Source organism: Rhopilema esculentum, chromosome 11 (assembly GCF_057945365.1).
Source record: "Rhopilema esculentum isolate cy_ngs chromosome 11, ASM5794536v1, whole genome shotgun sequence".
In the NCBI taxonomy this organism is placed as follows: domain Eukaryota; kingdom Metazoa; phylum Cnidaria; class Scyphozoa; order Rhizostomeae; family Rhizostomatidae; genus Rhopilema; species Rhopilema esculentum.
In genome coordinates this window covers 3,387,688-4,527,454 of record NC_142825.1, presented here as the reverse complement: position 1 = coordinate 4,527,454, position 1,139,767 = coordinate 3,387,688, and the positions used below count along the sequence as shown (strand labels likewise).

At 36.2% G+C, this 1,139,767-nt stretch overlaps 80 protein-coding genes, 1 long non-coding RNA gene, 5 other non-coding genes and 1 pseudogene across 114 annotated transcripts in view; 43 read left to right on the top strand and 44 right to left on the bottom strand.

Annotated features, from left to right (window-relative positions):
* Positions 1 to 5,612: 5,612 nt before the first annotated feature.
* LOC135693515 (aminoacyl tRNA synthase complex-interacting multifunctional protein 1) lies at positions 5,613 to 17,269 on the bottom strand. Its single transcript, XM_065212031.2, has 10 exons — positions 17,111 to 17,269; positions 12,909 to 12,934; positions 12,205 to 12,301; positions 10,960 to 11,148; positions 9,363 to 9,473; positions 8,381 to 8,454; positions 7,892 to 7,932; positions 6,949 to 7,070; positions 6,209 to 6,243; positions 5,613 to 5,896 (listed from the first exon to the last, which is right to left on the bottom strand). Exons 1-10 carry the CDS (start codon positions 17,202 to 17,204, stop codon positions 5,765 to 5,767), a joined length of 921 nt encoding a protein of 306 aa, XP_065068103.2. The 5' UTR covers positions 17,205 to 17,269; the 3' UTR covers positions 5,613 to 5,764.
* A 223-nt stretch (positions 17,270 to 17,492) lies between these two features.
* LOC135693516 (grpE protein homolog 1, mitochondrial) lies at positions 17,493 to 18,518 on the top strand. Its single transcript, XM_065212032.2, has 2 exons — positions 17,493 to 17,747; positions 17,969 to 18,518. The coding sequence occupies exons 1-2, from the start codon at positions 17,493 to 17,495 to the stop codon at positions 18,386 to 18,388; spliced, it is 675 nt and encodes a 224-aa protein (XP_065068104.2). The 3' UTR covers positions 18,389 to 18,518.
* LOC135693514 (tudor domain-containing protein 5) lies at positions 17,543 to 42,119 on the bottom strand. The gene is made up of 21 exons (XM_089111162.1): positions 41,775 to 42,119; positions 39,094 to 39,588; positions 38,407 to 38,579; positions 37,657 to 37,713; positions 37,180 to 37,318; positions 36,641 to 36,830; positions 35,916 to 35,982; positions 35,426 to 35,509; positions 35,152 to 35,283; positions 33,741 to 33,824; positions 31,214 to 31,349; positions 30,362 to 30,544; positions 29,765 to 29,822; positions 29,303 to 29,650; positions 26,889 to 27,003; positions 26,299 to 26,378; positions 25,354 to 25,422; positions 23,237 to 23,342; positions 22,512 to 22,562; positions 21,284 to 21,342; positions 17,543 to 19,426 (listed from the first exon to the last, which is right to left on the bottom strand). The coding sequence occupies exons 1-21, from the start codon at positions 42,004 to 42,006 to the stop codon at positions 19,294 to 19,296; spliced, it is 2,991 nt and encodes a 996-aa protein (XP_088967288.1). The 5' UTR covers positions 42,007 to 42,119; the 3' UTR covers positions 17,543 to 19,293.
* Positions 42,120 to 42,452: 333 nt separating this feature from the next.
* Positions 42,453 to 55,732, bottom strand: LOC135693718 (dynein axonemal assembly factor 5). Its single transcript, XM_065212263.2, has 20 exons — positions 55,116 to 55,732; positions 53,529 to 53,740; positions 52,842 to 53,076; positions 52,306 to 52,440; positions 51,877 to 52,025; positions 51,531 to 51,627; positions 50,833 to 50,920; positions 50,474 to 50,586; positions 49,972 to 50,094; positions 49,199 to 49,378; positions 48,366 to 48,557; positions 48,026 to 48,124; positions 47,586 to 47,743; positions 46,773 to 46,904; positions 46,078 to 46,189; positions 45,671 to 45,767; positions 45,107 to 45,209; positions 44,633 to 44,732; positions 43,710 to 43,807; positions 42,453 to 43,582 (listed from the first exon to the last, which is right to left on the bottom strand). The coding sequence occupies exons 1-20, from the start codon at positions 55,194 to 55,196 to the stop codon at positions 43,528 to 43,530; spliced, it is 2,559 nt and encodes an 852-aa protein (XP_065068335.2). The 5' UTR covers positions 55,197 to 55,732; the 3' UTR covers positions 42,453 to 43,527.
* A 140-nt stretch (positions 55,733 to 55,872) lies between these two features.
* On the bottom strand, positions 55,873 to 71,449 carry LOC135693719 (protein GPR107). Its single transcript, XM_089111282.1, has 20 exons — positions 71,290 to 71,449; positions 67,593 to 67,721; positions 66,778 to 66,828; positions 66,313 to 66,407; positions 65,716 to 66,004; positions 64,654 to 64,746; positions 64,033 to 64,080; positions 63,350 to 63,435; positions 63,117 to 63,192; positions 62,616 to 62,689; positions 61,987 to 62,104; positions 61,449 to 61,517; positions 60,744 to 60,805; positions 60,227 to 60,270; positions 59,879 to 59,928; positions 58,989 to 59,036; positions 58,395 to 58,430; positions 57,691 to 57,734; positions 57,147 to 57,224; positions 55,873 to 56,793 (listed from the first exon to the last, which is right to left on the bottom strand). The coding sequence occupies exons 1-20, from the start codon at positions 71,410 to 71,412 to the stop codon at positions 56,712 to 56,714; spliced, it is 1,695 nt and encodes a 564-aa protein (XP_088967408.1). The 5' UTR covers positions 71,413 to 71,449; the 3' UTR covers positions 55,873 to 56,711.
* A 3,200-nt stretch (positions 71,450 to 74,649) lies between these two features.
* LOC135693836 (uncharacterized) lies at positions 74,650 to 84,784 on the top strand. Of its 3 annotated transcripts, none has more exons than XM_065212418.2 (2): positions 74,650 to 74,963; positions 80,744 to 84,784. In XM_065212418.2, the coding sequence occupies exons 1-2, from the start codon at positions 74,836 to 74,838 to the stop codon at positions 81,705 to 81,707; spliced, it is 1,092 nt and encodes a 363-aa protein (XP_065068490.2). In that variant the 5' UTR covers positions 74,650 to 74,835; the 3' UTR covers positions 81,708 to 84,784. The 3 variants fall into 3 exon arrangements, with proteins under 3 accessions (XP_065068490.2, XP_065068492.2, XP_065068491.2); XM_065212420.2 differs by lacking the exon at positions 74,650 to 74,963 and adding an exon at positions 74,982 to 77,106; XM_065212419.2 differs by lacking the exon at positions 74,650 to 74,963 and adding an exon at positions 74,982 to 77,114.
* LOC135694004 (uncharacterized) lies at positions 84,180 to 93,224 on the bottom strand. The gene has a single exon (XM_065212632.2). It carries the CDS (start codon positions 90,077 to 90,079, stop codon positions 87,863 to 87,865), a length of 2,217 nt encoding a protein of 738 aa, XP_065068704.2. The 5' UTR covers positions 90,080 to 93,224; the 3' UTR covers positions 84,180 to 87,862.
* A 131-nt stretch (positions 93,225 to 93,355) lies between these two features.
* On the bottom strand, positions 93,356 to 123,485 carry LOC135694000 (ATP-dependent RNA helicase A protein). Its single transcript, XM_065212625.2, has 29 exons — positions 123,304 to 123,485; positions 122,152 to 122,295; positions 121,526 to 121,682; positions 121,105 to 121,184; positions 118,627 to 118,766; positions 118,073 to 118,119; positions 117,129 to 117,274; positions 115,920 to 116,009; positions 113,890 to 114,057; positions 112,882 to 113,145; positions 111,813 to 111,954; positions 111,286 to 111,368; positions 110,726 to 110,882; positions 110,015 to 110,112; positions 109,258 to 109,356; positions 108,657 to 108,771; positions 108,064 to 108,158; positions 107,729 to 107,802; positions 107,139 to 107,291; positions 106,226 to 106,386; positions 105,648 to 105,759; positions 105,219 to 105,386; positions 104,853 to 104,937; positions 104,041 to 104,083; positions 103,655 to 103,710; positions 103,064 to 103,231; positions 102,736 to 102,851; positions 100,441 to 100,659; positions 93,356 to 93,683 (listed from the first exon to the last, which is right to left on the bottom strand). The coding sequence occupies exons 1-29, from the start codon at positions 123,409 to 123,411 to the stop codon at positions 93,464 to 93,466; spliced, it is 3,708 nt and encodes a 1,235-aa protein (XP_065068697.2). The 5' UTR covers positions 123,412 to 123,485; the 3' UTR covers positions 93,356 to 93,463.
* Positions 94,201 to 97,951, top strand: LOC135694007 (uncharacterized). The gene is made up of 2 exons (XM_065212635.2): positions 94,201 to 94,357; positions 96,806 to 97,951. The coding sequence occupies exons 1-2, from the start codon at positions 94,323 to 94,325 to the stop codon at positions 97,779 to 97,781; spliced, it is 1,011 nt and encodes a 336-aa protein (XP_065068707.2). The 5' UTR covers positions 94,201 to 94,322; the 3' UTR covers positions 97,782 to 97,951.
* A 1,108-nt stretch (positions 123,486 to 124,593) lies between the features above and the next one.
* On the bottom strand, positions 124,594 to 142,636 carry LOC135694001 (L-fucose kinase). The gene is made up of 30 exons (XM_065212627.2): positions 142,476 to 142,636; positions 142,062 to 142,213; positions 140,820 to 140,870; positions 139,734 to 139,874; positions 139,162 to 139,234; positions 138,735 to 138,835; positions 138,542 to 138,622; positions 137,974 to 138,096; positions 137,556 to 137,742; positions 136,995 to 137,134; positions 136,327 to 136,422; positions 136,127 to 136,186; positions 135,123 to 135,260; positions 134,656 to 134,757; positions 134,395 to 134,516; positions 133,315 to 133,392; positions 132,330 to 132,466; positions 131,650 to 131,804; positions 131,227 to 131,288; positions 130,732 to 130,816; positions 130,548 to 130,611; positions 130,358 to 130,455; positions 130,006 to 130,040; positions 128,607 to 128,707; positions 127,998 to 128,230; positions 127,249 to 127,467; positions 126,598 to 126,697; positions 126,068 to 126,190; positions 125,570 to 125,670; positions 124,594 to 125,077 (listed from the first exon to the last, which is right to left on the bottom strand). The coding sequence occupies exons 1-30, from the start codon at positions 142,555 to 142,557 to the stop codon at positions 125,000 to 125,002; spliced, it is 3,318 nt and encodes a 1,105-aa protein (XP_065068699.2). The 5' UTR covers positions 142,558 to 142,636; the 3' UTR covers positions 124,594 to 124,999.
* A 2,445-nt stretch (positions 142,637 to 145,081) lies between these two features.
* LOC135694008 (uncharacterized) lies at positions 145,082 to 157,719 on the bottom strand. Of its 2 annotated transcripts, none has more exons than XM_065212637.2 (11): positions 157,531 to 157,719; positions 157,005 to 157,127; positions 153,818 to 153,925; positions 152,749 to 152,812; positions 151,103 to 151,116; positions 150,002 to 150,060; positions 148,063 to 148,083; positions 147,455 to 147,538; positions 147,029 to 147,077; positions 146,531 to 146,590; positions 145,082 to 145,264 (listed from the first exon to the last, which is right to left on the bottom strand). In XM_065212637.2, the coding sequence occupies exons 1-11, from the start codon at positions 157,682 to 157,684 to the stop codon at positions 145,170 to 145,172; spliced, it is 831 nt and encodes a 276-aa protein (XP_065068709.1). In that variant the 5' UTR covers positions 157,685 to 157,719; the 3' UTR covers positions 145,082 to 145,169. The 2 variants fall into 2 exon arrangements, with proteins under 2 accessions (XP_065068709.1, XP_065068708.1); XM_065212636.2 differs by having other exon boundaries at positions 147,029 to 147,095; positions 157,531 to 157,715.
* Positions 157,720 to 159,077: 1,358 nt separating this feature from the next.
* On the bottom strand, positions 159,078 to 183,107 carry LOC135694002 (uncharacterized). 3 transcript variants are annotated; one of them, XM_065212630.2, is made up of 3 exons: positions 182,971 to 183,107; positions 162,500 to 163,821; positions 159,078 to 162,097 (listed from the first exon to the last, which is right to left on the bottom strand). In XM_065212630.2, the coding sequence occupies exons 2-3, from the start codon at positions 163,794 to 163,796 to the stop codon at positions 161,199 to 161,201; spliced, it is 2,196 nt and encodes a 731-aa protein (XP_065068702.2). In that variant the 5' UTR covers positions 163,797 to 163,821; positions 182,971 to 183,107; the 3' UTR covers positions 159,078 to 161,198. The 3 variants fall into 3 exon arrangements, with proteins under 3 accessions (XP_065068702.2, XP_065068701.2, XP_065068700.2); XM_065212629.2 differs by lacking the exon at positions 182,971 to 183,107 and adding an exon at positions 170,773 to 171,802; XM_065212628.2 differs by lacking the exon at positions 182,971 to 183,107 and adding an exon at positions 170,619 to 170,756.
* Positions 183,108 to 183,448: 341 nt separating this feature from the next.
* Positions 183,449 to 196,771, bottom strand: LOC135694006 (prostaglandin reductase-3). Its single transcript, XM_065212634.2, has 12 exons — positions 196,540 to 196,771; positions 194,562 to 194,649; positions 194,070 to 194,168; positions 192,996 to 193,094; positions 192,280 to 192,319; positions 191,368 to 191,396; positions 190,820 to 190,894; positions 189,603 to 189,674; positions 188,521 to 188,582; positions 187,255 to 187,357; positions 186,310 to 186,489; positions 183,449 to 184,580 (listed from the first exon to the last, which is right to left on the bottom strand). The coding sequence occupies exons 1-12, from the start codon at positions 196,659 to 196,661 to the stop codon at positions 184,509 to 184,511; spliced, it is 1,041 nt and encodes a 346-aa protein (XP_065068706.2). The 5' UTR covers positions 196,662 to 196,771; the 3' UTR covers positions 183,449 to 184,508.
* Positions 196,772 to 197,166: 395 nt separating this feature from the next.
* LOC135694003 (stimulated by retinoic acid gene 6 protein-like) lies at positions 197,167 to 218,950 on the bottom strand. Its single transcript, XM_065212631.2, has 19 exons — positions 218,590 to 218,950; positions 215,747 to 215,852; positions 214,596 to 214,678; positions 213,756 to 213,916; positions 212,813 to 212,933; positions 212,198 to 212,276; positions 210,583 to 210,693; positions 208,607 to 208,698; positions 207,964 to 208,034; positions 207,554 to 207,615; positions 206,713 to 206,869; positions 205,961 to 206,036; positions 204,725 to 204,812; positions 204,009 to 204,057; positions 203,298 to 203,415; positions 201,936 to 202,037; positions 201,360 to 201,523; positions 200,496 to 200,624; positions 197,167 to 198,991 (listed from the first exon to the last, which is right to left on the bottom strand). Exons 1-19 carry the CDS (start codon positions 218,838 to 218,840, stop codon positions 198,714 to 198,716), a joined length of 2,298 nt encoding a protein of 765 aa, XP_065068703.2. The 5' UTR covers positions 218,841 to 218,950; the 3' UTR covers positions 197,167 to 198,713.
* A 4,090-nt stretch (positions 218,951 to 223,040) lies between these two features.
* On the top strand, positions 223,041 to 239,555 carry LOC135693793 (uncharacterized). Of its 2 annotated transcripts, none has more exons than XM_089111390.1 (15): positions 223,041 to 223,350; positions 224,557 to 224,820; positions 226,864 to 226,984; positions 227,512 to 227,621; positions 228,297 to 228,368; positions 228,731 to 228,946; positions 230,019 to 230,204; positions 230,585 to 230,764; positions 231,719 to 231,859; positions 235,047 to 235,306; positions 236,057 to 236,153; positions 236,280 to 236,384; positions 237,010 to 237,129; positions 237,436 to 237,559; positions 239,098 to 239,555. In XM_089111390.1, the coding sequence occupies exons 1-14, from the start codon at positions 223,281 to 223,283 to the stop codon at positions 237,549 to 237,551; spliced, it is 2,058 nt and encodes a 685-aa protein (XP_088967516.1). In that variant the 5' UTR covers positions 223,041 to 223,280; the 3' UTR covers positions 237,552 to 237,559; positions 239,098 to 239,555. The 2 variants fall into 2 exon arrangements, with proteins under 2 accessions (XP_088967516.1, XP_065068435.2); XM_065212363.2 differs by having other exon boundaries at positions 223,043 to 223,350; positions 230,031 to 230,204.
* An 11,038-nt stretch (positions 239,556 to 250,593) lies between these two features.
* On the top strand, positions 250,594 to 287,853 carry LOC135693732 (DNA repair protein RAD50.L). Its single transcript, XM_065212290.2, has 35 exons — positions 250,594 to 250,731; positions 252,788 to 252,930; positions 253,700 to 253,783; positions 257,600 to 257,701; positions 259,772 to 259,831; positions 260,844 to 260,885; positions 261,056 to 261,129; positions 261,246 to 261,305; positions 262,595 to 262,640; positions 263,393 to 263,461; positions 264,249 to 264,338; positions 265,845 to 265,905; positions 266,629 to 266,706; positions 267,445 to 267,521; positions 267,922 to 268,023; positions 268,378 to 268,447; positions 269,368 to 269,468; positions 270,144 to 270,248; positions 271,106 to 271,419; positions 273,007 to 273,189; positions 273,729 to 273,854; positions 274,282 to 274,426; positions 275,056 to 275,169; positions 276,202 to 276,297; positions 276,939 to 277,086; positions 277,996 to 278,053; positions 278,675 to 278,780; positions 279,132 to 279,397; positions 279,641 to 279,820; positions 281,086 to 281,495; positions 282,235 to 282,314; positions 283,423 to 283,485; positions 285,913 to 286,046; positions 286,233 to 286,364; positions 286,850 to 287,853. The coding sequence occupies exons 2-35, from the start codon at positions 252,808 to 252,810 to the stop codon at positions 286,896 to 286,898; spliced, it is 3,948 nt and encodes a 1,315-aa protein (XP_065068362.2). The 5' UTR covers positions 250,594 to 250,731; positions 252,788 to 252,807; the 3' UTR covers positions 286,899 to 287,853.
* A 222-nt stretch (positions 287,854 to 288,075) lies between these two features.
* LOC135693733 (failed axon connections homolog) lies at positions 288,076 to 290,798 on the bottom strand. The gene is made up of 2 exons (XM_065212291.2): positions 290,218 to 290,798; positions 288,076 to 289,054 (listed from the first exon to the last, which is right to left on the bottom strand). Exons 1-2 carry the CDS (start codon positions 290,637 to 290,639, stop codon positions 288,670 to 288,672), a joined length of 807 nt encoding a protein of 268 aa, XP_065068363.2. The 5' UTR covers positions 290,640 to 290,798; the 3' UTR covers positions 288,076 to 288,669.
* A 4,541-nt stretch (positions 290,799 to 295,339) lies between these two features.
* LOC135693400 (uncharacterized) lies at positions 295,340 to 333,356 on the bottom strand. Its single transcript, XR_016144215.1, has 4 exons — positions 331,106 to 333,356; positions 330,658 to 330,718; positions 328,333 to 328,410; positions 295,340 to 297,377 (listed from the first exon to the last, which is right to left on the bottom strand). It is a non-coding gene; the product is annotated as an uncharacterized LOC135693400 (transcript).
* Positions 303,883 to 305,059, top strand: LOC148958944 (uncharacterized). The gene is made up of 3 exons (XM_089111114.1): positions 303,883 to 303,966; positions 304,736 to 304,791; positions 304,960 to 305,059. The coding sequence occupies exons 1-3, from the start codon at positions 303,883 to 303,885 to the stop codon at positions 305,057 to 305,059; spliced, it is 240 nt and encodes a 79-aa protein (XP_088967240.1).
* LOC148958943 (uncharacterized) lies at positions 316,512 to 320,835 on the top strand. Its single transcript, XM_089111113.1, has 3 exons — positions 316,512 to 316,904; positions 317,870 to 318,130; positions 319,369 to 320,835. Exons 1-3 carry the CDS (start codon positions 316,518 to 316,520, stop codon positions 319,570 to 319,572), a joined length of 852 nt encoding a protein of 283 aa, XP_088967239.1. The 5' UTR covers positions 316,512 to 316,517; the 3' UTR covers positions 319,573 to 320,835.
* Positions 333,357 to 337,612: 4,256 nt separating the features above from the next.
* LOC148958942 (dolichol kinase-like) lies at positions 337,613 to 344,486 on the bottom strand. The gene has a single exon (XM_089111103.1). It carries the CDS (start codon positions 344,420 to 344,422, stop codon positions 342,737 to 342,739), a length of 1,686 nt encoding a protein of 561 aa, XP_088967229.1. The 5' UTR covers positions 344,423 to 344,486; the 3' UTR covers positions 337,613 to 342,736.
* A 102-nt stretch (positions 344,487 to 344,588) lies between these two features.
* Positions 344,589 to 346,557, top strand: LOC135693402 (V-type proton ATPase subunit G). The gene is made up of 3 exons (XM_065211879.2): positions 344,589 to 344,670; positions 345,596 to 345,696; positions 346,228 to 346,557. Exons 1-3 carry the CDS (start codon positions 344,589 to 344,591, stop codon positions 346,390 to 346,392), a joined length of 348 nt encoding a protein of 115 aa, XP_065067951.1. The 3' UTR covers positions 346,393 to 346,557.
* Positions 346,558 to 346,937: 380 nt separating this feature from the next.
* On the bottom strand, positions 346,938 to 357,638 carry LOC135693399 (endoplasmic reticulum mannosyl-oligosaccharide 1,2-alpha-mannosidase). The gene is made up of 8 exons (XM_065211869.2): positions 357,489 to 357,638; positions 352,477 to 352,596; positions 351,242 to 351,997; positions 350,495 to 350,686; positions 349,664 to 349,851; positions 349,213 to 349,336; positions 348,503 to 348,697; positions 346,938 to 347,795 (listed from the first exon to the last, which is right to left on the bottom strand). The coding sequence occupies exons 2-8, from the start codon at positions 352,570 to 352,572 to the stop codon at positions 347,469 to 347,471; spliced, it is 1,878 nt and encodes a 625-aa protein (XP_065067941.1). The 5' UTR covers positions 352,573 to 352,596; positions 357,489 to 357,638; the 3' UTR covers positions 346,938 to 347,468.
* A 59-nt stretch (positions 357,639 to 357,697) lies between these two features.
* On the top strand, positions 357,698 to 370,130 carry LOC135693401 (ZZ-type zinc finger-containing protein 3). Of its 2 annotated transcripts, none has more exons than XM_065211878.2 (13): positions 357,698 to 357,929; positions 358,561 to 358,874; positions 359,208 to 359,268; positions 359,593 to 359,670; positions 360,254 to 360,392; positions 361,527 to 361,605; positions 362,150 to 362,240; positions 363,285 to 363,386; positions 365,822 to 365,914; positions 366,841 to 366,978; positions 367,694 to 367,783; positions 368,150 to 368,262; positions 369,686 to 370,130. In XM_065211878.2, the coding sequence occupies exons 1-13, from the start codon at positions 357,780 to 357,782 to the stop codon at positions 369,834 to 369,836; spliced, it is 1,599 nt and encodes a 532-aa protein (XP_065067950.2). In that variant the 5' UTR covers positions 357,698 to 357,779; the 3' UTR covers positions 369,837 to 370,130. The 2 variants fall into 2 exon arrangements, with proteins under 2 accessions (XP_065067950.2, XP_065067949.2); XM_065211877.2 differs by having other exon boundaries at positions 358,558 to 358,874.
* Positions 370,131 to 372,947: 2,817 nt separating this feature from the next.
* LOC135693171 (uncharacterized) lies at positions 372,948 to 390,082 on the top strand. Its single transcript, XM_089111176.1, has 15 exons — positions 372,948 to 373,354; positions 377,842 to 377,984; positions 378,781 to 378,904; positions 379,921 to 380,036; positions 380,998 to 381,049; positions 381,996 to 382,099; positions 382,631 to 382,739; positions 383,652 to 383,737; positions 384,241 to 384,290; positions 385,202 to 385,227; positions 385,484 to 385,567; positions 386,387 to 386,714; positions 387,295 to 387,380; positions 387,800 to 387,978; positions 388,705 to 390,082. The coding sequence occupies exons 1-14, from the start codon at positions 372,989 to 372,991 to the stop codon at positions 387,944 to 387,946; spliced, it is 1,821 nt and encodes a 606-aa protein (XP_088967302.1). The 5' UTR covers positions 372,948 to 372,988; the 3' UTR covers positions 387,947 to 387,978; positions 388,705 to 390,082.
* Positions 390,083 to 391,072: 990 nt separating this feature from the next.
* Positions 391,073 to 397,562, top strand: LOC135693163 (putative deoxyhypusine synthase). Of its 2 annotated transcripts, none has more exons than XM_065211552.2 (7): positions 391,073 to 391,422; positions 391,922 to 392,296; positions 393,533 to 393,619; positions 394,224 to 394,329; positions 395,026 to 395,129; positions 395,566 to 395,691; positions 397,165 to 397,562. In XM_065211552.2, the coding sequence occupies exons 1-7, from the start codon at positions 391,192 to 391,194 to the stop codon at positions 397,276 to 397,278; spliced, it is 1,143 nt and encodes a 380-aa protein (XP_065067624.2). In that variant the 5' UTR covers positions 391,073 to 391,191; the 3' UTR covers positions 397,279 to 397,562. The 2 variants fall into 2 exon arrangements, with proteins under 2 accessions (XP_065067624.2, XP_088967303.1); XM_089111177.1 differs by having other exon boundaries at positions 391,074 to 391,422; positions 391,911 to 392,296.
* Positions 397,563 to 401,773: 4,211 nt separating this feature from the next.
* On the top strand, positions 401,774 to 412,347 carry LOC135693162 (deoxyhypusine synthase). The gene is made up of 7 exons (XM_065211551.2): positions 401,774 to 402,340; positions 406,456 to 406,830; positions 408,151 to 408,237; positions 408,844 to 408,949; positions 409,467 to 409,570; positions 409,992 to 410,117; positions 411,997 to 412,347. Exons 1-7 carry the CDS (start codon positions 401,984 to 401,986, stop codon positions 412,108 to 412,110), a joined length of 1,269 nt encoding a protein of 422 aa, XP_065067623.2. The 5' UTR covers positions 401,774 to 401,983; the 3' UTR covers positions 412,111 to 412,347.
* Positions 412,348 to 414,472: 2,125 nt separating this feature from the next.
* Positions 414,473 to 418,717, top strand: LOC148958941 (uncharacterized). The gene is made up of 2 exons (XM_089111175.1): positions 414,473 to 415,843; positions 418,299 to 418,717. Exons 1-2 carry the CDS (start codon positions 415,604 to 415,606, stop codon positions 418,470 to 418,472), a joined length of 414 nt encoding a protein of 137 aa, XP_088967301.1. The 5' UTR covers positions 414,473 to 415,603; the 3' UTR covers positions 418,473 to 418,717.
* A 964-nt stretch (positions 418,718 to 419,681) lies between these two features.
* LOC135693158 (uncharacterized) lies at positions 419,682 to 427,949 on the bottom strand. Its single transcript, XM_065211546.2, has 8 exons — positions 427,717 to 427,949; positions 426,345 to 426,413; positions 425,000 to 425,151; positions 424,533 to 424,593; positions 424,010 to 424,260; positions 422,027 to 422,077; positions 421,004 to 421,669; positions 419,682 to 420,292 (listed from the first exon to the last, which is right to left on the bottom strand). Exons 1-8 carry the CDS (start codon positions 427,942 to 427,944, stop codon positions 419,998 to 420,000), a joined length of 1,773 nt encoding a protein of 590 aa, XP_065067618.2. The 5' UTR covers positions 427,945 to 427,949; the 3' UTR covers positions 419,682 to 419,997.
* A 7-nt stretch (positions 427,950 to 427,956) lies between these two features.
* LOC135693167 (small ribosomal subunit protein uS2m) lies at positions 427,957 to 431,231 on the top strand. The gene is made up of 4 exons (XM_065211556.2): positions 427,957 to 428,056; positions 428,899 to 428,967; positions 429,496 to 429,689; positions 430,710 to 431,231. Exons 1-4 carry the CDS (start codon positions 427,987 to 427,989, stop codon positions 431,130 to 431,132), a joined length of 756 nt encoding a protein of 251 aa, XP_065067628.2. The 5' UTR covers positions 427,957 to 427,986; the 3' UTR covers positions 431,133 to 431,231.
* Positions 431,232 to 431,865: 634 nt separating this feature from the next.
* On the bottom strand, positions 431,866 to 439,204 carry LOC135693168 (uncharacterized). The gene is made up of 6 exons (XM_065211557.2): positions 438,442 to 439,204; positions 437,421 to 437,587; positions 435,244 to 435,291; positions 434,455 to 434,682; positions 434,149 to 434,298; positions 431,866 to 433,295 (listed from the first exon to the last, which is right to left on the bottom strand). Exons 1-6 carry the CDS (start codon positions 438,446 to 438,448, stop codon positions 433,251 to 433,253), a joined length of 645 nt encoding a protein of 214 aa, XP_065067629.2. The 5' UTR covers positions 438,449 to 439,204; the 3' UTR covers positions 431,866 to 433,250.
* A 144-nt stretch (positions 439,205 to 439,348) lies between these two features.
* Positions 439,349 to 445,301, bottom strand: LOC135693166 (ethylmalonyl-CoA decarboxylase). Its single transcript, XM_065211555.2, has 6 exons — positions 444,615 to 445,301; positions 442,679 to 443,186; positions 442,271 to 442,313; positions 441,609 to 441,784; positions 441,273 to 441,409; positions 439,349 to 440,779 (listed from the first exon to the last, which is right to left on the bottom strand). Exons 2-6 carry the CDS (start codon positions 443,168 to 443,170, stop codon positions 440,707 to 440,709), a joined length of 921 nt encoding a protein of 306 aa, XP_065067627.2. The 5' UTR covers positions 443,171 to 443,186; positions 444,615 to 445,301; the 3' UTR covers positions 439,349 to 440,706.
* Positions 445,302 to 445,870: 569 nt separating this feature from the next.
* Positions 445,871 to 446,620, bottom strand: LOC148958940 (protein UXT homolog). Its single transcript, XM_089111172.1, has one exon. The coding sequence runs from the start codon at positions 446,618 to 446,620 to the stop codon at positions 446,117 to 446,119; it is 504 nt and encodes a 167-aa protein (XP_088967298.1). The 3' UTR covers positions 445,871 to 446,116.
* Positions 446,621 to 446,799: 179 nt separating this feature from the next.
* Positions 446,800 to 453,598, top strand: LOC135693160 (negative elongation factor B). Its single transcript, XM_089111166.1, has 7 exons — positions 446,800 to 447,397; positions 448,074 to 448,344; positions 448,796 to 448,898; positions 449,355 to 449,450; positions 450,208 to 450,410; positions 451,354 to 451,633; positions 452,661 to 453,598. Exons 1-7 carry the CDS (start codon positions 446,800 to 446,802, stop codon positions 452,814 to 452,816), a joined length of 1,707 nt encoding a protein of 568 aa, XP_088967292.1. The 3' UTR covers positions 452,817 to 453,598.
* A 499-nt stretch (positions 453,599 to 454,097) lies between these two features.
* LOC135693629 (uncharacterized) lies at positions 454,098 to 458,037 on the top strand. Its single transcript, XM_089111169.1, has one exon. It carries the CDS (start codon positions 455,323 to 455,325, stop codon positions 455,986 to 455,988), a length of 666 nt encoding a protein of 221 aa, XP_088967295.1. The 5' UTR covers positions 454,098 to 455,322; the 3' UTR covers positions 455,989 to 458,037.
* Positions 458,038 to 458,501: 464 nt separating this feature from the next.
* LOC135693172 (THO complex subunit 3) lies at positions 458,502 to 480,625 on the top strand. Its single transcript, XM_089111167.1, has 11 exons — positions 458,502 to 458,657; positions 460,592 to 460,687; positions 460,846 to 460,969; positions 461,588 to 461,682; positions 462,004 to 462,072; positions 464,715 to 464,791; positions 465,891 to 465,971; positions 468,179 to 468,265; positions 472,909 to 472,987; positions 474,098 to 474,208; positions 477,753 to 480,625. Exons 1-11 carry the CDS (start codon positions 458,550 to 458,552, stop codon positions 477,813 to 477,815), a joined length of 990 nt encoding a protein of 329 aa, XP_088967293.1. The 5' UTR covers positions 458,502 to 458,549; the 3' UTR covers positions 477,816 to 480,625.
* Positions 478,334 to 480,779, bottom strand: LOC148958939 (uncharacterized). The gene is made up of 3 exons (XM_089111168.1): positions 480,500 to 480,779; positions 479,538 to 479,780; positions 478,334 to 478,821 (listed from the first exon to the last, which is right to left on the bottom strand). The coding sequence occupies exons 1-3, from the start codon at positions 480,777 to 480,779 to the stop codon at positions 478,361 to 478,363; spliced, it is 984 nt and encodes a 327-aa protein (XP_088967294.1). The 3' UTR covers positions 478,334 to 478,360.
* Positions 480,780 to 481,846: 1,067 nt separating this feature from the next.
* Positions 481,847 to 483,866, top strand: LOC148958938 (uncharacterized). 2 transcript variants are annotated; one of them, XM_089111174.1, is made up of 3 exons: positions 481,847 to 482,232; positions 482,607 to 482,678; positions 483,434 to 483,866. In XM_089111174.1, exons 1-3 carry the CDS (start codon positions 482,028 to 482,030, stop codon positions 483,637 to 483,639), a joined length of 483 nt encoding a protein of 160 aa, XP_088967300.1. In that variant the 5' UTR covers positions 481,847 to 482,027; the 3' UTR covers positions 483,640 to 483,866. The 2 variants fall into 2 exon arrangements, with proteins under 2 accessions (XP_088967300.1, XP_088967299.1); XM_089111173.1 differs by having other exon boundaries at positions 481,853 to 482,232; positions 482,604 to 482,678.
* A 4,511-nt stretch (positions 483,867 to 488,377) lies between these two features.
* Positions 488,378 to 494,828, top strand: LOC148958937 (uncharacterized). 2 transcript variants are annotated; one of them, XM_089111171.1, is made up of 6 exons: positions 488,378 to 489,272; positions 489,627 to 489,784; positions 490,360 to 490,407; positions 492,382 to 492,594; positions 493,843 to 493,992; positions 494,255 to 494,828. In XM_089111171.1, exons 1-6 carry the CDS (start codon positions 489,266 to 489,268, stop codon positions 494,297 to 494,299), a joined length of 621 nt encoding a protein of 206 aa, XP_088967297.1. In that variant the 5' UTR covers positions 488,378 to 489,265; the 3' UTR covers positions 494,300 to 494,828. The 2 variants fall into 2 exon arrangements, with proteins under 2 accessions (XP_088967297.1, XP_088967296.1); XM_089111170.1 differs by having other exon boundaries at positions 488,381 to 489,272; positions 493,843 to 494,820.
* Positions 494,829 to 495,893: 1,065 nt separating this feature from the next.
* LOC135693154 (uncharacterized) lies at positions 495,894 to 507,665 on the top strand. The gene is made up of 10 exons (XM_065211543.2): positions 495,894 to 496,116; positions 496,748 to 496,952; positions 498,773 to 499,294; positions 499,546 to 499,818; positions 500,224 to 500,307; positions 500,930 to 501,116; positions 503,301 to 503,632; positions 503,809 to 504,031; positions 505,001 to 505,314; positions 506,429 to 507,665. Exons 1-10 carry the CDS (start codon positions 496,048 to 496,050, stop codon positions 507,460 to 507,462), a joined length of 3,243 nt encoding a protein of 1,080 aa, XP_065067615.2. The 5' UTR covers positions 495,894 to 496,047; the 3' UTR covers positions 507,463 to 507,665.
* A 1,911-nt stretch (positions 507,666 to 509,576) lies between these two features.
* Positions 509,577 to 535,966, top strand: LOC135693156 (Na(+)/H(+) exchanger beta). Its single transcript, XM_065211545.2, has 24 exons — positions 509,577 to 510,324; positions 510,856 to 510,901; positions 511,593 to 511,634; positions 511,747 to 511,809; positions 512,487 to 512,568; positions 513,049 to 513,076; positions 514,343 to 514,443; positions 515,208 to 515,283; positions 515,968 to 516,038; positions 516,712 to 516,823; positions 517,460 to 517,541; positions 520,836 to 520,931; positions 522,083 to 522,204; positions 522,875 to 522,951; positions 524,265 to 524,399; positions 528,495 to 528,584; positions 528,844 to 528,909; positions 529,315 to 529,424; positions 530,732 to 530,776; positions 531,083 to 531,142; positions 531,369 to 531,424; positions 532,695 to 532,780; positions 533,185 to 533,270; positions 534,361 to 535,966. The coding sequence occupies exons 1-24, from the start codon at positions 509,982 to 509,984 to the stop codon at positions 534,848 to 534,850; spliced, it is 2,565 nt and encodes an 854-aa protein (XP_065067617.2). The 5' UTR covers positions 509,577 to 509,981; the 3' UTR covers positions 534,851 to 535,966.
* Positions 525,589 to 525,660, top strand: Trnap-ugg (transfer RNA proline (anticodon UGG)). The gene has a single exon. It is a non-coding gene; the product is annotated as a tRNA-Pro (tRNA).
* On the top strand, positions 526,333 to 526,404 carry Trnap-ugg (transfer RNA proline (anticodon UGG)). Its single transcript has one exon. It is a non-coding gene; the product is annotated as a tRNA-Pro (tRNA).
* On the top strand, positions 527,378 to 527,449 carry Trnap-ugg (transfer RNA proline (anticodon UGG)). Its single transcript has one exon. It is a non-coding gene; the product is annotated as a tRNA-Pro (tRNA).
* Positions 535,967 to 536,094: 128 nt separating the features above from the next.
* Positions 536,095 to 545,738, top strand: LOC135693161 (mitochondrial-processing peptidase subunit alpha). The gene is made up of 11 exons (XM_065211550.2): positions 536,095 to 536,411; positions 538,546 to 538,625; positions 539,228 to 539,310; positions 539,987 to 540,089; positions 540,869 to 540,961; positions 541,541 to 541,810; positions 542,113 to 542,415; positions 543,262 to 543,327; positions 544,135 to 544,223; positions 544,612 to 544,667; positions 545,446 to 545,738. The coding sequence occupies exons 1-11, from the start codon at positions 536,138 to 536,140 to the stop codon at positions 545,619 to 545,621; spliced, it is 1,593 nt and encodes a 530-aa protein (XP_065067622.2). The 5' UTR covers positions 536,095 to 536,137; the 3' UTR covers positions 545,622 to 545,738.
* A 120-nt stretch (positions 545,739 to 545,858) lies between these two features.
* LOC135693155 (nonsense-mediated mRNA decay factor SMG7) lies at positions 545,859 to 565,025 on the bottom strand. The gene is made up of 23 exons (XM_065211544.2): positions 564,834 to 565,025; positions 563,898 to 563,929; positions 563,315 to 563,369; positions 562,169 to 562,243; positions 561,712 to 561,772; positions 560,654 to 560,725; positions 559,125 to 559,203; positions 558,440 to 558,541; positions 557,681 to 557,752; positions 557,044 to 557,122; positions 556,178 to 556,261; positions 555,208 to 555,293; positions 553,730 to 553,779; positions 553,189 to 553,508; positions 552,740 to 552,810; positions 552,058 to 552,118; positions 551,505 to 551,615; positions 551,359 to 551,410; positions 550,810 to 550,917; positions 550,139 to 550,182; positions 549,766 to 549,893; positions 548,737 to 549,431; positions 545,859 to 548,265 (listed from the first exon to the last, which is right to left on the bottom strand). The coding sequence occupies exons 1-23, from the start codon at positions 564,878 to 564,880 to the stop codon at positions 548,149 to 548,151; spliced, it is 2,601 nt and encodes an 866-aa protein (XP_065067616.2). The 5' UTR covers positions 564,881 to 565,025; the 3' UTR covers positions 545,859 to 548,148.
* Trnah-gug (transfer RNA histidin (anticodon GUG)) lies at positions 559,665 to 559,736 on the bottom strand. The gene has a single exon. It is a non-coding gene; the product is annotated as a tRNA-His (tRNA).
* Positions 565,026 to 565,449: 424 nt separating the features above from the next.
* Positions 565,450 to 582,621, top strand: LOC135693159 (uncharacterized). Of its 3 annotated transcripts, XM_089111165.1 has the most exons (3): positions 565,450 to 570,722; positions 579,958 to 580,074; positions 580,723 to 582,621. In XM_089111165.1, exon 1 carries the CDS (start codon positions 567,031 to 567,033, stop codon positions 568,792 to 568,794), a length of 1,764 nt encoding a protein of 587 aa, XP_088967291.1. In that variant the 5' UTR covers positions 565,450 to 567,030; the 3' UTR covers positions 568,795 to 570,722; positions 579,958 to 580,074; positions 580,723 to 582,621. The 3 variants fall into 3 exon arrangements, with proteins under 3 accessions (XP_088967291.1, XP_065067619.2, XP_088967290.1); XM_065211547.2 differs by lacking the exon at positions 579,958 to 580,074; XM_089111164.1 differs by lacking the exons at positions 579,958 to 580,074; positions 580,723 to 582,621 and adding an exon at positions 577,621 to 577,768.
* A 15,996-nt stretch (positions 582,622 to 598,617) lies between these two features.
* Positions 598,618 to 619,738, bottom strand: LOC135693280 (ATP-binding cassette sub-family F member 1-like). Its single transcript, XM_065211715.2, has 25 exons — positions 619,150 to 619,738; positions 617,962 to 618,011; positions 617,183 to 617,296; positions 616,635 to 616,735; positions 615,820 to 615,905; positions 615,099 to 615,175; positions 614,696 to 614,758; positions 613,332 to 613,397; positions 612,718 to 612,800; positions 612,267 to 612,350; positions 611,528 to 611,616; positions 611,066 to 611,101; positions 609,106 to 609,167; positions 608,203 to 608,253; positions 607,210 to 607,272; positions 606,241 to 606,346; positions 605,827 to 605,901; positions 603,968 to 604,038; positions 602,956 to 602,988; positions 602,520 to 602,555; positions 602,085 to 602,120; positions 601,454 to 601,550; positions 600,542 to 600,606; positions 599,854 to 599,926; positions 598,618 to 598,851 (listed from the first exon to the last, which is right to left on the bottom strand). Exons 1-25 carry the CDS (start codon positions 619,571 to 619,573, stop codon positions 598,691 to 598,693), a joined length of 2,202 nt encoding a protein of 733 aa, XP_065067787.2. The 5' UTR covers positions 619,574 to 619,738; the 3' UTR covers positions 598,618 to 598,690.
* On the top strand, positions 609,852 to 610,705 carry LOC148958936 (uncharacterized; annotated as a pseudogene).
* An 815-nt stretch (positions 619,739 to 620,553) lies between the features above and the next one.
* LOC135693295 (high affinity copper uptake protein 1) lies at positions 620,554 to 624,020 on the top strand. Its single transcript, XM_065211733.2, has 5 exons — positions 620,554 to 620,711; positions 620,912 to 620,993; positions 622,341 to 622,410; positions 622,596 to 622,773; positions 623,308 to 624,020. Exons 2-5 carry the CDS (start codon positions 620,937 to 620,939, stop codon positions 623,513 to 623,515), a joined length of 513 nt encoding a protein of 170 aa, XP_065067805.2. The 5' UTR covers positions 620,554 to 620,711; positions 620,912 to 620,936; the 3' UTR covers positions 623,516 to 624,020.
* A 1,459-nt stretch (positions 624,021 to 625,479) lies between these two features.
* LOC135693287 (putative N-acetylated-alpha-linked acidic dipeptidase) lies at positions 625,480 to 641,882 on the bottom strand. The gene is made up of 17 exons (XM_065211721.2): positions 637,985 to 641,882; positions 636,284 to 636,566; positions 635,782 to 635,904; positions 635,374 to 635,548; positions 634,621 to 634,714; positions 633,480 to 633,563; positions 633,061 to 633,146; positions 632,369 to 632,488; positions 631,905 to 631,987; positions 630,665 to 630,728; positions 630,303 to 630,370; positions 629,443 to 629,525; positions 629,192 to 629,282; positions 628,045 to 628,300; positions 627,160 to 627,241; positions 626,603 to 626,695; positions 625,480 to 626,036 (listed from the first exon to the last, which is right to left on the bottom strand). The coding sequence occupies exons 1-17, from the start codon at positions 638,212 to 638,214 to the stop codon at positions 625,847 to 625,849; spliced, it is 2,205 nt and encodes a 734-aa protein (XP_065067793.2). The 5' UTR covers positions 638,215 to 641,882; the 3' UTR covers positions 625,480 to 625,846.
* Positions 641,883 to 642,409: 527 nt separating this feature from the next.
* Positions 642,410 to 647,525, bottom strand: LOC135693294 (high affinity copper uptake protein 1). The gene is made up of 5 exons (XM_065211731.2): positions 647,338 to 647,525; positions 645,694 to 645,891; positions 645,219 to 645,285; positions 644,608 to 644,788; positions 642,410 to 643,882 (listed from the first exon to the last, which is right to left on the bottom strand). The coding sequence occupies exons 2-5, from the start codon at positions 645,859 to 645,861 to the stop codon at positions 643,681 to 643,683; spliced, it is 618 nt and encodes a 205-aa protein (XP_065067803.2). The 5' UTR covers positions 645,862 to 645,891; positions 647,338 to 647,525; the 3' UTR covers positions 642,410 to 643,680.
* Positions 647,526 to 649,055: 1,530 nt separating this feature from the next.
* LOC135693288 (E3 ubiquitin-protein ligase LRSAM1) lies at positions 649,056 to 682,949 on the bottom strand. 4 transcript variants are annotated; one of them, XM_065211722.2, is made up of 27 exons: positions 668,078 to 668,378; positions 666,056 to 666,109; positions 665,698 to 665,742; positions 664,476 to 664,547; positions 663,529 to 663,597; positions 663,070 to 663,154; positions 662,112 to 662,236; positions 661,682 to 661,724; positions 661,286 to 661,333; positions 661,043 to 661,087; positions 660,180 to 660,244; positions 659,682 to 659,711; positions 659,228 to 659,350; positions 658,595 to 658,682; positions 658,306 to 658,357; positions 657,966 to 658,010; positions 657,723 to 657,793; positions 657,178 to 657,277; positions 656,536 to 656,620; positions 656,287 to 656,361; positions 655,905 to 655,985; positions 655,204 to 655,299; positions 654,615 to 654,713; positions 653,206 to 653,337; positions 652,281 to 652,382; positions 651,848 to 651,961; positions 649,056 to 650,860 (listed from the first exon to the last, which is right to left on the bottom strand). In XM_065211722.2, exons 1-27 carry the CDS (start codon positions 668,141 to 668,143, stop codon positions 650,738 to 650,740), a joined length of 2,133 nt encoding a protein of 710 aa, XP_065067794.2. In that variant the 5' UTR covers positions 668,144 to 668,378; the 3' UTR covers positions 649,056 to 650,737. The 4 variants fall into 4 exon arrangements, 1 of the variants encoding a protein (XP_065067794.2); XR_016144269.1 differs by lacking the exons at positions 649,056 to 650,860; positions 651,848 to 651,961; positions 652,281 to 652,382; ... (19 more) ...; positions 663,529 to 663,597; positions 664,476 to 664,547 and adding exons at positions 671,185 to 671,348; positions 673,430 to 674,429; positions 674,716 to 674,921; ... (2 more) ...; positions 679,467 to 679,782; positions 680,046 to 682,949 and having other exon boundaries at positions 668,078 to 670,508; XR_016144271.1 differs by lacking the exons at positions 649,056 to 650,860; positions 651,848 to 651,961; positions 652,281 to 652,382; ... (19 more) ...; positions 663,529 to 663,597; positions 664,476 to 664,547 and adding exons at positions 671,185 to 671,348; positions 673,430 to 674,426; positions 674,716 to 674,921; ... (2 more) ...; positions 679,467 to 679,782; positions 680,046 to 682,949 and having other exon boundaries at positions 668,078 to 670,508.
* A 129-nt stretch (positions 682,950 to 683,078) lies between these two features.
* Positions 683,079 to 734,814, bottom strand: LOC135693283 (uncharacterized). The gene is made up of 75 exons (XM_065211717.2): positions 734,577 to 734,814; positions 732,241 to 732,566; positions 731,676 to 731,820; positions 731,002 to 731,257; positions 730,182 to 730,368; positions 729,628 to 729,741; positions 727,802 to 727,936; positions 727,444 to 727,480; positions 726,629 to 727,191; positions 726,240 to 726,311; positions 725,283 to 725,336; positions 724,426 to 724,479; positions 723,747 to 723,806; positions 723,065 to 723,118; positions 722,783 to 722,836; positions 722,183 to 722,227; positions 715,733 to 715,777; positions 715,419 to 715,472; positions 714,936 to 714,980; positions 714,316 to 714,369; positions 713,945 to 713,989; positions 713,335 to 713,388; positions 712,516 to 712,560; positions 711,890 to 711,943; positions 711,248 to 711,301; positions 710,672 to 710,725; positions 709,853 to 709,906; positions 708,913 to 708,966; positions 708,208 to 708,252; positions 707,837 to 707,890; positions 707,406 to 707,450; positions 707,127 to 707,180; positions 706,598 to 706,651; positions 706,218 to 706,271; positions 705,718 to 705,771; positions 704,845 to 704,898; positions 704,448 to 704,492; positions 703,936 to 703,980; positions 703,545 to 703,598; positions 702,893 to 702,946; positions 702,437 to 702,490; positions 701,932 to 701,985; positions 701,656 to 701,709; positions 701,494 to 701,547; positions 701,019 to 701,072; positions 699,806 to 699,859; positions 699,360 to 699,413; positions 698,969 to 699,022; positions 698,346 to 698,399; positions 697,583 to 697,636; positions 697,372 to 697,425; positions 697,064 to 697,117; positions 696,465 to 696,518; positions 696,155 to 696,208; positions 695,714 to 695,767; positions 695,334 to 695,387; positions 694,878 to 694,985; positions 694,424 to 694,477; positions 692,982 to 693,035; positions 692,679 to 692,732; positions 692,257 to 692,310; positions 692,022 to 692,075; positions 691,510 to 691,563; positions 691,028 to 691,045; positions 690,442 to 690,459; positions 689,746 to 689,763; positions 689,192 to 689,209; positions 688,829 to 688,846; positions 688,096 to 688,131; positions 687,376 to 687,432; positions 686,727 to 686,859; positions 686,108 to 686,214; positions 685,291 to 685,365; positions 684,784 to 685,002; positions 683,079 to 684,207 (listed from the first exon to the last, which is right to left on the bottom strand). The coding sequence occupies exons 1-75, from the start codon at positions 734,638 to 734,640 to the stop codon at positions 684,061 to 684,063; spliced, it is 5,604 nt and encodes a 1,867-aa protein (XP_065067789.2). The 5' UTR covers positions 734,641 to 734,814; the 3' UTR covers positions 683,079 to 684,060.
* LOC135694161 (uncharacterized) lies at positions 715,790 to 722,176 on the bottom strand. The gene is made up of 2 exons (XM_089111361.1): positions 717,805 to 722,176; positions 715,790 to 717,458 (listed from the first exon to the last, which is right to left on the bottom strand). Exons 1-2 carry the CDS (start codon positions 720,858 to 720,860, stop codon positions 716,768 to 716,770), a joined length of 3,747 nt encoding a protein of 1,248 aa, XP_088967487.1. The 5' UTR covers positions 720,861 to 722,176; the 3' UTR covers positions 715,790 to 716,767.
* A 2,499-nt stretch (positions 734,815 to 737,313) lies between the features above and the next one.
* On the bottom strand, positions 737,314 to 742,443 carry LOC135693292 (beta-1,3-galactosyltransferase 1). Its single transcript, XM_065211729.2, has 2 exons — positions 742,033 to 742,443; positions 737,314 to 740,278 (listed from the first exon to the last, which is right to left on the bottom strand). The coding sequence occupies exon 2, from the start codon at positions 740,266 to 740,268 to the stop codon at positions 739,063 to 739,065; it is 1,206 nt and encodes a 401-aa protein (XP_065067801.2). The 5' UTR covers positions 740,269 to 740,278; positions 742,033 to 742,443; the 3' UTR covers positions 737,314 to 739,062.
* A 2,031-nt stretch (positions 742,444 to 744,474) lies between these two features.
* LOC135694254 (uncharacterized) lies at positions 744,475 to 750,075 on the top strand. The gene has a single exon (XM_065212940.2). It carries the CDS (start codon positions 744,475 to 744,477, stop codon positions 750,073 to 750,075), a length of 5,601 nt encoding a protein of 1,866 aa, XP_065069012.2.
* Positions 750,076 to 751,681: 1,606 nt separating this feature from the next.
* On the bottom strand, positions 751,682 to 770,444 carry LOC135693284 (endoplasmic reticulum transmembrane helix translocase). Of its 2 annotated transcripts, XM_065211718.2 has the most exons (27): positions 770,165 to 770,444; positions 769,507 to 769,596; positions 768,069 to 768,256; positions 767,568 to 767,739; positions 766,348 to 766,404; positions 765,782 to 765,851; positions 765,467 to 765,573; positions 764,501 to 764,630; positions 764,245 to 764,300; positions 763,688 to 763,814; positions 763,193 to 763,330; positions 762,229 to 762,349; positions 761,586 to 761,740; positions 760,553 to 760,728; positions 759,925 to 760,035; positions 759,277 to 759,402; positions 758,101 to 758,322; positions 756,531 to 756,726; positions 755,752 to 755,852; positions 755,430 to 755,567; positions 754,798 to 754,915; positions 754,166 to 754,301; positions 753,851 to 753,911; positions 753,586 to 753,728; positions 752,893 to 752,998; positions 752,592 to 752,735; positions 751,682 to 751,882 (listed from the first exon to the last, which is right to left on the bottom strand). In XM_065211718.2, exons 1-27 carry the CDS (start codon positions 770,435 to 770,437, stop codon positions 751,775 to 751,777), a joined length of 3,570 nt encoding a protein of 1,189 aa, XP_065067790.2. In that variant the 5' UTR covers positions 770,438 to 770,444; the 3' UTR covers positions 751,682 to 751,774. The 2 variants fall into 2 exon arrangements, with proteins under 2 accessions (XP_065067790.2, XP_088967488.1); XM_089111362.1 differs by lacking the exons at positions 767,568 to 767,739; positions 768,069 to 768,256; positions 769,507 to 769,596; positions 770,165 to 770,444 and adding an exon at positions 767,216 to 767,467.
* Positions 770,445 to 773,892: 3,448 nt separating this feature from the next.
* LOC135693291 (tetratricopeptide repeat protein 23) lies at positions 773,893 to 778,553 on the top strand. The gene is made up of 2 exons (XM_065211728.2): positions 773,893 to 774,047; positions 776,094 to 778,553. Exons 1-2 carry the CDS (start codon positions 773,981 to 773,983, stop codon positions 777,554 to 777,556), a joined length of 1,530 nt encoding a protein of 509 aa, XP_065067800.2. The 5' UTR covers positions 773,893 to 773,980; the 3' UTR covers positions 777,557 to 778,553.
* Positions 777,651 to 817,732, bottom strand: LOC135693282 (centrosome-associated protein 350). Its single transcript, XM_065211716.2, has 39 exons — positions 817,235 to 817,732; positions 816,898 to 816,941; positions 816,112 to 816,309; positions 815,371 to 815,413; positions 814,612 to 814,827; positions 814,051 to 814,119; positions 813,743 to 813,859; positions 813,301 to 813,495; positions 812,557 to 812,871; positions 812,028 to 812,234; positions 811,380 to 811,496; positions 811,168 to 811,223; positions 810,851 to 810,949; positions 809,703 to 809,822; positions 809,349 to 809,412; positions 808,699 to 808,935; positions 808,379 to 808,492; positions 807,678 to 807,887; positions 807,310 to 807,353; positions 806,513 to 806,842; positions 805,677 to 806,006; positions 804,788 to 805,066; positions 804,128 to 804,367; positions 803,340 to 803,429; positions 802,810 to 802,863; positions 802,354 to 802,407; positions 801,354 to 801,407; positions 800,530 to 800,701; positions 800,014 to 800,173; positions 799,352 to 799,632; positions 798,564 to 798,757; positions 797,404 to 797,439; positions 796,428 to 796,700; positions 793,868 to 794,074; positions 792,798 to 793,201; positions 791,848 to 792,050; positions 790,916 to 791,314; positions 784,872 to 785,023; positions 777,651 to 782,091 (listed from the first exon to the last, which is right to left on the bottom strand). The coding sequence occupies exons 1-39, from the start codon at positions 817,305 to 817,307 to the stop codon at positions 778,519 to 778,521; spliced, it is 10,023 nt and encodes a 3,340-aa protein (XP_065067788.2). The 5' UTR covers positions 817,308 to 817,732; the 3' UTR covers positions 777,651 to 778,518.
* Positions 817,733 to 821,092: 3,360 nt separating this feature from the next.
* On the top strand, positions 821,093 to 833,802 carry LOC135693289 (uncharacterized). Of its 2 annotated transcripts, none has more exons than XM_065211724.2 (14): positions 821,093 to 821,216; positions 823,369 to 823,587; positions 824,060 to 824,169; positions 824,447 to 824,534; positions 825,092 to 825,153; positions 825,862 to 825,966; positions 826,666 to 826,816; positions 827,469 to 827,604; positions 827,731 to 827,830; positions 828,096 to 828,249; positions 828,805 to 829,050; positions 829,382 to 829,474; positions 831,093 to 831,185; positions 832,922 to 833,802. In XM_065211724.2, exons 1-14 carry the CDS (start codon positions 821,178 to 821,180, stop codon positions 833,054 to 833,056), a joined length of 1,731 nt encoding a protein of 576 aa, XP_065067796.2. In that variant the 5' UTR covers positions 821,093 to 821,177; the 3' UTR covers positions 833,057 to 833,802. The 2 variants fall into 2 exon arrangements, with proteins under 2 accessions (XP_065067796.2, XP_065067797.2); XM_065211725.2 differs by having other exon boundaries at positions 821,104 to 821,216; positions 823,372 to 823,587.
* A 1,301-nt stretch (positions 833,803 to 835,103) lies between these two features.
* LOC135693293 (uncharacterized) lies at positions 835,104 to 840,472 on the top strand. Its single transcript, XM_089111657.1, has 5 exons — positions 835,104 to 835,244; positions 836,200 to 836,994; positions 837,306 to 837,438; positions 838,237 to 838,489; positions 839,840 to 840,472. Exons 2-5 carry the CDS (start codon positions 836,665 to 836,667, stop codon positions 839,967 to 839,969), a joined length of 846 nt encoding a protein of 281 aa, XP_088967783.1. The 5' UTR covers positions 835,104 to 835,244; positions 836,200 to 836,664; the 3' UTR covers positions 839,970 to 840,472.
* Positions 840,473 to 843,123: 2,651 nt separating this feature from the next.
* On the bottom strand, positions 843,124 to 845,479 carry LOC135693296 (kelch domain-containing protein 10). The gene is made up of 2 exons (XM_065211734.2): positions 844,603 to 845,479; positions 843,124 to 843,933 (listed from the first exon to the last, which is right to left on the bottom strand). Exons 1-2 carry the CDS (start codon positions 845,443 to 845,445, stop codon positions 843,670 to 843,672), a joined length of 1,107 nt encoding a protein of 368 aa, XP_065067806.2. The 5' UTR covers positions 845,446 to 845,479; the 3' UTR covers positions 843,124 to 843,669.
* A 2,404-nt stretch (positions 845,480 to 847,883) lies between these two features.
* On the top strand, positions 847,884 to 867,171 carry LOC135693431 (laminin subunit beta-2). Of its 3 annotated transcripts, none has more exons than XM_065211916.2 (18): positions 847,885 to 850,599; positions 851,046 to 851,213; positions 851,813 to 851,986; positions 853,059 to 853,268; positions 853,771 to 853,935; positions 854,652 to 855,248; positions 855,471 to 855,617; positions 856,380 to 856,613; positions 857,113 to 857,294; positions 858,129 to 858,324; positions 859,080 to 859,265; positions 859,444 to 859,665; positions 860,231 to 860,395; positions 860,809 to 861,587; positions 862,446 to 862,784; positions 863,689 to 863,832; positions 864,157 to 864,390; positions 867,030 to 867,171. In XM_065211916.2, exons 1-18 carry the CDS (start codon positions 849,552 to 849,554, stop codon positions 867,048 to 867,050), a joined length of 5,211 nt encoding a protein of 1,736 aa, XP_065067988.2. In that variant the 5' UTR covers positions 847,885 to 849,551; the 3' UTR covers positions 867,051 to 867,171. The 3 variants fall into 3 exon arrangements, with proteins under 3 accessions (XP_065067987.2, XP_065067988.2, XP_065067989.2); XM_065211917.2 differs by lacking the exon at positions 867,030 to 867,171 and having other exon boundaries at positions 847,885 to 848,041; positions 850,417 to 850,599; positions 864,157 to 864,799; XM_065211915.2 differs by lacking the exon at positions 867,030 to 867,171 and having other exon boundaries at positions 847,884 to 850,599; positions 864,157 to 864,799.
* Positions 867,067 to 882,688, top strand: LOC135693429 (uncharacterized). The gene is made up of 15 exons (XM_065211914.2): positions 867,067 to 868,231; positions 869,091 to 869,457; positions 869,977 to 870,144; positions 871,013 to 871,186; positions 871,865 to 872,077; positions 872,591 to 872,822; positions 873,370 to 873,803; positions 874,605 to 874,751; positions 875,490 to 875,775; positions 876,280 to 877,064; positions 877,234 to 877,464; positions 877,832 to 877,990; positions 878,719 to 879,845; positions 880,176 to 880,310; positions 880,782 to 882,688. Exons 1-15 carry the CDS (start codon positions 867,548 to 867,550, stop codon positions 881,286 to 881,288), a joined length of 5,649 nt encoding a protein of 1,882 aa, XP_065067986.2. The 5' UTR covers positions 867,067 to 867,547; the 3' UTR covers positions 881,289 to 882,688.
* Positions 882,689 to 896,030: 13,342 nt separating this feature from the next.
* LOC135693110 (uncharacterized) lies at positions 896,031 to 921,610 on the bottom strand. 4 transcript variants are annotated; one of them, XM_089111655.1, is made up of 7 exons: positions 917,044 to 921,610; positions 907,605 to 907,682; positions 906,724 to 906,810; positions 903,213 to 903,428; positions 898,877 to 899,078; positions 898,690 to 898,756; positions 896,031 to 896,587 (listed from the first exon to the last, which is right to left on the bottom strand). In XM_089111655.1, exon 1 carries the CDS (start codon positions 921,140 to 921,142, stop codon positions 920,045 to 920,047), a length of 1,098 nt encoding a protein of 365 aa, XP_088967781.1. In that variant the 5' UTR covers positions 921,143 to 921,610; the 3' UTR covers positions 896,031 to 896,587; positions 898,690 to 898,756; positions 898,877 to 899,078; positions 903,213 to 903,428; positions 906,724 to 906,810; positions 907,605 to 907,682; positions 917,044 to 920,044. The 4 variants fall into 4 exon arrangements, with proteins under 4 accessions (XP_088967781.1, XP_088967779.1, XP_088967780.1 ...); XM_089111653.1 differs by having other exon boundaries at positions 898,690 to 899,078; XM_089111654.1 differs by lacking the exon at positions 898,690 to 898,756 and having other exon boundaries at positions 898,801 to 899,078.
* On the top strand, positions 899,474 to 906,601 carry LOC135693094 (uncharacterized). Its single transcript, XM_065211481.2, has 9 exons — positions 899,474 to 899,702; positions 899,997 to 901,353; positions 901,525 to 902,164; positions 902,561 to 902,614; positions 902,995 to 903,144; positions 903,255 to 903,692; positions 904,377 to 904,515; positions 905,126 to 905,481; positions 906,224 to 906,601. Exons 2-9 carry the CDS (start codon positions 900,008 to 900,010, stop codon positions 906,422 to 906,424), a joined length of 3,324 nt encoding a protein of 1,107 aa, XP_065067553.2. The 5' UTR covers positions 899,474 to 899,702; positions 899,997 to 900,007; the 3' UTR covers positions 906,425 to 906,601.
* Positions 921,611 to 923,669: 2,059 nt separating the features above from the next.
* LOC135693636 (intermembrane lipid transfer protein VPS13A) lies at positions 923,670 to 995,700 on the bottom strand. Of its 3 annotated transcripts, none has more exons than XM_089111647.1 (97): positions 994,703 to 995,700; positions 994,052 to 994,095; positions 990,411 to 990,453; positions 989,393 to 989,488; positions 988,738 to 988,848; positions 987,310 to 987,380; positions 986,387 to 986,425; positions 984,714 to 984,773; positions 984,395 to 984,454; positions 983,669 to 983,746; positions 983,279 to 983,333; positions 982,254 to 982,327; positions 981,714 to 981,874; positions 981,472 to 981,558; positions 980,894 to 980,978; positions 979,173 to 979,235; positions 978,797 to 978,899; positions 978,310 to 978,407; positions 977,880 to 977,947; positions 977,579 to 977,665; positions 977,161 to 977,252; positions 976,260 to 976,378; positions 976,070 to 976,128; positions 975,430 to 975,514; positions 974,735 to 974,802; positions 973,952 to 974,033; positions 973,318 to 973,405; positions 972,841 to 972,958; positions 972,373 to 972,445; positions 968,126 to 968,209; positions 967,415 to 967,557; positions 966,545 to 966,643; positions 965,592 to 965,892; positions 964,638 to 964,691; positions 964,106 to 964,254; positions 963,293 to 963,426; positions 962,867 to 962,986; positions 962,624 to 962,675; positions 961,752 to 961,803; positions 961,083 to 961,250; positions 960,436 to 960,516; positions 959,528 to 959,763; positions 959,061 to 959,208; positions 958,769 to 958,853; positions 957,998 to 958,087; positions 957,578 to 957,687; positions 956,978 to 957,150; positions 955,882 to 956,335; positions 955,282 to 955,404; positions 954,328 to 954,480; positions 953,799 to 953,892; positions 953,060 to 953,503; positions 952,496 to 952,727; positions 951,476 to 951,609; positions 950,465 to 950,845; positions 950,175 to 950,218; positions 949,727 to 949,846; positions 949,485 to 949,610; positions 949,108 to 949,290; positions 948,717 to 948,797; positions 948,568 to 948,609; positions 947,403 to 947,546; positions 947,086 to 947,163; positions 946,639 to 946,731; positions 946,080 to 946,234; positions 944,932 to 945,037; positions 944,397 to 944,531; positions 943,942 to 944,031; positions 943,365 to 943,481; positions 942,572 to 942,667; positions 941,930 to 942,013; positions 941,606 to 941,713; positions 941,204 to 941,290; positions 940,989 to 941,054; positions 940,521 to 940,643; positions 940,081 to 940,217; positions 939,724 to 939,859; positions 939,046 to 939,165; positions 938,569 to 938,678; positions 937,480 to 937,633; positions 936,893 to 937,027; positions 936,308 to 936,459; positions 935,880 to 935,982; positions 934,985 to 935,107; positions 934,420 to 934,553; positions 933,624 to 933,705; positions 932,887 to 933,000; positions 932,587 to 932,662; positions 931,997 to 932,160; positions 931,797 to 931,842; positions 930,994 to 931,117; positions 930,504 to 930,567; positions 929,263 to 929,313; positions 928,448 to 928,536; positions 928,080 to 928,209; positions 926,344 to 926,418; positions 923,670 to 924,134 (listed from the first exon to the last, which is right to left on the bottom strand). In XM_089111647.1, the coding sequence occupies exons 1-97, from the start codon at positions 994,800 to 994,802 to the stop codon at positions 924,096 to 924,098; spliced, it is 11,097 nt and encodes a 3,698-aa protein (XP_088967773.1). In that variant the 5' UTR covers positions 994,803 to 995,700; the 3' UTR covers positions 923,670 to 924,095. The 3 variants fall into 3 exon arrangements, with proteins under 3 accessions (XP_088967773.1, XP_088967774.1, XP_088967775.1); XM_089111648.1 differs by having other exon boundaries at positions 966,545 to 966,640; XM_089111649.1 differs by lacking the exon at positions 966,545 to 966,643.
* Positions 969,126 to 972,201, top strand: LOC135693098 (laminin subunit gamma-1). The gene is made up of 4 exons (XM_089111652.1): positions 969,126 to 969,849; positions 970,257 to 970,560; positions 970,693 to 970,999; positions 971,874 to 972,201. Exons 1-4 carry the CDS (start codon positions 969,157 to 969,159, stop codon positions 971,989 to 971,991), a joined length of 1,422 nt encoding a protein of 473 aa, XP_088967778.1. The 5' UTR covers positions 969,126 to 969,156; the 3' UTR covers positions 971,992 to 972,201.
* Positions 995,701 to 995,854: 154 nt separating the features above from the next.
* Positions 995,855 to 997,360, bottom strand: LOC135693099 (NAD(P)H oxidoreductase RTN4IP1, mitochondrial-like). Its single transcript, XM_065211487.2, has one exon. It carries the CDS (start codon positions 997,214 to 997,216, stop codon positions 996,014 to 996,016), a length of 1,203 nt encoding a protein of 400 aa, XP_065067559.2. The 5' UTR covers positions 997,217 to 997,360; the 3' UTR covers positions 995,855 to 996,013.
* Positions 997,361 to 997,379: 19 nt separating this feature from the next.
* Positions 997,380 to 1,000,791, top strand: LOC135693109 (uncharacterized). The gene is made up of 6 exons (XM_065211497.2): positions 997,380 to 997,668; positions 998,121 to 998,167; positions 998,446 to 998,615; positions 998,905 to 998,984; positions 999,593 to 999,644; positions 999,996 to 1,000,791. The coding sequence occupies exons 1-6, from the start codon at positions 997,624 to 997,626 to the stop codon at positions 1,000,022 to 1,000,024; spliced, it is 423 nt and encodes a 140-aa protein (XP_065067569.2). The 5' UTR covers positions 997,380 to 997,623; the 3' UTR covers positions 1,000,025 to 1,000,791.
* Positions 1,000,792 to 1,001,074: 283 nt separating this feature from the next.
* LOC135693107 (small ribosomal subunit protein uS13) lies at positions 1,001,075 to 1,004,942 on the bottom strand. The gene is made up of 6 exons (XM_065211494.2): positions 1,004,823 to 1,004,942; positions 1,004,308 to 1,004,406; positions 1,003,758 to 1,003,844; positions 1,002,350 to 1,002,451; positions 1,001,984 to 1,002,075; positions 1,001,075 to 1,001,200 (listed from the first exon to the last, which is right to left on the bottom strand). The coding sequence occupies exons 1-6, from the start codon at positions 1,004,823 to 1,004,825 to the stop codon at positions 1,001,122 to 1,001,124; spliced, it is 462 nt and encodes a 153-aa protein (XP_065067566.1). The 5' UTR covers positions 1,004,826 to 1,004,942; the 3' UTR covers positions 1,001,075 to 1,001,121.
* Positions 1,004,943 to 1,006,150: 1,208 nt separating this feature from the next.
* Positions 1,006,151 to 1,019,138, bottom strand: LOC135693095 (disintegrin and metalloproteinase domain-containing protein 10). The gene is made up of 9 exons (XM_065211482.2): positions 1,018,725 to 1,019,138; positions 1,017,905 to 1,018,112; positions 1,015,858 to 1,016,285; positions 1,014,092 to 1,014,288; positions 1,012,951 to 1,013,086; positions 1,010,128 to 1,010,328; positions 1,008,668 to 1,008,969; positions 1,007,791 to 1,007,935; positions 1,006,151 to 1,007,493 (listed from the first exon to the last, which is right to left on the bottom strand). Exons 1-9 carry the CDS (start codon positions 1,019,092 to 1,019,094, stop codon positions 1,007,279 to 1,007,281), a joined length of 2,202 nt encoding a protein of 733 aa, XP_065067554.1. The 5' UTR covers positions 1,019,095 to 1,019,138; the 3' UTR covers positions 1,006,151 to 1,007,278.
* Positions 1,019,139 to 1,020,960: 1,822 nt separating this feature from the next.
* On the bottom strand, positions 1,020,961 to 1,025,436 carry LOC135693092 (polyamine-transporting ATPase 13A3). The gene has a single exon (XM_065211480.2). The coding sequence runs from the start codon at positions 1,025,434 to 1,025,436 to the stop codon at positions 1,021,894 to 1,021,896; it is 3,543 nt and encodes a 1,180-aa protein (XP_065067552.2). The 3' UTR covers positions 1,020,961 to 1,021,893.
* A 210-nt stretch (positions 1,025,437 to 1,025,646) lies between these two features.
* LOC135693105 (ankyrin repeat domain-containing protein 45) lies at positions 1,025,647 to 1,028,827 on the top strand. The gene is made up of 5 exons (XM_065211492.2): positions 1,025,647 to 1,025,869; positions 1,026,110 to 1,026,277; positions 1,026,496 to 1,026,590; positions 1,027,589 to 1,027,730; positions 1,028,247 to 1,028,827. Exons 1-5 carry the CDS (start codon positions 1,025,647 to 1,025,649, stop codon positions 1,028,309 to 1,028,311), a joined length of 693 nt encoding a protein of 230 aa, XP_065067564.2. The 3' UTR covers positions 1,028,312 to 1,028,827.
* LOC135693096 (kelch-like protein 20) lies at positions 1,026,597 to 1,033,086 on the bottom strand. Its single transcript, XM_065211483.2, has 4 exons — positions 1,031,694 to 1,033,086; positions 1,031,015 to 1,031,242; positions 1,030,074 to 1,030,369; positions 1,026,597 to 1,029,227 (listed from the first exon to the last, which is right to left on the bottom strand). Exons 1-4 carry the CDS (start codon positions 1,032,701 to 1,032,703, stop codon positions 1,028,929 to 1,028,931), a joined length of 1,833 nt encoding a protein of 610 aa, XP_065067555.2. The 5' UTR covers positions 1,032,704 to 1,033,086; the 3' UTR covers positions 1,026,597 to 1,028,928.
* A 1,318-nt stretch (positions 1,033,087 to 1,034,404) lies between these two features.
* LOC135693091 (uncharacterized) lies at positions 1,034,405 to 1,040,117 on the top strand. Its single transcript, XM_065211479.2, has 2 exons — positions 1,034,405 to 1,038,323; positions 1,038,670 to 1,040,117. The coding sequence occupies exons 1-2, from the start codon at positions 1,035,244 to 1,035,246 to the stop codon at positions 1,039,367 to 1,039,369; spliced, it is 3,780 nt and encodes a 1,259-aa protein (XP_065067551.2). The 5' UTR covers positions 1,034,405 to 1,035,243; the 3' UTR covers positions 1,039,370 to 1,040,117.
* Positions 1,040,118 to 1,040,723: 606 nt separating this feature from the next.
* LOC135693090 (uncharacterized) lies at positions 1,040,724 to 1,058,118 on the top strand. 2 transcript variants are annotated; one of them, XM_065211478.2, is made up of 13 exons: positions 1,040,724 to 1,040,896; positions 1,042,510 to 1,042,889; positions 1,043,489 to 1,043,634; positions 1,044,293 to 1,044,386; positions 1,044,802 to 1,044,854; positions 1,045,470 to 1,045,997; positions 1,046,431 to 1,048,414; positions 1,048,652 to 1,048,833; positions 1,049,152 to 1,049,300; positions 1,050,103 to 1,050,251; positions 1,050,794 to 1,050,869; positions 1,051,383 to 1,053,233; positions 1,057,942 to 1,058,118. In XM_065211478.2, exons 1-12 carry the CDS (start codon positions 1,040,831 to 1,040,833, stop codon positions 1,051,530 to 1,051,532), a joined length of 3,957 nt encoding a protein of 1,318 aa, XP_065067550.2. In that variant the 5' UTR covers positions 1,040,724 to 1,040,830; the 3' UTR covers positions 1,051,533 to 1,053,233; positions 1,057,942 to 1,058,118. The 2 variants fall into 2 exon arrangements, with proteins under 2 accessions (XP_065067550.2, XP_065067549.2); XM_065211477.2 differs by having other exon boundaries at positions 1,043,477 to 1,043,634.
* On the bottom strand, positions 1,044,594 to 1,065,958 carry LOC148958935 (uncharacterized). The gene is made up of 2 exons (XR_016144339.1): positions 1,065,091 to 1,065,958; positions 1,044,594 to 1,055,484 (listed from the first exon to the last, which is right to left on the bottom strand). It is a non-coding gene; the product is annotated as an uncharacterized LOC148958935 (long non-coding RNA).
* Positions 1,065,959 to 1,067,076: 1,118 nt separating this feature from the next.
* Positions 1,067,077 to 1,072,342, bottom strand: LOC135693108 (mitochondrial import inner membrane translocase subunit TIM14). Its single transcript, XM_065211496.2, has 6 exons — positions 1,072,226 to 1,072,342; positions 1,071,852 to 1,071,900; positions 1,071,012 to 1,071,088; positions 1,070,011 to 1,070,087; positions 1,069,833 to 1,069,903; positions 1,067,077 to 1,069,304 (listed from the first exon to the last, which is right to left on the bottom strand). Exons 1-6 carry the CDS (start codon positions 1,072,325 to 1,072,327, stop codon positions 1,069,231 to 1,069,233), a joined length of 450 nt encoding a protein of 149 aa, XP_065067568.1. The 5' UTR covers positions 1,072,328 to 1,072,342; the 3' UTR covers positions 1,067,077 to 1,069,230.
* Positions 1,072,343 to 1,074,265: 1,923 nt separating this feature from the next.
* Positions 1,074,266 to 1,077,023, bottom strand: LOC135693106 (clathrin light chain B). The gene is made up of 5 exons (XM_065211493.2): positions 1,076,864 to 1,077,023; positions 1,075,777 to 1,075,860; positions 1,075,604 to 1,075,665; positions 1,074,864 to 1,075,016; positions 1,074,266 to 1,074,665 (listed from the first exon to the last, which is right to left on the bottom strand). Exons 1-5 carry the CDS (start codon positions 1,076,978 to 1,076,980, stop codon positions 1,074,494 to 1,074,496), a joined length of 588 nt encoding a protein of 195 aa, XP_065067565.2. The 5' UTR covers positions 1,076,981 to 1,077,023; the 3' UTR covers positions 1,074,266 to 1,074,493.
* A 148-nt stretch (positions 1,077,024 to 1,077,171) lies between these two features.
* On the bottom strand, positions 1,077,172 to 1,084,239 carry LOC135693103 (bcl-2-related ovarian killer protein homolog B). 2 transcript variants are annotated; one of them, XM_089111658.1, is made up of 3 exons: positions 1,083,168 to 1,084,239; positions 1,081,877 to 1,081,938; positions 1,079,848 to 1,079,960 (listed from the first exon to the last, which is right to left on the bottom strand). In XM_089111658.1, the coding sequence occupies exons 1-2, from the start codon at positions 1,083,723 to 1,083,725 to the stop codon at positions 1,081,882 to 1,081,884; spliced, it is 615 nt and encodes a 204-aa protein (XP_088967784.1). In that variant the 5' UTR covers positions 1,083,726 to 1,084,239; the 3' UTR covers positions 1,079,848 to 1,079,960; positions 1,081,877 to 1,081,881. The 2 variants fall into 2 exon arrangements, with proteins under 2 accessions (XP_065067563.2, XP_088967784.1); XM_065211491.2 differs by lacking the exon at positions 1,081,877 to 1,081,938 and having other exon boundaries at positions 1,077,172 to 1,079,960; positions 1,083,168 to 1,084,178.
* A 366-nt stretch (positions 1,084,240 to 1,084,605) lies between these two features.
* LOC135693097 (xaa-Pro aminopeptidase 3-like) lies at positions 1,084,606 to 1,104,020 on the bottom strand. 3 transcript variants are annotated; one of them, XM_089111650.1, is made up of 18 exons: positions 1,103,247 to 1,104,020; positions 1,102,776 to 1,102,919; positions 1,100,722 to 1,100,790; positions 1,100,475 to 1,100,588; positions 1,097,102 to 1,097,156; positions 1,095,647 to 1,095,739; positions 1,094,925 to 1,094,998; positions 1,094,256 to 1,094,325; positions 1,094,096 to 1,094,159; positions 1,093,019 to 1,093,172; positions 1,092,252 to 1,092,361; positions 1,090,976 to 1,091,139; positions 1,090,315 to 1,090,465; positions 1,087,970 to 1,088,042; positions 1,087,683 to 1,087,729; positions 1,086,687 to 1,086,847; positions 1,085,612 to 1,085,756; positions 1,084,609 to 1,085,353 (listed from the first exon to the last, which is right to left on the bottom strand). In XM_089111650.1, exons 1-17 carry the CDS (start codon positions 1,103,287 to 1,103,289, stop codon positions 1,085,630 to 1,085,632), a joined length of 1,713 nt encoding a protein of 570 aa, XP_088967776.1. In that variant the 5' UTR covers positions 1,103,290 to 1,104,020; the 3' UTR covers positions 1,084,609 to 1,085,353; positions 1,085,612 to 1,085,629. The 3 variants fall into 3 exon arrangements, with proteins under 3 accessions (XP_088967777.1, XP_088967776.1, XP_065067557.2); XM_065211485.2 differs by having other exon boundaries at positions 1,084,610 to 1,085,756; positions 1,103,247 to 1,104,018; XM_089111651.1 differs by lacking the exons at positions 1,100,475 to 1,100,588; positions 1,100,722 to 1,100,790; positions 1,102,776 to 1,102,919; positions 1,103,247 to 1,104,020 and adding an exon at positions 1,098,734 to 1,100,447 and having other exon boundaries at positions 1,084,606 to 1,085,756.
* Positions 1,104,021 to 1,104,188: 168 nt separating this feature from the next.
* Positions 1,104,189 to 1,121,890, top strand: LOC135693112 (laminin subunit gamma-1). The gene is made up of 15 exons (XM_065211499.2): positions 1,104,189 to 1,105,098; positions 1,107,908 to 1,108,211; positions 1,108,933 to 1,109,239; positions 1,109,659 to 1,109,927; positions 1,110,493 to 1,111,057; positions 1,113,442 to 1,113,747; positions 1,114,446 to 1,114,627; positions 1,114,843 to 1,115,160; positions 1,115,484 to 1,115,621; positions 1,115,952 to 1,116,436; positions 1,117,168 to 1,117,474; positions 1,118,026 to 1,118,288; positions 1,118,725 to 1,118,925; positions 1,119,863 to 1,120,070; positions 1,120,568 to 1,121,890. The coding sequence occupies exons 1-15, from the start codon at positions 1,104,385 to 1,104,387 to the stop codon at positions 1,120,873 to 1,120,875; spliced, it is 4,875 nt and encodes a 1,624-aa protein (XP_065067571.2). The 5' UTR covers positions 1,104,189 to 1,104,384; the 3' UTR covers positions 1,120,876 to 1,121,890.
* Positions 1,121,891 to 1,124,407: 2,517 nt separating this feature from the next.
* LOC135693116 (uncharacterized) lies at positions 1,124,408 to 1,136,539 on the top strand. The gene is made up of 8 exons (XM_065211502.2): positions 1,124,408 to 1,124,605; positions 1,126,604 to 1,126,977; positions 1,127,123 to 1,127,516; positions 1,131,374 to 1,131,440; positions 1,133,648 to 1,133,732; positions 1,133,982 to 1,134,061; positions 1,134,470 to 1,134,566; positions 1,134,927 to 1,136,539. Exons 1-8 carry the CDS (start codon positions 1,124,533 to 1,124,535, stop codon positions 1,135,074 to 1,135,076), a joined length of 1,320 nt encoding a protein of 439 aa, XP_065067574.2. The 5' UTR covers positions 1,124,408 to 1,124,532; the 3' UTR covers positions 1,135,077 to 1,136,539.
* Positions 1,136,540 to 1,138,682: 2,143 nt separating this feature from the next.
* Positions 1,138,683 to 1,139,767, top strand: part of LOC135693117 (GPN-loop GTPase 3) — an 8,063-nt gene continuing 6,978 nt past the window's right edge. Inside the window, exon 1 of the mRNA XM_065211503.2 lies at positions 1,138,683 to 1,138,834. Within this exon, the coding sequence (XP_065067575.2) occupies positions 1,138,787 to 1,138,834 (48 nt within the window). The 5' untranslated portion in view covers positions 1,138,683 to 1,138,786. The remainder of the gene's footprint in view (positions 1,138,835 to 1,139,767) is intronic.

Sequence of the window (1,139,767 nt, the reverse complement as noted above, 5' to 3'; positions counted from 1 at the left end):
GAAAAATCGTGAGGAGAACCTTTAGAGAGAATGACATTTTGACAGGACATTAAGAAAGATAGAAGTAATTCTTGAAGTCAAGAATGGAGGTTCATTGAAATAGTCAACGTGAAAAAGAGCAAAGTTATCGAAAGGAGAAATTTTTAAGATGACGTCGTTTGGATGTGGTATTAACAAAGTTAGAAATAGTTCTTGAATTCAAGAAAAGAGGTTCATTAGAAATCACAACCTGTAAAGGGGCGAAAAATCGAGAGAAGAACTTTTAGAGAGAATGACATTTTCACAGGACATAAAGAAAGATAAAAATAATTCTTGAAGTCAAGAATGGAGGTTCATTGAAATAGTCAACGTGAAAAAGAGCAAAGTTATCGAAAGGAGAAATTTTTAAGATGACGTCGTTTGGATGGGGTATTAACAAAGTTAGAAATAGTTCTTGAATTCAAGACAAGAGGTTCATTAGAAATCACAACCTGTAAAGGGGCGAAAAATCGAGAGAAGAATTTTTAGGGAGAATGACATTTTGACAGGACATTAAGAAAGATAGAAGTACTTCTTGAAGTCAAGAATGGAGGTTCATTGAAATAGTCAACGTGAAAAAGAGCAAAGTTATCGAAAGGAGAAATTTTTAAGATGACGTCGTTTGGATGGGGTATTAACAAAGTTAGAAATAGTTCTTGAATTCAAGACAAGAGGTTCATTAGAAATCACAACCTGTAAAGGGGCGAAAAATCGAGAGAAGAATTTTTAGGGAGAATGACATTTTGACAGGACATTAAGAAAGATAGAAGTACTTCTTGAAGTCAAGAATGGAGGTTCATTGAAATAGTCAACGTGAAAAAGAGCAAAGTTATCGAAAAGAGAAAGTTTTAAGATGACGTCGTTTAGATGGGGTATTAACAAAGTTAGAAATAGTTCTTGAATTCAAGACAAGAGGTTCATTAGAAATCACAACCTGTAAAGGGGCGAAAATCGAGAGAAGAACTTTTAGAGAGAATGACATTTTGACAGGACATTAAGAAAGATAGAAGTACTTCTTGAAGTCAAGAATGGAGGTTCATTGAAATAGTCAACGTGAAAAAGAGCAAAGTTATCGAAAAGAGAAAGTTTTAAGATGACGTCGTTTAGATGGGGTATTAACAAAGTTAGAAATAGTTCTTGAATTCAAGACAAGAGGTTCATTAGAAATCACAACCTGTAAAGGGGCGAAAATCGAGAGAAGAACTTTTAGAGAGAATGACATTTTCACAGGACATAAAGAAAGATAAAAATAATTCTTGAAGTCAAGAATGGAGGTTCATTGAAATAGTCAACGTGAAAAAGAGCAAAGTTATCGAAAGGAGAAATTTTTAAGATGACGTCGTTTGGATGGGGTATTAACAAAGTTAGAAATAGTTCTTGAATTCAAGACAAGAGGTTCATAAGAAATCACAAACTGTAAAGGGGTGTAAAATCTAGAGAAGAACTTTTGGAAAGAATGAAATTTTGAAACGACATTAAGAAAGATAGAAGTAATTTTTGAAGTCAAGAATGGAAGTTATTGAAATAGTCAACCTGAAAAAGAGCAAAGTTATCGAAAGGAGAAATTTCTAAGATGATGACGTTTGGATAGGGTATTGACAAAGTTAGAAATAATACTTGAATTCAAGACAAGAGGTTCATTAGAAATCACAACCTGTAAAAGGGCGAAAAATCGGGAGGAGAACTTTTAGAGAGAATGACATTTTAACAGGACATTAAGAAAGATAGAAATAATTCTTGAAGTCAAGAATGGAGGTTCATTGAAATAGTCAACGTGAAAAAGAGCAAAGTTATCGAAAAGAGAAATTTTTAAGATGACGTCGTTTGGATGGGGTATTAACAAAGTTAGAAATAGTTCTTGAATTCAAGACAAGAGGTTCATCAGAAATCACAACCTGTAAAGGGGCGAAAAGTCGAGAGGAAAATCTTTCGATAAGACGTCTTTTTGAAAGGTTATCAAACATATTAGAACTAGTTCTTGAATTCAAGAGAGGAGGTTCATTAAAAAAGTCAATCTGTAAAATGGCAAAATAATCGAGACGATAACTTTCCAAAAGAATGGCAAGGTTAAAAAATGGTTTTGAAAAAAGCAAACATTTAGTAAACTAAAGCTTTTCGTCTGACACTCTTTGGAGTTTAAAACGTCAGAACATAGATCGAAAACTCTACGCTAGGAAATATATATACCTAGTTGTGGATCGAAATAGGCCAATCAGAAACGCGAGCACATGACTGTTGAGGTTGACCAATCTGTGCTTAGAATCAAGAGATAAAATTATTGCAAAACTCAGCCTGTAAAGAGCAGAGAGAAATCTAGCGGATGATTTGTTTATAGGGTATTAAGAAATTAAGAGAAAAAGCTCAAATTTCAAAAGAGGAGGCCCATTTCAAAACTCGAACTGTAAAAGGACAGGAGATTCGAGAGGACTACTTTTTGATAGAGTATTTTTGACAAACACGTTTGCAGTAAAGCATGAAATCAAGATGGGAGGTTCATTGCAAAGCTTAATCTGTAAAGGAGAACGACATCAGAATAAAGACCTTCTTGAGTAAGATTATTGATAGGTTATTGAGTAAGGGTTATTGATTTAAAATTGCCAAAGGTCACCAAGGGACATCAAACCGCCAGGATGACGATCAGGGTATTAACTGAGATAATGAATTTTCTACTTTGAAGTGGAAAATTTGCTATTATCAAGCAATAAATTAAAATGATACACAGATAGATAACGCCGACTTGATTTAGTAATCTTCATAAACGTTTTGTCCAAGAAGGTAAATTTTCTATACCTATTCACTGAAATCGCCATTAAAGCAGCGATTGGTCATGTCAACAAATCCAGAGGTTGATACATTAGTTAGTAATAAATGCTTGCATTTCAGCGCTAAAACTACAATTTCTAAGAGACTAGGAATCTGCTGTGCTTTGCGCAAAAACTGGCAAATGGATCTTAGTTTTGAATGCAACTCACAGCTGAATCAACACGAAGAGAATCTCTACATGGCTTGATAAACTATTGACCATATTGAGGAACTTCTTTAAACAGGGTTATTCTCTTTCTGGTCCAGTTTTTGCTGGGTGCTTCTAAAAGCATATTAATTTTTATTATCTATAGTGAAACATTTTCCTCCTATATTTTATATCCTAAAAATGCTTCTAACCAGAAATTAATTTCTTATATTCAAAATAATTTAAAAATGTAAAGTTTGTAAAATGAACATATCATCAAATCATTTCAGCTAGGCACATGGCTTTAATATCGAGTTTTGTCATATGTTCATCAGCTAGTTTGGTATGAATTTCGTGACTACAAAAAATTGGCAGCTTTGTTTGAAAACTATAACTAGGCTTTTGTAACTGTGAGTGTCAACAACATCTTTTGATAATAATGCATCTGGTTCATTGCATAAAAAGATTTATTCTGTGGCACAGGAGCAGCATAGTGACCAACAAAGATAGTTTTCAGTGTGATTATGGTTGTTCTAAATAAGTTAGAAGTATTTCAGAAAGTGGTTTGAAGATTTAGGGATAGTTTTTAGAAAAAGCAGTTGAAGACTTTTTTTTAGACTTTTGAATTAAGTCAGAAGCACTAAATGATGGGCACCTATGTGCACTAACAAAAGGATACTTGTATAAGGGAGTTCTGCTGAATGGTCTTACAAAAAGAGTCTACTGCCTTCAACAAGGAAATGTCATTTGAACTTGGGGTGGGCAATAACCTTCTTGCTAGTATGTGGACAAAGTACAAAGAAATGCAGAGGCATTGGCATATTTTATTTCTGAATCTGTTAGAAGAGTTCAAACAGGCCTTGTACTGATTACTGGTTTCATAAATTTTGGACATACTGACAAAGCCATTGTAAGGATGGGAAACCAAGATAGATTCACTGATTTTGCTATAAATCACCCACACTCTCATTTTAAAACTTTGTTTAATCAATTAGATTAAATGTTTGTAAGATTCTCTCCAGCCAAAATATGCAATTCTCAATTAGTAACTAATCTAATAGAGTTCAACCAGCTGATCATGTCATTTTTTCAAATATTGTGTATAGTTTTTGAGTGACAAGAGCTGACATTTTGACAACTGATAAAGAGTTTGACAACTGATACTGTTATGCAATTTGATGTCACGGTGCAATTTGAACAACTTCTTGTTCTTACCGGAAGATAATCTTTGAAGAATCTTTGACTGGGTACCCTTTTTCGCTCATATTCTTGGTGTTTTATCTTGATTGATGATGTGTTGTTAGCTTGGTGTTTAATTATCCTAAAGCTAATTACAACTATTTTTAAAATAATTAAAACCTTCTCTGAATCGGACTGCTTATAAATAACAAGGTTGAAGAAGCAAGGATCTTAAAAAGGCCATATTCTAGCATTCTATAGAACATGGCTTAAAAAAATTTTGGTCACAACCTTTTCAGCCCCCTACTTTACATTGTTGTGGGGTGCCTGAATAGGATGCCAATCATTAATCTTAACAAAATATTCTAGAGTTCTGGACTTGATAAACAACAAAACTCAAATTATGCAAGAAAATATTGTTAAAATAGGCTGCCTGATTTCTTATCTGGCAAAGTGCCCCAAGGCCTCAAGATTTAAGGGGGCTTCACAAATTGAAGAATGGAATTAGTCAAATGTGACAAAAGTCCCCCTTGTTTTTAACAGTGGCAAGAAAATAATTGCAAGACATATCATGAAATAAACTTCAAGCTAATTTTAAGGGGCTGTGGTTGCAAATCTTTGTTTTTCAGCTTAGGTACAGGACATGCAAAAAGGGGAATTTTATATATACATTTATATCGGTCAAATATGTTATTTTGAAGGCAAGGTAATAGGATAAAATCAAAACTGAGCCTGTCTCCAATTTTGGCAAATATGAAGAAAAATATTGACAAAGCTAAATGCGAACCTCTCAGCACGTGGGCATCCTTATGAAATGATACATAGGAAAGATGTTTCGTTTAGATTCACCCTAAACCAATCTGGGTCTGAGAGATTTGTTGGTGCAAAAGGTGGGGAGGCCTAGGTAGAATCGGCACAGAAGCATAAACCATCCTTGAAAATGGAGAAACACTTGCATAGAATTATACGACAAATATTTCTTTCCCAACAAACATAAATGCTTACCATTTAATTAACCATGTCACCATTTTTTCTGCTTTGATTTACCGATAACAAAATTCTGCCCCATTTGTCGCCGCCATTTTCAAACTTCCACGAGGTCGCACAACGTAAACAACCCTCCTCCACAGTAGCAATAATATAGTTAGCAAATGAATTTAGTATCAGAATGAAAATATAATAGTTCAATTGTTAAAAACACGACGTTTCGAGCATGTGCTCGTTATCTCATTGTTTTTGTAACGAGCACATCCTCGAAACGTCGTGATGATAACTATATTATCATTATTCTGGATGAAGTACCATTCGCAACGTACATATTTAATTGGGTTACTCCTCCACAATATCCAATAGTCACAACAATAATAGCAAACTTAATTTTTAACTGTAGAAATTTCGTTGTCAAATTCCGTATGAAATTCAGGATTTCCGTACGGCCTTCTTGGAATGGAAAAAGAAGCATAAATCACACTACAAATAGAGACACAATTAAATAACCATGACACTAAGCTGCATTAATCAAATGCATTGATCTGCTTGAACATTAGACTTGCTGGTATTGCACTATTATTTATAAGTCATTTCATAAAAATATGGTGTCTTCTTTGAAGTTGATTTCTAGGATATTGGACAGTTCTTCAAGACACTTGAATAGCAAGACCCTTTTCCTTCAATATAGAATTCTTTTCCTTTGTAAGTTGCAATGCCTTGGCCATTTACAAGCATGTCAGGTTTGACCTGCTCCCAGATCTAAAAAAGTTGAAAGAAAGAAATGAAATGTTGAAAAAAGATTTAAAACAGTCCAACGAAAGATCTAAAACAGAAGAAAGAAAGTGAAAACCTCGAATACATCTATTATTATCAACAGCTAAGGAATTTAACTTTAAGAACAAAAGGAAACGATGATAATTGGGCTAGGCCAATAGAAGGTTGAGTGACGTAAAGAAAATTTTTTACTCTTATAGCCTAATTGCCTAGCAATCTTAACATCAAGCACGAGTATTCAATCAGCATGGAGTTTAAAATGAGACATATTGTCAATATTCCATAACTAACATATACCTTTCTTTTTGGATTGAGTTGTACATCTGGTTCAACTAAGGAAAAATTTTCGTCATTATAAATTGAATACCGAGATTGAGCCTTATGAAATATACAGAAAACAGTAGTTTTGTTGTCAATGATAAATTTTGGCCAGAAAACTGTTTTTACTGGACCTTTTGTGACCATGAATAAACATTGTTCGTTGATAGCTAAGATGTAATTCTGATGAGCATTTGCAATATTTAAAACACTTATCATTCATTTAAAAGGCCTTTAAACTATGTGCTGTTTATCCTTCAGACAGACGATGAATCATATAGCTAGGCCAAGTTTCTGATCTGAGTTTGGGGTTATAAAATCTTGATCTTGGAGACAGGAAAGGCGCTGACATAACATAGGCAATTTGTTCCATCTCCGCAAGGATTAACGTTATATGTGTACTTTTCTGTCTCTTATTGCTGAAACGTAAGAATTGAAATAAACCTATTCTAACAATTAAATAAACCTAAGGTAAAATTACGACATTGGTCAATAAATACGATTTGCATTGTGAAAAGTAAAAGCTGCTCCTTCAACGAATAAAATCTAAACAGGCAATTGGATATGAAATTGGATGCAAATTTATATTCTTAAAAATCTATTTTTTCTTTAAAAATTCTATATTGATATATTGGAGAGATTTTATGTTTCAAACATAACGTTAAAAACATTCCTCCACAGCAAAAATGGCTGAATCAGTGAGATATCATATCGAATACCCGTGTATCCCTGCATCCGCACTTTGTCCCCAATAGTTGCACCCTCTGGGAGCAACAGGGGCTGGACTTTCTCAGGAGTTGATGCGCACATTATCATGCCTTGAGACAAAATTCCACGCATCCTAGAAACGAATGACATCTTATTAGAACAGAGTGCTCAGTAGAATGCAATTCCGCAAAAAAAAGAAACGATAAAACTGGTTTTGCAGTAATGCAGAGTCTATGATGTCATATTTCTAACGTGCCCTTCCGTAAACAGATGTTTCTTCATTGTTGACAAAAAGAAATATTAAGAAACATTTATTTGAAAGTTTCAGGTGCAAATATAACAAATTATATGACCACTTCATCTATTTAATCTAATTGTTTCAAATTCTGGAGTTGATGCGAGAGGTAACAATGGAAGCAAATTACATTGCACTCCTTCATATGATGCCGAGAATTTTAATACAACTTTAAAACAATTAAATTATGTTAAACAAAATTTCTTTTGAAACAAAACAACTTGAAAAGTTCTTACCATCTTCACGTGTTTTACGCATAAATTTACACGTTTAAAATAAAAAAATAAAATTAAAAAAATGAAATAAAAAAAATTCAAAAAATTGAAGAAAATTAAGAAAAAAGTAAAAAAATTAAAAATTATTCAAAAAATTGAAGAAAATTAAAAAGGAAAATAAAAAAATTTGAAAATGAAAAATTTTAAAGAAAATTGAAAATAAAGTAAAAAATGAAAAAAGAATAAAAAATTTCAAAAAGTTAAAAAAATCAAAGAATTAAATAAAATCAGTCAACTAAGCAAATAAATGGTTAGGTGGCGTTCTATTAACTGTAAAGTAAAATAAAACTTTGAAAAACTGGGATACAAAGGTTTGCTGGGTTCACAATCCTAGCAAAAACCAGTAATTTAAAATTTAAGAAAATTCATAAAGAGTTAGGTTACTTGGCAGGTTTCAAGTTGCACATGAAAATAGCCAATCGATCCTAAAAATAAAAGAAGCAAAATTATCATTACAAATAAATCATACAGCCATGTAAATCAAAATTTCTAGCGAGATATGCACAGATCATTTAACAATTGTCGAATAGCAGCGCCAATTGCAAACATCCTGTACAGTCATATTCTCCTTTACATAAGGTAGATGTACCTTAATGTAGCATATGATATTAGGGAGTTTTTGTACCAGCAAAAGTTGTATTATTCATTGATATGAAAAAAATACAAAAATGCAATAATGGAACAAAACTGTACAGTTCTCTTGGACTTTCTGCAGGTTTTTAAACCATCGCTGATAATGGCATTTCATGGTAACAATATTTTGGTCAAGGATGCAGAACCTTTTTGAGTTTCTTATAGCGATCAATAAAATGCATTTTTCTTGCAGGGTAAATCTCCGTAGATACCTTTCTCTTTTATAACCTTAACACGTACCTGCATTTCTTCTATTGGCACATGCTTGACTAGGCCACTTACAATGGTTCGTGGATTTTCTTCGCCAAGATCGACTGAAAGTGTTAAATGCATATTGAGTAAACAGGCATGGTAACATAACAAACGTGTTCGTTAGAGACATGATGAAGATATCTTATATAGTTTTACACACGTGTTTATACGTATGATAAAACATTCTAATATAGATGATGTATGAGAAATAGAAATAGAAGACATAATAGAAGCTCCTTTGTTTTCTGATTCATGAAACAGTTTTCATACACAAAATATCAAAGGTGTCCTATTAGTAAAATGTCTTAGATATTGAGCTGTTCTAGTGTGTATTGAGCACTGTTTTGTTAAAATAGACAACATATACTTAGATAACGTCTTATATGTAAATATCTGATTTATTAGGCAAATGAGGGTTAAATGTAAGGACTTCTTTTAATTCGAGAACAAAACAACTGTTTATACCAGCCCTCAAAACGAAAATAATGTATCTCCCTTCGTAACTATATAATTATTGGCTTTGAAAAAAGCAAACATTTTGAGTCACACAAAAACTTTTCGTCTGACACTCTTCAGAATATAAAAAGTCAAGCGTTTTCTCTCTTTGACTCCAGTGGTAATTTTTCTTTAGGCTCGCGGCATTGATTGGTCAACTATACCGGTCTTGTGCTTGTGTTTTTCTGATTGGCCCATTTCGATCCACAACTGGGTATATATTTTGCACCGTGTTCTTTCGGAACCTTATTCTGACGTTTTATGCTCTGAGGAGTGTCAGACGAAAAAGCTTTTAGTATGTTGTATAATGTTTGCTTTTTTCAAAGCCATTTTCAAATTCTGTACCGCAAAAAAATTGTTCAAAAAGTCATAACATAGATCGAAAAATCTACGCTAGGAAAAATAAAAAAAATTGACAAAAAGATGTATCGAAGATAAAACTGGCGAACAGCTTAAACAGTGCGATATATATTACCTTTTTCGACATACAAAGTATCTGCATCTGGATGTCTTTCAACATGAATTATTTTGCCAACTCTCAGATCGAGTCTGCTAGCATCAACAGGGCGTGATTCGTCTGACTTGCCTATGGAAAAATCAATACTTGTTATGTTCTGATTTGCTTATAGAAGATGGTTTATAAAATTCGTGAGGTGCCATCAAAACTAACATCAACAAAAAGTGATCCTGGAGTGTAAGAATGAAACAAGTTTTAATTGGTAAGGAAAAATAACTTGGGAGCTTTGTTTCAGACAAATAAGCAGCCATCTTGTTTGTCTATTGTCCTTTTCCCTTGTTCTTCGTGAACAGGAAAACATCACACAACAATAGAGCAATTGGAATACAGTTTTCCTAACTAGTATGAGATAAACAGCCTGTATAGGAGTGAAACTACAACCTACATGACTGATCTAAAAAAATATCTAAGAAAATCTAAACAATTATTTTGTATCTCTATATATTTTGAAATTTTATTATTGATTTGGAGAAACAAGGTACATGTTTTTTGCAAGTATGAAGAGAAAACAATTAAATCAAAAGTTTTACCAATTATTTTGATATGATTATCAATATAAATCTAAGTGATCAGTGAAAACCAAGTTACCAAGGGGTGTTGTGAAATTTTGCTGTACTTGGCAGTAGAAAAAATCGAATATGCTGTTACAAATTCTATTCACAAGCTCGTAGAGCAAAACAAGTCTGGAAAAATTACAATATTTACAACGATATAAAAATCAACACTATTCAAATGCTGTATTCCATTGAAAACGATGTGTTGGTAAGCATTTTTTGCTTTTCTTCAGTGGCATTGATGCAGTAGTAATTTTCAATGACCACCTTTGAATTGAATTGGTAGTTATGATATAGTAACAAAATAGTATATTGTCATATAGTGGTAACCCATGACATCAGAAGGTTTTTTAGCACTTAAAAGTTGGACCAAATATTACCGGACATATTCAAACAAATGTAATGTCTTAAATAAAGCCGAGCCGGATATAATTTACTTTTACAGGAATCGTTTCCTTCGTGAGATAAAAAGGACCTGCAAATTTATGATCAATTAAGATCTGCTGGCAAGTTTAATTTTGAGATACCTGTGTTTTTTCTAGGGACAGAAGGGTGATCAAGCAGCTAAAATGGCCCTAGCCAATCCAGAAAACTTTGTTTTGAAACCACAGAGAGAGGGAGGAAGTATGGCTTTGTACCAAACCTCATGAATTTCTATATGTGCCTTTAGATGGAAACAAATTTGTGTCTGTGTTGATATAATAAAGCAAAAAATGTTATTCGCATACCGGACTATTTTAAATAGCACCAAATGACAACTCTATAAGTGCAAAATTAGACCTAAAAAACTTTTTAAAGTTAGACCTCTGAGGAAGTTAGGCTTGAACATTGCACAACATTCGAGAAACAATGCAAAATGATAGTTATTTGATAGATGGCTTGATCACAACCAACTTTTGATAGTTTAAACTGTAGATTAAAAATCAAGGAGTTTTTTAAGTCTTTCTTAACATTTAACCTAGCATTTAAGAAAAACATATATACAAGAACGTCAGTAATACCAGCGTTGTTCGGCTTTGATTTCTCCTCACTTGATTCCTTTGCCTTCTTTTTGTTGTTTACTTTCTTCTCATTTGCCTTACTTGGTTGAGTCTCGGTAGCAGCTCTGGTGTTGCTCTTGTCCTCTTCTTTTGGCAAATCAACAGGAGCGAGTGACACTGGCTTGCTTTTTGGCAATCGTATGCTTCTTGCTGTATGTACAAAATAAATTTTTAGCATATTTTTCATAAAAAAACTAGAGTGAGTATGAAGAAGATTTGAATAGATTAAGAACGTAGATTTCTGTACTGTCACTTCACCTTTTATTTCCTTCGAATAATTATAAGTACTGAATCTAAATAAGTACTGTGTAATTATCCAATCAAACAAAATAAAGCAAATAAATATCTAGGGAACTGAAATAATTCCACGCGACTTCAAACAGTAGGCTCTTGAAAATGAAGACCATTTCAATATATATATATATGAAGAACCTCTTCAGCCAGATGCTGATGATGAATTCGTTATTTGTTTTTGAATATTTTGAATCGGTTTTCAGTTACAAGTGCTTTCATTTCAGCAACTGAATGGAGTTAAAAGAAAGGAATTTTTCAGTTTAGTGCTACGTAAATATGACATCACAATGTACTTTGGATGACCTCGCCTTTGAAGGCGATGCCACAAATTCACACGTTGGCAATTCGCAAGATGCTAGTCACAAATGATAATAGATACAATTTTGTTGCATTTTGAGTGCAAATATCAAGCGCCCAGTTGCATTTAAATAAATGTTTAGTAGAAAGAATTTTCTATCAGTTCAAGCAAAAGTACTTGAGGGAAAAGCTGCAAAAACTAGGCCATAGACAATTGACAATATACGGCTGAACAGGTCACCATTTCAACCAAAATGATAAAATCAAACTTGAACAGACTTAAAATCGTGCTATTCCTTTGTAAAACTTTAAAGACGGCAAACGGGATGCGAACATTGTGGCCACTAGTGTCTCCATATCTACTTGTCTTTGTTCGGTTTTATTTTTGAAAAGGAGCAACATTCCAGTCTTACAACCTAATAAACAATTAGAATTCTGCAAAAAAAACACCTTTATAAAAAGATAATTCACGTTTTTTTTATTCACGTATTCAATACAATTTGTTGGCTGAAGAGGTCCTCTTCTTATCTTTCTAACATAGATCCTTAAAATTCTGTTTGCTGCAAAAAACACAAGTTGCTGTAATTATTGTATACAAGAGTAATACAACTGTACCTCCATTTTGAACACGCAAACAATCCACATCAAACTTCAAGCCCTCAATTTGCTGCTTTAAGCTTTCATTTTCCTTGACAATCTTACATTTTTCAAGCTAAACAAAGAATTTAAATAGCATAAAATCAGCACATATTTACAAGCATGTCATAAGTGCATCAGCTCATCAAAGAAAACAATTATATATTGGACAACTACCGTAAATTCTCTTTTAAGCCACCCTCTCAGTCAAGCCCCCTTTCTCTTATTAGCCCCCCTTTTCAGAAGGAACAATTAAATTAGCCCCCTCTCAATTTAGCCCCTCCAAAAAAATTTCACTGATGCCGAAATAATTTCAATACTTCGCATCAAATCAAAATTCACACCATGTCTCTTCCAGTCACGATAGATCTGAAGACAAAGATTTAATGTGCATTAAGCATGGGCAATGTAAGAGCCTTTTACCAAAATTACAGGCTGTTGGTACTCCGAGGGATGAAGTCGGACAATAAGCCCCCCAGGGGATTAAAAAGAGAATTTATGATATATGCATAAGATTAATTGCAATATCAAAGTACTGGAAATCATGATTTACTTGATAGAAATGCCAAAACAGTTGAAAAAACTTTTAGCTATTTTGATGATTCAAGATATTTTTATGACTGAACTTAGAAATTAACTAATGAGCAGAACTGTCAATTGGATGCAAATAGCATAAAAAGTACCTCTTCTCTTTGCCGTTTATGCTCCTCTAAAAAATAAAATTATTCCATCATCACTCTTAAATGATTGGAAATTACAGTGTATAGACCATTCTCCTTATTACATCAAACACTCGTTAGCATTCAATTACTTGTAGTTAAACCCGCCAACATCTGACTAACCATCACAAAAAATCGTGAGCAGATAAAAATTCAAAGTATATCATCTTTTCCAAAGAAAAATAAACAAGATCAAAACTTTTCGCCTCTTATTATAAAAAGGAAATATTTCTGTTTTTTTAATTTTTTTTACACGTAGTACTAAGAACCTTCTTAAATTTTGGTCATCCTAGTACTAGTTTCTCACAAACCAGTTTAAAAAATAAAAAGCCTGTAAAAGAGAACGAGCAATTCATTATTGATGGAGAAGATTATAGGACTCAAACGATTCTGCAATTGACAAAGAAGGCAAGACCAAGCCTTTCAGGTTTATACCAAACTTTGGAATTGAACAGCTCCATGAAAGGCTCTTTGTTTATTCAGCAATTGTTCAATCAAACAAAGAGCAGAAACACATCAAAGGCCTACAGAAACTAAAAAAACATGGATATGAACTATGAAAAGATGGATATGTATTTTAGATATTTGTGAAACAAGATGGGATGAAACTGCTATTTCTTTTAAAGTTATGTAATCAAAGTTTGAAAAGTGAAAAACATCACACATTTTTAAGCCATAAAGAGCCGTCTAAAGCTGATTAAGCATTTAGCACATTCAACTAAAATTTGTCTGTAAAAGTTCAAAGGTCTTGGGCCAGTGGAATTTGATGCTGATTTATCAAATGGGTTGGAAAACTTCTGACAAGATTAACAATTGATTAGAAACTCGTATAACAAATTGATTAACTAAAGGCATTTTACTTTTTCATATGAATAGTTGGAATACGTCCTCCAGCAAAATGCTTTGAGCATCTATGACTTATGAGCAGCAAAGTCTATAGCCTTCATCTGGATTGTTAAAAAGTTTGCGAGATATCATATCCAGCCATCAATTTTAAATTTCTTGTTTCTTCTAAGCTTGCCATTTGAGATAGAATAGAAAGAGAGTTCAGTGTCCCTTGACTTGTTACTGAAACACTTGGGAACACAACAGGTGTATCCACTTACAACTGCTTCAATTTTTCCCTCTTTAACATCAGTTATACAAGGCCTAGGCCATTTCATATCACATGTCACTGTCAAATTATCATCAAAACAACTTTTTGCAGCACTGGTTGCCAGCAAGAGCTTTGAAAAAACTGGAGAGGCACTTTTTCGGCACATCTGTCATATTTTCCCTGATTTCTTGGATAATTTGAACAAAGAGTGAATAATAATGACAGAACTTTGTACCATCGCCATAGAGAACATAAACAAATGTTCACACTTTTAAATATATGTAACAGAATGCATTTCATGCTCACTGGAGCCGGTCTGGATTTCATGGCAGTTTTCGACAAGATCTCGAGAGTGCACAAGCTTTTACTCGGGAGTGCAAGAGTGCATTTGTGACAAGTGCGCACATTTTATTGTGCATCAATTTTCTCAGTGATTCTTGAGTGTGTGCATATATTTTTCGGCACTTTTTCTGTTTACATCAATTTTGCATCTCACCTGCTTTTACACCTGCTTACCTCTTGAGGAAATAAATGATTGAGAGTTGAACTATGCTTACCTACCACTACCATCAGTTATCCAAATTCTTTAAGGTTTGTCAGGTAAAGAGGTTAATTAAAAAATGTTTGAAAAGGTCAAAAACAAGATCATCCTAAGACCTAAAGTATGATCTCAAGCAGGGCCCTCGAGAGGGGGACAAGGGAGCATATTTCCAAAGGGCCTTGATGTCTAGGGAACCTCGTAAAGAGGGGAATTTCATTTTAAGAATATAATGAATCTGTTTATTGTTAAATGATAGTAATCAGTTTATAGAATGGAAAACATGACAATGAAACATTGAAACAAAGAAATATTGAAACAATTGCAAGTAAATGACTGCAAAGAATATTCTGAAGTGTATTTTAAGCTAATCTAAAAAACAGGGTCACAAAAATTTTCTTTACCTTTGCCCCAGGCCCACTGAAACTTTTTGGCAGCCCTGATGTCAAGTGGCTCACTCAATTTAGAATGGCGCGCTTTTTTCCAATCTTGGTGACGCACAAATTAAGAAAGACACTTTGCCATGTTTGAAAAAAACTTTTTTATTTGAGCCTCGAAAAACACAATCAAACAATGCTTTTCTTTCGTTTGTGCAAGAGTGCACCAGTTTTTCTAGAAAAATTTCTCAGGAGTGCAGCTGCCATGGAATCCATACTGGCACTGGAGTATGGCATAATGATAGGGAAAGTTGACTGTGTAGCTTGGCCCGCGCTGAGTGTAACCAGAAATGATTACCACACATATCAAATATTTTTGGCTCTTTCATAGGCCTAAATTTCTTAAGTTTCCCTGATAGTCAGTGGCAGATCCAGGGGGGTGCAAAGGGTGCTTGAGCACTGGTCAGATTTTCAAAGTACAGTTTCTTGTACCTGTTCCTGTGCGTGTTTCCGAAAAAAGCTAAAGATTTCTACTGATTTGATGTTTTCATCTATTTTGCATGAAAAATATCCTTTTATCTAAAGAATTTTCTTTTGTCGCGTTGATGTCTACAATCATGGCATATTCACCGGAACGAAATTCTGGTAGAATGCAAGTGCTGACCAATTAGATTGCGGATGAAATCCCATTATTCCATGCTATTCCGAGCACCGGTGGGTTTGTAAATTAGAATTGTTACAAACGGAGCTAGCCAATCAACTCTTTTCTCACCGGTGCTCAGATCCAGCATTATCCAATCATTTGCTTTTTCACAGGTGCTCAACATCGTCTGAGCACCGGTCAAGACGAAATAGCCAATAAAAATTCAGGAAAATTGATGGATAGGGAACTGGCATAAGCTTTTGGGATTTGCGGCAACTCTCGTTGGTATAACGAAATGCATGAACAGAAACGTTGCTTTAATATTTATGGCAAAAGAAAAGCCTGGTCAAAGAAATGATAGAGAAGGGGCGTTGCAGAGGTTTTCGAGTTTTACTGGAACGACAATAGCGCTGACTAGTTCACTGATTCCCAGCTCTTTTCCGGAAGTGTAGCAAAGCTACAGCCTAAGATACCTATCTATCAGGTAAGTGGTAAGATACAAACTTTGTGAAAAATTGCAAGACATCAGAAAATATTATATGCATCTGGTCGAGGAATAGGGTGACATGCCAGGTTGCGTTTATTTAGCCATGTTATTAGTTGATTCGAGTTTCGCAAACGTGAATCTATGTTGTTTGCTTCGAGGTAATTGTGATACTACGACAAACATTAATTGAAGTGTTGAGATATTCGCTTTGTTTTTTAAGTGAGTAATGGCATCGCAGCCCCCCTTTGTGATTTTTCTAAAGGAAGAATAGTTCAAAGAGGTGTAAAATCCACCAACAAAAAATTGAGCTTTGGAATTTAAACAATGATTGTTTTTAGAAAAATCAATCACAGCTGTTATGGGCATAATAATTACAATATTTCAATTTCATCCGAGTTGAAATCAATAGTAGATTTGCATAAATACTGGTGTGGCATCTTGAATATTTAAATTGTCAATACCTTCAAATTATTTTTATGTAATTCTGTCAGTAGTTGCAGAAGATTTTCCAAATTAAAACAGCATAGGTTTCATTCAATATATTTAAACTGACTACTATTGTAAATATTTGCTGGTCTCTATATTTTTCAAAATATTTGGGGGGCGCTCATTGGAGAGTGGGTGCTGATTAGAGAAATTTTGCTCAAAAGGGGAGCATGCATTAGAGAGGGACGCTCATTGGAAAAAATAAGCTACTTAACATCGCCACCGAAAATGGGCGTGGTAAATTTGTTGGGTGTGGTCCCTTAAACTGTGCACCGGTCAAGAAATTTCCTGGATCCGCCCCTGGATAGGGTATGTTGTCTTGCTGTAGGGTATGTGAAAAATCTCCCAGACTTTTCACAATCATTTGAATAAGTATCATTACCTTAGAATCCAAGGGAGGGAGATAAGGACGTGTTTAATCTGAGTAGCATTATATACACGATCTCTACAATAATAGTAGCTACATACAGCAGAATCGGGCCTGTTGTCGAGCAAACAGGAATCAATAAGGCCTAAAATTGAAATAGTACACAAATTACCGTAGGCTTTTTGCAAACCAGCAAGTCTTTGAGATAAAATCTTTACAGTTTGTTCGGCAGCTGCAGCATTTGACACCAGCTTGTCTAGAACCATTTTGACCTCACACTTTGCATGTGGACGTCGCTTTAAGAGAACAAAGGTGATTCGCCAGTTATTAAGGTGGAGCACTTTTTCAAGATTTCATCAGCCTGCTGAATGAGAAAGAGGCCAGAAGAACATGCTACGCATTTTCTTCGAATTCGTCACATGGTGCAAGCTTCAATAATTGTGGGATCGCAGTTAGTAGAATCTAAATCTGATCGCCAAATAAAGCTGAAAATTTTGGAAACCATCATTGGTTTGAAATTTCTCATAGCTAAACAAATACTTCGAACTTGAACAATGGCAAACCTTGGGCGATCAAGACTGATTGCAAGTTTTTTCCAGAAACAATTATCGTTAAGAGAACCTTTAAGCAATTTATTATGCAATATGCAAGCTGCAAGGTTTTTTAGCATCAATGGACAAACAAGACGTAGTAAAGAAAGCAATGCAAATGAAGAGCAAGCACCGGGGGAAGAAACAGAGATGCAGAAACTACTAGCAGAAAAAGACAAAGTTATTGCCGAGAAAGAGCAAGCGGCTGCAGATTTCAAGGTATTTTGACCAGTTGATTTCAGTGTAGTGTAGTGTTGATTTCAGGGTCCAAGTATAGAATACGAATGCTTTATTTGGTTGGTGGAAAATATTGATCGATATTAATTTTGCTGGTTTTCTTACTGATTTGTACCTGCAATGTATTCATCTTACGTAAATACATTATTATAATAGAAGGTTATTTATTCTTATATTCACCTCTTTAATATATTCTACCCTAGGATAAGTACTTGAGAGCACTAGCAGAGAACGAGAATATCATAACAAGAAACAAAAAACTAATGGAAGATGCAAAACTGTACGGTATTCAAAGTTTTGCAAAAGATTTATTGGAAGTGGCAGATATTTTAGAAAAGGCAACTGAAAGTGTACCAAAGGAAGAATTAGCTAAGAACCCACACCTAAATAGCCTATTTGAAGGATTAACAATGACTGGTACACAGTTACAAAAGGTATTTAAAACACATGGTCTAGAGAAGTTGGATCCAGTTGGTGAAAAATTTGACCCTAATTTTCATGATGCTTTGTTTATGCAGCCTTTCCCTGGCAAGGAGTCTGGAACTGTAGCAGTTGTTACAAAGATAGGTTACAAATTACATGGTAGGCCATTAAGAGCAGCTCTAGTAGGGGTTGTGCAGTAAAAATTGTTTGAAATGATATGTTTCTGACCTGGTGGTGCATTATTAAAAATTGTGTAGTAACATATAAGCAGCAGCAATTTTGTATTTCAAGAAAAATAAAAATGGAAACAAATGAAATACCTTATTCAAATATGGAAGATATTTCTGTAACATTCTACAAAATACAGATTAAAGAACACTAAATTTATATCTAGAAAGAATTCAAAGGGTTACCTTCAAGAAGCATTTCTACATCAAACAACCTCTTTGTGAAGTTTTTTTTAACATATAATCTTGGAATAAAATAAAAAGTGGAAAACTGTTATAGATGCTTAATAAAGAAGCTCCAATGTGACTGGGAGTCGAATCTAAATCAACTTTGTAAGTGCCAATGATAATCAAAAATGTATATATTTTAGTGATATATAATATAGGTATGATTGTATCCTTTTGTTTCAAAAATACTTTTATTTTAAATTCTTGCTACAAAATATTATAAGTATCACAGATAGTAAACAGAAATAATCTCATCAAATAGTCTATACTTTCAATTTAACTTTCTGGAAAAACAAGAACAAAACAAACTTACTGACATCTAAATTTAAACTTTCTGAACATACGATCGAAAGCAATGTATAATATACAACTACAAGTTAATTTGATTTATATTTACACTCGTGAATGGCTACTCGACACTAACAAAACCAAAGCAACTCTTTACAAAGGATGGTACTAGGCATTTCCAGCTTAATAATTTTCATTTTTGTACCAAAAGCCAACCAAATGTTTATTGAAATTATTACTAAATATTTGTTTGTACAGCAAATGGAGTTTATAAAGGTAAAAAACTAATTTTTGTTTAAACAAGGTTGTTTCCATACATTACAAAACAGCAACAAAAATAATTTTCAGTGTTTTCTAGATAACTAACATTTTATACTGCTCTCTTTCATCTGTACAGTCTTTCTGATCTTTTCTACTTCTTCTTCCACTCTTCTCAATTCATTAACTGTATCCAATGGTGGTGCTTTTGACATAAGGGCATTCACCAATCTTTTCCTTTAAAAATAGTTATATAATCAAATTGTGAATACAAAGTAATATTGCTAAAGGATAATTTAAAGAACAGAAATGTCAACCCTAACAATCCTGATGCAGCTGTGATCTAGCTTACCTAATTTTTATAAGTATGCTCTAGGGTAGCATATAATAATAATAATAATAATATAATAATAATAATGGTACAATCGAGCATATCCACTACAAATGTGGCTCTTCAACTCTAAAATTAAAGGAAAATGAAATTACAGGTTCAAAAGTTAACAACAGTTACATAATTAGAAAAAAAGAAGAAATAATGTTTTTTAGTCCAATTTGTTGCTCGCTTTTTCAAATAAATGCTTCTTAAAGTTGGAACAAAATGTCGTAAAGCTAGACTGAGATATTATTGATCCAGGTAAGGCGTTAAAGCACTTTGCAGCGGCATCTTCAAAAGTTTCTGCTATTAGTGATGGCCTTATACGAGTTTCGTTACTACTTTGCAGTACTCTGTTACAAGTTCGCAGCTCAAGTTTATTAATTGTAGGCCAGTTAGTGTTGTGAATTGCCTTGAAAGTCAGTTTTAATAGGTTGAATTCCCGTCTTTCTGCAATTGGTAGCCAACCAAGTTTCAAGATATCTTTTTTATGGGCATAACGTTTAAGTACGAAGCTTGCCACAGCCTTCTGTAGTCGCTGCAGTAATATATATATATATATATATATATATATATATATATATATATATATATATATATATATATATATATATATATATATATATATATATATATATATATATATAATCATAAGGCAAATGCTGACAGGAGGAAAATTCTTTCCACAAGGGTGCTGCCCAATTGTATTGAACTACTCTTGGTCGGAATCGAACTCCAGTTTGCTGCGTCGAAAACCCCCGCTCATTCCACTGAGCCAAACGGCCCAATGAAATGAGCGATGAATCTCCGAAGCCAACACTGGAGATCTCACCGTAGCCAAGGCAGTTTTTAGTTTCTTCTGTTTCGGCTTTAAAGCCTTCATCAGAGCCATTTAAACCATAGATATATAATCATAAGGCAAATGCTGACAGGAGGAAAATTCTTTCCACAAGGGTGCTGCCCAATTGTATTGAACTACTCTTGGTCGGAATCGAACTCCAGTTTGCTGCGTCGAAAACCCCCGCTCATTCCACTGAGCCAAACGGCCCAATGAAATGAGCGATGAATCTCCGAAGCCAACACTGGAGATCTCACCGTAGCCAAGGCAGTTTTTAGTTTCTTCTGTTTCGGCTTTAAAGCCTTCATCAGAGCCATTTAAACCATAGATATATAATCATAAGGCAAATGCTGACAGGAGGAAAATTCTTTCCACAAGGGTGCTGCCCAATTGTATTGAACTACTCTTGGTCGGAATCGAACTCCAGTTTGCTGCGTCGAAAACCCCCGCTCATTCCACTGAGCCAAACGGCCCAATGAAATGAGCGATGAATCTCCGAAGCCAACACTGGAGATCTCACCGTAGCCAAGGCAGTTTTTAGTTTCTTCTGTTTCGGCTTTAAAGCCTTCATCAGAGCCATTTAAACCATAGATAATATATATATATATATAGATATATATATATATATATATATATATAGCACCTGAAATAGGCAAACCACTAAAATCAACAGTGAATCATTTAAAAGCTATTGAATGTTAAATTTTTCTTTAGAAAAAATAAAACTTTCAAAAAAAGAGACAATAATAGCCCAACATTACAACCAGTGTGTTCTTAAAAAAGAGGTCACAATACACCAATTCAACAATTAGCCATGGCAACTATTGATACTAAAGCTATACAAAAAACCGAAGACTTCTGTAATTGAATATGTAATACATACCTTCGAAACTGCATGGCTTGTAATAGCAGGCGGAGTTCCTCAAGTTCAAGTTCTAAAGTCTGTAAATAAGATGTAAAAATTTCACAAGTTGTGTGCTGAAGTAATTTCAAAGGAAATTACTGTTATTCAAAAGCCATAGGTTCTTGCCAAGCAATAAAAAAATTTCATTTGGTGGAAAATTTGATGTCATGACATTGGGGACATATCTGAAAATTAATAATAAGTATCATAACAAAGAAAAAAGATATAATGCTTGAAACATTTGACAATTTTTTTGTTACATCATGACGATTTGATAAATAAACAAATCAGATATTAGACAATTCCTTGTTTTACCATTAAATAGACAAGTCAATTATATTAAATTAATTTAAACATTTCAACTCTAGCTAGAGTCATCTTCAGTATATAATTACAGTCGAAAAAACAACTATAAATGCGGAAAGGTTAAACAAAGGGGATCATAAACCATGCAATAAAGCTGTACGCCAGAGAAGCAATCTGGATGTGAGAGAAGACACAAGGAATAATAAACAAGCTAAAGAGATAAACAAGGAATAAAGGCAACCAATGAAAACAATGCGAGTAAGAAAGTCAGAACAGAATCATAGGAATAGCGGATTGTTTGGAATTAAGCGAAGGTCTGTCCCCGGGTATAAGAAGGCTTTCATGAATAAGTAGATCAAAGGAATTAATTGTTTTGGAGAGAATAGAAAAATTTTCAACAGATGCTATGTGCCTAGTTCTACAGATATGCTCGTTATGAATGGAGGAAGGGCTAGAGGTTTCAACACATTGCCCATGTTTGTTGATTCCTAGGTGCCCTCTATAACAAATAATGAGATTGTGAGATGTTTTACCACAATAAGTGGCGCTTTAGCCACTACACATAAACTTGTAAAGATCAGAAAAAGTAATCTTGTAGTAATTAAACAACACTTGGTATAGTTTTGCCTTAACTTGCTTTTTGTTAAGGAATACCTTAACAAAATGCTGAAGACCCTGGTGTAGTTTTCAGTTGTGAATTTGTTGCCTGGGCTGTTTGTTTCTGCTATATGAGTTCATTTTGCTTCCTCAAACAAGAATTGTAAAGTCCAGCTTTTTTTCTAATTTGTCATCATCCCTTCAGCAGAATTTGAAAGTCAATATGATATGTATTATACAAGTACTTTGCAAAAGTAGAAAACATCCTCAAAATATGAAACTGCATTGAAAAAATAAAAATTACCAAGGAATCACTTTCTACATCTTCACTTTCTGAAGCTATTGACTCATCAGTCTAAAAAAGGGTGAATGAATTTCAATGACCAGTGACTGACATAATTATTTGATCTTGTGCAAATTATTGTTGGAGTGAGATATGGGGTCAGATATGGGGTCAGATATGGGGTCAGATATGGGGTGATATGGGGTCAGAACAATCAAACACAGAATCTATCTGCTATTGAATATAAAAGTTTAAAAAAATGCCAAGTTATAGCTGGAATACACATAATTCAAACTCAACTTTCACAAATATCTTGCTTAGAGAAAACACAAACAAAGTGATGTTATTTATGAAAAGAAGGCTTTTTGGTAACATGGTCATGCCCTAATTGAATACAAAAGGGAAGCTTTGAAATGTTAACAACATCATACTGGATAACAAATATTAATCAACAAAGCATTGGGTGTTCACTGCAAAAACGTTAATCTCATTTCAAAGCTGTCCTTTTATATTCAATAAAGACATGACCATTTTAGCAACAAGCCTTCTTTTCAGATTATCAACATCATACATTTATCAACATTTAAATTATATTATTCATATTATGCTTTAAATTTTTGTTAAATTAACTAAAGGACATGACACAATCAGGGTAATGAACTAAAGGATGGGATTTTGCTCCTGACATACTGGTTGTTACATATTAACTCTTGCTGAATATCACAGTTCACAGAAAAAAGATTTACCTCCCAATAGTCTGCAGGTGAATTCTTATAGCAACTAATTTCATCCTTTATAACTGTCTTGAGCATTTCTGATTTATGCTTGAAGGCATCTAGGATTTTTGGCAAGCTTGGAAAATAAAATAACAAGGATATTCAGATAAGAAAAAATATCAAAAAACTCAAATCAATAGTCTTAAACTCATTTTTTTCTCAGATGAAGAATTTGATTTATCCTTAAACAGTCTTCGTAAATAGGATATCACCATGCGTGTGGCAAACTACACGCATTATTTCTTTCATGCCTGCGATTCACACTCTTAAAAATCAGGCTATTTCGGTCCCAGTTTAAACAGTCCTGTTCAAAAACGGAACCGCGACGGTACAAAATTCGTTTTCTTTCGTAACAGGCTCAAAACCATTCCGGATGGCAGAGCAAAATTAGCTCGGCTCCAGAGTGCTAGCGTTAACGAAAGGGCGAGCCGCGCCCGTTTTGTCACGGTTCCAAACGTGCACGCAGGGCCGCCTAGAGAATTTGGAGGCCCTGGGGCAAAAGCAGAGAATTAGGGCCCTGCGAGCGTAGCGAACAGAAAAAATTTGCGACCACGACCTTTAAACAAGCTTAAATTCGTTCATTCGCTTAAAATATTTTACTGTTTATGGGCATAATTTTGGTACTTTTAATCAGTTTCATTTCAAAACAGAATTCATTACTTTCTAAGGCCCCCTACACCTCAAGGCCCTGGGGCAATTTGCACAGAGCTTGAGTGTTTCTGCTGTGTTCATTCCGAGAACATTCGATATTACAGGGCAACTATAGGGAAGTATTGATTGGTACAATGGCATGGATTAAGGGGGATCAAAGGGCGGGGCGAAACCCCACCCCCCCTGTACAGCTAAACTGCTGTTTTGTCGGAAAATTTCTGATCTGATCAGAAATTTACAGGGTTCTCTATTTAAATCCAAATCTTACATTTTGAGAGAAAATATTTCAAAGCTGAATATGGTGATCTCTTCTGTTGTTCTGAATAAGATTGGCAATCTCTTTCAATAAGGAATAGAACTTAAAAATGCTTTTTTTAGAGGAAAAGATAAGAGAAATCTACGAGTAGTATGATCGTATGTCATAAGACACGTGACTTACGTGAAGTTATGTACAAAATTTTGAAAAAATAAAATATCTTATAAATGTTCTGTCGGAAAATCGAAATTTCTCGTGAATTTTCCTATCTACACCACTAGATTAGTATTAACATTGATTGTCGGGAAATCTTCTTTCTGCGGGTCTATTCGTCGCCTGCCTCTCTGTTCTATGATGAAAAAGCCCATCTTCCTTTGAGCAATTTTATCGATATTTTCCCCGATAATGGCGAAAACGGGAAAGTAAAAGTCTTGGACACTGCCTAACGACCGCCATGTTTCTGGGAGAATTTGAACAAAGCAAAGCGATAAGCCACGATAGAGAGCAAAATAGGCACTATTTGAAGAATTAGCCGATGTTGCTGAGCTAATGAAAAACAAAACTTCCAATATTTCGTTGAAGAAAACAATTTTATTGAGGTCCAAAACGACGGTCAAATATACAACTTATGCGTGCGATCAATCGCTCGCATTATTGGTGCCATGTGTGTGCCAATGCGTGTGCCGATGCGTTTGCCGATGCGTGTGCCGATGCGTCCGCGTACGATCGCACGCATTAAACGACGAAGACTGCTTAAAAACAAAATTATCTTTAGTTTTAAGGCAAATGAGTCCTCCATTTCGCACAGATCTATTATTATCAGTGGGGAATTACCTTTCAGAAAATAAGATAAAACTAGTGATTCAAAAGGGACCCACAACACATGACCCACTTAGTGCAGCAATACTCTAAACAGGAATCGCAGAAAATGTGGGCAGTGCAAGAGGGCTTAGGTCCAAATAATTTCCTAAAGCATTTAGAACCCGAACACTGTCTCGTCTTTATGCATGACACATTCTGAAACTTTGTACTCTCCTACCCTCTAACCCATTATATGCTACCCAAACTTCAAATTTCCCTCTCTTGTTTTATTCTACTTGCTGATTCCCTTTAGGTTTTGCTGGTTCATTAAACAGTTATATCAATAACAACAGTGTGCAAAATCTTAAGTAATAATTACCTTTCAAGCTCGTATAATGTCAAAAATTCTTTGACTTCTCCATCACTCGCCATGTCTTTTACTTTTTCTCTAAAACAATACGTTAACAATAAAAGGCTCTGCAGAAAAAACCCTTCCAATTCTGGATTCTGTCACCAACTTTACACCTTAAAATAGCGCAGAAAGCAGAAGTACCATAAATCCTCGAATTGACCCACCTCGAAAAAGCCCCCCCCCTTGAATAAGCCCCCTCCCTAGAAATACAAATTTTCATTAGGCCCCACTCGAATAAGCCCCCACTGCTATTTTAAATCCTCAAATTGGCCCCTTTTGATTTGTTGATTTTTGCTAAATTTGGGATGAAACCAATCTGAGACATCTCTTTGCTTCTGTAATTAGTTGAACCCCTTACAAAATGAAAACGCTGTGCAGATTCGATAAAACAAAGGCAAACTACCTGCAGTATAGCATGCTGGTGCACTACAGCATTCCCATATGAACAGTGCCCCAAATACAAGATGAAATGAAAACGGCAACAACAACATGTAAGGTGTTATCGTTTAAACAGGGCCTAAGAATTTTTCCTGTTAAGATGGTAACTCGAAGCCTTGACAAGGCGTGTGATAATCTTCACACAATTTATATTTTGCATTTTTTAAACTATGTGCTTAAAATTACCTCTTCTACATATTAAAGTATACGATGTACGGTGTACGCAAATGCAGTGTACGCAGGTATTTTTAACCATTCAGATGACAGAAAGGACTGCAGACCTAATGCAAACATTAGGCTTAGATGAGCAGGGATTTTAGAGCACTGCAACAACATTTTCCAATTGAAAATATTTACTGTTAGCTTGAGAAGTTTTGACAATGATCATATTTATTAGTTTATGCACTTCTTAAGGTCGAACAGCATCTGAGTCATGTTATTTCATTGCATAAAAAGGTAGGTAGGTCAACTTACATTTCAAGGCTTTCAAACAGGGATTCATTATCTTCCCTGGTGATGACAATCGATGTCACTGCAACCTTTTGTTGTCTAAGCTGCAAAGGACGAGCAAAATTTAATTTCACATTATGCTTACGGGTCTTTCATGAAGTGCTTGGTTCTGTATAGGCAGAGCTGTACACTCTTTTTGGTGTATAGAATAGGACATATTAAGTTGTCACTGCAAGTTTCGCACTCAGTCTGATCATCGGGCAATGAGCGTAGTGTAATTTCAGCTTAATGTGTTTTGAAGTATAAATGTATGGTTTACAAAATTTTTCTTAATAAGTCTATATCACACTTAATCTATAATAGCTTATCCAGACTGTCAATCTACTTAAACTGTTCAGGAAAATCATTACTTTTAAGATTAAATACTAGTATATCGTATATGGTAAGCTATTCGTTGTTTGTCTTTATGGTGCCAACTTCCATGACTATTTCAAAATGAGCAACAAAGGCACTATGTACGTTTTGTAACTTGTAAGATTTCTGCCTTACAACTTGCAACTTTTGTTGTTTTAAGGGAATCTTCAGCCAGTAAGACCCATAACATAATAACTTACCATTTGCCTTAGGATATCTTTGTGCCAAAGGAGAGCTGCCACCTCACCTCGTGTTACATATGGCTTGCCTTCATAATTCAAAATATGCAGCTGGTATGGTTCTGGAACTTGGAGCCTTGAATGAAAACAGAAACCTACATTTTTGGGTCTTAGAAAGCTTGGTCAATCGTTCAAAGCCTAACTAAGTGAACCTCTTTGAAGAAGATGCGAGAGATAGGGAATCCAAAAAAAAACACAATTTGGACAAGATTTTTGTCATGGCAGGTATCAAAAAGGTTTCTGCTCGCATTTGCTGGGGATGTATGTTTGTTAATAGGCAACCCACAAGCAGGCCTGGCTGTTTGAGGCAAGTGATAGTTCACGCTCACCTCCACATTACCCTCAGAACCTGAGACGAGCTGTGAATTGCTCTCCTAAACTAAACAAGAAGGGAGAATCGCTCTCCTTGAATTTCCATTCATTTTCATTTTCTTGGAATCCTGAAAAACTTTTTTAACAATCTCATGTGTTAATTGTTTCATTTTTTTAACAACAATTTCTTCTGTGTTCACACTCTTACTATAGATTTTTTTCCTGTCAGGCGCTTTATCATAAAGCTTTTATGTTATGATAGTCACGAATCAATTTGGAAATGGATAGTAAATCGAAACATAAATTTTTAGAGCCCAGAAACATTCTAACTTACAAAAAGAGGAATAATCTTGGTTGGAAAGTCGTAAAAAGTGGCAAGAAATTGGTGGAAAAATCGAAGAAAATTGTAACTTTTGTAACAAAGATTTTGTACTTTTACATCCTTTGTGCAAAGAGGTTGTCAGAGGTGGGGTAACAGCATACAAGAATGGAACAAATGTAGTGAAAAAGTAAACCAGCGTAATTTCAGCATTTATCCAGCAGCATTTATCCACATCGACATGTACCGATATCTAAATGATAACTAACTTCAAACGGTTATCTTAGCAGATGGTTCAGGAGCAATAGAAACGAACACAAAAACCAAAGGCGTGCTTAAAACGTAGCAGCCTTGTGACATGTTTTTTTCAAAATTGACAGTAACAGTGATGCTCTAGATTTTGCAGGGCCTGCATCTCTTGCGTTTATGCCATACGAAATCGTTATAACACCATCGCCATGCTACTGAGCAACATTAGCAACTGAGCAACCAAGCGATTCACAGCTCACCTACAAGAATATTAAATGTCTAGGCCTGCCAGTAAGCCCTAGACTTTGGGCCACTCAATACTCTAACAAAGATGAATTAATCTATAAACAGACATAGCCATAAGAATTTTGGCAGGCAGGCGGTAAACTGCTTTCCATATTTGAGTCAGGTGGCGATTTTTACCAAATGTAAAATTAATCAATAAAGTACTTTCAAGGCATCTATAAAATAACAAGCAAGTTAGAAAGAAAATATTAAAGGCAAGAGGTCTTAAAACAAAAACTGAAATATAAAATTGTGCAGCTTAGGTTGTTGATATCGTGTTTTATTTAAATGCATGACTTGTTTAATGATGTGGTGTTCTTGGTGTTCAGTCTGCGAGATAGTCTCAGTAAAAAGATGTCAAGGCATGATAGTTCACAAAGTGACCGAATATCAACGCCAATGCTAAGGATCAGGCCAGATCAAACAAGTGCTTGGTAAGAAAACTGTGTTTGCTATTCTTACAAGTAGTTGAGGAGCGGCCAAAATGTTTTTAGAATAGACAAAAAAATCTGAATTTCAAAAAGTATTTGTATATGAGTAGACAGGGCATTGAAAAACACACAAGAGACAAAATTCAAACTTAGCAGTAATTCGTGGAAAATGACACTTGATATTTCTATGCGATCAACATTAACAAAATATGTTTTCCAAATTGATAGAATTTTAAGATGTAACAAGTATTCTGTAGCTTAAGATGCCAGGAAAATTCAAGGTGGGCAGTGAAAATAAAAATTGGTGGAGAGGCAGGTGATTGATCGCCTTCCCGAGCAATTTAGGAGGGTGCTGGGGGGCAAGTGGTTGATCGCTTGCCTGAAATGGTCAGACCTGTTGAAAGGCAAAAAGTTAGGCCCCTATATTATGTGATGGTATTTCCTCAAATGATTGATAGAGGCTCGTGACCTCAAACATACAACAAAATCCCTAAGTATAATTCCAACCTAGCAACCAAGCTTTCAACAGTCATGTGCTCGCGTTTCTGACTGGCCTATTTCGATCCACAACTGGGTATATATATTTCCTAGCGTAGAGTTTTCGGTCTGTGTTTTGACGCTATAAACTCTGAAGGGTATCAGACGAAAAGCTTTAGTTTTCTCAAATGTTTGTTTTTTTCAAAGCCACTTTCAAAGACCGATGAAGTTGGTTGAAAATGGCGGTGGTAAAGATTATAAAGATGATGTTGTCAAAAATGCAAAAAAATAAATCAGGCAACCTTTTGAATTTGAGCATATCACTAGGTCTCCTCTCCTCATCAGCTGATTCTTCAGCAGTCTCATTCTCCGACCTAACTGCAGCTTGCTCCTCTGCTTCTCTTGGTTCAGTGCCATTATTGCCCAAAACTTGTTCATTTGTCTCCTCATCCGAGCTAGTCTTTCCATCAAGCTCTGAATTGATACACTCTATTAACGAGTCTATACTTGATGTCTTTTTAAGCTCCCTTGGCTGTTCTTGCTCATGCATCTGAAATCCGGCAACTCCTGATGTAACTGGGTTGAAGACAAAGTGCTGTGGTTGATATGTTGCTGGCAGCGTAGCTGGGAGACTGCTCATTTGTATCAGTCTTAAAATGTAAAAATGTTTTGTCAATGATAGAATAATATAAAATGCAACGCATCTACTTAAAGAGAATAATTTCAAAACACTTGATTACCAAATCAAAATTTATAAACTTTACCTCTGTTGCTGATTTATTACAGCTTGCTGCATGACTTGGGCAGGAAAGACTTGTTGACCTTTAAAGAAAAAAATCAATCAGCAATATGGTATTTACAAAAAATTATCTTTGTAACTGCCAAGCTCAACTAATGCAACCACATTCAAATTGATCGCCTGATAATTTAAAGTTTTCCAGTTTCAAACACACATTTTCCTATTTCAATATCTAAATTTTATTTAAGTTTATTCTATGTTGTAGTAGCTATTTCAAACTTTTCATCATTCAAACAATTTTTGCTTTCCCAAGAAAAATAAGTTATTCTAATCCATGGCATTTTTGGTGTCCCTGACTTACCTCTAGACAAATATGTACAACTTTTAAAGGTACTATGTCCCGTCAGTCAAACATTTAGAGTTAACGATAGGCATTGCAGTTCGCTTATGATCGAGAAAACATTGAGAATTAGCTGGCTGAATACGTAACAATAGGTTTATTGTTTATTCCAACAACCAATGAGAAATTTAAATGGCCAGCGAAATGCATCAGGATATGTCCTTTTAAGCACAGCTGCGGCACATGCGTGGTACTGAAATGAAAACTTTATAAAAAACTCACTTTGCTGCATTGATGAATAAAGCATGTTCGTCAACTGCATGGAATTCATCAATGCAATTTGCTGCTGTAGTGCCTGCAAACTTGCAGCATTATTAGCAAATGATGTTGTTTGAAGCAGAGGTGAAATTGGATTTGGCATGAGAGGAGACACCGGTTTTGCAGCATGACTTGCTTGTCCCATTCCTAGAAAATATGCAGCAAATGAAACACAGATTCTATTTTGTACTCAATGTTAAAACAACACTCAAAATTCCAAAAAATATTGTACAACACATACCGTAAAAATATATCACACCCTCAAAATATTTGGTACTGAGATAGCATCTAATGACCATTTCTGTATGTTAACATTTTCAACACACTTGTATTAAAATTTGGTGCAAAAACAACATCAAGATATGAAAAAACATTTCGGACACAATAGAGAAAATGCTAACAATTTTTGTGCTAAGAACTTGCGAAGAAATATTCTTTCATCCTCATTATAAGTGTTATCAATTCATGCTTATTTTCCAAAAATACTAAAACACGTAAAATTTTGTTCCATAAGTCTTCTTAAGGCCTCGTTCAAGAGGTTTTATGACTAATGAGGATCAAAAATTGCATAAAGCCCGTTTTCTATTTCACAAAGAAAATAAAACGGATAAGAATACTACTTAAATTTTCAATTACAATTACAGATAAGTTTTTCAGTCTATTGAGAGAATCACACCCAATACGCCCTTAAAAAGATCCCTTAAAGTAAATATTCGTACTTGTGTAAACATTCTTCTGCATATTTGACTTCACAAACCTTGTAATAAATACTTCAAGAGTCAGAAACTTTATATGTGTATACAAATGTTTACTTGCCATTTAACTGCAGATGCATCAGAGGCTCTCTTTGCATCTTATCATAGCAGGCAAGATTCTCAACAACCAATACATCATTTATGTGGACAGTTCTATTGAAATTTGTATCAGCAAGGTTCAATGACAGAATTCCATCCTAAAAAATTAATGTAAATGCAGGGGCGGATTCAGAACAAATTTGAAGGAGGGGCAGTCGGCAGTGGGGGGCGCTGAAAAATTTCCAAAAATTGGTGACGAGAGTACGCTGTATACAACAACTTCAGATCCATTTTCAGAATAAACATCATAACTTTGAGGTAATCCTTGAAGCAAATTAACTCATCGGTCTCAGAAACTTTTTCACCTTATTCTCATTCTTCAAAAGGGGCGGAAATTTCCAAACTTACTTCAACTTGTGGAGGGAGGGGCAACTGCCCCTAGTTGCCCCCCTTAAATCCGCCACTGTGTGAATCTCAAAGTAACTCTGCCCAAAAAGATGGTCAGGATGCAATTTAGGTTGGTACCCTTCACATACAAAGCCCAAACGGAAACTAAAATCCCCTTATATTCATCAAGTTTATAAGTGCAAATCACCATTCAAGTATTTATTTTAATTTATGCAATGATCCTGTTCTTTATTAAGTATTATATTCTCTTTCTCAAGTCCATAACATGACAATCAGGGCATTAAATAATTTTGAAAATGATACGCAAGAGCAGTCAGTGCACACATAAATGGCTTTTGTAAACAGCCAGTCAGTCTTTGATTCAATTATTGTCAATGAATCTCAGATCTGATACCAGATTCCCTGTACTATGGGAGTAAAGGATGTTGGCAGTGACTATAATTCCCTGTCTCTCAAGTAGTCACTCAAGACTCTCAAGTAGTCCTTAGCACAAGAAGTCACTCAAGATGTCACACAGACCCATAGCTGTATCGCTGAGTATTGACTTTGTCAGTGGCCTTTCGTTTCAAGAAATTTTAAAGTGGGTGTTTAATACAACTTTTTCTTTTTTCCTGATTTTTGGAAATCAAACAGCTATAGATAGCAACTATTTGAAGGGTGCACCAAAATTTGAGGCTTACATTAAAGTTTCAACAATTTCAATCACAAAATAAGCAAAAACGAGATTGGCTATTTGTGAGAAAGTATCAAAGCTGCCTTAAAAGAATTTAACGGCTGCAAAGAATATGTTATACAATCATGCCTACTACAGGTGCACAACACACTCTTAACTTCAGATGCCTGTTTGAAGGATAAAATAACTGGGTAGGGAAAGGTTTTGAAAAACATCAATTACAGAAAGACCATTTGAGATGCAATTTGGATCAACAAACAGTTTTTTGCAATAGCTTTTCAACAGGAGCAGAGTATATTTTTAGGAATTTTTATCACTGCATATATTCAAAATTTTTGAAAATTTGGGTGTCACCTTTAGAAAATTTTCATGACCACACCCGTCGAACTAACTGGAAAATGAAAAAAACTCGATAGCTTTTAGATACTGAACAATTTTCAAGAGATTTCATAGATTATGATCACTGCTACTGTTATGTTCTCGTTTTAACATTGTAATTCTGTTTTGTAAGCTTTATGTGTCTACTGGCAGTTGCTGAAATTTTGCTTTTTCAATGCCAAAAATCTCTGTATTCTAGTTTCATCACTACACAAAATTTGAGTTTATCACTGCACAATAACGATTTATCACTACACAAATTGGTTATCACTGCACGTTAAAATAAACCCTGAACAGGAGCTTAATGTAGTTACGAACACTCATTAACTTTGCGTATGTGAAGGTTGATATATGAACAACTGGATGTGATAGAATATGTCTTAATTTGCAAAAAGGTACCACAATAAATTGCACCCATGCAGTTGCAAATTTACGAATTAGCCCCCACCCTAAAGAATTTTCCATGAATAGGCCCTCTTCCTCCAAGAAGCCCTGAACAACAATAGGCATAGTATCCTGGTATATCTTCATTTCTAAGCGCACTGACAAGCCTTAAATAGAACAAGAAAATTGGCCCTGCTCATACCTTTGGTTGCTGTAAGAAAGACCCTACCTTCGAAAAAGCCCCCCTCAAAAAAACCCCATTTCAAAATTTTGTTTGACTAAAAGGCCCCTAGAGCCTATTTCGAGGACTGTACATAATAATTACTTTACATAACGACCGTGAAAACATAAAGCCACCGGCATTTTATTCTAAAAACTCCGCCTTCCTGTCATTTTTATTCTTTAGAAATCTTATGTGTATACTTGCCTGCAGGAGCAATCCTTTGTCTAATTGATTCAAAATTGATATAAATCAAACAGTAAGAGGATGTCAGGAGACTATATTATCTATTCATCAAACTTTAAATAACCCTGAAAATGGAACTATTTCGTGAAAAATCTATTTGATGCAAAAACTCTGAATGATTCATACAAATTTTTTTGATTAGCTTTTAATCAATTGAACTGTTGGCTACATGATACATTTTTAGGTGGCACACACTAAAAATAAAGAAAGAATGGCTGTTTATAAGCTTAAACTGCTTACCTCATAATTGTGAATCTTGCCAAGTAAAACTTTATCTTTGCTTAATTCAAAGAACCGTGTAGATGCTTCTTGTGCCCATGTGTTCTGCCAAAAAACGACCTTGCATCAAAAATACATACTAGTTTCATAGAAATGGAGCGAAACTACTCAATGCTGGTTTAATATATAATAAAGATTGAGATATTTAATTCTATTGACATATTGTCAAACAAACTTTAGCGATTCACACTTGGTGCCTGATCGTAAAAAGTTAATTGAGCTGCAAACTATTCATTTGATAAACATAAGCTTAATTTTGCTTATTATGGTAGCTTTCTGAGGTAAAGGCATTGATGCTGTAGCTTTAAATCTTCAAATAAACCGTCAACTTTAGCTACTATGCAGAGTTTTTTGGAAACCAAGTAAACAAGTTGACTACTAAAAATTCCCAAAGAGCAAAATAAGAAACGCCATGCATTTTCAAGGTGAAAAAATGATCAAAGTACATTGAAGAGTAAGTATACATCGTTTAAAAAAGTTAGTAAGAATTACAACAAGAATGCAAGATATCAAGAAATTAACTTAATCAGTGTTAGGAAGGAAAATGAATGCTGATCAAATAAAATTTAATCAGATGGGTGTATTTAATTGCTTTGGGTCCGAATTATTGTGCTTATTTCGTATGCTTTCTCCACACTGTTTTCTTCTCCCGTTCCTCCCTCCCCTTTTGATATCAAGCGTAGTGTGTTTCTTCAAATCCTTGTTTATTCCATTGTATTAGGCTAGGGCCTATTTACATCACGGGGTTCATTTCAAAGTTCTTGTTATTTTTCGTTTAGGAAAGGCTAGGCTCTTAATTCAGTCATGTTTTCTATCTCCCTCTGATATCTAAGGTAACTAAGGTAGGACTGGTGCATCGGCTCTCTGGTGGGGAAAAGTGAATTTTTCTTGTCTATTTCCTGTCCAGAACTTTAAGCAGCTTGTAAATGGGTCTATTAAGCCATATCAAAGGTTAGGTTTCCGGATGGGTTAGGTGAAGCAACTTGTGCTGATGCACCAACAGCCTGAAGTTGCTTCCTGTGATGAGGAAATGAGCCTCAAGACCTGATTTGATGAGGGATGTGGCAATGTTTTCTGAGAAGGCTATACTATTTTAATTGGTGGAATGTATTTGCTAATGTTTTTCTCCGAGTAAGAAATTAATTAAAAATAAAAAACAAGATTTCACTAAATATACGTTGTGAAGCTAAAAAAAGCTCGATATATTCAGTGACATTTGGAAAATCCCCATTTGAATTCAAACCTTCCCAAGACTATTGGCATGCAAGTAATAGACAACAAGAGAGTTGACGAAGTTCAAGATATCATTGGGTCTTAGGGGAACCCTGAACCCCCTACCTTTGGCATGACTTCAAAAGAATTGTATTCTTACCGAGTTGAGGGGCTTGATATTCGCGAGAGATCCTTTGAGGCCCATGGCAGGCAGCTCAAGAAAGTCCTTTCGTAGCAGCCTCAGGTTGGTTGATCTAACAGTCGCTTTGTCTCCGTAATCTGTGAAGATGACCTGAAAGCAAAACACGACCAAATCATTGGTTGAGAATACTTTCATGAAGAAACTCTAAACATCACAATCACAAGAAATTAAACAGATATCATTTTGTTCAAGGAATTTAGCAATAACTTTCTCAAGGAAAGCAGCAAGTTACCTCAACTTCTTCACTATCTGAAAGAGAATGAACAATCATTGCCCTGTACCATTCACCATCTTCTTCGTACACTGCACAGCACACCTATGCATGGGAAAGTATTGCTTAACAACATAAAGCAGACACCAGACTTATTGTAAACTGTGTGTTATAACAACACAACATATTGCCAACTTTTGCTACAGTTTCAATAATATACAAGAATAAAGAGCGATATCGCTAGAGTACTAGCAGCTAGTGTTTCGATTCACTTGTAATTGCCGACCAGAACAAAATAAAGTCTTTCTTTTAAATTACTATTTCTTTCTGGGATTTTAGTAATTTCACAGTATAATGAAAGAATTAGCCATGCGTATCTCAAGTCAATAAAAAATGAAGCTTATGGCCATGTTCACCTCATGCATGAGCAAAATGTTGCTACCCTACAACTGAAGTCATTTTCTAAAGAAAGCTAAAACTTTGAAAGAGTAGCGAAGTAAAATAACAATACCTGGCCAGTTTTCCGATGACTTGCAGGCAACATGTAATTTTGAGAAGAAACAGTTTTGTAGAAATCGCTACAAAACAAACATATTGCAGTTAAAATTCAGTTTTAAGCCAATGACAGTTAAGAAAATAGAGGCGTGGACGCTATGGTCTTGTGATAAATTTTAGTCTGAATTTGTGCTTGTAAATATTAATGGCTTTTTAAATCATCAGTTCAAAACATCAAAAAATACATTCTAAACAAATTGCATTGTTATGGACCAATGAAATGGATATAGGTTGTGCTGCATAGACATATAGAAATAGGCGTTTAATTCTGGTTTTCTCCTGGGCTAATTCAGTGTAGGCACATCATCATTTCAATAACTGCACATCACAGTAGCTTCCTGATTAGAAACCTCAACTATCCAAAAACAAAACTGCCCACTCTAAATTCATTTTCCTGTCACTTTCTGCATTTTCAACAGGGTGTTTCTTTGAATAAAACCAATGTTAGGCCTTTTTATGCTTAAGTTACAGCCTGCCACAAATGCTAAAAATGTTTCGCTAGTTTTGGCAAAGACAGAAGTCGTCTTATCTCCCAAACAAGATATAGGGAAAACATTTTGGAATCAAAATCGTCGTCGGAAGTAGACAAAACTGTTTTTCATGAAAACACAGCAGGCTTGAACCTGACGTCCTTTACTCTACCATAGCAATTATATATTCAAATAGAAAAAGAATGCAGACCTCATTTCACTCATCAGTCTATCAAGAGATGCCTTCTGCTTACACCAATGAAAATAAAAGCAGTCAGGGCTGTTTATCTGGACAATAAATATTTCTATTTGTCCTTCTGTTGGATGCGAAAGCTTCTGATAAATTCCATCATATTTCACAGCATCAGGTGGCAGCGGATCTTCTTCTCCAATTTCTTTGACTAAAAGTATTAAAAAACTTAACTTCATGAGCACCAGTATATAATAAATATATCAATTCCACTATGACACTGTACATTACAATTCTAACTGCGGAGAAATGTCATGCTACAATGTTATTGCACAGCAATGAGATTTTAAAACTTAAATCACCAACACTACAAGAATGCCTGCATGACAAAAAGGTTTTTGTGAAGATCACATTAAGGGCAGAGTCAGGGCCACTTTTTTGAGAGGGCTAACTTTGTCTATTCCACACCTGCGTGGCTTTGGCAAGGAAAAATATGCAAGGGTTGGTGATTTACCCTTGTAGTGTTGCCACCCTTGCATATTTGAAAAATTCATGCTAACCTGCTGCTGCTGGAATAAGCAACCAGTCGCCATTGTTTACAGGCCTCTCAATTTTGACAATATCTGGTATTGAACCCATCATTGTTATCAGACTGTAATAGCCAGCTCCAGCCATGTCAAGCTCTTTTTTGAAGCATCGCTGCAAGGAAATACAATTAGTTGACGCAAATGCCAATGCAAAGGAAAATATCAAACAAGAAACAACAAATCTTCTTGCCTTTAAAAGAACAATAAACACATGCTAGCTTACAAATCTAACTCTGTAAATTTTCTTCAAACAATGTCAACAAAAGAGTTGAATATTTTTGAAAAAATATTGCAAAAAGCAGTTGCGCTTCCTAAGAAACATAGCAGCTGCAGCAAAGCTCGACTGGCATTTGGCAGACAAGCTATCATTTTTTGCCAATACTTTTATTCAAATGATTGATCCAGCAATTGATAATTTCTAGCAACTTTACAATAATCAAATCCTCTTACCTTGTATTCAAAAGGGAGTCTAGCCAGCCACATTCCATTTTTCTTTCCCTCCAGTAACTAGAACAACAAAAAGACTTTATCATCTCTGTTTGATGGAGCTTCCAGCTGGAATCATATAAGTGGGTTATTTGTGGGTTATTTGATTCTTTAGGTTCTAGAAGGTGGCTCTATAGGGGAGGGGATTTTATTGCAAAGTTGATGGGGGCAGTGGCGGCGCCAGCTACTGCCGAGTGGGAGGGTAATGGGCGTGACCAGTGAGACCACGCCCTAATCGCCTCGTTTCAGTGCATTGTACCAGGTCAAATTTCCTTAGGAAATATGATTCACCCCTACCTAGTGCTTTTTAACCCGTTTTTAAACAAAATATGTATACCATGTTTCGTAAAAAGTAGGGGGTAATTACCCCCCCCCCATACCACCCCCTGGCGCCGCCACTGGATGGGGGGATGCCTTTGAAGTCGGCAAATATCTGCAATGTATTTGAAAAAATCAAAACAAAGCACATTTCCAAGCAAATTTTCCAAGGGTTGCATTGCATATATATACCCATTTTCAAGTGCAGATACTGTGCACTGTATTTTCCTAAAAGCCAAAATTTTAATGCTTAAAGATAATTGATACAGTTTTGTACTGAACTGAGATTTATGTTAATTGAAAAGATCAAGTTTCAAGATATTTCTCAAAATTATCTAGGGGCAATGGCCATCTTGCCCTCTGTTAATATGACCATTTTTTATGTACAAAACTTACATCCTTTATCTCCATTTTTAGCTGGTCTGACACACCAGATTGTGATGTGATTCCACTCTGTTTCCTTGGCACAAACTGAGAATTTTTTATGTTTTGGGGGACTATTTCTGGTTCTAAATCCATCAATGATTTCATATCTTTTGTCAAAGCATTTCCAGGTTTCTTCTGCTTGCCTTTTAAAAAACAATTCAAAATCTATTTTTGAATATTATTTAAAGAATGTATCATAGCATTTACAAACAAATTTAAAACTGAAACATTTTCACACTTTTCTTTTATGCCTATACAAGACCTCATCCCAAGATCAACATGCCAAGATACAAGACCTTATCCCAAGATTAAATGTACATTAATTTGCAACTTATTGTATTCATTAATTACTGCCCCACCATTCAGTTTATTCTAAATAACCTCTTATTGCTGTTAATATATTCATAGCAGAATGTTTTACCCACTTCCTGCTGCCCAGATTCTTAAAACCTGTCTTTATTAAAACAAATTGACAGCTTGTTCTTTCCTCCCTCTCTTCCAATTTCTTCCTCCTTCCTCTTGTTAGGGCTTTGCTATAGGCACCTGGGACTTACCCTAATATTGCCAACAAAAAAATTAAACATATGAAGTAAAGAAACAATGAAAATTAAAACAAGCAAAGAATATTACTAAGCCAAACAATCAGATGAAACATACCACAATTTGTAGGTAGCTTAGAAATATCACTTTTGGCTGATGGCTTCTCCAAAGATTTTGATTTAGATTCCAGTGCTGATCTCTGTCTTCTTGGAGGAATATCTTTCATGTCTATTAAAGAGTTTGAGCTATCCTTTCTTTGTCCCAGAAACAAAACCTCACTATTAACTCCATTTATATTTTTCTTCACAATTCTAATACAGTCTGAGCACTCTTGAAGAAGTCGCTTCAAGGAAGGAAAACCAAGTTTTTGAAAATCAATCTCTACAGCAAATCGATTCTTGAATGCTGTGCCAAACAAACTTGCTTCTATACCTTCAGGAGATGATCTGAGAAGTTCTTTAATTTTCATTCTAACAAGTGCAGGAACAATTGGCTTTGGAGGAGGCCGTCTAACTGATTCATCAGGAGTTTTTCTAATGCTTCTAACTTTTCCAGATTTCTTTTGCTGCAAAACTAGTTTCTTTATATGTACAGTTGTGCTATCAGCAACAGCTAAAAAGGTACATACAAAAATCTGAATTCATAAACAAGAAAATATATCAACGTCTATCATAAAATGTAGTGCATTTTGCAGGTCTTTAAACTGATACAATTAATTACTCTCAAGACTGAAATACATGATCAGTTATCTACAGTATAAACTTCTCATGAAAATTGCAAAAAACCTTTTCAGCAATCAGTTTAGACTGGCCAGTCTTATGAAATGTTCAAGACATTAAACTTTACTCTTATCAATTATTGCATCATGTGCAAATTGCATGCCAAAATAAATATTTCATAATGACTATTTAAGCAAGCACGACACCTCATCAGCAGTGCCCCTTTACTTCAAAGTTCTTCCGCTTCCTTACAGCTGTTCATGCAGGACAGCTAGGTGTTTTTGACAAGTGATGTTTCATAAAAAACAAGGGGATCCTTGCAAAAGATATCTTAAATAGCAGCAAGAAGTAAACAATTGGTTAATTTTGCAGCAAAACAGGAGATCAGCCCCAAAAACTCTACCATCTTGTATATGACATTTAACTCAAGATGCAACTGAGTTTTGAGCCATTGCTTAAAAAAACATTGTTTCAGCTCATCAATTTTGTCTGATTGAATTAGCAGGTAGACCAGTCAGTCAAACCCGAATAAAAAAGATTGCTTGTTGAATCAGATTGCCAGTATATCCCTTTTAGCACAATTTTTCAATGATACCAAAATACAAGAATATTTGAACATTATCACATTTCAATATCCAGCAATAAGCTTCTCACTCTATTTAGTGATCTTATAACAATGGATTGTAATTTACTTGAATATAATGCCAATATATTTAGCTATGAAAATGGGCTAAAGGCAATTAGGGAATAGCAACAAACACTTTGTTGTTGTTTGAAATGCTCCTAGCTCTTTAATTTCAAAAACCTTTTTAGATTATTTCAAGGATTAGTCATGCAATATTGTATTGCATATCATATTCTTTTTCATAATTTTCCCATTCGTTATGATAATAGAGTTCACACAGATAATGTTGCCTGAAGGAAGTTATGCAGGCCTGTCAACTCTTCCAGTTTTGCTGGGCAAATCCAGTTTTTGCTAGCTTACAAATACAAAAAAAATCCTTTCTCAATTTTTTTAAATTTTCTTCCAGTTTCTCCTTTTTCCCCTTTAGCACAGGTATTATTATTCTGATAAAAGTTTCAAAAATTACTTTCTTCATGACAAAAAGTGTTTTGCTAGTGCTTACAAACCAGGGTGCATTCCATGTACTTAGGCCCGAAGATCTTCAGCGTACACCCAGGTTTTTTGGCGTTCAGAGTGCAAACAAATAAAAAACGAGTTTGCATACTTAAAATTTTCATTAGTTGGCATGCTAAACATGAAGCCATGTACATTGTTAACATAAAATAAAGACTAATAAACCACAGTTTTCTCTAATAATCAGTTTTCTTTGTCTGGCGCAACAATGTTTATTGTTTTACTAACTGCTTTTAAATTTTTGGCATACCTAAACAAATGTCCCGGTAGACCTTCGGCGTACAGTTGACTTACAGTTGACATGGAATGCACCCTGGCTGACAAACTAACAAAAAACACTAAAAATTGCTATGGAGAAGTTTCTTGTGATAATTTTTATGCGATAATATGTTGCTTATACAATTCAATAAATTCTGGTGATCTCTCTTTTTTTAGCCAAATCTCCTCTAATGAAATTATGAGCTATAGTTTCAATAATAACAGCTAAAATTCGACCCAAATTTTTTGTCATTTTACCATAGTTTTTTACCCCAATCAACAAAACCTTGTTTTCATCAAACTTATAGTTTGTACTTAGACTTAGACTTAGTAGTTGGACTATAAATACATCAAATGCAGTTTGAAATTTACTATAAGAAAGGACCAAACTGAGCAAAAATTTTCAAGTTGGAATAAATCCAAATTTATGTATTGCAGTAAGTAATGCAGTGCAAAAAAACAAGAAAGTGACTGCTTTTTCCTTAACGAGATAGAGAAGCGAAAAATTTATATCAATGGTAACTAAAACTCATTTAACAAACAATTTTGTACGGCGATTATGCTGCAAGTAATGATCCAGCGTAAGGCCAAGACGCCATATAATGTCTTCTCGTTTTTTTGGGCGGGATCCAAAAATTCACCTTAAAGTAAAATTATAAAAATGGGAACAATTAAAAACTAACCTTCCAGGTACATGACACCTCCAGCACGGAATACAGGGTACACAACATCGGGAATGTCTTTGATAAATTCTAACGCAGAAGAATATCCCAGTTGTTGGAATGGCAAGTGGGAGCCTATCATCGATCGATAATCTGACAACAGGTCTTGTAAACTAAGTCCTACTGGCGATGATAGCAGTAAAGACCTTACTTCTTTCTTTACATCCTCTTTTTTCTTCGGGGTCTTGTCCATTTTGAAAATTTTCACGCCTATATTCCTTTTGCCGCCATATTATTTATTGCTCTCGTACTTCTTCGATCAACCACGAGGATAAGTGTTGTTGTTGCTGTTACGAAGGTGTTTTCATAACATACCGTAAATACTCGAATTGCCGCTCCCCCTCGAATAAGCCCCCACCCTAGAACTACAAATTGTCAATAGCCCCCCCCCCTCGAAAAAGCCCCCACTGCTACGGTATATTCTCGAATTGGACCCCTTCAATTGACGGTTTTTGCCATCTGAGGTTCCCTATGGCGTTTTATTGAATTACCACGACAAATTCGTACCTTTGGTAGTAATTAATTAAATGCTCATAAAGAAATTCCTACTAAAATAAACAAGGTCTTTTAATAATGTATTCTTATTGTCTACAATAATTTTATGAGCCCCCCCCCCCTCCTCTCGTATAAGCCCTCCTCTCGAATAAGCCCCCGTCCAAAAATGTCAAAAATAATTAAGCCCTCAGGGGGCTAATTTGAGGATTTACGGTAATGCAGTATAGGCTGTCCGCCGTATTCTGTGAATCTTGCAATTAGTTTCGTTCTAATGAAAGGCATTTGCCCCCTACCCCGATTAGACGCTTATTTTTGAATAGGCAAAAGAAGGGAAAAGACCGCCTTTACAAGAAACGTAGAAAATTGACTGTGTTTACCTACCCTTTCAAGAAGCCCAATTTCTTCAACTGGTTCGATTAGGCTCGGGGATTAATGTAAAAAACATTTTTCTATATGCTAAGTGACACCAGTTCTTAGGTTTATTGCTTTGGTTATGCGCCAGAACGTCAGCAGTAACCTGCCGTTTATCCTTGAATCACCCCCTCTCTCGTATAAACTCTCTTACTAGCCTCCACCATGGAGAAGTTAAATTGTTAATAAGCCCCCACACTCGAACAGATCCCCAACCCCCACCAAAACATGCCTAGTTGTGCATCTCAATAACCCTGGAGGGATTAATCGAGTTACCATACAATGAAGAAAAAACCATGGTTTTAGCTCACAATCAGTCATATATTCAGCGGAAAATGATGGAGTAAAAAGATATGAAAACACTTGGATGATGTTTGTTCTGAAAAAAACTCCTTTAAAAAACATTTTACTAAAAAAGATTTAGGCACCAGTGTTCTAAAATTAAACCATTAAATATTAGCAATTTGCAACTATTGATGCACCATTCGAAAGGAAATGATAAATACAGAAACTCGTACCATGGTCGCTTGAAATAGCTAGAATGAAAAAACAAGTCTAACATATGAAAACAAATATTGATTGTTTCAATTTTCCATTCCTTACATAAACGGAGAAGTAGGCCAGAAAATATAAAATTGAACAAATGCAGTCAAAGAACCTATTTTTTCGGAATCGATACCCGCAAAAAATGATATGTACAATATCTAAACACGATCACCAACATACCATACAAACATTAAATATTTGATATAAAAATCTTTCCTCCAGAATGACGAGCATAAACAAGTCTTAATTTGTAACGACTTCCTCACGTTTTTTGCTCTAGATTTGTTTGGATGTATTTCTCAAGATCATCACAGTACCTAAAAACAAGTAAACAGCAGTAAGAAGGTGCCTCTGGATTCTTTGAATATTTCATTCGTAACACATCATGTTCAACTGCCAAGATATCAATTTAACCGCAAAGGTGACAAAAATCGACATACTCACATCGATAATCTGTGCTTATGTCGAACTTCGTTTAGCTTGGATCGCAGTAAACTTGGATGGATAAAACTAGCATCTTTTAAAGCGGCTAAAACGGAATCCTGCAGAGAAAACGCAAAATGAAAATTTGAAAATTAACTTTCAACAGTGTCTTTATTAGAAACAGCACATCCAATATCTGACAGAAAAATCTCACATGTAAGAACAACTTTCAAACACAGCTTGCTTAAGTTTTATGTGATGAGTTGAATCCAATACTCAAGGATCAGGCTCTTACAATAGGATCTAAACCAAGGCGAGAAAATGAAAGGAAAGTAAACCATTGAAACATGAAGGCGATCAATTCAGTAAAACAATTCTTTGTTCTGAAAATCAAAATTCAACTTTTGCGTCTCCTAACAGTCATTAGCAATACGTTTTTCAAAAAATATGATAAATAATATATTTTCTTGCTCAAACGACATCACATCCCACACCCACTTTACCTTACCAGTTGATTTCATTATCAATTTAACTTATCATAGCTCTGTTTACAACAACTTCAGATTACATGAAAAACGTTTATTGACACACCGGTTTAATTTACTTCTCAGTGACTGAATCAATGAAAGAATTTATGAATGGATGATTGGATGAAACCCTTTGTAAGGGACATACTTAGGATATCATGCTAAAATGGTGGTAATAAAGCCGAGCAAGATTATGATTTTTGATGGGTACGAAAAATGTAATTTTGGGTCGTAAGTTCTAAGCAATCAAAGTTGATTTATCCAGTATTTTAAAGTAATAGCGAGGAAGGAACAAAAATTACAAATGTTGAGCATTAGCAAGAAAATACTACTTGAAATTATACATATAGCAAACAGCTTTTAATTGAAATCAAAAGGCTTATATATGCTTGAAATAACAGCGGATGACAAACTGACCTGTATTGCTTTATCTGGGTCATCGAGGTGGATTAAAAGTCCTTTGAACATTGCTTCTAAGTGTGGCCTATAGAAATCTGCATCGTAGTTACTAAAACACCTGAATGGAAAGAAAGGCGAGGCATAGTCATAATGTTGATTTATTAAAATATGAAATACGTTTGCAATGATATCAGATCTTCAATTTACTCTATATATATAATTAATAATATTTAAGAATAAAACTGCCCTTGAAACTAACTAAGACTTTTAGATAAGATAACCTTTAGAGTACACCCTATTGAAATTTTTCCAGGTCTTCGACATCAAGAAGTGTAATTTTTTAGAGACCTGTGTTTTCCAATGATTCTAAAAATTGAAATTTTTCCAGGTTTTCGTCATCAAGAAGTGCAATTTTTTAGTGATCTGTGTTTTCCAATGGTTTTAAAAATAATTCTTCAAATAAGACCTCAAATAAGAACAAAAATTTCATACTTGAAGTAAGATGAAAAAGCTCTTGTGGTTAGCATCCTTATTTCTTCGTTGCTGTCATCCATTCTTTTCAGAAGCTCTGGATATATCTTGTTCAGCCGTTCAGCTAAAGGAAAAAGACTGATAAAGATAGCTGCATAAAAACTAACCCACTTTCCCCCTAGTTCAATACACATTTCTACATTATGCACATTTATGTTAAGTTGATGATAAGATACTTGTTGGGATAAACATTTGTCAATTTAAAGGGCAAACAAAGATTGATATGTGAAAAACCGATTCCATGCTGGAGGGGCCACTAGGACATTTGAATTGGAATGACAAAGCACTATGAAAATAAATCTGATTTTTAATGAGTCCAAGATTTAGCAACTTCATACAAGCTAGATGCTTAATTTTCACTATCAAGGTGAAAAGGAAGGTGCTTTTTTCTTCAATGAATAATGTTAAAGTCACCATATGAATACGAAACAATTAACAAAGAAGTCGCTTGCTAGTGATCACGTGACGCAGGTTTTTGATTAAAATCACGTGGTAGCATTTAGAAAAAGGAAGATGTAAACATACCATCAAATGAATCTTTGCATTCACAAAGCAGCTTGAGGAGAGTCTTGCAAGTTACCATTCGAGTCGTTTGGTTGTCATCATCAAGGCAAGATATAATCTGCAATGAGAAATATCAAATCGCTATAATTTCTATAGCGATTAAGAGTAATTCATGAAGTCAACTATTTTTTCTCCCAAGCTAAATTCATTCATATTTTTGCACATGTTAATCACAGACGTGCAAACAAGCAGATACTTACGAGGAGTTGTTATATTTCGAAAATTACTCTATAGATTGAAAATACTTTAACACCAAAGCACATGACAAAGATGTCAAGCAAAAAAGTGCCAAAAGCTATTTCAAAACGGGCTGTTCTGAATACACACAAAGCCTATTTTTGGTTCGCCATTATTCATTGGTGTTATACCTGAATAAGCATGTCCGAAAACACTTCGTTGATGTGTTCCGTCCTGATCACATGACCCTGCAGAAGGGACCAAAAGCAAGACATCGCAGCAGCCCGCACTGCAGCAGCAACTCTGTAAGCAAAAATAGAGTGCCCTTATATTCTTTCATGGGTCATTTTTTATGAAATGCAAGAGATACTTTGTGTCAGCATACACGAAAATTTGCTGCGATGTCGCAATTATTTGCAGTAAATGATGAATAACTGATAAAAGAATGATGCAGTCATGTGATTACTTCTGTACTACTGTCTAGCTTTCTGTAAAATATCGATGAAACAAGAAGTTTAATAGAAATTTTTAAAAAAACTTTAAAAATTGAACTGTGTCTTGATGAAGGTAAAAACTTTAAGTCTAATCTAAACCGAAAACAAACTGAACTGATGTAACAAAAACACGTGTTGTTCACTGTAGATGTTTTTCGTACAAAAAGGCATGCAAACATTAAATTCACTTTCAGTTTCAGAAATCCCCTTCGAATTATCATTACTAATAATGGTACATGAAAAAAGGTCCTCTGTAAGTTTTCTTTTCGTAATTCATCCATATATATTGCTACGATATGCATATTCCAAATGAAACGGATATCGATAGCAAGTATATGTTTATGTGTAGGCTAAATGCTTATTGTGAAAGAATACAAACACAAACTGCTTACCTCCCAGCGTGCCAAATACAGTTAGGCAGAACAGCTTCCTTCAGCAGCGTAACGCAGAAAGGCTGAAGCGATTCGATGACGTCATTATCATCTCTGACACCAGTAACAATTCTTGATAGCAATGAAAACATCCTAGAATAAAACAGAACGTGAGACTAACAAAAGGCTAGTAAGGAGAGCCTTTCAACAAGAAAGTGATATAGGCTGAAAATTGCTATCTGCAGGATGCTTATTTCATTTAAATGCAGATTTAATATCACAAAGCAAAACCACCAGTTATGGGGATCTGCCAACAAGGAACAGCTCCAAATTATTCTGGATAAAACAACGAATATTTTTCCAAAAATTCATTTTCTATGGCGGTTTTTCCTTGTTGACGTAGCCTGCGATTAAAAGAAACCTCCCTTCAACAGAGTCCTACATGTCAATCCGGTCCTACATGTGTGGAGGTTTACATAATTCAATGCATCAAACGAGGCTTTAGACAAGACCAAATTAAAATATCGACACCAACCAGCAAATTTACCATATAAGTACGAGCAGTTGAGTTTCTAGTATTTTAAAACATACTTGGGTTTAAATGATTATTCATGTCACTTAGTAGGCAATATTTTTGGTTAATTTGGCTCTGCGATTTGTTTCAATCTAATCAGCTTGTAATACTGTTTTGGAAAATGAAACTGAAATTATTCGCTGTCATTTTATTTGTTTCTCACCAGAACTCAACCAAATTGAATGCATCTTCTTCAAATTTTACATTTTTGCCAGGAAAAACCAGGAAAAAAAGAATTAAACAGCAAAAAAAATATTTACTTTAGTTTTAGTTCTGGGTCTTTGGTCGGTCGAAGATTCGTTAGAAAAATTTCCATCGACTGGTTGAGCATGGAAGGGAAAGCTTTGTGAGACAATGTCAGCAGCATGTCGAATTTAAGGCGTTCTGGAGAGCTGCCAGTCCACAATTCCGCATTTTCCTGGATGAAAAATTGCATCGTGTTTGAAAACTTACAATAAGCCTAGCATAAAAATGACCATAATTTTCTACAGTCGGTAGGAAACATGAAATAACATTGTAGAATACAAAATTTATTGAAAATATTAACTGAAGGAATCTTCCTATAAAAATTATTGCTCGAAATCATCACAGATAATATTGCATAGATAACTATAAAATAAATCTATTGGTCCATTCAATTCTTTATAAAGTGAAATGAAAAAGGAAATTAATGGCAAGAAATAAAAAACATCATTGCTACCTGTAAACTCGTTAAAATTCCATAGCCATGTTCTTCCACAATACGATCAACAGTTCCCAAACTCCTTAGTTGGGCGAGTTTTTCGAGATTTGCCCTGGCCTAAAAACAGTCGCAGAAATTCATGTTAATTCTAGAGTCTGTTTCATTCTGTTAAGCAAAACAAACAACCATGAATGAAAAATGACATTATCAATTTACTTCCCTCTTCAATGCAGTAAAAAAAGCTTATGGCCTTTAATTGATTAAAATATTTAATCAATTACAAGCTAGAACATAAAACACAGGAAAATGAGACATTAGATATTTTGATCGTAAAATAAAACTGACGAGTATCGTTTACCTCTTTCATAATATTTGGATCAGATGCCATTGACATGATGTTAAGTAAAATATCAAACAGCATAAAGCTAAGGTTTGAGAAATCCAGCCCAGGTTTTGACAAAACTGCAGCAACGAGTGCATTTAATTCCTGGTGCAGCTCTCTTGTTACCGTTATGCTGACGTCAGGTGATGAGATAACTGCGCAAATTTCCTAGGTAAAACAGAACGCAAAATATGAATCATGTCATAATACACGCGCCTATGCTTTTCAAGCTGATTTTGTGGTGGAAATCTTTTACAAGAAAGGAAAGTCTTGTTTAGTATCATTCATGCATACTTTTGACCTAGTCTTGTCCTTATTTGAATGTAATTTGAGCCATCACTCAGCATACACAAGTTTAAAAATGGATGACGAAGAATACTACAAGGTAAAATCTGAAAACCACAACTCACGTTGGATGCATAAATAATATAAAGAGAGTCATAGATTTTTATTTGATGACAGCAAAAGAAAAAAAATAATAAAAAAACCAAGAAATTTTATTTTATTATATAACTTAAGTATTTTTATATAGGATGATTCTGAATGACAAAAAACGATAGACTTATTGATTATTAATGAAGGATTAATCGATGGAAACAACACGGGGAAAGATAGAGAACTTAACATGATAAATGAGTGGGTTGCCTGGCGCGTGAAATGTTCAAAATATCTTAAATTGATCCAAAAGGGTAGCAAACGAACAAAGGGTTCCAGCTAATGGCCTTGTAGCCGTTTTGGCTCAGTAGAGAATAATCAAATTGCAGTGAATTATCTCACAAAGAAGCTTATATATATAATATCGAAAATACCTTGAGCTCTTTGTTCAAAAGCTCTGATACAGCACCACGAATGAGAGATGCCAAGACGGCAACGGCATTAGAGCACGATACTGCATTTGCGGTCGATACTGACTGTAAATGTGTGAGGACTAGTTTGAAGTAAATGCCTGGTTCGACGTACAGGCCAACCAACTCCGCACTGCATCTGGCCTAAAATCAAAAATGTTCTTAGATATCCATAAATCGGATTATGAATTCTAATAACATATTCCATATGTAGAGTTAGAATGAAACTTAGATGTGAACATACGGCTTAAGAATAAATGTTCAGAATATTTCGAAGTAAACATTTAAGAAGCAACATATAAAATAACTTTCAGGGGCTTTGAATTAACGAATAGCAGATTTATTAACAAAAACAGGATTGGAGGATAGTTGTTAATACCTAGGCAAAATTCATATTTGTTGAATACTCAGCTTAGCAAAATGCTATCAAATTTGCAAAATCTTGTGTATCAAAAGACTGCATGCTAAAGCGTTTGTTAGTTAGAATATATCTAATTTAAACAACTGCCAAAAACTGCCAAAAGTTATCTAATTTAAAACTTTGATTTCATTAAAAGACGAACAAGTCTCCTTTACTACTAATTTTAGGCTTTAATCGGGAAGAGAAAGCTCCTGATACACGCTGAATACGATATACTAACATAAGTAAGCTATGAATTTGCAATATACGACAAATAATTGATTGGCTAATCGCAGTGGTTGATGAAGTGATTTAATTGAAAAGGGAATTAGGGAACCTCTCTTCCAACAGCCTCTTCTTCATCACGGATGCATTTATAAAGACCTTGAAGTAGAGGCTCCAGATGCATGGTAATGTGGTCTTCTGCGTAGAAAATTAAATGATACAGTAGCTGCGAAGCCTAAAAGATGAAAAAAGCCCTTAGATAATCAGAAAAAAAGAAAGCTTGCAAAAATTATACAATGGGCAAAAGCTGTCAGTCATTTGATTACCAGACACAACTACGAAAGGAGCAAGGAAGAAAGGGGAACAGCTTTTAAATGCTTTGAATACATTTGTGTTAAGAAATGTATATTGGCTCTCTCCTCTTTCATGAAAGACTTCTGCTCCTTTTTTAATTGTAGCTAACTAAGTTTATATATGGATTATAAATTGCTACATGGTTTCTAAGCATTCCAACGTTTTCTGTGGTATCGTCTTGTGAACTGGTCTCTTGAGAATTAATAAAAAACAATTGAGGAATGCCTAAATTAGGATTGCAAGTGCTGAAAAATACCTACTTTAATTCGAGTTTCAACAACCCAATCGGTAAGGTCTCCGAGAACGGCTGGAAGAATTTTTGAGAAGTTTCGCTGCACGAGCTCTCTACAACCGAGAGAGGGTCTTTCCCCAGCTGAAAAATAGAAAGTGACAATTTTGCCAAGAAGAAACAATTGATGGATTCAAGCTTTGTGTAGATGATTGTCAATATAGCACGGGGAATATTGAGTAAATAAAGGGGAAAGGGTGACAGAAATGAAGGATCAAGAGGTGTTGCATCACAAAAGGCTGAATATGGTCATACGTAGCGACGCAGTATGAATAATATCTAAATCCAGACATCAATCAATATTGGAAAACATCAAGCCGCCCTACTTACGATGAACATTTTCAAAATGCTTCACAACGTGGAAATCGAGCTTCTCTTTTAAGTCATTTTCGTTTTCGGCCTCGTATTGCTGGCCTGCCTGTAATTAAATAAAGAGTGTTTACACGGCGAAAAGTACGAAGAACCTAAAAAACAAAATATGATTGAGAAACACATTATTGATTAAAACCATTTTAATATTTATTATCTAGCCATCTTCATATTTCTGGCATCTCCAAGTTGACAATTTAAGCAAATCTTGCAGCGTATACAAAGAGGGTTAAAATATCGAATAAAACGAGTGGTTTTACTTTGCAAATTAAGGTCAAATTCAGCTAAATGGTAAGATGAAAATCAAGAAATTAAAATAGATTAAATGGCTGAAAAACCTTGTTGCTATTAATGTTTCAAACAATCATTTTGTGGCAACTTAAAAATGGCTTTGAAAAAAAACGAAAATTTCGAATCATACTTCAGAACATAGACCGAAAACCCTACGCTAGGAAATATATATACCCAGTTGTGGATCGAAATAGGTCAATCAGCAACGCGAGCACATGACTGCTGGCTGCCCAATGAGGTTGCCCAATCAGTGCAGTCTTGCCCATTAATGTTTCCGAACACAACAGATTTGATTGGAGGCGAGCACGAAAAGTATGAGTCAACAGCCATATGTGCACTGTGCTTCTCTAGAGTCAGAAATATCATACCTGGTCGAAGAGATCTTTACTTTTTGCTTTGATGTCGGTCATCTCATCAGACAATCCAGTTAACAAGAGAGGTAGAAGCTTGTGAAAAAACGAGTATCTAAAGAAAATAACCATAATACTAGCAACAGTCCGAGTGAAATTGAGCAAATAAACACACTTAAAAATTGAGCAAATAAAACGAAACAATTCATTTTCTGACTTTTTTATCTATTAAAAAACAAAACGTCCTCGCATGTATCCAATTTAAAACCAATACTCTAGATCTTCAGTCATTTAAAAAATAAGCAGACTTCTTGAAAAAATTACCAGACAGCTTAAAGACCTTGAGAGCTTGTCAATGTCATACCTGTCACGTAGATTTAAAAGCCAATCACCGATTATATTTGTGACCATCATACGAACAGGAGGTGAATGATCGAATGTTCTTTGTGCGATGTGTGATATGACATTATCTACTTCTTTGCCACTGGTGCCTTTTATGACAACGCCAATGGTCTGTGAAAAGAAAACAATAGCTGAACTAAGATCCTGCTAATATCATCGGTTCATCAGTAACACAATTAAGGTTGACCAATTAATGCTCTGTGATTAGCATCCTTTAAGACTTGATAAAAAATTTCTTGAAAATATATTTTTCAGACATTGACCTGTAGCTTTTCAATTTTTATTCTCATTCAACGATACTTTATACTTAAGCATCGATACATTTAAAATTTAGGTAAAATTGCAGTTATTCGTCACCGTTCATTTCAATTCGCATGATTTTGTGGCTTACCTGCAGGCAAACAGATCTCACTTTGTGATGCTGATGGCTGACTGAAACAACCAACGGTCGAACGAGAACCTCGCCATGAAAATAAAACTTTTCCGGAACAACAGAAGACAATTTATTGACACAGCTACAACTTTCCTGGAAAAATTAACAAAATATCAATACCTACAGAGAGCATTCAATAGTAGCAATCAATAAATAAGTAATAATTAAGATGTAGCTGTCTTATAAATAACATTAGCATTAAATTGTGACTGGCAGCTTACGACTTCTGCACATGTTCTTTGCAGCCAAAACGTTTTGCTAGATCAAATAAATTTCAGTTTCAGTTCTTGCTGACAAAATATTTAAGTACAACTAATAATGCATAAAAAATCAGCTAAATATAAATTAAACAATTCATATACATAGACACTAAAAACTACAATGTACACTGAATAATCTAAAAAGGGATATAGAACAATAAAAAATGATGTACTTAGCAATGAAAACCAAGTATTCTTGATATAAAAGAAAGAAAAGATCCCTCTTGGACTAACCTTTTTCACTTCGGGAAACGGATCCAATATTGTAGCTGTTAAAATTTGAATGATATCTTTTACATATGGATCTAAATGGTCTTTGCAGGCAGTGATAATACAGTTAAGTGATTGCATTTGTAGCAGTCTTATCTCTTCAGTAGTTTCAATTATCTCTTGTCCCCCAAGTCGATCGGTCAACACTGCAATTATGTAAGGTAAATGGCTCCAAGGCTCAGGAATAGTCTTGATAAACCTTGAAGAAAGAAAATAAGCAGCTTAGATAAAGTCAATAAATCATTAAGAAAAAAAATTTGTATTGATTCAGATTTCTAATAACCCTTGCTTTGAGACAGGAAAATGATAAATAGTCTATCAAAAAAAGTCTATCTTTAATATATGTAAGAAAGCATTTGCCTGTTCTTCAATTGAATTATCTTAAAATCAAAATAAACAGCTAATCCAAACTTAATCAAAATAAAATAACACTTTGGCAGTGCAGAATTTAAAAAAAAAGATCAATATTCTAATGTTCTATACATCAGAGCAACAGCTTTAGTTTATTTCAAAATGCTTGCCACATGATAAGCTATTTTTATTTTACATTTTTTCAAGTACTTTTCATTGTTGTTTCATTACACCACATCAAAAAATATGTAACAATAACATATGAAAAACTACAAAAAGAATAACAAACTTAAAACTCACTCTGTAATCATGTTTATGGAAAGTTCTCTACATCTATCAACTGGAAATGAATAGAGACTTAGCAAGGGCTTGCAGACCTCAGCGAACACTTTATCTAATTCAACAGCTGAAAAGGCATTAATCTGGAAAATCTCTTTCTGCAGTTTCTCTAATGCCCTTCTTCTTGTCATTTTGTTTCCATCAGACAAACAATTTATATCCCTCTGGATACTCTGAAAAATTGGATATGTAATATGATGGACAAAAATACCAACTTCTTTTTATCTTCAAAAACTGTCAAATAACAACTGCCTTGAAATGAATATTCATTATAAACTTTAAATTAATATGAATATTTTCAATTCTTGAAAATAATTATTGTTTACCAGTTTTTCATAAAGTGCTTGAGCCAGTATATGTAAAACCATATGAAAGCATGAAACTTGAAGTAGTAACTAAGAACCATCCTGTTCTATATATTAAATAGAGTATTTTCATGTCTTGACATCTAGTTTACAAGGTACTCCAATACTTCGACTTCAGTTTTACTAAACTTAAAAAACATGTGAACAGCCAAGTTCAAACAAATCTTTCATATTATTTTGCTAAAACAGAAAAAATTTACCTAACAACCAGTTTTTCTTTGGGATGAATGTGGAAACAATTATTCCTTACACATGATTAATAGACACATTCAAAATTTAATAATGTTTAAAAAAGGAAAAGAAACTGATTTGAAACATAACTTAAACCAAAACTAAATGTCCTTTTCACAACACAAATGCAGGAATCTTGGTAATGCATATAAGAGTTCAAGATTTTTAAAACTCTCATCAAATAATGTATCTCCTTTCACTCACTATCCATCCTTAGAAAACCTAAAACTTTCCTTCCATGTCTATATAAAGTTAAGATATTTTTGTTCACATAACTTATTTTCTAACTAAGTGCTGAATGGTACGCGGTAAATTAATAGGGAAATTAACTGTGTCTGTTGCTTAATTGGTATGACCTTGGTAGAGTAATAGACCATGATTATGGAAAGTGATTATGATCAATAAAATCATACCATGTTTTACTTCAAGACTATCTGCATTCAACATCCCAGGCGTGCAATAGCTAACATCACAAATATCACATATCATAGAATGAAAAATCTCTGAACTAACCATTACAAGCTATTGAGAACCCTCATGCCTTTTTATTCAAAACACCAGCAGAAATAAGTTTTTTACATTTGGGGAAAGTAGCAAGATCTACCCTTACTATCAAGGAAGAACCACTATATTTCCATGTAATAGCTCTTAATGTATCAATGTTTTGGAAGAAGCAGGGCCACCTTCAAAAACAGCTGATACTAAAGAGACAGCCTTACTAAACATTCCACCTTCGACGTAGGGTTTACAACGAATGTTACTTGGGTGTCATAGTTTCCTGAGAGGCATACCCAAATAAAGCACTTTTTGTATTGTTAAGTTGCCACTGCTAGTTTTCAAGTCCATAGATTCCAATCCATATCATACTGCGGCTTAATTGAAAATAAAATTAAATGGAAGAATATAAAATATCATCATAGTTGAAAAAGTAAAACTTTTAATCGCATTTTACCTGCAGAAACGACTTAACTTTCTCGTTCTCTGTGTCACATAGGTCAGCCATTTTGATTTCTCTTCGAGCATTAAGCCTCATATCGGTGTTTCAGTCTCTTTTCCGGAAAATTCGATGGTCACCATAGAGACAGAAATATTCTTAGCAACCAAGGAACACTATCCCTCAGAAGGAGGGTGGCGCTTAGAGTTGTGCATCAAATAAGTTATTTTCGTCTAAAATGAGTAAGGACACAAAACGTAAGGTGATAAACAGAGTTTTGAAAGCTAGATCAGATCAAAACCTGGCTTTAGATAAAATTTCGGTATGTTCCAAAATTTGTTCTGCTAAGCTAATTTCTGTCTTTCTTCGACTTTTTGGCAAACCAATTAGGCTTCGAAAAATTATCTGTCACTTAAGTATCTGTCATTCTTACTTATGTGACAGATTCTAAAATTTGAATCGGGATATCTGCCTGCATTTAAACTACCAAGCCTGCTTAGCATTTCATCTCGCTTTTCTGGCTGTCTTAGATAAGCAGATATTTTAGGTTAAAAAAATTGGCACAGTCAAAGCAAGCTTTTAATTATTAGAAATCAGGACACATTTTCCAGGAACTGCTAAGATAGCACCTGCATAACAATAATCACCTCTCACTACACTCACAAGGAAAGTCTATTTGCTTCAGAAAAGCAAACTTGTGCTTTTTCCGCGAAAGCAAGATAACATCATGAACCCGTTTTGGTAACAGATTTTAACAAGTTGTGATTAGGGCGAGTTACCCAACACCAATTTATAACGACAAATAACTACTGTTTAAATCTGTAAATATTAAAGGTGTAGAATTCTAATACAGTTTAAACTCTATACTTTTAAATCTAAATTTGTCTGATAATAATACTTTACTATGAGACAGGGCTGCAAAAACAAAGATTAGAGGTAAAGAACTTTTGGAATGTTCATGTGTGTACAACTGGGAAGGACCTCCTTCACAATCAGGTTAAAAAGAGATAAAGTGCAACAAATTATCAGTGATGTGTAAAGCAACAAGAACAAGACAGATAGTAAAGTATAAACTACAATACTTTCTATGTTTCTTAATCTATGGGAAAATTTGCTTTTTAAAATTAAACGAATCGATAACTAAAATGACTTAGGCCACGATATTGAGTTGAGAAGTGTTCTGGAGAAAAACTGGTTGTGAAAATTCCCAAATTCAAACACTCTGTTTCTATTGTTTCGAATGATACAATTATGATGCTGTTTATCTGTGAGATTTCGCAACAACCTAACATTTATGGTTTAACGAATGTTTAACAAAAAGGCTTGTAATTATCCAAAGGAAAAGTTCATTAAAAATCTCTCTACATTAAGAAAGATTAGGCAGTATTGCTCGAGCAAATAGTTAAATCCACCACCACTTTACGATGCATGCTATGTTTATGTTTAACAATCTCAAGAAAATTAGCTGTTATTTTAAATTATCAACGACCAGATGATTCAAGACGACATTTATCGACAAGAATGTAGTTCAAAACATGATATTACGCCTAGACCACCAAAGGTCCCTCCGAAGACGACAAGTTAATTCCAATAAATCTTGCTGCGACAAACAACCTATGTTGCGAAGTTATCAGCATTCTTTCTGGGTTTCATGTTAACTCGTGTTATGCCATCAGCCAATCCAGATTGAATCGATCTACAACAAATTTCAGATGTTTTCATAATGATTATTGTGACATAGAAAAAACTTCGTGCAGTTATTTTGCCAAAGTTGGCTTCAAACGTTTCGATGAGCTTGACCCTTAACCTTGACCTCACTTGACCTGCTGACCCTTAACTCTTAAACCAAATACGCCTTAACGACTATTGTGTAAAAATGAGCAGACTATAAAAGTAATAAGTGTTTAAAAACATACAAAGAAAAAACTATCAACAAACAATTGAAACAAATCATGAATCTGGCAGATTCAAGAAGATTCACGTTGGTATATAGAAGCAATTTAACGCCCAAAAAAATGAGAGACCTTTGATAAATTGTTATTAACTTACATCTCATCCATCTCTACATCCTCGTCTTCTTCGGGTACGTGTAAATACGGGTTACTTGCGGCGGGTCGGAATTTGTATCTACAGAGAAAGAGAACACCATGGTAACATGAGAGATAGATTGTCTGGCCAATGCTAATGATGTTACATATTAACTAAAGATAAGATTATCTCCTCTTCCCTAAGCTTATTATGTGACGTATTGGCTAGAGAAGCTTCTAAGTAATGTGATGGAGGGCAGCCTGAGGAGGACACCGGGAAAGCTGAACTGGTACTGAAAAAGTTGATGTAAAATGGTCCTGATGCTGAAACAAGACAACAAGGAGTTATCAATACAAGTGATAGCAACATGTTAAATACAAGGAAGAAAAATGAGAATAACTTAATATAATAAACAGCTGACACACTGCTCATTATTGACCTTGACTGTCAATATAGCGCTAGAAGTAGCAGCAAACAAACGTGATCAAGTTTTTTGGAATATGATTGAAGAGTACTGATAAAAGATTCTTACGAAAGTGAAATTAGTATTAAAAAGAGAACTTACCCAGTGACAACGAAGAACAGCAGTGACGCCAACTCCGTACATAACTGTGAAGAGAAAAAGAAAGCCAGTCCTTTAATATGTTGATGATTTCATTAGTCTTTCATGGAACAGACATGAAAATGAGATTTAACCTAGTAAATTGTCTGATGACTATCTTCTTCAGTGAAAATGTAGCTGATAAGATCTAATGTAAGATAAAAACTAAGATGTGAAAATACTTGAAGTTGTGACCTCTTTTAGTTCTCACTTAAAAGCTATAGATCATAGAATTGTGTAAAACAAAACTCCTATTTGGTCGGATCTGCTAAAAGGACACGCTATTCAAATCACATAATATCAGGCTAATTTGCCTATTGCGTGTTACCTTAGTCCACCAGAAACTTTCCTACACTACAAAAATATAACTGCTCTGCTAAACAACAGAACCGGGCAGTAAACAAACTGTCCAGAATCAGGTTTATTATGCTTTAAAATAAAAGAAATCTTAAAAATGTTTCTTTAATCTGTCAATTAACATAAAGTGCTGGACAGACTAGCGTCCCATTAAGTTATTGGCTAAATAAAAAATTGGCAAGCAAGACTGGACAGAATTGTACCTCCGGACAGAACAGAAAGAAATGCACTAAAAAATGCACTAGAGTCACATACTCAACTGTTGGAAGATCAAATAAAAATAAATAACTAGAAAGAGCAAGAATACTTACAGGATCCAGCCATATATAGTTAAATGGAACAGTTATCTGTGAAAATAAAAACATCAAGCATATATATATTTATACAGAGATAGAAAGTGTAATTGATAACTACTATGAAGAAATAATTATAAAGTTTAAATATTTCAGAGCCAAATGGCATTATTCACAGGTACGAAACATGCCTGGTGGGTTTTAGCATAAAGAGCAACATAAATTCGAAGGGCTGGGTTAAATATAATTTTAAAATTTCATCATGGTTGTGAAATTTGTTACTCTTTCTTGAAAACTCCTGAAAAATATCATTTCTATAACTTTTTCTAACAAATATATAGCAACATATAAAAATAGCTTTTACTAAAGGTTTAAGAAATGTTTCTAGGACAACCGTCGCCTAAATTTAAAAGTTGATTTAAGAAAACAAATGAATGATAAAAGCGAAATTAAAACTGAAACAATATATAAGTAAAACAAGTATCAAGGAATGAAATTCAAATCTCTGATTATATGAGTTAGAGCTTTTCAAAGACAATGCAGTGTTGAAAATTTTGCTCACTATTCAAGCCAGTTCTAAATCAGTTGTACTTAAAAGTTGATAATACACACCTTTATCAAGTAAACAATAATTCTGGTGAAGTATATGTAGCAAACGATCTGTAATTAGAAAATTTCAAAATTAAACTAAATCTTTGTTGATGATGAGACTAGATTGCACATACAAGAGACCATAGCTTGACAAGGAAACCATATAACTAGGCTTGAGGAGTACTGAAAAAGTCGGGACAACTGGAATGTCAGGTAAAGACACCAGATTGCATGTTCATAACGACGATAGACATCTGTGAAATACATCTTTTTCTATTCAAAGAAAATTTCCTCTCAATCAAAGTAGAGCAAAAAAAAATTTTAAACTAAAAAAAGGTACTTCTTTTACTAGTAAAGATTTTTTATTTATTCTATTTAACAGCGAAAATATAGCTATTGTAATTATAGAAACTGCACAATAAAGGTACTACAAGCTTTAAGAAAAAAGTTTTTGGTACTGCAACATATGTTTCCGCAATTTCGTGCTACGTTCAAAGCTTTAAGAGTGTAGGCACAAAGAGACCATAGCTAGGCTTGAGGAACATGAAAAAATCGGGACATCTGCAATGTTAGGCACCAAAGGGCACCAGACTGCATAACGATGGTAGACAACACATCACATCTGTGTAAGTCTTATTCCATTCAACGCAAATTTCCCCTCAATCAAAGTAGAGCAAACAATAAACATATGAGCTAAAAAATGTACTTCTTTTCCTGATTTCTAATTTATTCTATCTAACAATTAAAATATATCATATTGATATCTTTCATCTTCTGTCGTGGTGTATGATACATGCATGACTGCAAAATACAAAATTTTCTCGGTTTATCATTATAAAAAACGTGGACTCATAACTGAAGAGATACAAATATTCGTCCCGAGAAATTTCTGCAAATGTCACCGGACTTACCAAAACGTAGAAATGTCGAAACAGCTTTAGCTTAGCCAAACTTATCGCAGCTGCAAAAATAATTTCATCATTTATATATGGGCAAAGAATATAATAGATTTAACATGACAACATGCACATGCATAATAGAAACAAAAAAGATTCTATGATAAAAAATTCAACAGACTATTCATGTGGTGTGATGGCAGTATCAGATTCAAATGTTTCCATGACTCTTCTGGTAAATCTCCAGTCCTTACGAAACTGCAAATTACTGTGTTTGAAATGTACATAATTATTTTTATTACAGCAGTATTTCTTTCTGAAATAAAAATAGCAATTTAAAGGATCAAATCACTTTAAACTAACCTTTTCCGTCAGTTTTTGAAGCTTCTTGAAGGTGTCTTATTGACCTGTGGAAACAATTAATAGTTTTGCGAAATATTTTTTCAAATTGTCTGATTGATTCGATTATCAACTTAGTGTTGTTAGATGAGCTCATATTGCAGAAACATTTATCTGAATCTGAAATGTAGATAATATGGGAAGTTTGTTGTCGAAATATGGAAACATGTAATCTGTTGTCTAGAACCAAGATTCGTAATCACAAAGCCTTGCAAAATGTCCAGTGATGCAAACTGAATAAGAAGCAGCGAAATATTTCTAAATAATATTACAAATCAATAGACCATATTTCAATCGATTTGGTTTCAACTTTTGCTCTGATGGGCCCCGTATGCCGGGGCGAAATATTAGCTTTCACTGATTTACGGGTTTTTATTGTTGTTTATTCTCGGCGTATTGTGGTGTTTCATATTTGCTACATTTTCAATGAAATACTGATCGGAAAAAACTACATAATGTGATTGCTGAAAGGGGTACTCACCATACAACAGGGAATAAAACTGTACCACAGCAGATCAAATCAACAAGAATGAATATTTGGTTGTAAGAACAGTCAAGGAGAGTACTAAAGGTTGTTTATATCAAAATCAAATGAATACCAAAGGTAGAAGTTCGAGGTTTGAACTTAAAAAAACATGCAGTCCAAGCCTTCTTGTAGTGTGCTGCACAATCATACCAATGAAATTAAATGTTATTAAAAGTTAGAACTAAGATCTTTGTGGAACAGTTACATGTTTTAGCAATTCCTCAATTTCTTCAAAGTAATTACGCATGATTGCAAATATACCATTCTAGAGAGTAGTTCACGTAGACTGCTGCTTGAATAGGTGTTTTTCTACTTGTAATACAACTTTGTAGTGGGTTACAATTCTTCGCAAAACATCTCACTAATAGCTTCAACTCTAATTTTACGAAAAAAGTTTGCAATCTGCAATATTGTTTTGTAATATTCATTGATAGAGGATTATTCCCTGCATAAAAATATAAAAGAAACTCTTTGATTGTTCACAAATAACAGGGTATTGTTTCTACCACACGCGTGCGCGAGGGTGCTCTTGAAGGATGTTAATGTTGTTTGAATTTTAAAGCTTAGTTTGTGAAAGCTTAGTATCAAAGCTCATAGTATAAAAGTTAGACAATGCTCCAAAGAAACTTCTATTCAATCATTTTGAAACGAAGAGGATATCCATGTCTTATATTGTGCCTTTCCTTCTTCTGTTGAATCAATCATGATGGAAGCCACGTTTGCAAGAATCTGAAAATAAATGCAAAATATTGAGCAATTGCTGCATTTCAAAATAAAGCTGTTCCTTAACCAAAAGTAAACATTTCGCAATAATCACAATCAATAAAAGATGCTACAAATACTCCAATGAAACTGTCATCAAACATGTCTCCGGGAGGCATTAAAAACGATATTCAAGTCTTCAAAAGCAAACCATTTATTTGACAGGCAAAATGACACAAGTTATAAATATGAATCAAGAACGATAAATCAAATGTTGAACAACCCAAAGTGATATAAATGTAATCACACAAAGCTTAGCTTAGATTTAACCCGCTATTATCGGGTTCTTATTCCAGATTACAGTGTACTGAATAAAATTCAAACTATTCAGAGTATAGTATTCAAAAACGACTCCAGGTTTTTATCACTTCGACTTATATTTTCTCTCTCTTTAACGAAGATGGTGGTTTATATACAGTGAGAGAACGGGCCTTACCTGGAGAGGTATGACAATCATGAATATGCGTTTTTCTTTCGTGGAAAGCACTTGTTTGACGAAGAAGAAGCCAGTGCCGATGAGCACAATACAGGTGAACATGAGCGCACCCTTCAGCCTATAACGCACAAGTAGCTTCACATAAAACACTAAAACGATTCTTGAACTGATATATTGCCTTAACATTCAACCAAACTAAGGCATCTAGCTAAACTCCTTGTCGTTCAGGTTAATGCATTACTTTTTGGTAATCATTAAAAATCAATAATATTTTAGCTACATTAGTTATTCTACGAATATGTGTTGCCAATTCAAAGCCTAGTCCAGATTATTGTCTAGTCCAGATATTAGAATATCGGCTTATTCCACTACTATAAGACCAGAGATAACATAAATATTATTATATTACGATTACATAACTCCAGGTATCTTAAAGCAAATGCTTAAAGTGACAATTTTAACGGAAATTGAGTAATTTGCATTGAGAAGACACGTCGTGTATTCTGACGATAGTAACATTAAATAATTATGTGTAAAAATCTTGATAAGTCGAGAATATATACCATGATAAGTAAGTTCAACATGGGCATGTTGTAGTTTCTTTCAGGCCATAGCTGATATTTACTTACAAATGTGTTATATAAAACAGCACAGCCCATGATTCCATTCGCCTGCCGTCTTTTCCAATATAGTAGTAATTTATCTATAAAGAAGACATAAAAATAGTCACATTGCTTAGTGCTATTGATAAACTAGTTTCACGAATCGCTCTTCGTCCACAGTCAAGGAGTCATAGCATAACCTAGCCACATGTTGAGGGGAGGACATTTTACGAATGCTGTGCTATTCGCATACCAAAAATACGTCACTTCCTATCCAAAAATACGTCACTTCCGATCCGATAATTCCTCACTTCCTATCCAATAATATGCCACTTCCTATCCAATGATACATCACGTACTGCCACATCTTTAATTTACTCAATAGATATAATCTGTTTTCTATTTATTTATGACAAGAACACCAACGAAGCTGTCATCACAATAATTGAACGATATGGCCTACACTGATTACCTCTCGTCACTCTTCCTTAATGATACCCCTTCCTGATCAAAGATAAAGATACTTACTGCATGAAATATCAGGGAGAACGACTTCAGGAAAACAACAACGGCCATCAAATAGTGAATTTTGAAAGTCCATTCTCTAAAATTAGGAAAAAGTGTCTTGAATTGAATTGAAGTGTATATTATGAGCATGAGAAAAATTATATAATTCTGCGTGTAAAAGATGGGAAATGTTATAATTAAGTATAGCAATCTTTAAATAAAATGAAACAAAATCTTATCCGAAGATTTCTCACCTCAGTTTTCGCAGTATACTTAAATAGACGCACCCAGCAATGAAAAAAATTACCGAAATGACTCCATATATTGTTGGCAATGGAATCTGGGATAAACAGAGCATTTAAAATGAATGTTATTGCAGAAATGACAATGTGAAATAAAAGCAAAATTATTTCCAGTGCAGTTTATAAAAATGTTTCTGTGCGCCATTAAAAAATAAAGACCACTATATTTGTGGATTAACCGCGGCTTAATTGTGGATACTGGCTTAGCAAGCTATGGATACCAACAACAAAAGCGTTTAAACATTGTAAAAAAAGTACAATATCCAGATCCGCCACTGTATACAAAAACCAAAAAGAGTCCATCATTTCAAAATAAAAATAAAAAATACGTTAAATTAAACGAAAAGTGAAAGTATTCCTCGAGAACATTTCTCGACAAATTTCTCGGTTATTCGTTACAGGATTAGAATTTTTCGGGAAAATTAAAGAAAACCATCAAGATCCTTGCTTCTCTGAATCAAAATATCTTGAAAATGCTCTGTCTTTTGTCACCCTCAAAACATTTCAACCGCACAGTATAACATTCGTACAGTGGTTGGTAAAACTGTAAATTGCGTTTAAAAAAACTGCAGTAGGGAGGGGGTGCGATAAATACATGGAACAAAAAGGCAGGAACTAAAATAATTTAAACTTACTTCCCCAGCAGCCAGGAATGTGTCTTTGTTATGTTCTATTATTCGAAGCTAAAAGAGCAAAAATATAATAAATATCAAATTAGAAAATGCTGCTTTGCCACTGAGCTCCTATCTGCTGACCATTCTCATTCAAACTGGCTACCCTAAAAGCCAGTAGCCTTTGTAAAGTAGGAGATTTTTGATGAGGCTACTTTCTCGTTTAGAATCAAGAGAAGGAAAAGACGAAAACTAAAGAAATTTTTCACATATTGCAATATCTTGCTGCTAAAAGTTTTCTACAAAGTTATGAATTTGGATTGATCATTTTTAGAACAAATAACACACTATTAAAAAAATTATAACAGTTTATTATCCTGTTCTTTTCTTTGATATTGCAGGTTGCTTAAAGGACCAAACACTTTATTCGCTATATTATTTTTACGTGTTTCATTAACATTGTCTTGGTCCGACAATATTGATTAAAGGAATTCTCATTGCTACTAATGTCCAAAATCTGGAAATAACTAAACGCAAATTAACTAATTATTCCATGGCGAAAAAATATTTAGCCAAAATTCTCCTTGCGAATAATGAACGCTATCTAAATAAGGAAAATAATCAAAAACAAAATTTGCAGCCCACCTTCATGTCAATTTTTACAGGAGTGTCGGTGTAGCAGTTGTGGAAATAGAGGTTATAAAGACCCTCATTTCCTTCATTGATTATAATCGTTATCTGAAAAACAAATGGATTTGGTTTGGAATACAATTTGCAATACACTTGATAAACTCGATAAAACTGCTCGTTTTTTCTTATTCTGTCCATGGAAATATGAAAACAGGTAACAGAATTGAGATAATAGTAAATTCAGGTTCAACATTAACAAAATTTGATACCACTAATACATGACAAAGCTTGATTAAATAAAATTTAGTCATGTTTAATTTGTGACAGGGTACGCCTTTTAGGTGCCCCTTGGGCTTTTGTTTTTTGGCACAGATTGCACGATTGTGGAGTTTGTGTTTATTGTAGCAGGGCTCGAGCAAACATTACATTGTGTCTTGTATACGGCCAAAGCAACAAGCGTGCAAGTGTACATTGGCCTTGGATATATAAACTTTAATTCTCACAATATAAGTTTCATTCTCACAAGACAACCTAAAGTTGGACTGTGGAGGGTCATTGCGACCCTGCCCACCCTACCCATGTCTAGGTATTTTCAGGTTTTTACATGCATATTAACTTGCTACTTCTTTTCTTCGTGCATCAGTTAATGCTTGCGACTTTTTACATGAACAAGGTGTTGCTAGTTGGCGGAAGAAGGCTACTGTTTCTTCTTTTCAAACCTCTCAAAAACGGTTGGGGTTTTATTTATGGCCGTCTTTGCGTTTGGCGCAACGACAGCTCAAAAATAAATGCTCCAAATGTTGAGAGAACGCTACTTTCAGTCTTATGATTGACAATGGTAAATGTTCTGAGGACCATCTTACCCATAATTGCGAAAGGTTTTTGTTTAGTAACCTGGAACAAATATTAAATGTATGGTGAACGCAGTCGTAAAGGATCCATTTCTCAGGTTGAGACTAAATCTCCTGTTGTTAGTTGTTTTGCTTGAGGTAACACTTAACTTAAACTACTGTGCTTTGTTGTAACTACTGTGCTTTGAAACGTAATAGCCAACAAAATAGAAAATACACCGCTTACCGTTCCAGCAAACATATTTCCAGTCAGGTTGAGAGGCAGTTCTTGGCGATGTGATCCTTCTTTCAAGGAAACAACATCAGGTTTTTTAACATCTCTCACTTTCCGAGTCTTGTTTTTATTATCTCCCGAAGGTGTAGCATCAATCGTCTTTACAATATCAACACCAAGTTTTGGCAGCAGCTTTCTCACATAATCCAAAAGACTGCTTTCATACCATGCTTGGTCTGGCAATCGGATGTTACTCACGTTCAGCGTTTTAAACGAGGGACCAAATCGCTCAACAATGATTCTGAGCAGAGAGGACGAAATTATTTAAGACTTAGGACAACATTTTTCAATTTTTAAGTGAGAAGGTAACATTACTACAAATAGGTATGATATGTATAAAGTTTGTAAACACTTGGATAACAGAAGCACGATTTTGAATTCTTGAATTCAATGAGAGACAAAATGTATTTTCAAGGAAATAAAACGAATGAGTCTTTACAAGAAAACAAAAAAATATATAAAAGCCCATCCTAAAGAATATATCTTTGGGTAATAAATGCATTAAAGATTGTTAAGTTAAAAACGAGAAGTGAATTGAGTTTCCAGTACTTTTTTCTTGAAAAGTCCAATGTAAAAAGCATCATTTCAACTTGCTTGGCAAGCCCATCCCTTTCTTGTAAAACACACTTATCAGTGTGCTGTTCCTGAAGATTATAAAAAGGTACAAATATATTTAGCAATTCAATAACAGAAAAACAAAAATAAATCTTATCAAATAGTTAATTCGAATTCATTTTACACATCTCTACACATCTTTGCAGATAAATCTACTCTTAGATCTTTTAAATCTAAGGCTGCCTTGGATTATAAATCTAAGATCTAATCTAAGATTGGATTATAAGATCTTATAAATCTAAGGCTGCCTTGGACTACTATCATTCAAAATGGTAAATCAAGAATGGTCTTAACATTATGTTAAACTCCTCATGATTATAACTAAAATTTTTAAAGCAGTGGATCTTTTTTCTTTCAAACGTGACAATTTTCAAGGAAGCAATAAATATAAAAACAAACCATATAAGATGAAACACCATCACTTCCAGTCTTTTCTAAACTAAAACCAACCTACCATCATCAAAGAAAAAATAAAAGCTAAGTTAAAGAAATATTTATCATAAGTGAAATATGTAAAAAACAGCCTTTCAGTTTAAATTGATGATAGACCTCACCCTTGTAAATGTCCTAGCAAAGTAAATTGGATGTCTAATGGCTGCCTATTTAAAAAAAGATTTTGCCCACAGCAGACATATAAAATCAAAAGGCAGCATGAGAGCTTCTCTAAAAATAAAAATTTAACCAGCTGAAGGATTTGTCCAGTTGTTAATGGAATTAATAAAAAACCAAACTGAAACAGAACAAAATGAAAGGCCAATCTCTAGTTACCACAATACAAAATCATTTTGAAAAAGACAGATTGTTGTATTGCATTGTTCTAAAATGACAATATGAACACTCATATATAACCTTAACAGCATAAACTTTTTCAATAATTCTAAAGTTTCTTCTACAAAACATGCTTGATAGTGTCTAAGAAATGGAGAAGTGTTAATAACAGCAAAAATGTCTACGACAAAAAAGTCACATTTTGATTGCAAACATGGAAATAAGTGTTTAGATATTATTAACCCTTGCTTAAAATACCCATTGAGAGGAATAGATTTAAATAGCAACGGGCAGCATTATTAAAAAAGGACAGAGACACCTGAGTTGCAAAAGATGATGAAAACATAAATAATAATAAAACTGATAGATTTGTTAAAATTAAACATATACTTTATAAAGTTGACTCAAGATGAGACAAGCTTGATTGAAATTAAGAAATAGCTCACCAAATTATTGAGTTTTACTTTGGGAGATGGTTTTTCAACTTTGGGTGAAACATAAATGATATCAATCATGAGGCCACCACCCTTTAGAAATCCAAAAGTGCTGACAGCAAAGTTTCTTCTAGCATCATTCTAAAAATGAACAGATATTCTGTTGGTAAAAAAACATGCAAAAACAGGAAAGAATGAGCTGTAAATAGATACAAACGTGCCATCACACAAGTCTGTCACCTTCCAGTAACATGGTAACTGCCATAATATAAACTTTGAGATGAAAAGAAGTAACCAGAATTTTTCAACCAGAATATATTTAACATTTGCAAATACATTAAATGTTTTGCTGGAAAAGTTCCCCTCTTATAATTCTGAACTATGAAATTATTACATATGTAAATGTGTTAATATTTCATCAATTTCTAATTAACCAGGTATAATGTTGATTAACACCCTTTGTTATCTAAATTGAACTCTAGAAAATTGGGTATTTTTGTCACTGTTAACAAGCAAATCAAAGCTTGATCAAGACTTTAAAAGCCAAATTACAGTAACAAACAGCTCACATGAGCTCAGACACAGGTTGGAAAGTGGGGAGCAAGAGAAATTTTAGCAATCATAGCAAAAGATTTTTAAAAAAGCTCTGTCTTTTGCAAAAAGGGGCCATTGGCCCCTTTGTCAGAGTCCCTTGTTCAAATCATGAAGATCTTTGTTGGGAAAACATTCACCACTCATTTAACTATATTCAAAAAATTTACTTTTGTCTGTGCCAGGAGACCCAGAACAAGCTCTTAACTTGTTCTGGTTTTTCTATTCCACCAGAATATTAGCTTTCAAATAGAAAATATTAACTAAAAGTTTTTCTAAGGAATCTTTTTTACATTTTGTGCAGCACATTGATACCTTCCAGCAGGCTTATGAAATCAAAGAATCATTTTTTACCCTACTAGGCAAGATACAATTTTCATCATTTTTTTTAAATATTAAAAGGCTTACTGGATTAAGTAAAGCATAATAAAGATTTGATTAAAAAAGTAAATTACCATTTTTTATTTTTGAGTAAATAAAAATTATCATGAATCTTATTCTTATGAGAATTTACACAAAGGAACTGATAAATAGGCCTGTGAAAAATTAGGGGATTGCAGACTTTTTGTAAGAAATAGCCCATATGAGTGACCAGCCATCACACTTACAAACTTACAAGGGTTAATTGGTTTATTTTTGTAACATCAACTTCTCCTGCCATTGCATTTTTTGCAATAAATGTTTTGCCAGATGGGTGATTTTTGCTATGATAGTCATAAAATTCAATCTCTTTGGAAAAGGATAGTGAAGTGAAAGGTACTTTTCAGAGCTTAGAACCTTTTACTCTTATAAAAACAGGCATATTTTTGGTAGGAAATTCGAAGAAATTGGTAAGAATTGTTGATTGGGGGATAGAATAAAACAGCAGGTTCCTTCCAACCTAACTTACGAAACTTCCCTCAAAGAGAACAGCTTACTCAGCTTAATATCAAGGGGCATTTACTGGTAACCCAGATTGCATGAAAAACTATAATGGCAATAAGTTTCAGATTATTGGCAAAGCCTGTAGCCATTCCATCCAGCAGTTTTGGAATCCATCTTTTTTATAGTTGGTACATATGCTGAAATAAAGCAATTGTCTATTCCATGTTTGGTACATACGCTCAGAAAATACAAATTAATCGAGGAACTGTCAATAACTAGAGCACCATCCGCCATTATCCCAATGTGCAAGTCTTGCTAAATACACACAATGTCCCATGCATTTAGTTTGTTTACAAAACTGTGACACAGCTCCTTTAAGCCAGGCTTAAGCATTGAAAGTGTGCATATTGCTAGCCCTTTTCATAGAGAAATTTTTGCAAGGGCAATAAACTGCCCGCATGGATCAGCCTACGAGGGTGATTGCCCGACTAACATTATTTGTTAAAAGAAGTCCTAAGGGTATTATCCAACCACATTACTGTCCACTGATGACTACGGAACTTTGAAGTTGAATTGACTTTGAAGAAAATTTGTTGTGGATTATGGAAAACTTTTGGACGGTATAACAGAGTTCTACACATTTGCCGGACGCAGTATTTTTCGAAAATGATGAAAGGGTTACAGAATTTTTATAAAGTTTTAAGGATTTGTGGAATTATTCAACTAATGTCTTGTAAAAACATCTTGGAACAAAGGTCCTATCAAAATTTTTAAGGCATGGAATTTTGGATGAAGATGACTGGAACTGTGGATTTCTACCCCCTTGATGTCCTCCTTTTCGATAGCACTTGCATTCTAAAAAACGTTCAGCTTAAAGGGCCTCAAGGAATCCTTGACGACGTCTTGAGAAGATGTGAATTGAATAAAAATGACAACAACAATAGTGACATTTGTTGCTAACTATTCCCTAAGTGTTCTATCTTTCTCTTGCAGGTGATACATGTTTTTGCAAGGGCGGTCAATAGCCCACATCAATAATTTGGCGAGGGCAATGGCGATCGCCTGCTTGAAATGAAAAGGCATGATATTGCGCAATAGCCATATATGTCGCCTTAATTTTGCGCTGCTATGATTTACTGCTAAATTACATGTTAATTAGATCTGGGATTTTCATAGTATGGAAAATTAGCTGAAACGAATAAATAGACAAAAGCTCAAAATAACAAATTTCTTTGGGTCCATAGGGCCGTCGCGAGGCAAGCCTTGTTGGGTGGGTGTTGCCTGCAATATTATCTAATTAAAAAATAATTACCTTAAATTCTTAAGTTGCTCTAACCAACTTCTGTAATAAATTTTGTCAATCTTATTGTGTGGCATATATAATTAGCAACTTTCCATTTTTATATGATAATACCAGCCTTTCCTAATAGTTTTGTCAAATCTGTATGTCGAATTGGCAAAGGATACAACTACCCAAGGCACTGTGGTTGCTGCCCAAGGACTAGAAAATTTTCGAATTTTGATGCTTCCAAGTCCCTGGAAAATGCACTCTTTTAAGGAAATTTTACTAAAACAATCCTCCCAATCCTATTTAAAATTCTTTTATTTTTGAAAACAAATTGAACAGAAGATAAAAACAACTGGTACAATTTCGCCGTGGTCTTGAAAAATTCCATATTGTCAGTTACTTCTAAAGCTAGGTAACAAGTAGCACTGTTTGTCAACTTAGATCCCTTTTTCCATCTTCGCATGCTTTTTGAATGTTAAAAACAATCCGGAGCTCGTTGTGAATTGCAGTTGACGCTTCTACCAAGAAACTTTAGGGAAAATTTTACCAAAAGAGGGCCTGGATTTTAAGATTTTGTGCCAACGAGAAATCTTCAAATCTTCAAATCATTGGTGTGACACCCCCACACCCCCTGGTCGCGACGCCCCTGGCTACGGAGAGTTAATCTGTCTTTTTCAAAACTATTATTGCTTTATTAAATCGATTGGCAACAGATTACGGTTTAACTCAAGCTGTCTTTAGTAAGAAAATTCCCTTAATCCGAATCATTCTGAAACTTCTGACAAAACGTGTGCAACAAAAAACTCATCAAGCTCTTTATGGAGTGATAGGCGACAAGTAGTTGACTAGCAAGTTCAGCTGTTGTTGGTTGGTGGTTTGGGAGGCGAACTCCTTCCTTCCTAAATTGTATAGCGAATGACTGTATCGTTTACACCTCGACAAAAAATGCAAGAAGTTAACTCATACCTCTATCATTAAGCTATGTCTCCTCGAAGAAACTTTTGACATCACTGATATCAAAAGTACGATCTTGAAAGCCGCGACGATTGAGCGGTCTTGACAACGCAATTTATAAGAACGTGACGCCATTTTCTCCGGTAAATTCTGTTCACCGTCTGCCTCTATTTCATGTCGCGGCTAATGATGAAAGATGACTTTTGCGACTTGACGTGTCATCCCATTCGACATCATCAGCACAATGAAAAAAGTGCAGGGAGTTTTTACTGGTCTGTTCTGTTTTCAGTGCTGAGTTTGGCAAAACACGTATAAGCCTTCAACAAGTAAAATGACAAGGGTGGATTTTTTACTGTTAGTTACTACGTCAGCTAAACGAGAATGTTGAAAACCCCTTTTAAAATGCCATAGGCACAGACGATGGCAGAAGATAAAAAAAGGGAGAATTCTAACAGAGATGGCAGTGAAAAATTGAGCCTGGGGGAGAAAGCTACGAATCAAGTTTAGTGGGATAGAAGGACCGATCCGACGCGGAAGAAAATTTCTGAAATTATACCTCCTAGAATCGCTAACAACAAAAGCGCCGACAACGGGATACAGCCACTGACCTCAAAAAAGACTGGATCTAGCTTCTCCAGCCCAGCATTGATTCCACATTGCAGCGTTCATCTTGAGACCTGCCGTGCAATCACTTTGGTTTCAGTTCAACTTGCTTTTTCATAGCAAAATTCAAAGTAACCGTTGAAATAAAAATTTGCAGCATTTAGTGACGTTAAACATTTTTGACATGGTATTAAACTTAGGTAACGGAGAATCCACTGTTTACTTATTTTCCTAGGCCTGTGGTGAATATTAAGGAATTTAATGATTAATGCACAGCTTAAATCGCAGCACTGTCTGTGCACCATTTTTACAAATAGCAGCCCAAAGCTTTAGGCAAGAGAGGTCTAAGGATGGAAAGATTCAATCGCTTTCTCGCACTGATGTAAATGTAAGAGAAAAATAGGTTGTTTGATCAAGTCTTCTTTTCAGATCAGTAGGTACAGCTAGGGCAGTACCCTTGGCCCAAGCCCTGGTGGGGACCTATATAAGAAATTGACCCTGGCTGACTCGGCAAAGTTCGGGCCGAGACAGCCCGGCAAAGTTCAGGCCGAGTCAGCCCGGACAAACTCAGCCCGGACAAACTCAGCCTGGACAAACTCAGCCCAGGCCAAGTCAGACCGGGCCGAGTCAGCCAGGCCCATTCAGGCCGGGCCCACTCAGGCCAGGCCCACTCAGGCCGGGCCAAGTCAGCCCGGGCTAAGTCAGCCCGGGCCCACTCAGCCCGGGCCGAGTCAGCCCGGGCCGAGTCAGCCCGGGCCGAGTCAGCCCGGGCCGAGTCAGCCCGGGCCCACTCAGCCCGGGCCCACTCAGCCCGGGCCGAGTCAGCCCGGGCCGAGTCAGCCCGGGCCGAGTCAGCCCGGGCCCACTCAGCCCGGGCCCACTCAGCCCGGGCCGAGTCAGCCCGGGCCCACTCAGCCCGGGCCCACTCAGCCCGGGCCCACTCAGCCCGGGCCCACTCAGCCCGGGCCCACTCAGCCCGGGCCCACTCAGCCCGGGCCCACTCAGCCCGGACCGAGTCAGCCTGGGCCGAGTCAGCCCGGGCCGAGCCAGCCCGGGCCGAGCCAGCCCGGGCCGAGTCAGCCCGGGCCGAGTCAGCCCGGGCCGAGTCAGCCCGGGCCTAGTCAGCCCGGGCCGAGTCAGCCCGGGCCGAGTCAGCCCGGGCCCACTCAGCCCGGGCCGAGTCAGCCCGGGCCCACTCAGCCCGGGCCGAGTCAGCCCGGGCCCACTCAGCCCGGGCCGAGTCAGCCCGGGCCCACTCAGCCCGGGCCGAGTCAGCCCGGGCCCACTCAGCCCGGGCCGAGTCAGCCCGGGCCCACTCAGCCCGGGCCGAGTCAGCCCGGGCCGAGTCAGCCCGGGCCGAGTCAGCCCGGGCCCACTCAGCCCGGGCCGAGTCAGCCCGGGCCGAGTCAGCCCGGGCCCACTCAGCCCGGGCCCACTCAGCCCGGGCCCACTCAGCCCGGGCCGAGTCAGCCCGGGCCCACTCAGCCCGGGCCAAGTCAGCCCGGGCCCACTCAGCCCGGGCCGAGTCAGCCCGGCGCTCACTCAGCCCGGGCCGAGTCAACCCGGGCCGAGTCAGCCTGGGCCCACTCAGCTTGGGCCCATTCAGCCTGGGCCCATTCAGCCCGGGCCCACTCAGCCCGAGCCCACTCATTGGTTTACGAATTGCATCAAAACTTTAGGACAGTGTACCAAAATTAAGGAAATTCACCATTCTTAAGCTATGTCCCTGTCGACAATCTCCAGCTATGCCTCAATTTTTTCACTGTAGCACCAAAATCCGGTTAAATCTAAAGAAACGTCCATATATAACTGTAACTGTAACTGTAACTGTAACTCGTAACTGTAACTGTAAACTGTAACTCGTGACCGAATGGTCCAAAAACAACATATTTTTTCAAAATAAACCAGAGTCACGTTGCCCCTTTTGGAACGATTTTAGTTAAAATTGTTTCCTCAGCTTTTTGGTACTTCCTAGTAAAATAAAAGTACTACAAGCACATTCTTTGCTTTATAATCTAGATGTTTGTGTAAAGACAGTCTTATCGGCTTTTCTCTCTTCCTGTACGAGCAACATTACTACAGGCTACTTTTCTTCGTGAATAACTTAGGCCATCGCCCCTTATGGAACGACTCAAATTTAGGCATGCATAAAGGGCACAATTTAGGAAAACCGGGAATTATTATCTGCCTTCTTTCCCTCTACCTTTATCATTCGTCAGTATCAAATCAGATTTCAATTGAGCCATTTGTTTTCAAATTCAGGTTAAAGAAAACAAAGCTATCCCCCAGTTTGGTTTTCTTACTTGAATGAGACTTAATCACGTGTCACACGTTCATCCACTCATGAATCACAACAGTAAGCCCGCCGTTCCATTGAAGAAGCCACTAGGCCAATGAAAGTGCTCCTGATAAAAAATTCCGGTGAATGAAAATTGTGCAAGCTATTGTTTGGGTTTCAACGAATATTCCTTTTTGGGAGATAAAGAAACACGTTGTGGGGGTTGGTTTTGTTTCAGCTGAAAAACCGACCGAGGGAATGACCAAGAAAGTTGAGGTGCAGGAAAAAAAAGTGTTGAAGATCTAATGACAACTTTTTCGTTTACATTCCACTTACTTTTAAAATATCCTCCTAGCTTTTAAGAACAAAATGAAACAACAATAATTAGCAAAGAGTTAAAGTAATTTCGTCAGCAAAATAATTTCGCGCGTTTTTTGAAGATAAACAAACCCAAACTCCTTCATATTTATTTTTATTATTGCACAGTCAGAATCCATGAAAAAATCTAATCGTTCCTTAAGGGGAGACGCGACTCTAATCTAAAAATGAAGATTTCAATTCTGAAGTCCATTGTTGAGAAAGATTCATAGATAGAGAGATACATAATAAATGACGTCAACCCGGGACGGGGAATTCGCACACAGAAAATTTCAGCTCAAGGTGTTGAAGTAAAAGCGATGAATTGTGGGACGTCTTCTATTGTGTTTTGGACAATCATGATCATAAAGCGTGACCTGACATCCACCAGTGTCAAAAACACAAACACATTGAAGAACATGGATGTTTTGACAGGCAAGCGAAAAAGGTAACCGTTCGTTTCATTAATGAATTTAGTATAAGGCCTGGTTCAAACGTCGCGCTTCTCATGTGCCGAACCTAACTCGAGAATTAAGTACATGAGGGGCGCGACGTTTGAATCAATTTGGTACGGCAGATTTAATTAGGAGCGGCAGATTAGTTTGGATCGGCAGAGCTTGCCGAGCTGCACGGCTCCAGCACGGCACGGTTTCAAGCGTCAAACTTGTCATGTACCGAACCTAATGCATAATTATATTTAATTCATTTTCTTTCACTTTAATATTTTTTTTCTTTGAGGGCGCATGCGTTTCAAATAAATATTTGAGATTGTGCGCCTTAACCAAGATACTTCATGTAACAATCCTAAAACCCATTTGGCGCGACATGATTAAGTTCGACGTTTGAAACGGGAGTCGCGCTAAAGGTGCTCAAGTGTCGCTCCAAACAGAGTTAGGTTCGGCACATGAGAAGTGCGACGTTTGAACCAGGCCTAAGTTATCCGTTGGTGTTATTATTTTCGTCAGGGCCGTCGAGAGACGGGCCGGGCCCCAGGGCTGGGACTGTCATGGGGCCCCACCGTCGAAGGCTGCAAAAACCTTTTTTGGGTTACGCCCTTAGCAATGCAGTTAGATGGACTGTAAAAGGCACGAATTTTGAAATAAACGCCCCTGAAACACTTGAATTTGTATTTTAAGGTCTTTAACAGAACATGTAATTAGTGACTTTATAAAACAAATCATTAAAACAAATCAGTTTAAAAATCAGAGTTAATTTAATGTTTAAAAAACTGCTTTTCTTGCTTTCCTTATGGCGAAATCCCTAATCTTTTCTTGCTTTCCTTATGGCGAAATCCTTAATTATTTCCCACAATCTTTTCCAGCTGTCGTTCGCTCCCCAACCATCAGGAAAAGTCAATTTCTATTTTGAACCATTATTAATAGTGTGCCCAAACAACCTGCATGGCAAACAATAGAGTGCAGCCTTTGTAGGACTGAAAACAAGCCAGCTTTTTACTACCTCCCCATTTTGCTGCTTCACATTTAGGACCATTGTTGGAAATTTGTGGCCGTCGCAATCTTTGGGAAACTCTGGAGGATGAGGCAAATGACCAATTTTAACAACCTTTTCTAACTCCTTTATCGTTGGAAATCCGGTCAATGTGCCGACATCAAAACTAGATGATCCACTATGAACAGTATCTTGATCTAATGACGAATCAGTAGTGCTTTCTCTACTTTCTGTGGTGTCTTTTTCTCGTATCTTTTTTCCTGCCTTTTCTGAGCACCAGACTTGTGCCTGTAAGATGACATCGCAGGGGTTGGTTGGATCGTGATCCCGCTTAGTGATTTTGATAAAGACTTTTATAGCGTTTGGATTTGTCTTGGTTCTTCGCATGTGCTTCTTCTCTGGTGTACGCCGTGAATGGAAGATTTACTTTTACGTTTATAGGAAGTCCACACAAGGAATAACTAAAACATTTGACCTAAAAGTAGATATATGTAAGTGCAATCGAATTTTTCGGCTTCCAGAGAAGTATATTATGATCGTATCGTCAATGTTCTAATTATAAACCTTAACAAGAACAGGCCCTCATCATAGACCAGCTTGTTGATCCCATGTTGAAAGATTAAATTTCGAATATCAATCGGGTCATGCTAATGCTGCTAATTGAAAACTCATAGCCAAAAGTACATGCAATATTTTCTACGGGCCCCTCAAGGCCCCGGGCCCCCTGGTAACTACCCTGGTTACCCCACCCCCTCTCGACGGTCCTGATTTTCGTACAGGATCTTGCCTCCCTCTAATGATTTCAACCCACATAATACACTGGGGTCGCAAAAGTATGGAAGCGGTAGGGCAAAATGGCGGCTCACAGTGACTGTGACCACGGGCCTCAGCCGACCAATTTCACAATCAGAATTATGAGAAACGATACGTTATGGCGGGAATATGCAGCGATGTTATGGCTGGAAAAATGCTTTCACCATTCCTTCAACTTCGGTTTAAAGAAATTTAATGATCGGTTTGCTGTTTTGAGGGGAGAAATTCAGCAAAACTTTGGAGCATCGCTTCAAAACAATTCTGTAAAAGATTCCCTGAGCATTCATAAAATTTGACCACGAAACGTTACTTTAGGGGTCATCCATAAAGTACGTAGGTAATGTTGCATTAATTGCTTCACTCTACTGATTCGCAAGAGGTTTCAGAAGTGAACCGAATTTCTCAAGAAAAAGAGCATATCGTTTTCGTACATCTTTAATTTTCTGCTGAATTCCACATACAATTGTTACGTGACTCTACGTTGCTCGTCCCTTACCTACACTTCGAGCGACTCTACTCTAACTCTACTTTAGTGTTTCTATTTAAATCTTTTATACGAAATTGCTCCATTTATCTAATAATACTGATTAATATACCAAACTTCTTATCTTACGGTTTTTATTGCAATTTAACCATGTGCCTGTGCATCATGCAGAATGCTCTGTGCATTTATGGTTCCTTATTGTCTGTTTCAACGAGTCTCTTAAATTTACTGTATCTCTAAGTATCTGATTTGGTTCCTTAAACAAACGAATAACTAAAATTTATACGTACTTATAATTTACTAATTTCCCACAAAACATTGAGCACGTTTTCAGCACAGGTAAGCACTCAGAGGGAGGGGGGGGTCGACCAAAAATCGTACACTTGCATAGGGGGGAGGGGTGTAATGGGTATGTAGTGCGTACGCTTAAGAAATTTCTAAACATGAAATTTGAGCCTTGCAAGCTTGCTCATTCATTGTTCTTATGGCAGAGATTTTAATGGTAAGTTTGTTGCATATTTTCATCCTTCCTAAAATCTGCTCTGTTAGATGAACTTGCTATTAAACTATGTAAAAAGCCTTGCCTTTTAATAAAAAGCATCTGCTACATCTGGTACAATAATCTCAATGTTAAAGAATCTGCTTTGATGTGCTTCATGTGATTACATAAATTAGACAACTGCATTAACATATATCATGACAAGGAATGGTCAATATGGACAAATCCCTGAAATCCCCTTGGAAACTCTCAATTATTTGCATTATACCTTGAAACGGGAGGGGTACACGAAAAGTGTACTTGTGCATACAAGGGGGAGGGGGTTCAGGTGTCAAAAAGTTGCTCTCAAACTGCGTAAGTACTTTATGGATGACCCCTTATTGAAGAAACATAAATAAGGCATGTCAAGATTTTCAGCAAACTGCTTAAAGCTTCTTTCTCATGAAAAAATTGTATGTAACTGAGAAAGTTATTTCAGCAGTGCCCTTTAATTTTAACCATTTGGACAAATTTGCGGATGGGAAGAATAGTTGTTTGGAGGACAATAGGTATTCAAATGACATGTGGTATTTTTGCTAATGGAATATCTCTGTTTAAACAATTCTAAATAGCATTCATTGTCACTGGATGTGAAAGATTTGCCAAACAAGAGGAAATTGCTTGAATGCACAAAGGGAGTCAAACTCGAATTTGCTCCACATGTATAAACCCCATGTTCACACTTCTGGTGCGCAAAACATTAGTTGGTTGTAACAACACCAACAGCATTAGACTTATCAGGCCCTTTCCCACCCCAAAATTTATTTTAATTGATTGACCAAATTATTTTTCGAATGATATGCCGATTTTGATATGTTTTAAAGGGTGTTCAGCCTGTTCTTGGAGTGTTCAGTCTTTAAGAAATGACAAGTAGAAAAAACTCAATAGAAGTCAACAGAAGAGCTTTTTCTATTAACAATGCTGTAACCAGTTGTGTGACATTAACAGGGTCACTAACCGGAGTCACTTAAACCGGAGTAAATAGGGGTATGGATGAAATTGAGAAACTTCATATTGCAGAGATTGATGAAATCAGCAAAGAAACATAAACTCAGGTCACAAGTCCATGTGTTTAATAGGATTTTAATATTGAATACCTATGCCTATAGATCATTTTTTTAGGCTAAGAAATTCATAATTTGGGGTTAAATTGTGGTATATCTCATGTCAATGTTTTAGGTACAAAGTTGTAAATTGGGAGCTTTTGCCAGCCCTGGAATCTGAGCCCTCTATGTTCAGTTATGTATGAAACTCTATTCCCTATTGTTATGGGTTAATTTCTTTTGTTCTAAGCATACCATTAAATAGTACACCAAAACAAACAAAAGAAGTAGTTTTTTATATTTTATCCCATAACTATAACCAGAAAAGAACAACGTTTGGGTCTATTGACTGAAGTAAAAAGCCCTTTCAAAATGCCAGATTTACTTTTGTCCCAGTTAAGTTTCTTTCATTTCTAAAAACTCACTTGTATATTGTGAGTAATTTATTGAAGGAAGAGCTCTTAATTGATAAGACTAATCAAGGAGAGAGCATCCTCTACATATTTTTACAATCAATTAGATTTCAAAGAATGCGTTTAGTGCAAGAGACTCATTGGTGTATATGATTTAAAACTGAGAAGCTGTCACTGCCATAGATTCTACATAGTTTGGATTGGTCTATGACATAATGGTATTGACTTTTTCTAACACCTAAGCCCAGAAGAGTCACTCAAACTTTTTATATATGGGGATTTCCATTCACAATTATAGAAATTCACCTATAAAGTATCAAAAAAATTTTACCGACCCAAAATTATAGGCTAAAAAGTGTCCATAAAACCCAAAAATACCAAAATACAGAATCATGTTGTTGAACAAAAAAGAGACCAGTCATAGTAATTTAGACTTTTTCCAATAATAATAAGTTTAAATATATGTTTTTGATATTGTTATGTGCTATTTTGACCCATAAGTATCAAAAGGGTAAATTGTTAAATCAGTCACCCAAAGGTATAACATCACAAGAAAAATTCTAGCCAACAATTATCAGATGGATTCTCCCCATATAGAAAAATTTCCAGTGCTTCCTCCCCCTGGGCACCAAAGCAGAGAAATTAGACCAAGGTTGGGTCCGACATGCCAAATTTTTTTTTAAATTAAGCCTTCTAGAATAGCTTGAAATGCATCCCTAGACTGAAATTTAACAAAATACTATACTGCTCAGAATAGACCATTCAACTTTTCTCAGAAAATCACTGATTATTGATTTTTAGGAAAAATTTGGAAACGAAGGAGTCATGTAAAAACACTAGTGACAGGCATTAGGGAATGAAAGAAAGGGGGACTTTTGGTTCAGAGTGCATATCAATGTGAATGACAGGAAGCTGTTGCATTAATTGAAAGAACTTTACTTCCTGAAATAAAATGTGCATCTTCTTTGTATCAAGAATTTTCAGTAGGCCATGTTTACACATCAAAATGCAGACATTGCAGTGATACAGAAAGTTATCTACTGAATTGATGCATAAATAGAACAAATTGAATCAAGCAGTATATAAACAGTTTGTTATCTTTTTATTTCATGCTCTGTTTCAAAAATAAGTTAAAAAATGGTCAAAAAATGTTTATCTGTAAAAAATTAGAAGAAATGGGGAGGGGGCTTATGCCCCCAGGCCCCCCAGTGGTGCCATGACGGTTTAGGTGGGTAGATTAAAAAAAAACTGCCAAATTTATAAGGAAATGTTTAAAAATAGATGCTTCAATGTTAACACATTAGAAATAACTAAGCATCTAAGGGCAACACTTTGCATTTAATTGCAGGAGTGTAGCACCAATAGTTGCTTGACAGATAGCTAAAACCATTGTATATTGATCAGTTGATTGACCTGGCACATTTCTCAAAGTAACTAACAGCAAATATTTTATTTGTGCAAAAAGATTGAAACTTGTTGTTTCCCCAGGTTGATGCTAAGAAGTAAAGGCAGCCATTCAGGTGACTCTAAGGAAAAAGTATCGTTAAACTCTGCTGGCAACTTCCAAAGTACACCACCCATTCCTTTGAAAGCTGAAAAGACAGAGGCAAAAATAAAAGCAACCAGGTGGCTATGGAATGATGAGATGACCAAATTTCTAATCGTTTGCCTTCATGACTATAAAAAGAGAAAGGAACTTGAGGGTATAGACATTCAATCAGATTTGGTAAACGTGTATGAAGATGTCAGACAAATGATGGCTGCATTGTACCCCCCTGAAAACTTTGGTCTAGTCAAAGTATCCAGCATAACTCAAGGATTAAATAAAAGAGAACATCACAAACAATTCAATATCATACAAGACGAAAAGAAAAGCATCAAACTTGGATATGGGCGAATCAGGGACAAAATAAGAAAGATGAGGCGCAATTTTAAAAAGGCAATCACGGAAGGTACCAAGGCTGAAAGTGGAAGGGTCATTCTCCAAAACTGGGAGCACCTAATGAAGATTTGGGGTGAGTGCCGTTCTGAGATCAAAATAGAGGGAGCAATCACTCCACAAGTATTTATCTTGAATGATAATAACGATGTTGATGAACAACAAAATCATATTCTACTTAATGAGACTGAGGCACAAGGAAGGGAAGTACTAGAGGATCAAATCTTTAATTCAAAAAAGTCTCAACCATCAGAACAATCAAAGGGTGGGTATCTTAGCAACAAAAAACGTGCCAAGATGGACCAACAACTTTCAGCTCAGCAACAAGATATGATTACGATAGAAATAGCAAAAGAAGAATTAGAGTTGACGAAAAATATTGCAGAAAAACTAGAACAATCTGCCAAAAGTTTGGAAAATGTTGTTGAGACAATGGCAAAATCCTTAACAGACTTAAGTAACATCCTGATGTTGCTGTCAAGATCAACAGCTTCAGGACAGAATGCCAAATAGCCAAGCATTGTCATTGCCACCTCAACATCAAATTATCACATATTTCCACTATGACGCACTCAGTAGCAAGTATATACCAATTTTAACTCTTTTTTTAAGGACAATACAGAAAACCGTCACAGTTAACCAACTGGAAATATGATAATGAAATTTAGACTTTTCCTCTCAAAAGCTCTGAAAATTTAAATATTTCATATATTTTTAAATGTTTTTAGAAAATACAAAATTTTTCCTAGGATCCATCTCTTTTATAAAATAAATTGAAAAAACTTATTAATATTATAAAACGTAACCCGAATTAAATTAGTGGTTGGAAATGACAGCAGAATAGAAACACCAGTTATGCTGGGTTACAAAATATTTGAATGGTGAGAGCTGAAAGGCAGATGCTAAGGTTAAGTGACAGTTCGTTTCCATTCAAGTGTACTCCCATCACAGTGGGGAAAACTGATCAAAGTGCAGCTTGCATGAAATCAAAACAAGCCAATTTTATTGGATAATTATCAAATCTATTTTCATCACAACAAAAGTCACTTGGAGATCTCCACTTTGACTCAGGTCATTCAATTTAACATTCAATTGTTAATATATTTCGTTAATGCTTCTTGGTAGACACAGTCTTTACATTTTTCAGTTTTTAAAAAACGACCAAACAAAAATGCTATAAACATGTACTCGTGTATTTTAACGTAATGGTTTTTTAACTTTAATTTAATTCGAAAATGGAAAAACATTTGTAAAAAATCTAAAGTTGTTTTTAATGAAATATTTTTAAAACCAATTAAGAGGACAGTTTCTCCAAAAGTTTTCTTGAAATTTTAATTTCAGTATTCATTCCTCTTAGATCATCGTCCAATTAATTTTATATTGCCAACCAGTTTGATATATTCCAGGATTACACTATTGCCATCTCTTTCTTCTCAACATAAGTCTTCTCTGACATCTGTATCTTGCCAAGACTCAATTCTTCTCCTCTAATACTTGATTTGCCAGGATTGGCAGTTATAAGTACAGGGCAAGGACTTGGACCATCAGCCAAAAAATAAATGCTCAGAAAGCAGGGGCGTCACGACCGAGGGGTGTGAGAAGGGGGTGTCACTCCCCCCCCCAATAGTATCTCAATAGGAAATCATCAATAGGATAAGGAGGATTGCTTTAGTGGATTTGCTTAAAAGCAGGCCTTTTTTTAAGGCTCATTGATAACCAATTTGTGCAGTGATCAATCCAAAATGTGCCATGATAAATGGAAAATTGTGCAGTGATAAATTAGTTGAAACAGCAACATGAAGAATTCATACGACAAAAAATAACGAAAAATAAACAAACAGAACATAACGGTAACAGTACGAAAAGCAAAGCAAACAAATCAACAGTTTCTGGTGTATAATAGGGCCAGGTCGAAAACGCGGAATACGCGGAACACGCGGAAAAGTGAAATTTTGCTTTGAGCTTCTGGAATGGAAATATTTTTTAAAGGAATGAGAATTCCGCGTTTTCGATTTCGAAAGGGGGTGAAAATCGAAAACGCGGAGACCTTTAATAACCAATTATATTTGCTAATTTGATGACAAGCCTTTGATAAAGTTTAACACAGATTTTGTGGCTGCAAGAGTAACTAACGCCAGTCAAACAGGGTTGAACCTGGGTTTTCTCCATTGTGAAAAGGAGCCAGTTTTCTCTGTATCTTTTCGTACAGTGTATGCTTTCTATCAGTAGCGGCGCCACGGGGTGGGGTGGGGGGGGGCTGAGGGAACATGTCAGGGGCAGATACAGGATGTCGAACAGGTCGCACGGGAGACCATCAAATTTTCAGAATTGAGTTTTCGTTTTCAGTAATTTAAATAAGGCAATAGATTTTACCATTACAGGCATCGCGGAGCAGGGGGCTGGAGGGCTTTAGCCCCCCCCTACGTTTTGCAAAAATTCCAAATATTAAGTAATAAACTACCAGTAACGCCTCTTTACATAGGGTTTTAGCCGCCCCCACTTTCTTAAGACCCCTCACTTTCCTCAACGCTCCGCAGTGCCTGCATTTATTTTCCTCCTCAGGGCTAATACTCCCTGGTCTATCACACACCTAACGCTACCAGTGTGTGTTGTTGAATTGGGTATGCGGCGTTGGGTGTGGTTAACAGGCAACGCCTCTGTAAGAGACAAGGGGTAAACCCCTGAATACTACAGCCTTTTAACGACACCTTATTGTTAAAATCGTGTTTGTTTATACACGAATTCCTAGCATTTCAAAACAGAACACCTAAAGCACAAAACTAAATGAACTTCATATTAATGAAAATATATGATTATATTTTCACAGTCATCGTGTTACGTATGTTATTAAATAGATAGAATCATGGAATATATGAATTCGTATAATAGCTACAGTCACAGCTGGGGCAAAAGAGGGGTCGCGGATCGGGCCTCGCTTTGTGTGGTTCAACCCAGGAGCGGACTGGCTAATTTTTTTGGCCCGGGCAAATTTTGATCAAACCGGCCCACAAAAACAGCAATTAAAAAACTCCTCGGAAAATGCAAGTAAATGTTAGTCTGTAAGGGAAACAAGTTTTTGAATTCAGTAGTTTTGTGCATGGGTAAATGCTGGTTAACAGAACATGTTAAATATGTCATTTGCTGACTAAATGGTAAATGAACAAAAATTATAACTCATTGGTTTGACTTTCTTTCTAAATACAGTAACTTATATGTTGATAATGTGATCGTTCTAGATGTCATCTGAAAGGTGTTTTTTTTAAGAACATTAACACGAAGGACTCCAAGTTTGGCTGCGAAAAATTACCACGTAATATATTCATTATATATTTAAAGTAGATAAGCTTCTATCACACTCAACTTGTGACAAATAATTTTCTAATCCTCCGGAAAACCACAATGATTTTCAGCAGCCCAAAAATATCGATTTGTCAATTTCTGACCCCAAAAGAAAACATGGGCACCCCTGTTGAAATGATATCGTGTAACACCATACCCCTGTTGGGCGGGGGTTCCATTTGACTTATGATAGTATATGCCTAATAAATTTACCATAACTTGTATGAGTTTATTGAAAAGAGCAAGAGCAAGACCCTGCTGTCTTTTGTGACGTTTGTGGCTTTTCCTTGATAAAAAAAGCTTTGTATCGTAGCTGAATCCTTTTTAAGTCTCGCAGCTTTTCCTCGCGAAATTTCTGTGCACCACCTTTGTTTGAAGTCTTCTTGCTCTTCCCTTGTTCTACGTATGTCCTCTTCATTGCTTCACATCACAGAGCAAATCGCTTAGTGAACTCTAATTTTTGGACTTTTAAATTTATTACATTTAGCAATAGCTTGTGCTTAGGGAAAAACATGACCAGCTTCAAGCAAAAGCTAGGTAAAAAGACATCGGGGCAGGTTAAAATCTTGCCAGCGTAAATGTTGCGTCGTTTTGCCACCTTGTCCAGTCTTGTTCAGCGATGTTGAATGTTGTTCAGTCGATTTTGAAGGCAGCCAAAAATGTTCAGTGAACAGGATTAAATTTTTTTTTGTTCATAGATGTTGTAGAGAAATGTTCAGTCATTTGCCACCCTAATGAACATTGTCCAGTTCGCGCACGCGCAATTATATCCCATTTTCAAATCTTCAACAAACTTTCCTAGTCAACACCGCGAACGAAATGGAAATAACGTGAAAATTCAATTCGACCAATAGCAGAAAAAGGCATTGCATTAGTAACGACGAGTCTTCAGATCAGATTAGCTTTAGTTCCGATTAGGAAAGCGATGTCAGAGAGCACGAGGACGGTGATTTTGATGAACCTAGCAGTCCTAGCCACTTTTCAATAATACACTCTAATACACCAATTCGACTTACGACCTCGTTTTGGAAATTTCTCCAAACTTAATTATACGACTTTCTTAAGCTCAGATTTGGTTTTATCGTCATAATTTTAGGCGGGATACCATTTTTCATATTGTTTGAGCTTGTATTTTAGATTTAACCGAGAAATGAAGTTTGGAAACTTATAAGGGATTTGACAGCAAAAATCGTTCCGGGGGAAACTTTACCCCCCTAGTCGCCAATCACGGTCAAATCCCTTATAAAGTTTTTATCTTTATGTCGTCATAAAATCAATATCGTGAGCAATATCATAATGAAAACTCACAAGTAGACTAAAATCATTGCTGTCAATCCGAATCTGAGGTAAAATTTTGTACAAAAGAATTTGAAGAATTTTTCAAAATGAGGCCGTAGGTCGAATTGATGTATTCATACGATAACACGGTTAGGGCTATGAAAAGTGTATTTTCAAAGGTAAAGAGATGCCCTGTTGCCAGTTTTCCCACCCGCATTCTTCAACAGGGAAAAAGTTCACTGGACAATGTTCAGTCGTTTTGCCACCACCAATATTTTCTTGATGTCCATACTCTGAACAAGTGAGCAATGTCCAGTGTGTGACCAGTGCAAATGTCCAGTCGTTTGGCCGGGGCTTTATTTATCGCATTGAAACAGGGATGTTACAGTATAATAAGTTGCCAAAAAGGAAATACCGTCAAGAGAAAATATAACAAAATGTCAATAACATGTTCCCTGAAGAAGTGGGCTGCGGTGACAATAATGAATTCATAATTTCCATGGTTTTTGAGTACCCGCGTGTATATTTATTCTTTCCAACAAAGTCTCTGAAAATTCAAGGCAAACAGATCAACGCGTGGGTATACTTTTTGCCTCGCATTTACTTTTTAAGCTAATTTATTTTTTTGCACTTTTATCAACCGGCCCTCAAACCGACCGGCCGATCGCCCGAATAGCCCGACCAGCCAGTCCGCCCCTGGTTCAACCTTGCTTTCAGATATGCTATTGCATGTTTTTATGTTAAGGGGGAAAAACAACTGGTTTAGATCAGAGAATACGGTTAGAATTCCGCATACCCGGAAGCGATATTTTGGGTGTGGCCATAAGATAATTAATTTTGTATGCTGCTTTTATGTGTTTCAACTGAGCGAAGCGAATGAGCTCGTTGCTTGTTACTTGAAGGCAAGACAGGCACAGCGGAGCGTTGAGAAAAGGTAGGGGTCTAAAAAAAGCGGGGGGGGGGGGCTTTGGGGGGGCTTTAACCTGCTCCGCAGTACCTGCAAGAGGCTTAAGTAGCGATATTGAAGAACCCTCAAAAATTTAATATCTCGCAATTGATACAGAGTTTGATGCAGATTTATCGTCTTGCACAGGATAAAAAATGTTTCCAATGTAATGAGCTGCTTGTATAGCCTTTGTAAATTTCCTTCACTGGCGATTCAAACGGTAATATTTGAAGGAAGTTTTGTTTTCCATTAAGTATTTATTAGAATAAATAAAAATTGACTGTATATGGGAACTAAGCTATAACGATAGGTGAAGCGGAGTCTTATAATTTCGTCTACTTGAAACAGAGTTTTCAAGGTTTTGGCTTCCAAATATTTAAAGCCTCATCAAACTGCAGTAACATCAAATATTTTCCTTTAAAATGAAGGAAGTTCGAGTCTAATTTTGGAGCTTGGCGTCTTCATTGGGAGCATCTACCTTGCTTAGTGCCGAAAACAAGCATTTAACGCAGGGTGAAGCAGAACAGCAGTTGGATCAAGGATCGTCTCGATCAAGTTGCGTGGACTGGTAAAATTTTTGGACGGGCCAAGGGGTGGCAAAAAATTCTAATTAAGCAGGCAATGCCCCTGTGCCTCGTTGGCTTAGTCCCTGGAGCAGCATCACATTGTTTCAAAACAGATTTCCCAATTTCAAAAATATTGGGTAAAAATACAAAAATAGAAAAGTATTCACTTTATTAATTATGTGTGAACAAATGCAAAATTCTTATTATTTTGGATTCTTACTATTCACTAATTTAGGTTAGAAAGGCTTAAAATAAAACATCATTTCAGGGTTGGAAATGAGATACTTCAAAAAAGTTGAAATTTTCAGCTTGTTCCACTGACACTTATATTTATACCTTGTGATACAATACATCCACAACTTGAAACAATCTATTGAATATCTTTGAAAATAAACTCTTATATGAATATATATTCAAGAATAAACAATACAGACACAATCACTGACTGTGGCCTTTTCAAGTGTTTTATTTACAGGAAAAGGCCAACTTGTACAAAAGTAAGACTACTCTATAAGAACATAGAAAACAGTACATCAAAACTAACAAATAGTTTTTGGCCAGTTTGACCTTCTTATGAACATATTGTCTGATCTTTTACTGTAACTAGTCTGTGGCCTTTGAATCAAACAGTTAACTGGCATTTGAGTACTTCTGGATTTAGAATCATACAGATGATAGACATTCCCTTGTAACACCCTGTATTGACCTGGGTATTCAGTGAAGTCACCCTCTGACAGTGTTGGCATCTTGCTACTGCTGTTGTCTCTCTGATTTTGGCTGCCAACTATATGCTCATCCTTCAAATTAGTTTCAATTCCATAGTTTCTTATTCTGATATCTTTGAAATTATGACTACTTCTCAAATCCAACAAAGTCTGACTGCTGATTGACAACTCTTGTTTAGTAAACCTATCTATGTCATTTGTAGAGCATGAAGACTTACTCCGCTGACTTGGAAAGTTTGTCACCCTCTGCAGCACCAGTCTTGGTCTTTGATCATGAGACTTTTTACTTTGGACTTTGTCAGCTAGCTTATTTAACTTATTCTCCATAACCCAAGACATAAACTTTTGATTCCACTGCAAATCTTCTCTATTGATGTAAAACAAAGACTGGGTTGTTTCACTAGACTCTTGGTAATCTGCCTGGAGATGTTTGGATGAGGGCAAAGAATGTACTTGTACAAGCAAAACCTTTGTATCTGGAACTGACACAATATGTGCCAGTCTTTGGGGCCCTAGCAGTACTTTTTCACCAACAGCTGGACTATGTTCAAGACTTGCATTTAGACTTCTGCTTCTTAGTAAAGGAGCAGTTGATGGTCTCTGAGACTTTCTTGCTTCATAATACGTAATGTTAAGACCTTTGAGCCCATCTCTAGGTTCTTTGAAATAATTACTGTAAACAAAGAGACTATGTTGCTTTGCCTGTTTGACTTGCACTGTTATTAACTCTAAAAGTCTTTCTTTTGATTTATAAACATCACATTTGCAAATGTGTTCATGGATGTCATGCTCGATATTAGGGTTAAGTGTGGCTGAAGACAGTATGCTAATGACACTCGGATCTTCCAGAAAAATTGTAAAATCTGGAACAAGACAAAATAAATGAGCAATCTCACTAGCAATAACATGGTGATACTTAGCCTCTACATCAATATCACTTTTTCCATAAGCAACTTCAACAAGCCGGTAGTTTAATGATCTTAAAGTATCATAAAGACGGACACTGACTCCTTTAGTTAAACCTTCCAGCTTGATAGCTGAGAAAAGAGTAGATGCTATGTTTGTTCTTGTTTGTAGTTGCAATTTGAGTGTTTCAATGCACATATCAATTTCTTCACCACTCATTCCTATCACCTCCAGACATGATGTCAGCAATACCTTTGGAATGGCAAAAATCAAGGATGAAACAAGCAGCAAGAGAAACATATTTCCCTTCTCGACACAGTTAGTCCTCATCTCAAAACAATGCTGTAGCAAATCATTGGTTTCCAAGCATGATTCCAGATTAGTGTCATCATTTAGATTCTTGCTAATATATTTCAGTCTTCTCTGATCAAGTGCATGGTTGTGCACCTCTTTCATTCCAAAATGCATTGAAAATGATACAGTTCTTCTGCCGTAAATATTGGATGTTGACCCATCTTTCATGAAAGTTGGAACAAACTGGCGACTTGGTAATTTCAGTCTTACTGGTTTTTGACTCTTTGCAGATTTACAAAAGAAGTAATCAACTTTTGCCCTCTCTTCTGCAGTAACCAGCTCTCCATCAAGTGACCAGGCCTTTGGCAAGCATTTTATGACATGCCTGCGATAATTCAAATCCTTCTTCAGCTTAGGATTTCCAAGCAAGTACAATGATATGATCTCAAGATGAGAAATCTTTGACAGCTCCAACCAATCAAGCTGATTTCCTGATGCAATCAATGTACCAAATGATTTGAACTTCTCAAACCCTGCCAGATCCTTCAACTCGTTACAGCTCACATTGAGTTTCCATAGATGTGGGCACATACTAACATCAATAAGAGTATCAATGAAATTACCCTGAAGAATAGCCACTTCAAGATTAACGCAAACACCAAGGCCCTGTATACGTTTGATGTCACAGAATGATAGATCAAGGAAGGTTATACAACCAAGTGGGTCTTCCGTTATGGAGCGCAGGAATGCTTGTGTTATTTTCTGGTAAGGTAGTTTATCTTCTGTTCGTACATGAATCGAACTAGACGACTTACTCCTAACAAGAGCCATTTCTCAAACGATGAAACGAGTTTGTTTACATAAGGATGTAGACTTCCTTGGCTCTCCCGCCAGATTCGAACGGACCCGCTTAATCGCAAATTTCAGGACCTTTCGTGTAAGAATTCAACTGTTATGTCCTCAGTTGTGTTAACTGTTTTAGACGCCTACTTGGTCATCGAATTGTCCGATAATTTTCTGATCCCCACGAGAACAAGAACACGAGCGTCTTTAACCTGGTTTCCTAACAACGACACTGCAACAACAAATTTTGTTAACGCATCTTCAAAGGGAGGTTAAGTTAGCATTGTCGGAACCTTATAATGATTGCAGTTTTAAGCTTTTGACAAAACATTATGCAATTGTTTGGATTATTCCAATACGTGAATTAAATGTAGCGCTATCGAATAAGTCTCCCGCGCTACTAAAATTTTTGAAGGTCTTTTAAAGGCGCGGCAAAAATTTAAAATAACCCTGAACAGCGGAAACTTGCACTGAAGGCTGAACCTTCCGAAACCCATTTTTATGAGCTCGTCCAAAAACAGAGGTCAGAGTTTCAGAAATTATTGTCAACATAAGTAGATAATAGGCGTATAGGTAAGATCCGATTTCCGGGGAATCAAAAACAAAGAGATTTAAAACTAGGGAAAACGGAGCATGTGCCCTCCAAAAAAGTGTCTTTTGGGTAAAATCAGGAAAACATCACGGCCCCACAGCCACCGGCCGGAGGAAGGTTGTAGAAACAAAAGGAAATTGAGAAAGGTGGCCAAAAATTTGGAGGCTTGTGAAAATTTGGAGGTTTGTTATTAATTGACATAGGGATGCTACTTTCTATCTGTTCCAAAATATCTGTAATTGAAAACAAACTACAATTTTTAAAAATGTTTTGGAAAAACAGAGTTGCAAGAAAAGGGGTTGAAACTAGATGAGCACCCCCAACTTTCAGACCACGCCCATTTAATCCACATTAAAAACGAGGAAGGTTTTATAGTAAGATACGCTTGGCAGGAGGAAGATCGACAACTTTTCTGGACTCTGGTAAAATCATACCTTCCTTTCACATTTTTGAAGGGCTTATTTTTGTTCTGAAAAGGCATCTTTGCAGCAATGCCCGATGAATATGCACTTCCATAATTTCTCATCATGTCTTACCAGATAAGAATGGCAACTGCCCTATCCAAAAGGATGAGCATTATCGTGTTACGTCTTCTTGAAACAGGTCTGGTAAGGGTACCTTCAAATTAATGTACCACAACATCTTTCAAATGCGCCCTTCGTCCTTGTATGCTTAGCAGTCTGATATTATTTTCTACGAAGCATAAAAACATTCCTCTGAAAGAATAATTATTAACTACAGTCGGTTAAGACCTATAAGTTTCTAATCGACTGAGAGTGTTCGAGAGTTTTTAATCTTCTAGTAATGGGTTTCTTATAGAAGCAAAGTTTACTTGATGAATAACATGGTATCACGGGAAGCTTTATTGCAATGAAACAATTTAATGATAAACCTTACAACTGAAAATCATTATCAACAACTTCAGGCACATCAGAAAAAATTCATGGGTGAATATGCCAAAACTTAAAATTCCAGAGAAATATAGCTCTTCATGTAAATTCAAAAAATGCCTAATATATAACAAATGGGTTTCTTGCAGGAACACCTAGTTTTGCTTATTCTATTGCGAACTAGTGCATTTTATCTGCTTCCCCGTTGCACAGTTTATTCCAAATGGCTCTACATCCCATTCTCCGGAGCAGAGCTAGGCAATATGGCTGCCAAAAGAGGGGAGGGATGCTTGACTATTTTGCATAGAAAAGGTAACAGTAGTTTGTCAACTTTTCTTGCATTATCATGCTAGTAGAGTTGTCAAGTGATGACGTCACAAAAAATCTATATTTGGAATTTTTGAAATTTGTTCCCATAACCCGAAAGAGCATCATGAAATAGCTCTAAATCTGCAAAATCAGTTGAAGGTGTACCGAATTGGCTGAGATATGTGCAGATGAGCACAGGCTCTGGCCCCAACTTAATGAACCGAGCCAAAATAACAGTATTCTATGGAGCGTCGTTTATGTCTTATATTACAATTGTACCTTTTGTAGAGTGTTTTATAATTTCACATGCTATTTACCCCCATACTACATGGTCTTTAACTAAATTCTAATGACATTATGTTATTCTATGGCATTTAAATAATTTGTTTACCCTTTCGTGTGGCTTTTCAAATTCTCTATAACATATCAAATTCCCACTGCTTATACATTTTGCGTGTCATTACTTATTATATGGCTTTATACTTCGAGTGGTGTTTCCTTTTGTATGGCGTTTCAAATTTCATACGGCGTTTCAAATTTCATATGGCGTTTTAAATTTCATATGACATGATGCATTGTGGAATGATGTGACCAAGATGCATTGCGCTTTGGCGGGAGAATCAAGAACCATGAGTCACGTTGTGCCTAGGTATTGACTTCGCGTATTCAGCTTTAAGATGTCTAGCGAAGATATACGGAAAGTTGTCAGTCACAGGGGCGTCGTGGCTGGAGGTTGCCAGAAAGAAACAATTTCCGACAAAATTTATGAAAGACACATAACCACAACACATAACCTTTGCCTTAGCTGGAAAGGTTTTTAAAATTCTTTTTTATCTTTGTCTCTGTTTCTTCATACTTACTGTGAATGCCCCTGACACCTAGCAACTCTATAGATTGGTAGATTAGGACAAAGGTAGAATAAAGTTACTACCGGAGGCAGCACCATGGTTGCCGCCGAAGGGAAGATTTTTTTATAATCTTAATCATGGGCTCCGACAAAGGTTGAAAAGTGGGGGGCCAAGGGAAAATTTAACATCCAGAACAAAAGATTTTGAAAAAAACTGTATTTTTACTGGCGGACACAAACGACGCTCCATAGTAATCCGATAGCAAATTTCAAATCTTCTATGGGCCATAGCTCACCCGATTTTCGACAAACTTAACTGATTTTGCATGCATGGGAGTATTTCGTGGTGTTCTTTTGCGTTATGTGGTCAAAATTTGAAAGTTCTAAAAATAGTTTTTGTGACGTCACAATTGCGAACTCTATTTTATGTCAAATTCTTTGTGTAAAATTTTAATCTCAAACTTCCAAAGATAAAAAATGGATAGACATAAAGCAAGATGAATATCAATTTATTAAAAGGATGATAAAAATAGCATTCCTTCTTATTTATGCAAATTCAAGGAGAGTCCTTGTTATTCTTGAAGAAATAATTTTGAACAGAAAGAATGACAAGAAAAAAAAGGATCCAAAGTTCTTAATATCAATTCTTTATGTAAACGGAGACAGTTAAAAAAAGTTTCTAATAATGTAACTCAACTGTATATATATTCTTAAGAGAGAGGTGTTGTAGACCGTTAATAGGAGCCACGTGGGTTCGGCATTCTTTGGTTCATGTATCCAAATTGCATATTACCTCTGCCTCCGCGAAAGCCACCACGGGAAAAATTATCTGGCCTGAAACCAGTTCCTCTGCCTCGGTAGTGCCGTGGTCCTTGATACCCCCTTGGTCTTGCATACTGCTGACTAAAGTGCCTGCCACGAAAGGAGCCAGTGGGTCTTCCAGAAGAAGCATGGCTGCCAAGGAGAAATGAATATCAGAGCCGTATAGAAGAAAATCTCAGCACGGGCTGGGGCGTATTGAAGTTAAAGGCAATATCCTTTTGAATAATAGACAATGCAGTGTAGACAATAGGATTTCTACGCAGCTGATATGCAAATCTGAACCCTGCCTGTGCACCAAGCAGCTCAATTTATATGCTACAGCACAAAGACATTTATCATTTTGGCAAAAGCAAAGTGTATCTAGGATTCATTTTGAAGGGCTATCCAAGAGAACTACTGTGACCCCCATCCCCTACCCATGCTCAAGCTACGCCCCTGTGCGGTAAAGGATAAAAAAGCAACAAGGGCCAAATTCAACAAATCATTTCAACCCTTTTTGAAACTTCAACACGGGTGGTCTCTCTCATGTACATGACAGAAAATTTCAGTGTGACCTTGTCACAAAATTTCAGCTCGAGCTGTGTTGAAGTAAATGCGGTGAATTGTGGGACGTCCTTATTGTGTTTTCGATAATCATGATCATAAAGCGTAACCTGATATCCGCCAGTGTCGAAAACACATTGAATCGCTTCTCAGGTCAGCCCGTGTTGAACGGCCACGGGATAGCTCGTTCTCGTCGTTTTGATTTGGCACTACTTCGAATGAAACAATATGGAAGGTCAGATATTGCTTGGCAAACGAAAAAAGTAAGCATTCGTTTCTTTAATTTATATTGTAGAAGCTATATGTTGGTGTATCTTATTCGCACAAGATCTTGCCATCCCCCCCTCTGGTTTTTTTCAACCCACATAATAAATTTAGGAAATAGGCCTAATTTCGGCCATTTACACGAGAAATCACAGTCGGTTTTGAATTCAATACAGGCTGAATTTCAAATAGGTTTGCGGTGTAAGCAATGATGGTGTTTACTTGTTAAAATCGCAATATGGGCTGAACCCAACACGGCATCTCACCTCGGGCTGAGATTTCAACACAGGGTGAGATTCTCAACTAAATGCCGAAAATACAATTGAAACTGCTCCAGTAGACTCCGGTTATAGTCACACCAAAAGTTGCTTGAAAACTTGTGACTGTAAACAGAGTGTGACTGTAAACGGAGCTAAATTGTAACCAGTCATGCGACTTTAACCGGAGTGACTATAAGCGGAGTTGACTGTAATCGAAAAACTCCATGTTGCTGAGACTGATGAAAACAGCAAATAAACACTCAGGTCACAAGTCCGTGTGTTTGAATAGGATTTTAATATTGCATAACTATGCCTTTAGATCATCTTTCTAGGGTAGGAAATTTATCATTTGTGATTAAAATGTGATATTTCTCTGTAACGTTATAAATTTGATCATGTCAAAAATACGTTATTATAGTCAAGGTTTTAGGTACAGACTTGTAAATTGGGAGTTTTGCCAATAAGGCCGAAGTTTGCCAATAAAGCCTTGTTCAATCATGTATTAAACTCTGATCCCTATTTTTGTGGGTTAATTCTCTCTAATCAAGCAGAGAGGACCCCCTAATTTTTAAACACAATTTTGCAATCAATAATATTTCAAAGGATGCGTTTAGTGCAAGAGACCCATTAATGTAGATTATTTAAAACGGAGAAGCAGTCACTGCTATACATTTTACATATTTTGGATTGGCCAGTCACAAAACTGTAGGGCTGTTTGACACCTAAGGTGGGTAGATTACAAAAAAACAGCCAAATTTATAAGGAAATTTTTACAACACTTTCAAAATAATTGCAGGGGTGTAGCCCCTATGGGATGAATGATTCTTGACAAGCAAATTGCTGTGACGACAGGCCTAGGCCTAAGGCAACCTTCGAAGAAGTTGCAAACAAAGAACAAATCCAGAAGGGGTGGATCATTTCGTTGGATAAGTTACCTGAGTTTACTGAACATAACTTGGAAGACGAACTTATCAATGATGCTGCAACAATGCCTGATAAATTAATTATTCCTGCTTGGAACACTCCACTTCTGGAGAACCTGGGTACATGTCAAATCTTCTGGAACATAGGCAAGACTTTTAAAGTCAAGGTTAGTGTAGAGCAAGGCAGCTACATGTTTGCAGCAGCCTCCTTAGCCTGCTTTACAACTGCATTTAGCAAACATTACTTTTCCAGAGGTCTAATTTAAATTACAAAACACAGAATATTTTGCACTTTTCATTGAAGCAGATGCAAATGCTTACACCAGGAAAAACAAGCAGTCATTGTAGCTAATATCTGGCTTTACTCTAACCTTGGAAACAAAGCCCTCTTTCCATAACTTGTAACCAGTGGTGGACACCTGGGGGGGGGGGGGGGCGAGGGGGAGGGGCAGTCACCCCCAATATTCTGGAATACCATAGACTTGTTCTACCTGTTTAATGGGAAAATGTGATGTCATCTGATCAAAACAATAGGCTTGCCCCCCCAATATCTTATCAAGTGTCTGCCCCTGCTTGTAACCCTGGATTTTGTTTCTGTATGCTTTTAGCGTTAATTTATCAGGCATTGTTTCAGCATCTTTGATAAGTTTATCTTCCAAGTTATGTTCAGTTAACTCAGGTAACTTTTCCAATGAAATGATCCACCCCTTCTGGGTTTGTTCTTCATTTGCAACTTCTTTGAAGGTTGCCCGTCATCAATGCAATTTGCTTATTGGGAAACATTCTTGGTATCTTCAGCTCCCGGCTCTCCTTCTTCCGAATGCTTTATCATCCCCTGGCCCTTGCAAGAGTGTTTATCAAAACTAGGCACAGGTTCTGACAGTTGAACGGTTTCATTTTTGCTGATTTCTTGTTGATCTTCTACTCGACTTTCCGTATTGGCAACACAAACACGTATAGTAGAAAACACAGTGACCCGCTTTGTCAAGGAGGGGCTTGATACACCTGTTCCCGGGATGCAATGTGCATGCTGTGAATAAGGGGAAAGGCAAATTCTTGATTGGCCAGTAGTTCATTGACAGATAGATCAAACCACAGTAGTACCTTCTTAAACCACAGTAGTACCTACTTAAACCATAGTAGTACCTTTCTTAGAAGAGCTTTTAATTTTTTGACCTGCCACATATAGCTATTTCTCAGAGTAACTAAGAGCAAATATTTTATTTGTGCTCTGTATAGAGATTGCAATTTGTTATTTCTCCAGGATGATGCTAGAAAGTGAAGATAGCCAGTCAGGTGACTCTAAGGAAAAAGTATCCTTAAGCTCTGCTGGCAACTTTCAAAGTACACCACCCATTCCTTTGAAAGCTGAAAAGACAGAGGCAAAAATAAAAGCAACCAGGTGGCTATGGAATGATGAGATGACCAAATTTCTAATCGTTTGCCTTCATGACTATAAAAAGAGAAAGGAACTTGAGGGTATAGACATTCAATCAGATTTGGTAAAAATGTATGAAGATGTCAGACAAATGATGGCTGCATTGTACCCCCCTGAAAACTTTGGTCCAGTCAAAGTATCCAGCATAACTCAAGGATTAAATAGTGAAGAACATCACAAACAATTCAATATCATACAAGAAGAAAGGAAAAGTATCAAACTTGGTTATGGACGAATCAGGGAAAAAGTAAAAAAGATCAGGCGCAATTTTAGAACGGCAATTAGGGAAGGTACCCGATCTGAAAGTGGAAGGGTCATTCTCCAAAACTGGGAGTACCTGATGAAGATTTGGGGTGAGTGCCCTTCTGAGATCAAAATAGAAGAAGCAATCACCCCACAAGTATTTATCTTGAATGATAATAATGATGTTGATGAACAACAAAATCATATTCTACTTAATGAGACTGAGGCACAAGGAAGGGAAGTACTAGAGGATCAAATCTTTAATTCAAAAAAGTCTCAACCATCAGAACAATCAAAGGGTGGGTATCTTAGCAACAAAAAACGTGCCAAGATGGACCAAAAACTTTCAGCTCAGCAACAAGATATGATTTTGATAAAAATAGCTAAGGAAGATTTAGAAATGAAGAAAAATGTTGCAGAAAAACTAGAACAATCTGCCAAAAGGTTGGAAAATGTTGTTGAGACAATGGCAAAATCCTTAACATCCTTTGGAGAGCAGCTAAATTACAGTCTGATGTTGCTGTCTCAATCAATAGCTTCAGGACAGAATGCCAAATAGCTTACCAAGGTCCAATGCCACTTCAACACCAAAATCTCATCTATTTTCACTGCTGTATAGCCAACAGCAAGTATACCAAACAAACTCTTATTTTAAGGACAATACATAAAACTGGAAATAAGACTTAAGACAATACTAAGAAAATATGATAATGAGATTTAGATTTTTCCTCTCAAAAAGTTTTAAAAATTTCAATATTTAATATATTTTTTGAAAAAAGGAAAACTTTTCCTTATACCAATTTAGGTTATATTATACATTTTAAACATTCAACGATAGATACATAAATATATAAAGTATATATGATGTATATATATATGTAATGTATTAAGAGAAGAAGTTTGTTTTTCAAAGAATTTGTTGTACCAAAAAAGACCTACTCTAGGGTCTCTAATAGAAGGGGGGACGTTTATTAATTTTTTCGATTTTTTTCTGACCCCCTAGCTTATTTGGAACCCCTGTTTATTAATTTATATATGAGCTTTGAAAAGTTTGTTTTGTTCTCATTTTGTTCTGATATTTTAAAGAAGTGTTGATATTTGTTGAAATTGTCCTCTTTCCTTTACATGCAGGGTTACCAAGGAAAAATTACCACAGGTGATTGAAAATTGCACTTTGACATCACACAATTTCCAATTACTCAGGGTAGTTCTTTCTTGGTCGATTTGTAGTCGTTATCACGTTGTTTTTTTTAATGAACGCCAGTATACATAGAAATTTAGTTGGAACCTTACTTTGACCCTAAAAAATAATCATCGTGTGATTTTTCAGATTTTTCACATTTCCGACCCCCCACTTACTAGGACCCCCCCCCGCTTATTTATTTTTTGAAAAATTTCTGACCCCCCCCTTCCATTAAGACCCTTAGAGTATGAACAAATTTGGATTTTGAAGGGGATGATTGGGGAAGACTTTGCAAACCAATTTAAATTACTGGTGGAAAATGACAGCAGAATATGAAACACCAGTTTTTTATGCTGGGTTGCAAAATATTTATTATTGTCACAACAGAAATCACTTGGAGATCTCCACTTTTCAGGTCATTCACTTTGATGCCATTCCTTACCAGTACAGCCCTAACTTAAATGTATTATCTTGTGTTTGCCCTTGTTGCAATTTTTGTTATCGATTACATATCTGGTTAATGCTTCTTGGTTGATGAAGTCTTCACATTTTTTGCATTGAAACACTGCCAAGCAAAAATGCTACAAATGACCCTCTGTAGCCAAATAATGACAGTCCTTCAATTTATCTATAATCATTTACAGGCTCGGCCATTTGAGGAGGGCCATAGCTCTTGCTCTGCTTCCAGGCTCTCCTCAAATGCTGTAGGGGAGCTACAGACTGCTCTCCTGAATTGCTTTGAAAATAAAATTGCTCTCCTTGAAATCGATTTTCCTCTGCTTCTATTCTTGTTAACCTTCAAATAGCTTTAAATCACCTGGAAATTGCTAGGAGAGCTGTTTACTGCTCCCTTGTTGAAAGTCTTATGGCCAGGCCTGCTCATTAAGTGTAACTAAAATAGTTTGAACATTCGATTCGAAAATGGCAAAACATTTGTAAAAAATAAAAAATTAATTTCAACAAAAACTCTTTTGGATCATTTAAGAGGACATTTTTCCAAAGGTTTTCTTGAAATCATATGTTCAATATTCATTCCACTTTGATTCAATTTCATTCTATATTGCCAGTCAGTTTCATCTGTTCCAGATTTATTCTTTTGCCATCACTTTCTTCTCAACACAAATCTTCTCTGGAATCCATCAAGACTCAATTCTTCTCCTCAAATGCTTGAATTGTGAGGATTTGCAGTTATAAGTACAGGGCAAGAGCTTGGAACATCAACCAAAGTATATATCCACAGAAAGACTTGAAATTAGAAACTTGAGAGCAAGGACAAGAACAGTTTTTCTCTGATTCTGATTCAGCTCCATTATAAAAAATTATGCCAAAGCAGCCATGATCATAAAGCTTTGCAAAAAAGGCCCCTGAATTGTGGGATATTTTTATTGTTTCTTGGATAATCAATTATAATTATAAATCACAACCTGACCATGAGCAAACCGATACAATTTTTGCCATACCCAAATCAACATTAAATTCTCAGCCTATGTTGAACTTATTTTATAACCCAATTTGAATGTTGTCCAGAACCATGCAAATACAGTCTTACACTTTAAAAATCATCACTTGCAATTTCGAGTAATCACTAGAAATATTATGTTTTCGGTTACTGGCTTTTTGGGCCAAGGATTTTAAAAATATTATTTAGAGAAAATAGAAGCTGCAGGTCTGGCCATTTGAGGAGAGCCATAGCTCTTGCTCCCCTCCAGGCTCTCTTCAAACGCTGGAGGGGAGCTAGAGATTGCTCTCCTAAATTGTTCTAAAAAGCAAATTTGCTCTCCTTGAAATCAATTTTTCCTTTGTTTCTATTCTTATAGCTCACCTGAATACTACTAGGAGAGCTGTTTACTGCTCCCCTGTCAAAAGTCTTATGGCCAGGCCTGAAGCTGTCCTTGTGCCATAAGTAAATAGATGACACGGCTCAATAAGAGAAATATAGTACAAGGAATACCAAGAAATATTGCATTACTACACAACAAACAGGCTTTTTAAATAGGAATTTTGCGCACAAAACATAGAAATATCAATGACTAACCCTCGGTTATCCGTGTTCCCAACATGCGCTGGCTGCCTGTATCTCCCGGCATTAGAGCAACACAGTGCCCTTATCAATGAGCACAAAGCAGCATATTTGGCTCCAGGATTCAAAACAAGGGCCTGTGGTTCATTTGCTATATCAATCATCATCTCCTCAACTGCATTTCGTAATGCAACTATACTTGCTGCCTGCTCATGTGGCATCTCCAATGAGATCCTATTGTAAAAAAAATTGAATGCAATTATTTTATGAAATATCACTCTTGTGATGTGAAATTTAAAAATAGAACAATGCATCAAGTTTCTGCCTTTTTGTTAGAATTAACTTTGGAAACCTCACAGAAAAATATTTTTGAATTAATTATAGAGAAGAATCTCTGTTGATCATATGGTAGCTTTTAGCTTGATCACACTTTCAGGGGCTCTTCTAAATCAATAGTTGAGAAAAGCAAACCCAACGTTTGCTTAAATGGTACAATTAATGCTTGAAAACCTAACTTTATACTTCTTTTAACCCTCAACAAGTACGAACAGAAATTTCCAATGAGTAATATGGAAATGAATCAAGTTTAAATTGTTTATGTCGATGAAAGCAAATACCAGAAGCAGGGTTGTCAAAGAAAATTTCTAAGAACGGACTTAGTGGCAGATCTATAGGTGCTAGATAAGTTAAAGTGCCTATGAAATGAAATTCGACAAGTTTAGATAAAGGCACACTTTTTATAAGGAAAATTTGCTGATTTCAATGATATATGTTGAGGGTGTTTTTTTAGTGTGGAACCGTCTAAAAATTGAGGTTGAATATCCCATTTTCACGTTTTCGACTGTGACAAAGCGCCGTTATCTGTGACGTCGCAAAATTTGCAAACAGCAAACACGGAAGCAGTTGACGTTTAGTCCACGGAGGTCGTTAACTGAACTACCGTTAAAATAGCCGTAGGGAGCAATTTTGAGTCAGGGTAAATATCCAATCTTTTTAGTGCATCAAACTGTCCTTTTTTGCAAAGTTTCATACTGTTGTACCAAAGCACGACTAAAATACGATCATACCGTCTATTAAGATCTTGGGTGGTGTACCCCAGTCTAAAAATAGAACAAGGGGGCAATTTTCAGATGGAGTCTTTATCCTATCATTTCCTGTGCATCAGATTGCCGTCTATTGCAATTTTTCCTTCTATTGTACCTACTTTCAGCAGAGATATCAAAATAACGTCGTTTGTGGAGTCATGCGGTAAAATACCCTAGTCATGCGGTAAAAATAGCTCAAGGGGGCAATTTTCTGTCGAGGTCTATATCCTATCTTTTTCAGCGTATCAAACTGTCCTATTTCGCAAAGTCTGGTGCTGTAGTACTAAATTACGATTGAGATGCAATCAAACCGTCTTTACAGGTCTGGAGCAAAGAACCCCAGTCGAAAAATAGAGAAGGGGGCATTTTTCAGTTATGTTCTATATCCTATCTTTTGTACCGCATCAAACTGCCCCATGTTGTAAAGTTTCGTTCTACTATACCTACTTTCAGGAGAGATGTTGTAATAATGCCGTTAGGGGCTTGGGGCAAAGAAATAGCTAAAGGGGGCAATTTTCAGTTGGGTTCCATATCCTATCTTTTTCAGGGTATCAAACTACTTCTTTCTGCAAATTTTCATGCTGGTATCACAATTTGCACAATTGTTCGACTAACAGCCCTGACTAAGTGGTATGATGTGTTTACTGCGAAGACGGAATCAACTGCAAATCTTGTGACGTCACTGATTCTTATGCTTTGTCACACGCACTCATTGTTTTTAAAACCCCAAAAACAAACTTTCCCGTGCAAATTTTCGAGTTAATTTTCGTTTTATATTGCAACAACATGTAGAAGTTTCAGTTTCTTACAAAAAAACTATATGTGAAATTTGATTTTATAGGCACTTTAAACAAAGCCATAATCATTAGCTAAGTGTAAGCAAATGTTTGTATTTGTAGGCATGGATCAAACTGGGCAACATCCTGTAGAAAGTTCGGTCTCACATCAACTCTTAAAGGTAATGAGATCCTTAATGGCGATAAAAACTAAGAAAACCATAGAAAACAAAAGGGATGGTTTTGAAGCTAACTTTGGCAACAAGATAAAACTGTTAGCCAGACTCTAGATATCTATACAGGCATAGAATATCATTGGAAACAATGGGGGCCAGGGGCTGACATTTAACAATCCTATTAATGGCCCTGTACAGAGTGGCAACATAGTGACTACTTCAGGTAATCTCCAAGATAGGTCAGGACATAAAACAGTCTTCTTCAACGCTCACCAGTCATCAATAGTTACGATTCCATTACTTGATTCAGTTTGGCAGCCGCTCATAAGCAACATTTGCACAGGATAAACCATTGACATTTGCTTGCAAGATATTGCTCTAGTGCGAATCTGCAAACAAGACAAATTCCCTTATTAGAGTATGCAAATAGAGGTGATATATGATAAAATATATGTATATATATAAATTCAGAAATACTTGTTCTACAGGTAATATCCCTCGGCAAAAAAGACATGGCATAAAAAGAACCTGCATCTGATTTTCCAGACTGAAGACTGATTTTGTTTAATTATTAACAAATTAATTAACAAAACTACATTACCTTTTCGCCAAAAACAAAAAAGGGTGAATGAAAAGTGACTTCTCGGTTAGTACAGTTGACTGAGGATTTGTGAATAAGTGCAGCTTTTCCTTCAGTTGTAAACACTTTCCTTTTGTCTTTGTGCATGCAGAAGTTTGGATAGAGACCCAAGCATAACAAGGCTGTCACCTAGAATCACGAGAAGTCATGTGGTACTATAAACGAAAGATGATGAAACACACAACATCAATACAATGCAATTTCATAGATCAACAATGTTAATTATAGCAAAAGTATTTCTTACATTTACAGTTGAATCAAATAATAGGTACAGATCTTCAACTGTCTCAAGATACTATCATTATAAAACCTGATTCCAGAACTGGAAAGCAAGATTATGAAGAAAACTAACTGAATAATAAAATGAAGACTGTGCTTCTTGCATCAACTTCAATCAATGAATAACATTAAATTAATTATCTTGAGGTGATCCTCACAGCAGTGACTCCCTTGACCAATGACTATGATCTTGATAATCCCACCCTTGTTCATTACATATCAACACAAAATATTAAAATCCAATCCAATGAAAATCGATGAACAACTACAAACCAGATCGAGTGCAGTATCAGGCCCACTGTAATTGAAAGGTTGAGGGTGCATGCAGTCTACAATGGAAACAACAGATATTAGACAGAGCAACATTATGTCTAAGGGAAATCCTTCACTGTCTTTTTTTAAATGTTTCAACTTTAATTTCTAATACTTCACATTAATTTCAAACTAAAACTTCTCTTAAATTTCTACAACGAAATAAAGAGCTGCAGAATATGATATGTAGACATTTTTTATCACAAAAAAACAAATTTATAACAACAAGGCATTGTCATATTAATATACATCATCAATTAAAATTCAACTAAAACGTCAAGAATGATGTAAAATTTTGATAACAAATGCAGAAAGCTTTCTAGATGATATGCTAAATTTAAACTTACCATCTGGAAAACCTAGATTGCAAAGAAGGTCTTTCAATTGCATCTGTTGATAAAATAAAGAGAAGTTTAAAGCAGCCTGAAAAAATGGAATTACTTGACAACAATGATGGTTAGTTACAGTGGAACCTCCATATAACGGACACCAGTGGGACCAATGTTAATGTCCGTTGTAGAGAGGTGTCCGCTGTATGGAGGTGTCATCTTTTTATAACTTTTGTTTTGGGACTCAAAAATCTGTCCGTTGTTTGGAAGTGTCCGTTGTATAGAGGTGTACGTTGATGGAGGTTCCACTGTTTTAGCAAAATTTCAAACTAGTATAGATTTAAGAAAGAGCAAAATTGACAAAGTGTTATCTTAGCATGTGTTAATTATTCTGACATAACTGAATGAGACTTTAACCAGTCAACTCTTTTTTAGAAAGTTTCACTGGTTCAAGCATTTTCCAATTTCAACAAGACATTGAAATTTAGGCGAACTTTGAAGCAATTGAGTCTTTTAATATTCATAGTTTATTCTGCCGATGTTTATCCCTGCTGAGTACACCTTTCTGATTTTGGTTATGACGTAATCAGTAATAGGAATCCACTATAAAGGTCATGACCAAACAGAGAGTAAAATTTTCAACATGACATTCTTAAAGAGCTTTAAATGTTGTGGTAGTCAGCATTTAAAATGGTAACAAGCATCACAGATCTTTTCCACAGATGTTATTAGCAACCAAGTTCATTATAGATAGAACATTGGAACAAACCGACGGCAACAAAAAAGACATGATCAGTGCTCTATGAAATAGAAATAAAAGAAGACTGAACCTTAGCGTCTGATGTCATTCGCAGGGTAGACATGTTTAGCTGATGGGATTGGCAGAAACCTATCTCCGCATCTTCACTAACAGCCCTGAAATACGAAAGTACACTAAAGGCTGGCAAGGATGATGTCGTTTTAACTTGGCAAGGATGGTGTCGAAGAAAAACCAATCAATATGGTCTCAGGTTAACACCTATTGCTCACAAAACTAACACATATTCAGCTCATTTATAATGACTTAATACAAAAAACATAACATAATATTGCTAAAAACATAACAGGTCTATAATATGACAACATTCAGGTCTTTTTGTTTTCCAAATTCAAAGAGAAGGAATTTATTGAATAAAGGAATAACAAAGCTGCCCTACCTTGCATCTTCCCATGATTGATAAGCGCTGAGAAGGGCCAAATGATCACTGCTTCTGTTGCCAGCAAACTTTTTGTGTATCCAGCCGAGTCTTTTGCGATCCGCGGGTGTTTCGAATGGTTCCGGCAGACATGTGCTGGCAGCAATGGTGCATGCAGCATCACCAACACTGAAATCAGAATCATATCAATCAAACAATCATTACCTTCATAAAAATTGTGATCATGTTAATCACGTAATCATTAAACATTATTCAACAGTTAGAGGTTTTAGACAAACCAATCATAAGACAAAGTCCAGTCATACAAATACAGAAGTCAAACAATTCTTCAGTCAAACATATTCGGAATATACTTAAACCAATATCTATGACTAAAATCAGAGAGTATCAAGCCATGGTACATAGAGAAGGAAACCATCTTATTCTAACCTGAATATGCAGCCCAGGACAATCATTTTTCCAAACCTCGGCTCTATAGGCAATTTGGCCAAAATGTATCCCAGAGGAGTTAGTGTCTCGTCTGTATCCAAGGCTTCCATTTCTGAAATAAAATTAAACTTATGATTCACCAGCAGAAGAGATAAGTGCTCCCATATAAATCCAAGAGCCAAATAGCTCCAAAATCATGTCTGAACTTTGGTTAATTCTCATTTGTAAAGTTTTTTAAGCTGGAGGATAGTAATAACACATTTCCACCAAAGCCCTGGATCCTGTGTTGCACTATTTTCACTGCAATATCAAAGACCAGTGTAACCTTTTTCACTTTCGTTGCCACCCTTAACAAAATGAAATCAAAAATTTTCCTGGAAACTTCAAAGTTGAATTTATTGAAATTTATTGGTGGAAATGTGTGATTCATAAAAAATAAGTGGCTCATATTGTTGAAGAACTAATACAGATTTTCGTTAAAGCTTTGTTCCTCCACAAACCCCCCTCCCCCCCCCAAAAAAATTTCCGCTGCCCCCCTACCCACAGATTTACAAAAGGCTGATAAGAAAACGACTTGCCCTTTAGCATTGCGATTGACTCCATCACAGCATCAAGAGGCGGTGGCTCAATAGCTTTGTTAAGAAACTCTTTTATACCCCCAAGCTTCAGGAGTTTGATGTTGAGTGCAATTTCGTGCAGCGGTGTTCGAAGGATCTCTGGGGTTGCGTGTTCAGCAAGTCTGAAGAGGCAGAATGAAATACGTTAGCTATCGTTGGGAAACAAAGATAAATGAATGCTTTGAAAGCATTCAAAAAGGCTAGCACAGAGAAAATTTTCACTCAACTTGAAATATTAGGTGAATTTGAAATGGATATAAAAATATCAATTGTTCCTATGCTTGATCACAAATGTACAGCACTATCATGATGAAATGGCCTGAACACATCAGCAAGTTGTATTGTCAGCAAGTTATATTGTCAAGACTCGCTTAAAGGCATTGAGTCATGATAAATAGACTGGGTATACCCAAATTGCCAAAATCCGCTGAGTCGTGATTTCCATGACTGCGATGCTATTGGTTGACCTTGAACTGGTCACATGAACTCACCTTGTACTGATTAACATAACAGTTTCCATCAATAGCAAGTTGTCAACAACGGATGCCAATATCACATGAAACAGCAGCGATCACGCCGAAACCAAATGACCCCCTATAGAGAAAGCCTATTTACCACGACTCAATGCCTTTAACTATGTTATGTATTCAACAAAACTTTCAATGAATCTAACGGATCTAGAAAGGTAAAGTCTATCTGAATCGAATCTGCTGGGAACTGTTATCACTAATTAACTGGTGACAACAAAAAGACCTTCGTTTAGGATAACATGATCCCACTACTGCTTTTAAAATCACTGCTGTTTATGAAAGAAGATGAAACATGTCAAATAAAGAAAACTTTAGATAATGGATCAACTAAAGACCAAACGTACTTCTGACACCGGCTTCTGCTGCATAAATGGAAACAAAAACCATCCCTAACACGACCAGCTCGTCCCTTCCTTTGCTCCATATTTGTTTTTGATGCCCAAACAGTTGCATAATTTGTCATGTTGTTATGCGAAGTAAACAGCTTGATCTTTGCTCTTAGAACCATAAATTCATAAAATTAACAGCAATTCAAAATGTGATAAAGTATCGAATAGTGAAAAATCCTAGGAAACAATTCTGCTTTCAAAATTCAGTACCTAATAGGGATTTATCTAACGATACCAATTAGCTTAGATATTTGATTGCTTCAAAGGGGAATTTCCTTTAAAGCAACTGTGAAAGCCTTCTATCTCAAGAGCAGAATTTCGCTTGAAAAGCAATGATCCTGGTGCAAACTCTTGTGGGAACCCACATGTCGTGTTGCGTGTATTCTATATAGCATAGCCTTATTTGCATAGACATGTTATCCATCTCTCCTTGAATAAATTTATACACATGTATACTGCTAATCTGCATTAATTGCAAAAAGGCTCCATTTAACAAAACAATTTGCTGACACAGAGGGAACACATACATAAGGATCCAAACTTACTTGACTGAATCAATAACAAAAACAACATCGTCAATTGTAATGCTGGTTTCAGCAATGTTCGTGGACAGTATAATCTAAAAATGGAAGAAACAACAAACTGTGATCTTCACTTGCTAAAAATTAATTTCTTAGTCCAAAGTTTCAAGAAAGAGAAAAACCCCTGCTTAACACATAAGATGCTTTTTTACCAGATGACTCAAACGCCCTCAAGACCAAAATGAGCCTGAAATTATTTAATAGTTTAACTCTCGATACATATTGGGTCACCGTGTAATCAAAACTTACATTTCTGGTTTTAATTTCAGTTTTAAAATGCAAATCTAACAGCATTATACCTTTCGCACTCCTTCAGGAACAGGTTGAAAGACTCTTCTTTGATCTTCTCTGGGTATTTGTGAGTGCAAAGGAAGAACAAGATATTTGCTGCTACCTGAAATGTAAAAAGTTCAAAAATATAAGTTTCGTTATAAATGACGTAATTTTGATGTCACCTTGAAGAATTGCTAGGGTATGATACTCTACGAGAAGTAAAGACAATGTTCCTATGAATCTAGAATTAAGTTAACATGTGCTTCACAAAATCACATCGACAGCTCGAACTCACAAGATTCTCAAGACAAATTCTGGTGAATCCTAGCCCTTTGGAGAGGGAAGGGGCTTGGGGAACTCGACTAGGTTACTGTACATGGTCGTGCTACACAATAAAATTTTAAAACGCATTATGGGCAAAAGAGGAAAATAAATGGAAACTTTTTATCACCTCTCTGTCAATTTTAAAAGATCTACATAAAGCGTTGATCCAAAAATTGACCCTATACTGCGGCACAAACCCCGTACACAAAAAAGGTTTTGAGAGTTTAACGCTAACCCCTTTAACGCTAATTCAAATGCAAGCAAAAGGAGAGGTAAAAGCAAATTTGTGCCTCACCAAACTCAGGATGTTGTGTCAAGTACTTATGGATTGCGAAGATCAGGTTCCAGCCAGGAAGGAAAACTAATACAGAGCCAGGAACGTTCAAGGTAGCAACGTACCCAAGTAAAGCCTGCAAAAGGGACATCCAAGTAAAACCATTGAGCAAAATGATGAAATTACAAATGCCAGGGGTCGTTATTTGATTAGTATGTGATATATCAATTGGAAATGATGTCTACATAAAAAGGAATAAAAAAACATCTAAAATGATAGCCAATATAAAACAGAGTGGTTTAAAATCATAATTGAAGGAATAAGCAAGGGGGGCAGAGAGTGATGCATATAGTTCCAATAGATAGCCAACTAAAGCTTGACGAGAGCTTAAAAAAGGGGGCATTCGTCCTATCTGTCCAACATTGACGCACATAGAATTAAAATGTATAGTGCAAAACAGAAATAGATAAGGTCTATTTAAAATGTTCTACCAAAATTGAATTAAATTCTACAATTTTTGATAATGATTAGACATATGATTTAAGGTAAAGATTCAATATCAGGTGGGCAAAACAAATAGCTACAACAAAAAGATCCATAAAAAAACAAATAAAAGACTGACCTCTAATAACTCGAATGATGTTTCTCGCTCACTCAGCTGGGCCATTGAATTCTTTGTTGTTATTGAATACTCTTTTCCGCATACGGCGTTCATGTTTTCCTACAGAAAAGAGCTGCATCACAACACACCTTTATGCACAACTAAGTCTGCCAAGATTATTTACAAATGATCAATATCCACAGAGTCTATTCATCGGTGCCCCCAATATTTTAGAAGACAATGGTCTTTTGTTCTAAAACAATGGGAAATGTGACGTCATATACAAAGATAAATCGCAACTTACGGACACTTCAAATAGCGGACAATTTTGTTGCAGCTTCTTTAAATTACCAGCACAGGACACCTCCATAGAACGTACAATCACTGCCAAAAGTATTGAACACTAACGTAGGTTTTTAAAGGCAAATTCAGCCATCCCCCTCTCCCCCTAGGAACAATGTTGATTTACTATAGAAAAAAGAAAGGGGTTATGGAGTACGCTTTTTCTTGTGGATTGTTCGATATTTTTCTTTACTTACAATATTGTTTTGGGGGGAAAGGGGGACGGAAGTAGTAGTATTCGGGAAAACAAATGAAAAATGGAAAAGCACAGCGCAAAGTGTTGGGTGTTCCAAGTAATTTTGGCAGTGATTGCACAAGGTCTCACATGTGCCCGCTACAAGAAGGGCTTTACTATACATGTATGCAGCTACACTCTAGTAGTTTAGAACAATAAAGCGAAGATAAAAAAGGAGCTGGTAACGAAACTCAGGCAAACCTCATCGTCAAGATCGACGTCAACATCTCTCTTTTTCTTTTTCTCTTTGATTGGGGGCACAAAACCAAGCATCTGAATGATGTCTTCCAGAAAATATTCTGTGTGCAAAAGGCATAGGAATATCAAGCAATGAAAAAGACAAGAAGTAAATCTTTGATAACATCTTACAAAGGAAGGGAATTCTGATGTTAGATTTTGTTTGATTAAATCATTGTATTTGTGAACATTAATTTCTTGCTGCTGATATTTTTGTAGTCATTAAAATTTCGACAACTGGACTTTAAATTCAAGCTAGGGGGAGATGTAATGTTGTGATTTATGCACATATTAATTTACCATTGCATAAATTAGAATAATTAGCTAATCAGAGAACCATGCTGTAAGAATGCTTGCTTCGATATATGTTCTGTTATGTTCTTACTAAACGTATGTTTTCTTGTGTATTACCTGCGATACAGGACATAATACTGTGGAGTGTATTAGTAGCAAAACAAAGAGCTAAATAATGGTTATATTGTTCAATAATCAAACATTGATTCTTCTATTCAGGAAGAGAGGGGCTAACCACGCCCTGTTACCCATGTGAACTTTACTGTATTGAAAACAAAACTAAATTGTGATGTATTGATGATAGCAATGGGAAGTTCCTAATACGGATATCAACAGAAGATAGGATTTGACTACAAAATATGAAATCTAGGTGAAAAGTACCTTGGACAGGATACGACCGACCCTCTATTTCCATGACAGGGCATTTGCCGAAATAATCAGCAAATAGAGATGTGTCAATTGTTGCTGACATAAGAATAACTCTCAGCTGTGGGTATGTAGTAACCATATCTTGGACAACAACCAGCAAGAAATCAGTCTAGAAGCAAAGAAAGAACTTCTGTTCAAAATGACTCGTTCAAGTAATAAAATCTTGCGATTAAGCATCGTTAATTTCTGTCTAAGTAAACCTGGCTAACACAAAGATAAGTCGTCCTAGAAATTGAATAACAAACGTATGGTTATATGTTTGATAATGATTGTTATATATGAAAAATACAAAGCTACGCGTTCATGGCTGGTTGACAATAAAACCTGATCAAGATGAGACTTCCCGTACACAAATAAACTCTTTGGGCTGAAAAAGAATACTGTCTGCTTGGCGCAATTTGGGCTTTCTAGCAAATGCTGCCCAATGCAAGTATGTGCCAAAACTATAATGGCAACATGATTCAGATTATTGTATGTTTGTTGCAATTAAAAAGAAAAAAGAGGAAGCTTACATTGATATCTCTTTCATGAATTTCATCGATGATTATGTGTGAGATTCCAGATATCCCAGACTCGAGCTTTCTCAAAAGTACACCTGTGTAACAAATACGAAAAGATAATGAACACCTTCGAATAAGAAAAAGATCACCATGGCAGAAGATAAGACCTTAAATTTGCTTTGGTTCCTTTCCAGATATAACTTTCCTTTGTCCTACAAATACAGCTGGGTGCTAGATAGGCCTCGCTAGTTCATGTGAGCAAAAAACACATAAAGAGGGACTTTCACGTTCATTGGGTAGCTTTCAAATAAAAATTCAACGAAATGTCCGATGCTTAAGAAAAAAGAGACACTGTTCGTTGTCATGACTCGTCCCTTGTCTGGGGGCTTCTTCTACAAAGCATTCACAATCAGAAACAAATACTGGAACACACAATTTTGTTCGTTGTTTTGGGATGGGGGGGATTTAGAACTAGGGTCTGTCCGGTAACTAGAGCTTTCACATTAAGGGTAATCAATGCAATTTAACGGACGCCTTACCAACTGTACAGAATAAAATAGACCCGTGGCTTCTGGGTAGGATTGTGTCGAAACGGACAGAATAACCAATGGACTGTCCCAAAGGCTCGATTCGTTCAGTTGCAACTCTTTCAGCAACACTGATGGCACTGATTCTCCTTGGCTGTAAGAAAAATGACTATGATTATTATGATGAATGGCAACCTTTTGAAATCCTCAAGTTGTTCGGATAACGTGAAGGGATCAGAAGTAGGAGACTGTACAAACGACGCCTTGTCATTGAAAACTGAACCGATAGATAATGAAACATAGAAATGGGCGTTGATGTATAAAAATGGAAAATCTAATCATACATCTTCGGTTGAAGATAAAAACAACTTCGATCGCATGATCTCAGAAACTAAAAGAAAATGTTCCAGTTCCTGTCAAATTACAAAAAACCTCCTAAATAAATATTTATTGGAATTATATCATAAGAAGATTAATAACTTAAAAAATTTAGGAGATTATTGTTGCTGCTTGATAAAAGGACAATATTTAAACACAATCCAGAAAGATCTGTTTTTCACTTGTCATTTTCAAAGAATTCAACTGTTGATAAAGAGAAAAGTATTCTAAAATTAAGCTTTAAGCATAATATTTTTAGATATTGCATAAACCTCATCATTTCTAACTTTCTTTTAATAGTTCTGATTAGTTGATCATACACATTCATTAAAATTAAAATATCTTATTTTCAGTCTTGAAACATACTGAATTAAAATACTTAGTTTTATTGCTATATGCTAATTAAGCGGGTGTTAATTTATCGTCATACAGTAGTGACTCGCATATAAGAAACAACATTGTAAGAAACACAGACCCTGATTTTCAAAAAAATCGTAAAAGAAACACTACCCTGATTTTAAGTGTAAATCTCATTTTTTAAGAAACGCTTCAAACCTGATATCAAAAAAGTTGCTTCTTACTTGCGAGACACTACTGTCTAATAATTGGCTATCTGGGTAAACAAACATGGATATTCATAAATACAATGATATATACAATGATATCTAAGAAATATAACTCATAACAGGTTTCAAAATATCACCTGAGTTACAACAATATTGCAGTTTGTTCCATCTCCCCCCATGATGAACTCATCCAAAACATACTGGGGTATCTGAGTCGTTTTGCCACAACCAGTTGCCCCCTTGATGATGACCACTTGATGTGCCCTGACTACATCAAGTATAGGTTCTTTGTAATTGTAAACAGGCAGGCTTTTCCGTTTCTCCAGAAGTTGATTGAAAGAATCTTCTTGGAACTTAACATCAAACTCTTGCTTAAGTTCCCTGCCCGTGGGGGGTGGCACCTTTGCGAAACACAGGGAATAATATAACGTAAACAGACTCGAATTAACCAGAAAATCACTTTACAATAAGCAACAAAAATTATAACCCTTTCTGAGTATGGAAACTAATGTTTACAAGTCTTTAATGAAATGTATGAGGCGGAGAACGATATATACAATGTATAATATATAGGAATGCAGATCACTAGGAAAGAGACGAATGGACAATATGTTTGTGTATTGTAAGGCCTCATTTCACAACTCCTAAAATGGCCGATAGCCGAACAATAGTAAAAAAGAACAACAACAAACGAAGGCAGGTCTTTGTGTGTTAACGTCTAACAGAATTAATTTTGTCTTCTTGTCATTAAACATTTACTTTTCAAAACCGTGAATTGAGTTTTTTCGACAACCAATCAGTGGCAGCTTTCATGGACAGAATTGCCGTCAGTTATTGGCTTTCATTAAAAGTAAAATGTGCAGCTTTTGCCTATCAAAGCCACACAAAATTCTGTTTTTACTAATGTTTTGACCGTAAGCAGATTATCACTGTAGATTGAGATACTGAGAGTTCTTGTGCTTGTCTCAAAATTTGAAGCAAATCTACCAAGCAACGTTACTGAACACACATTGAGAATTGAGTCAATATCATTTGTTTAGACATATGATTCAGAAACAGCTGTATTAGCAACGACATTATTAACAGTGGAAAAGCAGCAAAGATAACATCCATTACAAAACAGCACCTAAAACAAAAGAAATTACTTGATATTCTTCAGCGCCTTCGATCAACACTGGTTGATTTATCCACGGGTTCCAGTTTGAATCTGGGGGCCCCCAATTGATGACTCCATCTGTTGAACCACCTTCCAAGCATTTGTGTTTCGCAACGATACGGGGTAGAACCAATGACACCTTTTCTCCATCTGCTGGCTAATAAACAGTGATTTATTATGCTTAAAGACCAAACAAAAAAATAAAACACTAATTCAAATTATGATCACGTTTTGAAAATTACCAAACACTTCATTTTACGACTTCTCTAGGCTCAGATCAGGATCAACTACCAAACATTTAGTTCAGATATAATTTTCATATTGTTTGTGTTGGTAGTGCATATTTTACGACGATGTGAAGATTGACAGCTCATAGGGCATTGGACCGCAAAAATCATTTCCAGAAACTTTTATCCTTCTTCGTATTTCACGTTCAAATTCCTAAAAATGTTTTAAATTTATGTCCGTTTACAATTTACTACCACATCATAAAACTTCATATTTAGACTAAAATTCAATTTCTTTAATGCCAATCAGAAGTCAAGGATTTAGAAAATTGCAGTTTTTTAAAAAGGAGGCAGTGAATTGAATTGGTGTACCAACAGCCTACACAAAGAGATGTCAGCTTCAAGCGGTGAAAACATCTAATCTTTTCTTATATGGATTTAAAGGAAAAAATATTTTCTTATAGATCAGTGGTGGATACACCTCTCCGAATTTTTTTATTTGATAGAACACCCGAATAAAACTTGAGTCCCTCTAATATTTTGCTGCCAAATTTACCTGAAAACTGCATATTGAATTCTCTATTACAATGTCCCTGAATATTAAAATATATTCACCCATCACTAGCTTTCAAATTTCAGGATAGGAGAAAAAATAGAATCCAGTTATAAAGAGCCTATCAACCAACTTAGCATAGTGCACGTACCTACAGGAATGGGAGGTACTTGTTGTGAAATGATGTTGCCAGCGGATGGTCATTCCAGTCTTAGTTGAAAAAGCCAGAAATCGCTTCAACTAACTCTCTACAGGAATATCCTCGTGTGCCATCATTCTACGGGTGTGACACAAAGATGTCAAGAAGACTCTTTTTAATAAACAAGATGAGAAGATATAGCGGTATAAAAAGGTTTGCTGTAGAGGACGACACTTTTGAGCATCCCAAAAGCGATGAAATCATTATATATTCGCAGTTTTCTGGCTTTTTCACTGTTTTTTTTTCGACTGGGATCACCATTCGCCATGAAAGGCAACCACTTAATACATAATCATATCAATTTGAGATTTATCGTATGCATGGCAAAATCAGCACCAATACGGAGGTCATAGGAGCACGAAGTAGAGGAAATTCACAGATAAAACACCTACCTTGTAAAATTCTTTCACCCTTTACACCATTTTAAGTTATTAACCTCGTAAAGGGTAAATTGTTTGTACAAATTTATGCTAAAATCTATCCAGAAAGAAAATTTTTTTGCCAATTCTGGAAATTTTCTGCAACCTTGTTCCCCACATCCGACATTTATGGCAGCCCTGAATTCAACTATTTTGCGATATTTATCCAAGTATGCTGTTTTTTGTCGTACATTGTATCTTTAGTAACAATAAAGCATTACATAGAATAAAATAACAACAGGTGTAAAGCTGTCTATACGGCAGTAGCACCCCACAGGAGACCAGTGAACCTGATAACATACATATCTGAAATCCTCTTTTTCTAGTATGTAGTGTTGCATATTTTTGAGAACTATACACTTTTTCGATACTGCAAGATACCCTGAAACATACAGGCTACAACGGCGACTCGTAAACTGTAAAAAATTTCAATACCACTATTGATACTCAGACAAGATACAATAATAAAAAATAAGATAAGTAGGATTGCTGAGATGACAAGTGCCATGATATGTCTCACTTGTAAAAAGGCATTACGATTCTTCTATGGGTAGTCTAAGCGGGGTTTTACTCACCCAATGGTTCCATTTAGAATGAATACGGAAAGAGATGTAAACATACCTTGGGTATAGGTTGAATGCCAAGCTCTGCAACGACCTTGTCTAGTTGAAAAGCTATTTCCGGATTCAGCTGAACATTATAGGGTGGAATCTAAGGAACAGGAAAACAGGCAGATAGAGCGTATGTTAAGCATGAAAATGGCTTTGAAAAAAGCAAACATTTCACAACATAATGCAGTAGAATGTTGTGAAGCGTTTGCTTTTTTCAAAGCAATTTTCAAGTTCTGTACCACATAAAAACTGTTCGTATGTTGAACATCAAAGCTAAGCAATGCTAGCTGTTTTTAAATACTAACAAAGGGCGAGGGTCTCTGCTGTTTCAAAATAGATCGACTTCGTCCCTCAATTGACCTTTATTGCTAAGTGTGTTTATTTTTGGCGACCACTGACAATCCCCTTCTATGAAATGAACTTAAAATCCTCTCTTATATAGATTTAGTAGTTTTATCATATTTGAAATTGTCCATAATATAATTTTGAATGCGTCTGCGAAAGTTTGAGTGCTTAAAACCAAATTATCAAGCATTGCGGACTTTCTTGATCCTTTTAGACCACTACAGCTTTATTCGGACACGAGACACCTTGCGCTCTAAGTTTGGGAAGCAAAGACTGTAGCAAAAATCCGAAACATACTTTCAAGTAAAAAGTCTCCTTTCAGAAAAACGGCCCTAAAGATTTCTGCATGTGGCGACAAGATGAAATTTCCAACAAAAGTTAGATAGGTCGAGTTTAATGGACTAATGGGTTATTTTGGCAGCTTTATAGTCGACTTAATTATCCTTTGTCCACTTTCAGCGGATTTATGTCAACTCAGATTGCTCGCTATAAGTTTCAAGAGATTTCATATATTTTTGCCAACGTTGACGATAGTTTCCCCGTATAGGTGGCATGCTTCGAGGTGGTGTATTTAGCTCTAAACCAATCAGCGAACAAGCAGCTTGCTCTAAACCAATCGAATCACAGAGGACATCTCGATTTGTATCAGAATTTCATCAATAGTTTTAACCAACGTGCAGGCAACTGCGATATACATGGACACACTGCTTGTCATCTTCACAAAGGATTTTGATTTATTCGTGGAAGTATTAGACTAATCCTATGCATCCAAGATTAAAGAAGTGATTAAAAACAACTTTAATACCAAATCGATGAAAACCGCCACACTAAGAAAGAAAAACTACTGACTTATGAAATTTGGAAGCCCTCCTACCTCATCTGTCTTTTGCCTTTTCGGTTGGACTTGTCCTGGTGTAGCGGCTTCTATTGCACCCATGTGAAAAAGCTGACGAACGAGGCTCAAAGAACAGGACTGTGCAGCCATTTTCTTATTTGAACCAGATTCACGAGCAGTCAATGCTGTCATTATAAAACAATGTATAATTTATAAAAGCATGCAAACATCAATCCATAATCATACAAATTAGCGGACCATCCTGCATTTGAAATACTCGGCATAATTGAAAGCCAAAATGATACTAAATATGGCCTAAAGAAGCTGCTGGGGCTTGAAAATGGTGCTTATTATTACATTAGATTAATTTTACATCTCTTTAAGCAGTTGATTTTCTGGAAGATCACGGACCAACAAATAAAAAAAAGTAGAGGACAGGTCTTTGAATTAAAGTATATCTAACATCGTATAAATGTGAATTGATATAAAGTCGCTTAAATATTAATGAGGATTTGGAGGATGCATGTTAGTTCTCAATCAAGGGAAGTAAAGCTTGTCGAGCTGGAAATGCTTTATTCTTTAACGAACTTGCAAAATAATTATATTGCTGTTCTACCATAACAATTTCAACTTGATGAGCACCACATTCATAAAATTAATCAAATCCAGCATTAATAGCTTGCTTAGTTTCATCAAATTGTGTTCATTGTGAAGACAAAAGCATAAGGTCTTACAGGAACAGAATAATCACTTCAGAGCATATAATTTGCGTTAGTCCAAATGCTGATCTTGCTCAAAAAGCTTTGGTTGATTGTTCTAGACAGATGGCATCTTAGATGGAAAAAAAATAAATTCATTTGAAGCATTTTCTAAGAATTTCAATGATAATGTCTTCCAGTCATTATTTTAGAGATTTATTTTGCTGACATTATCTCGTGGAAACTATCATATTTATCTGGAAAATTCCTGAATTCTTCACTTACTTCTTCTAAATTCTTTAACAAAAACTTGCAATTCAGCAGTAAAAAATCTGCAATAAGAGGAAAAAAGATTATACTACCCTTGAAGTAAAACATTAACTGTTTAAGCATAAGGGATATAAGCAAAATTCAATGGGTTCAGAGCCCTAAAAAGCTTTTTTTTCAAAGCTAGTTTTAGATTGGTTAATTGTTGAGCTGGGTGACAGCATCTTGGGCATTAACCATACTGGATACATTCTTTACAGAATCACATTTTCAGTACACAGTGAGCTCACCCCCCCCCCCCCCCCTTATTATAGCAGTTCAATAACTATGCTATTTTAGGATATTAATAATGTGGCACAAAAAACTAGGCATAATATTGAGGTCATAATCTTGCTATCAATGTCAATTTGCATAGAAAATTAACCAGAAATTTGGACAGTGAATAATGATCAAAATGTTACCCGAAGTTCAAAAATATCAACAGTCAAAAGGAAATAACAAAATCTGAAAAAGTCAAAAGTCAAAAGGAAACATTAATCACATTGAAAGTCAGATAAAAATGAGAAAGTGACCTTGCATGATCAGGGCCTTCAGAAAAGTATTTGAAATCGGCAGACAATCGCCTTGATTGAAGGAACTGATGCAGCCGAGCCTTTGCATTTGATAATGTCCAGTTGCCATGGAGATGAGAATTGGTATCAACGCTTTCTGCCTATAAATGAGATTAATTCAAGTAATGGTTAGAGAGTTGCACGAAAGTAATGATGTCATAAATATCTATTTGATGGTTGTGTTTGTTTATAATCTTATTTTAAATCGAAGATATATAATTTTAAGCTACACAACCGTAACTTGTCTAATTCGATTATTTACAAAATATACAAATTAAATTAACAATTTTTAATAGTTTTTAAATACAAATTTACAATAAAATCGTTACGTTTTGCATACGTTGCATGTACAGGTTGCCCTGTCCCAGTTTTTAATTAATCTTTTGAATTGGATCAGATTTTCTGCAGATTTTATTTCCTTTGGTAAGCCATTCCAAATTTGTGGTCCGAGGGGCCTGAGGCTGTTTTTACCGAAAGTTGTTTGGTTGGGAATATAGTGCTGCAAGTCTTGTGGATGTTGTGAGGATCGATCAGAGGTTCTTTGTTCGAACATATTTGGCATGAATTCAGGATTTAACCTTTTTACAGTTTTGAAAATTTCAATACAGAGGTTCCTTTGCCGATTTACATGCGTTGTGCATTTTTGTGATTTGCAAGCAGATCTCTATAAGATGAATCGTGGTCATCGTAAAGGAATCGTAGGTTCCTGTATTTTTCAGATCTTCTCCATAGATCTTGCCGAGGAGAAGAACCACACTAAAGGGCAGTAGTTAAAGTTAGAGAAAACAAAGCTTTGGACCAATACCTTTTTCTCATCAAAGACAAATAAAAGATTTAAGTCTTTTGAGCACATTTAGCTGGGTTGCTGCCTTTTTACAAAGTACGGATATGTGAATGTCAAAATTAAGTCTGTGATCACTGCTTTTTAGCTATTTTTCTATTCAAATAAACCAGGCCAAAACAACTGTAATCAATTAACAATTAAATCCAACAGATTTGGCTATTTTTGGATTTACAGATACCTTTCTTGTTGTTAAATCTATTTTTGGCCAATTCACACCTTTGTACTGCATTAGAATAGAGATACAACTTTGTAGGAATTGTGCAGAATGAAAATATTTCCCATTGTTGAAAACCATAATAGCATATATAAATACCACAGGTTATATATGTAAGCTGCAAAAAACTAGTAGGAGACAAAAATTCCTTTCCAAAGCAAAGATTGTCTAAACATGCAATGGTATAGTCAAGCTGTCTCCTTGGCATGATTGACAGGCCTTTTCATAAGAAAAAGCCTATGTGAGTGGTCTAGCACTCAGGTGGTTTCTCTTGTAAGAGCAATCTCTCAAGGTAAAGGAAACCAATAAACGAATTTCAACCCAAAAACAAACAAATACGCAGTTTAAATGTGCTTTCTTAACAAATAACTTTATACAATCTACAACTTTGGAAAGTCTTCCAAATCATTTCCTGTCACAATCATTAGCAGGCCTTTTCCTAAGAAATTGTTCATGATTTCTTTTGCATCAGTGATCACCCCAGGTAAAGATAACCAATATTGATAATAATAATCAACAATGCTAAAAGCATCCTGATGTTTATAAAAACCGTATAATCCTGTTTCAAGGTTCTCTGGGATAAGGTAACATCAAATTTAAGAAAATTATTATGCTGATCTTTTATGCACTCCAAGAAAGATTAAATCATCATCACCAGGTACCATCTTCTATCAGAAGGATGGCCCTCCATCCATGACCCTCCAACTATCCCTATCCTCAGAATATCGTTTAAAGATTAAATATCCGATATAAATGTGCTTTGTTCATAAATTTTATGCAAATTGCAAAGGTCATATAGAATGATATTGCAGGATGATAGCAAAATGATGTACCAAACCATTTGTTTAAAAACATTAACTACCAAGAAGATGTTCCCTAGGCTTATGATGTTTAAACTCAAAGTGCCTATAATATGCCAAAAGATTTGCAGTGGATTTGATATTTAATTGTATTTTCTATTAAGATGTCATTAATTCAGCTTTCCTTCCTTTTGAAATGCACGCTTTGTACCGTAGTTGTCTCTTGCTTGGGTAGCACTAACAAAAGGTGACTGGGAATGTGTTCATTGATGAAACATTTATTCCTCGCAATTTACTGTTTTGCATCCCTATCAAACGAAAAGGCCTGGTATATAATGACAACATATCTGTTTGCTTAAAAATATCAAAATCAGATGCAAAATCATGTTCTAACAGATACCAATGTATATGTATTGCCAGCAGAGTAAAAATATTTTTAAATGGCAAAATGTGGTTGGGATTTTATGACATATAATCTAAAAACGTTTGTATTGAAGAAGTTTACTGGTTAATGCATAGAAAAAATTGATTATTAGACATGAGTCGATAACAAAAACACTTTGCCAAACCTAAAAACTCACATCAAGGTCCTCTAATCTTCTTTTCCTATCATACATATTATAATGGTAATCTCTTTGTTCATTTCCATATGATGCCATTGCTGAAAAAACATAAAATATTTATTCAAATATAAACATTTTCAGAAAGATTTCTAGAATGCAAGATGTGTCTGGCTACTTATGAGAAGGATATATATCTTTGTGACGAGGGTCTCAAGTTTGAAATTTTTTAAGATAATTGGGATATATCTCAGTTCTCCAATCCAAACCAAATCAGGATCTCAACAAGACCCATTGTTATCATCTAGCCAAATATATAGTTCATTGCTAACTGTTTCAAGCAAACATTGATCTTGTTTATATTGGCCTGAAAAATAAAAAATCACAGCTGCCTCTTGCTTTTCAAAGAATAGTTAATAAAGACATGGTCAGTCCTACTAACCTGGTTGCTGGAAGTTTGCAGGGGGAGCTGGTCTTTGGATCTGATTTTCAACAGCAGATGGGGCTGCAGCTGGACTTCGAGAGGTAGCTGACATAGGTGTAGGTACTGAATTTGGAAGTGGCTGTGGGTTCACTCCAACACTAAATCGCTGGCCTGACTGATTTATTGAAAACAAGAATATATAAATCTAAATGATTTAAGCAATGCTTTACTCTCAAATAACCTTTACATCAATCAATGGAGAAAATTGGGTAGGAGTATAGTTGAAATAGAGTTCAAAAAATTTGAAAATTTTGTTAACAAATTCTCTTATTGGCAGAAAACAACTGTAAATTTCTAGATATGTTTATTAATGTGTGAAAAAGAAGAATAAAGTTGGAAATTGAGATAAGAGCACATAAAAACCTTTGAGAGCAGCGAAAAAAGGAAATCATATGATGACTGAGAATTTTTAAAAAAATTACTTCTTTTATGGAAATTTGCAAAACTCTCCATAAAAATGATACAATTATCTATTTCACCTTTAAATTTAATATACAAAGAAAAAAGATTGATTTCATGTGTATAAAGTGAATTATTCTGGTCAACATTAAGAGACAAGAAAGATTGGTTAGAAAGACCCTTACCAGAAGATTTGGAGGAACTGAATTAGCTGCCAGATGTCCATTGTCAACAAGGTAGTTAAGAAATTCTCTTGCAGCTGCTGCCTCTGCTTCCTTTTTGTTGGTTGCACCGCCTTGTGCAACAAAATCAATCCCCTGGATGGTAAGCTGCAGATGCAAAGAAATCATGCATTAAAGAAGATTGCTATACACGAAGGGGAAAGAACATGTTACAGATTCAAGAGTGGGAGGTAAAAGACCCCTCTTTTCAGCTTAGTAAACAGGTTCCAGTCCCAAAGAGCAGTGCAGCGACTCCTTTCATGCACAACTGGCAAAAAATATTTCAGCGTAAGGTATGAGCACACCAATAATTGTACACTATTCCTACATGTCCACATACATGCTCACATTTTCACACACAAGATTACACACTATTTCTAAACATTTACATGCATGCATAAAGGATTATTTGCTGTTCCACTCAAAAGATTTTGTCGAGAACTGCCATTCTCTCAAACTGGGGCGAATTAGTTATGCTCAGGTTTGCAGATGATGGCACTTTTCGACGAGATCTCTGGTGTGCAAAAGCAAAAAGCTTGGCGTGCCGGTGTGCACCACCAAAAATTTCTGGTGTGCTGGTGTGCACCGACTATTTTCCCCTGTTGTGGTTGAAATTTGTAAATTTGGATTTCACCGTAAAAATGTGTGTGAAGTACACTGTTGAAGATAGTGCAAGTTTTTATTTGTATATTTGTCAAGTATTACTTGACTTGTTTTTCCAGCTGACATTTTCTATAAGACCAAACCCAGCCACGCCCGTCTTAGTTGCCAAACCCAAAAATACCTGGCGTGCAACAAGTTTTGCACAAAAATATCTCCGGTGTGCACATGCCATACTCTGCAGACTGGTTTATGCTGAGGATACACAATTGGGTTTTCCCCATAGGAAAGTTGTCCTGGCATTGATATAGCAGCATGATGACAAATTAAAGAGGCCTTTTTTTCTTTTCTTTTTTTTAAACTACCCTTTTATGATTGCTACTTTTTTGTTTGAAGTAATTCATAACTATAAGCTTCATTGCATTAGTGAACCTTTTGATATGGGCCTAAGTTGAATTGCAGAAAATAATAGTGATACATAAACAATTCAAAATTGACCATATTCACAAAGCATACCTTGTAATTAAACCTTTGAGGTCCATTCGGGATAGCTTCGTAAACTGGCTGCCCTTTTTTCTGTTTTCCACACCATGAATATAGGTAGTTTTTCACTTCCCCCGCCATTTCCCTACTTTTGGCCTAGGCCCACTTCAAAAATACAAACGTGCGCGCTCAATTCCTCCCTCGCAACAACCTTTATATCTCTGTCCATATTTGCTACCTCCTATCTTTCATGAATTAGATTTGGAAGCTGCATGATTTTATTCATTCAAAATTGCCAAATTTTGTATACTAACGTATTGATAACATTTCTCCTGCAAGTTTTCATAATTAATTTGTTTCATTGGCATCTGTTTATCAATTGGGGTACCCGGCAAACTAACAACTTAATTTTTTTTCTGATTGAAGCTTACGACAAAAACTAAATAATCCCTTTTGAAAAGAGTTGACTAAAATGTGATAATTGTCAACGAAATTTTGACCGTTTTTCCCGCAGTTGATTCAAAACATGGCGCGGCTGTGACAATCTAATTTTCGTTTAACATAGCAAATATGATATAGGTTTCTAAGTTTAGCAGAGGGTACCATTTTACCACTCCTCAAATAGTTTAAAAACTACTAAGAGGGTTCATCTTTTAAACGCCCTGTGCAAGTCATTTTGTCTCTTGTTCTGTATCTTTAAAGTTCATTGATTTTCTATATCGACATTTTATCAACTTTTCCCAAATATTCTGTATACTATTTTTTTAAGTAAATTACACGCAGAGGAATTCCAAAATGAGAACTTAACTGAACCAGAAGTCATAATGACTGGTTGACAAAAGTCTTAAAACACCAAAACCATTTTCTAATGTCGCATTCAAGCATCTCCTTTCTCTCCTTTAAAAAAATGTCGTTCACTACAAAGTAGATCTTTGAAAGCATTTATGTTTTATGTTTCTTGCAAGGTAATGGTTTAACTATCGACAATAACGTTTGGGGGAAATGAAGGGCAGCAAAAGGATTTTAAGCAACAAGATAACATTTTCAATTTGTCCGTTATTTGGAAATTGAAATCATTTCGAAGTTATCATTTAAAAGGGAACTTGCTGCTTAGAGTTTTCACAAGGGATGGAGATTTTGACTATAAACAGAAAAATTTTCAATTCTTTAAATGCACAACCTGAACGCGTTGTCTTGGACTTTACATAACTCTACATTTAAGACCGTTAGAAAAAATAAAGTAGCTATCTGAAAAAGCCAAGCAAATAGCTTGTTTGCTATGACTGAATTCCAGAAAGAAGTATTCTAATAAAAGATCAACAATACCAAGAGAAGACAAATAGCTGGACATATTTTATCTATTAACGATTCTAGGATAATACTTCAATAAAATAAACCCCTTTCAGAGATTCATATCAAATCAATACAATTTACAATATCAGTTATACCCGAGCGTCAGAAGAAAATATCATATCTCATTAGTGGATTGTCCATCAAAAGAAAAAAGAAAACCAAAATGCAAATCCTGGTTAAAGGCCTTTGCGCAACCGGCATGCTTAGCGACACCTGTCCTGAGAAATTGATTGTGTTTTTTATTTTCATGCAGTACTATATTAGGCCGGTTTTGAAAATATAGACGCAAAGCATGCCGGTTGCGCAAGAGCCTTTAAATGTCAGCAGAAGGATCTACTTATTGAAACATATTGGCAACTATTTGCAAAACTAAATTCTAATTATCTTCAACTTTAACTGTGAGTCCTTGTTGGTCTATTTCCACAGAATGAACACTAGTCTTTCTCCCAATATCCTAGAAGTAAAAGAAGACCTGATTATAAAACAATCCAGTTGAAGGTTTTTGAAACTTGAATGCATTTTGCTACGTGAACGAAAACGATCTCCTAAGCTGCAATAGCTACAGAATCTCCTCAGATTTCATATTGACTGTGATGGTATTCGGCTATCTGATTGGTTATATTTGAAAATAACAGCCAATGGAGAATCGGGAGAGAATCAACATTAGTCAATCATTCCGAGTTATACCTATAAAACCTCTGTCGATGCCTTTAATAGGCCTAATAAGTAATGGCTATCGCTGTCTAACTGTTTTGAACGCAATTATCTCCCTTTCAACATTGATGATTATAAACATTGCAGTGTGGTTTTAAGCGTAGGAGTCAACTTGAAAGAAAGGACGTCATCTATGCAAGTCGTTTGCGTAGACCTTCAAAATGTTGGCAACTATCTATATAATTGATACAATGAAATGTTTTACGGACAATATTGAAATTCGCCAGCTTACCCCTAATTCAGCTAATTTCGATGATAACTCCTTCGCAGCATTAGCGTTCTTGGTTATGACGTAAAGAAAGCCACCTCCTCCTGCACCAGCAAGACATTGACCTAAAAATTGGAAACATTATAGAGGGAAAATTCCAAATCTTCGCTTTAAATGAAGGCAGCAAGGAACAGTGAAAGGATTAATGCAATTTTTTGAATACATGTAAATGTTGATAGGATTTTGAAACTTGAAGAAAATAATCAGAATATTTACGCCAAGTCTGGCTCATTCGTGTTTAACAGTACAGAACCGCAAATTTTTAATATGGAGGGGAGGTTTGAGGAATATAAACATATAAACAATAAGTAGATCTTCTAGTTCTCCCATAAAAAAAATAAAAATAGAGTACAAGTGAGGCCTCTCTGTTATTTTCAGCTTTTTGGAAATAGGCAAGATCTGACTTTGTTCTTGGGCACAAAAAGGTAGTAAACTTCTTGTGCAAAACAAACAAGGGTTTACCGTATGCCAGCGGGCTGATTGCATCCATAATGATTTTGCAAATTTTCGGCTCACATCCATGGGCCATCAACTTTTTATGTCTCCAACAAACATTCATTGTTTCACCAATACCTTCTAAATCGCCTGAATCAGAGAAAAACAAAGATAATGAGTATCGTAAAGATCAAAATAAAGAGAATTCGTATGATGATGATAATTTTTTGATTTCAAGAATTGCTCTCAAAATGAAGCAGAACTTATAATAAATTTCAGAAATCAAGCGAATTGTTGAACAAAAAATTAGTATTTTGAGAATAATTTTTATGGAGCGGATAACAAGCACGAAATCTCAAAGCATTCGAAACAGGTCCAAAAACTGCCCCGTCAAACATTTTCTCAGTCAGTCATTAAATATAAATCACTCCTCGACGGCCTCTTTTATTAGGTCTTGTGTTTTATACTGACAAAATGTCGAGTTGCAATCTAATAGATTCCAAATTCAAATCTAACATTTGCTTCATATAAAAATTATCAATCCCTTTATACAATACCTTTTTCAAAGGCCTGAATACAATTTTTAGCATTTTCAACTAGCTGGTCAGCCGTATTCACTATTGCAGGGAAACGTGCATTCCAGTTTCGCAAGACATCCTGAAAGGGAGACATACACAAATCAGAACCTCTAAAGTTCTCATGAAACAATTACTTCTTAACCACGCCCACTGAAGAATCCAAATTCGTTTGTTTCAAGCGACCTCTTCTATAGGAATTAATCTGCAATCGTGTTTTGCAAATGTCGAATAGCCAGTGATGTGCAGCAAAAAGAGAAATGGGCCAAGAACACTTCCTTGAGGAGCATCGCGAATAACAAGTCCGGCGATGTTGGGCAGTTTATCGATTCACATTCACATTTATCGAATCCTACGTAGCATTCTAGTCTAGGCAGGGTTCGAGCCAAGAATTATATCATATGATTCTAATTTGTTCTATCAAAATATATTGTCTTGGTTCGTCAGCATTTGAATAACAACAATTATTATCAAGTAGAACATAAAGTTTTAGTCCTTGCAGTGCGAAGGAAAGTATAGTTACCAAATGTCTATCCTTATCCACGACAGTAAAGACTCTTGCACCTCTCACAAAACATAGCCATTTAACAATAGTTTATGAAAAGCAATCAATAAAAAAGTAATGAAACATACCTGAAGCATATTTCTAGCTAATCTGGTTTTCCCCGAAAATATCAATATAAGGTGCTTTTCAAAATGCTCTAGGAAGCCTTGCGGCATACTGAGAGGGGTGGCTGTCACTTTGAGAGGCAAGCCTCGTTTGGAACTTCCTTCTTTGATTCCAGGCGCAAGTCCACCAACGTTGTCCTGCCATCCTCCGCCGGTCGTCATTAATTGTTCCAGGTCCAACACCTAAAAACAGTGCAGTTTTCGACTCAATATTTCATCGGAAATAAACTTATAATTACATTTCATATATGGCTTTGAGTAAAGCAAAGATTTTGATGTATACACAGAAAGAGTTCGTTTTCACCCTTGGACTCCAATTGCGATCTACAACTTGGTATATATTTATCTCCTAACTTTGAGATTCCATCATTATTCTCAAGACTTATACTCTTAAAGAGTATCAGCTGCAAAGTTTTAGCATGTTTCAAAATCATTGCTTTCTTCAAAGCCAATTACTTATTCTGTACCAACAAAAAATTGTTTACACTCTATATCTTATTGGAAAAGAAAACTTCTCCGAGCCTTTCAGAATCTTATCACATGTGGGTTTTGCGTCAACTTGAGTCGTTATTTAAACGGCCTAGACAAATTGCTACATAAAATGTTACAGCTTGCCAAATCTGCTTCTTTGCAATGGAAATATAGTAGGCGGCATATACGTGTGCGAACATTGGAACACATGGCAAGCTAGGTGGTCATGAAAACTGGCTCACCGCATGAATGACTGAATCAACATCCGGTTCTTTCCCAATGCTTCGCCATAATGCAGCCATAATAGTACCAGCTAGAATACTGCTTGTTCCGAGACCAGACCCATGAGGCAAATCGGACCAAGTCTGTAGCTCAAACCCACCGCCATAATTTTCTTTAAGATGACTTTCTAAAGAACTATTTGAGTTGTGTGTAAGTATTCCAGCACAGAAAAATGCAGCCTTCAACAAAGTACCTAAAATATTTACAGAAACATTAATTGTCTATGCTACTCGAAGTAAAAAAAGGAGAGGTTGTTACGAGCTGTATGCTTGAAGACTTTAAATATATGGAGTTTTGTCTAACTTGTAGTAGCGTTAAAAAAGACAAGATTGGACCAACTGCTCCTCTCTCGGAGCAGAAAAGAACAAGATGTCGTAAACACTGAAATCGAAATCCTTTAAAACATCATCCTTTAAATTGTTCTCAAGAAGATCAAGCAGAACATTTCAACGTCGCCTGGTGGAAGAAGCAGTTGGTATACCTTACCGTATCCAAATATCAACAAGAAACCCCCGTTTCTTTTGCAGCTATCCAAATCATAGAGGTCATTGCTTGAAAAATAAACATACCCGGTGAGTTAACCTGTCTGTAATTAGCCATTTCCTCTAATTCCCGACATTCTAGACGAAGATTGCTATCCCCTTTGCCAAGCACAAGGACAATGTATGGCCTAAAATACACAGAAAATATACTATAATAGCCCTGTCAACTATGATTTAACAAGGAAAAACTAAAAGCATGGAATACTTAGCACAATATAATGTGGCAGAGATAATAAGGTAACAAATTGATTGTCTCAATGATTCTGAAGCACATCTCTGCACAAAGAAAATATAATTGAGCAGCAGTGTGTTTTGGAAGGCAAATTCAAAGTTGCTACTACGAGTTTCACGCTTCAGGAGATCATCAGAAAACAAATGCGTGTGCAGCTCTGTCTATACAGCATCGAGCACTGTACGTTGAACAACTGTTTCCTGCAACAGTTAAAATTTTCCAGGAAAAATAAAGTGGCACATTGATTGCCTCAGTGATTCTGGAGCACATTACTGCATAAAGTATAAAAGATTGAAAAGGAATTTGTTTTCAGATTGATGATTCTTCAGAGGATTTTAACAGGAGTTCTAAGATGCTTTTCGGAGCTTCATGAGACCATCGGAGAACCACGAGGTGCACAGTTCTGTTTATGCGAGATTAAGCACCGTACAGTTAAATCTTTATTAACTGGACAGTGGCTATAGACGTATCAGGGATACAACCAACCTGGCTCCAACAGCCAGGGGCGAACACTTGGTCAAATATTGGGGGGCAAGCCCATTGTTTTAATAAGATGACCTAACATTTCTCATTGTTTTCGAACAAAAGACCATTGTCCTCTAAAGTATTGGAGGGCCGTCGCCCCCCCCCCCCCTCGCCGTCCCCAAGTGTCCGCCCAAGTGTCCGTCAGCAACAGTTTTATAGATCATTGATATAATACAAGAAGCAGTAAATCACTACCTAGACTGCACTCGGTAAAAACAGAAGCTGCGAAAAAGTCTCTTTACTTTCAGAATCGTATTGTTTAAATGAGCTTTTTAGAGACATGTGCTCCCTAGAGTCTATTTTAGTCTTAAATCGAAGCTGAAAAACCACTTTTTATTGTAAGACACATGTAATGGTGGACGATAATTTCTTGAAAACCTAGATAATATTTATTGTAACTTAATATAATCTCGAGTTGTATTTAATTCAATTTTAGGTTTATTGTGATTTGTTTCTTCTTTAATATTAAAAGAGCCATGATTGAAAAAAGTACATTTAGAAATGTATAAAGAAATGTTTTATTATTATTATTATTAATTACAGTTCCAAATTATAATCAAGCTCAGAAAAGAGATACGATCTTAATTTCATGAATAATTCAAGAAATAAGTTGATTTGATAAATTACAAAAAAGGATGAATAAAAAAGATAAAAAATTGGCTGTCTTACTCGGCGAGTCGTTTTACTCTGCATCCGATAGGTTTCTGAATAAACAAAAGGAGAATTTTATTAAATAAATGACTAATATTATTCAACAATGAGCTGTAAATTCATTTGAATTGGTGGCTGACCGCCTACAATTTTGGGTCCAACAACTCCTTTGAAAGCTTGTGCATATGTTCTTTAAGAGCAGAGATATCAACATGAGAGAGGGGCTACGAAATCTTAAAAACTTATGATTGATATGTAAGGGTATTTGATTGATCCAGGGAAGATTTGAAATTGCTGAGAGAGCTAACAGGTCATAAGTGGCAACGTAAGAAGGGAAGAGGAGGAATAATATCTCGAAAGAAAGTTTCACCTTTGAGTCTATTTTCACACCGGCAGTAATGACTGAGCCTCCATGCTCATAGCAAATTGGTGGCGTGTCACTCCAAGTTCCAGCAATATCAACCCTCGCTAAGAAATTGAAAACAAACCGTTGGTCAAAGAAAGTGACTCAAAAGAAAAACGACTAGAACGAATTAACTTGTAGGCCCGTTTTAGATTACCTGGAGCCTCTGCGATGACGCTTTTTCCGATGGGAACGGGCTGACATGACTTTAACTGAATAAACTAGAAAACAAAGAAGAGAATACAGTACGGAGAATATAATCGGGGTACTACCTATTTTTACAGAACTTCCTTGAGTAAACCAAAATTTGCTCAGAGAAATAGCTGTCAATTAAAACGAACCTGTCTTGCCGTGCCAACAGCTTTCCTGACTTGCACCTGAAAAGCGCCTTCGTAATGCCTTGCAGCTCGCACAAGTAGATCAGGCCTACAAAGCAATACGTCATTTGAATAAATGACTTATCAACAGACATTCATAAGAAAACAAAAAAGTAAGCCGAGTTAACTACTGGCTATCAAACGATTTATGCTACATATATTATCAGCGTTTTAAGAGCCAATCATAATGCGCATAGCATTATACTTGCAAAACAGGAACAGCAAAACCGGAACAGCAGCGTAACAAAATCACGGTATACGTCAAATGTAACGATGCACAAAAGTCTGCGGAAATCATGTAAACTCCAGTACGATTATCTGAATTAAAAAAGTCCAAAAGAAACAAAATGCCAAATATAACAGCTTTCACTAGATTCCTGCACAATGCAATCATTTCACGGGTGTAAATTGTTTGATATGTAAAAATTTTCGGGCTGGATTGACTGAAACTAGACATACCTTGAAAGCCACGATTGCCTTTCCTTAGCAAAAAAAGAAACTGCATCTGCAATTTTGTCTTGCTGAAAATGAAATAAGAAGAACTCAACACAATCGCATCACACAACAGTTAAAAACACTATCAAACTAATTTTTGTCATTCTAGTACTCAATTTATTCGCTAACTATATTGGCATAATTTAAGCCTATGCATTTGAATTAAAATTACAAATATAATAAAACCTATTCTTAATATCGCGCAAAGCGTCCAACCACATAAGTATAGCACATGGTAGTCACAAAAACATGAATGAAAATTAATCAGTAGCTGAATGAAAACAACAATGACATAGCCATCTAGTTCTTTCTTTGACAATCTAAACATAATTTTGATAAGACCGGTTTTCAAGATGGGCCTAAATTGACGCATTCACAAAGCCATACCTCTAGAAGCTCAAATCCCTTCTGCCATGACAAGTTGGATGCTGGGCCACTTCTAAGGCCTCCTTTATTCTGCGCTTTGTCTCCGATTATATCTGCTATACAGGCAAACGTCCTTGACAGAACTGCTCGCTGATTCTCCTTGTTTTGACTTGCAACTAAAACGTTTACAAAGTAGCATTTCAAGATATTCTCAACATCACCTCAGTTGAGAAAGACACTTTTCTGTGGATGGTAAGTGCTTTAATTTTTTTCTGAAGAAACAAACTTGTGACATTGCCAAGTGCAAAATTATCATCAAAGATTTGTTTTTCTTAAATTTTAGTTATTACTTGATACTTCATAATTCAAACTTTCTTTTTTTTCCATGAAAATATCTCCCTTATTTCATGTATTTTCTCAATTTCCCTTTGACAACAAATTTTTATATATATACTTTATAGACACATATATACAAATTTTTATGAACTTCACTTTGGTAAAACATTCTATGAGAGGAAAGTTTTTCGTTCATAACAGACTGGCACAAAAAATAGACAACAAACTATCGATAACCAAAACAAACCACAAACAATGTAATCAGACATTTTTGCACATAAACAGCAAAGTAAAAACAATTATTTACATTTCAGCATGTATCTTACATCAACGTTTTAATATCAATTCCTATTTTCAAAACTTACCGTTGTCAAGAACTGAAAGTATTTCTTCAAAGTATCCTTCTAAGATACAATATCTAAAAAATGGCAGCAAACATCGATCGTGCCCTCCAGTCAGTGCCTCTTTTGTTAACTTCTTCCCAATGCTGTACAGGAGGTTTCTAAATGAATTTATAACAAAATTTAATATGACATAAATGTTTTCCTGGCGTACATCACGTTTAATGCTATCTATGCTGCGAAGCTATTTTGTTGTGAGAATCCTGTGTTCTGATTGGCTTAGAACATGGTAGCGAACAGAGCTCTCAGCCAATCAAAGATTTGACCGCTATGCTATCTATGCTAAAGGTTAAAACAGTCTTTATTGACTCAGATCAGAACTATGTTCTAAACAGCCAAGCCTGGCGAAACACGCTTTGATCTACAAACTGTTAACTTGCGACCCCAATTGGTCAGATCAATGCATATCAATGCTCCAAAATATACACGGTATCTGCCGAATAAAGGGCACCTATAGGGTCGGGTGATGTCCTAGCTGCACTGTGGTGCACTGTCTGTTATAGGGTGGTGTCAGTTGTCCGGAGAAAACTTGTACAAGGCCTAAAGAGCAGGTAAGAGCTGTTTCATTGAAATCAATTTCCCGTTATTGGCTGTGTCCGTTATTGGCCGTGTCCGTTATTGGCTGTGTCCGTTATTGGCCGTGTCCGTTATTGGCCGTGTCCATTATTAGCTGTGTCCGTTATTGGCTGTGTCCGTTATTGGCCGTGTCGGTTATTGGCCGTGTCCGTTATTGGCTATATCCGTTATTGGCTGTGTCAGTTATTGGCTATATCTGTTATTGGCTATGTCCGTTACTGGCCGTGTCCGTTATTTGAAAGTGTCCGCTAATAGAAGTTTCTCTTAGGAGATAATCTGAAGTTCTGAAACATCACGTTGAGAGTAAGTCAATGTGACATTAAATGCCATGTCATATAAATTTCAGATAGCCTTTCAAGTAAATATCCCTTACCGTCTTGCGGACAACTCTGACTCCACATCATATATATTCACAATGTCTGCCATCGATAATCGCCAAGAATTTCTCCACCTAAAAGATAATATAAAGGTCATAAAAAGAGTATTTTAAAATGCAAGCTGTTTTTTTATTTATTACAAGCGCTTAATCATGTTTTTGGAGGGTTAATGTCGGTAGGATGACCATATAACCTACTGATGAAATCATTATCAGACACGCTTTTCTTGGGTACCTCATATACAAAAAGTATTAAACTTTGCAAAATGATGCAATTTTATGCTGAGTTCTCTAGAGCAAGAGGCAAATTAGCAGAACTATTAAAATGATTGCACAGTTTTAATTACAAATATAAAACGTTGACTGCTCAATACAAGAGATCTAAGCTTTCCATCTGTAGATCACTAATGCAAAAATTGTGACCTAATTTAGTTCTTACTACTCTGGCTGAGCTAAAAACCAAATAACTGATTTCCGACACTTAATGGATTAGCCAAAAGTACAAATAAGCTATTATCCAGCCAAACCAAGGAAATCGAGAAGCATCTATGAAAATTTGGTAAACAACAGACAAATCATAAAAAATATCGCATTTGTAAGATAACCAAATATGAGTTATAATAACGATCAATGTAAGTAAATTGTACCAGGAAAAACAATTTTAAAATAAATAACGACGTTTCGAGCACAGCCCATTTGACTTGATAACGGGCTATGCTCGAAACGTCGTTATTTATTTTAAAAAAATTTTTCCTGGTACAATTTACTTACATTGATCGTTACTATAGCATCATATTGTACCGCAAGTATTTTAGTATATTTATGGACTTAAATATGAGTTATTTTACCTTGATATTGACTGGTTTTAATTAAATAAAAAACCTACGTCTATGAAAACAACCATGGTCTACATAAAAAATTTTTTATAATCAAAAAACGTAGAGCCAACCATTAATATACATTCTATTCGCTACGAAAACATATAATTTTTAACTATTCACTTAAAATTTCAATAAAATACGATTAGAAACGGCTACAACAGGAAGCCAGCTTCGTGACAGCTGATACACAACGTACTTCAAAAGTCGGGTCGGGTCACTATACGATCCTTGCAACCACAGCAAGTCAAGAAAATCCAATGAATCGCCTGGGCTGAAAATCGGAAATAATCTTGCGTTCATCAAGTTTTTACGTCCACCCTAAAAGAAAAAAGAGACTTTAAGCTTTTACCATGTTTCAGCGAGCTTCATTTAACGAGCAGATATTGTAAGAACAGGTCACCTGACAACAGTGACATTGCAGAAGTGCAAAGTACGATATGATAAGAAACAAACATACGGTATTTGTGCTCCACAATTCTTGCGCCATTATTCCGGTACGGTTGAAGAAGCTATCCCAAGAGGCATTGCAAAAAGTGCTTCGTTGATCATTTACGTCCATCTAGAAACATAATTTTTCGCTGTCATCCAGAAGTATGAATAATCATCACAGATCCTCATCATTTTTATACAAAAATTATAGATAGGAAACTTGGTTTATAATGACAAAAACATCTTATTTTTAGAATAAAATTAAAGCGATCTTTCTTCAAAGGTGCAAAGCACGCGCCAGCGAGCTGAACAACCCACTACCTGGTGACAGTCAAATATATTTAAAAAATACATTTAAATATATTTGGAAGCACAAGAGGCACAGATGCAAGTGTCTACAATAATTCTAATGTGGTATGAAGAAGGACCTTAGCTGCCCACATCAAGCGGCGTTAAGAAGCCTGTGGTCATTGCCAGACTGCTTAAACTACTAACCGTTAAATTGTCATGGAGCCCAAGTATGATTAGGACTCGCTGAGTGCCTGTGACTGAATGGCTTCGGCCGGAGGGAAGCCTTATGGTCAAACCTTGAATCACCAACTCTTTATCGATTTTCTTTCCTGCTGTTGATAACTAAAATTAAACAGTTCGATGCAACAATTACGTTATAGCAAAACAAAAGTGGATGTAAAACAAACTTATCACAAATCATAGCCAAGTTTATTTAAGACTGTTATAGATGAAATTCCGCCATTTTTGAACGTAAGAAATTTAGGTGTTTGAGTCATTGTGCTTTTTTCCCATAACCTGAAAGAGCGTCATGAAATACCTCTAAATCTGCAAAATCAGTTGAAGGTATTACGAATTGGCTGAGATATGACCAGATGAGCCCAAGCTCTAGCCCCATCAAACCTCTGTAATTTGGTCTCAGTTCATAACTTTATGAACTGAGCCAAAATAACAGTTATCCGTTAGCAAACTTCAAATCTTCTATTGGCCATAGCTCGCCCGATTTTGGCACATTTAACTGATTCTGCATCCATGGGAGTATTTTATGGTGTTCTTTAATTTTATGTGGTCAAAATTCGAAAATTCTAAAATAGTTTCTTTATGACGTCACACTTGAGAACTCTAGTTTTTAACAACGCGCGCCAAAAGAGATATGACTCGTTGTACCCAATCTCTCAAATTCACAGGGGGCAAACTGTACTAATCCTCTAGTAGGCAGAGACAAGTTGGGTTGAACAGAGCTAAGTATGAATCTTGGAATAGTTGGAAAAGCTGTAGTATGAATCTTGTTGTTTAAAAACGTAAATCCTAATTGACTCTACATTCAACTGCTTCTGAACCTCTAAAAATTATACATGCCATCCTTTATCAGATCTCTAAGTGCATAGATATATACAATTGTTTCGTTTATTTCTACCAACATAAAAGTCTGGGCTTCAATTTCTGGACACAATTAATAAACATTATTAATAAATGTCTAAAGTACAAACCTGAAGATCTCCCGGAACCAAGTTTAAAATCAAGCTTCGCTCCCCAATAGAAACACGCTCCTGAAAATGACAAATAAAGATTTACTTTATTCGGCAATTTAGGTGATGGCAATATGTCTATATATTGTAGCTATATCGCTCGATAGTAACCTTAATTAGTCTTAACTAACGAAAGTTACAGACAATAATAAAATACTTACGTGTATATGTGAATGGCAAACAACCGTTCCCTCTCCAAGTTGAGCCTGCTTGACAATGGAGTTGATGATGGTCGTGTTACCTTCAGCGATGCCATCCTGAACAGAAACAATAAGCTTTAACGGACTAAAAATTGCAGAGACTAAACAAGTGGGGACGTTGGAAACATTTCAAAGTTGGAGGGGTCACTTCCAAGAAAAGGGCGTTATTCCAAACCTTGGTGGGCACGTGCCCCTGGTGCACATCAGGTTCCTATGTCCTTGTAGTTAGAACAACACACAGTTGCGTTTGTCTCGGGTTCGCGTCCTTTCCATATTGTGCCATTCGCACACATTATTTGTCAGTATCTTATCGAATTTATTACTCACCATTATTTTGACAGTGTTTTTGAGCTGTTTTAGTAAAGGTAAGCAAGCTATGAAAGATGTGTTCAGAAATTTTAAGAAAACAGACAGAGAAACTTAAGATCTCTAGACGAAACTGACGAGCGGAGATCTTTCATTCATAAATTTTAGATATCAATCGCTGACAGGAAATACAATTCAGTCGACCTTTGGCGTTGTGATAGAAAGAAACCATTTCTGGTTGAAAAACTTTAATTTCAAAATAAAAATTTTTAACCATCAAAGTAATGATAAAATTAAAAGGAATGAAGACACAGTAAACTTACATGAACTACTGCATTTAAATGTCTTTTAGGCACCACCCTCTTGCCGATTGAAGCTTGACAGTAATTTGTGTTTACCATTATATTGTGTAAATCCCTCGCGCAAGAGTACATATAGCGGAAGTCTCCATCTTTTATATTCACTGAAAAATTATAGACATAATAAGGAGAAAGATAATAAACAATATCAAAACATAACCAAATGTTATGATCAACTAAAAAGGATCTATAGGTATTGTTAAAAAATATATCGTTTCTTTTTATTTAAACAATTTTTCCAATATTACTACTAACAACAAAGAGTGATGACACTCCCCTGTAACCCAAGTTGAAGAAAACCCAAAATTCAGCTATTGCAAAGAAATAACAACAGGTTGTGAATCACAAGCCTGTTTTCGAACACAAGGAAGCGACTAAAAACAAATTTTTGAACTATTCGTTATCAATATATAAATATGACTTTTCAGCAAGCTTTGATGATTTGGGGGGAAGGGGTTAGGGTAGGAGAGAAAAATACCCTTGAAGATAGAAGGTGTAAGGTTTAATTTAAAACAAATCACCTACCAGCTTTCATTGAATACCCTTGCAGGGTATCCCAAAGAAGCTGTCTCGCCATTTTCCTATTTTGTTTATCAAACCCATCCAGTTGTAAAGGACGAGTGCTGAATTCACCACTTCGCCGTCCAGCAACGAAGTCGCCCTCTTGAACGCCTGTAGCCATCGCAAGCAGCATGTCATAGAAGAGAGACAACTAGAAGGTGTGCAAAGAGAGAAGGTTTTCAAAACGAGGTTCACCATACAGAACATTATATAAAATTTATATAGGCTATTTATTACTTATACTAAAAGCAATCAAACAAGAAAATAATTCAATCGTAAGTAGAAGTTGAAACCAACTTATTTGGAGAAAGTTAAAATGACTACAGAACTTGCAACTAGTAGATCTGGTCTTTACAAATGGAAATGAGTAATGTGAGCCTACGTTTTTTACTGGTTTAACAGCACTGTCAACTCCCATGTATGTGCAGGCTTCTAATGGCGCTTGTACGTGGAGTGCTAGCAGAGCTTCAGCGACGGTCGTTGTCATAAAGACGACACCAAATAACTGAAAGGCAACAGTGAAGCAAAATAACAATACTTCTCGTTTAAGTGAATGTTACATATAGTAGGAACAGAGATGTTAAGGAAAATGAAATCAAGGAAGATGGTCAAACCAGGATACTGCGTGATAAATTAAGTCTCTTACCATCCTAAACCTACTTTTATGTGTTATCAGAATTTAGGGGTAAAACTCAAAAGCAAGGTACAGTGAAACCTACTTCAACTCACACATCCAAGTAACAGGCGTTTCAAAAATTGATAATTTCTTATTTTCTTAAGAGATAGTTTTTCAGAAAATTATATTGCAACAAAAGACATCTACTTACAACAAACAGTATGTCAGGTAATACACTAGTCCAATATAAGAACATGATCCATTTTTCAGCACAGAAAATATTACATTTACAGGATTCGATTTTAAACATCAGAAATAATTGTGAAATACTTACAGTTGGTACTTTCCCTTCAGAAAGAATGCAGGCTTCGACATCTTTTTGAGATCCATTATATATAATGTCTTGAACATCTCCCTAAATTATAAAGGTATGTTTATAAGGCTATAAAGGTTGATTATTATTATAAAGATTTTTGAAATGATGTATACAATTCATAAGAATAACTAGAATCTTGGCTGTTACTTACAGACTCGCTCACTTTGCATGCACCATTCGAAAGTGCAACATCCTCTGGGTTTTTCAGCACAGTGAAAACACGAACATCAGCAGTATCATTCCAACGAATATCTGGTATTAAAGATAATAATGTTATCGTTATAATCTTTATATGCGTAGCCTTTGATTTTGTATAAACTCGCATACGAACAAAATCAAATAAAGCAATTTGAAAAAGTGACACTATGCTAGGAAAACTTCTACAAGCCCAAAAAAGATTTCAAGTGAAGCATCCTGCTTTTCATTTATTTAATTTAGGTATCATATAACCAAGGTACGGGTCAGAAAAATTGAGAAATTACTTTGCAAAAATTTTTGAGTAAAATCAAAGTCTAAGAGAGCTCCATTACATTGAAAGATTAGCACTTTCTTGAATGATCCTTAAAAAACAGACTTACTAATTTGATCTGGCAAATACAGGACACGATCAGTACTGCATATCCATAGTCCATCTGGAGCATCATGTGCCAGCTTTAATAGAAAAAGAAATCAAAAATTTTTAGCTCAAGTTAAGCAATGAGTTTTTACATCACAGTACATCTTCAGGGTTTTGCAATATCATACAAAAAATGCAGGTCATATTAGACAGAAAAACAGAAAGGTAGGAAAAGGGAAGGATCAGAAAAACACAGCTTGCTATTTTTTGGGTTTTCAAAGACCCAGCCATTCTAAAAACCAGCACTTCCATTGAATTAAGTTCAATACAAAATTAAACAAAAGACACCCTTAACCCACACAATTATCCCCTTAACCCACACAATTATCCCCTTAACCCACACAATTATCCGCATTTGTTGATAATGCGTTGACTGCTCTAGCCAGTGCCTGCTAAAATCTAAATTCCTCTGAAATTACCTCTTTCAAACTGATTGATTGTTTTCTAATCATCATTAATCAATTCTAGAAGCAAGAAAAAATAAAATTGCCAAAGATACATCTGTCTGAAATGTAAAACCAAACAAGAGCTCACCTTTGGCATTATGATGCTCAAATACAGATCAAAAATGCAAGTGATTTCACATTGATTTGATGAGTCAGATCCACTTTGGCACACCTCAATTGGTAATGCTGTGAATCCTCGTTGACAGGCAGAAAATGGAAAATGTGTTCCCTGAATAATAAAAAAGAAATCTTTATGAAAAAAAAGTTCATAAAGTATTATTTTACACCAGGCTATATTCAAATTGCTTAAGGTTAGGATGTAATTATCCACAGAAGGCAGAAACAGTCAAACAATGTAGTACCCTTTGCTTTTAACTTTTTAACTTATCACAGATACTTATTTACGGTTGGGTTGGCTAGCAGGAAAATGAAAAGAATGGTTTTTTATCATCAATTTAAAGCAACAAATACATAAAAACTACTGTGCCTATCATGGTATAAACAGAGGCAGAGCTATTTACTACCATAAACAGCACTTACAATTCAAAAACCATAATACACAAGGAAGAAAAAACAACAAAATAATCAAAAGCTATAAAGTCAGCATTAATAGGTGTAATAAGTATACTTTAGAGAAATTATTGGTTAAAAATTTTTGAAAAGTTTGTCAATGTCATAGAAGTATGATCATTTTGAAATGGTATTAGGTAGTGTGGGTATGTTAAAAAAGATAGTAGATATCTGAAGAAAATTATTTTCAGCAAAGCACCCTGATGGCTCCAGAAAACAAGGACCGCTATTGTTGAGATATCATGCTCATTGCAAAAGTAGCACAAATTCCTTTCATATTAACGTAGATAGCTGGGAGGTGTGACCAACACCTTCCTCTTGGATGGAAACATGGACCATGGGAGCAAGAGAGATCAACAAATCCTGGTACGGAGAAAAGAGGAGAGCAGGAAAGGAAAAAGGCAAACAATGATGAATTTATTTGTGAAGACTTGCTTGTTTAGTCAATCCTGGATTTACCAGAATCAAGACATTATTTAGCATGTATACCATGATTCTTTGGATTGAAGGCTGCCTATTATTGCATTAATATATATTATATTTTGTGGTATAAGAAAAAATTAACCAATTTATAACAAATTTAAGATCAATTAAAAATACTCACAACATGACAAAGTAAAATTCTTGTGCCTTTCAAGACATCAGATGTGACAACCTATTTAGAACCAAATGCATGTAAGGTGAACAAACATTGAAAATAAATCAACAGAGTTTGGTTTATGAGGGATGCAGAGTGTTGTGTGTTGATCATGCTAGCCTTATGAAATTGGGTCCTTACTATCTCTACATATATATCAAACTGTACATAATACCCTTCAAATTTTCAGTGTGATGCAATATAATGTCAAATGGTCTAAAAAGCAAAGAAGAGTGATTTATGTTATTTAGGAACATTGCCCAACTTTTAACATTTTTTTTTAATAACTACATCTATTCTGTTTTATATTGCAAACTTCTACATCCAGCAGGAGCAAATATGGAACAGTTACTCTGATTGCAATGTTTCTGATTGCACACTGGCTGCTACAGATAAATTATTCAGACTTACACATGGGAATTATAAAATTTGTGTGGCATCCTTTAATGGCAAGATAATTTATGTGATATAGGGAAGCAACATCTGCCAATTCATTAGCATGAGAAAACTTATGAGAGAATTCAGTCTGGGAAAGTCCAGCTAACCCTCCATAACTTAAGTATGAAAAAAGCAACCTTGAAATTGAAATAGATGTTCATCTAGAATTTGGCAGGACTTATAAAGATAGTCAAGAATTATATCATTTCAATGAAATCTCTGGAGTCCTAAGCTAGAATTAACACCCACGGGGAAAAGCTCAACAAGAGAATGAATGCCTTGTTGTAGATTGCTCCAAATTGCCAGTCATTCTCCATTGGGTTAAAGAGAGCACACTATTTAAACTGTTTTGACATCTCACCCATTTTGATTTTGCATATTTGGCAGATGGTAAGGTAGTAAATGACTTGCGACTTAGGATGTGTCTGATTTGGTATACAAAACAGGATGGCTCCAAGTTGCAACTCTGTGTGTCATGCTTAATGTAATCAATAAGCTTAATGTGTGTCATGCTTGCTTAACGTTAAACTACACCCTTTGTGTGTAGAAGCTACATAGTTAAAAATATGGATATCTTTCAGTATTGCTAGAAACATAGCCTATACTTGCATCCAATAATGCTCAAGTTTACTTCACGTTGGGAAAACTTGATTTGGACTGGATTATCATCAAACCTTTCCATTGACTTAGCATCGAAGTTTGATCCACTCAATGTAAAGGGCGAGCATAAAAAGCAATTAGTAAAAAACGTGTTTATGACTCAATACTTACTGTGTGTCCTGACTGTGCACTCAGATGCTCAGCAACAACAAGCAATGCGTTAAGAGTTGCACCCCCGCTTCCAACTTTGCAATGGGGGTCTTCCACGCACAGAAGAAGAGTCGACTTCGATATGTATCCTTTATTTTGACGGCTCTCAAGCTCTGTTTATTACAATGAAAACATCAAATTAACAAAATTTTGAGGGCATCAGAGGTCCAAAAGCCATGGGAAACAATTATCAAATGCAAAGCTTCCAGGGAGTCAGTTTTTCGTCGATTTGATATGACTAGGTTATCAACGAGATGATTTGCCGGCTAAACACATCGCTCCTAATTGGGGTCATTACCCTACAGTGAGCTTTAGTTTTTATTAAATGTTAATGATTTTATGATAAATTATCTCATGTTTACTTGAAAGACATACCTTTTAAGAATGCCTGTGCAGTTGCTTGATCTTGTACTGTGAGTACGATGGCAGTCCATTCGCGTGCTTCCATTTTGGACATGCCCTTTTTCTATCCTACACACAACAACAACATGCAGAAAACAAAACAGCTCAGCACTTCTGCATTCGTGGCAGCCTGACATTCCAATCCACCCAGCGCGCAACCCTGGGAGCTCGAAACTGAGACACGCCCAGAAAAGTCTCTGATTACTAATTAGAACAATTTTTTTACGGTACAGAATTTGAAAATGGCTTTGAAAAAAGCAAACATTTTACTAATTTTACATAGCAGATTACTAATTAGGCAACGATTACCTATTGTTGCAACTTTCTGAGTGTTACTAGCAACACTTTGATACAAAAATAAATTACTTTTAACTGAAATTTCCTTTGCATGGAAAATTAAATATCGCGAATTATTTGTCAATATATCCTGCTTGGGAATTTCGGACTGCCGAAAAAATACCAAAGACAACTATATTGATAAAGAAAACAGAATGCCCTTTCACAATTTTTCGAAACTCCCTCATTACCGCTTTGAGGTACAATCAGGGATGCAAGGCTGGGTGATTATTGGACTTGCTAGAGAGACTTGTAGCAAGTCCAGGTGATTATAGCCTTTTATAATTGCCAAAATGTGGTCCTTTTCTATTTTAGCAGTTGTTTTTAGATAAATCTTTCGTGAGGGCCCCCTCGATATAATTTATAGCAATACATCCCTAGGTAAAAATTAAAAAAAAACGCGGGGGTATGAATTGCAAAATCAATCCCCAGGAAAAATACGACGGGGACATCAACCCCCGCCTAAACTCTACTAACTTCATCGTAAATGTACTCGGGCGAAACCCCACTATTTTCATTAGGGTGGTATGAAGCTTCGATGCCCGACGAAAGGGCGTGTCATGCTTGATGGAAGGGTGTGTCATGCCTGAACATTATTTTTAGGGCACATCGCCTCAAGGTTTGAAATCATCGGGGACCCCGAGAGAGGGTCACTAAGTATGTTAGGCCTTCAGACTCAGGCTGTTTTTCAAAGCAAACAAAATATGCCTCTTGTTTTTCTGGTGTTGGCTATAAACATTTGTTTCCGAAAAGCAAGCATTTGTAAGGCCTGGCTTTTTTATAAAAGAAAAATAGTCTTCACTTTCTAAATCTCTTAGCTTTAAAAAAAGCAATTTAAAAGAGAGATTGAAGGAGAGTCTCAATTTGATCACAGTGGAACAACAAAACACAGCTTGGAAATTTTGGAATTTAGAAACAGACTATAATGTTTTTTCAACAATAATAGTAATTCCATAAAAGAGCATCAGTTTTATTTTCTGAGTTTGATTTTCGACTTTCGGTTGCTCCGTAAGTAAATTAAACATTTTTAGACACCCAAGCACAAAGTAAGTTTCTCTGAATTCACGATAACAAAATCCCTCAAGCTTATGCAAAGAAAACCTTTTTTATTGTAAATATTTTCACAGGTATACCTATCATCAAAGCTCAATTTTCGTGTTTTCATAATTATGGATATTGTTTAGAAATAAAAGAAACTCAAATTTGTTTGGAATTCTTATCTTAACTACAATTCCCTGATGAATGTTCTATCATTTCCCGCTAAAACTTTCAGCTTAAAACTTTTTGCTACTTGTAACAGCTATTTAAATTTTCTTTAGTTAACAGAACGGCCTTTTTGGCGAAGGGTGCAATACTTTCGGACCGTAAGTGTAAAACCTTAAGAGAATTTCGGGGCATAACTCCTTGTGTATGTATGATGAAGGTTTCATACATTTGGAAAAGAAAATGTTGCTTGATTTTTCTTCACAACCTATTCCAAGATGGCATATCCTTCATTCTTCGATTTATTATGATTCAAAAATGGTCAATGTTCCATTGGCTCCGACGCAAGATGGAAGGGGGGCGGGTTAAGGGAAGATTTAGTAATCATCACAAAAAAATTTGAAAAAAGGTGTATGGTTTTGCAAAAAGGTGGGGAGGAAGGCATGCCCTGTGTTCGTTTCCTTCTTGCATCAAACTCACTTTACTTTCAGACTATACTTTCGCTGTCGATCAATACTTCAGACTCTATTTCCGCATCTCGAGGAGAAGATAAACAAAGATAAACATTTAAACAACAATGCAATACATTTGCCAAACAACAGAACATTTAATGATCTAGACAGGGGTGCAATGCTATGGGGCCTCGGGAGGGGTGAGAACCCTAGTTAATCGCTACGCCGGAAGACATATGGAATTCACGACGAACGTGAGGTAAGGATCGCCAAATTGATTCGGTTTTGGCAAGATGAAGTAAAGAATTTTATCTTGGTTTTGGTATTTTTTTCTCTGAAAAATTAAACTTTTCATCTTACGGCTTTATAACTAGTTGGAATTTAGCAAAAATAACTCCTTTGTCACAACACACGCATCAGGTACTTGTCTTCTCGTCAATAAACAAATCAAAAATTTTCGGTTGGAGGGCCCCCTTACGACTCTTACGACACAGTGCCACCTTTGCTTTTCATGGAGCTATATTCCTGTATCCAGGGCAGCTTTTCATGGTACAACGATATGCTATGGACAAAAAAGTAGACAAAGAGTTGGCAGCAGCACACTGGCTATCGTGTTTTACAATATTGCAGTTTCACAAATATCATTTAGGAGATAATATACAACGAAGTTTAGCGTTTATTGGCGAATCCTGACATGTTTGCTTGGTATGCCTACAGGCTTGTACTCAGGAACTATCTCTTCTGGTAGTGGGACGGTAAATGGAAGGAGGCCTGTTTGAAAAGAAGGAATCATTGTCATGATGTCGGTTAAAATACCAAACACAAATACATAGATTTACAAAATGAATTTAAAAACTTTTTGTCGAAATTCAAAAGACAATGACATGTCCAAACTCAATTAAACAACCACAAGTTTTCAAAGAATCCAAGATAATGATCTGTATCTGAGAATTATCAATAGTTTCTTTCTATTAAGTTACCGGGTCCAAGCATACTTTTGTATTAACAAAATTTTACAACAAACAGTATTACTTAAAAATATTCAAAAATGTTGAAAAATACAGGATCCATATCAAGATCTGTTTGCTGGTAGCCTGAGTTCCAGACCCCAAACTAAAAGTATTTGAAGTCTGGGGCTCAGCCTATTTGCTGGCAGTTGCCCAATGATTGCATTAAGCGTGAAAATCAGGAGTTTACACTTATTTAGCAAATTAGATTCGTCCTGTTCTACATACCAAAGGTGGAAGCCTATATACTTTACATTTAATAAAAGTAAAACAGACATTTTCTTAAGAAAACAAACAGACGCTTTCGACAGACGAACTCGTGCATTTTAGCACTTATATATATATATATTGTTTTACCTCGATCTTCACATCTAAGTTAGAATATCGTAGGACACTATTACTGATCTTTGTGATACTGTGACTGCCTAAATGTTCATACTTTGATAAAAAGCTTAACTTCCTGTTTACACGTTCATAAATTTCTGAGCAAAATTCATGCAAATCCTCCTTTTATGCAGGGGATATCTAAGTAAAAATCGCCTTGAGATCATGGCTAGCGGTTTAGTAAATTTTCCTTCACTAAACAAGAGTAGACAGTGTCAACGCGGTGTCAACAGCACAAAAACAGAATTACTTGTGCAAGGACATGCTAGGTTTGTTGCATTGTACAGTCACTCAGTTGCAAGAATGGTAAACAGAAATGCACCAATCTTCATCTCAGGCTAAGCTCAATCCATGCCTAGAAATATATTTCAGTTGACAAGGGTCGGTCAATCTTGCAAGATAAAAGTTGATAAATCAAAACAGATGCAACAGTCGCTTAAATTCTTGTGACTCTCGACTAATCTGTTTACGTTATGCAAGGCCTTTTAATTTGCGAGAAATCATTTCGAACCTTCAAGTCCTGATTTGTTCCAACACAAATGTCTTCTTAATTTGCTTTGGTGATACAAATCGAAATTGTTTGTACTTGATTTAAGATATCAATTAAAGTATCACCGACAAAAAAAACGTAAAATAAACGACCTACCATATTGGCGAGACTTTTCAATATTTGCTACAATTTTATCTTGCTGTTGCCTGCAGAGGCCTGAAAATCATTCAGAACAATTGGTCAGGAGAGGTTGTCTTTCTACATTATTAACCTTACATTAGCTGTCGAAAAATCAATATATCAGGTTTTAGACACCAAAGAAATTGGCTTAAGGTTGGAAACGACAATCAGAAAGTTTCCAGTGTCAATCGCAAAATTTGCTATGTCAATCACAAAACTTGTAATGTCAATCACAAAACCTGCAATGTCAATCAGAGACTTGAATGAAATGTCAAGCACAAAACTTGCAATGTCAATCAGAGACTTGCACTGTCAATCAAAGACTTCCAATGTCAATCAAAGACTTGCACTTTCAATCAAAGACTTACAATGTCAATAAAAAATTTGAAATGCCCATCACAATACTTCAATCGTGACCACTATAACGAGCCAATGTCACTCAAAAATCTTGAAATGTCAATCATGTGTACATACCTGTTAAAGTCGCAGGAAGTACCTGACCAGAATGTGGACAGACGAATTGCTTCAAAAGATCAATATCCTTCGTAAACAAAAAAGAATTGGATAATAAAACCAGCCGAGGAAAGAAAGCTAGAATGGAACCTTGAAGTTTGATAAGGAAAGCAAACCAACCGACAATTTTGGTAACAGAAAATCTTCAAAATATTGAAAAACCAAAATCAAAGAAATTTATATAGATGTTAACAAACTTTTTGACTATTTGAAGTGCATTTAATGAAATAGACTACATTGTATTGTTGTATTCAGTCTTTTACCAATTCGAGAAAATGCACTGAAAACATACAAAAAATATTTGGCTATAGCTAGCTTTTGCAACGAGCGACTATTTTCTAAATGCACCATATTATTGAAAAGCTAACCAGGAAGACAAAATTATACCTTGTAATCAACATCTTTGTTTTTTTCTAGCTTCAGACGACACAAAGGGCAAGGATTTCCAGACACTTTATTTCCACCACTACGCTGCAAGATCAAACAAAACCTTATGTATACGAATACATAAAATCTAGGCCATCCAGGCGTAATTTTTTGAAAAACATAGTCGTTAAGTCTGTGGCATGTGGATAGAATTATGTTTGTTATTTAAAATATTTGGAGCATAACTTTTTTTCAAATTTTTAACAATAAAATTGTCAGTTTCGAGATACTTCCTCGAGCTCATTGGGGATCTTCTATTCTTTCTACCTAAACGTTTTTCGCTGAAGAGGTTTATAAAACATTTGTTGGTAAGGTTCTACCACTCCGTTTGTAATAATAATATTCAGCAAATCGAGATGTGAATATATTTATAGCAAATAGGGATGAGAAAGTAAAAATTTGTTTTTTGAAAACTGTTTGCAAATATCATACAAAAGCAATGCTTAGCCGGAAATAAGCTAATACTAAGTAGCAATTATATTGTCAAATTGACATTATATAAATATAATGTAATAAGATATAATATAGATAATCCTGTCTAATCCTCTCTATAAATGAAATGAACTTACTATGCATTTATGTCTTGTTGTCTAGGAAAAAGAGCACGGATTACAGTCTGTTCCAACTAATTTACTACGAAAAAGCTTTTCAAAATACATCTTGCTTACACAAAGAATTAAAATCAAACAATTTTTATAGTGGAGGGCCACTATTTAGAGTTTGATGCACTTGAGGGACTTGCTAGGAATCTCTAAGTTGGGTATAACAGATAAATTGGAGTGGAACGAAGTGGACCGGAGCTGACTGGAGCGGACTGGAATGGACCTGGATAGACAGGGGGTGTACTGGAGCGAACTGGAGTGGACCGAAGTGGGCTGGAGCGGACTGGAATGGACTGAAGTGGACCCGGATAGACAGGGGGTGTACTGGAGCGGACTGGAGTGGACCGAAGTGGGCTGGAGCGGACTGGAATGGACTGGAGTGGACCTGGATAGACAGGGGGTGTACTGGAGTGGGCTGGAGCGGGCTGGAGCGATAGTGGGCTGGAGCGGACTGGAATGGACTGGAGTGGACCTGGATAGACAGGGGGTGTACTGGAGCGGACTGGAGTGGACCGAAGTGGGCTGGAGCGGACTGGAATGGACTGGAGTGGACCCGGATAGACTGGGGCTGTACTGGAGCGGACTGGAGTGAACCGAAGTGGGCTGGAGCGGACTGGAATGGACTGAAGTGGACACGGATAGACTGGGGGTGTACTGGAGCGGACTGGAGTGGACCGTAATGGGCTGGAATGACTGGGGGTAAACTGGGGTGGGCTGTTGTGGATCAGAGTGGATGATGGTTCATTGAAATTGATTGGTGTTATACCTGGGTTCATAGGGATGGATTGGGAAAGAGCTGGAGTCGATAGGGGCAGGGTGAAGAAGACCTGAGTGGACTGGAGGGGACTGAAATAAAGTGGGCTTCCAATTAGATGATTTAAAACGAACTCATGCTCAGAACTCATGTTCGTATATTGCTATTAATAAAACTTTCTAAAAGCCTGATTACAATCAGTTCTTGCTAATGCAGCCAAGAAATCAAATTTTGAATAAAAAAACTATAAAAAATACAGTAAAATGAACGAGCTGTTAAGGGAGCTGAGAAGATAGTTAAAATAGCAAGAGTTTATTAAACCGTGGGTTCATCAAACCGGGTAGACGAGTTTTAAGCAGAGTTCAGGCAAGATTCCTTGCTCATTACGCTTGTTACATGTAGAAGTCTGTTAATAAGGGACTTAGCTGTATATAATCCATAGCTAAAGAACAATACACAGCGCTGCTCAACAAAAACTACCCAAAGGAAAATCTTATGCGAGGTTTTCAGGAACATTTTACGGAATAAGCAATTTTTTGCTTTGATATTTCCAAATTCGAAACGTGTTTTTATTAAATGGCCCTTTTTCAGATGCTGTATCATTTGAAAGTTCTTGACAACCGAATCTTATGTTTAAATGTTTTATACTATGAATGTCAGACAAAAAGCACTCAGATTACTGGAGTTTGGGAGTTTGCAAAATTAAAGACTTATTTACACAGTAAGTTAATGCAAACTGTAAAGCTCGTTACAATTGGTATTGGAATGCCAAGAGCTATTAACAAAGTGGTATCCTGACGATTGCTAACAACAGTACTGTTAAATGGTATGAACATAAAGTCACTGGTATGAGCATACTGTAAACGGGACAACATAATGCTTCTACATACACCATGGGTAATTTCAACTGCGGCTCAATAGCACTCGACTAGATTTCGGCACGAATACATTTGCAATGGTGCAAGAAAAACATGCACTGCAAAATCTCATGAAAAATAAAAACGTTAATAGAAAACGAATGAAATCTATGCAAGTATAACGAAACATGTTTCAGACACTATCTGCATTCATACAAAAGTTTGATGACACCAAAAACATAAAATGTTAGAATGGAAACATGAGCGATGGAAACATGATAAGAAATGTTCATACCTGGGGTGCTCTTTGTCCTTTAAAATTTCGTCTATAGTTTGACCAGATGAGAAATCCGTCTGTAATTGATATAGATCGAAAAAAATATGAAGAAATATAGATTAAAAAGGAGATATCTTTAGACCGATAAAATGGATTTTCGATTCTTTAATATTTATGAGCCAGATAACAAAAACTCCAACGAAAATTTTGAGCCATACTACAGACCTAGTTTTTTGCCTTATAAAGACATTTTATGCAGCTGTGAATGAATGTTTATGCAGTTTCTTTAGCATATCAATTGATTTCAATAAGGAAAGATTAAACAAAAAAGATTAGAACTGCATAAAAGTATTAGAAAGTAGCAAGCAATAGAACCTGCCCTTAGGCTGCTGGACACAATTAGTATATCTGATTATGTAATTTCTTTAAAAGTAAAACAGCAAGAGCCTCTGCCTTCAAACAAAAAATCGTCGAACGAAAAAAAAATAACATAAAACAAGTAGAAGAAGGTTAGCATGTACAATTCCCTCTAAAGATGACACTTTATGATAAATAATTCATAATTCTTTTTTCTCGTTTTTATCATAAATATCAAATACAACATGAAAATGAAAAAGAGCCGGAACACCAAAAAGAATGAACATCCTGAAAAATATCACCGGAATATGTCACGTGAACAGTTGCCAGATGATCGCATTAAGCATCAAACCAGAAGAATCTACTTAGAACTGCCCTGTTCTATGCACAAAATAGTGTGTACAGACAAAGGCGGAGACTTAGGGGGCTCCAGGGCTTGAGCCCCTCCTGACGAAAATTTTTAGGGAATGAGCCTTCTCTCCCCCCTGAGAAATAAGGAAGTTGGCTATCGATTTGTTAGACTAATTTTGCATATCGTTGGTTTCACGGATAAAAGTCATCTCAAGAGATTTAATCAAGATCAAATAAGAGTGATAATGAAAAATGTAAAAGAAGATCGCCTTAGGACCCTCAGCTAGGCCTCTTTCTACCCTGTGCCATTGGCAGCAACAATTAGCAATTGCAATCAATTTTTTAGCTTAACATTGATCTTCCATTTTACTTTTGACAAGTTAAAACAGTTGTAGAATTCACTGCACCCACCTTTTGAATCAAATCTAAAAGGAAAAGAGTGGACAATTACAAAATGCTCTGAAAGACAGTTGGAATTTAAAACAGAGCAGAATCAGTAGCAGTGAAAATAACTTTTTACTTGAGAATTTTCAATTTGAATATCTAGTTGAAAAATTGAAGCTATCCAATAACAATGTGAGCTATCAAAGATTATATTGTAAAAGGTAATGTTGCATTTTTATGAAGACTTTGTACCAGATTTAAATCCAGTATGCTTAAATGACCTAATATTGGCCATAACTAAGGACTGAATTTTCCTTCTTTATTAGTTGTCACTCAAATTCAATGACCCTGTAGTTATGTGACAATGCAATGATCCTCAGCTTATCGAAAAATGATGTCAATGTTATTCTAAAGAAAACAACATTGCTAAACGATTAGTTAAAAAATACAGATATATCTTCTATGTAGCCCCTTTCACTGATCATACTTTTTTCATTATGCTATAACTTATCAGATTTTTTTTCTTCCTGTCATTTACCTAACATGCCATTCAGGTAACTACTGTCAAGGTATCACATGCCATTCAGGTAACTACTGTCAAAGTATCTCATAATTTTTCAAAGCCTGAAGTGGTAGCATTGGGCAGGGTAGGAAAAAAGGTGGGCTGGAATATGCCGGTAATGCTTTAAAGGAGTAGAATATGCTGGAAAGGGTTGTACATGTGACAATACTTTATTATTCTTCAGTCTGAGGGAAAATCATTTGCCAAGGTTGGAAAGGTGGTCTGGCATATGCTGATAATATTTTCAGAATCTGGAAAGGAGTAGAATACGCTGGATCTGATTGCAAAGCTGACAAGATTGCTTAAACAGCCACGTAGAGCCTAGCTAGCAACCTCATTATTTTCAGGATTTACTGCTTGCTCATAGCCTTGTTTCAGCTAAAAGTCAAAACAATTATGGCAGTCTCTACTCAGGGAATCAGAATACTCTTTCAAAATAAACTTTCTTAATGTTTCAAAAAATAAACAAGTGGGTCTTGCTGATAAGATAATGAAGAACAGAATATTTATAATATAATAGCAAATCTGCAAACTAGGACCTTAGAAAACATTCAGGACAGTGAGTGAGGACAGTTTAGAATGTAGAAGAGTGCAGAAGCATCATCTTTATAAGCGATTTACCTCAGACCAATTATAACAAAAATTGCAATTATTACATATACATATATTACATATATTAATCAGCAAGTTGTGATTCTTTGTGCTATTTTTTTATAACTTTTAGTTTATCATACCAAAAATTAAAACAACTTAAGGTCAGGTTTTACGGAAAAGGCAGAAAGACCACCTCAAGGTGAAAATATGCTTCTATTATTCTAACTAACAAGAAACGATAGGTCTTCCTTCTCTTTAAGAAATAAGGCTTTCAAGAATCTGAGCACAGGAACTTTAATAAAAGAGTATGAGGAATTCTGGATTTGGTAAAAACAAAGAACTAACAAAGTTATTTGGTTTCTGCTTACTTAACCCAAGAAAAAACAGGGTCACTGGTGTCTTATAGAAATGTAGAAATGAGGGTACATCAAGAAAAATGTGGTGCAAATATATTGGCTAGGCGCTGAATGTATTTGGCATGAAGTAATCATTACAATAAAAATATTTCTAAACTTACAAAGACTTTTTTGAAATCTTTTCTTCAATCAGTTCAATTGCTTTGCTTATTTGTTTTTTGTTTCCTGAATAGTAAACAAAATATTAGCTTTTTGTGCCATGACAGAGTACAACGACCAGGGGCACATTGTTCCTGTTACTGAATGAAAGGGAAACAACTAATCTGGGAGAACAGGTACCTTTTACTTTCACAATAATAAAAAAATTGAAAGTGTAGATTTGCAATGAATTTCTTCTGAGGGTGAGTCTTGATCCATGACTCACTGCTCATGATCATTGGTAAGCTGTCTTGCGATATAGAATGCTATAACCATTGTTAATACAACTGATAAATAGACATTAAAACTAAAACCTCAAAATAGGGAACTTCTATTCTATTTATAGGGTTTTTACATTATAGAGTAAATATTTTTCCTTAACATTCCCCCAGCCAGCATCCTTTAACTGGCCTCCTAGTAACAGGTTTGAAAGAAATGGTTTAGCTACAAGCAATCATTTCCTTGAAGGCAGCTATATTCTACTGGTTAGCAGCTCGTGTATGGCTGCTTTGGCAGTTTTAAGCCATGCAGCTGAATCATCGTTTCGTTTTAGCCAAATCAAAATGGGGAAAATTTGATATAAAATAAATTTAGTGAAAGAAAACACGGATACAGAGAAAAGGCACTGGTTAAACTTTCAAAGTAATATCAATATAAGACGGAGCATCAGTTACACAATGATGATGCAAAAGCCTCATGGCTCAAGTCTCATGGCTCGCAATAGCTATTTTAAATAGCCTGCCGACACATTACTATAGCTGATCATAGCGTTATGGAAAGAATTCTGTTAAAGCAGCTAGACCTTTTTTCCTTTAATTGCTTTGTGTAGAACTGATTATTAACTGGAGTCTGCCAACATATCATGAACACAGAAATACATAAAGAGGAATTTGACTGTCACCCTCAATGCAATCAAAGTGATAAATTGCTATCAATAACCAATTAACGTTTATCAATAACTTCATTAAGGGTCTTTTGCAAGCTATGTCTAGGATGAATAAGGATTACCAGGTATCCAGGCAGTTCACTTACCGCCAATTATAAAGTATGCTTTCTCATCAGTGATGTTTACTTCCTCGTCTTTCTTGATCCTGATTACACTGCCACTGAGTGCTTTGATTTGATTGACAACTTGCTTATCTATTGCAAAACGATAATGGGCAAAATGTTTATGTGAAGGTAATTCAATTAATCACCTTATATGTTCATTTACTGATCACAGACAGTACCAACTTCCTTATTGAAGGATGTTTTCATAAATTTTCTAGTTTATGCATATATGACAAAAGTAGAAAAATATTTGGAAGCATTTGCATAACTATCTGATAGAAGTATCAATTTGATCTATGAACACATTAAACCTATAAAGATTAATTTTATCAAAGGTTCTGGAAAGAATGTCTGCCTAAACAGAAGATGTCAGCCAGTTATGGATTCGGCTTTTTAAAAATTAAATACATTTGGCCTATCAGAGCATGACGTATAACATGCTCTGAAATCCTCAAGTCCTAAATCCTCTGTTTAGTAATTTGATGTGTAATTAGTTTTAAGGAAAAGCATGCCTAAGATTATGTACAGGCTTATTTGCACAGCATTAAGGGCACCACAACAAACCAGTTAACATGGCATTGAAAAATAAATCTTCATTGTTTTATTCTTTGTGCTCTTGTCATCGGCCAATGATAAACCTTAAGGTAGAAGTTCTCTTTTCTACATACTAAATAGACCATACAGTGTCATGACTTGGAAATAAATTCATGCTTAACTTGTGGTCAATATTTGTTACTTTATACTCTGAGTATTGTCAGAGAAATATTGTTTGTGCATAAAAGTGCTTTTATTCAGCTTTTAAAATTTGACAGTACAAGAGACTAATTTGTTATTTCCGGTGGCAATACTCATCTCTTAGATATGCCATTGTTCTTATCTAAATCCCCTAAAAAAACCTGTTGGTGCAATTTTTTCATTTTTGCTGCACTTCAAATTTACTCTTAATAAATTTGATACTGTTAAGCACCTATCTTTAATATATCTTATTTGACATAGAACCATCATAGTGAGTTATTATGTGGACTTTGTGTACACAATGAGCAGTTAATTAACAAAGGTAGACCAGTAGGAACAAAATTAAATGTAGTTTTGCCTTTAAAGTCATTAAAACTTATGATAGTAACAAAGTAAACAGGGTGAATCAGAAAGAAAGGGATCCTGATACTTGAATAGCACTTGGCAAGACTGAACACCAGCCTACAGAGTTTACCAGTTATTGACAATATCTTGTGTCTGCAGAGTCATTTCAGTCAGCTTTTTCAAGTGGAAACCTCCATTTACCAATTATATATGGCATGCAAGATAAAGTTTTTCCATAAAAGAGCATTTCTAAATTTGATTTGCAAGTTCAAATTTTATCGCTACAATGGTCTTGTGAATACAATCATCACTTGCCATACGATTCACAATGAGGAAAAGGGAGTAGAAAACTAAAATTATTTAGATATCTGTAGGCCAAGCTCCAAAATGTAATGGAAACATAAACAAATACAAGCAAGAGCAATGACAAATACCAAAAGGGTGAAAACTCTGATAGTGAAACATGCCCAAGGTAACTCTTGTCAATCTTAAGTTGCAGAGCTTAATATATTTTGTGGGAGGATCAGATAAAGGAAGATTCCTGAAAAAGAAGGAGGTGCTAACCTAGTATTTGCATGCTAGGTAGCTACTTTGAAACAAAAGGCACGATTATACTATGATCATTAGTTTAATTCATTCACAAGCTGCATTCTGGCATTGAAATGGGTAGGAATTGTAAATGACCTTCCTTCAATATTGGTGGAAACTTCAATTATTTGAAGCATCCTGCAGAAGTGTACCCTGGGTACCAGACCCACTTTATATAAAATAAGAGGGTCTGATTCAATGCCCCCTGGACATCACTCCAGTGAATTTATTTGAAAGAACTTTAGTCAATTCAACTTAAACAGACTGGAAACTAGGCCTATGGAACCAGCTTTTCAGATTACAAACATGGTCAGTGGACTGTGAAGTTTTGGACAAACTTAATACAGTGATAATAGACTTTTCTGCCTAAAGATTCCAATCAAATTAGGTGGAAATTGCCATTTGGCAACAAAAGCATGTGCAAAAAATGAAGTTAGCTGCAGTTACAAAATGTTAATCATTAATAAATTTTGCATAAAACTTAAAATAAGTTTTTTTGTAATTTTCCTCATGAACTGTGTGTACTTTCAAAGTTTACTTCCTCATTGTGAAGGCAGTGTGCTTAGACACCACAACGGTTAGCATTAGCACATTGAGAGTTCATCATAGCAAATATGGGCAATATGACAAGTGGAGCCCCTATGCTGGGGGAAAATTTTTAACAGCGTCTTGAAATGTAATCGTTTATTAAACAGTTGCCATCATTAATTTATTTTTTTACACCAGAGCTTATTTCAATAACCTTTATTGTTTCGCTGTGACCTCTGAACATACAGAAATATGTACTCTTGCTCCTGATTGGTTAATATCAGCACACCAGAATGAGGAGAGGGGTGCACTGAACCAGATTTACTCTCATTTTGTACAGAGTTAGCCTGGTACCCAGGGTAGCAGAAGTGATGAGGCTCTAGCTACCACAACAGCAACATCAAACCATTAGCAACAATGTCATTCTGAGAGGTGCACTAAATCAAGTGATGGGAGAAAAAGTGACTGTATTCTAGAAAAGTTATTAAAATGTTGTTTGAAGATAGAGCAGAGGTTGGTTTAAGGAAGTAAAGGGGGTACTGGTCCCCTGGACAACCATAAGCAGGTTTGGCAACCAACTTATGGCACAATTAAACCTTTTTTCAAGGGCAAACAATAAGTCCCATGTTTTTAAAAGCCCAGTGTTTGCACTTCCGGCTTTTAGTTTACCTCAGAGCATTGTACACTCTACTCCTGGCAGTGTGAAATAATTGTTTCTTTTAACTTTCTTTTTCAATCCCAGTAATTTACACAAATCCTGTTTTGAAGTCACTGATAACTACAACTATAACTATAACTAAAGGCTAAGAGCCTGTCTCAGATCTTTGGAGTGACTTCACCCTGGACAAACCATTTTACTGACAGAACACTCATATCAAGCCAAACTCTAAATAATAACAATATGCAATAGGAACCTAAAATTATTATGGGGTTGTGATAGTAGTAAACAGAAGACATCAAAGGCTGCAATTACCTTTTCCAAGAATTTTACCAACAACATCTTTTGGAACTGCATACTCTACTTTTTGAAAATCTGATGGATTTCGGATAGTTAAATCTGCGCTACTTTGATTGCATCGAACCAAGGAAGGTTTTGCTTAAAGGAAATATGATAAATGATTAGTACTAATGCATTTCAATTATGTAAAGTAACTACAGCCTAACTCATATGATTGTATGCTGTATTGATTGATAAACCTGAATAAACCTGAAACTGAAACTACAACAAAATTAAACGATATAACGATAAACTACCCCCATTTCAATTTTCAATAGATACATTTGAAAATCAAACGTTGGCCTAATCACGCGCTTTCTTACAAAATATAACTCAAAATTAAAAACTATCCTTGGGACAAATACTCATTAATAATATATCATTTTATTCTTCAGGTAGATACCTCCAGATTGATGCAATTTAATTGTTCAGCACATATGATCAGATCAAATGTAAACGTGATATCCAGTACATTTTGATAGTTTTCGTTCTAAACACTCACCCCTAAAGATATTTGAATGAAGATTAAAAACTGAGCAGCTAAACTTCTCTACTTCGTTTTGAAGAGGACGTTGACTGAAATTTCTTCTACTGAATGCTGAACAACTTCGAACTAGACTCCCCAAAATACTACTTCTGCACATGCTTGCTGCCATTTTGAAGACGAAAGTCCCTAAAAATGTAAATGCCGGACCACACAAATCCCGGACCACCTAGTGATGGAAAAGGAAACCTCCGCTGATATGTATGTTCAAGTCATTCCTGGTACAAAAGAGATGTTTAGCAAAATCTTCAGTTATGATTTTTGCTGCAACAAACCCACTATCCTCAGAGGCGTGCGGGGGTGTAGGGGGGGGGTGTGCAAACCGTCGGTAGAATTAAATTTATAACAAATTATTAATGTAACAAAAGAATTTCTGTCAGTAGAATATGGTTTTGCATCCCCCCTCCCCCAGCGAGAATGGTCACACGACGACACTATCCTAAATGTGTCGTAGCCCCCGTTCCGCTCAGCTGAGACTCAGATTTCAAAATATTAAAATAGAGGAACAAATTGTTTGCAATATCGAAACCAACGCTATTCTTACGTAGTTGCAAATGTACCAGCCAGAGGGTATTTCAAATTATTTGAGAACACTTTGTCGACCAACCTTTTCAAAGGGCAGTTAGGCCAAAAAAATAAAAAGATTATTCTTTAGTTTAGATCGAAGGTAGACCACAATTTCAAAAACACTGTTCCCGTTTACTTTCACTTTTATAAATTGATGTGGTTTCCAACCATTCATCAGATAATAAGGTCAAAACTATTTCACTACAGGTTTGACTCCGGAAAATGTTCATGTTTTTCCTGCTGAAAACAGAGTATCTATCTTACAAACATAAAGGGCTGCAAACGTACAGCAGTCTGTTTGAAACTCTTACTACAATGGCAAAATAATAAATATATTTAACTTGAACAAAGTTGTGAAGCTCCCATAAAAACTTCCATCCAAAACACGTGGAGTATTTTGCCATCTTGGGGGGTGCCTCGTCGGTGAATCTTCAAACATGTCGGAAAAAAGGATGGTTCAATCACTTTATTGGCGATTGGGCTTGAACACTTTCCTTGAGCTTACACCCTAATAACTTACAAACAAATAAAGAACGAGCTAGCCTCAACTTACGGGTTCTTTTACGGAAAAGAGAGTGTATTCCAAAGAACATGTCCCGTTGGAGAGGCAAAGTTGCCACTACAGTCACTGCCTGATAAATTGTATTTTCCCTCATTCGAATAATAAAACTTTGCTTCACAGCTAATCTGTTTCGGGCGACTTTTAGCTTTTGACTATAAGAACAAATTTATCAGACAGTGATTGCATTTTGAGAACCAGGGCCCGTGCCACCACTTTTCTGCGAAGCAAGTAGTTTTAAAGCTGTAGTATAAGGGGTAGGAAGCCATGACCCCCTACTTTTTAGCCTCCCCCCCCCACTTTTAAATTCGTGGCGCGGGCCCTGAGAACAAACTGGTTATCTCACCGCCACAAAGACTTTGAAAAAAAGAAACGTGTATCATGCTAACTAATGATCTATTACGTAATCTAGTACGAAAATTTATTCCTTCAAAGATCTAAACATTTCAAAAAGAATCTTCTATGTATAGGGGCTAGGCCGTCATCCACTCTAATTTTTTTAAAATCTCAGTTACTATCTCAATGATACGATAAAACGAAAGATTCTATGAATCTTTGCACATCAAAATTACAACCTTCAATAATTTCTGTATGATTAAATGAAACTGTGTTTCGTCGGTAAATATCATTGTAAAAACACGTTGGAAGGATAGAAGAACCGAACAAAATTTGCAGGGATGCCGGAACGACCAAGGGGCAAGGGGGCAGGCTTGAGTAAAAGGGCATTTGAAAAATAACTCTCAGCTTCTACAAATTCCTTCGTAACTGCCATTTTATTTTGATCTTCTGTAGGTCTCTTGAACATTGGCTAACTTTTGGCATAAGAATTAATTTAACAAGTTTTGAGAAACTTCGCCGTGAATTAAGCATTACAATCAGATATTCATATGAATCTCTCTGGTTATTACAATTTGCCAGTTTCAAGGGAACTTTGATGAAAATGGCCCTCTGGCCCTTCCGGCTCCTCCTATCAAAGGCAATAGGGGTGGATGACCCCCCGCGCCCCCTTCTCCGGCGTCCCTCAAAATTTGTCAACTTTACTTTTGGAAAGACATTTCAAGTAACAAAAAAGAAAAGTAAACCCCTCCGTGGGGTTGTAGAGTATCGTGGGGCCAAAGATAGAGGGGCAAAAAAGATTACCTAAATAGAGGATCAAGAAAGGTTACCTAAAAAAGGGTACACATTGAACAGGTTTATTGCAAATAAAGGGAAACCCTATAACTTACAGGGGTTCTAGCTCACAGGCAGATAGGCACGACTCTTAGCATTTTGGAAATAAGCAAATATCGTCAACAGAATTTGTACCAATGTTTACTTGAATTGCCTTTCAATTTACTCTTGATCAATACACCATCGGCTTCAACATCATCAAAGCAATTAACAGGCTGTCCTGCCAGAATCTGCTTAACCAAAAGCCTTAGTAAACGGGCAATATATGGAAATTTGGGGCTAGTTACTAGCAATTAAAGCTTACACAACACATTTGTTGCAGGGATAAGGTCTTTATTGACTAAACCACAGATTCATTTTAAAAACATAAAAACATAATCACAACATCGTTGAAGGGTACTGACACACAGCCTTGTCAGTTTTAAATTGAAACAAGAATACCTTGGACAGCGATAAAAAACTACAGTGCAGTCGTATTCAACTGCTATATCATCTAACTAATAATTAATAACAGCTAATATATGTTTTACCTCAGTACCTAATCAAAAGTCAAAATGGCTCCCGTATAAAAATCATTAAATTTATATACTTGTCGTAAATTTAGTTTATAAAACACAAATTGCAGAAATGCAGTTTAAGACCATCAAAATCCTTGCCTGGTGCATCCTATTTTCAATCAATCTTGTTCGTGATTACTATAAATTTTCAGAATTATAATCAAAATTTCGATTAAATACATGCAGGACAAATATCTTAGGCTCGTTCGATCATCGTTCGTTGTGACTCCGGCTGGGTATGGGCTGTTCAACGCAAAGTATTCACAGACTGTCGATATTATTTTATCTTCAAAATGAGGCAGACATCCAAAAGAGTTAAATTCTACCGGTTTGCAGTGGCATTTTCCTCTGAGCCCTCGATCTGGATAATCGCTCATCCAACTTCGCTCATTATGATTCTGAATGTCAACCAAAGTCTATCTTGGTATAAAAAAGGACAGTGACTTGAGAATTGTTAATTCTTGAATACACGCGAATTAATTTATGCTCCCATCGAATTATACACCTAATCTTAAATCCCACAGCAGAGCCAAACCAACGCGAGCTTCACCTCGAAAGGCGCTGGCTTCGTCCTTATAAAAATTAGATTGGTTTGACACCACGTGCTTTGTCGCCTTTGGCTTCATATATCATCTTTGCGCACATTATGAAACCCTCCTCGGGCAATTTTTTTTATTAAATCAATTACCAAAACGCATTTTTGATCAAAAAATGATTTCCTTGCTTCTTTAAGCAAAACAAGCGATTATGCTTCAATCATAGAATACGAAAATTTAATGAACTTTCCCTTTGGCTCTGTTATTAATGATGTATTCATCGTCAGCTGTCAACCGACTATAGTCCTGGTTGCGCTGAAACAAAACTTTTTCGTACCTAGCTGTCAGGTTGCTTGTGCCATCTAGCACAGTCTCATTGTGTCCATCCTGAGTTTCTCTTGATACTAAACTTGCCATTGTTCGTTTGGGAAATGAGTTGTTATTTCGCTCGGTTTCAACCTCCATTTTGCCTTGTGACTTTGATCTAAAGCTTGAATCGTCATACCCTGAATTACAACCTCCTGGCGTTTTATTAAGCATCGCACGAGGTAAATCAGAAACATTGGATTTGACAATCACCATTTCGGAGCTGTCTTTGTTTCCTACAAATATCCCAGGTGAGCCATGTATTTGAAATTCACTGTGTATGGCAGGCTTGCTCTCTGCGTCCGCTTGTCCGTTGGCTTCGCTATCAGAATTTTTCTCCATCTTAATTTCATGGGTTTCTAATAGTCCATTGTCGCGCTGAGGCAATAGTTCTTGATCTTCAGTAAATGAAGTCTGATTCCCGAATGACCCCGTGTGTTGCATCGAAGTTTCCGCATGTTCAGTTCCAGGAACTGTATGTGTTACTGGGACTCTCGAATCACTTTCTGTTAATACTATAACAGTACCCCCAGCGTTTATAACTTTACTTTTCAAAACAGGGCTTTCATAACATCTATTCTCTATAGACATGCTTTCATTTGACAGAATGCTGTCACTTGCTGTGATTTCACGACCCTGCTGAAAATTCGCCGCTTCTTGCTCTAGTCCAAGGGCAGTGAACAGCTCAGAAGCGGGCATTGGCGGGGGGACGATCAGTAAATCAAGATCCCATCGAGGGTTATACGGTTGCAACCTCCGCTTGGAGAAGTCTGCAAAAAAACAAAGGTATTAAGAATGCATAAATGAAAAGTTACTATAACATTACCTCGTACAACCACTAGCACCAGATTATAAATTCAGCATAAGCTGGAAAAGATTTGCCAAAAGAAGAGGCTGCAATCTGTTTCAATTAACGACAGCAAGGTCAAAGAATACTGTTGGCATATAATTGAGCTAATTGGCTACTGTTTGCAAGTGGGAATTGAAAATGTGGACAATGTAGACAATGTGAAAATTAGCTACTGTTGCAAGTAATTAAGAAAATTGGGTATTATGCTAAAAAGCATTCTATGCCATCTACATAAACCATTCGTTAATTGTCAAGACTACAGAAATTGTATGCGTGGGATTCAGCACCTGAGATGCTGCCATGGGAAACAAGAGCAGATTACCTTGAATAGTCTTCTGCGCAGCGACCTTGCTGCCATCAATCCTCTTCACTTTCGTGTACTTTAGATGTGGGGGCTCATCTCCAGGGGCAAGTGGAAGGTATCTCTTTGTCTTCTTGCTCAATACCCCAGGTGAAATTGGCTGGATTGTCTGTGGGACCCCTGGAGCACTTTCAAGAACTTGATAACCAAATGGAGCATAATTGACAAATGTGTGACAACGGCATTTGTCATCGCAATGACCTACCATTTGACAATGTGGATCATGACGAAGTTCGTGTTGTTTGTGACGGCGTGGAGATCTTGGTGCAATGTAATGTGGCAGGCCAGGAGATTTCTCTACGATTTTATAGCCTTTAGACAAGTCAATCGATGAGCAGCAAGGGCCGGTACACTGGGACGAATAATCGACTTGATGTGATGAGTGCGTCACATTGGTAACATGGGCTGTGGAAACATTTTCGTGGTGGGACACATGCCTGGAGCTGGGGCGGTTCATGGGGCTGTCATCGCCTGCACGTGTCATTGCCTTGACCGTATGTTTACTGCACTCTTCGTGATAATGTATCTCACTACCTGCAAATTCACATCCACAAGAAGCACCTCTTACCAGTGCACTTGACTGATAATGCCGATGGCTAGTGCTACTCGGAGGAATGCAATCCGGGCAATCACAAACTGCCGGCTGGCTATGACTGCTTGTAGGTACCTCCCTCAGTGGCTCCTGAACAGCCGAAACGTTCATTTTCCTGGAGTCTTCATCCTGTAGGGCATCCAGCACTTGCCTCAGTTGCTGAGCATATGGGGACTTAGGCCGTTCATGGCCATAGACAGTCTTTTCGTGTGATGCGGGCGACTTTGTTCGCTCTGCCTGGTCATTATCTCCAATAACGCCTTCATTCGACTTAGGGATAATAACTCCACCTTTTGGCGAGTGCTTTTCATATTCTCTTCTGTGACCATCATGGTCTTCACTCCTTGAAACGTACACAGTTCCTTGCCCGAACTCCTCCATCTCTCTAACCGGCTGCCTTGTGTTCAGTCTTCTTTCGTTACTTCCCTTGCTGTTGTCACTCAAATAGGCCAATGTCAGTTCGGCTTCGTTAAATTGCTGCTTCAAGTTATCTATAGTTTCGTTAGCCAGACGAACCTGTCCTTGAAGTAAACTAATGTTTTGCCGCGCTGTCTCCAACTGGCTTTCCAATATTTTTATAATATGATTGCCATGTTTAAATTTGTCTCTCAAATCATGAATCGCTCGGTTGACGTCATGGGAAAACTGGGTACTGTTCTCCGCCATTTTGATTATCTTCAGTAAATTGAATCTGCGAAAGAAATGACACATGTGTAAGCTTTATGAATTATGAGTTGCGTTCACTTTGCACTGCAACAAGAGGGTACCATCTTGGACCGATTTAAGGGTACCAATAAATAGGTCAAGAAACAATTCACGTGACAGCGAAACAAAATGAACAATTTTGTGCTGATCAGTAATTTATCATGTACCAAATTAGTAACTGATGCATGACATCAACAACGTGGAGAATAAACAAATTACGCAAGCGTCATTTCACTAGTGGAAATCCTTGGGATTGCGTCTGTTTTCCGCTAAACACATTCAAACATGAATACTTCCACGCAAGTCTCATTTCAAATACTTTGTTTTTATGACATAAACAATGTCTGATCCACAATAGCTTGACTGTACTGTGCTTCGTTCTAAAGTTCGAAAAATGTTTCAAAGGGTTATATTTTCCCTTTATTCGTGATTTCCCTTGAATTTATAACTGAAATATAACCAAGAAACTGCAAAAACTCAAAAAGCATTTTGAGACGAAATATTATATTTTACGCAAGTTGAGTAGCGTGAAACGGCATTTTCAACAATAAAATGTTTAGTAACGATGCTAAAGTTCTTCGGAGCATAACGATTACACAGCAGTAAATGCCATATTTTCGCGACTGCCATGAGGATATTAAATTCGATTTCGGGTTTATTTCTTCTAGACTCTTTATCGAACTTGAGTTTTTAAAAGTTCCCAGCACCATTAATTCTATAGTCGTGAAAATTCGAAAAATATACTTCTGATAAGAAAACTATATGAATACAAAAAAATTGTTAGTTTACTCTAAATAACGAGAAATACATTTAACCATGGAAAGATATCTATAACTAAAGAGAACTTGTTGAAATATGATGAGATAACCCTACTTTCACAACATCAAATATTTGTAAACAATTATCATTTGATCGACTCTGCACCATCATGGTACACAATTTTCTATCAAGTTTCAATAATGCCATTTTAGCAGGTCCTGTAGAGTAAAATAGGTCTGAAATGGCACGCATGGGCGATTCTTTCCGTAGCCTTGGAAAACAGAAGTTAGAATGGAATTTGCTCTAATGGTTTAGAAAATAGGAGCCGAGACCCTCTCTGGGCCATCTGTTTGGATTCCGTCGGTTTTTGCTGCAGAAGTTGAAACATGGCCAAAATTACAAAACTGCTACGAGTGATTGTTAGTTAAATGGTTCGTGTTATACTACTTTATTTAAAGCAAAAGTTGTTGGACAATTTGCAATAGTTTTGCCGGATTTCCTAAAGGCGAAGTAGATCCAACTCTTATTTGGATATACCCGAAAAACCGGCTCCAAAAAATAAATATTGACAGAAAGATGAATAAAAATTACATAGAATTACAATGACAGGCGGATTATTGGGTTATTGGTGCTCAGACGGAGTTGAAAGCGATGAGCATAGCATGACTTGGCCAAAAGCCTAGGCTGTAAAATGCCCCAAATCCGCTCAAATGGTTTCTTGTACCAACTTTTTTGACCTCTTGTGCGTTTTTCTTCCTGGGTTTAACAGTTAAAAGCTTGGAACTTCTGAGGTTCCTTTTTCAGAAATAAAGGAAAACTCAAGCGAAAAAAGAACCGCAAAAACTGGTCTCCTTAAACGACTCAAAACGTAGATAGATCGACAATCAATACCGCATTCCTGGATACTGGCATTTTAGAGGTTTGATTTAACCCCTCTCTCCCCCTCGACGCAATTTTGAAATGTTGATTCCCTACAAAATGGCTTATGTGACTAAGAGGGATCTCTAGCATTAGGGATCTTGGAGAAATGGTATAAATTAAAATATACAGAAATAAGACTTAAGATGTTCAGAACCCTCAGCTTTTTGGCAGGAATTCCTGTCATGAAAATGGTTTTGGACCATACCTCATATCTAAATCAATATAACTGGAGTCGTTAGAATCACTCGATTGCAATTGCAAAACTGGTTATGTAATTATTCAACTAAGTTTGGTTTTTTGACTATCAAAAGAAAGGAATTTTGCCAAGAAAAGAAGCTCTGTTGTTAAAAGGATTTCGTTTCTTTTTTACCTCTCCAAAAAATCCCCTTGGTGAATGAAAAAGACAAAAGCCAAGATTGAAAGCGGTTGCTTTTTTAATTATCTATCTGCGTGACCTTGAACTCGTCACATAGTGTACTCATTTTTCCTACACAAAAAAGGATTTATATTTTCAGCAGATTACAGAAAATTAATAAAGGTTATCTCAAATGAAAAATGAATTCCAAGATCACAACTTCACGAAACAAGACACATGTTCCAGGGACCACATCCTATGTACTGCAGTAGTGGCAAGGGCGCCGTGGGAGGGGTAGGGGCCCTCCTGGCACCTCACGTCGGACATTTTTGCGCTTTCCGAATAATCCACAATGTATATTCATGCTATTTCTGAAGATTTCCTATATAGAAAGTCTAAGAAAGTATTTTGAACCTGCCTTTTAGTCACATTCTTTCGTCGGATAAGCAACAAATTTAGGCCTTTTTAGATGGTCGCAAATGCAGGTAGGTCTGCCCCTTTCCTTTACCGAACTAAATCCACAACACCCTATGACAGTACAGCCCCTTTACTTTGAATAAATGGTGTGGCCAAGAAATTCAATCCTTTGCAAGAGAATATGAGTTTTTAACGTCGAGAATATAAGTCATATTTTTCGCGCAATATTATACGATCGACTTAACAAGAACATAGCACATTTTTGGTAGTTGAAACACACAGTAATTGAAACACAGTAAGCCCTAGGAAATTGCCTAACAAGCAAGCCTTGTCCATACTTCGGGTGTGAGGGGTTTAAAATCCACTGCAGTTTCGCCACTGGCCATCTTTTCATCATCTATGGTTTTAATTTAAGTCGTCTGGTGTGGAAAATGTCACTTTTAGACTACCAAGTGTGAAACCTTCAACTTCTAACTGAAATAATGTGAAAAGCCACTGGAAAACATTTAACTCGATTACCAGCACTAGAAACACTGAACTTATGAAACTTATAGCTGTAAATTCAGTCCTTTTTGACACAATTGACACTTTTGTGAATCAACAAACACTATTCAAAAACTCTAGGCGTTTATATTTAAGAATACATGGCAGACGCGGAAACTTATCAAAAACATAATATCCATTTACCCTAGAGGAAAGTTATAACTTCTTTTTCAACTTATAGCAGATATCGCTCATGTTTTTATATGATGCAGTTACTAAATGCAAAAACAGATAAATAAGTCACTGACTGCTTCACTATATTTAGAAAGAAAACAAAAAACGGCGCGCAGTTCAGAGACAGCATTGTACCCATTCCCTTTCAACAGCTACAATAATTAAATACGTAGTTATAAACAAGGGAGTGTAAGTGAATTGAACACGTAGTTATTTTAAACCTGAAGTTAAAGTTTACATGGCATGGCTCAAAATTCGAAATGAAAATGTTACTTCAAAAGGGAAACCTGTTATTGTCAAGCTAAGACATAAAAAAAGGACAATTTAACAGAATTTCTTAACTGCAAGTAGCACCTTTATTTGCAGTATCTTAAATGAAAAGTACTGCTCTGCGGTACTGCATTAAAAAGTTGCACTGGACAGCTCAAATATAGAAAATTCTGCAGAGGACTTCAAACCCTAAGATCCCACGTAGCCAGCACCTATGCGTTACTCCTACTTGGACACAACTAATAGCAATTTCTTACATCATTAGAGGCATGGTATAGTCTAATTGTTTTGAAGCTTTGCTATGGTTCTGCTTGTTTAGCTGCCTGCTACAAACTTCCTTATTGGAAATGTGCTAGCAAACATACTGCAAATAAACAACGCAAATGTTTGGGATTTTAAGGTTTGAAATTGGGAGAGGCAATTTAGAACCATCCTATTTTATAAATTTGTTGGTGTATAGAGTGTACAACTCTGCCTATATGCCTATCAAGCCCTTTGAGAAAACTAGTTAACATTGATTTTCATTATTCTCAACACAGTATAACAAAGAAAAGTGCTTAACAAAAAAATAAACAGGTAAGATAGCAGTGAAACAACATAAAATTTATCCAAAAAAAACACTTTATAAATGATAGCAAAAATTGATTAAGACTCTCGTTAAAATTTTTTTAGCATTAAAAACATCTATGTATCTCATAAACTGATCAGTTCCTTTTTAAATTTATCAGCCAAGATATTTTAGCTGTGTTACTCTCTGTGTTAATAGAAAATTGCTGGCAAGTTGCAACATGATGAAGATACAGTATTTTCCAGTTATAGTCACACCAAATGTATATGGAAAATATGTGATTGTAAGTAAGCACAGTGTATCTGTGAAGAGAGCCAAAGTGAATAGTTTTATATTTGGTTCTAAATTTTCTGTGAATGTAAACAATAGTGTGACTTGAAGCAAAGTGACTTTAAGAAGAGTCAACTGTATATGGATATAGTCAAAAGCAAATAAAAAATTGGGCTACTAAAGACAGTAGTCAATCAGCACAAAGATGAAATTCAACCAAATAGAAAATGTCTATTCCAATACAAAATTTAACTTTTAGGCCAACAAACAATAACTATTTTGAGTCTTCACAAAATTTAGAATAAATAATGGTAAAAACTTGCAATTGCAACAAAATAAAAATTTGAAAACTTATATCATTTCTTTACTGTTAGGGACATGACCTTCAAAAATACAACGACCTTCAAAAATATAATGACCTTCCAAAATACAAAATCTTTTTGATAATGGAAACTTTGACTTACATCTTGCAACAATAAGTTGATAACAAATTTCTGTAATTTATTGCAAATTGTCTCAGATTGAAACAAAAATTCAGTAAGTGAAAAGAAAAGGCTGGTGGAAAACAGTCAATCTGCTGGGGAATGGGACATCCTTCTATCCTTGTCAAGAAAATTCTAACATAAGATATTCTTGCACTGTTACATCAAAAGATACCAATGGAAGCCGACAAAGCTAGCTGAGTGATGATGGATAGAAAACTTCTGGCTGTTAGGAATTGGGAACAAAAAGGTGATGTTGTTTGCATGAACAGAACTCCAACTACCTTTATAAACCATTCTCCATTGCAAATTTTAGTATGGAATTGTGATATCAAATTAATTTCTCTTTAATCAATATTTAACTCTGTTATAAACAAAGGAAAAACTTAATTTTTTGAGCCACAATTTCATCAAAAAGATGAGGTTCAAGCTTCATGTGTCAAAAGACTTGTACAAAAAATTGCAAGCTGGGTTGTTTGCTGTTGTTAGGTACCTGATAGTACAAGTTTAACCATATAATTTCATATTATAAATAAAACAGTTAATAATAATATAGTTGTGCATATTATTTCAGATTTCACATAATGATAATGGGACTTCTTTACTACAATACTCTTCACTGTTGCAGAAAAGATATAGACATTTCATGCTGGAAAATAAATACACCAGGACTTTGGTTGCGCATAGAGGTTTTGTAGTTATTTTTAAGCATGCACAGGCTATGACATTGCCTGTCTTGACACCAAGGTACAAAAGTGCAAAAACCACATAACTCAGCCTTGTGGTAATGATGAATCATCTTTGTTTTAAAGAATTGTTTTCGAGCAGTCAGCAAACATGAGTGGCATTTCTACCAGGAAGATAACAAGTGGTAGTCGTTATAAATTGGATGGCGGATGTTGATTTATTTTGGCAGGCCTAGTAAATAGCCGACTGCACGTTAATTAATCACGGTTGGCGGGACTATTTTGGGAAAACGAGTCAATCGACTGACTGGGTGTTTGCTAGCGGAACGAAAAGAGGAAGTGGTGGTTTGAGATTGCAAAAAATTTAAAAATGGGGGGCTAATTTACTCATACTGATGGTTCAAGAAAACCGCTTTGTTTTCAAGACAATGCGGCGTCCAGGTTCGCTAGTCTATCTGTCAACACTCGATCAAGTAATTTCATTTCTGTAATCTCTGCGATTATTAAACAAATCTTTTACATTTACATAAATTGAAAAGACATTTGATTGAAAACACAGAAAATATACATTGACTGTAACCACCATGAAATGTTATTGTGGGAAAATTGCACGCGGTTTCGTTTGTACAAAGATTTTAGACAATATCTACGTCTTGTCTATTATGTTCGGCCTACAGACCCAATTTACAATCCACAAAAGGGCATCAACGCATTTCTTTCAACTACAATAATTAATAATAATAATAATGATTGTACGCACCAATGAACAAGCTCTTTTCAGATACAGTATTGTTTACATTGTAAAAGTATTACTGTTTCCAATGGACACAGTGAATTCACACAAATATGCGCTACCTTCAAACAGTCGGAAGACTGTCAAGATAAGCACTGGCAGAACCAGGGAGAAACTAAGGACGTGAACAAACACATTAGGCGATCGCGCACATCAGCTTGCACTATCCAGAATTCAAGATTGATAATTATATACCTTCATTAAAATGCTTTTGACCTTTGAGACTGCTTCAAATATAACCACTCTTGAAAAATTCTGCATCTGTGTTATGCACACTGTTTTCGTCTACACGAGCGGTAAATAATCTACCTACTCTACTTCCTTCTAAAAGGCAGGTAGAATACTCGGCAGTCTTACATCCCCCATAAATTTAGATTTCCCTTTTCTATGGCTCGGAAAAAATTGCCTTAGCAATATCCGCTCCGAGACAATGCCCGGCCTACCTGATGTACCTTCGACGAGCAGATTAAATAAGGAAGCAGCAAGTGCAGCGAACTTCCAGCAATTCAAAATCCATTTGCAACTTTACATACAAAGCCTTTTACCTTTTACACGCAAAACAATGTAGTACAGCGTGCGCCTGTTGTGGAATTGATGCAATTGGCAAACACCAAGATATCGTAAGCTGGACATACTTCATAGTTGTCCGCCGGTTAAAGTGCACGCAAAAATTGATACACTTAAACATAAGTTATTTACCTCAAATATATTAATCTGGTTGAGGCACCTGCTAAATGGGGCAATCAACTGGCCTTGCAAGCGAAACCAAATTGCTGGTGTTGTGTCGCCTTCTTTCCGTGTTAAAATCGGCAGAGCGAAATGCAGTTAGGATGGATGCAAGGCTTCTTCCGTCTGCGAATGCATACCATAATTTAGACCTGTGACTGCCTGTCCCTTTTGATTGTTCCCTTGATTTTCACTGGCCTCTTTCTATTCGTCTTTGCGGATTCAAAGTAACTCATCGACAACCAGGTCTGAAGAGGCCAATTTTTCGCATTTGTACATAAGATAATGCTTTTGTCTAGCTCCTATTCAAATTATTCTTAATTACAAGCAATCGCATACCGCTGGCCGCTCAATTGACTGTTGTTATAAGTGGTTATGCGGGCGCGTTTTAATTAATCATTGGGAACTGGTGTCTAATTACAATTCTCTGCTCAGCAGCTTCGCGATTGAAGAGTCCGCCAGTAATTGCCATTGGTTAATTAAAACAATAGAGTCACAGGGTGCGAAGACAATTGAGTAGACACAGGAGTCTATCAGCAACCTTCAAGTTTTCTCTTTCAATACAGCTTTGATTAGGCGGAAAGCGTGACTATCACAGGCAAACACTTTTTGTTTAGTGGCTTAATCACTTGTGAGTATTCTGCAAATATCATATAGATTGAATGAGAAAATCGCTCCCGTTCCACAATGTCATAACAAGGATTATCATGCTTATGGACGTATATATTGGGACAAATATTCGCTTCAACTTGTATATTAATTGGCTTGCGAAGTCTTTTCGTAAGATTGTTACAAACAGGACTTTGGACTGATTTAATGACTCACTTTGCAAATATTATGCAAATTTTGCATAAACTTGAGAATTCGTGAAATAGCCCTGTTAATGTCATCCTCTGCTTATATGTCAAGTCCACGAAAACTAGTTAAATATACAGATGTTGTCTTATATAATACTTACTCTTACTTTCAATATCTTAATCATGCCGTTGTTTTGAAGGAATAAATCTCGACCATTTGCTATTAAATTACACTGCAAATGTCATCAGTGGTGACTACACGAAAGTAAAGCTACAAATTGTTTTGGTTACTTCTATGAATAATTTTCAACAATGCGTATACGCGCCTTTTTAATTCTCCATGATTTTTTTTCACAAAATTTAGAACAGAAACAGTGCGACAGTGACAGAAAATTTGGGGACTTATGGAGGTTTTATGGAGCCTGAATTTGCGCTTTCAAGCCAAAACCATGGAATTTTTTCCCTTTTCTGGCTAACAATACTTTGGTTGAGATTTTGACTGGAAAAATTGTCGCTTACGTTTACAATTTGAGGCTGTTGATAATGCCTGCCGAAAAAATAAAAAAATGCTTGAATGTATTTCAAAATGAAATAAAACATGAAAATAAAAGATTCTTTTTTTAAAATTTATCCAAGTCTCTCGAATTGTATACAAAAATTGCTAACTATGTGCAATTTCTTCTACTTACTCAACCAGCCCCCCCCCCCTCCCACAAATTCTCTGCCAATGAATTGCATGATGTGATCAAATTTTCAGAATCTTTTGGGATTATTAATATTAGTGCCACTTAGGGAAAATTGCGTAAAAAAATTCCCTTCTAATTCGCAAAGGGCTCCGGAATGTGGACGCTCTGGCATCATATTCTTGGGATGGGTGGCAAACTCAAGGTTTAAGGGTGCGGCAGAGAAACAATTTCTGGTAACACAAACTAAAGTAACCGCCCTTACTTAACCTTTCAATTGATTTCAACCTTCTAATTGTCAAGTGCTGATTACCAGTTTTTTCCAACTTTTCAATAAATGAGAACCTTACACGACAAGGTACCGAAGTCCAGAAAATTAAGAAGATATAAAATACAATCTCATTTCTATATTTGTCCCATACTTTTGTACTTTTTTCAATTTTTCGGCCCCGGTACCCAAGGTACTTTCGATACACTTTAAACAATACTATTCCAATCCTAAAAGACGTAGTTATCGGTTCGAGCACGATTGGCACCTCCCCCCCTCCCCCCAACCCGACAAGAGTTTTTCACATGCCATTTGAGAAGGAGCTAGTGACTCTGTAAAGCTGAAATCCTAATATCAGATTGCCCCTTTGCCAGAAATTCATAGTGACTGGTGACAATAATAAGTTCCCTAAAGTCGTGTCCTCCAAAGGTATAAATGCTTTCTATATCAATGCCATTCGAAGTGTGAAACAGAATAGAAAGAGAGGTTACTATTGGGGGTTTTGCAAGGAGGAGGTTTCTAGTCAAATCATTTTGGGAAGATAATTGATTAGATTATTAGGAGTACCGCTGCACTCGTGTACCCTTTCAGTTAAGCCACTGCATTGGCTAGATCGAGTTTAACGAGAATTGTTTCTGGTGTTTGATAGGGTGTGGGTGTGTTTAATCGTTCAATGACAGCACCATCAAAGATGAGGTTATGAATAAACAAATGTAAATACTGATCACCCAATTAACACCGACGTACTTTTCGTGTTTGGCCAATTTTCTGAAAGCTTTATTTTGTATTCCAATTAAAAACTAACACAATATATTTAATAAAATGTGCCATTCATAGCCAAAAAAGACACAGGATCACCAAGTTCCGGCTATGTATGGTACTAACAATATACAACATTTAATTATACTTACAAAGAGAAAAAGAGAGATGAACACAAGAAATGAACAGAGAAATGAGAAATGAAATAATAAAAAGAGAAATGAGCACAATGATTTTAGAAAGATTAAAACGTACCAAAGGTGTTAATCTTTAGATAGACGTCAGAAACGATAAATTATAATTGAATTGATCAGTGAATTGTTGTGAATTGAATTGATCAGCAGGGCCGCCGGACGCAGGTTTGAACAGGGGGGGGCCAAAACGAATAAAAAGGGCACGAATATTTTTTTCCCGAAAGATTAGTAAGTGCCAAAAATGGTACAGATTTCACGGTAATTTGGTAATTAATGAAAATAATGACACACGTTGGATATAGTGAAATTTATCTTCGCTAAAAGTACTCCATTTAGAGACCACGCACTCTTAATGATAATTAATTGTATAGCTTCCCATCTCATAGCCTTCAAAGTTTTTTGAGAGTGTAAATCTTTCTTCCATGTCTGATTTGTACCTCTATTACAATACGCTGTACTTATTTTCCTTATAATTTGCATTGTAAGTGGATTTGGTCCCGGGTAAGAAGCAGGCACATATCCTTCTTTCATACTTGTGGCAGGCGCATTACACTCAAAAAATGTTCAGATTTATTGCAACATACCAACGAATCCGACCCAGAATATGTACTGAATAGAATTTTTGAATTCTTAGTCTCTATATACTTCAAAGCGAGTTCCAGTCTCTATCTCTTTCTAAACCAAGTTTCAGCCCCATTCGAATAATGATTTTAATTTTCTTGCTTATATGTTTAAACAATTTAGTCCCCCTTGGTATTCGCACCCTCCCATCCCCACTTAAACACAAACTTGTTCGCCTCCATGGAATATTTTTTAAAAGCTACACATTTTATGGTTAAGTCATCTTCACACAATCGGCTGAAGGTGCGGGCACATTCTTCACTGCCATAGCAAATTCAATTTGTAACATTGATTATCTCAACAGTCTTATGAACGAAACAAGTTTTTAACTCTCCTTGAAATTGATCCCGGGCGGCTCAGTCAGTTGATCAAACGTATAACATGTGAGTTCCGAAATTTGAAAAAAACAAGAATTCTGGGACATAGAATCTTGAAAATAGTGTTGCATTCTTAATCAGTTGGAGGAAGCACAAAAAGGGCAGGAATTTACTGATATGATGTTGCAGATAATTGTTTAAGTAAACCAATGGCATATTGAAGTACAACAAATTTTGCAGTACTGTAGATTGTTCTAAACCTAGATAAGAAGTTTAAATCTTTGTTTAAGTCTTTGCTAGCCTGTACTCATTGCAGGGACATAACTTTTTCATTTCTTCATAAAAAACATTGAACACAATGTTTTGAAGCAAGCAATATGTCCCAGCTACAATTTTACAGATGTCTGATTTTGTTAATACATATGTCCAGGCACCGCAGAGCAGGGGGGCTGGGGGGCTTTTGCAAAAAATGCCCAATATTAAGTATCAAATTACCAGAAAAGCCTCTTTTTATACGGTTTTAGCCCCCCTCTTTTTTAGACCCCCCACCCCACTTTTCTCAACACTCCGCGGTGCCTGATGTCAAGAACCATAAGGGATTGTTGTTAAATTCAAATTTAGTGAAATCTGCTTTTTAACTTGCCTAGACATAAGTTTAAGAAAAATAATGGCTCCAACATGCTCAGTGAAAAGCAGAGTTCACTAAATTTGATTTTAACTAAAATTCCTGTTCAAGCTTGAATATTCTCAGTGAAAATTGAGAAGATTATTCTCAGTGAGTTACACAATTTTGGCAAAGGCACAGATAGGGTACATTTTACTCAACCCAGAATCAGAGATAGGGGTCCAGTTTTTACTTTCAAGAACACACACGAATACATTGGACCTACTGACTGTGCCCACCGGGGACTTGATCGGACCTGTCACTAATGATTTTGTTGCTGAAGACATACTAAGGAAATTTTCTCGCGAAACTGGCAGTCTCCTTCGCAGTTGATATTGTTCATCACAGCAGCTTGCGCTTCTTGCATCAAAACCAAGTAAAAATTTAAGGAATTTTCAGTGAATGGTCCTCAACAACGTCCAGAGTTATGTTATTTTACTTAGTTTCTAAAGGCAGAATATCTGGCAGTGAAAGTATACACACAATGTATTTTTCGAAAAGGGGCACTTGTTTATACTTTTCGCAAACAGGTGGCCTGTGTCCCCGTGGCCCCCCTGGCTCCGTCGGCCCAGTGAATTGATCAGTGATCAGTGAATCTGAAAGCTTTGCATCTTCTTTCAAATTCATGGCTTTTGAAACCAATACTGGTTCTCTGGATCATAACCATGAGGATTTGTTTCAAATATCATTATTTTCACAACACCTTTTAGAGAATGCAAAAAGGCGAAATTTACGGGGGAAGAGGATCAGACTCTCGCTGTTTAAAGCATTTGATGTCACTCTTTTATATCTTATAATCCCAAAATACTGAATTTAGGAATTTTTGGTGTCATATCAGTTAGGCTACTGCTTAAGTCATGATACAAATACAATGACCTTCCAAACCAGAAAAACAGCAAAAATCTTTTTCGTTTGATGAAATCAAATTCTTCCACGAAAGTTTGCCAAAAAGAAACGGGCAGACTTCGAAGTCCTTTTATGAAAGAATCTCACAGTGGAGGATTCAACTATTCTCTTTTCACCGTTGCACAAGGTATGAAGATTAGTTGAGATTTTTAAAAAATTCTTAAAATTTTACCTGGAAAATATTTAAAAACCACGCCCTTTGAAACGTCTGAAAACTTTATATCCCCAGGACTAAGAATGCAGAAACTTACCATAGGGATGTCTGAGAAAGGATATTAACGATGTTTCTCTCACCATCGGCTGTAGATTACAGCCCCCTTGCTCTTCTTTAAAGACTGGTGTGGTGTCTGTGTCCTCCAAACGATTCTACGCGCATGGCAGATGACTTTAGACAAGCGTGGCACGTCAGGTCCATGTTTGATTAAAATTAGCACTACACTCTTTTTATAAGAACCAGTCAATCTAAGTTCCGGCTGACTGTTAATTTTTTCGAAAACTAGGGAGGTGTTCAGGCCTCATTTGCCAACAAGGTGAGCGAGACAGCCTTCACTTGCCGACAAGTTTGAATATTCGCCGAAAAAGCACCCACACATGAATAAAACTCTTCGTTTTTGAGGCAAAACATTGTTAAAAATTGCATTTTACAATAGCTCAGCCTCGGCTTGTTCTTAATTTGTTCTTATTCTGGACCAGTTTCGAGGCTCGTGTTCTTAAAAAATTGTTCTAATAAACAAGAGTGTGTTTCTAGACCATTTTGTGACGGGCCAAAGAACCTCTTGCTCCCCACACGCAATAAGTAGGAACATAGCTAATAAACAACAGCAGTGGCGGCGCCAAGGGGTGGTATGGGGGGGTACATACCTCCCCACTTTTCTGAAAATATTGTCTATATATTTCTTCTAAAAATGGATTAAAAAGTGCTGGTAGGGGTAGATCAAATTTCCCAAGGAAAGGGATGATTTACTGGAACGAGGCAAAAGGGGCGTGGTCACACTGGCCACGCCCATTACCCTCCCACTCTGTGATAGCTGGCGCCGCCACTGAACAACAGTATAAAATGCGGCGCTGATGAGAGTTGTACTTTGAAAATATCATATTATATTAAAGGTACAGTGATCATATTAAAGGTAAAGCCACTGATCAACTAGAGAAACATGTGGTATCTGGTAGGCCAACCGTCTGTTGGTCCCAGATTAACACGAGATTGCAATGAAATCTCATAGTTGATAGATACGTTTGATAAAACAGTTTGATAAAGCATTTGAAAGAAGCTGGATCACAGTGAGAGTTTTCTTTAATTATCTTCTTGTGTGTTACTATGTTAATTGCTACAAACAATTTCGCAAATACTAGTACTACTCGAGGCCTTGCTTCTGGACCAAAATCTACGTGATTATAGCTACATTTTCATGGAAAGTTATATTACACTCTTTTATTTTTATAAGAACAAGTTTTTAAAAACAAGAGCCTCAAAGTTGGTCTAAAGTTAAGAACAAAATAAGAACAAGCTGAGGCTGAGCTACTGTAAAATGCAATTTTGAACAAAGTCTTATCTCAAAAGCGAGAATTTTAGCCATGTTTGGGTGCTTTTTCGGTGAATGTTCAAACTTGTTGGCAAATGAAGGTTGTCTTACTCACTTTGTTGTCAAATCAAGACTGAATACCTCCCTAGAGCGAAAAAGCTAGCAATTGCACTGCTTACACCTTGCAAGTTTAAAAACAAATTAGGAACAATTCAGCCTCAGATTTTCGAAAAAAATCAAGAACAGTCAGCCTGAGCTTAAATTTACTGGTTCTTACAAAATAGAGTGTACATGAAATATAAAATACAGGTTGGAATTGGTGACAAATTATGGAACCTCCTACAAAATATAAAAAACAATATGCAGCCTCATGTTGTAATGCACGCATGTGAATCATGGGCTTAAGTAGATTGCACTTGCTTTACATTTTTAGAATATCTTTATTTCCATAGAATATTTAGAATATATTTTTAGAACTTCTTGAATTTAGCCACGTAATCTGAAAGAATGACATAAAATACCTCTCATTGTGCAAAATTAGCTAGATATGTTCCAAATTGGGCGATATATGGCCAATGAAAGATTTCAAGTTTACTAACGAATTGCTGTTATTCTGGCCTGGTTCATAAAGTTTTGAACCAAGACCAAATTACAGAGGTTTGATGGGGCAAGACCCTGTGCTAATATGGCCATATCTCAGCCAATTCGCAATGCCTTTAACTGATTTTGCATATTTAGAGGTATTCCATAACGCTCTTTCAGGTTCTGGGATCAAAATTAACAATTTAAAAAATAGATTTTTATGACGTCATCACTTCGGTGCTCTATATGTTTTGCAAACGGTCAGTTCACTGAATATAAAGATTCCTGAATATACTGGCTAGCTGTTATCGCATTATGTGGCCTCTTAACTAAAATTTGATTTATACCACTGTGTATAACCCGGCATCAATATCTGTACTCCTGCAAAGAATTACATCAATCGAAAAGCAGTAAAAAGGTTTGTAAAATGATATAGAGTCTAAATTGAGCCTTCTGAAACGGAAGGGGGTTCCCCCGAATAATTATACAGCAGTGTTTTGATATTCCTAACAAACAACAACAGATTTCTGTTTGCTAAAATTAGGCCGGTTATTGTTGGGTTCATTAATAGCAGTAGAAATTCGCCAAATCCGCCGTTCCCGTCATTTTAAGCCAAATTCTGCGTCCTAAAATTAGATGTAACCAACCAGGGAAACTAAGATTATACCAGTTCCCTTTCTACAAGAAAACGGTTTGATAATTCCGTGTGGACAATCCTGTCTTTCCGTCGAGAAATTGCCAGATTTCCGTTATCTACAACTTTTATTATATCATCTTCTCGCAAATTTTCTTAAAATTCTGTTATACAGAAAAACCCTGATGACCTCCACCTTACTACAATTTTTGCTAAAAAGTAATGTTATTTACCTGGACAATTAACGAACTCTCGCTCATCATTAATGGCTTTTAAAGCCCTGTGTACATGCAATGCAAATAACACTATCTGGCCATCACAAGGCCTATCTGGTCATCACAAATGATATTTTTTCATATTAGGAAGACAACTTCAATAGCTAGCGGCGGATCCACTTATTCTTTCTTGTCAAACCCGGTGGAGTTAAATATCAATATTAAAATGCTTAAATTAAACCACATTATGCAGTGAGCCTAACAGACGTGGTTTACACAGCCTGATAACAATTCAAGGTATAAACAAATTGCCGATCAAGTTAGTAATCTTATTAAAAGCATTATGTAACTTAAAACTTAACCAATATCTGTGGTAATTTCCAAGGGAATCAATGTTCTGCTCTAGATATAAGTTCGATTCAGGGACTAGGGGAATTATAGATGGCAAAATCTAGCTGTCAGAAGAAAGTGCCAACATGCTCGATTTATTCAAAAAATGGAGCATTTCAAGAATGCAATTGACACAGAAAAGCATAAAGAGTAAAGGAATCTCAATTTTCACAGCACAAGTTCAACTTCTTGCTGTTCGCATCCAAGTTTGCAAGAAAATAACTGTGTGTTACCTGTTCAGTTTTTTTTTGCTTACCTCGAATTGGCCCGATTTCCTTTGTTTATCTTTTATGGAATCTTCTTCAAAACGTTTTCTTTCGCAGTGTCCTCCTTAAAGTGACAAACCCCAAACGAAACCAAAACGACAAAAAACCCATGATGAACCAAGAAACCCAAGAAAGAGTGACCACGGAGCAAATTACAACTTGAGGGGGGAGGGGGCTAAAAACTTTTCGGGGTGCTATTTTTTGTATGGTTTCAAGCACATTTGGGATTTTAGGAGGAGACCGTCAACTCCTTCTTTGCTTCGGCGGTCCTTGCCGTTATGTAATTTTCTGCTTCTATGAATTTTCTAACAGGAAAACGGGAGTTTAGCGAGGGTTGAGACTTATAATTACTTTAGTTTTATTGGTTAGTGAAGCAATTATAGTTAGTGTCCAATCTTTTTCACAAGATCTGTTCCTGGGCAGCCTTTTTGATAAGATCTTTTGTTTTTCAAAAAAAATCTGAGCAAATGGAACTTGTTTTGACATAATCTACAATATTTACACTAAAATTTGTAGCGATCTACGTGATGTTAAACATGAATATATAACTTATTTATAATTAAGACAGAAAAGTGCAAAATTAAGTATCGCAGTAGGATAGAGGGTAATGTCACATTAAAAAAAAACTTTGTTTTGAAAAATAGGATTTATCAAAAATCACAAAGTTTACTGGTATAAAACTAATTTCAGAGTTGTTCTGCAAGGATTGTAAAGAATTTGAAATAGTTGATGGAAATGTAAATTGGATACATCCGAAGAAAACATGACAGATTTGGAAACAGAGTTAGTGGGATATAAAGGATATTCATAGAAAGTATAAGGAATGCGTTTTAGAGACATGCATTTTATGGGAAAATGCTCATCTTCTCTGGCGTTGATAGCAGATGTTAGAAAACAGAGCCAATTTGAAATTAATACAAGAAGTACTGTATTGAATATCATATTTTGTAGCAGCATAATTGCATACGAGAGGTCTTCCATACTTAATTGCAAAAACCGACCAATCTGTTGTTTTAAGTACTTGCTTCCTTTAATATGAATCTCAGAGAAAATGTAATTATTTTAAAGATAAGACACTCCTTTTATTTAAGAACACACTTTAAAAGAACACGAGCCTCAAAATTGGTCAAAATGTTAGAAAAAATTAACAACAAGTTGAGGCTGAGCTACTGTAAAATGTAATTTCCAACACTGTTTTGTCTAAAAAGTGAGGAGTTTTTTGCCATCTAGCGGCGCTTTTCGGAGGATTTTCAAAACCTGTTGGCAAATGAAAATTGTCTCACTAACTTTGTTGGCAACGGAGGCCTGAACACCTCCCTAGAGCGAAAAAGCTAGCAATTGCACTGCTTACACCTTAGCAATTTAAGAACAAATTAAAAACAATCCAACTCAGATTTTCGAAAAAAAATAAGAACAGCAAGCCTGAACTTGAATTCACTGGTTTTTATGAAAAAAGAGTGTATGCTCTGACTAAGATGGTCAACTTGAAGAAAAAGCAATGCGATGTGGAAATTTTCTTTACGTTAACGAAACAGCGCATGTTTAATCAACTAATCAACTGCGCTACTAAAATGTCTTACAAAACTGTTATCTAGAGGTCATATGACAAATTTATTTAAATGTACTAAATTCAATGCTGAAATAAGAAAAGCATTAAGAACATTCGAACTTTAAATTATCCAAAAAAATATGAGCACGGCAAGTACTCATCTTGAGTTCTGCTTCTGCGTCAAATTAGACATGCCTCCCGTTAAAATTAAACAGTACATCCATGCGTTACCCTGCCTACGTTAAAAGGCTCTCTTGGTGCATAGTTTCTGAAACTGTTTCCTGTTTACATATTTATTGGTCAAAATACGACGCTACTTAAATAATTATATGTCTTTAATAGACGACCACTTACTCCTGATTATGGGTTTACAGTCTTGATAACGAATGAGTTCGTGTTGGCCATTCTAGATAGTTCGTGTGGTTCAAATAAGGATTTCAAATCGGTTGTTTAGGAGAAAAAATTATATATAGTTGGATAAAAAATAGGACATATTTTCACTAAAAAAGGAGACTGGAATTGAAAATTTATCATAGTTCACGCTAACTAGCAAAAGCAAAATATTGTTTTTTTAAATTTTACTGAAATGTTACATGTTTTTGCTACATGCATAAACTAATAACAGAAATGACATGTAACCATTACAATTTTGTTCAACAACATCATGATGTCTAGAAATCTATGTGTTGAGGGTAAATACAGTTTGGATGTAGTACCATAATTATTGCAAATCCACATCCACAAACTTACTGTCTCAATCTCATTTAAAGTCCATCATACCTATGTTCATTAGCACTAAATGATTTAAAGAAAGGTTAACGGATAAATCATGATGGCCCATGATATAGGGCCACATTTGCAAGTTATTTACTGGGTACCAAAACAAAGGGGCTTCAGGTGTGACTACCTGAAAATATTTATTTGCCACACCCTGAATTGTAGTAAACATTAATAATTAACAATTTCCTTAAATCAAGATTATCACTACCAAAGAGTTTGAATTTTGACAGAAAGATAAGTAACTTCAAGAACTTTTTGATGTAAGATCTTTGATTAAATAGATATAACTTTGCCTTTTTAATTACTGTTCTATACTCCAATGGCTAGATGCTTGCATTGATTAAGAAGATTGCAGCACCGCCCTTGCTGAAATTTAGTAACTTGGAAGCACCGCCATGTCCGAAACATAAGGTAAAATGCTCCTCACAACTTGCGAGATCTATACTTTTGATATTTGACACGGTGTTGGTTCGTGACCTCCACCATGAATGAAGAACTATTAAAGGTTGATGCCTTAAAAAATTGTAAGTTTATGGCGATATCAAAAACCCTCAAGGCCTACCTACCGATGTGGGAAAGCATTTGGCACCAAACTGAATTTCCGCAGTAAATGCCAAGCCATAGTGTCAATATTTTTCAATATTTCATAGCTGATTTATTCGCATAGTGAAGCCAATAACAAAGTTACACTATCGCGCGAATACGTAGTGGGACGTAAACATGTATGTTGTGAAGGCACTAATAGACAGCAAAGCAAACCGAGGCTCGTATTCGAAAGTGTCTGATTTGCGTAATCAATAGAGTTAGATAAGCATTCCATGTCTTCGAGACACTATGACTGATCTAAAATTTTTTTTAGATCAGTGGACACTATATCTACCAAGCCGAAATTGTGTTATATTTCAGAAACTAATCATATTTGAGAAACTGGTTTTACCTTGTATATGGTATTTCCCATAAGGTCTCTCGGACTAGCATAAATAAATATGTTTGTATATATTATTAAAAGAAAAGAAAACATACCTTGTGATACTAAACTCTGTGTTATAGTTTCTGTGTCCAATACCTTGTAAACAGTCACAGGTATGTTGTTGTTAGTAAGGAAAACTATTCATATATATCGCCGCGAGTAAGTTCACACAACAGAACATGTGCTGCAGTAATCCTGAAACCTTTGATAGTCTGTAATATATCTAGTATTTGATTTAATACAGGCATCAGTATTATATAAAAATGTGGAATAAGTATTCCCTTCCGTTGACCGGAGCGGCTACCGTCCACACGCGCAATTATTGAACTTATCAATTGGGCAACATGGCTGCTTGGCAAAAACCCAAAAAATATTGCTCTAATTGTGTGCTTGTAAATCAGGCTGTAATTGGCTGCTGGTATGTTGCAGCCAGGCAACAGCTGCTCCTTGCAGGGGAGGCTCCAGCGGAATTTGAACCTAATTCATAACTTACATAATAGATTACTTGATTATACAAAACAAAACAAAAAATACTGTTAAGGACACATCAAATTGGTTGGAAAATACAATTAAAGTAAGATTAAAATAAAAAGGTAATAGTAATTAACTTATCGAATCAAAGAGTAAGGTATGTAGAAAAAATATACAGAAGTATCGGGCGGCATGCTCGTTTGACAGTAATGTTGCTTAATTTTGAATTGAGTTGAAAATGACATGTATAATAGGAGGTTTAATCGCTGATTGCACCATAAGTGGCCTAAGAAACAGTAATCACTTTTCCATAATACAGGGTAGAAAAAATTAGGAAAACACAATTAAAACATGGGAATACTAGAGGGTAATTGTTTTTTTATTTTCATGAATCGTGTCACATACTTAGATAAAGTTTGACTTGAATATACAAGCATTGCCTTTGATTCTGGCAAATCAACAGTAATCAATTACCTGCTTATATAAAATCTTACAAAGTACTATATTTCTGATGTACAGTACTAGATACATTGCCAACTGACTGTTATTTGATATTCGTTAAAATATCATATAAAGATATAATATATATGTAAAAATGATATTCGTAATTGACGGGTTTAACCTTGATATCAAACTGCTCGGCGGGCTTCTGCGTAAATCTGCCAAACCCTAAGCAGCTAAAAAATTTGACATATAACAAAGGAAATATTAACTGAAGAACTGTAAAACAAAGCTGTGATTGCCTTATAACTGTACATGAAATTCTTTAATTAATTTTCTCATGATTAGCATTATAAAAACATATCAAAACTAACGATCATTCTACAAATGGTTTTCTCCTAAAATTCTTTACTTCAACAAAGTTAAATTGAGTTCCATATCACAGCGACGTTTGGTTTAGTCACAAACCAAAAGCCAAACAATGCAAACAAATATATCTTGAGCTAGCATGCTGTTATTCGGTGGATTCTAAATGTCTTTTATGACTTAAGGAGTTCAACTAGTTTATTCCTGATTTTCCAAATATGTTTAAGTGCCGTTTGGGTATACTTGGGCACTTTTTAGCACAAACGTATGTCCTTGGTAAGGGTAACTGCATTCCAATATTTTCATTTGATCTTTAAAGATTGGAGCCAGGTATCATCTTCAGATCGACGACAATTTTACCAATACTTGATCTACTGTAAAGGTACTGGAAAAAAACCAAACATGTCTTACGTCAGAAAGACTGGATTTTCTTAAGAACAGGCTAGAAACTAGTAATCTGCAAAAAGGTCCGTTGCATTTAGTTTCAAAGAAGTTTTATTTTGAGGCTAACAACAAAAAGAGGCAATTACCGATACCATTCTCTATGTTTAGTTCTTATTTCAATTTAAATCTCTTGCAATGAGAGAAACACCACGAATACAGAATACAGAAGGCAGTTGCACATTTTCTGACCAAAACATTCATGTTAAATGATTCGCACAGGGTGAGTTTAAAGTTACGTGTCTATGGTAAACCAAAGGGTGGAGAGAGCAACTACCTGGTAGAATGAATGCTGTTTTGTCAGTACTGATGGAGTAAATGTTGGCAAAGATTTAACTCTAAAATACACCTTGGCAAGATTAATGAATTCAAGATTTTCTTAAATGAATGTACATATCCAGTCTTTGCAGAAGCTGCAGTCAATTCAAAATGCCCACAGTCCGGACCTTCGTGATATTTGTAAGACAATAATAGTTAACGTTTGCGGGTTTGGAAAGCTCTGATGCTTCTTCAGAGAGGTATGGCATGCTTTTGGTACCCGTCATAGTTTTCAGAATGATAGAAGAAACATAAAGTTGCTCAGATCATGGAAACAAGTCGGAAAGAAATTGAAACCGCGGAAATCCGCAAGAAGATATAGCATTCGATCTAATAAACGTCCAGACCTACAGTGATGTTTTTGGCTTCTAGGAGAGGTGACGATTGAAGTGGGGCGTTTAATTGGAGAGAGCGTTTATTAGAGAGAGAGAAGGCGTTTAATATACCAAATACGGCAATTGGACGAGAACAAAGAAAGAGCGAAATAAAAACAATGAAACAACATCAATGCTAAGTGTCACCTCAAGCAGAAACAAAAACCTTTTTGACTAAATCTGAAACTACTGCGAAGGGTAGAAACAAATTCGATGCTATTTTCATGACAAGAACCATTATTCGAATAAATGCAAAAGAACCAACAGATGTTAAACTATGAAGGGCAATTCTACTTGCAGCAAAAAAGCACATTTTCTGGGGGAGGAACCTAAACGAAGATTAGCTCAAGTAGACTGAAACACTTTATCTCCATACATTTGGTTTTAATAATATGTTCTGCTCTTGTATTAAAACTTAAAAATACAAATCGATGTATCTCTAACTCAAGTCCAGTGCTAATGCACTAACGTATTCACAGCAGGTTGCCATTGATAGAAAACAATACATAAGGCAAGGGTTTGGGTAGGGACCAGCGTCTAAGAGGTAGAACACTGCATTAGTAGCACCCTCAAATCCTTGATAACCGCATTGTAGAGAACTGTACATGTTTAGTGTAAAGAACATGATAGATCCAGTGGCGGCGCCAGCTGCTGCAGAGTGGGGGGGGGGGGGGTAATGGGTGTTACCCGTGAGACCACGCCCTATGGGCCTCGTTTTAGTGCTATATCAAGTCAAATTTCCTTAGGAAATATGACCTACCCCTACCTAGTGCTTTTTAATCCGTTTTTAGACAAAATATGTAGACCATGTTTCGACAAAAGGGGGAGGTAATTACCCCCCCCCCATACCACCCCTTGGCGCCGCCACTGGATAGATCTGTCATTTGCTTCAAAAATTGATTTATTTAGAAATAACAAAATAAATTTGATTCTAAAGCTAGCTGACGGTTTTTAGCAACCCATATGAAACTTTTTACTCACATCAACAGCATCGAAAACAGATTGTAGGCCGTCACTGCTTTGGGTGCATGAAAGGACTTCTATGTGAGGCTTCAACTGGTCCTTCTGAACGAGGTCGATCAACTTGGGAAGGTACTCTCCATAGTGCTTGGCATGATTCATGAGGAAGAACCCGCGAACGCTTGCAGACTTTAGAAGGAGCTATTTGATAACAGAATAAATACATTTGACACAAACTGGGAGACAGGAAACTTCACTGCATATGCTACAAAATTATGCCACAAATTCAACTTATGGAAATACATTTTTTGTGCTATATAAAAGAATTAAATAAAGGAAAAATAGAGTCAATGATATATTTGCAGAAATCATGCATAAAAACACGTTAAGTTAAATGGGTGTGTCAATTGCAACTGTATGTTTGAATAAAACCTTCAGATCTCTTCGCCACACTCACATGTTAATTATGTCAAATTAAACTGGGAAAACCGGTAAAAACCTTAGGAAATATTATATTCCCTTGTTGTTTTGTCTTGCATAAAAATCCTTTCTTGTATACGGATGTTTGCAGCGCGTTTAAACCAAGTATTTTCCATTAAAAGGAGGAAAATTAAGATCAATTTGCTATTAACATCCTTATTCAAATTGATTATTCAAATGACAACTTAGCATGTTTCAATGGGTTACAAATGTTTCTAATTGCTAACCGTGGTTTAAAAATTAATGACTCTCAGTAGACTTATCGTTCACTTGTCGCAATTAGAGCTTCGAGGATTCACGAGGGTTGCACAAATTAACGACCAACAAAAAGAAATTAAAAAGTTAACTAGATTTCAATCCTCTAACTGACTGACTTTTGTTTTTAGCATCCTGTTTGGGTTTTTGCAATTCACACACCGTCTGTAACGCCTAGCCATTTTGAACCACCTTTAATAGTTTGGGATAAACCATTTGAAAAGCACAAACCTTTTGTATAATTGTTGCATGCTTGACATTCCTATCCACGCCACCTGGAGAATGATAGCTAGATATAAAACCAAGAGATATGATGCGTCCCCCTATTGCCAACCTAAAATGATAAATAAAATATCAAAGTTTAACGATAAAAGCCGAGGCTCAGCAAAGTTTCTAGGCAGCTGAAAACTGAGAGTAGCATTGAGAAGTCAACGTATCAAGAAATGGTTTATTCGGAAACCATCTACGCATAAATAATGCCACATTTTCATAAATTACGAGCAAACAGTTCCATGCTTCAAATTATCCACCTTACATGCAAAATTTGTAGGCTGATATTCTGTTTATAATGTATGACGGAGTCACTAAGTGCCACGAAGACACGTGATGCAAACTTACATAATCTTTAGAACTTTAGAATCTTTAGAAACATCACGCTGGCATTGCTTTGTAATTATAATTCATGGTATGATTAGTATGGGTAGGAATTTCTGGAACATTCGATGATAATCTCGCAAGTATTATGTAATCGCGGTAGGTATTTTTCTAAAGTGACGTAATGATAAGTAGCAGAATAAATAGAGGCTGTGTGCCCGGAGAGGGAGAACTTTTTTAGTGATGGTTTGGAAGTAGAGTTTTAAGTGATAATTTCGGCGTGGTAAAATTAAAAGGTATATTTCTTTGCTTCGTGGACTGTTCGAGTAGTTGTTTGCTTTCGAGGCAATATTGAGTTCACGACATAATGAAATAGATCTACTTCTTGAAAAATATACAGTATTTTACGGGATTTATCGCTATATTGAAAGTCAAAACAGGACGTTACTTTTAATCATTGAAAATTGTCAATTGTTTCCTCATTTACGTACCCAACTAAAAAAGGTACCAAACTGGTTATTTTTCACTTATTATTAATCCCGACATACAAAGAGTAGGATACGCATTCCATGTCTTCGGGACACTATATCTACCAAACCGAAACTGTGTTATATTTAAGAAACTAATCATATTTGAAAAACTGGTTTTACCTGGTCTATGTTATTTTCCATTAAGTCTTTCGGACTAGCGTAAACAAATATGTTTATAAATATTATGACATGTGTTTAGCATCAGATACCCTGATTTTCCTCACAGGAAAACATTGTAACCAGCATTAGTTTAGAAAATTCTTATGTAGCTATTTTCATCGTAAGTTAAAAATGCTGTCTTAAAATGTGATTGAATTGTATAATAAGTAGTTGCAAAACTGTTGAAATTTCTCTTTAGCAACAGATCCGTTACCTATTCAAGCAGGTCTCAAACACATTGCCTCCAATGGATTCGTACACGACGTCAATACCACGCTGTTAAAATAACACAAATTGTGATCATTAAATATTTTTCTTAAATGAAAATTTATACAATGGTAACATAACATGCCGTACATATATTTACTATTTCATACTAATCAACTGCATTAAAGAAATTTCACACATGAAGAGCTCTAAAATAAGGGATAACAACACTACAATCCCGGGAAAAACTGTTGAGACAAAATGCAATTTTTGAAGTTTTCTACTTTACGTTGCCCGTATAAACTCGAGTCCTCCCTTCCCCCCGAATCAATGTTGTATTTGTTTTCCCATCATTTGCTTCAAAAACATGTATTCAACATTGAATTGGGGGGAAGGGGAAAGTTATCTTTAAAAGCAAAAAGAAAACATCAAAGTTACTTGAAAAGTCTGTCATCTTTTTTGCCCAGGATTGTAGTAGGTAGGGTAGGGCAAAGACAGAGAGGTTGCAGGCTTCTGAAGTAGTGAAGACCTTCCCAACAGGCCTTGCAGCCCTGCGCAGATTCTGAGCGAGGCAATTGAGTTAAGGTAGCAGCCTCTTTATTGCTTTGTCCAGAAGTGATGAAACGAAAAGAGTTAAGGCCATGAAGATACCAGAGGGAGCTGTAGGATACATAAGGGTATTAGGGGGAATGGATGGGGGGGGGGGTTATTTAGGAAACAGATATTCACGTGCATGGATAGGAGGTTGCGACCAAACAAGTCGGTATTTCTATTGTAAAAATCTTGGATTTAGTTTTGTAACACACCTCCAAAAGGTAGGCGAAGCCCTGCGTCTTCACTCTCAAACAGTAAATGTGTTCCCACAAGAAGAACACTGCATTACTATCTAAGTGCAGCCTCTTGCTCGCTAAATGGCCGATTCTATAAACACAGAGCTGCATAAAGTACGAGTCCTGGCTCAGGTCAGCAGATCCCATAAAGCATTTTACGCACCTCCCTGAACTCCAAAACTGGAATACAGGAATATTCTGAAAAATTCAGTAACCACAAAATTTTTTGAAGATTTCAGCAAGAAGGCATTGCAATTACCGGGTATTCATCACGCAAAGCTTTACCAAAGTCTTCTTCCTTATAATTGATCACTCGATCACAGCCTAAATTCTGAAAAAGATAAGCAATAAAGTGCAAGGCCAGTCTAAAAAATAAATTACAATTAAATTAATGAGTTATTTAAAAAGACAAACAGATTAAAACTTTGTCTTTGCATGAAATCTCGACAAATGCAACCAACCGCAGAATATGCTTTCAACATGTGACAGATACTCGTTCTGCTTTAATCATCTTATTATCATGACAAGAAAATAGAAATTGAAATCACAGAAAACACTGTTGAATGTTGAACAGAGTCCAGAAAAGTTGTTAACCTTCCTCCAGACAAAAACATCCCAGAAGGCAAACCTTCCTCACAAACAATAGAGAGTGGACGTTGCTTGGGTGTGTCATAGGAGCTTCTATTGCTTTTCGTGGACCTTCCTCCGGTCAGTGACCCTGCGACCGAAATGTTTTCCTGACTCTGCTGGAACATGCTTCAAGACGCCAAAATTCTTGGTTGTTATCACTAAATTTATGATTCTTTAATTGTTTCGGCCATTATATGAACTTTTTAGTGAAAATAGACACAAGGATATTAATTTTTTTATTAGCACTGAACTGATTAATAAGTACAAAAGAGAAGAGCTCTTTGGCTGAAATTCATTTAAATGCTGCTCATTATCACCACACAATACCTATTCAGTGGTATCACGATTTGAGTGTACTCTAAAACAATCATTCAGAGATCTGGAAAACAAACGATACATACCTAAAAAGGTTTTTTAGACATGTTATCAATTGGAGGAGCATAGACAAGACGGCCACAAGCTGGAAGAATGCCAGCATCTTAAATTGTACAAATACGTTCAAAAAGAAACGCGATCATTTCTTTGCGCTTTTGCCTTTCGTCTACATGACAACCATGAATTTGTGAGTGAAAGAGCAAACATTCGCAACGGAATCGAGATTGATATCATTTGAAAACTCAATGATTTGAAAATGCATTGTACATGCGGCCATTTTGATCCACTGTCATTGGGGTGAAAATGCAGTCAATTGAAAACATCTGTGTAGATGGGCTATTTGGATGAGCAAGTAAATATTGCTTCAAAAGACAATAATATCCCTTGCTAAGGTTCCTGTAGAACTTAGATTCCTGATTGAAAACAAAATAGGCATCGTTGCTTTTTGCATCAAACTGCAGATCTCCGTACCTGCAAAAAGTCAACTTTCTCTTTTGAAGAGCAAAGGGCAATTACATGGCAGCCAGCTAGTTTTGCCAATTGTGCCTGAAAACAAACGGATTTTATCAATGGTTAAAACAAGTCACTAAAAATATCTAATTCTTGTTGGCTCACAACAACGCATATTTGGATAAAAACTTTGCCACTTTCTTTTTGTATTCCACTATACAAATTATGTGAAACACTACTTTTCAGAAAACATTCTACAATACAGCTAGGACGATACCCCGAGGGAACAATCAACATAAAGAAAGAACAGTTTTGTGAATTACATTAAATTACACGAAAAGGCAAGAGAAATGGCTTGTAAAAAGGTTTTGAATAGTCAACTTTTTGTCATATACTGCCATTCTCTATGTCAATGTAGACGTTCACAAGAGATCAATATCCCATTCTATATAGTTTTGGTCAAATGAGCGGTAAATTTAAAAGAAATTTAAGGAATAAAATGATTTTTTATATTTATCTTAAGGCACAGATTGACTGTGATAATAGGGTGCTTAATTAACTGTACGTACAGCGAGATGCCCAGTTCCTCCTGCAGCAGCTAAAAAAGAAAATTTTATCGCACATAAAGCAAGCAATAGCAAATACAAGAATGACATATGTCTTCACAACAGTATGTATATATATATATAATATTATAGAAGAAGATAGGCTTAAAATAAGACATGTTCGCTGTTATTCTGAGTTTCATGCTTGCGCACTCATCAGACAGACTAGCAAATGCTCTGTGCTACTGCACAGCGAGCACTGTTAAGTTAGAAGAGACAACGCAATCTTGAATATATATATATATATATGATATTATATAGCTATTTGAAGAGCAATAGAATATAACATTTTACACGTAGGAATTGCAGAGTGTGCATAGTTGGCCAATCATCAGGTTTTTAATTTCAACCTTGTAATATTAAACTTGTATTCTTGCAAATATTATCGTTTCCTTTGTAAATATTGGTGTTTGATTGATAACAGTGATTTAATATACTGAACAAATAAGCCTGTATAAACAAGAAAATATTATTTATTATCATCATTACTTTTATCGTACACAGCAATTAACTGCCTAGTTAAAAATAGAATCCTGATCATTAACATTACACATTCGTGGTAAAGCAAGGTCATATTTTGAGAGAAGAAGGTGGAATCAAAGACGTATTATTGAAACAGAATTAAAGCCAAAAGGTAGGCAAAGGGTGAAGATGATTGACTTGATAAAGGAAAAGTTGAAGGTGAGGAAAGATTTTGAGATTGGATCGAGATAGAGAAAGATGGAAAAAGATCGGACAGAAACTGAAGGCCTCGTGAACTCCTACGGCATGATATGCTATGGCACAAGAAGAAAAAGCAATACATGTATCATCATGGCTTCGTTGCTATTGGAGAGGGTAATCATTGCAATGTAAGAACCAATGAAAAAAATTTACCTGTTATCAACACAGTTTCTTTTGGTTTTAATTCCCCAAGCTAAAAGCATGGAAAGAATTGACTAATCGATGTACACATTGTGGTAGCCCACTGACATCAACGTTACCTTATTACAGGTTATTTATGTAGCACTTAACTGACGTCACGCCAATTATACAGCCATTAGTTCGACCCTACAACATCCTCCTTAAGAGTGAATTTTATTAGTGCAGTTAAATAGGTAACATGACAATTTGAAAAAACTGAAAGAAATATCACACTCCTTCAATTTACGTGTCAATTTATGCAAAATTAATCTAAAAAGTCACATTTATATTCATTAAACCGGTCCTAGGAAACCCATTGGCAAATGCAAGGGCAGTCTTACCTTCTATATGTGAGTTAAAAGCTCTGAATTTCCCTATAACGCTCGACCATTAACCACAATACGATTGTGTTAACTGATAGTAATTATACAGAAAATAGAGGAATATGAGATTACAGGGTTGAAAGATGAGATGATTTAGAAGGGCATATGTAGTTAGAGGTCCCGTTTCAATTTTATTCCTAAGGGCCAAAGGTGCCTTTGTTACGCCAACAACCCCCCTCAATTCAGAAGGTTTTTTTCAACCCTGTAAAAACGACATAATTGGTTTTTTAAAAAATGATACACTTGATTTACTGTTTATCACGATATCAAATAAGGATCTGTTACAAAAACAAGGTAGAAACCTACTTTATCAAAAGCAATTGCAGCAGTCAGGCCACTGATTAGCAGTGGTACATAAGCAGGCCTTTCGGCTGGAAGGGGCAAGGCGACTTTTGCTGGAAGAGTCTGTTGGAAAAAAGGATTTTAGGATAAATGAGCAATAAGAACAACTAACCATGTTTATTGTTCTTGCTAATATAATCCGTCAGACATTTAAATTAGTCTCGCTCAATCTATTTCTGAAAACGTAAATAAGTATTGATTGCTTGATACATACAATTTCAAGGTTGCAAAAACTAGCATCAAACAGCGAATTTTGAGACATTTATAGCTAAAAAAGCTGCTTATCCCTTTAAACCCCTTTTTAAGGGCTCTCTGTAGTCCAAAATTTAATATTTTTTCTCAAACCTTTTACAAAACAGGACTTCATTAGGGCTGATACCCAAGTAATAACACAAATGTTTCATTAGAAATACTCATTGTAAAGGACATATCCAGTGGGGGTGTTGGGGGCAACATCCTCCTGGTTTTTTACAAATTTGACAGTAAAACCTTCAGCAAAAGGTCTCAGCAAAATCACTGAAAAGAGGAATATTAATAACAAGGTTGTCTTTATTGATGTCTTCTTAAGTTACATTTAAGTTTTTCATGACACTACACCGCCTCCCCTTAACTTAGCATGTGACAGGCATTGCCTCTGTATTATGATTGGACAATTTAGTCTCCTTAGTCTTGTTTCCATGCGTGATTAAATGAATGAAATCTTTAATCTTTATTAGTTCTTAATCGTTTTTCATATTGTATATCAATATTTAAGTAAGTAGATATGGCAAAAAGTAAAATGTTGCTGAGATGGCAAAAACATGACTAGAAGGCCTCTCTCTTATATTGATTTAGCTTAGTGTCTCAACTCTCGCGGAAAACCATTCATAAGAGCAAAATATGTTTAGTTTTACATGTGTTGATCTCTTTGGTAGTCACAGTCCTTTTTGCAGAATTTTGCAGAATTCTACACCTGGGTAGAATTACCTTGGAAGATCAAAAATGAAGTGTCACAGTATCACATTTTTGAAATAAAAATGAAAGGGAAAAGAATCTTACAATGTATTCTGAAAAAGCTCCATTGTATATATATCCAACAGCTTTGCCTTTGAGCTCAGATGGAACATCTTTTCCAACTTCAACAATGGTGCCAACACCCTTTATATAGAAAAGAACAGTTAATGATAGCTTAATTTCATAAATTTATTGATAATCAATTCAAGACCAAGACCCTCTTACACTAGTCAAACCTATCTGTTTAGCTTTGTGCTAGAAAAATTCTGAGATGCAGCTGCTAGAGGAAAAATTGATATCTAAACGGTAAGTAGCAAAATAATTAAAGACTGGAAAACTCAAAATATTAAAAAAGAATAACAAAGTTCACCATGACTTTAAAAACCATATTCACAGAATCTAAGGGACAATATGTTTTGTGTTTGTTCTATCTGGCATATTGATTTTAAAACTGCAGAAAAACTACAATACTTCTAAGTTTGGCAAGCTGTAAAAAATTTAAAAAAAAACAGTGAAAGAAGATAAGAAGAAACTAACCTCAAGCCCAGTTTCAAGTGGAGGTTTTCTTGAAGGTGAATATCTCCCAGCAGCAACATTAACATCTGTTGCATTGATTCCAACAAATCTGGTGGTTATTAACAGTATTAATGATATAGCATGACAATCCCTTAGGTATCTTCAGAAGATATTCATAACATTAAACAGATGTCATCCCTATTGAATGTACAGGACCCATGCCACAAAATCGAAATTGGGGGGGGGGGGCAAGGCTAGCACAAGTAGAGGGCCAAGGCTTCTTTCCCTTTTTACTGCAGCTTTAAAACTAAATTCGTTGGAAGTGGTAAACTGATTACTGTCTCACCAATGTATTTTTCATAACAAAAAGGAATATTATTTTGCTGTTTAATTATGTATAATTCAAAGATAAATGGTTCTGCAGATATATTTCGCTCCTGTGAAGTTTCCTGGAGATACATCGAATAATAACAAAAGCTAAATTTCCATTCCGAAGCAGTTACACAGCAACTGGGTACCTCAAGCTTGGTGCTACCTATAAGCAACCATTGTTTTGAGCAAATTTAGTCCCTTGCTTTTAGGAATATTTGTAGTATTTTGTCAAATGAAAACATTTGTGGGAAGTTCCAGGATGAATAACTCACTGTTAGCAAGTATCCAAAAGAGATTGTTAAAACATTCCACATTGAAGACAAAATATTATTGAGAATGAATAATTATCTACACAGGTCATATTGAACGGGAAAAGAGCAGTATGGAACAATCTACCTGTAGAAATAAGAACTACCTCTTCTAAATTTTTATTCAAAAAATATTTGAAAAGTTATCTTCTAGAAACTATTTGAAAGTCAGTGAGCTTTGCAAAATTTCTTGTTTAGTCCATAAAGTAATTTAATTTAATTCAATGAGACATAATTATAGATGAACATACAGATCGCTGAAACAAAAGGGGGGCCTTCATCTTGTTAGTTAACCTACTTTGAAGGCTCCTCCTTAAAGACTCATTGCTAACAATGGGCCTTTGGGAGCATGGCGATGCTCCAAACAATGGCAGTAATTGATTTTAGACAGTCTAAAAATGCATTATGGGATGCTTACGTAGCGCAATGGCTCATTGTTAGCAATGAGTCTTGAAGAATTCTGCTTCATTTTGTCTTTTAAATATTGTCTTTTAAATAATGTTATTGTTGTTGTGTTCTTCAGTTGATTTGTTTATAATTTATGAAACAAACTAGCTTTTCGAAATGTAGTAGAATTTGAATTAAATCAAATCAACATCAAATCAAATCAAAATTTGGTGTCATGTGTCATGTATGGGATGACCACAGCCACACTTATACTCGTGTCATTTATAGAGAGAAAGAGAGAGAGGCTATTTGTCTCACCCTCAAAGGCTTCTGGAATGTTCATCCCAAACAGGAGGACATACTTTTTTCCCAGATCAAGCTTCCCTCCCCCCCCCCATTACATGGGGTGTAGTGCTATGAGAATAACAAAATGGCTTTTATAAAATTTCTCAAAAAGCAATAGCAAGAATCTATTTGGTAGACAATAGCACTGTAGTTTTAGCCCCCCCCCCCAAGGTCCCTAAAAATAGATCACTGCCTATTTCCTTTGCCTCCAAATGCCTCTTTCCTTTATATGTATTTGTATTTTCATTGGTGCAGTAGTACCAGCATGCTTAGCTATTTCCCCCTTGGTTCTTAGTCTCATCAACCCCTCCTTTTTTGCAAAACAATATAACTTTTTTCCAAAATCTTTCGTCAGGAGTCTTTGCTTTGCTGTTGCCCCCCCTCCCCCTACTTAAACAGGGAGCACAAGATTTGATTCTGCCAGAATGTAGGGGCATGTGCCCCCAGGCCTAGGGTAATTAGGCCACTGATCCTACGCTTGCATGACCCCTGGGCGGCACATTCCTCCCCACTCCGTTATCTGTCCTTATTGAATTAGCTCCTAAAACGAAATATCTACGTGAAACAAAAAGGAAATTCAAAGCAACCTGTTTTTCACAAGCACCTCCAGATCTCCAAGATTTCCAACTTCTGAATGCACAATTTTACATGCCTCTCGGAAATTTGTGCTAAGAGAAGCAGCAACAATCTTCCGAAAAGTCAAACTCATCGTTTCGCCCCTTTATTTTTTATCTGGTTACTTCTTTTACTCTTCTTTCTTTCGGGTACTTTTAGATGTTCCTGTCTCTACCAGTAGAGTAGTATATGCAGCAACAACATACTTCAATTCAATTCAGTTCTAGATGACCCCACTGACCCTTTGACGACTCGACATGAATGTGACAATCTAGCCAAGTGGAAAATTTTGACATTTTTCTAACCATTCCAAAACTTTGTAATAAAATAATGTCTACTTATTGTTGGAATCTTCTCTGAAGCCTTTTATTTTTAATATTTTATGACATTTTGCAAAATTTCGAATCTTTTTCTCATATCAACACACCCAAGCCTTGTGACTTGACGCTGATTTGAGGGGCACTCATTTTGTTATAAGAAACTAAAATTTCATGAGCATCTGAAAACAATAGAAACGTTGACAATTTGCAGCGACAAAAATCCTTCAAAGAAATTTCTGTTGGGAAATTTCTGTTGGGAAATTTCTTAGGGTAAAAAAATTGAAATTAGAAAGCCACTGTTAAAACTATAAACGTCAAATTTCAGGAACTCTTAAGAAACAACGAGTATTGAAATTTCTACACCGTTAGAAACTGGAGTACTCAACTTCGACTATGTTTCTTATAAAAAATGAGGGTAACTTTGAGCGACAAGATATTTTTTTATAGGAGAATGCCTTATACTTTGTCAGCATGAGGTTCTGAGGACAGGAAGTTGATACTACCAACTGCATTTTGCCAACATCTCTAGTGCGTCTAAGTTTCTCAAAAATTGAGTTTGCGTTTCTGTCCGGGCCTAATGTTTGCTCACATCTGTCTGCTTGTACCGCAGTAGTCTCAAATAAAATTGATTTCAATTTAGGATCCTGAGAATCTTTAAACTGGGATTGAGACTATCAGCCTAGACAGTCTCATCTCAAGATGACTTTAATGTATTAAAACGAAGAAAAAATATCCGTAACCAAACCTTACATAGGAAAGCTAAAGAACAAAACAAAAAGATACATTCTGCTACGAGCTTTGTATGAATCAAAAGCAATTTTACTCACCAGCAACCATTGTAGTTTCTGGTAGAAATCTTACGTACATAAAGAATGAAATTTGGAATATAGAAGTTTTGTGCGTTAAAAAATAAACATTGTGCAGTGTATGTCGTTTACAATTAAATACATTACTACAGTGCATGTTGAAAATTAGATAAAACGATATTGCCAATATATACATAAAAATAGATGGGAGTCACATAAAATAATGTTTAGTGGTGCATTAGTCCCAACATATTACGCGAAATAAGTGTAACCATGAAACAAAGACAGATTTTACTTCTAATTCAAAAACGTCGCATCTTTTCACAAATTTTACCCTCATTTTCTAGGAACAATTCTCTTTGAATCTGAATGAATGGGAAATTGGGTCTTGGCTAACAATGGGGGAATGTTTCCAAGCCATTGGGAGATGATAAAGTAGTACTGGATGTTAATAAACTAATTGATTTATGATTACGCTCTCCGATCAATGTGTAATCATCTTTATATATTGATTCAGGATATAAAGTAAATTTCTGTTGGAGAATAACATTCTCATTGAGTCTAAGGGGTACTCAAAGGTTGCAGCTTCTTTCGACCTTCTTTGCGAGCGAGCGATCCATGGTGGAACAGTCGCAACGAAAATAAGTCGTAACAGGGGCAAAGAGGTTTAGCTTAACAAGCAAAATAGAAAAATGCTGGACAGTGATTTTTCTTCTAATAGAGGGCATGAAAATATCACCGTTAACCATTTCTTTACTGTTATCTCAAAGTTCATAGTTGGCGTGATAAGATTACTCATTCTAATACTTTTACTAACGAAGTTATAAAGTGCATTAGACACTTTACTTTTGCTAAGAATTATGCTACATTTCATTGCAAACTTTAAAACTTTAAGACATTCAAATCTTGGAGATCAATGCTGCAAATAAAAATAAATTTCTTTCTCCAAAGCTTTTGGAATCTTTGCCACTTTGTACAGGCTTGCAGTAATGACTGCAGACATTACCTTGGACTAACAATTCAGACTGTGATTATTGGAGTTAATGACATCTTTTCTTTCAAGCTTTCTTTGTCGCAGTCTGAAGGTTCTTCTTCTTCCACCTCTTGGTCCTTCTCTTCTCTTCCTTTTCGGTATTTTTGCAATGATGGATTGTTGATCAGCGAATAGGCCAAATTCCATCGATTTCGAACGATTCTCCATCTATTCTCCGACTCCTTCTGCAGGTATTTTCCTTTTGCATCACCATTATTCGCTTCTTTTAATTCAATTTCATCATTGGAAACATTCTCCATAAATCCTAGAAGCGTAAGGAGAATCCTTATGTATATGTAAAAATTATGTTACCTGAAACTAAAGAGAAATCTGAACTAAATATTCAGGTGAAAATTAGAAGAAGAAATGTAGTTTAATGAAAGCAAGTCATCTAATAAATGTATTGAAAGAACTTCATTGTTAAAATAAGACAAAGGAGCAAATTCGTAAAAACAAACTTTTGGCAATTAAAGGGGACAGATCCAAGCTTATAAATTGTGTTGCTAAGAAGACAACTCTGTGTCTGAACATATCTATTAAACACCCACAGAAAGGACCTTGATTTATGAAGGGCCTTAGGCCTATAGTTAAATATTTTGTACCCAATAAACGAGAACTGTTTCATCCTTATCCAAAATAGGCTCTTAATAACGAGTGAAACCCTATGGAAAATAAATACCACATATATACATCATAAATAAATACCAATAAACCTTTTTGATATACTCCAAAAACATTGCGAAAGACTATAAGTGGTTTATGATAAAATGTGTAGGACAAGCATAGGATGGTTCTTGCCAAAAACAAAGAATTCTTCAACATATATAGGCAAAAACTGGTTCTTGATTGGTCGGGATATGATAAAATCAAACTCCAGGGAAAAATAGATTATACCTTGAGGAAAATAAGGAAAAATAGAAAAAACTCTGTATTGTTCACAATATTGTTGTAATATTTGATGCTAAACATTCAGCCATCCCCTACTGCTTGAAAATTGCCTTAGGTTCAAAATACGAGGCTAAATCTGATTAATGGACATACCTTGTGAACGGAGACTCTTATCAGACTGACCTCAAAAACATAGGTTCTTATGAGTGGGATTTTTAGTGTAGCAGATCAATAGATACACAATCCTAAGGTACATTGAGGAAATTTTTTGAAACTCTAACGTATCAGCCCTACGATAGGTTGACTGTTATTATGGCTTCTATTTACAAGGTCTAGTGGCACTAATATGCCGTGGCGTAATTTGAGGGGATCAGAGGGGGCAAGAAAACCCCCTTGTGACGCTAAACTGCTATTTTGTCGGAAATCTTCTGGTCTTATCGGAAATATTATATGGTTGTCTATTCTTATCCAATATATTAAATATATTAAATATATTAAATACAAGTATTAAATATAGAGAGGAAAGATTTTAAAGCTGAATAGAATGACTTCTTCCGTTGTTCTGATTCATATTTGCAATCTCTTTCAATAAGGCATGATACTTAAAAATGCCATATTTGTGGAGAAGAACAGATAAAATTATGAGACGTAAATTTGAATAAATGATAAGACTTTTTCTCTTGTTTTATTTCAGTTCTGATGTCGTTTTGTTATTTTGAAATAGCAGATTTTTGTTGGAAAATCTTAATTTCTCGCCCCTCCTATAAAGTTTCCTATGGAGGCGCAACAAAGCAAAAGTACAGGTTGTGTCCAGCTTATAAAAGCCATCAATAAAAGTAAGAACTGCAGATTTTCACTGCATTAAAACAGATGGTACTCACTCAGTTGTGACGCAATGACAGCTTTGTGGCTCTGTTTAACATGGTCATTCAGCAAGGAAAAAAACACACAAAGGACTGGATTCGCATGTGAATGCTCAATCAGAATGTAACCAATATATGCAAAGTAACCTACAAAAAATCAGTTTGTTTACTTTTATGCATAGCTACCTTATTTCTTAAAGGAAGTCTGTCCCTTCAATGATTGGCTAATATGAACAATTGGTCTTCCCGCCTTAACCGATTACGCTGCTCGCTTTGGCTGGCCTAGCTGCGGTAGTGGAAGACATTTGAAACTGCGAGCAAAAAGCTATCGGAAATGGCAATAAGATTTCTTTCTTAACATATTAAAATATTTCACAAGGATTACCTGAAACATTATTTAATCTTAATTTTTATTATTAACCTGATCTAGCTTCGCAATAGTAGTCTTTGCCAGAAAAATTTGCCACTGAAAATGATCCGCTGTATAAAGGGAGGATACTCTCAATAATTTACCAATAATTGAAACTATGACTGGTTTTTCGCCCGGCCTTCTTTTGTGTATGAAATATATAAGAAAAGTTAAAATGACCATCACACACGATTTGTGCATGTGAAAATTGTCTATAGGACACTCGACAAACGTCGTAAGGTAGCATTGTCCCAAGTTGCCATTCAGTACTACCTTAGGCTTAAAAACCCTATACAAAGCCAGTAAATGCCATTTAGCAGCTCCGAAGGAAAGGGAAAAGTGAGTGGGTGTACATCCTGAGGTTAGTGAAAAAAAGGTTCCTTTAAAAAATGTTTCGTATCTTTTCTTCTTTATATCAAACAATCAATTTCATGTAGTCATCTTCATTGCATTCACAATGAGAAATTTCTTACCTGGGTCCATTTTTTCAAATGCTCTTGGTAGAACACTTTTCTGAACACGTTCAATGAACAAAAGACCAACTACCATTCCTTTTATGAGTCGCAGCAAACAGGAAAACAGTCCAAGGAATATGTTGAAGTAGAACATGAAGAAGGACATAATGTGAAAAGCATTTCTACAATGAAAGAATGTGGCTTTTATTAATAGAGGCAAACACAAAAATAGAGGCGTTAATTATTATCAGTTTCTCTGCTAAAAGATTTTTTGGACAACACCTTATACACCAAAGGAACGAAGTATGTATGTATGGCACAAGCATACACAAGCTAATGATTGATAGATCTTCCCGTACTCAAGGTTGATACGCCAGTTTCACTTCGAAATTCCCTTATGTCTATTTATTTACCAAAAAAGGCGTAGCTTTTATGCAGAGCCAGAAGTAAAACAGGATAAAACAATTAGTATATTTCTTCATATAAGATTGAGCAACTAATGAACGAAAGCTTAGCTAATCAAACACCTGAATGAAATCATGCATTCATGCAATTAAAAATTTTGCCAGTAGCGAGATAAATTAATGCACGAGCCTGTTGTCAATAGAAATGATTTTTCCTCGTTGTTGAAGGAAGAAAAACATCGCTGCGAGGCGTTGCGAGAAAGCAACGACTAGTGATATAACAAGTGCTGGCCTACAAGAAAGGAACGAATATTATAATAAACCATTTTCACTGGAAAGTTCTGCGTGAAAAAAGAAACCTTATTAGCGTATATTGCAAATGACAGATAGCAACATTGTGCAACATGGTTCCAATTTTCATGCAATCTAGAATACAATATGAGAACTGATCACCAAAGGATACGATACGTAAAATTTCCTCAATACACGAACAGAGAACATGAATGCACCAACACTATATTCTGAATTTGGATTTTCAGGTCTACATTCTCCAGTTTTCGACTCCCCCCCCCCCCCGCTACCTTCCGACACAGCCCAGTGTTGAATTGTTACGTTCTCCTGCCAACTCACCCACCATTAAAAATTTGACACTAATCTTGAAAAATTTTAGATTCTTTCAATAACAAATGAAATTGAAAACATCGCGAAGGAAACTTAAATATTGCCTTATACTTTATGGCGTCACAATTCTGTTATAAAGTTTAATTTCATTCCAGCTTCACGCAGAAACTTACACATCCTTATAAAAACTGAATTCAATTGGCAGTACCGTTTTGTATAGTTACAGTCAATGGTGTAGATAGAGGGGTCAGAGGGGGGTGAAAACCCCCCTGCAAAGCTAAACTGCAATTTTGTCGAAAAACTTTTGATCTTGAAGTTACATTTTGTGAAGAAGGACTTTAAAGCTGAATAAACATAAGAATATCTCACTCTGACTATATCAAAATATTTTTCTTCTGATGTGGTTATGTTATGTTCAAAATCATGAAAAAATATCAATGCTTTTAGATTTTTGTCGGAAAATTTATGTTTCTCTTCCCTCTTACGAATTTCATATCCAAGCCATATTGCGAGCTCTCTGAACCAAATCGAGGCTGCAAATTTTGGCGCGAAAAAGACGTGAAGAAATTGATCACGTAAGCAGATATCAGTTTGTTGTGGAAAGGCGTGAAGAAATGAAGCTTTTAGTATAAAGAAAAGCAAAAGGAACTCAGATCATGGTTATATTTTGACATGTACTATGATATTTGGACTTTTTAGAGGAAAGTTGCAGGTAAAACTGACTTTTAATGCATTTTTTTAAAGTTTGGAGGAGAATCATTATAAAGAACTCGAATGTAAAAATTCCATGATAAATTGTTCTTCTTTCGTAAACGGGCTTCTATTCTTTTATCTCTCTGTCAGTTTGAATGGATAACAATATTGGGGGAGGGGGTCAAAAATGCTGCTACATACAGAAAAACGACAAAAATAAACGTGATTTTTTACATACCATGCCGATTGAAGGAGAGGAAACATTATGGAAGATTGTCCAGTAAACAGAGGATACAGTATGAACGACATGACAATGCCTAGGGCTAGCCACATCACAATTCCAAACAAAATAAAACCTAAAAAAAGCAAGATAATAATTCTTAAATGAACGATACAAGTTATAATATACTGTATATAGAATATAATCATGTTTGTTCTTTTCTCGTTAGATTGAACGCTGAAGTTTGGTTCTTGTGAATGAGGGCAACATGGCAGAGTCTATAGCACTTCCCAACTCTTTCAGCTTGCAAAAGGTACGAAGAGATACTGAGATAACTTTGAATATCAAGTGTTAAATTAACAGTGGCGCGTAGCAGGCACATTTTCACCGGGGGGGGAAGGGCACATAGAACCCCAGATAGGCCTAATCATGGCACACAGCGACTGGAAATATCAAATCATAAAAACAGATGCTTAACCAATTAAATACTACTCTAAATCTGATAATACATCATTATATGCTGAAGAAATGTAAAAAACAAAATAATAATAAAAACGAAAAAAATCCAAACTAAATTCAGACGCTTGGTTTTTGGTTGCAGGTTAAATACTTTGCTTGTGGTTGGTCAGAAATGGACACTTGCTCTGTCAATGGCATATCAATATGTATGAATGAGAAAACAAGTAAGTAATACAACATTTATAACGTTTATACAATTTAATTAATTACCCCAGGCAGCATAGGCGACTTGGAATCCAGCATATTTCATACTTGCAGCCTGGAAGTCGATAAAACATAAATGAACTGCTAAAAATTTGAAAAGCTGCAAAACAAGCTGAAAAATGTTTTATAAAGGTGATATTTTCTTGGAGAATGATACAAAAAAATAAAAACAAAAAGATGTCAAGAACAGGGATGTTAATCATTGCCTAAGTCTAATTATTACCATTTTTGTACAAACTTGCCATAAACAAAATCGTTGACAATTAAAGCGGAGCAAACATTACAAATAGGAGCACCGACTAATTTAGGTAAATACAAATTGGAACGAGGACTTGGCATTTATAAACAGTGCCTTTAGTTTATTAAAATTTTCTGATAGCACAGCTAACGCGAATGGAAAATTATAGATCTCGAAACATCCGGGAGAAGTTGAAACTGGTTCAGATCACAACTTATCATTGAATTTGTGTTCTGTCGATCGACAGTTTCAACCACAACCCGGGAGTGGAAAAAAGTGAAAAAACATTAATGGAAAACTCAAAATTACAGAAAAATCATTTGTCCATATAATCATTGTGTAAGGAATCCGTAAAAACAGATACCTTCCTCTAATGGATGGTTAATCTGGTCGCATTTATAAAGGTGTCACTGTATTTGTAACACAAGCTGCTACGGCTTGGTTACAGCAATATAAGCCAAACTTGAGTAAAAACCCAACTTACAAGAAGACTGGAAGGTGAAGCATTCAGCATTCTGATTGATGTAGGCAACCAAGAGCGATCGCCACGCCTCAACCTCATGATGTGCCCTCTGCAATGAGTAATTGATCATAATCATCTCCACTTATCAAAATAACCGTTTGCAGAGCTTTTCAAAATTTAAAGATTTATGCACAAACGAACTCTGACACTTTTGCATTAACCCATTATTAGTTTACTGGATACTAAAGAGTTTACTGGCCTTCCTTTTAAAGGCAAATTCTTTACACTACATCAGCAAGAAAACATTTTGCTCAAGAATCCATGGCGTTTCAGAGCGGAAGGTAAATCAAAGTGGAAAATAGCATTTGTGGTATCTTCCTTCTAGTAAATATCTTTCAACTAGTAAGCCTCTGTCTTTGCAGTCTAAGAGCATGAGCATTGAAAATAATCACTACTACGCACGCCTACTGCGCAAGCCCTCTGACTGCAAATGGGGGATGAGTCGCTAGTCAAACTTTCAACTGTGGTCTCCCCAAAACAAGGATTTAGCAGTCAAAGAATCTGAATAAAAAATGATCGTTGTAAATTTGCTAAAACCTAATTCGTCGTTTCGAATAACTTCTTACACTTGCCGTTAGAACAATGGAAAAATCATGCATGAGAGAACACAAAAAGGATGAAAAGAAAGCGCTGTTTACTGGTAAGAGGTAATAAGACAGCCAGCTTTAAGTGCAATTTAAAAGCAACTTAATTCATTTTCTCTTCAGAGGGCAGAGAAACTACTTTGCTACAGGGGAAGCAATTTTTTTTAACTCAGCTGACTGGACTTTTTAACTCAAAGCTGTACAAAGTTTTCTTGGAAACTAAGGAATGCAAAAAGGATATCTTCTGTTTAACTAAACAACGGATCAAAAGAAACAATTACTAGCAACAACCATTAATAAAATATAAGATTTTTGCTGCAGCGGGAAAAATTTTGAAAGAGAGACTTATCTCTTGGATTTGAATTGTTTGAAATTAAAGTCATGGTTTTGTAAAAACACTTTAAACTAGGACAACGTTACCGATGTTATCGACATTGAAGATTTTGCAATTATCAGAAACTTTGAAATGACGGCGAAATAAACTCTTGAAACAGAGAATCAAAGATCGTTAAAGAAAAGCATTGCCGAAATGATCTTATTTGAGATCTGTAGATAAGGTTTTTCGCAATTTTGTTTAAATCATGTAAAAGATGAGACATAAGATAAAACATACCTGTACCATGCTAACATATTCAAGAAAAGTAAAGTTGTTTTGATCGCTGTCAAAATGATTGCCGCGTAGAAACAACCTGGAAAAAGGCATGGTACAGAAAGTAATGACGATGGCAATGTTAACAAAAATTCATTTCAAGAAGCTTAAGAAAGCAACAGAAAGCCCGATTGTTATCAAATCGGTAACGAGCTTAAGAACTTACAAAAAGATAACATGCAAATGTATGAATAGAAGAAAACTAGAAGATCTTAGGAGGATGAGTTATTATTTGGACATCTATTTTGTTTAAGGCAGTCTATTTCAATATATATATACACTAAAGACTAGTCCAAATACGGATCATTGGAATCAACCAAATTATTTTCTTTAATATATAACGTATGTAAGCAACGCTTTACGACGTATATAGGTATATTTAACGGTGCATTCAAATCAACCAATTTGCCTAACGTCCACATGCATTCCAAGAATAGCCCATCGAATTCAAAGCTATTTGAAATGTTTGAATACGCTACTAATCCGACAAAATGCAGACGCGCGAATCCGATGAATAGCGCATGCTCTAAGGTAGTATCGACAGAGAAGCTACGATGAAAACAAAATCGAATCCAAAAGCATTTGATATGTGTGAGCTCGAATTTTTTTCCAGACTAAAATAATCGGCATATAGGGAAAATCGTAAAAATTACAAAGAAAGACCCAATACATGAACATAAAGTTGTAATATTTCTAAAAATTAATCGAGGTCTTACCGATCCAAATCTTTATATGACTTCGAATTTTCCCAACAAAGCTTACATCGAGGTTCAAATACGCTTTGACAAAGGTTTCGAAATCTTTTGATTTTACAAGCCCATCAAGAAGAAAATCCAAATAAAACCACACAAGCCAAATCCAGAGGACAGTCAACTGCAAAATTAACAATTAAAATGACACACTGTGGTTTCTAAAATGGGCAGCTCTATATGGGAACACACAATAGTTATGACCAGAATGAGATCCAAATGGCTTAGACTAGGATATATATAAAAATTCGTCTGTAACATTTTGTGTGAAACAAATGCCTAGCCTGCCAGGGAAAATTGGGCTCCAAAAATGAGAGAAAAATCTAAGTATAGATTTAGGGTAAGTTTTCACTAGTTCTCATTGATTTTTCTGTGTTTTGTATTCATTAGAAGATACAAAATGGAACAAAAATGTTTTTATAAGGTTGTTGACAATAGAGGCTTAAAGAACTACATCTCTTGTAAAAAAGTCATTGGTAATGGTTAAACAGCCATAAAAAATTAATGTTTTTGAAACGCTATGGCGTCATAAAATAAGAAAGGCATCAGTAACAGCAACCGCAACAGTAAGAAAGGGCTTTTGTTTAAGGTAAACAGATAGAAATGGCGAAAATACAAAACTGGGGTAGAGGATATGGTACCAGCTCAACATTTCACAGGCTGGTGAATGCGGGCTGAAAATACCTTCAAACTATGCATAACAAGCTCACAATAAACTTTCCACGTTTTTATGATAACTATCACAAGATACGAAAATATTAATCAAGGCTTTAAATATCTTTATAAAAATACCATCAACTAAACTTACAATGTAAACCGTTATTCCAGAAACCATGAAGGCGGACAACACTCTAGTGGAGTACCTGAACTCTGTAAAAAATTTGATCATAACAATTATGCTTAACTACTACCGATTTCATTGCAAAAAATCAGATGACTCACACTACAAAACTTATAACCTTAAACAGAAGCCCAGCAAATCAATTACATCTTATCTCTAATTTCATGGCAATTTTAGATTCTGTATGCTTACATTTGCATCTCAAATAGCTCAAGCAAACTCATGGACATGGCAAAAATACTGAACGTAAAGCCCAAGATCCTCATATGCTTCTTAGATTCAATATTGGGTTCTAGTATATACAATTACCGATTATTAGCGAGAGCTACACACTTTTGTATGGAAATATTTGAGAAACATGATGCGGACTACCTCACCTGGTTTCCATTGATAAATTTTCTTTCGGAGCTTCGATTTTAGAGTTTCTACTTCTGCAACTTTACCAGAGCTAAAAAATAAATGGGGCTAAAAAATATTAATCCTTTATTAGTTTTTATACAAACAAATTAGAGGAATGCTAAATACAGAATTTGTACTGGAATATGAACATAAAACTCAGTTATAAATTCTGATTGTGAATAAGATAAGAGAAAAATTTTTTCCGCCATGGTGAATTTTTCAAACGGCTAGCTTTATCTAAGACAAATGGCCTAGGCAACAACATAAAATCAATACAAGAAGCAAATAGTTTAATCTGGAGAAAGTAACAGGAAAATCTAGTTCCCTGCTCTCAAATACATTTGTGAGTTGAAAACGCACAAATGAAAAACTTTTTTTAAAAACCAGGAATTAAAAGGAATTCCAATATGGAAGTTCGATCCATTCTAGTATGGCGAGACTGCTAACATCGACACTGACTTTGACGTCATCGTGCAGTACTGAAATGGTCGTGCAGAGTACGATTCATATACATATACTTTATTGGTATTATTGATAAACAATCGATAAAGGCTTTCGACCGTGTCTGAGGGACTAGTCCAGTGCAACTGATAAAAAGGATGAGATAAAACAATTAGGTACCTTCCAACACGTTTCAGCAAATTTAACACATGATGGTACATGTAATTCTCCCTGAAATCATCATGAATATCCTCAGCTGCTGCATCCCATCTCTACAAAGATTGTTATATCATGCATTAGGCATCATAAACACCATTGTCCGTAATATGCCAATCAACATCTTCAATTGCTGCTTTAACTTTAATAGGGCCGTTGCTGTAGTGTTATATAAGAGAATCAATCACCTCTTTGGCAAAAAAGGGAAATAAAAAGGCTTTGTAATGGCGTCACAAATTTTAGAACGCTTGAATTTTGACCATATTATCTGGAAAAACACCAGAAAAAACCTGGAAAAAGAGCTGGAAGTCTTTTTTGTACCGATGACTGGGATTAAAAAAAAAGATGTGTCAGTGACATAAATCTAGTTATTTTGTATCAATACAATCGAACCAAACAGATTTCCTTCATTTTAGTTTTATGAACTGCTAATATTTTTTCCGAAAATATTCCATCTGTCTCAAGCTCTGCCTTCAAATGTGCAGAATGAGCTAAACCAGTTACGAATTTGCCAAACCAAAAAACACAGCAGGGCTGGAAAATGTCCGGCAGCGGCGCTGCCAGGAAATTTTTGCCCCAAATTCATTGCAGGAAATTGTTGATGTTTGCCAGGAAATTTTTAGCGTGAAATCTCCATTGCTTGATTTTAATATGAACATTAAATTCATGTTACAATATTTCTATGGAATGCTGTTTTCTTGCGATATACATACATACTCTATAATGTTTGTTCTGCACTACTAACAAAAAACGAAGATTAGCTTTCAATCATCTGGTATTATAAGCGTCTGTTATGCCAAATTTCCGTCCATGATTTTCAGCTACTAATTTAATTCCAGCAAGCTAAAACAAAGTTCATTCCTTTTTTGACATTATTAGCCATTCTGTTTATGTAAAAACACTGAAAGATAGCCAATCTTGTTACGTCAATTGTTTTGAAGGTGAGCATGCCCCAAACCTGTGTGGATGTGTCCTTTATTATTCGTATTTTTCTACTGGCATTCGCATATATTTTTCATCACTTGCTTTATAGAATGTAAGCGTTTTGGTCTTAAATCTTTGCCTCTAGCACCACCCCTGATTTAAAAATTTTATTTTAACCATTGAAAAATAAAATAGTATTCTTACATGTTGTATGAACTACTAGCTTTGATGATAAACCCACCCAGAGCAAGATGTATAGATATATCAATACTTATAAAGTATCTAGTTTGCTACTACTGATATGAAATTTAATCAAAGTTATTATAGATTTTCAGATCTACTTTCTTTAACCTTGAAAACAAACTATGAGTATCGTGCTTGATCACGTTCTCCTTGATCATCTAATACAGTATAAACAAAACGATTCCTGTTCGAATAGCTATGATCAAGACTGCAGGACCAACAATTAGTTCTTTGTAGTGTGACAGTTTGTTTTTAGGACAAATTTTTAAACAAATCAAGCAACTTGAAATATCAATTTCAGTGGCTGGAGACTTTCTCGAAGCTTCGCAGGAAATCTTGAATTTTTTATTTTGCTGCCAGGAAGAAAAATATTTTTTCAAGGCCTAAAACACAGGCTCCGTTTCCGTATAAAATAACTGAAATTTGGCCTTGGTTTTAGAATTTATGAATCAGACACTCAACTAACTCACTCACTTCAATACCTCACTTCTCCCATTTAAAAATATGTTATGGTGTTTTTTTTAGATAATTTTGTCAAAATAAAATGTCATGTTTTCCGTTTTTGGTGTAAATCTAACATAAATTAGATAATTTCATGTCTTACGTCGGGAGCTCTAAGCAAAGCGTAAGTATGAATGACAAAATATGGTTTTCTCATGTTTAATTGCTGTTTCATACGCAAAATCTTATGACTGAACACAACAGTAACTTGATAATTCTAGCACAAAGTTGTGAACAATCCAGCAGCTACGAGTATATGTTAGAAAACATACCCCGATTCTTTTGCGGATGGCTTTGATCAACATAATGGTGAACTTCACTAACAGCAAAACAAGGCAAACAAACTGCGGTAGGGAAGTAAGAACTTCCATTGCAATTGTTCTCTGCAAAAAATAATACATAAATTTTAAGCTGGCAAAGAGTATTTAACTTAATGCCATTTTTTAAAGTAGATAAATAGAATGCAGTGTCGTAGGGTTGGGCTTTGTCAAAAATGAAACCTAAAACAAAAGAAGAAACAATACTTGGTAGAAATGACAAATTAAAAAGGGAAAGAAACATTAACTTGATTGCCCATTAGCTGTAAAGAGCCTTTCTTTATTCAAGCACCCCTCTCAAAGATACTACGCAAAAAATCAATATAGAGCTCTATAGAAACGAATACAAGAATTTATAATAGTTTTCATAGGGGCATGAAAAATGCATCTTCCTTTTAGTGTCATGTCTTTGCGAATTGTAAATGTTCAGCACAACGCCCCAGAAACATTAATCTTCAATGAGGAGTTGAAAGCACAAACTTTCTGTTAACAAAATATGAATACGTCTACATATGTCGTGGATGATCATCGATTTGATTTGTAAAATTTCATTTCGTAATGTCCGAATATCATATTTATCATAATATCATAATTTCATTTGATAAGGTCAAAATATTCTTTTTGCTTCTATTCACAAATGTAGTTCTCAATAAAAATCATTGATGGTGGCAGTTGTGACTATCAATAAACGGGAATAATCGGGGGAGGGTACGATGGCTCTTTGTGCGCTTTTTGCAAAACCATTTTAAGACAATTGTTACATAGAACAGTGTCAGAGGGTACATCAGCACCCCCTGGTTACGCCATTGATTCATATCTCGAAACCAGCAAGCGAAAATGCTATTCAGCATGAATAGATAAGGTCTGCATAATACGCTCGTTTGAAATTGTCTAAAACTTTTAGGTTTCGGTGGTTTGGTGGTAACAGTGCCATATAATACTCTTTTGATCCACCTTTCTTGAACATTAAAGTTTGAATAATGTGGTGCAATTACAATGAATATCAAATGTAAGGTAAACTTTTTTTACAAAAGACTGTAACGCCAAATTGTGTCAAAAACATTCACAAATATAAATTCAAAAACTGACAGTGAAAATCTGGTTGTAGTTGCTTATAGAGCGGTAAACTCTCTCTAGAATACACTACTGATCTACATTCAACTTTACTTGTGAAAAAGTTTACTAAAGGTGATAGTGTTCATATTTTTTGTCTTGTTCTTGATAATGGTTGACCACTTAAGAAAATAGCAAGTTATATTGATACACGACTGATTATAAATCTAGGCATTCAACATTCCACTATGGGCTCCGACGAAAATTGGAAAGTAGGGGGGGGCAAGGGTACATTAAAGACTCATCACAAAACAATTTGCAAGAATTCGCAAAAAATCTCTATAGTTTTGCAAAAAAGTGGGGTGGTCTTGGCCCCCCGACATTTGAGGCCCTGCTTTCCACATTCATTCTGGCGCCTCAAACCTTTTAAATATGTTACGGGTTTCTCATGATGGAATGTTGTTTTCATAGAATAAAGAACTCGAAATCACACGTATTTGGAAATGGCCAGTCTTACCGCAGAACCAGAACCAAGGTGTTGCTCTAAAAAGCAGGCCCGCGAGTAGACAATTACTTTATAAAGCAGCAGTCCAATCCTTAATGAAAGAGAATAAAGCAGATTAAAAATGTTATAAACCGAGCAGCCAAGGAAGTTTATGGGACACAAGCAATATATTGAGGCATAGGGTAACTAACAAATGACTGAAAAGTTTAGACACCTGGCTAAGAAACGATTTTGCTTCAAAATACATCTATTGATATGCTGGGAAAACTTGAAATTTTGGCTGGGAAAACAACTGAACCAAGTCCCAATTGGCATGATGTTAAGCTATGTTTCTAGTCAAAAAGTTCAGAGACACCCAGCAATTTATGTTGTGCTTTTCTATTTCTAATTCATTTTCCTGAATACAAATACTTCACCCCCTTCCCCCCAGAATAATGATAATAGTCTAGACAAATATCCTACAAATCAGCCAGGGGGGAAAACGTACCCCACAATTTCCTTCATTTTTTAGTAAACCAATATTCTTCCTAGGGGGAGTGATGGATGGCTGAATTTTTCCTTGAAACCTGTTGTTAGTGTTTTAACACTTTTGGCAGATATTTTGTATTAGTTAATTTAGTTACTTACCAAACAAGTGCATAGAAAATTCCAAATGCTGAGCCAACTGTTTTATGATTTGTTCGCATGCAGACAAATAATGGGTATGCAGACATTGCTATAACTACAGTAGCCATGATCTTGAAAAGAACTGCAAAGAATATACACTGGTTACATGAAAAAATGGCATGCTCCGACAGGACATGAATGGGGAATTAAAGCGTCCCTTCCCTCCACTAGCTTACAGGTCCAGCCGACCTGACTGGTACAACCTGGCAGGGTTCCCTAGCTCAGGGCTATGAGCAATGACCAACAGCTAACTCGGCAGGATGAGCGGATGAGCTACGACTCCAGGAGTCAACAGCTTTGGGCGGAAGAATTCCTGGAAAGAGGGATGGTGTCCCTTTAAAAACACTGTAGAGGTGGTTCTGGGGGCCCATCTCTACTATTAGCCCCTTAGTTTTATCTATGACCATGACAACAAACCAAAACTCAGATTTTGGGATAGTTGGAGGGTCATGATAGCCAACCTTCTGATAGAAGATGGTACCTGATGATGACATGAAAAAAACAGTAAAATTTATGGTCAACCATTATCATGAGATAAACAAAGTGCACCTGCTTTTTAGTGAACTGCCTTTGACAAATAAACTAACTACATAGGTGCAGGCCTAAGCTGGGGTTAGGGTTGGGGGAGGGGGCTGGTGAGGCTGCTTTTTGCTAAATCTTAATGTAAGGTTGTGGCATCAAACATAATGATGAGGAACTATCATAACAGCACCCCTCCCCCCCCCCATTCCATGTGCTCCAGCATGCCTGACTTCATTAGTTGTATGTTCAACCATAGGTAGATACTAAAACTTCTGGGGTTGAAGATCATAACAGAGAAATGGTTTATCAGCTTTTTGCTCACACTATGAAACATACAAACAAAACTGTTTTAAATGAAGCGTAAAAGATTTTAACAACTCACCTCCAACATAACCTGGTGCAGCAGCAACTACTGGAGCCCAATTAGAGCCAAGAATAGAATCCACATTATCAAATAAGACCGAAAGGCAATATGAGGTTGTTGCACCAAATACTAAAGCATTGCCAAATCGATTTTCATAGCTATCTAACATGTTCAGAGGCCTTAAGAAAAAAACATACCCAATACAAACATAATATTTCAACTAAAGCAGCTATAAAAGGGACTGCTGTATATCAAATGTTTAGGAGGTATTTCCAAAACGTAAAAATCTTTGCCACTGTGCTTTGGAAACTTTTAAATCTGAACCTTCACTAAACACTAGGTTCAATTCCAAGAGCAGATAATACTTAAATACAATGTCCATTGAAAACATAAATTATAATAGACACTTCAGACAATGATTGTTTTAAAATTATTTTACTGTAATAAATGTCTATTAACTTACCCTAATTCAAGTTTTTGATTAAAATTCTTAATAAATAACAATTGCATTAAACTCCTCATTTGTATGATATTCAACACTACAGTTTTGTAATAAGCTATCAAATTTATGCAATCACGGGTGTCTTACAGAGAAAGAGGGTGCAAAAATGTTTTACAGTGGATAAAGTGGCAGGGTTGAGGTGCATATAAATCTATCCGACAAGCCTCTTGAAGTGAACTGGAGTCTGGTACCAAGTGTGATCAGCACCACAAATAACAAAGGAGCCAATAAGATAAACCAGTAAATCTCCTGTTTAAAACATAGATTTTCAACTTTGCTGTACAAAGAATAAGAAGAAAGTAAGAGAGGAATTTAGACTCCAATTTTCTCATAAAAATAAGTGAGTGAATACTTACACAACAGCACCAGGTCGACCATAACAACATTTTGTTTTATACTTTCTCTTTTCCACAAATGACATCACAAAAACAAATACAACCTGAATAAATGTAAAGACAACTCAAATATCTAAAATAGCATGCTATAAATTCAATATCAAAATTAAATGTCAAATAAACAAAAAGCAATGAAATGAAACAAGGTTTTTTAGAGAAAAAGCTCTGTTAAGCCTCCTCTCCTTTAAGCCACCTCCTCTATGCCCCCCTTACCAAGCAAAAAATTCAAATAAGCCCCCTCCTCTCGATTAGGCCACATCGCATCTTTAGCCCCTGATGTCAAGCAAAGAAATATGCGGTCTTTTGACACATGTGATGATGATAAAATCATACGCATTAAAAACAGCCCATGTTGACTCTTTCAAAGGGTCGTTTTGTTTAGAAGATGTCTCAGGGTTATGAGTTTATCCTGGTTTTTCTGATGAAGATGAGGAAATTATAATTGATTAATTTCAAAAAACTTTAAGGCTGCTAGCAAAGTTTTTGAGAACATTTGTATGACATTTTCATAACAAACAAATACATGAGGGCATTTTTATAACGTTTTTATAATGAATTATTAATAAGCCACCATCTCTAATAAGCCACCCTCTCTTTGAAGCCCTCCCTATAGGACTTATATAATAAATAAGCTCCTTACCTCCCCTGGTACATAAATACCATGTTAACAATTAGTGGTACAAGTAGATGCATCATAGTAACAACTTTAATCAGGATAAAAAAACATTATTTGGTTAAATAATAACCAAAAGATTGGGCTGCAAATTTTATGTATCTATTAAGCAAAAGCAAGCTCACTGATGTATAATCGAATTGTTATAATTGTTTATACTTGTTGAAATTAACTAAGATCAAGCAAGTCCTTCCAATACCAAAGGGAAAATGTCTATCTAAGGCATATCTAAGGACAAATTAAATTCTTGAAGGCACTATGTGACACCACATTTTCATTGTTATGTAAATTTTCCATTTGACTTAACAAAGACTGTTGGGACACAGGTGCCTTTAAGATAATTGGCTTTGATATCACTAAAAAGAAGATGACATTGATAATAGCAGTTTATATAACCAATTTGAGCAGGTAATTGAAAACTATATATGTGACAAATTACCGATATAAGGAACAGAACAACCAGTAGCAATGCATTTAAGTCCTTTTCCAAAGCGACACAAGGATCTTTTGCTGCTGTGGTGGGTGCAGTTGTTGATGGAACAAAGCTACAAAGAAAATACAGACATTTTTTGCCTAAAATGGCTAAAATCCACAGAGTCCTTAAATCCATAAAACTACCTGAAATATAAAATTAACAAAATTTTATTCTCACAACATATCCAGAGAGCTTTGCTATTGTTCAATGTGGTTTGCTATGTTTTCCAAAAGGTTCACTGGTTTCAAAGAGTGATGGCAAATGACAGTTTTTAATGAATTTTGATATTGTTTTTGTTTTTTGTTGGTATTTCATGGGATTAAGATAAAATAGAAAGAAACCTCTGCTAAATTTTATTTTTTTGGGTGAAATTCGTGATTTTTGCTAAAGATGCTAAAAAGATCCTGTTTTGCTTCTTTTGCCTAAATCAATTGAAAAAAATTGTGTGCTTTTCTCCATTTGTGAAACTTCATTATATTATTACAATAATGTCCGTACAGCATCTTCAACAATCGTAAACCTTATTTTACATTTTTGTTGGTACATTGCCAGGAATGTTGTCAAATGCTGATAAGCATCATTTAACTGTTTACAAGTATTGCACACAGACATGAATAACATTTGATAAGCATGCAACCTATATTCTAACCTTTGTATTTCCTACTCCCATTTTTAGTTCTGTTCAGTGATAAATCACAAGCTTAGAGATATATGAATACCCCCTGATATTTCTGCAATGATAACAGTAAAACTGCCCTGCAAGTAGAGCAGGAAGGAGTGCCATTTTTAAAGGGGTGTGATGACACATATTTCAACAAAACTCTATCACACTTCATGTGGCTCTGTGGTCAGCAAAGAAAGCAAGATATGATTTATAATGTGCTTATATCATTGCTCATTATTTTTCAGAGAAATTGGACAAATTAAAAGGCTACAAAGCAAATCAAGAATCATCAGATCTTTGCACTTAAGACCCTGACAGACAGAGGACTAGAGCATGACCAAAGCTTTGGGTGAAAAGAGGTTAAGATTTTAACAGGGAGAAGGAGAAAGTAAGTTTTTCACTGCTATTGTTGATCTGTTACAAAATATAATTCTTAATCTGTTACATTCTCAATATATTTCATTTACATCATTTTCATCTTCGAAACTTCCTTGAGAAGTATTGTTTGACATGCCAGGATAAGATACAAAAGAGTGGATGTTCATCAATATTTACTCAAGGTAAAACAAGGGTCTTTTAAAGCCTAAAAAAATGTTAATCTCTGGCAGCAATACGTTACCAAAAAAAGATAATTCTTATCTACAAACAAATTTCTTTTTATGATATAAAATGTGATACAGTGCCGTCGGAACGAAATTCATATTTGGGGGGGCTGCCAATTGTTTTCCTTCTCATTCAGTACACTGTTATAAAGGAAAACATACTACAGTTTGACAAATATTGGGGGGGGGGGCTCCAGCCCCCCAGCCCCCCGGTTTTGATGGGCCTATGATATCAATGGCCAACTAATATTATTATTTTTGAAACTAACATTATGGCAAGTGCATCATGTACATGTTTATATAAGAGTACAAGCCAAGCTAAAATACTTTATAAATGAAAAACCCTTGTGATTTCATTGGCTGACAAGATATTTCATGTTAGACTTGAATACACATAGATACATATCCTGTTACAAGAGGGGAGAACACAATGCTGGTTGCTAAGATAATGCCTATCATAAATTGATAAATTGTCTCAGTGTGCTAAATCACTTGAAAAATTATTCCTTTGTGTCAAGCAGAAGAAATCTAAATCTGAAAGGATTAGCTTGCAAAAAAGAACAAATAAAAGCCAGGCTGTTATTTACACATCAATGATATTGGATGATTCATGCTTTTGTACCACCTAAGAACCTTTAAAAATATCAAAAGAGAGGACACAAATAAAACCTTTGTTATCTTCATAGGCTGTTATAATCAATTTACTGGTACCTGCCTGACAATAACAAATATTGAGATTGGCAAAGCAAATGCTCACTAAAACCTGTTGCATCCATAATTTAAGTATCCAGGTATAATTGCATATAGTTTCTTGATATATTAGAAGATCCAGAACCAGTGGCAGCATCAAGGGGTGGTATGGGGGGTAATAACCCCCCCCCCTTACTTTTCTGAAAATATGGTCCCCTAAAGCGAGGCAAAAGGGGCGTGGTCCCACTGGCCGCGCCCATTACCCTCCCATTCTATAATAGCTGGCGCCACCACTGTAACAAAAAGAAGGGTTACCTTTTTGCTGAGTACAGCAGTGCCTTAACACAACGCATGACCACTAAATATGATGAACAAAAACCTTCGACTTTTAACCAAGTTGGTTAAAACAACAAAAGCATAACATTAAAAGTAATGAAAATGAAAGACAAGAGAACAACAGCACAATAAAAGAGTCCTGATCAGCATCAAGACATTTCTGACTACACAGCTTATTTTACCAAAAGAGGTGCATCAAAAAGATGAGACATCAAAAAGGGTTTTATATCACTTGAACCCATGTTAGGGTAGGGGGTGTGGTGCGTCACAAAGATCCAGGCCAATCAAAACAGCTGGGACTTTTATCAGACTTGGCGCTTTTTAATTCATGGCGATGTCACTAGGGCTACTATCAAAATAAATAACAACAGAGAAGCATAACATTATTGCATGCTGTTTAGACTCAATTGTTTGATATTAAGCCGCAAAGGAAAACAATAAAAGTAAAACACGGACAATGTGTAATTTAATTAGAAATACATTAACTGTAAAGTAAACATCTTGATATTACCTACCAATTTATGACTTGCCCTTCCTTCTTCGTTCCCAATGTTGAATTGACACACAAGTAAACTTCAATGATAGTCTTGTTAACAACATCTAAAGTCAGTCCTGTTGAATTCGCAATCGTGCGAAGATCATTGACGGATGTTAGAACTACTCCCAAAGAATTGACTAATTCTGATACACTCATTGTATCATTGATGCGTCCTAATTGAGTTAAGGCTGTAGAAACAGCTCCCAAAACTTTCCCTGCCACCTCCATGTTTCCTTCTTTGCCCAAGCAGTTCTGATTTCACAACATTGGCCGAACTTCTGAGTAAGCAGAATTTTTGAAAGCACTAGGGAGAGGAAGGTTCGTTTCCTGCGCAGTGGACAAAAATTACGCTATTTGGTTTGCAGCAACAACGCAAGAATATACAACTTGCGTTGCCATGACGAAGGGGATGGGGTTCACGCTTTTTTTATAAGGAAATGTTCCAGACCCCAGAGTCATATTGGTCCAATCCAGACCAATATGACTCCCAGACCAGTATGACTCTGGTTGGACCAGTATGACCTCTGAAACGGCCAGCCTCGCTTGCAATCTTTTTTAGAATAAATATAAAGCGAAAAATCCTTGCCCGTCTCTGCGAAATCAAGGAATATTTGCACTTAATCTTGAACATTTTGGTTTATCAACTATATTTGGATTGCTCCTTGAGTTCTGGCGTTGTTCCTGTCTATACTAGACGATATCAGAGTTCGCAATGCCAAAAAATAGGTGGGGCAAAAGCTGCGTAAATTGCAACGCCAGCCTAAATCATTGAGATTTGTAAATTTTTCTGTAGCTCAAACAAGGTTCATTGTTTATCAACAAAATTAAGATTTTAACTGTCTATAAATCTTCCTCTGTTCTAAAGATGTTTCTGGACCGAAATAATGGGAAAACAGCCTTTATCTAGTATCTAATCCTTGATTTATATTAAACTATCTTTATGAAATTCCTCTGGTTGTCTTTAAGTTCGGTCTTCCTGCAGAATGCTTTCTTGTTATAACAGTCTACTGAATAAGAAGGAACACAATGGGCAGCCCCTCAATATGAATTTCGTTCCGACGGCACTGCAAGTAACTGGAGAAAATCGTTCACGTTACAATATCAGCTTCTAATCTTCTGAAATAATGCTCAAACTTATGGTTTCGAAGGTACCAGACCAACTAAAATACTTTCGGTATAAAAATGAGTACGCATACGTGATACCGATAAACGCAGTGCCATTCATTAGTGCTGAAAAAAGCTTGGTACTACCAGGGTTCGTTAGCCTAGTTATTACAATGTTCTTAAAATAAAATCCTAACAAAATATAGTTAATAGTTGTTTTAAGTGCAGCTAGCTCTTTCGCTTTCAGGCAAATCTCATCCTTGGAAATTAAACTGTCCTCAATAAAAACAAGAGAGAGATTCAGGGCAATCCAAGGGCCACTGTGGGCAGAATTTTGTTCAGAGGAGGCTGCCACCCTTTTCATGTAGCTTTGATGGTAAAAACATATCATCTGCAACGCCAACTATTTTAGGAAGAGTCGTCCCAATGTCTATTATCGGGACGTTTTGAGATGAGGATGGTACCAACGTTTAGGATGTTAGAAATGCTTTTCCATAGATATTTAGGTGTGTGTTAGTGTTATTTTCTTATTGGCCATATTCAGAAAGAACTTGTAACTTGGCAAACAACTCAATCAGTCTGTGTTTATCACAAGACAGACCTTTATCAAGTAAAATATTCCGCAAGGTTATTCAATTCATTTTATAGTCGGTAATTCCATAGAAGTTCATTTCGGAGGACCCAGCTCAGATCTTGGCCAATCAGTTATAGTACCAATTCATTTGGGACTGAATCTTATTGTCTTTTGGTTCGCTAAATTTTCTAAGCTGCATGGTTCTAAGAAACTTTAAGCTTCATAACGACACCAAAAATCTAGATTGAAAGGCTGAATCGATTACAAAAGAACTACCCGGACAAAAGTTGTCGAGACCTTTTAAGAAAAGATGATGTATTCTCTTTCCCTTAAAAAACTCTTTCCCTGCACCCCAGACTTATTGTTGAATGCATATTTTCGAAGCACAAATGATAGAACTGCTAATCCAACATTGATTCAGGGGATTCAAATTTACAGGGACAACGTTAGATAGAAAATTGAAAAATTGCTTTTTTCTTAACAATCTTGTCCCCGATTGTAGTTTAAAAGGGTAGCTAAATTTCTTAAGCTATTACTTCTGAGTTTGAGTACCTATCCTATCCTAGATGGGCTGTGTTGAAACTGTACACCCCTTTTATCTCCTGTTGTTAATCTGTCAATTTTCAAAATTTGAACGCCCTAACCTTAGATTGGAGGATTGAGAAAGACTGCATTTGTGTCCCCAATTAGTAATCTAGCAACTGAGACATGACTTATAGGGACAAACGTGATTCCAGCTCAACTGCTATGAGTGCGAGCTGCAAGATTCTTTCTTCCTGCATTTGTTAACTTTACCCAATCCCTAAAAGATTCTGCTGTCCTGTCCTGCCGCAAAAATTATTTCAAGGGCAGGATTCTGGCCTGCGGGCCTTAGATTGCCCACAGGGATGTAGAGCTAGGTGCCTCAGGGGGGCTGAGCCCCCTTGTTGATGCCAAAAATTGGCAAATTTCTACTTTTGCTATTGTTTTTCGCAACATTTTGTGCAAGAGCCCTCCTTGTTATTTTGTTAGCACTACACCACTGGTTGCCCACCCCTGGATTATACTGATTGAAAAATTAAAAGGAATCACCGTCCTATTAAATAGCTGGTACAAACAAATAAAGATGGCGCTTTCCCAAGTGACTTCAGGTTGCTGTTCATCCGGGAGATGATATTATTTGATCCTTCTCCCAGTGGGTTGTTTTAATATATAATTGTTTACTTTAAGATGTAAGCAACACTAACAAAACATTGGAGAAAAGCTAGAATAAAGGCACGCCTAAACGAATAGCTTACACGTTCGTCAATAGACTTCTCAAGCTCTCTCAAGTAAGTTCTTCTGACAACAGATCAGGTAAACAACTTTATGCTCAATTTACAATTTTGAATTCTATGCTGAATCTAAAAATTTCCATTGAGAGTCACACTATAGTTAGGGGAAGTGTACAACTGTACTATAAGCAAAATGATGGCAAAGATCAACTGAACTCGTTTTGATAGGCCAAATATTTTTCTTAGTCAAAGAAATTTTGTACCATAACCATCCTAGTTTCAAGTTGCAGCCTACGTCCAAATCGTGTATTTCTAGGGGAGAAAAATCCAACATTGTTTGAAAGGGGAGAAGGGATCTGCAAATGTACATGACACAAATGCTGCTGGCGTTCCAAGATTTTGGCAGGCATTGTAGTGATCTCCAACTGGCATCTCAATAGTACGTTTCATCGTTGTTTTCGTTTCCAAAGAAAATCTGTGCGGTGGATGTCCTTGAAGGAAATTCCTAGAAATCGTTGTTTTAACAACGCTTTTGAATACGTAGAGAGGATAAGAACATCTTAAATGAAATTGTTTGCCAAAATATCTTGATCAATAAAGAGGATGGGTTAATTTGCTTGTTTTCCCATGTGCGCCGACGCAGGATGGAAAGTGGGGGGGGGGGGGGGGGGCGAAGGAGATTTCAACAATTATATCAAACAATTTAAAAAAACTCTATTGTTTTACAAAAAAGTGGAGGGCGTGCCCCAACCCCCTTCGTCGGAGGCCCTGTTACATTCAGATTATTAGAAAGCAAGCTTATCGTGCATATTCTTAAGACCAACGCTACAAACACATTCCATTCTCTATTGGCCATGTCCAACATTGAGGTCAATACCAATACAATATTTGGACGCATCTTGGTTTCTACGTCCATATATCATTGTTAGTATAACGCAGCACACAATATCAATTCGATAATTTCAAATAGGGAAATTTATGGAAACTTCTGTTCAGGAAAGTCTCTATGAATTTTTCACTTGGCAGATTTACGAAGAGTAGCTAGTTAGACACGTTATTAATATCTGCTTCCAAATCTAAAATATGCTGAACGCCCATAACTTCAGAAATCACGAATTCAAAAGATTGTTGAATGTGTTGTGAAGTAATGACTTGATAGCTTTAACGCAAAACTCATTCAACCGGTAGATAAAACTTTTATTGAAAGAGGGTATGTCGTGCAGTGTAAATAATTAAAAAAGTTGCAAAAATATTTTTCTGACAAATTAATTTGATTTACGTTTCCACGACAACCGAATTGGGCACCTTAACCCTTATAAAATATTTTTCTCTTTTTTTCGTTGTTTTTTCTCAACAGTTAATTGTTAAAGTCTAAATGATTAAGAGGATTAATCTTTGTGCTCATACTGTTTATTCTACTGCAACCCACAACGGTATTGTTTTTGCAATGTTTTGTTGATATTGAAAATGGTCGCTAGTGGTTATGTAGCACTGGAAGCAAGAATTAAAGGAATCTTTTTGAATCTGTATCTCATTCAACATCCGCGAATGTAATTAATATTCATTTGATATCAAGCAGATAAGTATTCATTAGAAAGCAAATATTTGCTTTTCAGCTCACTGTCAACAGAGAGGCAGTTAAGGGTATAAGACTGGTTGGCTGTAGGAGAAAAGGACACGGAGATTTAAAAGGCAGATTTACCCACAGGCCTAGTCGACAAAGACAATCTTGCAGTCATGGCTAAAGCAGGGAAGTGGCTCCTTGCGCAAATGTGCACATTGATTTGTGCTACAGGCATTTATGCTGGTAAGATCAAATATAACACAGTAACAAATTCTTGGCTTTTACAATATCTATGAAACCTGTACTTTGGCCTTGAGATATCTGCGTCGATTACCAAATTTTTTGGAGGACATTATCTAGGCAGAAGCTTTCAATTAGCTCTAGCTTTACTGTTAGAACAATTTTTTATACTCTGTTTTTGAAAAAAAATTAGCTCAGAGGCAGGATGACGTAATTAAGAAATATTCCTGTTTTTGATTCTGTTGATTTATAATAAGCTGTTTCTGTAAACAGGCCACCTTCTGCAAACTCTTCCCTGTGTTGACATTTTCAAGACTAATTTTGTGATATGATTAAGAGCAAATCTGTTGATTTCCCACAAAGATTAAACCAAATGAGCTTATGTTTCTCTCAAATGTAAACGGAGAAACCGCCGGGTGAGTTTCCTTTTGTTTGTACTTTTGTCTTGTTCGATGAAGTTGGAAAATCATATGTTGTCTTAGCTGTTCTAAAACTGTCATTTTACAAATCAAATCACTATTTTTTGTAACTTTCAACTTCTAATACAATTTGAGTCGTTTATGCTGGGTTATAAAAGGGATTAACTGGCTATGCCCTCTTGACTGGGTTTCTGCAATAAGAATAATGATAAATTTTAATGCCACTGGGATGGCTGCCCTCACCATATCTTTTCGTTTATCTCACCATTACGAAAGAAAGTGTCAGAACAAGTAGAGTTGCGACGTGAGACTTTCTTATAAATATATTTAACAAACTAGCAAGAATTAAACTAATTGAGATTTCTAATTTTAGGTTATGAGAATTTGATTTACTTTCTGTAGAGAATTTAGAATTAAAGTGAGCTAGTGAGTTAGGTCCTGATGCCTTAGTTCCTTTGAAGAAACTTGTATATTTACAGTATTGGTTTCTAGAAAATAAGCGCTAGCTAGATTCTCGCTCAAGATCAAAAATCGCCTTTGTTTGTATTATCTCTGTTTAGAATCCATTTCCTCTCGACGTTATATCCAATAACCTTTCTGTTTTGCAGTAACTTTTTTTATTAGTAATCCACATTTTGCTGTAATATCTTATTAATCTAATTTATTGCGATATATCAGTGATGCATCTTTGGCTTACTCTTAATCGGCTTATAATAATTTTATTAGAATCTAGTATGTAATTTAATATATTATATTATAATTATATAATAATTCTATATCTCTGTTCTAGCTCCGACACTAAATGCTCATGACTTGATAATGGAAGTAAATATGAAGGAAATAGCAAAAAGAAATGCGAAGGCGATTTCTGCAGAAGACAAAATACTTCAGAAAAACCAGGCACTTGGTGTTGATCTTTTTGAAGGAGATATAAAAATTACAAAAGAAGAGATGGAGAAATACTATGGAGAAAATAGCGACAAAAGAAGTGCTACTATAGACAGCCGATCACTGTGGGGATCGCGAACAATCCCCTACGTTATTACACATTCAGGTATGTACAACTTACGTACAAGAAAAATCCTAAGATCAAGGGTTAATTTAAGGTGCAGTGACGACCAATTTGTGCAGTGATGAATCAAAAATGTGCAGTGATGAATAAAAATGTGCAGTGATGAATTGAAAAATGTGTAGTGATGAATTGAAAAATGTGTAGTGATGAATTTCTTCACTTTACTTCTCCAAATACTACTGATTACACTACTGAGACAAATGAATACAAGCTATCATCGACAATCAAATGATATAATTGAATCAAACTACGAGTGGAACTCAACTAAAACCAACGTTAATAATAAAAATAATATACAGTTAATTACAAACGCACTTCATAATGCCTTTGAATTTGGAAATCCATATGCTAGTTATACGGCGTGGCAGAACTCAGACAACTTAGCATGAGTTTTCGCATCCCCTTTTGAAACTATATTTCAAGTAGAGGCATCAATGCTTGCTGTTAGGTTTCATTGGCCATTTTTTACTCTTTATGATAACCAAATAAATTATATCTTTATGTATCTCAGGCACGATGCCACTTGGGGCTAAAGCCCCCCACTTTTTCAGAGATAAAAATTTGTTGACCCTTCTTTTTTCTTATTTTTGAAAACAATGTATGAAATAAAAAGAAAATAAACTGTTTATATACTGTTTGATTTTCTTTTATCTTAATGCTAACTTGTTTAGGTATATTTCTATTATTTTTCTATTCTTTTCATTAATTCAGTAGATAACTTTCTAGTTTCTATATCATTGCAATGTCTACATTTTGGATGTGTAAACGTGGCCTACTGAAAATACTCGAGACAAAGAAGATGCATATTTCTGTTCAGGGAGTAAATTTCTCTCAATCAGTACAACAGCTTTTTGTTATTCACATCGATGTGCACTCTGAACCGAAGATCACCATTTCTATCTTTCCCCAACGTCTGTCACTAGAGTTTTAGCACGACTCCTCCCCTCCCAAATTTTTCCTAAAAATCAGTGATCGATGTTTTTCTGAGAAGCGTCAAATTGTTCTATCTGCGCGTTATAGTAAATTGTTAAACTTTAGTATGGGAGATGCATTTTTAGCCGTTCTAGAAAGCCCAATTTCAAAAATTTTCTTTCTATTACCATGTATTACCGTCCCTGTATTACCAATGTTATACCGTTGATTCATATTCAGAAAGTAGACTTTCAAGACTCTCCTGAAAAACGAGCATTTATCCCCCGGATAGACTAACAACACTTTATCTGCAACTTGATAGAATGCTTACATATCTACAAACAAAGTAAACGTTTCTTTAGAATATCTCTTCTGTCAGTAAAAGTGTCTAAAAACTATGTTGCAAAGGATTTTTCTGGTAAGATGTATACATAATCAGTATTAGCTGTAGTTAGGCTGAATTACACTGAAAGTGTCCCTGAAAATAATGTTAATCGTTTTTGTTCCGTCCAGAAGAAGTCCAGTCAAAACTTAGCCACACCTCTAGCCACACCCTATTTTTCCCCGAAAATCGGCTATTTACGCTGTTTTTGTGCAGTGGTGAAAATTCCTTAAATTAATGCCTGCCTAAGATAGTGATTCACACCACTAGATGCACGTATTATCATTCAAGGGAATAAAAGAAGGGGTATTTTCAAGGTAGGTCAAAGCCATTTTTTGAGACGTAACGAGGTGGTTTTCTGATTGTCAGGAGGAACTCAAGCAACCGCTGCCTAGATATTGCTAAACGTTCTTCGAAACGTTGGTTTAAAAGCTTCTCAAGTCAAAAGACTATTACACTTTGGTTTCCTTTTAAGACCGGCCCATAAAGCTGTTTGCTTTGTACGAAATGGTGCTACTCATACTGAAAAATACCCTGGGTTCCAGAGTCTCTATTATTTAGTCTCAGAAATTTTTATTTGAATGACATTCTTTGCCACCACAGTGGTCTATTATACTTAATCACCGGTTTCTTAAAGGCTCTGGTACTGAAAAAGCATAACTGTTTCAAATGCAGTAACTACAGATTTTGCAGATTAATTTTTAAGAAGGTCATTATTTTTACTTTAACAGGAGAAGCAAGACTTAAGATAAAAGCAGCTCTTGATGTCATCATGTCCAAAGTTCCCTGTCTCAAATTCAGGGAGAAAACCTATACAGACAGCCACTATATGGAATTCACAACAGGCATTGGGTGAGTTGCTCCAGAAAATAGTGATATTTGAAATTTGTTCATACAAATTTTTATATCATGAGTAATAATAATTTTATCATCAGTTATACATGGTTAAGAAAAGGCAATGGTAGAGACTATAGAAGTGGTTAGCTATCAAGCTCACTTATGCAAAATGAACCGTATTTGTTCTTGCGGTCATTTTGAATGGTAGAAAAGGCTCTGTAATATGTGATGTTTCTTATTCTGTTGGAGTATTGGATTATATCTTCTAAGTATTTTTCAATAATCTCCTTTGTTCTGATATCAGTATTTTTTGTCAAAATATTCATTGAAGAAGCTCATGTTAAATGCTAACTGCTTCTATACTGTTAAGATAATTCACCTCTTAACATCCCCCCCCTCTCCAGCTCCCAAATATTCAATTGTCACATCTCCGTAGCCAAGTTTTGTCCATAATTAAATTCTTTGGTAGGAAAAGAAGGTAAACCAGTTCAATGTTTGCGTTGTCGGCTACATCTTTTAATGATTTCTGTCTATCTTTGTAGATGCTGGTCCTATATCGGGCGTCGTCACTTTTCTCCAAACACGGCCGTGTCGCTCCCATCTGGTTGCCTTTCCCAAACAGTAATAATACACGAAGTCATGCACGCCCTTGGTTAGTTGAAAACGCGATCTTTATAATGCTTTCTCAACTTTACGTTACTGTTGAAAGCTGTGTGCTAAACCAGTGCCATCGGAACTACGTTCATGTTGGGGGAAGGGGGTGGGGCTGAACGAAGAGAAATGGGTCTGTTGCCCTTTAATATTGCTTGTTGATCAAAAATAGTTTGGCAACTATTGGCGGGTTGCCGTCCCATTTTAGTCCTCTGCTTCCGACGGTCCTGCAAACACATTGCTACAGATCGGTACTTAGAAATTTTTCAACAGCCAGGATCCGTGATATTCAAATTTGAGTGATTAAACAAAATAGCAACCTTGCCTTTCCGCTTCATCAAAAAATCAGCTCGTTTTTTGGTAGAAGATTTCTTTTTGGGAAGTTGAAGTGATTTTGGGCAAGCCGTTCATCTATGCTGTTTCTATCAATCCGTTAATAATTTTTGAATATATAGGTTTTTTAATGCTTTGTCTTTGATGTTTTAGAATTTTGATGAACGGGCTTCTTACAATGTATAACTCTGTTTTATGTGGCTATGAAATGTGATTCACTCCAGTTTTAATTTTTTCTACCTTGTATTTTCATATGCCTTGTATCATACATAATTTTATATAATACTTTTTCTGTTATGAGTTTTAATTAGATTAACTGTCTAGCATCAACTCTGTTTTTCAGGATTCTTCCACGAGCAGTCAAGACCTGATCGTGACAGCTACGTCACTATTTTCTACGAGAATATAAACACAGGTCTCTTTCTCACTGTCTCTTACTCCTGGAACTTAGCCTGCGTGCAGACTCTGTTGCGCAGACTACTGGAACCTGATTGCAATAAACAGTAACTGAAAAGAAAGCTAGGCTGGGAAATCACCCAAAAATCTCGAGGTTAAGAAAACCTGTTTAAAGAACACGGACAAACTTTACAAACAATTCCCTTTATTTTGCTTCATTTCATTTACGAACCTTCGTCAGACAATATTTCAAAGTGTGTTGTAGCAACCATCTTTTTGTTTTGATTGATTAGCGTACGAGGGTTTTTTTCATTAGACTTTGTCACAAGGTGTCACCAACCGAACAGCCAAAGCTCTTGAACAGTGTGAATTTTTTTGCAGGTCATCTTGATAACTTCAAAAGAATGACTTACCAGCAAAGTATTACCCAGGATACACCGTACGATTACAAATCTATTATGCATTATACACAGACGACCTTCACAAGAGATGGCCAAGATACCATGAGAGCCAAATTTGACCCAGCAATGCCGCTTGGCAACACGGAGATGAGCGATCTTGATATTCTTGAGCTCAATAAACTCTACCAATGCCATGGTGAGTCATTAGCTTGCGTTTAACAATATGGACCAGTAAAGAATGGTCAAAGTGCACATAGGTGTAATTGTTTCTAAACGTTTAGGGCGGCTTAGTATAGATTATACAATAATGGAACCCAGAGAACCACGCACCAGTCTAAAACTGGGTGGGCTGAGAAGGGTGTGACCGAAGAATTTTCGAGGCCACACCCTTTAGAACATCATAAAACGCCCCTTGCATAAAATACTTGCTTCTTTCTACTTATTAAAGTATTATTCAAAAATTTATATCCTTATCAGTCAAAATCTAAAGATATAAAAAAAGTAGGCAGAGAAAGAGTGGATACTGCAGTTCAGCTCACCAATACCCGAAAGTTGTTCTATGTGTGAAAATATGATCCACCTTTTTAGTGTCACCAGGCGGTATCTAATACTCCTAGAGTTATAATTCGAATTAAGGAACTTCTGAACCAAGGGGCCTGGAGAGAAATGCTCCACCATTTACAAATGTTTTGCTACATTTTTAAAAAAAGTATCCGTTCCTTTTATATAAAAATTTTTCTTTTGCATACCACTTAGATTCCAAATGGTGCCCCTTCTTCGCTGTGTCCCCCTTTCAACATGTTCTTGATCATTTTTTGTTGGGAATCGATAATGCTATCCTTTATACCAAAGCCACATATATTCGAGCACACAAATAAAAGATTGGAAAGAAGAAGCGAAGGAGCGACCGGCAAAAAGTTTTTGCTTAAAATAAGAAATAATTGACGTGAGAGAAGAAAGGTCAGAGGCCAGAAGTCAAAGAACAAAGCAATGCCTGCCACCAAAACAATTTTTTCTCATTTCAATCTCTATTTCGTCTTGACGTTCAATTTTCCAAATTTTTGGCCACAGAGGTAATCCAAACCTTAAATTTAAGTTGGCAGACAAAATCATCTGTGGAATGGGGGGGGGGGGGCTGCTCTTGTCAACCACACCTCCACAGCTCTCCCCCTTGTTATTAACCGTATTGTAGGAATGAATCTTGCTGTTGAGGTTTGTTGCAAAAAATTCTTAACTGAAAGCATATTCTTGTAAAAATCGACATACAGTTCAATTGATAGTGAGCTCAAGTGCAAAATGGAGTGAATGGACATCATGGACGCCGTGCATGAATTACGGATCGTCCTGTGTAAAGCTCAGGCAACGGTTCTGTATGTCAGAAAACAGAGCCGATTGCCCTGGGGCTGATTCTTATGGAGTGATTGAGGAAACGCAACCATGTTCATCTTGTCAAGGTCAGTCCAAAAATATTGTCTCTATCATTTAAGAACTCTGCTGCCATAAGAATACTCTTGAAAGAAATCTTATGGAAGCTAGTAAACTTTTTGTGTTATTTTTTTGTTCATCTACTGCCGTCAATAAAGAAGGTTTACATTGGTCTCTGAAGGTAACTTGTCTGTGTCTATGTCATAAACTGATATATATAGACTTCATAATTTATGTCTTTATATGTGAGTTACAGAGAACATATTGATATAAGACAGAATTCACGCGATTTTTTATTAATTGATATTTAAGAAACAATCGACAATAGTTGCGAATTGCAGCGAAAAAACAGTTTAGCGTCCCTTTCCAAATACCTGTATATAAGTGTATATAAGTCTTTGTTTTATAGAGGCAATGAACGGACACTGGAATAAGTGGGGGTCTTGGGGCAGTTGCTCTAAGACATGCAACGAAGGAGTCAGGACTCGAAATAGAAAATGTGATAATCCAGCCCCTTCAAATGGTGGATCACAGTGCCCTGGCTCAAGTACACACACAGTCATTTGCCGAATCAAGAGGTGTAACCAACGTAAGCTCATTTAAACACATTGACTACAGGGTTGTTGCTAGTGACAAACCTTTAAGGTACTAATGTTCACATGAACTACACTATTCTTTTTAACTGCCGATGAAGGATTTCAAACCGAAAGATATGAAGATTGCCCACATCTAAAAGCGCTTTTGGGGCATCTATCCCCAAGGATTGAAGGTGAATTAAAGATGGTCTCAAGGCTCTATCGAGAAAATTTTAGGATTAGTTCAAGTATGAAGGTTTTAATAAGTTAATAGAGTTGTCAAGTGATGATGTCACAAAAATCTATATTTAGAATTTTTGAAATTTTTCCCATAACCTGAAAGAGCATCACAAAATACCTCTAAATCTGCAAAATCAGTTGAAGGTATTACGATTTGGCCGAAATATGTCCAGATAAGCGCAAGCTCTGGCCCCATCAAACCTCTGTATTTTGTTCTCAGTTCATAACTTTATGAACTAAGCCAAAACAAAAGTAATCCGTTAGCAAACTTCAAATCTTCTATTGGCCATAGCTCGCCCAATTTTCGACAAATTTAGCTGATTTTTGCATACATGGGAGTATTTTATGGTGTTCTTTAATTTTATGTGGTCAAAATTCGAAAATTTTAAAAATGTCTTTTTTGTGACGTCACACTTGAGAACTGTATTCCATTGAGATTTTGTACTAAAATTTTTATAACTGAATTATTGACAAATTATGAAGTTGAACATTGATTCCAATCACAGAAGTTCAAGCTGGTAAAGGCAATCGTCATATAATTTTGCAATAGCAGATTTCGAACTTGGCAGATAAGTTACCAGCAGTCTGATTCTAGTGTGGTCTGTCATACAGAGATTGAACGCTGTTACTTCTTTTAAGTATGATTGTATTAAGCATGAATTGAAAGGCTTCTTTTTAGAGACTATTGGTTAAATATCATCGAATCATGGTGTTTATTTGACATCTAGATTATTATGACACGAGCTTTGAAGACGGCTGGGGGATGTGGCAGCAGTCGCAAGCTGATGATGGCCTCAACTGGATAAGAGCATACGGGCCAACGCCAACTTCAAAAACAGGACCAGAAGGCGATCATACATCTCATTACGGTTTGTTATGTTAATAAGCCTTCTACTGTATTGAAAAAGTAAATATGCAGACATCTACGGCTCGACATCTTTCAACTGAGGAACACGAGTTTCGAAAGTTGCATCTGAGGCAAAGGGGTTTTGAAATTTTTTACTGAGGCACACGAGATTTGGAGCTTTCAACTAAGGCACACCAATTTTAAAATGCCTCAACCCACAGCTTTTATATGCGTTTTAAGGATCCTTTCATCACGAGAAAGGACGAATTTCTATTTTGCATGATACACTCAATAAATCATGACATTGAGTTTGTCTCATCTTTATCAACAAGAATTACCAGGTTTCTTTCTTGTTTGATAGTGCAAGCATCTCTTCCTTAATGATAGTCTATGTTGATCACAAAGCAAGTTGCAGCAAAACATTAAATGATATACAAAAGAATTTAATGTGTTTTGACTACATATTTTGATTTAAAGCATGTGTTTTCTGGCTAAACTCTATTTCAGGGCATATTTTCTTAAAGAATCAAAATACAGATGTCTTAAAAAAGCATCAAAATCTGGTTTCGCAAATAATTTGTTAATGGACCTAATCGAATTATTTGTTTAAAGTTTCATAGCTTTCATCGCCATGGGTTAAGAATTTTTAATTTTTGAGACGTCAAATCTGTCCTATTTACGCACTCGAAACTTTGAATATCCTATGCTTAGATGGAAAAATAACAGCATATTTTGATGAAATGGCTGGTATCTACGGAGAGGCAAAACAATAAATTTTCTCTCAAGGTGAAATGATTCGACTTTATTTTGACATTAAAATGCGAACAAAACAAGGTGTCCAAACTTTGACATGGCATCCGAGACGAGCAAAAGGGTAATGAGAAAGAGAGAGGGGAGGAGGTTGCAAGTTATGATAGTGAATTTGTTTATGTCAAAAAGGAATCTAAAATCTAGATTTAGTGTAAGGTACCAAAGGGAATTTAAACATTAATGTTGTCTTGAGCACAATTATCAACCATGAATAAAATCTAAACCATGAACTCAGTCAGATTTTATTCTGGATCCACCCCTGAAAAGTCTTACAAAGACCAAATTCCAGTGATTCGGTGGGAAAAAACTATACACATGTGGTCATTTCTCACCATATTTTGCTTGGATTTTGCATTTTAAGAGTTTGTCACGCTGTTCCTTTAGATTGCATGGTCAAAATCAAGTATATATAGATTTCTGATGACGTCACACTTTGGTACTCCACTAGCACATATTTTTGGCTTAGTTACAGCTGCCTGCATCTTCAAAAACCAAATCAAAGTTGCCATTTTTACTGTGACGTAGTGAGAGAAATGAGCAGGTGCTCAACCTAAATGTCCAATTAGTGTTTGAAAATATTATGTCACTCGCTGTGTTCTGAAGGTGCTGAGGCAACTCGTCCAAAAAATTTTAAATACAGAACGTTTTGATATTTGAACTAACAGCACTTGCTAAGTTGAAAGTTTATACTTCCTAGTCTAGATTTGCAAGTTGATACTAAGCCGGTATAGAAGAATAGAGTTAAGATTAACTTCACCTCCAGTTGACGGAAAGTACCGTTCAGAGCTGTACCCCAGGATCCATCCTTAGGCCCCATTTTGTTCATCATACATGTACTAATACCTAGAAAGCAACTTAGAACCGTCCTGTACTGTTCTATACACCAAAAGCGTTTATAGTTCTGTCTATGCTGCATCGAGCACTTTGTGACAGACGGGTAAACAGTAGTTTGCATTTCATGTATAAAAAGGTTTTCATCTTAGTCAATAGAGCTGAAATCTGTGGCTACACACATAGAACTGCAAGGTATTTGAAGATTAGAATACTGCTCACAATCGCGAGTGAAATAACATCCTTCAAAATGAGTTTCTTGCCCATCAGAAAGTAAACAAGAATAGTCACTCAGAGTGATGATAACAGGAATTTCAATTTCAAACCTTATGTTGAATGATTGATCTCGTTGTTCATTACCTAGTTCCCAGATCTGTGTACATAGAGAAAACTCATTAAGTCACAGTTAAACTACTGTTAAGTGGCTTGACGCTCCAAGACGAGAAAGCACATGCAGAGAGTTTTGATTACGATATTGAGAAATCCCTTCAGTTTGAGGGAAACAGATTACTCGGGCCTATTCATCGACTCTGCAGCTGAAAATATAGTATTGCTGGGAATATATGAAACAACAATGAACAAATTCACTGATACAACTAGATTGTGTATTCAAGCTTCGAGGAAACACTTCCCATAGTTTTGAATAAAGTCTGCTCTTCGTAACTTCCAAAAAAATAATTTGCAACTGTGGGTTTAGTAGTGCTTTTTTCTATCTTTTGCAACAATCTTCTATTATCTATATGCATTCTCTGTAATTTACCAACTTTTATGTATTAATAACGCAATATATAGCACAAGGCTATCTTAACTTCTTAGGAACTATATCTGCGCCAGGAGCTATGTCTATGTTATAGGTTGCTACACTTGACCTATATTATAGGCTATTATTTCTTGATATTGTAGGCTATTATTTTTTGATTTTATAGGTTATTATTTCTTAGTATTATAGGCTATTACTTCGTGATATTATAGACTATTATTTCTTGACATTGTAGGCTATTATTTCTTAATATTATAGGCAATTACTTCGTGATATTATAGGCTATTACTTCGTGATATTATAGGCTATTACTTTGTGATATTGTAGGCTATTATTTCTTGATATTATAGGCTATTATTTCTTAATATTATAGGCAATTACTTCGTGATATTATAGGCTATTACTTCGTGATATTATAGGCTACTTCTTCGTAATATTATAGGCTATTATTTCTTAATATTATAGGCAATTACTTCGTGATATTATAGGCTATTACTTCGTGATATTATAGGCTACTTCTTCGTAATATTATAGGCTATTATTTCTTAATATTATAGGCTATTACTTCGTGATATTATAGGCTATTACTTCGTGATATTATAGGCTATTACTTTGTGATATTGTAGGCTATTATTTCTTGATATTATAGGCTATTATTTCTTAATATTATAGGCAATTACTTCGTGATATTATAGGCTATTACTTCGTGATATTATAGGCTATTACTTCGTGATATTGTAGGCTATTATTGCTTGATATTATAGGCTATTATTTCTTAATATTATAGGCTATTATTTCTTTGCTACAGGTTATTATGCTTATGTCGAGGCTGGATCTATTGACCATGGTAAGAGGGCTATTCTCAAGAGCCCTGAGTTTCATGCCAACTCTGGCGACAAATGCTTGTCTTTTTATTATAATATGAATGGAAAAAAGATGGGTACACTCAAAGTGATAATTCGCTACAAGTCTGGATCATCCATTGAGGGGTGGCAGAAATCTGGTCACCAAGGGAACCACTGGAATCCTGCAGCCGTTAATCTTCCGGCTAGCACAGAACCGTATACGGTATGATATTTACATGATGTAGATTTCACGAAATTATGCGGGACTGTTTCCTTTTTGTAATTTTATTTTCTAACTTTTTGTTTGTCTTTTTTGTGCTGTTTAGTTTTGTTGTTGTTGTTTGTTCTTTTCATTATCTTCCTCAAACGTTTTTCTTCTTTCCCTTCATGAACTCATTTTCATCTTCGTTATTGCCTAGATAATTTTTAGTCTAGATAAAGTCCCCTTTTATTCAACGTGTCGTTAGAAATACATTTTTAAACCTCGCTTTTATTGAGCATTGTACAATTGTTGCCTTGAATAATGATAATAATCAGTATACTTTTACTTGATAAAAGTTTTATTTCAGTAAAACAGGGATGCGAACTAATTTGGCACAACTATTCACAAGAAAAACAAGACTGGAATGCATTTTCAGCTATTCTATATTTCTCTGAACTTCTAATTTTTGTGTGTGTTGTTTTTCACCTTCCTACTAGTTTCTTTAAGCACCCTTTCTTTCTTTTTCATGAAGGGGACCTGATCTTTGTAGCAACCAGTGTGAATTATTCATAAAAATTCATATTTGTAAAATGATAAGGAGCATTTTATGCCATTGATTCATATTTTGTAATCGGACATTCAATTAATTGTTAACATTATCATCATAATCACCATGAAACATATATTAGCCTATTCAAGCAGTTAATAATTTCAATATCTTTTCAATCAGCATCGCCACATTTTTTAAACCGAATCTTTCAATTTTTATAGATCGAGATCGAAGGTAAAATTGGTTTCTCCCCTTACTCAGACATAGCAATTGACGATGTTTATGTTGATGGTGGAAAGTGCGTTGCTGGATTAGAAAGTAAGTATTCCTCTGCAGTGGTCAAAGAATGAACTCACATTTGAAGACGACAATAGTATTGATTTGTTTTTGAAAGCACTGATTTGTTGAAACTTAGTCAGACCTTGTCTATTCTTTATAAATCAGCTTGCAAGGATACGGACTCTAACTGCCAAAACTGGGCCAAAAGTGGTGAGTGCCACAAGAATCCCTCATGGATGCTACGAAGTTGCTGCAGCTCCTGCTCTGGAAGTAAGTAGCTACCTTGCCTAAACTAACTGGAACATTCCAATCTAAATGCATACTGTAAACAAATGCAAGTCTGAGACTTTTTTTTCAATATTCCAATTTTACTTCTGAAAATTTCACCCTCTCCTCCTGTACAATATCTTCTGCACACAAGATTTTTCAAAACATCACCGTCAGTGGCAAAATGTAAATATTTATCAACATTGCAATGGAGGGATAGGGGTTTTTGGCAAAAATTCTTTAAATTTCTCCAGTGCTCCAGCAATTTTGGAAGGGATGGAGGTTTCATGGGGATTAAGAAAACGATAGGATCATGGGCATCATGGAAGAGCACAGGAGGAAGTATGTGCTCAGCACAGCATTATCCTGTTGGAATCTTTATTAGAAAAGTTCTCAAAATTTCCACACATTAATAAAACATGCATTTTTAAAAATTTTTAAAGCATTTTTATAAGAATTTTAAATGCATTTTTCTTTACATGAACATTTGGTAAGTTTTCCACGCCCTTTAAGAAAAGCTTTGCTGTAGCGCATAAATATATGGCTTGTCTTGTTGCATGTTTTTCTATTTGCAAGACTTTCATTGAATAGAATAGGAAATATTTACGTCATTTTGTAATATTTGTAGGTATGGGGTCATGTACAGCGGATACATATGGAGCTACACAATGTGCGTCGTTTGTCAAGAACTATGGATGCACACACAACGGAGAGTGGATGTGGGCAAACTGCTGCAAATCTTGCAAAGGTTTTTACACATTGTTTTCATCATATCAATATTCAAAGACAATCTGCAGCAAATTGAACTGCAAGCGGCTTTTGTACAAACTTTTTGAATAGTCTTGATAACCTAAAAATTTTCAAATGTCTCAAAGGCACAAACCTTGTATCAGAATTATATTTCTGAGGGGTCTTTATAGATAAAAGGACACATTTTTACGTCAGAAATGAAGTTGTTAAATTGTCTGTTGATTTGTCAGTAGGAGAACGTTCACTTCTAGCAGGTTCTTATTAACTGAATGCTATGTGCATTAAGGTTATTAATCTGATTTAGATTGCCTGGATTCTATGGGGGAATGTGCATACTGGGCATCAATTGGTGAATGTGACAACAACAAATCGTGGATGCAAGAAAACTGCAAGCTAAGTTGCAAAGTCTGCAAGCCATAACTCTGGTGGTGAGCATTACCACTTTTTATGATATGTAAGAGATTTGACTATAATACATTCTGATGAAACATATTATTCTTAAAGAATTACTTGGTCTGATCTCAGGAGTCCAAGTTTATTTTCTTACTGGGACGGCGTTTCTATCTACGAACTACAAGAAAGTCTTTTCCAACGGTGAATTACATTTTAAACAGAATAGCAAGATGGGAACATGATAATTTTTCTCGTTCACTAGGGGGTAGCAAAGGTTTTAGTTAAAGAGCCTTCAAAGTTTAGAAGGCAATGTGAAATTGAACTCGATCGGGAGCCCTTGGTTATCGGAATAAGGTACCATAAACTGTGTTACGCCACATAATATACCCCATTAAATACCTGCTTTTGAATGAACAATAAGAAAACAGTTGCTTCCTTACGAGCAATGCAATCTGGAATCTGTTAACTGAAGAATATTTTGGACATGGATTAGTCGCATGGTCATGGCAGTGGGTTGTTTGATGTAATATGCACTGAAGCAAATCATCTATCAGGGACTGTTTCATAAGTTTCAAAGTGTGTGTCGAGATTTCTAATTTTCACAATGATGAAAAAGGCGTAGCCTTTTTGGCAGCAGACTGTTGAGAAGATGCACAAAAATTATTAGTAAAACAATAACAAGAAAATAAAGATTCCCCATAGTTTGACACTAACAAGGGGGAATATGTCCCCAGATCCCCTTAGCATTGCCCTCCTTAATTCATAACCACCAGTTACGCTTTAATACTTCTCTTTCTTTGGACAGGAAGATTTTGCAAATGCTCCTATTCCTAAATTGATCAATTTCTGAAGCAATCTCTGTAGAATGGTCACCATTTTGTTGGTAACACTGAAACCAAGACAATAGTTATTATCAAGTACTTCTTATGCAAGTACATACTAGTTGAAAACATTGAAACAGAGAGGAAAGAATTTAACAATGTTATCAATGCAGAAAGCTGTAGCAACTTCCAATAACAATGACGTACAAAGAACATAAATTACTAACTAATATCAATTCGTATTTCTGCATAACACATTAAAAATTACAAACCCCAAGGACAAAGCTTTTAAGCAAAGTCTTATTTCTTGAAACTACTGTTGTCCAACCCGCTCCCTATGCTATTTATGCTAAGTGTTGTTCTATACAACATTGTGTCCCTGCAATAGAGGGTAATAAAGTAACTATGAGTAATGCCTTTCGTGGTGTATATCCTTAACTTTATGCCTCTAAAAAGTGGTCAGAATTTACAATACCAAATTATAAGGGTCATACAGGAAAGCTCCAGCACTTCCAAATTTGCTAGCTTTTCTAGGGCAGCATTTATCATCTTTCTAGTTGAATATGCAAGGCAAGCTTGTTTGCTTTCCATCTTAGATTTGGAGGTATTCTCAATAATTAAGACAATATGTTCTAATAAGGACAGCGTACTAAATTAATGTCAATAGCAGAAAGCCTCTTCTATATCACATCTGTCATAAAAGGTTTACTAGATGCAATACAGTAAGACGACAAAGTTGTTTTTCTTTGCAGGGATACCAATGGAGCTGGGGGACTTTGTTGTAAATATGGCAAAAGACGATGATAATCAAAATAATTATATTTATGGCTTTCAAATGCTGCAGATATATAATCTGAATATACTAATTATCTCTTAATAAGGCTTGTATTTTATGGCTATTTAACTATTCTTTCATGATTATTTAACTATTCTTAAATTGCATAATAATGTTTGGGTATATAAATGGGTGAGAGATATCGCTTTTTTTAATTTCTGATACAATCTGTATGCTTTTGTAATAGGGGTTTTCACCAAATGAATGTATCCATCCTATCGTTTTCGTCGAGACTAAATGGTCCTTCCATTAACGAGAAATGAAACAAATAGACACAATGATAATGTTCAAACGTCTATCTTCAGATCAAACGATCTTTCCGCAAATAAGGTTCTATAAATATAATGTTTCTCTACGGTTGTCCCGTAACGTCGATTCGTTCTCTTAATGTCAGGCACAGTCTTTCTCAAGCACTGTCCTCTCAAACATATAAAATAATCCACAATAATCCACAATAATCGTCACGCGCGATACCATAAATTACAATACCTATCCTATAAATCCATAGTTTATGCCGACAAGATCTTTTACAAGCATCTTGCCACATAAGTGAAACGTCGAGAACCTAAATATACAAAATATCAAAACTTAACCTAATCGCTCTTAACCGTAATTCCATCTCCAACTTCAACTCCAACTCCAACTAACTCTAAATGTAACACGCCCCAAAATATAACTAAACAAGGACTAATTGTAATGCTACATAGCTACGTAAATTTACATAATAATAGTGAATACAAATATATTACTCCCAAGATTAATTACATAAACTGAATAATGATGTAAAAAATCCCAAATGAAATAATTAATGAATCTAAAGGTGCAATTAGATAACGCCACAACTGAGTTTATATTTTACGACGAGCTTTTACCTCAACATAATCTGCTATTTGATATTACAATTTTTTAAGACTTCAACTTTTGGTATAATACAAAATCAATTCATCAAGCTACATTACCCCATAGTTTTGCTTGCGTTCATTGTTAAGCAAAAATCCCCCCCCCCCCCACCACCTTTGGATAATCCTTGAATAACATGTACAAAATGAAAAGGGTACGGTAGCATAACTGCTCGATTGACTCCAGTCGGAGAAGTCGGTAAAATTGTAAGTAAGGAACACCGCAATGTGCTGAGAAGAAACAACACCGACCACAAATAAATTAAAGATACCTAACCATTCGCCCCAATTTACGGAGCTTCATCAGAAAAAAAGTTAACGAATCGCATTAATGTCATAGTTAATTACAAAAATGATATTACTCGTTCTGAAATACAGCACTCAACATATTTTTACGTTTCTACAAAGAACCGTGCATGCTATTGCATTTATTTAGCATAGGGAAGGGATCATGCATGAACTGACAGCGTCACACCCACAGGGATGATGGGCTGCTATCATCAACAAATCCATGCTAATTTTCTGCGAACTGCATCAGAGGGTATGTGTCTAAAAGGTCTCTTGCATAAGGAGATAACTTACTTTTCTGTTAATTGTTCACAAACGCGTTGAGTTCTCCTACATCATAATTTTCAGGCAAATGGATATTTGAATTAGCTCTGTCGTTTTAATAGATGAAGAAATGTCCACCTGATACACAGAAAGGAAACCAATACTCCTCTCTCAAGCACGAAATAGGCTTTGAACAAGTCTACCCTGATATTTAAATCAAACACCTTTCTGTTTATCCAAACCAAATCTTTCAGCAATACCACAATGACTTGTAAAACATATCATTAATACAAAAAGTTGAGAAAATTTCCAGAATCTAGGAGTAAACATTTCTCTTTTCTTGACAGTGAAAATATTCTGATTTCCTAGTAAGTTAAAATCAAAAGATATTTTCATTTAGAGACATCTATCAGGTAGGGGAAAACAGTATGTTTCAGAAAACGATTATTTCAAAGAAGGATTATTTCAAAAGTTTGATAAGTGGAGTGCATTAAAGGCATTTATGCTTGCAGTTCTGATCCTTTGAATCCTTCGTCTGCTATAAAAAGTATTTTGTTACCAGCAGTGGCTTTCCTTGACCTCCCTGACTAGGAGGGGGCTGTAAACGGTCATGAAAAATCGAATTTACCAATGAAGATGTGGGTAGAGAGAATTTTATTTCTGCTCTAACAAATGATTAATTTACTGATCAACTGAAGATTCTACCGACTAACTCATGAAAAACAAAGAGATTACTTATGAAAAACAAAGGGATTACCCTTCCCCCCAAATACGCTAAAACATTGATGCCAAACCTGCATGGCAAACTCTGTATTGACTTTAGACTATTCTGTCCAAGCATCTACAAAGTCTGTATCAAAGTTATGTCAATAGGTGCGAGCAGAATTGTTAAATTTTCATAGGACGCGTTCTTTAGACAAGATACGTTTAGTATCTTTTCTAACAACGGTTGGTCCTGAAGAAGACACCCTTTCTCGTCGCTTGAAACTCCCATCACCACACGCTCAGGAACTTCCTAAGCTGTATCAGCTTTCTGTCTCATTGGAACAACGGCAGTTGGTTTTGAATCCATCTTTAACCGTCTTTTGATGCATATATCCGCAATAGGCTCAAAAATAGGCCGTAACCAGAACAGTTTTGTTGCTATAGTAATTACATGTTTGTTCACATTTGCTTGAAAGATACGCATCGCCAAGAAGGTGCCACAAATTGGTAAGATTGAGACTATAAGGGAGCATATCAGAACTTGCATGCTAAGAACGGTCTTTCTGTATCGGCTTAACGTTGGGTATGAAAGACTGATGTTTACTTGGCGATGTTTTGTAAGAATTTTTAATTTCCATATGATAAACACTGATGATGAAAGGCAGAGGACTGCACTGGCAACACAAGAGACAGTAATAGCCTTGGTAACAGGATCAGGTAAAAACAATCGGAGGACAGACAAAGACAGACTCAGTATCAAGATTAGGCCAGGTTTGACGTAAGTGGCTGCAAAGTAGCTATTGCGTCTTGAAACGAAGTATTTTTTCTTAATTATTCTGATAATGACCAAGCACCTATCAACAGCAATCAAAGCTACCATAGAAAAAGTGAATAGAATGTAAAATAAATACGACACCAGGAGATAATAGAACATTACACACGAACTGCGTTTTTGATAGGCGTCGAAGGCCATGCCTGGATGAATTGCCACACCGGCAAAAATGTTACACAACACCACCGACAACATATAGACTGAAAAGGACGTTTTGCTATCATTACATCCGCGTAAATTGAGCAGGTAAATTCCATTTAGGACAATCGTTAGCACACTGCACAACAACCAGATAAATATCTCGGTTAGGCCGTAGGATATTGAAAATTTCCCGCGCAGTAACAAGCATGATGAGTCAGCGGTCGAGTTAGATGTTGTTGTGTTGTAATGTGCACCTGGCTTCGTTGTATTGGTTATTAGTTGCCATGCAACAGTTGAGTTTACCAGCCATGACATTGCTTGTGCTCTTACCTAAAAGAAAGCATAATAAAACCAGTTAATTTATTCTTCTTTATCCTCAAGAAAGATTTCATGACAGTAGAAAGCTTTGCTTAGTCCTGTTATTTACGTTAAAGATATTTACTCATAAGCTTCTATGATTTTATCATTTATATCAAACCATTTACTTTCGTAAAGAGACCGAATAATTTCGAAAAATCTTCAGCGCACAGCATCGACCGGTCAAAAGATTAACGATTTACTTTGACATAGTTGAACGGTGATATAACTTTCATAACAAACCTTGTAGTTCATTGTGCATGCATAAGAGTAACGACTTAGATATACAAAAGTGAAGTAGGCATGCTAATATCTTATTTGGTCTTCCCTCATCGTCAGCATTCATAATTAACTACGAAAATGACTTACATAAAGAATTGTTTTATTTTCCATTTTGAAATGCAGCCCTTTTCAGTAAATGAAACAAAACTTCAGTAAACAAATATTCTGCGGCCCTGTCTGCTACAGTAGAAACCCGCGCGTAAGAACCTAAGGATTTTAGAACCTTCTGGCAGAAGTTTTCTTTTTTAAAACTCCAAAATATAAGAACCTGTTTAGCCAAACAATTTCCAACGGGTTCTTATATTTGGAGTCGAGCCATTTAATTTATATACTTTTTAACGGAAAACCAAAAAGGTGACAGAAAATTTAATTGTTAAAATGAAACTAAAAATGTATAATGTATTTTAAATTTGAACCGTTATAATGAAACGTTACTGCTACTGTTTTTAGAATGTATCATTGTTGGTGGACTTTTGACAGCATTGGTTGACTAACAAATATTTAGAATGAAGAACAGACCAGATGATAAACAACAATATCTACTATGTCAAAATTAAGAACCTAATTATGAACCTATTCAGCCTAAACTGTTGTTATAGTGCTAGTTTGGATTTCCTTTGTTTTACAACTTGTAACCTTATTTATTTAACACCTTTTGCACATTCGATTGTTTATAATTCCTTTTGTTATCTAGTTGCACCTTTAGGTTCATTAAGACCCCGTTTACACGGGATCGATCCAGGCCGGGATCGATCCCAAACTGGTACGGATCGGCCTTCCGTTTACACGGGAACGCTCGGGATCGATCCGCTACCCGTGCTAATTTGGGTTCGCTTTGGAAAGCGTTCCAGTTTGGGATCGATCCAGTTTGGGATCGATCCCGTCTCGTGTAAACGCTCGAAAAGGTGGGATCTATCCCAAATTGGCACGGATAGGGAACGAGGCTAATAAATTATCCAATTGGAGGTGCTCTGAACATGGTGCTTCGAGCTTTTTTCTATCAGATTTTGCGCGCATTCACATTTCTCGCCCACCAGAAGAGAAAAACAAAACGATATGGAGGAATTTTTTTACAACTTTATTGACAAATTTAGCGAACAGGCTTCAACTTATGGGAATGATTTATTCTCGACATAGATTGAGGCAGCGTCGCCTGTTGGAAACGCTTCACCCTCTTCCTCCTCATTTGGGTAGGCCGCTATAATGTTTTTATAGATGTCCTCATACTTAAAACGAATAGGCTCCCAGTCCTGGCCATCGACTATCTTCGAAATTTTGGTACTCCAGTGTGATCTTCAGGAGTAGGACCATTTATTTTTCGTTCCAAATAAACATTTTGTTACCACTTTTCCAATTAAAAGCCATTTTGTTGTCAATATTCCTACAAACTTGGCGCTATCAATGCTATCTTCTTTGTGTTGCTAATGACATAAGCAATACGCATGTGCGTAAGGGCCGATCTGGGATCGATCCCGTGTAAAGACATAATGTTTTGGGATCGATCGATCCAGTTTTGGACGGGGTCTAAGAGCGATAGGGTTAAGGTTTGATATTATGTATGTTTAGGTTCTGGGTGATTAATTAGTGTGGCGAGATGCTTGTAAAAGATCTTGTCGACATGAAGTATGGATTTATAGAATACGTATTTGGATTTATGGAATCGCGCGTGACGATTTATTGATTGTGCATTATTATAGTATAGTTTGAATGGACAGTGCTTGTGAAAGACTGTACCTGTTATTAGGATAACGATCGACGTTACGGGACAACCGTAGAGAAACATTGTGAAGTTTATATACTTTCACGGAAAGATCGCATGATCGGAAGATGGACGTTTGAAACATTATTTATTTGTCTCGTTGACACAATTCTCATCGAAAGACTAGTTTATATCGACGGTAACGATAGGGTGGATTCGTTTGGCAAAAACCCCTATTACACTGTTATCAAATACCCCATAAAACAAGAACCTGTTTTGCGAAACTCTGAAAAAAGTATGCTCTTACACGTGGGTTTTTACTGTATTTGTTTGTTTCAAAACAAATGCAGAATGAAAACTTAATTTGATTACGAAAAGCAACCTGAGTCAGTATGAACACTACATAATGAAAAAGAGTAAAGTTGACAAAGATTACCCATCAAAGGAACCACCATCCATCAAAGCTTCAATCTGTTTTTCAGAGAATTTTTACAAGATTACAATGACGAACGAGCGTCTTTCAGCTCAAACACCAATATTCTGTCTGAGTAAGCAAAATTTACCCACCGGTTTGCCAGCACGCCCAGGTGAATTTGAGTATGGTGTGAAAATCAAGAAACACAAAGCAGGTGGAGAAAAATACGTACGATTTTCAGATGAATTAACACTAGAGGCGTTTTTTGACGCTGCTTATTTCCAAAATGAGATCACAACGAAAAGGGGTTCGTTGAATTTTTCGCTTGTTGAATGTGACGATCCTGGCATTGCGTTGCTGTTGCTTAAAAGTTGACGGCCAAAAGGTTTAGCCACATCCGATTTACTACAGTTTACACTCTTTTATAAGAGCTTCAAAATTGGTCCAAATTTAGGAAAAAATTAAGAACAAGTTGAGGCAGAGCTACTATAACTTGCAATTTTGAAGAACGTGTTGTCTCAATAACGAGAATATTTAGCCATGTTTAGGTGCTTTCTCGATGAATGTTCAAACTTGGCGTCAATTGAAGATTGTCTCACTCACTTTGTTGGCGAATGAGACCTGAACAAGTACCTTGAGCGATAAAGCTAGTAATCGCATTGATCACACCCTAATAATTTAAGAACAAATTAAGAACAATCCAGCCTCAGTTTTTCGAAAAAATTAAGACCAGTCAGCCTGAACTTAATTTTGCTGGTTCTTATAAAAAAAGAGTGTACCAAGCAGTGGCGGGGTGGCTATGTTTTCCCTGGGGTGGCCAAGTAAATTTTTGCGCCCTATCTATATATCGTGGTTATATAAAAGCATGTGTTTCTAGAAGTGAAATCGATTTTTGCAACTTGAATCCAAAATTTCATAAATAGGTTTTGACTAAGAATGCGAATATGAATGGAAAAGTTATGTAATCCTAACGTTTGACCTTCTCGATCGTGGTTCGGTAAAATATCAAGCTATTTTGAATTGGCTTATTTTCGAGGGTCTGCTTTTTCGAGAAAATACGGTAGGCAAAACATAAAATACTAATCAAGAGACATTCTATTCAATTCCACTGATGTTTTATACAGGCTGGCGGCCCCTTGAATTCGTTCATAATATCCAGAATACCAGCTTCAGAGAAAAATAACATAGAGCAAATTTTTGTTTCGGACTCCTTAGTTTATTAACTAAAGGTAAACTTGGTCCATTTCGCCACTGCTTATGGGCGATTTTACCAGCCTAGTGTCATCGTATTCATGATGTATAATATATAAACATGGAGTCAAGTTTTTTATTCTTTAGTAGTTATTAAATAGTAGTTCTTTCAAAAACCTTGGATCGCACTATTGAATCGGACAGAGGCGGCGGCACAAAATTGAATCTGGCGTTGGGCTAAGAATCAGGTTTAGTGACCAAGGAGGACCCACCATGGTTGGGTCCGACGCGCAAGAAAATTTTTGAAATCAAGCCTTCTAGAATGGCTATAAATGAATCTCCCAGACTAAAATTTAACAAATTACTACACCGCTCAGAATAGACAGTTCGGTGATGCTCAGAAAAACGTTGATTTTTGATTTTTAGAAAAAATTTGGGACGGGAGGATTCATGCGCTGGATAAAGAAAGAAAGGGTGATGGTCACATCGATGTTAATAACAAGAAGCTGCTATATTGATTGCCAGGGTGCATTTCATGTACTTGGGTCCGAAGATCTTTAGCGTACACTCAGGCTTTTTGGAGTTCCGAGTGCAAACTAATAGAAACATTTTTGGCATACGTAAAATCTTGAGAACACGAAAACATATGACACAATTTTTGATTGGGTCATGGCAGCGCAACGTGCTTCGATTGTAGAATCGCATGTTTTATAAAATTGTTCACAGCCAGTTACAACAAAGTGTTCTACCCGTGTACGATCAATTTTGATGTTCCTAGCGAAATGTTACAATCAAACAATTTTGGCGTCCCCTTATTTCCATTTGCGCCCCTATTCAGGGGGGCCATAGCCCCCCTGCCCCCCCTGCCACCACGCCACTGGAATACCAAGTATGGTTCCTCGGTCGTGCAAAGAATAAAAATTCTAACGATAGCACCACTATTCACATAAAACGAATAAGATAAGACATAACTACAGAACGTTTATGCTTGTAAACCAATGACTGCAGTTTTTTTCAGGTTGTGAATTATTGAATTTTCACTTTGTAATTTGCAGCGTTAGGAATGAATGTCTACTTTCTATGGATCCTGTATTGCTCTACTCTGCATTTAAATAACTGGAAAGAAGAATATATTGGCAAGTGATAGTCGTCGTTTGTTATGTTAAAGAAAGTCTAAAGGAAATATGATACCTGTCGTATTATACAAAATTAAATGGTGGAAGTTGACTCATATTATAAAGAATAAAATGGATGAAAAACACAACGCAGAAATTTAATTTATATCAAGGCAGTGGCTGCTGGAATTGACTAGTTCTTTTGCAAAAATGCATTCTTTGGACATAAAGTCAAAAAAGTAGAGTTTAAGAGTAAGAATATGATCGTCGGTATTCGAGGAGAAGCCGGAACTAGATTATCATTTGAAGACATTCTTGAATACATGTTCCAGCACACATACATAGCAAAGCCACTTGGCATCTTGTATTTCTGATTGAAAAGAGCACTGCTAGAATTTCAAAAAATATAACAAAAAATCAAAGTCGTATTTCTGGAAAGAGAATTAGAAAAAATCATTTGCCAAACCTTTCAACATGTCACAAGGCCACCGGAAGTGGGGGGCTGGGGGCTCCTCCAATAATTTTCAAACTATACTATATTTCCTTTATAACGGTGTACTGAATTGGAAGCAATACAATGGGCAGTTCCCTCCCAAATATGAATTTGTACCGACGACCCTGTTTCAGCATACGCATGTCTCACAAATACCTCTATTTTCATTCCATATACCTTTCAATAGTTTACTTCGCTCTTTATTTGGGTGGAAAATATGTTTTAATTCGAGGCTCAATGTTTTAATGCCAAATTACACTCTTTTTATAAGAACAATTTTATAAGAACACGAGCTTCAAAATTGGTCAAAAGTTAAGAACAAATTAAGAACAAGTTGAGGCTGAGCTTCTGCAAAATGAAATTTTGAACAACGTTTTATCTCAAAAACTAGATTTTGTTAGCAAACAAGGCTTGAACAACTCCCTATAGTAAAAAAGCTAGCTCTCGCACTGCTTACACCCTATGAACAATCCAGCCTCAGATTTTAGAAAAAATTAAGAGCAGTCAGCCTCAACCTAAATTTACAAGATTTCTCAAGATTTACAAGGTTCTTATAAAGAAGAGTGTTTATATATATTTATTGTGCTACAGCTACAATTAAACCTTTTTTAAACAAGCTGGGATATATTTAAGTTCTCACCGTGCTGTTCTTGCAGTTACCAGATCAAATCCACGAAGTTCTGCGTGCAAAGCCTGAATGTTCGTGCCTGTGAAAGAGCGTGATAATACGATGGATACGGCTGTTGCGAGCCACAGCACCATCCGTAATCAAGAGCACCTGTGAGGATAAATAATTCATGAATGGATTGCGTGCGCGCGCTGATTGATATTAAATCACCACACTCTTTCATTATTTCAAGCAACATTTTTCCTAGCCAACCATCTCCCACCTCACCGGGTAGCGAAACGTCCCAGTGTCATATGCATGGGCATGCGTTTCGGTGCACCCATATTGGTCGCGAGCCAGGTAAAATAGAGAAGAGCGTAAATATATAAAGTTATCTCGTCAGAGGTAAAATAAAGAAATCGTATTATCCGTTATTTGATCCTATTGTCAACACTCAATTACCGAATAATTAAGTTTTATGTTGACTAATAGTTGAAACATAAGCTCTCAGGATGAAATGGAGAAGCTGGTCCGAGGGGCAAATCACTCCAAGAAAATCTCGTACACCTTTAGTGAAAATCCTGTTGTTTTATCTGAAAATGCCCAGAAATCCTTTTGTTTTATGTAAAATCTCGTACGCTATTTGCTTGAGTGAATTGCCCCTCGAGCTGGTCGGCTCTCAAAGGTAAAATAGAGAAATGTAGTCCGGTGGATTCACTGGACAACTCTATTTTATCCGGCTCGCGACCAAGATCTCTCTGCGTTTCTGCATTGGGCTGAGACCGTGAGACGCATAGACTTTCACGAATGACAATGAAATGGTACGGCGGACAGGCAAGGTCTAACTGTGAGTCCGCCAATACATAAGCTTGACCTGAAGTGCATGTGCGATGTAAGCAACACAAAGGCCATTCGAAAGCCTGTATATTCTTCTCATGAATAAATTTCCATCAAATGACTTTTGAACAAGAAATATGCTGCTTCAAACTAACAATTTTTGCAAACGAATTATACGAAAAAGGAACATTTCGTGGCAATTCATAAAAACCAATATTCAGTATGATCCTCAAAATGTGTTCCACAAAAAATGCAAATTACACTGTTTGTTTAGGATTGTTTAGCGTGTAGCTTTTCATCGTACCGCTGAACAACGTTAAAAGGATTGAGAAATATTGTGTTAAGAGCGAGAAAAAAAAGCTTGACCAGAAATGCGAGAGCAATTTGACAATCAAAACAACTCCTCTTTCTTTGCTTCAGCTGCACACAGTTTGGTCTGTGACACATTAATTTTCTTTCTAAAAAAAACAGTTTCTTTAGACTTTTCTACCAGCAGGTGTTTGGATTACCCTGCCAGCTTTTTTGGTGCTTAAGTTTAAAGTTTATCCGGGCAGAGTTTATGAAGACGTGAACATGGTTCCACCATGCAACCAGGCTCAATCAATCAGATATGCGGGGGTCTTAAAAAAATAGGGGGGATAAAACCGTATAAAACGAGGCTTTCCTGGTTTTCATTTTCTGCAAAAAGCCCCTCCAGCCCCCCTGCTCCTCGTCTTGCTATTTATCCATGTTAATAAAAGTGCCGAATCATCTCAAAGAATTAGCTTACTTCTCTAAATTTTGGTCATTAGGGGTTGGTGCATATTGTGGTGAAAAGGTGTTATTCATTGCAAATTCGTTGGGTGACACTGTTATGCTAGCGTTCCAAATTTGGGAACAAAAAATTAGCTGTTTATTAGAAGGGGACGGAACGATTACATGCTAATTTTTGTTTCACACAAGAACACCACTGCCACCACTGCCAAATAGCCAAGACTCAACCACAGAATAGAGCATAGGATTCTGTCCTGTTCAGGGTCGTAGTTATCGATTGGGGTGTGTAAGGGGGTGTCACGCCCCCTCAAATACTTCGTGGATTGGTCGTTAAATTTTCAGTTGGTCCACACACAAGATCTTTAGTTTGTCGGTAAAATTATCTATCAGTTTAAGAAAAGGCACCTTGGTGTTTCTCAATTTGCTTTTTTGTAGGAAAAGTTTGTTGACCCAATATCCCCAAGTCCCCCGGGGGTCAAGCGACAGATTTGACCCAACTGCATCTCCATTTCAACGCCAAATTCAACTCAACATATTTCCCGCGTTTTTTATCCTCTTCGAATGCACATGCGCATGAAAATGGCGGCGATTCATGAAAACTTCAGAAAGCGTTCTTCATAATAGGGTTACTCTTTTTGCCTTCAAAGAAACCGATTTCACAATTCAATAAACTGTAAGTGTGATCAGAATATGGATCGATTCTACGAATTTTATCTACCCTACATTTTACTGAACAATATCAACTTACTTTCCTTAATCACTAGATTTTAGGCCCTCGTCAGTTTTCGCCCAGGTCCCGTCATTAGAATTTAGAAAAAGATGGGTGGCTCAGGGGGCGGAGAGGCCTTTGCCAAAATACAATTTTTCCTTTAGATAATCGCCTAGCTCCATATTGACGTCTCCTCTATAAGTTGTTTTCAAATTTTCTCTGGACCTAACAAAACTCTGAAAATGAAAATATAATGTCCATTGAAAAACTTCATGTTCTAAACATTTAATCATATAATCTGTTTAGCAAGTATACATTTATGCACAACCATCTGGTTTTTCGATGGAATATTTCCATTTAATTAACATTTCAAGTTTACTTCCTCAATTTTGTGATAAACACCTACCACCTAAGCATTGCATTAAATCTTTAATACTAAGTATCATTGAGCATTTATTAGAGGTAATAAAGTAAAAAGTCTGCTTCACGTCAGACCCGCTACATTAGAAAATGAGGATATATTGAGCTTTTATGGAAATTTGCCACTGATGCTGCTAATGCCGTCTGTTTTTGAATGCACCCAGAAAGGCTGATGTTTCTTATTAAGAGCTCTTTAAGTATAGTGACAAGGTAACATCATTCCGACCAGCTTTGTGCTTGAAGAGAAGAATAATTCCCATTGTACCCGGAATGTTCTTAATTTCCCCCAAGTGCACCCTAAAGCTCAATTCACACTAGACCCGTTTTTTTTGCTGCTGCCAAAATAATATTTTTTGATAAATTTTGTGGGCATCACATTTTTTGGGCAATGCGTCACAATGCACCAAAGTTGGATTTATCCAATCTGCAACATGGCTCATCAGAACAATAGAAGAGTTTTGTAAACAAGCTGTTCTTCTTTCTTTGTAAACAATAGCGGGACAAGAGGCATTGCCAGGCTATTAAAAACACTCAAATGGCATTCTAATAAATTGGTGCCTGAGCCAATATTGCTGAAGAAACACTATTTCGTACAAATATTCTTGAACTGCAGAGTGTGATCACACAGAATACTTCCCTCAAAGCCTTTGCAATGACTATTTGAAACAGATTTTGGCTGGCCCAATAAAGATAGAACATAGAACCAGCCAGGCAGTGTTAAATGAAATAAATGTATAGAGAGCTAATCCAAGTTTCTTCTTGCTGCTTTAGCTTGCATTTTCAAATTTGTGAGACCTAAGCTGAAATCAAGTCCAATATCACTGTCATTGTATTTTTAAAAGAAAACACAAAGTGACAAAGTAAATATGAATGCCTGAATTCCATTCTTGAAAAATGCTGTGTGACGCGCCGTGACACCCACTTCTAGTGTGAATTTAGCTTTAGAGGCTGACATTGGAATGCATATTACATTTTTTTACCGTGTACATGATACTATATTTAAGAAACTTGCACTTGATTTTGTGGAGAGACCCTGGTTCACCTAACAAGTGCAACTTTGAAAATGATGACTTTCTAGTCATGGTCCAGGCAAAATGTTAAATCTTTTTTATGAGTTGAAGTAAAATGTGTAAGGTTAACCTGTATGGCTGATTAAATAGTGCATCATTTCTTTATTTGAATTTTAAACTTATTTCATTTTCAAGTTACCTGGGACCAATTGCTCACAGATAGCTTAAATTTTGATGTCTTTTTTGAAAAAAGACAGCACTCCCTTCCCTTCAAAGTCCTAAGGCATTCTGGGAAGAGTTTTCTCTTCATTTTCATGAAATAATTTGCATTTTTCAACTTTGGAGTTTTCCATGTTCCAAAGAATAATTTTGTAAAGCTGGATGAGGATTTGGCTTGGAATCAAACCAAAAATTTTTGGAGACACTCACAATGAATGTTATAACAGGCTTGTAGAAACAAATCATGTAACATGATGTTAGGCTAAAATGGTGTGACACATCACTAAGCTTGTTTCTTATTTTCGATTGGATGGTTTCAATATGATGCAACAACTTCAATTGATGTAGTCATCACACATTCTATTTTCTAGTAAAAAAATATTGTTCAATCATGGCTGTTTTGGAAAAGATGGCAATCTGTGGGGTTCGCAGCTATAGCCCCAGTGAATTCAGCATAATTGAATTCCAAGCACCTTTAACCTTACTTGTTGGAGCCAATGGCAGTGGAAAAACGGTAAGCCAAACAGTTGAATTGATTTTCCCTTTGGCTTGTTTTTTGTTCTTTTTCTAATTTATATTGTATTTTATTCTTTGTTTTTGTCAATCTTTCTGTTTTTGATTCAACTTAAAATAATGTATTTTCTTTTATTCTGTACTCTCATGCATTAAGTTTTGTAATTTCCAAGAGCACTTTAGGGCGACTAGCTGCAAAGCTCATTTGAGCTATTTACCGTAAATCCTCGAATTGCCCCCCCCCCTTGAAAAAGCCCCCCATTCAAATAAGCCCCCACCCTAGAACTACAAATTGTCAATAAGCCCCCCCCCCCTTGAAAAAGCCCCCACTGCTACCATAAATTCTCAAATTGGACCCCTCAATTTGATGATTTTTGCCATTTGAGGTCGCCTATGGTGTTTTATTGAATTACCACAACAAATTCATACTTTTGGTAGTAATTAATTAAATGCTCATAGAGAAATTTCTACTAAAATAAACGAGGTCTTTTAATTATGTCTTCTTAATGTCTACAATAATTTTATAAGCCCCCTCTCGTATAAGCCCCCCTCTCGCATAAACCCCCATCCAAAAATATCAAGGATTTACGGTATATGTGTCCTTCAGTATTTCAAATTTCAACATATAAAATATTAAATAGTTTCATAACTTTTCACGTTATATTCTATATTCTTATAATGAAATCTTGATGTTTGACCTGAACTATTGATTAAGGAAACGTTAAGAGAAAATGATTTTGTCGTCAACATGATAATACCATCATTTTCAGACAGTTATAGAGTGCCTTAAATATGCAACCACTGGTGACATGCCACCTGGATGTAAGAATTCTGCTTTTATACATGACCCAAAGGTAATTTTTCTTTGTATCTGCAAATTCGAATCTTTTAACTCCCAAATAAAAGTTGTAAAGTCAACCTCTTTGTAATGCATGTTTGTTTTTATCTTGCCTCTTCTTTTTCTTCAAGTTTATACCATTTAGAATGATACTCAGCTATTTTTACCCGGTAATTTTTGAAATCATCAAAAAGAAGCACTGTGCAGTTGAATTTATTGCTAGATTTTTGTTGTATTCTTTCAGTTATTTAGCAATTTTGTATACATTCATATGTTCATGTGAAAAGTATTTGTACTGTCAGATAGAATTATGGGCCTAACTCTGTTACTTATGCCATTTAAGTGAAAAAGTATTTTTAATTTTTGGTGGGAAAATAGAGCAATAGTATCAAAAAAAAAGAAGCAAACAAATTTTGTTCTCAGTGAAGTTACTTGGAAAAATTATTTTCAAAAGTTGAAAAATTATTTTAATTGATTTGCCATTTTAAGGTTACGGTTGTACCCTTGCATTTGATGTAACAAAATCTGACTTATATCAGCGAAAAGTGCAGATCCTAAGCTACCAAAATGTGTCTCAGATTTTTCAAATTCCTCCTTCTCTTGAAACTATACCCTGTCAAAAATTGGTAAACAATTTTTCAACCCTCCCTCAGCTGTAGACGGACCAGAGCAAATGCAAAAAATGTGAGACAAACTTTACTTACCGAACATCTGTCTTGGCCGTGTGCAAATTTTTGAGCATTCGGTTTGTTCCTTGGGTACAAAATAGCTTTTTCATACCTGTTTGTAGACCAATGGTAAGTCCGGAGAAAACGGGATTTTACTGATGGCATTTGAACGGTACACTCGTAAACCACAGTGTCATCCAGGTCAAGTCATTTGAAGCTTAAAGACCAAACAGCCTGTTTAAATAAGCACAGGCACACACAGGTGTGCAAAGCGATTGTAACTGAGATAGCGACCATAACCGCAAAGCAACGGTAATCGCCTTAACAGGTGAAGAAATTTCCAGACCTCAGCTAAAAACTTTGATGAAGAAATCATTGAAACTTTCGCTTAGATGGGATTGTTTCCATTTTCAAAATTTCTGCTAGTTTAAAACGTGGTATCATTGTGTGCTTGAAAGTTCAGCTATAAGAATATGAAGAAATCGAGAAATGGATATTTTCATCCAGGAAACGTTTGCCGTAACCTTAATTCAGCAATGGTAAAAACACAAAATATGGAAGAAGCCGAGCTAAAGATCATAAAGTTTTATGCAAGGCAGGTCATTCAGATTGCAAAACAAGGGAGCTACACAAAGTCTACTGCAGGCTCGGCCATTTGAGGAGGACCATAGATCTTGCTCCCCTCCAGGCTCTCCTCAAATGCTGGAGGGGGGCTACAGATTGCTCTCCTAAATTGCTTTGAAAAGAACATTTCTCTCCTAGAAATCGATTTTCCTTTGCTTCTATTCTTATTAACCGTCAAATAATTCACCTGGAAATTGCTTGGAGAGCTGTTTACTGCTCCCTTGTTGAAAGTCTTATGGCCAGGCCTGCTACTGCCCATAGAATTTGCAAATTATATAAAAAACCGTTTACTGGAAGAACATGGAGAACAAGCAGGTGAAAGAATTTCCTAAGAGGGAAAAGATTGTAACAAGCTATCGAAGAAACTTTGTTTGTCAATTTTAAAGGAGTTAAAAAGCGAATAACAGGCACGAAGCCAAGGGTGGGCACGGGGAGGGGGGGGGCATTGCTTACCCAATTAGAATTTTTTTGCCCCTCTGTGCCCATCCAAAAACTTAGAAAACAGCGTCAGCCTACATCACTGTCGAAAAATGTCGGTCTCAACAAGTCGGGGCATTTGTGTATTCATGGTGAAAACCAATATCGACTGTGCACAAGTCCACACAGGTCCACGCAATGCTTATCGAGATGATCCAACTGCTGTTATGCTTCAGCCTGCGTCGAATGCTTGTTTCGGCACTGAGCAACGTAGATGCTCCCAACGAAGACGCAAAGTTGCAAAACGAGACTCGAACTTTCTCCATTTCGAACGAATGATGTTGCTGCAGTTTGATGATCTTTTAAATATGATTGGCTCTGTTGCACCTTTCTTTATGGCTTCCCGCTTTTACAGTAAATTTTTTGGATTTATTCTGTTGAATGCGAAGTAGAGAAGAGACTTATATTCAGATGTTTGTGTTTCTAATCGCCAGTGAAGGAAGACTTCAAAGACTCTACAAAAGATTCATTACAATGCAAAATTTCTTTATCCGGTGCAAGATGATAAATCAATATCAAACTCTTTATGAATTGCAAGATATTAAATTTTTGAAGGTTCTTCAATATCGTTACTTAAGTCTTTGCCTTCAAACAACAAGCAGCGAGCTCCTTCGCTTCGCTCAATTGACAAGCCGATCTGAGCTCGGCATTGCTCGCCAGGGGCGTCGCTAAAAGAGGGCGCTTTCCCCATACTTTTTTCATCGCCACATAATTTGTCCAGCTCAACTTTCAAAGTATGGCACTAATAATGCTTCAAATTGAAATTTTAGAACTAGAAACACATAAAATTGAAACAGAAACACATAAAAGCAGCATGTAAAACTATTATCTTATGATCACACCCAAAAAGAGTGAGGCACACCCTTTTTGTCGGCAAAAAGCAACACGGTACCCCTCCGACTTTTTGGCTTCGCCCCTGTTGCCCACCTACCTTTTCATTGCTAGATTCCTGCCTGGCGAGTAACTGTGAAATTTTGTGGCCAAAATTAGTTCAAAAATAAAGTTAGGTATACTCTATTAAGATGCGGAATTATAAACTTTATTCGATGAAGATAGCCTAATTTTTCAGCTAATAACTGCACTCACCGGCAAAACATAAAATGAGTGAAAGTCATAAAGGAACAACCTTTAACCGATCGAATGAGTGATTTGGTTTAAATTATGATTTTGGAGTCTTCTGAGTCTGGAAAACCACTGAAAAAATGATTAACAGTTCTCTCAACCAAATGTAAGAAAAGGGAGGCATTTCAGTTATAGCCTGGGGTTGCATACGGCCTAATGGCATCATTATCTTGCTCTTCAGCGTTGTTATGTAAATGCTGCACCATATTATGCTGCCATCCCCCAAGAAAACCACCCCAAAAGTGCCAGAAAAAATGATTGGTATATAAGTCAACCATTTACTTTTCAATGAGACGATTCTCCATGTCTTGCAAATAAGGATACAGGGGATTTTTCTGCTGTCAACAGAAATGTGTTTTTGTGTTTATGTGTTTTGGCTTCTTTAATTATACAGTGGAACCTCCATCAACGGACACCTCTATACAACGGACACCTCCAAACAATGGACAGATATTTGAGTCCCAAAACAAAAGTTATAAAAAGATGACACCTCCATAAAGCGGACACCTCTCTACAACGGACAATAACATTGGTCCCACTGGTGTCCGTTATATGGAGGTTCCATTGTATATGAAAGATTCAACAAATCTTGAATCTAGACCATTCTAGATCAAGTTTGCATATCATTAGTAATAGATGTGAGCATCCTCTTCACTATCAAAGTCTCCTTTTTTTAGGTTTGTCAAATATGTATTTTCAAGGAGTTTAAAAAATGCTCTTTTATTGCTGAAATCACCCCCTTTAAAGTCTTAATGTCAAGATTTTGCATTTTATATTTATGAAATCATAAATGGTTGATCTGACTGAACAGCTGCATTGTTTCAGCTCAACAGCTGCATCTTGGTGCCAATCCTTTTTGAATAATTTTTTCACTTCCACTATAGTTATTGCAAAGCTTCAGCATATCAACATTGGTGAAATTTTTGACTCAAATTTTTTAGATTGCCGGAGAAAAGGAAGTAAAAGGCCAGGTGAAGTTGAGATTCACTGATATAACAGGGACACGTTACACCATTGCTAGAAGTATGGTATCTAGTCAAAAGGTATGATTTTTAGTATAGGTTTAGATTTGATTAATCCATCAGCAACTTGAAACTTTTTCTATTAAACAATGTTGTCTTTAATAAGCTATTTTACAACAGTGGTTACCTCACTGAATCACTCACACATACATTTGCTTTCTCACTCACTCATTCACTCACTCACTCATTCAATCGCTCACTCACTCACTCACTCACGCACGCACTCACTCACTCACTCACTCACTCACTTACTCACTCACTAGCTCACTCAATCACTCACTCACTCACCCACTTACTCACTCACTCACTCACTCACTCACTCACTCACTCACTCACGCACTCACTCACTCACTTACTTACTCACTAGCTCACTCACTAGCTCACTCACTCAATCACTCATTCACTCACTCACTTACTCACTCACTCACTCATTCACTCACTCACTCACTTACTCACTCACTCACCCACTTACTCACTCACTCACTCACTCACTCACTTACTTACTCAATCACTCACTCACTCACTCATTCACTCACTCGTTAATTCCTTCTTTCACTCGTTCATTCACTCATTTCTGCATGCACATAGTCTTAAATAAAAGGTAGAAAGTGATCTGTTTGTTAAAAAAAAATACGACTTCTTAAGTTTTAGAAGAAAATCAATCACATGATTATGGGAATGTGTACTTAGTTTTTTTACGATTGCAATTGTGATCCTTGTATGAGCAATAAATTAGTAAATTCGCTCATATGAAAGCAAGTTATATCTGTTAGACAGCGAGTAGCAATCAAAGGCTTTAATTTTTACTTTTTCCCTCGAGAAAATCAAGATTTGTCTTTCCTAAGCACACAGCGATTGCCGGGATATCTTATAATGCAATTTCCAGACACCTTTGGAAGCCTTTCTCACTTAATAAATAATCCTGCTTTCACAAAAAACTGCGGATTTTTAAATGCAATTTCCAGCTGATCACAGGCTTCCACCAACAGTTCTTAAGTCTTCTCCCAGTTAAACAGTTTAAATATCAAGGAAACCGTTCAGTGATGTTGCCGAGAATGAAACCACATCTTTGAAGTTAACGTTCTTCAACATAACGATAACTTTTTTAATTTGTATTCCAAAAGATTATGTATAATTTCGTATGGATCAAAATTTCCTTCGATAATGGGAAGAATTTCCGTCTAGCAGGACTCAGGCCTTTTTGTAAAAAAAAACACACTGCGAGTGGCCGATCGCTCGCATGATTTCTTTTGCGCGAGCAATCGCTTTGATAGTGATAGCAATGATCTTGAAGGTACACTTTGGTTTGAAGTAACATCAAATGAAAGCAAACTGTTATGATGACCTTTGATGCACTCCAAGAAAGAATAAGTACCCAATATAAATGTGCTTCGTTTATAAACTTTATGTATATCATGAAGGTCGTATCGACGTTATTGCCGGATGATCGCAAAATGTTGCTAAGAATCTGCCGTAGATTCTGCGGACAGTATTTATTTATCTGGACATGTTCCCTGCGAATATTTCACCATTTAAACATGTAACTTCTGATAACAAGAAAAACAAAGAATTCAAGGTCTCTTCGAAATCTTTTGCTTCCGCGTACGATTTCACGGGAAACGTTCGCTATCCGCAAATTTCAAAATTATTGTTCTGGCGTTCCCCGCGCAGAAAAAATACTTTACAGTCTGGCTGCCCGGAAAATGTTTTAAGTGCTATTGTAGTTCAAATTCTAGTACCCAAAGTATTCCTAAACATTCGCTGTGGAATTGATTTTCAAATGCATTTTTCGTTGAGATGTAGTTTAGTCAGCTTACTTATATTTCCTGTGTTTTGATATACCGGCTTTGTATTGTCTATGTCACTTGCCTGGGTCACAAAAGATGACTAGAAATGTGTTAATTGATGAGACATTTATTCCTCACAATTTACCGTTTTGCGCGAGCAATTAAACGCTCGCGTGGTTGGGTTTGCGTGAGTGCTAACGCGATCGCGATTGATCGCTCGTGTCAAACGAAAAGCCCTGAGTGCTCGTTTGCTCCCTTTTTCCTTTTCATTCCTGGCTAGTATTCTATGTTTATCTGTTTACAGGTTAAGAAAGTTGAAACAAAGTCGTTAGAAAGCGTGATAACAAGAACACTTAATGGCGAGGTATTGTTTTTCATATTAACTGCTTTTTTTTCTTCGACATCCCTGTCTTTATAATGTAAGTCAATGTTCGAGGGCTCTTTCTCTTTTTCTGATTGGGTTCATTAGCAAAATATAAACTATATATAAACTTCAGATTTACTTTTTGAGAAGAAGATATTTCTGTTCTCAAAATATCTGTGGAATTTTTCTTTAAATGCTCTCCTTTTAACGAATTGGTAAAAAGTGATACTTAATATATTTATGTTTATTTATTTTGAGACATGGGGAGGAGAGAAGCTTGAAATTTGTCGTGTCTTTTTGTACTTTTGTACGGGGGGAGGGGGCTAAAGCTTACCCCAGAGAGCAATAGTAACCATAGATCAGAGAGACGTCCCTTTTTTGTCGGAACAAACCTGGGTTAGTTATATTGGGATTTACCTTGATTTCAACAAAGTTTTCTCCTCTGTTAGACTGGTACACTCTTTTTACGTGTATGGCGTACAAAATACAGACGCATTGAAGATTTATTGTCTAGGGTTTAAGGCTGAAACAGGAAAATTACAACTTTAACATTTACTACTGAATAGGTTATAACGTATTCAGATCTTTATTTAGCCTTGCTGGTAGATTAGGTAAGATATCATGGTTAGGATAAAGTAAACGCTGTAAAAATATTTAACTATGAGCTTGGTGTCTAGAAGGTTGACATAATAAAAATTAAAAATAAAGACCACAATAGCTAATTAGCTGTTAAATTCGCAAAAATGTTTGTGGCCAGTAAGAAAGGAATAAATTGACCGGATTCCAAACAAGAACGGAAGTGACTGTAGAAATTTGTTTGAACTCTGTGCTTATGTTTTACTGCCCCCTAGAGGGGGAGGGAGTTGTTCTATAAAATAAAAGGCAGAGTTTAGAGTCTTCAAAATCAGTTCAAGTTACAACATATAAATGCCATAGACAGGTCATGAATAAGCTGCCCGCTGTAATGTAGTGTGTTTCTATGTCTTAAGTGAAAGCGTTTCTCATTTCACAGAAGCAGAGTCTTACAAGTAGATGCGCTGATATGAATCGTGAGGTATGAGCCCACAATCTCTCTTGTACTGCATTTTATTTATGATCCTGTATCATGTTCATTACAAAAAATTTCGCACTTCTCTCAATTTGCTAAACTCTCTTCCGGCAAAATTTTTTTCCCTTAAAGTAGTTAGTTTGAAAGCATGAACATTGTTGAAACATTTCTTACAGATGGTTACACGACTGGGCGTTTCAAAGGCAGTGCTTGAGAATGTGATCTTCTGCCACCAAGAAGACGCCAATTGGTAAAAACCTTTCTTTAATCTTTGTATTTGTTATTCACAAGAGCTTTTATGTTATTTATACGAGCTTCTAACCTTTTCATTGTTTTTTCAAAATGAAACTATATTTTCTTTTTAAGGCCACTGAGTGAAGGGAAAATTCTGAAACAGAAATTCGACGATCTGTTTGCAGCTACGAGGTGATTTTTGTAGGAATTTTCTTGTTTGCTGACGAAACCTGCTTGGAAAACGGCAGCTGCTTATTAGCTGCTTTCTTTCACCACCACGAATGCTAAATGAACGTCGTGATGTGAACTCAAATAAAACACGTCAGCTCAAACAAAACTCGTGCAGTTTATTGCTTGGTTTTCTTCTTTGACGTCAATGACAATACATTTGATATTTAGAAATCTATACATTGATAGCTTCTTGTCGCTGTTAAGAATTGCATAGCCGTTTATTTTTAAATTAAGTTGGATTAAAAAATGTAGTACATGAATCACAATCATTGCCCAAAGTACGTGGAACACCCAGAAATTTGAGTTGTGTTTTTATAATTTTCAATTCTTTTCCCGGATACCCCTATTTCTGCACCCCTTCCCCCTTAAACAATGTTGATGATTTAGAAAAATATCCAAAAATCGCAGAAAAAAACATTCTTCCTAATCCCCTAGGTTGTTTTGCAGTAAACCAACATTGTTCAATAGGGGAAAGGGAATGGCTGAATTTGCCCTTGGACACTTACGTTAGTGTACCAAGACTTTTGGCAATGTATGCAGAACATAACTTTCTAAAATAGCGTATTAGAGTTCTTTCAACAAGAAATATTATGTCATTTGAATCGTTCGTCGGACCCAGGCTTATAACAATAAATTCAATGGAATAAAAACCCAGCTTTTGCTTTTTTTAAGGATGTATTGGTGTATTGTTTCTCGAAAGTAAGATCTTCTTCAGTGTTGATAGGATCTTAGTCGGGACGAAACCTGAAGCTTGTGTTTGGAAAAGTAGAATAAATTCAGAAAACGAGACTATAAAGGGAACGTCTTGCTTGCTTTTAAAGTTTTTGTTACGCAGTGTAAATCAAAGGCGTTCTGCAGTAGACTGCTCCTAACAATAGTGAAGAGTAAGCGTGACTTTTTTAAGCTTCGTCCTTCTGAGTTCCCACCGTCTATGTTTTGAAAGGTATGCCCTGTACATTTGTACATTGGACACCTTTCAATGATAGACAGAAACTCTGAATACCACAAAATTTTAATTATGTGGAAGTTCTTTTGTGTTCAGTCAACAGACTATATCTCCCATTATTTTCTTCTCTTGTCCTTTTATCAACTTTTAGCATTTTGCACTACGTTTAGTTGCCATTTAAGGAAATTCCTAGGCATCTACTAGCTAAAAAAGAGACCATTTTCATACACCCCTCGCAGACATACACCGACCTTGCAATTATTTTTTCTATGTGAGTTTTTTAAAAGATGACATTGTATTTTAGGTACATAAAAGCATTAGAAAATATTCGGGCATTGAGAAGAGATCAAGTAAGTGTGTTTATAGCGTCCGGGCTTGGATTTTACTTTGACTTCTATAGTACTTGTAAGGTCATAAAATAACTTAAAAGCTCAAAAGATACATTTTACTTTTCACCAATCTGAGTTTCATTCAAATGTCTTTTATCTTTCATTCAAATGTCTTTTATCTCATTTATCTTTCAAGCACTTTAAAGTAAAGATTTATCAAGAATCGTAATATTTGATTACGTCTAAAGCTCCGTTTTGACAGAACTTAATGGCATTTGAGTAGCGTTTGCGTCTAAAACTGAGATTTTGGATCTTGACGTCTGCATCTGCTCGTTTCAATCTGCGTAATGCTATTTATTCATTCGCTCGCTCTGGTATTCAGTATACTCGTTCTGGTGTTGATTCTGTTGAAAGCCTCCTGTTGCTGCCTGTTGAAAAATCCTTGAACTGCTCCATGCTGCTTGCAGAAACCAAATCCGTTAATGTTGTTACTTATTTTGTTCCGCTATAAATCAGTTTCCAATATCGCAACAAGCTTCCTGATACCAAGGCAATATTGGGCTATTCATGCTTAATATCAGGTGTATACTAACTGTTCTATGTGCAGAAATTTTGCTTTGTAATTGCACAATGTGCTTGCTGTTTTTCAACAGCCATAGACAGTTCTGAGATGCTGATATGGTAGCAAGGCGTTTTATGATGCATTTTTGATAACCAAAACACAGTATTATGTCATAACTCAACTTATAATAAACTATTTCTGTTTTATCCAGACTCATATTGTCAAAGAATGTCAGATAGAATTGAATTTCTTGAAAGAGAGGAAGGTTGAAGCTGAGCAGGTATTTCTTGACCCGTAGATTTTTCATCGAAACATGCTTTGCTTATGCACTCGCAGCCTTTATCTGAGGTTTAAATCCTGTCAAATTAAATATCATGTCTCAAAATTTATAAGGATCAGCTAAGTTCGAGATTAGCACGAAGTATGAATTGAATTTGAATCAAATCATACCCAAATGTAAAGCGCTATTTAAGCCTGTCGTTATTAGTAGCACCACGTGAACTAAGCGTGACTTTGTTTTAACCGTGACATTCTTCAAATCGTATTGATTTGTTTCCAGTCCGGCATTTACATTTTTTGGCACGTTTTGCTGCGGCCTATAATCAAGGGTGGCTTATAAACAAGGGAGGCTTATAAACAAGGGTGGCTTATAAACAAGGGTGGCTTATAAACAAGGGAGGCTTACATTGTCTTACCAGGTTCTGACAAGCTTCCCTGCTACCTTGAAGTTGAGGTTGATAATGTAGAAGACGAGGAAGAAATAATTCTGGGCGCTATTGATGGTGAAACTGCGCCGCAGAAGTGCGACGTTTATATCCAACCAGATTTCTATGGCATGCTTTTGTTGAGCTTTTTTCAATCTGAATCCTTTTTGATTTGTTGCAAAATAAGCACAAAGCATAAATTTGATAGAACTTTCAGAAAATTTTGAGGTAGTGAGCGCATCAAAATGGTGTTAGAAATCAGAAAGTAAGAAAGCCAATGTATATTTTGGAGAAGCACAATAGTCTTTTTATTAGTTTTACTGTTAAAGTAAATGATAACTGTTTGTAATTTGTATTTTCCAGCTACGAATCGATCTGATTGAAAAACAAACAAAAATGGAGGTTATTTATGATGAAATAAAAAAGAAGGAGAAGGAAATGGCACCCATGGAGGTATGAAGTTACATTTTAAAGGAAATCAACAGATACTAAAAGGGCTTAAGCCATCTTTCAATTTAAAATTGACCAATCAGTGAGTGTGTAGCCACTCACACGTTCATTTATTGTCTAATTTTGATTGGCAGATGTCTTAATCGACTTTTTTATCTGTCGAATGCCTTTACGATCTTGTTGCAGTATAATTCTGTCCGCTCTGATTTTTACGGATCCGGTTTTGTTTGAATTGCAACAGACAATTCTGTGTACGCAGATGATATTTAGATAGTACCGCTTAAATTTTAGCTCACTTTCTTAAAAGGCCTAATTTTGTTAACCGTGCAATACCACTGTAGAATAAGGAGGTAAAGAAAAGCGCAATAAAATTTCTAAGTTGCATGTGATAACTTATCCAAACAATGACAATATAATTAAGCACAAAAATGAAATAGACTGTTAAAAACACAGTACTTATATTATAGAGATACTCATATGTAGGATTTCTGGTAAATGAAGAATTTTGTTGTTATATCTTTGTTTAGTGCCAAGAAGCATCTACAAAACGTTCATCTGACAATTTCTCTAATTTCTCCATCATTGAGGGCTTTTTTATAAGATGTAGGATAAGTCTTACTGAAATTAAATACTGACAAGCAGAATCTAGGAGCTTTTGAGAAGGATAATAAGGAGCGCAGTTTATTCAATGCAATGCTTTTATCTGGTAGAAAAATTTCCCTTATTTGATAGGTTCCAAGAAAAACTATTTTTTCGCAGCCATTAGCCCAAGTAACCTTTAAATCGCTGTAATCATTGTATTTATATGCCACTTAACTGAATGTCTTTCTGCCTAATTTGTAAAGGTCATGGCGACACACAAAATGCTAATGAAATTCATATCTCCCCTTTCTTAGCAGATCTTTGATAGGTATGACATAACTCCAAACTGTCCTCATATCTACTATGTTTTTCAAGAGTTATTCCGAGACAGTATCTTAACATCCTCCTTTCAATTATATTATCCGCTAATATTCTAGTAGTTGGCCAGAGGGCATTTCCATCGAATAGTGCTGGTATTTTTTATCACATGGCTCTCCTGTAAGCTCATCCGCCAATTATTTAATGGTATTTTGTTTCAATTTTGTCCCATTTGTTCCTTTCCCATTAACTACCCCACTTTTGATCAGAAGAGTTATCTTGAACCGACGATTGAAACAGAACTGGAATTCAAATACCGCACTTTGGGCTGTCGTCATGAAATCCTTGTTCTTTTAGTCAATCAACTTTAATCGACCTTTGCACTTTGTGTTTCTGAGAAGAAAAAACATCTTCGTTAGACTACGGTTTCAATCTTTGTTCCAACTTGAATTTTAAATTATTTTTACCTAAATCTCCTATTTAGATACGGCTCTAAATCAATAAAAACAAAAACTTTGACTAAATATACAAAACCATGACCATGGTTGTTTGTAGGAGAACATATCTCTTGTTGGATAATATATCTTATATTGAGTTTATCTCATGTAGGAAAAACTTGCAGAGATAGAAAGTGTGGAGACTGAAGTGATTCGAATCGAGAAGGAAATTGGTTCGTAGTGTCTTTATTTGGCTGTTAGTGCTTAAGGCTTTCTTTTATTTTTATTTTATAAATGTTCAAGATTGTTAATTATTTATGAGTATGTTGCTGTTATTAGTATAAACCCACTGACACAAATAAAAAGTGACGTTTTTTTATCATGAAAGTAACTAACTTACTTCCAGGGATTAGCATTAAATGTATATTTAATTTGTTGTTGCCAATTGAAGTTGTGATGGGTAGGCCCATTGAAAGGATTGGGCAACGGGGTCACCGGGGTCCGTAAGCAAAAATGGGCCCGCTTTACTTTCTCAATTTAAAATATGACCCTTAATAATATGGTAATTACAAATCGTGTATGTAGTGAGAAAATTTAGCATTGCTTTACGAATATGAATTAAAAATAGATTGTATGTTAAACGCATTTTAGTTTAAGTGCTTTTGGTAGGAAGGGTTCCAAGCCATGGTCCTGCCCCTGGCCTGGCGTGGCTCTAGGCGGCCCTGGTAACCGTGCAATGAAAAAATCTGCTTAAAATGCCTAGTGATGACAAGCGAATCAAACGCCACAATGCGCAATTTTCTCAAGAACTGCTGCTACAAAAGCAACTGTTTTTGCTGAGTTTTGTTTATCAGAAACGATTTTTTAAAGCATCCTAAGATCGGATCTCATGACATTGTTTTTTGGTGATAGTCTTTAGCAAGTTAATGTTTTCTCATGGCCAGAATCTTTTCCAGGAAACAAGGAGTCAACATTTGAGCTTATTCAGAAGAACGGGAAAGAGTTGGAGGAAAGGATAGCGGACAAATTCACAGGTGCAGACATTTAGCAATCTTAAGAATCCGCATGTATTACCGTGAAAGTATTTTTTGGACATAAAAAGCTGCTAGGTCATTCTGCATCTTGCTTAAAACACGCAATAAGCATCAACATCATCGGCATACAATATTTTTAATAGAACAAACCTAACTTCAGATTCCATTCAAGCTTTCCATTAAGGTAAAATGTTTGCTTTATTGAAGCCATATCCTAAGGTTTTACATATGACGTACTTAAGTGAAGGTTGATTAAGGCCATGCTTGATTTGAGACTTAAGCACATTTGAAGTTATGGCAGATCAGAAAGCCAACAGTAATATTATAGTTAAAAGATTTTTTCTTCTCCCACTTATCCATTCAACTTTTTACGCTCAGCTCGATTAATTTCGAAAATATTTGCATTAATTGTAGTACATTGTAAAATAATACATTCTGAAATCGCATTTGGGCGGTCCTATTTGAAGCATGACCCAGAACCAGATTGACTTGGGAAGAACTAACAACGAAAAACTATCAGCATTCATTAAAAGCTTTTATGTTTACATGACAATGATGTCCACAAGAGAAAGGCCTTTCCAAATTTTTAAAGACGTGAACAAGACGAGAGAGGCAGAGTGTACCTTCTTTGCTTGCCCTGTCCCATTTTCTGAATCTTAAACGATACCTCATCCTCTGTATTTTGGCTTAATCAATACCAAAAGAGGTACTTTTTAAACAGATCTTTGCTTTTTGTAGGTTCTTATGATGATCTTGTGCAAATAAGTGATAGATTCAGAGAAGAAATATCACGAGAAGAAGTCAAAATTCACCAGGTTCGTCTTTTTGTTTTGTAATCGTTAAAATCGTTAAAAGATGTTTGTTTCGTGAAATTTTGTATTCCTCCAAAACTTTTCAGTGTTACCTTGATGTTTTTAAACAACATCAGAAATGTTGATATTACTGAACCTCCAATGTAATAGCTACATTTGCCAGATTTAGAAAAATTTCATTCGTATCCAAATTATCTTCTTTAAATCTTTCTAATTGACTGTGGTTATGGCCAGATAGCAAATTGAAGACCAAGATAAAAACGGTTTGTTGTAAGTATCTGGTAGACTCAAACCTTGGTAATAGAACTTTACTTTCTTTCTGTTATCCTTTAGAAATCAGAATTTTTGGACTAACATTTCTAAGACGAAATCTGAACGATCCCCTTTTTGCTTTTGGGTTTAGATTGAAGCAAAAGTGAACAGGTGTAGTCAAGCGATCCAGGAGCTGAGTGGAAGAAGAGCAGAACTTCTCACTAAACAAGGCAAACTTGCCCAGGAAGCCGAGGTATTCTAGATTTTCTTCGTTGCAACTCTCTTTCGTGTCTGATTTTGGTTTACTTGAGAACTTTCCAATATGAAAGTGTTAATCTCTGGTACATGATGATTTTCATGGATAAACAGAAAATGATTTCCAGATAAGTATTCTTGTTAAATTTGTTCTCATGTAGCACAGAAAGATTCTTTTATTCCAAGAACTTTTATGGCATTTTTAATTTTTTTGCTGCTTGCTTCAAGAGTTGCATTTGTAATCACAGAGAAGCTTTGCACAATAAGTATTTGTTTGAAATTTTTTTCTATACAATTCCTGGAACATCCAATACCACAGTTTTGATCCTTGTGTTTTATCTCTGTAATACAGTCACACGAGATAAAGATTACATCACGAGATGAGCTAATTTCAAAGATGATTGAACAATATAGTCTCTCAGGTAATGCAAGCTGCTGTTTACCGTCTCGTTATAAAGTGCTCGATGCCTTCAAGGCAGAGCTGTACACGCTATTTGGTGTATAAAACAGAGTGGTTTTGAGTTGCAGGTGTTACGATCAAATTCGCTGTTGATACCACCAGAGTCAATGTGACGACAGCGAACCACTTATTAGGTCTTAAGATATCTACTTGATTGAAGGCTTTAGATTTGGAGACAATAAAAATGAACGACTTTTACGGATTTATCCAAATTACGCACCGAGAAGAAGTTATTTCGCCCACGTCAAATTGTATCGGAAATGATCTGTCGCAGATGGATCAGTTGACAGTTTCCAGCTAATCCTCTGCATATGTTGTTGATCTTCGTTTTCTGGCCAATGAATATTTTGACAAAGAGCAAAAAAGATGTGTATGCGTGTAACTTATATAAGTTTCCTTCAATACCACGTTTTGCGGATTTCCTAAATTTTGAAGGGAATTCGCTGAAGAAGGCACATAAGAACCTGAAGGGAATATGACGCATTCTTGGAGAAGGGGAAAGGAGTTGTGAAATATGATTAAATCCCTACTTCCCCAGCGGATATAAACAAGCTCTATGAGCGCTGCAGTTTACTCCAACACAGCCATATGGCTTGTTTTATAACAGAACCATGTTTAATTCTAGTTTTTGGCTTTTTTATTTCAGAAGGTAAAATGCCCTAAAATAAGAAGAACTAGTTGCTCTTGGGAAGAACGATTCAATTTCGAAAACGCTAACGTGGGTTATTTTGTTCAAAATCTAAAATGGAAATGAAAGTTTCAATGTTTTGTTTGTAATGTGAGAATTAATCAAATAATAGTTTTACTCTTAAAAATTGGCTGATTCATTAAAAAAATCTATGATAAACATGATTCATGTTCAATGCTTTAATTAATTTGCAGAATTGCCAGATACCCCTTATAGCTCAGAGGATGTCGATAACTTTTTATCAAATCTGAAAATGCATTATCGCCAAATTGTGGATGAGGCAGAGAAAACCAAGGTTAGTTGCCCTCAAAGCAAACATTGATTAGAAATTAGGGTGCAGAATTACTTTGCCAGTATTTTAATTCCCCTACAGACAACTGGCTCTCCTATGTTTCTTATGTTCCTCCACGGGTAGTCACAGATCTTATTTTCTCCGTACATTGGAGAATGCTTCTTAGAAAGGACATTTCTCAGATATAATGCGGAAGTGCTCATGTTCTTGATTAAGTAGAAAGGATGCAAACAACGGCTGATACCAAATCATAGCATTCAGTGTTGAGGGCAAATGATCAGCAAAGCTTTTACTGTTCCGTATGCTTGCTAACATCTTCTGAAATTCAGGTGGTGTAGGTTTTAAAATGCAGGTTGCAAGCCATACCCAACTGTTCGGTTGAATTTACTTATGTGCATTCTAACAGATAAAATCACTGAACTATCCATTTCAGTTAACTAGGAATGTCAACGTAACAAAGATCTACAAATTTCATTTGATATATTGGATATAATAGCTTATATTAAGTTCCACGATATGCGTTTCGTGTCATCTTTTTGCTGGTTTTTAAAATAATTTTTTTTAATTTCTCAAATATTTCAAATATTCCTATGACTTATCGTAAGCTGTTCCTATATCAGTTAGCCAACTCTAAAGATCTTATTTCAGTTGACTTTCAATTCATTTCTTGCATTTCAGAATGTTTTTATAAAACAACTTGAAGAAATTTCTACTGGAATGAACAGAGTGACGAAATCATATCATGACTACGAATCAACAATCAAGCACAAAAGGAATACTATGGTTTGTATCAGCCATTGAATGTATGTGTATTTACTAATAGTAGTCATCCTTGCTATTTTTACATCAGATTAAAAATTTAGCGTCCAACAGTAGCTAGATGACTCAATATTCCTGATGCCTCGTTCGATGAAATCCGTGCTCCTGTTTTTCCATACTCTATGTAAACTTCTACATACAGTGGTTTGAATAAGGTGAAATGCTCGAACAACTTTCGGACCAGGTTTTATGTGTATTGCGTGGAGATGTCCGTTTTGTAGAAATTGCTTGCACCAGCCATTGAGTGCAGAAAAAAATTTCGAGAGAAGAGCAAATTGTTTGTTGTTTTTAATTTTCAGTTATGGGGAGATGCCTGTTATAAGCAGTTACTCACCGAGCTTCTGGAATATAGATTCTTACCGTCCAAACGGAAAGATGCTGACATTATTCATTAGAGCAAATTAATTTAAATACTTTTGCCTCTCGTTGAGTTTCGGCCTGTTTGACATGTTTTTAGCTGTATCGGGTATAAATTGTTTTACTTTTTCAAAATCAAAGCAAATGTCTCAGTTTGAACGACGAAAAAGATGAAAGCTCACAAGCAAATTATCGTGAAATCAAACTTGCACCCTCTCTGGCGATTAATGAAAACATTTTACTTAATGTTTTTCCTTATGCTTTTTAAGACATACATTTATAGACTGAAGGCATTTTGGTTTTTGATTTAGTACGACTAATGTTGAAAGAGGACCAATCATCCTAACGATGTAAGCTTTAGTGAATAGATTAATGTCAACAGAATAAATCCTGCTGCAACACTCAGTTGTTGTGTACGCAAAAGGACGTTTGTTGGGTGCTCAACATTTGTTTTCATTCTGCAGGAACAGAACAAGCAAACAATACGAGAGATAAACCAGGAGCTCGGAGTTGTGGCCGCCTCAGCGAACCGCTTGCAAAGCATCGAGCGAGATATCAGAAAATCTGAGAAGGAGCTTAACGACCTGCAAGGACAAGTCAGTACAAATCAGTTTAATGATGATATCAAATCATTAGCTAGTGAGAAGAAAGGGGTGGATCAAACTCTAGGAAGGTTGAGAGAGGAACAAAATAGGATGCACCTGCAGTCTACGGTACAAACAAAGATTGACATGAAGGTTAAAGAAAAGCAAGCTAAAGAGGATACAATACAAAGCATGTAAGTGGCAGAGCAAACGTCAACGATTATTTTATTTTAAATGGTGGATTAGTATTTTTCTTATGAATGCTATTGCAATATTCGTTGTTGCAAAAATGACAGGCTGGTCTTACCAAAAGCTGGTTGAAGAACCTCTCTTTTCTTATCTTTAGACCCCTCTCCTTGCACTAACGTTATTATTTGACCACAGCCCTAATTCGAACTCTCACCCCCCAAATAGTCTCACCCCCCCCCAAATAGTAGATACAAAATTTTACCCATGATCAATTACGACATGTCGTTGTAGTGGCACCTACCAAGAAATTAACATTGTCCAAAATTAATCCCGTATTTATGTAGCCTTGTTCACAGACAGGTAAGGCAAAACATTGTGTTGCATTTACGAAAATTGCACTTAAAACTTAAGCCCTTTTGTATTTGAAGAAAAGTTTAAAGGATCTTTTACTGCACATCAAACTTGAAATAAAACAAAAATTGCCGCCGTTGCTTTCATGAAATTAGTGGCCTTCGAAGAAGTTATTCTTTGCAGGTAGATGCTTTAAAGTCGTGTTTGAAAAGGCCACATGACTGTGAAGCCTCGTATGTTCTCTAACTCAACATGGTTTTCTTTCCCCTTTTAGATACTATTGCGTCTCTATCAACGAAAGTAATGGTAGTAATTTAAGATCATTTATCGCCAAAAGTCCAGTTCGGTTTTGATGTTTTCGACTAAATCTCGCAGCTGATGTCTTCTTGATGTGTTTTTTCAGCATTTTTGTCAGGTTTATGGGCAAATCTCTGCGTCATTTTGCTAAACTCTTTGTGTCTTGCAGAGGTCAACCCTGTTAGAGATCAAGTACAAAAAAATCTTCAATATTGTTGTTACTTATCCCAAGACAGTCAATCTATCACTGCTAATTGTTCTACAGAGCCAACCGGATCTTAACGTTTGATAGACACGATTTCTGCCACCTACTTCTTTTTAGGGGCCAATACTGAGAATAATCTTCATATGATGAAGCATTTAAACTTTGTCCATGGCTCACGCAATGTTTTTCACACGGATCAATTCAGAACGACTTTGATTTTCAAACCTGCTCTAAAAGTCTCGAAACGAGCAATGCTTAAGCACAACAATATTTTTGGTGTAAACAGAATGAGTTTATTCCCACCCTTGGATCCCACTGGTAATATTATCAAAAAGCAAACGTCACTGGTTGAGCAACCTTAAAATTAATGTACTCACATATCAGTTTGACCAATTTCCATCCACAACTGGGTGCATATAATTCCTTGCTTAGAATTTTATATCATTATTTTGACGATCAATACTCTAAAGTGTGTCAGCTGAAAAACTTTAGTATCTTTTAAAATGTTTTCTTGCTAGCTTTATGGCAGCAGAACGGGTCAAACCATGGAACTCAGTAGAGATATATGACTTTGAAACTCACCGATTGTGATGCAGAATACAGAACAGTGAATGCTACTAACCCTCGCAGCATTTACTGTAAAATTCTTAGATCCATATCTGTTCTTCCAACGCTGTTTGTAAATTCCTTTTTAATGAATTCTTGATATTTGATAAATGTATTCACATTCAAATCGTAGCATAAACCGCCATGAAATGGACATGTCAACCATCTTTGGCAACCGTCCACCTTTAGAAGAACTGAAGTCGCAGCTCCGTGATTACCTGACAATGAAAAAGTCAGATTTACGTAGTATGAATGAGAAAATCAAGGTGATTGAGAAGAAACTCGCATCCAAAGAGGCAAATCGAAAAACCAACATGTATGTGGTTTGGGCTCATTTTTCTTCATCAAACTGATGATGGCTTCAAATATTTTTCCAACTTGCAAATTAATTGTTAGTCATGTTTTTCTGTAAAATCTTTCAAAATTTTTAACCTAATTTTTGTAATTAACTAAAAGGCTAGCTAGAACCGCATTTTGATGTAACTTTTTCGTTATCACATATCATTAAATAGCATATGGTGATCAAGAGCTAGAAGCATCAATTCCTATTAATTTTAAAGCACGCTAGATTGAATAGGTAGCTTGATAGTTTTGTGGTATGGTTTGACTCAGTTAGAATCAACTCAACGCTTTTGCTTCTTGTTTCCGAACGTTGACTAGAAAAGAAGGTATTCCTTCCCAAACATATTTTTGTCGATACAAACAGTTGATTTGAATGTCAATCTAACTCTAATGCGCTGCCACGTAACAAATAACTGTTGTCATTCGTCTCTGTTACAAATAACCCCACCCCCTTTTTCAAAGGTACAAGTTGTCTTTCGCAGTCTTTATCTATATGTGTGTTTTTTTATGCAGGGAGGCTATGCGTAAAATGGAAAGCAAACAGGCTGAGTATAAAGAAAGGCTGATTGAAGCTTGCGGAGAAAATAGTTACAACGAATTCAAGGAGAAAGTAACGAAAAACCTCGATAAATACAAAAAGTAAAATGTCTTGTTTTCTTTTTTAACTTATATTGTTCATTCAAAGAAAACATGTTCTATCGATATTGAAATGTTGCAAATTATCTTTTTCAAACCCGATTGCGTTGTTATGCTCAATTCGAAAGTTAGAATTGTTTTTCACAAAAAATCCCTTAAAGAAATCAATCTTTTGGTTTTATGTTTAAAAAGATTTTCAGTGAAAATCTTTTTTGAGTCCTTCGCTTTTTTTATGCATTAATAAAAGTCAGAAGTAATGTAAGATTACAATCCTAATGGGTGTCATATCGATCAAAGAGAACCTGGGTGTATCCAATGTATTCTAAGATATTCATTCGCATGATCAAGCTTCTATCAGGAAAAATCTCGAGGTATTTGGCATGTTATCAATTTTGGAATGTTTATGTTGAATTTTACTTGTAATTTGCAGCATTGTCAGTGAAATAAATGCATTTGAAAAGATCTACAGAAAGTACATAATTGAAATGAAGGGCAGCAACAAGCAAGACAAAGGATGCCCGTTGTGTCATCGTGAGTTCGCTTCTGCCAGGGAACTACATCAGCTGGTAACAGAGGTGAGGGGGTAATTGTGTGATTTTAGCCTTAGATACCATGATGGTCTTGCATCCCTGAACAGAAAAAACGTGATTCATTGTATTTTCTTTCCATTTTGATCATATATATATAGATACATACATGTTTTTGAGTTGAAGGCAACCAAATTACAAGTTTCATCTCTACAGACCTGTTTCGTGGATGACTCACTCTTCAGGAGATGTTGATATACTGAAATAATATATACATACATATATTTATGATTTGTTTATGCAGATCATATTGAACTCACTGTAAAAAGCTGACCTGCAAAGTAAACATAAAGCCTACTTTTAATGAGAAATTAATAAAAGATATTTGTTTCCAATTGCTGCTGTTCTTTTACAACTTCTTTTTAAACTGACATAACTAGTAACCTTCTTTAGGCCCTTCAGGTAGCTTGTTCTATACAAGTGCTGCTCTGTACTTAAAAGAGCATCTTCCAATGTTGGATCTCGGTCATAAGCCAGCATTGCGGATTGCATGATAAACAGGTATTTTTATTGCCAAATGATAATGGGTTTGGAATAAATTGCACACTAAGTTCTATATTGTCCAGACTCTTGATGGTATTTAGAAAGCGGTAAAGGTAATTTTTGCTTATTTTCAGTTGGAACACAAGTTGGTTTCAGTCCCAGAAAAAAGACAGCAAAACGAGACGATTTTGGACCAAGAGAAGAGAAAGCTTTCTGTGGTAGATGAGCTTGCACCACTGAACGCCAATGTAAGTTGTACACATTATTTTAAGACTGATGAACATTCCTGTTACCAATCTGACATAAAGTGCTTGATGCCTTAAAGCTGTACACGCTTTTTGTTGTATAGAAAAAGATTCTATGCAAGGTTCTAAGTTGCTACTCCAACTAGAGAAACATCCTGTTCTATACACCGAAAGACTAGACTCGTGATCTAATCTAACGAGCCTCCTTTAGAAAGCACATTATGTCTCGTGTAAAGGACCGTACAGAATCCTGGCTTTCTACTTCCTATCTTCAATATATTTTGAATTAAGATTGAGTGTCTTTCGATCTATGTCTCAGATGGTCAACTGTTAAGCAGTAACCATCAACTCTGTAATCATTTACCTCAAAACAAGCCAGTGTTATTTTCACTATTGTCATCAGATCTATATCAAATGCAGTATAAATTTTAAGGCTCATTTTATCGCGTTAAGGCCCAGTTCTTCTTCCAATACGCGTCTTTTTATTGTAAGAAACATGGAATAAGAAACACGAAGCTCAAATACCCGAAAAACTAAGAAACATCTAAGAAACATTGCAAGGCTCAGATAGAGGGATAGGGGGAAAACATGACATCGAATAGAATCTCAAGTAGAGTAGAATTTATCTCGTGTAGAACAAGTAGGATCTGTTAAAGTGTGACGAGCAATGTAGTGTCTTCGTTCTATGCTGAGAGCGTAAAGAGGCACAGAAATTTGTATGCACGGCTACAGATTTTCTCCACCAGGTACGCTAAGAAGGAATCATTTCTAAAATTTGAGGCTCAAATCAACAAAATGTTAAGAAGCTTTGAGCCTACCTGGTCTAACGTGTTTCTTAAAATAAAAAAGACGGGTAGTAGTCTCACCCCTGATATTGATAATATTTGTATAAAGATCTATCTGACCTTAGCTACAATGGCTGCATTGCTTCTTGTGTAGTTGCTTATTTCGACCTAAGCTTAGCTTTCCATCTCTAGTCGATTTTGAGTTTTACTTAGTTTTCTCGTTCCTTCATGTGCCATTTCCGTTTCTCAGCTCGAATCGCTGGAATCAAAAGACATCCCCGAAGTGAGATTGAAAATTTCTGACCTTGGTAAAGAAGTCGAATCACTGAGACAGGAATTGAATGACGTATGTTTCAGTCAATTTTCATGTACACTTTTGTTCACAAGAAGGGGACCTTTCCAGAGTTTATGACAATTTGATATGGTATTTGATATGAATTTGAACTGCTTAGTATTTTTTTCATCTACTTTTAATTCATATTTGTAAAGCAGTGTTCAACTTGTAGCTACAAAGGTATTAAGAGTCATATTTAAATTGCCATTAGGGCAGTTTAATTGCCAGTGGGCCCCCCATTGCTTACGGGCCTAGGAGCCATTGCCCTCTTCCCCCTCTCTCGGTGGGTCAGGTTTGATATGATATGCTTTCCTGGGCAGGTTTAATTTTAAAGATCTCATCCAATGAACGAATTTCCAAAATCACCTTGTCATTCACTCTTTCGGCAGAAGTAGGAGTCTAAATGGGGGAGTCCTATATGGGGGAGAGCTAAATGGGATAGACCTATATGAGGGACACATGTGGGGGACCTATATAGGGGATACGTATAAGGGGGGGGGGACTTATATGAGGGATACCTATATGGGGTCGACCTGTGGGTTGCGAGTACCCGGTCGTGGTAGGGAGATACACGTGTTCTGAAGACGTGTATTTTATAGCGAGATGCCAACGTTGGAGGTTTGATGTCGTTGCATCTCTTTTGTTTTTGTTAGCTTGAGGATGTGCGTCTTATGACAGAAACAGAAGAAAGGACAGCGAGGGATATGCAGCCAGATATCAACATGGTCGATTCATACTTGTATGAAATACGGGATATCGATAAAGCCATCAGCCTGGAGTCTTCAAAATTAAAAGGAATTGGTAAATCCAGAGTATTTAATTTTTATTTTCTTTTTGTTTCTTATCTTATAATAGACAGTGATGCGTGGAAAATCCTCTAGCTTCTTTCCGTTTAGACATTTTGGAACAGGCTCAAAAAACATTTATATAGTTCATCTGGGATCACAACATTAAAGTATCAAATATTAGAGATGTGCCAATGCATTTTCAAAATGTTTTTTAGATTACATTATTTTACGCAGCATAAGATATTGGTACAATGCCTGCCAAAAGTACTTGGAACACCCAGCAATTTACGCTACATTTGATATCTTTCATTCCTTTCATGAAAAAAATTACTACTTCCGCCCCCTTCCCCCTAAAACAATGTTGATGATTTAGAGAAATATCATAAAAGAAGCGCAAAAGAAAGTGCTTCCTAAAATCCTAACCTGTTTGATAGTAAACCAACATTGTTTTATAGGGGAGAGGGAGATGACTGATTTTGAACTGTAAAATTGACGTCAGTGTTCCAAGACTTTTGGCAGGCATTGTATGTTTAATCATTAGTTAATTTTTCTTGTGAAAGGTTGGGGTAAATTGATTCCCATTATATAAACGCAGCTCTCGATATCGCATGCTACTGTGTGTAAAATGATGCTTCTTTAAGATTTTTAGAATTTTGTTTACTTTCCTGGTCTCACCTTCAAGTGAAAGTTGATACCTACTCAGGTCTCACAAAAGGGTATCTCACATACGCTTGGGAGGCTCAAAGCAGTGGTGGTATTGCTAACTTGTAATTCCCTTGTATGTCACGACTGTCTTCGGCACCATTTCAAATGCACCAGCCCAGGGTTATTGGATAAGGGTATAACAAATTTCCACAAGGTGATGCAAGCTTTGCAGAGATCTTATCAAAGCTTACTGCTATAATTGTACGTGTATTTACAGCCCCTGGCAGAACGATGACATTGATAACAGCGGAAATCGAAGAGGCCCAAGAGCAAATGTAAGTTATTTCCGTTAATTTTACGGTTCAAATTTTGAAAATGATATGTCTGGTAGAAAGTGATTTCTACTGTCGTTTCACTCCTCTTATCTTAACAACAATTATTGTGAATTTAACGTAGTTTTTGGAAGGGTAGGGGAGCAGATGATTTACTTTGTGCCACACTAGGAAATCTGATGGTAAACAAGATTGGTGCAGAGGAAAAAAGATCTCAATCCATGTTCAAATATGTATTTCTTCAAAAACTTAGCGTTTTCTCTCCGGAAGATGTGGACCGGCTTAAAAGGCACAGTCACCGCCCTGCCATGAAAATTGAAAAGATTTCTAGAGGTGGACCCTCAAGGATGGGTGAAAGCTATTAGGAAAGATCTGAAAACCAGGACTTGTTATGTTTTCAGCCTTATGCCCAATTGCCGTCTCTTTCGGGGCATCTTACATTTTTGCTAGCAATTCCATCCTTTTCAAACCTGAACCTGTTTTTGCTAAGATACCACCACAATATTGCAAGTTATTTGACCATGCTATATCCATTTTATTGTGTTCGATTTGTCAGGAAATTGTTTTTCAGTCTTGTTTTTATTGCTAACAATCATTTTTGTGACGTCATAATTTGATTTAAAGTGAAAGCATTGAACGGAAGATGGAATTGAAGAGAAACCAACTGATGGAGCACAATAAGCAGTGTTCATTGCTGGAACGAAGCATCAACAGTCTCAAATCTGAGCAGGTTGGCAAAATGTCAATTTTTGTTATATGTTGCAACTCAAGACCTTGCTTGCCCCATAGAGAAACATATCATGTCTTTTACTGAGCTTACCCCCAGCGGTTTGTGTCGCTTGAATGTTTTTAAACTATTTTGTAAGTTGCGTACTGTGTTTGTGTTAATGAAATTTATAGCTTTTAAGGCATTTCATTCAGTAAGCTTTTATCATTATCCTGAGAAGGGGCGGTCATTTATAAACCGATTAGTGTAAGACGAAAAGTACTTTAGAATGTTTTGCTCCCGCTTTTCTATGCAATTTTCAAATTTTGCTTTAGCAAAGGATAATTTCATTGTTTATTTGTACTTTTATTGAAGCTTGCCCTTTCTGCAAAACTGCAACGCCGTTCACAGCTTGAGGAACAAAAAGCAGAACTGAGTTCAAACAACCAATCGTTTGAGAGAGAGATAAGAGAGGCAGAAAACCAACTAGAGCCTCTTCAGAAGTCTCTAAGTGAGTTCAAAGAAAAGAAAAGATTGACAGAAGATAAGAAGGAGAAGCACGCAGAAGACGTGCGCAGTCTGTTGGAAGCGATCAAGCAAAGTGGGAACAGAGTGCGGGAACTGGACGCCGAGATAAAGAGGTACGCTTTGATGAAGTATAGGGGCAGGGGAGGAACGGTTTTTAGCGCTCTTGTCGATTTTTATTTCAGATTTATTATTAAGCTACTGCCAAAGAATTGTTTGAATAGAATTATTTGGTTTCACATGTTGATTTAACAAGTATTAGATCGATCGCATAAAAATTGGCAGGTTGTCTTGCGTTTCTGCAAAGAACTAGTTCATTTTCTTATAGAATATTAACATACGAAACACCCTTTTTCCAGATATTTGGCCAACGGTAGGGACAAGGCACTGCAGCAAAACGCTGATGCTGTAAAGGAGACTGAGGCTGAGAATAGCAGATTCGAGCGGGAGAAAGAAAAATACGCCAAAGAGTTAGCTGAGGCTCGAAAACTGGTCGATACCCAGCAAGCAAGGGCCCGTGAGCTGGAAGACAACGTAAGGTAGGATCAAATTCCCTGATTGTTGTTCTTTAAATAAGATTTCAATTATATCTATACCTTGTACATCTTGCTATTATCCAGGATCTTTGATTTATTTTTTTATATTGTTCTACAATCTTTAAATTTACAGCATCAATTTTTTGTTTACGTACCTATCAGTTATGTGGCTAGCTTTTTGAAAGCAGTTGACTTGTTTTTCGTTGCCTTGCTTCGCGTAATCAATTCTAATTTAAGACCTGTCTTGAATATTCTAAGTTGTTTATCGACAATACATCATATTAAAATTGAAATTTAGTCTAATTAAACAAGAATACTAAGAACTTTAAAAAGAATTAGGTAATGGTGGGTATTACTCAATATAGCCTGGGTGTGTTTTTTGCCACTTATCGGGGGGTTTGCTTTTCAAAATCAATCTCCAAACTCAAAATTCAATTTCGAATTTCCTAGTTTTCTTTAATAACTACTTCTAAAAGTACTTTGTCATTAATGTTTTTTATTCTAATATTTTTCTGCTGGGTTCATGCTGTTTATGTGGGTTATTTACAGAAAAATCTTCTGCTCATGTTAACAATTCGACTCAGCAATGGGATAAACATTTTTAACTTTTCTCCACATCATATTATGTATATATAAAGATTTACATAAACCCGTCTAGCTTTGTTAGTGGCAGATGCAAGGCTGCTGTTCCACAGCTAGAAACAACCGTTTTCTTGTATTGTTTGTTTCATATTTCTTTATAATGTATTTTTTATGTTGCCTGCTAATCGCATTAAGAATGAAACTCGGAGTAGCTTATTAGAACCAACCTGTTCTATGCTAAAATATAGTGTGTACATCTCCGCCTATATGGTATCGAACACTTTATGACAGACCGGTAATCAGCAATTTTTATTGGTTCTTAAGTTGTTTATGTTATGTAGATCATCTCATGCAAATCTAGCTCCGAGGTAATTGTGAATATCACATCACTCTGTAGCTATACGTTGTATTGTATTTTTATGGTTAGATAGAAAGCGTTTGAAGTGAAGAACTTAAGAATTGCTATTAAGCTTAAAGTATGTACTCAAACCCTAGAATATTCCTTTAATTTTTAGTAGAACATTTTCATTGTATGTATCAAACACTATTTATACTAATGTAATTTTTTCCAAATAAATCACCGTTTGTTACCATAAGTTTTATTTCAAGGTCTTTGGCAGTTTGATGGCATTTAAACAACTTAAATGCTATGGTCGTTAATGTTGCTAAATTTCTGTGTTGCCTAGATTGTTCCAGGCCGAGAAAGACATGGCCAAAATAAGAAGTGAACTGGCTCGCTTGAGAAAAGAACTGTCGAAATATGGAGCATCTGGCCTCTTGGGCACGAATAAAGTTGAGCTACAGAGGGACCTAGACGAGTTGAGAAATAGCAAAGCAAGTTGTGAGGGTCGTTTAAAAGGTCTGGAGGAGGAGCAAAGGAAGATGGAACGGGACTTGCGTAGCGAGAAGTTTGCTTGTGCGGACACGAATTATTCGAAGAAAGCAATCGAGTCAAAAACAACAGAAATGGCAAATCAAGATCTTGACAAGTATTACAAAGCATTAGACGGAGCTATTATGAAGTTTCATACAATAAAAATGGGGGAGATCAATCGAATTCTGAAAGAGTATTGGATACATACCTACAAAGGCAACGGTATGTCTTCATTTCATCATCCATTTTCTACCCTTCTTTTCCCTCTGTAAAGGCAGTAATTTTATTCAATTTTTAGAAGAAAATCAAACGCAATGTAAAATCGAAATCCACAATGCAACGTTCTGGAAACATCCAAGTTGATTGCATCGGAATCTGATTTTACTCATGCACTATGTAACTGAAACTGCAATAGAAAATCCAAACTTTTTCCCCTAATGACAATCAGATATCATGAACGCATTTTGAACATTCGGATTGTGATACAGAAGATACCCAAGGATATTATGGCAACAGTTTAGCTAGGCTATGTTTTCGTTTGAGTTATTTTAGTGGTGTGTTCCCATTAAGTAGAGAGATCTGATTTTGTGTAGACAGAAGAAGTCGCTGTTTTAATTATACTGATCGGTCAATCTAAAGCAAATTAGTTGCATTTTTTGTTAACTTGATTTTATATACCTCTGGGAAAAACTTTTTGGTCAGTTTAATGTATATAGTTTCAACATTGTGTCCCAATGGTCCATTCTGCAGAAAAAAGATCTTCATATGATAACTTTTGGCGATTTTCATCAAAGTCCTAAGGTCTCTGACCTGTTTAACCAAATCCTGTCATTGTCGAGGTACGAGCTTTCAATATGTGTCCGCTTTAGGCTACCTGCAAGGTAACGAAATGTGAAGTTCTTTCGTTGATACAACCTTACAGCTATGAGAAAGCAAGAGCAATTTCTCTCTGTCATTTCAGATATCGATACGATTGAAATACGCGCAGACGAAGATACCGGAAGTGGAGCAGCAAAGGCAAGGCGTGTCTATAACTACCGGGTGTGTTTCCTTTAGCTTTATGTCAATTCACTGTTCTGCTGATGATAGCTATTAAAGTTTGATCTAGGAGGCATTCACAGCAAGCTACAAGCATGTCTGCTGAATTCTGCTGAATTCTGCTTCTTCTTTATCCAAGTTTATATTTTATGAAGAATCAAGTTTCGATGAAGAAGAGCTATGACCACCTTGATCTTCACGTGAAGAATGACAAGCTAACATCTTTAAATTCATCTCGCAAAGGCTCTTAGACCCTAGATTGTGAAATAATCGGTCCCCTTCCCATGACGTGTAAAAATGCCTTGATGAATATTCATGACAGAAAAAGTTGTTCTAGACTGTGAGAAACAAAAATAACCTTGATTCTGGTATAGCATTCAGTTTCAGTTTTTTCTCATTTTGAAATTCCACTACACGCGAACGATTTCCAATTAATTACTAAATGTATAAGAATGAAAATCAGTATAAGTGATAACAGAAGTGATGAAAGAGAAAACAAATTTATTCGGAGCAGCAGGCCCAACAAAAGGGAATGGAAGGGGAGGGGATTGCTATCGTACCAGGCACCGCAAAGGGGCTTGCATAATTTTAAAAAGAATTGTCCTTCTCTTTGGTGTTGGTCAAGAAAATATTTGAATACTTATCAAGCTTTAGTCTGTTTTCAGTAGCACAAATTCATTCTTTGCGTCGTTTGCAACCTAGATTGAATGCATTATCTCTGAAAACTTTACAGCATCTGATGAAAAAGGCCTGTCACAGGTCTTGGCCATTTTGCCATTATGACTTATGCATAAAATGATAGCTCCTCACGAGAAAACAAGGCTGCAGCCTCAAGTCTTTATTGCCCGACCTGGCTATGATATGCAAAAACAAATAACAGAAAATATAAGAAGATCTTTAGCTAAAAAATGAAGATTTTCCTTAGAGCTTTTGCTTTTATAGTCTAAAGCCAAGACATTGAATATAGAGTGTTCCTGTCCGAGTAAGTAAAGAAAATTCACTTATCAATAACAAAAGCTTTTATCTGTTTTATTAGTGCTTTTAACCTGATCGCTGTGAGTTTATTTACAGATCCAAAGTGGTTTAAATATTGTACTCTATATTGTCGCAGGTTGTCATGATCAAAGGTAAGACGTCATTGGACATGAGGAGCAGATGTAGTGCTGGCCAAAAGGTATGGTTTCTGAAACTCTCCTTTTGAAATTTGGATCCAGACAGGGCAATGCCATGTTGAATAATTGGGATGTCTTGTCTAGTTAAAGAAAAAGGTAGAATGAGAAACTTGCTGAAAGCAAGAAACTACTAGAAACGTTTTGTTTCAACTAAGTATTGATAGAAGGTTATGGGCCTAACACTAAGTATTAACCGAAGGTGTAGAAAAGCATTGCTACTTCAAACGGTCGGCAGTAGACCGGTTTCGCCCCATATCGCGACTAATCAGTACTGCCAGACTTAATGAGGACCTAAACATGGCTCAGGGCCAATCATAAGGCTTTCAGTGGCTATGCAAGTAGAAGGCAGTGCCACAGAGAGAAATAAATGTACGATTAATAGAATGTCGAGGGTCTAGCAAATGTTACATGGGTTGAGAACATGGGTTTTGAATTTGAGCCCGCTTTTGAAACATTTGAGAATTGCTATTTTGTGGGGGTTGGGATCCGCTTGGGCCAGGTACCAAGAGCCCCAAATGAAGGTATTCTAGGTTCAAAAGATATTTAACAAATTATCAACTGGTGCTGCATATTTGAGTGGACAGGACGTAAACTACATCTGCCTCCATTGATGAGGATATTCACAACAAAGAAGGACATATAAATTATTTTGAAAATTTATCTTAGTACATTGGATTCTCGTCGCCGTTTTTCTCTTTTCCTGAATTTTATCTTTATATTTATATTACACTCATTGCAAGATTCACAGAATCCGGCGGACAGCCTATCCTACTTCCTTCTCACACATTTTAAATTTAATGGTTTTTCATTTTGAAACAGCTATTATTTTAGATCGGAGATATTTAATGTTTTTGTGGTTGAATATCTCACCATTTTTCAATTTCTTCCCAATGACATTTCACGTTTTCAAAGGCATTGCCTTCTTTCTGTTTTTATTTTTTAGAAATTAAAGAGTTTAGATAAGAGTTCCTAGTCCGTTTTAGAAGCTAACTATCCTTACCGTTCGAATCTCGCTACAATGATATTACAGGGGATTTTGGGACTACTTGAATTTAAAACTTTTACTTTCAAACTAATTGGAATGAAGTTGTATTGCACCGGGAAGGCCTATTCATAAATTGTTATGTTAGACATGCCTATTCATAAATTGTTCCAGCAATATTTGTTTCAAACCTCTTCTGTTTAACCTGAATCCAATGTTAAAGTTTCCCAACAATATTTCTTTTATTTTGTGGGGCTCGTTCAAATATGTTTCCAGGTTACTTAAAGCTTTCTTGTTTATTCTGAATTTAACGTTCAAGATTGGCAACAATATTCAGTGGAATCCCGATATAACGAACTCTGAAGGGAACCAAAAAATGGTTCGTTATATCGGTAGTTCGTTAAACCGAGAGAAAACGTTGTTTAGGTCTAATCGCAGATCATTTCGTCGTGTAGGCCTTCGGTGGGCTTGTTTAGGCTATCTCCAACTACTGTCCACATTTAACTCCCCAAAAAATAAGCTGAGATCAAATAAAACTACGGGTTGGTTATTGAAAGTGATAATCTTAATGAAAGTGAAAATCTTTTGGGACCAAGAGATTGGCAAAGCTTATATCACTTCACTTCTAGTTGGCGGATGAATGACGTCATCGATTCCTTCACATTCTTCTTTGTCTTCTGCTGCTTCCCCATCTGGGTCTCTCAATAAAGTTTTGTCGTCGCTCATTGCCAACGTATCATATGTAACAGGGTATTCGGTAGTATCAATGTACTCATTCGCAGTAATTTCTGACGCAATCGAACTTTCATCTCGTGCTCTGAGTCTACCAGCCAGTAATTGAAATGTATCATCAGCATGTTTTGCCCATTATAAAAATGATTTCTCCCAAGATAAAGTGATTAATGAACACTGGAAAAAATAAATAAAAATAAAAGATGAAAAATTTATACAAAGTTCGTTATATCGAGGGTAATTATGATGAAGAGACCTACAATTTGGTTCGTAATATCGAGAATTCGTTATATCCGTGGTTCGTTATTCCGGAGAATTTGTAAGGAATTTGTTATGCAAAATCCAGGGAAACAGGCATTTAGTTCGTTATACCAGAAAGATTATTATTTCCGGGGTTTGTTCCATCAGGATTCCACTGTATTCCTGTTAGCTCCCGTTTATTTGTGGTGCTCGTTTAGATGTATTTACAAAATCACATTTTCACACTCATGCTTCGATATATTGGAAATGCGGAAATGCTTTTATTTGTTCTATTTGATTGCAAAAAGGTCTTATCATGAAGCATATTTGTGTGCTTTTCCAGCACCTGTGAAGCCTCAAAATGGACATTCAGTGCTTCTTCAAATAAATTATTTTAATCGCACACCTTGCCTCCATGTAGGATAAATTTTATATTTCAATTCATTTCCTAAATAGCTATTATTCAATTATTCAGGTATTGGCATCCATTTTAATCAGATTGGCACTTGCAGAGACATTTTGTCTCAACTGTGGAATCCTGGCTCTGGATGAACCAACGACCAACCTGGATGAACAAAATGTCGAGAGCTTAGCTAATGCATTAAAAGAGTAAGGCTTTAACTCAACTTCAGCTTGTGCCTGACTTCAATTAGTGTCTTTCTCTCTGACATATGTTTTAGCGCCTTGTTTCATTATGATGTATTCACAATGATATGTTTCATTCAAAATATTTTTAAAAATCTTGCTTTGTTTGTCTTTTCATAGAATTTTTCATTTATGGTTTCTTTCTTGTAGTATAATTACAACCCGACAGCAGCAACGAAATTTCCAGCTTGTTGTTATTACTCATGATGAGGAGTTTGTCAGAGCCCTGGGTCAGTCAAACTATGTGGATTACTATTACCGTGTATACAAGGATAGCACCACGTAAGTTATTTATTTTTAAGCTTATTTTCATCAATCTTTATGATCATCAACGCCTTTATCGCCCCAATCATACAATCATAATCATCATCAATTAGCATCATAATCATTATCAATCGCTTTTGTCAATCTTTAATCATTATCACAATCTTCCTTAATCACCATTATGATCTTAATCATTGATTGTGATTGATCAATCATCTTTGAAAATCATCATTATCATCAGTTACATCCATGATGTTTGTCAATCACTTTCACCATTTATGATCATTGCCACTATTTATCATTGTCACCTGTCAAAATCTTAAATCATTATTATTTATCAAAATGATCGCAAAACAGAAACATTATCATCAGTGATTATTTTTCATGATCACTTTAACAAGCTTCATGACTTGTTTTACTATTTTGACACCATGCAAGATTTGTCCAGTTTTATTGAAATTTTAGCTTAAGAATATCAATCAGCTTCAATATTTTTGTTTTAGGGGACACTCAAAACTTCACAGGCAGATGGCCAATGAAATAAAAGAATAGCTGTACAGTGATCAATAGATATAGAATGAAGAAATCATTATGCAGAGACAAAGTAATTCCAAAGTCTCGTTTTATGTTTGTAGTAAATAAACCCCAGATAGAAATCTGCTGCCAAAATTCTTTTTTGTAGATGAAGCAAGAGCTATCTTTGCAAAATTGTTTTTTGGCCTAGGAAAATTTTGTTTAAGGGCTGGGGTGTAGTATAAAAATTTGAAATTTAGTGTAGAGTGAAGCTTTGTTTGGCAAAGTAAGAACAAAATTGGCATTGAAGAATCACAAATATTTTGCAGGTGGAAATGCAGGATGCAATAAAGATCCCCTGATTTTTCATCTTTAAGATACATCTTAGAAGTTTATAGAAAAAATGCTTTAAATTTGCAAGATGACAAACCTTTGCAGATGAAGTACAAGGGTCAAGGGTCATCTGTGAGCCTTTGGTAGTGGGAGAACCTTCGTCATTTTTAGAAACAGACAGATTTCAGAGTTGAGCAATAATCCACAAATATCATAATCTCTATTCTTGCAGTGAAGCCAATAGGATTGTGGACTAAACTGGAGGATTACAAATCTTTCTAATGGATTAAAAAAGGGGATGGCTTCTATAATGATCTTCAAAGGACTAACTTCCACTAACAAATGCTTCATCAAATTTACTTATTTCAATTCCTGTATGAAAACCAGATGCCAATCCATTTTATGACACAAAGCACCTCCCTTTATTAGGAAAGATAATAGTATTGCTAAAATGAGGTAGGGTATGATTCCCTCTACCTGTTATTGTACAGTTACTCCCTGCTGTTTCTGATGCTGTGCATCTAGTCACAAGCTTCTTTTAGAGTATTTTGTTATAATTATGGATACATTTTTAACTCAAAAAATTGATATCCTTCTTGAATGTTGTTCGGTTATGTTATTTGGGCATTTTTATATTGTTAAAAAACTGCATAAATGCCTATTCAGTTTGATTTACTTGTTTTCACCATCTTCCCTTTTCATGCATTCCAGCATTATAAAATTGTACAATTCTGTCTTCAGTAAAATGTACTTTCTTTAATATTCAAACCTTTATATTCTCCATCGCGGTTCTTGCAAGCCAAACAAATAATTTGAAAACCTTAAGCTGAAAAGTCCTCCTTTTTTATTCCAGAAAACAAATAACAAACATCAAGCCAAAATAGCCTTCCAAATGATAGCAAGTTAATAAAACAAATACCACTTTATATTAAAACCAAGGGGATGCACTGCTTTACCCAGGACAGAGGTGCTTCATTTGGGGGGAATTGAATGCAAAATAATTCCTGTAAAAGCATTGTAAATATTGAAATTAGACCAAAAAAACTTTTTTTAGCTCATTATATGAGGCGATTGTGCATGCATGTAAGTAAACATATAAGAATTTGTATATGTTGTCCTTTTTCATCTAATATATTAAACTGCTAATGGTGGCATAGGCAGGATATTTAGAAATTTTTGCTGCATTTCAATTTATCAGCAAAGACAATATAGTGCCATTTGGCATCACACTGTACCGAGACCTGAAAAAATATTCCACCCTTTTGCAAACCTGAAAAATTTATACTGAAAGTATACTACAAAAACATTTTTCCACAATTCTAAACCTTGAAGTACCATGAGCATGTCCCAATTTTTAAGGTATCCCAAAAAAGACCCAAAGAGCTTATTCATTGATGGTGTTAGCAGTTATCATGGAAAGCAGTGATTTGTGATTTGTAAAAGAGTATAAAGATTAGTGTTTTGGCTATCTGTGCATTTAAAGTTTGGATTTCAGCTTTTTCTTTGACGCAACAGAATCCCAATCTGGCCAGAAAGTGTCTTTCATCCTATTGCAGAAATCTTCGATGTTTGTACAGTTTTCTTTAATCATCTGATTCATAGGTGATGCTGTATCAACCCACAGAAAACTGGCCATTATACCAAAAACAGATGCATCAACAAGAGATGCCTTTTCACCCATGAAGAATTTGTTGTTTCCAAGGTAACCTGAAAGTGCTTTGATGTCTTGGTTCACCAAAAAATATACCTCATCTCCAGAATGCAAGCCGATTCCATGACCTGCTAATTGTGCCCTGATTCTGTTTCTAATCAATTTGCAAATGAATTTATCAAGAAAATCTATCTTTGATATTTTGAAAAATCTATGGAAAAAAGAGAAATATTTTGCCAATTTTTGGAATTAGAATGATAAATGTGTATAAAATGGGGATATTGTGACTAATTTAAGTATATTTGGATAATACAGATAAAAGGTACATGGCTGCTTAAGTTGCTAAATATGTCATTTCTTGGATTTTTGTCTCTTCATACCTTGATAATAACCTTCCCCTCTGTGATTTTATCTCCACTGTTTTGGGGGGGAGTAGGGGTAGAATGTATGATATATAGAGACATTGGCATCCAAAACTGTTCCACTGGCATCCTGTTGTTTTCTCTGCAAAGCCATTTTGAGAAGTTTCAAGATACACTCTCAAAACTAGAAAAAATTTATGCTACTTGTAGCATAGACTGAATAGATGAATTTGGAATTTGATCACCTGATGAAAATATTTTTTGTGTTTTGTTCTTGTGCAAACTTCAGAAAAAGAATGACTGAGTTGGTGGCAAAACTTTCAGTGCAAGGTATAAAATCTATCAAGCTTTTACTTTTGCCAATTTCATAAGTCAGACATCGGTTCCTACCAGACAACAGAATATTTCATTTGTAGTGATTTTTTTTCAATAAGGAAACATAAGTCTTCTTCCTTGCTCATCTTTATTCTTCTAAAGCCTCCATATTTCGTATTTAAAAACCATATGGTAACTTAACAACTTTGTGCAAATCTATACATGAAATCAGGAGCAAATTGTTGACTAGGAAATATGCATAGCATTACTGACTCTGCTTTCATCATAGTTTGAGTAGATCTTGAGCATTTTAGATGTTGAAAATATGTCTCTTGCACAAACATTTGCTTGTAATTTGAATGTACTTATGAATTTACTATGCAATTTTATAACCCCCCCCCCCCCCCCCCCCCATTTGAATAAAGATCCCTTTTGAACAATACCCCATCGAGAAATTCGTTTTTACAAATAAACCTGTGGGAACTTATTCAAGAAATTATGACATTTGACTTTTTTCCAGCTTTATTCATCAGTCTTTTTAGACTTGTTACATTTCACATATCATAATAAATTTTAAATTAAGACTTTTCAACTAACATTGGTTATATGCGGTACCAACCTCAGCCCGTGACCTATTTTAAATACTACCTTTTTGCACGAAGATAAAACAACTTTAATCAAACAGAAATATATTTACTTTCTTGTTTTTTCAAATTCATCATTCCATCTGTGATGAACTAGGCCCCAGTATGTGTTTTCGTCACACATCCTACGAATGGCCAATGATGCTCCACGTTGCTTGTCAGTTAGGCCCTCATCCAAATCCACCTTGAATTCTTTGCTTAAAAAGTCAATGCAAAAGTTTGAATCAGCTATATCTGTGTCGTTGTAGCTTATCCAAGGAATTTTTCCTTTCTTCGAAAATTCTACCCCATAGCTGTTAACGTAGGGGATTTTCGACATACGTAAAAACGTCTCCAACTTTAGGCATGGTGGCGAAGCGCTCGGGATTCCCCCGATAGGAAAAAATTGGTGGAGGATAACAGTATTAGGAGTTGTGTTTACTGCTCTTGGCTTGCGAAATCGTGCAACAACGTCTAAAAACCCTCTTGATGCCATTCTCTGTACAGCAGAAATTGCACTTTTTATTGTCAAGTGTCACAGAAGAGGTCTTAATTTTTCTATGCAGCTTGCAGGCCGTTGTAGTATTATGTACTTATCTATCAGAGAAACGGTTCTTATATAGCAGAGGCCACTGTACTATGACACAGAATAGGAAGTACGTATTTTCTATTCTGTGACTATGACCTATAGTGCAGAGGCCGCCGGGTGACCTATACAGGGCCTCCGACGAAGGGGCAGATGGCTATGCCCCCAACTTTTTGCATCCCCCTTTTCTTCAACTTGCAGAGGAACCCACGGTAAACCAAAAAAGACAAGAGTTGAAAATTAATTTTGCTGTAGTATTTCTTTCCATAAATCGTTTTCTGAAGATGGTTATGCTGTCTCAGTAGAAGGTGCAAACTAAGTGGGGCTCGAGGGCTGAGGCCCCCTGAAATTGTGATTTGAAAGTCAGGTTTTTAAAGAACTTGAACAACTGATAAAATACAACCAGATTTTATTAATTCATTCTTTAAAATTTCCATTTTCTATCAACAGTTTCAACAATTTTTGCTGTTACATTCGTGCATCAGATTCACCGTCAGCAACCTGAACTCAAATATATATTATTTGTAACATTTTCATCTACATCACTACTACGTTATTTAGCAATGACTGTTGTATAATAGTTTCTTCATTTTTGTGTACGAAGAATGAGTACACTACGTGGTGGGTCGAGGGGAACGAATATATATGTATACACTCTTTTTTTATAAGAACCAGTAAATTTAGGTTCAGGCTGACTGTTCTCAATTTTTTCGAAAATCTGAGGCTGGATTGTTCTTAATATGTTCTTAAATTAAAAGGGTGTAAGCAGTGCAATTGCTAGCTTTTTCGCTCTAAGGAGGTGTTCAGGCCTCATTTGCCAACAAAGTGAGTGAGACAGCCTTAATTTGCTGACAAATTTGAATATTCACCGAAAAAGCACCCAGACATCGCTAAAAATTCTCGATTTTGAGAAAAAACGTTGTTTTTAAAATTTTATTTTGCAGAAGCTCAGCCTCAGCTTGTTCTTAATTTGTTCTTAACTTGTGACCAGTTTTGAGGCTCGTGTTCTTATAAAATTGCTCTTATACAAAAAAGAGTGTATGTATATAACAGGGCCTGCGTAGCGAATTTGAAAGGGGGGGGGGAGCCAAGGCTATAAAAGTAGAGAGCCAAGGCTTCTTACCCCTTTTACTGCAGCTTTAAAGCTACTTGCTTTGCAATATTCATATATACATATAAATATATAATAAAATAGAATATACGCTAGAAATGAGACATGTTCTCTGTTACTCCGATATTTAAAACATAGTGGTCAGCGATTGCGGAGTCAAGGGAGGTACTTAAACTTTGCTGGAGGCAAGACTTCAACTTCCCTGGCTGGGGGGTTTTGCCCGAGTGCCCTGAGACATGAGAAAGATCAGAGAAAGATCATCTATAACTGGCAACAGCTGTTTATACGTTTCCAGTTATGTTAATTGGATAGGTCAACCAGGGGTATAATTTCAGGTGGGCCGTTGGGTACGTCTCTATAGAGACCAATTGCCCGCCTTCCCCAACATTTGAAACATACCCCTTAAATATGCAGTATCACGCTTGTCTTAGCCAGTTTGCAAGCTCGACAATGTGGTGACTGTTAACCCATTGAATTTATTTTGGGTAAGGCGTATCCTCTACCCTCTTGTAAACCCCTCCCTGTGTATTTACAACCGATTTTACAAGCTGTATTGGATAGGAGATCACCAATCCTCCGAATTTCACAAGTCGAGTGGCTTGGCATTAAACAATAGCGATCTCCTTTTAAGTTTGGCTATGTACTGAATGACTATCCAGTTTGAGCGAGGAGAGAACCTCCCCAGCCAAGCCTTTAGCTTTACAAATCGTCTATTGAATTTCTTTTGTTTCAAGTGTGAAGCTTTTGAAATTCTAGTTTTTGCAAGAGAAATATTTTTTGTAGATTAATTATTCAGCCAATTTTTTCGTTGAATTGTGAAATGATGAACTGAGACATGAACCTCCTTGTGTTTATTTTTTGTTTATTTTTCCTGCTTTTCCTAACTTTGATAATTGATAGTTTTCGCAAGCCGGTCACTACATTCCTTTCTTTACACAAAGAGAGCCTTTTGTCTCTGATTGAATAGGCAGTGTTTCAACTAAATGTTGCATTTCTGGCAAAAGTATACATTTTATCAATTTATACATTATACCACAGGATGCAGGAGATTGTGCTCTTCCTTCTGGTTTTTTCGCTGAGACGATCGGACCATTTCTGGCAAAGTTATTCGACTTTTTCTCAGTTTTGACCGAGGGGGATTCAGGTTTGCACAAAGCAGTTCAGAAAAAACAATAGGCTTGTGATTCCCAGAGTTTGTAAAGATCTTAGTTTTTGGCGATTTACTCCTAAACTATAATAGCTATGAATTTCTAGTTTAATTCATGAGACGGGCCGTTCGATGCTCGATTTTTTGAGCCGTTTCCCGTATTTTTAAGACTAGGTTTAGCCGAGTTATTAAGGATTTTGTCTCGAAAATGGCCAAAAAACGGTTTTTTGGACTTTAAAAATCGAAAACAGCCGCTAAAAATTCGCCGACACTTTCTAAAAATCGAGCCAAAAATCACCTAAATTCTGATGTATAGCTTTCTCTGTTTGAAGCTCGCGTTTCTTTTTAAAATCGATTTTTCCGAAAAGTGCACTTTTCAAATTTTCTCAAATTTGCATCGCAGCGTCCAGGCCAGGCCAAAGCCGTTGCTGCGATGGCGACTTATACTTTCTACTTAAAAACGGTATTTTCTTGAAGTTTTAAAGCGGGGGTAAGCTTTTTACATGCTAAGCAACCTGTTTTAAGTTGATTTAGATGCAATTACAGTGTAATCGCTTGATTTTAAATCATTTTGAAAAACTTCAGTACATTTCACTAGCCGCCCGTAGCCTGGTCAGCTTTAATAGAGAGAACCACACAAATATCGCTCTATATTCGCATATCAAGAGCGTTGATCATTTAACAGCCGTTTACACACTCTCTTCTTGCATGTTGAATCTGTTTGATCTTTTACAAAGGGATTAATTGCAAAAAAATCTTTGCAACTTCACTTTTCCTCGACGAAGGTCTGGGAATCCCCTTCCATTGGCATATTCAGGCTTGCAAACTTTCTATTGTCTTACCGGGTTACCCTTTGGTTTTTGCCTTTCTGAGGCTTTAATATCAATATGATTGAGAGAAATAGAGCATAGATGCAGTTATCTATCGACTCAAACGCTTAAAAAGCGAATATCGAGCGATTTTCGTGTGTTTTTCTCCATTAAAGCAGATCGGGCGACGGGCGGCTAGTGACAGTTTAGAGAATTCAGTACATATCATTAGCCGCCCGTCGCCCGATCTGCTTTAATGGAGAAAAACACACGAAAATCGCTCGATATTCGCTTTTTAAGGGTTTGAGTCGATAGATAACTGCATCTTTGTTCTATTTCTCTCAATCATATTGATATTAAAGCCTTAGAAGGGCAAAAACTAGAGGGTAACCCGGTAAGACAATAGAAAGTTTGCAAGCCTGAATATGCCAATGGAAGGGGATTCCCAGACCTTCATCGAGGAAAAGTGAAGTTGCGAAGATTTTGTTGCAATTAATCCCTTTGTAAAAGATCAAACAGATTCAACATGCAAGAAGAGAGTGTGTAAACGGCTGTTAAATGATCAACGCTCTTGATATGCGAATATAGAGCGATATTCGTGTGGTTCTCTCTATTAAAGCTGACCAGGCTACGGGCGGCTAGTGAAATGTACTGAAGTTTTTCAAAATGATTTAAAATCAAGCGATTACACTGTAATTGCATCTAAATCAACTTAAAACAGTTTGTTTAGCATGTAAAAAGCTTACCCCCGCTTTAAAACATCAAGAAAATACCGTTTTTAAGTAGAAAGTATAAGTCGCCATCGCAGCAACGGCTTTGGCCTGGCCTGGACGCTGCGATGCAAATTTGAGAAAATTTGAAAAGTGCACTTTTCGGAAAAATCGATTTTAAAAAGAAACGCGAGCTTCAAACAGAGAAAGCTATACATCAGAATTTAGGTGATTTTTGGCTCGATTTTTAGAAAGTGTCAGCGAATTTTTAGCGGCTGTTTTCGATTTTTAAAGTCCAAAAAACCGTTTTTTGGCGATTTTCGAGACAAAATCCTTAATAACTCGGCTAAACCTAGTCTTAAAAATACGGGAAACGGCTCAAAAAATCGAGCATCGAACGGCCCGTCTCATGAATTAAACTAGAAATTCATAGCTATTATAGTTTAGGAGTAAATCGCCAAAAACTAAGATCTTTACAAACTCTGGGAATCACAAGCCTATTGTTTTTTCTGAACTGCTTTGTGCAAACCTGAATCCCCCTCGGTCAAAACTGAGAAAAAGTCGAATAACTTTGCCAGAAATGGTCCGATTGTCTCAGCGAAAAAACCAGAAGGAAGAGCACAATCTCTTGCATCCTGTGGTATAATGTATAAATTGATAAAATGTATACTTTTGCCAGAAATGCAACATTTAGTTGAAACACTGCCTATTCAATCAGAGACAAAAGGCTCTCTTTGTGTAAAGAAAGGAATGTAGTGACCGGCTTGCGAAAACTATCAATTATCAAAGTTAGGAAAAGCAGGAAAAATAAACAAAAAATAAACACAAGGAGGTTCATGTCCCAGTTCATCATTTCACAATTCAACGAAAAAATCGGCTGAATATTTAATCTACAAAAAATATTTCTCTTGCAAATACTAGAATTTCAAAAGCTTCACACTTGAAACAAAAGAAATTCAATAGACGATTTGTAAAGCTAGAGGCTTGGCTGGGGAGGTTCGCTATTGTTTAATGCCAAGTCACTCGACTAGTGATATCTTGTGATATCTTGAAAGTGATATCTTGAAATAGTGCGATCTTTGCATTCATGTGCTGCTTCAGCCAAAGTGAAAACTCCATGAATTTCAATTTGTATTCCTTTCAAAGTTAAACTAAAAAAGAATTTACGAATGATTCGGTTGCGAGGAGTTGACTTTTAAAAGTAACCTTGGAAACTTTCTTGACTTTGTCACTGCCTCGATGTTCATGAAATAGGGACATTGGGATATAGCAGAACCATGCAGATTGCGTGTGTTATAGTCAAGTATTTTTCGGTCTGCGGAAAATTCATGGTATCAATTGTCTTGCCTAAAGATAAAAAGGGGCATAATGGTAGGGGGCAGGGAGCCGGGAAAGGGCATATAGGAAGGCGACTGGGAAGTATAACAAAGCTACTTTGTTGTAAAAGAATGGGAAATGAGGACGACCGAAATATACATTCAAATAGCCAAGGATCATTGCTTTAAGATAATAAGACAGCCATCGCATGATTTGTTGACGGAATGAGGTAGGAGCTACCTGCCTCTAAAAATTAAATTGAAAATATAAATCTAATAGACAGCATCTCAAAACAATTTGTACAGTGGTCTAAAGGGGCCTAAAATGAAACATTCCAAAGTCATTTGTTTGAATTCTACTAGAAGAAATGACCAGCCAACGTTCGAAGAATGTTGCTTTTGTTGCTAGAATTCCCCTTTGACAAGGAACAATGGAAGTAACAAGTCTATTGCTTGTACCGTATTTCCTCGATTAAACGCCCCGGGGATATTGTAAATTTCAGCATTTTAGGGGGACGCCTTTTCGAATTGGACAGCTATTAGAGAGGAGGGGGTTGATTGCGAAATTCAAGAAAATAGCAGAAAAATCAACAATAATTTTGCATAAGGAACTAATAGCCAAAAAGAGTTCTGCCAAAACATTGTGTTGCGACATGGATGCTGTTCTAATCGTGCGCACTATCTAACTCGTCATTCTGGTTTATTCAGCAGAGGGGGCTATTGGAATGGCTATTTATTGGGAGTAATCCGGGGGCAAGAGAATAATCATCTAGAAGTCTTAGTCGTTTTCGCAGAAAATAATAAAACAAACTAATAGAATCAATAAAATTCTTTGTTTTGGGGTCTCTTATTGGAGAGAGGCGTTTATTCTGAACTTTGTCTTCTTCAGGGTGCGCCAATTTGAGAGAGGCGCTTATTCGCAGGGGGTTATTTAATCAAGGAAATACTGTATTCTTCCACCATAGAGTAAAAAAGATATGGAATGAAAAGAAAAAGGTATATTTTTACTTTAAAACGCTACATTCCAATTCTATTTTCTCTTCAACTGAACATCAAGTGGGCCTCGAGAAAGTTGCTGGCGACAAAATTTGGGGGGGGGGGGGAGTGTGACCTTCGTCTTGAAATGAAAGACCACTGTTCTCGATTTTCAATATGTTTTTGGCTTCTTAGAAATAAAAATATCGAGATTGCCTAGTGATTAGAGGGAAAAACAATTTGCAGTCCTGAAAAAGTAGAAAAAAATGTTTTTCCCTGAAAACTACATGACAACGTAGTTCGTTAAAAAATCCCTCGATCCTAAGGGCCCTGAGTAGAAACATTAAAACAATCTGAAACGAAGACTACCGTAATTTTGTTGTAAATAATAGAATTAAAAAGGCACATGAGACCTTACGTAGTTTATAGATCGATAGATCATTGGGAACTCGAAACCCTTTTGCAAACTCTTTCCATAATATGCAGAGGTATAAATGTTTACACATATGCGTCACATCTCTTGAAATGCATTCTGTAGTCGAACAAAGTTCCGAGTGTTTACGCAAGAAGACAACTTCACCTGGAATAAAAGAATGCATAGCTTTTCATACGTTGCTGATGTGGGCAAAGGTTGGTTAACATAAAGATATAAAGAAAAACGCATTAAAAGGCTGAAAACTTGATGTTTTACTGGAATGGATTCGACAAAATGTGCTTACAGAAGAAATTCATTCATCGAAGCATGTTTTGGATATTGAAACTCAGTTTTTCTTTGTTTCTTTTATCATAAAGTCGTTGTTACCTCTTGAATATGGAGCACTTAGCATAAAAACTTTTACGTCTTCACATGCAAATAAATCATTTTCTGAAGCCCCTTACTAAGGTTGTAAAATTAAAGGCAGGTAAAGTTTGAGCTATTCGATAATCTGCATGTAACTAAAAATCAATCTTGAATTAGGAATAAGTAACAATAAGCAATAGGAATGTGAACAACAAGAGTTCTTAAGCTATTAAGAAAAACAGATGATACCACAAAACAAAAGATGAATAGTGCTTGAACTATGTTAAAGTTATATAAAATTGGACCCAGAGTTGGAAGATATCAAAGGAAGTTTTAAAAAGGAACAACAGTGAGGAATCTACCTTATTAGAGAGGAAACCTTATAAATGTAGTGAAAATAATCAATAAACGGGTAAAAAGGCTGGAAAGTTTAAGACAATATGTGATAAAAGAAACTGAAAATTTAAAAAAAGTTGTGCCATTGAGAGATACAAGAAAAGAAAAAAAGACAAACAAAATAAATCAAAACAGAGGTGAGGGAAAAAATCAGAAAAGAGCAAATGAAAAATGACGGTAATGATGTTCCTAAACCCAAAGGAAAAATAAAATTAAACATGACAAAAGAAACAAATAGAGCAGCAGATATTAACGTTGAGGAATTAAACGGTAGAGACAGGGAATTGAAGAGCACTGTGGTAGACAGAAAGAGGAAGGTGAAATGAGAAATAAAATACGGTAATGAAAACAAAAAATATTTGGGAGAACAAAGTGTCTGTACCGCTGCAAAAGAAATCACAGCAGAAATGACTACAAGTCAATAACTACAAGTAATCGGTAGCTGGGAAGCGATAACAAGAGAAAAAGAACACAAATGAAAAGTGGGAAAGTGGGAAAAAAGTGGGAAAAAAGAAAGTGGGAAAAAAGGGAAGGAAAGAGAGAAATTCAAAGAAAAGAAAAGTGGAAAGGAAAATTCAAAGAAAAAGAAAAAAAATAGAAAGGGAAAAAGAAAGAAAGAGCAAAAGAGGAAAGAAAGTGAAAAGAGAGAGAAAAGAGCGATAACAAAAAGAAGAAAGAAAAAGGAACAAGGAGAGAAAAAGGAAAGAGGGTGAAAGAAAGAAATAGGAGACAGGGGAAAAGTGGGGAAAAGTGGAAAGATAGAGGAAAGAACGATAAAAGAAACAAGCAGGAAGAAAGAAAAAGGGAAAGAGGGGGAAGACAGAGAAAGGAGAGAAAGAAGAAAAAGAGAACAAAAAGAAAATTAAAGAAAAACAGGAAAGAGGTAGGAAGGGAAGAGGAAGGTGAGAGGAACGAATGAGAAAATAAAATGGAAATAAGGAGCACAGAAGAAGGAAAGAAAGACAAAAAAGGGGGAAAGAAAGAAGAAAGAAAGAGGAAAGAAAAAAGACATAATAAAGAAAAAAAGAAAGAAACAGGAAAAAACTAGAAAGAAAAAAGGACAGTGAGAAAAACGAAAACAGAAAGAAATAAGACAGAAAAAGGAAAGAAGGAGGAAAGAAAAAGGAAAAAAGTAGGAAAAAGAAAGATCAAAGAAATTGAAAGGAACGTGAAATGAAAGAGTAAATAATGACAACAGAAAGTGGAAAGAAAAAGAAAGAAAGAAAAAAAAAGGAAAGAAATAAAAGGAAGAGGGTGAAAAAAAAACGAGGAAAAAAGTAGGCAAGAAAAAGAAATAAAGGGAGAAAAAGAAAAAGGAATCAAAAGGAAAAAAAGTGAAATGAGAAAAGAAGAATAAGAGAGGAAAGGAATTGGAAGAAACAAAGACAGAAACACGACAGAAAGCGAAACGAGGGGGAAAAAAGAAGGAGAGAAAAAGGAGAGAAGGGAGAAAGAGGGGGAAGAAAAAGGAAGGAGAGAGGAAAGAAAGAGGACCGAAAGAAAAAAGAAAACGATAAGAAAGAGGACAGAAAAATAAGAGAAAAAGGAAAAAAATAGGACTAAAGTAGGAAGGAAAGAGTTAGAAAGTGGGAAAGATAGAGGAAAAAGAGAGGAAAGAGGGGGAAAGAAAGAAGAAGGTGAGAGAAAAAAGAGGACTGAAAGCAAAAAGAAAAAAAAGGGAAAGGAAAGAAAGAGGGAAAATAAAAGAAAAAAAGGAAGACGAAACTAGAAAGGAATAAAGAGAGGAAAAGAATAGAAACAAAGAGAAAAAAGAAAGAAATAGGAAAAATGGAAGAAAAGGAGAATGAGAGAGAAAGGATAGAGGACAGAAAGATAAGGGAGAAACGGAAAGAGAGAGGACTAAAGTAGGAAGGAAAGAGTTAAAAGTAGGAAAGATAGAGGAAAGAGAGAGGAAAAAGGGGAAAGAAAGTCACATTCACAGTCCGTTGTCACAAATCCATCCTGCTTAAAACCGGGCAGCAGAATGCAGCAAGAGCGAATCTTACTTTGCGCACTCATGGCAGTTTAGATCACGGCTGCCCAATTCTCAGTTGCTAGTCTGATAGGGGGGAGGCTATATTGGATCAATTGGTGTTTACGTAAATCAAAATAAATAGTCTGAGCTAAAGTGCCGATGCTGAACGTTGATTATTGGGTAATTTTGTATTCCCAATAATGTAATTTTGTATTCCTAGTATGACTTCTTCGAACCATTAATCACATCCTTTTTAATTCTGTTTTGATTTTTTCAGTTTTCCCTTTTGAACGACCGACTGTAACAGTGTTTTTATCGTTGCAAACTATCTTTGTAAAGGAGAGTTTCTTAATTGTATGTCACAAAGAGGGGAAAAAGGCGAATGTCACAAAAAGGAAAGAAGTAGGATGAAAAGAGGAAGGAAAGAGGTATGAGAAAGAAAATAAAGTAGAAAGAACAAGGAAAGGAAAAAGAAAGAGAGAGGAACGAGGAGGAAAAAAAGAAAAAGAAAGAAAAGAAAGAGCAAAGAGAGAAAAAAGACGAAGGACAGAAAAAAGAAAAAAGTAGGATGGAAAAAGGAGGAAAGAGGAATGAAAGAGGAAAGAAACTTCGAAGAACGTGGACCGAAAAAAGACGAAATAGGAGAAAGAAAGAACAAGGATAGAGGAAAGAAAGAAGAAAGAAATAATAAAGAAAAAGGATATAAAAAGGAAGAGAGTTGGAAAGAAAGAGGTAAGAAAAAGAAAAAAAAGAGGACAGAAAGATGACAGAAAAAGGAAAGAAGACAATAGAGGAGGGAAGAAATGATTACAGAAAAAAGGAGAAAAAAGACAAGAAAGATTAAAAAACAGGAAAGAAAGATGAAAGAACGATAACAAAAGAAAGAAAGAAAAGGAAAAACAAGTGAAGGGTTTAGAAAAGAAATAGGAAGGAAAGAGGACAAGGAGAAAAAGAAAAAAGAAATGAAGAGGATAAGAGAAGAAAGGAAAGAGGAATGAGAGAGGAAACAAAAAGAAAAGAATGAGGACATAAAAAAAAGAAAGAGGGAGAAAGAAAGACGGAGAAATAAGGAATCAAACAGGAAAAATAATAAGAACAGAGTATAAAGGAAAGAGCCAAGAGGTGGAAAGGTAAGGACAGAGAGAGATATGAATGAGGAAAGAAAGAGAAAACGAGGACGAAAAAGGGGAAAAAAGGAGAAACAGAGAGTAAAGAGTAAAGAAAGATGACAGAAATAATAAAAAAAAAGAAAGAGGGAAGAAGAAGGAAGGAAACAGGACAGAAAGAAAGAGGAGAGTGAGGAAAAAAAGAAGAAAAAGAGAGAACAGAAAAAGAAGAGAGAGATAAAAGAAAAATGAAAAGAAAAAGAAAAAAAGAGAAAAAAGTAGGGATGAGCGAGGAATGAAAGAGGAGAGAAAGTGGAAAGAACGAAGACAAAACGAGGGAAGAAAGAGGAGAGAGGGGAAGAAAGAAAGAGGAGAGAGGGCAAAGAGAGGACAGAAAGATAAAAGAAAAAGGAAAAAAAAGAAACAGGTAGGGATCAAAGGGGAATGAATGAGGGAGGAAAGAAAGTGGAAAGAACATGGACAGAACAAGGAACGAAAATAGAGAGAGGGGAAGAAAAGGAGGAGAGAGGGAAGAGAGAGGAGAGAAAGATAAAACAAAAAGGAAAAAAAAGAAACAGGTTGGAATCAATGGGGAGTGAGAGAGGAAAGAAAGTGGAGTGAACATGGCCAGAACGAGGGAAGGAAGAGGAGAGAGGGGAAGAAAGATGGTGGAAAGTGAGCAAAGAGAGGACAGAAAGGTAAAAGAAAAAGGAAAAGAAAGAAACAGGTTGGAATCACTGGGGAATGAGAGAGGAAAGAAAGTGGAGTGAACATGGCGAGAACGAGGAAAGAAAGAGGAGAGAGGGGAAGAAAGATGGTGGAGAGAGAGCAAAGAGATGACAGAACGGTAAAAGAAAAAGAAAAAGAAAGAAACAGGTAGGGATCAAAGAGGAATGTGAGAGGAAAGAAAGTGGAAAGAACTTGGACAGAACAAGGAAAGAAAAAGAAGAGAGGGGAGGAAAGAGGGTGGAGAGAGGGCAGAGAGAAGACAGAAAGATAAAAGAAAAAGGAAAAAGAAGAAACAGGTTGGGATCAAAGGGGAATGTGAGAGGAAAGAAAGTGGAAAGAGCATGGACAAAACGAGGAAAGAAAGAGGAGAGAGGAAAAGAAAGAAGGAGGAGGGAGGGCAGAGAGAGGAGAAAAAGATAAAAGAAAAAGGAAAAAAAGAAACAAGTAGGAATCAAAGGGGAATGAGAGAGGAAAGAAAGTGGAAAGAGCATGGACAGAGCGAGGAAAGAAAGAGAAGAGAGGGGAAGAAAGAGGGTGGAGAGAGGGCAAAGAGAGGACAGAAAGATAAAAGAAAAACGAAAAAGAAGAAACAGGTAGGGATCAAAGGGGAATGTGAGAGGAAAGAAAGTGGAAAGAGCTTGAACAGAATTAGGAAAGAAAATGGAGAGAGGGGAAGAAAGAGGGTGGAGAGCGGGACGAGAGAGGACAAAAAGATGAAAGAAAAAGGAAAAAAAAACAGGTAGGGATCAAAGGGGAATGAATAAGAGAGGGAAGAAATTGGAAAGAGCATGGACTAAACGAGGAAAGAAAGAGGAGAGAGTGGAAAAAAGAAGGAGGAGAGAGGGCAAAGAGAGGAGAGAAAAATTAAAGAAAAAGGAAAAAAAAGAAACAAGTAGGAATCAAAGGGGAATGAGAGAGGAAAGAAAGTGGAAAGAGCATGGACAGAGCGAGGAAAGAAAGAGAAGAGAGGGGAAGAAAGAGGGTGGAGAGAGGGCAAAGAGAGGACAGAAAGATAAAAGAAAAACGAAAAAGAAGAAACAGGTAGGGATCAGAGGGGAATGTGAGAGGAAAGAAAGTGGAAAGAACTTGGATAGAACGAAGAACGAAAAAGAAGACAAAAGAAAAAAGAAGGAGGAGAAAGGGCAGAGAGAAAAGAAACAGATAAAAAAAAAAGGAAAAAAAAGAGACAAGTAGGAATCAAAGGGGAATGAGAGAGGAAAGAAAGTGGAAAGAGCATGGACAGAACGATGAAAGAAAGAGAAGAGAGGGGAAGAAAGAGGGTGGAGAGAGGGCAAAGAGAAGACAGAAAGATAAAAGAAAAACGAAAAAGAAGAAACAGGTAGGGATCAAAGGGGAATGTGAGAGGAAAGAAAGTGGAAAGAACTTGAACGGAATTAGGAAAGAAAATGGAGAGAGGGGAAGAAAGAGGGTGGAGAGCGGGCAGAGAGAGGACAAAAAGATATAAGAAAAAGGAAAAAAACAGGTAGGGATCAAAGGGGAATGAATAAGAGAGGAAAGAAATTGGAAAGAGCATGGACAGAACGAGGAAAGAAAGAGGAGAGAGTGGAAAAAAGAAGGAGGAGAGAGGGCAAAGAGAGGAGAGAAAGATTAAAGAAAAAGGAAAAAAAAGAAATAAGTAGGAATGGAAAGGGAATGAGAGAGGAAAGAAAGTGGAAAGAACATGGACAGATCGAGAAAAGAAAAAGAAGAGAGGGGAAAAAAGAAGGAGGAGAGAAGGCAAAGAGAGGAGAGAAAGATAAAAGAAAAAGGAAAAAAAAGAAACAGGTTGGGATCAAAGGGGAATGAGAGAAGAAAGAAAGTGGAAAGAACTTGGACAGAACGAGGAAAGAAAAAGGAGAGAGGGGAAAAAAGAAGGAGGAGAGAGGGCGAAGAGAAAAGAGAAAGATAAAACAAAAAGAAATAAAAAGAAACAGGTTGGAATCAAAGGGGAATGAGAGAGGAAAGAAAGTGGAAAGAACATGGACAGAACAAGGAACGAAAATAGAGAGAGGGGAAGAAAGAGGGTGGAGAAAAAGCAGAGAGAGGAGAGAAAAAAAAACAAAATGGAAAAAAAGAAACAGGTAGGGATCAAAAGGGAATGAGAGAGGAAAGAAAGTGGAAAAAGCATAGACAAAACGAGGAAAGAAAGAGGAGAGAGGAAAAGAAAGAAGGAGGAGGGAGGGCAGAAAGAGGAGAAAAAGATAAAAGAAAAAGGAAAAAAAAGAAACAAGTAGGAATCAAAGGGGAATGAGAGAGGAAAGAAAGTGGAAAGAACATGGACAGAACGAGGAAAGAAAGAGGAGAGAGGGGAAGAAAGATGGTGGAGAGAGAGCAAAGAGAGGACAGAAAGGCAAAAGAAAAAGGAAAAAAAAGAAACAGGTAGGGATAATTCGGGAATGTGAGAGGAAAAAAAGTGGAAAAAACTTGGATAGAACGAGGAACGAAAAAGGAGAGAGGGGAAGAAAGAGGGTGGAGAGAGGGCAGAGAGAAGAGAGAAAGATAAGCAAAAAGGAAAAAAAAGAAACAGGTAGGGATCAAAGGGGAATGAGAGAGGAAAGAAAGTGGAAAGAGCATGGACAGAACGAGGAAAGAAAAAGAAGAGAGGGGAAGAAAGAGGGTGGAGAGAGGGCAAAGAGAGGACAGAAAGATAAAAGAAAAAGGAAAAAGAAGAAACAGGTTGGGATCAAAGGGGAATGTGAGAGGAAAGAAAGTGGAAAGAGCAGGGACTAAACGAGGAAAAAAGAGGATAGAGGAAAAGAAAGAAGGAGGAGGGAGGGAAGAGAGAGGAGAAAAAGATAAAAGAAAAAGGAAAAATAAGAAACACGTTGGGATCAAAGGGGAATGTGAGAGGAAAGAAAGTGGGAAGAGCATGGACAAAACGAGGAAAGAAAGAGGAGAGAGGAAAAAAAAGAAGGAGGAGGGAGGGCAGAGAGAGGAGAAAAAGATAAAAGAAAAAGGAAAAAAAAGAAACAAGTAGGAATCAAAGGGGAATGAGAGAGGGAAGAAAGTGGAAAGAGCATGGACAGAACGAGGAAAGAAAGAGGAGAGAGTGGGAAAAAGAAGGAGGAGAGAGGGCAAAGAAAGGAGAGAAAGATTAAAGAAAAAGGAAAAAAAAGAAACAAGTGGGAATCAAAGGGGAATGAGAGAGGAAAGAAAGTGGAAAGAGCATGGACAGAGCGAGGAAAGAAAGAGAAGAGAGGGGAAGAAAGAGGGTGGAGAGAGGGCAAAGAGAGGACAGAAAGATAAAAGAAAAACGAAAAAGAAGAAACAGGTAGGGATCAAAGGGGAATGTGAGAGGAAAGAAAGTGGAAAGAGCTTGAACAGAATTAGGAAAGAAAATGGAGAGAGGGGAAGAAAGAGGGTGGAGAGCGGGCAGAGAGAGGACAAAAAGATATAAGAAAAAGGAAAAAAAACAGGTAGGGATCAAAGGGGAATGAATAAGAGAGGAAAGAAATTGGAAAGAGCATGGACAGAACGAGGAAAGAAAGAGGAGAGAGTGGAAAAAAGAAGGAGGAGAGAGGGCAAAGAGAGGAGAGAAAGATTAAAGAAAAAGGAAAAAAAAGAAACAAGTGGGAATCAAAGGGGAATGAGAGAGGAAAGAAAGTGGAAAGAGCATGGACAGAGCGAGGAAAGAAAGAGAAGAGAGGGGAAGAAAGAGGGTGGAGAGAGGGCAAAGAGAGGACAGAAAGATAAAAGAAAAACGAAAAAGAAGAAACAGGTAGGGATCAAAGGGGAATGTGAGAGGAAAGAAAGTGGAAAGAGCTTGAACAGAATTAGGAAAGAAAATGGAGAGAGTGGAAAAAAGAAGGAGGAGAGAGGGCAAAGAGAGGAGAGAAAGATTAAAGAAAAAGGAAAAAAAAGAAACAAGTGGGAATCAAAGGGGAATGAGAGAGGAAAGAAAGTGGAAAGAGCATGGACAGAGCGAGGAAAGAAAGAGAAGAGAGGGGAAGAAAGAGGGTGGAGAGAGGGCAAAGAGAGGACAGAAAGATAAAAGAAAAACGAAAAAGAAGAAACAGGTAGGGATCAAAGGGGAATGTGAGAGGAAAGAAAGTGGAAAGAGCTTGAACAGAATTAGGAAAGAAAGAGGAGAGAGTGGAAAAAAGAAGGAGGAGAGAGGGCAAAGAGAGGAGAGAAATATTAAAGAAAAAGGAAAAAAAGAAACAAGTAGGAATCAAAGGGGAATGAGAGAGGAAAGAAAGTGGAAAGAGCATGGACAGAGCGAGGAAAGAAAGAGAAGAGAGGGGAAGAAAGAGGGTGGAAAGAGGGCAAAGAGAGGACAGAAAGATAAAAGAAAAAGGAAAAAAAACAGGTAGGGATCAAAGTGGAATGTGAAAGGAAAGAAAGTGGAAAGAGCATGGACAGAACGAGGAAAGTAAGAGGAGAGAGAGGAAGAAAGATGGTGGAGAAAGAGCAAAGAGAGGACAGAAAGGTAAAAGAAAAAGGAAAAGAAAGAAACAGGTAGGGATCAAAAGGGAATGTGAGAGGAAAGAAAGTGGAAAGAACTTGGACAGAACGAGGAAAGAAGAAGAAGACAAGGGAAAAAGAAGGAGGAGAAAGGGCAAAGAAAGGAGAAACAGATAAAAGAGAAAGGGAAAAAAAAGAAACAGGTAGGGATCAAAGGGGAATGTGAGAGGAAAGAAAGTGGAAAAAGCATGGTCAAAACGAGGAAAGAAAGAGGAGAGAGGAAAAGAAAGAAGGAGGAGGAAGGGCAGAGAGAGGAGAAAAAGATAAAAGAAAAAGGAAAAAAAAGAAACAGGTAGGAATCAAAGGGGAATGAGAGAGGAAAGAAAGTGGAAAGAGCATGAACAGAACGAGGAAAGAAAAAGGAGAGAGGGGAAAAAAGAAGGAGGAGAGAGGGCAAAGAGAAAAGAGAAAGATAAAACAAAAAGAAATAAAAAGAAACAGGTTGGAATCAAAGGGGAATGAGAGAGGAAAGAAAGTGGAAAGAACATGGACAGAACAAGGAACGAAAATAGAGAGAGGGGAAGAAAGAGGGTGGAGAAAAAGCAGAGAGAGGAGAGAAAAAAAAACAAAATGGAAAAAAAGAAACAGGTAGGGATCAAAGGGGAATGTGAGAGGAAAGAAAGTGGAAAGAACTTGGACAGAACGAGGAAAGAAAGAGGAGAGAGGAAAAGAAAGAAGGAGGAGGAAGGGCAGAGAGAGGAGAAAAAGATAAAAGAAAAAGGAAAAAAAAGAAACAAGTAGGAATCAAAGGGGAATGAGAGAGGAAAGAAAGTGGAAAGAGCATGAACAGAACGAGGAAAGAAAAAGGAGAGAAGGGAAAAAAAAAGGAGGAGAGAGGGCGAAGAGAAAAGAGAAAGATAAAACAAAAAGAAATAAAAAGAAACAGGTTGGAATCAAAGGGGAATGAGAGAGGAAAGAAAGTGGAAAGAACATGGACAGAACAAGGAACGAAAATAGAGAGAGGGGAAGAAAGAGGGTGGAGAAAAAGCAGAGAGAGGAGAGAAAAAAAAACAAAATGGAAAAAAAGAAACAGGTAGGGATCAAAAGGGAATGAGAGAGGAAAGAAAGTGGAAAAAGCATGGACAAAACGAGGAAAGAAAGAGGAGAGAGGAAAAAAAGAAGGAGGAGGGAGGGCAGAGAGAGGAGAAAAAGATAAAAGAAAAAGGAAAAAAAGAAACAAGTAGGAATCAAAGGGGAATGAGAGAGGAAAGAAAGTGGAAAGAACATGGACAAAACGAGGAAAGAAAGAGGAGAGAGGAAAAGAAAGAAGGAGGAAGGAGGGCAGAGAGAGGAGAAAAAGATAAAAGAAAAAGGAAAAAAAGAAACAAGTAGGAATCAAAGGGGAATGAGAGAGGAAAGAAAGTGGAAAGAGCATGGACAGAGCGAGGAAAGAAAGAGAAGAGAGGGGAAGAAAGAGGGTGGAGAGAGGGCAAAGAGAGGACAGAAAGATAAAAGAAAAACGAAAAAGAAGAAACAGGTAGGGATCAAAGGGGAATGTGAGAGGAAAGAAAGTGGAAAGAGCTTGAACAGAATTAGGAAAGAAAATGGAGAGAGGGGAAGAAAGAGGGTGGAGAGCGGGACGAGAGAGGACAAAAAGATAAAAGAAAAAGGAAAAAAAACAGGTAGGGATCAAAGGGGAATGAATAAGAGAGGGAAGAAATTGGAAAGAGCATGGACTAAACGAGGAAAGAAAGAGGAGAGAGTGGAAAAAAGAAGGAGGAGAGAGGGCAAAGAGAGGAGAGAAAAATTAAAGAAAAAGGAAAAAAAAGAAACAAGTAGGAATCAAAGGGGAATGAGAGAGGAAAGAAAGTGGAAAGAGCATGGACAGAGCGAGGAAAGAAAGAGAAGAGAGGGGAAGAAAGAGGGTGGAGAGAGGGCAAAGAGAGGACAGAAAGATAAAAGAAAAAGGAAAAAGAAGAAACAGGTAGGGATCAGAGGGGAATGTGAGAGGAAAGAAAGTGGAAAGAACTTGGATAGAACGAAGAACGAAAAAGAAGACAAAAGAAAAAAGAAGGAGGAGAAAGGGCAGAGAGAAAAGAAAAAGATAAAAGAAAAAGGAAAAAAAAGAAACAAGTAGGAATCAAAGGGGAATGAGAGAGGAAAGAAAGTGGAAAGAGCATGGACAGAACGAGGAAAGAAAGAGAAGAGAGGGGAAGAAAGAGGGTGGAGAGAGGGCAAAGAGAGGACAGAAAGATAAAAGAAAAACGAAAAAGAAGAAACAGGTAGGGATCAAAGGGGAATGTGAGAGGAAAGAAAGTGGAAAGAACTTGAACGGAATTAGGAAAGAAAATGGAGAGAGGGGAAGAAAGAGGGTGGAGAGCAGGCAGAGAGAGGACAAAAAGATATAAGAAAAAGGAAAAAAACAGGTAGGGATCAAAGGGGAATGAATAAGAGAGGAAAGAAATTGGAAAGAGCATGGACAGAACGAGGAAAGAAAGAGGAGAGAGTAGAAAAAAGAAGGAGGAGAGAGGGCAAAGAGAGGAGAGAAGGATTAAAGAAAAAGGAAAAAAAAGAAATAAGTAGGAATGGAAAGGGAATGAGAGAGGAAAGAAAGTGGAAAGAACATGGACAGATCGAGAAAAGAAAAAGAAGAGAGGGGAAAAAAGAAGGAGGAGAGAAGGCAAAGAGAGGAGAGAAAGATAAAAGAAAAAGGAAAAAAAAGAAACAGGTTGGGATCAAAGGGGAATGAGAGAAGAAAGAAAGTGGAAAGAACTTGGACAGAACGAGGAAAGAAAAAGGAGACAAGGGAAAAAAGAAGGAGGAGATAGGGCAAAAGAAGGAGAAAAAGGTAAAAGAAAAAGGAAAAAAAAGAAACAGGTAGGGATCAAAGGGGAATGAATGAGAGAGGAAAGAATTTGGAAAGAGCATGGATAGAATGAGGAACGAAAGAGGAGACAAGGGAAAAAAGAAGGAGGAGAGAGGGAAGAGAGAGGAGAGAAAGATAAAAGAAAAAGGAAAAAGAAGAAACCGGTAGGGATCAACGGGCAATGAGAGAGGAAAGAAAGTGGAAAGAACATGGACAGAACGAGGAAAGAAATAGAAGAGAGGGGAAAAAAAAAGGAGGAGAGAAGGCAAAGAGAGGAGAGAAAGATAAAAGAAAAAGGAAAAAAAAGAAACAGGTTGGGATCAAAGGGGAATGAGAGAAGAAAGAAAGTGGAAAGAACTTGGACAGAACGAGGAAAGAAAAAGGAGACAAGGGAAAAAAGAAGGAGGAGATAGGGCAAAAGAAGGAGAAAAAGGTAAAAGAAAAAGGAAAAAAAAGAAACAGGTAGGGATCAAAGGGGAATGAATGAGAGAGGAAAGAATTTGGAAAGAGCATGGATAGAATGAGGAACGAAAGAGGAGAGAGGGGAAGAAAGAGGGTGGAGAGAGGGCAGAGAGAAGAGAGAAAGATAAGCAAAAAGGAAAAAAAAAGAAACAGGTAGGGATCAAAGGGGAATGAGAGAGGAAAGAAAGTGGAAAGAGCATGAACAGAACGAGGAAAGAAAAAGGAGAGAGGGGAAAAAAGAAGGAGGAGAGAGGGCGAAGAGAAAAGAGAAAGATAAAACAAAAAGAAATAAAAAGAAACAGGTTGGAATCAAAGGGGAATGAGAGAGGAAAGAAAGTGGAAAGAACATGGACAGAACAAGGAACGAAAATAGAGAGAGGGGAAGAAAGAGGGTGGAGAAATAGCAGAGAGAGGAGAGAAAAAAAAACAAAATGGAAAAAAAGAAACAGGTAGGGATCAAAAGGGAATGAGAGAGGAAAGAAAGTGGAAAAAGCATGGACAAAACGAGGAAAGAAAGAGGAGAGAGGAAAAGAAAGAAGGAGGAGGGAGGGCAGAGAGAGGAGAAAAAGATAAAAGAAAAAGGAAAAAAAAGAAACAAGTAGGAATCAAAGGGGAATGAGAGAGGAAAGAAAGTGGAAAGAGCATGAACAGAACGAGGAAAGAAAAAGGAGAGAGGGGAAAAAAGAAGGAGGAGAGAGGGCGAAGAGAAAAGAGAAAGATAAAACAAAAAGAAATAAAAAGAAACAGGTTGGAATCAAAGGGGAATGAGGGAGGAAAGAAAGTGGAAAGAGCAAGGACTAAACGAGGAAAAAAGAGGATAGAGGAAAAGAAAGAAGGAGGAGGGAGGGAAGAGAGAGGAGAAAAAGATAAAAGAAAAAGGAAAAATAAGAAACACGTTGGGATCAAAGGGGAATGTGAGAGGAAAGAAAGTGGAAAGAGCATGGACAAAACGAGGAAAGAAAGAGGAGAGAGGAAAAAAAAGAAGGAGGAGGGAGGGCAGAGAGAGGAGAAAAAGATAAAAGAAAAAGGAAAAAAAAGAAACAAGTAGGAATCAAAGGGGAATGAGAGAGGAAAGAAAGTGGAAAGAGCATGGACAGAACGAGGAAAGAAAGAGGAGAGAGTGGGAAAAAGAAGGAGGAGAGAGGGCAAAGAGAGGAGAGAAAGATTAAAGAAAAAGGAAAAAAAAGAAACAGGTAGGGATCAAAGGGGAATGTGAGAGGAAAGAAAGTGGAAAGAGCTTGAACAGAATTAGGAAAGAAAATGGAGAGAGGGGAAGAAAGAGGGTGGAGAGCGGGCAGAGAGAGGACAAAAAGATACAAGAAAAAGGAAAAAAAACAGGTAGGGATCAAAGGGGAATGAATAAGAGAGGAAAGAAATTGGAAAGAGCATGGACAGAACGAGGAAAGAAAGAGGAGAGAGTGGAAAAAGAAGGAGGAGAGAGGGCAAAGAGAGAAGAGAAAGATTAAAGAAAAAGGAAAAAAAAGAAACAAGTAGGAATCAAAGGGGAATGAGAGAGGAAAGAAAGTGGAAAGAGCATGGACAGAGCGAGGAAAGAAAGAGAAGAGAGGGGAAGAAAGAGGGTGGAAAGAGGGCAAAGAGAGGACAGAAAGATAAAAGAAAAAGGAAAAAAAACAGGTAGGGATCAAAGTGGAATGTGAAAGGAAAGAAAGTGGAAAGAGCATGGACAGAACGAGGAAAGGAAGAGGAGAGAGAGGAAGAAAGATGGTGGAGAAAGAGCAAAGAGAGGACAGAAAGGTAAAAGAAAAAGGAAAAAAAAGAAACAGGTAGGGATCAAAGGGGAATGAATGAGAGAGGAAAGAATTTGGAAAGAGCATGGATAGAATGAGGAACGAAAGAGGAGACAAGGGAAAAAAGAAGGAGGAGAGAGGGAAGAGAGAGGAGAGAAAGATAAAAGAAAAAGGAAAAAGAAGAAACAAGTAGGAATCAAAGGGGAATGAGAGAGGAAAGAAAGTGGAAAGAGCATGGACAGAGCGAGGAAAGAAAGAGAAGAGAGGGGAAGAAAGAGGGTGGAAAGAGGGCAAAGAGAGGACAGAAAGATAAAAGAAAAAGGAAAAAAAACAGGTAGGGATCAAAGTGGAATGTGAAAGGAAAGAAAGTGGAAAGAGCATGGACAGAACGAGGAAAGAAATAGAAGAGAGGGGAAAAAAGAAGGAGGAGAGAAGGCAAAGAGAGGAGAGAAAGATAAAAGAAAAAGGAAAAAAAAGAAACAGGTTGGGATCAAAGGGGAATGAGAGAAGAAAGAAAGTGGAAAGAACTTGGACAGAACGAGGAAAGAAAAAGGAGACAAGGGAAAAAAGAAGGAGGAGATAGGGCAAAAGAAGGAGAAAAAGGTAAAAGAAAAAGGAAAAAAAGAAACAGGTAGGGATCAAAGGGGAATGAATGAGAGAGGAAAGAATTTGGAAAGAGCATGGATAGAATGAGGAACGAAAGAGGAGAGAGGGGAAGAAAGAGGGTGGAGAGAGGGCAGAGAGAAGAGAGAAAGATAAGCAAAAAGGAAAAAAAAGAAACAGGTAGGGATCAAAGGGGAATGAGAGAGGAAAGAAAGTGGAAAGAGCATGAACAGAACGAGGAAAGAAAAAGGAGAGAGGGGAAAAAAGAAGGAGGAGAGAGGGCGAAGAGAAAAGAGAAAGATAAAACAAAAAGAAATAAAAAGAAACAGGTTGGAATCAAAGGGGAATGAGAGAGGAAAGAAAGTGGAAAGAACATGGACAGAACAAGGAACGAAAATAGAGAGAGGGGAAGAAAGAGGGTGGAGAAATAGCAGAGAGAGGAGAGAAAAAAAAACAAAATGGAAAAAAAGAAACAGGTAGGGATCAAAAGGGAATGAGAGAGGAAAGAAAGTGGAAAAAGCATGGACAAAACGAGGAAAGAAAGAGGAGAGAGGAAAAGAAAGAAGGAGGAGGGAGGGCAGAGAGAGGAGAAAAAGATAAAAGAAAAAGGAAAAAAAAGAAACAAGTAGGAATCAAAGGGGAATGAGAGAGGAAAGAAAGTGGAAAGAGCATGAACAGAACGAGGAAAGAAAAAGGAGAGAGGGGAAAAAAGAAGGAGGAGAGAGGGCGAAGAGAAAAGAGAAAGATAAAACAAAAAGAAATAAAAAGAAACAGGTTGGAATCAAAGGGGAATGAGAGAGGAAAGAAAGTGGAAAGAACATGGACAGAACAAGGAACGAAAATAGAGAGAGGGGAAGAAAGAGGGTGGAGAAAAAGCAGAGAGAGGAGAGAAAAAAAAACAAAATGGAAAAAAAGAAACAGGTAGGGATCAAAAGGGAATGAGAGAGGAAAGAAAGTGGAAAAAGCATGGACAAAACGAGGAAAGAAAGAGGAGAGAGGAAAAGAAAGAAGGAGGAGGGAGGGCAGAGAGAGGAGAAAAAGATAAAAGAAAAAGGAAAAAAAAGAAACAAGTAGGAATCAAAGGGGAATGAGAGAGGAAAGAAAGTGGAAAGAACATGGACAGAACGAGGAAAGAAAGAGGAGAGAGGGGAAGAAAGATGGTGGAGAGAGAGCAAAGAGAGGACAGAAAGGCAAAAGAAAAAGGAAAAAAAAGAAACAGGTAGGGATCATTGGGGAATGTGAGAGGAAAAAAAGTGGAAAAAACTTGGATAGAACAAGGAACGAAAAAGGAGAGAGGGGAAGAAAGAGGGTGGAGAGAGGGCGAAGAGAAAAGAGAAAGATAAGCAAAAAGGAAAAAAATTAACAGGTAGGGATCAAAGGGGAATGAGAGAGGAAAGATAGTAGAAAGAGCATCGACAAAACGAGGAAAGAAAAAGAAGAGAGGGGAAGAAAGAGGGTGGAGAGAGGGCAAAGAGAGGACAGAAAGATAAAAGAAAAAGGAAAAAGAAGAAACAGGTTGGGATCAAAGGGGAATGTGAGAGGAAAGAAAGTGGAAAGAGCAGGGACTAAACGAGGAAAAAAGAGGATAGAGGAAAAGAAAGATGGTGGAGAGAGAGCAAAGAGAGGACAGAAAGGCAAAAGAAAAAGGAAAAAAAAGAAACAGGTAGGGATCATTGGGGAATGTGAGAGGAAAAAAAGTGGAAAAAACTTGGATAGAACGAGGAACGAAAAAGGAGAGAGGGGAAGAAAGAGGGTGGAGAGAGGGCGAAGAGAAAAGAGAAAGATAAGCAAAAAGGAAAAAAAAGAAACAGGTAGGGATCAAAGGGGAATGAGAGAGGAAAGAAAGTAGAAAGAGCATGGACAAAACGAGGAAAGAAAAAGAAGAGAGGGGAAGAAAGAGGGTGGAGAGAGGGCAAAGAGAGGACAGAAAGATAAAAGAAAAAGGAAAAAGAAGAAACAGGTTGGGATCAAAGGGGAATGTGAGAGGAAAGAAATTGGAAAGAGCAGGGACTAAACGAGGAAAAAAGAGGATAGAGGAAAAGAAAGAAGGAGGAGGGAGGGAAGAGAGAGGAGAAAAAGATAAAAGAAAAAGGAAAAAGAAGAAACACGTTGGGATCAAAGGGGAATGTGAGAGGAAAGAAAGTGGAAAGAGCATTGACAAAACGAGGAAAGAAAGAGGAGAGAGGAAAAAAAAGAAGGAGCAGGGAGGGCAGAGAGAGGAGAAAAAGATAAAAGAAAAAGGAAAAAAAAGAAACAAGTAGGAATCAAAGGGGAATGAGAGAGGAAAGAAAGTGGAAAGAGCATGGACAGAGCGAGGAAAGAAAGAGAAGAGAGGGGAAGAAAGAGGGTGGAAAGAGGGCAAAGAGAGGACAGAAAGATAAAAGAAAAAGGAAAAAAAACAGGTAGGGATCAAAGTGGAATGTGAAAGGAAAGAAAGTGGAAAGAGCATGGACAGAACGAGGAAAGGAAGAGGAGAGAGAGGAAGAAAGATGGTGGAGAGAGGGCAAAGAGAGGACAGAAAGATAAAAGAAAAAGGAAAAAGAAGAAACAGGTTGGGATCAAAGGGGAATGTGAGAGGAAAGAAAGTGGAAAGAACTTGGACAGAACAAGGAAAGAAAAAGAAGACAAGGGAAAAAGAAGGAGGAGAAAGGGCAAAGAAAGGAGAAAAAGATAAAAGAGAAAGGGAAAAAAAAGAAACAGGTAGGGATCAAAGGAGAATGTGAGAGGAAAGAAAGTGGAAAGAGCATGGACAAAACGAGGAAAGAAAGAGGAGAGAGGAAAAGAAAGAAGGAGGAGGAAGGGCAGAGAAAAGAGAGAAAGATAAAACAAAAAGGAACAGATATAAACAGGTTGGAATCAATGGAAAATGAGAGAGGACAGAAAGAGGAGTGAACATGGCCATAACGAGGAAAGAAAGAGGAGAGAGGGGAAGAAAGATGGTGGAGAGAGAGCAAAGAGAGGACAGAGAGGCAAAAGAAAAAGGAAAAAAAAGAAACAGGTAGGGATCATTGGGGAATGTGAGAAGAAAAAAAGTGGAAAGAACTTGGATAGAACGAGGAACGAAAAAGAAGACAAGGGAAAAAAGAAGGAGGAGAAAGGGCAGAGAGAAAAGAAAAAGATAAAAGAAAAAGGAAAAAAAAGAGACAAGTAGGAATCAAAGGGGAATGAGCGAGGAAAGAAAGTGGAAAGAGCATGGACAGAACGAGGAAAGAAAGAGAAGAGAGGGGAAGAAAGAGGGTGGAAAGAGGGCAAAGAGAGGACAGAAAGATAAAAGAAAAACGAAAAAGAAGAAACAGGTAGGGATCAAAGGGGAATGTGAGAGGAAAGAAAGAGGAAAGAACTTGAACAGAATTAGGAAAGAAAATCGAGAGAGGGGAAGAAAGAGGGTGGAGAGCGGGCAGAGAGAGGACAAAAAGATATAAGAAAACGGAAAAAAAACAGGTAGGAATCAAAGGGGAATGAATAAGAGAGGAAAGAAATTGGAAAGAGCATGGACAGAACGAGGAATAAAAGAGGAGAGAGTGGAAAAAAGAAGGAGGAGAGAGGGCAAAGAGAGAAGAGAAAGATTAAAGAGAAAGGAAAAAAAAGATATAAGTAGGAATGGAAAGGGAATGAGAGAGGAAAGAAAGTGGAAAGAACATGGACAGATCGAGGAAAGGAAGAGGAGAGAGAGGAAGAAAGATGGTGGAGAGAGGGCAAAGAGAGGACAGAAAGATAAAAGAAAAAGGAAAAAGAAGAAACAGGTTGGGATCAAAGGGGAATGTGAGAGGAAAGAAAGTGGAAAGAACTTGGACAGAACGAGGAAAGAAAAAGAAGACAAGGGAAAAAGAAGGAGGAGAAAGGGCAAAGAAAGGAGAAAAAGATAAAAGAGAAAGGGAAAAAAAAGAAACAGGTAGGGATCAAAGGAGAATGTGAGAGGAAAGAAAGTGGAAAGAGCATGGACAAAACGAGGAAAGAAAGAGGAGAGAGGAAAAGAAAGAAGGAGGAGGAAGGGCAGAGAAAAGAGAGAAAGATAAAACAAAAAGGAACAGATATAAACAGGTTGGAATCAATGGAAAATGAGAGAGGACAGAAAGAGGAGTGAACATGGCCATAACGAGGAAAGAAAGAGGAGAGAGGGGAAGAAAGATGGTGGAGAGAGAGCAAAGAGAGGACAGAGAGGCAAAAGAAAAAGGAAAAAAAAGAAACAGGTAGGGATTATTGGGGAATGTGAGAGGAAAAAAAGTGGAAAGAACTTGGATAGAACGAGGAACGAAAAAGAAGACAAGGGAAAAAAGAAGGAGGAGAAAGGGCAGAGAGAAAAGAAAAAGATAAAAGAAAAAGGAAAAAAAAGAGACAAGTAGGAATCAAAGGGGAATGAGCGAGGAAAGAAAGTGGAAAGAGCATGGACAGAACGAGGAAAGAAAGAGAAGAGAGGGGAAGAAAGAGGGTGGAGAGAGGGCAAAGAGAGGACAGAAAGATAAAAGAAAAACGAAAAAGAAGAAACAGGTAGGGATCAAAGCGGAATGTGAGAGGAAAGAAAGAGGAAAGAACTTGAACAGAATTAGGAAAGAAAATCGAGAGAGGGGAAGAAAGAGGGTGGAGAGCGGGCAGAGAGAGGACAAAAAGATATAAGAAAACGGAAAAAAAACAGGTAGGAATCAAAGGGGAATGAATAAGAGAGGAAAGAAATTGGAAAGAGCATGGACAGAACGAGGAATAAAAGAGGAGAGAGTGGAAAAAAGAAGGAGGAGAGAGGGCAAAGAGAGAAGAGAAAGATTAAAGAGAAAGGAAAAAAAAGATATAAGTAGGAATGGAAAGGGAATGAGAGAGGAAAGAAAGTGGAAAGAACATGGACAGATCGAGGAAAGGAAGAGGAGAGAGAGGAAGAAAGATGGTGGAGAGAGGGCAAAGAGAGGACAGAAAGATAAAAGAAAAAGGAAAAAGAAGAAACAGGTTGGGATCAAAGGGGAATGTGAGAGGAAAGAAAGTGGAAAGAACTTGGACAGAACGAGGAAAGAAAAAGAAGACAAGGGAAAAAGAAGGAGGAGAAAGGGCAAAGAAAGGAGAAAAAGATAAAAGAGAAAGGGAAAAAAAAGAAACAGGTAGGGATCAAAGGAGAATGTGAGAGGAAAGAAAGTGGAAAGAGCATGGACAAAACGAGGAAAGAAAGAGGAGAGAGGAAAAGAAAGAAGGAGGAGGAAGGGCAGAGAAAAGAGAGAAAGATAAAACAAAAAGGAACAGATATAAACAGGTTGGAATCAATGGAAAATGAGAGAGGACAGAAAGAGGAGTGAACATGGCCATAACGAGGAAAGAAAGAGGAGAGAGGGGAAGAAAGATGGTGGAGAGAGAGCAAAGAGAGGACAGAGAGGCAAAAGAAAAAGGAAAAAAAAGAAACAGGTAGGGATTATTGGGGAATGTGAGAGGAAAAAAAGTGGAAAGAACTTGGATAGAACGAGGAACGAAAAAGAAGACAAGGGAAAAAAGAAGGAGGAGAAAGGGCAGAGAGAAAAGAAAAAGATAAAAGAAAAAGGAAAAAAAAGAGACAAGTAGGAATCAAAGGGGAATGAGCGAGGAAAGAAAGTGGAAAGAGCATGGACAGAACGAGGAAAGAAAGAGAAGAGAGGGGAAGAAAGAGGGTGGAGAGAGGGCAAAGAGAGGACAGAAAGATAAAAGAAAAACGAAAAAGAAGAAACAGGTAGGGATCAAAGCGGAATGTGAGAGGAAAGAAAGAGGAAAGAACTTGAACAGAATTAGGAAAGAAAATCGAGAGAGGGGAAGAAAGAGGGTGGAGAGCGGGCAGAGAGAGGACAAAAAGATATAAGAAAAAGGAAAAAAAACAGGTAGGAATCAAAAGGGAATGAATAAGAGAGGAAAGAAATTGGAAAGAGCATGGACAGAACGAGGAAAGAAAGAGGAGAGAGTGGAAAAAAGAAGGAGGAGAGAGGGCAAAGAGAGAAGAGAAAGATTAAAGAGAAAGGAAAAAAAAGATATAAGTAGGAATGGAAAGGGAATGAGAGAGGAAAGAAAGTGGAAAGAACATGGACAGATCGAGGAAAGAAAAAGAAGAGAGGGGAAAAAAGAAGGAGGAGAGAAGGCAAAGAGAGGAGAAAAAGATAAAAGAAAAAGGAAAAAAAGAAACAGGTTGGGATCAAAGGGGAATGAGAGAAGAAAGAAAGTGGAAAGAACTTGGACAGAACGAGGAAAGAAAAAGGAGACAAGGGAAAAAAGAAGGAGGAGACAGGGCAAAAGAAGGAGAAAAAGGTAAAAGAAAAAGGAAAAAAAAGAAACAGGTAGGGATCAAAGGGGAATGAATGAGAGAGGAAAGAATTTGGAAAGAGCATGGATAGAACGAGGAAAGAAAGAGGAGACAAGGGAAAAAATAAGGAGGAGAGAGGGAAGAGAGAGGAGAGAAAGATAAAAAAAAAGGAAAAAGAAGAAACCGGTAGGGATGAACGGGCAATGAGAGAGGAAAGAAAGTGGAAAGAACATGGACAGAACGAGGAAAGAAATAGAAAAGAGGGGAAAAAAGAAGGAGGAGAGAAGGCAAAGAGAGGAGAAAAAGATAAAAGAAAAAGGAAAAAAAGAAACAGGTTGGGATCAAAGGGGAATGAGAGAAGAAAGAAAGTGGAAAGAACTTGGACAGAACGAGGAAAGAAAAAGGAGACAAGGGAAAAAAGAAGGAGGAGACAGGGCAAAAGAAGGAGAAAAAGGTAAAAGAAAAAGGAAAAAAAAGAAACAGGTAGGGATCAAAGGGGAATGAATGAGAGAGGAAAGAATTTGGAAAGAGCATGGATAGAACGAGGAAAGAAAGAGGAGACAAGGGAAAAAATAAGGAGGAGAGAGGGAAGAGAGAGGAGAGAAAGATAAAAAAAAAAGGAAAAAGAAGAAACCGGTAGGGATGAACGGGCAATGAGAGAGGAAAGAAAGTGGAAAGAACATGGACAGAACGAGGAAAGAAATAGAAAAGAGGGGAAAAAAGAAGGAGGAGAGAAGGCAAACAGAGGAGAGAAAAATAAAAGAAAAAGGAAAAAAAGAAACAGGTAGGGATCAAAGGGGAATGAATGAGAGAGGAAAGAATTTGGAAAGAGCATAGATAGAACGAGGAAAGAAAGAGGAGAGAGGGGAAGAAAGAGGGTGGAGAGAGGGCAAAGAGAGGACAGAAAGATAAAAGAAAAAGGAAAAAGAAGAAACAGGTTGGGATCAAAGGGGAATGTGAGAGGAAAGAAAGTGGAAAGAGCAGGGACTAAACGAGGAAAGAAAGAGGATAGAGGAAAAGAAAGAAGGAGGAGGGAGGGCAGAGAGAGGAGAAAAAAAAAAAGAAAAAGGAAAAAAAAGAAACAAGTAGGAATCAAAGGGGACTGAGAGAGGAAAGAAAGTGGAAAAAGCATGGACAGAACGAGGAAAGAAAGAGAAGAGAGGGGAAGAGAGAGGGTGGAGAGAGGGCAAAGAGAGGACAGAAAGATAAAAGAAAAAGGAAAAAGAAGAAACAGGTAGGGATCAAAGGGGAATGTGAGAGGAAAGAAAGTGGAGAAAACATGGCCAGAACGAGGAAAGAAAGAGGAGAGAGGGGAAGAAAGATGGTGGAGAGAGAGCAAAGAGAGGACAGAAAGATAAAAGAAAAAGGAAAAAAAGAGGAAGAGAAGAGGAAGAAACGATCAGAGAAAGAAGACAGAAAGAAAAAAAAGAAAGGGAAAAAAGAGAACTAAGTAGGAATGGATAGGGAACGAGAGAGGAAAAAAAGTGGAAAGAGCATGGACAGAACGATGAAAGAAAGAGGAGAGACGATAAAAAAAAGGAGGAAGGAGGACAGAAAGAGGAGAGAAATATAAACGAAAAGGAAAAAAAGGAACAGATAAATATTAAAGGAGAATGAGAGAGGAAAGAACGTGGAATGAGCATGGACAGAGCGACGAAAAAAAGAGGAGAGAGTGGAAAAAGGATGGAGGAGAGAGGGCAAAGAGAGGAGAGAAGGATTAAAGGAAAGGAAAAAAATAAATAAGTAGGAATGGAAATGGAATGGGAGAGGAAAGAAAGTGGAAAGAACATGGACAGAACGAGGAAAGAAAGAGGAGAAAGGGGAAAAGGGAAGGAGGAGAGAGGGCAAAGAGAGGAGAGAAAGATAAAAAAATAGGAAAAAAAAGAAACAGGTAGGGATCAAAGGGGAATGAGAGAGGAAAAAAAGTGGAAAGAGCATGAACAGAACGAGGAAAGAAAGAGGAGAGAGGGGAAAAAGAAGGAGGAGAGAGGGCAGAGAAAAGAGAGAAAGATAAAACAAAAAGGAACAAATATAAACAGGTTGGAATCAATGGAAAATGAGAGAGGAAAGAAAGAGGAGTGAACATGGCCATAACGAGGAAAGGAAGAGGAGAGAGAGGAAGAAAGATGGTGAAGAGAGAGCAAAGAGAGGACAGAAAGATAAAAGAAAAAGGAAAAAGAAGAAACAGGTTGGGATCAAAGGGGAATGTGAGAGGAAAGAAAGTGGAAAGAACTTGGACAGAACGAGGAAAGAAAAAGAAGACAAGGGAAAAAGAAGGAGGAGAAAGAGCAAAGAAAGGAGAAAAAGATAAAAGAGAAAGGGAAAAAAAAGAAACAGGTAGGGATCAAAGGAGAATGTGAAAGGAAAGAAAGTGGAAAGAGCATGGACAAAACGAGGAAAGGAAGAAGAGAGAGAGGAAGAAAGATGGTGGAGAGAGAGCAAAGAGAGGACAGAAAGGTAAAAGAAAAAGGAAAAGAAAGAAACAGGTAGGGATCAAAAGGGAATGTGAGAGGAAAGAAAGTGGAAAGAACTTGGACAGCACGAGGAAAGAAAAAGAAGACAAGGGAAAAAGAAGGAGGAGAAAGGGCAAAGAAAGGAGAAAAAGATAAAAGAGAAAGGGATAAAAAAGAAACAGGTAGGGATCAAAGGGGAATGAATGAGAGAGGAAAGAATTTGGAAAGAGCATAGATAGAACGAGGAAAGAAAGAGGAGAGAGGGGAAGAAAGAGGGTGGAGAGAGGGCAGAGAGAAGAGAGAAAGATAAGCAAAAAGGAAAAAAAAGAAACAGGTAGGGATCAAAGGGGAATGAGAGAGGAAAGAAAGTGGAGTGAACATGGACACAACGAGGAAAGAAAAAGGAGAGAGGGGAAGAAAGATGGTGGAGAAAGGGCAAAGAGAGGACAGAAAGATAAAAGAAAAAGGAAAAAAAACAGGTAGGGATCAAAGGGGAATGTGAGAGGAAAGAAAGTTGAAAGAGCATGGACAGAACGAGTAAAGAAAAAGAAGAGAGGGGAAGAAAGAGGGTGGAGAGAGGGCAAAGAGAGGACAGAAAGATAAAAGAAAAAGGAAAAAGAAGAAACAGGTTGGGATCAAAGGGGAATGTGAGAGGAAAGAAAGTGAAAAGAGCAGGGACTAAACGAGGAAAGAAAGAGGATAGAGGAAAAGAAAGAAGGAGGAGGGAGGGCAGAGAGAGGAGAAAAAGATAAAAGAAAAAGGAAAAAAAAGAAACAAGTAGGAATCAAAGGGGACTGAGAGAGGAAAGAAAGTGGAAAAAGCATGGACAGAACGAGGAAAGAAAGAGAAGAGAGGGGAAGAGAGAGGGTGGAGAGAGGGCAAAGAGAGGACAGAAAGATAAAAGAAAAAGGAAAAAGAAGAAACAGGTAGGGATCAAAGGGGAATGTGAGAGGAAAGAAAGTGGAGTAAACATGGCCAGAACGAGGAAAGAAAGAGGAGAGAGGGGAAGAAAGATGGTGGAGAGAGAGCAAAGAGAGGACAGAAAGATAAAAGAAAAAGGAAAAAAAGAGGAAGAGAAGAGGAAGAAACGATCAGAGAAAGAAGACAGAAAGAAAAAAAAGAAAAAGGAAAAAAGAGAACTAAGTAGGAATGGATAGGGAACGAGAGAGGAAAAAAAGTGGAAAGAGCATGGACAGAACGATGAAAGAAAGAGGAGAAAGGGGAAAAGGGAAGGAGGAGAGAGGGCAAAGAGAGGAGAGAAGGATAAAAAAATAGGAAAAAAAAGAAACAGGTAGGGATCAAAGGGGAATGTATGAGAGAGGAAAGAATTTGGAAAGAGCATGGACAGAACGAGGAAAGAAAGAGGAGAGAGGGGAAGAAAGAAGGAGGAGAGAGGGCAGAGAGAGGACAGAAAGATAAAAAAAAGAAAAAAAGAGGAAGAAAGAGGAAGGAACGATCAGACCAGGTAGACAGAAAGAAAAAAAGAAACAGGAAAAAAGAGAAATAAGTAGGAATGAAAGGGGAATGAGAGAGGAAAGAAAGTGGAAAGAACATGAACAGAACGAGGAAAGAAAGAGGAGAAAGGGGAAAAGGGAAGGAGGAGAGAGGGCAAAGAGAGGAGAGAAAGATAAAAAAATAGGAAAAAAAAGAAACAGGTAGGGATCAAAGGGGAATGTATGAGAGAGGAAAGAATTTGGAAAGAGCATGGACAGAACGAGGAAAGAAAGAGGAGAGAGGGGAAGAAAGAAGGAGGAGAGAGGGCAGAGAGAGGACAGAAAGATAAAAAAAAGAAAAAAAGAGGAAGAAAAGAGGAAGGAACGATCAGACCAGGTAGACAGAAAGAAAAAAAGAAACAGGAAAAAAGAGAAATAAGTAGGAATGAAAGGGGAATGAGAAAGGAAAGAAAGTGGAAAGAACATGAACAGAACGAGGAAAGAAAAAGGAGAGAGGGGAAAAAAGAAGGAGGAGAGAGGGCGAAGAGAAAAGAGAAAGATAAAACAAAAAGAAATAAAAAGAAACAGGTTGGAATAAAAGGGGAATGAGAGAAGAAAGAAAGTGGAAAGAGCATGAACAGAACGAGGAAAGAAAAAGGAGAGAGGGGAAAAAAGAAGGAGGAGAGAGGGCGAAGAGAAAAGAGAAAGATAAAACAAAAAGAAATAAAAAAAAACAGGTTGGAATCAAAGGGGAATGAGAGAGGAAAGAAAGTGGAAAGAACATGGACAGAACAAGGAACGAAAATAGAGAGAGGGGAAGAAAGAGGGTGGAGAAAAAGCAGAGAGAGGAGAGAAAAAAAAACAAAATGGAAAAAAAGAAACAGGTAGGGATCAAAAGGGAATGAGAGAGGAAAGAAAGTGGAAAGAGCTTGGATAGAATGAGGAAAGAAAAAGAAGAAAGGGGAAGAAAGAGGGTGGAGAGAGGGCAGAGAGAGGAGGGAAAGATAAACGAAAAGAAAAAAAGAAACAGGTAGGAATCAAAAGGGAATGAGAGAGGAAAAAAAGTGGAAAGAACATGGACAGAACGAGAAAAGAAAAAGGAGAGAGGGGAAGAAAGAGGGTGGAGAGAGGGCAGAGAGAGGAGAGAAAGATAAAAGAAAAAGGAAAAAAAGAAACTGGTAGGGATCAAAGCGGAATGAGAGAGGAAAGAAGGTGGAAAGAACATGGACAGAACGAGGAAAGAAAAAGGAGAGAGGGGAAGAAAGAGGGTGGAGAGAGGGCAGAGAGAGGAGAGAAAGATAAAAGAAAAAGGAAAAAATAAACTGGTAGGAATCAAAGGGGAATGAGAGAGGAAAGAAAGTGGAAAGAATTTGGACAGAACGAGGAAGGAACGAGGAGAGAGGGGAAGAAAGAGGGTGGAGAGAGAGCAGAGAGAGGACAGAAAGATAAAAGAAAAAGGAAAAAAAAGAAACAGGTAGGGATCAAAGGGCAATGAGAGAGGAAAGAAAGTGGAAAGAACATGGACAGAACGAGGAAAGAAAGAGGAGAGAGGGGAAGAAAGAGGGTGGAAAGAGGGCAGAGAGAGGAAAGAAAGATAAACGAAAAGAAAAAAAGAAACAGGTAGGAATCAAAGGGGAATGAGAGAGGAAAGAAAATGGAAAGAACATGGACAGAACGAGGAAAGAAAAAAGAGAGAGGAGAAAAAAAGAAGAATGGGAGAGGACAGAAAGAAGAGAGAGAAAAAAAGAAAAAAGAAAAAAAGGTGAAGAAAAGAGGAAGGAAAGATCAGAGAGAGAAGACAGAAAGTTAAAATTTAAAGGAAAAAAAACAGGTAGGGATCAAAGGGGAATGAGAGAGGAAAGAAAGTGGAAAGAGCATGGACAGAACGAGGAAAGGAAAAGGAGAGAGGGGAAGAAAGAGGGTGGAGAGAGGGCAGAGAGAGGACAGAAAGATAAAAGAAAAAGAAAAAAAAGAAACTAGTAGGGATCAAAAGGGAATGAGAGAGGAAAGAAAGTGGAAAGAACATGGACAGAACGAGGAAAGAAAAAGGAGAGAAGGGAAGAAAGAGGGTGGAGAGAGGGCAGAGAGAGGACAGAAAGATAAAAGAAAAAGAAAAAAAAGAAACTAGTAGGGATCAAAAGGGAATGAGAGAGGAAAGAAAGTGGAAAGAACATGGACAGAACAAGGAAAGAAAAAGGAGAGAGGGGAAGAAAGAGGGTGGAGAGAGGGCAGAGAGAGGACAGAAAGATAAAATTAAAAGGAAAAAAAAACAGGTAGGGATCAAATGGGAATGAGAAAGGAAAGAAAGTGAAAAGAATTTGGACAGAACGAGGAAAGAAAAAGGAGAGAGGGGAAGAAAGAGGGTGGAGAGAGGGCAGAGAGAGGAGAGAAAGATAAAAGAAAAGGAAAAAAAGAAACTGGTAGGGATCAAAGGGGAATGAGAGAGGAAAGAAAGTGGAAAAACATGGACAGAACGAGGAAAGAAAAAGGAGAGAGGGGAAGAAAGAGGGTGGAGAGAGGGCAGAGAGAGGACAGAAAGATAAAAGAAAAAGGAAAAAAGAAACTGGTAGCGATCAAAGGGGAATGAGAGAGGAAAGAAAGTGGAAAGAACATGGACAGAACGAGGAAAGAAAAAGGAGAGAGGGGAAGAAAGAGGGTGGAGAGAGGGCAGAGAGAGGACAGAAAGATAAAAGAAAAAGGAAAAATAGAAACTGGTAGGGATCAAAAGGGAATGAGAGAGGAAAGAAAGTGGAAAGAACATGGACAGAACGAGGAAAGAAAAAGGAGAGAGGGGAAGAAAGAGGGTGGAGAGAGGGCAGAGAGAGGACAGAAAGATAAAATTAAAAGGAAAAAAAAAACAGGTAGGGATCAAATGGGAATAAGAAAGGAAAGAAAGTGGAAAGAATTTGGACAGAACGAGGAAAGAAAGAGGAGAGAGGGGAAGAAAGAGGGTGGAGAGAGGGCAGAGAGAGGAGAGAAAGATAAAAGAAAAGGAAAAAAACAGGTAGGGATCAAAGGGGAATGAGAGAGGAAAGAAAGTGGAAAGAACATGGACAGAACGAGGAAAGAAAGAGGAGAGAGGGGAAGAAAGAGAGTGGAGAGAGGGCAGAGAGAAGAGAGAAAGATAAAAGAAAAAGGAAAAAAACAGGTAGGGATCAAAGGGGAATGAGAGAGGAAAGAAAGTGGAAGGAACATGGACAGAACGAGGAAAGAAAGAGGAGAGAGGGGAAGAAAGAGAGTGGAGAGAGGGCAGAGAGAAGAGAGAAAGATAAAAGAAAAAGGAAAAAAACAGGTAGGGATCAAAGGGGAATGAGAGAGGAAAGAAAGTGGAAAGAACATGGACAGAACGAGGAAAGAAAAAGGAGAGAGGGGAAGAAAGAGGGTGGAGAGAGGGCAGAGAGAGGAGAGAAAGATAAAAGAAAAGGAAAAAAAGAAACTGGTAGGGATCAAAGGGGAATGAGAGAGGAAAGAAAGTGGAAAAACCTGGACAGAACGAGGAAAGAAAAAGGAGAGAGGGGAAGAAAGTGGGTGGAGAGAGGGCAGAGAAAGGAGAGAAAGATAAAAGAAAAAGGAAAAAAAGAAACTGGTAGGGATCAAAGGGGAATGAGAGAGGAAAGAAAGTGGAAAGAGCATGGACAGAACGAGGAAAGAAAGAGAAGAGAGGGGAAGAAAGAGGGTGGAAAGAGGGCAAAGAGAGGACAGAAAGATAAAAGAAAAAGGAAAAAAAAGAAACAGGAAGGGATCAAAGGGGAATGAGAGAGGAAAGAAAGTGGAAAGAACATGGACAGAACGAGGAAAGAAAAAGGAGAGAGGGGAAGAAAGTGGGTGGAGAGAGGGCAGAGAAAGGAGAGAAAGATAAAAGAAAAAGGAAAAAAAGAAACTGGTAGGGATCAAAGGGGAATGAGGGAGGAAAGAAGGTGGAAAGAACATGGACAGAACGAGGAAAGAAAAAGGAGAGAGGGGAAGAAAGAGGGTGGAGAGAGGGCAGAGAGAGGAGAGAAAGATAAAAGAAAAAGGAAAAAAAACTGGTAGGGATCAAAAGGGAATGAGAGAGGAAAGAAAGTGGAAAGAACATGGACAGAACGAGGAAAGAAAAAGGAGAGAGGGGAAGAAAGAGGGTGGAGAGAGGGCAGAGAGAGGAGAGAAAGATAAAAGAAAAAGGAAAAAAAAACTGGTAGGGATCAAAAGGGAATGAGAGAGGAAAGAAAGTGGAAAGAACATGGACAGAACGAGGAAAGAAAAAGGAGAGAGGGGAAGAAAGAGTGTGGAGAGAGGGCAGAGAGAGGACAGAAAGATAAAAGAAAAAGGAAAAAAAAGAAACAGGAAGGGATCAAAGGGGAATGAGAGAGGAAAGAAAGTGGAAAGAACATGGACAGAACGAGGAAAGAAAAAGGAGAAAGGGGAAGAAAGAGGGTGGAGAGAGGGCAGAGAGAGGAGGGAAAGATAAACGAAAAGAAAAAAAGAAACAGGTAGGAATCAAAAGGGAATGAGAGAGGAAAAAAAGTGGAAAGAACATGGACAGAACGAGGAAAGAAAAAGGAGAGAGGGGAAGAAAGAGGGTGGAGAGAGGGCAGAGAGAGGAGAGAAAGATAAAAGAAAAAGGAAAAAAAGAAACTGGTAGGGATCAAAGGGGAATGAGGGAGGAAAGAAGGTGGAAAGAACATGGACAGAACGAGGAAAGAAAAAGGAGAGAGGGGAAGAAAGAGGGTGGAGAGAGGGCAGAGAGAGGAGAGAAAGATAAAAGAAAAAGGAAAAAATAAACTGGTAGGGATCAAAGGGGAATGAGAAAGGAAAGAAAGTGGAAAGAATTTGGACAGAACGAGGAAGGAACGAGGAGAGAGGGGAAGAAAGAGGGTGGAGAGAGAGCAGAGAGAGGACAGAAAGATAAAAGAAAAAGGAAAAAAAAGAAACAGGTAGGGATCAAAGGGCAATGAGAGAGGAAAGAAAGTGGAAAGAACATGGACAGAACGAGGAAAGAAAGAGGAGAGAGGGGAAGAAAGAGGGTGGAAAGAGGGCAGAGAGAGGAAAGAAAGATAAACGAAAAGAAAAAAAGAAACAGGTAGGAATCAAAGAGGAATGAGAGAGGAAAGAAAGTGGAAAGAGCATGGACAGAACGAGGAGAGAAAAAAGAGAGAGGAGAAAAAAAGAAGAAGGAAAGAGGACAGAAAGAGGAGAGAAAAAAAAAATAAAAAATAAAAAAGATGAAGAAAATAGGAAGGAAAGATCAGAGAAAGAAGACAGAAAGATAAAAGAAAAAGGAAAAAAAAGAAACAGGTAGGGATCAAAGGGCAATGAGAGAGGAAAGAAAGTGGAAAGAACATGGACAGAACGAGGAAAGAAAGAGGAGAGAGGGGAAGAAAGAGGGTGGAAAGAGGGCAGAGAGAGGAAAGAAAGATAAACGAAAAGAAAAAAAGAAACAGGTAGGAATCAAAGAGGAATGAGAGAGGAAAGAAAGTGGAAAGAGCATGGACAGAACGAGGAGAGAAAAAAGAGAGAGGAGAAAAAAAGAAGAAGGAAAGAGGACAGAAAGAGGAGAGGAAAAAAAATAAAAAAGAAAAAAGATGAAGAAAATAGGAAGGAAAGATCAGAGAAAGAAGACAGAAAGATAAAAGAAAAAGGAAAAAAGAAACAGGTAGGGATCAAAGGGGAATGAGAGAGGAAAGAAAGTGGAAAGAGCATGGACAGAACGAGGAGAGAAAGAGGAGAGAGGAGAAAAAAAGAAGAAAGAACGAGGACAGAACGAGGAAAGATAGGAGTACAAGAAAATTTCGGCAAAGAAAAATGGAACTCACAACAAAGAGTATGGTAAATAAAAGTGATATAATTGGATAGCATACAACGAAAAGAGAGGAAAAAAGTACGATCCATTCTTTAGACTGAAAATATTTGAAAAAAGGACTTGTTAGAGGATTATAGGGAAAGAGGAGAAAGAGAAAAAATAGAAGATGATTGCAGAGGAAGTTTAGGTATCTTGAATGTAGGTAGTTGCATAATTATGAAACCAACTGCCCCTTTTGCAATGACTGAATGCAGGTTAAGGTTTAAGACGCAAGAAGGCGAGAATTTGTAGGAGACAAGTGAGTGAAATCACTAATCGTTGAAAGGAATAATTGGAAGAAACAGCAAAAGAAAGCAAATCAAAGAAAAATATGGAAAGACAAGAAGTAACGAAGAATGATGTAGCTATGACTTGAAAATGGGTTGGTAGCATGGAAGAACATTAAAGAAGGTAGAATGGCTGAAGATGAAACATCCCACTTGTGTTCAGCTTTGTCCAATAAGATAAGATAAGATCGCACTTAAAAATTGCTTGCAAAAAATTTAGAAGAACCTCTTACCTTTCCTTGTAAGACGAAAACCAAGGGTTGGTACACTCGTTGGAACTACAGCTTTGTCAGGATGTTAACAAATGACCACTAAAAACAAAAAAGCAACCTGTTATTTATAAAGTTTATAGAAAGAATTTTCCGTGATACTGATGTACCCAAATACTAGCTATATTTAGTAGAATAAGAAGTTACTTAGTCAGAGGAAGTCCACAAAACGTCTTATATTTCCCCTTCTTCCCATATTCCCACCTCCAGTATCATGGTCAAGTCAATAAATAATTAAGCACCTGTTGTAATTAAAGAAACATAGCAAAAAAGAAAACCAAGGTATCAAAAATGGAACAAAAAAAGGATATTGACGAAATTAAAAAAATTATGAAAAATCGTAAAAAAGGAACACTGAAAGCATGACAAAATGAAAACATAAATAGACAAAACTGATGCAGAAGTAGCAAAAGTATCAACAAAAAGTAAGACAAGAAAAAATGAAAGCTTTTAAAACACAACAGGCCAGCAACTTTAAAAACCTCTCGCTCACTTTCCTTGATTATTTAATGGATTCAATGATTATAGTCTGAGATTAAAAAGGATAATAATCGATTTGCAAGAAGAAGGAAGAAAGAAAGATAAAAAAGAGTAAATTTTCTTTGTGGACAGATTTTGTGGAATAATCAATCACAGGCAAGGACGAGTCGATCAATAGAACGGAATGCTTGAAATGTGAGATGGCAAAAGAAAAAAAAAGGTTTGAGAGAAACAGGAACAAAATAAGACAAGGCTAAGAAAAAAGAAATGAAGGAATGAGCAATAACAAGAAATAAGCCTAAAATAAATAAGAAAACGAAAAAGGAAAGCATTGGAGCTGTAGCACCTTAGGATTCAAAGTCTCTTTGATAGCAAATCATGCAAAAATATCACTGACACTCAGGCAGAGTTTTCAAAACCAATGGGAAGCAACCCAACTTATGTTATCACTTGCATTTCTTCATTATTTAATGGATTTAATAATCAAAGTCCTCAAGTAAAAAAAGAGGGAAGAGTTACCTTACAAGAAGAAAGAATATAGAGAGAGAAAAGAGAGTACATTTTTTTTGTGAATAGACAATGCTAAAACGAAATGTAGAGTAAACAGTCACAGACAAGGGAAAATCGACCAATAGAGCGGAATGATGGACAGGTGAGATGGCAAAGAAAAGAGATGAAACACAGGATCGGGGCCAATTCGGCGAAAAACGATTAAAGGAAAAGATCTTGACAAAAATGATGATGTATCAAGCAGGAGGAGAGATTAGGAAGAGCGGGATGCCATTAAACAGACCGTAAAGAGTTGAATATAACAAAATATCAACAGATTAAGTAGAAGATGAGAGAAATTACCTAAAGATGACACATGTGACAAAAAAAAACAGAAATGGATTAACTGGGAGTTGCCAAACGCTACAAAAAAGGAAGGTGAAGTAAATAGATGAAAGAGATGTAGAAATGTGGTTGAAAGTGACACAAATATAAATAGCAAAAACATATGAACTGGATACGAATGATGCACAATACGCTTAGGTTTAAAAAGAATGAACAGACCGAGAAACTGCAAGAAAGAGAGGTCTTTGTAATGTTGATATATCACTGTTTGTCGTCAGAGAAAACCTATCACTTGCAATTTTAGAATGTTGCCGGATTTCAATATTGATGTTTTGGACTCTTGCCAATATTCTAACTATAACTAGAAATGTAAAAGCAAAATGTATAATGTGGTAAATTGTTTATCCTTATAGCAAAAATCTGATTCTTTAAAGGCTCTTAATATCACAGACTTTCTGCAATGCCTAACAATTTGGAGAAGCTCAGTCAGGTACAGTGTTATTTGCATTAACTACCATCATTCAATTAGAGGTAGAGATTGAATAACATATCTAGAAAAGTAGATACAGAAAATGGAAAAACATTTCAAAAGCCTAAATTTTTTTCTAAAAAAACTTCATAAATTCAGCCAGCCATTTCCAGAGGCTTAAAGATTGTTTTGAAACAGCTTTTATCGTACATTAAATCTATCAAATTCATCAAACTATTGAACAGTTCAATTTTGAATTAAGATCGAATTATGGTTAAACACATGGCAAATTTATACACACGATATTTCTTAGTATAAATGTGATCAGAATCAAAGTTACTAAAATATTTATTGAAAGTCTTTAGGACAATAAAAATTTCTCGGCACCGGTTTCAAGATTAGCCAAGAATGGTCTTTTTCAACCAGCTAAGATAGAAGTATATTAGATAAAAATAGATAAAAATATAAGCACAAAAAGTATGATAATGTAATAAAGAATCTGTTACCTTTGAGGAATAAGATGAGATCGGTAACAGATAACTAGTGCGACCTTGTCTTGTTGACGAACTGAGGAAAAAAGAAACAGGAATTGGAATTTAGGCGCATGCTAGGGTAAAAATTAAAGGAGCTGTCACATCATAGATGATTGAATAGTCAATTTAAAATAAAGTTTTTATGTAGGAGAGTCTTGATCCTCTATTAACATGAATTTCCTTTCTTTTTAGTATTGAGAAAAGTCAACTGATCTCTGTCTTGAGTTGAACATATTTGAGAACATACTCCCAAAACGTTCCTTAAATGGAGAAGCGGATGGCCATAGGTCTTTTTCAGCTAAAATTGATTAAACAATTCTTCCTGTGAATAATTTAATAAAAAAGCAAAAAAACTCAAAATATGTAAATATTGAAAGTCTTGGGTTTCTATTGTTATTCCCATTACAGAAAATAAACATACGGTAAAAAAAGTAAAGAAGTATATCCTGGTATCGTCCTGGACTCGAAGCTTTCATTCTTTTCACATATTAAATCTGCTATCTCCTAAACGAGAAAGGGCATTGGTCTGCTGTAGTATCTCTCTAATTACTTGCCCAGGAATTTCCTTAATGATATATAAGCTTTATATGCGATCCCTCCTGGATTATGGGGATGTTTTCTATCATATTCCAGCTAAAGTTTGTGAATTCAGTCAAATTATAATTTTATTAAAACTAATGGAAAAAATAGAGTCAGTCCAGTACTCAGCTCTTGCTATTACAGGGGCATGGAGAGAGACACTGCGTGCTAAACTGTATTTAGAGCTTGGCTGGGAGTTACAAAATTCTCGAAGGTGGGGTAGGTGCCTCACTTCTATAAAATTGTGAATAATCTCACCACTTTTTAAACAAAAGAGCCAGTCCCCTTATCCCAGCAGTCGAACTATTCTCTCGGGTCTGGGCGAATAAAGGCAAGAACAGAAACTTTTTAATCTAGCTTTTACCTAAACTGCATCTTTGAATGGAACAATCAAGCTTACACTTTCTGCTGTTGTTTTTAAGAAAAAGCTCCTGTCAAAAAATTTGCCCGTTGCAAAATCTGCCTTTGGTATACATGACCTGATAGGTCTATCGTATTTCTCCTGTAGCCCAAATAAATCTGGCACCATCAATGGATTTTTCTTTTTCCACCTTGCCTCTTGAATTAAACAGATAGAAACCTTTTTCCCACTAACTCTATCAACATATCTATTCGTCTACCAAACATTGCACCTACCTTCCATGCTTACTGGCGTTAACAACAGTTATAGGCGGTGGGCCTAGTGTTTTCGAAGAGATTAAACCTACAATATAGCAGGTCTGGGTACCGGTGACTCAGAAGTGTTTTTTGCCTCTGACAGCCCCTATATTTGGCTGTAGGGGTCCCACGCACCTTCTTTGTCCTAAAACTCGTTCCTGAAACGGTCATAATAAAAGTCTCCCAAAAGATGCAAACCGGCAGGTGATCTTCTTAGGCCAGAGAGTCGGTCGTACAATCGATGTTACAGCTTCTGCTTTGATAAATAAAGTTCCATCTGCTATATTTGCTGCCGTTTCTGCGAAAAGGGCATGGACAAACCCATCTGGTGACATTAACTGGTAAATTGTATTGAGAAGAATTTATCGCTATTCATTTACAAACTTTTCAAAATGTGACTAGCTATTTTGGCTCCTATTGTTGGGCAAGAAAGCGCTTTCAAATCAGAAGAAAATTATGACTTTTTGTTCTATAAACACTACTTCCTTAGTTAGCATCAAATGACCAGTGTCTCTTTCTCGTTAAGATATGTTTAATCATTTCATTGCACAACATTGTTGGCCTGTCCTAGAACTCTGAAGGACAAGCCCGTAGTAAGGCGTGGTGAGTAGGGGTGGCAAACACTCCGTGTTCAATGCAGGCAAAGCTTAAAGTGAAGTTTTGTAGGGGTAGGGGAGAGGGCGAAGGCTAGAGTTAGTGGGAACAAATACTGACACTAGAAATATCACTGTCGGTTCTGATAAAATCATCAAAGTGTTTGGGAACAAAGGCCCTTCTTTGATGAATGTTGCTGACCACTGATTGTTCCATTGGGTGTCTATAATATTGTCCACAAAATTTCTTGTTCACATAACTTGTGAATTTGAAATGCCATGACCACTGTGGAGTTTTTGCCTGGCAGCGAAAGTTTTTTTGAGCGCCAGGAATAATCTTAAGTTCTACATGGGTAATAATAGACCCCAATAAGAATCTGTCCTTCTTCCAGTATTAGGTTGAATCAAATTTTCACGGCAATCCAATGTGAACGAAGAAAAATTCCACTAGAAATGAAGAGAAAATTCTCGGGAATGGCAAACAGCCGGCACTCTCTTGCTCCAGGGGTGGCATTGCAACCCCATGCCACCCCTTGGCTACGGGCCTGCCGAAAGATTGATGTCATCAATATACACGGCATAGTTTATTCCTCAAACAGGTAAAAGCTTGCTTCACTGAGCCTATTGTAGGTTTTAAATCCCTCTACTGCAACTTGAGTGATCTGTCCAACTCTTCTTTAGTGAATATGATTACGACAGCAAACTAACGCTATATTCATCAGAATCTACTGACTTATCAACCCTTAGTTAAATAAAAGTCAAATTCTCTTCGTCTAATGAAGGCCATATCGACACACACATAGACTTATTTGGATACAAAACTAATGATCAGTCAATATAAAGCTGAAAAAAACCAGAAAACTTACTTTTGAATCAGAAAATTTTTCTTCTTGAGTAGACACTAAAATTTTAACTACTCGCTGCCTTGTCAATCAAGACGTGACTTGCCATGTCATTAATATCACCTAGTGATCTGCAAATTGATTAGTCGACCTGCAATGAAAAAGATGAATAATATTTTCAACTGAAAACAAAGATCCAGATAAATGGTCTTCAGAAGCTTGAAATATTGGAACGAAAATTGAGATTGTACCAGAAGAATATTATATCTCTTAAGGAGGGCTATGAATACAACTCACCTTTCAAGCAACATGTCTGAAAGACCCACCAGGGGTGAAATTGACATACCAATTTTGAGGAGCTGAGCAAGAACCTGAAACAGGGAATCCAAGAACGTCAAGAAAGAGAAATCAAAAACGCAATAATGCTTGTTTGAATATTGTAAGCTGACAATACCCAGCATAGCAACCTATGGACATGGTGGCTGGTTTATTTATTATGCAAAAAAGAATCTCAGTGCGTCTGGTATAATGTACAGTGTTTATTTTGTTAGATTAGTTGATGGATGGATTTATCTAGTGCCTACATAGATTACTGTTCTCATGTACACTAAAAAATATTATAGTGGCTGTCTTCACATTATGAGGCATGTGATCGCCTCTAAACACACCTAAAATATCCAAGGTGAGAAAACCATAGCACATACTTTTTCTTTTTTGCAATTCAAGTATCTAGGCCGAGATTGCCCTTAACTGCTTACAGTACTACACCGAATTACAATTTTACAATTACAATTTTTAAACCATGCATCAATAACAAAACAACTATGGTGAATACAAAGCTAAACTTTCAGCAAAAGCTACTAAACTACAAAATTATTAGCTGTTAATCTAAAATGCTTGTGGGGTCGCTTAAAAATTTTGATCTTTTTTCAATGGACTTTTTGCAGAAAGTCCCTAAAAGGTTTGTTGTAATATAATCTTCTTGGCTCAATAACCAAATATACATATTGAATTCGTTCAACGAGGAAGTAGTTGGAAATGTTTTGTAGATTTTTTGTAAAAGAATTTGCAGTTCCTCATTAAAACGGTTTGCAAGGAAAATTTGCTGTTCCCCATACAACATGGAAAATCTGCAAGGAAAAATTTCTTTCGAATTCAGCAGCCCTAAAATAAGAAAATTTGTTTTAAAGACTTCTAGAGCAGCAGGAAGCAAAAGTCTCAAAATTTAAAGGCAGTTCTCTTGGTTTCTAGCAATGTGTCAAAATAAACCAACATGCAATACAACAACAGCGTCACATAGAAGCTATGCATTCTGCGATTTTCATATTATAGTGCAAAATAGCCTGATCAAATGGTAAAATATGCTTTTATGAACATCTGCTATGATACCTAAGTCTGTGACATTTCATGGCAATGCTTCAACAGACCATGGAATCTATGAACATATAACAATTTTATAGAAAATTCTCAGTCAATTATCTTGGTTTCTGTTCAGTTTATTTCAAGGCATCCTATATTTCCTGATAACAGATCATATGCTATTGCATCTAGGGTCGCCAGATACTTGGAATGGTTGGCAGCCAAATAATTTATGGTTGACGGCCAAATTCGGCCAGCCAAACAAAACAGACAAAAAAGCTCCTTTTTTGCTATATCTGTAGAGTAATAGTGTAATCAAAAATTACTTTGTTTGTTACAAAAAGCTCCCACTTGCTTTCAATTTCAATTTTCTGCTATCTTTTACTTTGTTTTTTGCTTTGTTATTTGCAATTTTGAGATTATTTTAACAAAATGTTGAATATTGTCTGTGCTAAAGTTGCTGTTTTCTTTGTATTTTTGTGGCTTTTAATTTGCAGCCAAAATTCTGCCAAAATTATCGACCAATTTTCACTTTTTCAGCCAAATCAATTTTGGTCGGTCAACAGCTTTGAAAAATGGTCAGAATGGAGGAATTTGGCCATCAAAATGGCCAAATGGCAACCCTGATTGCATCTGCAAATCAAACAAAATATGGAAAACCCCACACATAGTTGATTTTCATATTACAGACTGTACTAGAAAAGTTGATAGTGATAGCAAACCTGGTATTTTCACATAATTTTGCATACCTGCACCTGATAAGTGTTATGCACCCAAAATCTTGCAAAAATTGGCCATACCACTTATCTGCAGACTGGGAACCAACCCCCTAAGAATGAAACAAGATAGCTCCATTTGTGCCAAACATTTGCCAAGGATAAACCATGTGTATGTCAAGTTTCATATGCAATTGAGGATTACATTTCTGATAATGCAAACAAACAATCACTGAAAGAGCTTTTCACTGTGCTGTCATGCCATTTCACCAAAATTTTTGTGAATGCTCTGCAGGGGTTTTAGAGAATGCAAGGACCAGGGCCAAAACATCTGAGGGGCCCTTGCTTTTTACAATTTATGTTTTTTTCTAAAGTGAGGGCCCCCTTGGACCCCCCCCCTATAAGCCTAGGGCCATGGCCCCCTGGAGCCTTCTTTCAAACTGCCATGTGTATGCCACATACCAGCAAATGCTTATCTCAAGCAAATGCCACATCAAAGAACATAAACCCATGCCCAAGATTATCATGATTTGCTACATAGAATGCATCCTGGCACTCATGTCATCATGGTATCTCAGGGATGCCAGAATGGTGAAGGGGCAAGGGGACAGTTTTCAGTAAAAGGGTTGTTATTTTAATACAATTTATTGCAGGCATCTTGAAAATGGGTGAACTGCTGTCACAAGAACGTTTTTACAAGTTTTGAGATACTTTGTCATGAATAAGGCTCACAGTTGGCATTTCACAGAAATCTCTTTGTTAATTACAAATGGCTGATGCCAAAGGAAATTTTATTAAAAGGGCACTTAGGTCAACTTTGCCCCTATCAAAGGCAGGTACTGCAGAGAAGGGTTTGGGGGCTATAGCCCCCCCCTCCTTGGTGTCTGACAAGACAAGAGGGGCAGCTGTCAAATCAAATTTATAGCAAATAGAATTTATAATAATATCCACTAGAAATCAAACACAGACACAATGTTTGCCAGAGGCCTCTGTATGGTACATGATGTTTGCTGTATGGTACATTATTGCACTTTTACATATTTTCCATACATACATACATAGTTTAGTTTATAATCAACTGCTTAATCAATCACATTTCAATTATATTAATCCAAAAACTGGCGTATTATAAAACCTTAAATGTGATGAGAGTAAGGAAATTATGCGCTATTTGTTCACTAAAGAAAGGAGGATTGTTTACTCACTGTTTGTCTTTTTTTGAGATCAGTGATTTGACCCTGAGTTCTGCCAACATGATTGTGACACTGTTATTGTAAATCCACTATATTTTGTAGAACCGTAAAAATATTTCCATACAATGTACTTTTAACTTTTTAGTAGCTTGTGCATTTATCATCCAGCAAAGGGCTGCGTACATTTCGTTTTCCAAACTTGATGCCAAACATTCAGCCATTTTGTTTACGCACGTGAGAAACGAGATCGAAATCGAGGCTCCACTGTCGGTTCCTTTTCATTTGTTTACAATTTTTGTGCAATAGAAAAATCTAAAAAATAGCTCTTGCTAGTACTGCCCGCAAACAATTAGTTCCTTGATAATGATTGTTTTGAAAATGTAGGTCAGGATATTCGAAGAAGACACCATCTTGGGTTTTCACAATTCTATAAAAACAGCTGCTCTAGTTGAAGCTAAACTATTCTTTTTATCAAGAATTTTTGGTTTTCAGTTTGCCTTTGATTTAAGTCCAACGCCCTTTTGAAAATCATGAAGTTTTTCGAGGGTTTGACATTTATTTTTCGATAATCACGACAATCATAACTTTTGCTCGTACGGTCTCGAGTTTTTGGGAGAAAAGTGTGGCATTCGACTGGTTTTGATTCCCAAAACTTCGAATCAAAACTTCCATCCATTGCGGAGAACCGAGCTGTGATGCAGCACCGTTTTCGTGCCAAAAAACCGAAGGCCTTTAACAGAGTCTTGGCAGAGCAACGCTCCGAAGATAATTCCCTTCCGCACAAAGAGGTGGCGATTAACGACCTCCTCGACAAAGCCGATTGATTGACAATGAAATTGATTGACAGTTGTCATGGCAGCAGAAAAGTGACAAAATCTGCTGAAAAAGTGCTGACAACATGAACTGAAGCTTCCATATGCTACTTATACGCGGGGCAGACTATAAGCCCTTCACTCGCGCGCTATCGCGCGCGAGTTGCGGGCAATAAATCGATTTATAGCTTAAGAATTATGACGGGAGAGTATTTTTAATTTTAATTCTGAAAGAGGGAATATTTTTTGTTTGATGACAATAGTTGGGCACCTCCAACAGTCGAGACCCTGGCAAATTGTCCCGATTGTGGAAATTGTCACAACGGCTCAACATATTTGTCTTATAATATTGAAATGCACCAGATGACTTAACTGATCTTGTCAAATTCTACTGAATGCTGATTCAAATTGACTGTAAAACAATAATGAAAGATTATAAATCCTTTTTTGCATTGCGTCAGTTTGGCGTTTATTCTCTACCCCTCTAGGTGTCATCGATCTAGCTACGTTTCAATTTGTCAGCACCATCATGGTTGCCGCTTCCAGCGGTACTGGGAGAGGGTGTTTCCATTTAAGTTGAAATTGTTGCGGCAACCTTACGGCATATCACAGCTATATGGAAACCAGGCTTAAACGACCATGAATACACTCATTTTTTTATATAAGAAACTGTCTATAAGAAACGAGTACTGGACAGTCAGAAAAAATTGAGAAACTTCAGTGCTCGAAGCAAATAGATTAAGAAACTATTAAATCGTGATAAAACTGAGAACAACGAAATTTTGTAAAATCCAAGAACAAGATTGCCCTGAAGGCCTAGGAATTAAGACACAAGTGATAAAAATATACTTTGCACATCTAAATACAGCATCAGAACGGAAGCGAATCTCTTGACGTGATAAAAAAGTTCCCGAACATTTAATAACATCATTCATGACATCATAATTGAGAAACTCTTAAGAAGCAGTGAGTATTGAAATTTCCAGAACATTAAGAAACTGGAGTACTCAACATCGACCTTTGTTTTTTATAAAAAAATGAGTGTATCTAATAATGGCCAGACATTTTTATCAAGGTTGTTTTCAATGGAAGCTGCAATTTCATTTGATTTCAAATAAAACAATCCCATTATATCATTAAACTATGATGTATTCTACTTGAAAGCGGGTTTATTAACGCATGGCATAAATTCTGCGGTTGAATTTGTTTTTTATCGGAACGCAAGTAAATCTATCGTAGTTATCTGAAATTTGGTTGTTGTTTATACTTTTATCATTAGTTTTTTCAATACAGCACTACTTCAGAATGTTGTGTAACTGATACAGAATGTTTTATTAACATTATTCATTCACAAATTCATAATTTTCTTAAAATTATACAAGTTCTACGATCTCGTTCAAAACGCTGCATGGCAATTTTTTGAAGGCATATAGCCCATCGTTTATGAAAATTACTGTTTACCGGTCTGTCATAAAGTTCTTGATACCGTTAAGGCAGAAATCTATTTGTTGTTTAGGACAAGACGGTTCTATGTTGATACTCCGAGTTTCAAGCTTAATTCATCATCCGGCAACAGTGGCATGTCGCTTGTATAGATAAGAATGAGTAGTGGACCTAATCAAGGGCCTTGCGGAACACCACATCTGATGATGCCGATTTAGGTACATCAGTTCTATTGACTTTGGTTAATTGATGCTTTTTGCTAAGATACGATTAGAGACATTAAAGGTCAAGATCTGGAATAGCGTACTTAGATAGCTCTTGTATAAGAATGGCATGATCAACAAAAATTTAACGCCTTTTTATGTAAATGCTCGCATTTGGCTGCAACTTTTCCACTCTCAATATCATCATCATTGGCCAGTCATTTATGCCAGAGAGCAAGCATATTACAGGTTGGCATATTCCAGTATAAAGTGCTCCAAAGCTTCCTTGACCAAAAAACAGGAGTTCATTTTTGCGCAGATAATCATATTGTTGGTGGAAAATCAACTTATCGACAGTCTCGCTAAAAATTGGAGCACAGAAATCAATATATACCGAGCGGTCATTCAGTCTTTAAGAAAGATGCTTGGGTGGACCGCCGGCCCGCGACACGCCGAGCCAGTAGACCGCCGGCCCGCGGCACTAACAGGAATCTTTTCAATGACCGATAATCCGATCTTCAGGGATTGGTTAGCGTTGATATCAGGGCCTAAACCCTTTGAAGTTTTTAATCTACCAAGGATTTGACTTAAATTTGAGATTTTCAGAGTAGACTTCCAGCTCACTGTCAAGGAGGGGGATTACTTTTTGTAAGGTTTGCAACGAAAACGATTGGTCATATCGCAAAGGGAATCATTAATTAGCTTAGCCGATAGCATTATTGTCTGTTACATGCTTACAGTTTAAATCAAGCGACTGGATATTAGTCGTTTTTGACTTTTTGTTGAGACTCATGCTAAAAGTTTAGAATCTACTTTCAAGAACACCTTGACAAAGGGCAATCTTGTTATTAGAACGTCTCCCTTTAAATCTCTGTCCCTGGGCATTGATAAGCATCTATTAAACATTTAAACCTCGAAATAAGGTACAGCTCTGATTCTCGATCGTGTCACTTGCAGCAGACAAACATTTGAAATCCCAAGTCAGCCAGCCACCATGGGTACGCTTTTCTTGAAACCTCCATCCAGTAGCGCAAAGGTGCATGTGCTTATACAGGACCAATGAGGAAATGTTCAACGATGTTATATAAATCAACACTGTTGGAAACAATTCTTTTCCAGTCAACTTGCTGAAGATCACTTAGAACGCAAATAAGGGACATGGCTCTGAAAAGTGGTAGCACTTGCTGAGCTCCCAGTTCCTACGTCAATTATAGGAAGTATTAATTGTTGTAATAACCGATTTGTCTGGAAGAAATGTTCTCTTTTTGTTTTCTACCAGTGTTTCCTACTCTACTCTAAACCTTTTAGAACAGTTTATCAAAAAGGGATCACTTAGACTTGTTTCATAAACAGCAGGTTTTGCTATTATCAACAGGAATGGCTGTTGCATGCATCTTCGAATGTGGTTGGAGGTTTACATATTGTCACCTTTAAATAAATGATTGCAAAAAGATTGATCAACTCCTGTAAAACACTCATATTGCGACTTTCTCGCCTTTAAAATCTTTTATTTCTCGCCTTTCTAGCCAAAGTCTATATATATATATATACACTGGGGTTACAAAAGTATGGAAACGGTGCTGAAAATGGCGGCTTACAGAAGCCATGACCGAAGCCGACAGGTTTTTTAAAAAACAGAAGTTTAGCGCTAAGGGTTTTTTGTAATGAACGCTTTTGCCACGAAATTTTTTGCGTAATTCCAATTGCTTTTGAGTCAAAATAAATTTGAAAGATTACCTTACTGTTTTATGAGTAAAAAGTCAGGGAAACGTTGGACCGGTGCTTCAGAAAATTTCTGGAAAATATTTTCGAAGGATTCATAAAAAAATGCCTCAAAGTGCAGACGAACCTTAATAAGCATGATATAATTTAATTAGGCTTGAAATTTAATACGTGCACCTTTCTTCTGATTTTGAGTATATTATCAAGAAGATCATTTTGGCTGAGATATCAGGCTTTAGGTTATCAAAAGTGATATCGGGTGAATAATTTCTAAAGCTTTCGTTTGGTGATCAAAATAGTTTACTTGCTAAATAACATAGACGCTTTGGGTGTAGATGATTTTTTCCCATTAATTTTAAAGGCAGAAAAAACGCTGAACGTTTTGATTTAATTTTTTGCTTGTCAAGTGTAAATCAGAATTTAAGATAAGCAAGTCATTAACATAAAATGTAGAACGTGGTCACTGTGAGCCGCCATTTTGACCTACCATTTCCATTCTTTTGCGACCCCAGTGTACAACTACCACAATTAAAATTCTTTCATACAAAATTGTGTTATCCAAATCGAAAACTCACAATAAACTTACATGTGAAAAAACAAAGGCAATATGCTTTCATCCCAAATCGTTCCTACATGTAGAAAAAATTTTAAATGCGACTCTTTTGAAAAAATAGGTTTTCCCGCCATGAAATATCACAGGGACCCGAGACTCGACGTTCTTTCGTACTCAGGCGGGGTGGCGATACCACCTTATCAACATCGATCTTTGACTCTCTGATCTTAGCTCAAAAGTATTAAGTTCTAAAAGTAGGTTTCTATTCTAAGCATTGCTTTTTCCTACACATCATAACAGCACACAAAAATATTTTCCCCATATGCTCATCATCATCATCATCATCATCATCATCATCATCATCATCATCATCATCATCATCATCATCATCATCATCATCATCATCATCATCATCATCATCATCATCATCATCATCATCATCATCATCATCATCATCATCATCATCATCTTTTAGCCCGAACAATAAGAACACCCAAATTTTTAAGGAGTAAAAAGGACCAAAGCTAAAGTGTCAAAAAATTACCCTCAAATGGTAGTCTTTTTTTGACAATAACCCTCAAATGGTAGCATAAGAAACGAAATTGTGCCCTTGGTAGCATCCATTTCTTTGTGCTTGCCTGTGCTTTGGGAAAGATAAGATCTCCTTAATTTTCTATAAAAAAAGATAAGATTATGTCAAGTGGTAGTTTTATTATGGAAAGTGGGCCATTTAGTAGCCATTTGGAAAGAACCCCAAATCGAATGGACCCCCTGGGGTTTGATGGTAAGCCTGCAAACATTCTAGTTTGGTCCAATCTCTGATGTCGTCTTGCCAATATGCTACTTTATTATAAACAAGGTTTCATATTTGCACTGAATATCCTTGGAAATTTGTTTCTTATCCAGACCATCAAAAATTGAATTGTCCAGAAAACTTTAGCCAAAATTTTTCTAAACCCACTTTAAGTTCTTAAGACCTTCTTACATATTTGGTCAAGTCAAAACTGGAACCCAAGGGTGCAGTAGGAGTCAATATTCTTTGATAAGGTGCTATTAATTCTGATAACATGTATTAAGTGCTTCTAAGGTGCCACAGCAACCCTGCTGGAATCTTTAATTAAAAAGCGGGGTAAGGCAAAAGGACCTGTAGAATCCAGAAATTAATGGAAAAATAATAAGAAAATGACAGTTACTAAGCACTGAAAAAATTCTTAAATTAATTAATACATCATTCATTTATATCAAATATTTTTCTATCTAATCTTCATTTTCACAATTCAGTTAAGTACTAAAGATAATTGACAATAATTTTAAAAATTACAAAATAAATGATTTCAATAGAAATTATCACTATAACTTTGAATAAAAACAGGCTTTAACCTAAATCTCAACTAGAAAAAGACTCATAAACAAAACTGGTGACAGAATCAGGTTATCTATTTGTGCAGTAACAGCTTCAATTATTGAAGTTGCCAAAATTGCACAAGCCAATCTTGCAGCTCTGGCCAAATAGAATTTTTCACTGTACCATGCTAACAGGACAATGCAAGCAATCATTTGACTCAAAAAGCAGGCAAATGTTCCAACAATTGTCTTTGAACCACCAGGGATTCTTGTTTTTCCATAAAATCTACCAATTAAAGAAGCAAATGTGTCTCCAAAACCTAACGATATGACTCCAGAGTATGGAAGTAATTGATTGATAGGCTGAACTGAATTGAATGGAAATATCCAGATTGGTATAGAGAAACCGAGTAGCAAATATAAATGTGTCAGGATAGGATAGCCTCTATCCCTTTCATCAACAAATGTTGTCAAATATTTGTTCAAAGTATTCCCAAAAGGGTATATTGTAAATATTCTGACATACTCCAAAATTACCAATACAGCAACAGCAACACCAGATGCCACTTTCGTAAAGTTTGGTTCAAAATATATACCTGGGACAAAAATAAGTATGCCAATGAAATGAAAAAATTTCCTGATGACTATGTTTGGTATTTTCTTGTTGTTTTTATCTGTATTGTAATTTTTATTCCATACGACAACCGATATTGCAAGAACAAGCAGAGCAGCCCAATAACAGACAATCAGCATGATTGATGGCTTGGCAAATGAAATGAGATACCAAACTGGATTCACACCAAGGACAATGTAGCTGGATGGCACAAAAATTGCTATTACATTCATTACACCACCAATATAAAAGGCAGTGCTATATATCAATGAGTCATGTGCTGTTTTTGCATACCATGCAAGGCAGTAGAAAACTGGGCTCAGACAAACTGATATGAAAAAACTGCAGGCCAACAAAGTAGAGAGAAACAATGTTTCTTGTACTCTGGTCTCTAGCATATCCAAATTCTGCATCCCTAAAAGTTCACCATAACCACTTTTTAGCAGAAGCAAAAAAGTGTAATCAATAAGCAAAAATGTGAGGCCTTGTGAAAGAATGACTGCTTCTCCAATAGACAAACTTCTTGGACAAAGCTTGACAACGGCCATATACACAGCAACATACACAACAGCTGCAGTTAGTGGAATCAAGAAATTTGTATCTGTGAAATGATCCTGGAGAAATCCAAGCGACAGCATTATCACAGGAGCAGCAAATGTAATGTCTATATTCAAAATGAACAAAAAACCATAAAGTATCGTCGCAATAAACATTGCCAAAGTATATTGAGCATAAACGTATGAGAGATTTGTCATCTCTGGGCCAGAGGATATCGTTTTGCTTGAAGAATGCCGCGAGGAATGACTTATTTGAATCAAGCCAAATGTTAGTGATATAACTGCACCTACAACAATTCCTTGTCTAGACGTTTCACGATATAATAAACCCCTGTGTCTGCTTTTTCTACCTCTGTCGGCAAGGTGAACACATACCAATAACAAGGAAGTAGCAAAAATTGTCACCTTATGAGAGTGCAAGTCGCCTATAAAGGGCACAAAAATTGATCCACGATTGCTCCATATTATCAAAGCCAACGTTGCGAGTTCTACAATGGGAGAAAACATATCCTTCCACATACTATTTGGAGTACATGCAGACTTCTCAGCCATCTTTAAATGGTGGACGTCAAGTCCAGAGCTGCGTTACTGAGATATTGTAACTGCGAAACTGCGAAGCACAAATAGGGTTGACCTCGAGGCTGCTTGTATTAGGTCACTGAGTTCAGGTAAAGTTTATCAAGAAAAGCAATCAGAAACTCGTCCAAAAAGTTTGAAAATGGCCTCACAGTCACAAGGAATTCAGCAGCTATTAGCAGCAGAGAAAAAAGCAGCAGAAGTTGTCGCAGAAGCCAGAAAAAGTAAGTCAAATAATGCTCGTTCCGAATAAAGGCCTTGCCCCATATTTCGCAAATTTTAGATAGGCCCAGCCATCATTGCCAATCTCAGTGAGCGTTTCTTGGTTTGAATGTTTTGAATTCTTCGCACTTCTACGTTTTATAATTGTTGATGTTATTAAATAAACGAATCGTGCCTTCAAAAGCCAAGTACGTCGTTAAAATCGATGAGTTTTTTTCAGGTAATGTGCGTTTTTCATATTATAGTCTACAGTCACGAGATGTAACACTACATACGCTGTCTTTCACTTTACCGTAAAATTCGTCTCTTGAAATTTTTATCTTCACATATGGCAAAAAAAGATCATAGAATTAATATCTTTATGTTGAAATTAGTCTGTGCCGAAAATTTCATGTTGTTTGGGCTGTCAGACAGCGAATTAACCCATTTTCAAAATTTAGCTTTTCCTATACACTTCAATAGAATTTGTTGCTGTAATGAAACTTTTTCACTGCAGCAGCAAATTGCAGTCAAATCTAAAGAAATATCTGAATATTCAAAACAAAGTAACTCGTAACTGAACTGTCCAAACAACATGAGTTTTTCAGTATAATATATTTGAAAGATGAGGATTTCAATTCTGAAGTCCATTTATATAGAAAGATCCATAGATAGCAAGATATAAAATTGATGACATCAACCTGATATGGAGAATATCAGAACCATATCATACTAAAGTACACTGAGAAGTGGCAGATAAAAGTATTTTAGCATGCTATTTCGTGTTTTCTATGCTATCTTGAAAATTATATTTGGTGTAAGGCTGATATTATGGTCCGCAATCTTCCCTTTATCTGTGATTCTGATCCAAATAGTAATAACACTGCTAGGTTTTCAGGATGTAATAGATGACAACATGACCTTTTAGTATTTTTTCTTTCTGATAAGGCAAAACAAAAAAGCTGAAACAAGCCAAAGAGGAAGCAGCTGCAGACATTGAGCAGTATAGGAATGAGTGTGAGGCAAAATTCAGGGAAAAGCATAGAAGTGTAAGTTCAATGTAAATTATTAATCATACTCACTAGAAACAGGATAAAATGGAAATATTTTTAAACTATATCAATGAACATGTTTCTATGACAATTTTGAGCAGTACTGAATTTTAAGATGGCTTTGAAGAGGGCAAACATTTTTAAACATACTTACATTTTTCATATGTTATTAATATGTTTAACATATTAAACATTACAATATGCCAAGGTGCAATAATAGCTTCCTCTAATTTATGTGTATTTGTTGTTGTTTATTCTCTGTGTTGCATTGTTCCTTATTTTCTTACAATTATTGTCTGATAATTTTTTTATTAATAATTCCTTCAGACATGTTTGCTTTTTCCAAAGCCCTTTTGCATATCAATTTATCATAGTTTTGAACAATAAATGCCTTGCTATAGAATATCAGAGATTTCATGTTTTTTTCAGTTTATTGACAAATATTTTTATTAATAGAAAGTTTGAAGCTCGTGAAAACATTAAATTGAGTAACCAACATGTTTTGCAGTTTTGATTTACCACTTTCAGCAACAAGGCAAGGATGATTTCCAAGCAAGAATCATCAATGAGACATCAAATAAACTTGACAGTATGAGCAACATGGTCAACCAGAACAAAAGTGATGTAATAAACAGAATTTTGGAATTAGTCTATGACATCAAACCAGAATTGCACCAGAATTTCCAACCCTGAAAAGATTTACTCTCACATTTTAAATTTTGATTATTTGGGACCAAGAAACAATTAAATTGAAATATTTAGCAAAAATGTTATAGTTATTTAATTTTTTGTATCTTTGAATTACAAGAAGACATTGATTTCGTTAGAAGAATTGTGCATTCTGTTGTATTGTTATTTCATACTTCAATTTAGGTGGCTTCCATCACATGCATAAAATAACTAAGGCAATTGCAGGCAACCCACTTTAAAGCAAATGGGCTGGGTGTACCTCAAAAGACTATTAGCATAAAATAAGAATCAAGAAAAAAGCATTTATCACTTCTGAATCATAATTATTTATCATCATATTTTTTAGATTGAGTAAAACTTCCCAATTATTCATTACCCTAAAATTGTCTATTTTGGATTATAATATAGAAGAATTTTTAAACTAACAGCTTGCTTTCAACTACACTTTTTGCAATCTATAAATAATCAAAACAGCTTACAAATACCATCAGTATGATACACCCTTGTGAAAATTTTTGTTCTCGTTAATGTTGCTTTTCATTTTATTAAATTATCAAAAAAATGACTACCTATAGAATTGCTGCAAAATGAAGAATCAATACATCTTTACATTATCTCTGACATAATTGTCTTTGATAACATTCCTAAAAAGTATTATCTTTAAAAGTGTGCCTTTCTTTATAATGTTAATCTTCTCAAAACTTTGACCAAGGAAACAGAATTCTTAAAAAGCATATATTTTCTTTATCTTGCTCGGGCGTTATTTATTCCTACCATCAAAAATTGTGAATATTCATCATGAAATTCAAATATTGCAGTATTTTAGAATGAAAAAATACATATCAAACATTTTGTACAAAGTTCTCAAGTTTTATTGCACAAAGTGTATCTTACACATTCTCTGCAGATTCAGCCTTGATTCATTTATTTGCTAATGAAACGTTGTCATTACTGATTATTAAGTTTGAAGATACGTTGCTTTCAGTCCTATAAATTTAGCTTTTTGTTATTTGTGATTTGGAGCAGCATCGCTTTCAAAAATATAGTTATTACAACAATAAAATACACCTACAATTTTCTTACTTCCAAATAGGGAGTGGATGTGCTTCAGTATTGAATACATAGTCATCCAATGAGACTTGGTTCTCATCTCCAAATAATAAAAACAAATACTTCAGGGTTTCTCCTAAAAAGAATGATTCCATTTTGTCTTTGTAGTCAGGTGAATGTGGGCTTAAAACATTGTTTATGCTTGAGTACCCTCCATCTTTGATCTTAGTATACTTTTCAAATGCTTGAAAGATTTTCCATCCTTGATCTTGATATTTTTTGTCACCAGTAAGACTGTGTAAAACAAACATTGACTCAACTGTTTCTGGCCGTAAAAGGTTGTGAGTATCTGCTGGCTAAAAAAGCAAAACAAAAAGATGTCAGATTTGAGAATCTAGCAAAATATTTCTGGCATTGCTAATGAAATTAGCAATATATCCTTTGTGAATCAGGCATGGTTTCAAATTACTATAATTTCTTATTATGCATGATTTTGGCAAAATGTTGATAAAAACAGAATGAAAAAAGGTAGTTGGTGACCTCCATTTTAGTATTTGTTGAATGATATTACAAAAAACAATTACAGACAAAGTGCAATAAAAAGCAAGTTTCTCATCAATCAAACTAATATTTTTCCAAGAATTTTCCTAAAGGTTTTATAGCTCTTTTGGCTCGACTACAATGTATAGTTTCTATGCAGGCTACAATGGCTGCCAAAAGAGATTGGAACAACAAGATTTTGATTGTAGTAGATGCACATTTCTTCTTGTATTTGTTCTATTTCAAGAGGACTGACCCCCCTCCCGCCCTTAAAAAATGTTGAAAAGGAAGAAAAGTATTTCCCTAAACATCCAATGCACTGTTTCAATCCCCACTTTCAACTGTCGCCCTTTTGTAGTCAGATTCCAACATTGTTTTGGGGAGAGGAGAGACATTCACTAAAAGATGATAAAACCTGTTCAACCACTTGAAATTTACTTGTCAAGATATAAAAGACATGAATTGCTCATTTTTATACACCTGACATCTTTTACAAGACTGAAATCACAATGCAATATGCTACCTTCACAGTTATATCTTTGCTTCCGCTGTTATCCATGTTGAAATATACAATCTCAGGACTAAGACCAGTTGGCATATCTGTATACATTCTGTTGCATGTTTCAAGGAGTTCTTTTGCCAAATTCATATGCTTTACATCTAGCCCATTGTGAAAGCCCAATGCCAGAACTCCAGGAAGAAAACAAACAAGATGGTCCTATGGCAGAACTAATATGTTATGGTTTCCAAAAATAGCACAGAAATATAATTTTCTAATAACATGATAACACAGAGGTGACTTAGGTTCTACAGTTCAACCCTAAACCTTTCAAAATCCTAAGCCAAAACTAGATATCGAATTGAAAGTCCATCAAAAGTACCCTGAAAACAGTAAGCACGCAAGAAGATACAATTTTTCCCAATGCATCCTGGCATTCAGGATTTCAGGAAATATTATTAAACTTTGGGTTGTTGCGCTGAATTTTATAAATTATTTTATATGAAACAGCTTTCACCACAAGAAATGGTTTAGTCTTACCATATTGACATGTGACATTGATAAAAAACATTAGAATCAGTATGGATATTAGAATATTTAAACTGTTTTTTTGTAAACTAGCATGAATTGCTTTATAGGTTTATCAATATTTTGAAAATATATTTCCTATAGTCCAAGTCCTTGTTTCTACCAAACTTTCAGCCAGGATGTGTGTACAACAGTCAATGACATACCATTTTTGGACTGAATGTCAAGCCATTAAGAATTTCACCAACAAACACCAAACCATCTGGTTTTGCATGTTTAACAAGCTTTTCAAAGATGCCGTTGACAGCATTAACATAATTGTCTTTGAACCTAAATAGCAAAGTAAATGAGTTTCACAGCAGGGTGTTGCAAAATAGAACTGAAAGTCTTGCCAATAACAAGAATAACCACACAAGAAGCAGAAAATACATTGCTGAGTAAAATCAAGCTACAACTATATCCAAAAAGGTTATCACAAGAATTGATGAAACATTAATGAAATTTTAAATCTTTGATTAAATTTACTGGCTTGATTCCTCTTTTGAGAGGTCTTCAATTCCAATACTCAATGATAAAAATGTGTAGCTTAACACAGTATTTTGCCCAAAGCATGAAATCAATTTTCAAAATACAATATTGTCTTTTTCTACAACATACTTATTTTCCTTCTTGCCTGATTGGATCCATTGCTTCAGTAAATACTCATAGTAGCTATCACCCCTAGCTCCTAAGGTTATTGTTGCTCCACTCATAAACTGTCCATTCATTGGACTGATGAAAATCGGAGCTAAATTGTCTTTCATTGGTAGTGAAAAAATGTGATCCATAACAGAATCAACTGCCTCCTAAAAACAAGTTAAGATGATTGTGAAACAACAAAACAGAGCTCATCATGCATTAATTTCTAAAGTATATTATATCCTTTAATTTTTTGTTTATAATTCCATATTCTGAAGAATTTATCTAGCAATCAACTTGAAAGATTCCTTAGGTGTGGTGGTTCTGGTCTGTATGCTATGACAATTTTCTTGAGCAACTATATTATTCCTAAAAAAGGACACATTTTTTATATCTCTCAGGGAAATTATGCAAATACTGAAGGATGGTTTTTTAGGACAAATAATGGAAATGGAGGATTTTTTAGCAACAAGGAGAAGGAAATCGTATGAGCTTTGGTTATAGAGGAAAAAAACACAGGTGACAGACCATTGGTTTCAAAATATGTGGGTCAAGTGATGCATAAATGACAAAGCTAACAATTGCCATGTAATGTCTCTAAGATAAAGCAATAAATACAACATCTTTCTTTCAAAAAACCTTTTTAAACTTTAATTGTAAGTTGCAAAGAACTTTGGAAAATTATCTCCAAATCAAGTGATATTAATAAAGTTCTAAAGACATATTGATTCATCCATCTAACAATAACAATTTATGAAAACATTAATCTACACGAGGACAGATAACATACAAGCTATGTACATAACATACCCCATAGGCTTTATTCCCTGTAGCTTTGCTGAGATCTTTAAACTCTAGCTGAATTGTGGATACTTCAGACAATGAACTAAATTGACTCCACTGAGGGGAATGGCCTGTTTGTGTCATCAAGTTAACATCAGAAAATGGTATTTTGGAACCACTAGAAAAGCCACCTTTCAGCAGTCGATCACCAAGTTCTTTCTGAAAATTTACAATACTAATTACATCAAAGAATCAGTTTAAATTTGAAAAGAAAAAGGGCTTATACACACAAACATATATGTATGCTATTTAATTTGATAAGCAAGTTAGTAAGCAGAATTCCTGCTAACAAGTAACAACTGAGCCCCTAAAATAAACTGAATGTATACCTTTTACTCTTCTGTAAGCATACTAAAAATTGAGTTGTTTTGAAAACAATGAACAATAATGCATTATAATTTTCACTGATAATACTTTTTAAATTCACACATTATGATTTCATAAAACCCCCAGCTTAAATCTTTAAGAAGCCCCCAGTCAAAAAAGCTCACTTTTGTACTATCAGGTTTTTAAAAAATAATCAAATTGGAAACAGCTTAATGCACTAACTAACAGCGCTTTTTACATTAAAGCATCAACGTGTAGTTTCATATCATTCAACTTGAGAGCTTCTCCCTCTTGATTAAGCCTTATTTCTTCGGCATGAAAATTATTATAAACCCTGGGGGTAAAAAAAATCAATTAATAGAGTAATACTGTTGAAAAAAAACTCACAGCTTTCTGAAGATACATGGAATCCCCAGAAAGATGATATATGCTAAGTAATCCACCAAGGATCCTGATTGTTGATTCAAACAAATTTACATCACCAGCTCTGTCAAATCGTAGTTCATTTGCTACCCAGTCCCTAGCCTCCTTATACTCCTCCTTTAAATTCATCAGCCACATTGTATCAAGCGAGTCAATTAGTGTCAATCCAAGAGCAAACCATTCACTAAAGGTTTTACTAATTGGTCTCAATTCATCATGTCCAAATGCATATATTTTGTAGGCTTTCCATGCATGCAAGAAAGCCTTGACAACTTCCTTCTGCCTATTGGTTTGCTTTACAAGCTCTGGATGCTTTGCAAGGTCTTTCTTTAAAATTCCTTCTTCCACTTCACTCTTAAAACTTACTGTATTTGCTTCAGTTTTCAACATTGTATCAAGATTCTTAGAAGTTATTTTTGATTCCATTATTTGCCTAATTTTCTCTAACTTATTCCTGGGAGCTAGTTTAGGGGGACCATGTTTGAGTTGTATTTTCTTTGGCTCAAAGTTTAATGTCTTTGGTTGTAGTAAACCCTTTTTTAATGGAAATAAAATTCTTCTGGCTTCATCTGACTCTTTGTGTGGTTTGTGTTCCCTGTCCAATTCTATGGCTTGTATATTCGGTGTTGTATATTTGATAAACAAGAATAATAGCGGAACAATTACGAAAAATATCATAAAAATTGTGCATTTTTGAAAAGTAGGAATCTTCCTCCAGAACTAAAAGATTAAAAAAATGCCATTAATCAAACAGTAAGAACTCACCTAACATCAGAGACAGGGGATTCATAGTGGTTGAATAACTCAGGAACATTCAAAATATTCTACTTGAATCCTACCATTAGATGAAATGCAAATTCTCGAAAAAATAAAACTTTCAACCCTCTTGAAACAGTCCAAGTCTTAACAGTGTTTCTGCCTCCTGGGCCTACAAAATATTGCTAAACTGCAAATGCTACCAGGTTAACAAGAACAGTATATACAGAACAGGAAAGAATGTTTTTATAGCTACTGATCATTTCCTTTAAAAAGGATATTTTGAAAAGGAGAAATCTTAATGTTTTGTAAATAAGGAGAGTGGAGAGGGGTCAAACTAAGGTAATGGCATTCCAAAGAAGTCCTTTATATACCTATTATATGCTACAATATAATTATCTGAATAAATTACATTCAAATATTAATAAGATGGCAAATGTTACCCTTCTTAATGAGAAACTTTGTGCTGACTTATCATATTTGTCATAAAATGCTGTGTCTATTGATATGAAGTTCATTTTGCTGTTTGATCTTTCCATCCTTCACTCAGCACTTTTCACGCACTAAAATAAAATATCAAATATAAAAGATGTATATTGGAAAAATAAGAGCTATCTGTAACGATTAATTAGTAACATAGTAGGTTAAACATTAAAGGAAATTTTGACAACCTTGCTACTTAATAATAATGTAGTGCCATTCCCCTACCTACCCATTTGCATAATTGCTGTTTCAGCTGCAAGCCATGCCTCTTGCATTTGGTTTGATTTCATATACCTGGTTGTGGGATTCAGGATCCTATAACTTCATAACCCCCCTCAAGAAGGGAGAGGAATGTGGCCAGCGTTGTTTTACTTAATTTTACTGGTAGAAGAAGCTGTTTTATGATGGACTAAGTCAACCTTGGGGACTGTGTTCGAAACTTCTTTGATGTTTCAGTGCTTCCCTTCAGCTTGAGAGTTCATTTCAATTAAAAAACAAATTTGTATCTAGGTTTTAATAATCAAATGATAACAATTAATAACTTATTTTGTAATTTTTGATGGAACATTTAGCTATTAATATATAAAAGGGCATTTGGCCTAAAGTGTGAAAATCACTTCCTGGAAAATTCATTTGGCTTTGGAGCTTGAGCTCCCTTTGAGTAAATTTTGAAAAAGGCTTAGTCACCCCTGGCTTTAAAATTGTATATTTTCTCAATCTAAGAAACAAAAAATCAAAACATATGTCCGTTTAGCCACTGTTTCCAACAGAACAGCTAGCCAAACAAGCTAACATTTGAGTCAACAACTCAAAAATCAATCTAACAACTCAAACAAACATATGGCTGCAGTTTGCAGAGTATGACCCATTTTAACAATATCTCGGGTGTGCCAACAGCCCCTGCCTCAGGTGCGGGTGTGCATAAAACATCTAAAAATGTCAGGTGTGCCAGCACTTTCAACCTCCATAGTATATAGATTAAAAGATAGTTTTTAGGGGTGCCCTAGCACTACCACTTTTCTCTATTCAGTTGCACTACCATGCCTGCATCTTTGGCACGCCATTGCCACGCTCTGCATACTGGATACTGGTCAACACTGTTGAGTGATCAAACATGATACGGTCAATTGAGTTGGCATTTAAGACAACGGATATCAAAAAGGCCCCCGGTGAAAAATCTTGCAGGATCCTACAGGATCCTGTGGGATCCTAGGAGGATCCTAGATTTTTAGGATCCTGGACAAGATCCTACCAAAAATCCTGCAAGATCCTGTGTGCATAGGATCTGATGCAAGATCCTACATAAGGATCCTGTAAGACAAACACAACTTAAGATCTTACACAGGATCCTACCAAAAATGTTACAGGATTTTAAAACAGGATATTGAATGGGATCTTGCTAGGATCCAGAATGACATTGTAGGATCTTACAAGAACTAGATTAGGATCTTACACATAACAATTCCAAGATCCTATTGGATTGTGACATGGATCCTGTCAGGATCTTGAATATAAAGATAGGATCCTGTACAAAGTCAAACAGGATCCTGTTACATTCTGACCAGGATCCTTCCAGCATCTTGAATCCTAAATGTATAGGATCCTATACAAGATCTTACATAAGGATCCTGTAGGAGATAAACAACTGAAGATCTTACACAGGATCCTACCAAAAATCTTACAGAATTCTAAAACAGGATCTTGAATAGGATCTTGCTAGGATCCATAGTGACATTGCAGGATCTTACAAGAACTAGATTAGGATCTTACACATAACGATTCCAAGATCCTATTTGATTGTGACATGGATCCTGCCAGGATCTTGAATATAACGATAGGATCCTGTAGAATCTTAAAGAGGATCCTGTTACATTCTGACCAGGATCCTACCAACATCTTGAATCCTAAGCGGTGGTGTAGTGCTATCAAAATAACAAGGGGGGCTCTTGCACAAAAAGTTGCAAAAAACAACAGAAAAATATAAATTTGCCAAGTTTTTGGCATTAACAAGGGAGGCTCAGCCCCTAGCACTACACCCCTGATCCTAAGTGTATTTCAATCGATTTCGTGGACTTTTGATGCAGCAAAGCGCAAGAAAAACAAAACATATGATCATATCAATCTCTGATGTATATAAAGACCACACCCTTTAGTTTAGCTTTTTCAAATACATTTCAGAATTATTTCTTCATGTCACTTTCATGTATTGGCTTAAATAGATTTACTATTTCTAGGCATACTCTTCTAGTTGAATTAATTCCATATTTAAAATGGAACTCATTACTTTATGTGGCCCCTTAGATGCTAGACGTTGATTCTCTGTTGCAGTTTGCCCCCTCTTCCCAGAGGCGTCAGCATAGGGGGGTACGGTGGGGGTGTGGTATCCCAACAATTTGTTGGTCGGCACAGTAAGGATTTTTGCTGGGCACTCGCTCTGCAACCTTTTTGCAACATTTCTGTGTAGTTGAACTATCAAAGTATGGCACTAGAGTATAAACTTTGAAACAGAAAGGAATAAAAGCAGCATGCAAGAGTATTTATCTTTTGACCACACCCTTAAAGATTGAAACACGCCCTTTTTTGTCGGCAAAAATCGCCTCTTCATCCCTCTAAACAATTTTCTTGGCTACACTACTGCCTCTTCCCCAACTCTTGGGGGCCCTGGGCATGTTCAGGCTATCAATTTTCTTTTTAAGGTTCAAAAAGTTTGAAGTTTATCTAAAAGGCATAAAATTCGTCGCCATAATTAAAGCACCAGTTTTATAACGGAGCAGCTTTCCATTTTAGCACTGCACAAAACCGTTTTGTCATTGCACAAATTGGTTATCATTGCACCCCAAATTAGATATGCTGTTGGGTAAATATGGTTATAGAAAACGATGTTGAACTGGAAAGAATATTTTTCAAATAACGATCGTGCTGTAACCGGTGTTCTGGTAGGTACGGGGATTCATAAACTGCGATAACCATCGCTAATGAAGTGAATTGTCGCATGCCTTTTTTACCAGCCAATCAGAGGACACTTGGCAGTCCAGCAGGTCACATCTTGAACGAGACAATCTGTTGGTGGAGAACAGAGAAAAGACTTCCAGAGATGTAAAATGCTGAACATCTGTCAGGCGCTTTTTCCAAAAAGTCAAGATTGCAAGCAAAAGAATCGAGAAGAATGGATCCAGCCCAGCAGGTAAATGAATATTCTTCTTTGGTACTGTGCTAGACCAGAGATTATTTTAAAAAAATTAGAGTCTGACCTAAAACTGCTGCTAAAACATGTAAAGGCCAAGAAGGCTAATTTCAGGAAACACTTTAAATGAGTAGATTTTGTGTGAACCTTGAAAATTGCACTTTAAAATTTCAAATTGCTCAAAATCTGTTTCAAACCGCCAACAGCCAATTTGCTACCAAGTTTAGAAATCTTTGTATCGTTTTAAATGTTCCTAGTGAGCCAAGTTTTTACATCACAAAAGCTAACATGCGCATTTTTCATAAGAAACTAAGCAAACTACAAGTTAAAATTTTCTTAACCTTATTAATGAATTTATTATTGAAAGTTTGCTTTAATACCAAGAACTAAAAAGCTACTTTATGGGAAAAAACACAAACAAACGCAACAGAATATATACAAGATCCTATTGGATCTTGTACAGAATCTTGCACAAGATCCTGTAGGATCCTTTACCAATATCCTGTGAGGATCCTGCGAGAAGATTTTTCACCGGGGGCATTTGACTGAAATATAGGTTGAAATTTTTAGTGACTTGTTTGGCTGAGTTGAATTCCTTTTGGCAAATGCAGCAAATGTTTACACTGGCACAGTACTGTAAATATTTCATTCAATTGCTGTATTTTAGAGCTTAAAGCAAGGAGCCTTGTTAGAAATGATGCAGTTTGGGACCTTTTTGCATCTAGTGCTTATTTAAAAAGGCTTCAATTTTCCATAGGTAAAAAAGATAAAACATTCTTAGTTATGACATCTATCAATACTGTTTGCTTTTTGCACGGCCATAGAGATCCAGATGGATAAAACTTGAACAACAGGAAAGCCTATTTGTGATGCGCTATTTGGTATGTAAGACTAACATTTCAAATTAATCACTAGAGTAAAACATGAGTAGAAGCTACGTCTTTTTTTAGGGGCAGATCCAGAACTAATCCTGACTACTGCACAAAGAAGGGGGCTGCACAATAAGAGTTGCTAAATAGGCCTGCACAATTAAGAATGATTACAAAGGGGTAGCCAGATGCAGAATGAAACTGGCATGTCTCTCCTTAGCAACTTGAGCACGAGATTTATGGGGGGGGTGGGGCGCTGCTGCGCCATAGCAAAAATAAAACCGTACAAAAGGGAGAAGGTATAAAGTGGTAAGACATCTCAGGTTTAGCCAGGTTCAGCTGGAATTTTCTTGCGCATTCTTTGACAATTCTGACTGCCTTATGCAAGGCGCTTGCGGCAGCCTGGATCTGCCGTTATTTTCTATTAGAAAGAGAATATTGGCAACAGCTTTTGTTCGATAAAACACTATCCACTTGAAATGGCCTTTATTCACTGTTTCTGGAAATTTTTTATCTTCACACTTGCCTTAAATGAATCAGAGAATTGGAATCTTCATGTTCAAATTAGTCTGTCTAGACAATTTCATGTTGTTTGGCCCGTCAGACAGCGAATTAGCCCACTTTTTAAAAATTAGCTTTTCAGCGAATTCCGGTCAAATCTAAAGAAATATCTAAATATTCAAATTGACTTAACTCGCGACCGAATTGTCCAAACGACATGAAATTTTTAGTCTAAACTAATTTCAAGATGAAGATTTCAAATCACAAGTCCTTTTTTGAGAAAGGTTTGTAGATAGTAAGACGCAAATTCGATGACCTCAATATGGAACGGAGAATAGGAAATAATTGGGTAAGTGTGTGTTTGTAGCGCCACACTATCAAAAAGTAAACAAAAACTTTAATATGACATTAAAGTTACCTTTTTTTCTTTCATAGATACTAAGCAGCCTACCCAAAGTTTTCTTCGGTCAAGTCAACAGCTATAGGAAGATTTTCGCCACATCAATTTCTGCAAAAGGACACTGCTGACCAGTGGATACCCCCTTCCATTTTGTCAACGAAACAAAATGTGATTGTTGAAAGTTACTATTTCTTTCAAACCTCGATTTCAAAGCCCTGACAGATTTCTAGCCTCAATTTCAAATGGCTCTGCAGAATTTCGAAAAACACATGAAAAAGTATCGAAATTTATGAAAAGAGAGCAGACGATATGAATAATAGCCAGATTACCAATGATGGAGAGAGTGATGTTGAAATATGTGTAGTAGATGAAGATGAAACAAAACATGATGAAGAAATGGAAGAAGATTCACGGAGAGGCACTGAAACAGAACCAGAAGAGAACGAAAAAAGTGACTTTGTAAACATGCCCAAATCCTTTTTTTAAACAAATAATTTACCCTTCACCTGTTATCCAATAAATGCCTAGTCAAAGAGATGTAATATATGTGTAAAAACCCTTTGTTACCCAGGGTGCATTCTATGTAAACCTAAGGCCGAAGGTAGGCCAAGGTCAGGGCAGTACACCAAGCAAGGTCCAATACCCAAGCAAGGAACATTACTTCAACCAAACCCCTCATCCTCCCTCTGTAATTCCAAGGCAGATTATTGATGCAGTGAGGATGATGATGATGAACTTCATAGGAAAATTACAGAATAAGAGCCCAATTTCACCAGAATTCCAGTGTATGTCATACACCAGAAAATGCTCATCTCACACCAATGCCACATGAAAAAACAAAACTCCACACCAACACTACATGGAATGCACCTTGGGTTGTTTCTATCTATTTAGTTCATACCTAAGTAATCATAATTTGATCATTTATTTGATTTTTCAGAGTTACTTTAATGCCTGTTCTTGTATTTTGCTTAGTTGACCGTGAAGCCATTTCTCCAGACATCTTCCTGTAGAGTATGGTGGCTTTTGAGAAGAGCTTGTGAAAAAACAGTAAGAATTATCACCAAAAATCTGTTTTTTACTTCAGCAGATAGAATCTTCCGCCAGCATTGTCACAGAAGTTCCTAAAGACATAAATGATTTTAAGAAGCCTACCCTTATACAGAACTCAAAACATACAGAGAATGAACCCAAAGAAAACAATATTGATAATATAGACACAGATCTGTCCAATTGTCAGACAACGATGATGTCAATTGAAAATGCTGCTAACGACAGTAGTGAATCAAGTGATGATGAGGATTCCAGTTGTCATTATGATTCTGATGATGATGATGATGATGGGGATGTATTTGATAGATTTTATTTTGAGTCTGATCACCTTGCTTTCAAGCACAACAAAGAGTGAGTCTTTAAATTTTTTGTTTCAAACTTGCTCCAGCCTTTTCACGCCTGATTTATGTTGCTTATACCTCAAATTTAATGGTGCAAAGACACCATTAGGCTTACTCCATCCCCTATCTTTTCAGGATATTTTCTAGGGATTCATTTTTCTTCAATAAAATGAAGGGTTTTGGTTTAATGATAATCCCAAGTATGTGACCTGGGGCCATAAAAGTCTTAAAGGGGGAATAGATATAAACCAATGCCAGATGCCAAAAGAGTATTGATGTGTCAATTTGATGGGAAAATTGATCCTGCATTTCAAAATAATAATTGTGTCTTTTGCATACATAGTTACAAGAATATGTTAAAAACATTGATTGTGTTAGAGGCAGCCAGAATGGATTCTGTAAAGGTATTTTGTTATATTTCTGTATTATATTTCTATATTATATTTTATTACTGTTTCTTTACTAAAAATCTAGCTGAAAAGACTCTCTCATGTTTAAATGAATAATCCTTCTTATCATTGTCTCGTTCATTTTATATTTAGCTCATTGTTGTGATTAAGTGATTTAAAAGAATCTATCTTATTACAATTTTGGTTGTTAGTTTTTTGCAAATTAGTTTAATCTACTCCTTGCAATGAATGTACATTGGCTTCTCTGCCATCAGTTTGAACTTTCACATCAAAATTATTGTGTATTACTTTTGCTTGATGCTCATTGATGTGATTTAGGATCTTGAGAAGCTGCACTTATGGAAGGAAAAGGCATTGAAAGACCCAATATCATTCATTGAGGCCTTGCAATCAAAGGTATGTCATCACCTCAAGTCATATTGAATAACTGTCAAATGACCCTAACAGGGTCTGATAACCATTGCCACATGCAATGTTTACGTGAACAAGCACTGATGGCAGGCTATAAGAATTTGACTTTTGTAGGTGATATGTTTGCCACAGCTGGAAAGAAATTTGATAGCAAACAATATAACATCTAGCAGCTTTAGAATTGATCTGACATACAAAACAAAAAGCCACTATTGTATAGACAGAAAGAGTTTGTTTTCTCTCTTGGACTCCATTGGTAATTTTTCTATTGGCACACAGCACTGATTGGACAACTATACTTGTCTTGTGCTTGCGTTTTTCTGATTGGCCTATTTTGATCCACAAGTGGGTATATATTTCTCATCATTTCTTTCGGGCCCTAATTCTGACGTTTTATGCTCTGAGGAGTGTCAGACAAAAAACTTTTAGCCAATATATTATCAAATGTTTGTTTTTTCAAAGCCATTTTTAATATAGCATACTAATTTCTCGCACCAATCAAACTAATCAATAATTTGGTAATAAAATATGCAATTAATGAAATATGCTTTGATGAAAATGTTTGTAGAACCCTCCACAACTACCAGAGAGAAGGCAAATCATAGGGCTGCCAAATATTGACTGGATGCAGTATTTGACATCAGCTGATTCACTGAAGTATGAAAGTGGGAACCAGATCAGCACAAGGAGAAGCTTTCGCACAAAAGGTTTCATTTTCATCCATTCTCTATTTTTGCTTATCTATCCTAGTATGTCAAAATTTAGCTGCAGTAAAAATGACCTTGTTACAATAAAATGTTATAAAGTAATCTATATAAAAAGAAATATAATTCTATTTTTCAATGTTTTAAAAAAGGAACATATTTACAAAAATAGAAATAACTGCTAGCTGATCAGGGCCAGACAATTTCTAAAATGTTTTGATGAAAGTGCCCTTTATAGTTCATTATTCAACGTAATGTCAATAAAATGAGTAAATAAATTAAGAAAATACCAAATGAAATAGACTGTGAAAACCAAAGTTGAGGACATGTTCAAAACGTGGTTTGTTAACAGTTTTTTTTATTTTGGCACCTAAATTTTTACTCCTATATTGTTGCTATTTAGATAAAGTACCACAGGCAAGAGACATGTTTTATTACATTTTTCAAAGTGTCCCAAAGCTTGGTATCATAAAAATAGCAAGATTTCTGTATTTTGCAGCTATTTATAACATAAAGGTCGGGCTCAGTATCTCAGTGTTATACAAGCGTCATGAAATATATTGTTCAGTTATAATGGTGTCATGGACTGAAAGGTCACTATGTCTTTTGCCATAAGCTTTAGATTCATCACAAAGGGCCACCCTAGTTCATTCAGACAAGCTGTGGCGAGACAGTCATATGGTTGACTAAAACAGTTCTAGCTGATTTGTTTTGGAACCTCTGCAAGGGTTTGATCATCGTTTCACACAGAAACTCATAACTGCTTTGACATTATTTCGGTTTTTAGAGTAAAATGAAGATCCGTGCATTATGTGAATTTTCATATCATTTTTCATTCTATTCATATTTTGGAACTAGTTTTTGAATGCTTAGAAAGGTCATGATGCATGTTTCAATAATCTGAGTGACTCTAACATGTATAAAATATTCTGATTTACTCGCTCCCCGTAAGATTATATTTGCATCATTTGGCATGAACGAACTAAATTTGTAAACCCTCAATAGATCTGCAACCCAAAAGAGATGCATTTTGCATCGCGACAAGTGAAAGCAAAGCTTGGTTAGTCCAGGCCGCTGTGATTAAGAATAATGGTAATGAAACTATTATGAAACAGCTTCCTCTTGTTGATGTCACAGGCGACTCGGCTCTTGAAGAAGATCGTATGAAGCCATATGGTAACATCCAAGAAGACAATGAATGTGCTGTTTCAGATGGGTTTGTTTTCTGCTATCAATTTTATAAGACACCTAACGTACATTAAAACCCAATATCACCTTATAATTTGGGTGTCTATCCCTTATTCAGTATAATCAATGTGACAATTCTGCAGTTTGAATCTTAACCAGGGCGTATTTTCCTTTTTGCAGCTGCAATTTCGGTCAACCAGCTTATCTTGGGCTAGCAGTTGTGCGTTAAGTACAAAAACCAATACAAAATATTCATTAAGCTACATAGACTGATCGCCATCGCTACAGATTTTGAAACAAACAACTAAAATTTTGACAGAGCAGTTGAGACAAACCCCAAACAAATTCCCATGTAGCATGCATGTAAAGCCCTACATGTACCTGCCCCCTCCTCTTCAAAATTGGAGCATATGCGTTTCAGTAGCAGAGATATTAATCAACATTGAACTGGGGGGAGGGGGTAAAAAGTATCATACACCGTTTGTCAGGGATTGTAGGAGTGGTAAGAGAATTTATTATCAATATAGAACTACTTTAAGATTGAGGTATGATATTAGCATTTATTTTTTCAGTTCTCAAGACCAACAGAAAATTATTAGAGGGAGAATACTCGACGAAAGCAAAGCAATGACATTTAACAGACTTTGGACTACGGAGGAGCAAGTTAGTACAGAATGGCTATTATAGTAAAACTTTCAATAAAAGACTCTTGCAACCGACCGGGAAAATGATTTCTCTAAATTTTCATCCTACTGTCAAAGCCTGCGGGGGTAATCCTCTCTGGAAGTGACAGTGTCTTGTAAAAAACTCATTTTGATCATAAACCTGTCTTATAAAAAATATACCGAAAATATGCGTTGTTCCTATATAATATATGCTAAACAATATACCCTGCCCCCATAATATTAACTTCTTGCAAGCATAATTCGAACATGAGCGGAGAGAGGACATTCGCCCAACGCACGTTGTTACCGGCCCTAGATAACAGAAATAAATATGTTTACTTCTAATTACCCTATCCTGTATAATTTCTTGCTATTGAAGAAAAAAACGTAGATATTTCGAGTGAAAAGTTGAAACATCACTTCCTTTGTTCTGCTGAGCTCATTGAGCGAGCTTCCTCGTGTCTTTCAAGGCCAATTATTGCCAAACGTTATAAGGCCAAACGTTTGGCCAATTATAACAGATGTTTCAAAGCCTATATATTAACAGATATTCTCCCGTCATGTTTTAATTGGTTTGCTAAACGCCCTTTAATTTCATTTCACTGGGTCTGCTTTGAGTGATTAGGCCAAACGTGTAAGTTTATTAGAAGAATTCCTTCAATATATACCTTTAATTGTATGTTAACTATATTTGTACAAAAATTGATTTATAAAAATACATACCTATAAGAATTTTAACAATTGTTCTGTAGGAATATTGTATAATTTAAGTTAAAATGCGTTTGACCTCAACATGACGGATCTATTTTCAAGATGGCTGAACTGGCTCCTAAGCCGTTTGTTTTTCTCATCTGACGTTAAAAGTAATCTTCAGTATTTTTAATCTGCATGCTTGTTTCCCGTAAAGCTTCATATGTTTAAGCATTTTGGCGCTGTTTCCTGTTTCAGTGATTATCCTATAATTCTAAAGTTTACCATGTTGTTTATGACGCACTTGCTATCACTTACTCTCTGATTTTTTACCGATCAATTTGCATTTTAGGAAAAATTAGAAAAACTTCTGCACATCTATCCACCGGAGGATGTTGAAGCAAGAAGATGGGAGAAGATTGCTAGAGCACTCGGGAATAGAACTCCAAAACAGGTGACCTCATTAGTTGATCACCGATAGTAATAACACTGAAGAGCTTGACCTATGCAACTGCTATCAGGGATCCCTATCCCTAAATGGTTTTACCCACCCCCAGGGCATGGAAACCCACCCGACCATATGACCGGGCGGTCGGAGGAAATTCTTCATGAATAAAGTTCTGCAGGAAATTTTTTAAAATACACTCTTGCAAGAAGCATCTTTGTTTCTTTCATGTTTATCGAAAGAAAAAACATGAAGACAAAGGAAATGTATCTTATGTATGTGTCCTGTACAGGTTAAAATGGGTTTTCTACCTAAGAACCTACCTAACAAGTTTTCCGAGGAGCGTCAATTCATAACATCTTACCATGTGACATCAGAAATGAGAAGTACTTTGTCAATTTTAAATGGAGAATAAACACTCACTATTTTTAAAATGTTGTTAACCTTTGATCCTTTTACTTTAAAAATTTTGATTTTCACAGGATCCTTTTCGATAGCAGTATCATTTATACTGAAAAGGTTATCCTGTATAAATATATTGTATTATTATAATTATTATCAACCCTTGAGAATATTTTTGAAAATTCTTTTTCGATAAAAGTTTACAAATCTTCATCTGGCTTGGGAATCTTTGTTATTGTTTTCAGTCACCTAAACAAAAACTGATCTTGTAGTGGTAGTAAAATTGGTTAAGCTTCTATATTTTATAAAACTGGTGACACGTTATTACGGTATTTGGCACATGACACTTTCTTCTTTTATCTTCCCATTCTTGCAGGAAATTTATGCATGGCTTTTGTCTGGTCACAGGAAGGAAAAAATTTTTCATGCCCTGCCCACCCCATGATATTCTCTGCAGTCTTTCAATGCCACACCCATATTAATGTTTTTGGCAGTTTGGGCATTTAGTCCTTGCTCAGCATTTTCACCGGACTCTTTACCATTGCACTCAAATTAATCTGAATTTGTGCAAAAGTTCGACAAGCGCTGACCAACATGAATTGTTGGAATCGCCTGAGACAAAAGAGACTGCCAGTAACTAAAATTGAAACAAAGAGCTCCAATTGAAGCATATTTCTTTCATGTTCTTGTTGACATTCCTCTTTACAAACTTCAAAATTACAAAAACAAAGCTGTTACTTTGAAAGTTATGGTTTTAATCATTTATCAATTTGTCCTAAAGCGATCAAGGGCATGTTAATAGAATTTTTGAAATTTTGCAATCAGTAAGTTGTCATTTGATGGTTTAGTGGCGGGAAAGGGGATTATGCTTTACAGGTTTAATTAGATGATTTCGTTTATCTTAAGTACATCCCACTAAACCTCTGTTCACTTTCCTTCTTTTCTGAACTGCAGTTTCCAAAACGGCCAGATGTTATTGTAGATCAAAAGCTTTTTTTATTTTCGGACAATCTTCTTAGCTCCAACAGCGTTTCGTGTATTTAAACGGCCACTACTGTAATGCTTCTTGTTGACTGATCTGAATATTCAAACATCACAAGAAAATGCTGTATTGCAGCAGGAAATCGTGCTTGTTCACGCAAAAGAAAAATCATTTATCGCTGTATATTGTATTCAAGCGATAAGAATCTGTTGTTTATGCAAAAAACATCGAATTGGCCTCTTATGGCACATGACACTCTTCTTTTATCTTCCCATTCTTGCAGAAATTTATGCATGGCGACTTAAATCACCATAAAACACATTTTTGGCAACAGTAGTCGCGCGATTGCAGTTTATATATTCAGTGAACATCAGCGCTATAGCATTAATTTTTTAGTATATCGTTTGTGTGGAAAAGAGTTGTGGGAGCCACTGATGTGCAAACATTATTCCCAGAAATCCGACCATTCATTCTCTGTTTTCGCAATACTAAAAGATGCTTACGTAGGCATTACATGGGAACTTAACCATTCATTCTGTGTTCTTCAGAAATCTCTAGGAATGGAAAAAAGTTCCTTCCTTATATTTCCTTGTGGGTACTAACGATCAAAATGCCGCTAGGCTGAGGCAAATTAGCTGCTTTACTTATAATTTTTTGCTAAGAAATTTCTCTGATGATGAGTAATCATTAGCTTTTACATACTAATTTAGATTTAATATCTTGCTCAAAATAAATATTCAGAATATAAGATATATATCAGATATCTTTTTTGTAATAATTTTCTAATTATATAAATTATTTTATGCAAAAGAAGCTTCTCATACTATAAAGTTACAAATTAGTGCAAAAATTGGAAATATAGCACATACGCTGGCTCTTTTTGTCTGACATTCCTAATTTCATTTTAATTCTATATCCGAGTATTGATATTTACTTTACGACAAACCATAACAATCGTTTAAACGCTATTTTTCAAATTTCCAAGTTTATGTGCCCGCATGCACTACTGGAAAAATTCGTGTCTGTATCTCGTTTAATTGCATCTGTTTTTGTATGGCAGGTTTCGAGCCGGGTCCAGAAATATTTCATCAAGCTGGCAAGAGCTGGTTTACCAATTCCAGGCAGAATCCCCCATTTGACAACCCAAAGGAAGGTAAGATCTGTTTAACTGACTCTGTTTAACGGATGGTCTGAACTTTTGTTTGAGCAAGCGAACCTTTGCAGACAGAGATTGCGAAAATTCCACACTAGTGTCAACCTATGAATAATTTTAGATTCCTAGTCTAGTGAGCATAGCGGTCAAATCTTTGATTGGCTGAGAGCTCTGTTCGCTACCATGTTCTAAGCCAATCAGCACACAGGATTCTCACTACTAAATCGCTTCGCAGCTAGAATTAGGCCCATTTTCGCCATTTCAGCTTGTTTTTACCACATTGTCTACAAAAAACTTTGCACGCCTCTACAAAGCGAATTTTCACCTTACTTTTTGTCCAGTTCATCACCATGCGTTGTTATCATTTTTGGAACGTCTTATTTTATCTTTTTTAATATATTCTGAGAACGTACGGAGCTGCCTATTTTTTAATTGGATTTCAAAGATACAGCACAAACGAAGCTACCCACGGCACCAGAGCCACATGAATTCAGGCACGGAAATAGGAGATAGCGACGGAGATGCGGATGAGCTACTATCTTCCAAGTCTTTGCCTGATATTTTGTGGCTCTGGTATCCAAGGAAAAACGGAGCGAAATACATGCAAAGTAGTGGGATTTGATTACTCCTTGAATTCGTTGTTTGAAATACTTTTGATGCATATAGACTCTAGAATCTCTTTTCAAAAAAAAATTTTATCAATTATTGTATGTTAGTTTCTTTAAATAAATTCTTTTTCGGTATATTTTCATAGAATTAGCTCACTCGTGAGGTGATGGATTTGCAATGAACAATTTAAGGCAATGTTTAATCCATATAATTTTTTGCTGTTCTTTTTATAACAAATGGTTAAGTATAAAAAGCACCAAACTAAGTTATTATTAAAACCATTTAATAAAAAATAATCATCTTATTATCTATTGCAGTCGAAAATGAATCCTGTGAGCTACCGAAATTCGACATTTTTCCCATCATGGAAGCCAAGCGTGTACATGAATGATGATGATGATGATGATGCTTCAAGTGTCACCACAATGCAATCGGATGATACCCCCTACCCATCTGTAAGTTCATTTTCATTTGCATACCTCTTTGTGTACGATTTATTCTAAACTGTTGCGTCTATTTTGATCATAAAAGAAATTTCTGCATAGTTTTGTCGTTAAGTATCCATTTGTTCATGGACATTTATGTTCTCAACTGTCTGCAGTGGAAGCACTTTACAAATGCCCCAGCATATGAATACTTTTGTTTCAAATAGGCTTTACATTACACGGTATTAATGAGTGAAGTCTCAATTTTCTTCTGTTGTTTTTCCTTAGACAAGAAGTGTCACATATTAATAGAAGTAGCACAAATTTTCTGTCGTATTTAAAATGTGAGATGTGATACAAGATATGAGATGAAATGTCATTAGTTTTTTTATTCACTTTTCGAATGTTGATTTGGACACTAATGAACCTTTCTTGAGTTGGAGATACCTGGCAGATACCTTGATTTTACAACATGGTTTGAAAATATAATGACCTTAGAAGCTGTAAATAACCATGCCACTGAGATTAGACTCTAGTCCTTTAAACTGCAACATCAAGCAATGACCTGTGAGTAACCCGTGATTTGAGGATCCTTAAACTTCTTCTTGTATTTTTTGCAGGTTTGAGTTTGTTAAAATTGAGTTTGTTTCTATAGATTGTAATAATAATAATACTTTGATAATCATAACAATCATAATGTCTGTTGTTTTTTAAAGCTTTTGTCATACTACTTTCGTTCCTTCAGGACGAAGAAGCTATTTCTTTTGATTTAAAAGATTCAGCAGAGTATAAAGAACTTATGAACTTGAAAAGATTGCGAAAAGAATACAAAGAGGTAGCTCAATTTTTTCTGTTATGATTCAGTTTAGATTTTTTATTTATAGACCTGCTGAGGGAAGAGAGATTTTGCATTGAAAGTTTGCAAAGTCTCTATTTTGAAGTTATGGGATATGAAATTGCCTCAACGGCGTTTTATGAAGATTATTTTCACAACGGGAACAAAACGTGGCTAGCCATTTGGCGTGATAGATCTAGAAGGCACGGAACCGATCTTTGCATTAGTATAATATCTTCAAATATCAGCAATGGCGTGTCTACCATGGTGTAGCCTGTAAGATACAACGCAAAAAAACGAAGAACTTGTTCACTTTATGTTTGTAGCTGAAAATCTTATTTGTTCTATATTTTTTATCTTTTTAAGGGTTTATTTCATTGCTGCTCGTGTGGCATAAAGCCAATAAAAGGGCCCCGATGGTACTGTATAGATTGTCCAGATGATGTTCCGTACAATATTTGTAGAGAGTGCAACGAAAGGTGAAATGGATTAATTCTTATAAATTTTGTTCATGTGTAGCTTTAATGTTTCTTGTCATTTCAGGCTGGTTTTGTTAAAGCTTATTGTTTTATCATATTTGATCTACTTGTTTTGTTTATCTTTCAAAACATATAAACATGCCTATTTTATGTGAAACGTAGGATCGTTTATGTTGCATTTAATCCTAATGCAACTGTTCTGTTGTCATATAAAAACAGAAAATTTGTTGTAGGATAAAATGTGATTTAGGGTTTTTTCTAATCTTGAAATTACATAATAAGGATCACATTCTTTTTATATAAGAACCAGATAATTTTTGCTGAAGCTTATTGTTCTTATAAAGATTGAGGCTCGTGTTTTCTTAATGTAGTTCTTATTTCCACTTTTCTTGTTCTACATCTACATGTTATACGCTGTTTCTAAAACAACTGAATGGCATTTTTTCAATACCTTTTTAGTGGCATAGCAGATAAGCTGTAAAATCTGTTTTGTTTTGTTTTGTTTTGTTTTGTTAACATGAGAGAAAATTCTCAATTAAACGCATTGTTTTTTTCTAATTTTTCATCTGAGGCTTGTCATTATATTCTTAAGCTGGTCTTATTTTTTGACTAATCGAGCCTTGGTGTTCATATAAGGTGTGCTCTTTTAAAAACATGGTGTGTACTGTAAACCCTGATGTAATACGATAAAAGTAACCGACCCTTAATCTGTAAGAAACATTTGTCTTGTAAGTCAGCTTGTTACCTAATGTTTTTTCTTTACTTCCTTATGTCAAATGACCTTGCTCATAAGCAAGTTACTGCTAACAAAACCACATCACTCTTTGTAAGGGAAAATACAAAACTTGCATTATCACTGATCTAAAACGCTTTTTATTTATACTTGTATAACTAATATTTATTTTTCATTGCTCAAAAGGGGAGTTGCTCCATTATCTGCATCGTTTGTAAAGTGATTTTTAATTATTTAACAGCAAGCAATCAAAAAGTGCTAAAATATTTTGCCTCTTATACAAATCTTACACAATTAGAACCTTCCTTTAAAGATCACACGCTTGTTAAAAGGTGGTTTCCATTGACATCCGCTTAATGTTAACAGGCTTTTGACGTTTCCACGAGTCAATACATAGATTTAGTTAAAAGTTGCTATATTGAAAAATGCGTCCCTTAAATCACTTATTTATAAGGATGCAATCTTGTTATTAAAGACACAATGTCGTTCTTTGATATCAGTATACCCATGAATTTTTCTTCAGGCATTCAGGTTCGGCATTCAGCCTCGGCATTCTAGCTGCCTTCTTACTTGGCTGCACATTAAATTTTGTAATTTCGTTATTATTGTATATCGCTCTCTACATAAGATGTATCTTCTTCCATTGAAATTTCGTAAAATGATCATCCTAATGTTTGCTTTGTATTCTAGGAATGCACATATATTTACCAACACCCACTCAACAACACATCGGGTTGTTCTAGCAGAGAAAAGTCAATCATTTATTGATGGAGACTATACGAACTTTGAACTGCAAGAGGGAAAATACAACTACCTTGATCCAAACTTTAATCCAAGATGACGAAAGCAATTCATCTCAAAAAGAGTTATGTCGATGTTCCTGATGGGGACAACAATGACTTTTAGTTGCCTCACTTTCCCCTACATGTCAAAGGAGCGAGGCTAAATTGCCAAAGATTGTAGCAGATAAGAATAAGAAATACTTTCTCGTTAGAATATCTTAATGAATATGTTAAACGTAATGTGGTTGCAGAAAATTTCATGACTGTCTTTTATTGGCTTTCTAAAAAAGGCACTTATCAAAGTTGTATCTTTCTTTAGAAATGTATTTCTTGTAATATTTCTGGGTTGCGAAGTATCCTGTTAATTTCAATGATAACTACCAATGAAAGTCGGGTGTCAAGACTCGACTAGTGTGCACTGGTAAAGCTGACTTGCCCTGGCAACAGGGATTGTATACTGGATCATTTTGTAAGTATTCACCCCCCCCCCCCACCCTCTTTCCTCCTACCAAAGCCAATCACGTATCGCGAGATCTTCTGTCAACAACGCTCTTTGCAATTCGCAACATAATCCTACGAATTTGTCTCAACTTTTCCCAAATCTTGACCAGGAATTCTAAGTGCAAAGACAGAAGTAGCATTATATATGGTTAGGCAGACTTATCCTGCTATATCCACTTATCATTGTTACAAAGTCTATAGACTGAAGTGGCCCTTAAATTAAGTATGTCTTATTACATCAATCATATGTTGTATACAACATTAACATTAAATTAAAAAAATACACAAAGCAATATTCGCAGTTTTATTCTCCTCTAGATATGTACAAATAAACAACGAAGCAATGATTATTATAAGCAATGATATCTTCTCGACTCACAAGCATAGGTGTACGGGACGGTAGTGCTGGGGGGGGGGGAGCTTCAGTTCAAAGGTTTAAGAACAGCTACACTTTGAACATGCTTAAAAATATCTGAGATGAAAAAATCAAGTGGTCGTAATCGTGAGCGCTTTTGGAAGTAATGTAATATGGTAACAATCTATTGGGTGAAAAAACACAAAAAAGTGACAAGAACAGCAACAGCCCAGTTGGTGCTTGAGATGATTGTCGAAGAACATCCAAGAAAGCGGCTTTACTGAAACTGGATCTTGTTTGATACCACATTTGGCATCATACCTCAGCATTTGACGATGGCACAAAATAGATGAAACAAAGTATACTTAAGTATTTTTCGTCTGACACTCTCTTCAGAGTATAAAAAACGTCGGATAATGAACGAAAGTAAGCACAATAAACCATTCAAAACTGAAGCTAGTTTTGAATGATGCAATGGTTCGAAATTTTTCTCGCTACTTTAATGGCACTAATTGATTTTGATAAGTTTTGCTTTTACATTAACATGTGTTCTTGTCACGAGGTCTCTTGCACTGATGAATAAGCATAGAAATGTAAATACGTCAGTAATATGTCTGGCGTTTTTCCAGTGACCATTAACGCTTTCCCTTTGGAAGCAAAATCATTTGTTTACTGGTGATGGGAAAAATTCGTCATTATTTTTCTTTGAATATCACCATTTATCGTTAATTGTTCTTGATTTACTTCAATGATTTTGTTCTTTATCACCTTAAAGGTTGGGCAGCTGATCAACTCCTTTTATATTACGCACTTTGAATCACACGATGTTTCAACACTATGAACAAATAATAGTCGTATAAATCAGTGAAATTAGAGTAGCATTACGGTTACAGAAAACTTTGGACATGCCCTGAAAAACTAGGGGCAGTCTGACCACACCCATTTTATCAATTAAGGAAACCTATCATTTGTGTAAGATAAATTGTCGGATTGATTTTATGCTTAGGTTGAAACAAATTTCATTTCAATGCACGCCTCTTGCAACTTTAAAGAAAATATCGAGACCCGTACCCTTGTTGTCCTTGGTGTCTCCAAAGCTTTCCGTGTCTTATAAAATCGTATTGAATCACTGCTGCTGCTCAAATAAAGTTATTGAAGCACTATTGTAAATAGATATAACACAAGCACCGTTTGTTAGGAATGAGAGAGTTCCCACAAAACCCATTTTGCCTGGAGAGTGAATATGCCTGCTTCTCACGCTTCGTCCGTTGAACACTGTTTTCTCCGCTGTCTAAATATCTGGCGGAAAATCTTAATTCTTCGCCGATGGCTTCATCGTGCGCCACCATTTTGAAATAATTGCTATGCCTGTGATTGGTGCTTTGAAGGCGGCTGGAAGTGTTTTCTGAGCAATATATCATGAAGGCCAGAAGATCAGTAATGGGGGGGGCAAAGCACCAAGCAGAGGAAGGGTAAGACGATAGCAGAATAAAGAAAATAGCCAAATTTGCGAGAACAGGGGGGCAACCGTTGTACATCCCGGTGCACCAACGTCCCTGCCGAAATTCAAACTCCTTTTTTTCTTTTGCCTACCTTTACATTGCAACAGAATTCAATGACACTAGCTGACGTCAATGCTATGTGAAAAATTAAAATTTTTATTTATCGTCAAAGAAGAGAATATATTTTATTGTTTGAATGTATCATCAAAGTTTTATCTTTTTTACCGAAGAACAGTCCCAAAGCTCTTTCTCTCGGTACAAGATAGAAAAGTACCAAAATGCTTGTCGTCGAAACGGAGTTCATGTAAAAAAGGTGTAGGGCTAAGAGAAGAGTGAACCATTTGTGTGTGGCTCCCCAAGTCCCCACCCAGTCGTTTTTCTAAAGGAAATAGAACAATTTTGGCCTACAGAACAGTGCTGCAAAAGCCCTACCATGAGAAAGATCGATTTCAGTATCCACAATAGCAGTTTTTTATAAATTGTTACTCTGTCGCTTAACAGCGCTAAACAAGTTTTTTCACAAGAAACATCTTTTAAGAATATTCTTTAATCCTTCTACTGAAATCGTTATACGAAAAACTCTGCCAGAGGAGATTGGCTGTTTTCGTCATTTCAAAGAAAGATAAGAAACCAAAATCTAAGAAACTGTTTCTATTTCAAGAATCATTTGCTAAAATAATCGCACCTAAACTCAAGAAAGCAAAAACAAATTTTTTTGGGACAAATGTTGTTTGAGAAAACGTTTTTACTCCCTATGGCTACGTGAGTGCTGCTCCGGCCGACCCCCACTTTGAGGTTATAAAGATCATCGTGCAACCAGACCGTCCAATTTGTATTTCATGCTCAATGTATAATGGCGACCAATGATGGCTCTTGCATGGAACTTGCACTCGAAGGAGAGCGGCTTTGTAAGAGTGGAGATTGTCGAAGTGGTGTTTCATATTTTGAGGCAGCTATCCAGAAAGGAACGGAGGATCTAAAGACATTGAGCGCCATATACAGTCAGCTGGGAAATGCCTACTTTTATTTGCAGGAATACGAGAAGGCACTGGAATTTCATAAACACGATTTGACATTAGCAAGAACTTTAGGGGACCGCATCGGGGAGGGAAAAGCGAGTGGAAATCTTGGGAATACTTTGAAAGTTCTCGGAAAATTCGAAGAAGCGATCGTTTGCTGTACAAGACACTTAGATATATCACGGGAGCTGAGAGACAAGGTAAGATGAATTCTGTTTCTGACGTGTTCCCTATTCGTATGTCAACAATACTTTAACAAAGATGTCTCGAAGAATACGTGGTTTTTTCTACCAAGATTTCAAAATGTTGACATGGCGCCTCCATAAAATGTGTAATCGAATTGGATCGTTAGAAAATGACCAGTAATGTATTTCGCCGTTTGAAACCATGTCTATTCTTCATAAACATAGGATTTTATGGCAAATTTTTCAAATGAACTGTTTAAATCGTCAAGCATCATTCATTTTCTGTCAGGTCCTCCTGCCTAAACAAACAGTAATTCCTACTTTCCTTTTTATGATCGCAAACTTAGTTTTGTGATCTATGAAAAAATATTTCACTGTGAGTGATACAAAGAACTGATATTTTCTCTGTCCGTAAAGGTGTTCATCGGGAAATTGGTCTGCTAAATAAATTAACATGCAGCCTTATTATTTCCCATAATGCGGCTTAATTGCAACTAATCAGAAACGAAGCCTTGGAGATTAGATGGGCTAGGAAAGGAAAAATCAGTTGAACATATAGCAGTTTGAGTTTTGGGTATTTAATAACAAATTTTTGCCTTGAAGATGTACGCATTGGTTATTTTTGTTTCAAATCAAGTATATAGACAAGTTTCATTTTTTTTAAATTCACCATTCATCATTTAATTGTTAATAGTCTGAGCTACAAGATGTATGTGAGCCTGGGGTAAGTTCCAGGATTGGCAAAAAATTTACCCAAATCAAGATATTTTACCAGTAAAATTAAAAAATGGTGCTCAGTTTAAGAAAATGTAATCATTTCTTTACAATATCTTTCACAATGAAGCTAAAAATCTTAAAATTTACAAATCAAAACCAGATTGAAAATCTCTATTGTGCTTATCTTTGTAGAACTGTTTAATGCAATACTTTTATTCAGCAGAAAATGTTACTTACATGTAACATGTTCCCAAAGAAAATTTTTTTTACAGCTATGTTATAAAGACATTGACTAATAAATAACTTTAGTTTATAAGTTAATCATCAGTAGAATAGAAATAAATCTGCTATCCACGATGATGATTTATTGATGCATGATAGCCTGTCAGATTAAACTGTATCCAAATAATAAAATTTTGATATGAAATTAAACTTTGAAGCTACGTTGTGCATCTGTTACATTTTAAATTGTTTACAATAATTAATGCATCCAAAATTCACATTTTAAAGAAATTTGTAAACAAATTCAAGAGTGGTGTTCAAAAGTGTGAAAAAGGTTTGGAACCCAAAGCAAGATTTTTGTTTTATGACTCTGTATACCTAATGATGCAATGCTAGAAGTACTGAAAAAGTCAAATTGTCTTTGTCAACAAAAAGATGGTATGGATTGGAATGATCTGAAAAATTGGAAATATAGAAGTGATATGTCCTTTTCAAGGCGTTCTGAATTTAGTATATAAAATACCAATTCTTATAAGGGTACATATATGTAATGATATAAATTGCCTCATTTTTTAGGCTGCACCTCTTGGGCTATCAACCTTAACTTAAGATTTTCAAATTCAAGGAATGATAAGCTCTAGCCACAAGCACCTTTATTTCTTTATTTTTTTTTAATTAATGGCATCTTGTTTTAACTTAAGGTCAAGGATGCCTTAGCCAGGTGGCAGCAGGGGTAGTGGCCCCTTGCCCTTGCAAAATTGAGCATTTTTTCTTTCTTCTACTATTTTTTTGCCCAGATTCTTGGCACTTTGCCCCTATTGCACTGTTTGGGTGCAGGCTTCCCTGCCTAAGGTAAAACAGATCAGCACTAATGACAATATTAATGAAAAACATTTTTTTGAAAACGTTTTTCTTTGACAAAGTGTTTCTTTATCATATCAGGGATAGGTAATCTTTCACAACGCAGTAACAGATTGGACTTATAGTGATTGAATCAATAATGATTAGATGGTTAATTATAATCAAAAACTGAATTTTATAATAGAAAGCTGGAACCCACACCCCCTATTCAAACATCAGCCCTTTTATAGCACTGGTCTTATTTATCCTTCCATCCCAACACAAGTTTTAATATGAAATTGATTAAAACATGCAATCTCAAATTTCTTTAATTGATTTTAACACCTTCATTGTAGCTAGTAAACAGTGTCTTGGTTATTAATTTCCTGCATTTATGGCTTTATCAAACACTTACTTACAGAAGTGTGTTTTCTTGTACCCCTTGCTGTTATGAGAAGACCAGAAGGCTGGAATAGGATACTACTTATGCAATAAAAATGTTTATGTTAGTTGTAATTGCATTTCCATTGATTTGCCAGATGGTTTGCAAGTCAGTGGCTGCCTTCTTGTTGATATACACTTGTGTTGAAAGTGCAATATCTTGCCAGTCCACGTAAAATTGGCATCCTTGTCAGCTTTCCCTACTTTCGTTGCTAGTTCAGTGTCATTTTGTTTCATGAATAAACTATTAAAACAAGCTAGGCCTAATTTGTATTGACAATATCTTTGGATTTGGTCTAAAAGAGAAGCATATGATTCTGAAGAGAGAATGAAGTCTTTTTACGTTGGCAGGAATTTTGTTATTATTTTGTTGCCCAGAGAAGACTTCATTTTGGGCGCTCTGTGCATGATTTAGGTCATGTGACTGCAGTTATCTAGCACAGTGTAAATGCAACAGTGGACAAAATTTGTGCAGCACAGTGTAATTGCAAATCAATCTGAACAAGTTTTATGCGGATAAATTTTATCCAGCACAGTGTAAACGGGGTCTTAATCAATTGCTTTTGGTTTCCTCTTGCATTTTGTCATGTTTTATGACAAATGAGGACTGTCTTTTTGTATTCATCTTTAAAAAAGCCGGTTGTGGGCTTAGCAGAATCATAATAATCATAAGAGAGCAAAAAATCATCATAAGAGAGCTGTTTGGCAACCATCACCTGGACCAAAATTCTTTAATCTTAAAGTATAGTGCTCCCTGTCCTAAAAATATCTCTTGGTTGAATAAGCAAATTTGTACCATTCAAAAAAGACCATGTTTGTGAACAAAGCAGGTGTTTCAGTAACAGGAATAATTATTTGTGTGGGCAGTAAAAACCATTACAGGACTTTTAGAGAAAAAACATGACCACATAGCTCATACTGATAGATTGGGTACGCATTTAAACTGTTTCTGTGTTTTTATGCAATTTTAAGATTAGATTGAATAGGAGAATATATTAAGGCTATTTGTGTTAGTTACAATAAACAAATGTGAAAAAGAGTCAGTGTTATTGTGAAACAAAGTTTGTTTATTTTTTCTACTGCTTTGTTTCCTACATTTTTAATGTTAAACAGTTTTCCTAGGCTTTGTCATTAATTCTCCATGCCTCTTCATTTTGGCAACTCGAGACTTGATGTTTTTATATGGTATGTTCCTGTATAGTGTGTTCTTAAAAGGTTTGTCTTTATAAAAAAGTGTGCAATTAGGGTTTTGCAGTGTCATAGAGAAGCGTGAAACCAGGGCTCCACGTTTTTGTATGGAGTTGAACTGATCCGTTTTGATACTCTTTGCAACGTAATTGCATCGTGGTCTGCCAAGCCTACGAGCTCGCATTTTAACTATGTAAATACCTTTCCTAAACAGCTGCAACAGAAAGCCGATTAATCGACAAATGAACATTGCTAAGCTATTTTGCAAAATAGTTGATTGAGGCGTGTGGCAATTTCGGGATACGTTGACGTCGCAATCAAAGGATGTTTTTGCAACGTATGAGACATGTGATAATCACCGGGAATAACAAATATTGAATTCGGATTAAAGAAGTCGTCACACTTGCATTTATGTCCAATTTTATTGAGGATCTGCAGAACGGCTTTCGTACTGGCCTCGTCGTACCTCTGTTGTCATTGTACTCAATTTAACTGTCATACTAGTCCAGTTAAAATGAGGAGCTCCTAAAACGGTGCAGGATATGATATGAGGATAGAGACATAAGTAGAATACAAAAAAGAAGCAGTAACCAAATTGAAAGAGTGACTTTTGCGAACCTTGAAAAGATCCTTAGCAGCAAAATGCAGGGCTAGTATGATAAAACCTAACGAATGAAAGTTTCTAAATGATAATGAAAATAAAAGTGTATAAACTAACGTTAATTACTGGATCATGTATAAAAATGTACTGCTAATAAACGTGAAGAAGCAGGTCGTACTTAGGGCTGTCACGTTGTCCAGTGTTTTTATTCAATAACATACTGGCTGTGTAAAGGCGAGACTTTCCCTTGATGAAACTCAATTTTTTGACGTAAGAAATAGAGCGTTTGAGTTTTTACAAAGCATTTGAGTTTAGTGATTGTTTACTCGCACCAAGCACAGATTTCTGCGATCCCGGCCTTAAAGTGTGATGAAGGGGATCCTAAGACAGAAAAATTTATTCCAAACTTATTGACTGTTGCGAGGAGAATATCTATGAGATCATTTTAGTAATTCTTATTGGCACTGCCTAAGACAGTCTTGTCATGTTACAGGTTGGTGAAGCACGTGCTCTGTATAACCTTGGAAATGTATACCATGCTAAAGGTAAACACCTGGGAAGGAGCAGACACAGGGATCCAGGGGATTTCCCAGAAGAAGTTAGATTTGCCTTGGAGAGAGCTGTTGAATTCTATGAGTAAGTTCATTCTTTGTCCATGGCTGACTGATAATATTTTTGGGAAGAAGGTTTTGTGGATGGAGGAGAAAACACACGAGGAAAACAACAAAAATAGTCCTGCCATTTCATTATTGAATTAACAAATGGACAAAACTTTCCATTAAGAAGATATCGAAGGGACCATGCCCCCCTGGCTCCTCTCTACTCTCTGCCTTGGAGTAGAATAGTTGGGATTTAAATGAAGTGAGCAGATTCAGTCGTGTTCCTTTCAGGGGGTTATCCCTGGCGACTGTTAGATCAAAGAATTTCAACGGAACTTATGCAGTAATAAGTAGTTTCTTGAACTTAGCATCTAGCGCTTCTACCTAAAATCCCTTTTGTCGAAGATGTTTAGTTTCATCACCTGTACAGGTCTGTGGGCGTAAGAATCAACACAAGTCCCAATCACAAATCAATCTTAACATAAGACTGAGTGGGTGTTAAGACTGACAGAGACGATTGGACTTGCAGGAGCTTTATTCCCTTCCCCATTCAATATTCCTGAAGATTCAAGAATAAGTTCTTTAAATCCTAAACAGCACAGTAGTTGCTAATTAGGGCTCTCTCCTATGTATCATTTCATCTGATGCCTCGTAAAATCTAAAAGTAAGATCGGTTTGGAAACCCAATGCCTTTTGGCAAGTGGATTTCCTGTCTTGCAAAGGTAATATTTTAAAAAATGTCCCAATCTGTCCACTTCTCAAGACACGACTTTTCCTTATCGTTATATTTGGTGCAGTTTGACATGACGAGCTTCAATGTTTTGTTTCACCAGGGCAAATTTGGTGCTAGTGCGCGAACTAGGTGACCGAGCAGCTGAAGGAAGAGCTTTTGGAAACCTTGGCAATACTCACTATTTGCTGGGAAATTTTGACAAAGCAGTCCAGTATCACGAAGAGGTAACTCGGTTTTTATTTGAAGAAAAATGAAAGGCTATTGGCACCTGTAGGGTGAAGTACCCCCTGAGTAAGCAAGCATAGGTGAACGGTACCTATTTGTATTAGGATCCATTTATCCATTGTCAGCTTCTGCCTCTGCGTCAGTCAGACTGAAACTGATCCTTGGCTTGTCATGGCCTACGGTGAACCAGACATTTGTTTTAAAAAAAGACCTGTCTTAAGTGATATCAAATCGTGTACATCCCCACGTTCATCACCTATAGGTGTCTCTCAGCTGATTACAGCACGTATTTCACACGAAGATTTAGCGTGTAACTTCCTTGATCCACGCTTATCTGCGAATTTTGATATTTCCAAGAGCATCCGACAGAGCTTTTTCCTTATCTGAATAATCCTGGTCATCCACGTTCTTCTCACTGTAACATGTGTCCTTGCATATTTTTGATGACCAGCTCTTGATAGTTTAAAAATTGTACTTGAATTCCAAAAAAAATTGTACCTTCTTAAAGTTTTGATATGCTTCTTTGGAAACTAACTTCTCCTAACATCCGATTTTGTCACTTCCTCCCTGTCTCTTTCTTTTTGGAAGTCTGTTGCCCGAAATTTCTAAGAAATGTATCAATAAGAAGAGTTAATATCACCATTGAAAACAAAGAGAGGTCCGCTGAAGACCCATAATGGCTGGAGACCCCATCATGGCTCCAATTTTAATTCTGATTCGAAGCTCTGAATCATCTTGCATTGGGTTCTTGACAAGCTAAAAAAATTAGGCCCGCACCTTTAGAAGCCCGATCCGTAATACACTTCTCGGTCCCTGTTCTGCCCTCCTGTGCAAAGTGACATTGATGTGTTGTGTTTCTGACGTTTTGATAACCATAAAAAATGTAGTTAAAGCCATATGAAGTTTGTTCCTAACTTGATTCTTAGACTGAAAACTTAAATCTCAAAGAGGCCTTATTTAAAGGATGTTTGCGTGGTAATTAAATTATTTTGATAAATATTTGGCTATTTTCCAGCGACTGATGGTAGCAAGACAATTTAGTGACAACTCAGCCGAAAGGAGGGCCTTTAGCAATTTGGGAAATGCTCATGTTTTCCTAGGGGAGTTTGAAATTGCTGCAGAGTATTACAAGTAAGTATCGTAGCTGCATCCTTTTGTAACGTCATCTTAGAAATGCAAAAAGAAACAGTACTTCTGGTACATGTTGAGTTGTACATCCCTGTCGCTGACACCTGCTTTTGGTGTCCTTTATGGTTTATAGTCTATCCTATTTGGTATCCTTTAAGTATATCCTTTTTAACCAAGTTATGCTTTCTGCTGAAGCGAATGACGCATTGTAACCTCTGTATTCAAAATCTTGCTAGTTATTCCAGTGTGATGATATGACGCTCCATTACAACAATAATATGAATTTCTAGTTCAGCGTAAAATTACTCAAACCTTTGATGACCTCTACGCAGGCACTGTATCAATTTCACTTTTAAATTTGAACTGAATTTTCAGAATTTTCAACCTGGATGTGTATCATATAGAAGAGCGTATTGACGAACCAAGCTTTAAGTTAAGGGTTAATGAGCAGTTGCAGAACGACTATGGCTGCATATATGTAGATGACCTCTTGATACGGTCCCCTAAATAGCTATGTATTGCAAGTAAAGTCATTCGAGCAGCTGACAATCTAGTGTTGCGGTGTTCGAAAGTAATACCCACGGCTCCTCCACGCGAGTTCTCGTTGTTTACTGTGACGATTCCTTCTTATGTGAAAAATCGCTCAACTTATTTTCAGTTACCGAAATCCCCTACTTGAATCTGATAAGGAAATTATGTTCTAGTTTTACGCCTAGTCTGTCGGATTTTGTGTTAATCATATAGTTGTTTTTTGCATAATCTTAGCTAGGGAATCATTTTACCCGCAGCTGACACTGTAATTAGCATACTATTCTTAAAGTTGAGTTTTTCCTTCATCGTGTCATTCCGCTATTATCCTCGTTGAGCTCCGAACCCAGACGTTTGATGTTTCATTCCTGAGCTGATTTTATCGTATTTACCAAGTTTAAGCGATAAATATTAAGTTGGAACATTTGCACCACAGGAAAACGTTGCAGATTGCGCAAACACTTGGAGATCGTGCCATCGAAGCCCAGGTTTGTTGAATTTGCAAAGGGTCAAAACTGCTCAGTTTATTTTAACGTTTTCTTAACTTTTCTATTTGGTTACATTTAGCAACGGTTATACAAGGTCGACAATTGTTTGTCACAGTCGATAATCCTAAAGTGAATTTTGCGTCCTTACGTGCAAGTTAACATTTTATTTGAATGGTGACAGGTTGTTTTGTCCTCAAAGATTATGCTGGCTTTTATGGTTGCATTTTAACGACACAAGTACTGCTTTAACAACAAAGTCATTGAGTCATAACAAGCAAAGAAATATCCATTGTAAGCTGTAATTTGAGCCAGCTTTAAAGGTCGAAGACCAGGCACCAGCAACGTCTTGTTTCGATGTACAAAGAAATACCCTTTTTAAACTGAACAAACAGAATATTTACGCACTACACTTCGTTGTTTCGGCTATCCCGCAATAGCCGAATCGAAGGACTTCTCTGTACTAATTATGCATCCTCTAATCAAAACATGCTTGTGTTCCCCAAGAACCCGTTGTGGCCTTGACGGGATAAGTCTTAATGAGCTAGAATTTCTTGTGAAGCGAAGTCAGTTCCCAATACATTTACGTGTTGTGAGTTGTCGTTTTTGTGTCGTGCGTTGTATCTTGGTTTAATATCTTCACTTAGTGCGGTTCTCGTGTTCTTTTTACAAGCACTCGTGTGTTTGACATTGGCTGCTGGAGATAAGCGTCAAAGTCACCTGTCTGATTTGGATTGTGATGTCCATGGATAAACATTTCACTCTAAATATTCTTGTATTATATCCTTTGTTAAATGGCTTTTAGTGATTGCTTCGCCTTGATATAAATAAAAGGTTTCAGCATCAACCTGCTTCAGCATAATCTTATCAAACTAGTTTAAAACGTAAAGCAGCGTTTTCACGAATGTTACGCACAATGATTTACGCCATTATCGTATTTGCTTCGCAGGCCTGCTACAGCTTAGGCAACACGTACACGCTTCTAAAGGCATTCGAAAAAGCAACTGATTACCACTTACGTCATTTAGCGATTGCAAAAGAGCTTGGTGATAGGTATGGTATGATAATAAATGCACCATAATATAATATGACAGAAAGATAGTATTAATAAGTACAATATTTAAAGATGGACCATAAAATTATGTAATATGACACGATAAAATATATTATCAGTATTCGCGGTACATTCTAAATGGAAGTTATCTATGACTTATGATTGGTTTGATCAGCAGCGGGAGATTCCCAACTGTTCTCTTTTCTTGGAATTAAACTCCATATGCTTCAAGTTGTCGGAATATGAAAATATTTATGTCTGTTAATCTCTTACCTCTTGGGTAGAAATTTATTTAGCCTATTTTACTCCACAACATATTTTATTTCTCAAGTTTATTTTGGTAAGGCTAAAAAAGGTTTTTTTGGAAACATAAAAAGTTTTTGTTCCTCGCCATGATAATAAATGTCGGTTCAAGGGTGGTTCTGATGTAGCAATTTACTTAAAGAACTTTGCAATTTTGGCCTAGCTCTTCAGTTGCGTTACTAAAGCTATTTTGCACAAATGCAAGATGTTAATTCTGTTCTTTATAGGGTTGGTGAAGGTCGAGCTTATTGGAGTTTGGGGAATGCCTACACAGCCATAAGCAAACACGAAGTGGCCCTTGGCTATGCTGAGAAACATTTAATTATTTCAAAAGAGGTGAGGTTCATTTCAAGGTGTTTTTATCAAGATAAAGAGATTGAATTTAACGTATGACGCACTTTGTTAAATGTAAAAAATTATACGCTGATTGGGAATATAGGTGTGCTTGTAGACTACAAAAACTTTTGATACTTCCGAAAAAACCTTTTTTTGCTTAACCAAAAAAAAATTGATAAATAATATATATTGTGGAGTAAAAAGGGCTGCTGAAACAAGCTTCTTATAACAGTTATTTGAAGCTTATTGGCAGATTTTCCATCTTTCCTTTTACGTCAATGACAATGATTTAATCATTAAGGAAATCTCAGGTCAAAAATGTGACGTTCAGCGAAATTCTATCAGTAACTTGCCAATGGTTGTCAATGATTAAATATTGCAAGTACGTTTGAAATTTCAAAGCTAAGAACTCTCACGACCATCTTGGGGTCTGGGAAGTGTTATTTGCAGGACCTGGACGAGGTATAGCAGCATGTGACTTGTTTAACCAGCTTTGTTAAAGTTAGAATTTTTATATCATTCAGTCTTGCTTCAGTCCAGGCAATATTCCGATGGGTTTCCTTCGCAAGTTGCCTGTTTATTCAATGCATTTGTTTCTCAGCAGCTCTAAACCATAGCATTTTGCTAGATTACTACAGTATTCTTCGACGAGCATTTAACACTGTTTTGTTTTCCTTTTCGTCAGGACAAATATGTAGCTTGTTGCACATGCTAGGGTATGACCGAGCTGTAACTTAGTTACAGCAAAAACACAGTTTGCTTTTAGACCATCGCACGTTTCCTTCCAAATTAACATCAAATCTTCAATTTCTGCCATTGCTAATGCAGGTGGTCGCGTTTTTAGTGGCATTATGTAAGACTTGTCACTGCAAGAAAAAACACAAGCTTCAATTCTGTATGTTTTCAATTTAGGTTGGTGACAGGACCGGTGAACTCACTGCCGAAATGAACATCGCTGACTTAAAAATTGTTCTTGGTATCACAGATCAAAAGGGAGAGTATGTATGGTACTAATAATTGTAATGATAATTATCCCCCAAACACACTTAGTGCTGTTATCAACGAAAGCCCCGTCTCTTGTTATGTGTTTGTGTGATATGTGGGTTTTGTCCCTCTTTTTATAGCTTTAATTGCAAAAATAGTTTTTAAGATCAATTGCATAAGACAATTGCAAAATCATTATAATAAATCGAAGGGTTTGATTTTGTCGTTCTGTAAATATTGAAAGTGACTTTTCTTTAACTCAAGGAGCGTTTTTGAAGAAGCACTGAGTGCATCAACGTTTCTTTTCAAAATAGCCATCATCATATTGTTACGTCATGAACTCATTGATCTGCAAAGGTCGGCTTCTTCATGGAATTTTTCCCTAATTTCCTCCCCACCATTGCTTACTTCTCATGATATTTGTTTAGATACTACTCAAGGGAAGATTACGTTTTACACACAATTTTGACTTTTTTTTGCAATAATTGTTGCAATATAGTATTTTACAAATTGCTAGGACTACAAGCACGGCTTCGGTTGCGCAAATTCCAAAGGTTTTTGCACCAGGTAGGTCCAGATCTTAATTGCATTAATTAATAAGTATTGTCTAAAGATTTTGAATTGTAAATCAAATACCACCCTTCAAAGTCGGCTTGCAAGTATCTACAAATATTATCTTTGTGGTTTTTATAAGAGAGTGAAGAGTTGTAAAATTTTTCTTCATCTTTGTGGCTGTACAGATATGTTCTTTAACCTGTTCCTACCTTTGTTTAATTATGGATGATGACATACTTTTCTTTAGCTTGTTCGTTTGGATCAGATTGTACGTTTTCTTGTAAAAGGAAAAAAGTTTGAAAAAAGGATGATGAGATTTCTATGAGATTAAGAAAATAGCAGGAAAAGCCTGGAAATTAGTTACAATTAAACATTTTAAAAGTATGACTTCTCACAGAGCAGTATTTGAAATACACCAGCCTCTTTACTTACAAAAAAAATCACCATGAGCAAATATGAAATATAGATTTTATATATATACTTTTTCTTTTCTCTTTTTTATATTACTTTCGGTTTGAAATATCATTGTATATAGGGCTTTTATTCCATTTGATATAATTTACTGGGTTAAGCGGTATGTAATTTTGTCGCTTCAACCCTGTTTAAATAGTTAAAAATGAAATGAAGTGTAATTGAATTAATACGTTGAAATTTTGTTTGTTTCGAGAAAATTTGTGCTAAGGCCTACATTTATTTAAATTCAGGTTTATCAAACAGGCAACTTACTTAAAAATACTTGAAAAATTTAGGCTCAGAATTTTCATACTTTTAAACAGGTTAGTTAGCCTGTCGCTTCATTTAAGTGAGTTTCTTGTTTGCGGGTTTTCGCTATATTTTATTTCCTCTTTATATCCTATGTCATATGCAATATACCCTTATATAACTTTTCTCTTCATTCATCCTCATTTTCTCATGTTTTTCAGCTGTTCAAAACAGCAACCATGTAACGGCAAGTATTTTCATTCATTAATAATCACGGGCAAATTTTTTCGCTTAATAGAAAATGTACGAAATGTATTAGCAAAAGGAGGAAATTTGTATCTAAATTCTCTAATGAAGTTAATTGCCTAGAATCGACTAGATGTCAGTCTAAGTATTTCATTTGTTTATCTGTTCTTCCGTATTATCTAGTAATTCATACTTGTGTCTTTTCTAGGTTTTCTTAACAGGTTATCTCAATTATAATCTGGTCTTTAATTTTTTAGAATGGTACTGAAAATCTGACTACACATTCTGATAACCGCGCGCTTTCTCAAGGTGACGTCAGAGTTAGAGTGCGAGCAGACCAGGTGAGCTGCAAATAGGATTGAAATCTCTGATGGCCGTCTGATGGCCGATGACTGATGGCCTAATGGCAGAAAGCATATTGATGTAGAATGTCTTTCAAATATTTGATAAGAAACATATCCCAAAGTGAATATAATCTTAATTTGGCTAACAAGGAGGCTTCTCCTTTCCCATTCCCAAAACTCTTGAAAACTAATTCTTACACAGACAGGTCTTTCCCGCTCCATATCAGCGCCATCAACTGACATTTCCTACCATCTAAAACATTGCTGTGGTTTAGACTTTAAGCGGGTTTCAGGGAAGTAGCACTTATTCCAACGACCGTCACAGTACGTCTCCACTGAAAACAACACCACAATAACATGCATGAGACTTTTGTGCGTCATATGATGGAACAAGAAAAACCTCTTTGTTGCACAGACCAAGTCGACATTCGATTTTGTCGCTATTTCTTGTATTGTCTTTCGCAAAATTTGCAATTTCGCTTTGTTTATTTAACCTTAAATTAACTGTTAGCTCCTTTTTTGTTTGATATACAATATCGCATCTTCTTTAAGTTCTAAGTACTGTTTTAAATTAATAGGAAGGTAATTCATGCCAATTCTTTAACTTCTGGCTTTGTTTCTTTATTGCAAAGTCGTAGAAAGTGCCACATTTTAACAAAGTTTTCGGTTTGAAAAATCTTAGGCCTAGAGAGTGATGTTCATGTTGATCGAAGGTCTTAGGTGTCGGTGATACTAAATGTCATGCGGCCCCGACGTCATGTATATGCCTTGTATGTGAAGTCATTAGACTGGAGCTTTTCCCAATGTTCTTGGCAGAGCTTAGATTCGTCGTTGGAAGAAGGGCCTGGGAATGACTTCTTGGACATGCTGATGAAAGCTCAAGGGGGAAGAATGGATGATCAGCGATGTGAGTTGCCGCGAAATGGACAGCGGAATCCAGGAAACCAGGCAAACGCATCGCTTGACAGCAGACCTCCGACTCAACGCAACAATTCGCAGCCAAATAACAGTCTACAACCCCCGTCGGAAATGAAGCCTAGTGTTAGTACTGAGAACTTGTTTGACATTCTGCAAAGAGTTCAAGGGAGTCGTATAGATGAGCAGCGGTTTTCAATGCCTCCTCTGCCTGGCCTTGATCCTGCACGTATGTTTTTATCTCAAGGAATTTTATCTTGACCTTCCTTTGCTACAAATGTCTGCGTTTAATTGAATCTGCCTACCCTTTTAAATCTGATTGCCATGTAGGCTTCTGATTAGCCTTTCTCAATCTACAACTATAGAACAGTTGATCGCATCGAGCGTGAGACTTAAGTAGCAACTTGGAACTGTCCTGTTCTATACATCAAAAGCATCAATCCACAACAAGTTATATTTCTGAATCACATTTTCGATACTCATTCTGAAGTTGCCCATTTTGTGGAGTGTTTGCTGGCCTCAAACCCTTGTCTATTCAAGAAACCCAGAATAGCTGTTCCAAAGGAAGTTAATCAGATGGAAAAACACTAGTTGATTAGTTTCATTTTAAATTTTCTATTAATAATCCTCTGTATAATCCCTTCTTTGGTCACATCGTAAAATCCATAAACATTAGTACTGTCAATTATAGATAAATAAATAATATTAATAATGTAATAAATAGTTCATAAATATGTTAATGAATAGTGTAACTTGTACCTTTAATACAAGCAAAAATCGTAGACATTGCGAATATGTTTTAATTTTAGTGCGAGAGCAGCTCATTACGAAGTCAAAAGAAAAACAGTCGACTGTTCCAGATGACTCATTTCTTGACATGCTTATGCGATGTCAGGTAAGTTGGCTTCAGTCTTGGTCAGTTGCTTCGTCAGCCAGTGATTATCAGGTTGGACAGCTTGTCAGTTCCGTTAAGACTCTGCCCGGTTAAGACTAAGCCCAGTTAAGACTCAGCCTAGTTGAGACACAGCCTAATTGGGGCCCAGCCTCAGAACTGAACGTATTAACCTAAAAAGGGCCTTCGACTTGATGAAGAGGGACTTAGTTCTTACACTTAGTTCTTTTAGATGCTTAGTTGCATCATTTCTGAAGCCTGAAAGTAGTTGTTATTGTTTCTAAATTCCTAGGGTACTTATTTCTTTCCACTGTTTTGATGGATTAGCTATTTTCATGTTTTCATCACTTTTACATCATCCCTTGCGCTTTTTATCAAATAGGTCAGCTCAGTATGTAACTCCCTTTTTCCTCCCTATTCAGGCCACACGAATGGAAGACCAAAGATGTGATTTCCCTTCTGTTCCCCGTGGTCCAACCGTGCCGGATGAAGATTTCTTCAGCCTTATACTGAGGCTTCAGTCGAAGCGCATTAACGATCAACGAGTTAATTTCCCGAGCAGGAAGTAAGGCAGATTATGCCTATTCATCACTGTGACATGGTGAGGCCTAAACCGATCTTTTTTATATTCCTAGCAAGTGTTTCTTTTAAAGTGAAAAGTGAAGGAGGAAAGGTTGGAAGCTCAGCACAGACTTCGTTAATTTTTTGAGGCAGTATTGAAAAAATAATATTTTACAGCTTCCTAACAAAGGTGAATGAGACTTCGCAAAATCATTGAAACGCAAAAAGGGCACATGATTATTTAAGATATTACCAAACTGCCTTTTTTCAAATCCGTGGCCCTTTTTCTTAATGACATAAATGCTTCTTCGCCTCTCAGAAAACGTGGACCCACTTTTCACTGATTCCAAGTTTTCTTTCACAGAAAAGAGCTATCTCTTTGCTTGATTTGGAAAACTGGGCACTTTAGGAACACATTCGATTTCTAAAAACTAGAGGACTGTTTGATTCTTGAATAAAAAATGCATACGCCCTTCACAGTACCCTTGCTGTTTGATTCGCAAAGACACATTTTCCTTTGATACACTTGTAGCAGTCTGACGTTGTTGGTTCATATACTTTCCTTAAAAGTTCCGTGAATCTTTTTTAATTAAACGTGCAGAACACACAGAGCGTGTAAGAGAGGTTGTTTTATGACTTTTGCTTCTGCATAAGTTTACAAAATCTGCTAGTATCACTACAAAAAATTAAGATTTTAATTCCAAATGCTTTGAGTATCAGTTAAACTTTTACGTAAAAAATCAATATCTACACATTTGCTTTTCAGTAATTTTCAACATCAATATCAAGTCACTTGGGTTTTGCAGTGACTGCTCTCCTACCAGTGACATCACACGATAATCGACATTTACAGAGGAATTAATACAGGGCTACTTCAACGCCTCTCCTCAAATTAATCGTGGATTTGGAAAAATAAAAACCCAATCTGCTCTACTTGCATATGGTCAAGGATTTCTCTCCTGAAGAACACGCTAGAAGCATCATACTTGTGTTGGCTGCTATGTATGTTTAAACTAAATATAAGACTTACTTTCTGAAAGCATTGGCTTCGTGGCTACGTTGTCTTTTAATTGCAGTAAGAAACGTATACTTCAAGCATGGTGACTTGTAACAGATCCTTGTACTAAGCGCTATTTTTTGTTTATATGGAGGATGTTTAGTTTTAGATACGAGGCTGATTTTGAGAGAGAGGCAATAAATTTTCTTGTATAAAGAATTTGAGCTCTTGTCTCGGATTTTATCAGTGATATATTTTATCAGTGATATATTTTATCGCTGATATTGTTTTCAGCAAGAGATATTATCGAAGCGGCTATAAAACAATTTCCTAAAACAACATAAACTGGGGACAAACAGTCAAAGTTAGGCTATGTCATGTCTAGGTCATTGAAATGGATCAATGTCACAGAGAAAGTACCAACAAAGCTACATTTACCATTAGGAAGAGAAACAATTTTTGTTATGAAATCGCCATTACGTTTATGCTCATTTGAAATACCAAGAGCTAAAGAGATTCCATCTAATATTTTGTGCATGAACCTGTATTTGGTAGCCTACCTATAGGCTATTTCCCTATTTTTTTCCTTCGTAGAGTGTTCACCCAGGCTAGAACTGGCTGATTACGAATTCATATCTTGTGACCATTATGAATATCTCCAAGGCCTTTCCAAGTTGTTCATTTTATATCTTTCAATACTATAACAAAACATCATTATAATATAGTCGATGAGGACCTACAACTGGGCTTTAAATCATTTTCACTTTTGAAATATGTTTCAATCACGCAAAGGGAATTTCCCTTGATAGTTGATATGTTATTTCTTCTCTGTATGCTAAGTATTACTATCGTTTCTTTAAACCAATTCAAAGGTGCAGCTATGACGCTGTCCTTTTAATCAAGCAACCCTTCCTGACATGTTCCAACATCGTGCTAACTGAAACATTTTGCTACGTGTTCATTTTCGGTTAGCTTTAGAAGTATGCGTCGCTCATTAAATATCACCCAGTATATACGATTTTAAATCTGTGTGTAGTTATTATATGAAAAAATGTAAAGATTAGGTTTGTGCTTTTAATTTGTTATAACAGTTGTATAGCTATGTCAATCTTCTGAAATTTTCTGATAGCATTTGTTACAGATACAAGCTATTCTTTGTTTTATTCTTTTCTGCGTGGATCCGGAATTTTTAAACCCCTTTAGACTTTGCTTATGGCATTTTACAAGGAAGGAAACTACATTACAGATAAGATCTTATAAAAAAGTTGCTGACGGGGGTAGTAAGGCTCCAGATAAAGGCTCCAAACATTTATGGTCCACAACACAGGCACCGTGCAGCTTTGTCGAAATTTCGTCTCAGAAGAGAGTTCGTCTTAAGAGAAAGCGAATTATTGTAACCTGAAAAGCCTTGAGAGTAGAAATAATGCGAAACTTCAAACATTGTTGGCAAATAGCCTATTGCCTTTAAGGTAATATAATAAAATATGCAAACACTTGATGAGTTATGGAAGTGAAATTTTGTAAGCCGCATGCGTTTGGATTTCTTTTTGATCATATCCTCATCTAATTTTTTGTTTTAGAGCTTGTCAAAATCACAGCAGTGCTTTGTTTTGCGAAGCTGAAGCAGTGATTATTCAGATATATAAAGCGGATATTGGAGAAAGCAGGTTGCAGGCAGTTGTCCATGCCAATTCTTCTAACAAAAAAACCATCCGAGGTCGCAAACGATCTGTTCAGCATGCAGTCTAGATGTAAACTTTTGTTTTTTATGCTTTTTTGCAGCTGGCTTTTTGCAATCTTGCTGCATTCAGCTGCATTCTTGCATTTCTATAGATGCACTGCCATCGCCTTCCCTGTTCCTCCCTGTTCCCTGTTCAGCGCAATGCTGATTGGCTATTTCCCAACTGCGCTCTTGAAGTCGCAATCTCCCAATGTGTTACCACATGCATAAACGACAACAAAGGATGGCTTTTATAAATTGGCCGGATACCCTGAAAAAAGTCAGACTGGTTAGATGCAGAATAAATGTCAGTCAAAATCTAATGACATCGAATTAAATGTAACACCACGATTCCTATATAGCGAAGATACAGTCACGAGAGTTTGAATGCGAGTCAGCTTTGTTTGAATATGAGGTTGTTTCAAAAGTTCAAAAATATCACTGATGTTGGGAAAAGGGTATGGTTTCAGGCGAATAACCCTTGCAGACATAATGTTGCCATAATTCTTATTAAGGGTCAAACCAACACATACAGGATGACCCACACAACAAGAAAGGCTCTGCAACTACCAGAAACGATTTCAAAAGCTTTAGAAGCCACGCTCGTGGAGGGTCATGCAACCGGCAAGTTTTTCGAAAACAGAGAGATTGTAAAAGGTTATGACTTTGACAAAGGACTTGATTACCATGAGATTTTCAAGTCCTTCATGAACAATGGATTTCAGTCGACACTCTTTGCTAAAGCTGTTAATGAAATCAATGCAATGGTAAGTTATCCGTAAATCGTGTTTTTTCCTCAGCCTAGAACCGGATCACTGAATAATAACCTCTCGGAATGAAAATAATTTACTAGATAGCTCCCCGCATCAAAAAGCTAATTACATACGGTAGTCTGACAAAATCAAGCATGATTGTTTCGAAGCATTTCAAGTATCTTGAAAATCAAGTATTTCAATTCAGAAGGGAGTTTTATTTCTGGCAGTCATTTGCCCCAAATAGAATTATGCATGTTTCTGGCAGTAATTTGCCCCAAGTAAAACTATGCGCTCACCTAGGTCTACATTTTATTTGCTGCTTCTCTGCCAACTTATTGAGCTTAGGGCTGAATATTGATACTCTGATTATTACTGAATATTGTCACAAAATTTATTTGCAAATGTATGTGCAAATTAATGAAAATTTTACAAATTTAGTATCTCTGCATCGAGTGGAGTAAAGGAGATACTGCTTTATTCTATGGCTTTAGGTTTTTTAGTTCTCTTTTAGATAGCAAAAAGAAAGCTACCTTTAACAGATGTAAGCCCATACATAGATGAAGATGTAAAACCAAGAAAAAACTTAACAATATTTCTCGGATACACTTCAAATATGACATCATGTGGAGTTCGAGATGTTATACGATTCCTTGTCAAACATCATCTGGTCGACTGCCTTGTAACAACTGGGGGTGGAATAGAAGAAGATTTTGTTAAATGTCTTGGTCCTACATTTGTTGATGAATTTAATTACAATGGAAGTGAAGCCAGAAAGGCTGGATTGAATCGTATTGGAAATATAATTGCACCAAATGATGGGTATTGTAAATTTGAAGATTGGTTTATGACTGTGCTTGATAGAATGCTGGCAGAACAGACTGAGAATGTGAGAAGTTTTTATTATTTTCTTGACCATGCTATATGATAATAAGGCTGTAATATTTTTCTTAACTGCGTTGTACACTTGATACTTGCCCATTAAGACCATTTTTGATGATGGGAGTTGAGGAGATGTTATACCCATTACCAATTTTTCACTAGTTTGCTTATGAGGAAAATGGTTTCCTGGTAAGAAGAGGAGATGTTATACCCATTACCAATTTTTCACTAGTTTGCTTATGAGGAAAATGGTTTCCTGGTAAGAAGAGGAGATGTTATACCCATTACCAATTTTTCACTAGTTTGCTTATGAGGAAAATGGTTTCCTGGTAAGAAGAGGAGAGCAACACTTTATTCATCTATATGTATCAATCAGCAAATTTTGCTTATCAGAAACCCTCTTACACCTGTACCCCCTTGTCTCATAATATTATGTTATGTTTTGTTTAATAGTACTCTAAATATACGCTATATCCTCTACACCCAGGTAGAATTCAAGCCCCCATTTGGCAGTCTTTGTAATATGAAAATAGGCCGCATGCCCTTTGCACATGCGATGGCATGCGATGCTAACTACTTTTTTAACACTCGTTTCTCATTCCTGTTGAATACTGATTGCTCTCTCTACTGAAAAATTTCAGCCAGAGATTGCAATCATTATCTGTGCCAGAATGCTCGTTTGCCCTGTAACAAAGCATATTTTGCCACAGCTGTCATTGCTTCTATTCCCGGGAATCAGTCCTTTCCCCAACCAATAAATGTCGCTAGCTCCACTTTGTTTTGTTTCGCCATGATCACCTAAGAACAGGATATTCAAGTGAACAGTAAAGACATCTCTTCGAGACATAAGCAATTTTTTAGAAGTTTTATGTGCAAATCATCGCATGTGCAAATACTATGTTTTGCACATGCCATGATTTGCACGCCTTGGAAAATTTGGGCGTGTTTGGAGGTGTGCACATGCCATTGCATGCTTAATATTAATAAGACTGATTTGGCTTTGCTATGTGAACTTATTCTCTTCTTTTTAACACCCCTCTATCAATCAATTCAGTGGCTTTTATTATAAAATAATTGATACTATTCTTAACAGATTTTACATTAACATTTCATTTTTTTTCTGATCTACCCTGAACTAGTTTTCTTGCATATAGGTCTACATTGTCTATAAATATTTTTGGTAGCATAAGCTCTGTCATATTTTAGCTTTACAGAGCATTTATACTTCTCTGCCATTTTGCAGAATGTGAATTGGACACCATCAAAGATGATAAGACTCATGGGAGAAATGATAGACAATGAAGAATCTATTTATTACTGGGCATTTAAGGTTCAATTTTTGCTATTCATTTACTTGATATGGAAGTGTTGTTTACATTTCACGATTGTCAGCAGCCAATAATACCTGGAGCATTCCAGCAATAGATCAGACAAAAATTGTTCATGCTTGAGAGCTGTTGTTAGTGCAACTGCTAAACTCAGTATGTTTATGCATAGGCATAGATACATTTCCTTACAGTTGAAACCAATCACATTAAGACTGCATGCATCAAGGCTCCTATTCATGGTCCATACCAGTTGTGTATTGTGTTCCAATATGTTTAGGCCAAGCCTAAAAATAAAGAACTAGGCTTTTTGATGCCCAACCATTTAAAGTAAAATCAATTAACATTTTTCATTTATGTATATGTGGACCTACTTTCCTATGATTTCACACAAATACATATATTTTCTTTTTCTGACAATGAGCATTATACTTTGTACTTTTTTACTTAAAAGATGCTTTATTTTTACTTTTCTGTGCTATCGTCAAATGAACTTATTTACATGTCACTTATAACATTCAAGACATTTTTCAACTCTTTAGGAACACCAAATGATTTCTAATTGCAATTTTATACCAAAAATTTATTGCATGATGTTTTTTTCTACAGAACAATATCCCAGTACTATGTCCAGCAATAACTGATGGAGCAATTGGTGATAACATTTATTTCTATTCCTATAAAAATCCAGGTCTTAGAATTGACATTGCAGAAGGTATATATATTATTAGCAATTTTTACATTCTTAACAAAATTATCTTTTCTAAAAAATACTCTCTCATCAGAAAAAATTTGTGATTGTTGAGACCAAAGACAGTAATATACATCTGAGACCAAAAACAGTTTGAAAATTCCTTTGCATTTTTTGTATTGGACAGCTTATAACAAAAGCCTAAAGCCACTGCTAAATTTTGATACTTTGATTGTTATTAAGTATCTTAACCATATTGAATTTAAATTGCTGATTGAATTATTTTGTAAGTTTTGCTAAATGTTTCTGATTTTCAGACACCCTTTTTATACACAGAAGTGCAATACATTTTATTTTTCAATCAAATGAAATAAACTATAGACCTCTTTAGCTAGATATCCTTTCATCAGGCCTGGCCATAAGACAAATAGCAAGGGAGCAATGAACAGCTCTCCTAGTAATCTCCAGGTTAACTATTTCTAGAGAAATAAGAATATAAACAGAGGGAAAATTAATTTCAAGGAGAACAATTTGCTTTTTAGAGCAATTTAGGAGAGCAATCTGTAGCTCCCCTCCAGCATTTGAGGAGGGCCTAGAGGGGAGCAAGAGCTATGGCCCTCCTCGAATGACCAGGCTTGCTTTCATCTAGATGTCTTGTCTGTATGTCTCTTTGTATCTTTCACTTGTGTAGACTAAGGTAACATAACAATGCTTTTTCAGATATCAGAAAGATTAATGACTTGTCTGTATATTCAAAGAACACTGGAATGCTTATACTTGGTGGTGGACTTCCAAAACATCATATTTGCAATGCTAATTTGATGGTATGCTAATTGTTCCCATATTCTACACTTATTCCTGCATGATTTCATTTAAATGAATAGCTCTACAAAGATTGTCTTCCTTTATAATGGGGTATTTATTTAAGAGTGGTGTAAATCCAGATACATACATATAACCTTCTTTGATAACATTTTGATCTGCTCTTTTAAAATTAACAGCATGTACATATACATTTGTTTGAAGATTTATTCTCCATTGTTGTAGATTTACAAGAAAGGAAATTTCTGGCTTCAGTCATAAAACACCATTAAAACGGTTTTGTTATCAAAAGTGCCTTTTTGATTCAATAAATTTTGGTTCAACAGTTTTTTTCAGTCTCAAGCAGTCACATTCTTGTATGAATTTACAGCCCATCACTGGTGCCTAAGAGACATTAGGGGCTAAGTGGGTGATATTTTCTGTTTATGTTTCTGGCAGAGGAACGGTGCTGATCATTCTGTTTTCATAAACACTGGTATGGCATTTGATGGAAGCGATGCAGGTGCAAGCCCCAATGAAGCAGTCTCTTGGGGCAAGATCAAAGACACAGCAAAGCCTGTTAAGGTATGCGATTCCTTGATTCTTTTGCATCAATTTAAACATCATGTCTTCTTTGTAAAAACTAGATGATCTAAAGAGGTTAAACTGCCTTTGAATATCTTTGAACGACTTTGAATGACGGGAAATAGATTTTCTCCTACAATGCCAAAACTAAGCACAAATTTTGACTCCTACAATGCCAAAGCTAAGCACAAATTTTGACTCCTACAATGCCTGTCATAATCTTCGTAAACCATCGTCAGTTTTCAAGGGCAATTTCAGCCAACCCAACCCCCCTCCTCCTTTGAACAGTGTTGGTTTACTGCAAAACGATGTAGAGGATTAGGAAGTACGTTTTTCCTGTGACTTTTATGATGTTTGTCTAAACTATCAATATTGTTTTGGGGGGAAGTGGCTGTGGAAGTAGAAATGTTCCGGAAAAGAATTGAAAGATATTAAAACACATTGCATATTGTTTGGTGTTTGCAGTACTTTTGGCAGACATTGTAGGCCCCACTTATAGATCTTCTGTATTTTTAGAATCCGTTCTGTTCATTTGACGTTTTTGGTGTCAGCCCCCTGTCAGCCCTGCTTCTAAGTTGAAACATACTTAATAAGATTAAATCTTGTAAGCGTATCAATTCTCGAAGCTGGACTTATTTCATAACTGATATCAAGGCTGGAATTTCATCACCATTTTGACTTTTTATCTACATCAGACAAGCATTTCAAGCATGACTTTATTTCCTTAATGGTTTTGTGGTGAGAAAAAACAGTAGCAAGGACTTATATATTCTTCGTATGACTGATCTGAGAATAATTTAAGGCACAGAATCACACAAATTTTTAATTGGATAAGTAACAATAGGTCTATTGTCTATTCCAACCAATGGGAAATTTAAATGGCCAGCGAAATGCGTCGGGACGTAGTGCGTTTAAGATTCAGTCTACGTATTTGTCTTTTGAATGCTAATTTCCAATCTCTGTATTTTAAACTTACTTATCGTTTACACAATTCATACATTTGAAAAATATTTTATCAAAAGTGATATATCAAATACCGTAAAACCTCGAATTAGCCCCCTGGGGGCTTATTTATTCTTGATATTTTTGGATGGGGGCTTATTCGAAGAGGGGGCTTATTCGAAGGGGAGGGGCTTATAAAATTATTGTAGACATTAAGAAGACATTATTAAAAGACCTCGTTTATTTTACTAGGAATTTCTTTATGTGCATTTAATTAAATCTTATCAAAAGTATGAATTTGTTGTGGTAATTCAATAAAACGCCATAGGCAACTTCAGATGGCAAAAATCATCAAATGGAGGGGTCAATTCGAGAATTTACAGTAGCAGTGGGGGCTTATTCGAGGGGGGGGGCTTATTGATAATTTGTAGTTCTAGGGTGGGGCCTATTCGAGGGGGGGGGCTTTTTTGAGGGGGGGGGCATTTCGAGGATTTACGGTATATTTCTATAGAATTTTATGTATCATTGCAGGTTGTTGGCGAAGCCTCAATTCTTTTCCCTCTGCTTGTTGCTGAGACGTTTGCCAGAGACTTTTATGGCAAGAATGACGAGGTATCCAATGGTTCTGCAGCATTGACCAAATGATATTATGATGTACGTTTTAACTTAATTTAATCCACAAATTCATCCTGCGCCGTCCAGCAGTTTCCAACAACATTGATAATTAAACCAAGTCTTACATCTTTTATTCAGCCACACACCAAGTTTGAATGAACAAACTTAGGGAATCGCTTCTGCGTTTTAATCAAATGTAAACAAGAAAAACTTAGTTGTGAATGGGAAATGAAAGTACCTACTATACAGTTGCTGAATGTGGCATGAAGTAGAAACGATGCTTAATCTATTCTTACATATTTTAATGAAGCAAATATCTATTATATTTTGTGACATCTGGTAAGCTTTTCAAACATTGAAATAAATGTACTGGATTTGCGCTTTCCTAATTGGAGTCTACGTGCAATTTTTGTAACATAAGAAGATTCTATGGAATACATCCTTCTAGTTAAAGAGATCTAGGCGTATTGCAATGTGAGATTTCAGAACTTTTGTTGCAGTCATTCTCTTGCAATCGTTTAAATTTTTTGCTATAATTAAGGCATGCTTCTATTACATTTGATCAATTCCAATCTTAAAATGGAATTCAGTGCTTTTGGAGGCCCTATAGACCTTGGCTTATTCCTTGCAAATCAAGCAATAGGAATAAAGGCCCCCATCCCCCACCCCCTATTTGGAGCCACCCATGTGCTAGTGCAAAGCTCTTAGAATGATTCTTCTCTTGTATAGTATAACACCTTTCTTTGGTATGAGAAACTTATATTTAAGAAACTAATACCAGGATGGTCAAAAATTTAAAGTACTTAGTACAAGGTTCAAGGAAATTTTGAACAGTAAAGTGTCCATTTTAAAAAAGTTAGCAATGGATGCCGAGTTCAATTAGGGTTACCGAGTTCATACTGAGTTATATTATTCTAAATGATGTTTAAGGATACCATGCTGTAGCCTAGCAGCTGCGACAGTGTGTATAAAATAAATCATACGGTCCAAGACGTACAAACCGGGGGCCCCTCCCAACTTTGCTAAAGGAAAATTAATGCATAATTTCACTATTTCACAACTTATATTACCCTTTGATTGCCTATATAGGTCATCCCTCTCTTCACTTTTTGAATGCTTCCATAGAATGCTATATCATATTTTTATTAATGATAAAAAATCTCTTGAACCAAGAGAACTTGTTTCATTTTTTGAAATTGGCAATGGTATCCTTGTGGTCGTTTGGTATCCCTATGACGGCGAATCTGGGGATGAAAAGTACTAGGCCAACTAGCAACTTTGGAGACAAAGTGGTAGAAAAGTGACATTTATCTAGTATAAATTGACGGAGAACCGCATATTTCTACACATTCTTTCAAGCTATTGTCATTTTGACACATTTCAAGCTGTTTTTAGACCCATATTATACAATACGCGAATCTGGGGATGAATCTGGGGATGGAAAATACGCATGCCTAGGCTTGCTAAAAACATCAAAAAATGAATTGGCAAGGAAAAGATTTTATCGAGTGGAAATTGAAAGGAAACGCTGGAAATAACTTATTTTCTTACTAATCATTGTCATCTCGACACATTCCGAGCAGTACAAGCAAGTTTTCGAATCTGGGGATGAATCTGGGGATGAATCTGGTGCTGAATGGTACGCGGTAATTATATAGGCCTGACGATTCTGACGATTCGCTCTGACGATTCGCACGGAAACCGCTGTACAAAGTATCTTCAATAACTTTTAGTTTAAAAGAGATATTAAGTTTATTTTTGTTTTAACAACATATTTAAAGATTGTTTAAAAGGAATTTAGCATTTGGAAACTGAAAATTTCGTAACATGTGTTAGTAAAGACCAGGGCCTAAAATAAGAAATTTTTACAGATCCAAATTTTTTATAAAAATTGGGCGTGGTACTTTGCTGGGATGGCATCATGGGGGTGGCAAATATTAAAAACTGCCATCATATTGTAAATAGCATGTCCTAATTGGGCAAATCCTTAAATGAATGAAGTATAAGTAGCAAAAGCTGATTCTTTACATTATATGGATTGGGTTAATAAGAAAATTAGCTACATATAGCGATGTCTTAATATGTGAGCAAAAAGTTATCGAAAAGAAACTCTTTTACATGGTTTGTTTGGATCTCTGTCAAAGTTATTTTTTTCCTTTCACCTTCAAAAACTCCTTTAAATCAGCCTTGCTTCCCAGACTTTGGTATTTTTTGGTTTTTTGGAACCATGTCTTTGCAGCTTTTCTCGGAACTCGAAACTTGCGAGATGAAGCATGTTAATTGCAATATTTATCTATTTGATAAGTTTTCTGGAGCTATGCTGCTTTCCCCACCTGCTTCTATCTTGTTGTAGGTGGGAATCAGCTTCTCTGCATCGACAGAATTAGGGATTGCTGCGATGTCCGGGACAAAAGCTGGGTGAGCTTTCTTAAGTTTTGTTTACTTATGGAAAGTTTTTATCTGCATTCAGCCCATCAAATTCCTTGCCATCAAATCTGTTCTTCAAAAAGCTTTGATACTACAAACGAAAACCTCGTTACAGATGGCAAATAAACTCTTCTCTCACCGATGTACAAATTGTGCTTGTTTCTTCTTATTCTCTTTTCGCCCAGTTTAAAAGCATGATCTTTACCCCCATCTTGCTTGTAAAACAGAAACCACGCACCAGATCTCAATTTTGGAATTACGCCAAATTCGTCATAAGATTGTGCTAGATTTGCAAAAATTATGCTAGATTTGCAAGATTGTGCTAGATTTCAAATCAAGGCAACCCTGCTCGAGAAAGAGGCTAATGCATGCTCAGAATATCAAAAGTGGCCAGAGTTGCAATTTGACCTTTTTGACAACCCAGTGTACTCATTCTTCATAAACAAAAAGGCAATTTATATCCATGGTTTGATGGCCAAGCTTCTCCATTTTGGCAGTTTCTCAAAAGCCCTTGGCCGTCATAAATTGATTTGGCGAAGGAAGCAAAATTTGGCTGAATTCTGGCAGCATATTGCAAAAAACAACGAAAATGCATAGGAAACAAAAATTTATGCACAGATAATATTCAAAAATATTTAAAATAATTTCAAATGATGAAACAAAGCAAAAGATAACAGACAGTTTTAGATCAAAGCAAGTGAAAACTTTTGTAACCTACAAAGCAAATTTTGATTACGGTATCACTCCCAATAATCAGCAAAAATTCAGCTTGTTTGTATACTGCGTCTAGCTGGCTGCATTTGGCTGCCAACCATTCAAAACAACTGGCAAAATCCTGAAGGTTGGAAGGGCATACCGGAAAACAAGGACCCAGGACCTTAAGGCAGGACCCAGGACCTAGGACCAGAACCCAGGACTAGAACCCAGGACCAGGAGCCAGGAGCGTATATGTTCTCGACGATGCACTCGCTGTTTCATTTATAAGAATACCAAGTTATAAAATTGCATACCATGAACAATTGTCCATAAAATCCAAAACTGCACATCGAACAGAAGACTGCACATCATTGTAAGGGGGAAATGAATCTGATTTTATTTCTGACCTTGTGTGAAAAACGAAAACTCGGGTAGCTCAGGAATATGTAAATGTACGATTGAACGAAAGCAACGCCTTGAAATGTGAAATACTCTTATTGGCCATGCAAACCTGACATGGTTGTTTTAGCATAGATGGCTAGCACAGCAGTTGCTATTCTTTAGTAGGATCGGGGTATTTTTTATGCACACTGCAAACCTTATATTTTTAGTAAGCCCACATCATTAACAAGCCGTCAAAGCATAAGTAGTCTTAATATGTTTACATAGCAAGACATTAGAACGTTTCTATGCTCTAGAAGCAGGAATGGCTGCACTCCCTTTGGTATGTTTTTCATGAACCGCGGAGCATATTAAAGAGTGAGGGGGCTAAAACGTTTTTTTGGGGTGGGGCGCTAAGCATGCTCATAATCAAGAACAAGGCGATTTTGTATGGTTTTAAGAACAGCCCCCTTCCGCCGTGCCAGTATTTTTATCATTTCAGATTGAACCATTGTGTCAAGAGTCCTGATCTGGATTTGAAAAAGGTTTACTGTTCCATAAAATGTTTCTACTCTGAAAAATACCACTACATCTTTCTGAAAGCGGTCTCCTTTTAAATAAAAAGAAACTAGTGCATCTGAAAAAGAGCAGCAAGGAAATTTCTTTGGAACCCTATCGTGACACCCATAAAGCGGTGTCCCGAGACAGTTCGTCTAATTTGAATCTTCTATTGAACATTTGCAGTACATAATGACTTGGCAAGGTTTCTGATGACCCAAACAGCCAGCCACAAGTTGTAGCCGAAGGTTGTTTGGTCATTTAAGTTCCTAGGCATGCCTTAGGTTCTGAGTCCTGGGTTGTGAGTCCTTGGTCTCCTCTTCCATCACTTGAAAAATGGCACTCCTCTCTTGACACACATCTCCTGGGTCCTTGTTTTCCGGTATGCCAAATGAAACCACAGATGCTGGTGTAAAGTGTTTGCATTTGGTAACGATAGACCATGGATCAATAGAAACAATGGTTCCTTTGACAATGTTTTCCACATGCATAAGCGGCAACAAAAGGGTGGCTTTTATAAATTGGGCGGATACCCTGAAAAAAGTCAGACTGGTTAGATGCAGAATAAATGCCAGTCAAAATCTAATGATATTGAATTAAATGTAACACAACGATTCCTATATAGCGAAGAAACAGTCACGAGAGTTTTAATGCGAGTCAGCTTTGTTTGAATATGAAGTTGTTTCAAAAGTTCAAAAATATCACTGGTGTTGGGAAAAGGGTATGGTTTCAGGCGAAAGACCCTTGCAGACATAATGTTGCCATAATTTTTATTAAGGGTCAAACTAACACATACAGGATGACCCACACAACAAGAAAGGCTCTGCAACTACCAGAAAAGATTTCGAAAGCTTTAGAAGCCATGCTCGTGGAGGGTCATGCAACCGGCAAGTTTTTCGAAAACAAAGAGATTGTGAAAGGCTATGACTTTGACAAAGGACTTGATTACCGTGAGATTTTCAAGTCCTTCATGAACAATGGATTTCAGTCGACACTATTTGCTAAAGCTGTTAATGAAGTCAATGCAATGGTAAGTTATCCGAAAATCGTGTTTTTTTCTCAACCTAGAACTAGAACTGAATAAAAACATTGAATTATATAGGCCTGACGATTCTGACGATTCGCATGGAAACCGCTGTACAAAGTGTCATCAATAACTTTTAGTTTAAAGGAGATATTATGTTTATTTTTGTTTTAACAACATATTTAAAGATTGTTTAAGAGGAATTTAGCATTTGGAAACTGAACAGCTTCGCATTGAAACAAACTGAGTCATGGTAAAAAGGAAGCGTATACCCAAATTGCAAAAATTGCTGAGTCATTATGATAGCTTCGCTAATCTGATTGGCTGTCAAGCAAACTGCACAAACGATGGTGCAAGTGCTCTTTGTTCCGCCGTTTCTAAAAAGGTTATTTTTTCTCTCTCTTTGCTCTTGCCCTCTACAAAAGATTTCAAAACTTCTTCCCCCATTTGTACCTTTCAATTGCCACAAAGGCTTTTCAAATGCCTTTCGCTTGCGACAACGAATGTCTGATCACATGAAAACACACTTATCACATGGAAACAGACAAACCCCCACGGAGAACAAGTATTTCCCATGACTCAATGCCTTTAAAACAAGTCGCAGAGAAAGAAATATTATCCGCACTATATGTTTATAGAAGTATCCTTTCTTTGAGTCATGCGACTAATGCGATTCAGTTACACCTTGTGTTACTTATGAATAGTTCAAGAATTATATAACGCTCAAAGCAAAAAATTAAGAGTGCTGATGCACGGCACAAAGCTAGGTATTCTTATAAAAAAGTCACCATAGAGGCCCTATAAGGGGGGATGACGTTAATTCAAATTTCATGATGATATCTTGCAATTTTCTCACTTATTTGTATTTTTTTGTATTTTTGTATTTGTTTCTACTTAGCATCCGAAGGTAGTTTTTAGGACACTGATAAGCTTATGCTTATCGAGCAGTATCCTGGTCCTTCCTCTCGATGTGACCACACCTTGTGATTCCTATGCCTGGACTTACAGAGAGCTGGCGACTCTCCTCACTCTGGGTGAACGTTTGGTCATGCCGGAGACTCGAACCACGGACCCTTGGGTCTGTAGTCAGCGCCTCTAACAACTGAGCCATCCTCGCACCTAATTATGAATATGGAACAATAAGAAATAATGAATCTGATACAAAGATATTTACGATATACAAAGGAAAGAAAATATCTAACGATGACAATTCTAGCCTTAACAAAAGGAGAACTCACCCTGAGAACAATATATTGTACATCTATTGAGAAACTGCCAAAATGGAGAAACTTGGCCATCAAACCATGGATCTAAATTGCCTTTTTGTTTACGAAGAATGAGTACACTGGGTTGTCAAAAAAGCCAAATTGCAACTCTAGCCACTTTTGATATTCTGAGCATGCATTAGCCTCTTTCTCGAGCAGGGTTGCCTTGATTTGAAATCTAGCATAATTTTTGCAAATCTAGCACAATCTTATGACGAATTTGGCGTAATTCCAAAATTGAGATCTGGTGCGTGGTTTCTGCATTACAAGCAAGATGGGGGTAAAGATCATGCTTTTAAACTGGGCGAAAAGAGAATAAGAAGAAACAAGCACAATTTGTACATCGGTGAGAGAAGAGTTTATTTGCCATCTGTAACGAGGTTTTCGTTTGTAGTATCAAAGCTTTTTGAAGAACAGATTTGATGGCAAGGAATTTGATGGGCTGAATGCAGATAAAAACTTTCCATAAGTAAACAAAACTTAAGAAAGCTCACCCAGCTTTTGTCCCGGACATCGCAGCAATCCCTAATTCTGTCGATGCAGAGAAGCCGATTCCCACCTACAACAAGATAGAAGCAGGTGGGGAAAGCAGCATAGCTCCAGAAAACTTATCAAATAGATAAATATTGCAATTAATATGCTTCATCTCGCAAGTTTCGAGTTCCGAGAAAAGCTGCAAAGACATGGGTCCAAAAAACCAAAAAATACCAAAGTCTGGGAAACAAGGCTGATTTAAGGGAGTTTTTGAAGGTGTAAGGAAAAAAATAACTTTGACAGAGATCCGAACAAACCATGTAAAAGAGTTTCTTTTCGATAACTTTTTGCTCACATATTAAGACATCGCTATATGTAGCTAATTTTCTTATTAACCCAATCCATATAATGTAAAGAATCAGCTTTTGCTACTTATACTTCATTCATTTAAGAATTTGCCCAATTAGGACATGCTATTTACAATATGATGGCAGTTTTTAATATTTGCCACCCCCATGATGCCAATCCCAACAAAGTACCACGCCCAATTTTTATAAAAAATGTGGATCTGTAAAAATTTCTTATTTTAGACCCGGGTCTTTACTAACAGATCTTACGAAATTTTCTGTTTCCAAATGCTAAATTCCTTTGAAACAATCTTTGAATATGTTGTTAAAACAAAAATAAACTTAATATCTCTTTTAAACTAAAAGTTATTGATGATACTTTGTACAGCGGTTTCCATGCGAATCGTCAGAGCGAATCGTCAGAATCGTGAGGCCTATATAATTCAATAATAAAAACCTCTCGGAATGAAAATAATTTACTAGATAGCTCCTCGCATCAAAAAGCTATTTACCTACAGTAGTCTGACAAAATCAAGCATGATTGTTTCGAAGCTTAGAGTATTTCAATCAAGAAGGGGGTTTTATTTCTGGCAGCCATTTGCCCCAAATAGAATTATGCATGTTTCTGGCAGTCGTTTGCCCCAAATAGAATTATGCGCTCTCCTAGGTCTACATTTTATTTGCTGCTTCTCTGCCAACTTATCGAGCTTAGGGCTGGATATTGATACTCTGATTTGTCGCAAAATTTAAAGCTATTTGCAAATGTATGTGCAAAGAGAATTTTACAAATTTAGTACCTCTGCAACGAGTGGAGTAAAGGAGTTACTGCTGCATTCTAGTGCCTAATTTAAGGGACTTTCACAAGACCACTAATACCACTATACCACTATATTGTGATTAACTCAAAGGAGGCTACAAGGCCTTATATTGGAATGAGGCAGACTCATGGCAGATAAAGAATAGTTTGTAAATATTAAATAGCCCGTGGCTTTTTCACAGAATAATATTGAATTACACTGTCTTAATGTTCTTCCAGTGTTTTTATAAAATGTCTGACTTTCTTAATTTTCTTCCAGTGTTTTCATAAAATTACTGCCTTGCTCATCAGAACGATTCGAAAAACCTTGTTTTAATTTCAAGGAAATCCTCCCACTAATTCTTGATTTCAAGACCGCGTTTACTATGACAGGAAACAACAGGAAACAACAAGAAACGAATACAAACGAGAAGAAACGATAAGGAAACAACATGAAACGATTTGTGACTTTGCAGAAACGACTAGATATCCAAAACGAGGCAAGCTTATCCATCCACGTGGGCATTCGTTGCAGCGGCCTAAGTGTGCGGTCATGTCGTTCTCTACCGCAATAGCTGTTGTCTTAGATGAGGTTACGGAAACCAAGTGATAATGCTTACTTATGTTTCTACAACGCTAATTTTAGCAACAGAAACTAAAAGAACAAACTCCAATATACTAGAGGAACAAGCTGTATAGGTTGACAATCTACTTCTTGAACAATGTTTTGTTTGGGAGCCTAACCCTGAAGCCTCTATAAAGTTTCGGTAAGTTCCTAAAGCAGTTGAATTCAGGGGAAAAGGCTTCATTATTAGCAGAGGATTAAAATTGCTTTCTTTCGACCTTCCCAGTAGTTTTTCCATGTTAATCCCAATGCCAGTGAGATTTGCTCTTACAATGCTGGCACTTCATATCAGGCTCTCCATATGTCAATTCCTCTTACAAAATTACCATATCAACATCTACTATCATAGCTATCAATGCAGGATTTCCACTAAATAAATAAGACTGTGCCGCAGTTTAAATTTTTCCAAGTCGTTTCCTAGTTGTTTCTTACTTGTTTCCTAGTTTTTCTACTTGTTTCTTCTTGTTTCTAGTCGTTTCTACTCATTTCCCGTTATAGTAACCACGATTTCAAGACCACAATTTGGATTTTCAAAACAATTATTAGTGTCCAAGACCACACTAAATTAGGCACTGCTGCATTCTATGTCTTTAGATTTTTTAGTTCTCTTTTAGATAGCAAAAAGGAAACTACCCTTGACAGATGTAAGCCCAAACAAAGATGAAGAAGTAGAACCAAGAAAAAACTTAACAATATTTCTTGGATACACTTCAAATATGACATCATGTGGAGTTCGAGATGTTATACGATTCCTTGCAAAACATCATCTGGTTGACTGCCTTGTAACAACTGGGGGTGGAATAGAAGAAGATTTTGTTAAATGTCATGGTCCTACATTTGTTGATGAATTTAATTACAATGGAAGTGAAGCCAGAAAGGCTGGATTGAATCGTATTGGAAATCTAATTGCACCAAATGATGGGTATCGTAAATTTGATGATTGGTTTATGACTGTGCTTGATAGAATGCTGGCAGAACAGACTGAGAATGTGAGAAGTTTTTATTATTTTCTTGACCATGCTATATGATGATAAGGCTGTAATATTTTTCTTAACTGCGTTGTACACTTAAAAATTTATGTTCTAGATACTTGCCCATTAAGACCATATTTGATGATGGGAGTTGAGGAGATGTTATACCCATTACTAATTTTTCACTAGTTTGCTTATAAGGAAAATGGTTTGCTGGTAAGAAGAGGAGAATTGTATTAATCTATGTATCAATCAGCAAATTTTGCTTATCATGAACCCTCTTGCACCTGTACCCCCTTGTCTCCTAATATTATGTTGTGTTTTGCTTATGTAGTACTCTAAATAGATGCTATATCCTCTGCACCCAGGTAGAATTCAAGCCCTCATTTGGCAGTCTTTGTAATATGAAAATAGGCTGCATGCACTTTGCCAGTGCGATGGCGTGCAATACTAACTACTTTTTTAACACTCGTTTCTCATTCCTGTTGAATAATGATTGCTCTCTCTACTGAAAAATTTGAGCCAGAGATTGCAATCATTATCTGTGCCAGAATGCTTGTCTGCCCTGTAACAAAGGATATTTTGCCACAGCTCCCATTGCTTCTATTCCCGGGAATCAGTCCTTTCCCCAACCAATAAATGTCGCTAGCTCAACTTTGTTTCCTTTCACCATGATCACCTAAGAACAGGATATTCAAGTGAACAGTAAAGACATCTCTTGGATCAAAACTTTAAATTGCTGAGTTTTGAAAGTTTATAAAGCACCAGGTGTTGATTGCAGATTGCTCCCCCTTGACACCCCCTTGGTTAAATAACTGTTGTGTTAAGTGATCTTGTCATAACTACTTTGTGATTCTGTGTTAAATCCCATATGGAAATACTTTAACAACACCTTGGAAAACGACAGAACTGCCTTTGAATTTGGTGACTTTGATTTACTGCTGCTTTTGAAATTTTCGAAACATGAGCAATTTTTAAGAAGTTTTATGGCAAATAATATGTTTTGCACATGGGATGATTTGCACGCCTTTTGGTCATGTTTGAAGGTGTGCACATGCCCTTGCATGCCTAATATTAATAAGACTGATTTGGCTTTGCTATGTAAACTTATTCCCTTTCTTTTTAACACCCCTCTATCAATCAATTCAGTGGCTTTTATTGTAAAATAAATGATACAATTCTTAACAGATTTTACATAAACATTTCATTTATTTTCTGATCTACCCTGAACTAGTTTTCTTGCATATAGGTCTACATTGTCTGTAAATATTTTTGGTAGCATAAGCTCTGTCATATTTTAGCTTTACAGAGCATTTATACTTCTCTGCCATTTTGCAGAATGTGAATTGGACACCATCAAAGATGATAAGACTCATGGGAGAAATGATAGACAATGAAGAATCTATTTATTACTGGGCATTTAAGGTTCAGTTTTTGCTATTCATTGACCTGATATGGAACTGCTGTTTACATTTCATGATTGTCAGCAGCTAATAGTGCCTGGAGCATTCCAGCAATGGATCAGACAAAAATTTTTCATGCTTGAGAGCTGTTGTTAGTGTACCTCCTAAATTCAGTATGTTTATGCATAGGCATAGATACATTTCCTTAAAGTTGAAACCAGTCACCTTAAAACTGCATGCATCAAGGCTCCTATTCATGGTCCATACCAGTTGTGTATTGCTACTTGAGTTCCAATATGTTTAGGCCAAGCCTAAAAATAAAGAACTAGTTTTTTTGATGCCCAACCATTTAAAGTAAAATCAATGAACATTTTTCATTTACGTATATGTGGACCTATTTTCCTATGATTTCACACAAAGAAAAAAATTTTCCTTTTCTGACAATGAGGCGTCATACTTTTTTTACTCAAAAGATGCTATATTTTTACTTTTCTGTGCTATCGTCAAATGAACTTATTTACATGTCACTTATAACACTCAAGACATTTTTCAACTCTTTATAAACACCAAATGATTTCTAATTGCAATTTTATACTGAAAATTTATCACATGATGTTTTTTTCTACAGAACAATATCCCAGTACTTTGTCCAGCAATAACTGATGGAGAAATTGGCGATATCATTTATTCATATTCCTATAAAAATCCAGGTCTTAGAATTGACATTGCAGAAGGTATATATATTATTTTAGCAATTTTTACATTCTTAACAAAATTATCTCTTCTAAAAAATTATTTCTCTTCAGAAAAAAATTTGTGATTGTTGAGACCAAAAACAGTTTGAAAATTCCTTTTGCTTTTTTTTGTATTGGACAGCTGATAACAAAAGCCTAAAGCCACTGCTAAATTTTAATACTTTGATTGTTATTAAGCACCGTAACCATATTGAAATTTAAATTGCTGATTGAATTATTTGGTAAGTTTTGCTAAATGTTTCTGATTTTCAGACACCCTTCGTTTACACAGATGTGCAATACATTTTATTTTTCAATCAAATGAAATTTCAAGGAGAGCAATTTAATTTTTAGAGCAATTCAGGAGTGCAATCTGTAGCTCCCCTCCAGCATTTGAGGAGGGCCTAGAGGGGTCTCCTTGAATGACCAGGCCTGTTTTCATCTAGATGTCTTGTTTGTATGTCTCTTTGTAACTTTCATTTGTTGAGACCAAGGTAACATAACAATGCTTTTTCAGATACTAGAAAGATTAATGACTTGTCTGTATATTCAAAGAACACTGGAATGCTTATACTTGGCGGTGGACTTCCAAAACATCATATTTGCAATGCTAATTTGATGGTATGCTAATTGTTCCCATATTCTACACTTATATTCCTGCATGATTTCATTTAAATGAATAGCTCTACAAAAAATGTCTACCTTTATAATGGGGTATTTATTTAAGAGTGGTGTAAATCCAGATACATACATATAACCTTCTTTGATAACATTTTGATCTGCTTTTTTTAAATTAACAGCATGTACATATACATTTATTTGAAGATTGATTCTCCAGTGTTGTAGATTTACAAGAAGGAAATTTCTGGCTTCAGTCATAAAACACCATTAAAACGGTTTTGTCATCAAAAAATGCCTTTTTAAAAATTTTGGTTCAACAGTTTTTTTCAGTCTCAAGCAGTCACATTCTTGTATGAATTTACAGCCCATCACTTGGGCCTAAGAGACATTAGGGGCTAATTTCTGTTTATGTTTCTGGCAGAGGAGCGGTGCTGATCATTCTGTTTTCATAAACACTGGTATGGCATTTGATGGAAGCGATGCAGGTGCAAGCCCCAATGAAGCAGTCTCTTGGGGCAAGATCAAAGCCACGGCAAAGCCTGTTAAGGTATGTGATTTCTTGATTCTTTTGCGTCAATTTAAACATCATGTCTTCTTTGTAAGAACTAGATTTTCTGAAGAGGTTAAACTGCCTTTGAATATCTTTGAACAACTTTGAATGACGCAAAATAGATTTTCTGTTGTTTTGGCTCAAATGTTTACTCCTACAATTGCAAAACTAAGCACAAATTTTGACTCCTACAATGCCAAAACCAAGCACAAATTTTGACTCCTACAATGCCAAAACCAAGCACAAATTTTGACTCCTACAATGCCAAAACTAAGCACAAATTTTGACTCCTACAATGCCAAAACCAAGCACAAATTTTGACTCCTACAATGCCAAAACTAAGCACAAATTTTGACTCCTACAATGCCAAAACTAAGCACAAATCTTGACTCCTACAATGCCAAAACTAGGCACAATCTTGAGTCCTACAATGCCTGTCATAATCTTCGTAAACCATCGTCAGTTTTCAAGAGCAATTTCAGCCAACCCAACCCCCCCCCCCCTCCTTTGAACAGTGTTGGTTTACTGTAAAACGACGTAGGGGATTTGGAAGTACATTTTTCCTGTGACTTTAATGATGTTTGTCTAAACTATCAATATTGTCTTGGGGGGAAGTGGCTGTGGAAGTAGAAGTATTCCGGAAAAGAATTGAAAGATATTAAAACACATCGCATATTGTTGGGTGTTCGCAGTACTTTAGGCAGACATTGTAGGCCCAACCTGTAGATCTTCTGTATTTTTAGAATCCGTTCTGTTCATTTGACGTTTTTGGTGTCAGCCTGCTTCTAAGTTGAAACATACTTTATAAGAATAAATCTTATAAGCGTATTAATTCTCGAAGTTGGACTTATTCGATAACTGATATCAAGGCTGGAATTTCATTACCATTTTGACTTTTTATCTACATCAGACAAGCGTGACTTTTATGTATAAAGTTTGTTTCAAGCATGATTTTATTTCCTTGATGGTTTTGTGGTGAGAAAAAACAGTAGCAAGGACTTATGAATTCTTCGTATGACTGATCTGAGAATAATTTAAGGCACAGAATTACACAAGTTTTTAAGCTGTCAAGGCTTTGTAAAAATTTGAGTATTTGTATAGTCTGTTTGTCTGTAGCAAATTAAATGTGCTGCTGTCTGCCATGCCATCAGCCAACTGTTCAGAGTTAACAATTGACTTTACAGCGCGTTTATCATCAAGAAAACATTGAGATTTAACCTTACGTTGCCGATTGGATAGGTAACAATAGGTCCATTGTCTATTCCAACCAATGGGAATTTTAAATGGCCAGCGAAATGCGTCGGGACGTTGTGGGTTTAAGATTCAGTCTACGTATTTGTCTTTTGAATGCTAATTTCCAATCTCTGTATTTTAAACTTACTCATCATTTACATAATTCATATATTTGAAAAATATTTTATCAAAAGTGATATATCAAATACCGTAAATCCTCGAATTAGCCCCCTGGGGGCTTAATTATTTTTTATATTTTTGGATGGGGGCTTATTCGAAGGGGGGCTTATACGAGGGGGACGGGCTAATAAAATTATTGTAGACATTAAGAAGACATTATTAAAATATCTCGTTTATTTTACTAGGAATTTCTTTATGTGCATTTAATTCATTCTTACCAAAAGTATGAATTTGTTGTGGTAATTCAATAAAACGCCATAGGCAACCTCAGATGGCAAAAATCATCAAATGGATGGGTCAATTCGAGAATTTACAGTAGCAGTGGGGGCTTATTCGAGGGGGGGGGGGCTTATTGATAATTTGTTGTTCTAGGGTGGGGCTTATTCGAGGGGGGCTTTTTTGAGGGAGGGGCCAATTTCGAGGATTTACGGTATATGCTATAGAATTTTATGTGTCATTGCAGGTTGTTGGCGAAGCCTCAATTCTTTTCCCTCTGCTTGTTGCTGAGACTTTTGCCAGGGACTTTTATGGCGAGAATGACGAGGTATCCAATGGTTCTGCAGCACCGACCAAATGATATTATGAAACAAACTTAGGGATTGAACAAACTTAGGGAATCGCTTATCCGTTTTTAATCAAATGTAAAGAACAAAAACTTAGTTGTGAATGGGAAATGAAAGTACATACTATACAATTGCTGAATGTGGCATGAGGTAAAAACGATGCTTAATCTTTTCTTACATATTTTAATGAAGCAAATATCTATTATGTTTTGTGATATCTGGTAAGCTTTTCAAACATTGAAATAAATGTACTGGATTTGCGCTTTCCTAATTCGAGTCTACGTGCACTTTTTGTAACATAAGAAGATTCTATGGAATACATCCTTCTAGTTAAAGAGCAGGCGCGCAACTACAGGGGGGGGGGGGGTCCTGGGGGTCGAGACCACTGCCCTTTTTCTCAAAGAAAGAAGAGTGCCCTTCTTTTGAAAAAATTGCTTGAATATTTTTTTGATCGCACAAAAGAGAATCGTCATAAATGACACATCCCGGCGATGTAATGGACCTCTCAGAAATACAGATATATGATTTGTCAGACTTTCACGAAGTAATAGAGTCTATGTTCAAGCTTCTACTTTACAGCGTGTTTTGTGATGCGCTACGCACTAGTTTTGAAGAAGAATTTTTCTGGGACTCAAAAACCAAAATAAAGGCACAAGACTTTGAATGGGATAGGCCCCTACGACCACTGGTAAAAAAGTCAGAAGAAAGAAACCAAAACATCTTTCAGTCTGTTTCAATGGCCCATATAATTGAAAGATTCGTAGAGGACCTTTGCATGAAACAAGCGAATGTAGAGAAATACTCGCGGACTGGTATTAGCAAGCAGTGAAGATACCACAATAAGTTAATGTTCAGCTGTTTCATTCCTCAGCTGAAGTTGATGTTCAGCTGTATTGCAGCTCAGCTGAAGTCAAGACTTGCAGGCAGAAACCAGCTGAACTCAAGGCTCATGGACCTGTTAAACCTCCTCCCATCTGTAATGCGAAGCATATAATTCAATGTTCTTAAGGCCGTTCATATTTTAAAGAGCAAATTGTTTTCGGATATGGAGAATAAAGGACTGATTTTTAAAAATGCCGCCGAGAGGGGGCAAGGGGGAAAATTGCCCTAGGGCCTCAAGGTCTAAGGGACCTCATAAAGCAATTAATTCCGCTTTAACATAGAACTAAATAAAAGTAAAAAAATTACACTTAAAAAGTAATCATTTTGAACAAATGAATTAACTCAAGCTATTCATAAGGGTGTTGTTACAAAATTTTGTTGCTCGCTTCTTTTATCCCCCCCCTCGGGTCTTCAGAGGTCTTTTATCCCCCCCCCCGCCCCCCCCCCCCGCCCCCCCCCCCTCGGGTCTCCAAAACCTCTCGGCGGCCCTGGATGTTAGACAGAAAGTAGAAGTCCGCTGAGATTTGAGAAAATAGACGAAGGAATAAAATACAGACTCATACATCACAATTTTTCTGTATTGGTCAGTTTTCTTTGCCTGGCATACAATATTTACAGGTATACTAACTGCTCATATTTTTGTTGTACCTAAACAAATGCCCCGATGGACCTTCGGCGTACACGAAATGCACCCTGGCATCTCTTCTGTTGAACGTGAACGTGAATAAAGTTTCCTTAGTGCCCTTTTTTGTCTTGGACCCCTGCCCTCTGAAATTCCTGGTTGCGTGCATGAAGAGTATTGCAATGTGAGATTTAAATCCTCCAGAGCTGATTTTAGGAATGGTTGTGTGATGGGGAATATTAAGGAATGGTATGAGTATGGTGTCTCTAAGAAACAGCTTTTCGACTAGCACTGAGTTGATTTTACATTAGGAAACTATATTACACAGAACTTTTGAAGGCAGAGAGATCGCACAGTGAGATTTTATGGGTGATGGCCTATCCTCAAATTTTCATCACATTTATCATCCTTAGTAAACTGCAAGAATTGCATGAGTAAACTGGTGATGAGAATAATTAACCGTTCAAATGAATCATAGAAAACAGTTTCGTTGTTTTAATTAAGATAACTCTTTTGTGTTGTAAAAAACAGTGAAGTTATGGGATTTGATAACTGCCTGTCGATATACGTTGAGTAAATTTCTATCTTGATTGACTAGGCAGTTTTACATTTCTTTTAAGTTTCACAGACGGCCCTCTATCTTAGACCAATTGAAATTAGCTAGAATTAAAACAGACAATTTATTTATCTCTGATAATATTATATAAGTGTACTAATAGTATTTTTCATTGAATTTTGTTTGTTTCTTATCTTTTGCGGTAAGGATGGCTTTCCTTGGCCTATTTTGGCATGCCTTCCCTTCTGGGAGGGGAGGGGGGGGGGGGGTTGGTGATTTCACATTGCTTTTTCCGAATTCCTCCAGTTTAAGAATTTTTAGGTCTTTGAAAGCTTACCATATCAGTTGAAGTGAATTGTTTTCGCCGAGTGATTTGACGTTGTCGCTTTAATTCCTACAAATAAAGACCATCAACTAACACCGTATTTGTCCTTTTGTTTCCTATTCCCCATTGTCCCCTTACGCTGACGGAATTACAATGTGAGTGGGGGGGGGTTACTTGATGTAAAGAGCCCCCAATGATACAGTGTCGAATGCTTTATCTAACTTCTCCAAGTTTTGTTTTCTGTGTCTTGGTTCCGCGAGAGGGCCTTCAGCCTCTATGGATTTTGGATATCTAGATATAGTAATTCAAAAAGTTCTCGACTGAAGTCAACCAAAGTCTTGTCTTCATAAAGGTCTATATTTGGCGATTTATACAGAGAAGATTCTCAGCAAAGTAGCTGTATCTAGAACTCTAGAACCACCATTTTCTGAGAATGAATTCAAGAATATTCTAGCACAAGGTCATTGGCTTTCTTCAGCTGGGAATTCTATGTTATTTATCCATGCTTGACCCCCTTACAATCAGTAATAGACAGTAAGCACACTTTGGATTGGTGCTTCCTTAAAGACTGAAGACCTGATCAAACATCCTTCTTATGAAACGGTTTTGCGATGTCAATATTTGTTGTCGTCACTCTTTCTTCAGTTTAGCTAATCTGTATTTTGCTTTCCTTTATTAATAACGCGCTTACAGCGTTTCTTACAAGAACTCGAGATAAAATTCCTCCTAAGGAATTGTAAAGTATTGTCTACAAGTCAACATATGTCTTTTGTTTCCCATATGCAATAAATTGCAATAGAACGGATTGTTACTGACGATTCGGACTTCATGTAACGGTGTGTTTTTATATTGACTCGAGTTGACAGTTTTGCTAGAGGCAGCGACAAGCGTCATTACTACGACAAGTACCAGCAGACGTTGTCTTCATCAGTCAGCAATACTTGCATGAACGGCAATTGGCTTGAAGATATCTCGTTTCCAACTATTGACACTGCTCAAACTTCTCGATCGTTTTAGGTCCCAAAATTGTCTTATTCTGCAAACATCCACTATTGATATATGAAATAGTTTCTGATGCATTAGCACAGCCTCCTCTCATTATCTTCCGCTACAAACATCATAATGGTGATGGTTATCAAAAGCAGATTTCGGGTGACTTGGAGCTATATACGGCTGTGTCTTTACCTTGCCTCCATTATCTGGGCGATCGATGCCGAGCTGTTTGTTTACAGTGAAATGCAATGCGAAGATTTGTGCCTACGTAGCACTAACTGCACCGGGTATAAATTGGAGAAGAAAGACGGAGACAGCAAGACAAAGTGTCATCTAATTTCAAATAAACATGAAACTTTGTTACTAAGAGTAAGTATATCTCTTTATCGATACAAATTAGACGATTTTGGTCACCAGTGTTATCATTGTTATATGCCTTTGTGTTTAGCTTTCGTCAGAGGAAAAACATAATGATAATTGACATCGGATATGAAATGTCCAACTTAATATCCAAATTTTATCATATCTTGCCAAACAACCGCCAACAGGTCTGTACTGCTTTTATATAAAAACATTTGTTGAAGTTCAGCGTGATATATGGGCTCCGACGCATGTTGGAAAGTAGGGGGCAAGGAAAAATTAAACAGTCATAGCGAAAGATTCTGAAGAAAGCTCTATTGCTTTGCAAAAAATAGAGGGACATGGCCCCCGGTCCCCCTTCGTCGGGGGCCCCGTGATACTAAAATGAAGGGAGATTTCTGTCTTAGTGCGGATCGAAATTTACATGTATAAATATCCGTTCAACTACTTGTAAATATCCATTCACCTTTGGACACAATCTGACATTTTATGCCAGGACAGAAACTATACCCTCCCCCTCCCACCCAAGTAGTTCGGCCTGCTTGATAAAGGAAAGCAGAAGTCGTTAATGTTGTCGTCCGATTTTAACAATTTAGGAATATACAGTCATCAAAATATAATGTTTCCTGGTGTCCAATTGAATTAAAAACATATCTTTATATCTGAATTTAAACAGATTGAAGCAAGTTTATTTAAGATCAAGAATTTCGTCTACAAGATCAAAGATATGCTAAAATATTTGTTTTAAATTCAATTTTTGGCATAATAGTGAAAAAGACAGGTTCACAATTGTCTTATAATTTTGATAAAGATGTGAATTGAAGTTCTCTTGCAGTTGTTAAGTTGTTGATAAAGCTATAAACTGGATTCAACCTTCAATCAGGGAATTGATTCTGTAAATAAGAATTATGACGAAAATGCTCTATGCCTGTTTGATATGATCAGAACTATCAAGCATGTGGTTATTTTTCAGGACAGTTTTCATTTCTCTTTGCTTTTACCAGTAAAAGAGACATAAAACAAACGTTTCATTTTATCTACAAGCATTAATACTGCTTTGTTATAAATTCCCCTGCTATTAAATGAAATCTCCGGGGCCTTCTTTGCTTCGCCTACGTTTTGAACTGCGTCTCCAAGGAGTCACGTGAGAACTAAGCCTTACGTAGTGGCCTTTCGTCTTCTTGTGTTGAAATTTTTGTTCGTTGCATTCAAGCAAAACGGTAAGCGATTCTGATAATTCGTTATGTTAAAATACAAAATCTTATTTAGCATTATTTACTTTGAAAAGCAATGCAGTTCTAGCTGGCTCGTTTTTCTTTGCAAGTTGTCGTTGTCGATAGATAAGCACAAGCGTGAATTATATAAACAAAATGAAGAAGATTTTAGACGATAAGCAATAAAAGAGGGTTCTAACACACTCTTTTGTGCATTATCTTTAAACAAACACAGCTAGTAAGCTTTCCATTAGAAATTAACAAAATCGAACTATTCATAAAAAATAAAACAGCTTTTGGTTGAATTTACTTGCGTCACGTGTCAACGCTTGCGCCTAATGTCTTTTCAATGTCATATTGATTTGTATTAAGCTGCCCCACACTTTTAGCTAAAGAAAATTTCTCTCACGAAGAGTGTAAGTTGAACTCATTAATGTTAGGTATATGCTCACTAAAACTGATGGTAAAAAATTTGTATTTTAGATTCAAGTTCAAAAAATGACCCTGCTATCATGAAAAATAAATATAATACGAAATGAGACAAAAACTGATATTTCGAGTAGTTTTGTTGACTTGCTTAAATGCCAGAAAAATTTATGCAGACACAAAGGCGTGTCTCATCCTTTAAGGTGTGGTAGTAAGATGAATGATTTCAAATACCGCTTTCGTGCGTTTCTACTTAAAGGACAAGTGACACACTTTTCACCCTATCTTTTCTTTTCATTAACTTATAGATCATCGTTTAGAAGTAAGTTTTTCCTGGTTTAGAACAAAAAATTCTAATCAGGGGGCGCAGGGGGCGCGATTTTGCTTTTTATCACGTGACCCTATGACGTACATTGTGATAACTCGGAATTTTCCTGTCATTATTAGAGAGTCTATAAAACACGACGCGACAGGTCCAGACGAACTAAATTCGTTTAGAAGCGTGTTGTAAACATTAATATTGCACTGTATACCAGTAGCAGCAATAACAGATTATCACAATCTACGTCATGGTGTCACGTGATTCATTTCCCGCCATAATTTTAAAAGGGTTTTTAAGTAGGAAAATGAATTCAGAAAGGAAAAATATTTCAACAACACTCTCATACAGCATTTAACTTTAAGTTAAAAGAAGAAAAAAAATTGGCGCCAAAAGCGTGTCACTTGTCCTTTAAATATTCAGCATTAAAGCAGCCCAACCTTTTGCGCCCCCTCCCCGAGTATAAATGGTTCGATTATTCTGTTTTGGATCTCGTCTTTTACAGGACCGGCTAGCTCTGAAGTGTAGCCCCAACCCATGTCAACATGGCGGAACCTGCATTGAGGATCCCAAGAGGTGCAGGAAGATATTTTGCACTTGCAAAAAAAATTGGACGGGAACAGTTTGTGAAATTAAGGATAAAGATGCTGGTGGAGCCGTACTTTCAGACTGTGCCTGACTGGGATATTTGGTAAGCTTTAAGAACAGGCGATTCATGTTTCTATGGAGTTATTTTGTTGTAAAGACTTTAAAAAGGCAGGACGGTTAAAGTAGAGACTTCTTTGAACAAATCGAACCGAGAAAAGTTAATGCAGAGGAACTCACAATAGCAAGAATAATGATAGTTTCTAGACATATCACAGCAGAAATTTGTAGATTTTTTAGACTTTCAAATAGCATAATTCAGGACCTTTTCGCGCATAATGAGATCTTTTGATGTTCTTAAATCATGTGCTCCCATTTGATCTTTTCTCTCGTGATGATATTATTTCACTTGAAAATGAATATTATAAACTTGATTATATGCACCTTATAATCATACCGACAAAATTCTTAGCAAAGAAGTTCTTACTACAATTTGATTTATGATAAGAGTTTATTTGGCAAAAGAGTTGAGCTACTAAACATACTATATGCAATAAAATCACACCAGACCAGAAAAATTTACTTCAACCACAAAATATTAATGAAATGCGTTCTGAACTAGCCTTGGTTCTACCAATTCTAAACGAAAACGGTATTTAAATTGTTTTTGTTTTGTGGAAAGCTGTTTGTGCCTTTGAAAAAACATAACAAAGTACGTAATCAACACCCCCCCCCCCAAAATCAATAACCCATACCCCTATTGTATACTATTGTTACCTTGAAGCTTGACACAATAAGAAAACCTTTTTCCTAACACGGAACATAAAGAGAGGGGGGGGGGGGTTTATCCGATGTCAGGTTGATTTCACAATTTATCCCGATAACAAAGTTTGCCGAGTAAGCTACAGTATAATCCGGTTATGACGTACTTTAAGGGACCAGCGTATTAAGTACGTTATATCCGAAGTACGTTGTAACGAGGGTAAGTAAAAATTGACTAAAACCAAGCACACCTTTTGCCAGGACCAAGTACACCAGTACGTTAAATCCGAAAGTACGTAATAACCGAGTACGTTATAACGGGATTCTACTGCCAAGTAAAAAGCCAATTCATGACTCTTGAAGGCAGTCATAAGCCACCTTCATCCCGTAGCACAGCATGGACAGAGCTATTTGTTAAGCAGAGATAGTGGAGTTCTTACAGTTCACAACAGTATGAGCCCCCAGTTAAACAACTCCTTTGACAAACACATATAACAAAAAACAAGCAGGAAACGGAAGACGAGTCTAAAAAATAACCTGGTTTTCATATGAGAATCATAATATCGAAAAAACCACAAGTATAATACAATGCAATTTTAAAAGGAAAAAATCTACCTTGATATTTAGTTGTAAAAGATAAAATCATAAAGTAACAACTGTTTTTTGCAAGGAATCCCATTTTGCAAAACTGACTCCATAAAATTGACATCTGTCCTTTTGAAAAACTCACGAAAGCCTGTAAGCAAATCGACGGAAGGGGATCCGGCAAGAAGAACCCATGCATAAGATGCCTCTTTTCAGGTCATTAAAAACAATTATTTCATCTCAGTATGTTGCAAGAGCTTATCATTGACAGGCTAGCTCTCTTCTTCCTTAAGAATGTCTTCCTTGTGCTTCTTTTTCGTCTTCTTGTGCCTGTGCTTTCTTTTGCCGGTGTCTTCATCTTCGTCTCCTTCTTTACGCCTGCTTTTCTTTTTCTTTTGCTTCGATTTGCTTTTTTTATGGCGCTCTTCATCCACCTCGCTCCCATCCCGCAATTCACCTGCTTCTAAATCGTCATCTTCTATTCGCGATTTTTCATCAACACCATCTTGAACATGAGCTGCTCTCGATTTTTTGTCTTTTCCTAAGCTCGAGCTTCGGTCTCTGTCCCTATTCAGAACAAAATCACAAACGATTATTTTTGTTGCTGGAGAAAAAATCATGAATTACTAATAATGAAAAACTTTTAATCATTTTTACTATTAGAAATGAAATCGTATTGAATATTCATGGATCTTGAGAGGGACAAGGAACGCGGAGGACTATTTCGTCAAATTTCATTCATATATTACAACAATTTAACATCAGTTCTTTACTAAAAGCCCATTAATATCGCCAACTTACAATTTTAGGAGACAAAACGTGTTTCTTGGATTTATGAACTTCTGTTGATAAAGTTTCAATTTGATTGATAGCTCGATGTTAACATAATAAAACTTTCCAATCAACAAATTAATTTTTCCAGCATAATTAACGATTAAACTTGGATCCTCAAAGGCATTGAGTCATGGTAAATAGGCCTTCTCTATAGGGGGTCATTTGGTTTCGGCGTGATCGTTGCTGTTTCACGTGATATTGGCATTTTTGATTTTTCCAGACTGGCTTAGATTGTATGCTAGCTATCTTTAGAAACACTAAAAAAACTTCTATTTCTGAGCGAAAAATTGCCACTATTTTTTAAACCTAAAAAGATTAATAACGATTCTAAGAAATTAGCCGTACAACCTCTTCAACAATGCCTCTTAAAAAACTGTTCCTTCTTCACATAATTCCTCATTTTCAGCTAGTTTCTATATAACAAACATGAGAAATTGTACTTGCCTTTTCGACTGCAATTTCCTGTTATCATCTTCAGAGGATCTTGGCCGATCTTTGGAAGTGCTTTTCCTGTCATTCACATCTTTACCATTTTGTGCATCCAAACCATCATCCTCTCGGGGAATCTTCTTCTCGGAGTTGTGCCTATCCTTACTATAGCTCTTTCTTTCTCTACTTTCCCTTGACCTTTCATTACTGTAACTCCTATGAGCCTTCTCTTTGCTACGGCTTCTCATGTCTCTGCCACGGTTTCTTCTGTCTCGGCTCAAACTCCTTCGCGTCCTTTCAAGGTCTCTGCTTCTGCTTCTGCTTGACCTCCTACCCGTACGCACCTTATCACCATGTTTTGCCTGCCTCTCTTTGGAAACAGCGTCTCTGCTACGACTTCTTTTCTCTCGACTCCGACTTCTTCTTAATCTATTTCTAACTCTTTCTTTACTCAGACTTCTTCTGTCACTTCTTCTTGACCTTTCACCACTGCGGCTTTGTCTATGGCGTGCACGTTCAGCACTGCGGCTACGTCTACGCGGGCTTCTCCGCCGTGGTGACCTTTCGCGACTTTTGCTTCGTCTATCTACGTTTCGACTTGGTCTTTCTACACTGGGACTTCTTCTTCTACGTGCTTCCCTTGGGCGTTCATCTCGCACAGAACGATCCCGACTTCTGCTTCTGTTAGAGAAAGGTAGGAAAATGTATTAAAGAATAAGTCAATACCTTTCACCAATAAGCCTTTAAAATTTCAAAAAGAGCTTTATAAAAAATACACAGAAGTTTTATGGCTAAAAATGCTGAGACATTAACAAGAAACCAAACTAGTAATATTCCACCAATCCCCTCCCTCTAAAATCAATGTTGTTACAAGAACGGTTTGTAATGCGTACTTTCTCACTTATACTGTAACCATCTCAATTAGCATTGACATCGAGCGACGGGGGTAAAGGTGCCTAGTGGATATAACATGCAGAAAACGCATTTATATAAAGACTGTAGGTAATTACCCAATACAAAAATATGTTGCAGACATACCGATGATGCATTTTTGAATACTTTTCAGCTTCACCAAAATCAGCTTCACCCCTGAAATTGAGAGGAAACTCAACGATAAAACTAAACACGGGCATTAAGATAGAAAACTAAAGCTGCAATTGTAAAACAAAGCATAAGGCAATCTGGTTTTAAAATCTGTTGCATTTGAAAAAGAGGGGTGCTACTGTATTTAAAATCAACGACCCCCAAAAAGGGGTAATATTCGAGCTTTCGTGGTTTAAGTCTCAAACGGACAGCCAAAATGACTATTGTCTTCCTCCTTGTTACAAAGATAGCCAAAATTTATTACCTTCTTATTTTACAAGAAAGACGTCAATTTATACTGTAAGTTTCTAACTATCTCCTGTCAGTTTTTCAAAGAACCAAACTCTCGTTTACCTAAATCAACAGCATAACAGAAAAATTCTAATCGGAAAAAGCAGCTTTGCAAAAAAGTCTTAATTAAAAATATTTAAGCTTGTGTTGCATGCTAGCAAACTGTGTCTTAGTGTTGAAATTCAGTTAACTAAAATCTACAAAATGGAGTGCATCGTGCAATATACTGATACCATAGTAACCATTCTTGAGCAATAAATATGATACCTGTGCATACCATATTTTACATTGATGAAACCAGGATACCGTATAGGCTGTTTTGTAATCCTAATAAAGTCAATCACATCATACTTCATACTGCTTGTCTAGCATATATCTATTTATCTATGCATTGTGTCAGTTTAAAAGCAATTGCAACTGGTTTTAAGATTGGCCACCCAAGTCATGGCTATGAGAATCAGGAACCTTCTCCAAATATGCAAATTATTTTTCAAATACCAGATAAGACTAGCTTTGTTTGACAACCACAACTTTAGTGTCACAACACCCCCTCTCTAGTAGGTACTGACAATACCCTGGTTAAATTTTGGCAAAAAACTACCAAAAAGGGCATTCCATTTACAAGCTACTTGTTTAACATGAGTAGTCTTTGCCCTTACTGTTTTATCTCTCTCAGTTTTTAACACCATTCAAATCAGCATGAAATAGGAAATTTCCAAACCAGCACCTGCAAATGTGAACAGCTGTATTTAGAAACACTCAATTTTGCTCTAAGCAGTTGTGAGAGGACTTTGCACTTTGTTGTATAAGGCATTATGAAGATAGGAGGCTTCATCTGTTGTCTTTAAACATACTGCTGATACATCAGCTAATTTGAACATTTAATGCCTCCTCTATCCGCAAGGCACCTTCTTTTCACAAGTACTGTCTCATTCAAGTAACAACTTACTACGCTGATTGGTTTATTAAAATTCTTCTAGAGAAATGAGCCACGAAGATTGAAAGCTGTTTGCTTAGACTGCACCAAACTAATTTGAAACTAAAAACTGGAAAATCTGATAAAGACACCATGTTTAACAATAGCAAAAAGCATAAATTGATAAATTACATACCTAGGTAAATTTCATGTATATAATTAATGAAATTCAGAACAATTTAGATTAAGTAATTGAACATATGTTTAAAAAACCAGAACACCAACAGCCTAAGAATGAAAAAAACTCAACCTTACATCAAAGTTGGTTTCCTTTTATTGGACAAATCTTTAATATCGACTGAGTATACAATGCAAGCCATATTTTATTTATTGCCTAATCTCTTTTCTCCAATGCTATGCAGAAGAAATGGAACCCCAGACTGAAAATCCTTTTGAACAATTTTTATTCATAAATATAAGTATTTTTCAAGATTCTTTCTAAATTTCAACATAAAGAAAAATATATATATCATTAAGAATAATATATATAAAGAACATAAAGAAGACATAAAGACATAGAGACATAAAGAAAAACATATATACATATCATTAAAAGCAAATCCCATCTTTCAATAGCATTGTAATAGCAATTGCCTAAAGGTTTTTGAAAACAATCATTAATTTACAGTACCAAAACAAAACCAAGAATAAAAAGATTGAGTGGGCCTTACCTTGTTCTATATTCCCCATCTTCTTCCCGTTTTGATTTCGCATAGCGCTCAGCCTCCCCCCAACCTTCATCAGCCTTCCTCTTGTGATCATCACAAAGATTCAGCTCTGTCAGCCTCTCTCTAATGTCTTTCTCAACAGGCACAGGGATCCTAGGAAATAGCGTCCCATACCATTCCAATTTAAGTAAAAAACTACGGACAAGTTGTCCAATTGTCATTGTGCAACCCCCACCAGCCTTAACATCCAGTTCCTACGAAAGAATAAAAAGTGATATTTAGATGATATAATATGCTAGAGCTAATGATATACAACTGAAACTAACATTGAGCAAATAAAAACACGAGTGAAGCATAAAAATTGTTGCTTTTTGATGCAGCCATTTTCAGTGTAAAATATTTTCTTCAAAACAAAATAAGTAAACAGACTGCCACAATAAAACTCCTTCTGGTCTAACTAATCACAAAGTTCTTTATTTATGAACTTGAGTTGAAAATCACCCAAACCTCTTTCATATCCACGCACCTCTTCATCTTCTAAATAAGGTTCCAGCCAAGACCAAAGCTCTTTTGGTTGAAGGCAATACCTAAAATAAGGTGAATCAAAACACTAGAATTTTGCTACTCAATTTTTTAAAGACAGTTTTGTGAGATTCCCTTCCCATGAAAAACTTGGTTAATTGGGAATATGTTTGTTAATACCCTTCCAAAAGCATTGAATTCTTATGAGTAAATCTCCCATTCTGCTTTCTACTTATTCTGTCCCTTAACTTGACACACTCAGAATAAATAATATTTTAAATTCTTTGAAAACAGTAGCTTTAAGACTGTTAGAACTAGACAAAAAAAACCAATCGAAAATATTCAGATATTTTGCAAGTATTTGAAAAGAAAACTTGGATCAACACGAAAGGTTTATATTACAAAGTTAGGGTGCAAATCAAATGTTACAAAGGAATCAATGATACTCAGACATTCTGATGAATTTGTTACCTGATGTACATAAACCCTATTCCTCTAATGTATGGGGAATCGCAGTGATCAATCAATCCTTTCAGTTGCTTTCTTGTTAGTTTCAATGTAAACATTTTGAAGAGCAGACAGTAGCATGAAGAAACAATACCACCAGCTCCTACACCTCGTACCTCAAAAAGAAAATTATAAAATTTTGCTGTCAAAACATATATAAAAAGGTATTTGTATTTTTTGAGTAATATTACGACAAAGACTCTTGCGTTTCATCACTTATTCAGCTGGTAATTGCCCAAGATCATTTTTTAAAAAATAAATTCCTTTAACTCATGGATTTTCTAAATGAAATGTCAAGTTGCTAATGAAAACAAAGTATTTTGCTTCATTATTCACAATTGGTATCATTACATGAAAGAGTTTGTTTAAAAACGGCCCATAATCACAGAGAAAGCCAAAGGTCAGGCAGTCATTGGCAGATGGTACCCAAACACCCCCTCAGGCTCTGGAGGATTTCCTTCCTCAAACATTGCTGGATGAATGATCACCCTGATAAGATCATCCATGTGGGTAATTTGTCACCCTTGTAAAAAAAGGTTTTGTCACATAGTTAAGCTGATTTCCTCAATTATACATCAATAAAATATTTCCTGAGATTTTGGCAAAATCAAAATTAAGATATTTAACTTAATATCTGTGAGCCTGACTGTGATGTGTTGATCATTGATTTCCCTTTACACCACATTTAAATTATTATCTGAGGTAGACAAACACAGCTTCATTGCAATCAGGAATATCTTCATATACAAATACTGTAGTTAACAGTAGCTAAATAATCATTACTTCTTTTATCCTTAAGTAAACATTTGGTACCTTGATGTTTACTTGATACTTAAAGCAACCTTTTAGTATTTGCATTAGCATTTGTGCATTTAATAACAAAGTTCTTTCCACAGTGTTACTACTGGCAACAAGAGAACAATAAAATTTTCATTTGCTTAAGAGCAACAAGCTACTGACTATACTTAATCACAAGATTTGTAAAAATTTTTCTTGCAGCCTTTGCATTTTCACAGACCTTACAAAAACTGGGTATGGGGTTAAAGGTGATTTGAAGATTATAAAATGTAGAGTAATTCATTCTTGAGCAACTGGGCAAGTTAGCTACCGAGCACTTTACATTTTCAGAATTTATGAAGAAAACGCCATTAGTAAAATGAAAGAAAATGAAATCTTCTTCTCTGCAAGTCCAGAAATATCAGTGACTATCAAAATTGCTTGCAAATAGTCGCTCATCTAATAAGGATATCTTTGGAAATACAAAAACTATCATGGAAAATTGATCCTTTAATTTTAAACACAAACTCACCCCTCCACACATTCCAACTTGACCAGACGTCTTTCTACTTCCTTTTTCCCAAGGTTCAAGATGACTGACCTGCAAAGCAACATGTTATAGTTGCAATCAATAAATTAAAACTTTAAATTATTATGAAAAAGCTTTATAGAACAAATTAACAAAACATCTAGTAGGGTGGTGCCGCTCACAAATTTTTACTTGATTAGTACCATTATCTTTTCCTGCCATCTGCCGCTATAATCATGGTTGAGTTTTTTTTAACAAGATTATCTTGTTTGATCATAATGCCAAAAAATGACTCAGAAGTTGATCGAGAAACATTTCTCTTCTTGCTCAGGCTTCAAATAAGACCTGGTTACATTGATTTACTCACAAACTTAAACTTAGCAATTAACAAGAGACTGGTCTCTAGCAATCACCAATGTAATTAACAAGCATTTATTTTTGTATTTGTTTACAAGCTGAAACCTGTATGGCAAAGCCATCCCAAACAACCTTGTCTTTACTATCAAGGTGTTTCTCCCAAGCTGCAATAAAGATGCAGTTCATCTATCGTTAATGGAACATTCAAGGAATTATTTTAGATGTTAAAAACGCATCATTTCTCTTCTCAAGTTGATATTAGCCCACTGCACAAGACTGGAAACTTTGTTTCTTGTGCGGGCAAGCTTACGCACCTGACTGTGCGCCTGAAATCACACACTTTTTGGAAATTTGTATTGTTATTAATGTGATATGTATTCAAATAGGGACTTTGCACGGCCAAAATGCAAAAGTGTGCAGATGGAAAATTTGAGTGTGCTGGCAATATATCGCGGGCGCACTTTCCAGTCTGCCCACTGCACAAAGATGATCAAAACTCAAGTCCAGACACTTTCCATGGATGTTTGCACATGTAAAATTCAAGTGAAAAATTGTTGGATAGAAACTCTATATTTGGAACAACAGAGAACATTTTCACAACTGAACTTTTTCAAATGTGGGAAAAAAATTTGAAATCGTGCAAAGAAAATTTAATGCTGCAAGATAGGCAAACTTTCCTCCAGTCTCTAGTTTGGACCATGATTTTCTGCTTTTTGCCAATAAACAACTTTTAAGACATCGGAGTTAAATATCACACTCGTGTGCTCTTGATTTGAATGAAAACAAAAATGCAGTTCCTTTCAGATACGGGGCCTTTTGGTAACGACTGTCTTCTTTCTTAACTTCAGTCAGTAGTTAAGGTTCCCGGCATAATCCGCCATTTTTATCGTATGTCAATGACCTGTATTCATTGAAATGGCTTTATAGTAACGCTAAATTCAAAGAGAGAGCTAAAGAGGAAAACGATCGAGTAAAAGAAAAAATTGAACAAAAAAGAAGCGCGGCAAGTAGGCCTTACCTTATAATAGATTTCATCAACCACTTCATGATATGTTTTCAGTGTAAAAAGGTCAGTCTTAAAATAAGGCGATGACAGGATATTCGTATGAATCATATTGTTTATATTCATGGTCATTGCATTGCCCCATGTCTGAATAGCGTTGCCTTGTTTCTTCTTCCGATTTTCACTATCTTCGACGTCCATTTTGAAGTGTAATAGCGCCTTCAGAATTTTGAAATGCTTCATGTAAATCAGTATTGCATTTTACATGAAAAAGAGGTCTTTCCCATGATGGCTGAGAAGATGGCGGCGAGGCTCAGATCAGCATTTGCCCAGTGCAGAAGACCATTGCAGAAAGGTATCTAAATTCAGGTGTTTTAAAACAATTATAACATGAAACTTTACGATGTATGACACTGTCACCACCAAATTCAAGGGTTTTTGTTCACCTGCTCTTCCTTCCTGAATGAAAGCACTTTCCTGTGAGATCTTGTGAGCGCAACGAGGCTCTTCCATACATAACAAGAACCGGTGCATTCACAGAACATGCACAATTAGTTTTCCGCCAATTCGCGTGCATTTTTTGCGTGCAACCAATATAAGGTTTAAAAGAAGCTTTGCACAAGGAAAACTTGCAAGTTGCAAACATTATGGGGCCCTTTGAAGATAAATGATATCCCCAAAGCGACATGAATAAGAGTCACCAAATGTCCTTTTACCACTACCAGCACAACATAACAAAGCATGAAAAACATACAAAATACTGTAGTGATGGCTAGCAGTCTGTTACAGATCGTTGCAAAGTTTCTTGTTGTTGTTAGTTAATGTCTTGTTAATACTCTTGAAGAATATGCAAATTGACATTGAAGGCCACACAGGATGGGAAGGAAACCAAGCATTTATAAATCAATTTTTTTAGGGTTTGGTTAACAAATCTCTGCACCAGTAGACAGACAAAAAGGAAAATTTTGTATTTCTACCAAAATTAATGCTGATATTATTACAGTTATATCTTCAAAATACTGAATTCCTGTTTCTTGGTCTGACACTGGAAGAACCAAACATAATTAATTGGTCTTCCATCTAAAAACATTGTCTGTTTTATTTCATCACAACTTCATGATAATTTCTAAAGATAGTAATTGATTGTAAATATTGCCTGTTCTCTTCTATTTACGTTTTCATTTTTATATTCTTTAGGTATACATATGCAGAGATGCTTTTCATCTGCTGCAGTTGAATTGGATTCAGTTGAGCCCAGAGACAAAGGTATGAAACATGTTTTTTCCTTGAATGATGACAGTATATTTATTAATTTAAACACTTGTGCAGCAGGTTCTTGTGTTCCCGTTATTCTTACACCAATTGATCCTTGAAAGCCCATGACAATAAACTGAGTGTGACCATTAATGAAGTTTAATTTAACAGTTTGCATGTTTAGGTCTAAATTTTGTGTGTCTGGTGACGTTATGCTAAGTGACCCTAAGCAGAGTAAACTTTACTTTATGGAATGCTAAGTGTCAATTCTATGTAACAGATAAATAGCAAAACAGTCCCCCTCAATGCTTTTGTTTTGTTTTTATTCTTTGTAAATGGTATCTTACCAAGAAAAATTGCTTGAGGATCACATTCTGATATTTTTTATGCATGTTCTTGTTTGTGTACTTTTTTTTACACAATCATATGCTAATAAGGTTTTTTTCTGTCTAAAAGAGCAAGCAGAAACATTTCCATTAAAAACTTGTGTTCCAAAAAGACATAGAAGTTAATTTTTAAGTAGCACCTTACTATTTTCAGATACCAAAAATATGCTGAAAAGCAAGGATTTCTTTGATGTGAAGTCTCTAGTCAAACTTAGTGATTTGTTCAATGCAAGAGTGCACTTAGGACATCAGGAAGGATGTTGGAATGGTCACATGAAGCCATATATTTATGGCTCAAGAGCACATCATCACATTATCGACTTGAATAAAACAATAAATCATTTGCAGGTTGGTTGTTTTACCTTAAGTAGGATGAAAAGATGTCAATTCAGCTCTGTTTATTTTTTCTTGACAATGTCTCTTTCTTTAATAAACATACATTTATGGCTCATGTGCACATTATCACATTATAGACTTGAATAAAACAATAAATCATTTGCAGGTTGGTTACCTTAAGTAGGATAAAAAGATGTCAATTCAGCTGTTTTTTTCCTTGACACTGACTTAAACACCCTGGCACTTAAAAAAAGATATAAACATTTGTGTTCCTGCTTATTGGGGTGCTTAAAAAAGAAGGCTCTTGTTGCTATGTTGAATAAAATGCCTTTTCTGAAAAAAACTTTTCAAAACTTTTGTTTAACAGAATTTATCATCTGAAGTGAATTTTCATCACTTATTACTTAGCATTAAAACTAAACAACCTAGAAAGACATTTTTGCAATAGTTTCACAAATATCCTTCTTTTAAAACCATTTTGTGTTAAAGGGTTCTTATACGTTTATTATTTTGAAAATTGTATTGTTTTTCAATGGTTGGTAGCTGGTGAAAAGAGCATGGCCCAACTCACTGTCCAATTACTGAAAATTAAAACTGAGGGGCCATTCGCCCTTGCAAATAGCACCAAATATGTCCATTGTTTTTATAAAAGTAAGCTCAGAGACAGGCGACCTTGGGGTTTTGTCTTACTGTTCAAAACTCCTCGAATGATGCTCTGCTTCTAAACTTCTGCCTTAAATAAAATTGTACCATTCCAGCCCGAATTCTGTAAGGATTCAAATCACAGTATTGTGGAATCTGTTTATATTTTAGCCAATAAGAAGAAATAATATAATGTTTCAGTTATTGTTTTTAGATGAAAGATGGTATTATTTTCTTCGTCATTATTGTCTAATAGTTTAAAACTTCTCTCTTCCTGTCTCGTTTCTGTTTATTTGTTTGTTTGTTTGATTGTTTGTTTGTTTGTCACATAGCTTTTTGTTTGCAAATTATATATTTCTCTTATTTAGATTTTTTTCAATTTTTCAACAGGTCGCACTGAATGTCTTATGTCACGTGGTTTATCGAAACGGAATTGTTTTGTTCCTTAATACTCATCCTCGTTTTGAATATCTATACCAGAAAACAGCCCGTGAGGCTGGTGAATATTGCATTACACAGAAGTGGCGTGGCGGAACTCTTACAAATGCTGCAAAACTGCTTGGACGCGTGAGGTTACCAGATCTTATAATTACTTCAAGTATAAACTCATTTGGCGAAAATTTGTTACCTCTGAAAGAGGCTGCGATGTGTAATATCCCAACAATTGGTATTGTAGACACTGATTGTGACCCAAGGCTTATAACTTACACAATCCCTGGGAATGATGACACACAAGATGCAATGGAGCTTTACTGTCATCTTTTTAAGACTGCTATACTCAGAGCAAAAGAATTGAGAGACAAAATGTCATAGCTCTTGTGGTTCAGTTTTCTGAAAAGCTCAACACGTTTCAGACAGATAAGGTAAACTGTGTTATTACCATGGATATTAATTAAATGAAAAGCGAATGTAGTTTAATATGATTGATACTTGAACAAGCCTACTGAAAAGGGTTGCAATGGGGTTTCCCTGAGGTCATGGTAGAGTATAATTCATATGTTGGTTTGAGCTGAGATCAACATTTTGGTTCAGGAAAAAGAAAATATCAAAGTAATAATATTGATGCAATAAAAAAAATCCACCTGTTTGGCTCATTTATAAAGCAGAATTTGATGGATTTATCAGTAATACTTTCACCTCATCCAATGGAAGAGGATCCTACGTTACAGGGCTCTCGGGTGGGGGAAGGTGGGGGGCTGGGGGGTGGGCTTTGGTGTGGCTTTGGGAGGTGTGCATAAAGAAAAAGTTGAAATCCGCTAGACAGTTCAGTAAATGGTTACCATATGGGGATACTGTAGAAAGCAAAAAGCTTCAATTACCACCTCGTAATATCATCAGAGTTGTTCACAGTAAGAATGTCAAAGTTTCAGCTTATTAGTTTTGAAAAAGGATAAACATCTTTGATGACTGTTTCTTGAATTCACTGCAATGAATTGATCACAATCAGTGGCATTTGCCTTCTTGCACCAGTTGATGAAGTACCGTAAAAGCTCTATTAAGCTCCCCTCTCTATTAAGTATCCACCCTTATCAAGCAAAACATTAGATAAGCCCCCCTATCTATTAAGCCCCCCTTTAACCTTTGATGTCAAACATAGACAACATTTCAGTTTATTTGCTCTTTTCTGAATTTCAATCAAATTAATTTCATTGGATTTTGTCTTATAAGCATAGGTAGGAAATCGACTGAAATTTTTGGTACAGAGTCCAGAAAACATCACGGTTTCACGGTCATGAACCGTATAAAGGTTGTCCAACGATGCAATAGTTTTGGGGAAAATCAGTGACAAGACTATATAAAGTGCAAGGAATTTACTTTTTTGCTTGAACTTTTATTTTTTCTGGCAAAGCGTAAAGACTAAACCATAGATAATTGTTATTTTTGTTTCTATTTCTAAGATACTGTTTTAAACGATACAAGAATAATTTTTTTAAGGGCAAATATTGGAAAGTTTTATCTGGAGGAGGATTGAGCCGTTTTTTGAATTCTGGTTTAATAAATGCTTGAGAGAATAAGATTCCGGTCCATTACATGATGCATGATTCCCGTCCATGTTTTTCATTTGAAATACCCTCGCCTAGTGGTCTCTCTGTTTAGATCAAGCAAGCCATCCTTACTGCAAAACTTAAAATGGGCACCATATATATAGTCCAGGAAACATGGCGGTGACATGGCAAACAACCGTGTCAAAAACCAATGAAAGCTAAGGAAGATTTTCAGAGTTTCAGAATTTTGTCCTGAGGGAAAATTAACACTTTTCTGTTTGAATACAAAGATTTTTTTGCTCGACACACTTCAAAATATGAAACATGCCACAAAAACCTAAGTGACAAGAGATGAAAATTACTGTTTACTGGTCTGCCATAGAGTGCTCCTTGCCGTTTAGGCAGAGCTGTACACGCAAATTGGTTTAAAGAAAAGGACTATTCCAAGTTGCTACTCCGAGTTTCAAGTTTAATGCGATCATCAAGCAACTAAGCGACAAGAGTTTTACTTCCGGGTGCAGATCGAAATTAACATTGTTGGATTGGTTCCTTAAAATGATATGAAGCGTTTGATTGGTTCCTTGTTTCAACCAATAAGCGAACACCAACCCTTATATAGTTGATATGCTCAAAACAGAAATGAAACTCCTTCCTCTCTTACAGATCGAATAAACCTAATTGCAACAATAAACTAGCTTAAGTTATTCCATCACATCTAGTTTCATTTTACGATTTAGATTCGATTTCAAAGAAAGTGTTCTTCAGGTTTCTATAATATCAACTCTGTTATATATTAATCATAAGTTAACTTTATATAAATTATAAACTCAATTTCTATGTGACATGGTATATTTGTGTTACTTAAAACTAAACCAATTAGCCATCAATTTTAACATAAATACTCTCCTTATCAACAAAACTTTAAATTGCATTTGTTCTACATTCATTAACTGCTTGTTTTGAGCTTGTCAGCGACAGTTCTCTGAAATGTCTAAAACAGAAAAAAGTTTTAAAATCAGAACTTCATTGGTACATAGTGTGTTGGACTAATATTTGACAGCGTTATGATCAGCCCGCTCTTTGCATCTTTAATTTAAAAATGGCTTTGAAAAAAGTAAACATTTAGTAAACTAAAGCTTTTCGTCTGACACTCTTCAGAGTTTAAAACGTCAGAACATAGACCGAAAACTCTACGTTAGGAAATATATATATATGTGGATCGAAATAGGCCAATCAGAAACACGAGCACATGACTGTCAGAGTTTTAAAATCTGAAGAGTGTCAGACATAAAGCTTTAGTTTACTAAATGTTTGCTTTTTTCAAAGCCATTTTCAAGTTTTGTACCACCAAAAGATTGTTTGCATCTTTAATTTAATAACTTCTATCTTATAAATTTAATAAAATTTGATAAAATTAACTTCTATCTTGTAGAAGTTAGTCGTAGAAGTAATTGTAGAAGTAAGATCTCGTTTCTAAGCACTGTAATACCTTATCTTTTCATATTTTCTTCATTGCTCAAAACATTTTGCAGCTAAGAGACAGACACTCTCTTATAGTTTATAGAGTGAGTCTGGTACCCAGGGTAATATTATGCCTGCCCAAAATACTTGGGTACCCAAAACATCAAAAAGCTTGAGTAATATTTTTATATATTTCTTTTATTTTCCCGAATACTACTCCTTCTGTTACCCCTTCCGTCCAGAACAAAGTTGAAAGCTTCAGCACATATCATCCAAGCAACGGGGGGGGGGGGGGGGGGAGATAATGGTCAAGATTGACCTTAAAAACTGATGTTAGGGTTCCTTCAATTTTGGCGGTGATCATATGGAAGTGTTTCGGATACCTGTAAGCATCTTTCTATTGCGACTAGATGGCTGTATGTATCCAGAGCACTTTTGGAAACATCCAACTCCGTGTCCTGCTCTTTTGTAGATACTTTGGCACCAAGTCCAACAGAATATTTGGGAATATTTTTCAACTGGTAGAGCTTTGCCTGAAAATTAAGGGCAGTCATGTAAACGCTATAGTAAAAAGATATATGTCATTGAACTCAGAAGAATCATAATTTAGTGTAGAAACTCAGGTTTACTTATCATAAACAATTGTAAGAGACGATAATGAATTGAAACTATCTCGTAAATTTCGTTACCAATTCTCGAATTTTTGAGAGAAGATCTCGAAGGTCGAACTCAAGTTTCATGAACTTTGTGGGCGAAACGGCTTTTGTGTTTCCAGTGACTGCTTTGCTTGCAACCTTGTTGGATTTCTCTAAGATTGCTTCTTCGTGCATTCGATGTCCTTCTGTCAACTGCATGCATTGGATGTCATCGATGTGATTTTGTAAAATATCAAGAGTTGTCACGAGATGCTTTCCACACTGTACAAACAAATTTTGTTACTTTTTCTTTATTGTTAAAGCTGTGAATGTTCTTAAGAGTCAAGAAAGGCTTGCCTGGCTGCCAACGTACATAGGCAAAATACAACGTACAATGTACATAGGCCCATTTTGTATTTTAGGCCTTTTTAGGCCCGTTTGAATGTGCATCACCCAAATCTCTATACACAAAATTCTACACCATTCTAAACTACGACAGAAGCTGTTTGAATTGCAGATCTGGTGACAAACTGGCAGCATGATTTTTAGAGTGAATTTTTCTGCTTACGTTTGTTGACGTATTTTGACACAGAATAGAGATTACATAATCTAATCTCTATTCTGTGATTTTGATGAGATAATTTTAATGGAATTCTTTCCAAAAGGTATGGTCAATATCTAATCGATGTATCAAGAGGTAAACCCTAAATGTTTTATTACATTATCTCGTATATATATATAAAAGGGGGCAGTGCAATTACTACATGTTTGAGATTTGAGGTTGTCATAAATTATGACAATGATGAGAGACTTCAAGACATACTAATAAACCAATGTGCAAACCGTTTTTTTGATCGGCTGGAAATGGTCTTTTAGCTGCCTTTCAGCTTTCTATAAAAAAATTATTTATTTAAATTAGAAAATTTATAATCTAAAGGAATCAACCTCTATTTAACATGAAACTGAATTTGAAATTGATAAGTGTCTTGGTCTTTGGTGAGTGAGCCACATCAGTCAGGAGGGAAGGGGCGGGGGAGGGTGCTACACGTGGTGCCGGCGTTTTTTCTACATGAACAATGTACAAAACTGCCGGTGTCATATGCGTTTCGGTAACCTTATGCATTTCGGTCCGGGTACACAAACGCATGGCAATTTTGGTTGTGCAAAAAGGTACCCAAGCACTTAAACAATAGGTAACCAAAACGAATGTTAGAATTAGCATGCATTTCGGTCCGGGTACACAAACGCATGGCAATTTTGGTTATGCAAAAAGGTACCCAAGCACTTAAACAATAGGTAACCAAAACGAATGTTAGAATTAGCATGCATTTCGGTCCGGGTACACAAACGCATGGCAATTTTGGTTATGCAAAAAGGTACCCAAGCACTTAAACAATAGGTAACCAAAACGAATGTTAGAATTAGCATGCATTTCGGTCCGGGTACACAAACGCATGGCAATTTTGGTTATGCAAAAAGGTACCCAAGCACTTAAACAATAGGTAACCAAAACGAATGGTAGAATTAGCATGCATTTCGGTCCGGGTACACAAACGCATGGCAATTTTGGTTATGCAAAAAGGTACCCAAGCACTTAAACAATAGGTAACCAAAACGAATGGTAGAATTAGCATGCATTTCGGTCCGGGTACACAAACGCATGGCAATTTTGGTTATGCAAAAACGTACCCAAGAACTTAAAGAAGAGGTAACCAAAACGAACCATTTTCGAATTACACTTTTTAAGGGGGTTTCGTAAATTTGTTCAAATTTAAAGTTTGGCTGTAATTCTGCCTCAGCTTGTTCTAAATTATTTCTTCGAAATGGTTCTACATACAACCAAGGAAAGTTGGCCTGTTTGACTAAAACGTATATACAAAGCTTGACCTCAAGTTATTTAATTTTTGTAAAAAAAGAAAAGAGGGTACAAAAGCAACTGAGTTTATGGATACGGTTCTTGTGCTTTGGCTCTTATATTCTTTGCATTCCGGTTTGGTCCGTATTGTTCAGAATGTAAGGAGCAATCTAACTAATTTTTAACAAGGCGGTGCTAACTACAAGCGGTGCTCTGATTTTCCTTTATATAGGAAACGCATTGTTCGGGAAGCACTGTGTTCCATTTGTAACGCACATTGTGTCCTAACATCACACCATGATAAATCAACATGATTTGTAACACATTGCGTTTCACAATGTTACACTTTTGCATAGGGTACCAAAACGCATATTACACCGGCAGTAAAATACTAAATGAAAGTGAACGTATCTAGGAGGGTTTTCGGCAGTTTTTTAAAATTGCCTAAACCTTCATCCGGATGAAATTTGCCTTCCTCAAGATTTCCTATGTATCTATCGAAAAAAAGTTCCTTAGAATGGATTTAAGTAAAATCATCTATGGTTTTGACAGGCTAAAAGTAAAGCTCAATCACAACGATAAATTCGTCTCGCTTTATTTACTCTTGTCAAGTTATGCATTGGCCTTCCTCAAAACTGCTGCATCGCTTGATAACCCTTCTTCCGGTTCGCAGCCTTGGAACTGTAATGTTTTCTGGATTCTGGTTTTTCGGGTTATGTATGCCCGATTGAGAAATTAATTTTCGCTAGGCGTTGATTGTTTTTACTTATCTACTTTTCCAAATAAAAATATACTATTTTTAGAAGCCCATGAAGTTCCAAGGCCGTTTGGGAAACCGAGAGAGGGTGACAAATGGAGGGGGCTGACATTAATCTTGGGGGCTTTAGCGTTATTGCTCCATCGTGCCACAACGTCTGCATTTGTTTTAAAGTCTCTTGCGCAACCGGCATGCTTAGCGGCAGTTGTCTTGAGAAATTGACTGTTTTGTATTTTCATGCAGTATTATATTAGGCCGGTTTTGAAACTATAGTCGCAAAGCATGCCGGTTGAGCAAGAGCCTTTAAATTTGTAAGCAGTCATGAAAAACGAGAATATTATTTTGAAGTTGACTTGACTTCTACATGACTGCCGCATTCAGATGCGACATCAACAAAAAAGTACTCACAAAGTCTCTTCGCAGATTTTTAACATATAAAAGTAGCTTTCTTGTGTTCCCATTTACGTTTGTGAGTGATTTCCATACATTTCCTTCCCGCGGAATTCTGTTGTCAATAACAGCATCAGAAAACAAGAAGCATTGACAGAATATGATCGAGAGGACTCCAATTAGGCCTAAGGCAGAAAGACAATTCCTGGGATCAGTTGATCTGTTAGTGTTTTTAAGAGTGAGACAAGTTGTTTCCTTATCCCTTTGCAAAAATATTCAAAAGGCTCTAAGATAATTTGCGTTTCTGTGGTCAAATTGTTACATCTTTCTTCAGATGTTAAGGCTAAAAGCCTTGTTTTGTCTTGGGTGATTAACCCGAGAAGAATTGCAGTCATCGTAATAGACAGTTATTCTAAGGCCTAAGAGCTATGTCAAGTTTCAAAACACTTAGAACCTAACGAACCTATGACAGGGGTCACCGCGGGTGTTGTCTTGGGTGTAGTGATTTGGAAAGAAAGAATGGGGCTCTCGCAGAATATCTCAAAAGGCAATCATTGGAAGTGAAATTTGGTCAAAGCACCCTTGGGATTAATTCCTTTAAAACGTGGTTTTCAGGTAAATGAAGGATAGAGTTTAAGACGAAACAAGAGGGAGTTCGAAGATTCAAGCATATATTTTTATGTTTGTGCTAACAGGATTAGACACGGACTGGTTATTCTTGAATCCAATTCTTAGAAAAGAATCAAGGAAGAAATTTCGAGAATAGTATCTTTAAATGATAATGTTCGATGACACAAAGTTTACAAAAGAATCTTCACCGATTCCTTCAAACATCATTTAATGGTCATGGAAGCCATTTATAGTATGTAGTTATAGAGAAAACAATGTTGAAATAACACTCTAGCCTCCAATTATCAAGAAATTAAAGCATCGGGCAAAATTATCTGGCTGTTATAAGAAAAAGTCTATATCTGTGATGAACCCAGTTTGATTCGTTGATAGCAAAAAATTGTATAAAAATGCTACGATTTTGACTCACCTTCCATTTCTAATGATGTTCCACTTGTGATCTTTACCTCTTAGACGTTGTAGTATTCTGTCGATGCAGTAGTGGGATGTCATTTTATATGTGAAATAGTTGGGAAGACCAGTTAGGGGTAAAAGTATCGAAACCACTCTATTTCTAGTGGCTTGAGTCGAAAGAGAACAAGAGGGCACAAAAACCTCCTTGTAGACATGCTCTAGACAATGGATCATAATCTATAATCAATGCTGTATAATGGATGCAATCAAATTAAACACAAAAGGGTTCTGAGAATTAGGTGTTTCGTAAAACCGGACCATGAATCCATGTCAGCCACAAACAAAGCAGTTTGTTGTCCCCATTCTAAAACTGCATCTGAAAGCAACTCTTTCAGAGCACAAACTAAAGGTTCTGCACCTGGATTTTTGCCGTTTTACCCCCAATCGAGATTTCCTTACATTTATCATCCTGACAGAAGTACCGGGGTTTCTGCAAAATAAAGTTACTCACGAGTTTTGAAAACGAAAGGCACTCCAGTGAACAATACTGAAAATTGCTATATAATTTTAAGGCGAAAACACTTCATTGAATGATTGTTTGAAGATGTTTGATAGGAATTTTGTTTCCTGAAATATCTTAAACCATGTCGTAATGTGTTTTGTTGAATTTGAAAAACACTTAAAAAAAAGACATGAGAGATCATTGTCGCAGATTCATACACTTTGCGAATTGCTTTTCCCGAATTTAATCTGTCGCATTATTCGAACACAAACTGAATGTCACCCGCTGTTTTTCATTTTTAATTCCGCATATATCTCATTACCCCCAAAAACCCCCTCTAAAAACCCCCTCTAAAAACTATCGCTAGACTTGAATGCTCAACCGTTTGCACAATGTACAAGAAAAGAGACTCAGAGATATACAATATTCTAAGAAATACATTGATAAATTCTGAAACACTATGACTCTTTAACGATACTGTTTAAATAAAACAAACCATTTGAATTACTTCGTAAAAATTTAGTTTTTTGGTATGCTTTTGCGAAGAAGTCTACAAGCTGGGTCAAAAGAACGTCTTAGAGAGGGTATAACTTAAAAGGTACGAAATATTACCACAGCGGTATAAAAACAATAGCGAATATTTCAATCACACAAACGAACACCACCAAGACAAATTTCTTCTGACAAGAGGGTATCTCTTCAATTGTTAGCGTTTGGAAATTTAGGGAAACAAAAAAATATCTGATCTCTGTGTTTATGCCTAGATCTGTGTTTTCAATCCTGGTGCTACCTTCGTGATAATTTTTGACACCAAAACACCACTCTTCGTTGTTTTCAAAGGCAATATTTCAATATGTTCCAAAAGGAATGGTACTGATTTTCCGAACTTAATGAATTAGAATCATAGTTTCATTTCTGAGTTAAAACCACACCTTTATCTACCAATTTTATATGTTCTAAATATTTATGCTTTTATTTGTTAATAACATTTTTGGAACTCTTGGCTTAAATTTTTGATGCATTCTTTTTGGTTTTGGAATAACTTGCAACAATTTTAGGGGAAATTAGGATTATTCACAATATGTCATATGCTACATATAGATATTTTTTGCAACATGAAAACTAAAAACTATCCTATTCCTTTTTTGCAATTTAACTGCAGTTGAGGTAACAGGATGAAGTTTCAAAGTAGATTCAATTTTTAATTTAAATGGCACGTGAAGTGTGCAGCTGGTCAGAGCAACTCATGGAAATAGTTGAGTTTAAAGTATATTATCCTTTTTTCGCAAGCTGTTTATGTTTTACAATCAATGCATTTTTAGAAATACAATACATCTTGTGAGTAGTTGATTGCCAAAATCAAAAATGTATTATATCTTATGAGCAAACACAACTTTAAGGATAGCCAATGAAATTGTATATATCAACTCTAATAACGAAGCAATGGTTTAGAACAATAGGGCAGTGGGAGGATACTGTTTTAGCTCTCCCACTTAAAATTGCCAACAAAGTTTCCACTTATATAAAAAAATTTCAAGAGATCCGCAAAAATACTTTGAACTTAACTATTTTCATGAGTTGCTCTGACCAGCTGCACACTTCATGTGCCAATTAGATCTTGTTCATTAGTTACAAGTGTTTTTATAACAAGATGCAAAAGCCTTCCATTGCATGGAGGTTGGAGGTTGTATGGAACTTGAATGCTTGCTGACACGTATTTACAAAGCCATTCTGATTGCATAATTCTAAAGTACTATTTTGAAAACATAAAATATACCACTATCTATGTTTGATTTTTCTTTCCAAGGCTTCTTTGTGCAGCACGCCTCCCCAGAGGGCTGCAAAAAGATCCCTACAAAATAGAAGCAAAACAGGCCTCTAAATTTCTTTGGGGAAAACTCCATATAAAATGTGATAGGTAATTTTTTATAATTATTACTTGTAAGTACAATCTTGAGTTAAAATTTCAAATGCCTAAAAATAAAACTTTTAAGTCAATCAACAGATAATAAAGTGGCTTAAGCCACCTGTCAATCAAAATTGATCAGTCAATAAGCTTAGTATCACTCGCACATGCAATTTTTCTGAATCATCATCATTGCGCCATTAACATTTTTAGTTCAACGAGAGATGTAGTACAGAATAGAGAAATCCCCAAAAGCAGGACTACCTAGCTTCAGCAGTAATTTAAACAGATACTCCTATTGGCTGCTTGTAATAACTGCTGCCTGATATTGTTTTTGAGACAGCATATCAAACTTAAGGGCAGCAGCTGCCTGTCTGCAAATTGTAAATCCCAACTGCAAATTATCTAGCTAATAAGCCAAAGCACAAAAATTAGTTACCTTTCCTCGTCAAGGGCATCCCTAAGTGACATGTCATCTGCATTTACTGATATTTGCTTCATAGTTTGAACAACTTTTGGGTGTGCATGCAAGAAGCCTCCACTTTGCAGCCAATCAACACAACATGCAGTTACGTCCTGACAAAAAATTACAATCCATACTTCAAATTTTCAGTCTTTGAGGCCCACAAACATATTTAGCCATATATTTCTTAGATTTTTTTCACTGATAATTTCCCATTGCATAAACATAAAGACAAAAATAACATAAAGATGTAATATGCATATATAAAAAAGCTTTTATACTGGAAAAGTCGTTGTAAAAGAAGATAAATACCTCTTTTCTATCTAGCAGGGCATCCGCAAGCCCAAGTTTAATGGCCTCTTCATACTGCATGATTTTTGCAGTGGTCAAAAGTTGTAAGGCTCTGCGCTTGCCAACAATCTTCACTAATCGTGAGCCTCCTCCCCATCCAGTTGATATGCCAAGTTTTGACTGAACAAAACCAATCTCTATATTAAATAGAAAGAAAAAGTGACCAACTTAAATCTTAATATATTGGTTGATGTCAGAAGAGAATCAGAAAGAAAGAACTGGATATAATTGCTCACTTTCGCATTTGTACACTGTATTAATTCTCTGTACAACATGGTATCAACTTTCTGTACTATTTTATATCTATGTGATTCAGTTATTTGTTTTTTAATGTAGGTTTATAAATTGTATGTAGAGAATTTAAATCATAAGAAACTGAAGTGAAACTGAAAGAACACATTAAGGACAGAAGCCACCATTTTTCCTGAAGAAAGCCCACAGATCTATTCATGTTGTTTCTTGGACTTCAAAGAGGGTGTTATAGAGTATAAAAGTTTTTTTAAGAGAAAATGAGAGTGGGAAATGGTGTGGGAAATGGTGTTACTGGCAGAACAAAGTGGGTAAGGGAAGAAAATACTCTGCTTTATACTTAACATACTGGGCTGGAATTAGGTACAACAAACCTGCATTATCTGCCATAAGCCTGAAGTCACAAGCAGTTGCAAGCTAGAAAATAAATTTTGTTTAATGATATGAATTCTACGATCCCTAAAAAGTTTTTTGAAAGGAAGGTTGTGAATTTAGCTGAAAAGTTAAGTTGATGCCAGCAATAAAAAAAGAGGGACCAGTAGCTAAAAGAACAACAATCTTGAATAAATGAAGAATGTTTTCCAGGCAGGACTGAAAAACAGATATGTTATGTAAAAGTTCCATATTTGAAAGACTAGCATGGAAAAACATGATGTGCATAATGTGTTGTGTAAAAATTTTGGGTTCATAAATGAATACCTTTTAAAGGTAGGCTTCTCAAGCATATGAATGAGTCATTCTAAGCTACCACTGGGGGCAAAAATTTGCTTGTGGACACCCACCTCTGCACCACCACCAAGTGCTTTTCCATTAAGAGCTGCAACACTTATCAATGGAAGTTCCATAAATCTTGTAAGGGTTTCCTGCATGTACTCACACATCATTCTTCCTTCATCCGATGTTCCAATTTCCTTCATAACAGCATTAAGGTCACCTCCAGAGCAAAATGTGTCTCCATGACCTTTCAGAACAACTGCCTTTCCTTCCTTCCAAGATTCCAACTCAGAGACAACATCTTTTAAAGCAACCATCATGTGTCCTGTTAAAGCATTTTTCCTCTTATGGTTTTCTACAGTGACTACTGCAATACCAGTGCCATTATCCTTCTCAAGAATTATGTCTCCATTTCCATATTTTGAAAGACGGTTTAAGAATTTCTCTATCACATCCGGAGGAAATTTCTTATCTGTAGGATTATATGTTGACATGGTTTTCATGTTGCTCAGGATCGCTTTAGTTTTTACTAAGGGCTGCCATAATTTTCTGATGCTCATAATTGCAATTATTTACCTAAAAATGACAAGTTCAATACATTTGTACTAATGCTGCTAATATTTAATAACCAATTTTTATCAACAAAAGCTATTGAAGATATTTTTCTGCTAGCTTTGAAACTTAAATAGAATATCATATAACACTAAAAAATAAATAAAAATGATAAAATTCAACATAATACATAGTTTTTTACAGGGGGATATAAAGCTGATCCTGAAAATCTGACTGACATTATTGGCGACTCCAGGTTGAATTGGAATAGAAGAGTAGTTATGACCTTAAAAACATGCAAACTGGAGCCATATACTCAGGCCTGGCCATAAGACTTTTAGCAGGGGAGCTGTAAACAGCTCTCCTAGTAATCTACAGGCGAGCAATTTCTAGATGAAAAAAGAATATAAACAAAAGTAAAAATTGATTACAAGGAGAGCAATTAGCTTTTTAAAGCAATTAAGGAGAGCAATCTGTAGCTCCCCTTCAGCATTTGAGGAGAGCTTGGAGGGGAGCAAGAGCTATGGTTCTCCTGAAATGGCCAGGCCTGTATACTGTGTTTTTTGATAAACCAAAAGTTGAAATAAAAATATTTTTAATCAATAAGGTGTTTTCGTATAGATGGTGGTTCTTAAAATGTCCGTCAGTCAGTTTACAAATAGGGGCTTCCAATATCCCAAACATACCGTATTCAAATCATTATGGGATGCGAATAAACATGATTCGTGGCATTTCATGTGTAATGACGTAAAGTATTGTGGACTGTAACTTAGGGACAATCAATTATTTTGTTATAGGGGGTGTATTCAATTTTTGGTTGTAAGCTCGGTAAGAGAGTTGATGTTTTTGCTGTGATTTAGAGATTTGTTTGTAAAGGGAAAAGATCTAGAAAACGGAAAGTTTGTTGTATTTATTTATCACTTCATGACACATGCTCCATACAAACATATCTTTCTCAATGAAGCAATAATATTTGGCAAGTTCCACACCAAAGCCCCTTTACCCTTAAACATCTGCTACTGTACGCCATGGATAGAGATCCTAACCCTCAATATATCCAAATTAAACAAGACCCCAAGAAATACATCGAAATCTTCCATTTGCCCCCATAATTACCACCTACGAGAATTAATATTTCCAAAACCTCTAGGGACATAACAACTAAATATAATAACATCCATCGAGATTAGTTGCAATCAGAGGAAAACATGATGATCGCAAAGCGTTCAACTAGGAGTAGCAACTTAGAACGTCCTGTTCTTTACATAAAAAGCATCACATCGGTAAACAGTAATTTTAATTATTCACTAATTTATATGTACTGAATATTTCTTTCAATGTTGAAAAAATCATCACCAATATTTCAAAGATCTAAATACGATCAAGGTCCATACGAGTTGCTTCAAGGATGGGGAGGCAAGTTACATACCAAAACAAATTATAAAATATTACCGTAAAAGCAAATAGAAATTCTCTTGCGCTTTTTGGCACCTGACTTAGAGCTGAACGTCAGACTTACGGGCAGAATAAAACACAACATCAGCTAGACGAGGCGAATAGGAGTCGTCCGCGCCAAATTACTACCAGCTTAAACTCGTATTCAACACGAGGTTCAGCCAAGCATAGATGGCGAGGCTAGAGGCTACATATGGTGATCCTCATATGATGAATATTTTCTCTGGGATTCTTTGATTGAGAAATTACCCAATTGAATATCACACCCATTTTGTATTTACTATCTATTGTTAAAATAATTTGACCTCTTAACCTGAATGCATAGACACAGAAAGCTTTTAAAAAAGGGGGAGCATGCATAGAAGAAAAGGGGCACAACTGTTAGCTGCAAAATATCAATTAACCTTTGTTTCTGAAAATTGAGGCGTATGTGTCCCCCTGTTCCTGTGTTTTAGTTAGTCTATTCCTGAAAGGCTTCACTTGGCTCCACAAAATAGATAAAAATTTTATAAGGGATTTTTTGACCAGCAAATGATGCCAAGAAAGTTTTTTTCACCTAGGATAATATTTATATAGCAATTATATAAAGTTCTACCCTAGGGCAGAAGTTGACTCTCAATAGCTGTGGGAAGTTTTTCTCTTTTAAGGGGTTAATGTAAGGAGATAAAAAGTCACATGGAGTAGATTGTGTTTTTAAAAGTAATAACTTTAGAAATTCCGGATACCCTTCATAAGAAAAATTCAGTCTCAGGCCAAGAAGACCTTTATCTTAATTTTTTGGCTTGATCCCCCCAAACATTTAAGATCCCCATTTTTTCTTTTAAAGGCATTGAGTCATGGTAAATAGGCTTTCTCTATAGGGGGTCATTTGGTTTCGGCGTGATCGCTGCTGTTTCATGTGATATTGGCATCCGTTGTTGACAACTTGCTATTGATGGAAACTGTTATGTTAATCAGTACGAGGTGAGTTCATGTGACCAATTCAAGGTCAACCAATAGCATTGCAGTCATGGAAATCATGACTCAGCAGATTTTGGCACTTTCAGGGTATACCCAGTCTATTTATCATGACTCAATGCCTTTAACTACAGGAACCTGGATGAGTGCTAACTAAAACACTTTTTGTTAAAAATAAGAGCTTTTGTCCCAAAATATTTTGCTTTGTATCTTTCATTTGCCCTTGGACCTTCATACCTTCACTTTCCAACTTGTCATTGAGCTGATGAGCAAGCAACGCAAAAAAAGTATCAAACTGCAAGAATTCAGAAATACCACATTCTAAAAATCAGATGAACATTTTACAAAAACAGATTAATTCTGAGGACTAGAATAGATTCCAGCCTATTTTGGATGTTTATTGCACTTCAAATAGTCTTTGCAACATAGATTGAGTATGAAAGAGTTCTTCCAATGTCTATTAACAGCTTGCTCAACTGTAATACAAAATTGTGTCTTAAATCATACTACATAGTAATTGCCTTTCTATTTCAGACAGATATTTAGAAGATGGCTTCCTTTTTTGCATCATTAGCAAAGTCAAGATGTTGTAGATCCGTTAGTCCAGATAAAACAAGCTTGATAAGTGCTTTTATTTTTGCAATGTCCATTGTTAGTTTCTCAGTTTGCTTTGTCAATGTATCCATTTTTTTAGATATAAAGTCTATCCCTTCTTTAAGTGTAAATTCCACAAAAAAACCAAAGCCTACAGCTATCAAAACCTTCGATGTATCAGTTATTTTGGCCTGACAGTAAAAATTGCATCCTATATCTGTCATAACCTTAGCTGATTTCTTTGACAATAGCAGTGGCTTGCTTTCAAATTGCTCTATCGACCTTTTCAGCTGCAAATATTCCGCTACTTTTGAATATATCTCATCTCTTTGGTCAATGACCTTTTTAAGATCCCGTTTCAACACATCATTGATAAAAGACTCGTAGTACAATATGGTATCGTTTATTTCCATCTGTGCTTTAAAACTTCGTCCTTCTTTGGCATGTAGCATGTGATGTTGTTGATTAGCCTCTATTCCACTTCACCTCGTTCTGAGAGAGCTACTACAATGGCGGACAGCGGACATAGTTGGACAAGAAACAAAGAGACAAGAAAGTTTAATTTCATGATAGAAAAAGAAATCTGAATTTTTATTTTAAAAAAATTGAAGATACGTAAAAGCTTAGTACTATGGCAGGCTTCGACGAAGCCGGCCTCCCTGGCAAGCAGTACATAAAGGATGGTTTTGCAAACTGCCACGATCCTTCTGAATTCATTAACGCCTTTCAGCAAGAAAACTGCGTTCTTTTGCCTTCGCTTCATCCGGCTCTTCATTTGTTAGATTTGCAGAATGTCCCACGCGTTAACTTCCACCAGTCACTGCTAGAGGAGCTGAGAGATAAGCTACTTAAAAGGATAAAAGACTGTAATAAAGAAAAGTTACAGAATTTATTGGAACATACATTCAAGTTTGTACATGTTGATCAGCTTAGGCCTGTTATCATGGCTATAATGAAAGAGATACCTGGAATCGAGCCTGCTTATCTAGATCAGCTTGCTGATAATTCCAAACTATATGACGATTGTCCTATGGAGGTAAAAAGACAGATCTGGATAAGAAAACACCCTCTGTTTGGAGATGCTGTTGGCCCATTGTTAAAGGATTATTTAGAATACAAGTATGCAGAAATTTTCAGCCTGGATCCAAATCAAGGAAAGAATTTTTTTGTTATTGCACCGAGACAAAGGAGACAACACAAGATTGTGAAAGAACTAGCAACAATGATAGGTCTGGCAACCATTCTTGCAATTTTAAATTATACTAAGACTGCAAGTGAATAAATATCTTCATAAACTGTTCAATTAAAGAGGGCAAAAGACCAATTAGGCTAAAAATTTGCCTTTCTATTGGGATTGTCTTTTATGCATGTGTTCTTTATTATTTAAGACTGGAAATTTACATAAAAGCAACACCAAGCTATCAAGAAATTCTTATAATACAACATTTAACATAATCATTCTTTATGACGGTTTTCTAACACAAGATTTAATTTGCATCTAATATATCAATCATAATTTTTGAAATCAGGCATTTTATATTTAGTTGTAAAACTGACCCAATCATGCATTTTCTAGAAACATTTTCTTGGAAATATTTGCTCATGTTTACGAAAAACAGAAGCAAATCAAAATAGCCTGATAACATATCAATCAGAAGAATGTTTCTTGAAATTGTTTCATCAAAGTACTAGTTTGAATTTTCTTAGGCAGTTTCATGTCAAAGAATTTGTGGTTTTACAGATAGAAAACTCATTTCTTTCATTTCAATTTGCATAAATCCACTTCAATTAATACTGAGATGAGAGTTACTGGCTTTTAAACGATTTGATAAAATCCTTTTAAAAAAGTGACAACAGAGTTTGAAAATAAGTTTTTGTCAAGGTTATGTTTGTTTTTTATTGTAGGGAAGTCCATAGAGCTCTACAACTTACTTTTGCAGTTTCTAAGAACCCTTTTCTTAAGGACTAAAGAGGTTCATTATTGCTCTTTACGTGCTGAGATTCTAATGGCCTTCCATGATGCCGATATCACAGAAATTAGGGCTGTAGATCCTTGTCACAAATTTGCTTGGTGCCTTGATGCTTGCATTAGAGAAAAGAATCCAGATAGTAGGAGGCTGAAAGAGTTGAGGGCTTTTATTGATGGAATGAAGAAGGGTGAAGAAGAAATTATTGGGTAAGTTGCCTTGCTAGAATGCATTTCTGTTTTTGAATCAAATGGCCTAAACTTTGCACTGCTCATGATTTTTTTAGCTTCTGGGCATTTATACATTGCCTTGTATCATTTTTATATTCATAAATATTTTTAGTAAAATTTCTGCAAGGTTGAAGTATTATCTAGTACGTATTCAGTCACACAGCAGTAAAATTGCAACATACAATTAGGCACACATGAAATTCAAAGTACTAACTTTTCCATGCATATAGTAACAAAAATGAATGAGTATTCTGTCTGTCAGAACTAAAGACTGCTGTAAACTGTGAACCATCTTCTAGTGTAAGTAGTTGTTTCATGAATTTTTCATGATCTAAAGTTTATTTAAGCCAGCTGTCTAAACCTCAAAGAATTTTGCATGACATTTCTTTCTTCAGTGAATTTTTTCAATATTGGTTGTTTTACTATTCAGGGATGTTGCAATGATTGCTTGTGATCCATTTGCTGTGAATACTTTGGCAACAAGTATTCTGTCACTCTGCAGTAGAATGATCAAGACAGAATCCTTACCAAGGGTGTGTCAAAGTTCTATTCTTGATCAATGTTCATTAGTCATAAGACAACCCTCATCCTTTGTCAGGATTATGATTAATCTGTCTTTTTGGTAAAGTGACTCCTATGTGACTATGGTCATGATTTTTAATAAATATGGTTAAAAAGTATATATAATCTTACAGAATGATTTTATTAATTCATAAAATAACTTTAATACGTCCAAGCAATAGTTTTTACTGGTCAGCAATAGATTTCAAGCTTTTTATTATTATTGAAACTCTAATTGGTAATAATGATTATGATAAAGTGTGGGAAAGTGTCAAAGCCTACTTACTCAGATCCTATGTGTGGTAATGTTTATTTTAAAGGTCAATATTTAAATCTACAAGATTGTACAAAAGATATCTATTTGCCTTTGAATAGTCTTTACACTATAATTGTTTCTGGTTTTTAATTTTTTTCTTTTGCATTCACAGGCAACCCCAGACATCTTGTTTCTAGTCAGAATCTTTACTCTTAGTCTTTCAGCATGGGAAATGATTAGTAAGCAACAATATAAAGAACCTCCATTGGTAAAAACTTCATTCTTTAATTATGAATTTTTGTTTTGACTCATTATGTACCATGTATTCTATTCATCAGCAAGCCCAAATTTTGGATTTTGCTCTACCTTGATTAGGGAAAGCACAAAAATCACAAGTTGGTTAAAATTCTTCAGTGACAGTTTTTTGCTGGTTTTTTCAACCTATGAAAAGCTAAATGCTGTTCACAGTGCCTGCCCAGACTGTGTTTTTTATGTTTTGTGGTTTGTAAATAGTTTTCCATAACAAGTATCTGGCAAAGCATCCCTGTCTAACACAGCAGTAAGGGATCTAAGCATTTTGTAGATAGGGAGAAAATATAATGGAATGCAACAGAATAATTCAGTTCTTCGTCACCTTATTTTGGTTTTTATCTTTAGCAAGATAGGCAATGTTCCTAGGCATGAGATGATGCCTGAAACCTATAGATGAATGCTTTACACTATAGCTCTAAAAACATGAAATTACTTTGACTACATGTGCTAATAGAATAGAAGCCATTATAAAGTCTTGCTAGAATGAGCATAAGATGGCTCTAGTAAAAGCCGTTCTTTTTATTATCCAATTCAGCTAGATCAGAATCTGTGTTTCTACGAATTTCCCTGTGATCTCCCTGAATACTATCGAGTTTTAGGCTGAATTTGACAGTAGATACTGTGTACTGATTAGGCACTTCAAAAACTGCTGGTCTTTAATCAGTCTCCTTTCAGCATTGTAAGCAACACATTGATGTTTTCCTTTATCTCAGAATAATGACATCATCACTCGATTTCTGCCTTCGCTGGCCTCCTTGATGCTTGAGGAGCAAATCCATGCTATCTCAGAGAAAATCAGCCATCATTCCAGCAAAGTAAATTTGCCAAACGTGTTCTTAGAATATGTGAAAGACAATTTTATAGCAGCAACGCTTGGTTGGTATTACATAATATACCTCATACAGCATGCCAAAAGGTAAGTCTACGCCATCTTAATTCCTTTATTTTGAGCGGGTGCCGCCATGATGCCTGTTACTATTGGAAGATTTTTACTGTGACATTTTTAGAGAAGTTAGAAAGTTATAGTAGAAACGATTTTGCTTGTGCAAGAATAAGAACAAAATAGTCACATGTTGAAATGCAGTTTTAGAGGAAATAATGCTTCAAAATTGTGTAAGAGATTTTAACAGTGATTCTAAGAGCACTACTTTATAATGGTGACAACGCACCTTAAGCATGTAGACATTTAAACAAAAACATACCTAGAATAAGGGTACAAGGATAACAGTGTCGGAGAGTCCATTAGCACCCTTTTTGACTAAAACCCTTGTCAGAAATAGTTGGAATACCACAATATTCACATTCGATAGCTGACAACCCGAAGATTCAACTACCCCTCCAAGAAATCAATGCTATAGCTATACCACCCCCGTACAATGTTGCTTTTTCATTAGAAGTGTTTATGCGTCCAATCCTTGCTAGATTAGGACTGACAATCTCACTTTATTGATATTAAGCAACACTGTAATGAAGGGAGTGGAAGAGCATTAAAGATTTCTTATGGATGATGCAACAATTGTTTCAAGGATTATATATCTAATAGCACGCTGTATTAAGAATGATGATTCTGATAAGTTTGAAATTCTATCGTTCTGAGTCAATTTAGTAATCTTGCTTGTTGTTTTCATAGTTTCATAGGTGCTCGCATATTTTCCTTTTTGCATTTACTTCAAGGGTGTGATTTAGCTACTGGTGTAACTTCCTCGGCTGTTAATATGATACGTCCCTGCTTAGTCCTGTCCCCCCCACCCCCCCACCCCCCCCCCCCTAGTAACGGGCTATTTCTTTGGTTTATGAAAATAGAATGTCCCAGTGCAGAATATTGAAAGTCCTATGAATGATTTTATCATCTTGCTCAGAACAATGCTTCACTGCGTCCTGCCGACCATTTGCCGTGCCAGCAAAGCGAACCCACCAAACGACTGTCTTTTAAACGCCATTGTCAGCGGATTGTTACGTCACCTCGATGACTTCCATTCAGCTGATTACTGCTCTTTGATTTTCGATCAGTTTCTTTTTACTTGGCTCCCACAAGAATCCGTCTTGCATCACTCACTTCGCCTTCTTTGGTTCACCCACGTGAAAATTGAGAGCAGCGTAATGGTGGGATTGCTGACTACCATCCAGCCTACGAGTGAGGTATGTCTGTCTTAAGTCTGTTATCATAATTGTCATCTCTCTCAGTATCCTGTCTTTTTATTCTAATGTAATGTGAATCTTTGAGAAACCCTAGTACTGAGAGCTTGGCCAGATAGGCAAATATAAAATGGATTGCTGCAGTGTGTCGTGATTTTTAGTGCAGCTGTGATCTGAAATCGATCTGCATTCGTGCACCGATTATCCTTTATAGTGTAATTTTGAATCTCTGTGAACACAAACTTGCAAAGCTGCCCGTTCCTTTTCAATGCAACGAAAACTGTTTATATTTTTAACTCTGGCCTCGCCCTGCATATGACAGCCTCAGTTTCACATTTGTTATGGAGGTAAATTGCTAGCCAATAAACTAATACCCTACCATGTAGGAAGTATTTAAAAGTAGAGGGGAGCAGAAATTGCAGTGAAGTTTGATCACACCCAGTTTTCAACAAAGACTAAATTGACCTCACTAATTTGCTCCAGCTGGTCCTTTTAATGGATTATTGATAGTATCCACAATGCATACTATCACACAATGCATCCTTTTGCATACTATCCACAATGCATACTATCACACAATGCATCCAATGCATACCATCACACAATGCATGTGAACACACAATGCATCCTTTTTTTGAGAACACCGAAGCTAGATTTTCCAAAAAATTAAGAGCAATGCAAGAGCCTGCCCTCAGATGGAAATTATGCTCTAATGTTACTAAACAGCAGTTTTAATCAGCTAGTGAACCGTGCTACTAAAAATGTCACACATAACCGTTGAATGGTTCTTTTTGAAGAGAAGACTGTAGCATGTGAAATGTAATTAAAATAAAAATGGTATTTAAACAGCACTCCGCAAAAAGGACTCATTAAGAGGGCGTTCCCAGAATTTAAGAAGAATGTATACTTGACTGGAAGGCAAGTTTTCTGGTTTTTTTAAAGTTGAAGGCATGTATTCCAAGCGCCACCTTGGTTTTTATCTCTTGTAGCAAAGTTAGTATCATTAGATGAATTTTTGTTTCTGTTTCAGCACGCAGAAAACCTTCACGAGCTCCACGCAAAGTTGGTGGATGCCGTTGCGTCTTCTAAAGCAAGCACGCCGTCAAGTGTGGAACAACCAAACTCTTTATCACCTGCAATATCGCCTGTGATTTCACCAGGGTTTAGGACCCCACCTTCTATGTGAAGTTCTCTACAATGTTTATACTAAATGCTACCGTTCTGGTAGCAACTTTGGAGCTCAGAATAGAAGGCTACTGTCTAATCTAGCTGTTATTCGAGGAGCCATAAAACATATCTAGTTTTTCTCATGGACAGCTCGGTTACAAAAAATGACTCTTATATCTTTTTAAGGCTGATCGGCTATAAAATATTTGGAGATATATTTTTTGGGAACAGAATGTCGAATGGTTTTTCGTTTTTAAGGATGAGGCCCTTAATGAATAGAAAGTGCTCGGACTTTTCGCATTCAAGACTATATTATGGAAATGCTAGACGAAATGGTCTGCGCCAGATCGCAAAAGTCCTGTAGAACTAAAAAACTGAGAAAGTATATAGCTAAAGACAAAGGCAATGACGACAGGGACCGCGGTAGTGGGGGTGGCTGAGTGGACTTCAGCCCCCCAATATTTTCCAAAATGTCTTTAAATTGTTTACTTCCCCAAACGTTTTAGCCCCCTCAATCTGTACTATGCTCCGCGGTCCTCGAATAGCAACGTCAACGGCCCCCTTTCCTCTCCTTTTGTAATTCACCTAGATCTGAGGAGAGATTGTTTGGGGAGCGGTGAAATTTTGGTGAAGGTGAAGACGATTGATTAAATGAAAGCTAAATACTGAGTACAACATAGAATCTAACATAGAGACAACAAGATACTCTTTTTGTCCTGTTCTGTTCTTCAAACGTTGCACTTTTTAATATTCTGAATGACCAGTGCTATCTGCTGCTCCCATACTTTTAAAAAGGCTCATCTCACCAACAATTTATATACGGCGAGGCAATGACTCCATAACTCAACATTTCTTTTTGTGGAACGGTGTTAGAAAAAATTGGATTTTGATTACGTCATTTTATGGGTATAGCGGCTGCATTGATTATTTTGTTAAAATACCATTTGAGAAACAAGAATTTTGTCCGTGAAAATCGCTGAAGTTATTAAAGAAGCCAAGCAACGGAGAATCGTTTATTCAGTAGTTCGAAAAAGTTTGTCAAACAGCGGGGGGTGTTTCAAACGGGGACAAAATAAACGGGGGTGTTTCAAACGAATGCACTCCGACCGGGGGTTATTGCTTTGCATTAGCTCTGTAAGGGGTGTTTGACTTCTTATACATATCTAGATATGTTTCATGGTTCCTTTTCAGGTTGTGTGATCAGAAATTGAAAATTCTTAAAATAAATTTAATGACATCATACTTAACAACTCTATTGGGGGGGGGGGGGGGCAGGGCAGAAATCCTAAAAATCTTACAAAGAAACAGGCGTGGGTATTGGGCTGGTCCACGAGAAGCTCTGTTTTACATCCATCTGAGAGCGTCCTTTCCATCAACTATACATGTTCAATCCAAATAAGAAATTGCCCTTTTAAATAAAACTATCCTTTCTCAACAATGCTAACATAATAAGCTAATAAGTTACCTACTTTTATTATCGGATTTCGAAAAATGATTTTGATCATATGGGCTAACCATACCTTGATTATTTTTTCCTGGTCATTGCAGGACAAGCACAATCTCGCCCACATTTCGCCCCATTCCCTTGTCATTATAGCAAATTAGCCTATTTAATTTGGTGCCAATTGCTAAATCAATTTGGAATGGTTGGGATTTTTTGATACGATTGTTGTCGCATGATTTGACTTAACAAGCTATGCGAATGGGGAAAAACTTTCTTTATATTTAGTGTGGAATGTGCAGTTTCGATTGATTGTGACGCCTTAATGATGGTATGTGCATGTGACTCTGAGGGATGTTTACTTCTCTTCACCAGCCTCATTTCAGTCGGGACCAGGGGGGTCGTTTGGGGGGCGCTGGATGGGGATGTGACACCCCTCTTGGAAGAAAACTTCAATGTTAGATATTTCGACAAATAAAGGATGGCTCGCCTACTTTGTCGGCAAATGGGATCGGGGCAACCCCTTGTGGACAAAAGCTAGCGACGGCCCTGATTGGGGCTCATACCCTTGATTCTGGGTTCAAATGTACGAATAATGTCCGAGTTCGTTATATATGACCAAGATAAAATAAAAATAGGTACCTTATTTTATCTTGATATGACAAGATCGCAAGTTCAACAAAAATAGAAAGGGTTTTGAGATTTTTTAATACGGAATAAATTTGGCTTTCGATCATAAATTGTACTTTTCTGGAATTCTCCATCACTCGTTGTGCCCTATTCATTAATGTCCTTGGCTTTGCAGAATCCCTTGAAAAATGGCTTGTTGATAACGAAGGACCCTGAAAGCCGGTCGTTCAAAGAATGCCACGAAAGCAGAAAATCGAAAATCGATTAGTTCTCATGCAGAACGTAACGAGCCTGCAGAAAATAAAATGTGATCACGTGGTGCTCCATTGATTTTTCATTATCAAATCCCAGGTGCGGTTAACAATGGGTTGGTTAGTATAATACGAAAAGCAATGAAAATCACCTCATTTTGTGGCTTTCTGCCGAAGAAGGAGTCGAAGTGCCAAAAACCAGAATGACGGAGAAAGGAATATTCAAATTTATCAAAAATCATGTCAATAGAAAAAAGAAACACAAATCGCTGAATACGTACAAATTTACATTGAATATTGCTATTCTCGGCTCCGCAGGCGTTGGAAAAACATCGATTTTGAACCGTATCACGGAACACTGTTTTACAGAAACGCATTTGCCAACTGAAATTGACGTTAAGGAGCATGTTGTTGTAGGTGAAAACCTAGAAGTTACTCTACGATTGCACGACGTTTCGAACAACGCTGAATTCTGTTTGACCAGACGACGGACAATTCTCGAGGCAGATGGATTTATTTTAGTATTTTCACTTGCAGATAAAAATTCTTTTGAGGAGTTGGAAGTTTTTCGATTGCATATTGAATCACTTAGAGGGAGCGGGGCTTCTGAGCTTCCAATTATTGTTGTTGGAAACAAAAGTGACTTGGCTAATGATGGGGTATGTTACGATAGAATTATGAAATGGTGCATGAACGAAATGGACAGCTTGTATTTGGAATGCTCTGCTAAACAGGACAGTGAAGTGTCGCGAATCTGTCCCACATTATACGATGAACTAGGAGTGTGTGGCTTGCTGTACAAAAAAGTAATGGAGATTCAGTTCAAAGAAGAAGTTAAGAAAGTTAGCAAGGAGCGAAGATCTCGCTAAAGGATTCTGCAATCTCGCTAAAGGATTCTGCAATCTCGCTAAAGGATTCTCCAATCCAATATGGAATGCAGTCGCTGCCTAGATGATAATGTTGGTTGCCGTCGAATTGCTGAAAATGAAAGGACCCACAATTTGGTTTAGAAAAATATTTATAAGGTTGTCGAACGAAGGAGTACGGTAGTTTAACTGGTTTTGCCATTAAGCGTTGCAAAGCGGGGGGCAAATCACTATATAAAAAATATCGACCCTCTTGGGTAAAAATCCGATTGTTTTAGCAGAAATTCCGTAGGAAATCGTTTTATTATGATGGAAATCTCGAACGCTTTTTCCAAAAGTGAGTTGCCCCTCATGCAAAGTAACTTAAGTATTCTTATCTAGATAGATTGCTAGTAGAGGATGTGATATTTAATGCAGTAGAGTTTGCATTTTGCTGTTACGTGCCTAAGCAAGCTAAAATATTGCTGACCACAGGTAATTTTTCTCTGTGGGACGTCTTGCGCTTTTTAGTCTAAAGGACTATTGATCTAGAAAGAGGAAATTTTTTAGACAAAACATTATCTAAAGCCTAAACCCACTTTGGAAAAGTGGATAAGAGTGTGTGGTCTTCCGTAACAAATCAACAGTTCCCGTTTTCTCAGAAAGATTTGTTTACAAGGGACTATAAAAATTGTGAACAATGTCAAAGTCTTAGAATTGAAATGCTTAGACTGAAACAGGATAAATAAGGTGGGGTACTCCCATTAAGGTCAGTCGATTTGAAAGTCTTACCAAATGATTACCAAATGGCCCAGTTTCGAGAATAACACAACGTTTGTTTAAAAAACAATTCGCAAAAGCTATTTATCTGGACAAGATTCCGGAAAAAGTTACTTTTTACAGGTTTAAAAATTTCACTTGCTTTACAAGTAGAGAGTGCAAACTTTTCCCTTTATATTTGGATTAAGGTTGTCAAAAATGCATATTGTAAGATACTGTAATACAATAATGATGCCTAAATTATCAGAAACCGTATTACAACAAATTAGAGGACAGTTTAATTAGGAAAACATTTGGAGAGTGAAGATACTTGTGCTATGCTGCTGTTTTCGCTGTTTTGCTAGGCGGGTTCGGAAAACGAACTTTTTTCGGTATTAAATGAGTTTTCATTGGAGCTTGACATTAGAAATTTCAGTGTTTAGGTGTTTGTTTTGATATGAACAATTGCATTCTGAAAACAATAAAGACACTTGAAAGCTGTTTGCTGTTCGAATAGCAACCTCCCCCCCTCCCCCCCACATTGTCTTTGTGCATGTTATTGCAATTGGAGAGTTTGGCACGATACAAGCATCACCGGTCTACTTATGCTTACGTCAGGGGAATATATAACGACATAAAAATTGCTACTGCGGTGAAGTACCAAAATAATTGCTCTCTTTGGATGTGGTTTGAGAGTATCTTGCAGGTAAGCCTGCAGCATTGCTTTGTTTTATACCTGCGTTTTAATTGCGTACTCCGTCTCTAATAAATTTAATACCACTTCAATATCAGAGCCTACGTCTCAATGGCACGAAATGCTAGAGTATATCCTGAACTTTGTTTTATCCTTACGAAATAACAGGATTGAAATTCCCCGAAAACCCCTCAGAATTAGGTTAGCATGCTAAATCTGATTTATTTTCTGTAGATGTCGCTTTCCCCTGGATAAAACAATCAAAACGTTTCGTTAGTAAACGAGGCACCTTCATTTTCATGAAATTAATCAACTATGCCTGCGAATAAAATCTTATGTCATAGACTTATTTTATAACAATTTTTATTGAATGTCATAGACAATTCATTAGAGTGATCGAATTCAAATGTTCTACATCGCAATGCGAATTTCAATTGATAAAATTTAAGTATTCGGAATTAGAGAGTATACAATTTGATTTAATCATAAAAAATAAAGTCACTTCGATCGTGCCTTATTGGTTGACATTGTAAGTGGTTAAAAGATATATAAATATATATATGTTTCATGCTTTGAAATTGCTTAGATTATTAATGTCAAAATAAAATGAAATTTGCGAACTTGATTTTGTGTTCCTTTTACTCGCACATTCTTGATCCGTGGGATCGTTTCACTTGAAGTTGTTTCGCAAACAAGCATCCATTCAAGGCGGGCAAATGGCTGAAAAGGAATAAAAAGGAATATTGCTAGATTTTGTGAGGGCAAGAGGCTACTGCCAGAATTGAGTACCAGAATGAAAATAAAATTGCTTGATTGTTAAAAGCACAGCGTTTCGAGCATGTACTCGTTATGATATCATCAAAAGACTATGTTGCATTATAGTGTTTATGACTCCCTCGCATTTGTTTTGCTTTGCAAGAAACTCAAATAAACAAAAAAAATTTGTTGATGAAGCTTGAGCCTTCCATTATTCTTAAATTATTCATGAATTTCAGCGATTTTGAGCCTTAATATTCTTATAGACTAAATTCTCAAAAAGGTGTGTATTCTTCGGTCCCTTATATTTGGGCAGCAACAACAGCACGAGTTCATTTTCCATGTGGGCTCGACTGAAACGAGGCGACCCGGAAAAATGGCGCCCTCTCACATGGACGTGGAAACCCAAAGCTATACTGAAAACATGAAGAAATATTTTCAAGATAATTCCCGAACGAAAGATTTTGTTGGGCATTCAGCAAAGGTAAGACTTGTTTCACAGTCTTAGGAAGACATTAAATGTAATTCCACATCCAGCTGCACAGTGCACACCGAATTTACAAATGTTCACTTATTTTCACGCCGAAAACAGGGCCAAACGACCTTTCAAACATGCTATTGCCAATCTTATTGTGAACTGCTATACTTTAAAGTCTGCATATGTCATACGGAGACATATTGGCACTTTTGTGCACCAAAGATTTGAGAGCCTCCTTGCCATGCTAAAATAAATATAAATCACATAGAGATAATTTTATACAGGCTTGCAGTACAAACCATCATGCACAGCAGTGGCGGGTTCAGACCGGGTTCCAAGGGTTCTGGAACCCTATCAAATTTTCCTAAGACACATAACACCAGTTTTCTCTTTACTTTCGAATAAATTACAACAAGTCCCAACGTCAAATGGCCAAAACCTTTGCTGCTCTTGTACCAAAACCTTTGCTGCTCTTTAAATATGGTAGGGTGAAAGAAGAAACCCTGTTTTAGCCATGGATATCTTTTGTAACATATTATATTCCTCTAAAGAAAGGAACCCTGTCATAGCCAAGACAACCCTTTGTACCATATTGTATTTTTTAAGAAAGGAACCCTGTCATAGCCATGTCAATCGATTGTGTTATATTGTTTTCACTACAAACAAAAGAACCCTCTTGGAACCCATCTCAAGAACTCATTGAAACGTATTTAAACCGCTGACTGTCCTGTTTTTATAATGGTGACGTGAAGCTGCGAGTGGAGGCTTGGAGGCTTTGACTGCACGACAACGAGAGCTTGTTTTAAGCCCTCAAACAGGAAGATACCAGCACCTGAAGATCAATGAAAGTTGATAATCGTATGGAAGAGTGCGTTAAATTTTCAATACAGCTTTCCAAACATGCCTCGCCAACTATTTGCTCATTTTTCTTGACTGGCCTAGCTAACCCGGGGAAGACAGATCACCGCTTTTTTGCTCATGGATCAAGCGAAAAGTCCATTTCAGATAGCTGTAAAGTGGTATTCATGAGATTTTGCAAAAACCAGGAGAGAATTCTTTGCAGGAAGCTCAGGAATGTCGAAGATATTCTCTCTTTGACGTGCAAAGTTTATAGAACTCTTGAAGCCCTATACATGATATATTTATCGATAAAGTGAGAACTTTGTCAAGGTAAAATGAAAGACTTTAGAGAATGGGATAAGATGATTTAATATGTCATAATTTGCACTTTTTAATAATTGGGTTTGTTTGCTATATATGATAAGAGGCTTCGTCCATCATTATCCATTTTTGACAATCTTGGTGACTATTCGGACCTATTTGTAAATTTGTCTTGTTTATTATTAATTGGTAATATTTATAGAATGAATTTCACTCAAATCTTGCAACACTCAGTAAGCTAATGTCCTGCTGTAACCAGCTAGAGGAATTTATTAAGGTCCTCTGTTTGGCAAGAAATTGGAACCATTCTTTTAGAATTCATAATGACAATTCCTGGTTTGGTTAACAGATAAATATTTTTTTTACTTGTCTTGGAATCATGATGAAATAATATATATTGTTAAAATTAAATCTTGCAATTGTGAATCTTAACAAAAAGCGAAAATGGGCATCACCCAATTTGGACAAAAGTCAAGGGCGTTGCCAGGAAAAAATTATGGGACCATGCCTATATAAGAACCCACTCAAATTTTTTTCTAAAGCTACCACTGATGCACAGTGCATCCTTGAATAGCTAACCAACAAGGATGATAATTAAAACCTACATATATCAAAATTTCTTGACTTTTTGTCCCATTCTTTAAATTTTTGTGCACCTTAAAATGCCCTTGATGCTTACAGTTCATACAATGTTTATCCCTTGAAAGAAATGTTTTTCTCTAAAACGAAAACAGTATTACAATAATTTTCTTTGATTGCAAATTGTTTCACTTTTGCAGGTACACTCTGTGGCATGGAATTGCACTGGGCGATATCTGGCTTCTGGTTCTTTTGATAAAACTGTCAGCATTTTCAATCTGGACAAAGATAGACTGGTATTAAGAGATCTAAAGATTTTTTTCCAATGATGCTTAGTTTGAACCTTCAACTTCAGGTTTTGTCTAATCAGGATCTGACATCTACTTCTCTCATAGTCCAATTTTATCATGCTTTTGCTGAATAATTTAATATAAGTTGGTTTTTCCTATCTTAGCTTAGAGAATCAAACATGAAAGGTCATACTGATAGTGTTGATCAGTTGTGTTGGCATCCAAGTCACCCTGACCTTCTGGTTACTGCTTCTGGAGACAAAACCATCAGAGTCTGGGATGCAAGAGGTAAACACTTTCAAAAATTACCATGCTTACATTTTTGGTCATGTCTATTTTGAAGAGATCAGGAGTAGTAAATTTTTTCTTTTATTGTAAATGGGAGGACTATCTGTTGTAAGCGAAGAATTATTCTTGACTCTTGGAGAAAAATCACATAGCTGTGTTGAACTCATAGGAAACTTGAATGAGTTGAAAAATTTTGATTAGATTATTGTTGTGAAGTTGTTGTGTTATTGTTGTGAAGAAAGCCTGTCCAAGGTTGTCTAGCGGAATCCCTTTAACCCCTTGGTGAATCATATCTTTTTGCTATGCCATGGGTAGAAAAAGTATTGTACTATATAAAAATTGGTCCCAGAAAATATTCTAATATTTTGGGCCCCAGAATGCTCAATAGGCTTGGCTTATATATGGTAATTTGCAGTACAGAAATTATTTGTTCAACTGCTGTCCCAGCAAGAGAGTTTGTTTGCATCCCTGTGTTTGGCTTCAGTAACAAGGCAGAGGTAATTTCTTTTTATTTTCTGACAAGTTTGACTTGTGGCAAGCTTGAATGGGACAAATTCAAAGGTTTCCATTTTGAATCATTTTATTATTCTACTTATTTGTTTTCAATGTTTATTTCAGCCAACGGCAAATGCATGGAAGTTGTCAGTACTAGGGGTGAAAATATCAATATTTGTTGGAGTCCAGATGGGCAAACCATTGCTGTTGGAAACAAGGCAAGTTTTTTAAACCAAACATAAATTTTGATTGCATTGTTTGAAAGCTTTGTTTTACCTTGCTGTTTCTGGTGATGTTCGATTTTTTCATGACTTAAATAGGCTATTGCTGATTTTCACTTTTTAATTCTGATTTCTTAAATTATATTGCTTGGTTCAATGTAATATATTTGCAGGTAAGTTTTAGATGGCTTTAACTTTACCAGAATTTGAGGAAAGTAAGTAGCTGACTGCTTGAACTTCCTTAACTATTTGTTATGCTTTTTACCACAATCGTAGCTATTTTTAACTTTGTACTTAATGCCTTTTGTACTCCCACAGGAAGATCTCATAACATTTGTTGATACCAAAACTTTTCGAACTAAAGCAGAAGAACAGTTTAAATTTGAGGTGAGCCAGTTCTGATTGTGGAAACTAACTGTTAAAAAAATCAGATTGTTTAAAATGTAGAAATAAGGGAAGAGTACCTCTCTTAACATCATCGCTGACATGATTTTTATGTCTTTTTTTAAAATAAGAAATGACATTAAGTCATTTCTTTGAATAAATAATGGAATAAGTAATTTCAAACCCCAAAAAGCACAGATGTTTACCCACACAAATGGCAGCAATTTAGTGATATAGCCAATGAAAAAAGGCTTACCATAGCTGAAGTGCAGTGACATTTAAGGGGAGGAGGGGAGCCTTTAAAACAACAGTTTAAAGGATATTCTAGCCCTGTAGAAAATTGGAATAGATAGAGTAACACAATAGGGGTTGTGCTTAGGGAGGGCTTGGGGCTATGCTCGTCAGAGTATGCATTAGTACAAGTACTTAAAAGTAGTAGTAGGGGATACTTGCCTATCATACGATTTGCAAAATTATGGAAAGAAGATGGTTTAAATTTTTATGAAAGTATATCAAGATTGAAATTGAACTGATTCTTAATCTCCATTTATGGCGTCATGTGTCAAATTACAAACGTGATGACGCAATTGTAGGACTGTTTTCTAAAACACAATTAGCGAAGATAAAATGCGATCTATTTGGGTCCTTGGACCTGCCTGCGGAAAGTTTTAAGGACCACGTGGTGGAGGTGGGGTTGTTAACCTGTTTCAAACTCTTCAAGGAAAGTCGCACCCCGTCAAATATCGTTGTTTCTCGACGATAATATTCATTTGTAACGATTTCTTGCTGACCTTGAGGAAAACGAAAGTAGGTTGCTCCTCAAAAACTAGTTGCAAAGCCCTGTCCTCATTATCGCGTGCTAATTAGAGGGTTGAGTGAATCTGAAATCAAATGTTTCCTGAATGTTGTAATTACACTTGCAGGGCAATTTTTTATTTTTTTTAAACCGAGAATTTTCCATGTTAATTTTCATTTTTGAGACTGTGGAGGCGTTTATCATTAACACCATCTGGTGCAACTAAGCCATTAACCAAAGATACATAGCAACAAATGTCCCATTGCCTTCGAATTAGATGCAATAAAAAGATGAATAGAGACTAAATTGATTTGCCTGATCAAGAAAATTATACACATTGAAACTGAATACGCGATTTTAGGTGATAAGATAATTGACTTGTTGACAAATGATTGTTGTTAATATCCTTTATTTGATAATGTCTGATCACTGATTTTATATTGTTGAATACCCAAGCTAATTTGTGGCGAATAAAATTGTTTTGTTCAACTAGAGCGCAAGCTTAATCAAGGCATTTGTACTGAATTTATCTAACCGATGCATTTAAGGGCTTTCTAATGACGTAAATGTGTCCAAAGGTGTTTAAGTGATCCCCTTAACACTATACAACATTTAAGGATTCTTTCCATACTAATTGTAAAACTTCGACTGTTTTTCTTTGTCCTTTATTGCTCTGAAGTCTCTTACTTCCTTGCCTACACCGTAGACTTCTATCTTCCTATCTCCGTTTGGAAGGGGGGGGGGGGGGGGTTCTACCTTTCGGCAAACTGACATGCGGCCTCTAAGCTTTTGAGCTTTAAGATAAACCATGGCTTGCATGGAAAGTACAGCTTGTAAACTCAATGGGAAAGGCCTGACTAGAATTTAGACTTCCAGTCTTTTGGCGTTTTTGTTTAGTAACATATATGGTTACTAAACAGTAACTCTCAGTACCCGTACGAATTTTCTGTTTTTATTCTCCAATTCATTATGACTGGGTTTCTGGCTTGGGTTTTGTCAGTGAATTGGAAGGAAAAAGCCCACATCCCTGTCATCATTTCGCTTTTTTGAACGGCAAAAGTGCACGTCTCTTCAAACTCACGACCTCCGCAGTACACATTTCACCGTGAACATTGCTATGGGCCATATTGGCCCATGAATAAGCAGCTGTGGTAACACCTCAAATTCACTGTATGTCCGATAATTCATCGCTGAATTCTAATTTTATGTGAAAGTTATGATTCATTTTGCCTGAAAAGTGTTTCCTTTTTCATTTACAATCGATTCATTACTGTTGCCAGGAGATTGAATAATTGTCTCGACTAATTGCACCCTGAATCTTTATAATTTTGTGGACATACGCCTAATGGCAGAATCCAAGGGGCTAATCTTTCCTTGGGTATCTCGCACACCTTCAGTGCAAATCCTATGTTTTATCTCTAAATACCTAGAAATTTTTTTTTGTTTTGGTAAAAACCGCATACGTTGTTTCCATGTGAATGCAACCTCGGCGAAACGATTTAACTTTGGTCGTCTGGGTCACAACAACTATGATTTTTTCGTACTATCCACTTTTTTTCCTATGCTAGGTTTATCTTAACTATTTGCCTGTTTGTTTGGTTAAGACAAACAAAGTCAATTTTGTGCAGATTTCGTACACATAAAATACTAGGTTTTAGGCTACTTTTTCTGACGTAAGTTTCACGAAGCTTCAATCAGGATAAATATATGTTGCCCAAAATACCTTTTTGAGTTGCAAACCACAGTAAAATAGATTCATTGCAATATAGTTAATAAATATAATATAATAAATTAGCTGCATGTGAAACAGTTTTGACTTGCCTATATGTGATATCGTTTGTTTTTACAGGTAAATGAAATATCTTGGAATAACACCAATGATTTGTTCTTTTTAACAAACGGTCATGGATGTATCAATATTCTAAGGTACTGATAATAAATTTTTCTCTCGTGATGATGCTAGATGTTTATGTAAAAGTTAGCAAGAGGATGCTGGAAAAAAGACACTTTTCAATGACACCATTTTTAATGCAGCAGTAAGGGTTTGCTAAACACATGAGCATATGATCGCCTATTGTAGGCATTATACCGTAAATCCTCGAATTAGCCCCCTGGGGGCTTATTTATTGATATTTTTGGATAGGGGCTTTTTCGAGGGGGGAGGCTTATACGAGGAGGGGGGCTTATAAAATTATTGTAGACACTAAAGAAGACATTATTAAAAGACCTCATTTATTTTAGTAGGAATTTCTTTATGAGCATTTAATTAATTATTACTAAAAGTATGAATTTGTTGTGGTAATTCAATAAAACGCCATAAGCAACCTCAGATGGCAACAATCATCAAATGGAGGGGTCCAATTCGAGAATTTACGGTAGCAGTGGGGGCTTATTCGGGGGGGCTTATTGACAATTTGTAGTTCTAGGGTGGGGGCTTATTCGAGGGGGGGCTCTCTCGAGGGGGGGGGGGGGGCAATTCGAGGATTTACGGTATCTCTCTTCATGCAGGCATTGTACCGTTTAAAGATGTTTTAACCTCCATCCAGCCAAAAAATACATACCAGTGTGATTCTGGCTACGTAGGACGCACAAACTAAAGATTGGGAGATAGAATAGAACGGCATGTCCCTTCCAGCATTAAAAACAACACTTATCCCCAAAAAGAACAGTCTCTTCAGTCTTGCAGGTAAAAAACCACTAGTAAAACATGAGATTCCGCTATGGAGCAGCATTTACTAGAAAACTCTGATTGTGCAAAAACTATAATGGCAACATGTCTCGGTTACTTGGCAGAACCCTGTAGTCGTTCTATCTCGCAGTTTTAGAATTCAGAGTTTTAAAATATTTTCCGTTCAATCCTCGTTATATCCTAGCCTTTTTTAAAATTGTCTGTATGAGATAATCAAATAATTTGTGATGCCGACTTCTTTGGTGGTTGTTTTTTGAAGTTACAAACGGCTAGATCTTTTTAAGTACATTCTTACGTATTTCTTTTCACAATTTCAGTTGAATTAATTTCTTTTAGTTATCCTGATCTTAAACTGATACATACGTTGAATGCACACCCAGCAAACTGCATCTGCATCAAGTTTGATCCTAAAGGAAGGTCAGTTCATTTCTGTTACAATTTTTACTGGTTCACAGTTAAGAGCTTATTTGCTATATGCAAACTGGCCGATTTGTCTGAAGGAATGGACGCACATGATTTAAACAGAAACTTTAAATGCAGGCTTAGGAGGAAGATTAAAGCCTCAGAACTCGAGATCATGGCCAGAATGAACATATTTTTACAGTTGACGTTAGAACAGCGACGAGATTGGAACAGGGGGTGTACCCATCGGCTTTTTTTCTTTCTTGAGCAATTTTTTTTTCTTTCTTACTTTTTTTTGGCTTGTGCCCCTTCAGACAGCGACGCCGGAACAGGGGGCGTACCCACGGGCCTATGCCCCTTCTGACAGCGACGTCGGAACGAGGGTGTAATCATGGGCCTGTGCCCCTTCATACAGCGACGTCGGAACAGGGGGTGTAACCATGGGCCTGTGCCCCTTCAACCCCCTTTTCCAAAAATTCCCCTTTTCCAAAAATTTCCCTTTTATGCCCTCTTTTCAGAGACATAATGCCCCTCTATCTGTGCCCCTACAACTCGTAATACTTCTGACTTCTCTGGCTACAAGCGGCCAGGGTCCAACGGCTGTGTTTCTTGATTAAATGTAACACGTAATACCAACAATATAGGTTAATGTACAGAAAGTAGAAATCATATAGAGTGAATTTTGTACAAGGCTTAAAACCATATTGTCCAAAAAGATATTTAAGTCTTTACTGTGTGTATGGCCGAGTCAATAAAAAGCTATTCACTTTTGTCGAAATATTTTGTAACCAGTATATTTGTAAACAGTATGTTAAAAGATAAATACATGTACAACAGATAAAATGGGGGTTATTTTGGGGTGTCTATGAGCCGTTAAGCACCAAAATGTTCTAAAAAAGTCTGTACAAGGGAGAAGTGTGATGAAGTGCAGAAATAAAAGAAGCCAATAATTGCCCCCTAATATAGGCCTCTTCCCTCTCTCTCGAACAAGCGCTTAGCACACCATATCAGGGGTGCCATCCAGAAAAGTAAGGAAGGGGGTCTGTGCTATAGACAACCACAAAGTGAAAAATCATGACTACATCCCTTTAACACACCCAATATATTTATATATTTGCTAAAGATTCTCTGATGTGTATATAAAATCATTCAAACTGTTTATCGACTCGAGCTTCTCATTCGCCGAAAATCTGTTGCATAATAAAGGTTTGCCAACACAGAATTCATCCAACCACACATGTGCTCGCCCTCTTCCCCGTTAAAGGCGGGCTGAGCCTCCTTCCCTGTAATTTCTCCGAATTTTAATAAGGCGGCTGATCCCTCCGCCACGATTCCCGTAGTGTATTCGTTTTGGAAGTTTGATATATGATTAAGTTCCTTTCTCAAAATCAGTTCTCTAAAAATTCTATATCCAAAAGAGTGGAATGAAGGTCGCAAATTCTGTATTTCCTTTTGTAACCTTGCCTATTTCACAATATTTTCGCTAAAAATTATTTCAGACTGGATAACAGCTAACTGTCATTGAAACGGTATTTTATCTCCTCCTTAAATTCTCCTTTGATTTTTGAGAAATATGTTAAGCTTTTTTCGTGGTGTTTATCCAAAGCTGGAAGGTTCTGTGAATTGATAATATCGCGTTGACTTTTATAATGCGTATTTTTTTACTTTTAAATTACGCATTATATCTTTATCATGTTATTTCGTCTATCAAATTTACAAATTTGCAACAGTGGTGGATCCGGGAGAAGGGGGCTCCGAACATGTGTTCAAAGTGATCAATATTATAATGTTTGACGAGTTTTGCTGTGCCCCCCCCCCCAGCTTTGTTTCAATTCTCGGACTTGCCCCTGCTTTGCAAAGTCATTTAGAAAATTGATGTTTTCTATTTTAAATCTCAAACTGTTTAATTTTAGGCCAACGATTTTCTGACGGGCAGACCCTTTAAAAATATCAAGACCTAAATGCTTTCTCCCCCCCCCCCCCCCCTCCGAATCATTTTGTGGAATTATATTTCGAATGAAGGCTTTAGCATTTTTTGCAGCTGTAGAGACATTTTCATTAGGCTTGCAAAGTTTGATTTCAAATCCTTCATTCTATTCTGCTATACTTATTGATACAATTCTAAACAGAGTTCAAAATGTATTCTTTGTAAAGAGCTATTCTATTGAATTCAAACTTGAGTTCCATAGTTTAGCTTTGGCATTTGCTTTCAATTTTTTCAGGTATTTTGCTACTGGAAGTGCAGACGCATTAGTTAGTCTTTGGGACCTAGAAGAACTTGTCTGTCTGCGAACATTTTCTCGTCTAGAGTAAGTACCATCCACTTAGGAGGAGCCTGCTAGTTTTAAAACATTTTTTGCCATTGTTGACTGTGCTTTTTGCAAAAATAAGTCGAAACAACGTGCCTGAATTTCATGTTATTGTGTGAATGAAACGCACAACAGTGAAAAAGCCATTTTTGAAGAAGAGAGCTTTGTGTATGATCGTGTAGCTACTCTAAAGTGCTTGATAAGAGGGGCCTTGTAATAACAAGGGCTGTGCCAACTCTGTTTATCAGTGGCAGGGGGGCTATCGTGATAACAGGGGGTCATAAATAGGGATGCTTGAGCACATTTGGGGGTGGGGGACTGGTTTCTCTAGACAAATTGGCGGTCTTTAAAGTAGTTTTTTATTATTATCTTTGATGACCATTATTTTAACCATTATTTCCACCACTGGGCCCAGTGTGTCCTGGCTCCAGCGTGCCTGATAAAGGGGGGTCATAACTGTTAGACAGTCCAATTGATATTTTCAAGGTTCTGGTCTACGCCATTTGTCATTGTGAAATGTGTATGTTTTCAAATGACATCTTGTAGACATCTTTAGAAAAAGGTCTACTTTAATGATTTTTCCTGTAATTGGTTAGGCCTTGGTTGTCCATGTGATGTGCTTAAAATATTGCCAAATCTCAGTCTTAATTTTTTTTCGAAACAGACTCTTATCGAAATAGTTTGGATGCGATAACTGGTTATTGTTTACTTTATCCGAAAAATTTTCAGTGAATTCTCCGAGTTCCTTTTTTAAATGGCCTGTTTTCCTCCATTTTCTATGCCGAAAGAATCCATTTTCGATATCAAAACTTGAATCTCCCCTTCGTGACTTCATAACATGCACCAGTGACGTAATTTCCAATCCTGTCGAAGTTCTATAGATTTTTCCGGGCGGAACAAACAAATTATCTTGCCTGGACATATTCTTAAAGAATCCCTTGTTCTTTTTTCTTTGGAGATCCATTGTTGGTTTTTTTCTCCAGGAAGTTAAAAATTATGAGTCCCTACAGACGTCTCTGATTTACTGATAATAAAAATAACTTACAAAAAAGGTGCTTAGCCAGCCAAATTTGTTTCTAGATTTAGTCAACTACACTAAAATTTTCTTAGAACACGGGCCTCAAAATTTGTCAAATGTTAAGGACAAATTAAAAACAAGCTGAGGCTGACCTTCTGTAAAATGCAATTTTGAACAAAGTTCTATCTTTAAAACGAAGATTTTTAGCCATGTTTGGGTGCTTTTTCGGTGAATATTAAAACTTCTCGGCAAATGAAGGTTGTCTCGCTCATTTGCTAGAAAATGAGCACCTGAACACCTCTCTAGAGCGAAAAAGCTAGCAATTGCACTGCTCACATCCTATTAATTTAAGAACAAATTAAGAAAAATTAATTTAAGAACAAATTAAGAAAAATCCAGCCTCAGATTTTCAAAGTAGCTTCCTTAATCAGTGAATAGAGAATGAAACAGGACTCGCTAGACAGCTATCTTGCAAACAGTATCTTTCAATATTCAGCAACTGTGGAGTTTTTCGAGCAAGGTCATGCGTAGGACGAGCGTAACAGAAGCCACGCGTGGGCATTGTAGACCTCAATTTGAACTTTCGTTATTTTAACCTTGCCTGATGCCATTCTATGACAATTTCGACACCGTTTTCTAGCAATAAATTAGAGAACATGGTTTTTGTCACAGAAGCAAGCAATCAAATTTCCCCCGAAAAGAATGATACCATTGCAAGTCTATTCCGGAAAAAGTAAAAAAAATTCATGTCTGGTAAATATTTCTCAGTCAATCAGCCAATCTTAATTTTCTGTCGACTAGGATGATGACACTTTCGAAGTGCGGCCTCCTCGAAAATTTTAAGGGCCCATGCCATCGGGGGGAGGGGAGGGGCCATGCCCCCTTTTTGCGAAGCAAGTAGTTTTAACGCTGCAGTAAAAGGGGCAAATGCCGTGGCCCCCTACTTTTGCTAGCCTTGGCCCCCTACTTTTGCTAGCCGTGGCCGCCTACTTTTGCTAGCCGTGGCCCCCTACTTTTGCTAGCCTTGGCCCCCTACTTTTGCTAGCCGTGGCCCCCTACTTTTGCTAGCCTTGGCCCCCTACTTTTGCTAGCCGTGGCCCCCTACTTTTGCTAGCCGTGGCCCCCTACTTTTGCTAGCCTTGGCCCCCTACTTTTGCTAGCCGTGGCCCCCTACTTTTGCTAGCCTTGGCCCCCTATTTTTGCTAGCCTTCGCCCCCTACTTTTGCTAGCCTTTGCCCCCTACTTTTGCTGGCCGTGGCCCCCTACTTTTGCTAGCCTTGGCCCCCTACTTTTGCTAGCCGTGGCCCCCTATTTTTGCTAGCCTTGGCCCCCTACTTTTGCTAGCCGTGGCCCCCTATTTTTGCTAGCCTTGGCCCCCTACTTTTGCTAGCCTTGGCCCCCCACTTTTGCTAGCCTTGGCCCCCTACTTTTGCTAGCCGTGACCCCCCTACTTTTGCTAGCCTTGGCCCCCCACTTTTGCTAGCCGTGGCCCCCTACTTTTGCTTGCCTTGGCCCCCTACTTTTGCTAGCCGTGGCCCCCTACTTTTGCTAGCCTTGGCCCCCTACTTTTGCTAGCCTTGGCCCCCCACTTTTGCTAGCCGTGGCCCCCTACTTTTGCTAGCCGTGGCCCCCTACTTTTGCTAGCCGTGGCCCCCTACTTTTGCTAGCCGTGGCCCCCTACTTTTGCTAGCCGTGGCCCCCTACTTTTGCTAGCCTTGGCCCCCTACTTTTGCTAGCCTTGGCCCCCTACTTTTGCTAGCCTTGGCCCCCTACTTTTGCTAGCCGTGGCCCCCCACTTTCAAATTCGTGGCGTAGGCCCTGAAGGGGCAAGTCACTCTTTGGAAATCTCGTATGCCTCGGTGGAAATCCTATTGTTTAATCTGAAAATCCCCGACAATCCTTTTGTTTTCGTGAGAATCTCGTGCGCTGTTTCTAAGAGTGTACTGCCCCTCCCCGGAAGATATTGTGTTCCTGTCGGGTTTTTTCTGTAAATCACGAACACCTTTTACCGGTTTTTTTAAACCCAACCAAAACAGATGAAGTAGGACATAAAAAGTTACAAGACACGTAATTTTATGAAGTGTTTAAAGTCAAATCTGTTTCACAAGGATATGAAAACATGAAGAATCCTTTTTGTTAAAGGACTTGGAAGAGTCCAAGCAAATGAAAAAATGAAAATCCATTCGTCAGCAATAATTTAAAGCGACGTCCTCTAACGTCTTGTGAGCGATTTCAATCTTCATTGGAATTTTCCGTTTACTTTGGGATTCCCCTTTGACAGAAATTCTGGGACTTCAACATTTGACCACAGAATTTAATATGATTGCGCAAGACCAATTTTTATCCGTAAACTTTGAATGCTTCTTGTCGCTCTTATTTCTTTTGTCGTCTGATCAGATTTTCTGCGGCTTTATTCGCTTTTTCTAAGCGGTTCTTGCTCCGTGCTTTATCCAAGTAAAAGAAACTCGAAGGAGTAATGATTTCCCGCCAATTTGTTTCTGGGCACTTCATCGAAAAGGCGGTGTGTGTGTAGCACGAAGACTTAAGTTTCTCAAAAATTTCCCAACCGTGCCAAAGAAATCTTCATGCGTTTTAGTCCTAATAAAAACTACACTTACATGTCGTATTAAAAATATAAAGCTGAACAAATGAGACTGTATTGAAGACTGTATGACTGTATTGAAGACTGTATAAAGATGAAACTGTATTGCAACAGCCGATACTCTTCTTCCTGTTAATTCAAATTCATATGTGTAAATAGGACATGTTTGTAATAAGAGTTAAACGCACCTTCTACCATTTATCGTTCGTTCGTTCTTGTACATGTTTTCTACAAGACAAGTACTTCTTTAGATTCGCTATATTCAGATCTTTTTGAACTGACATTTATAACAGTTTAAGAAAAATGACCTTAACTTAGTTTGTGTTGAAAATTGAGGTAGCGCCTTATTAAAAGATAATGGAGGGAACCGTAGATGCGGGGCCTGGGAACAAGGATGCTGCCATACAATCTGTTTGTGCCCTACCAGTTTGAGTAGCCTTAGGGAATGTCTACTTTCTTCATCAGAGTTTTTTCAATGCATAAATTTTTACAATACCAGAAAAGGCACAAAAACAGGTGCAGCTTATCAGAGAGAAGATTGAAAAAGAGGGCCCTTTGGCTTTCGCGTTTACTAGTCAATCATTAATTCAGCCTCTTCCCTTCTACCTATACCCCGAAAGCAAATGTACATAGTGATCTAATATACCAGGCATAAGGAATTTGCCCAACCAAACATACACTGAACCCCCTTCAAATCTCTCTTAATTTTTACAAGGGAGGATGATCCCTCCGAAAACCCTCCGCGGCACCATTGTGTTGAAGTGACAGGCAATTCGTGGCAGCGAAGTCTCCCTTCAGTGGAGGTCTCTGATCTACCTCTAAATTAGAAATGCTTATATGATACTCAAGTTTACTTACTTATAGATACTTATATATCACATTATTTATAAATACCTATATATCACATATATTTTTATGATATTTCATATGATCTAATAAGCTTTGATGATTAACATTTACATGATTTAATTTTGTCTTTTATGAATTTAAAAGAATTTATAGATATAAATTTCATCATTCTAGTTGGCCGGTGCGGCAACTCGGATTTAGTTATGATGGACAAATGCTTGCGTCTGCTTCAGAAGATTTGTTTATTGACATTGTGAGTAGCTTTGCTCCGTTTATCTCTGAAATAAACCAAACCATAGCAACATCTGTTTTGCCATTAAGTTTTGCCATCAAATATACATAACTTACTCGACTTTAAAAATTATTTTAGTTCAATGGACTTAAGAACCGGGGAAGTACAGGGAAAACGTACTCACAGAGGTGTCCCTTTTTTGGCTACATGTACCCCATACTTTTGAGCTGTACCTTCGTACGTTTATATTTAGTTGGTAAGGGAGCTGAGCCCCCAAAATCTCTCTGAATTCTCATTAGGGGGCTTAGCCCTCCACGACACACCCCTAAGGTGTAAAAGGGGTAGAGGGGTTCAGCGTCAAACCTGACATCATCCTGTCGGAAATATTTTAGTTTTATCAGAGATAAATCTATATTACATTCGTGTTTTTCATGGACTTTTTGTATGGAGAACGGGCTCCATAAAGTTGTGTCTGATAAACAAACATTGATCGGCTTTATATGAAACCCTTTAATACTGCTCTAAAGCCTACATAACAGTGCTCACGGGGGACACGCCTTTTTACCGACAATGTATTCAAATCTGATGTCCAATGCACCTGTTTATGTTTTATGCAATTTCACTAAACATTTCACTCAACTTTTGTTTAGTCAAAAGTTTAGTGAAAAGTTTAGTCGTTTTGCCACCCTAGTTGCGGAAATCCAAAGGTTTTCGTCTGTTTTCGTTGGTTTTCCTGTCTCTACGTGACCCAAAAAGCCTTTATGAGACATCTGCATATCTCGTTGTACGTTACTATGTCTTCTTCAACAGTCAACTTTGTTGTTAATGTGCTAAAAAGTCTTTTCTTTCCTCGTCGCTTCATCCAATTCTTATCCACTGCTTGTGCATGCAACAAAATAAACCAAAAGCAAATTCCTATGCAAGATCCCCTACAACCCAACAGCGTCATAGACAGCTCGCAGTTTAAACAAGTTGAGTGAAGTTTAGTGAAAAGTTTAGTCACGTTTTGCCACCCTCGCTAAACTTCGATCAATTTCACAAAACACAAGTTGAATTAAACGTTTAGTGAAATGTTTAGTCGTTTTGCCAGGGCTTAATGCTTGTTTTTTCCTTTATGTTGTCACTATACAGGCGATGGTGGACACAGGAGAAAGAATCGCCGAAGTTCACTGTTTGGCACCGACGTTTACAGTAGCCTGGCATCCAAACAAGTACTTGCTTGCCTTTGCATGTGATGATAAAGTAATTATCTTTATAATCTTTTTTATAGCACTTTTTGTCCGCATTAGCCCAAAAAAGTGTGCTTCACCCTATACGGTACATTTGTACATTTTCGATTCAATCAATTTTCGAGATATAAGCTAAATTTTATTCCAACTATACCAATTTTGAGTGTAAAATTTCCAACGTCCTTTATACTGCTGGGCTGGCCCCCAATTCACTCTTAAAAATTCTTATTTTACTTTCTCATTTCATTTACACATAAAGTTTTTTTAACTTGTTGTCACTTGTCACACCAAACCATCTCTTTTTCCAGGCAAGTTTGACTTCATTTAATAGGAAAAAAGACAATTCCTGGTGTTAAAATGTATTTAAAAGGGTTTTACTCACTCTTTGTAAAGACGTGTACACACTAAAACTCTTTTCATGAAAATCAATACTGGGACCGCTCTGTCGTTAAAAACAGCACTGGTACAAAGTGTTACAGATATTGATTATTGTTAACATATCATGAAAACAACTTATTCATAGCAATTAATGTTCTGACTATCACCTTTTCTCCTTGCCCTTCACACAGAACATGTTCTAATTAAGCTTCAAAGCAATTACATTTCTATTGATTAAGGTTTCACTTTTTTGTCATCTAGGCTACTGCCACACGGCGCAATTTTTGGCAATTTGTGTGGCAATAGCGTTGTGTGGTAACATAAGCTGCTGACAGTGGCGTAACGGACTAAAGTTAACTTAAGTTTAAAAACCAAGGGCCTCAAGCCTGTGTGATAAATCAATCTAAAAGGGTGGAAAGTCTGTTGATTACCCTTTATGTTCTGTCAATATGTTATACAAATGCTTTTAACAGGGGGCCCCGAACTGAAATATACCAAGTGGCTGACTCCCTTAGGCCACTGGTTGCTGTCCGATTGCACCGTATAACATTCAGCTCTTTGCTCTTGCAACGGTTGCCTGAAGAAAAGCTCAGTTTTACAAAGCGATGACGTCAGGAAACCCTTTTTAAGATTTTTTTATTTTGGACCACATAACGTGAAAGAGCATCACGAAGTATCTCTAAATGTTTGAAACCAGCTAAATGTGTTAAACATTGGCTGAGATATGGCCACATAAGCACAGGCTCTTGTCCAATCAAATCACTGTAATTTGGTTCCTGTTCATAACTTTTTAAGCGAAGCCAAAATAACAGTGATCCGTTAGCAGATATCCAATCTTTCATTGGCCATACCTCACCCACTTTAAAACATATTTAACTGATTTTTTATTGTTAGAGGTATTTCATCGTGTTCCTTGAGGCTACACTCTTTTCTTTTTCTGAGAACAATTCTATAAGATCACGAGCCTCAAAATTGGTCAAAAGTTGAAAAAAATGAAGAACAAGCTGAGGGTGAGCTACTGTAAAATGCAAATTTTGAACAACGTTGATCTCAAAAACTAGAATTTTTAGCCGTGTGTGGGTGCTTTTCGGTGAATATTCAAACTTATCGGCAAACGAAGGTTGTTCCACTCACTTTGTTGGCAAATGAGGCCTGAACACATTTCTAGAGCGCAATCGCACTGCTTACACCTATTTAATTTTGGAAGAAATTAAGAACAATCCAGCCTGTGATTTTCGAGAAAATTAGGAACAGTCAGCCTGAACTTGAATTTACTGGTTCTTATAAAAAATAGAATATGTGGTAAAAGTAAAAAATTGTAAAGTATTTGTTTGTGACGTCACACTTTAGAGCACTTTTTCGTGGCCATTCCACTACGTCGATGTTAGCATTTGCGGTGTAATTTTTCTTTTGGCGCAAGCGCAGTTTAACATTCACAGACAACCTACAGTCTACCAGAGATCGTTGATGTGTGTACCACGTACCACGCCTTAAAAACTCTTTGAAGCCCTTTCAGTTGCTATTGACTATTGTCAGACAAGTTGCCTTAAATAATTGTATCTTGTAATAGTAAAAGAGGGGCTTAGTGGTTGCAGACACACCTCTGATAACCCAATGGTTTGACAAAAATGACGTAGGGCCATTCTCCTCACTTTTTAGCGAAAGAGTTTTTGCAAATTCTTATGTCACGAGTCTTTTATTTGCCTTTGTTTCTCTCTCCTACTTTTAAACCTGCGTAGGCGAGGGGCGATTCACTCTTGCAAATAACGTACGAGATTTTGCCTAAAAGAAAAGGATTTCTGGGGATTCTCAGATAAAACAACAGGAATTCATTAAAGGTGTACGAGATTTTCTTAGTGATTTGCCCCTCGTGTGTAGGAGCCTGTCTCTCCCTGTGTTGTGACTGCCCATGTTACTAAAAGCATCGATGAAAATTTTTTTGCTCGTATTGTGAAACATTGTGATACAATTTTCTTCAATATCGGTCTGTACGCCTGTAAAAATGTTGAAAGCCGCCACTTTCTTCAATATCGGTCTGTACGCCTGTAAAAATGTTGAAAGCCACCACTTTCTTCCTATTAACGAAGATTCCCCAAAGTTGCTGTAGGCCAGGGGGAAATCCTGTTGCCCATTTCGAAACTTGAATGTAACAATGGGGTGGATCACAGAATAAAGATTAATCTCTATTTTGTGTGTGAATGCCGCCTTTGTTTGGATTTTCCATGGAAATAGTAGGTGGTTCAGCCACTGAATAAGCTCAGCCTGCGTCACAGACCAAAGACTTGTGTGAACCTCTTTCACAGCGTGGCTTCAAATTCAGAAGTTTAGAAAAAGGTTCATCCCAATCCCAGTTGCTTAAATCCCTCTTCCAGTGTGGACATAGCCCAAATCCTGCACTCGCTGCTTCAGACTCCTTAAAAAGTTAAAATGTCATGAAGATACTCTGTTGGAAAATTTTGCTGTTATCTAGTGATTTAAGTATTTATAAAAAACTGTTGTACTCGAGTTTAGTGTGAAATCTGAAAGATACTCCAGGGCCTGTGGCGAGGGTGGCGAGGGGGGCTGGGAGGCCATGTCTTCTTCTCTTTTGAAAGGCAAAATAAGTTCTAAAGGAGAAGGAATGTTTGTTACGAGCCTGTAGTTCCCCTTCCTGCCTCGGATTTTTGGTATTCATATTTCCGCTTCGAAATACACTGCAGTTATTCTGCACGCAAAGTTGCATCATTTGAAAATCAAGAAACTCGGCAAGAAAAGTTTACTGTGATCATTTCGCAAAGTCCTGATCAAAAATTTTTTACACAATTTCGAGTGATTTTTTGCTTGTTCTTTTCTCACCTGTAGAAGGGAATGATATTAAAAATCTTGAAAGAATTAACAACGTAGGATGTATTTTCAAACTTCTTTATATTTTCTACGTTTAATGCATATAATATGTGAGTAATTTTACAATCAATTTTTATAAGAACCAGTAACAAAGAACTCCTCGTTTTTAAGATGAAATTTTTAAGGGAGTTTCTAAGCATTGACCAAAATTACATTTTACGGTAACTCAGCCTCGGCTTGTTCTTTATTTGCTCTTAACTTTTCACTAGGGCTTGTGTTCTAATAAAATTGTTCAAGGGTGTACATGTTTTGGTGTCTTTAGCTGACCCTTTTCTCAATTCTCTTTTTTATTACAGGACAAGCACGATCGGGATGCAGGCACAGTTCGGCTTTTTGGTATCTCCAATTCTTCAAGTTAAATATTTGGCTAAATGAAAATCGTATACCGAGCTTGCTCGTGACGTCAGAATCACACAGTATCATTTAAAAGTAAACAGGACAACATCAATGGAGAAGATATTCCAATTCCAAGACGTATGTAACTGTTGGCATTCTCGTTTTCCAAATAGTTATTTCTAGCAAAGGCCTGTTAATGTTTCTTGTAAATATATTGGTAATTCAATCATTTGTAAAATTTTAACTTACTTTGACGAAGGACTCAGGTATGGCACATGTCCCTCTCCTCTAGCCCTCTAGCCCTCTACCCACTAGCCCCTCCCATTTTGATTTCCATAAATAAATTGATAGTGTGAATAAATTCTCTGATAAATCATTTGCTGTTTATAACCAGGTCGTCTTGAATCTTGATCCTGAATTCATGAATATTTCTACCATTTGTCATCCTTCAAAAGATGTATTTTCTTTTTCGAGCAAAAAGTGTGCAAAATAACAATATTTGAGAAACTGGCAGAGGAAAGACTATAAAAACAAACAAAAATGATCAAGAAGTACATTTTTTCGAAATCTACACTGTAGTAGTTCTAATGTCAACGTTTTCTTGAGCCACTTGACTCTTCCCTTGGATAGGGTCTGTGGACTTGCAGGGCGCTGGGCCTTCTTCTTCTTGGATGGGCATAACTACTCCATCCTCGTACTTGTTTTGTTCTGGAGGCACTACTCCTCCATCCCCATCATTGATATGATCAGGGAGCTGATTTTCAGCAATCTCTCCATCCCCATCATTGATATGATCAGGGAGCTGATTTTCAGCAATCTCTCCATCCCCGTCATTGATACGATCAGGGAGCTGATTTTCAGCAATCTCTCCATCCCCGTCATTAATACGATCAGGGAGCTGATTTTCAGCAATCTGTTCGTCCCCATTTATGAGGGGCACTATCGTTTCAATTGGAACTCCAGCTGGCTGCAACGAACTTGTTGGCCGACGCAAGTTTCTAATATAACGCCGGCTTAACTGGAACACCACTGTTAATAAAAATTGTGTAAAATTATACTTATGTTTCTCTGAATAAGTTAGAAAAAGATAAGCAAATTTCTTATTATACAATACAACTTATAACTTAAATATTATATTATATTATATTATATTATAAATATTAATATTATATTAAATATTAAATATAATTTAACTATTTTATTTAAAGTGAACAAGTAGAAGAAGGCAGATACACTTTGAAGAACTAGTCTTCGAATTGAGTTTTTGCGCTCTTTTCATTTTCAGCGCTGTGCTAACATGTTTTGACCGTTACCTGGTCGTCTTCAGATCAACTAAATAATTATATTATTTCTATAAATATATATTCAATAGCTCCTTACTCTTAAAGTTTTTTAAAATATAAATAGATACTCAATAAAAAAACAACTTGGTTGACGTTTCGCTGTAAGCTTCTCCATAAACGTTTTAAAGGTAACTAAATAACATGGATTTTTCATGCTTTATTAATAGTAACAGTCAAAACCTGGTTTTAAACATAGCTAATCCGGATAGAGATTTTGTCTTGTTATATGTCATATGTTGGAGAGCGTTCCCTGATCATAGGGGACCTGTGATGTGTTTAGTAAATACAGTTAAAAAACTCCTTGGGGTGTATGACACATGGTCAATCGTATTATCCCATCAGGATTCTCTAGTTTCTTGGCTAGGCGTTTGTTAAGAGATTTGTAAATGTTTAAAGCTGTACCATAACCGATAAGGCCGACGCCTACGATGGTGCCAATTAATCCCAAGTAATTGCTGCTTCTTCCGTCGCCAGAAGTTCCGGTAGTCGGGCTTTTTCTAAGCACGACACTGCGCGATCCAACACTACTGGGTCCTTTTGTGGAACCATGACTTCTCTGTCTGTGTCCGGATCCGATACTGCTAGGTCCTGTCGTGGACCTGGCAATTTTCGTTTCTGCGGTTGAATTGGCCTTTGTTGTCTTTGCTGAAAGGTGAAAGAAGTAACCACTCTAGCAACAATAGGTACAACTTGGTCTGGTGTTTTGTTTATATGCTGCTGGGAATTCCCCTCCTTAAGGAAGCGAAAATTCGAGCAAAGTCCAACACGTACCCAACACGTAGCCTGCGTGCAGATTTTACAAATAGAGGAAATTGTCATTACCTGGGTTGTCACACCAAGCAATATTTGCCTACATTATCAAACGTGTAAATCATGGTCAGAAACTATGTTTCCATCCTCAAGAATAAGGCAAAATAAATAGGAGGCGGGGTAAGATAAGGACGAAAGGCTTTCGATACGCAGCGAGGCCGGTGAATCATAGTCGGGGAAGACCAGAGGTGAAGAAATTTTATAAAGTGAAAACATAACTTCGAAAAGCAAACTCAATCTGTAGCTGTCGCTGTAGCAGTTATTCCCTCTCACAAATAGCGTACGAGATTTCCACGAAAACAATAGGATTTCCAGGGATTTTAGATAAAACAAAAGGATTTCCACCAAAGGTGTATGAGATTTCCATAGAGTGATTTGCGCCTCAGCACTTACACTCTCCTACAGGTATAAAAATACACCTGGCACGAAGATATCTTGCTTATACTAACAACCTGCTACTCAGAAAATAATTGTTAACTTTTGATCACGCGGGATCCATGAGCTCTCAAAATGCTAGCTAAGAGCGAATGATTGAAAAAAATGAAAAAACTTACGACAACATTGCTTTAGGCATCCGCGTATTTTGGGGCAATACTTATTGCATTCCCACTCTACTCCTATGTATAGGAATGTGCTGTTTGACTCCTTCAAATCACAGGCTTCATAGCCGTGGCTTACAGCCACGGCCAAAAGAATTATTATTTTATATAGTTGAACGTTTCCCCACTTCGATTGCATTACTCTCCGGAAGAAGGCAGAAGGCAGATACGCTTCCCTTGATATATGAAGTGGTGACCGGAAGTGCGGTGAACTGAAGAAGTCCCAGCCAATCATGTTGCTAGTTGCCTAACATTCTTTTGAGAGAACGACATCCTTCCTAGATTCAAAGAGCGTGCGCATGGAACGAAGCCAATATTACGCACGCTCTCTGAGTCCAGGAGCCCCCATTAATTGTTAAACTTTAGTTTAATTCCTTTATAACAGTGTACTGAATGAAAATATATAATGTGCAGCCTCCAATCCCCCATTATGAATTTCCGTGGAGGAAAAGTAAGAAAAGGAGAAAAGGAATAGTCACTACCACCTGTTTACAAACGAACCCCCGAAATGTCCCTTGTGGGATTATGGGGTTGCCCAGCTGCAACTCAATTTGTTTTCTGCTTAATCAAAGCTAATGTCCCACCCACAACATTCAAGGGGCACTTGTTTCCTTTCCCTGCCTGGGCTTGATAAGATTTGTATGATTAACTTGCAGCATTGTCCCCAACTTATTTAGAGTAACAAGTCCTTTCCCTAGCTACTTTCAATAGTTGCGGCGGGGAAGGTGATAGAAACGTCTTGACTACGCTCATGGCAAAAAGAAAGATGGGCCTGTGATGACATCATTAAAATTGTGGATGTTATTGCTGTTACTTTTAGGAACTTTGCTGTAACTTTTTGGGGCCCTCTCACTCTTAGTTCGGGGCCTGAGGCAACTGACTGGTTTGAGGCGCACCAGCCCCCCCCCCCAAGATCTACCTGTATGCTTCCTCATAATTTGTCATGTGCAGAAGTCCATTTTTCTCATACTCAATGATCCACTTTAAAGGTAAGGCCAATCTCCAGTGAGGAAAGCCTTATACTTTTAACTGATTTTACCTTTTTTTCCCAGATAAATTCTTCACGAGAAATCCCAGCAAAAGTTCATTGCGCACGCCTATGACGTATTTCGCGCGAACTTTTTCGCATTTCGCTCATTTTCGAGGAATTCGCATTTAGGGTCAAAGGGTTTTTCCCGGATAGATTTTTCTCGTCCTTTCTGCGCTAGGCACCCGCTGTGGCGATTCCTTTCACAACCAATCAGATGTGACGCCTATTCAGAAAGTCAGAGAGGCATTTATGCTTTAGCCTCTAGCTTCGACTACAGTACAGTAACCAGTTTTGTGTCGGTGACTGCGCAGTAAAAAAAATAAACGAGCAAAAGTTATCAATTTTCTCCTTTTTTCTAAATTAATTGAAGTTGATGTTAGGCTGTGCCCACAAACTGCCGTTGGAAGTACTTCAATGTTTAGTTGACAAAGAACCATTCAGTAACAAATCAAAATGGCCGTCCTGACATTTGTCATCATCGCGGCCATAATGGTGTCATGCACAGAAGGAAGACCTGGATGCAAAACTGTCGGGAAGAAATTCCTTTACGACGGTCAACTGTGGGATTGCAAGGAATACTGCGACATTGGGTTCCCAGGTTGCAAAGATCAGTGCTGCGTAAATAAACACTCACTTCCTGGTACAAATAGCAGTATTGGTAAGTAATGAAACATTTGTAACTTTTGATCGAATCCCCAATGCAGATTCGCACCTCACACTGACCTTGTACAGAATCACGCATCACCAGAGCTATACACTTTCCTCAGCCAAGATTTCTGTCTGTTACTGTTGACGTCATTATTACAAAATAATACTGCACTAATGTTCTAGCAGTTTTAAATGCCTGTTCCAACAATCAAGCAGCTTTTAGTTACTTTCAGATATTTAGTTGAAATATTTCCACTATCAGATTCCTTGATGATACAGTTTACTTGTTATTAGTGTGGCCTAGAGGATGTCCGGTAAAGTGTCACTTTCCTTGATTGTGCAGTTTCTAATGCGACTGAATCCGTATACTCTAATTTCCAGCAGACAGCAAAAGCAGGAACATTGATTTCGGAGCCATAATCGGTGGAACGGTTGGTTCAGCAATTTTGCTAATCGGTAAATTGAATTCTATTTGTTTTTATTCACATGGTTTTAGCTTTAGCTTCTTTTCATAAAGATTTGTAGTTGAATTTTTACATGTCCCCTTGACCGTTTCCATACAAGTTTTTGTTGTTGTGCTTTTTGCTATTTTTGCTAGACACCTAATTTATTAAATCGTTACGGTGTTTTTATTTCGTCTAATCCGTTTTGAAGGAGTTTGATTCCTCCATTTTGTCCCAAACTCGCTGTCCCAAAACCCACGTTCCAGAACTCACTGTCCCAAAACTCTCTAACCCATATACGACACTTGCATTTTCTTTGCTTCATTCAGCTTTTGCAAGCATTTTGCATATTTGTGACTTTAGCAGTGGTTGATATTCTAAGCTCCTGGACTATAAAGAGAGGGAGCAACGGGCAGGGAGGCCATGCCTTCTCTTGTTTCTCAAAGGAAAGAAAATTAAATAACAAATATTTTGTAAGGGGTTTGTAATATGAACTTCCCTGGCGCCTTCCCCCAAATTTAGATTTCATCAGACTATCCCTAGCTACTCTTTGCTAGAATAAGTGACCCTTTTGATGGATGAGTGGGGATGGCAGGCCCGTCGGAACCTGGGGGCTGGGGGGGGCTGGGGCCCTCCCAATAATTGTCAACCTGTAGTATGTTTCCTATAAAACAGTGTACTGAATGAGAAGGAAAACAATACGCAGCCCCCCTCAATATGAATTTCGTTCCGACGGCACTGGTTTTACTTGATGTAATTCCATTTTAGTTGTTGGGGTCCTGGAATATCGATATGGTATCTTCAAGCGACTCTTAAAGAAACTTTCAGCAGCCGGGAATGCTGAAAATCAAGGTGAAATTCAGCCTGGAGCTGGTGAAAATATGAGGATGGTGGAAAGCAAAATTCCACAGCAAGTTGAAGATGAAGAAACTGAGAAACCAGAATACTGTGTCCCTCTAGCTGTGGGGTCTTAAGATTCTTAAAACTTTATATTATTTTATTTTATTTTATTTTATTATAAAAAATTTGTATCAAAATTCAGTAGAATTTGAAAAATTTTTGTAAAAAAAAATCATGTGACTGAATAATGGATAGGCAATCATAATGTTACAAAAGAGCGAATATTTACAATGTCAGCTCAATAACTGGAATGAAGAGAAGGTCTAAATTGGAATCTTAAAATTGATATAGCAAATTGCTATTTTTCTCAGATTTTTTGTTTCAAAGTTCTGCTTCACTATTACCTTAGCAATGGAGAAAATGTAGCCTCTGATGTGTTTGCGTCACACACCACAATCAAGACCATAAAGTTAAGAATATAACTAAAAGCCGTCGGAAGTGGGGGGGGGGTTGGGGGGTTGCTGGAGCAGTGTACTTAAGGTTACGGTAAACGTTTTGAACACGAAAATTGGTTTTTCCTTCCTAAAGGCCAAACGGCTCAAGAAATCTGGATAAACTATATATCATTCGATGCACAAGATTATGGCGTATCTAGCCAGATAAAAATTATTGGCAAATGATGTTAAATGTTATTTTCCATGCGAATTTACTGGTCAAAAAGTGTACCACCTTCAAAAGCTATTATGTACCCTTGCGTTTGAGGTAACAAAATCTGACTTAGACCAGCAGGAAGTGCAGGTCCTAAGCTACCAAAGAGTGTCTCAGATTTTTTAAATTCCTCCTCTTTATGAAACTATACCCTGTCAAAAATTGGCAAATAATTTTTCCACCCTCCCGCAGCTGTATTTGGGTATAAAAGACGGACCAGAGAAAATAAAAAAATTTTGAGACACTTTGTTTGCCCAACGTCTGCCCTTGCCGTGTGCAAATTTTCGAGCCATTCGATTGGTTCCTTGGCTACATAATAGCTTTTTCGTACCTGCATGTAGAGGAATTTCGAGTCCGGAGAAAACGGGATTTTACTGATCGCACTTGCAAGATACACTCGTAAACCACAGTGTAATCCGGGTCAAGTCACTTGAAGATTTAAGATCAATAAGCCTCTTTAAGCCCGAAAAAATGATGTTTTCATCAAGAAAACGTTTACCGTAACCTTAATGGGAAGCAATAAAATGGGCAACCTCCCAATATATATTTCGTTCCGACGGCACTGATACTCGTTAATAAATTATAAGCTTTACAAACTCGAAGTATGTAAGTTTGCGTTTGATATTCATCACGAAAGGTATTGTGATTAACTTGATAAACATTTCGCCAAAGCCTCTTCCCTTCTAGTAAGGCATTCGAACTACTGCAAGGGCATTTCTAAACTGCGGAGGAGACCAAATAGACTTTGGGAAAGTATACTTCCCTTCAAGATTATCATACCAGACATTCTACAAACAATTATTTTTCACTTCAGTCAGACCCAACTTAATACAAAAGAAAATAAGAATTTTTTCTAGGCTCCAAAACTTGGAATGATTTGCCTTTTGAATATAAACAAATTGAAACGAAAACGTTATTCACAAAAGTATAAAAACGTTACTTTTGCCATTTCAATTATTCATAATTTTTCAAAACTTTCGCCTTATTGTTTTTGTTTTGTATTTTTGATAATTCTTGATCTATTTGTTCTTTTTAAATAGTAATTATGCTTAATTTTATTCCATTCTAAATTTTTATTCCAATCTAACATTTCTTTAATAATAATTAAGATTCAATTTTCCTTTTTCAATGCACTAATTCATGACAAATAAGGCACGCGACTAGATTGCTTTTGTGACTTTTTTCGCATGCCCTACGCTGTTACCTTCACATTGTTTACTTGTATCTCTGTTATCTATTTTCTTTTAGCGTAACGGCAAAACTTTTCTTGCATGTACTTTGTAATTGATGCTGTGAATGGAAATTTAAATTTGAACTCTGTGTATCTGACATTCATGCTCCTTATGTCAGCGGTGTATTACTGAATATATGCGCTGCCAGCGGATCCTAAATTCCTGATTTCAAGTGCTCTTTACCCTGGTTTCCAGAGCGTCAAGAACAAGTGGGGCGTCGAGGAAATAGGGCGTTGCGGACATTAAATAATATGTAAATAAACTACTATTTGAATTATGTCATAAACACATTGCCACTCTGTTTGCCCTTGAATGTGGACAGATCTCCTCGCAGTGGCCTTTTGATCACCGGCCATTTTTTCCCACACTGCTAAGATTTCTAGTTGTTAGCGAAGAACATACCGTAAAAGCCTTACTTAGGCCCACTCCCTTTTAGCCCCACCTTTACGAACTCTATTCAATGTTAGTTTTTTTGTATGCCACGACTAAAACAAATTCTTCTGCGCACCTTCAAAATATTCAGACTTTCAATGTTTTTTTCACCTTGGTTAGAATTTTTAAAAGCTTTATAAAAAACAAACTTGAGAACAAAAACAAGAAAATGCTGGTTGGTATATTGACTTTTTAAATAAAACCACACTCGTTGTTCAAGAAACTAAACGCGGAATAATTCTTCAGTCTTTAAATTTATTTGTTTAATTTAGTAATACGAGTTTCTCAAAGTTTTCTAAATTACTAAAGTGATTAAGATCAGATAAGTAAAACTGAAACAAAAGCAACAATAACAATAATTATCGACGAACATAAAACAACTACATCAACTTAAAATTATATAACACAACACAAAAATATAAAATAACATAGCATAATATAACAAAACATAATATAACAAAGCAAAACAAAACATAACGTAACATGGCATACCGTAACACAGCATAGCAAAACATAACATAACATAACATGGCATAACGTAACATAGCATAGCATAACATAACATAACATAACATGGCATACCGTAACACAGCATAGCAAAACAAAACATAACATAACATGGCATACCGTAACACAGCATAGCATAACATAACATAACATAATATGGCATACCGTAACACAGCATAGCAAAACAAAACATAACATAACATGGCATACCGTAACACAGCATAGCAAAACATAACATAACATAACATGGCATAACGTAACATAGCATAGCATAACATAATGCATAACACAACATAGTGCATAACACATGATAATATTGCACAGAATGACATAACATAGCATAACGTAACATAAAATAACATAACATAGGGTAGCGTAGCATAGCATAACATAAGACAACGTAACGTAACCTAGCTTAGCGTAACGTAACGCTAGAATGATCAGTAATACAGTTTCTTAATTTTTAGTCTTCTTTTTGCATGCTGTTTGTTATAAAAACTGCCTGTAATTCGAACCTACAATTAATAATGTAAAAAATTTAACTATCTCTGACATAATAATGTAATTATTTTGATGATATTTTATTCTTCTTGATTAACGTGTGAAGTTTCAATATAATATTGCTCATTTTGCGTTAAGAACAAGTAATACGAAGAATACTTTCCAAAGTTTATCGATTGTAGCTCTACGTCATATATATAAATAGCAGTAAAACTAACACACAGTAGCTATTTTTGACAAAACAGCTTTTTCAAATTTATTTAGGAACAAAAGTATGATGTAACGTCAACCTAGAGAGGCTCAGAATGTCTACAGAGATTTCAAGGGAACTTAAAGATTTTGGGATTTTTAAAATCTAACATTTCATTGTTAAAAGCAAGATCTCAAAGATTTTGGGCTTTTTAATGAAAATTCTGTGATTTAGGAAATTGACTATGATAACTATGATTTTCAGATGATAGTTTGCTACCGAACAGTGCACAGCAAAAAGTTTGTTCTTTATGCAATATATTTTTTGGAACGTGTACACCAAACAAGAACGAATTTCTGGCAAAGATGAAATTGCTGCTTTAAAGTGGTTACCGTCATAGTTTGATTAAGGCGATTCAAAACTTGATGTTGGAAAAAGAATTTTTTTATGTTGGTGTTTGAAGATTTGTTGCTGATATCAAAAATCTATTTTTTGAACTTCTTTATCAAGAGCCGCACAAATACCTCTCAACATGCAAAATTATGTTCAAAATTGGCCACGATACGGCCAGTGAAAGATTTCAAGTTTGCAGCGGATTACTATTATTCTGGCTTGGTTCATAAAGTTATTTAGGTTTGATGGGAAGAACCTGTGCTGATATGGCCATGTCCAGGCACCGCGCACCATCCCAAAAGTGGATGGGCTGAAAAAGGCATGACCAAGAATCTTTTAGGCTACGCCCTTTAGAACGCTGGAAAATGTCCCTTTTAGAAAATACTTGCTTCATTCCACTTATTTTTAATTAACAGTAAAATTCAGAGACTTAGCAAGATAACACACCAAGGAAATGAGCAAAAATGGGTTCTTAGTCAAGACGAACTGTTACTACTTTGGATCCGTTAGAGTTAACTTTCTAAAATTCATTAGAGTAAACTTTCTAATAATTTTTAACCTATTATTGCAAATAAGTGGGAGGGGGGGCCTATAGCCCCTGCAAGCCCAATGGCTGCGCTGTGTCTGGCCATGTCTCAGCCAATTTGTAACAGATTCAGCTGATTTTCTACATTAATGCTTTTTTGGGAGTAATGAACAATATTCAAAAATCTGAAAATATGTTTTTATGACGTCATCAATTTTCTGACGTCACATCAAATTTTAGAGCCAGATCGAGGCTGGCTATTTTTGAGCAGGCGAGCATAGGCAGGGGTGCTTCAGGGGGTACTTGATGTGAACGCTTTTCTCACGTTAAGTGATATTGATTTATAAACCGCAAAGCTTTTTCTCGTTTCAAAGAAATTCGTTTCAAATAAGCTTGGAATATTCCAGGATTTGGTATAATTTTTCAGCCACTGCCAACAAATTTTTATTTTTAAATTTTTAAAGATTTATTTTTAAGATTTCAAAATTTTTTAACGATTTTGAGTTTTTGATAAGATTTCTTAGATTTCATGATTTATTTTAAATATTTTGAGATTTCGGCAATCATTAAGAGATTTTAAAGATATTTTTTTGGTAATTTGTGAAAGGTGTACGAGATTTTTAGGGAGTGATTCAACTCTTGGAGATGCCCAGGACAAGGTACCAATAGAGACAGAGCTCGCTCTCTAAACGTAGAACCTCTGCTTTGATGTTTTGTAATGCAAGGGTTTGATTCAGTTACGAACGAAAACTAAGCAGCTGCTGCCTAAAATCTATTTTCCCCTCCGTGGTTGCCTCTCTGTAGAATCTGATAGCTCAAAAGGGACTTACTGAAGGGTTGATTCCTCATCTTGTTGACTAAAAGTAAAATTAATGTTTTTGTTTTCGAGAAATCTTATTGTTTTGTAAATAAAGACCCTGATGATGGCCTCAGTGTGGTTCTCTAATTCTTAGAATCCCTTTGTTTTCATCCAAAAATGTTCATGGATGATTTGCAAGCAACTTTCCGTATTACTTCATGCGAGCATAAAGGTATTGTGCTCATTGAAAACACCATTAAGAAAATAATTCTTTCAGTATGACCATTACAGACAAATTTAACTAGAAGTAATCACTTTCGATGCGAGTTCATTCTGGTTTTCCCAAAGACTTTTAGCTATAAATTACGCCGTGACAAGTCAAAATGATAGAAATCAGAAGAGCAATCTCAAGTGGCAAAGACACTTTCCAGAAAGAGATTGATAACAAGAGAAAGCTGTTAAAAGGAATAAAATGAAGGGTAAGCAATGCAAATCATCTGGTGTGATTTTTGCCTAGCCATTTTTCTGTCTTGTCACTATCTATTGTATATTCAGACAAGCTAATGGATAAAAGTAAAGCTATATATCTCTTGTTCTAACATGACAATTCTACTTGGTTTTCTACTTTTATTCATCTGGCACGATGGTGATATTAACATATTATTTTATAAAGAAATCTACTAAACATTCAGACTTCCTTTATCCTTTATCATGACTTTAGAATAAACAAAAAACTGACCAGATAAACAATGTCAAGAATTATAAAAAAGTGAGGAAAACTGAAACGATGCTTTGAGTTTCTTCAGTGGTTGAAATTTGTGATTTTTCCCTAGGACTTGCTGTAGTGCTCCTGTTTGGACATTGTTTCATACTATCGAAAGCCATCATTAGCAATCAAATAGAAGCAGCAAATTTCTGGAACTCGCTTGAAACGTTGGATAGCGATGCAAAAAGCCTAACTGCATACACAGAAGATCTCGCCAGCAAATTTGTAAACATTATTGCCTTTCTTCAGTTTTGATCTTTGAAATTAGGTTTATTTTGTGCATATCAAAATAATTTTAGGAAATTATATTTGTATTAACGACAATTTTTTAAATGATTTATTTGCAAATTGATTAGCAAAACGTTAGAATTTGAGGCTTTAGACAACCTATGCAAATAAATCAATTCATATGTGTTAGTTTTATAAATATACTATATGATATATCATAAGGTATGTCATAAGGTGGTTATACACCAAAGTATAACAACCTTGTCTTACCCTGTCTGCAAACCTATAGACAGGGTATACATAAAAGTACATTAATAATGAGTAGGGGGCATTATGCATAAGGGACCATGTGGCATGAATGTGCCTCTAATTGGGGCTTATAGCCTAGAGAAAACCTGAACTGGTTTTTATGTATCTAGCAATATGAAACATATTGGTAATAGGCTCTTTTCAGAAGTGCTACTACACGCCTATGCAAGACCAAAAACCAAGTGTCCCTTGTAAGTAAACACCATTTCGGTTGCTGAAATATTCCTTTTTATGCATTGGTTAACTCTGATTTTCTTTTGTAGAGACATGAGAGAGGCGTGAGTTGGTTTTTTAAAAGAGCAGGGAAGTCGGTAAGAGCATATGCATATCAATTTTTTTCGATTGGAGTAAAAAATTACAAAGCCACCAAAACACACATGTGTATATCTGTGTATAATGTCAGACATATAGGAGTGTCAATTAGGCTATTGCTATCCCCACCCCACCCCACCTCATCAAAAAATTTGTCTTTTGTTTTCTCCAATGCCATCCTGTAAAAAATGCTTACATCTTAAGATCAGGGCCGCCGAGAGGCGGCCTGGGCCCTGGGGCAAAGTCCCGGTTAGGGCCCTAGAGTCGGATACAAAAATTTTTCGAGACCACGCCCTTTTTCAAATGGGAAACGCCCATTATTTCCAAACGTTTGCACACGTTATAGAATATGGTTAAAATATCATAAAATGTAATAAAAAGCATAAATTCTAAAGGTAAGCGATTTAAATACGCTCTTTGACCACACCCTTTTAGCTGATTAAAGAGGGCTTCAAAATGTGTTCCTTCAATTCTGACTGTTTTTTTCTGGTGAGCCACGCAATATTAAAATTTAAAATGAAAGCAAACTTTTTTTCTACGCACTTTTATTTAAAAAATCCCACGGAACTATGCTTTTCAGTTCTTTCGTCCTTCAAAAGTTAATTTTTCTTGCTTTTTCAGTTGCAAACTGATTAATGATATTGTCGTAATCAATTTGTCTTGCTAGTTCGTGCTCGATCGAAAGAGCCATGAGGCTCGATAGTCTATCTTGAGTCATTGTTAAACGTAAGCGGTTCTTTATTAATGCTAGTTTGCTGAAAGGGGCCTCAAAAATATAATATAGCTTTATGCAACGAGTCTAAATGCAAACATAACTCACTTGAACGGGCCATAGATTAAAACAAGATTATATGGGTTACCTAATTTTTTATCAGGGCTCCCTTTGACCAATAAGTACGATTTTGCAAAACTCAGGGAAACTCAGCTTAAAATATGAATTCGTACAATATGTAATCTGAGGCTTATTCAGCTTTTCTCGGGGCCCCAGACTCAGTAAATACAGCTGATAGGCCTTAAATTCAAACAAGACTCAGTGTACGGACCCAAGAAATTACTGCCATCATTTTCGATATTAACAAATATATCTTTGAATGCATTTTCAGTTTCTCAAAAAAAGATATTTTAAAAAAATTTTCAGAATAATTTGGGGGCCCCTTTCAGGCCGAGGCCCTGGGGCAAATTGCCCCACCTGCCCCCCCTCTCTGCACCACTGCTTAAGATGCAAAATTCAGTTACTACCCTTATGTAAAGCTTGCTTTGAAAAGGTGCGTTACTCGCTTTTTTATGAATCTTAAGGTACAAGCCGTATGTCCAGTTCGTCTCACAAACAGTTTTTGATTTTTTAATAACTTGGGGCTATTGATATACAGATTCACCCGGTCTTTGGCAATATTGCGAATCGAATTGTAATACCAACCTGAAGCCTTTTAAGGCCATATGTCGCGCTAGCAGTTGGTTATTACAAAAAATACGGTTAGAGTTAAATCCCATTGTTTCGTGACTTTTCATTTCTGTTTCGTAAATTTTTACTGCGGTGAAAACTCAGCCTCGATCCCGAGCTTTGCACTAAACAAACGAGATGATTGTATTTCTTGGCTCCGATTAACCATTGTACTGAAGTGCTTGGTAGGAGACAATGTAGAAAAAAAGATTTTTTAAGGAAGACAAACTTCTTAATGTTTCTTTAATATCTGAAGAATTTGATTCTACATTTTATCCTGCTTTTAAGAAGAATGTAGGGACCAATAGAAAAGGTCTTGATAACGGAATTTTGTTGTACAGAGGTCTTCGTTTTACTAGGAGAGGGAACCAGACTTTAAGTTCGTAACAGCGAGAAGTTTGTAATAATTTGGGCTCGTGATAGCTGAAGTCCATTGTATATCCTTTAAAAATATCTGTTGCAAGTGGAAACGTATTGAATGCGCGTCAGTTTTGCTTTTTATAAAAACTGTAACTACATAATTTATTTGCAGTGTGGTAAGAATCTTAAGAAAGCAATGGAGTCTCTTCAAAAACATATAAACAAAGTACAGTATATTCAAATCAGAGAGGGTCAGCGTTCCCAATTGACTGTTTTGAAAAGGCCACTGAATTCAATCGATAAGGCAACATCAGCAGTCACTCCGAATAAATTCATGAAACTCGAATTCGGACTACGAGACCTCGTTTCCGGGATGCGGAAATTGGTACGTATTTATAATGCTAAACCTATCGAGCAGGACATCTTAATAGTGGGGAAACGGAATCTTGAGGGACATTTAAAATAAAAAATGGGTACTTTGACTTACTATCATGCACTATTTATTGATTCAATTCATAAATTAGTTGTTTACTAACGTCATGCTTACTCACGTGAAATGCTATGGTATTGGGGTATGCCCCAAATATTCCTTACATTCAATTTTATATCTTTAGTTTGACTTTTTTGTTTTGTTTTTCAATTGAGTTTGACTCGATCTTCGTTTTGACGTTCTAAATAATGGAAGTTGAAGTATCGAACTATCTAAATTGTCATGCCACAAATTTAACGAAATCTTTATGGTTTAATTATAGACTTGAGCCACCTTGTCTAAAATGTACCTAGCCTTTTTAACTTTTAATTTCTTATACAAATAGCTACTCATAACCATGGAACCTATTTTTACCATTAGCATATCCAGAGTACAATCTTATCTCCCAAATGGTTTACAGAAGTTTAGTTATAGGTGAATCCCTTACTCCCAGGGATGCCGGAACGACCAAGGGGCAAGGGGGCAGGCTTGAGCAAAAGGGCATTTAAAAAATAATTTCCAGCAACTGACAATTCTTTCGTCACTGGCATTTTGTTTCGACCTTCTGTGAGTATCTTGAAAATCGGCTGATCTTTTGCAAAAGAAAGTTTTGAGAAATGCCGTCATTAGTAAGGCCGGACGGTGAGAATTTGAAAATTACAAACGGCCGATTTTAAGGGCATTTCTATTAAAAGAGCATTTTGATGCCCCTTGTCTCCCTATCAAATGGCAACAGGGGTGGTTGACCTCCCGTGCCCTTATAGGAACGATATTATTTAGCAAGAATTGCTATGGTCCCTATCTTCTATCTTTTGACTTTCCATCGTTGGTGTTCGCTTCGATTCTTATTTAACGTGCAGAGAACACGGAGCCAGTGAGAGAGACAGTGTATTGCTGTATAATTCTGATCTTAACTGAACTGAACTGACTTGACTTACACACAAATCAAATTGCTGACTAAGGATGAGTTAGGATGGTGATGGATGATCGATGAAGGAGTAGGATTATGGCCTATTTTACAATATACAAATCACTACACCCTCCTCTCCAGCGTCCCTGCTTACTCCTTCGACCGACTTTTTAATGATTATCCTGTTCACTTAAGGAATTTCTTTCTCATCTTTAAGACAAGAATTGAGATTTGCAGCTTTTTCTTCATTTTAGGCACAATTTTATCACATTGATGGACTTCCCAACTACTCAGTTGGACTAGGTCCTGGAACAACGAAAGCTATTTTGAAGCAGAAAGTCAGCGAAAATGATCACAACCGAGCAACGTTTAAAGAGCTGATCAAAATAGAACATTGTTTGAAGGTATTCAGGAATGACTTTACAATTCCTAGAATTGGATATGACCCTGTTAAAAACAGCTTTAATGATAACTCTTTTTAGGCCACTTCAGACTTTCAGAGCGTTAGAAAATGATATTTGTTAAAATAATGTTAAAATTACACAAATTATGCACAAATCAAAGACGAATCGTATGCTTTTATGTTTTCTACTTTTTGAAGTAAATGTCTTTTGATTTTGACAAAGTACCGAAAGACATAATGACCAAGTTATGTTTCACTTCCAGTCTATACAAAGGACCTTTTTTGAGAAACAGAAAAGATCAAATTGACCTATACTATACAAGACAGTATGCTGCAACATCTGACAAGGACATTACAACTAACTGCGAACGATTACTGACTCACTACTTATGTTTAACTTCTTATGACTTCTTTTTCTATTTATTTAATAAGATTTTCTTATGTAAAATTGGTAGATAACATAGTTGTAGGTTACGACGTAGTCCCTTGAAGGCCCTTAGTATTTTCATAGCATGGGCTCGTTTTATACTGCAGAGTACCCAAGCAACATTATTAGGAACCCCAGATGATTAGAGCATGTTTGTGTCATATAACAGTTTTAACAGTTGCCTGGTGACCTCAGATTCGCGCCCTGACCTCAGGTCCGTGCCCTGACCTCACATCCGCGCCCTGACCTCACATCCGCGCCCTGTTAACTTTTTTTACATTGCTGGCTCCTCTAGTTTAGGATCAGTGGCGCGGGCCATGCGTGATACGCAGAGTAGCACCTCAGAACCGTTTTGTTCTATACACCAAAATCGTGTGCCGTATAATGTACAAACAATTGCACAATAAGAGCAAGTTCATAAGAGCTATCTTTGCAAATAATGTATAAGTGGTTATAGTTCATGATGTTGTTAAAGCGATACTAAATAATTTTTCTGCAAATTAAATCATTCATGAATTCTAATTCAAATATTACAGTGCCCAAAAATTCGTTAAAAGATAACATACCACACATTGTAGTAATGACCCTACTATAAGAGGTAGAGCTACACCCACGCCCCCTACCCAACAGTATTTGAACAAAGTTAAAAGTGATGCATAAAATAATGCAGGGATATTTTATTGGAAGAAAAATTAATACAGTATTAACGCAACAAATTGCATAGTTTCAAATTCTGCATTATTTTCCACGATCTTAACTTGGCATGTCTTACATTTTCACGAATTCCATTAGAAAACATGCAGAACGTTGTTAGAATAGATTAACTTTGAAAGTATTATTTTAACAAAAGTCGTATTTTAAAAGAAATAATTAAGTGTATCATTATTAAAATGTGTTATTGATTGGCATCGATTTAATTTTTGCAATGATTCTTTTGCTTGCCTTCTATTGGTGCTATGTGTGGTCTACCATTTTTTGGCTCAAGCTTTTGGTCCTGGGAGTGGTTTTAGCTGTGGCAAAAGTAAAAAAAACGAATATAGTGGAATAGATGCCAGGGAGTTTATTCCAAAATTTCACTCAATACTCGGATCTATTTTAGACCGGGCGTTTATAGATCGACTGCACAAAATAAAAGTCTGTTTAATTCTTGAAAGATGAATTGCTGAATTAGTAGTTGAATAATCTTTTTTTCCCGTTTGAAACGCCTATACTGTTTTGCTTCACCTCTTTACCTTCACCTTGCGGCAATTTCACCTTGATGTTTTTTCATTCAGGCGGCAATCTTGATTGCCAATAGCGGCGCAAGTTCAGATATACGCAGCGCGTTGATTCAAAACTAGAAAGTTTGCTCGGCGACTATTTGAGAACGGTCCTTTTATTCTAGATCCAGCATTAATTGGAGCAAGCCCATTCAATTCCCTCCTAATTTTGACAAGGGGGCCTAGTCCCCCTGAGCCTCCCCTCTACGGCACCACTGCTTAATCTATAGCACCCTTGCTTTGAAGTTCTAAGAATTGTAGCCTCTGATTCAATAGGAGGTTTCTCCAAAAGGATACACATCAACAACAAGATTGAAATGTGGGAGAAGGCTTAGTGCCACAAAACACATGTATACGAATAAAACCTATCATGGCATTATACCAAAACTGGGGAGGACATAGTGTGAGGGAAGAAGGAAGCATATCTACAGAAAACGAGGTAGGTGTAGCATTAACTATATCAGGGCACTGATTAATCGATTCCCAATTGGTTGTCAAACTTTACTACAAATTGTTTTATAGATAGAGCATCTTGTATCCATCAATCTTTAACTTTTTATATTTTATTAATATATTTTTGTTTAACATTTATTCGATAAATTGTAAATATGTTTGCTGAATTGCATGAATTTGCATGTTTAATTCCCCAGTTGTTTTCAAGATCTTTGTCACATATAATAGAGTAACTGTCTAAGAAATACTCCCAAGACTTCTTGTAACGTTTATTGATGGAGAGAGCTATTAAGCTTTCCATATTTCGCAAATTATATGTTAGGAAGTCAATTAATGAAACTTGCTTGAAACAAGCCTTCAGAGTTGACTGAAATAATAAGAGCTGGCTTGAAATATTGTTAAGAAAAGGACACATAATATAGGAGGATTCGGATCATTTCAACTAATATCATTTCAACTAATAAAACTGGATTTTGGGAAAAGGGATTCAAAATAAGAACTTAAACCATATATATTTTGTTTCAAGAATATGGTATGAAAATGTCTTAGATATTTCTAGATTCTTCTTCCATGCAAGGTATATTCAATATCATTTTCATTTTTTCTCTCCCTTTTAGATTGCATTCTACAATGAAAACCAAGTGGCATTTGTTACCCACAGAGGAATCACATATGGTTTTCTCAGTCTTTTGTATAATGCAGATAATGTCAATGGTTGCACCACTTTGCTTGGAGTCAGACCAAGGGGTGATCCAATCAACAAAATTATTTCAGCTGATAATGCTGTTCTTGATAAACCAGAATATGATCTTATCACAACAGGTTTTTATAGTTTGCAATCTTCTTTTCCTATTCCTATTTATAGTCATTCAGGCAAATATGAAGCTGCTCCATAATTATGTTTGAATTATAATTGCAAGATGTTTTTATTCAGGCAAATATTAAACTGCCCCATAGTTATGTTTGAATTGTAATTGCAAGATGTTCTCATTCAGGCAAATATTAAACTGCCCCATCGTTATGTTTGAATTGTAATTGCGAGATCTTCTCATTCAGGCAAATATTAAACTGCCCCATCGTTATGTTTGAATTGTATTTGCTAGATGTTCTCATTCAGGCAAATATTAAACTGCCACATAGTTTTGTTTGAATTATAATTGCAAGATGTCTATTGCTTGACCAATGATTCTATGTTTTAAAAATATTTTAGAAGTAATTTCAGGACAAGATTCTGATAGCCAGTCAAAATTTTTAGCTGCTTCCAAAATCCTATTGTCATCAAGCAGCTGATACCATTTGCCCATTTAGCACTTGTCAATCTCTGCTGGTATTGACAAATTATGATAAATGAACCCCCCCCCCCCCACCTCCCAAAAATGTTAAGCCCCTTTGATGAATGACGAATGATGTTGTAATGGGAATCTTAGAAGCTTCAACTCCTAGTGTATTCACCCACTATAGCACCTCTGCAAATGCTGCAAAATTGTTATATGCAGCATTGCAACTTTTTTGAAATTTTCTTAAACCCAAGGAAGAAAAGGCCCTTGCATTTCCCTGTGCAAGCATGCCATTGGGTTATCATTGTTTCAACTTGAAAATTAAATTAAAGCCTACAAACATTATTTAATTTGAATCCTCATATACATTTTCACTTTAGAAAAGGGTTTCAGTTACACCATGCATTGGCAATCGAGAGTGAAAGTCATGCTGGTTTTGAGGTGCAATGAAAATGCTTTGCCTTGCATATTGCCCCCAGTGGCGTGCTTGACCTTTCCGACTAGGGGGTGGGGGGTTATCAAAAGAAAATTTTACTGACATAGAGGGAGAAGAATTTAGATGCTATTTCACCTACTGATGGATGATTTTACGGAGAAACTAAGGGTTTTGTAGACAAACTGAAGATTTACAGACAAATTCTTGAAGTATTGAGGGTGGGGGGGGGTGTTACACCCCCACACCCCTGCAAGCTACGCCCCTGATTACCCCCTATTTAAACATGCAATCTGAAGTGATTTTCACCCTGTTTCCTTGCTCCTATATAAGCAGCCTTCAATCTTGTTCAAAATTGTTCAAAATTTTGACTTATATCCCCCCCCCCATTCTTAGCCCTCATATTAACAGTTAGAAACAAATGTTCTAGCAACTTTCAGGTGCAGTTTCACTTCCCTCTCTGCCCAAACGAATAACTCTCCTATAATGTTTCTCAATTTGATTGGGCATTTTAGCTTAGAGAATTTTGAGTGTTTATTGGTAATCTTCCCCATTAGAAACAGATGATCTCTCTCATAGAGGTTTGCTACATCACTTTGATAGCTTCTTGTTTTTTGTGGGCAGAAGTTGAAATAAAAAGATTGTAATGAAATTACACAGAGAAGATTGAAAAAGATTGTAATGAAATTACACAGAGAAGATTGAAAAAGATTGTAATGAAATTACACAGAGAAGATTGAAAAAGATTGTAATGAAATTACACAGAGAAGATTGAAAAAGATTGTAATGAAATTACACAGAGAAGATTGAAAAAGATTGTAATGACATTACACAGAGAAGATTGAAAAAGATTGTAATGAAATTGAGCATGTTAACGTAGTACACAAAGGATGTTAAAAATTTTCAATTCTTGTTTTTGCCCCTTGTTTTAGATCTGTTGCCACAAGCATACACCCCTGGCACAAGTATCATGCCACTCTCTGGCATAAATGCAAGGCAAATTGCAAGTATACAGAATTTTTTAGGACAGTTCCCGACAAGCTTTATGTTTCCACACCAAAAAACATCCTCTCAAATTCAACTGCCAATGCTATCAGTTAATAGTCAATCTAACAGGCAGTCTCAGCAGTTCCCAAATACAATTCAAAATGGCATTGGGAACCAACAGATAGAGTCTTCAACAAATGTATGCCAATCAGGTGTTTTGTCTACCAATGAAGGTTCATTGATTACTGGTTTGTCACAAATGCCTGTGTCAATAGCAGAGCGACTTGAAGCAGCTGTTAATTCAAGCTCAGTTATAGAACATGAATGTGAAAATGCCCAAGAAAAAGACTCAACCAACATATTGTTGCTGGCCAATGATGAAGCAAAAGTTAAATCTACTACTACGATAGATATCCATGCCAAGCTTGGTAATTCTCATCAGCGAAAAAAGTTGCCATCAAAAAAGAGTAAGGCCCGGTCTTTTATCTTTTATCAATCTTGTCACTGTGTTAATTATTATGTCAAAAACAAAATATTTTATCGACTAGTTATTGTCCTAGTGTAGACCTGGACTTTTTTGTTTGAAATTGACACAAGGCAAGTAAGTTGGTATACCAAAATAACCTGTTTGAAACATGAACCTCTTTTAAAACTACTTCGTATTGTGAGTCAAACCCGAAAAAAACGGCGCCATTTCACCTTGTTCTTTTTCTTGCAGCTGCCGACACAGAACCCATGGAGTTTCCATTTTCTTGTGACGTTTGCCTGATTCCATTTAAATCTAACAGCAAACTACAGTCCCATAAACGGAGACACACAGATGACAAGCCCTATCTTTGTAGCTATTGTGGGGAAACCTTTGAGTGTCATACAGATCTGGCCAAACATCGAGAAGAATTACATCTTGGTTGTAAAACATTTAAGTGCAAGCAGTGCATAAAATCCTTCTCGACAAGAAAAGAACTGTCTCAACACACATGGAGACATACAGGTACGAAGGCACCGTGACAAGCTATTTTACATTTGGTTTAGCAAGAAGCATCTCAAGATTTTGCAAACATATACTCGTTTTTAGCAATAATCAAAATTTACATGGCTGAATGTTTCATCAATCGTTGAGCTATAGTTGTGGTTAACCCAAAATATCTCATTGTGTTTAATTAATTCTGATATTTTTGATCGATAGTTTAACAGTAGTCGAAAATTCCCAGGGATTTCTTTATTAACTCCCCTTCCGTCATGGTCTGTGACGCGAATATACCTACAAGGGAGGTACATGTCAATTACCAGGGTACTCCTATAATATCAATCACCTCGTTTCTGCCCCTTAGTTCTCTGTGAATGCCAATTCTCCTTTTACTTTTCCTGCTCTGTATTGGACTACTTATTTTAAAAGGCATAAAAATGTACAAATGTGGAATCTGTGACAAATATTACACTTCTGCCGGGAACCTAGCAGCGCATCAGCGGAGACATAAGGGTAAGTATTGTGTTCTTTATCGATATTATTGTCTTTAAGCATGTTATAATGGCTGTATTTGTAAAATATTCGAGACCTATTGATATAAGTCGTCCCGGGCTGAGTTCACTTTTGTTTGATATTTAATGAGCAATGAAAGTATTGATTTTTTAAAGAAGTTGGAATGTTTTCCAGCCATTTTGACTCTCAGCTCAATGTGTATCAATGTCTCAATGCTCAGTGCGAAATTTCAACAAAGGTTAAGGTAACAGACACACACAAACACACACAAACACAGGTCTAGATTTTATCAAATAAATTATTGCGCCAAAGAGTTCATGATTTTCTATCGAACGCGTTGAAATTCGACTCGTGTTGAAACGCAACTTTGTGTGACTTTTTTCGTTGACTAAGCTAGCTCCAGGGAACCAAAAGGTGATCAAATAATTGAAGAAGAACAGGTTGCCTTCGTGATAGTTGATTCGTGTAAACTTCATTGCGATCTAGTACGTGAACATTGTTTTGATATTTGTTTGTTTCTTGAAGCAGAGCTAATATCGACTGTATATCTAACACATTAATATGATTTAGTCCCTGTTACCTCCCTATGCCTGATATCCATGCCTGATTTCTGATCTGACAGGTATTTGTTCCATGAAATGCTCTTTCTGTCCGGAGATCTTTGGTCATAAATCTTCTCTTGAGAGGCATATTCGTGGCTCACACACGGGTGAACGCCCTTTTGTGTGTCAATCTTGCAGCAAATCGTTTCCTACATCCAGCCAGCTTACGTCACACGCAAAGAAGCACTCGGATGTCAGACCCTTTAAGTAAGCTGATTTTCTTATTTATCACTATGAAGTTCATAGATGGTACTTTTGGTACTTAGTTGGTACTAGCTCCCGATAAATCTGCTAACGTGGACTGTCTCCAGGCAGTCGCATTAGCTTCAGAAAGGCAAGAAAGGCAAGTGTCACACCATTGCAAAGGGCTACAGAGTAGGAAAAGCCATTCACTCCCCGTCCTACACGTTGAAATAAGGACATACTCTCCGACGCGGTTTTTACTCGCAGTCTAGTGACAATTGCTAGTACGAGAAATCTTGTTGCTTCCTTGCTTCCTCTTCTTGCTTCTCCCATCCCCCGAAACCACAGTTTTGAAGAAGTATGTCCCAACGTTTTGATACAGAGAATTATTTTAATCAAAGTAGACACTTTGACAGCCTCCAAATCCCAATTTTTCTGATCGAATCCCCGCAAACATTTGGATTAAGACTTCTTCTTGATATAAGTGTCAGTTTCGGATGCTTTTGTTAAGTAGGGTACATTTTCAAAAAGATGATGGTGCTATTCATTGGCACAATAGATGCATCAAGAGGCTTAGGACTCTAGCTCTCAACTGAAAATGATACATCCATTTAAAAAGGCTAATCATCTTCTAGCACTGAGGAATATCTAGACCTTCACATTTCTCCCTACTCACGTTGAACTAGAAACACAGCAATCTTCTCATTCTACACCGTTAGTGGTTCGCGATTTGGTGTATAAGACAAGAAAATTCTAAGCTGCAACTCCGAGTTTCACGCATAACGAAAAGTCAAGATCAGATGCGTCTATGTCAAAACCGGTAGTATGAAACTCGCATTGGTTTTGCCTTCCAGAAAACTCAAATAAACAAAAAATTGTTTCTTTATGAAGCTTGAGCCTTGCATTATTCTTAAATTATTCTTAAATTTCAGCGATTTTGAGTCTTAATTATTATATAGAATTTATTCTTTTATAAAGAGGTGTGTATGTGAGAGTCCAATAAAACAATACTTCTCATTTCCAATAGTTGTTCGCAGGACTTGGTTGTTGTCGCTCACTTTACTAAAATCTTGTCTATAACCTCCAGGTTAGTAAAACCTCTAGGGTAGTAAAACCTCTAGGGTAGTGTAACAAACATTTACGACATGGTTTTTTATTGAATTGTGATTTTGATCTAAAAATTCTAAAATCAGAATCTAAAAATCTAAAAATCAGAAACTAACATATTCTGTGATACAGCGATGCCAAATACTGTCAAAGCATTTTTTGTAATGTTTGATCCACAATGATAATGGTATTTTACAGCTGATTGACATTTCATACCACTTAATAGTTGTTTGACCCAATAATACCCAACAGGTACAAATGCAAAAGGCGTCTCTTAAAACGTAATGGCAATATTGCAAATGCAAACCAATTGATAAAAATCTCGCAATAGTTTTCGAGTTATGCTTTTTAATGATTTGAAAATGGCTTTGAAAAAAGCAAACATTTTACGACATACTAAAAGCTTTTTCGTCTGACACTCCTCAGAGCATAGAACGTCAGAATAAGGTTCCGAAAGAACACGATGGAAAATATATACCCAGTTGTGGATCGAAATAGGCCAATCAGAAAAACGCAAGCACAAGACCGGTATGGTTGACCAATCAGTGCCGCGAACCTAAAGAAAAATTACCAATGGAGTCCAAGAGAGAAAACGAACTCCTACTGTCTACACAATGGTGGCTTTTTCGTTTTTATGTAGATCTACTCCAAAACTGCTAGATGGAAGGACGACCGGGCTCTGCCAATTATCCGAAACATGTCGTCATTATAGAGTTTTGCACAATCTGGGTTTTCTAAAAGATGTTGACCGATGGCAGAATCACTTGTTTTAACAGTGTTTCTAGACCTACAAGATCGAGGAGGCTGTTCTCTTTTTAATGATTACAATATACAATTGAAATGCAAAAAAATGGCACACAGGTACTTTTTACCCGATAATGTGCAGAGAATGTTGATAAAAATTTCTACATGCCTTCTAGTCATTATTTGACAATTATATTCTGAGGAATGTCGGATAATGCTTTTCCTTTCTTCAACTTTTACGGTACCAAATGCTTGCTTAGTTGTCCTTAATTATTTTACTCTGTTTTTCTTGGAAGTGTTTTAATTTCAGTTATTTAAGGATATGATTAATACGTATTTGTCAACAATCTTATCCAGGTGCAGTGAATGTGGAATGTCCTTTCGCCAAAAACATGTATTGCAACGTCACCAAAAGGTGCATGCAAACAACAAACCGTACAAATGTCACGTGTGCAAAAGGTGCTTCCGCAATGCTTTCAACCTTCAGTGTCACACGAGGACACACATTGATAAATCAAGTCGGTGCATCCCGTGCTCTCTTTGCAACAAGAAAGTTACCATTGGGAGAGGCATCAAGAGACACTTGAAGCTGTACCATAGTGGAGAATGTTTCAGTAAAGCTGAGGGAAAAATCCTTACTAGATCTTTACAACAAGAAGGTAACAAGATCGCAAAGGAGCAAGGGATTGGTATGTCTTCTTAGAATTGATCATTATGTAGCATAGGCAGCTGTATAGTTCTTCTTTTGCTATAGTAAAGTGTTTTTATAATTTGATTTTTTTATTAAATGACTTTTTATACCTAAATGACATTAAAGTATCCAGGGTAAATCTAAAAAGATAAAAACGTGTTTCTCAATTTCTAGGTTCTGCGAAGGGTGAGAAGTATAATGAGCATTGCGAAGTGGCCAGTACAAATAAGGGGCGTCTAAATGGAGAGAAAGAGCCAAAAATGGGTTGTGACGTCACTAGTGGTGAGAAGAATAGCCCTGAAACTGGACCAAATAAAATTGACAAAAGTCTTCTTAGTTGTGCGAAATCAAGTCAGGAAAAGAAAGATTCAGGCAAACAGAAAGAAAAAGCATTCACGTATGTGTAATTAGTTTTCATTTTCATGAGTTTTTATTGCGTACAGTTATAAATCTTTCTGGTAGAGTCTAGCCTCCTGTGACACAGTTTAATGCCAGCATTGCTAGCTTAGATTTCGAGCTGGGTCAACTTATAGGCTTCTAGTTGTTTTTAAGGTATATTGAGGTTGTTATTCTTTTGCTACTTTTTGCAACTATAATGCAAGACTGGACACGAGAAACCAGAAATCGGTTTTATATTTAGGAATGGGAATAACTGGATAATGATACAGAAAGAGGGTTTATTTTGGCTGGTGCCATTTCAATGTAGAGCAACCTGGTGGAATTTAGCAATATAACAGTATCATTACAGTATTTGTGTAGATTGTTTAGGATATTCCGATAATATATGTGGACTTTTTAGCACAATTACAAGAATTATTAGCACCTATCCTAGTTTATCTTTGATTAAGACTCCATTTACATGGCATTGGATGATTTTTTGAACTTTTGATTGCATGAAATGAAAGTTTTTTCGAAATTGTTCCAATGTAAGGAAAGATTTTGGCAATTAGGAAGGGTATATGAATCGAAAAGTGTACTGGTTTGAAGCGTTTGCACTTTAAGTCCCTATATAGACAGATTCCCGTTCATAAGCAAATGTGCTCCAGTTTTTAAGCAGCTGTAAAAGCTATACTTAATAGAATAGCTAGTGTTTAATTGGTTCACTTACCTTTGTGTTAAACAACGTGTCGCGAATCAACATTTATCGAGAAAGCGGACAGTGCAGTTCTTTTACAGTTCAGAACTAACCTGAAACCTGCCTGATATAGGAAGTTACCCAGCTACGATTTCTATCTGTTACAAACTTTTCTGAGAAGTGATACAATATAGGATAAACCTTCTGCGATCGGTAGTGTCATATAAACTTGAATGTTTAAATGCTTGATTTGTTCCATTTTACCATGGTTTGTGCTTTTCGTTTCTCTAGATGTAATCTCTGCGGAAAATCCTTTGATAAAAACCATTCCTTGACGCGTCATCTGAAAATTCACACCGACCAACGCCCATACCAATGTGAGATTTGCTCCAAGACATTTCGGGCTTCTTTCAATCTAGACTATCACAAAAGAACACACATCGGTAAGGCAGATCGTTGTGTTGCTTGTCCCTTTTGTAAGAAGAAAGTTGTGATTGGGCGAGGAGCCAGAAGGCATTTAAGATTGTATCATGGCATTAATTGTTCTAATGAGGATGCTGCAAAGAGCGTAATGAAAAGGACTGCATCAAGGAATGAGCTTACAGGTGTGTGTCATAAGTTTCTTGAAATTACACTACAGTAGAATCCCGTTATAGCGTACTCGGTTATTACGTACTTTCGGATATAACGTACTAGTGTGCTTGGTCCCGGCAAAAGGTGTGCTTGGTTTTAATCAATTTTTACTTACCCTCGTTACAACGTACTTCGGATATAAGGTACTTAATACGCTGGTCCCTTAAAGTACGTTATAACCGGATTATACTGTACTTCAATTAAGCAGCTTCGATGTGAAAACTATTCAAACATTCTCCCTTTTGCTCCCGTAGAGGTTGGGCACTAGCTTCGAATTTAGCACCAAAGATTCATCATAGTTACAAATTTTTACATTTTACGTTTTTGTGAAAAGTGTCCGGGAGTCTAAAATTACGCCCCGAATGATTTTCGCGGTCAAATCTCTTGCAATAGCCAAATAAATGCGTACTGTCAGTTTATATAGCCAGAACAAAGTTTATATCTGTGATGTCTAGTCAAGTTAACTCAGAAGTTTCATACGCAAAAATGTTGTTAAATGCCCCAAACGAGATGGGTTATTGAAGTGATGTACTTGTCCTCGTCATAATTGTTTTAATTTTTACCGTCCTAATCAGTGGCGTTGCTTGACCTTCCAGACCAGGGGGGGGGGGGGAGGGGGTGTAGGGTCATCGATACTTAACTTTACCAACGAAGACATAGATGAAGTAAAACTTAAGTGCTACTTCACCAACCGATAGACAATTTTACCTACAAACTAAGGATTTTTGTGGAAGAAATAAAGATTTTCCGACTAACCCATGAAGAATTGGGGTTTTCACATATATTAACCCCTCCCCCGCTAGCTACGCCCTTGATCATCAACATCATCGTCATCACAGCCATCTTCAATTGATCGTCCATTTTGCAGTGAAGGCTTCAGATATTTCTAACTATGATAAACTTATGGTCACAACGTTGCTCCATATCTAAATATTTTTGCTTGATATACCTAATCCTTTCTCACTCCCAATTCTCAGCATTGCTCTTCCTTTACCTTCAGCGGAAAAGCAAAGAGTTTTGGAAATCCTGGATCTTTCGGTGTTTTCAAGCATCGAAAGGCTAAACAAGTTATTTTGTGTGTTGTAGATCCAGTTCATCAATGTGTGTTCGGAGGAGATGTGCAGAATACAAAGGCTGGTTTTACGAAGATTCAGGATTACACATCAAAACAAGAACCAATATTTTGTTTACAAAATCACATTTCTTCAAAGGAAGGAGATGATATACAACGGTTGCATAAAAATGACAAGACTGGAAAATTAGGAGAGAACTTGGCAGCAGAGCCTTTAGTTTTTGGTGCAACGTTTATGGCAAAAAGCAGCACTTCAAATGAATTGGATTCTAATGACGTCACAAATATAACTTTGAAGGATAAACTTCAGCGAGACATGTCTTCAAAGGGAGCAGAATGTGTCTTGGAAAGCCAGAATGCGTTGAGGTCTTTGAAGCTGCTAGAGAAGAAATCTTCGTTTAGGAAAGCTGTAGCCTTTAAAGGAAATCAAACTGATTCAGAAGTAGATAGCAGGTTGGATAAAGAAAAAACTCATCGTATGAAAAAGAAATGCCTTGCAGTATGTTGTGATAAGAAAAGAACAGAAGACAACAAAAGGGTGAAACGATCTGGTCTTGATTGCCATCTAGTTTTAGGCCAAAAGAACCTCAGTAACACCAACACGTTAGGAAAAGGACAGAAACATAAAAACGCGATATTAGAAGAACATAGTTTTCAGATATTGTCAAGGAATATTTCTGATGCTGATGATGTGAAATGCGAATACCACAATAATGATGTTGCAATGGAGGATTCTGAAGGCGTGACGTCATATAGCACGACTTCTAGATCACCTGCGGAGGAACTGTTGTCAAACGAGGTAGAATTGCCAAATGAATCGAGGCTGTTTAAATTCGAGAAGTTTTATAACACTCGTATTCCTGTACTTAACCATGAAATTACCTTGAGACATTCCTTGAATAAAGTTGTGGAAAGTGATTTTGATCAAGAGATTCCACCCATCGTAACAATTGGAGCCTTTGATCCTAATCCTCCCAGTGGTTATTCATACGCTTTAATGCCAGTTTTATTAGAAAATGAATTCATGAGCCAATTTAAAAAGAAATAGATAAAATATTGATATTTTCTTTCTTGTTTCCTTGTTTGCTTCAAAAATGACGGTTTGCCTTTTTGGAGCAGTGATATTAATTGTATTGTATTGTATTGTATTGTATTGTATTGTATTGTATTGTATTGTATTGTATTGTATTGTATTGTATTGTATTGTATTGTATTGTATTGTATTGTATTGTATTGTATTGTATCATATTGTATCATATTGTATCATATTGTATCATATTGTATCATATTGTATCATATTGTATCATATTGTATCATATTGTATCATATTGTATCATATTGTATCATATTGTATCATATTGTATCATATTGTATTGTATTCCTAGTCATAGCCTTACGTTTGCTACAGTACCCACCAAAAGAACTTGGAACACCGAGACTGCACTTTTAATAAATGCATGTTTCCCTTTATTATCTAACTTCAAGTGAATCAATCCCCCTTCCCCCTTAAACAAAGGTTGGAAAGAAAGATAAATACCATTTCCATCCCCAAATTAATTTGTCGTTATTTTCTAGTCAGAATCCAACATTGTGGAAGGGAGAGGGACATTCAGTAAGAAAGATGACGAGGGTGTTCCAACACTTTTAAGGCATATTGTAAACTTTTTCTAAAGAAAACACTTTAAATTTTGTCTAGCTTCGACATTCTTAAGTAATTTTCGTTCTGAGCCTGAATAGAAACACCCGCCCTCGAATAGAAAACAAATGTTTATGAAAACCAGATCTTTGTTTTCAGGCCACCTTTTCAATGTGCGTGGAGATGTTGCTAAAACTCTGTTTCTTTGATTTCTAATAAGATGTGTCTGATTAAATAATATTTGTTGTTTTATGGGTTTCGGCGTTTTTTAACGTCTTAAAATCTGAATTATTATTCTTTCTGAATTTCTCTTGTTTTGCAATAAGTTAAGAAGTGTTTTATGAGGATAGAAATAGCTCAATTTGATCCAAATTTTTTTGAACTTTGTATTCAGATAAGCAGAATTGTCAAGATGGTCCTTCGGTGTATGTGATGAACATCTTTTGTTTTTAGAGGACAAGTTTAAGTAGGCTTTTAATTATAGATAGCTCGCCACTTGTGACAACTCTTTGTCGCTCATATTGTTGGCCATGCCAGCTAATTGATTAGAAATTTCTCTTCATTTTACCGGTGCTTTTGAAACGGGTGCAGCTTAGCTTTAACTCTAGCCTGTGATAATGACTGAGCTTAGTGGCGGGGAAGGTACCAAAGGAAACTTTTAACAACAAACTTGTGGGGAAATTCCCCAATTAGCCCTAAGGTTTTGCCCCCCCCCCTGTTGGCCCCTGATTCCCCATTAAGAAGTGCTGCTGTGTTTAAAATTTTCAGAAGCTGTTAAAAATTTTTGTCCTATGTTATCCTGTGAATATTTTACCAGTCTAATATTTTTAGAGCTTCACATATCCATTGTGGTCAATGGTGAATACTCGCTCTTTCTGTTGAATCCCCACCAGTAGAAATTTCTTAGAAGACTCATTGCCAAGCACAGTGAGTATTCTGTGTTTCTTGTTAAAACAGCCTCATCCCTTCTAATTTTTAAACGAAATATCCGATTTTAGAATTATGCGTTTCGAATCATGTTGCATTTGCGGGGATTTGGGGGCAGTTGCCCCGTAAGACTCGGGGGGAGGTACCTTAACATGTTTGAAGGTACGGGGACATGCCATTATTTAGGGGTACATTTTTCCAAAAAGTGCGGAATTATCATTTGTTGAAACATGCAGAATTATGGGCACCATTTTGGGAAAATATTGCAAAATTATTAGAAGGGAGATTTAGCATTAACAAAATGAATGTCGAGTTAGAAATGAAAGAATGAAATATGTGTAATGTTGAGATTTTGGACATTCAAAATTTGTTTGATGGTATTGTCGTTGTTCAAAAATGTTTTTTAGCTTTGCGGAATTATGAGTATAGTTTTGCGGAATAATTGGTCACCTTTTTCCAGACATGTGCAAAATTATAGGTCCAAATTTTTTAACCAAAATGGCACGTCCCTGTCCAAAATTAGGCTTAGTTACCCCCCCCCCCCCGGGACGTAAGAACATTTTTAACCGGAACATCTTGTTTGGCGGTTTCAGGTCACAGGGGTACGAGGAATCGGCTACCTTTTACTTTGTTTGGGTTCCAAAGAAGATGTGGGCGGACAGAACTGCTTGTTACAGAGCAAAGAAAGTGGGGTTTTTCAGATGTTAATTGAGACAAGCTTAAATTAAGGCAACATATATGTTTGCTATACATTTACCGTACAAATTACTTATGGCGGCGACCAAGACATTGGTATTTAGTCTTTTGACCTGCCGACTTGGAGACAACGTCGATGGATTGTTGCTTTACTGTGCCGAACTTGAAGCAAATATTAAAACGAAGGGAAAGTTGTTTTTAAATTGACACAAAGACTAGTTAGAAGCTAAAGAATCAGTTCCCAAAAGTTGTCGATTTGCTTCAACTTGCTGTGTTAACAACAGTTTGTAGCAGTTAAGACAAGAGCTATGGAGGGAAAAATTATGCCGAAAATGTTGTTGCTACTCATTGCTGCTGCCATAAATTGGAAACTTAGTCGCTGCAATCCACTTCTACAGAATTGCAGTGATGGGATTTGCACAAAACATCTGCCTACGAAATCTTCACCAGCAATTTACGAGCGTTCATCTGCAGCACTGAATTCAAATAAATCTCAGTCGGTTTTTGGAAATGGTTCTACTACGAAAACACACGAAAAGTCCAAACACAAGAAGTCTGAAGGCATTAAAGTTGCAAAATTTGATTTCTTCAGAGTGGAAACACCTTTCAATGTATGTCTATGGATTTTGCTTGGGAGCATTGCAAAATTAGGTATGCACAATAAATGCACTTGAAAAAGTTGACCCCTCAGCTTTGCTGATATCTCAATAGTAAATTTCTTGTACCTCTTTGCAGTTTTAGAGATATGAAAACATTTCAGTCTACAAAATTCCAACTTAAATACACTATGGAAACTTCCCTTTATCTTTACCCTGGAAAATTTGAAAGTATATGACATAATCTTGAAATTAACACTATTTGTTTCTTATGGTCTCTCTCTCGATTAGTATATTATATCTATTTAGAGAGTTCCTCCTTAGTCAATTAATCTTAAATAAAATCTTGTAATATGTTCTTGCCTTTTTTGTGTATCTTATAATCAATGTAAAATTAAATGTAGTTTGTATTAAAGCTATCATGGTATGTTGTCCACAGTTGAATTTAAAGAGAAGTGAAGGACCCCTTGGTCAATATCTGATTATCATTACTGAGACAACTTGAGATTGTGGAAATCAATGTTTATTTCTTTTTGGATTTTTTTGTGTGAATATCAATATCAAGTCAGTTGTTTTTCTGTTCCAGTGTTTCATTTTTTCACTCGTGTTTCATCACTTATGCCGGAATCCTGGTAAGTTATGGATATCTTAACATGTTGTTAAAACTTTGAAAGAATTTGAAATTGATTCCTCATTTTTTTTATCCAAAAGCACTCCTTAATGAAAAGTGTTAAACAATTTTCATCATTGGCCAATTGTTAGCTTGCCATCGCACACAATCACATGCTGCCATATGCCTGGATTAGCCAAGAGATTTCATTCATAACCACTTCTTAATTTTCCAATGAAGCTTGAAATGTCCTGCTCTTGAAAGGGTATCTTTCATTTATTATTAAATTGATCACAGAACATAATTACAAGTCACTGAAAAGCGTTATAAACCCAATTGAATAAAATTCTGGAAGACTATTTTAGTGAAGGACAAATACTTAAAGGCATTGAATCATGATAAAAAAGAGAGGGTATACCCAAACGTACCCAAATTCGCAGAGTCGTGATTTTTGTGCTGCAATGCTATTGGTGCGCCTGACACTGATCAAATGAACTCAGCTTGTACTGATTTACAAAACAGTACCCATCGTTAGCAAATTGTCAACAACAGATGCTGATATCACATGAAACTACAGGAATCCCCTATTATGAAGGCCTATTTACCATGATTCAATGCCTTTAATTGCTAATATCTTAAAATATTTTGCTTGGGAGACATGTCACCTTATGAGAACATGAAATGCATACCAATAAAAATTTTTGTCTTTTTAGCTTGCTGATACTGCTGGGTGTCCCAGTTGGTTTGATCCTAAAGTAAGTCATACATTTTTAGTATGAAATGTTTGATGTATGATACAATATTTTTTAGTATATGTTATCTAAATTTGAAATGAAATTTTAATCACTTTTTTGTTCTTTATTTTAGAGCAGCTGGCATGCAACAGTTCTACTTCACTTCAAATTTATTCTTTCTGTTTTTACTCCCACCGTAAGTTTCATTATCATAAATCCTCGAATTAGCCCCCTGGGGGCTTATTTATTTTTGATATTTTTGGATGGGGGTTTATTCGAGAGGGGGGCTTATACAAGTGGGGGCTTGTAAAATTATTGTAAACGTTAAGAAGACATTATTGAAAGACCTTGTTTATTTTAGTATAAATTTCTTTATGAGCATTTAATTAATTACTACCAAAAGTACGAATTTGTTGTGGTTATTCAATAAAACGCCATAGGCTGCCTCAGATGGCAAAAGCCATCAAACTGAGCTGTAAAATTTGAGAATATATGGTAGCAGTTGGGCCTGATACAAGGGGGCTTATTGAAAATTTGTAGTTCTAGAGTGGGGGCTTTTTTGAGGGGGGGGGGGGAAGCAGTTCAAGGATTTACAGTATTTCAACCATGTTAACAGCATTATATTCTCTTCTTAATTACCAACCTTGAAATATGACTCTGTAAGAGCATAGCTCACAAAGACAATGCAAGTAACAAAAAACTATTGCATTGAAACCAAGCTAGGTAAATTTAAATTTCCTAAAAGAAATGGGATTTTTAATTATTGTTTTAGGTAATTTATTAGCTAATGAATTATGAAGATTGGGCTATTTTAATCATTATATTTTGTATTAAAAGAAATCAACATTTCTTTTTTTCATTCACATTCATTAGGATAATTTTGGATGCTGGATATTTCATGCCAGTCAGACTTTTTTATCTTAATATTGGAACAATTTTGCTGTATGCTACAATTGTGAGTATTGATGCTTAATTTCTTTTCAACCTTTTTGCACACTAAGTACATCTTATAAGAGCCTTGCTCACTTCATCCCAATTCAGTTAATTAAGCTGGTTACAATATTAACACTGATACAGTAAACACATCTATGAGTGCTGATAGAAAAATATTATGCCCTAGATTGTGAGTGCAACTTTCTTCTGACTGAAAATTTTAAAAATTGAGCTCTGGGAAGAAGAATTTTACCTTTAATTGCAATGTAAAAAAGTATTCTTATTTCTATCATTATATAAGCTTGGCACATCTTTTTCCAACTAGCTTTGGTAAACTTTTGATTCTCTAAATTATGTTTATCACTTTTTATGTCAGTCATGCCAGATATTTTTAGAATGAAACAGTGTATCAATTACAAACAATTTAATATGTCTCTGAATCATCTGCTTCATGCTAGCTTTTGATACAAAAAGCTAAAGACTGTTGAATTATCTATTCCAGGGAACAATATTCAATTCATTAGCTATAGGTAAGTAGATATTTTTACTGCCCCCTTTCAGATTTTATTGTTACTTATTTTGTTTCTATGATTCATCTAGTGAGGTGTATTCCAAATTACATTTGCATGGAGACTTATGCTTCAGAATTTTTGAAGTCACTTCTAGATTGACTGAATTGCAGAAACACTCTTTATCTGTTACTCATATTCTGGTCAAGAAAAGGTATAATATTTTGCGTTAGGTGTGTGGCAAAGCTGTGCTCATAAACATATTGAATATTTCTTATATTTTAAAGCACAGCAGGGTTTTTTCAACATACTATTTAGGGGGCAATTGCCCCTCAAGCCTCCATTTTTTAAACAATAGGCTATTGTCCTCCTCTTTGTATTGACAATGTCTTGCCCACACAGTTAATTTTCCTTTAAAAAGGCTACAAGGCAAGACACATTTATCTCTTAATTTTAGTGAAAATCATGCACCATAAACCCCTCAGGACTCTGTTAGTAGCATTTAGCTTGACTTATGGTCTGGCTAGGAGTCCATCTAAAATACAAAATGCTATTCATTGTTTCATACAGAATGAATATTTGAGTTCATATACAACAAATAGCAAAACTATAATATCCACACTGGATTTTGCTAAAAAAACATGTTTGTATGGTAAGCCATGTGTGAAATCAGCCAGTAGCGAACACTAGCTTGTTGTGCAAGATTTTTGAGTACTAAAAGACTAATTACTGAAAATTTAAATTGTTGTTTGTCTAAATTCAAGGAACCATGCTGATGTCAGCTCTTTTGATTATCACTTTGTGTTTAGACTAAGTTATTCAGCAATAGATCAAATCATTCCGAATCAAATAGCCAGCATGAAAAGGTTTTAGTTAAGCCTGAAATCTCTTCATATATGAAGCAACATGTCATGTTTTTTGACTCACGCAGCGACAAATAGTGTAACAAATTTTCTTGTCAACAAAGGTTGATCCAGCTTACTATATTGAGAAATACAAAAGCATGATACTTGATGGATCACGTAATTGTATAAACTTTTAAATGTTGTTTAGTATATTGCATTGATTTCAGGTATGATATGATGATGTATGTGATACATTCTTTGTTTCGAAATGAATGCTGTGTGGTTTTTCAACCTCCCATGAAAGTAGATTTGACTATACCATGTTGGTCTAAGACATGACTGTTTTTGACTATTCCATTTTTAAAATACTAATCAATTAATTAGAGCGTTTTTGCTTTGCAACTGTAGAGAACTTCAATCATTGATTCTTCTCCCTGTCTAGGCTCTGTGTTGTATGGGCTGCAAGGCCTCACATCAACTAGCTATTCACTGATGCATGCCTTTCTTTTTGGTAGTTTAATATCTGCTGTTGACCCTGTTGCTGTAAGTCAATATTCCATTTATGCTTATTTTCTTAGATAGAAGTTTACGTGAATTTTTACATTTCTGATGTTTGTTTTGATGAGTTTTCAAGCAGCTAAACGATAATCAGAGTGACATAAAAAGTCTTGTGACAAAATATGTAATGAAGTAATGGGCCGTTTCTTAGTGCTTACATCAAACAGGCACATCAATCTCTGAAAAAAATTCTTGGTCAGCGCAATAATGTGCACTGTCAGCTGACGAAAATGTGACACACCACTAATTGTTTGATAGTTAGCTTGCCCCTCCATCGCTTGCAGTTAAGAATATTTGAGATAAATGTCTTCCTTTTTCCTTAATTTATACAAGTATGTGCTAGTATGGATAAAATAACCCCTAACATCAAGGGTGTTTTTTTGTAGCAGCGAAGGAGTGAAACTGATATGTTTTCAATACAGGAATTTTATGATCCACTGGCAGCGCATGTATTCAGTAATTTGCACCTGAAATTGGGAGCAGCCAGGTCAGATAAGGTGGTCAACCTAGGAATTTGACACATTTGAAAATCATACTTACATGAAAATTTGGAAACTGTTTGTTAGCTCAATACTTTTTTATCAATCCTCTAAAAACTGCATTGCTTGGTAAGTTGTGAACAAAATTTTAAAGCCGATAAATATCTAGGCAACATACCAATTTGTTAATTCAAGTTGATAATAAATTTCTAGTAGCTGCCTCTCTGGCAAAAAAATTGAACTATGTAATTTTGAGTTTTCCTATTTCAGGTTCTTGCTGTCTTTGAGGAGGTCCATGTCCATGAGGTTCTATACATCTTGGTTTTTGGAGAGTCTGTGCTGAATGGTTTGTAAAACTATTTTTTGCGGTTGTATTCAATCGAAATTTGCAAAAAACATGCAACGTAACATTTTTCTTTGCAAAGAGCAAGCCTTTTCAAGTTATGGAATAATAAATATGCCACAGATTAAGTCAGTTTTATAAGTAGGAGTTATTTTATTTGGTAGGGCATAATTTGAAAAGGTACGGAGAAGCGGAACATAGCATTCTAAAGTATTTTTTTCCAAAACTCCTCAGAGTATAAACTTTTGATAATGACCAATGGTTAGCAGAAGAATGGTGCATTCGATTTGTTTCTTGTTTTTGATGAATCGCACCCGCACATTTCTGCTTTAGTCTTTTTCAGAATTTGTTACTCTATACGGAAGAAAAGTACTTTGGTTTCCTACCTTGCCGTTTCCCGTGATCTCTTCCTAACCATCTTATTGTTTTTTCTAACCACCCAGATTTTTATAAACGGGACAGCAGTTTAAGCAATGTTTGTTTTTGTTTAGCTTTGTACGGCTTTGCATTTTCTATAGTTTATTTACTTGAAAGTTATCTCTAAATAATTTCATATATATGTTGAAGGTTGTAGCCTGATTTCTACTTTGCTTTGGCATGCTAGTTTTATCCGAAATTTGATAAGTTCTTGTTAACTTGAATGGTGACGTGTGTATTAAACTATCGTAAAATTCACAAAATTCGCAGATGCTGCCTCTGTTGTGCTTTACCATACCTTCGAAGCAATGGCGAACATGTCTCTTGTCACATTTAAAGAGGTATATTTTGTTTACACTCGTTGTTGTTTAATAAGTATTAATACCGCTGCACCGCTAACGTTAATACGGTTTTACGTCACAAGCCTTGCGGGCAATATGAATTCTGAGTATGCTAGTTGAAGACGACACGGAGCCAATTCAAGGTTTCTTACAACGGATTTTTTAGTGTTATAAACCCACCTAAGTTTGAATACTGCCTATACCTTGATGGATCAAAGCCACGAGATGAATGAAAAAAACCTCCGAAATTCCAACTTGTCCCAGGTGCTTTTACAAATTATGAACTGAAAATTAATTGTTGAAGTAAATAGGACATAAAATTGACTGATAACTGATTAAATGAAGGAATAGTACGTAAAATCTACCATGTCCCTGGTGTATAGGTCTTCAGCGGGTTCCCCATTCTTTCCAAAGAAGGCTTACATAGGACTTCTGCCAGGGATTGCCGTTTATATTTAAGTCCCCATCGTAGAAGAAATAAATTGGCAGTAGTTGGGCTGCTTTTGTTATTACCTATTTTAAAGAAACCAATTATCGTCTTAAAAACTATTTGCATCTGTTCTTTCAACCCATAAATTTTATCGTCGTTTATCGTCGTTTATCGTTGTTTATCGTCTCTCATAGTTGTTTATCGCTAGTGAATTGATGATTGTCTGGTTTTATCACCTAACAGGTAGCGCTTGCCTTCGTTTCGTTTTTTGTTGTGAGCATCGGTGGGACGTTTATTGGCGTTGTTTGGGGTATCGCTGCCAGCTTTGTGACGCGTTTCACGGAGCACGTCAGAGGTCTGTAATGTTGATTTATGTAACAATTGAAACTTTTATAATTATAGTTAAACGTAATTCTAAGGGGATTGGGGGGGGCTATAGAGGGGATGTAGGGCTGTGAGATCATATAGGGGCTATAAGAGATGTATGGAGCTGTACGTAGGCGAGTGGCTGAGAGTTTAGTGAGAGGCTATAAGCTATTGTTAAATCAAGTTATGTCCTTCTCATGTTTTTTAAATAGGAAACATATTCAAATGGCCGAACAGCAAAAAAACTGTATATCTTGATAGCCAAAAAAGATAATTTGCAAGCTCGAAATTAGCAATGTATGAAGGTATCTATATGTTTTGATAACGAAAATTACGGTTTGCCTGTCTGTCATAAAGTGCTTGATGCCGTATAGAAAGATCTGTACACGCTTTTGGTGTATAGAACAGGACGGTTCTAAGTTGCTACTCCGAGTTTCGCGCCCAGTGCAATGATCAGGCCACTGTTCATAAGACAACTGTTATATGTTTGAATAAACAATTTATTATGTTTGTATTATGTTTGAATGTTTTTATGACTAGGTTCCAACAGCAGTATTTTTAGTTATTCTCCTATTGCAGTGCCAATCGCATCATTTATTACATTCATTTCCGTTTGCTCTTATAGTAATAGAACCTATATTCATTTTTGTGATGTCTTACATGGCGTACCTGACTGCAGAGATCTTTCACTTCTCAGGAATAATGGCGTAAGTTTCTCATTACTGATTTAATAATGTTTTATCCCCCACCCCCACCCCTACCCCCACCCCCAGAGCAAGTTAAGGATTGGGAGTGGGGCTTATAATATTTTTGGGGGAGAGGGCTAAACATGCAAAGACAAAAAACAAGGTTATTTTTGTATTGTTTTAAGTGCAGTTTTGAAGAATATTGGAAAGGCTATCTCATCCGCCCGTTTCCGCGTTATCTGTTCTTTTTTTATAGAAATTAAACATCGCTTGTAGATCGTCTTTTTCAGTAATTTTTGAGATTCTGAATACAAAGTTTCACCTCATTGGAATGTTTTTAGTTATCTTAATCTTTTCCAATGCATCGCTGATGGTAGGTTTATGCCGATTTAAATTTTCAACAACATCTATTGGCTGGCTACCTTTCTTAGGTTGCACTATCATTGGATATCTTGTAACGCCGTTCAAAGATCATTGCATTCTTTTGTCAAATCCTCCGAATCTTGAAATATTTTTTGAAAGAAATAAATGCTTGAATAAGTGTGGAAGGAAATACTGAAGTCCTTTCAAGAAAACTGTGTGTTACAAACGCCGACACTTCTGTCTGTTTTCCCCTCTCTAGATTCCTTGTAGAATTCATTTGCTTTGACGCTCTTGTTTTGGGTAACCATCTACAATTTCTCTGTAGGTGTTTGTTCGCTTTGCCTCGTAGAAGCGCAAATTTTAGAACAGCAAAACTCTACAAACGTTAACTTTGGACTAAAATTTTTCAACATGAGATCGATCTAAAGAACTTTTTAAAACTTTCTTGAAGTATGTTTCGTAGGCTCTATTGTAAAAACAGTATGTACTTTCAAAAGTTTTATTGCAGTATATTTAAGTTAAATGTTGGGTTATTTGTTAAGCAAAAGACCAGCTGACCTCGAAGCCTCTATTGCACTTGGCAATCTCGATCGCATTTGTGACGAATCCTATCATTATCTAATATGACGTCACATCAATTTACGGCTCTCTTAAATTGCAAGTTTTCTATTATTGTTCTTTGATTGCTTTTGGTAATTTATCGAAAGGTGTTGTGTGTTGAAAGTGAGAATCGGTAAACATGAGTTTAACGAGAAATCAGAAAGTAAGAAAACGCGACAAAGATCGTATTTCTTTGTTACGCGATGAGCTAGCTGCGTTGAGTGAACATACAGCAGCCGTGACTGAATCGAATAGCTCGTTGGAGCGAGAGAAGGAGCATTTGGTTGTGTTGAACAACCAGCTTATCGATCGGGTGAAGTACGAGCAGGAGCAACAACGCCCGTTTGCTCAAGCCTTTATGGTATGTTGTTGATCTGCTCAAGTTTTTCATTTTTACTGTTTTTCTATATTCGAAAATTTTTTCTGAATAAAAGGCGCAATAGTATAAATTCTGAGATTGTTCACGAGCTTTGTTGTTTGATCATGGTTTTGAGAAAAATAATAACCAGAGATGTAAAGATATAGTTTGTAGAACAGAAAAGAATAGAGGTATACGATGATTTTGTTTATTCAAAATGAGCAAATAATCAAATTATTATTAAAGTATAAATAGTTTGAATTTAAACCTAATGAAAATTTGTTTTATTTCAGACATTCAAAAGTCGACTTGATGCAGATAAGTACAAAGAGTTGGCGGGATTAGCTTTGGATAGAAAGGTATCAAAGATGGCAAAAAATGTAGAAAAACTTGGCTGGATTCAACTGCTAGCTTGTAAGCAGAAGAATGCAGTACCATCTGCATGCTCTTTGATTTCTGCAAAGCAGAGTGTCATTGAAAAGGATTCTGGTCTTGAGATCCAAGAAAAAGGCCCTTTGCGCGATGACAGTGATAAGTTTAAAGCACTGAGCGAGAATCTCACAACTGAGATCGCGATTTTAAGGGCACAATTGGAAGAAAAGGCTGCAGAGGTTGATGAGTTAGCCGAAGATCTGGATGCATCCGAAAATCAATGCCAGGCACTGCAAGATCATTCATTGCAACTGGCAAATAAAGTGACAGAGGTTTTGGATGTGAATTTTGGCCTTGAATTTGATATTGAAGTGAAAGAGAATGAAATTAAGGAGATTAATGCTAATTATCAGGACAAACTAAAGGCAATGGCAGAGAAGAACACTCATAGGTTGATGCGAGAAAAAATGAAGTGGAACAAAGAAACTCGATTGCTAACAGCCAAAGTAAACGAGAAAGAACAGGAGATTAAAGAACTGAAAGCAAAGGAACAGGCAATGCATGTTACAATCAACATCTTGTATAAGGCCATCGACATTACATGTGCTCGTGAATCTCAAAGCTATCTGAAGAAGATTCATTGTCTAGAAGATAGCCTAGGAACAGCAGAGGAATCCATCAAGGAACAGCAGAAGAAGAACGATAAAATGGAAATGGAATTAATCGAGCTGCAGCGTAAGGTAGAATTCATGCAGGACGAAAAATGTAAGAGAGAAAAGGTTATCGAGGACCTCAGAGCTAAATCAACTAAGCTAAGTAGCAAAAAGGCTGAACTGGAAAGAAGTCTTGCGGATGAAATGGATGCTCGTACGAAAGACAATGCCTCGTTCTCCGACAAAATTGATAAGCTAGAGAAGGAATGCAAAGAAGCAGACCGAGTCAATAGCATATTGGAAAGCGAGGTTACGGCTCATAAAGACAGATACCGTTCTAGAGAGAACGAGATAAAGAACTTAGAGACTCAGATGGGCTTTCTTGATAGAAGGATGGAAGAGAAAGAAATTCTCATCGAGCACCTGCTTGCCAAAAAGCGAAGAGGGTTTTTCCGAAGACTTTTATGTTGCTGATTTTATTGTAGCGAACTGAATGGACAGTGATAAATAATGATTTGCTGTCCAAATTTGTTGACAATTTTGAATTTTCTTCTTGATATATGGATATACTGTAAAAAATAATAAGCTGTTTTTTATCTGCGTCCTTGTACTGGTGTGGTGTTTTCTAAAAAAGTCATCTTGATCACAATCTTCGTTATCAACACATGTTAATAAAGTATTTTGTTGTTAATAAAGATTTAGATAGATAGATAGATAGATCAACTTTATTTACAGAGGATAAACCTGGTTAGCCTAATAACTAATCTTCTCCAGGGTCCTCTCTACTAACTACGCAATAAGAATATAATACTATTATTTTTAAGTGTCCTTTAAGTTTCTAAAGAGCCTAGTAACAATTTTGTTAAAAGTAAAGTTTAAGTATTTGAATCTGAAACGTCAAGGTAATGCTGATACACTTTTAACTGGTAATACCTTACTCACTAGGTAGACAACATTTTACATTCACAGGATATTGTTTTGTGGTATTATCATGAAACCCTACGTCGAATCAAATGTATCAAGAAAGTCCCATACAACGATCAAATACTTCCTCAAACTTCTGAGGTTAGTTTATTACGAATAAACAAATATTTTATTTGTCTATGATATCAATTTTCTGATTTTCTTATGAATTGGACTGAGAAAGACTACAGTATGTTGGTTCAAGTTATCGTTAATTTCTCTTTAACCCTCACGGTGGTCTAATACTCCTTATCAGGGTATGGATGAGCGGTCAAAGTGTTCGGCCTGTGATCGTAAGTTCGTAGGTTCGATTCCTGTTTTGAATTCTATCTAACAATCTAACAATCAACACTGTTGTCCATCATTTCCAGGTCAGTGAATTATCACACCCTTTTTCTATAAGAACAATTTTATAAGAACACGAGCCTAAAAATTGGTCGAAAGTTAATCACGAACAAATTAATAACAGGCTGGGGTAAAATGCAATTTTCACAACGTTTTATCTCAAAAACGAGGCTTTTTTGCCATGTGTGGGTGCTTTTTCGGTGAATATTCAAACTTTTCGGCAAATGAAGGTTGTCTCACTTTCTTTGTTGGCAAATGAGGCCTGAACACGTCCCTAGAGCGAAAAAGCTAGCAACTGCTTAGGGACGTGGCAACACCCTATTACTTTTAAAAACAAACTAAGAACAATCCAGCCAAAGATTTTCGAAAACATTAAGAACAGGCACCCTGAACTTAAGTTTACTGGTTCTTTTAAAAAACACTGTACCCTTTTTATTTGTTGATATGAACATTGTAACTGAGAATTTTAATTTGAAGATAAATGATATATTGTTATGTTCGTGCTCATTATAACATTTCTTTTTTTTCCTAGGACAAATGTAAAGCAATTCAAAATTTTCATACGCTAAATTGACTTTATTTAAATAAAATAAATTCACTGACAAAATTCTCACCAAAACAAATTGTTATCTAAAAGATATTATAGTCGACTTTTCTCTTTTAGTGTCTAGCGATAGTTGTTATAGGTTTAGGCCTATCAATACTAGAGTGAGAACAAGAGCATTCTTTGTCATAGATTTTGTGAAGTATATGGTTTGTGCTGAGATAATCACAATTTCGCAATTATTACACATTGTTGTGCAAAATTATCTAATATCATGTTGGGAACATTAAGATCATAATAGATCATGCTGCAAAATTTTATCTCTCCAGCACCTATGGAAATCAATTTTTGCATTTTGTTCTAGCACTTGCTGTGAGACAATCATTTTCATGTTTCTGGGCGTTTCCTTGGTGATGAACAAGCATTTGTGGAACCCAGTCTTTATAATTATCACTCTGGTCTTGATTTTAGTCGTCAGGACTGTAGGTAAGATGCTTACTATATCCATACTATGCTATATCTTTATAGCTTAGTTACCAAGGGCACCGAGATTCGATATTATGTCAAAGTTGAGGAAAAGCAAAAACGTCTTCAAGTTGTTAGAAAGGTTTGAGCCTTAGTTAGCAATTTTACTCTCTCAAAGAGTATACCACCTTTCTGGAGTCAAAGTTAAATGTTATAGACCTCAGTGGAACACAACCTGGGCTTCTTACAACTTTTACACAGAAACAAAGCAAAGATTTATTGTTCTGAAATCATGTTTCAACTGGCCAATCAGCAGAACTAGGATTTTTGTTCACGTACATTAATGACATAACATTATTCTTAAGCTTTTATTTTGTTACTCAGTCAACAAATTCCGTTGTTTAAATTTGCAGTGATCTTCAAATGCTTCGTTAAGCTACTATAAGTTGTGTTCTGTGTTTGAATTTACAATGCCTGCCAAAAGCCTGGGAACACTGACATCAATTTCCAAGGTCAAAATCAATCATCCCCCTCTCCCCTACAGAATAATTTTGGTTTACTATCAAACGGGTTAGGATTTTTTTCATGAAATGCAGCGTAAACTGCTTGGTGTTTGATTGCTTGATAATGATTAAGTGATTAAGTGATTTTGATTAATGATTATCGATCAAGTGATTTTTTGTCATTTTAGGCGTTATAGTTTTGACCGCGCTTGCCAACTGGAATGGCAGGGTACAAAACATTGGCAAGACCGAGCAGTTCATTATGGTGAGTAGCATGAACATTTGGCGACATCAGATTCTACAAAGAACATCGAGTTTTATTACTCATATAAATTTATAAATTGTCATCCGTTTGCAAAATTTCAACTTCCCATCACATTCAAAAGTGTTGGAACATTAGCGTCAGTTTTCAAGTTCGAATTCAGCCGCCTCTCCCCCTTGAAATAATGTTAGTTTACTACAAAATGACATAGAAAAAATGTTGAAAGTTGAGGCAAACATAAAACACGCCAGCTGGAGAAAGCTACAATGTACGAGCACGAGGCTGTCACAATCATTATTGAGGTTACCCACATCACTTACAATGCCTGCCAAAAGTCTTGGAACACTGACATCAATTTCCAAGGTCAAGACCAATCATCCCCCTCTCCCCCACGGAACAATGTTGGTTTACTATCAAACGAGTTAGGATTTTAGGAAGCACTTTCTTTTGCGCTTCTTTTATGATAAAACTCTAAATCATCAACATTGTTTGAGGAATGAAAGGAATGAAAGATATCAAATGCAGCGTAAATTGGTGGTTGTTCCAAGTACTTTTGGCAGGCATTGTAAGTGATGTGGGTAACCTCAATAATGATTGTGACAGCCTCGTGCTCGTACATTGTAGCTTTCTCCAGCTGGCGTGTTTTATGTTTGCCTCAACTTTCAACATTTTTCTGGGGGGGGGGGGGGGCAGGGAAAAAGGTAGTAGTAATTGAGAGATAAAATAAAAAATAAAAAATTTAAACTCAAGCTGTGGGCTGTTTAATTAATTTTGGCAAGCATATTTTACTAATTAATTTATGTTTTCCGATTTCATCTTGAATACATGATTCTTAAAATTATTTTTCACTGTGCAAAAATACATTCCGAGCCTGAGCAATGTTGTTAATTATTTCCTTACCAGATTTTGTAACTTTGTATCTCAACCTCAATCCACCAGATTTTGTTATCTTAACATCTTCTTCAACTATCTTCAAAACTATGTTCCTTAAAAGTTTTCCTTAATGAATTATAGGCTTATCTGTCTTATCTTTCTACAGTATATCAATGTATTCATGCATCAGAGTTTTAATTATTTTTTGGGTGGGCTTGTAATTATTTATATATGTGTAGGCTTGATGAGAGCTTTATCGAACAGCTACGCTGTTGACATCGTTGAAATTTAATTTGATGACGGCGATGTGAGCAGTGTGAAATGCAAAATCTCGGCAAAACAATGTATATCTTTATCGGATACGAATAATTTATATTATTATAAAGGATTGAAGAATTTTGTGATTTAGATGAATTATGATAAAATCTTCATTTTTGTTTCAGAGTTATGGTGGGTTGCGCGGAGCTGTGGCATTTTGCCTGGCTATTTTGCTGGATGACAATCACATGGATCGCGATCTTAAAGAAATGCTGGTCACCACGACAATGGTTGTCGTGCTCTTCACTGTTTTTGTCCAGGTAACTTTTAAAGAATAAAATGAGTTTTATCGTTAAAAGTTTCAGTGGAACTGATTTAAAGATGGTGAGGCTGGGTCAAGGAAGCATTGTGTATTTGGGGTATTTCATTAGACCCCAATACACTTTTTTATAAGAACAATTTTATAAGAACACAAGCATCAAAGTTGGTCAAAATTTAAGAACAAATTAAGAACAAGCTGAGGCTGAGCTACTGTAAAATGCAATTTTGAACAACGTTTTATCTTAAAAACGCGGAATTTTAGCCTTGCGTTGGTGCTTTTTCGGTGAATTTTTAAACTTTTCGGCAAATGAAGGTTGTCTCACTCACTTTGTTAGCAGATGAGGCCTGAACACCTCCTTAGAGCGAAAAAGCTAGCAATTGCACTACTTACACCCTAATAATTAAAGAACAAATTAGGAACAATCAACCCTCAGATTTTCGAATTATTAAGGCTGAAAAGATGTTCGTCCGCTGTGACGAAGCGACCTGGAAATTACCAAAATGACACACTATATTTACAGTTTTGTTTTTCCATCAATCTACTTCTCGTTAACTTCTATAAAGTCTCTCTTACGAACTTTAACAATTACTTTTTCTTAAACTTTTCTTCGCAAAACTCTACTACAGTCACACATCTTGCGTTCCTTCCGTTTCTCTGGTTACACATAACCTAGCAACTAAGTTCCAGTTCTCTCACATCTCTACATCGCACCATTTCTTTCGCAGCCATTTATCCTTGAGCTCGACCTACTGGTAATTTTCCTTAGCTTCATTTGGCTAAGTGTAACTTTATATAAACCTGTCCTTTCCCCTCACTCCCATATCCAGCCCCACTTTTAATCGATTCGAAAGTGAAAAAGAAAGTAGAGGCAACGGCAGGCAAGTGTTTAAAGAGATGCCTGATATTTTGAGATGTCATTTTCGCAAACCTATTGGGCAGCTTTCACCACAGTCACCACAAATTATGATTTTGCCACAATCATTCACAGCGTTTTCTTCATCAAAAGCAACATAATACTACAGTAGACTGTAAACGAGGTACGTAATTAAAGAGCAATTATCCATCGCAGTGTCGCCAATCTGCGCAGCTACCTGCCTGCAGCCATGGAAACCAGTAATGGTTTTTTAGGAATTTTTAGTACTGGTACCCGAGAACTAGTTGTTTCTAATATCAGGAAAGGTTATAGCGGCTCAGTGGTCTAATGGTATGATTCTCGCTTTGGGTGCGAGAGGCTCCGGGTTCGATTCCCGGCTGAGCCCCCTTTTTTTCTATTTTTGCTGTATCAGGGGGAAGCTATGACATTGTTTTGGGTCAATGGGACATTTTCAGATACTGGACACCGTTACTCGCTATTTACCATTAACTTTAGCTATTTCTTTGACTTCTAGACAGTTGTTTTATTTTTTGGTAGATTGAAGTGAAGTACCCTTTTCCAACAGATAACTTTCTCGTAATTTTCATGGCGCTTCATTTTTTGTCACTACACCACAGACAACAAGATATGTCAGATGCTTTTTTGACTCCACCAAGAGAAGCATTAAGATATCAAAACAGAATCAAGTTTTTTGCTATTTTTAATTTTCTCAGGCCAAAACCAATCAATATGATGGAAAAGCGGGATTTCTTAATCGAAAAGGGTGGCTGCTAATGCATTCGAAACGAGGCTCATCGTAGATTCTTTGGTTTAAAACTGGGGAAGTAATTCCACCATTTTGAAAAAAGAAGTGATCATGTCATTGTCAGTTTATATTCATTTGACATCCAAGACCGCCATTTCCACGATTTATCAAGTTTATTTACATTAATGCATAATCAACATTGTTAATAACGCAACGAGCTTGTTACCACGGATACTGGTTAACCATCGACGTGGAATTTTTAGTACTGGTACCTGAAAGCCTCTACTTTACAACATTTAAATTTGCCAGGTCGGCTCAGTGGTCTAATGGTATGATTCTCGCTTTGGGTGCGAGAGGCTCCGGGTTCGATTCCCGGCTGAGCCCCTTTTTTCATCTTTTGGGCTCAGGTACACCTTGACCAGTTTCCCCTCTGCGCATGCGCACATCTATCTGCAACCCAAGAAAGGAAATACTGTCTTCAGACAAATGAAATCAACTGTAACGATGTTTACTAAAAGATAAAATCCTTGAATAACTTTAACTGAATTTTAAGATTGCAGGAAAAAGCAAAAATGAATAAATCTAATTATTCGTGCAATCTTGAAAACCTTTTTTCCATAAAACAAACCTACAGCCCCCTTCACACTCATATCAATCTTCTTTTACTACGCCAGTAGAACATTGGCTACCCGGTTGGAAAATTAGCTTTGAGTGCTTCGCAGCTACTCGTCTTGATTCTCGCACGTTAGGGAATCCCACAAGAGTCCTTCTTTTGCCTCCTTTGCTATTGAGCATATAGATTAAAATTTTCCGTAGGTTTGTTTGATTAAATGTTTTTCAACCAAAATCCGTAATGATTTTGATTCTTCAATTCCCTTCTCTTCAAAAATATGAAAATAGAGGATATTTCGAGTTCCTGCTTCTAAAGACATTGTGGTTCGGCTTAGCGTTATAAGTGTACCTATTTCAAATAACTGATGTTACTCTCACCCGAAAGGCATGGTTCTCCAAACGGCAACGTTTCGGAGCTGAAAGGGCACTTTTAAACATATCGAAGCGAGTTTGAAGTTGAAATAGGGGGCTCATTAGAAATTTTTGAAGGCATGGCATCTTCTACATAGCAGTTGATTCCGACTCCATTGCTAAGGTATCATCTTTTCATTATGAATTAATTTTCGTGATATTTGAAGAAACGACAAGCGATGCTAGTGCCGTCTGTTCATCGAAGGCGGTTGATGTGCAGCCAGCAGGTACTCTGCCATTACACAGAGAATCTGGGCGTGATCAAATGCGCTTCTAAAGCCGTTGCACGGGTACCTGAAAATAAATTGATAAACAATTTAAATCAAGTATGGATGGCTCAGTGGTCTAATGGTATGATTCTCGCTTTGGGTGCGAGAGGCTCCGGGTTCGATTCCCGGCTGAGCCCCCTTCCCCCTTTTTGATTTAAGGGGATTCCCATTTACCCCTCAGAACGTAGGTTATCGTCTTGGCAAGGTGCAGAGTCACCACGCGTTGTATATTTGCAATCTGTTCTTCGCTATCTTATAACCTTATATAAAGGTTTGCTAACTACTAGCTTCTTGGTGTACACTCTTTTTTTTTATAAGAACCAGTAAATTTAAGTTCAGGCTGACTGTTCTTAATTCTTTCGAAAATCTGTGGCTGGATTGTTCTTAATTTGTTCTTAAATTAAGAGGGTGTAAGCAGTGCTATTGCTAGCTTTTTCACTCTAAGAAGGCGTTCAGGCCTCATTTGCCAACAAAGTGAGTGAGACAGCCTTAATTTGCTGACAAATATGAATAGTCACCGAAAAAGCACCCACACATCGCTAAAAATCCTCGATTTTGAGAAAAAAGTTATTCAAAATTACATTTTGCAGAAGCTCAGCCTCAGCTTGTTCTTAATTTTTTCTTAACTTTTGACCAGTTTTGAAGCTCGTGTTCTTATAAAATTGTTCTTATTAAAAAAGAGTGTATGTTATGATATTTAAAGAGGTTTCAAAGTCAATCTATGTTTGTAAAACCATAAGAGAGATTTTGTGTCTCTATGCGTTCACCGCAGGGTGTGAATGGTATAAATAAGCAGAGATTCAGATAAGTTGACGAAAGAAAAAGAATTGTTAAAAGCGATTTGATTGTAAATAAATGTTATTTGGAAAGTGATCAGGCAGTGCAAATTATGTGGTTGCTTGTTAAAGAAAAAGGGAAAGGGGGGGGGGCTAGTTCGAAGATTTGCGATGCTATTGTATTTTGTGGAATATTAATCTCTTTTATATTGTTGCTCAGGTTGGAAACATTAAAACACAACATCGTTTGCTATATCTTTATTTATTAACAAAACATAACATCATCCACCCTCCATCTCTAACTACATATCTACATTAATCAGCTGGAGAGCTGGTAACGAGTAATACATAATTATAATTTATGCAGCTTAAGCAATTGAACATAACAATCTTTTTTTCCTCTCAGGGAACAACGATCAAGCCACTGGTCAGATTCTTGAAAATCAAAAGGAAAGAGAAACAGGAAATGACTATGACTTGTGTTATCAATGATCGTGTGAGTTATTTTTGTCTTGAGGCACCTCATGAATCCCTCCTTAGCACGTTCCTGTTTAGTGCATATTGTTAATAGAATACGGATTTTTATACTGCTATCATTCTTCGGGGTGTGGTATGGCGTATGCATAAGCTTTTTTTAATATAGGGAATTCCCTTTTGTTTTCATACAAAAAGCCAAGACTTGATTGCTGCGTACGTTCGTTCTCGTTTACGTTGCATTAAAATTTGAAGAAAAAGACTTTAAATTCGTTTTTTAGATTCTTGATCACGTTAATGCTGGTATGGAAGAAGTATTAGGACATCATGGCCATGGTTATTGGCGGGTATGCTTGTCTGAAATTTATGTTCTATTGACTGTAATCTTAGTTAAGATTCTTTATTTCTTAGTTAATCTTAGTTAAGATTCTTTGTTTCTTAGTTAATCTTAGTTAAGATTATTTGTTTCTTAGTTAATCTTAGTTAATCTGTAGATTCTGTAATCTTAGTTAAGATTCTGATTGGCCTATTTCGATCCACAACTGGGTATATATTTCCATCGTGTTATTTCGGACCCTTCTTCTGACGTTTTATACTTTGAGAAGTGTCAGACGAAAAAGCTTAAGTATGTTGTGAAATTTTTTTTTTCGAAGCCATTTTCAAATTTTATATTTCCACGTTTTTAGATGAGTCGATTTTGATATGACTTTATTATCTGGTGGTGGAACGTAACTTGTGTTGATTTTATGTAGGAGATTGTCGATCATTTGAACAAGACGTACTTACGAAAATGGTTAGAAAGAGAGCCAGACCAGGCGCTTGATGAAGAAATCATGCTCGCAAGTCGGAAAATGGCCTACAAGTTAGTATATTCTTCTTCCGTTTTGAATAGCTACAATTCTTGCCAAAATTGTTGGAACACTTGTGCAGAGCTGAAGCTTTTTTTGAAAAATTCCCCCCTCCCTCACCCCTCATTACAGTTTTGTTCAATTCGGATGTTTTGATGCCGAGGGTAAACATTTTTTCACTGAAAGCTGTATGAAAGTATTGTGAAAATAAATCAACATTGTACGGGGGGAGGGGGTCGAAATTTTAGGAGCGGCGCTGATATTTTGGTAAGGTAATTTTAGACATGCTTTGTATATTTGCATGCTGCAATGGGAAGGCGTTCCAGCTACTTTTGGCAAGGATTGTATGTTTTGAAAAATAACGGTCAAACAGTTTGTCGCACTCAAGCTTTATCGCATGAGCAATTCAACCTATTTCCCTACTTTTGTTTATGCTGTTAAACTTCCAGATAAATGCAAAGTTGTTCTCATAAGTATGAAAATTACTCGTCTCTTTTCTATTGAACTACCAATTTATTGTTATTTAATAAGAAGGGCAAAAAGTCTAATTTATGTATAATTGGGGAAGGCTTGTAAAACACACTTTTTCCACCCCTAACACTTTACACTTTACCTTATTAAGAACTTATTTTCTATTTCACTCTGTTTGCGTAGGTTTGGACAATTTGCAGTGACAATTTGCTCGTTGTTAGCAGATTTATTGGGATTATATTCAGTTTTAAAAGTGATGAAAATCATTATAATTGGTACTTCTTTGGAAATATTACCATGTTTGGAAAGCTTTTTCTGTTCGTAAAGCCGTTTCACCTGTAGATGTGATCTGATATCATCTAGCACATCTGTACAGTAACCAAAACTTGACTCCAAACTAAACTGGTAGGAAAGAAGGCACACCTTATTGGCGGCATTTGAACCAACAATGTCCTCTAAACTCTCTCAAATGATTAAAAATCAGTCCTAATTAACAAAGAACTTTTCCGTTTCACATCAGGCCAGATCTTTTGCTTATATGAAGATAGATGTCGGGTTTGATGAAGACACATCTAAGATAGATGAAGACACATCTAAGATTTTACATTGATATCGTCTTATATTTCGACCCTTGCCGGAGTATGAAATTTAATCCTTTTTGATAAAGTTTATTGCTCTGATAAAAGCAGAAAGAGAATAGATGACTGGTAGTTTTTCAACTGCAAATCTTAGTTGAATAATGCTTTTAAAACAATCGAAATCACTCTGACAATTCAAAATTTTACGTATTATTCGAACAAAATAAATAAGGTACTCTATGGCGTCAACTGTTGTGTTTTTTATCCACCAGATGTGCCCTCAGTATGGCAGAAAACCCTTCAGCATTATTTCAGAAGTGAGTTCCTTTTATATCTTTTTTGACTTTCCTTTCTACTTATAGCTGGATCGTTTTTTCACTCTTACATGTTTTCTTTTGTCTTTAAAAGTTTTAATCTATTAAAGCAAGTTACAAATTATAAGTCTAATATTTATATTATTATACTGCAACCAATAGTTTCTTGTGAAAAGATTTCTTGAACCTATTACTAAGCTTTATTGTGCAGAATATCAATCGCTTATAAATTCGTGAAATTGTGGCATTATGACTTAATAAAAAGTTTCCCAATCAAATCCACTTTATTTCGTTTGCGATCATTTTTAGGACTGATGAATGGTCTGCAGTGAAAAGAAACCCTTCGTATGCTGTTGCGCTTGCTTTGAGGTACCTTATTTCGTCAAAATCTATCAGTTGCTATGACAAAGAATAGCCAGCAAACTCCACATCTTCCATAACTGTACTTTTCTGATTTTTAAATCGAAATGCCACCAGCTGCATAGAACAGACGATGAAACGTCCGTTTCCATCGAATCGTGGTTGGCTGGTGAATGTTTAAAGTATCGGCAAGAATAAGTTAACAGAATCTCATCAATCTCGTTTTCGCTTTTAGGGAGAACAGTGATATTTCTGAAAACCAGCCTCGCTTGGATACTGGCGTCTTAAATCGTGAGTGATCTTTGTTGTTGACAACAACGAGCATGCGATTACATGTAATTTTGTAAGAAAGATGCAATTCTAAACACGATTTTTCTTTATAGCAGTTGAATATTATTTTACGTGAAATTTTTATTGAAATACAGCAGAGGGCAACAACTCGATAATGCATGTAGCAATCATCCAGTTGTACTAAATCAAAATATAACGATTTTCTTGATTGCTGCCGTTTTTGTTAACTGCAGTTTATTACAAGGCAGCTATCGACGTACAATTCAGACAAAATCAGTTCAGTTCAGTTCATATATAATTTTAAATTCCACTACATACAAATTTTGTCAAAATGTTAAAATACACTACAGGCTACATGTTACAATGCAAGTTTAAAGACTAAACACAACTAAAGAAAATTTAGAAAATTTGCATGAAGAGGAATTTTTGAGGAGGAGGTCTCTCAGTAGCAAAGCTAATCGAGGAGAGGCCACCCCCTTATAGGAAAATTTCAATTGATGAATATAACTAAGAAACGTGTTGAGGAAAATAGTGATGATTACTATCTATAATCTGCTACAATTATTATTTTCAAAAAGAAAGGCTTTGAGTCTCTGACGAAAGATATGAACAGATGGTGACCGTTTTATATCTAAAGGAATTTCATTCCAGCACTTTGATCCACGGTGATGTATAGATCTGAGACCATATTGATTGGTATTTTTTTGAGTTAAAAATATATTGTCCTTGCGAGCCTGTCGTGTACCATATTGATATCAATAGCATTTAGGGTATGATGCTGTCAAAGTTGGATAGTGACAGGCAAGATGTCAATCCTGGGATAAAGTCATGTTGCCTGTATTTGAATAGAGTAGAAAGGTACGCTTTTGGTGTAAAGAACAGGGCAATTCTAAGTTGCTATTTCAAAGTTTGACACTTATTGCGATCACCAGGCTATGGTTAAAGCTACTCAGTCAATGAGGGTTCTTATGTTTTGCCGTCATGTCCCTGGATATATCGGAAATTTCAAAGCTCGTAGGTAATAAAATAGAAAGGAGCGTTTAAAGACTACTAAAGTGCCAAGGCCTATCAAACAACCATGGATCTTTGAGACTTCTCCTCGTCTATGAGCGCATGTAAAAGAGAGTTTGATTAACCAGTTAAATTGAACATAAATGAAGAATATATGATTCTTGGGAAGGTTTAGAAAAGACTTTATATACCTAGCCCACTTATTAAGAACTTATTGTACAGTTAGACATTTTCCTTACATTATCTGTTTCTTGTCTAGAGCGTACGAGGGGAGAAATGGACGAAGGACTACCTCATAATATATCATTTGTTATTCCAAGAGCTCGGGCACCCAAACTTTCAGTGGTAAGTACAAAAAAACTGGATTTTCAAATCATCTACTTAAATGAATGCTTTGAATACGTGCACTCTTGAAAATAACACCATGATTTGAATCGTAACTTAATTGCGATGTCGGGTAGGTCTTTTTTGTAATGACTGAGAAAAAAACTATGTTTTATGTTTATCCGGTGTCTCCTTGTTTTCAGATGAATTCTGCCTTATTACAGTTAAAGTTTGCTTTGCTTGAAATTCGCACCGATTTAAAGCTGTTGGCAACAATGAAGTTAAAACTTTTTCCTGCACATTTCGTATTGTAATATCTTGGACACGGAGCTCTTTTAGTTTATCCTTGGCCAGAGCTGTGACGGTATCACTGACAGATTCTTGTTGCCAGTAGTAAAACAGCATGTTGTTTTGACTTTTTTTAGCGAGCGCGGACTTTGTCGACGAGAAAGTATACGCTGGAGTCTCTTGATGAGCCAGATGATGAAATACCGTACCGTTGTAGCAAAGTGTGAGTTTTAAACTTGTTGTTTTCTTTTATACTTTCAGCTATGAACGTCACACACATCTAAGAAAACTTTAATTCCATATGATCACAGGTAGCAACAGATTTCGTTACACTCTTTTTTTTATAAGAACCAGTAAATTTCAGTTCAGGCTGACTGTTAATTTTTTCGAAAATCTGAGGCTTGATTGTTCTTAATTTGTTCTTAATCTAATAGGGTGTAAGCAGTGCGAGTGCTAGCTTTTTCGCTCTAGGGAGGTGTTCAGGCCTCATTTGCCAACAAAGTGAGTGGAACAACCTTCATTTGCCGAAAAGTTTGAATATTCGATGAAAAAGCACCCACTCATCGCTAAAAATCCTCGATTTTGAGAAAAAACGTTGTTCAAAATTGCATTTTGCAGAAGCTCAACCTCAGCTTGTTCTTAATTTGTTCTTAACTTTTGACCAATTTTGAGGCTCGTGTTCTTATAAAATTGTTCTTATAAAGAAAAGAGTGTAGTTTGTTAAGCTTCCCTGAATGTCAAGAACACTTCATTGCTGTTACCGTCGTCACCTTGTTTCTTGACCGATTAGAACGTTGTTTTGAAGTTGAAATAGCAACAAATTCATGACGTCAAGGGTTGTATACTGATGCGAAAGAATTTAACTCATGTGCCAAAAGCCAGTTTTTTTCAACCCAGTTCTGAGTTTAAAAACGGAATAATGAATAACGCAGCTAGAGGAGTGTACTGGTTTACTCTGACGCGATGTCTTGTTTGTATGTTGCCTTTTATTCGTCAGCCAATTATTTTTGTAATTGTAATTGTAAAGATTATTTAATGTTAGTTTTTACAATAGTGAACGTACACTAACTAAGACTAAAATGAAGCTATTACAAGGATTGCGTAAAACAAATTACCTACTGCAAAATGAACAGGCCTCGGTTGTTTTTGAGGGACTAAGTTTTAATCAAATCATTGAATTGCATAGTATTGATTCAGGTACTTGAAAACTTTAATTCTTCATACTCTGTTAGTTGTTTCACAAAATAGCTTGTAGTGTGCTGGCTAACTTTTCCTATCACTGTGCCTCACTATACTGCGGGTCGATTTTTTAGAAAGCGGAATGCCCTGGCACGTATGCTACCTACCAGCGCCTCAGTTGACCAAGAGGGAAGCATGCGTTCTGGCAGCCGCAAACACAAGCATCATCACCGCAGAAGACACCACGGTTCCAGTGGAAAACGTAGTGATCCTAAATTGCTTGCTGTCCCGACGTTCATGCAACAAAGTGGTCGGATAGGGGCCTCAGATGACAATATAGAAGAAGTGGGTATCGTATTCAAAGTGGATGGGCACGCTGAAGAGATCGAAATGGCGGAACGCGACACAAACACTGCTTCCTTGCCGTTGATTCCTTGTGAAGTAGAGCCAGTCAAAGACGATCGAGCTGGCTCTGTTATTGCAGAAGAAGACAGTCTTTCAGATGATCAGGCTCATGAAAACACGGTCTTGCTTCATGCAGTTCCTGAAGTATCGACACATCCGCATGCTTCTTTGATCCGACAGAAAGAAGTTAACGCCGAGGAGCCTAGTGAAGATTCATAATATACTTCTTGAATTCCTGATTTACTGTAGTCTACCAAGATTTTAGCAGGAATCGCTGAATGTGCGCATGAACGTAGAAAGAAGATTAACATATTAAAAAATGATAACATTAGAATTTCTGGCAATTTGCTTTCAACAATTCAAATTTTATTTAAATCGTTGAGAATCAATAAGATATCCAAATATTGAATTGTTTCTATGTAGGTAGTGGATAACGCTTGTCTTATGATAACGAGTAAAAGCAAAATTCATCTTTTTTAGCAAGAAGCCCGGAGTTTGTTAATTTTTTGCAGTAAAGAGCAGTCATGCCTTCGTTTTCCACTCGAGAGTTTCCTTTAGGCATGTGTTTTATGATGCGTGTTAAAACACCATCGAAAAACCTCCCTTCCTGGTAACAAATAGGTTAAATATTCTCCGTTTCACTTACGTTTTCCCATCTCTTATTGGCTACCAACCCTTTTTGCGCTCTTCGCAACCTGTGGAATATGAGCATTCTACCAACCTTCTCGAAGCAACTTGAACAATGGCATTGGGTTCTTCAGAGCTCGCGTTGCTCAACTACAATTTTTATATTCAGCAAAACCCAGAAATACAGTAGCACTTGGAATATTTCAGTTAGAAAAACCACAACCGCTTCCTTTTATAATAGAACCCTGTTGCTAGATGGAAAAATATACGATTCAGGTAAATATGGTAGCTGAACTTAATCGCCCTGCATATTTAGGGCTATGGCCTCTGTTGTTTTTGTGCTGCTGGGTGAGTTTCCTTTGATAAAAAGAATCTGTAGAGGTCCTTGTATTGAAGTTTTCAGACTCGAACTTCATCTGATTTTTTAACAATAACTTCTTAGTAAAAGATAAATTATTTGAAGAGTCTTGTTTTCGTTTGCTTTTTAAATGATGTAAAGAATTGAATTTACGTACTTTATTTTTTATCAATTTCTTATTGGTTGGATGTTTTCAGCAAGCAATGCATTTAATTTCAAGGAATGTTTATATCAATGAAATCAGACAATTAGTTACAAGGTTGTTGCCTTATTTTTTGTTTTTGCCTTTCGAGAATTCAATTTCAGATGATGAAGAAAGGCTACGGAAAGCAAGTTGGAAATACATAAAACCAGTGGTAATCCTGTATAATATTGTATAATCTTGTGTCATCTTGTCATAGAATGAGAATATTCTTTTTCTGTGATCTTGTGTCGTCTTGGGAAAAAGGATTGCCTTGTTGATCGAGGCTCGAGGTTGAGACGGAATCGAGGTTGAGGCAAAAGAGTAGAGTGACAGAAACATGGCGTTCTACAGCTGCAAGCAAGTTGATAGATGTTTAAAAAAAATTTGTTACAATTGCATTGACAGAACAATAAAGATTCGAAAGTGTAGTAGCAATACAGCAGTTCCACCTCTAAATGTAGCTTTACCAGGTGTAGCAGCAACTCCTGTTGACGGAACACGCAAAGAAAAAGGCAAGATTCGACGTGAAAATAATGTAGAAATAACAACGCTGTCAAACGGTATAAAGGTGGCATCAGAAGAATCTTTCGGGCCGTTTTGCACACTTGGAGGTACTTTATAATGCTATTTCTACTTCATTCAATTGCTTTTACGCTGGAAAATAAATGGATATCATTGTTTTTATGCATTGAATGTTTTACATTGTAGGAACAACACAACAACTCAGATGTGATTTTTAAAAAAATTAACAAAAGAGGCTCCAGGGGTGATTTCATAAAAAACGGTGTGGTTTCATATGATCACGCCCATCTTCACATAGGTGCAAACAAAATATCCAATAGGAAACTATGGAAAACACAAATTATCAATATAGCAATATATGGCTTCAGAGTAGGGGAATAGACACTATATTCAACAAGGTGCAAGATATTATAACATGAGGTTAGTTGTGAAAATATATATGGCAAAGCATTATATTTGGCAAATAATGCAATGTCTGCATCTTGAGTGCCTTATCTCCATGCTCTGCATACTGGTCAACAACCGCTCACTGCATGCACATCAGGGAGAATAATGCAAATGCAAGTGCAGCTGCCCTTACACAAATAATTTTGACAAGAAATCTAGGCCACAGGAAATTTAGTTCTTAGCTCTAAAGTTCTTAGCTCAACAGTCGATCCTTTCTGGTTACTTACCATGTTGAAACAATTCAGGTTTCATGCGTTAAGAATATTATGAATACCTTAAAGGTAACCCTGTCAAATGACATTTCAATTGGCCTTTCGAAATAGCATTCTGGTGAAAATGAAACCGTTCAAAGGATTCTCTTCCCTATTGCATTTAAAAATGTTTCGTTTGTTTTTCGCATGACTTGCTAAGTAGTTAACCAGTTTACAGGAGTAGATGGCTTCCTGAGAGATTGAAAGGTGATTAATGTTATTTGAAGTCAAAACATAGGGGATCAAATTCCTATCAATATTATAGTTTTACCCAAGAGGTGTCGAGAAATGAAAGGAAGACCAAGGTGGGCGGTTAATGTGCAAACTGACATTGAGGCGAGTGATGAAAAGCTTGTCTTACTAACCTGGGACGAGCGTGGAGGCACGTGTAGGCAGTCGCCTGCCTCAAACAGCCAGGTCTGCCTTCATGTGGATTTTCAACATTTGTATGAACCATGCAGCTCTGGCTTGACACATAAAGATAGAATTGTTGGTTTTGTACAGGCCTCAGTGTATGTTCATGTGCAAATAGTTTTTGCCCATGCATGCTCATAAACCACAGCAAAAATTATTTTATCTTATTTACTGATTTTGATAAATGGCCTTCAGCTTCACTTTTCTGAATAAAATGGCTGACTACTGTGAAAACAATTGATTTCAAGATGTTTTTCCTTAATAAGCAATTACATTAATTTAGCCTTTTTGCTGATATTTAGCCTCAACTGGTAATGGTAGCACTGTCTGCTTAGTGAATGAGATTCTCAAAAACTGCATAAAACAATTTTTTTTTTAATTTCTCGATAATTATAGACCCTACTGTCCATTGCAATATTGCCATTTGACATGACTGACTTCCCCATCATTGCTAAAGTCACTGTTGGTAAATCCTTTACATGTACATACTTTGACACCCTGGAAACTGACAGAACTTCCTTTAAATTTGGCAACTTTGACTTCCTGCTGCTTTATAAACATTTGAAAGATATCTATGAACTTTAAGGCTGCTGAATTTTTAAGAAATTTTTCCTGCATATCTTTTCTTTTGCCTGTGTGATATTTTGTGTGTCGTGCCAGTTTGGGCATGCGTGGAGATATGTACATGCGATTGCATGCCTCTATTACAAATTTGTAATAGACTCTATCAAACATCATACAAGTATCATATCCCTACATCGTTCTTTCCTACTTCATTTTATTGCAAACAAACATTGTTTTGGGGGCTTATTGGTGAATTTGCTTTTAAAAACTGACTCTAATGTCACAAGGCTTTTTGTAGAATAAAGCCACGGCTCAGTACACCATCTATTGTCATGGACCTGGCTTGGCAGCTAAGCAAACCTCAACTGGTCTGAAATTACCAGTACTGCATCTTTCATCATACCTTTTTTGAAAGGCTGTTATTAGCACATTAAGATAGCTTTTCAAAGGCCATGCTGTGAGCAATCAATTGTGTAAAATGAAAGTTCTGACTTCAAAATTTTGAAACATTAAAACGGAATGATAAATGCTTTACTTCCTTTTGTAGTTCTATTTGATGCTGGATCAAGGCATGAAGTTGATTACCCAAGTGGCGTTTCTCATATGCTGGAAAAAATGGCTTTTCAGGTACTGCAGTGCTTTTTGCATTATAATTTGCTAATTAGAATTGTAATAGAAAACTTTTCAGATTCTTTACTTAGTTTGCTATTTATCCAAATGTTTGCTATTGCTTGTTGTTTTCTTCACTTTTTAACTAATTCTATTGCTTTTTTTATCTTCAATTTTCCCTTTTTACACAAAATTTTAGAGCTCCGATTTATGGTCTGGACTTGAAATTTAGTTGATGCAAACTTTTTTCCTAGTCTCAATACTTCCATCCTACCAGAAGACTATGTTTGCTGATTGTTGGCTTGTAGTAACAGCATTTTGTGTTATACCTACAAAAGAAGAGATGGAATTCAGAAACTCCTTTCTTCCAATAAACAAATAGAGTAATGTTTATAGAAAAAAAGGGATCTATAACATTAGTAAAGAAAGCTTTGTGCAGTCTTTGTCCTTAAACTCTTACTATGTCTTGCTCAATCTATGATCTCATGCTTGATTGAAATGATACTTTATAAAGCTTCATATCACTGCAATGCACTTTCCAACCATTTTGGACAGTACCTGGTTTTGCGCTGTGTTTATGAATAGATTGTGATTAGCTTCTATTCATTTTGTAATTACAGAGCTCGAGAAAATATCAAGACTGTGAGGCAGTTAATGAAAGAATGGAAGAACTGGGTGGGAATGCAGATTGCCAGTCATTCAGGTGCACTGAAAGTTGCGAATAGCAAGATGTTGTTAAATTGTTCCTTATTATCTGCAAACAAGCATTGTTACCAGTTTAGTAACATAGATAACTTCTAAATGTTATTTATAATTCAACTATATTTATAGCTGTACTTAGTGTACTGGTTTGTACATTGTACTTAGTGTACTAGGGGCTAACCTTGCATCCATTCTACTCAGATTTGTATATAATTATGCTTTTTTAACTTTACAATGCAGCATTTAGCAATGAAATTTGAGTTGCGTTTCGTCCTGTAAGGGCATTTTCCTTTTCTTCAAAGTGCCATTTTGTAAGCACAAGCAATTTATTTTGATGTTTGTCAAACAGAAACTATACTGATGGGAACAAAAGAGCAATTTGAACATGTTTGTGCTTCAATTGTTTAAGATTACTGCACTCTGGTCACTGTGCAATTCAATTGTTACTTGTGATTGTTACTACAACCAAAATTGATTTTGCTAGGCAAGTCAATAGGTAAAACATGGAATGAAAGAGTCTGATGAAATCAGAACAATGAACTGAGTTTGATACAGAAAAATAGTATCAGCTTGTGTAAAATATCTTCTGTTGTTTCTTCCTAAATACTGTGTAAGGTTAATAACCAAGGTTATGTAATGGTTATTTTTCATTTTGAAATAAGGCTTTGTCATTTTAGGGATTGTACAGTCTATGCAGCATCTGCATTTACAAGTAGCTTAGGAGGAGCTTTGGAAGTATTATCTGAAGCTGCATGGCATCCACGGCTTACTGATGAAGAAGTAATTTATTCATTTTCGTTTTCTTAATCTGCTTATCACTTTTCAGCTTATGTCATTAGCTTAAAGAAAAAGAAAAAGGATCCTTGTTAGATTAATGATAGCATTTATAATATATTTTAAAGGACTCCAGAAACTTCTTTTTGTCCCAAAATAGCCGAATACCTGCCAAGAATGAATCTTCTCTGAAACTAAGTGAATTTCCCCCTCGTCAAATCATACACCATAAGTTTATATATTCTATAGTTACTTCTAGAGCTTGACCAGAGACAGTTTTATAAATGTCCTTAATAAAGTTGTAAGTGGGAGTGCAAAAGAAAGATGCAGCAGCCCTGATAAGATCGTTACAGCTGATAATCAATTTTTTAGACCTTCTCAATTTTTAGTTGACTTTGTGTGGTACTCCAGCCATTTTTAAGTTTTAAAATTTGTCTATTCCTATATATTTGCTAAAAAAAATTTGGATTGAATCATATAAGCGTTTGGCATTGATTTTTTAGATTTTTCTATAATGTAATGTAATATAATATAATATAATATAATATAATATAATATAATATAATATAATATAATAAATATAATATAATATAATATAATATAATATAAATATAATATAATATAATATAATATAATATAATATAATATAATATAATATAATATAATATAATATAATATATTTAATATAATATAATATAATATTTTAGATATTTTTATGTTTCTTTTCGATTTTTGATCTTTGGTTTCATTACTTTTACATTTTGATAGAAGTAAGTTTATTTTAGATAGAAGAGCAGAAAAAGACTATCGCCTTTGAAATCGAATCTTTGGAATTTAGGCCAGAGCCAGAGCCACAGATGCATGATATGATACATGCTGTGAGTTTGATTTCCTAAGTTTTGCACTGATTTTCTGTTTACTGCTACTGAATACAAATAGCTTCCGGTAGAAGTATGCTGTTTGGTGCAACAGGCAGGGCCACAGAGAGCCAAGCCGGGCCCAAGAGTAGGCACAATGTTTGGGTCCCCCTACCTGTGGATTTAATACTAAAATGCGTAAATGCATACAATTTTCTTTATTTACTTTTCATTTATATCCGTTGACAATTGCTAGACTTGTCCAGTAGAGATATGATTTGTAATTACCATGCTATTAAGCGTTGTGTTATAAATATACACAATTTAATTATCACAGGACCCCTGTTTGCTTACGGGCCCATGAGCCCCTTGCCCCCCTCTCCCGGTGGGCTGGCGATAGGTTATTTTCCCTTGAGAGTTTGACTTATCGCGAAACAACTGCGTTTTACGTCACATAAAAAAGTTTTGTGCAGAAAAAATGTATAAAAACAGAGAGTTTTTGTTGAGAAATCTGATGAAAATGAGGTATATTGTCGTGAAAACCCTGATATGAATTTTGATATTTATTGTTATGTTTTATTGATCTGTTCTTATCTACAGGCTGCGTACTCTGGCAATACACTGGGTCTTCCTAAGATCTGTCCAATTGAAAATCTGACGGTTATGGACGCAGAAATCCTGCAACATTTTATGAAGAGGTACTACTCTCCCGAAAGAATGACAATCGCTGCTGTAAATGCAGATCACGGTGAACTAGTAAAATGGGCAGAGAAATATTTCGTTGAACAGGCTCCAAGCTGGGCAAAAGGCCTAGAGAACATCCCTCCTCCTGACCAATCAATCGCACAGTACACTGGAGGTATTATCCGGGTATGTCGTCACATTTCTACTCTCGAGCATCCATCACAAGCAATTTCAAGTTGCCTTTTGTCATTATATAAGCTATCTTCTGTTAAATGACTGCAACATTTATATCTAGTTAGTGAAGACAATTTTTACATAAAGAAGCTCCTACACTTCTTGATGTAACCCTGTTGTGCTATTACTGTTATGCCCAAATAAGAAATCTTTTTCAGATTCAGGAATCTTTGTCATCTTAAGCTTTGATTACCTCAATTCAAGAAATAAGCAACATCTTGAGTATTACGAAGTCAAACGTATTTTCTTTTCAGGACCATAGGCCTGAACCTCGTGTGCAGCCAGGACCCAACCCGCTTCCAGAACTTTCCCACGTGTCAATCGGATTTGAAAGTGTCTCATACAACGAGCCTGACTTTTTTGCTTTTGCTGTTTTAAATATGTTGCTCGGTGGAGGTGGATCCTTTTCTGCTGGGGGGCCTGGCAAAGGAATGTACTCAAGACTGTACCTTAATGTCCTCAATCGACACCATTGGATGTATTCTGCTACTGCTTACAACCACAGCTACGCAGACAGTGGAATTTTTTGCATCAATGCCAGTTCAAATCCTAATCAGGTATTTCTTGCTATTTGGAGCAGTATCTTGCGCCAGCGAAGAGCATTCTGAATGTTACCCATCGTTTCAAGATGTTCTTTGAACTGATTCATTTCAATATCCACGGTGCCTAAAATCCCCATGTTTTCTCTAATCATCGAATCGCATCATAATTTTATAGTTCTTTTGCTTAACTTTTTTGTTATCACTAGCTTTCTTCACAGTTATTAACCATTTACCCTGGATTCCAGACCCACTCTATATAAAATAAGAGAGAGTTAAGACCCACTCTATATAAAATAAGAGAGAGAGTTACTTTTTTATAGTGTGAATCTGGGACCCAGAGTTTTGCGGGCTCTGTGATTAAGATAAACGATTTGTTGACAGAGGAATGATCAGAAGATTTTATATTCATGAGATTATATCGTATCTAAGTTTTTGCTTTTGATTAGAAGAAAATTATGATCGACAAAATGATGAGTTATTCTTGGTAAAACAGCAACACTACACACAGTTAGGTGAATTCATGAATGCTGTCGCTTTTAGGCTTTTTAACTTACTAATCTTAGCTATTTCACAAACTTCATTTGATTTTCGTAATCAGTTTGTCTACAAGCATTTATTGACTTGTTGATATACATGTAATCTCATTTCACCCCCTCCATAGGCCCCTTTTTAAGCAGGAGGTCTTGGGTCTTAATCGAGCGCTGAAATATTTTTCGTGAAGATTTTGGAAGTCCTTTGATTACAAAGACTTCTCACAGCAGAAATGTTATTATAGACACAAACTATTAAGCATTTGTCAGCTCGTCAAATAATATATTTTAGAAGTAAATGAAGATAAATCCGAATTTCTTTTTTTTTCAGATCAAAGATTTGGTACAGGTTGTAATTAAAGAATACATCACCTTGGCAACAAGTGTTCCGCATTCGGTGAGAGTTATCCTCTGGTCTCCTTTTCATAAAACCGATTTGAAGCTTTTGTCAACTTTTTAGGGCCTTGCGGCAAGAGAACAAGAATTGACTTTCACAGGTTTATAAGTTAAATTGAAATTTGTTTGATTCCACAAACCAGGCTGCATCACATGATTTACCGGATGTTAAACAATTACTGTTAAAATAATAATCAATTACCATTAATTACATGTTGCATGGACCTAAGAACAAGGTGATCATCAAGGGGACCCGTTCCCACTAACATTTTAGGGAATATGCAAAAGTTCCAGTCCAAAATCTACTTCTTTTAAATACAGGCACTGATGAATTCTTAAGTGACTTTTTTAACGACGTCCTTTTATTGTGAATTTTAAAATATCTTACACTGTTATTGTGAGTACTCAGATCTGCCCCTACCACAAAGTATTTTTTGCGAGTTAAGGCCTGGGAGGCTAATTTGAAGACTCGCGGTATCTCTTGTCAATTGTCTAATGGAAAATGCGCCTTTTTAACAAAAAAGGGTGTCATCAATTTATCCCTTGCTGTTAATAGGCGTGGTGGATGTTCCTTAAATTGTTGTTTTCCTCCAAATATTAGCACTTTCCACGTCTATCATTGTAACGTAAAATTGAACTCTCCCAAATGTTCGCCCAAGATAAGATTTATCTCTTGAAAATTCGCTGTCTGTAAGCCAGTAAAATTTGAGCTGCTACCTGACAAGGGTTTAGACCTTTCTTGAATAAGACACATAACATGGGTGCTCTCCAATCAGGACTTCAAAAAACTTTATTGTGTTTATTTCAGGAGGAAGTTGCTCGAGCTAAGAAACAATTGCAGTCCATGTTAATGATGAATTTAGAGTCACGAGTTATCGCGTTTGAAGATATTGGAAGGTATGTTACTTTATTGACGTTATTTTAGGGCTGTCTTTGCAGCAAGTCCCAGTCAGAACTAAGCCGTTTTTTCAAAGTTTCTCGTTCTTTAGGGGACAATAAGATCCCTTCAATCCATAAATCTGCCATTAAGGTTGGGCGTGTGAGGTATCACTTCTACAGCTGTTTCAAAATTCATTTTCTTGAGAAGTTCTTCAAATTTCCTGATGAACCCCAGTCATTTGTTTAAAATTTGCAGTTTCTTAGATGTAACATCAATTTTTACAGCCTGGTGTTTGTAAGTCACGAACCTTAGAGAAATGGCGATTTGTACCAGCTGTAGGTTTATGGGAGGACATGGTGCTCCTCGGATTACAAGGCATTGATTATTATAATTATTGTTTTCAAGGCAAGTTCTTGGTCTTGGTTATCGCAAATCCCCACAAGAGCTCTACGATGCTATTGGTAAGCTTAGATGTTACAATTTTCCATCGATCTGTTGTTTTTTCTTGATACTTCTGGTAGGAAATTCCGCTTACGTATTAGCTAAGTTGGTTTTACCAAGAAAGCTTTGTTTTGTTTCCAAGGATTTCGCAGGATTTGTTGCTGGCTGTTGTGATAACAGTTATTCCCAATTACGAATAGTATCGTAAAAATGTCTCCAGTGATGTTCAGTATTTCTTGGTTTGCTTACAGCAATTGAAATTTGAATAAATACCATACAATGCCTGCTGAAATTCGTGGCATACAGCGTTAACATTCGCATATTTATAGTGGCATCTCCTCTCCTTCATTAAATACTGCAGCCGCAGTTTCATAGCAGTTTCACAAAATTAAATGTAATTTTTTGGATAGTCGTAAGTAATATCCTTGTCAAACAATAGGTGGGAGATAGGGGGGAAGAAAGTTTTTCTTTATCTTGCGGTTTTAGTTTTTTCCGAACCAATCATTGACTGTATAATGGTCCAGAGACTTTACACAAGGACTGTAGGAAAGTTAATTGCAGATCTTAAATGCACAGATTAAATCGCTGTTTTTGTTTTCCTGTGTTGACTTTGCGGGCATTTGAGACCATGGGCTGAAGTTTACCAAAAAATTGTTCCATTGGCCTTCTTAATTGCTGAAAATGTCATCCTTTATGATTGATTGGTTAGAGTGATTTGTTACAGTGATTCATCGAATTGATTGATTGATTGGGTTTCTGTCATTCCTGCCATACGTAAAATGTTATTTGTCCTTTCAGAGGCTGTCACACCAGAGGATATCCGCACAGTGTCTCAAAAGATGCTTGATAAAAAACCTTGTGTAGCTGCAATAGGAGATATATCACAGCTGCCTAGCTACGAAGATATAGAACGAGCAGTCATTAAAAGAGGTACCTTAAAAAGCAGTGGTAGGTACTTTTTTAATCGTTTCTAGAATTGTATTGACAATGTCCTTCACCAACGAAGAATTTGTGTTCAGATTACTGCGTCGTGTTTGTAGATTTTTCGTACAAATTAGGCATAATTAAAGCACACCTGCGATTTTAGTGAAGTTTTGTCTTCATGAAAAAGCCAGCCAGTCTCAATCAGTGATAAGGTACAGGTGTCAATCTTTTAATTGGAAGCCGCGTACGAAACGTTTCTTTTATCTCACATTAAAGTCTTATTTATGTGGACGATATGCTGAAATTTAAACAATATTAAACGTCATAACAAATTTAAGTTAGACCTGTCAAGTATTTAAAAATTTCTGTATAATTTAAATTTCATAGTCAAAACAAATATCGTACTAATAAATACCCAATATGAAATCAAAATCATGACTTAACTTTATTAATTTTTAATATTCGTAGTAACCACTGACAGTAATTTCTTTTATGTATGATATACCAAGTAAAATCTGAAAAACCAATATCTTAGCCATAAATATTGAAATAAAAGAAAGTAATGATGTAATAAAAGAAATCACAAATCACCAATATCACAAAGAATACTGGCGAAAGATTCTGTAGTTCCCATCTCAGATTCGCTCTTATTCATATCTAGAAATGTATTCCGATCAGAAACTATTTTAGTTTCAAAACTGAGCACAAGACCGGTGATCACAAAGTTTACGTAAATGGGGGCTAGGGTGCTGGAGCCCCCAATAATTGTCAAACTGTACTTTATTTTCGTTATAAAAGTGTACTGAATAGGAAGCAATATAACAGGCAGCACCCCCCCCCCTCCCTGCACATATGAATTTCATTCTGAGGACACTGGATCAGGCCATACCAGAAAACAAAAGATGAAAAACGAATATCATTTGTTGCTAAATCAAATTCATTGGGTTTGTTTTTTACAGTGAATCTTATTAATTAAAACTGAATTGGCAATTTGAAACAATTAAGTACGTGGACTTAAATCTACAAAATCTAGTATTCACTTTTTCTAAAAAGTACAGTTACTGCTATTGCTTTTAATGTTGCAAAATCAACAAACATATAGAAAACAGATATTAACAACCTAGTCATTCATTTTAAGGGCTACTTGGGGGTTCTAGGGGGCAAAATGGGTAAACGATGTTTGGATGAATGGCAAATTATGCTTGTGGCATAATTAATTACTCATCCTATACCTCACAAACCATGAAACGTGCCTGGCCTAAAAGGCAGAACACTTGCATAGAGCAGTTATGCATTTTTGCAGTCTCCAGGGCTAGGCATAACGGGGGTTTAAGGCTACAATAAATGTGAATGGGTGAGTTCCATTGTTAATACAGGAATTGGTCTTACTAATGATCCTTAGCGTTTGAAAAAAACATTACAATCTGTTATATTTTAAATGTTGTTGATATTAATACCTTAATTCTTCTACGGTTTTCAAATTATACTTTCCATGTGGGATGCTAGAAGGAAGCAATATGAGGCTAGTGTTTTCAACAACTTAAGTCACTACGATCCTGCGCAGTAACCAGATTACATCTCAGAGCTTCAAAGCCTAAATTAAGTGACAATTGCTATTCCACAACGTTAACATGCTCAACAAAACTTCCATTCAACTTTCCTCAATAATAAGTTGCTTACTTAATTTCCTATTTTTCGCACTTTGTTTCGTAATCTTATCCTTGCGGGGCTTAACTGTGAAATACTCTATTCTCTATTAGTAAGAATTAAACTTTATTATGAGTATTTATCGAATCAAAAATTAAACAAACAGACCCTCGATCATTTGAATTTGTTATAAGAGGGTCTAATCTCATCAGTCAGACCGAAGCAATGGCAATTGTAAAGTGATGACGGTGGTACTACAGAATTAGTTTGGGATAGTGCTCTAAGTTCAAGTGCTCTTTTTGTCGGATTCCTAGCCTTGACAAGCTAATAATAACTTCAGAGTTCAAAAACAAACTAACGATAAACACAAAAATTTCAGCTCGTTTACCATTTTTCAGGGTACATTAAAATACAACTGGTACATTTCAAAGTCTAAATCTGAACTGAGTTATTAAATGATACATTCTACGTGAAAGTGGAAGCGACAACGAACGTCTTTCCACGTTTAACACTAGGCATTTCAGCTTCATAAACTACCAGACGTTTTCCAAGGAATTCAATTTAACAAAGCAAACCATAAAACTGGTGGCAATCCACAGAAACTGCAATTAAACTTTATCAATATGATGCTTCTCATAATGGCGCTAGCCAGAAATTTCTTCTGATATATCATCAAGTCAAATTGAAACTATTGTAGTTGATGTTAAACCTTGCCCGTACAAACAGTGCCTATCAACTGGAAAATGCACTAAAACCACGTCGCTACGGCTCACTTAGTGCTCATTGAGGCAACAAACACCTCGAACCTCGTAGCAGAAAGCTACTACCTTGGTTAATGGCTGTAGATAAATTCCACAGGAAACCAAGAGACACACGTCTCAACAATTGGATGCCAGGAAGCATTTGATGAGGTTTTCCCTTCCAAGAATTTCACTTCGTTGGTTTCCGGTGCACTGGTGGCTGTTGGGTCCTCTTTTGGTCACTTAACAACTGTTCCAACGGGGACATTGCACCATGGCCAAATCCAAAATTTGAGCTCCATATTGACTAAACGGAAAAGAGCTGCTTAGCCACAAATGAAAACTAACCCTTTTACTCCCACAATGTAAAACAACGTATTGAAATAGAGGCCCCGGTTAGAGGTGCTGACCCGAGACTGCTTACTAAAATCTGTTACAAAAATGGCTAAAATTACAGGGGTGATTGAATCAGAAATGCTACAATGATCGAAACAACTGAAAATCCCTCTTTATTTAATTATTGCTTCACATTTGGATAACGATAGATCAGATGAAAGTAAGAAACCTTTCCTTCAGGACAGGTAACAAATGATATTGTAATCAGCTCTGAGGTCGCGTAATGTTTTGATAGTTGTCAGCTCTGAGGTCGCCTTATGTTTTAATGATTGTTTTTAGAGCTATTGCGAATCAAAGCCATAAGTTGCTGTCATGTATTGCCTTATCTTATCTATCTTATCTTATCTTATCTTATCTTGACTTATCAATAAATAAATATTACCTGGTTTCCTTGTGGCGAATTCCGAGAAAGGCCAGGTGATTCAGGGGGTGTAAAATTGATTGTATTTGGAGGATGCTGGTGGGTATGGCCCTGGTTGTTTTGATACTGCGACCGCGGGGTTTGACCAATAGCCCCAAACACTGCACCATTTGGCACCACTGGTGGCACAAAAGCTGGAAAATGTCCTGGGTGGGACATGCCTTGCTGCACAGCTATTGGTACACGTGGAACTGGCCCAACAAATGACAAAGGGTGTTGATTGATGGCTATACCCGCATTGTTGATTCCGACATGATTTTGCTGAAGGACTGGCCCCTCGACACGAGCTGGTATTCTGTTAGGGCCAACAGCCTGGCCGTAGAAACTAGACTGTGCAATATGTGGGTTGTTCATGGCAATTCTTGTTAGCTGTTGTTGTATAGGGTGGTTTGGGATTTGACTTGCCATTGGAGAAGAGGGTAGAGGCCGGTTGTCTCGCTGCTTAGCGTGAAGATGGCGCGACTGTGCGTTAGCTGACGTGGCCGAGGATGGGAATACTCCGATGTTTACAGACCTTGTAGATTTTGGGAACATTTCTGATGTTGTTATAGCTTCTACTTCGCTACCAGCAAACGCTGATGGTTGCGGGCTGGCCTCACCATCCAGGGTTAGCTTTTCAAACAGTTCCGAATAGCCTGGCTCATCTGATGACGACTCTGAAAGTCATAATTCATTGTCAGCTTAGGGAGGTAGATTAAACCTCGGTAAACAAAGCACTGCAATCTAAGGTACAGTTACAACGACGCTTTTTTCTAAAAAATACTGTAACTAGATTCCATGGCTGAAATGTACCAAAAAACAATAAAACAAAGATGTAAACAGCGAATAGAAAGGTGGATGTAGAAATGCGTCACGTGTCACCATTGATTTGACAATAATCCTTCGCCTTTTACCCGAAGTGCTTGAAATAACCTCCCTACAGTATTTAATTTGAAAATACCAGCAAACAAAATGGTATAGGTAAATAGAAGTAAGGTCAGTAACAGATACCTTTGGTTGGAGACCTGTTCAAAGGGACACTCCACGGCGAATCGAACAATGAATACGAAGCAACAGGACCAGATACCACAGGGACGTCTTTGATTCCCTGTTCTTCAGAATCAGTTCTGAACAAAGATCTAAACAAGCAATAAATGTCATTTAAGTTTAAGGACTTCGGCTAGAAATAATTAATAAGATTGAGTTAATCATTCGCAGTCTTAATCGAAGTGCTGCCATGATTTATATCTCAATCATAATCACTTGATCACTACTTGGCCTGTTACATCAAAGATTTGCTACACGAAAAACGACTGAATTAGGCCTATTATCAATAAATAAAAGAAGCAGCTCTTAAGATGCGTTTTGACATAAATGTACCAACCTTGTCTCTCTAAACGGAGATTTGCTTCGTGCTTGATGGGTTCTCTACAAAAGATGTTTGGTGCTTCAGAACTTTGACACTTAAATATGGTAATACCCTTATTTAAAATAACAACCACTTAAAATTAGCTACCACATTATCACACTAAGTGAAAATGGTTATACTTTCTAAGATGGTCCAGCGGCGATGTAACTTTACCTTTACAGTTACGTTTTTATTTTTTTTGCCATACACAGTACACCTTGAAACTGCCATACACAGTAATTACGTAAGTGCCACTATGATGATGCCAGCTTGAAGGAAAATAATATGTTGGTGGCTTCTTGCTTTAATTTTCTAGTAATTCCATCAAAATATGAATGTTATTTAAAAGTATTGTTACTTGAGGCATACGGTAAGAAATGAGGATGGCTCAGTTGTTAGAGGCGCTGAATACAGACTTAAGGGTCCGTGGTTAGATTCCCTGGCACGACCAAACTTTCACCCAGCGTGAGGAGAGTCGCCAGCTCTCTGTAATTCCAGGCGCAGGAATCATGAGGTGTGGTTACATCAAGAGGAAGGACCAGGACACTCTGCTCGATAAGTATAAGCTTCTCAGTGTCCTAAAAACTACCTTCGGATGCTAGGTAGAAATGGTTGGAAAGAAGACAATTGCAAAACGCCAAACATACCCCCTGGAGATCCGGCAACGCATCGAATAGCTCTCTGACCGCCACATCAAAATCATTAGTGCTCGTTTTCAGTTCCTTAGGCGAATGCTTATCGTTGACGGGGTCTTCCTGCTCAAACAAAAAATATGATATTGTTCAACTCGAGAATAAGACTGTGGATAACATCGAGAATTGAGGATAGCATTAAAATGCAGATGCATTTTGATGGGTTGGAGATATATGGGTAGAACTCGGTTCATAAGTCAAGCTTTACTGGCTAAATTGAGCGATTGCTACTAAAAAATCATGAGATTTTTTTGATATGATGCTAATTGACACCACGACAAGATAGAACTTGCGAAAAGATTGTTAACGAAAGTATGTTTAAGTTAAATGTGTAGCGTGCAAGGGCCTAGCTCAGGTGCTCTAGTCCACCCACCTCTCCTTTGGCATCTAATTGTATAGTCATTTAATCGGAAGGTTTTTGGGTTTGGCAACAAATATTTTAAAGTGACGTCGCTATTACTATTACTCTTAACATATATTTATTTAAAGTTAATAAAACAGTACCTGAAGGAAGAAAAATCTGGCATTCCCGTTGCTTTCTCCTTTTGCGATGTATCTGGAAGCACGAATGAATATGTGTAAATAACAAACGTATTTTTAAAACAGTTCAACATGTAAGGGAAATTGAAAACGAGGCGAAATCGGCTCACCTTGAGGCAGGCTCCTGTTGACACAGCCAGTTGATGTAGGAAATGATTCTATACGCACGCAAGCTTTGAACATTGATTGAATCCTTGTCACTGTGTTTGAATTGTAGCCGTCTAAAAACATGAGAATTGAAATATATTTTTCACTGGCTATTTTGTTTGGCTTACTGCAAGCAAGTTGGTATCTAAGCTGCACCATCTACCCTTAACCCCGCACACCCCGATTTTTTAAAATTTACCTCCGAAATAAATTAACTTTTTAATGAAAGGAGTGCCCAATTATTGCCGACTTTTTCCTCTTTTCGTGTTACCTAACCGGTTTTATTAAAGACGTTTAATTTGAAGCTGTTTACCTCGTCTGCTGGTTAGATGGTACACGCAGGCGTGGTGTCACTCATCGCTCAAGATAATTTCTGCATCCTGAGTAGAGATATTTATCCAAAGATCTCTTCAAGTCATGTATAAGAAAATCCTTTGGCACATTCCTGAGCTTTTTAAAGTAATCTTTACATAATTGAAGAAACCGTCTTAGTAAACACGAAATGATCCAACTAACCTGTGAATTCTTCTCAGTGGAAAGAAGCCACGCACTTCACGATCTTCTGGCAGAGGCAAGGCTGTTGATAAAATTAAATTTGTCTTTTGTACTTCTTAAAATATTGAAATCAATAACAAATTAGCAGGGGGCTAAAATGGGGTATCAGGGGTAACTGACCCTAGTGTCAACGGCTACTAGAGACCTAAATTTACTTGGGAATATTAAAAAATCGGTAACGATTCGCTTGATTTCTGAGAGGCCTATCCAACATTGGCATGGCAGCTTCGCTGATTATTCCTGGGTGCATAATTCGTTTCGAATATCAGCCTACAACCCGTTTGTTTGTCATAAGCCTTAGTAATATCAAAGCAAGTACTAGTTTTGATTGTAAATTTGCTTCATTGTGATAGGGGCAACATTTATTTTTCATTCGCCTAAATATTTGATGTTTATTGGCGGTATCCTGATTAACCGAGAGCAAATTCAGGCTTTCAGGTGAGTTGGCTCAGTAGAGCGGGATGAAATCTGCCGATCGAGCAAGCGCTAAATTAACAATTGATCAAACTGACGTCAATTTCAAGTGATTGAGAGGCTGGCCCATCTGACCCGATTGGAAAAAGACGACACCAGCATGGAATAAATTCAAAGAAACGTCACGAAAACAGAAAAACATCCTTGAAATCTCGTTGTAAAAACATACCGGTTGGGGACGTAATCTCCGTAGCTTTAACAAGCAATCCATTACCAAGCAATGTTAGACTTTTATAAAGCCTAAAATAGCAAAAAAGTATAAATTGAAATAGAAAAAAGAAATAAATATTCTCAGATTGGGACAGAGACGTTCTTTTGGCTCTCATGTAAATAATCCCAGAATAACAAAAAGGTTCAAAGCGTGGTTAGTTTTTCTTTTTACTTATAAAATTTCTGGCATTTGTAAAGGGGCCTCATCTTGTGTTTTAGAAAACTTTGAATACTTAAAGAATCAAATTAAATCAAAATTAGATGAAGATTTTAGGATCAAATTTAGATTTGGATCAGGACTAGAAGGTTTTTTTAATTTTTTTTGGTCTTGAGCAATTATACAAATGAGACGAAATAAAATAAAAAATAAATAAAAATAAAACTATATAAATTAAAATTATGGCCTACTCTTTGTTTCTATCGAAAGCTTCTTCCATCAAAATAGAAGACCCCGAACACAGAATCCAGTCTGATAATATTTTGACGCAAGGCAGAAACTTATTCTCGTCCTCTTTGTCATCCAGTTTTTGATAACGAGACGCAAGTGTGACCAGCAAAGTATAGAAAGATGCGGTGAACGAAGAAATCAAATTCCAGACTTCGATTTCGTCTTCAGCAATGCAATCTTCTTGACTGTCTTCTTCCTTTGGTTTGCTTTTGTAGAGTGTGAATATTGTTATCAGCGCCATATTCAGCAGTTGATCGCTTGTCAAATCATCACTGAGGGCCTTGAAAAGAATCGAAGATTTGTTTATAAATTTTCTCGAGGTTATTTTGGTTTAGGCATAATTTTGACTTGTACATGAAGTATATCTCTTAGCATATCATAACCCTCCACGGCAAAGGTCAAAAATGCGGATATGATAGTCAACGAAGGTTTACTCAATGTCTGTGACAAGATATGAAGATCTTATGTTTAAAAATATTTGCTACATCTAAATATACCCACCTCTAGATCATCCAACATTCTTTCATGAAGGGAACCAATTTTGTCAATGTCTAAATGGAAAGGTATTTGAGAACATATGCTAACACGAAATGAAGAACTAATTGCTGCTTTAAGATATGAATGGATGTGCCACAAGTATATGTTATTGTTCATATTTTGATAATCACAAGTTCCTGTACAATACCGAAATTTACTGTTTATTCATCAAAATACTGACACGACTTTTGTATCATCTATGAGGATATTGATTTTGTGTGGTTTTTAGCTTCATATTGAAAAATATCTCTGAAAATAAACAAAATGTATAAGAAATAGCCGGAAAAAGAAATATGTACGGTGGCCCACAGGTGCCACGGCAAAACTTTCTTTCTCACGGCAAAACTTACTTTCTTACGGCAAAACTTACTTTCTCACGGCAAAACTTACTTTCTCACGGCAAAACTTTCTTTTTTCACGGCAAAACTTTATTTCTCACGGCAAAACTCTACTTCTCACGGCAAAACTTTCTTTGAATTTAATTTATTAGTTAAATTAAATTTATTTTGAAAATTTGATCTCGTGACATTGGATTCTCGTCGTCGTATTGCTTTGTTCCTTTTGCTTTTCTAACATAGGCGTAGTAGACAAGGGTCTGGGGAGATAAGGGGGCTGTAGCGGCAACTGTAGTTTCTCAACATTGAAAAGTTTCCAAAAAAGCGATAGTCAGGCAGAAATCTACCATGATTCAGTCGGGCAAAATTTTTATAAACAATGGATGTTGTTTGTTGGGCAACCACTTTTTTCTCCCCTTATATTATGCCCATGCTTATTATTTCATTTCTTTATTCATTGTTATTACTATTATTCAAAAAATTAAGTACCTAGCCATCAACCCACCCTGTGAGTAATACGATATGATATGATATTAAACACAATACCCAATTTATAGGTTTTTTACAAGCCACAATCGAGCGTGCCAAGTGCACCTACGAGATTTTTTTGCACGAATTTTATGTGCACGCCAATTTTCAACGAATTGATCTTTTTCACTGCTTTCAAAACAAAGGAATCAAAGACCTTGCATGCGGTACTGTTTCGTTGAGATAGGCATATAGGCCTAGCCTAGCCCAACCTAGATAAATTCTAGAACATTTCTGGGCTGTCTTTCTGCAAGAATTATCAAGAGAAGATGTAGATATTCGCAAATTCTGCGAAGTTTAAAACGTCTAAAGCATTGATTAGATCTAAGTATCACGTACACAACAACACGTAAAGAAAGTTTTGCAGTGAGAAAGAAAGTTTTGCCGTGAGAAAGAAAGTTTTGCCGTGAGAAAGAAAGTTTTGCCGTGAGAAAGAAAGTTTTGCCGTGAGAAAGAAAGTTTTGCCGTGAAAAAGAAAGTTTTGCCGTGAGAAAGTAAGTTTTGCCGTGAGAAAGTAAGTTTTGCCGTGGCACCTGTGGGCCACCGTAAATATGTATAAAATGAAAGAGCAACACTCACTGAGAACTAAATAGACGGAGCCAAGATATTGAAGATAAAGGGAAATTAGATCATCGAGGTTTGTGCAACATGTCTTCGACAGAATGCTGAAAATCAAGGAGGATACAGTTTAGTTTTCTTTCAAAGCATTTTAACTTAAACAAGGACCATGCAAGTTAATATTAGTAATAAGAAATTATGTGAAAAGCTTTCAATTACTTGGCTTATATGTTATTATTTCTTAAGTTGATTGTAAACAAGAATACAAATTAAGAAGGGAAAAATTACGATGATAGGCATATGTGGAAATCAAGCCAAGTTACCCCAAGTGCAGGTACCAATGTTAGAAGAGTTAGATAAAATATGGACATCATATGTTCATGTCTTTTTTAAAGGCAGTCTGTCCCCTCAATGATTGGCTAATATGAACAATAGGTCCTCCCGCCTGAATGGATTTGGCTGGCCTAGCTGCGGTAGTGGACGACTTTTGAAACTACGAGCAAAAAGCTATTGGGAATGGCAATAAGATTTAATTACTGGAATTGACTGTTGATAACGGAAGCATTTCCTTTCGCTGTTGACATACAGTATCTGTCGCGAGAAGGGAACAAAATTTTTCTAGCCAAAGCTTCATTTCAACGGGAACACAGCCATTTGATTCAAAAGCTCTGGAATCCATGCTGTCAATGACTGGTTTAAATCGTTTAATTATCGATCAAACTCAACGGTGCGTTAATTTCACTCCCGTGAAAAAAAGGTTAAGCACAATAGGGGACAGACTGCCTTTAAATGTTTCATCGTTTGCCTAAAGTATGAGCGCCTTTTCTTAAAAACAAGATGCCGTTGAACTTGGAGCTGCTGTTTGTTTTTAGGAGTTCTGCCGTCTATTTGATAGAGTTAACCTTACAAAAACGATTGCTAAAATGTATGAGAATCTTGTTATTATTCACAATATCATAAGCTTTCATATCATAACACACGCAATGAATACCTAAAGTTCTGTCTTGTGCAGAATTGGTGTAGGGTCTTCTGCAAGTTGGATACGGCAGGCGGGAACGGGTTTTGGACCAGAGCACTGGAGTAAAAAACAATTAATCTTTAAGTTGAAAAATACTTAACATAGCTTAATTCTGGACATAATTTTAGGAATCGATAAACTATCTGATAAGTCTTATGTAATAAGCCGTAAATTAAGTATTCTTGTTTAAATTTCACTTCAAAACGAACGATGACCCTAAGAGGGAGTCTTGCCTCTAGAATTGTGTCCTTCTATACATTTTCTTACTAATATTTAAAGTTTACCGACTAAGAATGCAGTCTTTTAAAGTTGTTACAATTAAAATTTGTAGTCAGAATCCTTACGTCCATGTTGGAAAACCCCCACGAAATCTCAAGAGTTGGCGGGCAACTCTCCACAACAACCCAAAGCGCCAATCCATCGACTCTGGGTACCAAAGCCTCATAAATTCGAGAGTGAAAACAGGAGTGGAGACATTGCTCCTCCGCTTCTCTGATTGGTTGTCTATTTACGCACTCAAAGTTTTGTGGCACTGGTATCCAGGGTATAATCCATCCAACATGGGGTTTTACATGCACAGGTTAAATTTTTTAATGATACTTAATCTAAAATGTTACTGTCTCTTGTAATGAACTTAAATAACTTTATGGGGGTAGAGGGGGGGGGGAAGTGGCAACTCAAAAATAACTCGAGGGTATAACTCGATGAGAGCTTGGCTTCTTCGACTTAGAGAATACAAAATTCAATGTTTCGACCTTCTTAGCAAGGCTTGTGCGTGTATTATCTAGAAACTGATAACGAGCAAAAAGTGAGAAGAATTTAAAAGCAGAAAAACAAACCTTTTACAGTAATAGAAGACTGCTTTCAGTTGGTCGCCTTTAGCACTTTCAATAATAGCAAGTTGGTTATAGGGCTGACCTTTAAAGGGAAAGTTTACATTTTATCATAATCATGACTGATAAAAAGCTAATTTTTAAAAGCAGAATTACAAGCAGCAGCCATGACGAAGTGAAGAAGGGCCGAATTGCTTCAAGAAAGTGTCCAAACGAACTGTGAATCAAACTTTACAGAACCTGTAGCACAGAAGGACCTGTAGAGTTCAGAAAAGATTCAGAAACATGAACCAAAGTCATCCAATTTCACAAATAACGGCAGGGTATTATTACAATAACAATCAGTACAACGCTGTCTATATTGTGTCTTTGTTCTGATGAAAAAGCAATCTGGGCCTAAATATGTAAAAATTATATTTTTTTCTTGTTTCGGAATGAGTATTTTAACGGCAGGCCACGGTGAGGAAAGTTTCATAGAAAATTTTATGGTTTAATAGTTGTTAGAATACACAAATTAGAAAGTTTTATAGTCTTTGACTTAACTCATATTATCATAATGTGCAAATACTAATGATAATCGGCTTCATTTATGCGTTTTCCGATGTTCGAAGACGCTGTGTACACCAGAAAATGAGGTACTTACCATTAACAGCGATAATTGTTGACGCCAGTTTGTAGTATGACTCCGCTTGCGCCACATCGTTCCTGTACCGTGCTGAGGAAAGTAAAAGCATTACAATGCAAATCTGAGTTGTTTAGAAAGCTAGAATTTTCAGGAAAGTATAGGGAAATAAATATCACCCATCCACAAATAAAGCTTGAAAAAACACAAATATTCCTTCAACTCTAGTATCTACAATGCCTGCTAAAATACTTGGAACACCAAGCAATTTACGCTGAATTTGATATATTTCATTCCTTTCATGAATAAAATTGCTACTTTCGCCCCCTTCCTCCTAAAACAATGTTGATGATTTAGAGAAATATCATAAAAGAAGCGCAAAAGAAATTGCTTCCTAAAATCCTAACCAGTTTGATAGTAAACCAGCATTGTTCTGTAGGGGAGAGGAGGATGATGGATTTTAACCTTGGAAATTGATGTCAGTGTTCCAAGACTTTTGGCAGGCATTGTAGCTTTACTTCAATCAAAGCCGTGCTAACAAGAGAGGAAGTCTCTCTGTTGCTTGTCATTTTTGCAGTTGCTTAATCCCTATATCATTGTTTTATTTTAACAGTAAAAACTACATTATAGTGCTCATTGACTTCTTGCTCATCGAAAGCAAATCTTGTAATAATTCGCTCTACCCTTTTGGAACGTATTAACCCCTTCCCAAATAACCTTGTACAACAATGAATACAACATTGTAGAAATTGCTGTCATAACAATGTTGTTTGTACAAACCCAGATCTCCTAAGTGAACAAGACAGTCTTGTGAGATGTAATAACATGAGCTGATCTTTGGCCTCAATTGATTTACTGGTTTGCACTCTGATATAATAGGGCCTAAAACGAAATATATTTGTTGTTAGTACTTTAAGCGGATACCAGAATGCTTCCACAGAATGCCTAAAAATTGATATGAAGTTCCAGAGCCTCGAGGCCAAACGATTAACATATCGAACACTGCTTGAAAGCATTCTTTGGTAAAAACACCTCTGATGAGTCAATGAATCAAATTTACAAAACCCAATCGTTTTGCTTTTCAAGGGTTCCGAATCTGTACCAAAGGGTCAAACGAACTTTGATAACGTTTTGATACTTTATTATATAGGCTCACATCATATTTGTGAGTAAAAAATAAGGAATTTCAAACTTATTTTTTCACGTTGCATGTAGAATGTATACACTTGCTTCTTGTAGTGGCATATGGGTGATAAGTTCCCTTGTCCTTACCCGCCCCCTCCCCCTGCTGGGCCTTTGACGTTCAAGGCACTTGGATCTCGTAATTTTTTGTTTCCTTCGTCAATATAACAGGACAGGATTAATCAATTGCGTAAGATTTATTTTGCTCTTTGTACTAGATATTTGAACAAGCTACTGTTGAAATAACAAGTGGAAGTTTCAAAATAAAAATGATTACACTTACCTTGAAGTATTCCTAAATTGATTGCTTTTGTCCTGAAGGGCAATTCCAGTTCATAGCAATCGCAAAATTCTTGCAACAACTACAGTGGAAAATGCTTTGAATTATGTGAAGCAAAAGATAAATTTTATCAAAGAGATTAATAAGAAGTAAGAAACAAATTAATGATAAGGGTCGACGAAATAGCATGGGCCAAACTCCACCCGATTTAAAATGATAAAATTAAACATTTTGCGCGAGTTACCAAATAGCGATTAAAAATAGAAACACAGGCGGATTCGATAAGTTTTTTTATACATATGAATTGATTAATTTTCCTAAGACGAACGGTTAGTTGTGAAATTTTCTAAACATTGAACATAGCTAATTAAATGGATGATATATGATGGAAAAGATTTACAAATAATTATAATTTATTTTACTTCCGAAACCATTGAAAATGGGTTTCCAGTAAAAGAGGTTTTAAATGTTGTTCATTGCGATGTTAACTCTGGATTTATAAATCCAGCGCATTTTTTACGGTGAAAAAAGCTTGATCAAAAATGCCGTGACCAGGATTCGAACCTGGGTTATTGCGGCCACAACGCAATGTACTAACCACTATACGATCACGGCGCCGGTGGAAGGAAGAACCTTATTGTAATGTCGCAAAACCTTGGGCCCGTGGATACTGTGTACGAAGAATGAGTGTACTGTGTGGTAGGGGGCCAGAAACTTTGTTTCTTGCGCGGGCAAGTTCACGCGCCCGACTGTGCGACTGTGCGCCTGAAATAACGCACTTTTAAGAAATTTGTATTGTTATTAAGGGACTTTGCGTGGCCAAAATGCAAAAGTGCGCGGATGGAAAATTTCAGTGCGCGGGCAATATATCGTGGGCGCGCGACAAAGTTTCCAGTTTGGGGCAGGGGCACCAAGAGTAATGCAGGAACTGATATTTTCCATTGAAGACGTCGTAGAAACGATTACAATCAGTTAGAAATTATTTTCAGGGAGAGGGTTTACCTCCAAACGCGCTTCCGACGCGACGTAGGAGTTGAGGGGGGCATGGGGTAGGTAACCCTGTAATCAAGTTTTGAACAACAGACTCAGAAAACTGGGAACGAGCAGCCTTTTCTGGCGATGTTTTTGCCAATTTAGGTTGTTTTGAATATTCCCACATTCTGAAAGCTTTCGGTTTAAAATGTTTCCAATATGTTTTGGCTCGGCAATACAAATGTTACGAGCACTTTTCGCAATAAACTTTTGTTCGTTTTTGTGCAATGAACTTAAGTGTAAGAAATTCTTAAAAACTTCTTAAGCCAGCTTTGTTTCGCCTGCTTTAATTCATAAAATCCAGCTCGTGAAATATTTACAAACAGATCGAATCGCATATCAAAAAGGATTATCCTAAAAATGACATCAGATTTCGGCCTCTGTCTTTACCTTTATTATTTTTGCGCTCTTATTTTCTTAATGCGCTGTAATCTTTTGTTAACTATATCATCAGGGGATATATGAAGCAAAGTAGAGAAAGTTATTTACTGTTTTCTTACCTGGAGATAGAAGCCCACAGATGAATCAATGAAAAAACATAATTTTGCTTGCAGCTCTGCCTTTTCTGACCCCTAGAGATTGAAGAGTAAATAGCAAATATAAAACTATCAAGACACCAGGAGTGTCATTGTACTAAATGTACTGGAAAAGCAGTGCATGTGGACACAATATAGGAATATATGTGCTCGATAAAAGAACATCGTCATCAACCTAACTACTTAACATGCTATCTATTTAAGTCTCATTCCACAAGTAACCTAGAGCAACTGTATTTGTCAATTTTCTGCTTCTAAGTATGTGTGGATCAGGGTGTGTCCAAAAGATCTTAAAATTCCCTTCCCTCTTACTAATGTGTGACATTTTTATACCCTTTTCACTGAGATATAATACTATATAATTATAAATTTTTTGCAATAAACAAAGTGAGCAGGAGTTCCTGCTCTACTACACTATGATTCATTTACACTTTTTAGTCCAAGACTGCACTTAAGTTCTATTTTTATAGATTTATAGGTTTGTTCAGAATGGCGATAAAATAGAAAGGGATGCATAAGTTGCAGATGACCTGATACATACAAAAGTATTTCCTTCCAAATGTTGTATTGAATCAAATTAAGGTGGTGCTCTTTCTAAAGAATCTTTGGTTTTCATAATTATATCAATAGGCCAACTAAATTCACACATTTGATTTCATGTATGCTTTGCTTTGATACTGGTTAGCAAAGAGAAATCTTTGCCTACATTGATTTTTAAAAAATTCCCTGTTTCAGTGATTTATGTCAAGTTTTGAAATACAACCTTTATTCAAAGTTCCACTTTCCTAGGTTTTGAGAAATAAACTATCCCCTTCTCAGAGGTTTTCTGGATAAACTTGGGTATACCTCCGAATGATTGTGGATACACAGGGGTGTGGATTGGCAATTTCTGTCACTAAAATTATGGTTCCAGTGTGGAACACTAGATAGGTTCTTTCCTTCATTCAAATATTGCAATCATATTAGTCAGAAAAAGTATTGAGACAATGTAACATTAAGGTTGTAAGTGATACTGTTTTTACCCGCTTCTCTTTTAAGCATTGCCTCAGATAATCAATGTGGCCTTTAAATGCATTATTCCATCTAAAAAAGATCGAGACAGGTTTTGACATTATAAAATATTATAATATTTGAATACATATTTGTGTTAACAGCATCAGCCATTCATAGTACACACTAGAGGAGTTTCAGAATTCAATATCACTTTCTGACATCTTGAGGTTTCTAGCACAAGGATGCCAGAGCACATTTTGAAGTGGCAAGGGGGGCTCTAGACAAACTGAAAAACATGCTTCAGCCTTAATATCATACTTCGGGGAAAATGAGGGGCTACAGCTCACCCAAGCTCCTAAGCTCTGGCATACCTGTGGAGAAGCTGGAACCATTCTATATATTTGTTAATCAAATGCTATACCCTTTCTCTTATTATTCCATTTAAACTTTGATAAGCTAAAAAAAAACTAGTACAAATGTACTTACAGTTCTAACTCTACTTTTTTGTTTAAAGCATATTGCAGATCTGTAAGCAGTATAGTCTTGTATATTTCCTGCAAGCTGCAAGGAATGACAAAAAGATTTCATTTCTGTCAGTACCCTTATTATTTAGAATTATTCAGAAACCTAGAAAATTTGTCAAGAATTATGCTAAAAAGCAGCAAATATTTTAAAGGTAAAATATGTTCAGTGTTTAAAACCTTTTGATAGGAAATCTAATTATCATTACTCTACTAAAATGTCTTCTTTTAAAGCAAAAAATTCCTAGGTGTATAAAAGGGTAGGCACGATTTGTGTATAATGCAAGTGTATAAATGGGTAGGCATATTTGTTCCCTTGCTATGTGTATAACACTTCTCCTAAGTGAAGCTGTTCACTAGAGGTCCTTCATTCAATAAAAATTTGGGTTTTCCTTTTTTTACTTTGTATGCCAATAATGATTAAAATAACATGCAGGGTTAACTATTTTAGTACTACTTGTACTGTAATTGATCTGTTGCCATGCTTACTCTGCTGGTTTAAACTCTGCAGCTCAAAGGTTTAAACTTTTTTGAAAGTTAATACCAAAGAATATGAATTGATTTGTCAAATCAGTGAATGTCAGTGACATAATCCTTTGTTAAAAATGGGCAGAAACATCTAACAAATCCAGCCATTTGTACCAGTTCATATATCAAGAAACACTGCATCTCTCTTGAATAAGAACATCATTTAAAAAGATAAAGTTTATGCTCTCCTGTCAGTTGCTTTGACCTGCTGAACATCCTAGAACCTGCCTTCAGATGTATAAAAATTGAACCACTTTATCTATTAGAATTCCACAGAGAGTATCTTGAAAGATAAACAACTTATACAATCAGGATATAATATTAGGCCACATTACGTATTCAGCGTAAGAGTAATAAAAAAACGCGTTCAATCACAGCAAGACCAAGCAAGGCTTAACTTAAAGTGTCAATCAATGATACTATGAGTCAAAACATGATAATAGTAAATGTCTTGTCATTATCCATGTATAATAAAAACCATACAGCTGGTTTATTTATACCATGTTTAAAACAGCTTAAATATCAGTTAATTGGTGAGAATTCAAAGGAAGAGCCTGGTTAATAAGAGAAAAGATCTACTCACTTCTTACGTTGCACAAATTCTTCTGAAAAATGGTCCGTGGTGTCAGCATATTTTCCTTCAAAGCAAATAATTAGTCAGTATTCCTTTATGAAGAATCCGTTGACAAATTTTAACTGCGCAGTCATTAGAACTCTGTTGACTCCTAAACTGAATAAATACATATTTTCTTCTTACAACTTTCGAAACCTTTTACTTAATACTTAATGAGATCCTGAATTGAATGTTTTTCATTTCTGTAAGCATGTAGGCATTAATAAAATGGTGTATTATAAATCTATCAATCTCTTTGGTTGCAATTCATATTTAAACTCATTTGGCAAGCCCATATTTAGCTCTTGTAGTTTTTCTGTACCTAAACACAATTTTTAATATTTAACAACAAGACTTTTTCTTGCTGTTTTTTTTAACTTAAAATTTGTTTCCATGATGTTTACCCAGAAAGGAAGCTAACATTTAGGTAATTCAAAATTGTCTTCTTGTTAATACAACCTTCATAAAATGCTCCCAAGTACTAGCCCTTATTGATGAGTAAAAATTACTATGAAATTAATACAGTTTATGATCGGCCTTGATCAGTACAAACCTGAAATTGTAGCTTTGAGTTCCTCTGCTTGCCTAAAAAGATAAACAACAAATGCCAAATCAATATCAAGCTAACTTTTACATTAATTAATGCTCTGTTGACAAAAACTTTATGTATACTGTCAAGTATTTACACAGAAATAACTTAGTATCTTCCTTCATGGTAACTTCATCCAAGATTACAATTTCAACAAAATATACAATAGCAACAGTCAAAACAATAATAGTAACATCAATATAACATATACCTATGTGAATCTCTAATAAGAAACAGTCTACAAGCAGTTGTCTATAATAAACCAAGGCCCAAGATTACCAAAACAAATAAATAACCAAGGTACTAAAATCACCAAAAAAATATTAAAACTAATCCCAAACTTATTTTTCTTATAAAATAGATATATCTATATATTATTTTTGAGCACAAATAAAAATTTGTGTAACTTGTATTAGCAGTTTAGTATTAACAAATTCAAATTACGAAATAGATTCAAAAGGTTTATTTTTCGTTATTTTAATGGGAGATGTTTTTCTTAGACAGCTAGTTGTAAACAATATGAATTACAGGTCGATCCTGATTGTAGCCCCAAGCCAATAAGAAAAATTAAAAAAAGTCACGAAAACAATAATTCTGATCTTAAACGCTAGATCATTAATAAACGAAATCGATTCTTGGTAGAGCAATCAGTAGATGAGATATCTGTTAAGCGAAATGGACATCAATATCAGGGCTTTTCAATATAGGGCTTTTCAATATAGGGCTTTTCAATATATAGGCCTAACTTGGCTTCTTTTGTCTGGAAGCTTTTCTGTAGATTTTGTTACCGAAAAGGCTACTTAAATCGGCACTCTCAAGTTTAAATAATATAGATAGCATTTATCTTTAAAAATGAATAAACTAATAAACATAAATTTAGCAAAATGGAAAAAAATTGACCTAAACAGTTGAGCACTTGCAGCACTTGTTACGGCAGCAGACACCATCTTTGATTTTTCCAGTGAATGCCTTTCTCGGCTCCCTGTGACTGAAGCCGTCTGCCGCAAGGATCAATTTTGGTCCCTCTAATTAGAACAGTGCTTGAATCACATTTTTTGGAATTCAATTTGCCACCTATTCGTCTATATTACGATGTCCCTCTTATGATTGGGTATGCAGGCATTCTTGCCTTGAATCAGCTTTCACGCACCATATCAATGCAGCTGCATTCGGACCTATACCCAACTCTCCGTTATCTATAATACAGTAAAAACCCGCATAAAAGAACCTAGGTTTTTTTCTGGCAGCCTGAATAGGTTCTTAATTAACAGGCTGCTATTCTAAATTCCAGTCTTAAAGGTTCTTAACAAGGCTCTTATATACGTACAGGCCTTGCACACATTAACAATGTTTTCCACAGCAAGGATTCTAACGGACACACATAAACCAGCCATTTTTTTTCATGTTAAATTTCAAGCTAATCAAATGAATTTGTGTTGTTAGATTGTCCAATTAAAATTTAACATATCATGACCTAATTTACTCTAAGTGCCAGTGTGAATAGGGTGTAAAAATACCTTTTCAAAAATACATAAAAGAACTTTCCAAATTACAGCCTTTTGGGGGTTCTTAATTATGGGGTTTAAAAGATTAAATTTCAGCCTCAAGGTTCTTATAAAAACAGGTTCTTTTATACGGGTTTCTACTGTAGCTACAGCAGTGACGCCAGAGAGGAGGGTGTGGGGGGTCAACCACCCCTGTTGCCTTTTGATAGGAGAGGCAAAAGGGGCCAAAGTGTCTTTTTCACATAAAGGCCCTAGACATCAGCCATTTGCAGTTATCAGAAGATTCATATGAAATTTTGATTGCCTTATTCATTGCGACATTTCTCAAAACTTTGCAAATAAATTTCTTATGCCAAAAGTTAGTCGATTTTACAAAAAAATTGTTGGTAGCTGGGAATTATTTTTCAAATGCCCTTTTACTCAAGCCTGCCCCCTTGCCCCTAGGTCGTTCCGGCATCCCTGAGCTGCAGATGCAGTTAAAAGGTACAACCAACCGTTGTCTTACATCATAACACCCCGTTTATAACGACACATTTTGTTTTTTAGAACAGGTACCAACAGGGGGCTACAGCCCAAGGAAGTACACCAATTTGTAATGAATGGTAACAAAATTTAAATCCTTCCTTTGTCTTATATAAATCCTCTTTTTCTTTTTTAAGACAATGGACACGGGCCCCACTGGAAACCTCCCTTGAAAACTTAACCTTGGTTGAATAACACTAATGACAGAAAAACAACAACACTGGTGTAATTAAGATTTTCACGATTCTCGTTTAACAGCTACATAGCATTTGGAATACTTCTTTTTTTAGCGAAGAGACCTTGGTTAAAACGGGGTAGCAGAAACGTTTACTTGTCAAACTCTATTTGAATTGTGTTCCTAAGTTCTCGAAAAACCATGAATAGTAGACACCGTGTCTGCTTTAACAAATACCGGTTCTAAAAGAGTCAAACTTTTAACCAAATCTACAAACAATTCTCCTTCACTAAGACTAATTGTTATAAAATCGACCCCAGTTACTACGCTGTAAACAAGGTTTGACTATAAGCAGTTAGTGGCAATTCTGCTGTTTCTCGGGGAAATTTTTAAGGGTAATGCCCAAAAGAGATCATGAAATCTTTATTAAGAGACAAAATTTCCCTAGCAACAGTGTTTGAAAAGACAATGATAATTGATCAAACGATTATGTCTTTCTGATCAGTCAGTTGAATAAAGAAAACGAGCCGCCTTTTAACAAGGCAATCCGCCCTTTTAAAAAGAATCGACTGCAAACATAGCAGCACACTTCTTCAAACTTCGAAACCTATTGGAGCATGCAGATAGCAGCGATGGGGATGTCGAGATAATAAACAAGAATAGCGGATTACTTTCATAAAGCTCATCTAATCCTGCAGTTCGTTGCTGAGAACTTCGTGAAGTCCCATTGATTCAATTTGGACGTCTCAATACTGGTCAGACGTAACAAACAAACAGCACATTTTCTAAGGATGAAAGTCTTGATGAGAAGGAGAAATATTCATAACAATGGAAATGGAAATACTTTTATAATGGCGTAAGTTTAGTTTATCTGATCATTCTTGAAGCTTGAAAAATGAAGTCTCTGAAGAAGAAGTTGAAAGTACATGGAAGGTTGAGTCAATCAACACCTTTAATTAGTGGCCCGTCCAGCCCAGATTACCAAACAGAAGTTGCTGTGAGACGAGGGAGGGTCTACCAGTCGGTCTCATCAGTTCCTGAAGATGTAATCGAAAACGATTTCATTCCTGACGAAGAAAGCTACCAGAGACAACGCCTGTCCTCGACACCAACATCACCGGCCTCGCCAACTTTTGAAACAAGCTTTTCCGGAATGCAGAAAAAAGAAGCATCGTGGGTAACAGAGGCACGTGTACAGAGCACAAAAGAGCCTGTTTTGTGTGCCAAAGATACGACCTTCTATTTTGTCGAAATTGCGACCGATGACCCCTGGTTTGATGGAATATGGCAGACGGCTGTTATCTTGTTATTATTTTTCATACTCCCATCAGTCGTATTTACCATTGCTGGAGGAATCTTCATCCGATGTATCTATATTCCAAATGCTGGTCGATCGAAAAGAGAACAAAAGAAAGTAAGGGTTTTGATGATTTCCTTTCTTGCATCACTCGTGGTGAGCATTGTTAAGGACAGTATTATCGCAATGGCTGTCGTACGCGCCTTGTTTAACCTCGAAACGACAATTTACGACATAGTTTTCGCCGCTATACTGCTCTTCCTGCTAATCACTCTTTTTGTTGCGCCAATTATGGTTTATGCCTTTTCGGGAGCGAGATTCAGCTATGCATGCGAGGCTTCCGATAGCTCGAAGAGGAAACCAGACAGAAAAGGAGGAATGAAGCTGGCTGTAGAGTTTATGAAAACCCATTTGTCATCTTTACATGAAGTAACTTGCCTTAAAGAGCAGGGTATCTTCTTGTTCAATTGTTTTCCAAGATGTCTCTTTCTGTTGCTCTCGATAATATTACTGCTATTATGTGCATCCAGGAGCTTGATACCATTGTTCTTGGGGAGCTTAAAACCCCGAAACGTCTCCGTAGCGAACACAACGGCAAATACAATAAAACAAACCATAGCTTTGACGAACATGACTTCTCCCTCATATTTGAGAGATCTGGTGATTGTTTTTTCAGCCATCAATTCCTTCGTCGTAACATTTGCCCTTGCCGCTGCTTTCATGATTATCACCTCGTGGAACATAGTGATGTTGAAAATGTGGAGGCGCTTCTTTGCAACATTGAAAAACAGTGATGACTTGCTTTGTATTGGAATGGACGGCATTGTAGCATGGTGGCGTGTATATCAAACGATATTGTTTCTCTCTTTATCTAGTAAAACGCCCTTAGGATTCTTACGTGCTACACTCAACTGCCTTTTTTCTGGCTCAATCACAGCCATTTCAATATTTCTTCTGAAGTTCATATCACCTAATGGTTTCCTGCATGCTGCTATATGGTTTGTTGCTATTGATAGCCTGATGTTGATTCTGGGTTTAATCGCAAATCTAATGCCATGTTTTCTAGTGAATAGAATTCAGAAAAACATTCTACAAGAGCTGAGTTTGAAGCGATTAAACATGGCAGCCCAGGCAGGATTAACGAATCCTGACACTGAGAAAAACGAAGGCGAATACCATGTCCACTTGAAGCGTTTCAAAGGCCGCAATTTGAGGACAAGCCAACAACTGCTGCAAGAGCTCTTCAGCGTTTTAAAAGAATCTGATTCTCAATCGCCCTTTTCGCTCAGTACAGTTATATATTTGGCTGTTGTTGTCTTTGGCTTTGCCTCGCTTGCGATCACCGTTAAGGGGTTAACTTAGTAATGACAAACGCCAACAGAATACTTGCCTTGCGCATATTAACTGCAGAATGTTATCGCTTAATATTGAAACTATGTTTTGCCAAAGCAAAACCGTAAATTTCTCACCAACTTATCACGCAAAGCTGAATGTAATCTAACAAATTATTTGTTGTATTTTAATGTACCTAAAATGTAATGATTAATGTATTGAAAAACTAGTTTTTCGTTCATTCTATTGCCCTGCAAGATATGGTACCTCTCTAAACTCAAATACGTCATCCCAAGAAGCCGTTCAAATTCAAGGATCAACTCTGGCAAGATTTCGTTACGTGTAAGCTCTAGTTCTCGTAAGGTTGATGAGAATTTCTTGTAACCTGGTCAGATTTTTCTTTCAAAGCTATCTCAGTTCAAGATTTCTTGATTGATATCATCAAAGATCAAAATTGAACGATTTTATGAATGCTTCAAGTGTTTTGTTTTAAGTAAAACTCATTCATATGCTTTGTACTCTTTGGGTTTCTCGAACATTCAAATTTCCTATCTTTGCTCTACCTTTTTGTAAAACCTTTTATCAGTGCTAGCAGCGGTCAGATTCAATTATGGATTGCCAACTTACAAATACTCTTAACTATTGCTGATAGGGGAATTTTGAGAAGCTTTTACCGAGAAGGGATAATTCTTTATCAGTCTTAAGGGCATAAGCTAAAACATTATTGGTGTAAACTTACAAAAAAGGAAAGTTTTAAATTCTGAGTCGTGGATTTTTTTATCTAAAGCCTGCAAATTTGGCTAAATCTGTTAGAGTTTCGCTTGGTTCATTGATATCACTGTTTCAAAGTTATGAATGCTGAAAGAAAAATTCAGAGATCGTGTTTTCGGGTCGTGGGAACACAGTAAAATTTCAGATAAAGGAGAAAAGGATTTATTCATTCTTAAAAGGGAACGAAGATACAAAGCTGTGAGAATCTTGCACAAGTAAATAAAGATAACGAGATAAGAGTTTTCTACGTAGATACTTCATGTTTGGGATTTCATTTTCACTTGCTAGTTATCAGAAAAACACAGTTTGGTCCGCGATAAGCACCTTTTTGTCTAAACGCTCTTACCTTTAAAGGTCATATGAAGCGAACAACGATTTTCACATATTTTGTAGAGCTTTTTTCGCTTGTCAAGATGCCGTTTTTAGTTTCTTTCTACGACTTGAACTAATCTAGATATGGCGCCCGATAGCACGAAAAAGGGACCTTCAAAAGTGATGCCATTCGAACGCAGTCAGATCGACGCTGTGACGTAATAGGCTTGACACGTTCCTTCAGCTTGAAAGTTCTCTTTGACGGTTATGTCTACCTTCTTGTGGGAAACTGAAATTATATTTTACATTTTCTGTGCAACTATGAACAATGCTGCATGGAGATTGATGCTCTCTACTTTTGATTTATTTTCAAAATTTAAATTTCGAACTCAAAGTCTTTATTTTAATTGATAGGACCTTATTGGTTAGCGCTCCTCTTTTTCTTGCCGTATTTGGAATATAAAGTAGTATATTGTTTTGGTTTCATTAATTTTAGAGGAGTAAATGTTTCTACAGGGCTAAGATGCATGGAAACACTCAATAATGGCTCCAAAAAGAAAACATTTTAAATCTCATTATCTCAACATCCTTAATCTCGAAACATTTAAAATATTGGCTTTTCTAAGCTATTTTTCAATTTTGTCCAACAAAAGTATTGTTTGCACATAAAAATATTTGTCAAAGTTTGAAAAGCAATAAGGCGACCACAGCGATGACGATGTTGGACCAAAGCAGCCCCTTACAAGCCCAGTAATCAGATTGACTATGGCAGCCTTGTTTCCAGACTGCCTCGTTTACACTCGATTCCAGGAAAATGGCGACCGGCCACGTGAATGTCGGGGATTTTGAAATTTCGATTATTATGAAGGCCAAAGGTATGATTTACCTTTCTATTTATGTTGTTTCATCGATGTATTTGTTGCTTTCTGTTAATCGGATTGTCTTTTTTGTGCTTTTTATTTAATCAACAATTTAGTCACATATATTGAAAGCTCAAATCTTTTAAAGTTTATCGTCCCAAATCTAGTAAAAACAAACTCAAAATCAGCCTTTATGTGCAGTAAGTGGAAACTTTTCATTAAGTCACCTCTGCTATGACGATGAGGATGATCTTATCGATGATCAGCTTCCTTAACTGAAAGCTTCCTTAAAACCATGAATGATTTTTTCAGTAATTTTTATTTATTGCGGTAGTAAAGAAATTGGACGGTAGTTTGTGAGTTTGACTTTTCAACCTTTTTTAAAAGTGGTTTTAGTTTGGCTTTTTTGCCGTCATCGAAAAACTCGGAATGTTGGGTTGAGAGGTTACATAAATAAGTAATTTATGGTTCAACTGGAGCAGTTGCATCATCTTTGGGGAGTTTCCCTGCAATGTTATCCAAACCAGTTGCTTTAGAGGGGTTTAGCTTTTCTAAGAGTTTGGGGACATTCTCAGATGATGTGGGAAGTAGTGAAAATGGTTAAGAAAGATTCAAGTGTTGGTAGTACTGTCCTACTTTGTCTAGTCAACGTGGGACGGCTTAAGTTTCTTTACTTAAACTGGAGCTAGATTTGAAAAAGTCCTTAAAAATTTCAGCGTTGGTTTTATCTTTAAAAGTTATAGAGCAGCCTGCTATCGTGGCCTCTCCTTTATTTGCACACTCACAGTTCTTAGGATACAGTTCAAGATTTTTTCGTCAAACGTAGCAGATCTGTACATCAACATTAGCTAACACAATGGGTATTGATCTATTATTGTGGAGAACACGTATTGGTTTGTTCACTCGTTTTAATCAAAAGAACGATGATGTACAAGAATTAAAATCACATACAACTAGTAAGAAGCATAACACTATTTTTCTTATCGCCTTAATTATGCCACTTAGATATACGTATTTTATTTCTATTTACCTGATTATTTGCATGGATATCGAACTCAATCCCGGCCCATCTATCTGCGACAACCTCAATAGTCAACAAAGACACTATCTGAACTCTCTCCGTCGTACCGAAATCAAATATACCAAACATTTACACCATCTGAACTTTCTTGGCACTCAAGCTTCGCTGGGTAAATCCCTAAAGGACTCCAAGTAAAACTCTCGCCCAGTGTTTCTCTTCATCCGCATCTCCAATTTATTTGGCAAAATAATAACTACAATCATTCCAAAATTCAGCTTCACATCCTTATCAAGAATCACAAACTTTCAATTATGGAACTTCAGTCAAGGCTCAAAGATTTATGGTACAACCTCTACGTAACCTGTGATCATACACTACCTCTAACCTCCGCTGAAATTAGAATCTATAGAATCACATAATATTACCAGAGACTTTAATTTTGACGCTAGTTTTGTTAATAAACCTTATTTTATCAAGACTCAAAATTCTAGATCTAATTATTTAAGTTTTAGTTAATTTTATTCAATGTAATCCGTCCCACAACCATCGTCAACCACATTTGCAAAACACCCAAATCACAGTCGTTTTACACTACATCCCATCGTCAACAACATTCACAACTTCATTACTCCTCCCACACTATACCATCATTTTCAATCATCCCTCCCACGTTCTTCCCTTTCTTGCTATAATAACAACAACACTTCCGCCCTCGCCAAACACAACCTTCAGTTCAACACCTACTTATCAACATCATCATCATCATCACCAACACCACCTTCACCCTCGCCATCATCATCATCATTATTACCACCATTAATGAGACGACCTAAGAACAAAAGACGCCCCAGACAGAAGATACAACCACCTGAAACTAGCACTGTTATAAAACTATCGACATCCCCCCTCTCGAACGATGAACTGACACTACTGTCACTCGGACTAAACTTTTGCCCTACCCCACAAAACATAGACTGGACGAACTTAACGTAGACCTTACACTAAACGCAGACTAAGACTTAACATTACTTTCACAATAATGACAAAGACGAAACCGAAGACCCTGAAAACAGAAATTCTCCATGCGACGAACCGACCGTTAAATACAAAAAGAAAAGCAACTGGATACCCCCACGAGGGCTAGACCCAGCACTAGACACATACATCAACAAGATCGAGGATAACATTAGAAACATACAGCCTACCAAAATAACAGACAACCTCTCTCACACCGAACGGAACGCACTGCAAAATCTTACAAGACGTACAGAAATTGTAATTAAACCCGCTGACAAATGCTCGGAGGTTGTAGTCATGGACAACCAGTTCTACAGAATACGATAGAACACTGAGCGACACAACGTTTTACATTAAACAAGACAAAGACACAACAAATAAAGTTACCAAAACAGTAACCAACTACTTGCAACTGATGAAAAACAATAACCATATTGACGAAGAAACTTTTACCTACCTGTCAGCCAAACAACCCACATGCTCTAGATTTTACATTCTACCCAAAATTCACAAGGACCGCAACAACCCCCCTGGCAGACCCATAGTCTTAACCAATGGCCACCCAACAAAACACATTTCAGAATACGTCAGCGACATCCTAAACCCACTGGTCTCCAAACTTCCATCCTACATTAAAGACACCACACATTTCCTTAATAAACTCTGTTCTTTTTCTGCAATTCCTAATAACTCTTTCCTCGTCACCCTCGATGTATCATACCTTTACACCAATATTCCTCACACAGAAGGCATCAAAGCTGCCAGGGTACACCTCAACAAACGCACATCTAAAACTCCCCCAACAGAAACTATTTGCGAACTTATCGACATTATTTTGACAAACAACAGAGTTTAACGGACAACACTTTCTACAAAAACATGGTACAGCAATGGGCACAAGGATGGCACCACCCTATGCAAACCTTTTCATGGGGACCTTTGAATCTGATGCCCTGGAGAAAGCCCCTTACAAACCTCTTGTATGGTGGCGTTTCATTGACGATATTTTTAACTATTTAGAATTTTTGGTTTTGAAATATGAAATAACTATGGTTCCCAGTATAAAATATGAAATAACAAAATAACTGAACGGTTAGTAAAAATGCCAATAGCATAGAATCTACCGCAAATAGTTTTGGCTTCTATTATCTCAACAAAATAGACGAGAACATCAAATAGCGCCATAAAAATGTTTTTATCTTCATTAAGTGTTCCACATCTTTATACTATGAATTCTTTCTAAGACCACTAAATAATTTGCTGATAACATCTTTCCTCTAAATCTTCAAATCTCTAAACAGATATTGTTCATTTTTCAAATTTTTTTATTCAAGGCTAGACATGTTTCCTGCGAAGTTATTCTTATTTTAAACAAATTAGACGAAGCACCTAATACACCAATTCAACTTACAGCCTCATTTCTGCATTGAATCTACAATACAAGCACAAACAATATGAAAAAATTGTATCCACCCTAAAATTCTGATGATATGACCAAATCTGAGCACAAAAATGTCGTACATAATGAAGTTCGGAGAAATTTCCTAAACGACGAATTGGTGTATACTTGAGAGAAGCAAGTAACCGATCTCTCATAATGTCAAAAAAATCGTTTCTGACCGTACTTTGTAATTCAATATTGCGCCAATAAACAACGCTAAAAATTGATAGATATTATGTTTTTGATGCAAGACGAAGTAACTATATTCAGTGGCGGCGCCAAGGGGTGGTATGGGGGGGGGGTAATTACCTCCTCACTTTTGTCGAAACATGGTCTACATATTTTGTCTAAAAACTGATTAAAAAGCACTGATAGGGGTAGATCATATTTCCTAAGGAAATTTGATCTGATACAAAGCACTGAAACGAGGCCAATAGGGCGTGGTCTCACTCTGCAGCAGCTGGCGCCGCCACTGACTATATTAGATCAAACTATAAGGAAAAATTATGAAAAGCCACGTGAAGGCAACCGTAAAGAGAATTTGGCCCACTACAGCTCCTGCTTTTTCACACTCGATGAGTACCCCTTGAAAAGACACCTAAAATATCTACTCTTCAGAAACATGTAGTCAATCTCTAGTATTTATAACGATTTCTTCTTGAGAACACCGAAAGAGTGGATTTTGCTTAGTTTTAGCTTTGCATAAACTTTATTTTTGCATTTTTTCTTGCTATCTTATGCATCCACGACTGCAAGTGACTAGAAATAACAGTATGACTGTAGTATGAAGAATTGATTAAACAACTGAATTTACTGGTTATTAGGGCTCTTGGCGGTTAGTAGAGCCAAAGAAGATGTCCTAAAGTTAAAAAATCCTTCAGGCACATTGTCTCTCCCAGGCATGTCTATAACTGGCCCCTTCAGGTTGTATCCTCCACGCAAAGGACTCCAGACTATCAGTTCAGTTTTATCTGTGAACAAGCTTAAGCATTTGAATTTGCAACGCTTATTTCCCAATCTTTTCATTGCATTAAGTTTGTTTCTGACTTTGCCTTCTAGTGTTGCATCATGCGAAATATCGTCCAGTGAGCTCAAATTCATAAAGTATTATGTTCGCTTTACCATTGACCAAAACAGGCTTAGCTCACTGGTTTCAATGTCCATGGAAACTGAAATTGCGGAAAAACTTGACTATAGCTCCATAATTAACCTTTTTACAGATGCAAAGTCTTGAAAATTGTTTTGTTAACTATCTAGACAATTACCGTAAGCTACTAGCTCTGTTAGAGTTACATAAATGGGGTAATACTATTACTGCTTCTACCTTATTTTATTTTAAAGGCTTTTTCGATTATTTTTTCTATTATTGAAAGGTTTTGGTAATGGAGAAGCTGAATTGCTACTTATCAACTTTTGACTAAGTTATTATCTGTGGGCCCATAAAGTCATGAGCCCCCGGGTCAGTGACTCCCCTGACCCCCCCCCCCCCCCCCACCCCCCTCTCCTCAGCACTGACAATACTTGACAAAACGGGGTCACAGAACAAAACAGACACGCATACAAATAGGGAAGGCTTCTAAAAAAACGAGACAAGACTGGCTGAAAACCACAAAATAACGAAAAAATCACAGAACACCATTTGTTGTCACCTACCACCCCTCTTTACCACAACGATCTACCATTCTCAAACAAAACATCAATATATTATAGAACTCCAAAACATGCAAACAAAGTCTTCCCTGACGTACCTATACTTAGCTACCGCAGACCCAAAAACCTCCAGGATATACTGGTTCGTGCCAGAATAAAAAGTGGCACACCCAGTAATCCCAGAGGCACTTGAAATGCCAATACATCGGACAAACAAGCAGGCGATTGAAAGACAGATTTAACGAACACAGACGAGACATTATCAACAAAAAAGTAGACAAGTCCGGCTTTGCAGAACACTTTTGCAACCCAGAACATATCATCAATGACCTTACAATAACACCATTACTGCAACTTAACGACAAACGAGAGAGTGTCCGACGAGCCAAAGAGCAATACCTCATTGGCTTGGGCAAACACTCTCACACCGAACGGCATGAACCGAACCACTGACCGTTAATCTTACAGCAACACACCATCATCATCGTCCCTTTTCTACTACCCATACATTACTATTTTACAATCATCATCATTATTCTCTACATTCCTGTTATCATTTTCTTTTCTCTATTTCATTAATTTTTCATTTTTTACTACCATTGTCACTATCATCATCATTATTTAATACTTTTATAACTTTTTATTATTATCACCACTACCCACCTTCATTACACTTTCATTTCACCACCACCACCCACACTCTCGCACTCGCCACCCTTCCCTCTTCCACATCTATACCTATTCCTCTCCGCTGCGCTGCATTCACACCACACCACATCAACCAATCCGACACCACCATCGCATCTTTAAAATTTGTAAATTTTTAGTTCGTTTACTTTTACTCTGATGAAACCACGTATGCCGGGGCAAAATATTAGCTATCATTGATTTGTGTGTTTGTTGTTGTTTATTCTCGTCGCGTTGCGGTGTTCCTTACACACTACTATTTTATCTTTAAAAGATGATTTCTCTTTACCACCTAAGCAAATTTATAAAGGATTTTCTCTTCTTTTTGATTAAGTTTTGAACACGATTGCGTGCTCTCTTGAAATTAGCAAGGTCAACACGAATTGTGATGGCCTAAATTTTGTAAGTAATCTGGCACGAACTCCTCGTGAACTCTAATCAGCAAATATTCTTAGTCTCTGATATCAATGGTCTTCCGTCTGATGCTGGTCTAGTTTTCCAAACTGTTTTACAACGTTTTCTAAATTTGACTGGGTATCACTTTTTTCCAAAATAATTTTCTTAACTATACATTTTAAAAGATTTCTCATGAATATTTTCATTTAAATTTTTCATTCCTTGAACTCAAACATAAAAAAACGTCAACTTACTTTTTCGTCACATAAAAGTTTTTAAAAATTGTCCGAGATTCTTTGAAGATCTTTTATCAGCGTACTCTTTCAATCTCATATAAACGTCTTTTAATCAGAAAATTTCTGTTAAGAATACCTTCAAAATAATTTTTGTTTTGAATTTTTTGTCATCAATGCATGATTTTTACTCAAATTTCCATCGCTATTGTTGACTTAATTTTCCATACTCAGCCAATTGTCATGAATTCACCAAATTTTCTTATAATGTTATTTCTTTGTGTATCTGAATTGAGTTTAATATAAAAGATTTTTTTCCACTTGTCCCATGTCTTTCTGGGTTCGCTTATAATATATCTTTTGAATGATTACAATTCGTAACATGATTAAAACGTCACAATTTCCTTCAAGAATAATTTATGATCAATCAAATTGTTTACTATTATGTGATTTTTTGAATTCATCCAGGGGTGTCGTCCTGAAAGTTTAGGATGGTGGCTCTGCTGGAGGCAACATATAGAAGCCACGCCCACGACCACACCCCTGGCCATACCCAATATACACAACCAAGACCATATTTGTGTTAAAGGTTCTCTTTGTGTTAATGAAATCATTCAAACTGATTGAAATCATTTAAGGAAAATCAATCACACAAAAAAGGTTAGTTTCCAACACCATGTAGGAAATTTGCCAAACCAAACATATACTGGATTGTTAATGGAGAAACTAAGTCTCCTCCCCCCCCCCCCTAAAATCAAATCTCTCTGAATTAAAACAAGAGGGGCTGGGCACCCGAGACCCCTTCGCGACACCCCTAGGCTTATCTTTGAAACAGTGCCAGGACCGCTTTTATTATTAGGTTCTCGGTAAATGGTTTGGATGCATTTGAGGAGTAAATATTCCTTCATAGAAATTAGTGTTTTAAGGTTTACCGTCTCACCCTATATTTTCCCATAATGATAACATCATCCACTTCTAGAGTACTTCTTGGATTTTTGTTCAAGGTATACGATTGTAATTATTTCCCTCAAAATGATTATTTCTTCCTGAAGGAAAGAGATTCTTTTCGTAAGTTATTTGAATAATGTTTTTATCAAGGTATTTCATACCAAGTATGATTGGGTTTTTAATTTTTTGAAAGAATTCATTTCCAGTTTACCGAAATTTTCAAAATATAGTGAACAGAACAAATTCTACTTAATAAATGGCTTTGGTTAAAGATTTTTGTAGACTTTCATTAAGATCATTGGATTATCTGCGACCGAAAAAGATGTTTTTAATTTCGATCTTTAGTTGGCACATCATTTTTAAAACAGCATAATCCTCCAAAAATAAATAAGCTCTCCTCGTGAGAAAAAAGCCTCCTCGTTATTGCTGATCGTCTTCCAAAACATATAAATCTTTCATCCCGCAACATTTTTAAATTAACAGCTTCGGAAATGTGTTGATCTGTATTCTTCTACGTTCCTCTGTGCTGCTCTGTGTCCCTCTGTTTCTTTGTCTTGATCTGTGTTGCTCTGTATTGCTCTGTGTCCCTCAGTGTTTCTTTGTGTTGATCTGTATTGCGCTATTTCTTTGTGCTTCTCTGTGTTACTCTGTATTGCTCTGTGTTGCTCTGTGTTCCTTTTTATTCCTCTGTGTTGCTCTGTATTGCTCTGCATTGCTCTGTGCCGTCTGTGTTTCTTTGAAATCCTCTGTATTGCTCTGTGTTGCTCTGTGTTGCTTTATATTCCTCTGTGTTCCTCTGCATTGCTATGTGTCCCTCTATGTTTCTTCCTGTTGCTCTATGCATTGCTCTGTGTTCCTTTGTGATGCTTTGTGTTGCTCTGTGTTACTCTGTGTTATTCTGTGTTACTCTGTGTTACTCTGTGTTACTCTGTGTTGCTCTGTGTCCCTCTATGTTTCTTCCTGTTGCTCTCTGCATTGCTCTGTGTTCCTTTGTGATGCTTTGTGTTGCTCTGTGTTTCTCTGTGTTTCTTTGTGTTGCTCTGTGTTGCTCTGTGTTGCTCTGTGTTGCTCTGTATTGCTCTGCATTGCTGTGTGCCCCTCGCTGTTTCTTTGTGTTTCTCTGTGTTACTCTGTATTGCTCTGTGTTGCTCTGTGTTCCTTTTTATTCCTCTGTGTTGCTCTGTATTGCTCTGTATTGCTCTGTGCCGTCTGTGTTTCTTTGTAATCCTCTGTATTGCTCTGTGTCCCTCTGTCTTTCTTTGTATTGATCTGTGTTGCGCCGTTTCTTTTGTGCTTCTCTGTGTTGCTCTGTATTGCTCTGTGTTGCTCTGTGTTGCTCTGTGTTGCTCTGTGTTGCTTTATATTCCTCTGTGTTCCTCTGCATTGCTATGTGTCCCTCTATGTTTCTTTCTGTTGCTCTCTGCATTGCTCTGTGTTTCTTTATAATCCTCTGCATTGCTCTGTGTTTCTCTGTGTTTCTCTGTATTGCTATGTGTCCCTCTGGGTTCCTTTGTGTTCCTCTGCATTGCTCTCTGTCCCTCTGTGTTTCTTTGTGTTGCTCTACGTTGCAATGCATTGCTCTGTGTTGCTCTTTGTTCCTCTGTGTTCCTCTGTGTTCCTCTGCACTGTTCTGTGTCCCTCTATGTCACTTTGTTTTGCTCTTTGTTGCTCTGTATTGCTCTCTCTTGCTCTTCATCCGTCTGTGTTCCTCTGCATTGCTCTGTGTCCCTCTATGTTTCTTTGTGTTGCTCTCTCTTGCTCTGTATTGCTTGTGTTCCTTCGTGTTCTTCTCTTTTCTTCTGTGTTGTTAATTTTAAAGGCTTATTAGATTCACCTAATCCACTTTTTCCTTTAAAGGAGATTTAGAAAGAATGTGGATCTATGCTGCATGTTCCTCTTGAATTTTTGGTAGTAAAATGTTCTTTCAAAAAACCACTTTTCCTACCCTTTACCTACTGTGGTATGATTTATAAGGTAAGAAAAGATTTGTTAGGGTATCTATGTATCTATGTATCTCTTAATGATTGCATTCCAAATCACCCCCCCCCCTCCCCAAATATTTTTCTCTGCCTTTTGTGTTATTTTAAGGGACTTCTTCAAAGTTTATTAGCATTCTTGGAATTTTCCTTGGCTAGATCTTACCGTAATTTTGCTGCCATAATTGTTCGGGTCATATTTCATTGGAACTGAGAGAGCTTTCGTGAATTGCCTTATCTTCTTATCGTGTTGTTGTAAAGTTGCCAATAATCGTTCGTTTTTCCACTACAATTTGCTGTCTAAAAAATTACTTCTTGTGATTTGAAAAAGTACCTGAAAAAGAGGCAAGTAAATAACTTTATAAAAACTTTTTCCTACCTCTTGAAATAAGCGTTTATTTGGATCCTACGAATCTTCATCCCTTTTTGCATGCCGGCTGATAACATTCCATTTTCTAGTTGAATCTCTTGGCTGTTCAGAAATATTCATCAAAAAACAAATTCAGGCAAATTATAGGACGAATCTAGGTTAGGACTAACCCCTCCAACAATTTTTGGAAAAAAACACGACCATTGGACATTGCCCTTATCCTTATCACCCAAGAAGATAAACCCACCAAGAAAAGATATCACTTTCTCTTTTCAGATAGGAACCCATGATTCAGCAAGATCTACGACAGCTTCAGCCGAAAAAAGAATTGTCTGCCATATGGAAGTCAGCTATAGAACGGAGTGTAGAACGGAGGCTTTACACCACAGTCGTGTTGAAATCTCATGCACAGCGATATACCAACATTTGAAGGCGATTTTAATGAACTGAAGTTCTACTTGTTCCGTCTAAAAAGAGGGTAACATTTTTATTGAGTATCATATAATTGCCGTTTCCATTGCACATAATTTAGTCCTTAGATGATAGACGTATTGAACTTCCATTTCTCCGATCCATTCTTTAGATTTACATGTACATACCGACATCCCCATTTAAGTTTTTTTAGCTTTTACCCCCCCCCCCCTCCCCCTCTTTTTAAGGATAATATCGATATATTGCAGTTATCAGGACCTCATATATTAAAGGTTGAACACACTTGGCCAAAATCCCTTCATTAAAGTCCCACCTGTTGATACCTGCTCTTTTCCTAGAATGAATTAATGCCCTATAATATAGTTTAGCTTACAAAGATGTAGAGTTATACATTATTAGATTGAAACCTTTTTTTGATTGAAACGATAATAATGCAATGCATTATAGTAATTGTAACAGTTATTATAAATCCAACACCATATACGCTGCTATATTCCCCTTTGCAACTCGGTACCTACACACCTTTAGCTAACCTTATCAGTAAAGTCAGCTGTTAGGAAGCAATTGCGTTTTTGATGTGTTTAAAATTAAAATATGTGTTTGATTTCACTTTAAAGTTGCTGTGAAGTTTAAGAGTACATTAGTATTTTATGCCATTAGACTGTGACAACCAATGCTGAATCAGCTAATGGAGATGCCTTGCAATGTCCTTCACCCCTAAATAAATGTATCGATCCCTATTGTTTCTCCTTCCTTGTTGAGACAATGAATCAGTAAATTTCCACCCATCGTTTTCATAGGACGCTAAGACCTTAAATCAGACACATGCCAGTCTTTGGTAGTAATTGTTCTCTCGTTCTCATGGGGTTGAACTACAATCGCCGAGAAGTAGATGAAAATTGAATAACTAGCACTGCTAGCACGCACCATAGAAAGTTAAGAAAAGTTAAAGCACTCGTGCTAAGTAGCAAATTTTAGGGCTTTCCCTTTGAGTTCTCTCCATCCACCCTTTACAACGCTGGCAAACCCCGATTTCAATAACACTAACAAGAATTTATAAACAATGTTGATACAAGAAGTTTGCTTTTAACGGCTGACTGCCAAGTATTCCCCTTACCACAACTTCCCCTCTCTATGCAGACACGCCTAATCATTTATCAGAGCTTATGGTGCAGAAAATTGGTCTTGCAAAGCAACCTTGGCTGCAACACTCTGGATACAGAGGGGCTTTTGAGTTTGCAAGGATTTCCACAGAGGGTGTTGTCTCTACGGCAAATAAAGAAGTTGCTTTTAAGTGTCGTTGCTATTATTTCTTTACGTGATGTATTCAGTGCTCGATTCCAAAGGAAGTTGGTATCGTTAACATCAGTACCCCCTCTGGCTACGGACATGCTAACCATTTTAAATGTCAGCTGCAGGTTCCAAGAGAACACGGGGTATTTATGCATTCCGGTAGGACATAGTGACTTCTCCGTTGTAAGAAGAAAGTGCCGGATGCATTAATATCTTATTTCAGAAGAAAGTTTATGTGTAAAACTAATTGATTACCATAGACAAGACACTTTTCTTTAAAGAGAGGGATGACTTTACACTAAGCAAAAGCAATATCCTTTTAAGTTCGGCTATGTACTGAATGTTGAGCGAGGAGAGAAACTCCCCAGTTGAGCCTCTAGCTTTACAAATCGTCTATTGAATTTCTTTTGTTAAATGTGAGAAGTCTTTGAATTGGTAGTTTGCTCAAGAAAAGTATTTTTTGTAGCTTCGTTATTCAGCCGATTTTTTCATTGAATTGTGAAATGATGAACTGAGACATTAACCTCTTCGTGTATATTTTTTGTTTATTTTTCCTGCTTTTCCTAACTTGGAAAATTGACAGTTTTCGCAAGCCGGTCACTACATTCCTTTCTTTACACAAAGAGAGCCTTTTGTCTCCGATTGAATAGGCAGTGTTTCAACTAAATGTTGCATTTTTGGCAAAAGTATACATTGTATCAATTTATACGTTATACCACAGGATGCAGGAGATTGTGCTCTTCCTTCTGGTCTTTTCGCTGAGACGATCGGACCATTTTTGGCAAAGTTATTCGACTTTTTCTAAGTTTTGACCGAGGGGGATTCAGGATTGCACAAAGCAGTTCAGAAAAAACAATAGGCTTGTGATTCCCAGAGTTTGTAAAGATCTCAGTTTTTGGTGATTTACTCCTAAACTATAATAGCTATGAATTTCTAGTTTAATTCATGAGACGGGCCGTTCGACGCTCGATTTTTTGAGCCATTCCCCGTATTTTTAGGACCAGTTTTAGCCGAGTTATTAAGGATTTTGTCTCGAAAATCGCCAAAAAACGGTTTTTTGGACTTTAAAAATCGAAAACAGCTGATAAAAATCTGCTGATACTTTCTAAAAATCGAGGCAAAAATCACCTAAATTCTGATATATAGCTTTCTCTGTTTAAAGCTCGCGTTTCTTTTTAAAATCGATTTTTCTGAAAAGGTCACTTTTCAAATTTTCTCAAATTTGCATCGCAGCGTCAAGGCCTGTCCAAACCCGTAGATGCGGTGGCGGGCGACACTTTTTACTGAAAAACGGTATTTTCTTGGAGTTTTAAAGCGGGGGTAAGCATTTAACGTGCTAAACATGCACTTTAAAGTCGCTTTTGATGCGATTTTAGCGTTATTTCTTGGTTTCAAAACATTTTGAAAAAATTTAGTACATGTCACTAGCCGCCCGTAGCCCTTCAGGCTTTAATGGAGAGAAACACATGAAAATCACTCAATTTTCCCATTTTAAGCGTTTGAGTCGATAAACAGCCGTTTACACACTCTCTTCTTGCATGTTGAATCTGCTTAATCTTTTACAAAGGGATTAATTGCAACAAAATCTTTGCAACTTCACTTTTCCTCGATATGAAGGTCTGGGAATCCCCTTCCATTGGCATATTCAGGCTTGCAAACTTTCTATTGTCTTAACGGGTTACCCTCTAGTTTTTGCCCTTCTAAGGCTTTAATATCAATATGATTGAGAGAAATAGAACATAGATGCAGTTATCTATCGACTCAAACGCTTAAAAAGCGAATATAGAGCGATTTTCGTGTGTTTTTCTCCATTAAAGCAGATCGGGCGACGGGCGGCTAGTGACAGTTTAGAGAATTCAGTACATATCACTAGCCGCCCGTCGCCCGATCTGCTTTAATGGAGAAAAACACAAGAAAATCGCTCTATATTCGCTTTTTAAGCGTTTGAGTCGATAGATAAGTGCATCTTTGCTCTATTTCTCTCAATCATATTGATATTAAAGCCTCAAAAAGGCAAAAACCAAAGGGTAACCCGTTAAGACAATAGAAAGTTTGCAAGCCTGAATATGCCAATGGAAGGGGATTCCCAGACCTTCATATCGAGGAAAAGTGAAGTTGCAAAGATTTTGTTGCAATTAATCCCTTTGTAAAAGATTAAACAGATTCAACATGCAAGAAGAGAGTGTGTAGACGGCTGTTTATCGACTCAAACGCTTAAAATGGGAAAATTGAGTGATTTTCATGTGTTTCTCTCCATTAAAGCCTGAAGGGCTACGGGCGGCTAGTGACATGTACTAAATTTTTTCAAAATGTTTTGAAACCAAGAAATAACGCTAAAATCGCATCAAAAGCGACTTTAAAGTGCATGTTTAGCACGTTAAATGCTTACCCCCGCTTTAAAACTCCAAGAAAATACCGTTTTTCAGTAAAAAGTGTCGCCCGCCACCGCATCTACGGGTTTGGACAGGCCTTGACGCTGCGATGCAAATTTGAGAAAATTTGAAAAGTGACCTTTTCAGAAAAATCGATTTTAAAAAGAAACGCGAGCTTTAAACAGAGAAAGCTATATATCAGAATTTAGGTGATTTTTGCCTCGATTTTTAGAAAGTATCAGCAGATTTTTATCAGCTGTTTTCGATTTTTAAAGTCCAAAAAACCGTTTTTTGGCGATTTTCGAGACAAAATCCTTAATAACTCGGCTAAAACTGGTCCTAAAAATACGGGGAATGGCTCAAAAAATCGAGCGTCGAACGGCCCGTCTCATGAATTAAACTAGAAATTCATAGCTATTATAGTTTAGGAGTAAATCACCAAAAACTGAGATCTTTACAAACTCTGGGAATCACAAGCCTATTGTTTTTTCTGAACTGCTTTGTGCAATCCTGAATCCCCCTCGGTCAAAACTTAGAAAAAGTCGAATAACTTTGCCAAAAATGGTCCGATCGTCTCAGCGAAAAGACCAGAAGGAAGAGCACAATCTCCTGCATCCTGTGGTATAACGTATAAATTGATACAATGTATACTTTTGCCAAAAATGCAACATTTAGTTGAAACACTGCCTATTCAATCGGAGACAAAAGGCTCTCTTTGTGTAAAGAAAGGAATGTAGTGACCGGCTTGCGAAAACTGTCAATTTTCCAAGTTAGGAAAAGCAGGAAAAATAAACAAAAAATATACACGAAGAGGTTAATGTCTCAGTTCATCATTTCACAATTCAACGAAAAAATCGGCTGAATAACGAAGCTACAAAAAATACTTTTCTTGAGCAAACTACCAATTCAAAGACTTCTCACATTTAACAAAAGAAATTCAATAGACGATTTGTAAAGCTAGAGGCTCAACTGGGGAGGTTCTCTCCTCGCTCAACATTCAGTACATAGCCGAACTTAAAAGGATATTGCTTTTGCTTAGTGTAAAGTCATCCCTCTCTTTAAAGAAAAGTGTCTTGTCTATGGTAATCAATTAGTTTTACACATAAACTTTCTTCTGAAATAAGATATTAATGCATCCGGCACTTTCTTCTTACAACGGAGAAGTCACTATGTCCTACCGGAATGCATAAATACCCCGTGTTCTCTTGGAACCTGCAGCTGACATTTAAAATGGTTAGCATGTCCGTAGCCAGAGGGGGTACTGATGTTAACGATACCAACTTCCTTTGGAATCGAGCACTGAATACATCACGTAAAGAAATAATAGCAACGACACTTAAAAGCAACTTCTTTATTTGCCGTAGAGACAACACACTCTGTGGAAATCCTTGCAAACTCAAAAGCCCCTCTGTATCCAGAGTGTTGCAGCCAAGGTTGCTTTGCAAGACCAATTTTCTGCACCATAAGCTCTGATAAATGATTAGGCGTGTCTGCATAGAGAGGGGAAGTTGTGGTAAGGGGAATACTTGGCAGTCAGCCGTTAAAAGCAAACTTCTTGTATCAACATTGTTTATAAATTCTTGTTAGTGTTATTGAAATCGGGGTTTGCCAGCGTTGTAAAGGGTGGATGGAGAGAACTCAAAGGGAAAGCCCTAAAATTTGCTACTTAGCACGAGTGCTTTAACTTTTCTTAACTTTCTATGGTGCGTGCTAGCAGTGCTAGTTATTCAATTTTCATCTACTTCTCGGCGATTGTAGTTCAACCCCATGAGAACGAGAGAACAATTACTACCAAAGACTGGCATGTGTCTGATTTAAGGTCTTAGCGTCCTATGAAAACGATGGGTGGAAATTTACTGATTCATTGTCTCAACAAGGAAGGAGAAACAATAGGGATCGATACATTTATTTAGGGGTGAAGGACATTGCAAGGCATCTCCATTAGCTGATTCAGCATTGGTTGTCACAGTCTAATGGCATAAAATACTAATGTACTCTTAAACTTCACAGCAACTTTAAAGTGAAATCAAACACATATTTTAATTTTAAACACATCAAAAACGCAATTGCTTCCTAACAGCTGACTTTACTGATAAGGTTAGCTAAAGGTATGTAGGTACCGAGTTGCAAAGGGGAATATAGGAGCGTATATGGTGTTGGATTTATAATAACTGTTACAATGACTATAATGCATTGCATTATTATCGTTTCAATCAAAAAAGGTTTCAATCTAATAATGTATATTTCTACATCTTTGTAAGCTAAACTATATTAAAGGGCATTAATTCATTCTAGGCAAAGAGCAGGTTTCAACAGGTGGGACTTTAATGAAGGGATTTTTGCCCAGTGTGTCCAACCTTTAATATATGAGGTCCTGATAACTGCAATATATTGATATTATCCTTGAAAAGAGGGGGGGGGGAGTTAAAGCTATAAAAAAACCTTAAATGGGGATGTCAGTATATACATAAAAATTTAAAGAATGGATCGGAGAAATAGAAGTCCAATTTGGCCTATCATCTAAGGATTAAATTATATGCAATGGAAAAAACGGCAATTATATGATACTCAATAAAAATTTTACCCTCTTTTTATGCGGAACAATTAGAACTTCAGTTCATTAAAATCGCCTTCAAATGTTGGTATATCGCTGTACATGATCTGCATGAAGTTTATCGTTCTATAGCTGACTTCCAAATGGCAGACAATTATTTTTCTGGCCGAAGCTGTCGTAGATCTTGCTGAATCATGGACCTCTATCTGAAAAAGAAGGTGATATCTTATCTTCTTGGGTGATATCTTATCGCCGTGGAAGAGGCCATGAAAATGGCATGTTATTAGCCGGCATGCAACAAGGAATGAAGCTTCTGGGGATAAAAAACCGCTTATTTCCAGACGAGAAAGAAGGCACCTTCCTATGGTCGTGTTTTTAAAGAAGTTTCCTGACCTCGTTTCGACCTTTGATATGCCTGAATTTGGTATTTAATCCAAAACGATATTTTGATCGACACCTTTCCCTATCCAAAATCTTTCTGAAGGCTAATACTCTTAAGTTACAAAGGCAAAACTGTTAAGCAATTACTGAGCTTTCCCCACAATCCTGAAGCACCGTTATCGATAGCAGTTGTCTACATACCCAAAGACGTAGAAATGATGTCAAAAGTGGGAGGCAAATGTAGTAAAAAAGGACACTCCGAGAGCTGCAGAAAGGTCAATGACCTCTGTTTCTGAAAATTTGGGGGACATTTCCCCTGTGCCCCCTGCTTCCTACGTCTATGTATGCCATTAAACAGAGATTTTTCCATTGACTGGTAAGTATCTGCATGAACTGAAAAGGTGTTTCAGATATTTCGATCATGGGAGGCTTAACAAGACAAACAGTGTGCAAGAAAGAAAGCTAAAAGCATTAAGGAAGGGTAACCGATTCAAGATCACAAAAGAACCAACTAGGATCACAGAAACGAGAAAGGCCTTAACTGACGTAATGATTGTTAGCAATGAAGAAAATAATATTTTATCAGGAACCGACTATAGGATGATATACTGCATCCTTAGATACCAACGCTAAAGCACAGTTCCTTGCAGAAAATTGGTTAAAAAACTACAAACATTTTGATGAGGTGGAGTTTTAAAGAGGTGATAAAAATTGTTCCTTAGCATGCTTTGAACAAATTGGATTGGATGACAAAAAACGGAGATTTTCATTTTATTCATTAGTCGTTCAATACTTCCCAGCAAATCAAAATTCACACCAAGTTTCTTCCAGTTTAGATGGATCCGAAGACAAAGATTTAATTTGCATTAAGCACGGGCAATGTGAGAGCCTTTTACCAAAATTACAGGCCGTTGGTACTCAAAGGGATGAAGTTTGTGCTTTTCCAATGCTCGATTTCAGAAGGCGACATGGCCAAAGAAGATATTTTAGAATTAATAATTGATGACGATGACGATGACATTATTATTGATATAGAAGGCTGATTTGATGTTTTTTATTTCGTAAATAACAAAAAACTAGTTTACCACTATTAATGGTTTTTGATTACAAAATATTTATTAAGCCCCCTCTCTCAATTTAGCCCCCTCTCTTATAAGACCCCCTTTAAAGTGCTGAAAAATGACAAGCCTCCCCCGGGGAATAGATCCTGAAGAAAATTTACGGTAAACAAAGATCCAGTCCCTCCATTGGATGGTTAGTGAAATAAAAAATTCGATGAACCAGGGAGATGAGTTACGTATATTTAGGCAAACAGAACCTAAGATGAAAACATATTAATGAATGCAGAAAGGTGAAGAATAGAGTCAGTAAAGAGTTGAAGCTGGTTGCGTAAAGTACTGGAAACAAAAGCTAACAGAAGTAGACAAGGACAGGTGAACAGCTATCAAGTGACCAGCAGACAGCAGAAGGTAGGAATGCATTTTATCAATATCAAGTAGCAGTTTATTATCAAATTTGAGGAAACAAGCAAAGAAAAAGCACAAAATATCTGCCAAGCAACACAAACAATATCTTAAGTGATTCTCTCAAAAGAGAGATTTTTAAAAAAGGATTACTACGGTTTTAAAGGTTTATACCTACGATACTTAATCCGAAGGATGAATCTAGTCAGGAAAACACTGCTACAAGATAACTAAAGTTGCCCTCTAAGGACACGAGTCCAGGCTTGTTCAGTAATTGCAGACAAGTTTCACTAGGAGGGACAATTTCCAGCTAAATTGAAAATCAACGAACGGAAACAACCCTGGAAATATAGGGAGAAAACGGGGAGAGAATTTTCGACCCTTTTTCACGCTACCCATCGCATACTTTTCATATTACATTTAGGTGAAATGGAACGGAAAAAGACTTTCTAAATAAAAGTCCAAATATTTGAGACAAGCCTGCAAATTATTTCAAAATGATTGAAGAGAACTTAGTGAAAAGATTACTGAAGACGGATGAAATCCAAAGAAATGAAATCAAAGTTTCACGAAAATAACTTTTGATCATAGAAGTGGCTCTGAAAATTTCCCACACGAGCTATTGATTGCAAATAGAAAAATGAGGTTAAAGAAAAAATATATATGTTTGCAAAGATTTGTCTAAAAAGGCACAAGTCACATTCGTTCTAACTATATAAATATAAAAGGTCGTTGAAAAATACTAAGGTTCACAATGGGAAAAAGTAAAAATATATAAAAAAACTTTGTAAAATTCTAATATCAAATCCTAAAAGCATGGTGTGACTCCTTAAGGAGAATGATCCTGAACAGGGAAACAAAGTATCCAAAACATTTATAAAGATATACAAAAAGAATGAAATTTCGTGTGATTAAATTATAGCACAGAATTATTTTTTTTCAAAGTCATTTTTCAAGAAAAAAGTAAATATTCGACGATATTATGAAACTATATTGATATAGTTTCTTGCTAGCAAGTTATAGACAAAATAAGAGATAACAGCAAGAGAGAGACAAAATAAAAGTAAGAATGAAATAAGGAAACATTAAAAAAGGAAAAGTTCAAAAAAACCTAATAACAGTGAACTAAACTAAGAATAAACGAATAAAAACATTTGAAAGTCATAGTTGGAGAAGCAATAATGTAAGATTAAGTCATAGCAAGATTAAAGGGAAAAGAAGTTTTAAAAAGAAAACATTGAAAAAACTTTAACAACGAATAATTCAAGGTAGTCTTGAAAGAGCTAATAAACGGAGGATTAAAAGAAGGGAAGGTTTGAAGAGGACACTTTCAAGGAAACATTAAAAACAAATCTTTGAAGGAAGTCTTGAAAGAATGAATAAAAGTAAGATCGAAAGGAAGGAGAGTTTGAAAAGACACTTTCAAGTCTTGAAAGAATGAATAAAAGTAAGATCGAAAGGAAGGAGAGTTTGAAAAGACACTTTCAAGGAAACATTAAAAACAAATCTTTGAAGGAAGTCTTGAAAGAATGAATAAAAGTAAGATCGAAAGAAAGGAGGGTTTAAAATTGACACTTTCGAGGAAACATTAAAAACAAATCTTTGGAGAAAGTCTTGAAAGAATGAATAAAAGTAAGATCGAAAGGAAGGAGAGTTAAAAATTGACACTTTCAAGGAAACATTAAAAATAAATCTTTGAAGAAAGTCTTGAAAGATTGAATAAAAGTAAGATCAAAAGAAAGGAGGGTTTAAAATTGACACTTGCAAAGAAACATTAAAACAAGTCTTTGAAGTAAGTTTTGAAAGAATGAATAAAAGTAAGATCGAAAGGAAGGAGAGTTTGAAAAAGACACTTTCAAGGAAACATTAAAAATAAATCTTTGAAGAAAGTCTTGAAAGAATGAATAAAAGTAAGATCGAAAGAAAGGAGGGTTTAAAATTGACACTTTCGAGGAAACATTAAAAACAAATCTTTGGAGAAAGTCTTGAAAGAATGAATAAAAGTAAGATCGAAAGGAAGGAGAGTTAAAAATTGACACTTTCAAGGAAACATTAAAAATAAATCTTTGAAGAAAGTCTTGAAAGATTGAATAAAAGTAAGATCAAAAGAAAGGAGGGTTTAAAATTGACACTTGCAAAGAAACATTAAAAACAAGTCTTTGAAGTAAGTTTAGAAAGAATGAATAAAAGTAAGATCGAAAGGAAGGAGGGTTTGAAATTGACACTTTCAAGGAAACATTAAAAACAAATCTTTGAAGAAAGTCTTGAAAGAATGAATAAAAGTAAGATCGAAAGAAAGGAGGGTTTAAAATTGACACTTTCGAGGAAACATTAAAAACAAATCTTTGAAGAAAGTCTTGAAAGAATGAATAAAAGTAAGATCGAAAGAAAGGAGGGCTTAAATTGACACTTTCAAGGAAACATTAAAAACAAATCTTTGAAGAAAGTTTTCAAAGAATGAATAAAACTAAGATCGAAGGAAAGGAGGGTTTAAAATTGACACTTTCAAGGAAACATTCAAAACAAATCTTTGAAGAAAGTCTTGAAAGAATGAATAAAAGTAAGATCGAAAGAAAGGAGGGTTTAAAATTGACACTTTCAAGGAAACATTAAAAACAAGTCGTTGAAGAAAGTCTTGAAAGAATGAATAAAAGTAAGATCGAAAGAAAGGAGGGTTTAAAATTGACACTTTCGAGGAAACATTCAAAACAAATCTTTGAAGAAAGTCTTGAAAGAATGAATAAAAGTAAGATCGAAAGAAAGGAGGGTTTAAAATTGACACTTTCAAGGAAACATTAAAAACAAATCTTTGAAGAAAGTTTTGAAAGAATGAATAAAAGTAAGATCGAAAGAAAGGAGGGTTTGAAATTGACACTTTCAAGGAAACATTAAAAACAAATCTTTGAAGAAAGTCTTGAAAGAATGAATAAAAGTAAGATCGAAAGGAAGGAGAGTTTGAAAAGACACTTTCAAGGAAACATTAAAAACAAATCTTTGAAGGAAGTCTTGAAAGAATGAATAAAAGTAAGAACGAAAGGAAGGAGAGTTTGAAAAGACACTTTCAAGGAAACATTAAAAATAAGTCTTTGAAGTAAGTCATGAAAGAATGAATAAAAGTAAGATCGAAAGGAAGGAGAGTTTGAAAAGACACTTTCAAGGAAACATTAAAAATAAGTCTTTGAAGTAAGTCTTGAAAGAATGAATAAAAGTAAGATCGAAAAAAGGGGGGTTTAAAATTGACACTTTCAAAGAAAAATTAAAACAAATCTTTGAAGGAAGTCTTGAAAGAATGAATAAAAGTAAGATCGAAAGGAAGGAGAGTTTGAAAAGACACTTTCAAGGAAACATTAAAAATAAGTCTTTGAAGTAAGTCTTGAAAGAATGAATAAAAGTAAGATCGAAAGGAAGGAGAGTTTGAAAAGACACTTTCAAGGAAACATTAGAAATAAGTCTTTGAAGTAAGTCTTGAAAGAATGAATAAAAGTAAGATCGAAAGGAAGGAGAGTTTGAAAAAGACATTTTCAAGGAAACATTAAAAATAAATCTTTGAAGAAAGTCTTGAAAGAATGAATAAAAGTAAGATCGAAAGAAAGGAGGGTTTAAAATTGACACTTTCGAGGAAACATTAAAAACAAATCTTTGGAGAAAGTCTTGAAAGAATGAATAAAAGTAAGATCGAAAGGAAGGAGAGTTAAAAATTGACACTTTCAAGGAAACATTAAAAATAAATCTTTGAAGAAAGTCTTGAAAGATTGAATAAAAGTAAGATCAAAAGAAAGGAGGGTTTAAAATTGACACTTGCAAAGAAACATTAAAAACAAGTCTTTGAAGTAAGTTTTGAAAGAATGAATAAAAGTAAGATCGAAAGGAAGAAGGGTTTTCAAAAGACACTTTCAAGGAAACATTAAAAATAAATCTTTGAAGGAAGTCTTGAAAGAATGAATAAAAGTAAGATCGAAAGGAAGGAGGGTTTAAAATTGACACTTTCGAGGAAACATTAAAAACAAATCTTTGGAGAAAGTCTTGAAAGAATGAATAAAAGTAAGATCGAAAGAAAGGAGGGTTTAAAATTGACACTTTCAAGGAAACATTAAAAAGAAATCTTTGAAGAAAGTCTTGAAAGAATGAATAAAAGTAAGATCGAAAGGAAGGAGAGTTTGAAAAGACACTTTCAAGGAAACATTAAAAACAAATCTTTGAAGGAAGTCTTGAAAGAATGAATAAAAGTAAGAACGAAAGGAAGGAGAGTTTGAAAAGACACTTTCAAGGAAACATTAAAAATAAGTCTTTGAAGTAAGTCATGAAAGAATGAATAAAAGTAAGATCGAAAGGAAGGAGAGTTTGAAAAGACAATTTCAAGGAAACATTAAAAATAAGTCTTTGAAGTAAGTCTTGAAAGAATGAATAAAAGTAAGATCGAAAAAAGGGGGGTTTAAAATTGACACTTTCAAGGAAAAATTAAAACAAATCTTTGAAGGAAGTCTTGAAAGAATGAATAAAAGTAAGATCGAAAGGAAGGAGAGTTTGAAAAGACACTTTCAAGGAAACATTAAAAATAAGTCTTTGAAGTAAGTCTTGAAAGAATGAATAAAAGTAAGATCGAAAGGAAGGAGAGTTTGAAAAGACACTTTCAAGGAAACATTAGAAATAAGTCTTTGAAGTAAGTCTTGAAAGAATGAATAAAAGTAAGATCGAAAGGAAGGAGAGTTTGAAAAAGACACTTTCAAGGAAACATTAAAAATAAATCTTTGAAGAAAGTCTTGAAAGAATGAATAAAAGTAAGATCGAAAGAAAGGAGGGTTTAAAATTGACACTTTCGAGGAAACATTAAAAACAAATCTTTGGAGAAAGTCTTGAAAGAATGAATAAAAGTAAGATCGAAAGGAAGGAGAGTTAAAAATTGACACTTTCAAGGAAACATTAAAAATAAATCTTTGAAGAAAGTCTTGAAAGATTGAATAAAAGTAAGATCAAAAGAAAGGAGGGTTTAAAATTGACACTTGCAAAGAAACATTAAAAACAAGTCTTTGAAGTAAGTTTTGAAAGAATGAATAAAAGTAAGATCGAAAGGAAGAAGGGTTTTCAAAAGACACTTTCAAGGAAACATTAAAAATAAATCTTTGAAGGAAGTCTTGAAAGAATGAATAAAAGTAAGATCGAAAGGAAGGAGGGTTTAAAATTGACACTTTCGAGGAAACATTAAAAACAAATCTTTGGAGAAAGTCTTGAAAGAATGAATAAAAGTAAGATCGAAAGAAAGGAGGGTTTAAAATTGACACTTTCAAGGAAACATTAAAAAGAAATCTTTGAAGAAAGAAAGAGATCTTCCTTTTTCTGAAGAAAGAAAGAGATCTTCCTGAAAGAATGAATAAAAGTAAGATCAAAAGAAAGGAGGGTTTAAAATTGACACTTGCAAAGAAACATTCAAAACAAATCTTTAAAGTAAGTTTTGAAAGAATGAATAAAAGTAAGATCGAAAGGAAGAAGGGTTTTCAAAAGACACTTTCAAGGAAACATTAAAAATAAATCTTTGAAGGAAGTCTTGAAAGAATGAATAAAAGTAAGATCGAAAGGAAGGAAAGTTTGAAAAAGACACTTTCAAGGAAACATTAAAAACAAATCTTTGAAGAAAGTCTTGAAAGAATAAATAAAAGGAAGATCGAAAGAAAGGAGGGTTTAAAATTGACACTTTCAAGGAAACATTAAAAATAAATCTTTGAAGAAAGTCTTGAAAGAATGAATAAAAGTAAGATCGAAAGGAAGGAGAGTTTGAAAAGACACTTTCAAGGAAACATTAAAAATAAATCTTTGAAGAAAGTCTTGAAAGAATGAATAAAAGTAAGATCGAAAGAAAGGAGGGTTTAAAATTGACACTTTCGAGGAAACATTAAAAACAAATCTTTGGAGAAAGTCTTGAAAGAATGAATAAAAGTAAGATCGAAAGGAAGGAGAGTTAAAAATTGACACTTTCAAGGAAACATTAAAAATAAATCTTTGAAGAAAGTCTTGAAAGATTGAATAAAAGTAAGATCAAAAGAAAGGAGGGTTTAAAATTGACACTTGCAAAGAAACATTAAAAACAAGTCTTTGAAGTAAGTTTTGAAAGAATGAATAAAAGTAAGATCGAAAGGAAGAAGGGTTTTCAAAAGACACTTTCGAGGAAACATTCAAAACAAATCTTTGAAGAAAGTCTTGAAAGAATGAATAAAAGTAAGATCGAAAGAAAGGAGGGTTTAAAATTGACACTTTCAAGGAAACATTCAAAACAAATCTTTAAAGAAAGTCTTGAAAGAATGAATAAAAGTAAGATCGAAAGAAAGGAGTGTTTAAAATTGACACTTTCAAGGAAACATTAAAAAAAATCGTTGAAGAAAGTCTTGAAAGAATGAATAAAAGTAAGATCGAAAGAAAGGAGGGTTTAAAAAAGAGACTTTCAAGGAAACATAAAAAACAAATATTTGAAGGAAGTCTGATAAGAATGAACTAAGGTAATAATAGAACAAAGTAAACTTTAAATTGGGAAAGTTGAAAAGAACTCCAAAAAGGAACGTTGGAGGAAGTTTCATAAGCGGGAATCAAAGTTAGATTGAATGAAAGGCAACTTTAGAAAGGGAATGTTGAAGAGAACTATTAAAAGGGGCCGAGACGGAAATTTTTAAAGAATGAAAAAACTGAATGAATAAAGGTAAGAAAAAAGCAAAGGAACTTTAAAAAGGAAACACTGAAGCAAACTTTAGAAAATGAAAGAGCAAAGAATGGCCTGTAAGAAAGAATTGAATTTAGAATAAAAGGAAGGAAAATATTGAAAAGGAAACAGTGTAAAAGGGATGAAAGATAAACATTTCAAAGATTTTAGATCAGTTAATCAGTTATCCTTGCAATCCACTGTATTCTAGCTGAAAATATCACAGAAAGCACACAAATTTGTACTGGTCAAAAAGGTGTAGACTGGGGCTGGTGCTCTTCTTGGTCAAAAAGGGAGAGGACACTAAGGTTGTAAAGGCCAGCCAACAAAATGTAAGAAAAGTCAAAGGGGTAATGAAACATAATACATTATCAAAGTCAAAAGTATTCAACATTAGACTAAAATAAAATGGAAAGAAGGTGGAAATTGATCTAAAATATTTTCAATCACACAAGTAATCAATGCCAGGGGACATATTTTGAGGGGGAGGGGGGGGGGCTTCATTTTTGCAGAATCAGGGTTCAATAAATTTTTTTTGGGAAAGTTAGCAGAAACAGCAAAAATATCTGAAAACAGTATAAAACAATATAATATTTTCTGCACTAAGAGAATTGTGCACTTTTTCAACATGATAAACAGTATTTTTCTTAAAACACATTTTTAAAGTAAATAAATAGGACACTTATGCTGCCTTAGTTATACTCCAGATTGGAATTTTTAAATCCCCACACACATCAACTATCAGCAGGGGATGCAGCCGCGAAATTTCTATTAAAATGATTCATCCAGCTGTTTTTCTCTGAAATGTATAGCCAAACTGTATTTTATGGCAATTAGTCCCAGCCCCACAAAATTTTTATCTGTGCTATTTGCAATGCGCAATTTTCATGTACACGAAGCAGGTCCCTGACGCATCTTTCAAAGATTCCAATCTGGGTTATACTTTTGCCTTGTACCTGCTTTCACAAAAAAGTTTAAATTTTTTTTGGAGTGTTTGTGTGCACATGGCAAGAAGCAAGCAGGATAGCTTTATGCTTAAAAGTGGACTTACAGGTGCAAATAACAGGGCCGTCAGAGCTGGGAGGGGGCCACAGGGGCACAGGCCCCCCCTGATTAGAAAAAGTGTAAAAAGTGCCATCTTTGAAAAATATGTTGTGCATACTATTTTTTCACAGCAAGGTATTTTGCCTTCTATGATTCTCATTCTCTAACAATCTACTGCAAACAAATTCCTCAGTACATATGGGCCAACCAGCATACTACTACACAGTGTCTTGGTTTTTTTATTTTTTATCTTGCTAACTTTGGAAGAGATAGAGACTGAAACTTTACTTTGAAAAAGATAGAGACTAAAAATTCGCTTTGAAAGAGATAGAAACTGAAAATTCGCTATAAAATGATAGATTGAAAATTCAAGAATATCTTTCAGTTCTGTACATTATATTGTCAGTTTAACCTGTAAGTTTTTAGTTCTTTTGCACACATGATTGCATTAATGTGGATTAATTTTTTCTTTGGTATGTTGTAATTCATCTGAATATTTGCGAATATAATGCACCTTTCACAAATATCGGCGAAGGATGTGTGCCTGCTGCTTAACCGGGGCCACCACCTCTCATTTCTTAAGGAAAATATGAATCAAACATTGAGGAAAGATTTACTCAAACAAAAACTTCATCTCCCACAAGGAGTTATAAATTATTCTTCATTATCATTTTGCACCCCCCCCCCCCCCCCCTGTTCCAACCTCCGCCCGGCAACCCTGACTGAGTTCTAGAGAATAGATGCTTATAAAAAGAGAGTTTATGGTACATGTGCATCTGTCTCACTTTATGTTATTGAACTGAATCTGATCTTCAAATAGAATTTTTCTCACCTTAGCTTCTATTTTAATAGGACATATATTAAGGAGTCAATATGAAATTTTAGACCCTCGCTCCTTAACTGGGGATCTTCTAAAGACTGAGACAGCCTTCTTTCTCAAGTCTTAGTCTTGGCAACCTTTTCCAAAAAGTAGCATGGATCCTTAGAGAGTGAAATGCAAATAAACATATTTTCCCCAAATATTTGAGTTTATTCGACAAGGGGTCATTCGACAAGGGGTCATTCTAATGATTACAGGGGAGGAATATTCATATGGAGAATATGATAAAAAACGACGAGATTATTATCTAACCCAAAATATAAACTGAATATAAAAACTCGATCATAACTTGACTTGATAAAGAGCTCTTTAATAACATTACAAGAAACTATATAATATAGTTGATCTAATAATGCAAAAATTTGAAATAGATTTTCATTCATTGGCCACGTTATAGATAAACGATTGCTTCTGATTTGGATGCTTTTACTCATTAATAGAGCATTTTAAAACCTAAACTGTACCACAGGAAGGAATCGTAATATTGAATGACAATTACCATAACACTTATTTGTGAAAATAGCCGTTTCGATTACCTTTTTCCTTTAGTTGATTAGCGATCTTTCCACGTGGGTAGCAGCCATGTTTATTATCAGTTTGAAAATTAGTCCAAACGAGGCTCTTACAGAACCTCGAGTTCAATTACCTCAAATGGGAAAATTGAATCCCTTTATCCTCTGGCGCAAATCTTCAAATTAGTCCCCCTCCACCCTTTTGTATTTGCTGGATTTTTGCTCTTTATACCCAATCGAGCACAACCATTAAAGCTATATTTTTCGTCCCTATTGGCATTCTAAATTGTAATATTCGGATTTTTAAAGTTTTTAAGATTTTGGACGTGGAACTTTTTAACATAAATACTAAGCTAACGATGTTTAAAATTTAAAGTATAAAATATAGAGTAAACATTGGGTTGAAAGGCAATGAGCACCTGAACCGAAAAAGACATCGGAAGATGCGAAGGTAGAAGAACATTGAAAATATCAGAACAGGTTGAGGACGTGGTGTTCTTTGGCTCTACAAGAAAAATCAGCCACAAGAAAATACAAAAACAGGACAAAGCGAGATTGTGCGAAGGAAATTCTTATACTTTGTACTACACTAACCAATAAATGTAAAATTGATTTTGAATAACAGAAGTTAGTGTTTGTTTGCAATAGGCTCTTCAAGTGCTTCGAGAATTTCCTTTCTATAATCATCAAAATCCCCGTCGATCTCTTCCACTGACTGGTCCTCAACAATCGAGAGACGACAGTCTGTTTCTAATATAAGTCGAGCATCATGGCTGACAATAATCACCCCTAAGGGAAAAACAATTCATATATGACTGAGAAAATGTTATAATAATTTACAATGAGAAATCACAATTATATATTTATCAGTAAATTGTTGACAGAATTAATTGATAAATTATAATCAAAATATCTTTCATTTCATAAATATCATAACGATTTTCATTGAGAAATCATCATCATAACCATCGCTGCAATTAATCATAAATTTAATTTGTATTCCAAAATTGTCTTGATTGAAATCGTGTATGTTACTGGTTAACCCAATATCGCTCTAGAAAAACGGACGCTCTCTTGCTGTTCTTCAAATTAAGTAACAATTTTAGATCTTTAAAATTAATCAACAAAATCTCTAGCTTCTTGATTGAAGAAATTTTAGTTTAGTTTATGTGCTAAATATGTTGAATAAATCATGGATAATAAATAATAAATGAGAATGAGAATATTATGAAATAAACGAGAATAATATCTTTTTCAGGTTTAAAAATTAGTGTTTTGTACATGTACTCGAAAATGAGATTTCTATCATGACATAGGAATGACAATCACAAAAAACTAAGGCATTTATTCAATGGGTTGAGACAGAAGAATGTAATGTGTTCCTAAAGGCGGCTTTCTGTTGCACTAAAGCTGACAAATAGTGTAAAACTAAGACAATTTCAATAACTATATCTCCATCATTATTGTTCAAAGGTAATGTGTCCAGCTATAGCAAGCGACTGTGCAGGAGTTTTTAGAAACATGTGATTTTTCATGTCATGGCCCCAGTCATTACGGTCGTTTTGTTTATCTATACTGCTGCGAGGTTAGCTTTTCATGTGAGCAGTTTTGCATCCGGGAATACTAACCAATCGCAAACTGTTATTTTGATGGGTGGCTTGACAAGTTGGGTAAACGCAGTCCTTTTATATGGACACATTACCTTTAAAGTCCTACTACAGGTCCAAGTGAGAGATTACATTGGTTTTTTACAGTGAACATAAGACAAAAAAGCGAATAAAAAATACGCACCTCCAGTAAATTTATTAATAGCGTCAGCAAGTGCATCAATTGATTCAATATCCAAATTATTTGTAGGTTCGTCCTAGTTGAATATAATTAAACAAATTGATACTTCTTTCCGCATTGGCAAGGACGCCTGATACCTCTTAGGCATGCCTGTAGCAGGAAGGAGCATCAGATATGAAGGACCCTCCTTTTAATTTAAGTTCTATGCGTGCTTTATTACGAAATATCGTACTTTCCGCAATATTAGGATCATCGCAACAAGCCTTCCTCCTAACAAATCCCCTCCATTGTATAAAGGGAGAGGGGGCGGGGATGTTAACGAAATTCGTGAAAATAACTAAGTTTTCAACAATATGGTACAGGGTTGTGGATCTCAAGCTAGCTAGCTTGTTGAAGCGATAATTGAAATATCTCAAATTAACTAGCTTCCTGGGAACATCAAAATTTAAGTAAATAAAACGAAAACAAAACATTTCACAAAGTGGAGGATTTTAGGGCCTGGTTGTTAACTACCACTGCGACCAACAAATTCGATTAGCACATGCGGTTTTCCATGATGTTATAAATAAATCTAACAGTTCTAATTAATTGCTTGGCTTGAATTTCTTTAAAGGTTTGTAAATATCAAAATTAAATATTCTCGAACCCTCGAATCTTGTAGTGAATAAAAATGTAAAAAAATATACTGTACCAAGATAATTATATCAGGCTGCCTCGATGCCATATCAGCTAAAGCTACCCTCGACTTTTGCCCACCTGAAACGAAATTGAGGCCAATAAGTATTACATTTCAAATGTATTTGATACCATCATTTATAGTAGCGACTGTCTGGCGATTGAACATCAGTATAGTCGATCTACAGGAGTAAAATGAAGGATTATATTTGTTCTAGTTACGAAAATCCCAGGGTATTTGCTTGGACCTAGTCCTCTTGCCGTCAGCCACAGCGCTGAGCAGCCCACTTTTTGTTTGGTCATACAATGCACTTACAAAAAGCAGTTAAAAAGGTTGTCTGTTTATCACTCGATTGGCTATGGCCACTTAGATTGTAGATGAAGTTCTTGAGTTACAGTTGAAAAGGAAATCGTCAAACTCTAGCTCAAAACCGTACAACAATGTTTATCAGGAGGTACTACAAGATTTAATAATGAAAATATTAGAGACATTGTCCATTAGTTGGCAAAAACCTGGGTGGCAACGACTGGTATAGACAATCTTTGATAAAATGTCTTTCAAATTAAACTCTTAAATCAAAATCAGTCATTGCTTCTTCAGTTTATCATACTTGGATAACAGTACAAAACTCTTTTTTACTTGAAAGATACAAGTCTACTTTACAATTGTTTGAAATAAATACTTCCTTTAAAGACCAATTCTATTGCTCCAGGAAACATTAGTAAAATTGACCTTAAGCACCTTAAATACAGCAAACTGTTTGGGTACAGAAGGCACCAGGACTTCACATTTGGAAAAACACAAATGGCGCTCGATACTTTATGCTTACGGTGACGCATTCACATATAAATGGATCCACGGAAGTAGACCCAGCTTCAATACCCTTAATTACAAAGACTGAAAATTAGCAGCAAATATTTTGCATACCTGAGAGGTCTCTGATCTTTATAGTATGTGCATGACCGGGTAAACCAAATCTTCCAAGAAGTTTTCGACTATCTTGGTAATCAAGGTTGAATTCACGCTAGAAATTAACCAAAAACACCTTCACAGAAACAAAAACGGTCCGGAAAACAAAGGCTTAAAGTTGCATATATATACCCGCTTTAATAGCTTAATGCCAAGAGACAGGGACAGCTCTCCTTGCATTAAGGAGCAATCATCGTTTAAATGCAGTTTGACTATCATATCCTGAATGAAACCATACTGTCACATTAGATAAATGTTTTGTATGAGTGGCCAGCTGTGATTCTGTTGCGTACAGGTCTAAAAATACGCTAGACATTAAACATATGTTGTATAAAAGGGATACGTACACGGAAATAGCTCTGATTATATGCTTTGGTTCTTTTATGCCTCAGTTTTATCGTTAATCTATCTCGAAAAGACTAAAGAACATCCTCAAGTGCATTTTTAAGACTGCTCCAGTTTACAGAAACAACAACTTCTCCATTTCACGGCAACACAATTAAACGGTGCTCTGCACCACCTTGGCTCCAATACAATAGTTTTTCCAACATTGAGAAGAAAAAAAATTCTTGAGAACAAAGTAGCCTACCTGCATATATTCTACAGACGACTCGTTCAAGTTTAGCTGAAAGAAAGAATTCCGTACATTTAGATATCAAACGGAACAAGCTGGATCATTCAATGAAAAAGCTTCACTTAATGGGAAAACATAGATCAAAATGACGAGAATTAATCACATATATTGAAGTGTAGATCTTAAGAAGAAAAACCAAAATTATTTGCATTTAATTAAGAGATAAATCAAACTGACTTTAAAACTCGGGATTGGCTGATGCTTTGCAGGGTTGGAAACGTAATTTCTGATCTTACATTTTTTTAAAAAGTGGCAGTGTTAGAAAGACAGAATTAAAATGGTTTTTTGGGCTATAGAGTCAGAAAAATTGAAGCAAATAGATTTGAAATATTTGAAAAAATGTAAGCTAAGATTAGATATTGAAAAACAAGAAATAAAAACATGATATACCTGGTCTGCCGAATGTTGATTGTAAAAGCCAATACGCTACAAAAATAATTTAGAAACGTTACTTATTAGATATCACACTAAAATTTTAGTTGAAATCCACAAAAACATTAGTTGGGATAAAGTTGGTAACTTTTAAAAAAAGCATCTTACAATTTTAACATCATTACCGTAAATCCTCGAATTGGTCCCCCCTCGAAAAAGCCCCTCGAATAAGCCCCAACCCTAGAACTACAAATTTTCAATAAGCCCCCAAGAAAAACCCCCCATCCAAAAAAATAAAAAAATAAGCACCTTAGGGGGCTAATTCGAGGATTTACGGTATGGAAATTGCCTTGCATTTATTGAAAGTTTTGATCAAAGTAAATAAAAATTAGAGTGAGTAAGTATTCTGTTGTTGACACCGGTAGGTAACCTGATGCACAGTGTCAAAACCTACCACTCTTGGATTCTTTATCAGCTCTCCCTCCAGCTAAAAAAAACAAGTTAACTTGATTAGCTTTCGATGATAAAATTTATATTTCTTAAGTAATGGACCATAACAGACTTGAACTTAAAACAATTAAAAATAATCATGACCTTCCGAAAGATTCGAAAGGTATAATATGAAGAAAGAAAATGCTTTGGAAGAAGGATGAAGTCTTCAAAACGTAAATAAAAAACTAATACATACAACATCAGAAAATGATGCGTTCGGTAAGTCCTTTATCAAACTCCCTTGGTTTTTTTAAAGCCCCCTCATTCTAACACCACTAATGCCAATGCCAGAAAACTTTACCTAGATTCTTGACACATGCTTGTTTAAAAACGTTTAACTGATAAATATTTGTAACGGGAAGCAACTTACAAAATAGAGAGTTATATGTAACGTATTTTGAGATAAATTTAAATTCTTGCAATAACAATTTCTTGGATTTGATGAGAAATCTAAGAGAATTTAAAAATGTTGTAAGCAGTTTAGTTTAACATAGAAAATGAGTTGAAATTCATGGTTTTCAAGAACTTAAAAAGGTTTCCTTTGTAGTTGAAACATCAAAATTATCATTTCCATCTAACAAATGTTGTAAGTGAAATAAAAATCCTCAAAATTTATCGATATAAAAAATGCTTGAAATGATAATTGCAGAAAAGCCACACACTTGAATAAAAGCAGGCATACTCAAATAATACTTATACATGTTATATATATATATATATATATCAATTGCCTATGAATCTGTTTAATATTAATTCTAGATTTGTTTCAGATTTTTTCAGAGGTTCTCAGCCTCTGGGCTTCTGTCCCTGAAAGTTTATGTAAAAATGTTACTTTTCACTTAAAATGTAAAAATATAACTATATCTTTAGTTTTTGAGACAGAATGAAAGGGGTGATGCTTCGAAGGCATATTGACAACAAAGCAGAATGAGGGCAAACATTTGATAATAAATTTACGGAATAAAGATACTTACTGGTTGTAATCTCCCACAAAGAAGTTTAAGAAACGTACTTTTTCCAACCCCATTTGGCCCGACTAAAGCAACTGCAAGAAGACAAAAGAATGATATATTCAAAACAGGCATCATGCAAAGATCAATTGAAATCAAACACTATGTAATTTTGCAGTTCAAAATAAGACAAAAAACGGTATAATATAAACGAAAAAGCATTTTACAAGGAACAGTTGTAAAGGATGGCAATCCCAGACGTTTAGAGAGATGATAGACGAAAAAATTCGCGTTTAATAAAGCAAAGATATTTAACAATTTACCCAGGAACTTGCGAAATAACAATGTCGCTTTTGAAATTCAAAGCATGCAGCAAAGTCAAAAACTTAAGCAATTTCTAGGTTTTAGCTTAATCGTGTGATATTTAACTTTTCTTCTTGTAAATGTCTAACTTTGATTTTTGCAAATATCAACTTTCACTTTGTAAATAATTTATGCATTTTATGTATAAACTTGAAACATAACTAATAAAAATGTACCAACTGGCTTATAATTTCAATTGCCTCAGAAAATGTTAGAAAGTCAGAACAAATTCTTTTATTGCAATTTTAGTCAAGGAAACATGGCGTAGAACATTTCAGAGCAAGTTAAATAACAAAGGCCTCTGAGTCTTTCTTAAATCGTTTTTCTTAGATTTAAACACGAAAAATGATTTCTTAGCGTATTATTTATCAAAAAATAGAAACGCCTTCACGTAATTTACTATCTTACTAATGCAGCATTAATCATTCTTGTAATTTCGTATGAAACATTGCTTATTTGCTTATTTTATTTGAAAATATCTTGAAACAGATTTTAGAAATACTTCTTTTTTCGTTAAAATGGGCAAGGTAAATTATATTTGCTATTTTGGCTTGTTTTAGATTCACCATAACTCATGTTTTATGATCATTGCTGGTAGTGACATCAATTATAAATTTGGCAAGATAATCTATAAACAATTCTTGGTGGTGCAGAATCTGAAAATGGCTTTGAAAAAAGCTAAAATTTTATGACATATAAAAGCATTTCGCGTAGAGTTGCAAAAAGTATCGGAACTAGGTTCCCAGAAAATTTTTTGGCTTGACAGAAAATTTTCAGCAAAACTTGATAAAAAACAGCTGTTTTTGCATTAGCAAAAATGTTTTTCTTGACTTTTTCAGAACAGATATCTGTATATTACAGATTTAATCAAATAAAGAAGTTTCACATTTTTGAAACCTTTATATAAACTGTTACTCACTATCACAAAAAAGTTGTATAACTTGAAAGCAATCTTTAGCTTTCTTGTCTAGGACCTTATTAACAGATAAAGGGACAAACATTAGAAGCCTCTGTTTTAAAAGTTTGGGCATACTATTGGTACACAATACTTTCACCTCAAAGAAAAAATTTTGTTTTGTGTGCCAGGTTCCCAGAAAGGAAAATATTTTTTGTAGATCTGCTCTTTAGAGGATAGACGTCACAACATAGATCGGAAAAACTAACCAAGGAGATATACATATATATCCAGTTGTGGATCAAAACAGGCAACACTGGCACAACTTTCATCCAAACAATGAGGATTGAAGAAAAAATGCTTGAAAATACTCGAAAATGGGATTTAGTATCAAATTTCAGAAAAAAGTAGATTGGCTGCAATAAAATGTTATAATAGACAAAATTCATGCTATGGATAAAAATTGCTATAGAAAGAAGGCCTAAGTGGAAGAACTCTAAAATCTTTGAAATTCAAACTTCAGAAATTGATATCCTGAAAAGCAAATGTGCATAAAAGCAAAAAGTGTAGAGAAAAAAAGAATAAAATGCAAAAATTATGGCAAGGTTATATATAAAGTGATTACCTCTTGAAGACATATCGATACCAAAATTAACCATTTTGAAGAGTAAAGGCTGGTCGGGGTATCCAAATTTGACATCTGGAAAATAATTTTCAAAATGGGTGAATTGTGTTTGTGCTATTGGCAAAAAATGTTAAACACGAATCACTTCATTTAAAGGAACTCAAGGCTTACTTGGGTAAACATGAATAAACATTACAAATGAGCAGTTAAGAATTTAAGATAAAAAATGCATTGTACGTTGAGTACTTTTTTTACAATGCTTCTTTGCAATGTACAAAAATGTTTATTCTCGTGTACAAACGTTCAGTACAACGACTGAAATATTAAATTCAATTGGAAAGAAGCTCACATAATGCTGATTTATCAAAATTCTTTTTCAGAATATTACAGACTGCATAAAAGACTTCTTCTTACCTTTCAAGCCCAAAATTGGTGGATTCAGTGGAGGAGGGCATGGTATTGTGAATTTGACTTCATATTCCCGTGGCTTTCTCAAAAGTTCCTGTTTCTTTGCAGAATCCTGTACAATTCATTGAGACGTGTGTTAACAAAACTTTGTTGGATATTTTCACAAAATGATGAAGGAGTTAAACATATACACTCCCCTCACGAAAGTACCCGGAAAGTTCGAAGATCGATTGCGCTTTCAGACGAAAACAAAAATTAGGCTGTCGATAACCACTTTTTAACTTAGTGATAATAATTTTTTGAAAAACCGTTCCAAAATAAACAGAGACATTAAAATGTTGCAAAACTTCTGCTTTTTTCAGCTGTCCGGATACTTTCGTTAGGGGAGTGTAGACTTACTTCATGAGCCTCTTTTTCGCTACTGCCTCACTTGACTGACGCTACAACAGAGGCTCATGGAGTAAGTCTAAGGGGAGTGTATATATATAAATTCGAATCAAGAAATTGTTCTGACCCGTTGGCTGCGCATATTGTCAATTACCGCTGACAAAAGGAACAGCAACATCAAAATAGAATAGGATCAACTTTGGTAGGTGAGTGAGTCCATGGAGACAGCTGCCGTACACTTTTGAATTTGGGTTGTTTATTTGCCTGATACACTTTTATCAGTCCTTTATCAAACTGCCTTGCAAGGGAAGTAGAACCCAAGCAGAACTTTGCTCGAAATTGAGCTCTAAAATCGATTGAGCGAAACAGAACTCTGCTCGAAGCTGAACTTTCAAAGCGGGTCGAAAATCTCAGAACAATAGAATCAAAGAAAAGAGACATGGTCGAGAGGAATAAAATTAAGCATAAAATCCCAAAATATTCCGTGTATTCAGAACATCCCAAAATAGCACAATTTCTAATACATAAATAAAGAACTTATCAATTTCATCTCAAACATAACATAAAAAATAGTGGAATCGAGCTTACCACAACAGCCTCATCCTTTTTGCTTTTGTCCTTTCTGACAGCAGTTTTCTTGGCTTGTGCTTCCTATTTTCACAAAAATCAGAAACTATGGCGTGAAAAACACTGGTCTGAGTAAAAAATTTAATCATCATAATGTATCTTATTTATTCATTCTTACGGTGATGCATTTGTGAATCTATTGGAACTGAGTAGCTTCCAATAAGGAAATACGATTGTTCACTCAATGGGAGATTTGATGATGGTTTACATCGAGAGGCTTAGCTAAGACATCTTAATAAAAAGCTTGGGATTTTCGGCTTAACAGAAATCTAGAAGTTATGATTTCAAAATTATCTCAAGTTGAAACTGATGGACAAATTTACACTGGCACTTAGTTGACGGGTGTATGGCAATGGTGTAATCTCAATCATTTTCTGCTAATCGTCCCTCAGGGCTCATGTATCGTTATTTTATATTCTCATAAAACTCTATAAAACAATTCAACAAGACGATACCACATGATGCGAAGAAATATGTATTTCATATCTGTGATAATTTTTAAACAACATATAAAATTACATTCTGTTTAGAAGTCACTAACAGCTCGATAACAAATTCAACAACGCAAAACAACTGACATCCCTCGATTAAAGATGGCTTTTGTTACAACATACAGGATTTATTGCCTTACATCGTAGATTCAAACAACCGTAATTGCCGATATCTTCTTTCAGATAATAATCAGTAAAAACCAAAATGTTAACGATCTTTTAACGCTGTTTTGAAAACCTTTATCATTCCCACTTTTAATGCCCCTCTACGTAGGGTATCTTCTTCAAAGCTTCAACAACCTGTTAGAAGCCCCAGCGTTAAATGGAGAATTAAACGTTTTAACAGCAATGTATAAATGAATTATTGAGCAACATCGAACTAGGTGACCTCCTTCTTCTAATTGCCGTTTGGTATGCTTTAGAAATAATCAAACTTTGACAGATTAAGCGCAAATTAACTTACAGCTTGCTTGGATGACTTTCCTGATTGCTTCAATGCCTTGATATGCTTTTCCTGACGAATAATTGACAAGTTAGAACTATCAGAAAGGTGAAGGTTTCTGTGAGAAGGGGCACATGTTCTGGGCCAAGATACATGATGAGGAAAAGTGGCCTGTTTTTTCCTTAGGTGCAATCGGGTTACTCAGTCAATCTGCACCTCCTTCTACCGTTGCTACCGGGTACTAATTTTGTTAGACTTTGTCAAAGGAAAATTGCAAACTTGGTTAGAAATAACTAATAATTTGTATCAACGACCCACTATTCCAACAGCTTTCAGTCCCTGATAGATGAGATGACAGGAATCAAGGAAAAATTAGAAATTAGCTTTCTAGCCTAACATTTTAAAATTGTTATTCAAGGTGGTTAAGGAGTGAGATGTTTGTCAATTTTTGTCTATCCTATGCGCCACTTTGCTTGAATCGACTTCTATTCTTACATATCAGTGCTGAATTACAGCACACTTGATTTTAAATTGACGCTTTTGATGTAAAGAACAGTACGGTTCTAAGTTGCTACTCCGAGTTTCCCGCTTAATTCGATCACCCGAAATTGCACGTTTAATTCGATCATCCGAAATTGCACGCTTAATTCGATCATCCCAAATTGCACGCTTAATTCGATCATCCCAAATCGCACGTTTAATCCGATCATCAGAGATTGCACGCTTAATGCAATCGTCTTATGGTCACATCAAGCGTGGAACTCGGAGCCACAACTTAAAATTGTCCTGTTTCATAAAACAAATAGTGTGTACAATTCTGCCGATACGGCATAGAGAACTTTGTGACAGACCGGTAAACAAAAATTTTCATTAAATTCAATTAAAATCAATCTGACTTTATAGGATGGAGCAAAAAATCTATACCTGCTTTTCAAAAGCCTTTTTCCTCTCTATGAGTTTTTGATGATACATTTTTTTGAAAGATGCTACAAAATAAAATAGAAAATAAGATTAAACTGATAAAAATACAATCATATTATAAAATTGATTCTTCAATGAAGATTATAAGGTTAATTGAATAACAATATACCAAAGTTAATGAGGTAAAAATTAAAAGTTACAGTGTTAAAAGCTAGTTAATCAGCTAATTAGTAAATTGAATAGTTGAAATCAGGCAATCGTCAGTATGTACTCAAAGCATCATAATTTGGCTGCGAACCATCAACAATAACAAAGAGTTTTAAGATCCTGCTAAAAATCTTGAAGCAATTTAGTTCCGCTACTCTCGAGTCTGGGATACCCCCTCTCTTCCCAAGCTTATTAATTTGCCGAAAAAAAATCTACTCATGACATCCTTATTCCAGACCCTCGTTATCACATTGTTATGTTAAAACGGGGGTTCTGTTGAGTTATAAATACAATTTTTCTATTTTAAGAATCCAGCGCGGCTTATGGCAGAAGGAACAAAGTGCATTTTTTGATGTAAGAGTATTCAACCCATTCGCACCGTCGTACAGAAACCAGAAGCTAGACAATACTTTTGCAGGGAATGAGAGAGAAGAAACGTGCAGTCAAAGGGTTTACAAGTTGAGCATGGTTCTTGAAAAAAAAACCAATCAATCAATCAATCAATCAATCAATCAATCAATCAATCAATCAATCAATCAATCAATCAATCATCGCAAGAGGAGAAACTTGCACTGCTAAGAGAATCTATGACACTCGATCAACGCAAAGCAAACGAGCTGTCTTGTATGAAAGGTGCGTCTTCATGGCTCACTTCTCTTCCTTTGAAGGCTGAAAATTTTGTTCTCAACAAGCGTGAATTCCACGACGCAATCCGATTAAGATATAGATGGCATCTAAAGTTCATGCCAACTATTTGTGTATGCGGAAAACACTTTTCCGTTGACCATGCGATGTCTTGAGGTGGATACATTCATCATCGACACAATGAAGTACGTGATCTACTCGGCAAGTTAGCAACAGAAATTTCAAATGATGTTAGAATTGAGCCACCTCTACAACATCTCAGTGGTGAAAATCTCCCAAGAAATTCCAACATATCAGAAGAGGCAAGGCTTGACATCAGCATACGTGGCTTCTGGCAGAAGGAACAAAGTGCATTTTTTGATGTAAGGGTATTCAACCCATTCGCACCGTCATACCGAAACCAGAAACTAAACAACACTTTTGCAGGGAATGAAAGAGAGAAGAAACGCGCGTACAGTCAAAGAGTTTTACAAGTTGAGCATGGTTCTTTTACGCCATTGATTTTCGCTCACAGTGGTGGTTCAAGTAGAGAAACTGAAAAGTTTATATCAGTTTTATCAACGAAGATATCAGAGAAACGTGATCTGTCAATTTCACTGGTTACCAATTGGATTCGTACCAAGCTGTCATTTGCACTACTTCGAAGTGCCATACTGTGCATACGCGGTTCCAGAAATAGGCAAACAAAAGTTCAAGTGGACACAGCCAACATAGAAATTGTACAAACAATATCCCGGATTGATTAGTTACAATTGTTGGGAAAAATAAAAAGATTCAAGTTTTTCAAGGTTTGTTCTAAACATTTGTGAACCGGCGGCCTTTCGGTATATAAACAGCGCCAAATGTTGAATCATTGATGAGAATTTATTTTTTCAAAAAATCAATCAATCAATTATTGAATCAATTATTGAATCAATAAACTAATTTTTTGAAGAACGGACCATGGGCAAAGGGCGGCTTTACCGTATCAAATGTATCTCAAACAGGCAGGATAAAAATTCTTGTCTGCAACTGACGATGTGACCAACACACTTCAACATAACATTGAAAAGCACCATACCATAACAACACATGCACACCAACGTAAGCTGGAAATGTAATGATGACTTACAGTAATTCCCTTTGTAATAAAACAGTTGTTGGTCATCTGGGGGTAGAGATGAATCAAAATATTACTTCTAAAAACTATACACAAGGAATATAGATTAAGAATATAGAATATAGATTAAGAAAGTAGTATCTAACTTAGAAGCAAATTTAAAGGACAGAAACTTAGAGGATTTGGTTAACAAAAACAAGTGTAAATAGTATGATAAAAACTGGCATAAGTATGAATCTATAGTACGACTCCTTTAAATCTTCTTCGTCTTTCTTCTTGACGATAGGCAAAAGCTTCAAAAAATATTGAAAACAGAAGTGTTTAGAAAAACAACCTTCGAATTTCATTGGTCTTCAATGGCCTAATAACCTTTCTCGGGTCTAGCCACTTCTATGCAACCACAATCTTTGGATTAAAATTCACCGATGTCTATTAAAACCATACAAGGAAAACTTAAAAAGGAAAATCTTTTACCTAGGTGAATAATATCCGTACAAACATTGTCCAGAAAGTGTTGGTCGTGGGACACAACTAACAGTGTGTTTTTCCATGATTGTAGGTAACTAAAAGAAAGGTGTCATCTAGTTTATATTTAATGAATGTAAACAATCAAATAAACATGATAAAACAACTATTTAAGTTTGATTTTGAATATATAAATGAAGTTGAATGGCTAAAGAAGCTGTGAAATATCGAGAAGGTGAATCGACAAGGCTAGAAAACACGAAACAGGATTTTTTATACAAAATTCACTTGCAAATATTTGAACAGGTTGACGACAAGGATATCAAAACAGGCACTACACGGGGTATATTAAATATATTTCGCTGGGGATATCCCGGAAGGGTTTAAAATGAACTAAAAATTTCAAAATTAACCTTTTTGAGACCAACAACAGGTTTGCAAGATAGGATGTGAAAACTTCAGCATTTGGAAAACTGGTTCAAGGAAGATAGCGATCTGAGGGATGGGAGCAACGCTTTAATATACCCTTAGTTCCATCCTAAACTTGAATGTAAAGCATTATATTATAATAGGGGTGGCAATCTAAATATCACTTCTTAAGGATCTGTAAGATTCTTTTCACGTATAAAAATTCAGCATTCACCGCACAGGCTTTTTCTGATTTATAAAAGCCATAAGAAAAATTTTGAGTGGAGTAAACGAAGGACACAAGAGAGGGGGAGAGGGGGGGTTTCTGGTTTTCACTTACTTGTCAAGCCAAATAACTGCATTCAAATCCAAATGATTCGTTGGTTCATCCAACATCAGCAAAGTAGGTTCAACAAATAAAGCCCTGCAAATAAAATTGAAGATGAGAAAATAATGTAGATTATGAAAAATTTCTAATAGAAATGGCACAATAAAGTCTCAGTTCAACGGACACCTGCAAGTATCGGACAATTCCAAATAACATATAGATTATTGTTTAAAAAGAATATCGCTTCTGATTTAGCGACGTGAATGAAGAGTATAAGCATGATCAAAAATTACCCATAATACGGCACTGAGATAACACCAAGATGCAGTTATGATCGACTGCAGATGGCCTACAATTGGTTGCCTTCTCTATTACCAAGCACTACGTTAAACCTTTGGGTAGGTCCCTCTCGTAGACAACATTTTAAAAATACAGCTTCCACCAGGAAGTTGAAAAATATTACCTTGCTAATGAGACACGCATCCTCCAGCCTCCAGAAAAATGTCTCGTGGGTCGACTTTGCATCTCGATCGTGAACCCAAGACCCTAAAATGTCACAAAAACATATTCAGATATATTTTCAAGCCAGCTGCCAAATGACTGGCAAAGTAAGCGACTCGCCTCGCCAATCACCAAGACATAACTAGTTGACCAGTTTATCAACTCTGCGTTTAAATTTATTACTGCAGTTCCTTGTTCTTCGTCTACAACATTTGAAAAATGCCTAAATGTTGTGAAAGGTAAATCTGTATCTACAATTATCTTTATTTCCCTTCTTCCTTTTTTATCTGCATTTTCTTTTTTCGTTTCCCATTTCATTTCTCTTATTTCCTTTCCTGGATTTCTCTTTCATTTCACTTCTTCGCTTCTCTTCTTCCTTTCCTTTCTTCCTTTCTCTTTCATTTCCCTTCTTCGCTTCCTTTCATTGTTTCCTTTCCGTTCCTCTACTCCTTTCTTTCTTTACTTTACATTGTTTGACAGAACAGATAAATAATGACAGGAAATAGCTGAATTGAAAATAGAATTTATAAATTTCAAGTAAGATTTTCGAAATAAAAAGGCATAAATTCAACTAACATTTAAAATCCTTCTTGCTTTAGCTTCTGCTTTGTCTGCTCCGATCACTTCTAGCTCTGTATACACCTAATGAGACAAAACTCCATAAATCAATAATTCTTTATATGAACAAGAAACCTTTTGTCGGAAAACTGGATAGCAGATATAAAAGACACTCTGTTATCATAAAATCAACAATTCCACACATTAGAACAATCTTACAAAACAATAATACATTGAACAGACAAAAAAGTAAAAATTTGCAATCGAGAATTCAATGAAAATAATCAATAACTCTTGAACCTCTGATAACTGCTTGTGAAAGTATCACATAAGATTTTAAGTAAGCCGTTGTATATGCGTATAAATATAATCATCGGATAATGATCGAAAGTAAGCAGAGAATTTATATCCAGGCGTGCACCAAAAACAATGTGAAAGGGAGAAAGATGCTTTTGATTGGCCATTTGATTTTTTTTAACCAATCAGCGAACACCAACCTCCCACCTGAAGAGTCCAAGAGAGAAAACGAACTATTTCTATCTACACAATTCGGGTCCCTTTGTTTTTATACAAACAGATTCCAAACACCGGGATATAAAAATCTAAACTTTATATTATTAGATATTAGCCACCGACTCTTTGAACTACCGTAATGCCTCGAACAAGCGCCCCCTCAAATAAGAGCCCCGCTCGAATAAGCGCCCACTCTCGAGGTAAAGCTATTGAATAAGCGCCCTTCCTCGAATAAGCGCCCACCCCTCGAATAAGCGCCCATCCTTTGACCTTCAGAAATGGGCGCTTATTCGAATTTCCAACGAAAACATAATTGGAAAGCAATTCAACACGAAAGATTAATGAAGAACACAATTTGTACCCAAATCTACTTTTTGAATAAGCACCCCCTTGATTAAGCGCCTCCCTCGAATAAGAGCCCACCCTGGAGCCTCAAAAATTAAATAAGCGCCCGGACGCTTATTCGAGACATTACGGTATTGGTCTCATTTGTGGTACAATATAAAACAAACAGCTACATTTTATGGCCTGTGTAACATACATTGGTTGGCTTACTCGCATTGCGAACAATGCCAGTAAAAAGCTGCCAAGTAATCAACACAGGCAGCTACAAACTCGACATCAATCAATAATGTAATTCGATATATATGTGAAAAATAAAAAAACTTTTCGCGCCGTCCATTGCTTTACCGAAAAAAGAATCAAACTTCTATTTCAGTGAGTTTTCAATTCTTAACAAAGAAGGTTTCTTACTTGCTATTATCAGAAGACCTTCGTGACTCAACAAACAGTGCGACATACTGCCTTTAATATATCTACAAATTCTAAAAATCATTTAGGTTTGCTATTCAATGACAATTTTCCTTTACCTCTTTAAGTCGTTTGTTTGCAGCGTCTGAACCCTTGTCTACTTCAACCAACAACTTTTTCTCCTATAAAAAAATTAACATAACATTTTACATGAACAGCCTTAAAAAGCTTTTCCGTTACCTACTTCCAGTTTACGGTGCCTATTCAGCCCCCAAACACCTTTCTTTTCAATTCTCGTTGATCAAATTATTCAAATAAAGCCATAAGGGTGTTATTTCACTTATCAAATTTTGAATGATGCGCAGAAGAGACATTGCAATAAAGTATTGGGTTTTTATACAAAAACTTTCTTCAATTAGATGCAAATGGAGTCGATAAATGCAAGTACATGGCAGTTTATCACATTGACAAATAAACTGTGATTGGAAGAAAGAGCAAGATTTAGATACGAAGAAAACGCACTTCTTCAAGTAGCGCTGTTCTTTTCTTGTCAGCCTTCAAAACAACATCAACGGCGGGCGTGTCATCAGCCTGTACATCTGTTAACAAATTGAACATAAGATAAGAAGGCGAAGCTGAAGAATCCGGTTCGGATTATCCGATTAACCTCATGTCATACACGTTGAGGAGTTTATTTGACTACATCAACGAAGCACAGGTCGCCTAGGGTCAGGGAACGCTCTCCTAAAAATATGACATCTAGCAAAACATGCTACCTATCCGGATTCTTCATGTCCGCCATATAAGAAATCACCAAGCTAATTTTTTCAGCCAAATTTGGTAGCAGCGGCCTAGTGATTGTGACTTAACATTGCGAGAATTCTAGTTTTTCTGCCAAAGAGCTCAACAACGGATCTGGAAATTCTATTTAGAAGTCTATGTTCTCCTTTTTAGAGCTTTCGTCAAATTTACCTAAAGAGGCAATCGTAGCTTCTACTTTAAGTACAGTAACTATATGGTAAAAGCACAGCTGTAACGACTTGCATATAAGTTACGAAATTTTACATTAGCCTTAAAACAAGCCATTTTAAGTACAAGTACATTTGCTATGTGTTTCCATGCTACCTGAGGCATCGTCTTGTAATTTCTTTGTTTTGTAAAAATTTTATGAGAATATGAAAAATTCATTTCAAGAAATCAAACAATGAATTGTGCGAGAATGACGATGTTAAAAAGGACGAACCCTGTTCGCAAAGCAGACAGTCAATACTCGATGGAATGGCTAGGGCACGGCTTCCAATGTGTGTTAAGAGGGTTGTTTTACCCATTCTGAAAAATACACCATGAATTATGAACATATTATCTTATAAACGTATCATGTATCTAAAAATATTGTAAATCCTCACAATAATTGAAATAAATATATTCATTATATTCATATATTGAATAAATATATATGCTGTTGATCGCAGTAAGCGGGTTACTTATTGCTAAATGAATAAGCAGAATTAGGTCAATGGAAAGATATGAAAAGGTGAAAAAATTAATGAATAAGGAACCGAATATCTTCATGAATGTGCGGTCGAAATGTTCTATCTATCAAACCAAATACATTAAGCAGTGCTATTATGTTTCAGAATATTTAAAGAATACATACTGAGAGAAATTCCAATACTTCGTTCTACCTCTCACCAAGTGCAATTGTGTTGAATAATTATTAGATAACAACTTGATAAATTGTTTAAAGTATAATGTATAGTGCAACTGAAGTTATTAACCAAAGATATAGCGATGTTTTTACAAAGTTTGGCAAGGTTTCGACAAAACTTTATAAAATTATCTTATGAAACATACATACATATCTGCACATACCTTATGAAAAAAGTTTAAAACTACGTCTTGACTGTAGTACGTCAATCTATGGGAATTATCTTTTCCCAATTTCGTTAGCAGGGCTTGTAGCCCTTCATTTATTTATAAGTCAGAGGGCCAAATTTGCCATCGAGGGAAAAAAGTTTACCTCCATGCATTGACATCAAAGTTGCGACAAATACAAACCCATTTGGGCCTACAAGGCCATATCTCCTTCCGTGTGCAATTGTTAGCTCTGCATCAACAAACAAGTCTTTTCCACGAGCTGCTATGCTGAATTGTTCAATCTGCAAAACGAAAAAATACTAAAAAGAACACAAAGATTGGACAGAGTGGGAGTCCAAAAATTAAATCTGGAAACAAGCAGAGATGTATTTGAAAACAAAATACGTACTACTTTTTGACAACATTAAAAAACCATAAAAAACTTAAATATGAACAGAGGTAGATAGATATTACTGCCATTGCATATTAATTAATAGGAACTAAAACAAACTCAAAACTCATTGTAAAGTAACACAGAAACCTCATCAAACAATGATAGTCTAGAGATTAGAAGGTGTTTTAAAGTCAATGGTTTGACTTTCGAAGTTTTCTGTTTCCATTTAAGCTATCTGATTGCTTTTAGTTACACTGTCTGCATCATTTAATATTGCCCATGCATTTAATCTGTCACATGACAGCAGGAAAAATTATATTACAAGGCAGTTTTATTCAGCTGATTGATTCCTAACCTTGATGTCCATTGCATTTTCAAGCAGCGCTCCTTTGGCTGATTGCTCTTGTTGTGAGACTGAGAACTGTGATCCTTCAACAGCAATCTTGCCCATTTCAGCTTCAAATTTTGCCTGTTCATAAAAATATTGAACTAATTCAACAATGGAAATAAATCTCTTTTCAAGTCTATCATTTAAACACCTTAGGAATGGAACAAACAAACAATATCATGAAAAGTAGGTTTCAATAGAAGAATATTAACTCTCTTTGTAAAAAGTGTTTGATGTGGTAGACAGGCCTGTGAATGCTTCTAGAATGTTTTCATATTTACCAGCTATACCCCTTGGATAGATTACTGAGCATAGAATTTATATTAATGAAATCGCATTTATAGTATTCATCAGAATATTATACAAGTATAATTAGAAAATAAATGAACTAGAACATCAATATTGTATTTGCCTTACTCTTCTTTTTATTGTTTTCTACCTAGCATCGGAAGGTAGTTTTAGGATACTGAGAAGATATCAGGCAATGTCCTGGTCCTCTTCTTAATGCAACCATACCTCATGGTCCCTACACCTAGAATTGCAGAGAGTTGGCAACTCCCATTACTCTTGGCAAAGGGTTGGTCATACCAGGAACTTAAGCTCCAGATCCTTGGATCCATAGCCTGCAACCCTAACCACTGAGCCATCCTCACACATCAGCTTGCCCTCCTTTCTCTCAATATAGCATAAATGTACTGACAAACTCTGTGTGATTTAAAGCATTCAATGCCTTGAATATTAAATACCTTTCTCTGTGCTTCTTTTTTCTCTTTTCTTGTCATTTTCTTACTCATGGCTACAAAAATATATTGATAGAAATTAAAGGAACAAAAGACCTAAACAACAAAACTGAGTAAAAGATGGATCATCAATTTGATACTTCAAATTGCAAACAACTATGTAACATGACTTCTAGACACATAAATATGTTTATTGCAAAAATTCATAATCTCATAAAGGTTCATCACTTGCCATCACAAAGATATTGCAGTCCCTGACACAGACTCTTCTCAATAGGTCCATTAGTCTCAAACAATGTATGTGGCAAAAGAGTGATTTTTGTCTTTAATTATGGTCACTAAAGCAACCTGACTCTTTACTATTGAAATAGTATGATTAAAAGAGCCATTTCTAAATATATTTAATACTTTAACTTTTCAAGTAAACCTATATCATATGAAGGCTTTAGAAATTCATCTACTGAGAAAATTGATTTAGGAATTTTAAAATTTTTTCTATTTCTTTCTTATATAGGGTTTTTAAATAGGTGTCTGAAACATGAAAGCTCAACTTTACTTTAAACAAAAAATAACTTGAGCTAACTCAACATGATGTTTCTGTCCAGGGGAGCTTATGGACCTGAAATGAAAATCAAGCATGACTGGTATACACTATCCTTGAAAAATTGCTTGATTCCTCGACTTGGGGGTAACAAAAACATGTTTTTATTAGGACAAGTTTGTATCATAAAAAAATTAGAGAACGATGGAATAAAGATATAAAATAATTTTTGCTTGTTTGTCCTTCCTTTAAGGTATCTCAATAGATTGGTTTGCTCCATTATGACAATGCAGATATACTAGGCTCCCTAAGAATTTTTTCATGCAGATTTTGATGTAATGTAACTAAACCCTTTCCTATAAACCTAAAAAAACACTCTCCTGCTTACTCAAAAATTCACTAGCAAAAAAGACCAGTTTTGATTAGAAAAACCCAGAAATCAACATTATTGAGCCTGACTTAAGTCGTTTATTGGCCGTGGGGATAGACACAGTTTTTTGCACCTCTGACATCAGCTTAGAAAATTTTCAAAAAATTAATTTGCAATCTGTATTGTAACTTCTGTTTTGATGATAAAGAACATAAAAAATTATTGTGATTCTTATCATACATACGAGCTTCATATCGAGTACACGAGAATCGTATAAGCGTACCTTTTTCGTCTTCTTCGCCCTTATCTTTTTCTGTTTCACTTTCTGAACTATGGTCAAACCGAGTTTTACTGAAATCATCGGTTAAATCATCCATTTCGTCTTCGTTGTCCTTGCTCTCCATTTGCGAATCTTCTGTTCCTTTTTCCGCGGATTTTTTTCCTTCGGCTTTCCTACTCCTGCCCTTCTTTCCTTTTTTCCCTTCTTCCTGCTTTGCTTCATCCACCGGAGCTTCTTTATTATCATCACCATCAGAATCCCCCTCTTCTATGGCCTGTTTCAGCATATCTAGTTTATTTGATCGTTTTTTTGACTTGGACTTACTTTTTACGTCAGTACCACCAACAACGTCGTCTTTATTATCGTCGATTTCGTTGTCCTCAGCGCCTATGGCCTCTCCTTTTCTACGGTCTTTCTTCTTACCCATCTTTATATAAATTTTTTCTAAAGAAATTCAGATATTTCCTCCGGTGGATGGTTTTTTATAAACACGAGAATCGTAGTAACTTGCTAGTCTTTCTATCACTAATGGCCTAGCCACAGCACATGAATGAAAAATCTTTCGCACGAGCCTCTGCTTGAAACAGCCTCTTGTGGCAGCAGGATGAGATAACTGGTTGTGTCTAGTGTTTTTGCCTGGCTAAAAACTGCAACAACCTGGGATTCCCCGACGTACTTTTTAAGTTTGAAATTATCCGATTGGTTATTTTTTACAATCGTTAATTCTAAACATATCCAGCAAAAATTTAGAATCAGTTGTTTCCTTTATTTTGCACATCGTGGTGCAATCTCTCGGGGCAATCTCGCGTCAAAACTATACAAATGACGTAATATGTATAAGAGGGAGAGTTAGATCACAGAATTGGTTAGATAAAGAAGATAGAGATCTAAAGAATCCTTCGTATCGTAGCAAAAATAAAGTAACTTTCCATGTTACAGTTAACACAAACCTAAATCCCAGTCTATACCAAGGTTCAAGAGAGACGCAGGGTGTTAATTGGACAAATAGCTTTGAAGGCAGATATGTAATTTCTTTTAGTATGGAAAAGAGGGGGAGGGTGTTTGTTGGTAACTCCACATCACAAGCGACCCTAAATCTGAAAGTAATGTTTGCCAAAACCACTTGTAATTAGACGTAGTCCTATGCAAGTATTCTTATAGATTCTCTGATGTTGTAGCCCATATAGAGACAGGATAATACCGTAATTCCTCGAATTAGCCCCCTAGGGGCTTATTTATTTCTGACATTTTTGGATGGGGGGTTATTCGAGGGGGGCTTGTTGACATTTTTTTAGCTTTAGGGATGGGTCTTATTCGAGGGGGCTTTTTCGAGGAGGGGGGCCAATTCGAGGATTAGCGGAATATCGTTAATTCACCTCATTGGAATCCCCTAAAAGCCTTCGCAGCAGCCTGTGAGCTATACGTGCGGCTTTGTCACAAGACCTTAATTTTTGATGAAAAGGTTGTAGCGTCTTGTCATACAAAATGCATTACTTTTAAGTTGCTGGAAAATAGCGTCTTCTGAAGCAAGGCAAATGAATTCAATATTAATATAATAGCAGCAGGTATTCGTTTATATGTGTTTTCGCTGTAGAAGCACCTTTGTTGTATTCCATAACCGCGTAGCTAGAAGCACTTTAGGCCCACCAAGGGCAAACTTGACTCCAGGCTGGATCCTGAAAATAAATTGTCAGTGCATTTTAGCACTTTAAGTATTTCACTGTTGTGGTTAACAGCTAATCTATGTTTTCATCGTTCCATCAAGGAACAAAGGCCAAGAAAATATCAAAATGAATATGCATATGCCGAAAAACAACAGTGGTATGCCACATATGGATATGATGAAGGTATGAAAATTGAACTAGGCTTACTACCCTCTGTACAATGCATCGATATTTTCTGTAAATTAATGATATTAATTAGGTTATAATTTGCTGAATATTCTTAAGTAAGCCAGCATTGTCCTTTTCCTTTAAGGTTGGTTTAGTCTGTCTGACCATGGCCTACTGCTTCCATAATTCCAATAACAATCTTATTTCCATTTTTCTATCAACAAAATAAAATTAGCCGCTCGTTCATACAGTTTTTTCAGTTTCATTCATTATCAATCAATCCTAAATACAATTTATACACAAAACTCTACAATTAAGATATATTACAACACTATGAACTAAAAACTAACAGAACTAAAAACAAATGGAAAAATTACTTTACATGATTGAATTTAATATTGACTGATTAAGGAGGAGCTCTCTAAGTAGATAAACTAGTCCAGAGAGAGCCTTTTGTCAGAAATGAGGGAAGCGAAGTTGAAATCTGACCCTGTTTACGGTCTATGATTGGAAAACAATTGGAAGACATCATTGAAATTATAAAAAAAATCCAGGAAAAAATGTCAGGAAACAAATCCAAACAAAAAACTTTCAGACATCAGAACTTTGGATAAAAACTTTTAGATCAATAGTTTTGGCATGATAGCATAATGCATGTTACAACAAACTGTAGTCTTATGCTTATTACTCATGAATAAGAGAAACCTTTTATAAAGTTAGAAAAATTCAAGGAAGGGAGAAAACTAAGTGCAGCAAGGAAATCTGCTTACTTCCTTAAGGAAAGATTGGGAAAATTCAAAGCACCACAAAATTGAAAGTAGATTTTCAAATTTTTTTCAAAAAGCTAAGCCATTCAGCAGCATTGGAACTGTTTTAAGAGAGCAATGAAAATAATTGTAACTTTCAAACTTCGCTTTGCATGACCTGGTATTGGCAACCAATAGCATCTGAAACCATAAGATTTTAAGCCCACTGTTACGAAGAACCTAAAATGCTTTTTAAAGCATTTAGTGTAAAGGATCTGAGAATTTCACAGGTTCAAATCTTTATGTTTTGTATAAAACTGAACTTATGCAAGAAAACCCACAATGTGTGGTTCTCATCATGAAAGGCATCAAGTAAAGATAGCTTCCTGTTATCATGTGAATAGGGCCATAGTTTCTTTTAAACCCTTATTCTGACGTTTTATGCTCTGAGGAGTGTCAGACGAAAAGGAGTGTCAGACAAAAAGGCTTTTAGCCAACATGAGATAAAATGTTTGTTCCCATAGTTTTAAATAAAATGGAGTATACTACACAACATTATAATGCAACAACAATACTTGAAACTCCTAGGTGACATGCTGAATTTTTTAATTTTCAGATGTACTTCCATCTTGGCTTTCATGAGAAAAACATGATCTTTAAAGACTGGAACATCAGTAGTGTTGCAGGTATGATGATGTAATAGATTCTATTTTGCCTTTTTGGACATTTTAGGGCACCATAAACAGGTATATTACGTATTAATTTAGTATGCTTCTTCTGCAGTATACAAATAACATTAAATTGAATTGAATTAAAAATTGAATTGAATGTTAATTATCTTTGTATGATAATGTATATTATTCATTTGCAGATTTAATTGGATCTATGATTGCATTTTTGGCACTTGCTATCCTTTATGAAGGATTGAAAGCTTGCAGAGAGGTCATTAAATTAAAAGAGATGAAAGGAAGGAGAGTACTGTCTACAAATCACAACAACGTGAAAACCTATGGTGAAACACAGCCACTTGTTGACCATGTTAAATTTGTGTAAGTTATACAGCCCTTAGTAAAATCTCTTGTCTATAGCATATTTTGCTGATGTGTATCTATCATTCTCCTTAATGTTCAATATTTTATTTTTTAGTGTAAATCATATTAGTTTATGAGATTTAATCAATATTGATTGATATTAAATTTGTGAACTTCATTCCCCTAAGTGACACATATGTGCCTTCAATGATTATGTATGTAGACATGGGGGAAGGGGGGGGGGGGGACAGGAGTAAACTATTTATTTATTGTCCAGCTATAAATACTGGACTTGGTGAGAATGGAACTCCAGTTCACTACATCACTAAAGAAAGGATTGTCTCACTGAGCTAAAGGACTCAATGAAATGATTAGTTGCTTTTGAAATCACCCCAAAAGATCTTCACCATAGACATAGAAGTCCTTTCCTATGTTTTGCCTTTAAGCCTTGGACAGACCCATTTCAAATTATTATTTACTAATCATAAGACAAAATCAATGATCTTAATGTATGCAAGGTTAAGAGATAAAGTTTTTGATCTCTGCTTTTAGGAGGCCATCATTTTTTACTACATATCGTTTGATACAAGCTCTGCTGCATGTTTTACAAATGTTCATGGGTTATATACTTATGTTGGCATTTATGGCATACAATGTATGGATTTGTATTGGCATTCTCCTGGGTGGAGGCATTGGCCATCTTCTCTTCACATGGCTTGTGGATACGCCATTATCTGATTCTTCAGATCACTGCATGTGAACCAAAAAGGTTTTTCATATGTGCTTGGTAATTTTCATAATTGAAAAGAAACTGCTTAATTAGTTTGTAACTAAGAAGTTTACTTAGAATCTTTAGAGAAATTTTTAGTTTAAAATTGTTTTTCAATATATTGTTTAGAAATGTCTTGTACTTGACAATGACCGTTGCAACCCATACGCAGAACATTTTGTCAATGGGCATGGTTTTCAAACCTGTAACATACATTTTATGGGGTACTGCACATGCAGGGTCGTGCTGCACATATGGCTATTTACTGGTTTCACCCTGGCATTTTCTGCACTTGAAAAAAGCATGAGTACTTTTTTAGATCCTATGAAACCATTTGCATGTGTGTTGACAGGAGCACCATATGATCATGTGTGTGCGAGTATGGGTTGCTGTCGTACTATTTTGGGTATGGGCTTCAAATAACCAAATTTCCTAGTGATCTTTGAAATAGTTGATGCTCCTATCCTAGCATCCTAGCATGATGATCCTAGCATTAGTTGAAAAATTCAATTAGGAGTATGATTTCTTAAAGAATGCTATTACTTGTAGTATCTAGAGAAAGGTTATTATTCTTCAACTTTTGTGGCTGTTGTGTTGCTAAATCTGCTTGTGTTTGCTACAATTTTTTTCAGTTGAAGAATTTTTTTAATTAGAAGATTTCAAAATCATGTTGTCTTGAATGCAAATACCCCAAGAGTCTGACCAAGGTGAACATGAACTTATATAGGCTTACTGTTTGAAATATTAACAATTGTTTTTGTCATAGTTTTCTGAAAGACAGGCCTGGTCATTTTGTCATAAACCTTTTGTTACAAGACTTATCACCATTCTCATCTTGGGCAGAAATGTTAAGTCAGGAATTGTTTTTGGGATGGAATAAACCTGGCAAATTGTTTTGTTATAGCTAATTACCATCATCAGAGCAGCACCTAAGCATAAAAACCAATAATTACTCAGCATAGAATTGAAATGCCTTGCTTACCCACACCAGCCCCAGCCAAGTATTGACAAAGTTTCTGAAAACTTTCAAAAAGTTTCAAAAATGGAAATGTTTGACTAAATAAGTGTGTATACATCATGTTCATGTTAAACTTGGTCAAGACGCCAGTGTAAATTAGGTCCTTTTTTGTTACTGTTTTGTTCATAAACTTAGTACTGTTTGTTAAGTAGTTTTATAAATTGATCATTTTGTATCGTTTGTGAATTGCAATCATTTAGTGCTGATAATTATAAAGAAATATATTCTGATTAAATATCTGTAGATTCTCAACATTTGCAGTGAACATGTAAGGCAGTTATTGTTCCAAGTAAGGAAAACTTTTGTTATTTGAAGATAATGTCCTTTCGATTGAAATTTAGCAAGGCTGAAATACAAATATTAGGCCCTATTTACGCTATACAAGATATTTGCTGGTATACTGCAATTTTTCTATTTTATAGGTATGTTGTTCACTATGTGTCAGTCATAAACTACAGTTGTTTTGTAAATTTATGTGAAAACCATAGTGCTTTTAGGGGCTTTTAAGTGCTAAAACATGCTTCCAAACAAGGACTGCAGAGTATATTACAGACGCTAAAACATTTTTAGGCAGGGGGGGGGGGGGGGTTGGTAATAACCAAGAGCAAGAAATTTTTGTACAATTTAAGTACATTCTGGGTGTCTATGACAGGTCCCCTTGCACAGTCCTTTCTTTCACATAATCTAAATGTATTAAATGGGTCACTATTGATTCCTGCATAGAGATAGAAAACATGCAAGGTTATTCATTGAACCTGATGCAAATGCTTCATCACTTTATAATTCAGTACTCCAGTAACTATCTGGTATATTGCAAATTGGGCCTGAGCAATTATAAACTAACTGAAAATTAACTAATTTATTTGATCAAATTGATTTATATTTAGTGTTACTTAGAGTTCCATGTTTTTCATGATTTAGTATTACATAAAACTGCTTTCTTTTTTGCTCTTTCTCTCTCTCTTAATTTTATTTGGAAACATAACACAACTGTTGTTTATTTTTTATCAAAATTATAAAGCAACCTCTTGCATGAAGGTTAATTATTTGCTAAGGACAGACACCTAAGTTATGATGACAGTCTTACATCCTGGAAGCAACCAGAAACTAAATGAAACAAAACTTCAACTTATTTGTCAGTTGCCCTATTAACAGAGAATTACAAAAATATATTGCTTCTATGTTTGCCCCTGAAGACTCGTGTTAGCCCCTGATAGCAGTATTAATTTTGCCAATTAAGATAAGAAAGATTAATGTCTAAAATTACACTTTTATAAACATACAAAAAATGTAAAAGAGGAAGCTTATCTGTTTGCTATTTCATCTAAAATTTTTGAAGCCATTTGAGTATGATGAGCAACCAAAGCAATCTGAATGTTTACATTATTCCAATCTTTATCTTTTCCTGTTTCCACCCTATGAATTGCTTCAATAACAGCAGGAAAAGACCGCCCAAGATAGATGTTAACACTGCTTGGAGAGTAGAGTATATGCCTAAAACAAATAAATATGATGTTGGTAAACTGTTTGAATATGGCAAGAATGTGGAATTGAGATATAGATTAAAAAATTTCCATTAGTATTGCAGGCATCAAAGTTACCAGAGAGAAAGAAAGTCCCTCAAAACAGAAAGAAAAAGATCCAGTCCTATTTTGATATATTGTATGGTTTTGTGTAGCCAGACTTTGCTACTTTATTATCACTCTCTACTTGCTACTTTATTTATTTGAATTTTGTCGAATTTCCAGTATATCATGTCTAATCTCCAGTATCCGAATCTCCATGGGATATTTGAAATTTTTATTTGATTTCTTCAGGAGATATTGAAAAAATTGCTATTTTCACATTTTAAAGGTCTGTTAAAATTAACTAGATAATTCCTTTTGATCTCTCTGAATTTATTCACATTGTAACCAGGGTAAAATTTTGATGGGAATAGGGTAATGAAAGTAAATGTTCTTAGTTTGCTCTCTATTCCTTTGATTAGCGTGGTAGGATTAATGGCCTTCAAACCAAGTCTTTGAAGAAAAGGTTGTTGATAAGATTAACTAGCAACATACTTGAATTGTGGGCGCCCTTGCAGGCCAGAAGGGACTATGAATGATCGCTCGACTTCCATCAACTGATCATTTAATGTCCTTACTGCAATCGCACTGCAAGATAAAAGATTGTATGGATTATTAACCAGTTCTTGAAAAATGCAACCTATAAGAATTTATAAACTGAAGATTCAGACGAGTTTAAGGATTGCCTTAAACTTGATTTTTTTAAGGTGCAAGAAAGTGAAGGGTGTTTTATTAGACATTATGTCCAATGTCGTTTCACCACTGTTAGGGGGAGGGGGGGTTGGGGGCAGACTTCACTGAGATTCTGCTGAATATCACATTTGGGCAGCTTAAGAAAAGGTTATCACATAGGGTTCAGTTTTATTCGCTTATCAAAAAAAAGTTGTATTGTCTTTTTCAAAACTCACGTAAATACATTTCTTTGCAAAAAGCATTGAGTATAATTAATGTTTTATACCGCACAAAACACAAAACATCAACAGCATTACGAAACCAAATTATCAACAGCGTTTGCAAGAGCATGGAATTTCAGGCAAGGATTCATGACTTACTTGTTAAAATCTATTTTGTCAATTCTACTTTGCAATTTTGAAGCTGCTGCCACGAAATCTGTTGCTGCAACTGTTAGCATTTCTGCAACAAAACAAGATATTCTTTCTTGTAACATTAAGATTTGACAACTGGATGTCGCTGTAAGTCGTTAAGGATTTAAAGGCCTATGATTCCAGAGTGTTAACGCCGTTTAATTATTGCGTTTAGCGTCAGATAGTGTTTCAACGATCCCTCGCTAGCTTTTGTACTAAAAAAGGGTGTCGAGGTCTACGTTTGAAAACTGACTAAGCACCTCTAGATGGCAACAAACTACTTTTGTTTAAAACAGATTAACGCCCCTCCACAGGCACTGAATTAGTTCGTTATTTCTTAAGTTTGTCAACGATGGTAGTGAGTGTTCTGTTATGAATTAAGAAGTCGATATTTGTGCTCCAAGTATCGTTTGTTTATGTATACCAAGTGGTTATACTTAGGGGTATCCATCATCTAGAGGTGACCAAAATTCTAAGTTTCACTCTTTATGTGTGCAACCTAGTGAAATCTCATTATGACAGGCAAACTTCCTGCCTAAGGACAGGGTATAGCTTAAGGATTTCATGCAAAATAAACAAGTATTATAAGTATTGCCCATTTGTGATAACCGTTTGACACGTCTGAAATCAAAATAGCCGTTTTGTGTCATTTTATCAAAAGGCACAACCATAAAAAATATCCCGAAATCTCCCATTATCCCAATATCTTGTATATCCTCTTATCTTCACCTTTTCCTTTTTTTATTCACTCTATTTAACGTGATTGAACTATGCTTGTTATTTAATGTGATTAACATATCACTAACTTATGAATTAGCTTGTAAAAAGTTACTAAGTAAAAAGGCTCCTTACTGAGATCAACGTCGTTAGCTCTTAGAAGTTCACTGTAGCCTGCTTCAAAACTTTTGATATAGTTAACGAGATCTTCACAATATCTTGTCGAGTTGAAGGGAAGGATGACGCCGTCCAGCAGCTTCAATGTGTATTTGACCCATACTTGTGTTACAACTTTATTATATTTGAAATCAGGATCAACAAAGGTCGACATCCAGTGGTAGTTGTCGTGAATCGAATGGTAGACGGGGTAGCTTCCAAGGTGCATTGCATTCTACAAGGAAATAAGTATTTAGTTAATAATATGTTTATTTAGTACTAGCGACCTCTTGAAAAATGAACCGCGAAAAACTACTGGATCTAAGCGAGAGAGGGGTGTGAGGGAGAGTATTATTTCACCTTACTTAATACTGTAAAAGCGTTTTCGGTTATCACCTGTCCTACATACTATGCAAGAAAATTTTACCCACTAAAGTTGTCCTTCACATTATAAGCTATCAAACACATAACATATCATGAACATTGCTTTGCTCTTCTCGGCATTAAATCTATCATTGTTTATGGTCTTACAATCGTTAACAATTGTGGGGGTGGGGGGTTTCATCTTAACGTAATTGACACTATAAATGCTTTTTTGGGTTTGACCTTCTCCATGTGCAGCGCCTTTTTAACATATGAACTAGGGGGGGGGCAATTGCCCCCGCAGTCCTAATGACTTTCTATTGTTTTAAGCAATAGGCTATTGTCCTTCTCCCAAAATAAACAAAGGTTTACCCCCGCAGCTTATTTCCCTTGGATTTGGCTATCTTCACGTGCTACTCTCAACGAGTTCCGTCCATTCAAATCATCCTTTACATTAAAGGCTTTTGGCTCTTGGCATTTAAACATTTCTTTGGGTCTTACTGAGCGTTGAAATTTTGAATAGAAAGCAGAGTAAATTCAGATATAGAGGAAATCAAAATTGTTTCCCCACAAGGAGCCCCATTGGAGCCTCTGCTATTTGTTAATCTAAGCATAGGTCATTATGGAATTAATGTCTCTTTCAAACATGACCAGTTGTGAAAAAAAAATTTTTAGAAAAAATAATTTGAAAAAAGTTGAAGAGAATAAGGGAAAGGGAAAAAAAGGGAAAGATTAAAAAGCGAGTAAAAAGAAGAAGCCTTGCCTCGTTGTATGTGTACCGGAAATCTAAAGCTGGGACACCAATAACGGAATAAAATGGAGTGAAATCACTCCCGGCTCCAAGTGTGTGAATTCTGGTAAAAATTGAGAAGAGAAATTGGTGAATAAATGCCAACAGAGGAACAGTAAACAAAAAAAGTGCCATGAAAATAAAACTGATTCGCAAAGATTAATCTAATTTGCAGATAGCATATGTTTCAAATTGTTGTCTGAGATAAAGTAACAAATGCTTACTTTGGAGAATGATCTCGTTGCGGATCGGGGAATTTTGATGCCCAGTCTTCATAAAGGCTTACATTAGAGTCAGGCACTTTAAGCTGCAATTCGAACGATCAGTATAAATTCAAAAACATAGTTGCAAAAAGAAAATGAAATTTTGAAAGAGCACACACATTCAGAAGCACCAACTACCAGGTCTTACTTTCGATTCAAAACGAGGTACTTGCAAAATGAGATAGTTTAAGAGGTAATAAAACATAAGTCGTTTCTCTATCAAGTAAAGATATGTCGATATCGGATGTCGAAAAATTTTGAGAAGAGGGAAAGAGGAAACCAAAGTTGACAAGTTTTTGAACAAATATAAATCCATTTTGTGACGTCATTTGTCAACAGAGTTCAGAAAACATTACCATTATCAAATGATGCAGTAATTTTAAAGAATAGCAATTCTGAACTTGACATAATATATGAGGTGGTAAATTCCTTGCACCTTTCTTGGCAAAGCATTGAGACCAAATCAGAGAATAAGAATAACAGTTATTCTTATTCTGTGACCAAATCATGGATAATTTTACTAAAATTCCATTTCTAAGAAAATTATGTTTAAAGTGCAAGGTTATTTCTGAGAAAGGAAAATAGGGCAAAATCCAGAGAAGGGTTTAGGGGTTTCTCTGTTTTCTAGGACCCTATCCAGTCACAATTAAATTTTAACTATTCTTTCAAAGAAAATCAAACAGAGCTATAAATAGCTTAACAAAAATTGCTAGAATGAGAATCATAGTTAATCTCTAAATTGAACTCCAACCTATAAAAGCGTTTTTCGAAACGACAAAGCACTTCTGGAAAGAAAAAATCTTTTCTTGTAAATTCCCTACCTCTTTGACGACATCAATGAACGGTGTTACCAACTGAGGACTTGATTTCACTCTTAGAGTGTAATTACCTATGCAACAAAACGAGATCTTGAGGAGTCCAGATCAGAAAGGAGTGGTTCACGTTAACGGTTGAAACAGACACAGTAAACAATTCATTAAGAGGGATTCACCAATATACTGAGAACCTGAAAAACTCTTAACTTTTCTTAACCCTTTATAACCAATGGTACAGGAATAATTTACGTCCTACAATCATAAATGAAGCCATTTTTCTGAATAGTTAAAAAATATGGCAATGAATGCACCTTGACGTGTACAAAATGCGTTGCTTGCTGTTAATTAAATTTTCCAAAAAGACAAACCTTGAACAGCTATATCAATGTTTATGTAAGCAACTGCTCTGTAACTAAGTATGGCTGCATACTCCTAAAACAAAAATTTGTGTTCAATATTTGGTAAAGGCCTTTTGCCCAAACATACTTGATCAATAGCGCAAGTCCTCGAATTATCCCTCCAAGAACTTACTTATTTGAGACCATTCAGGATAGGAGCTAGTTCGAAAGGACTTAAACGATGGTGAAAGGCTGCCAATTAGGCTGGCATATAGATGCTCTTTTCAAAGAAATTTTCTCTCTTTTCAACTTCACTTTCTAAAACAAAATAATTTCCCTATCAATTTATTTGCAATGGACTAACATCAGTAGAATGTCAGGATTCAGGCTTATTCGAGGGTTAGGCCTAAAACGAAGGATAGGCCACTTCAAATTTTACGGTGCCATAAACCATATTTCAAACGACTAATGGCTTTAACGCTGCCACGTATTTACAAAACATTGCCACTCAATTACAAGTCTCTGAATAAATATCTGTAGCCATTTCTTTTTTTACTGTCCTTCCTCTTTACAAAAACCTTGCTTGCATAAAGTGTAACTTTCATAAGAAAATTATAGTAGTCAGCCATCCTGTTTTATCGTAGCGAAGACATTTTCTTGCAAAATATACGAGAACAAACAAAAGACTATTTGAAAGTTTCCTGTTACAAAAATAATAACTTTTCCGAGCTCTGTTAAATTATTTCAAGAATGCATTAACACAATAATATACAAGCGAAATCTTTATGGTATGCTTTATAAACATGTTTGAGAACGTTGATCAAAGAAAACATTTTAAAGCACATACAGCATACTGGACTATATACAAGACAAATATAAACAACCACATGTGAATTCTCACTCTTCTCTATTTTGACTCTTCCTTGGACATTCTACAGATAATGGATGTGAATGGATGATTCTACGCAAATATTTGAACTGACGACTGACGAGTCTGTATAGGTATCCCTACCCTGGGTCCAGGGCTACAAAATTTTGATCGGAGATATAGATAATAGAAGCATAGAAGCATAGAAGCATAGAAGCGGAGAAGCGGAGAAGCGGAGAAGCGGAGAAGCGGAGAAGCGGAGGAGCATCGACCTGAGAAGAAGACCATTCTTCTGAGAAAGATGCTGCTCCGCTCCTAATCTCTATTTCCGTGCTCGAATTTATATCACACTAGTATTCAGGGTTATGCCAATAAGTTCAAAACCCCAGCTAAAGAACGTACCTCCACCCATTCTTTTGACCCCATGAGACCATACTCCTCTGCATCCCAGCTGCAAACTACTAATGTCCTTCTTGGTCTCCAACCTGAAATTAGTTGTTATGTGACAAGTGAGATAACGTGGGATAAATATAAAGCCTTAGCCATTAGCTTTCAGTTGTAATTCTTTTACTGGGTAGCCTACAAGGATTAAAAAAACTGAATCCTATCATGGCAGACCTTTAAGGGGGAAGGCAATCGCCTAAGTAAGCGTTCGATTTATCCGAGATCGGACTTTGGACTTGAAAAAAGAAGGTAGGAAAATCCAATGGAAATTAAAAATCGTTCCGACACAGTGAAAGCCGGACTCAGTTATCAAGGGTACGACTTAACGGGCTGAAGATGTCCTATTAATGACTCGTGGCTAACAATTAACTGTAAACATTGACTGTAAACAAAACGTATCACAATAATCTATTACAACATACCAGAACTCTTGATGTTGCCAATCACTCTGGATGTTTCCACCAGCGCTGCAGTTCCACTAGAAGGATCCCCGCCACCATACACCCAAGCATCACGGTGATTTCCAATGAGAAGCATTCTATCTGAATTGAGAACAATAAATAGCATCGAGCAAAAAGAAACTTTACCTTCTTTAAAACAGTGAGCAGCTACAGCGCAAGTTGGGGAAGAATGACACACTCTAAGGGCAAATAATTTTTTCAAACAAAAATATGTTAATGGAGTGCAACTAGTAAATATTTTACCCAGACGTATAAGGCTTTGTCAGATTAAATGCAACGATTCAAGTACAAATAATTAAGCAATGAATTTAAGAAAGTCTATGGAAGATACTTTAAGTACATGCACATAACGAGAATTGAATTTTGCTTGAACTTCTTCAAATCTTTGATGTTTTCAACAATCCATTCATAGTGATACCTGCTGAGATGTTCCTGATATACGATCATACCCGTTTCCTGTTTATCAGGAAACATTATGTAAAATTTATAATCATCTTCCAAATGTTTCAAAGCTTTAAATCTTTAAATCATAGAAATATGACCTCGTTTCATAACCTGACTTGTGTCAGTGAAATAAATATCTTTAAAACATAAAAAGGCATCAACGGTTGAATTTACTGTTTTTAATAAAGCTAACGAATTTTTTTTCGAACCTGGTTCTTCGTCGCCATAAATTGTACCAATAACATTGTAAATCGGCCTATCCACCAATGGGACATCGACAGTTATACGAGCTTTACTGAGAGGAAAAAACAAAAGTACAAAAAAATATTGCTTAAAATGACTGACAAAATGATAAATCGAACAACTATTAGGTCTTGTTCAACGAAACATCATTCTTCGTAAAATACAGCAAAAATTGCATCAAAATTCATATCAAAATATATTTTAAAGCAGCGAAAAAGATATATATATATTGAAGGAAAAGTCATGTCAGCATAAAATAGAGATCTTGTTTAAGCACAGAGCTTGTATAATGGTATTTTAGAACCAGAAAAATACACCAAAACAACTGCTTATTGAAACCAAAGTAAGAAATTGATATAAAATAAGATGTAAAAATAATCCTTACAATTTTGCCTTGGATGTGATTTTGTACGTAACATTCAACCGTCCATGCCATCCGTCGTGAGGAGGATCAATACCATCTAGATATCTAAACGATGACGAAACCAATTAGCGATGTGAGTTGGTATTTACAAGAAAGTATTATCATATTATAATGTCATATTTCACTATATGGATGCCTTAATAATTTGAGATATCATCTAGCTGCATTAATATCCCTTTTGGCGAGCTTTTGTTTACAAGGAAGTGTCAAAATTTCGTACTTTACTGTAGGATATGTCGATAGTAACGAGATATCATCTAGCCGCATTAGTATTTCTTTAGAAGAGTTTATGTTTACAAGGAAGTACTAATTATCATACTTTACATCAGGATAGCTCGATAATACTGTGATATTATCTAGCTAAATTGATATATTTTCAGGTGAGTTTATATTTACATTATAGTATCAAAATGTCATAATTCACTACCAGAATATATCGATATTACTAAGATATTATCTAGCGGCATTAGTACATCTTGAAGTGAGTTGATGTTTTCAAACGAGTATTATAATGTCCTATTTTAATATCAGAATAAACCGATAAAATTGAGATATTATCTAGCTGCATTAATACTTCTTTAAGCAATAAGTATTTACGAGAAAGTATCGCAATTTCATACTTTACTATCAGGATATCTTGATTATATTGAGACATTATCTAGCTGCATTAATATTACTTTCAGTGAGCTTGTATTTACAAGGAAGTACTATAATGCCACATTTTACTATCAGGATGTCTTGATAATATTGCAACATTATCAAGCACTTTTAATATTTCTTTACAAAGCCTCTGTGCGAATTATGTAAAGATATATTCACGTATATCAATTGCATCTTTATACAACTAGAACAACAACTTCCCAAACAAGTAGGGTGTTAACTGTTAATGAAAGTTTCATTGTTCTATATCGAATTAAAGAAACAAGCGACACGACGATCTTCATCTAAACAATAAAATCATACAGAAACGTTAAATCGAAACAAAGAAACTTCAAGTTCAGATTATAGGCCTAAATTACTAGTTGCTCGATGATTGCATCAAGTATGAAACATCAATAAAGACCTGAGCAATAAAGTTTTTAAACAGCTTTTCTTATCTTACCGCAGAAGAGCTGTGGCATGCCGTTGACTGATTGGCTGGCATGGAATCTTGTGGAGAAATTTCACATTCTCGGGTTTCATTCGGTACATTCCATCTAAAGGGTCATTAAAATACAAGTTATAAGGTTTTCGAGTCATTGGTGATATGAAAATAGCTTTACATTCTTCTGCAAGCGAAGCTGTACGTCAGGAAAGCAAGTTTTACTTTGTGATAAACGAATAAAGGTAAATATAAATGTCAAGGCGTAGAAATGACTACTGGAAAGAAACAAAAACAAAATAAAGTAATTCAAATAAACACAGAAGACACGTACAGAGCTTTGCTTAGTGCAATCATAGTGATGCAATTTCTCGGACAGTGATAAAACTAAGACAGCTTTATGACATTAAATTGGTCTTAAATTCTGCAACAAAGTACAAGATAACAAGGTATGAAAAATGGTAATTTTACATCTTCCATAACATTTACTATGTTAAGTTGCCTAGGATCCGGGAGATACCAAAATCGTTTTCGAGATCAACATTTTTACTGACGTCACTTTATTACAGTGATGAACTAGGTTTTGCAATGGTAACTGAAATGTATAGACGCTCTAATCTAAGCAAATCGATGGGCCAGGCCGAAGCGGCCAGAACCTGAATAGATTACACACAGAAGATCGAGCATGCTCGAATTTTCTCTCCATGGAGTAAAACTAAAACGTCACCAGTGCAATATCTAAATATGAATCAGAATATATGTACAATTGAATACCTGTGGATGGGTATCCTGGGGAGAGTGGATCCCCTTTCTGTTTTAATATATTCCCTCTCTGAACTGCTGTATCAGGCAAAAACCAGCTATCTGGGTAATTCACATCGGAGCTGAATTCTTGAGGATCAGAGAAAAGAATGACACCTTTCGCACCAGCTTTTTCGGCAAAGTTTACCTGTGAATGCAAATTGTGTTTTAATTTTCTTACATATTCACAAACCCCTGTAATCGTCAAGTGAAAAGTTATCAATTGTAGAGAAATCTAATCCACAAGGAAGGGTTTGTAACTTCGTTATTGAATTGAAAAAGTCATTTGAATTAATGATATTCTATGTAAAATTTTAAACCTGAAAAGTCTGAGACAACAAAGCTCTAAAGAATACTTAAACACTCGTATGTGAATCTCACCTTATCACCTCTAAAATTCTTCCCATATCTGCAAATGACAATTTTCCCTTTAAGACTTATATTCATTCTCTTTATCTCTTCAAAATCTTTGTCAGTACCATAATTAACATACACCAGCTCACCCTATTGGAAACAGAGGTTTAAAACATCACGTTAGGAGATATATTAATTATTCGACTTGTTTATATAACAACTAGAATTTAACAAATGTTTAGCCAAATTATCTTATGTCCTCATTTACCAAAGATTAATTGTATATTCAAACGAATGTTTTATGTTTTCAAATGCTTGATGATTGCAGCATTCGATGGAACTGAAACTTGGCCGAGCTTCTTCTTCGTGTTTTTCCAAAACGTCAAATAAAAGTAAACACAACCTTCGATGATATGAAAAAAGTAGGCACATTGATTTTAATATTCGTGATATCAAACTATTTCAAACGGTAAAAAGGAATAATGTTAACTTGTTATTCGTGATTACAAATATATCGATGACACCGTACCTCTGCTTGTCCTGAAGCAGTATAAGCATTGAATGGGTACACTTCTCTTGGATCACCCTCGGAACTATGCAGAGGCTCTTCAGTAATGGTTTCGTGGAAGAGCACAGTTCCATTCTCATCATATAGGCTTACATTTCCAGGTGATCGTGGCACTGATAGCAATGCGTAATATTTCTTCAGCTCAACTTTGTCAAAACCAAATTTACGAAGTTGGTCTGCTAAATATTTTGCCTGCTCGTAGGACTCTTTTGAGCCACCGATGTGTGGGACAGACGTGAAGTACCTGTAACAAATGATTTCAGTCACTTAGCGACTATCATAGAATAATACAACATAAGATTGAAATATACATTTTCTTTAAACTAACGAGTCACTAACGAATTCACACCTTTAAGTGCTTGATCGAAGCGAGCAGATTTTTCGTTGATGGAAGATCAATCAAAGATTTTGTACTCCAACTGAGTGCAAAGAATAGATGTTTACTAAAAGAACCCCACAAGATACACAATTCAAATAATTTACTATTTGTTTTCTTTTGATATGGTAGGGCAAGGCTCGAGGGGCCACCAACGTTCTAACAAAGGAAAGAAGGACAAAGAAAAAAAAGAGGGCGGTGAGATCGCTCCGCCACATAAATGTAGCGGGATGAGAAGGAGTTTCACGACCTTTGAAAAATACTTCAAATGATTTCACTGCAAGCGATATTAAGGTATTAATTAACCAAAGACAGCGACTTTTTGATGAATATATACAACCTGTTGAAAGGACCCGATGTTGATCTCTAGGAAGAATTTGCTTTGTAGTAAGACTTCGGAATGGTTGTTCGATTCAAATAAGTAAGCATAATTAAGAAGACAATCCTTACTAAACTATGCTTTAACGTCTGTATACACAACTCAGAAACAAACTGATAGCGATTCCAATTGACATTAGCATGCATCTTTTGTTCATGGCTACTCAAACCGCACTCTAAAAGTCACTGGCCTAAAAAGATTATATCACAAATACAGCGGATTCTCTGACAACGGCTAACACGCACGTCTTTACGCAAAAAGAATTGATTCGATTAACCATCTTTCTTCAAATCAAGAAGAGGACATGTTTCTGTACAGCCAACTCTGACGTCACAGACCAATTTTTTTTGCACGAAACCTGACTCAGATTGTTGCTTACTAATATTGTGAAGTGAACAGCATAAAAGCTAGCGTATTTTCGGGGTGTAGGTATACTAGATAGATCTATTGGAAATAGCATTAAAAGAAACAAAAATGGGCCTAAATTTCTCAACAATTTTTTTTACTATCGTTAACCTTGTGAAAAGCTATCAGTTGATGTCAGCATTGAATGACAACATACCCTATCAGGCTGCCTTTCTGATAAAGTAAATAAAACCAGTTTTCGCATTTGTGGGAAACTGGCAACTACCTCCCTCTAGTATCTGATAAAATACGACATGAACCCTAGGCAGCTCATGTTTAGAAATGAAATTAACTCCTTTACACACTACCAGAATAAACTGCAAAAAGCGTAATATTCAAAAACCTATCATATGATCATATGACAAATCACATCGATCTTTACTTGTCTGTTTCTGACAAACAGGCACGTAATTAACGTAAATCTAGCTATATGATATCTTTAACTCATAATGGAAGAAACGTGGTCTCATCCGTTTAGAAACAATTAACTTGGGATATTTACCTGAAATAATTTTTAATACTTGAACTAGATACATCTTCAGCTGCTTTGTCGTGATAATATGACTTTTGATTTCCAGCTTCACGCTTCTTCAAATTCTCTGTCGTTTGAGATAGTCTAAAATCTTTACCAAATTTATCGTTTACAAAAAACCCAAGCAGAAATGCTGAAACGGCCGCTAACGAGACTGCGAAAATATTGATTTTTTGTCCACCAAAGTATCCACGAGCCATTTTGGTGAGATATTGTATCTCAATCTTATTTATTTTATATTTAATTACAGTGGCATCTTCATGTTTTGGTAAAATCTTTACCGGCAAGTAAGAAATCTTTCTCGGTCTATCAACGCGGAACAGCAAACAATAATTCGGGTACCATGCTTACAGAAACTCACTCACCGGCTCATAGAACTGCGCACATGGATGAGCAACTCAAGATATGGTGAAAGTTTATAAAATGCAACACAATAAAAGAGAGATAATTTTAGGCATTTTAAGCATGTGTTGTAGAACAAAGAGGATACCCAATAGGTCCCAAGATTTCCGAATTCCCGCTACGTTTGTTCAACGATTCCCGACCATTCCCTAATTCCAGTGTTATCGATTCCCGAATCCTAGTCACAAAAATTTGCAAATTCCCGATTCCAAAAATGACGATTCCCGTATCCCCTAAAAACATTTGGGGTACCCTCAACAAGTACAACTGCTTTGAATCTGAATTGCTGTCATTTCTAATGAGAACAAGACGACCTTGTGTCTTTTCCCGCCATTGATGGAGTGAGTAAACAGTTTAAATGTTTTCTTCAAAATTAGGCCTTGTTGTTAAAAAAGCTCATATTGGCGGAACGACAAGGAAAGCTTAAAAAACTGTGCCAAAAGATTGTCGTTGACTTGAACAAAACAGGTTTGAAGAAAATAATTAGGGGCTAAACATCTTTGGTTTTTTTAACAGTTGTCGATAATAGCTATTCAGTTTGGTTTGATACATATGATTGATTAAATATTTATTATGTATGAGGCTATGAGTTTATGGCTGATGCGAGATGCAATCGAATCATTTTTTAAGCGAACAAGATAGATATCATCAACTCGCTGGAAAGAATATATTTTTGTTGGTAGGAGAGATAATGATTAACTAACCAACAATTATGATACCGAAAGGTCATTGATACAATTCTAGCACCAAACATCCCCTTGTGGATACTGAAAGGAAAAAGCTGTGATAAAGTGATGTTCTCATGAAAACTAGATCATCTTTGTACTAAACAAAGTAAGCTGACTTGGAGGAACAGTTACTTATTCCTTCTACCGTGCGCTATCGTATGCATTATCAAAACAATGGAATCATTGCCATGGAAGTCATGAATATCCCCTGATTAATATTATGACACAATTATGCCAAAATATATCTGGACTGAAAGTGGATCTGCACTGTGCCTAACGCGCCCTGCTTGCGGGAGCAGATAATGAAAGGAATTTATCTCTTCTTCTGCTGAATGCCCTGTCCAAAGAAATCTCTTTAATTTGTCACCATGTCCCTGAGTTTTGATGCTAATTAATATGACTAAATTTATCTTTAACACTTTAAGGGACCCTAATTGCAATAGATTTACCATGATACGATGCAATGATGAGAAAGTCTTTGTCGTCAGTCATCATATTTATGAAACAATTGTTTAGAAGAAGCATTTTTCAATTGATTTTAGAAGCGTGAATATAAGTTAACATAATATGAATATTGCAACACAAACGATTGAAACAGCATGAAAATTTACTGGATTCAATAAAATATCAATTTTTCAATGAATTATCTGAGGGAATACTTTAAAACGTGGTATAGCGCTATAAATGTATGTTCCCAGTTTCACTCAAGAGCTAAAAGAGTTTACCGCCGATTTTAACTGGACCTAACGAGATTAGGCTCAGTTTTTCATCCAACCAAACCTTCATTGCAATGCGTAGCCAAAACTTTATCCAAAGTCAGTAGCAATTATGGATTCCTGGACAAATCAGCCTTTGAACTGCGAGTGACGGTAACACAAATACGGTCTTGCGCTTGCTAGCTACTAACATTGGGTAAGCCTTTATCATCTGGTCGCTCAAGAAACCTCTTGAATCTGCATCCTTTTGCCTGATGCTGAATTAAACTGAAGTAGTTTCAAGGTTCTGGGTGCCTATAAATCTTCTTATTGGTATCGCAGCAATTATCCTCGTCCCAGTGGTAAGATCCACTTTATTACGCCCTAAACACTTTAAACAACGTCTCATGTTACACCTGTTTAAGTAGAAGTAAATGATTGGATTTAGACTGGCATTCAAGTAGAAACAAAATTCCGCAACCAACTGAAAAACATCAGATTTCGTGTCCATAAAAGTATAAACAATGGGTGGGATTTTGCATATCAGAAACAATATTGTTACAGCCAAAGAATGGATATAAACTTTCTGGTTGACAGCATTTGAAGAAGATGGTACATAGCGGTTCGTTTTCATATGCCAACAAATATATAGATAACATGGAATAAGAGTGGAGCCGGATAAAATAAAGGAACATTTCATTGCGATCATTGTGGAAGAATCCTTCCATGGATAGGTAAGTAAAGCGGATAAAATCCATATGGAAATAAGTACGAGTAGACAATGTGTTCTTTTGAATAAAATTCGAAACTTTATTGGTTTAGAAACAGCCAGCAGCCTCTGGATGGCGATAAATGACACATGGAATGCCGATGAAGTGACTGCAAATGAAAGTACAATTGGCATGTTTATCAACATAAACTCTGATACAGGTTCATAGAAAAGAATAGAGGCCAGCGTGATAAACACTAAGACCACAACCGACGTCACGACATCTGCCATACAAAGACTCAAAACTGAGATATCAAATGGAAGAAGATATTGTCTTTTCCGAATCGTAACTGTTAACTGCAGCAAATTAGTGATAAAAGCCATCGTACCCAAAATTAGGCCACCAAAAATATCGACTTTCCTTTCGGTATCATCCATGATATTGACAAGTTCCAGGAAATACTTCCAAACCAATTTTGACATGAGCTTGACATGTCAAAACTGGCTAATGTTGCTTCGGTTCATTCCCATGCTTTATGAGCCTCAATCTGCATGTCAACTTTAAGTATCCAGTAGAAAAGTTTTCAAATCAACCTTCTTCGCGAGCAAATAATATATTTGTTTCGCAAAGAGAATGCCCAATTACGAAAATTTTATAGGAAGAGGATGCTGTTCATGAACGACTGGTACGCTGATTTTTCATTGTCAAATTAACAAACAGTAAGATGCAGGTGAAGGAATACAATAAATTGTGCACACCACGCAACCATTAAATAAAGAAATGCGATAGCAAACACAATAAGCAGTTTGATGCAAACACTAAAACCAAGAATCAGATTTTCCCGACGACTTCAGTCACCACAACTAAGTACAAAAGAAAAGAACGAGATGAACTATCAGGTTTTATTTTCTTTGCTTATATTAAAAAAGTCAACAAACCTGGTGACCAATTAATTTTTTTACCTGAAAGAAGAAATGATATGTTGAAGATTAAAACAATTATGTTGTTATCAGGGCACTAATGTTGTGGTACATGGCCCTATGCAAATTATAAATGTTATCATACACAGTGCATTATGGGAACTGAATCGCCCAATGTATTTAGAAAATCAGGCAGACAATTAACATCCTAGTGAATTTTGAACTGGATTTTCTTTTTTCATCTAGGTGCCATTGTATTAATATTGTGTAGTTAAACTTGCTTTTATACACTCTAAGCAATCATTTATATAACTTGTAAATAAATCAGTGAAATATAATTTAATGCGCGTGAGAAAAATTTTGAAAGGACAGGATAGTTAAACAAAGCAAATATGATTTGAGAGCAAATATTTTGAAAAATTACTTTCCGTTCCCCTCACGCCTTGGATTAACACCTTTCTCTGGATTTAGAATGTCTTCTGATAGTGTTATCCTTTCAACAGAAAGTTCGTACAGAGTTCTGCCAAAAATAAAGACTAGGGAGATAAGGTTCGTTTCTAAAGAAGTTGAGATTAATTCAGAAAATATTTTCTGCCTTGCCTTTCTGCTAAAAAAACACGGACAAGCAAAAAGACGGTCGTTCGTTCTGTATCTTCGCCATGCGCATCAAAAATTTAGATTAGTCTACACAACAAGAAGATAATTTCAAACTTATGTGGTTTTAAATTTCCTGCCTTGGCTTTTTCAACATGCTGAAATAAAATCAGCCCTTGATAATGCCATGATTTTGTAGAACTTAAGAAATAATTCATAATTAAGAAAAAATTTATGAGATCTATGTTTGTTAGTTGCGACAAAAATAGGACCACCATTTGCTCTCTTTTATTGACCTAAGCATTTCAAGCAACAGAAAATTTCTGAAAGAAAAAGTCAAAACCAGTCTAGATTCATACATTTTTTCTGCTCTAAATCCGGTAAATTTTGTAAATAATTCTCTAACAACATAATATAAATCAAGCTGCATCTTTTAGCTACAGATACAGCATCAGCGTAATTTAATCAAAATTAATGTTTCACAAATTACTTAAATTGATTGACTTCCACAAGGCGAATGCTTTCTAACGAATACAATAAATTTTGTTTTGCCAAATAGACTCTTTGGGAACATATCTGAAAAAACCTGTGAGTAAAAATCAGAATTACAGCACACGAGCCAAGCTGCAATTTTTTTTTCTCTACGCAAGTACTCACCTTGTTCTCAGTCACAAATAAAAATTGGATTGGTGACTGAAGAGAAAAGATCCACAGACAAAGAGCTGGACAATCATTCTGTGAATTTTTTTTTTCTGTTGCTAAATTTGTAAGAATCATACCAGGGATTTAAACATAGGCTAAAATCCATTTGGCATGAAAGAATTCGCCTAGTGGAAATTGAGCATAAAATTACACTATACTGATGGCTACTTCAGCAGGAAATTATAAACTTTTACAATAAACCTTATATAAATACATTTATTATCCCAACTTGACATCAAAAGCCATATACCATGACCACTTTTGAAACCCTTTATTTCTAGAAAGGAAAGGCCATTATTTACCAATTTGTTACTGTATGGCTAGGTACATACTGAATGGCATTCAAACCTGTAGCACCAGCACCAAACCCTCCATGAGGGTTATTACAAAAGAAAGGAATATACCAAAGTTATAGCAATGAATTTAGGATATAACTGATAGGGTTCAAGGCTGACTTATTGAGGACAAGCATTCTTTATAAGTTGAAACAGTCAAAGAGCCAGGGCACTGAAACTTTCACATGACTAGCTTCTATGACATTTTTTGCCCATGCCTGCACGGTATAAACTAAGATCTGTAACAAACCTGTTATTCACCTGCTTGTGTCCAATGGAATGTTATAATAGCCCATTGGAACTACAGACATCTTAGCCTAGAATAATTTATAAAACTTGACAATTTCAGCTTCCCAGCTTCAGTGTTTTGTATCTCAGCAGAAAGAAACATAAAGTCTCAAAGAATCACAGAAAATATTAAGCTAAATTCCTACATATAAAAGATACTGAATCCATTCTAAAAACTAGCCGAATAACTTGCAAAACGTAGTTTAAAACTGCATGAATACCTAAGAAACCCCAAAGAAAAGTAACATATACATATACACTAAGACAATGCACTAGGTGACTTAACTGAGAGTTAAAAACAGTGGTCACCAAGGTTTGAAATTGCAACACTGTTCCAACCAAAAAGGAAATAGCCAGAGCCAGCACCAAGTATGATTGCCACACAAAGCCAGACATTGTATGTCATAAATGCTAACATGAGTAGATATCCAAGAAATACTTGTAGCATGTGAAGAACAGTTTGCAGCAAGTGTAGCTTAGACATCAACAATTCCCTGTGAGTATCAAAGAATTTTTGCTTTAATTTTTTGTTATATATGCAAGTCAAAAAGAAAAGGGGAAAACAAGGAGTCTTGTTGCACTCATGGGTATTTTAAGGCAGGCCAAAGAGTCTTGTTGTACTCGGAGTTCTGGCAATTGAGTTAGAGCACAGCGAGTCAAAAGGGCACCTTGATAGAAAGGTTAACATTTCAAAATTTTAGAATAAGTTTAATTGAATCTTCATAGTGATTGCAATTACAGACTTTAGAAAAAATTCCCAAGTCAAAATTTGGCATGATAATCACATGTTTTTGTCAAGGAAACAAATTCAGGTTGAACTGAGTTTCACTCACCCTCTCTCATTTGAGTACTTCAAATTAATATCAGTTTCAGACCAGCCTGAATTTTCTCAAAAAAAGGGGGGTCTTAATGACCGTTTTTTTAAATAAATAATAATACCTTTAACATCAACCTAATGAGTTGAGCTTTTTTTACTAAATATTCCAAGTTTGGTACATATTACTTTTTTAACTATTTCTTTCTCTTAATCTTAATCCATAATCCTTTTCTCAATCATTATTTACTGAAACCCTTTCTTTTGCTTTTGATGTTTTTCTAATATTCTGACAAAGGGCCTGTACACAAAATGCTTGAGATCAGGCTTGTCATACATTGACTTAAAAAAGAAACTGTCTGAAAGAGAAGAGCTATGGAGCAAAAGAAAAACTCTAAATTTTACCTGGGGGATTTCACAACCGTCATAGCTTCCGGGCATTTTTTGCCTGTATCACCATTTAAGTCAAAAGTCTCTCTAATTATCAGGGGCTTGGATGCATTTCTTTTCAATATTTCTCTACCAACTTTCAGCCCCTCATAAAGAATTGCCAGAACGAAGAGTGCAATCATTGTCCCCACAAGATCTAAAATATTTAGACAATCATAAACATTATGTTTTAACAAAGGAAAACAAAATGGTTTTGTCAAAGTTGTCACACTATGCCTAGCAACTTTAGAGAAATGAAACATGTAGCAAAAAATAGTGCTTCTCTTCCATCAAGAGTAAAATACAACAGGGTTCCAAACATTTTTAAAGTTGTTCACAAGGTTTAAAATTGTGTATACGCCGACAAGAATCGTGTTTGAAAAATTGAATCTCAAAAAAAAACTTTGTGACTTGGAGTCAATATAACAACATTGAAAAAAGTAATTTTTAGTGAGATCCTCTTTCTAGTTAAGGATTTCACTTGCAATCTTTGGATTTGATTTTTAATTGGAAGTCCTAACATAAATGACATTACTTAAGGGGCATATCACAACACAATACAGGGTAATGACAATAAAAAATGGTACCTCCTACTGAGTCAACTTTCCAAGTTTTAAAAAGAACAGTTGCATCATGGCCTGCATGAAACCACATCTACAAATGGGTTTAAGATATTAATTGCAATAAATTAACTGATTTAAAGTTCAATAAATTGAATGACAGGCAGACACATCAGTCATTAAGTGACAACATACACAAATTGCAAGGCTAAATGCTATAAACTGAAGATTGTAATGAAAAAAATTTAGAAAAGAACTTTCAAGTCATATTAAATGTTTTACTCAGAATGAGAGCATCTCTCAACTTTGCTAACCTAAGTTTTAAACTTGGAAAAAAAATTTACCTTTAACATTTCAGAATGAAATTAATGAAAAGTACTGCATAGCAATATTAAATAAAATCTGTCCCTGCCTTATCATTGTCTTTGTCTCTGCCTTTATTATTTAAATCAGACTTATTAGTTTATTGGATGTGAAAGATATAAAAATATTCTATGCATACCATCATCCCAGCATGACCAGCAGAGTGGCCAGTGCCACCATGACCGCCATGGCTGCTCATATTATGGCTACCATGCCCTCCATGGGAATTTGTAGTATGGCCCCCATGATGAGGGGGGTGGGTCATCATGGAGTGATTCATATGCATCATTGAGTGATTGTGCATCATAATTTTGTTTGATTAAGTAAAAAATGTTGCCTAGACAAAGCAAACAAACATTGGTGAAAAATTTCTATTACAAAAATCGTGAATATATTATGCGAGGATGGCTCAATAGTTAGATTCATGGACTGTTGATCCAAGGGTCAGTTGTTCGAGTCCCTGACATGACCAAACTCTCACCCAGAGTGGGGAGAGTCGCCAGCTCTCTGTAATTCCAGGCGTAGGAATCACAAGGTATGGTCACATGAAGAGGAAGGACCACTGCTTGATAAGCATAGTTTCTCAGTGTCCTAAAAACTACCTTTGCATGCTAGGTAGCAACAAATAAAAATTGATTATGCACACTAATAACTTCTGTTAAATCTCCTCTAATCCATTTATTCTAGTTAGCTTGTCATGACAAAATCTCTTTTCCTTCTCACTCTCTTTTAAATTATTTTTGAGTTTTATTCTTGTTATTGTTAATAAATGTGAATCGGTCTTATCAATATATATATAAATATTGTAATATTGAGTTGGTAGTCAAAATATTCTACCCTATAGATTATTTTAAAGAAATAATCTCAAACTATGAAAAAAGTTAAAATAATGATGATAATATGAAATTATGATATCATAATATCAAAAATAATATTATAATGAGCAAATTTTCTAAAGTAGATTGACTCTCTGTGACAACCATTTCAAATAAATTTGTAAAAGGAAATTTTTTGTAGGGAAACAGACCAAAATTTCATCTACAAATAAATTCCATCAATTGTTTATACATTTTCAATAACATATCTTAAAGTCATGACATCTTTTCTAAAACCTGGGTCACTTTTGCCCCCAACAAGCCCCCTAATGGCTGACTTCTCTGATTTTAGCTATATAATCAGAATAAAACATATAATTTTGAACTAGGAAAGGAATACATTAAACAGCTTTATAACATCCATTATTGTTCTCTTTTATTATATTAACTTTTAAACATGGAGGCTTTAATAAATTTCATTGCGCATTAGAATTTACGTGAATGTTCAGAGTTCCTTTTCAAGAATATTTTAAGAATAGTTCAAATTCTTGGCGTAAATTCGATCTTCAAGTTTATATCCAATTCTTAGAATGACCACTTGGCAGTTAAAATAGCTTGATTTAAATTGGACCAACTTATCAACTTTCTGAGTTGAATGATTTGACGAGAGCAAGTTAGAAAGTATAGTTGTTTATTGGAACCGATATCGCTTCCCACATCGCGTCGTGTGAATAAGGCAAGATGTTTTTCTACAGTGAGCAAGCATGCTGCAATCGATGGAACCAAACGAAAATTATTTCGTGTGAGAGTGAAAAATGCAGATTGCATTAACTCCAGTCTCGAACAATTTAAGTTAGCTTTTGTCAAATAAGTGTAAGGGATTTAATTATTTTTCATCCAAAATAAACTCTTGTCCATTACGGAGCGGGCCTAAAATCTGTTCTGTCGACAGCTGATAGTCAACTTACCTTTTCCTGGCAGGTGCTCTTCGACTTTATCAACTTTCTAAAACCAAATACAATGACATGTAGATAGTATCTGAGCAAGGAAGAATATTCTATACCAAACTGCTCTTTATTGTCAGGCTAAGCCGACAGTGGCCCACGTCGCGACAGTGTCACAGATATCTTCCTGTGATAAAGGTTATCAGGGGTACAGCTACCTAATCTTCCGGCAAACGTCGAGAGATCAGCTGATCAACTTTGTGCTTCTTGATTGGCTAGGCCAGGAAATTTCGACAACTTGATTGGCTGAAATTATGTTTCTTATTTCAAACCAAAGTTTACTTCTCTAAAGTCAGAAATAAGCGTTCCCCGTCCCCAATCGAACTAAGTTCATCCAGAGAAACTTAAGAAAACATAACTGAATATTTCGATAAGATTGTCTGCTGTAAATACTTTGTGTTACCTATTAAAATAGACTGCTAACCATTCACCCCGTTTGTTATGATATGGGAAATTTTTTACGAACCCCGTTTATTTCAGACTACAGAACCGCAGCTAACGTCATTCTTGGGGGCACAACCCCTAAAAATATTTAAGAATCCTTTGTTTCCAATGAACAAAACTTTTGCTCCTATTGTTCCAAAACAATAGCGCCCTAATAATTCTACCCTTTTACTGTCAAAAAAGATACACTAGGGTTTTTATTAGAATATAAGGAAATGACTGCGAGGAAAGGTAACTTTTTCATGTTTTGTTGCTGGTATATGATCAAGAACCCCTTTCAAATTCCCCATTAAGCATTTTATTGATGTATTTCTTATTTAAGCTTTTTTTCTTTTTTTAAATTATTAGACTTAAATGTTCACAGCTATGACGACAGTTTCGAGAATTTATATAAATCTAGCGTTTTCTGAAAACTTCCTAGGTTTCATTTAAAAAAGATATGCGACACAGCTGAGAAATTGGAGCTTCATAAGGTGGGTGTTTATTCAGCTGAATAATCAACAATGTTTTTCAAAAATAAACAATGGTTCTAGACGAACACCTCTTCAAAACACATGGAAATGATCATAATTTTGTGTGGGCGTTGTTTCTTCTTTATCAACTGCCTACTTAGTAAAGAAATCATTCAAAACATTACGACCTTTTTGCAATTAAATTAATGCAATGCAAAAGATGAAAGTTGCTGAGTTAATTTTTGTGGCTAAGGAAAAAGTGTGTTACCTTTACCCTCGACAAGAAGCGTGGAAAAAAAATCCTGCCTTGTAAATCGGTAAGGGACACATTGGTTTAAAAAGTGTAACAGGAGCCTATCGAAGAATTTGGAACCCATGTGGAATGTCGTGTATTGCACAAGTGTTAGTCGTTTATGTACTGTTATATAATTCTTAGACTTTGGTGAAGGTTTTAGCAAGCCCAAGTGTTATGAATATAAGGTCTTGACCCCCCAAAAAACTTAACCAAAATACTTTTATTTTTTAAAATATGGCTGTTTTTACACTTATTTATCAGGGCTGGCTCCCCCAAACAAAAAGTTGTATCTCGATCTTTGTATGTTTGTATGCAAAAAGTTGTATCTCGAACTTAAGTGACTGGACCATTAGAACAGATTTTCGACTGGAAAGGCATCTAGCAGACCCGCCCCAAAAACTTACGAAAATAATTTAACATTCAAAATAACATTTCTGTTCAAAATTATCAACAAAAAAACGACTGAGTGCGAATAAAATACGTCAAGAAAATAGTGATATTCATGATGCATCTTAAGAATATAATCACTGAGAACAATCACTGATTATTTGATACTATTTCGCGTCAAATACAGTTTGGGTAAATATTTAAAGAAATTATGATGTGCCATTAAATGGTGATTGGATATTGAAATGGAAATATGTGATATAAGATTATGTAAATTATGCGCAGATTTTGAATTTAGAAAAGGTATGATACGTGGTTTATCATTAAGCATAAATCTGATATAACACCTTTGCTTAACTTTGCAAATATGGTAAATACAGATCTTATGCTAAATAATACGAAGCAATTGCGTGTCTAGAATTTCTTCATCGCCTCCTCTCCACATCGAGGCTCGCTGTTCATGGCACAGCTCATCATGCTGTGGCTCCTGATTTTTAAAAAAGACTGGATCGAGCTCTCTATTGCCTTGAAACACGAAAGCTTGAAGCCCACTCAACTTCAAAAGAAGGAGGGCCCTCAAAAAAGCGGGAGGCCACTCCACAAACCAATACGTGAATGATATGGATATGCGAGAGCTGCAATGCTGTGTTATGAGTGCTGTAAAGAAAAAGACCAGAGAAGCTGATTGCTAGGAGGGACGGTGGATGCCCTCTCCTCGCATGGACTGTTCTGGGGCTCCCTCTAGGATGGCGACACTCTTGCCACAACAGAAGCTCGACCAACTCTTTTTCATAGATCAGTGGTTGTGGCTAGAGATGTATGCTACATGGAGGCTCGAATAAGTCAAATAGGATGCTACCGAGTCTCCACCTTAATCTAATCACCTTAAAAAATATTCTGTGAGAAAACAAGCCTGGCCGGTGCAAATGAGAGAATATTCTACCTCACGTGCATCTATAATTTCTCTGATATTGGGTTCCGTATTTTGGAAAATCTGGGACATAGATTCTTTAAAAATTATACATTTTGAAAATAACAGTCAGAGAGTAAAAAGAAGGGGCATTTTCTACAAACAGTTTTAACCTGTGTAAAAACTCCCTTAGCATTAGCAAAACAATAAGCAAAAAATATTTAGAAAAATTTTGGATTAGTTTTATTCTTTTCTGTGAGGATTTTCAAAGACTCATAATATATTGTTTGTAATTGATAAACCAATTCAAAATAAATGGGGGTCAATCTAGACATCGTGGACAAAGGAAAGGGTTTGGGGTTTACAAACTTTGTAGGGATGAACTCACTACACAGTGGCGATTCATACAAATACTACTTTTCGGGGCATAAAATTAAAAAATGGCTAAAATCGCAAAAAAGATGATAAGGAATATAGATTTCTTGACACATTTAAATATTTCTATTTGCAAAGTTTTTTAGGGGTTTTTAATCTATTTTTGGACCCCTAAATCACAGTGATTCAGAAACAGCATCCTGGACCCAACTTAATGATGGCCTTACGCCTTACATTGGCGTTTTAAAGCACTGCGAGAAAGACGAGAATTTCGTTATGGTAAATATAAAAATGGTTGTACCACTAGGCAAAATCAACATACATTAGGGTGAAATTAAGTTTCAAGTCACAATTGTATTCATTGTTTACAAATCTTTTTGGTTGCCTTGGGGTCTTCTAGCATAACATATTCCATTTTCAGTGTGCAAATTTTGTTCGACTAAAAGATTAAATATTTAAAAGCAAATAGACCAATATTTACAAATTCCACTGTCACTCGAGTCACACTCCGTATAGATGGCACTTTTGCACAATAACCTCCCGGCACAAAGGGCATAGCTCCAGTGGCCTCGAACACATTCCGCACGTACAAACATGACCACAGTTCAGGAAAATCGTGTCGGGCTGAAAATCACAAAAAAATGAAGATATACATAAGATTAAAACATTTAAAAACATAATCTTTCTTTGACCGCATCAAAGTACGTGATTTTATAAAGAGCAATTCATTGAAATCCAAATAATTCGATCTAAATTATGATAATCAATTGATGCTTCTAAAAAATATTATCAAATATTATATATTATTATACTCTAGCTTTAAGCAGAAACTGAATTAAAAAACCATAATGTATTCTTAACATTGCAATAAAAATATTTGTAACAATTATGTAAAAAGTTATAAACTTTTAATTGCCGTCGTTGTCAGTACTTTCTAACGCCTTTTAAAACCTGGATCGTTTATTTTCGTAACAAAAAAATTATTAAAAATTCTAGAGAAACTGTTCACAACAAACTGCAAGCTCCAGTCTACGTTAACGTATGACTGGAAGAAGGTTGGTCCTTTTTTCAAATTGGTTAGAGCTTCATTTTACAACATGTTTCATTTTACAAATACGAAGACAGGTAAATGAGTTGCAGTGTGAAAAAATTAATTTTTGAAATTGTAAACTCTGTGATAAATCTTCTAAAATCAAACAGGAAAATAAAACAATCTTTTCGTAGTAATTTACAATGTGGTCAGCGTTTTTTCAAAGGTTTTAAAACACAGACTCAGTGCTCCAGATTATCTGCGCGGGCCGCAGTACATCATGGATTAGGGAGTGTCCGACTAATTGAACGCAGAAATCATGTATTTCATGAGAATACTTGTGTAAATTCGATACAAACTTTAAAGAATGAAATAGTTGATGAAAAAACAAAATAACGACGCTAAACAGCAGCTGCCCTCAAGGTATCATGCCTTCCTGGATGTCAAATTCGTAGGAAAGCGTTCCCTGACTCTAGGCGTATTCATTAATGCCGTCAAAAAACTCCTCGTCGTGTATGACACGATTTAATCCTAACCGGTTTCTTCAGTTTTACCAACAAAATGTATACGAAAAAAAATACCTTTTCTTCTAAGCAAACGACGCATTCGCCTTCAAACCTTGCAATCAAAGATGCAGCTGGAGGGGCGCTCGGCAATGCCTCCATTTTCACCTCGCTTGCCTCACAAGACATAGACTGTAGACAAAGATTTCAAAGAGTAATTCAAAGAGAAACTTAATTATAAACATGACTTCACGCATTTAAGAGAGTCGCTTGCATGCGTAAAACATGACTTTATACCAACCAAAACAAGCTACAAAATCAGATGTAAAAACTATCGAATCGTCATGAAGGCTTTGAAAACCTTTCAAAAACTCTACCTTGGAAAGCTAGGTAGAAACAAATACAAAGACATAGGCCTAACTATAATCTAATTAAAATGAAAATTCGGTTGCTAATTTGATCTTATTACAAAAAATAGTAAATGAGAAAATGCAAGAAAAGATTATAATACCTTTGAAAAGTTTTGCTTTTGTTCCATCTCATGGCTCATTAGTATCTTGTTTTTAATTGCAGCCAGAACATCAACACGTGCATCCTCGCTATGCACTCCAATCTACAGCAATCAAACAAAATAAAATCTTTTTAGCTAGATCAAAAAATACATAGTTAGAACAAAGAGGAAGAAAACAAACAAGAAGCCTCATCGTCAAACTATAAACTAGAAACTAGAAGCTTGAAATTTTCACAGAGAAACAACAAATTTCTTTTTGACTATGAAAGATCTTGTTGAAAAAGTAAATAAGCAGATAAATGCTTCCAAAAAACAATATAATATAATAAGTCTTTATACAAGATAAACAATTCAATAAAATATCCTGCTATCACCATGTGAACTATTCAGGAAAAGAAAGAAAGTAAAAATTATAAAAAACTCTGAGAAAAGCCTAACCGAAGTGATAATAATCACTTAAAAAAATAACAAAAATCTGACTAAAATTTTTCTTGAACAGTTCTTAACATTTCTAAAATGGGACAATTTTTCGATCGATTTCAAAAGGTCGATTGGCAAATCGATATAAAGCTTTGCACCCATTGAATGGAAGTATTTTCTGGAATATTCTGTTTTGATGCCCAGAAGCTTTATCAAACATTTCTCGCTTGTGCTTTGGGCTGTTGCAACTTAAAAAAGCCTTGAAATATTTCGCAAAAATCATTCTCTAAATGGGAAGAACGATACGGAGATTGAAAAATATTTGTATGACATTGATGAGTGCTGGAAAACTTATACCAACAAAACAAAGTAACATAAAATATATATAAATTAAATGAAACATATAAAAAACTTAAAAGAGTATCTATTCAAATTTTTTAGAAATCTTATCTTTCTATCAGTTGATTCTATCATATCATCAAAAAACATATACTAAATTTTGTACCTTTTTGAGTTCATCGTGTGTCATCAAATTTATCTGTTCTTTTGTGATCTTATGTCTTCCAAATATTGGCAAATACTCCCTTGCATTCGCATTCATAAGAATTTCGACAACGTAAATATCCAATTCATTTTCCTACCATAAAAAATATTCGAATTTAAGATCTTTAAAAAATACAGTAAAAACCCGCATAAAAGAACCTGTTTTATAAGAACCTAGAGGCTGAAATTTATTCTTTTTAACCCCATAATTAAGAACTCCCAAGAAGCTGAAATTTGGAAAGGTTCTTTTATATATCTATCTATAAGAAAAAAGGGTTTCTAGAGTGGTATTTTTACACCCTATTAACACTGGCAAACTAAACCAGCTTAGAGTAAATCAGATTATGGTATGTTGGATTCTAGTTGGACAATCTGACAACACAAATTCATTTGATTGGTTGAAATTTATCATGAAAAACAAAGCTGGTTTAAGTGCGTCTGTTAGAATTTTTGCGGTGGAAAACATTGTTAATGTGTGCAAGGCCTGTACGTATGTATATAAGAGCCTTGTTAAGAACCTTTTAGATTGGAATTTAGAATAGCAGCCTGTTAATTAAGAACCTATTCAGGCTGCCAGAAAAAAACCCAGGTTCTTTTATGCGGGTTTCTACTGTACAATAAGAATAATACTCAAAGTAATTATAGGATTACTCCTAAACTTTCGTTTATTATCTAAAACCTAATAAAGCTTAAAAGCCAAATATGGGGGGAAATCGTTTTGTTGTCCTCCAAAAAGAAACATTGGAGTGACATACACTTTGGTATTAGATCATGGTTATAAAGAGCTGCTATCCTTGAAAAACTGCCACCTTAAAAACCACTAAAGAGATAAGACTTAAGCAACAAATAATCTACAAAAATCATCTACAAAACTATAAAATTATTGACCATTTTACATGGGCAGCAGTTTAAAGTTTCCTTTAAATAAAGTTTTTACTCTGTTCCGGAATTTTTCCCGGTTCTCTGAACAAAAACAACTTGATGTTCATAGGCAGGCCCATGGCTAAAAAAAATAATTTTTTTCTTTCTGGGAACTTGTTACATGAGAGAAATATTTTCTTCTGAATGAAAGTATTCAATTAAATAGTTCTAAAAAGCATTCACTAGAAATTATCAATCTGGTTTTGTGTTGCAAATTAAAAAGATTTTAGCTTTCAGCTTAAAAGATACTGCAAAGAAATGGTCATAGCTCCTTTACAGTGAGCTCAATTTTTAAATTTCACTGGTGAAATATATTTATTTTGGTTGAAATTATTGCCAATTCCGTTTTCTGGGAACCCAGTTCGAGGTTCTGATACTTTTTGCACTTCTGTCCAGGTCCTGAAATTCCCCATAACGATCCCAGGATTTAAATAATGATACAAAACTTACATCATCAACAAGAACTTGTGGCTTGCTATCAAGTAGCCTTTGAAACTGAATAAGCCAGTAATCCTTGGCTTCATCCTCTTTGTAATGTTCCATTTCTTTCTGCAAATTGGCAAAAACATTGGCGAAATTATATAAGATACACAAAATACTGTGAGAAACAAAGGCGAAAACCATAACCCTACCTTACCATGCTGCAAAACGAATGAAATTGGCCTCTCCTTTATATATATGTGACTCCCAATACTATGATCGCCAGTATTCAAAAGGTACTTGAAGACAAGTCAAATTCTAATAGATATAAGGCTTAAAAAAGTATTAATACCAATTAAAAAAGAAACAAAACATTATGACCTTCCTTTGATTTTACACTACAGAGCTTCTGTACGCTAATAGGTTGGTGTATTTTGAAAAGCGAAAAGCTGCTTGCGGGTTTGAATTTTCTAAAAATCGAACCAAAAACACGCTTAGCCTTAAGCTTTAAAGATTTAAGAGAAAAAAAATTGTCATGACTTGAAAGAATGAATTGTGGGAGGGAAAGATAAGTACAGAACAAAAAGCTGAGAAAATTAAAGCTGATAAAAGTAGCTACCAGTCTTTTGATCAATTCACTTTCCCTCCTTTCTTGTTCATCTATAAGCTGGCTCAAAATAAGAGCAGTGTTGATGCGCATCTCAGCGAGACGATTCTGTGAAGGAGACAGATTGATGGTTTTAATAGACATACCGCAACTCAACGATTAGGTGGGTTCGAAGAAGCCCCGGGGCTTGTTTTGCAAAAAAAATTGGGGCGGGGGTTTATTTGAAAGGAGGCTTATTCGAAGGTGGGGGCTTATTTAGCAGCAGCCACAAATATTTCCAGGGTAAATTTTCATTCTTTGTTTGAGGTTGGTCAGAATTTCTATGAATGTTGATACATTGGGAAAAACCTGCCACTGTCGAGGAAATACCTTAGGCCGTGGAAGCTTCTTCGAGGGTATTAGCTTATTTCACACAAATTACTTTAGAGTGGGGGCTTTTTCGAGGGGGAAAGGGCTTATTCGAGGACGTCCAAGTCTACGTAGAGAACAAATTATAGATTTTTACAGAAATACAAAGTCAACTACAAATGCCAGAACAAACATAACCGAATCTGACTCTGAACAATTACTAAAAATTACTAAAGATTATTTTCACGATGTGTAGCTAATTGGCAAGTATCGGTATTTAACTTAGGTAACGACAAACAAGATGCTTCGTGTACAAGGCTACATGGAAAATTGTTATCTTTAAGAAAGACCGTTAAAGAACAAACCATTTCTTCTTCCTCCTTCTGAACCCTTTTTTCCATTTCCAACATTGTGATCCGGCGAAGCTCGTTATTTATCATGTCAATCTAATACAAAATTGAACAACATTAACTCCATAGAAACAAAAAGGTCATTTTAATTTTACATTTAAAATTTTCGACAATATTATCTTTGTCAAAAAAATTCAAAAGTCTTCTGCATGCTTTTAAATTCATTTTAATACTTTCAGTTCTGTCAAACTTTATAATTAATGACTACAAACGATGGTTTTGATGAGATCCGGTTATATAGGTACTGGATTTTTACCCAGTCAGAACCACCTTCTCTTAACGACACTGCGCATTTTGCGAGAGAATAATACCCATTGCTACAAGCATAAATCAATACCTGTTGTCTAATACGTGAAAGCTTGGAATCCTTCTGAAACTGCAAAGCTTTGAATGCCATCATCTGACTCTCTTCCTGTTTTGAAATTAAAATCCATATTAGAAAGTCAGTTTCGAAGCCAATTCAATCTTCAAATTCACTACACTATTTTAACAAAGAATAGATTTTTTTGAAGTCACACTATTTAACAGTTGGTACAAATCCGAAATACAAAGAATCTATTTTCACTGACATAAATCTGTCACAAACCTCATCTGATATCTTCTGAAGAAGATCAGTTCGATGCTCGTCTCTTTCGTGAAGCAGCGTCTCAATGTCTTGGTTTGACTGCAAGCTGCCAAAAACAAGCCCAATTCGTATGAAAAACATAAACTATTTTTAGATTACTAAGTATTAGATTGTAAACAAGTCATCATTCTAATAGAGCTGGTAGAATCTGAAAAACTTTTGAAGGCTTGGCTGGCTTATTGCTTCGTTAATTACAGAAGAAAACACTTAGAGCTTCTTTTAACTTACTTAGAGTCACGAGAGAGGTAAAAGTATTTGAGAACATTATACACCTACATATGATGGTATTTAAAGAATTCATACTGTAACACCATTTCAGGTTAAAAAGAGAAAATTTGCCACACTTATTGCAATGCTTGGATGCAAAGCTGGCAATGATTGTGCCAGGGCTAACGACAGTATTCCAAGATTACCGGAGGTAATTCCAAATACAATAATTACAAAAAATGTCATCGTAACAAAATTTCGGAGGACAAATTTTTTGACGATTTTTTCTTCGACTAAATTTTAAAGAAGACGAAATTTTGCCACTACACTGTATGTTCAATTGCTGCGGTTCATAGGGCACAGACAGAGGTAATTAATTGTATGCCTAAATCATACCTCCTTAAAGCAAGTTTGGAAGTGTTGTCACGTGACCTCTCGTATTCGGCAAATTTCTCTTGATGTTTTTCGAGTTCTTGCATAACAATAGTCATGCATCCTTTGAGGAAAATTCAGAAATTTACCTCCCCTTCTACAGTTTTCAACAAATATTCAACAAAATTGTTGATACAAACGTTCTAGAAATGGCAAGTAAATATATTGCTGCAATCGCCATCAAAAAGTGTTTACCAGTAAAGTTAGACAAATAACAATGGCATGAGAAAATGAGGATTTAAAAAAACTCGGGGCTAACAGGTATCGCAACTAAACTCAGGAGCACTGGAAAGAAAGTAACCGATACAGGAGCAGCAAAACGAATGCAAGTTTTGTAAGTTTCAAATTAGATTCTGCAAAGCTTTACTTCTGAAGGCCTAGTATGTTACGGTCTTCAGAAGGTAAAGAAGGACTAGTGAGTTAAGGTGTTCTAGTAGGTGAAGGTGGTGTACCAAGTTAAGTTGCTCAGAAAGTGAAGGGGGTTTGATAAGTTAAGGAGGTAAACATACGTATTACGTCTTCTTTCTTCAGCCTTTCAGTTTCTTCCTGGGTTATTCTGAATAGCATATCTGTTCTCTCTCTGCAAATTAAACACAGAAACTTGAAATAATTCATCTTTGTTTCGGTTTGATTTTCAAGATATGTGATTACTTATGATCAAATCGAACTAAATGAGTTTAAATGAGCGAATGATGAACAGACTGCAGACATTGATATACTGGTGGAAATGAATAAAAAATTACTGTTCACACCTCTCTGCCTCCATTTCGTCGAGCAGCTCTTCTGTCCTTCGTGCCCTGTTTAGAAAGAGAAAAAAATGTTGAGCGCTGATGAGAATGGTTCTTTAACAAAACTCCTTACTTGGAGAAAATCGAGGGAAGAAAATGTGGGCCAATTAAGGATGGTTTTTAAGAAAGGACGTTAATCGAACGTAATGTCGAGCAATGACTCTCTTGGTGGAAAAGTCAAAAGCAGAGGCTTGAAGACCAATGGGAGTTGAATCATTACTAAACACAAAAGCTATACACAACAATAAAGAAGTTGATACGAAAACAAGTTGACACTGGCGAAGGAGAATAATGTACTTCTCACTTTTCTGTCATTTGCAGCACCAGTGATACTGTATCGTTCAAATACTCTTCATCTAGAATAATGAAAAAAGAATTGAAAGATGAAGAAAGATTTCACATTTCACATATAAACATAAAAAAGCTATTAAAAGTCGCTTACTTTTTGAAAAACTTTACAAGTTAGATATTGATAATAACAGAAGTACAGTTACAATGACAGTTACTGGTATCTTTATCATTAGTTAACTAAAAGTTAATATTCTTGGCTAAATTTCAAAGCACTAAGTTGAAAATAAAAACTGTGAACCTGCCTTGGCGTAAAGCCTGAAGTAGTTTCTTTCTGCTACCCTCGCTCTCTTCATAAGCTCGGTGAACCTCTGATTGGTTCCTCATTTCCTCCTTCGTGACATAATAAAAGAAAAAAATTCATATAAGTTGCAAATTCAGTTATAACGGAAATGAAATAACTTTGATTGATACAAAATCGTTAGTCTTAGACGATGCCAATTTTTTAGTCTCAGTGGTCACCAAATCTTGAAATACTTGAAAGCAATTATAATGCGATTGCCAAATTTCAATATTGGCAGTATATAAATGAAATGCCTGTCACACAATATGGTGTAAAATATTGTTTACAATCCTTAGAAAACCTATTAAACCCCCCTGAAGAAACAAGGTCATATTTTAATTCTAATTTTCAATAGATCATATCCTCAAGAACAAACTTTGTGCTAGATTAGTTTGATGCAAATAAAGTATTTGCCTCTAAGAACTCAGAAAATATCCCTGCAGAAAGCGTGAAAACGCAAAATGGAAAATCTCTGTGTACTTACAGTAACTAAACATTTATTTTGAGTTTTCTCAAGATTGAGTTTGAAACAGGCATTGAAAAGCCCTTTTCAAACTTCTAGCACAACTTAGACAAAAAACAAATACAATCTTACAAAGGCAACATTTGCCAAAAGCTTTTGTCTTTCTTTCGCCGCAGATGACATAAGAACAGCATTTTCAGTTTGTGCGTCTAGGATTTTCTTTTCTAATTCAAGCTGCCTTTGTTTTTTCTTTTCCTTTGAAACAAGTAAAAGAGATTGGCGAACTGTTCTTATTACAAGATACAATATCTTGACAAACCAAATTTGACTTTCAATCAAATTTACAACAAAATGATAAATTTTTAAAGCAATAACCACCAAACCGTCACATGGCATTTTTACACTTTAACACAAATAAAAGCTTCATTGCATAAAAATTTTATTGAAAAAGGAAATAAACTTCTTTGTTCATCCACAGACTATCTATTGACTGATTAAACCAAGATTAGAGAAATAAAGAAACTTTAACTAATCTCATTATTTTGACGCTATATCAAATATTTTAGACCCATCATAAAAAACATACTCGAATTTCTTCTCTCTTCTTGATTGATTCCTGCAACGAAAAGTAAAAAGGTGCGTTTTGAGTTTTTGCGAAATAAGAATTGCCTGATATTAGTAAAAATATGAATAAAATATGTCGTGTACCCATTTATTAAAATCAACAGCAAGATTGTGCAATCACCGTAACCTACCTATGGCTAGGTTGGAGCTACAAGTAAGCTGAGATACATGTTAACAATGTGAGTAATGACTTAAAGAGCAGATATATATGAAAATAAATCACACAATTATTTCACCCCGTCATACAGGGCTTTCTCAAAATAAAGGACTTCTATTTATCAATTCAAAAATCATAAATATCGATTGGGAAAGTAACGAACAAAAGGTGTCTCAATGAATGATTTTAGAGGAAATGAAAAGTTTTAGGTTGGTTCTGAATTCTCCTCTTAAGAAAAACAGAAAATATTCATAAACATTTTTTTGAAAACAACTGACTTTAAACTATTAAAGAGGAAGCAACCTCGTATGCAGCTCCGTCATCTGAGAGGCTGGAAGATGAGTGGTCAGACTGCTTTTCTGGTAGCCCTGTGTTGGAAGATTTGGGAAAAAAAATTGTCAAATATCAAGGGCAGTGAATAGGCCAAGACTGCAATCCTGGCAAAAACTCGTGAGACTGTTTCCCAAATGCAATATATTTCTTATTCAACATGATCCCCTCCGCCCTATATCAACGTGTGATTGTATGGGCAAAAATTGAATGCTGGGACATTTAGCTCTCATACGACACCAACATTGATAAAGGGGGAGGGGAGAAATTGATATGTCCTTATTTTCCTTGGGAACAATTGAGAGTATGCCAAACTTTTAACTCAGTGTCAAGGAGTTTTGGCCATGATTGTGGGAAGTGAACATCAACTCTTAGGCCAGACAATCAAAAGAATGGCCTTTACGGTTGAAACGCCATTTTAGAATCTTAAATATATCTTAAGTTGACTTATTGTGTGCGTTTTTCTAGAGAACGAGCTACAATTGTAAGACACAAAGAATCGTTTAAAAATTAAGATTTTTTCTACAAAATTCCAATTTTTGAGGATATTGAAAGCATTTATCGTGCGATATTCTCAAATGGCTAGAAATTATTTAAAATTGGGGGGAAAGGGATATTGACAAGTAAAATGGCGCATTTAATTGGCTCTTATGTATGATTCTAGCACAGTTTCTGAAATTCATGCTTGAATTTCTCGTATTTGTAGATAAAATTACGATATAAGTCTTCTAATCAGAAAATTCGATAAAAGTATATATTCTGACAAAACTATCTAATCATCCTTTGTTGTAAGGCGGATAGAAAAATGACGCACAACATATTTTGAATTCACTAACTTGCTTGTAGAGCAGCCAGCTCTCCTTCGAATTCATCGCCTTTAACTAAAAGAAGAAAGGTCAACAAAACATAACGGCATATCAGAGGGGAGAAAGGTGTTTAGATGTCCTGTAAAATTGTGTGTGGTTATCGACAAGACAGGTTAGAAACAATTTCATATATGTAGGGGGAGTTATTCATAATATTGTGCAGCATGATATCGTGCAATTGTGCATTCTGAGACTGAAGAAGAAGAATTATACCCAGCATAAACCATCTTTTGATCTCCAGAAATCCTTTACTGGAAACCTCTATAAAATAGAGAAATGCAGTGTATAAATCATTTACCCAATAACTAGTGATGAAGAACTAGTGATGAATAACGAAGTTTGAAAAGAAAGATTTTTGGTTTTTAAAAACTATATTTATATACAAGGTAAAAACATCAAGGTGGTGCAAACATCTAGGAAAAAATTATCAATGAAGTTTTTCAGCAATCGCTTGTTGTGGAAAAAACTTTCTTACACAACAAAGACAGCAACATTACAAACAGAACATTGATGATCTTCTACAACCTGGCCAGAAAATAACAAACATTGTTTCAGATCCCAAGTGACAAATAACATATCTAGTTTACGGTCCAAACAATACAAATTTACCTCTTGGGGGATAGCGAATTCTTTCTTTGTCATAAAGGAATTCCTAGGAGAAATAGTCATGAAAATTCACTATATCAAAACGTCTTCAGTTGAAACATGGGAAGAAAAGGGGATAAATCTATGGTGCGAAATCATAACATTGTTAAGAAGGAAGAAAAACAAATGACTTTAAGATTAACATAAATGCTTCAAGAGCTACAATCATTAAAAAATATCTTTAAACATTAAGTTCAACTTCCAAGATAGTTTTTAAACATTCACTTCTAAATGCTAAGTGGAATTAATCATAGAAAGCAGTGCATGATTATCCGCAAATGAAAAAATGTCTGCCAATTCTCGAGCTGCATACATTCGGATAAAACTTATTCACAAAATTGTTTGGCCTAGCATCAACATAGGCAAAACTCGTATCATATTATTTCTAAATTACCTCCAGTGAGCGAAGGTAGCAAAGATTTACTGGAAGTTGAGCAAGATCTTTGTTTTCACGGATATCCAAAGTCTGTAGTTCTCGCATATTTTTTATAGTTGGGGGCAAATATGTCAACTTGTTTCCTGTAAAATTTCAGAGAAAACAAGTCACTTTATGTGATTTATGCAAAACGCAATAAAAACAAATAAACTAAATTCCCAAACGATGTGCTTCAGTTGAAAACAAAGCTGATAAACCAACTTACAGGAAAGGCGTTTACCTATTAAAAGACTCTTATTTATACTCACTTTTTTACAAATATTGATTTTAACACCTAAAAACAGCACCCAGTTAACATGTTACTGTTTTAGGAACTGGTTGAATATGAAATTGACCCGATATGTAATTCCTACATTACGGTTTTGCTGTTTCTTTAATACAGCTTTGAAAAACAAACATTTTACGACACCTCAAAGCTCATGGTCTGACACTCTTCAGAATACCAAAAATCAGTATAATGAACAAAAAATCCTAAGCAAGGAAATATATGTACCCAGTTGCAGACCGAAGTAGTCCAATCCGTAATACAAGCATATGACAATTTAAGGCTGCCTAATCAGAACTGCTTCCCAGAAGAAAATATTTTTAAGCAGTTATTTTTTTCTTTCTCTAAGTAGATGAATTCTAAAACTGCCAGAGGGCGACATGGCATAGCTTAGTCTTTGTTACAGATTTGATAAGTTGTATTTAAGGGTTGCAGTATGTTATGATTCCTTAATCAAATTAGTGATCTAGATAAATATGTAGTGATCGGACAGAGGTATGCTATCAACTTGTTTTTGATTATATTAACATGTATAAAAATCTGAATTATGAGTTGACAACAATCACTCCTTTGTGACAACTTTATGGGAATCACGTCTGATGTAGGAGATGCAAGCTCTAGCTTGTGAAAATTCAAGACAAGACAAATTACCTTGAAGATTGAATGTTTGTATTTTAACCAAAGATCCAATTTCATCTGGCAGCCGTTTCAGTTTGTTGAATGACAAATCAAGTTTCTAAACAAGGTCAAATTACAAAAATAATAAAATAAACCTTGATGACAGCAGATCATAGATTATTAAAAACAATCTTTAAGTAGCAGAAAGGGATAAGTATGAAATACTCCAGATAGAATAGGTAAGATAATGAATAATTTAGAAATCTTAATCTAAAAATAAACCTCAATTTATCAAAACCATACAGTTTGCCACTGTTCATCCAATTTTAATCAGATTGCTAAACCATAAGGAAAATATCACATCATACTTTCAAATTGATTGCATATGTGATATTTTCTTCAATTGAACAACGCTCTTTGCTCTAGTCAGTATTAACTTGCAAATGGACAAAACAAAGTGCAAAAAATATCTCAGGCAAGAAGGAAGCTCACTTGTAAATTCACAAGGCAGTTTATTTGCTTTGGAAGAGTTCCAATTTCATTGTGTGACAAATCCAAAACCTGCATAAATGGTAGAAAAATACTTAAGGATGAATTAAGTTAAAAGCTAAATTAAAAAATTCTACTATGAGAAAGCTCATATCTCAGATCATGGAGCTTATTTTCTCAGGTCTGGAAATTTTTGAAACAAACTTCTCAGATCTCAAAACCTTGAATCACAAATTTTAAATTTTGCCTTAACAAGCTTTGATGGATAACAAGAAAAGTAAACATGAATGCATCCTTAATCAACCATACAAAGGGGAAAATTTCTGTATGTAATATTAATATTCCTTAGAAAATGATTTATCTTTTTTTATCAGAATACAGTCAGTGTACATTCCTTCATTAAAGCCATATCAACCTAACAATTCTTTCTACACCCTAGATCCTGCATGGGGGGCAACTGACCAGGAAAGTGAGGGGGCTGTGCAAAAAACCTTTTTCTACACTGACCCTGTCCCATAAATATGCCAAAAGCCTGTCACGTAAAAATAGGCAAAAAAGGCACAATTATGCCAAAAGAGCCTGAGCACAACTAAATTTAAAATTGGATTTTAAAAAATCAAAAGTTGTAAAACATATTACCACAGCTTTTCAGCTGACACTATCAAGGGTCAAAGACAAAAGCATGAGCATGTTTTGAAATGATTGTTTTTTCTTAAGGCAATTCTTAATTTCTGAACCACCAAAAATTTGAGAAAACATTTCCTTTTTCTTGTTTAGACTTTCCTTTGATAACTGATACATTTTACCCCTGTTCTGTTAATGAAAAGGCTAGCTAGCAAAGACTTTTATGAGTGGAAATGAAACATTAACAATAACTATTCAACCAAAAAGGACCTAATACTTTATAAACATAAGATTGATTATAAAAAATGGCAATTGACTCCACATACCTGTAACATTGCAAATTCTTCCATTTTTGCACCATTCAATGAATGAATTCTGTTATATTGCAAAAGCATTATCTACAAACAAATTGATAAAACAAACAGTGATAATTGGCAGCAAATTCTTTATGTTACAATTGCTTTATCCCCAAATTAACTCTGCTTTGCAGCAAATTAGACACACTTTTGCCCATGCTATTCATTGAATAAGAAGCAAAGTCAGAATGCACCACAACTCCAATTCATTGCAGTATACCTAAGCCTCTAGCTATTTCGTACAAGTAATCATAATTTTCATGAGACTACAAGCATTCTCATAAAACAGACCTCTCCCTAGAGATTTTAGAGCAAGTATGACTGATCATGCACCTTGAGGCAATATCCTTAATCCAGCTGAGCAATTCATAACTTCCTGTTTAAATTCCATTCTTGTTTTGAAGCTCTACTGATAATTTGATGCTAATTTTGGGTAAAGACCAGTCTGTGAACATATTTCTGTGCAATCTCATTAGTATCATTTCTCTTTAAGCAATCATCTCAGATGGAGTTCCTACTGCCTTTTCAGTAGCACAATAAACATGCTGACGGAAATGATGCAAAGATATATAGACCTTTGAAAAATATAGGAAAAAGTTGTGAAAAAATGTTTAAACCAGGTCTCTCAGACTGAGATGCGTGATTGACATATACCCAAACAAGACAAGGCACCCATTTTGTCACGCACCTATATCTAAAAAAATAGCGATATCATTTGCTTTTAAGATTACTTTTCTTATCGGAAACATTATCTTGTCCCTCCGTGAATAATTTTTAAAGTACAGCATTCATAATTTAGGGTATCACATGACACCATATGCATGTTTAACAATGCAAAACTGATTACAATCTCAGTAATCTTTAGATTAAAAATGTATTATTAGTAAAAATAAAAAAATTTCTTTTGTGGGTGTCTATAACACTTGAAAGTCAAGAGTTATATAAATCTCTGGTATCACAAAGCTTAAAAATCTACCGGAAAAGCTGTAGCATCAATAGTACTGATAATACAACTTTCCTGTGCTATTTAAATATTTTGTTTGGCATAAAATATACACCTTTACCTAATTATTAGTTTTTGCTTTTTCTGGATAAAAAAAAGAATTACACATTTTCAACTACCGAAATAAAAAATAAGAAATTTAACAAAAACTGATAAACTACGAAATCAATTTGGATAAAGAGTTCAAACCTTTTTCTGCAGAATTTTGCAAAATGCATAAACTTTATCTGGAACCTGCAAAAGATATTTCTGCTACTTAAAGAAGTGTAAATAATCTTATTTATTGATTTTGATCTCAATTACATGCTTTTTAAACTAATATTCTATTGCAACTTTCAAAATCAATTTTCAACATTGTTCGGAAATCAGTTTCCAGTTTAAATGAGAGTAATGCCCAGTCATTTCAATAAATAAAACTGATAAATGTCTAAAGACTTTTGTTGCTATTTATTATAATTATCCTGAAAGCATCATGCATGATCATCATTTTACAAATAACAAAAAAAATTTTTTTTGACTAGCAAAAAAGTGTCATTAAATTACTTACTGTAGGCATTCCACAGTTTGTGAGGTCAAAAAACTCATCTGGTTTCTCTTGAGCCTGAAAAATATGATCCAATAGGCTGGTGTGAAGTTATTGCAATCGCTGAAAATTGGAAAATTGATTGCACAATTCAAACAAAGTTCGCTAAAATAAACAGATGGTTTCCAATAGTATTTTTCATATGACACGAAAATCAAGATGTTTATTTAGAGCAGGCAGGTAGAAGTGGGTTTTGGTGGAATTTCTGAGTTCTGGCCTTTTTCAAAATTCTTTTAATCTTTTTGTTTCGAGTAATGAAGCTTCTTAAATTTCCTGATTTTCAAGTACCCAGTTCTTATAGTGAGTTTCTTATAAAATATTGAGAAAACTAGCATATCCTGTCATTAATAAACAAAATAAAAATTTCCTTTAAGGCATATTCTTTAAGGTTTGTTAACTAAACACAAAAGGTTTACAATGCACGAATTTAATCTGATTGAAATGTTTTCATTGATATAAAGGCATAAAAAACATCTGTCTATGGTTTCTATGTTCCTATTGAATTTTCAATATTTCAGTTTCCATTAGTTCAAAATTCTATTAAAACATGGAGTGTGTCAGAGGGTAGCTATGGTCCTCCTCATTTTGCAATAAAAAATGCTTTGAAAAGAATTGGGCAATAAATCTTTTTTTCACTTAACCACAAAGAAATCAAGCTATGCAGGTTTGATTACATTTATATTCATATAAAAACTTATGTGGAAAAATGGGTCGAACTTCCCCAGGACCTGCAGGTTTAGAGGGCCTTGTTTAGAAAAGAATATCATTTTAAGAATGGAATTAATCAAATGTAAGTATGTCCAAACAAAAACTGCAAGAAGATTACTGCAAAATATTTTCCGCAGTGTATTTTAAGCTATTCTAAAGAGCGTAGACTCAAAAATGTTCTGTTTGTTCCGGTTGCAGGAGGGTATCATTTTGCAGCTTCGCTATAGGGCCTTGAAAAGCCTTTAGCAACCACGGCAATATCTCAACATAAAGAGTTCACATTGAATCGTGGGCATAAAATGTCATGTGTGTAAAAAAAGGAAAGGTTACAAAAGCAAATTTCTCGATAGACTCCAATCGATGGAATTCTAAAAGTCAATAGAAATGTATGATGCCCTGTACACTTTGCTCTGATGAAGCCCAGTATGCTGGGGCAAAAGATTAGCTACAGCTAATTTACCTATGTTTATTGTTGTTTGTTCTCGGTGCGTTGCAGTGTGCCTTATTTGCTACATAAAATATCATGATGCATTTAGTACTTTTTTAAAAAAAATTTTTTAGTCAAATAATGCTGTCAACTTTGAGCCCCGACTTCAGTATTTAATGTCTTGGTGATGCCCCTGTAAGAGGTTATCAATAAATTATTATTGTCCCAGTTTACAGAACATGGCTGTTGAGGAGGAGGGGGTTCATCTGCATTCAGATATGAACTTTGCATTTGCAACAAAGGTAATTTTCATATTTTACATATATTATCAAATAGTCTATGTAGCAAAATATAATTTTCTTCCTAATCAAAACCTAACCATGTTTAATTTTAATTAAGCCTTAGTAAATAGCTGTTTGCAAATTACCACCATAATATAATCTCCCTGGTTATATACACCTAAACTAGTGACAAATCGAATCACCCTATATTTTAGTCATTTTTAAACGAAAATTCCGCTAACTTGGAAAAATATCATTTGTCAATAACAGCTAAAAGTTTAGAAATTAGTATAGTTAATGATTGAAGATGTAAATAAAACTAACCAACTGATCCAATGAAAACTGTAATGCAAACTTAATCTATTGTCTCGGGACAATTATAGCACAATGAATTGGTAAATAAATTTATCAAGGAGAATATTAACGCATCCATAGCACCTAGCACGGCCACAGGGCAGATAGTGGTAGAATTAAACATGCGGTGAGCGTGACTTACTACCCACTTATAAATCAAAAACATTTTAGTTTGAGCAATGATTATAAAAACAAACAACTCGAGATTGTACTTACAACTTGAAATTTCTTCTCAAACAAATTCTTTTCTTCTTTCCCCATGCTTTTTCGAAAAATTGGCATATCCTCGTTGATACTTTGATTTGTCTTTTTAGGCAATGCTTAGAATTAAAAAAATATGGAGCTCTATCACAATTTTTACTTCAATATACTTGCATGATATTTAAATGCAACATCAAGAGCTTTCTAAATATCCATACACGCTGCACAGAGTGTTAAAATAGCAAACAGTTTCCCGACATAAAAAATTTATCTCACTTTCTGCAAGTTAGAACTGTTTTGCAATCGCGAAGTTCGTCTCGTTTTTAAGTTTGCGCCCATCCTCAAGAAGAGGCTAAGCATGTTCTATAAATAATAGTATGACGAAATCACAAATGGAATAATACGGGATTCTTCTGGGAAGTTGGGGTGTTAGGGAGTTACAGTATTTCTATCAGCAACTTCTTCACAGACTTAACGAGCTGCATAAGCACTTTCGATATGGAAGGAAGAGCTAATATAAAATCACGACTGCACGGCTGGCTAAAGAAAATGCTGAGCGAAGCAATTTCTCTCAAACGACTTAGCAATTATACGCTTGCGGTTTTGTTTTGAAAGAATGTTCAATGCAGCAGTAGAATAACAATTTGATGTTGGGTAAACATTAACTTGTTTCATTCTATTTCGCAATCTTTGTGTTTCTCATTTGCGGTATCTTTAGGGACTTGAGGAGAACAAGGCAATACCACGGCGAGCGAGTTGTCTAAGATCCTGTTACTGTTTCTCCTACGAAGTTTTATGAAAACTTTTCACATGTGCAGGTGTTGGCCGAATGATTTTTTGCGACTTTCTCTTAGAATTATACTGTAATTACGTAGAGAACTATCACAAGAGCATGATCGACATATTCTTCGATCTAGAAGTGATAATGTGTGAATGCTTGATGCCGTTTTAGCTTGAAATTTTCTGGACTCTAGGTTTTCTAGGTATGCCTCGTGTAGCATTTTATGTTTCGAAACATACATTTTTAATATCCAAGCAGAGAGAAAGGAGACCTGAGGGCCTGTTGGCCATTCGAAGAACGGAATCTTTTTATAAGCTTTTTATCTAGACTGTAGTCAAGAAACAAACCAAATACGTTATTCTGCCTCTCTTGTCATTTTCGATCTAGAAGTGATATTCTTTTCACCTCCAATTATTTGCAAAATATACAGTATTTGGGTATTCAGCACTAGGACACACAACACAGGAATGAAGATACTCACAAACATTTACTAATTACTTCTAAACAAGAGAGATATACAGTCATGATAAAAACATACAAATTAAATACATTTCATTTCAATGAAAAACTTTGCCTCTTTTTGGTTAAGTTGATAACTTCTTGGCAGGGCTGACATAAGCCATCTTGATTTGCAAAAAAGCTACCATTATATGATTCATAGGTACAGTTACTAAGTATCTTCCAGGATTTACCGGGGGTTATGGGAAGTGCGACATCCCACCCCCCAATATTCTTGTGTTCTTCCGTAAATTTTGCTTTGATTCGGTAAATGCATTTTTTGGTAGTCAGTAGCAGCAAAACAATACTAAAAAGTTAATATCTTTTTGTTCTTATCTTCTATATCTAAAAGTAACTGAGTTTTAAAAATTGCCGTTTCCATCAGTTTTTTATAGTCACATAAAGGGTGTGGCACAACGTCCAATCATTATCCAATACCCCCCCCCCCCCAATCCTTGTCGCTTAAATCTGTCCCTGGTATCTTCTGTATACTTCCAAAGACCTTCATAAGACTTTCAAAGCAAATACTGATGTAAAACAGTTCGTAAACGTAGAAAGGGTAAACGAATGCTAAGGATGACTTGCCTACAACATTTACAGCGATGCTATCGCAATAAAGTTTCAATTTGTAAAATTTGAATTCTCTAAATTACAGTTATTGGTCTTCTATCCATAGCGAGGCCATCTAGGGCACTATCAGATGATATGGATTTTAATTTTGGCCTCGCTTTCAAAGCAATCCGATGCTCCCTTGCTTGCTTCCACGTTGATATGCTATTTGCAAGGTTGTCTATATGTTTCCGCGGATATCTTCGATATGCGTATTCAATTGGCAGCATTAAAAACATCGCCCCAAAAGTTATTGAAATAAACAGAACCAGACCTCCAAAGTACTCCAGAGAGAGGCTCTCTGGTGAAAGTTTATTGTCATTCTGTTCTGAACAAGAGGCTGATAACCATTTTTTATTCAAATCAGTCAATACTCCAGCTTCTGTTAATTTCAAGATTTCATAAGACATCCTGTCAGTCCAGGGTGATCCCTTGGCAAGTGCTAGAGAGAATCCTGATTGGCCAACTGGCTCACCTGTTATTTTCATTTCACATTTGGACTGCTTTGATAAAAAGTAAAGCAGAAATGGATATTCGTGGATAAATGCTTGAATTTTCCTAAAAGAACGACAATTTGTTTACAACGTTGAAATTTTTACAACCTATTTGAATGATTGTAGAATTACGAGGCTTCTTCAAGCTTTGATAGACAGCGTATAGATATAACAAATTTGAGCTGTTAGAAAACATATGCTCTAACTTCGGAATGGAGGAGGGTAAGTGAGAGGATATATGATCAAAAGCTTAGTCAAGGATTGTGAACTAAGTGGAATTTACTTCAGACATATTAACATGTCAGCAGTAATCCATGCTTTGTAGTCATTGACACCAGGAGCGGATCCAGAGCAAATTTGAAGGAGGGGCAATCGGTGGTGCTGAAAAATTTAGTGGGGGCGCTGAAATTGATGACGAGAGTATGCTGTATACAACAATTTCAGATCCATGTTCATTATAAACAACATAACTTTGAGGTAATCCTTGAAGCAAATTAACCGATCGGTCTCAGAAACTTTTTAACCTGATTCTCATTCTTCAAAAGGGGTGCACAATTTCCAAAAACGGCGCCAGACTTGCTTCAACACGTGGAGGGAGGGGCAATTGCCCCTAGTTGCCCCCATTAAATCCACCACTGATTGACACTAGTAAAGATACGTAGTTAGAATACGGACTAATGTTTAGCAATTAAATAAACACGTTAAAGAAATTGAAAAAAACAGAAGAATAAAATATATACCCAGATTTTACTTGCTTCAGCCCCTCCTCCACAGTGCGCACATTATATTTCAGCATAAACAGATACATTCTTTGGAATGTTTCATCAGGAGCATTTTTGAAGAAGCTTTCAATACTTGTGCTTGGAACAGTTGCAAATTTGAAATCAGGAGTTGGGTTTCTCATCTGATAATAGTAAAAGATTGTTAAGGAAACTAAGTGTGGAAAATTGATTAAGAAAACATAGCATAGGGGAGGAAGCGTCATATAGGATGGTTCACAGAAGTTGAAAGAACAGGAGACATTGTGACACCCATGCAGTTAAAGCAAAGCAGGTTATCATTCAATCCCGTTCAATGCGCTAAATCTCCAAATACACATCTGCAAGTTCCCTTGCCAAAATTTAGCCTCGTTCTCCTAATGATATCACAGGTCTACAGATTCTCGGGGCTCTGGTGGTTTTTCGTGGAGATAAGTATTTCCGATTAAATTTTTCATGCAGAGGAGAACAATGTCTTCCATTTGCTTTCAACATGTCTGGTTTTTCACATTTTTCTTGAATATCGCCAATTTCAATTTTGCTTATAAAGCATAGAGAGAACATAATAAAAACTTTGTCTCTGTGGCATAACTTCGTTTCCGTCACGTTCTATACGTAACTAGACAAACAATAATGAGTTGCAAAGCCCAATGATATGTTTTTTTGACAATCCCATATAGCAACAGATGTAAAAGTAGCACCTCAGCATTTTCTGGACCAATTTTGTGCTCGATCTCTGACACAAGAAAAATAATATGCTTTTGGTGTATACGTATACACTCTTTTTCTTATATGAATAGGATAGTGTTTTCTATCCCCGAGATTCTTAAGAAATTTTCAAAGTATTCTTTTGTCACACCTGAATATATTCTTAATTCTTCAAGTGTTTTTTGTTATCAGATGTGGTTGTACCGGAACATCGTCCGCTCTTAAACGTATTTTGAATAATGAGATATTTCATTCTGAGTTTCCCTGTTATAAACATCGCAAAACAGGCAACTGCTGAAAAAGGAGACGCAAATATGCGACCTGAGACTAGGTAATGTTTTTAAGTATTTTTAAAATTTGGATGATTCTAAGCCTAAATATTTTCATAAACAATGTTTAAAAAAAAGTGTACATGTTGCCACCTTTCCATTCCATTTCATTTTTCATAGAGCAATTGAGTAGCTATTTTCTTTATCCAACTGTTTAAAAATCTTGACTTGTAAGTTTAAGCCTCTAATGGGCCAAAAATTATTAATGATTGTGTCAACTAAAGGTGTTAAAGGAAGCCACTTTTCTTATGACTGTTAGAGCTCAAAATCCTCTTTTAGGAGGTGAAAATATTATGCAAAAACCATTGCCCATTTTTCTTCCCATCTTGTTCACCATTTTTCTCCTACAGAGAAAACGTCAAAGGTTTCGAGCCACTTTCAACTTACCCGTTACACAGCAAAATTCTTGACAATTCTAGACCCTTTTGTGTATGCATTTAATTGCTTTTTCTGCAAAGCTAGATCTGTATTTTCTTGTAAACATATTTGTCATTTTAGCATTCTGGTGACTTAAACTTTGACTTTTTGCAATTTAAATTTGATGAAAATTGTGTTGTCTTGGTGAATATTTGCTCGTTGAATAATCAAAGTATCAAAAGGCACTGCTCAACATTTAGTCTATTGTAGGGAAACTGGAAAATAATATGTACAGAGAAAACCAGATGCAATGGGAAGAAATAGCTAGTGTTTTTTGTCCAAAGCAAAAACTAAGTCGCAGAAATATCAATTTAAAATCAAAATCACATAAAATTCTCAAAAATTTGTAAGCCTGTGCAATAGCCTGCTTTTAACTCGTCATGTTCTTTGGATAATTGATATCGGTGTCCAACAAACGATTTATCTAGCTATCCGGAAATAAGTTGCTATGTTAAACAGGCCCTATGTTGAAGTTTTCAGAGTTCATTTTTTATAAAACGCAAATACGTTACTGAAAGTTTTGAAGTAGCTCAGAACACCAGTGACAGTTCGAAAGTAGCTCTAGTCATAACAAAATAAAAGTTACATAGGTTTTCACGACGTTAGGGATTGTTCTATCCTATCAGACCCAAGATCTGACTGTCATCTGACTAGACTTTCCACCGAGATTGAATTATAGCAATGCAAAAGGATGTAAAAATGGGACGTAAAAATGGATGAAATAGGATGTAAAAAATAGAGATATTTGACTTATGTATTATTTGAATACTAACCCTCTGATCTTTTATGCCAACAAATGGGTTTGGGTCTCTCTGGGCTACTTTAGTTGCAGTTAGAACCGCTGTATACGTCGTCATGACAACTAGCATTGCGAAGGCGAAGCCAATAGCAACAACACGGCTCCCGAATTCTGATGGATTCTTCCCTCCCAGATCTCTTTGAAATGTCAGCCCAGAATAATACGTGAAGCCTTCCCGCCATGAATAGCGCGGGGGGTTTTGCTTCGGATCAAGCAAACGTCTAACCACGAGCTCTTTATTTTCCATACCATACGTAAGGAAGGTGCCTAGCAAAATTCCCATGAAGACAATGATGATCACTATATTGTCAACGGGATAGGCAAATTGCCAGTTGATAAATGGGAGTGCATCTTTCTTAGACATTGTGACAATTCCGATATCTTGTCGGATAAAAGGCGAGGTGAAATCTACAGCCGTTGATCTTTTGGACGTTACAGTCAAGCCAGCAACAGCTACATCAGCTTTCCCACTGGCTACATCGCCAATCATGCCATTGAAGGACCCGTTGATTAGTGAGCCATAAAACCCGTCTTCAACAATATACAAATCAACAGTTAAGCTCAACTTTTGCATCAGTAGGCTCAACAGGTCCATTGAATATCCAATGCAGCAAGAATACCGCCACACAGAACGAGCTGTTGTGTTTGCATTTGAATTGGGGAGGCGACACACCAGTCCCCGTTCACATTGATAAAAATCACCGTCACCAATGCCAAGATAAGGCATTTCCATTGTGAAAGGAGCATCAATTACTGTTACCATACGTAAAAATGTAGTCCTTTTATCAGTGTTGAAAATGCTCATAACGAGTCCGTTGTCTGCGAGAAATTGATAATTTTTACTCTTGTCTTTCATGTAGACGACTGTCCAATCTGAAGTCTTGTCACTCTTTGCTAGCACTGTGACCTTAGACAATTTGTTGCTTCTACACGGAGAAAGTTTTCTTGATTTTGTTACATATTGTAGATGACTGCTGAAGGAAAAGATTTGAAAATAGCAAATGCAAGAAATCTGTTTACATTCAAGCAAAACTTTAGAAACAGCTATCTTGAGGTTGGTTAAAATTCACAGTACAACGTTAAAAATCGTTTTAATTTCATCGCGGACTATTGTTTCTTTTCTTTCTTCGTGTTGGCTTTTACTCTAAATTTTACAGGAAACATAAAGGCAAAAGTAACGTAACAAAAATACAGAAATGAAAGTTTCCTAGTTTTTACATTTTTCTTTTTACAGTTTCGATTTATTGAAAATGTTTGTACCTCTGGTTGTCACTCTTCATGATTTTCATCGCATGTTCCACTGCAGATATTACTTGGTCATTGTCAAGCATAGGTAATTGGTTGGACTCAAATGTTCTTCTTACTGTTATGAGCTGAATTGGGATCAGTTTGCTATCTAGTGTGTTATCGAGTTGAGGTATGATCCAAATGTCTCCATACCCAAGCATTGAATGCCTTGCTGCTACCTGTGTGTCAGGAAAAAACATCATCAACATAAAATTCAATGCTTGTCTTGAATCAAAGTAGATTTTTGCGTTCTTAATGTCATTATAAATCTGACGATAGTCTAGTTATCGTACGCGTGCACGCGGCGAAGGAGCAAAATAACTGTGAGTGTTGCTCGGCTTTTCGTCAACTGACAGCGCATATTTGTTGTTTCCGCTGACCAAGACCCTTCAGATTCCCCTTTCGTTTGTCTTCCTATGATGTTGTCACTTAAAACTTTTTACACATTATGTGGCAACCAACCAACAGTATAGTATTTATAAATACTGAAATAGTACTGAAAAATAAAAAGACGTTGAGGGGACACACCTTGCCCTTTTACCACTTTGTTTGTAGAAGTTATTCTCAAAGAAGCGAGAATAAAGAATTTGAAATAGGGAAGACAGTTAATCTTTACAAAGCCAAGCGTAAGAATAAGAGCTCAACACAACTTTCAAAAAAGCACTCATAGACAATCTGTTAAAGGAACTTCATCTCTATTTTTAAGTATTACAGTCTAGATGGCCTACTTGTTTCCAATCATCTTATTGTAAAGTAACAATTACTTGAGTCTAAAGCCACTGATCAAGTCCCTGAACTGGGATTCGAGCTTAAAGAATTTCGTAGAGAAATCGAGTGAACTATCAAAATGCAAACATCATATAAATAATATCAACTACTAAAGAGCATACTAAATTATATAAATAAAAAATGCTTTATTTATGAATATTTTGTATTTTGTATTTGTTGCTACCTAGCATCCGAAGGTAGTTTTTAGGACACTGAGAAGCAGTGTCCTGGTCCTTCCTCTCGATGTGACCACACCTCGTGATTCCTACGCCTGGATTACAGAGAGCTGGCGACTCTCCCCACTCTGGGTGAAAGTTTGGTCATGCCAGAGACTCGAACCACGGACCCTTGGGTCTGTAGTCAGCGCCTCTAACAACTGAGCCATCCTCGCACCTAATTATGAACATGGAACAATAAAAAAAAAAGAATCTGATACAAAGATATTTACGATATACAATGGAAAGAAAATATCTGATGATGACAATTCTAGCCTTAAAAAAAGGAACACTCACCCTGAGAACAATGTTTTGTACATCTATCGGACAGGAGAGCAGAATAACTTTGGGCTGCAATATTTTGATTCTTTGAAGAAGGCTGGAAATTTCCTTTACATCTAGTGGGTTTTCACCAAATTCATATACAGATACGTTTGTACGCTTTTTGGCACTATACGTACTTTGTTTCTTGGATAAATCTTTTGTTAGCTCCTTCGTAAATCCTTTGCTGCAAGGCTCTTGGCTAGATAAGATCGCCATTTTTGAGGCTTCAAGATGACGATACAACACCAGCAGGGCATCCTTGACTTCTGATGACAACTTCCCACATCTATCTATTCTATAATGATGACCATTGTAATCCTAAAATATTATTTTATTGTAATCATTTTGGCTTTCTTGATAATTTTTCTGCATATTACAATTACCACAAATGAATATTTCAAAATGCGGTAAAGATTGTCCATTGATATATGACCATCCTCATTATGGATGAATAAGTAAGTTGATTCAACAAACGCAATAACAGCTTTATGAAGCTTGAGAGTTTACAGGTTGCAACAGGATATATTAATATGCAACTGAGTATAAAGGAAGTTACTGGTTGCAAAACCCAATCACAACTACAATCATTACCAAAAGTACTTGGAACCACCAGCAATTTGCGTTACGTCTTTATTTTTTTCACTTCTTTTCCCGGATACTCCTATTTTCGCACCCTAAACAATGTTGATAATTTAGCAAAATAACATAGGAGTCGCAGAAAAAAGCGTTCTTCCTAATCCCCTAGGTTGTTTTGTAGTAAACCAACATTGTTCAAAGGGGGAAAGGGGAATGGCTGAGTTTGCCCTGGGAAACTGCCATTAGTGTAAGACTTTTGGCAGGCATTGTAGCTTGTGTGCAGCCGTTTCATACCAGTTATAACATGTAGAGGAAATACAACATAAAATGATGCTGCCTTTTTTCGACAGCATTCCCTTCTCCACGTCCCATGCTCCTGTATTTTATTCTTTCAAGAGTCTCTTATCGAGGTTGTTTCGTTATAAGCCTGCCCTCCTTGCCAGAAAGATTTGGCCAATCAAAAAATGCCATGGAAAGAGCTAGTTATCCCTTAATGTGAAACATTCTCATTGCAAAGAGCTGTTATATCAACCAAAAATAGAAATCGGTAGTGAATTAGAACCTTTTAAAAGGACTCAAAGAAAAAAATATACAATATACCTCTTTAAATTAATTCTAAAAACAAACATTTATGACTTTAACGATGCTTAAAGTTTATGGTCTCGAGATGTTATGGTTCAGTAAAAAAAATTACTGCAAAATTTAGCCAAACAAAAGCTTGAAATTACTGTAAATTTTCAGCCTTTTCTATAAGAAACAATTATTTCGAATGAATTATTTATTACACACATATAAATGTATCTAGAGGTTTTCTACTAAATCCCACGGACAATACCATTTCTCGTTCGGTTTATTTATCACAGCAAGAGCAAATAATGAACAAAAGAAATTAAAAATGCGACTTACAATATGACAGTCTTGCGGACTTAGCGATATATGCCTCAACCCACTGCTTGTTAGGACTTCATCAAACAACCTTGAACCCTTGCCATTCAAAAAGGAAATAACAAAATCGTTCAATTTCAAAATCTCCACCAATGTCGAATTCAGAATATGCTCGCTAGTTCCGCTTGCTTTTCGCAAAGTTTGATAATTCAGCTCAACAGCTCTATCTCTGGTCCCAGATAAAGAAAGCTTGTTTTCGATCAGTGAAGAATTCAAGCCTTTTAGATCCGTTTCATACAACACAAGTGCAATTTTATTTGAGGTATGTACAATGCCAGTGAGACCCAAAAGTATCAGGAAAAGGTTTGGCAATGTAGAAGGAGCGAGGTCTTGCATCCTGTACCAACGATTGTACATTTTCTGTTGCGTTGTATCCTTTACTTCGCTATTACTTCGAAAGTAACAGACAGACTCAGAAACAGCCAGACTCTCTTCTCTGGATTTTGTACTTTATAGTTTATTTAGTGCTGTTGCCACAGTACGGAGTCATCAATGTAGGTTTTCAGTGCGGTTGATCTACTTTGCATTGCCGAATCACTGCACAACTGTGTTTTAATTTGCTTTTTTAACTTAGCTGTCTCCAGCTTCTTGAAAAAAAGCCGCTACCTAACTGCGCCATCAAAACAGTAAGCACCTATCAATAATAATGTAAGAGCATGGAATTCTGGGAAATGAAAAACATTACCCAGTAAGCAAAAAGCATTTGATATACATTGGTTAACTATTACAAGTTGCATTTAGAACAATGAATTATGCATACACCAAACAATAATTTGTTTACATGCCACCATCTCAACCTGTCCTTTACATCAAAGGTTTTGGAATGCAAACAATGCAGGTTAGAACACTAACTTTGGAATTGATTATAAACCATCATATTGCAAGAATGCCAGTTAAATTGTAACTCAATCCTCAGAGTTATAAAAGATTCATTTCCAGAAAAAAAACAGTTGTTTATGCTCTTCTAAATACCACAATGCCACGTCTTAAGCCACCTCAGGTAGCTCATACAGCTTGGATCCCTCTTGCATCTTTCATGATATAATATACGAGTACTTTTGATATACTTTCTCAATGGTGTGATAGCGTCACTATTTTGCATTAAGTAACTCTGGATGCTTTGTCACGTGATTCTTCCCAAGGTATGTTGCCAAGGGATACTTACAGCAACCTGGACAATTTTCACCCTGCTATAAGACAATCCCTCTTAGCTACAAAACTTCTCTAAGAAAACACTCGAAAAAACATGGTTAAAGAGTAGTAATTTAATGAAATTTTTATTAATTAAACTTTCCTAGTGCCTTTTGAAAATGTAATTCCCGTATTTCCCGCAAATTTTTTTCCATTTCGAAGTAATCCCTTACTTATTTATTAAATCAGTCAGCAATTTATTGATTAGAAAATTGATTTTCCTATATCTGCAAACCATTCAAAAGGCATTGACGAGAATAATGTTTTTGAAAAGCGTTTATGAGAATGCTGAAAAAGTGTTTCCAAAACCATAGCTGCGACATTCTCAAAAGTGAATTCTCAATTGCTCTAATGTTCGGCTACTATATTTATCAAAGGCAAAAACTTTAGCTTATGTGCTTGAACCATTTTACCCTAAACTAATCAATGCTTGTTAAAATGACAAATTCTTTGTCGCTAACCTGAATTCATTTCTATTTAAAGCAAGCATTTTTTTATCATTCTGGGAAAAGGCTATAAACTTAGTATTACGTATGCAGTCTTAATAATCAGTGTTTCTTTTACGTTTCAGTCAAAACTGATTCAATCCCAACTGAAAAAGAAATATGGCCTTGGGAAGCTAGTGAAATGAAATCGATTGGTAGAATTATAAATTTAACGAATTTTCAGGATTCACGACAAGTGTTTTCACAGAAATGTTCTTACCTTTCCGAAACCGAACCAATCTTTTGTTGATACTTCATATAAATATTACAATTACTTGATACTTGAGATCCACAAATGTGTGTATTTTACTTCCTCGGTTTCTTTAAACAGTTCTACTTGATAAACCTCCGCTTGAAATATTGTTCACCCTCCTCTTTGCTTTTGAGTGCAAATAATCTTCTCGTAGTTAATGATAAAGTTCTCGAGTCAGTTGTCATGCAACGAAAAAACATGACAGCAGTCGTACAAGTCTGGATATTGATTGATGTGCAGAGTTCATCTCCATCTGCTTGATAATGCCGTTAGCAATCTGTACCTGCAAGAAACAAAAAGCAGAGGTAATTTTCTTGAAAACGATAAGCTTCATCTAGACTTTCAAAAAATACACCAACAGGGAGTATCAATACAGACGTCGACAAAATTAGCGATTGAAAAGCATAAACAATAGGCCAATTCTAGTCCAGGAATTGTGAAATTATTTACTGACTGTGAACTCCAAAGACCGTAGTAAGAGTCTTCTAAAAAGCTCTTGATAAATTATCAATTTTTGCTGATATAACAAAATCTACTTTTCCATACCTGATAAAAAGAATTGCTGAGTTTCGAGTAAAGGTTAGTCGGCATACCCGACAATGTTCCCTGTCAACTTGCAGGTGTTGTATACAACTAGCTTGTCTCTGGAAACGAAGAACTCAATGATATTTTAGGATTAGAGAATAAAGATCAGACATCTCCACTAAAGCGTGGTTTTTTAATTTTGGCATAAAGAATTGTATTGGTCATTCAGCGGAAGTTAGAGGAGATCTATCGTTGAGCTTAGCATTGAGTCAGGCGTTTCTCTGTTTGCTGATTCTGTTCGCTGTAATAAAGAAAATGATTTTGATGTTAATGTTCAAGCTTAAAATTAGCCAAAGTAGTGCATGACGGTTCTTACAATAAATTTGAAGATAATTTTGTCTTTGTGATTAACAGAACTGAAATATTCTTGATAATCATGAAGAAAAGATAATTAAAAAACATGATAACTCAATTTTAACTGTGATTAGTACGCTAATATTCTACACGAATAAGATTTTTAAACAAAGAATCATGCGATGTTGTAGAGAAAGTCACCATAAAGTATTTCTTTTTCCGTGCAATTGTTAATTGATATAAAATATGATGAATTCAATAACAAAAGTTAGATTATGCTTTAGGCGATTAAGGTTATATTTTTGATTGGCAGTTTCTGGAAGACTACATTTTAACAAGGTCTTGAGATAGAAATGTCCTTCGATTTCATCGCTTCGCATATACGTTTCAGAAAATTCAGTTCCACAGGGCCTGGACACTCTTTGAGAAGATTGTCTAATGAATGTAGTTATGAAACTAATTCTCATATATTGAAAACGTTGCTAATATTTTCTTTTAAGGCAGTTCGAGGATTTAGAGTAAGAAAGTTCGAGAGCTTAGACTCTCTGTTAAAACTGAAGGTAACACTATCTTTAATCGCTGTGGCTCTTTGAAAACTTTCCTGACAGCCCCTTTGCTTTTCAAAATACTACATATCTGGGCCGGCTAACTGTTTTCCCAATCTGAAACATACCTAAAGACAGGGTGTGTGGGGTGTAACACCCGCTTGAAAAACTGTTGCTAAAACGAAGTTTTTTGCCATCCACGGGTGCTTCGTCGGCAATTGAAGAATGCCTTTCCCACTCTGTCGGCAAATGGGACACGGATATACCTCTTGAGAACAATAGTTAGCGACACCCCTGCCCCTGAATTTAAGATTTACTCTAAGTTCCTTAGGGTAAGTTTCTTATACTATATTACATTCACCAAAGACTAGTTTTACTTGAATTATTGATAATTTACGGTAACATATTTAGTCGCAGCAGGTTGCACAAGATACCGTTTTGATGCGCAACTAAACTTGTTTCATTAAAATTTTTAGGGCTCGTCAATCGTCTGCAGACTAGGTTGAAGATAACTTAAAATGCGGTCTAAGGAAGCAAAAACAAGGTATAACCCACAAGAAGTGTTTACTCGTGTGTCGAGTCTCCTCGAATAGTGGTGCAGTCCTGTCAATTTCATTTACACCTTATCTCAATTGATACGTGTCTAACTTTTCTCGTAAAAGATTTAGGATAGTTTCATTAGGCTCAGTCTAATTTTCAGGGTCAAGCCCAAATAACGGCTACTTTTCTTTGTATATTTCGAAAATCTTCTGAATTATATTCGTATTGACCGAAATGGAATGCGTACTGCTTGAAATATTCTTTTAAGACTATCATCCTAACTTCAGCTTGGCATCAATGTTAGGACAACAAACATCTTGTCACATATTCAGAAAAATAAATAAAGTATTGCTCTACTTAACCTGCGAGAAACACGCAAGACAAATGCCAAAAAGCCGCGTCCTTGAAAAGTAAAGATTGGATTTACGATTTCATTAAGATCAACAAAATAGAAGACATACTTCTGCTTTGCACCTGTATGTGACCGCAGTTCGTATCTGATTGTTACTTGTGCAGGTGAAGTTAATAGAACTATTGCAAATGCTTAGTATCCAACTCGCATTGCTGCGGTGCTACTCAATGAAATCGCAAATCTTTTACTTTCGATAACAATTGATTGCAAACTTACTCAGCAATACATTGTTGGTGAAACCTGGAAACACACAGCCTGCTTGATTTTGCAAAAGACAACGGAGAGAAAATCGGTTACTTAATAAACAAACAACTAACCTGCCAATCCATCTGCGAAAAATTCGTGGTTGTTGAATTCAGCATAGGCAGTAAGGCAGTCCTGTTAATACAGCCTCGATTGCAGACAGAGTAGTACGGAAATGAACACTTGAAATAAAAGCCCCAAAGGGGTGTTACAATTGTACCTCGATCACCCTGGGACAATTTTCTTTCCCGTGGAGATATAAATACGCAGTCCAATTCACAGAGGTGGAATTGTCAACAATTATTAGTTCGTTCTAAGCGACATAACAACGCAGAGATATCGACTGCACTTCAAAAATTGTTTCCTTCGTTTCACATGGAATAGCGTAAAACAGAAAAGATTTTTGCAAATAAAAAGCCTTGGTTTTCATGCAAGCCTGCTAAACCCAATCAAAAAGGAAAACTCATTTAAAACAGTTCATATCAAAGGTTCCAGACTCGAATATATCATCGATTTTGCTCATCAAATAGGCTAGATGGGTTCTTGCCTAAACGTAAGGTTCTTTGTTGTATAAAAGTATGCTAAAGGGTGCACGGAAACAGAAAAAGCAGCCCCCCCTGAGCCAAAATGCAAAACAGGGATAAAAGTACATTTAAAATCAAATTCTGAAGATCTAGAATAAATACTAGAATAATTGGCAGAGCCCGGTCGTCCTTCCATCATCGAAAAAGCCGCCATTGTGTAGACAGAAGGAGTTCGTTTTCTCTCTTGGACTCCATTGATAATTTTTCTTTAGGCTCGTGGCACTGATTGGTCAACCCTACCGGTCTTGTGCTTGCTTTTTTCTGATTGGCCTATTTCGATCCACAACTGGGTATATATTTTCCATCGTGTTCTTTCGGAATTTTATTGTGACGTTTTATGCTCTTAGGAGTGTCAGACGAAAAAGCTTTAAGTATGTCGTAAAATGTTTGCTTTTATCAAAGCCATTTTCAAATTCTGTACCGCAAAAAAATTGTTCAAATACTAAGGGATTAAGTGATCGAATACAAAATAATTGTAATTTGGCTACTTTGCAATATATTTTGTTGCAATTTTACAGAAAATTATTACTAGACTAACGAAGAGAGCAATGATGCAACCCCAGCTAAAATTTACATGGTTTAAACCTTCTCAGTTAAAAGTGATATATTTCTAATACTATATATAAAATGAGTGAATAACTTATCTCCATTTACACAAAAATATCTACGTTTAAATAGAAAATTAGTCAACTACCAGACTTTGATTTTATTTTCATATAAAAATAAAAAACGCTCTAAAATCAAGGTTACAAACTAAAAGTTATTGATAAAAAATAAAATGATTAGATATGTAAGACTTTCCATAAAAATTGAATTCCGTAAAAAGATCATCCTTAAAAATTAACGATTTCTAAAAGTTTCTAGAAATAAAAGAAAAAGTCAGATGAGAGTAGTTGATAGGGCCTAAAGTGAATTTCTTGGGGAAAAGCTATTATTCCAAAGGTCAAACTTGTTAGATTAAAGGTCATATTCCATAGGTCAAACGTAAAAGGTGATATGTCATATTCCACAGTAAGGCTTCTCTTTCTACGTCATTAAGAACGAATCTTAACATGCAAGAATGATTTTCATTCTCTGCTTCATGATTTATTGCCTTTCTATAGTGATTAAAGACATAGACATCACAGTAGAAATCAATTCATTTGATGGATAGAAAAATAGAAACATGACATGTTTGAAGCAAGAAACTTTTTTTATTAGATTCGGTATGGTGTTTGTGTTTTCAAAAATCCCAGCATTTTCATTGAAGCAACGGCATTAAATATAAGGATCTTGAATCCCAAATGTTTAAATATAGAATTATGTAATGATTTCAAAAAACTACAAGATAACAGTAAAATTGATTTTTATAATTTCAATTATTGAAAACACAGTCTACCAAATCTTATCCCAACTTGCTCTCGTAGACTGCCCATGGTTTGTATTTTAACATCGATAACTGGTAAATCTTTTAGATTTTGGCTTGTTGAAATTTCAATGACAACAGCTCCCCTCTGTCTCGAATCCTGTGCAACAAATATGATAAAGCGATAAAAAGATTCATGAAACTTTAAAAGAGTCAGGGTTGACACCAGGCTATTGGCTTTATTTCAGCTAGTGGCATTTGCAATGAGAACCCAGCAACCTTGTGTCCTTCTTTATAATGAATGTCACAGTATTGCGTAATAAAGCTTGCTGCTTTAAAATTACAGAGCTAAAAGACAGTATGCTAGTTCTCAACAGTCAGAATTAACTTCTGGCTGGTGGGTAAAAAAAGGGTTGCTTTATAGGGAAACGAAAAATGCAGCCCCCCCCCCAATTCAGCAGCACCTTCGTTTGAGGATTTCAGGGGTCCTCCGGAAAAGTTCCCTGTCTTTCGGCAGTGCAAATTAAAGTTTAGTTTTTCCAGCTTGAGCAAGGAAACAAGAGAGTAGCAAAAGTTTGTAGAAATATGATGCCAAGACGTATTTTTTTATAAATAAGAAACTAACTATGAATTATATGGCAACTAATGAACAAATAAAATTATCTTAAATCTTCAAAATGAATAAATTTAGTGAATCTACTTGAAAATGGTGAAGCACAAAAATGATTAGACTCACATTCTTACAAGTGTCTTTGATAATTCGAAATTTTTCAATATCATTTGATCCAATATGTCGATGATTCCATCCGATAAATTCGACGAGAAAACCTTCTGGTTTATCGTCGAAATACGAAATCGCAGGGAAGTTGACACAATCAATTGTAATTTCCTGGCGAATCTGAACGCCAAGAAGTCTCAAAAAGTTGATCTGTGCCTTTTTTGTTCCATATGTTATCTGCATAAAAGGAAAAGGTTGCTACAAATAAACGGAGGAAAACTGTTTTGTTCACGTACAGGGATAATTAGCTAACATCCGATGCGATTATAAAAAATTAATGATGATATCAAAAACAATGCTTTAAAATGATCCAGGATTATTAAAATGATTACGCAAAAAATAAGCGTTCTTTACAGAAAAATGAATAAAAGCAGATGACAAGGAACAGAGAGAAATAGATATTTCTACAACGTTTGCAAAATAGTATGGAAATACTTAATTGCAGAAAAAATAATTGAAACTTACTCTTTCTATGTTGATTAAATCTGACAACATGAGGACATCAGGGTTTTTAGCATCATGCCATCTTTTGAGTGGTAACTGTTGATGTCAAATATGTTAAAAGTTCTATAATACTTGTAAAATGTTGCTATAAAATTCGTAAAAGTTGCCTTATCATAAGCTTACCGTAAATCCTCGAATTGCCCCCCCCCCCCCTCGAAAAAGCCTTCCCTCGAATAAGCCCCCACCCTATAACTACAAAAAATCAATAAGCCCCCCCCCCCTCGAATAAGCCACCACTGCTACCGTAAATTCTCAAATTGGACTCCTCAATTTGATGATTTTTGCCATCTGAGGTTGCCTATGGCGTTTTACTGCATTACCACGACAAATTCATACATTTGGTAGTAATTGATTCAATGCTCATAAAGAAATTCCTACTAAAATAAACAAGGTATTTTAATAATGTCTTCTTAATGCCTACAATAATTTCATAGGCCCCCCTCGTATAAGGCCCCCCCTCGTATAAGCCCCCCCTCGAATAAGCCCCTATCCCAAAATATCAAAAATAAATGAACCCCAGGGGGCAAATTCGAGGATTTACGGTATGTGTTGCTTTATTATCCGTAAAAATTTGCGATGCTATTGTAAAAAGCTGCTGTATCAGTTGTAGAAATTTGCTATAATGTTTTTTAAAAAGTTGCTATAATATTTGTAAAAAGTTGATATGATAATTACAGATTTGAAAATCATTAATTTAAAAAAGTAGATAGGTACGTAAAGTGTGAAATTATTTCAAAAAGATGAATAATCGTTTTTCTATAATCTATTTGTTACATACATCTGAACTGTTTGACTCCAAGCAAGTCTCGGGGATGTCGGAAAATTTGCAGAAAACCTTGATCGCATCATTGCTGCAGCCTCTGTTTGGATCGATCCAATAGAAACCTGGAAAAAGTGTGGAGACGAATTTTCAAGGATTATGGTTTAATAGAGACCATCCTATGATGACGAAGACGTTGATTGCCATAACAACAGTGACATTGCTTATGATCATAATAATAATCAAGATCATCATCATGATAGCATGATAACGATTGTGATGATGAGAATAACAATTCAAAGCTAGAATATTATGAGCGGCTTTGAATGATAAAAAGAAAGCTCAAGATGACATTAAAAATTAATTTCATTTTCTAATAACTACATTCTTATGAAGATACATGCACATCCGGAGAACAAATGACAAGTACAGTCTACCAGTCTGTCATAAAGTGTTCGATGCCGTATAGGCAAAGAGCTTCAAACTCTTTGGTGAATAGAACAGGACAGTTTAAGTTGCTCCTCCGAGTTTCACTTTTAATACAATCATCAGGTAACCCTTCTAGGTATAGGTTCGAGAACTATTTCAATATTGTCAAATAATTCAATATCTATGCTCAATGTATTTTTAATTTTACCATCTTTGATATCTTCCAAGTTGTCACTGATCTCCAGGCACGTGGTTGCTGGGTTCTTTCGCGTCCCAATTGGATATTTGATTTCGTCAACTTCGTTTGTTAAATACATCAGATAATGGCTCATAACAAATTTCTGCAAAAATAATCAGCAACAAATATTCAAATTCAGTATACTTCACTCTACCGTAACTCTAAGTGCCATTGCAATAGCTGAAGTTAAAAAGTTATTCTGCTCTTGAGTAGGCCGTAGAACATAGACATATTTGTGTTCAGAACTTCCTCTAAACAAACATCTATTATTCTATTGATAACCATCTATTATCGGCTGTCTAACATCTATTATTTTATATTTATCAAAATAAGCTACACAAAATCTCAGTCTTGACTGTACAATTGTGAATGATTTCTATCTTTTAACGCAAGCTTATTGGCATAACACTGGAAGGGTATGATAATCAGGTCTTCTCTATACAACTATACCCCTTTGGTTGCAATGCCTGAAATTAAGGCAGACGATTAATTCAAAGTAAGAGGTTAAGCAAAACAGGAATTCAACCGAATAATCGAAAAGTCACGAATCACACACCTGTGCCACAGATTTGAGTAAAGTAATTTTATTCTTAATAGACATATTTTATAAAAATCTTACAGGAGTATTTGCTGGTGTTATTCCTCTGTAGTAGTACATCATAAAACGTGACTGAGGCTGGAAAGAAAATTTCATGTCAATAATATTAACTGGCCCAGTTGAAAAAAACCTTTATTACAAATGAACATGTTAAAGCAAGTATAACAGAAAGTCCAAGAAGACGAACCAGAATACTGAAAGAAACTGTTTTTCATTCTATCGTCATTTTCAATTAAAGTTTGATTTAAAGATGTATGTAGCATGAAAGAATAAATCTTTGGCATTTTAGATTCTTTAACAGAGGAAAAATCGGTAATCGACGTGGGCTGTTCCCTTCATTTTTGCCTACCCTTCCTAAAAATGTCCAACCACTTAGCCTTAGATACAAGTACATAAACACAATACACTTCTTCAATACACTTATAAGCCGTCTTTGATTGTAAGTTGCTTCCGTAAAACAATGCAGAGATACTTGGTTTGAAAGGATGGACACAAAAACTGATAAAAACCTGATTGTGTAATAAAACCAAAAAAATAGGCATTGGAAGTTCAACCAAGAACAGTTTCATTCAGCATTTAACCGAACAAATACGCCTTTTGCACGTTAACGAAAATAATTATCATTTGTCCGGTCAGAAATAAGTAAGTGTTTATTAGAGAAGTTTGGCTGCAAATGAAGGTGCCAGGGGGCAGATTAAACACAATAAATTAGTCCAGATACAAGGTTCGTATTCAACTAACCACAACGCTGTATAAGGGGGCACTTCCTGCTGGTCCCTGAAAAATGAAAAAGTTATAAAGAAAGTTAAAAAGTAATGAAGAAAATGAAAAATTAAAAAAAGAAAACTAAAAAATTATCGAACAGCAAAAAACAGGCTCTTGACAAAAATTGACTTTTAGAATATGATAAACAACAAACAAAAGGAATAACAAAATAATAAATATAATATAATATAATATAATATAATATAATATAATATAATATAATATAATATAATATAATATAATATAATATAATATAATATAATATAATATAATATAATATAATATAATATAATATAATATAATATAATATAATATAATATAATATAATATAATATAATATAATATAATATAATATAATATAATATAATATAATATAATATAATATAATATAATATAATATAATATAATATAATATAATATAAAATAATATGATATAATATAATATAATATAATATATTATAATATAATATAATATAATATGATATGATATGATATGATATGATATGATATAATATAATATAATATAATATAATATAATATAATATAATATAATATAATATAATATAATATAATATTATATTATATTATATTATATTATATTATATTATATTATATTATATTATATTATATTATATTATATTATATTATATTATATTATATTGTGTAGTATTATATAATATAATATTGTGTAGTATTATATAATACCAACCTTTGGTCCAGGTGGTCCCTGCAAAAAATAACGTAATTTAATTTATTTGATTGAAAAAACAAGCAATGATTATATACACAAATATCAAAATGCTACCTTATTACTTTCATTCTTGCTTCAAGATTTTATTGCTTACAAAACAAAACTGGAAGTATCACTACCATTTATCCATTTATTCACAAACGTTTAGAAATCATTTTACTCCATTTAAACTCCATTTATTCAAGTCAAAAACAAAATAATAAATGAAATAAATAGATAAAATAAGAAAAGAGAAGAACAAAATACATTTATCAGAAATGGTGATTGAAATAAGAGCAAAATGATTTAATTTTAATTTCAAAGCCAACTTTGCAAACTCACCAGTTCTCCAGATAAACCCTGAAAACAAGAAAAATAAAACATGCTTAGGAGCAGTATTCGCAAAGGTTAATCTCAGAATATCAAAGCTTAACAAAATGAGCGAAATTCACACTAATTTTGTTGCCTTCTCAATGCTTTAACTGCTTAATGCGTAAACGCTAAAATCTCTAAAAGCAATAAGGAAAAAATACTGAGTGTTAAGAGGAGCTTCGTGAAAAAAGTTTTGATTATAGAACAACAGTTTACGGCATTAAAAGAATAACTGTTACAATACTTCAGTGCTTATTCATTCTACTGCGTCACGCATGAAAATCTGAGTTGCAATTTAAAGCTGACCCTTTCTATGCGCCATAGCATCCAATTACAAGCTTAAAAAGGAAACTTTGTAAATGTGATAGATTACTGAATCTCTGATGTTTTCTTGATTGCCCGAATACAATGTTTTATAAAGTTTAGAATCTATAATTCAATGATAGTGCTTTAATCAAAATGTAAGTTATCAAAAAAGAAAAAAAAAATCAGCCAAATATAAAGAATTCTTGGGAAAAGGTTACCTTTGGGCCTCTTCTACCCTAAAATACAAAAATATCCATCGATTAAAAAATCAAAATGATCAAAAGTAGAATTGAGAATAAATTGCGAATTCAAACTATTTAGGAAAATATTTAATAAATGTTGAGAACAGACTGTTAAGCGAAAACAGACAGTTAAAAATTATCCGATTTGATTAAGAGTTTTTTTCTGGGAAAGGTTTTATCAAAACGTTTGTTGTGCTTTTATCAAAACCAAAAACAATTTGCGACAGGTGCATAAATAGGCTTTTGAGTAGGCATAAACAGAGGAGAAAATTGATCATCACTTTAAGAATGGTTTGTCTAAAAAGGAATATCTAGATAGAATATATTGAATTGAAAAATCAATATAATCTGCCAAATCATGGTAAGAACATAAGTCCTTGTCAAAAAGCCAACAATTTTAGGCTTTAAACTTCCCAGAACAGGGCTGAGCTGCCTCTACAGTAAAAGTGCATAATGTTGAGAAACTGATAGCAGATATATTTATGATTCTTGTTTCCAGTTACGCCTCCAAAATTTGACATCTTGGTAACAGAAATAAGAGCCATAAACTTTTATTTGTCTACATTAATGAAAAAGTATATAAACAATTTAATGCCTGTTTACAAGAAATATTGCCACATGCAGTTGAATAAACAATATCAGCTAAATCAAATCAAGAGTTAAAATACTTACATCGTATCCTTTGGCTCCCTGCGATTATGAAAAAATGCAAAACATTATTTTGGAAACAGTAGAAATTTAGCTTTACCTATATTTATCTGACAGAGAAAGAGTTAGCCAAATGGCCTTCAAAATGTGATTTTGAAGCAAATTCTGCATTTGAAAGACCAAGGGTTATGCAAAGGTTGCCTTTCAAGCAGATCTTGTGACGCTTTCTGTATCACAAGACATCATAAATTCACTTCCTGCAATTTGCTATTTTAAATCTGAGTCGATAAAAAAATTGATAAAAAAAGGAATTATGGAAAGGGTACTTATAAATCAGCTTTAAACTAGAAATGGATCTCATATTTATATGACAAAAAACTACTTAGTCAAAAATATGCAGTTTCTACGGGGATGGAAATTGTTCAACTCTGTTAGAAAGATAAAAATAAGACAAGAATGAGCAATCTTTCAATTTTATTCACGTAAGAGCACATCATATTTGTAAACAATCAAAAAAGGCAAAACATGATTTTTAGGTTCTAAGGTCGTGCTCTTGTTGAAACTAGAATTGACGTTTTGCTCGAAGGTATGACAAAGCATCAGAGCTTACCTCTTCGCCACGAATACCCTACAAAAAATCATTTTTAAATAAGTGATGTTATAAAAAATGTGTGTTGAGATAAGCCAGAAAGAGTCCTGCCTCATTGCAAATATACATATTTTACGGCAAGCTAATCCTACGTACCCAAACCTATTTATTCATATCTGACCTAAAGAAAGAAACAGTCAGATTTCAAAGTATGCATTACAATACGTAAGGTTGCCAAAATATTGCAGGGAGGTATCCCCAGAAAGCATATTTAAGAATACTGGCAATAACAATACAGCGTGCAAGCATTGTGTGTGTATTATATGGTAGCTAGCAATGCAAAAATCAGATTTTAATATAAGAATGCATGGTAAAATATACGTTATACATAAAAAATATTTGAGAATGCCAGCAATAGCAATTTAGGTTACAAGCATTTCGACTCTGTTTTCAGCAAACCGATAGAATAAGGAAAAAGGGTAAAAGAAAATGGACGCACAAACCTTTTTACCCTTTTGGCCTGGTTGCCCACGACGACCATCAAAACCTCTACTACCCTAAATATAATGATGCAAGAAAGTTGATTAATCTTTTTCTTCCGTGAATTCGTTGGTAAATAAAAAGAGTTTTGAGGTTATGGGGTGGGAAGATGTTAAGGGCTGCGGATTACAGGTCAAAGGGTCTGTGGTCCGGGTCAAGGGTCACTGCCTTGACAAACCTAACACTTAGGATGATAATAGTCACCGGCTCTCTGCGATTCCTGGCGAAGGAATGACATGAGGTGTGACATCGAGAGGAGAAACCAGGAAACGTTCCATAAACACAGCTGCTTAGATTCGTAAAACTATCTCTGGAGGTTAGGTAGCGACAAAAACAAAAACTGAGGCATAAAAATGAAACATATTTTTTCCCTTTCAGAATCCTTGATAATAAATAGCCAATGCCGAATTGTAATTGTTGGATGGATTCTATAAATAAAACCCGTTATATATACGAAATTTCTAACATGCCATACCTTTCGACCTTTTAGGCCCCGAGGTCCATTTTCACCTTGGTCTCCAGGAATACCCTAAAAGACATAATTATTCATCAACTGCATTATCTTACATTGCTAAATTTGCAAATTGGTATCTATTTCAAATGCATCATGAATTTTTCCATGGGATTCTGATTTCGAAATATAATGACTTACTTCTTTGTTATGACACAAGTAAAAAAGATTCAATACCTTTTGATAAAAGGCAACTCACCTTCACACCTTCCGGTCCCGTTTGCCCTTGTAATCCTTGATCACCGACATCACCCTTAATGAAAAAAATATCGGCTGAATTATAAAAAAAGATCCTAAAAGTAGCAGCAACGGGCTAGAAAGACAAAATCTTCATAAGGGATAATAAATAAAATAACACATTATTTTTTACTCTTTAAAAGAAGGCTGTGTTTCCTACAAATGATTTCATATCACATAGTTTGGTTCTAAAATCTCTTCTCATAGTTGTTTTGTTCGATTAGTTTTTGCTCTGAAATTAGAACTTAAAAGAAACTGAAAAATTTCAGGCTCAATAGTTTCCAATTTGTTGATCAAAAAAGCAAACCTTGTGGTTTCTTATACGTGTATTTTTTTTAAATTTTATGCTAAAATACATTTTAAGGAAAAAAAGTTTAGAAATACCTTTTCACCAAGGACACCTTTTATACCTCTTATCCCGTTTGGCCCTCGAGCACCCTATATGAAATACAAACATGACAAAAAGAATAAATTATGTGATCTTTACTCTAAATAAGCAAAAAACCGATGCAGAAAATAATTATCCATTTGCTTTTACATATTTAAAACTGACAACAAAACATTAAAAAATTCAGATATCTACGAAAAGGCGAGTTGTGATTTGGGAGAAAATGGGTTTAATATCACAAATGGATTTTCTATGAAAGGTTTAGCAAAAATCATATTTTGGAATTCATTAAAACTTACGGTTTTTCCCATTTTGCCCATTTTTCCTGGTATTCCAAGAGGACCAACTCTACCCTGGCGAAAAAATGGAGAATCAGATTTTACTATGACTATTTAAGCAATGGAAAAATATTTGACATCTAGCCTAGATATAATTTTCTAGTTTACTAATTCCATTGATTCACAATCCGAAGTATACATGAACTCCTTACTTATGCAGTTTGCAAAATTGTAAGAAAGACCGGCAATTAAGATTATAGCTAAGGGAAGAAAGAGAGTGATGGGGTGGTGGGAGAGAAGGAGGGGAAAAACCAAGCAAAAGTAATTGCGACCCTCTGCGGTTGTGCATTGTTTTTATAATTTCTCCCCTCTCCCCCACTTCTCATATTTTGTGTCTCTTTCTGCCAAAACAATGCAGGGGCGGATCCAGCAAAAAACCTGATTGAGTTCCAGGCCAAGGCTAGGAATTTTCAGATAATGCATTGGTAATTGTGCATAATACAACATTATTATTCATATTTATGCATTTTGGTACCATTTAGGGGGAGGGGGGAGGGGGGGGGTTAGGCAGCCTATTCATCAAAATATGGTGTTCCGTCTGAGCATAGGTTTTCTGTGCCATCAAAGACTGCAATTTAAAGCAAGGGTAGTTAACACTCCTGGAAAATTAACGATATCTCCTGGTTTTATCTCAAACGCTTAATAATCTGCTAGAATGCTGCGATTGTCGTGAGTATAAGACGTCTGCAGTCGCCATTTCAATGTTTTGCAGTTCCATAATAGAACAGAAACAATAAGTAGCCAATCAACTACGGACCATTGTACAGCACTCTTACAAATATGGTATCATTTCCGAGTTCCAGATGCTGTTTTGACTGAGTTCAATCCGTGTTCCAAACAAAAAGTTTATTGTTTCAATCCGAGGCAAAAAACATTTATTTCCGAGTTCTAGGATTGACTGCTGTTGTCCTCCACAGCGTCTGGAAAATCGTTTCCAAATCACCACAGAGAATAAACTGGCAATTTTAAGATTTTGAAGAGACTGTGATAAAACAATTTTTTAATTTAAATATTACTTGTTTCAGGCAACACTATTTTTAGCTGTATGTTGGAAAACTGACTGAGTTCTGTGCACCAAGGAACTCACTCTGGATCCGTCTCTGCAATGTTGTGGATTATATCATAGATATCATAAAAGCAATATAAAACAATATGATTTCTAATACCAAAGATACATCTATTGAAAGAGAAAAGAGGATGATGGGATCTGGATAAAGGTTTATTGATGTTAGTGTTCCAAGCGATTACTATACAGTTCAGCTGTGATTGTAGCTACGGGGTTCATTATTTTGAGCTAAATGCCTACATCTTTGAAAAGAAACAGGATATTTCAAAAATCTACAAAATTTGGTGGAGAAAATAAAACCAATGCAAAATATCACAGGTTAAAAAGTCAGTCTTACCGGAGTACCAGGTCTTCCTTCCTCGCCTATTTTCCCTTCGTGACCTGGAGGACCCTAAAAACATAGAATAAAAAGCCATTCATAGCAATTATTCAAGGATTAAAATTAAGAAAAATGCCACTCATGGTACACCTACCGCCCAATTGCTTTTACCTTTGGCGTCCTTATGACGTTTCCCCTTATGAAACCCAATTAAAAAATCTGCTTTTACCAACTTCTCACCCAAGTACAAAAAACTTTTTGATTGCTTACCAGAATATCATCAACGAAAGAGTCAAACTATGTTAATTTTGGATAAAAACGTATTTAGCTTTTGAGCAGAACCAACAAGTATTAATTTTTTACGATATTATAAAGAAACATGGTATAAAAAATGCAGTGTCAGCAGAATACTTGAGTTAGTTCTGCTCAAAAATACCAAGTAGAGCGTGAGAAAGATTGCTGAATGTCCAACCTGAGGTCCGGTGAGTCCATATAATGTTGGCGGTCCAGGGCGGCCTCTTTCACCCCTTTCCCCCTTCCGCCCCTTCTTTCCACTGGCCCCTTTTAATCCTTTCGGTCCCTTAATAAGAAAACATGAAAGTAATTAGCTATATGTTATTAATCAATACATTAGTGAGAATTTTTCATGCAACATCAACAGAAAATTATTATTTTCAAAACTCAAAATATAACATGTTCAAAACAATCGCACATTAACTCAACCGAGTTCATACAAAATCTGAATTTAAATAAAAATTTTTGAAAGAAGATTATTTGAATTTTAACAATTGGAGACAAAGTCGCACAATAAATATAAAATTATATGAACATAATCATTATTGGCATGGCTGAAACATCAATCCACGACCGAATAGCATAAAGTAATGCTATATTGAAATAAAAAGGACAATGTGCAACAAAGCCTTACTCTATATCCAAATCCCCCTTTGGCACCCTTTCGTTGGCTCAGACCTGGTATTCCCTGGAAAATGAGATAACCCAATAAGCCAGTTATTTCGCAACGAGGAAACACGGCCTCAACATAAGAATAAAGAAATAATTTGAATACCGCTGTGAAAATGTAAGTCATAAATAATATGCATTGTCTTCGATACAAAACAAATGTTATTTGACTTGAGAATTCCCGTATTAAGATAGGTATTTTTTAGAGGTAACCTTATTCCATATGCACTTTAAAATTCTTAATAGGCCTAAAAAATACCAAATAATATTTTGCAAATGTAAGATATTACAAAAACACATCACCTACTCCATACAAATTTGCATTATATAGACCTTGGGACTCACCGATTCTCCACGAGGACCTGGAAGTCCATCCAAGCCATTCTTCCCATTTTTACCCTAAATAACAGTTTAATAAAGTTTTTTGATTTAATCATATCGCAATCATAAATTTGAAATCCTGTCATTAAGACTTGTAAAAACGCTGTCAAATTAATAGCATTTACCAAATAATAACTTTTATATTAAGTTTAAGGTCGAAAAAAGAAACATCAGCTAATTTTTTGCTATTTTCAAAACTCTGCCAATATCAATGAAGATTACATATCATATTTCTTAAATATCATAGATTACATATCATAATCAATATTCTAAAATCATAATTTTTAATCATATAGTGAAAAAGCTGATGCCTAATTTTTGCTTTGTTTTGTCTACAAAAATGTATTCACCAAATCTTGCTCACAACATGCGATCACCATAACAAAAGAAGTAAAAGTGCCTTACCGATTCTCCACGAGGACCAGGTGGCCCTGGTCGACCAGGAACTCCAGAAAAACCCTAAAATATTAATCAATTTATTAAAATATCGAACTTTCTGTCGAGCCTTTTTCCAACACGTAAATCTAAATATTCAAAAAAGACTGACCAGATAATGCATCCATTTTCAAACATTTTAAATCAAGAAAAAGTAAAGATACAATCAGGGAGACTGAAAATGGCAGAAGGAGGGCAAATTTAGTTATATCAAAAAACAAATTCGACAGGATGACAAATCAATCTCAACTAATCATCTGCAAAAATTTGTAGCACTTACAACGCTCCCGTCTCTTCCTTTATCTCCAGCAGAGCCCTTTGATCCCTGCTCACCCTTAAATAGAACATAGTTTTGCTTACAATAGGAATAAAATTGTTAGTTGTGCATTTGAATTCAAATGAATGAAACGTTGTTTTGATAAATATGTATATACTGTCAACAGTGGAGGCAAAAACAAGTCTGTTTACAAGGTCTATGCAAGGTTAAGGAAAAGAAACAATTTTATCTATATATGAATCTATATACGAAAGCTATATGTTTGAATTGATAAGTTAATCAAAAGGTTAGATTAATGAAAAATTAAATAAAAAAGGAAGTTGTCAAGCTTTTAAATCTTATAAGTTAACAGAAGTAATTCACCATAATTGAGAAAAAGGTTTATTCATTTTTTAGGGATACACACTATATTCTTTTAGTGGAATGCATTGTTACATGAAGTAAAGCAAGGAAAAATTAGTGGATTTGCTACAATTTCTCCACAATGTAATACAGCATATCTTGTTTTGGGTTTAAAATGAACCTATCAATGAAAAAGAAAGAGCAATACAAAATTTATGAGAACACATCGGAACTGCCACAGACATGTTCAGTTTTCGTACCTTCAAACCAACATCTCCCACGTCTCCTTCGTCTCCATTAATACCTTTGATTCCCTTTAAAGAAAAGGAAATTGGCTTGATTGGGGTCATAAAAGTTCTTTTGACACTCAGATTTTAGGCCCATGGCAAATGTAAGATATATAGATCGAACGTTCACAAAGCTTAACTTTAATATTAAATTCAAGAAAAAAAAGCAGAATCGAAATCTAAATTGGAGGTATTAAATGTAAGTAGAATATTAAATAAAATTCCAGGAATTGACATAGAGAAAAAAGTAAGCTGATTTTGTTGAATTCAAGGGAACAAACCTCGAGTCCCTTTTTCCCTGGTGTACCATCCAATCCATTTTTTCCAGAGTCTCCCTGAAAGAAAACCCCATTTAGAAGAATCTAAATATGGTCAAAAACACCATTAAAAAAATTCATTGTCTTCGTATCTTAAAATCTTAAATTGTTATATTTCGTATTCTTAAAATGTTAGTTTTGCAGAAGGATTGACAATAATTTTCACAGAACAAACCTTTTCCCCTCGGGCCCCTGTTTTTCCTTCTTTTCCAGGGTCACCTACAACTCCCTTTAATAGAACAACATTTCAAAAGAATAAAACACTATGGAAAAATAAAACAAGGCATAAAACGTTCATGACAGCTCTTGCTACTTTTCGTTAAATTTGCTTGATAACACTTTTCAAGAGCATAAAGCTGATGGTTTGTGAACACTTCAAAAGACAATGGAATGAAGTTAAGAAGGTTTTCTATCACGAGGCCTTACTATCGATCAAGATACCGAGCTATGACGAGCCAAACTTCAACTAAACAGGGTAATTGGAAGAGGGTACAGAAACCATCATATCACCACACCACATGTCAAAAAAAGTATCGTATATATTTGAGGATTATCAAATGCACCTTTGGTACTGCAAAATTTGAAATTAGCTCGAAAAGGCAGCAGTGATAAAGGTAGATTTTCACTTATCTGTGCAAATTTCTAATTTGAGCTATATGTTAAAGCCAGATATAATTGTCGTTTTGACCACTGTTTATATCAATTAGGTTTAGCATATAATAACCTTGATAGGAAAAAGGTACAAAAGTAGCATGCCATTCAACTGTTTTACAGCATAACCAGAAACATTCCTTGTAGATTCTCTTTGGTTTAGGCGCAGAAAAGGCTCTCAATTGTATTTTTCGTCAACCCTTCTATAGATTCGATTGGATATAACAATATTAAGGCAACTTAGATACATTATCATTTAAATATTCAAGAACCGGAGTCTTTCTTACCTTGTCTCCAGTCGAGCCACGAATCCCTCGAGGTCCTTGAAACCCCTTGGCCCCCTGTAAAATGTTATGCAAAAAACTATCAAAGCTGTTGCAAATATCTTTGCCGTAAAGATAATCTATCGGCTTGTTTCTACATACAGCCCTCGATGAAATCTTTTGCATTCTGCCATGTTGCTTTTGGAGAGGGCTTGGTACTTTCTCCGGCTGGATAAAATATTGACTAATCTAAACTTACTGATATATTCTCTATTCACAAAAGTATAACCCGTTTTCAGCGGGTTGTCCATTATTGACTTGTGATAATCCTGCTTTACATTTACTATTCATGTTTTTTCGCAAAACTCAAAAAAATCTATGTACAGTCCTTTTTGCAAGAGTCCTTTTTGAATATCAAGAAGACGTACTGCGAAAAAGAGGCTATTCGGTATGACGTCACACATAACTATGGTCTTAAATTTCTTAACATCTTATAAAATTCTTGGGCAGAAATTCTGATCTTTTCGCACCCTAATTTACGCTGTTCAAACATACAACGAAAGATTAAAGAAATGAAGAATGTGGGAAAAACAATTAACACTGTACAATAAAACTCCAAATGTCGCGAAACCTGAGGCCAGTCATACCTGGGGGCCTGGGTCGCCTCTTTTACCCAGAATTCCTCTACTGCCCGTAATCCCCTGTAATTGAAAAGAAATGGCATGAAGTTTGTTTACAGATAAATTTGAAATCCAATTGCAACGATTAAAATAAAGCACTAGTTTATGAAACCAGGTTGAAGTAGGCTTTTACTCTGATCAAAAATGGGATGCCTAAGCGAATTGTTGGATAACATTCTAGATTTTGGTTTTTAAAATAATTAGATCTATTTATATTGGATTGCTTGTCCGCGTTTTAAGTTGCTCTTGACTGTTGCTTGAGAGAGGTTTACATTAAAACAAACGCTTTCCACACAGAAAAAAAGCTAACGTCGTTAAGATACATTTCCATGAAAAAGGATCAAAGTGGGGAACATACAGCAACTCCAGTCAGTCCATTTTGTCCTGGGGCTCCAACATCTCCTCTTTCACCCTATTGGAGAAATGAAAATAGGATTGGAAATTGATCTAGAAGTACAATCACTAAGAAACAATTCAAAAAAGTATTCCCCTTTTGCTATAAAAAATTCATGCTTCATTCTTTTGAAACTCTAGAACACTTTTATTTGACGAGGATAAGGAAAAAGAAAGCAATAGATTAGAAATGGGTTTTATATCGATGGGTATAAAATTAAAGAAAACATGGTAGAAAATAATGCACACAAATGATGTCAAATTATTTCAAGGGAATAAATTAAAACAGCTCGCATAAGCAAAATACACTTGCGTATAAAAGGGCTTAAACGACATGAGAAGTATGCATGCGAAGATTTATTAATAAACGAAAAACCACGATGAAGTTTTAAAAATGTATAGAATTCTCACGGGAAAGCCTTTGATGCCAACAGCACCGGGTGTTCCTCTATTGCCCTTTTCGCCCTGCGTGGAGAAAGATGATTAAAACAGTTAGCAAAAAACTGAAGAGAAAAAGATCGAGAAGTATCGAGAAGAGAAAAATTTATCAGGTTTAAAGTCTACTGTGCAAGAATAATATACATCATTTGGTGAGAAAAATTAATTTCCTTTAAATGTAGAATAACAGGATCAATGGTTACAGCCCCTTATCACTGCAACGAAAGGGCAACTTACAGTAAACCATTATATTAAACAGTTTCCCAAATTCAATGCAACGAAAAGCAATTTACGAGCAGCATGCTAAATTCGAATTAGAATAAACTCTGCTTTTAGCCTGACCAGACGAGAATTGTCGTCTTCTACTGATATCTTAAAGGTTAACTTAGCCTCACTGTTCATTTAACCACATCTCCAAAAAGCACCCAATCTCCAATGAACCCCCAATCTACAACGAGCCCCTTCACTTCCAATGAGTCCCCTATCTACAAATACCTAAAACTTTGACTGCCTAAACCCGATTTGTATTTGTGAAACTGGAAGAGAGGACAATGAACACTATCTCCTGCACTGCCCACAGTTTGATTTGATGCGTGCAGGTCTCTTTGGTTAGCATTCAGAAATCCCTGCCCTCTACATTAATGATATGGATACAACAGCCTTGTGCGATCTTCTTTTATATGGCAGTTCACGATTGAATATAATTAGCAATAGAATGATCATGGATGCCACTATACTATACATTAAGACTGCTCAACGCTTTAAGTGAAACTCCAAACAGCAGCTAAATCTCCCTTTTCCAGCTTTGAGGGGCACAGTAGAATGTAAATATTAGAGTTTTACTTGTTTTAAGTTGTTAAAAAAATCGTTAATGACCCTCAATCTACAATGAGCCAATCAACCTTCTTTTTTAAGCAGTATCTTGGAAAAGCCCCTGTTTTTGTCGCTTCTTTTAATGTCCTTACAAGAAGATGGTACGTTCAAACGATTTTATAATGTTTTTCTGGACGCAATTACAACATCTAAACTTCATTTTATTTGATTTTTAATTCATCTTCAACACCATTTTCGAAAGCTTTGTAAGACACAATACTTTAAGCAAACAAGTAAAATAATATTATTTGTGCTAAATGTTTTAGTATTTTAGCAACTACGGTATTTCAAATTATATCAGAAAAATGAATACCTGATATCCGTTAAATCCTGGGTCTCCAATAGCACCTGGCTCTCCTGCTTCACCCTGAAAGGAAATGTCAAATTTGTACCGGACTGACTTTGCTAAACTTTTCTCAAATTCATCGATATCTTTGGACACTGAACCGTTGTATTTCCAGCCTTGGTGAATTTCGAAATGTACGACACTTATATTGAGTTCAAACTTACATAAATTAATAACATGCATCTTACTAGTTCTAGAGAAAAATGCGTGCAAAGCAAAAGGCATGAGCTGCATAAAACTTACAAAGAACGTTTAAAACTATCTGTTTCCTCTGAGGTACGGCAGTCTAACCAATTTGAAAACCAAATTTAATCAAAATCAAAGCTTTTCTAATGGAATAACGAACAATGTATTAAAAAGAATAATGTTTTAGCTTTAAACGCGGTTTTGTAGAATATTTTAAAAAAACATTGCAAAATTATTGAAAATTAAAGTTACTTACAGCATCCCCTGCTTTACCAGGTTGCCCAGAATTGCCAACACTTCCAGCGACCCCCTGGAAGCAAAACAGATATAATTTGATCAAATGGTCTAAAAAGCTCTTGAAAAGCCTAATAATTTATTCCACAGGAAAAACATTGACATAATTCAAGGAGAGCTCTACCTTTTCACCTTTCGGTCCCATTTCACCTTCATCCCCAAGCCGACCTTGTAATCCCTAAAACAATTACAGGTTTTATCAAATTTCAGCTAATTATATCAAAAGCTAGAAATTCTGTGAGGTTCGAAGAATGATAAAATAAGTTAAATTCAGTCAAAATAACAAACGGAGTGCGACATAGCAAAAGGTTACCATTTAACCTCCAGCTTTCGCTAATACAAATAATCCTTAAACGAACATTCAAGCTGATATTAAAAAAAATGGATTTATTCAACTCACTTCAAATCCTGTAGATCCTGGTTTCCCTGAGTCACCCCTATCTCCTTTGACACCCTAGAAAATAAGAAAAATGTGTTCGGTACAGAAACCCAACATGTATGGCTGGCAGATACACGGCCTAGTTGCTAAGGGTATAAGGAGTGGACAACAGAAGCTGGTGGAAATCTAAGATCTCAAGGAAATTGGTTTAAAACCCTTGCAAAAAAACCAACTTGCAGTTTGCGTCCTGTTTTATAAAATTAACAGTTTCAGTCAGAGCAACAGGTATCGAGGTATCACTGCATCCTAATCTCTCCCTAAGCAATGATGGCCGAAGAATTCACTATCTTTTGTAAGGAGTTTATCTCATGACACTGAAGTTCTGAAAAAAACATTGATTGAAAAATAAGTTTGAAATGTCATGGAGAATTTGCTAAAATCTTATGTCGTGCATCAAGATACCTATAACGCCTTGCATGGAAATGTCTTTAGGCATTGGGTAAGTCTTACAATGGAAGAAACAAACCTCTTTCCCGTCATCCCCTGGTTCACCAGGAAAGCCAGGGAGTCCAAATGGCCCCTGAAAACAGAAACCGATTCAAATCAGAACCAATTGCTTACGGTTATTTGAAATAATCATGTTTTTCATCCCAAAAAAATAGGCATACCACGAGCGTTCATTAGCTAAGTGGTGTGCAAGAAATAAATCAAAATTAGTATTCAAGTACATCTTTATATCATTGGATAATATGTAACTGTGCAAGGAGAAAGATGTCAGTACAATGATTTCATCACAAAATATCAACAACACAACTTAAAAGGGTCTTTTCAAACGTATCCATTAAAAATGACATTTTCAAGATTACTCTGAAAAAAAGCTTTGCAATTAGACAATCCAAAAATATTTTGGAACATCATTAATTCAAAATTAAGACAATGATTATCGTTTAAGCATAAGAATAAAAGAAGATAATAATTTTACCGTAATCCCGGCAGCACCAATTTGACCCCTTTTCCCTTTCGCACCTTGTGGTCCCTAATAAATGAAAATCAAGACTTTTAACCAGATGTATTTTCATCATTTTTCAAAGGAATCATGTAAGATTACAAGGACTTTTTCATGACTCAGACAACCATATGAAAATTGTATTGCAGGACCGGAACAAAGTGGTAGGATTTGAGTTCAATTTCCAATCATGTCAAGCAAATATTCGGCTCAGATACATATAGGGGAATTTCACCTTTATAAGCATAACCTTATTAGAAGGTACCTTTAACTGGAAGTAAAGCGGCAGAGAGTGAATTTCCAATCTGTGCGTCAATTCAGCGAGTCTAGATTTTATCTCTCATATACATTTTTGAGATGATTTTCCATAAGGAATTATTTACATCAAAACGAGACACCACCTTGCGACATATCCATTTACATCAAAACGAGACACCTTATTGCGACATATCCATTTACATCAAAACGAGACACCTTATTGCGACATATCCATTTACATCAAAACGAGACACCTTCTTGCGACATATCCTTTTACATCAAAACGAGACACCACCTTGCGACATATCCTCATTTCAATATGAAATATAAAAAAACTACTGACAAAAAATACTTAAAAATCGTTTCTCACCCTTGGTCCAATAAGTCCTGAGTCACCGGCAATACCAGCTTCCCCAGTTATGCCCTAAAACAAATTGATTTCAAAGAAAATGCTTTAAACTCGTAATCGATGGGCTAAGATAGACAGACTATCTTAATTAAAATGTAGTTTATTTGCATGTGAATTATGACGCCAAAGGCAATAAACAGTGAAGGGAAGACGGGGAATAAACTCTATTCAGATCAGGTGGGCGTCTGCAAGAAACACAGCAGAAAACATGGACATAAAAAACAGAAAACACTACAATATTGTTCAACGAATCCTGTATAAAGCTTCATTGTTAAATGCAATGCCTATTATTTTCTTAATTTTGCTGGCACATCAACTGCAGAATGGCCAGTTTTAAACGAAATAAAATTACCTGTTTGCCTTGTTTTCCAGCCTCACCCTTTTGCCCTTTTGCGCCCTATAAAAGATTTAGAAATTTTATTTTCTTCATCAAAAACGTATTTATACCCACAATAAATATAAAAACCAACTAAACATAACAAGAAGGTTTTTTCCGAGTTTTGTAAAGGCAACAAACACAATAAATATCATAGTTCTATAATACCGAAGAACAGAATATAGGCAGTAACTATAATATTAAATCAGGTGCAAACAAAGTTTCAATAATAGAGGCATTATTCAATTATTCTTGTTTTCTTTTTAACTTTTTCAAGGTAGGCACCCAACAACAACAACAACAACAACAACAAATATTCTGAACTGGGAATCAAGCTTGTAGATTGTGTACCTACCGGACAGGTAACTAGGCCAATGTGTTACTGAAAACAATTGTAATTTATACCATTGATCTACTTTTTTCAAAAACATTTGCTACGAAACAAAACGATCTTCAACCAATTAAAATTGCCAACAACTTTCACCAACCTTAGGTCCAAGCTCTCCTTCTGGTCCACTAAATCCAGGAAGACCCTAAAATAAATCAATCTCACTCAGTTTCAGGCACGTTTAAGTCAAAAACCAATTCAAAATTTCTATTCACGTTGGAAAAATATATCGATATTAATACTTATCAATACTGATACCTCTGGATGCCTTTCCTGACCTGCCAGTGCTAAACTTTTAATCATAAGAATTTCTATGATTTTCAAATTCTGAATTATTCAAAACGGACAAAATCCTTTTTTGTTGGGCAGTTGAGTGGAGGCCACTACATCATACATTGATAGTATCAGTGTTTTACACCAAAGAAAACAGCGTAAACCCTATGACACATAAAGAATCGCAAGAATCCCCTGAGGGCCATGACAAAGAGACTAATTACTTTCTTTCCAGGCTGTCCTGTTTTGCCTTTCTCTCCAAGCGGGCCTTTATTTCCCTGAAAAAACGATTTAATGAACCAAATAATTATAAATAGCTAAAGAATTTATGAATATCACATCGAAAGCGTAGTTAACTGGTGAGCTGCTCAACGACAAGATTTTCTTGCTGGAGTCTTTGACATATTACGACCTCTTGGACCTACAAACCTGTCAAATAAGACTCTAACTCAGCTTTTACTATATGGCAATGAAAATTTCCCTTATGGCGTCAATAGAAACATTCTCAACTTGACTCTACAATTCATCCGCGATACTAGTCTGTTTGAATAAGGTCGTTTCAATGTAAAATGTACACCACTTAACCATTTTTTTATCTGTAACGTATTTTTATCTCCTATTCTTATATTTATGCGTATATATATGTTAATGCCCTTGGGGTAGACACAGCCTTTTGTTCCTCGGGGGTTTTCGTCCCAGTAGAATTGTAAAGTAGTTCTCGCTAGTAGTGTAGAAGGTAATATGTATTGTGCCTTTTATCTTTGATTATATAAAAAAAGCATTGTGACAAATAGGTGTGTTAAGTAACATTTAAAATTGTAAATTGAAAATACAAGATGTATATTTAAGGAATAAATATTCGTAAGTATATTCTATAGAAGAAAGAATTCACAGAAGGAAAAGTGAATGACATAAAACACGATTTCTATAACTGAAGAGAAATTTGAAACGATATCGTCTAAGAATGGGTGATCAGGAGTACAATTGAAGAATTGCTTCGTTTATTCAGTGCAAGCCAAAAAAATTAAGTTCAAAACTAAAATAACATGTAATTTTTCAAAACAAATTAATAAAAATTGCAAGAAATAGAAAATTACCGGGAAACCCTTTAAACCAGGATAGCCAGGCCTGCCAGTGGGGCCATTTTCACCCTGGAATAAAGAGGAAGATTTGTCTCCATTTGCTTGTAATATAAATATTGACTCGTTAACAGCAATCCAGAGAAAACTATCTATTAAAGAAAAAATATCTTCTTCCAGCTGTTTAGAACCTAGAAATGGGGAGCAACAACCCCAGAATCAATTCTGACTTTGGACACCCAAAACGACAAAATCGTATTCAAGAAAATCGTATACATTTTTCTATTCTTTTCAGTTACATATTTTATTCGATTTTTTCTAGAGCTTGATAACCTTGGAAAAGTTTGAGATTTTCTCGAAGATTGTTGTCCTAGGAACTACAGATGTTGAGTGACCCAAGGCGTTTTACCGACAATTTGCACTACTTTACATACATCTGAATGTCTCTTAAAAACAATCTTACAACTCGACACTTAAAAAACATCTCACTCAACAAAAAGAAATCATTTGGTACGTACGTCTAAACCAGGTCTTCCAGCATCTCCTCTATAGCCGGGCCGACCAGGATGGCCCTAAAATCGGAAATCAAGAATAACAGTTTCTTTGACACTGGATAAAAATCGACTCAACAAAGTCTGCAGAAATCCTTAAAATTAGAAGTCTAAGAAAATTATTCATGGCAAAATATTTCTTTTAGTACAGTGCTGCAATCAAAAGTAGAAATATTTAACATATTCAACAAATACTTGAAATATTTAACAAACTCTAGTAGAAACATTCAACATATATATCAAGCTTTATTTTCAAGGAAATCATTTTCAGGAGCCTTGCTTTTAAAGATATAGCAGAGATAATTATTGCCAAAATGGTAGAGGGCGCTTAAGATGCCAATTCTTACCGGAATACCCTTTCCGCCCTTTTTTCCAACGGCTCCTTGTTTTCCACGCTTTCCCTAATTACAGAAACAGACAAAACTTTTTTGAAAAAGCGGGAACAGCTCCATGTCTGTACGAGCAACTATAAGCCCTTACTTATATATCATGACATAAAACAACTAATACTTTGAGCTAAAATTAACAGTACTTCATTATTCATTGGCAAAGTCATTTTGAAGTGTCAGAAACAAGTATGTTTATAGTTTCAAGAAGAAAAAATTGTTCTGACATCTACACCAAGCCAAATGCATTTGAGTCTGCAGTGTTTGACACATAAAAAGAGCATTGATCATGGCAAAGCATGACAATCGATGATGGCGATTCGTAATAGAAATCGATTAGATGATTTATCATAACTGATTTTGAGAATGACGATCATAGTGATCAATAATCATGCTTATGGGTGACAATGATGATTATGATGTTAAAGAATGATCATGCCGATCGAAAGTGATCGGTTGTAACACTCTGACAATAAGAGATTGAAATCACCTTCTCGCCTTTTGCTCCCTTCCCTCCGGGTAGCCCCAATGTTCCAACATCTCCCTAAAGAAAGCCATTGATTTTTAGGCAATGAACATAATTGCAGCATTTATTGTTTTCATCAAATCGTATCACAAACGTGAATTTTTAATGTTATCAATGCATGTGATACTAAAAATGACTTAATTGAAGATAATACCAAGTGACTTTTGCAGTGTTGAACAACGTTAAACAAACCAATCAAACAAACCAAAAAACACGATTCAGAAACAAAATCGTTAGACATACTTTTCCTCCAATTGCTCCAGAATCACCAATATCACCAGGATAGCCCTAAAAATTTAATCAGTCGATAAAATGATTAATCTACCAAAATTGTGCTTTGCATCGAATCGCAGCCATAAAGAACTTAGTGTTTTTTGCTGTTCATGCGCAAAATTTGGGGTACCTGAATTGTTGTTTTCGTTGGGTTCTGGGAAGGTTTGTGAACTAGAAAAAGCAGCTGGCCTAAAATAACTGAATTCACATTTTCAACTTTAAAAAAGAGCGACAATTAAACCATATTTCAAAACACAGCAGATAATATACGCATAGCAAAAAACTTTGAGCGAAATTCGAAAAAAGGCCAATAAGGGACATCTGCAAGTAATGACAAACAACTAGCTAACCCCCCACCAAGGTCCTATGAAATATGCAAGTTTCTTACAAAATCAACTTACTTTCTGTCCTGACGAGCCGGATATTCCGGGGAGACCAACATCTCCAGTTTCACCCTTAAAAAAAGCAAGGTTAATCTTTAGAAGGCAATGAAGATTTCTTAAAAAAGGACTTGTTGAACAATTTCCAAAGTCTTTAGTCTCTTGTAACTAGCCAATGATTTGAGAATAAAGAAGACAAATAAAGGTAAGGAAATAACATAAGGAAAGGAAAAAACTATTTAATCTCAAACAGCGTTTTAACGAAAAAAAAAACACTAAAAATCGTTGATTTCGGAGCTACACAAGGTTTTAAACGGCTCAATCATGCTTTAATAATTGAATTGCGATAAATCTCAATATACTGTAACAAAAGTATTTTCAAAAACACTAACTTTAGGCCCTAATTCTCCCTCTGGTCCAAAAGAGCCTTGGGCACCCTGAAAGAAAAGTATCATCGATTGAAAACTATTCATCGAACATCAGCTCTCTTTAGACTGCATATAAATGCGACGAAATAATACACCTTTTGCTAATTATACAACTTAATGGTGATATTACCATTGAGCGAAAGGTTTATGAAAATCATAATGATTTTAAATACGTTGCCAGACCAATGATTTTACAAAAAAGACGATCGAAGTTTTCTTAAGGGTTTCAGGCTTAGGGTTGCAGCAAATGGAGAGCTAAACAATTACCAGCGAGAAGCTGTTGCCATTTGTTTTTGCTAGTTTGTTATTGGAATGTTGAATTCTAAGAAGAGGGCAGGGAGACTGAAGTAATGCTCGATAAATCAGGCTTATAAAGAAAGGCAGACATAGCGTACATTTCCTTATATACTTTCGAGTGTGCATGAGGATTGTTCGTAGCTGCTACTCCGAGTTAAGTACAGAGATCAAACGGCTCTCTATACACCAACGAGTACTGTGAAGTAGATGGTTAAGCAGCAACTGTCTACATAATAATAATAATAATAATAATAATAATAATAACATAATAATAGCTGCTGCAGGTTTTATAAAGTACTCATAACGTTTTGAAAGGATACATTGCACGAAAAACTAGATTTTCAAACTCTTACGTCATACATTTCAACATACCTTTTCTCCTTTGTTTCCGTTTGCCCCAACTGCCCCTTTTACTCCGTTTAGACCCTTGAGAATCAAACAAAATATATCGGAATCGAAACTAACAAACAGCTTAACATCTTAATGAAGAGTTCCACTGTTAAGGAAGAAATTCTCTACCCCAAATCCCTGAATAACCTTCGTGGGCTTATTTCCATCAGGAAGTTCGGGCTTATTCGAGGTAAGCGTTTATTAGAAAGTAGAGACAGGGGCGTAGCGCTAGGGGGCTCTGGGGGCTGAGCCCCCTTGTTAATGCCAAAAATCGGCAAATTTCTACTTTTGCTATTGTTTTTCGCAACATTTTGTGCAAGAGCCCCCCTTGTTATTTTGATAGCACTACACCACTGAGTAGAGGCTATTCAAAGTTTCTATATGAGGGGTTTTCGACGAGGGCCTATTCTAGATGTGGGATTTAGAGGTGAGGGCATATTCGAGGTTGGGAGTTTGCATTAGAAAAATTTTATTTTGGGGATTATTTGAAGGGGGTTTATTCTAGGATGGGACTAAATTGAAGATTTATGGTACTATTTTTGGGTTTATTAAAACCAACCTTCAGTAGATTGCATCGAGAAGAATTTAATTAAAGGCAAGTGTCACTGTAATACTGCAATAACTGAAGACCTGAATGATGAGTTAAATGTTTGATTTTGAATTGAATGGATAATGACCACACAGCAAACAAAATTTAGATTTTGGAACGGATCAAAAATAACAAGAGGGGGTAAACGGTGCATTAAAGTTGCTCCTTGTTGAAGAAACTAAGTGCGAAAATGAACTCCCACGGCCTACACAAATCTAACATTCTTTAACAATATTTTACATTACTTGCAAAAAGAATTAAAGCCGGTGTTGCTTTGAAGGTTAATGAGAGAAACGAACATAAACAAATGCTTCTTAGGCTTGCTGAACTTACAGGTAAGCCTGGCTTTCCATGAGGAGCTGGAGCACCAGAGGGGCCTTGAACACCCTGCGAGAAAAGAAAACAGAAAATTGAATCAAATATCTAATTCCTATTTAATACAAAATAATGGCATGTTTAGGACTGAAAGTCTGTTTGGCATTGTTTTTTCCTCTGATGCTTATATATCTATCGAATTAAAACGGTAGAGCCTGGTGGATTTGTAAGATGTCTCAAACGAAAATAAGCACCAGCATCAAATCTGAGGAAATAATCCATCCCAAAAGTCAGAATATAACAACTGTTGGTTTACCCCCTGTGTTGACACATGGCTACAGTATCTACTTTTGTTAATATTATCCAAATTATTTTTAAGAATATCTTAAAATTGCTGAATTTTTTGAATAAATACGGTTTGTTCTTGCTTAGAAAACTTTATGAAAATATATTTTGAAATCTGTTTAACTGCGCTTCTGGCCAGGGGCGTTCTTTGACTTAGTAGACTGAGTGGGGGGGGTGGGTGCTGTGGTCTATTTTTTTAGGCGGGTTCACAAAAAGTAGAATTTACCATGGAAGATATAGCTGTATAGAATATTGTTCCTACTTTACCATCCAAAATTTCACCGATCAACAAACAATTTTACGGACCAACTAGCAATTTTATGGACCAACTCATTAAAACTGGGGTATCACATCCCTCTTTACGCCCTTCTTTACCCTATCCCTCCCCTGTCGGAAATGTCTTTCCTTGTGGAACACCTCCTTATACCCAAAAAGTCCAGTGTTCCAAAGTGGCAAAACAAAAGAAATACACATTAAAATGCAGAGATCTACCTTGTAACCTCTTTGGCCAGGATAACCTTTCGGTCCTAAAGGTCCAGGCTGACCCTAATTTAAAAGGATAATCAATTATCTAAAGAAACACCAGAGCAATGAATCATTGCGCATTTAAACAGATAAAAATAAGTTAGCAAAAGCAAAATTGTTATTTCAAATATCATGAAAGATATATTAAGAATTATTATAAAAATACTTAAAGTTGTAAAATTACTGGCAATAGTATGTGCAGAATTCTTGATTGTTGTGGCAAGCTGTGAATTTCCCAAGTTTTTTATCGGTCCTTCTGTTTCATTTCCAAGATCAAAATATATGATTTTAAAGAAAGATTTTCGAGTCATTTGGAATAGGGAACAAGTGGCTCCAAATACCCATCACATTCCTATACACAGAGCTAAGACCTGCATTAAGAAGTAGATGTCAAAATGTCTAATTCCACAAATCTACAGACTACAGACATTTAGAATCTAATCCTAGTGACTTTCAAAACATTTTCTAGAAGAACACAACTTGATGTTGGCTTAGTAGGTAGCGTATTTCACTGAAAGTGTCATGATCGAAAAGACTACCTACCCGTTTTCCTGGTGGTCCTCTATCACCTGTAAAACCTTCATCTCCTACTTCACCCTGTAATAACAACAAGATCCTTTAACCCCGCATATCAAACGCAATATAACACCTTATTAAACTTACAACTTAACAACACATCTTAAATTAAATGAAAACAGTTAGTATCATACAAAGCTGGGGTACCTGAAAGTTCGAGACAAAATTATCTTGCAAGGAAGAGACAAGTGAATTCTGGGAAAATGTCAAGTATTGGTGGCCAGAGTGTGTAGAACCTTAGAAGTACAGCATAGAACTGCCCTGTCCTACTCACAACGATGTGCATATCGAGTAAACAGACACGTTATTAGTAGTCTTCTATATTTAAAGTCTACATGAAACCTTGCTTTATCATTCAATTATATTATTTTATTCCATTTCATTTATGATAGCATGGGACAGTACCCCTTTAGATGTGTTGTCTGGTGTACAAGGGCTTTATAATGTAAGATTCTAGACTTTGCTTTTCATAGCTTTATAGATATCTATTTAGATTAGCGAAAGCTACTTAAGAGGGTTCAGTAGTAATTAGACAGATCCCCAAATATCAGTTAAACGAATTATCACATTGCACTATAATCAATTTTTCTATCGAAAAAGAAGTTTTACCAGTATGCCTTGGTCTCCAATCGCACCATTTCGTCCGATCTCACCACGGTTACCCTGTCAAAATAACACTGGCTTAAAACTTTGTTGCGAAGGAAGACAGAGAAAAAGAGGTCCTAGCACTGGTGGCGAGAGTGGGCACACAGTGGGCCACAGTGGGCCACCGTGGGCCAGAGTGAACCAGAGTGAGCCACAGTGGTCGAAATACACGCGATAATTGTTTTCGTGATACCAAAAACCACAAAATCCATATACACATTGAATAAATAAATTTTCGCGCAAGAGATTTCATGTGCAAACCATTCGAAAAATTTGCAGGTTAAACAATTTACGGTCCAAGAAGACTATTCACCACCCTAGTTACCAGACTCACTCAATATAAAATAAGAAAGAGTCTGGTACCCAGGGTAACTATTCATTTATCTGCTTTGCAATTTCATTACACACTGCTCCGTGAAACTTCTAATTTTTCTTAATGCAAAAGATTGTTTCCTAAGTTCATTCCTGTTTCAGATTTCAATTCATGTTCTGCAGAAGCTTTAATTCCCAAAAACCATTGCCTAAGTGTCTTGCTTATTAGGCATCTCTACCTAACCTGCAAAATCTATAAAATAGTTTTAAAAACTTACCTTTTCACCTTTAGGCCCCTGGTCACCAGCGTCTCCATTGGAACCCTAAATACGTATAGTTTGTTATCAGTTTAAACTCGATCTACTACCACAAAGCACTTTCTATGGGCGGGATAATTTTGTCGACAACAAAAAACGACAAACAATTTTCTTACTGTAGGGGAATCAGTGGTGAATATACTTCAGGCAGGCAAGGTTGGGGTCTTCACCACCAGGGGAAGTTTCATGTGAAAACCGCAGAACAAAATTTTCAGTAAGCTTGAATGCATTCGTTTTTCAGGCAAATTTGAAAAAGCTTACGAGGAAACCTGCACAACATACTTGTAAAATAGAAAATAGCTTTTTATGAAGAGAAGGTTAAAATTTTTTTAGATTACAATATATTGCAGGGTTATCTTAGCACTATTGACGGGTTAATAAATACTCCTAAGCAAAAACAATAAATTTTTCTGTTCAAGAGAAAACTTTCATAAAATGAAAGCAAAAACAACTGGCCAACTATAAAATTATCAAATCCTTCGCATTGTTAAAAAGATAAATTCAATCTATTCAAAATGGTTGTAGAAAGCTGTCTTACCTTAATGATATACATAAGTTGTCACAAAGAACTTAAGTTCCTCAAATCATATGCACAAGAAAAACAAAGATTTAATAGATCAAGCTGTGTAAGAAAATAATTTGAGGGTGTACCAATTCGAATTCACATTTCATATAAAATATTTCAAAAGGAAAGTTCCTCCTTTGCTGCAAAAAATACATGGTTCGTAATTTACGCTGCATGAGAAAGTAAAAAACTAATTATCAAAGAAAAACTTCTACCTTTTGGCCAGGTAATCCCAATTTTCCCGAAAGGCCTGGAGTTCCTAGGTTACCCTTGAAAAGTAAAGAGGTCAGTCAGGACTCATTGATGTGAGTTGATAAAAAAGTGAGAAGTATATGCTCTTGAGATGAAATGTTTCAAGAATCTGCTAAATTTGAAATACACCATCCCTTTTTCAAGCGATGCAAAACTTCGTGGAACAAAATGCAACCATCACAATTTGGATTAAACATTCAGGATTTGATAATTATGAATGATGGTAATTTTCAAAGAGGAGTTAAGGTGTTGTAAAAATGCATGGTGTACCTAAATATATCCAATTTGACAATAACTTTAATTGTGGAAAAAACAGACTTGAATTAGAAAGAAATGGTAAGGAATGTGAAGATTAATCCTTCAAGAATATTTTGAAGTTGTATATTGCTCCATAAGATGAAAATCATATAACGAGATTGATACAAAGCCAAATTAGATGTTGTACTGTGAGAATCCAGAAGATGCATTAAGAATTCTAAAGAAAACATTAGTTTGTAGAATAAAAAGTGGTGAAAAAAACGTAAAAGAATTAGTATAAATCAACAGATCGACGACATTTTGAAAGTATCTTACGGGTGCTCCAGCAGGTCCTGGTGGACCCGGCTTTCCAAATAACCCCTAAGACAAAACAAACAGGAAAGTAAATCATTGTCTTTATAAAGTTAGTAATTCAGAAAATGTTAGGTCGAAAAAGGTGTTATCTTAAAACAATAGCCTGTTTTTTTGAAACCAAAAAAAATTGCAAAACCGAAACATGAGCATAAAAGACGAGTAAACTCTAATTGTACAAAATTTTAACAGTCAGAAGCTAGGTTTTTCTTCCTAAAAACTTTACCATATCACTAAATTTTGTGAGTTTATAAAATAAATAATGAGAACATGTTCTGTGAATACCATCTTGAGCAGATCAATTTGAAAATCAATTATCGATATCATACACTGACCACTTTCCCTGGTTTTCCATTCTCACCAAGATTTCCAACTTCGCCGCGAGAACCCTGCGAAGAATAGAAAGCGGGTTTAAAACTCTATACGGTCACAGCGGATAGAATAAACCTATTGACTCTGATTTCTAAATGGTAATGTTTTAAGAAAGTGAATGGATAGGGTAAAAAAGAGAAATCATGATTGAATCAAGTTTCAAAAATTTTAAATTTAATTGATAGAGGCAAAGATTGAGTCAAAGCTCCTTACATGAGATGAGAATCAGGGCCCTATGACTAAAGGAAAAGGAATTCTACGTGCGGCCATCCAGGACATAGATCTTAAGATTCTAACAACTTAAATGTCTTAAAAAAGTACAATAAAACTTCAATTAACATACAACTCTAAAGAACTGACAACTCCAGACAGCGGACACATCCAAACAACGGACACATAAAAACAACGGGCAAACAACGGAGATTACCAATCAACCCACGAAGAATAATATTAGGGTTAAAGCCTAGTATATGTAATCTCAAGAAATGATATTGCCCTACAAAGAACAGAAACTATGATCTCACAGTTTTTGACAAAGAGGCGACATTACAAGATAAAAAAAGGCAAATGGCGTATGATTTACTTTTGGACCCTGTTCTCCAGGTTTTCCTTCAATTCCACGTAGACCCTGCAACAGAGAGCATGCAAGTAAAACACTACAACAAAAAAGAGATGGATGGTAAATGCAAATGTTTACAAGTTATATTAGATTTTGAAGTTCTCCTTCATATTGAGGAGTTAAACGCCATTTTTCTTGAGAAAAGTGATTCGCCGTCCCCAGCCAAATATCAGAAGACACTATTGAAAAAATATTTCAGACTATGCCAAGACCATCCCCCGCTTGTATAGAAAACATTTAGGCTTATATGTACGTGAGTGGTAATAAAGTAAAAAAGGGGTGTAGTCTAAAGTGCAATAAACGTGATAGCGCAACAAACATAAAATAAAACCCAAATGGTTCACGGGAACAGGAAGGGCAGGGGTATTAAAATCCCCCACTGAAAATCAGCGACAGACGCAGAGAAAAAACCTCGTGCTATTAGTAAATCGACAAAACCTAGCGTACCATGGCTCCATCATTTCCAATTCTTCCCTTCCTTCCTTCTTCACCTTGAACTCCCTGTCAAATTTAACTTCAATGTGATTAAATGAACAAATACATTCAAACCAATATTTACCCCCAGAGATGGGGGTAAAAAATCATTGAACATAGACACTCAGGAGGAAATTTCTTCTTTAAAATTGATTTCAAGCTTCAGAAAAGAAGGCAACCCTTAAAGGTTGAAGCATAAAACATAGGATTAATGTTTGTCAAAACCTTGCAACCATGGATAAGAGATGTTTATCCAAATAATTTTTGGCGGAGAATGGAGAAAATACCTGCGGTCCCTGTTCTCCTTCTGCTCCTTTCGGACCAGGACGACCCTGTTTCAGGTTGAAATGAACAATCAATAGAATAAGGGACTGAAATTAATATAAATAAAGAGATCACAGCAGATGACAAGAATTGAAAAAACAAATAATTACATACGAACTTTACATAATTTAATTTTATAGCGACTTATAATAAGGGAAATGTTTTCATTATAATTCCGTAAATTATAATAATGTAAAGAACACATTTGTGACAATCTGGAAGTAAAGCAAAAACCAGCATATGAGAAAATACGAGAGGGAAATCACTCCATGGACAACTCATATACTTTGGGTTTAAATCGTATTGTCTTTTGTGAAAATCCCTGGAAATCCATTTGTTTAGTTTAAAATCCCCTACACAGTTTGCAAGATTATATTACATTTTTTCAAATTTTCAACTTTTGCCTAAAGGCTTTTGTAAAAACACGTTTTTATAGACAGGTTTTGACTTTATCCAGGAAACACGTTTCCCAGTCAAAATGGAATTTAAATCATTAATCCAATTCCCATGTAACATTTTTGGAAGAAGTTAAACAATTTCGTAAAAAAACAAAAAACAGTGGCACTCAATCAAAGTTTGCTCTCTAATTTTTATCCAAAACCCTGCAAATTGAAAAATCTAGGCTTTGTATCCCTGGACTTGAAGATTCTTGAAACATGAATTTTAGATTTCAAATGAATGCCAATGAGTCTATTAATTCGGGTTTATTCTTGACAGTATATGTCCATTAAGAATGTTGAAAGAAGACTTAATGTTTATCCATTAATATAATCCGTTCATACTATCCTGCATGTAGCTCGATGATATCAAAATGTGGCGATGGAAGCAGAATTAAACACACAAAAAATTATGACGTTTTTCAAATTTCAAATATTGAGAATAAATAGATAGTAATAAATTTACAAATATTTCTGCACAAAAGCAGTTAGTAACTGGTATTTCAATGTCAATTAGAATATTTTTCAAAGTTCTGCTCATTTCAAAACGATTGCGCTTATCTAGAAGCCAACCAATCTTTTCAACTCATCCGCTGCATCTTCACCACTCTGTCCCCTTCTTCTGTTCTTCGGTTCATTTCTTCTTCCTCCTGCGATGCTGTTTCCATTGCCTTCGTTCTTTTTCTGTGCTAAATTATCTCCTTCATCACTCAAGAAGAACAAGTCGTCACTGCGTCGACCAGATTTCTTTGTATTCGCCTCGTGGTTCCCACTTTCTCTGGGCGCATTTGTTGTTTTTTTGCCCATTGGCAATAAATCATCAATCGAATCAAAGATATCATCTTCTTTGCTGCCTTTTGCTGGTGGGTTTTTCTTTCTTTGCGAATCTTGAACTGAGTCTTGCAGCCAGCTTGGTTTATTGCTCTTTGGCTGTTCAGGCTTACTACCACTGGCGCTGCCTCGGTTCTGTAAGAATGAAGGCACGTAACTCGGGGCGAGGTCCAAGGAATCTTCGTCTTCGTCAGAAAACATCTTCACTTCAATGTCCTTCTTGGCAGCCCTGCTTCCTTGGCCTGATTTCTGCCCAGTCTCCTTTGTTGACTTGATTCCATCTCCCTGGGCAAATGTTCTTTTCTGTGGCAACGGTTTATTGGCAGTGTCCTTTTCCGGCGACACTTCAAGTTCTTCGTCTTCCCAAGGAAACACGCTGCTCTTGCGCTGCTGCTCTTTTGCCTGGACTGGTGCACCGGATCTACAAGTCAAAATGATTCCATCAGTAGGATGCTTCTCTTGGAACATCAAATATGTATGTTAAAGATCAAGACAGAAGCTTGAATGTCTAAGCTTAAAATTACCCAAATGTAACTCTGCAAGTAGCTACAAAACTCATCCTCCTTTTCATGTGATTCCCAATTCCAGGTTTTCTTATTTTGTGACTACTTTTTGGTCATGAAACAATGGCTGCAATCGTCCAATGCTGCTTATTCACTTATACTTAACCAACAAGCCACGGTACGTCCAAAGTACATGAATAAATTCAATCTTACATTATAACAACAACAAAATTAATCATAAATTCAGCAACAGGATAAAATTACCTCTGAAACTTTCGAAGCTCGCTTTCAAGTTTGTTTATCAGCTTTCCCTTTTCTGCCAATTCACTTTCTTTAGTTTTTATTTCGTCAAATAATTTCTTATTCTCACCACCAGCCAACTCTCCTTGTGATTTCAATGTCTCCACTTTATTTTCGAATTCTTTTACCTCGTGCTCCATTTTTTGGTTTTCGTGCTTTAAAACGTGATTCTCGTTTTGCAGAAGTAACAATTTATTTTCAAGTTTTAATATATTTTTGTTGACTTCTTCGATTTCTTGGTTATCTCGTGCAATCTCAGAGAGCTGCTCAACCTCACTCATCAATTTCTGAATTTCTCTTTGCTTAACCTCGTTGGCAAACCTTTCACTTTCAACGTTCTTTAAAGCAATCTCCAGTTGGCTTGTCAAACGATCCAGCTCCTCCTTGCACTTTTCACGCTTCATCATTTCAGATTCCTTCTCGTCTTTTATTTCTTCCAACTGCTTTCGCATTTTAACATTTTCATGTTCTTTTTCCTCAATCTCTTCAATGAGGCATTTGATTTCTTTATTCTTTGAAACCAGATCATTTGACAAGTCATTTATCTTGTCTTCTTTTTCTTTGAATTGCTCTTCAACATGCTCATATCGGATTTTCAGTTGGCACACAATATCAACTGACTTCTGCAATTCTCTGCCAGTCTGTGCCAAATCCTTTGCCAATTTTGAGTTCACCTCTTCAAGCTGCTTCTTTTCACCCTCAATGTCTATCATCTTCTTCTGCATCTTTGCCAGCTTTCCACTGACACTACTTAATTCATACCTGTTGTCCACTGCCTCTTCTTTCACTTCTTCGTAACTGTGATGCAATTTTCTCATCTTCTCTTTCAAAGTCCTCAACATCTGATTCTTGGCATCAACTTCTGACATCAGCTCTTTGCAGATCTTTTGTGAGTCCATCTCCCTGATGCTCAACTCACTGCCAAGTTTTCTTGTTAGGTCTAACTCTCGTTTTGTCTCACTAACTTTCTCCTCCACTCGATCACAGTAACTCAGCAAGTTATTATTTTCGTGCCTAAGTTTCTCAATATGTTTTCTAAAGCTGGTCATGGATTCTAAGGTAACAATACAATATTCGTCATTATTTTCTGCTTTTACTGTTGCATTCAGCAGCTCGATCTCTTCGTCTTTGTATTTCTGAATCATCATATTCTTTGTCAACTCTTTTGACAACTTTCTTGCATTATTTTTCTGATCAACCAGTTCTAGCTTCAGATTTTCTATTTCTTCCTCTTTCTTATTCATTTCATATGATTGTCGCTTTATCAATACCTTTAAACGCTTCTCCATAACAGCGTTTTCCTTGATAACAGACTCCTTCAGCTTCACGTTCTCTTGTATCGATCTTTCTAACTCCTCTCTACTGCTGATCAAATTCTTTCGCAATCTTTGCAATTCTTTAAGCTTTTCGACATTGCTCTCATGACAAGCTATCTGCTCTTCCCATACATCTTCAATTTTCAAAAAGGCAAATGCTTTTAGTTTCCCGCTGTCTGAAGGTTCTCCTGGCATGATTGCATCTAAGAAATGCTCGTGTTTCACGCAAGAATTACTTGTCGTATGCTTCTCTGATTCCTTGGTACAACAGTTGCATGTCTTTTCTTTGGAATACTCATTATTGTTCTCATTACTCCAGTTATTTTCAACATCGTGTCTGTAATTGCTGTTTTGTGTGTCATCTACTGCTTCCTTCTCCAAACCGGTCTTTTCACAAAGACGAGCAATGCGAATCTGATTTCCAAATCTGTCATTCATTTCATTCAGTTGTTGTTCCCTAAGAACGAGCTCTTCACGAAGATTTCTAATTTCCAATTCCATCTTATTTTCCTTTAAGTGAAAACTTTCCTTTACATGCTTCATTCCAGCCACAAGTGTCTTGTTCTCCTCCTTTTTAAGTCTTAATTCATACTTTAACCTGTCGATCTCTTTCTCTTTCTCTTTGTCCTTGGCAGATTTGAGCTCATTGTATTTCTCAATAAGCTTTTTGTATTGATGCTTCGTTTCATCTTTCTCGATTGCAGTCTTTTCTAGTTCTCGTTGTAACAAGTCGAGTTCCCCTTCTTTCTCTCGTTTTATTTCAGCAACTTTAGCTTCGTTCATTTCCGATACCTTCTCTCTGCTTTCTTTGATCACATCTACTTCTTCTTGCCACTTCCTTTTCACATCATCCATGGCCTTATTTATATCGTCAATGTTCTGCAAATGAGTTTTTTCTTTCTCCAAAGTGACTGCTTTGAAATCCTTAAGCTCTCTTCCATGACTCTCTTGTATCTCCTCTTTTTCAATTGTCAGTTTTTCCACAGCCATAATCAGCTCAGTTCTCTCTCTTTCATATCTAGCAATTTTCAAGTGGAAGCCTTTGCTGTTTTTCTTCTCAGTTAAAAGTTCCTCAGTGATGATAGAAACTTCTTCCAACTTTGCATTGAAAAGATTATGATATTTATCTAGCAAGAGAAAACTGATTTTAAGCATTTCCTTTCTGGAAACTGTAGGCCTTCTTTGCCACCATTTGCTCAGCCCATTTCCCCCTTGCAGAGGTACTATGGCGCCATTGAAGCGACCTTGATTGTTGGCATTCCATGTTTGCACAAATTTCAAATGGTGAAGAATCACAACAACCCTATCATCTCCTCGAGGTTTTATCATGCTTTCCTCCACCATTTTCATGTTGCTTTTTTCTTTCCCTTTCTTCTTTGATACAACCAAGCTTTTTTCAAGCTTGGCTATCATCTGCTCTTCAATGGAGCATTCTTTGTCTGGAATTTTCGTAGCGTTGAAATGAGCAAAGTTTGTTATCGGTTTGCCACCAACATTACTCCTTCCCAGCGAATGACGCTTTTCACATGGCGAGTTAGGCTCAGTCGAGACATCTAACTGAATGTCGTCATTGCTCAAGTCAAGTTCTAGTCGTGGAACAAACACGAAAGACCCTTGAATCGGTGCATTCGACTGTTCAGTCTGATGCTCTTGGCTTTCGCCATTTGTTTCGCCGTTTCTTTCGCCGTTACACCCGCTCTCCATTCCTGCAAAAAAAGTAGGAGCAAATTAATTTCATTAAACAGGGGTTTTGAGGCTCTGTAAATATCGCTTGCACGCCAGAACTTACTTTTAGTGAAATGTCAAAAGAAATATAAAATAACAACTATTTAATTCAAATAAATGCAGTAGTTACTCTTTAAAAGCAAAGTCTAGCACAATTCAATGTCTTACCTCAAGCGGCGGTTAACCGAAGACGTCCAAAACGGAAGCCTTTCGATTCTGCAGGCCGAATCGAAAGCTACCGTCGGCGAGCGCTGAAGATGCGCCGAAATTAGTCAACTGACACGAAAAATAACCTTGAATGTATTTTTTAAAAAAAAGCGAACTATTTGCGAATCTCTTACGAGAACACACCCTGTCCAATGAAGATAACTTCAAAGAATGAAAGGATGAACGATTCGCAAGATTATTTATGAGGTAAAGCAATCTGACGTCACAATCAACCAGCGATACGTCGCGCAAGAAGTTAAATCATATCACAAGACTACCCCCTGAGGCCCGTTTCAAGTCTAATACATAAAGTAAATAAACGGGGGGTAATCAATAAAAAAATTTCAAAATGCGTTCTTTGGTGACGTAATATAAATATAAAAATAAGATATAAAGAGTAAAAGATATGAGGAGCTCTAAATCGTTGGAGATCTTTAAGGCATTGGTAAATAAACGTTCGCAATAAGGTCTGCTGTGGTTTCATTTGATATCAGCATCCGTCGTAGACACCTTGCTATTGATGGAGGCTGTTCGTAAATCAGTACGAGGCGGGTTCACGTGATCAGTGTCAGGCCAATCAAAAGCATTGCAGCACAAAAAACCATGACTCGGCGTAATTGGGTACATTTGGGTATGCCCACTTTATTTATCATGGCTTTTAAGGATGACATGGAAAGCAGGAAAGTTTCCTTGCCTAATAACCGTAATTCTAGCTCAGTGTGTATAAATTCAAGACGAATATTTAGTAAGCTGACATAGAAATTAAGGTAAAATTATAGCCAATGGCAACGACTAGCGGGTTCATTGGCTTGTTCGGACCAATGAGTGTGGTCAGCCAGCCCTGTGGATCAAAATAACCCATGTGACAAACCCAGTTTTCTTTTTCTTGTTATTTATAACTATCGTTCAAACTAGCTTTAAGCGCAGTGCACAAAATATATGATGTTTCATTGTCTTGCTTAGCTTTCGAAAACATAGAAATGAAAATGGAGAACTTAAAAGATAAATAGCTGATATTAAAAATAAATGGCTTGAAGAACGATCGTCAGCCGGTCCATGTTGCCGTTGCCTTTTATAAACAAATTGGAACTTACAGACGGTCCAACCATTCCGGGCTTTCCTACATCACCAATCAACCCCTAAAAATTTAAGCAAATAAATTTCTATAACCTTCTGGTGGTACAAAATTTGAAAATGGCTTTGAAAAAAGCAAATATTTGAGTAAACTAAATCTTTTTGTCTGACACTCTTCAGAGTTTAAAATGTCAGAACATAGATCGAAAAACTAACTCTGAAGAGTGTCAGACGAAAAACTTTAGTTTACTCAAATGTTTGCTTTTTTCAAAGCAATTTACACATTTCTATAAACTCTGCCTTCCACATTCAACGCAACTAAACAGAAACTAGAAAGTAGAAAGGCGATCGCTGAAAGTGTGCGACGAAAAAAATTCGTGTAATCAAAGCAAATATTTCACTGCCACCAACAGGGAAAAATGTAAAATAAGAAGTTAATTTGTAAAGAATAATATGGAAAAAGGAGACTTAAATCTAATTTGAACCTTAATCTATGCTTGTAAATTCAGCAATCTTTATTCAATTATCTGCACCGTTTCTCCGTATGTATGACAAACACACCTGGAGGTATGATAAAGCTATCGTTATCGGTATTAATGATGATCATAAATACGTTTTACCTTGTCCCCAGTAGTTCCTCTTGGGCCTGGGAGTCCTTTGTATCCCTTTTCACCCTAAAAAGAGATGAAATGTTTAAATTAAAAATAAACATGATGAAACAGTAAATACTTTCGATAAAAGATCTAAACCTACAGAAATAATCGCAAAGTTTTTGCATGAAAAAATATTATAGGTGAAGTTTGCCTAATTGGTATGAAGGTATGGCTATCTATATAGCATGTTGGTCATAGAAATTAAATTACACAAATTCCATGTTTAGAGAACTTCAAAATGGCGAATACCTTCAATCCACGAGGTCCTTTTGCTCCTTTTTGTCCTTGAGACCCAAGTTCACCCTAAAAGATGTGGTATCACGTTGCTGAGAAACACATAGAAAGTGCGAATACTGAAATACGCTACAGATATCAAATGCAGCATTATTTCTGGTTAGGAAAAACAAAAAAAAACCTTGATAACCAGTATGAAGGTTGCAAAAATGGATTTGCCTTTTGTTCTAAGGCTGCAAGACCGAGAAGACAAGAAACTTAAGCATCAAAATATAATCCTTCTTTATATAATATTTAATATAATATTTATAGGAGAGCAGAATAGGTTTTGTACATAACTACTGTATAAGCTCTGTGATAATTGGTTTTAAAAGGAGGGTTAAAACTGCATTGACGCATTCATCCATTGTTGGAACTTCAATCAACCAGAATAGAGCAGTAAACTACATATATGTGATGACGCAACACATTGTCAGCCCTTTAGGCTTTTCGAAATTCTTGATGACTAAAGAAGTAGTACAAAAGAATTTTTTGTCTCTTAGATTGATACAGACTGCTCTCTGCGTGGGGAGTATCCATGAGGTCACACAGGGGAAGGCCACATAGCAGAAGCGATGGGAACCGAATACTGGCTAAGAGTTGAATTAAAGTTTACAGAAAGATGAAAAGTATAGAACAATTTAATTCAAAGCCCCACCCTTGCGCCGTCTCTACCATGTCGATGGATAGCTGGAATTCCAAACATCCCTTTAGCACCCTAATTGAAATTAAAGGATATTTTGAGAAAATCTGCTCTTTATCTGCTGAAAGAAGGTTGACAGTAAAGCTAATGTCTAAAGTGTTCAGGCGGGGAAAAAATTTTTTTCAGTCTAAATTAAAAGTGCTCAGGAAAAATTCAACTCCTGTAGGGTAATCAATGACAGATCTAAAAACCTTAATAATTTACCCAAAATCCTCATTCTCCTCTTTCAGCCTCAAATGCTAAAGAAATAAACTTTAAAAGTACTTTATTTTCAAGCATGTATTTTCAAGCACAAATAAGAAATAAAATGCATGCTATTCAAGTTACTAGTAGAGAAAATTCAAATACTTTAGCTTCAAATAATACATAAACAACTTTTTGTCTCAAATAGGCCATTTTTGTTCAGAAAAAGTGACAAATTTTGCATTAACTTCATGCAGTTCAAGCTTTCAAGCATTTCTAACCATCTGCCTTTTTGGTAAAAATTCCAAAAAATTGATACAAGGAAAGAATTTGTTGACAAGCATTGATTATGTTTCATGTCAAATTCAAGTCATTTGGCACAAAAATAAGCTTGTCTGGTACCAAATAAAGGTTTCCCGACGACGTTGAGATAACAAAGTGATCGACTTACAGGAGGGCCTGGTAGACCAACTACGCCTGGTGGACCTACTGGGCCTGGTGCACCCTGTGGAAAAAAATTCACATATCAATCCGCATTCAAGGATAATGGTGGTAGATTGTGACCGGAAAGTGAAGAAGGGATGATCCGGAAAAAGCTAAAAAGCCGGCGCCAATGGTCTGTCCCAATAGGAAATTACTTGCGATTGAGAATCTTTATCGTATAACCCTTTTCGTGTGGATCATCGATTTAAGATTCAAAGTCTCTAACTATCGTAATTATCTTTAAACTCTTCAGAAGGAATTTTCAGTAAAAACTGTTTTGCTACTGACTTTTTAGCGGGTAAGGATAACAAACTATTCATGAATCAAAATGTAAAGGTATCAATCACAGAATAAAAAAAGCAAAGGCAGCCGAATTAATTCATTTTTTATAAGAAACTAAGGTCGAGATTAGCGCTCAGGTTCTCAATTTTTGTTACTGATTTCAAGGCAAATGTTTCCTAAAGGTTTCTTAAATACCAAACACTACAGAGCTACTTCTTTGGAACGCAAAAATGTTACACAAATTAGCATGAAATTAAATACCTAATAAGTCACAAGGAGCTCTTCTTTCTAGTTATCTCAATGTCTTTTAAACAGAATATAAGTGCCTACTTGTCGAAAAGAATCATTTTCTCTCCATATTCTAAAGAAGGATTTTCTTAACTTTTTGGTTTACTTAGGAGCTCAGTTTCTTAGAGACGGTTGCTTAAAAAAGAGTTACTGGCTAGATATTTTAAGTGTAACTCAACCATGGATTCTTGCTTCATATAATATGCGTATGGGAATTAAGAAGGGGCATATTTGACAGGTAAAAAACTCTCTCACATCTTTTCCGCTGGCTCCTTTTTCACCCTTATCGCCGATTTCACCTTCTGCTCCCTACAAATCACAAAAAGACACAGGAAAAAAATAAAAATTAGCATCGATTTTTGAAAAGATTCAACGCATATTTTGTCTGCCAACGAGACCCAAAATGAAATAAACAAATAAATAAAGAATAAAAATAAATATATCATTACTAATGAAATACCAGAATAACTAAATGCTTTGAATTCAAGAATTATTAATATATAAAACTAACTTCTTGTTATGACAGATTTTTTGCTAAAAACTTTCTTTCAATGCTCAAACATTTTGTTCATAGCACAATAAAATCAATACACAGTTTATATTCGTTTTAAAATATATTGAACACAGAAAAACATTGCGAAGAGACGGGCTCGAGCTCGAAAACCTCGAAGAAAAGAGAAGAATTGATGTATACAAAGTACCATAAAAGTGTCATAATTTATAATGATTATCATAAATTTCATTATAATAATTATCATAATTTTTAGATTATCATCATAATAAAATCATTTAAAAAAAAAGCTTCGGTTTGTTTGATAATATTGATTCTTGTTTGGCCAGATAGTGCATCTCTCGTCTAAGTTTGTTTTGACACGACACAGAAAAAGCTAGTGGTGTGGGATTGTAGGGAAGGACAAAACTGTTGCCAAAAAGAATTGACAGATTTATCGAGACAACGAAACCACTATCAAAATAAAATCCATGCCATAGGATTTCCTAACATTGCCATTTATATTCAGGTAGTTTCGAGCAACACTCTTAAGCATGACGTCTCTTCTCTTGGGCTCTTCGTTTCATAGTTTCAATCTTATAATTATACTCATGGAGAGAATGTGAGCTTATATCGGTAGAAATATAGAGTACAAACGAAGATCTTTACACCATCAACCCAATAATAAGTATGATCAAAACTAGAAAAAAGCTAATACAAACCAGTTGACCTGGACTTCCAGAATACCCTTTAGGGCCAGGAGGGCCTCTTAAGTACCAATACTTCTGCTTGACCTAGAATCAAATCTTTCTTTCAGGTTTCAAATTTATATTGGAAAACAGAGACAGTTGAAAAGATTCGTTTTTACGAGATTCCTCAGCTGGAATTGAAATAGAATTATTTAAATACCATAAGCCTTTGCCAATGCCAGGTTCCCTGATGAAATAGAAAATATATTCAAAACAATGAAGATGAAATCCTCGAGAATTTGTTACTTGGAGAAATCTTTAGATGCACAGGTTTCTTGGCCCCAATAACTAAAATATTTCGGTCTAAGAATGTCACAGAAAAAAGGGTTTACTAAGAAGTGAGGAATGATAATAGAACCAACCAAAACCGTAGGTGTAAAAGGGCTGCTCTCATATGGCGTAAAAGCTGACACAGTGGATGCTGTAGTCACGTTAAATTTATTGGTTTGTGCACTGGGATCCAAGGTGGATGTCTCTTTACTTGTCATAGTTTTCAAGGTCGTTTTTGGTGCATCAGCTGTTATATCAATTAGGTCTTTCTCTTTGCTACTTTTCTCTGATAGACTCATCGTTGTAGGCTTTGGAAAGTCAGTTTCTTTACTGCTAATATGTGGTTCTGGGGTTGTTTGAGCCGTGAAAGGCTGCTTTCTCATTTCTTTACCCTCTTTTGGTTTTTCAGTTGATGTATCTGTTTTTGTAGTTGTATCAAGCAAACGTGTCCTTGTGTCTTCAGTTGTTTTTGGTTGACGGGTAGTTTGTCCAGGAACTGACTGCGTCAAGGGTTGGCTGGCAGGAGCAACGGAGGTTATCGTCATCTGAGCTCGTGTTATTGAAGCTTTGCTTGGAGTCACAGTGGTAGACAGCAATACTTTTCTCTCTACCGTTTTCTGCGTAGGCTTTTCTAATCCCTTCCCTAAAATTTCGTCTAAAAAACAGAAGTGCTGCTGTATTTGAACATGTTTAAACACTTAGAAGGAAGAAAAACGAATATAATGTCAAAGATGGTCACATGCATTTAAAGAAAATTTCGTAATAGAAGATTCACGCACCTATATTGTTTTTAAGTGGCATTGCAAAAGCAAAAGATAACAAGAATTGTATAGGGTTATTTTTTGGATAAGATACTTTTGAAAACGTTTAGATAAAATATTGCTTATGTTTAATCTACAGTACAGACCTTTGGTGGCAAGTTGGAGAATTTCGATCAATGCAGGCTGAAGAAGAGAGAAGATAATTCTATTAAAAAAGTCTTAAGTTACAGAAAACTACAAGTTTCACCCACAAGTTCTTGTCATTTTCAATTTGAAATATTACCAAAACATAATGAAACAAGATAAGTTTCATTTCATTCTTTTCAAAGGTAGAATTTATCCTATACAGCAAATATTTCCTACAACATCCTGGCTTTATCTAAACCATCTCATATTCCACCTAAGCCTAAAACAGTAGTATAATGAACAAATTATCAATCCAAAGTTTGTAGAGGAACAAAGAACACGTAACAATGTAATTTTCTTTATAAAGCATATACCAACCTGTCCTTTGAATTCTTCCATCACCAAAGGATCAATGTTGACCCTAACTTGTCCGAGTATGATTTCCAAAGGTGCTTCATTTCTCCCAATCGCTTTGGAACCACCTGCTAAATTCTTCCAATTATTCGAACCAGCCTGAAATTCACAAATTGCTACATGAGGCCCCCATCGTTCTTAACAAACTACGAGATGAATTTCAGTTTCTATGGACCCTTTCTAACTGTTTTTAGGACAATAATTCCAATAAGATTATCTAGAAACCTAAAAACAACTTTAAAAGGCCTACATCACAGCTAACTTGAAATCATAAGGATATCAGCATCATTTTTTAAATCAACGGAAATACCGCAGAAGAAAAGCTGAGGATCCCAACTAAAAAACAAAGATTTTTCTCTGTGCATTCAATCATCGATGCAGAGGAAAAGCTTCCTTTTTATTGTCTCCTGGATTCTTTATTGCAAAAATAAAAGAAAGGAGCTGGCTTCTGAAATCGAACAGAGACAGGCGAAGGAGCGGAAATGTCCACGGACTGCAAAAACAACATGGTTTTACAACAGGATTTTAAAGATACATTTCATCTTACTTGATGGTTTAGTATATGACGACTTTCGTGGATAGACGTTGCCCAGATAAGGTTTATCAGTTATGAAGAATGATAATATCAATCCGCAGGAGCAAAGGAAGGAGTTTAAAAATCACTCTGCGACACTTTGAGCAAAAGCCTACTATCTCGTTGAAATTTGGGAATTCTGGGTTGTCTCAAAGAAATTTTTGTGACCAAGACCTATTCGTTCAAACAAAAAATAATATCTCTGCAAAATAAATGCAGGTCAACGACCCTTGTCTTTGTAGGTCTAGTGCTCTACCGCTGAGCTATCGGGTCGTGCTTTCAAGCCAACACCCAAGGCCGAGTCATTCACCCGCACTGCCCCTCTCTTTTACCAGATACACAGGGGAGCCATCGCAGCTCCATCACAAAGTGCAGAGGACCTGAAGAGTGAGAGAAGACTACCCACACCAGGAGGGTCATCGCAGCCCCACCACTGGATAGGGTTGAAGAGAAAGTTTACAGGCAACAGAAATTACTAAGAACTCTCAGTACCAAAAGAAGTAGAAACGTTAGAAGACATGTCAAAGTAAAGGGGTTCGGATCACCCATTCCCCCTCCACCCTAGATCTGCCCTCTGGAACCAAATACATATTTGGTGGCAATACCCACCACACACAAAACATGAATATGAGAGAATTCAATAGAACATCCCTTGGAACACACATTTAAGTATGACTTTTGGATATTATCCATACTAATCTAGATAAACAAAATACTTTCTGTTCTATTTCTAATCAAAAGAATATGATAACAGCCACACGGTAGATGTTTATCATTCGGTTTGTCCACGCCACCATGAAATAACCAAAGTTGCGTAAATCATACCGAATTGTCTAGTAATTAAAACCTAGTTTATATACAAATATGTAACGTGATATATAAAAGGTAACATCTGAAACGTGCTGTGGAGAAAAAGGGTCATTTTATATCAGGGTATAACCATCTGGTAACCGCAGAATAATTTCTTTTGAACAATAGGTGAATGTTCTGTTTCACTACAAGAGACATCTCTAGACAAAGTTCTCGAGCCTTTGGAGGGTTCTCACAACCCAGTTTAAATGCATAGCAGTAACAACTGGGAGCTCGCAATAGCGCAGCGCTGGGTTAACTTGGCAAAATTCGAGAATTTGGTTGAGCAAGTTAAAACTGGGGTTTACAGCAAACAAAAGTTTTCAAAGCAAGCACTGGCCTAAAAGTTGGATAGCAAAATACTTGCCGTCTGTGCTGCCTTGGGCACGCCTTGCGGCAAGAAACAACCATGGAGAAACCTATCACATGTTTTGGTACTCTCCGTAGGCTTTGACAAGAGAATTGCATTGCAGATGAATGCCTGAAATAAAGAAAGAGCACTCTACAAGATCACAGCATTTCAATAACTTTTGGGTGTACGCATTCTCTATAAACTTATAAATATGATGTCATGTTATTTTGCAGGGTTCATTAGTTTCGGATTTTTTCTTGACAAATAAACTCTACGGAAAGCATTTTACAATATACTGAAGCACAGTTTCATGCAACACCTTTCAGAGTCGTCAGATGATGCTTAAAAGGTGAGCAGAGATTTACGTCCACGCTTCATACACTGGCGGGGCTAGACGATGAAATAAATCTGTTCGTTTCAAACGATCTTTGGTATTTCGAGCAATTTTGGAATAATTAAGGATCAAAGAGGTATCAGGCCTTTCATTCTTATCTGCATGCTATACTTGAAAGAAACTAACTGGACTCTTTAGGTCTAACCAAACAAATAAAGTTGAGATAAAATAATACCTTTGTCTTGCGAAAAAACCAGAATCGTTGAGGCGGGGGATCCATGGTATCATATTTTAATAACTGCCTTCCTGCATCGACGCAGTTTATAAAAAGATGAATTGTGTTAACAGATTTAGTCAAAATCAGCTGATGCCATTTTCCAGGAAGAAGAGTCAACCGGAAGTTGACAGCTTTGTTGTAGTACCTGAAGGATAATCATCAACAAAAATTAGCAGTGCTCCTCCACAACATCAAAACTAAATTCAAAAAGTCTAAATCAAACAGCTTGGGTTCAAGACATGGAACGATTTCTTTTCTTTGTACAGAGCTCATTCTTAAAAATTTTTCTTAACTGACTAATAGCTTCCTCACTCTGTAGTTTAAATCATAATATACCATCTAATTGAATAAAATAGAATGTGGATTTAGTTTAATAGAATAGATTGTGGTTCCTTTTATTTACTTTGTGATTGTAACTGTAAAAACGATGTAAGTGACTTTTTTACGCATAAGTATCGCTGTACATGGTAGGCCCCTGACGACAAGGACCGAATGAGACTGAATGTAACTGAATCGAATCGAACAATGCTGCGCTGAATATAAAAGAGCTTACTTAATTCAACGAGTGTAAAAAATTACAAGCAGCTGTGACGTATCTAGAAGGGCCATACACGATGAAAAAGGAGTAAGGCACTGTGATATCAGTTTCAAAGATAATGAGGTATAGGATGAAATTGAGCTTTTAATTGGTTGATAATAACGAGAGAAGTCAGAAACCTCGTACGATTGATTCCAACTTCATGCTTGAAAAAGCCCGAACAGAATAAGATATATCTACCTAAAACGAACAAATGTTGCTCCAATAGAAACAGAAAGAACAATGGTTCCTTTTTTGTCATCTGGCTGTTTTATAGCAAACACGACTTTGGGAACCAGAGGAAACGAATCCAACCAAAGAACCAACTGCAAAGAAAACTTTCTTCCAAAATCGTCCTCTGAAAACTCGTGAAACAGATTCTGAAATGATTCAGTTATGTTGTTATGGTTACTTTTTTCTTTGTCCACCAAAGGTCCACGTAAGGTTAAACTTTCTCCTGCAAAGATAATACATAAATGCAATGCCTTATAATTTGGTGGCTTTACTGCAGGCCATTTGTACTTTGTGCCTACCAATGATGGTGCCAGGGGAAGGAAATAGGGGACTAAACCAGAGGTCCTCACGATTTGTGTAAATACGACAAGAGAATAAATTGTTGTGGTGGGGTTTGGGGGATTGTTGTATGTTTTGGTAATTGCTAGAAACTTACTGTAGTGGGTATAATTTAAGAATAAAGTTACTAACATGACTTTCATTGAAGTTCCAGCAAAGCCAGAATGTAAAATTTCACTAATTGTCATTGTAACACTCTAAAAAGGCATACCCTTGTACAAAAAGAGTGAGTGGTTCTGAAGGACATTGTCCAAAGCAAAATCTCCCACCCTTAGACATCTGGTGCCAACAACACTGCTTACCTTTCAGTTTGCAGCCAAAGATTTGCAGTTTGAGAAACACAGAACCAGGCTTGGTAATGATAGGCCGAAACTGGACATATCGTGCTAAAGCTGGATTTGCTAGCTTGATTGGATCAACACCGGCTGCTGAGTCAGAAAACTTCGTCTAAAATTGAACCCAAATAAACAAAATATTATCTTCTGGACAACAGAGATAAAAACGAACAAAATTTGCAAAGGATACACACCTATGTAGGCTTGGATTTTTAGGGCACTTGCCCTCAGTTTTGTGCATTCATACAATATGGAATAGTGACAGTGATTATGGGGGGAAGGGTGGTTGAGTTAACATGTGTAGTACAGATATAAAAGTTCCCTTTCTGTCAGGAAATTTGCCTTGCTTGCACCCCCTCCTGCCATCACAAAGCTCAATTTTTGCTACTAACACTTTCCTAAATACACTAACTTTTGAAAAAACAAGTTGTTTGAACATATTAACAGCACAATGTCTTAACAGTTATCTTAAAAAATCTTTGTCCATTTCATGATGCTGTGTGAATAGAAAACAGATTATTTGATATCATACCGCATTATCAGTTCCCTCTTTATATTCCATCCAATTCTCAGGTTTTATTGCTGTCATCATAACAAAGTGCTCTGGAGTTCCAAGTTTAACACTCCCATACATAGGCTGCAGCACTTGAACGGCTGTCAGCATGTACAAATCAAGAAGATCAACTTTGACATACTCTTTACTGGGAATGTCATCTAGACTATGTCTCTTGGGACCCCATGGAAATATTGAGTTTGTTGCAGCAACATAAAACCCACTAAAACGTGCTCCTGTTCTTGACATGAAAACAGAAGACTCTGTGTAGTTCATGTTAGGTAACAGGATAGGCTTGTTGCAACCTGAAAATTTGGAATCAAAATATGACAACCATTCTTTCACAGAGATCATTCGCATAAAATTGAGCTTGAACTGTGAAATTTCTATGCAAAGAATAGATTGAAATAGCTAAGAATCAAAATTATTATCTCAGGGTTTAGCGTAGAGAAAAAAACACCAAAACAAACCCAAGGTTTAATTACAAATCTTAACAAACAACAAAGTATTTTGCTGATCATACACAGTACAGGTAATTGGGCAGAGCAAAAGCAGATTTTCAAAGAAAAAATTGTTAAGAATTGCCATTAAATTTACCACAAAAGCTATAGAATATTTCAAATTAACAACGGTTAAGATTTGTACACTCAAAAATCTGGAAAATTTTTTTGCTCTAGGACAAATTTCATCATTCCATTGACAGATGTCTTTTTTCTCAACTTAAGAATCTTTAGTTATGTATATTAAGATTTAAATATGAATGAATGAATTTATGTTCTGCTTCAGCTATGATGTTTTGCCAAAACTGCAGAATTTCAGAGACAAGACCCAATTTCTCGTGATCAAAGCAGGGCCCCCGCCATGGATTTCAAAGTGGAGGGGAGCTAAAAAATAGAATAATTTTCCTGAAAATGTTGCCCACCATGGTTGGGCGACGAATAAAATTTCAGTTTCCAGAGTCTCCAGAATGGTCTCTAAATCGATTTCTGAAGATAATTTTCACTAGAAATTTCCATTTTACTAAATGTGAAATGTTGTGAAAAATGCAAATTGTCTAAGAGAATTTTGGTTATCCCTCGAATGTAATAACAAGGAAAGTGGTCTGTCATCTGTAGACACTTCAGCAGATTCAAGCTTGAAGGTGGACAGGCCAGACCAAAGCATGAGAAAACTAAGGCTACGTGTAAGAATGTGGTAACATATGAATAAACAGTGTGTTGATAGTAGAAATATACAGGCGGTTAATGTCATAGATTCAATAAAACAAGGGGTTTTAACAAATGGTGACTGCTAGCAGCTGTATAGCCACAGAGTTGAAATAACAAACCATCATCAAAAGTACAGGGATGGAATTCAACAGCAATAAACTTACAGGTTCAATTCAATTGCCATTCAAATAAATGGTTTTGTAAAAAGATTTTTTTGAAATGTTTGAACAAAATTTTGGCATTTGTATGATCACTGCATGATCTATATCCTAAATAATATCCTACTATTATGTGCAAGAGCAATGCTGTATATTCCTATACCTCTTTGACGTAGGTATGTATACACAATAAAAATTATTCTTTCTGCAAGCGCATGGAAACTTAAATAAAGGCCAATTCAGAATTTACAATTATCAAAGAACAATCAAATGCTAAACAAATCCTTTTTAAGTGTGTAATCTGATTATAAATCGATGAAAAGAGTGTCTATGTCTGTGCAAATTGAGAATGATGCAACTGTAAACATAGCTTAGCCAGATTACGGATCGAAGAAACTTTACTCCTTAGAGTCATACCGCTAGTATTTCAGGTTTCAAATAAAATCTCCCTGGGTCAAGCGAGATAAAACTGGAAAAATATCCGATCTCAATGAAAGGCTGAATCAAGAAACTATGATTTCATGCTTTTGTCTGGAAGTGAAAAAAAATAATAAATAATAGGCCACAATAGAGATAAGAGATGCAGCTCAAACCAAACTTCGTCTCAATATAATTTAGCCTACAATTCGATGTCGATTGAAAAGACACCAGTTCAATTTTAAGAAAAATTCTTAATGTTACACATTCAATGCAAGACTTTATTTAAGCCATTTTGAGCGTGTTCGGGGACGGGGGCGTCCCTATTCCGGTTACTCCCCAATTGAGTGTTATGGTATTTAACGAAACTTTAGGTCATGCAAGCAAAGCGAAACAACACTTTCAATCTATTTACTGCATACCTTCCTTAAACATTGCAAAAATTATAGTATTACGATGACTCAATAAAGGATGCGTAGGCAAACTGAAAATGCTTTAACTGTTAAGGCGAAAATTGTAAAACAGTAAATACCTTGACCATCGACTGGCCGCAGTAGAGCCGTCCAGAAAATGAGCAAGAAAAGTACGCTAGCCATACTTGATCCGATGAGGCTGCTTGTGTGGGTTCTATAAGAACAGCATACTTCGAGTCTCCTACTGTGTGAGCTCGTTGCGAAGCTTATATCCTTGAAAGCCACTAATCAAAAAATTATTTTAAAAATTGCAAAAACCAAAAAGCCCTTAGGCCTGGTCTCGTTTCCGCAACATTTCAAATTGAGGCAAAAGGGCGCGAAAGATGTGGTCAAAAACCGCAGCCGAGAAACCATTTAGCCATAAACAATTTTAAATAATGTCTATGCGAAACAGCATTCCTTCGGGGACAAATTCGTCACGGAAACTGCTTCTTTTCTTCTTTAAGTTTCGAAAGATCTTGAAATTAATAAAGAGGCTCAATATTTTTGGGTGGATTTCAAAAAGCTGTCAATAACATTTCGGAACATATTTAAATAATGTAAAACATTTTAATTTAAAGATTAAATCAGAGAATAAAGATTTTCAAAAATATTCAAGCAAAATGCTTCACTAAACTTACATGCATTCTGGTGTTAGTTTTTTTGCCTCAATAATGAAAGTTTTTATGTTTATTAGCAGCGTTAATCTTCGATAACTTTTGATTTCTTCTTCAAGCAAAAGGTGGCGAAAGTTATACAACATTGCAATAGTTTTAAGAAAAGCTATATAAAGTGAGAGTTATTCGCTGCTATTCAAAATTTTATTGTTAAAGACCAAACCATAGATGATTTTACTTAAATTCAATTTCTAAGAAACTTTTATTCAAAAGATAGAAGAAAATTTTTAAGAAGGCTAATAAAGCCAGTGCTCCGGACCCCTAACTTGAAAGTAGACCTCCAGACTTCTACTTTCCAGTTAGGGTTCTGGAACACAGGCGAGGGGGCGTTAAATCGAAACATTATGGTATGATTACTCAGGTTAGCGTATAATGTCAGAAAACGTAACAATGAAAACAAATTGACGAAATTACAAAAGTAGGATGGCACAGATTTGGGGTGATTTTCACGAGGAATAATCATTGGTTTGGATAAGACAAGAATAATGGTCGATGGAAGAGCCACTTTACACATATGCCAAATCGCTTAGTCGTGCTCGTAATTTGTTAAACTCGACTAAGCGATTTGGCATATGCGTATAGTGGCTCTCCCATCGACCACTCTGATTTTCTTTTGCATAGAGAACATTTCCAAGCACAAGAATAATGGTTAGAGCTATTCTACCAGCAATAACATATGGTGTTGAAACATGGACACTAGCATAAATTGGCAGTGGCACAAATAAGCAGTGGCGGGAATTCATTTTTCAAGTGGGGGGGGGAGCGTCTTTTTATGCATCTCGATTCTTCGAGGGAAACCTCTCACATGTGATCAGGGGAACCGCGGAAGGGATTCAGCCCCCTTAATGACCACATGTATGGTTTGACCTGTTCTATTTTGGCAATCCTTTACTATACTGTATTTTGTGTGTGAACAATTTTCTATCAGTCTTTTTGGGTCGTGCAGGGGTGTCACCAAAGGGGGTGCGGTACCCCCCAACACTTTTTCCGTCGGCACATTAAGGACTTTTGTCGGGTAAAGGATGCAGTTTTTGTACTCTTCCTGTAAACTTTTTGCAACAATTGTAACGTATTAACACTTCTGTAGTAGTTGAACTTTCAAAGTGTGGCACGAAAGTATGAACTTTGAAAGAGAAATGCATAAAAGCAGCATATAAGAGTATTTATATTTTAACCACACCCGTACAGGGTGAGACAAGCCCTATTTTGTCGGCAAAAGCCACTTCCTTACTCCTCCCAAAAAGATTCCTTCGCTCCTGAGTCGGTGAATACATATAACCACTTTTTACTTTTTAGGACGGCACCCCTGATTACATATCGTAATATTCTAGGGAGTTGAGATATTACGAGGAAATAGTGAGTCATGTTTGACTGACTTATCTACGACAATTAATTACACCATGTTACGCTCTGGTGCAAAAGGTTTCTTTTTGGAATCCGTTGTCCTATGCTTTATCTGTTCTGTTATCACGAAATAATTCTCAATGGATATTCCTTACTAGTTTTATCAATATTTGATTGACATGCGTTATGCATTGCATGTTTTAATTCAGAATTGTGAACTTGACGATTCAACATCAAAACGTTTATAAAATTAGAAAGGTACATGGACTTTCTTCATTTTAGTATGAATACTGCTCCCAAGAAAACGCTGCCCTTACAGAGCTGGGGCTAAAAGCTCCAAATTTGTTGAAAATTTCATTTATAAGCCGTCTAAAATTTATCTTCCGTTTTTCCCCCGCCCTGCACAACGCTGTTTAACAGTTATAGATATGGACAAAAACAAAATTTATTAGCTAGGATAGCAACAATGCCAGATTGGAAAAAAAGATGTCTTAAGAGTGAAAGTTAAATCCTAGAAAAAATTGTACTGCTTTGGTTTGAAATAGATAACCCCAAAAGTCAAACGCTTGACAATAGGTTTGGCCGAGGGGCAAATCACTCTAAGAAAATCTCGTACACCTTTAATGAAAATCCTACTGTTTTATACCAAAATCTCCACAAATCTTTTTGTTTTAGGCAAAATCTTGTACGCTATTTGCAAGAGTGAATCGCCCCTTGGGTTTGGCAACTAATAATCCATTGTTGAGCCACATAATATTGTAGTTGATCATCAAGGAACAAAAGATAACTTATCAAGTTACAAAAGCCATAGTCAGTTTACAGGATTCTTGTTGACAGGGTTACCAATATAAAACACACAAAGATTTGTAACTGGAAAACGTTAAAGTAATTCTAATTCACACAACACATCAACAACCAAAATATATCAGTTTTGCTAATTCAACAATATTTCTGTGAAGCACATCATCAACTGTTTTGCCAAAAAGGGCATCCTTATCCTTATGCAGGTTTACAAAGCCAGGGGGTAGTTCCAAAATATATCTATTGTGACGAGGTTTGAGTAAGGGCTTGGAGCATTGAAATGTAAGTTCTGTGAGTTCATACTGGGTCCACTCATATTCTAGTAACTAGATGGCTAAAAGTTCCATCTGAAGATTCTTTCAACATAGTGTTTAAAATCTTGAGTGGTCCCATTTTCCCTCTAGGCATTGACCCATCTGGGTTTTAAACAGGGTGAACCCTTGGTCAAATATGGGGGGGGCAAGCCTATTGTTTTGATAAGATGATGTCACATTTTCCCATTGTTTTTGAACAAATGAACATTGTCCTCAAAGACATTGGGGGGTGGCAACTACCCCCCTCACACCCTGGTACTCGCCACTGGTTTTAAACAGATCCTATGGGGGTGTTGGTTCTTAAGGTATTTTAGCTCCTACATAAAACACCTCAGTTCATAATCCTGTAAAACGCAAATGGAAACACTGAAACTTGCTAGGAGAATTACTAATGGCAAGACAGTTTAGATATGAATTACTTATATTCAATCAGTTGAAATTTTAAGGTTGGACTAAATTTTGCTCACATGTAGTTAACATGTTAAATATATATTATTAACACACTTTAAACAACACAAATTATAACTACACATATATACTTCAAGGAACAAGTGATTGAGCTTGTAATTGACAGAAAAAGTTCAAAATTATATAGCTCATATTGAAATCATTATTAGACTGATATTGGTACATGCAACAAATTTTAACCTCATAATTTAATACAGTAATTTAAACAGCATAAGACAGAGATACAGAAACATCAGATAAATTTTAATTCATCAGAAAACAAAAACGATCAGATAAATTTCATCTCCTGGATTCTAGATTGGAGACAAAATCTAACAGAAAGACTGCATGACTAACATGAAGTTTTTCATAAGGTTAATTTAAATTAACATTTATAAGTCACACATATTTTTTAGATATGTATGTTATACTGGGCCCACCCTTGTTATACTGTTCAATGTATGAGCTATCATCTACAGGACTTCAAGTTGCTGACCAAGCCATTCCTTTTGGAATTTTCTTAAACAATTCCCTTTCAATCTCCATAAAATCCTATTGCTATAAAAAGTAAATGATATTTCACAACATCTCTTATGGTTCAATTTCTTTGGATATTAGGAAAGGAGAACTAGTTGTGAAAAGCAAAGTTGCATAAAAACTTTTTGTTGTGTTAAATTTCAAACAATATTGAAGGACTGTTGAGTCCTTCAAGAAATCACAATATTGAAGGACTGTGAAAGAAATCACAAAAATATCTTTCATATGCGCTTTAAGTCATGTCTATACATAAATTTAAATATCTTTGATCACTTACCTAACATCAAGAATGACTGCATAGGGCATTTTACTGCAAACTTTTGAAATTTTTATTTCTTAAACATGAGTCTTCAGAGCCCTGATTATTTTCAAACTATAATAACTAAGATTTCTGGTTACCTTGTAGGCTAGTAACTATTATTAATCATATCTGGAAATTTATATTTTCAACATAATAAATTTCTTGCTTTGAAAACTGCAACAGCAAAGAACACCACAAGTAGTAAACATATCAGCGGGTACAAATTAAGATGCAAACACATCCAGACAGGTAATGAGTCTCCCAGAGTCATGGCTCTGTGGACACTGTGAATTCTTGTAGCATCTAACCCATCACCAACACCCACCAACCAAGAAAAATCACATAAATGCAGATAGTCTAGGAAAACTGGGAGATGTTGAAACTGCACAATCTTTTCAAGTTTGAATGGAGATACACCAAGTTTATTAAGCGTGATTCCAAGATATGCATCATCAATATTGAAAGGTTTAAGATGTGCGAATGCTCCCACAACTGAAGACAGCAAGCTGCCAGACAAAACAATCATTGATCCTTTGCAATACAATGGATAGTATCTTTCTTCATAGTCAATTTTATGGACATAATGTCTATGCAAAGGGTCTCTTACAACCTTGCCAGTATAGGTTGTTCCACCATAAATTGGGGTTGAGAACCCTGGTCCAGTAGCTATGTATTCAGCTAGCCTTGGTAAATTAATGTAAACATCATCATCAGATTTAATGAGGTATTTCATATCAAAATGTGATGTAAATTGCATTGCTGATCTTAGTTTCCATGTGATGTTTCTATAATTCTCTTTGACACCAACAATTATTAAATCTTTATAAACTGTGGCCTCTTTCTTCATTCTGGCATCCTCCGTTTTATTGCCAGTTTCTCCAACAAAAAAGAATACTTTACACTTATAATAATCCTTTACAAATTCACTTCCTTTGGCAATAGAATGCGCCAAACTTTGATTTTTTAATGCCTCTTCTAACTGGTTATCATGGCAGTTTCCCCAAGTCTTGCGAATGGCTTCTCTTCTATCCCTGTTTTTCTGACTTCCCGCTGAAGATGAAATCAGTACCAGGAACAAAAGTTTATCATTGGTAATATCAGGTTTCACAACAATTTTGTTGAAATGGTAAATACCAGGTTGCTTGAAAGATTCCGGTACAGCAACAGCTTGAACATCAATGTTTCCAAAAGTTCTTTTAGTATGAATTCTGTTACGTTTCCATAAAAACAATGAATACAACAAGAAAGCTAATGAAAACAGCAAAAAGATCTTTAATATTTGTCTGTGGTGACAATGAAAAGTCTTTGTTGAGCAGTCCCTCCACAGTTTAATGATACTGTTTAAGAACATTGCTTTTATTCTAAAAGAAAGCATAAGAGCATGTATCAAAAACAGAAAGCAACAAGACCAGTGTCTAAATTCAATAGGAATCTATCAAGATTATCAAATATCTTTATAGATATATATGTATCAATTTACAACTGTTATACATAATTAGTCTCTACATATACCTTATCATACATTTTGAGCTCTGAAGGCCCAGAAAAATTGCTAAAAAATTGTGTGCATAAATATAGGAATGTTTCTTTTGTTTTAACCACCAGTGTCAAACTTAGCATAAAGAATTAAGTTCCTAATTTAAAAACAATAAATTTAAAGTAGATAGATTTAAAAAAACCCCTGGAAAAAAGAGGATTTTTTGCTTCAAAAATCAAAAGTACTCACTCCTAATGGCCTAAACTACCCAAACACAGAACTTAGACACCCATAGGTTAACAGTAACTCATTAAAGATTCTAAAGAATTGCAGTTGAGATGGGGAATAATTGACCCTTTTGTTTCTGTTTTCTTGTTTGTAAACTATACCTCAGCTAGGGACAGCAGATATATATTTATGCTATTACTATAATTTAACAAGTTTCATCTGTAACAGAATCATATAGTTTTAGTAAAACTAGTGCTGATATGGTAATTCAACTGTTTACTTATAACATTTTTCTTAACTGTTTACTGTTTAAACAGATGAATAAAAAATATTTTGTTCTAGTTTTTCTGACACTTCTATTCATCCCTCTGAATTCTTTACAGATCTTTTCCTGTAGCACCAAGTTGTAAAAAAAGAAACTTGACTTCCGAAGGTAAAACAGCACCCTACTCAATGTATACATAATATTATGAAATGAATTACATATTAATCACTTATATATTAGAAACAGGTGTTTTGGTTTTGGTTGGTTTCTAGAGAAAGAAACATATCATATATTTCTATTATGTTATATTAAGGGTGTCTTTTGCAACAAAATGAGTTATGTCATAAATGGCTGCATAAGGCTCTGTTGAAAATTGCACTGAATTTAGCTCATTTAATAAATTTAATATTAAAACACTCATTTCTAACTTTATTTTTATCTTACTTAATTGATTAAATGTTGTAACACTTTTATTTGAATTACGTAGTGATGACTCAACAGGGGTCTTTGAAAAGGGTCGGTGGGTTCAAAATCTTTAAATATAAATTGTTAAAAATGTTTTGTGTAAAAGATAAAACTGACTGCTTTTGTTCAAAAGGGATGGAAATCTAGTGATAATAGAGTATCATCTTGTACCGAAGTGTTTAACAAAGAACTCGTCTACAATTGCTTACACAAAAGGCGCATGAAATCGCACCTGTGGTATGAACATGGTGACTGACAATGAGAATCCCTTTTTTAGGCCTGAACGAAGGACGGTGAATGAAGTTCCATGGAACTGAGCCACATGAAAAGGGGCATCCTAAACTGCTTACAACACGACGCCTTGTTTTAACTAAAAAAACTTTAGCAGATTTCAACAGGTTTTCTTTTCGTCATAAAATATCAACCTTTTCTTCAATTTGACGTTGAAGATTTTCAACAAATGACTTCTTCTATAGCCTATTCGGTCTTTCTTGCACACAACTTGATAAAACAACTCGAATAATAAAGCATCAATGCAACACGTTTCATTTTTTAATACAAACAACGCTGGACAGCAGGTGTAGCTTCATCAAGTGCAACATAACACTTTTTCTTAGCCCTACTCCACTACTCATCTAATCTTCAATACGGAAGTAACCAAACCCAATGATGTCACTTACTTGCAAGCATTCCAAAGGCTTTGATATGTTCCTGTTACGAATCAGATTTCATATAAATAGGTTATCAATTCTTCAGGAAACAGCGTTTTATATCTCTTCATAATTCTCATCCTCCCCAAGCAACGCAAATCGCAACAGTTCAAACCAGGCCTATTCAGGCTGCGTGTGGTTGTTGCTGTAAGCTCCTTCGCAATATTATATTGAAGGATGAGTTCATCCACTGATGTATTGTTTGAGAAATTTCTGACGTTATTGGAAAATGCAAATTTGCACTCTACTTTTTATTCCTACTTTTAAAACATATACAAATATAAATCTATATTCTTCTGCCTTCTATCTCCGCGCTGGCTGGCAGTTCTGTTGTGTATCAAAACTTGCATCACGTGTCAAAGGAAAGCTTGTTGCTTTGCCCCATTGTTTAATCAAAATCCTGTTTCTTTTTCCTGTTTTTATTGTCAGCGTCCCAGATCAAGGAACCAATTGTAATCTTCTTCTTGATAAACAAACAATCGCATCATCATTAGCTAAGTATATATAATTCCAAAAAGCAGGTTGTTGTTTATTCCAAGAAAAGCAATACGATACAGCAAGAAAAGATGGTTTGATAAGAAAATATACGAAAACGATTTTTACTGAAAATTCTTCTAGCACACAACGAACTTTCCTTTAAAAGTATATTTTTTTCAAATTATTGATTTTGAATCAACGCACTAGTTTGATTTGGCAGGAATGCGGGTATAATCCCTGCCAAAAGTCCTTGTTTACCAAGAAGTGGTGATGGTTCGTGTTGCTAACTGTATGATGCGGGTGTTCTGGCAACAGCACAGTCTTGAGTCTCTAAAACAACAAATCCCGTTTTCACATTTAACTGCAAATATGTTTTGTAAAATTGTGTATTCACGAACAAATAAAATGGTGGTAATGGGTAAACACGCAAAGTTAAGCAGGTTGTTATATGTCTGGCGTTTCTGTGGAATTCACACCACACCAACACAGTAGGTAGGGGGTACCAGGTATCCATTCTTTTCTGTGGAATTCACACCACACCACCACAGTAGGTAGGGGGTACCAGGTTTCCATGCCGAATCACGCAATCCGCGTAAAATAAATGCAAATCGCGCTTTCACGGTACTGGAAATTTAATTTCACGATCACGCCCCCTAGAAGGTCTCTGAATTTTTCAATAACTATCTAATAGTAGTAACTTTTTGTTGGCAGAGCTATCGGCATTGAAATCTCTGAATAATTGAGACATTTACCTGGTCTGGTACCGGAAACCAAGACTTTCTGCCCTGAATCGTCTGCGTTTTGTTTACACCTCAATGGAAACACTTCCTCGAGATGCTTACGATCGTCAGCAGTCGTGGATCAGGAACGTCGGGATAATTTAACTGAACTGTGATGTTTAGCATTCAAAATTCTAGTAGTTAGGAGTTCTATGGTCATCAAATTTAATCAGATTAAAAGTCTGCATTTTTCATCTATAAACGTTCTGCATTTTTCACATTTCAACCAAAAAATTCTGCATTTTCACTCGAACCTAAAGCTACAGTATATTCCTTTTATGAAAGTGAAGACCTGGCATAACGTGCATCCTGTAGATAGATTTCTATTTTATTAAGTTTGCATGTGCATTTTCTTCCGTTTTGCATTGATCTACAAGGAAGTGCATCTTTCACATGTTTATTTTTTAAACAGCCTCAAAGTCTTTTTCCACGAACACAGTGCAAGCAATAAGTTTGTTGGGGCCCAGACCCTCCTTGTTATCTTCGTAAGATCCATCATGTATCGTAGGCATCATGTAGCGTTATAATTTGAATGTTGATTTAATATTTGATTTAAAACAGTACTAGCTTACATGTTTTGATTCTCCATACCCAATAAGGACATACATATGGTAAATGTCAATCGACAAGTAACAGTGATCATGATCATGTATGTTGACTGTTAAGAATTTTTTACTTTACAAGGATATTTTTAAGGAATTGTGAGATTTAAGGAATTTTTTAAGGAATTGCAAGATTCAAGCAATTTTTAGAGTATCAACTTTTTTTCCAAAAGTTCAAAATATTTTCAATGTTTGCTTTTTCAGATGTGTAATGTAACAGCGAAGATTGTTAGAATTATGAAGCGTACCCCCGTGCGCCGAAATTATATCATGCCTTTAATTAGATTTGAGAGTAACCACGTGTGAATATCCAAACAGTGAGCATCGTGCTAAGGACTCGTCATGGAGGTTTCATGAGGGTAGACGAGAGAGTCATAGTTTAGGAAAGAAAAGTGTAACCGTATTCTCTAAGTATTATATATAAGAAGTTGTTTTGTTGTGTTATCAAAAAATCGTCAAAATTCAATTCTTGCCCTCTTTATCGTGAAATCCTGAAATAATGGAAGCTTACAACACAATGGCGCCCAACAGTGTGGGCAAGAATCTCGTTTAATATGGTCGAAGAATTCGAAAGACTGAAAGCGACACGAGGAGCACACAGATCGGTTGTGACACGCCTCGAAAAGGAAGCAGAAGCCATCATTGTGAGCAATGAATGGAACAAAGAGCGCAAGGCACGGCTCGAAGTGATCGGAAAATTGTTAGAAAGCAAAACTGAGTTGTTGCAAACGTTGGATAATGAAATCGTTGGAAAAATAGACGTACAGGGATTGGAAGCTGACATTTTACAATCAAATGAAATCGAACTTGGCATAAAATTCGTCGTTAGTAAAATTAAGAGTTGCATTTTAGAAAGAGAACCTTCAACCGTCATTGAAATTTCGCAGGAAATTTATCCCAGGCCTGATGAGGAAGGAGAGGGAGAAACAGAGCCCGCAACGTCAGGGGCCGAAAGGCCTGAGCCGTTGCCCGCTTTTAGCTCCCCCTCCCGATCTTTCAGGAACATCGTAGCAAAGCCGAAATTGCCAAAGCTAAACTTACAGCGTTTTAATGGAGATATCGTCAAATTCACAAGTTTTTGGGAGTCATTCGAGAGCACAGTACATCAAAATGAGGATCTGGCGAACATAGACAAGTTCAACTATTTGAACTCACTTTTAGAAGGGCCAGCGGCTAGAGCCATTCAAGGGCTCCCAGTCACTGAGGCAAATTATGAATCGGCTGTAAAGTTGCTTCAAGAAAGGTTTGGCAATAAGCAGAAAATAATTAGTTCGCACATGGAAGAATTACTTAAACTACAAACGTGTTCGACAGACAGGGCTAATCAACTTCGTACCATCTATGATCGCATCAACGTTCACGTAAGAAGTCTCGAGGCATTAGGAATCACATCAGAGCACTATGGGAGTCTCCTCATTCCTATTATCATGTCGAGAATACCTGCTGAGATAAGTTTGCAGATCGCAAGACAAGTGTCAAAGGACGTTTGGTCAATACGTGAAGTGATGGAAGTTATCAAACAGGAAGTTGATGCGCGTGAAATGAGCGAAAATATAAATGTCAAGGATCAAAGGACACCACCTGTGCAGAAAACAAGGCCACCTTTTCAAGGAACTGCGTCATCCTTTCATGTCAAAGGTCAAAATCCGATACAATGCGTGTTTTGTGAAGGAAAACATTACACTGCTGAGTGCACAATTGTCACCGACTTGAAAGTTCGAAAGGAACGATTGTACAAGTCAGGACGTTGCTTCATTTGCTTAAGCACGAGACACTTGGCGAGAAATTGTGACAGAAAACGAAGCTGCAGAAATTGCGGAGGATCCCATCACCAGTCGATTTGCGATGGAGGAAAAGGAGCAAGAAAGGACCGAAGAAACAGTGATATACCTGAGAACCATGACACAAGAACAGTGACTGCCACAACACAAGGAAATGTTAAATCGAACGTTTTGCTGCAAATGGCACGAACGAACGCTTATGTGGAGCCTAGAAACCAGGTACCAGTTAGAATATTGTTAGACTTAGGTAGTCAGCGCAGTTACATTACCAATGAGTTGAAGGATAAGCTAGGGTTAACGCCTATTTCTACAGAGGTATTAAGTCTCAATACGTTTGGGACTAATAGTTATCAGAAGCATAAGTGTGACCTAGTTAAGTTCAAGTTAGAAACACAAGATAAACCTGTAGAAATAACAGCCTTAAGCCATCCTACCATTTGCTCTCCATGTGCATCTCCCATTAACGTTGATTGTTATCCACATTTACAAGGGTTATATCTTGCGGACAATAAGTCATTCAATAACGTCAGTGATTGTGTATCGATATTAATTGGAGCCGATTATTATCATAGTGTTGTGAAGGGTGAAGTTATCAAGGGGGATTCGGGTCCGGTAGCCGTTAGCAGTGAATTTGGGTGGCTTTTATCTGGACCCATAACTTCACCAGGGGACTCCAACCCTAGCGGAAGTTTAAATAGCATTACAAATCTCGTAATTGCAGGTGATGATCATTTTAGTTCTCCTAATGAGGAGATTATCGAATCGTTTAAAGAAATTTGGGGGTGCGGCATTGATAAACCCGTCGTTAGACATGAACCGTCATTCGAAGAGTCTTGCAACATTAAAAATAACGGAGAGCGTTATGAGGTAAATCTGCCTTGGAGACATGACATCGTTGAGCCTGTTTTCGATAGTAAATATACGTTATGCCTTAATCGTTTGGTTGCTTCACAGGAACGTTTTAAAAGGGATCCAGAACTTTTTCGCAAGTACAATGAAATCTTTCAAGAGCAGCTTAACAACGGTATTATAGAAAGGGTCCCAGCTGAGCTAGAAAACAAGGAAGATGTAGAATTTTTACCACATCACGGAGTAGTTCGGGCAGACCGTGAGACTACTAAGCTTAGAATAGTTTACGATGGTAGTGCAAAATCATCATCAAATCATTTATCACTAAATGAACGTCTCATGAACGGGCCTAATTATCTTCCTTATTTGTTGGATGTATTACTTCGATTTAGGTGTCATTCATATGCTCTTACAGCAGACATAGAAAAGGCCTTCTTACAAGTGGAAATTAGAGAAAGTGATCGTGATAAATTGCGTTTTTTATGGTTTAGTGACATTGAGTCAGATAAACCGTCCGTAATCCAGTTTCGATTTTGTCGTCTTCCATTTGGGTTACGCCCTTCTCCAAGCATCCTTGGCGCTACAATAAGGAAACATTTGGAAGGGTACGTTGCACGTTTTCCAAAAACTGTAGAAGTTTTAGGCCGTTTGTTTGTGGACGATTTATCGTGCAGTACCAAAACATCGGACAGCGCCTTGGATATTGCTCGCACGTCTAAAACAATATTGGCTGAAGGGGCTTTTAATTTGCGGAAATTTAATTCTAACTCGGCAGAATTGCGAAAACAACTAACAGTTGAGTTAGAATGTGAGAGTAATTCCAAATCCAAGACGACAATGGGCAAAGAAATAGAACAGAATGAAACTCAATTACAAGAGGAAGATTCTTCGTTTGCCAACACAATGGTAGGTATTCATACTACTAATAAGATTTTAGGCATAAATTGGGACAATGATTCTGACGAATTGTATTTCCAGTTTAATGATGTTATTTCTTACGGAAAAAGTTTGCCTGTAACAAAACGTTCACTTTTGAAGTTATGTGCAAAATTGTTTGATCCATTAGGTGCACTTAGTCCATTCATCGTGCGAATGAAGGTAGCCTTTCAAACACTTTGTTTAGAAGGAATAAACTGGGATGAAGGTTTGCAGGGGGGTGCACGTTTTCAGTTTTATTCCTTCCTAAGGGAGCTAGAAAGCCTATCCTCAGTTCGTATTCCCAGGTGCTATTTTAACAAGACAGAAATAAGTAATATAGAATTACATGGATTTTCTGATGCTAGCGAACAAGCTTACGGTTGTGTAATTTATATCAGGATAGAGTATGAAGACGGTACTCTGGTAACTCGTTTTGTAACATCTAAGGCAAAGGTAGCACCCTTGTCACGTCAAACAATTCCAAGGCTGGAATTAATGGGTGCTCATTTATTAGCTCAACACATTAGTAACGTGAAGGAAGTCCTTTCAGAGGAGTTGGGTATGAACTCCTTCACTACAACATTATGGGTGGATTCGTACACGGTTTTGTGCTGGATTTGTAACAATAAACCGTGGAAACAATTCGTAAGAAATAGGGTACAACAAATAAATCGTTTAACTGATAAGAGTCAATGGCGTCATTGTCCAGGAGTCCAAAATCCGGCTGATTTACCCTCCCGGGGGTTGGGCGGGAAGGACCTTGCCCAGAATCGTCTTTGGTGGGAGGGACCAGAATTTTTAAAATTACCCGCTAGTGAATGGCCAGATAATATGGTAAACAATTGCAGTGAAGAATACGAAGCGTATCGTGAAGTCGTAAAAAACCCACCAGAAGTAACCTACACGCTTGCAGTCAAAGGGTCGAATAATGATATACACGTCGGAAAGGTTCTAGAAATGAATCGATTCAGTAATAAAGCTAGACTTTTGAGAGTAGTTGCATATGTCTTAAGATTCATTTCGAATATTCGTAAATCAATCAAAGGACTTGAAAATTCTACGGATGAGCTTACGGTTGAAGAAATAATTGAGGCAGAAAAATTAGTTATTCGTTCCGTTCAAGAGGAGGTATTTGTTGATGAAATATCGTATCTTAAGCATGCTCCAGCCAGAAAACAGGTTAGGCCTCCTACTCTTGTGTCCCAATTCAATCTATTTATAGATAAAGATGGTATAGTAAGAGCTAAATCGCGTTTAAAACATGCCTCATTATCGTTGGACACTGTACAACCAATTTTATTACCTACTAGACACTGGTATTCTACCTTAATCGTAAAGGAGTATCACGAGAAAGTCTTTCACAATGGGGTGAGAGAAACATTATGTGCTTTAAGGAGTAGGTATTGGATACTCCGGGGGAGAGAGGTCGTTAAGCGTTTACTTAAAACATGTATCCTCTGTAGAAGGCTTGAAGGCCTTCCGTACAGTACTATTCCGTGTTTAGATCTCCCTAAGTATAGAGTCGATGATGGTCCACCGTTTTCAAACATAGGCTTAGATTTTGCTGGGCCATTATACGTGTCGCAAAATAAGTCTAAGCAACAGTCAAAAATGTACATTTGCTTGTTTACATGCTTGTCCACCAGAGCAGTACATCTTGAATTAGTGGAGAGCCTAGATGTTGATACGTTTTTTAAGGCATTCAGACGCTTTAGTGCCAGGAGAGGCTTGCCTAGAAGGATACTATCTGACAATGCTAAGACATTTCAAGCAGCCTCGAAGGAAGTTAAGAAAATTCTTCTTTCTAAGGTTGTACGAGCTCAGCTTGCAGGGAAGGGCGTTGTTTGGCAGTTTATCGCCCAAAGAGCCGCGTTCTGGGGAGGTGTATGGGAAAGGATGGTGAGGTCCGTCAAGCGTTGTCTTAGGAAAATAATAGGCAGAGCCTCACTTACATTCGACGAAATTAGTACTAATTTGGTAGAGGTTGAATCGGTAATCAACTCAAGGCCTATCACATATGTGTACGACGATACCGATGGTATATCATATGCGTTAACTCCGTCACACCTTATTTATGGTCGACGTATTTTAGATGATCCTAATGACAGTTTGTTCGAAATTGTAAGTACACAAGAATCTTTAACTCGGAGAGCAAAATATCACCGAAAAATACTTAATGATTTTTCAAGGCGTTGGAAGGAGGAATATTTGTCGAGTTTGCGTGAAATCGTTAGTTCTAAGAAGTTAGACGTAAAGCCACAAGTCTCTGTAGGTGATATTGTTGTCTTATATGATGAGCAGTCGAAGCGTAATTTTTGGAAAATCTGTAAGGTAGAAGACCTCATAATCGGTAATGATAAGAATGTCCGTGCTGCCAAGGTCAAGGTCCCAAATAGGAAGGGTACATCTATTTTAACCAGGTCGTTAAAACATCTTATCCCGCTAGAAGTTCAACTTAGTGAATGTAGTTCAGAAAATAAAACTGATAGTACTAGGTTAGAAACTGTACCAGACAAAGACCAAGCAGAGATTAGTGTATCTAGTAGAAAGGCAAAAAGAAACGCTGCTATAATCGGAGAAATTAGAAGAAGAGACGATTGTTATTAATTATTGGAAATTCATTATAATGCTATTGTTCTGTTTTGTTGAAATTAATTATATCTTGTTGAATTACAAGTATTCAACCGGGGGAGTGTGTTAGAATTATGAAGCGTACCCCCGTGCGCCGAAATTATATCATGCCTTTAATTAGATTTGAGAGTAACCACGTGTGAATATCCAAACAGTGAGCATCGTGCTAAGGACTCGTCATGGAGGTTTCATGAGGGTAGACGAGAGAGTCATAGTTTAGGAAAGAAAAGTGTAACCGTATTCTCTAAGTATTATATATAAGAAGTTGTTTTGTTGTGTTATCAAAAAATCGTCAAAATTCAATTCTTGCCCTCTTTATCGTGAAATCCTGAAATAATGGAAGCTTACAACAAAGATATAGCGTCTTATGCGTTAGCAACGAAAAAGTTGCGGTAGAATTGTCTTAATGACGACCCAAGAGGTTGTCGGTTGTTGATTTTCTTTTATCTGAAGGTTGCAATTATAGAGTCGTTGGCGCTTATAGGTGATGATGATCTATCACCGATTCTAAAGGAAACACGTGTTTTTGAATAACTTTTTCCGTATTTTTGTGTAAGTCAGATCGTTTCTTTGGGCTTAAAACTTCATTTCGAGTTGATCTATCGTCACGATGAAGCGAAATTGTTTTGACGGTAAAAGTGCAGCTTTAGCAACAGGAAAGAGAAAAAGATACTAGCAGAAATTTCGGAATACGTGGCTAGAGGATCCCCTTTTCAAGTTTTATAATTTATGATGATTATTTTACTGTTTCAACACCTTAGCATTCAAACGGCCATTTAAAGCATAAAATGAATGAATTGTTCATTGATCGTTAAAAATTTGTAGTTGCATACATACAGTCATAGCAAGACCAATCTTTGGGATAAAAGTAACAAGGAAATATTCAAAGAAAATAGAATTCCGGTTTAAGGAATTTTAAGGAATTTTGAAAAATTTCAGCCTCGCTTTAAGGAAATTTAAATTTGAATAGTGGAAGCACTGAGTTAAGGAGTTAAGTTGGTTGGAGTTAGAGTTGAAGTAAGAATTTTGATCGGCGAATATGTAAAATGAAACATTTATGGATTTGAAACTAAACGGTTTATTCAAAATGGTTAATTTTCTCTGAATCTGCATCCTACACTTCGTCCATCATTAAATTTTAAGATAGGGGCACCGCTAGAAATAGTGTTCCCAACAAAGTTTGCTAATGTCACAGAATGGTCTTGCTACTAGAAAAGCCTGTCAAATGAGGGTTAGAGTCGAGAAAAGTATTTATCTTCCCTATGGATAAAACCTTTGCTCTACAAAAGTCAACTTTTGAAGAACAAGAAAACAAGACTGAGTTTGGGCACGGCATATTATCTCTCTCGTTTCACTAGCTTTCCTCGAAGTCTTTGAACGTGTTACCACGATGTTATTTGGGCCTCGATAATGCATTTCTGTACCGATCTTACGGAAGAAAGGCAACGGCAAAGAAGCTAACAGATTAAAACCTGTGAACCCCTTCCTGAAACAATTTTTGAATGTTCCAAAGGGCGTTTCGTGTACCTTTTATAGTTCTTATGAGAAGGGTCAAAGAGAAGGAACAAAATGGAAACGACCATTGACCTCGAGTAAAAGAAATATCATTTCAACCGAGTTATTGCTTAAGAAATATCTGACTAAAATTTCATAAGTTACATATTGTATATTTGGTCTAGGTTGTCCTTAATTTCGCTGTTCCAAGAAGCCAGAGGAGAACTCTGTCAACCATGAACGCCAAGGCAGCATCCAAAAGGAGAACTTTCATGAGTGTGCTTCGGAACTGAGACAGAAAAACAGACAATTCAGTGGCTTAAACAGAACAAAATTGTACTAAGCAAAATGGCATCTGTTTGTTGGAGGAGGTGGAGTGAGGGGGGGGGGGCTAGGGAGTGGGGTTTCCCCCTAGGGAGCAATTGTACTAAGCATAATGGCATCTGTCTATGGGGGTGGATGTGGGGCTGGGGCTATGGAGTAGGGTAACCTTTAGGAAGAAAATTCAGTGGTTTAAACAGAATAATATTGTATTAAACATAGTGGAACCTGCTTGCGGGGAAGGGTGTAGGGTTGCCCTTTCCGAACAGCAAAGTTTTGTTAGCAAACAACAGGGTGAGCATTTTACATTGTATTCGGGGCAAATTTAGCACCCTTAAAAATTTGTCCAATGATGATCTTATAAAATGATTTATAATTTTTTTTGCAATGTCTGTAATTGAACTTTAGGCTTTACGAGATAAAGTTGATGTGCCATTCAAGATGCTTCTAAGAGGCAAGGTGCAAAAGTTAAAACTCTTTTTGAGATACAATTCTAACTAGGAGTTATCTAATTCTTCTCTTAATACGAACTCAAACAAAAGATACATTCTTTAAAATCATATAAAATAGCTATGTAGCCACTCTTCTTATATTTAAAATTACTTCTTAACACTTCTTATAAAAAATATCGAGATTCATGATGAAAACTTTATCAGCAAAAGGAGCTTGTAAGATACCTGAGGTGGAAAGTCGATGATCTCAAACTGTGCAGCAAAGTCGGGTAAGAGGCCTGCAGCTAGGCCAAATATTATAGCTCCTGAAGCACTTATACTGACAAGCAATGGCTTGTTTTCGACGAGACTTTCCATGAACGGCCGCCCCTAAAAAGTAAGCATTGAATTCAGAAGCCATACAACACACGATAAGAGCTTCTTAGCTGTACCATATAACAATATCCAAAGCACAGTAAAGGTTGTACTTGAGGGTTTCAATGATACTCAACAATTGGCAAACGATAACTCCAGAATCAATACTAACCCTGTAATTAACTGCAAAAGTGGATATTTGAAGAGCAACTGAAATAATGTAGACGGTACTATTTAATAAAGAAGGCTCGAACTTCTTCTCCAAATCAACATCATCTCTAGAAGAAATAAGAATTAAAGACTTCAATGCAAATACGTGCTCTCCTAAATGATATGAGAATATTCAAGATTTGCCAGTTTTGTCTTTGCCTTTCCAGTCAAACTACCAAACAAGAAAAAGTCAAGTATTGGAAACAGATATCGCATAATTGCGGCTTTTTCGTTATGCATGCCATTTAAACTCACGCTGTTGAATGCTGTTAAAACATTATAACTTGGGGACATTGTACGCTTGCACCATTATGTGTTCATTTAATTAACCTGGCTGATATTTAGTTGGGTAGTCAGGAATAAATCTATTGAGACACGCTCTTTACCTTTGCTTAGTAAGAGAGCACCTCCCAAAATCAATTTTTGCCTTATCGGCTTTGGGATACCGATAATTTTGTACGAGTTATTGTTCGTAGAATGGCTACAGTTCATACAATTAGGATTATAAAACGCAATGCAGCTGAATAGACAGCCATGGAGAATGAACGAAAGACCTTATCATCATATTGCCATATAATACATTAGGAAGGCATAACACGACAAAGAACTGGTTTGTAAAGTTATGACAGGCAAACAAATTTGCTACTTCACTTACAATTTTGGCACTAATCTATATACTTCCTGGACTAGAAAAAACAATGCGGTGAAGTGGACTGCAAACTGACACAGCACAGTTCCAATTGTATAGATATTAAAGATGTTTGGCAATGGTCTCTCCTTTGATAGTATTGTGAGAGGCTGCGAAAGAAAGAGATTAGTTAGGGTGTATTGAGGTAGACACAACGATTCCGATGCCTTATGAAAAAAGTATCAAATTTTATGAAATATGATACAAAATAAGGAAGTTTATGTTGAAATACCTTCGATCTTGAGATGAACAGAAAACAGCCAGCTAAAAGGATGCCTTGGAAAGTAGCTTGCCTAGAAGTACAAAAAGTATCGACTAATGGAAAATTTTCCAATGAAATGCAGGTTTTATCACAAGACCATAGCAGCACTTAAAACACACAGACAGATCAAATTTGAGAGTTCTAAGGAAACAAACAAATTATGGTGACATATTTCTAACGAGCTGGTGGGAACATGACAGACCAGTAAACAGTAATTTTCATTACACCTGGTACATATTGAATGTCAACTTTTGTATAAAAAAAAGCAATTGATTGCCCACTTACCCATCACTGAACTTGACACCGTCCAAATACAGGACACTTTGACAGTAAGCCAAAATGAGTGCATTCAACGCTAGGATCTTGAACATCTGTAGCGTTGTGACCAGAGTGCAACGGCCTTGCTTTATCACGTGGCATACTATGAAAAATGTGACAAATTTAACTGGAACTTGAATGCAACTCAGATGAAACGAAGATACTTAGACTACTCGAATAATTCATTTTACAGCCTGCAAACTTCAAAGTAACTGAGCAATACATATGAATAACAGAATCCCTCAGAAAAGGCAGCTGTGTGCCTGTAAATTCATAGGGAAAATATAAGCGAGTCACACCACTAGGGCAGGAACCAAACCAGCGACCTTTTGCATCGTTTGCGGATAACATTCTAATATTATGTAACTACTTCGATAGCATAATAATATCAGGAGAATAACACGGAATAGAAGATATAAACTTAACTCCTGCTTGATAACTTTTCTTTAGGTTCATAATTGCTGGGAAAATAAGCCTTCTGCTTCATATTGGCGAAAATTAGGGCATATCTCTACGTTGAGCTGTATTTTACGATTGCTTTTTCCTGAGATTATTTTTTGTCTCGACTGTTTGGGATGTAAATTTAAAAATATACTTACTGCATCTTATACTTGCAAATCTAGATGTAAATGGCGAAGCGATTGACGCATCTCCAAGTTTGACGATTTGGCCTTGCTCTTGTTCTTCTAACTCCTTCAATAACTCTTTCAGTCGTTTCTAGAAACAAGATTTAGGAAGAAATTTTTATTGGTCTAAGAGAGAAATTTTTATAGGTTTAAGAGAGAAAAATACTCAAAGGATCATACTAAGGTTTCCATGGGGCATATAGAAAGTGTCCTTATGGTAGATGCTGAGGCCTATCTGTAAATTTCAGGTAGAGGGTCAGGTTTGAAACAGTATCAATAGTCAAACTGTATAAAATTGTAAAATGTAACGAAACTAGCAATTATGAAAACTTTTAGCCAACGTCCTTGATTAAAATGCTGCGATTACTGGTTACTAGATTAGGTTCAAAGAAAAACATCGAAATTGCGACTCAACTTTTGAAAATAAGGACTACTTGGATCGGCTACGGTATAAAGATTACTGTATCAATGATGCATAGATAAAAGGCATCTAGGACATGCCAGCATCAAATGACGCTAAGCTTAAATGGCTATAGATAGCTTGCATCACTCTCTTGCATCACTCAATGTAGTATTGTAAACACAACAACACATTATCAACTCACTTGGTGATCATTAGCTGATTTTAAGGCCGGAGATTCAGTGTCTCCTCTTGTGACAGCTCTCATGCGTGCCGCTTTGGAGGTGCCTTTACCTGAAGGCATATTGCGTGACTTTTTAATTCCATCTTCATGTTCCGCAGCCTGTTTAAAAGCAAGAGACAGATATTTTATTGCTGAATAATCAGCTAATCACGTGTTTCACTTAACAACATAGCCTCATGAAATTAACTCTATAGAGCAGCACATGACATCAAGACATCCAGCCCCTTTACGGTTGATTGTAAGTGACAGCAGTCTTCACGGCAAATTCATAATTCATTCATACCCCTTCTTTCTCTTTCTTTTGTTCTCTGTCTTTTCTTCGACTTTTCTCGTTTTCAGGAGGGTCGATCCACTTTTCTGGGGATCCAGGCAGTAGTGCCACTCCTGAGGGGAAAAGAGTCACGTGATATAAGAAGAATATGACAGCAAAAAAGTATAAAAGATACTGGCCTACTATTTCCTCTAATTAAAATTCGCCATTTAATCAAACATTTTATTAATATTTTAAGGGGTCTTACAATCCTTCCAGATTATTTATCCAAAAAACAGTGTGAAATAAGATTACTGCTACTTGAAGATGTTTAGAAATTTAAACAACTCCAAAAGTTCCTGTCATTGGTTTGAAATGAAATAAAACCTAAAATGGTGAAGCTGCGGAGGCTTCCATTATCTGAAGGCAGCTTCTAACAAGGCTCTAACTAGAGAAAAAATTGTTGAAAAGAAAGTTTGCCCATTATTGGAAGGTTTCTGTGAACGGATGCTTTACTATGTTGCCCAACGTAACATTTGGTAAAAATAAAGTCACTTTCCTAAATATTTGATCTACTTTCAGTTCCGTCATGTGTCCGTTCCGTGTCTGTTTCAGTTCCGTAATCTGACTTGTCGAAACGAACCTACCAACCACTAAACAATCAATCAAATACTATTAAGAATCGCTACAACATATCAGGAAAAGTCACGTGACAGTACACAAAACTTTCGCGAAATCACAGATGGTTACTTACACCATCTGTGACGTAAGCCTTGGATGCGAGGGCTTAGTGTGAAAGAGAGGCGACGTACCGACATGAGAATGCTTGAGCGCCCCAACATCGTTTGTACCATCACCACACATAAGGACTATATACCCAAGACTCTTCATTTTTGTTACTATAAACTCTTTTTGCTTAGGGTCCACTCTTGCAAATACTCGAACGTGGATAAGGTAAGTCTTCAACAGCTTTACATTATCGGCCGACTGAAGCATATAAGAAAGGCCCTGAAAAAAAAATTTAGGGTTTTAAACCGATATGCAAAAGCGAATAGACAATAAAGTTAGTTGATCCTAAAACAATTTATTTGGGTATATCATTAAACAAAAACAAAAAGAACACAAAGTGGCAAAAACTTAGACCCCGTTTACACTGTGCCGGATAAATTTTATCCGCATCAAAATTAGTTCAGATAGGGCTCCCGTTTACACTAGACCCACGCTATCCGCACGAATTTGAGAGCGGCTATCCGGACAAAATTAGTTCACCTAGGAAAGTGGATTAAATTAGTTCAGATAGGGCTCCCGTTTACACTAGACCCACGCTATCCGCACGAATTTGAGAGCGGCTATCCGGACAAAATTAGTTCACCTAGGAAAGTGGATTAAATTAGTTCAGATAGCTATGTGGTACAGTGTAAACGGTTTTATCTGGATAAATTTGATCCACATCCGCTGCGAGGTTGATTTTGATTTACAGCGAGGCTCTTTCAATAAAGAGAAAGAAGGTGGCGCGAGGCGGCGCCAAATCTCATTTCTTGTAAACAGAATCGTTTTTTCACCAAACTGCACGTCGTCGTCGTTTTGACTTTACTTCGCGGGGAAATGTACGAGAATAGGGAAAAGGTCATAAAAGCGCTGATTATTCTTTTATCTGGACTGGCTGCAGCGGCAATTTCCACTGTCATCGTGGTCTTTCTGGCCACGCATTCCCCATCACAGCCCCCCCCTGCGCTTTCTTGTAGCTCCTTTGTGCTACAGTTTATTCATTGACGCTTAATGCCTCTTCTTTCGCACAGAATTCGTTATATTTCATTATAATGTTCATAATTAAAGTATAATAAATTGTAAGCAAATGCGATTGTTGAAACGAACGAAACCAGCCGAGAAAACAACAACAAAGCGATGATTGAATTTTGGCGCTCTTTAACCAACTGCGAGTGCGCAGAGCCAACAATGTTGGCTGAGGTGGTCAGACGATCCAACATTTCACCTAAAACTTCAAAACAATAGAATTGTTGGATATCGGCAGCCAATATTTTGACCTCAGTCAAATTTCATCCAACAATAAAAATGACAGTGTTGGATGACCCAACATTATTATTATTATTATTATCTGTTTATTTAAAGTAGGCGTATGAAAATAGCTACAAAATAAAAGCTTATTCAAGCCTACTACAAAGCAAAATTGTTTAAAAATAAAAAAAAATAAAAATACATATATATCGAACATAAGAAATAATTAAGTATAAATACATATATACATATCTTACAATGTTTTTTCAGCATTTTTGGCATTTACAATACAATACAACATGGTGGTCAAACGATTTCGCTCAACATCATGTGATGCATTCTCAAAACTGTTGCGCAATGTCTTACCTCTCCGGTCAAAGCCAAGTCGTAGTCTTTAAGAAACTTTTTAATGTTATCAGGAAAGAGTTTGAAGTGGATGCTCTTGTCCGTCGATTGCCAAATCCATCTCACTGGTGACTCGTCTGCATTGTCACACCGTGTTAATGCCAGAATGGGCTTTTCACTAAGATTCAACGATCTTGCAACATGGCAGGCTGTTAACACATTGTCACCAGTAATCATTACTACCTGATAAAAAAACCAAATATTTTTAGAATAAAAACTTAAATAGTTTTTAGCAACTGTGTCAAAATCTAAAAGTTCTATTTACTGATTTATGACACATAAAATTAAATCAAAAATGACTGTACAAAAAGCTCTTCAACAAAATTATACGAAAACATTAATAATTGATCTAATGAAAAACATTGTTTCTATAAGTTGTCATAAAAATTATAGTTCGATTTTACAGGCTTGAGCAAATAATTGCAGTAGAAACTTTTTAAGGGTCTGCATTTTGCTCAGGACTTTTCCTTTAACTTTTCCAAGAAAAGTCTATATTCTTTTGTTTTGAAAAGCTTGGGAATTTTTTCAGCAGACAAAATGAAGAACATTTTAGAATCGACCCATTCGTAAAGTAATTTAAAGGACTACATTTCTACAAATATCAAAAGTCTACATCAGAATGCAACGAACAGCTTTTTCATAATATAATTGATTAAATTCAGGGAAAATGAGTCGTGTATTAAATGGAATGACAGCACTGTTTTGCAGCTTTGAGTTACTTTATTTTATTTTGCGAAGTGATAAATTTACCAGTAAATGCAATAGAACTCAGTCTTACATATCTAAAAGACAAACATATTTTGCACAAAGCAATTATGCTTACAGAGTTTATACATAGAGATACTAGCTTGCGTGCTGTACATTGTAATCGAATAAAACGTCCTGGTACAATTTTACTTGTTTTCCTAGTACAATTTCATGCAAATTCAAAGTTATATAAAGTTTATCACACGCCACATTAAACGTATTTCCAAGTTGATATGTTTAAATTACCATTTTGTGGTAAACCCTAAGATAAAAGGCTCGTAAAATAGCCACTACCCTATACCACTAATTCCCTATAAAACTCTAAAGGGATTTTACCTCAGTACACAACTTTATTATATCCTCAATTAAGGCAATAATGTTACAACTCACATGATGGGAAGAATGTTTTATTTCCTTGATTGTTTGGCTTGAATCAACCTTCAAAGGACAGGACAAAACAGCGAAGCCACCGAACATCAGACCACACTCGGCCTTTTCTCTTGTGACGTCACGAACCTGATGAGAAAAAGAAAAATGTCTTTCACATCAGCAAAACTTCAATGTTACTTAGCCAAATTGATAATATTGACTGGGAGGCCTTGGTTAGTCAGCGAAATTGCCACAGGCAGGGCACGCCAAGTTAAGGCTTATCAAACAATGATGCTGAGGATATCATATACCATCAAGCATTGTACAAAAATGGTCACCGAGCAGATTACAATAAGCATTTATATACAGAAAACAAAACGTGCTCTATACAATGATAATAAAATAGTTATCGCTGTTCCCTTAGCTTTTTTTCACAAAAGTATCTAAGTACCCATGCATTACCTATATTCCTGAAATATAGTCTTTTTAGTATGAGATCTCCTTATAATGAGATAGAAGCTGATGTTAGGTGACTACAGAATAAAAAGCTGAACGCATTTGAAATCTTCGTAGATTAATGTTTAAGTTCTGGTACAATGTTCACTTCAAAATTGTTTCTTAATGGCTACTGACTCTTTATAAATTCATAGTTTTAAAAAAGGCCTTTACCTCTTGAGAAGATAGCTGGCCAATATCTTTGTAGCCAAGAGCAATGACTCGTCCACCTTCACAAGACAGCTTGCGATGAAGGTCATCATAGTTGCTAGGTACCTCTAGAAACTAAACAGAATTAAAAATAACAGCAAATTTGCATTATAAAAATTTGCAATTGTTGGAATATGCATCAGCAAATTAGATCAGTAAACTGGACTGCTATGCAAGCTTTTTTAAAAATAAATTAAAATATCAAAGTTTCGTAATATAATTATCATAGAACTAGAAATTAGTAAGTAAGAGATGTCATGTCAAATTTTGCAGGTCTACATGATACAGATAGCAAACAAAAGTTAAAGAAGTATGCTTTAAGGCCGATTTCCATTTGACATTTTTTGTGCGCGCGGGCGTAGCGCCAAAATCTGAGCATGCGTAGTTAAAGTCAAGTGGTCTCGATTTTGCGTCCGCTGTGAGTGCCAGAAAGTTGAGAACCTATCAGCTTTCTGGCGATCACCGCGGACGCAAAATCGAGACCACTTGACTTTAACTACGCATGCTCAGATTTGGGCGCTACGCCCGCGCGTACAAAAAATGTTAAATGGAAATCGGCCTTCACAAAAGCAGACTGGAAATGCTTACTAACCATTCCTTTTAACGTTTCTGGAGCTCCTTTGCAAGCTACTAACACAGTTTGGTTGGACGATTCACTTGTCTGCATAGAAACGATCACAGACATTCGACGCAGGGCACTTGTAAAATGAAATCGATGCAGAATCTTCAAAGACTGTCTCTGGCCCTTTTTAGGAAGGCAAACGTCACCTGATGAGGCAAGATTGAGATGCAGTAAAGGCTGCCGACAACAAAATGTACAAGGAGACCATGACAACAGCAAAATGTATGGTTTTTAAGAGTCATGTTCGCGGAGATTCCTAGCAAAATTAACAACAATATCGATATATATATATATATATATATACATCCATATACCTGACGGTTGTTTACACATGAAGCTAGGAGTTGTGTCACAATAGTCTGTTTGTTTTAGCTTATCTAATCACTCCGATAAGTTGAGCACTCTAGATAGCAATATGATAATTACTATAATATATAAATATATATATACGTAGATCTTCAAGAAAAACACTCTCATGTAAACGTTTCGACCGAAGTCTTCATCAGTAATTACTGATTACTGATCAATATTATTTTTAATACACTTATATATAAGTGTAATGCTTACTACAATTGTCAAAAATACAGATTACTACATAGGTAATTACAATTTACAAGCAACGCCCCAAAAACAACAATAATAAGATCAATATAAGAATCAAAATCAATTTAGGCCATAGAATCAAAGATGAGATTTGATGTCAACAAAAACTTGATGACAGCTTTGATAAAAGATTTTATCTGCTTCCTTTCAATGAAAATCCGATATAACATTTTGTGGGTACAATGATCAAACAATCTTTTTGTGGCACAGAATTTAAAAATGGCTTTGAAAATAGCAAACATTTTAGAACATACTTCAGCTTTTCGTCTGACACTTTTTAGAGTATAAAATGTCAGAACATAGATCGAAAACTCTACGCCAGGAAATATACAGACTCAAAATACCTAATTTCCAGAAGCCTGTAAAATGCAAATTTTGATACTGAATTTAGACTAGCTACCTTTCGTAAATGTCCAGTCAACGGAATTCAATAACGCTTTCTCCATTGGATCGCCAACTATAACATCATCAACGTATGTTAGAGAATGGCATGATGCTAAAATACGGACTGTTTCTATAGGAAGGCTCTCAACTGCTTGGATGTCATCTACCTCACTAGAAAGAATGTAAAATGGAGTTGTTTAAGTTTTTGGCATACCTATAGGACAATGACAATTTAAATTTTACGTACACAATAAAAAAGGATAAACAGTATACAAAATTCCAACTGACAGAGGACTTGTTCCAAAGTTTGGCTTCTGATTTTCAAGAGAAGGAGAGCTTTCTCTCCCTCCTTTAGTCTGTAAGGTATTCATAAGTGCAAAATAATTTAGGATTGGTAGATCAGCTTTAAATTTGTCGAAACATTACAGCGTCACTGTTCTTTCACTAATTAACATCACAAATCATAATATTTTTCTCTAATAAATAAGTATCTTGTGATCAAATAACACTGCCCTGTCCTGCCTGAGACAGGACACACAAAGTACAAACAACAAATTACTAAAGAGTAAATTGTGACTTGATCAGCTTATTCTAGATACAATGTTAAAAACGACACAGTACAAGAGAGTAAATAATCGTTTTTCACAAAAAGAACATACCCCACGCCAGCCACTCCTTCTACAACCAAGTTGTCACTTGTGAGAGTTCCGGTTTTATCAAAACAGCAAATATCAATTTTGCCAGCAAAAGGAATTCGGAAGGGTTCAGTGCAAAAGACACCTGAAATAGGGATAGAAAGAGAAGGGGAATCGTTATTCCTTAGCAGATACTAGTGTAACCAATTTCATAACCAAGCAATTTTAATAGGCTAGCTTTTTAAAATTTCATAGGCTAGTATTTCATAGACGTTTCCACTATTTAGATCAAAGAAATCTTATATATGTGAATAGTAGTTTAATTTCCGTCATTAGAGGCACGTTGATTTCTTATCAGCACATGTCAACCAAGCCTTTTTTAAAAAGAATGAATTCAGCTAATTATTTAAAGTATCAAGTTATTCCCTTATTAAAATAAGATATGAAACGAGACGAGATCGGCATTCAGTCTTCGAGATGGTTTACATCATCTATGGCTAGTTTCATTCTTTGGAGACTTAAATCAGCCAACAAAAATTCAAGGACAGGACATCATACCACTGGTGAAACAAAATAATAATTTGATAAAATCAAATTAGGCATTTAATACCAAAATCGTCAAGTAGCATTATCATCCATCGTACATAAAAAATTTCAGGTCTGGCAAATTTTACACATCATAAAACTTAAAGATGAGAACACTAAGGCATAAAAATTATGAACTGCAAAAATCAGTAAAATAGAGCTTCATAGATTGGAAAAATAGCTTTGCATTCGTTTTTTCTTTCCATAAAATGGGAAAAAAACGTTCACAGCCTCAATGTTGCCATAATTCTTAAAATAAACACATATATCATTCTGTTGCAATAGAAAAAAGCCTCTTTAACTAAAAAACATATAGGCCTTTCACTGTTGATTCTAAGGCTCTTTACTACAAAAGCAACTTGATATAATTCGTTATATTGAGTCACTTGTAGTTAGTACTTACCAAGTTTGTGAAGAGCGATCAGCGACGAGTTTACAGCTAGTGACAATTCGATCGGCAACTCAGGTGGAACAACCGATGTTAGAATCAAAGTACATTCCAGGAAAAGTTTATATCGATTTCTCTTTGGATTTTCAGTTCCTGCAAAAAAATGTTATTAGATTAATCACGATTGATTTGAAATACAATCCCTTTATTTGGTGATGGCTTGTATTTAAATTTTCTTCGAGGAACCAAATGCAGAAAAGACAGCAAAATGATACATAGCCATTAAATCTTTTAAATATACAAGTTTGCGTGCGGTACAATATGATGCTATAATAACGATCAATGTAAGTAAAATATACCAGGAAAATTTTTTTAAAATAACTATAATAATAATTATTTTTAAATTTCACTTGATAACGGGCTATGCTCAAAACTTCGTTATTTATTTTAAAAACATTTTTCCTGGTACAATTCACTTACATTGATCGTTATTAAATCTTTTATACTAACCTTTGATCCAGACATACGAAGCTGCAGTGATGGCAAACACCAGAAGGAACATGATGAACATAAGTGTTTCCAAGCTGTTCGCAGTTACACGCTTAACACCATACAGAATGGTTTTCAGCAATTTTCCCTGAAGAAAAGGAAAACTATGCTTACTTTTTGAGAGCACATAAACAAGAAGACCACTTAAGTCGAAACATCATCTTTCAAAAAGTTAGCACGATACAAATTTATTCTTTTTGACTATCATTTATGTAAATTCATTTGCATGAAAAGAAGTTATCGACATATAGTGTTATTGTAAAGGGTGATTGACATAGGTTTCAAGTGTCTAAATACCACAAATTTTAACAATATCATGTAAGAAATCCTTTCAATATCTTGGCATCTAAAGTAGAAAGCACATACCCTATTGAACAAAATAAATTTTACAGCCTATGGTAAATGACAAAAACTTTCTGTATCCAGCTTCTAAAACCTATGAATATGGGGTTTTGTAACAATAAACTCCAGTTGCAATATTGCAGCTCTCCAGTGTTGGTATTAAGGGAAATCAGTACCTGAGACGTATTGAAACCAGTTTTGATGACGTATGCAACACAGCCATTGTCAGGAGCTTGGGAAAGAGCAAATATCAACGCTTAGCATTTAACAATTATTAAACAAACTTTAAAGGATGACATTTATAAAATGTAAGCAACAATGAAGTCACAATCTATATTAATCAAAAACCAATTTAGACTCATTTTCCAGTGGTATTTACTATAAGATAATACTGCTGACAGAACATAGGTGAATATGAAAAACGCTGTTTACCTTTTAGGCCCGAAGCTGTCTTAGGAACTGGAGTGTTGTTGACAACCTTAGTACCTGACGAAAGGACATGCAGTTTACCATGTGTCTGCTCTTGGAAAAGTTCATCACCATTGCATTCTTCTATTGGCTCCTACAAAAGAAACACACAAAATAGCAAAATGCAAAGTTTTCTGCACATTTAAAATAGATAGTTTAATTTCTTTACGGATCTATAGTAACCAGATAACTCTATCATATAACTGGAACGAGCGTTTAGAAGCTTAGCTTTATCTTGCATCTGATGATCTTCTGCATAAATTTGTGGGACCATTCCAGTGTATAGGGCCTTATTACGTACTGATGCTAGAAAATTATTCTTTCAATTTAAATGTTTTTGCATAATTACGGCTGCTAAAAATGAAGGGGGCATGATAAGTGATATTATAAATGAAATAAAATTGTTAATAGGTAACTTTGAGATCAATATTTTTAGAGTTGAAATTCAGACTTTTTGATGACGTATAATTCTACAAAAAATAAATATGCAAGAGCGGTTGATTCTTCTAAAGTAAATGATATGGAAAACATGGTTAAAGGAAATTAAAAATTAGAATGAAATTTTGGCCTATGGCAACGAGTGGAAGGGGACCCCAAAACATGTGCATTGGAAAATTAGAATAAATGGAAGCGACAGGAAAATAGCTTGGTATTGGCGACCATTATGAGGATACGGTTCAATAGTGGAAAATTTGTCTCAGTGGAAAATTATGAGGCTATGACGTAGAAGGAAAGTTCATTATCATTGCCCAACTACTAAAAGATATAATTCCACCACTGATAGTGAACACAGACAGGAGGAAATTTGGAAAGGCAACAAGAGGTGAAAGATACGCTAAATGGGTGGAAAATATTTGAATACGGAAAAAGAGAGGTATCAAACATGGAAAAAGCAGTAATTGTAGGGCTAAGCCTATAGAAAGCACCCACCTTTAATTGTGGTACAGACTCGCCAGTTAGCATCGATTCGTCAACAATACAAGAACCTCTAAGCAAGATCATGTCACATGGAAGAACAAAATCTTGTTTGGGTCTCACTGAAATAGAAGACAACTGATTGTTGAAAGCAGATATTGTCATTGGAAATACCAAGTCAATGCAGTTGTTCAAGTTAACAATTTTCAAGGGTAGATTGCTCAAAACATTAATCCACTCACTCCGAATTAACAGAATCAATATCTTATACTAGGAAAAGGAAGAAGGAAGGAAAGTTATTAAAAATGAAAAAATAAACTAAAACCAAACCAATTGAGCAGATATCTCCAGGTAGCAACTCCTCACTGCTAATTGGCCTCCATTTTCTATATCTATAAACCTGTCAATATCAAATTGGAAAAATATCAGTTAGAAAGTATCAAGTATTATCACTCCAGTCAAAAGAAAATTATGTTACTTTAAATAAGGATTGTTACTAGAATCAATTTTTGAAAAGAGAAGTTCCCTAAGTCTTTTAAATTGACACATTGTACATAATTGCAGTAATTAACATGGATGTTTATACAAATTAAAGACATACAGCAGACAGAAGTTATTTGTTTATTTTCTATTATGATATGTCATCAGCCAATTGATCTAAGAAAAATTTATCAAAATAACATGTATAAAGAAATTGTGCAGCTTTGTCAATTCAGCTCATAATTTCAGACAAGCAGATGGAATTATTGGAAAGGTGATAGATTTCAAATCAAACATTAAGTTGCTGCAAAGATATGGCAATTTTACTTTCAATGTTAACTATTGTTTGCTTCATAAAGTATGATCAAAACTGAATCACAGTCAGTTCTGTTCAGCAAAATGAATTGCTTTGGTACCTGAATCTGGAATGGTTTGCTGCTCATGTTCCTTATTTCCTTCATATTTCTTTGTTGCTGCAAATACATTATGCGCTACATTAAACATTTTAGGGCTACATTTAAAAATAAAATAAATATATATAAATGCAATATTGTGCCTTAACCTCTAAGATTTCCTTAGAGATTGAGCTGACATCATTAATATCACTAAGATATAGAACCAATTTTTATCCTCACCAGAGCTTCTCTGATTTACCGCCTTTCTTGAGTATGATTCTAAAGCACATTTTGAGTTGTTTCCTTAAATACAATTTTGAAACCTACACGCCTACTTGATAAGCTAGGTGCAACATGATTTCTCTCCAAGTTTCCCTGACATCTTGCCCTAAAGCCCCTCAGAAGAAAACCCTTATTTTGTAAATGCTTGTGCTACCAACAACATTTGTATCAAAACAGGCTTGGGATCTTAACGGGCACTAATTTAAAATGGAATGACCCATAGAGCAGAGCCAGGTTGGGATGTCAACTCTATGAAAATGAAAGTATCATAGTGGCATATGCTAGCAAAGGCTAATGTTTGGGCAACAGTTATGTACATGCCAAGCTACAAAAATTAATCTTTTAATATAAGACACTTTTATTGAAGAGTCTGCTGTTAAATAAAGGCTCTAGCATACAATTGATCTATTTTTAATGTTCCATATCATTATAAATAATTTTAAAGCAAAATAGATCTTTTAAGATACAACAATGAGGTTGCTGGTATCAATAATTTTAAAGCAAAATATATTTTTTTAGATACAACATTGAGGTTGTGGTACCAATAATTTTAACGCAAAATAGATTCTTTTAGATACAACATTGAGGTATGAATCAAACTACAGACCTGCTGTACAAGAGTGGCTTCAAAAACAACTAACACACAAAATAGATTCTTTTAGATACAACATTGAGGTATGAATCAAACTACAGACCTGCTGTACAAGAGTGGCTTCAAAAACAACTAACACACAAAATAGATTCTTTTAGATACAACATTGAGGTATGAATCAAACTACAGACCTGCTGTACAAGAGTGGCTTCAAAAACAACTAACACACAAAATAGATTCTTTTAGATACAACATTGAGGTATGAATCAAACTACAGACCTGCTGTACAAGAGTGGCTTCAAAAACAACTAACACACAAAATAGATTCTTTTAGATACAACATTGAGGTATGAATCAAACTACAGACCTGCTGTACAAGAGTGGCTTCAAAAACAACTAACATGAAGAGGGTGAAGATACTATAGTACCAGTATTCATCCAAACACCAAAGTCCAACACAGAAAACTTGGAAGACAAAAAAAGGTGCAGTTGCCCTTTCCTTGAATAACTCCATAAAATCTGGAACAGTCATTTCAATCCTAAACGTAAACAAATATTTCTCTGGTAGTTATAAAGATTTATTACAGGTATATCAAAGAGGTTATTGATTGCAACAGGTAATCAACTGCTTTAAGAAGCTTTTCAAAACACCTAAATTTTAGCTTCAAAATGTTTTCCTAGAAATAGACCTAGCATATTGGTGATGTTACTATTAAAATGTCAATACAGAAAAAAAATTTCAGACAGAAAGTCAAGTCCACAATAAAAGTGCATTAGTAAACTAGTGCTATGGAAACATCTAGACAAGGCCTGAAAAACAAAAAGATGTAGCTTGAGACTGTTTTCCAGCACAAACCCAAAGACTTACCTATTAAATCCATATTTACGGTTGGCAATCAATACATCATCTTCTTCAATATACCCTTTAGCTTCTTGATAAAACTTCAAAGAATGGTCAACTGGAAAATCCACTTGTAAAAATTCTTTTTTCTCTTCCTTATCATAGGCATACTTCAATTTTTGAAATTCAAACCAAATAACTTTACCAAGAACATCCTAAAAATAAACATGCAATTAACTTTTGACCTATAAATTAATGAATCAAACCTCAGGATTGGAGAAAATGTATTGAGAGAAAATGTGAGCAAGTGGCAGGACTCAAACCCACATGAAAGGACAGTCTTACACTTCAATAAAGTTACTGGGGTTTCTGAACTGGGACTTAAAACTGAGAACATGTGAAGTGAGCTAAAAATTTGGGTCTACAAGTACTTTTAGCTCTCGTAATTTCTGTTTCTTATAGTTCTCATAATGTGGGAAAAGGCCCTTTATGACCCCTAAGGATGCGAGCTATTTGAGCAGAAGCAGTGGCCACTGGCATACAAAATAAGATGGTGCCGGGGCTGAGCAGGGGCAGAGCAGGGGCAGAGCAGGGGCAGAGCAGGGGCAGAGCAGGGGCAGAGCAGGGGCAGAGCAGGGGCAGAGCAGGGGCAGAGCAGGGGCAGAGCAAAAGCAGAGCAGGGACAGAACAGGGGCACAGGAAAATTTTTGTTTACTTAACTAATATGGCCAAACTGTTATTTGATTGCAGGTCAGAAGTTTTCTAACATACTTTTGACAGGGCTTTGGTATACCTCAGTTTGTGTGACATCATTTTATATAGCTAATAAGGCTCCAGGGGTTGAATGATCACATAGCCTTGTATCACCAATACTAGAAAGAGGAATCTAGTACTGTGACCAATTCTTGAATTGTTGGATTATGGAAAGGCAAACAGAAATGGGGACAGACTTCTGCAGTACTTGTGAGAAAAATGGTATACATAAAGGGCCTATTCAATAACAATCATTCCACAAGAGTTAAGTTCAGGAGGGTCTGATGACAAGAAATTGATTGTGGTATATTCTGCTCCTCTTTCTTCTGTTTGTCTTTGCCATTAATTCAATAATCTTTGATAAATACAATGCAAAAATTTTTCAAGCTTTCAAAATTAAATGGTACTAGATTGGTACCAGTAGTAAGTACCCTTGCAAGCCTGGTAGACAAATTGGCTACTCTGTCAATGCTCTTCAAACAAAGCTATCTGATCACAAAATTTTAACATTGAGTTGAAGCCTATCTATGTGGAGACTAGTGAAAGAAAAAAGAGCACAAATCTTTACAATAAATTGACAATATATAATATCATGCAAAAACATTATTTTAGATATTTTAAACAAAATTTAAGTTAAGAATTTGATGAATTTAAAATATTGCAATTTCTAGGATATCAATTAAATGTAAATGAACCAGAAAAATTTTCTTACATCATCACGGTACAAGCTGACCAGCTCTGGACTTCCATTGTTTGGAGTGGGCACAACTTTCACAGCATCAGCCTTTTCAATATCATTTTCCTGTAGTCAGAAATTCTAGCTTATTTGGAATATTTTGCAGTAACTTAGCTTCATAATGGTGTAAAGAAAAGAAAATGAATTGATTACCAATGGTATAAATTGGAGCAAAAAAAACAAAGGAAATTGTGAAAGCAGACAACAAGCTATAAAAATGAAAATATGTGTCATGCCTATATGAGACATAGACTCCTGGTACTTTCTTATATACGTGCCAGCTTCGCCATACAAACATTACATGTATGTAATACTGGAGAAAAAATCCATTGTCGTCAAGATCTCAGATCAGGAAGGGCACTTAGGGCTCTATACGAATGTTTCCCTGTCTTAGAGCGCATAAATGATTGATTTTTCTAACATCTCAGGCAAGCAAGTGATAAATTAGCAATTAATTAAAAAAAATTCAAACAGTGGCATTATTACACTGCAGGAATATGCCTTTCGTTAAAAATATGCTTTGCAGTTTCTAATCTACACAGTCAGATCACTTAAAACTGAGAGAAATTCAAAAAATAAATTCTTTAGAAACATTTTGAAATTCTTAAGAATAAAATATGATATGATGGATCACCTTAGAACACGTGAAAGCGCACCGCACATGGACTGACCAGTGGCATGACAAACATGCCAAAACTTGAAGAGCCCCTGTAATAGCTAAAGCGATGCATCCTAGCTCAAAATGCTCTAATGCTCCATAAACAAATATCCATAAATATAAAACAGCAATATAAAGAAAGATAAATGGGGTGACATAGCCATGGTATAACAACTGTCTTCGGCGATACAGTTGAATGTAGTCTATCTCTTTGTTGAGCGCCATCTTGGACTGGGTCATCTGCTGCATTTAATGTCATGTCACTCAAGGAGTTAGAATGGAAGGACGAAAGCCTTTGTTATTTGGGACCAGGGGCGTAACTTGGCCAATAGGTTTGGGGGGGGTGAAAAGGGTTTCTGCCCTGCAAAACTGAGTGGTGCCCTGCAGACCTCGTAGCAACGGTTTGTCTATAGGTTACTAGTTAAAGCTTTACCAGTGTACACTGGTCTTTACCAAGGACAAACTTCTAAGCAATAAAAACAAACTTGAAACTTCATTGCCTATGAAATATCTATTTCTCTACTTGAGCGTAAATTGTTTCTTTTATATTCACTTTATTTAATGTTGGTTTGCGAAATACTAGCTAATAAATAGCTAATTGGGGGGGGGGAGGGTACATGATGTAGACAGTGCAACGAAATTTAGCCCAGTGGGGCTAAGAATCAAGTTTAGTGAGGTAGGAGGACCCACCGGTTGGGTCCGACGTGAAGAAAATTTTTGAAATTATACCTTGTAAAAGGGCTAAAAAGCATCTTTCAGACAAAAATTTAGCAAAATCCTATTGTGCTTAAAGAACTGATTGTTTATTGAAAATATTATTGTTTATTGGGAAAAATAGGGAGGGGATAACCAGGGCTGGAAAATGTCCGGCAGCGCCGGTGTCATATGCGTTTCGGTAACCTTATGCATTTCGGTCCGGGTACCCAAACGCATGGCAATTTTGGGTATATGAAAAATCGTACCCAAGCACTTAAACAATAGGTACCAAAACGAATGGTAAAATTTAGCATGCAAAACGGTCCGGGCACACAAACGCATGGCAATTTTGTTTATACAAAAACGTACCAAAGCACTTAAATAATAGGGTACCAAAACGAATGGTGGAATTTAGCATGCAAAATGGTCCCGGTACACAAACGCATGGCAATTTTTCTTATACAAAAACGTACCCAAGCTTTTAAAAAACAGGAAACCGAAACGAATGGTGGAATTTAGCATGCGAACCGGTCTCGGAACACAAATGTTCTTGTTCATATTGTTCAGAACGTAAAGAACAATCAAACTATTTCTAACAAGGGGTACTAACAAGAAGCAGTGCTGTGATTTCCCTTGTTAAGTTTATACAAAAAAGTAAAACATTAATGGCGACTCCAAAGTTTTTTTGATTGAGAAATGTGAAATTTTAAACTTAAAAAGCATTGTGTTCAATTTGTTATTTATAACGTGTCATAATATCGCACTACGATGAAATCACATGACTTGAAACACATTGCGTTTTACAATGTTGCACTTTTGCATAGGGTACCAAAACGCATATTACACCGGCAGCAGCGCTGCCAGGAAATTTTTGGCCCAAATTCATTGCAGGAAATTGTTGATGCTTGCCGGGAAATTTTTAGCGTGAAATCTCCATTGCTTGATTTTAATATGAACATTAAATTCATGTTAGAATATTTCTATGGAATGCTGTTTTCTTGCGATATACATACATACTGTATAATTTTTGTTCTGCACTACTAACAAAAAACGAAGATTAGCTTTCAATCATCTGGTATTATAAGCGTCTGTTATGCCAAATTTCCGTGCATGATTTTCAGCTACTAATTTCATTCCAGCAAGCTAAAACAAAGTTCATTCCTTTTTTTACATCAGCCATTCTATTTATGTAACAACACTCAAAGACAGCCAATCTTGTTACGTCAATTGTTTTGAAGGTGAGCATGCCCCAAACCTGTGTGGATGTGTCCATCATTATTTGTATTTTTCTACTGGCATTCGCATATATTTTTCATCACTTGCTTTATAGAATGTAAGCGTTTTGGTCTTAAATCTTTGCCTCTAGCACCACCCCTGATTTTAAAATTTTATTTCAACCATTAAAAAATAAAATAGTAATCTTATATGTTGTATGAACTGATGATAAAAATGAGCAGCAAACATGAAACCCAGAGCAAGATGTATCGATATATCATTAGTATGAAATTGATATGATATGAAATTTAATCAAAGTTATTATAGATTTCAGATCTACTTTCTTTAACCTTGAAAACAAACTATGAGTATCGTGCTTGATAACGTTCTCCTTGATCATCTAATACAGTATAAACAAAATGATTCCTGTTCGAATAGCTATGATCAAGATTGCAGGACCAACAATTAGTTCTTTCTAGTGTGACAGTTTGTTTTTAGGACAAATTTTTAAACAAATCAAGCAACTTGAAATATCAATTTCAGTGGCTGGAAACTTTCTCGAAGCTTCACAGGAAATCTTGAATTTTTTATTTTGCTGCCAGGAAGAAAAATATATTTTCAAGGCCTGGGGATGTCGTGCTAAAACTCTAGTATTAGACGTTGGGGAAGGAAAGAAACGACAACCTTTCGTTTCAGATTGCACGTAGTTGTGAATGACAGAGGGAGATGTTGTTTTGATTGGGAAAATTTTATTTCCTGAACAGAAATGTGCAGTTTCTTGCATCGAGAAGGCCATGTTTACACATCCAAAATTAAAACATTGCAATGATACAGAAAGTGATTTACTGAATTAATGCAAATAAAAGAAAAATAATAAAAATATACGTGAAAAGTTAGCAATTAGATGAAACAAAATCGGTATCTTAACGATTTATTATGTTTTTAGTTCATGCACTGTTAAAAAGTAAAAGAAAAATGATAAAAAAATTCTTATCTTGACCAAAGTGAGGGCCTTCAGCCTCTCATTCCCCTCCAGTGACGCCGTGCTTGTCATGAAAATAATTTACAACTTAAATTAACTTGTATGGACTCAACCTTGCCCTCGTAAACATATGCATCAATTTGTGCATCCATTGACTATGACTTTCGGTAAGAAATGCTTTCGCTTTGCAAATAACGGAGCTTTTCCTTACATATCTGTTCCGTTCTCTAAAATGCAATGTCAGGAAGGGATGTTCATAACAAATACGATATTTCCATTTCAAAATTCCTAAACGGCTCTTTACGAACTTCAGAGGTGGCATTTCTGCGTGTTGCATTAAAGCTCTTCTTGGCGCCCTGCGAAATCTTCGATTGCCCTGCGAAATCGACTATTTTTTGGATTGGGGGGGGGGGGTGTTACACCCCCCCACACCCCCCGGTAGTTTCGCCCCTGTTTGGGACGTCAGCTTTCAAAGGCAAACTCAGCCCATCTCCCTTCGAAGGAAAAATTGGTTAACTAAATAAAAAGAAGATAATTTTTTCACAGTTTTCAAAAACAAACAAAAAGACGAGGAAAGACACGAGGAAAAAGGGATAAAAAACACTTTTCTTTCGATGCCTGTATCATTTCCTATGTCACCTTTGCTCAAGAGATATTCGCTGAAAATTTGGTTTGGTTTGGATCTAATTTATAGTATGGGAGAGAATTTAGAAGCAAACTTCGAGCATTCAAAAAAACAGCATTATTAATGTAAAGTTCTTGAGACTGATGACACAATAAGTTTTGGAATGCAGAATTAGCATGGAATCGAGGCAACGTCAGCATTAGCCCAAGTTGTTGTCGTTGGATGTTGCTATGTTTATGAGAAGAGAGAAAACGTAATCAATGTGGTTTAATTTATGAACATGGAAGCCGAAATCATAGATGCAGAAGCTTTTGAGTCTGGCTCAGAGGTGACTAATGAAGGTGAGTAGATTTTGTTGGTGATAATAAAGAATTTGATCGCCCTTTACGACTCAATCCACAAAACATTCTTCTCAGTGGCTCAGATAAGTATAATGTTTTATGGAGGAGTCCATATTGAAAATTTCTGGAGACCAATATGTAAGGTAGAGATATACACAAAAACTTTTTTAATAACCTGTGCTCTAAATCCGCACAAGACTTAATTGCTGATTTTTGTACTGAAAGTTTCTTGAAGGTTTCGCTCCTCAAGTGATAAAGTGTTATACTTTTTACAATAAGACAATCAGCAAAATACATGGCAACAAATTATCTTCCAATGCCTTTAGCACAGGGGTGGACACTTGCTCAAATATTGGGGGGAGGGGGGCAAACCTATTGTTTTGGTAAGGGATGTCACATTTCCCCATTGTTTTAGAACAAAAGAAGATTATCATCTAGAATATTGGGGGGAGGGGTGTGACTGCCACTCTTTGCCCTCCCAGGTGTCCACCACTGCTTTAGCCCCACAAAGAGTTTTCAGATCAAAATCAATCATATGATATCCTCTACTCACCAGCAATTATTACATGTTTTGTCCCACTTTAGGTCTCAAAAAAACAATAGAACTCAATGCAGGGTTGTGAACCTCAAAATTGCCCTTGCTAAATATGGAAGAAATTGGCATACAGGAGTGTCATTGTTTGATGTCGTGAGAGCAAAGCCAATTTCATAAATTCTCCAAAATTACAATGTGCCAATTGCAATGTTTGCTGATCACCAAAACAAACCGTTATAATATGATCCAACTGAAGAATTTGCCCCTATATAGCCAGAATGTTTAATTAAAACACTGTGTAAGTTACAGAAACTTCAAAACCAAGATGCTACAAGCATAACTGTTGGTAATTCTGATGTTCCTGAAATAAATGAATCAATGAAAGGGATCAGGGAGCTTATTAAACAGGGATTTTCAACTCATGTTCCACAAACCCCCTACATAAACTTGTTTCTCAAAACCTAAGTCTGATGATCAAAATCTCTGTAATGTTGCTCTTAAAGTCTTCTGCAAACAGACTTAATCCAAGAGGAAAATCACTCTAAGAAAATCTTGTACACCTTTTGTGAAAATCCTATTGTTTTATCTGAATGTCCCCAGAAATCCGTTTGTTTTAGGCAAAATTTTAACACTATTTGCAAGAGTGAATCGCCCTTTAACTTAAGGCTTCCAATTAAGAATTCAGCAAATGGTCTAAATCCTTTCCCTCTAGAGAGCAACCTTATATTTGGGTCAAGCAGATATCCACACAAATACCTCTGAACAATAATTTTTTTGTTTAAATTCTAGATATTTATTTTATCAAATTTTATATCTATGTGTACCTTTAACATATATTCATTATATTGTTAATTTGGTTTGAAAAAATGCATGTTTCAAATAAAAGGCCCCTTGAAAAACAGCTTGAAAAACAAACATCAATAAAGAATTTAGATTGATTGAAATGCATTTAATTTGAGAAAATTTAGCATATTTCAACAAAATTAAATAAATTCATAAGGTAATTAAACAAGAATGAGTGCACCTACCCTCAGGTCTGGGTTTAATGCCCCCCCAGTTTGTTAATCTTTAAAAAACATTCACCCATGGCATCCTTATTCAAGAACCCCTGTGTATTATTTTTAAGCATGGTGTATTCAAGAGAGTATATCATAGCATAAGTAAGCACAGATTAAAAAGAAAGAGTTAAAACATTTTGCAAAATTAATTTTTTTTTAATTCTTATCTTTTAAAGCCACTCATTCTTCAAGAAACCAGCATCTTATTTTATATTCATTTTCTATCCTGTTTTAAGGGACTTGTGGCCATTCACCCTGTTAATTATTGTTGTGGAAATTTTCCACCCACCCTGTTTATTCCAGACCCCCTTTTTGGATTGAGGAAAATTTCTAAAAAACTCAATGACTAAAACTGCAATAAAATGTTGGACAAGCATGGTTTATTGAAGATAAGTAGCAATGTAATTGTTATTCATCTGTTGTTTTTGAACCAATGTTTCTTTTATCTTGTAGATATCCCTAAAGCTTTAAACATAGCCTTACCCAGCAGTACAGGTATCAACGATGGAAATACTGAGGACCTACAAGAAGATGACAACAAATCAAAGAAGAAATCAAAATGGCCACTACTTTGTTGGTTTGATGGACTGGATCTTCACAAGGATAAGCAAGAAGTGGAAGAACCTGAAGATATAAGTGACGATGAAAACATTTTTGGTGTATTACCCGAAATTCGTTTGTCTCAAGCAAGAGTTAATGCGATGAAGTTGTCTCGATGTGGTAGCAGCAGCGAAGCAGTTGATGAGAAGATTAAAGCTATTGCCCTTGTAAGGATAATATATGGTGACTGCAGCGTGCAGCTGTCCCGCGCTTATGCTGAGCTAGCCGAGGGTTACCTTAAGCTACGAAAGTTACCACTTCAAGCAAAAAAACATGCAGAGAATGCGCGGGATATATTACTAGAGATTGAAACATTGAGAAATGACGAAAACAGTGGTTCTGAAAACCGTGCCGAAACAGCAGCAGTTTTGGAACTGATTTACTTTGTTTTGGGAAAAGCCAGCAAAATGCTGAAACATTACAAAAAATCAGACAACTTCCTCCAAAAATGTTACTTAGTTCAGACGAAAAAGGCAGATGAATGTGGAACAACCATTGTAGATACATATAAAATGATTGAGACGCTAACATTACTGGGTGAAGTGTCAAGATTACGTAAACAGAACGGGTTTGCCATGGAATGGTTTGAAAAAGCAGTTGAACTTGTGGAAACGAAGCTTGGGAGCGAATCAGGGGAACTTATTGCATTGCACGATCAAATCGGAAAGACTGAATTACAGCTGGGTAAACATGCAAATTTTGAACGGGTTTACGAGAGTTACGAAAAGGCTAGAAGTATCGCAAGTTCGGTGTATGGGAAAACGTCAGTGGAATATGCTAACTCGTGTGCGTCCCTCGCTAAGGCGTACCTTTTAGAAGGTGACAGGACGCATTCTTCTTCGATAGAAACCGCGTTGGAGGAGGCTATCACAGTTTACACTTCGATAATTGGGCAACATGACAAGAAGACGATTGACGCGGAAGAGAGTCTCTGTAGGCTTTATTTGCAGGAGAGAAAATTCAAAGAAGCTGAAGTTAAGATCAGTAATATAATCAATGGGAAGATGGAAAAGTATGGCGAAATCAGTGAGCAAGTTGCTGATTCATTGAAAATGCTTGGCGGCTTGTATTTAGCTCAGAATAAGTTTAAATTAGCCATGGGAAAACTTTTGAAATGCCAAGAAATATACAGAGTTGTTTTAGGTCCACAAAACAAGAAAACAAACAATATCGCAAAGGTTATCGAGTCGGTAAAGAAAACCCCAGCTTCGAGTGAATTGAATTTACCAGAAGCCAAGCTAAAGGATAGGCCACGATTTAATAACTCCGTTTCTGGGCCTAAGACGTTCGCTTTCACGAAAACAGCCTCTTACTGAAATAAAGCACGGAGTTGTTTGGATATCTTTCAGATTCAACGAGGGTGTCTTTAGTTTTTTGCCAGGAGTTGCAATTTCGAGAAAAAAGATTGGCTCAATAACCTTCATTTGATGACAAATTAAACAGTACTAAACAAAAATCTACTACGTTAAGTTCTATTTGACAAAACATTTAACGTTTATTCACGAAATATTTCCACATTGAACATGGGTGGAATGGAACAGCTTTATTTTATCTTTGGATTGCTTCTTCGGACACCAGATCCATAGGATATTCATACAGAGCTTAACTGTCATGAAACTTTGGACATTGTATTTATATATAAATCTATTGTATCATGAAATCAAAGATAGGTCGATGCCTCTTCATTTCATGTTCAGTCAAGAAATCGCTTTCTATCATAGCAATCTAAATACACGGCTTTAACAGAAAGATATATCAATTACGTGTAACCTTTGTTGTTTTGAAAACGGCTTAATGTTTCCTTTTACCTTAGAAGCAATTTTATTTCCAGCGAACCACGCAAAAATACAAATGAACGTCTTACTCTTTGACGGGGATTATCATAACCAAACAATTCAAATGCATTTAGGTTACCGAAAAATTCTATTTTCAATGGGTGGGGATCTAGAAATACATTGTCGAATGTGCTTCGTAAAAGATCTAAACATCTCGTAAAAGAACTGAGCAATCTAACCTAAATGTCTATTAAATACTACTTCAATGTTAACATGTCCTACCTTTAAACATTTCCTCTAATTGGGTACGATGAAATTACAAACCACATTGGCCATGTAAAGCTATAGGAAACCAACCAAAATTCTATTGGTAATCAAGTCAATATTTCCTTTTTACGTTAATTTGCAAATTGTTTATCCTAAAACAAGTCGAGTTGTTTATCTTATTCTTATAAACAAGAAGAATTGAAACACTGGACATTAGATTTAAATGTAAAACGAATTTAAAGTGTCCTCTTTGATTCAATATCGTTTAGAACGAGAATTGTTTCTGTCAGAAGATTCTCTAGAATTCCTTCAGTCAATTGATCTTTGACGCAAACTTCATCCTCGTCATAATTAACCCACTGAGGCTCTTCCTCTCGAAGTTCTTCAACCAAAATCGCATCAATATAGTCTTTTTTGGCAGTATTCAGTGGTAGTCTCTTCTTCAAAACATCCAGGCTAGGCCTGCCATTTTTCAAACCTAGACAAACACAAACATGGTTCTCTAATGTTTCGACAAGTTCTTCACCAACGAGATGATGCACCTGTCGGATAAATTTTGGGAAAACACGCCGGTTTGGTTTTGAAAAAGGTTCTTTTGTTGCTTTTTGAAACTCCTTGAATTCATGAACTTCTTTAAGTAAATCTTTTGTCACATCAAAAATCATTCTTTTGAAGAGTTTTTTACTGGTAGTTTCTAGCTCACTTTCTAAAGTTTCGATATCATTTCGAAGGTATTGTTCATCTGGCGAAATTTCGTCATAATCCTGGCCTACTGCAAGATTTGAATCAACAATGTTTGCTGAATCGCTAACGAGCTGTCGTATGTCAGGCACTTTGTTTGGAACATAAATTATTGGTTCGCCAAAGTCAAAAACGCGAACCGGTGGCATTAAACCCGGTTCATCGCTATCAAGGCTTGGAATACTTCTACTTCCAATTGGTGCAAATGGTTCGTCATCATCAGAATCATCATCGCCTAACAAGTCATCGATCTCTTGGTCCATCCTTTTCAATTCACTAAGCTTTGCCGCCAGTAAGTCAGTATCGATAGCCGATGTTGGTTTATTCAAGTCGAATTCATTTGGGGATTGCGATTCAGGGGGTGAAGTGGACAGCATTGGCAGATCTCCTAACATGCTTCCTGGCATTTTAGGCAGTTCCTTGGCTGCCTTAGGAATAGGCTTGACATCATCTGCCCTTTCCAGCCTCACATCACCATCAGCACTGCGCTGGAGTTCTTTACTTTGGTCTTCAAGAAGGAGCTTTGCTTTCTTATGTTTGAAAATCTGCGCCATTTGCGCGATTGCTTCATATAATAATGTTTGTGACACATTACTGACTTCTCTGTCTGTTGCTACACTTGCTTCTGCAGTCAAAACAAAGGTAGAGCCTTCATCCTTAGGTACAGAAGACTTTTCCAATGAGTGTGCATCTCTTGGCAAGTTTGGCCTAGCAATCCCAACATCGTTATCAAGCAGCTTATCACTTCGAGCAGGGGATACGAACACTTCACTAACTTCCATATCATTTGCATCAAATCCTTCGTCGGGAGCATGACCTATCATGCGTTTGATTGTATCATCCGATTTCTCGGAAATACTGGAAGGAAGTTCTTCTGAAATATCGTCTGGTGATTTCTTATCTTTGACTTCCTCTCCACTATCCTTAGATTTTACTTCGGCGCTGAGTTGGTGGCCTTTTTTCTCACTTAATTGTGAATAACTTTCCAGATCTTGTGGATCTTGGTTTAGCAATGGAGATGCTACCGCTAATGATTCTGCCAGTAGTTTTTTGAGAAGCCCTTCAGTTAAACTTTCTGCAAGTTGATTCAGATCTACCCTAGGTGGAAGGGGTACAGCCTCGGCATCAGATGATTCGATTTCAGATAAGGTTAAAGGGCTAGATGGACGGACTTCATCTCTGAGACTGCCATCTTCCTTAAAGCTGTCCCTAAACGGTTTCAATTCATCTTTTACAATTTGAGACTCTTCATCATCTTCATTGACAATTGAAAATCTCTCAGATATGCTGTCATTTTGCGTTTCTTTTTCAGGTGACCTCTCACCAACCTTTGACCTTCCACTTGGCACTGAGCCTTCAACGCTTTTTGATAGACTCTTATCCTTCAAGTCTTTGATCGAAGTGATTGTTCTGTTTTCCTTAGTTTCTGTTTCGTCAAAGTCATCACCATATGAGACCTCTTTATCTGTTGATATCTTCCCTTCATCTTCAAAATCCTCCTTGTATGAAAATTCTTTTTGTTCACCTCTAAGGGAACGAGAATTCATAGATAAAGCTCTTGAAGACCTTTGACTCTTTCCCTCTGACCTCTGACTTATTCTATCTGACCTTTGACTTCTTTCCTCTGACTTCTGACTCATCTCCTCGTCAATGTCCGTTTTAATAGATTCCTTAATAGATTCACTTAAACTGCTGTCAGTCTGATCACTTTTCTCCGTCAATCGTTTTGCTGCAGATCTTTCACTCCCTGCAGATCTCCCTGCAGATCTTCCTGCAGATCTTTCATCAGACTTGCTTTCAAGATGGGATATGTTTGCCACAGGACTAAAAAGACCACAATCACTCGAACAAGTGAAGTAGCGTTTTCCACGGAACGCACCATCTGAATTACCCACTGCTTCATCAAGCTCTACCCCAGCAACAACAACTGGTGAAAACGATACCCTACCAATATAACGAATTGTCCCTTTCAACATGCCATCAATATGAACTCTGTCGTTGATACGGAATCCCTCGAATTTAGATAAGGCTTGTGAGGAATATTCTTTGAGACTGCTTTGGGAAACATCTGATGATATAGTGGCTGTACGCATCGATTTTTCTTCATCTTCAACTTCAGGGCGAGCAAGGTCACTAATCGAGTCTGCGCTGGCCTCGACTCCAGGAACATCTTTGTCTCGCGTTTCACTAGCCAGACTTTTGGCTGTTTTTGCAGAACTGACCGAGCTTGAGGTCTCAAAAAAGTCATCTTTATATATATCAATAGAGCGATCAGATTTCTCACTTTTCTTTTGTGAAGGTAAGCGTTCTGAATGGCTGTGGGACTTGCTCGACTTCTCCTCCTCTTGCAGACTCTTCTCAGAAAAGATACTCTCTGATATGGATCGGAGACTGTCTGACTGATCGGCCAGGGACTGTTCCTCTACGAAAGAGTCTTCCGGGATATCTGCTTTTGGAGAGTCTTTGGCAACAGATAGCTTTTCACTGACAGTTCTTACTAAGGAATGATTCTCTCTGCTTGCTATTGATGACTCCTTACTAGAGATCAGATCACGAGAAGATGAATAAGACACATTACTTCTATAGCTTTGGGATTTGCTAGAAACAGATTTATCTGTCTCAACTGACAAAGTTTTCTCTTCTTCATCACTGGTAGCATTCTCCTCACTTCTACTCTTTGCTTTTGCCTCCTCCACATCATCAATATCACTGGACTTTTCGCTCAGCCTCCTTAATGCATCTACCTCTTCTGACAAACTTCGAGCCTTTTTATCCGGACTGCTTTCCTTACTTGTCTTCTCCTTCACTTGCTCAATAACTCGACTGGCAATTTTCTGGGCAAGGTCTGGCTCTTTTCTGGTTTGCAAATCGTCACTTTTCAAGCTTTTTGTACCCTTGTCTTTCACTGGCTTTTTGCCAGCTTGCTCGTGCTGACTAACGGGCTGTAAAATCTTTGGTGACATGATCTTCGGTGACACAGGGCCTTTTATAAACGAGTTTGATTCGCTGAGAGAACGCTCGCCATGCAAGTTTTCTTTATTTTCTTGCTGAATCATCGATTCAACAGCCTAAAACGAATTGACAAAATGATTACTGTCAAAAACAACACAAAATAATTCTCTAAAAGAGAGAAAGAAATAATCCTTAAAACGAATCAATGAATTTACACAGACTTTTGGCTGTAAATGAGGTGAATAATTCTATCAAATTTTAAAATCAGTTATAAAAACGAAATTTCCTAAGGCCTGCTATGAGCAAGAACGTTTTATTTCAATTAATCTATTCCTTTGGCTTCTAATTCACAACCGAAAGCCCTGGTTGAAAAACTAGAAGCTATTGAATTAAATTCAAATAACGAAATTAGAAATTATTTCAAAATATTATCACAACTAAATAATGGAAACCTTTTCTTCATAATACTGCACGACTTATAAATTTGTTTCATTTCAAGTCAATTTGTTTCTACAGATGTAAACATTAAGTCCATTTGTCGTTACTATAACAGCGATTAAAATAGCAGCGATATAAAGTGAAGGAGCGCAAGATTTTAATATCGCACTGTTTAAAAAATTCCAGACTAATTAAACAGTGATACAAAAATTTTGATAGATAGAACCTACTAAATTTGAAAACATTTTTTCTTTATACTATCTACATTTTTACATTAATTTAGTCTAAACTTGATTTGACAGAAACAATATCCTTAACTTTGACAACCACGAAATACCAACAAAGAATTGCGTTGAATGCCGGTTCAAAGAATCGGGATATTAACACGGAAAATTAATAACAAATCGAATTCAAAGAATTTATCATCAATTCAAGAGAACTCCCGGGCTGGTGTATGTGGAGTTCCCATTGCACCTATTGTGACTACCAGCATACCTAGGTGGCCTAAATTGTAAAAACATACAAACAGTCTGAGATCTAAATAATCGGGCAGATTTAATATTTTCGCCTACCGAGATACTGTGAAAAACGATATTTAAGCTAAAGAGGTGTCTGGAAACGGTCCGAAAACCGGCTGGAAACCAAGGAAGTTCTTCAAAGGCAACGCACGTTTCAATGCCACGCCCAGAAAATCAAAAATGTTATTTGTTTATACCGGTCTTACATTGGGAATACTCATGGTTGAAGCTTATTACCTCATAAGGATTTGCTATTAAGTATATAAGTTACATATGAATAAATAAATTTTCATAAAAACGACAGTGAACTTTTCTTCAAAATTATATTTTCAAGATCTAAATATCAAGATCTTTTGGGGAACGTTTAGATCATATCCTCGGCACATTTGAAAGCTTTAACTTCTTAAGAAGCACTATTCCTTGGTTTTATAAGCAAATAAAAAGGGACAGATTCGATGTAAAGCCGAAACTCTATTATCACAAAAAGTACAAATTTTCTAGAATGTAATACAGAATGCGTGCATGTAAGATATAGAAACAATAGGCCACCTCTCTAGGTACAGTTCAGGTTTAAAACACACAAAAGGTCATTAAACATTTCAATCCTGCCTGAACTTCAACATGAGGTTTATGGATCAATTAAGTAAAAATACGAGAATTTATTGTAAGGATCGGTTAACTGCGATTATAGACTTTTTAAAATAAACTTTAGCATACACATAGCAATTATTCACACATGTTGGTGCACATCTGGTGCCTAGTACATAAAGTTTAACATTACCAGTGATATAAGAGTAAGCCGGATGCTAGCGTGGGAAAACACCAAGATTAGAAGAACATAATGTAGAAGCAACAGCTTGAGCTAAGAGTCTGGGAAAGCGAATCTAATGGCAAATCTGACTGCAAGAAATGACAGTACAGTTGCGATAGTGTTTATCTGTGGTATTTAGATTCTAGGATGATGTATCTTCACCAAATACAGTGAAAAACTGCATAGAAGATCTCCAAAAAAGAGAAACTTCCCTTCAATTAAGGTCTCGCAATTCTATCCCCACATTTAGAAGCCAATTGGTCTTTCTTTATCCTCTGTTTTAAGCCCTTCTCAGAAGGTTTGACAATACACACGACAACTATCCCCTCTAGTCAGAACCTGTCAATTGCATCTAACTAGGTAGACACTTACTTATTTAAGCGAGCCGAGTAATTTGAAAAGCAAAAAACGAGACCGAAAAAGAAGATTCAGTGTACATCATTTGGCTACTATATTTGAACTGCTTTGAGCTTGGCCTTTTGAATACAGAATACTATAAAATTTGGTTACAAGGCTAGTCACGAAGCAATGCTCTAATGGGACTATCTAACAAGTGAGGTTGGAGCAGTCTTTTCAATTTTTTAATGCTGCCCTCTAGATGGTCACTGCCTAAGACACAAACTATTTCGATTTTTCCTTCAAGCAACAGTCATAACACTAACAAATAAAAAATTCACTGTGTATAGGTCAAAAACTGTACACATGTCTTACGTTTGAAAGGGGTGTGAGAAGTAATAGAACATAGTGGGGGAATCACAAGACAAGGGTAACAGGGTTGCCCTCATGACATAATGAAATACCTCATGAAGCTTTGCTGTATTTAAGAGATGGGCGAGTTATCTTAAAGGGAGAAAGCAAACAGAAATTTTGATAATAATATATTCACTACTGACTAAGGTACTTCCCTAAAATTGTTAAGATCAGTTGAAGATGTTTATGTATTGTTTAAGATTTTTGCGCAACCGGCATGCTTTGCAGCAATTCTTTTCAAAACTGGCCTAATATTATACAAAATGAAAATACCCAATACAAATCAGTTCTTTTCAAAACAGCTACTGCAAAGCATGCTGGTTGCGCAAGAGCCTTTAACTACGAAATACAAATCAATGTAAAGCCTTCATGAACTCACCTGTAGCTCCTGTTGTAACTTTTGTTCCTGCTTGCGCAACTGGTCTTTCTCTCTCTTTCTTCTAATACGATCCAGATCTCGACGCCTCTTCAAAAGCTCGTCTTCTAGCTGGCCAATTCTTTTTTCGATATCACTAGCATCCGACGTTGCATCTGCAAATAAGCGAATGCATATTTATGATAAAGATAGTAGGGTACTCGATTTATTTTTAAAAAGGCACGGAGAAAGGAAAGAGTGATGTCGTTTCAAAAAATTATTCTTAGGTGCATTTTCGAGGAAATCTGTAAACCGGAAAAACGACTAGATTAGAACCCAGTCCAAGCAGGTACGTAAAGGAGTTAGTGATCAACTATACATAAAACGTGAAAGTAGAGGTATATAGGACTAAAAACTATACTTGCAGTAACATGCAATGCTTGATTTTATAGAAAATAAAAGAGCTTCATTCAACTTTGGAACTGCATTCAAAAGATAACGACCTTTGCACTTTTTGCGGGTAGATTTTTGCAATTACGTAATATTAGGAGGCTGTTCAAACTTCGCTGTTTGCTTTGCTCTATTTTCGAAAATTTTCGATGAGAACAAAACAAGGCAGATTTTAGGCAGCAATGCAATGTAATTCCGCAAAGAAGAATTTTCCGATAAATATCTCAACAATATTCATGGATGCAGATGATGGTAACTGCTAAGAAGTATGTGGAAGGAGCAACGTTTATATAAGAAGTTAAGGTGGAAGTGAGGGGGCCTTGAAAGGAACAACGTTTATCGATAAGAAGTTAAGGTGGAAGTGAGGGGGCCTTGGAAGGAACGTTTATCGATAAGAAGTTAAGGTTGAAGTGAAGGGGCCTGGGAAGGAACAATGTTTATCGATAAGAAGTTAAGGTGGAAGTGAGGGGGCATTGGAAGGAACAACGTTTATCGATAAGAAGTTAAGGTGGAAGTGAGGGGCCTTGGAAGGAACGTTTATCGATAAGAAGTTAAGGTTGAAGTGAGGGGGCCTGGGAAGGAACAATGTTTATCGATAAGAAGTTAAGGTGGAAGTGAGGGGGCATTGGAAGGAACAACGTTTATCGATAAGAAGTTAAGGTGGAAGTGAGGGGCCTTGGAAGGAACGTTTATCGATAAGAAGTTAAGGTTGAAGTGAGGGGGCCTGGGAAGGAACAATGTTTATCGATAAGAAGTTAAGGTGGAAGTGAGGGGGCATTGGAAGGAACAACGTTTATCGATAAGAAGTTAAGGTGGAAGTGAGGGGCCTTGGAAGGAACAACGTTTATCGATAAGAAGTTATGGTGGAAGTGAGAGGGCCTTGGAAGGAACAACGTTTATCAATAAGAAGTTAAGGTGGAAGTTAGGGGGCCTTGGAAGAAACAACGTTTATCGATAAGAAGTTAAGGTGGAAGTGAGGGGCCTTGGAAGGAACAACGTTTATCGATAAGAAGTTAAGGTTGAAGTGAGGGGGCCTGGGAAAGAACAACGTTTATCGATTAGAAGTTATGAGGAAGTGAGGGGGCCTTGATTAGCCAATAATAAGCGGAGCACCCCCAAACCCCTATATCTATATCTACTGCTCAACAACCAGGAAATGAATCACAATTGTAAACATGATCATCTATGATTATTCCAGTGTGTAGAAAGTGCACATGTAAAGAGAGGGCGCGTGTAGAGAGCGGAGAGATGAAGAGAAAGGAGCGTGTCGAGGAAGGGGGGCATATACGAGAGAGGGACGTATTGAGTGAGAAGACTTGTCGAAGGAAGGAATGTGAAGAGGGGGAGGGCGTTAAAAGAGAAAGACAGATACATGTAGAGGGATAGAAAATAGGAGGGGGCATTTCTCCTCTTTTACTACATCTGAAAGAGACAGTAATTAACTATTTCGTTAGTTCCCCTTCCAATAATCCCATGTACTAAGACTAAGACGTCTTTTCAGGCCAGAAAAAGTTTCTATATCGTCAATCGTTAAAAAATAATATTTTTGAGTGGAAATACCAAGGCTTTGAGCCCCCATGAAAACTCATTTTGGCAAGGAGAGCCCTGCGTTTAGGGACTATTTGCTCACACCATTGTGGAATAATCGCAAAAGATACCCTTTAAAACAAAATAGTAAACTTTTATTGCTGCCTATCAACAATATTAAGAAACATGCCTCCCTTATGATATTCAATATCTTTAGCTCAGCAATGACAATAATTACAGGTTGATCCACTGTCGATATATTGTCGCTTTTCTCAAAAATAGCTTTCATCACTTGAAAATTTACCTCGCACGAAAAACACGTCGGAAATCAGCGTGTCTCCATACACCGGCTTTATACATTGACGTCATCGTTATAAAAAGGGGATGACGCAACACATATGTGCCTGATATAAATAAACACGTTAAGTGCAACAGGAACATATACTAGAACCACATCAAAAACTGGGCTGATAAGGTAATTTGTTATGAGGGCTGCGATATGGCTTTTATAGGGGAGCTAGATTGGCCGATAACACAACAGTGGGCGTAAAGTAAAAAAAGCCAGTCTATAAATAACGCCGCTTTTGCAGGTACTTTAAAGAAACCTGGCATTTAAACCGTTGATACTGATGCACTTTAAACTGGAAATAGAAGAGTGGCTGAACCCTTTCGAAAAACTATCAAAACAAGGGACGATTTCGAATCAGAATATGACATCAAGAACTTAGGAGATAAATATTCAAAAATTGCTATTGCATTGAAGAAATTTATTTTTCATGTTGTAGCAACACACAGATGTTAGTTAACAGATAATATTGTATTCTTAGCCGTTCTATTAATAAAACGATTAAATTAAAGTTTCCAATGACGTTGATTGCAAAATCTTTTACCCCCTCCTCCCCCCCTTCCCCGCTACATAAAGTAAGATGAAATATTCAATATCACTTTATAATCGAATTTCACTTTACAATCTCTATTCTGGCAACGAGCTAGCATAAATCAAGCAACAGGTCGAAAAATGCTTTTAAAACAACTTGAATGGTACAGATTTTGCAGCAACGACCCGTAACATCGATCATGCGATTTAAAGTTGTTTAGGTTTAAAGTCGATTGCGGTCAGGCAAGCTCCAGTGAAGATTTTTGGGTCATAGCTCATTGAGTCAAAAAATTGAAAATGTGAGAAAAACGTTAATCAATTAAAATCAAAGAAGCATTATATTTTAGAATGCTTAAATTCTTTTAAAGAAGGACTATGTCTCAACTGGCTTTACAAAAAAAAGCCAACAGATTCAATTAAACTTTGGTGTGATTGATCACAAATAGGAAGCCTCACAGCACAGGCGAATCTGGCAGTCGTGAAATTTTTTCAGGATTAACAAACAAAACTAAAGATCAACAACAAAAGGTCGGTGTCGTGTGTGACATTTTTTGGAAAAATACTCAATCAATTATGAGGTGTGAATATCAAATATTTTATGATAACAGTGAGACTAAAAATTGTTATTACAAGAGGTCAAAGAGACCCTAGATTCTTCTATCCATTGCCAAAAACCAGCCACGGAAAATGCATTCCCCCAAAGCTAACTGTTTGGGTTGTCATTCATTAAAACTTCACTCTGAACGGGTTTAAACTGAAACCTGAAACTTTTAAATAGCTATTCACTTTTGAGCCAGGCTATTCACTGTCATAAAAACTTCGTGAAAACTGGTAAAGTCTAAAAAACTCACCATCCTTTAAACTTTGCAGCATGGTAAAAACACACGACATGAACATCCCCATTTCCTTACACGCCGCTCGACACAGAATCGTTTAAATTAATTTAGCTCACACAGAAAGATACTCTCAACTCAAATCAGCTGATTTTGAAATAAAATTTTGAAGAATTTCTGTCATGTGGACAACAATACGGCTTGCGGGGAATCTCCTTTCGCGTTAGTTCTGCATGATTGACCTGACGGCCAACCAGACATCTCCTTCGCTGCGGCATCCTGGGAATATTTTCGGGAGCACAAATAAGACCCGGTCATGCTAACAGGGGGCTAATCTTCATTTATCCGTGAAACTGTGTCCTAAAATTATTCTGGATGGGTTCACGCGGGATTACAATTTACTGGCTCACAAATGAAAGGGGAGGATTCCCGCTACTCCCTATAAGAATCATAAAATTCTGCAATTTAGAAGTTGATTACAGGAAATAAAAACAGCGCTGGAGGAATTCTTTTATCGTTAGATGGTTGAAATTTTTGTCGATGTAATTATTATTAGTTTGGGGAGAAGTGCATTCACCAATAAAAATTATTTTTAGAAAAACATGGCGCGAAACAACGGGAATAGTAACGATCGACCGTTTGAAGCCCGGACACGGATCTCTTTTATTTGGGATGTGGAGCCATCGACGAGGCACCGAGTCCAATTTGAGGGATTTAAAACAGCATAAAGCTAGGTTAGAACTTGAATATCTAATTTTCCCACATTAAAACTTTGATCGAAGTCAAAAATGGCATAGGATAATTATTTAAAACCTTTATGGACCTATTGTTGGCCCCTTGCTTCCTTTTTGTGGTCCAGTAGGTGTGTACCGTAAGCCCTTGAATAAGCCCCACCTTCAATAAAGCCCCTACCCCAGCATTAATTGAAGGACTTGTGGTATTGCAAAATGACATCACATTATATAAATGGCAACTCCCGCGGAAGTCTTGATTTGAATCAATCCGCCTTCACAGCTTGTGATGTTTAGAATAACATATCAAATTCCAGGTCAACTGGTGTGATGATGAGACTGACTTTCACGATAAATAAAAAGAATAAAGTATTCAAGGTGAATCGAATTAATAGCAAGTCAATCATTTTCAGCTTTCTAAGATGGAAATTCGCGGGTTGCACAGAATCATACCGCTTTTACTAGGCAGGATACGGCTGTGAGTCATCAGAGGCATAATCGTTGCAAAATGTAGGAAGACACGTAAACAGAAATGTCAAGGCGACGTTTACTCTTTTTGATAATAACCAGTAAATTTAGGTTCAGGCTGAATGTTCTTAATTTTTCAAAAATCTGAGGCTGGATTGTTCTTAATTTGTTCTTAAACTAATATGATGCAAGCAGTGCGATTGCTAGCTTTTTCCGAGGGGCAAATCACTCTCTGAAAATCTCGTACAGGTTTGGAGTAAATCCCATTGTTTTATCTGAAAATCTCTGGAAATTTGTTTGTTTTGGTAAAAATCTGGTACACTTTTTGCAAGAGTGAATTTCCCCTCGGCTTTTTCGCTCTAGAGATGTGTTCAGGCCTCATTTGCAAACAAAGTGAGTAAGATAACCTTCATTTGCAGACCAGTTTGAATATTTACCGAAAAAGCACCGACACATGGCTAAAAATCCTCATCAATCTGCAATCGCTTAATCAATCTGCAATCGCTTATCAAGATTTAACAATAATGAGAAGAGAGGAAAGAAATTTTTCAGATGTATCAGCAGGGAGGTCTTCATATGAAATGAATCACACGCAATGTTGTTACCATGGTGTTGGCTTATTGCTACAAAGAATGACACCTTTCAAAATATTTCAAAATACAACGAAAAGAAAAGATAAGGTTTCTGTGTGCAATCTCCCTGATCAAAATGACATGTATAATAATCATACATACCTTTGTGATTGACGTGATTGATATGGTCGTTTTATGGATTGGTTGTGTGGTTGTTGTATGATCTCCGATTATGATTGATGATTATGATGATGGTCGTTCATGATTATGACTGTTAGTGAGGATACCAGGGCCGCCGATAGGTTTCAGAGGCCCTGGGGCAAAGCCGAAAGATAAGGCGCCATGCGAGCGGGGCGAGCAGAAAATTTTTGTGACCACGCCCTTCGGATTAGTTTAAAACACATTTCAGAATATTTCTTGCAGTCATTTCTTTTCAGAATTTTAAAACGCGTTAATATCTTTACGCATACTTTGCTACGTTTAACTAATTTTATTCTCAAAATGGAATTTATTAGTTTATGAAGCCCCCTAGACCTCGAGCCCCTAGGGCAATTTCCCCCCTTGCCCCCCTCTCGGTGGCCCTGCTCGTAAGACATAACCCATCTCTTACCTGCTAAAGACACCTCTTCTTCACTTTTCGATTCATCACTCTCTTTAGTATGCCTCTTTTTGGTTTTGCCCTGCAATGAGAGCGACAAAGCAGCTTCTGAGACTGAGGTCATCTTTTTGCTTTGGGATCGCGTCCCTGAGGGTGACTCGAATGTGTCCTCGCCGTACTCCTCGGGAATTGAAGTGTCAGAACTTTTCTGGATGCCTGGAGAAACAGAGGCAATGCTCTCTTCAATGATGTCGTTGTCTGTTTCATTCGAGGTCATTTTGATCTCTTCAATTTGAGATGTATCGCTTTCTGAAGACTTATCTTTGCTCAGCATTGATTTGGTTGATGAGGTGCGTGATGCTGAGTTTGTTTGACTTTTGATCGTTGTTGATTCAGATGATTCAGAGCGATCTGCATAGGAAACGAATCAGCCAAGTAAAATCAGGCTTCCTTTAAAAAGAAGCCTAAAACAGTCGTTTTATAACTATTACAGTAAAACTAAAACCTAAATGTGGCTTAAAGGTTTGCTAAAGTCAAAAAGTCTCAAAAGGCGATTGCTAAAGTAAAAACTTGCTACGAAATATACTGAAGCTATTAACATTCCGTAGTGTATAAATTATGCATACAATATGCAGTACAGATGTGATCACTATCAATACTTCTAATATATCAAGATATACACTATCCAGTTGTCTAATTAATCCCTGGCATAATCGAAAAAACTTTCATCACTTTAGTAAACACCGGGACGGGGTCATCAGAACACATCTTTGGTGGCAATAGAGCCTTTCTTAACTGTCTATCTTTGGTAAATTTCTCTCAAAACATTACTTTATTAATCCTATCTTGAGTCTAACTAAACTCAGTGGCATGAAACTACACACCAATGCCCCCTTTTGGATGCTACAGAGAGGCAAATTAATCATTATAATAATCAAAGTCACCTTCTCGTGCAGATTTACTTGGTGTTGGCGAAACTCGGTTTCGATTTTTGCTTTTATCCAGCGCTCTCTTAATGTCCGCCTTAAGCCTCAGCTCCTCCAACTCGATTCGTTTTTGCCAATCTGCAATCTCTCGTTGGTTTTTCAGCGCAGACTCAAACTGACTGCGGCGATCTTTCAGGGTTCTCTCTCGTTTTCTCAGATACCTGCAAAAATTCGTGCATTGAAGCTTTTTGCTGGTTTTTAACTTAAAAATATCATCTGGCAGTCGGAAATTATTGTTGTATTTTGCTTGGCTCAACAATGAACTTTTTAAATACATGCCACAACGATCAAAGGATGTAGGCAGTGGCGGACACTTGGGGGGGGGGGGGCGAGGGGGGGCGACCGCCCCCCAATACTTTAGGGGACAATGGTCTTTTGCTCTAAAACAATGATAAATGTGACGTCATCTTATTAAAACAATAGGCTTGTGCCCCAATATTTGTTCAAGTGTCCGCCCCTGGATGTAGGGTCTACTTTCAAGGGTATCACACTGGATTTGCTAACTTAGAAAAGGGGTAGTCAAATCGAGAGAAAGAGCAAGAGCAGTTCAAGAAAAGTAATTCATTTAAATGTTTTTATATGAAACGTTCATCATGGCTTAAGATAAGTGCTCATTGCCCCCTTTTCGAGAAGCAATACTGTCCTCAAAAAACAAATCAATTGCAGTGCGGAGGGCAATGCTTGCTGTCTTCACGCCAAAAAGTCACCACAGGGCCTTGTCTATTCTTGTTAAAACGAGCCAACGAGTGTCCAACTTATAAAAGCTTTCTAGCCCAGATTGTTTATAAAAATAGACAGCTCTTTGATTAATCCCCTGCAAAAATTTACCCTTCGCACATAGTCTAGTTCTCTCCCTTCCTGCCACAGAGCAACGATAGTAAGCTGAAATCAACTAGAAATATACATACTGCTCGCTGGCTTTCTTTCGCAGTTTCTTCAGATCGGTGACCATGCTGGATTGCGTGTGTTCTGTTATTGAAACTTCATCGGCTGTGCTTTCTGCCTCTTCCTGCCTCGATGATGTATGGCTTTCCGGACTCGCGTCTGACATCTTTGGCGACTGCGTAGCATTTGTATATGTCGGGAAGCTTCCCCCATCTGTGGCTGGGTGCACTTCTGTGGGAATCTCCTCTGGCACCTCTGCTGTTGTTTCGGTAGATTTAGCAGTGGATGTTGTCTTTGGTGACGTCATAGTCTTTGTTTTGGTGTATGAAGACTGTGATTTCTGCTGTTTTGCATTCGCCGATGAAACGCTACCAAAATTATTTGCAGTTCCATCAGAAACAACACTGGTTTGATCAACTGAGCCAATCTTGAAGAAACAGCAATGAATATACTTATAACAATAACAAAACTCACCGTATTATTGAATTTCGTAAGGATATCAAGCTTAGAAAAAATTGCAAAGGTTCTTTAAAAATGACAATAAAATGACTGATGCAGACTACAAATGATTTGCCGCAAGTCACGGGATCTCGAAAATTTTTATTGAATAACAAGGCAATAAATTTTGTATTTAGAGCATTAACAATTAAAAATTCTTGAAAACAGTGAAATAAAAATTATCGATTTTACTTACAAAGCGCAAATCGAGTCAGGTTCACGCAGCGATCTCTGCCCGCCCTAAATACTCGTCAAATATCATCCACGTTTTTACTTCCCAACGGTCATTCACAACAAGCAAACATAACGATCGCTAATAGCCATTAGCACTCAACTGATCTACTCTGGCATTGGTCCTAGGGCATTTTGTCCCTCTTAATGACTCAAAAGTGTGTTGCTCTGGCCCTGAAACTTCCGCAATTCAAATAAGCATTTCACGACTAGCCTAAGCTGAGTCTGTAGCATTTGACTTCCAAAAATATAATACAGTAGGGCAGCTTAGGTTAACATGCCAAACCAAAAGCAATTAAACTCTCATTGATCATGATTCATACAATCGTGATAAGTCTATTTAAATCCCTTTGAAAAAACTCACCGATGAAACTTCACTGACAGATTTCTCGCCATTTTCCATTGATTCCTGCGACTTTTCTTGACTTTTGGCCACCTTAACTTGCCCCAATCTGCTCCATATCTTCTGCGTCTCGTCTTTTAACCGCACAATCTCCTTTTGCTGGTAAAGCATAAATCTTCTCTCGTGGCTTGCTGCTCGATATGCTTGCTTCAAACGGCGAATCTCACTCTGCAACAACAACAACAGATAGCATCATAGACACGACTCGCAGCTTTCCCAGAGGTTTCTCAAGATTTCAAATGTCATAATAACATCATAACAAACAATATTTTGATCTGAACAATTAACAATTAACCGCATCAAAGTGTCCTTTTGATGGAGAATTTTGTTTCCAAAAACACATCTTGATTCAATCACTCTGAATAGAGAAAACAGACGGTTTTTTTGTGTTGTCAAAAAACCTGCTCTTATTAAAGGTTATCAGTGGTAAAAACGCCCCGCCCCTTGAAAAGTCAACACGAGGGCCTCCTTGAAATTGGTGCCCATGAAGAGCATCACTTTGTTGTCATTAAAGTCAGTGCCAAAAAAACTAAAGATACAACTATGACTGTAGTTGGAAGGACTAGCAATGGCAAGGATGTTAATTGCTAGCATTTCTCAGACAGCTAATTTTCGATGCTATCATGACTATGTTATGGATGATGCCGCAGGTGCTACCGTATCACTGAAATTACGAGAAAGCTTAATAGGTTTTAGAGATTGAGAGGAATCTCAATATCGATCAAATGTAAGAAATGTATTAGATGAATTAATCAACAGCATGACATCAACTTGTAAAGCATGCATCCAGCAGCTACAATCCCGGACAAAAATGGTTGAGACTTTTCAAGGAATGCTTATATTTTCACTTTCCTTTAAAAAATAACGTTTTCACCTCCCCCAATTCAATGTTGAATGCATGATTTTGAAGCAGAATTGAAAGAACATAAATCCAACATTGCTTCGGGAGGAAAGGGGGGGGATTCGAATTTACAGAGGCAAGGTAAAGTAGAAAATTACAAAAATTGCATTTTGTCTCAACATTTTTGTCCGGGATTGTAGTTCCAGCCACATCAAGTTTCTTAAAAGTCATGAAATATACAGCATACGGCAAAGTGCAACGGAATCTTGTGAAATATAAGACAAACGCTAAAAGATCACTAGATAAGGTACTTGGTAGAAGACATGCATGTTACAAACATTTGTAAAATTATTTCAAATCCCATACATATAAATATCAATAAATAAAAACATAAAATATACCATCAAAGAAAAAAATAAAAATATTAGAGATGGAACAAAGCATAATTAAAAAGTGAAAAAAGCTTGGGATTACTCGTTGTTTTGTTCCAATGGGAGGGTAGGTAAAGCTAATTACAAATTTTATCTATTTGCGAAAATTATGAAACAATTTTTCCATATACTTTTTAAAAACAACATTCCTATTTGCTTCACAAAGAATGTACACGTAGAAACTCTGGAAGAGCAATTTACATGTTATAAAAGCTGAGTTTGAATCTCCAAATGAAATCCATTACATAGCATTCTTGGGAGTTTTTATTTTCCCAAAGCACTGTGGCTGAGAAACTATTTGTGATTAAAATACTTGAATCCTTGAATCCCAACGTGATTAAAATATTCATTTAATTATGGTTGCCTGAAAGAAGTAATTAACATCATAGCATTATGCATAGTTTAGAAAAATTTTGTTGATATTCTGTTTTAAATTATCAACAACTAGTAGCAAGGCCTTGACTCTACATATTTTTAATTGTATTTACATTCTTGATGGTCAGCGTATTTGCAGAATTGGAATCCATTTGCTTATTGTCTTCATAAGCTTGGCCACAGAATTATTTTTGATGGTGTTGATTAATCATGTTTCATTATCACAGAATTGCGTTGATTATCAAAGATATGCTTGGGTTCGTAGAGTACGAAAGTAAATACCACAGAGCGGATTCATGATAAACACAGGCCTCCAGTTATACTGGCTAGCAGCACTACGACAACCAATTAGAGATTATTGACATATTGACATATTGGCAGATTGGAGACTGCCTTTTTCCAAACATTTTTAGGATATTTTTCGATGCTTGTGAGTTTTGGACATTGTACCTTCATCAACAAACTGTACATTAGATTGGAAAACAATATATGTTTGTTAATAGCAAATCAAACAGTTTGAAAAGCATTTAGTGTAGGCTTAGTTCAGCACCCTTCTCGGTAGGTAATGGCTTGCACTTTGGCGAGGAAAGTTCCCACATTATAAGATCGATTTTTACTTTTTTATTTCTGTCAGTGTTGTGAGGAATTTATTGAAATGGACTCTTCGAAAATTCCACAGATAGCTATGTAAACAATACTAATTATTAGGTCGCAAACTTACAAGAAAATTTAGAGTGGGGATATTTTTACTGATTTCTTGTTTTTAGGTGTGATATCATTTCAAATGCAGCACGTCGCATTATTCGGAAGTAACCCACCTGAGGATGAAAAACATCAAACGATCTGGAAGTCCGAAATAAAACTGTGACTATACCTGCTCGGATTTTAACTTCATCCACAGACCTCGCTGTTTCTTGTTTAGAGGGGGCATCAAATCATCAGCACCTTTACTCTTCAGCGATGTCTTCTGCATCTCCAGCCATGCCATTTCCGCCTTCGCCTTCTCGATCAATGCCTTTTCTCGCAGCTTCAATAAAGCAGTTTGATGTTTGCTGCGAATCTCCTCTTCTTGAATATATTGCCTTACCATATCATCAGTAAATTTAGTAAAGGTATCTTCACCGGCGAACGGCGGGCGTGCTGCAAGCTGAGCATTAAATAAACATAGATATGGTAAATTTTGGCATTGTGAGTGAAAGTAGGACATTTTTTGCATGTTTAATAGAAATGTGGTGTTACATGTTATAAGTACAAACAATATTTCAATGTTGCAAAGCAAAGCAAAGAAAACGACTTTCCTTTAAAATAGAATCCCTTTTACTCAAACCTCGCAGAAAAGTTCAAAATGGCTTTCATTACCATTTCTATTTCACTTAAAGGGCAAATTAATCGGTTCCTTTTTTTGAGAATCCTGCTGACATTAAAGGTGTTTATTTATCGAATTTGCATTTTAATGTGTCTCAATGGGAAAACATAAAAATATGAGAAGCCTAAAATATGAAGAAAAGTCGAACTCAACTATCCACTAATAATTGACGTTAGTAAACTCAAAGGTAGCTGCCTAAACCTTAATGCCCTGTACTCTTGAAACAAAGTTATTAAAAAGCAAATTAAATTGCATCCTATTCTAAATAAAATTCAAAATTTCGTAAATAATATTTTAGATAAAAAATAAGTTCAAATGATGTTATCATCCGTTTGTTTAAAGGATTTGTAAATTAATAACATTAGAGTCACAACAAAGAGTCAAGCATGTCTCCGACCCAAAGGTCAGTAGAGCTTAAAAGTATATCTTTGACAAAAGCAATCAACAAAGTAAAATTAATCTGAATTAGATGCAAAGCACGAACCTTTGATGCAGACTCCGGAGAAAGCTTCCCATCATCCTAGAAACGAAATTAATGGCATTTCCATTCAAATGCTGAGCAACTAGAGCTGGAAGATTTTCATTTTCTGAAAAACTATTTGAAAATCACAATATCATTGTGAAAACTACTTCTGTGACAATGACAAGGTATGACGAAGTTGATCCTGATGTAAATTTTATTAGTTGAAAATTTGATAAGAGCAATGATCAACTTTCGCCTTGTTGCTCGGGCAAAGTTTAAAAATGATGCAAGGAGAAAAGCATAGCATACGAAAACACTATTTGAGAAATAAGGCTCCAATTCTGAAACAGTGCTTAAAAATTCTAGAATACGATTGCACAGAAAGATATAGGAATAATAATTAAGGAATGACTTTGCAACAAGGTGTTTCAAATGTAAACTGTATTGAACTTTCGATGTAAAAGTTTCTTAAAAATGCAATCGCCAAAACCCTGCGCTTGAAATGCGTCCATATGCCTCTTTGACACAATAGCAAAATAAATATGATTTCCGCCACAGAACACAGCAACACTTGGCATTTCTTGCAATTTGAAAAGTTAACTCTGATGGAACTCGCGCTTGGGTGTTTTTTTTCGCATTCAATCCAGATTGGAAATTTTATAAATAATACTATGCCAGGCTAGATATGAACCAGTAGCGGAAACTTTGGGTTGAGGTGAAGGGGGTGACTGCATAAATAATTATAAATAAATTTCAAAACAATGGTTCCTGAAGCTTTTTTGATGTTAAGGTATTGTCAGGGTACTTTCGAAACAACATGATGCAGGAAACAGGTGAGCAGAAAATAAAAACAAACTTTTGAAACTTCCTAGAATAAGACAGACAATTGCCTGTACCTAGAAATGAATTTCTTATTCTAATCAGTCTCGGGGAGTTCAGGAAGTTACCAAGCAATTTGTGATTATAAAAATGTGCAAATCCCTTAATAACATAATGAACAAATATAATGAACTTAATAACATAATGAACAAATATAAAAGGGCGTTGTCCCTGTTCTCTGAGGGTTTTGAGGGGATGGTCTCCAAAAATTTCCGTCTGTTCCCCAATCTGTTGCCCCTCACTAAACACAAAAGTTTCCCCAGCTGAGTCAAAACAATGAAAAAATAAAAGACAGTACTTACTGAGGATGTGCCATTGTCAGATAAGAGTTTGTCGATTTTAGATCGTTTTTCCTTTTCCAAGCTCTTTCTACGATGACTCATTACAGGAAGGACCATACGGAACCCACTGTCAAGTTCATCTTCAGTCAAAGATGACCCAAGATTGTCATCAATCTTGAAGCTTTGCTCCTCGATCTCTGAATGTTGCAAAGATTCTAAAATTGGCATTGGCAAATAGAGTGGACAAGATGCAATTTCAAAATATTGAAAAAATTATCCTAACCTACAACAATCGAATTTGAATGATTTAATGGCGATAGACCGGTCAATCAAGGAATCAATCAAATGCTTCAAAATTGGCTCCGCTCAGGTCACGTGATAAAAAAATTGCTTGCACCCTTGTGCGCATTAAATTCGCACTGCTGTGACTATCGCTAGGAAGGGGAAAGCCTTAAATAGAAAGGGGGTAGAGGCTCCCCCTTCCTAGCGATAGTCACAGGAGTGTGAATTTAATGCGCACAAGAGTGCAAGCAATTTTTTATCACGTGACCTGAACGGAGCCAATTTTTTCAAATCGAGGTTAATACACCTCTTGTCTTTTCCGAGGCTAATCTATGTACCCTGCCTTAGGGCCGCTGGCAAGCCCGCGCAGCGGGCTTCGTAGGGGAGCTATTATCAATATCTGACGTTATATACAATGGAGGCGAAATAGTACATTAGTATCCTGCTTGTTCTTGTAATTTTCAAACAGGCATTAATGAAATTAGGAAGTCCGTTATGATAGTCAAAAACAAAGTAAACCAACATACCATCTAAAACATGTCGCAGCTGATCATTTTCCCTTGCAGGAGTGCTATGTTTATCATATTCAGTTCCAATCTCACTGGTTCTAGAGAGGTTGGTATTGTCTTGTCCACTGCTTTCCAAACTTTGCTTTATGCTTTCTCTGGTATCTTCTGCAATACTTTTACCAATACTCTCCCTTATGGTCGGTGTAAAGCTTTTCTTAGAAGCAAGAGAACGACTTAATGATTCTTCAACAATGGAGGATGTTGCTTCACTTTTCGATTTGATTTTCTCAGTTATGGAGCTGTGAGAAATAGATTTTGATTAGTAAATCACCTCACTCATAAACAAAGACAGCATTGTTACTCAATTATTTATCAAAACTATTCAATTTTCTCGGTAATGTATGACTCTTTCCTTTCTCCTGAAGTATTGTGTTTTAGCAAAATATTTTCTTTTCCACAGAGGCTACATAAAGATAAGCATGATACGAAAATTTGCCAGGGACACTTTTATTTAAAAAGTGTTTAAATTTAGAAGTTTAAGATTTTAAAATTACTAGGATTTTAGATATCTGAATAAGATCCTGAAGAATGTTATGAAGAAAATGAAACCCACAAAATAAATTTTTAGCAAGCAAATAAGGCATAACTTTGCAACATCAACTAGAGGTTAAGATATTAACCTTTTCTGAGGAGAAGGTTCTTCAAAGTCGTCGTCTTTGTACGATATATCACGACTGCTTGATTTTTTCGAGCCTTCCGTTGAATTTGTTATAGTTTGATCGCTATCTGTTGAGCGTGTTGACGTTGAAGAAAAAGTTGACTGCGAGTAGCTTTTGGAGACTAAAACAACAAATAAAACGTAACGATTTCAACGCAAAAAGAGTAGGGGGAATATCGATACTTCAAGTAATTTTGATGATGGTAACAAAATATTAGTTTGGATAAATGAGAGCTATCGCAGCTACGAGGTTTGGAATGCTGGAAACTTAAGTGGCCTAAAATTTTGATAACTTCTGCATTTTCTTACGATAGATTGCTTGCAGGACGAAAAACCTAAACTAAAAAACCAAAGCTTTCATTCTGGCAGTATTCATAACGTTAGCTGTTTATAGCATTGAAGGAAATCAACAATAGCCGTAAGTCGCTGTTATATATGAACTTGGAAAAGATTACACAAAACCAGAAAACATGCAGACCTTTTTTGAGTGCCTCGTTTCTTAGTTGCTCGAGCTGTTCCCTGTGGAATTGCATGGCAGCCTGCACAGCGGACGAAGCTGCAGCCGCAGCAGCATTCGTGGCCATGGTTTGCACATCATTGGAGTGACGATTTGCAGATTCGATGGCAACATCGGAAGCCATTTTCTGGGCCTAAAAATAATTCATTCTATGTACAAAATATCTTTAAAAATCACAGTAAAATAATTATAACAAGATGTCTATGAGTACACACACTTTTAAAGCTTTGTAACTCTTAAAACACTCATAACCAGTTTAAAATCTCATCATGGCCATTCCAGAATTTCATGTACAAAGAAGAATACATTCTTCCATTTATCTGCGGTTTCAAGCAACTTTTTCTCGAGATCAGAGCTGTAAACGTTTTACTTTCTTTATGAACTATCATCTTTTGCTAATTATATAACATTGCTAGATTTGAAATTTCCCATGATACTTTTGAGCAAAATATATTACACAACTACAGAGTCGACCTTTACCTCGACTATTATCCCAAACAACCAAATGATCACTACTATATTACAAAATACACTCGCTTATGCCAATCCCATTTGCCAAATATCAACAAATTTTCCGCAGCAAAGGGGCAAAATATCACAACATCTGGCATAGATCTATCAAACATAAACCACAATTTTCATTGGCAATAAGGTCTATTTTACTTAAACTGAGATTATTTTACTACAACTCTTCCAAAGAACTAAAAAACACGGAAGGAACTTCTTTATATTTTCTATTTGAGTATTTTTCTATTTCTTGGGTAAGAAGATTGAAAATCATATACCTTTTCGACTTTTTCAGCGGCTTCCTCTGCTCTTTTTGCAGCCTCCTTCTGAACCTAAAAAAATTGTTCGGAGAAGAGATCCTTACAGAATTTATTAAATTAAAACGACATAATCATCAAAAATACTAATGTTGTTTATAAGAGATTGTGGTAACCATAAAACTACGATTTTATAAGACCATATTAAAGAAGATGTATGGCATGAAGGCAAAAGTTGCAACAAAAGGGGACGAATAATACTATGGTTACTTAACACTTAACAATGCTGTGTAAACAGTGGCGGACACCTGGGGGTTCGCCTCCTAAATATTTTGGAATACAATGGTATCTTGTTCTAAACAATGTGAAAATGTGACGTCATCTTATCAAAACAATAGGCTTCCCCCTCCTTCAACATTTGAGCAAGTATCCATCCCTGTGTGCTAAAAAGCGGAACAATATGGCTGGAAATGACACGTGGGAAGGACTTTGAAGTTGGGAGTCTAGGCTAAGATGATTTTGTGGTTATAATAAGACTAGCAAGGACGGAAAGAGAAGATGGCGTTTACAGGGATGATAAAAATAGGCAGACCAAAGAGTAGACGTAGAAAGGACATAAATAGACCTTTCAACAAATTTGGAGGAGGTGAACCTACACCAGCAACAACTCAATACAAGTAAACATTTATCTGCAGTCTTAGGACGGAGTTGAGATCTGGCACCACCTCCTCAACCAGTTCAATGTTGATATATCTGTTTTTAAAACAAATTCGCCAAAGTTTGAACTGAATAAGAGGATAGATGTCAGATTTTATGTGCCAGTGACCAGCATGCGTTTAGGGGTCTGTGTAAAAAGCTATGGCCAGGATTGCAAAATTTCTTTATTGATTTAGATTGTGTATAAAAGGTTGTAAAAAGTGATGATATCAAATACATTGTGCATGTCTCATTACTCAGAGTTGAGTTTAATAGTTCTGGCTAGAATTCACGTAAAACACAATGAATCTGTTACTTATCTAACCTCTTCAAGCCTTCTGGTTGACTCTGCAACAGTTTCTGCTGCTTGTGCACGAATCTGCAAAAAAATAGCAATAGCAATAGGCGAACTGACTGTATAGCTTAAAATACTTCAAGCTGCATGCAACTTCAATGTTGCTTGTATTCAAATGTAAATACAATCTGGATAACCTCTATCTACAGAAATGGCAAGATAAATAACATACGGTTGTAATACTTCAGATGTTTAATCATACGACCTTAATCAGCGAAACTAAACAAATTTCGAATAAAGAAAAAACAGCCAGGATAGCTGATGAAAATTTTCAACTACAGGAAATGCATTTAACTCTCTTACTGATCATTTGTCTATCTTGTACGGTAAGTTTTCCATCTCATAGGATATTAAAAATACGCTCGGTAAAGGAGGCCACGAGCTATATAAAAACTATATTAAATGAAGCTTAATAAGGTACTTTACCTCTGCTAGAGTTTTGTTCACACTTTCTGTTGCTTTCATTGCAGCTTCTTTGGCCTGTTTATCAAATTGGAAATTGGACTTGTTAAAATGTTGAACATTGGAACAGAAACGAAAAAAAATAACCCATTATTCTGTGCCAGACAAAATTGACCCATTTCAGGAGGTACATTTTGGGAAGTGTTTTAATATGTAGAAAATCAAAATAAGAAAATCGAAAGGCAAAGGATTTCAGTAATTGGAAAAGGAAAGCACAAAAGAAAGCACAAAAGTTGGCATAAATGCAGGAAAGAAAAAGGCATAATTTTGGATCAGATAGGACTGCCCTATGGAAAGACTTTCAAGATCGGTCCATTTTGGGAATAGCTTTAATATATAGCGCAAAATTATAAAATCAGAAGATAAAGGTTAAACATGTTCAGTTTATAACCAAATAGTCAAACATAATTTTGGCCATTTAAACCACCCATACATGAAGCAATGACACAAACGGGTAAGTATCTAAAAACATATCAGTATGAAGAGCAACGCACTGTGGCAACTTGTTCTGCGTTTCTTGTGGCTTGCTCGTTGGCATCTTTAGACATCCTTTCCATTTCTTGCTTATAACCGAGCTGTCTCGCCTAAAACACCAACGCAATGTAACAGCAAGAGCCAGCACTGAAAATATTACAAGTACAGCGAAAAGCAGGCCCACTAAACAAATTGAATGCAGAGGGTCCTCAATTAGCGGATAGATCCAAATAACAGAAAACCTTTGGCAACAGACCCCTTTAATAAAGGACAAATAATGTTGCAGCATAGCATAAAGGAAATATTAACACTTTCTGTCCAACACTTCTCAGAATATCAACATCCGATAATGTCTGAAGGTAGGCCGCAAATTTTTAAACTTTGTGGAACCAAAGGGTTATCTTTTTAACGTTATAACAATAGTTCTTCACTATGGTCATAGACTTATTCATGTAGCCACCTTAAAACGGACATCTGATATTAACAGAATGGTATTCTGACCACAAAGATGTCCATTATATGAATGATTCGCTGTACAGGCGAGTTTATAAGATGTGGCCTTGAAACTATTTAAAGACAGGCGACCTTGACCCACCAGCTTCTGCCAAGGTTTTCATCTAGCGTACCTTATTGGCTACCCTATGAAGAAGATCTCAAAAACTAGGCTTTTTTACATTCCTTTACAGCAAAAGCATGAACCAACATAGGCTGTTTTGTTGTTGCCAGACTAAGGTGATTATTTTATCTGCTTTATTGCTTTGACAATACAACTAGGATGGAAGTTAGAAAATCAACTGTCAAGACTTACCTTTAGAATCTGTGCCAATGAAACAGTTTCCTGCTGGGCAAGACTTACACCCCTGACTCTTTCAATGTCTGTTACTTGGCGCAGGGCATCGTCCATAGTTTCAAGCTGATTAACCTCTGCCCTTAATTTTCTTTCCAATGTACCAGGCGAGAATTTTTCTGTGACTGCAGAAGTGGTTGTAAGAGAGCTGTCTTGTTCATTTAGTGCTCTCCTTTCAGCGTGGCTAATCGATGGATTTCTCTGGAATCAAAATAGTCAGAAAAGCTGTAGAACATTTTGTATTCAGAGCAAATGCTACGGCATTGCGATGTTAGCGTATACATATCGTTTGCCAGTTCTGACAAACTTCATGCTCTACAAATTAAGATCTTACATCGGGGGCTTACACAGCTGTATGTTTGGCAGTCTTGCCCCCTTTTCATTACCCTTTAAGAAGAATGCCTCTCTTCCTTTTCTTTTAGCCTGCATCAAATCCTTACAACATTAAGATAGATTAAAATGACAAATGTGATTAAAAATGAATCTATACAGAGCAAATAGAAGCCACCATAAAATGCAGAAAAGCGAGAGTGCTAAACAAACCATGTTCAGCATTCAATACAAAGCGCCTGTCAAACAACATGATGCCTTCATTATTTTGAGACATAGCTAGGCTCTTACCATAGTTGATGACATAACAGGGTCCTTTGCAAAGTCCACACTGCCGTCTGTCAACGAAGCCGGGCTTCTTGCGGGGGAAATGTCATCAGCATGTGACGTAATAGATTCATCCGCATCACTGTTGTACGACTGGATCTTCGCGCTGGCTTCTTTCTGCGTCACGTCTTCTGGCAACAAGGTCAGTGTTTTGTCTAGATCTTCCGAAGTTTCTTCATGAGAATCCTCATTGGAGAGTGAGGGTTTTTGCGAGGAACGTGTTTTTGAAACACCTTCATCTCTCTACAAGTTTAATGAGCAGCTTAGTATAAAGCGAAAAACTATACCATTAAAAAATTGGCAAAGGATTATTTAGCAGTAAAACATGTTGCTTTATGACAGAAGGTTTCTACAAGAATAACACTGTGATGCTTTTTGCGCTGTGGTGTGCTAACATCAATCTCCTTTTAAAGAACATTATATTTTGTACAATAAAGCCAATAGCATTAATAGAAACTGTTAGTCGAAGAAGAAATAAAAGGAAGTACATAAAGTTCAATGCATAGCCTAAATAATCATTTTAAAGTAATTTAAAGGAGCAAACAACTTGAATCATCATTTCGAGCAGGTCACACCATTTGAAGTTCAAAGCAAGAAAACGTACAAAGACAAGCCAAGAAAATAACACCACTTCATTCAGGCCTTCTTTAACTAACTTACTCGGGAGAGGTGGGAGGGAAGTGAGGAGGGGGGGGTCAATGGCCCTCCCAGCCCGAGTGACCTTCTATTGTTTGAAAAAATAGACAACTGTCCTCCTCTTTACATAAACCTTGACCAGCAGCTTGACCCCTATGCATGTCATATGTCTAAAGCATTTATGCTACGCCACAATATACAACAAAAACCTAATTACCTTGATATCAGCTAATGTATCAACTTCATTATCCTCATTCTCTGACTCTGATTTAATTGTTGATGCAAAACTATCAAAATCTGCATCGTCGTAATGCTGTTCTTGCAAACTATCGTGAGCCATGTACGAAAAATCTTCCTTTTCCTTCTTCTCTGGTGAAGTGTAGGCCCCTTCCTCCTCCAAATGCCTCTTACTTGCTTCCTTCAACCTTCTAGTATAAATATTGATAACACTGTATCTATCTCCCTTCTTTTCCTGCGCCTTTCCTGTGAGGTTCTTCAGAAAGCTGTCCTCGTTCACCTTGGTCTGTTTTCCACGAAGGCTTTCGAACTAGGGAAGGTAATATTAAACAGTTCTCAACCTCCCAATTCAATTATTGCAGACAAACTTCTGATATTTCAAAACGTGTCGTAAATGCACGAAAAAATACGGCACACAGCTTGAACTTTTTCGTATACCAAAAAAATTACTGCAAACAAATATATACATCGATATACTGGTCAGGATCATTAAGCATATTTGTTGATCTAGACATGAACTCTAACTGTTTCTTAAACATACTAAAACCATTAAGACCACTGTAACGTATATATTAATGTTTGTCACGGTACAAATCAACTGAAATCATGAAGGGTCACCAGATGTGCCAAATTCTCTAGGCATAACATCACTAATAAACAAATCGTAAAAATGTGCTCCCTCTCCATTATTAACAACAAAACTCGACACGCGATGACGAAAATCTACGGCCATAAAACTATTCTGTGTCAGTCCTACTCTAGATGAATGGAACAACGAAAACAATAAGAAACAACTAAATCGGTACACAACGGTACCTTTGGTCTTTGACTCTTCGCAGGAGATGGTCTTTTCGATTCCTTAATCAAAGACATTGTGCTGGTCTTATCAGAGAAAACAGACTTGTCATTAGCAGCATCAACTGCTGAACTAGCCTCGAATGCAGAGCTATAACTCCCAACCGAGGACGGCTCCATACGATCTGCAAGCTGCTGTCTGTAAAGGTTGTTTTCAGTCGTCTTCTCCCTCGCCTCACGCATAGTAGCTGCCAAAGTTTTTCCCGAGGGCAGTTTCCAGGTAAGCCCCTGCCTGATACTATGACCTCGATAAGCTGCTTGAATTCTTGTCGCAGCCTCCTCTTTGGCCAACTAAGAAAATGTTAATGTTAAAACGAGTAGAAAAAAACTTTCAACTGCTTGGAAAAAAATACATTACTAAGACTGAATTCTAAAAGCATATCTAAAAATCAATTCTTACGAAATCTGACGTCATACCAATAATACATATATCTATTACTCTATTGCACAGAATATACAAGCTTCTTTCGATCGTTGTGCTTTTCAAAGAGCCCCTTGGAATACTAACGTCAACTTTCAAGGTCTACTACGATGTTGGTTTACGTTAAAATGATGTAGAGCATTCGCAAGAAGGCTTTTTCGTGTGACCTGTATGAAATTAGCCTGAACTTTCAACATTGATCTGGAGTAAAGGAAGCTGTTGCAGAATTCGAGAAAGAATTAAAAATATAAAAACGAGACTCAGTGGGTGTTTGATGATCAGAAACAGAATATCAAAGACATTTTTATTGCTGCTTAATATAACAGGGCAAACTCACCAGTTCTTCATTGGTCTTTGCTTGCTCGTGGATACTGGCCGTACCTATAAGAAAAGCATAAATAAACGTTTAAGCCGGACCTTAGAAAATGGGCAATAAAGAAACATACACGAGTGGTGCTTCACATTCTGATGATCAATTACATGTTGAATTAAGAGGGAAAAGAAACTTGCTGTCAAAATCAAAGGGAATTCCCTTAAAAGCCCAACAAGGGTGGTTAAATTTTTTTCAACCTGCATACAGAGGCACGACTCAAAATCAAAACTGAAAATTATGTTCAAAATTTATAAAATATATATGGGAAAGCGGCACTACAGAATTTTGCAACAATTCTAAGGCTAGTTGTATCCAGCAAAAACAGTTCAAACCTGGTAGCACACCCCTGAATTCACTGATATGACTGAAGCCAGACAAAGGCACAGGTGATGCTGCCGGGGGCTTCTCCTTATTGGCAAGTACACGTAAATTTGCCAGTCTGTTAGCTTCAGCTGCAAGCCTTTCTCTCAGCGAGGTCGCAGTTGCACTGATAGCGGCAATACGCTCTGCTTTCGACATTTTGGCGGGATCTAACGAGCCAACTGAAAAAAATACATAGCTTCATGTTTCACAGCCTCAAAGATACAGAAAATATAATCACTCTTACCCGAAGAAGTATAATTTCTAAAACCTGCATATCAATTTCGACATTATTTTTTGAACAGAACATGGGACCTGGAGTAAAGGTAATTCACAGGCAAATTTCATGCAAAGCTGTCTTTTAGGCATTGGAAAAATGCACCTTTGTTCCTCCTCAGAGGTAACAATTTGGTAACAATGTAACACGTCCAAGTGGTATCAATAACAAATATATTATATGACACTGATGACAGTATCAATAAAGCTAATTAAATTCACCATCATTCCTCTTAGTAAAATTTAATAAAACTTTATACAACCAACACTGTTCAGAATTTTTAAGCAATTTTGCACTTTTCCTCTTACGCTCCAACTTGCGGCTCAGAATACTTCTCTAACGTTAGTGAAATTTTTGCATTGCTCGATTTCAAAACAGGAAGCAAAAGAAAATCACCTTTAGTAACACTTGGTGGCCTTGAAACCGGCTGCCTGCTTGACTTGTATTTTTCGAGAAGATCTCGAACCTCTTCTTCGACAGAACGAAATGGCTCAGACTTTGGTTTTTCATCTATAAAAAAACAAAGCTATGATAACCACAAAAACACTGGACTTCTAACAACTTAACAAATGTATAGATAATGTTTATGTATTGCTAATAGCAGAGTCTTAAGAGCCTCCTAAAAGAACAATATTTCAATGCTAGCAGAATACATAAGGTCGTTTCTAAAACGGCTGAAAGCAATCTTTGGGACGGCACAATATATACAAACATACCTTCGGATCTAGCCTCAACAGGGGAGTCAGTTCCTGTCTTTCTCACAGTGACACTTATTCCATACATGTCATTCTCGATCTTTTCAAATTCCAGCGAATCCTTAAATCGCTCCTCGTTTTCATCTGCAACGCTGTCGTCGAGTTCATCACCAGAAACGTCTCGTTTTGAGCTCTCGCCAACTGGAGGAGAGATTGGTGGCACAATTACGTCATCGTCTTGGCGGCCACTGCCTGTCTCTAGAATATGTCATGCAAAGACTACTGTTATTTATTTATTTTTTCAGTCTCAAGGGGGGTAGGGCTTAAAAGAGAGGGGGTATTTTTTCGAAAGAATTAACATCATTATCCTTTTGACTTATAATACGCACAAGTAAGTCTTTACATGGGCCGTATTTAATGTACACAACCTTTCATCATCACACACTACAAGAGACCTACTCAATGCGCATGTTTTCTTTGTTTGACATCAGGAGCTAAAGAGGGGGGCTTAATAGGGAGGGGCGCATTTTAAATTTTGGCTTGGTAAGAGGGCTCAATAGATAGGGGGGCTTAATAGAGAGGGGGGCTTAATATAGAGTCCTTACGGTAACTTCATAATAAAAAACTCGCCAAATTTGCTAAAAATTGATAAAATCACGTGGCTAACATACCGTTCAGACTGACTCCATTGTCATCTCGCAGCAGTTTCATTGCAGTATCAGACTCAAATTTATCCTAAACATAGAAAGAGTATCAACATGTATTCTTATTATTGGACTGCAGTTATAATTTCATTGCAGATAATGTTGGTTCCCATTCACCACAGCATTTAATCATTACTCAATTAATCATTACTAACCGGAGATTTATCAATACATATGTTGAAGTCAAATAAGAAAATTGTTCACGAACAGGCATTCAGATTTTTAAAATCGCTGATTTAAAATTTAAAATAAAAATTTTGAATCACCAAAGTTTGGCAATCACTTCAAACAGAAAAAAGGCCCACTACGAGACAAGCATACCTGACTTAACTTTGCCCAATCTTCGCCTTTATTTGACTTGGTAAATGTAGATCCCATTAGTTTACTTTGTCTCACAGAGATACTCGCCCGTAGATTTGTGTTTTGCTTCATATAAAGCTCCTAGAAAGCATATGAAAATAGCAAACAGTAAAATTAGAAACCTAAAGCAAATAAATATGGATATGAAGCTTCCTAAATAAGATAGCTGTAATCAATTGATCAGGTTTTGAACAAATGAAAAAAGATCCAGTTTTAAACTGGAAAGAGATAGGCACAATAGCAAAAGAGAATTTATTAGGATACTACACTGCAGCCTTTCAGCGGTAATCAAATTACATTACTTTACAATGCAAAGGACAGAAAAGTATGCTTCTAAGCCTTTCAGAGATATACTGATGTGAAAAAATTAAGGACACTGTATGTACATTATACCAGCTTGCTAATTCTGGCTATGGAGCCAGGACAGTGGATATTTGTCTTGAAGTGACAAAATTGGGAAAAAAGGATGTTTAATGCTCCTGTCTTGGGTATGCTTAAAGGTATCTTTGATCTGCGAATGTCAATAATGCATTTCCTTAATCTTCCTTGATTTTGCTGTATCAGTTCTAGAGAGTGTTTCTAATTTTCTTTTATTAGCATCATTCGGAGGACTATTCCTGATCTTGCTCAGGGATAATTTGCTGTCGTGAGGTGTTTTGTTCCAGACAATATATTACCTCTTTGGATTGCTGTCAAATGTCGTGGGTTGCAAACCGAATTCTTTTTGCTGTTTTGAAGAAGCTAAAAGGGGTGTTTGGAATGGGTAATGAGCTGGAATGTGTTGCTATGAAAAATACAAGCGGGTCTCACGAGGCATTTGGAAAAATTAAAAAAGCCAATTTTTGGTCTGTACAAGGGGAACCCATTTCAACTGAGCCCCCAGCTCTAACCCTCTTTTACTAAGATAATTTGAAATTGGTTGGGGAGATAACAGCGAATATAAATTGAAACATAAATCAGAACCTTTCGCTATCAAACAGCATTTCATAGAATTGGAAGTGATTATTCAAGCTTGCTTAACTAGTTGTTAAAAAAGACAGCCCTCAAACAAAAGTTAAAAATAACTTCAGAAATAAAGCCAAACGAGAGACAAGAGATAATTGTCTTACCTTCAGTTTTTGCTCTTGCTCAAACTTCAATTGCTGCTGTCGCCTCTTTTCTTGCATTCTTCTTCTCTTTCGTTCAGCAAGCTGCTTGGCCATGTAGTTCTAACAAAAAAAATTAGCCTTTAAGCTAGACGAACTTTAACAGTAGCAGAAAAAGTCAATCAAGCTTCTTCAAGTTAGAGAGCGTTACGGCAAGAAAGGTCACCAAGTAGAAATTGGCTAGAGAGAATACCAAGTCCTAGGAATATTGTACAAGTAAATGACTTCACTCCTAGAAAAATTCTTTGTAGCATCCTTCAAATTATATAGAAGATGTTTACCTGGATTTCTTCTTGATTATAGTGGCGAATTTTCGACTTGCTAGATTTTGCTTCATCTGCAAAAATAGCAACCAAACAATACATCAAGCAGTAGTTTTAATTCAATAAAAGAAAGAGAGCTGCTTATCACATTTAGTGTCATTCATAACCGTGTCAACAAATCTCACAAGACCTGACTTACAAGTGTCAGTTTAAACGAAACTCGAACACACCTTTATTTTGCCCTGTCTGTCCGGCTTTTCGTTTGATCCTTTTTCTTGTGGTTGGGCTTTTCTTAACCGGTATATCGTTAACCGGCTCATCCTTAGAAAATGGGTCGTTCTCATCAGCTAGAACAAAAATGAAATTACTAAAGGCTTGTTGAAGGTGAAAGAAACGATGTTTTCCTGCTCATAGCCATGAATTTCCTTTTAAGGTGACCACCGGGATCCAGAAATCTTGAAATTGTTTTACCTCATCACGTTGTTGAGTGACATATCCTTAACTGGTCACTGATTTGTCAACATAAAGCCAATAAGACAAGTTGCCTTTTTTGTTAGACAATATCGTTTTGCAACTTGGTGAAAAAAACGTCACCAAAATCAAACATATCGTTCTTAGATGAAAGTTGCTTGCTGTAAAATTTTTCCTATTTTTGTGTTGTTGCAATCAACTCTGAAAAATTATGGTCCCCAGCAGAAGGCTCCAAACAAAAGCTTAACGCTGTCAACAATAATTTTGTTTTGGCTTTTGGGCTAAGATGCAGATACTGAGATGCAGAATTTTTTTAAAAAAATACGCTTCCCAGGAAAGGAAGGTATTGAAAGAGATTTCAATTTTGGACATAATTTATCAGTATTTTTCCTAAATGCCTCACTTACCTGATGAATCCATTTCTAGATCAACAAGCATGCTTTTCGCCTCTTCTGGAAGGTCCTCGTGATTCCTTAAATCTTCGCTGATCTTTTTCAAATCTTCTTCTTCACCACTTTTACTATTAGTGGCATCAGTTAGATTTTCATGTGACGTCACACCTCTTTCACTTGATTTCGCTGTCTTTGATTCGGTATTTTCTGAACGCGCAGAATCTTAAACAGAATAAAGAAAAGTTAGCCTTAGATCACCCTTTCTTTATATTAGTTTAGACAAAGTTTTTTAAATCTTTTTAAGCAGAATGTTTGGAGGAAGAAAGGATTTTTTTACCCAAGCTCCCTAACAGTAGTTGAAACAACGAGATCATTCCACAGTCAAAGGCGATAGCTTTGCTTTAAAAAGTATTCTTTTTATGGAATGTACTTATCATTTTAGAATGTCTTGAATTGAACACGTCAACAAACTTGAGCAATTATATAAAAGTACAGCCGCACAACTGATGCTTAATAATTGTACTTCACAGAAATCAATCCGTACCGGTTTTATAGTCGCCAGACATTTGTGCTGATCGAGCATCTGTGTCTTTTGTTTTAGTATCTTCGTCTTCCATTTCACTTAGGCCATCATCGTCATCATGGTCACTGTAGCCATCCTGTCCCCCTTTCTCCTTTTCAAAATCGTTCGCTTTGTCTTTTAGCTGAGCACCCTTTCCTTTCTCCTTGTTAACTTCCGAAATTTTAGAATCCTTCATCGCTTGCATCACCTTTTTAACTGCCTCTTGGCCTACACGCCAGGAGGTAGTTGAGATTGAAGGGACTGGCTTCTGGGCTGCAACTATCCTTTGCATTTTACCTAGCCAAAAGCATAACAAACACAATATAATGTACAACACATAATATAGAAACGATATAATACGATGATACAAACGAAGGAAAGAATGAAAGTAGCAAAAACTAAGCTATTAAGTTTATGGATATCTTTAGGCTATCAAATGATAATCATTAACTCGACATTTTAAACTGTTTTAACAAATAAGCAACTTTCTTCTTTATGGATTTTCCCCTTGTTTCTCAACATTCTAAATATTTCTTGAAGAAAATTTCGCCTGATATAACATATATAGTTTGCCCTAAACTATATAGGGTTTTCGCCCTAAACTATATAGTTTGTTGATCAGAAAAACAAAGCAACTTGAAATTCTGTTATAAAAAATAAGATCAGATAAGGAAAACTTGGAAAAGCAAAAAGCAGGCAAGAATTACACAGAATCAATGTACACACCAGGTGATCTTTTGAGATCTTTTTTCAGTCCTTTCTTCCTGTCACGAGCATTAGATTTTGACAGTGGCTTTCCCCTTGGTTGATCTAACCCAACTCTTTCTTTCCTTTCCTTGTGAGTGGCTAGCCTTCTGTTCTGAGCTTCAGCTGTAGTTTGAATGAGTGCTGCATTTTCTTTGGCTCTTGGTAGATTGAATCCTGCAACAAATAAAAATTTACATAACATTATCAAAACCTCAGCAAAAACTGCAATAAAACAGAAACAGTAACACATGAAAAGCAAATACAAGCAGCATAGTGGTTAACAACATTTTTTACCTTGCAGTGCTGAAACGAAACTTCTAATTGTTGAAACAAAAATTCTAATGGTTTTTATTCTACCCTCAATAATGAAAAATTGACATGGTTCTTATTCTTACAAAATAAAAAGTCAGAAATTCATTACCTCTGTAAGTTGGTGCAGTGGATGATGATGCTGTTTTACGTTTCATGGGCTCCTTTGGTCTAGTATCTATTGCCACAACAGGATCATCTTCATAGTGCCTTGATTTTGATGGAAAGGCTGAAATGAAGAGACAAGTTATTTCAAGTTTGGGCATTCTTTTGTCATTAAAGAACTGTTCTCAGCAAGTAAGAGTTAAACTGATTCTGGAAATCAAGTTCATCAAAAAAACATGAAATCAACAGAAACAAAACACAAATCTGAAACTGGGTAGAATAGAGAGTTATTTGGAGCAATTAAAGAAGAAGTACCTTCAAGGTCTAAATTCGCCAAGTTCTCCTTTTGCTGCCTTATTTTATCTCGAATTTTCTGCAATGCTCCTTGTAAAAAACAATGTTACATTTGGCACTGTTACAATGTTACATCTAAATAGATATTTTTATCATGACAAACCAATAAATACATATGAATGTATACATGAGAGATTCAACAAAACAACATATGCATTCTTTGCAATTTTGGCAGCTAAGGAGTAAATAGAATGAGTTACTAACAACTTTCCATTGCAAAAATATCATCAGACAGGAACTGATTATATGTGTGATCAGATTGTATGAAACTACATGTAACTGCATAATGATTGCAAAACTAGGTAAATAACATAAAGAAGAGATGATAAATCTGTAAATTATGCTTTAAGGCCAGCAAATCAATTGGTAAGGGGCTGACTAGGATGACTAGCCTTAGCCGTTGATACCTTTCACTGACAAGAGCAACTTACTGACTGCTTCTAAAAAGGCATGCTTCCGGATTTGTATCTTTCATAACCAATGCAGCTAAATAGTGAGAAATTTTCTCAGACTAAGACTTACCACTGTCCTTGATATTTCCTAAAAGAGACTTCCTGCTGCTACCAGATGTATCCAGCCTTGGAACTTTCGGAGTGATTGGCCTGTCATTGACCAAGACATCATCAGGATCATAATCAAAATCATCTTTAATGTTGCTTTTGGCTGTGAAACCATATTGATCTTCCAACAAGGGGATTCTTCTGGGCACAAATTGGTCTATATTTTCACTGTTGGGTCCTGAAATGTTTAAGGACAGTAACAAATTTGAAATCAAAGTTGAAACTCAAAATAATTCTTTATATGCAAAGCTTTTGATTGATGACATCAAGCCTGGCCTTTGAGCACTTGGTCACTCACATGGGCTATTTCTTAAATAAAAGCCTGTCAAGCCTTGCAGAGTGTACCACAAGTGCTTACAGGTAAGTTCTGTGACAAGATGAAAACTGCAAGTACATCTTAGAAATTGATGTCTGCAATATGTGGAAATGTTTTGATATGTTTGCAAAAGCCATTTCTAGAGCAAAAGAAACATAGTAATCCAATAATCAATTAAATCTACTTAGATATAGTGGATCTGGATGTTATTGAAAAGCTTCAAACCCTTCAAAGATACTTAGCCCTTGCTCAATGAGAATGTCTGGTGGTTTTTGTAAGATATGAGGCATATATTATACACTCTAATTCTACGATATTGCAGGAAAATCTTGCAACATTTTGTGCTTGGAAGCAGACAACATTTATGGAGGACTTGGTGACAGAAACACAAAAGACTATACTCACTGTAAGCATTGAATGTCTGTATAACATCAAAGTTATCTGATTCCTAGAAATAGAAAATTGGAGGTATAATTACAGCTCTTCCTTTTCTTAAACTTCAGTAACTGCAGTATGAATAAAGTTTTGTATAACCTCAATGGAACGCAAATTGTTGATTATAACAAATGCTAATATGTTAAATATTTTCAACTATGTAAGCCTTTTAGAAAACTAAATAAAAGGACATTGGTTTCCATTAGCATATTTCTTTCAAAGGATAAAAACCCAGATTGCAGAGTATGGCTGACTTTGACAAGATCTTTGGTATGCAAACAACCCCAGATCTCAGGTACAGTTAAACAGAAATCATTAGAAAATGCCAGGTGTTTCAAGTGGACAATTCAGTCTCCTGTGCTCCCAGGATGACCAGTTTTATTAGCAGAAGACCACTTATCACTTCATAGGGTAACCCTTGAGCCACCAAATTTTTACTGGAATTTTCCACCCCTATCACCAGAGTTCCATTTTGGAAGATCACATGCAATGTGCAAGAGACCACTGAAAGAGCTGCTGGTCTCCTACTGAAGGACCACCTTTTTACCAGAATTGCCCACCACTTAGGATGAATTTAATGTAGTTTTAAGTTGTGCCCTTAGAACTACTATGTCTGTATTATGGGTGCACCATTGCCATGCTTTGCATACCAGATAAAACAACACAGTTAAATCTCAGCTTTATTATATAGACAAAAAAGGAAGGACATACCTCATACTCATAATCACCTTCTGGCTCCTTGTATTTGACTGTTGGGTTGGGATCAATCACCACTTTACCCTTTTTTGGTTTGCTATACTTTCTTGTGAAACCCTTTTTCACTGGTCCACTTACTCTTTCTGAAGGTGGGAACCTTCTTATGTCATCAATATTTCCAGCAGTCCTAATTCTTCTATCTACATCATCAAGCTGCAAAGATAATTTTTTAGGAATTATTTTTTTATGTCACTTTAGGAAGTGTACTACAAACAGGAAACTTACATTTAATATGGCACATTCATATAAAATACACAGTTTTATTTTTGAAGGGAAAACTTGGTTCGCACCGGACAAAACTTGCAGCTTGACAAGTTGGTAATTAAATAAGAAAATTTGTTTCCCCTATAACGCTCTGGTTGAATCATCATAACAAAAAGGCTCAGTCCCATGTGCATTTGCCAGTACCAGACTAGAAACTTTGTTGCATGCCCACAATATATTGCCTGGGCACACATCTGAAAGCTTTTGCACATTGGCTGCACAAAATCCATAGATAACAACATTTACCATTATTAACTCTAAATATAACTAAAAGTGTATGATTTCAGAGAAATATTCTCAAATTTTCATGGTAAACCTGTCCACACAAGAAGCAAAGTTTCCAGTCTGGTGCCAGTACACTAGTCTGCAGGATACATTCATGCCAGTGGTCTCCAGTATAGCAGACATGGTATCCACCCTGGCCCTTCATTTTGATCTACCCTCTCAACACACTTTACTCTACTCGGTTCTACTTACGTTTTCTTTCGTCGAGGCAATGTTGCTCCAGACATTTTCAATCGCTAGAACAAAATACAAGTATAATTTCATAATGAAGCGGAATGAATATGTATAAGAACATAATATTGGATGATAAACCTTGCCTGGTAGCTTCTGAATAATGGTGTCTAAATTAAAATTGTTAGTTCTCTTCGAAGTAATAAGTTATATAATATTTGGAATAAATAAGTCATAAACTCTCTCAAAATAAAACTTAAGGCCCCCAAAAATAGGCCTAAATAAAAATTCATATCTAACATTTTTGTACTTTAAAATTAGCCCAACACCTTCGTCGAGCACAAGTAAATTTCCTCACCTGACAGCGATGTCTTGTACTCCGGTGAGAATTTTTTCGATGTCGCAGAACGGGATTGGAAATTAACCGCCATCACACACACAAAACTAAGATAGGCCTACCAGTACCTATATTTGAAAGCACTGCAGCTATAAACTCCTATCAGCAACTCGGTCCGTAACTCAGAATTTCAAAGGCTTTAAAAAATCAATCCATTGTCGCAGACAATTTCGATGAAAATTGGAGTAATCGAAGCAACCTTCGAACATAGCTCTCGCCTTCCACCATCTTTGTTTGTTGCCACTTGCGCTAGCCTCGCTGCGTCAAGAATGATCATTATATGTCATTTTATTCGAGGATGTTTTAATCGAAGCATGAATCGTATAGAAAAGCTTAAAAATTCTCAAAAACAGCATAAGTATGATCCTTGTGTGAATTAGATTCTTCTGCGTTTTTTAATTCATTCTTCAGTTCTGCTTTCTTTTCCTACCATGCTACCTCTGCTCACTCTCAGATACATGCCTGACTAAAATGACATCCAACCAGCAATGAATTAAAATGCATGCTGGGAGATAATGAATTATTTTCCCGCTCCCAACGGCCGGCTGTGGCTGTATTCATTTCAAATTTTGGTCGAGAAGAAATAGTACGGTCGTTGAAGTGAAGTGATGAACCAGGAACAAATTAGTAGAAAAGCAAAACGTACATAATTTTACGTAGAATTTTTTCCTCTATAACACACCAAAAATCGCCTAAAACCGAATTTGGGGAAAATTTTTTCTAGAACTTTAAAAAACATGAGCTTTTGACGAATGCACAATAGTATCATCTGCCCAGGGGCGGACTGGCTGATTTTTTTGGCCCGGGCAAATTTCGATCAAACCGGCCCACAATAATAGCAAATTAAAAAACTGATGAAGCCCTGTATGCCGGGGCAAAATAATAGTATTCCTTGAATTTAATTTATTTTGAAAATCTTATTTCGTTACATTGGATTCTCGTCGTCGTACTGCTTTGTTCCTGAATATCTTTCGTATTATTACTCATTGCAAGATTCACAGAATCCGGCGGACAGCTTATACTGCGGTTCTTCCTTCTTACACAACAAATAAAAAACTCAAGTAAATGTTAGTCTGTAGGGAAAACAAGTTTTAAATTCAATAATTTTGTGCATGGATGAATGCTGGTTAACAGAATATGGTTAACAGAATATGTTAAATATGTCATTTGCTGACTAAACTATAAACAAAAATTTTAACCTATTGGTTTGACTCTGTTTCTAAATACAGGAACTTATATGTTGATAATGTGACCGTTCTGGATGTCATCTAGCAGGTGTTTTTCTAAGAACATTACACTATTTTTTTTATAAGAACCAGTAAATTTAGGTTCAGCCTGACTGTTCTTACTTTTTTCGAAAATCTGAGGCTGGATTGTTCCTAATTTGTTCTTAAATTAAGAGGGTGTAAGCAGTGCTATTGCTAGCTTTTTCGCTCTAAGGAGGTGTTCAGGCCTCATTTGCCAACAAAGTGAGTGAGACAGCCTTAATTTACTGACAAATTTGAATATTCACCGAAAAAGCACCCACACATCGCTAATAATCCTCGATTTTGAAAAAAAACGTTGTTCAAAATTGCATTTTGCAGAAGCTCAGCCTCAGCTTGTTCTTAATTTGTTCTTAACTTTGACCAGTTTTGAGGCTTGTGTTCTTATAAAATTGTTCTAATAAAAAAAAGAGTGTAACATGAAGAACTCCAGGTTTGGCTGCGAAAAATTACTACGTAACCTGTTTTTTATATATTTAAAGTGGAAAAGCTTCTATCACACTCCACTTGTGACAAATAATTTTCTAATCCTCCAGAAAACCACAATGATTTTCAGCAACTCAAAAATATAAATTTGTCAGTTTCTGACCCCAAAAAAAAACATGGCACCCCTGTTGAAATTTTATCCTTTAGGACCCTGTTGGGCGGGGGTGCATTAAATTATGATAGTATAGGCCTAATAAACTTACCATAACTTGTATGAGTTTATTGAAAGGAGCAAAAGCAAGACCCTGCTGTTTTTTGTGACGTTTGTGGCTTTTGCTTGATAAAAGAGCTTTGTATGAGCTTTTTCCTTTTTTAAGTCTCGTGGTTGAAGTCTTCTTACTCTTCCCTTGTTCTACGTAGGTCCTCTTCATTGCTTCACATCGCAGAGCAAATCGCTTATTAGTGAACTCTAATTTTTGGACTTTTAAATTTATTACATTAAGCAATAGCTTGTGGTTAGGGAAAATCATGACCAGCTTCAAGCAAAAGCTAAGTAAAAAGACATCAAGGCAGGTTAAAATCTTATGTATCGCATTGAAACAGGGGTGTTACAGTATCGTATGTCGCTAAAAAGAAAATACCGTCAAGAGAAAATATAACAATAACATGCTTCCTGAAGAAGTGTGTCTGGGCTGCGGTGACAATAATGAATTCATAATTTTAATGGTTTTGGAGTACTCGCATGTATATTTATTCTTTCCCACAAAGTCTCTGAAAATTCAAGGCAAACAGATCAACGCGTGGGTATACTTTTTTGCCTAACATTCACTTTCTAAGCTAATTTATTTCTTGCGATCGCCCGAATAGCCCGACCAGCCAGTCCGCCCCTGCATCTGCCAAAGGAATTCTGCAAAGTATGAATAGCTTGCAATAATTCAAGGCGTAAATTATAGGTTTGGAAGCTAAATAGGTATTTGAGTGGACAATTGAGAAATAAAATTGAGTATCAGGGCCCACGCTACCAGGGGGCCGGAGGGGCCACGGCCCCACAATTTTTTGGTAAGCAACAATATTTCCATAGATATCCTTTTGGAAGCCCTAAATTCAAGTGCAATGTATAGAACTTGGCCCTTCCACTTGAAATTCGTGGTGTTTGCGCCGAGTATAGGTTGAAAAGTAGCAAAATAATCAAGTCTTGGACCTCTGGTACTTGGAATTCTTATGTCTAATTAACTGATTTTTAACAGGAAGTTGTCGACTGTTTCAGCAATATGCATTTTTTATTCATCGTGGTTCTTATTATCAAGTTCATTGAACTGTATATTCATTGTACGTAATTTTTAAATTCATCTTAATTTGCAGTTCTACTAATCAATACCCTGTACTAAGTAAGTAACTTTTTCTGTGAATGAAAGTTTTGAGTTTGGGATTGGCAACATGAACATCTGGAATCAGAATAGAATCTTAAGAGCAAAGCTCCCTCAAATTCGGCAGGAACCGACATGTGAATGAGGCAAGTTGGAAAGTAGGGTGGCCAAGGGCAAAAAAAATAAAGCCCATAATAAAAGATTTTACAGAAATGTAGGGCCCCCGGCCACTCCCGCCCAGTGGTGTAGTGCTACAAAATAACAAGGGGTAGTTTGCATAAAATGTTGCAAAGAACTATAGCCAAAGTAGAAATTTGCCAATTTTTGGCATTAACAAACGGAGGTCAGCCCCCCTGAGCCCCTCAGCATTACACCCCTGCTCCCGCCCGGCTTTTAAGGTCCTGAACTTGTGAAAAAATTCAAGGCCTTTTTCAAGGTGGAATAAGTTTATCGTTGACTATCGAAACTTTGATTCTTGATTAATTTCTAGCAAAGGTGGAAGAATAGATTTTGCAAAAATCAGGGTGGGAACCAGGGGTGGACCAGGGGCATGTGCTCCCGCAACATTTGGGAAAATGTTCCTTTTCTTCTTTGAAACTTCTTTGAAAAAGTGCCCCTTTTCTGCGACATGGTGCTAATTTTCAGTGAAATGGTGCCCCTACCCAATCGGGCCTGTTAATAGATTCCAGCAAGGTCTGTAGTTTTATCATATGGTTTTATAAAATCACTAGAAAATTTCGATAGCCTCGTATTGCAAAAGATAGATCGAGGTTAGAGCATAATAGATTCCACTTCTCGTGCTTCATATGTGTGTTGCTGCCTCTTGGGTTCATTTTTTAAGCAGGCATGATGGATTCCAAAGAAGCTGTTAAAGACTTAAAGAAAGTAAGTAATGAATTCTATTATTCTAGAGCCTTGAAGTGCACAATTAAAAAAAACCGAGTTTTCCCCCTTTTGTTGTGTTTGCATCCTCGATTATATTGTTGAATAGGCCAATAATTTTTTCTTCAATTTCCCTATCTTTCAACCCAAATGTGTGTCCAAGGCTTTTTTATCTCTAAGCATGTTTTTTAACTTCAAAGCTCCGTTCAAATACCCTCCTTTTTGAATAGTTTAAGTAAAAGTTGTCAAGACTGTGACCCGCTATTAAAATATAGGTATATATAAGATGATAATGATGTCGTCGTTAGGGTAAGTATCTAAGATTATTATGCCTTTGTCTGGATAGAATAGGGTTTTGCGACCTTATATTTTGTAATTCTTTATAAAAAATGGTAGTTTGCTCAATGTTGAATTCCCTTTTGATTTCTTGATTTCTATGAACGGTATTCTGCTTCCAAAACCAACAATAGAAGTCTATTGCAATCGCAAAAGCAGAAGCTTTTTTTCTAAGTAAAATTTTCAAAAAAAATGTGAAGTGAACAAAATATCATGTGAGTCTTGGGTTGACACTAGATTATGTGACACATACCAAAACTGTAAACATAAACATAATTATGTACGTAAACATAATTTTGAAAGTTTTTCCTGCTTTTGCTACAACACTCTGCTCTTGGTAAGACAATTTACTCTCTATATTTTTCCTTTCCAATGTTTCTTCCTCAACTCTTCACAGTTTTTCAAAAAGATGTCATGAAAGGTGATTAAGAATACATGCAGGTCAAAATAAGACAAATTTATATAATGATTTAGCAGGCCAATGACAGTCCTTTTCGTGAGCAAAATTACGCGTGTGTGGCAAATCGCACATGTAAACAAATTTGCGCGTGCGATCGCACTTGTAAGAAAATTTGAAGTACAAACCTGATAAAATTGGTAAAAGGAGCAAGAAGGAAAAAGCCACTCGAATACGTGCAAGAGCAAAACTCAAAATTAATCAATACATAACAGATGTTGTTGCCCTTAGCAGCCATCTTTTAAAAGTCGTCGTCACTCTCCAAAGTTACAAGAGCAAGTAAAAATTGTTTCCAACAGCTACTTGCTTTCAGGGCCTAATTACGTTTTGACAGGAAATCAGTTATTACACTTAACATGCTAATGGCGACTTAGCTGAAAGACGAGATGCTAAGTTGAATGGAGCACTCAGTAAAAAGCCAAACATCACTTCCGAAAATTGGAAAAATCATATTGTGGTCAAAAGTGCGAATCAAGTAACAAGGGAAAGGATAAACAATCATGAGACCATGGGAAATTGATGTTAAAGGGCCTCTCCAGCAAAAAAAATTTTTTTTAATGACTTAAAAGTTAGCATCTGGTGCGTGTATTATGACAAAGTCATTGTTTTTGAAAAATTCCAATTAGTTTAGAAGTTGTAAGGCTTTACAGTTGCACCTTTCCGAGAAAAAAACGACAAAAGCCGAATCAGTTTGGTGACATTCTGACGTCACAATGTGCGGCTCTCGTTCGCCATGAATTTCGTATATCTTCCACCGAAGCGTGAAGGACTCATGGTCACGCGTTGATAACTGCATCCAGTTCCAGTTCCTGTTCCAGCTCTTCCCTCGCGTATAATTAATCGAAATTGTCACTTCAGTTGTTCTCCAGAAACGATGAACAACTAAAGGCTTCAGAATTGGTGTCTGAAATGCTCAAACTAAAAGCCGGTGGAACAGAACTGAGAGTACCATCACTTGCAGTGTTCAATTTGCGAATCGTGACGTCAAAATTGCGTCACAGTGTCACCAAACCAAAAATTTTTGTCGGTTAATTCAATTAAATTATCGAAATGCAAGAGCTTATATCTCACAAACTGTAAAAAAATATCGAAAAACAAATAACGAATTCGTGATCAGCAGGCTCAACTTCTTTATAAAAATTGCCAATAAAATGCAAGTGCTAAATTTGGCTGGAGAGGCCCTTTAACAGAAAACTGCAAAAACACCTGTTTGCGCGTGTGGTCAAAAGCACGCGCAATTTAACTTGCGCGTGTGCAGGCGTGTGCGGGTGCGATCGCACGCGCTAAACGAAAAGGACTGAATGAATATGAGGATACATTTCTTTTATTGATATTATTAACGGTTTCAACTAATTTTCTTAGCAGGGAGTTAAAGAAAATAAAGATGAAAAGACTCAAAACATTACTAATATGAATAAAAAGAAGAAAAACAAAGCTCCAAGATATTGGTCTGGAAACAAAGATAATACAAAATTGAAAAAGAAAAGCAAAAATGATGGAGGAATTAAAGAAGTTGAAGAATTTGTTATTGATCCTGAAATTCTAGAGAAGTATACCCGTGGACAAGGTGTTAATGTAAAGGTGATTAAGCTCAGAAGTTTTCTTTTATTTCAGAGATTTGACATAGATGGCAGACAAATGATTATGAAAGTTTAAAAGATTTTAGAATGTACACATATTTTGAATATTGTTTTCACTTGTACAGTGGTACTGCTCTGCCTTAATTATTAATTTTCTGGTAAGCTTTATTTTTCAAATATTATTCAGAGAATATGAAACAGTGGCTAGAAATGCTATATAATTTTGTTTATTTTACATTTTTGAGTTTTTTAGGTTTTATCGGTTTTCTTTGAATAGATTTTTATGACTGATTTGATATTTGTTTGAGACTCTATTAATGGAAATGAATTCATCAGAAATTATTTAGATCAATTGCATTTTCTTGTTACATTTTTTAATAGCAAACATGGGTTTAATTGTTTAGCAAAATACCAATTGGTATTTGTGTGTGTATGTGATATTACTGAAAATTGGTGCACTGTTCTTCTTGAAGGATGTGTCAAACAAAAAACTCCAAAGCAAGTTGAAATCGAGTGAAGATAATTTTACTAAAGCATCAAGACAAGCTGCTAGGGCTGAGCTTCTTTTGGCAGAGGAATCTGGGTAAGTCCCATTTAAACTAAACAGCATCTGGCTACAATAAATTTGCTATCAAAGTTATAATCTTTTGGTGCCTAATGTAATGAAATGTATAATGTACCCATTTTATACATATGCCTTTTTGTTCACTCTGTTATTGTTTAAAAACTAGAAAAGTTGTCAAAAAGTATACACTTCAAGCATATCAGGTTTATTTTGCATTCAATGCACTCTGCAAATTTAATTGTACTTCAAATGGCAGTAGCTACATTGTTTGATATTCTGCTTGTTTCTCACATAGTTTTCTAGAAGCAGATGAAATGGAAAGAACATACAAATTTACTCAGAAAGAAATATCAAAGTCTGTGGATATTGCAAGTGCTGCGAAGGTGATTTGGTTTTCAACTCTTCTTAGCTCATCGTTCATTTAGTTCATTGACTCATCTTTCTTTGCCATAGCCAATAGTTAGCATTGGGAAGGACATTTCACCTTTATATGATCAACTGCTCCATTAAACAGAGCTCCATAGAGCACAGCTAAACCAGCTCCTACAAGAAAAATAGATTTAAAATTCTACTTAAAAAAGAAGAAAAAAACAATTCTATCTTTGCCATCAAAGCAACTCAAGAAGTTTATGTGGTAATGTTGATGTCAGTAAGAACATCAATAGGTATAGATTTCTTTTTTAGCCTGAATTACATATTGTCTTTTGTCACTTTTTTCATCAATGATTTTTTATGCAATGTGAAATGGCTAGCTGTCTTTGTAATTTTATGTAGGTGTTTTTGCTTGAAATTTGTAATCATTTTTTAATGGCTTAAGAAGCCAAATATTCCTTGAATTCAAGCAAAGTTGCTTTCTTCAAGTAACCTTTAGCAATTTCATATGTGCTCTTGCTAATTATCTAGATATATGGCTTACTAACAAATCTGAATTTGTTTACAGTCCTTTGAATTAAAACTGGATAAATTTGGTCCATACAAAGTAAATTACACAAGAAATGGAAGGTAGAATTATATTTCTTATTTATGTCCTTCTGATAATAAGGAAATCCACAAAATGGAGCTACATTTATGCTAACTTCCACATTATCAGAATTGCATATACCAGGCTAGGGTTTTTTTCACATCTTATAAAAAAGTTTTGACATACTATCAGCAATGTGAAATTATTGACATTGAACTTGACATAATTCAATGAGCAAAGATGCAAGATAATTTGGTTGTAATCCTGCTGTTGAAATATCTATCATCAGCTCTATTTGACTCTATATAACTTACTATGATTTGATTCATGGCGGTAGTTAGGAGTTTGACATTTGAGGGGGGGAGCCAAAAAAAATTTTATAATCATATAAAAAGACTTACAAAAAGGTAACATACAATTATGTACCCACTAAAACACTCAGTATATCTGCACATTGCAATTTACATGTGACAAACATTTGTTACACTGTCTGCAATATTTTGGTTTTGGGGTCCTCTAGAATATTGGGGCCCTGCCCCCTCTACCTACCCTTACCCCCTTATTTGATTTATTGTTCTTTGTTGATTCAATTAATGAAGTATTGTTGATGATTATTGCTTGATGTTGGGAGGAGTTGCTCTCAAAAAATCATGATAAACAGCTGAATTTTTATGACATGATTGAAATTTTTGTTTCCAAGATCAACCATAAAGTCTTATTTGCATCTTTTATAATGAATCATTTTGTAGGTTTCTCTTAATGGGTGGCCAAAGAGGCCATCTAGCTACTATAGACTGGAATTCAAAGAGACTTGGGTGTGAGTTTCATGTCCAAGAAACAGTCAAGGATTTAAAGTGAGTCTTGGTTTGAAAATCTGTGAAGTACCTAAAGTGCCTAACAGGCAGTCATTTAAACTGCATTGGCAGTGAAACTATTTGAATTAAGCTTTCTCTGCTTCAAATTTCAAAATAGCATGAAAAATAAAACATTGAATAATACTTTTTATACTCTGGTACCGTGCATTATTTTGCTACTTCTTTGCTGTTTTAAAATGAAATTTTATATCTAGCTAAAAGATAAAACTACTGATAGACCTTATAAATAACCATATGTATTGGAGTCAATTTTTCCAAGCCATGGCATTTTTGTTAGCCTCCTTGTGTTGGGTCAAAGCTGAACAGATGCATGTTATGTGTTTTCCAAGATTAAGGGTCTCCACTGTAACAATTAGTCACTATTTTGTTATAATACAGAAGAAAGGTATAATTTTAACCTAATTGTATATATGTCGTTGCTATTGTATCAGGGGGTGGATTAGTATATAAAGCTACTACGGTAGCGAGTGAGTAAAAATTCTTGCTCAATTAGAAATGACTCACTCAATTAGATGGTGAAGTATACTTAAAATCTTTCACACTATTTCAGTGCTTCATATTTTGCAGATTATTTCTCAATGCGTATATATGTACTTTCTTTAGAATAGGTGCATTTTTCTGCCACAATAACACACCGTTTGTGCTAAAATTGAATCTTGATTTACCACCTTCTTATAGATGGTTGCATCAAGAAACACTATTTGCTGTTGCACAGAAAAGGAATGTCTACATTTATGATAACACTGGATTAGAAATACATTGTTTAAAGAAGCATAGAAATGTTAACAGGATGGAATTTCTACCATATCATTTTTTGCTTGCAACAGTGGTGAGCAGAAGCGTTTTAATTCCCATTAAGATAATCTAAGTGGTTAGATGTATGGTAGGCCAATTTGAGGTCAACACTGCGTTGCAGTTTACTTTTAATATTGAATTTTAGGTTTCAATTAGAAAGTTTTTTTTTTCGTTAGAATAAATTGTTGATATTGATTTCCTATTAATACTTATGTTTTTTTATAGTTGTTCACACCTATATGGTACATTAGAAGTACTAAACTTGAAGCATATTTAATCATTGTTGCCAATATAGAATTTATCATTATTTTTACTAGAACTGTCGAGTTGTCTAGGCTAAGCTGCAACTAGTTTTGAATAAACGGTTTATGATTCCAGCAGTTTTTGATTATAATTATAACATTCAAAATTTTATTGAATTTTGTTAAATTTTATAATAAAAATAATAATGATAAAAGCACTTAAGTTGCGAACTATATTTTCAGGGCTCATAGGCTCATTTTTATGAAAAGTTCTTTAAAATGTAACTTCTTTATTAATGTTTCTTCTTTACTCAATCTTGACACCAATTCTGTTTTATTGAGCCTAAAAATTGTTGATATAAGCTCTCTCTAATAAGTCATTGTTTCTAACAAGGATGCATTACTGCGTTTATTGGAAGCTAAGTCATTGCTCTTTTTAAACAGGGAGACAATGGTTACTTAAAGTACCAAGACACATCAACGGGAAAGATGGTTGCAGAACATGCAACAAGACTTGGGAGATGTGATTGTATGACACTGAATCCTCACAATGCGATCATCAACCTTGGTCATGCAAACGGTGAGTTAGTTGTGTCTGTTTGACTTTATGAAGTTAAAGTAGAGCAAACTTCTCTCAGCTTCTCCAGTTCTTCGATTTGCAGTACATGTTGTTTTTATGTTTGACAAGAATCTTCATTCCATGCAGGTACAGTTACCATGTGGAGTCCTGCTGTAAAGGAGCCATTAGTAAAAATGTTTACACACAGAGGACCAGTTATATCAATGGCGGTGGACAAAAATGGCCTGTATGTATTATCAATGTCTTATCAATAAAAGAATGCATGTCATTGCTCAAACTACCTTTTCTTTTTGTTGCTCTTAGTGCATTTTGGCTTCAGACTATTTTGAATTTCTTAATCAGATTTGCTTATCAAAATTACGACTTCTGTTATTGATATATTTGTTATTATTGTTTAGTTTTTATATAGTAAAGCACATTTAATATCCTGCTTATTTAATATTTAGCTTCTCTACTTCCTCTTATTTAGAATTGTTGCCGTTTTCTTTCAGTTATATGGCCACCTCGGGGATGGATGGTTTATTGAAAATCTGGGACATAAGATCGTACCAACCACTGCATGCCCATCGTCTGCATCGAGCGGCGCATAGTTTATCGCTCAGTCAAAAAGGACAACTGGCTGTCGGATTTGGACCCCATGTTTATGTAAGTTTTAGTTAATACGCAAGATCACAGACGTTGTATTTTGGGCGCTAATGCACGCATAGTAATAAACTGTAAATAGAAGATGATGCACCCATATCCTCCTAAGTTGGGAGACTCTGTGCTCTGTCATGTTTATCATAGAATTAACGGTTATTATCTGACCAGAAATGGTTAAATAATGACCATAAAAGGTCATGTTATGGCCATAAAAGCCTACGCTATGAGTATAAAATGCTACCTGATGATCATAAAAGGCTACATAATGGCTATAAAAGGTTATGTTATAACCATGAAAGATAGATTTATGAACGTCCTACCATAATGAGTCTGCCTTTAAGCCTTTAGGGCTATGATTTTGGTATTTTGGGTTATGACCTTAGATTTTTTTACTTATGACCTTAGAATTAAAGACTGTGAACTCATGCGGTAGCATTTCACTATCAACGGTACACATGTTAGGGTCTTTGCTCTAAACATTTGCGTTACGGCCTTGAAGGTTAAGATACTAGATATTAAAGTTCTTATTATATTTGAATCACTTCATTTTTCTTCAAGGTTTATAAGAACCCTTTTACAGAACAACAGAAATTGCCTTATATGTCACATCTTATACCATCATCTGAGGTAGTCAGTCTGCAATTTTGTCCGTTCGAAGACATCTTGGGTGTTGGACACACAAAAGGCTTCACGAGCTTGTTAATACCAGGGTCAGGAGAAGCTAATTTCGATGCTTTTGAAGCAAATCCGTATGAAACAAAGAAGCAAAGAAGGGAACATGAAGTCAAAATGCTTCTTGAAAAGGCATGTTATAGCACCTATAATAAGACCTTGCTTTTTGTGTCGATGCAGCTTAAAGAAATAACTTTCGTTGTTTCGAATTTTGTTTTTCTTTGAGTTTATATTCTGTCGTTTAAATATTTTATATAACAAGCTTTAGAGTATATATAATTATGTCTAAAAAAGTAATAGATCAAACACCAATTTTTATAAGAATAATATAGACTTTCAAAATAACCAGCTTACTGATTACTTCGCTTGTCAAAATGTTCACAAGATAGTGTTTTTTGAAGTCTGTAAATAGAGAAGCTTTTTCAATATTATGTTTTCATAGAATTTTCAATCGAATTTTTAGATTCAACCGGAATTGATAACGTTGAATCCAAGTGAAATTCTTCAAGTCGGTTCTGCAGGCGGGGGTAACAGCGATGAGACTGAAACTGCAAAGGTTTGTGGTGTCTGTATACCTTACAGTGTTTTACTTTGCATTGTTTCCTTGTGTGTTCAACCACGTAGCTGTAGATGTCGGCTAGGGTTGGCAAACTCGAGCAAGAACCATACCTAAAGGGGTCAGGCTTTAAAACAAGAAAGCAGATATATAACAAACAGATGTATTTGGACTAAATCAAGCTCATAGAATTATAATTATGCCAATTTTTCACAATATCATTTGGAAAAACTGTAGCCAGAGGGGGCAGATTTTTGTCATCTAGGGGGGGGCACAGACCCCCATTGCCCTCTGCAGCTACGTGGCTGCTGTGTATGAGTTCCAAGATTACCAACGAAAAACGCAGGCTACAAAACTAGAGTGGGATGAAATGCTGGGAAATTCCTTGAGATGCCCTTTATTGGATAGATGCATCTGCATGCAAATGGAGCTATATTAACCAAATAAAGTATTAATTTGTAATATCGTCAAGTGATAGTCAGATAGTGCCATAATATTATTATAAGTGTCAACATTTCTAAATTCAATTCCTGAAGTCTTGGTTATATGCAAAAGCTTTCATTTTTTGTTCAATTAGCAGAAATATTATGGAAATTATACTTAGGCAGAAAGATTTGGAAATATGGTTTCAAGAATAGTTTTTAGCTCTGTTTTGTTAATTTAGATCTAGACAATGTTTGGTAGCTCTTTTTCTTAATTAAAGAAGTTAATTCATGTTTATTTTTGTTTGAGAATTGTATGTCCTAGTTCGATAAAACCTTGACCGGAAACTTCTATAGATTGTAACTGCTGCTCCTACGGCGTAGTGGATAACACTGTTGCCTCTTACCCGTAGTGGGCAGACAAGTACCTGTTCAAGCCCACTTCTTTAAACAAGGTTAGGGACCATAAAAGGCCTAGCTCCATCGAAGCAAAGAAACCAATAGTTTAATGAAAGTAAACCTTGATACACAGCAATATAACATTGAGGTTGATGAAATAATAAACAAATAGTTATGTTTCGTTTAATGAGTTTCAGAATTAATAACCACTTAGAATTCTTGAAGCATGACAATTCACCTTTGGATAAATATGTTTCAGGGAGAATTCGTATTTCTAACAGTATAAAGTAGGAACTTCTGAGTTTATAAAGCAAAGAGTTTTTTATTGGTGGAACACCGTGACTTTTTGTTATTTGTTAGGCTGCTGATGATTTGTGAAGTTGTTAGGCGATTTATGCAGTTTTTCCGTTGTTAAACAAACGTGTATAATATTTTTGTGACCTCCTTCTTTGTTGATTTGCACGAACATTAGCCTATAGTGCCACAAAATCTATCCTAGGTTTTTTTATCCCCACCAAAAAATATTTCTAATTTGTACTCCTGTACGTAGAAATGCAGCTGCTTATATAAGATGAATGGCCTTCTTTCTTTGAAAAAATATTGATTTTTATATGCAAGCAAAAATTTCAGATCACAAGGTTGGGCTCTCGTGTTAAGAGACAGTGTCATTGAGAAAGTGTGTTTTAAGAAGCCTAGTCTAATCCATTTTTCGATTCTAGCCAGCAAATGCAAACTTTTCTATTAAAGTGAAATCAGTGATTCGACATTTTTCTTACGCAAATGTTTTCCCCCAACAGGCAATATTTGAACCGAGATTCAGGACTAAGGGAAAAGGAACTACGGTTAAGATTCATCAGCGGAAAAAGGGCATGAAAGGAGATTCGAAACGAGTAAGTTTAATCAACTCAGTTGATTTCCCAATAGCAGAAAAACAGACTAAAAGTAGTTTGCTGCAGAGCCTGTGATTTAAAGTGTGACATATGTTTGATTATTTATTTGCTGTTTCTAAGTCTCTCTGAAGTTGTTTTAGCATTTTCTTATTTGTTTTTGTTTCACAACAATCTCATACAGGCCTTGTAATGACCAATTACCTCTTCATTTAAAGCATTTCTGAGCAAGCATGTGCTTTGTTTACACCTGATAGTCTGTTACAATTAGAATGAGCGTAACATTATGGAAACATACGCCCCTTGTCTGCACATTGATAAATGATATATTTGTACTTATCTGAATCTAAGACTTAAGCCTTGACTTTTACCATTTAAAAATAATTAGTTTGGTACCGTTGATGACTGATGCGTTGTTTGTACGAGCAAATATTTGAATGCTATTAACACACGCACGCTTTTCTACATCGCACATTTTTTGCGATTTTAATTGTTGATAATGTAACGAAAGCAAATAAGAGCTGAGATTGGTAGATGGATTTGACTTCGGAGTTTATCGACCGGCAGTGGCGTTGCTCGCTATTGCAGTGTGGCACAGCAGTGGGTGTGTCCTTTTAAACCACGCCCTTTTGCCTCATTTTTTGTGCCTCATACCACGTGTACTTTTCTTAGGCAAATCTAAAAAAGTATGACTTGCCTAATCCATTTTTATCAGTTTTTAGAAAATTATGTGGACCGTGTTATGACAAAATTAGGGGTGATAATTACCCTCATACCACCCCTTGCCGCCATTGTGATGACCATAATCTTTTTCTTTAACTGCTTCGATTGACCCAGGTGCATAACAAGTTTGGAGGGATAAGATTGTAATATAGGCGCTTGTAGTTTTTCTAAGATTGACTTCCTTGTCATGAAAATCGACACAGTTTTAGAAATACTGCGTCAGTTTAAAGCCCCTTTATTCGCTACTTGGTTCGCCTGCAGTTGAAATCGATAATAGCAAAATGATCCAAATCATAGTTACGTTGCAAGGTGGATCCGATACATATAATATGTGAGGCGTGTGTGGTGTCCTGTAGTGCCGAAAATTATTTCACAAATTGAGACCCAGTTGGTAAGCAAGAACCTACCATAATGAGGTCTTGGTCTTTAAGTTTCTAAAATTTTTTTGATTTTTTTGCATTCGGCATAAAAACTTACAATAACAAATTACCTAAAACCGTACGTGCGAGCTACCAAACTACGTTACAAGGACGGAACCCAGGAGGAGCAATGTAACATGACTGCCCCCTGGGATATGACATGTATCTGAATATAACTAATAATAAAACTTTAACACTACATATACATATCCTAGATTGGAATTGTTTAGTTGTTTAGTTATAAGCATTTCATGAACTGCATTTTGATACAATCATTACGATGCGTCTCTCATCTATTAAAAATTGAATATGTTTGGCAATACATCCAGTGCTCTTCAAATCTCTGACCCTTTTAGAATGAGAAGCATCAAGATTATTTCTCTCTGAGGTCACAATACCCGACAATTCTTTATTCCTCTTAGATGTGATACCCAATAAATGTTTACGTGCTTGATGGTTTTAGATAGGTTACAAATGAGCTGGATTAACCCCCCCCCCCCTCCTCCTCCTGCCAAGCTACTTAGACAAAATTCTTGAATAAATTGAATTATTGAATAAAATATTATGTTTAAGTAATGTTTCGTTAATTTCAAATAGGAGCAAATCAGGAAAGAGGTGATGGACAAAAAAAGGAAAGAACGACAACAAAAGATCAAAGAAAAAAGAAAAACTAAGGACCTTGCTTTGGAACCAAAGTCGACCCTAGAAAGATTTACCCAAAAGAAAACCTGATGAAAACGTTGTTTGAAATCTATGTTTTTGAGTTTATAACATGATGTATTAAAGTATAGAGCGTCTGAGATTCTTAAGAATGGGGTTTTGATGTATCTGCAGTAAATATTCTGATGTATCTATTTTTCAAGCAAAAGGATTTTGATTTTCAAGACAACTTAAACTCGGTAGCCCTTTCACTCAACATGATCCTGAGATGAAACAAGTTTGGTCGGTTCTATCTATAAATACCAGTTTGTAGATGTGAAAACAGTGAATCATTTCTTAGGCGGACGGTTAAAATTGCATATCCTGACATTTTATAGACGATATAAGTGTACAAAAGCAACATTATAAAACCAACCAGAGATGCATACCTGTTGCCTGATCAAAACGCATCTGAAATTATAACAATACCTCAGCTTTTACACAAGGAAAGTATTAGGAAATTATTTCAAAGTTGTACACTGACTTAACGTATTCAGTGTACCCGGAAAACATAATTTGATAAAATGATAACATAATTCGTTGCTAGAGCTCAGCTTGGTTCAAAATAATCTATTAACTGCGCCGATTTACATTTTTCCTGTTTTGTTTATTAATTATTTAGCTGATGAAATATTTATCGATTCCAATTGTGATGGAAATATCATCTTAGGAAACCGGTCTTTTTTATCTCAAATTGTTGTCAAACCATAAAGGTTATTTGTTTTACTCATATATATATACATGGCTGAAGTTAATAATGAATTATGTGTACGAATCAATTTTTTTCCTTTTTTGGCTGTCATCTTTTTGGCCATGCAATATTAATAAATTTTTTCTATATTCTACCGTTATTACTTGTCTTCGTTTAGTTCAAAGATGTTTTCTTGGGTGTTTTTGTTCAGATTTTATCTTATTTTCGTTTCATTGTTCATTGTTTAGTTAATCACACTTAAGACTTTAATTCACCGTTTCAACAGTTCTTTAAGGGACCTTTCTATAGTGGCAGTGATTTTTTATGAATTAATTTTTATGTTTTGACCTTGTAACATTGAAGCTGAAGAATACTTACCGTAATGTCTCGAACAAGCGCCCCCCTCAAATAAGATCCCCCTCAATCAAGCGCCCACCCCTCGAATAGGCGCCCATCCTTCAACCTTCAGAAACTGGCGCTTATTCGAATTTTCAACGAAAACACAATTGGAAGGCAATTCAACAAGAAAGATTAATGAAACACACAATTTGCACCCAAATCTACTTTTTAAATAAGCGCCCCTCCCCTCTCGATTAAGCAAATTAAATAAGCGCCCGGGCGCTTATTCGAGTCATTACTGTATCGAAAATATTTAAATTTTTCTTCGAGAAGCTTTGGGGCCTCGGCTGGAATCTTGCATATGAAGGGCTATTCAATGATGGCTGTGATGTTAAACAAATATTCAAATTTCGTTACTGAGGTAGGAATGATTCTACTATTTATCATTCGCTCTTTAACAAGCTAAAGGCTGATAGTGTCATGTGAATTCATCTTGAAGGTCGATTAAGTGGTTGCTGTGCATGCTGTGGAGCATCGAAACCTTGTCAAAAATAGTAACAGTCACGTGATTCATTGTTATCTTCACAACAGCAACAAATGATATGAATGAGTTCTACCAAATGGCTTATGCAAGTTGACAATAATTTAAGATGAGAGACATGTTTGTAGTCATGCTTTTAGATGTGTTGGGTTTGCCTGTAAAATGCTAATGTTTATTGATCGCATTGAATTCTCTCATTACTGAGTTATTCGGAAGTTTCTGAAATGCCTTCACAGAGAATATTCGATTTTCATGGTCTTTATTTATAGCTTAGTGAAATCATGAACGATAGTCGTGAATTCTGGTATCTTTAATCCATTAATGGTGAATACAGGCTTGATATGAATGCGCTTTTTATTACAGGTATTTTGGGGGAGACTAGGCAATCCCTTATTGAAATTCAATTTCATTTACTAATAAAAGTCAGTACCTACCTAAAGAATCCGAATTCACTATGTAGGTAGCATTTCTTACGTACTCACTCTGCTATCAGGTGGCACTTTGGAATGAGCTAGACTCTCGTGTCTTTATTACCGACAAAAAAGTTCGCTGATATTCTTTGGCGATAGATCTGGTACACTGAGTACGGTTCAGCATTTTGTGACGTAACGCACTGGAAATCCCCTTGTCGTGTGAGTGCTGTTTTTATGGTAAGTAATACATATTTTAATTATTTGGACTCCCCTTTATTACTATACATTTGTCCATCAAAATTCCTTCTAGAGATTTTACCCTCAAGGTCATTAGGTTCCTCAATCGACGTCTCAGACCCTAGAATAGCATATTGTCTTTTTATGCCAGAGTTTAGGTTGCTCTAATACACAATTAAATAGTGCTTGTTATTTTGTGCATCCTCAATCGTATAAGCCAGTTGGCAATAAACATCTGAAACATCATTTCTAATATTGACAAAATAGAGTGGCTTTCACAGGTATTACCGGCCACCAATGAATAACTTGCTAAAACTTCACAAACAAAAGTTAAAGCTTTCTTTTCACATCTACTTTGGTATTTATTTGACAGCAATGCCTGGTGATCTAGTTACGAATTCTGTTTCGAATGCTTGCTTTGCGCCAACCAGATCTGAAGCCTTGTTTGTGTATTTACTGCTGGTAATAAAGTGTATGCTAAAATGCTTGAGATACCGTGTAGTATTGATGTATTGCCATGACTTGCAATCAGGGTGCACCTATTTTAGCGATGCTCGTGCGGCTTTTTTGTATATTGTGTGTTTTGCATACTGAATTTACTGTTTACAGACAAATGGTGAATGCAAGGGAAATCAGCTGAGCTTGTGAGACGAAAGGGTCTGCTTAACTTCCGATGAAAAATTAAAAACCACAAGAAACTTACAAAGTCGTTCAGTTTGCGCTACTAGATAATTAGCTTCTTCAATTTTACTTCAAGCATTTCACAATATGTCTCGATAGAAGATTGATTTGAAAACATCGACCTGAGTAGCAAAAGGAAATGTTTGTTTTCTTTGATTTTCTCATGCATTTGTTTCATTGGTCAGATGCCATTAGCTAATGTACTATTATGTGTGCTACCTCTGCAGATTGAATTGAATACTGGAAGTTTGATTAATAATTCAAATTTAAACAGGCAAACATCACAAGTTCGCTAGCAGCTAAGCACAAAGAGATCCATGAGCGTCACTTCGATGAAAACGCAAACTAATTACACAGACAATTTTGAACAGCCGGATCTGAATAAAGATCAGTCAATTTGATTGAAGACTGTTATCAAGTCTTGTGATGTAATTTGTGAGCAAGGATCTTTCCAAAGCTTATCGAAGAAAGAAGAAATTGTTATTTTATCTTGGCTGCTGCTGAATCTGATAGCAACTATGTTTTGTTGATGCAATTAGCCGGTAAATGTTGTGCCTAGACGTTTGAACAGTGAGCATACATTCGCGTCAGGGATCAGCATTGTTCATCGTGTTTGAATCTCTTTTATTAGATATATTCGAGGACTAGCATTTAATCCTTCGCGAACTATCTTTAGAGGCCAGAACTTCAGTGGAATTATTTTTAGACACGGAGTCTTGGAAATAGCAAGTTCCCAACCATGATCATTAAAGCTGTGAAAATATTGGTCTTTTTCGTTACATGGTCAAAGATCCAACTTTCGGAGTCCTCTGAATCGTGCACAGAGTGGCAAAAGAACACTCGTCTGGTGGCTTCGGTGTTGGAAACTGGAAATGTATATACAGTACTGCAGTGCCAGGACAAATGCTTCCGTAACCAGCTTTGCAACGCGTTCAACTTTTTTAAACAGAATGCCCCTCTGCCTACCAACAATTGTGAACTATTAGGGGTAACAACCGATGCAAGCATCACGTCAGAAGACGGATGGATCTACAGTAAGATAAACCGCACAGAAATTCGAGCGAAGTTTGTAAGTACGATATTTTGCTTAAGAAATGTGTAATTTTATTTGAGAATGAAGTTTCAAACGGCTTTTGATTATGGTTTCTAAGTTGTTTATGTTTTCTATTCTCCTGAAATGTTGTCTGAACTCTCATGATGCTTACGACCTTTCTTACACATAGGTTCGTTAAAGCTACATTTGCTATTATATGGAACAGCCTGTATGGATTGGCTGCTTTATCAACATTTCGTTCGATTAGCTAGATAATTCAAATGACTTTATAGCAGTTTTGTGTTCGTCAACCTCTTCTTTTTCTTAATGTTAAATCTCGTTTGTAGTTTGGAAATGATTGCCAGAAACAATGCGGTGAACGTCAAAAATGCAACAGGGAGCTTGATGCTTGCGGCTATACGCGTTGCGTTTGCAAGGATGGCTTCCTTGATGATGGCAGTGGAACATGTTCTCTTCGAGGTACCTTTTGTCTATAGGTTGATCTTTGCTTTGTCCTAATTGCAATCAATTTTTGTAATTCCTCTTGAGCAAAGCCGCCGTTAGGCATTCTGTGCTCCGGGACAAAGAACATAACCTGGCCCTCACTAGCAGAAAATATTTGGGTCTACACCCATTTTAGGCGGGAAACGCCCTTTGACTTAGTTTTACAGACCCTTTTAAGGGCCTGGGCCCCGGGGTCATTGCCCCGGCTACCCATCTCACTCAGCGGTCCTGCTCTTGAAAGAGCTTGAAAGAGCCTTATGTTAAGGAATATTTTTCAGACTCAATAATACCACTAGTCGGTAGTGGCTTGAAAAATTGTCTCCTAGCTTATAGGTTAATTTGCAAATAAACGGATGGAATTGTAAAGAGAAATAAGAATTTTCCGTAAAATTTGTGAAGGGAGGCCCGGTAGCCCGGATGTGTCAAATTGTTAAAATGAAGAACAAATCATAAGAGGTTAAGTTCAGTTCACTTCATTGTGTTATTCTAAAGAATGCTGCTGAAGAACTTTCATTCATTTCAATCAGCCTTCCATCTCCCTTCCATCTCCCTTCCATCCCCCTTCCATTTCCATTCCATCCCCCTTCCATCTCCCTTCCATCCCCCTTCCATCTCCCTTTCATCTCCCTTCCATTCCCTTCCATTTTCTTCCATTTCCATCCCACCCACACCCCAATTTCAGAAAATTTGTGTAAGGTGTAAAAGGGAAATAATTTGACAACCAGCATATTGTCTACAACTGTGACCACAACGTTTGTTTCGCAACTTTTTCAGCTTGCACCGCACAAGGATTGTTGAAGGGCAATAGTGGACGGATCGAAACCCCAACAACACTGATTTCTTTTTGTGGAGATCCAATGAAACGTTTAATCCCTGAATCTTTCACATGCTATTATCAGATCTTATTCGATGAAGTGAAAAACCTTGTCTTGCATTTCACCACTTTAAAACTGTTTGGTGGCATCCCCAGTAGCTGTGGTATAGCATCACAATATTTAGACGTAAACAACAGCACATACACTATGAGGTAAGAATATTGCAAATGATGCTTAATGGTTGAAATTTTTTCAATACCAAAGATTTATCTGATGTTAATTTTCTTGAGGCTACGTTTCCACAACTTTGAAAACGACTTCGGCCATTGGTGCCTAAGCAAAAGTCGGAGCCATTGAAAATTGAACTCAACATTAGAATGATGCAGGGTTTATCAACGATTGTTGGTAAATATAAATGTTGTCAGAAATACGATTTTAGAAACAGTATGATGATAATGGAAGGCCAAGAGGTGATGCAATATCAATTTTTCCATTCAATTAATTCGATTATTTATTAAACTCTTTTGTTCATAAATTCCAACCTTCCCGACATTAGGGCTTTGTCCCGAGCACCCCATTTGGGAGATTCTGCCCCGATCTCATTAGAATCAATCGCATTACGTTATATAAGGTAAAAAAAAAGCAAAACCAGTAAATTGATTAAATCATCAAAAAGCTTTATTCTGATATAAAGGGTAAGGTTGTATTGTACAAGGTGATAAAATTGCTTCAATGACTGAATTTTCCAGCAAACTAGAGGCATCAAAATTTGAAAATTTCTTCACCCTCCCGCAGCAAACATGTTACCGCCTTTGGTAATAATATATTTCGTGTGCTTGTTTATAGCTTCCGTCGAAAAATCTTAAAAACCTAACGAAACCTCATGCAATCTTATATTTTAGCTTATGCTATCTATAACTCATCGCTGAGAACATTATATTGTAAAACGAAAATATATAACTTCATGTGTAATTTTTTAATTATGATGTAACTAAAAAAACAGAAAGACAAAAATATCGAAACTTAAATGACGTCCATTGCGACGAAGACAGATTTTCAAAAGTTAATAAACAGGAGGGAGGGTCTCTGCAGATTTTGGCACTAGACACGCCCCTGTTTGCAATGCCGGAAAAAGAAATTCAAAGTGTCATATTTGGGTCAAAGAACGCAAAAAGTATCTGCGTAGGAAAACAGAACTACGCTGGTAGGGTTGGGAAGGAACGAATAGTGAGCATGTTGTGAGACCCATTTTATAAAGGACAAATGCTTTTTGAGAGATTAACTCTGTAGAGTCTCCTTTACAAATCCTTGATATCAAGCTTGATTAGTTAAGCCATCTTTTTTAGTTATTTTAGTTGTAATTTATTTTTAAATATTTTATACATTACCGGAGCTTTAATCATGTTTCCAAATCTTTTTTTTAATCTCCAGTCAAGTCTTCACTAACATTTCTTTGTAAAGTCAGGTCATTTGGTTAAATCAAAATATTCTTCAGAAGAGTTACAATATTTTTATCGACAAATTCTTGTACATAATCAGATACTGTTTCTCTCGTTTTTTAGAATTTGTGGCGATTATGGAAGTAGTCCTGTTGGTATAAGTACATCTGGCAAGAAAGTCACATTGAAATTCTTCTTCGACCGATTTACGGATTCTTGCGTGCAAATTATAGGCCAGTACACCGTGAATTAGAGAGACTGTTGTTTTTATGTAGGTTTTAGATGCTCCAGTCAACTCCACGGTATCCATAAAACCTTTCGCATGAAAACATTTGAAGTAACAAATATTGTAACATGGTCTGGGCTAGATGTGGAAGCTAAACAGGACCAGATTAAGGTGGGTGCTATTGGTGTTCCAGCATTAGGCCCCTTCCTGAAATAAGCCCAGATAAATACAGGCGAGAATTTTTCTGAAGCTGAAAAGGCAAAAAATAGGCCTTTTTCGGTTGCAGTATCAGACTCAATTCGGGCTTAGCCCGGCACTGCACCTGTTTACACGAGACCTGGACCAGATCGAATCCAAAAGTATCCGGATCCAGATCGGATCCCTGCGGGATCATCTCTGATGGCAATCTCAAAAGTTTTAGGATAGCAGATGCAAAAGTATACGGATCCACCGGTTCCCATGTAAACGCAACGCCAGGAGACCCAAGGTTTTGCCTGCTTTCTTCCAGTCTCCCAATTTTTTAAGGTTTTCTCCCTGTTCCTTCCGTGTCGTTCATTGAAGGTACTCTTATAACAAAAATGTTTTTCGTGACAACATTTTTGTTAGTGTTTACGAAATAACAAAAGTGCTAAAAATAATAAAGAAGTTGTCTCATATATTTTTTATCATTAATTGTTTAGTTCTATCATTTCATCTAATAACAGTTCTATCATTTTATCTTAATTCAACAAATGCCGGGGATCTCCCGATCTGGACCGGATCAACTCTCGTGTAAACGGGGTCTAAATAGTTTTTGTTTTCAGTTGCCGGTCGTAAAGCCGCCACTTTTCAGGGTTCCACAACTTCAGCTTTTGGAATTACTGTAATTTCCAGCACCAAGTTTCATCAATTCATCACATTTAATAAGACACAGGCGGAATGGGCTTCCTCACATTTTTCAAGGCCAATTTAATATTCAATTTGCATTAATTTATTTCTCGATTCTTGGGTGGAAGCAAAAATCCAAATTGTATACTGCTTCCCCTTATTCGGAATCCTCAATCATTATTTGGGTATATGAAATATTTGAGGGAGGCACTGAGAAAGACACGCCATAGCATCGTTTTTATGTTGTTGCTGCTGGATTTGGTAGAGTCAATGTTATCAGAAGGGTTTTTGTTAATAACTCCGTAGGCTTTTAATTTTATTTATTCTGTGAATATTTTATCTGATATTATGAAAATGATTTTAAGAAAACAGAGGTGTAGGAAAAGAGGGAGGTAAAGAGAACTATATCTAACGAGAACAAGATTTTGCGGGGAAGGGATTGTGGCTGGCATTTTTGGGCATTTGTGTAATACGACATTTAAAGCGGAAAATGCATCTGGCACTCTTCTCCCAACTCCCCCTAGCCAGTCACAGGCAGTAGACTGGCTATGTCACTAGAGGAAAGTTAATCATTTCTCAATTCACACAGATTTGTATCTCACATTAATTGGAAAGTTACAGTAAAGATTAGCTCGACTTTGGATTTATGAAGCACAATTTATGATATATAATCAGAATGGTAGTAATTCTATAGTGGTGTTGGCACCAATGGGTTATGGGGAGATATTTTACCCCGATTAACTTTTGCCAAAATATGATTTCATTTCATTTTCATCAAAAAATTTAAGCTATTGAATAACAAGCAGAATATCTATGGCAGCTAAAAATATACAAAATTTAATCTTTATCCATGTCATTCTCCAGTCCCCAAACTGTTACTGATTCATAACAATGAGCACTGCATATTTTGATAAAATCTTACGTCGATGTTACAAATAAATTACATAAGTTTTGTGCGCAATGTTAATTTTTTTCTCAATAAACTTGGACAGTGTATCATAAGACTAATAAAAGGTGTTCCCTTTATGTGAAAAATTAAAAGATTAACTTTATTATCAGGTTCTTTAACAGCATGTAACAAGAGTAGATAGATGCCAGTATGTAATTATAAGTTTATTATTTCACCTTACTTCTGCTTTATTGTTGAAGTCAAGTTATAATGATTATTTTGCCTAAAATTTCAAAACTAGTTGCATGTTGTTGTTGTTGTCTTTCTAAAGGCACTTTTAGCTACTAGTAAGAAACAGTACATTACATTCTGAAACAAGCAAGAGGGCTGTAGGCCAAGTCTCTGCTTTAACCAAACCAAGGGGGAGGTAGAGGGGGCAAAGGGCCTGGGCCTCTCTCCTGAAATAAATTACCTATTGAGAGAGTTCCTCCTTCCATGAAATTCCAAGCATATAAATCCCCTTATAAACTTGTTAGTTTGTTTTTCCCCTATTTTAACTTTTTACCTTGATGTACTGTTGTTGTTGTTGTTGTTGTTTGATTCCATAAATATACTAGATACATACATTCATAGTTACTGTTTGATGCTTATCAAGCAGTGTCCTAGATCTGTGTAATTATTTTAGTGGTATTGGTATGCCGCCAAATATTGTAGAGGGTCCCAAAACCAAAACGTTAATAATGTCAGGAAAAAATATTCACAGTGTGTAAACTGCAATGTGAGGATGTTTGGAAATGTGCACTGAGTTCTAAATTGTGCATGTGTTGCATCTTAACCCTCTTTCCCATAAAAGACTGTTGATTTTAGCATATCGTAAATTCTTGAATTACCCTGCCCCCCCCCCCTCGAAAAAGTCCCCCCTTCGAATAAGTCCCCACCCTAGAAATACAAATTGTTAATAAGCCCCCTCCCCCTCAAATAAGCCCCCACTGCTATCGTAAACTCTCAAATGGGAACCCCTCAATTTGATGACTTTTGCCATCTGGGGTTGCCTTTGGCATTTTATTAAACTACTGCAAATGCTCATAAAGAAATTCCTACTAAAATAAATGAGATCTTTAAATATTGCTTTTCAATGTCTACAATAGCTTTATAAGCCCCTCCCTCAAAAAAGCCCCTCTCTCAAAAAAGCCCCCATCCAAAAATATCAAAAATAAATAAGCCCCCAGGGGGCTATTTTGAGAACTTATGATACTTGATAAAATTATAAAACTTTTTACCCTGCCCCAACTACTAAAACCCTTGCTACCCCAATAGATAAAACTATTCAACAAGGATCAAATACTCTTGATCAAACATTGCAGTGTCCTAAAACTGCCTTCAGATGTTAGGAAGAAACAAATACAAAAATAAATATAAACTATGTACATGTATCTGAGTATTTCCACCAAACCAAAATCTCTTAAATACAGCTGCTTCTATAGAATAGAGGCAAGAAAAAAATTATCTAACAAATTATCTAAACAGGTATCTAGATAAAAAAATTGCAACAAAAATTATAATAAAGATATTTGTTATCAACTGAAAACAAAAGGGGCTGCTATTAATAACTCCAACATGACATAACAAGAACAAAATTTATGCAATAGAAAGACTGTCTTAGGGCCTGCAGCAGGAGATAAGATGTGGAACAATTTCCTAGATTTAATGAGTGGTGCAAATGCAAAAGCTTGTATAACTATAAAATGTTGTATGTTTGTGTTGCTGTTCTATTACTATTTAAACTTGGTACAAAAACATAATCAGCATGCAAGTACTATTTTCAGCAAGCATATCATGAAAAGCACACAGAAACAACATCCCATATACCTCACAAATTCTCTCGATTCACACTTGGACTGCTAAATCTGAGCCAGATTCAAGAGCAAGGATATTTTCCAAGCTAAGGCTTGCATTTATCAAACATAAATGTTATCCAGCTGGAAACTCCTTGAAAACATCATCTAAAAGAAGAGTGGGCACACCAAGGTTCTTCAAAGTTGAGTAATGATCGTGGTTGTGACCAAGTCTGTCTAGAATAAATCTGAATGTAATCTTTAAAAGTGATGACACATCCAGCCATATTTCATATGTAGAAGACGATCTTTTACCAGTATCATCAACTCCTCCAAATATATTCATACAGCCATCTGGGGTGACTGAGGCTGAGTGGAAATACAGTGGAACAGGAAGGACCTTGAAAGAATTATGTAAATCATTCATCAAACCTAACTCAAATCATAACAAGCCTTTGCCTTGTTATTATATTATACATATTTTGATATTTAGATAGACAAAAATAAACAGACTATTGTGACACAACTCTGAGTTTCATGTGTAAACAATCATCAGGTGTATAAAAGAACACAAATTAACGGCAAGCAAGATATAACGGTGAAAATGAATAATCGTACACAATCAAACAAAATTAATTGTGTAGAGTGATAAATCGTAACAACTAATCAAAAGTTTGTTCTATGATATTTACATAACTTTACCCTGGTTGCAATTGACAAAATGGTGAAAAAAATGATAAAGAAGCTAGTCAATGTCCATTAGAAGTAGGAAGGGAAAGTAATCACATTTTATGCTTGGTTTATTGTAATATATGTAGAACTCTAAAAAAATCTAGAACTTTAATTTTTCAGAAACTGTTAAGCTATTTCTAAAATTTTTGAAACTGGAACTGCAAGAAATATGTAAATAAAAATATCAAAAGACATCAAATAAATTTTATCAACTTACAACGATAAATAATGAGATAGCCTGTTATTATCTTTTGAAAGACATTGATTGATTCCTATTAATCACAAACTATTGATATTTTGATATTGATATATTAATCAAAAACTTTGATATACTTACAATATTCAGCTTCTTCCAAGTGAAGTCTTTTAAGCAAATACTCCATATATCATTGTACTTCAAAGTCGTGTTTTCATTGCAACCTCCAGCCATATAAACAACCCCATGCCATATTACGCAGCTATGTGCTTTTCTTGGGGAAGGGAATTGGCCATCAGGTGTTGGCTTGCATTCAATTTTAGTCCAACGATGTTTGGAGAAACTAAATTGCCAAAGATGATGAAAACCAAATGATTGTAATTGAACTGAACCACCAAATAAATAGAAATCGCCTTCAAACACTACAGTCTCGTGCCTGTACCTACCAGCGGGTACCACATCTGTTTGTATACTATGCCAGTTATTTTCAATTAGATCAAAATAGTGCATGTCATCAAGAAACTCTCGACCAACAGTGCCAGAGAAAATATATAATCTTGGGCAATTTTCAACAGCCGTTAACACCATGCTCTGCCCGTACCTTGCCAAAGGTGGTTTGCTCCCTAGCCTTGACCAGGTCTTCGCTTTGAGCGAATAAACCGACAAATCATTACTGTTTGTGTGACCAAACGGATACCCAGAGCCTCCAAAAATCATCAAATTATTATGAAATAGAGCCATAGAACTTGAGGCCGATTCAAAGCGAACACCCCTTGAATGCGGAAGTTCTGACCATTTCCTGGAAATCGTATTAAAGCAAATAATTTCGGTGTATATTTTGTCGCTGGCACATCTGTCGTATCCACCATATACTATCATATGATTTGAGGTGGAACATGCTCTATGTCCACTTCTTGGCTCTGGTTTTTCACTGAAGACTTCCATTTCATGTAGGGCATCGCACGCCATTTTACCAACAGGCATCCCTGTGGTCTGGGATGTTGCCACGCAGAGGATGTTGAAGAGCCTCAGCAGCAAATGAACGAAAATAGCTAAATTATAATTATCAGATAAAGAAATCTCTACTCTACCTCAGTCTTTTCGTTATCTTATTCACGTATAATTCCTTGTTTTAACCCATTAACCCTTGAGTCTAATCGATGTGAAGACCAGGGAGAGGTGTAAACAATAAATTGAAACAAAAATACAGTACTTCGACTCGTACTTCGACACAAAAGATGTCTATCGAACAGTGCAAGATCACTAACGAAGCCAAAGAAAACTGAAATTTCCCCGGACAGTGCAGCAAAACTGTCCAGTTTTTTGCCAAAAAAGCTAAAAAATGTCGTATCGACAGTAAATTGGCAATAATATTATTTAAAATTGCTATGGATAATATTATAAGTCAAGTCCCAGAATTCCTAGGGGGGTCAGCCTGGGCAGTGACCCAGGGCCCGGGTCCAGATAGGGAACCTTACTAAAAATTAAGATTTCTTTTCTTTTGTAACAATAATGCATCATTCCAGGTAAGAATTTCTCCTGTAGGGGCTCCAGAAGGACTTATTTTAAATAGCAAAGTATTTGAAATGAATTCTGTGTTGCTTAATTTTAAAAAGTCTTTTCGATGGTCTTGCATTCAGGCTAGCAAAGTTGGTCAGTCAAAACGACAAGGAATGATGGCTTTCTGAATGACTTGGCTGAGCATGTATTGAAAGTGATGTTGATAATACGATTAACTTTAGTGATTTTTCGTCGCTTTTGCCGTTAATTGGTTAAAATAGACAGGGAATTTTTGTAGAAAAATCTAGCAAACTGCTTAACCTCAATTTTATTTCACACACCAGCTAAATCGACCATGGAGATTTCAAATCCAAGATGAGCCAAAAATAATTCACACCGGAAGTTACTTGTTTTTGATGATGTCATCATAAATTGATACAAATTCCTCAAAAATCAGCCAAAGACTTGACCTCAACTATTGCATTTCTCGACTAAATAAACGATGCAGATTTAAAATCCAAGATTGAACGGATAATATTTTGAACAAAATTCAATTTTCTTGAAGACGTCATCAACTTAGGAAAATTCACTTTGAAGCGCATTAATTGTTTTATCGCAACCATTTTTGTCAACCAAGTTCGATATTTACATAGCACACATTCAGTGCTTTTGAAGGGTATATAGAATTACTATTTTTCTTATCTCTAATCGTTTTTGCGTGACGTTGTTATCATTTTATGACGTCATAATCCTTGACAGGTAATTGGAAATCATGGAAGAATGAGCCTAAAAATGTTTAAATAGTAGAAAATAACAAAACAGAAATAAATTTTGTAGTAAGGAAGCGCTATGGAATCCATTCTTTCTTATCACTGTCTTCTTTGCTTGAGATCCCAAAGAAAATGAGTTCAACTCATCTTCTTCTGCCTCAAGTTGATCACTGTAATTTCCCATGACTTGATCTTCACTGTTTACGAAAACTTCTGCAATTTCGTTGTTAAAGCACTGCAGATCTTGCTGCTGTTTGGTGGTGTATGTCTGGGGCCCTTAAAAGAAAGGATTAAAATAAATTTTGTGAAAAAAGATTTTGGGACTTTGGTGGCTGACTCCAAAATTTTCTGCAGATATTCACAGCTTCTTTAGTTTAACAGTCGGATATTGTTCGCGTCAAGTCGTTAAAAACTTGTTTCCCTGTATACCTTCTCAGTACCGTTTCCAATTTATTTATCAATATATGTATTTGAATTTGAATATATAAAAAAAAAATTTCCCTTCAAACCACACTGGTATGACCAGCTCATTCTCTCAATCGCAAGTCCGACAAATACTTCAAAGTCAATTTATTTTATAATCTTCTCTTTATAACAAAGGCAATAGTAAATGATCTTCTCAGTGAGTCTCTATGTGGCTGTAAAACTTTTGTGACTTGTTCTTCCTTGCCTTGCATAGCTTTATTCTTATCTGCACAAGTGTTTCGTAACATTTGCCTTTTTATGATGATGTCTGCACAAAGGTGGTTGCATTTGCGAAAATTTCTTTGGCGATTTCATGGCCCTACCCACTCTCTTGAGCAATTCTACCTTTCCAGAAAGATTATTTGACATTTCAAAACTTTCAGTCTCAAAATTTTGTAATACAGCCAGTATGTGCTTGTATAGACGGAAAATATTTGGAAATATCTTCTCACAGGCAATTTACAACTTTTATATATCTACGGCACTTATTTCTCGTGGTCAGTTTTTAATAACCATTTTTTGAAGGCTTTTCAACGCAATAAGTGTACATGCAACCCTCAAGACAAGTACACCTAGTGTCTTTTTTTCACAGCTACATATTTCCAAAAAGTGCTTTTATGCTATCAAAATTTTCAAGATATGATTCTCCCAAGGTATCAGCATAGTATTTATTGTAAACGTACCGTATTCAATTTTCAGAAATATACGAAAAACTGGTTCTGAAAAAAGAGAGAGGACAAGAAATTATTTTAAAAAAACGTGAATGTGTTTTATGGTTTGTTTGTGTTGCATTGTTGCCCTGTGGTGGCGTCATTCGCGCCAATTCAAAACAGTCCGAACCGAAGGTGAGCTTCAAAGATCGTCAAACTTGTGATAACTTCTCTCTTTGAATAATCTGTTAAATATCTTTTTCTGTAGAAAAGTAGTTGTACGGTAGATTTTGATTAAAATGGGTCTATAACCAAGTTATTACTGCACTGTTTTTCCTTTTGCGCGACGCTCTTTGTTTGCCTAGGCCCATAATATCCGCCGATCAGTTATAAGAAAAGCTTTAGCTTCTGTTCAATTTTAGTCGAATGCTCTGTTCTGTCGCCCAACTTCCATTCAGGTTGATGAGCAAGAATACAAGTTTGATGAATCACGAATGAATTGCTGTTGGTGTCTAATTGATACTTGTCATTCCTGACTGAATACTAGTATATTTGTATTAAGTGACCATGCAGGCGGACACGAGGTGTCCGTATTCAGTAATCAACTGGCTGCTGTGGACGCGTCTGGTATACTTGAGTCACTACTGGTAAAATTCTGATGAATATTTAGCCAGGGGGGCAGTCTATTGTTTTTTAGTTGAGAATTTCCTCACAACTATTCAATGGCTTTCGTCAGTAGAGCTGTCAGTATTGTGCGAATTTACACTCTCTTTTTATAAGAACAATTTTATAAGCACACGAGCCTCAAAACTGGTCAAAAGTTAAGAACAAGCTGAGGCTGAGCTTCTGCAAAATGCAATTTTGAACAACGTCTTTTCTTAAAATCGAAGATTTTTAAAGGGGGCTTTTTCGGTGAATATTCAAATTTGTCAGCAAATTAAGGCTGTCTCACTCACTTTGTTGGCAACTTAGGCATGAACACCTCCTTAGAGCCAAAAAGCTAGCACTCGCACTGCTTACACCCTCTTAATTTAAGAACAAATTAAGAAAAATCCAGCCTCAGATTTTCGAAAAAAATTAAGAACAGTCAGCCTGAACTTAAATTTACTGGTTCTTTAAAAAAAATGTATTGCATAAAGTCTTTTCTCATTTCTTCAAGACTAGACAAAATTGAAAATTATCTGTCAAATAAGAATCTAAAATTTTTTCAACTGTCTGGTAAAGTATCATATGACCACTCTGACACTATGTTAAACATGGACTAGACTGTTTATCGCAGATGTTGTCAAACTGTTTTTTAACAGAAGTGGCATTGCTTATTACTATCAGCAATGTTTGTTATCTTTATGACCTGCTTGTTATGACAACAAAAGTTGACTTGTTAGTACAGAGCAATGAATCATCGTTTGCTGTAGGTAAAATCAAGCCCCCCTGGATGAGCATGATCTATGTCATTGCTCACGGTGAGCAGTTAGTTTGTGGTACTTGCTGAAAAGTAAAGTAAAATTATCTTTCTTAAGCAAGCTATATGTTTGCTGTCTTTTCCTCTTACTGATGCCACACATGTTTCAAAATATTGTACAAGAACTAACACAAATTGTCAATAATGAAGATGGGTGGCAGTTGTATTTTTAAACCTGATATGCAAACATTCTGTTGATGAGAATATTCCAAAGAAGATGTTCGTAGATGGACAGTCAGGTGGATGAATACGAAAATGATCTGGCTCAATTTGAAAGGAATGATATCTTATTCTATCAGGATAACTCTTTTGTTCTTTACATTTGTGGTTGTTGGAAACATCAAATTTTCTAATGGGCAGACAAGCACACAGAGTGCATGCTATGATAAGAATGGCATTGCAAAAACGTGCCTCACATATCCAAAAAATGTTGCCCTGAACCGAAATATACTTGCAACAAATACTTGTGGAACTCCAAGTGAGACATTTTGCCAGATTGGCGGTACCCAAGACTCTAGATGCAAAATATGCAATGCTGGAAGCCAACAGAATAGCTACCCAGCAAAAAACATGGTTGATTTTCACAACCCAACAAACATAACATGGTGGCAGTCATCAAGTTGGTGGCAAATGAAACTCAAAGGCCAAGCAACACTAGCTAATCCCCCAAAAGTGAATGTCACTATCAATTTCAAAAAGCTTTACCTAGTATCAGGAGGTGTAAGGGTGACATTTTATTCTGTCAGACCAAAAAAGGTGGTAATTCAAAGGTCTAAAGATTATGGAAACTCATGGACTAATTACCAGTTTTTCGCTAAGAATTGCAGAGATTCTTATGGTCTTGTTGCAGATCCTGTTATAAATGCTACAAATAGATTTCATGCCACATGTACCCAAAGGTTTAGCAGTGAGCTGCCCTATGTTGGTGGAATGGTCGTGTTTGACACCAGGCTTATTAGATACCAAAACAATGAGTATTTAGACCCAAATGTGCAAAATTACCTTTCGGCAACTGATATAAGACTTCTTCTTGAATATCCAGGGACTGATGGGAGAGAAAATATTGACAGTGCCAGCACTTTAAATCAGTATTATTATGCAATTTCAGACATTGTTGTAGATGCAAGATGTCATTGCCATGGCCATGCTGAGTATTGTGACTTTAATAATGGTACAGAGGCCTGTGATTGCAAGCATTTCACAACTGGCAAAGACTGTGAACAATGTCTGCCCTTGTATAATAACAGAAAATGGATGGCAGGAAATGAAACAGACCCAAATGTTTGCCAAGGTAAGTTTTTATGTGAAATTTTCACCTGGGTAGTCAAAAAGGCTATTTTACAAATAAGAAAGTACTAGATTAAAGATTTTTGATTGAATACTTTTTTAGAACTTACATAGGATAATGCAATATGAAATTTTGTTTTTAAATTATTGATCGAAATGCTTAAGCAAGGGTAATATCTATTTTCTAGACAGAATAGCAAAGCCTTGAAGACCTTTGCACCACTATAGTAAACATTCTCTTGTTGAAGTGACAGGTGCATGTGTAGATTTAAATCATTGTGTCTTAAAGATTTTTTGTGTGCTGGTCTCTCATTGTTATTATGATGAACAAAATTGTCAAGATATGTAGCAAATTTGCTTAGTTTCATGATATGTATGTGATACAGTTTGTCTTGATTCGCAAAAGATGATTGCAAGTGGTATCTTTAAGTGATCAACTGATTCTTTCAGAATGCCAATGCTACAGTCATGCCTCATCTTGTGTTTACAACCAACAACTTGGATATGGTATTTGCCAAAACTGCAAACATAACACAACTGGATCAAGCTGTGAACTCTGTGTGGACAAATTCTATCGCAATATCTCTAAGCCACTTTTTGATGTCAATGTGTGCATTCGTAAGTATGAGTCACAACCCTTTCTGTAAAAAGTGTATGCAAATGAATTGACTGAGAATCCTAGCTAAGATTGGTAGAATTAAGCAGAAGTTTTTGAAAAAAGCTTTGAAACTAGTTTCAGAAGACTTGAACAGTACATGTGTAAAAAGTAGGACTGGCATAACAAACAGTAAACAAAGATAGTTACATCATTCTCCAAAATAACAAACAGTGAAATTTCTTCATGCTTTTTTGGTTTTGGAAGTTTTATGATTTTCCCTCAAACCTTAAGCCACATTTTGTCTTTGAATGGCTTGGTTACCCTCTTCCCTTTGAACTATTGTTAGAGGTTTACATTGTTGTTTATGGATTGAATGAACTTTTATTTGAAATGCAAGCCATTTGCCAGAGTGAATTGCCCCTTGAGCCTTTCTTGTAGCTCTCAATGCTCTTCCTTTGAACACCATGCGTTATCTAAATTATTTAAGTTATTCCAGTCAGGCCTTTTTTGGTGTTGAAAAACATATTGTTTAAGTATTGTTGAATCCAGCTATCACACAAACATATAACTTTTGCCACTAAAAGATGAGTTTATGTGGTTTGTGTTGCCTTTCTCTTAGCTTGTGACTGTTTTATGTTTGGTGTACAAGACAATGGTAGCTGCTTGCAAATAACCAGTAGCAGCCAACAGCTTGGCCAGTGCAACTGCAAGCCTGGGGTTTATGGACGCAGATGTGACCAATGTGTTCCTGGAAAATGGGGCTTTGCCATCCAGCCAATTGGAGCTTGCTTCGGTGAGTGTCATTCATTAGGAATTCTTGTGTCACTAATATAATGAGCCAACTCCATTATATAGCAAGCCTATTGAGTCTATGTTGCCTTTCGACTGAGAAACCTGGGCCCAAAATGCTTTTGTCTTCGTTTGTTAACCTGCTGAAATCAAGTCAATTACGAGACAGCTTTAAATTATAATTACATTTTTAGTTTTTAAGCCGGTTGAATTTGTTCATTATTCCTTTGTTAGTTGTACTACATTTAGCTTGTATGTATGCATTTTTAGCCTATTGTATGCGTTCATAGCCTATTTTCTTATATCGAATTTTTATTTTAGCAGCCCAAGCTTCTATTTTCTAGATAAGCTTCTATTTTCATGGGTGACAACCCTTCTCAGCTCAAGGCTTCATCCCAATTTAAAATACAGCATTTCAACAAAAACCTTCAAGATCGATTTCATATTCAAATCAAAAAGAAAATCTTGATAAATGTTTTTGGTACATGGAGGAATCCTACATTGATGATTGAGCGGTTTAAGTTGGCTCAAATGACCTCTACAAGTGATGTTGAGTAACTAGAATTGGACAATGTTAACTTCATTTACTAAGATATTAGCATTTTTTTGACAAAGATATTGCTCCTTCTTGCAACACTGAAAATGTGACAAACAAACTAGTGCAGATTGCCTAGGGTTACTTTGATTAGAATTTCAGCAATTATATAACTTTTTGCTCCATTTTGAAAAAAACGTCAAATTTCAGTCTTTCTGATGTCACTGTGACAGTGGTGCGACACAGAGCTAGGACCAACTCGCACATTTTAGGAAAAGCAATTTTTTTAAACGACATATAACTGTAGCCGGAACAGTACAGAAGCATGATGATCGCACAAAGCGTTAAACTCGAAGTAGCAGCTTAGAACCGTCCTGTTCTATACACCATACACACTATACACATCTATAGACTTATAACTGTATGTAGATTTCAACAAGTTCATTTTAAAAATGTCTTACTCACATTCTTCCATAATGAAAATACGTATTATCAGAACTGTTCCTTTCTGTATTCAAGTTTTCTTTTTTTGTCCCCGCAGACTGCTTGTGTAACTTCTATGGAACTGTTGGCAGCAACCAAACATGCGATCCATACTCAGGCCAATGCCATTGCAAGCCCAATGCACAAGGAAGGGCTTGTTCAGAATGCAAGGACTCCTTCTACTCATTTCCAACAAACACAACAACAGACTGCCAGCCTTGTAATTGCGATTTAGCTGGAGGATTCCCTGTTTGTGATAAATCAAATGGTACTGTTTGCTTCTTTTTGCTGTCTTCTGTCTATTTGTAACCATCTTATTCTCTTCACCACCACCAATCTGCCATATTTCGGGGGTATGTTCGGAAATAAGAAATTCTTTTGTTGGAGATGTGCTTGTTAGATAAATTTTGGTAATAGCAAGGAATTTTTGGATAGCAGAATCACCACCGACTATTCTTCGTTATAATTTCGTTTCCAACCGACTCAGAATTTATCCAGGGGATGTGACTCCCATTCACCCCTGAACAGGTGCTGTGTAGAAACAGTCAAGATGAAACAGAATTTTTTAGCTTCTTCACATTTTCTTCCAAGCATTGCCACTTCAAAACGTTCAAGTGACTTTTCAAAAAATGATCGATAAAGATATTTAAGATCATTTGAAACCTTGCCAAATCTGAATTTCCCTTTTAGAATTTCTATTTCAAATCATGTTGCCAACTGCAGAAACTTAAGCCCAGGTTTTGAATAATTTTTGTAATTGTTTTCGCCAGGCCTCTGCACATGCCGACGTGGAATAACAGGGAGGCAATGCTCTGCTGTTAGCAATGGATTTTACTTTCCAAACTTCACACATGTCGCTTACGAAGTGGAAATGTTATCGCAACAGGGGCATGAATATTTCTGGCTCGAAAAAGGGTACAAGTCTCTCTTTCTAGGTGAGGAGTGCCTTTTATTCACCTTTATTCCTACCAATTAACATTGTTTTTGAATGATGATGCAGGTTACAGACCAAGGGGTGACTAGCAAGGGGTGCAGGGGGGTGACATACTCCATCCTCTTTATGAGTTTGTCGGTAAATTTTCAGTTGGCCTACAAAATCTTTATTTTGTCGGTAAAATCGTCTATTGGTAGGTCACCAAATATTTTTTTCACTTATGTCTTCGTTTGTAAATTTACCTTATGATAATCCTCCGCCCCCTTAGTCTAGAACGTCAAGCTAAGCCACTGTTAATTGCAGCTTTTTGTGAACTGTTAGACAAGTAATGCATTTAGAGGCGCTCAATAATGCCATATTGAAATCTGTATTTATTGTTACCTTGTTTTCCGAATATAAAAGAAAGGGGTGACATAAAGACAAGACTACACAATCAAAATTAACATAGACAGGATTGTAAGGTGAAGGGTCCCTAGAGAAGTCGTGGAGGTATAAACACGAAACATCTTTCATAATATGCAAATGTTATCTTATGTAAACAGAGAGAAACTATTTAGTTTATAGATCTAGCTTATTTTGCAAATTTAGACGTATTTATGGCGTCCTTTCAGACTCTACGTTCAAAATCAAAATTTTCTAAGAATATATTTTTGTGACGTCATCACTATATTATTGTGTTGCTTCCATAGCTTTAAGCTTTTGCAAATTTATTTTCAGGTATCGGCCAGATTAAACTGATGCCTGGGCATTCCGTCGTTTACTCGTTTCAAGTACCTGTTACCTATCAATATATGATGGTTATTCGCTATTCTCTGTATCCAATATCTTGGCACAATACTCTTTTCCTGTACGATGCAGAATCGTTATCATGGTCCGGAGCCTCTGATATATCAACATACACTTCAAATCAAGATACCCCATTGCAGTGGAATCTAACTGTCGCTGTTTCTGGTCCATCAAATTCTCAGTTATTATCCAATCAGTTTTCAATAGGATCTCTCAGCGTTGGTGAGGCTAAAACCTGGAATGAGTCCTCATCTGTCCTGTTGAGTGCTGGGCTAAATTACAGACTGGATTTAAGTTATCTAACTGGCAGTAACTCAGGATCACCATGGCCCATCGTCATTGACTCTGTCATTTTCATGCCAGATTTAATCCAAAACTCCTATTACAGTACCCAATCTCCAGCAGCAAAAAGTGAGATTCAGAACTGCTATGAGCTGTCCAAAAGTCTTTCAGCTGCCTTCGTATTACCAGCACAATGCAGGAAACATGTTTTTGGTTCTAGTGTTATTATGTATAATGGAACACTGGGTATGTCTTTCAAAGTATATGCTACGCTACAAAATTGATTGTTTACTGTATATACATTATCATGTTCTTTGCGATTATATCTACTTGTATTGCAACCCTAGCGATTAATAGGGAATGCTTCGTTTTAAGATGTTGTTTTTATAATTCTTCTAATTATAGTTTTTTAAGCACTGTTAATTGATTCGGCCAATTTTGTTTTGATTTTATACATTTCTATCGCAGCTTGTGATTGTTTTACCCCCGGTTCTAATAATCCAAGCACCTGTGAGCAGTATGGTGGGCAATGTGGCTGTAAGCCAGGCTACGGGGGTCGCAGATGTGAGCATTGCTTGCCTGGGTACTATGGCAATCCAAACACTGGCTGCTTTGGTGAGTCATTTTTGCTACCAAATCAGAGAACCATTCTATGCTAAAGACCAAAGCATGTACAGTTCTGCCTATATGGCATCGAGTACTTTAAGACAGAGTGGTAAAATACTAATTGTTATTGGCTACCAAGTTATATAGGAACTAAAGCGGGATCTTTACCAAATTTCCAATTTAAATTTATATTCCAATCTTTATAAGAAAGTTCAAAACACCTATACCTGTGTTTGTTAATAAGTATGCTTCCCACTTATGCCAGAAGATGTAATGACAAAACTAAAATTAGTTTTTCCTGATGACAAAACTCTCTCTGATGACATTTTTGATAATTGATTTGTTAATAACTTTTCTTTACAACATCACTTGATGCTTTTGAAACTAATTAAGGAGAAGCAAATAACCACATATTTAGAATTTTACACCAGTTTTTTATTTGTATTAGTTTTGTCTGAATTTAAATTTTTTTTAATTTCCGGCTGACAAGACTTGATGTATTAAAACTCCATCTCTTTGGCTAGCAAGTTGATTTTTTTCTGTATACTATTATCTTCTTGCCGTAGCGTTTTCCTGCTGGTGGCAATTAATTATCAAGAATAATTTTGAAAGATAAAATCCATCTGTTTTTTCTAGAAATAACAAAAAATAAAATTACAGATAATTTGCTAGGTATTTTTATGAAAAATTCCCTTGCTTTTATTTCCATTCAATGGACAGGTTTTTATATAGTGTTCAATTTCCCTTATGCTTCAATATCTTTCTTTGTAGCTTGTAAATGTTCTTTGGCGGGCAGTCTCACGCCTGTGTGTAACCAGACGACAGGAAATTGTTTTTGCAAGGCCAATACACAGGGTAGCAAGTGTGAAAACTGTAAACCAAGAGCCTTTGCACTTACTGCTTCGAATCCAGATGGCTGCCAATCTTGTTATGGTTTTGGGCACCTTGCTTCATGCGTTGCAGCAAGGCAGTTTTTCAATGCTGATTTTGTCAGCAACTTTACATGTAAGTGTTAATGTGTGTCTGTGTTTCCTGGAAATGGCCGATATCTTTTCGATATCTCTTGCAATTGAAATTATGAGCATTTTTGACAGGTTTATCTTGAATAAGTAGCTTGGCCTGAACTAATCAAAAAACGGAAGAGCTTAAATTGTATCAACATTTTTAGTTTTTTATCGATCGTCCATGCACCCGCAATATCAACACTTAGCCTTAGATAGATTCTTCAAGAACAGTCTCCAAGTTTTGTGAGGCTGAAGGCACTCATCCTCTTTACATCAAAACAATGTGTTGAATCGCATAAATCGCATACTGAAGGCAAAAACATAATCAATAGAAAAATCCAGTCCCATTTTGTGATATTTATTTCAATTTACGCCAATTCGCAGAGAATTTTTCTCGTAATGTATTTATCGCCAATTTGTGTTTTGTTAACGACGTTTCAATTAAATGATTTCATCTGAGAAACTGCGCACTCTAAATCATGTTATTATTTATATTTCAGTCGGTCGTAGCGATGGCTGGGTTTTGATCAACAGTGATAGGTCGACTGCTTCTAGCTTTGTTCAGCTTACTTCAAATGGACTGCAGTACACCGATGAAGGTGGCAGGGTTCGATTTTTGAGTGCTCCTTCACAGTATCTTGGCAACCAGCTTAATTCGTACGGTCAATTGTTCACTATCGAGGTTTGGAATTTTCTGATATGAATTACAGTTAAATTTCTCTTTTACTTTTCATTTCTATTATTGTGATGAAAATTGGAATCTAAACAGTATTTTTACGGTTTTATCTTCTTTATGGTTTTAGAGAAACTTGCAAACGTGCAAAGCAACGTCAGGCTAATAGATTTTCTTTCATGGTGGAAAAATTTGGTTTTCCTTTGTACGATTGAGATTTTCTAGAATGCTTTAAAAAATAAATGCTTGATACGACATTTATCAATGACAATGATATGGGCATAAGTTTTAAATGTTCTTTGAAAGATTGAAATGCAATTATGATTGGTCAGATGGGGTTATACTATTAACAGTATTTGCTCACAGATAACAGCTTACAGCAACTGCAAAATAAACGAAAATTTGGCATTGACATCTCAATTGATCCTCTACTCTAAGTCATTATTGTACTATATAAGATAGTATTGAAATAATAATGATAAAAAATGAAATTGTTTTTAAGTTTTATTCTTTTAATCTTTAATTGCAAAGCTCGTTCGATATTAATCTTATAATATTCAAAGATCACTTTGGTATGAAGACAATAAGATGTCTTGTTCCATGCATGAAAGCGTGTACAACTTTGCCTATACGGCATAGAGCTCTTTATGACTGACCGGTAGAAAAATAATCTTCATTTCAACTACAGACTATAAGCTTGAGGTATAAGCTATACAAGGTATAAGCTTGCTATAGACTTCTATGCAAAACAAACTTAAAACATAAGCTGTTATGACATCCAACCTACTAACGTTCTCTCTATTGCCGTTGATGTTTAATGTTGTATAAACTTGTCATATTCAGATGAGCTTTGTCGCTTTGTCACCAACAATCCACTCAAGGCAATGGCATGTCAGGCTAACTGGTGGTGGGATGACAGCAGTTTTTGCACTTTATCCCAGAATATCAACCGCGAATTCTGTCTACTCATTTCGACTACATGAAAAGTTTATGGCTAACAGCTCCAAATTGTCAGAATTCCACTTCAAAAGTTTGATAGGTAGGAATTTATTTTGTAGCATCCAAGGATTTTTCTTGTTAATTAATGCTAATGATTCGTGTTAATTTATGTTAATTAATCGATTCGTGTTAATTTATGTTAATTAATCGATTGTCGCCGACTCCTCTACACATTTTCTCTCAAAATATTTTTCCAAACCCTATTCTCCTATCACAAGTAATGTTAATGACAATATTTGAAATGTTTAGATTTTGTATTAACACGCTATTATCTGCTTTTGAAATTTTTTAAACTGGTTATGGAAAAACTGTGTTGGAATGTGTATTTTTCTTTCAACATCAGTAGAGGTGAATTCAGCGGTGTGTAATTTTCGTAAAGTTGCATACCACTTCCACAGCGTCTTTTCTCGCTTCGTTTCTACCTCTTTGCTTCTGTTGTGTTGCTTTATTACATATCAGGAATTTCACTGTCAATACCATGTTAGTGAAAGGATTAACAAGAAAGATTTTAGACGCAATATTAGCTTTACTAAATGAATTCAAGTGACGGGTAATCTCGATTCACGTATGCATGATTTTCAAGTAAACAGAAAAATCCGTTATTCAGACACACCAGTCAAAAGAAATTTTAGCCATCTTTTTTTATTAGTGAATTAAAACTTTTTTTCCTAATCCCCGTGTTTAATAGGCATTTTATGTAAATTCTAGTTTTTTTTCATTTGAAAACATTTTGCACGGATAGAACTACTTTGAATGGGCCTGCCTCATTGATGAACATCCATCTGTTTCCTTTAGGTCAACTCAGTTCCATTCATATTGGTGTTAACTACTTTCAAAGTGGTTCTGTTGTTACATTTCGAAGCATTCAAATGGGCACTGCGAATTCGACAAGGCGGGGCAGCAGCACATTTGCTAGTCACGTGGAAAATGCTACATGTTTGATTGGCTATGAGGGTCTATCTTGTGAAAGATGTGCCAAAGGTGCGTCGCTATTTTTCTTCTACATAGGTATATTTTAGCAATTGGCATCAATTGTATTGGGCTCGTGTTTTCCTTCTTAATCTCTTTTTGAATAGTTGATGTTTTTGTGTAATTTCGAAGCAGGAGTTTAGCATAAACGCTTGCAAAGTTTCGTATTCAATTTTACTTTCTCTATCAGGCTACACGCGTGCAGTTGCGAATGGCGGACCTCTTATAAACTGTATACCTTGTAACTGCAATGGAAGATCGGTATCCTGTGATCCTCAGACTGGAGTTTGCAGCAACTGCCGAGTTGGTACCGTTGGGGATCATTGTGAAAAATGCATGCCAAATTTGATGCCTCCTAATTGTGATTCGTGTATGGCAGGCTTTTGGAAGATATCTCCAAAGGGATGTCAACGTAAGTGATACTTAAAAAGAGATCAGAATCATTTGTACCTCAGGCACAACAAATGACCTTTCTGTAGAAATAAAAATACTTTCTCTTAAAATTTCATATTGTTATTCTTTGTAGTTCTGCTCTATTTATCTCATTTTCTTACAAAATTAATGATTTTGAATTTGTTTTCATCGTGTAAGGAGGATATTTTACTAAAAAGACATTTCGTTTTTTACATACATATACAGTTTGTTGGTAATTATGTCCACTCAGAATTTTTTCTTTTGGAAAACTTCCCTTATGTAGATAGAAGGAGTTCATTTTCACCCTTGGACTTCGTTTACAATGTTTTCTTTAGGCAAATGCCACTGACTAGGCTCCCTTGACTGTCATGTGCAAAGATTGCTGATTGGCCTATTTTGATCCACATCTAGCTATATATATTTCCTAACTTCATATTTTTGATCAATATTCTGATGTTTTATACTCTGAAGAGGCAAAAAACGTTGGTATGTCTTAAAATGTTTGCATTTTCAAAAACGTTTTTGAATATTGTACCATTGAAACTTGTTATTGTCTTTCTTAGCCTGTAACTGCTATTTGCCTGGCACAATAAATGGTACAAGTATCACATGTGATTTGGTAACTGGTCAATGCGCATGCAATGTTTCTATGAATGTCGCTGGGAGGCAGTGTAACCAATGCAAACAGAATGCCTACAACATATCCTTGGGAGAGCTGCAGTGTAAACGTAAGTACCATCCATTGAGCGTATATATATATATTCCTCTTGTCCCCTTTTGTTGCATCTGGGAATCTTTGTCGCAAATTCTCTTCTTCTGTCAATAAAATCATAACTGATGTAGTTGTTCCCTTTCTCAAATCTATTTTGGTTGTCTTTCTAAAATCCAGTCTCTAGCTACAAAATTTGGGCCTAATGTTTATATCGCGGGTATCCTTTAGAGCCAAGTGCGCGAGTTACATCAAACCTCTAACAGTAGTAGACGCCAGTTTCTTTCAGTCTTATTATTTAAATGCCTGGGTGGTATTATTTCAGGGTGGTTCACATGTAACTGGTTTATTGCACCTATGCCAATTTTCTAGTGTATGTATTTCCTTTTTTGGGACATTTTTATCATAGCAATCTACGGTTGTTATTTGCAGTGTGCCCGCCTTGCTACTCGCCAATAGAACAGGACTATATCTCGATTCGTCATCAAACTGATTTACTACAAACAGAAATCGACACTTTATTGAGCAACCCATCATTGTATCCGTCCGTGCCACTGGACCAATCTCTTGCTGTTTTATCCGTCCTGGTACGTGCTTTGGTAACAAGAGCCAGTAATTCACTGATCAATGCAACATCGCTGGATGCATCTTGGACGGCCATGCAGACAGATATAGCCTCTTTGCAGACTGCGCTTTCGACCACTACGTCATCTGCAGTTACAAGCCTTTTGTCCACTACAACTCAGCTTGTGACCAGTTACAACCAGTCATACGCTTCTGTCGTCTCTATCAGCACCCAGACAGTTTCAAGCTACAATCAATTGATAGGAGCCGTTGCTAATAGTGTTGCCCAGCAACAGACAGCCATAAGGCAACTCGGTGTTCTATCAAATGAATCTACAGTCTACCTCGGAACCGTCCAATCACTTTCAAGCCAAGCCAGCATGTTGCAGTCCACAGCTTTAACACTAGTCTCTCAGTCAATCCAAATAGCCTCGCTTGCAGCCAATGATTCACAGTCTTATCGAAATATGATTGCGTCACTCAGCACCTCGATGGTGTCTTTAAGAAATTCTGCATTGCTAACACAGAGTCTAGCCAATGAGATGCAGAGTTTCGCTTCAGCAATGCACCGCAACGCAAGTGCTGTGGCTGCTTATGCCTCGCAGCTACGCAATAATGTTACTGGCTCTTTGCCCGACAATTCACAGGTAACTACAACCCTTTACAAAATATATTGAGACCAGTGATAAAATCAGGACAAATTTATTGACAGTAAACTACTAGAATTGTATTTGACCCCCTCCCCCTTCGTTGTTGAGATCTTGTTATTGTATACGGTCTTTGCACACATGATTTGCAACTATTTCACCCAATCTCAACAAACAACATTGCTTGGAGGGGCGGGGGAGGGAAGGGGACGGTGGAAGGGTTGAGCAACGAATACGTCTATCTGGAGCCTAAGTCAAAATTACGAATGGTTTACAAAATATTTTCGATAGGTTTTCTTTTGGGTAAATACGCCAAACAGACTTTGGCATTATTGCGAGGTGGGAAGGAGAAACAGTCTCACAATTTTTGTGGACGATTGTAGGTCATGAAAGTGTTTAGACAGTCAATCATAATGGAGCACTCCAGAAGATTATGTTTTGTCTTGGTTACATTTGTAGAAAAGTTGCTTAACATCTTTAGACTAGCGTCTTAATACTAGCATTTTTAGACTAATAACTTTAGACTAGCATCTCTTCTTATATATAATATGTAGGCACTGTGTTTCATAATTCTGCTGAAGTTGATCTGTTTTGGAATATTTAACAACTGGACGTCTTCGTATTCTAGCCTTTTAACTTTAAATTTTGACTTTAACCTACTTGGCAAAATTTTCGTAGTATCATTTTGACAATTCAGTTGTTCAGTTTATAATAATTTTTTCTTTTGTTTGACCAAAATATGAAAATATGAAAGCATGAAAATATTTATCTCCAGTTTTGAATGATCATGGTTAGTAACCATGTAAAATACATCGAGCTAGAAATTTATATGTTATTTGAAATCATATTTTCTTTTAGGCCATAAACTCAATCAGCGCCACTACAGCATCGCTATTCACGCAGATTACCAGCCTCAACAGTCTGATTACGACATCAACCCGTGAATTGAGTGGAGTCGAGCAGCAAATCTCGACTCGCAAGCAAACCAACTCGATTTTGGATTCCCGTATATCGACAACAGAAAGAAGACTTGAGGCAGTAAAATCCTCTGTTTCATCAGCCTCGACTACATCAGCATCTGCAATAGCATCTGCTCTTAATACTGAAAGAGAGGCTGTCAGTATACTGAATACAGTGCGAAATTTTCAAGCTGTATCACAGCAAGCAGCTGCTGATGCTGCGAGTGCATTAGCAAAGGTATCCTAACCGTTTAATGCTTGATATTTGCTATGCATGAATTTTAATGCAGCCATTTGCAATTGAGGACCGACATGTGGTAGAAGTAGACCAAGAAAGTTAAAAGCAAGAAGTGCTAGAATTAGACCAAGAAATTGAGACACACCAAGGGGTAGACCAAAGAAAGACAGTAAAGAGCCATGTGATTAGGCCCCTCGATGTCAAGCATTATTCCCAGCCAAAAGTCCTTAGAACGCTGTGTTGTTTAAGTTTCCATTCGAAAAGTGTTTCGTGTAAAGATGATTAATACCACACCCCCTCTCCCACAAACAATGTTGTTTGAAAAATACCTATCATAACTAACCAATAGGAGTCAAATTAACAACCTGTTATCGAGATCCTGCTGTTAGCGTCCGGAGATTGAGATGGGGGAAGCCCTGGCTCATCATACTATTGTATCATGTGTATTATTTAAACATATTCTATCTAATAGACTGTTTTATTATTGCTTACGGATGGTGTATGATACATTAATTATTTCATGGATAGGAACAGGTGAATGGAGATTCCGATAACGAATAAGATTGTAAGAGTTGCTCAGATGATGCTTTGCAATATGCATGTCAATCTATATTTTCCAATCTTGCTGTATAATACAAGCACTAATATTTCTATCATTGACTGAGAAGCCGAGAAAGCTCATTTTTGATCTAGGAGATCGAAAAAACATGTCTCTTGATCACGTCATTGCTTCATGGTTTTGAGATAAAATCAACGAAAAGCACCATGAATTTGAAGTCATAAGAGTTTAATCTTTAGTAGAAGACTTTCCTTTTAAGATAGCTAATTGATTACCCATCTACAAATGGATCCATGTTTTTCAGATCAGGATATTACATGTTAAATTCTTTTCTTTTATCAAAAGGTCAGTACTGTTACGGCTGTCGTTTATTCTGCTAATAATTCGACTATTGGCATCAACAACCAGATTTCGCCTATTCAGATCACAGCCAGCCAAGCTGTGGCCGTTTCGTCTCAAGCCAACCAAGTCGCTCAGGCAGAAAAACAGGTAATTGCGAACAAGATTTTACACCATCCTGTAATTTAGATCAAATTAAACAATGCTTATTGAACTTCTCCCAAAAAATACCACCATTTTTGTATTTAAAAGCTACTCATTTTGAAAAAACCTCCATAAAAATGTACATTAGTTTCTAGAAATTTCGGAATACATTTTACTTTCACCTCTTTTTGACCTTTCGTTTCCTTTGCTTAGCGCAAAACATTTTTTCTTTCTCCAAATTGGCTTGATGCTCAAACCAATGTTTTGTTATCTCATTCCATTTTGCTTATTTTGAAACACATTTTTATATTTATTTTCGTCCGTTCGCAGGCCCTTGACCCAGTTTACCAAAGTGCGCTGAAATTGAAAAACGAAACAAGTGCCGCACTTACTGTGATACAGAGCCTCAACGTCCAGCAATACATCGATACAAACGTTGCGCCTTTGCTTACGAGATGCCGTAACTACACTACCGAATCGATCAGCCTTTCAAACAACGTCGTTTCAGCTTCCACTCAGTCGCAATTGTCCTTGAAAACAGCTCAGTCGCTGGCCACGTCAATCGTAAATATATCTGTTGCATTATCTTTCATACCATCCATAGATTCGCAACAACTTACGCCAATTTACGACAACATGTTGCGCGTACGGCAAGGGTTCTCTGCCCTTGATCTTTCAAATGATTTATCAATCCTCCGCAGTGGTATAACCTCAGTTAGTCTCAAGATACTGGACTATCGCTCTAAAATAACTTCACTCAAGTTTTCCATAAATGCCTATAAAACACTGTACGATACTGTAAATAGTTTAATTTGCAATGTTCCTTCTCAAATACCGTAGAAGTAAAAAACTAAAATAAATATCAACATTGATTAATTTTAGTCAGACTCTTCCATTGTTCCTATCACAAGAGTGTCAAACAACTGTAAAAGTGCCAAAACGAATGCATGGTCCAAATCACGGGCCAAACATATGACTTTAATTCAAACGGCAATTTTGAATTCGGATGAAGAAACTGCAATTAACATTTCCAATAGAAGACAGTCACAAGAAATGAACAGATTGAATAAAAGTAGCAAGATAAGGGAACTTTTGTAAAATAGGTAGTGAGCAATATGTACCGAAGATGTTATGGTTGGGGCATATAGTCAAGAGCTCAAGAGCTGGGCAGGTGGATGTGGCCGGATTTCGTCTTGTGTTTGACACCCTTAAACGCTAGTATTTCAACTTACAAGGGTTCTAAAGCTCACATTTCTGTTTCTTATGACATAAATAGTTATTTGATAAATGGTTATAATCCTTAAATATTTAAAATATTTAATGGCCTAAAGATCTTTTTGTGGAGTCAATAATCAAGATTACAATAACTGCAATTAAAGTTCCACCCTCTAAAAATTGAAATCCATCAACTGTTAACTACGAATAGGTTCATTTACTCGGTTTATTCCTACAAAACATCTTTCCATAAAATAGAACCTTTATGTATTGCTTCGTTTCATTGTAACTTTTATAGATAAATATGGTATTGCAATGCAGTGTAGTTCCTAAAATAACCATGGCTGGAACTTTATATAAACTAATTTTACCCCTAAAGACGTATAGATGTATTTGCAAAGGGGGATACTCCTCGTAGATTTGTACTCCTGTTCGCTCCATTAACCTATTAAACCATTGTGATAGTTGTCCGTGAACCACTCAACTTAACAATTACATTGTTTCTTAAAGAGAATGTAGGGGAATTATTTGGTCCAATAAAAATTTTACTATTGTAGCTGACATACTGTTTAAACCCACTTTATAGATATTTTCGCGACTTAGAATAATCTTTAGAGAATTATTGGGCGATAGTTTTGCAGTAAAAAGGTATTTATAAATTCCTTTTTTAAGTATAAACACATATTTGGTCATTAACCCTAGCAATAAATTTTATATCTTCTCTCGATCCTCTAAATTGTTCTCCTCTTATATATAAAGTTAATGCATAGCATAAACCTTTGAAATAAATCTGAATTAAGAATACGTAAACTTAGTCCCCATATTGGTCCTTTTTGCATTATCATGGATATTTAATTTTCTTTCGCTAAAAGTCAATACAGTTTATGTCCCTTAATTACATCGATAAATTGCAAGTATTACTTAGTTGCTAAAGTAGATTTTTATCAATTCTGCTTTGAATTGCAATTGTTCATGTTTGGATTTTTAGTCTCGTAAACGTATTCTGTTTTATTTGAATTTGAACTTTTATTAAACTTGTTTTGTGCCTCTTAAGGCTCGCAACAGATTTTTTTGCGTGCCCCCTCATAATTGAATAATTTAGCGAGTTCATGGGTAATAATGTATGAGAACTCTCATGTGAAGGGGGTCGACAGTACGGGGTCCTGTACATTGATCCCATTACTATCAAAGTAATTAAATTCCCCGAAAATTTTATCCGACAGATATTCAAACACATGGAATAATTGTCTTCAAAGTTACAAATGTGATTTAGAGTGTTTTTTGGCAATATCGAAAATTGACACTGCTACTTTGAGAGAGTGGGAAATTCTTTCCAATCAGGGACGTGGTGGCCCACCGGAACTCGGGAAATTTCCCGGCAGACCCCGTAAAACTTTTCATGTGGGCCCCTTTGATTTTGCTTCCTTTACACTCATTTCCAACATTATATAAGTGATGACAACAAGAAACAAAAAGCATCTAAAAACTTTCCCGGCCCATTAAGATTCCCACCGTACCCCTGCCTCTAATGACTCGCGTGTAAAAGTAGGGTTTCTCTTCTTCTTCTCAAAGACGCCACTTGACCCCTATCAACCCCCTAAATGTACCTGTGATTTGAGCATTTTAAGTATTTAATCGGCCAGTTTTTGACACCCTCCGTCTATTTCGGAGTCTTTTTTAACATCAGAAAAATTCCTATGCTCTCGTTTCGCTAAGGTACTTGTTCGTCAAATACGCGACAAACCCTCAACATTCTTTCTACTGGAATTTTTTCAGGCCTTAAGAGTCAGTTTCTGTGGGTGGATATTTGAGTTACCCATAAGGCTATTAGGCGGTTATTCACCCTGTTAAAATTTGAATTTGAATATCGCAGTTTGTTTGGCGAGGAACGGCTCAGCTTTTGTCTGAAGATGATTACTATTGACTGTGGATTTGTCTTTGAACAATGCAAACGATTGTATATTTATCGAAGTCTTTTGTTTTCACAGTGTTGCCAGGGGAACCATTAACCGTCACTCTGTAAACTTGAATGTCATGGCGTCTCCTTTCAAGCAGGTGATACGGTCTTTGATCGCAGTTTAATCTGTGAATTCTGAATTATTTCTGTTGCTGGATTTCATTTTTGCAGAGGAGGAAGTACCAAAACAACAACACCAGGGAAAAGGATTTTCACCCTTGTATTTTGCACGAAGTTTTTGGTGGCCTAATTTGGATTTCTTGTGTACATGCGAGAATCTTGGAGGAAACGTGAACCAAATTTGCAAGCAGGTTCCAGCATTTTTCGAAACATCGGATAATCTTTCCTGGAATTCACAGGAATTTCGAAGCAAAATATGTCATAATGCAAGTTTCAGTGAATACATTATCCTTGTGTCTTGTTGTTGATATCAGCTGATAAGATTCGATGATTTCCTCCTGTTAAGCTGCTCAAATCGTTGTTAATTCGCTGCTGTTTTCTGGTTGGAATATTTATCAATCGGATCATCATTGTTATTTTTACTCTTTAATGAGTTTAGAAAGTATGGAAAGACTGTTGAAGTCTGAGTCACGAACTTGCATATATTTTGTTTTGCTTGCCGGTTTTCTGTCATTTTTGAGACCTTCAAATGGCCAAATGTCGTGTCTAGATGGCAGTTCGAATCCGATCGTTTGCATGCCCGGACCTGAGAACCTGGTGATGGGTAGAGTTATTCATGCAACACCAAATACAAGTACTTGTGGAAATCCAGCTTCTGGGTACTGCAGACCAAGGCCAAATCGAGTTTGTGACATTTGCAGTAGCTCAAATCCAAGCAAACAACATGGCACCCAGAACATGCAGGACAGTGACTATCCATCAGGGTATTGGGGGGCTGTTTATAAACCCACCTGGTGGCAATCAATAACTTGGTGGGATGCACAGCAGAGAGGTCTTTTAATTGGTAACACAGTGAAAGTAAATCTAACACTGTCAATGAACAAAAGCTTTGATATCACAGGTGATATAAAGATCACTTTTTACTCATCCAGACCAAAGGCAATGATAATAGAAAGAAGTGCAGACTTTGGAAGGAGCTGGCAGCCTTACAGTTACTATGCTGATAATTGTGATACCAGATTTGCAACCCCGATTCTGAAAAAGACATCAGCAACAATTGTTGACAACTATAGGGCATATTGTGAAGAAAATCGTAACACAGTGGCAGAACAGGTAAAATTCTATGAAACTTTGTCACTTCCTCATTTTCTGTATTTCACTGGACCTTGAGAATCTGGGATAAGAAAGTTTGCTACATAACGAAGCAATGCCAACGGTAGTGAGATAACAAACAAAGCTGCTGGAGTCCCCCCCCCCAATAATTTTCAAACTGTAATATATTTCCTTTTTAACGGTGCTGAGAATTAGAAGGAATACAATGGGCAGCCCCCCCCCTTGTCAATATTGTAAGAGGCGTTATAGAACACTGAATGGTAGAGCGAGAGGCAAATACTAACGCACTCTTACATGATCATCTATTTGCAATATATATAGTTAAATGTCATGCGACTTTTGATTAACAGCGCATGCGTGACCTGTGGCAGGAGAGTAAACCTGTTACAATATGAATTTCCTTCCAACAGCATTGCAAATTCAAACACAACCAAATTAAAATTTTAAAGTGGAATAGTCTATGTACTTTCAGATTTATATCAAGCCAGATATCTCAAAGTCATTTTATTTAAAATGGATTGTGAAAATGATTTGACAAGTATTTAGATCCAAAGAAAAAACATGTGACAGAAGAAAGAACAAGGAACTGATAAATCATTTCGTATCAGGCCTTTTCATTTAAAATTGCAAACTAATACAATATAAAGGATTAAAATGACAAAAAAAGAGGGGGGTAAAGCTCTCCAGAGTCACTAAATCTACCGTAAAATTTGAAATTTCTTGCTTTCCTGACTCTTTAATAAATATTGCCTTTGCCCTCCAAACTTAACTTCCTATGTCCCCCTGGCTTATAGATCATACATTGCAAAATATCAATGTATCAAATGCGATTCATGTAGGATTTTACCTTTCTTCCTAGGGTGTCATCATATCCTTTAACCCAATGGCATCATTCACAACTGCAAACTTTTGGGAGTCACCTGTTCAGACATATATCAAAGCTACAGATGTTCGTATCAGGCTGGAATACCCTTGGACTGATGGTAACCATGTCATAAATCAGGAGTCTTTTCTAAACCAGTATTATTATGATGTAACTGACCTCAAAGTGTATGGCAGATGCCATTGCAATGGGCATGGAAGAAATTGTCATGGTGTGCTTAACCAGCTTACTTGCGAATGCTTCCATAACACGGAAGGGGTTGATTGTGAAAGGTGCCAGCCACTTTATAACAACAGAACATGGCTTGCTGCTTCCGGGCCGAGCAGTCCCAACCCATGTCAAAGTAAGAATTTTTCTACAATTTGCTAAATAAATTGTGAACTTTTGCATGATGTATTTATTGTATTTTAATATAATCAAAGCAGCATTTATTCAAACACAGGTGTTGAAGGAGGCACTTCTCAAAGTAATACAGTTTGAAAGCTTAGTCAATGACTCTCTATAATGCCAAAGTGTTCCAAGAAAAACTTGATCAAATCTACTTTTGCTCTCTTTATGCTTTCAATAACCTCATTTTAAAAAAACTAACAAATTATTGACAGACTGGCTCATTTGGCGCTCATGTTTATTATAAGTGATTTTGCTGTCTACACCCAGTTAATCAAATTCTCCAACTTCATTGCCAAATCAAGTACTCTCTTGCTTCAAATAAAATGTAGTTGTTGCTATGGATGTAATTAAAAGCATGCTTTCCTTTATAATATTGAATTGTCTTTATTGTTTGAGATAGCTTAAATTGTTCTGCCTTTTTTTTGTTAGTTTGGTTTTTTCAGTCATCCACACTTCTTTTAATCTTTTTTAGGATGTGAATGCAATAGCCATGCACAAAGTTGTGTGTTTAACTCCACTCTTGGATTTGGTGTTTGCTCTGATTGTAAAGACAACACAACCGGATTCTTTTGTGATCAATGCAAAGATCAATTCTACCGAAACATGAGCCTGCCACTTAGCCATCCTCAAGTTTGCTTGTGTAAGTCCGGTAACATTTGAGCTAAAAAGTTGCTTTAAACAACATACAATTGTAACGGTTAGGATTTTATATTTATTCAATTTAGTAATGTTCCCGTTGCATTTTAAAGTCACTTGTTTCTGTAAGTCCTGTTGTCTTAGTGAACGCCTTTTTTATGGCAACAATGTCTTTCAACATGTAGTGTGAAGCTCACATTGTCCTGTTAATTAGCTTCCGTTTATGTTATTAGTATGTGTTGATCACGATATAAGTTAGTTTTTCTGTTGGATCATTAGAGTAAAGATCAAAGAAGGAGTATCTTTTGTGGGTTACTTGTTCGGGGCTAGTTATACGACGGTTATTCACCGTCATGAGAAGAACCCTGATCGTTACACAATGAATTTGGTTATCAGATTCAATTTGAAGTACCAAATCTAAGGAAAAGTGGTTAAATCTGTTTCTTAGTTAATGTTTAAGTTTGTCATTCTTTCGATAATTTGACAAGTATTTAGATCCAAAGAAAAAACATGTGACAGAAGAAAGAACAAGGAACTGATAAATCATTTCGTATCAGGCCTTTTCATTTAAAATTGCAAACTAATACAATATAAAGGATTAAAATGACAAAAAAAGAGGGGGGTAAAGCTCTCCAGAGTCACTAAATCTACCGTAAAATTTGAAATTTCTTGCTTTCCTGACTCTTTAATAAATATTGCCTTTGCCCGTTCGTGCTAAGTTTGTCATTCTTTCGATAATCAAGAGCTGTTCTTTTGATAAATGGATCCTATAAAATTTATTTGCTGTCATGTCATTTGTTCCAAGTGTATTTTCTCAATTTCATGTTTTGTATGCCTCATAAAATTATCATTAGCATTTTTTCAATTTACAGCTTGTGCCTGCTTCTCTTTTGGAAGTATAAACAATGGCTCATGCAATCAGATGGCAACAGGGAATTTGACGATTGGCCAGTGCTATTGCAAAAGCAATTTCACTGGAAGACAGTGTGATCAGTGTGTGGATGGTTTTTATGGAGTAACCGTTCCACCCATAGGGCAATGCAAAGGTAAGGGCTTGGAAAGTATAGATGTAGGTGTTGGTTGAAAGGGGAAGGCACGTTTTAGAGAGCCAGTCACATTACTGAGAGTGTCTTTCTTTCTCCTTTCTGTAGAGATTTTTCTAAATTAATTCAAAAGAACATAATGACGGTACTGAATTATTCTTACTGCTAAAAATCCTCTTCTTCTGCGGAATAATAAACTCGTTACTCTTGATAGCTATGAAAAAAGGACCAAATTTATGAATGTTCAGTCGTATTTGTAGACACCTCGAAACCATAATTACCGTTTGTTGATGGTAGGAGGCTTCAATGAAATAAGTTCCACAGCAGGGTCAATAATACCTTTTGGGCTGTAGGGGTCTGTTACAAAGAAAAGGGAAAAGTTTAACTATAATACCATTGAGATAAAGACAAAAAATTGCTACAAGAAAATATTTGTGGACACAGACAAATAAACAAGTCATGCCCTCTCGCCCTCTACTCAATTCAACTATGAGATATGCCTTTGGAAAAAGCTTTAGTCTTTTGGTAAGTGATAATCATCTGTTACATGTTGAAAAAATATTATCTTACCATGTTCATGCAATGAGAAAAGTGACAGTGTGAGACCAATTATGTCATTTTGACTTCCCCTGAGTTTAAAATGAACCCAGTTTATTCTAAAAAGTGCTTTCATTCTTGCAGCTTGTGGATGCTCAAGTATTGGCTCATTCAACGGATCGTATACATGTCACCAAGTAACAGGACAGTGCAACTGCAAGCCGTCCATAAATGGCATAACTTGTGACATATGCAGAGATGGCTTTCATACCTTCCCTAACACAACTGATGGACAGTGTAAGAGATGTGTTTGTGACATTGGTGGTGCCTACAGCAATGTCTGTAACAAAACCTCTGGTAAGTATGTTACAAAACTGATTGTTATTAATTATTTTGTATCACTTCTTCAACTCCTTTTTGGAAGTTTTTTGCCAAACTCTGAGCTGAGGTTGATAACTAAAATGAGATAGGCCTTGATGTCTTATTCTAAGTAATTGTTACTAAACTCTTAAGTTGAAAGAAATTACTGAACTCTCCACGAATTTTGTCTTTGAATCATACCTGGCCGTGTAAAAAAGCCGTAATTTAAGCAAAATATGTCCGTTTTTTCTGCCACTCTGATGTAGCACCCCATAAAACTCCCCACTTAAAGATTATCATTTAATTCTCGCGAGAAGTTGCCGATAACACATTTAGTCTTTCAAATTGATGATAGCAAAGTATCATTTCCTTTTAGTATTAAGACGAATTTCCTTTAAAGACTTTTATTCCCAGCTCATTGATAAAATGTAAGCAAATACTAGTAAAACCCTTTTTTCATAAATCCTGTCAGAAGATGGTATTAATTTAGACTTTTTACATTAATTTTAGGATCATGTTACTGCAGAAGTAATATCGAAGGAATGTCTTGTGACTCGGCAGTCAACGGATATTTTGTACCTTCATTTGATTACTTGCTGGCTGAAGCTGAAAGTTCTTCTGGAGAGTATAGCATAATTTCGGATGTATCTGGTCACGGCACCAATTTCACTGGTTTTGGATTCGCAAGAATTCGCTCTACTGGAAGGCTGACGGTCTATTTTCAAACGCAGTTCACATCCAGGTAAGAATATTTTGCTTTCAATCTCTTAGTAGTTTTTTTGTTAAAAGGTACAGAATTGTAAGCAAATTAATACTTGCTTAATTTTTAACAGACAAAGTGTGAAAAAGATATTTTTAAATTTGGAGTAACCTTTTTGTTCTTTCTCTTGGTCTTTCCTTAGAAATTATGTATATGAAGTCTTCTTTCCCTTAAAGATGCACCCCAATGCCATCAAAGTGGCACAAAAAATTGTTTCAGTCCTTATTAGATTGTTCATGCCATATAAAATTTATTGTACTTTTGTTTATCTTTAATTTGTCTTATCTGAAAGCTGCAGGTAACCAGATTTTTCAAAACCTTGGGAGGGGTACTTTAGTTTCTGTGGAATTCGACTTCGGGAACTATTTTCCATGAATTCATTCGATTTAATTATATGCTTTTAGCTTTTGGCATCTTTTTCGTTATATGATTTACATAAACGAACAACTATTATTGAGCTCTTTTTTCATTACTTCCAATTTTTACTATGTATCCACTTATTTTTTTTACTGTTAATTTTTTTTATCAGATTTTTCCTGGTCATGCGATATAAAGATGTCCAGCCCAATTCAGTTCAACTGCGAGCCGACGTCCACTACAACAACCACAATTCAAGCCTTCCTGTGACCTCGTTTAACATAACCCTACCTGCCTCCAATTCATCAATACCTACGTCACAAATTCACCCAGATGCTTTTACTTTATTATCAAATAGCAATTACTCAATCACGTTTTCCCTTGTAAATCCACCGAACACTAACCAGTCGATTGACATAGATTCAGTAGTGTTGATGTGGGATTTTAATGAGACTCGTTTCTACCAAAATGCCAATGGAACTATGAGAAATGTATCCAAAATATGCTGGGAATCAAAGCAACGAATTGGTATCCAGTCACAAGAGATAGTAGAATGTCAAAGGATCGCATTTTCTGTAAATACGGAAGTCTTCAACGGATCTTTAGGTACGAATTCAACTTACGAATATGTATATTATCTGACATGGGTGTAAGAAATAAATTTTTCAAATTACTGCTGTGGTTAATCTTCGAAGAACAAAGAGCTTCGTAGAAACGCTATGGGGGCCTTGAAAACAATGTACGTAATCAAATAGAGAAGAAGATGAAACAAGATCTTGAAAGCATAACCCCTCAGTGACCCAAATCTCTAGATTCGTGATATAGCGAAAGATCTATGATAAGATGTCTAGATATTTAATATGCAGATTGCCCCCAGGTAACATTTTCGCCTCATTGCTCAACAAGGGCTCAAATCATGAGGCAAAAGAGGAAGTTTGTCTTTAAACATCATGTTGCTTGAGTTTTGTTTTCGTTACAAAAGATGGGCACAGGAACTGGCTGATACGCAAACAACCTACAGTGCCTGCCAAAAGTACTTGGAACACCCAGCAATTTACGCTGCATTTGATATCTTTCATTCCTTTCATGAAAAAAAATTGCTACTTCCGCCCCATTCCCCCTAAAACAATGTTGATGATTTAGAGAAATATCATAAAAGAAGCGCAAAAGAAAGTGCTTTCCTAAAATCCTAACCCGTTTGATAGTAAACCAAAATTATTCTGTAGGGGAGAGGGGGATGATTGGTTTGACCTTTGAAATTGATGTCAGTGTTCCAAGACTTTTGGCATGCATTGTACTAGCGTTATCATTTAATTTCTCGCCATTATTTTTAGTGATTACTATTCAAACTTCTAAAGTCCCTTTTATATCTGTGATGGTTAATCTATATGACGCGATTTCCTTTAGCTTGTGACTGCAATCCTATCGGTTCGTTGAACAGTACGTTTTGTGCCAAGAGCGGAGGACAGTGCCAGTGTAAACCGGGTGTGATGGGAAGGAAGTGTGACCAGTGTCAGGCCGGCTATTTCAATTTCACCAACAATGGATGTTCAGGTAGTGTTTGTTTTCTAGTTAAAACCTGTCTGGTTTTTGCATGTTGCTACATTAAATGTGCATGTCCAGTTAGATTTTTATTAAGGAGTCAAAATATGAAAATTTCTTAATGAAAATAAAATGAAAGACTGCTTCTTTGCAGAGCCATGTTTTAAAAGTCTACTCTTAACTACTACTGCAATAATTTTGTCCAATCTTAAGAAAATGTTATCCAAGTTTTAGGGAAAACTCACTCATGGAATGAGTTAATTTATTTATGACGTGAACTGTGTTTGAGCACCTTTCGATTTGAGTATTTAGCATTAAGTGTCACGTGTGCATGCTTTTTTGAGAATGAACTTCATTAGACAATGTCAATCAGTATTAGCTGCAATATTATCTTCTCTTTTGGTACACTGTTCTTGATAGTAACAACTTCTGTTTATATGGTTAATTTTGAAAACTGAGACACTTGATGGAACGGTTAGCTAGCGTTGTAGGAGCCAAGTAATGCGATCTTTTACAAGCAAAATGATTCTTATTTCTGTAACCGTTACCATACCTAAGATTTTCAATTCTTTTCACCCATTTGCGTAGGCCCTATCTGGCAAAATAGCCTACCGATCTCCATTGAAATCTTTTTGTCTTTTCCAAGACTGCTTTGAAGTATCCTAACTTCATTCATTACGAAAACATTCTTATATTGATCAATTATTGGTCAGTTATATTTGCGTATCAACGTCACTTCTCATTTTCCAGCCTGTAACTGCACAGAGCTTGGGTCATCGAGCTTAGTGTGTGACGTCATAACAGGCCGATGCCCCTGCAAGCCAGGTGTCGTCAATCGAACATGCAATGCATGCAGACCGAGTTTCTTTGGTTACCAAACGGGAATCGGCTGCCGAAACTGCTCGTGTAACTGGGATGGTTCTGAATATATGTTTTGTAGAGAAGATGGTAGTTGCTTCTGCAAGAACACGACAACAGGTGCAAAATGTGACATGTGTAAACCATTGTTTTTCAATTTCACTGCTACAGGGTGCTCGTAAGTATTTATCGGCGACTTTTTGTAACCTTGCAGTTTTGCCTTGCCGTTCTAACTCTGTTGACACCAACAGTCAAAGTATATCAATACCCTATTATATTGTTTTATTAATTATATCTGATTTTCATTGTTCTTGGTTTTTCTTGCCTTTTTTGTTCTATTTTCTTGTTTTTTCTTGCCATTTTCTTTGTCTTTTTTTCTTTCTCTCGTTTCTTATTTTTGTCTTACTTTTTTCTTTGTTCTATTTTCTTGGTTTTTCTTGCCATTTTCTTTGTCTCTTTTCTTTCTCTAGTTTCTTATTTTTGTCTTGCTTTTTTCTTTGTCTTTTTTCCTCTTTTTTTTATTTTTATTCCTGCCCTTGTCCTCTTTTCTATTTTCTTTTTTTTGTCTTGCTTTTTGCCTTTGTCTGTTTTCCATTTTTTGTCTTTCTCTTTTTCTGATCTTGCTGTCTACCCGTTATTGTTTATGCATTATAGTTTGAATGCCAAATTTTCCATTACTTAGGCCATGCAACTGTGACACTTCGGGCTCAACAAACTTGCAGTGTGACTTACAATTAGGAAACTGCTCGTGCAAATCAAACACTGAAGGTACAAAATGCGACCGATGCACAGCAAATACATACAACTTGCAAGCAAACAACTCATTCGGATGTCAGAATTGTTTTTGCTTCAACAAGACTGGCCAGTGTTCGTCTGCCAGTGGAATATACAAGTTCGATGTCCAATCGCAATTTGTGAATACCTCTGATGGATGGAATGTCACAAATACATCAGGTGCAGGAGTTGCATACTCAAACACAGCTAGTGGGTTGTCAGTAGACCTAATTGATGGTCGTTTACTTGTGTTACAAGCACCTAGCAAATACTTAGGAAATAAGCTGTCGAGTTATGCCCAGACCCTGACAGTAGGGTATACATTAATACCAAGAGCCGGAGTTATAAATTCTTCTGTCATTTTGAGCATCACATTTACACATTCGGACAACAGTGCTGTTTCTTTGGGCCTAAATGCAAACTCTTCGCTGCAACAGCAAACGTCCACTGTACGCCTTCAAGAGCATAACGCTTTGACGCGGATTTCAACCTGGAGTTTCCAGCATATATTGACGTCTGTGAAGCAACTCAGCATCCATATCAATGCAATTGGTATTTCCACATTTGCTATCCACAAATTCGAATTGGCTTCGACATCAAATCAAGCGATGTCGTTACAACGATCAACGTTTGCTGAAAATTGTTCATGTCCGGTTAACTTTACTGGAACGTCATGCCAACAATGTGCTCCAGGTAAAAATACATTTACATCTTTTATGAATAGAATCTTCTCTATTCCTCTTCCTTCTGTATTCATCCTCAAAGTATTCATCCTAAATTTCAACACTGTCTGCCTTGATTGTGAAATTCTTTTACAACTGTCGTATTTGCTAAATAATTTACAATCTTCCTGTCCTCTTAGGTTACACAAGAGAGTTCCCGAATAACGGCTCCTACAAAAACTGCAAACTTTGTGCGTGCAATTCGCGCTCAGTTTCTTGTGACCCGCAGAATGGGATCTGCAGAAACTGTCGCATTGGAACGGAAGGAAACTACTGCGAAAGATGTCAGTCTGGCGTTCAAGAGCCGGACTGCACGCGGTGCATTCCGGGATTTTATGGGCTAAACGACACATCATTTCCTGGATGTCGACGTAAGACTGGACTTCGTCGTAATTTAAGCATATCTATCATTTAAATAATCTGTCAAGAAGTGACGGATGAATTTTCCGTGTACAATCAGATATCTACGGGAAGACGCGGGTATTTTTGGACGAATTGAAAAACTTATATGTTTCCCAAATGGCAGCTGATGTTATTGGAGCTAAAAACAATATGTTCACAGCAACTATTAAGTCTTTTTAGCAAACATTTAGTGTAATTTTTCTCGTCAGCAGTGACAACTTCTTTCTCTGATGCCTAATTTCGCCATTTAGGCAAAAAGGTGCCATGATTTTATGTTTCTTTCACTCACTAACTTTCGAAAGAACTACTTTTATCGATTTTTACATTTGATTCTAGCCTGCAATTGCATGTTGCTGAATACAATTGGACAAAACAGTTCTGTCTGTGATGAAATAACAGGGCAATGCGATTGTAGACCAAACATTGGAGGGAGAACGTGCAATCGCTGTGCAGAGAATGCCGCTAACATTACCAATCCAATGCGAGGATGTCAAAGTAAGTTCATATTTTTCTTGGTTGAATATAAAAGCATCCAGGTGTTCGACTTTTAAAAAACATCTACTAATAAAGACTTAATGATTTTGCTGCAAGTTCTATCGTACTTAATTAAGCAGTAAACAAAGATTTCGTTAACCTAAAAGAGTTCGGTCATTTATGAGTTTCTTTGCAGTGTGATTCTGGATGCGTTGGACACACAACACAAAGCTCTTTTCTTCGTAGACATACAATGCTGTTTTTTCGCTTTATGTAGAGAAAACGATATGAATCAAAACTGACAGTAAAAACACTGTTCCCTAATGTTCTTTGCCAGCCAACGAACAAATAAATATCAAATAAAATCAAAAGCAGAAATACCCCTATGGGTGGGATCTGCTATCCGAAACCAGACTTCAAGATCAGATTAAAAAAGTGATGAATATTTTGCTATCCTTTTCCCCTACTTCTGGTTTTAAAATCTTCACACTGTTTTTTGTAATATTTTCGAATTAACAGCTCTGTTTTATGCTAAAATTTTTGAAAATACCATAAATTCTCGAATTGCCCCCCCCCCCCCTCGAAAAAGCCCCCCCCCTCGAAAAAGCCCCCCCCCCTCGAAAAAGCCCCCCCAAATAAGCCCCCATCCAAAATTTCAAAAATAAATAAACCCCCAGGGGGCTAATTCGAGGATTTACGGTATTTGCCCTACACCCAGTCTGTATAAATATTTTCACTCTTTATTGCAGCCTGCTCCGAATGCTATCGTCTGATCCAAGTTGAAGTTCATGCTCTGCGCAGGGACATTGCGAACATAACAAATCAATTGGCCTCTGTCCAGGGTATCGCACAGCTCAGTCTTTCTCCCTCGTTCGGAGTGAGACTCGCACGTCTTACGCAGAATGTCTCGCGGTTAACTGCCAATGCACAGAATTCATCATCAGTTGAAAGTGGGCTAGCAAGCGAACTCACTGCATTGAACTATTCACTGGATGCGATGCAACGGTTGCTTGAAGTGAATGTTTCTAGAAGTCTTAATGAAACAAATGCTGATGTACGGGTTATTAACCAAACACGTGGTCTGATAGCAGGATTGAGGAATTCTATATACGCCCTTCTCTGGGGGAGTAAGTATGTTCTGCAAGTGCATGTTACCCCACAGGTAAACACCACAGAGGCTTTGAAGATTAATATCAGTTCAGCAGCTGCTGGAATGTCGTCCTTATGGACAAATTATCAAGGTCCGTATAACGAAACATCACGGTTGAATAGGGAGGTCCTTTCGCTGGCAGCTAACGCGACATCCACGACAAGCAATATCACTTTGTTACGGCAGCAGACAGAGAATGCATTGAACACGTCAAGAAGGCATCTTCAACAGCAACGGAGCACGCTTCAAGGTCTTAACTTGACTGTCGATGTATTGCTAAGTAGCATGGTTGCCCTTCGGAGTAATATTTCTCAGATATCAAATCTTGCGAACCGGGTCCTTGCGGATGCTGTTGCCCTTAATGTGACTGAGGACCAAAGCTTTACCCAGTTACAATTAAGATACCGAAACCTGCGAAATAACATCACGGTCTTGAATTCCAGTCTATCAGCCTTGAATAACGACTCGGAAATCCTCAGGCAGAGCTTAACAGCAATGAACACAACTGCAGCCTCCCTCCTGGGCATGTTAAATATTGCTGAGCGCAATGCAACACTGTTAGCTACGCAGGCAAGAACTGCACAGGAAACTGCCTCGTCTGCGGCCGCCTCTGCCAGAAATCTCCTTGCAGAAGCTGAGAGTATGTTGCGAATTATGCAGAACTTTAACGAGACTTCTAGTGCTGCAGAAAACATGGCAGCATTGTCTTTGAGGCACACTAATGAGGTATGTAGTTGGCGTACATATCTATTACATCATGTATCCTTATCTTTATGTATCTTTTTGTATTTTGTATTTTTGCTGTTTTACTGATGGCACCCCAAAAATGTTGCACAATGCAGTCGTAATATTTTGAAACAAAGTTCTTCCTTCTTCTAACTTTTCGTCCAAAGGACAATGGCCTTTTGTTTTAAAACAATGGGAAATGTGACATCATCTTATTAAAACAATAGTCTTGCCCCCGCCCCCCCCCCAATATTTGATCAAGTGTCCGCCCCTGATTGTAATTCTAAACATTTAAGTATCTTGGTTAATTCCCAGTGAATATTTTCTTAGGTGAACCAATCCAGCTTGCAGGCGATCCGATACACTGACAGCATCAAAGCAGATTTAGATGCAGCCTTGGTCATCGCAGCTCAGTCCTTGGCTTCCATACAAAACGCGTCTTATATTGCTGGCAATGTATCCCAGGTGAGCGATGCTGGGTCTCTTTTCTTTCAACAATTGAAGTATATTTCCCTCGCTTTTTCAAAAAACGTGTTTAAACTTTGGATATAGGGGCTCAGTCATTCCACGTGGCCTGAATAAATACAGATTATTTCCATAAAATCAAAGACAGTCAAAAACAGAATTTCATCCCCATTTTTTATTTGCTCTACCTCTCGGATTTTCGATTTATTAAAGGTCCACCTGAGACAAACAACTTTGCTTCTTCATGGATATTTTCTTGCTGTTAAAAGTTTGTTTTCAATAGATAGAAAGTCTACATGCCCAAATGAAATCTAACATGATCAGCCAATTCTCTTTGGTTAAGATTTATTCAGTTTGTGCCCACTCTCTTTACACCCTCCTCCCCGTGCTTACCTTCCGCAGGATACTCTTTCCAACTATAAAAAAGATCCCAGGTTATTTTGGTATCATGAAATTTTTCTGAAATTTCAGACGCTTGATAATCTCTTGAACGACTCGAGAAGGCTCATGTCTGCTGCATCCGGGAGTTTATATGGCGGCAATTACTTTGCAAATATCCAGAGAAACGTGTCCATTTCCAATGCTACCTTACAGTTACGCTCCGAAGAATGTCGTAACTACACTTCCGAAGCAAGCACATCTGTCGTAAATGCGACGCACTCTTTGAACTCTGCCAGGAATCTGTCTCAAGAAGTTACAACAAAGCAGATAGAAATTGAGACCGTTGTCAACAGTTTTCGCGCAATTGCGATGCTAAACACTACGGCATTAAGGCAGCTTGAGCAAACATTGAGGCAGAATAGAGAATCTTTCGATGCTTCGAACGTCAAAACGATGTTGACAGCATTGCGCTCTGCTTATTCGACACAGCAAGAGACATTACGCGGGTATAGAGCGACGTTAACTCGACTACGTTCAGACGTTGCGAGTGTCAAAAGTAGAGTCGATGAAGTTTCCACATTGCAGGGCTGTGGGTAGAGGAAAAGCTGGGCAAAATATTGGTTTTTGGATGCTTCTCCACAACGTGCTGGAATCCTAAATTACCCTGGAAATCATATGATGATCCTGGAGTTCAAGCTGACCCTAAACTGGTTTTTATTGTTCCAGATGCATCTAGAGGTTCTTTTTCAAAAGATTGCCCTACGTTCAAAAAGTTAAAATTTAAAACACTTATAAAGGTGGCAATTTAATACATCACCATCGCTACCTGCAACTATTTTTTTACTTTTGTACAAATCTCCTATTTATATGCTTAACGTATATGTGTGTGGACTTCAGCAGTTGCAAATGCTTCCCCTTAACCAAACAGGAAAATATAAAACGTAACAATAACACTATGTTTGGTGTTCGTTTCCCGATTTTGGTCTTTTCATATATGCTGGGAAAACCCCTTGGATTTTATTATCCAAATAAATCTCACGAAGTTACCCTATTAGGGCTCTCGCTCTGATGAGATTCACCCTATATGAAACTGTAACATAATGACCAATAAGCTGAAAGATTATTTTCAAGATAAAAATGACTCCAAAAATCCCCTTGAAATTCTACGGTATCACAGTTGTCGTATTTTCCAGGGGCTAGCTTAGTACAATAAGCGAAACTCTGGTCACCTAGGGTAAAGGTAAGCCAAAACATGCAGCAATTAATGCCTTTTTTCAGAATGCCTCTGCCCGCTCTGTCCTCCAAACTTGAAGGAACTTCAGCGGCTTGGGCAGTCACAACTCTAAAACCCCGTGCTTCACAAAACTACTTGCCCCATCCCTCTGTTCTACTAGGTCACGTATTAAGTAACACAGCAACTAACCAAGGTTGGTCGATGCTTTCAGGAGTGGTTTGGTTGTGATTTTTTGTTCATTTTTACAAAAAGGGCCACGTCTTACAACTTATTTGTTTGCCTATCCACCCTGTAACCATATTCATTAACGTTTCCAATACAAGTTCTAAAGACCAGATTCAACAACACTTATGATATTCCTCTCAAAAGAAAAATTACGGTTTGTATGTGTATCTTTTAACCTATTATAAAGGGACGTTTTAGCTTACTGTGACGTCACAATCGTAATTATCGTGCCCATGCTCCAAATTATAGACGAGACATCTTGCTAGTAATAGTATGTAACTCTTTGCACTGTCTTTCACACGCACGAATTGTAAAATCACGGGGATTTCTATGCGCTGTAAATTTTGCTAGGTGATTGGATTTTAGGTAAAAATCTTTGTGATTATGAAATGTGATTTCTATAGAGATGTAAATGTATGGGCTATATTTTCACAGTTAATTTTTAGCGTAAAAATCAACTTGATAGTTTCAATGTAAATGGTATTGTCTGAAGGAATATAGCTATAAATCATTTTCAATGATATTTGTTTTATTTCTGTACTTCTTTGGTTCGTGTGAAGCCCAGTACTCCGAGGACTTTTTTCTAAAGACCTTTTTCTAAAACTGTCTATGATTAACGTTCTATTGGTGAAAAATCTCGGGGTTTTTTTGAAGCAGCTGAACCGTTTATTGCAAGTTTGGCCTCAAAATTAGAGTTTCTTTTTTGACCGAAGTCCAAGAGGCTGGTATTTTCTTTCTTTTCTCCTTTATCCATCCAACGCTCGAGTTAATGAAAGAAGATAACTTTTATGTTTTGTCAAAAACCATCAATTTGTTTTCATGTCGATACCTCATGTAACTTCTTTTTATGTTACCTCAACGAAAGCTTTGTCAAATCGCCTAGGGAATTTTATTGAACTGCATTTTCTTAGACGGCCCCAAGAGGCATAGCGAGGCATTGTGAACCATCGCTGAGTAATCCCAGCAGATATCTCTGTTCTTTGTCTCGTTTTTAGAATAAACAATACTTATTGTCATAAAGTTCTTCTTGAAAGAGTAAACAAACACCTCTGACCTCGAGTCGGGGAATACTGTATTTTGTTGGCCTCGCACATTGTTTATTATCGTCGTCGAAGATGAAAATGGCTGCCTACCACGTGGACGGGTAAGTTTCAATTCAATAATGTTTATAAGATTTCATGAACGCAAAACGTCTTTCCGACGTTCAAATGTGCAGTGTTATTAATTTTTTTAAATCTGCAGTGCACTCTTGTGATTTAATTAATCTTTTAAAGAAAGACATCGTTAGTTGATAAGATCGTTAGTTTATAAGAATACCGGAGTCAGGGAAAGTTTTGATAGATTTTGTTACTCGTTCATATACTGAAAGACGTTTTCTTTTCAATAATCTTGTGCAGTTGAGTTACACTTTACCGTGAAAGAGCAGAATTTAATCAAATTTTTCTCGAGACATCTTAACGTTACTTGTTTGCTAGTTATTTTGAAAACACCTCCTCGATTTGCTTTAATGAACGAAACAAATGAAGAAGTTTTATGCAAACCATTAAATCTTTAATAATTAAAAGTATTCTACGGTCTCTTAGCGTTCTACCCTGCTAGAAGTGAGTCAAATATAAAGGGACTCTTTTTCCCCCTCTGTCCAAACAGACTTGGTATTATTAATTGCTGTTAATTTCAAATACCCATTGGGTTGTCGCTGCATTAATCGGTAGCCGTTTTTTAGTTAGCGTCCTTTTGAATTTTCTCGTTGATACAGCCGTTAAAGTCAAATTTAATGTAGCTCAAATCTGCTAAATAAAATTCGATTTAGAGAGGGGGCGACAAAATCATACTGCTTTAAACGATGTTGTCAGTAACCGGGCAACTTTTTGACGATCTCACACAATTACTGTAAAAGCTGCTTCAAGCTCCTTCCCTCTTTAAGGCCCCACCTTCTAAAACCAAAATTCTAAAAAGCCTCCTAGCTTTTCGTCAGAAATGTCAATTAAAATTGATAATTCTAATAAAGATGAGAACATGATGATTGAAACATTGCATAAAGATGGGAACACGACTTAAGTCCTCATTAAAACATGATCTATAACCATTTCGTTAGATTTTAAAGGCTGCTAGTATTAGTTGTTTTTATTGATGTATAACAGAATAAGCAAGGCAAGAAAATTGTACCTTTATCTTGGACTTTTCATAAGCGCCTCTCTGGAATTTTAAAAGTCAACGAATCCCTGGAGTTAATTGATCTTCAACTGTATTGGCAAAGATTTAAAAGAATCATCTTTGAAGAAAAGCCCTAGTCTTATTTGAATGTTCTTCAAGACAGGTGAACAGGGACCGCGCACTACTCTAAAAATGGAGGGGCTGAAATGGGTGTGACTGAAATTTTTTTTAGGCCACGCCCTTTTGAACGCCGGAAAACGCCCATTTTAAAGAATGCTTGCTTATTTCTATTGAATTTTTATGAAGAGTCTGGTTCAGAGAAGATATCAATAACCCTAAAAATAGATATGATTAGCTCGAGGGTAATAAAAAACCAAGCTAACCAAGTTAGAAAATACATCATATCATTAAACAAGATGAAACGCCTAGAAAAATAACAAAAATGGTTCCCAGGCAATGAGAACTGCTACTACATAGGGGTAAACTATCCCAAGTTGCGTTAGAGTAAACCTTCAAAAAAATTTTCTAGCCTATTATTGCAAAAAAGTAGGTGGGCTATACCCCCCGCTAGCCCAATGGCTGCCCGGTGCCTACAGGTGAATATATCAAATATATACAAGTTTAATATATAACTGACTAAGCACAAAAAAATATGTCATGGCATTATCTCGGCATAATTTAATATTAGTTTACCATGTGGCAATCCCACTACTACAATCCTTAATTACTACCGCCACTGATTTCAATTAGCTGAATTTGGTTCCAAATGTTCGTGAACTGTAACTTTCGTCAATGAATTACGTGTAATCGCTTCAGACCCTCTGTTTTATCCAAGAGATTATTTTGTAGGATCCGAAAAGTTGTCGGTGACATTACTGAGATGACACGTTCCCTTAGTTAACTACGGATCTCTAACACAACTTGGAATAGAAATGAGGCGATAAAAGAAGCTTAGCGAGGGTTGGACTTTAGTGGAAGCCCCAGATGTCATGAAATGAGGCAATGTAGTAATATGTTTAGCCCATTAAAAATTTTAGATCTTGTAAAAGCTTGGATCCAACTCCAGCGTTATGAAAGACTAGGCTATGTCAGAAAATCTTTGGGTTTTTTGCGCTAATTCAGTACTACATTACTCTATTAATTTAATTTATCATGGATAAATTTTTTAAAAGTATTTGGAAAATATATGGGGAAGGTAATGACCTCCACACCTCTTTGGTGCCATAAGTTGTTAGAGAGGAATAATTTTCTCAGGGTCAAAAATATAGGATCAAAAGGGGAACAATTTTCTATAATAGGATCAAAAATTATCTTCCCCTGTCCTTCCTACTTCAACATGCTTTACAAAAGTTCTTCAAAACGTAGAAAAATCTTTCAAAAGCGTTGGAAAGATGCAAGAAGTATTTTGGAAAAAAATTCAGTAAACTATGTACGGATTCGTTAGATAGTTAGGACAGAAATGCCATATTTCAACTTTCCCAGAATTGGCTCAAGATTCGAAATAAAACATCGTTATAAAAAAGGTTAATTTCCTTTCCAAAGTGCCAATGATGCATTTCGACCTCAACAGTTGACAAATGAGTGTTTTTGTAGCGAATCTTAACTAGTGAAAATATGTTTTGATATGTCGTTTCTCAAATGGAGTAAAATAAATTTCAAATTTAAAAATGACTTTTCTTCCCACATGTCGATTCTTATGCAAAAGCTTGTTAAGATTTAAAAGTCATATTGCTGGCATTCCTGAAGAGGAAGCTTCTATTGTTTGCCTCTGCCAATCACATTAGAGATTGGGGGGGGGGGGGGGGAGGGGGTGGGAGACGAAAGCCTTCAGCATGCTACGAGTCGATACAAAGTTGAAAAGACTTTTGGAAATAATTGGGAATTCATTACCAGTGTATTAAAATTGTTTTAAAATATATCAACTAACACGAGCAGAAGCATACCTAGCCTAACATATATCTTTCATGTGATTTTTCATTGTCTTTTACTTTTTTCTACTTGGGTATAGTGCCTCTTTTCCATACTTTTTCTGTCCTATCTTGATGACATTATTAGCCCCCTTGGCAAAAATTTCTCAAACATGGTCAGATAGAACTGCACATTAGAGTGTGTAGGGATTGTAAGTTTTGGTGCTTAATGGTTTTTCAACTTTTATTGATTCTTTTTTCAGAAACACCATAGGGCATCCACAGAATAGCTGGATACACCCCACAACAATCTGCTGCTGCCATAACTAACAGAGAGTGCCTTAAAGGTAAGCATGATTGGGCTAAAATATCAAACTAACGCTTTGATATGTTATCACATCGGTTTAATGTCAATTGAAGCTCAAATTCAAGCGTCAATAACAGAAACTATTATTTTCTATTGTGATTTGGTTCAGAAAACCTGTTTGAGTATGCTTATGGAACTTATATATTCAGTGCTCCCTGTTATATATTAATATGCTCCCGTATCTTTATGACGTAGAATTTGGCTCTCATTTTTAGGGTGAAAATTTGGTCATTTTTAGTCCATAATAGGGTCCTTTATAGGGTGTCTGGTTTTATTCTCTCCTCACTAAAGAATTATTGGAAAGTAGTATCGTTTTTCAGTGTTCAGGAATTAGACCAGAACCCCATTAGTGCCTCTCTGGTACCCTAAGTTTTAAAGGCGATGCGACGAAGATAATAATTAAGGGATTCCCAATTGAGTAAAATTATGACTATTGCACAAGTCCGGTGCAGCCTCCCTTTGCCTCTCCTGTGCTCCTCTCTAACTGGTCAAATTAGGAGGTGTGCAAGTTAAATTGCTTTAAGCATGCAAGGTATGCTTTTCTAGAGTGATTGTTCGATGTAAGTCATGTAGAAGGCTAGCAAGCTTATTACTTTTAACCAAAAGAATTAAGAAACTGCAAATAGCTTTTACATTTATCTTCCCAGGTGTGTGCAACTGGTTTAGTGTGAACGTTTTATAATTTTATATGATAAATACATACAAAATGAAAAAGCTTGTTAGTACGTATGCTGTGATGTTGGTAAAAGAGCTTACTTGAGGATCTCTGAGAGCCACACCCTTTAAAACGCAAGCACAACTTAAGAGATAGTCAAGTATAGTGAAAAAAGGCCTCAATGTGAGATGGGATTCGGAAACAAACACAAAACAGGTTGAACAGATTGAAAGCAACTCTTTCCTTTAAAAATTAGAAGTTAGAAATCTTGGAGAGAAAGAAAATTTATTATACAAAAACAGACAAGTTCAGACAAAGTCTTTTTCTTTTTGACTAAAATTTATCTTCTGGATCCATAATTAAGACAGCTCATTTCGGAAGAATTAATTTCTTAGTTTTTTTTGTTATACATTGAATTTGATTTTGGTCCTTTAGTTGCATATTTGTTGTTGTCGTTCTTTGCAATCTGTGTGTCAGAGTCTTTGCTTGCACTATCCAGAACCGGAGTCCCTTCCAGTCTCAATCAGTAGTACCCATCAATGGCTAAAAAATTGATTTTATCTTGTCTTTACAAACGCGAAAATGATTTCTTTTTCGTACTTTACATTGCCAAAAAAGCATGGTCCTTGCTTGAGGCTTAAGAAAATTGACTGAAGAATAACGCATTGACGTAGCTTATAATTCTTTAAACCCAGTTAACCCCGTTATAACTTGACTTTGAACACCATTAAAAAACTTCCCACCAAACCTCAGGGTAGCTAGCCTTAAATTTTAAGGCATCTGTTATGTCCATAGGAAAATGATCTTTTGCCTTCAGGTATTCCAGTAATATATTAAACATTTGAAAGAGATCGGATGTGTTTTAGAATAAAGGTGCTCTTGATGGGAAAAGATGTATGCTATTACTCTGCTGAAATCGACCTAATGATGAGATTTTGATTAAATCGATCGAAGTTAAAATTTTGAAATAAAAATTTGATTTTTTTTCTTAAGTTAAAGATTGGGGCTGTTATCGTCTGATAAAACCCCTGCCCTCAAAGCTCTTTTGATCTCTCGAATACGTTTTACGTTTTTAGTTGCTTGTATTTTTTATCAATGACGGAGAAAGGAGTTTAAAAAAAGACTACTTAAAATCTTTGGATTTAGAAGACCATAAATGAATTGTTAGTGAGTGGCTTCGACAGGAACAATTATACGGTTATGTCCTTAAAGTGGAATTTTTATGCTACAAAGTGCAATAATCATTACCTTTGCTAAGTTTAGCATCCTAAAATTATAACTTTCATGGCAGTTTCCGTGCACCTTATAATACTTGAGAGGGGCAAATGGGAGTCTGGTCTCCTTCCTCGACACTGACATATCAGACAATTGGCGTCAGATTATTCCGCAAAGTGAGAGCATACTCAGACTTTAAATTCTGCGATATTCTTGAATTTGGATGCAAAAAACTCTTCTTTGCTTTGACCGGTACCAGTTTGTCCCTACCACCAACAATCGGCTAGTCCCCCCCCCCCCTTCACCCCCCCCCCCAGCTCTTCCTCTCTTATCAAGTTTGTTTTCTTATTCGACCTATGTAGAACATTTTTGCCTCTCTCTGGCTAGGCCTACCAGGGCTGGAAAATGTCCGGCAGCGCCAGGAAATTTTTGCCGCAAATTCATTGCAGGAAATTGTTGATGTTTGCCAGGAAATTTTTAGCGTGAAATCTCCATTGCTTGATTTTAATATGAACATTAAATTCATGTTACAATTTTTCTACGGAATGCTGTTTTCTTGTGATATACATACTGTTTTCTTGCGATACACATACATAATGTATAATTTTTGTTCTGCACTACTAACAAAAAACGAATATTAGCTTTCAATCATCTGGTATTATAAGCGTCTGTTATGCCAAATTTCCGTGCATGATTTTCAGCTACTAATTTAATTTCAGCAAGCTAAAACAAAGTTCATTCCTTTTTTACATTATTAACCATTCTAAATATGTAAAAACACTTAAAGACAGCCAATCTTGTTACGTCAATTGTTTTGGAGGTGAATATGCCCCAAAACCTGTGTGGATGTGTCCATTATTATTCATATTTTTCTACTGGCATTCGCATATATTTTTCATCACTTGCGTTATAGAATGTAAGCGTTTTGGTCTTAAATATTTGCCTCTAGCACCACCCCTGATTTAAAAATTTTATTTTAACCATTGAAAAATAAAATAGTATTCTTACATGTTGTATGAACTACTAGCTTTGATGATAAACCCACCCAGAGCGAGATATATAGATAATACTTATAAAGTATCTAGTTTGCTAGTACAAATATGAAATTTGATCAAAGTTATTATAGATTTTCAGATCTACTTTCTTTAACCTTGAAAACAAACTATAAGTATCGTGCTTGATCACGTTCTCCTTGATCATCTAATACAGTATAAACAAAATGATTCCTGTTCGAATAGCTATGATCAAGACTGCAGGACCAACAATTAGTTCTTTGTAGTGTGACAGTTTGTTTAAGGACAAATTTTGAAACAAATCAAGCAACTTGAAATATCAATTTCAGTGGCTGGAAACTTTCTCGAAGCTTCGCAGGAAATCTTGAATTTTTTATTTTGCTGCCAGGAAGAAAAATTCTTTTTCAAGGCCTGCTACCAACCTTCAGTGAGATTTCCTTGCAATGATACTTTTTCTTCAGTTCATATGTCGACATGCAAATCTTCTCCCTTAAACTTTTGTAGGGTAAACATTTATTTACATTTTAAAAAGTGACACCTTTTTTGCATTCCAGATGAGGAATCGGATTCAAACGATGATTCAGTCAGCAAGACAACTCGGGGCAGTCAGAAGAGTACTTTGGCAAACAATAAACTAGCAGAATCATAACCAAAAGGGATGCTGTCTTTTATTTCCACCAAATGATTTGAAGAGATACGCTCAAAGGACAGCAGCCTACATTGACGGAGACAGGCATTTTAGCCTCGGTATGGCAAAATAAGAACGAGAATGGCCATGCAGTGGTAAAAATGTTTTTCCAAGTACTCTTTAAGCCCAAAATGATTTTCTGTCATTTGCATGTTTTTATTTTTTTCAAACCCCTGGGATCAACATTACTGCTTGGGATACACTAAACCCCCCCCCCCCCCCGGGTCAGTGCATTTACACAAATGTTTTGCAATTCCTACACTCTTTGATTTCTTAGGGAACCGTTTGTGCTGTAACCCCATACACTGGCATTTTTGTTTCTACCTTGCATTTCCGTACAGTAAAAGTAATGATTGTACGGTTTGACAATTATACGGCCAGAGTTATCTGAATCTTTAATGTCTGCAGGTGACAAGATCATTTCTCTGCTTAGATATTTTTAGGGGAGGCTTGTAGTACCCCTTCCCTTGCATTTGCACCAGTGTCGCATTAACCACTGGACATCCTATGCACTGTGCCCAGTGCCCCAAATATAAGAAGGACTTCAAATTTTCTGAAATGATCGGATTTTCTTTGAATCTTACCCTGCGTGCTAGAGTCTCCATTATTTAGTCTCGGAAACATAGTTTGAAACTGGTCACAGAAATAACTGCAGCCGCTACAATGCTTTATCCCCGGATTCATGAGGCTCTGGTAACCAAGGTAAAAGGGTCTATGATCTATCCAGTTTTTAGAAAATTGTTTTTTGCTTCATTGATAATGGAAATAGAAATTTATGTCGAAAGCATAACAAGCAATCTATAACTGGACTACTACTTTAGACATAATAGAATTATTGACATATTGTGTTTAACTTCAAGTCAGTTTACTTGTTTCTCTTAAAAATACATGTAATCGTTTTAAAATGATTAGCTTGCTTATTTCGTTATTTTACAAATCTTTATCGATAACATATCTTTCTTTGACAACAAGTATTTCAGATTAGTGCATCTCTCCAAAAATGTTGTTTCAATAGGGACAGAAAACAGAGTGGCCGACAGAGCTGCAGCCCCTTAATCAGGTAACGTTTATCCCTTTTCCGTCTCCATTCGGGCAGTTTCATCCTATGAAGCAATGATTTTCGGTCAAGACCCATACTTAGCCCCCCAAACCAGGTGTGTAGAGCTATGGGGCTCAGGGGGCTGAGCTCCCCCTGTTAAAGCCGAAAATTGGCAAATTTCTACTTTCGCTATTGTTTTTTGCAACATTTTGTGCAAGTGCCCCCTTGTAATTTTGATAGCACTACACCACTGCCCCAAACCATTTTGCGAATTGCAATTGTTAAACTCGTGACTAAAATAAACTGTGGTTGATTAGGGGCTCTAATTTTATTCTGTCCCCATGACCTGAAAATTCTTATTGCCTCCATTAATAACTGCAAACAAACAACTAACATAAAACCAACTGACCCTTGTTAAATCTTGACGATTGAATTGACTAAACTTCCCCCGTATGGGCGGTTCTTGTAATTGTAGAATCAAAACATAGTAGAGTAAAAACCCACGAACAAGAACCTAGTGCTATGGAGAACAATAAGGAATTTTAGAAACTACTTAAGGAACATTTTCGATGACATTTATCTTAATATTTTACCTGAAACTTTGAATATAATTAGGTAGAACTGTTCTTTTTACATCTGTATTCTTACTTTTATCGGATTCATTTTTAACTGAAAATATTTAGGGTATTAGCATTAGGGCATAGGACACAGGACACACATTAATAACAGCAGTTTCAACTCGTTGAAGTGTATATCCTGTATAAATATTCGTCTTATTATTATTATATATTATATATTTTCTCAATTAGCCTAAACAGGCTCTTATATGAATTGTACTAAAAAAGAATTTAGTGTACCAAGGTTCTTAAAATAAGTTCTTCTATATATGTAGCAAAATCATAATTTTCATATCATGCAATAATATTATACCTAAAGACAGTACAGACTCAACAAAACAAATATATACTTTAGGAAACTCGTAGCAAAATCTCTGAAATGGCAATTAAAAGACAAGGTTAATGTGTTGAAAACGTGGAATAAATTGAAATTAAACCTTTTTAAAAAATAAAACTTTGCAAATGCTGAATATTAAATGGAGATATTGTAATGATAGCAAAAATAGACACAGTTTTGTGTTTTGGCTTCGAAGAAAAATTTTCTTGACAAGTTAACATGAGATATGAGCAGATAATGATACTCTATTCGACAGTTTCCATCTACAAACCTATACAGCAGCCCCACTAGTAAAAACGTTACTTGAAACTATAGCCTGAAAAAGGTTCTTGTATGGAAGAGGCCTAAATTTGAAATTTCAGCCTATTAGGTTCATAAAATCCAGGTTCTTATACGCGGGTCTTTACTGTAATACAAAGAGATGGCCTGGCTGTTGAAAGTTGAGAAGCCTTCCTCTCCTTTCTACTTTCTATGCATCGATGTTATTGGAAATATACACACAGGCTTTGCAGTACTCTGTTCGTAATTGTTCTCTCAAGTCACTGGGGACATTTGCTAGAAAAGGCAAAGCCTTCAAAAACCAATGTATTCATTCTACACAATAATGGCAGGATAAGCTTGAAACTTTTCTCTCAATCATTGCCTAAGTTGTATAAATTCTACTTGCAGGTCTTCTTGGAAAGTGACGATTCCGTTCAAGAGGGTTTGCCTGATCAAAGCACACATATCTGGTAGGGCCGTGTCTTACAGCATAAGCATCGCTATCGACATCTCAGCTCGACCCAAGAACTATATGATTGTAAAGCATGTAAAAAGAGCCGGTCTTAATCAGATCTTAGCTTTTTGTTTTTCAGTTTAAGAGAATACAAGTAATCTTTAAAACTGATGCACGTCTACCCCCACTGAACAGAAAACCAGCATCGTAGCATACCATTTCCGATTAACCGTTAATCGCTCACCTCCAAAACTCCTCCATTTGAATGGCTTCATTTTAAACAAAAGCGATCTCCTTTTAAGATCGATTATGTTCTTAATGACTACCCAGTTTGAGCGAGGAGAGAACCTCCCCAGCCAAGCCTCTAGCTTTACAAATCGTCTATGAATTTCTTTTGTTAAATGTGAGAAGTCTTTGAATTGGTAGTTTGCTCAAGAGAAGTATTTTTTGTAGCTTCGTTATTCAGCCGATTTTTTCGTTGAATTGTGAAATGATGAACTGAGACATTAACCTCTTCGTGTATATTTTTCGTTTATTTTTCCTGCTTTTCCTAACTTGGAAAATTGACAGTTTTCGCAAGCCGGTCACTACATTCCTTTCTTTACACAAAGAGAGCCTTTTGTCTCCGATTGAATAGGCAGTGTTTCAACTAAATGTTGCATTTCTGGCAAAAGTATACAGTGTATCAATTTATGCGTTATACCACAGGATGCAGGAGATTGTGCCCGTTCTGTTGGTTTTTTCGCTGAGACGATCGGACCATTTTTGACAAAGTTATTCCACTTTTTCTCAGTTTTGACCGAGGGGGATTCAGGATTGCACAAAGCAGTTCAGAAAAAACAATAGGCTTGTGATTCCCCGAGTTTGTAAAGATCTCAGTTTTTGGTGATTTACTCCTAAACTAAAATAGCTATGAATTTCTAGTTTAATTCATAAGACGGGCCGTTCGATGCTCGATTTTTTGAGCCATTTCCCGTATTTTTAGGACCAGTTTTAGCCGAGTTATTAAGGATTTTGTTTCGAAAATCGCCAAAAAACGGTTTTTTGGACTTTAAAAATCGAAAACAGCTGATAAAAATCTGCTGATACTTTCTAAAAATCGAGGCAAAAATCACCTAAATTCTGATATATAGCTTTCTCTGTTTGAAGCTCGCGTTTCTTTTTAAAATCGATTTTTCTGAAAAGTGCACTTTTCAAATTTTCTCAAATTTGCATCGCAGCGTCAAGGCCTGTACAAACCCGTAGATGCGGTGGCGGCCGACACTTTTTACTGAAAAACGGTATTTTCTTGGAGTTTTAAAGCGGGGGTAAGCATTTAACGTGCTAAACATGCACTTTAAAGTCGCTTTTGATGCGATTTTACCGTTATTTCTTGGTTTCAAAACATTTTGAAAAAATTTAGTACATGTCACTAGCCGCCCGTAGCCCTTCAGGCTCTAATGGAGAGAAACACATGAAAATCACTCGATTTTCCCATTTTAAGCGTTTGAGTCGATAAACAGCCGTTTACACACTCTCTTCTTGCATGTTGAATCTGTTTAATCTTTTACAAAGGGATTAATTGCAACAAAATCTTTGCAACTTCACTTTTCCTCGATATGAAGGTCTGGGAATCCCCTTCCATTGGCATATTCAGGCTTGCAAACTTTCTATTGTCTTACCGGGTTACCCTTTAGTTTTTGCCTTTCTGGGGCTTTAATATCAATATGATTGAGAGAAATAGAACATAGATGCAGTTATCTATCGACTCAAACGCTTAAAAAGCGAATGTCGAGCGATTTTCGTGTGTTTTTCTTGATTAAAGCAGATCGGGCGACGGGCGGCTAGTGACAGTTTAGAGAATTTAGTACATATCACTAGCCGCCCGTCGCCCGATCTGCTTTAATCAAGAAAAACACACGAAAATCGCTCGATATTCGCTTTTTAAGCGTTTGAGTCGATAGATAACTGCATCTATGTTCTATTTCTCTCAATCATATTGATATTAAAGCCTCAGAAAGGCAAAAACCAAAGGGTAACCCGTTAAGACAATAGAAAGTTTGCAAGCCTGAATATGCCAATGGAAGGGGATTCCCAGACCTTCATATCGAGGAAAAGTGAAGTTGCAAAGATTTTGTTGCAATTAATCCCTTTGTAAAAGATTAAACAGATTCAACATGCAAGAAGAGAGTGTGTAAACGGCTGTTTATCGACTCAAACGCTTAAAATGGGAAAATCGAGTGATTTTCATGTGTTTCTCTCCATTAGAGCCTGAAGGGCTACGGGCGGCTAGTGACATGTACTAAATTTTTTCAAAATGTTTTGAAACCAAGAAATAACGGTAAAATCGCATCAAAAGCGACTTTAAAGTGCATGTTTAGCACGTTAAATGCTTACCCCCGCTTTAAAACTCCAAGAAAATACCGTTTTTCAGTAAAAAGTGTCGGCCGCCACCGCATCTACGGGTTTGTACAGGCCTTGACGCTGCGATGCAAATTTGAGAAAATTTGAAAAGTGCACTTTTCAGAAAAATCGATTTTAAAAAGAAACGCGAGCTTCAAACAGAGAAAGCTATATATCAGAATTTAGGTGATTTTTGCCTCGATTTTTAGAAAGTATCAGCAGATTTTTATCAGCTGTTTTCGATTTTTAAAGTCCAAAAAACCGTTTTTTGGCGATTTTCGAGACAAAATCCTTAATAACTCGGCTAAAACTGGTCCTAAAAATACGGGAAATGGCTCAAAAAATCGAGCATCGAACGGCCCGTCTCATGAATTAAACTAGAAATTCATAGCTATTTTAGTTTAGGAGTAAATCACCAAAAACTGAGATCTTTACAAACTCGGGGAATCACAAGCCTATTGTTTTTTCTGAACTGCTTTGTGCAATCCTGAATCCCCCTCGGTCAAAACTGAGAAAAAGTGGAATAACTTTGTCAAAAATGGTCCGATCGTCTCAGCGAAAAAACCAACAGAACGGGCACAATCTCCTGCATCCTGTGGTATAACGCATAAATTGATACACTGTATACTTTTGCCAGAAATGCAACATTTAGTTGAAACACTGCCTATTCAATCGGAGACAAAAGGCTCTCTTTGTGTAAAGAAAGGAATGTAGTGACCGGCTTGCGAAAACTGTCAATTTTCCAAGTTAGGAAAAGCAGGAAAAATAAACGAAAAATATACACGAAGAGGTTAATGTCTCAGTTCATCATTTCACAATTCAACGAAAAAATCGGCTGAATAACGAAGCTACAAAAAATACTTCTCTTGAGCAAACTACCAATTCAAAGACTTCTCACATTTAACAAAAGAAATTCAATAGACGATTTGTAAAGCTAGAGGCTTGGCTGGGGAGGTTCTCTCCTCGCTCAAACTGGGTAGTCATTAAGAACATAATCGATCTTAAAAGGAGATCGCTTTTGTTTAAAATGAAGCCATTCAAATGGAGGAGTTTTGGAGGTGAGCGATTAACGGTTAATCGGAAATGGTATGCTACGATGCTGGTTTTCTGTTCAGTGGGGGTAGACGTGCATCAGTTTTAAAGATTACTTGAATTCTCTTAAACTGAAAAACAAAAAGCTAAGATCTGATTAAGACCGGCTCTTTTTACATGCTTTACAATCATATAGTTCTTGGGTCGAGCTGAGATGTCGATAGCGATGCTTATGCTGTAAGACACGGCCCTACCAGATATGTGTGCTTTGATCAGGCAAACCCTCTTGAACGGAATCGTCACTTTCCAAGAAGACCTGCAAGTAGAATTTATACAACTTAGGCAATGATTGAGAGAAAAGTTTCAAGCTTATCCTGCCATTATTGTGTAGAATGAATACATTGGTTTTTGAAGGCTTTGCTTTTTCTAGCAAATGTCCCCAGTGACTTGAGAGAACAATTACGAACAGAGTACTGCAAAGCCTGTGTGTATATTTCCAATAACATCGATGCATAGAAAGTAGAAAGGAGAGGAAGGCTTCTCAACTTTCAACAGCCAGGCCATCTCTTTGCATTATCATCTTTTGGTTTCTATAGACCCCATCTGTGGGTAAAAAGAGATAGCCAAAGGGTGACAGCCCTTCTCGCCTAAAGCATCGACCATATTGGAAATCCTCAAAAATGTTGCTACTCTGTTGACAATTTTAGAAAATGTTTTCTTTAGTATTTTCAATTTGCATTCCTGCACTACGTTCTGTTATTAAATTTAATGGTCTGTTTTTGAGAAAGGTGCCCTTAAAAAGCCTTGATTTGGACCTTCATTTCAATAAGGCAATATTATAGACTCAAATTTTCTGAAATGGTAAAAATATTCGTTGATTTTTTATCTAATATTAAAGGAAAGAGGATAAAATCAGCCTCCATTTTTCCAGGAGCTAAAAAAGTGGCTCCATTTTTCAGATTTCCCTTTTTTTCAAAAATGTTCCTATTGAAAGTTTTTTCCAACAAAGAAAGTAACCAAAGCCGAATAATGGAGAAAACACAGGAAAACCTCCAACGTGTAAAGAAGAGTAGACACCCTTCTAACCATAAAATTTTCCCGCGTCACAAATTAGCGTCGAGTATGCAAGATTTTTTGGAGAGTAGCAGGGGGGTGGGGTCTTAGTAATGATCTTGCCTGAATATTATTGCTTCATTGAGACAGGACTGCTCGTATTGGGCTTGAAAGGCCAATTACTTTTGGGGGCTGCAGCCGTTCCTGCTGGTCATCCCTGATTCTTTGTTTCCTACGCTAATGTCCTCACTTACAGAAAAAAATTGGAACTTTTCGATAAGATGCAATACTTTAGGGGTAGACTATAATCTACAATGTCTGCTTTTAAGCTGATGCCGATTGTAATTCTGAGAATTGCATAGTTGTTTCTCTCACTTTGAGTAAGGTGATAGTATTTCCAAATGACCCTTTTTTAAAGGAATTTATTTTGAATATATTTTGTTATCTACAACTTGTGACATTAAAGGTTGAAATTTTAATCTTGCTTCTTATACAAGGTGAATATTCTCAATTAGTCCAATTTCTTGCATTTCTGCATTCTTCATTTGGTTAAAGCTGCCTTTCTATCAAAAGTTTCCACAGATCATTCCTTCATCTGCAAAAAAAATTCCCATATCGTTTGGGTTGTTTGACTTTAACAGATTGAAATTTTTAAATACAGATAATGGATGAGTTCTTTTTGATACGTGATCTTAAGCCCAATCTCCAGTGAGAAAAAAAACTGCGAAATGCGAAAAAGTTCGCGCGAAATACGTCTTAGGCATGCGCATTAATCTTTTGCTGGGATTTCTCGCGAAGAATTTCTCTGCGAAAAAAAGTTAAAATGAGTTTAACTTTCTCGCTTTTCGCTTACGAAATCCTTCAACAGCCAATCATATTCCGTATTCCTTTGTCACGCTTCCAAACTTTACATTCCAATGTCGTGAGGTCAACAAAAGCATTCAAAGGAATTTGTCGCGTTGAAGTATTTCGCAGCGAAATTTCGCAAGACTTTTTCTCACTGGAGATTGGGCTTTACATACTAGAAAATGTGAAATTCAAGTAAGATTATTGAGAACAACCCAGAAAATTAGATGTGATTATAAATGCAGGCTTAAAATGTTGACAGTATGTTGCTGTTGCCTTGGTGTGACAAAGTCATTACTCTGCAGTCCGCTTCTCTGTAATTTGTTCTTATGGATGCATGCGTATGTTATGTGATATGCCTAAGTTTACAGATTTTTAGTGAAATACCAAGATGGCAAGAAAATATAAACCACAAAGCATATAAAACATGGGGAAAGGTTATTGTATATGTTTCGTTCATCGCAAATATTAACTAGGACCTAATGAACCAGAATAAACCTACTGAAGATATAGACTCACATTGTCACCAACGTCTTGTCTAGGTCCTGTATGCTCATTGTATATTCAAAGTTTTGCCTATCAGATCCTAAATTGAAAAGCAATTCAATGCCATTTATTCACATTGTTTACCATGGTTTCTGGCTTCACATTTTTTAAAACATGAATTCATTGTAACTTTTTAAATCTGTGAAGAGCCATCCATAACCTCATCTCATTCTTCCAATGGTTTCTACGACAGTAGACAAAAAGTCAGAAATGATCTCTGCTAAATGTCTTTCAGGGACACAACCAATGGACAAAGACATTTCACGAGATTGTTTCATTTGCCTCGAATGCCAACGGTAAGCTTTTCACTTAGAAAAAGACAGCTCCTTCGCATTTGATATCCAGCTTGTTACACATCTGACCTGAAAAGTAGAAAAGTGTTCTTAATGTCGGTGTCCTAACGAAGCAATTCGTGGGACATAGATACTGCAGACTTGTCACTTTTTATGATAGCTTGTTTAGATTTAAAGCTGAGCATTGGAGAGCTTCTTTTCATCTGAATTTGAATCGCATTCAGTTGATGAGTAGCCAAAGTCCAATTTTGTCATTGTTGCCAAAGCAAGGTTTATCCTTGTGCAAGGAATTTTTTAAAACATTGGATAAAAAGTGACTCATTCACTAAAACAACTCCCAAATACTACAATGAACTGTCATAGATGGACGTTGTAAAACAAAGAGATACTACAACTAACGCCTCCAAGGCAAGTGACCTTTACAGGTGGCCTGGGCAAGAATTTAATGGGAGGATTCATGCACAACAATAGGGGACTTGCCAAGGTAAACCGCTTTGCGAAAGGACGCCGTGGAGAGTTTCTTGAAAGTCGTCATTTATTTACAACTTTGGTAAGGCAGGATGACTTTTCAAGAAAAATAAGGAGACCCACAAATTGGAAGCAGCAATACAAAGGAATAATGCTGCATTATCAACCTGAAGTTTGAGTTGCGACATTGTTTCATACATCAGAGCTCTCGGCGAAAGTTGACAGGTAACGAAGCCTTGAGCATTAAGACTCTTCATCAGGACTGTTGTTAGCGTTTGTGTTTTGAAGAGTTTAGAACTCGAAAACTGTCCGGTTTTTGAGCTGTGGGATCAGGGTGCCAGCCACATTTAATGATGAATAGGCCTCTGTTGATGATATGCTTATCTTCCATCATCTGAGGCTTATCAACAACAGTGAAGGCTTGTGGTGTTTAGGAAGAATATTATCAAGATGATTACGTACAAATATTTTCCTCATTAACCCAGCCTGTTTTTATAATTACACTATTATTCCTAACAGTGAAACTAGAAATGAGCAACAAAGCAAAGAGCGTAACATTCAAAGCTGGAAGAGAAGAGAGCGACACCCTTTCAAGTAGAGGCCACACAGATCGCAACAAAACTTCACCTTACACAAAGTTTATATTGACTGACTTCGATCCAGAACCATTTACTGTTTCCGACAATGGCAACAAAATTATCGGCACTGAAATCGCACTTAAAGAAGAGTTGCTACTCATCTTTAAGCGTGAAAAAGAGGCCATGGAGGCGCAGTATGTCAACAAAGTGCAAGAGCTTCTTCGGGGATTCAAGAATAAGAAAGCTGAATGGGAATCTGTTGTGAAAGAGGAGCGAGAATTTCTTGAGCAGGAGTTGGAGAACGAAAAAGCAGACATTCATCGGTCATTTGCTCAGGAAATCTCAAAAATGACAAGAGATTTCGAAACAGAAAGAATTGAAATGGAAAAACAGCATGGTACAAAATTGAGTCAGCTAGAAGACAAATTTCAAGAGAAGTTGAGAGAAGAACAAGATAGACATGAAAAGGAAATGAAAGAAATGAAGAAAGAAATAAAAAATGAATATGAGTTAAATATGAAGATGGCAATTGAAGAAAAACATGCTCAATGGAGACAGAAGTTGGAAAATGAAATTGAGGATTTGAAACGAAAACAACAACACGAGAAAGATGACATCGAAAGAAGGTTCGAAGGTGAAAAAGAAAGGCTGGAAATCAGATATAGAAATGAGATCGTTGAAGCAGAAAGAAAGTTTGAAAAGATAAAAAATGAAATGGAAGAAAATTTTGAAAATGAAAAACGGCGAGTTCATAAGGAATGGCTGAAGAAAGTGGAAGAGCAAGAAGATGAAATAAGTAGAGAGAAAAAGAAAAGGAAAGATGTTGAAGAGAAATTGCGCAGGGAAATTCAAATTGTTTCTGATATCGAGGATAAAAACAGAAGAATCACACAGCAAAAAGAAGAAGCGGAGAGAGCCTTTGCAACGGAGAAGACAAATTTACAATCACTAAATGCGATGCTCAAAAATGAGATTACACAACTCAAAGAAGAGATTGATCGATTGAAAAGAAGGCAGCCTTCTCCATCACCTGAAGCTGCCCCTTCACCAACAATTATACTGCAAGATCAGAGACGGGAGCAACAAACACAGCAGTCTTTCAATTCAAGGGCAGACTTGCCACCAAATCTGCGAGATGACTTTGATCGACTTTTGAATGAATACAAAGAAAACCTGAAATCAAAATACAAGAAAGAGAAAGAATTGGTGGAAGATAAAATGGAAAATGAAAGAAAAAGAGTTAAGGATGATTTTGTCAGGGAAAAATCTGAATTGGAAAAGAGGTTAACATTAGAGAGGTAAGAACAAAATATTTTCTTTTCACTTGCTTGCTCATATGTCCATTTCGCATTGACCATATGCAATAGCTAAACTGCGTTGATAAAGCTGCTAGAAGTCTAGAAGTTAATGTTGTAACACTTTGGTTGCACATGGATGTCAAGTAATTTCATAATTTTAACTTTATGCAGAGAGAAGCTGGAAAAAGAGATGAATAAAACGCGGGAAGAAATGGAAAAGGACATCGAAAGAAAATTGAAAACAAAACAGCTTCAAGATTCACTTGCTGTACAGCAACAGAAATTTGATGAGGCAACACGGCGTCTTGAAGATGAAGAGAGAAAAAGGAGGCTAGAGTATGGAAAGGAGGCTGAGCTGGATAAAATTTCAAGCTTGTTTAACGAAGTAAAAAGAGAAAATGAAGGTCTTAAAATGAAAATATCTGCTTTAGTGGAAAACAACAATTTGTTAAAGCAAATGAAACAAGAGAGTCAGGGAGAAATCGACCGCCTAAGAAGGACAATGGATGATCTGCGTACTACAATTATAGAAAAATCACAGAGAGAGCCCGCTGCTGCCCCGCAACCACCACCTCCACCGCAACGACCTGAATACCCGATAATAATGCCCATCACGTTACCAGAAACGAGACGCGATCCAACACCTGTTCCTCCTGCACAGCCAGTTCCCTCTCCGCAACCACCAGTCACTGTAAATGTGCAGCAACCACAACAGAATGAGAGGGAGAGAGCATCAGCAAAAAGTGATGAGTTTGAAGGGGAAAAACGAAGACTGGACGAGCTGCGAAGAGGTCTTGAAAAGCAGGAGAGGGTACGTAACTCTTAGCAGAAAATTCCAGCAAAGAGGCTCGTAATGGGAATACTAACATACTTTCAAGACAGCATTTGAAAAAGAGTTCGAAAAGATCTATTCCAACCTTTCAAAATGCTTAATTGGATTATTGCACAGACTCTCGTGTCACCTTTCAACGTCTTCTACTCCATAGACCTTTCTGATTTCTGTTTGACTGCAACAATGACTACTCTAGATTTAGAAGTGACAGAAACGCGTGGCAAATAATCATGTGGTTCTTCTTTGCAAGTCACGATAAACTTGGCTGTAGCTGTTAGCTATAACATTTTAAAGTAAATTAAACCATGCTTTCTAACCACTGAAAGCTATTGAGAGAAAGATTAGCTCAATCGAGATTTGATTTCTTTTTCACAGGAATTGCGAGAGCAGCAGAATATAGAAAACGCAGCTCGAATCGCAGTGGAAAGAGTACGTATTTTGTTGTAGTTTGAAACAGTCTAAATACACAATTGATTCTGCCTCAAAGTATGTTGAAATATTAAAGCTTTACAATAAATGAATGATCTTGAAAATTGATTTTATTGAGACAATTGATGTCAGACTGAGACGTGTCAAACCCAGATTACTTCATGAAAGAGTTAGATGTTAGTTTGTGACAAAAATTAGAATAAAGATCAAATTAAGTTAGATTGTGGCTACATTTTTGTCTTTCTACGTCGCATTATAATATGATTAGACAAGAAAAGCTTTTAGTATTTGCAAAAGTATTGCATGTTGTAAAATCAGGCAGACAGTGACATTTGAGTGACAAAATGGGTTCATCTGGCGAGCTTTTTGTTCCTTTGCAGTCTCAGTCCCGCTATGACTCACTGACGGATGACAAAAGACGCCTTGAAGAATCACTAAAGAATCTTGAGCAGAGAGTGATTGCAATGCAGCATGATATGGTCACGTTAAAAGAGAGAAAAGAACAACCAATCACGATCAATCAGCCATCGGTAGGTCACTTAAACACGTAATCAAGTTCTAGATTTACTAACCAATCAGTTAATCAGTCGACACTCACATAGCATCATTGATCAAAATCGGTTTTCTTTTTCACTGACAGCCACCACAACAGCCTCTAGCTCCTCCTCTACAGCCGCAACCAAGCACACCAACGCAGACAATCCACATTCCAATTCCAACTTTCATTCCCATTCAGCAACCTGCTTCTCCAACACCGGCTGCGCAGCCACCACCATCACCGACTCCTGTTGCTCCACAGCATAACGTGCAAAATCTAAAAGACAAGATTAAAACGCTTAAAAAAGAGAAGGAAGATCTGGCACAGAAACTGCAAATGACACAGAGTGATCTTAGAGATGCAACAAGAGAAAATAACATGCTTCAAAAGCAGATCACGGATTTGGAGAAAATCCTTGACAAGTTAAATGATAAACTGGAGCAGGAGAACAACAATTTGCAAAAAACGAAAGAGCAGCTTGATGATGAAAAGCAAAAAGGAAGGAGAGCCGAAGATCAACTTGAAGGAGAGAAGAGAAAGGTGGGGAATATTTGCTTATTAAAAAAAGAAATAATTTGAAATTTAGTGTATGATGTGCCATCAATTTAATAGGAATGTCAATTACAACACGCCCCTTTCGACTTAACAGTCAATGAATATAGGATCCTTTTAACCCTCTTTTAGAACTTTGACTAATATAGCTGTTAAAAAGGATTTGTGTCTTATCCTGTTTTTACTGCGGACCTACATAAAAACTTCTATTAATGCGGATAAAGTACTAAGATGGATAGAGAGAAAAATTTAGAGTTAAGGAAATTGGAATAGATGGGAGTGTAAATCAATCTACAGAAAACGCTTTAATGAATGAATATTGTGAAGTGTCCAATTTATGGTTTTCATAAGATTATACAGGGTTTTGAGATCACTGAATTTCAAAATACAGATTTTGATGTCACTATTTCTCTTCATTTTAAAGAAAAGGCGCAGAAAACTTATGCTGTTTCAAAATTCTTGCAAAGTAGCGAAAAGTCTTTTATGGTCTGATATGGCCTAAATCTTTTTAATTGTTTGCTATATGTCATAAACCCATTAAAAAAATTCCCGAATGATTGTATTCTGGTTATAGACTTAGGATAAGAAATTCACCCATAGTTAGATCTTTGTTTCAGAATGATTGTAGAAGAAAAAAAAAACAGTCTTAGAATGATTGTAAAATTTTTGCAGACAGAAGACCTGAAGAAAGAGCTTGGGGACAAAACACAGCGATACGAGAAGGAAATGAGAGAGCTGCAAGACAAACTGGACCACGCTGGCAAAGTTATAGCAACACTGGAAAGCAGTCAGTATGCAGATAATCAAATATGTAAGTATTCATGTATATGTAAGTTTCTGCTGAATATGTTTAAAGAATAAAGACAAATGGAGCACTATCAATCAATATCGGTTTTGATCACCAAGTAAATGCTTGCAACTTGCTTTTTAAATATATCTTAACTGTGTCAATATTTTTACGTTATTTTGTGGCAGAACAAAAGCACGACACTAACAAGCCCATATATCAGTACAAAATGTCTTGGTTTCTTCGTTATTAAGCAATTCATGGCTTTTGTCAATAGAAAATTTTTCTAGAAATACGGAATGATTCTTCTGCAGCAAGTCAGTCTGCTGTGTTGCTAAAAGAATCTGCAATTTAAGGGCGCTGGTCAGAACTTTGTTTATGGCAATGATACTAATCGACAGAAAGAGAGAATCAAATACCCTGGTTCCTTCTTTATTAGAGATAAAACTTTGCAAAAGAAAGAATATGGAATCCAATAGTGCTATTTATGGCTTTAGGGGCCGGACGAGTCATGATGTAATTGTAAATGGGTCTGGGGTTCCAGTGAAACAAACATTGCATGTTTGAGGAGATGCAAGGTGCACTGACATAGCTTTAATAAATAACAAAAGTTAAAGCATTGGTAATTTTTTAGATCAAAATGGAACAGCCAATCAAGAGCAGCAGCTAAGTTCTTCGAAACAAAAGCAGCAGAAGCAACGAAAAGCATCCCGTCAACCGGTTGAAGAAATGATAAATGCATCCGAATCCGGACCGTTATACGAGTCTTCCCCGGATTGGAATTTTCCGGACGAGGAAGAGCAGCATGCTCCAATGGATGTTTTTCTAACCGAAAATGAATTCGACTATCCGGAGCCGGTTAAAGGCAATGACCAATCCCAGGATACTTTGAAAATCAAGGAGCTTGAAGACGAAAAGCAAGATCTTCAGAAACGATTAAGTGAGGCAAAATTCGCACTGGATGACTATACATCAAAATTAGACAACCAGGTAAGAGAATAGTGGAGTTTCTGTTCACGGTTATGAGAAAATGCTTAAGATTAAATTTTGATTGAGCAAAAGAACAATTTTGGTAAAAAAATATCATCACTTCAAGATTCATTAAGTCAATGATACAATGAAAGAAGACCAGGCATAAAAGTCAGTAAGTAAACCTATAAAAGCAGTGATTTTGAGTGACAGTAGAACGAACTATTTAAGATCAGGAATAACTAAAAGAACTTGTGGATGATCATGAAATATCCGCATAACATAGAGAGTATTTGTCTTAAATCAGCTAACTTAAATCAGCAAATGATTATAAGCTTTTTATTATCAGAATATCAACATTCTGCTTTCAGTCGGACAGGGAAAGATATTCCACATGTTGTTACACTTTTGGGGAATGATTTTTTGTCACCTATGTGTATCATGGGGCACAACTTTTTATGTGAGAAAATGAACTGGTGCAGGCTCAATAATGAATTGGAAACTTGGAAATGCACAACAAGTACAAGGCTCCTCAATCATGTTTATTTTCTAACGATTACGCTCAGTAAAAAATTTAACAGATATTATCATGATGAATAATGTTCACTGAATATCATGCATATGAGAATTGTAGCAATGCAAAATTGCACAGAATGTGCCCTTGAAGAAAACAGAGGGCTCTTTCAAAAGTTGCACGAGGTGTTTTACAGAAGCAGTGCAACTAGTTTTGATTTTTAAGTTCGAGAAACAATTTATCTTGCAGCTAAAGACAATTGAATCTAAAGCAAATGATTCAGACAAGATGGTTCGAAAGCTGTCAATAAAAAACGCTGGCTTAAGCACAACTGTGAGAAATCTAAGTGAAGAGAAAGACCGGACTGCCCAACAGAATTGGAAGCTGTTGAATCAAAAGTTGCAGCTGCAGAGATTGATTGAGAGGCTGACCAGATTACAGGCGAATTGAGAGAGACCAAAATACTCAACTTTTAACACAGATTAATTTTTTAAATCTATTTCAGATTTATAAACCATGCACAAATGTTTATGTATTGATGCACTTTTTTTATTTCGCAGCGATAAAATCGGCAAAATGTATTTGTCTTAAAGAAATCTTCTTTATCATGTAGGATGTTTAGTTAGATGGAAGTTGTCAAATATTTATTGTTGAGCTCTTTCTGAAGCCTGAAGAATAATAAAACACAATTGCAAAATATCTTTGGTACATTTTATGCAGTATGATATAGATCAACATATTATAATTACCAAAGGTTTTTTGATCAACTTTGCACAACGTGGAGCTCCTGTCACAATGACATCTTCAAATATGCAGCTGTTTAAGTCAACGTTCGGCTAAAAAGAAAAATGAAACGTTTACATCCTACATACAGGATAAAAGTAAATAAAACAAAAATGGTAAACTTTGATAATCAATTTGAACTATCTGACAAGTACCACTGAAAATGCTGCTCGTATTTTGGTTACTTCAGGCACCGCGGAGAGTTGAGGAAAGTGGGGGGTCTGAAAAAAATGGGGGGGGGGCTAAAACCATATAAAAAGAGGCTTTACTGGTAGTTTATTACTTAATATTTGCCATTTTTTGCAAAAAGTTGGGGGGGGGTTAAAGCCCCCTCAGCCCCCCAGCTCCGTGGTGCCTGTACTTATTGCTTAAGGTTTTTGTAAACCGAGGAAGGAGCATATACACTTTTGAGTCTCGCAGCACAGATATTCAAACATTACCGCTCACACTAGAAGCAGAAATGGTAGATAAGAGAAATTCAACTTTTGGTTGTAGCTGTCATTAAGATTTTAAATTCAATTTGCTACTTTAATTACTAGATATAAAATACAGTTTTACAGACTTCTTAAATGAATCATCGCTATATCTCTATTCCCTTCACCATATTAATTTTTTCATATATACATATAACATTGGTACATAGGCCAACCTAAATACGATTTGTTTTTAAAAATGCATCTATGAAAATAATATACATAACGTGAAAAAACTGGGAATTATAAACAATAATGATTTACAAAACAGGACTGAGTTACAGAGTCTAAATAAACTAATCAAAGTTTTCGATTAAAAATGAATTAAAACATAACAAAGAAGTAAATCAATTATTAAATAATTCGATCCTTACAGTCTTGCTGAGGTAAGATTCCATCACCAAGGCTTTTGTCTCTGTCTACATATATGCTTTCGCAAGTTGTTTCTAGAACTAATAATGTTGAAGAGGAATATAATCAAGCCAATTATAGAGAGTGGGTAATTTATCAAATTATTTTTAGGTCGAAAGGAATCGAGAGACCGTGAGCTTACACGCGTTCATATTGTTACACCATGTATGAAGCGTGCACTAAGTAAATAGGCAGGAAAATTGATTTGAATTGGAAGCATAACGTCTCATATAAGGAATCAGGGAGAGCAATTCTCCCTAAAAAAGAAATCATTTCATTATCACATTTGAGATTTCAATGAAGTAAGTCATTTTTTAACCACAAACATAAAGCTACTTTCTATGATGTCATAATTTGTGATTTGCTGGATTTAATTTTAAAATCAAGAGAACGGTTTGGTAAACTAACTGATATCTTTTATAAAAAAGGTTATTTAAGGAGCGAAGCACTAGGGCAGAGGAAACAAAAAATTAAGAAGCTTTGAGCTCTGGCTCGGAAGTTTTAAGAAAAATCACACTTTTTTCATTCTTTAGAGATCAAAATAACCTTTCTTGATTTATTACCAGAAATTTATCCTTGTACTTCGACCAAAGAATTTAACAAAAGTGTATATTTTTGAGAAGTTTTTGAGTAATTAATGCTTTCAAGCAAAAAATTTTCTGCTGAGAATTTCCAAAATGTTACTTTTTATACATTAAAGCTTTTTAGTTTTCTACGTTGCTTATTAGAAACAAGTTTAATTAAACATTAAAACCGGCGTTCTAATAAATTTGTTAAATCTTGAAGGTGGAAATGCCTGATTTCACACAAAATCGTTTAAAAGTCGTAAGAAGGCAAAAAATTGTAAGAAAATAAAGCAATTCCATATATCCAGTGCCCAACAATTGGAAAAAATTAGCCTTCTCAAAAAGATCCGGAAGCTGCCATCAGCCCCCCCCCCCCCTGTTCCAAATATCTTGAGACAGCCAGAAAAAAAATTTGTTTAAAATAATTAACGACGTTTCGAGAATAGCCCGTTATCAAGTAAAATTGAAAAGCGATGATAGAACTAAAAAACGTTAAAGGAATATGGAATTCGACAAATGGAATAGGAAGACGGATATAAGAGGATGGAAAAGAAATATATGGAAAAAGCTAATAAAAATAAATATATATATACGCAAATAAAGAATTTATGTATATGTATATATATGCACACTAATATGAAGAAAAGAAAAAACAAAGCATGGGCTCCGATACAGGTTGGAAAGTGGAGGGGCCAAGATAAAATATAACAATCATAACAAAAGGTTTTAAAAAAAGCTCTATTGTTTTGCAAAAAAAGCGAGGGGGCCTTGGCCCCCCGGCTCCCCCTTCGTCGGAGGCCCTGCAAAGAAAAAGGAGAGGGAGGGAGGGGGGGTTATTGAAAATACGTAAACTGTTTATTAAGTCCAGAATGATATAAAGTTCCAAGTTTAAAAATGATTCGTTTTCCAGTGACTTTCTCTTTGCACAGGCACCGCGGAGCAGGGGGGGGGGGCTCGGGGGCCATATTTGGAAATGTTGCTATCAGGATCACTGTCGTGTTTGTTGTTGAGGTGGATTTTGTTCCTGACATTACGTAAATGCTCGCCAAACCTGTTGTTAATCTGGCGCGATGTTTCACCAAAATGCAACAAAATTATCTTGAGACAGCACCTTGATACGGCAGGTTTTTGTATTCTATTGAAAATTATCAATCTACTGAAACATTTTTTTCAGACAATATGAGCTGCATATGGCAAGCATTTGTCGAAAAGATGTTAAAATCCGGTACAAGTTTCATCAACTGAAGTGTGAATTTTCTCAACTTGTCACTTTAAGGAGAATGCTGGTGACAAAGTTCATTCATTTTTTGCCAGGGTGTGATTCACTTTGAAATCAATGACCAAACTTTTGATAAGTTCGGCTACTTTTGGTGAATTATCGAACAGGTGTCCGGAAACGGTCCGGAACAGTCACAAGTCCGGAAACACAAATGAATTTTTGGTACTTGTTGTGAGACTGTTTGATACAAATGTCCTACAATAAGGCATGTTCAAAACATTTCTCTGACTAAAGGAATGCTCGTTTTGGATATCACAAAGCCAACCGATCCTCTTGTTTAATATTTTGAAGAACTACGAATTTATTATGATTCAAATTTTCAAAATGTACAAAAAATCATATAGATGGCTGATCCATAAGAAACTTGCCTGTTTTCGCGTTTTTTTTTAGAAGGAGGCCAAGAACTCCCCCAATCATGGGGCTGGCATCTCCAAACGGGAGCGGGGTTATAATTGTTGTAATTTGTTCAATATCAATAAAAATCTTTCTTTGCTCGACATGACGAAGGTTCTCCTTCGACGAATGGCCTAGCATACTCTAAAGAGCAGGCATTGGCCCCCCTAGCTCCAAAAATGGCGCACCCCCAGAGTGTTTACTTTCTCCAATACATCAAATCTTGTCTACACTGAAATCTAAAACTTTTTTGCACATCCAATTGGATTATAAAATTTGCAAGAATTTGCTTGTGAGGTGGTTTTCCTGGAGCTTTACTGAAGAGAAAAATGGAGGAAAAGATTTTTTATGAAGAAGGAGGATCGATATAAAATTTGCAGAAACCAAAGTTTATTTAACAAACTTGACTGCTCAGTTGAATCCTAAACACAAACATTGCGATAGATAAGAAGCGAAAAGACAGCAGTTGAGTAACGTAAAAGTGAAACGGGGCACCAGCTGGTGACAAGCTACGATCCTATCCGACCACCCGCCCCTAATCATCACTTGATCGTTGTGTAGTTATTCCCCGCTGACGTATACAAGGTTCATAATAGGCCTAAATGAAACACAAGTTAATATTTGATGTGGTACTGTATTGTAAGCCCATGACACAGCGTAGTTCAATGGCAGGGACATCTCAATGGTAACAAACTGGATATCTGCAGGGGAATAAATTGCTAGACACCACATGCAAAAAATACTGGAGCTAAAAATTAAAAGGCGGCCAGAATTAGTGAATACCTGTTTGTCAGCGAAGACAGAGGCCTTTTAGGATGGATATCGGAACCAAATAACACAGCTGATCCAGGATCAGAGAGCATGTGAGCAGTTAGTCTTGCAAAGAGCAAATTAGTGCGGTTTTCACTGCCTTTTTCAGAGAGTTGCTTTTGCATCCTTTCAGAAGGATTGACAGTGAATGTTTCTGGAAGAGAGAGACGAAAAAATTTAGAACCAGCTTGCTTATAAAATCGAAAATGGGAAAGAGTGTATCCAAACAGCGTGATATTGAAAGAAAATTCACAGATGAAAGGGACAAACTCTTTAAAGAATTTTTTTGTGCGAAGAAGGAAATACAGAGGAATTTTAACAGACAAAGAGGTGAGCTAGAGAACGCTTTTCACCTAGAAATTGATAAACTGTATAAAATTCATCAAGGCCAGATTAATACAATGAAACTGCAAATGCGAGATTCACAGCTCGGGGATTTCCACGAGAGATGGCGGGGAAAACTAAACAGACATCTTAGCTGGCCTATCGATGAAAGTACACCAAAGCAGTCACATGACACATCTTTGGGTGGAAGTACCGGATGCGGGCAAAGCGAGTCCGGACAGAGCGGGCAAACAATTGAAGAGGCCAAAACAACAGCTGATTGGCAAATTCTCGTCCAGCATTTAAAATTTGCTCTTAATAATCAAAAAGCGTTATTTGAAAATGCATTGCTAGAGGAGAAATTGAAGATGCAAAAATTGATTGAAGCCGAGCGAGCAGCAATGGAAGAAAGTGTTTTTAAACGCCTAAACCAAACACTGCAAAGTGCATTGCTTGAAAGAGAAACTTTTAGAGAAGAAAGTTCTAAATTGCAAAATATTTCAAAAACGATGATGTCAGACTGGGTGTTGATCAACGAATGCAAGAAAAGAAAGAGCACGCGTAGGAGAAGGTATGATAGTGATTCTGAGGAGGAGAACAGTGAAGACAGTGGGGTGGAGGAGAAGACAACGAACGGAGATAAACGAGGAAATTATTGGCGAATGAAATATATGGAAAGCCAGAAAAAAAACTCAAAAAGATTAACAGAGCTCGAAGAAGAATTCAAGGAAAAAGAAAAGTCCCTAATTGAAGAGCTGTCAAGAACTAAATGCTCGTTGAGGGACACTCACGCTAAAGAACTTAATGAAGTACAAACAATAGCTGCGAAGGAGCTTCAGAAGACTTTGAGGGAAGAGAGGCAGATTTGTAAGGGCGCCATCAAGGACCTGAACGAAAAATTGATATCAATGACGTCAGAAAATGAAGAATTAAAAGAAAGAATTGATGAATTATCATATTTACTTGACACAGATGTTAAAGACTTGAATGTTGAATTGGCAGAAAAATTAGCAATTCTGAACAGAATACTGTCAGATAAAGCTGTCGAATAAGTTTTAAAAAATTCTATTGTATACTTGAATGCATATGCCTATAAAGTTTTTGATAAAAGAGATTTGCTAGAAATGCAAAGCATTTTTTCTGGTAGGTTGGCGAGGGGCATAGGAGCCCAATTTTGCCGAGAACGAGAAACAGAAAATAGCTGATCCTAGTATATTTTTTAAAAAGTTTTCTGCGGGTCTTTTCGACCAATGAAGTAAGTTCCAGAGCAGGGGACCCTCCGTTCCCGACCGTGACACCACTGAATATTTTCTCTGATAAGAATCCATGCCTGAAAAATATCATACAAATTATAGATTGATTTTCGTTTGCTAGCATAATTGGTCTGTAATGCAAAATTGCAAGTCTGGTCAGGAAGTTGTACAAATAACAATCGTTAGTCTGGTTTAGTCTGGGAGATTCAAATCATTTGTCCAAAACTCAGAATAGGTTGCTAGGAAATGATCCCCAATATCGGTATCTCCTCTCATATCTTAAGCACTCATTTAAAAGTAATTTGCTTTGCTTTACTGCCACAAACGACAACAGCAAAATATTCAAGAACGATAAATCAACAAATGTCAGCAAGCCCAAGGCATTTAGGGGCTGCAAGTTTTATCTTTAACACCATAAGTGGGCCTCAGTCAGATATCTCTAAAACGAAACTTGCTGTGGGCGTGGCTAGTTAGAAGGGAGAAGGTAGCCAAGAAACTTAGACTGGAGCTCCATCACCACTAGTAATAAAACTTTTCACTTGTTGAGGAATATGACAATGAAACAACACTTAATCTTTCAACAAAGAATAGCATTAAGGTTCAAAGTATCCGCGAAAACAGCTTTGTCCAGGAAAACATTTATCTTTTAATAACAGACTTCCCAAAAAGAATAAGAACTGGATAATCTGAAAATTCGAGCAAAAAATCAACAAAATATTGAAACTTGAATAAGAGCACGACTCCCGAAGCTCGCTATTTTCCATGAATGTGATACAAAATTTTCAACGAAAACACTACAAAATTCTTCAAATTAAAGGGTTACAGTCTCTCAAATTAAGTCTCTCAAATTAAAGGGTTACAAAGCTTTCAATTGAAAGGGTGGCGGTGACAAAACTTTGGAGATTGCTGAGATTGCAGTTAACAGCCAAATGAGTCTACAAGGACATGACTCACAACTGGAAACAAGCCGAGTTATTCTTGAATCTGTGAAATTACTCTAAGTTGACATTCCGGTTTTTACGAGTCGGTAAGAAAATAGGCGCGGGACTCTTTATCCGGTTTGCCTCGTATTCAAATCGTGCTAAAAGCATTTATAACTGGAGACTTGACGGGTGACCCCCGGGAATAAAATCGTTTCCCAGTTATACTGAGCTCTTTTGTACTGGCTTTCAATAACCACTAAACGGGTGAAAGCCAGTATTGTGCCGGACAACCATTAATAATCGATCGGATTGCAACCTGACAACTTGTGGCGGAATTTGGACGATTGCAAATTCAGCATTCTAGCAAATAAGTTGATATAACAGTATATATATGAAAATAGCTGCTGTAAATTGTTTGTATCAACACAAGTAATAGAGACAATTGAAAACAAGGGAAATTAGAAAAGAACGTTTTTAGAAAAGTATGAGCGAAATGAAAGGACACATCAAACCGTCAGACTTGATAATCCAGAACATTGGCGCAGTGAAGGCGAGCAAAAGCAACTGCAAGATGGAAACTCCAAAGGACGTGCTCACAGACAAAAATAACGAAGGGAAACTTCGAGGAATCGTAGAAAATCTGTATGAAAAGTTCAAGAATAAAGAGCTCGAGCTAAAGGACTTTGAGGATATTTTGGAAGGTCTCGATTGCGATGAGAACGGAAATTTGCCAAAGCGAAAGACAAGCGAAGACTCGGAAACTGATTTGGACAGAGTTTTGCCTGTTGATTTTGAACTGGACTTTGAGAACGGAGAGATAACTGTCACTGAAACCTGTGGGAAAGAGGAGAAGGTTTGCAAAGTCGAAGAGAAAGACCCTAGAAGAGAAAGCAAAGGAAAAACATCAAAATTGTCCGAGGAGAGGCAGATTAATAAACAAATGAAACTATTAATGGGAACTTTTGAACAGGAAAAGAAGAATCTTCTGCGCAAAGTCGAGCTGGAAAAGGAACTTATTGCGAAAAAAGTTGCAGACGATTACGAAAGAAAATTGAAAGTAGAGAAAGACTTTCTGGGTGCGATCATTGCTGATCTTGTCAAAAGCGTGGAGGATGCCCGAAGCCAAGTGGAAGAGTTGAAGATGATTCGGGAACACGATAGAATGACATTGCAAAAGTTTTTCAAGAGAAAGCTGGCTGACGAAAGAAAAAAGTTAATGCTTGAGGTTGTAGCGAAGCAGGGCAGAGCTTGACGAGAATACCTCCGATCGCACGTTTGTTATCTGTAAGTTATCAACTCACGATTTCCTTTTACTTATGAAGATAAAGAAGAGTCGTGCCGTTCGACATCTTCATGTCTTCATTGTAGCGATTTTGGAAGGCAGCGTTTCTAAGACAACTGGAGGTCGCAAAACCTTACTGTATCGAACGCTGTGAAAGAGAGCTGCCAAAACGATTTTAAATAGAGACAAGAGACAAAGAGACATGGCTAAAATTGCAACAAAATGGTTTGTTGGATAGTGCAGATTCGACTAACTTTCGAGAGAAACAGTTTTAATCGTGCTTGTTATCGATCTATCCGACACAATGTCTTTGAAATCAGTTGGCCACGAAAATATTTTCAAACCAAAACAAACTAGTACGAAACACACCTACGCTGGGAACACGTGAGCAAATGAATGAAACGAAGGTTGTAGAAAAATTGCGTCATAGGGAGCGAGACGGATGCCTTATCAATGGCACGTAAAAAATTCTTGCTTTTCTTCGGATTTACGTAAGTAATCAAATAAAGTAAACAAAATCATGAACTGGTGATTGTTCGGTATTTATGTTTTTCTTAGTAAACAAAACAAATCATTATCGAGTCTTGGAACGTTTGTTTGTCTCGCGCCAGGAACGGGGGTCGGTATTCTTTGATATTTCCATGCCGAATCGTTCGAGCACCTGCGCAGTGGCTTCATGTCTGCGTTGCTGTGCACAAAGCAACGTGCGACATGGCGCAAAGACCAATCTTTTATACAGATTGCTCGCAACACAAAGAGTAGAAATTCCAATCCTGTAAAAGGGGGTCAACAAAAATTTGTTCTGTTTGTTTTTGGCTGACAAAATGCATACAAAATTTTAATGATGTGTTTGAAAATATCCAGAATGTAATTTGCATAAATAAATACTTGACAATTGCCAAATGTTGCCAGTGACGATGTTTTGATTATTGTTGTCGTAACTTTCTTCATATCTGTATATTTCACATAAGACCGTTTGTATATAAGAAATAAGCCTATGAAAGTTAATTTTTTTAACTCAATCCAATCGTCTCGGTAAGAATTCTTTTGTGACTATTTGTAAATAGAATTCTACCATTGTAAAATGCCTTGCTCAATCGAATCTTTCTGGCGCCCACGTGCTTCCAATCGACGAATCGTGTATTGATGAAATTAAAATTCCGTTTTAGTGTTGTGATTTAGAGTAGCTTTTAGAAAATGATTTTTTTATCCATAAACACTGATTATAAGTTCCCTGGGTCGTTTTCTCTTTTTGTCGGAGATATTGTATGTTGCTATGGGATGGGGTGGGCATGAAACCCCCCATGGAAAAATGCGTTTTAAAACGAATAATTTTTGCCATGTAGGGTACTTCGTCAGGAAATTTGCAGACTTTTCGGCAAATCCCCCCGCCCCCCTCCTTGAGCTTGTCACTTTGGGCATGGGCCTACTCATTGCCGGTAAGGTATGTATGGATGACTGAAGCCTTCACAGTAAATTATTTTTCCAATTTGAATGTAAAAAGTTTTCGAATTGAAATGCAGCACAATATGGTGGATGTACAGGATTTCAAGCTCGTAAAATTGGCTGGAAAAATAAGGATTATCTAAGCGAATGTTATTTGAGCTGCTAAATCGGGCATTGCCATTTTCGCATTTCGCTTGAGGCGATAAGAAAATCTTTGCAGAAATAGTGCGTGGAAGCTAAACTGCGAAAGAATCAAAAGATAGAAGGCCTTTCCTCCAACTTTTTGTGTAGCAACTGGTGTTTGGCATCGAACGTTGCTTTTAGGCCACAAAAGCTGTATGAAATGCAGGTAAGTCTGAAATTCAACTCAATCATAATAAGCTTGAATTTTGATCATATGACGAAATCATTTCAACTCCAGTGTAGGATAATTCTCTTTAAAACGACAATAGTAACAAAGTCAGATCTCTTTGAAGACCAAGATCACAATAACATGGAGCTACTGTGAATTGCTTGGTATGGAAGCAGGAAAGAAAGGATCATTTGCTCTGTATCGCCAGTTAGGCAAGCAACTATTTGGGGGGTGAAGTTGGGGGTGTAGTCTGATTGGAGACCTCTTGCTTGCCAACTCGGGATCGTCCCAGTTTTGCACTTTTTCCTGAAGGAGTTTTTGAACCTTTGCAAGCATAGAGAAGCAAACGTGAATTTAACTGTTTCTAGGTTAATTTACTTTAACCTAGAAAACGATCTTTAAGAAAACTGTTCAAAATATTTACTTTTTGCAATCATCTTTACTAGGGCAGATCTCACGAAAAGCTTCACACACAAGGAAAAGGCTGCAACTTTGCTTAATCAGAAGACTGGGGCAAGGTTTTGTTCCTGACCAGCTTTACGTTGTCATTTAGTTTAGGAACCAGTTGATTATTCATGACGAAAATGATTTGAATTGTCCGTCATAATTTAGTAAAACGTTCTGAATAACCATGGCTGTCTTTTTGATGAATATTTCATTTTCACACGACTATAATTCATCTTTAAAAGAGAAAGACAGAAATAGAGATTGCAGTTATTTACCTAAAAATAAACATTCTACTTTTCTTCAATTAAAGAAAAAATATGAACTTACATGTCATGTTTCACGGCCATCATCCAGCTTAGGCCCAACCTTTTCACTCCTCAATTCAGCTCATTGCCACACTCAAAACATTTTTATGTCGATTTTGAATAAAACCCTCAACTTTAGCAATATACCGGTCGATCTTATCCTTGAAGAAAAGTGCTTAGGCCCATACTTGCACGTGTTCGTTGTTTTACTGCGCATTTACAAGTACCTTCGATGCTCTTTGTTCCGAAGACAGAAGACGAAGCTCCCTTGAGAACTGACATCCAATAACACTTGAATCACAAGCGTCACTTGAATGAAGAAGACTATTGTGGATGGACTGAGAGATCTAGTGCGTTTATCCACAACAAAATTAAACACTGTGATTTTGAAGTATTACTGTCTTGGACTTAGGAACCAGGGGGGGAGGGGGGCAGAGGGTACTTGCCCCCACTTTTACGAAACAAGAGTAACTTTTTGCAGCTTACAGACTTCTTTGCCTACATGTATCCCCCCTTTTGAAATGCTTCCTACATCCTTTACCATTATTATTATTTTGACATAAAAGACATAAAGGGAGGTAGAACCAGAGCAAACAGGTTGTTTTCTAGACCCCAGACCCTTTAAGCGAATCGTTATGGCAACAGTAAAGTGAAAGCAAAACGCCAAAAAATTCGAGAAAATGCTTATAACCAATGATATGATTTTACAAAAAGGCTCTATTCTGCGAAAACCTGCGAGCATCTGCGAAAACAATAGTAACAAGAAAATGTGAACGGGAAAATGCTTTTGCTTTCCATAGGAAGTGCCATTGCCATAAAAACACAATGCAAAAATGTGATATGACGTTTACGTAATTTTTGGATATTGATGTTGTTTCTAAGAATGGTCATTCATTTCCGTGTCTCTTTGTTCCTGTTTGGTATTTATTGTTTATTTTATCTCCGCATTCTTAGACGCCCCCCTCTCTCGCTGACGTCAGATAATTCTAAATTTGTCTAAGCCTGGCGGTACTTTATAAGAATGGGTTTTTGGCGTCATTTATAAGAGGGCGCTTAGCGCAAATGTGATAGAGCAGGGAGTAACTCTATGAATAGAATAGAACGAAGAGCGGGAACAATAGTATGAAAGCAAATTAAGCTATTTGACGTCATCGGTCCCAGCTCCCTACAGCGCTTCAGGCGAAAGAGGGCTGTAGCGAATACAATAAAAAAGTTGTGCAAACGTGCTTGTGATTTTCGTACAGGATTTCAATCAAACGTCACCTACAGGTAGGCTCGTCCAATTATATATACTTTCAAGACAGCTTACAAGTGAATGAAAAAGACGTAGGACACCTCTATGCCACTTCTGATCTCTTTTTCACGGCAGTCATTCTCACAGGCTGGAGACGGCAGTCAATCGGAATGAGATTGGGCTGTTTGTTTAACGTGATATAAATCTTTGACAGCAGTTAGATCATAACTCACAAAGAATCTTAATGCAAGCGCTAACTTCATTCAAACCTGCCATATGATCTCTCTTAGTTTTCCATTTAATATTCATAGACATACTTGACTATGCAAACAGCTGGTGTATTAGGCTTCACATCAGACTCTGGAATACTGGATCTTATTAATTTTATATTATTGACAAGCACACAAATTTGCGATTATACTGTTAGATAGATAGATTATACAGTTTTTGACAATTTCGGGGAGATAAATTATCTTTCAAGCCTAGATCCTGTGGAAAATAATGTTCAAAATATGAATGGCAAAGACGTGACAAACTGATCAACGCTCACACTGATTGAAGGCCTAAATAAAGGCACGGGTGAAAACTAACCGTTGCAAGGGGTTTCCTTTGATTCGCCATCACACCTAAAGGCACCGCGGAGAAGGGGGGCTTGGGGGCAATAGCCAAAAAATTTATCAATTAATCACCAGTCAAGCCACATTTTTTCGGTTTTAGCCCCCCCCATTTTTTTAGACCCCCCACTTTTCACAAAACTCCACGGTGCCTGACCCATGGAACTAGGGAAATTTATAGCGAGAAAGAGAACAAATCGAGAAGTATACACTCTTTTATAATGTTTCAATTACAACTACAATTCCACTACGGACATTCTAATAATTTCTAAAGAAAATTTTCAATTTTTATTTACATTCGAAGGCGTTCATTAAATGACATGAATGAATAGTTACATTTCATGCATAATAATTTACTATAGGGAATCTTCGGCAATATCCTTAAACATCGAACGAGCAAAACACAGATTACAGGTTTGATGGTACTGTGGTGCAGAAAGTGAACTTCAATAAAGTGGGGGCTTGAATAAATATGACAAAGTAAAGCTCGTGAATAAACAATGGTAATCCCATCACTGCAATAATATTTATTTTTCTTTTTTCTAGGATTAGATATCGCATTTTTCTTTCATGCATCCTTTGAGATATACCAGAGCAAAATTGTACCTTGTTTTCCCACGCAATTCTGTTTTTCTATGACATGATAAAGATAGTTGTATCGGTGTGCAGAGTCAGGAAAACATTACGGTCGCACAGCCACTGACCGGAGGAAGGTCCACGAAAAACAATAGAAGCTCCAAGGATACGCCCAAGCCACGCCCATTTTCTATTGTTTTGTGAGGAAGGTTTGCCTTCTGGGATGTTTTTGTCTGGAGGAAGGTTAACAACTTTTCTGGACTCTGTCGGTGTGTTCAGGACTTTTAGAACAAGTTAACAAAACATGCCATGGACGATTAAGGATAGAAAGTTTCCACTTTCAACGTCTTAAAACAGAGTCGTTAATTCAACATGTACCCGGACGATGGGAAATCATAAATAAACACAAACAAGACAAATAAACAAAGTATAACAATTCAACATTTAATTAATGAGACCAAAGCTTTCTTTTGAAGGAGTTTGCCAATAACGTGCTACAACCATTAACCACTTTGTGCTCCCTCAAGCATCTTTTTCTGGCGTTGCTGACCTCTAGTTCTTCAAGACATTGTTGACTTACAGGTACCTGCAATAATGTGTTATTTACTGATTTGGTTTGCCACGTGGTTTAGGCCAGTTTCTCGAATCATTTTATTCATAACAGTATCAGACAAAGATTTTCTTAACAATTCTCTTTCCTTCATATACTTGGAACGAATTTCCACTTTCTCCTTTTCAGTCTCAAGCTTCAGCCGATCGATTTCCACGCAATAATTCCGGTCCATTCGTTCTCTTTCATACCTTAGAATATCAATTTCTCGCTCGTATTCTTTTATCGTTTCTTGCCAAACGTCAACTTCACTCTTAATTCTTTCTTCATATTCTCGATCTAGCTTTTTCTTGTACTCTAAGCAATTATTTTTAATCTCTTCTTCCAGATGTTTTTTTTCTTTCATAAATATTTCAGTTAATTCTTTTTTCTGCTGCCTAAAAACCTCTCCCACTTGGTAAAGTTCATCTTCCCCTGCATCTTGTTTACTTTTGACCCTGTTCTTACCCTCAGAGGTACCCCTAGAGGTAAACAAGGTGCCAACCTTTTCCAATTTAATTTTTGGTATTCCGTTTTCAGCAAAAATCTCTTTTAACCAAGTAGCACAAGATTCTTTGATAGTATTCTCACATAAATCATTTTCTAATTTTTTACATGCTGATGGTTCGTATCTCTTCAACTCCTTGATTAGGCGTATTAAAATTCTTCGCAGTTCCTCCTCTACTCGAGCCATAAGGTCCATCTGTTCTTGCACAGACTGTTTAAGAGTCTGGCGCTCCCTTTCGAAAATTTCTCGCTGGGATGTTTCTCTAGTGCTATATTGCTCCTTGCATTTTGCCTCAATATCGTTCATCTTACAATCCATTATTTTGGTCAGTTTATCAATCTCCGCCCGGTAGTCCTTGATTTCGTTCTCATATGCTCGCTTGAGCGATTCCTTCTCTCTGTTGAATTTCGCTTTCATTTCCTCCTTTTCTCGCTCGAATTCTTCAATAAGCGATACATGCTTCAACAGCATAGCACGGTGCGTATCTTCGGCTTCATCTTCTCCTAGAAAGGCATTATTTTCTGAGAAGCTATCGAAATACAACTTCAACTTCCCATATATTTCATCATCACACTGTGTTGCACGCGACTTGTATTCCATTTTATATTTGCTTCACCACATATGTTAATTCTCATCAACCAATAACCAAGTTTACTTCTCTGTATTACTTCGATTCCCACGTTTATTATTAGGACTCGTGTGACTCGGTCTTTGAATTTCTCATCCTTCGTTTAAGTTCTGCTTTCAAAGTTTAATTTGTTGCGTAAACGAATAACAATGACCGACTCGCAGCATACACTAACATTTGCTTTTCTCTTTGCATTTACAATCTAAGCAATACAGCTTCACGCCCTTTGATCCCATCACATTTGAGGTAGACACAAGTAGGCCCTTCTCCTTTCTCAGTGATCGAACAACACCAGCACGTGTTACAATACTTTAAAACAAAAGCCAGATCTTTGGTTTCCCAGTCGTTCTTTGTCTTTAAAAATAAAAGTGACTTGACAATTACCTTAAGCGAAGCGTGTCTAAATAGATGTAGCGCTGTCGAGGCTATACCTACATTGCAAAAGGTGAAGCAGAGACCTATAAAGGGACTGTCTCGTCAGAATAAGTCAAAAGATTATCGCAAATCGCCCAATCAGACACTTCACAATCGATCACGTGCACAACGACAAGTATCGAGCCCTTCCTCGATTCACCTGTTAAAATTAAGCAGCGAAATCCATTGTACTGCGAAATCAATGTTGAGATAATGACAAGGGAGAATGTTGATAGCGGTGATGACGATGGTGATTCGAGACGATAGGTTGTGATTGATAATCATGATAATGGTCGATGATGTAGATGATTCTTAATGACAATCATGAGTGACGGCGATGATCGATGTTGAAGATGATTCTCAATGATGAATGTGAGTCATAATAATGATCATGCTTATTAATGACTGATGATGATCATCATCATGATTAAAAGTATGATCGAAAACTGTCTTATCAAATATATGATAATTGATGTCAGCGATAAGACCCTGAACATCAAATGATAACTTTCTGGCGTACAATAAATGCACGATGTTCAGAGGTGTAACAGCAGATGCATGTCGAGGGCAAGAGTGTAGTGCAATCAAAATAACAAAATTATGCATAAAACAAGAGCAATATTGGCTACTTTTCAGTATTAATAAGGGGGGCTCAGACCTACTTCTCTGGTCGAGGGGAAAGGAGCACAGGAATAATGGGTCACAGCGATGTAATAAAGGAGCACATCAATCATGGGGCATGGGAAGTTTAATCTAAAGGCCACTACTTTTGTCCGGGTGGCCTCTTACAATTAGAGAGATCTGTTGGTTAGTAGTTTTATGTCGAATGAAATCCCGCCAGGGGCGGATCCAGAGCAAACTTGAAGGAGGGGCAGTTGGTAGTGATGGCGCTGAAAAATTTTAAAGAATTGGTGACGAGAGTACGCTGTATACAACAATTTCGGATCTATTTTTTGGAATAAACAACATAACTGTTGAAGTAATCCTTGAAGCAAATTAACCTATCGGTCTCAGAAATATTTTCACCTGATTCGCATTCTTCAAAAGGGGCGCAAAATCTCTAAAAAAGGGGCGCCACACTTGCTGCAACTCGTCGAGGAAGGGGCAACTGCCCCTAGTTGCCCCCCCTTAACTCCGCCACTGAGTCCCGCTGCTATTTAAAGCGCCTGATTTGATAAAAGAAGTACAAGTTTGCAAAGCTAAGCTAACAAAGCACAATGCATGAAAAGTTAAATAAAACCAGCTTTAGGGATGGCCAGGAAGAAGGATAAAGTCGATCAATGACTGTAAAGATTAAAAAGGTATTAACAACAAACCAGAACAACTAACCTAGAAACACCTCAACGGTAAAAAAAGCTCCCCAAAGAATGAAAAAACTTCGAGTTAGCAATAAGGAGCAATAAATTAGTCAGAGCCTGGTGCATATTTCAGGCCAGTTTTTATCTCAAGGAGGAGCACTTCGTCCATAAAATTGGCACGCATCGAATTTGGCAAAGAAGTGGTTGCACTTGCACCCAGTCCCCCGGCTTCTTGGCCATTGACAATTTTGTCATACAGTGACAAAGAAAACTTTATAAATGCAATTTTGAAAAAGGGTAATATTGAACCATTCAAAACATTTTTGCCCACAAAACATTTAATATAACAAGATATTAAAGACTTGCAATTATGAAGCAAAACAAGTCACTCGATTTACACAGCATATTTAATTGATCTTTTCGAAGAAATACTTTAATTTTACAGGGAGATAAAGGAGGGGGCTTATCTCAACGACAGGATGCTGGGGGTATCAGGATAATGCGCTCACAAGAATGCTTATAAAAAGATCTCAACCAACAAAATTGAAACTCGTCATTCTGAACAAGTGAGGAATTGTAAAAAGATTTTTCCGTCACATAACAAGTTTCAAAAGAATCATTTTTCATGAAAACATTATTTGCATTTCAAACGCAAAGTTTAAAATGTTTTAGTAAAAATTCTAAGGTGACAAATGAGGTTTTGGCTCAATAAAATTGTTTTGCAGCTCAATGGAAGAAATTTATGTCGGTGTTTGGCTTGTTGCTAAAATATAAGTATGGAAATCCTGTCGGCCGGCCAATAAGCTCCAGGTAAAGAAAAGACAGTTTTAGTGACCTATGAAGGCTTTTATTGTTATGTTGAAGGGGGGCTGCCTATCACTTGATAATAAGCATAGGCAACTCATATGACACGATTCAGCTGGAATGAGGCAATCGGACATTTTAAAAATATTATAAAACTGCATTCAAGATTACTTCAGCAACACTTAAATAAACTTAAAATTGATCAGATAAAGTTACAGTTTAACTGATAAAAATTTCTTTATGAAACATCATAACAAAATAGAAAGTATTTCACAAACCCAAAAAGTATAGTTTGAATTCACGTAACAAATTATTTTCTCGATGAAACAGTTCCACAGATGAGTCGAGGCGCTGCGAGTGTGTCCCCAATTGATGGCATAGTTGAGGGCCTTTGATCCTTCGCAGTGGTTTATAGGGAGTTTGCCTCGGTAACTTTCTCGACAAACCACTGTAAGAATGAACATGTGATCAGAGCTGGGATGTAGTTTTTTTATCAAAAAGCACCTGGTTCAAAGATAGGTAGCGACATTCTTTTTAGAAACAAATCACAAAAAGGTATTAAGTATATCAATATCATTTACCAAAATAATTTTTCGAACTCATTGACAGGTTTGAAATTACAATGAAAATTTATAAAAGCTACAAATACAAGTATCCATGAGTTTCCTTTGTATGATGAATATTTTAACCTTCATCAGAAATTCGGATTGCAGATCTTCTGCTTGGTATTGTTTTTTGCCTCTATATAAACCGTTGAAACAACTTGTTGCCACTGATATCTTAGAATAAAAATTGCAAGGCCAAAAGGACCATATTTGTGCTCACTGACAGAAAAAGCCTTCTAATTAAGGCCAAAAGGACCATATTTGTGCTCACTGACAGAAAAAGCCTTGTAATTAAGGCCAAAAGGACCAAATTTGTTTTTGCTGTCAGAAAAAGCCTTGTGATTAAGGTCAAAAGGACCATATTTGTTTTTGCTGTCAGAAAAAGCCTTGTAATTAAGGCCAAAAGGACCATATTTGTTTTTGCTGTCAGAAAAAGCCTTGTAATTAAGGTCAAAAGGACCATATTTGTTTTTGCTGTCAGAAAAAGCCTTGTAATTAAGGTCAAAAGGACCATATTTGTTTTTGCTGTCAGAAAAAGCCTTGTAATTAAGGCCAAAAGGACCATATTTGTTTTTGCTGTCAGAAAAAGCCTTGTAATTAAGGTCAAAAGGACCATATTTGTTTTTGCTGTCAGAAAAAGCCTTGTAATTAAGGTCAAAAGGACCATATTTGTTTTTGCTGTCAGAAAAAGCCTTGTAATTAAGGTCAAAAGGACCATATTTGTTTTTGCTGTCAGAAAAAGCCTTGTGATTAAGGTCAAAAGGACCATATTTGTTTTTGCTGTCAGAAAAAGCCTTGTGATTAAGGTCAAAAGGACCATATTTGTTTTTGCTGTCAGAAAAAGCCTTGTAATTAAGGCCAAAAGGACCATATTTGTGCTCACTGACAGAAAAAGCCTTGTAATTAAGGCCAAAAGGACCATATTTGTTTTTGCTGTCAGAAAAAGCCTTGTGATTAAGGTCAAAAGGACCATATTTGTTTTTGCTGTCAGAAAAAGCCTTGTAATTAAGGCCAAAAGGACCATATTTGTTTTTGCTGTCAGAAAAAGCCTTGTAATTAAGGTCAAAAGGACCATATTTGTTTTTGCTGTCAGAAAAAGCCTTGTAATTAAGGTCAAAAGGACCATATTTGTTTTTGCTGTCAGAAAAAGCCTTGTAATTAAGGCCAAAAGGACCATATTTGTTTTTGCTGTCAGAAAAAGCCTTGTAATTAAGGTCAAAAGGACCATATTTGTTTTTGCTGTCAGAAAAAGCCTTGTAATTAAGGTCAAAAGGACCATATTTGTTTTTGCTGTCAGAAAAAGCCTTGTGATTAAGGTCAAAAGGACCATATTTGTTTTTGCTGTCAGAAAAAGCCTTGTGATTAAGGTCAAAAGGACCATATTTGTTTTTGCTGTCAGAAAAAGCCTTGTGATTAAGGTCAAAAGGACCATATTTGTTTTTGCTGTCAGAAAAAGTCTTGTAATTAAGGTCAAAAGGACCATATTTGTTTTTGCTGTCAGAAAAAGCCTTGTAATTAAGGTCAAAAGGACCATATTTGTTTTTGCTGTCAGAAAAAGCCTTGTAATTAAGGTCAAAAGGACCATATTTGTTTTTGCTGTCAGAAAAAGCATTGTCATTAAGGTCAAAAGGACCATATTTGTTTTTGCTGTCAGAAAAAGCCTTGTGATTAAGGTCAAAAGGACCATATTTGTTTTTGCTGTCAGAAAAAGCATTGTAATTAAGGTCAAAAGGACCATATTTGTTTTTGCTGTCAGAAAAAGCCTTGTAATTAAGGTCAAAAGGACCATATTTGTTTTTGCTGTCAGAAAAAGCCTTGTAATTAAGGTCAAAAGGACCATATTTGTTTTTGCTGTCAGAAAAAGCATTGTAATTAAGGTCAAAAGGACCATATTTGTTTTTGCTGTCAGAAAAAGCCTTGTGATTAAGGTCAAAAGGACCATATTTGTTTTTGCTGTCAGAAAACAGCCCTAGGTCGCGAAAAGTCTCATAACTGAAAACAGATAATATCTAGTGATGACTTAAATGACCTTTTTTGAAAAGAATATGTTACCTTGGCAACACTCTCGCTTTGCAGAGTTACACTTCGTTCCGCTATCTCCTTTGAGAACATCGATCTTTTTCCATCCTGAAACACAACATAAAAATTCTTCAGTTTGGACGCTCAATATTTTATTATTCATTCAAGTCAATAAGAGCATATTCACCCTACAACGGTAACATTGTCAGATCACTTGGCTATCTTAGCCTAATGGGGGAGGGGGGAGGCGGAGGCGGAAGGGGGGCAATTGCCAATCCCATCCAGGTGATACTACGTTGTTCAAGGAAGTAGACGAAGAAGCCCATTTCTTTAACAATAACAATGGTTTGAGCCCCAAGGCGAAGTGCCTTGATGAAACAACTAGGCGATCTGCGTATTATGCCAGTCCGCCAGACAGTTTACGTCGGCTGGGTATTTCAAATCTTATAAAAAAACGATTTATTTGTTGTAAAATTCTTGGACTACAAAAGATCAATTTCAGTAATGTGATTAAAATAGTATTGCTAGATACTTTAGATATTTGAGCAGCAACAACAAAACACACTTCAGCGAATGTTAAAAATTAAAGCCGAGAAAACAAGATTGTATTTTATATGGAGGTTTCAAAATATAAACCAAAAACAGGGGCGTTATGAAGAAACTCAACTAAATGTCCACCGTTAGACGTCTTCAACAGTCAAAAACACAGATTACATCAAGCCGATACTGAACAATTAGGAATTAAAATGGATTAAAATAGTACGACCGTGTTGTCTACTTTTGTACAAAAAACCGGGGGACAGGGTTGGATTCAATAAATAAACATGTTCCAAAATCTCGTCTTTAAAATTTGGTTATATTGAAAACATTTTCTTCCCAGGATATGAAATGCCGATTTGAATCAAGTTTGACAACTTGAGAACTTTATGACTATGAATTAAACGATACTTAGAAACGTTATAAAGCTTCAAGTACATTAAGTTCCATGTTGAAGGTTCTTAGATTCTGGAAGCGCATGTCATGAAGGTTTCGAAATGTAATTACGATTTACATAACATTAACCGACTTAAGGTGGTTTGTAGTTTCATAATGGCCGTGAAAAAAAGTGTTAAGGGAAAATTAAGTTATTTATCGAGACAATGATTTACATGTATTGGATAGGTCGATTGATAAAAGAGAAATGAAGGTGTCCGAGATTGTGAAAGCATAATTGCAAAACAATTATTGACAACTTTTGTATGTTCTTTTGAAATAAACAGGCACGAGAAAAACTCTTCATTAAAATACTGTCGGCATCGAAACTTTTCATAGAATAATGGAGGGTTGAAATTAGAGGCGAGAGAAACAGAAATTGTGACCAGAGACTGGAATTAGCATCTGAGAACAGCTCTTTGCTCCAGTTTGTCCCAAAATGTTTTGTCTCGTTCAAGGTACGATGATCCACTGACCCAGGTAGTCAATTGAACTCTTATCACGTGCTTATGAATAATAAACTTTATCACATTGATAAACCCAACAAGCATCATTCAGTCTAGTTGGTGCAAAGAACGAAGAATAATAATTGGTACATAATCTACTTCACGCTTTGTAATCAAGAGATCAAGATCAAGAGAAGAACAAGGTACTGCTTGAAAAGTAAGGTTCAAATGTACTTCAAAACATACCTACAGGTCCACGAATGAGAAAAAACAAAACTAAGTTCTAAAAGGTTTCCTTAGGACAGCTGAGACGATTAAAGCATCGTAAATTATAAAAAAATTTTGACTTACCGATGAATGCAATGTAAATATCACTGACTTCCCTGATGATTTTGGTTCTGTTTTGAAGGACGTGAAGGGAATCTGCCATTTGCAGTCCCAGTCATCAAGCAGGTCTCCTTTTCCAATCAACAGAATTTTCCTTTAAAAATAAAACTAATCCTCTTAGAATCCCGAATAAAACTTGCACAGAAATGAAACAACTAATACATACAGACAATTTTCTAACTGGAAGATTTTTTGGATAAAACTTTTTGTCCTTCAAGAATTCCATTTTCAGCTGCCATGTTATCTTGCATAAAAGTGTTGGTAATGTAACTGGCAATATGGAAATAACGTGCAATCTAATTTGATATCTTTAACAATTTGTCAAAACTTACTTGTCGGTAACAAATAAATAAGCTTTCTGTTCAACCACAGCATGAGCGAAATAAGAATCTGTCTTGGCGAACCTCCCCTTTTCTGCTTCCTGAAATTCGATCAAAATATTTTAATAGCTACAAATCGACGGGTTTTTCAACAATTAGTAGTGAAATTTTTAAGTAATCATGAGTCAACTCATGAGCAAGAATCAACACTTTCCATGGAATATCGGGGTCTAACTGTGTTTGCAAAAAATTAAAGGTATTTTTATTTTTATATCCGGCTATGATGACCTATTTCGGCAGATTTACTTCGACTATATAAAACTAAATACTAAAATTATGAAAGAACGAAATAAACATTCTAAGAGAATTGCTTTGAGATTTTCTTATTGAGGAATTACGAAATGGTACCATTGAGGTATGGTTTACAAGTCAATAAAGTAGAACCAACACATTCAAATATCTTCCTGAGCTTATGCAAATAAAACTCTAGGTTAATCAATACTATTTTTGGTTTGCGTAGACACTTGTATCGATCTTTCAGTGTTTAAATGCAGCTTTTATGATGATGATGATGATGATGACGACGATGATGATGATGATGATGATGATGATGATGATGATGATTCACCTACATCAGTTCAGCTACAAAAAATATGCTAAAAGTAGGCAAACTGCGGACTGTGAAGGCATTCCTGCTTTTACACTGCCCCACCAATAACTTCGACCCAGTGAAGTGGCTGCGATCTTTTTCATCCTTCTAGCCATATTTTCCTAAATCGTCCAGTTTGAATGTAATATTATAAACTATTTAATTCATATCTGCTTACCATTAATATTTTATTCCCCTGGGCTTCATAATCAATGTACGGCCGCAATACCTAGAAGATTAATTGCTTGCTGTAAAATCTTTTTCAAACAAAGATTTGATAAAGCATATTAAGCCTAGAATATAAATATTTTAAAGAAAGATAATGACATCAAAAGAATCATAAAGAAGCCGGCGATAAGTTGGGACAGATTACTTTTAATATTAAAGTAAGCTGGCCTTCAAATGTTAAATATAAATGGACGATCAATGTCGGATTGCAATAAAATCATTTTCAAATTCATAATCTGGTACTCAATTGAAGCCATAAATATTCTGTTTCTGTTTGAACTTGACTGAATTGACAATTGGTTGGATCAACTATCATCTACGAGATAACGAAATAAGCCTCCAAATATCAGCATTCGATTTCTAAATTATCATGGATACTGCTCATTTATAATTGATCCACACTGCAAAAGTAAATTAAACACATGTTTCACAATGCTGATAACTTCTTATAACTTCTTCAAAGGTGGCAAGAAAAAAGATCTATTAAAATTCTAGACGTAGTAAGCTTGTATAGAATATTTCTTAAATTACATCAAAAGCAAATTATGTTTTCCTAGTTATCTGTCGCGAAAGCTTTTAGGGCAATGAAAAAAGGGGACAGACGGGGGATATCTGAACAAACCTTGTTGTGACGTTATGATTATAAATTTTGATGTTGAGTGCAGTGTAGGCAAGTTTTGAAGAGATGGAACGTTTCCTTATTTTCAAAAGCAAAAACTGCCATCAAAGACTGTTTTAGTTGTGGAAAATGATGGATTTGTTAAAGTGTTCTTTAAATGAGTGTCCCGGGCATTTTCGATTTTCAAGTACACAAAGAACAGCACTGTAGTACAGTACACCCGTCAATTTTCAAACGGCCATCACTTTGAAATACATGTGTGCGGAAACCTATCTTTCTTGGGCGAACTTCGTCCTTTCTGTGATCTGTCATTTTCTAGCATTTCATATTTTTGTGTGTTGTAAGTAAAACGAAGAGGCAAAATAAATTGTCTGGTCTTTTTTTTCGAAAAAAAAGCGCGTGAGAATGGCAGTGCCAATAAGGTTGCCCAGTTATCTTCCTTGTGTAAAGAAACATTTCTCTTGGTTGGTGGGTGACCCTGTGACAGTGGCAATTTCCTGGCTCAAAAACAGGATGCTAATGTATTCGAAAAAAGCAAGCAGACGAGGCTGAGTCGAAACAACATTGCTCACCTTATCTGCGTGGAAAACGCGGGACAGTCTGAGTCGATACACTTGCTTCCTCCCACCAGCAGTACTAAATGGAATAAAATTGAAGTTGATAAAAAACAAGAAATGGTAATACCATAAAGCAGAAGAGACTTGTTTTCGATGAGTCCAATAAATGCCAAATGAAATGATCTTTTTATATCAGTAACAGACTGTGTAGCTGGATAACTGATTCACAGATCAATATTTCAAAACACTTTGGTATCAAAAAACTCAAACATCCAGCAGGACACCGGCTGTGCTACCCATTGACATAACCCTTTCCTGACTCATCATTAGTCCTTTACTAAAATCCTCTTACCAAACTTGACACATCCCGCCCCAGTTAGATAATTTGGAAAAGCCCCCGAAGACTTCAAGCACTTAAACTCCATTTAGGCCTTTTCGGTATGGAATTTGCATTGTGGGAAATTGTAGCGCAAAGGTTCTTATGGGAATCAGGGTCTCTCCTTACCTCTTTAGCCCTTCGAAGGTACTGCTCGCCATATCTACCAGCCCCCCTGTGGGCCTTGCAACGACCCCAATCAAACCTTTTCCAACACCTTTGAAAAACCCAGCTGCACCTTCCGCCTTCGCACCTTAAACACAAGACAAATTATCAATTCTACCTTTTGACTTTTATGTACAGACATTAAACACAGGAAAAGAATTTAACAATTACAAAATTTAAAGAATAAACAATGGCCTTTATTTATTTCTATATTCTTGGATAGCCACTATCATATACTAGAACGGCACGCAGAGCACAGGGAATTCATAAAACTTTCTGCAATACCATACTTTGTAAATGTATAATGATTATTAGATTAATAAATTATGTCTTAGAAACTAGAACGGTCATTTTGTTCATTAAATTAAATTTGGTGCTTATCCAGAAATGAAGTTGGTTAATATTAATTAACCTTTATATGAACATTAAACGAATAAAAGCGGCGGTGAATTGAAAAAATGCGAGAAACTTAGTGACTGAATCAATATTTAGAATTCTTAGCAGAAAGTCAAACGCTTTTTTTAAAATAAAAATTAACTTTTTATAGGCACACACATATTTAAATGCACCATTATTTCTCATTTTTTTCAAAACATTCCTTCAAAATATTCACATTGCTTAGAAGAGCTGGTGGTTTATGAAATATTCATCGTCTAATTGACGCAAGAAAGATTTTAAACCTGGCTGGCTATCTTTATTAAAGAGTTAAGATATTATGGTTAGTAATTGAATTGGTAATTCACTAAAAATCATCATGATTTAGTTACCTTCAACAGGCTTTGTGACAATTCCAGTAACACCAGAAAATAGTCCCTGGGTAGAAAAAAACAAAACTAACGTGGAGAAACGAGTAATTTTCGAATTAAACTTTGACCCAAGTTCCGCGATTTTTCAATGAAAGATGACTCGACACACAATGCAATGTTAAGAGGTTATAACAACTGGGTTATTTTGAATAATGGCCCACCTTAACGAAACTTTTTCCTCCTTTAGCTAATCCTTGTCCAAGGTTTGTAGGTTTCTGGCTCATCTGTTGTCTTCGCTTTTGTTGATACTCGTCATCGAGGGTCAGTGCAGCCAATCCTTTCCCCACTGTCCCAGTTATCCTAGAAACAGCTCCGGCAGCGCCACCTTAAGCAAGAGACAAAACGATGAGTTAGCCTGAAAGATGCAGAAAGCGAAATTGCAAATTGGTTAGAGCACTTTACTGAAGGCCAGGTTTGGATGTCCGCTCTCCCCCGCTCTCCTATTCACCCTCCACAAAATCTTTATCTAATAGCGATTTTCTTGATCAAGACAAGTTTTCTCCCTACTACGAAATTTTCTAACGAACGGATCATATATTGAATAGATCTTAATTACTTGCACAAGTTTATGTAGTAACAACAGATGACTGTAAGATAACTTGTTTAGTAACATGTTCAACGAAACACCGACAGCCCTAACGGGCCTTCAGTTAAACTCGTCCGATTAAATTCAAAAAAAGAAAAGCATTTCTCCATAATAACGCCAAGTATGAAGCGATGGTTGAAAATGTGGCCATTAAAAACTACCAACCGACAGTTCCACCAACAAGACTCTTTACTCCAAGTGCCAAGCCTTGGGCAAATTCTTCTGGTCCTTGAATCAAGCCCTAAAATCAGAGACAATAAATTCTAAAGTAAGGACCCAATTTACTTTACTGAAAGGAAAGATCGAGAAAACTTTTAGGGATCGGGGCGAACTCTGGATGAAACCCTGAAGATATGTTCTACCAAACATCTCTACTAGCATGAACAGCCACTTTCTATGAAAATGAATAAACCACTGCTATTGTCGTTGATAGGTTAACCATCAGATGGTGTGTCTATTTATTACCTGGTAGGGTTCGTAGAAGAAGTTTTTGGCTCCAGTTGTGATGCCAGATATAAGGCCAAATGGATTTCCAAGCACGTCTAAGCCAAACACGAGCACATAGAGCTGTTTGATGGCCTACAAGTAAACAAAATATGTGTTGAACATTGTCTTAAGTCTTCCATTTGTATTGGCGGGAAAATGTGTCAGATTCAGGACGGAATAATCGATTCTAGATTTTGCAAAATTATTTTCTGACTGGCAAACATTTTACAGACGATAACGTGTCTTCTTTCATCAAGGGTTGTACTTCAAATTCTGCAGAAAAGTTGGTTAGACAAACCACGTCAAAGAAGTACGAGTCAGTACCATAAATGGAAAACAGTTACAATCACGTTCTTGTTTGTTCCTACAAACAGGAGGGATCTTGTACCAGGATTAAAATCAGTCAAATCAGAACCACTGCCAGATAACTAGTAAAAGCCATGTGTCACATGAAAAGTTTCAAATTCCGTCGCTGAAGATTTCTATTGACCAATCTTTAAGGAAACTGGCCCTCTAGCAAGTAGAAGATCGGAGAAGAAAGGCTAAATCAAATTACCATTTAGATAGTTGGCGTCCGAATTATTACCACACAAGCATTCAGGTTAACTGCATTTTTTGCAGCTACAAATATCAAAATAACTTAGAAAGCAAACCGAAAAGTTACTAAAATATAGCTTTGAAAAGAAAAATGATTTTCAAAATCGAGTGAAGATTACCTGATGTTGGTAATGTTTCAACACAGCATCCATCAATTGCTGCTGACTCAGCAACGAAGAATCAACTTCAAAACACGCCAGTCTAAATGGGAAAGCAACTCAACTGAATAATAACGACTAGGTAGTGAGTCAAATTTTAATCTGCTCAGCGGATTTGTTCATCATTTTTCATAACTAAGCAGATTTTATCTCGAGGCAATAAATTGTCAGAGAAGCAGTATTCGAATGTGATGCAAATGATCAACTTTGCTGCGTTTAATGGACAACAGAAATTTCATAGAAGGGAATTCCGAAAGCTCCTGCTCTTTCAAATGGAACGAATTTTTCAATAAAAATCTAACAGTTGCTTTTCTTAATATTTTCTTTGATTTTGAGTCTCATTTCACGAAACCAAGGTTCTGGTATATATGTTAGCATGGAAAGGGTTGTAGCGCGTGCCTTTGTGCTGCAACCCAATTCATCGTGATCTTTGCATGGTAATTAGCCGAATTAGAAAATTATTGGCACACTGGTACCCACGTCCCACCCCCGTCCTCCGACGCTAGTACCATGTGCAATAACTATGATGTAATTAATACAAGCATTAACTGTTCCTAATGTCCTAAATTAAAGGATCTATTCCCTTGGACAGTCGCTTGTTAGAGCATTTACAAGAGACAAACTTCAGATTCAAACAGCGGACTCTCAGGCTTGGAGACATAGTCCATCAAACTTGCATATGATCGCATCAGATCCCTTAAACAAGGACAGACGTGATCGTTTTCTGGATTCAATAATTTCTAACCGGACGACCTACCGGAATTCAACATCCTGCACTTCGGTAAATGCGACACCGACACTTTGAAACAGCAGATTGATTATTGGTGCACCATGGCTTTGGTTGGCCTCTTGAAGAGCATGTCCCCCCGTCATTGAGAAGCTCACGTGAATCTGAAGGGGAAAGAAAGCAGAGTCTTGAGAAATATGACATCGATAAGCAGATGCATTGACATTCTATTCAGCATTGCATGCTATTCGGTAAATCTTCACATAAGGTTGCTACTTGCGAGGGATGAAACAGAATTATGTTTTTATAAAATAAATATTGAAAGACAAGAAGTGGCTGTACGGTTTAATACTTGCAACTCAATCGTTTCTTGATGAAACTGCTGATAGCAAAAAATAATTCAAACGTTATACATTAGATGTTTTTCCATTATACGATCGTTTCTTATTATTATATCAAGACAAAACTAACTAGCGTCAAATACAACTAATTAGGAATCCAAAGTAACTCTGGTTACGAGCCTATGACTGCAGTAATTACAACTCAAAGAGTATAAATGATGTCATAGTTGGTACATAAATTATATCTAACAAACCTTAAGTGGGGAAAGATGCAAATAGTCAAAGAAATATCTTGTGTCCTGTTGGGCTGCTTGGAATTCTGGACTGTCGGCCAGGTCCCTGACAGCAGTTTCCATATCCCATTTGTACTGCTCAATCTAAAACGATTTTCAATAAGAAATGCTCCATTAAAGTTGATAAGAAATGCTCAACAACGGTATAAATGTGGCATGACATAAAGAAAAAGGAAATAGCACTGAAAAATTATTATGCTCGAGAATACGATTTTAAAAGTCTTTCTCCGTCTTTTGATAAACGAAGAATCACTCGTTTGATATTCATCGCGAGATCTAAGCCACACTGTTGGTTTTTGAATCGACATTTTCAAAAGAGGAAAGGACACTTGGATACACTTATGTACAAGACAAGGTTTGAAAATGGCTTTGAAAAAAGCAAACATTTTACAACATACTAAAGTCTGACACTACACAGAGTATAAAACCTGAGAATCATCTGACACCACAAAGAGTATATATAAAACTTGAGAATTAGGGTCGAAATTATCAAGCTGGAAAATAAATACCCAGTTGTGGATCGAAATAGGCCAATCAGAAAAATCAGAAAGGACAAGGTTGTTCAAATTCGGACACAAAAAGTAAAGCTATCAAAATATTTTCTTGCATAAAAATGATCAAAAGGGAATTTTTCGCTGCTGCGGATTAATTTAAAATCAAAATTAATTGCTTTCGATATTTAAATTCATTGGTGGCCAAAAAGCCCAAATGACTATTGAACGAGATCCTTATTTGACACAGTACTTCTGGCTGATTTTTCAACCTAAAAAGGTACCCTCAGCGCCAATATTCTCACATATTTACTTCTCTTAAGATTTTTCTAGCTTCAGACACAATAAACCCTTAGCAAACATACCTCAGTCCCCCTTGTTTCTGCACTTGTAAACAGATCTATTAAGGCCATTAAAAATCCTTTGTCAACACGGACATCCATTTCCTGCACAAGGACTTTGAAGTAGCTAAACAAATGTAAAAGCAGTATATGCAAGCCGTGTATAGAAACGATGGTTTACAAACAAAACAAATTCAAGCATAGAGTTGAAATTTACACAAATTTTTCATCTTGAAAAACAACAAACGATCAGTGAAAGAAAAGGCCGTAGAATTAGCTTAAAGGCGTTTCGTTTTCAGATAATACATCGATATTTTGGGACGGTGCTATACATCAGGAAGGAACAAAAATTGCAAACACATATTATATTTTCTTTATTATCAAAAAAATATCTTTAGATGTTGTTCGCGATGTTTTAAGAAAGTGACTTGTTGATTGTAACATCACCTTACCTGATTTCATTCACATATTGGTTCTTACTAACTTTTGTTGTCAAACTAAGTTCAAAGAATGGTTTTGGAGCATTTTCTGCTGCAATTGATTTTGGAGGTTCTACTGGGTGTAGGACGGTTGGAAATGTTGATCCTGGGATATGGCTGTCGATCTGCACAGAAGAGAATATATAAAATTAACTTGTCAAGTACTAGCCATGTACTAGGCAAGCGAAAATGCAGATTTAAAGCAACATTTAGTATCGAAAATCACAAGTAATACGGAAAGGTATTATCAAATGAAAATATCAGATAAAATACTCAATAAAATTATCTTAGGATATATACATTCTTAACTTATCCCCTTTGTGCAAAAAGCAATGTTACAGATTGGTTGCTGCTCTACAGTGGCAACAGCAATACTTTAGGGTTTTCTCCTGGCTTAATTTTTTGCAGTGCCTTCAGGCTTAGCGGTGTCAACAGGAAAGCCAAAGGTTTTGTGTATGACGTCTACCAGCTATTTCTCCAGCAGAGGAAAGCTAGAGATAAAACTACATAAATGCCGTTTACAAAAAGCAAAGGCTGGAAATGTTTAAATAGTTGTACCTGCAGTGAGTTGATTTTTGCATGGATCTGCATGAGATTAGGAGACACAATGTACTGTAAAGAGAGACCACTGTGGTATGTCCGCCGAATTCTTATCTTTGTTGGTTTTGTTATCATCATTTTGTCAAAGTCAACCTGAAACAAAATTTTGCTAGTTAAAGCTAGGATTAAACATCGCTGCAGGAATACACAAACTAACAATTGCTAGTTAAAAGGAATATGTAACGTACTAAATACTATAAGGAGATGCATATAAATTGAGCATTTAAATACCTAATGAAGTGAAGGTCAAAAAGAAAACACAAATTGTTGCTTTCAAATCAAAATAAATCAATCATTCTTAAAATAACTGACTTATATTAACAATAATTCTATTACCAAACAGAATTATTCGAATCGTCATGATCAAACGCAATCATTAACTCATTTCTATCTTACTGTCAAACAAAATCACATAATCATTGCCAACACAATCATCCCGAATCACACAATCACCGCACTAAAATCAACCTGAAAAACTGAATCACTGCAATCACAATCAAACTACAATCATGAGATCATCATATCGAAGTTTTTAATCGACCTACTTCAAGGTCACTGATCGTTATTTTGCCACTGGCATCCGGTGACATGGATTTCTGATTCCGCACTTTCTGATATCCCTCTTCCAGGGCGTGGATCAATCTTCTGCTCATTGACTTCCATCTTTTCTGTCTCTGCTCTTCCCAATGCACGTCGCTCCTAGAATCAAGTTGATTTTAGCTTTTACGATTTGTATTTGTATTTGTTGCTACCTGGCATCCGAAGGTAGTTTTTAGGACACTGAGAAGCTATGCTTATCGACCAGAGTGTCCTGGTCCTTCCTCTCGATGTGACCACACCTCATGATTCCTAAGCCTGGAATTACAGAGAGCTGGCGACTCTCCCCACTTTGGGTGAAAGTTTGGTCATGTCAGGGACACGAACCACGAGCCACCATTTTACTTGGGCAATCATTAACATGTCCAAAAATAAAAAGAAACAAAAACATAATTCATTCGGATAAAAATTATTGTTGAAACAATAATTTTTTTAAATATTTAAAAGAACATTTTAAATTGGCTCCCATGGAATGGCAGGAGGTTTAGTTTTATTTGATTATAGCCTGACGGTTCCTTCTTCTGATAAAAATTATCTGTAATTTCATCGTGGTTTACAGTCTTTCAATGAAACGTCTGATGTAACATAAGGTCGCCATATGGAACTTGGGTTTTCAAATAAGAAGCATTTGATTAGCATTGCAGCTTGTATTGTGGGAAAAGGTGAGCATTTATGAAAAATTAGTATGACTGACACACGTGTGTAAAAAAACCAAAAACGTATAGAATGATAATTAGAGTTGGTTTATAAATTATATTTTACCATTTCCAATATATATTATATTTTTAGTCAAAAATAAGTAAAGAAAACATGAATAGAGGTTGTTATTTTAACCCACACCATGAACGAGTAAAACAAATTCTAAGGTTTCATCAAACGGTCGATGTACTTTGTGATCCAGTCTGACTTGTATATCAACACTGTGCAACGAAGCGAGTCTGGCAGTACATTTAATATTGTACTCATTCTTTATACACAAAAAAGTATCAGCTGATATCACGGAAAAGGTGACAAAGTCAATGGTTATCTGAACGTACTTTCTGATACCGACGTATGCAATATCAAGCTTTTTGTCTACATCCACCAACGATAGACCGATGCTGCGCAGGCTTACTGAAATATCCTGCGTTGGGCGCAACGTCTGCTCCTAAAAGTGAATTCACAATAAAACAATCTTAGAAGCGGAAAATCAAATAAAAAACGACATAAAAACATGAAAACTTAAGAATTATGTTTTTATAGTCGAAATGTATGCTTTTTTTAAAACTGAATTCATAAAATCAACGTAGCTAAATATGGTACTCCTAAATCTCGCCAAGATTCAAGTTCTTTATAAATTTACAATAATTAATATTAATTGACAAGAGTTTGTTAAAATTTGCATGAACAGACACGATAAGTCTAAACCGTGGCTAAATCTTCTTTATACTTTGACTGAAAGGCTGAAATTTGGTAATTTTGCAAATATATGTTATAGATAAACAAATATATATGAAGGAGCACTGTACACATACTTGGCTGGCCTTGTAGGCCAACTTGAAGTCCTCTGTGAACAGTAACACCCTTTGTAGTCCATCCAGGAAACTGACCCAATAGACTGGTTTATCATCAGCTGACATTCTGCCGAAGCCATTCTGAAAGAAAAGTTCCAAATATTTCCAAAATATGCTCTAAGACCATACGAAAAAGAGAAAATTTTGATAGCAACTATACTTGGGGTATTTTTTGACCAAAACAAGTACTTTAGATTAACACCATAAAAAGGAAAGCAGTCAAGTCCGAAGGGAAAGTAGAAAGTAGAGGTTAGAGGCTTACTGATATCAGAATTACTGATCGCTGATGTGGCAAACATTCATTCTACTTTTTCAATTTTGTATATACTTACAACATACAATAAACTAAATTTTACTTGTTCAGATATCTAGATAAATTTTAACAGTTATCGTACACGACTTAATATACTAAATATTTCTATTGTTTAATAAGAGAAAAGTCAGTAAAACGTATTTTCAGAATGACACAAAATGTCTGATACAATCATCAACATATAAAACACTGTGTAGTGATCAAGATGTTTCATTTTTTAACTAACATCCTATTTGCTTTGCATTGCGCAAAGTTGTTTCATTTGTCAGAGCTTTATCCAGCCATCTGACAAATAAACGTGGACATCCTTAAAAATATTACCCTACCTTATCTAATGATATAGTTTCTGTCGTGCTCTTGGGCTCAATGAAACTGCAAGTCAGTTCGTGGCTCTTCATTGGGTCATCCCAAGTATACAACACGGATTGTCCGTAGCACAAAACCCACGTCTTTTCAGCTTCACTGCAAAATATGCGATCAACATTATAAAGGTGGCCCCAGGCATATACAAATGTAAAGAGACTGATAAAACAAAAACTGACACGTCGAACCCCCCCCCCCCTCCTTAGCTGCTGATTAGCAGGAGGTAAACTGCCTCAAAATCTCTTGTTAATTTGAGTAGGTAAGCGAAACTAGCTGAGACTGAACAAAAGTAGCGAACGGGATAACTCAAACGTACTTACCTCTGTTTGTAACTGACCATGCTTATATTTGGACAGTAATTCTCTATGCGAACAGGAGCAGCCCCCTCAAAATAGGGGCTGAATGAAAGAATAGAAGCAGAGTCCTTTTCTTGGAAACTCACACAAACTCCCCCAATCTGAAAAGATAACAGAAAAAGGGGGTGAATTTCACGAGTTAAACTATGAGTAAAACTGATTTGGTTTAGAAGACAGTTAAACATTACTGAGTTAAGAGGGGACACCAAATAGTTACTTTCTGGAGTCACATTCCTCTTCAGCTGCAAAAAAAATAATTTATCATTGGTTTCTCAAGCTTCTTTGGATTGTACCTGATTCCCTTCGCCCTCCTTCTTGTGCAAACTTAAGAATAACATACCAAGACATTTCCAAAATTACTTTACAGGTATTGGAAATAGGTATGAAAATGTATTGCAGCATACCTCATTGTTTATTTTCAGTAGCAGGGTCGTTACAGGAACTGGGTTGAACTTGATTGACTCTCTTCCATTCACATTGATGTAAAGATTTGTCGGAGGCAGAACCGAGGGCCAAAATGGAATAGACTAAAGTGCGGAACAAAAGATATTGAATCATATAATATAGGTAAGGCAAGTGAAAAGTGAGAGAAAATACAACTGGGCCATGAATACAAATACAGCTTCGCCGGTGAAATGCTGAACCATGTTCTTTAGGGTTCAAGATTTTATCATGATCAAAAATTGCGACAGAATTTTTCGTAGTGTGGTCGGTAAATATGTGACAAAGGAATTTAAGTGAAGTATGGTATATATTAAACTGTGATAAACAAAATCAAAGAGTTGTTTGTTATTTAAACCAGTGACAATGAGAGATGGCCAACTGGATCCATAAAGATATAAGAGCAGGGTTGCGCTTTCAAATATCATTACCTCGCCAGGTTTGATGTCATGAAATTCTGCCACTTTGGCATCAGCCTCAGCTAAACTGATCAAATGCTAGGAAAAAGAGAGGTTAGATTAATAGATTAATAGATAAAATTTATTAATTCACATATTATAACTGTCATCAGATCATAGAGATATGACGTCACAAAAACTTGACGTTAGATATGGCGTGAATAGTGTAAATTGGCATTGACTGTTACCTCGGTGTGATTAGAAAGCATGTGGAGGGGCGTCAGTGTAACAATCTTGGTCAAACTGAAGTAGGACAAACTGATGCCAACACCAATCTGAAGATGAAGTAAACAAACGTCAAACGAATATGATATTTGAAGCCACTGGATGTTCGTCTTCATATGCAATTCCAAGTAACAAGTAATTCACTGCAGATTTAGCTTAAAATGACATCATCACTCTGATTTCCGACATAGGCCATGTTTCTGTCTATGATTCCGTTATTAGCAAGATTTAATTTCTATTCTTAAAGAAACACCAAATGCCATTTCTCACTTGAAGATTAATCACAGATACTTAGATAGAAACAAAAAAATAACATCAGCTATGGGGAATCAACGAATTGTTTTTGATATTCTATTTTGTGTTACCTCGTATGTTTTCCCATGTTTACCAACTGATTTGACAGAACCATCGCTTCCAATTGTATCGACGGAGAAATCACTCGACCATTCACAACCAGAAACACAAAGCTTCATCTACAAAAATCCACAGAAAAGTTCATCAGGCGCTAGGTTTTGTTGAAATCTCGAAGTAAAACTCAATCAAGCACGAAGATACAATGGGCTTTTGGTGGCAGTTTAGACTGACAAAAGTAAACAAAATAGCTTAGGCCAGTCAACGTATTGAACAACAGCATAAATAAACGAGTAACTTTTGCAATAATTTGCGAATTATCTAAAAATGAAGCCTACCTTTTTATTGTTTCCTTGTACCATCAACATAAATGTTTCGGGTGACGATCCATTATGCTTGAAAATCCTCGGCTCTCCACTCGCCTAGATTCAAAATGGCACTTTACATACTCAAAAAGACACGCACTTGTACAATTACTTCACCTAGGGACATTCAGGTAATTTCATCTTGGGACTTTCATAAAGAAAATTCTCTAGTTCAGCACTTTAAGTATTTTTGCTACTTGCAAACCAGCTAAATGCAAAATTCTAGTAAAAAAATTTTAGGCGGTAAAGAAGAGTGCTTAAATACCGTAAATCCTCGAATTACCCCCCTGGGGGCTTATTTATTTTTGATATTTTTGGATGGGGGGCTTATTCGAGGGGGGCTTATACGAGGGGAGGGGCTTATAAAATTATTGTAGACATTAAGAAGACATTATTAAAAGACCTCGTTTATTTATTTATTCGAGGAGGGGGGCTTATTGACAATTTGTAGTTCTAGAGTGAGGGCTTATTCGACGGGGGGCTTTTTCGAGGGGGGGGGGCAATTCGACGATTTACGGTATACATTATGTGACTTCAATACATACAAACTACGAGGTTGGGTCGTGTTTATGTCAAACAGAGGCTAATATATGTCAATATAAATTAAGAGATCACCTGGTATTCGAGGGCTCTACCAGTTTTGTTCACAATCCAATAAGGACTGTAAAACGTAAGATGTTGACTTCCTTTGTCGTTCACGTAAATTCCAATCTGAACAGAAATTGCTGATAATAAGTTTCTGGTAAAAAAAATTTATCCTATTCGCTACATTACAATCTTTCTTATAAGAACAACGAGTCTTGGATTGTCTGAAAAACAGTGTGAGAACATGCCAAGCACCAGAGGAAAATTACAAGAAATCAATCTGAAAATTTTCTCTCGTGTTAAAATACAGAGCAAATATTGTCAGCTAAAAACCATGCAACTGATAATGTCATGCAAGACTGCCATTCAGGGGTCTTGGAAACAACTTACTTGATATTCATTTTTTTTAGTAAACAGTAATATTGCAATTAGAACAATATTAAGAACACCTGAGCCTTAAAATTATGCTAAAAATGAGAACATCGAGTCTCGAGAAAAATCATCTTTTCTTTTATAAAAAAGAGTTTAAGTCTTCAGAATAGATCTGATTAGCTACTTATATTGTTCAACAGTTTTGAATTTTAACTAAAAAAGTTAACGTTTCGACAAGGTTGCTTTACAGTAGCTGACATTCTGATATTATATAGCAAAACCATTATACCAGTATGAACGTTATCACCCGTTAATAGGAAGAGAGAATAAAATGCCTGATCTTGCCACGAAACAACTCACGTGGCTATCAAAACTCAAACATTTTATTTGCTTTCTAACGACAAATTTCCTAAGAATTGCCAGGAAAACAAGTCAACTATTGATGACCTACCCACAATATATCATCTCCTTCTTTTGGCGTCAGTTTGATCTTTTTTATCTCGTCGTTTTCTTTCTTTTCCTTCAACGAAAAGCTGCCACTCCATTCTTTGCCAAGGTACCCAGACACCTAAAAGTCGTAAACATTGTGAAAAGACAGAAGCATATAAAAGCTTGCCTCACATGAAATACTGAAGTGTACTGAAAGACCAATAAAAAGAAAGGGAAGTTCAAATAATTTAAAAATCGGTCATATAATGGGTCATGCTGTCCCATTTTCCTGAATGCCAGTAGACAAAATCCTGAACTGATCGTCAAAATTTCCTGAAGGTCGTTTAAATAAGGGCGATTCTTAATCACAAATGTCTTTGTAAGTAGATTTGCTCTTCCTACGACAGTACCCCTCTCCTTAGCCAGGAAGTTACTGGTCAAATGTCAGTATTTTAAAATGAGCTGAATTATTAGTGAACAGGGTGGCTGAAGAAATGATAAAAGCAGGCAAGCTTTTTCTTCGCTCAAGCAAATATAAAAGCTACCCATCATATGATTTCAATCGAGGTCTGCTTCAATAAGAGGTCGAGATTAGTCACCTGTAGCTCAATGACCGGCATCTGAGCAATGTCAGCGCTGAAGAGAGGCCAATTCTCGCCTCCTTTCAAAGGTTCAAAATTGAACATCCCCTAAAAGAATAAAACACTTTCAGTTGCAGTAGGCCGCCACAAACATGCCGTTCTTCCACTCGATACGCCGTTACGCTTTCTACTGAGTATGACGCTTCATGATTACGCTTATCAATGAGAATTCGAAATTTTGCACTAGGCCTATAAGCTACTAACATGACCGCAACCTTACAGTTTCATCAACAAACCTAAAATAAAATTCTCAAAAATATCAAGGATTTGTTAAATGTAGCGGAGCAACAAATTGAGTAGATATTCATCTTATTAATTAAAGTGATACTCAAAACACACAATTGAATACCAAATTACTAACACCGGGAAACAAAGGCCTCGGTAAAATACAAATGTCACTGATGACAACAAACCGTTGATCGGTAAAGAATGTTGGTTGGAAGGTAGTTGTGAAGCACGACAGTCGGATGGCAGTGGAAAGTAAACTTTGGTGCGAATCTCTCCAAGCCAGAAGTTGATGAAGTGTAAACTTGTTCCTCGCAGACAATCTGGTATCAAAAAAGGGACGCTTGTATTTTTCGAAATTTCGGCAGACTGACTTTAATTAAAAATTCCAGTAAAAAATTACATATTGGGGTTCATTGTTTCTTATATAGAAGAAGTAGTCTATATCTTCTATTGATGCTGCGATAGCATAAATCTTAAGGCTGTTAATGACAATTTATGAATTCGAGGCTAGCATTCTTTCCATAACATTATCATCATAATCACGACTTCAATAAAACAAAATAATAACTTCATAGAACTGGTTTTTGTCTTTTGTCTTAATTTCATATGAACGAAATGCAACATAAATAAATACATAAAACCTGAAACATTGAATATTTATCTTGTTATACATTATATAATTACCACCTTAGCGAATGAAAATATGAAATCCAAGGCTACCTGAATATATAATGGCTGGCTTGATTCGCCTCGGCATGTGAAAAGCTTTCTTGTTTTTCGTTCACCAAAACTTCCCCATGATATACCCTCCGTTGTTTCCTCGTACCTTGGAATATTGATTTGAAAATTGAGTAACTGTGTGAGATGCAAATAATGCCTGCCAAAAGTCTTGGTAAGCTTCAGTGAATTTTTCAGCATTTTATACTGCATCCCCCTCCAACTCCAAACAATGTTTTGTTATCCAAAGTGTGGCCCATTGGGTTCCATTACGATAGGTATGATATTCAACTTTTAAACAAACATTGTTTGGGGGGAGAGGGGGTGCGGTGTCGGTTACTAGAAACTGGTAAAAAAACACTTCAGCAACAGGGCGTTCAAGAGACTTTGAAAATGAATTCATAAAATATAATCTACAAGTCGAAATTTCTCACAGTCAGACCATTGCCCAACTTTATACTTATTTTGCTAATACTGATTGGCATAACATCCAGCAAATAAATTTGATTGATTGATATTACTCTAGTGTCTCTAATAGAAAGGTGGAGGTAATGGAAGAGGGTGTTCATTCCGACCAGTTTTCAATAGAAGGTGGTGCTAATAGAAGTGGGGTGTTCATTCCGACCAGTTTTTAAAAGAAGGGGGTGCTAATAGAAGGGGGTGTTCATTCCGACCAGTTTTCAATAGAAGGGGTGCTAATAGAAGGGGGTGTTCATGTCGGCAATCTTTTTTTGAAATCGAAGTACCTTTTAGAATATACAGTCAAAACTTGGTTTCAGTTTCTTGCATAGTTTTAGAGAAAATTGCAATCATACAAAGATAAATCAAATTTACAGCTTTTAACTTCCAAGTCAAAAATCATCGGTTTCCTTTGTACGGTTGAGATTTGACAAAAAAACTGAGCAGAAAGTATGCCTTTTTTCTTCTTTTCTAAATTTCCTGCTTTGATTACTAAAGAAAACAACGAATAATGAAAATCAAATGACTTGATTTGTAGAATAAAATAGAAGGGGGGTGCTAATAAGCAACGGGGAGAGGGCAAATTCTTCTGAAATTAATACACGGGGGGGCCGTCTTTTAGATACACTGGAGTACATTAACAACAGCAGTGATGAATGACCTTTCGTTATCTATTGCCATAAAAATCTCACCCAAATCCGGCCGGTTTCATAAAGAGTTTAGCGTGATATGCAACCATAAGGGGAACCGAAAATATTTCGTTTCGCTTGACAGTCGACATGTGTTTGATCTTTTTGTCTTTGTTTTCATACGAAATATCAATCGGCATTGGGAAATGGTTGCGTACCTAAACAGAGAGAGATAATTTAACAAAAATGATGCTTTACAAAGTGATTTAATGCTAAGAGAAAGGAAGATTCAAACAATTTTACAAACATAATAAACTGGCAAAGAACCACAGTGTGAGAAGTAAGTAAAATATGAAAAAGTAATTCAAATCTTCTGCTAGTGCTATTCTTGACTTGACTTGACTTGACTTGACTTGACCTGACTTGACTTGACCTGACTTGACTTGACCTGACTTGACTTGAGAAGTTGGGATAGCAAATACGGATAGGATACTATTGCCTTCATATGAGGGGAACTTGACTCAAGAACGTAAATGATATCAGATAGCAGGGGTTATGCTATAAGGTAAAAAATGTAGCTCATGATTGGAAAGCAATAAATGGATATTTGGAAAATACTTGCTTGTAACGGAGACCGAAGAGTGACAGTTCGCTGTCCTTCAGAAGCATCAATATCAACCACAATGGAATAATTTGTGCCAGGTCCAGCAAGAAGCTAAGATAAAACAAGTTAACATGATTCGAAATTGCTAAAAACCTTACTGTAAGTTACGGTATAAAACAACGTATTTCCTGATAGTGAGCTAACTTCAAACCGGATAGCTACATTGACTAAAGCATTTTTTGACTTATTCTTCAAGTAGGGTACTGACTTTTTACAAGCAAAAGGGGTCTGAAACTAGCATGTAAATGACGTCAGTAACTTAAAACGCAATACTCAAGCTTCATTATACAAGATTGATTCCCCGCATTCATGTCTGGATGGAATCAATATGCATTTAAGTAATGTGAGATGCTATAACCAACATAGTATTCTCAGAATTCAAATTGCAATTAATTTGAGGCTTACGTTTGATGGGACAATATCATACAAAATAGAGCGATGACGTTTGATCGCGATGTCTTTGATTTCGTGGTATCCATCAACCTGCAAATAACAAACATGGTATTAAAAACATTTATTCAGTAGGATGATTGTGTGATTGTTATGATCAAAGAAACGATTAGAGTGATCGAAATCGTCACCTAACGATAGACTTTAGTGTCAAGGTACGTTTGGTCAGTTACTGAAATGGCACAATTAGAAATGAAACTCTTAAGCTGTCAGCAGCCGTAATGAATTGTCATAAACTAGTCATTCTTGCAAGCAGTAACATATAAGTTTACCTTGACAGTAATTGTTGGAACAGGAACCTTGGCATACTTGGAAACTCTTCCTGATTTTGCGAACACATCTGAAAATGATGACTTAAAAGTCAACGAGACCGATTGATTATGTTCCAATGTCATTTTCTCCTGACCATTAACACACTGGAAGAACAAATGTGACATAACGAGCTTGTGGTAATGTGACATAAATGAGTAGCCACTTTTCAATACAAAAAGCTATTTGTATTATTGGTGGCACGGTACTATTGCAAGAGAAATCTACTTTGTTGAAATGGGAAGTCATGGATTCAGACCTGTCAACCTTAAATTTTCAAATTTTTAGATTTTCCTAAAGAAAAACAGGGAGATTTGGTCAAAAACAGGGAGATCACAGTAATTTGTTAAGGGAATAAATATACCTGATAAAATGTTGTGCTCGGCAAACAGTTTATGACAAAAGTGATCATGAGAAGTATCTTCATAATAACTTTTAGTGCATTTTTGTCAATCAGTAAGCACTAACAAAAAATTGTTGTCATGTGCAATTCAATGTGACCATTATATCTTAATTATACCTCTGTAAAAAGAAAACATACACAATGGACCTGTCTTTGAAGCATAAGATGCGCAGTTCAATCGAACATTCGGTGAAGAATCTTCCTAGGCATTCTGCTAGACATCTTTGAAACCGGGAGAAAAATTTTAAAAACCGGGAGACCGGGAGAAAGCAGTCAAAACCGGGAGTCTCCTGGCTGGACCGGGAGGGTTGACAGGTCTGTGGATTATTTGGTGGATGGTCACAGATCTCAACAACAACTGCTATTGAGGACTCCGCCTTTATAAATTGACGAAGACAGAAATTGCCTAGATTCAATTGTATTCAAGAATCATCAAATGTCCGGCATTATTATTATTAGCAGGAAGGGTCAGGAAAATGTCCGGTAAGGGAGGCATTTAGTCTTTTCGATCCTACCTTTAGACTTGAATGAAAATAAATGAAAATATCCAAACAAACAAACAAACAAACAAACAAACAAACAAACAAACAAACAAAGAAACAAACGAACGAACGAACGAACAAACAAGTTAAAAAACTAACAGAAAAATATAAACATTATGTAGACACATTATGAGGAAAATCAATAAAAAATGCAAGCAGAATGAAATATAAAAAGATAAATACCATAAGAACTTCTTCAGTCCGAATGAGAACATCTTTGCCAAGCTGCAAAGAATAAAAGTATGTTAGGGTTCATGCTTCATTTTGCATGCACATTCTAACGAGTTCTGAATAAGAATTGAAGGCAGTAATACTTTTAAAGAGCAAGTTACCATGTTGTAAACGACGAAAGGAGATTTCTCAGCGCCAATCTCAGTCGAAGCTTCCTCTTCATAAACAGCTTTACTGAAAACCTATAAAGGAAGGAAATTTTGAAAAATAAAAACTGATACGTGAAATGAATTATTGTCAGCAAGAATGCATTCGCAACTGAATTGACAAATAAGCTAAACAGCTTACTTCAGGAAGAAGGGAGGTTTCCCTGGGTCAATATCGCAACATATGTCTTGCCACTATCCACTCCGAATTCTCGAAACTTTTTCAAAACATTTTCAAAACTTCAATCCTCAGTAAGATATATTTCAGATTTTACAGAATGACAGGAATCCTACTAAGGTAGGAATATCAAAACAGCATTTTTATTTTATTCAAGTAAAATTTCACCTGGCCTAAATTTTGCAAAAGGCCTAAACTGGTTTTTGTTATTGTAAGTTCCAGCGGGTCCTTTGCATCAACCTTCAATGTTGTCATGGGAACTTGTATGTCAATTTCATCAGCCTCGTCGTCCTTTTCAACGTCAGCCTCTAATCCATTCCCGTCTTCTGTGTCATCTCCATGGGTAAGGTACTGCATAAAAGAAACGTCACAAAACTGTTAAACGACATAGTCATCCTTAACCTCCTTGACAAATTTTACTAATATATGAATGGTTGGCTGTTAGCAAATAAACAAAAAGGGTTTGAAGTCCTGTGATTCTTACAATTCAATGCAACTGAACACAGCTAATAGGTGATATTGCAAGAATCTGAAACAACACTTACAGAAATCTCAAGCTCCATTGGCCTCTGAGAACTGTCATCAGGAATTGGCTCAATCAAAGGCTCCCATTCGGCAACCTTTTCGTTGAAATACGATGCTTCGAGGTTCAGAGAGATGTTCAGGCAAATCTGCATCAATAAAAAAACAAATATTTAAGAAATAAGAATTCCTTTCACTCTACCGGCAAAAAATGAGATCCACAAGAAACAAAATCGATACATACAGGAGATGCCGAATTACTTACATTCGATGACCAGTTTCTTATATTCGCTTGCATTCTTGTGTCCATGCTCAACAGCGGCGTCAACTGTCCGCCCAAGTAGCCTTCAATTTTCAAAACGACTCCTTCAGTTTCAAGAATTAGCTGCAAAAAATAAGGTGCAATGTCATAAATACTTCATAAATAAGTTTTGATGTTGCAATACTATGTTTCTTGACCATTTACTTTTCACATATTAATTTTTTTTTCTTGCCTTAATCTATTTTTTATATCTATTTAAAGTCTTCAACAAATAATGCATATTAAAAATATCAAAACATTTCTCTATAAAAATGGTCAATTTGACGTCCTGCAAATCATTTTAGATCCACAAACTCTGTCCTTTACACTTTTCCACTACAATTTCTACTTCCAAACAAAACATTGACCGAAATATAAGCAGAGAATTATAATGTGCTGATCATAAACCAACCTGCTCTATCCGTACTGTATCAACCAGGTCATCTGTCGATCCATCTTGAAATTAAAAACCACAAGTAAAATCAAATCGTCTCTGTAACATTCGGGCTTATTCAAATCTTCAGCAATGCATACGTTTTAAAATCATTACTGCAAATGACGGTAATTTTCACGTAATCATATTGCAATGAACACACAAAGCAGAAGTTTGATTATGGAAAAGGAAAACTTGATGTTGAAAAAATTGCAAATTCCATATAAATAAAACCATTTAAAAAAGATCAAGCTACGAATGTGACGTACCAGTCTGGTCTCCTTCAGGCACAACCCTTATCTTAGACAGAGTTGTAATGATGGATGTTTCGTCAAACCGGTCTACTAGATATGTTGTGCGTTTTCTCAGATTTGTTTTAATTTCCCTGATACGACCGAGGATCATAACCTGCTCTCTGCCATGCTCTTCATCGGATGAAATCACCAAAGACCCTATTCGCAGATCGGTCGGCTTCGGCTCTACGTTCCACACAACAGCGTCAAATTTACGGAGGTTATAAACTTGTTTCTTTCCGTTCAGCATTTTTACTGTTATTTTCTTTAGATTTTTCTCGCATACAACACCTTTCTCGTAACTGGACTGAGATGATGGCACTTTGGCATATACATAACAGCCTTGGTTTGGTACAACTTTGAGATAAAAAGAAATACATTATGATGACTTAGTTTAACTTAAAACTGCAGGAAAAACTGGCATACTTTGAATTCAAGCAGACAACAGCATGTACAAAATTGACCCTGATGCAGGCCCTGCTAAAATTTTGTTCCCTGTTTTGTTTTTGCGACAGATCCTGTATGTCAACAGCGAAAGGAAATGCTTTCGTTATCATCAGTCAATTCCAGTAATTAAATCTTATTGCCATTCCCGATAGCTTTTGCTCGCAGTTTCAAATGTCTTCCACTACCGCAGCTAGGCCAGCCAAATCCGTTAAGGCGGGAAGACCTACTGTTCATATTAGCCAATCATTGAGGGGACAGACTGCCTTTAAGTGTATTCTGCATCACTTTCAACTTTATTAACGAACTGTTTACGGAAAAGTCTTTGGAGCCAATTATAGTCAGTGATGGGCACCTGGGGGGCCGAGGGAGGCGGTCCCCCTATATTTTGGAGGACAATGGTCGTTTGTTCTAAAACAATGGCAAAATGTGACGTCATCTTATCAAAACTATAGACTTGCCTTTCCCCCAATAATTGACTAAGTGTCCGCCCCTGATTATAGTCTAATTTAAATCTAGCATGAGATTTCTGATTTCACTTACTGTCAACATTTTGTTTTGGGAGCAACACCATTTGATCAATAAGAACACCACATGAATCACCGTCATCAAACTTTACGACATATATTGGCTCCTCCATGCTTCTTTGTATCAACTGAATCCTGCCCGGAAAGTACCTGCAAAGTAAATAGAAATCGGGAGTAAACAGGGGCGAGCTACGAAAATTGGCTAACGTCAGAAATAGCAGAAGAAGCTAACACAGGGAGTTCGTTACAGGAATTGTTTAATTTGCAAACATGAAGGGCTTTGTGAATTTGTAGATTGTAGGCTTGTAGATTGTAGGCAAAAACCTACTTTTGTAAGCACATGGAATATTATGCATGGAGAATAAATAGTCATGGTTCATGTATAAACTTTAAGTGAATTTGTGCAACACACTCCAAAAACCAAACATAAGTGAACAGTGGACTTAACAAACATATTTAAAATCACTTTTTTAAAAGAAAATCTTACTTTTGCCTCCATATTCTTGAACAATTTTTTGTTCTTAGAGCCTACTCTTAGAAGTTAAAAAATCTGAAACTATTCTTAAACCATTTTGAAGAAAATTTTGAAAAAAGAAAATCTTTGTAACAGTCTATCTTCATCACGAAAAGATTGTATGAAAAGACACAAAGACAAGCGCAATACGAGCTCGTACAAGCTTGTATTTTGCGTGAATGTTGAGCTTGTCTTTTTTGCTCAAAACACTTACAAAGGCAAAAAGTCAAATTTTCGATGACATTGAGCCTGGCCATCATTTTTAAATAGTTTATTCTATTCACCAACCTCGAGCTCCAATACCTTTATAAAGTTTATCCTAATGTGTAACAGACATCACTAAATAACGGACTCAACAAATTTAATGAAACAATATCTTCCTGCTATTAAAACATTGTAAAAGTTTTTCAAACAGCAGACACTTCTATACAACGAACAGGATTCCTTGTCGTGAAAGTGTCCGGCGACTTCACTGTCCGGTAAATGGCTTTTTGCAGAGCACTCAATTAATGTTTCACTTACTGTTTTCCTTTGAGCTTGAAGCAAATAACCCGAGTTCCTCGCTGCACATAGGCATGCCTCGGATGCAATGCAAAAATCACTGCTGTGACGTCATCTGTGTCGTATGACATCGTTTCTTGCAGTTCAAATACATACACGTGACAGCGGAATTCGCGTAGTGACGTCACCTTTCCTCGGCAGTAGCACCCATTCTTCATTCGGGCGAAAACCAGCGACCCAACGCCGGGTGTAGCTGTCAAGTTAATCAGATACGATTAATTTCATAGGAAATTTCATAGGTATTTGTGGAAATACAGAACGCTCGCAAATATTTATTTTATATGACTTCACCTTTATAAGTTTTAAACCAAACTGGAATTCAATTACTTCTAGCGCCAGCTTATACTATAAATTCACTTATTATATCATGCTAACTTAGAAGCCTTCAAAAATTTTATTAATCGACTACTAAATTTTGAAAATATTTTTTAAAAAAGGCCTAAATTTTTGAATAGCTGAATCTTTTACACCACGTTAATTACAAATCGGTATTCGTAAATTCAAAAACCAAAATTATTTTCATACCTTCGATGTTTGGTTTTGGTACAAGCCTCAATGCAGCCGCCGACTTCCAATATTCTTTGTTATCAAAGTAGCATTTGACAAGATATTTCGTCGTCTCTGGTGATTCCCCTACGTCCTCCCATCCAGGCTCACTGACCTCCTTTCCAGTTGTTTCTACATCACCCTTTTTCTTCCCCGTCCAGATCTGCTTTACCCTAGCAATCTCAAACCTCCCCTTATCTTTATTAGCTGCGAGCACATTAGAACCGACTCTTATTCGACTTTCGTCCGGTTTCTTATCAAGAATCACAGAAGTATTGTCTTTTACAGTGTGTTTAAGCTCCCCTTCCGGATAGAAGTAAACATTGAAGTGAGTATCTTTCTGAGAAAGAAATCCGTGCTGAAAGTCTCCGCTTTTTGTCCGCGCCCAAACCATACTTCCGGGTGTAAGCTTGTTTGCATCAGCTAAAGAATAGATGAAACAAGGTTCTCAAATCACTCGATCGACCGATTACAGGGCAAGGACAAGTTCAAACAAAGAAATACACAGTATTTAAAACTAAAATAGATAAGGGTTTACAAATTTTTTTCTTTGATTCAGCTTCCTTGAATTATGTTGTTCATATCGGATAAAATTATAACGAATCTTTCTCATAAAAAAGAGGCCAGGTGAACATACAAAGATCAGAGATCTCTGTGTTGTGGTTTATGGATTGTAAAAACCACTTTCCTGTTAATCTATAAGATATAAAAAACATACTTGTCTCGAGGTACCATTTCTTGGAACTTCTAATGTCATCCATATCCCACAATCTCGACAAATCTCGATGTTTGCTTTCCGAATCCTTGATGTTCTATTTGTTTCAAATTAAAATATGAAAATGAAATCATTTTACTGCCAGACTTCAAAGCTGTAAACTAAACACTCCAAAAGCACAGGGCAATAATAAATGAAGTATTTAATTAAACAGTCAGTTCACATTTCTGTCACGGGCCTAATTTCTGTCCAAGAGCATCATAGTGGTGCAAACAGAAATCATCAGATCACCAGAATGTTGTTCTGTATATGGCGCCGTATAGACGGAGTTACATGTTGCCTGCTCTAAACATTACAGACATAGAAACAATTGCCTGATGATAGCATCAAGTGTGAAACTCGGACCCTGTCAAACAACGGCCACATAAACATCAAGGACAAGATTAACTTTATCACCCTTTGGTACGAATTGTCGATCCTTGTTTAATCGAACGTCTCCGTAATAACTAGCGATAAGAGGGAGGAACATTACCTGTTGCTCGGATATAACAGTAAGGCAAGCCATAACTGTTTTGATTGTAGCTGGAGATAAATTGATGAAGAGAACGGTTGTGCTGACGTTCATGTGCGGCTTGCCACCAATCGGAGCATTGCTGTACAAGCTAACACTGGATAGCTGCAACACCTAATGGGAAAAGGTATTTTATGTTGAAATACACAATTATAGAGCATTGCACGAAGAACACGATGCGTTGTAGCTACTCAGCAATTACATAGAGTAGCGGAATCAAAGCATACTAAAGCACATCTTGTTTGATACTCCTCACAGTATTAAAGGAAAGGTGATGACTACGCAACGTGGAAGGAAGAATAACGCGTTTGATTGGTTCCTTGTTTTGACCGAACAGCCACCGTAGTTCATGTGATTGAAGAGAGTCAAATAACAATAACAAAGACCGTTGATAACTGCACTGTTGGTTGTAACAGTCAAAGGTGTAGGGCAGAGGAGGGACCAGCATCAAGGCAGGGATTACGAAAGGTAGTTGTTCAAGAAGATTTGTCATATGCGTTATAAAACTTGGAACACCTATTTAGGGACAATTTTAAGTAGAAAATTTTGTCACTGGTTGGGAAATTAAACCATTTCATCGTATCAATTGAACAAGATCCGTCTTCTTTGGCCTTCTGTCTTCTGTTCACCTTATCTTTGAGCATCTTCCTGCAGAATTTGTCAAACTAATATTCTAAATGAACGGATTCAGGTCTATAAATTTATTTACCCTGGGCTCAGGTTATCATATTGATACAAAAATTGATAACAGATCTTTATCAGATAATTAAAGCCCTATTCAAAATTTTTCAGGATTTTGTCACATGAAAATTATTGGGAAGGAAGGTTTCTGATGCGATATATTCTCGATTTTTTGGATACTATCTTTATATTCACCCAAATACTTGTATTTTAAACAAAAGATTTCCCACAGACCTGCGACGATGTCTTTGTCCTTTTTTCCTTCTGGAAAGCAGCTGATGTCACTTTGGTGTTCGATATCGCCCCATACATCTGCTGCTGTCCAGTTTTTTCCACATATGTGAAGTTTACCAACGTCTTAAAAAGGAAATAAAATGTTTAAAAAGGAAAAAGCACTGGCGGGACCTTTGATTACGTATGCATATTTGCTGAGGTGCTGTAGAGGGGCGCAACAAATCCACACGTGTAGTGATTCCCTTTTACAAAAAACAGACTTGCCTTAGATGCTTAAGATTGAATAAATTCCATTTTGTGGCTGCTTGGCCAACTTGTAATTTAGCAGCATGTATTAGAGAGTTTGGATCTTTGATGTCAAGCAAGTTTGAAAAAAAGACTAAAAGAGCATGAACAGATACTTGTTGGTAAAATATGACCAAGTAGCGAATATTATTTTCTTCAAGATAAAATGGCCCGAGGATTTCTTGGCACCTACAGTACCAGCATTGCCAATTGTAGGGGACATGAACATCAGTTAGATGGAAAAAGATTTGGTTGTTTGTAAAAATACGAATTCAGAGAAATTAACATGAAGAGAATCTCAAAAACATCACGTACATGCAAAAACAATGCATTTGTGTTTTTGTCCTGCGCATCTGCAAGTATTACAATTTGAGGATCTTTAACATTGATTGTGACTTTCATTTCCGGAGAATGTTCCAGTCTCCCCTTTTCCGGTGCCAAGGCAATCTGTGATCCAGGAACTAAAGCCGGTTTGACACCTTGCTCCTCCAAAGCAACAGAATGCGTAGGTGTCGGCGGTAACGAAGGCTTGTCTGTCTCCTCCTCAACCGCCCCTGGCTGAGGCATCGCATTCAAGAAAACATTTGTCAAAACCATGATGTATTCGACATTCAGAATGATTAGGAGGTTCTGTAAATTTATACTGATTGACGTGTCAAGCTTTTCATTCATCTCGTATTGAAGTTCAAGCATAATTCCTTTAGATTCTACCAGTTTCTCGCCCTTGTGAGATGGTGTTGAAGTTTTGCTTTTGTAGTACTCAATCATCCTAGAAATGAGAGCAATTTAATACAATATGTTAATACAACTATTGACATAATAGAATATTACCACTACCTAGTTACATGAAAATCAGAATCTATGCTAAAAGTATAGAGGCCAGTTTCCATTTGATTCTCTTTGGCCGGTCGAGAGCGAAGCTCCTCCTTCGAATAAGCGACCATTAGCTGAGTAAATCAATTCATTTCGCTGGTTTGTTGATTAGCTTTCGCCAAGTTGCACAACCGGAATGAATAAAGTGGAAACCGGCCTTAAAGGCTGTTAGAACATAATATTAAAACAAATAATGAGGCGAACACAAAATGAGGGCGAATGAGGCCTCTCAGGATGAAAGGGTAGTGAAGAGAGGATTGTGCAATCTCTTGGAAAAGAATAGAAGTCAGTGGCAAACAAGAAATCGAGGGCTGGGGACAACTCCTTGTTACCACTGCATCGCAGTGGGCGATTTCCGACTAAAGAGGCATATAATCTGATCATTTTTTTGATGAAAATGTTTCATCTGTTCTGTTAGAAGATGCCATCATTGTTGTCTGCTGCAATCGTTTTAAAATAACAATGATGCAAAAGCTCGGTCAAAACAAAGTATGCAAAAAACAGCCCTTATTTTAAGCATTTTGGTTCTCTTAATCACCTCGTGACTCCATCTCTGTTTGGCCGTTTGTCATCTAGAGTCAATGTGTCTAAAACAATAGATAAGGCCATCGCACTGTCGGATAGAATGTTGCCAATTATACCAAGATGGCCTATCACAAAAGTCCCTAAACAATGCACCGGCTTTCGCTCCATAAATTCCTCTCCATCTAACTAAAATAAAATTATAAAAGAGAAAATCAATACCATTAAATAATGATCATCCTGTTTCTATTCAATATATGTGAAAAATTGATAATTTGCTAGGTAATATGACAATATTTAGCTTTCACAACGAGTCAGTACCAACCTAAAGATATGTGTATCAAGTTTCTTCAAATCCTTCAAAATCTAAGCTTCCAGTGACTTTAACAGATTCATTGGTTCAAAAAGTATAAAAAACAAGCCTAATTTTAAGCATGTTGGTTCTGATTAACATTGGTTTCAATAAATTACCTAGGCCTGAACTAGGCCTTATTTACTACATTTGTCAGATGTTTACCAAAGTAAGTGCAGCAATTTACTAAATTCCTTACTGAAGAATGCATAACCATATTCATTGAAAACTCAAATAATACTAAACATTGAGCAAAAGATGTACCATGTCTTCTGGCCTAACGTATACTTCAGCAATAACGTTTTCGATTTCAAATGTAAACTTCGTTTGCAGCCATACTTCTGTAGGAGGTGTTCCACCGTCCGCTTGTGTAGCTGAGGTAAAGATTATGGGCAAGTTACGATTAATCAATTCATTACCATCAAAAGAGGCAGAAATATTTTTGGTAGCAATTTGTAGCTTCTCTTCAAGAGTAAATCACGCGAAGGTGAGATAGTGGCGAAAACCAAATATTCAAATGATCACGATAGGATCTCTTTAATGCCAACCTTTCTTTTCATCCTCAAACACGTCTACCTAGGCTAAAATCTCTATAAATCTTTTTCATCAGGCACCAATAAACATCATCAATCAAAAGCTGGCCTATATAAAAAACCTTTTCTAACAACACTTAAATCATTTTACCAGATTTTTCAATCGAATCAACTCCTTCAAGGCTTTCATTATCAGAATCCTCTTCTTTGAATGTTTCAGATTTGCCTTTCTTCTTTTGATCTGCAAAATGAAATTTATCAATAAGTACAATTAAGTACATATGTACTCCTGAATAAATCATAACAGCATTTACCTAGAAGAAGTCGATAAAAATGATTACATTAAAGATCTTAAAACAAGGTTTCAGTTAACTATGAAAATTTATTATGAATCGTCTATGACAAAGTAGTAACAAAATTAACCGACAGCACTTTAGCAAGAAAACTTAAATAGACAGAAACAAGAAATTACAACTTCGTCCTTTGTGTATAAAATTGAATCAGTTGAAATTTGATTAAAACACTGAAAAGTAACAACAATTTAAATAAAACTGAAAAGTAACAGAAACATATCTGTCTTCATAAATCATAATTTTGCACAAACTAACATGAAGTTAAAGACGTGCTTGCTTGAGGGTGACAATTCATTGAGAGGGGGAGAAAAGAGAGGTTATACGAAATAACAAGAAACAGGGAAGAATACGAACAAAGCTCTTAAAATTAAGGAGAATAATGAAAAAAAGTGGAAGATAAATTAATGAAATGATAGGAGAGGCAAGTATAGTTTGAATGAAGAAAAGAAGACAGTAGAGGGATATTTCGATCCGCAACTGGGTATATATATTTCCTTCCATAGCAGAGATAACAAAGCTAGTGGTTGTACGAAAGGCTGTTATTCAATGAAAATATATGGCAAATTCACCTTGCTCCCACAAATCAAATCCTTCTTTCATATTGTGATTCAGTACTTCCATAATTGCTCTCAAGTCCTCTTCGCTTACAGTCATCTAAAAAATAAACATCAATCCAACATTAAAAAGTTTATTTCGTTTGCTTTGTTTCAGAGACTTTCAGTTTTCCGTATTATTACACTCGCCAATAAACACGAAATGTAGCAAATCAGCAATGCATCTTATAGGAATAGTTAAACTAAATATGACACTCAACACATTACAAATATGATAGCACAAAGTAATAAGTAGCTTTTCAATCACCTTAACTGACTTTAAGAAGCCCTGCACTTCAATATCCGGGACTTCATGGTTCCAAGGACTAAGGCTGCGTATTAAACCGAGGTTCAAAGTTACAGGGTCTACAAGCAACCGCTGCGCAACGATCTCCTTGCCATTTTTGACCAAAGCTCTATGAAAGAAGATTCGCATGTCATCCACAAGCAGGAAAGCTTTCGTAAGTTATCTACCATAAAAATTTTACAGTGAATGCTTCTAGTACACAGAATTAAAGAAAGAAAGAAAGAAAGAAAGAAAGAAAGAAAGAAAGAAAGAAAGAAAGAAAGAAAGAAAGAAAGAAAGAAAGAAAGAAAGAAAGAAAGAAAGAAAGAAAGAAAGAAAGAAAGAAAGAAAGAAAGAAAGAAAGAAAGAAAGAAAGAAAGAAAGAAAGAAAGAAAGAAAGAAAGAAAGAAAGAAAAAAGAAAGAAAGAAAGAAAGAAAGAAAGCCTTACTTTGACAATTTCATTTCTGTCAACTTGATAGCCATACTGTCCGTTATTGTCGGTTCCGCTGACCTTCGTGGACTTGATTTTGTGCTCACGAGGCAAAATTTGTTGAAGACTTTGAGCTGGCCAAGATCTACCATAAGACAAAGCTCTGATAAGGAATCCACCGGAACGATGATGAGTGGGGCTTGGATGGTTATGTTCAGCTTGTTTCGAGACCCGTATTCTCTTATACTGGCAACCTTGAAAAACAAAGATAATGACAGAGATTTTGATATCGAACAGAAAATTTTTGCTAATCTCTAGAACTGATAGACTTGGGCTGATTATAGAAAGCCTGATTTTATCAAAGCCATAGCTACATGCATGTGTGTACAGGAATAATTCCTGAGGAATTCGAATGAAATTCAGAAAAACCAAAACAGTCTGATCAAACCAGGAAATAGGTAAAAGATTCATCTAGATTCTGTCATAAAAAGCCAAAGAACTCTGTTTGGATGCCCAAAAACTATTAGAATCGTGTCAAACAGTTCCCGTTGAACAGGGTCTGAATTGGGTGGGACTGATCACATGCAGCACATGAACTAATCCGGAAAATATTTAAGTCTATTTCTATCTGTCGACTGGTCACCTTCTTTTTAAGCTTTGTATTCTGTTATAGCTTTCTGTCTTCGCTTGATAATGGGAAATGCTCGAAACATCGTTGATATCATTAGCTCTCTCTTTCCGTATACAGTTTTATTCTAAATCAAAAATTGTATTGAGCTCTTAAAGGAACAGACCAAAGTGGTCCCCGTGTAACTCAGGTATCTGGATTCAAAAATGAATTCCGATGCTTGAATAGAAACGAAGAAACAAACAAACAAATAAATAAACAATCTGAAAACAAACAACATATGTGTTGAAGAACTTACAGCTGCAGCAGTAGATTCAACAGCAACTTGGCGTGCCTTGTCTGCTGCTTGCTGGGAAATTTGAAAGTTGTCCAAAAACACCTGAAATTCAGAAAATTACTAATAAGCTTTTTGCAGCAAAATTCGGCACGGATTGATACAAATTGCTTTAAAAAAAATCATGTGTCGATCTGTTACTTATTGATCAACATCTGATGGCTGCAGAACAATAACAGCTTTTGAATCCTAAGCTAAATGTTTTCGTCGTTTCTTGGCCTTAAAAATGACTTTTTTTACTCCTGATGACACAAGCGAAATTAAACATGGTAGACTCTTAACATGGTAGATTAAAAACATGGTAGATTAAAAAAGCGTTTTATCAAGAAATTAGCGAGGAAGCTGACTGGTTAAGGAACAGCTTATAGCCCTTATTCATAAAACCTTTCGTGACCGATAGGCCTATTTTCAAATTCAGACTCGAAAATCCACGAGCAACTCATTAGCTTGTTTTCTTTCAAAGTACAATGTTTTATATGATAACAAAAGACATGAAAATTTGGCAGCAAGTCTGATAGTTAAAAACATATTGGAACAAATTCACCGTGAGCTACATGACATTAAGATACCGAAAGAAGCATTACAGTTGTATGCTAGCTAGAAAAACTCACCATGAGCTCCATGACAAAACGATGAAGGTAAACTCCTTTCATTCTTCCTATGATGAGCCGCAGCGACAAATCAACAGCATCCATATTGCTGATATTTGCGTCTTTCGTAGCATCATTAAACATTACCAGCTCCAAATCAAAAACTTCCTCGTTGTCCATGAAGATTATCTATGACCGATTACAAGCCAATTTTAACAAGACGGTGAAGTTCAAAAGTCATTTAGTTAAAAGAGTTGGTAAGAATTGAACACTCAGCGATAATTGTAACTGGCGTTCATCAAAATAAGGCACTTCTTCGAGTAAGTACGGTATCAGGACTGTCCAAATATGACTTTGGCCATTCATAAAATAATATTTAAACATGGCCTAAATTAAACTTCTATGATGTTCTATTAGAAAATTAGCTCTAAATGCAAATATTTCACAAACAAAAGGCTACAGACACCTAATTCTTTATAGATAGTTGGCCTTAATTAGCTTCTTTATAGCTATCAGACGTTCATTTAGTACGCCAACTTTAAACAAATTATTTATTATTATTATTATTATATTATTATAGCCCCCATCTTGGTTCATAATTTGAGACAAAAGCAGTTTTTAATGACAGAAAGCCAGTGCACGAAGAACATTCTATGAGAACGAATCGCAGACCAGTTGATTTAAACTCACTTGGTGATAAACTGTTTCTTCTGAACAATCCAGAACTTGAAGATCTTTCATCCTTAACGACAAAACACAGTTTCAGTTAAAATCACTTTAATATTTTGAATTTGATATCTTAAATTTAAAAAAATATATTTTCTAATTCGCAACATGTATGAAAAAACATTTTACAAAAATACGTGTGTAGCAAAAATATGGAAAGTTGTACCCATCCAGTGAATGTTAAATAATTGACAGCAAAAAGATAAGAAAGATAAAATATAAGATAAGAAAATTTTTATTTTTATCTAAAAATATAGTATATATCCAGTTTCAGGACTTTTTAAACTATCAGGGACTTTTCTCGCATCTCAGTAATTCACACATGACAGAGAAAAATGGGTCTATGTGGACGATTAGACTCCGAGGACTCTCTGGATATTTCTTGAAATGGGATTTGGATGTTTTAGAATTTTTGTAGAACAATTTTTGTTTTTAACAAAAACTATTCTTTAATAGAAAAGCTTTTTCACTTCGAAAAACTTCAGGATTACAGTTTGTAAATGCCTAATGTTTCTAGAGACTGTTTTCGTATGACATTTGGTTGAGGCAAGTGAACAAAAACTGAAACTTGCAAATGGATTACAGTTGATTTGACATGTTCCGTAGATTTTTAGAACCAAGACCAAATGAATAATTTGATAGGGAAAGATGCTGTGTTCGCAATTAAATGATTTTGTACATTTAGAGGTGCCTCATTTAATACCTATTTAATAATGCCTTTATAAGTAAACAGTCCAAATTCAAAAATTCTAAAATGTTTGTTGTGCCATCAACGCTTTGGAACTCTCTAACAGTCTCTACGGAACTCTACAAAGGAGTTGAGCGATCTGTTCTACCTCGCTTGGATTTGTGTTTTGTTTGATTGCATTTCTACCCTGGACGAAAGGCCTGAAAAGAAAATTATAAATATGTGATTTCAGTATTGATCTTTGTGGAAAGCTGGCATCGCGCAATTAAGTAGATTGCTGGATGAGTTTTGTAGGCCAGAAAAGATACTGCAAGGAAAGAGTACAGTGCTGGAGGAAAATGAGGAAAATATCGAGAAAATTATTGGCCATGTGAGAATAGTGAGCTGTTACCTTTGAAGTACGCTTTTGCAAGATTTGTCTTGGCTGAGCAGATCTGCAGATCAACACCCTCCATCTCCGCATTTACACGAATAAGCAGCTCATTTGTAACCCCCATCTTTTTCTTTAAAGCTACAATGAAAAACAAGATTTTGCACCACAGAGCGAGAAACCAGACCAATTTAGACGGACAATCGTTCTCAATGGAACCGCGATTCACACGTCTCTCGTCGCAAAAACATTGGAAAAAATAGTGGGAATAGCATACATTCAAATCTCTTATATCATTATGAATGTGATTGGGGCACAAAAGTTGCATCCATGTTAATCCTAGGGCGTGACTTGAGCATCATTTGAGAGATGGCTTTAGAGAGACTTCAGTATGCATTAACTATAAATATGCTCTTTTGACAGATAAATTCAAAGAAGAACTCAAACCTATAGCATCTTGCAACTGGTTTGCTTTATCGATCGTAGACCGGCTTCTATCAAGAGGTGCTTCGTCTTGCTCGCCAATAAGAGCTTCTGTCTTTGATGTGATAGCCTCAACCTGAGCTTTAACCTCCATAGATCTAGAGCAAATGAAACGTAAAAACAACACCTAAGAGCTACAATGCCTGCCAAAAGTACTTGGAGCACCAAGCAATTTGCATTGCATTTGATATCTTTCATTCCTTCCCCGAAAAAAATTACTATTTCCGCCCCCTTCCCACTAAAACAATATTGATAATTTAGAGAATATCATAAAAGAAGCGCAAAAGAAAGTGCTTCTTAAAATCCTAACCCGTTTCATAGTAAACCAACATTGTTCTGTAGGGGAAAGGGAGATGATTGATTTTGACCTTGGAAACTGACGTCAGTATTCAAAGACTTTTGGCAGGCATTGTATTTTCTTTGATGATTTTTTACAAGAGAATTTTAAATGAGAGCTTCATGTCAGGTAAAAGAATAATGTCAGAATACTTTCTTATTCACTAAATAGGCTGTCCTGTTCTACACACCCAAAAGCGTGTACAGCCCTGCCTATACGACATAGAGCACTTTATGACAGAACGGTAAAAAGTAATTCATTTATTTCCTAGTCATATTACTTCAACGACAATGCAACTACACATTGCAAGTTGGCTGTTTGATTTGCAAACATTTTCATGTAAGGCGATACTTTGAGATGTAATTGAAATATACTGAGAAAATACGGATGGAAAAATCGATGGCAATTTGATAGGCAACTAAACTAGCGATGACACTCACTCAAAACTCGTACTAATTCGGTTCATGAGATCCATTGCCTTCAATAGAGCCTCTTGGTGAAGAATCACGTGAACCATTGCAAAATTGATGTTTATGATTTGTTCTGTCGACTCAAATTCATCTCGATAGTGCAGCATTGCTCTGTGTGCCTGCATGAAAGCACAATTTAAGGTAAAAAAGACGAGTCAACAACAAAGGAGATACAGCTGCTATGTTATGAGGTGCGGTGCGATGGGATAATTAGCAAAAGAGGGTTTTCAGGCACGACAAACAAGACTATGTATGCAAATTCCTTAAATCTGTACTTTCAAACAAAGATATTCTCTCATCGAAAAAGTAACTTGGGGATGACTAATTAATCGATAATTTCGCGGGCTGTGGGTCAATTTTTATCTTCGCCTATTTATTGTTGAAAATCCTGAGAATATTTAGGGCTCCAAGAAAAGGACTGAAACTTTGAGGCTTGGGAAAAGGGATTGTGGATACAGATATACTACTGACAAAAACGAAGAATAAAAGAAGGAAAACGAACCTCATCAGTAAACACCCAGTTGGGACCAAGCGTTACCATTCCATTGAAAAAGCACTAGTGAAAAATAGGGAATTAGAAAGACAGGGTAAAAATTAACCAGATAATGACTTGTATCTTGGAAAGTTGAAACACAAATCACACTTAAAAACACTTAAAAACACTTAAAAACACTTAAAAACACTTAAAAACACTTAAAAACACTTAAAAACACTTAGCACTTGAAAATGGCACGAAATACCGCAAATACAAAAAGATAGCGGAAAATATCCCACCCAACTTAGCACTTGGGTGGGCGGGGAGGCAAAAAACGTTTTTTTTCTACGAAGAATGAGTACACTGTGTTGGCCTCTTTTGGAATCGACAGCTCATAGCCAGAGAAGTTTTGTTTTATATTATGTCTATTGTATTTCATTTACATTTAATTATGTATATAAACACAAAATGTTTCATTCTTCGGGCATTTGCAGCTTTTACCTCGTGTTTTATTTGTTATCAGATGCCTGTTTTCGTAATTGTCTGGGGCAAAAGGAGCCAAGTTTAGTTTTAAATAAGATTTATACAAAATGTCGAGCTTGCATTTCGCAGCAGACTGTCAAATGAAAAGCAACATTTTGAGAGAACTGAAAAAATAAAGCAGTTTAGCAATAATTGTCTACTAAGACTTGAATATCTTCAAAGGTTCCTCAAGATCACCTTCTTGTAATTTTCTGCTTTTTTTATTGTTAAATCCGTAGCATTTCTTATGTATAAAACTGATAAAGTCAGAAGAAGATTGAAGAGAAGAGATGAAAAGCTGAAAGTGACATAGCACAGACCTGACTCAGGACACCATACTTAGATATAGCATCGATGCAATGAAACTGCGGATGCAGAAGGCAATATTAACCATAGTTGTTAAAGACGACTGAAAACCTTAAGCGTTGAAATTCTAGTGATACGTAAAAAGCGACCCACCTGTCTGTACGTAACTTTGAGCAGATGACTGTCTTCTGGCGTGCTAAGAAGTTCGATTGGTCCACCATCAATTCCTTGAGTCATTTCCCTTAAAAGCAGTCTCCGTATAGCAGCGTGGGCAACCAAATCCCATCGACATATCTTCACTTGACTCTCAATGTCATCAATAACAAAGCTTAAACAAGGAACAAAGTCTCTGAACAAATCAGACATGCCTATATCTAGCTTGATTTTCTTCACAGTGAAATCTACGTCCAGCTTGACTTGGTTTGCTATGCTGGCATCGAATGTTGGACCAACGCTGAAAACGACAAAGACAATTATAACAAACTAAACATCAATATCTTCCTTACTCGAAATAGCGCCAAAAACCATCTTTATCTTAAAACACCACATTCCGGAATAGCAAACCAAATAAACGAGAATAATCCGGTCTGCTTAGGAAAGGTAGCTTCTTTGCATGTAAACAGAACAAATCGTGCTTTGCTCAACCAAATTACGTGCATCTCTAGCAAAAATACAAACTTAATTCAGGCTAAGAAACTCAAATGTGGAGCCCAGTTAATGGCTAAATAACTACAATGAACAGAAACTCTGACCCAAAAGATGGTTATAAGGTGGATCTCCATATAAGGTGGATTTCCATTTAATTTGCCCCAGCAGCACGAATATTGAATCGGCAAAACGGCCAACTACAAGAGTTTAACCCAGTCCCTTAGTATATGAACCGATGTGAATACTTTTGCAAGCAGTTTCACACTTGCAATGACAAAGAAAATTGAGCCTCAGCCATGCAACAAGAGCAAATCAAATGGAAACCCGCCTGTACATGACTCGGATCAACACGAGTCAACTTGATTCGGATCACATGAATTAGCGTGTTGTTGTACCATTCAATGCACGCGAGTAACTGAGAAAACGCAGAGGTACACGCTAATTCTCTGATTTATTACCTTCCCTTTGGTGACTCTGGTGGCGTTGAATAATAACTTTCTTCGGATGTTTCTCTTTCAAATATAAACTGGAATTTGTCACAAGTTCTTTCAATGCTGCTAAAATGGCAATTTTATTTACAATTTTGTCATATATATTTATTTTCTTGCATTTAATTTTTTGTGCTTATTTAAGTGCAGTTCATCTTTACAGGGGCACTAAAATTTAATGTATTTATCCCTGTTTTTTATATTACAAAATATTTATCAATTTGTATAGTATCATTAAAACCATGATAGTCACGATAAACATGTTATTAACTCATTTTTAAAGACATTTTTACGATAATCATCAATTTCTATTTACGTTTCAAGGGGATCATAAAACATAAATTATTGCTTACGAAACAATTAGTAACTCTCTAGTTCGAAGTTTGATCAAGTTTGAATATCAGAAATAAGTAGATGTTTGGGAAGAAAAATATGGCACTGGTGTTAAGAAATACCCTACTAGAGTTGCCTTACAATTTATCTTTAGAATTTAACAGGGAGTTTCAGCAACGTAGAGCGAATTCTTGATATCTAAATTCCCAATTTTCTCGCAAGATGAGAAGAGGCTTCCTAATGGATAAGTTAAATGTTTATAGTGCTAGAGTTAGACTGGTCCAGAAGACAGAGAGAGAACAACCAATGCCTCCAAATAATGTGTAAAATCTTTGATGGGTGCCACTTTTTGGGAGAAAAATAAGCTTAAAGTTAGATGGTCTTATTTTTTAAGGATTTATTCTTAGTCTTTTTATGACATAAAAGCAGCAACGATAAACTCGTCCACGAGATTATCCAATAGCAGCACATGGAATCGAAAATAAATTCTTTGGAACTGAAGTTTACCTCTCAGGAATATTTGTGATCGGGCTGTCTGGCGGGGTTCCGAATTCCATATTCTCTTCGTCATCATCATCATCTGAGTCAAAGTTGAAAAGCGAATCCGGCGCAGCAAGATCAACGGCAGCAACATGGCCTATTGCTGAGGGCTGAAAAACAAGGCAAAGATGAAATCTGTAAGATGAAACCTATTGCTGAGGGCTGAAAAACAAGGCAAAGATGAAATCTGTAAGATGAAACCTATTGCTGAGGGCTGAAAAACAAGGCAAAGATGAAATCTGTAAGATGAAACCTATTGCTGAGGGCTGAAAAACAAGGCAAAAATGAAACCTGCATGCATTAGTTGAAAACGTACAAACACACTCAATAATTACTTGATTCAATTCAATTCATTCAATTTAATTCAACTCAATTCGTTTTCATTCACAGCAACTGACTGGCATACAAGCAAAACCAGAAATAAAAGTTATATAGAATTACTGAGCAAAAAAAAATTAACATTTTGAATAAATAACATTAACATAACAACTAACAATTAAACATAGGTGTCGGACATGTGGAAGAACGTCATATCGAACCACATACTTAACTTGTTCTATTGCAAGCTCCAATATAGCTTCCAGGCTTTATCTTCAGCCTTTAGACAACAACAAGCGAGAGCTGGTATCACATTAAGCTTAGGAATCGAGTTTAACATAACGAAAATCACATGCGTACCTTTTTAGCCAAAATCTCTTCTACTTTTTCTGCTGGTTTCAGCTCATCAGAAGCAAGATTTGGAATTGGAATGCTTGTTGCAAGCTGAAAAATAAGAGCACAACTTCAATACACCAAACATAACATTTTCGATTCCCATTGTAATGATGCGAAAATTATTTTTTTTCGAAAACTAAGAACAACCACCCTGCAAATTATGACAAAGATTCTTGAGCAAGATTAAAAACTGTAAACTGTTATCACAAAAGAATTTTCAAAAACATTCTCAAGGGTTCTTGGGTTTAGTTTTGTTCAGTTTTTTTCAGTTTCATATTTTTTTAAATTCTCAACATACAATTTATATATCATTAATACTAAGAAATTATTAAACTAAACTACATAATAGCATAAATACAAATATAGGACAAAATAAATTGTATGAAGGGAATTTTTAAAGGAGGAGATCTCTCAATTGGTAAACTAATCGAGAGGAGACCCCTCCCCCCACTATTCTAGGGCAGTAATTGAGCAGTTTTTTATGAGTTTCAATACAAAGTAATTGGCTAAAATGCATATATTTTACACATAAAAATAGGGACATTCCAATTAATTAAAATCAGCTGGAAAGACTCAGAACGGGAGTTTAGCAGTTATACTAGCAAACTGGTTGATCTTGTTCAACAAGTGAATTTTGAGTTTCGATTTGAAAGATGTTTTTGATGGAGAATTTCGTAGTTCAGAAGGTGAATTATTCCACAGTTTAGCACCAATATATCGAATTTAAAATTGAGTTGATATTAACGTTTGACAAGTTGTTGTAAAGGTAATTCTATTAACTTTTATTGTTATTTTTATGTTGTAATTAGGTTAGAGGCCATCTTGGCCTAGATACCTTATTAATAAAAAAAAAATAAAGAAGGCCTATTTTCCATGACTCAATGCCTTTAAATGGCGGAAGTAAACAAATTGGCCTCACTCGGCAGTACGCAGCATGACCCGAGTTGACATCTAGCGCGTCTATACCATTGTCTGGCAGCTTTCGGATGTGACTTATGTACTTTGCCAAGATGGGCCAAGCATGCTACATTGCCGTAGTTCTGTTTATCGTTGTTTTAGGCACAACTCAGTTTGGCACAGCACAGAAATGCTATCAAGACGATGGAAGACCTTCTTGGTGCATGCCTGAATTCGTCAATGCAGCGTCTGAGAAAGACATTTATGCAAACAATACTTGTGGGGTGAAAAAGGCCAGTCATTATTGTGTTCAAAATGGTCGCATTGGACTTCAGAGGGCCTGTGAGATCTGCGATAGTCGTAACAAAACTCTCGAACATCCAGCTCGATATATGAATGACATTGTTCAAGATATTGTTACCTGGTGGCAAAGTGACACACTTTTTGACAATAAGTACCCTGTTAGGATTATTCTAGACCTGGGCAAAACTTTTGACATAACATTCGTTCTGATAACTTTTCACTCGCCAAGACCCGAGTCTTTTGCCATTTACAAGAAGAGCAGTACTGCCAAGGATGAGAAATGGACACCATTTCAGTATTATTCACAATCCTGTATGAACAATTACAGAGTTTCCCCTTATCAATTTTTAACGAGAAGAAACCAAAAGGTCGCCTTGTGTTCAGAAAAGTACAGTAGAATTTCACCCTTCAGTGGGGGAACTGTGGCGTTTTCAACCCTTGAAAAACGGCCTGAACGCTTTGGTTTTGATAGCAGCCCTGTTCTACAGGTAAAATTTTCGCTTAAATTTTAATTTAGATCCTTTCTGCATATTTTTTTCTACAGTACTTTTCAATTGCCTTCAATTTCCCTTGCTTTGGCTTCCTTTCGACTTCCTTTTATTTTCTTGCAATTAAGCATGACCGAGGAAGGAGAAAGAAGGCGTGTTTATGCTAAACTACTTTGATGAAGCTTTTTCTTAAGAGAACAAGATTGAAATATTAAAGAAGGAAGAAACGAGAATAGCACATGGGTGAAAAACGTCAGGAGCATAAAGGATGCGCGCATCCTTTCCCCTATGTACCGTAATCATTCGATCCAGTGCCGCGGTGCTAATTTTCTAAATCAACTTAAAGTGCTGCTCTTATTATATTTCTAAACTTCACTTTAAATTTCATTGACGAAAACGCCTTTTAGGAATGGGTCACCGTTGCCTCCTTGCGAATCGATTTAGACAGACTGAATACTTTCGGAGACGAAGTATTCGGAGACCCCGATGTGCTGCGCAGTTACTACTTCGCAATTTCCAACCTGGTGGTTGGTGGTCGATGCAAGTGCAATGGCCATGCATCCGAATGTTTACATCTAGGAAAGGAAAAGACAAGGCTCAAATGCAAATGCGACCATAATACTGACGGTGATGATTGCGAGAAGTGCCTTCCTCTGTACAATGATACTCCTTGGAAGAGAGCAACGCGATACTCTGCTAATCCATGCTCACGTGAGTGCTTTTTGTGCTAGATCTCTATGCTTCAACCACAGATAAGGTATTATAATCTCTACTCTGTGCTTTAACCACAAGATTTTCATTGATATTTTCATCATTTCATAAAACTATTCATTTTTAATTTAGCTTGCAATTGCAATGGATTGGCACAGTCTTGTGTATTTGACTTGGATTTGTACAAATCAACCGGCCGTGGGGGGAGGTGTATTAACTGCAACAACAACACTGATGGAGTCAACTGTGAAAAGTGCAAACTATATCACTACAGAAAGTTTACAAATGAGGCATGCAAACCATGCAACTGTGACCCCGTCGGCTCCAAGCGTGCTCAGTGTAATTCTGATGGACAATGTGCCTGTAAGCCGGGGGTTTTCGGGAAAAAGTGTGATGCGTGCCGACCAGGATATTTCGGTTTCTCGAACGCTGGATGCAAGTACGTGTTTACTCATTTTACTTTGATTCTGATGTTTGAAGAAATTATGTCAATGACCAGCTCAAGGGGCCTAGGCGCATGTTTTGAGTGTTTTGACATTAAGTTCATATTCTGAACCAGATGTGGTTTTGTTTTGTGTCCATCAAGAATAAGTATCCTTGGCACAGGATGTAAATACAAGGTTTTTGCATTATAGAAATGTTGCAATGTTTCTTATCATCTAGTAGGATTTGTTCTGAAATTAGAGTCGGCTTTACTTTCCCTATACAGAAGAAGCTCTGTTTTCCAACCTTTTTTATCCTGATTTTTTAATATTTTGTGTGTGTATTTTTAAAGGCCAAAGTTATGCATAAGCATTTATCTATTTGAGATTCTTTCAAAAGCAATAGCCGTATCCAAAAAGGATACCATGGGTGCAGGCGTGTGACCCTCAATACCGAGTATTCTTTCTAACAATGAAATGAAATGAATTCACTACCATGTTTAAAAAGGGGGTACCCCTTTAGAGTAACTTATGAACACAGAACAGACCCTGTTGGACCTAACCTTTTCTGGACCTGACCTCTGTTGGACCTGACCTCTGTTGGACCTGACCTCTGTTGGACCTGACCCCTGCTGAACCTGACTGCTGTCGGACCTGACTCCTGTTGGACCTGACCTCTGTTGGACCTGACCCCGGTGGGACCTGACCCCAGTTGGACCTGACCCCTGTTGGACCTGACCTCTGTTGGATCCGACCTCTGCTGGACCTGACCCCTGTTGGAGCTGACCCCTGTTGGACTAGACCACTTTTCGACTACACCACTTTTCGACTACACCACTTTTGGTCCGAATTAAATTCTATGTTTTGATATCTATGTACATTTTATTGTAGACCGTGCAAATGCTTTAAAGAGGGAAGTTTGAGCGAAAATTGTGATGAGACGGGAAAGTGCAAATGCAAGAAGAAGATGGTTGGACAGAAATGTGACCAAAAAGAGTCCTTACGATAAGCTTGGAAATGCCATGGCGATAAAACATTTGAGAGATTTAGAATGAAAACATAATAATCAAGTTTCAAAACTCTGGTATTTTATAAGAAATAGACGGCAAATTATCTTCTAGAAAAAATAGTTGTGCTTATGAAACTCCTGATTGGATTGTCATTGTAACTTTGGATTTCTTAAATTGTACTTGATTGATCATGCATGAAAAATATAAAATATCTATATTTGCTAAGATGTCTATTCAGTAAACTACGGCCTTCCTCAGGCTTAGATGTTACTGATACGACCCAGCAACCATCCCAATCATTGCCTGACTGTTCCAACTATCAATACAGTTTGGTCAAATGGCTTATTATGCAAACATAATAACAAACTGCAAATTCTTACCTTGAAAATCATTGCGATTTTTGCGTCGGTCAAGCTCACTTCAAGGCCGGATAGAACTCCCGATATTTTCATCCTTTAAAATAAATTGAAAACATATCCTAAAAACTATATAAAAACATCATGCACACCTAGCTCCGTTTATGAAGGGTTATCTCAAAGGGAAGGCCACGAGAAGGAATTCAAATACATTCACTTTCGAGCAATGATTGCGTTAAGAGACCTTCACTCTCTCTGTGAAGAGGTTGCCAATCCTAACCTAGAAAAACTCAAAGCTTCAAATGTTAAGTACTTGGCTTAATAACAATGAACAAAAGCCTGCACGTGCAGCTTTACAGGGAGGCGGGGTCGATAGAGTCACACTGGTACTGAAATGAACAGTTATAACGTTGTGTACACAATTACAGACAAAACTGGCATCAAGAATAACAATTTATTAACATTGAAGTGAAGAAATATAAAAGGACTCACTGTGCAAGTCTTGGGTCATCTGGAACCAACGCCTTAGCAAGCTTGCCATCAAATGAAACCGGAGAAAGAATATGCTGTGGTGAACTGCGATCGAACCGAGCTTTATTCCAGTCAACTTCTACATAAAAGAATACAACATAACAGGCAAAGATTTTAATCATGATTTGAATCAAGAGTAATAAAAGATTCTAATCCTCAAAATCAGTCCATCACTGCAATCAAAGAGATATGATCAACTGCTCGTTTTTATCCGGTGAAAAACGTGGTCTCAGTTGTGGATATAAAAGATTACAAAACCCTTCTGATCACGAGAATCGCATCCCTTATAAGAAGGTTCCTGAATGTTTGCAGTAGAGATTTTCTCAAATTTGAAGACGTTTCTTGTAACACAACTCTCCATTCAGACATACAGACATAAAAAGACAAACAAAGAGCTAGTCATAAAACGATAAAATACGTATTGATAAGTTAAGATACCTTTTTGGCAGACAAGAATCTGTAGTGCAGTCAGACTTATCAGGTATCGATCATAACATTTCTCTTGCACTTCATTTTCATCGACTTCCTTTGGGTGAAAAAAGAAACAAAATAACAAGTTTTAGCACCAGACTGAAGGTGTGCTGAAATTAACTTTGGACTTCAAGAATCTTACTGTTTACTGGTCTGTAGTTTAGTGCTCAATGTCATATAGACAGAGGTGTAAACGCTTTAGAAAAGGACGGCTCGAAGTTGCTACTACAAGTGTACAGAATGGGAAACTTCTAGGTATATCAAAACAAACTGAAAAGAAAGGGACGGTTCTAAGTTGCAACTACCAGTTTACTGAAAAGGACATTTCTAAGTGGATAAAATCAAGTATGTTAACTGGACAATTCTAAGTTTTCATTACGACTTTCACGCTTCAAGCGACCTTAAGCTTGCATTAGCTTTGACAATTCTACCTGGAATATTGTTTCTCAAGAACTATAACTACGTGTACACAAGAATGCAGAAACAAAAAAATTATAGGCCCTTCCCTCTATTACGTCATATACTCCTGCAGGATATGTGATCTGAATATTGTAGTCAGACAAACATCACGATGGGATCACAAGCATTTTTCATTACTAACCTTTATGTTAATAATTCTTTCTTGGTTAGGGTCACTGTCTAATTTCAGACTTCCAAAATCTACCAGAAGCAAGGTCTTGCAGCTACAAACAGAATAAATACACTACAATTAAAAACAGCTAAAATCCAAAATTTTGCGTAACAATGTAGCAAGAACACTGATCTTGAAATTTAAATTCTAGCTATTCCAAAATATATAAAGTCCCAAAATATATAATGACCAGAGTCTAAGCAAGGCGCAAAAGTGAATAGAAAGTACAGAAATTAAATGGGTCAAACAAGAATTTATCGCGAAAAAAACAAAAATAACTGTTTAAAGCAGCAGGTAAACCAAAGTATAAAAATCATATGCATGACTTTTATCAAGACCTTCGTAGCAATATCGTTAAATAATGTGGTTAAGTGACATGAAATGACGTAGCCATTTTTTGAATTTTGATCATAGATTCTGAAAATAAGTTTAAAAACACTGTAAATTGGTATCTGCTGTTAAATTCATGAATGAAGAAAAGACAGCAGCAATTCTTTGGTAAATTCAGGTATTTCACTGCCAATAACTCAGTAAATATCTCAGATGTTGAACTGATTAACACATCAAGAAATAGAGATAAACATCACATGGCTCTCTTTCACAGAGTATGGTCCAAGTTAAGAAATTGTAAAAACAGACTTTCTAAGACTGTAAAACTCCAAGTTTAGAAATTCAAAAAACAGACGTAATTATTTCACAGCTCTATTCAAACATAACATTCTTTCGTAGCATTTCAAATAGGAATATAAATACCTTGAGTAATTTCCATTCTCAGGCAAGATAAAGTACGAGGCTTGGATAGAAATATCAACATCTGTGACCTGAAATCAATAGAGGACCCTTAACGTTAATTCTTAATATCATGAAAAATTGTGTGAAAATTATTATATGTTTAGTTTGTTTTCTAATATGCCATTATTATTTCTAATATAAAAGAGAGGGGCAGTGCGGGTGAATGACTCGGCCTTGGGTGTTGGCTTGAAAGCACGACCCGATAGCTCAGCGGTAGAGCACTTGACGTACAAAGTCAGGGGTCGTGGGTTCGAGTCTCGCTCGGGTCGGTTATTTTCCCGCACTCTCTATTAATTATCTTCAAAAATCCTGTTGTCTGTAAATAATATGCCATTGCTTGCCAGAAGCATATTGTCAGCTGAACTGAATGTTCCAAGAAAAATTAGGCTACCAATTGAAGGCTCCATCAGAAAATCACAAGCCTGTGTCTGCTCAAAGGAATATTGCAAACAACTAGAGTAAATTCTACCAGGGTGCATTTTATGTAAAAGGAAATCCAATATCAGCATGTTGTCTAATCAATTAGCCAGTCTCGAACCCAAAATTTAATGGGTGTCACAAATTCCTTGTATAGAGGTATACAATGACAAGGTTAAATAACAAGGTAAGTTAATAAATGTGTTAAAATAACAAGGTCAAATGCCTGGTATACGCACGCTGTGATGGTCCATGGCATACAATAGTCCAGCTGTACTGTTCATTTTGAGTTCCTCGAAAGTTGAGTAGGCTTTGTCTTGTAAACTGGAAGAGCAAACAGTGCTGCTTAAACAAAAGAATAAACTCCGTTTGGGATCTTAGCTAGTGTTAAATTTTCTTCAAATCAAGTATCGCTGGCGGTATTATAAATTAAAGGCAATCTGTCTCGTTGTGGATTGGTTAACGAGAACAATAGCTGGAACAATAGCCTAAACACAATTCCAGCGCTCCGCCATATTTTTTACAATGCGATATATTAAAGGGGGACTGGAAACAATAAAAAATCCCTTTGTTCTTATAACCAATCAACGTCGTGACAGATTGCCTTTAAACTAAAAGGAAACAATGAATTTAAAATAAACAAAGATAGCAGTTTATGTTACTCAGCTTCTCACTGTTACAATCAGCATACAATTGATAAAAAGTTTTCTCTGCTCTAAGTGAAAGTCATACACCTCTGTTTTCTGCGAAACATGCGAATAAAACCAACGTAAAAAAGCCAATGAAAACAAAGAGCAAAATGCAGCACGAAAACATCGGAAGATTTCAGTGCTTAAAAGTGTTTGCCCGGAGAAATAAAAAACACATTTCTGGACTTACTCTTGCAGAATCACATCTTGAGGTGGCCTAAAGAAGCTCAACATCTGCTCAACCGTGTTCTGGAAAACAAAAAATTGATTTTTTGACTTCTTAAAAGTATATGTAGTCTAGAAGGCAGGCATCCAAAAAGAATAAACTTCAAAATAAACACAGTTCATAAGAAAAGCAATACCACATAAAAATGTCTTACCGAATCATAGACGATCTCAACCGGCTGGATCATGGCCTTGACGAGCTGATCTACATTTGGTTTCATCAGTGGATTGGTTTCGAATGTAGCGTTGATTAAAGCGAGTTGTTGATTTGATCCTGGGAACACACAATCGTGTCAATAGAAGGGGAACAGTTTAAGCAATATCTTAAACAGACGAATAGATGTTACAGAACATAGGCTATATTGCCACAAAGATAGCCTTTTTTCTAGGAGCTACTTTCACTATGGTGGTACCTAGCTACACATTCCCAAATTCACATTATCGACCTATAACCAAATAGGGCAGTAGCCCCAAGAAAACGCTACAAATGATCACTTAAGTGGATAAGGGGCATTGAAAATACATACTCTAGATATACAAGGTAAGCTGACTTCGAAGATAAAGCGATACAATGTGGTAACGTCACAAAATGTATTCTTAGAACATTTTAAATTGGATTATATAGTCTGAGAGCACATCATAAACAGATGTGCAAAACCAGTTAAATCTGTTACAAATTGACTGAGACGTGGTCACAAAAGCATGCGTTGCCATGGGCTCCGACACAGGTTAAAATGGAGGAGGGGGGCAAGGAAAAAATTAATACCCTAAACAACAGATTATGGAAAAATACTCTATGGTTTTGCAAAACGAGTGAGTGGGTGCCCTCGCCGACCCCCCCCCCCCCTCGTCGGAGGACGTGTTTGCTATGATGTTGAGAAATTGATTAAACAAACTGCCTTTCTATATATTGTACAAAGCTAAATAATTTAAACAATGATGTAAAGGGCTGGAGGTACCAACAACAGAAGCTGAAAATATCATTGAAAATATAACCAAGAAAGAATTTTTAACAGTTTGTGAAACAAGAGAACTCCAACAAAAACAGACACCCACCTGATTCCTTTTGAACTGATCTCACCATAACTGGGGTAGCACCATCCTTCGGTGTTCCGTACAACCGCATAAGATCAACTTTGGCTGATACTCTGAAAAATCATTAGAGAATATTAGAACTGGAGGCATATCTTCCAGCGAAAAACTGTCTAATTTAACAAGGAAAACAACTATATGAAAATGTAGCCACATATCAAATTTTTAATCTGGTCACTCGCTCATTAGACTTAAAAGGTAAATACAGTGGTGGGCCTAAAAGTCGAATTTGTGAAAACGAAATTTTTGATGGAAATTTTACAATATTCTGGGAAAAAAACTTGACGAAAACTAAATATCCCTCCCTTCACTTGTCCCCCTCCCCCCAGGACCATTCATTCAACTCCTTTGAAAGACAGTCGATAGGAAATTAGATAAGTACCTTATGGCCTTCGCAGAGGGTCTTTGATGGACATCAGCAAAGAGATTTTCAAGGGTAAACTGCATGACGTCAATGGGCGCAGAGGTCCTGAATTGGAAGAAAGAAGAATGCATTGAAGACTAGTAAAACTTTTCCGGTTAGTGACTGAAAAACGCGAAATTTTCTTCGCTTATGGTTCAACTGATAAGTTGTTGAATGCATTTAATTTTGAATGCTCTGGGTTCAATATTCTATGAAACCTTCCTTGTCAAATCTTGAGTAATATCAATGAACTGAAATCATGTTTTTGACATTTACAAACCTGTCTGAATCTTCTTTCAACATAACTGATATTTTCTTCAAGTGGAAGTAGAATTTCAAGGCAACATACTGAAATCAAACAAAAAAATTATTTTATGAAAAATGTGTAGAATAAAATATAGTGATTTTGATCTGTTAAAATTACAGAAAACAAAACTATTCCGCATAGTTGAAGAAAAGAGTTATTTTGCCATATGCAGAAAGTTGTATCTTTGTATTGCATAGACGAGTTTAAACACGAAGCATTGACTTTTCGAGCAAAATTTAAACAATATGCAATTTAACATCCTTATGACAGGAGGGAAACTTTGGCAACAAATAACTAGCATTCTAGAAGAATCCTAAAATAGCTGAAAAGAGTATAGCGCTTGCAGATGTACTCTGAACACTTAGGACATCAGTCAAAAAATAGCTAGCTCTTCTGAATTTACCTCCTTCGGGAAAGGTGTGATAACCTCGTTTTCACTGTAACCAATAGCACTGTACAACTTGTGCATTTCCTCTTGACGTTGCTTCTCTGGTATTAATTCTATAGAAGCATGAAAAACAGAACAGAATATGATAAAGCAACCAAGCAGTTATGGTGGATCTTAAATAAAATGGGACAATTTTTAAACAAGAATATTGATTTAATACAAAGGTTCTGTTTAGTCTCCTGCCCACTCAGCCTTAGGCCTAAGAAGTTTCATTATTTCTAGTTGTGTAATTAATTGTCTTTGGAGTACAAAGTTTCTTAGTCTAGACCAATGCCCTTGCTTACAGCAGAAGAAACATATTGCGGAAAAAATATGTTTTCTAGCGGCTTCAACAGAGAACGTACTACAGAGAGATTACTGTTAAATACGGAGAGGGCTAAATAATATATGGCAAAAGGATTTTACGATAATCCTTCAAAATCTTAATTCACTTCTCTTTGACCTTCAATTTTCTTGTTTGTGCTTTCTTTTTCTGGCGATTTTTCAGAAAAAAAACCACCAAACCAGCCTTTCTTTTTCTCCGGACTTTTTTTCTTTCTTGAAATCTAGAAGAACAAGAAAAATAACGAATAACAGTTTCTTAGCGATTATATAATTTAATAGAAAAACTGATACTTCTATCTGATATGAAAGTGATATGAATGAAGAATTAAAACGTGAGAGCACAAGTCGTGAGAAACATAATAATCAAACTTTAAGATTAAAGTTAAAAAGCGTTTTGGAAATTATTCAAAGAAAGCTATACGTCTAATAATTAAGTCACTGACAAACCGTGACAAATCATGTGTCTAATTACCTCGACAACAGGGTATAATTACCTCGTTTAGAGCCATTTGCCGATATATTGTTATGCTAACAACATTTAGTTTCATTTCCATCTCCTGGACAAACAAGGATTAAAAGTCATAGTTTCATTTCCACAAGAATAAATAAATTGGATCATAGCATTCAAAATACGAAATTTCATTTGACCAATACTGATTATTTAATATACGATATAGAACGAAAGAGCAGAAATGGCACATGAATGTCGGTAAATTCGTAAATTTGAGCCCACCTAGCTCCCTGCAACATAATCCGATGTTAGCCCACACTTAGGCCCTGAACGCACTGATTTCTGACATAGAACTCATTATCTTTGTCAAATGGGAAATCGAGAAAAATTTTTCAAGTTTGACATAGAGAATCCGATTTCCGCTTAGAAATTCGAGCGCTCTGCAGTTGGTGTGTAAAATTGTTTGTTGTTATTTGGTTAATGTGAGGTGGTTTAAAACAAAGAACGATTTGATTTTAGGTATTGTGTGGCGCCAGAAAAATGCATTGATTGCTAATCATTTCCATTTTCCAGAGTTCGTCCTGCTCTGGGGCAGGACGACGAAACCTATGAGGGATTAGTGAATTTGGTTCAGTGGCAATTTAGGTGGCCGCACTGGAAAATCAGCATTAGTTTACTAACAGGCTTAATCCCTTTTCTCTATGAACAATAGATATTAAGTGTGTCAGAAGTAATTCCTGAAATCTTGTTCAGTGCCTCTAGGGCCTTAGAACTCTCTTTCTTGGGACTTTGGTTAATCATTTCAAAAAGCCTATGAATCAAAACAGTTCTTATATCAGATTTCCTGATGACGTCATTGTACAAAATTTCTGTTCTGTCTTATAGCCCGGAACGCTTAAATCTCAAAAGTTCAAGCTTTATGAAGTGCGGTTTACAACGAGAAATTTAAGTTTCTGTTCAGCAAGGAACATTACCACGAGAAGCCACTGTGGTAACTTAAGTAGCACCAATTCTGCAATTTAAATGAGAGTGGTTCTGCAAGATCTGAGCAGATGTAAACTTTGGCAGACCATTAAGTCTCTACATTTGAGAAAAGCACGCACGCTGAAAATCCGGGAGTTAAATGCATCTGTTTTGAATAGAATTGATGTTTTCCCAAGCTGTATAGTTCATCAGCAAATCATCTTAGTTCGCTCTACAACAGCGTGTTTTGAACAGCGTTAGTCTTAAAAGGATACGGAGATCATGATCTTTGACAGTACTGTATAATACATAGATGTCAGGCCTGTAGAGAATTGAAAATCTTCAGACAAATCAGTCAACTAAACTGGATTTAGTTACTTAACCATCTTAGTGTAGGGAATATGGAAACCAGTATCGTAATTTCAAGACCAGAAAAATAGCAGAGAATAGATCTCAGCAGATTCCAGAATATATATCGATTTCACGGGTGTGAGCGGCAGGAAGGTTTTCCAAGTATGCAATAGTTTTAAGAAAGGCAAATGCATAATTTGACAAGAGTATATAAAGCGATTAAATTTACAGTTGCGCTTGAACTTTTCCTTGTACCTGACAAAGCGTACGAACCAAAACCATGGGCTATTAATATAAATTCCAAAGATTAAAGGAAAATTGTGATCAAGGCAGATAGGGTAAAACTTTATCTGGAGGAAAGCTGGTGCGTTTTCTGATCTATGGACAACAGGTCTTGCATTGACTTAGTTTCTGAATTGCAGGCTTACCTTTAATTAGTTGCAGGCTTACCTCTAATTCTCTAACAGACGTTTTTGATTGCGATTTGTTCTTCAGTTTGTCTCTGTATTTTTTCTGATAGGCTCGACAAAGCTCTCTACAACCAAAACAATTACACTCTTGTTAACATTAACTCTCTTGTTAACAAAACAGATTGGATTTCATCAGTTGATCGCCCGTGCTAGCAAATAGTTAGGGGTCTTAGAAACAATTAGTCTAATTCAGTTTTACAAAATCAATGTTGAAATAAGACCAACATTAAAAACAGCCGAGCATCAAATTACCTACAAGATTAGTTAGAAAAATGAGTCTTGGCAGAAAATACCTGGTTCGTGTACAAAAATTGATATAAAGTCTATGAATTTAAATCAATACTAACTTGTTACTGTGTTCTCCTATACTTCTTTTAGGTTTCCCTTGAAGGTGTAGAAAGGGGGGGAGGAACGTTCGCAAGAGCAACTAGCGACACTTTATGCCAACCCTTTTCTATTTTATCACTACTCTTCATGTGTTAGGGATGACAAAAAGTAACTTTATCTTTCAAGCAAGTTGTAAGTCACCTATTCAGAATCAAAGGTTTTTTAAAGTACCTATGTTCTTTGATGTGCTTCCAACTCCACATTCGAAATCTCCTCCGCACGTCTTCCTCCAAAATCGAAGTAATAGCATACCTCCACCTGAAAGATGGCATCGAAGAAACTTCAGGCTTTAGCATCTTAATTAAGTCTAAAAACTGGCTTATCCATAGATAGCCAAAAAGTGCATCGTGCTTTCACCGTGGAAGCCTACTTAAAATGGATGACACGAGTTAAAAAATGGCAGTCATACATACCATTCCTTTCTGGATTCCTTCGGTGATACATGTGGCCTGTATTTTCTGAACGGCTCGTTACGAGTCATCATTTCAAAAGATTCCAGAATCTCCATCATGCTATAGTACTGTGTTTTGCTCAGACATAGCCCTAACTGCTCCATCACCAAATTCAGGAAAAACTGAGGCAGGGACAGAATGATATAAAATTGTATTATTGAAACAATTAAGTCAAAACAAGGCATTTGGGTAAGCTTGTTCGAAAGAAGAGCTTGTCTTTTGATATCAACAAAGTTAATAGACCAATATTAATCTAGAACTATTTGGATCATATCAACATTGACCAAAGAAACAGATTAAGCAGCAATATCGAACCACATTTCACAGCTTAACACTGAAAATAATATTAAACATAAATTATTATTGCAACATGGGTGACCTATTATTTAGTCTTCACCGAATTTGTTCAAAAGTTTCTTTTCAGCTTTGTAAATATTAATAAGATGTGGCCATGCTAGCCACTCCTCTTCTTAAAAACTCAGTTAAAAAAAAATCAGTTACCCTTGGAATATTCATGTCAACTCCTGGTTTCGTATTAATTTTCATTTTCATGTTTGCATTTATTGGTTCCAGAACTGGAAAGAATATGCATTAGTATAAAGAATATAAATTACTCGAGCTTGCATAAATTAGCATAAATAGCAATTAAATAAGTACACTATATAGAATATGAAATAAAGACATTATATCAATACAGAGGTTGTAAATGTACAGTGCTTAAAAAAATTCTAGCTTGCGGACTAAGATAAAACAACACTTTTACCGGTCATTTTAACCGGTCATTTTAACCGGTCATTTTAACAGGTTATTTTTACCGGCCATATATACCGGCCATATTTACCGGCCATATTTACCGGCCATATTTACCGGCCATATTTACCGGCCATATTTACCGGCCATATTTACCGGCCATATTTACCGGCCATATTTACCGGCCATATTTACCGGCCATATTTACCGGCCATATTTACCGGCCATATTTGCCGGCCATATTTACCGGCCATATTTACCGGCCATATTTACCGGCCATATTTACCGGCCATATTTACCGGCCATATTTACCGGCCATATTTACCGGCCATATTTACCGGCCATATTTACCGGCCATATTTACCGGCCATATTTACCGGCCATTTCTACAATTGCTTTTTGCATCCATTTTTATCACCAATTCGACAATTGAGAAAAAACAGTACGGCTGTAAAAGAGCTTAATTTCATATAACCCTGATTTTCCATTACAAAAGGAAAATGGCAGCAGCAAAAGTTGACGGCACTTTAGAACATGGGAAATTATTGTCAGGGCTAAAAATCAATTTCTTGTTCGCAAAAGTTGAAACAAACATTTAGAAAACCAAAAGCTTGTGGAAAAAAGAAAGCGGATTCTATAGACAGAACAATAGATGACATTTGATGAATTTGAAAATAATAAATGACGAATGTTGCATGAAGGCTTTAATCAAGAGATTTTCAAGAAAGGAAATTTCAAAATGGAACATAGAAATACGACAACTTAAAAACACTTACTATAATTCATGCCTGACAAAGTGCTGCTTCTTGCTATGCCATCGCTAATGAATTTCTACATACAAAGAAATGATAGTACAACTGAGTTTCTTCTCATACACTTTCAGGCGTCACGTTAAAGCATTCCCCTTTTCCTTTACTGTTATTGATCAAAAGTTTATGCATTCATTTTCAATGTCAAAAGGGTTTTGTAAAATGTATTGAAAGAAAGAAATTTCTTGACAATTAAATTACACTGCAATCATTCCAAGATACAGGCTGATGGAAAGAAAACGTGATAAGAAATTTTAACTGACTGAGTCGTCTAAGATTGAACTTTTTGTCTCATTCCTTAGTTCAATGATTCGAGGCGAAAGTAAAAAAAGGTTTAAACAACAAATATAAACTTACCAGCCATTCACTGTTGTTCATCTCTTTAAAGGTTTCATTTGTGTTCCAATAAAGGGCCAAATTATCCATTTTCACAAGCTATGGCCAAACGAACAACAGTATTAAAAACCAAAAGCGCAATAAGAAAGGAAAAAGTTTGTTCTAAAAAAGTTTATTACGAAGTTAAAATCTAAAGAACAAACATACATGGCAACATCCCAAAGAAACTAAAGATTGAACAAGAAGAATGACTAAATATGGAGAATAACTACAAGGCTGTAGATTTTTATTTTAAGCTCTTCCATTTTAACTACGCCACAGTTTTACCAAATCATTGCAGAAATATACACTGGGTGTAAAACCTTTACAGGCTCTTGTTGACCGATAGTAGTAGGTTCATTAAGCTGAAATGTTTCTAAGTCGAGGACTGACGCCGAGATTTGCTCCAGTAAGCTTGTGTGCTTGATAGGAAGAGAGAGAGGGGGGGGGGGGAATTGACAGGTACACAGAAGTAAGATTTTGCTCCAAAATAGGATGCGTATTACAACTTGTTACTGGCATCTTTAGATAGCTTTAGATAGCAGTACCCCAGCTTGTTGGGCGAAGATACCAGTTGCGACTCGAATTAGCTTCCACCAAAAGACAACTGCTGGTCAGATAAAACTTAGATCAAAACTCTAAGTCAACCTAAGCACGAAGGTAAATTCTGCTCTAACTATAAACTTCAGAGACTGTAATTCATATCACCTTGTGTATCATTGTCACACTCTCTTTTATGATTTTTGGCATAAAAGTTTGGTCCGTTGTCTGTTTAAGAAAAAGAAATTGTATAAATTATGAGAAGAAGCGCTCCAAGAAAGAGACAATAAATCTACTCATCTAGGGAGTAAGTAAAAAGTTTTGAACTACCAGCCATAAAAAGATAATTTCTATTGATTTTGATAATTAATCGTAGATTATTCATTTTACCAAGTGAAGTTGATTAAAATATTTCTCTCCAAATATCATGAATGACCAAATCGCAAAAGGCAGACAGAGAGCGCGTTAATGGAAGACATGAACTCACCAAGGCGGATAACCCATCCAGGGTGACTCCAATACTGAATGGAAATCCGGGGGTTGTCACCTGAAAAAATTTAACGTGTGTCACGCAACCGTAATTTCGATCGTAAACAACATCAACGAAGTAATACCTATTTCTAATTGAATTGAAGATTATTTTCCAAACATCAAAACCTCCTGCAATAAAACTTCCAAACAGCGCCATTCCATACAAAATGGACTCTAGTCCTTGATAATTGTAAGTTGTTTAATAGGAAGCTAAACTAATAATTGAATATTACAATCAAAACAAAAAACAACATAGAATTGAACTGTTGCATCAGAGAAAATTCTACAAATGCAGAAATTTCGAAAGCTGGGATTGTGCACAAAGTAGAAGGTCTTCTCCAAATTTCCACGCCGACTATTAGCTTTGAAGAATAATGTTTTTAAACCGGAGCCGAAAAAGGAATAAATTTAAGGAGCAAAAAAGGTCGGAATGGTTTACAGTGAAAGCAAATAAAAGAGCAGTGTTTTACCATTGGATTCCTGTTGTTTTGGTTTGGCTCTCGAGTTTCAAAACGAAGGCCAAATTACAGTGACTTGACAGGGGAAGAGCTTTATCTCAGCAAATACGTAACAGATATATAACTGATTTCGCCAATTTAGAAGAATTTCTTGGTGTTTTCAGGATATCGAATCCAAATTTAGAAATTATAAATAAAGTTTATATGACGTCATCAAATAACCACATAAAAGAGTTTTATGATGCCATATTGAAATAAACTTTTATGCACCTTTATAAGTAGACTATTAAAAAACAAACTGACTCTTGAAAAAGTAAGCTTTGTAGAAAAATACTGCAAGACTAGACCTGACAGAAAATTAGTTTCTTTTCACGTTCTAATGTTATAAGCTTTGTACAATTTTTGCTGATTTGTACTGTAGGCAAGATACTACATTTGATATGCAAGCTTAGCTTCCTAATTGTACGAGTACTACCGTTTAAATGAGTTAAAGTACTAAACACAACAATAGGTGATAACGAGACGAGGTTATGCTACGTTATCCTACAGTACAAAGGCAAGTTACAAGACGATGCTTCCTTTATCTTGAATCAAACTTTAATTTTTAGATTATACAAAAGGAGTACGAAAAATATTTCTTACCCTAAGGCTGTAAAAAGTCGGACCTATTTTCTTCTTTGAACTTATTCCTGTCGCTGATTCGATTCATAAACATTGCTTTTAAGAGTTAAGTGTTTAATAGTCGGCGTGAAACTTTAGAGAAGACCTTTTACTTTGTGTTGTTCATAATTTCAGCTTTCTAAATACCTGCACTAATAAGTTATTTACTTCGTATTTACTCAGCTCTTTTATACAATGTTGTAACTGTTTCGGCCATTTTGTAATGAATTTGACAGATTTTGTACATTTTAACTATTAGAGGTGAATTTTCATGTTGTTCTGGATGATATGGTCCAAAATGATAAAAAGATATTCAAAAACTCTCAATACAGATTCTTGTGAAGTCATCCCTGAGACACCCTATAGAGCCGAGGGTGAAGGCCGTGCAAAATATTCATGGTTTTGGCAAGGCCTATGCCCGTGTTGAGCTGAGGCTGGACTGACTAGAAAAAGCATGGAGTAAGTTATCTACATCGCGGAGATCACATTTGACAGAGAACAGTCTACTTACAGTATCTTCATAGCGAATATGAATGTTTCGTATTGAAACCTGAAAGAAAAAGTCGCATCAACTCTTCATTTGCGATGAAAATAAATGGGAATTCACGCAAGCATTGCATAAAAAACAAAATTCAGAAGTGTTGTTCTAATGGTCTAGTGTGCAGAGTATGGGAGTTCCAAATGAGATAACGCTCGTACACAGTCATTTCAACCATATTTTCCGTGCGCAGACCTTTTCCTCAGTTATATTGATACAACAGAGGCTATTCTGCAACAAACCAACTTTCAATTGGGATTGCAACTTCAAATTCGCGGCATGCAGCGCTAAACTAACCATGTACGAGCAGATTATTTAATGGCGACAGTGATAGAAGTTTGAGGGACTAGCCAAGCTGGGAAAAAACCTTTTGAAATGCGAGCCCACGGCCAGGATGCCTCAGAGGGGATCGCTTCTTGAGTATAAAAGACACTTGTTCTCGTTTTCAGTACAACATTTTCAGTCCAAACAAGGGTCGTCCTCATCTAATGGTCCTTCTGATTAAGAGTATGAAAACAAGCAGTGTCGATCTCAGCTACAAATAGCTGGAAATTCTTCCTGAATTTAAAATGCACTGACTTTGATAAGCAGAATGAATAAAGAGGCTGAACACTCTTGATTTAAAAATGGCTTTGAAAAAAGCAAACATTTTGAAACATACATATTTTTGGCACAATCTATGTTTTCCAGTAAATGCTGCCCGATAGAAGAAATGCATGTTTACGTTGCTGTTTCTAGCTGGTTGAAGCTTGGTATATAATAAGGCAAAAACTGGTCTCGTCGGAAGATAGTCGCTTAGCAAGCATTGAACCTCTAGAGATGCTTTGCCTAAGTTAGCGATATCAAAGAAAATTTGAATGGAAAATTCAACGTAACTGTACTAGTTCGCAGTTTACCTGTAAATTTTTAACGACTTGGGTGGCAAGCTTTTCGGCAAATGAGTCAGATTCTTCATCTTTCTTTTTATCTGCAGAAATTCAATCAAATTCAATCAAGTTGACTGCGAGGAGGCAAGGTTAAATCCTTAACAATGGAAATCCTTGTGCGGAATCAAAAACGTTTGTAAAGTTTAATCACACATTCAAGAACAAAAAAGGAATATACATTTTGCTGTTTTATACAGAAAAAAGTAAGAATCCAGTGCTTTTATGGTTATGATTCAAAAGTTGAAGTTTAACTTTAAACCACATTTTTGGGATAAATAGACCTAGATTAATTGAAAAAAGACTGCCCAAATCTGAAGAAGTTCCCGTAGCAAAAGCGAATGCAACACAACGCTAGTTCTTTTATCGAAGGTGTCCCAATACTTTTTTAACGTAAGTGTATATCAAATAAATTAATAAAGAGTTTAAACATAAAAAAATATATTACAAAGATAAATGCGTCAAAATAGTCAAAGTATTTTCGACAAAATTTCGATGGAGGTGAACATGAAAAATTTTAGTACATTTGGTACTCGAGCTGGGATTTAGCAAAAAATAAGGACCGAAATGTTAGGTGTACCGGTTTTGGGTTCATATATATTAGGGGGGTCAACACAGCTTTGTAGTGACTCTGCTTAGGCGTGTTAACGTTAATTTTTCCTTTTCATTCATTCCATCACATTTTCACATCGCAGCACAGGCATCCTCTACGTCACTCTCATATCACGGATTCACAAATCCTTATTGTTAACTTTATCGTTGCCACGCCATTCAATTTTCACATCACCTTTACTCGCCCTTTCGATCATCTGTTTTTCTCACATCGTTCGTGCTAATTTTAGTAATAAACTTTTGTATATGAGCATGATAGTTTCTAAGGAATTTTAGTTCATAGTTTAGTTAGAATCAAGACACGCAATAGGGATATCGTCTCTCCTCTGGCTCTGTGCTCTCCACAGGTTAAATAGGACTCGCCGGGTTGATGACGACACGTTAGTCATGGATGGATTCATTTAGTGACTACATTCATCGCCGTTCAGATATACACTAAAGCCTTTTTCAATCTCCAAATTTTCTGATGACGTATTTGACGTCTAAGAATTTAATAACATCTCAACAAATAAATTATAAACCCGATTTTTGCGAACAAAATTTTTAATGACCCTTTCAAAACCAGTAGCGATATGACGTCATAGCAATGCGCTGTAAAATTTTCAATCAAAAAAGAAAAATTTCCTATCATAAATTATTCTTGTAATAACGTCAAGCCACTATTGGGTAAGAAGGTAGAGAATGCGCCGAAAAAATGCGTTCTTTATTAAGGAAAGTTGATCATTTTCAGGGGGCATGTTCAAAACAACTAATTTTATGAATAACTTCGCTACAACGAATCATGAATACCTTTCTTCCTGGCTTCTTCTTCCCGTTTTCTTGCTTCCTCGATGTTCTCAAGTTGCTTTTGTTTCTTCTCCAGCTGTTCTTGTTCATCTTTCACTCTGTCATACTTTACGTCTGCAAAACAAAAATTTTCCAACAAAAAATTCTATTACACTCTAGCAGGATAAATCTTTCCAATAACTGTTCAGTGCATTCTAAATTCATTCAAAATCAGTTTACGCTGTGGCTTCGAACTTTCATATCTTTGGAATAATTAACTGGGATTCTCATCGCTATCAAAATAATCTCATTTTCCTTGTAGCTGAAGATTTTAAATTTTCCCTTTTCCCTCTAACCTTCTTTCATTACTCCTTAATCCAATCTTCAATTTCTTTTACCCTGATTCTAGACTTCCATGGGTTTACAAAATGGCACCTCTAATGCCGCAAAAAACGATTTATACTGATTTCAATTGATGTATTCCTCTCCCTTTCAACCGAATGTTAAACCAAACGATTTTCAGACCATCGTTTTTTGCAAATCGGAGGGAGGGGGCTTTAATGTCTTTTATTCAAATTATCAAGAGGAATTTCCAAGGTGATGGACCTCACAAAAGGGGGGGGTGGGGGTGGGGTTTTGAGAATATCTCGAATGGGGTTCTAAACAAACTAAAACTCACCTTTGTTGGGTTTGGCTAGCAAAAAAAGATTCTCTACTGTGACTTCAGTAGGCTCGTTGTATAGGTTCTTCCATGGAATACTCAAAAGAAGCCTTCCTAAAATGAAGAATATTCTTCCTTTTTTATAAAATATTAAATGTGGTTGACACTTAGTTGGTGTTTGTGTTAATAGCAGAAACCAACTTAGAATAGGATTTCATTTTACTGTAGACTTCTCAGTGCAGTCGCTGATCACCAACTACACGAACAAACTTAAATGAAAGAGCTAAAAAAAGGATTTCGTTCGTCTCAATTCGTATTAAACTTTCTATTCATTACGGAATCATAGACAGAAAAAATACTGTGTTATTTTTACTAATTTTCTATCAGGATGCTTAAAGCACCAAAAATATCGACATGAATGAAAACAGATTTGTTATTTTGGCAAGGCTAGATAGCAAGTGGACCCTTGCAAAATCCCTACAGCCCGTCAAGGGGGGGGGGCAGCAGTGTTATTGACAGCCCCCAAGTTTTTGCCTTTTTACGAAGATTAAGTTTCCCTTTTATGATGAATTGTTGATAGGAGACCGTGATACGTGCCCTTCCGAATTCCTGCCCCCATCAAGTTATAAATGCTTCCTACGTCTACAACCAAAGGACATATGCCTTTTTGGACCTTCAAGGGTAACTGGAGCGAGATAAAGAATCTAGTTGGCAGCATAAAAGTGACTTGGATTGACTGAGTGGAGAAGTTTGTACACAGAAGGAGTTCGTTTTCACCTTAGGACTCCATTGATAACATTCTCAATAGGCAAGCGGCACTGATTGGGCAACCTCAACAGTCATGTGCTCGCGTTTCTGATTGGCCTATTTAGATCCACAATTTGGTATATAAGCGTAGTTTTCGATCTATATTCTGACGTTTTATACTCTGAAGAGTGTCAGACGTAAGATTTTAGTAAAATGTTTGCCATTTTTAGAAAAAACATTGTTAAAATTCTAAGGCTAAAAAATAAATTAATAGAATTTTCATACTTACCTAAATGGCCACGTACAACTTTGATAGGAAGTGAGAGATCATCCTAATGGAAAATGACGATAAAGCAATAATTTAGGGCTAAGGTAAATATTTGTTAGATAAAGATAGCAAAATGCAAGGTTTAAGATGCCAGACGACAAAAATGTGGATGGTTTAAGTCTGTGACCATGGGTGGAAAAATGCAAAATGATGGGTGGTAAAGTTGTATTCCATATGAAAAAAGCTGAAGTTTTAAAATAATCACGTGATAGTCATCCGTTATAATCACGCCGTTGTTGTTACATTATGTAAAACATGCACAAGGCAGCGTGTCAGCTAAAACTAACCGCAACACCCACAATTCACTGCAACATGGAGCAAAGATTATCTCCGTTATGAGATGGCAAGGTCGTATGTTAAAACACAGACCAATGTTGGACATCAGCGCTTGGACTTAAAAATATAGCCTTTAAAGCTAAGAGCATTTGACGGAGGCATATAATAAAAAACTTTCTCTGATAACTGATAAACATAATTCATGAATCTTGATTACTGCTTCCTGATGGCTTGCTGGTTATACGGTTCACATTCTACGCATTTTTGTTACATTTTACATTTATTGCTAACGGTTAACTGATTATTCCGCGTGATTTTTTGAAGTTCTCAATTTTATCTCGATTTTCATTATTTCATGATTATTTAGAATTTATGATTTATTAGTCAACAACATTTTGACATGGACCAACCCCTTCCCTCCCCCTGTGTGAAATAGAGAGTAAGGCAGCAAACTAGTGGTCCCTGAACAAAATCAGGCCAGCTGCAAAGAAGAGGGGGTATTGGGGGATAACCCCCTGGAGTATACGAACAGTCACGTCCAAGAGAGAGCGACACTCTTTTGATTACCTTAGAGTAAAGCATCTTTATCCTAAATTGCAACCAAACATCCTTCAAGGAAATCAAAATTTAATGGATCTGCCTACCCCAACCCTACTAATATATTTGTGCTTTTTGACACATCTTAAGGGACTGGAACCTCCATTCCACTCTCGTGTATACACCACTACCAAGGAGTATGCTTTTCATGGCCTTTGTACCTTCAGGAGTTTGCTGAAAAACGTACTAAACGTTTGAATAATATCGGCTGTCTGCCATACTTTGTGCATGTATAACTTGCTTTTATGTTTGACCACCAGTTCTTCCACCTCAGGATATCAAAACCAATTTGGCTCCCAAGCAAAAAGGTTGCCCAGTTCTGGGTCTTTCATTTTAAAGTGATATTTGTTTACACTGGTTCTAGTGTTTTAAATTTTTATTTAAAACAAAGCTTGCTGTTTTGGCATGGATGGCAAAGAGAAATAATTGGACCATTAAGATTGCCACTGGGGGCAGAGATTTGGGTGTGGGTCTTGATATGATAGACTGTGACACTCAGGTGTAAAAGGGGCAACATGCCAAGAAAAAGGGCAAAAACCTCCTTGTGCCACAATACTCTAGCAAACAAGACCAGGCTATTGGCAAAGGAATTGCACACTTCCTGAAACCCCCTAAGCTTTAACTTAGTGTATAGGTACACTAAATCTTCAAATAGAACAGCCCCCTGAAAAACTTTATTTCAAGATAATATGTGTTGTTAACTGGATTAAAAACTGAATGAAATGAGAACCAGGTGGTTATTACAGCGGTATATCATTTAGATCTTGCCACATTCCACAATCCATCACCAAAGATGATTTATAAATATTACATTTAAATCTTAGTTGCTTTATCCCATGAAAGCATGGGAGGCAGCTGTGAAACAACAAATGAACCGGGTAATGATTGGCTTTCTTATAGAAGGCAAGGTTTGTCAGTTCTGCAAAAGAACTTGATGTCTCAAAGGGAAGTTATAATTTAAATAACAGGGCCTTTGACAAAGGGGGGCCAGGGGACCATGCCCCCCTACTTTTTTGCAAAACAATAGAGCTTTTTCCAGAAATATTTTGTTGTGGGTGTTAAATTTTTTACTTGCCCCCCCCCCCTCCCCACTTTTCAACCTGTGTTGGAGCCCATGAACAAGGTTGTGTCCAAGGAACTAAACGCGGTTTAATTCCACAAAAACAAAATTTGTCCAGTTTAAGATCTTCAAGCATAGGCTTTCTTCCAAACGAAACAACAAATTAGTCAAACAAGCAGCTTATTGCAGTCCAAAGTAACCAACAAGACGGTCCAAACTACTTTGTGAAACCAAAGAAAAAGCTTCTTTAAAGGGACCTCAAATGAACAGCAAGGCTGTAGAATTTTCTGGCCAACTGATTGAACAATCAGAACAAAGAGAATTGAAAGTGTGACTGAAAAGTTCAATAATGCTTTAAATTAAAAAATTGTTAATTTTTCATGACACAAATACCACAAGTTTCTATAGGATTCAAAAATGGCTTCCAAATAGGAAGTGATAGCTAAAAAAGACAATGAAACAAATGAACAAAATCCATAACAATCACGAGCATCAGCAAAGACAAATATTTTATCTTTCAATTTTATCTGCTCTTTTAATGACTACAGACAAAGATACATGTAATGTGAGCCCATGGGTGTTCTCAAATCTCACTCAAAGCTTTTAGCCTCTTAATTTGCTTAAAAATCAGAAGATTGCATGTTTTGTTAAATTTTTATGTAGAGAATACCATGCAATCTATCTATAAAAAAATCATGCAAATCTCAGCTAAGATACAACTGACTAGATACAACTAAAACAAGGAATAGCCCTATGAATAAATGCATGCCAATTCTTGAGCCTAATGATTCACTTCTTCAAAAAGGTTGCCCAACAAAATGTTTACAACACTTGAATCTGGTCAATTTTAAATCAATCATTAGTAATTGTCAAATTCAATTCCATTTCCAGATTGACCTTGAAAAATGCTCTAATGGGACATCCATAATAAACCCCCACTTGCAGGGTTTCGATAGTCACAAAGAATAATTATAGATCTATAAGGCCAACTTCAAATGCAGGAAGTCAAAAATAGGGCAGTTTTTTCATCCAAAAAGAGGAAATTTTCAAAGATTTCAAAGGGGAACTATCATCCTGCTATTGTTGGGGAAACAAACCAGGATTTATTTGAAATTCTGTTGACTTTAGAAATTTTGCATCATATACACATACAGAGTAAAAACTGTGATGTTATTTTCAAATTGCAAAATGTACTCTGTGGTAGGAATATTCAATCAAAAGACTATGAAAATTTAGCCATGCTTCAATCAATCTTGTTTTTGTGATTGGCTTTTCGACCATGAAATTTTAATGAACATAAACTTAAAGCTCTTTGTATATCAGAACATTATTTGATGACCAATCAAATAATTCAACTTTTTAAAGATCCCTGGGATCATTACACTTTCTTTAAAAAGCATTTGAAGCTGGATTGTTTAAACAGCTGGCCAATCCTTGTCATTTTGACATCATTTACAGCTGAAAGCACCTTTGATGGACCTTGTTTAGTTTTTCAATGTAAAAGAGAGATTAGGATTCTTGACATATGAAAAGTTAGACTACTGTGATTATTAAAAAGCATTTCCTATTGCAAAACATGGTATCAAAGAAATGCCTTTTCAAAGGGGGAGTTTTCATAACAAATCTTAATAGGTTATGCTTTGATCCTCTTGGTTAGTATTGAACTTACCAAGGCAGTGTCCTTAAGTTCAAGATTGTTGAGCTTCACATTCCCTAGAAAGGAAATAAAACAGATAGATAATAAATTTTCGTGAAAGGAATCAGAGTACAAATACCTGCAGCTTCGTTGACCTGAACTTTGAAGACAAAACTGATCTTTCACCTGAGGCTTGATGACTTTTAAAATACACAATTTAGTCTTATTACAAAAAATATTATCAAAACAAACACCTGCCAAAATTTATAACCGGAATCTAAAAATCTAAAACAAATCATTCTAAGGTAGACATTCATGAATGAAAAATTTGGAAAATATTTTCCTATGTATTCCACTTCGTGTTGTTTATGTAAGCGAAATTTACAAAAAAAAGAAACTCCATTTTGACGTTTTACAGTATATATTAGCTGTATTTTTATTTAAATTTTTGGTTTAAATCGATACAAATACATCAGCGAGGGCATTTCGAAAGCTCTATAGAGCTATTTCCTCTTCCCATTCAATAAAAACAGTCAGTCAGAGACTATAGATCAGCAATGCGAGCTGCAAGTTCCTCTGAAGAGCGAAACTCAGGCGATATCAGTTTAATTCCATTCATACCATGCATAATTTTTTCAATGCTGTTTAGTAAATAAAATATATGCTAAACTATCGTCATCTTACCATCCCAAATTCCTATCTTGAGTTGCGAAGGATCCAAATTCTGCACATACTGGCCTAAATGCTTGTTCAAGAGATCAGTGACTAACGACTCAAACACCATCTCTCAAGAAAATGTGTGCATGAATTTTAATTAAAGGCTCTTCTTATACGGCATTTTACGGTTGAATTATAGTATTTCAACCGAAAATTCGCCATTCATTCTATCTTCCAGTTTTTCGATGAACCCTTTCAAATAACCTGTTTTCTGCGTGACTCCTCTTTCCAGCTTCGTGTATATAATGTAAAATGCGGACCAGATGCAACGCCCCCCACAGCCAAAACAAACATTAAAAACGCATGCTATTACGTCATGTTGTAAAAAGATTTTTAAACATTTGAAAAATGATATAATTAAAAGAATAAAGGATTATGTCAATTCCTTCATTTTACAAAGTTGCACTACAATGCCCTGAGCCTTGGTTCAAAATTAAATTATGCAATAGCTCAAGTCTTAGCTTTTTAATAATTTGTTCTTAATTCTTGACTTATTTCGAGGCCTGCAACATTCTGCATAATTTATAGCTCACCCACGTGTTATATCAATCAATCTTCATTGAAATCCATCTCTGGAAAGGTGGACTTTATTGTTATTGAAATATCTGTTTTTGTTATGACATTGCAGACAAAGAAAGAAAAAAAGGTGTTTTGCCAACTTTTGTATCATGTATTTGTACTTTTGTAGCTTTTTTTACATGGCAACTGAAAATAGTTTTGGTCTTTCCTCTAAATGAAAAACCTCAAGATTTCTATAATCAGAATAACAGGATACTAAAAAAATGACAACTTTTCTTAAAATCTTGAAAGAGAAAAAGTTCAGTTCTTCATCATTTCTAAGCTGTATAAAGTGATGTATTGCTAGATACTCCTCAAAACCAAGAAATCGAGGCCTTAAACTAATATTTAAGAACTCTTAAATATATATATATATAATTGCTTATTTCACATTTACTAAGGGTACTTTTCTGGCTTTTAAAATCACAGCTGCATTACTGTTTTGTCTCTATTTTGAAAAAAGTGAAATGATATATTGTATAAAAACATTACAAAATATCTCATATCAAAATCAGGTGCTTATTCGCCCTAAAGATATATGAACATTTATCAAAAGAAAAATATTTAATTTGAAATGATACAAATGAATTGATGCATTTAGAAAATACTGTGTTTCTTTTATCAGAGATATAAAGATGTTATAAGGAAAAATTGCAGAGTAAGCCAACTAACAATAGAAACTTGCATAATTGAATATTCCATTAACCTGCAATTTATTCCTTATTTAGGCTTATCACACATATCTAAGACAATTTTTCCATTAGTTGTTCCACTTTGTAACATTCTAAAAGCTTCTTTTGCATCTTCAAACCTCACAACACCACTGATGACTGGCTTTATCAAGCCTCTGTCAATAAATTCTGAAACACTCCTTAGAATGCCTCCATTTGGGAAAAACAGGCCCCAAGCATATCTTCCCCTATTTTGAGCTAGGTTTTCAAAACTCTGTCTATAGAATTCCATTCCAGCATTAAACAGTCCAAATGCTAGCCCACTTTCATCAATTGCTGGTAAAAATGGAGGCATAAGAGTGACAAATGTTGTTTTCTCAGTGCAACCAATTGTGTCTGTGTGGTGCCCACTTCTTGCATCTAAAACAATATCATATGGACCAGTTTGTTGGATGAGGTAGTCGTGGTTTTCAGCTTGATAATCAATAACATTATCAGCTCCTAAGGAATATAGAAAATCAATGTTGTTCTGTGAGCAAGTTGCAGTAACAGTATTCCCAAAACATTTTGCCAATTGAATAGCAAAAGTCCCGATTCCTCCACTGCCTCCTAACAGTAAAATATGCTTTCCATTGTCAATCTTCTTTGGATCAATACCTGCACGTGAAACTAATGCTGTCCAAGATGTGCAAGCTACATAAGGTATTGACGCTGCTTCTAAATGGCTCAAAGTCTTTGGCTTCAGGGAAACTTCTGATTGACTTGCAAGGCAATACTCAGCATGGGTTCCTTTTTCCAGGACCCATTTGGCACACCAGACCTCATCACCAACTTTAAACCGTCTGACTCCTTGCCCAGTTTTGACAACCACACCTGAGCAGTCTCTTCCAGTAACAATTGGGAATTCTTTAACATTATATAATCGTCTTAATACATTCATTGCTTTGCTACCATATCCTTCAATCATTTCAATATCAAAGGGATTTACAGATGCTGCCTTGACTTGTATCATAATGGTATCTTTCTTGATTCCCTTAGGAACAGGTGCTTCTGTATTGAATACCAGAGAAGAAATAGAACCGTACCTCGAAGTCTCCCACCTGGACATAGAACAAGGAATCTCATGATTTTTAACACAAGAAGATGCAAATAGCCTTTTCGAAGAACACAAGAACAAACCAGTCTTGATTCTGCTAGCTGCTAATAATGGCTCCAGCTTTTCTGAAAGAGCAACTGATTGTCTAGCTATCATCTTAATAATCCGGAGAAACTAACTCGACGACAGAAAACTGGACGTATTTCACACTGTCAACAAACAGAGAATTCACCATGCGAAGATTTTTGTTGGCAATGACGGAAGAAACCTCTTTCCCATAGCGAGGTCATATATTTTTATTTAGGCCAAGAAGAGTACTAAAATTCGACGTGGCAATTTAACCAGCAAAATTATTGCCATTTATCAACGGGTGTGTGATCTTTTATGGAATATTTCTGTGCATGAAGTTTCGTAGCAAGGGGAACGTGGTTAATTGCGTCATATTCACGAGCGTAAAGACTGTGGTTTGTCAGAAAACAATTTGTTTTAGTTTGAAGAAGTTGACAAGGTGTAGGACCATTTAAACGATCTTGTTTGTCACAAAAGTCCTTTTACACCACGTGATGTCTTCGTCAAGGCGTGAAAACAGTCTTAATGGATATGATAAGGTGAGATATCAATATTTTTATTTTTAAAGTTGTATTTTCGTAAAAAAAGGAATGATGTCATTTGCATAACTGCTGAATTTTTTTGGACCAGGACATGGCAAAGTGAACTGAGTTAATAATGAACTTAGGAATCTGAAAAAAACATTTTCTCAGAAAGGTCATGTGTCAAGAAAAAGAATTCAGAAAGACCACAGTGTCATATGATGTGCTAAGTGGTATACAGAGTAAAGAAGACACAAGGAAAATGACTCACACAAACAAACTTCTGCACCAAAATTCTGTGCATGAAGCTTGATATCTGTTCCCTCAAAATCTTCCCGATCTACCCTGGATATTAGATGAATAAACACATTGCATGAATTCTTCACAAGTGCCGAATAAGCTAATTCAATGTTAGTTAGACAAGGACAGCTTTGCTCATTACAATTTATTATTTGTACACTTTATCCAAGGTTCCATTACTGGCCCATGGTGAGAACTCAAGTGATGAAGATGATTTGTAAGTGCATATTTCATAACATACCTTGTCTGGTGCCAATTTATACATTTATACTTTATATATATATACATAATTATATATACATAAGTTCAAGTTAATTTTCTTTTTAAATTCCAACTAAATACAAATTCCATCTAACAGCAAGTAAAAAAACAACAATAGCTACAACAAAATAAATTATCTAACAATTACAATATTTACATGAAACATAATATTTTGGATTGGTACAAAAGTTTAATAATTTTTATGATTTTTTTTAAAAATGATAATTTCTGTAGGCTGGATTTGAGAAGAAGTGCACCTGGGAGACCAAGCCGACTCAAAATGAAAGATGATAAACTTAAAACGGTTAAAAATGAAATAAAAAGCACAATGAGTATTATGAAAAACAATATCAGCAAAGTAATTGATAGAGGAGACAGACTGGAAGATTTGGAAGCAAAATCAGGTTTGTGGTGTAACTTTTTCAAATGAGTTAAAGATAATGAATTTGTTTATCTTCACATATTTTTATGTTCTTAAAGGGGAATTGGTTACACCCAAGAGATTATTAAAAAAACAAAGCAGCTTGCAACGTAAACTTAGTCTCTGCTAACTGTATTAAGTCTAATTTTGTGACAGATAGTCCAAAAATACTCATTGAATCTTTTCTGTTTTAGATATTTCTTACCCTTCTTGTCAATCTTTGATTACAAAGTTTTAGTGTTTCCAGTATGATAAATTTACTTCTTCTTCAGAAAGCTTCGAGATGAATGCATTCAACTTTAAATCAGGATCAACAAAACTGAGGCAAAAGCTGTGGTGGCAAAATTGTAAGGTGTGTGAAATAAAGGGGCTCTGATCCAAGTTGGGCAAGGGGAAATTAAAGATCTATAATAAAAGATTTTGTAAAGAAGTTTATTTGTTTTGCAGCAAAGTGGGGGCCATGGCCCCAGTATAGAAATCCCTTCCCTCATTGCTGGAGACCCTAAACTATAAATAAGAGATGCCAAACGGTTCATTTAACTAAATTCCATGCTAAATAGTTAGTTCTGTTGTATTCTAGTTCTTAAATCTGTGTACTTTGCCCTCAAGCCAGAACAAAGGCAACATTTTGCTTTATTTGGAACAAGATAAATTGTTATCATACATTTTTATAAATACACCCGTGACAAAAAAGTAATTTAAGCATGCCACTTAATGCAGCATTATAGTAAACATACATAAAATGGTACAAGGTAATTTGAAATATCATATTTTGACCAACAGTTCAATGGAATCTTGTTATTTAGGGTCGTAGAACCTCACCTTCTCGCATCCTTAAACTCAGTGAAACATTTTCAACTTTCAGCTAAATTAAATGATAGAAACTTCTTCAAGGTCTTAGAGATAGCGTAAAATGTATCATCTTACCCGTGAATGTAATCTACTTCAATTCATTTGTAGCTGAAGATTATTCTGGCATTTATTGTTGTTGCCATTCTCCTTGTGATCATATGTAAGTGAAATTTATCTTTGTTTTATAAAGTTGTATCTTATTAACAGTTGCCTGTTAACACAATTAAGTGTAAAGTTGCAAGTGAGAAGAACCACATCATACCATTAGTTTATGCGTTAGGGACAGAATATTCTGTTATTGTATAGCCTGTTCATGATAAAGTCTGCCATCTCAAAAATTGTTGTAATCAAAGTACTTTGTTTGTTTCCGGTGAATTGTTTAAGAGTCATGTTAAGTTCTCACAGCTTTTGATTGTTATAAATTTGCTTTTAAAGTTTTACATTTTCATGTTCTATAATGTTTTTGGTCAGTTCTTTTTAAACACTCTAATGATATCTATTATATTTGTAGTGCCAATTGCCATCAAAAAGAAAAATTAGCTGCAAAATGAGAGGCAACAATATTACTGAGGATATCAGTAACATAACAGCCAAGTGTGACACTCTTTGCAGTCCAATTAAAGATCATCACCCTTTCGATTGGTGTGAAAATGATGTAATTTGTTCCTGGTCAATGAACGACTCTATATGATTTAGTTAATTGTACAGAAACTGTCAAATTCATTGATATTATCCAGTATAGAAAGTGGGTCTTTTGTCACTAGATTAAATATACTTAGTTGAGAATTAGCAGAAATGACATGTTTAATTTATCATTTTTAGATAACACTAATCTAGAATTTCAGTGAATTACTTGTCAATTCAAGTCTGCTCCATCAAAAGAATAACAATCATGATTCTCTATACTTCTGAGTAATTCTTTACTCTCCTCATTAATTCAGAACCAAAAAACTTTGAAATGGTACCCGTCCCTCTCTATTGGTATTCATCCCCATCAGCATTTGTATCAAGGCAGAGTTTGCCAAAAATAAAAGCTCTGGGCAAAATATAAAATCCCTGTTATGTGTGTGGCACAACAAATTGATTTTTGCAATGGTTGCATGAGAGACAGTTGACTTTACAGAATCATCCACCTTTCATTCCACACCCCAACCTAAATTCAAAAGAATCCAGAGGAACCTGGGGCCAGCCCAGTTAAATCTTACGTCATGCCTGTCTATAGATTTTGTTAATTAAATCCATTCAATGCAGTCATAAATACTTTGTATGTATTTGTAAATTTGAATTTATACAGTATACTGATGCAAGTGTATAGCTTTTTGGAAATTTTTCTGCTTATCTGCATAAATAAGGTGAAAAATAGTCATCTGTTTTATTTGTGTAGTGTAATGTTCAATAAAAGTGCAAAAACACTACAGAGATTTGACATTTATATACTGCTTTGCAATAGAATTACTGCTTTGCTATAGAAAATAGCATTGAACAGTTTTGGCTATTATAAGCCTACTCATATGAAAGTCGAAGAAACCATATTTGACCTCATTTTTAACAGACCAGTATCATGGAAAGATAATAGACGAAAAAGAAACATTTCTTACAGGAGTTATTTTAACAATTGATCAATCACAAGAAAGTGTTTAGCCCTTCTTCTTGGATACACCAACAGTACGTCCTTTCCTTCCTGTGGTCTTGGTGTGCTGGCCTCTTACGCGGAGACTGAAAGAGAAACACAATTTTGTGAAATCACTGATAACATAAAAGGTTTGCGGGATTTAATTACTTAACCCTTTAAGTCCTTCACTGAGGCTGACCCAAGTAGTTTGCCAATTTTGTGATTCAAGCAGATAAATTTCTAATGGCATAGGCAAATAACTGTGTTCTTGGCAAAATTTGCCTGCTTTGAACCATAAAATAACAGCGAAACTTATACACATAAAGAATGGAATATTCATGAAACACAAAAAAGTTTTATTATGTGGTGAAGGTATGACATCAGGATTTAATTTGTTTCTGTTTATAAACAAAGAATATTATGAAACATTCAAGGATGTCTTTCTCAAAAATTTAAAATCTGACAGTGGCCAGGAACAGAGACAATCATCACTTGATAAGATATCTTTATCAATGACTTTGATTTTTCACGATCTTGCCTTTATATCTGGAGACACAAAATGACCCATCTGGGCAAATATCAATGGTTCTTCAACTCTTCACCATTCTTTTTATTATAACCATTTAGCCTTGGAGGTAACTTATCTGAAAACTTTCAAAGAACAATAAAACTCCCTTGATCAATTTTAAAGCATTTTTGGCATTCCAACCTTACTACAGAGTAGCTTCTGAGATTTTCATCAAAAAAATTTGTCTAGGGCAATCACTAGTTTAAATTTACACTTGGGGCAACAAGGCAAACAATGTACTTACAATTTTAAAACTTTATGAATCAAGCAACAAAAATTATATATTATTCTGACTGAACAACAAACTGTGGGCCCTTACCCCCAGTAGTGACGTAGACCCCTATGAGCCTTGATTTTCTTCAGTCTCTCAAGATCTTCACGAAGCTTGCTCTCCCAGTTGTTTGCAAGAATCTGAAATAGTACAGCCACATTTTACATAAGATTTCAAATGTGAAGCATTTTTGAATAAATATTTTGAATACACAGGATTGTCTGCTAATAAGAAATATACATATATATATATATATGCACATAATTCCACAATCATTCAGTTAGTTTGAGGTAAGCTCTTAAAAAATTTCATTAAATGAATTAATCTTTAACAAACTCAGGCATTCAGTAAAAAAATGTATGTACCAAGAATATTCTGACAAAAGAATGAATGAAGGTCACAGCCTTGTCATACCTGAGAGAACTTTCCATCTTTAATATCCTTCTGTCTGTTGAGGAACCAATCAGGGATTTTATATTGTCGTGGATTCTGCATGATGGTAATGACTCTCTCCACCTGTAACCGTTAAAAACACAATATACATATTATATACATATAGAAACACAATTACCAAAATCAATACAGCAAAATAAACAAGGATGAATATAAACAAACAAAAATCATGGTCAAAATTTAAAAACTTGGTCAAATTCAGAGTTGGCTCTGGGGATGAATAAACAGGAGGGCTTGCCATCTGTGATAAGTGATGGCTCATGCTCCCTCCACACGCCCCTCACAAGCCGAGGAGAGCTGTGAATAATTCTCCTTGACTAAAGATGAAGGAAGAGTGGCTTCCCTACAAGATCCATTCGTTTACAGTATACATGTCAAACTCAAGGCCCAAAAGCCACATCTCGTCCTGCATGTAATTATATCCAGCCTACCAGATCATTTTATATTATTGTGTTTATAGAATGTGTCCAATAATGTGTTTATTCTGTTTGGCCTGCAACTAAAGTGAGTTTTGAATATTGAACCTTTGTGCAGTTGAGTCTGACACCCCTTATTGACATTGATGTACATTTAATTTGTTATGTTGATATAGTTGAAAAATGCCTTGACAAATGAGGCAAGTGATTCAAAGCTCCCTTTGCAATACAAATACAAATGGCCAGGTATGTTTTAGGAGTGCCAACATTTATATTAAACACAACTGTCAATAAAGAATTTACCAAACTAATGACACAGAAATATTCTACTCCTATTTTTCTAAGCAGTCTCTAGGGCATTTGTCCAAAGAAGATTTTGGTACCCGAAGATGGTTTGTAGTTGAATGTTTTTATACATCTACTTTACAAAGTACAAAAACAAAAGGTATATATGTATATATCAGAAATTTAAAAAGTGCCAAAGTTATTGGGTAAAGCAATGATATTTCACTGCGAAAAAATTTCACTACAGCAACAAATTCCATTGAAATGTATAGGAAAAGCTAAATTTTGAAAATGGGGGTAATTCACAGCCCTACAGCCAAAACAATTTGAAATTTTTGGCACAGACTAATTTCAACCAGACCATTTTTGCCAAATGTAAAGATACAAATTGCTCGAATCCGAGAATTGGTAATTTTAATCAGAAATAAGAAAGTTATTTTTTAAAAGAGACATCTAGGTATATATTAAATGGGTGAATAGATTTTTCAAATTTGGATTAATATATTTATAACTGTCCTGTATCACAAAGCATGCTACACACCAAACCATGTACAGCATTGTCTAAATGGCATCAAGTACTTTATGATTGGCCATTAAATGGTAATTTTCATTTCAAGACACTAGTATCAAACTGGCTGGAGATTGCTTTGAATATCATACATGCATACCTCTTCATCTGAAAGTTCACCAGCTCTCTTTGAAGCATCAATGTCAGCCTTCTTCAGGACAATGGATGCAAATCTTCTTCCAACACCCTAAATGGTCATTAAACATGGTATACATACACATGCTTAAAAAGCAACACAAATACTACTTACACAACTCTTTACAAGAAGTGAGAAGTCAAAATAATTCAAGGAACAGCTTTTGTTTTTTAGTTAAACATCAGAAGTAAAAGGAAAAGAATTGCAGAGCTGCAATTAATAATGCTGTTGAAACAAGGCATACAACTGAGTTCTACTCACACTGACAGATACACACATTATATGGCAGGGTTAAGGCTGAATAAATTTTTGGAAGATGAATAGACATTAAATTATGTGACTTATTTGTATAAATATTTAGCATGATATGCACCCACGAATATCCCATAATTACCAATAATCAACAAGGGACGACTGTTTGCCCAAGATTTGAAGATGTTCCGATTCTAGAACCATTAGTATTAAAGAAGTAATTATCAACCATAGGCCTAAATTAACAGAGATTCACTCTTACCTTGATAGAAGTCATGGCATACATGATTTTGGTGTTACCGTCGATATTCGTGTTCATGACACGAAGAATGTGCTGAAACTTCTCTGGTACTAGGAGCGCCTAAAATAAAACCAAAAATTTCATATTAACAGGAATAAATTTTGCTTTTACTTGGTGAAAATAGGCAAAATCGTGAGGATCTGAAATCTAAGAAAATGACACGATGTTTTTAGAGTAACTTCTAAGAAATTACTATTTCTCTTATGCCAGCCATTGACCAAATAATCTGAAGTTTTCACAGAGCTAGCCCACTATTCAGATAACTTTAACGATTAAATAAAATTAAATCCTTTTCGTAGTATGCCTTTAAAACCAGGCCTGTAGACTTTTTCATCAGATAATTATCTAAATAAAACATGACGGTATAAGGAAATAACTTAAAGTACGAGACAAAGTAAACCTAAAAACCAATTTTAATGCCTAAAGAACCCAAAAAAACCTGTCGTTAAATGGATGTGAAGGGATTCTTTTCTTACCATTTTGGAAGGCTAGGCCCAACACCGTACTCTTGAACGAAAGGACCCGATGTTGTCAGGGGTCTGGCACTAGCTTCTCCGAGGGAACACAGACTGTTATCAAGAAAATGGTATTTGTGAAAGAGGGCAAGTGACAAAATGGGATAACATCAATAGAGACATGACATCAAAAGAGACATGCAGGAACTGAATCTGACCGGGGAAGATGCAGAGGAAAGAAAACAACGGAGATGGAGGATTCGGGCGACCAACTCTGATTAATCGGGATAAGGTCTAAGGAGAAGAAGGCAAATGACAAAATCGGAGACGAGCACGAGGGTGTATCAAGTTCAAGAGGGGAGGGGACTCATTCCGAATTACATGAAGAAGCGCAAGGAGACTTTAATGGACAAATCGTTAGGGATTATTTCCCTATAATTTGTGTATGAAGTTAGGCACATGCAGCCTGCACTTGATTCGATTCGTCAATCTCGGAAAGCTCGTCATTTGACTCACGGGATAAGTTTTATTTGAGATGTCTTGTTCCTTTCATGAATTGAAGGAGGATGTCTTGGATAGTTAAAAAACGAGGGATATGTCGCCACGCTAGAATAATTATTGGTGAAATGTTTATGAAAAAGAAGTAGCTACTGTTGTTGTTGTTCTTGGGAGGTTCAGCCTCCCCTAAGATTAGAATTATCAAAATTCCTTTGCTTTCTGTAATAAACTAATTTTCTTTCAATTTTTCTCAAAAAATAGTGTACTCGATTTTGTTGTCCTTCCTACGACACCCTGTCTAACAAATATATCAGTTAGTGTGGATTAAAGTGTATTGACTAAAGTTTAAATCATAATGCATATCATTTTGAAAGAATATAAAACGTTAAATGAAGTCAGGAAAAAGTCTGTCCCAAAAAATCTTGAACTTAATACTAAAGTCATAACAATAAACTGTACATTTAGAATCATGATTGATGTCAGCCTCCATTTCGAAGTTTGATCTTGATCTGAAGAAATTTAATAAACGGTCACATGTTATCAAAATTCATTTTAATGGGCCTAGCTTGGTCAGCAATAATTGGAAACCAACAGCAGGAAACAGAAAAGATTTTAAAACTCTGATCGAGACGTTGTTTCTGGCACATAATTTTATCTGCTCATACTGAAGCAATTGGCATTCTTCTGCAATATCTGGTGTTACTTAATGTTTGTCTTAAATCTTAAATTAGATAAATCATTATCCTCAACTAACTCTGATTATTAAACTGTGAGAAATGCCTTGATTGTTATTAATCTCCCGACAACCTCTCAACTAAAGAAGAGACAAAGACACTTCGTATACAATGAAATGATTTGCAGCAGAAATAGACTTACTGATTTTTCCTATAAAACATTGCTTTAATTTTGACGAAGAAATAGTACGTGCTATATATTTAAATATCGTGCTTCAAGTATCGATAGATCGTTAGAATGTATTTTATGAGTTTAAACGATAACTCATAAACAAAAGCCCTTAAGCTAAAGAACAGTGCACCATGGAAATGTTATCTGGAAATGCCCATGCTTCAAATACATGGAACGTGCCTAAATACTTTAATGGAGGTAAGCCATCTTTGTAAGAGGATGCTTTTTGAACTCTTAACGGGATCGAAAGCAAAAGAACTCATACATCAATACACTAGAAAATGATATTAAGTTTCGTTACTGATTAAATGTGAGTCATTAAACAACTAATAGTTAAAAGGTGGGAGGTAGCAAAGTGACATGAATCAACGAACGGTTGATGTTAATACAACAAACGTTATCTACGAATTACGACTAAACCTGAAAATGCTACAAAATGCATGATATTATTACAGCTTTTCGTCATACTTTAACGAAATCGACGACCATTAAAATTGACCGTGCATTCTTACGACTTAAATAGATTATGGCAGGGTCACAAGACAGGAGTAGGATTACATAAAAATACTTTATTGTTCACATGATTCCACCATAGCAATAGCCCCATTCTTGATGTAATGCATTTTCGTTAACTTTTCGTTTAGCTAATAAAGGTTTTTTCAACAGCAAGACACAGGTAGTAAATCAAAGTTCTGGACCCAAGTTTGAGTTGGAAGTAAGTCATAAATTTAGCATTTATGTTGCCCGAAATGCTTTATTAAGAAATACGCAAAATGCTAGATGAGTCCATCGAAATGTTGAAGGGGCTTTGGAGCAGCTTCATTGGACTGAATGGCACAAATATCGACGTGAACAAAAGGAAAAATACGGGCTGGTGATAGGATCAAACAAAATAAAAAAGCTAAATGGAAAAGTAAAATCAAAAATTGTTCTCAAAATGTCCAAAGTGCCACTTCCTCAGTATTACCAACTTGCGTTACCCATGAAGCAACATAAAAACGACGCATGTTTGTGTGTGGTAACACTATCTGTGGAAACTGGAATCTGTGAAAGATCTTATGAAATCCTCTGTTCTACATCATCGGCACGGCTGCTGATCGGCGAGGTGGGCGTGGTCTAGGCTTTGGCTTGCCAACCAACGGCTTTGTTGGGCTCTTGAACTCTTTTTCTGGATTGCTGCTTGGCGTGTAGCGATTGCAGAAAAACACGAAGGCGATCATGAACGATAGCAGCAACAGTGTGCATGCCGTTATGACAAACCAGTACTTCGCTAGCCATATTTTCACCCCTGTATAAAAAGAAATGAGTGAAAATTTTCAGTTTGACGTCACATGACACAATTGTGCGAAGAGGTAGACAGAAATAGCGTGCGACTCATAGTCTATTCCGTGTCGTAGTGACCACAATGTCACGTGAAATCAGGGGAACGCATTTCACCTCAAGCTAGTTTGATATGGTAAAGCTTTCTGCCTATTTTATCACTAGGCAATTCCTGGCATATTTAAAAAAATGTGTTTTATTAGTTCAAAGAGCAAACATGTAAGCACTTTCTATTCAAATCATTGTAGAACACGAGGCTACGTACCAGCATATGAAAAGAATGTCGCTAAGAGGGTTTTGAATGGTCCATCCATGTCAATCATCTGGCATTCGCCAAGTGCATCGCAGTACCCCAAGTAATCATGGCATGGGTTGCCCGGCAACACGAACTGGTTCTTCAGATTTGTTATCTAAAATTTAAAAATGCCAAAATAAAGAAATTGCGTTTAGTTAGCATCGAATAAACAGTGGTAGACACTTGGTAATCTCATCCTCTTTAATCTAAATCCACCAAAAAATGCTGCTAATAACACAGAATAACAGAACGAGGTAAATACAACAGAACGAGATCGATATAATAAGAACACTATAAACTATACGGAAGACACAGAAATCAGCGAAGCTCTTTAAAGTTCGTTGGTTTTTCACGTTTTTCATTGGCCTGTGGGAATGTAAACAAACAATCTGATTGGCTTAAAACGTTTTCCTCCATGTGGTTGGAACCTAACTATTGGGAGCGGAGGCCCATTTCCTTGGTATTAGTTATTTGGTTGAATATAACGCTTTTCTCATGAAGTTTTCATCACTGTGTCGTTAACACAGAATTTAAACAAGGAAAAAGCAATTTATCTACAGGATGCAACACACGACGAGGTATGTACCTAAGTACAAAATCTTATTCAAATTGGGGGTTAACTTGAAATTAAAGCAAATAAAGTTTAATTAAGAACCAAGAACTGTCTGACTCTTGGAAACTAGGCTCTTCTTGGCAGGAAATTGAGTACGAGAGAGGTAGTCCAATTTGTTGGAATAAGCCTGGTAGTTAACAAGCAGCCTATAATGGGGTCTGATAGGAGATATTCAGTATCCGTACTAGGTAGTAAGGTCCCTACATAGCATTCAAGTGGCCCTTGAACACTTACCAATGATATATTACTGGCCACTTGACACTTCCTTTGATGGACACAGCAAACTTTACATTGGTCTTCACGATTCTCGCACATGCAACCCTTGATTCCATATAGTAGACAAATAGATCCATTGCAGTAGCCATTGGAACAAACCATAGTTTGACCCGCACATGTGGTGTTATCAGGTCTTATAGGCGAAGGATCGCAGGTCCATGTCCGTCCATCGCATTGTCCTTGAAGCTTGCAGTCCGTTTGTTCTCGACAGCGCGTCCATTTGGGATAAACTCTGCATGTGTCATTGCTGCAGCATGGCCCTAGAGATCAATTTTGATTCAGATATCGTCTATTACACGAAAATATGATCTTTAGGTTACCAATTGACAATTAAGCCTGAAAAAATGGAATCTGTGGGCACAAGATCTGATATATTGATGACTGAGACTTCAATATATAAAGCGTACTGTTTTCAACTCACGTTGAAATAAAAGCCAATTCAGCCAAGCCAAAGCCAATAAATATTGCAGTATTTTGTAAAAATTTTCAATAATCCTTAAATACTGATTGGCTGAGAGATCATTACTCTCAGTCATGTGTTCTCATCGCTGATAATAGCTTCAGACAAGCACTTACATTATTTTAATTCTGAAGGATTTCGATTGGTCAAAAAGACAATACCAGCCTCCCTTCCTATTGTTTTTTCAATTGTCATTGGGTAAGATTTATGAAATTGTTCTTTTGATCATTGCCCTTTGGTCATCAATCAGTACTTCAAACATTTTTGTGGTACAGAATTTCAAGCTTTTCGTCAAACGTAGTTTTCGATCGGACTCAAGAAATAATGACTTATTTATTACATAATGTATCCGTGTAATATAATATGGAATAAAAAAACTGTTTATCAGACAGTCAAGAGTTCCTGGTGCCGCATAGACGGAGCTGTATAAAATTTGATGTTAAAACACGACAGATGTAAGTTGCCACTCTGAGTTTCACGCCTAATGTAACCATGAAGCAACAGATAAAATAATATTGTTTTAGATGCGATCATTTGTGTTTCATACCTTTGATTTTAGAAATCTTAAGATTTCAGAAATTATCATAGGATGTCAGAAATTTTAATTGCTTGCATGTTTCAAATTGGGTAATTATGTTTTGAGTTATGGTGAGAATATAATGAGAATTTAGTTAGGCATCTGCATTTACAGATAAGTTTGCTCATCATAACATTCAAGTTTGTTAATCATTGCATTTAATGACTGCAACATTTTCTTCTGAACAGGGTTGACATCATTCAAATTTGTTAGAATAAGCATCTGCCTTTTTTACTGACAATTTTAATGAAATCCTACAGTTTTCTCCAAAGTTGTCAAAGAAATGGAGATAGACCTAGTGCTGTGTCTTTAACTTATGAAATACGATGTCTCAACCTGCAAGCACGCAAGAGCATGCAAACAAATTGAAGGCATAATTACCTCTACTAGGACTACAAGTGAAGGCTTCTGCTCTCAAAAGACAACTCCGGTTTGTGCCATCGTACGGATGGCAGCATCTTTCTGTGCATGTTGAGGCTGTACCACAATCACAAATTTCTGGATATTCAACAATGCCATTGCCACAAATGGCAATCCTTCTGTTTACAAAACAGCCGTATGTCTGATCTAGACCCTTGGCATCTGTAGAAATAATTATCATGGAAATTTCAAAAATATTCTGATACTTGGCTCCTGATCAAATCATAGCAATTGTTAACCTGTAATCAATAATAATAAAAATGGAAACTTTTCATTTTAAATTCCTGTTAAAACTACAATTACGAATCTCACTATTACAAGGTAATTTGTAACTGGCTAGCCTGTGTTTACAAAATAAAAAACTATTACATCGTAGTAATGAGAAAAAAAAAAAAAAAAAAAATTGTTAAAAGGGGTGTAGCTCTGGATTAGTCCAAGTTTTGTTTCTACAGCAGAATATATAGTATGTGGTGCGAATGGAGATGCTTGTAAGTTTGGAGATGAGGTAGCGTTTCTGTTGATGATCAATGGACAAAGAGTCACACATGTCGATGAATGAGCTGCAGGAGTCGCCAAAAATACCAAGTGAACTGATGGAAAGATTGACAAACGAGACTGACTTAAACTGACGTTTTAAGTCAGATACGAGGGTGGCATATTTCCCTGACTTTCTGACAGCATTGCAGTTGAGATTTGTTTCAAAGCCTATGGTTAGCTCTAAAACGTACAGACAGTTTTCCTTAGTTTTGAGAAGTAAGTCAGGGCGTAGTTGATCTCCAGTTATGATAGAAGGGGAAAGAAAGCCTGGTAAATCTGCGTAGAGAAAAGACCCATTTATTGCTTGGAAGGAAGTGGCTAGAAAGTTTAATGCAGAATTATGACGCCAAGTATAGCGTCCTTGGTCAAGGTACACTTTGCATCCAGCAACAACGTGTAGAAGTGTTTCTGGAAGAAGACAGAATTCACAGTCAGATGTTTGACTAAGGTTCCATTTCAGCAGATTTTTACGAGTTGGAAGAGTGTTGTTGAGATACTTGATGGTAAAGTTAAATATGTTACTAGGCAAATTGCTCTGTGTACTTGACCAAATACCGTTCAGCTTTTCCAGTGAATGCTTCAGTAGGAAGGTAATTGTGGCTCCCTGAGATGTTAAGTTTTGGGAGAGACGTTCTTTGTTGTCTGATTTGACAGCCTTTAATACCTCTTTAGTATTACGATAGATGTCGTACTGTAGGTTCGTGCCATGACTGGTGTTTTTCCATAGGGTTTGAATGTCAATATTAGGAGAAGATTTTAGGGCATTGCGACAGACAGTTTGGCATTGCGTAAATTTGATAGAAGGCAGTTGTAGATTTAGGCCAAACTGATTTTTTGAGAGGATTATTCCACTCAATGTTGCAGAAGCAGGAAGATCAAGCCACTGGCGAATGTAATCGGAAACAAGATTGTCTAGGTTTTGGACAACCCAGGTCTTTGGTAGATCTGCAACAGTAAAATGCCATGAAACTTTTGACAGAATAATAATAATAATAATAATAATAATAATAATAATAATAATAATAATAATAAAAACACTTAAATTGCGCCATATATTCACAGGGCTCATAGGCGCATTACAATTGAAAATATTAAGTCTAAATTAAAATGTATGTTAAAAAGGGGTAAAAGTTTACAGTGTTTTTAGTAAAATCTAAGTTAACACAATTTATTCAATAAAATACTTTTTAAATAAATGTGTCTTCAAATAAGACTTAAACGTTTCTAAAGTGTTGCATGCTCTAACTGAGTAGGGAAGTCTGTTCCAGGGGCAACATTTGTGAAAGCACGATCACCAGTTGTAACTAATTTGGTCTTTCCTACATCTAATAATAGTTCGTCACCAGCAGATCTAGTCCGACGAGAAACCTTGCGTAATTTTAATTTCTTCAAGGTAGTTCGGCGCTAGATCTTTTACACATTTGAAGGTTAACGTGAGTATTTTGTACTCTATCCTGCTTGTAATTGGCAACCCTATCCCAATAGCATAATCACGTAAAATAACCAACATTAAAAACAAAATGAAATGTTGTGGAACTGTTTTTGGAATGAATGTGATTGGGAAACACCAATTTAAACTGTCCTTTAACAGAGATCTTTCTTCACATTAACCATTGGGTCTACAAAGAGGGGAAAATGGGACAATTTTGCCATACTCCAGTGACAATCACTAAAGGATTTTTTGGCTAATGCAGCTTCAGACTGGAGTTCTAAAAACTGCAAATCACAGCATTGGTGACTAAAACAGGGTCACTGATTTTTGTAGAGCTTTTGCTATGCAGGTCAGCACAGCATCTCAAAAAGGCACCTTACAAAACTTTAAGACATCCTTCAATAGAAAAAAAGCCACTCTCACGGACAAGAGTTCAGTGCTATTAAAATAACTAAGAGGGCAGGGCCTTGCAAAAGTTCTTCCAAAATGGATGATTTCTTGGAATATCGTTCAGAAAAATGGATAATTTCTTGGCATAAAAAGGGGCCTGAGCACCCATCAGCCCTCTTCACACAACACTCCTTTAAAAGTTATCACCAGTTATAAAATTAGCATGCTCTTGGAGATTAGCATACTGTTTACAAATTTGGTGAAAAATATTGAACCTTGTTTGCTAATGATCTTGAAAAGTCTCAAAATTAGGCCATAAGCTGAAAATCTATTTAGAAAAATATAAATACTTCTTCATCACTTGTTCTATTTGTTATTTTGTTCTATTTTGTTCTGCTTAAGAAATAATGAATAATCAAACTTACTTATTACAGGAACCATGCTGTCAATACTGCACTTTGAAAAGAAACGATTATTTCTTTTGGTCCCAGTTGTTGCCTTATCATACATAATATACTTGCCACCTTTCTGATCAGTTGGTTGGCATTCTACAGGATCATGCTATGAAGATAAAGCATATCGTTATTTAATAAATATATATAATGATTGATTAATAATTGTATATACAGCAGCGCTTCAGAGTATGGAAAGGGTAGGTGAAAATGACAGCTCACATGGGGCCCAAGCAGGACAAGCAAACAAGTAGGCATATGGCCCAATCAGACAAATTTACAAACAAAATCACAAGGTCAACGGGTTTGGAAACCAAAAGTTATGGCATGATAATGCAATAATTGTTTTTCAGAAATTGGTCAGCTTGGTATCTATGAGCAACCATTTTTTCGATACTGTTTTTCTACTCTACTTTTGTAATGTTATAATACAGATCAATAGACAAGGAACAAACAAATATAAACGAATCTAATTTGAAAATCCAAACTTTAAAATAGAGTTTAGTATAATAATATTTTCCCTAGCATAGAGGGCTTCATCAGGCCAAAAACAACATATTCAAAACAATGGATTACTATTTATTTGTCTGTTTACCAGTGTGCATAAAAAACAGAGCACTAAGAAAAATTTGGAAATTGTAAGCTCTTTTATAAATGCTCTATCAAGCAAGAAGAAAAAAACTGCTTGGTTTCCAAAAACTTGAGGTGGAAGCAAACTTTTTCTCTGAAAATTTCAAGCTTAGAAAGGTTAATTTCATAATCTATGATACTGGCTTTGAAAAAAGCAAACATTTGGACAACTATACTGGTCTTGTGCTTGCGTTTTTCTAATTGGCCTATTTCGATCCACAACTGGATATATATTTTTTATCATGTTCTTTCAGACCCTTATTCTGATGTTTTATGCTCTGAGGAGTGTCAGGCGAAAAACTTTTAGGCAATATGTTATAAAATGTTTGCTCTTTTCAAAGCCATTTTCAAGTTCTGTACTGCCAAAAACTGTTCAAATCTCTGACACACAAAGTATTGGTAAAAATTGCAATTGATCAAAAGTATTATGGTAACACCATATACAAAAAACAGAGATTCGCCAACAAGATGTTAAATGACCTACATGTGCACCAAATGCATGACCAAGTTCGTGAGCAAATGTTATTTCAGTAACAGCAGGTGGGAGGTCTCTTGCATACAACTTGAATGTTACTAAACCAGTGTTGTAACTTCTGAGTTTACCAGCAAAATTTGCATATTTGTCACAAATTCCACCTGCCTGACCCTGCGGATACCCAATCCAAGCCAAACCAATGACGCCTAGGAAGAGTCCAGGTAAACAATTTTACCTCCTGCTAGTAATTAATGGGTTAAATAATGAATTGGCCAGACCCAACTCTTAACTTGTGCTATAAGTGTTATAGACACCCAAAAAAGAAACTTCTATGATCCTAACATCAACTAGCAGTAACATAATGAACAAGTGCTTCAAACTTCAGAGGCTGGGTGGAATATGACCCTTGATATTTCTGAGTGATAAACATTACCGAGACTGTTTAGCTAAATTGCCTACAAAAATCAATGAAGGGTAAATAATGAAAAAAATTGGTGGAGAGGGAGTTGATTGATTGCCCTTCTAGAGCAATTTAGGAGGGAGCTGAGCACACCCAGGCGATCACGTGTTTCAAACAGCTAGGTCTAACTAATGGACAACAACCTGGGAAAACATCAAATAGCGAAGCAAGTAAAAACACTTAAGTTTCCTGTGTGTATATATGCCTATGTATGCATGTACATATATACCTGCTTACACTTGATCAGTGGCGGACACTTGGGGGGGGGGGTGACCGCCCCCCAATAATTTAGAGGACAATTCCCTTTTGTCCTAAAACAATGGGAAATGTGAGGTCATCTTATTAAAACAACAGGCTTGCCCCCCCCCAATATTTGATCAAGTGTTCGCCCCTGCACTTGATGTATAGAACAGAACAGTTCTAAGCTGCTACTCCAAGTTTCATGCTTAATGGAATCTTCAGGGAACCCTTCAGTGGGTCATTAGTTACCTAGAAATGATCATTGTGTTCATCAGGTCCTGTACATCATCATGTCCCCAGGACTGTTGCCTGATTATCACATTAAATAAAGCCTGCTTCATACCTTAGAGAATAACCCTAAAATTGAAAAATTCCTAATTTGATTCATGGCTAAAAATTTCTATTTTAGCCAGTGCCATGGCATTTTTCCAATGCCATGGCTTTTGCTCATGACAATTCTGAAGATACAAGGAAAATAGACAAATATGTGAATAGCCTGGCAGGCAATCAATGCATGCAAGAACTTTCCTAACAATCATGGCCAGTTTTAAAGAGGATGAAGCACTATCCATTGTCCATTGATATGCCTTCATTGACAAATCTTTTTTTATATTAGATTTCAAGATAGTAATCAACATCCAAGAGATATTCATTGTCTATTTGGCAGTTTAAGTGGGAGCTCCTTGGCAGCTCAAAAAATACCATATGTGGCTTTTGATTTTTCTACTAGTGTGAATGCTAGAAAAATTCCCATTCTGACATCCAAGTGCAACCATAAATCAAATAAACACTTTTAACCACAAAAATTCTTCTAAATGTGACCCCAGCCTAAGCATGAAACTCGGAGTAGCAACTTAGAACAGTTCCTGTTCTATACACCAAAAAGTGTATAAATCTCTGCCTATACAGCATCAAACACTTTATGACAGACCAGTAAAACATGGTACACCTTTTTAAAGATTCAAAAGATTTATACACATAATGATATTTATATATATATATATAAAATGTAAGTTACCTACAGGACTTATCAAACATATGCTAAAATATTATATAGCAAATATCTATAACAAACCTTTATCGAAACTTCTGTCTGTGAACAAAAATGCTTCGCAAACTGCACTGTGGTCTTCAGATGAAAACATTTCCAATAAGTTTGAGACTGACATATATTCAGGCTTTAATTTGGCAGGCACACTGTATCCATCATACACAACAATTCTTCCAACCCTGAACCCGATACCTTGAGGATGATACCATCTGTCTGCAGGAGAGGTTATGTTAAATGTCTGATTCCTAAAGATGTATTCTGCAGCCTTGTAATGATTCACCATCTGATAGATGACATTTTCCTTGTTCAAGAATTTTCTTGTAAATTTATGATCTGCAACTAATTTCAATACACAAGTATTCTTGAAAGCATTTTTTACTCCTCTCTTGGTTCGCTTTTTGACCATCTCATGATCAATGGAATATCCTTGGCGATAAGCTTCTTCTTGCTCACTGGGTATAGATAAACGAGCCCATTAAGTATATATCCATATATATTAAAATTGTTTAAATAACTAAACTATAAATTTTTAAACATGCATAGCTTTAAAAGCATTGGGACTGCCTACAGTGTAATGTCACAAGATGCACTGTCCATTCTAGTCTACCAATGTAGCACTTTCTGCTGCCAAATTCTCTATATTTATGCATGTTATTATTACATTACCACAGATATTTTGTTCTAAATATGCTTTGACATCTAAGCCAAATTCAGGGTGTTTTAAAGTTTAAACTTTGGACTGGTTTGTGTAAATCAAATTTCCACACAAAATCAAAGGAAACAGATTTCTGCCTATGTGAATGTATGGTTCATGATACCCAGAAAATAATTCACAGTCTGCCATAAAAATCTCTCCCCCACAAAAGTCACAAAATGTCAGTAATTACACAAAACTACTCTAAATCTTAAGATGTTCAACAAAATGAGATTTTGGAATTTTTGGATAGACAGAATTACAGATATAAGGAGGTATATATTCCAGCTTTTCATAACTGAGAGTCACGAAAAACAAAAAATAATATAAAAACATCAAAATTTGCATGGCCATAAAACAAAAACTGGAAACCATTCATGTAAAACACATTACTTTATATCATTCACCAATCACCTGCAAGAAACAGATTCACATTTTATCTAGTTTTCTCAAAAGCTTAACTATTATAAGTATGAAAATGGCTTTGAAAAAAGCAAACATTTTACAACATACTTAAAGCTTTTTCGTCTGACACTCCTCAGAGCATAAAACGTCAGAATAGGTTCCGAAAAACATGTTTGAAAAATATATACCCAGTTGTGGATCGAAATAGGCCAATCAGAAAAACGCAAGCACAAGACCGGTATAGTTGACCAATCAGTGCCGCGAGCCTAAAGAAAAATTACCAATGGAGTCCAAGAGAGAAAACGAACTCCTTTTGTCTACACAATGGCGGCTTTTTCGTTTTTATGTAGATTGACTCCAAAACTGCTAGATGGAAGGACGACCGGGCTCTGCCAATTATCCGAAACATGTCGTCATTATAGAGTTTTGCACAATCTGGGTTGTCCAAAAGATGTTGACCAATGGCAGAATCACTTAAAACAAGTGATTCTGCCATTGGTCAACATCTTTTGGACAACCCAGATTGTGCAAAACTCTATAATGACGACATGTTTCGGATAATTGGCAGAGCCCGGTCGTCCTTCCATCTAGCAGTTTTGGAGTCAATCTACATAAAAACGAAAAAGCCGCCATTGTGTAGACAAAAGGAGTTCGTTTTCTCTCTTGGACTCCATTGGTAATTTTTCTTTAGGCTCGCGGCACTGATTGGTCAACTATACCGGTCTTGTGCTTGCGTTTTTCTGATTGGCCTATTTCGATCCACAACTGGGTATATATTTTTCAAACATGTTTTTCGGAACCTATTCTGACGTTTTATGCTCTGAGGAGTGTCAGACGAAAAAGCTTTAAGTATGTTGTAAAATGTTTGCTTTTTTCAAAGCCATTTTCAAATTCTGTACTGCAAAAAAACTGTTCATATTATAAGTATATATATTGCATTTAAATTCTGTATTTTTCAAAGTTCCTCCTTACTGTGTGATGTCTGGTTTCAGGTTGTCTCTATCATTTTTCACTTTGAAGCTTGTAGGCCTTTTCTTGGTTCGTTCAGTGTCATGGGCATATGTATAATCTGCACGGACATCTGAATCTTTGTATATGACTGAATGAAAGCTTTGTGGTTTTTTAAAATGTCTTCTTGCTGGTTCAACATGATAAACATCTCCACCAAACTTTATTGTTCCTAAAATGGTAATATTTACTAGTTGAAACACAGGGAGAAGATAGGTGCATGCAATTTAGTAGCAAGTTTACAAAAAGTTTATACAAGTAGGTGACAATATGATGGTGAAAATAGAAAAGTAGCTAAAACTATTACAAGAAGGATAAATTTCACTACAAATAAGCATTACAAAATTTTCTGTTTTTTCAAAGCCATTTAAATCTTTGTATTATGTGTCACTTCTTTCATATAAGATATTATATACAACAAATAGACAAAATAAAAATCAAAGATCACAAAGTAAAACAGCATTCAGGCTTAAATTTGGTGAGGACTGAATTTACTTTTTGCAGTAGCTAAAATTTATCTTTCACACTGAAAAAACGTGCAAAGTAACAGGGGCCTCTTTAAGCTTTTAAGGTAACGAGTCGTATGACACATTGCAAGGCTAAAAAATACAAAAGGAAAGGTATAAACACATATGAAGGCTTAGATTGTTGCAGCCATTTTGTTGAAACGATACATCTAACTTTCAAAATGTCATATAAGTAGTGCAGTCTTATGCGACGGCGCGAGCTTTAGACAAAAGCCTGCAGCAAATACAATATAATAGGCCAAGGAAATTATAACGACCTTGAAACCTCCCATTCTTCACAGCACCATGAACGTAGCTTCCAAAGTGTCCCTTAACATCTCCTTCAACAAAATTTGCAGTGCTTATGTCGATTGGCTTTCCATGCCCATCTATAATGCTATAGTCTGACGAGAAGATAGTATGATCTCTTCTAAGACGAATGTGGAACTGCTTGCCAAATGCCTTGAATTTCAGGTCTGAAATTGTGAAAGGCGAGGAGACGACTGACCGTCTTACTCTGCTATGAAAATCTCTCAGACTGTAATCTAATGTCTCATGATGCCTGATGAAAGAGTTCAGAGGCCTACGAATGAGTCCAAAAGCAGAAATACTACAAAGAACGACGATGATAGCAGCTATCTTCCACATCCTTACTTACTTACTTACTGGGAAAATCTGGCGGCGCCCAAGCCTTTGCAAAATAAACCCCTCATCTAAATAACATCTTTCATATCGACTGCAAAGAATGTAATGCTCCTTCACGTTTGCCTGTTTAGTTGTATAGCTGAAGTTATTTTTTAAAAGAAGCCGTCTGGAGCCTTAAAATGACATGAAATAAAGAAACCATAGTCCTAGAAGAAATTAATGCTCGAAAATATTTTCTTTGACAAATAGGATGGCATGGAAATGATCCTTTTCGATGATAAGACAATGCCTGTTCAATGGCAATAGTTTATAGAATGAAAAAACCCCAAGCGGTCATATGTATAAGGAAAAGTTAAGTCAAAAATGAAAGAACATTTTTAATGTCAATTTTTCGTTTCTTTTATGTCTTTCTCGTGTTTTCGCATTGCCAGTTAAGCCTGATTTACACGAGACGAATTTTTTCGTGCGAAGCGAATCAGGCTTTACCTGTCAGCGAACCTGTGAAGGAACAAGGCCCTGAGAAAGATGTGATATAAGGATCCACCTCATTTGCAGAACAGCGCTTTCAAAACAACTATTAGTCAGCTCGTAAGTATAAAACGAAGACCAAAGGCCAGAAAATAACATGTCGTGTAAAACACATCTATGTAGAATTTATTCTTCCAAAATGCAGGCCAATTTAATTTCATTAATGCATTTTAGCGAATTTTTGAATTTGAGATACGAAAACAAAAAGCTCCCAGGGATGATGAGTGAAACCCAGTCCATGAAATAGTTATTCCTCTTTAAGGATGACGTCATGCTCAGAGCATTTCTAGTGTTTACAAAAAATACCTGCTATCCCCCAATGCTATTAATCGTACATCAAGGTATGGTGCATTAATAGGGAAAAGAGCATGCCATAATAATCCGACACAGTGGTGGCGCCAGTGGAGGGCTAGGGGGGGCTACAGCCCCTCTGTAGGAAGCACCTAGCCCCCCGATTGGAGGAAATTTTAGGTTGTTGTCGGAGCAAATTTGACAAAATTACGTATAAAAACTGAATATTTTAGTCATTTAGCCCCCCTGTCGGAAGCTCAAACCCCTCTGTCGGAAGATTTCTGGCGCCACCTCTGGTCCGACATGGACTTTTTATTTTAGTTTCATGCAGAGGCGAAACCAAAAACTATTCTTCGGAAGAATACACAAATGATAAACTCTTTTATGCTGCTTTTAAGCGTTTCTATTACAAAATCCATACTGTAGTGTTATATTTTAAGGACCTTTAAAGGTTCAACTGCTTAAGAAATGGTAATACGCTACAATTGTTTCAAAAAGGTTACAACAGGGCCGACGGAGGCGCGGGAAGGGGATTGTTGCCCACGAAAAAATTGTCTGGATGTACTATATTTCCTTAACACAGTGTACTGAACGGGAAGCAATAGAACGGGCGGCCCCCCTTCCAATATAAATTTCTTTCCGACGGCACTGTACAATACTTAAAGGTTACAATTATACAGCGCCCCCTGTACCCCCCAAACGTTCTTGAAAAGTTTTCTTAAGTCATACAATGTATGCAAAGTCCCTTATAAGTCTATGTAGTTGTGGCGATGAAATTGTATATAGTGTATTTCTAGGCGAGGTTGCGCAAATGAACAGTGCGACACTCCACAATTGTAGCTTCGAATCGGCTATCAAAACATTGTTGCGGAAAACACTATGTAAAAAGTATTTTGCGTACGTACTCTAATTCTTTCAGCCCCCTTTCCCCCATGTACGCAAACATACCCATTTGACTAACTACCCCTCCCCCCTTCCCTGCGTACGTATTTTGTTAATGGCCCCTATGAAAAATAACGTGAAGAAAAAACAGGATGAAAGCGAAAGCAATGGATATGCGAAAAACTGTTGTCTTTCTTTAAATGCTTCAACGAGTGGTGAAAGTTAACTTCGTGGATATAGAAAAAGGTAAAATACACGTGTTGTACAGAGAATAAATCATTTTATGTCATAATAAATAACTAAATTTCGAGAAGTTAACTTTTAGTTTCAAAACATATTTTAAACAAGTTAACAATACATATTCTAAACATTTTGAACAAAGAATTTTATAGAACAAACAGTGAGCATAAATTACCTGAAAAAAATTTATTTTCTTAGCCAACACTAAAGAAAATTTTTAAAAAGTACAGCAACTAATATTTGCAGGGTTGATGTAGTAAAAATTTGACGGATAAAGGAGGTACATAAGAAAACATGACGGATAAAGTAGTGGTCTGACAGTCACTGTTTGAAAAAATTTTAAGGAAGAGCATTTGAGGGTCCTTTTGCATAATACTCTTAAACTCCAATGATACTACACCCATATTGATACTCAAAAAATGAGAAATTGATATAAAATTTTTTTATAGTCGAAACAACCTAGAAAGCTTGAAAATACGTCCGCAACACCATTTGTTGAGTTTCCGATGAATTTCAGGCCCATTTTTCAAAAAAACTCTCAAATGAACAGATCATTTCCTTTGGAGCCTTTCCTGGTTTTTTAAGATAACTTTTACTGAAATTCATACAATATTTTATTGGTGCAAAGAGTCACTTTTCACAAAAAATAAAGTGATGTTGATAAAAACAGTAGTTTAAAATGTTAAGATGTGCATAAATTTTTGAAAACAAATACTTGCAAAGACAAATTTCAAGATAGAAATAGTTACCATACCAAATGGCTGGAACCAATTGCCACAAGCAACTGCTTTGGACTTTCAAAAAGCTAGAGAAATAGTTGTCCCTTGATCAACATAGTTTATAGAAGTTGCAATATTTTTTTCATCCCGGCAGTGGGGGCCAATTTTCATCTAATGCCATCTCAACAATAATATGTTTGTATTTGTTCTTCTTTCTTTTCTTTCTTCGTAGAAAGTTAAGAAAATGCCGGAGTATTTCAGACTTAACAATGAAGCTTTCAATGGCAAATGAAATGACTGCATTGCATCCAGCCCAAAAAAGCAATGCAAGAATGAAGTTACTGTCATTAATTGGAACAAGTTCAAATATCTTTTCCAAAATGCCAGTTGGATACACAACTAAGAGCACAGTGAAGCTTGTTAACACAATGAAGACACCAACAAATGACCAATTCTTGTACATCTTACCCCGGTATGGTTTTCCAATGGAAAAGACAACAGCAAGAAATATATACTGAAATGAAGAGAGATAAAACAAGACCGTGTTGTCAAAAGACATAATCTGTGTTTCTCCTTTTGCATTAGGTGAGTGTGCATGGAACCAATCAGTTGATTTGTAATAACTTCTTGATTTAATAAAGAAAAAGAGCACTAACTGGAAGGCCAACTGAGTGAAGATTTGTAAAATCAGCGATGCAAGAATCAATGGGTGAACAAGAGAGCCAAGTGGGCGTCTGGAGACGATTTTGTGGTAAGCACCAGTTCTGCTCATTGTAACGGCAAAAGGCATTATAATAAATAGATCAATGTAAAGATACTGCAAATCACCAAGGTTAGAGCGGACAGAGTACAGCAACAAAACACTCATATACTGAACCATACTATACAGAGCCATGTACTTGAAAAGACTAAAAGAAGTAACAAGTGCACATCTCCCCTCTTTGACAATTTCTAGCACGCAACTGATGTTTGGAATTTTTGAAGTGAATGGAGAAGCAATTGAAGCTTCTGCCTCAGATAAAGAAACTCCGGCATGTGCAACTTTAAGTGCACCACAGTCATTTGCCCCGTCTCCACACATACCAACGGTATAACCAATGCTTTGAAGGTCTTCAACAAGCTGAGCTTTTTGGTCAGGTAACATCCTTGCAAAAACAGTGGCACACACCAGCAGCCTATGGTACAGAATGGGCATCTCAGCTCTTACCAGTGCAAATGACTTTCCATTCATCACAAAGTGGTAGCCTCTTGTGCGAAAATCAAATAGGTTTTGAGTTAAGCTTTTACTAGACTGATAAACATTGCACTTCTTGCTATTGCCCAAGTAGGTGTAGGTTACATCTAGTTTGCTTGATCCAGCTGGCAAATTTGCTGACACTTGAATTACTGCCTCTGAAGAAGATACCATGTGACATTCTTTTGCAACACTGACAGCAGTTAACAAATTATCACCTGTTATCATCACAACTCGAATGTTAGATTGATATAGTCTTTCAATAGTAGGTTTTGTTTCACTTTTAACCATATTCTTTAAAACAAGAAAACCATTGAAATGCAGATCCTTTTCAACATCTGTTCTCACACTATGTTGCAAATGATGCCATTTGAAATTTCTGGCAAGACTTTTTGAAGCTAAACCAATAACTCTAAAACCTTCTTCTGCATACTTCTTCAGAACTGACTGAAAATCTTTGGGCAGTGTTTCTGGTAAACATAAGCTTGCAATCATCTCTGGGGATCCTTTTACAAAGACATCCATACTTTTCTTCCCTAACTTTCGAACAATGACACTACTTCTTTGCAACTCAGATGAAAATGTAAACTGCTTCAGTAGAGCTATTTCTTGTTTAACTCCTTTTTTGTTTTGTCCTGCTTTTGGTCTTACAATAGTTGGGATAAGTGATTCAAAACGTTCTGTCTCTTCGAGTCCCTGAGATTCTTCTAAATCCCAACCAGTTGCTTCAAACATTTTCATATCCAGTGGATCACCAGTTATCTGTCCATCAATAACCGTCAATGAATGACAGGATGCCATGCACTGAAGCCCATCACTTTGGTTATGACTAGACAGATCTTTGATACAATCTTTGAAATTGCCTGATTCAGCCAGAATGACCCCAAAATAATCTAAGCCATCTTCTGTAAGAGTGCCAGTCTTATCAAAGCAGAAAAGCTTTGTTTTGCCACTAATATTAATTCTTGATGGACTTGTACAAAATATCTGAACTTGTTTCAGCCGTTGAAGAGCATATATTGTTCCAACAGTCATTGCAGCAGGCAGTGCTGGGGGAACTGCAATTGTGATGACATCAAGAGCACGCAAAACAATTTCACCTGTATGTGCTCCTTGCTTCTTGAAAACATAGCAAGTATAAACAAACCCAACAGAGGCAAAGATACCTAAGACTCCAACAAACTTCATTGCATCACTAAAAAATCTATAGCCAACTGGCTTTGGAAACAAGATAGATCTGATCAGCTCTCCTTTTGTTGTGTAGTAGCCCGTTCTCAAAACAAAAGCAAGAACTTTTCCCTTCTCGTAAAATCTTGTTTGCAAGATTCTAGTACCACAGAATAAGGTATGACGCTTGTGCTTGATTGTATCAATAACCTCATTTAGTTCTTTCTTGCTGGCTGGTGGGTTGGGAAGGGGAGTTTTCATAACTGGCACACTTTCTCCTGTCAGCATACTTTCATTAGCAATTGCTGTGCCACTTAGCAATACAGCATCACAGTGTAACTCACAACCATTTGATGGAATCAAAAAAACATCACCTGGCATTAGATACTCAGATGATATTATTTCTTCTTGGCCATTTGGTCTCATAACGGTGACATCTTCTGACTTAGCAATCATTTTTCGTAATGAAGTAAGATGCTGCCTTGTCTGATAGATGCTTGTGAAAATAGAAATCAGAGATATTAAAATAATTGTGCCAGAATAATAATAGTAGTCATCGAAAAACCACATGATGCAGCTAAACAACTGAAAAACATAGAAGGGGTCTGCTGCTTCCTCCATAAATAATCGCCCATAAGATTTCACATTGACATCAATTTTGTTTTCAGAATAAACCACAAGTTTGTCGTTCTCTTGACTTGCAGTCAAACCCTGTGCATTTTTGTAAACATCACGAAAACTGATATCATTGTTGTAATTTGTTACTATTTCAAAACAGAACTTTCCATGATTCCAAAAATACCTATGGTGGTGGTATTCGAAGAATCTTAATTGTCCAGTGGCTTCTTTTTCTTCACTTTTTGTTAGAGGAGCGGTTTCTCCATAACTATCGGAATAGCTATCAGATAATCTATCCTGGACATTTTCAATACCACAAAAATGATTAAGTAATTCCATGTTCTTCCCAAAATTTCTTCTATCGACATTGACAACTTCAACCTGTCCATATTGATCTTCAATTACTACAGCAGTAGCTTTGTCCAAGGAACATACAGATTGGGTCAACTTGCTTTTCCATCTTGGTTTCCAGTGCGCAACTAGGAACAACAGTCCTCCACTCAACAGAACAAACAAGTAAAAAGCAAAGACCTTTGCTTTGTTTGTCTTTACCCCATAGTATCCTGCTAGAGTATTGTCACCAGATAAAATACAACCAGTGTAACAATCCATCTTTGGCCTAATTTCATCTCGCTGGCAGAATCTCACAGCATGTGGATTGGACATCTTCCATGAATACGTCCTTTTCACATCTATCGATCAAATGAAATGTGTCAGGATCATAAAACTGTTTCTTGTAGTAAAATACCGAAGTAGCCAGCTGGCCACATGCAGCGAAATTTATTTGGGCCTAAGGTCATGGGCACGTCACCTCAAAATGTAATCTCTGCGAAGGAGCATTGCATATTTGTCTGGAAACCTGACAACTGAAAAAAGATGGCAGTCGATATTATAGACATAGCAACGCATGGAGAAATTGAAGATATCAGCTCTCTGTCTACAGAGATGGTGAAGTTAGCTTCAGAAGATCCTGAAATACTAGAGCAGCGTAATGAAAATGGCAAATCTGCGCTTGATATTGCCTCAATGCTTGGAAGAACGCAAATATTACAAGAATTAGTGAACGGTGGAGCAAATCCCAATAGTTCGACTGCGAATGGTTAGCTTTCTCGACCCTTAATATGTTATTTTCAAGGTCCGAATTTTCAAAGTTTTCACTCAATGACTGTGACTAAAGTTTCGTGTTCGGATTGGACATGCAGAAAATTTCGTGTTCGGAGACTTTCAGTCAAGCACTCCCAATTGTAGCCCCTGCCTCTCTAGTTTAACATCTGTAGCATTTGTACTTTTCATCTTTTATCATCAATTTTGTCAATTTAAGCAATTTTTTCTATCACAGGATACACATCATTACATCATGCTGCTGCGTGGGGGAGGTTAGATTGTGTCAAAATTCTTGTTGAAAATGGGTCTGATCTCCAACAGAAAACAATATACGACGAAAGAGCAAGAGAATGTGCAGCAAGATATAACCACCTTGATTGTGTGGAATTTCTTGATAAAGCCGGTAAACTTTAGCCATTATATCCATTTGAAGATAAATCTGAAAATGACAATAATAACAATAGTGAATTCTTCAGAAGATATCATAAGATCCAGTTATTCTTTCCAAATTCTGATAAATCTATTGAAATTTCTAACAATGATCTAAGTCAATGATTTTCAGAGTTTTGTTAATTTCAGGATGATTATACTGTAAAAGATATTGTGTTTAATCCTTTTCAGAAGCAAGAGCTGGTCTAAAATCACTGATTCAATCATTCAAAGATACAATTGCCGACCCTGAAAAGCACATGGGAAGACTCAGTAAAGATGACAGGGTTAGCTCAAATCATATGTTTTATCATAGCTAATGTAAACTGTTTATCTCAATATCTCAATTATCTCAATTCAAACAGGCACACACTTTTAAAATACAGCAACAGCAATTAAGCCCCTCTTAAAAGCATTTGATATGCATAAGTACAGCCAATCCAAAAATAACTTGATCAGAGCACACATGTTTGAAAGGAACATTTTCTGTGTGCAGTTTGATTGGTCAAGCCCTGGGGGTCAAGTGGCTGTAAGCCACTTTTACTGTGTCAAATGCCTTTAATGTGTATCATGAGCCCATCTGATCAATGTGAAAATTGGTAGTTAAATTTATATTATATACCCAGTTGTGGATCAAAATAGGCCAATCAGAAACATGAGCAAATGGCTGCTGAAGTTGCCCAATCAGTGCCACTTGCCTATAGAGAATATTACCAATGGAGCCCTAGGTGAAAACGAACTCCTTCTGTCTACACAATAGCGGTTTTTTGTGCTTATGTAGATAGATTCCAAAACTGCTAGTTGGAATTAGGAATTAGGAGCTTGATATATTATATGTTACTAAAGATATAAATGTTTCTTGTAGTAAGTTTCAACCTGATTCTAAACATCAATCAGTGTCAAGTTGTGGCAAAAGAAGCCAAACAGGGACCAACGAAGTAGGGGCTACAAAGCCTTGAAAGCATGTGCTCAAAAACATACAAAAAATTGTCTTGCTTTCTTATTAAGCATGATTCGATTACCCCCCCCCCCCCCCCCAAAAAAAACTATTTAGCTCCCTCAATTTGAAGTATGCTCCACAGTCTTGGGTCAAAGTTACAAACTTCAGATTAAAGTTATTTTATATTATTCCAGTGTAACAGCACTACCAAATCATACAGAAGACACTTAAATATTCTGACAGACCTGAAAAATGTCACTGCAGTATGCCAATTCCCTTTGGCTAGCTACAACGCAAGTGACTAAAACATTGCATAAAGTAAAATGCCCTTTTATTTGCTTCTAGATTACAGGAAACAAAGCCTGTGATGAAAGAAACCACTGGATGGAAAATAACAAAGAAACATCAAGCCTAGATGAGATCAAGATGACAAAACAGGACCTTGAAGCCATCTTGCAGCCAATATTTGCAAAGCTGAAGGAACAGAGTTAGTTTTCTTTATAAGTTAATTATTGATATACCAGCAGGAAGTTTGGCACCCTGCAAAACTTTGAAATAGATATAGTTTCTGTTGTTCAAGGTGAATGATAGAATTGCTTCTGTAAGGGACATTGGGCAATTCATAAACAATTATCACTATCTTCTCCACAAATTCTGTCATTGTGTGGTCAATTAACTGCTTATAGCAACTAAGCATTTAAGTTATTTCCCTATTTGATCTATCATTTGTTAGTTTACCTTTTTAAACAAGTCACTTTTATAACTTGCTACTTGGAAATGTTTTGTATCTATCTTATCTGAAGCAATGGAACTAAAACCATATCTTTGGAAATAACAAAATGGATCTGCTCCTTCTCTTGCTTGACTATGAATTCCCTAAGACCCCAAAAACATGATCACATGTTAGCCTAATAGATACATTCCATGGAACAATTTTTTGCTCTTGCATTCTGTATGACATTAAAAAAACTGAAATAATATCAAGTAATAATTTTCTTTCCAGTGGATGTGCCAGCAACTTCCAAATCAAGGAACAGGAATACCAAATCTCCTTTGCCATCAAAGTAACAGAACAAAGAATTAGAAGCTTACAGACTCTTAAAATTGTAAATATGTGTATAATGACTCAACTAGGCCAATTGAGAAAGGTGCAGTGATGCATAATGGCAACTTTACTTTTTTCATCCAGATTACTCTTTGATCTTTTTGAAAACCAATTTCAAGTGGTTAACAGGATAAACGTTTTACATATTCATCCAGTAAATATAAAGATGCAGTATATTCTTATTTATAAATAAACTATAACAAAATCCAACTTTACAATTATTGTCCAAGCTATTTTTGGTCCTAGAACCAATTAAAGTTTGCAGACCTCTTTCTGTGTATGATACTACCTACATAATGTATTTAATGACTTAAAAATAATAAAGCAGAACTGACCAAAGTGTCATTCTTTATTTTTGACAAGCATGTTTGATGCAAGGCTCAAAAATGATATTGTGGTTCCAATTTTTACATAGAATCTAAATGTTTACTTAAAGTATCACCGTCTTTTCACCTTGATTAAAAAAAATTGATTTCATTTACAAAAAAACCCATTCTAAAAAACGAAGAAAACCCTAAGTTTTGACAATGAAACCAAACATCTTTTTTTCCCGGAGTGAAACCAGAGTGATTTATACAGTTTATTGCCAGCCAAACCCTTCACACTGTGGCAATGTCACCACTCCAACACCCCCACCAAGCCTTCTGTAATTCATCCCACTTTGCAACACCCATTGGTTCTTTGCAACATCAAAAACTTCAATAGTTTTAAGATAGGTTGTCCCATCAAAGCCTCCAACTGCTATAAGCTGGCCATTTACCACAGACAATCCTACTCCACTTCTTCTTGAATTTAAAGCAACAACTGGTGACCACTGATTAGTCTGTGGCTCATATCGCTCTGCGCTGCTCAGCTCTGTTGCATCATCCCTGCCACCAACTGTAATAGATAAAAAATCCATAAATTACAGTAACAATTTCAAGAATCAGTCTCTCCTCATTACCTCAGAACAAAATCCCATATTTAGCTATGACATTCAAACAACCTTTTAGTGGTACAAAATTTTTAAATGGCTTTGAAATAAGCAAGCAATAGGCAGATTATTGGTAAAGTTGTTTCACCTAGCAGTTTTAGAAAAAGACTAAACATGAAAAAGACTGCTATTGTGTACACAGAAGGAGGTTGTTTTCACCTTAGGAATCCATTGGTAACATTTTAATAGGCAAGCTGCACTGATTGGGCAACCTCAACAATCATTTGCTCGCATTTCTGATTGGCCTTTTTCGATCCACAATTGGGTATGTAAGCGTAGTTTTCAATCTATGTTCTGACGTTTTATACTCTGAAGAGTGTCAGACGAAAAGCTTTTGACGCGAAACATCATTCCTTGATTAGCACTTTTCTGACATTCAGCGTTAAAGTTAATAAATAAATGTTTGAATCTTATCCAGCTCCTTGTGTTTGTTGTTGTGACAATAGTTGTTTAAGTGAATGCTCTGAATTGAAAGGACCATTCTACGAATAACCTCCAGTTCACTGCAATTCAGGCATGACCATGCAAGCTTTGGTGAAAATTGACGAACGAGACCCTTGCATGAAGATTAACACATCTATATTTGGAACAGAGTAAACGCTTGGAGAACTCCACTTTAAACTCAGGTCATTCACTTCAAACATCATTTTGTTTTCAAGCAATTGTTATAGTAATTAATTATATGTTGTATTGTGGAAATTCAAACCAATGTATAACTGGCATATACTTTAGCAGTAATTTCATTCACTTACCAACATATATGCATCCTTGGTAAACTGCAGCACCAAGATGCTTTCTTTTAGTTCCCATAGGACGCACAGGAATCCACTGGTTTCCTTTAGGATCATACTTTTCAACAGTATTTAAAGGAGATGTGCCATCACTTCCCCCTATTGCATAGAGAAAACCATCCAGTACTGCAACAGCAACACCAAGTCTCCTTGTACTCATTGGCGACACTCTGCTCCACTGGTTCATGGTGGAGTCATATTTCTCAACAATATTGAGGCAAGAGACTCCATCTTGGCCTCCAACTGCATACATAAATCTAAAACAGATCACAATAAGGTTGGTTGCAAACAAGTGTTTGTGATAAGGAAAGGTCTGAAAAATTTCCCAGTATGGTTATCCCTATTGTCCCCTCACCTCTCCTCTATCCAATTCACAAAAACCTGCTGATTTGTCCAAGCCACTTTTAACAAAATAAAAAGTTTTCCAGTGATAACAGTAATCATCCAGGATTTCATTAGAAGCTAGTAACAAACAAAAGTCTGCCACTTACTCACAAAACCTTTGTCACCTACTTTCACCCTGACTTTAGTAAGACTCCAAAGCCTACTTTCCAATACCTTCTACTTCAAAATTAATGAAAACCCTGGTCATTGGAAAGACCATAAGGAAATCAGACTGAAGATTCTGGAATATTGAATTCCAGTTAGACTAATAACTTCCAAGGAGCGAAGTCCAAAATATGAAACATAATTATCTACTTGGATTTGGACCAAAATAAGGCTAAAAATGCTAAAATGAAAACTGACATAATGCTAGATATATAAGCTTTTGCATTTAGCTAATTTTTCCTTTGCATAGATAACTTAGCCTATAAAGACATTTGATGGTCAACCAAAAATCTACAATAAACCTCTATAGGCAGTGTCACTTATTTGAAAAAAGAACATGTTACTGCACAAACCCATCAAGGACAGCTACTCCAACACTTGTCCTACAAGTACTGGTTGGAGAGACATCTGAGCTCCACTGGTTTGTTTTTGGATCATATCTCTCAACAGAATTCAAATAGCTAGAGCCATCATGGCCACCAACAGCATACAGCAAATCATCTAGTACTGAAACACCAACACCACATCTCCTCTTGTTCATGCTTGCTACCATATGCCATTCATTTTTATGTGGATCAAATCTGTAATTACAGAACAACATTTAGGACAAATCATGTATTCAGAAGCAACAGTCACAAAAGTATTTTTTTTCGTATTTGTTGCTACCTAGCATCCGAAGGTAGTTTTTAGGACACTGAGAAGCTTATGCTTATTGAGCAGTGTCCTGGTCCTTCCTCTCAATGTGACCACACCTGGTGATTCCTATGCCTGGAATTACAGAGAGCTGGCGACTCTCCTCACTCTGGATGAAAGTTTGGTCATGTCAGGGACTCGAACCACTGACCCTTGGGTTTCTAGTCAGCACCTCTAACAACTGAGCCATCCTCACACCAATCCAATCCAAAGTCTAATCCAAAAAGATTTATAGAAAGGCATAGCACTTAAATCATCATCATATACCCTGAGTCTCCTGTTTATATATTTCAAAAGTTGGCAACTATGGCGAGAAACAATTTTAAATAAAAAACTAACCTCTCAACACTATTGATGGCATCCCCACTACACCAACCACCAACAGCAAAAAGGACTTCCCCTCTTTTTGCAGGTTGTCTTGGTCTAGTACGAGGCCCTTGCATTAGTAGTCTCTGTTCTGGCAACAGCAAATAATTTTTGGCTTCATCAACTAAGTCTCTACATGATTCATTGTTTTTGATGAGCAAATCCGCACTTACAACACCCACTAGAAACCTTGCACTTACTAAAGGTAATCTGACATGACTCAAGACTTCATGGAGCCTGTCTTTTCGCTCTGCCAAATTGTAATGAACCCATCGCAAACAAGCATTATAAACTTGCTCTTCTGAAACAACATTTAGTTCATCACTTGAAAGGATGTCTGTTAATTGTTTAATAGGGAGGTGTAAAAATTCTTCCCCTTCCATGACATCTTGGAAATTGTGATGTGAGAATACATTAGCAACCCTTAGAAGGTCTGAACAAGCATGTGTGTCTGCAAATGCTCTTATTCCAAGGCAGTTGGTTGGGTCTAATTGCTTCTTGAGAAATTCACAACACGCTTCTTGAATTTCTGTCAGCTGCATCAGACAGGCAGCAGGGAGAACAGTTTGAACATTTGATTCATCAATTCGTATTGAGCCTGTATATGCAAAGTCAATGAGTTGCGCAGTTGCCTTTTCATCTACATCTTTTATCTGCACCTCTTTCTGTCTACTTTCAGTCATTTCACCTGTGAACATAGCTCGGAAGTATGGACTACATGCTGACAACACAACTTTATGCGAGTCGATCTTTCTTGGACCAACAACTATTGTCACGTCGCAAAGATCACCTGTTTGGCGCAAACCATTGAGAGTCTCTAGCAATGTCTTCGGGTGTCGCTCTGACTTATGATAAAGAAACGGCCTAACACTAAGAGTCGACTGACTCAACTTCAACGGAATTTTACAATGAAATGAAGAGCTTGATTCTGTTCCTGCTCTCCCAGTTTCCGAACTACTACTTTTAGTAGCGTCAAGTTCCATTCCTTCGCCGTATTTCGTTCTAACAATTATGTTTAGACTGTCCTGTACATAAGCTACATACTTTCTACCGACTGCCACGAATTCGTTTAGAAGTGTGTTACTTGAACAACTTTAAAAATCATTCTAGCATTAACCAGCTAGAAATAATGTTAAGCAACCGAAAATATTAATCTTTTATTTCCCTTGACCGACCCCAGTAAATTCAATTTCGACAAAAAGACGATAAAACCTTCGACAGATTTTCAGCGGCGGCGAATTTGTTTGGACTTAGGCAGCCATCTTCCTTTCTGACAGTTCCTGCGGAGGCGCCCTCCAAGCAGATATGATAGGATTAAGGAGCTCATTTTGTTTTGAAGAACTTGACGATACACGGAAATGGGTAGAGTCTGGATGTTAGTTTTATTTGTAGATGGTCTGAAATCGGTGTAATTACTAGAGAATAATGTTTGCAGGGCCCGCACCACTGGGGGGGCCTGGGTGGCCATGGCCCCCCCACTTTTTTCAAAGCAAGTAGTTTTAAAACTGCAATAAAAGTGGTAAGAAGCCTTGGCCCCTTACATTTTTAGCCTTGACCCCCCCCCCACTTTGAAATTCATGGCGCGGGCCCTGGTTTGGATATCGACAGGAACATGATGATATGAGAAAGGTGAACGTGAACTTCGTGAAATGTATTTAGAATCTTTAGAATAAAGAAGATGATAATAAGGCTCAACATATTCGTTATTACACAAAAAATCAAACACCCTTCCTTTTATGCAGAGAGAAATAAATTTATTCTATCTGCAAGGTTTTCAATTTGCCTGCACTTTTGAAGCAACCCTTACTTCTGTTGAAGACGTGTGACTATCGAAGAATTATTTGGCAATGACTTTGATTCCGGGACACTCATTAGCTGTTAATTGTTAATGCCTCTAAAATAAAGCTTAAAAGACACTTTTCTGGTCTTATGTGTTGTTAGCTGGTTGGTTGTTATTAAATAATTGGTAGGTGCTTATATGTATAAACATGCTGCAGTAGTTTTTAGAGTCAGGCATTTTGTTAGAAGCGTGTTCCTGTTTGGTCGCAGTGCTGACGAAAGAAGTCGTGTCTCTCTGTTCCTTTCTGCCACAAATCAAGTTGAAAAGGGCCGTGAGTTATTATATATATATTTAATTGCACTGTAGTTAAAGTGTAGTATTATGCTTTTTTACTAAAATTACTTATTTTTCCAAACCAATGCCAGATTTAAATATCAGCAAAATGAAAAACAAAATTAAAGATAGCTGCTTCTTCAACCATTTTGTTACAGTCGTTCGCTTTTTTACTTCATGATATTCTTAATTCCCCTCAACGTTAGCCAAGGATTTTCTTCGCTTTACTATTTGCCTCCTACTATTCTCGTCTGTTCTTTATCAAAGCTCTTGCTCTTACCTTAATAATGGTTTATTTTGCAAGCTTTAGGCAAATATAGTATATTTTGAAACTTGGCTAAAAACCCTTTTATCAGACTTAAACTGGCCAAAGCGAGACTGATAATTCATTCACTTCCATCGCAACGTTTCACTTTTGCACCACTTACTAGTTATTTGACTATCTGTCAGTGAGCTTTGTAAATGTAAGGTATCATGCAGTGGTGAAATCTCAATTGTTCTTCAAGCCACGTACTTTCTAACATTATTCAGTCATCTCTTTTGGTCATTATTCAGTCAAATGTGCTGTAAACACATTTCTTAAAAGCTATTTTTGCATACAGACATCTGCATGATTTTGTCAAATGGGTTATGTTAAACCAGATATAATTTACACACATATGGAATATATATTTGCTTAATGATCGCATTAAACGTGAAACTTGGAGTAGCAACTAAGAACCGTCCTGTTCTATGCACCAAACACCAAATGATATATTACATTGACTCATTTTGTAAACCTAAATCTGTGTTTTCTATTCATTATCCTGACTGTCTGTATTTTTCTATTACATGCAAAACTGCCTTACTGGCTACCATCCCCCCCCCCCGTATATTTGTTTTATATGCAAGATTTGCAACTGACTTTAAGGGGGTAGTTCATATACTTCCTGCGCGACGTATCGCCGGTTGATTGTGACGTCAGATTGCTTTACCTCATAAATTATCTTGCGAATCGTTCATCCTTTCATTCTTTGAAGTTATCTTCATTGGACAGGGTGTGTTCTCGTAAGAGATTCGCAAATAGTTCGCATTTTTAAAAATAAATACATTCTAGGTAATTTTTCACGTCAGTTGACTAATTTCGGCGCTGTTTCAGCGCTCGCCAACAGTAGCTTTCGATTCGGCCTGCAGAATCGAAAGGCTTCCGTTTTGGACGCCTTCGGTTAACCGCCGCTTGAGGTAAGACATTGAATTGTGCTAGACTTTGCTTTTAAAGAGTAACTACTGCATTTATTTGAATTAAATAGTTGTTATTTTATATTTCTTTTGACATTTCACTAAAAGTAAGTTCTGGCGTGCAAGCGATATTTACAGAGCCTCAAAACCCCTGTTTAATGAAATTAATTTGCTCCTACTTTTTTTGCAGGAATGGAGAGCGGGTGTAACGGCAAAAGAAACGGCGAAAGAAATGGTGTAAGAAATGGCGAAAGAAATGGCGAAAGCCAAGACAATCAGACTGAACAGTCGAATGCACCGATTCAAGGGTCTTTCGTGTTTGTTCCACGGCTAGAACTTGACTTGAGCAATGACGACATTCAGTTAGATGTCTCGACTGAGCCTAACTCGCCATGTGAAAAGCGTCATTCGACGGGAAGGAGTAATGTTGGTGACAAACCGATAACGAACTTTGCTCATTTCAACGCTACGAAAATTCCAGACAAAGAATGCTCCATTGAAGAGCAGATGATAGCCAAGCTTGAAAAAAGCTTGGTTGTATCAAAGAAAAAAGGGAAAGAAAAAAGCAACATGAAAATGGTGGAGGAAAGCACAATAAAATCTGGAGGAGATGATAGGGTCGTTGTGATTCTTCACCATTTGAAATTTGTGCAAACATGGAATGCCAACAATCAAGGTCGCTTCAATGGCGCCATAGTACCTCTGCAAGGGGGAAATGGGCTGAGCAAATGGTGGCAAAGAAGGCCTAGAGTTTCCAGAAAGGAAATTCTTAAAATCAGTTTTCTCTTGCTAGAGAAATATCATAATCTTTTCAATGCAAAGTTGGAAGAAGTTTCTATCATCACTGAGGAACTTTTAACCGAGAAGAAAAACAGCAAAGGTTTCCACTTCAAAATTGCTAGATATGAAAGAGAGAGAACTGAGCTGATTATGGCTGTGGAAAAACTGACAATCGAAAAAGAGGAGATACAAGAGAGTCATGGAAGAGAGCTTAAGGATTTCAAGGCAGTCACTTTGGAGAAAGAAAAAACTCATTTGCAGAACATTGACGATATAAATAAGGCCATGGATGACGTGAAAAGGAAGTGGCAAGAAGAAGTAGATGTGATCAAAGAAAGCAGAGAGAAGGTATCGGAAATGAACGAAGCTAAAGTTGCTGAAATAAGACGAGAGAAAGAAGGAGAGCTCGAGTTGTTACAACGAGAACTAGAAAAGACTGCAATCGAGAAAGATGAAACGAAGCATCAATACAAAAAGCTTATTGAGAAATACAATGAGCTCAAATCTGCCAAGGACAAAGAGAAAGAGAAAGAGATCGACAGATTAAAGTATGAATTGAGACTTAAAAAGGAGGAGAACAAGACACTTGTGGCGGGAATGAAGCATGTAAAGGAAAATTTTCACTTAAAGGAAAATAAGATGGAATTGGAAATTAGAAATCTTCGTGAAGAGCTCGTTCTTAGGGAACAACAACTGAATGAAATGAATGACAGATTTGGAAATCAGATTCGCATTGCTCGTCTTTGTGAAGAGACCGGTTTGGAGAAGGAAGCAGTAGATGACACACAAAACAGCAATTACAGCCACAATGTTGAAAATAACTGGAGTAATGAGAACAATAATGAGTGTTCCAGAGAAAAGGCATGCAACTGTTGTACCAAGGAATCAGAGAAGCATACGACAAGTAATTCTTGCGTGAAACACGAGCATTTCTTAGATGCAATCATGCCAGGAGAACCTTCAGACAGCGGGAAACTAAAAGCATTTGCCTTTTTGAAAATTGAAGATGTATGGGAAGAGCAGATAGCTTGTCATGAGAGCAATGTCGAAAAGCTTAAAGAATTGCAAAGATTGCGAAAGAATTTGATCAGCAGTAGAGAGGAGTTAGAAAGATCGATACAAGAGAACGTGAAGCTGAAAGAGTCTGTTATCAAGGAGAACGCTGTTATGGAGAAGCGTTTAAAGGTATTGATAAAGCGACAATCATATGAAATGACTAAGAAAGAGGAAGAAATAGAAAATCTGAAGCTAGAACTGGTTGATCAGAAAAATAATGCAAGAAAGTTGTCAAAAGAGTTGACAAAGAATATGATGATTCAGAAATACAAAGACGAAGAGATCGAGCTGCTGAATGCAACAGTAAAAGCAGAAAATAATGACGAATATTGCATTGTTACCTTAGAATCCATGACCAGCTTTAGAAAGCATATTGAGAAACTTAGGCACGAAAATAATAACTTGCTGAGTTACTGTGATCGAGTGGAGGAGAAAGTTAGTGAGACAAAACGAGAGTTAGACCTAACAAGAAAACTTGGCAGTGAGTTGAGCATCAGGGAGATGGACTCACAAAAGATCTGCAAAGAGCTGATGTCAGAAGTTGATGCCAAGAATCAGATGTTGAGGACTTTGAAAGAGAAGATGAGAAAATTGCATCACAGTTACGAAGAAGTGAAAGAAGAGGCAGTGGACAACAGGTATGAATTAAGTAGTGTCAATGGAAAGCTGGCAAAGATACAGAAGAAGATGATAGACATTGAAGGTGAAAAGAAGCAGCTTGAAGAGGTGAACTCAAAATTGGCAAAGAATCTGGCACAGACTGGCAGAGAATTGCAGAAGTCAGTTGATATTGTGTGCCAACTGAAGATCCGATATGAGCATGTTGAAGAGCAATTCAAAGAAAAAGAAGACAAGATAAATGACTTGTCAAATGATCTGGTTTCCAAGATAAAGGAAATCAAATGCCTCGTTGAAGAGATTGAGGAAAAAGAACATGAAAATGTCAAAATGCGAAAGCAGCTGGAAGAGGTAAAAGTCGAGAAGGAATCTGAAATGATGAATCGTGAAAAGTGCAAGGAGGAACTGGTTCGTTTGACAAGCCAACTGGAGATTGCTTTAAAGAACGTTGAAAGTGAAAGGTTTGCCAACGAGGGTAAGCAAAGAGAAATTCAGAAATTGATGAGTGAGGTTGAGCAGCTCTCTGAGATTGCACGAGATAACCAAGAAATCGAAGAAGTCAACAAAAATATATTAAAACTTGAAAATAAATTGTTACTTCTGCAAAACGAGAATCACGTTTTAAAGCACGAAAACCAAAAAATGGAGCACGAGGTAAAAGAATTCGAAAATAAAGTGGAGACATTGAAATCACAAGGAGAGTTGGCTGGTGGTGAGAATAAGAAATTATTTGACGAAATAAAAACTAAAGAGAGTGAATTGGCAGAAAAGGGAAAGCTGATAAACAAACTTGAAAGCGAGCTTCGAAAGTTTCAGAGGTAATTTTATCCTGTTGCTGAGTTTATGATTAATTTTGTTGTTGTTATAATGTAAGATTGAGTTTATTCATGTACTTTGGACATACCGTGGCTTGTTGGTTAATTATAAGTAAATAAGCAGCATTGGACGATTGCAGCCATTGTTTCATGACCAAAAAGTAGTCACAAAATAAGAAAACCTGGAATTGGGAATCACATGAAAAGGAGGATGAGTTTTGTAGCTACTTGCAGAGTTACATTTGGGTACTTTTAAGCTTAGACATTCAAGCTTCTGTCTTGATCTTTAACATACATATTTGATGTTCCAAGAAAAGCATCGCACTAATGGAATCATTTTGATTTGTAGCTCCGGTGCACCAGTCCAGGCAAAAGGGCAGCAGCGCAAGAGTAGCGTGTTTCCTTGGGAAGACGAAGAACTTGAAGTGTCGCCGGAAAAGGACACTGCCAATAAACCGTTGCCACAGAGAAGAACATTTGCCCAGGGAGATGGAATCAAGTCAACAAAGGAGACTGGGCAGAAATCAGGCCAAGGAAGCAGGGCTGCCAAGAAGGACACTGAAGTGAAGATGTTTTCTGACGAAGACGAAGATTCCTTGGACCTCGCCCCGAGTTACGTGCCTTCATTCTTACAGAACCGAGGCAGCGCCGGTGGTAGTAAGCCTGAACAGCCAAAGAGCAATAAACCAAGCTGGCTGCAAGACTCAGTTCAAGATTCGCAAAGAAAGAAAAACTCACCAGCAAAAGGCAGCAAAGAAGATGATATCTTTGATTCGATTGATGATTTATTGCCAATGGGCAAAAAAACAACAAATGCGCCCAGAGAAAGTGGGAACCACGAGGCGAACACAAAGAAATCTGGTCGACCCAGTCGTGGAAGTGACGACTTGTTCTTCTTGAGTGAGGAAGGAAATGATTTACCACAGAAAAAAAACGAAGGCAATGGAAACAACATCGCAGGAGGAAGAAGAAATGAACCGAGGAACAGAAGAAGGGGACAGAGTGGTGAAGATGCAGCGGATGAGTTGAAAAGACTGGTTGGCTTCTAGATAAGCGCATTTGTTTTGAAATGAGCAGAACTTTGAAAAATATTCTAATTGACATTGAAATATCAGTTACTAACTGCTTTTGTGCAAAAATATTTGTAAATTTATTACTATCTATTTATTCTCAATATTTGAAATTTGAAAAACGTTGTAGCTTTTTGTGTTTTATCCTGCATCTTACTTCATTTGGTGAGAAAAATTTTTACTAAAAGTATTAATCTATACTTTATATGAGAATATAAATGGATTACATAAAACACTAGCATTTGAAATCCTCAATTCATTTCTTTAAATGCAGCAGTGGTCCAAATCAAGAGAATTTGTGTTGATTTGAATTAATCCCAGATGATTAAAGACTGAGAATCAAAGATAACAAGAATTTTTTGGCAGGAAGAAACAAGAATCAAAGATTTCGTTGTGATTGAGAATCAGTTCTTCAGCTTTTATCCAGGTAGCAGTGTAGGCATATCTACAAACTTTATGATGTTGTATTTTAATTAACTTGTCCTAATCGGAGTGCTTTTCATAGAGGTCCTGTGAAATTTTAATTTCAATATGTCAACAATTCAGTCAATTTTGAACCATTTCAACTGATTTTACATATTGAGACATATTCATGGTGTTCTTTCTTCTAAAAATTCTAAAAAAAAAACTTATTGATGCTATAATTTTGGCACTTTATAAACGATCTTGATTTTCTTCAACAACAGATGTCGCCCTTTTCCCCGTTCGAATTCCAGGGCCTTCGGTGCCCATTGTATTCTCCCTCTCCCAATAATGGTCAAACTGTAGTACATTTTCTTCATTACAGCGTACTGAATGAGAAGGAATACAATGGACAGCCCCCAATTATTAACAAATTAATTATTATCAAATTGTACTACAATTATATAATTAAGAAAATTAACAAGATCTTATCTTTCCCGAATCAACAACTGTAAATGGTGAAGAAATTTGTCAAAGTAAGACTAGTTGAGCACGAGGGATAATTCCCAAAAAAGTCTACCAATTTAGAGTAATTTTTTAACACTTAGCTTTGGCCCTTTTTGATTCTTACTGGACCCCCCTGTTAGGTTATAATTGGAGTACCCCCCTGGGGGCCCAGGGCCCGCGCCACAAACTTGAAAGTTTGGGACCAAGGCTAAAAAAGTAGAGGGCCAAGGCTTCTTACTCCTTTAATGCACATTTGAAACTACTTGCTTAGCAAAAATGTGGGAGGCTGTGGCCACCCTGCCCCCCCCCCCCCCTCCGGTGGTGCGGGCTCTGGGGCCACGGTAGGAAGAAGCTCGACAAAGTCTATTGGTATGCTTGCGGCGAAAGTCGATAAAAATGTATAAAATGATGAACACCACAAGTAATATTGTTGTTGTTGTTGTTGGTTGTTGTTGTTGATGTTGGAGGAAATTCGAAAGAATAACGAACAGCTCAGCCGCTGATCTCGATGGGCTAAACATTTGCTTTCTAATGGAACTTCGCAGAACAGGTCCCATGGAAAATTTTTTAAATGATCTGGAATGCATAGCAGCTAAGGTATTTATATGTAAATAGATGTGATCAGAAATTTATTACAGCAGCATGTTATTTTGCCGCTACTCCGCGACGACCACACGGGCGGGGCGGGCCTGCACACAGATACTACAAGCCTGTATCGATCAGAAACCACATACAAATCTGCCATATGTTGTTAAAGTTTGCGATTCGAGCTAATGTTATGGCCAATGTCTTAATTTCACATTTCTAATGGCTAGAAGCACCCATGAATAAGTTACAGTAAAAAGCCCGCCATAAATTTCAAAATGATTTCCACCACAGCAACATAAAGGCCCATAGTTAATTTTTTTGTTCCATTCAACAGAATCGGGCCCTAAAAGAGGTTTTTATGCTGGAAGCCATTAAATGTGGTAAATTCCGGCCACATCTCTAATTCATTAAAGTTAATGATTGGTAGGATTTCCAACAGGGGCGTTGTGGCTGGGGAGGCAGGGGGCCATGGCCCCCTCCGGTTTTAAAATTGACAGATTTTTGGAAAAATTTTGGTTATGTTGGAAAATTCTCAAACTTGAGCTGTGGGTGAAATGGAGAAGTGAGACAAACCTTCTAGCGGCATAAGTTACTCATCGTATTGTTGAGAAGCAATTCACTTAATTGTAAAAATAATGCTAGATTTCCACAAAAACAAAATTATTTCTCAGGATTGACCAATTTCTATCATAGAGTGATTTGCTGCTAAGATTTTGTTTCCTAATCTAACGATCTATAGGGTTGCGAGATGTCAGGGACTTTCACAGGAAGTATGAAAAAATAGAGTCAAGATAAAGGTACATTTTGAATGTCCAGCTAAGGCAAAGGTTATGTGCTTTTCTCACCTCCCTCCTTACATGAACATGAAATTCTTCTATTTGGTTAAAATAAATCAAAGGAATTTTGTCAGAAAATTTTTCTTTCTGGCCCCCTCTAGAATTTATTTGCCATGATGCCCCTGATTACCGATTGGTTAAAATCAAACATACCTTCCTGCAAACCAGCAATAGGTAGAGACAGGACAGCCTTGTTAACTAGAACACAATTTTTTGTTTTGATGTTCCATTTCCTGTAGGTGAGGGCGATGTTGGGGCTTGAGGACCCACAAATCAAGCACTCTGTTTTTATGTGGATTGTTGATTTTAGAGATTTGGAACCAAAATATTTTGTTTCATTCACAAAAGTGTCAACAAGCCATTTCGATTGAATCTTAAGCAAGTTATTAGATCAAAAAATTGCTTAAGTTTTTAAAATTTATAAAGCAGTGAATAATTATTCTGCTTAGGTTTCAAGAGCATAGGCAATGTTCTACTAATGCCTAAGATTGTAAAGTTAATTCATTGGCTCTTAACTTGTATCTCTTCATCAGTTTTCAATCCTTTTTCTTAAATACGCTGAGGTACATATACTTTGAGATCTTAACTTTAATACTTGACCAGAGGTCTGTAAGGCTGATTATAAATGACTTATTTATTGGCTATCGATGGCAATTAAAATAGTTGATGATTGAATTTACAACCACCCAGACTACTTTAAGCTTTTCATTTACTGCAATGAATACCAATTTTAGATTCCTCTGACCATATATACTTAGTGACCTGTCATCTTGTTTACATTTTCAGTATGGAAATGTTACTGACGAAGATGATCCAGGAAAATTCCTCAGTGAATATGAAGATGATTTACAAAATGACATTTCTTCTGAAGATCAACTTGATGATTCCGATTCTACTGAGGATAGCTTCTCAACTACCTATACTGAGGAAGAAGGACGTTTTCTTGCCAAGTTAAGGAATTGCCTGATTAAAATGGAAAAAAGTGAACCACCTCCTCCACTTGAAGAGTATCCCCGTGATATTTTGATTGAAGATGATTGGGGTAATGAAGAACCAAACCACGGCCCGTGTGAAGACTCACCTGCAGCTTTCCACATCACTAAGCTCAGTGATTGGTACCTCTCAGTAACGAATCAGAAATCTGTGATTATCAATGGGAGACGGTGGTAAGGATGTTTTTTTTATCCAATCATCTACAAAGCGCTTTATTTGCAAAACATTGTGATGATCTAGACATTACCTTAAGGTAATCAAATCTTTTGTAAAGCATTTCCACAGGAGAAGTAGACTGAAAGAGTGACCACTGACTGTAAGGCCTAAGTACTGAACTTAAAAGATATACGAGTAATAATTAGCTCATATCTGTAATATTTTACTGTGAGTGATATTGTTATTCAAAACATATGAATAACTCAGGATGAGTAAACTTCCCCATAAGGACTGGATCATATTAGAAAGGAAAAAACATATTATAATAACTTTTCTTATAATAACTAATTTTTCTTCAATTTCGTACTGTTCAAGGTTTAGATGTAATTTGATGCAAATTTGAATGTCAGTCTTTGTGGCAGGTAACCACTGTGATGGTAAGTTATAAGCATTTCAAGATGCCATAAATAGTAATGGAAAGTATTTTAGTGACCTTATGTCACCATTTAAAGCATGAAAGGAATTCCCTATGAGGCAATCTTTACAAAAGTCCTTTCAAATTTTGCAGCCCCTCCTTTTACAAACTCGAAATGTAATTTTTCAGCATTTCCAACAGTGACACAGTGAAGACTGAAGATGATGATTGGCACACCACTGCCATAAAGACGCGGATTGGTAACAACCCCAAAAAACTTATGACAATTTCTGGGTCCATTTATCATCTTGAAGATGAAATAAATGAAAAAGCCATGCAAGAAAATAGTAGGTTTTAAATAAAAATTTATCAGTTATGATAATTTTCATTATCGTAAAATTTTCAATAAACACATTGTAAAAAGATTTTGGAATAAAAAACCATTATTGTTATTTAAGCTAACAGTCTCAATCAATTTGTTAGATAAGGTTTGCCATCAAATTGAGTATATATAATGTAATGTTAAAAATAAAAATGATGGATTGTATTATGATATGTATTAGTCTCCCAAATCAATTCAATGCAGAGAAAGTTCTCAGTCTTTTAAAAAAATGTTTCTGAACAGCATTGATTATGTATGGTAGCTTAGATTTTATTTTTGCTGTATCAACTTCTTTGTGTTATTATAAGGGTTAGTTCAAGTTCTTTTATTACCTTATGTAGAGTGAAATGGTTTTTAAAATTTAAAGCTTTGTTCCCATTAGAACTAGAATGCTTTAGAAATAAAATAAAATAAGAAATGCGTCTGCCATTTGACGTCCAATGTGTAGAACAGGGCAGTTCCACTCTGTGTTTCTTAAGCTTGAAGTAGTTTTTCTCTGATAATCATATTATGTAAAGACTTTAGACTGCACCATTTTAGACACTTAGCAAATTGTATTTTGTCAATATGTTCTGCAACAGAACGGTTGGCAGAAATTGTATCATGAAGTTATATTTTTGTAGACTTCCCCATGTCAGTCATTGAGCGGTTCAGATTTGGCTTTCCTAAAGACTGGCAAACTATTATAAAAGATCTGCTTTTAAACTGCAGCACAAGGTAACTTTTTTGTTTTGTACTCTTTATGTTCATTTTAAGTTATCTCCATTTCATTTCAAATTATGGATCCTATAAATATTATCAAGTGAAGACTTGAGTGCATCATCCAATTGACTTTTTTAGTTAATATTAGAAATCTCACTACAGTAAAATATAACTTATTCTACATAGCACAAGCCTGCTTTTTCAGCAAATGAATACAGTAAAATCTAATAGTGGACAGGCATAAATGCAAAGAAAAAGTACACAAGGTGATCTCCCTGAATTTGCCAGCCTTACAAACAGGCTCTCAAAATTCAAAGTTAAGAGTCATAGCTTACATATACTGAAACAAATGCTAGTTAACAAACACCATTCAAAGTTTTAAGTACTGGTTTCAGCTTTATCTTTAAGTACACATTTACTGTCTTCATAGGCATTCAAATGATACAACAAAAGGAACATCAGTGGCATATTCAGACACAGATGGTATGACGCAATAAATATATTTTCTTGTTGAAATCTTTGAAAAAGAGGGTTTGAATAAACAGGGGGCAAATAAACTGGAGAGGGGAATTTGAATAAGCAGGGTTTTGTAATCAACAAGGGTAAAAAGAGGCAGGTTGGTAGGTTTTGAAGTGGGGTTGTGCGTGAGAAGAAAATTTGCGAGAGCCTTTTTCTGCCCATGCAGTTTTGAGAGCCATTTTAGCCTCAGCAAGGGCTAAATAGCCCACGCAGCCAAACTGGCAAAGGCTTTTTATAGCCCACATTGTATTTTTTCCCAGAGAGACCTGTTGTCCATGATTTTTTCCATAGCTTCTAAAAGTTTTGTCCTTATTTACTGCTCAATAGTTAGTAACCTAGTGAACAGACTGATTGGAAGGAATAATGATGTAATAATGATGTCCACTAAAAGAGAAAACAGAGTTTCTTCTATTGTTTGTTACTTTTCATTACAAATAATATCTTCTGCTATATTTAACTTAAAACTTTGCAAGTATTTAGCAAATGCTCTTTGTGATATTAAGATTTGTCTAATTCCTATAATTCATTTGGTTGATGATTTCATTTGTTAAATTGTGTAATGTTTACTGACTTTCTTAGAACTATCAGACTCTTTGGAGAGTTCAAGTCCTCCTAAGCGGACAGTGGAAAATTGGAAAGACTCCCATGATGAGAACCCCAGAGATCAAACTTTAGCACCAAATAAAAGACGCAAACTGGAATGGGAAGCAACGCCTGATATAATATTTGATTTCCCAGCCGAAAAAGTTTTTGCGATACCTCAATTTGCACAATCGTGCACAGCTCTGGATTCGGGCAGGGAAAAAATCAAAGATGATGTGGAAAAAAACAAAGATGATGAGCTTCTCAGCAACTTTGCTGGTAATAGAGATTTGGGTGACAACTATCTTTTCGACACTGAAATCAAGATGAAGATAGCTGTGAAACACGAGGGCAGTGACACTAATGATCCAAAATGTGGCAATATTGCCACAAAAAGAAGAAAGAAGTACAAGTTTTACACTGGTACTTATAAGAAAAGAAAACAAAGGACAATAAGTAAAAAGGACGTACCGGCGAAAAAGGACTTTACAAAAATTGAAAGTATGCCTAGCAGTATCAATGAAAGTAAGTTCAAGAATGCACTTTATATCTGAAACATTTGCAATGTACTAAATACTTTTTGTGCTCAAAATGGGGAATGACATATCAAGGACATGTCAGTGTCTTCTTCATCATCAATCGTTACTTTTCGTCATTAGCCGAAGCTTCACACTTTCCGGTTAGTTGAGGGAAGCATTACTTCAGTAGTTCGTAAAATGTTTCCGGAATCTTTTTAGTGCTGAAGAGAGTTGCATGTGCTGCAAATTTTTCTCAAAGTTTCCAGCTCTTTCTGAAAAGGAATTTGAAGATTCAAGGAACCAGAATCTTTATAACCACCCTCAGTTTATCGTCATATCTGAATTTGCTTTATCACTTACTTTCTTGTTTCTCAGTTACATCTTGGTGAGTTTGTTATCTTAACTGAAAATAATTCCTGTTCACTTTTTTGTTTTTGAAGAGAGAAGAGGCTCTGATTTCAAGGAAACGTATCCAGAGACAGATTTCAAAGGAACTGAGAAAGCTGATGATGTCAAAGAACAAGCAGATATAGTTTTAAAGAATGATTCAAGACCAAAGCCGGAAATTAGTTGTGAAATGGACCACGAGACACTACCAAGTGGTTTGCAAGAAGGCATTAGAATTAATGAAAAACAGAATGACACCAAAAGGGAGGTAAATACACTTCGTTTCCCCAATAAAGGAGAGCAAATAGAGGTTACGACATGTGACAAAATTTTGGCAAATAATCTTCTGGTTTATATACAGCCAATAAAGATGGATGATTATAGAAAGAAAACCAGCGAAAATTGCGTGTACTTAAGTGATCCTCTAATGCAAATTGCCCAATCTAACCCAAACATATCAAACAACGAACAGAATAAAAGAAATAGTATCGAAATCTCTGAAACAGTGCCTGGGAAAATTTTAATTCCAAAAAGTGCTAGAAAGGAAATCAGTCAGTCTTTAAAAATGCTACCAAATAAAAAGAAAGAAGTACGTTTCGTTCCTGAGCCAGAGCTCAATGCGCGTCGTGAAAAGAAATTCAAGGATAAATCGTTTACTAGTTATTATTCACAAGGTAGAAAAAAGACTGAGAAAAATGGTTCATTGACAAAACATAGTTTGGTTAGAAATTACCAAAGACATCCCTCTTACAAAACAAACCGGGTTGATCGAATTAATAAGTTATCTCAGACACATTGTGCTACTGTCAATCCATCCGTCGGGATATTGAAGAGTCCAAGGGTCTACATAGAGCCACTTAAGCTGCAAGGTTACAGAAGGAAATCAAGCGAAAAAGATGTAAACACATTCGATGGTCGAAAAAGTGAGTCAAGAGAATCGTCTTTCCAAAGAAATCGGTCTGATCGTATCACAAGATTCTCTAAAACACCTCATGCTAGTGTAAACAGGTCTGATGTTATTACCGACTCGTCAGATGAAGATATCTTACCCTGGGCTTCAGCACACCCAAAAGAGTTGTTACTATCTCGAAGTAGATCGAAAAGGCAAGCTAGACAACAAGAAAACGTACGTTCTCGAAGAGCAGCCCTGAGAAGGCTCTCTAAAAACCAGACTAAGATGTGCGATAATGATTTTGTTGAAAACCAGCCAAGAATAACTGAAGCATTGTCCATTGCACATGAAGGTCACATCGAGGGGGATATTGTGCAACACAGAAGAGCGAATAGTCAAAGAAATAGATATCCAATTGAAACTCTTTCCTCCAGTGATTCGTCTACTCAAAGTCCCGCAGCGGATGTTCCTAAGAATCCGGATTTATCATACAACCGAATGAGGACCTTGAGTAAAATTAGAAGCCCTACAATGGACATTCTACAACAGCCGGACCTTGGATTTGCCGGAATAATCAACACTAATGATAATCGAATGGATCTGGGTCATACTCCAAGAAATCTGGATCACTCGTCTAGCCGAGTAAGCAAGTTTCGTAGAGCATGGAATACCTTTGTCAATGTACCTCAATATCCGGATCCGGAATCTCCATTTGACCGAGTAGGGAACCCTAATCTAAAAAGTGGCAGAAGGTATCAGCAAATATCTAAATGCCCCTCGATTCAAACACAAAGACCAACCAAGCGACAAGTTTCCCCGCAAGAAAATTTTGTTCAAAGAAAATATAGAGACCATTCGATGACGTCCCCAAGAGACCTGACAGTTGCTCATGGAAACCAGCATGTCTCAGTTTTTGTTCCCTCTCGTAAACTGTCGGTGCGTGCAGGAGATTCAGAGGTGATGGTAGGACAGCCAAGAGGTTCATTATCGAGTCACCAAAAGAATTACTCGTCGCGTCCTCTAGGCTCAGATCATAAGCAAAGGGGTGATTCTTGGAAGAAACGGTTAAAATCAAGGGAAAGAATAACTGGACGATTGGTGATGGAAGAGGATTGGATGGATGACGAGATGGAAAAGTTGAAATTGTTAGTTGACGTTTTTCTGTATTTTTGTCGCTTTATCTTCTTCTTTTTAAATTTTTAGCTTGTTATATGACTTGGAAAAGATTTTATGTAGCCACTTTTTAGGGTTTCCAGTTCGCCTGGGTTCGATTGTTTAAAGGAACTAAAAATCTCCTCAACATCTTTCTGACACTCCTGATATAAAATCTTTTTTCGAAATTAGGATAAATTAAATTTAAAGGATTGGCGATATTTTTTCAGAGCTGTGTCTCGATTTCAACCTGATCGTCCATATTATTGGCAGAAGATATCAGATTTCGTAGAGTCGAGAAGTCCAGCTGAATGTCAGAGAAAATTTGAGCTGATTCGAAATCCTTGTAAAAGAGGGCCCGGACCTGTTAAAAAGAAAATAAAGAAAGTTGTCCATCCGCAAGTTGAAGTAGGTACGTAACCCCATCTTGTTGTAGTGAACTATAGTTTCAAACTTTACTTTCTTGGTGTTTATCGTTGTTTGTTAATTGGTTGTAAATTTTTATATTTAATTGAATATAATGAAGCAAGTGAGGAGCGCCCCTATGCTTAGATGTGAGTCTGTTCTTTGTTTATGAAGTGGATGGTGATGAAAATGGAACAAAAAAAGTCCAAAATCAATCGACTGTAGTTTTATTTCTTTATTCCAAACGTAACAATAATCCTTATCAAAATTCGATTGCATTCGAGCTTTACTTCCATCTGATAGATCTTGCTACGTCTTTTTTCAGGGGCTAACTTCAGAGATGTTGTCACTGCTGGAAGAGGAACGTTGAAACGAAAGAAACAAATGCGACAGTTCCTGGAAGCGCAAGATCGAGATTACGAGGATGATGTTTTCGAATCAACGCCATACAGAAATCGAAAGAAGCGCATCAAGGTTGGATAAACTTTAAACATTTTCAGTAATCAAGGTTCATTTAGTTGGCGGGAAAATGCGTGACCCTGTGATATTTTGTGACCCTGTGATAATTTGTGACCCTGTGATATTTTGTAACCCTGTGATGTTTCGTGACCCTGTGAGACCATGTATCAGAATTTAGCGGGATAAAACTGCTTGAAAAAGAAGGTCCACGTGATTAATATTCAGGATCTCATTAGAAATTAGGCCATTTCTTTCAGCAACTAGATAAACCCTAATAAAACACGCAAGGGTGCTTTTAGCTGTTAAAGATTTATTTTTTGGTTGATTTGAAACAAATCATTAGAAATATATAGAAAATATAGTTAAGAGTATCAAGGATTGATGATATCATAGTGATAATTGTATTAGTAATACAGTTTATCACGGATTGATGATATCATAGTGATAATTGTATTAGTAATACAGTGTATCATGGATCGATGATATCATATTGATATTTATATTAGTAATACAGTGTATCACGGATTGATGATATCATAGTGATAATTGTATTAGTAATACAGTGTATCACGGATTGATGATATCATAGTACCAAAACATATTTTGACTGTTTCAATTCATCCCAAAATATTTCTCACGAGAGATAGCAAAAACCTTTTCCTAAATTGCATGCTAGACTCTATTGTCCTGCTCAGGCTGCAAAATCAAATTTCACTTATGAACTTTTCATGTCTCGTTGTATAAAAGTAAAAATACCCTAATAATCTAAAATACTCTTAAAGCTGAATCGCGTCAATAAACTATTTTCTTTTCGTAGCTGCCTATTGACCCAAGCAAATTCTCGATGGTTTTCGATTCAGATGATTTCTCAGACGGAAACAACAGCATTTCATCTTCGCCGGCATTTTCGTCATCAGATTCTGATATAAGTTTGCCTGCTGCAAGCATCCTATGTTCTGCTGACAGGTAATGCCACTGACAGTTAAAATTTAGGAATTTTAGAAATATGATTTGAGCCCCATTTGATACAACATTCGTCTCTAGCTTATCTCACATGCCATCTATCCTCTAATAAGAGCCCTCGGCGCCTAAAATGTGGATACTGTGAGAGATGTACTAGATGTACGTGAGCGATATATCCTCAACGGTAAATCAAACTTTATTTTATGTTTTGATGTCGTTAGGAAAATCTAATGCATGGGAACCACAAAGCATGCCACTTAAAGGAAACTGCAACTGTTATGAATCTGTGAAAGACTCTGGCATCCATAGATTTTTACAATATTTGCTTCATAATTATTTAAAAATGCAGTTTACTTTTCTGTTTTCTCATTCATTTTAATGCCTCATATTTTAACGCTAGTCTATTCTCCTGGTCCATTTTTTACTCTCAGTAAATAGATGAAAAGTTTGTATATATTTAGTTTGCTAGAGTTTCACTGCTCTTTTTCATACGTTTGAAACTTAAGAAGAAGCAAAAATGTCAAAGAAATTATTTTCTGTTGTAGGGACAAGGCCGATGCATACATGCTGAGATATGAAAAAATGCGCAAAAAGATGCCACTCAATGCCGAGATGCGGAATGTGAGTAAAAGTGTTTAGATCACAGTTAGCTGCCTTTGGAAGTTCTATGAGCTGTGGAATTTTACACCCACTGTGTTTTTGGGATGTTAAAAAAGGATCAAATTAAAGGCCGGAAAAGTTTTCAACTTCCCTTCAAGAAAAATACATTGGAAATAAGATTGCTCCTTTCTAAATGGAAAGTAAATGATCGAAGAGCGTAGCAGAAATGAGATGAAAAATAAAGGAGGGATATTTGAGGCCCGGGGGCTGGGGTGTGAAGGCTCGGCATAGAAAAGCTAGGCAGAAGATTGTGAAGTTTGGCTTATAGATTGTGAAGATTGTTGAAGAACCCAAGATCCAGACTGCTATAGGCGATAACGTAATTGACCCGAGGCAAGATAACATCGATGTTTTTAGGCATAATACAAAAAGTTTATCTGGGAATTCTTCCTCTTAGTAACTTGTAATATTGTCTCAATAAAACCACATTTTCTACTCGAGCAGTGCTCTGACTGCTTTTTTATTTTGTTTCAGACAAAAGACCGCACAAATACAAAGAAAAACCAAAACGGCGTGCTGGGCTTAAGTCCATCTCAGGTCTTTTCTACCAATGAAAAATATGATAACGATGAAGACAGCTTAGAGAACGATGACTACTTCGAAGATGAAGATTACAATTATTAAAGTTGAAGACTTGCAAGAATCGCCGTTTGAATATATTTATTTAGATGTATTTTAGGGGCGTGGGTAGGATTATTCGGGGGTGGAAACTGATGATAAGGGGCACAAAATACTCCGCTTACATAACGTTGAGCACCAAAGGGGCACAATTCCTTCTGGAATTAGGGTCTGAGAAGGACAAGACCCCTCGGTAGGGGCCAGAGGGCAAAGCACCGGATGTCCCCAGGAGCCTATTTGTGGCGAAACTTTCTTTCAAATTCTAAATCCAATTTACAAGAAATTCTCATGTTTCTCGCATAAAGTCTCTCCTACTGCCTATTGCCATGTTTTTTGGCTTGAATACATTTAATATTATGTATTTATCATTTCCTGTGATAAATTTTGCATTATCATTTTACTTAAACTCCACTAATGATATCTGTACAGATCTATTCGCTTACAAATATTATAATTTTGGCTTCGCTTCTGTTAATTCGCTGAAGCGAATAAAGGTGCTGATATTAACTAGTGAGTTGGTTTTCTTTGGATAATCCATTCATAATAGGTCTTCCCAACATGTTCCCCAAATTCATTAAGGACTGAAAAATAAGATCATTATCAGAGAACGTATCTTGCAGACTGAATTGTGACAGCCCACCCTCTTCTCTATTCAAACGTGAATGAGCACTTTTCGACCAACCCTGTGTTTTCATTGTGACATTTATGCAGACAGTTTTTCCAACTTTACAAATTGCTATACAAGAATCGAAAAATGAACATCCCTGCTGATAAAAACGTTACTTGCTAGGAAAATTAGATGTTGCTCTTTATCGTTTTACTTTATATTTTTATCTTAGTCGTTTTACTCGTGCACATAACATAAATAAAAATCATGAATTTTAACTCATATTTTCAAAGGTTTGAATCAAGATATTTTCTTTGTTTAAAGAGCCCAGAATTGTATGGTTTCAAGTACATTTGAGAAATTATTCCCTTTAAGTACATTTGATAGACCCCTTTCCGCTGTCCATGGCCATGCCTTGACTTTGGTAGCTCGATGTAACAGTTCAAAGACCCTCGTTTTCAGTGAGCCAAATTATGAACAAGACTTGATTTTGAACGCTGAATCCCAAAGCGTTTGTAAGAGCCTCAAAATTAGTCAAAAGTTAAGTACAAATTAAGAACAAGCTGAGGCTGAGCTAATTTAAAATGCAATTTCAAACAACGTTTTATCTCCAAAACGAGGAATTTTAGCCGTGTCTTGGTGACATGTCACTTTTTTGGCAAACGGACCAGAACACCTCCACAGAGCGCAATAGTAATTGCACTGCTTGCACCATAATAATTTAAGAACAGCCAGCTTGAACTGGTTCTTATAAAAAGATTGTAAATTGCAAAAATCATGTCACACTGCCAAGGTATAGCTTCAGTGCCATCAGGCAATAAAAACCGCAAGAATTGAGAAATGCTAATGTACCAATCCCAGAATCAAGTTATGTAAACTTGTAGCCTCTGCCCGATGTTTTCTTACGTCATTGCAGATGACCCGGAAGATTATCATGAGAAGAACTTCCGCTTTTGAAGTACAAAGTGTTTTGTTCGCTCGAGTCGAAAATATTTGGAAGAGATCGTGAATGAGAATGGAGGAAGCAATTCATGCAACGCTGCTCTTCTTAGTTTTAATCACTGTTGCAAACTGTCATTTCATTGTGCCTGTACAGAAAGGTTGGTTGAATCGATTTTTTGGCTCTAAAAAGGTTGTCTCTGTTCTAGGAATGTATCAAAGACAAGCGTCAGAGCCCCTGTATAAAGTTGCGTATAAAATAATCTTTTTACAAATTCATTTTGATAAACTGTTTTTACCAACATTTCATGGATGCAGAAAAATGAGTCAGGAAGTCTGTTTGAAAAGGCAGGTGGTTTCAATTGACAATGTTGCATGGCTATGGAGCAGTTAACTTTGTGTAGTAGCAAGGCTAGAAGCTAGATTATAATTTTCAATTTACTTTGAAAATCTAAATACTACATACAATTTAAACCCTGGCCAAACGACTAAACATTTCACTCAACATTTGTTTCGTGAGGTTGAGCATAGTTTAGCGAGGGAGCAGGGGCGCCTGCACAAGATTAAGGCAGGTGGGGCAGCGTTGGTGCTAAAGGGGCGAAGAGTATTATTTTTTCTACTACCATAATCGATTATTTGTGAGGGGTTTGATATGATGGGTGCAAAACAAAATATTGGCATCGACCTGTTCCACCCATACAGCTGGGATTTTTCCTATCAAAGACTCTAAATATATTCATAGTTTGACAAAGTTCTCCATGCAAGTGAGTATTAAATGGCCTCGTCATTATAAGAAAAGTTTGGTTTTACGAAAATCATGGCAATTGAAAATGGGCTGGCTGTAAGACTTTGATGTTCCGCTTAGTCTCTATGGTTGCAGAATCATTGGGATTGTAGAATGAAAAATAATAATCACAATAAGCCAATGTCAATCAAATAATTGTTTACAACAGCATGTTTTTTATTATATAATTTTATTATATTATTTCATTATATTTATAGTAAGCATGAACTTAGCGTAACATTCTTGTTCTGATGATGGGCAAAATAGTCAGTATCTTATAAGAAACTGTCGCTTTTTGAAGTTTATTATCATTTTCTAGAAAAGAATTTTCCGTTATCAATGACCGAATACAAAAAAGGAGATTTTTTTATTTTTTTGAATTTCTTATGGGAATTAACTTAGCGAGAGTGGCTAAGCTAGTCATGAATTATCTACAAGATTCTTTAATCTTTTGTTAGGAGTGAATATCTAAGGGCACTGCTTGCCCCCTCTGCCCCTCCTGGAAGAGGGGGCAGGAGGGGCAGCTGCCCCTGTAGCCCCTCCAGGGTAGGCGCCCCTGCCTGCGAGGGTGGCAAAACGTGACTAAACCTTTTACTAAACTTTACTCAACATTTTTGAACTGTGATCTGTTTAGGACGCTGTGGGGTTGTAGGGGGTCTTGCATAGAAATTTTTTTTCTGTTTGTTTTGTTGTATGACTTCACAGAGCATAAAAGACAAGTGCAAGGAGTGGATACAAATAACTATTTGATAAATTAAAGAGAAAAGAAAATCTTTCTAGCACATCGATAGCAAAGTTGAATGTTGAAGAAGACACAGTTGCCTACAAGGAGACGAAGCTAATGTCTCATGAAGGCATTCTAGAGATTTTGGGTCACGTAGAGACAGGAAAACCGTGGAAAACCTTTGGATTCCCACAGCTACCGCGCCTGCGCTAGCACAACAAATGTTTAATTGGTGGCAAAACGACTAAACATTTGCTAAAAACACTAAACAACGCTTAACATTTTTTATCAGAATCAAATATTGCTCAGAAACAGAAATAGCACTTGATCAGAAACAACACCAAACACGACTAAACAACACTAAACAGGGTGGCAAAAAGAATAAACTTTTCACTAAAGCCCTGGCAAAACAACTAAACATTTCACTAAAAAAAGTTGTGTGAAATGTTTAGTGGAAAGTTTAGTCGTTTTGCCAGGGCTTTGTTATCAATTCCTTTGTTTTCAATTACCAATCTACACTTTCGATTTTTGTCAGAGAATCGTGCCCTTCCGTCCTCCCTGCAGTACTCAGTGGCTGTTTTAAAAGGGGGTCCAGGGGGCAATGGCCCCAGGCCCCGCGCTTATTGTAGCCGAAAAGGGCCCCACACCTAAGAAAGACGATAGAAATCGTAAAGAACAAAGGCCCCGCAGATTTTTTTGGCCCCGGGCCCCGCAGTCCCTAAAACAGCCACTGGCGGTACTGCTCCCATGTCATCCCGGATCATCATCCGCACATGTAATTAAATGAAGCTTGAAGGCTGGCAGTAAAATAGACCTTTTATAAAGCTTGCTTACCTTTATTTGACATGAAACTTTTTCCTTGTGCAAAGTGAATGCAAGATCGAATTTCCTCATAAATGCGAAACTGTAATGAAAAACCACACAATACGAACTACTCAAAAGGTTTCGCTTCCGTCGTTTATTGAAAGAATATGGGGATTAAGAGAGAGAAATCAAGAAAATAAAAGAAGTAAATAAAATGGGTGGAAAGGAAAATGTTTTGCCAAATGACATTAACTATCGATACGAATCTACAATGAAACGGGGAAACGACAATCTAGATGTCAGAAGATGGAGTCTCTGAAACAATTTTCAAGCAGTTGGGAAACAATTGAAAATTTGGGGGTTTACTGAAATAGTAATAAGGGTTTGATCAACTCTCTCCATTCATTTGGACTGAAATGTCATGCATGCTTGGGGAAACTTGAAATCGTTTACATTCTTTTTTTTTACAAGAACACGAGCCTCAAAATTGGTCAAAAGCTAAGATCAAATTGAGAACAAGCTGAGGCTGAGCTTCTGCAAAATGCAATTTTGAACAACGTTCTTTCTCATAATCGAGGACTTTTAGCGATGTGTGGGTGCCTTTTCGGTGATTGCTAAAACTTGTCAGCAAACTCATTCTCTTTGTTGGCAAATGATGCCAGATACTTCATTAACTTATTATTTCAATAACAAATAACAAATTACTTCACTTACATTACTTCAATAACAAATTAAGAACAATCCAGCCTCGGGTTTTCGAAAAATTTAAGAACAGTCAGCCTGGAAATAAATATACTGCTTTTTATATAAAAAAGTGCATCACATCTAAAAAACAACTTTCAACGTAAAATAACATAAACAGCATGATCAGGTTTTGAATCAATGAAAAATCAATAAAACTAATGCTTAGAAACAACCCATTTCTAATTTCCACTCTTTCTCTATTCTACATCTTTTTATACACACCCCTTCATAATAAACAAACAATATCAAATAATTACATAGAACATTTCGAAGTAGCTCCTTGTATTTCTTGCACGTTGTCCGAACCCCAGCGCCCAACGAGTTTTTTGACTACAATAATTCAGCTTTTCCAATTTTTCTCTGTCAAAATTTCACGAAAAAGGTTCAAAACTATTTTTTTCACGTGGCTTAAAAGGGCACTGGGTAAGTTGATTTGCAATTCAAGGCATACTGTGCCTGTGGGGGCTCATTCACCCTAACAATCGAAAGTCTCCTCTAAAAAGGAACATTAGAGACACGTTTATTTCTTTCCTGGCCTGCGTGCAGACTCTTGATTTCTGCAGAGGAGAGGAAAAAAGCAAAGAAAAAGCACCAAAAAATGTATTTCTCCTTAATTTCTATTTTCTGCTCAACGTCTAACAAGAGTTGAAATTCACTAAATATCAGATAGAAAAAAATTTAAAAGAAGTTCGTTAGGATCAAATCTGTTTTATCACCTTGATTTTCAAGAAACGCAGAGCATAAAAAAACCGTGAATTGCCAATTTTCCTTGTTTTGCAATAGTCTTAACATTCAGTGATATGTAGCGACATTCAAGCGTTGTATCGATAAGGGCACACCAACTCTTGTTCATATAGCGCCCCCGTTGCGCCTCTGCTGCTGCATCACAGAAATCACCAATTCGACTTATGGCCTCATTTTCAGAAAATTCTCCAAATCTAATTATACGACTTTTTGAACTTAGATTTGGTTTCATCACCATCATTTTAGGCCAGATACAATTTTTCATATTGTTTGTGCTTGTATTTTAGATTATACAGGGAAATGAAGTTTGAAAACTTGTAAGGGATTTGACCGAAAAATCATTCTGTGTAAAACTTTACCCCCCCCCCCCCTACTCGCCAATCATGGTCAAATCCTTTATAAAATTTTTATCTTTATGTCGTCATAAAATCAATATCGTGAGCAATACCATAATTAAAACTTTCAAGTAGACTAAAATCATTGATCTCAATCCGAATCTGAGGTCAAAAATTGGGTACAAAAGAATTTGAAGAATTTTTCAAAATAAGGCCGTAAGTCGAATACACTCATTTTTTTATAAGAAACAAAGGTCGATGTTGAGTACTCCAGTTTCATAATGTTCTGGAAATTTCAATACACATTTTTTCTTAAGAGTTTCTTAATTATGATGTTAGAATGATGTTATAAAATGTTCGTGTTCTTTTTTATCACGTCAAGGGATTCGCTTCCGTTCCGATGCTGTATTTAGATATGGGAAGTTTATTTTTATCCCTTGTGTCTTAATTTCTAGGCCATCAGGGCAATCATGTCCTTGGATTTTACAAAATTTCGTTGTTCTCAGTTTTATCACGATTTAATAGTTTCTTAATTTGTTTGCTTCGAGTACTGAAGTTTCTTGATTTTTACTGACTGTCCAGTTTTTTGTAAAAAAAAATAGTGTAGGTGCATAGGAACAAGGCAGAAGGGACACAGAAGGGAACATCTCGCTAGTAGAATAGGAACAATTCCACAACAAGGATATCTCGCAAATGTAAATAGTAGCAAATTAAATTTGTCTGTTCCTCCCTAGGCATCAACGGAACAAACTGTGGGGAACTCCCAGTGCCCCCTGAGAACAGCAAAATCGTCAAAGCTGTAAACGGCAGCTATAAAGTTCTTTGCAACGAAGGTTTCTATCGTGTTGGCTACCCAAAGTTGGTTTGTAACAATGTGAATGGCGAATGGAAAGTATCCGCAATATGTCGCAGTATGATATTGTTTTTTTTTCAATCTATCTTGAAGCCAAGTTGAAACGAGTTCATTTTGTTTAAAGCTATACTGATACGAACGGTTCCCAGACACTGATCAGTGTTCCCAGGCTATTCGCGTGACCTCGTTATCGCTGTGGCCGCGAACATTTCCTAAATTTATAAGCGCATTAATGCTTTTCGCTGATAAAATGATTGCAAAAATTTGAGGGCATTCCCTTTATCTCATCATATTGGATTCTCGTTGTCGTATTGCTGTGTTCCTGACTCTCTTTAATATCACTTACTACTCATTGCGAAATTCATAGAATCCGGCGGACAGCCTACCCTGCGTTTGTTTCTTCTTACACATTTTAAATAAAGCCTCGTCTCTTATCTAACTCAGGTAGCAACTGTATTTCTACTATCAAATACCCCCGGCATCTACTTGACTTTTCTGTTGCTTTTATTAAGAGAGGTGTTTAATCGACGGAGACTTGTTTTGAAAAAATGTACCAATAAACACGAGATGTTGTAAATTGTTAACTGATCAGTTTGTTTTCGATTATTGGGCATTTGTATCCATTGGTATTGCATATTTTCCGAACAGAAAAAGCATGTGGTCATCCAGGCGAGCCAAAGAACGGGAAAATAACAGTGGGTTCGTACCAGGTAAATGCTACTATTTCGTACTACTGCGACGAATGCTTCTACTTGGATGGGCCTAAGGACAGAAAATGCCTCAGCAATGAAACTTGGAGTGAAGAATTGCCGGTCTGCAGACGTAAGTGTCACAGGTCTTGAGCTTTACCAGTCGGTTTGAAATTGCAGTTTATTATTTTTGGTTACGTCAACGAGCGTAGCCGTTCGTACGCTGTTAAAATTCGTACTCGTATGAGTTATTTTTAAGCCGGATTAAGTGAATATTGAAAGTTGAAAATATTTAGGCCCCACCTACAGAGATAAAATGAGCAACGATTCTAATTTTAAAGATATTTTCAGTGAATTTTCAAAGTTATGTAACCCAGTCGCTAACTAATAAAATGAAGGGCCCCTTATGGGCCCTTTTAGTCCAGTCATGTGAAATGGGCGGGGTCAGGTTTGAAATGCTCTCAAAAAATCATGCCTTTCCTTTTCTAATATTTCCAATGCCCGTAGTCATTTGTTACGTCATCAAAACTCTCGGTTTCATTTAAGCTATCGACTGTGGACATGTTGTGAAAGACTGGGTATTCAAAAATGGTGATGTACATGGGCAGGATTCGTATTGTGGTTCCTACATCCTATTCAACTGCAAAAAAGGATTTGAGTTACAAGGAGACGACAAAATTGTTTGCCAAACAGATGGTAAATGGAGTGGCAAAGTACCGGTTTGCGTAGGTAAGAAACTCTTTCAGATTTTATGGTTCGACTTTCTCTCCTTGCTTCATTGCAAATGAATTTTTCATAACAGGCTAACATGATTATGATGGAAACGATGAGGATGAAGATGATTATGATGATGATGCCGACGATGATGGCTCGAAATACAGTTTGTTATTGAGTCTATATAGAAAATTATCAGATTACAACTTTACATAATTATCTTGCTTAATTCTGATATAAAATAACAGTAGGTCATTGAATGGTTCCCTCCGAAAAAAACAAAGCAGAAAACTTCCGAGATCGGTCTACGAGGCTACGTCCGTTTCTTCGCCACTGAGAGCGAGGTCGGCGATTGGTGCCTCGGCCTAAGTAGCTAGCTTTAGGACATTTAGGACAGGTTGCACGTATCTTCTGTAAAATGGAAATGGGCACGAGTAGCTCTCTTTTCTCAACATCCACGCGGAAACATCAATCCTTCTCAACCAAGAAAAACAATTCTCACTTCTTTCCAACCCTGGAAATCAAACACTGAGTGGAAATCCAAATGATTTTCGCAAACAACGACATTCCTTGCTGATAGAATTTCAATCAAATGGTCCTTCCATGCCCCTTTTCTTACATACACTCCATTTAGTTCAGCTATATTAAAGCCCTTCTTATGCCCCTCTTTTTAATTCCCCTCTTTTCAATGCCCCTCTTTTTAATGTTCCTCTTTTTAATGTCCCTCTTTGTATGCCCCTCTTTGTATGCCCCTCATCTAACAATCCAGGGATTTGTTTTGGCTTGGTTTCATAACTTCATAACTGAAGAAGGTAAAACAACATACAAAGTCACGCTGAAGTCACACTCTTCATTTATTCCCTAGGTCTCCATAAAACACTCAAGCCCACCACTATAGGGGGGAGTATGGGGTGCTACACGCCCTTTGAAAAAAATTCCATTGCAAAAACGAGGAGTTTTTTTGCCAACGAGGGGCGCTAAGTCGGCAAATTTCCAAACTTATCGGCAAATAAAGGATGGCTCGCCCACTTTATCGGCATTTGCGACTTTAGAACCCCCCTCCCCCTTCGACAAAATAGCTAGTGACGGGCCTGTAAACACTGGACGAGAAACACCATCAACAACGAGAAACACTATCAACAACGAGAAACACCAAAAGTTAATGCCTTCATTGACAATTTGTGCGAACAAATTATCAACTACACACTTCTGTTAATGTATCCTTGTATTGACGCCCCTCCTTTGGAATGACAGAATTTAATATTTGATACATTAAACAGATGATTAATCCTAAGACTACATAAAAGGACAGCAAAACAAATGTTTGGAGGGGGAATGGATGTTCGGAGGGGAATGAATCTTCAGAGGAGGAATGGATGTTCGGAGGGGAATGAATCTTCGGAGGGGGAATGGATGACGGGAGAGGGGATGAATATTCGGAGGGGGAATAGATGTTCTGAGGGGAAATGGATGTTCAGAGGGGGAATGAATGTCCGGAGAGGGAATGAATGTCCGGAGGGGGAATGAATGTCCGGAGGGGGAATGAATGTTCAGAGGAGGGATGGATGTTCGGAGAGGAATGAATGTTCGGAGGGGAATGAATGTTCGGAGGGGAATGAATGTTCGGAGGGGAATGAATGTTCGGAGGGGAATGAATGTTCGGAGGAAAATGAATGTTCGGAGGGGAATGGATGTTCGGAGGGGAATGATCATTGCACCTCTACTGAATCTAAGAACGGTTTTCTTAATTTCAGAAGCAGAAGTGGAGAAACGTCCTCCCATGACTTCAGAAAGCGGGAAATGTTATGGACCGAATTACCCAGAAAATGGATATATTTCGAAAACATTTCCAGAAGAAGTTTACAATCCTGGTCATATCATAGTATTTCATTGTTTAAGTCCATATGAAATAATTGGCAACCCCAAACTTGTTTGTTTGGAAAATGGAAGCTGGAGCCATAAACCACCGACATGCAAACGTGAGTATAATGAACACAATTCTAGGCACACTTTGGAGCATGAAATATAAGGCACTAGTGCCCTTGAAATCTTTGAATTTTATGAAAGGATTTTCTTGGCTTATGTACAAACCACAGTGTTATCTGTTCTCTCCACTTGCTAAAATCAAACTTTCCCAGTATCTATAACACTTTCTTCCCCTCACAATTGCCCCGAAATCTAAATTTTCGAATCCTATGGATGACTATGATCATTGTTGGTTTGGTTTTAGTTGCTTTCTGCAGAGAGAGCAAGGCTAAAAAACCTGATGGAGGTAAAGTTATCGGTGGAAACAGAATCGGGAACGTCCGTGCGTTCAGTTGCGATGAAGACAGACAGCTAATTGGCCCGTCTTGGATACAATGTCAAGAAAATGGCGAATGGTCTGCCAAGCCCCCAGTTTGTAAACGTACGTATTTCAGTATTCATGCAAACAACAGAAACGAAAATTAATTTATTTTGATTTCTGGAACTCTTGACTCCTTTTACTGTTCAATGATAGTTCATTTTATGAGGTTTCGAAAATTCTTTCAAAAAACCAGCACCTAACTTTGCACCAGTCCCTTTTTAGCCTATTGTGATGACAAAAGTTGTGATCTGGGCACTAAATGCGTGTACGATGTACACCGAGCAGAAACGAAGTGTGTTTGCAAGGAGCCTTTGGACTGCACGTCGATATTCGAGCCCTTATGCGGTTCCAATGGTGGTACCTATAACAATAAATGCTTAATGAAGGCGGACAGCTGCAGAAGAAACATCACAATCGACGTTGTTGCAGAAGGCTTTTGTCGGCCAGGTAATATATTATAAATTATTCAGTATAATTAATTTGACATAAGAAATCCTGCATAAAAAATTAGCTTAGTTATGCTTCTATGATGGTGTCTCTTGTTTCGTCTCGTTCTAAACAGAATATGAAAATGTGGAAATAGAATAGTGTTGCATGACACCATTTTTACAGTGCTTACCAAATTCCTAAGGTATTTCATGCTGCTCTTTCTGGCTATGGGATCCAAATTTAAAAGTTCTAAAAACAGATTTTTGCGACGTCTACACTTTACAACTCTATACCATATTATTTTCTCTCTTTTACGCATTTTTGGCTCATTTTTCTTTGACAGCCTTTGCTCTCCTTCATTTTTTTGGGTTAAAAGAGGTTCTTGGCTACACAATTTTAGAATACGACTGGGACCAATCGAAAACAGTAGGAGCTCTCAGCCACCGTCAATTCCTCAAAACTGAACTAATATCCAGTTCCAAATTACAAATAAAACACACCGAGGTGGTTCTAAAAACGGTATCAGGAAAAGAACAGATTCCTCAATTCCACATAAAAGTTTCATTGTTCTCAAAATGCACCTGAAGATCCATTTTACATTGAATTTTAAAGAAAGAACTGCAAATTGCATGTCTTCATACCACAATCGTACGGAGGAGGCAGCCTCTCACAGGCCCCTATTTTGTGAAGGAAACTTCAGGATAAGGCTGCACGGTTGATAACACTTGTAAACACGACAGATAAATTCACTTCGGTTTCAGGGGGCTCATGATTTCGATGGACCTATATATTACTGGACATTCAGCTATCAGAGAGACAAACCTCTTGATCCTTATAAAAATAGCTTTATTATTTATGTTGACATGCTTGTGTTTTTGTAACCTTCATTCTTGAATCTTTTCGCCCCAATAAGCTGGCGTGTGCGGAATCAATCCGGCAAGTCTGTGTCGAGGATACTTTGAGATTTTCTACTTTAACAAGGAAACACGAAGTTGCGAGTTCCAGACCGTTGGTGGATGCCATAGTAGTGGATGGAATGGGTTTGGAACGTTGGAAAGCTGTGAACAAGCGTGCATAGGTAATTCGATTCATATCCACTAGCTTTTTATCACTTTATCTAATGGGAATCCCTTGTATGAAGCAACGGATTTACCGGGAGGTGTGTGGGTGCGACACCACTTCGATATTTATGTGTCCTTTAGTAAATTTGCTTCGATTTGGTAAGAACAACTTTTTGGCAGTCAGTGGCGACAAATGCAAAAATTGCTTTATTGATCTTGTCTTCTTTTCTTGCGTATTTATATTAAAAGCATGAAAAATACATTATTTTCCAGTCCTTGTTGATAAAATCCCCCTCCAATCCTTTCTGATTAAATCCGTCCCTGCTTCCATGGCTTTAACAAGATATAAGGCAGGGAGTCCAACACAAGTTTGAAGAGGGAGGCGGGTGCAAATAGGAAAATTAGGTGTACTGAAGATCGTTATTCTCAATTAACAATTTGGGGCATGCCCTTACGCCGGAGGACCTTGAAGGGCCAAGCAATTCAATAAAGCTAAGTTTAGTTACTGAGAAGTCATTGTGACAAGGTACACTCTAAAACACTAGTTTTAAATCTAAAACAGTACTTAATAATTTCACTAAAAGAAAAGCGTTAATGATGGAGCTTCACATGGAAAAGAGGGTCAAAAAGGTTTCATACTCTGCAAAATACTCCTTTATGAAGGAAACCTCAAACATGAACTTCTTTGGGATACTTTGTGTATTGAAATTTTGTGGTACTTCATTTCAGACTCACCAAAACATGGCCCACTGTGCAAAAGACCACAAGAAACAGGACCTTGTACAGCCTTTCATACTCGTTGGTATCACGACCATACAGACGGCCAGTGCAAGCAGTTTAAATACGGTGGATGCTTTGGAAATGAAAATAACTTCGCGTCAAAAGAGGAATGTTTGGATATCTGCTCTTTTTGTTAGTAGCCATATATTTATATATTCATATACGTATATGCGTTTATACGAATCGTATAACGTCTATTGCCACCAGTCACTTGAAACTATGGTTTAGTTTATACTGTCTAAGTCTGTACAAATTTCTGTTGCCCGGTCGTCACTTTTGATGATGGGGCACAAAATCAAGAATTACAACTTGAAACGGCCTTGGGTACAATGTTAGCAAGGACTTCTGAACAACAAACAGCTTGATCTGCTTATACCACAAATTGAAAGTGCAACAGGATATCACCACTACTATCATTATCTCAAGGCCAGAGAGTTTTCCATTTTCTTTCATTTCCACTCATTCACAAATGTATTCAGTGTTGTCCATTATTTATTATCCAGGAAACTTGAATCTCATTTCATTTTCATAATCTGAACAATCAATCCGGTGCCACTAAGCACTGTTTTAACCTTTCCAGGTATGCAAAAAGACATTATCTAAAATGTTTTCATCAGATTACACTCTTTTTTATAAGAACCAGTAAATTTAAGTTCAGGCTGATTGTTTTTATTTTTTTCGAAGATCTGAGGCTGGATTGTTTTTAATTTATTCTTAAAGTTATAGGGTGTAAGCAGTGCAATTGCTAGCTTTTCTCCCTGGGCAAGTGGTAACGCCTAATTTGCCAATAAAGTGCGTGAGACAACCTTCATTTGCCGCTATGTTTCAATATTCACCAAAAAAGCACATGGCTCAAAATCGTCGTTTTGGAGATAAAGCGTTGTTCAAAACTGCACTTTAGAGTAGCTCAGCCTCAGCTTGTTCTTTATTGGTTCTTAAATTAGACCAGTTTTGAGGCTCGTGTTCTTAAAAAATTTTTCTTAAAAAAAGTGTAAGCAGGACAGGCTCACCTTGGTTGGTTCCATGTCACTTCGAGGTGCTTTCAACCATAAGCTGCTCCATCACCCCTTAGCGCAATTATGATACCCCTGCGAACAGCGAACATGCAAAACGTATTTTCTAGGTACATATATGTGTCAAGAATGTAGAATCTGTGAGGTGGTTTAATATCAGCATGAATAACAAGATGCTTTTAATAACTCGAAAAAAGGCTCTTATATTTGAGTACCTTGTTTGGTTTAGACAAATACATCTCAGTGACGGTTTTAGGGGGTCCAAGGGGGCCATAACACAAGGCCCCGCGCTTATGGTAGCCAAAAAGAGCCCAGCACCTTAGAAAAAATAGAAACTCTAAAAACAAGGGCCCCGCAGATGTTTTCTGCCCCGGGCCCTGCAGTCCCTAAAACCGCTGCTGTACCTATTTAGGTCGCAAGCAAGTGTGGGATGCATCGATCGTTAACTTAAATTATCATAAAGCTGGCAAATTCTACTTAAAAGCTCTGTTAGAATTTGTTTGCAGACAAAACTTTAATTTAACAAATCTCATGACAGGTATCATGTCTTATGGAGTTTGATGAGAATGAAATTATGTTTCAGCTAAGACAACAGAAGCTGCCGTGACAGACACAAATATGACAAGAACGAGCAAAGATATAACAAAATCACCGCCAACAGAATCTCCAATGACAGGCTCAGAAGTCGAGAGAACTGACGCAGAAAAGAAAATATTACGGCCAAGTGAATTACCACCCCTTTGTACGCCATGTGATCAAGCAGACCTTTGCACGAGCATCGAGAAAAGTGACTTCGGTAAGAAAAACTAATGTTTTAAGGAAGTTTTAAGTGACTTTCGCAGTTAAAGTTTAGAGGGGGGGGGGGGGGGGGTATGCCCTCGTTTCTGAATGATCAATGTTGTGATCCACGCCGTAATTGCGCAATACGGCGATCAGGTCCAAAGGGGGGGGGGGCTATTACATGTTGACGGCTCCTCGAACATGTTTTTTAATTTTGATTTATGGATTTTTGTGATTTTTTGTTGGATTGCGGCCATTGTCAGTTTTGCGGTTTTAAGCGTGTGTAGTAGGGCTACAGCTACGGCAAAACTCTTATTTTACTTACTCTTAAGACATTATCAGCAAAGTGTTATGTTTTAACAACTTAGGAATGCGGATTTTTGCATGGCTTGCAACTTGTTCACCCTCGTATTATTAAGCCCCCCTTAAACAAGATGGTGGTGGGTTACTTTGGGTGGATAACCTTATGTCATAAAGCATATATAGACTGGCCTAACTTTTCTATCCGCAAAGGTGCACGCTGTTTTGATGGTAAGCATTCTCCCCTTCGATACCCAAGCTATCGAAAACGCATCTGGCTTACTCTTAAAAAAATAATTTTTACCTGGAAAGGTTCACTGTTTACGCATACATATAAAGATTCACAAATGCACTTTTTGTAACAACGGCATTAACAGCCATCTGAAATACTATGATGTTTGCCAAAACATTAATTTCATGGTATTGAAACATTTTGCCGAAAAATGTACAAAAACGTTTATACGGAGAAGTGTGACTCGGAGTATTTTGTATAGCGTAACCTAAACGCAGTAAAGAAGAGTAAACATGCCAATTTAAAGCAATTTTTCAGCTTGCGAATGAGGCAAATTTCGCTAGGTCCTTTTACCACAAGGTGGAAATCTGAAGCACTCACTTAGCCCACTGCAAGGCACTTTTTAGCAAAGATCGATTTCCACCATTAAAACGTTTTGAGTGCCCCCTACTTACCCTACGATTTTAAACTCCTTTCAGGGCCCCTGAAGAGGGGGAGACAGTGGGGACAAGGTTTCTTTTTTGCAAAAACTTGTGCTATTATTCTTTAACCTAACATTGGCCAACCTCCAGTTTTTCCCATGCATATTAAATATCAGCCTAAATAAATTCACTGATACCAGTCAAACATGAACTACTGAACCAAGGATAAACTTTTTTTCATGTTTCAGCTTATGTTGGAAAAAGAGTGAAGGAAGATAAAGAAATGTTTGTTTTCAAAGTCACTTCAGTTATCAAGGATTTGAAGAAAATTTCTACTCGGAAAACAGATGTAGCAGTAAAAAAGGTCCCTTCAGATTCTGGGTGTTTCTGTAGTGCGAGCAAAATAAAAGGCTCAATCGTCATAACGGGAAATTACAGAGAATTTGAGAGTGACAGTGTTGAATTGGTTATGACCAACAACGATTACTTTGGAAAATACTATGGGCCTAAGCAGTTGAAATGTCAATAATCTTTGTCGCTGCATTAAAACATAAACATTTTTCTTTTTGTTTTCGAGTAGAATTTGAGACTATGGACTCAGCATACTTATGTATAAGTTTACCTTATTGTGTTAATAGCAATTAAAGCTAGTGATCATGATTTACACGATTATATTTGTTCATTAGTTCTGATTATATTTGTTCATTAGTTCTGCTCAGTGGCCTAACACGACCTCTTCCAGACCAGAGTTTCAAGGGTCATCAAAAGTAAAATTTACCAACGAAGACATAGATAAAGAAAAAATTAGTTGCTATTTGACCTACAATCAGGCTATTTTACCAACTAACTATGGGTTTTGTTGATCAACTGAAGGTTAACCGACCAGCTCATGAATGGGCGATGCCACACTCCCAAACCCTGAAATACCCTTACCTACGCCTCTGGTTCTCCTACATCAAATTCAACTTTTAACAAGATCGATCTAGGAGTACAAGATACCATTTGTTGACCAGAGGGCTAACTATATTCTTTATGATATGATAAGAATAACTTAGTTCCTTATTGCCTAGGGCCGAGTCGTAAGTTCTTAAGTTGGAAAATAACATGTTTAGAAGGGCGAGTCGTTGACATTGTTATAAGAATGGTACCCTGGGGAAATAAAGTAAGGAGCGGATGCTCCTCCGCTTCTCCGATTGGTTTTCCATTTCCGTGCTCGAAATTTCGTTGCTCTGGCACCCAGGGTATAAGGATGGATTATCTATGTAACATGGCGGGCGTGGTCCCGAGTTTTTGTAACTGGAAACAGTTCATCTAGCTTATCAAAGCAACCAGACACGTTGTGACAGAATGAGGTTTGATAGGGAAATAGATCTTGCCAATAAAACTCAAGATAATTTTATTAACTTGTGGAAGGATCTCTAGTTGATAAAAAGAAAAATGTTAGGGTTATGTGTTGCTGCATTCAATTTTTACAAAATAAGAACAACTGTAATTAATTTTTCACCAAATTGCAGTAAATAATGTTATTAAGAAGAATTTTAAATTATTCAACAAGATCGAATTTTATAAACATTAAAAAGCAAGCACTTGTGAAGGTTTCAGATGGGTGCTACAAGGAAGCTGTTGTCACTACATACATGCAATATCCACAATTCTAAACGAACTTCGTGAAATTTTTGGTGTAGCATACCATTGAATGAGTTGAGATGAAATACAAGTCATAGAATTACAGCCAATACAAATCAAAATAGACGCCTTTTACCAAAAATTAACACATAAACAAAGTCTATGAGTGAAAAACACTTGCAACATGATAATTGGCAAACTGGTGGGCAACAAACTAAGAATTTGAATTAAAAGACTTGACTACTTTTTAATCAATTCTTTTTTTTGTAAGGCTTTGTTGCTACTTTGTACTAATAGTGTAGATGGATAATAAAAGGTGGTGCCTCACTTTCACAAATATCTACAGGAATGTCTAGCTTTCTGTTTTTCTCTATATCATGTGCTTAATTTTCAAGTTTTGATAAAAACACTTTGAAAATGCAAAACTTATCAGTAATAGTCATTTATACAAATTTGAATGACATTTCATCCTACAAGCCAATGATTGATGATGGCACACAAATTATCAATGAATTTTCTTATTCCTTAACAAGAGTATTTTAGAGTAACTGCCTATCAAAATCTATGACATGCGTTTCGACTTAATTTCAATTTTAATTTCATTAACAAAATAATAGTTTCAACCTGAGTTTTATTTACCAGATTAAGGATTATGCCTGTTTTACAGTAGCATTTGGGCTTCTGAATAAACAAGCTTTGTTTTATCAATAAAACCCAGTTAATCTTAGAGACAGTTCAGATGAGTAACAATTGCATCTCACACCAAAAATTTATGTTTCATGACGATTTGTCAGTAGTTTCAAGTAAATCTTTTGCTTCATTAATCTTGGATGCTAGATATGGTGATCCACCTGTTAACACGAAAACAGTAAATTCAAAAATATTCTTGCTTTTGTATAAAAAGCTGCCAAAATAATGCACACAGACCAGAGAAAAAGATTGGTTCATGAGATCAACAAAATATAACTATACCAAAAAATGATGCATCTAATGGTGTGGCAAAGACATGGTGTGGCAAAGACATGGTGTGGCAAAGACATGGTGTGGCAAAGACATGGTGTGGCAAAGACATGGTGTGGCTGGTGATTACTTTTGGTAATCTCCAGTTTAATAACATGACTACGAATACCAAAAAGCCTAGCAATAAACTGACAATTTTCCACTCATTTTGCCTCTTATACTAGGGGGTGCAGACCCTTTTGCAACGAAACCTTGTTTAGTGGATGCTGCTATTAGGCTATGTGATTAAGCACTTTTCTGGTATAATTGATCTTTAAAACTATCATCTGAGTCACCGCTTCTTGTGATATGGGCTAAATAATAATGTTATAAAAATAGATTCCCCTCACAGTAAAATTTCTTGCAGAATATCAAAATACCTTTGTCTGGATGGTTTGCCAACATTATCCTTCTGTGTGAATCTCTAATTTTCATTCGGTTGGCTGATGGACTAAAAATAAAATGAATGTGTTTAGCCATTTATACAACTAAATATGTTACAAGTTATGATAAAAATCAATTTCAAGCAAAGGGATAACAAGAAAAAAGGAAAAATACCTGACACCAAGAACTAATGCTGCTTCCCTTTTTGTCATCTTCACATCAAAACCTCCTTTGTAGTAGCCGCTAAATGCCTAAAAAATAATGAATTTAGAATGAAGTCAGAGCAAAATAGCGAAATTCATCAATTAATCAATGTAAACCATCTTTCAATCCAGAGTCAGGAAAACATTACTGTTGCACGGCCACTGACCAGAGGAAGGTCCACAAAAACAATAGAAGCTCCTATGACACACTCAAGCCACGCTCACCTTCTATTGTTTTGTGAGGAAGGTTTGCCTTCTGGGATGTTTTTGTCTGGAGGAAGGTTAACAACTTTTCAGGACTCTGCTTCAATCAAAAATTGACCAATCAGTGAGTCTGATTCCACTCATTTGCTAATTGACTGGCTAATATTTATTGAAAGATGTCTTAGGCTGCTTTATATCAGTAAACTTTCTTTAATACTCATATTTTTATGTTTAGAAACTTAATATAAAGATAAAAAACTTATCATCAGATCTTAAGACCTACTCACTAAGATATCATGCACACTCATCAGTTTTTCATAAAAATGGTGTCTATCCTTTTTGCTCTTTTTTGAAAGTGGAGAAACTACAAACACATTATGGTAGTAAAATAGAATGAGACAAATTGCAATTACAACCCAAACATGCAGTGTGAAAATAGATAGTGGATCATTTTTATAGTGTAAAAAGATAGTGTACTGTATTTTTCTTTTTATATTGTATTGGCAAAATGTGAACAGCCACCATTTCTGCAGAATTTTTGTTCAAAACCACATAACTTTGAACTGGATGAAAGGTTAATCAAAAGTAAAAACGCAGTAAAACTCCCAAACATTACGAACATAATCTCTCATATTTCTTAGGACACTGAATTAGAAGAGTGGTCACCATGTTAGTTGTCTCTCCTTTTCTTATTATAATTTCAAATATTCTTATTTCAAATTATTTCATACAAATAAGTAAGAATTTGAAAGAGAGCTGAAAACTCACTGAGGCATTTATCTTTGGTATCTGTTGTTGTATTGCATTGATATTCACTTTCTTAAAAGCTTGTATCAAAAACCGAGCTAGAAAAAAATTAAATTCTATTTCACTAAACATGGTCCTGTATTCAGTATTTTCTCAAAAAAACTAGACAGAGTTTTACTACTCTCAGTCTAGAGGAAATTTATCTGTAAAATGTTCTGACTAAATTGATACCCATTCGGTTCCAAAGAGATCTCAGGTGTGCAAAAGCAAAATTTCAAGTATGCAAATGTGCACTTCAGTTTTAAACACTAGTGCCCACATCTCCAGACTGGAAACATTGTTTCTTGCACCAGACAAGTTCATTTTGAAAATAAGAAACTAGGCAAAACTATGCTAGAGCCCAAAGATGTTTAATTTTAAGGAGCAAAGATGAACAAAGATAGGAAAATTTACATTACAATATAATCCGGTTATAACGTACTTTAAGGGACCAGCATATTAAGTATAGTATATATGAAGTACGTTGTGACCAGGGTAAGTAAAAAAGACTAAAACCAAGCACACCTTTTGCAGGGACCAAGCACACCAGTATGTTATATCCCAACGTATGTAATAAACAAGTATGTTATAACAGGACTCTACTGTATAACTTTATTCTTTATTTGCCCTGAGCACGACACACCCATCTCACATCCACATCTCAAAATGCAGCACCTTTGCCAGGTGTGCAGGGCCATTTTAGAAAAATATCTCAGGTGTACACTTGCCATACTCTGGAGAAGGACTCAAGGTTGATAGTTTATTGAGTAAAAACCTGCATAAAAACAATTTTCTGCTTTAAATAAATCACATATGACTGACCTCCAAATGCAGCTCCAGCGACGCCAAGTCCAGCAACTATTAGGCTAGTCTACATATAAAAACAGAAAGTAATCAACGATAAATGATAGGCCTAGAAATGGATACGAAAGTTAACACTCCAGGTCTTGAAGCGCCCATTCAAGCAAACAATTTTTAGAAATGCTTAGTAAGAAATATACATTTAATTGATGTTTCCTCTCTTTGAAACACAATTTGCAAAACTCTGCACGTGTTGAGCGAGAAGCATCAGGGAACCAAATAAAAAGCAACCTAGATTCGTTCCAAAGATTTAAACATACCTGAAAGCACAGTTGTGTGCATTTAACAGTTTTCATCAAAGTTAATATAATAATATGGTAGTAAATATTCAATACCATTATTTGGCAAGGCTTTTCTGACTCTAATTCATATTTCTCTTCTCGGTGGAAGCCGTTCTGTTGAAAGTGTGATGTAATTTCGAATACTTCATTTAACATTCATGAATTATAAGATCCTATCCCCCTATGGTTATACTGACGTCACGGGCTGCCTCTCATTAAAATCAACCACCCCTCTTCAGTCCAGGCACCGCACAGCCATTGGGCTAACAGGGCTATAGCCCCCCCACACATTTTTGCAATAATTAGCTAAAAAGGACTTTGGAAAGTTTACTCTAACGCAACATTGGATAGTTGACTCCTATGTAGTAGCAGTTCTTCTTTAGTTGGAACCTTGTTTGTTCATTTTCTCGGTGTTCATCTTTTGTAATGATATGATTTATTTCCAAACTCGGTTAGCTTGGTGTTTTCCCAGGGTGGTACTTCCATTAAGGCCTGACAGGGGTTCCAGTCGATTTTAAGTCGTCTTACCAAATAACTACCAAATGGCCCAGTTTCGATAACAACACAACGGCTTAGTTTAGCTTGCGATTTATTATAGACAATGAAAAAGGTTTTATCTTTCCTGAATCAACAACAGTCAATTGCGAAGAAATTTGTCAAAGAAGGACCAGGTGCGTTCAAAGAAATGGATGCTACCAATGACATAATGTCCACCCTTATGCTACTATTTGAGGGTAATTGTTAAAAAAAGGCCACTTGAGGGTAATTTTTTTTACAATTTTAGCTTTGCTCCCCCCCGGAGGTTTTTTATTACCCCAAAGATAATTTTATCTATTTTCATATGTATTGATATCGTCTCTGAAACAGAGTGTTTATAAAAATTCAGGAGAAATAAGCAGGTATTTTCTAAAAGGAGCGTTTTCCGGCGTTCTAGAGGGCGTGGCCTCAAAAAAATTTCCGGTACACCCATTTCAGTCCCTCCATTTTTAGACTGGTGCGCGGTCCCTGCTTCAGTCATAATAAGTCTTGACATGCCAGGTCATATATACTTTTCACTGCTCCCAAAAAACATCTTCTGCTTAAAAATGCTAGTTTATAATTTCGAGTAAGTGTGTATTTATACAATTATGCAACTAGCTTGGTTTTGTAGTTAAATTTTAAACGGCCAGTTTGAACATCACGAAATTTTGAAATCTTATTAACTTGCATGAATATCTTTAAAACAGTAGCAGCACCTTTAAAACAGTAGCGGCAAACCGCAGCCCGCAGGCCACATGCAGCTCGCAAGGTACTTTGGTGTGGGCTGGAAGGCTCCTGTTAAACTAATGCGGCCCAATCTGAGACACGGTGTTGGCTAAATATCAGTTCAGTGATTCCAGCTTCTTGTATAGGTTAGCATTCCCCATACATTGACACTGACAATAAGCCCATTGTAACTTTGTGCCAAATTTGTACTATGACTGTACCAAGTCTCACTAACGGAACCTTAACCTTATACAGTTCAGTCATTTTCTTCTTAATAGAGAAAAGTCTCAGCATTAGTGTTAAGTTAGATTATTCTCTGACAAAAATAAGCATTGGAGTTGTGACTTGGATTCATTACTCTCAAATTTCTGACTAATTTAAAGAATTTCAATGATTGGGGGTGTGAAACGATCCTTGCAAAAATTAAGAATTGTTTGGCCTTAAATTAAAAAAAGACCCAAAATATAAGAAATTTCTTAGGATAGCAGAGAAAAACAGTTCCTTATTTGCAGGGCCTTACTGTATTTCAAGCTGATGATGATATGCACCTTGCCTAGCAACATAGGCAGCATGAAGCTAGAAGAACATTGCTGACAACGTTGAACAAACTAGCAATTACAAACTTTTTTCATCCTAAGAATTGACCTTCCACCAGGTCCTCTCACCTTGACAGAATCTTCAGTATATGGTAGAATATGGATGGATACATAACATATTTAATAACATTTAGAAAATGAAAGAAACTTGGGTAGGAGAATAACATGTTTCCAAGAATTAAGTGATGTTAATAGTTTCTACAACTTTCCAAACAGAAATTAGCAAAGACATTCTCAAACAAATTGGGCATACTGAATGTGCACCAACATATATTGCTATGAATTAACAAAAGTAATTATACTAAGTTATACAAAAATTAATTCTAGATCAATAATACTGCCTTGACATTTATGATATATTCTGTTGGACCCATAACGATTCTTTGCATTGGAATAGGGTTTACAGTATTTCTAAATCAAAGTATTAGTACACAAACTAGATATCTAATTTGACAACAAATAGTTCACCATAAAAATGTCCCTAGCGTACAAGTGGTTCTTGTTTCAAACGAAGAAGAATGCTTCTCATTCTTGAAACATCTTTTGTGTTTTTGTTTACTTTGGGATTGAAGTCACACAATCGCGCAACCTTTGTCCATTCATTTCCAGGCTTAGTGCTTGACATTTCCTCAATGAACTCTTCCTGAGCAGCTCTACAAGAAAATAAAAAATGTTAACCAAACTCAAGGAAACAGAAATCAGATTTAAACAAAGAACATATTGGGTAAAATTAAATGTTCTTATCTACCTATTTCGACCTATCAACAAAAATAACAAACACAAACATTAAGGAGTTAACACTTCATGTTGTAGCTATATTCTTGGCTTCAATTCATGTTGCAGATATATACCTATTCTCATTTTTAACTTTTTCGAGCTGTTCATTGTATCTGTTATACCAGTCATCTAACTCTTTCTTTGCTTTTTCAGCCCATTTTTCTTGCTCGTTGGTTTCTTCTTCCTGCATGTCGTCCAAAAGAACGGCTTTATCTTCTCTCCATTTTCTAATGAATTAAAGAAATTCAAAATATCAAACATAACTAAAAATTTAAATCCAGCACAATTTAATTAAGAAACATTAGAGCTTAGGACAGAGAGTGAAGTAATAAATTTGAAAGTTTGATTAACTTTGTTTGGCCAATGTCACAACCAGTAAAATCAACGAACCACTAAATATTATATTACATTAGAAAAGTTATATTACAAAGAAAAGATAATGTTATAGCTCAAACATTTCATATTCTAAGCAGATGTTACTAAAAATCACTATTGGAAGTTTTAGGAAATATAAAATTTGTAGTCTAAACTTAATTACAACAACTCAATAATTTGTTATGTCCAAAAAGTAGAGTGAGCTTGTGTGTTTCAAGAACTTTGAGTTACTCTTTTAGCAGCCAGGCACAAGCAAAGGACTTTTGGCATCATATTTTTCAAAAAGTAACAAATATACCTTGCATTTTGAAAACTGAAATTCCCACAAATTTGGCTAACAGCTATCAAATTTTATCTTAGAGTACAAAGATACTGCAGTAACAAACAAAGACATCATACATATTTAAAGAAAATTTATAATTATTCACAGAAAAAATACCTTAATGATTCTGGTTCTTGGGCTTGAACTGATGAAGGCTGTATTTCTGCAAATGTTCCACTCTAAAATGACAACAGTTTTTCTATGGTAAGTGAATCTATGGTAATTTTTTTGCAATAAGGGTTTGTGAAAAATCTAGAAATAAAATTCCAAATCAAAAATTTAGCACTCACAGGAATATCATCTCCAAACCCATTCACAAATGTATCTTCTTGCTGTGAAGGAGCAGTGTCTGTGAAATCTCCTACATCTTGTGACTGCAAAATAAAGATTAAATTTATCAAATGAGGCACCACTTGCAGCTGGTAAAAAACTAAAGGCAAAGAAAACAACTTGAATGAGTACATTTTTCTTTGAAGAGAGCAAAGAAAAATGGGAACATGACATAAAGTGCTTTTCATCCAAAGAGCATGGATGTCGAAAAATGACTTAAGGTCAATAGAAAATTGGCCCATGTGCAAATCATTTGCAAAAAAGGGGTGGTTATTCCCTGCTTGAAACTTTCCAGATGATGGCAGAAACACAGTGTTTAAATCTATCAAATTTATAATCACTGAATATTGCCTACTGAACATCACACAGGCAAAAAAATTAATGATCAACTGTTTTCTTTATTGGTAGAAGGTTTTCTTTATTGATCAACTGATTTCTTCAACTGGGCAAGAGATTAGTGGTTGCCAATTGGGAAAAGACAAGAAAGCGATGAAACCTGTCCTTTTTCCTTTCATTTTACTTTTGATTCTTATCTCAGGGATATAAACATCTCTGTACTCAAGTACCCAATCTTTTTTAAACTATTGCAATATAAAGCTTATGGATTATTCACTTTCATGGGGTTATTGAACTTTCATGATTATTAAATATAAACTAAACTTTCATTATATCAATACCTTAATCAGCTGTAGTTTTCATTATTTCAAATCGTAAATCTGTTGCTACAAAACCTCTGAATTTTAATTATCTGTAAAGATTCAAATAGGAAACTGAAGCATTCATCTAGGCCAAAAAAGTGGGTTTGATAGTTCTAGTTGGGACTTCACGTTACTTGCAATGAAGATCACTTCATCTAAAATAATATTCTGATAAATGAATAGAAACCTGTTAAGCAAAGTCTAAAAGAAGGTTACTATCAAAGAAGAAAAACTAGACTACGAAAGACGTAGAGGAAGGCTTGGCTCTCATCAATTAACACACAGGAAATTCGTACGAGCAAATCAATTCTATGAAGAAGCAATGAAAATAAACGGGACCAAATCTCACCGCTGGAATGCCGAGCTGGTCCTCGATTCCGAGTTCCTCGAGCTCGCTTTGCTCCCTTGCTAAGAATTCTGCAGCAGGATCAACTTCCCCTTCGAGAGCGCTTTCGAATTCATCCATTTTGAGATTCTTGTCAAATGACTGAGAGGGAGAGGTCTGGAAACTAGAGCGCAGATGACTGTGCTGACTTGAAACATAATCATAATCATATAATCTTGAGGTAGTCAAAACTGAACTACGAAGTTTTCCTGGGGCCTCAAGCGACGAAGAGCCAGTAAGCTATGCCCCCCATTCTTGCAAAAAGAGCCTCTTTTAAAATCGTTTGTTATGGGTTTTGAATTTGCCCTTTGCCATCCACGTTTCCCATTTTATTTGAAAAAATCTAGGCCTTGCTGACCTCTAACTTTCATAACAACCTCTTATTTTCGATAGTTTCAAAGCATTTCATAGTATACGCCAGGGGCGTTGTGGCCAAGCAGAACACCAGGAAATTCCCCGGTGGACCCCTTTCAAGTGAGTTTGTAAAACCCAGGACAAACAGGCCTCTGTAGAAGAGATGCGTGGAATGTGAACAGGGCCGCCGAGGAGGACAAGGAGGGGCAAACTGACCCAGGGCTTCAAGGTCTAGGGGCCTCTTAAAGCAAGGAATTCCAATTTAAGAACTTAATTTTAACGAAACGCAACAAAGAATGCCTAAAAATGGCAAACGACTGCAAATAACATTCTGAAATGTACTTGAAGCTAATTTTAAGGGCGTGGCCGCAGAAATTTTCTGCTCGCCTCGCTTGCAGTGCACGTAACTGCCCTGTCAAGTTTGCGCTTGTATCAGATGTGCACTACAGCATTAGATTTGTTCCACATTTTTGCAGTCTCGAAGAGACCATGGCTGGAGAAAAGAGTACCTCGGGCAGAGAAGACAAGGGCAGAGTGGCTGTGGGCTCTACCCCCTCCCCCTCTCGAGCCCTGGGTTTGTTAAAAGTGTTTGCCAAGCCCTAACGCTGTCAGATTTTGAAAAATATCATTTGACTTGTTTTGGGTATCGAAACAATATCTCTCCGTGAAGTGTTTCTAAAAATTGTTTACCTAAGCTGCTTATCCTTTCCCTAGAAGAGCATCTGGCTGACAACAAATTACTGACAACTAGAATCTTTATTTCTTACCAAAAATATTGAAAAAATCTCATCAAGCGCTCATATGGAGATGATAACACATGTAAATATACCTTATACGAAATTTTCGTGTTCAATAATGAAATCTCTAAAATCAACGAAGATATTGATATAAACTATGTTCACAATCGCACAACAATTGAATGGTTAGACGTATAATCTACTTAAGTTCGATAATTGTAGTGAATTTACATCGAAAGTGGTCTTGGATTTACTTTCTGCTTAAAATAAATAGCTAAGTTAAAATTATAAAATGTATCTAAGGTTAAGATACAGTGGATTGACTTCTGCAACTGCAAGAGATTGGCTTGCAATAAATTCAAGGAAACATCAAGGATTGGACAGGATTCAAGTGAACAGGATTAAATTCTGTTCGTACAAGAAACTTAAGCTATCCCCATTCTTGGATTAGGCTTCAAGAGAACTCACCAGAGTGGATTACAAAGAGCTTGTTCTACAAACTGAAATCTGTATCAATCTAATTATTCTTATTTCAAATTCATGTTATGATTCATTTTGGGATAGTCATCTAAAATTTGATTATAAAAAAATTAAATGACGAAGAAAATATGAAAGATCAAGGAAAAATAAAATAAAACCACAGTGTGACATCATCGTTTGAGATTTTATACCTGGACTTGAATACTGTTCAATATTTGAGTGCCGTATAGGCATGGCAGCAAAATGTGTGAAGATTATGAATTTACGATGCATAGTCTTAAAGATGAAACTCTTACAGAGGGGCTCGGAGCCACGAAGCACTGTAACTAAGCTGACTTTGAGTCCGGTACCAAGGATTCATGACTCAGCGTCCAAAATGAAGAAAATTGACACGTTTAATATTTTCCTTGCTGGTAGAATGGGCTCGGTCAATTTTATGTGGTTGATTTGACATAGCAATTACCAAAATTAACGAAAAGATGTATATCGAAATTTGCAGTAACAGTGCTCTCGAAGTTGCTTTATATGTATATCACGTTGATTATAGTTTATTCCTATATCTTAAAGGCAATCTGTCTCGTTGTGGATTGGTTAATGAGAACAATAGCTGGAATAATAGCCTAAACACGATTCCAGCGCTCCGCCATATTTTTTACAATGCGATAAATTTAGAGGAGACTGGAAACAATAGAGATTCCTTTGTTCTTATAACCAATCAACGTCGTGACAGATTGCCTTTAAGTTGTTTCGTTTAGTTTAACTACTCGTTTAATTACCGAAATCCCAAACAACAAACATCAAATAACTGAGCATATCAAGTTGGAAAAACATCAGGCTGCTGTTTCAAAACCTGTTTATTTAAATGCCTCACCCTCTAAGCTACGTCTTTGTTGTTCTTCTGCTAATATATGTTTTAAAAATGACATTGCAAAAAGTCTATCAGTTTTTTTGCAGTTTAGTCATAAGTGTACCAAGCGTCAAAAATCAACATTATCATGGGATTCAGTGTTTGTATTGTTTTTGTTGTTAATCGTCCAACAATTTTGCAACAAATCGCCGATTTAAAGCGAAATCCTCGAAAAATGATTTCAAGTAGTTGTAACTCCACTATTATTGTATGTTATTTGGTTGCCCAAGGTTAAACGTCTGGAGGAAACCTTTATTATACATGGCCGATAAATCAATTGTTCAAATTGGTTCAGAAATAGCCTGCACCAAAAAAGGAAGCGATAGGACCACCACCAAATTTGAAGCCTTGCTTGAGCCTCACCCTTGCTCTGGCCTCGTTAACTTTTGTTCTGTTCAGGAGAAGCAATTGTAAAAAACGCGGCTGCAGCAACAACAACTGATGATGTCACAGTGACCAACGCAGCATAAGATACGGTTGGTGAAATCCAGCTGATAATTTTCTTGAAAGGGTGATGTTTGCTGTCATCCATCCTCGGTTCTGGGGCCTTTTGCCGCTTAGAAAAATGGTTAACAAACCCATGCTAGGAGAAATTACAAGTGAAGAACTTACAAATAGTTTTCAAAAAGCAATGGGGTTATGGCTTGGGGTGCAAGGGGGGATCCTTTCATCTTTTAACACCAGTTTACAAATCGACAACATCGGTGCTAAGTGTTAATTGCCATTCTCTCTACAGGCAATCTTCAAGCTATGAATGTATGGCCTTCCAGTCTCCTTTTACAGTGTACCTTCCACCGTTTGATTACTTCCCTTCTTGAGAGGGAGAAGAGTCTGGGGATGAAGCTCCAAAGTGATGACGTCACAAAAATATATTATTAAAACTAAAAATAAATATATATTTTTAGGTTTTGAAATTTGATTGCATAGCCCAGAGACCAAAATGAATCAGCTAAAACGCTACTGAGATAGCACATTTCTAATGATAGCGAAAACCTATTGCGCTCGGCAATGAAAACCTGCAATAAAATTGCAACCACGCCTGATGTTATTTGCCTTAAATGAAAAGTCCTTCAAATTTGTACGATAACAATGGCTTTTTAGGGCATCTTGTCTTTCTTGTGTTTCCTCGATTACCAGGTTAGTTAGTCAACAAAATGATTCAATGAAAGAACAAGTTCTCTTCAATTAATTCGTATGGGCGTGTTTGTGAAGTCAGTAAATGTTTTTCATTATTCATAGGTTTGAAAGTTTGCTGTATTGCAGTTCAACAATCGTGGCATTTATCACCTATAGCCAAGTTTCTTTTATGCATACCAGGCAGATAAGAATGAATAGTTTGATTCACATTTATCTAAGGTGTGGATAGCACTGGCTGGCTATTCGAGTTGATAATTTCTTCCAATTTGCAATTGCTGTATTCAAATGCAAATTCCGCACCTTAGCGCCCAAAGTATTTGAAATCTACCAAATACAGGCTCGTAGACTTAAGAGACATTGGAAACACCTCCATTGATAAACTTGGCTCTGTATTTATATCAAAGTCACACAACTTTTGTTTAAGGCGACTATAATGTTCCTGGTTTAGGGAATTTTCAAATGCAACATTAAGCTTGAATTGAATTTGCCCCATGTTTAAAAATGTTGATATTATTACATTATAATCAAAATTTAGTGTCACTACCGTAAACAGTCATTATCTGAAAAGAATAGCCTTAATCTTCTTGTTCTTCTTCAGGGATACATTTTGGGGCATATGGTATTCCCGATGCTGTAACCCCTTTAAATGAATCCCAAAATTTAAAGGAGAGTAAGTTATGTACCACAAAATGGACATGCTAACGTTTGAGTCAAAATAACGTTAAAACCTTTCTATAGTCTCCTAGCTCGTAGGAGTCGTCTGCCATTCTACTAGAGGCCTATATATGGTTGATTCAGTGTCGGGGGTTTGGTAAATTACACAATCCGCAATATTTTGTGATTGGTTCCTTATGAGTATTCAGGATATGAAACAATAATTCTTGTCTTTGTGATCTTGTTTACAATTTTCTTTTAGCCAATCAGAGCTAGCCAATCTTCCCTGGTCAATCTTTCTCAAAAGCACCCCTAGCTGTTGTGGAAAAGCACTACTGGAATTTTAGGTCGCTAAGAAAATTTACTTGAGATAAAATCAACCAAAATTAAAAATTTACAATGTTCAAAAAATTTTACTAAATCATCACGATATTGTTTAAGGACTAAATAGTGGAGATGACTGTTCAGCGAAACGTTATAAATCCTTGTTGAATTAAAAGATAAAGTTTCCTCGATTAAGTGCCGAGATGACGCCTTGCTGAAACGATTGCAAATACGAAAATTGTTTCACTTCATCTTACAAATATCCTCGTCCCAAGCACAGCGCGCAATCACGATGCAAATACGGTTGAATTCTGTACCCCCGGATAGAACGCTCAGACTTTCATTTAGTCGGACCGATTTTCAAATCCCATTGAATTTTCCTACCTCATTTAAGTCAAGAGTCGTGCCCCGGATTTGCTGAGTCGGACTGGCTGAACGGGATTCAACTGTAAATATATGAACACGTGGTTTATTGCCCGCAACTCGCGCGCGATAGCGCGCGAGTGAAGGGCTTATAGTCTGCCCCGCGTATAAGTAGCATATGGAAGCTTCAGTTCATGTTGTCAGCACTTTGTCAGCAGATTTTGTCACTTTTCTGCTGCCATGACAACTGTCAATCAATTTCATTGTCAATCAATCGGCTTTGTCGAGGAGGTCGTTAACCGCCACCTCTTTCTGCGGAAGGCAATTATCTTCGGAGCGTTGCTTTGCCAAGACTCTGCTAAAGGCCTTCGGTTTTTTTGGCACGAAAACGGTGCTGCATCACAGCTCGGTTCTCCGCAATGGATGGAAGTTTTGATTCGAAGTTTTGGGAATCAAAACCAGTCGAATGCCACACCATTCTCCCAAAAACTCGAGACCATACGAGCAAAAGTTATGATTGTCATGATTATAGCCTGTACATCGCTGTACGAATCCTTTATCGCAATCGATTTTAGCTGTACCCGTTCTATCACGTGTCCATTTTCATACGTCTTTGTTTACTTCACGAAAACGAAAAATAAATGTCAAACCCTCGAAAAACTTCATGATTTTCAAAAGGGCGTTGGACTTAAATCAAAAGCAAACGGAACACCAAAAATTCTTGATAAAAAGAATAGTTTAGCATCAACTAAAGCAGCTGTTTTTATAAAATTGTGAAAACCCAAGATGGTGTCTTCTCCGAATGTCCTGACCTAAATTTTCAAAACAATCATTATCAAGGAACTAATTGTTTGCGGGCAGTACTAGCAAGAGCTATTTCTAGTAATATTGTTAGGTCCGTTAGAAAATATATTATCAACGACTTTGTCATTACTCGTTGGCAAATAAGCGGATAATATGATCAAACATGATTTGTCTTTCCTCGAAAAACATTTGATCAACCTTTAAACTTTTCTTGAATGTAGACATATCACTCACAAGCGGATATTCTAGTCTTGAAGTAATGCTTTTGTTTGATCGTGAATCTGTGCTACAAGAGCTAAACACGTGACAACTGATAGCTGCAAACTGCAGTGAAGTGTCACTGTATATTTAAATGCATGGAGCACAATTGCATAATCGTTGCCCCCAACTCTGATATTGTTTCTAAAACTGGACTGATGTAAACAAACTAGCTAATTTTCACATATCCTACGTTTCAAATTTCATGTATTATTATGGCCTTATATTATGATAAGAATTTCAGTCTTACCCAGCCATCATGCTTTTGTATCCATCTGGCAAGATTTTTTGCAATAAACGCCGCAAGCCAATACCCGATTCTACCAAGAAAGATCGCCCTTCCATGCGCCGCGCAATCGACTGCCAAGCCACCAGCGAACGCATATAGCGCAACGATCCGCGCCCACGTGATGCCATCAATGAACAAGTGTGAGGCAAACTTATTAAAGGCCCCCCAAACAACAGCCTCGTTGGTGTATGTCACTCTCAAATGCACAGATATTTGACTGAAGAGCTTTGGGTAACGCAGTTCGAGAATCTGTCCCATGCTCTGCAACATAAGTGAGCAGTCTGTTTGCGCTAGAGTCGACGCGATGTCAAAATCAGAAATGCCGGAGCGACGCAGCCGTGCGTGGATGTAATCTTCGCAAAGCCGTTGCGACGTAACTGTGATTTCCTCGATCGAATTCTGTCCTAATGGCTTTTTAACTTCTTTTACTGTTTCCATTCGATTTTGGTCTAGCTCCTTGCTTGCTTGCTTGTTAGGGGTTTCCTTTGCGATTGGTCTTGAATAAGAATTTGAAGGCATTTTCCAGTTTTATATAAGCAGGCGTTCCCCAAATGCAAAACTGTCTTTGATACTAGGAGGTTCCCAAGTAGCAGACTTTCGTAAACAAGTTCTCCGAAGCAAAACCAACAATTCTGAAATAACATCATTTTGAGCTATATCTAAATCATATTCTCGTGAACCAGCTGCTTTTCAAAACTCTCACTTTCTATTGGTTGGTTGCAATAATAGTTCTCGACGAGGCTGGGCAAATATGCTTTAAAAAGCGATTTAAACTACTTGCAGGTGGATTTCGCCAAGACAACTACCCAGAACTCTCCTTACAAGACAGGCCGACGTTAACACTTACATTGTCTTAACCAAAACTGCAAAGGCTACGTCCACTTTCCCAATTAATATTGACGTCACAGCAAAAACAGATCAAGTCTTGAAGGTTGTGGCCTCTTTTAGAGGAAGTGAGTGAATAGAGGGGGGCGTGGTTCAAAAAAGTCAAAAGGACTGGACCAATGACGGAGCCTTGGAGTTATTGACCACCAGCTTTTCAAAAGACAGGTATAGCAATTTAAACACTGGGCTTCAGGCAGTACTTTTGTCCTATAAAATGTTTCATTTAAAACTATCGACAAGTCACAGCAATGTGAATAGTATAATTTCTAAGGAGAGTAGTCTTAACAGCGTCGAAAAGGATTCTTCGGATATCCGTAATACAGAGCTAAAACGTTTTGGGAGGGGGAGGGGGGCTAAACATGCTAAAAACAAAGAACAGGGCGATTTTTGGTATGATTTTAAGTATTATTGCGGGGGCTAAATCAGTGTAGAAACTGTGTGTAGAAACGTGGTTAGCTGAGACAGCTATTTCTCAAATGCATAAACATGTCAAAAGGGACGTAAATTGCGACAAAATAAATCATGAATTTGAACGACACATTTCACATGGCAATATTTTCATCCTTTATCATGCATCTAAAATTATGAATTGAGAAAATGCCAAATTGTATAGTGTTTTGCTTGCAAATTTGTTACACAAATTACTTTACACTGAAAGTCCACCCTTCATAGGCGAAATCTATTTTTACAGAATCTTGCTATCATTTAAATCAGACGCGAAGGCAAGTATAAATAGCATAAAATATCTAGCTTGCAATTAAAACTATAAACAAGGATGCTATTAAAAAAGGCTGGTAAAATTCACAATTTAAGCTATAAAACATGTTACAAAAAGCTTGCATACCTTGGGCTTTGGGCTAATGACTTTACAATTTTCTAGAGCCATGCAATTTTTTGCATCCTATATATACATATAAAAATGAACCCTTCAGTTCTCTGGGTCACATTCTACACTGTATAACTATGCAGTTTGTGAATGTGAAGGAGAAAAGGTAAGTCGCGTGATGTAGTTGTCAAGGAAAAGTGAAGGGTATTAATTGTGGGTTTAAAATGAGTTCGTGACGATAATGAGGCAATTTTCATTGGAGTTTCTGTTCTATTCTTGCCATTGTTACACAAACAAATCAGTATTTTAAACAGGCATATCAAGTATTTTTGATGCTTTATTATTTGCCCCCATCTTTACTGCACGAGCTTCAAATCTTTGATTGGTTGATACAACAGACACACTCCCAAGTTCTGACCAATCATATAACGTAAACCTGTAAACAAAGGCTACTTTAAATCGTTTTTAAAGCCACTCGTCTTCATATCCATTCAACGTGGACCTTTCTATGGTACAGTCTAAGCAGTGGCGTGATATGATAAAAATCAGCGTCGCTATCTTTAAATGAACAGCGGCTATTCTGATCTAAATATCATCCATTTGACTAAATACTAGTTAACTAACAATCGGAGAATCATTTTTATTCTTATTTTCAAGCTACCAAAAATTAAAGATTTAAGCAAATGAGACTTACACAATATTATCAATATCTTCATGTTCTTAATGACAAAAGTTGCTCGATTTCTTCAACAGTCTTTGGACAGTTGGCACTCAGAACACGAGGTCCATTATTTGTGATAAGAACATCATCTTCGATGCGGATACCAATGCCTCGAAAACTGCAAAGAAAAAATGTTCCTGAGCCAACGTCTAAAATTCTCTCATATATCAAGGTGCAGTAGTCAGTTGACAAAGCATAACGTTGGTACAGCAGACATTTGTTATGGTCACACCATATGTTGCCTAAAAAGCTGTGACACAAAGCGGTGTGTGACTGAAAACGGGGTTTAACTTAGTGGTTTTGCGCATATTGGTCGAAGTTTCATGTGTCTGTAAACGGTAGTGTGATTTCAAGCAAAGTGACTTTAAGCGGAGTCAACTTCATTGCCTGAAGAAATTTAAAGCTTAAACTTTCACTGGAAGATATCAGAAATCGATGTGAAAATCACTGAACAGTTACAGAAAATTTTAAGCAACAAGCTGGAAAGTGCTAAATACACGTATGGGGTAGTTAATTCGTAGTTTAACGGCTATTTCCCCGGGCTGGAATTCTTATATCTGATCAACCTCAGTTGCCTAGTACCTTTATCTTTAGCTATCTGGTCATATAACTACGTGTTGTTTGCTACAAGACATATCAGACACTGTGGCTTGATAACAGGTTGAATTTATCTTGAAGAGATAAAATTAGATTAATCTCCACAGAAACTTCTTGCGAATTGTCCTAAACCCTATTATGTAATTACAATTAGCATTAACGACAAAGAAGACGATCATTGTAATCACCTAAAGGCTGGGATTATAACTTAAAACTTCTTGATATTCTTGGAGTTACTGATAAATTGATAGGATAAACGTTTTCCCTAGTATATTGAAAAGAATGATGTTTTAACCAGATGAAATTCGTTAGCTGTTAAAATGTTACTGTATTGTTTGCAGAGCCCTTAGAAGATCTTATGAAAACCTTTCTTTGTAAATCAAAAGAAAAACAACTTTCCAAAAGTTTTGAGGGCTGTCATCATTAAGGAAAGCAACTTGGAATAAAATACCTTTCAGGTAAATGATAGAAATGCTTTGGTATGTATAGACCAGGTTCGATTGTTATTACCATCCCTGGCTGGAGAGGAAGGCCACGGTGAATGAGGGGTGTGTCGTGTGTGTCCATGCCTAAATAGTGACCAAGGTGATGTGGGCAGTACTCAGCTACCGCCTATGGAAGAAAAATTTCCTTCAAGAAAAAGGATTTTGTATTCTTAAAATTCCTAAAGAGATTAAAGTAAGTGGGCCAAACGTATTATGAACAAGACATCTGGGAGAAAATATATCATGAAAAAGTCTTTTAAAACGACATAAAAACTGATTTTGATCTATGGTTTTGAACGTTTTGAACTAGATTTTGAAGTGAAAATAGTGAAAAAAGTATAACAATACAATCCAGAAAGTGGTTGTTGCGTGGCTGTTAATCGCACATACTGGTGTGAGAAAAAAGAATATGGTTCTAGTTACCAAGCCTCGACCAAGCCCAGAGATAGCCTCGACCAAGCCCATACCAAGCCAAGAGATAGCCTGGACCAAGCCCAGACCAAGCCTAAAGATAGCATGGACCAAGCCCAGAGATAGCCTGGACCAAGCCCAGACCAAGCCCAAAGATAGCCTGGACCAAGCCCAGACCAAGCCCAAAAATAGCATGGACCAAGCCCAGACCAAGCCCAAAAGTAGCATGGACCAAGCCCAGACCAAGCCCAAAAATAGCATGGACCAAGCCCAGACCAAGCCCAAAAGTAGCATGGACCAAGCCCAGACCAAGCCCAAAAATAGCATGGACCAAGCCCAGACCAAGCCCAAAAATAGCATGGACCAAGCCCAGAGACAGCCTGGACCATGCCCATACCATACCTAATCATCAAGGGATTCTTGGAAGTTTTGGCTTACGAGGCAAAGGAAAAAAGAACACTATTCTGAAATCGAAAAAGTAGCTTTACCAAAGAGGATGTGAATTGGTTATGTCATAGTGCCTGTCTGAAGCATGAAAAGTAGCCACGTACCTTTTTTAATGTATTATCTGTCAAATTTTCGTCAATAAACCCGATTCCTAGAAAAACAGCTAGGCATTAATACGGTCAAAACTTGCGAATAAAAGAGTTACATCATAAAGAAAAGTTGCAAATAACGGAAACCATAAATATCACTTGCTGATAGCTCAGTAAACTAAGTTCTTGATATCAATATTTTCACTCAAAAGTTGTTGATATTGAATCATAGGTAATGGGAATTTTTTGGCAATTAATATTTCAAGTTGTTAAAATGTTTTACAATTGAGCATAAAACATACGTTGCAATTCGGCTCCCAGTGTCAGCAACATCCTTTGGTGAAGTTGGTCAAGTGACACTCCAACTTTGCAATGCTAAAGAAAAAAGGCAGTTGACAACATATAAGATATCATCATCATCATCATCAGGTACCATCTTCTACCAGAAGGTTGGCTACCATGACCCTCCAACTATCCCAAAATCTGAGTTTTGGTTCGTTGTCTTGGTCATAGATAAAACTAAGGGGCTATTAGTAGAGATGGGCCCCTAAAACCACATCTACAGTGCTTTTGAAGGGACACCATCCCTCTTTCCAGGAGTTCTTCTGCCCGAAGCCGTTGACCCCTTGAGTCGTAGCTCATACGCCCTCCTTGCCGGTCTCCCGCCGAGTTAGCCGTTGGCCATCGCTCGTAGCCCTGAGCTAGGGAACCCTGCCAGGTGGTACCAGTCGGGTCAGGCTGGACCTGTAAGCTAGTGGAGGGAAGGGACGCTTTATTTCCCCATTCATGTCCTGTCGGAGCATGCCACATATTAGATATACTTCAGCTATAATATAGCTGATAACAAACTTAAGTTAAAGGCATTGAGTCATGTTAAAATGGATTGGGTATACCCTAAGTGCCAAAATCCGCTGAGTCATGATTTTCATGACTGCGATGCTATTGGTTGACTTGGAACTGGTCACATGAACTCACCTCGTACTGTTTGACAAAACAAAACGTTGTCATCAATAGCAAGTTGTCAACAACGGATGCCAATATCACATGAAACAGCAGCGATCACGCCGAAACCAAATGACCCCCTATAGAGAAGGCCTATTTACCATGACTCAATGCCTTTAATTATCTTAAACCAAAATATCAGCAAAAATTGTGTTGCAACTACACTAGAGCTGAAGAATCATCCAAATTTAAAATGATGTTTAATTGAAATTCAAACATGTCACAAACACAGTGCACAAGGAAGGGAAGAAGAATTATGAACTAGTGTCGAAAAAAACCGAGGTTTAGCCAGGAAATGTGCAATTTTAACCTGCATATAAATCAAGTGCTCTAATTAGCTGGGAAAAGACTGTAATTTCTTTCATTAGATTTAAGACAAGCCCCATATACGAGTTTCGAGCACTGTGGACGTGTGAGGGGCAAAAGAATAGAAACATAACAATGTTGTTGCCAACAGATATTGAAGGGTACTTTCTTTTTCGTACCCCTTTTCATTTATGTCCTGGAAGAAGACGTGAATTGTGAATGAGAATCACGAATACAAACAAGCAGAAGACTAGAATTTGTGCACGATAAAGCTGTTTTCATTCTAGCTTTACTAAATAATTTATGCAAATTTAGCTGTCAACAGATTTTTTGGCCGGCTAATTTTTTAGATAACAAGGAAAAAACAATCATGTATTGTTATCAAATGTGTATGAAAATGTTGCTGACATGGAAACTCTAAACACTATAAACAGAGATAATTTAGTTTCTTTGGAATTAGCAGCTTCTTGAATCTAGTTAAAAACCTATAATCTAGATTTAAACAGATTCAAAGCTGTCACTGAATATTATTTTTGCTGTTATTGCTAAATTGTGCAGCTAAGAACACAAGACAATTTGTTTACTATGCGGTGATGGAAGACGATCAACCCACGTCAGTGAATTTTCCTTCAATCGAAAATATCAGGCTGAAGATAGCACAAGACAGGCTTGATTCAAAGATTTATTCGGGTGTTTGAGGAACATGATTTAAAAAACCGAGAAAAACAAGATTTGATTCAAAGATTTATTCGGGTGTTTGAGGAACATGATTTGAAAAACCGAGAAAAACAAGATAACATTCTATGCTTTGATAGCAAAGACGTCACTGACAAAACTGCCTGGGAAATCGTGACGTGACGTAATATGAAGCTGCAGGACTGGGATAGCAACGAAATTGATTACAAACTAAAAGCTATTGGCAAGCTCAGGATGATAGGCAAAGTGTTTTAATGCTGAATGCAATACGGAACTTGGCGAGTGCTTGAAAAAAGCCGTTGGGATGGAGTAGACGGCCAGCCCCCTACGTCGGATTTTGATCTACCAGGAACTGTCCGTACCCCCTGTCTGGTTTTTGATCTACCAGGAACTGCCCGAATTGCTTTTGATCATACCCGGAATTAAAGCCCTGCTAAACATTGCAGGGTTTCCAAGTTCCTTCTATTTAGAGCCCTTATGGTGGTAAGAAGAAACTTTAGGTGAGTGAACAGCAAGTGGCCAAAGATCATGAAAGAGACTTGAAGAAGGCTTGCAAACAAGATGCATATATATACCTGCAAAAGTAGATGTAGTTACACAGATACAACAAGTTGACAAAAGTACCGATTTCTTCGAGAGTTACCTCAATACAATGGTTTTGAACCTTCAGAACGACTTCGTACAGCTTTCGCTGCTCCTTTGTAAACTTTCCACTGACAGGCCAAGTTCGAGTGATATCTGATACATAGCCGTTGTATTCGCACCCTGCATCCATTAATATTAAGTCGCCGTTCCTACAAATAGAGAAAACATTTCTTCATTCGTCTCTGGGCACGTGCCTGCCTTGTTCTAAAAAAACAAAAATGATTCTTCAAAATAAAAATCTACCCGGAAAATTACAGACATTAAACAGTGAGACAGAAGGCAGTTGAAAATATTGCGGAGGCGCGGTAAATCTTTCATTACCCTATAAATTACAAAAGAAGCAATAAGGTAATTTGCAAACACTCCTTCACAGCTGAAATCGGGAATAAACTCTACTCTTACATATATTTGCTTGCATGAAAGGCAATTTAGAATTCAGCCAATCCACCACTTTATTTATCATATTAAATCATAGTTTGATACACGGTTAAGATCTTGAAGCAGGACTAAAAGACAAGCAAAAGTGCTTCGATACAGATGAACGATGTTTTATCACAAAACCCGGTTTTGATACACCCTTAGCATAATCATATTTTGGCAGCTGCTTGGTTACTGGACTTTGGACATAGGCAGAAAACAGAGAAGATCGGGTAGCTTACCTAATGATATGTGAATTGCTGACATAATGGAGTGTATTTGCTGATAATCCACTAGCGACGACCGGAGGGAAGGCCAGAAACTGGGCGCCTTGAATTTTGCATTCGTATTCTAACATAGCATGAAGGACGCTTTCTTCGAGGCCCGGCCTCGTACTCAGCATCACCTGTAAACAGAAACAATGACTTTCAGATCACAAGTCTTCTTGCTGGATAAAATTAGCCCCCCCACCCCACCTTCTCATTTAGAGGAAATTTTAACAGAAATCGAAAAAGCTTAAATGCCAGAACAAAAACCCGCCTTTTTCATTGAATTTCTGGGAAACTTTCCAAAGGCCATTCTCTACAGGAAAGATTATGTTCTAGACATCTGATATTTCATCCCGTTTTAAGCTATGAGGGTACTAGCTATTCAAAATTGCCAACATAAAACGGCTTCGTATAATGGCAATAACTCTAAACAAATCATTCCCTTCATCAAGTTTTACTTGAGCTGCTAAACCACCTTGACAAACATTTTAATCCCAGTAAAGGCAACGAAATCTTTCATAGACGAAAATGATTTATTCAAATTTAATGTCAAGCAAATAACATGTTCTGCAATTGCATTCTAGTTGTTCGTCTACAAATATAATGGTTTTAGATAATTTCTGTTAAGGGAAACATAAAAACAGATGAAAAATGTGTCTGTATCGAAACAAGATGTTTTAGTTAGCGAATAACGAATAAAAAATCATAATTTTAGAAATAAAACTCAGAATCCAACTAAAAAAGTGTTTCTGAAATTTGGGCCATGTTTTGAAAAAGACAAGCTCTCGTTGCGTTTACTGGCAACACGTTCAAGAATTCTAAATTTAGGCACTTTAGCCCAGCATTTCAATTAAGGCATTGAAAAATAAATCATTACTGACGAAGAAGATATAGAAAGAAAAAATTGATTTTAAGGAAGAAAAAAGGGCTGGTATTGAAATGCTGGGGTATTGGCTCGAATTGTAACGGCATGCTTGTGAAGGTCTATTGTGGAATGCCTTAAGTGATAACCTACTCTAACAAGTCCCCTCATGATATTCAAAACAGAAGTACGCTTTGTGGATTAAAAAAACTGCACGTGTCACATTTGAACTTAAACTAGTTTCTTTAATAATGATTTTTATATTGTAGATAGGTGGCATGGATTAGTTAGAATTAACTAAAAAGAAATCAAATGTTAAAAAGTTTAAAACTATGATTATTGCGATTATCTGTCTCAAACTAAAGAGAAAAATTGCAAAGTACTCACACGACTAAATGCTTTGCCTGCTATCTCAGCTGACTTTTTCATTAGTTCAATTTCGGATTGCGACTTAATCAATCTAAGCATCTGAGTGTTATGATTGAGTGAATGGAGAGCTACAAGAAAACGTGGAGAACTCAGTTAAGATTTTTGTGAAAACTAAAAAGCAGGAATTTAAGATTCAATCGGAATGAAAAAGATAGGAAGTAAAGATATAATGGGAATGGGAAATTCCGTTTTAAATCGTCATGTGGGAATAAATAATATCGGTATGCATTTTGCAAAAGAATAGGGCATGAACAAGCTTCGATGAACTGGTGCATCGGACAGTTTACAACGACAGTACCATTTATCTCTTTATGTCACTAAATGAATATGATAAATGTTTAGGTATCAAAATCCAGCAAAACATAGGGTAATGATCACCTTAAGATTTTTGAGACACGGGGCACAAAATATGATGGGAAAAAGATAAGAGCCTTCAGAGAGCCTTGAAGGTCTCGCAAAGTTAGCATATCAGGCCCTTAAAATAGGCCTTACAATAATTTCATCACACCAAAATAACGAAATGCTACAAAGACTTTCTAAAAAATAATCTACTTATTAATACGTGAAGGCAATTTATTTGGTAAGCTTGAACAATCTCGATAAAAAACCTGTGATATAATCAGGCAACTCACTTTTATGTTGCAGGACGGGTTCAGTGTAGCAAAATGATGACGATATAACACCAATATTATTAAACAAGTTATAAGAGCATTTTCTTCACAAACCTGGATAGCTGAATTTGTCACTATTAAACAAACTAATAAGCTCGCTATGAATTTTTGGGTTGGTACTGTTGTCGGCAAGGTTATACCACATGCAGTGTGTGTTGTTGCCGTATTTTCGTTGTATGACAGCAGTAAGACTGCTTATTGGATATGACTAGAATGAGAAAACATGCCAAGTGAACGGGTTTTATCTGTCGCTAGGCGGCAAATTTTCAACCCTGGGAAATCAAGAGGAAATCAAGGTAAAAACTTGGCGCTTAGTTGGTGCGTATTTACCGACTAAGCATTGACAATTTGTTAGCCAGTTTCTAATTTTGTACAAGTTTGAGAATCAGGATTAAATTTCGACGGCATACTCAAAGCTCGAGAAGAAAGCAGTGTCGTTAAGATAGCAAAAAATAAATAATCCCCTCCAAGATCTTTGGCAAAAGACTTGCAGAGGAAAATAAATGCATAGAGAACAAGGCAAAACTAAACTCCATTTGTCAGAAAATAGCACAGGACTGTTGACAATACAGTGATTCCATAATCAATGCAATGAAATTAGATAGTAAATAACGAGAAGTAATGGAAAGGGTTATGTGACTTCCAACAGGAATGGGAAGGGTATGAAAAGTTAAAAAAAGAGAATCACGGGCAAAAGTATAGGGGTAAAGATATGCTTTCTGGTGACTTATGGATTTATTTTTGTGAATTTGAAAAAGGAATTAGCAGATGAAGAATCCACAGAATTCTTCAGCTTACGTAGAGTGGACGTGAGGTTTTTGGAACAAGCTTACTTGAGGACAAAAAGAGATTGTTTTCTGCACAAAACTGTTTTTTTTTGGCAAGTGGTATTCTCCAGCCAACCCAGAGTTTAAAGGACTGGTTGCGCATTGTCGATTGACGCATAAAAACGTCCGTACGGATGAATCACTTTGTTCATTTCCAACTGCAGAAAAATTCACCTCATGATTTTTTGTCAACATTTACAAAGGCCTTATTTGAGCAACTGTGGCAAACCTGCCTAGAAAACGTCAATATTCCAAGGTCATTCAAATAATAAAAATAAATGAAAAATAAATCAATCTTGGTTACCTCAGTAGCACCAAAGAAATCTTTAGCAGCATCTAATCCGGAAACTGGTCCGTCCCAGATTTCTCTGATAAAAAGTGAGATCATTAAATAACAGCTCGTATTGAATAGCCTAGTTGCACGAAAGTGGATAATTTGAAATTGCAACAAACAAAGTTAATACCTCTTTCGATCTCTTGGTTTCACGAACATGATCATATTATGGTCAGGAAATGGCTGGTTTTGTTGCCTTTCTGCAAAACAGAATTTCATTTAAACTTGAAAAATTGCGATGTAAGCTTAACTCAAATAACTGCGATGTAACGACTATTTATAAGGGCAATGTAACAATGTAATACACAGTGATTCTTACAGCGAAGCTAAAACGTTTCACACATAGATCCAAAGATTCTAACATAGATCCAACGAATAATCTTCAAACTTCAAAGTTATTTCTGATGACTTAATTTTTTGCAAAATAATGTCCTGGCAGAAACATTTTCAAAAGTATTGTTTTTAAGCTTGAAAATACAATATTGTTTGCAAAATGTTGCATGTTCAGAAAAGGGCATGGTGATTTTTTAATTTTCGGGATGCTAAGGACTATACTACAACCCAAAGAGTATAGTAACATCAGCTAAACGCTGTACTGATGTGCTGCCGTCTATATCGCATTCATTTTCTGAAGACTAGGGAGAAGAATCCCAGAATATACGTCACGCACTTCACTCGACCCAGACTTTCGGGGCGCATATTCTTTTTACAGTTACTCACCCAGCTTTGTAAAACGAAACAAAAAGTAAACAAATATAGCATTGATTTTTAAATATTTCAGCTACAGACAAATTCCTACCGAGAATCATAACCGCGTCCGGTTCTTTGAATCCGGTCATGTACAAGAAGTCCGCGTTTTGATGGAACGGGTACCTAGCGGAAAAAAAATGTTGCTAAAATTTGTTGCAAAGATTCACCTACGATTGAACATTAGAAAGGTGTCTTCAGTCAACGTATTTCATAAAAATATCTTAAACTAGGAATGGACTGTCTTGTATTAATCATGAATTTAATTTCATCATCAAAATGCTCTGCAGAAACATTCCCTTTTCATCAACTGAGATTCTGTTACTTTAATCGACCTCGTCGTTTAATGGTCGCCCCGTCATCAAGGATATATGCGAGCGTAAATACATTTGCATCCTTCCCATGCTTAGCTGCAAGAATGGCTCAGTTTTTAAAGGCGCTGACTACAGACCCAAGGGTATGTGGTTCGAGTCTCTGGCATGACCAAACTTTCACCCAGAGTGAGGAGAGTCGCAAGCTCTCTGTAATTCCAGGCGTAGGAATCACGAGGTGTGGTCACATCGAGAGGAAGGATCAGGACACTGCTAAATAAGCATAGCTTCTCAGTGTCCTAAAACGACCTTCGGATGCTAGGTAGCAACAAATACAAATACAAATGCCATAGCACGCGTCTATCAGAAATGCTGTCGCTGTCAACGTTTAAATAGAGGAATGAAAGTCTTGTGACGTTAAAAAACAGTGAAAGCTGAGTATTGTTCATTGAAACAAACTCACGGTATGTCTCCTGACATTATTTTCGATGGACTTCCAATCATTATCACCGCATGTTTTTCAAAATTCTGGCCTGTTGCCGTGCTTGATAAAAGCCTAGAAAAGAAATACTGGACTTTCAAGATAATGGATGAAACCATCCAAAGAATAAAATCGAAAGTTATGAATCTTGTCTTTCAGAATTCTTTGGTTAAATTCTTCGGTTTTGTGGCAAAACGTGGTAGCGAACAGGGGTAAATAAGGACAAGGCTGTGTTCAAACGGAAACGACTGTGTACTGTTCTAAAACGTAGCTTTGCTTTCCAGAAATTTGATAATTGTAATGGAAAACCAAATTTAAACTACGGACCAAGGTAGTTGTTACAAAATAAGAGGTTTTCAAAAAGCAAACAGAAGCTTAAAAAGATAAAATAGATAAGCAAAACAAAGAAAATAAAAATCATAGATAAAAAATTTTCTACCTTAAAATGGCAATATAATGGCAATAGAAAGTTTAAAGCAATAAATAAAGTCCAGAGTTATACTGGTGAAAAAATGATCAGAATAAATATGCATGCTGGGGCCAATTTGCCCTGGCTTGGATTACAGAGTTCAGTAAATAAAACTCGATATATAGCGAATTGAGACAATTTCCAAAAAAAATTTTCGATTTTACAAGCAAACGAAACGAAGCAAACAACAACAAGTGTATTTCCAGCAACGTGTTGTCACTATAGGAGTGACGTATTGTCACTGTAGGAGTGACAGCTAGATAATACAAACGTGATTAATGTTACAACTATAGATTAAGATTGTTAGGCTGTCAATTTAAAGTCACCTTCTCACAAATAATGACAAAAAATATTTATTAAAATGAAAAATTTGATTATAAATGGTAAACGGAAATCAAAGTGTCGGGTGCACTTGGAGAAATTTCCAGTCTGGCAAAGAGAGTTGCCATTTGGCCGTTTTGACGGCCACATTCCTCTATTCTGGCCGTTTTTCAAAGCTATTGGCCGTCCAAAATTGATTTGGCCGAAAAAGTAAAAGTTGGCCGAATTTTGGCCGCATGTTGAAAGACACAAAAATACAAAGAAAACGACAATTTTTGCACAGAAAATATTCAACATTTTGTTAAAACAATCTCAAAATTGCAAATAACAAAGCAAGAAACAAAGTAAAAGATAACAGAAAATTGAAAATGAAAGCAAGTGGGAGCTTTGGTAACAAACAAAGCCATTTTTGATTACACTATTACTCCACAGAATTCGCAAAACGTAGCTTTTTTGTATATTTTGTTTGGCTGGCCGAATTTGGCCGCCAACCATTCCAAGCAACTGGCAACCCTGCTGGCAAAGAGATGTCTTGACGCACACATCGATGAAAATAAATTCAAGATGAGCATGGGGCATATCAATTTGGAAAAAATATTCTCTTGCAGAGCTCTCCAGCGACAAGAAAAGGAAATAAATGAACTAACCGCAATAGTTTGTTTCTTCTGTCTTTATACTCTATCTTTGTAATTCCAGGAGTAACTATGAACAATGGACAGCAATTTAAATCGATAAAATAAAATATGTCATTATGCTTCATCGTTGAACTGTCAAAGAACCGATCACCTACCTATACTCACATGATTTACCAGATATACCGTAAATCCTCGAATTGCCCCCCCTCGAAAAAGCCCCCCCTCGAATAAGCCCCTACCCTAGAACTACAAATTGTCAATAAGCCCCCCCCCTCAAATACGTCCCCACTGCTACCGTAAATTCTCGAATTGGACCCCTCAATTTGATGGTTTTTGCCATCTGAGGTTGCCTATGGGGTTTTATTGAATTACCACAACAAATTCATACTTTTGGTAGTAATCAATTAAATGCTCATAAAGAAATCTCAAAACGAGATCTTTTAATAATGTCTTTTTAATGTCAACAATTATTCTATTAGCCGCCCCCTCGTATAAGCCCCCCTCGAATAAGCCCCCATCCACAAATTTAAAAAATAAATAAGCCCCCAGGGGGCTAATTCGAGGATTTACGGTATGTAGGAAAACTGGGACGAAGTCTTCAAACATCAGACAATAACTATGTGTAAATTAGTACTTGACAATAAAGAATAGTCTTTGAAATTTAACAGGGTAATATGAAATTCAAAACTGCCTTACTTTAGATAGTGTAATAAATTTTTAGGATGCCTTTTTATTTATAGATTAACATGGAAAAGCTACGAGAAAAAACAAATATACGATAACTAAAAGGGCATTTGCCTGTTTTTTGAATCTGTTGGCTTAATTAACAAATCGAGCGTTAATTAATTATCCGGGATCAATTAATAAAACTTCCAAATATAAAGTTATCTTGTAAAGGACAAATGAATGGCTTATTAAGGATATACTCTGGTATCAAACTTTACACGACGTTATATCTGGTTCATTGCACATGTCAGTACTTTCCGTAGCAGAAACGGTTAACTGTTATCAGTGTAGCCTGCGTGCAAACGTCAGCCCCCAAGAAAGAGTGAATTACTTCTTTGACTGGGGCTAGAATCTGTCCGCAGGCTTGTATCAGTGGTGCTTGCTCAGCTTCAAGTTGCACCAAAGTGACTGTTGCACGGAGTCCACACCGCTTTTGCATTATAAAATGGCCCTTTTGTAACGAGTACAAAACTCTTAGGGGTATGGGCGTAGCGAGTGCAAAACTCTTAGGGGGGGGGGGTGGTTGGGCTTAGTATGGTTTTGCCCGAATATTATTGCTTCAGTCTAATCAGGGGGGGGGGGCTAAGGCCCTCCCAGCCCCATGTCTCCTAGGCCTCTGTGACTAACATTTTAAAGTTCCACCATAGTCTGGTTGCACCTTTTTCGAAAGGCTGTCGTCTACTGGTGATTCTTTAAAAAAACATGACCGATTCTTTCCCAAAAAAATTGTACCAAATTTCAGAAGAATCACGTAAAGTACGCTTTTAGGAAAGTAAGGCGGGGGTAACTACCCCACAACTCGTTTGGTACCACCACTGCACAACTAGCAAAAACGCTTAACATTTTGCTGAGCAATTTGATGCATGGCTTCCTTCTATTAACCATAATTCGCCACACGCATTGTTTCAGCCAACTTACTCTCAGTTTTACCCTTTGACTTGGTACGAAATTTCCTGAGCCATGCTGGAATCAATACTGGCTCCTCTGCTTTCTCAAGCACAACGCTAAACTCCTCCATGCGCAGTAGCTCTTCAAACATCTTTTGGGCACTTTCTTCGTTTTCGTGGCTTGAAGATTGTTTATTAGTTGCTCCATGTCGGTATAGCAATGTCTTCAGTTCCTTTTTTACACTATGCCAATTTTGAAAAACGTAAAGTAAGAGGAACATCAAACATAATGTGCAAATTGCCTCAAATAAACTTGTTTTTAGCCTTGGGGGCATTCTATGATAAGCTCAACTTCTCTTTAGGAAAAATATGCTTATATCTTCAGAAGCACGGAACATCGGTTATTTGTGATCATAGGAACTTAATCACTAATCGGCGTTCCAAGATGGATTTTGGTTCACAGAATCACAGAATCAATTCCGATACATGATGTATCATAAATCATGCAGCATTGTATAGATACGAACAACTGCGAGTGAAGCAATACAACAATCATTGATATCTCTACCATTTGTTTTCTGTGTACAGGATTTCTATTATTGTAGTCATAATACCATCACCATTTCAAGGGCATCAAAACGGAGCTTGCCACATTCTGCCAACAAACACCCGACACCAATGCATATCGCGAATTTTCTCCAACAGGCAGTTCTCCAACAGATTAGACAATGAACATCAAATTTATTTATGACCACTAAATCTAAAAGAACCAAGGTTATCCACGGGAGGGATTTCTATCTTGAAGGACAAAAGCTCGACTTTTGATCCTCAAGCTCCATACCAGCGCAATACCAGCAAATCAAAAGCGCGCGGAAACCAAAGCAACGACAGTGGATTAGAATTTTCATCAACATTCGCTGCCGGTAATTTTCCGCCTAAAACAGGTACCTTTTAGTTGGGGATGAGCACATAAAGTACTTCGAGGGTCATCACTCTTCGGAACGCAGATATTGAGCGTGTAAAAGCTTTCGTTCTTTATTTCTTTTGCTTTTTACAGTTAATGGTTGAGGTTTAAAGCTTCATATAGAAAAGCCTGTATAGATTCGGTCAACAACTTAATTAACAATGTTCGACGTTTGCCGGGCATTGCTATGGAAACCTTCGCAATAATCTGGAAGTTTATTTACTCAACATTTCAGTAGCACGGACATGGGGAGAAGTTCAGTGGGGCATCATACCCTGCATACCTGCCTCTTAAACAATTTTACTTTGTAGTAGGCTTGAATTAGCTTTTATTTTGTAGCTATTTTTATACGCCTTCTTTAAATAAATAGATAATAATAATAATAATCCTCTCCAAAACGTAATTGCTTTTGCAGATCTTTAGATTCATCAAATCAATCTACATGTTATGGTCCATTCCAAAGACATTCCAAAGAGATATGTACCCATATCATGGTCTATTCCAAAGAGGGGTCATGCGTCCCAAACGTTTTTACTAAATAACTGAGTTGAGTTAGCCTAAATTTTCATTTAGAGCGAAATGTAGATTATAACAAAAATAATAAAGAGAAATCTACAATTACTGGAGGGACTGGAGAAACTGGAGAGGGTAGAAAGAGAATCGTTGCCCCCTAGCTAGAATCAGTGGCATGAGACCTATATAATACATAAAGCTCTGCTGATTACCTACAGAGCAAAAGACAATAGCCAAGTTTAGTAGTTACAAGTACCACAATACCACCAAAGCATAATCTTAAAAAACAACTTACTTTCTAAAGGCTGCAAGAGATGTGGATGGGATTCTGGGGTGGGCTGTCCAATAGTTTGAATTGTACTTAAATCTTGAAAACTATTCCTCGTGTGACACAGGGATTCCAGGCGCTCTAGAAAATGAAAGTAAAGTTTACAAAGCCCTATTTCATAATTATTTTTTGTTTTCAATTAATAAATGGAAAGTAACTTTACACAAATTTGACGGCCAAAGGCCTCAACCAAAATGTGGGTATGTATGCTTACCATCAGTGGGTGTGGCAGCTGTTTCAATGCAAGCATTTCTGACTCTTTGTGGTATGTCTTGTAAAAAACCTGCAATAAAATTACTGATAGGTTGAATAAAGATCTGATGAGAACAAAAAGGGGCTGGGGGGCTAGACCCCCGAGTTGGAGAAAAATACCATTGTTTGGACATACACTGTGTTACTGGCCTTTGAATTGCTAAAATTTCTCAGTAACCAATATTAGTAATAATCACAATCATAAAGGGCTTTCAATGTTCTGAAATAAGATAAGATAAAGGGATAAAGGAAGGAAAGAATAGAAATCCAGCATTGGGCACCTGCGAATTATCTGGAAGATGATAAGCTTCCTATTCAAAGTAATAAATGTACTTGCTCAATAGTTATGTAATAATATAAGGGTCCTATATAAGGGCACAATGCAGAATAACCAATCCACAAGCAAATGGATGGGATAGGCCAACAGACCTAGGTCCTAAATAAACCACACTCTTTGCTTGATGCTTTCTCTCTTATCAAGCACTAAGCTCAAACATTTCTTTGGCAGCTAATCAACAAACAATATCAAAGTCACAATACATGTTTACAGACATTCACACTTTTTTCATAGTTTTTACAATCCTTTTTGGCTTTCAATCAAATCGAATGTCAAGATCTTCCATTGCATATAGCAAAGTTGCTAGTCTTGTGTTTAGATGTGTTACAGGCTATAAGCCTACATTTACATGACATTATTATTATTATGTAAAGGAATTCACTAACATAACAGGACTTAGTGTGGCGAGTGATTTTAACATGCAATTGTATCATTACTATATTGATTAAAAATAAAAGCCAACACATTAAATTTATGATGTAGATTCAAAGGATAAAGTTCTACTTCATTTTCAAGTTTATCACCTACCCACGTTTTTGAGGGGATTAATTTATGTTATGAGCTAATGTTAGTCTAATTTATCTAGAAAATTTTTTGACTATAAATTTTGCAGGATGACCAAATTCCAATGTTTCACAAGAATTTATTGAAAGAAAATTCAGATTTCAAGTACTCTTAGAAAGGAGTATCTGTATGCCCTAAACAACATTACAATGAGTTCCCATTTGTATGTGGCCTTTGACTAAAGATAACCAAAAAATGTTTAGCCTCAGAACTAAAGGCCAGTAAGATTCTGGGCTGGGGGCCTAGATCCCATAGGCCGCATAGGTAATCTACCACTGAGCCTAAGCCCTGAATAGATAACACCAAGGAACTCTTCACTTTATGTTTTATCCATTATCAAACCGTAAGAATAAGTAAAACATGATCAACACAATAAGAACATAAACAGAAGCTAATTTACAAACAATATAAGTGTAACCATATATGTTTACAGACATTCATACTGTCATGTAATGGCATTCACTAATATAACAGGACCAAGCATGACAAGTGACTTATTATGCAACAGAAATGAAACTATATTGATCAAACATAAAAGCCAGCACATTAAACTTATGAACAGAGCATATGCTATGCTGTTCTAAACTTGAAGAAAAATCAGACATGCTACAGCTACATGGGCTAAAAAATTCTAAGACTTAAAATTCCATTGCTCTCAGAAGTGATCTCAGGGACATCTAACTGAAGCATCAATTTCAGGCTGATAAACAATCAGTTGACTGTTATAAAATGGTATAATAAAACTAATAAGAAACAAAGAAAGTCCACATGCTTGCATGAAGCACACATGTTGATGCTTTATATAATTATATGGAAAAGGTTTTTAAATTTTTCATTGGTGTTGGTTTGAAATCTTTTTCAAGCATAATATCAAAGACACGCATTGCAAGTTTGCTTAATGATTGAAAGTGTACAATCATTGTACAATCTATGATATCAATAAAAGTGCAAAAATGATAACCCTATGTTTTACACAGGTAGATATGTTTCTTAAAAAATCAAATAGAATTCCATGGATCCACAGGACTTTATACCGAGATTACAAAAATTGAGAACAATTTCAGAGGAAAAAACCACTTCTAATTTATAAATGAATGAAAAATCCATCCACATACTCTGATTATTGTTTCGATAACTGGGCACTGCATCTTCCAGTTTCTCATCCTTTGACTTGGTGTTAGGTCCAAATGCTGAACTGGATCCTTTAAACCTCTTTAAAAGTAATTGTGATGATACTGACTGCCACCCGAAGATCCTGGCTAATAAAGAAATATGAATGAAAAAAAATATTAAACCATGTAAAGAATCTCATTCCACATTCAGTCAAATTTCAATTTTTTATTGCTAGATTATTCATTACACACATTTTGAGTATGGTTTTTTAAGTTTTTGTCTGCTTGAGATATCGAGCATTGTGTTTTTATTGATCATAATTTAACAGCCGTTGTCGCTGACTTTTGAGTACAGACGTCTTTGACGACAAGGCCTACCAATTTATTAAGTGCAGGAAACAGTTTGGATTCAACTGGGGCATGGTTTTCTAGGTGGCAGATTCGACTAGGTTTTCAAGCTTCAACTATACTCACCACAACTGCTGCGGATTAGATGCTTCCCCATTTGACAAAACATTGGTCGATGACATTCACACTACTTTTGATGTTTTGAAGGCCGCATGTTTTTTAGCCATCCCTCCAAAACATCACAGCCTCAATATCAATATGGTAAAATCAAATCGAGACAGGGGGCGATATGGGGGACGGGTGTGCGTGGGGATAGTAGAAAAGGCCCTGAGGATCCCTATATCAGATCGGACATCAAATCAAATGGCTGTGAATGAGTTTTCTGAAGCTTCTGATGATAGACCCCCTACGGTGTAGGCTAGGAGCATCTCTCTTGCAGAACAAAAGAGTTTTTTGCAAAATATTTTGCTACAGGCCTGAAATTTGCCATCGGCCCTCCCACTCCTAAATTGTAACGGAGTCCCTGGATCACTGCAATTCTTTACATATCATGGACGGAGCAATGGATATATTTCTAAGCCTGAGGACGGGCCAGTTTTTTAAAGAAACTGTCAGTTTTTTGAAAGTCTCCGCATAACAGCTTTCTTTCTCCCTAGCGCATCGGCCAGTCTTCCTCCGTGATATCCTCCGCAGAACAACCAACAGGAAACGCCCGAACAAATCACAGCATCTATTGTTTTAACTGATCATATTTTTTGACGCCTTTGGAAATTATTTGAACCTTATGAAAATTGGCTAAGCCAAGTTCGAAATCTAAAATCGAACAGCGTTTGAACTCAATTCTGAAAAGGCCTAGTTTATCTCTTGATCGCTGGAAAACCTGTGTCAAAGGGCGTTGTTCCTCGAATCATAATCGGGCTGGAAATTTACAAATCTCTTTCCGCAGAATTTCAATTATTTTATCAGTGGTCAGGCTTCCTATGTTCTCCTCGCTTCACTTCCGCTCGCCGGAATCTTTGGCAGCGCAAACAATAGCGGTTTAGTAGGACAATAGAGACGATTGGTGAGGTTTCACTGTTTAAAATCATCGTGATAGTAAAAACCAATGAGACGGGGAGATTGTGGAAATTTGGCAGCCGAAACTTGAAGGCCAGTTCTCTTTCGAGCGTAAGATGAAGTCAGGTTGAATGGGAGTCATCAAAACACATTTTGTTCCTACGTCCTGAAGTTTTTTCATCTGCGCCGGCTTTAGGACGAGTGCCTTATGTACTTTGCCAAGATGGACCAAGCATGCCACATTGCAGTAGTTTTATTTGTCGTTGTTTTAGGTAAGACTTTGGCCCAGGATGGCACAACTCAGTTTGGCACAGCAAAGAAATGCTATCAAGACGATGGAAGACCCTCACGGTGCATGCCAGAATTCGTGAATGCAGCGTTTGAGAAAGACATTTATGCGAACAATACTTGTGGGGTGAAAAAGGCCAGTCATTATTGTGTTCAAAGTGGTCGCATTGGACTTCAGAGGGCCTGTGAGAGCTGCGATAGTCGTAACAAAACTCTCGAACATCCAGCTCGATATATAAATGACAATGTTAAAGAAATGGTCACCTGGTGGCAAAGTGATACACTTTTCGATAACAAGTACCCTGTTAGGATTATTCTAGACCTGGGCAAAACTTTTGATATAACATACGTACGGATGACTTTTCACTCGCCTAGACCTCAATCTTTTGCCATTTACAAGAGGAGCAGTACTACCAAAGATGACAAATGGATACCGTTTCAGTATTATTCACAATCCTGTATCAAAACCTATAGAGTTTCCCCTGATCAAGTTGTAACAAGAAGAAACCAAAAGGTTGCCTTGTGTTCAGAAAAGTACAGTGGAATCTCACCCCTCAGTGGGGGAACTGTGGCGTTTTCAACCCTTGAAGAACGGCCTGAACGCTATGGTTTTGATAGCAGCCCTGTTCTACAGGTAAAATTTTCGCTTAAATTTTAATTTAGATCCTTTCTGCATATTTGTTTCTACAGTCCTTTTCAATTACCTTACCTGTCACGCCATATTAGAGAACGAGTTAACAAACCAGAAATGTTCAATAGTGTACCCCCTTGAACACCTTTCTGAGCTCTGTTGGAGTGATGTTTCCAAGTTCCTGACCCCCTGTTGAAACCGACCTTGGGAAAGGTTGCACTTTGCAGGAGTAAATTGGTTGTCGGCTTGTAAAATGGCGCCATGACCTTCCTTAACCCACATGTGAAATCCCAGCGACGGGGGTGTATACTACATTATTCTCTTTCTACTGACGTATTACCCTTCAATTACCTTACGGCGATTTATACGGCGATATATTAAACATTGTCACTGCATCTGAGTTTTTTGCTAATTCTGACAATTTTTTTTCTAGAAGCTATGTGATTTTCAGAAATTTTTCATATATATTCAAATATTCTTCTAATTTGAATTTTAGAAGACTATAAAATTTACCTGTTTTTGTTAACTTGGTTTTCAATAAAAAAAAGTAGTGTAAATTTTTCCATTACTTTCGACTGGATATAGACTTTTGCTTACTTAAAATTTTTTGTATTCAACTTATAAGTATGAGGAGTGTGGGGCGAAAATTACCACGTTCCTGTTTTTCCGTGCTATCATAAGAAAAGTGTAATTCCATAATCGGATTAGAAAACTAAATTTTGATGCTGTTACATTTTGAAATGACAAAGAAGGACTTACATCCACTTCAGAATCTGGAAAGCTCCACAATCTTACAACACACATTTTTGATAGAATAAATTTTATAATTCTATTGAGGCTCTAAATTTCTTAAATTTGAATATTATAAGACTCATTCTCACGAATGTTTTTACTAAATTTGATTTAAATAGTTTTCATGTATTTCTCTCGAATACAAAATGATTTTTGGCAAAATTGTGCGAGATTTTCTAGAGTGATGTGTCCCTCAGTTAGTCTTAACGAGTGAAGAAGAAAACAGGCAGCAATAGACAAACCATTAAAAAATCACCTTCCCATCTCTTACTGGCAAAATATTTTTAAGGAATCTTTCTTTTCCTCCCTCAGGACAGCTTGCATTGGATAGGATTTATTTTTCAGATTATGATTAGATAATCAAATAGGAATATAAAATGATGAAAACTTTGCTTTGAAAAAACAAAGCTGTTTACATTCGACAAGATAGATTCCAAAACTCGATATTACTTTTAAGTCGGTAGATGTGCAATTTTTCCTGCTTAAATACTTGTTTTTAAAGAAAGAGGTACAAAACCATCCAAAGCGCCTTTAGTTAGGCCAAAAAGTGCTAAGTTTCAATAAACAGTTGGTCGATACCAGGAAGGGTTGAGTAATATCCTCGCTTGGTTTGTTTGTGAGAAAGGATCAGTCCTACACGGAAGGGTGCGGCAAACCAATGTGAGATTTCCTTTTTTGATAATCATTTCCTTTTGACGCGTGATTGATTAAAGCATTCAAGCTCCAACTTATTTTGGCAAATAATATAATTGGACGTGGAAGGTTTTGTAAAATTTTGAAACTGCGAGGCCAGCCTTAGCGTTGTAAAGCCGCTGGACACGGCGTGACGGCGTGGAAAGGGATGATCGTGATGAGGATAAGGTCATCCCGCGGGTAATGTGCGAGATCTTCCACGTTTGTTTACACATATCTGTGGGGATTGCACTACCAGGGAGGAGGGCTTTCTTACTTTGCATTTCCGTAGCCAAAGAAAATAAAAATGAATATGATTCTTCTTTCCAGTGCCAATGTTTGCTCTATATATTTCTTCTGGTTCAAGTTAAAACATTCTCGTTAATAGTCTTAAATATAAAAGTGGGATTAGTATTTTCTGGTACTTAGTGTACACATAGCACTACAAAACATACGATGATTAAAAGGGTTTGTTTATACTTCCGTTATTTGGAGAGTAGCCGCTATGTCAAACCCCAGATCATAAAATAGTATGTTGAGAGGTTGTTAGTGTCCATCTTCGGTCGCCCTTACGTATGAGATGTCGTGATCAGCTAATACAGTCAGAGATTAATTGTCAAAATTGCGGAGAAATCTATGATTGCGTTTTTGCGAAGCATATTAAATCCATTCCTTTTTGGCCGAGATTTACTCAACGTAATCTCTAAAATCACTAAAGAGAATTCCATTTTTGCCGCTTCCTTCAGTAAGAGAAAGATGACAGGTTCAATCAATGTCCAAAGGATTGTCCAACTAACCTATTTTATTTAATCTGGCGGCAATGATATGAAGGCGCAACCAGCCTTGGAATTTTTCTATAACAATATCACATTGTTTATCTTTTATAGATTAAGTGCCTCAGTAAGAAGAATAACTTCATTCCGTAACGAGGGAAAACTGCTTAAGCCATTAAATGGCATCTAGGCCTAAAAGCTAGCTCGAACAACCTACACTGTTAGAAGTTTGGTAAATATGATAACAATCTTGAATATGCGACAAAGGTTATCTTTACTGCACTTTGCTCGTGTATTGATAATGTTCTTCTGGTAACATTTTTACTAACGCCTTTCGAAAAGCTCCCTGGGTTTATAATTTTGTAAGCCTGCGTGCAACCCGCGTGCAGCCTATACGCTCCCTGACGAAGAGGTAGATCCAGGAGCGTAGATGATGCATGCATCCCTTCTCCCCCCATGTACCGTAATTATTCGATCCAGTGCCGCGGTGCTAATTTTCTAAATCAACTTAAAGTGCTGCTCTTATTATATTTCTAAACTTCACTTAAAATTTCATTGACGAAAACGCCTTTTAGGAATGGGTCACCGTTGCCTCCTTGCGAATCGACTTAGACAGACTGAATACTTTCGGAGACGAAGTATTCGGAGACCCCGATGTGCTGCGCAGTTACTACTTCGCAATTTCCAACCTGGTGGTTGGTGGTCGATGCAAGTGCAATGGCCATGCATCCGAATGTTTACATCTAGGAAAGGAAAAGACAAGGCTCAAATGCAAATGCGACCATAATACTGACGGTGATGATTGCGAGAAGTGCCTTCCTCTGTACAATGATACTCCTTGGAAGAGAGCAACGCGATACTCGGCTAATCCATGCTCACGTGAGTGCTTTTTGTGCTTCCTTTAAAGCCTAACGATAAACAGTTTGAAGCATGTTCACTCATCCGGCAAATAACTAAAACGTCTTTCTGAAGTTTGAGGGTTATTCTAGGAAAAGTTTCGGCAAAATTCAAATTTACCTTGTATAAAGCATGACATAAAATCGCGACTTCAGTTTAGGGCTGGAGCAGACTTCCTAGTATATCCCATATCATGTATCCCATGTTAGTAATGGCTGCGCTAATGGTAACACATGCCACCTATCACGAAAGACCCAACCACTGTGCACCATTCTGTATTAACAGTAAATTTGATGCGTATTAAAGGTCACGAATAACTCGTTGCAGCTGTCCTGTAGAAGGAATTTTGGTTTCTTTAAGAATGTGTTTGTTCAATGCGTTCAATGGCCAAAGTCTAGGGAATGTGGTCCGAATGGTCTCTGGTTACAGAATTGTAAGATTAAAGAAGACTCTATTGGGTGCTTCAAAACTAGGTTGTTGATCATTCCATCTTTCCATGTGTGGATTTGCAATCGGAATTCTTGTCATTATTTAAGTTAAGTATAGGTGCATCTTTTCTAACAAGCACTTTATCACCGTAGCTAGAACCAATATTTATGCAGAAAAGCTAATTCAATTTTGTTATAAAGTCGTTAATTTGTATCATTTGTTCGTTAGTCAATGTGTTTCATGATAGTCAATGGAATGAATTGATTTATTTTAGCTTGCAATTGCAATGGCTTGGCACAGTCTTGTGTATTTGACTTGGATTTGTACAAATCAACTGGCCGTGGGGGGAGGTGTATTAATTGCAACAACAACACTGATGGAGTCAACTGTGAAAAGTGCAAACTATACCACTACAGAAAGTTTACAAACGAGGCATGCAAACCATGCAACTGTGACCCCGTCGGCTCCAAGCGTGCTCAGTGTAATTCTGATGGACAATGTGCCTGTAAGCCGGGGGTTTTCGGGAAAAAGTGTGATACGTGCCGACCAGGATATTTCGGTTTCTCGAACGCTGGATGCAAGTACGTGTTTACTTGTCTTATTTTGATTCGGATGATTGTGTCGTGTCAATAACCAGTTAAAGGACCATTGAGGCCAGACTGGGACACCTTACGGCCCGGGGGCGCAATTTAGACGTTCTTGTCCGGTCTGCGTGTATGTGTGAATTTTTGTTGGGGTAGTTTCTCACGCGACCTACAACATAATATCATCCATTTATAAACATAATCATGTAATGTCTATATCTTTTCAATCTCTGAAGTATGTTATAATTTATTGCTTTTTACATTTGAGAAAATGAATATTGTGCAGAATAAGGTTGTCATTAGTTTGGCCCTCCAACACCGTTCAGGTTTCTATTGTAGCCGCTAAGAAAAGTTAATTGCTTACTTTTGCTCTGAATTAGATTCTTTGTTTTGATCTATATACATCTTTTTGTTAGGCCGTGCAAATGTTCCAAACAGGGAAGCTTAAGCGAAAATTGTGATGCGACAGGAAAGTGCAAATGCAAAAAGAATGTTGTTGGACAGAAATGTGATCAGTGTAAAGCAGGCCACTTTGATTTGGATGCTAAGAACCTGGATGGGTGCAAGCCGTGCTTTTGCTACGGACATGGAATCTCTTGTCAGGCGAGGCCAGGGTACCAAAAGGCTGTCATCATGAGTGATTTCGAGAATGGTCTTGAGGGCTGGAGAGTGGAAACATATGCTGGTGACTAATTTGTTATTTAGCGTTTGTTGGAGCATGTTATTGCTAAGGGGGCTTTAAGTTTATTACTTTAATTGCCAATAGTGCTTTAACTGAGAAGTTAACTCATATTATAAGCTGGAGCAACGTAAATGTGAAAAATTATGTAATCAGAACTTAGTTTCAGAACTATCAGAACTAACTTGTTTCAAAAGTTAGTTTTATCCTCTAGTTATCCAGACAAAGCAGTTGATTTTCGTTATAGATTTTCTTGGGAATTTTTTTTTATTCTTAATGTTACCGGACCCCAGGGTCCCTTTTAATGTTGTTTCGAACCCTTTTTCTGACGTTTTATACTCTGTGGAGTGTCAGACGAAGAAGCTTTTGGTATGCTGCGAAATGTTTGCTTCTTTCAAAACTCTGCATCGCCAAAAAATTGTTCAGAATCCCCGCTAGTGAACATCGTTCTTCTAATGTCACCTTTGATAGACACCATTGAAATTAGCTGCATTGGTTTTAATCGTTTTGATGAATGCAATGGTTGCCCTTCCAGGAAAACGTGTTCAAATAATCTTGATTGTTTATCTAGGAGTCGATTATCAGTCGAGTGCTGGGCTCGATACCCGCGGCAAATACGTACGCGTGAATGCGCCAGCTACTGGAGAAGTCCTGTACCTCGTTGCTCCCAAGAGGTATCTTGGTGATCGCCTTAGCAGTTATGGAAGAAACTTCTCCTTTCTATTTGGTGTAACTGAAGTCCAAAGGGGTTGGAATAACACGCAAAAGGATTTTATTCTGGAAGGAGCCGGTCTAAAAGCAGAGTACCCAATAAATGTTGGGAGTAACGGTGAGCCACAAACACGATTTGAGTCCTTCACTTTTACTCTAAAAGAACCTAAAAGTATGAGCCCATTCGAGTTCCAAAAGCTGCTGAACAGATTGACTGCAATCAAGATTAGAATGACTTTTGGCAGAGCAACTGGTGTAATTAGAAGCATCGGCATGGATACAACTACACAAGCATCGATTAACTCTTTGGAACAAGTCAATTGGGAAGAAATTTGCAAATGCAAGGAGGGCTACACTGGTGTCCAGTGTGAGAAATGTGACAGTGGGTACACCAGGGAAAGCAGCAAGGACGGGAAATATGGCAAGTGAGTATATGCGCATTTCACAGTTTAGGTAGCAGTCCATGCCAATGTTTCTTGGAGCACCAGCAATGGTGCTTTGATTTTGTATTTGTTGTCTCCAACACTACGACCTCCGCCACCTTTTCTATAGAAGAAGCGCTGACTGTTGAGGTAAATGTCATATTAGACACGTAAAAACGGACATTGTTTAACGGGGGGGGGGGGGGGGCATGGCCGATATGGCCACTTGAATCGATGCTACAGGTCCGACACTTTTATCAACAATTGCAGCTCAGGAGAGTAGCCAAAGGGTTTTTAATTTAAGCTGTATTTGTTTTTCTTTGTGCTTCGTCTATTGTTTAGATTAACGATGCAACTCTGCTGGCAAAATTCAAACCTTTCTAAATGATTTATTCGACATTGAGTGGCTCGCTTCTTGTCTGATTTACAAGCTTATGCGTCCGTTTGATGTTCAATTCAGCTTAGGCGTACGCAGTGGCTTGGCCAGTTTAGCGTGAAGCAAAGATGCAAATTAACAGACTTCAATTTGGTGTTTGCCCCCCCAAAGCCATTGATCTTATTTAGCAAAATCACTTCCGTAAAGCAATGAAATCGGTTCCTACCGACGCTCAGAATATAATTGACAGACGACAGTGACCGTTGCTTTGCGAAAAGTCTGCAACACAAAGGCGGCATCGTTTAGAGATTTTTGTAAGAACATTTGAACATTCTGAGATTTCCTTAATTCAGGAAAAACAAGTCGTTTTTAATTGTTTTAGTAGCAATTTCAGTGGAACATGCGATGAGAATGAATGGCTACCTTCAAACTGTCTATCAAGGACCGCTTTTGTTTAATTTTCAATATAAATAGGTCTTCAAACATCCCAAGGCTCTATGCTTTGTTTTCCATCTGCTGGCCCTGAAGCCAAGGAGATGGGTTTTTTCTCTGCGAACACTATAACCGGATCTTTTGTCAAATCACTAATGCTCGCTGTGTTTAGTGTTGACGTTCTGGTCGTTACATTCTGTTATTATACGAACCGGCAGCCAAAGCTCGAGTGTTCTTAATGCAGTTCTTATTGCAGTTCATATACCAACATTGGATTTTCCAATACTGCATACTATCTAACATTTCTAAGACCTATAAATAACAGTTTCAGCATTTTTCTTAGGAAGGCCGATAACCTGAAAAAATCTGATCCGTTTTGCTAAATTGAGAGTAAATTTTCATTGCTTCTTTTCTTCAATATTTTTTCTGAGTCTCGGCATGATCTCGCCCTGCTTTTATTCTTTTTTGCGAATCGCGCTTCGTTGTTCTTGTTGAATGTGCTCTTATAAAGAAAGAGCGTATAGTTACGGGTGGCTGTAACTTTCCAACCTCAGTTGGGCGTTCGAGGAACAGCCTAAATTTACATCTTAGAGGAAAATAGTATGTTATCTTCAAAAGGTCATCTGCCCACATTACTTCAAGTATTATAGAACTTCCAGAACGCAAGCCATTCCCTGCTTTCTAACAGCAAACATATTCTTACAAATAGTTGTGTTTTCCACCCAACGCGATTGGGGCTGTGTTGTTACTTGTTTATTATTCGATGTTCGCTAGCTTTTAACTCAGATTCTGTTTCTTCCACAATCATTTAAATCTTGTTCATCGCAAATCTTGTTCAATCTCCTGTACCGATTGATGGGATAAATTATGACGTCATAAAAATATTTTTTTAGAATTTTGATTTTGACCACATGAGCAGAAAAACACGATAAAATGCATCTAAAAGTGCAAATCAGTTGAATCTGCTACAGATTTCCTGAGGTATTGCCAGTCGAACATTTGAAGTTTGCTAGAGGATTACTGTTATTTTGGCTCGGTTTTCATGAGTTTTAGAACCAGGGTATCTAATCCATGGTCGCCTACGTCCACAAGGGACATGGTACTTAGATAGATAGATCTAATCACAGTGGTTTGATGATTATGGGGGGGGGGGGGGGTGAATGTACTCAATGCGGGCACAGTTGGAGGTTTTTTTGCCTCTTTAGGCTATATGCTCAATTCTAAATTCTAAAATATATATTTTTGTGACATCATCACTTTGCTGCTCTATAATCATGTACAAATAAGCAAACCCGTGTCTACGTCACAACTACCAAGTGAAAATGTCGTTGCGAAAACTTCTCAGCTATCAGCCCATTAAGGCAACCACCATGCTTCCATATCGGCATTTTAATCTCGGTTGTCACTTCTAAAACACATGTGATGTGCATGCTTAACTTGCGGTAATGCATGGGAAAACATGTAGATAAATAAAATTTGTGCAGAATAAGCACCGCTAGTTTATGTGTCTATCTCTTTCTATTCAATTTTTTTGTATTCCATCGAGTTATTCTCATGCATCGTTGATATTTTTATACAGGTGCGTGCTGTGCAACTGCAACAATCACGCCAAAGAATGTCACCCGGAAACTGGTGAGTGCAAGTGCCAAGATAACACAACTGGCAAGAATTGTGAGAAATGCAAGCCTGGTTTCTATGGATACGCAACAAACGGTCAAAAGGATGACTGCAAGCCGTGTCCTTGTGTCTTCGGGAGTCAGTGCATATACTTGGCAGGACGAGTGCATTGCACAGACTGTCCGGAAGGCCACGAAGGCGATCGCTGCGAAAGATGCAAAGATGGCTTCTTTGGCGACCCTGAAGGGAAGGTTGGCCCAAAAACAGGGTAAGTAAGATATAGTTCTATTGAAAAAATACGTTTTCGGTTGGTTTAGTGGCTAATTTGAATGGAAAAGATGCACAAACAATTAATGTAACTTAGGTTCGGGTTAAATTGCATAGTAAGGCCCGCAAATCAGTAACGGTCTGTGTTGGTAGAGGTCTGCCGTTAGAGAGCCAACAAGTCTATCAGATGATATTGTTTCATTTTTCTTTGCTATGGGTAATGCAGTAGCAGAGTGAGTTTATTTTTAAAAGATCTTGTTCGAAGTGACTACAGTATTTAGGCCTAGGTCACACCTTTTAACAAAGATATAAAAGTCTGGCGCATAAAATCATAACAGAATATTTTCGACTTTTCACGGTCACACCTCTTCACGAAGATATAAAAGTCGGGTGTATAAACTTTAGAAATAAAAGTCGGGTGTATAAAATTTAGAAAATATAATGTTTTCGCCGTTATTTGAAAGGGTGCTATATGGGAAACAGTTCTAGCCTATTATTTCATGTTTATTACTTATCTATTATATATATTTATTTGACGGTTCCTTATGTTTGCATGTCTCTTTTGTTATATTAGGTAATTTTGTATGTTTTGATCCTTTCACAATATGCTTAGTATTGTTTTTATATCACTCACTGGAAATGCACTTTTGAAAATGTTTACAGATTCGTTTAACTTCCTTTTTTTCTTATAATTCCAAGATGTAAGCCATGCAACTGCAGTGGAAATATTGACAAGAATGCTCTTGGAAACTGTGACAGGACCACTGGAGAGTGCTTGAAATGTATCTACAATACAAAGAATGGGCCAATGGGCAAGTGTGAGATGTGCAAGACAGGATACTATGGGGATGCTTTAGCTTTGCCCAAAGGGCAGTGCAAACGTAAGAACAGAGCCAGAAAATGGTTACTTGTCCCTACATCAATTCTGTAATTATTTACAGATTTTAAAGTCTTAAAATTTTCGGAAAATATATTGGCCGAATTTTATAGCAAAATACTTTGTTTTTGTAGAAATAACCTTTGGAGAATCGCGTGTTACATTTTTATGGAAGGGTTGAGGCGATCAATTTTCTAATTCAATGTTTTTGATCAACAGCTTGCAACTGTTTTGTGAATGGAACTGTTTGGCCTCCAGGCCTTGTCCCTACGAAGGACCTGCTTCCATGTGACAAAAACGGACAGTGTCAATGTCGTGACAATGTGATTGGAAAGAACTGTAGTCAGTGCCCACCCAAATACTGGAACGTAGCTGCTGGGAAAGGGTGCATTAAATGCAAATGCAATCCAGTGGGATCAGTTGACGACTTTTGCAGTTTGGATAGTGGTCAGTGTAACTGTAAAGAAGGCGTTGCTGGGAGGCAGTGCAACCAATGTGCTCCGGGACACTACAGCTTCACAAAGGCTGGTTGCACAGGTTTGTTTGTAACCTTAACCTAAGTCATAACTTTTCATTGCTTACTTCTTTGTAACACAGCCTGCTATAGCCAACTATGTTTAGTTTCTAAGACTCATGCATACTTCTTTTCCTTTTTACACTACCTCCCACATGCATTGCCACTGACAGCCTAATTGCTAGCCCTAGGTCGGCTTTAGGTCACCATTCAGTCTAGCTGTACTGATGAGCCCTGACATGGGGCGAAACCGGTCTACAGCCGACTGTTAGAGGTGTCAGTGGCTTTCTTTACTTCACACTATGTCTGATTTGTCTCCCTAAAGTTGTATGCTTTTATCTCGTAGCTTGCAACTGCAACAAGTTTGGTTCAGTGAATGAGAACTGCACAGACCTTGGTGTTTGCTATTGCAGACCAGGAGTGCTTGGTGTCAAATGCGATCAGTGTCCAGAAAATAAATACAATTTGTCTGTTGGATGCATATGTAAGTAAACGGAATATGATCTAAAATTTTCGATAAAGCCAAATGATTAGGGTGATTCGCGTGATTGCAAAAATGATTTGTTTGATTACTCAAGTGATTCATGAACAACTTGTATCGTTGTATTCCTTGATAACGGGCTATGCTCGAAACGTCGTTAATTATTTTAATTAAATTTTCCTGGTACAATTAACTTACATTGATCGTTAACTTGTATCGTTGGTTATCATCACCTGTGTGAAAGATTGAATTTTCAATTTTTGTCTGACTATATTGAAATGAGTGCCTTGTGCGTTTTTTTCAGAAACTAAAAATTTACACTAATTTTTCTAGCCTGTCCACAGTGTTACTTCCTTGTGCAAAGAAAGGTCCATGAACTGAGGCAAAAGCTAATACGATTAAAGGCTTCAGTAGGAGAAGCAAAATTGCCGCAGAACTTTACGATCAAAAACAAAAACTTTTCAGTTGCATTAGGAAGAATTGAGTCGGAGGCAAACGAAATTTCAAACAAAATCAAGGAACTTCAACTTGAAGAAAAAGACTTGAAGACTTTTTTTCAGAAGCTAATGGACGATTTCAATGGTTTGAAAAGAAATCTACGAAAACTGGAAGCTGCCCTAAACATGGCTTTCAACAGTTCGATAATGGCAAAAATGGATATAGGGGACGCTGAGGACATGATAGAACAAATAAAGAAGCTGCTTGATGGAGCCAAGTACGACTTAGATGTCAATGGTAAAAGGGCCTATAACGAAGCGAGGAAGTTGGCAAAGGATATTTCAGATCTGGCGAAAAGGATGAAGAACATTGCAGCAGAGGTGCGTCACAATTTCCTCTAGATTGAATATCGAAATACAATCACTGCCAAAAGTCTTGGAACACTAACGTCAGTTTTCTATGGCAAATTCAGCCACCCCCTCTCCCCTTAGGAACAATGTTGATTCACTATAGAAAAAAGAAAGGGGTTATGGAGTACGCTTTTTCTTGTGGATTGTTTGATATTTTTCTATACTTTCAACATTATTTTGGGAGGAAAGGGGGGTGGAAGCAGTTGTATTCGAGAAAACAAATGAAAAATAGAAAAGCACAGCGCAAAGTGTCGGGTGTTCCAAGTAATTTTGGTAGTGATTGTAGTTAAGATTACTGTTATCCAACCCTTTTTATTGTGCCGTTTTGACAGGATGGCTCTAAGCACCAAACGTAATTTGGAATCTAAACTGATATTTGCTTTACTTTTTGCGATTCCATTTATTGTTGATTCGGCTCTTCGTATGCGATAGATGATAGGAGAATTCCTCTATTCCTAGGCACAAAAATTGTTATTGTTCGTTTACTATGCTCCTAGCAGCAATGATTTTGTGTGAATAGCCGTTCGGATTTAGTAGTGTTAGAGGACAGATAGTGCAAACTCAATGAACACAGTTCCATTTTATTGTACGAGTCAAAAATGTGCGCTTCAGTGTAAATGGCGTCTTTGGAAGCAATTATGATCTAAATTTTTGAGGTATGTTTTGCAAAGAGAATTTAAGTTGGCAGTAATTTCTTTTAGGCCAAAAAACTAGCTGATCAGCACGAGGAACAGTCAAGGAAAATCGAAATGACTGCAACCATGGCACTCAATATGTCAAAAACTGCTTACCAAACGGGCAAGAAGGCAAGGCATACACAGGAAGGTATGTTTGCTAGTTTGTCAGAAATGACTGCCAGTGCCGAAGAGGCAATGAAGCTGGCTAATGAAACATCACAGAAAGTCCAAGTGGCCATGGACGTCACTAAAAGAACACTGGAAGATGCTCAAAAGGTCTTAGATGAAGCAACCAAGCCAATTGTCGATTCAGGGATCGCACTGATTCGAGGTAAAGCTCGTTATTTCTTTTTGTTTGGGATTAAACTGGAAAGAGGCAGCTTTTATCGAGTAGTTTTTTCAGATATTTTTTTAAATTTGCATGCATGTCATTGTTGTTGATAAATTTTAAAATCCGGCTTTTGTGGATTTTCGTAGTTTTTTTGTAAAATTAAATCGTACAAAGGAACACCAAATTTTTTGACCATGAAAGAAAAATTGTGTTTAGACGATGTTGCTTTTTATGATTGCAATGTCTCCGAATCTTTGACTGAGATCGAAGCCAAATTTACAAGGAAAAATTCTTCTCCCGTTAATCACGATTGCTAGGTTTGAGTTTATTTAGCGGCTTGTACTCTGTGAACAAATATTGTAAATAGTGGAAGTTGTAACCCAGACTGACCCATCATAATTGCATTTCAATCTTTCAAATATTACTTTAAAATGTGTGCATTCATATTTGGTAAGAAAGACATTAATAAAATCAATGTACGATTTTATGTGTGAGATCAGTTTTGCAGTGGTAATTGCTGTTATTTTGAGTCAGTTGCATTCTTTGCACAGAAAAAGTGAAAAACCTGACGTCACATGCGATGGAGATATCCAACAAGTCGATGATGGCACTTCAGGAGAATAAAGTTCTTCTGGATGAATTTCATGCAAATGAGAAGGAAGCGAGAGAGCTCATGAGAACGGGTCGTAAGGAGTATGCAGTTGCAGACAAGACATTTGAGAAGGCAACCAATGCATACGAAACAGCGAAAAAAGCCAAAAAAGATGCTGATAATACCGCTAAAGAGGCAATAGAAACACTGCGATTGCTCACGGTATGTTTGGGGCCATTTTGATGAATACTTGATGTTATTTTAGGCCCAATTTATCCTGGTTGCGAAGCGAATATTGGAAGTTTTAGATAGCGTTGGTATTTTTCACTGTTTTCAAACTTAATAAATTATTTCGTTTTTCTACTCAAGTTTAACGACTGAAAAGCGAACTACTTTTTTCCCTGTGACAATTTTTTTGTAAAACATTGCACCTTTAGTTGTTACATGAAATGTTGTCACCTCGATGCCTTCCTTTCTATGAAATACAGCAGATATTGATATTAGTTTTATATATTTCTTGCTAATATGCGAGCATTGCTAATGTTTTTGAGGACCTTTATGCAATTTGTACAGGTTTTTATTTCTCGCCTGTGGTCAACAAAGATGGCACTTCCATTGCCATTAATTTTCTTACGTTTTTATTTTATCATTACCGCAGGGATTTAACGAAGAGATCGAGAAATCAAAAAAGAATTTCACCGATCGAAAGCAGTTGATACCAATCATAAAGGAACTTATCAAGTCTGCAATTGATTCTGGAACCCGTGGACAAAGCCTAGTTGAAATGGCCGCTAATGCGATGGATGAGTCTCGCTCTGTTTTGACTGGTGCCATGAAAACCATCAATGGTACTACAGAGGTAGGCTCTCATCTATTTTACAACCATTAAGCCTCATCCAAGTAAAAGTTTATTGGGTTTGTTGCTGATTGGCTAAAAGCTAGACCAATTAGATGTAACTGCTTTCCTATTGGTTTTTTTCTATCCGTATTTGGATAAACCGTTAGGCTATCAATCAACTAATCAACTCAACACAGTTTCGTACTGTGTAGGATTAGTTACAGGGTGTAAACAAAGCCACTTTGATGTCTTTCCTTTGGAGCTGTTTTAAACGAATAAGCATATCGATAGAATCTGATCTCACTTCTAGAGTCTTTGCTCCTTGCCCTCCTCTGTTAAGAAATCCTGTTTTAAAAGCAAGACATGTTTTCCTGGAGAATCTATGAACTTCCTTTAATTATTTTTTCTGTGGTGTCTTTTTGGTTTACACTTAGAGATTTGTTGTTTTTTCGGGGGGAGAGGGGCTAAAGGCCTAGAGAAAATATAAAGCTACTTTCTGCCGATTATGTAGTGTCTATTAGTTTAATTCTTCAGAAAAGGTATCAGTTCCTATATAATACATTTATGTTCATACAACACCCATAGATTGAAAAGTGGCAGAAATAGTACGAGACACAAATCTCGTAAATGGCTTTGAAAAAAGCAAACATTTAGTAAACTAAAGCTTTTCGTCTGACACTCTTCAGAGTTTAAAACGTCAGAACATAGATCGAAAACTCTACGCTAGGAAATATATATATACCCAGTTGTGGAACGAAATAGGCCAATCAGAAACACGAGCACATGACTGTTGAGGTTGACCAATCAGTGCCGCTTGTCTATTGAGAATGTTACCAATGGAGTCCTAAGGTGAAAACGAACTCCTTACAAATAATTATCATATCTCCTTAAAATTTTTTTAGATCTTTTCAGTACAGATCTTTTGACTTCTTAAACTGAATTCATTCTGACTTTTTAGACCTTGGCAACGATAAATGGTAAAGCGACGAACAGTTCTGATGAGTTTGAAAAGCTGAAAAAGGAGGTTGATGAGACAATTAAAGATATGAATGCGTCTGCCGTCCTTTTGGCAAGCTACAAAAAAATGGCTGAAAACGATTCAGTTGCTGTGAAAAATGCAATGGATGAAGCAAAACAAGCACAGGTCGATGCCAAAAAAGCCGAAGGTGATTTATTTTCTGGATTCATTTTACGGTGAATAGGTTTTAGGGTCAATATATTTGCTGTTAGTTTAGATATATTCCTCGCTTTGTACACCTAGTGGAAAAATTTTGCATTAGATTCACGAAATATATAATGTTTTTAAAGGTTTTCAATTCTTGGTCCTGAATGAGAGGGGGTGATATCACTTGGGACTTCGAAATGAGGACACAAAATAACCTTAAGGGTCGGTGCCTATATCCTACTCAAGGGAAAATTTTGGACCTACACAATTTCTTTATCATTTGGGATTCTTATACTCAATTAAAGCTACATGGCAAAATTTGAACAAAAATAAAAAATTTTGCATTCTGTGACATCACCACTTAGACACTCTTTTGCAAGAAAGTAATTGAAATTTTTTGAAACCGTTTTGTCCTGAGGAACCGATTTTGGTCCATCATAAATTATATTCATCCTTTCTGTGGGGCTTGAATCTAAAATTGCCATTTAATTTCTCTAGGAGATCTAATGAAAGCATTAGATGATGTGGAAAAACTTATTGCTGATCTTGGGAATCTTGGTAGCATCGATTTGGCGAAATTGGAAGCAGCGGAAAAACGATTCGCAAGTGTTAGTAGAGTGATTCAGGGCACATTGGATGTTGAGGTAGAAAAGCTAAAGAAGGCCTCCGAGTCGCAGCTAAACACAATCACACAGTACGAGTTGGATTTAGGCCCATTGAAAAAAGAAATCGACCATGTAGAGGCCATTTACAAGGCTTTCCCAAGGAAATGTCTAAAGAATCCCACTGCTATTGAAGCTGGCTAACGTCTTTTTATCGGATTTTTAATTTTGTTTTGTTGTAGAACTATTTAATGGCTGGAAAACACTTATTAGAAACTGTTATCAATGGCAAAGTGTAATTTTAGAAATCAACGCATGATGTACTAATCTCGTAACCGTATAATATATTCTAAAACCTAAAAACGAGGCTCAGTTTATAGATTACTGCGAAATGGCTGCTTAAAAATATTCCACCTGTATTTAAGTCCAATTAAGTATACATCTTCTTAAATGTTTTAAAGGACAACTTTCCTTCCTATGCTAGACTTTCAGCCTAATGACCAGCAAGGAAAAACAGCCAAGTGTATGAAAAAAATATTTGTCACCTTGACATCAATGCTTTGGGCGATTCCTCGTCCTTCGTGTATTGTTGCACACGTAGTAAGTTGATTTTTGAATATCCTAGATGCTATGGTGTTTTTTCGCATCGATTTTCGTGTTCCTAAAGATCTGTTATCAAAAGAATTCATCGCTTTGCAAGTGTTGCTAATTAGCTGGATTATTCTTACGTTCACGAAGGGTGAAAAATCATAATTAAAGCCATCTTAACTGAGGCTTCTCGACTTTGTGGCCATTAAAATATGTGGCCAGAAAGCAGTGACTATTCAGAAAGGCAATACAGACATGATGAGTGTCTGTGATGAGAGTATGATGATTGTCTATGATGAGAGTATTGATTGAAGGTCACTCTTTATGCTTAGGTTTTTTTACACTGAACTGTACTGAAGGCGAATTGATTCACTGCTGTGATTTTGATGTCTTGATTCTAGTGCGCGTGGCGATTTTCTAGCAAGTTACTCTTTCAGTTTGGAAGGCAAAACCCCGATTAGTAATTACGCGCTTTTAGTGTTAACATATGTGAAAATATATAAATATATAATTTTATCTAGCTGCTTGTATTGGGTAGCTTTTCTTAGAATCTTATCTTAACCTGTTAAATTTTTATGACATATTAACGTTTTGACTTTGTTTGTTTTATATAAACATTCTAATTAAAATATACATTTGTGTTTTCTATTCTGATTCCTATTCTCGGAGTTGACATTCTTCTGGCTTATGATTTAAAAGCTTTGACAAAAAATTGGGTCAAGGATACTTTGGGTAATTTAGCCGAAATTGTTTGTTTTTATGGATCTTCTTCGATAGGGGCGTAGCTTCTACGCTTCCTTTGGGGAATGTATTGCCCTGCCAGAAATTAAAAAATCACTTAAGATTTTAAAAAAATTGATTTACAGTTAATGTTAATTTTGAGGCAGTCGCAAAGTTTTTCAATGAAGTTATTGACATTTGCATCTCCCCCTCTCTTTAAGGAAGGCAGTTTTCAGAAAGCGCCGGTTTTCAAATAGACATTATCGTTTTGCCGGTAACCCACATACATAAAGGATTTCAAATTCATAATTACACCACTGAATACTTAAATCCCTCTAGGTTGTTTTAGGATGTTTCATGTTACTGACTTGCCTTTCTTTTTCATGAACTACTTGACTATTCAGAAAGGCAATACAACAGATAAGCTGAGTTATGTATTAATCTTAAAGATCTGGGCCCTAGTGTCTGTGATGAGAGTATTGATGGAAGGTCACTCTTTATGCTTGAGTTTTTTTATACTGAACTGTACTCAGACACCGCGGAGCAGGGGGGCTAGGGGGCCTTAGGCCCCCACTTTTTGCAAAAAGTGCCAAATATTAAAAGTATCAAACTACCAGAAAAGTATCAAACTACCAGAAAAGCCTCTTTTTATACGGTTTTAGCCCCCCCTCCACTTTTTTTAGACCCCCCACTTTTCTCAACGCTCCGCGGTGCCTGACTGTACTGAAGGCGAATTGATTCACTGCAACAGATCTGCTTCAACAACTGATCTGCTCATATGTTGGGATGTATAGTCGTTATAGATGTGGCAACAGAACAAACCTGATATACAGGAGGGCGCTAAGAATAGCTTACAACAGGCTAGCCTGCGTCGCAGACCATATTCTGAAGGAGAATAATTCTCCTTCAGAATATGGTCTGCGAAGCAGGCTAACAACAGGCACGAATCCTCTTTCGAAGACCTGCAGACCAACCACAGTGCATTTTGCGCACATATAATTTGAGGATTTCTCAAACTTTATATATTGTAGGGATAACTTATTTCTCGTTAAAAACTAATATAGTATTTAATTTCAATGCCATTAGGGGTCTAGAAAAAACTAAATTAGCAAGCACCTTAAATAACGATACAATGAAAATACAAATGACAGCTTGCAGCTGTTTATCATGCACTCCCAACATTCATGGAACAAACAGCATTTTGATTATGCTCTAAATGAAATACACTATGAAACAATACCGAAATACACTACTCGAAAATAGCCTGTACTTTAGTTTAGAAACTAGGATAATTCAGGTGCATTTCTTACATTGCTTGGGGGAGGAGGGGATTTCTATAGGCGTGAATTTGAAATATAATTGACTGATACTTCTTGAGTGCTCCACCCAGGTCCTATTGATTTTGGCAAGCATTTCACCTCAATGTCAACCTTTTTTATCTTCCTGATCTAACTTAGACTAAGAACTTCGGCATAAATACTTGCTTTCCCCAAAGATCTGTACATATACAAGATTATACTGTTTTTGTTGGTTTTGTTTATTAGTATACCACCAACACCAACATCAAACAAAGAATAAAACAGCATCAGATTGCAAGAACACAGAAGAGCTAGCCACAAAGTGAAATGGAACCCAATTGGCATAGGGCAGACAACGTGGGCCTTTTAAATGTTAGTGATTGTAAAAGTATGCCTAAAATAGTTTTCTCCTGGTGAACTTTCGTCTAAACTCATTACCAAACTTTAATTGCACGTTTATAGTGCGATGATGGTCCTGCGGTCTGAAATCGCTCCACGACAAAGACACGACTCCCATGTGCTTCTTCTCGATGTCTAAAATTTATGAGCTATTTTGCTTGATAGCCGCCCATTTGTCTTGCAAATGAACTAATTTTGACGTATTACTATTGATTCAGGATTGCAAATGGGTGCACGCCTAGGATGCCAGCGAAATAGGCATCCTGGCATTTGTGTCAACGTGGTGTCACGGAATGTGTGGTGGGTTATCAGAAGCCTCGGGTCACCCCCATTCTGATAGAAACTCCCCTTTAAAACCAGAAAGCAAAATTATGTTTCAGGAAACTGGGTGATTAGAAATAACTAATATATAAGTTTTTATATTGAAGAATTTGATTAACATTTATTTTACATTGTCTTGTTCTGAGCCATATGCCTGAATATGAATCGTTCTTTGATGACAAGAAGCATTCGACACATGTCAAGGTAATCAGGACAGAATTCAATAGCTCAATTATCTCAATCGGTTTCACAGCCAAGATTGATTGTCAGAGTACGGAAAACCCCACGATCCCTTCCTTGAACATTGAATGGGTGTATTCGTTACTATGAGAAACTTCTTCCTCTTTCACTTGCTGTTGTTTCTCAAAGAACCATCTGCTCCCTTGAAGAGCCAATCAATGCAACTGACAAGGTCACGTGGTATGACTATTTTATCACATCAAAACTGCAAGTTGCTCTGCTAATATGTAAAGAGGAAAATCATTAAGTTTATCGCTAGCATTGCTCTCTATGGCCAAGACAATATTTCATTGGGATGGATAAATTGTTGCTCGTGTTCACAATATTATTGTCTTGTGTTTTGAGTGGCTGTATTCCGTTCAACGAAGGTGAGTTCCCACTTCGTTATACTGGCCTAGCCGCCCATCGATGCTGTCTTTTGATCTCAGTGGCTTTGATTTATTTGTCTTTTATCGATTGCATGAGCTATTTCGTTCTCATGATTTAAAAGTAACGAAGTATAAGGAATGAAAGACTTGTTAGCTATAGTTAGACTCTTCCGCCGGAATTTGATTTGTGATCAGTATGGAATATGTTGACCCAAGGCTTCCATGGGTATCAGATTGTTTTCGTACGTGGAATTCAAGTTATTGGTTTTTGAAAAACTCTGGGTTATTATAATGGAAGCAAATAGTTGAAAGTTTAGATTTTATTCCAGACCTGTAAGATTTCAGCTGAGGATTGTTTTTCTCCCGGTGCTGCATTCCTTCAAAGATTTAATGATTTGTTACACGGCCAAATGTACCATCCTGCACAATAGGGACTCTGAATGTGATATGCTAAGTAGTTTGGAAATATTTCTCGGAATATCCCTGTAACTGCCGGCCAATTTAAGTGTGATCTGCCACAAACCTTTGGTTATTGCACACAGGCGAAGCAGCTGCATTTCCAGGATACTGCACACATTCTCCTAGATTATAGCTTTGCTCCCCATTTTATCTTTATTGTTTCTCAATTTTTGAAAGAAAAAGCTTGTTGTTTTTCTCCAGGAGTACGTAACAAAAATCCTCACCCCAGTTGCTTGGTACAAACCAAAGAGATAGTTGTTTGGCACATACTTTTTATCTATTTGCTTGCTGCTGACAAGCAACATTATTTACATTGATGCACAATGAGCAAATTAGACTGGCTATCCTCAATTCTGAACCAGCTTGTTGGTTATCTTTTGTGTTGTAATACTGAACTGAAGTGAGCCTCAAGACTTTTGCTTAATCAAGGATAGGGCAATTTCCAGAAAAGATATGAAAACAGCTTGTCAACTTTTTGGCACATTTATTTTTGTTGCACAAAAGCATGCTGAAATTACAAACTGCATGTTATTTTTTATAGGAAATCTGCAGGTTTAAAGATATTGTAAGTCAAACCAAGACATTTCTCCAAGAACTTGAAATTTCAAGAACAGAGCATATTTTTCTGAAATATTGATAACTTGATGTTGAATTATATGGCTGTAAAGGAACTGATTCTAGGACTAATAGTTTCTCATCTTCATCAATTATTAATGAAAATTATCAATTTTTGACAGATGTTCACTTCATCACCTGCTCACATTTGTGGGTCACAGATTCAGTCTTGTTGTTCTCTTAGAAAGAGCATAAGATTTTGATAAATAGATTCTGTTTTTAGATTTAATGTTCAGAATTAATATAATAAAAAGCATGGTGGATCCTAGATTTTTCTGCAATTTTTTGTAGGAGAGCATTTATTACGGCAGCTGTGACATCCAAACATCTCATTTTTCCTTTCAAGTTATCAATAATAAATTTCAGTCTGTTGTTTGTCATATATGTATTCAAGTATCCATTAGCAATTTCTTTCTTTGCATAGAATATAGAGGTTCTACTTAAGTGAAAAACCCTAATCATTTTACTATCTTTATAAGCACTTTATCTTACCAAAATTGTTACCTGTAGTTCCAAAATTGTTGAAATACATACAAACAAAAATCTGATAAATCCGAGAGGAAAACCAGAGAATTGTTCAAATGGAATTTATTAGATATTCATCCTGCGCTTTAAATGTTTGTTGTTTGATTTTGTTTCATGTTAAGATTCCTTTTAATTGTAATTTTTGGCGGGTGCTGAGGGATAGGCAATGGGCACAAGGCAAACATTCATAAAAGCAGTTTTTAACTAGTTGCAATGGGCACAGGGCCAACTTCAAAGTAAACATGCTATGTAAAGAAGCCTATTATTCTTAGTGGAAGCCTATCATTTAGCCTATCCATGAATTTGAATTAATAGACGATTTTTAATAACCTTCTTGCTAACTGGATTTAATCCAAACTCAAGTCATTTTTGCCAGATGTTTTTATTTTGTTTTTGCAGATGATTGGCCAAACAGAGATAGGGAGTCATCAAGCTACCTTGATTACATCAAAGCAAGAGAACAAGCATATGAAGATGCCTTGCGCTTGAGAGATTCATTCCATTATAACCAGGAAAGGTATCTAGGTCCAGAGGATGACGATGATGAGTCTGATGATTATGATGATGAAGACTCCAATGGCAGAAGGAGTTCAGATGCTGAGGAAAATGATGAACTTGGCAGACGAGACAGAGCAAAGGGCAGAAGAAATTCTAAAAGAATTGAAAGATTGAAGCAAGAAATAAATGATAGAAATAGCCCAAATCATATAGCAAATGATAAACAAAAAAATGCACAAGGGGTGTCGGCAGAAGATAAAATTTCAATTAAAAAGGTGTTTTCATTTTTTTTAGATTTTAATCTGCTTTCTTATTTCAATATAAATATGTTGACAATTATATTCTAAATCATTCACCATTCCAATCATTTTTAAAATTAGTTCTTTGTGTTCTAACAAACGTTTTGAATTTCTGTTTTAGCGCAAGGATTACATAAATTTAAGCAAGAAAAAGAAGGTGAAATCAAAGAAAAAGGCAAATAAAAAAGATTCGCTGAGAACAGATATAAAAAGTAGCAAGGATGAAACAAGGAAAGATGAAAATTATGAAGCGAAAGAAAATACTGCAAACAGAAAAGATGAAATTGAGAAAACAACAAAAGTGCATGCAACTTTAGATGAAGCTAGTGAATCGTTAAGTTACACTGATAGCAGGAAACACAACGACATGGTAGATAATAAAGGAGAAGAGTCTGATGACCCAGGACAGAGCTCATCAGTTAATAATTCAGCAACTAAGCCACCACCTGTACCTCCACCCCAAAAGATATCAAGCAAAAAGAACACAAAAAAGCTGGATAAAGCATTATTCATTGGTGAGTGTATTATAAGCCTAAATTTCATTTGTCTCTATTTGTTGCTTCTTCAAATTTTAGTAAAGCATCCTTTTCTGTTATTGTTTCTATTTGTAAACTTTTGTGATTGAAAGAAGAACAATTTGGTGTATATATGAATATATAAACAGAAATAAAGACAACAAATAACTGGTTCCAAGCACAAGATGATTTCACTTTTCTGAATTGTTTAGATTGAGCCAGGTCCCCTTAAGCATGTGAGGAGAGCTTGGAAGGAGCAGGGGGCTATGGCTCTCCTCAAATGGCCATTCTTGAGCAAATCATAACAAAACAAAAATCAAGCCTAGTATATGTAATTCTTACTAATACCACAGATAACATGGAAGTTTAAAACTAATGACTCAAGCATAATTTTAATTCTTAATATTGTGTTGTGACTTGGGCGGGACATAGGTCCGTACCACAGAGAGACAAATGCTTTCTAACAAGAAGATTTATATATGATGATTATAAGTAATTATTTATACTCAAGAGAGAGAACCTCTCTCCATGCCTCGTGCATCTAACTCTAATCAATACTGGCGACGGGAAAGCATAATGCGAAGAGATGCCGGAAATGCCAAATATGGTAAGACCATCTCACCATGTGTCCCGGAGCCCTGGACCCAATTGGAGGTTTTCTGTCTCCTTCGCAATATATTGCAACCAATATAAAAAACAGCAAGCCAAAGCTTAAAAAGGGATCTATTGGTCATTTTTTTAATGCTGTATGGTATGTTGTAAACAACAGATTCATTGGGCCCCTATACCTTTATACAAAGCTCTATATAGATCTAAAAAACTCTCTTTGAAAATTATTAAGACTTTGAAAATCACCTGTTTGTAAAAGTAAAATAAAGTGTATAATCTATGATAAAGTCCAATAGGACACTTAATTTCATTCCCTGCATCAGTTATTATTTAATTTATATCTTATGTTCTAGTAAACTAAAACTTTTGGTCTGACACTCTTCAGAGTTTAAAACGTCAGAACATAGATCAAAAACTCTACGCTAGGAAATTTATATCCCCAGTTGTGTATCGAAATAGGCCAATCAGAAAACTTTCCTAGCGTAGAGTTTCCGATCTATGTTCTGACGTTTTAAACTCTGAAGAGTGTCAGACAAAAAGCTTCAGTTTACTAAATGTTTGCTTTTTTCAAAGCCATTTACAAGTTTTGTACCACCAAAAGATTATCTTATGTTCTCTAATTTTACTTTTAGTCTTCAATTCCTCTGTTTTGCTTGTTTTTCCTCCCCTATTCAAAAAAGTGGCCGTCTTTCCTTTTTCAAAATGATAACTCCATTGCCAATTATTCATTTAGTAATTTAAATAAATAAGGGACAGCAAATAAATTGCTGGGGGTGCAAAACTCAACATCCAGGTCCTAATGTGAGAAACTGAATTCTTTTACCTATATAATATAGTTCCTATGTAGTATATATCTAAACTCTTCATCAAGTTGCAGCGACATACAACCTGTTGACAGTAACTGGGAATTAATTTGGTTTTGCGCCCACACTCTGATCTACAGTAGTCACATAAGCAGGAACAATTTTAGATTTGAATACCATCTGCGACAAACAGCTCATGCGCGTTGTTGGCAATTTATCTACGGTGAGCCTAGAATAGCTCCATTTGCGGTTTTAACTAACTATAAAATTTTGGCACCAAGTAGACTGGAAAACAGCGAATATTCGTCTTTTTTGAGGCTATTAGCATGTTTTCCATGTGGAAAGCAAGCGTCAAGTTGACTTGTTCAATTTGCTTTGCTGTTGACTGTTTTCATCATCTGCTTTATGTTTGCATATGCACCAGTCGAGAATTTCTCAGAATAACATCTGTCAGATTTCGCATCTGCCCATGATCTTTGTCTAGAGATGTAGCAACGCAATATTAACCTCTGAGCGTCTTTATTTCTGATCAGCGGCACTGTGGCTTGAAGGCAGAGGGATCTCGTTTCTAGCCCTTATCATCCCCCAAAAACCCTCGCTGCACCGCCGTTTCTGTGTTGATCTATGATTCGGTATAAACCTCAACATCTTCTTGTGCTTTTGCGATCTTTGATGGTTTAATGGCTGTCAGTCTAGTAGCAGTGTGCATATGAAATGTTTCTGGTATGCCCTGCTTTCTGAAATGAAAGCTTATAAAATGTTTCTGGTATGCCCTGTATTCTGAAATGAAGGCTTTAATGTCAACCTTTATGTAGCTGGGGTTTTCAGTGAACGCCAGCTAAGGAATCTAAGGTATGGTTTCCATGCAATAACCGGTATTCTTCGATGAGCATAAAAATTTGCACTTCTGAAAAGTTGTAGCATGCGCGGCATTGTCATAGCAACACATGATGTCGACGAAACATTGAAGATTTTCTCAATCATAATATTGTTAACAGGTAGTCTTTTGTTAAAGGCAGAGCGCTCAATCTTTTTGGATCCTTTTGTGAGCTCTTTTCGCAGATTTTCGGCTCTATTCTTCGTTATTTGAAGTAATCGCAATATTTACTATTTGTCAGTCAACAGAAGCTATGATATAATGGAAAGATCCCTGCACATGTAGCCTTTTGAGAAGTACTTTAATTTCAAATTGATGAAGTTGATTCGCTTTGTGAGCACTGTATAACAAATATTGTTAATCTTCCATTGGGCGTCGAGTTCTGCTGCTTGAGAAAATGACATACGAATTGCAAATAAGAATTGTTCTGAACTAAGACAAACAGGTGAAATTGTTATTGAAGAAATGAATGACAAGGAGAGTTTCAATGTATTTCGGATCACTTTGCTGTTACTGGACGAGTTTTTGGCAAACGTTTTCAGTTTCGGAAGTAAGTATTTTTATTGTGTGACAATGCTCTCTCAGACGTTCTCTTCCAATATAAATTGGTCTCTCAGAACTAAAGCCAGGCCAGTTTGAGCTACTGACTTCAACTTAAAAGTGCTAATAAGGAATTCAATGGCATTCCATAATCCTTTCTTAAAAAGAAAACCGGAGACCAGAAACAACATTGGCGTGCGCAGAATTGATCATGGCCTAAACCAAAGCTTTCTCGATGTCATAAAGGCAGTAAAGAATTTCATAAGGGTGTCAACCATATGGGTGTTCTATTTACAAGTTGAAAGAACTATTTTTCTAGGCCGGCAATAATGAGTCCAGGCTTCATCAATATTGCTACTATTTTGAAAGATGTCATTTTGAATGTTTTGTCATCGTAATTCATTATGTTGCGATCCTAGTGTACTTTTTGTTCAACTACAGCTCAATGTGTTTCAGTCGATAGGATTTAGAAATGTCAAGTCTGAAGGGTTATTTAGAAATAATGCTTGTTTTTCTTGACATAGTCCCTTCAAGGGTTATTCCCCGATGCTGTCTGACTCTTGCAGTTCTAAGAGTCATTGTGAAATAATGAAACAAAAAACGTTGACAAAAACGACAAATTGCCCTCGTAGAGGGTGTTACTTATTAAATTTGATAAACGAAGATTTTTGGAGCTTGTTCAATGAATTCCATACATGCCTTTACTTAGTTAGGTTAAGTATCAAGCCCCAAACCAATCAGTGCCCGGTTCGCTAAGTGTCACATGCAAAAAGCGATTGCTTTGTCACCCTGTGTATCTTATCGTCGTTCGAAAAAGCTCCTTATCTTCTTTCTATCTTTCTATCTATCTATCTATCTTTTTTTCTTTCTTTCTATCTTCCTTTCTTTCTATATTTCTTTCTTCACCCTGTTTAGCTGAGACATCGAATGACTTACTTTGCAAACATTATTTCCTTTTTGTATCATTGTACAATTACATAACAATTTTTCCATTTTCCAACCTTGTAATTAACTTCTTTTTTTATTAGTGGTCGTTGCTGCGTGCAGTGTAGCTGGTGTAGCAGGACTCATTTTAGCTGGATACTGCTGGTACAGGTAAGTTTGTCACGATTTTCTGTTCCTTTAACTATTGTACTAAACAATGTTTGAGATTCGCCTGATTCAAGGCCCTCTTTTTTCATCGGATTGCAATAATATCAAAAAGAAAAACATAAAACAGTACTGTAATCGTCCGAATAAGCGCCCCTCTCAAATAAGCGCCCCTCTCAAATAAGCGCCCCCTTGTTCTAGGGTGGGCGCTTATTCGAATTTTCGAAATTCGCGGAAAAAATCGATTGAAAAATTCTATATCTCGCATGGAGAGAAGGGAAGACCTTGAAAATGAAAGAATAACACTTTTTCTTTGACAATTGTTATTCTTTTTTGTTTTTCTTATCAGGAAACTTCTTAATTTCACCATGCACTATATCAATATTAAGTATCTTCTTCTCCTCTAACTTCTCTCGCATAATGTAAGCAAATCGTTTGTCTTTGGTTGTTGCTTTGTATTTGGCTGGTACGACCAAGCCGATTTCTCTTTTTTCTTTTTCCGAGAACTGATGCCTCCAAGTAGTCTTCATCATCTCTAGTTGTTAGAAAATAATTTAAAAGTTGTGAAATTTCAATCGGTACATGTCCAACTAGAGCATCGTTACCATCTGTCCTTTTGTAAACACCTAAAGCATACTTGTCAAAAGTTAACGCTTCATCTCTCGGGTCTGGTTTACAATTGAGTTTCTCTCCAATCAATGGCGTCCAGCAATCTTGATATTTTGTAGAGTACTAACAATTAATTGTTTATCGGGTATTTACGTGTATAATTTGAAAAGGAGAGCTGATTTTCAATCCCCTTTTTAAAGGAATATTTTATAAGCGCCCCTTTCGAATAAGCGCCCATCTCAAATAAGCGCCCATCTCGAATAAGCGCCCCCCTTAAAAGCAGAAAAATTAAATAAGCTCCCGGGTCCTTATTCGAACGATTACGGTATATATGTTATTACCCTCGACTTCGCAAAGACCGATTCTTCAAAACACAAACCTGGGAACACTGTGGAGGGATGCTTATAAACTCGTTATTTTTATTATGTCACCAAAGAGATCGAAAATAGAAGGAAGAACAAATGAACTATTGCTTTTTTTAACAAAACCCCGTTGCACCCTTTGTGTGGGGGATTCGCTCCGAATACTGCATTCACTACATCTTGTGACAGGATTTGATATTTTTTTTTTTGCCCAGCTTCCAAAAGTATTTTTAGGACACTGAAAAGATCTGCTTATTGATAAATGTCCTGGTCCTTCCACTCGATGTAACCACACTTTGTGATTCCTATGCCTGGAATTACAGAAAGCTGGCGACCCTCACCACTCTAAGTGAAAGTTTAGTCCTAGCAGGAACTCAAACCCCAGACCTTTGAGCCTGTAGTCTGCGACCCTAACCGCGGAACCATTCTCACATCTTCACGTTGTAACAGGGGGTTTGCAGGCAACTGCCAAGAAACAACTGCCACTGAAACCTGAACCAGAAGCAGTTTGATTGCGTTTGCCTTCTAGGGAAAGCTCTACACAATTTCAGCATTGCGATTAGTGGTTCCCTAGATTACGGCTAGTTTAAAGCTCGATTTACTGGTGCTCAAGATGTCTCAGTAAATGACAATGTTTGGCAAGACATCTGTTTCATAAGGAGTCCCAGCTCGACCTTTGAGACACAGCTTCATATGGTCGAAGCTAAAATAAGAAACTGTTTATTGTGTCCCTTGACTTCAAAAATCTGTCTTTGTATCTGAATTTACTGTGCAATTTTGTCAATACCTTTTATTGGCCGACCAACCTAATAAAAGTTGAAACGCCGCGCAATATTCCATCCGGTTTTTTACACAACAAAATGCAGTGGATCCTTGATTTTACGATCACTAGCAACCAGAGCTTGTTGCATTAAAATCCTGTGGGAAGCTGCAACAAAATCTCGGCTGCGTTAACAGAATCAGAAGAACTGACAAAACCTTTTGAATCCTGCTTGCATAGCCACCTGTTTCTTGTGTTGACAGTACACTCGAACTAGCCAGTTCATTGTACAGCAGGTTGAGCGACTCTTTGATTAGAGAATTTTATCGAGCAGAGATGTGATTGTGTTTTGCCTGAAGACTTTTTCTGTTGTAATTCACGTTCGAGTGCGCCCGACAGAACAAAACTGTCATGCCAAGCAAACACGGTTTGTTTAGAAAATACTCCTTCTTGTTTTCAAGCTTCTGTTGCTTTTCATTCAGATTGCGAAACGAGCAAGAAGACGTCCCGGAAGAAGATACAAAAAAGTATGTGAAGAAAAAAAAGAAGAACAGAAAGCCAGAACTGGTAAGTTTATTGTGAATTGATAAACCACCATGATGCTGGGCATTATACAGAAGACATTTTTCTCCCTACACGCTGTTGGATTACTTCAATGTTATGAAAGGCTTTTCATGAAACATGTTGTCTCTTTTTGCTATTTTTCAAATGAAGCATCTGGAAAAAGTACAGCAATTTGTATTGATTTTGCTGTTATTTAGACACACAGTAGGCCTTAGTGACTTGTTATTCATTATTTTTTCCTGCCATTTCCAGACAAATGATGAGAAATTAGCAAAAAGTGCCGAAGTATTTCATTACATGCACACCAAGAAGCAACTGGCTGCAATGGAGAAGTGAGTGTACTTGTCCCGGCCTGAATCAATAATACATTGCCTTGATTTCTCGCGAGATGATGTTGTTTGTCGCTTTCTAGAAATTGCTTTTGTTTGCCTTTTGTCAAGGAGATTTTTATCACATTGTCAGCCACATAGCTAGTGATTCTTGTAGAAAGTACAGATAATTATTGATACTTCACACAGTCGGCTGTACACCGGTTTCACTCCATATTCGGACTCGCCAATACGGCTAGACTGAATGAGGACCTAAAGTTGACCTAGGGCCAGGAATAGGCTGTCAGTGGATTGCAATGCATGTGAGAGGTAATGGTTCTATCACGATCACAGAATCACTTAATGATCACAGAATCAAATAAAATTGCCCTGTTCTCGAGCTGTTTCATTTAAATGTCTTTTTCTTGTCAGGTCTGGTACCGATAAAAAAGCAAGCGTTGTTGATGACAGTGACAGTTCAGAAGAGGAAAGTGACAACACGGTTTATGAATGCCCTGGACTTGCACCGGTACGAGTCTTATTTTTTTTATCACCAAATCAAACACCATCTTGAGTTTAGTTTCGACTGAAGTGCTTGTATTCACGTTTCTGTTTTGCAATGAGAATTATATTTTCCTAAAGTTTATGGATATTTTTGTGTAAAAAAGTGTTGGGGCTGTAACCTTATTAATGTTTCGTTATTATTTAGATGAGGAAAGAAGCCATCTTGGCCAAATGCCTATATTAAATATATTTTATGGTCCCTATGAAAACGTCATTGCATTTTCTTCGTACAGCACTTTATAAACAAAATCATAGCCACAGTACGTAAGGTACCTTTCATTTTTCCAGTGAACTTTCTTCTCTATTTCTGTATCATTTTCCGCAGCCTGGGGACATGAAGGTCATCAACCCGCTATTCAGCGACACTGAAAGAGAACATAGTGACGTCAGAAGTGATGGAAGTCACGTGTCCAGCCCTACAAGAGAATTATCTCCTCCGAAAAAAGAGCAGAAGGAAGATTTATCTTCAAAGTAAACGAATCAGGCACAAAAATGCGAATAATGTTGGCTAAATTAGAAAATTATTTAATTTTTAACAGGCAATATCATGCTAGGTTTTGATTACAAATGAAAAGATTATTTAACATCTTTAAGTATTTAGCTGAAGTCAGACCGCGTCCGTCAGGTTGAGTTAGGGCCTTAGCTTTCAAAGCAACCAAAGAAAAAAACTTCATTTTCATTTAGGGTCTGCACCACAAAGCGCCCCCCCCCCCTCTACTCACGAAAAGGTTGCGTTATAAATCATGGTTGTATATTGAAAATTTTATAGTAGTGTTCATATTTGAATCAGGGGTATTTTTTAGTTTTTTTTACAGATTTGGTTACAGCGTTGTTTTTTTCATTTTACCTTCGAATAAGATAGATGTAAAACACCAAAATATGATCGGTGCAGTAAAACCTCTATGAGCGGACGCATCGTCAAAAACGGACATATATTCTTTATAGCAGTCTTTGTAAACAACCGCCAGATCATGGAATCCTGTCTTTAACGGACAATAAATCTACTTCAAATGTGTTGGCTTTATCAAGGTTTTACTATACTGTGAAAAAGAGTAGGTGGGTGGGTTGAAATCCAATAGAAATAAACTCTCGAAATATTTGTGGTTTTTATTTACTAATGCGAAATGCCCGGATTATCGAATCTTATACAAAGTGTTACTACAAGCTGAAAATCGTATTAGTCGTCGCAAGTATTACTTAATGGTGGCATCACCAACAATTTATCAAAATGGTTCTCACGATTAGCGGACCCCGTGCCAATTCCGAATTCTACAACAAATTGGCAAATAATTGTACCCCAGATTTCTTTCTTTCTGTCAAAGGTTTGTATACGTTCTCCCCATCCCCCTCTAAAGCAGAAACCTATATACTGCTGATAATATTCTGGTCCCACGTGTCTCTGTATATACCCTATAGTAAGTTTTTCCAGTATTATATGCTTGCTCTATAATCATACTGTTTACTGCCGTTCAATTTGCAGGCATGTTTGTATGCGAGTTTGAGAATTCCCCCCTTTTTAATTCCTTTATGTATTGAAATGTTTTCTTCAACATTTCCCTTGTAAGATCCCAACCTTGTTTACGAATACATTTAAACCATGAAACTGTTGTGTGGATAAAATCAATTAAGAGATTACCAATACAGCTGCTGGATGTTATGAAGTAACAATGTTGCGTCTGTAAATTCACATTATTACGTAGTCTTGGTAAATTATTATTGCCTGAATATATGAACCTTCTTTACGTTCAGTCTATGTTCATTTTCGTGAATGATTTGCCCTAGTGTTTGCCAGGCCATTTCAGTGACCTATAGCAAATCATTGGCCGTTATGAATAACACATAAATTAATTGCTCACTAACGCATCTGTAATTTTTTTCTCCTTGGGTAATTATCTTACTTAGAGGTTGCAATGTACATCTACCAACAATATTATGATAGCTCTCTGTCTCTTTGTTTCTCTCTCGTACCAACCCAGATATTTTTATTGGATACATTTAACGCCAAATCACAGTCAGATTTCAGATCACTTCATGTGGAACTTGCTTTAGACTTGACGCGACTTCATAAGATATAGCCTGCGTCACAGACCAAAAACTTCCGTGACGCAGGCTACCTAAGATGTGACCCTGATATGTAGTTTCCTTTTCTAACAAATTTTGTTAAGATTAGTTTCAATTCCCAGAGATGGTAATTTTGAACTGCCATAAAGAAGAGCTATTGTGTCCAATGGCGTAGCTTGACCTTCAAGACTAGGGGATGGAGGGTCGTAAGTAGTAAAATTTACCGACCAAGACATTACCGAAAACCTGGGATCTTTTGCACCAACTGAAGATTTTCTGACAAACTCGTGAACATTTTTTTAAATTTTTTTATCTATATAACTGTTTAAAACACAAAAACAAATTACAATATTTTTTGCCGTTCACAGCAGAAATAGACATTACGTCATCTGGTTCTTGCTATGAACAGCACTTAACAATTACTTTAAATGCAATAACACTTTGGGAACTATGGCACCATTTCATTTGGCAGGAGCTTGCATAGAGCTGGCGATTAAGGGCGTTGGAAGATAAAATAGGCTAAAGTAAGTGAGTTGATAAAGGAAGCTATACATTGGATTATTTATGTTGATGCCATGATTCACAAAGAGCTTATTTTGACCAAAACCAAAAAAGATAAAAGTTCGCTAACGGTCAAGTTTTTACTTCAGTTAATTCTGTTAGTTGCTTTAATATATGCTACGGATGCATCTAAAATCATTCGTTTGTCAGTTTCATTAAATTTTGGGCTACCGTAAAGAAGCAAATTAAGTAAGGCTTTTGAATCGATTTTGTTTAAATCCAGTTTTGAGAGGTATTGGCCAAGGAAATCATTGCGCATAGGAGCAAACAGAGGGCAGTGCAAGAAGAAGTGCTCATTATCCTCAATTCCAGTATCACAAACGCACATTGCGCTTGGGTACTGAAAATTGTGGCGAAATTTATGCTCATTTAATATGTTAAATTCAAGTCTAGGCATTGTCCGTTGTTTTAGGATATCGAATACTCCAAACAAGGATTTTTAACCGTCTTATCAAAGTAAGTAATTTTCGTTTGAACTCGTGAAAAATTGGGGGTCACACCCTCCTACACTCCACCACCCCCCCTCCCGCTAGCTACGCCCCTGATTGTGTCGTAAGCAAGCTTTTCAACTGCCGATGTCAGATTAGAAAGCGAGTAATTCACATATACTACCCAGAGTCTGGAAAACCTGCTGGATGTAAGGTCAAAAACCCTGAAAAATACCAAGCCACACTAAAACCTCGCATTTTGTCCAAGGAAGGTTTCTAAACCCTGAACACCATTCTGGGCTCTGATATCAGAAATTTTTTTAGATTACTGATAACTACTAGTATAATGTATCTAGTTTATCGATACTTAGTAGATATGGAGCTGTTATAACTTTGATGTTAAGGACTGAACTGTTCTAAGTTGCTACTCAAGTTTCACAGTCAAAATCAAACAACGGAAATTAATCCTGGGGCCAAAATTGTTTCTTTATGATTGTGGAACTACAATCCTTGACAAAAGCCCTGCGGCCAATGAAAGATTTTGATGAAATAAAGGTTTCCAGCTGTAAGATACAGAAATACCCCCCTCCCCCATAAAACAGTGTTGATCGAAAAGCCAATTACTTACCCTAGCTGATAAAGTTACACTGGATGAATTTAAAGCTTTGAAACAGTTGTTATTCAGCGTTGTTTCAAGGGGGAGAGTGGGATGCTACTGAAGTTATGCAAAATTGCTGTACCAAGAATTTTGGCGAGGATTGCATGTCTCTATTAAGCATTTATAGATGTGCAACTGGCCAGTTTGACGGGTTGATTGTAACTGTCAGGCAGTACACCAGAGAGAAAAATTGGTCCCAATTTGATCCTTTACTATAGAATCTATAAGGTTTGGGTAAAAAGTCTGTGAAGATATTCAAGATATGAAGATCAGCAATTTTTTTCAACAAGGTACAAAAATGATGGCAATTTGAAGATATCATCATAATTGAATGCGGAATCTTTGTAAATTGAAAGATTTACTCACAACATTTTCCACAAGTAATCTTGTTTGAAATCGAGGTTATACTTAATTTCACGTGCAAAATGGCGACAGAACGAAAAGAGATGCAGTTGGTTTGATTGCTATTTTATCGAGATGCCAAGGTACGGACAGCTCGTAATGGGTCCTGCAGGAAGCGGGAAGGTAATTAACTTCTTCTTTGTGCTCACAACTGGTGCACTCGCAGTTTTCTCTGTAGGCTGCAGCAGTTGATTCTTTGTTTATTAGGCCTTTTTTGATACAATACTTAGTCCAGACTGCAAAGTTTGGGTCTGCGCGGGGAACGCGTTGTAAATTTAGATTAATCCGCGCAGTTGGAACATGGACTTTTGTGTGAATTCCCCGCCTAGCCTAATCTCGAAATTTAAAAATGCTATTTAAAAATGAAATCCCGCAGCTTTTAACCTGTCATTTTGCAACATAATTTGTTCCGGCGCAAGCGTTAGTGACAGAATATAATTCCACGCGCACAAAAAATACTTTGCACTCTGGTACTCAGTCTGCATGCAGAGTATGGCAAGTACACACCCGACAGATATTTTTTCTAAAATTTCCCTGCACACTTGGTAAGGGTATGGCATTTCAAGGACTGGGTGCAGCGTGGGTGTTTCCCAATTGCTTATGAAAAAGGCAAACAAAGAATTTAAGTTTCCTCAAGGACGACATAATCTTGCATTGGTTTGATAAACGCCACCCTCTGATAGACGCCGCCCTCTATTGAACTCCACACCTGCAGCCAACCATTTGGAAAAAACGCCGCCCTCTATTGAACGCCGCATCTTGAAAAGCGCCTACTTTTCGAAAGCTATGGAAGATTTTTTCATAGACGAGGACAGACACCGGGGTATTGACATTCCTTGACATTTCCAGAACGTAAAGACATCTTTTGTGAACTTTAAAAATTTTTTCATACAATCTGTCTAAAGTCTGTTTTTATCTTTTTCATTGCACTTTTCTTGTCACTTTTTTCATTTGAGAAACTTTCACTTTCTATTGGATGCCCCCCTCTGATAAACGCCACCCTCTATTGAACGCGGCACCCAAAATTTCGAGTTTGCAATAAACCCCACAGCGTTC

What these genes read in the sequence shown, in the direction of transcription:
- LOC148958939 (XM_089111168.1), bottom strand. Translation starts at nt 480,779, where the DNA reads ATGATTGGCTGGGACTTCTTCAGTTCACCGCACTTCCGGTCACCACTT. An exon ending in ATGCCTAAAGCAATGTTGTC is followed by an intron (nt 479,781 to 480,499) that starts GTAAGTTTTTTC and finishes TTCACCTTTCAG; the next exon opens with CAAAGACAACAAAGGCCAAT. An exon ending in CGTCGGCCTTATCGGTTATG is followed by an intron (nt 478,822 to 479,537) that starts GTACAGCTTTAA and finishes TTTTATTAACAG; the next exon opens with TGGTGTTCCAGTTAAGCCGG.
- LOC135693401 (XM_065211877.2), top strand. Translation starts at nt 357,780, where the DNA reads ATGAATAATAGCCAGATTACCAATGATGGAGAGAGTGATGTTGAAATA. An exon ending in TGCGAAAAGAATACAAAGAG is followed by an intron (nt 367,784 to 368,149) that starts GTAGCTCAATTT and finishes TATCTTTTTAAG; the next exon opens with GGTTTATTTCATTGCTGCTC. An exon ending in TGTAGAGAGTGCAACGAAAG is followed by an intron (nt 368,263 to 369,685) that starts GTGAAATGGATT and finishes TTTGTATTCTAG; the next exon opens with GAATGCACATATATTTACCA.
- LOC135693793 (XM_089111390.1), top strand. Translation starts at nt 223,281, where the DNA reads ATGGCTAAAGCAGGGAAGTGGCTCCTTGCGCAAATGTGCACATTGATT. An exon ending in ACCATGTTCATCTTGTCAAG is followed by an intron (nt 230,205 to 230,584) that starts GTCAGTCCAAAA and finishes TTTGTTTTATAG; the next exon opens with AGGCAATGAACGGACACTGG. An exon ending in CTGCTGCAAATCTTGCAAAG is followed by an intron (nt 237,130 to 237,435) that starts GTTTTTACACAT and finishes AATCTGATTTAG; the next exon opens with ATTGCCTGGATTCTATGGGG.
- LOC135693295 (XM_065211733.2), top strand. Translation starts at nt 620,937, where the DNA reads ATGAATATGCATATGCCGAAAAACAACAGTGGTATGCCACATATGGAT. An exon ending in CACATATGGATATGATGAAG is followed by an intron (nt 620,994 to 622,340) that starts GTATGAAAATTG and finishes TTTAATTTTCAG; the next exon opens with ATGTACTTCCATCTTGGCTT. An exon ending in GAACATCAGTAGTGTTGCAG is followed by an intron (nt 622,411 to 622,595) that starts GTATGATGATGT and finishes ATTCATTTGCAG; the next exon opens with ATTTAATTGGATCTATGATT.
- LOC135693166 (XM_065211555.2), bottom strand. Translation starts at nt 443,170, where the DNA reads ATGAGCATCAGAAAATTATGGCAGCCCTTAGTAAAAACTAAAGCGATC. An exon ending in GCTTATGGCAGATAATGCAG is followed by an intron (nt 441,785 to 442,270) that starts GTTTGTTGTACC and finishes TATTTAATATAG; the next exon opens with AGATTGGTTTTGTTCAGTCA. An exon ending in GATGCCCTTGACGAGGAAAG is followed by an intron (nt 440,780 to 441,272) that starts GTAACTAATTTT and finishes TCTATTTTGTAG; the next exon opens with GGATCTTTTTGCAGCCCTCT.
- LOC135693116 (XM_065211502.2), top strand. Translation starts at nt 1,124,533, where the DNA reads ATGGATAAATTGTTGCTCGTGTTCACAATATTATTGTCTTGTGTTTTG. An exon ending in ATAAAATTTCAATTAAAAAG is followed by an intron (nt 1,126,978 to 1,127,122) that starts GTGTTTTCATTT and finishes TTTCTGTTTTAG; the next exon opens with CGCAAGGATTACATAAATTT. An exon ending in CAACTGGCTGCAATGGAGAA is followed by an intron (nt 1,134,062 to 1,134,469) that starts GTGAGTGTACTT and finishes TTTTCTTGTCAG; the next exon opens with GTCTGGTACCGATAAAAAAG.
- LOC135693168 (XM_065211557.2), bottom strand. An exon ending in AAAATCTGCGAAGAGACTTT is followed by an intron (nt 435,292 to 437,420) that starts GTGAGTACTTTT and finishes ATTTTTTTATAG; the next exon opens with AAAGCTGAAAGGCAGCTAAA. An exon ending in CAATAGAAAGATGCTTACAG is followed by an intron (nt 433,296 to 434,148) that starts GTATCCGAAACA and finishes TTTCTGTTTTAG; the next exon opens with ACATTTCAGAGAACTGTCGC.
- LOC148958943 (XM_089111113.1), top strand. Translation starts at nt 316,518, where the DNA reads ATGAATAAGAGAGGAAAGAAATTGGAAAGAGCATGGACAGAACGAGGA. An exon ending in AAAGAAGGAGGAGAAAGGGC is followed by an intron (nt 316,905 to 317,869) that starts AAAGAAAGGAGA and finishes AGGGAATGAGAG; the next exon opens with AGGAAAGAAAGTGGAAAGAA. An exon ending in AAGGTAAAAGAAAAAGGAAA is followed by an intron (nt 318,131 to 319,368) that starts AAAAAGAAACAG and finishes GGAATGTGAGAG; the next exon opens with GAAAGAAAGTGGAGAAAACA.
- LOC135693154 (XM_065211543.2), top strand. Translation starts at nt 496,048, where the DNA reads ATGGCATTATACCAAAACTGGGGAGGACATAGTGTGAGGGAAGAAGGA. An exon ending in AAAGTTGCCATCAAAAAAGA is followed by an intron (nt 499,295 to 499,545) that starts GTAAGGCCCGGT and finishes TTTTTCTTGCAG; the next exon opens with CTGCCGACACAGAACCCATG. An exon ending in ATCAAGGAATGAGCTTACAG is followed by an intron (nt 505,315 to 506,428) that starts GTGTGTGTCATA and finishes TGTGTGTTGTAG; the next exon opens with ATCCAGTTCATCAATGTGTG.
- LOC135693280 (XM_065211715.2), bottom strand. Translation starts at nt 619,573, where the DNA reads ATGGGTAAGAAGAAAGACCGTAGAAAAGGAGAGGCCATAGGCGCTGAG. An exon ending in GAAAGTCATCCAAGCAAGCT is followed by an intron (nt 607,273 to 608,202) that starts GTAAGTTAATTT and finishes TTGTGAAAATAG; the next exon opens with GAAGCACAAGCCAAGAAAAC. An exon ending in CGTCTGTAGAATATATGCAG is followed by an intron (nt 601,551 to 602,084) that starts GTAGGCTACTTT and finishes GTTAATTTCTAG; the next exon opens with CGTGAATTCAACCTTGATTA.
- LOC148958937 (XM_089111170.1), top strand. An exon ending in TTAAAAGAGCAGGGAAGTCG is followed by an intron (nt 490,408 to 492,381) that starts GTAAGAGCATAT and finishes ATTTATTTGCAG; the next exon opens with TGTGGTAAGAATCTTAAGAA. An exon ending in TTTCCGGGATGCGGAAATTG is followed by an intron (nt 492,595 to 493,842) that starts GTACGTATTTAT and finishes TCTTCATTTTAG; the next exon opens with GCACAATTTTATCACATTGA.
- LOC135693284 (XM_065211718.2), bottom strand. Translation starts at nt 770,437, where the DNA reads ATGCAGCAGATGACCCAGTCCAAGATGGCGCTCAACAAAGAGATAGAC. An exon ending in TGTTCATCTCAAGATCGAAG is followed by an intron (nt 753,729 to 753,850) that starts GTATTTCAACAT and finishes TTTCTTTCGCAG; the next exon opens with CCTCTCACAATACTATCAAA. An exon ending in CTTTTGCAGTTAATTACAGG is followed by an intron (nt 752,736 to 752,892) that starts GTTAGTATTGAT and finishes CTTACTTTTTAG; the next exon opens with GGGCGGCCGTTCATGGAAAG.
- LOC135693162 (XM_065211551.2), top strand. Translation starts at nt 401,984, where the DNA reads ATGAAGTTGTTTCAAAAGTTCAAAAATATCACTGGTGTTGGGAAAAGG. An exon ending in TTAATGAAGTCAATGCAATG is followed by an intron (nt 402,341 to 406,455) that starts GTAAGTTATCCG and finishes GTTCTCTTTTAG; the next exon opens with ATAGCAAAAAGGAAACTACC. An exon ending in TGGCAGAACAGACTGAGAAT is followed by an intron (nt 406,831 to 408,150) that starts GTGAGAAGTTTT and finishes GCCATTTTGCAG; the next exon opens with AATGTGAATTGGACACCATC.
- LOC135693171 (XM_089111176.1), top strand. Translation starts at nt 372,989, where the DNA reads ATGGCGACCAATGATGGCTCTTGCATGGAACTTGCACTCGAAGGAGAG. An exon ending in ATCGTGCCATCGAAGCCCAG is followed by an intron (nt 381,050 to 381,995) that starts GTTTGTTGAATT and finishes TTTGCTTCGCAG; the next exon opens with GCCTGCTACAGCTTAGGCAA. An exon ending in GCCTGGCCTTGATCCTGCAC is followed by an intron (nt 386,715 to 387,294) that starts GTATGTTTTTAT and finishes TTTTAATTTTAG; the next exon opens with TGCGAGAGCAGCTCATTACG.
- LOC135693283 (XM_065211717.2), bottom strand. Translation starts at nt 734,640, where the DNA reads ATGGCTAGCGTACTTTTCTTGCTCATTTTCTGGACGGCTCTACTGCGG. An exon ending in AAGGAGAACAGGGACCGCAG is followed by an intron (nt 715,473 to 715,732) that starts GTATTTTCTCCA and finishes TAAATTTGACAG; the next exon opens with GGAGTTCAAGGTGAAGAAGG. An exon ending in TGGGCAAAATGGGAAAAACC is followed by an intron (nt 692,733 to 692,981) that starts GTAAGTTTTAAT and finishes TATTTCATATAG; the next exon opens with GGTGCTCGAGGGCCAAACGG.
- LOC135694006 (XM_065212634.2), bottom strand. Translation starts at nt 196,661, where the DNA reads ATGAGTTTGACTTTTCGGAAGATTGTTGCTGCTTCTCTTAGCACAAAT. An exon ending in CTTTGCGTGATGAATACCCG is followed by an intron (nt 188,583 to 189,602) that starts GTAATTGCAATG and finishes TTATTTTAACAG; the next exon opens with CGTGGTATTGACGTCGTGTA. An exon ending in ATGCAACAATTATACAAAAG is followed by an intron (nt 186,490 to 187,254) that starts GTTTGTGCTTTT and finishes GTTATCAAATAG; the next exon opens with CTCCTTCTAAAGTCTGCAAG.
- LOC135693733 (XM_065212291.2), bottom strand. Translation starts at nt 290,639, where the DNA reads ATGGCATCAAGAGGGTTTTTAGACGTTGTTGCACGATTTCGCAAGCCA. An exon ending in GAATTTGAAAAAACAAGAAA is followed by an intron (nt 289,055 to 290,217) that starts GTAAATATATTT and finishes TTTTTTCCATAG; the next exon opens with ATTTTTCAAAATATCAAAGA.
- LOC135693159 (XM_065211547.2), top strand. Translation starts at nt 567,031, where the DNA reads ATGAAGTCTCTGAAGAAGAAGTTGAAAGTACATGGAAGGTTGAGTCAA.
- LOC148958940 (XM_089111172.1), bottom strand. Translation starts at nt 446,620, where the DNA reads ATGCTACATGCCAAAGAAGGACGAAGTTTTAAAGCACAGATGGAAATA.
- LOC135693097 (XM_089111650.1), bottom strand. Translation starts at nt 1,103,289, where the DNA reads ATGTTTTGTCAAATGGGGAAGCATCTAATCCGCAGCAGTTGTG. An exon ending in TCTAATCCGCAGCAGTTGTG is followed by an intron (nt 1,102,920 to 1,103,246) that starts GTGAGTATAGTT and finishes TTTCTTTATTAG; the next exon opens with CCAGGATCTTCGGGTGGCAG. An exon ending in TTCTATCATTTACCTGAAAG is followed by an intron (nt 1,085,757 to 1,086,686) that starts GTATTTTATTCC and finishes TTTTCTTTGCAG; the next exon opens with TTTTCGAGGCATTGGTATCC.
- LOC135693161 (XM_065211550.2), top strand. Translation starts at nt 536,138, where the DNA reads ATGGCGTTCTACAGCTGCAAGCAAGTTGATAGATGTTTAAAAAAAATT. An exon ending in CACGGCTTACTGATGAAGAA is followed by an intron (nt 540,090 to 540,868) that starts GTAATTTATTCA and finishes AGTTTATTTTAG; the next exon opens with ATAGAAGAGCAGAAAAAGAC. An exon ending in ACACTGGAGGTATTATCCGG is followed by an intron (nt 541,811 to 542,112) that starts GTATGTCGTCAC and finishes TTTTCTTTTCAG; the next exon opens with GACCATAGGCCTGAACCTCG.
- LOC135693167 (XM_065211556.2), top strand. Translation starts at nt 427,987, where the DNA reads ATGATGGCTGAGAAGATGGCGGCGAGGCTCAGATCAGCATTTGCCCAG. An exon ending in CAGAAGACCATTGCAGAAAG is followed by an intron (nt 428,057 to 428,898) that starts GTATCTAAATTC and finishes TATATTCTTTAG; the next exon opens with GTATACATATGCAGAGATGC. An exon ending in AGTTGAGCCCAGAGACAAAG is followed by an intron (nt 428,968 to 429,495) that starts GTATGAAACATG and finishes TACTATTTTCAG; the next exon opens with ATACCAAAAATATGCTGAAA.
- LOC135693718 (XM_065212263.2), bottom strand. Translation starts at nt 55,196, where the DNA reads ATGAGGCTTAATGCTCGAAGAGAAATCAAAATGGCTGACCTATGTGAC. An exon ending in TGAGATCTGTTTGCCTGCAG is followed by an intron (nt 52,026 to 52,305) that starts GTAAGCCACAAA and finishes TTCTTTTCACAG; the next exon opens with ACCATTGGCGTTGTCATAAA. An exon ending in GACCCAGAACTAAAACTAAA is followed by an intron (nt 46,905 to 47,585) that starts GTAAATATTTTT and finishes GTTTTATTCTAG; the next exon opens with GATGTTTTCATTGCTATCAA.
- LOC135693158 (XM_065211546.2), bottom strand. Translation starts at nt 427,944, where the DNA reads ATGAAGCATTTCAAAATTCTGAAGGCGCTATTACACTTCAAAATGGAC. An exon ending in AAGTTGGAATGTGTGGAGGG is followed by an intron (nt 425,152 to 426,344) that starts GTGAGTTTGTGT and finishes TTTCTTTTTGAG; the next exon opens with GTACGAGGTGTAGGAGCTGG. An exon ending in CTTATTTAGAAGATGAAGAG is followed by an intron (nt 424,261 to 424,532) that starts GTGCGTGGATAT and finishes ATTCTTTCGTAG; the next exon opens with GAACTGGATGTTAAGGCTGG.
- LOC135693108 (XM_065211496.2), bottom strand. Translation starts at nt 1,072,327, where the DNA reads ATGTTAAATGAAGTATTCGAAATTACATCACACTTTCAACAGAACGGC. An exon ending in AAAAGCCTTGCCAAATAATG is followed by an intron (nt 1,071,901 to 1,072,225) that starts GTATTGAATATT and finishes TTTTATATGTAG; the next exon opens with ACTAGCCTAATAGTTGCTGG. An exon ending in CGCTGGAGCTGCATTTGGAG is followed by an intron (nt 1,071,089 to 1,071,851) that starts GTCAGTCATATG and finishes ATTTTTTTCTAG; the next exon opens with CTCGGTTTTTGATACAAGCT.
- LOC135693836 (XM_065212418.2), top strand. Translation starts at nt 74,836, where the DNA reads ATGAATTGTGGGACGTCTTCTATTGTGTTTTGGACAATCATGATCATA. An exon ending in TTGACAGGCAAGCGAAAAAG is followed by an intron (nt 74,964 to 80,743) that starts GTAACCGTTCGT and finishes TTGTTTCCCCAG; the next exon opens with GTTGATGCTAAGAAGTAAAG.
- LOC135693515 (XM_065212031.2), bottom strand. Translation starts at nt 17,204, where the DNA reads ATGGTTCTAGACAAGCTGGTGTCAAATGCTGCAGCTGCCGAACAAACT. An exon ending in TGGTTTGCAAAAAGCCTACG is followed by an intron (nt 12,935 to 17,110) that starts GTAATTTGTGTA and finishes TTTATTTTTTAG; the next exon opens with AGGAGCATAAACGGCAAAGA. An exon ending in ATAAACGGCAAAGAGAAGAG is followed by an intron (nt 12,302 to 12,908) that starts GTACTTTTTATG and finishes TTCTTTGTTTAG; the next exon opens with CTTGAAAAATGTAAGATTGT.
- LOC135693099 (XM_065211487.2), bottom strand. Translation starts at nt 997,216, where the DNA reads ATGATAGCTAGACAATCAGTTGCTCTTTCAGAAAAGCTGGAGCCATTA.
- LOC135693160 (XM_089111166.1), top strand. Translation starts at nt 446,800, where the DNA reads ATGGCAGGCTTCGACGAAGCCGGCCTCCCTGGCAAGCAGTACATAAAG. An exon ending in GGTGAAGAAGAAATTATTGG is followed by an intron (nt 448,345 to 448,795) that starts GTAAGTTGCCTT and finishes TTTACTATTCAG; the next exon opens with GGATGTTGCAATGATTGCTT. An exon ending in AATATAAAGAACCTCCATTG is followed by an intron (nt 449,451 to 450,207) that starts GTAAAAACTTCA and finishes CCTTTATCTCAG; the next exon opens with AATAATGACATCATCACTCG.
- LOC135693293 (XM_089111657.1), top strand. Translation starts at nt 836,665, where the DNA reads ATGATCATTAAAGCTGTGAAAATATTGGTCTTTTTCGTTACATGGTCA. An exon ending in CAGAAATTCGAGCGAAGTTT is followed by an intron (nt 836,995 to 837,305) that starts GTAAGTACGATA and finishes TCTCGTTTGTAG; the next exon opens with TTTGGAAATGATTGCCAGAA. An exon ending in AACAGCACATACACTATGAG is followed by an intron (nt 838,490 to 839,839) that starts GTAAGAATATTG and finishes CTCGTTTTTTAG; the next exon opens with AATTTGTGGCGATTATGGAA.
- LOC135694001 (XM_065212627.2), bottom strand. Translation starts at nt 142,557, where the DNA reads ATGTCCAAAATGGAAGCACGCGAATGGACTGCCATCGTACTCACAGTA. An exon ending in TGCACAGGCATTCTTAAAAG is followed by an intron (nt 142,214 to 142,475) that starts GTATGTCTTTCA and finishes TGTAATAAACAG; the next exon opens with AGCTTGAGAGCCGTCAAAAT. An exon ending in TCAGAGTTGTCCGCAAGACG is followed by an intron (nt 132,467 to 133,314) that starts GTAAGGGATATT and finishes AAATTCATTTAG; the next exon opens with AAACCTCCTGTACAGCATTG.
- LOC135693110 (XM_089111653.1), bottom strand. Translation starts at nt 921,142, where the DNA reads ATGGAATACAAGTCGCGTGCAACACAGTGTGATGATGAAATATATGGG.
- LOC135693719 (XM_089111282.1), bottom strand. Translation starts at nt 71,412, where the DNA reads ATGGCGTCACGTTCTTATAAATTGCGTTGTCAAGACCGCTCAATCGTC. An exon ending in TTCAAAAACTGACGGAAAAG is followed by an intron (nt 59,929 to 60,226) that starts GTTAGTTTAAAG and finishes TTATTTTTGCAG; the next exon opens with CTGCGATAAGTTTGGCTAAG. An exon ending in TTCGACATTTCTACGTTTTG is followed by an intron (nt 59,037 to 59,878) that starts GTAAGTCCGGTG and finishes TTCTAATTACAG; the next exon opens with ATCGTTTGCTACATATACTT.
- LOC135693109 (XM_065211497.2), top strand. Translation starts at nt 997,624, where the DNA reads ATGTCTTCGTCAAGGCGTGAAAACAGTCTTAATGGATATGATAAG. An exon ending in AGATTTGGAAGCAAAATCAG is followed by an intron (nt 998,616 to 998,904) that starts GTTTGTGGTGTA and finishes CTTCTTCTTCAG; the next exon opens with AAAGCTTCGAGATGAATGCA. An exon ending in CATTCTCCTTGTGATCATAT is followed by an intron (nt 999,645 to 999,995) that starts GTAAGTGAAATT and finishes TTATATTTGTAG; the next exon opens with TGCCAATTGCCATCAAAAAG.
- LOC135694003 (XM_065212631.2), bottom strand. Translation starts at nt 218,840, where the DNA reads ATGGAGGTGGCAGGGAAAGTTTTGGGAGCTGTTTCTACAGCCTTAACT. An exon ending in TCATATAAAGATTTGGATCG is followed by an intron (nt 206,037 to 206,712) that starts GTAAGACCTCGA and finishes GCCTTTTTCCAG; the next exon opens with GTTGTTTCTACGCGGCAATC. An exon ending in ATCATTTCTATTGACAACAG is followed by an intron (nt 201,524 to 201,935) that starts GCTCGTGCATTA and finishes CTTTCATTGTAG; the next exon opens with AAATGCTTTTCACATTATGT.
- LOC135694000 (XM_065212625.2), bottom strand. Translation starts at nt 123,411, where the DNA reads ATGGCGGGGGAAGTGAAAAACTACCTATATTCATGGTGTGGAAAACAG. An exon ending in GCAATATTGTTGTAACTCAG is followed by an intron (nt 111,955 to 112,881) that starts GTGATATTTTGA and finishes TTTTTCTTACAG; the next exon opens with CCAAGGAGAATCAGTGCCAT. An exon ending in TTTGTTATTGATTCAGTCAA is followed by an intron (nt 107,292 to 107,728) that starts GTAAGTTTGGAT and finishes TATGGTTCTAAG; the next exon opens with AGCAAAGATCAAGCTGTTTA.
- LOC135693629 (XM_089111169.1), top strand. Translation starts at nt 455,323, where the DNA reads ATGACGGAGAAAGGAATATTCAAATTTATCAAAAATCATGTCAATAGA.
- LOC135693156 (XM_065211545.2), top strand. Translation starts at nt 509,982, where the DNA reads ATGGAGGGAAAAATTATGCCGAAAATGTTGTTGCTACTCATTGCTGCT. An exon ending in CTTGTGTTATCAATGATCGT is followed by an intron (nt 528,585 to 528,843) that starts GTGAGTTATTTT and finishes TTCGTTTTTTAG; the next exon opens with ATTCTTGATCACGTTAATGC. An exon ending in ATGGCCATGGTTATTGGCGG is followed by an intron (nt 528,910 to 529,314) that starts GTATGCTTGTCT and finishes GATTTTATGTAG; the next exon opens with GAGATTGTCGATCATTTGAA.
- LOC135693732 (XM_065212290.2), top strand. Translation starts at nt 252,808, where the DNA reads ATGGCTGTTTTGGAAAAGATGGCAATCTGTGGGGTTCGCAGCTATAGC. An exon ending in CCAATGGCAGTGGAAAAACG is followed by an intron (nt 252,931 to 253,699) that starts GTAAGCCAAACA and finishes CATCATTTTCAG; the next exon opens with ACAGTTATAGAGTGCCTTAA. An exon ending in GGGCATTGAGAAGAGATCAA is followed by an intron (nt 262,641 to 263,392) that starts GTAAGTGTGTTT and finishes TGTTTTATCCAG; the next exon opens with ACTCATATTGTCAAAGAATG.
- LOC135694161 (XM_089111361.1), bottom strand. Translation starts at nt 720,860, where the DNA reads ATGGAGAGCGGGTGTAACGGCGAAAGAAACGGCGAAACAAATGGCGAA. An exon ending in GAGCTTCGAAAGTTTCAGAG is followed by an intron (nt 717,459 to 717,804) that starts GTAATTTTATCC and finishes TTTGACTTGTAG; the next exon opens with ATCCGGTGCACCAGTCCAGG.
- LOC135693516 (XM_065212032.2), top strand. Translation starts at nt 17,493, where the DNA reads ATGGCAAACCTTGGGCGATCAAGACTGATTGCAAGTTTTTTCCAGAAA. An exon ending in AAGCGGCTGCAGATTTCAAG is followed by an intron (nt 17,748 to 17,968) that starts GTATTTTGACCA and finishes ATTCTACCCTAG; the next exon opens with GATAAGTACTTGAGAGCACT.
- LOC135693431 (XM_065211915.2), top strand. Translation starts at nt 849,552, where the DNA reads ATGAATACGAAAATGATCTGGCTCAATTTGAAAGGAATGATATCTTAT. An exon ending in TGTTTGTGATAAATCAAATG is followed by an intron (nt 853,269 to 853,770) that starts GTACTGTTTGCT and finishes TGTTTTCGCCAG; the next exon opens with GCCTCTGCACATGCCGACGT. An exon ending in ATCTCCAAAGGGATGTCAAC is followed by an intron (nt 859,666 to 860,230) that starts GTAAGTGATACT and finishes TGTCTTTCTTAG; the next exon opens with CCTGTAACTGCTATTTGCCT.
- LOC135693090 (XM_065211477.2), top strand. Translation starts at nt 1,040,831, where the DNA reads ATGGAACTTCGCAGAACAGGTCCCATGGAAAATTTTTTAAATGATCTG. An exon ending in ATTATCAATGGGAGACGGTG is followed by an intron (nt 1,042,890 to 1,043,476) that starts GTAAGGATGTTT and finishes GTAATTTTTCAG; the next exon opens with CATTTCCAACAGTGACACAG. An exon ending in CTTTTAAACTGCAGCACAAG is followed by an intron (nt 1,044,387 to 1,044,801) that starts GTAACTTTTTTG and finishes CTGTCTTCATAG; the next exon opens with GCATTCAAATGATACAACAA.
- LOC135693172 (XM_089111167.1), top strand. Translation starts at nt 458,550, where the DNA reads ATGGCGCCCTCTCACATGGACGTGGAAACCCAAAGCTATACTGAAAAC. An exon ending in AAGAACAGTTTAAATTTGAG is followed by an intron (nt 462,073 to 464,714) that starts GTGAGCCAGTTC and finishes TTGTTTTTACAG; the next exon opens with GTAAATGAAATATCTTGGAA. An exon ending in GGATGTATCAATATTCTAAG is followed by an intron (nt 464,792 to 465,890) that starts GTACTGATAATA and finishes AATTTCTTTTAG; the next exon opens with TTATCCTGATCTTAAACTGA.
- LOC135694007 (XM_065212635.2), top strand. Translation starts at nt 94,323, where the DNA reads ATGGAAGGTCAGATATTGCTTGGCAAACGAAAAAA. An exon ending in TTGCTTGGCAAACGAAAAAA is followed by an intron (nt 94,358 to 96,805) that starts GTAAGCATTCGT and finishes TTATTTCTCCAG; the next exon opens with GATGATGCTAGAAAGTGAAG.
- LOC135694254 (XM_065212940.2), top strand. Translation starts at nt 744,475, where the DNA reads ATGGTCGAAGAATTCGAAAGACTGAAAGCGACACGAGGAGCACACAGA.
- LOC135693282 (XM_065211716.2), bottom strand. Translation starts at nt 817,307, where the DNA reads ATGGCGGTTAATTTCCAATCCCGTTCTGCGACATCGAAAAAATTCTCA. An exon ending in CACTGCACCAACTTACAGAG is followed by an intron (nt 813,496 to 813,742) that starts GTAATGAATTTC and finishes TATTTGTTGCAG; the next exon opens with GATTCAATCTACCAAGAGCC. An exon ending in TGAAGTTAAAATCCGAGCAG is followed by an intron (nt 794,075 to 796,427) that starts GTATAGTCACAG and finishes TTGTTGTTGCAG; the next exon opens with AGTGAGATTCGCCGTTTGAA.
- LOC135693287 (XM_065211721.2), bottom strand. Translation starts at nt 638,214, where the DNA reads ATGGCTCGTGGATACTTTGGTGGACAAAAAATCAATATTTTCGCAGTC. An exon ending in ATCACATCCAAGGCAAAATT is followed by an intron (nt 633,147 to 633,479) that starts GTAAGGATTATT and finishes TTTTCCTCTCAG; the next exon opens with TAAAGCTCGTATAACTGTCG. An exon ending in CAACGAGATCATTCTCCAAA is followed by an intron (nt 629,283 to 629,442) that starts GTAAGCATTTGT and finishes AATTTTTACCAG; the next exon opens with AATTCACACACTTGGAGCCG.
- LOC135693107 (XM_065211494.2), bottom strand. An exon ending in AAGATGGAAAGTTCTCTCAG is followed by an intron (nt 1,002,076 to 1,002,349) that starts GTATGACAAGGC and finishes GTACTATTTCAG; the next exon opens with ATTCTTGCAAACAACTGGGA. An exon ending in GGTCTACGTCACTACTGGGG is followed by an intron (nt 1,001,201 to 1,001,983) that starts GTAAGGGCCCAC and finishes TTTCTCTTTCAG; the next exon opens with TCTCCGCGTAAGAGGCCAGC.
- LOC135693291 (XM_065211728.2), top strand. Translation starts at nt 773,981, where the DNA reads ATGAACATGGAAGCCGAAATCATAGATGCAGAAGCTTTTGAGTCTGGC. An exon ending in CTCAGAGGTGACTAATGAAG is followed by an intron (nt 774,048 to 776,093) that starts GTGAGTAGATTT and finishes TTTATCTTGTAG; the next exon opens with ATATCCCTAAAGCTTTAAAC.
- LOC148958941 (XM_089111175.1), top strand. Translation starts at nt 415,604, where the DNA reads ATGGTGATGGTTATCAAAAGCAGATTTCGGGTGACTTGGAGCTATATA. An exon ending in ATGAAACTTTGTTACTAAGA is followed by an intron (nt 415,844 to 418,298) that starts GTAAGTATATCT and finishes CGTCTTTTACAG; the next exon opens with GACCGGCTAGCTCTGAAGTG.
- LOC135693636 (XM_089111647.1), bottom strand. Translation starts at nt 994,802, where the DNA reads ATGGTGTTTGAGTCGTTAGTCACTGATCTCTTGAACAAGCATTTAGGC. An exon ending in ATTTGATTTGTGGGAGCAAG is followed by an intron (nt 958,088 to 958,768) that starts GTGAATTTGCCA and finishes TTCATTTTGCAG; the next exon opens with ATCAAAAGAAGAAAGGCAAA. An exon ending in GTGCAGGATGTTGAATTCCG is followed by an intron (nt 933,706 to 934,419) that starts GTAGGTCGTCCG and finishes TTTCCCATTTAG; the next exon opens with ACTGGCGTGTTTTGAAGTTG.
- LOC148958944 (XM_089111114.1), top strand. Translation starts at nt 303,883, where the DNA reads ATGAGAGAGGAAAGAAAGTGGAAAAAGCATAGACAAAACGAGGAAAGA. An exon ending in AGAAAGAAGGAGGAGGGAGG is followed by an intron (nt 303,967 to 304,735) that starts GCAGAAAGAGGA and finishes AAAAGATAAAAG; the next exon opens with AAAAAGGAAAAAAAAGAAAC. An exon ending in GGAATGAGAGAGGGAAGAAA is followed by an intron (nt 304,792 to 304,959) that starts GTGGAAAGAGCA and finishes GAGCATGGACAG; the next exon opens with AGCGAGGAAAGAAAGAGAAG.
- LOC135693292 (XM_065211729.2), bottom strand. Translation starts at nt 740,268, where the DNA reads ATGTTCTTAAACAGTATCATTAAACTGTGGAGGGACTGCTCAACAAAG.
- LOC135693296 (XM_065211734.2), bottom strand. Translation starts at nt 845,445, where the DNA reads ATGCCTGTTGGTAAAATGGCGTGCGATGCCCTACATGAAATGGAAGTC. An exon ending in CTTGGAAGAAGCTGAATATT is followed by an intron (nt 843,934 to 844,602) that starts GTAAGTATATCA and finishes AATTCTTTCAAG; the next exon opens with GTCCTTCCTGTTCCACTGTA.
- LOC135693288 (XM_065211722.2), bottom strand. Translation starts at nt 668,143, where the DNA reads ATGCCAATTTTTCGAAAAAGCATGGGGAAAGAAGAAAAGAATTTGTTT. An exon ending in GACGAAATGGAGGCAGAGAG is followed by an intron (nt 657,794 to 657,965) that starts GTGTGAACAGTA and finishes TTTAATTTGCAG; the next exon opens with AGAGAGAACAGATATGCTAT. An exon ending in TTTCACGTATTAGACAACAG is followed by an intron (nt 655,986 to 656,286) that starts GTATTGATTTAT and finishes ATTTTGTATTAG; the next exon opens with ATTGACATGATAAATAACGA.
- LOC148958942 (XM_089111103.1), bottom strand. Translation starts at nt 344,422, where the DNA reads ATGGCTGAGAAGTCTGCATGTACTCCAAATAGTATGTGGAAGGATATG.
- LOC135694008 (XM_065212636.2), bottom strand. Translation starts at nt 157,684, where the DNA reads ATGGCAGCAAGCATGTGCAGAAGTAGTATTTTGGGGAGTCTAGTTCGA. An exon ending in TGGTAAAATTCTTGGAAAAG is followed by an intron (nt 153,926 to 157,004) that starts GTAATTGCAGCC and finishes GTTTTGCAATAG; the next exon opens with ATAAGCAAGTTGTCAATCAA. An exon ending in ACTTCCTGCGACTTTAACAG is followed by an intron (nt 146,591 to 147,028) that starts GTATGTACACAT and finishes AATGATTTTCAG; the next exon opens with GCCTCTGCAGGCAACAGCAA.
- LOC135693095 (XM_065211482.2), bottom strand. Translation starts at nt 1,019,094, where the DNA reads ATGTGGAAGATAGCTGCTATCATCGTCGTTCTTTGTAGTATTTCTGCT. An exon ending in GTCATGCATTTGGTGCACAT is followed by an intron (nt 1,013,087 to 1,014,091) that starts GTAGGTCATTTA and finishes TTATCTTCATAG; the next exon opens with CATGATCCTGTAGAATGCCA. An exon ending in CAGCATGGTTCCTGTAATAA is followed by an intron (nt 1,010,329 to 1,012,950) that starts GTAAGTTTGATT and finishes TTATTTCTACAG; the next exon opens with ATGCCAAGGGTCTAGATCAG.
- LOC135693112 (XM_065211499.2), top strand. Translation starts at nt 1,104,385, where the DNA reads ATGTACTTTGCCAAGATGGACCAAGCATGCCACATTGCAGTAGTTTTA. An exon ending in CACAAAGGCTGGTTGCACAG is followed by an intron (nt 1,115,161 to 1,115,483) that starts GTTTGTTTGTAA and finishes TTTATCTCGTAG; the next exon opens with CTTGCAACTGCAACAAGTTT. An exon ending in AAACACTGCGATTGCTCACG is followed by an intron (nt 1,118,289 to 1,118,724) that starts GTATGTTTGGGG and finishes TCATTACCGCAG; the next exon opens with GGATTTAACGAAGAGATCGA.
- LOC135693098 (XM_089111652.1), top strand. Translation starts at nt 969,157, where the DNA reads ATGTACTTTGCCAAGATGGGCCAAGCATGCTACATTGCCGTAGTTCTG. An exon ending in ATAGCAGCCCTGTTCTACAG is followed by an intron (nt 969,850 to 970,256) that starts GTAAAATTTTCG and finishes AACGCCTTTTAG; the next exon opens with GAATGGGTCACCGTTGCCTC. An exon ending in TTCTCGAACGCTGGATGCAA is followed by an intron (nt 971,000 to 971,873) that starts GTACGTGTTTAC and finishes ATTTTATTGTAG; the next exon opens with ACCGTGCAAATGCTTTAAAG.
- LOC135693294 (XM_065211731.2), bottom strand. Translation starts at nt 645,861, where the DNA reads ATGATGCACAATCACTCAATGATGCATATGAATCACTCCATGATGACC. An exon ending in CTGGTCATGCTGGGATGATG is followed by an intron (nt 645,286 to 645,693) that starts GTATGCATAGAA and finishes ACCCATTTGTAG; the next exon opens with ATGTGGTTTCATGCAGGCCA. An exon ending in ACGGTTGTGAAATCCCCCAG is followed by an intron (nt 643,883 to 644,607) that starts GTAAAATTTAGA and finishes TGATACTCACAG; the next exon opens with GGAATTGTTGATGTCTAAGC.
- LOC148958938 (XM_089111173.1), top strand. Translation starts at nt 482,028, where the DNA reads ATGGCCGTCCTGACATTTGTCATCATCGCGGCCATAATGGTGTCATGC. An exon ending in TGGTACAAATAGCAGTATTG is followed by an intron (nt 482,233 to 482,603) that starts GTAAGTAATGAA and finishes TCTAATTTCCAG; the next exon opens with CAGACAGCAAAAGCAGGAAC. An exon ending in TTCAGCAATTTTGCTAATCG is followed by an intron (nt 482,679 to 483,433) that starts GTAAATTGAATT and finishes ATTCCATTTTAG; the next exon opens with TTGTTGGGGTCCTGGAATAT.
- LOC135693091 (XM_065211479.2), top strand. Translation starts at nt 1,035,244, where the DNA reads ATGGAGAGCGGGTGTAACGGCAAAAGAAACGGCGAAAGAAATGGTGTA. An exon ending in GAGCTTCGAAAGTTTCAGAG is followed by an intron (nt 1,038,324 to 1,038,669) that starts GTAATTTTATCC and finishes TTTGATTTGTAG; the next exon opens with CTCCGGTGCACCAGTCCAGG.
- LOC135693106 (XM_065211493.2), bottom strand. Translation starts at nt 1,076,980, where the DNA reads ATGGATGAATTCGAAAGCGCTCTCGAAGGGGAAGTTGATCCTGCTGCA. An exon ending in ACCAGCTCGGCATTCCAGCG is followed by an intron (nt 1,075,861 to 1,076,863) that starts GTGAGATTTGGT and finishes TTTATTTTGCAG; the next exon opens with TCACAAGATGTAGGAGATTT. An exon ending in GGTTTGGAGATGATATTCCT is followed by an intron (nt 1,075,666 to 1,075,776) that starts GTGAGTGCTAAA and finishes TTGTCATTTTAG; the next exon opens with AGTGGAACATTTGCAGAAAT.
- LOC135693514 (XM_089111162.1), bottom strand. Translation starts at nt 42,006, where the DNA reads ATGGACAAGACCCCGAAGAAAAAAGAGGATGTAAAGAAAGAAGTAAGG. An exon ending in CAGATAGTGAAGAAGTTGAG is followed by an intron (nt 35,284 to 35,425) that starts GTAACTTGCTGC and finishes TTTTGCTTTCAG; the next exon opens with GTCATCTTCACAGATTACGG. An exon ending in ATGTAGAAAGTGATTCCTTG is followed by an intron (nt 21,343 to 22,511) that starts GTAATTTTTATT and finishes TCTTATTTACAG; the next exon opens with ACTTTAGAACTTGAACTTGA.
- LOC135693092 (XM_065211480.2), bottom strand. Translation starts at nt 1,025,436, where the DNA reads ATGTCCAATCCACATGCTGTGAGATTCTGCCAGCGAGATGAAATTAGG.
- LOC135693103 (XM_065211491.2), bottom strand. Translation starts at nt 1,083,725, where the DNA reads ATGCCTTCAAATTCTTATTCAAGACCAATCGCAAAGGAAACCCCTAAC. An exon ending in TACAAAAGCATGATGGCTGG is followed by an intron (nt 1,079,961 to 1,083,167) that starts GTAAGACTGAAA and finishes AATTTCTCCTAG; the next exon opens with CATGGGTTTGTTAACCATTT.
- LOC135693163 (XM_065211552.2), top strand. Translation starts at nt 391,192, where the DNA reads ATGACCCACACAACAAGAAAGGCTCTGCAACTACCAGAAACGATTTCA. An exon ending in TTAATGAAATCAATGCAATG is followed by an intron (nt 391,423 to 391,921) that starts GTAAGTTATCCG and finishes GTTCTCTTTTAG; the next exon opens with ATAGCAAAAAGAAAGCTACC. An exon ending in TGGCAGAACAGACTGAGAAT is followed by an intron (nt 392,297 to 393,532) that starts GTGAGAAGTTTT and finishes GCCATTTTGCAG; the next exon opens with AATGTGAATTGGACACCATC.
- LOC135693429 (XM_065211914.2), top strand. Translation starts at nt 867,548, where the DNA reads ATGAGTTTAGAAAGTATGGAAAGACTGTTGAAGTCTGAGTCACGAACT. An exon ending in CCATCCTCAAGTTTGCTTGT is followed by an intron (nt 870,145 to 871,012) that starts GTAAGTCCGGTA and finishes TTCAATTTACAG; the next exon opens with CTTGTGCCTGCTTCTCTTTT. An exon ending in TCCAATGCGAGGATGTCAAA is followed by an intron (nt 877,991 to 878,718) that starts GTAAGTTCATAT and finishes TCTTTATTGCAG; the next exon opens with CCTGCTCCGAATGCTATCGT.
- LOC135693105 (XM_065211492.2), top strand. Translation starts at nt 1,025,647, where the DNA reads ATGGCAGTCGATATTATAGACATAGCAACGCATGGAGAAATTGAAGAT. An exon ending in GGAATTTCTTGATAAAGCCG is followed by an intron (nt 1,026,278 to 1,026,495) that starts GTAAACTTTAGC and finishes AATCCTTTTCAG; the next exon opens with AAGCAAGAGCTGGTCTAAAA. An exon ending in TGCAAAGCTGAAGGAACAGA is followed by an intron (nt 1,027,731 to 1,028,246) that starts GTTAGTTTTCTT and finishes TTTTCTTTCCAG; the next exon opens with TGGATGTGCCAGCAACTTCC.
- LOC135693094 (XM_065211481.2), top strand. Translation starts at nt 900,008, where the DNA reads ATGAGCAACAAAGCAAAGAGCGTAACATTCAAAGCTGGAAGAGAAGAG. An exon ending in AAGAGGTTAACATTAGAGAG is followed by an intron (nt 901,354 to 901,524) that starts GTAAGAACAAAA and finishes AACTTTATGCAG; the next exon opens with AGAGAAGCTGGAAAAAGAGA. An exon ending in GTATGCAGATAATCAAATAT is followed by an intron (nt 904,516 to 905,125) that starts GTAAGTATTCAT and finishes GTAATTTTTTAG; the next exon opens with ATCAAAATGGAACAGCCAAT.
- LOC135693096 (XM_065211483.2), bottom strand. Translation starts at nt 1,032,703, where the DNA reads ATGGAACTTGACGCTACTAAAAGTAGTAGTTCGGAAACTGGGAGAGCA. An exon ending in GCCATCAATAGTGTTGAGAG is followed by an intron (nt 1,031,243 to 1,031,693) that starts GTTAGTTTTTTA and finishes CTGTAATTACAG; the next exon opens with ATTTGATCCACATAAAAATG. An exon ending in CCAAGGATGCATATATGTTG is followed by an intron (nt 1,029,228 to 1,030,073) that starts GTAAGTGAATGA and finishes TATCTATTACAG; the next exon opens with TTGGTGGCAGGGATGATGCA.
- LOC135693155 (XM_065211544.2), bottom strand. Translation starts at nt 564,880, where the DNA reads ATGGTGTCTGCTGCCGTAACAAGTGCTGCAAGTGCTCAACTGTTTAG. An exon ending in GCTTTCGATAGAAACAAAGA is followed by an intron (nt 552,811 to 553,188) that starts GTAGGCCATAAT and finishes TTGCTATTTTAG; the next exon opens with GCTTTATAAAAGTCTAACAT. An exon ending in TCTCCGTTTAGAGAGACAAG is followed by an intron (nt 549,894 to 550,138) that starts GTTGGTACATTT and finishes TTGCTTGTTTAG; the next exon opens with ATCTTTGTTCAGAACTGATT.
- LOC135694002 (XM_065212628.2), bottom strand. Translation starts at nt 170,713, where the DNA reads ATGAAGTATGTCCAGCTTACGATATCTTGGTGTTTGCCAATTGCATCA. An exon ending in CATTGTTTTGCGTGTAAAAG is followed by an intron (nt 163,822 to 170,618) that starts GTAAAAGGCTTT and finishes TTTCTTTCGCAG; the next exon opens with ATTCAATTTACTGAAGATAA. An exon ending in TGCGCAGAAGACTATTCAAG is followed by an intron (nt 162,098 to 162,499) that starts GTAATCTGCTCT and finishes GTTTTTTTGCAG; the next exon opens with ACTTCTCCAAGCGGAGGTTG.
- LOC135694004 (XM_065212632.2), bottom strand. Translation starts at nt 90,079, where the DNA reads ATGGCTCTTGTTAGGAGTAAGTCGTCTAGTTCGATTCATGTACGAACA.
- LOC135693402 (XM_065211879.2), top strand. Translation starts at nt 344,589, where the DNA reads ATGGCCTCACAGTCACAAGGAATTCAGCAGCTATTAGCAGCAGAGAAA. An exon ending in TGTCGCAGAAGCCAGAAAAA is followed by an intron (nt 344,671 to 345,595) that starts GTAAGTCAAATA and finishes CTTTCTGATAAG; the next exon opens with GCAAAACAAAAAAGCTGAAA. An exon ending in TCAGGGAAAAGCATAGAAGT is followed by an intron (nt 345,697 to 346,227) that starts GTAAGTTCAATG and finishes TACCACTTTCAG; the next exon opens with CAACAAGGCAAGGATGATTT.
- LOC135693289 (XM_065211724.2), top strand. Translation starts at nt 821,178, where the DNA reads ATGATGGATTCCAAAGAAGCTGTTAAAGACTTAAAGAAA. An exon ending in CTTTTGGCAGAGGAATCTGG is followed by an intron (nt 824,170 to 824,446) that starts GTAAGTCCCATT and finishes TTTCTCACATAG; the next exon opens with TTTTCTAGAAGCAGATGAAA. An exon ending in ATTTTTTGCTTGCAACAGTG is followed by an intron (nt 826,817 to 827,468) that starts GTGAGCAGAAGC and finishes CTTTTTAAACAG; the next exon opens with GGAGACAATGGTTACTTAAA.
- LOC135693399 (XM_065211869.2), bottom strand. Translation starts at nt 352,572, where the DNA reads ATGGAAAGATCAAACAGCAAAATGAACTTCATATCAATAGACACAGCA. An exon ending in AAAGTTTCTCATTAAGAAGG is followed by an intron (nt 351,998 to 352,476) that starts GTAACATTTGCC and finishes TTAATCTTTTAG; the next exon opens with TTCTGGAGGAAGATTCCTAC. An exon ending in TCAGGCAAGAAGGAAAATAA is followed by an intron (nt 349,337 to 349,663) that starts GTATGTTGTAGA and finishes TTTGCTATTTAG; the next exon opens with GTTCAAAGACAATTATGTTA.